The sequence below is a fragment of the Phascolarctos cinereus genome, unplaced genomic scaffold (genome assembly GCF_003287225.1).
Source record: "Phascolarctos cinereus isolate Bilbo 61053 unplaced genomic scaffold, phaCin_HiC Scaffold_4;HRSCAF=312, whole genome shotgun sequence".
Classification (NCBI taxonomy): Eukaryota; Metazoa; Chordata; class Mammalia; order Diprotodontia; family Phascolarctidae; genus Phascolarctos; species Phascolarctos cinereus.
In genome coordinates, this window is record NW_027555847.1 from 615,980,127 (window position 1) to 617,121,980 (window position 1,141,854).

The 1,141,854-nt window shown below is 38.6% G+C and overlaps 2 protein-coding genes and 3 pseudogenes across 3 annotated transcripts; all 5 read right to left on the reverse strand.

Annotated features, from left to right (window-relative positions):
- Window positions 1-227: 227 nt before the first annotated feature.
- EXT1 (exostosin glycosyltransferase 1) lies at window positions 228-349,764 on the reverse strand. Its single transcript, XM_020975531.2, has 11 exons — window positions 347,918-349,764; window positions 49,340-49,433; window positions 45,659-45,766; window positions 37,345-37,464; window positions 28,085-28,217; window positions 24,998-25,116; window positions 23,091-23,186; window positions 18,814-18,903; window positions 12,088-12,248; window positions 10,302-10,473; window positions 228-578 (listed from the first exon to the last, which is right to left on the reverse strand). Exons 1-11 carry the CDS (start codon window positions 348,877-348,879, stop codon window positions 393-395), a joined length of 2,241 nt encoding a protein of 746 aa, XP_020831190.1. The 5' UTR covers window positions 348,880-349,764; the 3' UTR covers window positions 228-392.
- LOC110200310 (S-formylglutathione hydrolase pseudogene) lies at window positions 130,412-131,161 on the reverse strand (annotated as a pseudogene).
- A 73,538-nt stretch (window positions 349,765-423,302) lies between the features above and the next one.
- On the reverse strand, window positions 423,303-937,544 carry SAMD12 (sterile alpha motif domain containing 12). 2 transcript variants are annotated; one of them, XM_020975534.2, is made up of 6 exons: window positions 937,412-937,544; window positions 873,907-874,085; window positions 712,807-712,936; window positions 617,685-617,825; window positions 616,375-616,430; window positions 614,652-615,382 (listed from the first exon to the last, which is right to left on the reverse strand). In XM_020975534.2, exons 1-5 carry the CDS (start codon window positions 937,422-937,424, stop codon window positions 616,408-616,410), a joined length of 486 nt encoding a protein of 161 aa, XP_020831193.1. In that variant the 5' UTR covers window positions 937,425-937,544; the 3' UTR covers window positions 614,652-615,382; window positions 616,375-616,407. The 2 variants fall into 2 exon arrangements, with proteins under 2 accessions (XP_020831192.1, XP_020831193.1); XM_020975533.2 differs by lacking the exons at window positions 614,652-615,382; window positions 616,375-616,430 and adding an exon at window positions 423,303-431,816.
- On the reverse strand, window positions 626,720-627,077 carry LOC110200305 (ubiquitin-like protein 5 pseudogene; annotated as a pseudogene).
- Window positions 937,545-953,753: 16,209 nt separating the features above from the next.
- On the reverse strand, window positions 953,754-955,696 carry LOC110200301 (host cell factor C1 regulator 1 pseudogene; annotated as a pseudogene).
- Between the last annotated feature and the right edge of the window lie 186,158 nt (window positions 955,697-1,141,854).

Here is a 1,141,854-nt window from a genome sequence, read left to right on the forward strand (position 1 = left end):
GAACTCTGATTTTTAATAGTTTTGATCATTAAAAAAGTTTAAACCTGCATAGCAATCATTTCAAAAATAATTATTTAATGTTCCATAATTAAACTGTACACAACCTAGTCTTGGGACACAGAAGCCTGTGAGGTGAGTCTGCAGTCCAGTGCAATCAATCCCAGGAGCAGGGAGTCAGTCTCCCCTTGGCCGTTTAGTTTTATTTGTCTGTTTTTTGTCTTGGAGTGTGTGTGTGTGTGTGTGTGTGTGTGTGTGTGTGTGTGTGTGTGTGTGTTTTCTGTTACTTGGCACAGTCTAGCTCCGCATGTCAGCGGATCTGCACTGGGAAGAGAGAGCAGCTTGACCCCAGTCCTTTCTCCCTTCCCCTCCCCCCACTTGGCAGGACTTCCTTCTCAAAGTCGCTCAATGTCTCGGTATTTCTTCCTCAAGATGGAGACCTGGTCTTTAAAAAGGACGGGGTCGAGCCTCATCTGAGAATGGCTCAGCGGCATATAGCCAAACCAGCTGGCAAATGTATTCATGCAGCTCTGTCTCTGGGCAAAGTGGTCCGGGTCAGCCCAACGAGAAGCCCGAGAAGTCTGGAGGAAAAGAAGAGGAGAGAGAGAGGGTAATTTAACCGAGAGCCTTTACATTGATCAAAAACTCAAGTATCATATCATATCAAATCATATCAAATCATATCATATCATATCATATCATATCATATCATAATATCTCCAATTTACAGATGAGGAAACTGAAGCTGGTAGAGGTTAAATGACTTTCCCAGGGTCAGCTAATAAATGTCTAAGGCAGGATTTGAACTTGGATTTTCCACCAGAACTGTAATTCAAAGTGAATCAGGGGACCTAAGGGGCCACTGAGTCTGACAGCTTTACTTTACAGATAAGGAAAATGAGGCACATAGAGGTTAAGTGATTTGCTCAGTCATAAAGCTAACGAATGTCAGGCAGGATTTGAACTCAGGTCTTCCTGTTCAAGCCCAGAACTCTATTCACTATTCACTAGCTGTTAGACTTTAAGAGCTAAAAGGTACCTTTGAGCCCCTCTAATTTAACCTATACCTGTATAAGGATTCCTTCTGCAACTTACCTTGACAAGTGACCATCTAGCCTTTGCTCAAATACTCCTAATGAGAGGTATCATCTCTATTCTGAGGCAGCCCTTCCTACTTTTAGATAGCTTTAATTTTCAAGAAGTTTTCCTTCATTCCTATCATTCACATAAGTGCTTTAAGGTTTTCAAAGACCTTTACATATACTATCTCAGAAGGAATTAGGAAATTTGCCGATAGTCCAATAACTAAATCTGAGTGTCCAGGGCTCTGCCCTTGATTGAGCTAACTCAACAGATACAACCACAAGTGTTCATGTCTGCAGCTGCTATACCTGAGGTCAGCAGTGCCAGTCACAGACAAAACGCACATAAAGGCAAGAAGTACAGCCACAGTATCTAATTCCCTTTTGTAAGGTATGGTCTGGTAGCCTGGAAGAGGTGAGTTCTCCTGTCAAAGCTTCTGGGTGCTGTTGTTTTGCTATAAAATGGTTAATGCTACTAATCATATTCCAAACTCTGGAGTCACCACATTCCCAAATCTGTGTCTACCTTTTTTTTCCTAAACAAAACAAGGTATAGTGATTTTTGTTGCTGTTAAAATGTTAAATGGAACTTTTAAGGGCTCTGACTTCAACTAGTCTGCAACCTTGACTGATGCCTAAAAGCTATAAAGCATTTTCCCCTAATTTTATAACATTTTTACTTAAAGTTCTGAGTTCCAAATTCTATCTGTCATCTCCTCTCTCCCCTTTCCTTTCATTCCCCTTTGCCCTCCCTGAGATGGTTACACATGTGCAATTGCACAAAACATTTCCATATTAGACATTTTTTACAAGAAGACTCAAATAAAAGGAAAAAAGAAAGTGAAAAATAGCATGCTTAATCTGTATTCAATCAATATCAGTTCTTTCTATGGAGGTGGATAGCATCATTAGTCCTTTGGGATTGTCTTGGATCACAGTTTTGCTGAGAATACATAAGTCATTTCCAGGTCTTCATTAAGCAATATTGCTATTACTGTGTACAATGTTCTTGTGGCTCTGTTCACTTAAGTATGCATCAGTTCATGTAAGTCTTTCCAGGTTTTTCTGAAATCATCCAGCTTGTCATTTCTTGTAGGACAATAATATTCCATTGCAATCATATACCACAGCTTATTTAGCCATTCCCCAATTGATGGGCATCCCTTTAATTTCTAATTCTTAGCCACCACAAAAAGAGCTGCAATAAATATTTTTGTACCCATGGGTCCTTAAAAGCTTTTTAAAGATAGTTCACAGAATCTAGAAAGAAAGGTAGTATAATAGCTGGAGTCTGGAAGATCTCAGTTTGAATCTTTCCTCTGACATTCATTGGCTATGAGACCTTGGGCAAGTGACTTAACCCTTCAGCTTCAGTTTTCCCATTTGTAAAATGGAGACCATAATCATATCATCTCACAGGGCTGTTGTGAGGATCAAATATGTAAAAGGACTTTGCAAACTTCAAAATGCTAATTAAACAGCAGTTATGATGATGATGATGATAAGGATGTCAAAAGTTACCTCAAAGGCTCCCCCTACTGTAACCAATCACCAGTTTGGCTACTGAGCACCAATCTGTTACTATTCCAGCTGACTGAAGGAAAGTAAGGGGTAGATTCGTTTGCTGTTTTCATTTTTTTTAAAGTAGGAAAATGTTTGAAAACTGCCATACTGGCACAAGGGTAGGTGGAAGCATCCAAGCCCAAGCATCCAAGCCCACACATTTTCTTCAATGTTTACATTGTGTCCCATCAGAAAACTTTCTTTCGCCTTCAGCAAATGCCCTCTGTTGAGAAGACATGTTAAGTTTGTTAAACGGGCAGATTCAGTGAATGTTCATTAAGATTGGGTATCTATTAAATTCCTCTAATGAGCTGCCTTTAACTATCTTTTTTCTCTCACCAAGATTGGCTTCAGACTTCAAATTCTTTTTAAGGGTCTCTTGTACTCAAACCACTGCTTTTTGAAACTAAAGATTTTTGTATTCCTTACTCCACTTACCCTGCCCCACTGGTATCTTTACCAAACACAATCAGCTTTGCAAACAGTCATTGCCCACTCAGGATAGGAAATTATTGATCTTGGATGAGTAGTAAGGATGGCTGCCCTCATTAATTTACTTTCTAAGTATCTATGGAGAAGAGGAGAGGATAGCAATTTCTTTTGGGGTTTACTAAATGTGGGCTCCTCGAGTGGAGGAACTATTTCTGCTTTTCTTTGTATCCCTATTCCTTGCCAAGTAATATTTAAAAACTCTTGTTGACTGATGGATTGGTAGTACTTAAAAAAGAGGTGGAGGGGAAACAGCTTTAATTGGCCATAAAATTTCTGAACAGCACTAATTAGGCATACGATCACAGCTCAAGAGCTGGAAGGAGCCTCAGATGCTGTCTCGCCCAGGGGTGAGAGACCTGTGTGGCCTTGAGGTCACATGTGGCCCTCTAAGTACTCAAGTGCTGCCCAGTCTCAAAGCCACAGGTTCCCCGCCCCTGCTCTAGGCCACCTCCTTATTTACAGATGAGGACATTGTGGTCAGGAAAGCTGAAGGATTTGGCCAAGGATTTTACCAAGGTGGTAAAATTCAGAGGCAAAATTTGAACTCAAGTCTTCTGGTTCCAGATTAGTGCTCATTATTCTATGCCAGCAGCTGGCAAAATATTGTCCACAGGTTGCCTGTTTTTGTATGACCCTTGAGTTAAGAATGGATTTTACATTTTTAAATAAAGTTTCATTATGATTAAAAATTAATAACCATTCTTAACTTACAGGCTTCACAAAAAGAGGTGGCAGGCCTGATCTAGCCTTTCTATTGTTGTTTGTCAATCCTGCACTCTACCATAATGCTGCCCTTACTTAAGGCATGGTCAGATTCTTGAAAATAAGGTTTTCTTGAAAAAATAAATTTGAGGAAAGCCTAATTAATGGGATTAATCAAATTGTTCCAATAAGTTAACAGACAGACGTGTACATTGATTTATGCTTATGTGATGGCCTTTAGGGACAGATAGGTGGCACAGTAGATAGAGTGCAGGCAGGAAGACTCATCTTTCTGAGTTCAAATCTGTCCTCTGATACTTCCTAGATGTGTGACCCTGGACAAGTCACTCAACTCTGTTTGCTTCAGTTTCCTGATCTGTAAAATGAGCTGAAGAAGGAAACAGCAAACCATTCCAGTTTTAATTAATCAAGAAAACTCCAAATGAGGTCACAAAGAGTCAGACATGACTGAAAAATAACTAAGTAACAACAACATGGCTTTTATTCAGAAACCGTCTCATTCACAGCCTGGCAGAATTGTCTGTAGTTGCTTAGATGGGCCATACTCAGTTCCAGAGGGTCATTTAGGGCCATTTACAAACCAGCCAAAGAGTCAACACGCTTTAAAAGAGGGCTGTTCAAAATGTGAAGGCCAATTTACCTCTAAGAGAAGAGGAATCAACACAGCAAAGAATCTAGCACCTCCCTTACAAATATTAAGTGCTCAATAAATACAGAACTCTGATTTAAAAAGCAAAGAAAGTATACTAAGACTAAGTTGGCTTCCTTAGTGCAAAACAAAAATAACAGTTCTCACAGGCTCCACATTTGTCTCCTAATAATCAGGACAAGTCTCTTCTATCGGTAAATGATCAAATTTCCATGTGCATATTTATTACTCAAATACCCAACCGAAGAAACTTTAATTGAATGATTCAGATGACTCCAAAGTAGTTTGTGCTTTCTTTCCTAAGTAAAACTTGTTACCATTTAAATGTAGTCCAGTTTACATAGAATTAAATTATGCTCTGGAAGATGTCATAGGAGTAGAGATCTAAAAGCTGGAAAGAACTTCGGAGGCCATAATATATAATTCTTTCATTTGTCAGATGAGAAAACTGAGACTTAGAGAGATTATGTGACTTACCAAGGTCACCTAGGTAAAAAGTCTAAGAGGCAGAATTCAATTCCAGGTCCTAATCTTCAGATGTGGGTTTTTTTTTCTTTTTTCCGCCTTGCTTGATTGACATAAGTATTCAACAAACTAACTTTTGTGTATATCTAAGCAGCAGTTACAGATTTATGAACAGATTGTGCTGTAAATGTTCATGTGTAAATTAGTTGCCTGGAACTCAGAACAAATTTTCCCATAGAAACGATGTTACAAATGGCAATGACGTTCTGTAGTCATCTCATCAGAGCTTATGGAATCCATAATATTCGTGAAGCATATAGTAGTAGAGACGGGGGTTTAGAATGCGATTCCATAATTTGTGACAATGTTTTCATAGGAAAAACAGCCTGAAATTCCCACTTGGGATCCCACTAACCCTACAGTGAGAAAAGAAATATCCTTATCACTTGGCAAGCATGGTTACTCTTAGGTGAGAAGCCAGACAAGGCAGTGAGAGATGCAAGAGGCTCCAGAGAGGGAGAAAGGAGCTCAGGGGCCAGAAATTCTGCTATCATAAACTCCTGGTAATACTTCTTGGTCCTGAGCTAGATAGATGGTTGTATTTCATTCAATTTGATAAACATTTATTAAGCACCTACTATGTGCCAGGCACTGTGCTAAGTATGGGGGAAACAAAAAGAGGCAAAAACCAGTTCGTGTCCTTCAACGACCTTATGATCTATTGGAGGGGGCTGGGATGGAGAGAACAATATGCAAACAAATACATACAAAGCAAGCTAGGCACAGGATAAATAGGAAATAGTTAACAGAGAGAAGGCACTGGTTTTAAGAAGCATTGAGGAAGGCTTCCTTTAGGAAATGGGATTTTAGTTGGGATTTAAAGGAAGTCAGGGAAGTGCCATCTTAAGGTGTGATAGAGCATTAGAAATTGGAGACAAGAAGAACTGGACTTGAATCTGGCCCCAGACACTTATTAGCTATGTAACCCTAGGCAGTGACTTAACCTCTCCAGATGCCAGTTTTGTCATCTATAAATTAAAGGGGTTAGACTCTATCATCTGCTAGCTCTAAATCTATGACCCTTCGATCACCGATTTATCATGTATTACGATATAAAAATGAATATTTTGTGCTAGGCAGGGTGTTTCTTCTTCCTGACTCTATGTGGACTAGAATTCAGTCTCACCGCTTCTCATTCACTTTTTCCTTGACATACCCATACAGCCCTTTGAAAGTATTTTCTAGGGGAGGGAATCTAAAGCTGGAGTCCATGGATTCCACAGTGGATAGGTTTCGGTGGGCCTGTGAACTTGGATGGGAGGAAAATACATCTCTTTCTTCACTAACCTCTCACTAAAATGTAGTATTTCCTTCAATTGTGAATGTAGGCAACAAAAAACATTATGCTGAGAAGGGTGTCCATACGTTTCCAAAGAAGACTGCCAAAGGGGTCCATGACATACCCCCCCAAAAAAAACAGAAAACATAAAATTCCTGTTATAAAGGATTTTATGAGAGGGGGTTAAAAGATTGGCTTGTAGCTATTCCTCTGCCAACAAGCATACACATAAGCACACATGTTCAACACATAAATCCCTTTCTTCAGGAACACAATGAGTCTTTGGGCATACACAAGACTGTTTTAAAGTACCATTGATCAAATGAGATAATGTATGTAAATTATTTTTGTAAACCTTAAAGCACTATATAAATGAATATATAATCTACCCTTTAGAAGAAAAAAAAACTTCAAGCTGGGCTGAGAATTTCATTAACAGAAGTTAGGGTGAGGGGAAAGGTCCTGGAGATAAGAAGATGTGAGTAGGTTGATGCTGGCTCTATGCCAGAGGTGGTGGGAAGGAACAGGGGAGCAGTCATTGGGTTGGGGGCAATGGCCGAAGGATTGGAACTCAAGCCAGGAGAGACCTCAGTTCAAATCTTAGCCAAATCCTGAACCTCTCCAAGCCTCAGTTTCTCCACCTATAAAATGAGGATAATATTACATCTGAAATATAGTTACCTTATCAGATTCTTAAGAGGAGTTTTGCAAACCTTAAAATTCTACACAAATTTTGGGCCAGATCTGTGATTTCATCAGTGCAGGGAACTTTTAAAAAGGAAATTCCCTTTACTGATGCAGAACATCACCTATTCTGTAATTTAGTCTTAGCAAGCTGGGGCACTGAGAGACTGACTATGTGATTTGCCCAGGATCCCACAGCCATTACGTGTCAGAAGTGAGGCTTGGATTCAGGTCTTCCTAAGAGTCTGAGGCTGGCACTCTACCCACCATACCATGTTGATCTCTCTCTACATGAGCTATTATTCAGTACCTTTCTTTCCTCACTACTGTCAGTACTAACACTGCAACCTCCTTCTCCCCCTTGTTCCCCCCACCAATTGCAGAGACTTGAGGAAAAAGTAGGAACGGGATATGGTAATGGAACCAATCCCAGGTATCAGGGGGCCAGGGGATGGAGAAGAAATAAGACAAAAAGACTATTTCAATAGATGACAAAAGAAAAGAAAAGGAAGCTTTTGTGGCCACCATGCTGGGTGACCGTTTCAGGGTGTCACATAATGTAAAAAAGAAAGACAAATTGGATGAACAAAAATTGAGTATTTTTTGTATATGACAAATATAGAATGTAGGCATGGCTAGACATGCCTGGCTAAATTCAGATATGGTCCCAAATCGTGTTAAACTTGAGTATAATCAGAACTGGCACTCTTACATTGGACAAATTTAGCAAGTCACTAGAAAAGACACAAAATATATACCAAGAGTTATGCAATTTACAACCTGGACATTAAAAAAAGTCTGAATTGCAATAAACAAAAATTAGATATTTATCAAAGCATGTTCAATGAGTGAAAAAAATCAGAAACTGAAAATATTTAGTTTTGCTTAAACTGTACTTATTGTGCAAGAGAAACCATTATTTTCCAATTACTTGCTGCTTCAAGATGTCCAGACAGAGCTATAGGATTATGTTAAGATGCTATGTTCAAGCGTGCCTCATTGGAATTGACCAGGTCTAGTCAGGTGTTTCTAGATTTACCTGGACTGATCTATATAACCATTAAGAATGGAGTGTTTGCAAAATTACTAATACAGGAATGTTTTGCATGATTGCACGTGTATAACCTATGTATCAGATTGCTCACCATCTAGGGAGAAGGGGGGAGGGAAGGAAGAGAGGGATGGAATTTGGAACTCAATACTTTAAATTATTTTTGGGGGCATATCTAGGTTTCTTTTCCTTTCTCAAATTGCCTGCCCCCCACCCCCTCTCTACTTACACACACACACACACACACACACACACACACACACAGGAATAGAAATTTAAAACTGGTAAGACCTATGACTTTCTTGCCAAAGGAATTTCCCTTCCCATGTCACAAATTCTTACTCTGTGCATCATGTATACTATGTCTCCTTTTCCTATCACTCAGCCAGCATCATTACAGCAATTAGAAAGGGCATAAGTCTAAGGGTCATTATTATTTTCTCCTCATTTCATGAATTTGCATGGCCAAAAAAATTCAACGTCTTGTGGTTGCTTATCTACTAACTTTCAGAGGATCATAGGACCACAGATCCGAGCTCGGAAGGTGGCTCAGATGCTGCGTGCACCAACCTTCTCACTTTAATGATGAGAAAGCTGAGGGCCAAAAAGGTTAAATTACTTGCAAAAAATAAATAAATAAAATCACACAGGTAGTAAGTGACAGAGAAAGGATTGAAACCAGGTCCTTGGACACTATAGCTGAAGCTTTTCCCCTTCGGCCCCAAATTCTGGTAGGTTCTCAAAGGATAGAGTCCACTGAGCCTCTCTTGCTTGATAGGACCTATGGAAGCATGCTTTGCGAGCTGAGGGTCACCTCAACACTGTGATGAGCAAGGCTTTAATGGAAGACAATTAATTTATCATGTTCTAAATAAGGACCACACGCATGAGTCAAAAATGAGATACACAGGCAGGGAGTTAAATCTCTAAATCGCATTACTGTGATTGTTAACGATCCTGTCCCAAATGAAGATAAACCACAATCAGAATGTACCCATAAGTCTATGTTAAGGAAGCTGTCATTATCCACAGATCAAATTAACTAGCCACGATACTTCAACATTTCGATGACTTGTAATTTAATTCACATAGGCACTCCCATCACTAATGCAGACCAAATTCCATCTTTAACTTAGTAGATAGTTTTATTTAGTATTCCCTTATCTGGGTAACATTCTGTTTTCCTTTTGCAGATTGTAAGTTTCTTGAGGACAGAGACTTTCAGTTTTGTATTTGTACCCAGCACCTGCTATATTACCTGGCATACAGTAGGCACTTAATAAAAGCTTGTTGAATTGAATTGGAACTTCTGAGCATTGGTATGGACAAAAGAAATTCATTATACTGTAGCCACTGTGTTGCTGAACCTGTCTGATCTCAGCTACAGTGGCTCTCAGGGCATACTGGAAGGCACTCTAGCTGGATAGGACAGGCCAAAGTCCTCTGTATCCCTACAAGCCCTGGAGAGGACAGCTTAGTCCTAGAGTTTACAACTAATTTATGTAAATTAGGATTATAGTACCATCAGTTTAGAGCTGTAAGGGATATTAGAAATCATTTAGTCTAGTTGGCATTTTATAGATGAGAGAACTAAGGCTCAGAGAAGATGAGAGACTTGCCTGAGGCCACACAGCTAGGAAGTGTTGAAAGCAGGATTTGAACCCAGGTCTTCCTGATTCCAAGTTCAACAAATTTAATTCTTGTACTATACAGATCTTGAGACAACTAATTACACAAACTCTGGAGGAGTTATTAAAAGTCTTCTTCATATTGTGTCCTAAATTAGATGATAAGTAGCCTTTTCTTTTTCCTTTCCTTCTTTATTCTTTCTTTCTTTCTTTCTTTCTCTTCCTTCCTCCCTTTTTCTTTCCTTTCTTCCTTCTTCCTTCCTTCCTTCCTTCCTTCCTTCCTTCCTTCCTTCCTTCCTCTTTCATTCCCTTCTTCCTTCTTCCTTCCTCTTTCATTCCTTCTTTCCTTTTTTCCTCCTTCTTCCTTCCTTTCTCCCTCCCTCCTTCCATCCTTTTTTCCTTCCTTTCTTTCTTTGAGATGGTTGAGGAAGAAAGGTTTATTTTTGGTCAATCTCACATGTTCGAATCTCAAATCTCCCTCAGGTTCTCTACGTTTGTATTTGTTTAATTTGAGTTTACCTTAATTAATCTTCCAACTGGCAGAACCTTGCTTAAGAATTTTTTAGTTAAAGAAACATTTAAACCCTCTGTTAATAAGCAAGACAAAGTAAGTTCCAGCTGCCCTCACCTGCCCCATCATTGTCTCTTTATACTGCTTTTTCTGGGTCACTTTGATTGGAGGCAGTTTCGTCACAGCTGACACAAGGAAGTTCATCAGAATGTCCTCACAGTTGGCCAGCTGGTCCACCATATTCTTCAGGCTGGCTGGCAGATAATGAGTGTACAGGTAGTGATAATATCTACAAAACCGAAGGACAGAGATAGCAATTCATGTGGAGACGTCATTATGGGATGATACGCGATTCACACATACAGAAAAGACATATAAGCCAGCTGGATCCCAAAACAAATCATTATAATTGGCTTGTCATGGATCAAAAATAGGGGTCATGGCTCACCCAGGCTAACATATTTTCAGGTCAAATCTGTTAGGGAAGTACATTTGAACACTTGAAAAAAGCAAGAGGAATAACTTAAATACTATTTATTTTCTGTGAGAGACCTTGCTTTATGATTCCATGGATGTAGTTTAAGTTCAAACCAAATCATAGCAATATAAAGAGCATCCCTCACCCAAGAAATCCATTACACGGCTATCCTTGTCCTTGATACTATGAATATCGTACTCTACCACATATGGCCCATAGTACAAATATTTCAAAGATGCGAACTCTGATTGATTGCAACTGAATAAGGTGGACCCTTTAATTAACCAGAATTTTTTCCTCTCAACTTTACTTTCAAGAGAGAGAAATAAAATGACACTAGCAATTTGTTTGTTTAAAAAAAATACTTCCAGGGAGCATTCTGGGCTCAAGTGGCACAGAACACAATCATCAATGTTTTGTATATTTAAGGACTAAGGCAAAATGGTGTAATGGAAGGAGGAATTGTTTTGAAGTGAGAGGACCTCGGTCCTATCCTGGCTCTGCTACTAGCTGTGTGACCCTGGGCCAGACTCAACCTCTCTGGGCCTCAGTTTCCATATTGACGAATGGAGAGGGTTGAACCAGATGGTCACAAGGATCCCTTCCAGCTTGAAATCCTATAATCTAATAACTGTCTGTTGCCAAATGATATTTGAAGTTATAACCTCAAGGCCCTTAATGATCCTCAATCATCAAAGACTCAATTATGGTTGGCATTTCCTCCCTTAGTACAGAGGAGAGTAACATATTAATTAACACATTTTTTCTATCTTTAATTAAAAACAGCTCATATGTACACAGCTCTTGAAAGTTAATAAATCACTGCCAAGAACCTTTGAGGAGTGTGGTATAAATGTTGTACAAATATCATTCCCCCCATTTTTCAGATGGTGAAATTGAGGCTCACAGAGCTGGAGTGGCTTGAACATGGCTGCAATAGTAGCTGCCGGGGCCCAGACTGGACTACTACCAGTGTGACCTTGGACAAGTCCTCTCACCTCCACAGGCCTCAGTGAGCTCATTTATACAATGAGGTGATTTCTCGAGGTCATATCTGAGTTCCTTTCTATCTCTAAATCTACAAGCTCATGGCTTCCACTGGACTTCTCTTATAAAGATCGCCAACAATAAAAGCTGCAACCATAAAGTTAACCATGAGTAAATAAAAAAAAAATAAGTCAATTAACCAGAATAACCCATTCTCCAAGCATGCTGGGATTACTGTATTAAGACAAACAGAAGGCAATATGCTGACAGGCTTCTCCATATACAAGTTAGGGCAGCCAGGCCATCGGATCCGAGCCAAGAAGTTAACTAATTAACTCCCACAAGTGATCTGAACATGGCTGCCAAGTTTCAGCTCTGGCTGTAGCCAGAGCCTAACCTGACACTGCATTCCAGGAGAGCCCCGTCTGATTTGCTTACTTGTGGTAAATAGCAGCTCCTGTCAATACCATGGAATAGTCATTAGTCCACTTAGACGTGTAACCCCATCGTTCTTTAGTGTTATCCCAGAAATGGCTGCGAGCTGGGTACCCTACAATCCTCTCTGGAAAACTCTGCCACACTGTAAAGGCAAAATCCACCTGCAGGCAAAACACAAGCCAAACAAGTAATCAGCAGTGTTAACAAGTGTCAACAAAACATTACCTTCCCTGCTAATTCAGAATGCAAAATCCGGGGACTGTTGCAAAACATTAATTCCATGTATTCATCAGTAAATTAAACTGACTACTTGACATTTTGCCCTGTGATTATGCACATTTTAATGTTTTCTGTTAAAGGAAGCTCAAAGCATTGCAGAGTTGATATGGAAATTCACAAACAGGTTGTGGTAGAAACTCAGCCTGCTCAGGGGAAAACCATATTGGTTTTTTTGTTGGTTTTTTTTTGTTTTTTCCCCCAGTGGCAGAAGTGACTGTCTTTTTTCAAGAGGCATATAGGTATCGTTGAATAAATGGAAATAAATTTGCAAATACTGGTGTACTGGCTATACTGTCCAAGTAAAATGGAATCAATTCAAATAAATCTATTGAAAATAAAATGGATTTTTAAAGGTGATTAAAAAAAAGACAAGTCTTAATAGGAGAATTTCAATATGGGGAGGACATAATTAAGAAAGATAATTACAGTATTTTCAGCAGATAGAGCTGTTCTATAAGAGTGAAATTTAGAAATCATATGCAGCAAAATCTATTTAAATTTTTTTTTGTTAAAGGAAATGCATCTATATTAGTTTCAAGAGTATATAGTAACTTGGCCAATTAAGAGTTTCTAAGTTTCTGCTTTCAAGAGTCATTTGTAGCTAGCAAATACTCAAAATTCAGGTCAGTAAGATTTTTTTCCGGTTCTAAAATACTATATCGTATTTTGGCTATTAAGGTATTTAGAAATCACCTTACAATGCTCCTTCACCAGTAGTGAAAAGGTGTGGAGCAGTGGATAGAGCCCGGGCCTGGAGTCAGGAAGACTCATTTTCCTGAGTTCAAATCCAGCCTCTGGGACTTACTAACTATGAGATCCTGGGCAAGTCACCTAACTCTGTTTTCTTCAGTTTCCTGATCTGTAAAATGAGCTGGCAAAGTAACTGATAAACCACTCCAGTATCTTTGCCAAGAAAAACCCCAAATGGGGTCATGGAGAGTCAGACGACAACTGAAAAATGACTGAATACAAACTTCAATCTAGCCCTTGTCAGAATGATCACACATTTCCTATCGAGGAGGTCACAAGAAATGAGGTTTTACTATATGTCTTCATATAATACACAAAGTAAATCATCTCCTTAATTAGCCAGTCTAAGATTTGTGAATTACAGATCCTGGCTACGGATCTGCCTGGGGGCAGATATCATGGAGGGCACAGACTTCACGGCATGGTCTTCTTTTTCCATCATTCTCAATGCCCCCTGAAAGTGCTGCCTCTAGAGAATAAATTTTAATCAATGGATTGAGCCTTAGAGAGAATGGCTCTTTCAATAATTGAGGCCTAATCCAATTCTATTATCATCAAAATGATGACTCAAAACCCAAAGGTTAGAGCATCTTATCTGTTAATACAAACTAACATTTTTAAAGAGCTTACTGGGCAGAGCATTATGTGTTGGGAAAGATGCAACTTAAAAACATTTTGGAGGTGGGGAGGGTCTAGAGGCCACATGTGTGGCCTTGAGGCTGCAGGTTCCTCACCCTGTGATTTCATTGGGATAAGCTACTGCTAAGGAAAGAACCTCTATCAATGGGAGATAATGTTGCACGATGGAAAAATGTGCTGGATTTGAAATCAGAGGACCTAGGTTTGAATCTCAGATGTGTCACTTAATCCCTCTTTGACAAAAGACAAGTCAATTGATCTCTCAGGCCCTTTGAGATCAATTTCCTCATCTGCAAAATGAGGAGGCGGGGCGAGCTGAATTGTTGTCTGAAGTCTCTTCCAGTTCTAAATCTATAATCCAAAGATCTTCTTGCAGGTAAGCAGCCTTTCTGTGACTTACAGTATTAAATGGTCACCTGGGGGCACTGAGAGTTTAAATGATTTGCTCCGGTTTCTACAGCCCACATATGTCAGAGGCAGTACCTTGAAACCAGATCTTCCTGACTTTAAAGTCAAGACTCTCATTAGAAACATCAATCAATCTTATTGATTAAAAATGCCACTAATATTTAAATATCAATAATTATTCAATTATTATTTGTAACCATCATTATTGCTATAGTCATATTTGAAGTTTCAAAGCACCTTCATGTCTAATCTCTCATTTCATCTTCCCAATGACCCTGTAAGTTAGGCAGGGAGGGCAGCTATATTTTATAAATGAGGAAACAGATTAAATGATGTGCCTCAAGTAATGGAGGCCTCGATGATGGATGCAGCCAAAAACAGAAACGAGACCATCTAACATTTAGCCTTGTGTTCCAGAGGTCACACCTCTCTATAGAGGTAGGATGCTTCAGTAGAAAGAGGACAGAAGGAGGGGCCCATCATTTGGAGGTTGGCTGAACAAATTATGGTATAGGAAGAAAATGGAATACTCTTGTACAGAAAGAAATGATGAAAGGCATGGGTTCAGAAAAGCCTCGAGAAGTCTTGATTGAACAAATGCCAAGTAATGTGAGCCAGACTGGAAGAACAATTTATACAGTAACAACTACATCAGAAAGACATGGACAATGTGGGAATTTGTTTTGCTTGACCATGCATTAGAGGGTTTTGTTTTCTTTTAAAATGAAGGGTAAGAGAGAGAGACAGAGAGCAAGAGAGAGAAAGAGAGAGAGACAGAAATGTTTTTTAAATGAAAAACACAAAAAAAAATTAAATGGAGAACATAGGATCTGTAGTCAGACAATCTGGGTTTAAGTCTTCCTACCATTTACTGTTGGTGAGAACTAGAGTAAGTCCCTTGCACTTTTTGATCCATCCTATCTGTAAAATAAGGGCAAGAATACACATCTACCTGACTCATGAGGTCATTTTAAGGCCCCAAAGAGACACCATATATAAAGTACACAGAGTAAAGCATCACAGAAACGTCAGTGGTTATTATTATGATGAGATGGGAAAGGAAGATTAAAGTAAGACTGTGGAAAGCATTAAAAACCAAGGTAAGGCATGTGAGATTTATTCCATAGCACCAGGGAGCCATTGTAGGTATCTGAACAAGGGACTGGCCTGATCAAAACCCTACATCAAGAAGATTACTCTGGCAATGGTATGCAGAGGAAGACTGGGAGGAGGGAGTCTGTAGGCAGGGGGACCAAGTAGAAGGTTATCATCCCAGACTTTCAATGGAAAGTCTAATTCTACTGCAATATAAAAAGAACGCTTGACTTTTGTAGCTTGTAATCAAATGCTGCTTCCAATAAAAACTCAGGGCAATAACAACCACAAACATTTACATGGTGTTCTAAGACTTGCAAAGCATGTTATACAAGTACATGTATTTTTGTTGTTGTTTGGTCATTTCATTGTGTTGTTTGGTCATTTCATTGTGTCCGATTCTTTATCACCCCATTTGGAGTCTTCTTGGCAAAGATACTGGCGTGGTTTGCCATTTCCTTCACCAGCTCGTTTTATAGATGAGAAACTGAGGCAAACAGAGTTAAGTGACTTGCCCAGGGTCACACAGCTAGTAAGTGTCTGAGGCTGGATTTGAACTCATGAAGATGAGTCTTCCCAACTCCAGGCCCAGTGCTCTATCCACTGCAACATCTAACTGCATATGTATGTCTATGTGTATGTGTATATATGTGTGTGTGTGTGTGTGTGTGTGTGTGTGTGTGTGTGTGTGTGTGTGTTGTGTGTGTGTACACTCTCATTTGATCCTTACAATACTGGGAGGCAGAAGCTATTATTATCCTTGCTTTACTGATGAGGCAACTGAGGCTGAGGTGAAGAGGTAGAAGAGTTTACCTCTGAGAAACTACAATGACCTAGCTCAACCCTAGAAAACTGAGGATGAGACACACCGCTCTCCTTTTTTGTAGATATGTATGTGAGGGGGGTGGGGGTGGGGGGAACACTAGGTGCAGAATGCTGTATACACTGTCAGATATTCTCTTTGTCATTGGTTATCAACTGCTTTCCTTTGATATCACACAGGGGAAAGAGGAAGGAGGATGTGAATTCAAATCTTTCTGACTCTACATCCCACATTCAATCCATTTTTTTCCTCTAGGAATCTAAAGATTGAGAGGCATCACGAGAATTGCCAGTATCTCTTGAATACTTAAGTAGTCACATAGTCACAACCTCTATGTTGTTTCTAGTGTTTAGTATTTAACGTCCCAGAGAAACGTCTTCACTGTTATCACTTTACAAAAATTATTTATGACCTCCAAAGAGAAATATATACATTGGCAAGAACTGGAAAGCTCAATGGGGTATTTTTATCACATGGATTTCCTATCACTTCCAAGATGTTTCAAGTAATTTCAAAGCAAGTTAAGAGAAATTCAGATAAAATTGTTATTCTTGTGATCATTCAGATCTTGTACAGATCATTAGCACATCAAAGAATCAAAGGTCAGCTTAGGGCCCTTTCTCTTAAAAACTGACATCTGTTTTCTTTAGATCACTTGGAACAACTCAGATTAATGTAAATAACTATAAACCAAGTATGTCTAATGTCCCTTCCGGCATACTATATAAATATCTGTCCTTGCACTAAGCGGAGACATTAAAAACACACTGAAAATCATTGGGGGGGGGGTCAATATCTTTAGTAAGGTTAAAAAAAAAAAGGAAAATGAAGCAAAAAAAAAACAAAAAAAAACCTCACCCTAGATCATTTTAAGCAGCATTACCACTCTAGTTATCAGCAAGAAGAACAAACCAGCCTGCCAGCCTCTTAAATCTCCATATCATTTTCAACCCACATTGACTTCTAATTACTGCACATACAACAAATGTCCCTCTCAGCATGCGACACGGTGCTTGGGACTGTTACTCTGAGAATAGAAATTGACATGAAATGCATATGCATCACAGGGGCAAAAAGTTGTTGTATTGTGGGCCACAAAATACCAACCCTAGGTGGGCCACTTGTGCCCTGGAGGGTGGGGAGGAGAGCTGGGGAGGGGGAAGAAGCAGGTAGGGATCTATTATTCTGGATCACATTTTAGCAACAAGATTTTCAGTTATGTGCATGTTTCCATTACCCAAATGGTAATGTGTGCCTTCCCATATCAGGGATTCCATGCATGCTTTTCTCTTCCAAAATTTAGTTGCCTGCTTCACCCCCAACCCAACTGGCTTCAAGAGTTTCCTTCTTCATCTCAGAAACAACAATATTTTATCAAGATGAAGGAAGCCCTGAACACTTCTGTCTCTTCTAGTACTTCTTTATGAAGTCTGCTCAACTCCATGTTATGGAAATGGAGGCATCAATTGGGCTGTGAGGAGACAGTGGGTCCCTAAGCTCAGTCAACATTGAGTCTTACTGAGGAACTAATAAATAAAAAAGGCCAACAGAATTCACCAACAATGACTGGAGACTGGAGAGTGAATGATAGCAAATGCTAATGTTTAGTTAGAAGGAAAAAGCTTAGGAAAGAGGAGGAAAAATGAAGAGGAGAAGGGGAAAGGAGAACAAGGAGCAAAGTCTCTAAGCTTTTTAGTAGCTACCATTAATAATGTATTTCCAATGTGCTACATTTTTATATAACTGTCTTTGGTGTCCCCGATGGTTTAAAGAAAGGTTTCAGGGATCAATACTCATCCTAGTTGTAAAAATTGGTTTTCTACAGTATCTATCTTTCTTCTTCTCGCTCTCCCCCTCATGCTCTCTTTTAGCACAGTCTTATTTTTGGCACAAATATCTGAACATCTGAAAGAGCAGGGATCTCCATCTCAGACTTAAAGTGAAACCATTTGCTCTTGTGTGGGTGAAAGAAAATCAACACTTGTACCAAGGCAGAAATACTGTTTTTAGAACCGGGAATAATGTTCCATAACAGAGGCAGCATACACCCGCACATACATTAAGATGATTAGAGAAGGGTGGAACTGTTTTCTCTGGACTGCATGGTTAAAAGATGATGCTGAAGGGACCCCTCTGGGCCCTTCCAGCACTCCACTCCTCTCAGCTCCGCCTACCCGCTGACAACTGTGGCAAGGGAAGGGCAGAGAGAAGGGAGGCTGGGCAATGCAAATGAGGGGCCAATTAACACCAATAACAAAGAGGGAAAGGCCCTCCTTTGGGTAGGTGGTGGCAGAGCCACTCATAGAAGTATAAGAAGTTGAAAAATGACACTGTAGGAAATTTCTTTAAAAAAAATTCTCTTCTGAGTCAGGAAAAGAATATGACAGGAAACCCCTGGTAGATCAGTGCAACCACTCAGAAGAGTTTGCTTCTGAGCAACTACAATGACCAAGCTAGACCCTAGAAAACTGAGGATGAGACACACCTCTCTCCTTTTCTGTAGATGTGTGTGTAAAGGGTGCGGGGGGGGGGGACACGCTAGGTACAGAATGCTATAAACACTGTCAGACAGTCACTTTGTCAACTGGCTATCTATTGCTTTCCTTTGATATAAGGGATGACTCACAGCGAAGGGTAGGCATACCTGAAAATGATTATGAGGTAAAAACCAAAATCATCAAAGCACTTAAAAAAAAAAAGATGTGTTTCTTCAGATAATGGGCATTACTCACCTCAGTAGTTGAAAGCACAGTGTCTTCATCAAGACTTAGGACTGCATCTGTGACAATGTTGTCATAGGGCAGAAAACGACTGCTCATGACCTACGGGTTATACAGAGGGAGAAGGGGGTAAGAGAAGAATCTCAGCTCCATTATCTTTGGGGAGGGGGTAAAAAGAGAGGAAAAACTCCACTTTCATTAGCAGGCAGGCTCTCCATTTTACCCTTTTTTTTCCTTTTTTTCCCCCCAGGTACATCCTAACTTTTTGTTTCTGTTAAAGAGCACTGCTCAGCACAACACCAGAAAGCTGTCATTTTCTATCAGTGTGGCAGTCAGCTTATACCTTGTACTACAGGTATTACAGAATCTTCAAATCTTAGAGTTGGAAAAGACCTTCAAGGTGAATTTGGAGCCAGTCTTCTCCTTGATATGCTGCCTGCTTATGAATTTCACACTAGCTCCATTGGTACCCATTCGGAACATATTCTTAGGAATCACATTAAACAAAAACAAAAAACATTTCCTAGCTTCCTTCTGGGTAACAAATCTATGCTTCAATCAAGAAAGGAAAGAAAGTAACTGGTCTTGAAAGCTCTCTATAGTTGGGGCTCTTGTAGCAGAGCAACTTCAAAGTCCCATATGGCAGGAAATGACACCAAAGGAAAGAGAGGGAAGGGGTAGAGGGAGGGAGAGGGAGAGAGAGAGAGAGAAAGAAAGAGAGACAACTCTGATGATGATATGAGTTTCTATAATCTATTGAAGAATAATGGATCAGTCTCAGCCCACTTAAAAGAAGACCAAGTTTTACTTAAATCTAGACTAAAAGCCAATCAGCCTACAAGGATCATCTAAGAACTGTTTTCTAGTTGATGAAATCCCTCGGCAGGGCTTATGACATTAAAGAACCCATCCCCACGAGCTAAAGGGATATGTCTGCAGCTTTCATGGTTCCAGGGACTGTTCTTACACATCGGTCAACTGGGCCAGGTGTTTCGTTTTGTTTTGTTTTTCGTTTTTTGGTTCCCTTTTCCCCAGCCTTTCAAAATGAAATAAAAAGAGATCACGGCTACTACATATACAATGGTCAGAAATTACAGCCCTGAAGCATGTCTCCTGATACTGTTTACATGTCCAGTGACTAAGGCAGAAACCATCAGCTGCCAGCTTAGCAGTTCTCTGATCTTTCCCTTGTTAAGCCTACAGGGGAAAACTGAAAAGACAAGACCCATAAATTCAAAATAGGATTCTGCAGCCAAAGCAGCCAGCACATCAATTTTGAATTCAAGGCCAGGCATCCTCGTTGTAAAATGGGAAATGGGGAGGGGGTATGATCTCTCTCCTCCTGTCTGACCTAGTGCTTGTTTCAGAGGATGTAGTTTCCTTTCTCAGCTTCATCAATAGAGGGCACCATTAGCTGACTCAACTTCTCCCATGTTACAGCTGCACAGGTAACAGTTAAGTGTCTTCTAAAGGCTCTGGCACTAGGACCTTCCCAAAAGGTGGATTCGAAGGAGTCAGTGAACCAGTCAACAAGCATTTATTAAGCACTATGTGATGGGTACTGTGCTAAGCACACAAAATAAGCACACAAAAGCATGCATACATATCAGCATAAGGTAGGGGCCAAGGAGGGGTCAACAATAAGTAGAAGATGAAGAGATTACTTCAGTTGGGGGCAGGGGTAGGGTGTGAATGTGAGGGTTTGGGAAAGGCTTACTCCTGAGCCAGGACTTAAAGAGAGAGGAGGACCTAAACAGGTAGGGATGAAAACAAAGTACATTCCAGTCATGGGGATCAGTCTACACAAATGTAGGAAGCCAGTGTAACACAGTGCCCAGAGTGCTGAGCTTGGTGTTCAAATCCTATCACTCAATCTTGGAGCCTTAGTTTCCTAATCTGTAAAATGAAGGAATCAGATTTAATGACATATAAGGTCCAAGTCTAAATCTATTATCCTATGAGGCTGAGATCAGCTTTGTTCAGAACAGTTTTATACATTTGGAACCAGGAGGGAGCTTATCTAGTCCAAGCAAATCTTTTTACAGATAAGGAACCAAGGCTAAGACTGGTCAAGATGGTGTGTGGGAAGAAGTAATTTGAATGAAGGCTAGAAAAGCTGATGGACACTAAACTGTAGAAGATTAAATGCTGTGTTTTTAACTTTGGATTTTACCCTACAGACAACATAGAATCACTTAAGATGTTTGTACCAGGGAATAACATGATGAGACATGTGCACTGGAAAGAAAACATTGGCAGCAGAATGAAGGACGGATTAGAGAGAGAAGAGGCAGGAAGACTAGCTAGAAGGCTATTACAGTAGTGAAAGTTACAGGTGATGAGAGACTGGACGAAGCTGGAAGTGAAGAGAGTGAAGAGAAGGGGGCAAGCAGGAGGGAAAGACACTGGAAGTGAAATAGACAAGATGTGGCAACCATGGGATTTGGGGGATGAGGGGAATGAGGGGGAAAAGAATCAAAGGTGAATGGGATGTTGAGAGTGGGTGACTAGAAGGATGTGCAGCTGCTGATGGAAACATGGAAGACGGGACAAACAACAGAAAGACAGAAAATGATGAATTCAGTTCTAAACATGGTGAATTTGAGGTACCAATAGTCAATTGAGGTAGAAATATCCAAAGACAGGTAAAGATAAAAAGAATAACACCTGGCATTTTAACAGAACTATTAAGTTTCCAACATACCTTACATACATTATCAACTCTGAACCTCACAATAACCTGGTGAGGCAGATGTTACATTTCCCCCACTTTATAAATGAGAAAACTGAGGCTCAGAGAAAATAAGTGATTTGCCCACAAGAATGCAGTTAGTAAGACTGATACAGGATTTGAAATTAGGTCTTTCTGACTGCAGGTTCAGAATCATATCCTTCATACCATAAGGCCTACTAAGACAGCAGAAGAGTCCAGGGGAAAAACTGCGTATGAATATAGTCAAAGAGTTATTATTTAAGTCATGTGAGTAGACAAGATATACAAGGCACTTTTCAACAAGTGTTTATGGGAGTAATCATAGGCTTCAATCATACAACAATGAAATCAGCACAACATTAAATGCTGTTTTTAATGTGAATTGCTTCCATTTGAATTGTCTTAGGAAGATCCTGAAAATCACCTGGCAAGATAAGGTAGTGACACAGGTTCTTCCTCAAGCTGAACTGCTAAGCTCTCTTCAAACTCTACTGAATTAAGTGTAACTCCGATGGGCTGGCCATGTTGTTTGAATGCCAAATGCACATTTGTCTAAAAGGCTATTTTACAAAGAACTCACATAAGGCATGTGCTCACAAAGAAGTCAGAAGACATAATACAAAGATTACTAGCTGTGTGACTCTGGGCAAGTCACTTTAACTCCAATTGCCTAAAAATTTAAAAAAAAATTTTTTTAATTGAAAAAGAAATAATACAAAGACACTCTCAAGGTCTCTCTGAACAACTCTGGAATTGATCGTGAGACATGGGAGACACTGGCACAGGAGTACCCTGCACGGCGTGCCTACATCAAAGAAGGCACTGTGCTCTGTGAACAAAGCAGAATTGCAGTAGCTGAAAAGAAACATGAGATGTACAAATTTAGAGACATCTTCACTCCAAATGTTGATATGGACTATTTGTGTGTGACCTATGGTGGTGCCTTCCAAGTTCATATCGGTCAGATCAGCCATAGACAGACACACTGTACATCAACCTTGATATAGTGATGTCATTTTGGTACTCTTTGAGTATGAGGGACAGCAACCACCATGTGAATAATTCAGGCAAAAAAGTGATGAGGGCCTGAGGTAGAGGACAGAGAAGAAGGCATAGATTAAACTCTTAAACCAACAGAAATAAATCCCATTTGGATGCATGAGCTGAACAAATCTCGCGAATCCATGATCAAGAAGCCTGCAGCATAATTCATGAAACATAATTCCCTTCTCTTGTCCCAGAGGTAGGGGACTACCAGGGCGGAATGTTGTATTCATGGTCCGACAAGGGCACATTTACTCAACTCTTTTTATTAGAAAGGAGGATTCCATTCCTGGGGTAGTGATGGGGGGAGGAGGGGTGCAGCTAGGCCTTTCCAGAATTGACTGATGCTCACTCTGGGTGAATGGTAAAACTGAACAAATTAACAAGGGCGATAGGACTGATTGAGAGAAGGGGGCTTAGTCCCGCAGCTGCCACAGACCAAGAAAACACTGAAAGCAGAAATTCTGGGGTACAAAGACGGCATGAGCTCCCCCCACGCAGCCCTCTCGCTATCTTCCTGAAGGCCACCTACCTTGCTTTCTCCTTCGATGACGATGACAGGCACGGGAGTGGCTGGCCAGCGGTGTTTGGCCGGCAGGGGTTTGTCACAATTCCAAAGAACTATAATCTGAAATGGAGAGAGTGGTTCATTAGATGTCTTGATAAAAACCCAGCACTTCCACAGGCTTAGGACACAAAGACTCATTTTGTTTACAGAGGGAGAAAATTAAGTCCGGAGATTTCTACACAAGACAGAATGAGAGCCTTCAGAATTGGCTTTAGAGGAGGGGCAGATAATCCACAAGCCCTTCAGTGTCTTGCCATTTCAACAACAAGAGAGAATGGAAAGAAATGGTTTAACTTTTTTTCTAGAAAGGGTGCCTATTCAAGTCACAATGTAGGGGAGGGGAGAAGGAAAGGATGTGATTTCACAGTAACTGGTTCTAGATAACAAGTCATTTTTTAGTGCAGCTAGGTGGCACTGTGGATAGAATGCTGGGTGAGATTCAGAAAGACCTGAGCTCCAATTCAGCCTCATACCCTGGGCCAGCCTCTGGCCAGGCACTGACTGCCTCAGTTTCCTCACCTGTAAAATGGGGATGTTCTGAGGATAAAACAAAATAATATTTGTAGAGTGTTTTGCAAACCTTGAGACCCTATATAAGTGCTAGTTACTATGTGAAATGGGTAGCATGAGCAGTATTATTAGTCCTATTTTACAATTATTTACAGAACCTCCACTAAAATCCATTGTTGTCGCGCCTTATTGTGGTAGAGAGGTAACCCTGGGTTCTTGCCTTGGTCTGACAGAGCTGGAATGGCATGGACTCAGTGACAGCCTGTGTGCTTTGAGGACCAGATTAGTAAATTTCTTCAAGGAACCCTATTCCAGTTTGGGTTCAGGGTGATGAATTTTGGGGCCACAGCAAAGCAACTCTCAAAGACCATAGACAGGGAGGTTGCTTCTTGCATGGATCTACTCATGTCCATGAGCTCAGAGATATGCCATCTTATAGATGAGAAAACTGAGTTTCGTGCGGTGTGGGTTAATGAAAAGAATGTTATACGGGGAGTCAGGAAGGAGACCCAGGTCTGGGCCTTGTCTCTAGCATCTTACTAGAAGTGACTATGGACAAAACACTTCCCTAATCTGGGCCTCAGTTTCCTCATCTATAAAATGGGGCTGCTAATACTTGCACTGCCCACCTCCCTGGGTTGTTGTCTGCCAGTCTTAAAAAGCACTATATACATGTCAGCTAATAGTACTTTTACTATGCAGTGACTTTGCCCAAGGCCATATAACTAAATGTCACAGCCAGGACTGTACCCCAATCATTGTGATACCAAGTCTACAGTTCTGTCCACATTAGTATCCAGCTACCTAATACTTCACCTTTGGGACAATCAGCCAATTTGTTAATTATATAATTGTCAATTGTATCAACATTGATTCAGGGCCTTGTAGGTGCAAGGCAGCATGCTAGACACCTGGGGAAATTTGAAGTAGAAGATGGAGTTCCAATTCCCAAGGAGTTTATTAGCAGTCACTATTGCTAGGAAAGGGAACAGAGCAGCAGCGACTTTTTCATGATGCCTGGTGCCCCATGCTATCTTAGTCCCTCAACTCCTCCCACTGCTGTCTCTGCGGTTGTCAGCTAACCATTTAAAGATACCACCATTTGCCTGATCTTTAGTGCGTCTCCCCCAAAGAATTCCACCTTGCCCTCCCCAACAACACGTGCCAGATTTCCCAGGTATCCTCAGAGACCTCAAAGGGAGTTCAAATCAAATAAAGAGCTTGAAAAGAGAAGGCAGTGAACAAGGTATGAAGAAGATCTGTTTTGGGGAGGAGTGTGATAGGGGACTGGGGATGTCCTTTTGGAAAGGAAGAGGGGGTTTTAAAAAGCCAGATGCTGTTTAGCAGATATTCCCACTCACCTGGGCACAGTACTGAGACTTGGCTGCAGCAACTAGGAGTTTCAACACTGGCTGAGATTGAGAGACCAAAGGGGTCACTGCATGGATGACTGCAGTAAATTTGGAAGGGGGCTTTAAACCTGAAATGAAAATCACAGAGCTACTGAACAAAGCACTCAAAAACCAGAGAAAATTAGCCTGCCCTTCTCCCAATCTCCCCACATGGATCCACTCTAGCAAATGTTCCTTTGGGAATTACTCTCCTTTGCCTTCCTTCTCTTAGTAGGGCAAAGCTGTCTTTTAACCGTCGCTTAGTTGTGTCTGTAGAGAAGGAAAAGCTTTTATTCTTTTTTTTTTGGGGGGAGGTGGTGGTGGTGATCCTACCCTCCTTATACAATGCCTTTCTATCAACTTGGTGGAAATTGGCTTTCTTCCCCTGTTCCTATTCTCAGGAATCCAATGCCATTCTCATATAAAAACCTATTCTCAGGAAAGGACACAGGTTACATATCAGCGTGAATAGTAACTGTTAGTTTAGTCCTGTTAGTCAGTGGTAACTGTTTTACTTCTTTCAGGATATTTGCAGAGAGAAACTTTATACTCATGAAATGGAAGGCTTTGCCTGTATTAAAGGTATTTTAGGTGTGTCTCATCTAATAGCACACATAGAATAAATGGAAAGGTCACTGCACCTTTGCAAGCAATAGGAAACAAGATTACTGGAGAAAAACAAAACAGAACAGTACCATAAAAGTCTTGGTGCAGTTTTCAGTTGTAACCTATTGAAATATTACGTGACCAAGCCACATTTAAGCACGTTGCTAAATACTTCAGTATCACCTACTTGCACAAAATTAATGGTCTAATTATAAATAGCTGTCTTTTCATTTGAAAGTGATAGGGCAAATAGGTAGCTTAGCATGGTACCTGGCAAAGAGTAGGTACTTAATAAATGTATACTGATTCATAGACATATAGACAAGTCTGTAGAAAGGCTTTATTGAGTGCTTACTATGTATCATACACTGTGCTCTCCATCACTCTATCTCTTGACTCCCAGGAACCTTCTCTGGCTATCCCACCAGGCCTGGAAGGCTCTCTCTCCTCACTGAAGGCTACTGGCTTCCCTGGATTCCTTTAAATCCCAACTAAAAATCCTATCTTCTACAGGAAACTATTCCCAACCCCTCTTAATTCTAATGCTTCTCTCTTAATTATTTCCTATTTATCTTGTACATAGCTTGTTTGTACATTTTTGGTTATTTTCTCCCCCATTAGATTGTAAGCTTACTGAGGGCAGGGGTTGTGTTTTATCTCTTTTTACAACCCTTCCAGTACTGAGCACACTTTTGGACAGGTAGTAGGTAATTAAAAACTGCTTACAGACTGATTTGACTGTGCTAAGGGCTGGGAATAAGAAAATAAGATGATCCGGATGTTCAAGGAGTTTGCATTCTAATGGAGAAAAAACAACACATAAAGGGAGTTGGAAAGTGGAGAGGCAGGGGGAGAATACTCCCACAGGGCAACAAAAGTAGCTATAAGAAAATTGCATAAATTGTACTTTCTATCCATTTTGCCACAACTACCAATTCCCTGGTGATTTTATTTTTATTATTATTAATACTACTGATATGGCACTTTAAGGTTTTCAAAGCTCTTTAAATGTGTTGTCTCATTTGATCCTCACAACAACTCAGGCAGGCAGGTGCTATTATTATCTCCATTTAACAGATGAGGAAACTGAGGAGAACAGAAACGACTTGCCCAGAATCACACAGCTACTAAGTGTCTGAGGCAGGATTTGCACCCTGACTCCAGGTCCATCACTCCATCCACCGTGCCACCTAGACCTCCTGACTATTTCCATTAAATCAAGGATTAATACTCTCATCCTGTGATTTTCCTAAATTTCTATCTCATTATTATATTATTATGTTCCTACTAAACATGTAAGCTATAAAGGCAGAGCTATATTATGATAAGAAATGTGTATAACTCAATGCATTGGCCATCTTGGCTAAATCAGTTTCAAGGAGTAAGTTACCTTAGCGGGTTCTCAAATGAGGGAGGGAGGGAGGGAGAGGGAGAGGGAGAGAGAGACAGAGACAGAGAGAGGGGGGGGGGGAAGAGAAAGGGAGACAGAGGGGAGAGGGAGAGAAAGAGGGGGGAGGGAGACAGAGATAGGCAAGGAGGAGGGAAAGAAGGAAAGAAAAGGGGGAAGGAGGGAGGGGAAGAGGGTGAGAAGAATGGCGGGGGGGAGAGAGATTAGGAGAGAGACAAAGGAGAAAGAGGGAGGGAGGAAGAAAGGTAGGGAGAGAGGGACAGGGAGAAGAGAACAGAGGGAAGGGGAGAGAGAAACAGACAGGGAGGAGGAGGGGGAGAGAGAGAGAGAGGTATGGGGGGATGGAAGGAAAGAGAGAGAGACAGACAGACATTTCTAAGGGATTTGCTGAGGCTAGAACTACGAGCCTCCAAAGAGACTTTGTCTCAGGCAATAACATGCCTTTTTTGCATGGTCTCTTTTCTCAGACACATCACTTCAACCTCCATTATCACCTTACGCTCCAGTCCACCTTCCCTTTTAGCACTTCTCTAAGTGAGAGCCCTTCTTAAGTCCATTTTTCTTTAGTACAGAGGTGTCATGGGGACAAGGGGATTATGGAATGAAAAAAAAAACCAAAACAACAGAGAACTACAATCCTACACTACTATCACAAGTGACTATCACAAATGAACAGTTACTATAGTGTCAGAGTCACGACTATCCATGGATCTGAGTGAATCTCATTTCACACAATTGCAGACTTAGAGACGAAGGGGCCCTTAGAGGCCATTGAGTCCAACCCTCTCATTTTATAGACGAGGAAACTGAGGCATCAAGACATTAAGTAACTAGTACAGAATCACACAGCACTAAGTGTCCGAGGCAGGATTTGAACTCAGGCCTGATCCCAAGTCCAGTGCCTTAGAGATCCTCCAGCCCAACTCTTCTTCATGATTTGGTATGCTGCTGCTGAAACCATCCCCACATACCCATGGCCCAGTATGAAATGGCAGCACCATTGGATTTTCGTTCTGTAAGGCATTGCAGCACGACTCACTTACCTAGGTTAGCATAGTAGTAAGGGAAATCTCCCAGATACGATGAATACTGTGGCAGTACGAACAGCCCTCCAGGATGTTTGTTCCATATTAAGCTGTTACGTGATATGTGCTTGAATATTCTGTCCTGAATAATCTGGGAGACAAAAAGCAGAGCCCACAGTTTAAAAAAAAATGGACACTGACCGAATACCAGATTAAACATAATACTTACCCGACTATGACCACAAGCCTCCAAATAATGGCTTTAAACACGAAGAGGCCCATTACACATTTAAACACTTAGAATACTGCAAAATAGCAGAAAAACCATAGGATTTAGAGGCTAATAAGTCCAACCTTCTCATTATCCCCGTGACAAAACTGAGACCAAGATGGGGAAAAGATCTGCCCAAGGTCATTTAGGTACTGAACTAGGATTCAAATTCAAGTTTTGGATCCTAATCTGACTCCATATCTAGTCTTTTTACAGTCATGCTGATCAGACACATTTCCAATCCAAGGTCTGGAGTCAGTTGGGCACCTCCTCACCTACAGAATCATAGGGTTGAAAGAGACCATTTGGGACCACTCATCACTTCAGAGATAAAGAAAACTGAGACCAGAGAAGGAATGGTCTCCTTAAAAGTGTAAGGGCCTGCACCACAATCCAGTTCTTCTGGATTCCAACACAGGATTCTTTCAAGTGAACTATGTAACTTCATCAGCCTTCTCCCTCTCCCCCCACAAAAGATTCAAGTTCAAAGACATGGTGTGAACTGGAGATGTGAAGGACTGAAGATGCAGAAGGACTGCCATCCACATTCACAGCAGGACACACAAATGATTTGTTCCTCCTATTGCTGTTTATATTAAGGGGAGTTGTAATAATGACACCAGCTAGCATTTACATAGTGCCCTCACTTTACATGTATTATCTCTTTTGGTCCTCACTGCAATCCTGTGAGGTATGTGCTATTATTATCTCTTCTTTACAGATGAAGCAATTTCCTGCCTCAGAGGTTAAACGACTTGCCCATTTTCACAAATCTAGTTAAGTGTCTGAAGCTGCACCTGAACTCAGGTCTTCCAGACTCCGAGTCTAGCGCCCTATCCATTTTACCACATTGCTGTCTCTGTTCTAATTAACAGACAAGGATTTCTGGTTACCAAAAATTCCTTTTGCTTACAATACACCTTTAAAATAACTTCTGAATTTAGTTAATCTACTTTCTCTTCTTAGTAAAGGACACTCATCCCAAATGAATCTTTCTTCTCTGCCCAACAGGACTCCTTAACATAATGAAGGGTGACACCTACAGCAAAGTGCCGTACATGCCCATGTAATGCATACATGGGTGCAAGGCATAGAGGGAGCTGAATGAATATTGAGCCCAGGACATATAGCAGAAGCAATTTTCCTTTTCGCTATTTTATGAAAAAGCTGGAAATCTGGTTATTCACCTCTCAATTTCCTGCCTCAGACAGGTACAGAAACAGGCTCTCATCTACAGCGGTATTGAACGTGAGAAGTGATGCATCATTTTCTTATAATGCTCCCCAATCCTGAAAGTTCTAAGAGGACAATGAGCAGGAGGTGCAAAGACTAATATTCAAGAGATTTCATTAGGTTTTCTGGACATTGGGACCTTGCAGATCATTAGATTCTACATTTGGGGTCAACTGTTTTCCATTTAAAATCATTTATCAGCCATGAACCTACTTAGTTCATTCTGAGGTCTCTGCTCCTTGACTTTCAAACTTTTGTAATTATATCATTTACACAGTAAACCATTTTGAAAATAATTCACTTAATTAATTATTAATCAAATAATTAACAGTGCCTCACAGCTTCAGCAGTCTATTTGTATTTTTTAAAGTGAAAAAAAGGAAACTTAAAATGAATCTTTGCCGTTTCAGATATAAATTGCTTTATCTTTCAAGGTCTTGTTTAATGCAATGTGACTTAAAGTATGTCGTTTAGTCATTCAGTCTTGTCCAACTCTTCACGACCATGGAACAGAGCATGTGAATACTGTCCATGAGGTTTTCCTGACAAAGATTCCAGAGTGGTTTGTAATTTCCTTCTCCAATGGATCAGGCCAAACAGATTAAGTCACTTGCCAGGGTCATACAGTTAGTAAGTGTCTGAGGCCAGATTTGAACTCATGTCTTTCTGACTCCAAGCCCAGCACTCTAACCACTGAGCCAACCAGCTGTTCCTGATTTAAATTATATCCCACTGTAAACTGTCGTCATTTTCCTAGGCTATTAATGTTCTGACTCATTCCCCTTGGTAATTGGTCCCATAATAAGGTGAGCATAACTTATCTTAATAAATCAATTGAATTCAATAAGCATTTTAAGTCCCTACTATATATAGAGCACCACACTGCACACTTGGGTAAATAAAGACACAGATGACAGGAACCAGTCTCTGCCCTCAAAGAGCTGACAATAAACTTTAGGGAAATCTCCTATAAAATCCTCCTGTTTTGCCATTTCTTGAGAAAGAAAAGGGAAGTAAACACAAGTAGGTCTTAGAAGACTATATTTACGTTGGATGGTGCTGCATTTCTCCCTTTTCTCAGACTAGTTTGCTAAATACATGTATTTGGATAAACATTCCAAATTTTGTGGAAATTTTAGGTTAGGAGTTACTTTGAAATACTTGTCTTTTATTATACATCAGAGACCTGAGTTAATGCTGTGGTGTGCTCCTTAATTACAACAGACATATATTGGCAAAAGGTAGGGTTTTAAGTTACTAGCTGTTCATTTATCTCTGCTGTTGTGTTGTCTACTTAGTCAATTCTTTTTACTGCTGTTATACATTCCAAACCCCAAGAGATCCCACTGTCCACTTTATGATGTCAGTCTGTGTCCTTGACTCCTCATCTCACCAAATTCCCTTATCTAGGGGCAAGTGGTCTTTGAACAAAGAGCCACAGAGTGAATAATCATTTGCAGAAAATACAAAAGACACAGAGATGTTACAAAGGAGTTTGTCATTCACTTTGACTTTCTGAGTGGCATAGATCTCACTGTTTCAGCAGCATTCATAATTCCACATCAGTGTTGTTATCTCTCAGGCTTCAAGGACCAAACAGGCCAGATATTCTTCACAAAGATGAGCAAGTATTTTATGCTCTCATCATAGAACCTTGGAAAAGAAGCCTATAATATTCTGAAGAAGGCAGTACACACACACACACACACACACGTACGTACACACACACACACACATATACACACACTCTTTCCTTGGACATGGGATAATTTTTGCCCATAAAGAGAAAAGTGCACATGGGATCTTCTTTTCTTTATGGTCCCAAGAGGCCCTGCCAATGATGATGTCAGTTTCTTATCTATGTGTGTATCTATGACTTGGAAGACTCAGGTGTCTCCAAGTAAAGTATAAGCTCCTTCAGGGAACAGACTATATTTCTTTTCTTTTGTTTTCTGTACTCCTAGCACCTAGAATAATGTCTTGCGCCTAGTAGCTACAAAATTAATAATGGCTGGATTAGGCTGGGGAAAAAAAGCTGGATTTGAAGTCAAATGACCTGAATTCAAATCCTGACTTTGCTGTTTATGGTGTGACCTTCTGGCAAATCAATTCACCTTTCTGGGCCTCAGTTTCTGTATTCTGTAAAATGAAGGGATTGGTTTGGTGGCTTTTGAAGCTGCTTCCCACTGGAGACCCACAATCATGAAACTAACAGTCCCTTCTATCTTCTTTTTACCTACATGCTATTCTTTAAGTAATACACAAATCCTGCAGAAGAGAGGATGACATCATTTGGTATGCCCCTGACTCAATCATCTGACCAACATGGTGCTGAGTTTCACAGATGCTGGGCCATCACATGCCCTCTTACTCCCTGCCAGTGCAATCTGCTACTCTTCTATCTCTACATTACACTGAATGAGAATTTTTTTAAAAATATCATTGCGTGAATATCATACAACAGGAACAGCAGATACCAACGTATGCTGTGTTTAGTGTCCTACGATTGTGGAATGTTTGGCTGCCAGGAGAAAAAAGGCAACCTTCCTGCATCAAGGTCCAACTAAGAACATGCCTCACTAGACACTTTTGAATAACATTAGCACATATCTTCAACGTTACCCACTTCATGTCTAATTGTGATTCATTGGTTCACATCCTGGTTTTAGATTAGCATTTTTTAAATTCTGCCTTACAATCATCTCCATTAAGTATTGTATAATGTGGCCATCCACCCTCTGTTCACGATTAGCCCAGCAAAGCTTGAACCTAACAAAGTGAGCTCTGAAGGAATGACGTAAAGAAATTTCACTGAAATTGGAAATTCTCCTTCAAGAATTATCATTAAATGACATATGTGGAAGTTCCAGTCATTAATCAATGAGGAAGTTGATCTAAGTGGTATGAAGGGGAGCAACTGTCTTGGGTGAAAAGGATTCTTAAATCATCAAAGCTTCAAGGTGGGAGTGGTCTGAGGGCTCTTCTAGTAACCAGGTCCTCTAGTAACTCAGATGTCTATCCTGGAGAATGTCCACATCCCTGGTTCCCAAATGCCTGAGGGACCTGTGAATCTCCTTTTCTGTAGCTTGGGGTAGAGAATCATGAAGTCAGGGGGGAGATTCCACCCCTCTAGGCAGCTACTGATCAGGCCAATAGGTCTAGCGCTACAGAATCTTTGAATCCTGCTATCTGGGGTAAGGTCCAAACTGCCTACTCTTGGTTCCTCAAATTCTAGCAGTGAGCGATATATACTTCTCAAACCTCATGGGTTTCCCAGGTTTCAAGCCAGACCATTAATGCTTATGGTGGCTGTCATTCATTCTTTTTGTTTGTTTGTTTTTTGAGGCAATTGGGGTTTAAGTGACTTGCCCAGAGTCACACAGCTAGTAAGTGTTATGTGTCTGAAGCTGGATTTGAACTCAGGTTTTCCTGACTCCAGGGCCAGTGCCCTATCCACTGTGCCACCTAGCTGCCCCGGTTGTCATTCTTGAAGAGGACCAAAATGACAGACATGTTAGAGTCAAGTGACAATGTGTCCGACTGTGGCTGATCAGGCCAATACAAGCTTGAAATGCTCTGCTACAGGTTGGGCACTAATAGTCCATGTGAACATTTGGGGCGGATTCTCTAAATTTGTGCATGTCAAATTTCTTTTGAGCCACTTCAATTCTGTTTTGCTCACAGAGCACAGGGCCTTCTTTGATGTGGCTACGCCATGCTGGGCGGTCCTGTGCGAGTGTCTCCCATGTCATACACAATCAATTTTAAAGTTCTTCAGAGAGATCTTGAGAGTATCCTTGTATCACTTCTTCTGACCTCTGGGTGAGTGCTTGCCTTGTGTGAGTTCTCTTAAATGTTACAATAAACTGAAGAGGTTGATTAAAAAAAAAGATATAGAGACTTTTATTTTCTCCCTAATCTGTCCTCAATGTGTATTTCAGCTAAAAATTTTAAATGTATTAATATTAATAATAAAAATGATAGAAACATGGGATTTGAATTAAGAGGGAAAACCTAAAAAGCACCTTTCTTATGGCTCTTGGTTAAGATGCCAAATGATTACAATCCTTTCTCTGGACTCCAAGAAGAGATTTGGCAGTTCTTATACATTTAGATGAAGTGTATAGTTTTTCCAGTATTTTAGAATACATAAGCATCCCAGAGAAACGGATGGCTCCCATCCAAGGGAAAGGTGTTTCACTGCCAACCTACAGATTTAAACAGTTTTGACTCAAAACCCTCCTCTGATGCCACACAACACATGCAACCTTTTTTACCTGGCAGGCATATCGAGATACCTTAAGCTAACACTGCTAACTCAATAAAGGAGGGGGATGATGTAGCAATGAAACCACAAGCAAAAGGAGTAGTTTCTCATAAGGTCCTGGTCAAGATTATGTCTTCTCCACTTGTGATAAAGAGAAGGTAAGCTTGGAAAGGAGATAAGGGGAAGGAATGTTAGGATGAACAAAGGTATGATTCAGCTCCAAAACCGACTAGCTCTCTGACACCAGGCAAGGCCCTTGAACTCTCTGTTCCTCAGTTTCCTCCTCTATTAAATGGGACTAATAGTAACATTTGTAGTCTTTACCTCATCGGGATGTTGCAAGGAAAGCAATTTGTAATCCATAAAAAAAATGAGTGATCATTATTTTATTTTTATGTTTTATGTATTACTTTTTATGGAAGTGAAAACCCAATTGATTATTATCTAAGATAAGACCTATGAAGTAATTTTAGGAGAATGCAGAAAGTTTTTTCTTACAAGATAAGAACTATTCAGAATCCCACAGAACCAGTAAGTTCCAGACAAGCAATTATTCAGCATTTTTGTTGTGCTAGGTGCTGGGAATATGAAGACAAAAATTACATAGTCCTTGACCTCAAGAAGCTTGCTTATACTAAATAAATGCAAATGGAGAGACTCAAAGAAATGGGGAGGACAGAGAACAAGTGTCTATTAGATGCATTCTATGTTCCAAGCACTGCCGTAAGTGCTTTACAAATAGTGTCGCATTTGAACCTTGCAATTACTCTGTAAGACAGGTGCTATAATACCCATTTTATAGTTGAGAAAACTGAGGCAGATAGAGGTTAAGTAAAGACAGCAGCATTTGAGCTGAGCTTAGAAGGAAGCTGATTCTAAGAGGCAGAGGTGAAGAAGGGGTACATTCCAGCCACGGAGGCAGGGGTTGTTGTTCATCCCTTGCTTTCGAAGAGGACCAATGACAGCACCGGTGATGTCAGGAATTGGATTTAAATGAGGAAAAGTTGTACAAAGTCATCAGCCTCAATCTTTCAGAGTCACTGAGGTCCAATGACAAGACAAAAATCAGGATAACTGACAAAGGCCCGCGATGCAGCAGATGACCCTGGCATCCTCAATGTCTGACTAAACCCTAAGCACTCCACAGAACCTGCTTTATCCACTTTCATGGCCGTTGGAACAAACTGTTCTCATCTGCCCATTCCACCAGGGGGGCTCTTCACATGCTTAGGTAGACATCCCCCTAACTTGCCTACCAGTTTGAGGCCTGGTTTAGCCCATCTGCCAAGACAGTTTTACCAAAGTGTGGCCACTGTGTATGCTACAGCTATGAGGGGAAGACACAGAGATGGGAGATGGAATGTTGCGACAGGTACAGAAAGAAGGCCAGTTAGGTTCAGCCAATCCTTTCAGGGGAGTTCAATACAAAAAATGAAGACTTTGCTAATAAGCAAGTGGAAAATTAGCATAGACTAGGACAGGCCTAGTCAGTCAGAGAAGAGATGAGAAACAGACTAACTCTGGGGAGAACATAAGCATGAGTATGACTGCATAGGTCTGAGGAGGGAAAGGCAGATCACATTAGAATGTCTGGTCTAGCCAGAGAGCATAGGTGAGGAGTAGGAGAGTGACTACAGTGTGGGCCTCTCTTCCCCAGATTTTTTCCAGTACATGATGACCATTAGTTCTTGGGACAGCTTTCAATGATTTTCTTTTTCCAGAGTAAGCTTCCTAGAAGTCTAGAGCCCTTCAGATCCTTCTTACATTATTCCACATAAGCAGTATTTCCAATGTTTTCTCCCAGATCAGTGGTCTCTAATTCTCTATCCCGGAGGTTCCTTACTCTTAGAATTTCATGTTATATCAGTTTATCATTAGGCCACAGCTACATGTTCCACTTCCAGAGTGGTTCAGGGCATGGCTCAAGAGGCACCTTTTACACGAGGCCTTTCCTGACACTTTTCTAATAATTGTTTTATAATGTAGAGACTAGACCTGTGACTTCATTGATATAGGGACTTCCCAGGTGAGCAAATATCCTCTATGAATGAAGATCAACACCTGCTATACAACTTAAAGTCCTAGAAAATTCCCTAAAAGGTTAAATGATTTGGTCAGGGGAAGCTTGGTGGTGCAGTGGATAGGGCACTGACCCAGGAGTCAGAAAGACCTGAGTTCAAATCTGGCCTCAGACGCTTACTAGCTATGTGACTCTGGGCAAGTCACTTAACTGTGCTTTATCTTTAAAAATGAGCTGGAGAAGGAAATGACAAACTACCTCAGTATCCTTGCCAAGAAAACCTCAGATGAGGTCATGGAGAGTCGGACATGACTGAAACAATTCAACAACAAAAACAGAACCAGTATGTGTTAGAGATAAAACTTGAACTCAGGTCTTCCTGGCTTTGAAGCCATCCCTCATAACTGTACACAATCTGCATTTATATAGCTGTGTACAGTTATATCACCTTCCAGTAGATCCCTAAGAGCAGGGATCATTTTTTTTTGTCTTTATATTCCCAGAGTCCAGTACAGTACCTTGCAAAAAAGTAGGTACTTAATAAATATGTACTTAATTGAACCATATATATGATTTCCTTTTCCTTTTTTTGGAGGGGGGGGTGGAGAGGGGATGGTTTCTTTAAACTTGGGGCTGGATGCCACCTGGCCATTAAGATTTTTTGAAATTAATAAACATTAATAAAACAACCCCTCTTAATTCTAGTGCCATCCCTTTGTTAATTATTTTCTACTTATCTCATATATAGCTTCCTCTGTGTGATTGTAAACTCCTTGATGACAGGGACAGTCTTTTGCTTCTTTCAGTATTTCTGCATCCCAAGCATTTAGCACAGTGCCTGGCACATAGAAGTGCTTAATAAATGTTTACTCATTGATTACTGACTGTCTTGTTTGCCAGATTGGGATGATTCTGGCTTTCTTTTTACTGTATCACCTGGAAGCTAATATAAATTGAATCACAGATGACTAGAAAACTAAATGTATTAAGCCTTCAGCCAGAACACAGTGCACAGAAAACTGTTTTGAATGTCTGGAGGCACAGGAGCAAGAACGAGGATTTTCCACAGCTGGTTGCTAACTTCTCCGAGTGAGTTCCGGAAATAGGTTTTTGAAAAGATCCCATGGAGCATGAATGACAGAAAGACAATCATTAAGTACAAATCCCCCCAAAGCTTCAATACAGAGCTGGTTTCTAGGTTAGGTGGTTTCCACTGCTCATCAGGTACACTTTCATGTATGGATTTCAACAGGAAAGGAACTACTTTCTTGGGCTGAGAAGGTAGGTAAAAGGTGGAGGGGAAAGGGAGGTGGGGGAGGGGGGAGAAGGAGGAGGAAAAGGAAGTGACATTGTCAAATAAGAGAAGGCTTTGTTTTTCCCACTGGGAAACCAATCACATATCATCAAAACTAGGTCGTTCAACAGCAAAACCCAAGGCAAGAAAGGCACACAAGAACACTGACTAATATCCCAAGGCTTTCACTCACCTCTAGTGTAGTTAATACAATCTTCTCAACTGAAGAAAAATAAGCCTCCCACAAGAACTGTGTCTGTTGTCTAAGTGCTAGGATTTTATCCTGATGGATAGACCTGATTGTAGAAGGAATCTGTAACACAAGGTTAAAATAATTAGCTATTAAAGAAAACAATGTAATTTGACTGAATCAACACAACCGAGCTAGGATACCACTTCCAACCCAAGACAGCACGTTTTTACAACCCACATCTATTTCAATTCATTGTTTCATCTATGTAAGCAATCCCTCCTGCAAAGATGTACAACCACCCACAAACAACATACCAGATAACATTAAGTGGCATTTAGATAACGCTTTAATGTTTGCAAAGTGCTCTGTGTATGTGATTTCATTTGAATCTTGCTACAGCCTTATAGGGGTAGGGGCTTAATAAGGTTAAGGAACTTGCAATTGTTGAAAAAGTTAGTGTTGTAAGTGGACTGCAAACTTAAGTCTTCCTGACTACAGTTATTGTAAATCTGTATTAATTACCTTTAAAGTTTGAAATCCAAAGGACACCTTCAAGACGGAATACTAGCTTTTGGGGTTTTTTTTTTGGGGGGGGGGACCAGACCAGGGGTTTGGTCACATGGAAGGGCTCCTAGGAGAATGGATTACTCAGAAGGCCAAAAAAATTGCTGTCAGCACTGCTAACCGATGTCCTTTATTTTCTCCAGATAGAAATCTAAAAATTCTCTCCATCTAAGAGATGATGTAGATCTCCTTGGGATAATTATATCTTAGAGTGTAAAAGTAAATTCTCAGGGGTAGAGTTGGGGGGATAACCCTAGGAAAAGCTTTATCACTAGGCTTCCAGGAAACAGGAAGAGTTTGCACCAATCATGCTGAAATAAAAAGAGCTACTGCCTAAAAATCAGGAGAACTGGGATCTAGGCCTGACGCTAATCAGCCAACCTGAGTCTCAATCTCCTTACCTGTAAAATGGGACCAGTACCTCTACTACATAGTGCAAAAGGCCTTTGAAAAGCTCAAATGAAACAGCCTATGCAACTTGGGACCCATCTGCTTAGTTATTTCTGTGGCAGAAATTGTTATGTCCACCTACAGGTAATCTTTTATTATGTGTAAACTCACAAAATAAATTTTTCTTGAATAATAATAATAATAATAATAATAATAATAATAATAATAATACCTTACCCTTATATTCACACTCTATACAGAGCACTTTCACACACTCTCTCATGTAAGCCTCAACAGCCCTGTGAGATAAGTAGGGCAGATATCACTTTTTTGCAGATGAGGATACTGAAGTTCAGAGAGGCTGCCTTGTCCAACCAAGGTCACACAACTAAGTAAGATATGGAACTGGAATTTGACCTCAGGTCTTCAGATTCTATATCTATAGTAGGAGATAAAAGAACCTAAAGGAAGGACAAAAAACTCTTCTATGAGCACACTATGGAGACCTTAAGACCTCAAAGAATTCACAAAATGGCAAATGCAAGAACTCTACCAGAAAATACAACTGAACTGAGGCATAGAAACTTGAGGCAGGGAAGAATCTGGATAACATTGACTAATACAGGTGGGAAACTATGAAGTAAGAAGATCCAAACACCTGGTATTGGTTGGAAGAGTTTAAAAGCAATATATGTTGAATACAAGCCTCATTGATACTTGTTTCTTTTTTAAACAATTATTTTTTTATTTTTAATTTATGGAATAAAACAAGCGTCTCCATAACACAGCATAATAAAGAAAAAGATGACTGCACATGAAGCTGCAAATCTAATACATTCAACTTGCTATTCCTTCTAAATACATAATAAAGTTATCATGTAAATTTCTCTTCTTCTCTTTTTTTCTTCCAGTCCTAGAGAAGGCTGTCATTAGACACAAATATATGCATGTGTGTGTGTGTGTGTGGTGTGTGTGTGTGTGTTGTGTGTGTGTGTACGCATGTCAAATCATTCTATACCTATTTCTATTTATCAGTTCTTTCTCCGGATGCAGACAAATTACAAACTGCAAAGTGACGATTTGTACCCATAAATGTTTGGCGATGTTGCTTCCTTCCTTGTGTTTCCTTTTTCTGATTCCCATAAGAATGTGGAAGAACATGTCAATGAACACAACAGTATAAGTGGAATGAACAAAAACACCTGAAAGCTATGTAATTATGATTGCCAAGCTTGGACCTGAGGAAAAGATACGACGATGCACCTCCTTTCCCTCTTTTCAGAGGTGGGGTATTGCAGATATGGAACACTGCATATACTGTGGAATTTGACGGAGGTCTTGGTTAATTTTGTTGAATTGTTCTCTCTCTCTCACACACACACTCTCTCTCTCTTTTTAAAAGTCATAAACATTTTTCAAGGCGGAGGAGAAAGGAAGGATATACTGGGAAATGCAGTGATGTAAAAACAAAGGATATTTTAAAAACTTGAAAAAAAGGGAAAGAGAAAGAAGTCTGTATCTTCCTGGAACAAATACAGAACTTCCCACAGCTGCAGATTTTGATAAAACAGTAAAATGGAGAGAAGTATGTAGAGTAGGTCAGCCTCATAGCATGTACCAATCAGTCAGTATCATTCTTTCAGGCAGTTTTGCTTAACTTTTCAGGAAACAGATAGGGTAAGGACATGTGCTTATTGGAATAAGTCTGCTGGTCTAAACAAAACATACAAGTATAAGTCAATTAGTCTCAATACTTGCTCATTACACCTCTAATTATTTTCTTAATTTAGGTATACAGGACCAAACTTATTTCCTTGGTGCAAAGGAACCAGAGAGATGCGTCTACCCTTAATTCTTACACAGCACCCAGTTTAATAGGGGCACTGCTCCAAGTGCTGAGAAAGTATTATTATATAGGATGACCTCTTTCTGTCTACACCAGGGATCTAGAGAAAGCTGCCAACATAGTTAAGATAGTGGAAGACTCAAAGACTTCTGATCCAGGCAATGATCAACCATGTTTGCAAAGGACTGCCGACAAAAAACAATCTTCTGACAAAGAAGTGATCTACTCAAGGTGGAGAATGAGATGTGGTTTTGGAAATGGCCAATGCTGGGGTTAGTTTTACTTAATCTTATATATCTGATAAAATGGGGAAGGACTATTGAACTTTGATCAACACTATAAACAACTGTGACTTCAAAAATGCATCCCATCTCTTAGCAGAGGGGAGAATGGACAAAGGATGCACAATGAGACACAGACATTTTCGGCCATAACCAATGTCAGGTACGTGGCCAGTGTATCACTATGTATGTTTTGTTTGACTACATTATTTGTTAAGGCTAGGAGAATGATTTAGTCGTGATATGTTGTTGTTCAGTTGTTTTAGTCTCATCCGACTTTTTGTGACCCCATTTGGGATTTTCTTGGCAAAGATACTGGAGTGGTTTGCCATTTCCTTTTCTAGCTCATTTTACAGATGAGAAAATTGAGACAAACAGGGTTAAGTGACTTGCCCAGGGTCACCCAGGTAATAAGTGTCTGAGGCCAGATTTGAACTCACGAAGATGAGTCTTCTTGACTCCAGGCTTAGCACTTCTACTATGTCATCTGATGGAGATGTTTAAAAAAAAAAAGTGAAAAGAGTATCAGTACAACATTAAAATGTACACAGAGTTGGGAAAGAAAGTTCAAATGAGGAAACAAATAGAACGGTTTTATTACCACCTTGTTAAATTCTTCATAGCCTCTTTAAAAAAAACTGTATAATAGCAAAAGTTCAGAGCTTCATATACAATCCTCTTTTCTGTTCTTCATATGCTAAAATGTTTATGCGTTGGTGATTGTTAAAGGCATGACAAAAAGAAACCATAGAAGGAAGAAAAAAGGGAGAAGTAGGGAAAAGAGGAGGGAAGGAAAGGAGAAAAAGGGAGGGAGAAAGAAGAGAGTAGAAATGGGGGGGGAGAAAGAGTGGGGTGGAGGGAGATTTCAAGCCTGTTTGTCATTAAGCTGCTCTTTCCTTGTAAAGAGGAAATGGCCAGAGAGTCTGGAACAATCATTTGTCAGGATGGATAGTGTCAAGGTTATTCCTGTTCAAGGCATGGATTGGACTAGGCCCCTGAGAGTACCTCTCAGCTGTGGATTCCGTGATCTCATACAGAAGAGCAATCAAGCTGGGGAGAGAGCAGAGCTTCCCTCAGTCTCTGGGATCTGAGAAGAATTCACCAAGCTGCCATGCGCCCTTTACCCCAACGTGGCCAAGGCTGTGAAGTGGAAGGATGCCTGTTTAACTTGGTGGCTAGCGCTGTGGTTGTGGCAAAGGAGTGGGAGCTGAGGACACAAATTGTCAAAGTGGAAATTTGGCCATGTTGGCTCATGAAAAAGCCCACTTGTCTCAAGAAAGCTAGTGTACTTTCATTTTTTCCCTATCTTTTATTTTTATATTTTTATATATTAAAAAGGAATAGCAAGTTGCACATGATTGATTTGCAGCTTCATGTGCAAGTATCTTTTTTTATTATACTATATTTGTTTTATTCCATAAATTAAAAATAAAATAAACACAAATTTAAAAAAATAAAAGAGTACTTTTTATAGAACCATTCACCCTAAATTCCAAACCACCCACTTATAAACATATCTCTCCCCAACTCCCACCCATTTGTAAGCTGGTAACTTTGCTGTCTACTGATATCTACATCCATATGTCCTCAGAGACATGGGATTAAATTTTGAGCAACTGCTGCTTCAGTGGTCTAGAAGATGAATAATACTGATATGGAACTGGGAATCTCATGGTGACCTTGGTGATCACAAGCACCTGCAGATAGATGACGACAAGTGTGCTCCCTTGACAGCCACTCGAAAATGAGACTGGAGAATAACTATAACTCCCTCTAACCGCTACACACCCATCCAGGGAGAGAGTCGTTAGGACAGCAATCATTCAGGCCAGCCTTGCCGAGTAGAACAGTCCTAAGTTCACTAAAGAATGTGAGGGTTATAGATCTTCAAGCTATTTACAAATTAAATAAACTTACATTCCTTGCTGGTTTCTTTATTTAGTATAAATGTTCCTCCATATACACCAGTTTTAGTCAAGCTTTTCTTGGACCACCTGCTTGTCCTATGTATATCCCATTCCTCTTCAACTTTTCCTTGGATTCCTTCAGCCTTTTAGACCCAGATCTCTATACCTGTCCTGCCCATGCTCTTCTAGACCAAGGTAACACTAAATAATAGTTTATGTGCTAGGTGGTGCCTAGCCTGGAATCAGGAAGACTCATCTTCCTGAGTTCAAATCTGGTCTCAGACACTTACTAACTGGCTGACCCTGGGCAAGTCACTTAGCCCTATTTGCCTCAGTTCCTCATCTGCACAATGGGCTGGAAAAGGAAATGGCAAACCACTCCACTATCTTTGCCAAGAAAACCTCAAAAAGGGGTCACGAAGAATTAGACAAGACTGAAAGAACTAAATAACAACAACATGTTCTAGATTCCTTCAGCAGTCTGGTGAAAGCAATGGATCCTCCTTAGAATAATGTTTTTAAATTCATAAAACAAAGCACATTGGTTTGCAAAGAAAACCAGTTTTATTGAAATGCTCTTAGAACCCAGGATGAGAAGCCCAGTTTTTAACGAAGGAAGCCCTCAATGATCAACTTCCCTTTCTTCCCTTTCATATATGACAAATTCAAATCTAACAAATATTCAGTAAGCACCTACTTTGTATAACATAACCTCTTAGATGGCAGTACAAAAAAGGCAAAAATCCAACAGTCTCTGGTGCCTATAAGGTGCTTACATCCTACTGGGAGGACATCCATGGTCACAGATAAGTAACATTTCCTTTCAGACTTCACATGTACTTATTCATTCAAACAACATGCACATAGCCTACACAATACCACAGAACTTAGCACATCCAAGTACATATGATAATTTCCAGCACAGTGTCCTGCATATCAATTCACCAATGATGACTTACTCTTTGGAACATGGGGCTTGTATTGGCTGGTCCCAGGAAGAAATATGATCTCAGTGTGTCTTCTTTCTGCATGTTTTTGTGTGCTTCCTTATGTGCGCTCAGAGACCATGCTGCCTAGAATTTCTGTAGTTTCCTAGGCCCTATTCCACATCTTTCACATTTTTTTTCTTTCTGGCCTTTCCTTCTCAAGGTCTTATGTGGAGAGAGCGGGACAGGTGTTAAGGGGCAGGGATTAAACTGTTTTTTGCTCCCATCTCTTTTGGTACATTTCTTTGTGCAATAAGCAGCTAGCCACATAGGCCCAGACTAAAGTAGGAATGATGATGCTCTTCCGGTTGTTTGATCCTAAAAAGTTATTCATGTCATTATCAACAGATCCAGCTTTGAATTTCAGCAGGTGGCTGCTGCCAGGGAGGAAAGGGGGGATCAGGAAAGAGGCATATTGTTTCAGCTCTTGGTTCCTCTTTGGGGAGGCAAATGAAGCCATTTCACATTGAAAAGAAGAAAAGAAGATGAATACTTCTGGCAAATATTCAAAACCAGATGCTAACCAAAGTACGCACCTGCAGCCACAGCACCAGTCAAAGCACAGAGACAACAGGTGAGGCAGAAAAGTTGGCAAGAAAACTTTAGGCAACTAGTTTTGTAACTTAGACCTCAAGGGTCCTTTGGAAGTAAAATATCCTTAGAGAAGACAGCCAGAGAAAACCTTTCAAATGAGAGATCTTTGGCGAATGGAAGAAAATTAATTTTTATGTCAGCTCTGAGAAATTTATCTGGATCACCAAAGAATGGATACATAAGGAAACCCTAAACAGAGTCCACGTTGGATATTATAGTCCTGAAAGATCATTCCAGTTGAATAATAAGATCTCACCATCACCCTATTGCCCTTGACTCCCCAGAAAACACGCCTGATGGGGCCATGAAGGGGAATTTATCGGCACCTTTCAACATCTGCATTTACTCTTCTAGTCTGAACCACGTGCTTATCCCAAACTTGCCGCACGCAGTTCAATGTCAGAAGCAACGTGTATGTGTTTATAATACTTGCATGTCTCTGACAGTATGTTGCCAAGAGAAATCCATTGCTCAGAAAGATGATTTTGCCTGTCTGTAAAGACACAGAGTTCCTAGTTTTAATAGTGTCTGGCTATTAGTTATTAATCTGCTTGTCTGCAGAAACAGGTAAGGGGAAACAATAAATTAACACCGATTTGACAGGGTGGTTTGGAAGTCACGGCACTAGATAAAGTCTTAATAAAAAGGTCATGTTTGGTAACAAAACCTAACAGAACCGACCAAAATAGATTCAGGGAAGCTGCCTTAAGCTCTCCTGGCGACATGATGACAAGACAATATGCAAATAAAAACATTCGAGCTGTTCTAAAACAGGAAATGAAAAATTGTAACATAACAAAAACATTTCCCAGAGCAGACATTCCGGCTCTGAGCCAGTTCTCTCAACCCACTGTTAACAACGGCACAGTAGCTATTCAAAATGGGAGCAGCTGTACAGAAACTGGCCCGCACTGGAGGGGGAAAAAAAAAAACACACCACAAAGGTCAGAAAAAAATTAAAAGGGGGGTGGGGAAGAGTGTGTTAGGAGGTAAAATCTATACTGAGCCTAGTGATTGGGATCTGTGTCAGTCCTGGCATAGTGACAGTGGTGTTTGATACCTGGATCACCTTTCATCCTGAAGCTGATTAAACTTTAATACCCATTATAGTGACACTCACTCAAGAAGTGTTGGTACTAGGATGCTGCAAATGCCCAACGGCCAACATGCAACGTTTTAATGGCAGCTTTTAGGCAAAGACATAAAGGATGTGAGACTCTTAATACAAAATGCAAGTGGATTCCTTAATACTCTGATGTGGGCTTCCCTGATGTTCTGGACACTTTCATTCATTTTTTACAGAGGTCTCTCTTCCTTCTGGAAGCCAGTATTAAGCAAAAACAGAAACAGATGGAAAGGAATGTGAGGTGGAGAGTGAGGAGAGGGAGCAGAGCAACCCACTGGTGTCATTAAAAATAAACAAACAAATAAATAAAATAAGAGGTCTTAAGTGGAGGCATTATCCACATTGCCCTTTTCTCCCACCCTCCAACATCCCCCCACCCCCAACTGGTGTTCTTTGCCATGTTTTCCATTTCAAAAGCTGTTCCCCTGATCAGGGCAGATGTAGTACTGGGAAGTGAAAGGTGCCTTGTTAAATGAGTTAATATTCACCATGACACAGACCACTTTCTCATGATAAAATTTCTTTTATAGCGCTGACCTTTTGGATTCATCTTCCTGGTAACTTTGGATGGTGCCAGCAATAATCAACTGCTGTGTTGAAGGCCACAGCCCTTTTCTTACCTGTAATAACAATCTCTCATCCCCAATGATGGCAGCTTGGTTCCAATCAATCACTTCGGAGAACGGTAACTCCCATCCATTGCTCAGCATCACCGGGACGCAGGCAGCCTGCACAAAAAAAGGAACCATCACTAGGCTGAGAGGAGGTACCACAGGCTCCATACTTAATTAAGGCAAAAATCAAACCAATCAAATTACTATTATTCCCTATGTCCTTTGGATCCCAGACTCTTAGGACCATGAAGAAAGATCAAAAGAATTGAAAGACTAATACCCTAAGGAGTTCTATGTCTGAGAGGAAACCCTTAAGCATTACCAAATGATATCAGAGTTGTGCCTATACTGGCCAGTTAATAATTTGGAAGTTTTGCACAGGCCTTTTAAAATCCTATTTCTATCCCTTCCCCAAACCTGATCATTTCTGCTGCCATTGAAACAACTGGTCAGGATGGAAGAGTTTCATTAAAAGCAATGAAAATGTGGCCCCACTGAGTCTTAGTATAAAACTAGCCTTGAATATTAAACACTTTGGCCCATTTCTACAGATTACAGTTAAAGTGACCCACTCATGAGTGTCACTATACATAATAGCTCGTTCTTTGTCTAACAAGAACTTGATTATAAATTTGACTTGATTACAAACTTAGCAACTGTAAGAACTACCAACAATAAAATAAACAGAATGGAAAATAAAACCCCAACTACATTATACTGAAAATTACTTAAAGTTTCATTAAAAATATAAATTTTAACAAAATAATTGCAATAATCCTTTTGCTTTTTCTTCTTCAAAAAATGTCTCATTCTAATTTTTTTTTGCTCTGTACCATATTATAGTCTTCTTTCCAATTTCTTCATGTTTGTGAGTGTGTATATGTATGTTTTTGTTTTCCATTCTATTCACATACATCCCTGTCTTTCCTTTCCCTGCTCTTATTTAGTAGAAGGTAGGTACTTTTCCTTCTAAGTCAACTGAATCTCTTTAGTGCTAAGTGATCCAAATCTTTCTCACCTGCATAAGGATAACAACTCACATTCACATGGCTTTGTAAGTTTTCTTCACGGGGCTGCTAGGTGACCTAATGAATAGCTCGCCAGGCCTGGAATCAGGAAGACTCATCTTCCTGAGTTCAAATCTGGCCTCAGACACTTACTAGCTGTAAGACCCTGGGCAAGTCACTTAAGCTTGTTTGCCTCAGTTTCCTCATCTGTAAAATAAGCTGGAGAAGGAAATGAAAAACCACTCCAGTATCTTTGCCAAGAAAACTCCAAACAGGTTCATGAAGAGTCAGACACAACTAAAAGGACTGAACAACAACAACAAACTTTCTTCACCTGGAGAGGTGGCTAGAAGTACTATTTCCACTATGCAGATGAAGAAGCTGAGATTCAAACACTTGGCCATGGCCAACTGCAAGTTATTTGATGGACTTTCTTGAAGCCACATAACTACTTCAAGTTAGTCCTAGGGTAGGACACAGGTCTCCTGTGTCCAAGGGCTTCTTCCAGAAAAGATCTTAATCAATTAACAAAAGCCCAGCTCTAAGGAATTTAAGACAGAAAGGCCAGAACTGGTGAGGCATAAGAGACATCAAAGAGCTACAGGAATGTCTGTTTGGTATGCTTTGAAGAATAGTGAGGAGAATCTTAAAGATTTTAAAGGAAAGGGGGCTCTTCTGCTTTTAGAAACAGCTACAACAGTTTTCAGCTGGATGGGGTAGGAAGATGTAATTATGAAAGTACAAGGAAGAAGGGAAGAAAAGGGTATGTATAGATTTATAGGAAACATAGGATACAGGGATGTAAGAACCTAGAGGTGTGGGCATTGGGGAATAGCAGGATGGCCCTTAGGACCAACAAAGCCTGGTGGCAACTTTTTTTTAAGGCAATTGGGGTTAAGTGACTTGCCCAGGGTCGTTCAGCTAGTAAGTGTCAAGTGTTTGGTGTGAGGTCGGATTTGAACTCAGGTACTCCTGACTTCAACGCTGGTGCTCTATCCACTGCGCCACCTAGCTGCACCTGGTGGCAACTTTCTAATGGAGTCCACTGGCAACTGTCTCTATGCATCCAGGATTATTTAGCTCTTCAGGGAATAAGGCAGCAGGAAAGAAGAGTCTTCCCCTGTAAAAGTTTCACCCCATGAAGGCACTGGCATTAGAGATTCACCAAACCTGGGGCCCATTTACTGCTAAGTCACTAAAGCATTAGACCGAGCAACTGGAACCAATCCACCCTGCTCAGTATCACTTTCACTTAGGATTCAGAGGATATTGAGTGGGGAATATAACAGACAATTTTGCTTTTATGGAGTGAAAACAATAAACTATTTTCCCACTTGCAGGGTTCAGATATTGGCAGAGGTCAGAGTTCCACCACCAAGGAATCCAGCTCTAATGCTTGTCAGGCAAGTGCAACAAACTGGTCTGGCCCCTGCTCTCAATCATGACTGGGACAACCCTCTTCAAGAGAAATAAAGCAACACAGTGAGCTCTAGAACTTATGCTAGGGTCCTCTCCCAAAGGCAGTGGGCTCTCACTGCAAAGGTATGTACCAGCACACAGAAACAAGTTGCAAGCCTCCAGGGAAAATCACACTTCCCCACCTCATCCCCCATGCCCTCTTTAGGCATAAAATTAAACACACCAGATCCAGGCTTAATTCCCAGGTCTATCTTAACTGCAGAGGCACTGTATCATGATGAATAGAGTGCTGACTTTATAGTCAGTCAGGCCAATAAACATTTATTGAGTGCCTACTGTGCACCTGGCACTGAGCACTGTGGATACAAACACAAAGACAATCTAATTTGTGTTGCTGTTCGCTCCTGTCTCACTCTTTATGACCCCTTTAAGAGTTTCTTTGGCAAAGATACCAGAGTGGCTATTTTCTTCTCCACCTCATTTTACACATGAGGAAACTGAGGCAAACAGGGTTAAGTGACTTGCCCAGGGACACACAGCTATTAAGTGTCTGAAGCCAGATTTGACTTCAGGCTTGATACTCTCTATCCATGGAGCTACCTAGCTGCCCCAACATTCTAATGGGGAAGTCAAAACACAAGAAGTTATAAAGCAATGGGGGTGGGGTGGGGTGGGGTGGAGTAGGGTGGGGTGGGGAGGGGAGGAGACTAGGTACTCCTTTGTAGTGAGGAAAGGTAAGATTCAAATCCCATCACAGTCACTTACTACTTGGGAGATCCCAGACAAATCACCTTACCCTCAGATCCTCAGTAAAACTAGAATAATAATGTCACCAACTTCATAAGAATGTCAAGAAAATCAAATGACATAATTTATGTAAAGCCCTGGGTACAGTCCTAGACTTGGGAGCAGGGAAGACCTGAATTTGAATCCTACCTCAGACATTTACTAGCTGTGTGAGTCTGGGCAAGTCACTTAAGACTTAGTTTCCTTAACCATAAAATAGGGGATAACAATAAATAGCATCTACCTCATAGGGTTGTGAGGATCAAATGTGATGATTTATAAAGCATCTCACAAATCATTGTAAGCAGTCTGTGAACCTTTGCATGTACCATATGAATCCTAGCCATTATTATTAGCAATTATCAAAGTGCTTTGCAAGCCTTAATGGGCGAGATAAATGTGAGCTCTTGGTAGTGGTGGTGATATGAGTATTATTAGCGTTAATAATAATAACAATCTGTAGAGTGCCTCTTACCTGCAGTGCCTCCAGAAATCTAAAGGAGCCAAGCCTGCGGCCACGGGGAACCAGACAGAAAGTGGCATTGTGCAGCATTTCTCGATAATCATACCTAGAGGGAGAAAATATGTAATTAAATAATGAACCTAAGGGAAGAGAGGATGATGGCCATCAGATGGAATACATGTACCTATATAGGCTACACAACCCGGTGGATAGAGCTCTGGGCCTGGACTCAGGAAGACCTGAGTTCAAATTTGACTTCAGACACTTACTAACTGTGTGACCCCGGGCAAATCACTTAACCTCCGTTTGCCCCACTTTCCTATCTATAGAATGGGGATAATAACATCACCTACTTTCCAGGTTGTTGTGAGGATGAAATGAGATGATGATTGTAAAGCACTGAGCACAGTGCCTGGCACATAGTAAGCACTAAATAAATGTTAGCTATTAGCTATTATTATTATATGCTTGTTGTCTCCAACCATTGGAATGTAAGCTGCTCCTCGGGAACAGAGGATTATTTCATTCTTTATATTTGCCGCCCCAGAGCCTGCCACATAATAAGTGCTTAATAAATGCTTTTTGATTGACTGATTTACACGCTCAAATCAAGTCGATTGCGACCAAATCAGTAGAGTCATGAGCTCTGATCTCAGTGTTCTCTTTCTTGGGAGGGGAGCTGGTTGTGACAGGCCCAGCAAACATTAAAGATCATGTTGGATGAAACAGTTATAATATGCTTTGCAAACAATATCATCTGACACAAGTCCAGTGGCCGCCACTTCAACAGATTGGGCACCAGAGTCTGCGTCTTAGAAGTTGAGTTTTGTTGTGACAGCAAATGAAACATTCCCCCCTCTTTCTCTCCATATAAAATAAAATTTAAAAAACTACCTTTTTTTTAATGTTGGTTTTTAAAATGCCATTTCAGTCAGCCACAAAAACCTGTGAAAGCTAAGACAGGCCTTGTTCTCCCGCACACCACCCTTTACATCCCCCCTCTCCAAAAAGGAAAAAAAAAATCAGTTACAACTAACTGAAGAAACCTTCACAGTGAGCACAAACAACATTTGCTCCTTCCTCTGAGCCAAAGTCTCTACATTTAGCTAAGAACATTCAGCAATACAAAGCAAATCTTCCTGTAGCAGAAAAGCTCAGATTTAGGGAGAGAGGAGGATGGAGAAGGAAGGGAAAGAGATGAGCCTAAAAACACAGGTAAAAAAGAGTCGGGGCAAGAAATCATTTGAGGCTATAAAAAAGCAAAGGATTGAGGCAGCAAGATGGTGAAGTGGATAGAGCACCGGCCCCGAAGTCAGGAGGACCTGAGTTCAAATCCAGCCTCAGACCAAACACTTGACACTTACTAGCTGTGTGACCCTGGGCAAGTCCCAATTGCCTAAAAAACAAACAAACAAACAAGAACAGCAAATGATCTGCTTTGAAAAGCACATCCTGAATGACACCTTCTTCTCCAAGCCACTAACAGTTAGTCAAGATTAAATATCCTCTTTTCATTTATGCCCATCCCTTCTAACCATTCAGAGTAAACACCTCAACTGTTTCCAATTCATTATGAGGTAATCTGAGTTTCAGTCAAGCCTGTACAGGGTAGAAGGCCTGGGTCCTGAAAAGGGACTATCACAAGAACAGCCCCCACCCTTTTAAGAGCCTCCACAGTTCTACAGACAGGTGCTACTTTGATGGTAACTTATGTCATCCACACTTTCTGACTCTTAATAGTCGAATTTAATCATAGCCCAAAGGCACTGGATATTCTTTCCTCCTGTCTTATTTTTTTGGGGGGAGTACTGATGTATACATTTATATTTTTAAAGTCCACATCTATTTTTATATTCTCACGCAAACTAGGCATATGGGAGTAAGCCAATTTTCAATTATAAACCCGTCATTAGGAAGAGACATCTTGCAAAGGCCCATTTGCTTAAACAGGCGTGTACAACTAATTTGCACAAGAAAAGGTCACTGGGAATGGATTAAGATTATCTCCACAGAGAGTAAAATAAAAACCCTTGCTGCATTAATTAAACTACAAAATAGACTTCAAAGTGGATGAGATTTTTAAGAGGGATCAAATTTAGCTAAATAAAAAATATTAAATTACAGAGGTAATGGGGGTTTTTTTCCCATCCTTAAACATCGGTATAGTAATTGACAATCAGCTTCAAGTTCAACTCCTGATCTTTCTGGGATACCTTTACAAACTGTGGAGAAAGGGGGGAAAAGTTTTAAACTGAGTGTGTGTTATTTTTTTTAATATAAAGAAAGGTCGAAGATTCTTCAGAGTACATTGCATGACAGCAAGGTTTAATAAGTGCTTAAAATAGAAACCCCTGAGGGACCAGCATAGAAGGTCCTATATCCCCATCATTAGCCAACTCAAAATGTAAAACTCCATTAATGTTCTCAACTGCGACAAGTCCCAAAATTGCCAGTTTCAGAATTTAGGAAATATTGGGGGTGGGGGGTAAGAAGGGGGGAATAGGAAGGAGAAAACGACTTACAGAGAATTCAAAAAGGGATCATTATTTAAAGGTTACACTAGGAACACTGCAACATAGATCTGGAAACGAAAGTGATCTCAGAGACCATCCCATTCCACTCCCTCACTTGAGGGGGAAACTGAGGCCCAGAGAAGTAAAGTGACTTGCCCATGGTCACACAAGTAATAAGTGTCCACGGTGGGAACTGAGCTCAACCACTGTGAATTCCTCTCCAAATGCAGCAGTCATCCCACTCAATCACGTTGTTCTCTTGATTTTTTACTGGTGATTTGGAGTGAATTAAAACTTACACTAGCAATTTTTGTTTCCATTGCTGTCTCAGCAAACAAGTAATGTCTCTTCATTTATTTCCCATCAACTACCCACAGTTCTGTTGCTTTTGCATATCCAAGGATCTATTGGAAGGGTTGCCAATCAAAATGTTCAATAATTCAAAGATCTAAGATTTTGTTGGGACTATAATGTGTAGAAGAGAGCTACCTGAGATTCAGAGAATTTAAAAGATTTGCTTAGGGTCATAGTGCCAATAATTGCCCAGATTTGAACCTAGGTCTTCCTGAATTCAAATCCAGCACCCTTTCCTACTGGACACCTCCAGTATGATTTTTAAGGGAACATATATGGTTTGTGGAGACAAGTCCTTGCCCAGATCATGAAGTCAAGTAAACCATTTTCCTTCCTCCTCTTTACCTCCTTCAGTATGTTGCTATTCAGTCATGTCCAACTCCTCATGACCCCATTTGGGGTTTCCTTGGCAAAGATACTGGAGTGGTTTGCCATTTCCTTCTCCAGCTCATTTTACAGATGAGGAAACTGAGGCAAACAGGGTTAAGTGACTTGCCCAGGGTCACACAGCTGGTAAGTACCTCTACCCCTACTGCTAGTGCTTTCCTTCAGAGATTACACGGTACATATCTCATACCCTTTACACTGTACATATCTTATACTTACATAATAATAGCTAACATTTATAGAAATTTGCAAAACCCTTTGTGTGTTATCTCATCTGATCTTCATCACAACTCTAGGTACCATTATCAGAGTTCTTTGCATATTGTCCCTGCCATTAGAATGGGTACTACTTTAGGACTGGAGAACACACTTTTATTTTATTTATTTATTATTTGAATTTTGTATGTCTAAGGTTTAGCACAGTGGGATATATACAGTAAGTACCTAATAAAAGGTACTGAGTGACTGAGTGACTGACTGACCGACTGACCTAGTAGGAAAGGTAGGGCTGTCCTCCTCCTCCTCCCCCACCTCCCTATGGCCCTTGTTAGTTGGGCAGACTTTCAGCAAGTCCCAGATCCCCACCCTACCCTCATGAATAAAGGAAATTTGGCAAGCTACTTCAAAAAAGGTGGCTGACCCCTGATCTGACACCATCACTTTAGAAATCACAAGCCACTTAAAAGTATATATAATTAACTAATGAACATGATAGTCTTAGCAGGGAGGTAAATAGATGAGGGAGGGAGGTAATCTCCAAGAACCTGAAGCTTTAATTAATGAAGGATTTTTATTACCCATTTCCGGTGGGTATTAAGATCTCCACTGTACAGGTGGTGACACAGAGGACAGAAGAGTTTTAATAAATGACTGCAAAGGCTAATGTAATTAAGCTGTACAGCCATGAACATAACCCAGAAATAGGTCCCACTTCATACACAATTCTCTCCTGAAAAGTTGTATGTATATGACATACTAGTGAGTCCCTCCTTAAAATGGGTCTCTATAATAATACATAATTAATCCTCCCTAGAAATGTAAGTGCTATGATGCCTGCAGCAACTTCAATATTGTTCTGGCTGAAGGGAAAAATCCCAGCAGAATGAAGTGGAAAAATAAATATTCACAAGGGCAGACCCAAGGGGAAAAAGCAGAGACAGCCCTCAAAAGAAAAATGACAGCAGACACTGAGATTCCTGACAGTGAAGGAATTTCTTATTGGAAGCAAGTTTGCTTTCTTATTATGAAAGAGTAAATGCCTGGTGGTGTTAGCATATTTTAGAAAGCAGATGCAGCATGGTATGAAGTGGAAGAGCCAGAACACCTGGGTCTGAGTCCCCACCACCTCAGCTTCATGTAGTGTCTCTATGCCTCAGAAGTGGCATCTTTTGCCCCCAGCAGATCTATAAACTTGTTTCTCGAGCTTGAGATCACCTTGTGCCCAAGTGGCTCTAACAGCTGTTTGTTTTCTATAGCACTGACCCCAAGTCATTTATCTAGAGCAGAGGCTTTTTAACTTGGGGTCCATGAATTTCTCTTTTAATAAACATTTTGATAACCATATCTCAACAATTCCTTAGCAATCCAATGTATTTTATTTTATGCAATCAAATTTTTCGAGAAAGTGTCCATAGGCTTTACTAGGCTGCCAAAGGGATCAAAATATAAAATAAGTTGCTGACAACAAGTATCATCCCACAATCCACACGCTGAGCTGTAGGTGGTACCTGGATAGAAAATTTCCTTGGAAGCTGCCCAGTCCTAGGCAGGTCCTGTGGGCCTCTAAGTGAGCTTGGACTCTCTTTCCCATGTCTCCCTTTCCTTTCCATCCTTCCCATGGTCACTAAAGCTGCTTTATGGCAGCTTCTCTGGATGCCATTTGCTCCACAGCCCAAAGGTCCTTACCATTGGGAGGTGGTGTGACTCCTTCCTTTGGCTTTGCTTGCTGTCAGCGCTGCCTAGGCTCCAGGTAATGCTCTAGGATTAGAAATTCATTTCTTTGTAATCCTTCTCAGTCCAATGCTTCCTAGCATGTTCTGTACCCTGAATATAGGCAGTCTTTTCTAAATCAAATCAAGTATTTATCTTTCACTTTCTATGGACTCCTATGCTCCCCAGGTCTGATGCTCTACTTTTATGCTTCTTTAAAATTCATTTCTTTATGTAGATTCTGAAAAGAAAGTCAAAAGGACCCCAGAAAACATCCTATACCTCAGGATGAAGTCTGAAAACTCTCGAGAACATTCAACCTTTACCTTCAACATCAACAAAGCAAGTATTTATATGATGCCTTCAGGATTGCAAAGCTCTTTATATATGTCATCTCATTCAATCCTCACCACAACCCTTTGAGGCAGGTGCTTTTGTTATCCCCATTTTACAGATGAGGAAACTGAGGCTAAGAAAGAGAAAGTAGGTTGCTTTAGGTCACACAACTTGTATGAGGCTGGATTTGAATTCCAACCTTCCTCACTCCAAGTCTCACACTGTAACAGACTGTTAGAAAATAGACAAACTTAGAACACATTTCAGCCCCAAGCCCTCTCATTAGCAATTAAGCACCACTTGAAATATTAAACATGAGTTTAGACATCTGGGGTCAAAAGATAAACAACTACCCAGCAACAACATATTATAATTAGGCAAGATGAGCTATGTGACTAGGTCCAAAAGAGGATAGCAGGTATGCAGCAAATCTTTGGGGACTGGAGGGTGGGCTGGGTCTAAGATATGTAAATTTTTTAAAATATCAATATCAATATACATATATAAACATATATGTATATATTTAAACAAGAGAATGTGGAAAGTAAGACACACAAGGGTCAGCCCCGTTCCCCTAGGATAAGAAGTCTTGAGGTCATTGTCTTACCATTAACCTTTCCTTGGCCCCTCCCTGCAGCCACTGGCCTGCTGTCCACTGCCACAGGCATGCAACAAGATTTAGAAGCCTGTGCCAAAGTACACCCAGTTCTACAAGAGGATGGGGATACCACAGTCTGTGCTGAAGCGGAAGTTGTTTCTTAGAGATAGGAAAAGCCTTGGAACCGTGCCATGGAAGAAACTTGCCCCAATGTATTCCTTCTTCAAACAGTCACAAACTCAAAAGCTCCTCAGGGCGACCACTAATCCTTTGTGGCATGTTCTGTTGCCTGTCTGTGTGCATGGATTGGGAACAGGAGAAGGGTAGAAAAAGAAAAAAAAGATGACAAGGAGACAAGGCCGACTTTTTCTAAACAAGAACATTTTAGAATAGTGGCATTTCAGAGATGAAAAGGTCCTTAGAGATCATTTCTACTGCTCTCATTTGGCACATGAAGAAACTGAGGTCCAAGGTCATTTAGACAAATTCGAGTGCTATCATGCTGCTGCCTCCCACAGTAATTCGTATAGTAATCCAGTTATACAAACCTCACCTTTCAATTAATAATGTGACATCCTTGATATTTTTTTGCAGGTTTGAAGGAAAATTACAATTAAATTTATGGGGTCATTTGTTTAATCCATCTCCAGGAACACTAGGAGGTTTAGACTTAGCCTGCCCACCAGAGGAGAGGTGTTTTTGTTTTAGGGTGGGAGAGTGGGTCCTTCTTTCATTTCACTTTCTCTATAGAGCCCAAGATTGGTTTGGAAACTCATAAAGATTTGCAGTTCAATGACTTCCCTATTTCTCCCCATTGTGTTCTAATCCTCCCCTCTAGCCACCAAAGTTTATAAAGACAATAGAACCCTATTTTTAATCAACTCTAATTTGCTCACAGTTTATGTCAGGAAAACTGGTTGTTGCAGATAGAGCTTGTCTGAGAGGCAGGAAAAGCTGGGTTCTCCCATTTCAAACAGACTCACTATGTGACCCTGGACAAGTCATTTGATCTCTCAGTGTTCTAGACCAGAGACGTCAAACTCGAATAGAAACAGGAGTCACTAAACCATAAATAAGGATCTCTGTAGGCTGCATATTGACTTAGAAAACCACTTATCGACACTATCTATGTTCTACTGTATTTTTACTTATTTTGTTGAATATTTTCCAATAACATTTTAACCTGGTTTGTTTCTGCCTAAGGTTTATTGCCTTGTGTTTGCCACCTCTGCAATAGGGGATTCATAGACAATAAATTGCAGAGAAAGTGCAGAACTGTACCAGTACAGAATTTCAATACCCACAGTTCCCCATACTAATGAAACTGTAGTTTCTATCCCTATCTCTTAATTGAACTGGTCCTTGATCCCTACCCCTTGCCTTTATCTGGGAGGTGAGGAAGGATGTAGATTTCCATCCCCACCTCCCACCTACTTCTGTAGCTTTCAACATTGAAATGATCTCTGGAAAATTATCAAAGAGAGAAAACCAGGCCCAACAAGAATGTTTTTACTGCTTTCCCACTTGATCCATCACATTCTCTCTCATAGTGCCAGCTTCACTCAACTCTGGGATTAGGTGGATGCTTGGAATTCCAAGGTCACTCTTCTCTTGACCAGTGCAAGCTGTAGGTAGCAGGGCTGCCAGAGCCAAGAAGTGGGTGGAAGGGGGGGGGGAAGCGGCGCGGCGCTTATGCTAATCTGATGTACCTTGCATTCTGGCTCACGGTTTAAGCATTTTCCCTATACTCTGCACTTGAAATATTATATACCTTGAGGTTCCAGTTATTCTTGATAAAAATGATTATTTCCAGCCACTATGCTTTTCTGTTCCCTTCCTTACCTTTACCACAGTGAATCCCACCTGCCAAATTAAATCCCACCATGATTAGCTACTGAGAGGGAGGCGGGATTTTATACTGGATAAGCCAGAGTTTCCAGATTCCCACAGCCGGTTTAGAAAGGGTTCAGTCCTCTAAAACAACAACAACAAAAAAAGGTTTTCAAGAGTATGAGTACAGATGGCATTGAAACAGCACAAAACTTGGCTTAGAGCGTGCTCCTCCTTTAACTAAGGGTTGAAGACATTGAGTCACAATTCATAGAATGCCTAATTTGGAGACCTTCGTGTGAATCCTGCTTCTGACACTCACTAGGCAGGGTTCATGGGCCCCATTTATGATTCAGAGCCTGCACTCCCTCTTTTATAAAATGGTAGCAAACTGTATTTCTAATGCTGGCCTTATAGGGTCCTTGCCGCCTCTGATGGAAGCATTGAGAAAAATACAGTATGGTGCTGAAAAAAAGCCAGGAAAAAAGGAAGAAGGAAGGAAGAAAGGAAGGAAGAAAGAAAAAAAGGATGGAAGGAATGAAAGAAGGAATTCCCAAATCACTCTGGTCCCAGACCAAGGCCTACTTAGTCACTGTTTGGGGTCAGATTGGCTCAGAAGGAGTAGAAATAACAATTGTTTCAGTTTTGGCCAGAAACCCTGAGGGTCTTCCCCTTCTAGGTCTATTTTCTTAAAGTGGCCTTTTTTTTTGTCTGATTTATTTATTTATTTCTATTGAGCCTTAATCACTGAATGGGCATTGCCTCAGTCAAACTGAGCCATATTACAGACCTTAGCTTGAAAGGGCCAAGATCCCTCTCTGCATCCTGGGCCATATCCAGTTGTCCTGATCTACATCTGGCCGCTGGACCCAGATGGCTCCAGAGCTTTTTGTTTGCAATAGTGTGACTTTGACCAGCCCCCCACCCCCTCACTTAAATACAATTCACTTGCTTGTCACGACATCACCTCCCTGACGTCATGGTCCTCTTCAAGAATAAGAACAAACAGCAATAGCAGCAACCTCTGTGTGAGTATGGTGCTGAGGAAAAGAGCAGTGGATATGGAGTCCGGAGACCTGGGCTGGGCCTAGGTCTTCTACTTATACTAACTGTGTGGCCTTAAACAAGTCACATTCCCTCTCTGGGTCTGTTTCTTCATTAGTAAAATGAGAAAGGGTTTGTCTACTGTCCCTTTAAACTCTAAATTCTACAGCTGCATTTTGCATAACTGTTCAGAGTGCATACTTTGTTGGAAGGTCTTGTTTGGGTGTTTGTTAGAAAATATCTGCTATATCTAAACAAAAAGTATCAATTACTTTATTTAAGCAACCTTATATTAATGTAAGATATAAATAGCTAATATTCATGGAACACTTTCAAGCTAGGACTTTCCATTTATTATCTCATTTGATTTTCAACTTTACAACAACCCTTTGAGGTAGGTGCTTTTGTTATCCACATTTTACAGATGAGGAAACTGAGGCAGACAGCAGTTAAGTGACTTATCCGGGGCTATGCTAGCTAATAAATGTCTGAGTCAGAATTTGAACTTGGATTTTCCTGACTTCAGCTCATAAAGGCCACACAATTGCCCGTCTTATATCCACTGGACACCAGAAGAGATTCAGCTGGTAGGGTCTCATTGTTAGCCAGCATACTGCAAGTTTCTGCCAGGTGGCCAACATGCAGGACAACATAATAGTGGATAGAGCACTGGATGAACTTGGAGTCAGGAAGACCTCAGTTTGAATCTCACCTGATATTTACTAGCCATGAGAACTAGGGCAATCTCTCTGTTTCTTGTCTAGAAAATGAGGAGGTTAGATCCGATGACTTTTCAGGACCTTTCCAGCTCTAAATTCATGATCCTACACATTTCTGTTCCACTGTGCTGAATTCCATATTAGCCATGAATATTGCCTTTTCTTTTAATCTTCACTTGTACCACGTACACCTGAATGACATCACACTAGAAAAGCTCTAGAGAGAAGGCACCAAGAATGTCTCTTTGGCACAGACTGTTCTGTCGTGGCAGTTACATCCTGCAGGATATGTCAAAAACCCTGGAACCACTTATTTTCTTTCTTTCTTTCTTTCTTTCTTTCTTTCTTTCTTTCTTTCTTCTTTCTTTCTTTCTTTCTTTCTTTCTTTCTTTCTTTCTTTCTTTTTCTTCCTTCCTTCCTTCCTTCCTTCCTTCCTTCCTTCCTTCCTTCCTTCCTTCCTTCCTTCCTTCCTTCCTTCCTTCCTTTCCTTCCTTCCTTTCTTTTTTTTCCCTTTCACTTCTTAAGCCAAAAAACGATCATGGCACACAACCAAAATCCATCCACTACTTTTCTGGTATTCAGAAATGCAGTGCTTTTTCCAGAAGAAGCATCTGGATTAGCTAAATTGTTACCAAAGACAGTTATTAAACACACATGATAATGCTGGGCTAAATACCTTGAGACTGTTGCCTAGTTTTCCTTTGTATTAGATTTCAGCTATTAACCAATCAGCCCGTTTTCAGAGTATGAATTCTTAATGCAAATGCCTCTGAACTGTTGGCTACAGGGCCCCAAAAGATAGACCAATTTTGTCACATGAAATGTCTTGTTGCTTGGTTTCCATTAAGGTATCTTGGCTTTTGGATAAACTGTCAAGTAAAACTTGGCATTGGAAACACAAAGCAAGTAACTTCCTTTGTAGAGAACTTGACAGCTCAGCTATGTGTCAAGCAGATAGCTGCCTAATAGGGATCTCCAAAGGCTAATGCATCTTCCTTGGAAAGTTGCCTTTACCACAGGCTGCCTTCCTTGGGATTTGGGCTGGGCAAGATTGAGGGATGATCTTTACTGGGAGTGAACATACCTTTGGCTGGTAGGTCATGTCCCTCTCCACAAAGTGTTGGTTTTGGAATTAGAAAAAGTTTTGGAGGTGCGAAAACATAATTGGAAAACTTTTTTTTCCCCCTGCTTAAAGGGCTAATTGATTTCACAGGTGTTTAATTATCATTTGCTGTGAGATAATACCTCGTAGTGCCATAAAAAATGGATTTAATTTTCAAGTGCTTGCAAAACCAGCACCAAAGCCAAGTTCGAGCTAAAGCTAGATAATTATTCTATAAATCAAACACATTGCCTCCTTTCTTTGAAATTTTTAATACTTGGCTATAATGATATCTGACAACCTTGAAACTAACATAAAAAGGATTTTTCTGCCAAGTGCCAAGAGGTAGTCATTGGAGTATTTCAGTCAGTCTGGTTCATTAATATTGAGTCAGCCAGCCAAGGGACCCTAGCTTCAGACATCCAAAACATGCCAATGTGTAATAGCAGTAGAGTAGAGCAAGGCACTGTGTTTCTTGTAGATAGTAAATGACCACTAAACTCCACAAAGAATTAGAAACTAATTCCAAACCACCCATACCACAAACTTATAACCAACCAGCTATATTATCCAGAGCTTCAACATAAATGTAGTGGAAGTTGAGTAAGTTGAAGAGAAAGTTATCTTTATCATTAAATACTTGCGTAACTTGGGTCTAATATATGAGCCCAGTGACTTCTAAAACAAAGAGAAGAAAGAAGGCAAGAGGAGAAAGGGTAAAGAAGTTTGGCTCTAGGTGGAAATGGAGATTAAAAACTATAAAACAGCTTCTGGGTAAAGCACCTTCTCCTTTCTTAGGCACCTAAATGGCTTAGTAGATAGAGGGACAGGCCTGGAGTCAGGAAGACCTGTGCTCAAATTTAGCTTCAACACTTGTTAGCTGTATAACAAGACATTTAACCTTTGTTTGCCTAATTTCCTCAACTGCAAAATGGGGATAAAAGAGTACCGTGTTGTGAGGATCAAATGAGACAATATTTGCAAAGCACCTAGCATAGCACCTAGCACATAGTAGGAGCTATATAAATGCTTATTCCCTTCCCCTACTTCCTGCTCTCCAAATTCAATGTTCCCTCCAACAATGCATATCATAACTTTGCTACGTCTGCTTATTCTGTCATTGTTTTCCAATAAGTTTGCCACAAGTGCTGGGGAAACTTTTTTGACATGGTGAGACTAATAGTGGAGGGCACAGGGCATCCACCAATTATTCAGGCATCTCATCACATGACCAGCTCATTTAGTTTTTTGATCATCTATTTCCTTGGTGATATTCTTTACTGCACTCTTCTTCATCAAATGCCATTTGTTAGGTGTTGCAATCTGTTCCCACCCACCACGAACCTTTCCATTGTCATCTGACTGAGGCACATTTTAAATTCTCCAGATACTGTGATGTTTTATGATTTACAATTATACAACAACACTGGTAGAATCTTAATATTAAAACAATGAAGCTTCATTCTTGGGAGGACTTTGGGAGTAAAAGAGCTTTCCAATTTCCCAAAGGCATTCAAGAGCACTCCTCTACTTCTGTTGAATTTTGGGCTCACTTCATTGTCTATTTACAGAATATGTTCAAAACTAAGACACTCATAGACAAGGTCTAGAAGTTGTCCATCTGACTGTATGTCATGATTTACTTATTCTTTATCCACATGGACTTTCCTGTATGAATAATTAGGCTAAACATTTGCGTGTTTACAGATCATATCTAGAAGTCCCCACAATATTCTCGGGATTGTCTACCAAGGCTATCTTGCCGTCTACCAAGGCTATCTTGCCATCTGCCATACCACCAGGTGTAGATCTTCACTTTTCCTTTTGTTCTAGGCATAGGAATCAAATCATTCATTCATTCATTCATTCATTCATTCATCTGTTCCTAGCCAGAGCAAACATGCATTATGGCAACTCACTTCTCAACACCTGTGAGTACATTTTCCAGGTGCAATCCAGTCCCAGGCTCTGGGGAAGAATCATTGATTCCCTAAATAATCATATTTTCACAATAATTAAAAACCAAATCCCCAAACTCCTAAAAGTGACATGCAGCTTGAATGCACTTTAGCTCACAGACGTCTGTAACAGCAAGGTAGTACAATGTTGGGAAATGCCATGCACTGTTATTAATACTGCTGAATTTAAGAAAGTGGCAGTCCTGCTTGGAAACAATTTAGAGAAGAAAAAAAAGGAAAAACAGCTTTTTTTTTTCACATGGCAATTTTAGGGAACTAGGCCGCTTGCTGGGAATAATGCAAAGCTGGAGAGTGTCAGCCATTAACACCTGCCATCTGCTCTACCCCAACTTCTGACTGCTGGGACTCTCCTGGCCACCCAGGAAACATGGTTCAGGAAATCTCTGCACACAGGTGTCCTTCCTTCTGTTACAAAGCAGAGCCTTTCTTGATGTCTTCAAGAGCAACTAAAGGGCTGGATGGAGGACTTCAAGTTGTTCAGATATTAATTTGGATTAGAATTCCTGAGTTAAAGAAAATCCGTAAGTAGCACTTACAAAATAAAGATGCCTTTTGCACTTCTTTGCTTTTTATTCTAATTTTAGGATTATGGGACAGCCTAAGCAACTCCCAGCCCAGCATAATAAACACCTTATTTGCCAAGCCACCTCGCTGGCATTTTTGGTTGTGCTTTAGCTAGGCTGTTTTAAGGACTCGGAATTTCACTAGCTTCAGTAATCTCTTCAACAGTCAGAGACTGCAATTGCTCTGTACTTTAGTAATAATAACACCTAACATTTGTAGAGTGCCTACTATGTGCCAGGTACTGTGCTAACCCCTTTACAAATATTATCCCATTTGATCCTCTCAACGACCCTGCGGAATGTGGGTATTATAGCCCCATTTCGCAGATGAGGAAACCGAGGCAATCAGAAATTGAGTGACTTGCTGGATCTGAACTCAGGTCTTCTCTCTCCTGGCCTGGCATTCTGTCCACCTATGATGTCTGATAGAAGGTACAGCCAAAATTCCTCATGAGAGGACCTTTTAAAACTAGGTAGGTGGTCCTTGGACAACAGATACGCAGCCCATTCTCAAACGAGGTAGGTCTTGTCAGAATTTATGCTCCACTGGCAGGGCCTTACATTACCTCAGATCACATCCATGCTACAATGAGATAACAGAGGAGGGTTTTCATGGAAATAATTGGAGTAAGGACAATAATAAAAAGCGTGTAACAAAAATTTCATAACATCACAGACAAAGAAGGGATATCAGAAATCACCTAGGCCAATTTCTTCATTTTACAGACAAGGAATGTATGCTCCCAAGAGACTAAAGCATTGCCCACAGTCACACAGTTCTAAGTGGGAAAGCCAGAATTTGTACAGACATCCTGTCTTTCAACTCTATACTCATTCCACCACATACAAGACCTCACATCCATTTCTTTAAAATAAAATAAGCTCTGGGGAAAAAAAAATGCTATGTATCTAAGGAGTACATTCTTAAATGAGCAAAACTCAAAAACTTTCTGTATGTATATGTAGGGGTTGGGGTAGGATTTTCGGCTTATGTACCCCTTAGATTCCAAACGCTACCGGGGAATTAAATAACAGAGCAGTCAGATGCTTATGGTTCAAAACACAGCATTTCAATAGCTCCTCTCAATGGACTATATACTGTTATTATATCTTTAAGAATAAATAGGAGGCAGGCAGGTGTTGCAGTGGATAGAGCACCGGCCCTGGAGTCAAATGGACCTGAGTTCAAATCTGATCTCAGACAAAATACTTGACACTTAATAGCCGTGTGACCCCAATTGCCTTGCCAAAAAAAAAAAAGAATAAATGAAAGCGTTTCCTTTTAACTTGTTATCTCTGAGGTGTCTATGAGAAGACATTTTAACTACCATTCTGGAGAGCTGGAGAGAACTATTTGAAAATGAGAGAGAAAAGACTAAGATAACTTCTTTCCTGAGAGACTGAGTTTAATTCTTAGAGAAAAGCTAAGCTGTGAAGATATTACATAGAGAATTCTTGAGAAACCGATTGTCATTCTGAGAGAGTTGAGTTGTGGGGTTGTTTCTAGAGTTCAGGAAAAGTTAGGAGTTGTAACTGACTCTGGGTGTGATTTTTCTATGATACACTGTTGAAATATTTAGATATGTCTTTGTATTGTCATAATGTTAATAAATTGAATAAACAGTAACATTGATATTTATAGTATCACACTATAATATCCAAAAAAAAAAGGGAGGTCTAATTTAAGGTTCACCTGAGTTGGGGAGTGGGGAAGTTATTGCTGAGATTGCCTTTGAATAGTCCAAATCCTAAAGATCATTGGGACAGCCCTCTTTAATGACATATATCCAATAATCTTAAGCATCAGAAGGGTTATTCTTTTTTTGTTACTGCTTTTTAAAAGGTTTTGTTGGGTGTTTTACTATCCTCATTATTCTTTTAAAGAAAGGATTCTTAAATATTTTTTGTCATGGATCCCTTTGGCAGTCTGAGTCTATGGACTCTTTCTGAGAATAATGTATTTCAATAATTGAAAGAAATGTTAAATTTCAGCTAGAGGTGAATGAAAATAGAAGTGTCATGGGGTTTTTCCCCCCTTTCAAGTTTATGAATGTCCTAAAATCTATCCATAGTTTCTTTGGGGGTAGGGTTGTGAACCTTAGATTAAGAACTTCTGTTTCAAAGTAACTTACTTTCAACTTTATAAGTAGGACAGGCAAAGCCCTTTGTTAAAGCAAAGACAAGTAGGCCATATTCAATTCAATTCTCCAGTTATTTATTAAGACACTACAGAGTGCCAGTCACTATGCTAACTGATAGGGATGCAAAGAAAGCTTTGCTAATCAAACTTGACTGAAAATGGACTTTAAAAAGGCACAGGATAGGTAGAACCCAGAAACAGCTTACTTCAACTTTGTTACTAAGAAAGCATTTAAAATCCAACCTTAACGTCAATTCTATTTTGTTTTTCTGGAGGAGGGTGTTGAGTAGATGAGCAGCAGTCTTACATAAACTGGCAAAGAGCGCAATCCTAAACTCATCCGCTGTTCCCTACCAATCTTTTCTTTTTTAGAGTCTGTCAGCGATGCATTTACCAAACCTGAATCCCCAGAATACAAACATCTGCATCCCAAATGCAGAATGCTGTGACTGAGCTTCACAATGTCATGAGTGATACCCACTGAGCCCTCAGCACACCAATTCTGCTGGGTATCCAGTACTAAATGTGCTGGCAAGTCGATGCATTATTTACACCAAGGTATTCAGACACAGTATCAAGAACATAAAACATTCATCCACAAAGGGACCACTTTGTCATTTTAAAATAATTATGTTTCTTTAAAGAAACCAACAAATTCCATTGTCTCCGAATTATTTATTGAGACTACTAGGCAAGTGAAATCTTTTTTTTTAAAGTGAAGCAGCAAGATATCATCAGACTTGCTGAAATTAAGGATAAACAATGGAATGATAAGGAGAGAAAAACAAAACTGTGGGAGAGTTCCCAGTATGTCAATGAAATATCTTTAGAACACAGAGGTCTTAGTGTTCAAAAACTCTTCATCACACTTGACTTCAGAAATTTGCAACTATGTAGCATACTATAGTTACTTAGCCATTGGGATGGTATAAAAAGTACATGCTTAAGAATCTGATAGCCAATATCTAGGTATGATTTCAAACAATTCTTCAGACAAATGAAATTGAACATGTCCTTCTTTGCAAGTGAAAGTCCCAGGGCTCACCTGCACAAACAAGGTAGTAAAATACAATGGTTACCTAGTGCCATCTCAAAGGCTTTCATGGAAGATTAGCATACAGTATTAACTGTGCTTATCACATTAAATTTAATTAAGAATTTATCTTCATGTAGCTGTAGTCATTCAATTCAACCAGTAGATGGGGCACATCCACATGGCAAGTCTTGTGCTATCAGCCTTCCTTTAATTCTGCATTATCTGAGGAAGCATCCATCCCTCTCATGGTTTGGTAGACTTCTCTTCCTTCTAGCCCCCTACTGGAGAGCTTTAGAGAAGATACTTGGACTACTCTCAAAACAAAACAAACCTTTTAGGATGACAGAGGTGGAAGGAACATAAGGATCATAATTTTAGGATCATAAGAGATAGAATGAACCTTGGAGCTCATCTACAGGAAGGCTTTCAAGGTACACATGAGGAAACTGAGGCACAGAAAGGTTAAGTGACCTGCCCCTAAGATCACGTAAGTAGTAATATGTGACAGAGCTGAGAATTAAACCCAGTTCTCCTGGCTCCAAACGAAATTGCTCTCTTCACTGCACCACAAGGTGCATTCTTTTCCTAAATTCTAGAATTCTCTCCTACCACACTTAGAAGACAAAACTCAAATCCTTTAGAAGCAGCGGACTACCAAAGCTGGACATTGTAGACGTTGTCAGACCTGGTCACTGTACCATTTGCTTTTTTTCCCTTAACTTTTTCCCTTGACTATACAGCATGATTCAATTCTGGGGCAGGGAAAATGCATCCCGAAATGCCTATGATGTAAAAACAAGAGGTATCAATACAACTTATTTTTAAAGCCCTAAATATATTCATTAAAAATAACAATGGTAAAGAGAGATGGAGGAAGGAATTTACTCCCTTCAACAGACTGACTAACCTGCTTGTTGAACAGTACTAGATTTCACAATTCCCTAGCAGGAGGCATGAAATGTCAACAGTTTGCATAACCCCAATGAGGTACTTTCCTTACAACCACGATGTGACCCCAAAGCATCATCAATTTTAATCTGGCAAGCACCTCAGAGGTCTAGCTCAACCACTTCATTTACAAACAAGGAAACTCAGACCCCCAGAGTTTAGGTGACTTGTCCAAGGTCACAAAGTATTAAGCAGCAGAATCAGGATTCCAACCCACGGCCTTTGGCTTTAAGTCCAGTATCCCTTCCACTAAACCATGCTAAAGAATTATCATATGTATGTATCAATTCATATTGATAAATGAGATGAAGTGGTTTGTTCTAAAGTCAAACTGCTAGTAAATGGCTGAGAGAGAGGTGGGAATCTAATTCTTATGCCAGTTTTCTTTCCGCTATACAATTTCTAATGATAAGAAAGGATAAATGAAGGAGTGAATGAATGAATGAAAACTATTTCTTAAGCACTTACTATGTTCCAAGCATTGTGTTGGGAATACAAATACAGTATATTCATTTTATGTATTATACTGACTTTGGCAAAATGTCATTATAAGCAACGTGAATATCCCTCACGTTGATGGTTATAGCAGGGTTTTAAGACCAATGCAATCATTCATTTACTTAATCATTCAACAAATACTCATTGGACACCTACTATATGGCTCATAATGTGGGAAATACAAAGTACCTTATTTTCTTTTCTGGTAAATGACACACAAGTCCCTCCCTTAAATAATAATAGCCTGCAGTCTATTCAGGGAGAGATGAGGTATATGCATGAGAAGTTCAGCAATACAAGTCTTAATAATAGTAATCAAGGACAACAATATAACATATTGCAAGGCAGAGATAGATGGCACCCAGTTCATCTGTCATGAATTGGAAAGGTAGTATAAATACTATGGAATGATTCAAGGAAAGATCACAAGTGAATGAAATACACAGAGAAGGCTTTTAATGGAGACCTAGGATTTGACACTCAAAGGATGCTTATGCTTTAAACAGTTAAAGGTGAAGGAAGAAAAGATTAGGGATATCTGGGCAGGAAGGGGTGTTGTAATGGGTGGAAGCTGTAGAGAGACAGATTTCAGCTCCAAGCAAGAAAAAAAAGGAAGTAGAGCTATTGAAAAAATGGATTGGGTTACCTTGGTAGAAGTGGGAGGGAGCAGTGGATATAAAGAGGGCCTAGGTTCAAATTGTACCTCTGTCACTTAGGACCCGTGTGAGTTTGGCAAGCTACTTAACCCCCCTGGGCCTCCATTTCTTCATCTGTAAAATGAGGGATTTGAACTAGATGCTTTCTGAGGTTCCTTTCAGCTCTAGTTCTGTTGTTCTAAGCATGATCCTTACTCACTGAAGGCCCTGGGCCTGTAAATGAAAGGCATTGGACTAGTGGTCCCTTAGGTCCCTCTAACTTGGAATTTTTTGTGTGCCAAGTCTTTAAAGAGGGAAAGGGTATGGCACATTTAATTGAAAGCAAGCATACTAATCTTTGTCACATACTCATACAATGGTGGGGGGGGGAATCTACTTAATATTAATATATTCAAAGTTGTATAAGAAACTTTGATAAAACAGCCATCTCTATTGCATCTGTTTTCTGTAGAGAGAGGTGACAGAAGTAGCACATATAAAGCGATCTGCAAATTGGCATCTCCTATAGAGTGAAGCTGAATTATCATATGTCATAATAACCAAGTAGACTGCACACAGCCCTGTGCTGGCTTACATGGGCATTCTACAGCTTCCAGATGAGCCTGGGTTTCTTGCACCAGCTCCCCAAAGAATAGTAAATCAGAGTGCTATCTAGCTCCACAAACTTTCAAGCAGATGTTCTCCCTGTGCTTGCTCTCCCAGGTTCCAGATGGTTGCAGATACTGACTCCTTCCTCCTTCAGCCTCTCTCAGATCACACTTCAGACATGTCAGCAACTCCGGCCGATACTGGCAGCTGAGAGACCCAGTTACTCAAAGAGCCCTGTACAACACCATGGCATTGGATACATCATGTGAGAAACCATCAGCTCTGCAAACATAACCTATCACCCATAGAATTTCACTCCTTGCATCCATTTGTTTAATGAAACTGCTTTGCATGTTGACTTAAATCTTTCTACAACCAGTTAACCCGCTGATTGCCAAAATGGGTTAATATCATCACACACTAAAAGGGATTTAATCTCCCCTGCACTGAGAATGGTGGATTTTAAACTCTTTGGAACTGAAGCATACTTAATAACTGAGTTGCAGCAGCTCCCTATCTCCCACACTATTTACTTCAACATATGAAAGGATCTGCGATTTCAGTGGTGCAGACAGAGCTAGAATGAGCAATATTTTGCCCTGGGGCAAGCAGCATGGAATGTTGGAGGTGGGGGGGGGCAGGAGACACAAGAACAAAGTTCTTGGGGCTTCCTATTTTTAAATCATTGTGATTGCTTACTAGATGCTGAAGTTCAGCTGAAAAGAACTACAAGTTTTCTTTAGCGCAAAGCTTTAGCTGCCCAGCTCTAGTTTTGGCTTGGCATGGATACAAATCACAATTTTTCATATCTTAGTCAAATAAGCTTCATGAGTTTTTATGCCTGGGGTGGGGCTGGGGTAGAATAATCACTAGCTGGTCACCTTCTGGTGACAAGCCTATCTGAACTTAGCTGTGATGCTCATTGGATGGCAAATATACAGTCAAACTGGCTCCATAATCCAAGTTCATCTTGGTAAGACTTGCTAGAACTTGGTTTCACTGGTATAGACCTTGAGAATTCTGGCTCCCTTCAAAAGCCATGAAGAATCAATCACAGGGGTGGGGAACCTGTGGCCTGGAGCCCACATGTGGCCTTCTAGGTCCTCTCATGCAGCCTTTTGACTGAGTCCAAGTTTGATAGAACAGATCCTTTTATTAAGGGGATTTGTTCTGCAAAGTTTGGATTCAGTCAAAGAGCCACAGTTGAGGACCTAGAGGGCCACTTGTGGCCTCACCAGGTAGGGCTTTAGTGGAAGCTTCTACTCTACAAAATCAAACAGTAAACAAATGAACATTTGCTACATGCCAGGCACTATGCTAAGTGTCTTGGAGAAGGTAGGATTGGAGCCACTCTTGAATGAAGCCAAAGAAAGTAAGAGTCAAAGGTGAGACAAAAAACCTTCTCCCATATTAGAAAAAGGGTTTATTGTTTTTTGTTAAACTAAATAAAACGTTCTCTTGGAATCATCTCAGAATTATGAGCATAGAAAGAGACAGTACTTGAGGACAGTAGATAAAACCTAATTAAAAGACCTGGACAAAGTCACTTATCTTAATATGGTCTGCAATTCCACATTTTCTACCCAATTCCTTAAAGATGAATTAGGAGACTGTTACACTAGTCTAGATGAGAGGGTAAGAAGGCTGGAATGTGAGTTGTTGTTCTGGATGGAGGAAAAGTTCTGGATATGGAATTGAGACCTAGTAATTAACTTGATGAGATTGAAATGAAAAGTAAGAGATGGTTTTAAAGCTATAAGTCTGGGTGACTAAAAGGTACAATCCAGAGAAGGAGAGAAGTTGCAAGGAAGCACAGGTTAAGAGGAAGATGAAGAGATTCAGGTAAGAAAATGAACTTTGGAATCACAAAATTTGGTTTCAAAGTTCAATCTGTCCTTTGAGATCTGAATTATCTTGAGCAAATTATTTAACTTTCTGGGCCTCGGTTTCCTCATCTGTAAATGAGGGTGTCAAACTAGTTGGACTCTAAGATCCTTTCCAGCTCTAGATCTATATATATAGATTTAAGAACTGATGGAACATCTTAGGGAAGATATCTAGCAGGACATTGGAAACAGGAGAATAGAGAGCAAGACAAGGCCTGGGAAAGTATAAATAATTTGGGAGTTATCCATATAAGGCATTACATAATACTTTGGAAGTTATCATGGTAGTAACTGAAGTCATAGAGCACTGGGCTTGGAATCAGGAAGACTCATCTTCATGAGTTCAAATCTGGCCCCAGACACTTACTACTTGTATGATCCTGGGCAAGCCACTTAACTCTGTTTGCCTCAGTTTCCTCATCTGTAAAATTAACAGGAGAAGGAAATAGCAAGCCACTCCAATATCTTTGCCAAGAAAACCCCAAATGAGGCCACAGAAAGTGAAGAAACAGCTGAAAAGACTGAACAACTTCCTAGTTCAGAGGCCAGCTCTCTTTAAATCATTGATACTTCTCTTTGTAATATCACAGAAGTCAGCTTAAAGTATGGAGAAGCATTTATTAAGCCTATCGTACGCCAGCTGCTGTGCTAAGATTTGGGGATACAGTGTCAAAAACTACAGAAGATGAGGATGACAAAGGGAAGTCATGGGATTTAGCTATATGGTGATTGGAGGTCCTAGAGAAAGCTGTTTCAGTGAACTGGTGGGGACGGAAGAAAGTTTGCAAGGGGTTAAGGACTGAAAGAATGGTAAAGTAGAGGCAGAAAGTATAAACGACTTTTCCTAGAAGTTTAGCAGCAAATAAAGGAGAGAGAAGGATAGCTTACAGAAGGAGCAGGGTCAATGGAAGATGTTGGTTGTTTTATTTATTTGTTTGTTTATTCATTCATTCATTTATTTTTTTAGTATAGAAGACAGATGAACATGTTTGCAGACTAAATGAAATGAGTCGATGGACAGGGAGAAGTTGAAGATAAGTGAGATTTGCAACTTCAATCATCTTTTAACTCTTTACTATATTGGGGATTCTCTATCCACAACATCTCACATATTCCCTTGTTCTCTCCACTTAAGATGCCAGTTCAGGTACTCATCACCTCTCACGCTGACTATTAGAATAATCTTCTCATTAGATTCTCTGCTTCCCATCTCTCCCCCACCCAACTCACCCTGTACATAGCTGTCTGAGTGATATTTCTAAAGCACAGAACAGACCAAGTTACTGCCCCACTCAAGAATCTCCACTGCCCCCCTACTGCTTCTATGATAAGAGAGAAATTGCTCTGTTCACCATTTAAACCTGGCTGAACAATGTGGATCCAGCCTACCTTTACAGGTTTACTGTATATTGCTGCCCTTTATGCAATCTCTGTGCCAGCCAAACTGGTGAGCTTGCTGTTACCCATACATGGCATTCCATCTGCTTGTTTTTATGCCTGGAACACTTTGCCTCCTCCCCTTTGCTTCTTAGAATCTTTGTCGTCGTTGCTGTTCTGTTGTTTTTTTCACTCGTGTCTGACTGTGACCACATTTGGAGTTTTCCTGGCAAAGTTACTGGAAGGGTTTTTCATTTTCTTCTCCAGCTTATTTTACAGATGAGGAAACTGAGGCAAAAAGAATTAAGTTACAGGCCCAGGGTGTCTGAGGTCATATTTGAACTCAAGAAGATGAGTCTTTCTGACTCCAGGTCCCAGGGTTTTATGCCCTGTGCCAGTTAGTTTCCTTCGAAGCTCCTACATGAGACCTTTCGCTCTCCCTCTAGATGCTAATGCCCCTACAGATTTACTCTGCATATGTTTTATATTCATTTGTACATAAATGTTATTTACATCCTTCAGATTACAAACTCCTTGAGGACAGGAATTGTTTGTTTTGCTTTTGTTTTTTGTACCCTCACAATATAATAAGGATGTAACTGCTTGCTGATTGTTTAGAGAAGGAAGATTTAGGAATAGGTAAGAAGGGAAATGGAATTGATCGGTAGCACTTGGGGAGGGGTGCAGAAGCAGTAGTTAGGTCTGCAAGGAGGAGGGCCACATCTTTTCGACAATGCAAGGAAGGGGAGGTGTGCATAAAAACATGGAGAATTGCGGGAGTACAGGAAACCTATGATCAGTTTTCTCACTTGTCCTGGTCAATCTGTTCTATGAATTTACTGCCTTCTTTAAGTCATCCATCTCAAAAGCAGAAGATCCTTTTCATTAATTGGGTAGAAAGGGGATGGATGGATATGATGGCATGCATGTGTGAGGTATGCTGAGTGTGCTTTCCCACATACACACCTGTATAATTAATCCATATTATCATCACCTGTCCCTTCCAGCTTGCAAGTGGAGAGGCCATGTGGTTGCTTTTTATGTTTCCCTTCATATTTTCTCCTAAGCTTTGTAATGTTCCCTTAGTGCTCTTAGACCAAATCCTCCTTGTACACAAGAGCCCAGAAACAAAAATCTATTACCACATCTCCCTCATCTTGATACTGACATAGCAGTAGCAGTACTAACAGCAGTTGCCATCAAGTGAACAAGCATTTATAAACTTCCCATTTGGTACCAGGAGCTGTATTAAGCAGTAGGTATACAAAGAAAGCCCCTATTCCCCACAAAAAAAGCAGGAAAAAAAAGGTCTCTGCTTTCTAGCTCACAGTCTAGCATGCAAATAACTATGTACAAACAAGATGTATACAGGATAATTTTTCAATAATCGATAGAGGGAAGGCACTAGCATTGAGAGGTATTGGTCATTTGGGGGAACCAGGAGGCTGAGAGGAATAAAAGCATTCCAGGTATGGGGAAAAGGGAGGGGAAGGGGAGAGAGTCAATGAAAACACGTGGAATCGTAAGATGGAGTGCCTTGTTCCAGGAACAGCAAGGAGGTCAGGGCCACTGGATTCCAGGGTGTTTGAGGGCCAGAGTGGGTAATCTTGAAGAACACTGGGAAAGTAGGAAGAAGCTAGGTTATTTTATAGTTGTAGCTATAGTGGCAACAGCAGCAGCAGCAGTAATTTAGTATATTTAGTATATTAGTATATTTAGTAATTTAGTATATTATTTATGGATGTATATCCCCTGTTAAAATGGTCAGGGACAGCTTCTCTAATTTTTCTTTGCCTCTTCAGTATCTAGCACATAGTAGGCACTTAATAAATGCTTGTTGACAGATTGAACCAAACAGGTCTCTTAAGGAGGCTCATTTAGCCATGACTGTAGTGGGCTAAATAGTTCATTAACTTTCACACTCTCTCCTTGCATGCACTTCATCTTTCCTAGTTTTGATAGGACTACATCATTTCACACACACCACAGTCTTCGGAGAGGGAAGGATGCCACAGTGCATAGTGAAAACTATCAATTCCTGCCAAAGCTCCCCCAAAAGTTTGGCATTAAATGAGGCTTTAGGCATTAGTCCTACCAAGAGGTAATAAAAGTTCTGTTCCTGTAAATCTTGTAAATAGCCAGATGTTCTTGATGTCTAAAAATTCAGATAGTCTCTCAAATATTTGGGTAGAATTATGCCACATTAATTTACCTCAGTATGGTTCTGTACAAGAATGTCTTTTCTTTAAAGAAAAAAATGCTTTTTTCTCTTATTTAAGACTTCCCAATAATTTCATCTTCTGATAGAAACTCTCCTTTGAAACACATTTTTCAATTGTATCAGACTCTTCATGACCCCATTTGGGGTTTTCTTGGCAAAGATAATGAAGTGGTTTGCCATTTTCTTCTGCAGCTCATTTTACAGATGAGGAAACTGAGGCAAACAGGGTTATGTGACTTGCCCAGGGTCACACAGGTAGTAAGCGTCTGAGGCCATATTTGAACTCAGGTCTTCCTCCCTCCAGGCCTGGTTCACTGAGCCACCTCGGGGCTATATAAAATAAATCAACCCAGTAACCAACCATGCCTGAAAATGTGTGGTTCATTGCAAATCTGCATTCTACCTCTCTCTACCAAAAGGCCCAGGGAATGCTTCACTGTCAGGAGAATGTCATTTCCATGTAATTTTTCCTGAAGTAGAGTTGATAAAGTACTGTGGCTGGAGTTCAAATCCAACCCGACAGTTATTTGTCTGACCCTAGGCAAATCACTCAACCTCTATGTTTCTTCCCCATGTAACTTAACTCTTTGGGACTCATCTAAGTTACTCACGGATTGCTTTTGTGGAGGAAATTCTCTACACCAATCTTTCCCATATTATTCCTGATAGATTTTGAGAATGGGCATATAAGTTTGCTATTTCTGGTGGGCCTCCCTCATGCAAAATCCGATCTACAATAATCCAAGCATATATAAAGTTAAAGACTAATGGGTGCAGAACTTTGATTTCACTAGCATGGAAAACCCCTCCTATGGAAATTCTACCAGCCCAAGCATATCAGCAACTTATCTGCAACTCAGACTTTCAGGGTTACATGGGGCCACCAAGAGATAAACTGACTTGCCCAAGGTCACCTGGTTAAGTTTGTGTCTGATCAAGAGCTTGAGCCCAGGGTCTTCTATCCCACTATATATTCCATTACCTCTACAAAGAATTAGTCTTAGTCTAAATATATTCAAATAAATACTTATTCTAAATTACTATCTTAAAGAATAATAAATAATGCCTTCAACAAGGCTAACATGGGATGGAACAGGAATAGGAACCCAGATATTATGCCTGCAAAGTTGATTCTTTTTTTTCCCTCATATTGAATTTTTATTGATATTTTATGTTTTTACATCATCTCCATTTCTGAGCATCTCTCCCCCATATATACTTCCCTTATGCCTCCCTTCTATTTAACAAAGAATAAGGGAAAAAAGAGGAGAGAGCAGTAATTTCACAAGACCCACCAATACATTTGCTAAAGGAAAGCATACGAGACACTGTACACCTTTAGGACGCTACCTCTGCAAAGAAGCGATGCAGGCCTGCACCATCTCTTAATAAGAATGGAGTTCATTTGGACTGTGGATTATGGAAGAATTCTTCACTTTATAAAAGGATTCATTTCAGGAAATCTATCTGAGCTCCTCTGTTTCATTTCACCTTGGCCAAGTCATTTAGAACTCTCAGAGGATTAGTTTCCACTTCTGACTTGCCTACCTGCTCACCTTCTGTGAGCATCCAATGAAATCATGTATGGGAGGCTATTTTGACCTATAAAATGAGAGTGATAGAATAATGTTCCTATGATTCCTTTTGACTCCAAGTCATGTGAACCCACAAACTGTCAAATGCCCTAGCCTCAGACACTTACTAGCTGTGTGACCCTGGGCAAAGTCACTTAACTCTGTTTGCCTCAGTTTCCTCATCTGTAAAATGAGCTGGAAAAGGAAATAGCAAGCCACTCCAGTATCTTTGCCAAGAAAGCCCCAAATGGGGTCACAAAGAGTTGGAAACAACTAAACAACAACAGCAAAACATTTTATGTACATAAAAAATTTACATTTTTATGGGCTAGTGGTAATTTTTGCCTCCCTGCAACGTAATTTTAGGTTGCATTCATCTTCTTGGGCTTTATTTTGTCCAGTCATCCAAAAACCTAGTGACATTTTCTTTGGTCACAAAGCACTTCAGTTTGAATTACATTTGGCCAGGAAAGCAAATCTGAAAATATAAACATACCTATGAAGTCCTAGGACTAGTCTTGTGTCAGTATGGGCCTGCTCTCACCTGCCTTTTTTTCCCATTTTTTTTTAAGTGAGAGAAAATTTAAAGCCTAGGAAGACACATTAGAGAGAGGCAGGCTATTTTTTCACACGACGTCCAGAGCAGGGCAGGTGGCTACCCAAGCTTTTTGATGGATGTCTACATGGCAGGCAAGGGGAGGGGAATTAAAAGCAGGGGGTGGGTAGAAGAAAATGTCTTGGTCAAGTCAGTTTGGGGCTTTTCTGTGGAGGCTGCCATTTAAAGCTCACTGTCACAGTGGTTTGTGTGAGATGACCCACCTGCCCATTAGGAATTGAACCAGGATTATAAATTCATTCCATACACTCCACCAAACAGCTGTTGTAGGATAATGATTTTCAATCACTATGAACTGGGCTGGATTTGAATCAGCAACATAGAGGTAAAAGGCTAGATATCCTATTACCTGATCCCTACAGACTCTTAACCCTTCTTTGGGGCCTTTCTCTCTACCACGACCCACCACCACCACTATAACTCATATTCCTTTTCCTTCTTAGTCTGGACTATTTTACAACTTTATTCCTCATGTGGATACCTAGAATCGAATGAGATTCTCCAAAAAGTAGATTCACTTACTCAGCAAAAAGAAAGAAAGAAAAAATAAATAATCTCTGATATAGTAACATTCTTGATAAGTGCAGGCAGGTTGAAACTTGAATGAAAATAATCTTATTCTCCCATCTCATAGGACAGAAGTGCAAAGAAAAGACAGTAGATGAAACTGTGTTTCTGGGGCTTTCTAAAGGTCCTCAGTAGAATAAAGTCTGATATTGACTATGGACAGCAGTTACTTCTATTTCTTCAAGACAGCTGTTTTACAACAGAAATGATAGCATGACATTCAAGTCCTTGCTTCCATGGCCAGAACTGGCTAACGGGCTAGCTGCTAAGTGGGCTGAATATAAGACATATGCATGGGAATTTTCATGTCCCAAGAGCTCTGATGATCTCAATTACAAGAAGAATTTGAAATGGTTCAAAACTTCCCTGTCCTCCTCACTCAAACAAAACTTGGGATTGTTTCTGCCACCCTCCCCTCAAAAGAAAAAAAAAAACAACTAGGACAACCCCATAAACTTATCTGGGTTAATCAGCCTTTGGCTCTTGCTGATTGATACCAGCATAGGAAAAGGTGAACTTTCAGTTAAATACTTCATTTTTACAGCATCTGAGTCATGACCCTAAGCAACAAAAGTTAACAGCACTTACGTTTCCAAATATTCTTGGTTTATAATCCTGGACAAATGTTAACAGACCATTCTTGACCTCATAAAAATTGTTTGCTTAATTTACCCAATTCAAAATAGATTCTACAGGGATTTAGAAAACATTCAAGTTCCATTGCCACACATAAAGGTTTGTGTTTTTTCCCTTTTACATTAAAAACAAAAGAAGTTTCCTTATCCACTGTAAAAAAAAATCTTCCAAACCAATAATGGATATAAAAGAATACCAAACTAAAAAAAATAACAGCTCAAATTTATGTAGTGTTTTATAATTTACAAAGTGTTTTCCTTATAACTTTAGCTATTGTATTAGGCATTGAAAGTATTCCTGTTTTATAAAGGAGAACACTGAGGCTCAGATAAGTCAACAGATTTGGCCCCTATCATATTAATTGTCAGATCCAGATTTGAATCAAGGTCTTCATATTCAACGTCCAATGTTCCTTTTTCACTGTGCCATGCTTCATTTCTGTTTGGAAAGTATTTGGGGGAGGGGGTATCTGGACCCATAATTTCTTTTTTTTTCTTTTTTGACTAGGCAATGGGGTTAAGTGACTTGCCCAGGGTCACAGAGCTAGGAAGTGTTATGTGTTTCAGGTCAGATTTGAACTCAGGTCCTCCTGAATCCAGGGCCGGTGCTCTATCCACTGGGCCACCCAGCTGCCCCCTGGACTTATAATTTCATTGGTATGGAAACTCTCCACTTCTGATTATTAACAATTTGCTGAAACTTAATCTTAGGAGAGTGGCCTGTAGTACTGAGAGGTTATGTGACATTCCTATGGCCACAGAGCAAATATGTGTTAGAGGCAGGATTGAACCCAGGACTTTGATTTCTAAGTCCAGTTTTCTAACACTATGTAGCATTGCCTCTTCTTGAAATATTTTTTTGGATGGGGGGAGGGGGTGTGGAGGAAGAGAAATGCAATGTATTACACATGAGATGCCATCTGAATAGTTTGAGATGGTGCCATCACCACTATTATAATCAACAATAACCCTAAAATATGAATAACAGTTCGATTTCTAAAAAAATCCCTTTCTCCCAGTTTGAAGAGGCTTTGACTCTAATAATTAAAAAAAATATTTTCAGATGCAACATAGCAAATTAAAACTGACTTAGTGAAACTGAAGACTGCCAAATTGCTAGTAAACTGATCACTTCTGGGATTACTCACTTTATTATTATATGGGGAAGAAGTTTATTCAATTCACCCTCATAACTGTGGCACACCAGACTTTTCTTGAATCTCAAGGTGAAGGAAAAACAGCCCCATAAAAATCATTCTCATGAAAGATTCTGTAAAATAGACAGTAATTTTGTTTTTCTAGACTCTGAGTATTCAATTAAATTTAATAGATATTTACTGAGCATCTATGATAGCACAGTGGCACCAGGCAAGTATCTTTTATTTTAGCATCAGATTTACTGAGAGGCATTCATTGGGCACCAAATGCTGGATGACAGAGGGTTGGACCACCTTTCATATTTGTATGTTTTTCCTAGGATGACATCTTTTCCCAAATCCTGGTCATCTCATAGTTTAGCAGTCTGTACTTAGTCCAACGGCAATAAGGATACTCAAAGTGCTCGAGAATAACCACAACATATTCACATACAAAGTGTCAGAGGCAGATTTTTAATCACACAGGAATTCCCCTTCTGTCATCCACCTTCTTCCTCTACCTCTCACCTTCAAAGAATGTAAGCTAATTTAAATACCAGTCTAAGTTAGGGCTCAACAGATCTTGGATGCCCTAACAATTTCATTCCAGTAGCAAGGCTACTTTGTGCTTTAGGACTTCCAAGATTTGTGCCTTCCTTGACAAGGGGCAGTGTGGTGCAATGGAGAGGCCTCTAGATTTCAAATCAGGAAGACCAGGGCTCATAATCCACCTTAGACATTTATTAACTGTGTGATCTTGGAAAAGTCATTTAGCCAATCTCTATGGCTCTATTTCTTCATAAATGTAAAACGAGGAGATTGTACTTGATGACCTTTAAAATCTGTTCTAGTTCTATATAGATGATTCTATGATTCAGAATCATGGACTTTTGGCCAAATGCTTCATTCTGTATGGAGTGGACTCTCTGACAGTTGACAAAATAAATCCTTTCTCTGCCTTCCTTTCCAAACCAATTCAAGCCCAGAAGCATTTTACATTGCAAAATTTTACTATGTAAAGTCCCACTTCTGGCACATACAGGTTTTGTGACCCTAGGCACCGTCATTAAACCTCTTAGTGCTGCAGGCCTAAGGTATCAAACACACAGCCTGCAACACTCTGGAGTAAGTCCTGAGCCAGATTAAAATGTAAGTGGCAAATATTTAACAAAATAAATAAAAATGCAATAGGACATAGATAACATTAATATGCTCACAGGTATCTCAATATATCATTTAGTGGCCCTTCTTTCTATTTCAGTTTGATACCACTGATCTAGTCAACAAGTGACTTTCACAGAAGGTGCAGATCTCTATTGATGGAGAGAATTTCCTAAGGAAGGAACTTTTTCCACTAATGAATATACACATCCAAAAAATACTCCAGGTGTGGTCTGACCAAGACAGAGTACAGCAGTACCAGCACCTCTGTGATTCTAGTCACTGCTTCTAATGGCTTTTGGCCAAGAATTTAAACCAGCCAACAAAGAGAACAACAACAAAAAGTCTCTTCTCTGACACCCCATTCTCCTGATTGGTGACTCTGTGCCCAGACTATTACAAGAGGGGCTCCACCCATTCCACACTTCCCTCACTACCAGATTCCTTTCTTCTTACCAGCAGTCTTGTTGATTGGATATTTCTCCGCCATCTTTCAGTTTGTCTTTATGTTTAGTCTTCCCCAATCAGAATGAAGTCCCCTTGAGGGCAGGAATTGACTTGCTTGCTTGAATTTATATACAGTCATCCCTTCCACATAGCTACTTTCCCCATTACTGTTTTGATATATCACAAGTCAGCATAAGAAACTAAATGTGAATTTTCTGGGACTTTTGCAGAAATTGTGGATGACACATAAAGGCCAGCAGATAACATGGAAAAGTTTAGAAGCTCAGAAATGCACAAAATATATGTGTAGTATTATACAACATCAACCTATTTTGTCTTTTAATACCATATATATGTATACCATTTCTCCTCTAGTATGAAGGGAGGGCAAAAAATTTTATGTAGATTTTCCTGATCGTGGCGGTGCCTGCACCTCTAACCCCCAAGATGTGGAAGGGAGAACTGCACTCAATGTTTAGTACAGTTCCTGGCAGGTAATAAGCACTTAATAAGCATTTTATCTATTCCTACTATGTGTAAGACAGTATGTTGGAGGATACAGACCCCTTTCCCCCTCCAAAAGGCCCTGCCCCCAAGGGACTTTCATTCTATTGTAGTAATACATGTAAACAAATAAACACATACATGATAATCTGAGTATCTCCAGTATCTACCTGAATGTTTCGCACATAGTAGGTGCTTCATATATTTGTTGAAATGAAACATTCTGACTTTTCTCATGTGTTGTCAGTGTTCTGCTGAAACAGCTGAGAACATCCACTAATATTCTAGTATTTAATTTAAAATGGTTTCATATGGTTTCTTGGATACTTTTAGACACAATCAAGAAGAAATCAACTCTAATTCAGGCTTTGCTCATTTTATAACACAGTCATTTGCAGAACGTAAATAAGGCAAGTTCTGGGCATATCCTTCCAGCAATCTCTGGAGCAGACATTCAATTCCGCCATGTTGTGGGTAAACATCCACATTCTCCCATCATGGCATTAGCAGGGTAATAAAGTAGTGGGATCTTTCTTCTTTCAGAAAACTGTAAGAAACACTTATTCCCAGCTATATGAGTGGCTTTTGCTCACATCTGTTTCAGCCCTGTCCCCCAGAGATGTCTAAAATCTAATTAACCAATTAATTTGCAAATATATTCTAATTTATTCAAGGCAGATTTTCTTAGTGTTCAATTATCTGACAGTGAACCATATGCAGTACACAAGAGCAGAACTTCATTGATACACCAAAGGTTACAAAAACCAAGAAAAAAAGTGCTCCCATATAGTGTGGTCAGCCTGACTCCAAGAAGCCCCCATGAGAAGGGAGGAAATAAACTTGTCTTTCAGAAAATGGAAGTAGAAATACAAGTACAAACTTTTATGTCAGAAAAATAAAGTTGTGTTTCATAGAGTTAGAGTTGGAAAGGGTGTCATTTATTTCAATCCCTTTATTTTACAGTTAAGGAAACCAAGGGTACACAATTTGTCCGAGGTCCCACAGGATATTAGTAGAGCCAGAATTAGACTGTAGGTCCTGTGACTCCAGGGGCTGGAGTTAAGAAGACTCATCTTACTGAGTTCAAATCTGACCTCAGACACTTACTAGGAGGTGACCCTGGGCAAGTCACTTAACCCTGTCTGCCTCAGTTTCCTCATCTATCAAATGAACTGAAGAAGGAAATGGCAAACCACTCCACTATCTTTGCCAAGAAAACCACAAAAATGGGGTCCTGAAAAGTTGGAGATGACCATTTCCCCAACCGAATGAATGAGATTCAGGACATGAAGTTGGAACAGAGCAATGTGTGAAAATGACTAGGCATCTTTCCCTAATCAGTTGTCACTGGCTCAGGGTGAAGGCCCTGGTATCATGCAGAAACTAACACATGACACTATGCTGAAAATTACTGTAAGCTATTTAGTTGTAGGCACAACTCTGTTCTCAAACAAAGCAGCCTCAGTAGGTAACACTGTTTACTCAATCAACTTGTAATTTACTGTACTTGTACATTAAAAAAAGGTTGTCCTTAATTGCTACATTGCAATATTTTATCCAGCTTAGTGACTGTATGGGAACAGATAACAGCTGGGAATAATTCTGTCAGCTATTAGGGAGAGATTACATAATTTACGATGAGGACTCCTTCTATAAATAGTTTGACACCTAAAAATAAGGTGTATGGATTTTAACATACTCCTTCTTGATGTGTTTGGATACTTGATAATTATGCAGCATTAAGGAGAAAAGCTGATTTTCTCATTATTGGTAGACAATTAAATGGTGTAAGATTTAACAAAAGAGAAAAACACACTCCACCCTCCCCACTTTCTGACATGTTGCTATTATACAATGAATATGTTTATAATGCTAATATTCAATGTTTCCTTTTCTCCATCCTTGAAACATCTAACACACATAAGGAGGAAAAACAAAAAAAAAACAAACAAACAAGGCTGGCAAAAGGATGAGGGCACAGAGAAGAAATTCTGGAAAGTGGATTCCCAGGTATGATAGTGAAGATAACAGAGTATGTTAAGGTTTGTAAAGTGCTTTATGCTTATTATCTCTTCTCATCCTCACAAACCTTCTCTGAGGTGGGTGCTATTATTTTATTTCTTTTTAAGTAAAAGATGTAATTTTATTCAAACCTAAGACTTTTCACAGTTGTGAACTCACAATTTTTTTCCTTCACTGATCCCAATGGTTTTGGTAAACAGCTTTATATTATTAAATTTTGCAATTCAAACAGTTCTTTATGTTTTTCCCAAAACCCCATGAGGCTAACTGTAACCAATTTTAATGCTTTTTGGGCAAATCTGAATTTTATTTCAACATATACATAGATACAATAGAGAATGGGTAAGAGAGATTATTTTAAGCATTTTTGAATTATTTAAAAATTCTTCAGTGGGTGCTATTAATATCCCTACTTTATAAACAAGGAAACTCAGACATATAAATGTTAACAGATTTGCCCAGGATCACACAGCTAGTAAATGTATGAGTCAGGATTTGAACATAGGTCTTCCTGAATCAAAGTTTGCCAGTTTGAAGGGGGTCTTGTAGTGCTCACAGAAACTTCAATCTAGACCTCCCTGTATAAATTCTTGGCTGCGGACCACTAGAAGCAGTGACCAGAACTACAAAGGTTCTGGTACTACTGTATTCTGTCTTGGACCATACCTAGAGTATTGTGTTTGGTTCTGGTTGCCATATTTTTATATGGATACTGATAAGAGACCATGCCAAACAAGGAACAAGAATTAAGGAGAATGTACTTTTTAAAGTACTTGAAAGACTTCCCAGGAAGAAGAGATACACTTGTTCTGCTCTGCCTTGGAGAGCAGATCCAGGACCAGGTAGTTAATGCTGCACAACAGAAAATTTAGGTTCAACATATGGGGAAAAGTTTCACAAAATGAGAAGTGCTCATAAGTGGAATGGGGTGCCTCAAGAGGTTTTCAAAAAAGGACTACTTGTACAATTCTTTTGTCAGGGATGTATGTGGTAAAGGGTACTCTTCTTCAGGCAGAGCCCGGGATGGATAGCTTTCGGGGTCTCTTTCAGCTCTGGGATTCCGTGACCCATGAAAGGTATGATTTTCTACATTTCAGTAGAGAGCAATCAGCAAATAGAGAAAAATGGCCAGAGTGCCTCAGGAGGGAAAAAAGGTTTTCTTTCATCTGTTAAATAGTATACATAGATTTCATTGCCAAAATTAGCCATTGAACTATTTATATATTCTACTTGGTATCACTAGTTACTTATGTAGATTTAATAACAGAAAATGTTTTCTATTAGAGTCCATAAAATTAAAAACCCTAAGGAATAAATTTGTTTTTATTCTGTATGCATCAGTTGGTAGTCTAAGGTACAGACGGAAGAACAGGGGGGCCATGAAGGGATTCTGGGTAAAGTTCTCCTTTACACAAGCCACCTCTTGACCTCACAAGCTAATCCGAAGTTGGAATCTAAATTCTGTAATTTAGAGCTAGAAGGGACTTTACGTTTTACCAAATTCAAGTCTTTGAATTTACAGATTAAAAAACTGAGGTCTATAGAGGTCATATGACTTGTCCATAGTTACAAGTTATATGTGCCAGAGTTTGCACTTAAATCTAAGGGCATCTAATCCCGAGTCTGCCATTCCTTCCTCTATACCTGGAAGAAGATAAGCTCTTCTCAAGTTGGCATTGTTGTTCAGTCCTTTCAGGTGTGTCCAACTCTTCTTGACCCCATTTGGGGTTTTCTGGAAAAAGATACTAGAGTGTTTGCCATTTCCTTCTCTTTCTCATTTTACAGATGAGGAATTGAGGCAAACAGTGTTAAGGGACTTGCCCAGGGTCACACAGCTAAAAAGTGTCTGAGGTCAGACTTGAATTCAGGAAGATGAGTCTTCCTGATTCCAGGCCCAACACTCTATCATCCACTGAGCCACCTAGCTGACCCTCTGCTCAAGCAGACTTCTTTAATATGACACCTACTAGCCACTTAATAAATGTTTAATTGGGTTCTTCCAAACTGATCTTTCTTATTTTCAAATAATTCATTTTCCTCCAACATCTTTGCCTTTAAGGGAAGGGAAAAAAGACAGAATATGCTGATTCCCCTGATAGTAACAGGGAGCTGATACTTCTCTTACTTTGTGCCTACTTGGCCCTGTAAATAAAGTTAGCACTTTGCTGACAACATCAGCTTTAAAAGGTCTCCAATGCAAATTGATTCCAATACTGGTGACTGGTGACATTAGTAAATATATTCCTTTTCAATCTCCCTGACTGTCAAATAAGAGAAATAAGTCACTGCATTCTAAGGCATCATATCATCTTGCCCTAGTTGATTTTCTAAACTTCTCCCAGTAAATTAGAGGTGTTCCGTTTTCCCCTTATTTCAAGTGAGAAGAGATAATGTGTTAGCACGAAACCAGTGGACATTCTGTCTTTCAGCTGAGGTCAGTGTTAAAGGGGAAGAGCAAAAGAAACAGGAAGTAATCCAAGTTTTTCAGCACTTGATGAGAAGTGTCCCAACTCTTGTCAGGATGGTGAGAGACTCCATGTCCAGAGTGAAGCATAGGCTGTCAGCCACTATCAATGAATCCAATGTTTTGCTTATCTGGACTTTGTTAAAAGGTAGAGGAGTCAGAGGGAAGTGACAATGATGTCAAACTACAGAATTTAAAAAAAACAACAACACTATGAGACTTTTAAATGCATTTATCAAAGCAGGTTGTGAAACCTTCTTCTCTAGATGAATTTTAAGGAAAGAGTACTATTGATAACCCACACTTATATAGGTTCCTAACCCTGAGACAGAGATGATAAAAGGATGACCGCCTAATTTGCAGATGAAAATATGTGTATGTACACACATATGTGCATATACAGCCTAACTATAAAGTGAATAAAATACATGCGTGTATAATACACTCAGCATTTTATATGTATATACACACACATACGCCACATAATTAAAAACAAGGTAATTTGGGAGGGAGGGCACTAGCAGTTGGGAGTGGTTTCTTGAGAAAGGTGGTGCTTGTACTGTGCCTTATAGAAAAAGAAAGATTCTCTGAGGCATAGCTAAGTTATGGGAAATGGTTATTATGATGGCATGGACAAGGAAAAACAGTATGATGGACTGAAAAGTGAAGGAAGGAGTGTAATGTCCAGTGAAGCTGCAAAATTAGGTTGGGGCAAGGTTTGTAAAGCAAGTTAAACAGAGGGGCATACATTATCTTAGAGGCAAGACACTGTAGTTGACTGAGGAGGGTAACATTTATATAGTGCTTAAAGATTTGTAAAGTACATAAACTCTCTCATTTGATGGAGAAACTGAGATTCGTAGAGGTTAAGGGATCTGGCTGCTGACACTGATTAAGAACCACAGAACATCATTTGAGATTGCTCAGAGGCCTTAGAGGTCACTTAGGCAAACTTTCTCATTTTACAGATGAAAGAATTTAGACTTAAAGAGGTTTAAATACCTTGCCCAAGTCAGTAGCAGAGAGCCAGAATTTGAATCTAGGTTTTCAGTTTCGAAATATAGCACTTCTACTGACCACAATCTACAGGACATGCATTAGTGCCTCAATGACTTTTTCAGCCTTCCCGCAGCCCTCCCCCCACCAAAAAAAAAAAAAACACAGATGCTATGGTTTCAGAATCCTTTAGTTTTTTCCACATATGAAACTATTCCACCCAAAAAGCAATCAATTTAGCTAAGTGACAAGACAATTTTCCGATTTCACCTTAATGGTAGGGGAATAGGGTAAGAGTTGAGTGGAATGGAGGGTGCTGGGAGAAGAGAGGAAATGCTGCAGGAAAACAATGTGAAGTTTGGGAAGGGTGTATCCAAGGAAATCTCTTAATCTGAATAAAGGCTCTGAACAAACTTTCAAACAGATGCAGTTGCTTCTTGATCTTTTAGCCCTCTCCCTTGACTACTACAACCTACCCCCACCCACATGCCACTGAATTTCACTTTGCTTACTGGGTTCAGTCCCCAACAAGCACCTTGTACACTCCAGGAGGACCAGGGAAAGAAGGTGGAAAAGTAGCCCAGAGGCCTCATGTCTAACCTTGGCTGCTATTAAATTGTTTAATGAGTGGCAAGCTTTTTGCCTCTGTTTACTTATTTGAAAAATAAGGGCTTGGAATAGATTCCTTTTTCAGGTGCCTTTCAGCCCAAATTAATTTTGATTTCATAAGTTTATTCCACTCAATAACTGCTACTTCTGCTGGGACCTTTCCACTGCCCAGACCCCCCCCCCACCATGCTTCATTGTTGAAAGAAAAATTTAAATTAGCAGCTGTTACTTAGACCATTAACACCTAAGTGAGATGCCCATCTTAAAGTAATCAAAAGAGAACCGATCCCTAGAGCTGGAAGGGGCACTGGAAATGACCAACCCCAACTACCCATTTTATAGATGGTAACTCTAAACAGAAGTTCAAAAAAAGCAGAGTGGCTTGCCCAAGCTCATGCAGCTAATAAGTGGAAGAGATGGGAAAAGACTGAGTTACATGATACAGGGGAGAAAACACCTGGATTAAAGTCAGAAAGAGCAGTTTTAAATTTTGCCTCAATTTTTTAGCCATGTGATTCTAGGCACTTAAGTCACTTAACCTCCCACAACCTCATCTTCATCTGCAAATGAGGTTGGGCTCCATTGTCTTCCAAGGTCCCTTCCAACTCTAAATCAATGATCCTGTGTCTTTATATCTGGGACTCTTTTTACTTGGAGTCAGGAGAAACATGAAGCTGTATCCCACATATCCAACATTTATTAGATGTATGACCACCATTTTTAAGCCTCAGTAAAAAGGGGGATAGTAATGACTACTAGGGCAGCTAGTGCAATGGATAGAGCTCCAGGCCTGGAGTCAGGAAGACCTGAGTTCAAATCCAGCTTCAGACTCTTACTAGCTGTGTGACCCTAGGCAAGTCACTTAGCCCTGTTTGCCTCAGTTTCTTCATCTGTGCTAGAAAAGGAAATGGCAAAAAACCCCAAATGGGATTGTGAAGAGGCAGACAATACTGAAACAACTAAACAACAACAAAATGCCTGTACTCTTTACTGTACAGGGCTGTGAAGGTCAAATGAGATGATGTATTTAAAGCACTTTGCAAACCTTAATATGCTTTGCAAACCTTAAACTGCTACATAAGTCACCGTCACCACCACCATCATCATCATTGTTGTTGTTGTTCTTATTATCCCCAATTGAAAGATCACTAACTAGAAAGCTCTAGAAAGACTGCTGGAACTAATTTATCCAACAGGGGTATCCTGAAGCTTAATTACAAAGACAAACACACACAGTCCAGCGTGATGGAACATGATGGCATTTAGAGGCTCAGTTCTGTTCTGCCACTTGCTATTAAGAGAAAGTTTATTTTCTGCTTCTTAAAAATAACCTCTTTTCCAATGGGTGGAAGTAAGTTAAAAAGCGGTTGGAGGAGTGGGGAAACAGTGTCTAACTGAAGCAAGTCTGAGAACTTGGAAACCTGGATATGCATTTTGGCTCTAAGACATTTATATACTCATGATCACATGGGGCAGCTAGGTGGTGCAGCAGATAGAGTGCCAGGCCTGGAGTCAGGAAGACTCATCTTCCTGAGTTCAAATCTGGCCTCAGACACTTACTAGCTGTGTAGCTGCCCAACACTGCACAAGTCATTTATTTAACCCTGTTTGCTTCAATTCCTCATCTGTCAAATGAGCTGGAGAAGGAAATGGCAGATCACTCCAGTATCTTTGCCAAGAAAACTTCAAATAAGGTCAGATATGATTGAAAATGCCTGAACACCACCACAGCCATATCACTCTCATTACCTTACCTACTTCAGGTTTACAATTAGAATTCAATCAATCAACAAGCCTTTATTAAGTATCTACTTGGTAACAGGCACTATACTAGAATCCTAAGGACACAAAGACAAAAGTGAATTAGTCTCTGCCTTCAGGGAGTACACATTTTTTATCAAGGAAGACAAAAAGTGGTATACATAGAGGTATATGCAGGGTGTCCTAAAGGTTTAAGTGCAGTTTCAAGTTTGTATTTGTTGTTCAGCCGTTTCAGTCACGTCCCACTCTTTGTGACCCCATTTGGGGTTTTCTTAGCAATGATACTGGGGTGGTTTTGCCATTTCCTTCTCCAGCTCATTTAAAAGATGAGGAAACTTAAGCAAACAGGGTTAAGTGACTTATCCAGGGTTACACAGATAGTAAGTGTCTGAGGCCTGACTTGAATTCAGTAAGATGAGTCTTTCTGACTCCAGGCCCACACTATCAAAGCTTAAATCTGTACTGAGACTTTTGGGACACCTTCATATAAAACAGATACAAGGAGATTAGGAGGTCATAAGTAATTGGAGATTAGGATGTGCTTCCTGTAAAAGATGGAGCTTGAATTGAACTGAATCTTGAAGGTAAAAAGATATTGTAAGAGATGTGGGTGAGAAGCAAGTGTATTCCAGATATACAGGACCCCCTCCCCAGTGACAAACAAATGGGTAGGTATGTATAGGAAAGGGGAGGAAGGAGAATAGAAAATTCAACTAATAATCATACATAATACATCACAATCATAACATGTCATAAAATATCATAATAATAATTATACATCATTTTATAAAATAGATTGCTGCCAACAATGATAAAATTCTCAAATTCAAGATGTGGGTTAAGAGAAACAGGAGAAATTTAAAAGGTGATACTGGATAATCCAGAATCTCAATCTCAATCTCAATCTCTCTCTCTTTCTCTCTCTCTCATATATATACATATATACATATATATAATATAATATATATATATATATAAATGAGTGTATACACATAAAATACACACACACACACACACACACACACACACACACACACCCCATAACACGCCTTGCTAACCATGAATGTGAGAACATCACAGAGGACCAATTTAACCAGACCTAATGACTGAGCATCTCAAAAACCCTGTATCTTAATTATAGGCTCTCTTTTGCAACTTTGTTCTCCTTTTAGATTCTTCACCTCTGCCCAGCACAGAGACTTCAATGTTTGCACTAACCTGTGGCCAGTGAAGCTGAAACAGCCAGTTCTTCCCTAACCTCATAAGGGAAGGTCACTGACTTAATGAGGGACAGATACAGGCCTTTCGATGTGGACTTGACTGCCCTGAGACTAGGAGGGGTAGGCATGGGTAGGAGAGGGAAAGCAAGTCTTTATTCACCTCAAAACAAAACCTTAAGGGGGAAAAATTATTCTTGCTGGCAAAAGTCTGCAAAGCTCAGACTTGTTGTTCCCACTGTAGCAAAACTACAGCTAAGCTGAGGTGAGAAAAAATAATTAGGTCCCAAATCTGCATTAAAACATTTTTGCAGGATTTTGTTCTTGAAGTGGAAAACTGTTCCCACAAGGTCTATTTTTAGCCATTTTCTCTTAAAGAGATCAGAAAACCTCTTCATGTTGAAATTTTCTCACTGGGAAATCTTACAGTAATGATGCTTAGAGCCAGACAAAGAATGACAGAGCAGAGGGAATGACTGAATGCCATCCGTCTGTGGAAATACAATTGTGCTACTTAAAACAATGCCAGCGAAGGCCTATGGAACTGCCGATCACAGAATCGGCTGTTTTCTAATCTAGTTCATTTGTTAGTGGGAGCCATTAAACAACCGAACATTCCAATAATCCAAGTAGAGAACTGATTCCTTTTCTAGATGCAGACTTTTAATTCTCTAAATAACCAATATTACAAATAGAGGTCAAGCCTTCTGACTGTTTTACTTTCAAATGCCTTCATCACAGGATTTTAATTGTCTTTCAATACAACTAAGTAGGAATCCTAATGTCTACAGTTGGCTCTTCCATTCCTGAGAGGCAGTTAGGGTGCTGGACTTGGAAACAGGAACATTAGGTTCAAATTCCACAGACACTTACTAGGTGTACAACCATGGGCAAGTCCTTTGACCTCTTGGAGCCTCAGTTTTCTCATTTACAAAATGAGAATTAAAATACCTACAGTAGTTAGGTTCTTCATAGCTTTATTGTAAGGTTGATGAACAGAGACTGTACATGTAAAGTGCTAACCAAAAGTTGAGTCATGGCCTCTCCCTAACTATGGCCTTAAATGAAAAGTCATCTCTATAAAATTGAGTTGAGTAGCATATTTCTAAACCTGTAAAAGAATAAACTTGTTCTTAGGAAAGTCAGGAAAGGTAGGAGAGAGGTTCGAGAGAGGGTTGGATAACATCAAATAGCAGTCATCTCAGCAGTGATAGGATATTCCTCCTTTGTGGTCAAGTGTGATCTTTCCTCCATTCTGACATGCAACAGAAGCATTCAAGCATTAACTTTGACAAATGTTTCTTGTGTGTTTAATATATATATATTGCATGTCACAAAGAAGACAAGGGTTATGAGGAAAAGTTGGATCTCACACTTGTCCTACATGTTCAGAAATATCAAAATTCCCTCAATATTCAGTCCTATGACAGGTACATAACTATGTGCATTTTCTCTTCCCTATCCACGTAGAGATAGTGTGTTGAGAAAAAGATTCAGGCACTGAATCAAGAAGTCCTGGGTTCAATTACCACATGTAATAGCAACTGCACCTAGATAAATCATTTAACTTCCACAGGACTCAAGCATCTCCCTACAGCTTAACTCCTAAGTCATAGAGAGGTTGTAAAACACGTTGGTGTTATACTCCCTGGTTCCCAACCCCACAGATGCTGAAGTCCAGTGTCACTGGCCTCATTGATATTTCTCACTCAGGAAACTCCATCTCCCAACTTTAGGCTGTCCCCTATGCCTGGAATCCTCCCCTTCCTCACCTCTTGCTTCCTGGCTTCCCCTGGCTCAGTTAAATCTCACCTTCTAGAGGAAGTCTTTCCTGATCCACCTTAATTCTAGCACCTCAACTCTGTTATTTCCTAATTAACCTGTCTATAGCTTGTTTGTACATTCACATGTCGTCTCTTCCCATTAGACTGTGAGCTCCTTGAGAGCAAAGAATGTTTCTTAACTTTGTTTGTATCACCAGCATTTAGCACAGGGTCTGGCATACAGTAGGCACTTAATAAATGGTATAGATTGACTGAATGATACTAGAAGGTCCCTATCATCGACAAAAACCACACACTATACATGTATTTCCTTCTTGTACTCAAGTATACATGTCTAGTTGGAATACCTGTGATGACTCATTTTTTACAAGAGGACAATATTCAATAATTCTTGAAGCAAGGATAGTCTTAGAAGAAAAGTGAGGATGCAAAGACCACAAAAAGATCTGAGACTGGAAAAGAAATTCAACAGGTCAGTCTTTCCTGATTTGAGCTGACTGGTCCATTTTGGAAAGGAAGTGATTTCTTTTTATGTCATAACCCTTACCCCAGAAAAGGAGAAGAGAAACACATAAGAAGAGAAGCAAAGGAAGCAAAATGGGTCAGAAAGAAGTCTTGGGAAACTTGTTTTTATATTGATATAGGAAACTTTCGTATGAGGAAACTCCTTCTCCTAATGCACACTGCCACTTTCTCTGCAATTTATAGTCATAGAGGGTTGTCTAGAGAACACTGGGAAGTTAAGTGATTCACCAAGGTTTACACAGCCAGTATGTGTCACAGGTTGGACTTCAATCCAGGTCTTCTTGGCCCTGAGGCCAAGCTTCAGTATACAATGCCATTAAGATTCTATAAAGGACTCATAGGAATTCTAATTGCAGTGCCTTTAAAAAAAAGATATTTCCCTCAACAAGTACTTCTCCCCTCCTCCCATGAAGAGAAACCCAAGGAATAAGGAATAAAATCAATTTTTTAAGTTAATGAAACCAATGAATGGAAAGGCATGTAGTAAACTCTTACTATAATATATGCCAGGCACTGTACTAAGTGCTGGAGATACAAATACCAAAAAAAAAAAAAGAAAAGAAAAGAAAAAAAAAGACAGTACCTGAACACATGAAACATACATTCTTATTGAAGGGAGACAAAATATACAGGGTAGTAGTAATCAGGAAGGGTGTCCCAATCTAAAGAAATCAAAGGGATGGTGAGGAGAGCTACAGGGCAACTGATTGACTCATACTTTCCTGGAGTGAATGTGTTGATTAAATTATTGTACCCAGAGCGAGAGATGGCATAACAGTATGGATGGCTACCCCTGGAAATTCTGATACCTATATGACAAATCACACCATCTTCAGAAAGAAAAATTTTTTTTAAAAGAAAAGTGAGAGAAAGGTTGGTTTTACACAAACTTCTTGACTCTTCACTCTGTACCAATTAAAAAGAATTAGAATACTGGAAAAAAATACCTTAGCAATTCAAAAGGGCATTTTAGGCCTTTCAGTTTCTTAGCAACAATGAGTAACAGACATAAGTATTCAGCCACACCAGCATCAGATTATATCAGGGGTTAGAATTTTAGGATGCAGATTTGCAGTTATTGTAGTAGTTGGCAATGATGCTTCTATAATACTATAGAAATCCAGTCAATTTGGGGATTTGCTTTCACTCATGAAGTCTCTATCTTTCAGAAAGACCCAGGGAAAAAAAAATCCACTGAAGAGAAAATGAGATTTAAGGAGTACCTGATGACTTCTGAGAAATATGAAATTGAATGGAAGGAAAAAAAATAACTCTTCTCACCTCTCCCAATCACTTGATAGGAATCTCTGGACTATCTGGAATGTCTGGATCCACCATACAGGGTCCATTACAGTTAAGGGGCAGCCTCAGGAAGTCTATTCCATTTGATTCAATAAATATTTATTAATTGTCTACTATGTGCCAGGTACTGTGCTAAGTGCTAGGGATATTTAAAAAAAAAAGACAATAACCTCTGCCTTCAAGAAGCTAACAATCTAATGGGGAAAACAACATACAAACACATTTTTTAAAAAGCAACCTGTATACAGATTAAATAGGAAATAATTAACAGAGAAAAGGAATTACGAGAGGTCAGGGAAGGCTTTCTGTAGGAGGTGGGATTTTAGTCGGGACTTAAAGGGAGCCAGGGAGGTCAGTAGGTGAAGTGGAGGAGTGAGAGCATGCCAGGTTGATCAGAGGCAGAGTGGGAACTGGGGTTAGGTGGAATTTTGCTCCATACCTCTAGGGGCCTTCTGCTCCAACCCACCCTCACTAGGTCCTGACAGAATTGGATGTGCCACAGGGGTTACAGAAACATGGTACTGTACAAGCACCTCTTTTTCCAACGTCAAATCTCATGTGTACTTTAGTGCTGGAAGAGGTCACTTGCAGTGAGTAATACATATTAGGTACCTAACACTAAGAAAAATTTATTCTGGACTAAGATCAGAGTTTTTAGAGAAAGGCAACAATTTTACTTTACCATACACATTGGGATTAACCAAAACTGATTTTGTGTATAGTATTAATAAAGGGTAGGCACTTAGTAATAAGCAATACTAGGCACTTGGAGGTCCCCATTATTATTTTTGCTTTTTGGCTAGGCAATGGGGTTAAGTGACTTGCCCACGGTCACACAGCTAGTAGTGTTATGTGTCTGAAGCCACATTTGAACTCAGGTCCTCCTGACTCCAGGGCCTGTGCTCTATCTACTGTGCCACCTAGCTGCCCCGGAGGTCCCATTATTGACAAAAATCACAGACCAATCACAGAACTACATAAGCTTCTTATTTAATAGAAATAGAACTATATAATCTTCTTAAGGCCAGAAACTCTCATTATGCCTTTGTATTCTCCGTGACTAGCATAGTACCTGGTACACAGTAGGTACTTAATAAATGCTTGTTGCTATCCATAAGATAAGGATCACATCATTTAACCTCATTTGTGGACTTTTATGAGCTTTACCACTAATTTGATGTGATTGTAGACAAGTAACTTTACCTCTCTATGACCTGGTTTCCTCATGCATAAACAAGGAGGTTGGATTAGATGCTCTCTAAGGGCATCTTTTTCACTTTGACATGCCACGATCCTATAATCCTATATATGTCAAGTCAAGAAGCATTTATTAAGTGCTTACTATGTACCAGCCACTATGCTAAGTGGAGGTAACATGAATGACAATAACATTTCTATTGCACATTCAATATCAGTCTTCCTTGGCTTATGATCATATGGCAAATTTATTAAATAGGCTGGTTTTCCTCAGCTGGAAACACTACTCAACTGAGAAAACATTAGCCAACTGCATATGAAGTTATGGAACAGAGGCTTGCCCCAATGCAGATGTCTGGTTTGTAGCTTGGAAGTCACTCACCCATATTTCTGCAAAAGAACATATTAGGGAACTCTAAACAGAACTCACATCGCCAGCCACTTCACAAAGTCACGTACTTGTTTTGAAATGAAAAGGAAAACATCAGTTAGTCAATACATGTTCCCATGTTCTGAAGCTTGGCTGTGATTCTCCGATTGAGGTGATGATGAATTATATAAAGGGGAAATACACAAAGCCTTTCATAACAGACAAATCAACAACTTGTATTGCTGAGAACACCACACATTTACTTCTAATATTCCACTTCACTACCTTGTAATGAAAAATACTAATTAAAAAGTTTAGTCCTGGACAGGTAAATAAACATACCTACCTCTTCTCAGCAGAGGACAACGGGAGAACTCTACATGCACCATGTCTGTTGGTTTTGCTTTGTTAGAAAGATTACTTACTGTTGGAGGGTATGCTATATGGGGAAATCACTGTAGTATAAAATAAAAAAAAATTATCAATAAAATTTACTAAAAGGAGAGGAGGATAAAATACATCCCCACAATCTATTTCTTTCCTAAGCAATAGTATTAAGAATTCAATTTGTGATAAACCTAATGGGAAACTCCTGACACTTTACGCTTCCATGATTATTTAAGCCTATTAAGAAAGCTGTGGGAAAATCTGTAAAGAAACCTTAAACCTGGTGAAGCATTAGTAGGGTATTTTTTGTTGCTGCTGTTATTGTTGTAGAAACAGCAGGTGGGGGATCTTGCTTTTTGCCTGGTCTCTTTTCACTTCATATTGAACATCAACAAAGACATGGACCATGATATTTCCTGATCAGCTTTGGATTATAAATATTATAAAAGAGCCCTGTGGTGACCTAAACCATGGTTACCTTGCTGGTGTTCCAGTCGTTCAGATACACCAGAATTCAACTCATATCCTCTGGAGCATTCAATGTGAGGTAACAAACACCTACTTTGTGTGTCCAGCACACACTGGATGCTCAAAAGATACGGAACTAATATTTGTTAATGCCATTCAGCAAAAATATGCTGTGTGTAAGATACCATGTTAGGTGCTGTGGATAAAGGAAAAAAAAATAAGGGTAATTCCAGACTTCAAGAAATACATATTCTATTCTATCAGAGGAGATATTACCCCCTTGTTTTTTTTGTTTTTAGGCAATTGGGGTTAAGTGACTTGCCCAGGGTCACACAGCTAACAAGTGTCAAGTGTTTGGTCTGAGGCTGGATTTGAACTCAGGTCCTCCTGACTTCAAGATCAGTGCTCTAACCACTGCACCACCTAGCTGTCCCTGAGATATTACCCCCTTAAACAAATAAGTTTAATATGACATACAGAATAATGGGGACAAGAGAGAAATCCAGACTAAGCGCTCCAATTAAATTTAAGGAGGAAGTGATTACCTTGGTCATGTGGTGCAGAGGGGGTGAGATGAACTTAAGAGTCAATAAGATTTGAGTTTAAATGTCATCTCAGGAACTTAACTAGCCACCTTTGTGGTCTTGGGCAAGTCTCTTAATCTCTCTCAGCCTCAGTTTCTTCATCTGTAAAAATGATAACAGCACCTACATCATCAGTTTGCTGAGAAGATCTAATAAGATAACACATACAGTATTTTGTAAAGTTCAAAAGTGTTATACAAATGCTAGTTATTGTTATTTTTATCTTAAGTCTGAGGTGAAGAGGGAATCAGAGAGGGCATCATGGAGGAGATGGTGGTGCCTGGGCTATTCTCTAGAGGACTTGGAAGATTCTGAAAGTTGGAGATGAGGAAGGGAGACATTCCATCCTTGGAAATGGACAAGTCAAGTTCAAAAACACAGCTGCTAATCAAATCTAGTGATAATATAAAATGCATAAAGGGAAATATGATGAAATGAGGCTAAAAAGAACCCAGAATCAGGAAAAGCCTGAGATGCCTGGCTAATGAGTTTATCACAGGAAACCACGGAAGACTCTCCAGGCTTCTCCATGGAAGGCTATGTGTATGTGACATTCACATAAGGGCCCTTTAGGAACTTAACAAAATGTTAGAAGGACCAAGACAAACACATGAAACTATTAGTTACAAAATAGAGAAAATAATACAAATTTTAATAATGTGCTAAATTTGCTAGATTCATATGCCAAAAATATGTGGACATGTATATAACATACTTTAACTTGTGATAAATGAGACAATGCAGTCCCTTGTCACAAGCTCTGAAGAGGACTTCATTGAATTTGCCACTTATCAGAAGCCATAATTCTAAAAAGAGAGATCTATTCAGTAAGTAACCTAGAGCCTCCTGCTATTATGGAAGCATAAAATACATTCAACATTTTTTTCTGTTCAAGTTGGAAAAGTCTTCCTTTTCTTTATGATTTTTGTCTCACTGAAGCAGCTCATAGAGCAGGTATTTCTAACCTTCTTGTGTGCTATGGACACCTTCAGGAGGTCTGGTGAAAATGCATAAAACGAAATTCATAGGATTCCAAAAGAAACACATGTGTTATGTGTGTGTGTATATATGTGTGTGTGTGTGTGTGTGTGTGTGTGTGTGTATTTTTTTTTAATAAAAACACTTTTAAAAATGTTCACAGACCTCAAGGTTAGGAGCACTTGTCCTACCAAAAAAACCACCTTATTTCCAAATAAGATGAATTCAAATTTCCAAACATTTCCAGATTACTTAAACAACAGTTTCTTTCTAAGCAAGACACTGAATAAGAAGGTGGAAAGATCTGGAATCAGCAGACTTGAATCTCAGCTCGGTAACTTTCTAGCTACTATATGGGACTCCTTGACTAAGTCACTTGGCTGATCTGTGCCTCAGTTTTCTTATCTGAAAAATAGAGACAGCAATTAATGTCACCTTTCCATGCAGAGGTGCTGTGGTGAGGAAAGGGCTTTATAAGCCTGAAGAAATGTGAATCATTACTGTTAAACTGTTTATTCTATCTCCCCTTAGTCTTTGCTACAAGACCAAATAACAGGGACCTAACCAAATTGCTGAAACTCAAAAACATATGTCAGCAGTTCTGAGAAGCTGAGGCTCAAAAAAATTTGACCAATTCAGCTTCTTGAGCTTTCTGGATCTTTCATAAAGGCCCATCTATTGATACTATTTCCCTTTCTAGTTTTACTAGTCACTAGCATCATTCTGTGGCCTTTACAGCAGTCAAGAGGCCAACCGAGAACTACTGGAATACTAAGGAAGGTGCTATAAATGAGTAATACCTTTACTGGATTTGTTTCCCAGAATGCACATATGCAAAAAAGATAGATTTGGAATACCAGCAAGCTATGGAACCTACACGTCCAGCTGCCTCTTCAGAGACCACAGATCAGTTGTGATATGAGGCTAGACATCATTCTGACCACTTTAGCAGATGAACTGAAGTCCATTCGGAATATTCTTTTTTTTTTTATCTGAATTGCATAAAAGTAGCTAGTCAGTGTGATTCTACTTTCACATCTGGGAATTTCACACCCAAGCCAAACAACTTATGACTTATCTTTAAATGTCATTTGTTTTTAATTAATCTATTGATTTTTTGGGGGGGGAGAGAGGAATCACTTCTCTTTTGTTCTTTTTTTACTGACACTTTTTTATATCATATTTATTTCAATAACATATTCTTTTACCCTCCCCTTGCCAGTGAGCCCTCTCTGGTTTAAAAAAAAAAAGATTTTTAAAGAAAAAAAATTAAAAACACTTCAGCAAAACCAAACAGCACATCAACCATATATAACATTATATGCAAATATCCACACTGATACTCCCTCAATTCGGGGTGGGGGGGGGAGGCGCATTTTTTCAACTTCTCTCCTTTCCAAAGGAATTCGGAAAGCAGGAGAGCAACTCATGAGGTTTTAACTTGTATAAATAAAAGTTAATATGTGACTAACGGAGAGATGACCATCTGGTCAAATTACAAGCTTCTGCTCTGAAATCAATTTAAATGTTTTCACACTTAAACATAAACCATTTTCCTATTTTTTGAATTCCTTTTCCTGGAATCAGTCTTTGCATAGACAGGAGAGAAAGATAGTAGAGAAACTACTATAAGAATATCTAGCACCACAAAAAAAGGAAGAGGAGTAGAACTTTAAAGAAAGGTGGTGGAGGCAGCGGCATGGTACTATACACAGCATCCTTGCTTTTGGACTGGGCCTGGCTCAGGTATCCGTGCTAAACATCTGACTTTAGGTATGTCACTAATCTCCTTGGGTCATTTTGTGTACATACATACATATGAGTATTACATATAAACATGTTTGTATATATACATATGTACATATGTGTGTATATATGCGTAATATATACATGCACACATATGTATCCCTGGGTAAGTCACAAATCTCGAGTTTATATTTATACACATATATGTATGTGTGTGTATATATATATGCCTATAAATCAATATATACACATGCACATATACATCTATACACACATGTGTATATGTGTATATCCATCGATACATACGTGTATAATGTACATAAGCATGTGTATATATTGATTTATAGGTATATATACATACATGTACATTGTATGTATATGCATGTATATATGTGTTGTGTTTGTACACATTCACATACACACATATAATCTCCCTGCACAAGTCATTTAACCTCTGTTTGTCTTAATCCACTGGAAAAGGAAATGGCAAACCATTCCAGTATCTTTGCCAAGAAAATCCCATGGATAACTATGGTCCATAGAGTCACAAAGAGTGGGACACAACTAAACAACAAAAAGGCATTTTCAAGTATTTCACAGACTTTGGATAAAGAACGAAATGATAGATAGATAGATAGAAGGATGGATGGATGGACAGATGGCCGGATGGACAGATAAGACACACAGAGCTATATAAAACATATACATATATGTACATATGTATATTACATATGTACATACATACATATATCATATTCTTCATCCTAAGTCTATGAAATACTTGGAAACAACTCCGGTGTTCTAGCATGCCTATTAGGTAGAGCAGTGGATAGAGCTCTGGACTTGGAGTCAGGAAGACAAGTTTGAATCCTACCTCAGACACTTATTAGCTGTATGACCCTGAGCAAGTGACTTAACCTCTCTCATTAAAGGAGCTTATAAAATATTAAGAGGAGCAAGACAAACATATGAAACTATTAGTCACAAAACAGAGAAAATCATTTAAGGAAGATGGGAGAGGGATGAGCATTGCCAACTAGAAGGTGGGGATCAGTTTCCTCATCTGTAAAATGAGGATTCTAACAGCACCTACCTCTCAGAGTTGTGAAGGGAATCAATTGAGATGGTATTTATGCAGTGCTTTGCTAATCTTAAAACACTATATAAATTCTAGCTGCTATTATTCGTAAAAAGGCCAAGTCGGTGATGCATCAGCTATAGAGCTCATGCACTTCCCCCTTTTCACACATCTGGGGCAAGAGGGCGGTGGAGAATATTCTCCAGATTAAGCTGCTAAGTAAGCTAAGGATCTCAGCAAACACCACACTCCCAAGGATGAATGAATAGCTGCAGATTATTGGAAACACACAGGTAAAAGACAGACAAACACAACTGAGGCTGTCTAATTATCATGTGGTCATAATACACATACTTTCCTTAGTGGCAAGCGGGAAATAAAATGCCAAATTTTCTTCCCTCTTGCCTGTCACATGGAAATGAAGCTATCTGGATAGCCCCTCCCACCTAAACTTCTACATGCTGTGTTGCTTTATTAAACAAACACTTCCATGAACCCTGAGTTTCAGAGCTCACTCCAAGTCTCCTGATTGATTAAAAAGAAGCCTTCCATTAAGTTCATTCTTCTCCCTGGCTCACACAAGTAACAACCAGGCTCAATTTCCCTTGATTAGCTCAAAGATTTATATTCACTTTTCCAAAAGTGCTAATCAGCTTTCACTTAAATGGATCAAAATGGAACACTTAGAGCAATTTCCCCATTCAGACAGGTCTGGTGGACTCCCACACCCGCCCAAAATGTAAATACTAGTCTATTTCAAATATGTATATGTATATACACATACAAAAAAAAGAAAGACCAAAAAAAAATCCACAACTACTACAAAATATTACCACTGCCAAATGGAGATGAGGTACACACTAAGACAGCCTTCAAGAATTCCTAGCTGAGATGACTATGGCTGGCGTTTCTTAAGTCTCTCCTCCCTTCAAACTACTTGGAACAACATCTCCTATGATACAAGTTAAAAAAAAAGTCAACAGACACAGGCATTAATAATATGACCCTATTAAACACTGTATGTGCATATGTGTCTGTGGAGGAAAGAAGGAAATAAGCATTAATTAAGTGCCTACTATATGCTAAGTACTTTACAAATATTATCTCATCTAATTCTCACAACAATCCTGAGAGGTAGGTGCTATTATTATGCCCATTTTACATATGAGGAAACTGAGGCAGGAAGAAATTAAGTGACTTGCCCACGGTCACATGACTGGGCAGGATTTAAATTTAGGTCTTCCTGACTCCAAGAGCAGCACTCCATCCACTATGTCCCTTGGATTTTTTATATCAAGACTTAAGGTGGAAGCTCACCAGAGATTTATAAATTTAATGGTAAATATTATTCACACGTAAAATGATTTTTCTTAGTGCATAAAGAGCTTTTTTCCTTCTCATGAATATTTGCCCTATTGTGAGAAAGAAAAAAGGAGGAGGGTTAAAAGGGGCACTGAAGTTGAATGATCTAATTCCATTTGCTCTTATTAAGAATTTAAATTGTACAAGACCCTGTGCTAGGCTTTGAGGTCAAAAAGGCAAAAAATGAAGCAGGCCCTACCCTCGTGAAGTAAGTAATGAATCAGTCAATAAGCATTTATTTATCTGTTTATTTTGTATTTTCATGGAGCTGACATTCTAACTGGGATACAACATATACAGGTATGTTGTTCAGCCACATCCAACTCTTTGTGGCCCCATTTAGGGTTTTCTTGGCAAAGATACTACAGTGGTTTGCCATTTCCTTCTCCAGCTCATTTTACAAATGAGGAAACTGAGGCAAACAGGGTTAAGTGACTTCCCCAGGGTCACAAAGCTATTAAGTGTCTGAGGCCAGATTTGACCTGAGTGAGATGAATCTTCCTGACTCCAGGCTAGGCACTGTATCCACTGTGCCACCTAGCTCTCCACATATATAAGCATAACTAAATACAAAGTCATCTGAGGAGAGTAAGAGAGAGATAAGCATTGAAAACGGGGGCTGGGTACCAGAAAAGATCCCACGCAGGGCTTGGCATCTGAACTGAATGTCAGAGCACAGGGGTTCTTAACCTTTGGTTGTGCCGTGGACCACTCTGGCAGTCTGGTGAAGCCTATGGATCTTCTCTCATAATAACTATTAAATGCATCAAATAAAATAAACAGAATGATAACAGAAACCAATCCTATTGAAACATAGACGTCATTTCTCCCCCCCAATCCAAATTCTTGGTCCCCCTGGTTCATGGATCTTGGGTTAAGAACCTCTGCTTTAAAGCACCCTAAAGATGCAAGAAGTGAAGGTGAGAAGAGAAAAAATATTCTAGTAATGGGAGGATAACAAAGAAATGGAGAGGAGGGCAAGGAGGAAGAGAGGGGAAGATCTCAGCACACTCCACATCAGTTTTGAGGCACAGTTATGAGCATGAATGTCACTGAGCTGCCACAGGTAACGAGTCATAGCTGACAGAAGGTAAAAAAAAAATACAGATTTCTCTTAAGAGACAATGCTGTGCCTCCTGACAGCACACCTTCACTAACCAATGCATGCTGTCAAGGTCTGCCTTCTCCTCCTCTTCCTTCTCCTCCCTTTGTACTTTCTGAAATCATTCATTCTTTCTGAGGAATTGCAATGTGTTCAGTTGTTCTTAGTTTTCTTAGTGACTATACTATGAAAAAAGTCATCTCCCTCTAATCTCTGTACTCACCCCTGTTCTTTCCTGCTTCTCTGTCGTCCTCCAGTCTTTGTCAGGAGGGGAGATTGTTTGTCAGGAGGGGAGATTGTTGTCTCTCAACTAGATCAAGCCCTGCAAACAGGATCTGTGCATCCCCACACAGGAGTCTAGTCAAATCACTGCCCTTTGGGGGGCCTTGCTATGTGATTGGCATATAGGTTGAATTTCCTTATAATGAAGGGGATTTCTGTCTCCCAGTCCTCTTGGATATGGTAGAGAATAGATCAGCCTTATGCTGTTATGAGCTCTGTTCCATAACGTATTTTCTAATCCTAACCTAAAGCCTAATAGAAATACTTAACACAAAGCAGTCATGCCATGCAATTCAAAAAAGCTTTTAAGTGCCTACTATCTACCAGGCACTGTTTTTGGGTGCTGAGGCCAGAAGGATTAAAAAAAAAAGGATACAGCCCCTGCTTACATTCTACTGAAGAAGAATAAGTACAAATAAGTATAAACTAAAGACAAATTAACTGAAGACAAAGGGAAGCACTAATTCCTGACTGGCTTTCAAAAGAGAAATTAAGGTTGCTTGTATAGAATGGGGACTTAACTGCCTAGAGAACACGTTAAATGTTTACTACATGCCAGATGTTGTCCTCGCAAACATGAAGAAAGAAAAAGGAAGGAGGGAGAGAAGGAAGGAAGGAAGGAAGGAAGGAAGGAAGGAAGGAAGGAAGGAAGGAAGGAAGGAAGGAAGGAAGGAAGGAAGGAAGGAAGGAAGGAAGGAAGGAAGGAAGGAAGGAAGGAAGGAAACATTTGTTGGGCGAGACAACATTCATACATTTCACCATATGCAAGATACAAAATAAATAAGGTAGGTTTTTGTGAGATGCAGGGAGACACTATTATCTAGGGAGGGGCTTAGGAAAGTCCTCACGTAGAAGGTGATGTTTGAGTTGAGCTTGGAAAGAAATTAGGGATTCTGAGAGGCAGAAGTGAGGAGGCAGCCGATTCCTGGAATGGGGGACAACCTGGGCAAAAGCATGGAGATGATAAATGTACCCATGAGATCACCAACTGACTGGGTCCTATGCCAACCGCATCATACTCCAGACAAAAGTTACACTGTTTCCCGAAAGTGTAAAAGCAGAGTGCTGCTTGTTGCAAGTGTTGGCTTGGAGGGTGACCAAATAGCTACATTTGGAGTAGCCAACTTTGTGCAAGACAGCCTACCAATTACGGCCTCCCCATCTCCCATCCCCACTCTGTACTGTACTCAATCTGGATCAGCTGGCCTGGCTGTCTATCCTTTCCTCTAGCTCCAAAATGGAGACAATCATTTTCAGCTCCAGTTTGGTATATGTTATGTGGTAAAACTTAAGAGGAATGAAGGGGATTTAATCTAGGCACCATAAATATTACTACTGATGCTGCTAAATTAGGCAGACTTCAATGAGAAGAAAAGAGAGGTTTGGTTTTGTTTTGTTTTTACCATTAACAAATGCTTTTCATTAGATAGTTACCTTAAGCCAACTTGGATACTGTTAATAACGTAGCCCTTGCTGAACAACTGTCTCCCACCTCATGAAAATAACAGCCTTTCCAGTGTGTAAACAGAGCTACTAAATTTGCCAAGAGCCTATCTTGATTCACTCTATTCCCTACCACTTTTTAATTCATAATGTCAGGCTATATCTGAAAGGGCTAGACTTGGAATTTGAGAGACCTAAGCTCAAATCCCTTCTCCCACATCTATTTATTGTGTGATCACAGGCAAGTCACCTAAATCTCAGCATCCATTTCCCTCGCTTGTACAAGGGCGATAGTATCTCTAGTCTGGTATTAAACTCCAAGGATGGCTATGAGGTTCAAATGAGATGTTGCAATCAAGCTTTTTGCAAACCTTAAAGCACTGTGTTGGCCATTTGCCACTCATCTCAGCTTTCCAACATACTAATAAGGACTCTGGAAGTTAATGCACTCATAACTCCTTAGCAGCATGGTGCAGATGATATATGGGTGGCCTCTAAGTCGCAAAGATTTGAGTTCAAGCCTTGCCTCTGACACATGTTTATAGGCCAGCCACTTAATTACGAAGTGACCCCCCCCCCCGGAAATTGTCTAAAACTATATATTGCAAGATTATATCAAGAAAGGGAGTTTCCACACTAGGAGTCTCCTACCCCAGTCAAGGAATTGATCCAGACCCCAAATTCCTTAGAATCATACAAAGTACATCCAAGGTGCTCAAAAACAGTTGAAGATGACTGAAGAAGTCTCTGTTACTTTGAAGGAAACTAAAATATATATAATAAATATGTACATTTCCCTTTTTCTTTTTGATAAGTCCAATGACTATAAGCACTACCATGAAGGAAATTATAGCAGATGAACATAACGCTTACATTTTACTTCTGAGATTCCATCAACAACTTTTTAAAAAATCCTCAACTAACCATCACACCTAAAACCCAGCTAAGAGCTTGCTGAAAATATACAAGGACATTTTTGTGGGAGTGAACAGGTTATGTCACAATGAACGGCCTAGAGATTATGATGGTAACAAAAATAATAGATGATATAATAATAGATTAAATAATACAATTATACCCATAGAGATTCATGAACCTTAGAGACAGAGACAAGTATGATTTTTCAGACCTTCACTACTGGATGTTTAGCAGCCTGGGAAATAGACTGGATAAAGTAATCTGGTACTTTTCATACTGTAGAATCCCAAAGGCCTACACAACATTCAGTATGACTAAAATATCATCAGCAATCCTATATTCCAAGGAAGGCTACTTATTCATCAGGCCACTGAAAAATAAGAAATCTATTGCTGGGTCTTTTTCAGCCACATGTACAATATGGAATCTCTCTCTTTAAAGTTTATAAAGTTTCTTGACTCCACTGCCAAGTTGGGCAGCTATGTGGCACAGTAGATAGAGTTCAGAGTCTGGAAGACCTGATTTCAAATACTGCCTCAGACACTTACTAGCTATGTTACTCCTAGCAAGTCATTTAACTTCTCAGCCTCAGTTTCCTCGACTGTAAAATAATAATAGCACCTACCACCCTGGGTTGTTGTGAGGATCAAATGAGATAATGAATGTAAAGCACTATGCAAACTTCAAATAACTATGTAAATCCTAGCTGCTATCATTAATAACAATAACAATAATGTTAATCATAATAATTATTATTATCATCATTCTGTTACTATGAGTCTAGCTAACTGGGATGGGCTCTTCTCTGCTTATCCATGCCTTATCTTTTCTTTAAGACCAGTATATGTCCCAATTCCTCCTTTAAATCTTTCCCGATTGGCCCAATCCACAATGATGCCTTCCCTCTGCTGAATTCCAGTAGCACTAATTATCTGATTAATCTTTTATCATATACTAACATACTGTTTTAAAAGTACATCTTATGGGGGCAGCTAGGTGGCACGGTGGATTGAACACCAGTCCTGAAGTCAGGAGGACCTGAGTTCAAATCCGGCCTCAGACCAAACACTTAACACTTACTAGCTGTGTGACCCTAGGCAAGTCACAACCCCAATTGCCTATACATACATGTGTGTGTGTGCGTGCATGCGTGTGTATGTGCGTGTGTGTATATGTGTGTATATATATACATATATATGTATGTGTATATATCTCTTATGTTGCCAACCCCTCAAAGGCAGATATTTCTACTTCTTTTTATCTACCTAAAGGAAAATGAAGACCACATGGAAGTAGCAAGCAGACTGGCAAATTAAGTGACACAAAGGTGAGGGGACCTAAAAATGCCATCAAGAAAGGTATAATCCAAAAGGATGGGCAAGGGCAAGGAAAAACCAATGTACCACCTGTGCACTCTACCGGCATCCTTTGAAAGTCAAAAGGATTCGGCACATGTCTTTAGCACATTGGCTGTGTCCCATATGGCCAACATATGGACAAGAAGTGGGCTCGGTAGACAGGCATGGGTCAATTGTCATCTGGAACACTAAAGGAATTTGGAACTCAAAGTCATAAAGAATGAAAGTTGAAAACTATCTTTATGTATAATTGGAAAAAATAAAAATAATATTTTTTAAAAAATTGAACAAAATACCCACTTCAACCACATATCTCACATCGCTGGAAGATCCTGCTGGCACACAGAACGCTGCCTTATATACAACAGGTGACCAATAAGTGTTTATGGAGGGAAAGCTAGTGAAGTTCATCCTATAGGCTTGAAACCCTGGGCAATATAACCAAAAACTCTCACCTCACCCTTCCTTATAGGTATATATTACGTTATTACATTTGCTTTTTACAACAACTCTCATGAAGTAGGTGTTATTATTATCCTCAATTTGGGGATAGAGATGGGGACTGGAAAGATGATTTCATTGTTATAGGGAACTCCCAAGTGAGGAGCCCTCTTCCGCCAACGTAGGTTAGCACTTTCTCTGCAACTTGTATAGTCTTAAAAGATTGTCTAGAGCACTGAGAATTGTCCAGGGTACCATATCCAGCAGGTGTCAGATGTGGGGCAGAAGGAATTTCCTCATCCCCCAATAAAGATGAATAAATTCAGGCTCTGATTAGGTGGTTAAAGCAGTATTTGAACCAGTTTTTCCTGACTCCAAGTCTAGTGCTCTACCCACTATCCCACCTTGCCTTCATATAGATCTTGTCTGAAGGCAGCTACATATATGTGTGCATGTGTGTATATATATATAATATAATATACACACAAACATACATATACACACATATGTGTATACACTCATATATATATTTTATATATAGATGTAGATATTTAAAAGATCCACATTTTTGCATTTATCTGGAATCAGAAGAAAAATGTGTGCTTTCTCCCTGCCTGCCCCCTTCACCTGCCATATCTACTCCATTCACTTAGGATAGGGACAATGACAGAGAGGGTCCTGTAATTTCATAGGTGTCAGGAACTTCCTGGTGAGCAAACTTCCTCTGGTAATACATGCCTCCTTGATAACTGACAGCCTTAGAGACTAAATCTCATCTGGTAACACCACCAGATAAAGTCTAACCAAAACACTATGCTTCCTATGCAGGCAACCCCCCACCCCACCTCATGTCTAAAATAGGTGGCTTTGACTAATTAGTGAGTCAGCTTTGCTAATAAAGATTACAAGGAGGCATTAAAAGCAACACTAAAGAAGGGAGTATTTATTCGGGTCAGTAGGGGTTTTCCTAAACATTTTGATTACAACTTTAACTGCACTAAAACGCATGCAAAAGCCCTATCATTAAATTTAAACAGCCTGATGATATGCCGAACAAGACCAAGAGAACAGCAAATAAATTGCTGTAATCTGCCACACTGTCACTAACTCCTGTTCCTCAACAGCTGTAATTGACTAATAGGATAATAAGGTGGCAGTTTACAAATCTGAAAGCTATACTCCTTTGTTTTAAATGCCCTTGAGGAGAAAATGCTCCAAGTCAAGAAGACAGAGTGGGGCGATCACAATCATCTCTCTTGATTCAACATTATTTAAAAGCTCTTCTCATCTAAACCCACACATGAGAAGTCCCACAGCATCAGTCCATTCAAAATCACAACAAATATATTGGTGTTTTAACTGATTCATCTCCCAGGAGCCCAAGGATGAAGGAATATTCCTAGGCAGGAATGAAAAAGAAGCCACAGCAAGCAAGTCCTTCTTAGAAAGGGCTCCTTCATTTCCCAACAGAGTGATAGACTCTGGCTGCAGAATGAGACAAACATTTTTTGGACACGGCCAGTGAAGGAATTTGTTTTTCTTACCTATGTCTATTTGTTACGAGGGTTTTCTTTTTACCCTGTAAGGAAGGTAGAAGGAGAGAAAAAAATAGATTTTTGTTCATTGGAAAAAAATTATTTTGATTTTTTTTTCCTTTAAAGAAGGGTTAAAGAATGGGAGATTACACCTCCCAGACACCTCCAGACAATGGGAAATTGTCTGGCTAGGGCTTCAGGTTCCCAGGCTGCTGGCTCTCTGGGATTAACTTTTTGCAGAATCACAGTTTGAGAGTTAGAAAAGACCTCAGCAGACAGCTAGCCCAACCCATCCCCCAAAAGAAATCATCACTATAACATACCTGACAAGCGGTCATCCAGACTCTGCCTGAATACCTCCAAATAGGAGGAAATCTGAAGCAGGTCATTTCACTTTTAGACAATTCAAGTCACTAGGATGTATAAATCTGCCTCTTTGCAACTGACACCACTGTTCCTGCTTCTGCCTTCTGGGACCAGAGTAAGTTTCCTCCCTCTTCTATGTAGGGGATATATCAAATACTTGAAGGCAACTATTGGCTCTTGTTTGAATCATCTCTTCTCTATGCTAAATATCCCCAGTTCTTTCCACCAATATCATCACAGGGACTTAAGTCCCTTTACTAAATTGGTGACCCTACCAGGGACACTCTATAGTTGATCAATGTCCTTCCTAAATTGTGGCACCCACAACTGAACATCATTATGTTCACTAGATGTAATCTGACCAGGCCAAACTTGGATGACAAGGTTCTCTATGAAGAACAAAGCTGGCATGTTTATTTTCTAGTTGTCATATCACATTCCTAGCTCAGTGTCCCCTAAGACTTTCAGATTTTTTTTCAGAGAAACTGCTCAAAAACCATCTTAGTCCTCAATGAGAAATTTCCATGAAAACTAAAATAAGTCTCCAGTATGCTAATCTTCAAAAACTACCGTAGTAATTTTAAAGACTTATTGATGTCTTTCTTTTTCACACAATAGTCATCCCTCCCCCTCCCCCACTGAAATTTGCCTTGAAACAAAGAATAACAGTTAAGTAAAAGGGGTCTTGCCTGACAGAGTATACAGCATTCCAGACCCAGAGGCCCCCTCCACATCTCTCAACTCCAAAGCAGAAAGTACACCATGTGTTCTGCACAGGACCAGGTTTGGTCAATGCAATGAATCTGGGGTTCAGCAGTCTTTTAGCACTTTCATTTACATTGTTGCAGTCCTTGCATATACTGTTTTCATGGTTCTTTTTTCTTTTATATTCTTTTATCTAAATCTTCCCATTTCCTCTGAATTCCTCACATGTATATTCAGATACCACAATTTACTCAGCCATTCCACTACCAATGGACAATTCCTATGTCTCCTCTTTGCTGCTGTTTATTATAAAATTCTGCTATATTTCTGGAGGGGCCTCTATATATGCAATACACATACATATACATATGTGCATAGACACATGTGTGCATTATGCATGTGTTTAGATATGTGTGTATGTGTGCGTGTATGTACATGTGTGTGAATGTGTACATGTGTATTACCTCCCTGGGGTAATCCAATAGTGAGCTTACTAGGTCGAGGGGCATGAACAGTTTAAAGTTAAGTCATTTTCTAAGGTTTATTTGTATGAGGCCAGAATATTTGACAAAAATGAAACATAAGAAAGAAGGTAAATAGGAACAACATATCATAAACCCCCACGATTCAGAGCTGGTATAAATATTCTTTCCACACAGGGCTGCTACTGTCTCTGAACTGTTTACCTCTCCTTTAAACAATACTTGGAAACTAAGTTAGCTATTCACACATTGTTTGGAATGCTACATAAAATCAAATGCAGATAATACAGAACAGAGGAGATACGATTCAAATCTTTGCTCTGCCCTCATTAGCTATATTACCTTGCCCAAATCACTTAAATTCTCTGAGACTCAATTTCCCCACTTGCAAAATATGGGGTTTGGGCTATATGATTTCCAAAGTCCCTGCAAATCTATGAACCCATCATCATACAACATTTAATAACTTATTGTGAGCTTTGTGTTCAGGGGGAAAAAAATCCATACCTCATATCTAAAACAAATTGCTTCACCTAATTAGCGAGATGTTATAAGCAATGATTCTTTGTTTCTTAAACAGCATCATTTCCCAAATAAATTGCCCCCAAATGCAAGCATTTTTTGAGATAAAAGGCACAACACTGAAGCATCTGGAGGGAAGCAAAACTCTTCCTGAATAGCCAAAGTCTCAGTTTCCAAAACCACAGGGTGACATAAACCCACTCCATGCCAAGACCATATGGTAAGCTTACAGGGAGGACAGCATCCAGGAAGAGACAGGCCTTTGGAATCCTTTGAGGTTTCCTGGGTGAGAATGGAATTTGGGCAGTGAGGCAGGAAACACCCAGGCTGACCTCGGATAGAGCCCCATAAAAGTCAGTACATTTGCACTCCAGCAGGCTGTTGAACTAATTCCCTGCAAACACTGACACCTGAGTCCACTGGTAATCCCTGGTAGCTTCTGCTGCCACACTAACCTGGAACAGGCCCTGCTTGGGAAATAACTCCTTGCTTCTTTGCTACCTTCTTCCCCTTTCATCATCCATCAGTCCACTCTGGGTCCCACTTCATGGAACCAGGCACCAAATGGCAAGCTTTACTGCCTTGGTATAATTTCCTCACTGGGACATTATCAACACTGTCCATTAAGGAGAGGAAAACATTGGATCTGGAGTCAGAAGACCTGGGTTTTAGTGCTGGCTCCTTGTCCAATAACAGTAGGACCTTGGACAAATAAGTCTATCAGGGCTTCACTTTCCTCATCTATAAGATGGAAAGGGATAAAACATGTAGCAGCTACCTCCACAGGGTTGTTGTGAGGACCAAATGAGATCCTATCGGCAAAGCACATTTTAAATCCTATGGTGATATGGTAAATGGAAGCTTTTATTATTTCTAGAGGCCAGCAGTGTCCTGGAATCCTTCTGTTTCATACTGTTGTCAAAAATGACAGCATCGGTCATTCTAAGAGAAAACCAAGAAAGGAAGCCAGATTCCTTCCAATATTCATGACATTGGTGGCTCTTTCTATGCTGGGCCCTTTTTGTTTTTTAATGTTTTAATTCCAGAGAAATCTGTCCCTGTCGAGAATCAATCAAAAGTCACTTAGAAGCAGTCACTCCAAATAAATCCCACCCTTCCCTGGGGACTTTGCTACCTTCTAATCATTTCCTCCCATTCACCCACCACTGGAGGCCTTTTCATTGCAGAGAAAGTCGAGCGTGTTGGGCAGCCCTCATAGCTCCTGCCAGTGTCACTTCTGATTAGTGAGCCCTGGGCTGCTTCAGGCTCCTGTAAATTAAATGTGCTGTAAGGAACACACTCTGGCATTCATTGCCCATCTACAGTACAATGCCCTGCTTAATTTCGGAGCCCCATTGAACTGGGGAGAGGGGGCTGAGAACTGTGCAGAAGAGGGAAGAAGAGGAAAAGAGAAGTAGATGGATGGAGAGATGGATGGATTAAGGTGCTCCATATAAGCAGGGGAATGACTGAGAACAGAACTAGATGTAAAGGTCTAGATAGATCTCTGATAAATTATTCACTGGTAAAAAAATAAAATAAAATAAAGCACCATCTCAAAAGCCTTGCATTAAACTAGAAAAACCCTCCCCTCAACTGATGAACTAATCCACTAGGCCACAGTAATCCTAGAAGGCAGGTTCAAAGAGGTCATAAACCTAAGATGGGTGTGAAGTTACATCTAGTAGGGAGATAATATCATGGTTTTCCTAGGCTCAGTCCCAATAACAGCAATGTGAGGGATACCAAGTAGACTGAGAGAAAGCCCTGGGAATCCCACAGAAACTCGTGGTGATTTCTATCAGAGGCCTTCATCTCTGAGTGGAAGACAGGGAGTTTACAGATGGAATCTTTGAAGTAAGATCACAGGACACATTCTATCAGTCCACATTCCTTGACCACCACCCTCACGCCTCCATGTAACTGAGGAGAAAGCAGAGTTTGGTTTTCAGCTTGGCACCTAATAAGTAACCTTCGAATTGTAACCTCTTGAATTTAGAGCCAGTACTTTTAAGTAGTGTTAAGTATGAAAAACCACATAGAAAAGCACTCTTCTCACAACTTGACAAATCATTACACCCTCCCTGGGTCTAATGGTACAGGAAGTTTGCCTGTAGTGAATTACCTTATTATAATCATGCAAATTGTTGAAAATAATGAGAATATTTGCCCATTGCTAATAAGGACTGATATATCAAAGTCTCACCAAATATCCTAGGCAACAAGAAGTGGTCTGTTCTCTCTGGCCTAGATGTTTTTCTTCTTTTCCTGCTGATCTACTTCAAAGGTTTCAGGGTGGAAACACTAATCATATTCTCATTTGCTTTAGAAGCTCACACTCTTTCTCCTTCCTAACTACTACAGCCTCAATTCCACCCAAGTAACACAGACCTATATGCACACTCAGATCTGCAAGGCTACACACATCTAGCAAACATATATAACATATATATGTATATGTACACAAACACATCTATGTATATATTCTTCTATCCACTGCTTTCCAGAATGGATTTAATCCTGAAAGATATGCAAATGACATTCTTATAAATTAAATATTACTTTAAATAGAGGGGAAGCAGCTATGTGTAAAGGATGCCTTTAAATCCTTTTGTAAAGAGAAGGTTCCTTTGATATTACACAAAGCCACCACCTAATATTTGGAGGTTTTTTCCCCTTTGGAATTTTGAATATTGTTAAACTTTATATACTCATTTACAGACATGTGTCTGCTACACATTTGCCTAACTTTTGCTGGGTCTATTCCACCCTAGAGTTGAAGGTCCTGAAAAGCACTAAAAAATCTGCTAAAAATACAAATTAGATGGGGGTTGGGGTGAGGAGGAGTAATAGCCAGCTGGCAAGCTGGCCTTTTTAAAAAGTATCAGGGAATTAGGGCACCGGGCATTAATCCTGCAATTTTCTCTCTTCTGCCAAACTCTCAAATGCATGCATTAGTAAACAATCATCCAGATTAAAAACTAGTTTCTACAAGGGCTTCATTTCAACAGACATTTTGTTCCCCCACTTCCCCTTTTCTCTCCCTTCTCCATGCCACTTTCCCCTGCTAAAAGTTCAATAAATTGGAAACCAAGAGAAAAATACTGTGATTAAATGGTGCTTTGGTATTCAGGACCACAGATGAAGCAAATTTCTTCTTCCAAGCTTTCTTCAATTCAACAAACATAAACTTGAACACAGCTGCCTGCAAGGCACAATGCTCCAGTTCTTAAATTGTGATGACAGATTACTTTTAGAGCATTAAAACAAATGGGAGTCTCTACATTTTAAATCAGCTCTCCCGAGGGCAATGGGCTCATTTTCACCTGACCTATGCTAAGGCAGAAGGTTTCATCCATGAAGGTGAATGATCAGTTTTTATGTTCAATTTCTCTCCATTTGCTCGTCCAATGTTTCCTCCACAACTCCCCACATCATCTACTTGGTGATGATGTATCTAAATATCCATCACAGGATACTTAGCATTAGATGGAACCTCCAAGATGGGTTCTTAACCTTTTGTACCACGGAACCATTTGGCAATCTGGTGAAGCCTCTGGATCCCTCCTCAGAACAATGTTTTTAAATGCATAAAATAAAATACAAAATTACAAAGGAATCCAAATGTACTGAACCACATTTATCAAAGCATCAAAATCGTAATATAAACATGTTAAGTATTAAAAATATTAACAAGAAAAATTAACAGATCCCTTGTTAAGAAGTTCTGATCAAGTCTAACTCCCTCATTTTAGAGATGATGAAAATGAGGCCCAGAGACATAAAGTAATTTGCACAAGAGCACATATGTAGAAAGCATTGAAAGCAAGGTACAAACTTTAGTACTGTACCTCTAAATTTAGTACCCAACCCATTGTTCTAAAACATAGACCATCTGAGCTACAAGGTACCTTAAGAATATAATTCAATCACTTCATTTTTACAGATGAGGCCACTTAGGCCCAGAGAGGTTAAGAGGTCCAAGGTCACACAGTAAAATGGCAGCAGAGTCAACATTACAACCACAATGTTCCGACTCTCAGTTCAATGCCCTTTCTCCCAATGCCATGTTTCAGTACACAATGTTACTATTATGTGTGAGTGAAAATGCCTTTGTAATGGAAAGAATACCAGGCTAAATATTCCATTCATTCAACAAAGAGTTACAAAATCCTGCCACATACAAGGAATATATGTTAGATGTTAGGGATACAAAGATAAAAACAAAGCATTCCCTATTTTCAAGTTGTTGTTTGTCCTTCGTTCTCAAAGAGGATCAATGACACCACAGGGGTGATGTCTTGACTTGTGTGTGAATTGGATTGAAGTAGAACTGTGCAAAGGTGTGCTTACTAAAGGAAGAATTGGAAATAAATTAAGTACTTAAGTAAATAAATTCAAAGTAGACACAAAGTAATTTCTAGATGAAGAAAGTACTAATAACTGGGGGGTAAAGGAAAGGAACCAGAAAAAAACCTTGGGGTATCAGGTGGCACCTGAATCATTCTTGGAAACAAAGTAGGTAGTGTAAGAGGTGGAGATGAGAAGGCAGGGCACTGCCAACATGAAGGACCACTTTCACAAAGTATAGGGAAAAGCTAGTTGGTCAGTACGACTGGAATGACAAGTATAGGAAGAGGGGCACTATGAATAAGACTGGAAAGGTAGGTATATCTGCATAAGGATAACAAGTAACCAACTAAAATTTCATTTAATCAGCGGGTGGATTATGCCTTTACCAAGGATCTTCAAACCAGTTACAAATGGCTCTTTGATGAACATTCTGCCACTCTTCAGAATTCTCATTTATATACTAGAATACTTCACACTTCAAGAAGCCATACAAGAGGCATGAGGTTCTCTTGGAAAGTGATAATTACAAATATGACTCTGCACACACCTAAGTACCAGTGGGTCTCATGATTACATGACATTTAACTGGTTTGGTTGCTCTTCTGACTGAAGGGTCTTCCTGTTTTGGCTTTGTGAAGACAAGAGTTGAGAAGGGCTTGGTTCTAATCTTGGCTCTGTCATTGCCTGAGGTTTTATCGCCTCCATAAATTAAATGAAGACTAAGTACATTGATCCCTAATTCCATATAAAAGGTGTCCCATAAGTCTTGGTGCATTTTCAAGCTCTAAGGTTTAAAATGACACCAAAATCAGTTAATGGTACACCCTGTTCTGTGTCTGATGGATGGAAGCAACCTATTCAAGAAGGAGAAAGTGTCACAGAATCTACTATAATACTTCATAGCAATTGATCAAGTGCTTAGTATGTGTCTTAAGTGCTTAGTATGTGTCAGGCACAATGTTAAGCACTGGGGATGCAAAGAAAAACAAAAATAGTCCTTGACCACAAGGAGCTTACATTCTAATGGGGGAGACAACAAAATAGTATGTAAGCATATACATACTGTGTACAAAATGATACACAAATGTACACAAAGTAATATTAGAAGGAAGTACAAGGCAGCTAGGTGGTGCAGTAGTGTGCCAGCCCTGTTAGGAGGACCTGAGTTCAAATCCAGCCTCAGACACTTCCTAGCTATGTGACCCTCATTAAGTCACTTAACCCTGCTTGCCTCCATTTCCTCATCTGTAAAATGAACTAGAGAAGGAAATGGCAAACCACTCCAGGATCTTTGCCAAGAAAATCCCAAATGGGGCCGCAAAGAGAAGACTAAAACAACTGAACAATGATGTAGAAGGTGATGTTTGGAAAAATCTGGAAAGACACTAGGAATTCTAAGAGACAGAGTTGAGCGAGATCATTCCAGGCATCAGTGACAGCTAGGGCAAAAAGTATGGTGATGGGAGATAGAATGATTTTTGCTTTCCATTTTGCAAATTGCTTAAATGAGAAGGAGCTAGAGTATACTGAATTAAGTCTCAAGTTGTTTACATTTTTAACAAAGTGATGTGTTGAGTGATCTCATTAGAAAGAGGCCTTGAAGGACAGCTTAATCCAACGTGGGGCTGAAGTTAATCAGCCAATAAGTGACATTTAGAATTACAACCAAGTCGATGTCCTATTATTCTTTGAATCCGCCATACTGCTTTCAACAATTGCCTCACTGTGGTTTAAAAAAAAATTAAGCGATTTCCCTCTGTTACTTATTATCTGTATGTCCTTGGGCAAGTCACTTCACCACCTATCTAGATAACGGCTTCTTCATTTGAATGATGAGTGAAGTAGATTAGATAACCTCTAAGTCCCTCACAGCCCTAAACCTATGATCCTATAATCCTAATTATATGTCAGTGACTAGTTGAACTTTATCCAGAGTGTGAAACTTAATGAAGACGGGACATTAAACATCCTCAAAAGCATTTCCAGGCTAATTTGAATGTCATGCAGAAAGAACTGAGCAAATACAAGCAAATATTCCAAATGCTGCTTGAATCTCTACACGATTTATTTATGGTCAATGGTTTCTGCATTAGCTACTAAACTCCGACTGCGGTAAGAAGAGGGAAAAAAAAATAAATGAACACTGCTTTCCTGAGCTGGGATAACGATACCAATCAGGTCTGAAATGAGTGGGAAAAATTGTAACTAAGACAAGCCCAGATTGGTTTTGTTAAAACTGTAGGGAACATTTCTTTTTCTCTACCCTCCCTCTCTCCCAAATCTCAACTAGAAGGAAGTGGGTAGTGGTGGAAATGAATGATAATAGAGCTTTCGGTGTTAGCCAAACAATGTATTTCCAATCAAAGGTCACTAGCCATCATATCTCTTTGAATGCCTTCACGCGGTTGTGATAGGCACCCACTTGGACTAGAGGGGAAATGGCACTTCCAAAGAAGTGTTTATCAAGATCAAATGTGGATTCTCCCATCCAAAAAGAGAAATTATCTTAAAATGACAATTGTACAAGCTATGTTCATATTTACCAACACTGGAAAGTCTAGCTTTTCAGATGGGTTTTCACTACTAAAATTGGTAGAAATGCAATCTGTCATGCATTTATTCTAAACAGATGTCTCTGAGACTTCAATGACAACAACAACAATAATAAAAAAACCGCCCTATTTTTGAAACAAAGCGTTTAGATTTTTCTTCTCTCTCCCTCTTCCCCCAAGAAATCCAAAACCTGTTTGTTCTCACTATTTTTTTTTTACTCTTTCAAGCCCAACACCAAGAAAGGTTCCTTCTTGTTTTGGTGGTGAGAGGAGAAAAAAAGGAAAGAAAAAAATGTGTGTATGAATAATTAGGAAGACTCAAAACTCGTTTGCAGATGCTCTGCAATGAGCATGCTGACAAAGTAACAATGACAGCTTGCTAACGTGTTCATAGGACAACAGCTTCTCATATAAAGTAGCTTTCAAGAGGATCAGATGGGTTCCCACTGGTTTAAAGAGCAGGAGTTCTGAAGCAGCTTGTGGTCTACAGCTACAGAAGTCTATTAATCCAATCTAAATGGGGGAGGAGGGAGAAAGCAAAGCAATGCAGCTCAAAGGCAGTCTCTAGAGTTGTGTTGCATGAAGCACATATTAGATAGAGAACAAAAGCTCATCAGCTGTATAGACCTTTGAAAATGATTCACTTCTCTTTCATTTGGGGAAGGGATAGAGATAGGAAATGCAGAAGTCACAAGCAAATGGACTTACTTTTCATTCAAGAGGTGGGACTGTGGGTGGTGGATAGAGAGCTAGACTTGGAATAAGGATGACCTGGGTTCTGTTAGCTGTGTGACACTTATCTTTTCTCAGTTTCATTTTTTTCTTGTTCAGCCATTTCAGCCATGTCTAACTCTTTGTGACCCCATTTGGATTTCCTCGGCTAAGATGCTGAAGTGGTTTGCCATTTCCTTCTCGAGCTTATTTTACAGATGAGGAAAGTGTGGCAAACAGGGTTAAGTGACTTGCCCAGGGTCACACAACTAGTACGTGTCTGAGGCTGGATTTGAACTCAGGAAAAGAAGTCTTTCTGACTCCAGGTCCAGTGCTCTATCTACTGATCCACCTAGTTGCCTTAAGTTTCAGTTTACCCACCTGTAAAATGGGAATAATAATACCTGGAAGGGCTGAAAAGTGGCTCAAACATTTTAAAGTACTCAACAAATGCTTATCATTATGGGAACAGGGAATGAGGCCCAGAACCTTTTGTAAATCCTTACCTGGCTTTGGAATCTTCAAGAGTGCTTACAGATACCAGCAGCTAAGATGCATCTATCACTGCACAGAATATCACCTACCTCGAACCCAGTCTTCTCATATGTAAGATGGGAAAGGTTGGACTAGATCATAGATCTAGTTTTTTAAAAAAAATTTTTTAAAATAATTCAATAGATGTCTTTTGATATAATTTTGGTTTCCTTTGCAATACTATGTGCACTTCCAAACACTCTGATCCATGGGCTTCATCAGGTTAGCTGATCTCTCTCCATCCACACCCCCTACCCCTGTCTCCCTAATTCTAAGTCCTATGATTGGGACTAAATGATCTATAATCTCTTTAAACAGCTATCATTCCACGACAGAAAATTAGCCATTAGTACGTCCTGGTCACAGCTACACTGTCCCTCCTCAAAGCACCCAACTTAGAAACACTGCACCATTATGGAATAGGTCACCGGATGTCATTCCCTGAATTTCTTAGGCTTGGTCTAAAACAAAAGCCAGTTAACATGCTTTCATTGTGTTATTTTTGTTCACTGTGGATTTGAAACGTATCCATTTCAAACTTGGTGAATGTTTTTCAGCGTGCAAAGTCATAAAAACACATGTTCTACCAAAGCACTGCCTTTTCTGCTATGTGCCTCAGTTTCTAACAGTATAGGTGGCACAACAAATCCGATTAAAAATTTAAAAAAAAATAATACCATTCTCAAGTTCTCTAGCTTACGGTGTCAATGCCACAAGAACTGTGAACTGTCTCCAAATCCCTGGCCCCAAAGAGCAGAAATTGGATTTTTCTCACTTAAACAAACTGTGTAGCACACTGGTCCCTTTGAGCAGTCAGTCACCTGGTGACTACACGCCATTAATTTCTTCTATTTCCACTTCAAGGATATATACTTTCATTGCTGTGGTTATTCCCTGCATTGACATAACCTCCTCACAACTCAATAGAAAGTTGTGACCAAAAAACTCACCACCAATCAGCCAACTTGGGGATGAGTATCTCAGAACTTACATTGCACACAGGAGGAACCGTAAGATAGTGCAAAACAGATAATAGATGGAAAGCACTTTGAAACCCCGAAAGTACTATATGTATGCTAACCATTATTAGTAGTAGCAGCAATAATGATAGCTAATAATAATAGATGACGATAATAATAATAACAATAAATGCTTATTGATTGATTGAGCTTACTTGGATCTCAAATAAATGGGTTTATTACTTAAAGCTTTTCCATCCTCCTGTGGCTCAAAGGAGATAATGTATATAAAAGCACTTTGCTAACTTTAAAGTATTATATAAATGTCTATTTCTATTACAATCACTATTACTGTTATTTCCAGCTAAGGAGAGCCTGCCACAGCTTGCCTATGCCTGGCACAGCCATGGAGAACTTAAGAGTCACTCCTAGGCCATGAGGAAGCAACAGAGAGCTTCAGAAAACCCTGACTTACAATACAGAGAAAGGTCCATTTCCTTTATTGTTAAGACTGTCACCTTAAGAATTCTGTACAGGGCCTACCACATTCTTAGAAAAGAAAAAATATATACATATATATATACACACACACACACACACACACACACACACACACATATATGATGATGATGATGATGAAGAAGAAGAATATATAGGACTAGGAGTAAAAAGAGCTAAGTTCAAATCCTGCCTCTGTGGCTTAAAAGCCATGTGACCAGAGGACAGTCATTTTTTCTAGGCTTCAGTACCATCATTTATAAAACTGGAATGCTATTAGCTATAGCTCCTGAATCCCAAGGTTGTTGTGAGGATCAAATGAGATAATGATTTTTAAGGCATTTTAAAATCATAAAAAGCCCACATTATTGTCAGTTATAAAAAGGTAAGTAAATTTACATTTTTTTAGTACTTTATGATTATAAAGTTCTTTATGTACATTTTTTGATTTGTCTCTTAAATAATCCTATGAACTAAGCAGTTAAAAGTATTATCCCCATCCATGATTTCATTGGAATGGAAACGCCCCCTCTACCAATGCAGAGAGCAACTTCTCTATGCCTTAAAATACGGTCTTCATGGATTGCTAGGGCCAAATTTATATCCCTGTGTTCAAACCTCTGGTTTGTACCAAAACAGGTACAGTGGTCTTCAGGATAATTGTTGCCAAGATGATACTGGAAACCCTTCCAAAGGAATAGGGCTCGCCAGAGCTTGCAAGCCATTGGCAGTTTGTGGTCTATTATCTATACAAAGGAGACAGTGGATGTACATCACCTAAAACTAACCTGAACTTAGATGGGAACCACAGAGCAGGTTCTACCCAGAGTCCAAGAAACAAGTGGCAAAGGCTATATTTACCACGATCACATCAATTCAATAAACATTTGTCAGGTACCAAAACTGAGCTCAATATAATCTACTATACCCTGGAGATGCAGAGATAAACGATAACATAATCCCTGCCCACAAAGAATGTATAATCTATCATCATCAACAACAAAAAGGATTTATTAGGCACTGACTATGTGTTAGGCACTGTGCTTAATGACGTGGAGACAACGAAAGGCAAAAACACGTTCTCCGCCTTCAAGGAGCTTACATTCTAATGAGGGAGACAACATGAAAACATCTATGTACATCCAGTATATGTAACAGTGTAAATAGAAGGTAATCTCAGAAGAAAGATTCTAGCAGTAGGGGAAAGTGCGGAAATTTTGTGAAAGACCTGTTGCAGAATGTAGGAATTTAATGGTGGAAGGTCTCAGTCTCTCTCTCTCTCTCTCTCTCTCTCTCTCTCTCTCTCTCTCTCTCTCTCTCTCTCTCCCTCTCTCTCTCTCTCCCTCCCTCTCCCTCTCTCTCTCTCTCCCTCTCCCTCTTTATCAATATATGTATGTATACACACATGTATATATGTATATATGTATGTGTATGTGTATATATCCATGTATTGTGTATACAAAAGAGTATCATACAAGGTAGAATATTATAGGGATAAAGGAGGGATCCAAAGCGCTCTAGAAAAATATGAGAAGAGTCTGATTTTGCCCCAGGCAAATTAGTGTCACTGGCAAAATTCACCTCACACCTTTGATGTACATGCCTTTGACCTCATCCCCTTAGAATCTGAAGAGGGCCAGGACTGGAAGAAGAGTACAGTGAGGAGCCTCTTATACACTGCGGCTCTTTTTCATTTTTTCACATTCCCTTTGTTCACCTACACTGTGTACCTCTAGCTCATTTGTCATAATCCAAAGCTTCACAAGGTTCTTTTGGGATCTGACATAAATGGGAAAGCTGTTAGCAGGGTGTTCTGTGCTCACAGAAGCCACCTCTAGCCCAACCTAAGCAACCACTTCCTTTAACCCTCCTCAGAAAATGAGCCCACTGGGTTGGTAGGGAAAGGAGCCAACTAGGCTCCTTAGGGGAGCTATGGTCTATGTAAGAGATGCACCTTAGCCTTATCGAAATGCAGGCCATGTTCTCTGATCTTGAGCTAGAACAGGGGTAGGCTGGCAAAGCAGGATCAGATTGGTTGCTAGGGTCACTATTGGGCATTATTATTTTATCAGCTAAGAAGCAGTGACTATTGAATTGCTATGGTAATTTGCTCCAAAGCTTATATAGAATTGCACTGCTAATGAATAGTAAATGGTGATCCATAACCCCCCAACAGCTATGTTTATCCACTGAAACATCACTGGACACAATTCAATGACAAGAAAAAGCAAGAAGTTAGGCATCTTCTACTTCTTCTCTCCCACCAATGACTCCTATCATCCACAAAAGTGAGAGCTGAAATTTTGGAAGCTGTATACACTTCCTGATATAAAACTTATCCCCTTAAATTGCAGTGAATGGTGACATTCCAGACACACTCAGCCAACAGATTAACTTTGTGTCTTCATTGTCTCTTCCTCTTCCTTCGTTTTCTTCCTCCTCTTTTTCCCCTTCTTCTCTTTCCCGTTCCTCTTCCCATACACTTTCCCCTTCCTCTTCTCCTTCCTCTCCAACTTCTCTCTTTCTGTTTTTAAATTATTTGGTCTTCCTATGCTGTGCCAGAGGTCTCACTCACATCCTAGTGAGGCCAGTTCATGCCTCCTTAGACAACCCAGTGGAACATTGCTTATAATGCCAGATTTTTTTCAATGTGTTGGTTGGTTTTACAAAAAAAAAATTAATCTTGTTCCTCTTTTTCTCTCTTTTTAAAAAACACTATTACAAGTGATAACTCTCTGGAAGGGTGATCAGAGATATAGGACAAAATCTAGGCATTGTAGAAAAACAAAAATTTTGCTAATTTCTTTAAAAGACAGGGTTTTCTTTCAAGGAGAAGTTTGTATCATTAAAGAAATTTTGCTGTTTCACAAAAAGAAAATCCAGTCCTCTGCTCTCTTTCTCCTGTTTCATTCTGGGCACTACTGCATTCCTGAAAATCCAGGGAAAGAATCTCAGAATCATATTAACCTTCTAGAGATCCCTGTGCTCTAAAGACTAATTCCATTCTATAGAAAGTCTCCATCTCTCCCCAATACTCACCAATATTAGAGAAAGAAAAAAAAACACACAGATTTTCAATCTCTAACAAGATATCAAGTTACACATGGCTTAAGTAGGAGAGAACTCTAGACTTCATACATATACAGGACAAATCTTGACATGTTACCACTGTTAAGGATAACTGCTGTGCAGCAAAAAAAAAATAGGGAATAAGAGTCACCACCAAAGAGATCCTTTCAAGTCTTAAAAGTGTCCTTAACAGTGAACTTCTGACACACTGAGACAGATTCCTATGTGAATTATTCCCTTGTTTAAGCCTTATTTATACCAGTCCAAAAGGTGCGTATGAGATATTAGTTGCTTCTCTATGATTTTGCATTGCTCAGAATGACAGAAACTGTGAATGACTTGGGGTTAATTATTATTATTATTATTATTATTATTATTATTATTATTATTATTAATTAGAGCACACAAAAAAATCTGACTCATTTTTCATTAGGAACTCTTCAGAGTTAGGGCTCAGATTAGGAACTAGATTCGGGAGTTTCAAAAGGTCAGATAACCCTAAACAAATTAGAAAAAACTGCTTTTTATGGAGATCTGAAGATTAGAGAAAAGTTTCTGTAGGAACTACTTCATTTCCTGGATTGTGGCTGTCAGAAATCAAAGAAATACAAAATTTCTGAAGGAAAAGGCTATTTCCTAGGCATACACAGTAGATTTTCCAACTGCCTCATGATTATTATACTTGCTAATAACAATAATAATAGCTACTACTCATACAGTGCTTACTATATGCCAGGTACTGTACTAAGCATTTTAAAAATATCTCATTTTATTCTCATAAAGAGCCTGGGAGGTACATGGTGTTATTAGCCCCATTTTACAATTGAGGAAACTGAGACAAAGATTAAGTGTCTTGCCCAAGGTCACACAACTAGTAAGTATCTGACGCTGGATTTGAACTTAGGTATTCCTAATTGACTCCAGGCTCACTGCTCTATCTACTATATCATCTAGTTATTATTATTATTATTATTATTATTATTATTATTATTAATTAGAGCACACAAAAAAAACCTGACTCATTTTTCATTAGGAACTCTTCAGAGTTAGGGCTCAGATTAGGAACTAGATTCGGGAGTTTCAAAAGGTCAGATAACCCTAAACAAATTAGAAAAAATTGCTTTTTATAGAGATCTGAAGATTAGAGAAAAGTTTCTACAGGAACTGCTTCATTTCCTGGATTGTGTTAAAGTTAATAAGAGCATTTAGGGATCCTCTTCCTGCACTGACTAAATTGTAAACTCTTCCAAGACGGGGATCACAGGTCAGTGAAAAAGAAAAGAAATTACATAAAATAAGAATGATGACTAGGACAGTGTGAGCACTAATATGCTGATTTACATTTTCATATACAATCCTCTTTCTGTCCTTGTTTGTCTATGGAAACGTTCATATTGTGTGATGTCTATCAAGATCAAATAAAATTAAATCATAAAAAATTCAGCTCGTATCAAGTTCATTAAAAAAAATTAAAATCAGGAGATAAAGAGAAAGACAAATAAACAGGCACAGCTTTGGTGTGGTGGGCAGGGAAGACCTTGTAGAAAAGAAAATCTGGAATCATGAATGGCCTCTAACACTTACCAGCTACATGAACCTAGGCAATCCCATAACTTCTCAGGGCTCTAGGTAACTCAAAGATTCTAAGTTGCAGGGAAGGTATCCACATGCATTAGTAAAGGAAGTTTTCTCATCTGGGAGTACCCTACATGAAAGTAATCATAAGTCCAGTCCATATAAAATACACCCATATAGTAATTCTGAAGCAGTATACAATAATGCACATCCAAATTTGTGGCCCAGCTGGTTAATACTCCTAGTAAAGATTTGCTTGGCTCCCTCATAGCTAGCTAGGGTAAAACATGACTAATAAGGACTTTCCTAATTCAGGATCCAAATGAACTTGTGCATTGTCTATAGAAAGGGGAGCCTGCTAAGTAAATGGATACTGGAGACACGATTACAAGGAAAGCATTTACCTACTTAGAGAACCATTTTTCAACCCCTGAAATATATTTGCTCTGAAATTATAGTATAAGCAGAAGCTGAAAACCACTTAGGCTGACATATTCTAGTGCTTCACTCCACCTTAGTAGACAGTTTTGTTGAATCTCTGTAACTAATAAAGTCATCATCCAGTAGCTGTGGCTCAATTTCTTCATATATAAGAAAAATGATCATAACACTCGTACTACTTATGCCAAAGGTTATTCACAGGTTCATAAAAAAAATAGATTAAAACAGGAAAGGACCTCAAAAGTCATCTTCTTCTTGTTGTTCAGTTGTTTCAGTCATGTCAGACTCTTTGTGACCCCATTTGGGATTTTCTTGGCAGAAATACTGGAGTGGTTTACCATTGCCTTCTCCAGTTCATTTTACAGATGAGGAAACGGAGGCAAATGGGCGTAAATGACTTGTCCAAAGTCACACAGCTAGTGTTTGAGGCCAGATTTGAACTCAGGAAGATGAGTCTTCTAGTTTCCAAGATACCTAGCTGCCCCTCAGAACTGTCATCTAGTTCCACCAAATTTTACAGGTAAGGAAATAGGCCCATAGAGAGGAGATCTGCTTAAGGTAACACTGGTAATTATTGTGAGGATGCACTTCATAAACCCATCTACAAATGATTCTACTCTAAAATCCTCTTCAGATTCTTTACCATGACTTCTCAAAGTCTATGAGTGAGAGCAGACTCCAAACCCTCGCAGGTCCTACCGAGCAGCACCTAGCTGAGTTCTGATATGCTCATTAACTAGGACTTGGGTAGCCACTGGGTGATGAATGTGTCAAATACAGCAATTCACCAAGACCTTCTACTAGGATAAGGGCAGGTTGCAATCCACGTGGGTCCTAGAATAACTACCCAGAGGAAATCAGAAATCATAGCTCTCTGGAATATGTGTATGTACACATAACATAGGCTTGTTTTTCCTCTCTCCTACAGGAGCAGGCTCTTCTATCTATCTGTCACATCCATAGCAGGGACTCAACTAGATGATGGTGATGCTAATGATGACATCAGAAAACATTCTGGGAAAACACAGTACAGTAGCTATGTTTACTTGCTTGAGCTTACAAAAACACTCTGTTACAGGCTGATGTTTCTTCCAGGAAACAATCTAGAAAGGAGCTAGCCACTGAGGTCGCTTCCAACTCTGAAATTCGATTTGATTTTTGTGTGATTCAGTCTGAGGTCTGTCAAGGGCTCCAGCAAACTGAAAATCACAGAGGCCTCTCCCCCACACCCTTTCACTTAACCAAATTCTTAGGTTTGAACAAATTTATATGGCAAAGTCATAACTTTTCCCATGGAAATCTTTTTTTCAATTTTTATTTCACAAAAGTGCTTACCTTTGGACCTCATTTTACACATCTGTAAAATTATGTTGATAGGAAAATGTGCAAATAAAGTAGGTGCCCAGTGATTTGGAAATGATTCAACAAATTCCAGAGTGTGAACCTAATGAAATTATTATTCTGCTGGATAAATGATTTAGACATAAAGAATAACATCATAAGTAAACCAGGGAAGCATAGTATAAAATGTATCTGTCAGATCTATGGATAAAGAAGAGCTTATAACCAAACAAGAGATAGAGAAGATTATGGAAAGCAAAATAGAGACTTTTGATTACACAAAATTAAGTAAGTTTTTGCACAAACAAAACTAATGCAGTCAAAATTAGAAGGAAAACAAGAAACGGGGCGGGGGGGAGGGGGGAGATTTGCAACAAGTTGCAAAGACCTTGATAAAGGACTTACTTCTCAAATATAGGTAACTGAGTGAAATTTATAAAAATAAAACCCACTCTCTAGTTGATAAATGGTCAAAGAATATGAATAAGCAGTTTTCAGAAGAAGAAATCAAAGTTATCAATAGTCACATAAAAATGTTCTAAATCACCACTGATTGGAAAAACACAAATTAAAAGAATTCTGAGATACCAGCTCACACCTCTCGAATTGGCTAATAGGGCAGAAAAGGAAAATGACAAATGTTGGATAGGGATATGGAAAAGCTGAGTCACTGACACACTACTAGTGGAGTTGTGAACTGATTTAACCATTCTGGAGAGCAATTTGGAACTATGCTCAAAGGGCTATCAAACTGTGAATATCCTTTGACTCAGCAATACCACTATTTAGGGTCTGTATCCCAAAGAAATCAAAGAAAAAGGAAAAGGACCTATGTGTACAAAAGTATTTATAGCAGCTCTTTTTTAAAATTAATTTATTTTTAGTTTTCAACATTCACTTCCATAAGATTTTGAGTTTTAAATCCCCCCACTTTCCTCCTCCCTCTCCAAGACAGCATGCAATCTGATATAGGCTCTACTTACACATTTATATTAAGGATATTTTCACATTAATCATGATATAAAGAAGAATTAAAACTAATGGGAGGAAACCACAAGAAGAAACAAAACTAAACAATAAAAGACAAGGAGAGCAAATAAGTTTGCCTCCATCTGCATTCAGACTCCATAGTTCTATCTCTGGATGTGGATAGCATTTTCCATCATGAGTCTTTTGCAGCTATCTTAGATCTTTGCATTGCTGAGAAGAGCTAAGTCTATCAAAGTCAGTCATTGCACAATGTAGCTGCTTAGTATGTACCCTGTTCTCCTGGTTCTGCTCATTTCACTCAGAATCAGTTCATATAAGTCTTTCCAGGTTTTTCTGATGTCTGCCTGCTCATCATGTCTTATAGCATAATAGTATTCCATTACATTCATATATCACAACTTGTTCAGCCATTCCCCAATTGATGGGCATCCCCTCAATTTCCAATTCTTTTCCACCACAAAAAAGCTGTGATAGAAATGACCAGCCCGATGGTTTCAGACTGGAAAGACTTGTATGAACTTACACAAAGTGAAGTGAGCAATATTGTAGGGATGATCAACTGTGAAAGATCTAGCTACCCTGATCAAGACAATGATCCAAGACATTTCCAAAGGACCCACAATGAAAAATGCTATCCACCTCCATAGAGAGAACTGATGAACTCTGATGCAGATTGAGGTATGTTTTTAAATTTTTTTCTTTATTTTTATTGTTTGTGTTTTCTTTTCCAATATAGCTAATATGGAAATATGTCTGGCATGACCTCACATGTATAATCCAAATCAAAGTGCTTGCTTTCTCAAGGGGGGGGGAAGGGGGAGGCAGGAGGGAGAGAAAGAATTTGGAACTCAGAATTTTTTTAAAAGATTATTAATTTTCTTACTTGTAGATGGAAACTATTTAATGACATAAGTCAAAATAAAAAATAAATTATTATTCCACTACAACATGACAAATATAAAGAATTTAGAGATTCATAGAAATGCCTGTATAAAATGATATAGTGTAAAATAAGCAGAACTAAGAAAATAATACATACAATGTAAATGGAAAGATCAAATGCAATTGAACACTGTGTAATTCTAACGACCAAGCTTTGAAAAGATGAGAAAATTAATCTTTCTCCTTTTACTAGGTGGCACAATGGATGGAGGATTGGGCCTGGAATCAAGATTTTATTTTAAGACTGCCTTAGACATTTGCTAGCTGTGTGATCTTAGACAAGGTACATATTCTTTCAGCCTCAGTTTCCTCAACTGCAAAATGAAGGGGTTGCACTGGATGTTCTCCTGGGTCCCTTCTAACTCTAAATCTGATCCTATGATCCTAAGGGAAGAGGGAGGGGGAAATCTAGTTGTATAAAATTGTAAAATGTTGCATATGCTGTCAGACTTGGTTGCTTCATTGGTTGGTTTTGCTGAACAACTTCTTTAAAATTTTTTTTTTTACAAGAGAAGGCTCACTGGTCATGGGAGAGGAGAAAGTGTATGTGTTGAAATGCATTTGATATGAAACAAAAAGCATTTAGGAAAAAAAAAGGAAAGGGTTGGACCAGATGACCTCAAAGTTCCCTTCAAGCTCTAAATCTATGATTCTATGTTAAAATACATTGGAAGGTTACCAAAAAATTCTTTTAAAAATATGTTCTTTAAAAGGGGAAGTTCTAAAAACACTTCAAAGGGATGGGTCCCCTTCCAATCCAAAGTAGATCTAACAACCAACCATGGACTGGAGTAGGGGAGAAAAACCGAAGCAGAAGAATGAAAATGCCCTTGTCAGGAAGAGAGAGCCCCAGCAGCAATCCTGCATTTCCTTTCTTTTGATCTGGAGGCAAAGCCTCTTTTACAGCCAGTGAATGGCTCCTCTAGTGACAATGGAATAATAATGGAGCTGTTGAAAGCAAAGGGAACAGTATTTTTAAACCCTAGCACTTTATTATCCTCTAAAGAATCTAATTCAACTCCTACTGTTTTAGAAATGGGTGTCCCACAACAGGTCTAAGGGAAAAAGGGGAGGGAGAAAGAGAAAGGTAGTCTCAGATAAGACAAATCAGACCCCGGCATGATTGCCGAGAAGACCTTTGTTGAAATGTCTCTGAAATGCTTTGTCTTTCTCAATTGTCTGTCTTTTTCTTGTAGGCTTACAAGTCAAAAGTAGGGGGAGAGGGTGGAGCGAAGAGATACTGTTATAGCCAGAAGGGTCAAAAGTACCCCCGGTACTCTTGTTCAGGGCTGTAAACCAAAGGCTCATCATAGAAGGATGCTCTAACCCTAATCTAAACCACACTCCCTCTCTCTCAGAGCCTCAGTGCCCTCATTTGTAAAATGGGCATGCTACTCGTTCTATCTGTTTTCTAGGCTTCTTTGAGGCTCAGTTGAACATGTAAAGCTCATTGCAAAATTTAAAGCAACACACAAATGCCATTTTGTTATTGTTATTATAATACCATGAGGAAGGTATTATTAGACAGCTGGGTGGTACAATGTTGGACTGAATCAGGAAGACCTGAATTCAAACCTGCCTTACACACTTAATAGTTGAGTGATCCTAGGCAAGTCCCTGAACCTCTCTTCCTCAGTTTCCTCAGCTGTAAAATGGGGATAATAATAGCACCTACCTCATAGGGTTGCTATAAGGATCAACTGAGATAAAACATGTAAAATATTTTGCAAATTTTAAAGGGTTATACAAATGTTAATATTATTATCACGATTTTGCAAATTAGGATATTGAAGCTCAGAGAAGCTCACTAGGGTCACAGGCTAGGCAGGGGCAGAGGCACTGATCTGATCCTACATGTCCATTGAAGTCCTTTTTTTCCCAAGGACAGAACACTGTATTGAAGATTGGAGAGAATGTTGACAAAGATTTGTATTTTCCGGGATCCTTCAAAGCACAAATCCAAGCTCCTTGGCCTTCTGTAGGATGGCCAAAAATAGACATCTTCTCTGGGTCAACTGGAAAATTGGTATTTGTCAGCTCAGGCAGCTCATCTATTATCTGGGTACATTCTATGGTTGGTTTTCCAAGGTTTTTCAGTGGCATTCACATAAAAACCAACACTAGTACCATAGTTTCGGCTTGTCATCTCCTCCTTAAATATTTGCAGCCATATGGACTGCTGTCTGGTGCAACAACAATGAGGCCATGTTCTGTTGTAGCTTGGTGATAAACATCTTTTGTAATAAAATTTTGTTCTCTGCAAGTTAAGCCAGACGGCCAGTGAGGTACGGGACATTTCCCAGTTTCTGCCCTGGGTGGCAGGTAGATTCCAAATTTCGCTTTGCATTTTAATTCCGCATCGTCATGTTCATACACATTCTAAAGCCCCTCAAAGCACTTGTTGCTGGAAATTTGTTTCAATGCCATAGTTTCTTTGCTATTCAGTTGCTACTGTTTTCCTACTTAAGAAGGTATATGATCTTCAACTGGTGTAGATGATCTCTTCAGGTCCTACTGAACACTGATACTCTGAGTCTAAATTTCTTCAGGATTTGGTCACAACATCAGTTTTCACAACTAGTCATTAGAGGATGTATACATTTTTCTCAGTTAACTCAGCAGAATGAAGAGAAAAGGTCAGAAGTTTTAAGATATATGTGGCCTGGTCTTGTGACCTGTCTTGGTCATCTTAAAGGAATGTTGATAAATTTGAATGATGTGCCTCATTCCTCACACCTTAGTCACTTGAAAGTGAACCAGGGAAGGGAAAAGGATTAATAGATTTCCCCTCCAAAGAGAGTTATCTGTTTTCCCATTCCTCTAAGAGTGGTGTCTCTGAGGAAGAACTTAATTCCAGAGGCAGATTCAGAAAGACAGGCAGAAGTTAGCTATTTCATAAAAGATTGCTTAATCTTACATGTAAAGGCATCTGAAAAAGTCTATTTGAGGCCCAAGATAAACTAGGGACGGTGATAAAGAAGCTCCCAGAAGAGAGAGAATAATCAGAACCAGGGTGTTTCCCACTATCCAATAGAACCACCCCCCCAAGACCTGTTTCTCTATGGCCTGGGAGTCCAAGAAGACTGAGGCTCTAATTTCTGTTAGGAAAGTCCACTGAGAGTGAAAATTCATCAAAATGAGAAAGGAGTAGAGAACCATAAAAGCTTTGGATTGTTGCCACAGCCATACACAAGCTTGTACCATACTTCCTGCCTCTGCAATCTGATAGTCTATTGACTTAAGAAGGTCAACACAAAGGGAACCAGGGAAAGGGGATGCAAGGGGGCTCTCTATATCCCCACAATGCCTTGGCAACAAGAGAGCTTTCCTTATTAAGAGAGAGGGTCTGGACCACATATTCCAGAAGGCTGTGGCTAGTATCTTTAGTACGTGAAGTTTGAGAAGAGAGTTTTTGGGCAATCTTACAAGTAAAAGCTGGTAAGATAAAGGAAATTTGACTGTTTGGGGGGGGGGTTGGGGGAGGGCCAGAGTGAGTACAGCAAAGGCAGTGAGAAGTGAGAGATTGGAAAAAGTAGTAGCTTTGTTTTGAGACCTTGCAGAGGGTAGAAGCATGGAGACTTAGGGTGGCAACTGAAGTAAGGAACAGTGGTAGTTGAACACAGAGTGTGAAAGAGAATGCATATCTATTGGATACAGCGTTCTTGAACTCTAGAATCTGGTCTGCATTCTGACAGTGGCTAGGATCCATGGTCAGACCGTCATAAATCTAGAGCTCAAAGGGATCCTTGAAGCCATCTAGCTCGAACCTTTCCTTTTACAGATTAGTAAACTGATGCTCAGGGAGGTTCAGTGACTTTACCAAGGTCACATGAGTAGTAAGATAGGATCTGAACCCAGGTCCTCCAACTCTAGAACCAGTTCTTTTCCCATTAAACAAGCTCCAGTACTGTGAATGCCCAAGGTAAGCTGTGATTTCTAACCTTCCCAAGCTAAAAATGAAGGAAAATGGATTGGGAAGATCAGCTTCTAGCTCTAGTACCATGAGTTAAGCTGACTGTGCCTTTTCTCCTTGTTTACTGGGGAAGCAGGAGATATCCCTTCCACATTGTGGGTATGCATTCTACGAAAGTTTGCTGCTTGGTTTAATTTCTTGTTACTACCTTACAACTCTATTTCATGAAATACTTTTTATCTTTTGAATTCATGTGTCATCTGGTTTGATCTGTTAAAGGGGAACACCAAATGGGGGCTTAAGAGTATATGAACAATGTTCCAAAGAGTGCTTTAAATATGGTTATAGCTTTCAGGAGGCTGTGTTAGTCCTAGGATACAGGTATTGATTTATTGGCAGGACACTTAAGCTGAGATTTTCTGGATAATCTGTTGTTCAGAGCCCATCCCCTATCAAACAGAGAGGAAATAACCCATCAATGTGACCTATGAATGTTGGAGAAATGATCATGTTTAGAATCAGTCATAGTGAATAACATGAGTGTGAAGCAGAACAGAGTAGAAGAAAGCATGAGATTGGACATCATAGAACCTAGAGTCAAGGTCCAGCTCTGCCACCTATTAGTTAATGGACCCTGAGTTAGTCACTATACTTTTCTGAGCCTCAGTTTCTTCATCTGTCAAATGAATAAGTTGTATTAGATGATCTCTAAGGTCTCTTTGACATCTAACCAGCTAAGATTGTTTACTATATTTTATTCTAGAAGAAGCTATCAATAGTAGTATAGTGTGTTGTATTTCATATATAAAAATGTTTCTCCTGCCCAGCACAGGGTACACATTTTGTGATGTCTCTCCAGGAGTGGTGACATATTTGTGCTGATTCATCCAGACTCTTTCCCAGCACCCCCGGTAACTAATGGAATTCATTTGTAAGATGGCTCGTAAGGTTAAAGGTCAGATTAAGGCCTATAAGCATAGAAAGAAGAAAGCAAAAGAGCCCATTAGGATTTAACTTGGAGCCTTGATCACATAGCACCATTCTTTAGACAAGTGAACAGTTAAACTTGGAGTGCAAACTTTTTTTCCTAAAGTTCTAAATGTTTCATCACATCCATGAATAGCACACTGTCTCCCCCACAATAGTCACTCAATTCGTTTACCTTTATTATTAGAGGTTGTAGGAGTAGTAAAAACAATCATACTAATGCTTTAAACTTATCTAGTGTCTCTTGAAGAACCTTAAGTGATTAGTTACATCAAACTCATTCTTCCTTAGGGCATCCCTGTATAACACATGCTTTAGAAAAAGCCCAGGGCCAGGCATGCTAACTGGCTTTTTTAAACTAATGCTCCAAATGAAAAGCAGAACTGAAAAGTTCCTAGAAATAACATGTATTTCAAGGCCATCGGAGTATAGAGGCCGAGGCTGGGGGGCAGATAAAGGACAGAAGGTTCACTGCAACTAAGTGTCTGGCTAACAGCTGTACCAGGATATAAGGAATAAAGTGATGAGGCAGGTACTGGACTGGAATCTTTTCCCCCTCCTTAGCCCCATGTACACCACAGCACACAAGTGGAAGGATGCAATCAAGGAGGCAAACAGTGTGGCATTTTATCTTTTGCCAGCACTTGAAAAGTCTCATTTGGATCTCTTTAATATTTTTCAAGACCAGCAAATTTACTCAATAACTTACATTCTTGACTGACGAGAGGCTATGTAACATAGAGTCACAGAGGACTGGCCTTGGAGTTAGGAAGATCTGGGTTCAAGTTCTGATTCTGACAATTCCTAGCTGTGTGACCATAGGGCCAGTCACTTAACTTCTCAAGTCCCAGGAACTCTATGAGACTGTAAATTACAGGCTGTGCATCTGTTCAGTGGAGGGAATTTTTCATATCAGAAGTTCCTTACTAAAACAAAAATGAAACTAGGAAGGAACGGGAGAGGGAGAGAAAGAGGGAGGGAGAGAGAAAAAGAGGGAGGGAGGGAGAGGGAGGAAGAAGCAGCAGAAGCAGCAGCAGAAGCAGCAGAAGCAGAGCAGAAGCAGAAGAAGCAGCAGAAGCAGCAGAAGCAGCAGCAGAAGAAGAAGAAGAAGAGGAGGAGGGGGAGGAGGAGGAGGAGGAGAAAGGAAAGAGAGAGATCTCATTCATTTTATCTAGTAGGAACTTAATAAATGTTTGAGTAATTGATTGCATAACAGGGAAACCGCAGCCCAGAGGTAAGGGATTTGTCCAAACTCATCAGCTAATTACTGCCAGAGAAGAAACTTAGAATCCAGATCTCCTAAGTCCTCCACTCCATGTGAATACTCTATGAAATTTGATTTCAGCACCCAAAGAACAGGCAAATTTTAAAGGGTTTGTTCAGCTAGACTGTATCCTGACACCTAACAACTGAATCATCTGTCAGCTTACATCATGACTATCAGGAACCATTTAACAATCACCTTCCAAGAGCCAAGTTCAATCTTCAGAAAAATTCCTTCCCAGAAAAAAATTCCAAGTTTGGATACATACACACATTTTAATAAACGAGAGCTCCTGTAATCAGTAAACTCTTAGACTGCAGAGACAGTTTTCTCTTGTCTTTTTATCTCCACTACCTAGCACTGTGCCAGATATATAGCAAGTTCTTAAAAAAATGATTGTTGAAGTTTCTTCATATGTAAAATGAGGAGCTGAATTAGATGAGGGATCTTCCATCTCTAGATCAAGGTTCCTAGGAAGTCATTTAACCATAGAGTCTCAATGTCCTCATCTGTAAAATTAAGATGATTAGGTAGTATTTACACCTCATATGGTTGTCTTACCTCAAAAGGGGTAACCCATGTAAAGTGTTGTGTAAAGTATTGTTAAAGCCCTATATCAATGTCAGTAATTATCATCACTGAATTGGAGGGAGTAAAGGAGCAGTGGGTGTAAGCAAGTGAAATGGGCCAGCATCAAAGCACCTCTAAAGTAAGTAGCACAAACAAGCCTCATAAGATCCAAGAAAAACAGTTGAAAGGGGCCTTAAAGACCACCTGGTGGTCCAATATCCACTTTTTATAGATGACGGACTGAGGTCCCAAAAAACCTTTGTCCTCTCTTCCTACAAGACCAGAGAAGTCTCTAACATCTCCCCACCTGTGTACACAAATCCAAACCAATGAGGCCATTTACTAATTTACCTTTACTAATTTGGAGTTGCCATAGATGAGCTTGGGTAGACCCTTACGTGGATGATCTGTGAGAACTTTGGGGGGGTTGGGTGGTATTCAGGCCCTTCAAAAGGTTCCAAACTATTCCTGGGGATCTGGGCTGAACTGCTCCTGGTGGCAACAGCTTGGGGTCCCATTTAGCTACATGCCCAACTAGAAGAAGGTGATAATCTAAGCCCTTAACCTTTTCTGACAAACAGCCATGGCTTTCAAATATCTAATCTGATGGACTCCTATGAGTCACTGACACCAAGAGATATTGAGGCCCTTGTAATGGGTATCCAATGGCTTATCCATTAGAGCATAATATAAGCCAATGGGCATTCAGCACCTACTGGTAACACTCTCGGAGACCCAGCTAGGTCCTAGTTCTCTATTAGGCCAAATGTGAAAGTAGAGGTCCTTTAGAGTAGGGATTCTTAACCGAGGGGTCGATTTTTAAAATGTTTTGAGAACTATTTCAATGTGGCTGATTTCCTTTGTAATTGTATGCTTTTTATTTAAAAAATGCATTTTAAAACATTCTGAGGAGAAGTCTGTAGGCATTCCCAGTCTGCCAAAAGGGTCCATGCAACAAAAAAAGTGAACAACTTCTGCTTTAGGGTAAAAGTATTCTTGGTAGCTATTTTAATGAAGAGAGAAGGAGGTGAACAGGCATGGATGGAGGTGCCACGGTGGTAACTGGTAACTCTCCAACTTGCTATTTTTACTGGGATGAGTAATAGTTAGCAGCTGCTCAGTCTTTTTGCTCTTTGAATTGATTTTTGACAATTTACACAACAGCCTCAAATAGGTTGAGCACATTTTAACTAGCTTTGCTGACAGAAAAATAGAAGCATACAAAAAAAAAAGAAGAGGAAAAGTAACTTAATAAAGGAGACAGTAATCAGATAGAGGGCAGAAAAAACAATCACAGTAAGTTCTCTTTGTGCAGCATGCACCTTCTCCTTTGCAAACCACTCTTGTATCTGATATCTCAGTCCCTTAATTCTCTCCCTTCTCTTACTCTTTCTTTATGAATGGGCCAAACAATACCTTATATTTAATAAGGACTTTAGGTGCTCAGTTTTGTATCAATTAAAAATTTGTATTTGACATTAATTATTAATGCTTAATTTTGTATTTATTAAAAATAATTCTAACATCTTCCTGGAAATGTGAAAATGTGTTTTGCATGACAATGCATATTTGTTGCAAGGTTTTTATTTTTATTTCTTAATTTACAGGAGTGAGGGATTGGTAGAGAACATAAATGTTTTTAATTTAAAATTAAAAAAATAAAGTTTTCTTCAGGTGTCTCATTGATTATAGATTTAGAGCTGTATGAGATCATAAAGGACATCAAATTTGAGCCCCTTCCTCACTTTACAGGGGAGGAAACTGAGCTCTCGAGAGACAAAGTGAATTATTCAAGACCAAACATACAGAAAGTAGCAATATTAAGTGGTCTCTCTAAGACCTGGAGGCAGGGGAATGATGTTAAAGTGGGTGGGAGGGAGCACCAAAACATGCTTTTAAGTATAATCTGCCTTACTAATATTTTCTCCATCACTTTCTTAAATCTAAACAATCAACAATACAACAAATCACAGCCTCATTTGTAGAATTTGCCAATTTCTGATGAGTAAATTTTCATACTGAAAATTTAACAACCAGATCTACTAAGCCAGTTCAAACTGGCCCTAGCTCACCCTTTTCTGGAGGTGATCCTGGGTTTTCCAAGCTTCTGCCCATAGAATGCATGTGTTGGTGGGCTCCACCAACCTTGAAAGACTCTGTGATGGAATATACCTGCTATTTGAGCACCAGGCTAGACAAGTTCCGGGAGTTCAATCATCAAAGGCTTGGACATCAAGTGATGATTGGGGTAGAAGGGAGACTCTTAAAGGCTATCTGTTGAAGTATGGAAGGAACTGCATTAGTTTAAGGGACTATAAGAGTCCCAAATTTCAAAGGACTGAACTAAAAATAATTCAGAAAAGAAACTAGAGATGCTCTGGGCATGTCAGAACCAGTTCGAACCCACAATGCCACTGTTGCTTCCATTGTCTTCTGTGGATTTATTTTAACAAAATTGCTTTATGGCATTAGTATTATTTTAAATAAATTATTTTAAATTATTTTATTTTAAATAAAATTATTTTAAATTATTTTAAATAAAAATGAAGCTACCCTGGAAGGACTTAATGATAGTAAGGCTTGACACAGAAAAGTTATTTATACATAAATTATGATACTGTTGCCCATGTTAATGAGGCTGTCATCTCCTTCATGTGATTTACTCCATCTTGTAACAGAAAAGCTTCATTTCCTTGACACCTGGGTGGTAATGGGACCGATAATTCCATGCTGCAAATATTTCCTCCTCTCACCTACTAGAAGTGTTTTAAAATCTTGAGTGCATTTTCAGGTCATAGTAATTCTGATATCAGTTTCCAGGGCCCACAGGGATGGCACACATGCACACACATACATACATACAGATATAGATATAGATATAGATATAGATATAGATATAGATATAGATATAGATATAGATATAGATATAGATATAGATATAGATATACACACACACATGCATACTCACACACATTCACTCAGTCATTACTCAGGAGGTGAGTGGCCAAAACATGGATGTCTTTTCTTCCTCAGCAACAGAGTTTGGGGAAGTGACAAGTATGAGTAATGGCAGGGACTTGGGGGAGAGAATTAAAACTGACTTTGTAAATTAAAAATAAGGATTTGATTTTTAAAAAAGAATTTCATACTTTACTTAAATGCTCCTAAAATCATATTTTTAAAAAAAATAAACATTTTACAACCAAGCTGGTTGGAACATAGGCAAAGGTACACTTAAAATGATATTTATTTTCTTACTCTGGTAATTACCAATATAAAAATGCAGCAAAAAAGGGGAGGGTGGTAAGAGGGAAAGATTTTTTTCAGGTAATAATATAATATAATAGTACTTTCAGAGCAGCCTTCTATTGACAACACTTCTTTAAAACTTTTTAAAATTTAAGTGTGAACATACACAAATAACTAGACATATACACACATATACATCATGTCTGACTCTTTGGGACTCCTTTTTGGGTTTTCTTGGCAGAGATACTGGATTTTCCCTTTCCTTTTCCAGCTCATTTTACAAATGAGGAAACTGAGATAAACAGGGTTAAGTGACTTGCCCAGGATCACACAGCTAGTGTCTCAGGTTTCATTTGAACTGGAGTCTTCCTGACCATAGGGCTGGGCACTCTATTCACTGTGCCATCTAGCTGCCCAACATATACAGATATACAGACAGACAGACAGCAGATTGTTGGCACAGTAGATAAAGCTTTGGGCTTGAAGTCAGGAGGACCAATTCAAGTCCTCTCTCAGACACCTGCTAGCTATGTGACTATGAGCAAGGCCACTAAAACTCTCAATTTAATTTACTCATCTATCAAATGAAGATAATAATAGCAGCTAATTCAAAGGATTAAGTGAAGACAAATGAAAAAACCTGGAAAGTGCTCTGCAACTCTTAAAGTGTTATATAAAGGCTAGTTCTTATTATATATGCACACAAATATGTGTGTAAAATGTATGTATTAAGAGCCTGGTGGTACATTCGTATTCCTGAAACATCAACAAACGGTAAGAAAGATCCCCAGTTCATTGAGCACTTGCTCTATGGAAGCCGTATGGAAAGTCAGTGACCGAAATTGTACAAGTTTGGCAGGAATAGAGGAGTTTTGATCATGGCTAGTAAAAGGTATGTGTAAACACCAAAGTATGGGGTGGGGGGGATTTTATTCTCCCAAAGCGCAGAGAAGGTGGCCATAAGGAAGAGTTGCCCCAAAGTAAAGAAAGTTGACCGACATTAATGTTTTTTGGGCCCTCTATCCAAATTCACACAGAATATAAACTTTTTGATAACAGTAAGACATGGAGACTGAGGCTTTCTCTGGTTGAATTTGAGGCAACTAGGTAAAGAGAGTGGATACACCAGTAGGTCTGGAGTTCAAATGCAGCTTCAGACACTAGTATGAGACCCTGGGTGGGTCACTTAACCTCTGCCTGCCTCAGTTTCCTCAACTGTAAAATGGGCATAATAGCACCAACCTCCCAGGGCTAAGAATCAAATTTAGATAATAGTGGTAGAGTGCTTAGCTCAGTACCTGACACACAGTAGGTACTAAAATCCGTGTTTCTTTGCTTTTTCCTATAAAGAAAGGATCTCAGTCCCAATATTAAACATCAAAGTTCAATCAAGGCTGCATCATATAACATATAAGTGAAATCTGGCAGTGTGGAAAGTAATATTGAATCACTAAAAAGGCTCTGGGTTGGAGTCTCATCTCTATCACTTACTTAACCATTGTGAATCTGGCAAATCATAATCTCCCTAAAGCTCGATTTTCCATATCTAAAAAATGGAAATAATACAATAGGCATCAGCCTATCTTACAGGATTACTGTGAGCTTCAAGTAAAATATACATATAAAGTATTATCCAGCAAAGTTTAAGTGGTATGCTATTATACAACACAGAGAAAAGAACTATCTAGTTACTGGGTTTAGACTATTCCATTAAGTTCTAAATGTCTGCTTATTCTTCCAAATTTCTGTTTTTTCATTTTTTCTCGCCATACCCGACTGGCTAATGTTAACATAAACCAGGTACATCGTCTAGGGAGGGGACAGAAGGAGAATTAAAAAAGGAAAGATACTAAAATTAAACAAGACTAAGGAAAAACAGGAAAGGTGAGATTTTAATTGCACAGCTGTCTGGCAATTTAAAGTTATGGTTCCTACATCCAATTTAACTGTTCCCTTTGGAGCACACGCATTACAGTGGGGTATTTTATTACATAATCATTGAACACTGGGCAACACATTTACTTAGCAAAGATAACAATACAGGAAATAATCATTATAATAAACCTACTAGAAAGTTTAGACCCAACTACTACCTTCCTAAGGGTTACTGCACTTAATGTTTCCAGAACACTTTATACTTTCAAAATGCTTTCACAATCCTTCATTAATTACTCTTCCCTACAGCCTGCAGAAATAGGTCAGCATTATTATCTCTATTTTAGGGAGGAGGAAACAGATATGGAGATATTGGATAACTTAAGATAATAATAAGGCAAAATCAAGGACACAATGCTGGTAAATTGCAAAGAACATTGAACTGAGGGCAAAATGAGCTGGGTTCAAAGCCGGCCCGGGACATTTACTCTCTGTGACACCCTGATATAGTCAGCCTTTCTGTTACTCAGTTTTCTCATCTATAAAATGAGGGGTTTGGCCTAGATGACCACTAATGCTCCTTATATCCATGTCCAAATCCTGATCTAGGCTTCCAGTTATTTTGCATTGCTGGGTCTCAGTTTCCTGAGTAAATGAAGGAAAAGTTGGACTAGATGACTTCCCTCTGAGATTAACTTCCATTGACAGGTCTAATTTTGTGCACATTGGCTCCCCAAGAAGACTGTGAGCTCCTTGAGACCAGAGATGTTTCTTTTTCTCCTTCTGTATCCACAGCATTAAGCACAGCATGTGATGCATAGTAAGTACTTAATAAATGCTTGTTAACTGACTAATTAGATGACCTCTAAGGTTCCTTCCTGTACAAAATCCATAAGCCTATGACCCAGATTACTTCAACTCTCCAGTTTGAAGTTTCCTGATCTATAAAATGAAAAGGTTAGACTAGAAAATTATCTCTGAGGTCCTTCTCAGTTTGAAGGGTCTACAAGACTCCCTGGCCTCACAGCCCACTCTTTCAATAAATGAATTGTGATTTCCTCCCTAGACTGAGTCTCTGGGCAAACATTTCCCCTTAGATTGCTAAGGTCGATGGTCCAAGAAAAGAATCAGACTTGGAACCATGTAAAACACTGAATCCATGGTAACAGATCAGCTTTTACCTTTTCACCACCTAAAATGGCAATTTTTTTTCTTCTATATTTTAAAAACATATTCATAGTTTATAATAGTAATATCCTGGTGGGAATGGCATTTCCTGAGAGTAATAACTATCTAGGTTAAGGGCCTGAGGTAAAGCCAAGAGCCTGTAGCTCCTCAAGCTGAATTCATTAACTCCTAGGATGCAACTTTCCCAGGAGCCCCCACTATTTTAATAATAAATAACAGCATTGGGTACATTTCATCTGAGGATTCCGAAACACCTTACAAATATTATTCATTCTGCCTCACACGACCCCTGGAAGGTATAGTTAATAAGACATGTTGGGGATTCTGTCATCTCCCGAGAGAAGAAAAATAACCAGTTGCTGTCTATCCCTTACTTGTGGTTTTTACCTCTGACAACAAAGAAGTGGCAGCAGGGCTCCTCCCAATTCAGAGAGCACCATACTTGGAACTGGGAGGACCTGGATTCAAATTCTGCCTCTGATACTTCCTAGCCATGTGACTTTGGACAAATCACAACCTCAATAAACCTCACATTTTTCATCCATTAGGTGTAGTTAATAACAGCCATTTTGAGACTCAGAGAGGATGAGTGCAAAGGAGTCTGCAAATTTTAACACTATATAAATGTATGATACTGTCGTGATTATGAGAGACAGAATGGCAAAGTCTACTGAGTGCTAGCTCAGAGCCAGGGGAATCTGGTTTAAAATCCCTACTTCTGGTGAGACCATGGAGTGAGACCTACTTAACCCCCAAGAAGACTTCCCTTAATTCCCCTAACATTAGCACTACAACTCTGGTGATTATCTCCAATTTATTCCTCTATATATTTTATTTGTACATAATTGCCTTCCATGTTGCCTCCCCCCCTTAGACTGTGAACACACGGACCAGAGACAGGTTTTTTGCCTTTCTTCATGTTCCAGCTGTTTAGTACCTGCAACATCTGTTACTGTTGTTCAGTCATGTCTGACTCTTCATGACCCTGTGGACCATACTGACAGGGGGTTTTATTGGCAAAGACACTGGAGTGGTTTGCAATTTCCTTCTCCAGTGGATTAAGGCAAACACAGGTTAAATGACATGCCCAGGGTCACAAAGCTAGTAGGTACCTGACAGTGCATTTGAACTTCGGTCTTCCTGAGTCTAGGTCCAGCACTCTATCCAATGATCTACCTAGCTACCTCCTTTCTGGAACCTAGTAGGTGGTTAATAAATGCTTGTTGACTTGACTCCATGTGCCTCTAGTAATTCCTCAGCACTTATCTATTAAGTAGGCTAATGAAAGTTGTCCCATATTGTAGAAACCACAGATCCTTCACATGTGGGTATGTGTGTGATGATGATGGTGGTGATGATGGTGGTGCTGACGGTGGTAGTAACAATGATGATAATTCAGAGGCAACAAAGCATAGTAGATAGAGAGATGGCCCTAGAGTCATTAAGATCTGAGTTCAGGTCTGGCCTCTGCCAAATACTTGACAACCTGGGCAAGTCACTTAAATAAATAGCAGATAAAGCGCTAAATCATTTTGGTGGAAATTCCTCTCTGGAAACACCCGGTCCTGATGTAATTAAAAGTCTGGTGGAAATATTATTAATGTAATTTAAGATACCCTAAAATCATGCCAAAATGCAGTAAGGAGAATGATCCCTATAGCCACATATTGGTTGTGTGGGAGTGAATTCCACTTTCCTTAAGAGAGTCCAATGTGTTATTCATACACATCATATTTCTATGTCTGAGCACATGTAACAGTGGAGGAGAAAAACAGAAAAAAAATCCAGAAAAGTAAACTGAGAAGGGTAGAATACATCCATAACATTTCTCCTGGGTGCCAACATATGCTGTAGTCAGCATTGTAAAACAACACAGAGGCCCCATGGAGAACATGGAAAACAGAAGAAATGCAATTATGCAGCAAATTTCTGGGCAGTATGGCTTTACCTTGATAAGCTTTCCCCCCCCCATTATAGAAACTCTCCTTAAATTCTAATTTTAGTTCAAGTAGGAACCTAATATTGGTCACTTTCAACTGGACTCTGCTACTAGAAGAGCTGAGGTCCTCTGGTGTAAAGGCTATGGTAGTTGGCAAAGCAAAACACAAGGGCCTTCCTGAAACTCTCTCCCCCACTGCTCTAAGGACCACTCTTCCTCCTGCAGTTTTAGGGGGCATTCACTTCTGAATGACAAAGCAGAAAGAAAACCTTTCTATCTACCTGATATCTACTTCCCTGCAATAATGTCAGAGAAATCTGGCAACTTACTTTAGGAAGACCTGAGTTTGAATCCTGCCTCAGACACTTATTGGCTATTTGACCCTCAACAAGGCATTTAACTGTGAGCTTCAGTTTCCTCGTCTGTAAAACAGGGTAATAATAGCACTTACTTTACAAGGTTGTTGTAAGGATCAAGAGAGAGAAAATGTATGAAGTGCTTCGTAAACCATAAGCACTATATAAATGCTAGCTATTATTATTATTACTACTAAAGATTCCATCTTTTTTTTCCTTTTAGTTTTATTGTTCTTATTTTCACATTATAAACATTTATGGATTACTCCCATTTCAGGAGAGGTCTCTTTGTAACAAGGTAAAAATAGAGTGACCTAATCTGAAAGTGCATGCAACATTTCAAATCTGTATCACACCCGCCCACACACATCTTTATTTTTAAAAAGGAAGAGAAATATGTTATCTCTTCTTCCAATCCCCTCCCCACCCCACTGGGGGGGAAAAAAACAAATTTTTTTTTTGGTCTTAAATATGCATAGGCAAGCAAAACAAATTCTCTTAATGGTTGTGCACATAGAAAAATAGATGTTCATTGTGCACCCTAAATCTATCAGCTCTCTGCAGTGGAGAGCATGTTTCATCATTGGCCTCTGGAATCATATATGTTCAGTGTATTGATGATTAAATAAGTATGGTAGAGTGGAAAGAATGTTTGACGTCAAAGAACCTGGTTCAAATCCCTGCTTTGCCACTTAACAACAAAGTAACTTTGGGCAAGGGAGTCTTTCTGGACCTAAAAATTTTCACCAACAGAATGAGGGAAGGGCTTGGATTAGATGACCTTTGAGGCCCCTTCCACCCTGAAATCTATGATCTGAAAATCCTATGACTTCACAGAACAAAAGTGCAATCCTACACAAAGCCATAAGTGAATTCTGCATCATATAGCATCTATATATATGAAATGAAGGGTCACTTCTAGGTGAGGCTTCACTTAGAAACTTTCTTATCTATTAACCTTGTAATAGGAAAAATATGGATAAATTCAATTCAAACAGACATTGTGTATCTGTATATACCATGACTTGGGGCTGCTAGGTGGCACAGTGGATAGAGCCCCAGTCCTGGAGTCTAGAACACTGTTCTTCCTTAGTCAAATCTGATCTCAGACACTTACTAGTTTTGTGACCCTGGGCAAGTCACTTAACCCTGTTTGCCTCAGTTTCTTTCATCTGTAAAATGAGCTGGAGAAAGGCAAATCACTCCAGTATCTTTGACAAGAAAACCCCAAATGGGGTCACTACTGAAAAGACTCAACAACATATACCATGACTGTCTCTTGACTCCTTTTATTATAGTGGCTAATCACTAGGAAAACTGCAAAATCCCAAACAAATACAAGAGCACTCAAAAAAGAGAAGCAGTATGCTATCACAAAATGCACCAGTGAATATGGTGTCAAAAGACCTAAGTTCAAATCCTTGAATCTTAGAATTCTTACTTTCCTCCAAAGCTCAGCTCAGTACCGCCTCCTATAAGAAGGTTTTTCTTTCTTCTCCTCCTAACCAGGACCCCACCTCTAAGCTATTAGTACCTTTCCTTCAAAAATTAATTCATATTTCTTTTGAATATATTTGGCATATGCTTACATATATACAAGTTGTCTCCTCCAATCCTTTTATAAAAATGTAAGCTCACTGAGGGCAGGAAGTTTCACGTTTACATTTGTACTGTATGCACAGCATAGTAACACAGTTGATGCGTGGTTGGTTGATTATTTGGTTGTTGTCCTTCTTAAAGAGAACCAAAATGGTAGAGAGTTTCCTCACCTAGGAATTTCCTATACCAGTGAGATTACAGGTCTAGATCTATTTCCCAATTCCCTTCTAATTGCCCAATGCCCTGCATGTAATAGGCACATAATAACATGCAGAGTCATCGATTAAGCCCAATTTTGACATTTTCCATATGGCTAATCTTGGGTAAATCTGGATCTTAGTTTCCTCAATCTATAAAATGCTGGGAGTTGGATTAGAGAAACTTTAAATTACCTTACAACTCTAAATCTATGCTTCCTGGCCATTTCCATAACATGTCTTCTACTCTAGTCACCATCCCTCATCTCCCTCACTCTTCCACCCACACCTGGACTCTGACAGATGTGATTTTGACTCACTCTGCCTAGGACCAGGCCTTTAAGACTTCTGGGTCATCTCCATACCATGCTACCACCACGATTTTGTATAGGTCCCCTTTTTGTGTGTTATCTTACCCTATTTGAATGGAATCTTCTTAAGAAGATTGCACTGCCCTCCTTGAGGGCAGGGGTTGTCTTGGCTTTTTGGTATTTGTATCCCAGCACTGAGTGCTGCATCTGTCACATAAGTACTTAAGAAATACTTTATCCATTTATCTTCTATGAAGCAATTCCCAATGTTTTCAAAGAACATCTTGTTACTACTGAAGGTTCTGGTGATATTTTATCTAATAGTTACAGCTGCCTCTCTTATCATTGCTTTTATTAAGGCTGCTAATCATTTAGGAAAATTGGTTGATTTACATTTCCCCTCTTTTCCCTGACCACTCTTCAGATGAGGCGTTAATGAACTGGAGAAAAGCAAGGAGTACAGGAAAATGGCTGGAAAGGAATCAAGGGGCATGCAAAATTCACCATTCATTCATTGATTCAATACCTACAGCATGGCTACTATGTGGATGGCTTTGTGCTAGGGGATGCAAAGAATTTGCATCAACCTTCTAACTAAAGACTCTAAATGATGCAGAATGGACTATATGCTTTGTATTTGATGAGCATCCCTGCACTAAATTGTCAAGGCTGCTGTAAAGTGAACCTGAATGATGCTAAAAGAAAAGAGATCCCTTTTGCTTGAACTGCTAACAGAAGGCAAAAGGAAATTATCTATTTACACCTTTATGCAATATATTTCAATCCTTCTGAGCACCAAAGTAATCAAAACTTCCCAGTAATTACTGCGCTATGTGGCACACTGACCTCCCACTGGCCTCATGTGTTACATTGTGCACTTCAGAGGAAAATAATTATCACCACATGCCTAAACAGATAGAACAAATAGGAGATCTAGTCAGTTTCGGTCTTGTCCATTATGTCCTAGAACAGATTCAAAAGAAGCAAAATTTATCATCATGTGAGTTTTAAGTACGCAAGAAACCAGATGATGTCTCCAAAATTCAGGAAGTAAAGACAAACTTGTGTCCCGTTTCCTATATAGACAGACAAGGAGCCATTCAATAAAATACTGAAATTATTTTAAAGGTGAGACCTGTTCGTACTAGTACAAATCAGGTTTCTTGCTTCTCTTGGATATATCTAAATAGTCAACTTTACAGGATATCAGAGACCCTTCAGGTCATTCTCTAACAACAATAATGATAAAAAGTGGTGGGCTTGGACGCTTCCTAGATGTGTGACCAATGCAGCTCATTCTCTGCTCAATCTTTGAGACTGTCAGTAATTCAGCATGCGTATGTATGGACTTGAACAAGTTACTCACCCTCTCATTGCCTCAGACAACTCTAATAGACATACTATATAATTTGCAGAGCAGGGGATGAGCTCCATTGGTAGAGGGAACATTCTCATAGGGAGTTCCCTATATTGATGAAATTATGAGTCTGGTTCAAAAGAAAAAAAATTCAAAATTATTACCTCTGTAAGACATAAATAAGTCATGGACCTGTGATTATATATGTGAACTACCAATTTAGTAATGCATTCTTCTCTAACTTATGCCTACCTGAGAAGCGGCAGAAGTTCAGAGAGTTTAAGTAATTTGTCCATGGTCACACATCTAGTGAGCCTGAAAAGCCTAACCTGTACTCGTATCTTCCTGACTCTAAAGTCAGCACTCGATCCACCATGCCACACTAACTCTCACCTATACAAGATAAATTGATTAAAACACTGTGAATTGAGCCATTGCTCATTCGATGCTAGTCCATCATTTGCAGTCCTGGGTATTGTTACCCTGGCTACCCTTTCACAAAATCCCAACTTAACACAAATCTCCTGCTTGGGGACTTAATCCAAAAAGAAAATATGGAGATAATTAATTTCCTTCAACCTAAGCTGAACTGTAGCGTGTTACAAGACAGTCAACTTTATTTTAATAGCTTGATCAAAGTACTGCTCTCAGTTCCCACAAACTGCATAAAATAAGAGTTTCCTTCTCAAAATCCAACCAGCAGCCTTGTTATAGCTGACCATCAGTTGTGACTGGACTATTGAATCTTGGGAAGGCTGGAAAATGTGTTCAGTTAAAAAACATCTCTCAAAGACAGAGAACATTATGATATGCAAAATGGATAATTTTGATTACATTAAATTAAAAAGAGTTTGCATAAACAAAATCAATGCAACCAAGATTAGAAGGAAAGCAGGAAGCTGGGGAAAAATTTTTACAGCCAGTGTTTCTGATAAAGGCCTCATTTCTTGAATATATAGAGAACTGAGTCAAATTCATAAGAATACAAGTCATTCCCCAATTGATATATGGTCAAAGGATATGAACAGGCAGTTTTCAAATAAAGAAATCTGTAGTCATATGAAAAACTTCTCTAAATCGCTAGTGATTAGACAAATGTAAATTAAAATAACTCTGAGATACCACCTCAAATCTATCAGACTGGCCAATATGACAGAAAAGGAAAATAATAAATGTTGAAGAAAATGTGAGAAAACTGGGGCACTAATGCATTGTTGGTGGAGTTGTGAATTGATCCAATCATTCTGGAGAGTAATTTGGAACTATGCCCAAAGAGCTATAAAATTGTGCATACCCTTTGATCCAACAATGTCACTATTAGGTCTGTATCCCAGAGAGATCATAAAAAAGGGAAAAGGACCCACATGTACAAAAATATTTTTGTGGTGGTGAAGAGTTAGAAATTGAGAGGATGACCATCAAGTGAGAAAGGGCTGAATAAATTGTGGTATGTGAATGTAATGGAATACTATTGTTCCATAAGAAATGATGAGCAGCTGGATTTCAGAAAAACCTGGACTTACATGAACTGATGTTAAGTAAAATGAGCAGAACCAGAACACTGTTCACAGCAACAGCAACACTGCGCAATGATCAACTACGATAGACTTTCCTCTTCTCAGCAATACAATAATCTAAGACAATTCTAAAAGACTTGTGATGGAAAATGCTATCCACATGCAGAGAATTTGGACTATGGAATCTGAATGCAGATTGAAACATACTATTTTCACTTGTTTTTTGTTTTTTCTTTCTCATGGTTTTTCCTCTTTGTTCTGATTCTTCTTTCACAACATGAATAATGTAGAAATATGTTTAACATGAAAATAAATAAATAAAAGCCAGCTCTTGAGTTCCCAATGAATATTAACCCAAGTGTAGACATCATATTATCTATATAAAAGACATAAATGAAAGTACTATGAAATCTTAAACTTCAGGTATGAGATAAATTCATACAAAGAAATTATGAACAATGTCAATCCAAATCCTCCAAAGAACAGACTGCTAAAGACTCTTGGCATTTTGTTCTTCAGTTTATGAATAACTAACTCACTGTTCATCTCAGCAATTCAACTAACCAAGTGACAAAGGCTAAGAGGTGGGTTACTCTAGTCCATTATAGTCTAGGCTTAAGAGTTCCCCACCACTCCTTATGATTGGCCTGATCCAAATTGCACTGCATATCCTTAATTACTGATACATGGACGATTAAAATGTCTTCATAGTGATCACAGGCTTTGGACAATACTCAGGCTATCCTCCCTCATTTTTTCCATAAAGAGACAGGTAGAGAGAGGTTAAGTGACTCATCCAGACAATTAAAGGCAGAGATTAGACTAGAACTCTGGTCTCTGAATTTTTCACAGTCTAATGCTCTTTTCCTTTGCCATATGCTTGGCAAAAAAAATCAAGCAATAAAAGACAACATCCTTTTATACACCTATATATTCAAATGCACAATGGGTATTTGAATATAAAGATAGACATACAGCCTGAAATTTTCTCTAAAAGTTTAACAGTCCTCAAAAATCTCTCAAATCTACCACTGTGATATTTCTTCTTCTGCCTATCTTTCTCTTCTAAGTAATGTGGAAATACATGCACATCTCTTTCTCCTTCTTCCCTCATTCCTCTTCCTCCTCCTTGTCCTCTCTGTGTGACGCAAAGAGGGAAACAGGTTTTTTTTGGTGGGGGGGGAGAGGAGAACTAAACTCACTTTAGGTTGCATTTTGCAGCTGAATTTTGCAGGTTTTTAAAACAGGATCTATCTTCACTAGATCATTAGGGGCTGAAAATATTATACAAGATACATCACCCAGTTCACTGCTTCACTTTTGCAAGATTCTCAGCATGGACCTCATGTCATTCAGTTTTTGTTTTGTTTTAGCTTTTTGTTTGTTTTAAAAAGGATGATCATGGTAGTTTAGTGCTCAAAGGATTTGTATCTGATGTGTATCTGATGTTTAGGCAGACAGAAGAATCAACCTGTGGATCTCTTGAAAGACCAGTCTAATATACATTCATAATATATGTATATAAAATTATTGATGCCTTTTCTCTTTACATGTATGAAAAGCTCTTTAAACTCCAGTGCCCCACCCAAGCTACTCAAACAAAATGCTCTTAAAAACAAGTAAAAACATTTAGACAAACTAAAACAACACAGCAACCATGTCTGAAAGTATATACTTCATTGGGTATGTACATTTCAGGGAGATACAGTTCATTATCTGTTCTCTAAGAACAAGATAAATTAAACTGAAATTGACTGACTCTTAACATTGTTACAAGTTTCAATTATTGTTGTCACATATATAATGCTCCTGGTACTGCTCACTTCATTCTGCTTCAGTTCCTACAAGTCTTATCAAGTTTCTCTGAAATTTCTTATTTGTTCTTTCCAATGGTATAATAATATGCCATGATATTCATGCCACACAATTGTTCATCCATTACCTAATCAATGAAGACCTACTCTACCTCCACTTTTTTGCTTCAAAAAAGTGCTGCTATGAATATTTTGATACATGTGCAGCCTTTCTTTCTTCTTACCCTTGGCGTAAATTCTGACTGTTAAATTAACCTGTTAAAAAACAACAACAACAACAACAACTAGACAACTCAATTACTAGGCCTATGCTTTATTTCTAAATAAATTCTTCATCATCATCATCATCATCATCATCAACATCATCACCATCATCATCATCATTTATGTAGTATTTCCAGTGTGCCAGGTATGAGAATCTAAGTGGAACAGTGGATAGAGTGCTGGCCTGGAGTCTGGAAGACTCATCTTCTTGAGTTCAAATCTAGCCTCCAACACTTAGTAGCTATATGATACTGGGCAAGTCACTTAATCCTGTTTGCCTCAGTTTGCTCATCTGTAAAATGAGCTGAAGGAGGAAATGGCAAAACACTCTAGGATCTTTGCCAAGAAAGCTCCAATTGGGGTCACAAAGAGTCAGACATAACTGAAAAATGACTGAAAAATAACAATAAAATGTGGCAGGCATAGTGCTAACATGTTTACAATTATTTTCTCATTTGATCCTTACAACAGCCCGGGGAGGTAGGTGCTATCATTATCCCCATTTTACACGTGGAGACTGAGGCAAACAGAGTTGTTAAGTGACTTTTGGTGGGAGTATAGATGAGATGTACTAAATGACACTAAAAAAGGCAAAGATCTTAAAAGGTAAGTTGTAATAGATGAAGGAGCACTAGATTAGCATTAAAAGGTGTGCATTCAAGTCTCAGTTCAACCACTTTCTTAGATGTAGAATCTGAGGTGCAGCTTTCATATTTATAAGATAATGGTCGCCATTCATTCATTTACTACATAACAGTTGCTATGTAAAAAGTGATGTGCAATTCATAAAGTACAATACAAATGGGAGCTTTAATTAACAGACGTTTAAGGATTTGCAAAGCTATTTGTTAATCACAAATTCTCATTTGAGCCTTACAACAACCGGTGAACCCAGGTCTCTCAACATAAAATCAGTTATTTTCCGACTTTACCAAAGCTGCTTTCATACTCTCATGTACAACCCTAAGGCCAGTGCCAAAGAGAACACTAAAATAGCTAGGAAGTAGACTGATTAAAACAGGCTATTGGATTACTTCGGCTCATGACAATTGTTTTCTGCTGTCAGGATTAAATCACTCCCAGCTGTAGGGTCCCCATAACTTCCAAATAAGCTTATGGCAGAGACAACTAATTTTTAGGAAATACTTCCTAACCAAAAGTGAAGAGCCATCCAAAAGTGGAATGACTTCTCCCACCCCACCCTTATTCCCAGGAACTCTTCAAGCAAAAGCGGATGACCACTTGTTGGCTAGGGTATAAAGAAGATTCCTGTTCTGGTATTGCTTGAACTAAAGGAAATCCCTTTCAACTCAGAAATTCTTCGAGTTATTCTAGAAAACAAGTAAAAATGTGGGCAATAGAGGAATAACTCAAAATTCATTAAAAGACCCTTAAAAAAAAAAGGAGATAGGCCAGGGGTGGATGAATAGGTAGTTAGAAACACAAGCTTCAATTTTCCCATTTACTCACAAATAGTTCTTTGGGAACAGCACCTTTCCCATTGCCCAAGAAGCTCCTATTATTCTGTTTAGGAGAAAGGATCATTTAACACGGAAGTGAAATATAAAGGGAAGTTTGGGGCAACTCCAGACATGATATTTCTCCAAGTCAGGAGCAGCTATTCACAATGCAGGTCTCAACATGTGGATTGTCTCATTGTCCACTTTGTGGGTGAGTCCGAGGGTTACCAAATTGTGTGATCCTGGTAGTAACTTCAAGATAAAACTCACAGACTGGCAGCCCGAAAGAAGGATTAATCAGTCTTTGTTATAAATTCAGAGGCATAAACAGAAAAATCAACATGAAAAGAAAAGATGGAAAAAAGTAAAAGGCAGGAACCATCATTTATCATTGGATAAATGAATTGGGTTTTGGCAATCTCATATGTTACCTTTTAATATTTTCAGTTAACAAAAAACCAAAAAAAAAAAACCCAACTTGGGATGTCAACATGGACCAACTATAATGAGTATATCTGAAACAGCTTAGAAACTGCTGCCCATTTAACTCATTAGCAGATGGGAATTCTTCCCCTCACCCAAGAAATCACAGATCCTATATGTATCAAAGAACGTCATCTGTTCCTTTACTTTGAAAATAAAAGATGGCAAATTCATGATGGAAAACATAGGACATGTTTGTTTTTCTTCCTTTTAATGATCTTTCTAAATTTAGAATGGAGGAAACTGAGAGGCCCTAGCAAAGCGTCCATCACTTTTGCAATATTTTGTTGTTCTTGTCATTGTTAAGAAGTTTTTCAATCATGTCTAACTCTTCACGACCCCATTTGGGGTTTTCCTGGCAGAGATACTGGAGTACTTTATCACTTCCTTCTCCAGCTCATTTTACAGATGGGGAAACTGAGGCAAACAGGTTTAAGTGGCTTGCCCTGAATCACACAGTGTCTGAGGTCAGATTTAAACTGGGGTCATCCTAACTCCAGAACCAGCACTCTATCCACTGTGCCACTTAGCTGCCCCGCACAACATTTTTTATATTTTGATAAGTAAATTTTTCAGAGGTATTACCTCAGGTATCAAGGTGACTCATATTTGGATAATTCTCTACATGCCCACAAATATGCACCAAGAAGTGCGTTCAAATGAGATTTGGCAACACAGACAAGAAGAAAAAGAAATAACAGTGAGAAATGAAAGATTAGGCCATGCAGAGGATTTCCAGGCTCTGTTGCTCTTAGTTTTTAAATTAAAGCATGTCTGCTGCCTGTACTATTGCCTTGTCAGTTTATCTGTTCTAACCATTATGTACGATTTATCTTCTTAGGTAAACATCCTGCCTCTCCAAATAGATTTTAAGCTGCAAGAGGGAAGATACTCAATCTTAAGCCTACATTACAAATACCTATATTATACAGAATGCAGAGCTAGAGCGGAACTTGGAGATCATTTAGTCCATTTTACAAATGGGGGAAATGAGGCTCTGCAAGGTTAAGTGATTTGCCCAAGAAAGATCACTCAAATAATTAATAATAATGTAATAATAATAATAATAATAATAATAATAATAATACTATATCTATAGTACCACAGAGTTTTTGATGTTTGTCTTTTGTTTTCAAAGGGGACCAATGACATCAAAGGTTATGTCTTGACTTGCACATGAATTGGATTTAAGTGAGGCAGAGTTGCACAAACTCACTCCATCTTGCAGTCACCAAAGTCCAGTGGCAAGACAAAAGTCAGGACATCTGGCAACAACTCAGGATACAATGGATGACTGCTCATTACCTGGATGATCTCTAAGCAACTCCACAGCGCCCACTGCAGCCACCTTCATGGCTGTTGGCACAAACTGTTTTCATCCACCCATTCCCCTGAGGTAAGCCTTCACATGCTTTGGGTAGACATCCCCCTAACTCACTGACAGGTTTGAGGTCTGTCAGTTACCCTCAACCTGGTTTAGCCCATCTACTGAGACGGATTTACCAAAGTGTGGCTACTGCACATACTACAGCTTCTTAAGAGTCACAAGTGAGAGTTAGGTAAATCAGATGGACACCAAAGGTGGATGAGTGGCCCTGAAACAGGCTTAGTAAGTTCTCACACCAGAGGTGCCAGTTCTTCTGAACACCCCCATACCCCTCAGTACCGTGGTATAGTGGATACAGTGCTGGGCTTAGGTTTTATCCAACATTAAACACTCACTAGCTATGTGACCTTGGGCAAGTCATTCAACCTCTATTTTCTCCTCCATAAAATGAGGGAGTTGGATTCAATTGTCTCTAAAGTCCCTCCTAGGTTTAAACCTATGATCCTATGATGAGAACACTTAATATAAAGGAACACTGAAATAGTGACTTGTTCCAGGAACATTTCTATCTGGATCCTATCAAAAAAGATAACAATAATGACTTCTATATAACATTTTAAAGCTTGCAAAGCCCTTTACTTGTATTCGCTCATTAGAGCCTCATAACTTGTGAACTAAATAGGGTCTCCATTACATAGATGAGGAAACTAAGACTCAGAAAAGTTAAATAACTTGTCCATAGTCATATGACATAAATAGGAGCTCTCCAAACTCCAAATCCAGTGCTATTCATGGAGTGCCTCATAATAGGCATTAAATCAAATAAGATAATTATGCAAAGCACTTAGCAAACCTTAAAACACCATATAAACCGATGCCGTTATTATTACTATCATTATCATCATCCTTAAAATTATTATCATCAACACTATTATTATTATTTGATGATGGTGGTATGTTTTCTAATTCCTCAAGGCACATCACCACAAATCCAGGAAACACACTTGCAACGTCTCCTTTTAAAACAAACACACTGAATAGGCGGCGTGAACTTTTAAAAGTGAGCTCACACCACATTTTTAAAACCTAAGAACTTATTTTTAAAATTAGACTTTTATGATTCCCACCCCAGCTAACACTCCTCAGTCTCTTAAAGCCAACTTACTATTTTTGCTCTCATAGGACATATCAGGACAGAGATAGACCCACGGTGATCTAATAATGCCCCATTCTTTTAACATTTCTCTATAGAAAATCTCAAAATCCATTTCTGTCCCCTTCCTTACTTATATTCAAAGGAAATCTGTAGGGCAAATTCAGGCCAAAGTCTTAGTCTAGACCAAGGGTGGAGAACCTGCAGCCTGGAGGGCACACGTGGCCCTTTGACTGAATCTAAATTTCAAATTTGTTCTGTGAAGTTTGGATTCAGTCAAAGGGCCACAGTTGAGGGCCTAGAGAGCCACATGTGCCCTCCAGGGTGCAGGTTCCCTATCCACTTCCCCTCCCTGCCTGCCCCCACTACCGCTGCCGGTCTAGACCTCTTCACCTTAAGGATCTCTCACATTCAATCTATCATCTTACATGCCATTGCCAGGGGGGCACCCCTATGCCCTCTCTAACATGTTATTTCAATCATATGATCCTCTTGAAATTTATGTTCTGACTCCCAGTTTTTCAAACATATCAAATCTAACCTCCTGCCACTTTCAGGGCACTCTAATGCCAGGCCACACCCCATATTATTGCTACCATGGTCTCATTCTGTACCTTCTTTTAACCTCCTATTCCTGCTATGGAAACCTGCTTGTAATCCTTCCAGTGTAATCCTCCTCCCTCTGAGTCTAAACATAAGTTATCATCCCTACCTGCTATGGTCTACAACCTCTCCCTCCAACAGGCTTCAATTTCAATACCTGAGACCATGCTTTGCAACATTTTCCAGAATAGAGCACACCTGTGCATTGACAGAAACATATCTGACTGAAAGAAGGTGGGAAGGTTGGCCAGGACATGATCTTCCAAACAGAAACAGCCCAACATATAAACACTTTCTGCTGCTGCTGAAATTACCCTTGCTCTGGGAACCTAAAGGCTAATCTTGTCACATTACTCCTTAAAAATTAAATTATCAAACAAAATTTGGGATGTCAACAGGCAGCAAATGTAATCAATGTGTCAAAAGCCATATTTATGTCTCAAATGTACATTCAAAAACATTTCCCAAGGTGCTCTCTTAACCAAAATTGAAAACCTTATTTACTTATATATCAAAAGAGATTTTTGAGCATTTAACTTTGAGTTCCAGGCTATAGGTAGCAAGGGATTTTAACACAGTGACTCTTAAGGAAGGCAGCCATTTGGGATTCAAGTTCATCAAGCAAAGGCCCCCAAGTATGATGGCAATGTACCCAAACCATACAGAAATGTGTGTATGTGTACATGTACATGTGTATACACACAAACACATATATAAATTTGGGATGTCAACATATACGTGTGCATACACACACATATTTACTGCCTATTGACATTTCAAATTTTGTTTGAGAATTTAATTTTTAAGGAATAATGTGACAAGATTAGTCATTAGGTTAATATATTATATATGTGATATATGTATATATATATATATCATATATTTTCAAAATATCTGAATATATATCTGTATATGTATGTACACATACACACAGCTGTATACATACACACACTCATGTATGTGTGTGTGTGTGGTGTGAAAGAGGCAACTAGGTAGCATACTGGATAGAGTACTGGACCTGAAATCAAATCCATCCTCAGACCCTGGGCAAATCATTTCGTTTCCTCAGCTGTAAAAAGCGACTAATACCTACCTACCTCCCAGGGTTGTTGTAAGGATAAATAAAATATTTGTGAAAGACCTTGTAAACCTTAAGGCACTATGTAATGCCTATTATTGTTGTTGTTATTCTACTCGTCTGTGTACTTGATGAAGATTCCCAACCCTCCCCCCACCACTCCCACCAACCAAATGGACATTAGCTCTTTGAGGGCAGGGATGCTATCATTTGTATCACTTTCTCTCTCGTAACTTGCTTAAATGAATTTCCTGAACTGATCAAAAGTAATTCTTCTTGTGGGCTCTGTATCACACACTGTAATGAGACTAGCTAAGAGTCTTGAGACTTTTCTCCTCTGAGATGGTTTAAGGGATGCTGTCCCTGGAAGCCATATTCCTCCATAAACCAGAACATTCAGTTTTGTATTTTAAAAATCCGTAAGCTCTTTCTTACTTCAGAAATAGAGGGAGCATCTGAAATCTGGATTTCCAAGCTAGTGCTTCGATCAAAAGAAAGGGACAAAACACCAGTTATCTAATTGTTCTACTCTCTTCTACACTTTTTATTTACACAATAAAGACTACAATCTTAATTTTGCTGAGATAAAAGGAAGGAAAAGGGGAGTTTAGTTTATTATCCTTACCTAAAGACCCTTGGCCAGTGATCTACATCAATTTCCTGTCCTGATTTTAATAGTGTCCTAAATGTAAGGCTGGAAGGAACCACAGAGAACATCTCATTTAACCCCTTCACAAGTAGTAGGTAAGAAAGGTTGGATTTGAAGACAAGTTCTCTGAATCTAAATCAAGTACTTTCCTTTGTCCTCTCTCAAGGTATGTAGCCCTTGGCTATCTGTTCCTACAGCTGCTTGTTGGCTCAGACCTGAAATCAGTTAATATTCACTTGACCAGAAATAAAAGAGGGGAGACTGGAAATAATGGAGCATGGATATTGTTTGGCCAGGGTTGACCTCCAGGAGCTTGTGGAATGGAAAGTTAGAGAGCCATCCAAAGACAGCCAAAGAGGAAGGGCTGATGATGGGAAATTCCAGTCACAAAGAAGCACTGGAAATGTGATTCTCTGAATGACTCCTCTCTGGAAATGGAGAAGTCAAGGAAAAGAAGGCGGCAAAAAGATACTTTATCTCCTATTAGGACCGTCCCTCTCACTTTAATGTATCCCATATGTCTAATTTAAAATCTTGGTTGGTTTGTTGTGCTTTTAATTTAATTTGGTTTTGTTTGGCTTTTTTTTTCTTCTGAGAGTCTATGTGTATATAATATGATTAACAGCTTTATTCATTAAACAGCTCCTTCTTTGCAGAGATTCTACCAGATTACTGGGGGCATGTGGGGCAAAATTCACCCTGTGATATAACTCTGTAGCAAAAGCATCTTGATGCAACAACTTTACACTCTAGTTAATATAATTGAAGGCACTCGTACAATAAAAAGTATCTATCTTTCAACTAATCAAATCATTAAAATGTCAGCTTACAGAGAGAGAGAGAGAGAGAGAGAGAGAGAGAGAGAGAGACAGAGACAGAGACAGAGACAGAGACAGACAGAGAGACAGAGAGAGACAGAGACAGAGACAGAGAGAGACAGAGAGAGAGACAAAGAGACAGAGAGGCGTGGCAGGGCTCAAACAGCTGGCCTGGGTTCAATTCCATTGGAATCTTGCTGAATCTCTCTGATTTATTAAGTCTGACTGACTTTGTTTCCTAGCTGTGCCCCCTCCTAGCTCCTCAGCCCTGATGTATGCACATGGTCTCAGCAAGCATATAAATTGGCAGGTGGCCAGAAGCCACAGGACAAAGCCAGCTCTTGTCAAACTGTTTCCTCATTAGCTGCTCATAAACAATAAAGGCTGTAGGGTTTTCCCTCTACATTCAGCGTGCTTCAGAGGCCCATCTCATTTGTTTAAATCTAAGAGGAAAGAAAATTGCTCTTGTGTCATCTGAGTCTTAGCATCAGATTCTGTGAAAGGAGTGGGTGCCTGTATACACACACACACACACACACACACACACACGCATGCACACACACACAGAGGCTCATGACACGTCATTTATTAGCCCTGCCTGATTACAACACTTACTTCCTGTAGCTGAGTAATCAGCCTCCTATTTCTAGAGGCGCACTATTGGACTTGTACTATCTACAATCAGAGATTGTGGACTTGTTGTCAGTGCCAATGCTGATTAGGCTAAACCTTTGTGAGTTCTCAACTTCCTGGACTATAACAACACCCAAGGGCTGGAGGACAACTTTCCCATACTGTATATACCAATAGGTGCCCTCCAATGAATATGTGGATAGACCCACCAGTAAAAAAGGTAGAGGTATCTTGAGAGGTGGGGGGAGGGACAAGATGAGTAGAAAATTTGGAATTCAAAATCTTGTGGAAGTGAATGATGAAAACTAAAAATAAATCAATTTTTAAAAATGTGAAAAAAATAAAAAATTTAAAAATTGATACTTTTTTAAAAGGTAGAGGTGAAAAAGAAAAACATCTACAAGATGACAAAGTATCTTGCCCTCCTTTCAATGGAGAGATAGTGAGTGGTATGTGTGGAACATTGTATATACAATCAAATTCAGGTGATGTATTGGCTAGTTTTACAATAATTGCTTTCTTGTTTCTTCCTCTTTTTTATTCTTTGTTACAAATGATGTCTCACTGGGCAGAAAGACATATTCAGAGATGAAGGTGATATAAAAACAAAATATACTAATACAAAATTTTTAAAAATAATAAGTATCTTAACAGTACGGTCTGTGTTGGTAATCCTTAAATATTTTGTAACTGTTCAAGGAATTTTAATAGTAATGTAGGATACACATATATCATAGATCCCTTGAAGAATGCACGCACGCACACACACACACACACACACACACACACAATTTACACAAGGCTTAGGTTTGCAAAATGCTTTTCTCATAACAATACTGTGAAGTAGGTAGTTAAAAATAAGATCATCCCTATTTTACACAAGGAAACTAAGGCTCAGGTAAGGTAAATAATAATAGCTAACATTTACATATGGCTTCAAAGTTTGCAAAGTATTTTACTTATATCATTTGATCCTAACAACTCTCTGAAATACTCATTTTACAGACAAGGAAACTGAGGCTGAGGGGTTAATTTATTTATCCAGGACCACATAGGTAGTCAGTGACTAAAGCAGAATTTAAAGTCAGGTCTTCCTGATGCCACAGTGCTGCTAAGCTGCCTAAATGGAACTTGGTTAAAGCCCCACAAGTAGTAAGTGCTAGAATCAGGACTTGAACCCAGGATTTATGATTTTATGGATGGATTTCCTTCCATTACAGCACAGGTATTGTTTTGCTTTGTTTTGTTTTACAATGTTAAAGAAATTCATTTGAAGTTTTCTTTTTGCCCTTAATGTCAAAGTCTTCATTTCATCAGTCAACTTAACAGAACATTTCAACATGCATCAGAGAACTTGGGTTCAGATCCCAAATCTGCCATTTACAATAGATCTGACTTTGGGCAAGTCATTTAATCTCCCTTGAACCTCAGGTTTCTTAACTGTGAGGTGAAGGAGGTTGCTCTAGAAGGTCTTTGAAGTCCATTCTATCTACGAGCTCTGAACCAATGAAATGAAAATCTTGTCATTCATTGCAGATCTTCTACAGCAAATAAAGCATGGCAATGTATCACTGCCTACCATCAAGAAAGGTCACTATGCCAAGATACAAAGGAGACTACTGGGCAGTGCACAACCCAATAAGAAATGGACTCTTAACTCAGAGCGTGGAGTATAGCCAGCATTCAATCTCCTGATTCGAAAATAGGGCTCACCACAGGTTTTCACTTAATGAAAGACCAACCTATCAAAACTTAAAATAAGCTACATCTTTCCTTAAATACACAAAAGTTGCTATCCACATTTACATCCCTGAATGGATTCTCCAGATTTCAATCCATCTAAGTCCACCCATCTTCCATGACTCCTGTCTCTGTCTTCTGACATATCCTCCCATAAGGGATCAACCCAACATGCTGGCTTTCTTCTAAATCTCTTGACATTTGCATGGATATCAAGGGAATCTGTCTGCTGTCCATCAGTTATCCCTTGGCTCTGGATACATGACCAACCCACCTCCTTTTCCAGTCATAAACCTCTTTAATGGCATCTTTTATGTTGCTTCTATGGTCCAATTTTTTTTTTTTACTGGAAATACAATATAGCCTACTCCATGCCCTCCATATGTTGTTTGGCTGACAGCAACCAATGCTATCAGTTTAACAGTTATTGTATTCTCATATTCCATGGTTCCTGACCTTGCTCGATTCGAGGTAGAAGCTCCATTCATCTATTTTAAAAGCAAAAATAAGGTAAAAGAATAATTGTTCATATAATGATTTTAGGTTTGCAAAGTACTTTCTATACTTTATATTAGTTAATTACACTCACATGCCATGGATCTCAAATATCTTCATATAGCAGAGTGTTATAACGGGAAGACCACTGGACTGGAATTTGAGAGACTGGGATTCTAGATCCCACTGTTCCACTATATGTCGGACATCAGAAAACTCACTAACTTCTCTGGGTCTCGCTGATAACACTTTATGACTAACTCCAAGAAAACAGCCACTTTATGTATTTAAGCCAAAAACATCAGAATCTCTATCCATTTTCTAACAGCTGAATTAAGTATGCACCAAGATCAATCTCTCCTAGAAGTACTTGCCTTGATACTTCAAGAGCTAGTTATCTTTCTGGATACATACCCCTACTGCTAACAAATTCAACGCGACTGAGCAGCTTATACAAATTGCAGTAGCTGGGCGGGGGAGGGGGGAATCACCAATTTACAGTCAATTTAGTGATGGGATTATCTAATCTTGGCCAGGTAAAGCCAATCCAATCTATCCAATAGCCATTTATTAGTCACTGACTGTGTGTAAAGCAATGTGCCAGCTTCAAAAGATACAAAGACAAAACCAAGAGTCTCTGACCTTAAGGATCTTATGTAGTCCTTAGATACCAGTCAAAACCCATCCCCGTGGTGCTTATACTAAATTTTTTTTTCCAGTTTGCGCTGACAAAGCTGATAGAGCTAGTGGCATAGCTTTGTGGCAGCTAGCATGACAGAGCTTTGCAGATCCTAGCTTACTTCCCACATTGCTTTGGAGCATTGGAAGACTTTAGCATTTGGAAGAAGATTTTAGTATTGGATAAGAGAGAAGCACTGATTGCTCTAGGTAAAAACTGAGGTCTTCAATAGCAACAGGGGCAGAGATCATGATGTAATTAGTCTATAGAACTCCCTGAGGAGGGAATTTCCTCTGCCCTCACAAGTCAGCATCTTCTCTGCAACTTTTAGATTTAAAGAAATGCCTAAAACACTGAGAGATTATGTGCAGGGGAGGGGAACCTGCAGCCTTGAGGCCACATGTGGCCTTCTAGGTCCTTGGGTACAGCCTTTTGACTGAGTCCAAACTTCACAGAACAAATCCTTTAATTAAGGAATTTGTTCTGTGAAGTTTGGATTCAGTCAAAGGGCCGAACTTGAGGACCTAGAAGGCCACATGTGGCCTCGAGGCCAAAAGTTCCTTCCTTTTGCATGTGCCTTATCAAGGTCACACAACTAGTATATGAGATACGTAGGACTTGAACCCAGATTTTCCTGACGCTAAAGAGGGCTCTAGAGTTCTCCAAGAAGAAAAGAATTGTAGAGTTCTTCAGGCAGTATCTAAATGACCAACTACTGGGAATTTAGAGAGGGTATTATTCATTCTTCATATAACAGGTTGGACTAGATAAACTTGGGGCTCCCCGTCAATCCAAGGATTCTGTGATTCAGTGTTAGGGGCAAGATTATACATTATCAGTATGGGCAACAGGATGAAGAGTAAGCGTGCCCCCAGTATTCTATATGAATTTGAGCTGCAGATGTACTTGTCTCTTATTTTATCCTTTGTCCACCTAAAGTGAAATTATGTGAAAACCCTAGCAATGGCTAACAACCAAAACCAGACACAAATACACCCAGTTATTTCAAACACATCAGCTGACAGAGTTCATGTCTCAAGGCTATAATTTGCAAACAGAAATCTCTGCCTTGATGTGAAACCATTCCCAAAACATCCACTCAGTAGAGGAGTAACCTAAAGCAAACCTTCTATTACTGAAGGAACACAGAAAACTATCCTAATACTTTTCTTCCCATTCCTCTGAGTGGATCCCATCCTGCTCAAGGATACTCTTCTTACATAGGATGACTCTGTGTCATGCCCTCCTAAAATTACTATAAAATCCCATCAACAAGGGACCTGAACATTAAGCCAAGTCCCATTGGCCACGGTGGAAGTTGATTTAGAGCAGACAGGCTTTTCTGGGGCTCCTATGCTACTGCTGCTATAGATGGAAAACTAATTGACAATGTGAATGGGACAGCAATTCCTGGCAAATTTGGTACAGTTTAGGGGATTCCTTCAGTATTATTTTCCCAGAGAAACAGCATTAGAAGAATGGATAATGATATTCTCCCTAACTGTATATTATTATGAGCCAATTACTTAAGTTCTCTGGGCCTGAAGCAATTCTAAGCAGATCAACTTAGAGACAGTTATGATCTGTTTCAATGAATTCAATCAATCTATCAACAAGTATTTATTAAATGTGTGTTATGTGCTTGGGACTCTGCTAGTCACAGGGGATCTAAGTACAAAGAATGAAACAATCCCTACTCACAAGGAAAATAAATATAGAAATATATACAGCATAAAACACAAATATAAACAAAGTACTTAAATACAAGACAGTTTGGGAAAGAGGGAACTATTAGTTGGGTCAAACCAGAAAAGGCTTCTTGGAGAAGACGGTGCTTGAGCTGTATCATAAAGGAATAGAGGATTCAATTAATGTAGTGGGGTGGGAAGTTACAGGAGGTGCAGCAGGATTTAGGGAAATCCTCCCTACTCAGGACTCTATTTGCAACCATTTTCCTTCTTCTCTTTCTTCTTCTTCAATCGCCTCTACCTCCTTGGAAACTAAATCTTAGAAACAGGAAATGTCTTGTGCCAAGTCAAGGTCACATAAATAGTAATTGTCAGAGCTGTAATTCAAAACCCAGCTCCTCTTACACAAAAAATCCAGTGGTCTTGGTAGGGCATTCCTTCCCATCACTTCTGATACCCCAGAATTCAACCTGTTCCATATCTGTACATCTTTATACCATTACACATGTGACCTGGTAAGAGGATTCAAAGATAATATACTTGCTTCTAGTACCAAATCAAATATTTTCACCTTGCTTGGAAATACAGCTCAGATGTTGGGTTACACAGGAGACTCTCTGTTGCTGCTAATTAGAAAAGATGATTAAGGTTATAGTTAAAGTTCCTGGTGTCAGAAAAATAGAGTAAGCATTACTATCTTTTTGCCTTGTCTTTTTGTTTAAGACATTACAAATCAATAAAATGTTTATTTTTTAAAAACAAATTAAAGTTAGTATCCACAGGTAATTCTAGTCTCTGACATCATATACCCTCTACAAAGGAAAAAAATTTGCCCTTTTCAGCATCTCATCAATATTTCATGATTCTGTATTTATGAGGGACGATAAGTATTACCTAACCCTAACACCTTTATTGCACAAATAAGCAAATTCAAATCCAATATCAAACCCCAAATTTGAAGGCTGTTTTAACTTAAGCTCATGCTAATAGTCTCTGACTTGGTCTTTTTCTACCTCACCTTCTCCATTTGCATTAATATTAGAATAATGATTTTTCATCTTCCACGGGAAGTTGAGGCCATGAATCAGAACCAATAAAAAGTGATTGCAAGGCACTTTTTAGTAGAACGTAAATAGTATATAAAAGTTCCATAGGACTAATCCCTTGGCCCTCTGGGGCCCAATCCTGCAGCCAGTCACACAAAAGACATGGACAGGCCAAGGCGTGCTAAGAATCACCCAGGGAGCCAAATAACCTACAGTATAGGACCCAGCATGTACCTTGGAATCTCAAGGGGAGAGGTGGAAACATATTTTATACGAATGGCTTCAGCCTTTGCCAGCAGCACCATGTGCAGGCTCGCATGGTGTTTCAGAATATAACAGGAATTGTTCCAGAAGAGGACCAGGGGGTGGGGGGAACGGGATGGGATGTCCTTAATTATTAACTTTTCGTGTTTTCAAGTGGGACTTTATGGTGAATCCTCTTTGCCACCTGGCATTGATCAGGGGACTTTCCACCACTCTCTTTTAGGAAAGTGGAATTTATATTGGGGGTGGGGGAGGAATGAAGGGAGGAAACTGCATTCTTCAGGTTCTTCACTGGGAACATTTCCAAGGACTCTCATTCTTCTTTCTTCATCTACTACTTCATCAGAATTTAGAAATGGAGAGAATGAAAATTTGGAAGGAGGTTTGAGGAGGTTGGGAGTTTCAAGACATTTATGGGACATGCTCTGCAGAAGCTTATAAACACATTGCTGCTACCTGAGCCAAGATGTCTTATAAAAACTCCCAAGGTCTAAACCAGAGATCCGTTCTCACATGTAATAAGGACAACCATTCCTAAGTTAATACTTCTACTTAGGATTTTGAGGGAAGGGCACCCCTAAAGCTACGTAGATGTGCCTCACCCACATCAACAAGGAAACACCAAATAAATTGACAAGAAAACAGAGTAAAAATATTCAATGTCTCCTCTACTCTCAGAGATCTTAGCAGAAATAGAAGGTGTGCTAGATCAAGAATTCTGTACCTCAGTTTAGTTTTCAGATACCTAGAACACACCTCTCAATTGCCCAAAGTCAATTAAAATGAGTAATAATTGTTACAGGGGATGCCACTGTCTTTATAGCTTCAGAAACTTGGGAAATTCTAATACTAATTAAGCTTGGTTCTTTCCTATTTTGACAATCAGGTTTAGCCCTAAGAGCTGTCACAAGGCACACAAATCACCATTTAATTCATGGGCTTTATTAGACTTTTTCTCCCATGCAACCCAATGGAGCTGATTTTATACGTCATTGTAATAATGGCAGAATAAGATTCGTAGGTCAGTATTCTCCTAGTCCCTAGCTATTCCCTGACAGGTTGAAAGTTATCAAATCTGCAGTCAGTGAGGCTTATAAAACATCCTCCAGTTTTCATGAGTGCACTAAATCAGCCCTTTACTCAACAATACTTACTGAGTGGAAATTGTACATGAAACTATTGAAAATGGCTACTGGAAGAAAGAAAAGGAATAACAATTATTCCCTTCAGGGAACTTCAAGTCTAATGGTGGAATCGGAAAAAATAAAAACAACAAAACAATACACTAAACAGAAACAGAAAACAATGCAAAAGCAATGATCAATATGGGTTCCAAACAATACTGGAACATAATTCCTTACTTTCTGGCTACAGATGAAGCACCATATATCTTCTGTTAGTTGCAAGAACTAGATTAGCCAATTTTGCTTAAGTGTTTTGGTTTTTTTCTTTTTTATTTTGTAAGGAAGGGAGGAGTTGGGGGGAAGTAATTGTTATTTTTTTTAAAGTATCAATAAAATAATTAATTTTTTTAAAGAGCATAAACAATAAGCCCAAAGTGGTGATATGTGGGTAGACATCTTCTTAGTTTCATCCCAGAGTTAAGTCAAAGTTGTCATTCTTAATCTTCTAATATCTTTCTTTTCAAGTTATGAGTTTTCCCCTTCTCCTGCTGTGAATACTATGTTATATTCTGTAAGTTACTTTATTTTCATTTTTTAAGGCAGCCCTGTTTCTACTGGCTGTCTTCCCTTCCTTCCAAATCTTCTGAATATAAAGATAAATGACTTATTCTATTCTTGATTGGTCATGCACTTTGAGTTGCACGAGTATTCAGAGTCTATAACGCATAGAGCTTGTTGTAATAGCTTGTTGAAGTGCAATCTATGATGCGACTCTGACACAGACTATGACGATGGAATGTAACAATGCCAACATCCAGTAGACTGAAACTGTGACCTCTGCCCCACTGGACCTCTCTGTCCCATTGTGACCCCTGTGTAAACCACTACTGGTAGTAATGGCTTAATTTCATATTAACAGTGGACACAGTGTTGTGGGGGGAGTTTCTAAAAACTGGCTGTACAGCAAGAACAATTGAATAAGCATTTATTGAACACCTAATATATGTCAGATACTGAGCACATAGTAAGTGCTTAATAAATGTGCCTAATATTAATTCCCATAAGCTAGAGGATTGGGAGGAAATGCAAATTATGAGGAAAGACTCCATGATTTTCTGGCCAAAAGATGATCTTTGTAATGCCCTTAAATGACAGTCTTTGAGCCAATCATGACCCATTGTGACAACCTATTAACCTGACTAGATCATAAAGGCAACCCAAGTCAGAATTAGTCAAGAAGGAAGGAGCATTTAGAGGCCCTACTGTAGAGTTTTTACTACCTCTGGGATATCTTCTTTTATTCTCTGTTCTTTATTGGGCTTCTCGGAAGTAGGAAAAGCTGCCAGAAGCTCACAGAGCTGGCTTTCTTCCTCCTACTGACTATAATCAGGAGACATTTATATACAATGGACATGCTAATGAAGAGAGAGCCTTAGCAGAAGTTTTCATACTTGTTATTTTAGTTACATATTTTTGTAACTCTCAGGCTGGTGTCCTCTTTATATTTTAGAAATGCTATTTAGGCTGGGAGTTTCTCTGTGTATTAGAATAAAAGATCTTAGAATATTTGGCATCTCAGTGACCATCAATTCTGACCAAGATTAAGGAGGGCAGATATCTATTTTTCTTTCATGCTACATGATGACAGGAACCTTACTTGAACTTTTATATTTGGAGAGGTAGCATCAAATATATTGGGGTTTCATACACCATATCCTGATCCCTAGGTCTCAGAGGAAAATGATGAAGGGAAACACCACCGGTGAAATTTTCTAATGTTGAGTATTTTAATTGTGTTAGCCTTTTGTTTCTCTGCACATCTTTTAACCAATGTCGTTTCATCGGTTCATAGAATTTAGGACTGGGTGAGAACTCTGAGGCCATGGAGTACAATGGCCTCATCTTACAGATCACAGAATCGGTAAGGTGGACAGGACCTTGAAGACCATGTAGTCCACCCCAGATCTGAAGAGAAATCTCTTCAGGTATCCCTAATAACTGCACTTCCTCCCTAAGAAGCCCATTTGGCTTTGGAGCGGATAATTTTGTTAGGAAGTATTTATGATTGGGGTTTTTTTTTTGCCCTTCATCAAATCTAAAACTGGACTTAAGCTTTAACAACTCCTATTCACTGCTTTCAGTTCTGCCCTCTGGACCACAAAACAAAAATTCTAGTCCCTCTTTCACGTGATAAGAGAAAACTGAGGCCAAGAAAAGTTTAAATAACTTGCCCAAGTTAGCTAGGTAGCAAGTAATTAAGTGGGAAGAGTGACCCTAGATCTTCCAGTTACTGTCTTCTATGTCCTGGTCACACCACAGGACTCAAGTACTATGTTCATTTTTAAGAATCACATTTTAGGAAGAACTCTGACCAGCTAGGTTGTATCCAGAGGAAGGCAACCAGGATGGTTAGGGGACTGTAGACCATGCCATACAAAGTATGGTTAGAAGAGCTGGAGGTGTTTATCCTAGAGATGAGAAGACTTTGGGAAGATCTAAAAATAACCATCTTCAGATATTTGAAGAATTTTTCTTTTTGTGAAAAGATCAGACTTGTTCTGCCTCTGAGAGTGAAACCAGGACATTATGTGGAAGTTGCAGAAGGGCAGATTTAGACTTAATGGAAGACAGAACTGCCTTAGGCAGCTAGATAGTATAGTGGGGAAAATTTGGAAGAGCTGAATCTGAATCCAACTTGGATTCTGTGATTCCATACCTCATAGACCTGTTCTTTTTCCATTATACTGAATACCTGGACCATATTGTTCACAGATACATTACATTCCTCATCTCATTTCAGACTTTGGATGAAGCTGCTCTAGAAGCAGGCATGGGGCATGGTTGGTGGAGATGGGAGAAGGGAGGAGGAAGGGAAGAAATAGATTATTTTAAAACTCAACACATGGGGGAGGGGAGGAGACTTGGTTAAAATAAGAGGTGACATCCAGTACAACAACGAGTGAGACAAAAAGCATTCGGGAAGAATGCTTGAAGAAATTTAGGAACATGTAAATTGACAGCTGGATACACATTCTAAGATAGTAAAGGATTAGTACAGTGTATAGAGCACTTGACTTGGAGTCACGAAGACATGGCTTCAAGTCTCGCCTCACAGTTACTAGTTGTTTGACCCTGGGCACATTACAGGGGTGTATGTGTTTGTGGGCAGCTAGGTGGCCCAAGGGATAGAGTGCCAGGCCTGAAGTCAGGAAGATTCATCTTCCTGAGTTCAAATCTGGCCTCAGACACTTACTAGATATGTGACCCTGAGCAAGTCACTTAACCCTCTTTGCCTCAGTTGACTCAACTGTAAAATGAGTTGGAGAAAGGAATGGTAAACCACTCCAGTATCTTTGCCAAGAAAACCCCAAATGGGGTTACAAAGAGTTGGACACCACTGAAAAATGACTGAAACTAAATGTGTGTTTGTATTATATTATACTGTATTGTATATTATATATATAAACACAGCTGAACTAAGACTTTTGGGACACTGTGCACTTGTATATTCTGAACATATATATTATATGCATTATATACAAATATATATATGTGTGTATGTGTATATATCACAGAACTAGTCAGACATTGGATTGGGAAAAGACCATTGTAACACTTGAATTAAGTAGAAGTTAAGCAAAGGTGATCTTTGGATGTTGCCTTCCACTAATTCTGACACTAATACTTAATACAAGAAAAGAATACATATCAAAGTAGAATAACCTATAAACTCAGGAATCAGGTAATACGTCTTCTATTTGTGAAAAGCAAAGTTGAGTCAGCCTTGTTCTTGAGTCATTTTTTTAATCATAAAATCTGAGGATTGAGCTAACAGATGTTACATCTTCAGAACTTAAGTAAAAATGTGGTGTTATGTGTCTAAGAACATAAAAGGAAATATCTAAGTCATAAGAATTGAAAATTGGTGACAAGATGTAGTGCCAGAGTGACTTAGGGGAAAATGTCTAGGAAAGGAGAGCCTTCATAATGAGTTAGCAGAGCAGCACTGTGAAGCTTAGTACAAGGTTCCTAAGAGTGGGCATAGAGCTCCACACTACCCAGAGAATTCAGAGTAGTTATGAAATGGACTTGCCTCAAGGGTTGAATCTATACTTGGCATTGGGCATTGTGTTTAATACACATGGATTCTGGGTTTTGTCAGGTAATCTTCTGTTCCTTATTTTTCCAAGAAAGATGGTATCATGTTGTAATTCATTTTCCTTTTGAAATCCACAACAATGCAAACTTCTCTTTGCGAAGGTCATTGCTGCAGGACAGTTGCCGTAAAAAAATAAAGAGGAAGTACTTCCTGATCTCACCAAAATGAGAAGCTGTTGGCACATTAACTATATTCTAGGTCTGATGAGCTTAGCTGGACTACTTTGGGCATAAAGGCATTAGATAAAAGGAGTTGGAAGGAAGGGCAGAATAGGGCAAAGGATTGTTTTCCAATGGGTCAGTAAGCAAATGCCTTTTGAATATGTGAATAATCAAAATATCTGTCATCTTACCAGGGCAAGGGAACTCCAGAGACAGAAATTCTTTATACCAATTAAATAAGTCTTAGCGGAGGTACTTAATCTTTTTGGTGTCCTGGAGCCAGTAAAGCCTATGGACCCCTTCTCAAAATAAAGTTATTAAATGCATAAAACATATAGAATCACAAAGGCAGCCAATTACATTGACATGTGGTTTTGCTGTTGTTTCATTGATTTTTAGTTGTGCCTAACTCTTTGTGACCCCATTTGGAGTTTTCCTGGCAAAGATACCGGAGTGGTTTGCCATTTCCTTCTCCAGCTTATTTTACAGATAAGTAAACTGAGGCAAAGAGGGTTAAGTGACTTGCCCAGGGTCACATAGATAGTAAGTATCTAAGAACAGATTTGAACACAGGAAGAAGTCTTCCTGACTCCAGGCCCAGTACTCTGTCCACTGCTAGCTGCCCATAATGAAATACAGATTTTTTTTTTTAAAAAGTCTTAAGATAAAAACCATTGGGTCTAGAGACTTGCTTGAGGTATGCAGAAGTTAAGTAACTTTCTCTGGGTCATACAAATTATGTTAGAAGCAAGCTTTGGGTCACCATTCTATCTACTATCTCAAGTAGTCATTTATTTTATGAGAATAATGTGCAGGAATTTTATTCAAGTTCAATTTCAATATTTCCAAGTTAACCAGGAAGACCCTTTTTGGAAATGGACTGAGCAAAAAATGTTAATTAAAGAAGTTGATTTTCACTTTTTAATTTCAATTTAATTTACCAGCAGACATAGGGAAAGAAAAAGAAATATCCAGTCTGTGTTCAAAGATGACAAAAGAATGGGGACTTCCACTGATTCTTTTCCTTTGAAATAAAGGTATCATTGTTGCTTGTGCTTCTTCAGGTGCCTCACTGTATTTTGGATCTTCACTGAGATAAAGGGCAAATTAAACCAGTGTCCAACTGAAATAACTGGAACCTGATCATAGGCACACCTCACTCCCAGGTACAAAGCCTACAAGATTATTTTCTTTTGTGGTCTTTAGAAAATTATAGGAACTCTATACTTTACTTTCTCAATCTGTAGCATGTTATCTTCTAGGGAGCAGTTTAGTTCTTTAAGCTCCAAAAACCATCTTTCTAAAATATACCATATATACCATCATGACTTCCCAAGCAGAGTATTTCTATAACATTTCAAAAGATCTAGGTTTTTATCATAAATCCTTCAGACCTAAACCTTGAGTTTGGGGGGGGACAAGAAAAAAGTTACAACCTCACCACCAAGTTGGTGGAGCTAAGCATCTCTGAACTTGATGAAGCTGGTCCTCTGACAACTAAAATGCAGTCCATCACAGGTCCTACCTCAAAGCTTCTCCAGTTTGGTAGACTACACCAGAGCTTATATTCCGGAGGCATCATTTTCATGTAGCCAGGGCTACCTCCACAATACAATAGAGTATCAGGTTGGGATTTTACGCATATAAAGAAACACTATCAATAAACAGAAAATCAATTATAGCTGGGAAGAAACTTACTTCTGACTTATCATTTTAACAGATGGAGTCACTGAAGTCAAAAGTTAGCTGACTTATGCAAGGCCAGAGTTTTATTGATCAGAGCCGAGCCTAGAAACCATGGCCTCTCACTTCCAATCTCAACTTTAACATAATTTTAAACTGTCCCTACAGCTCTATGGCTTAGGGGCATTTAGATCAGAGTGTCTTAACATTTTTTTGTGTCATAGACCCCTCCGGAAGTCTGGTGAAACCTATGTATCACTTCTCAGAATAATATTTTTAAATAAAATATTATACATAAAATAAAATACATAAAAATCATACATAAAATAATAAATTAAAAATAAAACAAAATAAAATACATATTATTGCAAAGGAAAGCAATTTTGTTGAAACAGATATAAATATATATTTTTAAATTTATATACTCCAGGTTAAGAAAACCTTTACGCACCATTTTGCATAGGATTAAGAACAATTGAAAACAAGATATCAATTCCATACAAGGAAATAGTGCTTATCTAATCTATTCATTTATTTATCTGTTTATTCATTTATTTAAGACAGCAATTCTTTTGTACATATTTTCATAGTTTCAGATGAGGAAGTAGAGTATAATGAAAAGAACTCTAGTTTTAGATTAAAATCGTTATTGTTGTTCAGTTGTTTAAGTTGTGTCCAACTCTTCGTGACCCCATTTTGGGGTTTTCTTGGCAAAGACACTGTAATAGTTTGCCATTACAGATGAGGAATCTGAGGCAAACGTGGTTAAGTGACACACAAAGGGTCCCAAAGCTAGTAGGTGTCTGAAGCTGGATATGAACTCACAAAGATGAGTCTTCCTGACTCCTGGCACCTTGCTCTATATCCATTGTGCCATCTTAGCTGCCTTAGAATCAAAATATCTGAGTTCAAATCCTAGCCCTGTCTGTCTACATGCTCTCCTACAACAAATTCATTAACTAGAATGTGCTAGGAACTAGGAAAACAAATATAAAAGCAAGCTAGTTTCTGCTCTCAGGAAGCTTATATTCTAAAAAGGGGATATATATAACACATGCAAATTAATAGTAGCCAGGGAAGGAAGTTCTGGCCTAGGCAGCCTCTGAGATCTTGAGTGGTTGCAAATTGCCATGCCCTTTCCAGGGGCCATGCTACTACTGATTTGATTACTGTTTCTAGAGTAGGAACAAGAAGTAGAAAGTCAAGGGTACAGGGAGGCTCCTGAGCTAAAGTTTCCTCATCTGTGAAATGAGAAGGTTGGACCTCTAACAGTTCATGGAGCTCTGATTCCTATTACCAGGAAAATTCAGGTAATAAATACTTTTTGCACAGCTCAGCCATAACAACAGAGCCAAGATTTCGTTTCTGACACCTCATTCAAGGTTTCACTGATCTCCTCTGCTCTTCAGGGGATGGTACTCAGGATGATTTTTCTGACTTTAGGTTCTCTCAACAGTAATACAGAGAATGTTGGGTTTCTTCCAATACTGTGCAGCCATTTCAATTGAGGTAACTTAGTCTACATACAGCTATTATGAGTCGCCTTAGGTCTGCTATTGTAATTTGTGCTCTTTTTTAAAATTAGGATTCTGAATTTAATGGCACCAAACTATTCTAGATATGGCTAATGGGCCTACTTGGGGATACAAAGATAACTTACTGGTGTTTTGGCAAATCTAATGGAAATCCCATAAAGGGCATCAGAAATCAATAAAATATGTTCTTTCTTTGACCAAAAACATATCTGTCTTTGCTAAGTGTCCTTCTCATTAAGTTAGATTCTAGCTTAAGGGATTCTTAAGCTTTTGTTGTGCTGTGAACACACTGACGGTTTGGTCAACAATCCTGTGAGCGAGGCATCTCCATTTTAAAGGTAGGAAAACTAAAGCTGAGTGACTTGCCCAGGGTCTGAAGCAAGAAGAATTGGGTTCAATTCCCGCCTCAGAAACAGTGTGACCCTGGGCAAGTTTTTTCACCTCTCTGTGCCTCCATTTCCTCAACTATAAAAGCCCTCCAAGATCCCCTCCAGTGCTAAATGATCCAAGGACTTCAATTAAGCATTGTGTGCTGTCTTTCCTTATAAACTAACACTGTTGGTAGCCTTACTCGTCTTAGAAACTAGCTGGAAGGAGGCTACGATGTACCAAGCAAAGGCATCCTTGCTGTTCCAGATTGGCTTGGAAAAGAAGGATGACTTTGCTGATAGATCTGTGCATGGTTTCCCCGTGCAGCCAACTCAAAACAGATTTGGCTACCTAGTCACTGCCATTAGCTCTCCTTCAGCTATTGCGCTTTGTAAAATTATCTCATCTGATTTCTAGTTAATCAAGCACAATCTCCAGGTAGACTCACACCACAAATCTGACAGGCAGCAAACTAAACACCTGCATTTTAAACGTGGAGCTGCCTTGAATCCAGATGTGCCATGCATCCAAGTCCTTTGGTCTTACCTTTATCTGTGTTGTCACCTCCCAAAGGAAGTATTTATTACAAGATTATGGGCCTGTGTACGGTCTCAACGTGCTCACTAATGAGAAGATCAGTTTTCCATTATTGGTCTGTATATTATCAGCTCTGCAGATTATTCACAATAACTTACCCTGCTTACCGGCTCCTTGTTCTACTTCCACCCAGGGTCAAGATACTCTCAGGAAGCATTAGTACTTTTATGATCTTAAATGAGCAATAACTAAAAAGGATGATTCCAAAAGACAATGATGATGCATGCTCCTGACTAGGAACGGAAAGATCAAAGGTGCAGAATAAGAAACAGATAGATAGAAAGATAGATGACAGATAGATGTGGATATGTTGAATATGGTCAATATGGGAATTTATTTTGCAGGCTATGTATATTTGTTAAAAGGGTCCCCCCCCCCGCCCAATAGCAATGTAGAAGGGAGAAAAAATAGATTTATTATTTGAAAAAAAATGTTAAAACATCTTAAATGAAACCAAATAAAACATTCAGCCCTGTCAAAAAGTCCACATGATTTAAATGGGGTTTTTGAGTCTTAATTCCATTCAATCCAAAAAGCATTTATTAGATACCTATTATGTGCCGTAAGTACTATGCTAGGTACTATGGAAACAAATACAAAAATTACAGCATCACCTCCTCTCAAGGAGTGCATATTCTATTGGAGGGAACAACAGAATATAAAAATAAATACAAAACATATACAAAGTAATGGATAAGGGGTTTGGATTCTCTTTTGGTTATGGGTCATTGGCTCTTTGAAGCAGCTAGGTAATGCAGTGAATAGAGAACTATGTCTGGAATCAGGAAGACCTGAGTTCAAATTTAGCCTCAGACTTTTACCAACTGTATGACTTTGAGCAAGTCGATCAACTTCTGCTTCAGTTTCCTCATCTGTAAAATGAGGATAATAATAGGACCCCCCCTCCCAGGGTAATTCTGAGGATCAAATGAAAAAATATTTGTAAAGCATTTAGCACTGTGCCTGGCATACAGCAGGCACTTATTATATGTGTGTTTCCCTCCTTCATCTCCACCTTGCAGCTCTAGCCCTCACTCACCGACACAATAAATACCGATCAAACAAAAGAAAAATTGCCCAACGACATCAGTTAAGTATTCAGTACATTGAAGTAGCAATTTAATGAGGACGCCTTCCCTAGGGAGAGTGTGACCGGCTGGCACAGCACTGCATAGTCTCCCAAATGTAAGTTGTGGCTCAGCCCCCTAACTAGCTGCGGAACCCTCAGCAGGTCACTTAATCTCTATGGACCTCAGTTTCTTAAGATCATAAGATTAAAAGCTGAGAGTGACCTTTAAGGTCACCAAGTCCAACTCCTTCCAAGGCGAAGCCCCTTTCCCAAAGGACACAGGTGGCAGAGCCTTGGTGGGGCAAGGAAAGAAAGGATATGAAGGAAAGGGAACAAGTAAAAACCTTTCCTGAATCCCCTCCTTCCCCAAATGCTAGTTTCCTCCCTTTCTTCAAAACTGCTTTGTATTTAGCCAATTTTTATTTACTAACTTCATGTTTCGGCCATAGATTTGATATGTATTTTACTTCTCCTATTGGAAGGTCACCGTGCACAGGAATTGGTTCATGCTTTGTACTTGTATCCCTAGCACCTCACATAGTGTTTGGCATTTAGAAGGCCCTTAATAAATACTAGGCAATTAACTGATTGATTGAAAACTGAGGTCTTATGATTCCAACTCCAAGGCTCTTGCCATTATACTTATATAATAGAGTTGGAATAATAATAATAATAATAATATAATCAATTCTCAAGCTTTTTGGACTCAGGACCCCTTTACACTCTAAAAAATTACTGAGGACTGCTTTTGTTTATGTGGGTTATTGCTCTTGATATTTACTGTATTGGAAATTTAAAACCTTAATATTATTATGAAAACAGTTCTGATCTTGCTGACTGACCCCCAGGGGTCCACAGATCACACTCTGAGAACCACTAGATAAGATGGTTTCTAAAAGTCCCATCTAGCTTTAGAATTTTGTGGTTATAGATTATCGAGCATATTCCTTTCCATCATTAAAATTTGCACATTTTCTACAACAAGGAGCTTTATTAGATTACATGATCCTTGAAGGGTTTCTTCTTATTCACCTTTGTATTTTATTCCCAGTACCTAGTATGCTATACTGCACACAATGGATAATTAAGAGATATTTGTTGAATTTAACTGAATTCTAAGGTGGGCTTTTTTAATATAAACTAGGCCTATTCAATGAGACAAAGGGAGTAAAAAGGTTATATGAGAAGCCACTACCATTTCAGACTTGGAAAATGTACTGGCAAATTACATCCCATGATTTTGTAAGCATTTCTACCTTGGTAATGGTAGATTTGAAGCAGTTAATCTGCTTTTCCAGGCTTTTAAAAACCACAGATTCAAAATTTCTTATTTAAGTTGAACCATCTGATAGTTACAGAAAAATCAGTCCATTGCACATTCTCCTTGCTCCATGCCTCCTCTCTGGCAACACAGTGTGCAGCAAAGACAAATGTGACTGGCCCCAAGCACACCAGAGTTCAAACCAAAGAAAGAGTAAAAGCAGAGAACTTACTTTCTTCATTTTTGAGTGTTCCTTGACTGTCCCCTCTAGCTGGTTTATATGATGAGAGAGCAGAGCAATGGGTTAAATACTTAATCACTGACTAAGCTAAAATCATTTCAATGAGGCACACGATGCCACTGATTCAATGACAGACCGCGTATTTCAACTTTCCAGGGGTCAACTTCAACCCAGATCCTGCTTTAAATACCTAATAACTCCTTGTATGGCACCATCCAGTACTTTTCTCCTACATACTATAGAGGGGTTTGTTTTTTCTTACCCTGCAGGTATTTATCTGTAGTACTACAGTGTAGTGGTAAGAGCACTGAACTGGAATCAGGAGACCAGGGTTTGAAACCCAGCTATGTCACAAATTTGTTGCATCACCTTGGGGCAGTTGCTTCACCTCTCTAGAATTTGCTTAAGGTTTCTCATCTGTAAAATGAAGGGATTGGACGACATGATTTCTAAAGTCCCTTTTCAGCTGTAAGATTCCATGGTCCAACTGAGGGTGCTGTAGCTTAGTAATGGAATCAAAAAATGGTGGCTTGAATTACTAGGGTGACAACTTCAGTGGGTTACCACTAAACCACAATACTTCAAGGATTTGTGATTTCATACATATGGGTATTCCCTCCAGCAATAGCAGACATTCCAAACCCATTTATAGTAAAAGTCTCCATCAGTTCTGGTGGTCAAAGGTATTTATTACCTATTGGGCAGCCAACTAACTAGCAATGGGCTTTCTCCCACCTGGAGCTCTGATAGCACACACACTTAGTCAGTTGCTGGAATCAGACTGAAATCCCTTCCAATAAGCTCCCTGAGGGCAGGGAATCTCTCTTTTTTGTATTTATAAACCAGTACTTAGTAAATGTTTCCATTTCAAAAGCATAGCCTTAGATAACCCAAGGTCACCTCCAACCCACCAGGAGGGAACAGAATAGGATTTAGGGAAAGAGAAGACAGAGATGGGTCATAGTACATTTGAATCAGAATCAATTTCTTTTGATGTGTGTGTGTGTGTGTGTGTGTTTTTAATACAAAATTAAGAACACCCCTGAAAAGGCTGCTTAGACATCTACATGTTTCAGGCCACTGTGAGGATATGTGCTTTAGGTTAATACCATAATCTTTATATTTGAGGGGGAGGGAGAACAACTGAAAAAAAAAATCATTGTCTTATTGGCAAGTTGGGGGGTTCCAAATTTTTTTCCATATGAGTAAGAACAGATCTCATCTGTTTAAGATACTTAACTGTTTCTGTTGAACTGTGGTTCATTATAATTACATGCAGACCTCGTAAAGATAAAGCTATCAGGATTAGATACTGAAATGATTTTATCCTATTTAACCAGCTATTAGTGTCAGCTCTTTCTAAATGCAGAGGTGAAAAACAAGACTAGCAAAGAAAGAACTGGATGCTTCATTTGTTGGAGATGGGGGGGGGGAGAGGTCACACACTTTTATTCCATTAGCAAGTCATACCACAGCTTTTCCTGTTAAGAAGTATTCTTTAAAATGTTTACAGACCAAATTGAGTAAGAGCATAGGAACACAGAAGAGAAATGCAGCTCTGAAAGGGACCTCACAAGTCATCTAGTACAACTCTCTCATTTTATATATAAGGAAACTGAAGTTGGGGGAAGGTACATAACTTGCCTAAGGTCATAGAGGCAGTCAACAACAATGAAAAGGGGAAATGATAAAAATCTCACATCCTTACTACAAAACATGAAATCCAATCGAACAATTTTTAATAGGAGCCCACTACATGAATGATACCATTAGTCACTGGAGAGAGACAGACAGACAGACAGAAAGAGACAAGAAAGAATCAGACAGACAAAAAGGCAGGCAAATATCCAACCTCTGCCCTCAACTTAAACACTACTAGGGGTAAAGGATCAGGAGACAGCCCAGAAATCTCTCTCCATAGGCTCGGTTAAATACTCTCTACGATGAGAAAGATCCTAGGTACATAGGAAAACAAGTGTACCAAGAGAAAGTGAGCCTACAGCTGAGTGTAGGGTACGGTTGATAAAATCTAACTCCAACCAACGTAAATTTGGAGAGGTGCAAAAGGTACTGTATAGGGTGCTGTTCTGAAGTTATCAGGTGTTCTAATAGCAGGGGAATTTTATATGCAGAAATTTTATATGAAAGAAAGCTTTCTAGATAATTACAGAGCACACAATAATGTGGGAAAGAATAGATAAGAACTTGGAGATTTCCAACTGGGGCCTTCTGTACCCCTAAATGGAGGTAATGTAGGGGCAATACCTCAGTGTAGTTTTGGCCCTACTTGATATTACAAGCAACAGGATGAGAAGGTCTACGCTCAGATTTTCAATTACTACGCTTTACAAATCGGGGACGGAAGGAATATGCATTTATATAGCACCTGCTATGTGCTAAGCACTTTACAAATATTATCTCATTTAGCAATGAGATATTTTTTTTACAAATGATCTTAATCCTGGTGAGAAGAACTCAAGCCCATAAGCTGAAGGTCCCCACATCTGAATCCAACAGAAGCAGTGTTGGGGCATCTTCCAATAAGCAACTACTTGAGACATCAAGAAAAGACTACAATTACATCACAGAAGTTATCCTAGAGTGGCTCTTCCTTCCCACAGGAAGGAAGCTACATCCCCCAAAGGAAGATGTCTATGGGGAGATTTCCTGGTAGAGAAGAAAGACAGAAACCTCATCCCTCAATCTCTGAGGGTATTCTACATACAACTACATAGCTGGCATCACAGAAACACAGGCTGCTGCTAAACTCCCACCTACTTAAAGGGTAGGAGAGGAAGGACATCAGAAACCACCAGTACAGAGTCTAACAGTAATTTCCACTTGTGGTTGGAGTTCCTCTGCATGGGATGCCTAAAATTAAATCTGCCAATAAAATCCTGTTTTGGTTTCTGGGTTCCCCAGAAATAAAAAGTTTTACAGAACAGCCTCAAGTATTTAAGAGATTCCTCTCAGCATGAAATCCTATGAAATTAAATAGATCACTGGACTTACCCAGCTGGCATGAGGGGAAAGGAGAATTACAACTTAACACTGCTGAAGACAATGATCCTGACCAATGATTTGTTTGTTTCTGATGGCAAGGCATGAAAATTCAAGGGGAAAAAATATGTTTTGATAGGAGGATAATTTCAGTTGATAAGGTAAGCAGCATGTTAGAAACTCCAGGAAAACATCATACTTCGTGGTCTAGGCCAATTTTCAATCATGTAAATCAAAACATTATTGATTTTTTTCCACAGGAGACAATAAATGAAATTAGATTAGGAGGAACAACAGTGGAATGAAAGCATCAACAGATTTACTCATTTTGAGATGAATTTTTATGTATAGGTTTTTTTGTACAAGATGCTTTATTCAGGCACAAAATGTAAAGAGAAAATTCAAAAATGGAAATGCTTTATAGTCTGGAATTCAAAATTTAAAAAAAATTACAGAGAATGTAGGCTCCTTGAGGGCAAGAACCATTTTGCTTTTTGCCTTTGTATTCCCTGCACCTAATATACCTGAAATATCACATAAAATGAAGTGCATCAATATTTTATAGATAATGCAAACAGAAATTCTTCTTTACAAGCTAAGAGGCCCCATGATATTCTGCTTTCCTAAGAAGGTATTCAGAAAACTGTGAAAGAAATGTATCTCTCTCTACAATGACAAATTCAAGGACTGAAATAGTAAGATGATATTCTGAAAACCATAGCCATTCTTTCTTTTCCATTGCTTTTGATTAGGAGACACAACATGTTAACCAGAACTGCAATTAAAGCCGAGTAGCAAAGACATTGACAGTACTCATACTCCTCCAGGAGTTAGAAACAACTGACCTTAGCACCTAATTAGCAAAAAAAAATAACTAAAAATAAGAGCCCACCAGATGGTATGCCTTCTCTCCTCCCCACTGCCAGATGATATACTCCCTGGCTCAACCAACCATGGTCCCTCTCCCAGCAGAAGCCTAGCAGTGTTAGGGTCTCTCCCTTGCCCCCAACTAAATTTTACTTTAGAAAGTTTATTTCAGGACCCATTTTGACGTGCTTGTCCTGAATATTAGATTTCTTACTTGTAGTTCTAACATTTGCAAGAAAATATGAACACCAAAAAGAAAAGGTTTGGTTCCTCCTCTCCACACCCAAATTCACTCTTTTGTATCCTACAGCAATCAAATCACTACCTTGTCCAGCTTATTAATCAGTTTTATTTGCTGAAGCTACCAGTTTCCTTTAGGCCACTGTGTAAATCTAGTCAGCCTTTCGCATTCCAAAAATGACAAAAAAAAAAACACAACATATAATACCAAAATGGCATATAATGGCAAAAGAGAGTCCCTATCAGCTAACACAGTGGCTATATATGAAAACAGAATCTATTTTCCACTGATCTTTTCCATTACAGTTTCCAGGAATATACTATCTTGAAAAACAGAAATGGTCTGTAAGTCATCTCCATTAAGTATATGGATGGAAACATGCTGCTTTGGCTTCTCTACACAACCATCTTCCCAAGAGCATCACCACTGTCCCACACACAGATTTGTTTTTGCTACATATAAAGCTATTGGGATAAGGCAAGTTAATGGAGTGTAGGTATAAATTTTAAAAAAGACCCTGACAAATTGGTTAATTTGGGAGCCAGCTTAAACTGGTGACAGTTCTGAATTACAGAAATTTAAGATAAATGCAAGTGTTACTTTTAATAACCAATTGTAACTCAACCTAGCCTAATGCGCATTCTTAATGTGGCTTAGAGAAATCCTTAAGGGACCTGTTTCAGTAAATAGAAAGATTTTAATTAGTATATTGGTCCTTTGTAAGGGAGTGTTCTTAAAGTGCTTAGAAATTTAAGTGCTACTCTATGACGTCTTTCCCATCCTGACAACACCCCAAAAACTATTGTCTCCAACAAATAACATTACATCATATATGTGTTTGTGTGTGTGTGTGCACATATACACAGACACACAGACACACACACACACACACACACAGATACAAGTTGTCTCCTAGGGTTAGACTAGAAGCTCCTTGAGGGCAGAAGCTGTTTTTACTTTTCTCTTTGTATGCCCAGAGTGAAACAATGTCTGACACATGATTGAATAAATGTTCATTGTTTGTTTAAGCCAGGAGTTCTTATCTGTTTTTGTGTCATGGACCCCCTTGGGAATCTGCTGAAGCTCATGGCCTATTTCTCAGAATCATGTTTTTGAATATATAAAATAAAATACATAGCATTACAAAGGAAACCAAAAGTTAGTTAAAATAAAGATGATTTTTTTTCTCATACAAGTTCAAGCACCCCTCCCTCCCAACCCCTAAATCTATCCATGAACCTCATGTAAAGAACTCCTGGTTTAAGGTTTGCAATACCCATGCTAAATACTAAGGTAAATTTTGGCCTATCTGGGCAGCATACTATAAAGCAGAGACCTGAAAAGTCAAAGCTATGGTTGTTCCAGTAGCAGTATAAGGAAAGCTGAGTGCCACAGAATCAACACTTTGAAATTGTGGTGCTGGGGAAGACTTTTGAGAGTCCCTTGGACAACAAAGAAATCAAATCAGTCAATGCCTAAAGATATTAATTCAGGCTATTTATTGGAAAGTCAGACACTGAAGCTAAAGCTTAAATACTTTAGCCACATAATAAGAAGATGGTATTCATTGCAAAAGACTCTGATGTTGGGAAAGATGGAAGGCAAAAGGAAAAGGGGACAGAAGATGAGATGGATAGAGTCATGCAAACAACATGAACTTGGACAGACTTCAAGAGAAAGTGGAGAGCAGAAGAGCCTGGCATGGTCCATGAGGTCATGAGAAGTTGGACACAAATGAACAGTAACAACAAAACACCAAGGGCTTTCCCAATAACCACAGTGCTTGATACAGTGGAGTTCCATTTCATATTTATTGTAGCTATTTAAGAGGATACATAAAGAATACCCAGGGATGGTTGCTAATCACTGTCTCCTAAAAAAACTGCTCAACTTGCTTAGACAGAAGCAAAGAAGACTAGCTATTACAAGAATAATCCAACAAACTAAGTGAAAGTCAATGCAGTTAGTTCCATTTCTAAAATAAGGTCCGAACAGTGTGTTTTACCTCAGAGTTTAATTCCTCATCTTCAAAATATTCACTAGAAGAAAAGCCACCACCTGTGAGATTTCAGAAATCCATTTGGGAGGATGGATGATAGCCAGAGTCAATCTTGCCTTTAGCAGGGTTACTTATTACTAGCAAGGAAATGAGCTTTTAACCTCTGGATTGTTGCCCATCACCCACAAGAGAGAAGGAACTTCTCAGGCTGAGTTTAGGGTTAGGGGTGGTGCTTGGTTAACTTTGCCAATGTTTCTAAATAGTGATCACAAAAACAGAGAACATAATACAAACATAATCCCATAACTGTATTATCATACCATTTTAATCGTAAAACAAAGGCCAAAATTTTAACATGGCCTAAGTTAGGACATATATTTTTGCTTTAATTTCAGCCTTAAAAAAAATGAATTCATTTTAGACTACAGAATGGCCACAGTCCCAGGTATTAGCCAACACCAACAGAATACAAATATTCAGTAACGCATATGTTCTGATTATCAAGCTGGAACTCCATCAAAGCAGTCCATCCAAGTTTCGCCCCTCAACATCAGGACGCTAACAATCTGAAACAGGCTTTCCCGCTCGATGTCTGAATGTTACCTTCCAAGACCATTAAATGAAAGCTGACATTCTCTGGTGGAATTGATTATTTGTATTTGTTTATTAGTTGAATTTGTGAGATTCAACATGAATCTAGTACAAATTATACAGCGCAAAGAAGTTTGATTTTTATAGCTAATTTTTGACAATCATAAGTGACATTTATGTAGCAATTTAAATGCTGCAATAAAGCCTTTTTTTTTGAAATTCCTATTACCTCCTTCCCCTTTCAGTAGTCCCTCCCTAGTTAATCTTCTTAAATATGTACCTTTTTAAAGAAATTCTAATCACGTATAACTGATAGGAATTCCCAGGCAGGCAACCAGCATTTATTAAGTGCCTATTCAGTGGTTTTCAGCCATGACCCAATTTGGGGTTTTCTTAGCAAAGATACTGGAGTGGTTTGCCATTGCCTTCCCAAGCTCATTTTACAGATGAGGAAACTGAGGCAAACAGGGTTAGGTAACTTGCCCAAGATCACACAACTAGTAAGTGTCTGAGGTCGGATATGAACTCAGGAAGATTATCTTCCTGACTGCAGGTGTAAGTATCTGAGGCCAGATCTGAACTCAGGAATATGAAATCTTCCTGACTTCAGGACCAGCACTTTATCTACTACGCCACTTTGCTGCCCTATTAAGTGTCTACTATGCTATTTAAATGATACTATTACCCACTAGGGTACTGAAAAATATGGGGCTTCCCCCCCCTTAAAAGTGGAAATTAGTAGATCTTTTGCCATTGATTGCTTTTAACCTCCAAAGAAAATATGCAATAACAGCTCCCACATCAAATTTTTCATTCCATTTCAGGCACTATTACTAAATATCATATAATTATGGACAAAGACAGTGATGTTTTGAGTCAAAACTTTATTTTGTAGAGAGAATAGAGAAAGAAAATTCTCCTTTGGTGAGATGAAGTCTATGAAAGTCAAATGTTCCCAGGAATCACTTATTTAATTAGCCAAACGACCAAGAACAGAACTGTTTTATGACTTAATCTCTTGCCAAATGGGGAGGGAATGAAGTAGAACGATGAGGAGCAAATGGGGTGATGCTGAAAATCCACAGGACATATTTCTTATAAAGAGACAGCAGCTCTGTCAGAAACGACACATTGCCATCATCTTCTCTTCCCTTCCACAGTGCAACATTCCCTCCTCAAACCAGGATATCCTCTCACATTGAAGCCAAGATACCAAAATACTCAAATACGTCTTGTTTGCAAATGTTCAACGGAAATATCCAATCAATTAAACCTCTTGGCTTCCTTCAACATTCAGATCAAATCCCACCTTCTGCTGGAGGCTGTTTTCAATCACTGACCTCCCACTCCCCACTTCCTCCACTGCTAGTACTTTCCCACTGATCTTCCCTTCCACTATTTGTATATATCTCATATCTACACAGTTATTTGCACATTCTCTCTCCCAACAGAATATGAGCTCCATTGGGCAGGAATTGAGCTTTAGCCTTTGGTTCACTAGCATTTAACACAGTTCCTGGCACACTGTAAATCCTTAACAGACATTTGTTGACTGACTGACAAGCATTTATTAAGTTCTTACCATGCTCCAGATACTGTACTAAGCATTGGTAATACAAAGACAAAAATGAAGTAGTCTTTTCCCTTGAGCAGCTTCAATCTAAGGAGGATGAGTGACCACATCAATCAATTAAATATATGCATATGTCCCAATCAATTTGACCAAAGTTTAGGGCTTATTTCTCCTTCACTGGGTCATTACTGTTATTGTTCAGTCATTCCAGTCACATCCAATTCTTCAGTGTTTTCTTGGCAAAAATACTGGAGTGGCTGGGGTGAAGTGACTTGCTCAGGGGCACACAGTTGGTAAGTGTCTGAGGCCAGATTTGAACTCAGAAAGATGAGTCTTCCTGACTCCAGGCCTGGCACTCTAACCACTGCACCACAAAGCTGTAATTAGGTATAGTGAAAAGAATACTACACAGTGTCTGAATATATATCTAGATTCTCACTCTTACTTAGACTATTCCAAACTCATATGATTTCACCTCTGGGAAATAAGGGGATGGGAGAAGATGAACTAACTCTAAGATCTATTTTGAACTTGAAATTGTAATGGGGCTGCTTTTGTGTTCTTTCAAATTTATGTGGTTTGGGGCCTCATCTTGTCGAATTAGATACAAAAATATTTCTACTACTATCCAATGGCAAACACTGACTTTTTAACTAAAAAAAAATTTTTGCCTTTCTTTGTATCCTCAATACTTAGCACGGTACCTGGTACATAGCAGGCATTTAATAAAAGCTTGTTGAATGACTGATGAGAAAATGGATAGCAAATTATTTTTAAAATGTGTAGAACTTTGCACTGTCTTCAGATAAGAGAGTTTATTTTCCCCCCTTTCTGTACTCTCTTTTTGATTTTTTAACTTGGGATATATAGCTCACTTTTCCTTTAAGTGAAAGCCTTCACAGCAATTGAGAAAATGATTTCCCGTCAAGATTTTATTGCAATGTTATCAGAAAAACTGGATACTTAAGGGGCAGGTAATCTTTTATTTCATGCATAATTGCCATGCACTGTATTTTGATTTCATCCTAATAGCACTAAGTATGTTTTAAACAAACCCTCAACCCACCCAAATGAAAACCATTTTCGCTTTTCTGTTGCACTTGTGTGCCAACGATAATTAACACATCTAGGGAAATTCAAGCCCGACCTGATTAAATCATAACACACCATAAAGGTCTTCATAAATAATCCTTTGAAGAGCCCAGCAGAGGAAAGTATGAAAAGAAAAAACTGTAGGAAAGGAAGATGATTATAGCTTTGCACACTATACCTAAGGGTGACCCTGGAAGGGTGAAAGTTAATTTGAGTCCCCAAAGTAAACTAAATGAATCCAAATGCTTGAAGAATTAAGAAGAGTAATCAATAAACAGGCTCATCACTCCTGCCATAATTCTCTTCAGGTCCCAGGCCTTTCCATTTGGCCTGGAGTAGATAGAACCATGTTGCCCCTTCCTCATAAGCCTCAAGGATAAGAATCACTCAAAACATGAGACATTTTGAACTGGAACCCAAGGGGGCACCCATCAATCCTGGAATGGATGAACAACGTGTGAGATATGAATGTAAAAGAACAAGATTTGTGGTAAAAAAAAATGATGATGAAGAATTACAAAAACTGCAAAGATATATATGAACTGGTGCAGAATGAAATAGACTGAACTATAAGAACAATACTCATAATGACTTTTAAGTTCATTAAATGCAACCAGTAAAAATGCTGGAGAAAATATCTCCTTCCTCTCAGCTCTGAGGTGGAGAATTACTAAAATATAGCAAGATACTGTAGGCATTATTAATGTCAGCTGCTTTGTCTGGCTTCAGTGTTTTTCTTTTTCACAGGAGAGAACTGATTTTGGGTTGATCTGGGGTGGGTTATTTCTATAAATGACTAGGATATTTAAAAAAACAACACAAAAAAACCAGCACTAATAGAACTTTTAAGTTCTTTTGAAAGAAAAAAAAGTCTCCTTGATTTTTTAAAGACCTCAGATCACACAATTTGAGACAGCATCTCTAGGAGATACACACACAAATATAATATAATATATATGAACCTAGTTCTTATCTCTCATATACATACATGTATAATATATGTGTGAATATGCACACACATACACAACACACAAACACACATTCATACATATGAAAATTTAGTTCTATTCTCTCTGTTACACACACACACACACACACACATACACACACACACACACACACACACACACACACACACACACACACACACACACACACACACACACACACACCCCTGGCGGGGCAGCTAGGTTGGATGGATAGAGTACTGGGCCTGAAGTCAAGATTCATCTTCCTGAGTTCAGACTGGCCTCAGACATTTACTAGCTAGGTGACCCTGGGGCAAGTCGCTTAACCCTGTTTGCCCCAGTTGGAAAATGAGCTAGAAAAAGAAATGGCAATCCACTCCAGTATCTTTGCCAAGAAAACCCCAAATAGGGCAACGAAGAATCAGACACAACTAAAAAATGACTGAACAACAAATAAATCTGGTTCTTATCTCTTTCTAACACACACACATATGTATATATGTGTGCATAATATATACATATGTATGTACATATTAAATATATATGAACCTGGTTCTTATCACACATTCTCTCTCTCTCTCTCTGTCTCTCTCTCTCTCTCTCTCTCTCTCTCTCTCTCTCTCTCTCTCTCTCTCTCTCTCTCTCTCACACACACACACACACACACACACACACCCCATAACACATATACCCCAGAGAGATAAGAATCAGGTTTCCCAAAAAAAGGGAGAGAGTGCTGATCTGAAAGGCTGTGAATTTGTCTTAGCTGCCCAGACAGCTGTCTCAGGAATGTTTTATGGGTAAACATGGCTGAGGGTGTATGGCTGGTATTCAGTGAAACCTATCATCAGTATTGGTAAAAACAGCACCCCAGACATGCATCTAACTGATCATGGAGCCAGCAATGTTCCCTTTTCCATGGGAAAGACAGTATGTATGCTGTTTGGTTTTTGATAGTACAGTGGAAAGAGTAACAGATGGGTGAGGCAACATGGACAGTGGAAAAAGAACTGGATTTGGATTAGATGACCCAACTTCAACCTCAGCTCTCTCAGGTGCTTCCTGACAAACCACTGTACTTCTGGAGGCCTTAGTTTCTTCAACTTTAAAATGAATGTGTTGGCGTACAGCACACCACTTGGTGTACCAGGTAAACCATGTCGGACCCAAACCAGATTGAAATGTAAATGGTGAAATGTTTAGCAAAATACATACAAATATAATGCAGATGATGTTAATTTGTGGTTTTCTAAGTCAATATTGGGCCCATAGGAATCCAATTATGAATTAGACACCATCAGCCTTGATTACTCCTAAGGTCCCTTCCAGCTCTTGAATCTATGATCCATGATTCAGAAGATCTGCATTACAATCCTGGCTCTCCCTCTTACTATTTATGTGATCATTACCAATGTAACCTTAGATCCTGTCATCTCTCAGTTTTCTGACCTGTAAAATGGGATAATAATGCTAACACAACCTATACCTCACCAGAGCAGTATAATGCAAAAGCTACTTTCCTTCCTCACTCCCTGGGATGTGTTTTTTAAAGCATTATAGAAATGATCTATAATTAATGAATGATAGCTCTGATATAAAGAGATGAAAACTTAACAGGAAACAATGTAAAGTCCTGCTTACGATATCAAAACAAAAATCAACCTCACAAATACAGAAATGGAAAAATGTGGCTAGAAAGCACTTCACTTGGAAAAAAAAAAGATTTGAGGCTTTAGCTTAACTTACAGTAACCTAGTAATGCGGCAGCCAAAAATCCAAATACAATCTTAAGGTGCACGAACAGAGCTCAGAGTGAGGAAGTTGCCAGGACCACTAAGCTGAGCTTAGGTAATGTGCTAGACCTGGGATTCTGGAAAGGTTCAGATCCTACCACAGACATCTACTATCTGTATGAGCCTAAGCAAGTCATTTAACCCCTCTCAACCTTAGTTTTCTCATCTATAAAATGAAGATGGGGTAGATTTGATGACTTCAAAGACCTTCCTAGTTCTCAATCTACAATCTGATGCAACTTGGTCACTTTACAGGTAAAAAGATGAGGTCCAAAGAGGACAAAGGATGTGTAAAGGTCAAATTGAGATTAAAATCCCTGATGTTATCTTTCTACTTAACCAGATACTCTAAGTTCCCCATAAAGACACTTTTGAGATTCCAGTCTTGTGGGGAGAGGGAGAGGGAAACATAAAAAGGTCTCAATTACAGGACAACACAAAACAGGCTCTCTCACATGCTTAGTAAGGCCCTCAAGGGCAGGGGCTGGGTCTAGGACAGTAGTTCTTCAGCTTTTTGGTGTGCCATGGACCCCTCTGGAAGTCTGGTGAAGCCTATGGACATTTTCTCAGAATGTTTGATGACTATATCCATAATTAAAGGAAATGTCAAATTTTAGAGTCAGTAAAAAATAAAGATGCAGTATTTTTCCCCATTCAAGTTCACAACACCCCCACCTATTCATGAAGCCTTTGGAGGTCTGCAGATATCAAGTTAAGCACCCCTGGAGCATTTTCCATTTATCTGGAATTAAACAACAGGAAACCCACTGATAACTGGGATTATTTTTAAGGGGTAGAGAATAAGAGAAAGGAACTTTTGAGTACCTAAAGCACATGACAGGAGGCAGCTAGCTGGCACCAGTCCTGGAGTTAGGAAGACTCATCTTCCTGAGGTCAATCCGGCCTCAAACACTTACTAGCTCGGTGACCCTGAGAAAGTCACTTAACCCTCAGTTTCCTCATAAATGGAAAACCACTCCAGTATCTTTGCCAAGAAAACCCCAAATGGGGTCACAAAAAGTTGGCCATGCCCAAAACAGCTAACTACCACAAACAACGAGCACACAATAAAAAGATGAGCTGATATGTGGAACTTAACTTTTGAAGCAACTTCTACAGTAAGCGGATCATTACGGATCCAGCTCAGTTTCTTGTACCTCCTAGGTCTATATAATATTGAACAATGACCACAGACATCTTGATTTTAGGCAACTCTGAAAGTTAAGAAGAGTGTCTAAAAGCTTGAGAGCTACTATTCATCAAATCATTTTGTAGTACAAACTTTTTATGAATCCCTGTGACCTTTTTTGCTGCAGTTAACTTGAGTCTCCGTGTATACAAGCCCTCTACCTAACTGTATTTATGGACAATATTGGAAGATTCTTTAAATTCTGGAACATGTATGAAAAAGTCAGATTGATTATTCATGCTCCTCGCCTCTCAACAGGTAAACTATGTAATATATGAGCTAGAGAGAGAAAGGGAGAGAGAGAAAAAAGGGGAGGGAGAAGTGAAGGGGGGAGAGTAATAATGAAAAAGCTTACTAAAAAGATTTCTACCTACTGAGTAAGACCCTAAACCACACGGGGGGGGGAATTACTGCATTTTTCCCACATTAAGATCAGAGTATAAATTAGGAGTGCCTCAAAGGACCTGAAAACCAATATTTTTTTAATGTTACAACTGGGAAATATACCCTACATCGGCTGGATCCAGAATTCCTTGATTATCTGATTTAAATAACTAGAGGCAGCCAGCAGGGGAAAGATTGGAAAGAACATAAGATTGAAAGTCAGAAGTCCTGCAGCAGTAACTACCAGAAAGCCTTTAGCAAGTCACTTAACCTGCACATCTTCATCTGCAAAATGAGGATCTCGAAGTTCCCGTCCAACTCTAAAATGAGACGAGCCTATGACGGTGACCTGGTTGAGCCCACCTGACTAAAACGGACTGGGTGAGCACCTTGGTGGTGGTTATCGACCCGCTCTGTTGGGAGCTGCCGCGTTTTCTCTCTCATGGTTCATTCATCGCTGCTGAATTCAACGGTGACAGACAGTAACTAGCACTCCCAACGACAACCACCCAAACCCTTCAGAAGAAGGGGACTGCGTTTTCTATTTCAGACATTTCACATGTCCAGCCGCATCTCTCATTATACTTCGGGGCCTTTTTGTGCACGAACAGATGTTACTGATTTTCCTATTTGAGAAGGGGCCCGCACAGCAACCACTTAAGGCAAGTTCCTGAAGTGATGTTACTCCAGAACCTTTGGCAAAACCTTTCAGCTCAGCAGGGGGTAAAAGCTTAGACAGTAATAGTGGGGAGCTGCTTGCTAAAGATCCTTAGGCATATAACCATAATGAACCAGGCAGTGTGGCTTGATAACAAAGCGGTGGGGCCTAAGGAACCAAGCAAAGGGTTTGGAAAACTTCCTGATAGTCTTCACTATCTGTGTGACCTGGGACAGGTAACGTCACCTCTCTGGGCCTCAGTTTCCTCATCCGTTCACTTAACCCCTCATATCCCCAAATAACCCTCTGAGACAATAAACTGAAGAGCTAGAGCAGGTCTTCACCGAGTCTCCCCATTGAGAGTTCCCTATCCCCATAAAATCGTAAGTCTGGTCATCCTGCCCTACCCTCTCTTCTCCCCCTCCAAAAAGAATGGGCTTGTGTAAGATGACTTCTGAAATCCCTTTCGGCTCTAAATCCTCTATTATAGCAGCCTTCTCAGTTAAGGGAAAATGCAATACTGAGGATGACATATAGAAGCCATCAGTTTACATTCAGCAAAGACTCTTCTCTGAGTCTTATGTATTAATGAAGATTAAATTCAAAGTTCATAAACTGTTCATGATTACTAATGATTTAACTGCAATCAAATGCCAAAGACATTCAAACTAATATCGTCGATGGACAGCCTGAAAAAAATCTTCTGCCAGACCCACACAACAAAAATGCTTTTGAATGAATTAATTGCAACGTGGTAAATTATAGATGCTTATAAAATTGTCTGGGTTTGAATCTTTTCAAAAACAATCCTCTTTTCCCTGATTTCTTCCCTTTCTCTCTCCACTCTCTTTATTCTCAAGGCCCATGCCAACCCATTCAGGATCACCGAGAGGACAATTCATAACGAGTGACAACATAAACAGAAAAATGAAATAGGGCTTAGCAGTGAAATAGGCTCCTGGATTTCCAGACAGGAGTAGCCGAGGCCTGGGTGCCCTTTGCAGTGCTTTAGAACGCCTGCCAATTTATTTTCCAGGGCAGTAAAAGTTGTTGAGAAATATTCAGTGTTTTCTGCTTGAAGAGCAAATAAATAGCAAGGGTGCTCGAAGCAAATAAAATTAGTAAGTAATAGGGAGATGCAAGAAAGGTCAATTGTTAAAGGAGGAAATATAAAACCACTCTTGCTCAGATAGCATGAAGAGGTGAGAAGGTGTCAGGGGAGTAACTTCATTATACTATAAGTGCCTTTCTTTTTTTTCAAGCAAAAAAAACATTGTTGGTAGAAAATGTAGTGTAATACCTAGAACTTTTCACCTTATTGAACCTCTGCTAGATTCAGGGAAAATAAGGCCTCATCAGGACACCTGATATAGACTTAAGTCTGAACTAAACCTGATTTTGCTCAACACATTTAATTGTCCCATTTCCCTCTCCATTACTCTGCTTCTTCCCACCCAGCCCCCCCCCAATTCCTCTGCATCTTTCTGATCTTTTATGAGATCAGAAGAGAAGGAACATGCATTAATTAAGTACCTACTATGTGCTGGGCACTGTGCTAAGCACTCAATAAATATTATCTAATTTGATCCTCACTACAACCCTGGGAGGTAGGTGCTATTATTATCATTGCCATTTTACAGCTGAGGAAACTGAGGTAAATAGCAGTGTATTGTCCAGTTCACACAGCTATTAAATATCTGAAGACAGATTATAACTCACAGAACTCTGCCCACTGATCATAACAGAGCTGCCTCATCCCAGAAGCATGGATATTCTCACCAGGCTCTTCCACTTGTAAATGCTTCACTATGAATAAGTCATTTTTTAATTTCTACGTCAATTTTAGTTTCTGTACTTGTAACTTGAAGGGCTGGACTGCACAAGCTCTATAGTTCCTTGAAGCTCTACCATTTTGTGATTCTATGATTGTATGTCTATTCCCTTTTCATTAATTTTAAGTTAAGTTTAGGGTTTGTTCTTTGGCTAGAAAAACGTGAACTCTTGTGCGAACAATCACTGTTGGATTCTTGGTAGCACAATGAAAACCAATTTAGTATGCTTTTGAGGTAATAATTACTTTTAGAGGACCCACATATTCCAGTACTCTGTCCTCATGAGATTGCCAACCAACTGTGGTTAGAGAGGGATGTGAGTCAGCTGGGTAGGGAGGTGGAGAGAATAGTGGATTCGGGGGTAAGAAGACCCCACTTTGAATGCTGCCTCAGACACCTACTAGCTGTGTGACCCAAGGCAAGTTATTTCATCTTTCAGCCTCAGTTTCATCTGTAAAATGGCAGCTATCTCCCAGAACTACTGTAAGGATCCAATTACTATTTAAGTCATTCAAAGTCTTTTTTTTTTAAGTCAACTTAAAGACTTAGGCAGTTTTCTGAAAGCCACGTTATGACCAACAGAACATAAAACTCCTCAAGGGCAGGGAATATTTCACTTTTGTCTTTGTATCTCCAGCACTTAGTACAATGCCTGGTACACACATAATAACTGATTTACATTATAGAAGGCCCGAGATTTATTACGTGACGTCAGGGACCTAACAAATAAACCCCTCCCTTAATACAGGGTGTCCCAAAAGTTTTGGGGCAGTTTTAAATGTTAATAACTTTAAGGAATTGTAACCTAGTTCTTTTTTATTAATTTAATAATTGGATTTAATATTTATTCATTGTATTCATTTTAATTTTAAATTATTAACACTTAAAACTGCATTAAAACTTTTGGAACAACCTGTATAGGCTAGAAGTAAGCGCTCGCTCCCATATTTATACAATGTTTTCAGCTGCTATGAAATGTCTACTGAATTGTAGGTCTGATTTTGCTATGTGTAGGTCACACACACACACACACACACACTCACTATAGCTGAACGATGGTCAACTTCTTTTTTGTTTTGTTTTGAGTTCACATATATATCACCTTGTAAGCACTGACTTCCCCTTGAGGCAGATGTCCAGGGATGCAGCTTGATGCCATGCCCACTGGAGCGGAGAATAGGCCTCTGAAGATGAGGAAAGTCTTATCTCCATCGTGGTATTGCCATGGTTCTTTTATGAGCATAGATATTTTTCATAGGTACATCACCACAAAGAGAACGTCAGAGCCAAAAAAAATGACTGAAACATCAAGGGAATGAAAAAGAAGACCACATGCTTCCTTTGTGGGATGTCAATTCTGAGATCAAACCTTTATTAAACATCTACTATTTATCAGGCACTAGAGATACAGAAACAAAAATGAAAGATCCTTGCCTTTAAGAAACTTCCATTTTATTAGAGGTTGGGGGGGTTAGGCGAAATGTACACACGTAAGTATGCAGAAAACACATGCAAACTATAGAGAGTAATTTAGGGCAAAGAAAGCATTAGAAACTGGAAGGGACTGCTCTAAGCCTGGAACAAGTGATAGTGTAGAGAAGCAGAGAACCAACTTACATCAATAACTATTAAGCAGGCTGGTATCATTAGAGCTATATAGAATTATTCAAACTTCACAGGATGTAACAGGTCACACAGCCCATAAGTGGTACCGAAGGGCACAGAACTATATTGACATTAGAGAAGGCTTTTTGTCTGTCCTATTCAACAAGAGACAAAGACCCAAAATTGTTTTGTTGGGCACTTTATTGGATATCATATAAAGAGGTGTGTGACAGCCACAACCAGTCAAATGCAATTATCAACCTTAGTACCATAATGCCAAAGTTAAAGGATGCACTTCTTCTTTCTGTTAATAATCAATAATCCAATTCTAAGAGAAAGTACTTTGTAAAAGGGTTTGAGTGTTAGCAGTAGTATAATGTAATATAACATCATGTAATCAAAAATTTTAAGTGTTGTTGTTTACATTATATGTTCTTTTTTCCCCTAAGCATCCTAAAACTTATAAATCCAAAAGAGGCAACAGCTTCCTTAAAGGAACCACCTCAGGAGGTCCCACCTCAGTGAAACTGCTGTTGATCAAAAGAATTTCTGAACAGTCTTGGTAGTAACCAAATATTATCTTTTGGAGTTGATTTCTGAAGCTGATTGATGCTATCAGCAGCCAAATTTTGTGAATAGAGAAGACAGATAAAACTATTTGTGATCAAAAACAAGGTGGCTTCGAAGTAATTAGACTGGATTTCTTGTGTGGTTTGTGAGTTGAATCCAGAGGCAAGTGAGGGCTCCACTTTTGTGACTGCTGGATTTTGAACAACCTGAACACAATTAATTCTCCATTTTGTTATGTATCATACATATTTTGAACATTAGGCTGGGAATAAAGTCACCCCTCAACTTGGGCAAGGTTCATAATATCAACACAAAAAATAAAAAACAAAAACCCAAGGTCAGTGAATGATTAACTAAGGATCAGTATAAGTGAACAACATCTGAGACAAAAGATCAGAAGCCATGTAGAGCTGTTAAGAAAGGAATGTAACGCAGCAACCAGCATGATTCTAATTCAGAAAAGTGGAAAGAGAACTAGACTCAGGATCAGAAGGCCTGGCCCATCTCTCCCTTTGGGTTTTAATGGAGTTACCTTATTAGGTCTCTATTAACTCACAATGGAGTTCTGGCTAGGTGACTGACTTGTTATGTGGCCTACAGCAAGTAATTTTATATCCCCCCCCTTTCTTTTTAATAAGCCTCAGTTTCTTCATATGCTTAATATAAACAATAATACCTACCTCACAGAGGTGAGAGGACTGAAAGCTGCAGGAAGACATACATCAAAGTCCTGCCTCTGACAAGATAGCTCCGTAACCCTGGACAAATCACTTAATTGTCACTTCCCCTCCCCCCATGACTGTCACAGGTGATTTACTGATCTGTATCAATGGAAGGAGTTTCCACACCGGGAGTTGCCCCACCATAATGAAAATCTAGGTCTGGTTCTAACTCCTACTGACTAGCTGAGATGAGTAAATGAAAAAATACTTTGTAAAATGTCAAGATTTATATAAAGCATAAGCTATTATAAATAACAATTCTTACATTGTAAGGTTAGAATCTTACTAAATTATTAGGTACATTTCCAGGTTTCTCACTTTAAAAAATGCTTTGAAAACTCAGAAATTTCCTAGTACTGGCACATCTGTAAAGATGCTTAAAATATTGGAAAAAGGAATTTGTAAATTAATAACAATTTATACTGTCTGAGAGGTTTTTCATTTACAAAGCCCTTTATATAATATCTCAGTGGATAGAGAGTGCTGTAATAGGCCTAGATTCAGGAAGATCTGAGTTCACATCCTGACTCTCATACTTACTATCTGTGTGACCCTCTTACCCTAGGCAAGTCACTTAACCTCAGTTTCCCTCAGTTTCCTCAACCTTAAAAAGGGGGGGAAAATAGCACCTCCCAAGGCTGTTCTGAGGATCACATGAGATACTATTTGTAAAGTGCTTAGCACAGTAACTGGCAAATAGTAGATGTATAATAAATATTTGTTTGCTTCCTTTTTTCCATCATTCTCTTCCTTCTTCTCTTTTTTTCCCTCCCTCCTTCCTTCCACCAAATTTATGCAATAGGTAGTACAATTATTATTATACCCATTTTAGAGATGAGGACATGGAGGGCAAGGTGAAATGATTTGCCCAGAGTCACCCAGAGATACACAAGTCCCCTATCTCTAGATGTTCTTCATACTACACCACATCACAACGGGATGGATGAAATGATAGATGATGCTCCATGTCCCTTCCAGCTCAGAGATTCTATGACTGTCAAATTGCCACGGAGTAGACAGAATATCATAGGTGAAGGACTCATAAATGAGAAATTATGAAGCCAATTCCAAATACAAAATATTCCAGAAGGAAGTCCTGAAAGAAGCACAATCAAGCAAGACAGCTTTGAAAGTTACAGCTTGAATTTATTAGATACTTGAAAACAAGCTGTTCATAATAAAGATACCTGCAATTTCATGTATAATCCTCTTTTTCTATTCTACTACATATGTGTGCGTATATATCTATTTGTGTGTGTTTATGTCTATATACACATATATACATAGTACATATAGATATACAGGGATATATAGATATATCCATTTTATTTGGTGTATAAGTTCAGAATTTAAAAAAGAAAATGGAAAAATATTCTAGACCAGGGAATAAATATTTGGTATAAAAGAAAGGTATTGCTCCAAATGTTACTTATACACCATGCCACTGACCTTGATCTTACCATCAGCACTATATTTCACATGTATACTTTTATTTTAAACATGTAGGAAGCAAATCTAGCTAAAGAACTAAGGGTTATTGTTTTGTTGCTGGGGGTTTACCATGTATCTTGTGTTTTTTATACAAATGTCTGTTCATAAAGAAATCTACTGAGGCAGAGACAGAACCTGGGGTGAAAAACATAGAGCTACAAAATACATACAACACATGAGGGGAGAGAGGGGGTAACAGTGAAATGAGGATTCTTTCTCCAACTAAACAAAAACAAAAGAGGGAGAACGAACATGGAATAACATGGGGGGCACATTGAACTCTCTGAATATTAACAGTCACTTTCTCACCTCTCCCCCCAAAAATCCACAGATTTGAGAGATTTGGATTTTAACTTTTCTTAAAGACACCTTATCTGCCTCTGACACAGAAGGCACCTTGCTTCTCTCCACCCTGACCTCTCTACTCCACTGGAGCTGAGTATGAGAGTTTCGGTACCTTGCCACACAGGCAGAGATTTCTGTGCCTCCACTGTTAATGACACTAAGAGCACCCGTGTGAACATTAATAACCATTACTGATCACCAATGAAATTTTGATCACTTGAAGATTTGTCATAATCCTTTCCTCCCCCCCAATCTAACTAAGGTGGCTATGGGTGAGCACCCATGTTCGCCAGAGTAGCAGAATTATAAGGGGGCACTGTCAGTGGCCATATCAACTACCAGTTAGAAAAACTATGAAGCAGGTGTTAAGAAAACTGGTTTAGTAAAACACTTTAATTGAAAAGTTTCTGTTAATGACTTCAGTGCAAAAAGACTCCTTGAACATTCATTGCAGGAACATATTTTCCTTATTTTCATGCATTTTAATGCCTTAAATGTGCTCTGAAATAAATATGGGCTACACTAAAGCTGCATCATTACATTCCCTACAATATCATGAAATTTAACATAAGGCATGCTTTCATCAATGGCCACCCCCCTCAACTGGGACATAATTCTACAGTTAACTCCTAAAGCTTAGCAGTTCTTAGCACACTGTCTGGTATATAGTAGGCACTTAACAAAGTGTTTATTGGCTAGAGTAGTGCTTAGTTACCCTTTTGTCCCTATCCTAGGCCCCTTGCACTGGTACCAGGGAACCCCGGCAGCCTGGCTGGGTTTAGGAGCCCAGGAAAGATGCGATGGGGAGGCAATTCCTACCAGAAGAAAGAGAATTTTACAGACAGAAGGCAGCACACAGAGAGATTGTCTCAGTTTTAACGACGAAGTAACTAGGGCCCAAAAAAGTTAAAGTAATTTGCCTAAGATCACACAACTGATTAATCAGAGTAAGAACTAGAACCCAGGTAAGTAAGCTCCTAACTCAGTGCTTTCTTATAGATGGCAGAACACAGTAAATAAGCATTCTTTTTTTATAAGAAGAGTGATGCTTACTAAGGATCCTTTAATACATCATATAAGGAATTATTTACCCCAGCATAGTTTTTATAGACTCATTGATTCAGAATCAAGGAAGGGACCTTGAAGCTCATTATAGCCTAGCCCCCACCCCCTCATTTTACAGGAGAGGAAACTGAGGTCCAGAGAGGGTTAAGTGATTTCTTTGTCCAGGGCTACACAGGTGAGGGCAAAGTCAGGATCTGAACCCAGGAAATCTGACTACAAATCCAATGTTCTTTCCACTGTACCATGGCAGATGTTTTAATAAATGCCTGCCGAATGAATGAAAACTTTCATGAATTCAATTCCCCATTGTGCAAAAGCCCAATGTCAGGCACCATGGAGACAAAGTTTAGAGAAGGTACCATGCCCACCCTAATGGAGCTTATAGCTTAGAAGAGAGCTAAGATATCAGCACAGATACCTCTAATACACATCATTTTTTTTCCTTTAAGAAGAATGACTAGGGTAATAAAAGAAAGTCTCTTACCTTAAACTCATGGATTTAATTGATAAAAGTTTTGGATGGAAAGCAACATGATAATCTCACACCCAAAAAGACAGAGGCCCAAATGATGAGTGCATGAAGACAGATGTGGACCAATAATGTGGAATTAGATAGGTGAGCAACGGAGCCTGTCAGTGAGAATGAAGAAGGCAGTCTCCAGGAAAGCTTCTCAGAGAAGACAAATCCTCTGGCCAAAAGGCTACTAGGGGCTAATATGTATTCAAAGGCTGGCCAGAGGATGGTTAACACAGAAACCATCTGTCTACAAGGATGGGTTTCACAAATTTCACCACTGGGTTGCAGTTACAGGTCAACCCCTTACTATGGAAAGCCACAGGGGGTAGGAACAGGTTTAATACACTGAAAGACTAGTACAACATTAATAGTCTGTTCATCAACTTCAGTTTTTTCTTTTTTTCCTTTTGGTTATTCCAAAAAGTATAAAAGAGGTATTTTGATGTCTTCTACAGATCCAATGATTATGCAGACTGCAACCTTTCTATATCTTCTCATTCTCTATGATTCAACAGGAAGTCCCAACCAATGTGCTGGGGGTTCCTCCTCTCTACCCTCTTGCTTCCCTGGCTTCCTGCAAATCCCAGCTAAAGTCTCATCTTCTGCAAGAAGCCTTTCCCAGACTTCCTTAATTCAGGTGCCTTCCTTCTAAGATTATCTTCAATTAATCCTGTAAGCATCTTATTTGTACATGATTAACTGCATGTTGTCTATCCCATTAGACTGTGAGCTCATCAAGGGCAGGGACTGTCTTTTGCTTTTCTTCATATCCTCAGAGTTTAGTACAACATAGCATACCTGGTAAGCACTTAGTGAATACTTGTTGACTTGCATTTATCTAGATCTCTTGTAATTGCATGGATATCGGGGTTGCACAAAAGCTGTCCATCAGTCATCCCTTCCTTTTGTCCCATCTTTTGCATTTTCCCCCCAAACTTACAACTCCATAATAAAAGGCTTTATACTATTTCTCTCATGCAATTCTTGATTGGTAAACAGAGTCTACTCATACCCACCATATGCTTTTCCATTGCCTTTTATTTTATTATGCAGTAAGGATGATGATGATGATGATGATGATGATAAACCTTTGCACAGACCTTCAGTTTACAAAGTGCTTGAACATACACTAAATCATTTGATCCTTACCTCAATCCAGTGTAACTACTATCCCCACTGTACAGATGAGGAAACTGAGGCTAAAAGAAGTTATCATCACCTCTATGAAAACTACTCGCCTAGTGTCATACTCCTAGGAGGTGAGAGATCTAGGACACACAGCCAGGTCTTCTGAGTCCACATATATTTAGTGCTTTTCCCATCACACCAACTTGCTTCTATAACTAAAGATCTCTAAATGGATAACAAAAGCAAACCTGGTTGGCCAGAGCAGCACATCAAAACTAAACTACATCCCTGAGTAGTGTGGGTTAAAGGAGAGTAGAGGATCATTTGGGTCCATTTCGGCCCATTTTCTTTTTTGATTACTGGTTACAAAAAAGCCAATTTTGGGTGTTCTTAGGGTTTTATACCAAGAGAACTCAAGCAGAAACAATGACCAAATTATTTCAGAACTGGGAAAGAAAAGGAGAACAGAGACAAATCATAGTAGTTTGTTTCCCATTAACACTTAATAATACTGATTAAAAGTGGGTTGATTTTTTTTAATACTTCAGAAAAAAAAGGTAGAACAGGCAAAACAGTTTATCGTATATGTATTATCTCGCCAAAAAAAAAAAAAGAAAGAAAGATAAAGAAAAATGTTCAGTAGCCTGGCTGCTAATCTTTTCCTTTGAATAGATAAGCCAGCTCTTTTGATCTTCCCAAACCTATGTAAAAGAACCAAAGTGCTTTAGGGAAATAACACACATAAAGCCCTGTTTATTTGGATCACTCTAACAAAAGCTAGAGGGGAAAATACCATTTAAGCCACACAGCATTTCAGTTTATTTCTACCCCGTCTTTCCCCAATTCATTCCCAGCTCTTCCCAAAGCTCTGTGAGTTAACACAGATGTTTTCAAAGGTGAATTGGGAATGGAGGCTTTCATGTAAGGTTTGTAGACACTGCAAAAAGTAGCCCTGTTTTAATGCAGGCACCCCCTGCAGTGCAAAGGACTCTGGTTTCCTGTCTAAAATAGCTGGAAGTATTTTATTAATCCAGAAAGGGTCAACGCTTCACATCAACATCCACTGATTTCAAGATACCCTTTAATAGAATTGCACCAGACTATGAGATATTGTCACTGACCCTATCAAATCAACTGTCTCAGGAACTCACACCAGTTTAGGACAGAGATAATGATAAACACAAAGGAGAGAAAGGGTGGAAGGGAGACAGCCAGACACAGAGAAAGGGAGAGAGGGAGAGAAAGAGAAGGAGAGAGGGGGAAAGAGAGAGAGAGAGAAAGAGAGAGAGAGAGAGAGAGAGAGAGAGAGAGAGAGAGAGAGAGAGAGAGGAGACAGAAAGAGAGAGACCGACCAATGGAATCAGAATAGGATTTTTTTTGGGGGGGGGAGAAATCACCTAGAATGACCTTGCAAACTTTATCAAACCACCTTATGTTTAAAATTAGTTAAATAACTGTTACCCTAAAAAGATAGGGTTCCATATCTTCTCTGGGCCACCAGTTTCCTCATCTATACCATAAGGGGGTTGGACTAGATGAATTCTAAAGTCCCTTCCAGTTCTAAATACCATGATCCTCCAGCTAAAAATAAGCTAACTCTATGCATTTTTAAAAATATTACTCTGACTGTCAAAGAGGTCTATCACACACAAACACAGAAGTTAAGAATCCCTTCTCTAAATAACCTTTAGGGAGAAAATATGGCAGAGAAGCAAGAGTACTGGCTCTGGAGTCATAAAAACTGGGTTCAAATGTGTAACCTGGGGCAAGTCACTTAACCTCCCTTGATGTTAATTTCCTTACCTGCAAAATGAGGGCACTGGACTAGATGGAATCTGAGGTTTATTCTAGCTCCAGAGTACTAAGGTATATTATCCAACTTCCTTGGAAAAAAAAATCCCCTTCCTCAACAAGAACAAAAAGGAAACACGCTCTCCACTCTGAAGGATTTTATTATCTCACACCTCGTCTTCCTGCTTTCATCAATTTATCCTCCTAGGAAGTATCTTATTTAAATGGTATCCGCTCAGTTTTACCTTCCCTACCTCTCTATCTCCCAAACCTTCAAGCAAAACTAGCCTCAAACCAGCCATGGGCTGAACATGTATTCTTAAACATTCATCATGGTGTATGGCACACAGTAAATGATTAATGAATGTTTTTTCATTCATCCATCCATTTTCATTTCACCTCTCTCTACAACCATAACCCATCAAACCATGGGAACTGTTGTTCAGTTTCTTCAGCCATGTCTGACTCTTCATGACCTCATTTGGGGTCTTCTTGGGAGAGACACTGGAGTGGTTTGCCATTTCCTCCTCCAGCTCATTTTTTTTTTTACAGATGAGGAAAATGAGGTAGACAGGGTTAAGTGACTTGTCCAGGGTCACAAAGCTAGCAAGTGTTTGAGGCCAGATTTGAACTCAGGAAGATGATTCTTCCTGACTCCAGACCCCCTGCTCTCTCCACTGCTCTGCCTAGCTGCCCTATGGCACACAGTAAGTGCTTAATAAATGCTTTTTCATCCATTCACTCATTTTCATTTCATTTCTCTCTACAAGCTACATTCATAATTCACTAAACCATGGGAAACATCTTATTTCCGCTCCTGTCTTTCATCAGTGGATACTCTTTACCCATGGACATATAGCCTAGTACAGGGAAATCCTCCTTGGAAAATTAACCAGAGAACTATAATAATTTCACATTTCTCTGTCATCTGTGATTTTAACCCATTCCCCTGTGCTTTCACCCACGTGATCTTTAAGTAGGATCGTTTGTTTGGGTGGGGTGTGTTTTTGTTTTTGTTATACTCACTAGTGTAAGTTTTTCATGGAAAAGTTCAGTCTGGTTTCTCAGCACACTGTATAATCAGTGGGGTTAGGACTGTCCTGTAATAGACAAACAAGCCAAACTGGGGCTTCTGTACAGCCAGTACAAATATACATTCACGCTGAGAGGCTGGCTCCCTGCTGAGGCCAGCACAACAAGGCAGAGGGCCCAGTTGTCTGCTTTCCCTATTATTATTACCAGTTGTCATTCATGCAAAAGGCAGACATTTCTACTTGAGACAGGGCTATTGTCATGTGCTTGATTGGCCATATAAGGTTTCTTCTAGGAATATGTTTTGTGTCTCAGTGATTAAAGAGAGAGTTAGCCAAAATCATTTTTAAATTTCCCTCCATAGCCACCAAATTATATATGCATATATGCTGATATTTTTTTCTTGCATGAGAAATTGAAGACTCTTTAAAAGACATAATGGAAAAGTCATTAATTCAAACACTACTAATTCGATTTAATTCAATAAATATTTGCCATGTGCTATTAATTCTGGAGAGGCAACTATTTCTGGATAGAGAGCTGTCCTCAATAACAAGGAAACCTCGGTTCACATCTGAAAAACACTGGCTGTGTGACCCTGAGCAAATCACCTAACATCTCACTGTCCTAAGAACTCTCTGAGACTATAAATTACAAAGTGTGGAATTGCCGGAATAGAGCAAGTTTTCTCATCCAGGAGTCGGTTTGCTATGCCAATGAAATCACACATCCAGACTTTGCCCCTTATGTGCTCAGAACATATGAAGGGCTAAGCAGGCTGGAAGATTCTTACGCTCAAGTTGAAATTTACAACCTACTGGGTGGGAAAGAATGAAAAAAAAATTGAAAAAAAATCATTAAGTGATTATTATGTGACAAGCACTGTGCTAAACCTTGGGATTACAAATATAAAAGCAAAGACAGTTCATGTTCTAGGAGGGAAAGACAATACACATAGGGAAGTGGTGGCCAGGACAGGAGACTTTGGTGAAGAATGTCATAGGGTTAGTGAAATGGGCCATAAGAGTTTATAAACCATATCCAAAAATAATCATAAAATACAGTCTGAATGTGAAGACACCATGGAATAACGGAGAGGAAATGGACTTGTATGACCCTAGGCAGATCCCTTAACCTTCGTCAACCTCAGCTCCCTCATCTGGAAAATAGGGATTAAAATAATAATACCTACCTAACAAGATGTTTGTGAGGATCAAATGAGAAGTACATACAGTTCTTTGTGAACATTAAAAAGCTTCATAAGTATGTGCCATTTTTATCCATTGATAACAATACTATTAAATAATAATAATAATTATTATTATTATTATTATTAAAAGAGTACTATGAAAGTTCAGTATTAGTGATGAGATAACTATTCTCTAAGTTAGGAAGACCTAAAAGCAAGTCCTGCCTCTAAACAGAGTGATAATCTCTCTAAAACTAAATCCCAGGGAAGGTACAAATCTGCATTGGTAAAGGAAGCTACTCACTAGAAATCTCCTTTTTTTCCCCTTTTTTAGGCAATTGGGGTTAAATGACTTGCCCAGGGTCACACAGCTAGTAAGTATCAAGTGTTTGGTCTGAGGCCAAATTTGAACTCAGCTCCTCCTGACTTCTGAGCCAGTGTACTATCTACTGCGCCATCTAGCTGCCCCTTCACTAGAAATCTCTATGCAGATGATAGAGTTCTGTCTCACAACAATATTGTGAAATAGGTGCTATTATTACACCATTTTAGAGAAGAGGAAACTGAGGCTGATAAAGGTTAAAGGTCAAGCTTTGCTTTTGCATATTTGGCACTATAGCTACTATGACCCGAGGTCCCTTGATATACTTAGCTACTTATGGTCTCAAAGGGGAGGAGAGGTGAATGGAAATGTGGCCCAAATGTTTAGGTGGTAGGTGAGGTGCTAATTGAGTGATTCTTGTTACCATAGTTAATAATTAAAATAATAATGGCAATTAACCTTTATGCAACACTTAAAGGTTTGCAAAGTCAGATGGAGTCAGCAAGAATTTATTAGGAAGGGAGAAATAAGCATTTATTAAGTGCTTTCTATGTGCCAGGAACTGTGCTAAATACGTCACAGATACTGACATCTGACCCTGTCTTTTGCCTCTTTTTGTATCCCCAGCAATCTGCAAAATGCCTGGACATAGCAGTCACTTAATAAATGCTTACTGATTTACTGATTGATACCCATAACAATCCTATGGGGTGTTGTTATTATCCCCATTTTACAGATGAGGAAACTGAGATATATAGAGTTTAATGACTTGCCCAAGATCACACAGCCAGTATCTGAGGATGAATTTGAACTAAAGTCTTCCTAACTCCAGACCCATTGCTCTATCCACTGTACCACCTCTATGCTTTTAGAAGGAGCATGGTATACTGAAAAGAACCCTAGACTACGAATTAGAAGCCCTGGTTTTGTAGACCCATCTGAATTACTGGCTATTTGACCTTGGTCAGTTCCCTTTCCTCTGTGCCACCCCACCCTTTTCCTTCTCTATAAAAAGAAAGATGACGGACTCTCCTAGCTATTTCTGTTCTGTGATTCTATTTGTCATTCCTTCCCCCTTTTTCAACAATTTATTATACATATACTTTGTGGCTAGTTCTTTATTATGTATCAGAATTATTCTTTCGCTATCTATGATAATCTTACTCTAAGGCAGGGGAGTAATGTTATGGTGTGAATCAAAGTAACATTCCTTCTCTTAATGTGCAAACACATCGCAACCTTATTATTTCTTTGTAATTGCAGAAAGGGGGAGGGGAGGGCCAGTCTGAATGAAAAATTCTGTAAAAGAAAAGTTTTATTTCTTTTAAGTGCATACAGCACCTGGAACTAGGCTAGCTACAAGTTCCCTGGTATAGCTCCTTGGGGACCAGCTTTAATGAATGGATGAGCTTGCTTGGCCATTAACATTACAATTGTTTTCAAGTTAATGTGTACTTCTAAAGTACTCGATATTCTCAGACTGTCACTCAGTCAGTCAATAAGCATTTATTAAGCACCTACTCTGTGCCAAGCAGGCAGCGAAGTTTTCTTGCCTTGGATCTTAGAATTCTAGGACAACATACTGCAACCCATCCAAGTCTTTCAGTAAATCATCCATAGATATTGCTCAGTGACTTGGAGAATTTAATCTGGCCCCTTAAAAGTCTTGAGGGAACCATCTTTTATCCCTTACTCTATCAGCCTGGGCCACCTCCTTTTCTGGTTACATCTGAAAAGAGCGGAACAGTTTTTCTTTTGTTGAACTATTTTCAAGTCACAGATTCACACTTCTAGAGTTGGAGGGGATATCTCAGTCAGTCAACAGGCATTTATTATTAAGTGCTTACTATGAGTCTGGTACTCTGCTAAGAGCTCTGGATACCAAGAAAGGGAAAATCATCCCCAGTGTCCTTCAGGTGCTCACATTCTAAAGACAAAATGCAAAAAATGACATATGCAAGTTATGCATAATATCAATGGCAGGTAATATCAGAGGAAAGGGACTAACTGTGGAGGATTCAGGAAAGGATTCCTGTAGAAGGCAGGACTTTACAATTATTAGATTGAAAGCTCCTCAAGGGCATGAACTGTCTTTTGCCTTTTTTTTTATCCCCTATACTTAGCCTGGCATGAGGCAGGCACTTAATAAATGTTTAGTGACTGTTTGATTAATTGATTGCTTGAGTTTTGAAGAAGTCAGGAGATAAGAGTATTTGAGACACAAATGAAAAGACAAGGAGTGCCTCAGTTAAGCAGTTTACCAACTTTAAATGCTTTACAAATATTTGTTATTATTATTATCCTTTGAAGTTTGTGGGTCAATAGTAATAGAGTGACTTTCTTCCTTCCTACTCAGCCCTACCATCCCAGTCAATGTTCTGGATCAACATGAAAATGGATGTATTTCCCTGGCATTTAAAGGATGAGGTAGGAAGAGAAAGAAGTGAGTTGGCAAATCTCAAGCATGGCAACCAGGAGGGAAAGGGCATTCTTGTGGCTAATGAATGACTGGGGAAACTGTTGCTAAGTGACAACTAGCATGTAAGGGAGCTACAGAGGCTGTTATAAGACAAAATTCCACATAACATCGAACAGTGATGATTTTAAATATGCCGCATAAATGATAAACTCAAAATTTCACATTTCTCATTTTAATTCTTTTTTAATTATAAGGGAAATAAACAACAACATTTCAAAATTTTACTACCTGAAAGTTCAGGTGGTGGTGTTTTTATCCCCCACCCTAAGTAAAAGATATCTGGAATCTCTCTCACATACCTATGCACACATAAAAATGGAAGAGATCTCAGAGGTCATCTTGTCCAATTTGCTCTACTTATGGATGAGGAAAATGGGGCTTTAAAAGGTTAAATGGCCTGTCCAAGGTCACACAGGTAGCCAGTGTCCTTGTTGAACAGTGCCCAAGCCAAGATTTGGACCCAGGTCTCTCAGACTGTATACCTAGTACTCTTGCCACCTCACCATGCTGCTTCCTGAGATGCAACCTATTTGAACAAATCAAACAACCCCACAGCATTGACACATGCCCATCTCAGAAACCACAACAGTTTGTCTTTAGGTTGAACTCAGACAATGATTGGAGAAATTCAAATACCTGCCAATTGACTCTTCCATAAAATCCACCATTTTGTCTTCACCTGTCCTATAAATAAATACCTCATCATAAACAAGGGTGTCACAGAAAATTAAATTTTGGGCCCTGACTTCAAAGGTTTCTCAAGCTTCTAATTAGTCCTTTTTGTTCTGCCTGTGTTCAGGAGTATTTACCTTCAATGGCTGGCTCAGGCATCCCCTGGTTCTCTCATTAACAACCTAATCACAGCATGAGAACTAGGATGCTCTACAGGAAAACAGACACCTTCAAATTAGACAGAAGAGATGTCCAAGCATGGTACTGTGAAAACAGCACTGGCTCTGGAGACAAATCCTGCCTTTGACACTTGTTACCCTGTGACTTTGCACATGAAATTTAATTTCCCTGGGCCTTAATTTTGTTGTTGTTGTTATTGTTGTTCAGTTGTATCCAACTCTTTGTGATCCCATTTAGGGTTTTCTTGGCAAAGATACTGAGTGCTTTGTCATTTCCTTGTCCAGCTCATTTTACAGGTGAGGAAACTGAGAGAAAAAGGGTTAAGTGACTTGCCCAGGGTCACACAGCTAGTGTCTGAGGCCACCTTTGAACTCAGGAAGATGAGTCTTCTTGACTCCAGACCCAGCCACTTAGCTGCCCAATTCACACACACCCCTTACTGCCAGTGCCTTCCCTCAGAGACTATCTCCCATTTACACTGCCCATATCTTGGATGTACGTAATGGTTTGTATGTTGTCTTCGCCCTTTAGAATGAACTCCTTGAGAGTAGGGACCTTGTTGTTGCCAAGATCTCTCTTCCATTTGCCCTCCCTCTCCACTGCCCTCACTACCACGCTAAGTAAAGTACTCACTTCCGTCCCCTAGCTCTGAAAAATCTGCCTTTGCTACACCTTGCTAAAGCCCAAGCCTCCACACCACTTCCCAGACTGTTGTATGATAGGCGTACCCTCTCCCCTACCCCCTTCATTCCACCTCCCTTTTAGATGTTGTCTTCCCCCATTAGAACGTAAGTTCCTTGAGGGCAGGTACTGTCCTCTTGCTTGTATTGGTATCTCCAGTGTGTACCATAGTGCCTGGTACATGGTAAGTACTTCATAAATATTTTATCACTGTCCATTTTGCAGTACCTATTACAATAGCTGGCCTCTCTTTTTTCATTCTTTTTCCTGTCTAATTCATTCTTCACCCAAGTATCCTAGTAATCTTTCTAATACATATGCCTGCCCCCATGCCACTTCGCTGCTCTAAAATCTTTAGCGGCCATTGGATTTCTCCAAGCATTTAAGGTTCCTCCACTATCTGGCTCCAGTCTACATCTTTACAGTTTGATTCAGTATTACTCTCTTTCATGTACTCTGAGTTCATGCCAAAACTCCTGGCTGTTCCCTAATTTCTTCCTGCTTGGGTCCACCTCTGAGCATTCCCACAGATCATCAGCCTGGAACTTATTTCTTCCACATCTCTACCCACTGACATCATTCCTCTAGGCCCAGTTCAGGTTCCACTTTTTCATAAAGGCTCTTTCTTCTCCAGAACTCTCTTCAACTGAAAGTGATCTCTCCTTCCCGAAGTTCCCTCTTCTTTACCTCATGTCATACTTTACTTTGTACCATATTCACTTGTCCACATCCCATACTCCAGTGCCTACACCCTGCTACTTATATACTCATTAGACTGTAAATTCCTTGAGGGAGGTGAGAGTAGAATGGAATGGAAGCAAGAAACAATGAGTAAAACACAGCAACTCAGATCAAGAGTTGAGTGGGTCCTTCAACTTTATGTTGGCCAACCCTCAACTTTCTCAAATGAAGAAACTGAAGCCCAGAGAGGGGAAACAACCTAAAACTGGAATCTATGTCTTTTGACTCCCAATACAGCACCCTTTTAACTTCACAGCACTGCCTTTCCTTGATTAAAAGAAATATTTACAGTACTATGATGACAGTGTGACCTAATACAGAGAAATCTGATTGTAGGAAGAATTGGGTTCACCCAAGTCCAAGCTCAAACACAGAGCAGCTTGTCTATAAAATCCAACAAAATCACTTAGCCCCTCAGTGCCCCCAATTTCTTGCTATTGCTGCTGTTGTTGATATTCAGTTGTTTCAGTTATGTCCATTTCTTTGGGACCCCATTTAGGGTTTTCTTGGCAAACAAACTGGAGTGGTTTGCCATTTCCTTCTCCAGCTCATTTTACAGATGAGGAAACTGAGGCAAACAGTGTTATGTGACTTGCTCAGGGTCACACAGGCTATATTTGAACTCAGGAAGATGAGTAGTCCTGATTCCAAATCCAGTGCTCTATCCACTGTGCCACCTAGCTGCCCCTAAGCAACTATCTAAATGACAGAGTTGTCAATCTGTATCTGAGGAGGGACTTTCTACTCTGGCAGTTTCTTGTTTCAATAAACCCATAAGCCCAGCTTCCCCAGAAAAAAAAATTTAATAATGATATATATGAGGAAAATAACTAGCCTGAACTCTCTTCTCTGTTCCTTCTCTACTGCTCAATTGTCCTCCTTTTTCCCACGTTTAAAGAATTCACATAAAAATTCACCATAAAAAGTAGGCTTCAAGAAAATCATTGAGAAGTTTAATAGTTGAGCTGAAAGTTTCAAAGTTTCACAGATTCATGTGGGTCGTTGACTGATTCAGTTATTTTCTTCATCTCCTTCCCTACTTCCCCACTGCCTTTACTTTTCTTTTTAAAGAACACCACCTCTGGAGTAAAAAATAAAAACTATGCCAAGCAATTCATCATTTTAAAAGACATTCTTGGCGCATCCATTGGCACAATATCTTTTCAATTTTTGCCATTGCCTAGCTTTAAAACAACAACCAACTTCATGACCAAATGCAATACACACAGAAAAGGAGATGTTGGTCAACAGCCTATTTTCTGCATATAGGCCAGAGAAAAAATGTAAATAGGTTTGAGGAGAGTGGACAAATGAGAAAAGGCTTTAAACTGCATGCCCACTACACAGAAGTAGTAATGGGAACAGAGCCAGAAGGTACCTTAGAGGTAAGGTCAACTACTCATCCCAACTCCTCTACTTTCAAGGGGAGTAAACTTCACTGTTCAAGACAGAAAGTAAGCAGACATGTGACAGAAACCTAGGTCAACCAGATGCAAATCTAACACTCTTTCTTAGGGTAGGGTCAGGGAACAACTATAATCTGAAATCTTGAACTTGCCACAAACACGTGAAAATATTTTGCAATGTCCAACGCACAAGACAATTGGGTTTTGAAATGTCCTTTGTCTAATAAGATTAAGCGCTTGCCCTCTAATCTGACCACAGAGCTTGGAGGTGAGAGAGAGGGAAGGAAGGAGGGAGGGACGGAGGGAGGGAGGGAGGGAGGGAGAGAGAGAGAGAGAGAGAGAGAGAGAGAGAGAGAGAGAGAGAGAGAGAGAGAGAGAGAGAGAGAGAGAGACTGAACTAGGTTAGATTAAAAGTATCGATTTTCATAGTCTCAGGACTTGGATTGAAAGGGGAAATATCTGTAGATTCTTTCTGCCAAACAGTAAACTTATCTAAGAATCTGAAGCATTTATATATTACCAGTTTTCTACTTTGAGTGGTTCCTGAGCTACCTTCTGCTAATACCACACAGGAATTAGAAGAGATGAGGACATAAAGCAAGAAAGTACTTTGGATGGAATTATGTGATTTTTATCTTCAAAACTGCTGGGGCTGGTACCAAATTTTGGTGGGTAACTTTTCTTGGGCTCTGGATTGGAAGTGCTAAGAAGGAAAAAAAATGTTGGAATTTTAGGACTAAGGAGAACATTGAAGGGGAGCCATTCATTAGACCGTGAGTTCCTTGGGAACAGGGATCTCCTTTTGACTTTCTTTGTATCCCTAGTGCTTAGCACAGTGTCTGACACTCGGTAGGCACTTAATAAATGTTTACTGATTGACTGATGCAACCTGACAAGAAAAAGCATGAGCACTCCAAGCATGGAGGACAGTTTACGCAATGACACAGAGATGGGAGATGAATGCACAGTGCTTATTTCTCTATTAGAAATTTTAGCTTGCACTTTTCCTATATGGAATGCTGCTCTTAAAATACGTTCTTAATGAACTGTTCATATGGAATACTGCCAGTTATCCCTACTCCCCTTTTTATGGAATCTCTCTCTCTCTCTCTCTCTCTCTCTCTCTCTCTCTCTCTCTCTCTCTCTCTGTGTCTCTCTCTGTCTCTCTCTGTCTCTCTCTCTCTCTCCCCCCCTTTGTTTTCTCCCTCCATTTCAACCTCTTAAAATCGTTAGCTTCTTTCAAGACTGACTTCTTCAAGTGCTGTCACCTACAAAGACTCAATAGTAATGCCCTTATTGTTACTACCCTCCCCCACCCTATGTACATTTTGCATTTATTCATCTGAATATACATTCCCACTCTTCCCAATTGACTATTAGGTCAAGGGCAGAGACTATTGTCTCTCATATTAGAAAGTAAGCTCCTTGAGGACAGGGACTGTTTTTTGCTTTTCTCTCCCTCCCAAACCCCCCCCCCCCGCCCCCAGATTAGCACAGTGTCTGAAACACAGTACTTCATAAATGTTTGCTGACTTGTTTTTCTCTTCTTGCTTAGACCATAGCAGTCACGATTGACAAGTCATCTACATACCTTAGAAACAAGGTAGTTTTTTAAAAGACTTGGGCCCAGTCTACACTGACTTTCCTAGCTACCATGAGGCAGAATCTGAAAAGAGAAATCTAGAAAACTAACCCAGAATTTTTTTTAAAGTATGACCTTTCACCCAGAAACACAACAAAAGAAGCAAACTCAATGCTATAAGAGACTGTAACCACTTCCAAATCAGGATTGTGGCAACCAGAGCTAAGAGTAGAAAGGCATGTATGGGGAGGAGGTGGGCAAATAACAAAGGCTCTCCCCCATACCCATTTTTCCTGCAGGGAAGTATTACTCAACAGCTCTTCTCCCTACATCACACTCAGCTTTGTCACTTTCAGTTATACCATTATAGAAAATTATAATCCCAATTTTAAAACTGGAAGAGACCTTAAATATTCAGTACAAGCCCCTCATTTTACAGATGAGGAAACAGATGGAGGAGGCCTATAGTTTAAGTAGTATAAGGTCCCACAGGGAGTAAAATGGCAGTTTGGAGTCAAACCCAATCCCTCTGATTCTAAATTCAGCAGGCAGGTCTCCCAGGAGTAATAATAGCCACGGTCACTTTCGATGTGACTAGGCTACTAGTTGGCATGGAAAATCTAATAATAAAGTAGTAGAGTCCTGAAAGAAGTTGTTTTTGTCATTGTGTTTCACCAAGACACCCAGAGACACATTCTTGTTTAACCAAATCAAAGACAGGAAGAGGGGCAATCTACAGAGAGGGGGCAGCATAGCCCATGGTTAGAGTACTTGTTTTGGTGGCAGAAAGATCAAGGGTTCAAATCTTGTCTCAAACAGTTGCTAAGTGGGTGACTCTGGGCAAGTCATTTAAAATCTCTAGGCCTCAATTTCCTCACCTATAAATTGAAGATAATAACTAGCACTTTCCTCACAGGGCAGCTGTAAAGATCAAATTTTTAAAATCAAATGAAATGGTGTCTATAAAGTGCTTTGGAAGGCATAAAGCAACATAAATGCCAGCTATTATGCTATTGTAAGTATTTTTATTACTATATACAGAAAGGCATTTTTTTCCCTTGTCTAGCAATGAGAAGTGCTCATTCATTTGTCAGCTAGGTAACAGAGCAGAAAGAGTGCTGGGTTTGGAATGGGGGGGAGGGAGAGGTGCAAGAATCCTGAGAAACTTATTAGCTCTAACCCAGGGCAATTACCCTCTTGGTCTCAGTTTCTCCATCTGCAAAACGGGAATAATGATAGCATTTACTTCACATTGTTGATGTGAGGATAAAATGAGACAATATAAAGTGTTCTGCAAATCTTAAAATACTACACATATCGTTATTATTATTATTATCATCATTATTATTACTACATTGGCACTAAAAGTCCTTTATAATCTGGCTCCAGCCTATCCTCCTGCAACACATTAGGTGCTTAATAAATGCTTATTGATTGCTTGAATCTAACATGTCTTTAAAGTAATAAACTTGGGAGGAAGCAGTGTGTCATACACACATAGTCTGGCCATAGAATCCTAAGTCTTACACTAAGCTCCCCCAAACTCCACAGCCATAGGTGAGCCTTTAATAGGAAAATTCAGAATGAAAAGCAGCAAGCTGGGGTGAGATGTTAATATTTTACATTTTTATGTCAAAGCCCGGAAAGAACAACAGATGACATACCCTGCATGGAAAAGCTGTTCCGCCACCCAGAGAGTGCATTAGACGTCATCACCCATTTTTAAATCATAAATCAGAACACAAACACACACACAAATGAAAGAATATGGAATTTAATAGCTTGGTGCAAAGTTGTGTTTTTTAAGTATGTTATCTTCCCCTGCCCTTGAGAACAATAATAATAAACACAAGAGGAACAACTGACTTAATTCTAACCAAATTCCACACAGCCCAGACCACCCGACTAGTGGGCACCCGTTCAGCATCTATCAAACCGGAATCTTAACAATAAAGTTGGACAGGAAGAAAAGGCTGGGCTTCTGAGCACCCAGATGACATCTTGAATCATTCCAGCCTAGAGATAAAGGATTGCATATATGCTGAAGCCAATCAACCTTACTAAAAAAAAAAATACTTCCCCAACTAACAAAATGCTCATTAACCCTTTACATGTTTCCCAGTGACTAGAACGGATACATTTCAAGTTGATGAATACCTAAACTTTGCAGCACTGTGGACTGGGGACATATTAAAGGGAGAGAGGCATTAGAAGCCAAGTCCTTCAACTCCAAGTCCAGTATTTTTTCTATGGTTTCAAATTGCCCAATAGTATCTAATTAACTCTGAACTCCCTCTCCCAAAAAGTCTCACTCTAATCCTTCATTGTGGCAAAGAAATGACCCCAACATCTGAGAGTTTACATTAGTAGAGTACAATTTCTAGCAATTTCCGATTTATTGATAACTTCATGTTACTCTACTAGAAAGGTTCTGAGTAGCTCCTCTCAACAGACTACAGTTGCTTTTTCAAGTTTTATTGATGGTTTGTTTTTTGTTTTTTTTTTTACATCATAGACATTTACATATTACTCCCATTCTGTCAGAGGTCTTTTATAATAAAGTAAAACAGTAAGTAAAACTAATAATACAGTGACCTCATCTGAAAGTACATGCAATATTTTACATCTGTTTTTTAAATTAACAAATTTATTTTCTCTCTTTCCCATTCCTTACCCAATAGGGAAAAAAAAAGAAAAAGAAATTCCTTGTGACATATGCATAGTCAAGGAAAACAAATTTCCCTAATGGCTATGTGTATTCACATATATAGGTACCATTCTGTACCCTAAATCCATCACATCTCTGTTATGAATAGGATGTGTTATCTTCAGTCCCCTTACATCGTTAATGGTCCTTGTATGGCCCATTGCCCTTACAGCTTTCAAAACTATTTATTTTAACAGTGTTGTTTTTGTATAAACTGTTCTCCAGGTTCTGCTCATTTCAATCCCCATCAGTTCACATAAGTCTTCCCATGTCTTTTTGAAATCATCTATTTCTTCATGTCTTACAGAACAATAGTACTCCATCAAATTCAAATATCACAACTTATTCAGCCATTCCTCAACTGACTGCTTCTCTGTTAGTTTCCAGTTTTATAGATGCCACAAAAAGAGCTACTCTGTATATTTTTGTACATAAAGGACCTTCTCTTTCTTTGATCTTTTTTTGGGTTTAGGCTTAACAATGGTATAGCTGGGTAATATATGCTTTTCAAGGACCAAACTAGCTAAAAGCGGAAAGGTTCTTCACTACTAGGCTGACCAACTGGTGATGGATTCTTTGGCCATGCTAACCCAACTCTCTACACAGCCTCGAGAAAAATGGGGGCCAACTATTATGGCCCCAGATTCACAGATATAAAGATCATAGAATCATCCCCTTGAGGTTGACCCTATTAGAGCTAATGGTGTTTCATGTATCCAGTACAGAAGGAGATAAAGCATTCTTTTCTCTTTCAAACCTAAAACAAACCATTCCTCTCTCTATTTGTGAGGCTATCTTGAGAGGCTGTTGAAAAACAAACCAAGAAATAAAAGCAAAAACACAAAAATCACTAGCTCATATATTTGAAGTGTTAGAAGGAACCTTAGTGGACATCTTGTCCACCCTCTTATTTTAGAGATGAGTACACTGAGGCCTGAAGAGATGGACTGACTTGCCTCAGGTCACACAGATAGGCCACATCAGAGATAAGATTTGAACCCAAGCCCTCTGATTTCATTGCCTTTGCTCTTTCTACTATTCCATAGGTCATGAAGGTGAGCTGTCAGTGATTCAAGTCAACCACTCAAATCAAGCTAGGAAAGAAGGCCCTATGTAAATAGTGGCAGATGTATACTCTGCTCTCCCACCTTCCCCACAATCCACACTCCAGCCAGAAGAAGCTACTCCCAATACAAAACTTTTGGCAAAACTGGGGGCCTCACCCATAGTTCACCACCACAGCATGACTGACTTAACTTCTGCCTCACATCAATGGGCCCAGCAGCTCAAGGTGAACAGAACTTCTGGGTTCTTAGGCAGGTAAGTGTTATCTAAGACGAATCATGACTGCAACTTCAGAAGCCTGCCATGCACATGAGAAACTCCTCCTTCTGCTATTGTAAATATTAAGGGTTGCATTAAACATTCAGGAGATCTGCTTCTGGGCACATAATTAGGGAGAGCAAATATTTGTTAAAGTAAACCTCCCCGAGACCTCCTCTTTTAGACTAGCTAAAATTTTGGAAGCAGATTGATATACAATACAAAGGCTTGGCCCCAAATCTTCCCCTAGCCCTGATTACTCTACTCCAGGGAGACCCATGAATCTTTTTAACAAAGAAGAGACTTATAGGCCTCATCCATTAGCACTCCACTTCCTCCCCAGGTCTTCCTAGCTTCCAGTTCCCTGCAGAGTCTCTGTTGACACTCCTCACCCACACCTCCTTTGCAGCCCCTTTGTCTTATGACAAGATAATCAGCACAGGTGAGATAACCACTCTAAGGAAAGGAAGTTAAGATGGCTCTCAGTACATGGTAGAATGACTGCAATAACAATGAGAATAGAAAAGTCTGGATGACATGAGAACAGACAGCTGTAGACCTAGTATCTGTGACTTTCTTCTTCGAAGGATTCTTTCTTGCTACCACAACGGTGACACTGTCAAGCAGAAAAACACCAGCTTTGTGCCTTTGACTGTCATCTCACAAAACTCAATATTTCAGTTCCCAGACAGCATCTCGCTGATTTCACTTCTGTTCTGTGGCAAAAACTCTTCCTTTCTACCATGGGAGTACATAAACAAGTTCAGCAACTAAATTACATCGACTCCTTGGGAGACAGATGTTTTCTGCAGATAACTTGTTGAACCATTAGAAATGTGGACTTGGAGGGAGGGGGGCGTTTTCCCCGGCATCTTTTTTTTTCTTTTTTATTTCTTTAAGTCACCATGATTAAATGAATCAGGGAGCTACAATCTGTTCTGTCCCTCTCCTGCCAGTGGGTAAAGTCAGAAAAACTTGGGGAATGGAGTCCCATGGGCAGACACATACACACATCTCTATATCGTGGCACACAAAAGAAGGAATAACTGATATTTCTCTATCTGAGGAAGATATTAAAAACATGAAAGACGATTGCAGAGCAGAAGGTGAGGTCTGAGAGCAGCCTCTGGCTTTTTTCTTCCTTCTTGAGGGGAAAAAAATATTTACATATTGAGCCACTCATTAAATGCCCTCTAAGTGTATAGTCATGTACTGAGCATGGTGCTGAGCGTGTTAGGGAAACAAACGGGAAGTTTAGAATGTAGTCTAGGCAGGTAGGCACATAAAGCAAAGGAAAGACAAAATAAAGTTGGATACGGTCAGCAACACAGTCAGATCTGTAGGACAGCAGAAGGAGAGATCAATACATGTTGTTAAGTCATATTCCTTACTGGCAAAAGGGTATGTGGCTTAAGTAAACTAAGGAAAAAACTGAAATCACAATATTCAGGGCTAGATTAGGCACAATCAACCTATTGATAGAAGGCAGTGTGATACAGTGTATAGAGATCTAGCCTGGGAAACAGGAAGACCTGGGTTCAGATTCCACCACTAACAAATGCTGGATTTCTGGGGCTATCAATAAGGCACAGCCTCTTACAGCCATACACAACACTCTGAGACTGTGTCAGAGGAAGCATTTGGTGTACATCAGAGGAGTGAGCTTTAAAAACCAGGATGAAATCAAAAGCTGTAGGAAAAAAAAAAACAAAACTCTGGATCCACAGACACTAAGTAGCATCTGGAAACCTTTCTGGTGACATATTTCATCAATCCTCACTCCTCACTGAGACGTGCAGTCTTCTGGCACCCAAGATATCATATACTCAGACCTGGAAAACATCAAGGCCCCAGAGCTGACCAAAGCATTGACCAATCATGATTTCAGAAGAATGATGATTAAAGATGCTTCCCACCTCTTGGCAGAGAGGAGATGGATCAGAGGTGCAAAATCAGATATCCATTTTCAGACCTGTCCAATGTGCTTATTTGTTTTGTTTCACTATACTTATTTGTTTAAAAAAAAAAAGGAAGGCTTCTACTTGGGGTGGGAAGATAGCAGTATGAGAAAAAAATCAAAACATTTTTAAGTGCACAGAAGAAAAAATAAGAATAATTTTGTTACCATCTTGTTAAATTTGAATAGATATGTATGCATAAGGACAGAGATAGATAAATTTTTTTTTTAAATGTAAGTAGTAGAAGTTCACAGTGCCTTATGTGATGGTCTTCCCAGTTCTTTGTATCTGGAAATTTTGTGCTGATGATTATTAAGTTTATAGAAAAAATGGAACTAGAAAGTATCCTGGAGTGTAAGACTTATAGTCTAAATTCTAGCTTGGAACTAGTGTCATCAATAGAGATTAAAGAAATTACTGACCTCAGAGCTAGACAGGCCAGTAAAGTTGGAGAACTTTCCTAAGGTTGTGTCCTTGTCCCCAAGAATCCTAATTTCTAGAAACATATTCTCGAAAAGGAAGCTAATCCCAGAACATCTAACACTACTATTTTCTTAAATCCTTTTTAAAAATAAAACTATAAATAGGAGTTTACAAATCCCATATTAGATCATAATGACCAGCTCAATCCAGGCAAATCCCTAGTGCAACAAATAATTTCAGCAAATCTCAAGACATGGAGCCAGCAAGCCTAAATTTGTTACAGAAAATGCTCATTTGACAGTACCTTGTACATGTGGCAGTGATGAGAAATTTCTAACTTAAGTCAACAGTCAGATGCAATGAGATAAAGCTAGCATTTTTCTACCAATGTAATAAGAATGCTCACCTGACAGGTTTGAATTCAGAATCTGAACACCATGGGATATCAGCTGTTTCTGTTTTCATTTTCAATTAAATGGATTTCATGCTTGGTTGGGAAATAAACAAGGGTCCATAAAATGTAATGCAGAATGGGAAAGGGAGAAGCTAGATTTTTGAAGTCCCATATATACAGTCAAAACAACTGAGACAACACCCCTCAGAAATCACACATTTTCCCAAGCTTTGGCTGTCCCATCTCTTTATTTTATCACTTATCACCCCTCCCCCTTTCACTCCTTAACCTCTCACCCTTATTTGGTATTCCTGATTTAAACTCCCCAGAAAACAGATAGGAGCTTTTATTCTATCCAACCAGCACAAACAATTAACAGGTTTCTCAGTTTTCATCCCAAAGCCCATTTAAACATCTGAGCTTAACCCACTCACGCTCAACTCCTCAGTGGGGGTCCCAATCAATATTTGTTTTCTATTCCAATTACATGTAAGAGGAGTGTCTTTTGTTCTTCTAGCTTATGTTTAGAAGAGCCAGGACCAAATGAGGGAAGCTCCGAATTGACAAGCAGGCCCCAGAGAGAGACAACTGATTCATGATTCATCCCTGATGTCCACTTGGGCTTTGGGATTTAGGTATTCAAGGAGACAGAACTGCCCTGTGTGGCAGTGTCTGGATGGGCACCCCATAGAACTAAGGCCACTAACAGAAAGAATAATCATTGGCAAGGTTCCAAAAGAGGGCTGGAGGCCTCTCTTCCTCGGCATGCCCAGTGGAGATTTAGCATCTATTACTAATTTGGAAAAGCCCAACCTCGAACCATCTGATTGATTGAGGAAGCGCATAAGTTATTTCTCTGGCCAGAAAATGGGAAGTTACATAAAATGACCCACATCAAAAGAGATTTCTGAAAAGCTTTGCAAAGTCCATTCAACAAATTATTAAATGCCTTCTAGGTAAAAGGTGAAAGGTAGACTGTTTCAGAAGCTAGAAAGCCAACATCAAAGTCAGGAAGAAGAGGGTTCAAATCTTGTCTCTGACAATTATGGGCCAGGTGACACTGAGCAAATCACAACCTCTCAGTGGGCCATCCAACTAAGATAGATTGTCTCAACTGCAGAGGCCAATATTCCATGGCAGGTGTGCCTCCTACAATAGTGAAATCACAGGGGCAAGGAACTAGATGGATAAGTAACTGCAACCAAGGACAAAAATGAAACATAACAGCCCCTATGCTGAAGAAGATGGTTTTCTACTAAAAAGAAAAAATACATATACGATATGTAGAGATAAACAGATACATACATGTGTATGAGTATACACTTACATACAAATGAACATATGTATGTATGCATAGAAAAAGTAGACTGTGAGGGTAAGGAATGATGTTCAAAGTGCTCTAGAAACATGTGAGGAAAGAGGAAACTCAACTGGGAAACCTCCACAAAGCACCTGACCTGAGCCTTGAAGAAAGATCAAGATTTCACAAAGCAGAGGAGATGAGGGAAGAGACTGAATGTCAAGCCTAGGGGACATAATCCAGTTTAGATGGATTGTCAAGGCAAGAAAAACAGCAAAACTAGAAAACTGGGTGGGAGCCAGATTATAGTGCAGCCTAGCAGAAAACAATCAGATAAAACCAAGTTTGAATGACAGAGGTTAAATGATTTGTCCAGGGTCATCTAGCTAGTAAGTGGCTGAGGATGTGAACTCAGGTTTTCCCTTTGCCACCTAGCTGCCTACTAGTTATTACTATTATCTTTAAAATGAGAATAACAGTAAATCTAACACCTATCTCCCAAGGCCATCATGAGCAAAGTGTTTTGTAAACAGCAGAAATCACAACATAAACATAAACTATACTAAAATATTTGCATTTTTACCTCTAAACAATAAGAACCTGCTACCAGCTTGGGGACCAGAGAGTGAAATGATCAGAAATGGGCTTCAGGATCATCATTTTGGCAGCTCAATGAAGAAGGAACTGGAGAAGGGAAATACTTAAGTTTTCCACTCTTACTAGCAGGAGAGAATTGGGGTGGGCAGTGTGGCAAAATGAGAGACTCAAAAGAAAGCTTTTGAGCCTATCATCATTTTAATACTCATTCCCTCCAAGTGATCCCTGAGGCTAGAGAATAAAGGCAAAAAACACCAGCAGTTTCTATCAGAGCCCTGCTTTCCTCCAATACTTATTCACTAGATAAATAAGGCAGGCAAGCCATAAACACCACAGGGGGTAGACGGGCATTATTCTGGCCAGTTTGTCCACAGACTCAAAATAATAAACAATGAACTCTCGATAATGTGTTAACCTACTTGAAACAGAAACTTCCTTTCACACTGGACAGATAGCTCCACGTAAAAGACAGCTTAAAGGTAAGCCTATCCTTTTCACACCGGAGAGGATGTCAGTCTAGGAGAAAATTAATTTTCATTCACAAGGTTGATCATTCTGTCCAAAGTGAACCAAAGGACCACAGGGCTATATAGATCTCGAGTTGCAAAGGAACTCAGAAGTCATTCTAGGCCAACCCGTTCATTTTACAGCAGGGAAACTGAGGCCCTAGGAGGATAAAGGACTTTCCCAAAGTCATGCAAGTAGTAAGCATGAGCATGTAAATGACATACATGAGGAGGAGATATGTATGTTTATAGAAGTGTATGTATACATTTTACATATTTGTATGTATATATGTATATATTTCCATACACAAATATATAATGGAAGTATCATAGTATAATAAAAACATTACCAGATTTGGAATCAAGAGGATTGGGGCTCAAATTCTAGATCCGCTAGTTATTAATTATATGAACTTGGATAAATAACAAACTCTGGGCCTCGGTTACTCATCTGTAAAACGAAGAGGTTGGACCAGATAAGTCCTGAGTCTCTTCCATCCCTAAAGACTATGATGTTATAAATAAAAGAACAACTGAGATTTATATAGTACTTGTAAAGTCTTCAAAGAGAGCCTCACACCCCTAGAGGTGGAGACTACAGACAGGATGATGCTCATTTTACAGATGAGAGAACCAAGTCAGCGGCTGAGTGACTCGCTCCCCAATATGAGAGGCAGGATTTCAGCACAGCTCTCCCTAACTCCAAGACCTCACTATCTGCCCTACTCAGCTGTAGCTAGAGGGGGAGAATGTTACAATACAACCCAATCAGAGAAAGGATGAACTGAGCCTTTCAGTATCACCAACCGGGAACTGGCAGTAATTCTTTTCATTAGAAAAAAAAGGAAGGGAGCAGCTAGGTGGCGCAATGGTTAGAGCTCCAGCCTTGGAGTCAAGAGGACCTGAGTTCAAATTTGACCTCATTCACTTGACACTTAGTAGCTGTGTAACCCTGGGCAAGTCACTTAGCCCTGATTGCCTCTCCAAAAAGCAAAAACAAAACAAACAAAAAATAAATAAAGCTTTTGATAAGTTGGTTAAGCCAATAAAGAGATGTCCAGTTAAAAGGCACAAATTGTTTTGAAAGGATTAATCCTACACTACATATATTTTCTAACAGATACAGGTATAGAAGAAAATTAAAGTCTGTTTTATGATAACATACTAGTTAGAGCCCTGGCCATTTCAATTGAGAAGCTGATTAGGTAATGTTTACCTGGTTCCAAACACTGATTGCATTCAATCCATCTAGTTCACTGGTTTCCAACAGAAACTTAATGCATATTACTTAAAAATTCAGCAAGGACTCTCCCATATCATTTTTGTGGTCTCATTTGCTTTGAAGGATTTTTTTTAAATCTAGAAACAAGTTAAAAGATCGTTGGACATAGGGGGTAGGAGAGGCCATTGGATATTATTTTGTCCAATTTTCTTGTCTTGCAGATGAGGAAAATGAGGCACAGAGAAGATAAACGACTTAGGGTCACAGAGTCAGCTCAGTGGCATAGTGGATACAGCACAAGACTTGGAGTAAGGAAGACCTGAAATCCAATCCTGCCACAGGTACCTATTAGCTGAGTACCTCTTGGTAAATCACTTAATCTCTCTCAGGTTCATTTTCTTCATCTGTTAAATGGGGATAATAATATCACCTACTTCACAGGGTTTTTGTAAGGATAATAGATAGATAGATCAAGATAATGCATATGTAATATGTCAGATTATATATGTAAAGGGCTTTGCTAAACTCAAAGAGATATATAAATTCTAGTTAATTATCAATAAGAAACAGAATTGTGTTCAAACACGGCTTTGGAATTCTAAACCACTATAATAATCACCTGGGAGAAATGGTAACAGGGCCAGAGCTTAATCCACAGCTCTGAATATTTCGGATCTCTTCCTATAAAGTCGGGTTTTACAATAGTGAAGTTGTCTTGTGCCTTTCCCTCATTCAAAGGGTAACTTTAAAAACAGAAAATCAGGGAATAGGCAACAAAAAAGCAAGCCCACAGTAGCCAATGTTGTTCTCTTAGGAACCGCACAAAGGGGAGATTCAGAGGGTACTTGAAAAAGTTACTTTAAATGAACACTTATTATTCAATCACCCAGAATCCCAAGTAGGGCAAACTCTTCATCATATAATGCCCAACTATAATCCTTTTGGAGGGTTATGTACCATAATGAAATACACATGTAATATGATATAACAAAACATAATATAGAAAGATTGTTCTGGATACTTAATAGAAAGCTGGCCAGGGAGCCAAAAAAGACCTAGGTTCAAGTCCCCACTTTTTACCAATCTTGTCTATGGGACCCCTGGGCAAGTCAGTTAATGCTTCAGTGTCACAGGCAACTCTTTGGCAGTCTATACCAAATCTATGGCCTCCTTTTCAAAACGATGTTTTAAAATGCATAAATAAAATACACAGGATGAAAAGAATTATAATGAAAGTTACCAAAATGGTTAAAAAAAATGTTCATCAACCCTAGGTTTTTAACCCCTAAGACAGTGCTTCTTTTTTTTTTTTTTGGTTAGGCAGTTGGGGTTAAGTGACTTGCCCAGGGTCACAGAGCTAGTAAGTGACAAGTCTTTGGTCTGAGGTCGGATTTGAACTCAGGCTCTATCCACTACGCCACCTAGCTGCCCCCTAGTGCTTCTTATAGTGTAGGTTGCAACCCCATATGGGGTTGTGAAAAATTTGGCAAAAGTAAAAGTTTTCTGAACGTGCAAAGACCAAAAATTAATTAAAAATCAAACGTATAATGAATCCGAGGTGTTTTAGCAGTGCTTGTCCATGTTGTATCATGCAACTTCACCACAATCTTGGTTCTGAACACAAAGCACACACACTGTGCACCACACATGCCGTTACACCACATGACACCAATGAATGCTGCCGAAACGTGAAAAGGGGTTGTGAGTGAAAAAAGTTTAAGAAGCCCTGAGACTACAAAGTCTCTTTTGGCTCTAAATCCTCTAACTCTAGAGGTATAAATTGCAAAACAGGTGTCCATCTGCATTTTTTAAAGGTGATTTCCTTTCCCAGGGTTCCCTATACCAATGAAAGCATAAGTTCCATCTATAAACAGCTACACAGAATATAATAAATATTGCTCTATTCATCTCCACACAATATCAAGATGCAGAGAAAAGTCACACAACACAACAGAGACACTCCCTGTGAAGGATTTATAGGAGGACATATAGACAAAGGACCAGACAGTATGGATAGATTACAACCTGCAAAGCTGTAAAGCATACACACATTGGGCAAGATCACAGCCCTATTATATCAATAAATATTCTTCTTGAAAAGGCTGATGCTACAGGGAAATATGTTTTGGGTCCTCAGACTTCACTAAAATATGTGATCAATTATACAATAGACCATTGGCCAAGATTGCATTTCACCATCTCTTCACTACAACTGTGCTAATGGTCTCCATTTCTGTGTTTCTCCATTTCATCTATACTCTTTCTCCAACACCTGGTGTTACCAGAGAACCTATCCCATTCTAGCTTCATCTGAGCTTCCTAACAGTTTAGTAAGGATTGCCCTGTACTCAGTATGTCAGAGGGGCTACGGAAAGCGAAGCCTGGACCATTCAAAGGAAACAAGTCAAAGGAGAGAAGCCTCTGCTGTCCTTCGGATTATGCCATTTGAGTATGTTCATTTGCATCACCATTTGTGGCAGAACACATTAAGTTTTCTTGTACCAGACAGCCACACAGAAACAGATGGACTTGACAGAGGACAATTCAATTCAACAAGCATTTGTATTTATTTTGCCTAAATCTCATATTTCGTTATCTGTGAACATGCTGTGTTGCACACGGCCCCCCTCCCCAACTTCCTTGGGGACTGTCTCACTTTGGTGTTTGTATTCTCATTACCTAGCAGAGTGTCTGGCAAAGAGTAGACATTTAATAAATATTGTTGATTGATTAAGCCACTATAGTATATGCCAGATGCTAGAGATAGAAAGATTTTTTTTTAAGTTCCTTAAGAAACTTACATTACCTGGGGGATACAACATGTAATGAGATACAAGACAGGTTGAAAAGGGAGAGAATACTAAATACTAGGGGTATCAGGAGAGGCTTCTTGTAGGAAGGGGCACCTGAGCTAAGAAAGAAAGAATTCTAAGCTGTAGAGGACGTATATAAGAAATAGACTAAGCAAAAGGTCAGTGGGAGGAGGTGAAAGCTAAATTGGAGGAGCAGCAAGAGGAGAGAAGGAACTGATTAAGTGCCTACCGTATGCCAGCCACTATGCTAAGAGCTTTACAAACAGTATCTCATTTGATACAACAGCTCTGGGAAGTAGGAGTTATTATGAGCTCCATTTTACAATTGAGGAAACTGAGGCAGCATTTGAAAAAGGTTAAGTGTGTTGCCCAGAGTTACACAGCTAGTCAGTGTGTGAGGCCACACGTGAAGTCAGATCTACCTGACTCAATGCCAATGCACTAGCCACTGTACTACCCAGCTGATTCAAGTAGGCCAGTATGGTTGGAACCTAGAGGGTAGGGAAAGGTTCTTTCCAAAAATTAGCTGCAACAGCCGAAAAGCAAAAGACTATAGGCTAGATTCTTAAGCAGGTTTAGGAAGTGAATCATTTCAGAACTGAGTAGAATAAGAGACACATAAAGGACTTGTCCACAAGTATTCTTCGTAAAGCAATGGAATGAGCAAGCTATATTATATATACATGTCCTCAACTGATAAATGGTCAAAGGATTGTACAGGCAGCTTTCAAAAGAAGAAATCAAGCCTATCTGTAGATATATGAAAAATGCTCTAAATCACTATGGATTAGAGAAATGCAAATTAAAACAATTTTGAGGTACCACCTGAGATTGGCTAATATGACAGAAAAGGAAAATGACAAATGTTGGACGGGATCTGGGAAACTGGGACAAACGCATTGTTGATAGAGTTGTGAACTGATCCACCCATTCTGGAGAGCAATTTGCAACTGTGCTCAAAGGGCAATCAAACTGTGCATACCTTTTAATCCAGCAATACTACTACTAGGTATGTATCCCAAAGAGATCATTTAAAAAGGGAGAAGGACCTATATGTACAATGATATTTATAGCAGCTCTTTTTGTGGTGGCAAAGAACTGGAAATCAAGAGAATGCCCATCAACTGGGGAACGGCTGAACAAGTGGTGGTATATAATTGTAATGGAAAACTACTGTGCCATGAGAAATGATGAGCAGGTGGATTTCAGAAAAACCTGGAGAGTCATGAACTGATGCTGTGTGAAGTGAACAGAACCAGGATAACATTGTACATAATAACAGCAACATTGTGCGATGATCAGCTATAATAGACTTAGCTTTTCTCAGCAATCCAATGATCCAAGACAATTCCATAAGACTCATGATGGAAAATGCTATCCACATCCAGAGAAAGAACTATGGAGTCTGAATGCACATCAAAGCATACTGTTTTCACTTTGTTTTTTGTGTGGGTGTTTTGGGGTTTTTTTTGCTGTTATTCTGTTTCTTCTCTCACAATATGACTAATATGGAAATATGTTTTACATGATTGCACATATATAACATATCAGATTGCTTATCATCTTATGGGGAAAACAGACAGGGAGAAAATTTGGAACTTAAAATTTTACATGAAAAAATGAATGGTAAAAATTATCTTTACATGATTGGAAAAATAAAATGCTATTTAAAGCAGAAGGAGGAATTAAAAATATATATGGCATGTCCCAAAAGTCTTAGTGCAATTTTAAGCTTTAATAGCTTTGGAACACACAAAAGTTATAGATACATACAGCTTCCTTTAAGTACCAACTAAAATCCCTTCTTTTACTGGAAGTCTTCATCTCCTCATAAATATAGTGCTTTCCTTCCTTTAATTACTTCCTATTTATCCTGTATATAGCTTGCTTTGTATATATTCGTTTTCACATTATCTCCCCCATCAGATTGTAAGCTCCTTGAGGACAGGGATTGTCTGTGGCTTCTTTTTGTACCCCCAGCACTTAGCACAGTGCTGGCACATCGTAGCTGCTTAATAAATGTTCATCAATTCATTGATATTAATTATTATATACATATGTGTGTACATATATACACATATACAAACACACGATAGCTAACATTTTAAAGTGCATAATAAATTGATAATGTTTACTTCAAAGTTATCCTAAACACACACACACACACACACACACACACACACACACACACACGCCTCCTCTCCCCCTCTCCCAAATGTTCTGAACCCTCCCTTTTAAAGAATAATTATAGTTGAGCAAAACAGCTGGCCATGCCTGCAAACGCACATCTAGTTCTGGACCTGCAGTCCCATCATCACTCTGTCAAGGGGTGGGTAGCATTCATCATTATATGTCCTTTGGAGTTGTGGCAACCTACATTTTTAAAGGGAATCCTAAAACCCAGTGATAAATCAATAGCAATCATCCTTTCCTAGCTCTGAAATTTGTAATTTGTCCTTCACTGGTTTATTTTAAAATAACAGGAGACTTTCCTTTAGGGCTGGAAACATAGATTTAAATTTCTGAGTCATTTGTACTACAAATACACTGCTAATAGCATTTAACCTTTCCTAATAAAAACTCTCATGGGAGGCAGATATGGCATAGTGGATAGAAAGCTGGCCTTTGGGCAAGGAAAACCTGGCTTCAAATGCCATCTTTGACATGTGACCCTGGGCAAGCTATTTAACCCCTCAGTTCTCGGGGTTATTCTGAGACTTTAAACTGCAGAAGACATGTATCAATAAAAATGACAAGTCCAGTCCCTATCCCTATTCCATGATGACATCAGCAGCAAGTAATCATTTTATAATGCTTTAAGGTTTTCTAAGCATGTTATATACATTAATCTCATTTTATCCTCAAAACAACCCAAAGTTCAGCACTATACGTGCCAAATGGTAGTGGTGAGGAGAACTATAAGTGTGGAACAAAGCATTCATTTTCTTTTTTTCTTTTTTAATTTTACTGAGCTCTTTTTTTTCTGTATAACTTTAATTTCCATTTATATCCCAGCTCCCACCCCCCAGAGCCTTCCCTTTTAGCAAAGAAGAAAAAAAAGAAAGCAGTTTAGCAAAACTAACCAACATATCGATGTGGTCTGACAGGATATACAGAATTTGTACAACCATAGTCTCCCACCTCTGAAAAGAAGGAAGAGGGAGACACATTTTCTCCTCTCTTCTTCATGTATGGGTAATGTGATTTATGATGCTCAGCCGTATTTATTTGTTACAAAGAAGGGTCCTATCAGGGTGAGACTGGGGGTAAGGTGGAATCATTACTAGGAAGTAACGATAGTATAAAAAATAGACAATCAAAACAGGGAAAAACTTAATTTCTTTATGTGTCCATCTTAAAATGGCTTCTTCCATACTACAAAAGGAATATGCTAAAGCAAGCAAATGAATACATGTTGGACTACAGGAACTTAATCCTCTATGCTATTTCAATCCAGGCAACAAGGAGAGGAATGTCCCACTGAAGAAGTGGCTGGTTTTCCATCTACATTCCTTTTAGTCTGGACTACTCCAACCCCTTATCTGGAAGGAACAGACTTTCATAACCACAACAAACATCACAATTGAGCTTAAGGACCCAAAGGATAACTCAAAATGTGTTTTTTTTTCTTTTTACCATTTTTAAAAAGCCATCCTTTTTTTTGGTTATTGTTTTTGTTTCTGAATAGTGTATACATGAGGTCTCTTACTATTGAATATACTCCAAGTGTCTGGGAATTTTTTTCATTGATATTTGTGACTTTTTTTCTCCCCTCCTCCCTCTCCCATTACTTACCCCCGCTACCCTCTGTACAAAGTTACATTTATGTTTTTTTTTTAATAAAAGCATGATCTCACATAACTATATTCCTCTAACCAATGTAGGAATAACCTGGGATGTTTTTTGGAGTAGTCCCTGACCATCTTCCTCTGGGAAAAGTCAAAGGCTGGATCAGATGATACAGATGCTATAAATAAATCACGGATTATTTGAAGCCCTCATAACCTCTAAAGCAAATTTGAATTCCAAACCAAGTACAGGGGTCCCAAGACTGCAGGATGATTACATCTAGATTCCTTCCTATGAAAAGCCTAGTCTAGTGTTTTGTTTTGTTTTGTTTTTAAAGATGATCTCTAAGATATCTTTCAGGTTCACGAGTACATACGATGGATTGTCCTCATTGGCCATAAGATGCCACAATGCCTTTGGATAGGACGGGGATACTTGATGTTCAGAGATATCAGAAAATATCCAATCTGAATTACTGACTCATTCAGTTGTGCTTTTCCACCATCTTCCTCTATATGTGGTACTTAGAAATACTGAGTGTTAGTTAAAAATATCTAGCTAGTCAGAAGACAATCCAGTCTAGCTCTGCTACCAACCAGTTGTGAGGAAGCAGTGTGGTATACTGCAAAGAAAGCTAGACTTAGAATCAGGAGGACCTGGGTTCAAATTCTACCTTAGACATTTACTAGTTATGTGACAATGTGAAAGTCATTTCACTTTTCTCAGCATTAATTTCTTTATCTGAAAAACGGAGATGAAGATAGCATCCACCTCACAGAACTGAGAGGATCAAAAGATATCATGTCAGTAAATCATTTTGCAAATATTTAAGCAGTATAATTACTATTACTGTTGTTCTTTGTTTATATGGCCCATCATCCTTCTAGATGGTCGGGTGTTATTAGTACAAGGCCTGCCTTTTATTCCAACTTAGTGTCTCACCCAACCTTATGCAGGCACTGCTTTAAAAAGCTTGTGGCATAGAACTAAGACTTTGTAAATTAACTACACTCTCTAGAACCAGCTTTCCATATTGAACATTTTATTGTTGTATCTTATCACTCAAAAGTATTATTAAGCCCCTAATTGCACATGAAACTGGGCTAGTTAGGCACTGATTGTCCAAAGCCGGCCATATTATATGTCCTACGAATTTCCTACTCTGTGATAGAAGACTGCTTCCTCTTACATTCGAAACTGAACTACAGACTTTCACTTGACTATAAAACAATATTGCTGTTGATAATTAACAGGACATTTAAAGACTGAGTCTATGTGGGTGTTGTTTGAGGAATTTAGGGGGGGAAATCATTTTGGCCAAGTAGGGGGTAGTTTGTAAGAGAGAGTCTAGCCAAAGGAATTTCCTGGGTTTGTGACATTTTATTAGATATAGGCGAAGTTTGGAGGAGGGGAGGATAGAGTGCTCTGAACACTGAATTCTAGACACAAGGACCAAGATTGCTAAGCATTCCACTGTGTTAACAAGTGATTGCACAGTGATAGAGAGAGAAGCTCAACCCTACGAATGAGCTTACTTGGATATCTGCCACTCCTCTACACCTTCATTTTCCTCCCTCTGGCTTCCTCCTAACATTGCTAACCCCCATATTTGTCCTACAGATGCACAGCTAGAATTCATGTTATCTGACTTATTTTGGGGGTCCCTTTCTACCTTATGACAACTTTGACCACAACAATTAAGCTAGAAGAGAAGGAATTCTCTTGAACACTCATAATGGGAAGTAATTCTGTCTTTCCTTCTCCTTGACTTACAGAGCAAGAAAATTTCTGCATTTACCAAGCATTTCATCAATCAATAGGCAAAAAAGGCAGAGAGTTGTTTCAGAAAAACATGGTCACCTCAACTTCATTAAATGTGATATGTTGTCACTAAAGCACACTGCTCTTGGGGTCTGTCCCCAGCTGACACAGCTCCAAACCTCCCTTTTTCAGAAAACATTCTCTGATCTAATCACTCCTGCCTTATAACCCTGTATGAATCCAGTTTAAATAATACTGCTATTTCAGGATTGTACGAGCAAGTTCTTGAACCTTACAGTGAGTTCTGGAAAGGTCAAGGGTTTGCTCTATCAAATCGATTTCCCTATGGTTCCCACTTTTTTCCTCACCCTTTACACAGTTTCTAATAAGCCCATGCTCTGCATGCACTAAGTCTTCTATAAATTTTGTTTACCAGTTTCAAATGAATCCTGAACAACATTAACAATGGGGTTCCTCCACCTTTCCTGTCTCTTCTTTGAAGCATTCTTCATCTTCACTCTAATTAACTTCACAGGCCACCCAAATCTTGCTTTTCCCAGTAAGATCTAGAGAAGCAAAGCATTGACAAGGATCCTTGATGGCCTTACTCTGTCAGTGGGAGTTAGTCTGATAGACTCAAACTGACAGAATTAAATCAACTCTTTTGCCCAATATAATTTTATTTATGAATTCTCTGAAAGAACTTCTATGCAGCATCAATTTTAGGGGGAAAATAATTTAATATCCTGATGGTCAGACAGTTTTGGTATCCAATTTATATTTCCAAAATTAATTCCTTACTGGGCTCTCTAAATTAGTCTGGCGAAATACATTTTTTTGCCGTCGTGTCGAGGCCATTCAACTTCATTGTTCTATGTTCCTATTCCAGTCCACAGTTATTCCTTGCTCACTGGTGAGGGCATCCAGTGCCAACTTTGCAAAGCAAGAAAGTTTATTTGCTTTGGCTCTTTACACACAGGAGACTGTTTTCTAGATTCAGAGGGAACTACATTCTTTAGTAAATGAAATGTTCAAGAGAATAAAGGGGATCAAAGGCAATGGGATTAGGTTCCTATCCACAGAGAAACAGAGGCCAAAGGATCCGAGGGTCGTGGGCTTAGAGCTAGAAGGGACTGTCGAGGACCCTTGAGTCCAAACTCTGCATTTTACATATGAGGAAACAAGCACCAAAAGTTAAGCGATTTGCCCAGGGTCTCTCAACTATGAAGTACCTGAGGCAGGATTTGAACCAAAGTCTTCCTGATTCCAAGTCCAGTGCTCTATTTGTTAAGCCATTCTGGCTATAAAAGAACTAAGAACCACCTCACTTGGGTGAGATAGTCAAAAGATTCATGAATTCAATAAAAGATAAAAATTATAGTGTGTTATCAGTTATTTAGAATTCTTAAAGAAAAAATACATTTCCATTTTAGCTACTCTATGCCCACATCAAGCACATTCATGCAGATCATATGCATATTCAGCACCCTCCCCCCTTTAACTTCTGGAGGGTTAGTCATATGGCTCTTCAAAATGAGAGAATTCAGAAGCGAAATAGATCAAGGTAAAATCAAAGAGAAGACCTCCTCCCCACCCCCACCTCACCCTTTGCCAGCTGCCTCCTTTTTCCCTTGCCGTAATGGCAAACTGCACTCCAAGAACTCCTGAATTGCTAGCACTTTATTTAACTAATTAGCAAATTTTTGCTTAGGAGCCCAGAATCTCTAGGAGCCCAGAATTTCTAGCTATGGCTGTGTGATAGAATTTGAGGGAGAATGAAAGAGAAATAGACAGTAAGAGTGTGTCTGTTCCCATGGTGGGGTTGGGGAAAGAGGCCCAGGGTGGGTAAATAGGGAGGTAATCCAGTCCAAATCCAAGAGCAAAGGTCAATGTGAAAAGAGGCAACACAGGGGGCCACAAGTCAACCTAAGCTTTGACCTTCAGTTTTTTTCATTTCCTAGCAGAAGATAAATGTTTTGGAGTTAAGAGTTCAGAGGGGTGGTTTTGATTCTCCAAATCCTCCTCCCCTTCCCTTTCCCAAATGCTAATCTATCCAGAGTACAACCACCAGGATAGGAAGAGGACTACAGACCACCCGGTCATACAAGGAGCAGCTGAAAGAACTAGAAATGATTAACCTAGAGAAGAGAAAACCTCTGGGATACGGAACTTCAAGTATTTGAAGGGCTGACATGTAGAGAGGGAGTCTGCTCAGACACAAAAGGAATAACAAAAACAACAATAGGCAGCTAGGTTGCCCAATGGTTAGATCACTGGGCCTGGAGACAGGAAGACCTGAGTTGAAAGCCAACTCAGATCCTTAACTGTGTGACTCCTCCCAAGTCAAGTAACCCCTGTTTGACTCAGATTCCCTCAGTTGTAAAGTGGGAATAAAAACAGTACCTACCTCCCAGGGTTGTTGTAAGAATTAAATGAGATAATATTTCTAAAGTGCTTAGCACAGTGCCTGGCACATAGCAGGTACTTACAAATGTTTATTCCGTTCCTTTTCCTCTTGAATAATAATAGCAGCTAGCATATACATAGCATTTCAAGGTTTATAAAGCATTTTACAAATATCTATTTTTTTCCCCTCACAACAACCCTGGAATGTAGGTACTTGTTATTAGCCCCATTTTACAGATAAGGAAAGTGAGGCAGACAGAGTTTAAGTGACTTAATTCATGGTCACAGAGCTAGTAAGCATCTGAGGCTGCATTTAAGTCAGCCTGTCCTGATTCCAGGTTTAGTGCTTTTTCTATTAGATGCCATTAGAACCAGAATTAGGAACAATGGAGGAGGCAGATCTAGGTTCGGCATAAGGAAAAATGCCCTAATAATCTGGCATTTTGTTGCTGCTGCTGCTGCTGCTGTTGTTCAGTCATTTTTCAGTTGTGTCCAACTCTTCTTGACCCCATTTGGGGTTTTCTTGGCAAAGATACTGGAAGGTTTTGCCATTTCCTTCTCCAGCTCATTTGACAGATGAGGAAAGTGAGGCAAACAAGGTTAAATGACTTGCTCAGAGTCACACAGGAAGTAAGTGTATGAGACCACATTTGAACCCAAGTCTTCCTGAATTCAGATCAGCGCTCTCTCCACTGCACCATCCAGCTGCCAAGTCTTCATAATCAGAGCTATCCAAAACATTAATCAGATGCCTCTCAGGAGAGGAGATACTGGGTCAAGGATGTTGTATTGTATCTGGGACTCCTGCTTAGAAGTGGGGGTTACTCTAGCATCCCACATGGTCCCTTCACACACACACACACACACACACACACACACACACACACACACCCCATCTTGACCAGAAACTGGGAAGGAGTCCAACTCCATGTGTTGCAAAGTTGAGCAAAGCAACATAAATTTTACTTGAATGTATTCTGACAACCTCCAAAGATAACCCAAATCACCTGTTTAAAAGGAGTAGATTTTTAGCAGTTAGTACAACATTAGCATATGAAGCCTTCCAGGATGTATTTTCATTGTAACCTAGTGTGTGTGTGTAGCCATGTACTTCCCATTAGCATGAATGGCAGTCATCAATTCCCACTAGTTGTAAAGTAGCCTCCCTGTGTTATCACTGCCTACATGTAGCCTCATAAAATTTTTAAGGATTTTCTCAGTTCACATCTTATCCTGTTTCACTCTACCCACCTCAGACCTGAGTTTCTCCTTTTCCTCCAGGCTACTTCCGTGACATGGTCTCCCAGTGCCAAGGTTTACAGTAACACTCTAATCAGACAGCCTGGTAATTGAAGGCTTTTCTATAGCGTAACCCAAGTCTATTCTGTAAACAGACACCAGTAGTGCTTTTATACCAAGGGGCCAAAGGAGAGAAGAAGAGAAGGCACATGGTAGAGATGTATGAGAGGAGAAAAGGTTGATGTGGTCCAATGTAACGAAGAATGACATCGTCATTGTCATTATCACACACGTTATCATAGCAACCAATAATACTGTTATTAGTCCAGACTAGTGATTGAACTGCTGCTGTAGGGAACTCCTCAGGAGAAAACTCCTTCTACCAATACAGGCATACAACTGCCCTAACATTTACAGTCTTAGAGTAGCCTGAAGCATTAAAAGATTAAATAACTTGCCCAGGATATCACAGCATTGGACTGTGAGCTCTTTTGAGAGAAGAGGCTGTCTTTAGTCTTTGTTTATAATCCCCAGCACTTAGCACAATGCTTGGCATACAGTAGATACTTAATAAATGCTTGGGTGATAGATAGCCAAATAAACTCAACCATCAATATGTCTACAAAAACATCTGTGTAGATCCAATGCAAATGGGAATGCAAATTTATTTATAGAAATGGAGAAGTTCATGGTAGCAATACAAAATCAGGTCGAGCTACCAAAAACTACCCATAAAAATCATTCTCAAGGAGCCTGGACTCTTATTAATTAATGTACAGTTGGCAAGGAAATAGTAGAAACTGAGTGTCGTACCACTTCTGAATACTTATAAAAATATGATTAGGTGACCATACATATCCAAAGCTCACACTCCTTCACAAACAAATGAAAAATTCCCCACATTAAAAATACAAACCCCAAAACATACTGGAAAATTCAACATAGAAACTGTAATGTAATTGGAGAAACTTTAGACAAAACTATGAATGGGATGTCCCAGTGAAGACTTCTCAGTGTAATTAAGGTAATGAGTTCAGAAGGTAGTGTGAGAAATGAACTCTCAGAAGTGAAGGTTCCTCAAAGGGTCAAATAATTCTTAATTACTACTTTCAAAATCCTCCCCCACTCAGACCCTGTTTTTAAGCGCTTAACAGAAAGAATAAACCCTGCCTCATCCCCAACCTGAGCCGTTTGTCCTTGGCTTTGAATTTCGAGCCTGGAATGTAAGCCCCACCTCCCGGTTAAGGGGATAGGAAGAAACTCTCAAGCTTAGAATGTAAGCCCACCCCCAGTTAAGGGGGTAAGGGATAGTGGTGGGTGGAGACTTGTTTTCATGGTGGGCGGAGATTTGCTTTTATAAGGCGGCCCCTGTTAGGCGGTCTGTCTGTCTGTCTGTCTGTCTGTCTGTCTGTCTGTCTGTCTGTCTCTCTCTCTCTCTCTCTCTCTCTCTCTCTCTCTCTCTCTCTCTCTCTCTCTCTCTCTCTCTCTCTCCACGTGTATTGGAGGAGCAGACAGCCATCTCGGGAGATTGTAATAAAGGTAACCTTTGCTTTCCACTTTGAGTCTCTGAGTTTAATTTGGGTTGGGGTCGCTGTCCGACATAACTATTACCCACAATCACTGAAAAAGTACATTGTCATCCCCCTCAAAAAAATTTATTTTTAATAGTATTTTTAATAGATGTCTCCATACCTAATGCTCTTATCATCCAGACTTCATGAAATGGAAAGCTTGCTGCAGAAATCAAAACCATATGGTAACAGGAAGTGATATCTGTCACCTCCATCATCCTGTTTGCAACTTAGTGGTCCTGATATGCTTTCAGTGAGTCTACTACATAAAAAAGCTTCCATCCCAACATTCTCATTCAATTATATAAAGCAATTATGTTATCCACCTGTACAATAAATGTCCAAACATTAAACATGAAAGAATAGTAAGAAGTTGTTTTCCTTAGAATTATTTCTATCTGAACTCCACCAAACATTAGTGTTGGGCAGGACCCTAAAAGTCACCTTATCCAATTTCCTTGTCTTAAGAAAGGAAACTGAGGCCAGAAAAAGTAAATAACTGGTCTAGGTAGCTTGGGCATAGTGACTAGGAATGCCTGAGCTTGACTGAATTCCTACTCTCAGGATGCATACTTACTTAACTGTGTGGGTCTGGTAAAGTCACTTCATTTCTTTCATATTTTTAAAACAGATACCTACCATGCATATGAGGCCGGTGATAAAATAATAATTATATGCTGATACGATTCCAACTCTGGAGCTGGAAGGGACCCCAGTGACTCTCTAGTCCCTCTTTTTAGAGAGGAGGAAAATGAGACTCAAGGAAGTAAATTAAATAGCACAGGGTAACACAAGAAATAAGAGTCAGAGGAGATTTGAACTCGGGTCTTCTGTCTCTAAAGCCAGTGCTCTTTGCTTTAAAAAAAACAAGCCTCACACTTATATAATTTAAGGTTTATAAAGCACTTTATATGCACCTTACATTCATTTGATCATTATAATAACCTGCTAAGACATGTCCTGCAGTTATTACTACCCTGTTATGTTACTGGAGGGAGGGGGGTTTCTAGGACAAATCCAGGTTGACGTTAGATGTTCCCTTTAGATGGACGAAATCCTAGATTAGAGGGCTAGCTTTTCCTGCACTAAGGGCAGGAGAGGGTGAAAAAGGGAGAGCGATTAGAGTCCAAATGGGTGGGACATGGGAAGGGTGTTTTGAGGAAGCAGATAAAAGAGGACAGTGAGATATAGCAGACATTTCTACATTCTTCCACTTCCTTCAACCCTTAGGGTCTGACTGGAAGTCCTGCCCTAGAGGTCCAGAGATGTTATAAGGAAGGAGAAAAAGGTGCATGATATATATGATGTGAGATGGGAGAGAAGAGTTTATTTGGTTGATAAAAAGAGTAACAGGTAGTTATACTGCCTACCATTCAAATGACTTTAAGTCTTTTAATATTTTTCCCACCTTCCCATCCCTCTATCCATCCCCTAAGGGTCAATTCCACTTTCTTTATCTGATGGGATGAGCATGCAAATAATGGCTTAAGGTTTACAAAGCACTTTACTAACAAGAAGTCCATGAGGCCTGGAGTGTAAGTCATTTTATCCCTGTTATACAAATGAGGAAACAGGGACCTAAAAACATTAAGTGACTTACCCAAAAGAACTTACTGCTTTTCAGTAGGTGAGCTGGAATTGAAACTCAAGACCTCACTCTCTAAACAACATTGCCTTCAGGATTCCAGTACATTGTAGAAAGGAAAATCAGAAGAATTAGTCTTCCTTCCATCAATTTTCTCTGGGCTGTCCCCCATACCTGGGACACCTTCTCTCCTCTGATCCAACTATTGACATCCCTGGCTTCCTTCAGGTACCAACTAAAATCTCACCTCCTACAGGAAGCCTTCCCTAACCCCTCTTAATTCCAGGGTCTTCCTTTTGTTAATTATTTCATACTTATCCTAATATAGCTTGCTCTGTATATAGTTATATGTATGTCATCTCCTTTGTATATATGTTTGCCTTTCTTGACCAAGAAAACACTAAATGGGATCATGAAGAGTCAGACACAACTGAACACTGGCTCCTTCATTCAACTGTAAGTTCCTTGAGGGTAGGGACTGTCCTTTGCCTCTTTTTCTATCCCCAGGACTTTAGCACACTTCTTGGCATATAGGAGCCATTTAATAAATGTTGAATAATTGATCAATTGAAATTTCTTTTCTGAAGTTGGGCACAATGCTGAAAACATTTATTCATTTGGGTCTTCCACCTGGTTATGATAAAAAGAAAAAAGGGGGGAAAAAAACACCAGCTCCTCTCTCCCCACTGTCAAATCCCAACTAAAGCCCCAGGATGGATCATATGATCCTGTATTAAATAACTCACCCAAGGTCACACAGGTAATAAGAAGCATAGCCGGAATCTGATCCTACGCCTCTCATTCTGAATCCAACACTTCCCCTGCTTCATTTTTAAACTCCATCACATTACTGCCCATGCACTGTGCCATCTCCATAGTTAATATTTTCAGGAAAACATCAGGCCCAGAATATTCTTCAAGGGAGGTGAGTGGACTTGTTGAACTCTAGAGTAATACAGGAACATAAGTTTCAAAGCTTTTATAGGAGGAAAGGATCAGCTCATCTAACACTGTTTTGGAGAATTTGCGTCAAATTGACATTCCAATTTCAGGACCGTACATAAAACCCCATTCAATTATTTAGCACTGTACAGATTTTACATAAGTCTTGAAGTTAGTGACTCAATTCATTTTCCTTCGAACTACAAGACAGATTAATCTAAAATGAATTAAGACAGGCAACCAGAAGTAATGCGCAGGTGGCCAGTAAACATTCTTTAAATTGCTGGATCAGTAAGCTGCTTAAGGACCCCACTATCACTGGCCACCACATCTGCTCAACAGAGGCCCAAAGATTGGGAAGCTGCACCGAGTGTTTTGGACAATGCCCCAAACATAAGCTTTCTGAGGATCCTGGATATAGGCTCTGCTTTCTTTTTACAGGGATATAGCATTTCTGCACAGAAAGAGAAAGTCATTCAGTAGAGACCATGACCTACAGACCATGACCGTGACATCCAAAGTTCAAAACAATGATGTGCTAAAGGCACCACATTTCTCTACAGTAGGGTGTGACAAGGTAAACAAAGAACACACACACGAGGGAAAAAAAAACACAACTAAACACAGCGTAATCAGAATGACCGAGCTTGGCCCTAGAGAAGAGGTTTTAAGAAAATGCACCTCCTGCCCTTTGTTGAAGAGATAGTGACCTATGGATGTGGAATGTTGCTTCTACCATCAGAAAAGTTCATTGTGGTTTAGTGGAAACTGCATTTTGGGGAAAGGGATACCTTTGGAAACAGGACGTTAAAAAATAAAAAGTTTCCAGGATAAATATTTTAAAATGTAAATAAGCTAGGGTTGAACATGTCTTTGCAGATTTGGATATCAAGGTTATTTTTTGCTCTGGGTTATGCCAACCAGGCCTGACTTTTTAATACCAATATCAGTCAAAAAACATTTATTAAGCACCTACTATGTGGTAAGTACGGTGCTAAGCACTAGGGATACAAAGAAAGATAAAAGATAATCCTTGCTTTCAAGGATCTCACAAATTAATGGGGGAGACAATATGCAAATAACTATGTACAGACATATATGGCAGCCAGACGTGGAATGCAATGATCTCCAAAGAATTAAAAATGGTTATCACACAGAGGCCAATGACATGAGCAGATTATGGCATATAAACACTAAGGAACTCCAAATATCAGGAGTAAAAGAGGAATTTTGTGATAGGAAGATCGTGATGTGATGAGGGCAAGATGTTAACAGGTGGGCAGCCAAATGGTTCCACCAATATGACAGTACATAGCAAGGAATGCCTCCAGCACAACGCATGGGGCCCATCTGATGAACTGGGGGCAAGACATAGAGGAGAGTTATACAGGACAGGCAAGGCTTGGGTGGGTTGTGATCTCCATTTGTTGAGAGGGCCTTCTGACACAATAAGATCATAGATCCATTAGAATATACCAACCAGAAGTTTGAACAATAAAATACTAACCCAAAAGGCAAAGAGGATGAAGGAAGAATAATGAAATGTTAGTACAGAATAAAATTAGGAAGAGAAACTTGTTTCTAAACAAATACCACTGGTAATACTATACTATGGTTCTCCTCATCACCATCTACCATCCACAGAAAGTAAATCAAGTTCTCTCATGGTGTTACAAAAATCTGGAAAAAGAAACAGAGGGTTAGGGTTCCAAACAGTGTTTCAGAACTGTATGTACATTAATGGAAAGGGTGTATCTATTCATTGGAAGACATTAAAATGCAATGGAGAGGCCTCCTCACAAAATAGAAATTTCTCCAGAAATTTGTTTCTACAAGAAACATTTGGATCAAGCACAAATCCTGAACTCACAAAATCTGGAAAATGGCCTTCACTTTCCCAGGTTACTCTTATAAGTAGGATTTAGCATCCTTTGTCCCAGATTTAAAAGTACAATATTACTCGAGGGCATGGAAAAAAGGATTAAATGTTCTCCCAAGGTCAACTGCTTTCCATCCTATCACTAGATGCCAGAATCATATGAGAATTGGAAGGAACCTCAGCAATCTTCCCTAATTGTTCATGCCCATCCTTCTAGAGTTTCCTTCCATCTACTCTGTATTTATATAGTATGTACTCATACCTCAACCATTAGAATGTAAGCTGTATGAGGACAAGAACTGGGGTTTATTGGTCTTGTTTTTTGCTTTTTTCTTTGTATCTTCAGCACTTAATACAATGCCTGATACATAGTAAATGCTTAATAATCATGAGCACTTAATAAATGTTTGTTGATTGACCATTAGATTAATTAATTTCATTCAATGGTCATTTATTAAGTATCTACAATGGGTAAGGGCAGCTAGGTGGCACAGTGGATAGAGCGCCAGGCCTGGGGTTAAGAAGACTCATGTTCCTAAGGTTCAAATCTGGCCTCAGAAACTTACCAGCTATGTGACCCTGGACAAGTCACTTAACCCTGTTTGTCTCAGTTTCCTCATCTCTAAAATGAGCTGGCAAGGGAAATGGCAAACCATTCTAGCATCTTTGCTGAGAAAACCCCAACTGGAATGATTAAGAGTCAGATAAAACAAACAAACAAACAAAAAAAACTGAACAACAGTGGGTAAAGCAGAGAATTAAGACATTAGCTAGTCTCATATAGCTTATAACTGAGGAAAAATGTGACACATATAAATATGGAATCATATAATAATAATAATTTTATAACATGAGATACAAATAGTTCCTGGAGTTTAAGCGAGAAAAGCTCGTTATCTGAAAAGGGATTTCTCCTTCTATATCAGAAGGAAAAAATATTCCAAGACTTTCTAGATGAGAGCTGTGTCCTGAAAGGGTGCTTAGATTGGGGATAATAGGGAGGGACAAACATTGTTTATGCTGCATTTGATTTCATTAGACTAAATGTGGAACCACTAAGTCATGACTAAGTAAAATCTCTCTCTTCTTCAAAGTGCCTTGCATATAGTGAACGTTTATAAATGTTTGTTGAATTCCAATATCCCATCTTTGTACGCTGATTATAAGGAGTTTGTGCTGGCTGGCCTAGGTTAATAATAGAATCTTAGTTAACATTTAAACAATACATCCCAATTCTGAAGGCTTTCATCTTTTGCAAACCTCCTTTATATGAAATAGGTTATTTTATGCCTCTTAAATCCAGGTGACCAAATTTGTTGCAGGTCCCAGAGGAAGTGAGTGTAAGAGCCAGGGCTAAGATTCAAGGGTTCTGGCTCCATTTCTTCATTCATGTCTCCCCTCACCTCTTTGGCAGACACACTCAGAAGGCATCCAGACATTCTCTAACCACAGATTCTGAAGCCAACTCCCAACCATGCACAAAAACGGGACAGCAATTCAGGGAACAAACTGGTATCCGATAAAATACATCATAATTGGAAGATTACATTCCTCATTATAGCCCAATATGGCTTTTCAAATTATCAAAGGGACTCCAATCTGCAAGATCTTAATTTAAAGCAACATAATTCAGGACCATGAGGAACTTAATTGAGGCCTAGGAAACTGTTTTCAACTTATATGGCTCTACTTAGCCTCATGAACTATCATGTACACACATGTTTAAACCACCTGACATTTAAGGCATCTGGATTTAGCTGTGATCTGCCAAAGGGTAAAAAAAAGAAAAAGAAAAAAAGAAAGTGGGAAGACTGTAACAGTCAAACAAGGAGTGCCCTCTCCAGATTTTCCACATATTGGCTTATAGTGTTACCATTCATCAGATTGCTGCGCTGAAATGTCACAAAGGAAATTAGTTTAGTTAATAGGAGAGGGTTATTTGTTGTGGTTGTTGCTGCTGCTGCTGCTGCTGCTGCTGCTGCTGCTGGGGTCAATTTCTATACTTCAACTGCCTGTCAACAATGATCTTGAAAAAGTCAGAAAGACAATATGCCCACTGACACATGTACACATATATGCATACACACACACCCCTCTACTAAAATCTTGCTTCCATGTTTTATCCTTAAGTGAAAATGATGGATTCTCCAAGGGCCAAAAGAACAGAGTACAAGTTCTGACAGATCCTACTGGAAGCTGGAACAGTTTTGAATTCAGGCCCAGCCACAGACTTGTGTGTTTGTGAGTACATACGTGTGTGTGTGTGTGTGTGTGTGTGTGTGTGTATTTGCTATCTGTAGCCAGCATATCTTTCCATGAAAATGACACCTTACTCTCCTCCTTCAAGCAGCCAACCTGACCTAATTTACTGTTCCCCATATAAGATATCCCATCTCTCATGTCCATTCTTTACACAGGGTATCCCCCACACCTGGAACGGTTGACCCTCACAAGGCTCACCTCAAGTGTTACCTCCTTCCAGAGGCCTTTCCCCTCAGTTATGAGCACCCAGGTTCTGCATGGCCCCAAATTTACTTTATATTTATTGGGGTGTAAATCATATATATGTAAATATATGTCTATGCACTTAAGTGATACCTGTGCATATGGTATTCCCTACAACAGACTCTAGGTTCCTTGAGGACAGGAACAATCTTGGTTTTGTCTTTGTATCCAATATGTAGCAGATGCTTAATTAACGTTTGAACTGAACTGTGAAAGAGATTTGCTGAGAAAGAGACCTGGCTGAGAAAAACTAAGAGATTGTGTGTGTGTGTGTGTGTGTGTGTGTGTGTGTGTGTGTGTGTGTGTGTTGTTGCTGAAATATTTTTTTTTTGTGGGAGCAACAGCAGCCCATGAACTCATCCCCTAAATCAAGGAAGGGCTGTTATAAGTCTCAGGGGGAGGAAACACTCATACCTACACATATAAGGGAGGACCCTGAAAGGGAATAACGTCTGGTTATTAAACTCTTCGTTTCCTGGGTCATTCTATTTAATTAGGTATTGGGAAATCCTGACTCCCACGATATGAATCTAATAGATTAGAGTTTCGATTCAAGTATCTAAGGTCATAGCGTTAGAGCTGGAAAGAATTGTGGAGGTCACCTAGTCCAACGCCTTCATTTTACAGATAAGGAAACTGAGGTGCAAAGAGGTTAAGTGCTTTTGCAGGGTCACACAGTTAGTGTGTCAGAGATAGAATTGCACACTCTGAATTCATTTTAGCTTTCAAGAGAGAATAAAATGCATATATATTCTACAACCTCAAATGGCAAAGAGAATACAATATCACACTTTTCCCTCTTCTCTCTTCCTGCCCATAGAGATACAGGTATAATTTAGTAATAGTGCCCTGCTTCTCGTGTGCAATTAAAAACAGCCTTCATTACTCCTCCGAATGGGCGTGTTTTATAGTGCTGCAATCTATGGTTCAATAAAAAAGCCACTACTGCACCTATCATGGCAAAGGCTGTAAAAAGTGATCAATGGGCTGGGTACCAGGAGCACCAGCAGCAGAGAAATTTCTTAAAGAAATATGCACAAGATTGCTTGATGGAAATGATTTCCAACACCTGAACTCCTTTCATTTAAGAAACCTTTACTTTTCTTCCCTTAATTGATATTCTTTCTCCTTCCAATTAGCAAGTGGAAACAAGGGGTTAGTGATATAGAAGAGAAAAGAGATGAGGGATACATACATACACAGATACATGTATATATGTATATACACATGTATCTGTGTATATGTATCATTTTTGGCCTAGAAAGAGAGAGAAGCCTTAACAATTCAAATAGCTGCTTCATCCAAGATATCCTTGAGGTTTTTTGCTTGTTTGTTTTTGGGAAGAGAAAGTATTTCAAAAAATGTCCTTGCCAATTCAGCTATAATGAGATCTTTCTAGCAACATTCCATAACTGTGTTCTATGGTGCCATCACAGGGAACTCTCAACACACACGCACAAAAGAAAAAAAAACACTGGACTTCAAAGTCAAAAGACCTGGGTTCAGATTCTAGTTTTGCCACTTATTAGCCCAGGGACCTTGCGCACTGTGCTTTGTATATACAATGGATAGGGAACACACCTGTGATTTCATCAGTAGAAGGAGTTCCTAATGAGGAACTTCCTCCACCAATAGGTTATCATTTTCTCTGCAAATTATATTCTTAGACAAAGGACCAAGAGATTAAGTGAACTTGCCTAGGATCACAGAGCTATTAAGTGTCTGAGTCAGGATTTGAACTCGGGTTTTCCTGACTCCAAGGCCAGCATTTCCTCCACTGTGCCACCTAACAGCCTTAAAAGATATTTAATAAATATTTACTGAATTTTGTTGAAAGTCATTTAGTCTCAGTTTTCATATTGGTAAAAATTATGTCAAGAGTTACATGATCTCTACAATCCCTTCCATTTCTAAATGGCAAGATCCTTTAGCTCTAAATCTTTGTTGTCGTTGAGTCGTTTCAATTGTGTCCAACTCTTTGTGACCCCATTTGGGGTTTTCTTGGCAACAATCCTGGAGTGGTTTGTCATTTTCTTCTCCAGCTCATTTCACAAATGAGGAACTGAGGCAAACAGGGTTAAGTGACTTGCCCAGGGTCACACTGCTAGGAAGTATCTTACGCTGGATTTGAACTCAGGAAGATGAGTCTTCCTGATTCCAGGCCCAGCACTTTATTCACTGTGCCACCTAACTGCCCTTTAAATCCATAATCCTACAAATTCACTTCTCATGCCTATTCACAGAACATGGTCTGAATACACAACTGTAATCCCTGAATCATCAACAAGGTATAATGGAAAGAGAACTGATCTGGACATTAGAAGAAGTAGGTTCTAGGGTCAGTTCTCCCTCCATATTTAATAATGTGAGCTTGGATAAATTTTAATAACCTCTAAAAGTCTTAATTATCTTAAATGTAAAATAAGAGGGAATGGATAATGATGTCTAAGGTCCCAATCATTCAATGCTTCCCTGAGTCCTAAATCAATACCTAACATAATCTTATAAAGATTAGACAAACCTCAGCTCACAATCTTGGACTTCCACAACTTCTAAGGTCAACAAGTCAAAAGATGTATTAAAAGCTTACCACGTGGAGGCCTTGTGGTAGGTGCTTCTAGGGGTGTGATGAGGGTAGCTTGAAAAGCATCATATAGATGGTGGCAGCTATGTGGTGAAGTGGATAGAGCACAGCACCTGGGGTCAGGGAGACCTTAGTTCAGATCCAGCCTCTGAAACTTACTAGTTGTGTGACCCTGTAAAAGTGACTTAACCACTCCTCATCTATAAAATAGGGCTAATAATGGTACCTACTCACCCCTCAGGGTTGTTGTAAAGATAAAATGAGATGTTTATAAAGTGCTTTGCAAATCCTAAAGTGCTAACATTGTTAATTTATTAAATGATGCTCAGCCTCAGACTGAATTATTCAGTATGTGAGTGATTTACATCTTGTGTCTCCTTCCTCCTCAATCTAGGTGCCAGACTTTGAACCATTTTGGGGAACCTCAGAAAGTAACAAGGGAAGGATTTTTTAAAACTTATTAGTAATCATGACTCTTGGTCCTGTTAACATCTTTATTAATGAATGAAAGCATAGAATGCCATGTTTTTCAAACTTGCAGATAACACAAAGCTGGGAGATATAGCTAACATACTAGATAAAAGAGTCAGGTGGGGAAAAAAATCAGTTGCCTAGAAAACTGGGCCAAATCTAATAAAAGTGCATTTATTCCTATTAAATTTCAAATTTTATACTAAAGTATAAAACTTCAACTTCACAAGCTCAAAATGAGGTAGGCATAGCTAGATAGTAGCTCATCTGAAAATGAACTTGGGGTTTTAATGGCCTGTCTGCAAGGTCATGTTGAGTCAAGAGCCCAACAGAGGAACCAAAAAAACCTAATGAAATATTAGGCTGCTGCAATGTGGGAAGCGGAGGATGCAGGGTATGTGACATTAAGACATCTACAGATTTCCTATGGTCAGACGACACCTAGGGCACAATATTCAGTCCTGGGTACCACAGTTTAGAAGAAAAACATTAAACGCCAGGATGGCGACAGGCCAGAGATCATGACACAGGATGATTTATTTATTGAAGGGACTGAGGACGCTTACCTTGGAGAAGAAAATGTTTGGGGGGGGGTGGAGTAGTAAGAAAGTGGTAGTGGAAAGGATATCATATAGAAGAGGAATTTGACCTGCTCTTCTTGGCCACAGGAAGCAAGACTAGGCATAATGACTGAGGTTAAAATGAAGCAGATTTAGGCTTGAAGAAAAGAACAACTTCCTAACGTAGAGAGGTCTAAGACTGAAAAAGGACTTCTTTGAGTAGTGGTGCACTCCCCCTTCACTAGGGGTTCAAGAAAAGCATTGTCAGATAATAAGGGAAGGTTGTTCAGGTACAGATTGGACTAGACTGGTTCCTTCCACCTCTGTGATAAATATAAAAGGGTTTGGTGGGGAAGGAGTTTGACAAAATGTATTTTAGATTATCAAGGAATTGGCTTAAATCTACATTCTCCCTGTTCCCATTACCGTAGATGGTTGTCAGCTTACTATATTACCAAACAGTCTCTCTACAATCCATCCTGACTTCTGTGAGGACTGACATAACTTACTAGTCAAATGTATTGTATAATCTTGTTTCCCCCCCCCATTTAATTTCTTGGCTATACTTCAATTCTAGATTTATTTATTGATGTATATCTCTACTATAAGGCAAAGATACTTTTAAAGACGTCAAATAGAGCAGGAATTCTTTTTAATTGTAATACGTAAACCACACTATGAAACTCTATTATAACCCTCCATAAAACAATGTCTGACTCTACCATCTGATCAAAGGGGCAAATATAAAGCTATGTCAAATACTCAGCTACACACACACACACACACACACACACACACACACACACACACACATCCCACACCAAATCCTTGCTTCAAAACAGTATTCTTTGTTTAAAACACAGCATATACCTCTTGAAGAGAGATGGGATGGCAAAGAGGATGGAAAGCCAACCTTGAAGCCACCTGAGTTCCAGACCCACCTCTAAAACATCCTAGCTGTGTAACCTTGGGCAAGGTTCAGTACTTTAGACAACTCCCTAAGACCATAAGTTCATGGGTTTTTTTATGCTTACTCTTTTGCTTATTTTTTTCAAGGAAAGTGACACTTAATTAGATAAAATTATGAGGTAAATAATAAGAAAAAAATTCACAAAAGGGGCATAACCTCCAATAGATAATCATGATACCAGAAAAAGGGAATTCTCCCCATACATCTTATACTCCAAAAATGGAGACATAAATAGAACACCTTTCACCTCTCCACTGGCTTCGTCTAAGACTATAACTTACAGAAAAGGGACCCGTATTGATATAGGAATTTTCCTCACCAGGGGTTCCACATACCAGTGACATCACAGATCTAATCCCTATACTTCTACTATGCCCTTTGGTACTGAGGGAAAATTCAAGAGTTCTAAGTTATTTAGTTTAAGTTATTTAGTATTAAGTTATTTACAAGACTGTAACTGAAAGATTAATACTGGGGACTTAGTGGCAAGTAAGGTTAAAACATATCTATGTGGCTTTTTAATTTTTTAACTTCAATGACAAATAGCTATATGTTTTATACCATAAAGTATATTTTGTGTATTACTCATAAAGTCTTATTGTACAGACTAATTTTAAAAAAATAAAGGGGAGGGGAAATTTGTTTATTAGTGGTCACTAATTGATTCTAAATAAAATGTCTTGGTAAAAGACTAGATGACAAGCTATTCACACCAGAAAGTGAAAAACCATAAAACATTTCTTCTCTGCAGGCCAGTCATCCACCTAGTACACTGTTTTACATCTGGTATCATCGTTGACGGGCAGCTAGGTGGTAAAGTGGATAAAGCACCAGGCCTGGAGTCAGGAAGATCTGAGTTCAAATCCGACCTTAGACGTATGCTAGCTGTGTGACCCTGGGCAAGATACTTAAATCTGTTGGCCTCAGTTTCCTTATCTGTAAAACGAGCTAGAGAAGGAAACAGCAAACCATTCCAATGTCTTTGCCAAGAAAACCCCAAACAGGCTCAAGAAGAGTCAGACATGACTGAAACAACTCAACAACAACAAAACAATCACTGAAAGACCTCTGAAATATTGTCTTACATGAATGGACAGAGAAATGGTCTTAGAGTAAAGAAGACCTGGGTTAAAGTCCTGCTTTTTGACATATTTTGGCTAAGTTATCCTGGATAAGTTGTATAATCTCAGTGCCCTGGGAAACACTAAGATTTTCAGATTCAGAGTAAGTACTGACCCTTCACTGGCACAGTCAAGAAAATTACAAGGAGGGAGAGAAAGTAGATAGATAGATAGATAGATAGATAGATAGATAGATAGATAGATAGATAGATAGATAGATAGATAGATAGATAGACAGACAGACAGACAGACAGACAGACAGACAGATAGATAGATAGATAGACAGATAGATAGATAATTAGGGAGACAGTGTGTATATAGACAGATATAGATAGATATTAAAGGAAAGGGAGAAAGAGATAGAGAATGTAACTAGAGACAGACGGATAGAAGATAGAGATAGATAGACAGATATAGATAGATAGACAGACAGACAGACAGACAGATAATTAGGGAGACAGTGTGTATATAGACAGTTAGATATAGATAGATATTAAAGGAAAGGGAGAAAGAGATAGAGAATGTAACTAGAGACAGACGGATAGAAGATAGAGATGGATAGATAGATATAGATAGATAGACAGACAGACAGACAGACAGATAATTAGGGAGACAGTGTGTATATAGACAGTTAGATATAGATAGATATTAAAGGAAAGGGAGAAAGAGATAGAGAATGTAACTAGAGACAGACGGATAGAAGATAGAGATGGATAGATAGATATAGATAGATAGATAATTAGAGAGAGAATGTCTATATAGACAGCTAGATATAGATACTGGGAAAAGAGAGGAGACAGACAGATAAATAGATTGACAGATAGAAAGATATATATTAGGGAGATAGTGTGTATATAGACAGGTACATATAGAAAATATTGGGGAAAATAGAGAATGTAGGTAAAGACAGACAGATGGATAGAAGATACATACATACATACATACATACATACATACATATTAGGGAGAAAGAGTATATATAGACAGACAGCAATTGGGGGGGAGGGAGATAAAGGGAGGGAGAGAAAGAGAGAGAGAGAGAGAGAGAGAGAGAGAGAGAGAGAGAGAGAGAGAGAGAGAGAGAGAAGGGAATGACTGAGTGTGTTATGAAAGAACTGGCATTAAAAAAAGGTACTTTCAAGCAATCAAAAACTATTAAGCATGGGGCACTGTGCTAAGCCTTGGAGATACAAAAGAAGGAGCAAACATTCCCTTAAAGGAGCACTCATGCTTATAGAGGAAACAAGCTAATAAATAGGTACTTACAAGATAGAGTAGATGGCAGGTAAATACTAGCAGCTTAGGGGAACTGGGAAAGGCCTCCTGCAGAAGGCTTGAGAGAGATTTAAGCTGAGACTCAAAGGAAGTCAAGGAAGGTAAGAAGCAGAGGGGAAGAAGAAATGTATTTCAGGCATGGAGGACAGTCATACAAAAGGCATAGATAGAGATAGAGAGACAGGTTGTCACATGTGAATTGGAGCAGATTGTGGACATTTAATAAATGATAGTTGCAAGTAAGATAGTGTAGCTGTATCAAAGAAGGCTCTGATGGTAGAAAAGAGTCAGATTAAGAAGAACTTTGAAATCCAGCCTCAGAACAACTACTTGACACTTACTAGCTGTGTGACCCTGGGCAAGTCACTACCCCAACCACCTAAAACTTAAAAAAAAAAGAAGAAGAAGAAGAAATAATCATTTTAGAGGAAGGTAGGTAGAGCAGTGGATAGAGCACCCGCCCTGGAATCAGGAGGACCTAAGTTCAAATCTAGCCTCAGACACATAACACTTAGCAGCTGTGTGACCCTGGGCAAGTCACTTAACCCCATTGCCTAGTCAAAAAAAAAAAAAACTTTAGAGAACTTGATGCTGAGTGTAATAGAAAACCACTGGAGCTTACAGAGTAGGGAGCTGATATGGTCAGTTTTGTGCTTTTAGGGAAAAAATCACCGGCAGCTGAATGGAGGATGAATTGGAGTGAGGACTGCATAGCATAGCAGTTTTCTTCTTTGATGACATCCTCAATAGTTAGAGACAATGCTGAAATAGCACTTACTCCCATTTGAAAAGCCATCATGGATTGAACACCCTCAAATTTATCTAAGAACCTTCTTGAGACAGCCATATTTATATCTTTGTCCTGCACAGCCTCTAGTAGGGTTGAGTACCATTTGGTCAGTGGACACCTATGGTTAGTAGTATTGACACAAAGATCCAACAAAGGAGACTGAAAAGGAGCATTCAACAGGTAGCAGCACCAGGAGAGAAATGTGTCACACAAACCCAGAGATGAGAAAATATCCAGAAGGAGCTGTGGCTCAACAGTATCAAAAAGTGGGGGGGGGGGGGTCAAGATTTGTAAGGTCAGAAAAGAGCATTCTCATTCTGTTCCCCTTTAGCGTTTGAGATGGCCTCCTCAGTCTGGTTTAGTAAGTGGAGATTCAAGTTCTACATGAGAGTTTTTCAATTTAAAATTTAAAAACCCAGGGGATTATTGAAAATGGAATAAATTAATTTCCTCATTAAAATTTCCAAGAAAATCAGCCCCTGGGGATTATTGTGAAAGTATAGTCACAGAAATAAAATTTAACACGATTCATATTACACAAAAAGCAAGAGGTATCTGGTATCACAATCTGTAAAAATAACAGATGAGAATACAGGGCCAGGGTGTAGAAGCAAGAAACAGTCTGGAATGGGAAAAAGGGGGTTTGGAAAGGGAAAAATCAACTCCTTTTCTGTCTTCTTGGAAAGCTTTATCGCAAAGGCAGAATTTCAGAGAATTTGAATGACAAAAAAGAAGGGGAATTAGGAAAGCTGAGAGCCAAGACCATGGCATATTTCATGACGAATCTTTATATATAAAATACCATTTCTCTTAGTGTGATAGAGCTTGATGCTTAGACTATTTTGCCCTTTAGGCCCTGGTACAACACTTATTTTCATCATATAGGCTTAACTTATCCAGACAGGCTGGAATTAAATGAATTACCCTTCACTTAAGATTGTTGGGAGGAGCAGTGGGGAAGAGATGGGGGCAGAGGATGCTGGAGAAGGGAGTGTACTTATAAATATTAACATTCTGTACATAGCCCCAGAGCTCAAAAAGACACCTTCAGGTGTGCTTTGGAATTTCAAAAAAGTAATCAGGTGTGCCCCTGCTGTCAACACCCAAGGCCCTAAACCAACTACCTGTATGTATATGAGGAGGGGGTGGGGAGGAAGGAGTGTGAGCCTTAAAAGCCCCTGATAAGAAATAGTAATAATTTTGAGTAAAACTAAAAAAATAACAACTTTTGGAGGCTATCAGATATTATGAATGTTGAGGGAATTATCTAGTTCTGACATTGATACCATATATCCTTTAAGGACCAGCTCTGCATTCCTAAATCTGTTTACTCATCTGTAAGATGAAAGGATTGGTCTAGATCAGAAGTTCTTCACCTTTTTTTGGGGGGGGGAGGGGTGAAACCTATGAATACCTCAGAAAAATTGTTTTAAATGCATAAAATAAAATGCATAGGATAAGAAAGAAAACCCATTATAATGAAATAACTACCAAAATACTTCTTTTAAAATGTATGATGTAGTAATACCTGTGCTTTTTTATTAATGCATTAAATAGTAATACATTTAAAATACAGGAAAGTTAGAATTATACATGTTACAAGAAGCCACATCCTCTTACAAAGAGTTAAGAACTCTTTGTATGAGCTTCCCAGTTTTGTAAAACTTCAACAACAAAAACTCTTCATCTCCTTTCACATACTGATCGACAAACAACTGAAGATCGGGAATACTAGAAAACAACTGAGATTTCTGAGTTACCAATACGAGAACATGCAACTTTGTGATTTGGTGGCTGAACAGCTAACTAACAGGCTCACAATGGCCTAAAAGGTGGCCAGCCTCCTCACCCAGGTCCCCACAATCAGGAAGACTATGATCACGTGCAATCTAGCTAGTGGCAAGTCCAATAACAACAGTAATTTTGAAGCAGTGAGAAGCTGAGCATAAAAAAATCAAAATAGCTTCAACAGCTCTAATATCTGTGATTTCTCTTGGTGATGAAGTCACAGGCCCTGCTAATGCCAATGTTGGTTTATTACTTACATATGTAATTAAAGGAAATGCTAAATTTCAGTTAGAGGTTGATGAAAATAAAGATGTAATATTTTTTTTTCATTCAGGTCATAGATTCCCCTGAAATCTGCTTGTGGACCCCCCAGTTAAACACTCCTGGTCTAGATGTTCTCAAAGGTTATTTTCAGCTCCATATTTAGGAATCTAGGATCCTATGGCTTCACCTAAGAATATCAAACAAGGCTTAACCTAACAACATCAAATAAAGTTTGTTGTTCTTTTATACTGTTCCACAATTTTGATGAACAAGGGAAGGGGGAAAGTAGCATACCAAGTGGTTTTTCACTACATACTTCAAAAAAAGAAATGTCCTGTGAATTATAATGGAGGTGAAGATGGAAAGAGTGGAGGGAAAGGGAATCAGAGTCAAGTAAGCTGCTAAGTATTTTCAACACATGCACATTCATAGCATAAATCTTGGCACCCGAGGACTATTCTGACATTTGAGAACTTCCGAAGTCTAATGAATCAAGGGAAAGAGGGACAGGGGATTAGAGGATTTAAATGAGGCTCTTCTGTTTGGTATTATGAACCCAGTCAAAAAGTAAATAAATGCTTCTGTAGCCAGGTCACTTTAATTCCTGGAAAGCAATTCTTTCATAGAAGAAACAATTAAAATGTTCTAGGTATAACAAGAAAGACAGAATAATGGAGTGAGGGAAGGAAGTTCTGGGTTTAAACATTGCCCCCAACACATGCTAATTATGTGGTCAAGGGTAAGTCACTTAAGTTCTCAAAAGTCACAAGTCATAAATAAGATGCTAAGCTGCATTAGTGGAGGGAGTTCTCTACACAGATGAAATCATCGATCTGTAACAAAAAATAAAATATCCAACAAAATCTCAACTATTTCTGTTTACTATCATTCTGTTCTACTCCTATCTTTTAGATACTTGCCTAGATAATAATACTGGAGGTAAATTTCAAAATTTCCAAAAAAAAATTCTTTCAAAAAGATGAAAATCACCCTTATTTTTAAGAGAGCAATCCACATGCATATAAGATGGCATGTGTGTATACAGTAAGCATTGTTAAACTTCATATTCTTTATCAGCCAAGAATTTTCTTGACCGTGTTTAATAATGGTTGACTCTTAAGAAGTGGCAACACCAAATAAAAAATACTTTTTTACTGTCACAGTGAATTGAAAAGCTTCTTGGGCACTAAAGTCATGCTATTGGAAGAGTAGCAGTCCTGGTTGACCAAGAGAATATTGCCCACAAAATCACCTCTGGGCAGGCTTCTTTTTGCCTCCTATGACAGTCTGGATTAAATTTGACCTGATTCTGGGACAAATGGTGCCCTTAATATTTAAAGCCATAGACTATAAGTTTAGAAAGGAATATACCAGGAGTTTCTGACTCTTCCAACATCCAGAATGGTTCTTCCCCAAAGCAGGAAATAAATGAATGGCTACGTGATTGCGGTGTAAAGCACTGTGCAAAATATTGGAGGAGCAAATAAAAAAATTGAGACAACCCCTGCTCTCAGGACATTTACACTCTAGTAGGGAGAGACAACACATGTGATAGAGTTCAGCCTCAGTGCAAGGGAAAACCTAAAGGTTCAGGGGGCAGATAGCGAAGCCCAGGGATCTTAGGGTCTGGTTTGAATGAATGAAATCAAACTTCAACAAGCATTTACAAACCTACTATGGCCAAGCACTGTTCTAAGGAGAAACAGACAAAAGCAAAGCAATCACTGCTCTCCAGGTGCTACTACTGTAAGGAGGAAGGCAATATGTAGATACAGAACTACATATGAAATGTTCACACGATAAATATGAATGTGGGTATTAAGAACTGAGGCAATCAGTAAAGGGCTTATATGGAAAGGTGATGCTTGAGTTTAGTTACAAAGCAAACCAAGGATTCCAGGAGATGGACGAGTACTGCATGGAGTAAAAACAATATAGCTTTTCCTAAAATTAATTTTCTTCTTTTTCTTTCTGGAAGAGCAATATACATAAATGCCTGATTTATGAAATTCCCAACTGTCATCTCTGTCAAAAGAGAAGAAATATCTGTCCCATGCATACTACACCTAAATTTATTTTCAAAAGCTTTCCCCCGCCAAATTCAATGGTTCAATTCTTTTTTCCAATAATTCTCTTCTTTCCAACCTATGGAATTATTTCCATAACATCCTTGAGTATATGACACTTGTCTATGCTAGATTATTTGAGTGCTAGAAAAAAAAAAGGTAACATGAAAGCTAATTTACAGGGAAATCATGCATAAGCAGAATTGATGAAAATTTCAAGGTGGCCTTGCAAACACTATTTAGAGTCATATAAGAAAACAGCATGTCCTATATTTAATTCCTCCAAATCTCAAAGCAAGAAAAATGGGTAGCAATGACATCATCCAAAAGGAATAGGGACACTTCAACCTTAACTAGAACTGAAAACTCTGACTATTAAATGCTTTCCTTTTCAAGTCTGAATGTCATCTGCAGATGGCCCTGAAACTGTCAGATAAAATCAGGAACAGGAAAATAAGGGCTGGGGAAAAAAAATTAAGATCATCCAGTTTAACATCCTCATACCAGATGAAGAAACTGATGATGGATGAAGCTGAAGTAAATTGCCTAAGATCACACTGCTAATTATATCACATGCCCACTTCTTTTTCTGGTCAAACGTGCCCATGAGGATGTCACTGATGTCATTTCTGGCTGTCATACTTAACTCTACAGACCAATATCAGAAGAGAGGGGTAAAGGGAACTCTCCAAAGAAACTTTGGCCTTTACTAACTTACAGGGCTTTCAAAGATCTTGAGAGAGAGAGTGTGTGTGTGTGTGTGTGTGTGTGTGCGCGCGCGTGTGTGTGTGTGTGTGTGTTATATGTGTGTATGTATGTGTATATATGTACATATGCATATATATACATATATATATACACATATAAACACACTATTTCAATAACTGGTTTCCTTTATAATCCTATGTATTGTATTTTATGCATTTAAAAACACTATTATGAGAAGAGATCCATAGGTGCTTCACCAGATTGCCAAAGGGATTCATGACACACACAAAAAAAGGCTAAGAATCACTGTTCTATACATACCTGGTATTAAGATAATAGGAAGAAATACAAACTTCTACAGGTCAGGAATTTCCCCCCCCCAAACCCCTATGTCCTCGGCACACAGTAGGGCTTAAATCCTTATTCAGTTATAAATTAGGTGTTAATATCTTTCCACGTCCCACAAATTTTTGTTCCACAGGTAATCTAAGATTACTGACAGAAGAGGGTTATAGATCCTGCCTCTTAAACATCAAGGTGAAAAAAGGTATCTTCTAATACCTTTGAATTAAACCAAAGGGAAAAAAAGCCAAATGCCTCAAAACAAAACAACCTACTAAATGCAAATTAAAGACTGTTTTAAAGTGAGAGGAGAAAGAAGCACAAGGCCAGCAAGAAGTCACTCCGTCTGGTTAAAATGCTCACAAAGTGGAAGCCATACAAAGCAGTTTCTTCTGGGCAGGTGTCAGGTGGGGGTGGAGGGCTATATTTTTTTTCCTTCCTCACAATTTCTCGGAAATACCATCTCAATCAAAGTCTTGACAATTATGAAGCATGTCAACTGATCATGAAAATTCATCAAATGTGCTATGTGACAAGAAGGAGAGCCTGACTGTTGAAATTGGATGGGCTTCAAAAGTTACTGACAATCACTGCCATAAATCATACAGGCACATCCGTCTTTGACGCAGAAGGGTTTACAGGCAGCAATATTGCTAAACAAATTCCAACAAAGAGAAGGGGTGCAAAGTTTTGGGTGGTTAAAGAAGGAAAAGAAAAAAGGAGAGAAAAGGTTAGAGGAGAGGAAAGGAGAGGAGAAGAGATTAGAGGAGATTAGACAAGAGGGGAAGAGAGAAGAAAAGATTCAAAAAGATTAGAAAAGAGGAAAGGGAAAAGAAAAGAAAAGAAAAAAGAGGAGGGGAAGGGAGAGAAGAGAGGAAAGGAGAGGGGAAGGGAGAGGAAGACAAAAAGAGAGGGGAGGAGAGAGGAGAGAAGAGGAGAGGGACACCCTATTTTCAGCACTGCTACCCAAAAGACTTCAATGCAGGTAAGGGCAGAGGACTATTAAGATAAAGAATCACCATCTTCCAGTCACTCAAATCCATAGAATTCTCCATCTCAAAAAGAAGCACAGTAACCACTTTCAAGCAGGAGAACATTCCTGTGGTGCTCTGAGATCCATAAGCTTCCCCCCCCAAAAAAAAAAAAGTATCCTAGCTCTACACACTTATAAGCACTAATTCGGTATCCCCTACCATCACCAGGGTGGCCAGAGAAGAAGCCAACAACCTAAGCATGTTTGTTTATTTCACCAGACTCCCAAGATGAAAGACTTACTTTTATTTAAATGAATTCCCTGCAACACTATGTCATGATTAAAGGGAAAAAATCAACAATGATTCCGCCCCATATCTTCTTCTTCTTCTTTTTTTTTATTCCCTTTCAACTCCCCCACTGGTTTATACTCTACATAAACTTTTGTTTAAAAAAAAATTACCCTAAGCAAGTCTGTCTCCACATTATGGTTTAAAATAATAAGCTACTTTACATTTCCAAAAGGAAATGGTACATGTTGCCTACTGTACTCTTTTGTGAATACACTTTAGCCATTGCTGAGGTCAATTTTTTAGAGTGATGAGTACCAATTTTTTTTTAAACTAACCTGTTCAGGGGATTTGTATTTTATTTCCAACTCTCTAATTACAAATGAAAGTTATATTGTGTTTCAAGGTTTAGAAATTGCATCAAAAGATGAAAGATTTAGAGTGAAAAGAGACCTTAGAGATCATCTATTCTTATGCCCTCATTATACAGATGGGAAAACTGAGGCAGAGATGGTGACTTTCCCTAGGTCACATAGGTAGTTAAGGAGCAGAGCCAGAATTAGAACCCAGGTCTTCCAGCTCCAAACGCTCATTCTACCACCCTCTCTCTCCATTACCTTATACATTATTTCACTTGATGCTCAAAACAACTCTGTAAAAGTACTGTAATTCTCATTTTGCAGATGCGACAATTGAGATTCCCAAAGGTTCAGTGATTGTACCAATGTCCCAGGCTTATAAGTGGTGGAGCAAGGACAGGTCCTGATTCCAGAAGGAAGAATCTTTATCATGAATACAGTTGTTGAGGCTAACTACTTAACAATTCTGCACTTTACCTACAAAGAGGAGAAAGAGAGTTACAGGACAGAGATTTCTGTGAGCTGTGTTTAGAAGGCCATGTTAATTTGCAAATTATAATTTGCAAATTAGTATGGCCAGTATGGATTCAGGAATTCCAATATCTGAACAATCCATCCGCTTTCACATTCACATAAGTTCAGCTTGTAAACTATCTCCCAAAGTCTGTACCTTTCATGCTTATCTATAAATGGTAATGAGAAGACCTGTACTACCCATATCTACCAGTTACCATGAGGATCAAATTTAATTCAATAAACGTTAAGTGCCCATGATGTAGAAGGCACAAAATAATGGATAAAATAGGCTTTGTAACTCTAAAGTGCTATACGAATCTTAGGACATCAGAATGGTAATGTAAGCTATCAGAGGGGTTCCATTTTTTTGTCACTGTACACTCAGACTATACAGACACCCTTGCCCATAGGAGGTGCTTAGAAAATACGTGTTGGGATAAATAACACATTGGCTGAATTAAGGCAAAACGATCATAGGATTTAGAGCTAAAAGAAACTTTAGGGATCACCTCATCCAAGGATTCCCAATGTTTTGGGGGCCGGAGAACATTAAAGAAGTTCATAACCCCCCCACCCCCATACACACACACACACACACACACACACACACACACACAGAGTACTCAAAAATATCTGATTTCATCACTTTAGAAATTTCTTCCAATGATGCAGATCAAAATCCATCCATGCCTGCCCACCCCCTTCAACTCTTGTCTATATCCTTTCATAACTTTGCCATGACTGCTTTCTCTTGATATTGCCACTGTACCACTGTAGTGTTCTTGCTGTCCACTCATCATCCCTTACCTCATGGCCATAACAGCCATGACAGGTAGAAGGTTGGTATTCCATGGAATATCATAGCGCAGTGTCCATGCGGGAAAATGTGTGTATGTATGTATATATATATATATATATATATATATATATATGTGTATATATATGTAGATAGACAGATAGATAGATAGATAGATATGTATGTGTACACAGATAGATAGATAGATAGATAGATAGATAGATAGATAGATAGATAGTAGCTCTACTTTTAGTATCCAATGATTGAAAAATGTGTGACTGAATATGGACCACTTGCAATTATTCCGTTTCATACCCTTTGGAAAATTCATTCCCAGAAGACTGAAACTACTCCTTTAACTGAGAAACATAACAGAAATGTGCTCAACTTCAAGAGTCAGGAGAAACCTGGGATTGAATCTCACCTCTGACAGAGACTAGCTGTGCAACCATGGGCTGGTTATTTAGCTTCCAGAACCTCAGTGATCTCACCTTTAAAATTCAGGGAATACTTAGGCAGGGGTGGGGAACCTGCAGCCTTGAGGCATCATGTGGCCTTCTATGTCCTCAGGTATGGCCTTCTGACCAAGTCCAAGTTTTACAGAACAAATGATTTCATTAAGGGGATTTGTTCTGTGAAGTTTGGATTCAGTCAAAGGGTTACACCTGAGGACCTACAGGGCCACATGTGGCCTCAAGGCCAAAGGTTCCCCACTCCTAAGAGCATAAGGTTGTTTCGAGAATTGAATACAGCAATATATTTAAAATGTTTTACAAACCTTAAAAAAAAAAGCCTACATAACTCTCATCTGTTCTCATTTTTTAAAAAAAGTAGTCCAGGGCAGCTAGGTGGCGCAGTGGATAGAGCACCAGTCCTGGAGTCAGGAGGACCTAAGTTCAAATTCGGCCTCATAATACTTCCTAGCTGTGTGACTCTGAGCAAGTCACTTAACCCCAACTGCCTCACTTAAAAAAAAAAAGTAGTCCAATTCTTTAACTTTTGCAAATAAGGAAAAACTGAGACCCAGAAGGGTTATGTCACTTGTCCAAGGACACAGAGATTGTAAGGGTCAGGTCCTTGCCTCTCAAATCCAGCCTTAATTCCACTTTACTAGCACTCAGGCAGAGAAATCCAAGTTATCAGGGTAATCATTCTCAGTGCCAGATCAGACTTTTTTTTTCTTTTTGGTTAGGCAATTGGGGTTAAGTGACTTGCCCAGGGTCACACAGCTAGTAAGTGTCAAGTGTTTGGTCTGAGGCCAGATTTGAACTCAGGTACTCCTGACTTCAAGGCCGGTGCTCTGTCCTCTGCGCCACCTAGCTGCCCCTGCCAGATCAGACTTTTAAAATGAAAAAGTCCTTTTAACAAAAAAGAACTGCAACATGCAGGATTATGCTTTCAAGTCACTTCCAAACAAAACAAAAACTAAAACAAGGGCAGACCTTTCTACCTACCCATCTGGATCCAATTCTCTCAACCACAAATTAGAAAAGGTCAAGGGAGGCTTTATTAAGTGCCCCAGACATCAGAGAAGAAAGAGGCATGGTTACACCGGAAAGCCTGAAGGTCCCAGAGGTGAGAATAAGGACTAAAGCAAATACTTGCAAGATGACGGTAGTCGGTCAATAAACACTTAATAAGTGATTCCTCTGTGCCAGGCATCGTGCCAAGCAATGGATACAAAGAAAGGCAAAAGACAGTCCTTACTCTCAGGGGGTTAGTAGTCTAATAGAGTAGGCAGAATACAAAAAGCACATACAAACAAAATGTTTAAAGCTGAAAGGAACCTCAGAGGTCTCCTAGTCCAATCCCTTTACTTTGTAGTTGAAAAAACTGAGGTTGTGAGAAGCTAAGCAATTCATCCACAATCAGAGTTAGTAAGTAGTAGAGGCAGGATCCGAACCCCACACCCTCATTACTCCAACGTTAGTGTGCCCTTTTCCATTGTCTCAGAGGGACTCACCATCGCTGATCTTTGAGAGAGAACAATTTCACTAGGGTGGGTAGGAGGTCAAAGATCTGAAGAAGGGATTGGAAAGAAAAGAGAGAGAGTCATGGCTATAGACCAGTTCCTTCAATTCATTCTAGTACAGCAAGGTCTCCACTCCTCTCACCAGCCTGGCTTTCATACAGGGCCAAGCAGACCCCTGGAGTACTCCATTAGAAACCTCTCTCCAGGATGACATCAGTCTGGTAACCACACTCTACTGCTACTCATAGTAATCACTTTAAAAGTGTCACACAAGGGGCAGCTAGGTGGCACAGTGGATAGAGCACCAGTCCTGGATTCAGGAGGACTTGAGTTCAAATCCAGCCTCAGACACAAAACACTTACTAGCTGTATGACCCTGGGCAAGTCATTTAACCCCATTGCCTAGCCCCTCCCCCCCAAAAAAAGTGTCATACAAACATGAGTTATCATCATCTGGGTCTGGCCATTCAAACAATTCTGTATCCACCAAGGCACCTTCCTATCTTCTCAGTCTTCTTAGACCTTACTCCCCTCCATATATTCCGCAATCCAGTGATACTGGTCTCCTGGCTGGTCCTCAAACATGGTACTCTATCTCTCAAAACCCAACATTTTCACTGACTGTCCCTTATTCGGGAACATTCTCTCTCCTCAATAATATCACCTACATTCCCAACTTCCTTCAAGTCTCATCTTCTGCAGGAAGTCTTTCCCAGGCCTCCAAACTCATAGTGCATTTTCTCTGAGATATAAATTTCCAATTCTAATTTGTATATAGTGGCTCACATGTTGTCTCCCTTGTTAGACTGTGAGCTCCTTGAGAGCAGGGACTATTATTATTATTATTATTATTATTATTTGCATTTCTTTGTGCTTAGCACAGTGCCTGGTACAAAGTACGAGTTTAACAAATGCTAGGTGACTGAATGACTAACCAACTTGTACTATCACCTGGTCTACAGTTTTGTCTCCAACAGTATCATAAGACCCTTTTTGGTCAAGTGATTTACTGAAAACTCATTATCCCAGACCTATAGCATCCTTCTAGCCCACCAACCTACTAACCTTGTCAAAAAAAAAAGAAGTGAAGAAACAAGACCTGATTCACGCACTCTAGGAACACACAGTGGAGTCACCTTTACAAGCACTGTGCAATGGAAAAAGCCCTGAACCAGGAGTCAGAGCCCTGGATTCCAGTTCCAACACACCTCCACTAATTCACTGCTGGGTATGTTGCTGAATCTCACTGTGTCAGGTTTTATTTGTTTGAAATCTAGAAAGCAAAAGAGTTGCTTGAGATTATTTCCAAGGTCCAAATATAAATATAAAGCAAATCAATGATGGGCCAGTGGGGATTTTCCACACAGAAAATGCAGTGTCGTTTAACAATACAGATATAAGTTGCGAATCCCTGCAAGGTAGATGGGACTTTCACCAGAGGCAGAGTTGTGAAACTTCAGAAGACTTTAGGAAACTGCGGCTTGAGACCGGAAAAGGAAGTGAGAAATCAAGCAGTATGAGTTCCTCCACCAACAATGGACTGGGGAGGTCCCCAATGATACGAGCCTGAGAGCAAGTACATTAGGTAGAGAGAGAAGGAAGATGTGGCTTAGTTTGGGACTGCAAAAGGGAAAAGGTGGACCAAAGAACCAAAGAAGAGGGAGCTAAGAACACAGCACCAAGAAGTTTGGGAAAGGGACTATATAATGGTGTCAACCCCACTAAGAGGCTGTTCTTGGGGCTTGCCTCAATTGTAGGTAACTTAGACCCATCTCACCATCCCATTATGCCATTCTGTGGTAAGGTTTTGTTGTGCACTTAGGTAGTACAGTGCAGGAGTGAGGAACATCTGGATCCAAATCCTACCTATGATAATAACTAGTTGCGTGTGACCCTGGACAAGTCACTTAATCAATCTCTCTCTCTCTCATCTTTAAAATGACGACAATAAATACCACCTACGTTAGAAGATTTTTGTGAGGATCGAGAAATTTAATATATGCAAAGCATTTTGCAAACCTGAAAGTACTGTTAGCAAGGATTATGATTACCTAAATCTGCTATAATTAAGGGTGACAATATTATTGATTTGGAACTGTAAGGGATCTTAGCCTAACCCCTGCCTTTTTCAGAATGATAACAATGATTAGCCCAAGGTCACAAAATTTCTTCATAACCGAGGTAAAATTTGAATACAGGTCTCCCCACATTCTAAATCTCCAAGAATGGGGGCCAGTTGCCTTTCAAACAGCAAACATTTAAGATTTGCAATGAAATTTATATGGCTTATCTCATTTGATGCTTTCATCAATCTGCATGGTTGGTGGCATCCTTTCAAGTTCAAGGCTAGAATCTGAAATAAGAAATATCCCCCATTCCTCTTTGCCCTTGAATGATGGTAATATCAAGTTAATGGGAGCAGAAAGAGATGAGGAAGACTGCCCAAAATTCCTAAGTTTGGAGTAGTCTTGAAACTCTCCTAGGACTGAACACTATTTCCTCAGGTATACTCTGTTTTAAACTAGAAAACTGTTTCATGATACAAATGCACTCCTTGGGATCTCCAAAACTTTATTTAGTCACCAAAAAGAAAAAAATGAAATAGCATCCCTTCTTCTCTCATCCACATTTTGTCCTTTATCATCCTCCAAATTTAGATTCTCCTGGGAGTCTTTCTTGCCTGGCTGCTGGGCTTCCATTCCAAAGAATGGAAGTCTCTCTCTCTCCCCAGCTATAACTTAGTGAGTGGTTTATTTTCTGCTGTGAGTAATATTAAGTATGCACTACACGTATGTTTGTCCTGTGTCTTCACATAGAATGAATGTACCCTTGAGGAATAAAGTCTATGTGTGACTCTTCATCTTTCTCATGATTGAGTCAACTTAAATAAACTTAATGTGATGTCCAAAAACATAAAGAGAGTGGACGCTCTAAATATGTTTTTTAACTGAGCAGATTTAAAGACAATCATACTGTTCTTATCTATGGAAAACTTTCTTTTCAATGATTTGATAGATCCATTCTATTCTGTGCGTCTAAATTCAATTAATAGATCACAGACTTGGAGCTGAAAGGGACCTTCAATGCCATCTAGTACTACCTTCCCATTTTATAGATGAGCAAACTGAGGTCCAGCAAGGTTTAGTGACTTACCTAAAGTCACTAAATAATTAACTGATAATTAAACATTAGAGATGGGATTTGAACCAAGATTCTCTGACTCAAGAGCTAGGGCTCTTTCTGCTGTATCACACTGCCTTCCTAGAGAGGAAGAAGAAAAGAGGGGGAAGAAGAGAGGATAAGGGGAAAGAGGAAGTGGAGGAAGAATAGAAAGAAGAGAAGGAAGAGGAGGATGAAGAGAAGGAAGAGGAGGGGGAAGAGAAAGAACAAGAGGAGGAAGAGAAGAAGGAAGAGAAGAAGAAAGAGGAGGAAGAGAAGGAAGGAGAGGAAGAGAAAAAAGATGAAGAAGAGAAAGTGGAGAAGGAAGAGAAGGACAAGAAGAAAGAAGGAGAAGAAAAAGGAGGAAGAAGAGAAGGAGAATGAAAAGGATAAGAACACAAAGACAACCTCAAGAAGCAGTTCATGCAAGTAAAATTGCATAGAGAAGGTCTGTTACTAGACACCTGGCATTAAAAACCTGATCATAAAGGTACCTTCTCTAAAAGGGTAGTGGGCTCAGGCAAACACAGGATGCTGAGGTGGAAGAGACAGAATAGGAAAAGTTACAGGTGACTGATGAGTAGCATTCAGGGAAAAGCCAAGTATTCATACCATATTAACAATAATTAAATTAACCAGGTGCAAGTATTGTCCCTTTCAAGAATACCCTAGCCTAAATCCAAAATTCCTAATTGAAAGAGAGAAATTAGAAGGTTCTCTATAAACTCTCTTCAGTTTCTAGAAAACATTGGGTTGTTTTTTAAGTTTCCAGCTTGCCTACATACTTAGATTGTTAACATTCACTTCACTCAATTCAATCAACACTTTGCTACAAAACTGGAGTAGTCAACTCATTTCTGGGTGAGATTAGAATCGACTTAAGTCTCAGCTCAAGATTCCATCCCTTGGTGTTTCCCAGCATCAACTTTTACGATTCAGTAAGTTTTTTTTATTATTTGGCATTCTATATACATACGAGGTCTAAAATCAGCTTCTGTGAATCTTTCTACTTAGCTAACTCTTCCTCTTCCTCCACACAAGCACTTTTTGGAAACTGTTAAGCACTATTATATTCCTGGAAAATGAGCCGGGAAAAATCAGAAGGACAGCTTTTCATAAATCCTCAACAGAGTATTTCTATACTTGGCATCTCCTCATGTTCTGTTCTTTCCTGTTCAAATCCCATTCACTTACATTAATCTGTCCACTATCAATACCATCACCTCCACAAACTGTCCAAAGACACTGCCAATTAAGTGTAATGGATGGAGGGCTACAGTTGGAAAGAGGAAGACCTGAGTTCAATTCCTACCTTGAACTCATTAGGTGTATGACATTGGGTGAGTCATTTAGTCTCCCTTACCTCAGTTTCTTCATCTATAAAATACAACAGTCTCCCATGGTTGATGAAAACATCAAATGAGGTAACACATCTAAAATTCATTGCAAATTTTAAATGTTTGCTATTTGAAAGGCAGCTGGCTCCCACTCTTGACAAGCATCTCTTGCCAGAAAAGGTCACTAATAAGCACTTTGTGTTCTATGTATTTGTGATCTATACAGCATTATAGTTCTCTTTCATATTTTCATAAGCATAGAAATAAGGAATAGAGCAGCTGTGGAGGGAAAGAAGAAGGAAGAAAAAAGAAACTATTCCAGGCAACAACCACTTTTTGCAGTTTGTAACGTGTAGAAAAGTAAGCAAAAGACATAGAACCTAAGAAGGTCAAAGATAAATGAAGGTCCCATATGGACAAATAAATATATGGTAGTGCTTTTCTATAGCAGCAAAAAATTGGAAGCAAAGTCTATGCCCATCAATTTGGGAATAACTCAACAAGTTGTAGAACATGAATATAATGAAATATTAATGGGTCATAAAACAACAAATGTAAAGAATAAAAGGCAGATGGGAAGACTTATGTGAACTGATGCCAACTGAAATAAGCAAACAAAGAAAACAATATAAACAATGACAAGTGTGTAAATGGAAAGAACGTAAGGGTGTAAATGGAAAGACCAGAACCAAAGCTGAAAACTGTAATTATAATGATCGACCTTGGCCCTGACGAAGAACTAGGAAAAGGTACTCTCCTCCCTTCCTTCCACTATGGAGGTAGCATATAGCACACGTTGCTTGGCCTGATTAATAGGCTGGTGTTGCTGAACTGCTCCCCCTCCATCCCTTTCTCTTTTTATTCTTTGTTTTGAGGGATGGCCCTCTCGGTGGGAGAGGGAAAAAGAATATTAGGAACTGAAGGTGATATTAAGAACAAAAGATACAATAAATTTTAAGTGAATGATAAGCAAAATAAGACATACAATTTGTTTCTTTGCTTTGCATCCTAACTGGATTTCCTTCTTTGGCTAGCTTTCTCTGCTCCCCCAGGGTAGGGGTGGGAAACCTGGGGCCTTGAGCCCACACTTGGTGTTCTATGTCCTCAGGTGCAGGCTTTTGACTGAGTCCAAGTTTTACAGAACAAATCCTTCTATTAAGGGGCTTTGTTCTGTGAAGTTTGCATTCAAAGGGCCATACTTGAGAACCTAGAGGGCCACGTGGGTCCTAGAGGCTGCAGGTTCCCCACCTGTGTCCCAGGGTTTCACCTTACAGAGGCAATTTGGAGTCAAGAGACTGAGGTTTGAATCTATTTTAACTCTTTCTACCTCAGCAGCTGTGAACACGCCAACTTAAATCAACAAAAAAATTTATTTAATGGGCAAATGACTTAATTTGCCTGTGCTTCAGCTGCCTCACCTGTAAGAAAGAAGAGAGTAATATTTGTACTACCTGCCTCATTGTTATTGTAGAAAAGCTCTTCAAAAAACACATGTAAAGGTGCTACATAAATAAGGGATTGGACCTGCAATTTCAAGGCAAGTCAGTCAGTCAACAAGCATTTTTAAAATAAGCACCTACTAAGTGACAAGCCCTGGGGATAGAAGAAGGGCAAAAAGACAGTCCCAGTTCTCAAGGAGCTTAGTCTAATGTCACTATATCCATTGAAATATTATTCTTTCCTAATTCTTCTCCTCCTCTTAAGTTTCATTACTATGCTTTAAACTGGCTCTTTTGATTTATGTATGCGCAATCCAAACTTTGCTCCATCACCGGCCTATTTCTCTAACTCTTGCTTGTGCATTGCATTCTCTTCAGTCAATCTGTGACAATACCCTGGGGCTCTGACTTTTTTGTGCTTTTTAATTAACTACCCTTTTCAGATTTGCCTTGCTATTGTAGAACTTTGTGTAATAGATGAAGAGAAGGTAAGAAATCTTTTCAGACAATAACAAAAAAAGTCATTAAAAAATTTAGCTAGTTCACAAAATTTCATCTTCTCATAGAGGCCAGCACCATCTGTAACTGGTTGCTTTGATATGGCACAGTGCGTTTACAATACCCCCTTATTACCTGACACCATATAAATGCCCAGTTGTATCTATAGACTTGTAATATTTCTTATAATTCACAGAATCACATATTTAAAAATGAAAGGGATCTCAGAGGCCATCTAGTCCAACCCCCTTCATTTTAGAACTCAGAAAGTTGAGGCCTGAGAATGTTAAATGACTTGCTCAGGGTCACAAAGGCACTGAGTAGCATTATACTAAACTGCCTCAGAAGAAGGTGACCTAGCGCTGAATTCTGATAGGAATTCAGCAAATTTGGATGCAAGCTAGTCAACAAGCATCCTCCATTAAGCACCTACTCCGTGCCAGGCACCAAGCATTGCATTAAGTACCTACTATGTGCCAGGCACCATGTTAAGTGCTGGGGACACAAAGAAATGGGAAAAAAAACCCACAAAAAAAACCAAAAACCAAGCCCCTGCTCTCAACAAGCACACAACCTAATAAAAGAGACAACATGCAAATAACTATGTGCAAACTAGAGATATACAGGTAAATTGGAAATATCTCAAACGGAAGGCACCAGAATTAAGAGAGACTGGGAAAAGGCTTCTTGCAAATGTCTTTGGGTGATTGTCAAACAACAATGAAAACTAACAGGAGAGAGAACATTGTAAAATATAGCTCAGCTTTATTATTTTATTAGACTGAATAATTAGTCTGATTTCTTTTAGGATCAGACTAGTTTGTTTTAGGCCCAAGGCCTATGTTAATTTGTATGACTCAATTTAATTTAATTCAATTCAACAAGCATTTATTAAATGCCTACTAAAAGCAAAGCTCCTGGCTAGCTGTTAGAAAGAGCTCACTTGCACCGTCAGGGGTTGGGAAGAGAGAGAAAACATAATTTGAGTAAAGCAAAAAATGAGATAATTTGAGGACAGAGAAAACACTAACACCTACTGGCACCGAGCAAGGCTTCTCACAAACAGTAGCATCATCTGAGCCTTGACAAGAGCTGAGCCTAGACCAGGCCAGGTGAATACAATCGAAATACAAATGTAAATTATTCTAACCACAAATTAGGTTATGAAAGGCTGGCAAGCTGCTTCAGATTGACTGGGAGGTATAAATATCAAAAATGGAGCAAGAATGCAGAGAAAGAAACAGGGTAGAACATTTCAACCATAGGACGTTTCTTCTTCAGAGTGTATTGTAAGAGGCAATCACTCATCAACTCAACTAGATACTGGCCTAACAGTTATATTATAGTTTCTCACTCTAATGCCTTCCTCACTAATAATACAGCAAAGTGTCCAAGAGCTTTAAAAAGCATCCCATCCAAATACAACAACTTTTTTCTTTTTTTTTTTTCTTTTTTCCTCTCTTTCATTCTTCCCTAAATTGGGTTTTTTGTTTTTGGGGGGTTTTTTAGATTGTTTTGTTTTGTTTCTTTTTTCTTTTTAAATGAGAAGCCCTGTGTCTCGGGCATGTTTCCTTGGTTACCAGAATCACAAGCACATGTGTGGTTTCAAACACTTCCTTCCAGCTATCTTAAGGCCATGTTTCTCTGGAACCTTTACAAAGTAGATCTTCTCCCTTCCAGAGGAGTGAGTGATAAAGCAGATAACATCTCTCAGAGAACTGGAATGTCGGCTGTTTATTTGAAGCTACATTTATAGAAACAGAAAGACCAGCCGACTTGACAATGATGGAGAAGCAAAAGAGCCCTTAGATCATAAAGATATTAATGCGACACGACCTCATTCCCCCCTCACAAATTGACTTTTAATATTATGCCACGTGATATCACTCGACTATTTTTCACCCGCTGTTTACTCCAGTTAGAGAGTACCTCTCTGTACAACTGTGGGGAGCACACCCAATGAAGGGGACATTGGACGATGCTTTACCATGGCCACTGACTGGGCAAGGGAAGGAATCATTTGTCACCAGCACTACCTTGGCATTTACTCACAACCTCTCTGACAGTGGTAGGAAGGAAGGAAGGAAGGAAGGAAGGAAGGAAGGAAGGAAGGAAGGAAGGAAGGAAGGAAGGAAGGAAGGAAGGAAGGAAGGAAGGAAGGAAGGAAGGAAGGAAGGAAGGAAGGAAAAAGGAAGGAAGGAAGGAAGGAAGGAAGGAAGGAAGGAATGAAGGTGGAAAACCCAGTTTGGCTTGGGTGGGAAGGATAGTGAACTAGGAGTAAGAAGCCCTGGAGTAAGAGGCCCAGCTCCATCACGGACTAAACCTCCTTTTCCTTACTTTCTCAGTAGGTGGCTGGGTCCTGTGGAAACAGCAATCAACCTTGGAGTCACAGACCCAGAGTTCAAATTTCATTTGTGTTATGTTGGGCAAGTCATTTAACAATCAAAGCTTGAGTTTCCTCATATATAAAATGAGGGGGGTTGGACTAAATGACCTTTTCTCCATACTACCATTCCCACAGGAAAGGGTGTGTCAACCTACTCCCTATGATCAAATGAGAAAATATTTGCAAAGTGCACAGCACAGTGCCTGGCACATAATAGACACTTAAAAATGCTTGTTCCCTTCTTTTCCTCTCTATTGGGTTTTCCATCTTTTTTTCTTTCTTTCTTTGTTGTTGTTCAGTTGTTTCACTCCTGTCCAACTCTTCATGACCTCACTTAGGGTTTTCTTAGCAAAGATACTGGAGTAGTTTGCAATTTCCTTCTCCAGTTTTTTTTTTTAACAGATGAGGAAATTGAGACCAACAGGGTTAAGTGACTTGCCCAGGGTCACGTAGCTGGTAAGTGTCTGAGGCCAGATTTGAACTCAGGAAGATGAGTCCCCCTGACTCCAGGACTGACTTTTTGGTTTGGAAAGTCACTCATCATCCCACTAACTTTCCAGACCAAAATACTCTTCCTTTTCCACTATTCTCCTGTCTTTCCCTATTACTATGAAAGCTTCTTGAGGGCAGGAACAGATTCTGCATTAGCCTTTGTATCTACCACAGTATTTGATACTTTGCAAGAATTTAATGAATACTTTTTTTTTCCCATTCACCATCTTTAGAGTCCTTTCCATATCTCAATCTGTGACCTTGTGATTCCAAAAAAAAATTTATATGATCTGGGTTCCAATACCTCCTCAGACACTAACTAGCTGAATGACCCCAGGAAAGTCCCTTAAAAAATCTCTCAGCCTCAGTTTACTCATGTGTAAAATGGAGATAACAACTACCTATTCAGGGCCTGGAGTCAGGAAGACCTGAGTAAGAATCCTGTCTCACACATTTAGTGGCTCTGGGCAAATTACTTAAACTCCCTCAGTGTCAATTTCCTTGTCTGTATAATATAATATAAATGCCTGCCTCCAGGGTTATAGTGAGGATCAAATGAGAATGTTTATAAAGCGCATTAAAAACCTTAAAGTGCTTTATAAATGTTAGCTATTAGCTATTATTATTACCTCCAAGGGTTGTTGTGAGGATCAAATAAGATAATATACAAAAATGTACTTTGCAAAGCTTAAAGCACTGTATGAATATTAGTTATGATCTGAAAAGCCGAGACAAACCATCCTCACAGCATAGCTGAAGAATGTGTGATTTACACCTAAGAGGCCAACATTCAAAATAATAAGTTCACCATCTACACATTAGGAACTTGTGGAGTATATGTATATTGAGTATTATGTTATAATAGGACACTATGAAAACATTCTATGCAAAAGTACAGCGTTTATGCCAAAATTTATACCCAGCATACAGCAGTGCCTAAATCAGCTTAAGGAAATCATACAGTTGCTTTTTCAAATTTTAAATTCCTAAGCTAGCATCAAACTGAATGCATGATCTTATGTCTGCTACTTGAAGCTAACATAGCCCATTTAGAGAAAGATAAAAGTGTATTCTGAAAACAAAATGCCTCCTGAAGTGGCATGATGATTGGAAGGCTAAAAACTGTCATAGAAACCTGACGGAAAAACATCTAGAAAAAACACTCACTAGTTCTTCAACCCTAAACCAATAAAAACTAGTACTAGCAGCCATTTTATGACCAAGTTTTTAATGACCGCACCCTCAAACATGGACTTGATTTCCATGAGGATGGGAGAAAACTGTATTGAATAATCCAAATTTTGCAGAAATTTTCCCTAATTAATAGAAATCCCACATCCAGGCATCTCTAAAAAACAAATGAAACAAAAGGCGTTTAGCTGATTTCTTCAGCAATTTTCCACATTTTTTGTTAAGTGAAGATAAACTGAAGTTTTAAAAGCTCAAATGGGAACTCTATAACCTCCAGGAATTTCCTCCTCAACTATCTTTTCCCCATTGTGTTAAAATTAAAAAAAAAAATTAAACCAACTATTTATTCACAGGATAATAAGATTGCAGATTTAGAGACAGAAGGGACCTCAGAGAACATCTAGTCCGATCCCCTTATTTTACAGATGAGGACACTGAGGCCAAAGGAGATAACAGTGACCTCACCTCAAAAAGTCAAGCAAACAAAATGTATGACCCACCTTATATACTCATAGAAAGCTTCAAACTGCAATCATGAGACTCTACCCTCCTGAGAGAATCATCTCACAGGATCTTAGACTAAGAGCTGAAAGAAATCTTAGAAATCATCAAGTCCAAATCCCTTAATTTATAGATGAGGTAAGTGAGGCCCAGAAAGCTTAACTGATTTACCCCTGGTGAGAGAGAGCTCATGATTCTGAATCCAGGGGTTCGTTCCACTATGCAACAGTGCCTCTCCTAGCATGTCTTATGGTCAATAGAAATGTCTACGTAAAATTCTGTTATGAGCATTATGGTCCTTTGACAGTTTTATGAACTCACTCATAAAAACCACACATTTTCCACAATTTGAGAATGGAACTAGATTCATTTATTCAGCCACTAGCCCAACACTATCCTAGGCACCATGAGGGTGAGAAGTATTCAACCTCTTATACTTACCAATCTGGATTCTTTTTCCTTATTCATAAAACTGAGGAAATGTACGTATAACCTACTTCACAGAATTATTATGAAGGAATCTTCTAAACGTAAACTGCTATACAAATGTAATTTTTAAAAGTACTTGGCTTCCTGTCAGCAAAAATGGCAGATAAAAATCATTTCTGTACATGAACAATGTGACCCAAGTCTTTTGCTGGTAATGATGTGGAGCAGTGTTAGAGGGCTTCATCACATCTTCACAGGCTCCAATGAGATGAGCAGACCCTCAGGTACTGGCTGTAAAATGTATATGTTTCAGCATAACCACAAAGTACCATTTAAACATGAAGTATCATCAATACCATTATAACAAAGATCACAGGATTTCATTTTTATTATCCATTCATTCATTCATTCATTTGTTTCTTTGGGGGGCCAAGTCTCCCTATCTCACCTACATGGGAAATTTACAGCATCCATGAAGAGGCTGATTCCAGTTTGGATCTACGGGGCTTTTTAATCTGCTTTGTTTTTTCTGACCTGGGTTGGTTCGCCCCTCTTTGGCAGCCTGGAGGCTCTTTGCTACCACAGGTTCACCATACTGGTGCCAGACTTTTGAACTATAACAATTCAATGAAAGTTAATGAGCACAACCAGTCCCTTATTTTTGTGACACAGAATTTACAAATGACCAGTCCCTGCTGCCCAAGACTCACACCTTCACATCCCAAAGTAGCCCAGGAAGCCAAAGCCTGGGGCAGGGCTCCAGCATTATAGAAACCTCTACCTTTCCTTCCCTGGGGCCCCTCACAGTAGCACTAAAATATCCACCACCCCAGTGAAGACTACTGAACTTCCTGGCAGTCTTCCCACATCCCCAGTTACCACAACAGGGCCCTTATGTCTCTTCTGTTGTTCAGCCCTATCTGACTCTTTGTGGCCCCATCCGGGGTTTTCTTGGCAAATATACCAGAGTAGTTTGGCATTTCCTTCTCCAGCTCATTTTACAGAGGAAGAAACTGAGGCAAACAGGGTGAAGTGACTTGCCCAGGTCACATGGCTCATATCTAAGGGCAGATTTGAATTCAGGAAGATGCATCTTCCTGATCCCACCCAGTGCTCCATCCACTGGGCCACCTAGCTGGCCCTCTTGCCTCCTTTCACCCAAGTGCGTAGGCACACAGCTAGAACTCATTCCAGGCATCCTGACCTTGAACATATCTTTTCACAGAAACAGTCCTAGCTGCAGATGAATACAAACCATAAGATCATAGACATAGAATTGGAAAGGTCCTCAGAAACTATCTGATCTAACCCTCCAGATTTTTTTTTACAGATAAAGAAACTGAGGCCCAGAGAGGTTAAGCAATTTGCCTCAGATAACAAAGCATCAGTAATGGGATTTGAGCTAAGGTCTTCTGCAGAGCTGGGACTTGAGGCCTGGTAAGGTCTCCTGTAAAAGGAGCTGGAGCAGGAAATGGCAAACTATGCCTTTATATGTGCTGAGAAAACCCGGAATGGGGTCACAAAGAGTCAGACACAACTGAAACAGTTCAACAACAACAATAACAACAAAACAGGTTTCCTGATTCCCTAAAAACTAGAACTTAAATCCAATGTTCTTTCCAAAGTACCACACTGCCTCCCATTCGTGAGTTAGGGTAGAGGAGGGAGTTAGGGGTCAAAGAACTCCCCGTATGAAGAAATCACTGTTCAGACAGGGGAGACCTTGGGAAAGATAACAAACCAGGCTCTTTGAATTTCCAGCCAAACACCCAAATTCAGGGGGGAAAAGAGAAAAGAAAAGGTGATTGGGTTTGGGGCAGGGCAAACTACTGAATTTTAGTGGGAAGTGACAAAAATGTTCATTTGAGACATACAGTTTCATCCTTTTCCTCTAAAGTATGAGAGGTCATAACAGGTTGTATACATCCAAATATTTTCTTTGCTGATTTCTTTTATAAAGAGTTAAGCCTTTTGATTAGTTCAACCTGAAGTTGCAAAAAATGCAATTCTGAGGCTGTCAAAAGGTATGTCCAGTTTAAAACCATTAAAAATTAGGTCCTTCTGTGAAAATGCTGATGAACTCTTTTCGGTCTGAGGCCCTGAAGATCCATATGAATTATCACTGAGGGCAAAGAGGCTTAACTATTCCTTTAGTGTGGGCTGACTATAGAGAATGGTGACTGGGACAAGGTTAATGTTTTCCTTTAAAAAAAAAATAAAATAAAACTAAACCACTAAAGTATAAAGGAAGAAAATAAGACTTTCACTAAGGCCACATTAGTGATTCCATCATTTGCAATGGTGGCTGGGTTTCAAAAATATTGTGAAAGCACAACGAAGGGGGGAAGGGTGGGAGTAAGTACTTCGGAGGCTAAAATGCTACTTAATGAAGTGGCTTTCTGGCTTATAAAAATCACAAATGGGAAGTAGAAAGGCACAATGTTTGACCTCTAGACCCTTCCTTCTCATTAACGGAGGGAAGCTGATTTTTTTTTCAAACCATCATTTTCAACAAATCACTATACAGTTCAAGAAAGCAGCTGGCCTCATTAGCCGACCACAAACCACAGCCTTGCACAGACACCTATCCCATTTCCCTCTTCTACAGTGGTGTCCTAGTTCACCAGAGGTGGGATGCCCAAGGGATAGGTAAGTTAAGATAAGCAGTAAGTCTGAATTTTTTAAAATCTGCTTCTGAATTCAGTTTTTGAAACTATCTTTTAAAATAACTATTTTCATTTTCTTAAAGGGGGAATGACACAGTGGAGAGAGAGAGAGAGAGAGAGCTCTCCAAACCAGGAAGATGACCCGAGTTTGGCTGAGTGACTAGACAAATCGATTACTAAGGCTAGGGAAAAATTATACACATGTGGACACATGTGGCCTCAAGGCCACAGGCTCCCGACCCCTAACCTCTTAATGCTCTAGGGAGCTTAGTTAAGACCCTAAGAACTGGGTTCAAGTCCTGCTCCTGAGACCCTAGGCAAATCACCTAACCTCAGTGCACTGATAACTCTCTAAGATGATAATTTAAGAAAAGATATTGATCTACATTCATAGAGAGTTTTCCTCATTCCCTATGCTAGAAAAATCACAGGTCCAGTGAGGAAGCAAAGGGTCCAATCATTCAGTTATTTATTAACTCCCCTTTACCTCTATAGTATTTCCTCTACTTTCTCTAAGCTCTTGTGTTGTCAACTGGCCTGAAGTTGGCCTGCAAGCCTAAACGGCAAGCGATGATGTCTAACTCAATCAGTTTCCTCCCTCCTCAGTCCTCAAAAAGACTAAGGAAAAAGCAGTAACAATTCTAGCACCTGTTTTCTTTTCACAAACTGTAGCTTCATTATCAGAGTGAAAAGATGGGTTTATTCAGTTGTGACTGACACCTCAGGACCCCATTTTGGGTTTTCTTGACAGAGATACTGGAGCTGTTTGCCATTTCCTTCTCTAAGTCATTTAAAGATGAGAAAACTGAAGCCAACAGGGTGAAGTGATATGCCCAGGGTGACATGGCTTGTAAGTGTCTGAAGCCACATTTGAACTCAGGTCTTCCTGGATCCAGGCCCAGGGCTCTATCAACTGCACCAAAGAAAACCAAAGAGGATAAAGGACTTGCCTAGGTCACATAAGGTCTCAGCAGCACATCAGGAACTACAGATAAACAATTCTGATCTCTCAGAATTTGTAGCTAGAAAAAGACCTTCAAGATCGCCTCATTCAATCTCTTCCTATTTCACAGATGAGGGAACTGAGGTCTAGAAAGGGTAAGTGATTCGCCTAAGGTCACACGAGGCAGTAAAGAGATGGGCCAGGATTTGAACCCAAGTCCTCCAACTCACAGGGAAGCTAGATGGCGCAGTGGATAGAACTCTGGGCCTGCAGTCAGGAAGACCTGAGTTCAAATCAGGCCTCAGACACTTACTAGCTGTGTGGCTTTGGGCAAGTCCCTTAACACTGTTTGCCTCAGTTTCCTTATCTGTAAAATGAGCTGGAGAAGGAAATGGCAAACTACTCCAGTATCTTCATAAAGAAAACCCCGAATGAGGTCACAAGGCCTTAGATAAAACTGAAATGACCGAACAACAACCCCCAACTCCAAATCCAGTATTCTTCGTATCATTCCACTTTTCCTTTCCATGCAGAAAGTCTTTGAGCCATAATCACTCAATGAAATTTAAAAGAGTTCCCTATTTTTTTTTCAAGCTATCTTTTTCAACAAATCACGCTAGACTATACTGACAGATTACAGGGAAGGTGGCTCTTGTTCCAGACAAGTGAGACTGGAAACATTTGATTTTGCTGAAAGTGGTCCTTTGGTGATTGGTCAATCAATCCATCAACAAATGTTTATTAAGTGCTTACTAGGTGCTAGGGTAAGCAAAATAAAGTCCAATAAAAGGCAGTCTCTACCCTCAAAGACCATGTGTGTGGTTTGTCCTTCCTTCTCAAAGAGGACCATGACATCAGGGAAATGATGACATGACTTACAATTGACCTTGATTTGAGTGAGGGAGGGCTGTGCAAATTCACCAGTCTCACTTTCTCCCCCACAGCCATCTGGGTCCAATGGCCAGATGTTGATCAGAATGACTGGAGATGGCCCAAGATGCTGTGGGAGACCCCGGCCCTTTTAAGCTAAAGTCTTTTCAGGTTCTCACTTTTGAGTGAGGCAATGCCCATTCAGTGCATAGGCCCCCTTATGAAGTGAGTCAAGGGATGGCCCTTTTAATAAAAATTTTTAAAAAATCAAAATGGGAGAGGAAGACCCTCAGGGTTACTGGCCAAAAGAGAAATAGCAACTACTTACATTCACTCTGATCAAGGAGGGCCCAAAAAAATCACAATGAAGTAGTGTGTTGTCCAATCCATAAGATTCAGAGTGAATTGGGTTGAAGGTTTAGTCTTTGAGAACGAAACCTAGCCAGTAAACCCCATAACTTTCAGCCATCAAAATTTACCTTCCCTTGGGCAGAACACCCTCAGTACTTAAAGGAAAATCAAACTAACATTTGTAATAACGCTTAACTGAAATAGGAGCCACTTTCCCGATATTCTTTTGTTATCTAAAAAAAAAGAAAGAAAGAAAGAAAGAAAGAAAGAAAGAAAGAAAGAAAGAAAGAAAGAAAGAAAGAAAGAAAGAAAGAAAAAAAACACCTTTCTACAATCCAAGACCTCCAAATTCATTTTCTTATGACAGTAGCTAGCAAATGACTGCTACAGGGCACCAGGCTATGAACCGTAGGGGTGGGGGAAGGAGATGAGAAACAGTAGAGACATGATCTCTACTGTCCAAGGAACTGAAAATTCAATTGAAAAAATAAGAAATATACATGGTATAACTTCTTGACTCAGGTACTTACTAGCTGGGTGACTCTGGGAACGTTGCTTAAATTCTCAGCCTCAGTTTTCTCATCTGTAAAATGGGACTAATAACAGCACCCACCACACAGGGTAGTTATAAGGATCAAATGAGATAATGTACATAAAGATCACTCCACAACCGAGAGACCATTACTGAAGGCTGAACTGGTTTCAGTGTCAAGCACCTCCCACACACTCAAAGATGAACAAAGAAGAGGCAGTAAATCAATAACAAGTGAGCAGTAAGGAGAATAATTGCAATAGGGGTTTGGGTGAGGAAAAGACAGACTCTCTTCACTGTAATTTTTTTATACCAACGCTCCATAACATGCCCCCCCACCCCAGAAAATGCTAAGCTTGCTACATATGCAATTTTATATCCAAAATGAATTCTCCCCCAGAAGAACACTACCCTGAAAAACCACAGGTTTTCCTGTAAATAACAGCATAACAACACAGAAAACAGCCCAGGACTGGGACTAGGAGGACCTGTCTTCTACCTCTTACTACACATGTGACCTTGGGCAAGTCACTTAACCACTGAGCCTCAAGGTTTCTAGTCTAATAATAAGAATAAGCATTTATACAGCATTCTGAAGGCTTTACCAGCCTTACACATATGACCTCGTTAGTACTCATAAGTTAGATGCTATTATTATCCCCATTTGACAAATGACGAAAATGAGACTAAGAGAGAAGTTAAGTAACTTGCCCCGTGTCACACAGCTGGTCTGCTTCTGAGGCAGGACTTGAACTCAAGTCTTCCTGATTTCCTGACTTCTACCCACTGGAATACCTGTCTATAAAAAAATGGAGGTGTACTAGATTACCTCTAAAATTAGCCCCCAATTCGATGATTCCAATCATACTTTTTGTAAAATAGTAAGCAACTTTTAAAAAGTCACCTTTTTGCAAAAGGTACACGACTTTTACTTTTCCTAATCATTCCTAAAAATGTGGAATATTAAACTTGCACTAGGACATGAAAGGAATGAAGGAAAAAAGCAAGCATTTATTAAGCACGTTACCATGTACCAGGCACAGTGCTAAATGCATTATGAACATTATCTCATTCCATCCTTACAACAACCCTTCGGAGGTAGGTATAATTATTATCCCCATTGTACAGTTGAGAAAACAGAGGCAGAGGTTAAGTGATTTGTGCAGGATCACACAGCTAGTAAGTACCTGAGGATGGATTTGAACTTTCCGAATCTAAGTCCAGCATACTCCAAAAGAGAGTAGCGGATAGCCTGGAGCAAAGAGAATGGCCCACTCCAACAATGGATAGAACCATTTCTTGAGTATCTATGCAAAGTGTGCCCTCACACTTGCCTAGGCTACTAGAAGGGACATCATGGAAGAGACAATACCGTAATGGCAATGCAACTTCCTCTTCTGGGTTCTTCAGACAATTGAAGTTAGGTCTAATGAGGACATGCCCCATTACTTCCAACATGCAGAAACTGCTTAAGCATAGGAATACCACATAGCTTGTGATGAAGACTGCAATGTAACATGTGTAGCATGAGATAACCCATGAATATACTCCTTCCAGCAGGATGTGGAATGGAGAAAGGCAAAGTCTCCAGAGGAATCCAGAACACCCTTAGGAGGTCTGTGTAGTTTACCTGCAGAAAATGACATGAAGTTATCAGGCTTTCCTGAAGATAACTTTCAGAAAAGAAAGAAATTCCACGTTAAATTAGCAGCCAGTTTTTTGTTGTTGTGAGGGACTGTAGGGAGGGATAGGGAAGGGACAATCCATAACGAAAAGGAATAGCAAACTGGTATTCCTAGGGGAAGACAATGATTTTTTTTTAAAGCTAAGGTCCAACCATAGGTGAACTTATATAAAGGGCTCACCAATGACATGGAAAGTGTCCAGGGTAGGGTCCTAACAAAACGATTCTCTATCAATACCAAAGTTTCCCCAAACATGCCTTCTTGCAAACAACACTGTATTAATTACACTCAGGAATAGACCAAAGCCTAAGAAATACACAGCACCTAGAAAGAGACTTACCTAACCATCCACACAAAACACAAAGCGGATGAAAAACATGTATTGCCCAATCTACTCCATCAATATGTAATCTTGGGCCAATCCTAAAATTGACAGTGAACTAAGGTTAAAGTTGAAGAGGAAGGATATGGGCTGGAATATGTTTAGAAAATCATTCATGGCTTTGAAAAATCATAAATGGCCTGCTGCTGCAAAAGCCTAATACTAACACCGACAATCTCCTAGTAATGCTATATGGTTGTTAATGATCAGCTACAATCAAAATTCCCAATAACTCAAAGGTCTATGGAAAAGACTTGTGGTGAGTGTAAAGAGGTTGAGAGCACGCTGTCAAAGCTAACTGGCAAGACAGACATTACTTACAGGTAGAACTGGAAGAAGAGATGGGGTAATTGCATAGCAAGAATAAGATAAATGTGTAAGTGGTGAGAGAGAGGAAGGATGAGGAGAAAGAAGAAAAAAGAAGGGAAGAAGCAGAGGGAAAGGGAAGGAGGGAGGACAGAGACAGAGTGTGAGAGTGTGTGGGGGGGAGAGAGCTCACACTTCTCTGCTGCGTCACAAGAGGATTCTCTTTAGAAGATTTATGGAAAGATAATGACAGGAGATGAGAAGGTATAGAAGGACTTCAATATGCATCATTAGAGCTATGCACTGTAGGTTCTTGAAGCCCTGTAGGGGCTGACCCTGAAGGGTTGAAATCTGAAGAGTTTGAGGATAAATGTTAAACACAGGAACAGATGGTCATCTGAGGACTATCCTGAATAAGTTGGGAGGGAGGTAGCAGCAAAAGTGTGGCCTCCAGTGATTTTTTTTTAAAGTCACAGTAACTCATGTAGTCTGTCTACTGAGACTGAGGAGAGAGTATAGTCAGTACTAGAGAGCCCTGGATTTGCGGTCTGCAAGAGCTGGACTTAAAAGCTCTGCCTGGCACTAACTCCATGACCATGGGCATGTCTTTTATCTTCTAAAAGTATGGGTTTCCTCCTTGGTAAAATGTAGATAATCATACCCTAATTATCTGCCTACAGGGGTGTTTTAAGGCTCAAATGTGATCTTGTGAAGCATAAAGTACTCTATATGGGGCATCCCAAAAAGTCTTAGTGCAGTTTTAAGCTTTAGTAGCTAGAAACTGCACTAAGACTTTTGGGATACCCTATATAAAGTGTTTTAAAATTCACAGGTGTCAGTGATGATGATGATGATGATGATGATGATGATGATGATGATGACGACAATGATGATCTTCATCAAATGAATAAATAATTATATCAATGCAATCACTGGTCTCTGGGGGAGAAAAAATATATAATTTTCTGGCTCACCAAATCACACAAAATACAAGAATCCCTGGTTTGGGGTTCTTTTGGTCCTGGACAGTCTTATTTTTTGAAGAGCTATGTGGGGAGGGGAAGTCTCTGAATCACTGGTTCAAACTGAAGGCTTTACAAGATAGAGGCTATCTATCTTTCCCCAAGTCTGGCTCTTCCTACCACTAATCACAAAGAAAAAAAAAAGATGGATTGGAAAGGAATTGCTCGTCCACAAAAGCATGCTAGGTGTAAATGGGTGAGCGTTCAAGAAGCTGCTCCCACGAATCAGCATCACTTTTTAACACTGATATCCACTACTAAAGCTCATAATAAATATTGCAGCTTATCTCTTTTACTGAGAGAGAAAGGTAATGCACTGTTTGGATTTAAAAAAAAAAACCAGCAAGAAACATTAACAAGAAGAGGAAAGGGGGGCTGAAAGGGAGATAATACTTTCCCAATCTGATTCTTTTTTTTTGTTTTGTTTTCAATTATCTAATGCATAAATAAAATGAACACACTGTAGAAGAGAAATCTTCCATTTCTGGTGGAACACCCAGCAACCATCCCATAGGACAAAGACTTCCTATAAATGATTTAATCCTATGTATGATGCAATGTAAAAAACTAACATGAAATGTCAGCAGCTTCTCTATTTCTCTTTGTCACTGTTGAGTCTTCCAGTAGTGTCTGACTCTTCATGACCCCATATGGGGTTTTCTTAGCAAAGACACTTTGGCATTTCCTTCTCCAGTGGATTTGGCAAACAGAGGTTAAGTGACTTGCCCAGGTTCACATAGGTAGTGTATGATTGAGGCCAAATTTGAACTTAGGTCTTACTCTACTCTCAAGTTTTTTCAAGTGGTGATATTTGCTTTGTTTAAATTTATTCTCCAGATCCCGTGTGTGTGTGTGTGTGTGTGTGTGTGTGTGTGTATCAATTGTTCAATCATTTTATCAGTCATGTCTGACTTTTTATGACCCATTTGAGATTTTATTGGCAAAGATACTGGAGGGGTTAGCCATTTCTTTCTCCCACTTATTTTACAGATGAGGAAACTAAGGCAAACAGTCTTAAGTAACTTGCCCAGGGTCACACAGCTGAGTGTCTGAGGCTGGATTTTACTCAGGAAGATGACTCTTCTTGATTCCAGGCCTGACACTCTATCCACTGCCCCACCCAGCTGCCCCCATATAAACATCTACATGCATACACACTTATACATATACACACAAATATATATATAATATATATAATAGTATATATAATATATATTTTTCCTTATTTCAAGACTCAGGTATATTGCTTCTTTAAAGACTGATTAAATGGACACATTAGAAAAACGCATTTGGACCATCCGCAGAGAAGCCTCATGAATAAGTTTTCTTGAAGTACAGAGCTCATACTAAAAGAAAGAAAACCACTTACAACAGCAGAACACAAAGGATATCCCTCCCCCCAAGTCCAGGATTTGTTAAGTTCTAGACTATTGCCACTAAAGACATATGTGCAAATTAACCATCAAGAATTGGTTAGATTCACTGAGTTAAATCTGCTACTAGTTTGTTCTTTGGTTATGCCAAAGCCACACTTCTAGGTTCACTTGTGGAACTCCAAGGATCTAAGGACAGAATATTGCTTGTCCAATGCTAAGCTGCAAAAATCGGTCACCTAAAAGCACTCAACTAGCAGCCACCTACATTCTAGAAAATAATTCCTGAGCACAGTAAACATCAACAAGAAAAGGATTCTACCTCCTCCACTCTGCCACAACCCAAGAGGCCCAGAAACAGTCATCCTCTCATTCAGCTGTCAGAAGAGGCAATAAATATTTCTAAGTTAATGAGTTTGTAAATCAGAGATAGGGACCCGTGACCAGCTCTCAGAGAAGTTATAGGAGAGATCACAGAGTTAGAGTTAGAAGGGACCTCAAAGTCCGTTCTAATCCAACTCCCTTATTTCATGGATGAGGAAACTGAGATTCACAAAAGGTAAATCACTGGCTTCTGGTCTCACCAGTAGTAGTTGTCAGAGATAGGATTTGAACCCAGTTCTCTCTGACTTTAAGCTCAGCCTAAATCTAGGACTAGAACTATAGATCTTCCTTTAAGTTAAACCATAGGAATATCTAACCTGGAGTCCATCAACTTGTGTTTTTTTATATTAATAATTGCATTTCATCATAATTAGTTTCCTTCTAAAATCTATGAGGCTTTTTTATGCACTTGAAAAATGTTATCCTGAGAAGGGCTTGGCTTCACCAGACTGCCATAGGGGTCCATGACACAAACATAAATGGTTAAAAATACCAGTTATTCGAGAAGCTACATGGTGCAACAATGTGTCAAACTCAAACAGAAACCATAAGGATCTCTGCCAGCTTCCTATTGACTTAGAAAACCACATATTAACATTATCAGTGTTCTATTGTATTTTTATTTATTTTGTTAAATCCCAATTATGTTTTAATCTGATTCTGGTGCACTCAGGAGTGTTGCAGGTACAGGGGCATGAGTTGCATGGTTGACAACTCTTGTATAACGGACAGAGTTGAAGTAAGAAAGATCTAGTTCCACGTATAACGGACAGAGTTGAAGAAAGATCTAGTTCCAAATCCCACCTCTGAATCTCACTAGGTAAGTGACCCTGGGGAGTCCCTTAATCCTTCTGAGACTCAGTTTCCTCATCTGTAAAACAGGGATAAGAATAACAACTATTCTCAGGAGTATTGTGTGTTAAGTGCTTTGCCAACCTAAAAACACTAGATAAGTGCCAACTTGTACTACTGAATTATTTTTTGACAAGCAAAAAATCATCAGTCTGTAAATGGACAAGATTTTGATGCAAACTCATATTTATGGCCAGATATAACAGGGAACTAATAGTAGGGTTATCCCAAGTTAATCAACCCCAGTATAATGTAGATTAGTTTAAAGCTCTCTGATGAGGATATTTTAGTGGCTTTCTACAAATAACAGTAAATAATTCTTTTTTTTTTTACTGTACAGAGGACAGATTCAAACCAGTGACCTCAAAGCAAGATGCTGACCAGCACGCGAAGTGTACCATTTGAAGACCTCTGTATCACTGGATAAATGCTGCTCTTAGGAGGGTGCTGGTTGCCAGCTTTTAAAGGAAAAGGGGGGTGTGTGTGTGTGTGTGTGTGTGTGTGTGTGTGTGAGACTTAAACTGGAGGAAAGAAGGAAATTCTGTCTCTTCTTTATGAGAAACAAGAGGGTCATTCTGCCACTGAATCTTCATCTTCTGAAGGAAAGTGTTTCGGTTTTGTTGGGGGGTTTTTATTATTACTATTTGTTTTTGGCCTGTGCATACACACTTCAGAAGGCGACCACAACCACTTAACACAAAGCATGCTAACTAATCAAAGAATCTGGTACTGGCACAGGTCACCTGACTACAGAGAGTTCCCTCACTATCTCAATCACACAAGACACACAAAACTAAATAAACACTTAGCTTTTGGAGTAGATCAAGCCTTTTCCAGGGCCTTCTCCAGGTGTTCACATTCCCCCAAGGGCTTTCTCTTTAGTTTCCTCTACAGTTACTTTCCTCTGTATCTATTTTGTATGTATGTTTTAATTGACCCGTTTCTTCCTCCTCTCCCACACCCCCATTAATATGAAAGCTGCTTCACGAGAACAGGGACTGTTTTTTTTTGCCTTTCTGCCTTTCTTTGTCTCCTTTCTACATTATCGCTGTGCCTCACATAGTAAGCACTTAATGAATGCTTAGTGATTGATTCTCTCAGACATATTAAACTGAGGAGGAAAAAAAAACTTTGAAAATTAGATCCCGCAGGAAATTTTTTTTTAACTTCAGGAAAACATTCATACATCAGCAAAACTGGATGAGTTAACCATTAAAGTCACTCTTCCAAATAAATAAGATAAAAACTATTCAAAATTATTGGCTTAATATTGTATTATTATCAGTTACTGAGTTTACATGTCAAAATACAAATCTGATGTCAAATCAAAATTTTTTAAAACCATTATATATATGTTTTATATATATATACACACACATATATATGTATCTATACATATATGTGTATATATATACATATATATACATATATATATATATAAAATCTGATTTTTGGATGAATCTGTTCTGTAATTTGGTATAATAAGGACGAGCTGGGGACGTGATACCCTGGAAACAGCACTGGCTTGGGAGTGAGAGGACCAGAGTTCAAATCCCATCTTTAGCACTACCTGTGCAACCAAGGGCGAATCACTCTACAGCCTTGGGCCTCAGGATATTCAAGTGTAAAGTGAAAAGCATGTCTCTGAGGTCCCTTCCAATTGAGTCTATGATTCTCTGATCCATGTTCCTATAAAGAATAAAGCCAACTAAAATTCTAAGAGGTTTGGAAGATGTGAAGTGTATGGAGAGAAAGCACCAGCTAGAATATAAGCACGGAAATCCACATTACAAATGTTTTCCTGAGTTAACTTTTGACAGGCTGATTTACTAACGGGAGTATAAATTTTACTTAAAAAAAAAACTAATCAATTTATTTCCCCCACATTTTTCCCCAAAAACACAGTACAAGCTGGTTGTTGCTGGTGAATCTAGTCAGCTATAAACACTACACTCACAGTATCAGAAAGATCAATCATGCACTAAATTGCTTCTGAAAATATACTGTCTCTTCTGGCTTTATTTCTCCACATGACCAGCCTGCTAGTTTCTGCTATACATTTCTTGCACAGAGTGTGGAACTGCATTTTGGATCCAGACACTGCCTTGCCATTGGCCTTTGGAAAAAAGAGGTCGCCACAGCATGCTTCCTGAAGAGTGATAGCATCACAAGAGCACGAGAGTTTCACACTGGAAAAGAAAACTGTCGGCTGAGGATCTGATGGAGAAACGAGGACCTCTGCCTTACATTTGGCTAGAGACCTGGAAAAAGGTCCTTGGCATCCCAGGTGTATCCCCATCGAAGAGTTCCAGGAGCCGGTGGACAAGAGTTGCATAGAGTTGCTGGGATGTCCGAGTAACCTGATTTAACTGTTGAAGGGAATAGCCAGATAGTCGAGACCACAGATAAATCCATTAAAGTGTATTACTATCTAAGTACTTCGCCAGGTCTAAGTAGAAAGGAAAAGGTGGGAATCAGGCAATAAACATTTATTAGACGGCTACTATGTTTGAGGCACAGTGCTCAGTGCTAGGGGAAGCAAAAAGAGGTGAAAGAGTCTGTGCTCCCACAGGGCATACTGTCTGAAGTGGGGAGACACAAATAACTAAGTATAAGCAAGATATATACAGGATAAATAAATTGGAGAGAATCAACATAGGGAAAGCACTAGAACTGAGGGGAATCAAGAAAGGCTTCCTACAGAAAGTAGGATTTTAGCTGGGACTTAAAGGAAACCAAAAGACATAAGTGAGAAGAAAAAACATTCCAGAAATGGGGGACAGCCAATGAAATAGTCTTATTTGAAGAACAGCAACGTGTCTTTAGATTGCAGAGAATGTGGAAAGAGGAGTAAGGAGTAAGAAGACTGGAAAAAGGAGAAGGGGACAGCCTGTGACAGGTTTTAAAAGCCAGGGAAAGGATTTTATATTTGATCGTGGAAGTGAAAAGACACCCCTGAAGTTTATTAAGGAGAGTGACACATTTGCAGCTAAGTGAAGGATGAAGTAGAGTTCCAGGGAGATCACCAGCAGGCTACTGCAATAGTCCAGGCATGAGGTGATGAGGGCCTACACCAGGGTGGTGGCAGTGTTAGAGGAGAGAAGGAGGCATGTATAGATACCCTGATACCTAACACCAGAATCTCAGTGGCTAAAACTCCTGAAATTTGGTGCATCCAGGTGGCAAAGTGGATAGAGTGCCAGCCCAGGAGTCAGGAAGACTCATCTTCATGAGTTCAAACATGGTCTCAGACACTTACTACCTGTGTGACCCTGAGCAAGTCACTTAACCCTGTTGGCCTCAGTTTCCCCATCTGTAAAATGAGCTGGAGAAGGAAATGGCAACCCACTATAGTATCTTTGCCAAGAAAAACCCAAATGGGGTCGCAAAGAGTTGGAAATCACTGAAAAACAACTGAACAACAAAAACCTGAAATTTGGCCTTATTCTATGGGCAGAGATACACTGTAGAACTTTAATTAATCAGATGGAAATTTTTAGGACAGCTTTTCCAAACACTCCATGGCATATCTGCTTTCTTTTTTGACCACACAAAGGGGTCAGACCCACAAAGGAGCTCTGGTAAGATACCACTTTCACATAAATTAAAATGCTTTTATGATTTTTTAAAAAAATGTTTCAATATGATCTGTGTCTATTTCATGAGTTTATTTTATATTTACTTCGATATTTCCAAGGACCTGTGATCTCATGTAGTGTCCACTTCTTCTTTCACTAAAGATTGCAATTCCTCCACTAAGGCCCAAGTCTGTAGCATGAGTTTTGGTGGACAACCTTTTGGGGCTGAATCTAAGTCTTTCCTTTCTGAGCTAGGCTGACCTTCAGACAACAGACATGATCTGTCATTGGTCCTTCCAGGGTTTCCATTTTGTTTTGAAGGGGACAAGGGGGAAGGGAAAAAGGAGTAAGCATTTATATAGCACCTGTTATATGCCAGACATTGTGCTAACCACTTTACAAATATTATTTCATTTGAGTCACAACCTGAGTTTTTTTTATCTCCATTTTACTATCGGGAAAAGTGAGGCAAATAGAGGCTAAGTGACTTGCCCAGGGTCTCAAAACTAGTAGATGGATTTGAACTCTTCTTGACTCCAAGTCCAACACGCTAGCCACTGCACTACCCAGTTGTCACTAAGCCAGTACTTCATATTACCTAGCTGCTTGGGAAGGGCCCAGGATCACTTCAATATTTGCAAGCCACATCACAGTAGTACTTTTGTGAAACATTAACACTATAGATACACACACACTATTTTTCCCCCCTCACTTAATACCTACTGGGGTTCAAACTAGAGTTTAATGAGACAAAGTTGGGCTGTCAAGGAAATTTTCAATCACTCTCAAGTTACCCCAACTGACCCTCATTGCTTCCTAAAACTGACCATAGACCAAAGTCTCCTCCATTCTTGGAAGCCAAAACACAAGTTTTGGGCAGAATGCAGCAACTACAACGAAAGCTACATGTTTCAAATGACCCTCCTGGGCTACTTTAGGTTGTTTAGGTTGGCTGAGCACAGAAAGTTTAGGGTAGAGGAGAACTCTATTAAGTAGCCTTTGTTTATGAGGTCCTTGGTCATTGTGAGAGCAACCCAAGAATTTTTCAATAATCTACCTTCCTCCGGGGGGAAAAAAGAGGAACAGAGCTAGGTCATCTCATTGATTGTTTGGAATCTGAGGAATCTGAAAGAGAATCTTGAGCAATGGGGCTCCCTAGGAATCACTCACTGAAATAAGAGAGGCCCTGACAATAGCTACCCACTGTGACCTGGACTGGCCATTCCATTCATCACTGCCATCATGCTATACCAGTTCTAGCTCCTGCCAGGGTAGCATTAATGCTGGAAAACTTCAAATAATCACCACACGTTGAATAATATTCCTCGCCAAGAATCCCCTAATCTCCTCACTCCATAAAAAGCAAAGTGCACGAAAGAAAACTCACTTAAAAGGGGGCATGCAAAAACTTATTTTATGTGTTACATAATTAAAACAGGTTCCAAAGGTTGTGAGCCATGAGTGTGAAATATCAGATATGAATCATAAGCCTAATTGTGAATTCTTATGTGGTCTCCTTTCTGTGTTTGGAATGGTCATTCTTCAATGCAGAGAAGATGGAAATTTTGCCCAGGTCAAAAACGCCCTCAAAGTTACTATACAAGACTTACCCACTCAGTTCAGTAACAGCCACTTCATATCTTCAATATCATTTTTCTGTACTGTTCAAGGAGTCTTAACTCCCACATAATAACACTAGGGATTTCTTAGTGGATTCTGAAAAGAAGAATCAACCTCAGGGAGAAAACTCCATTTTCTGTATTTATACTTCAGTGTCCTATATTCAGACTAATTTTTTTTTTTGGGGGGTGAGGCAATTTGGGTTAAGTGACTTGCCTAGAGTCACACAGCTAGTGAGTGTTATATGTGTCTGAGGGCAGGATTTGAACTGAGGTCCTCCTGACTCCAGGGTGGGTGCTCTATCCAACTGCACCACCCAGCTGCCCCTTCAGACTAATTTTTTTAACTGGTCTTTTGGAGAGATGAGTACTTTAAAATCTACTCAAGGGGCTAAGATATTAAAAAAAGAAACAAACCTTACCTTTTTCCTCTGGACTAAGTTGCTTTTTAAGGGGCACAGTGATTTTCTTTAAGCAAATAATTAAGTTTCAATTATATTGTTTTAATCTCACATCATCCCTAGTTAGTTCTCTTCCTTTCTCTCTCATGACCAGAAAAAGAAAACATCTTCAAAAAACCTCGACTAAATTGGGGAAGATTCCGACTCTTCTGCTCATTGTTCCTACCTTCTATCCCTCCCAACCCAGACTATACATTCCCGATTCCACACCACTTCTTTCTTTTAAATGGTCTCTCCCCTTTTCTGTGAGGATCATAGATTTAAAGCTGGAAGGAAACTGAAAAGTAATTTTGGCCCACCTCATTTTATAGATGAGAAAACTGAAATCTGGAGGTGTGAAGCGACTTGTCCAAGGTCACAAAGATACTTAGGAGGATCATAACATCTTAGAAAGCCAGAGACTCCTCTTATTTTACAGATAAGGAAATTGCGGCCCAGGTCAGTTTTGTGACTATCCCAAGGTCAAACTTAGAGGCAATAAGTGAGAAAGCAGTCTTCAAATACAAGGTCTCTGATTCTAACTCTAGGGTTTTTTCCACTGGTGCCCACTCCTTAAAGCGTCCACATTCAGGGGGCAGCTAGGTGGCTCAGTGAATAGAGCACCAGCCCTGGAGTCAGGAGGACCTGAGTTCAAATCCAGTCTCAGACCAAATACTTGACACTTAGTAGCTGTGTGACCCTGGGCAAGTCACTTAACCCCAACTGCCTAAAATACATATAGATAGATAGATAGATAGATAGATAGATAGATAGATAGATAGATAGATAAAGAGTCCACATTCAAATCTTTTAACATTCCAGTTCAGGTCTCACCTCCACAGACTCCTTAGGCCAGGCCAAACTCTTCCTCCTCTCAATCCTAATGCTACTCATCAACACTATAAGGTCCCTGAGTGCAAGGATTATTTGTTTGTTGGGGGGTTTTTTCCCCCTTCTTTCTTTGTAACCCAGTACCTACCAATTGAGTTGAATTGAATTGGATAACAATTTTTCGTGTTTTCATCTTATATCCCCAACTGGACCCAAGCCTCTGCCTTATACTTTGTTTCTACCTATAACACCTACTTGCAGTGCTATGTACTCTCTTCTCATCTCTAGGCTCAGTGAATCTCTTACTTCTTTTAAGACTTGGCTGAAGCTCCACGTTCTATATGAAGCCTACCAGGAAGATATCATGGCACAATGAAAAAAATTCTAGATTAGGAATCAGAAGGGCTGAGTTCAAATCTTGACTCTTCAACTACCTCCCCCTGTGACCATGGGCAAGTCATCATTTTTTTATTATTCAGGTCTTTGTTTTTCCGTGTAAAAGGAGACGATTGGCTAAGATGACCTCCCAAGTCCTTCCAGCTCTAAAGTGATGATCCTTTTCTGATTGAGTAATGAAACCCCTCCTTCCCAAAACAAACCTTGTAATGGTTTTATGTATATGTTTATGTGTGTACAAGTGGTCTTCCCACATTAAAATGTAAACTTCTGGGCATAGATTGATGTTTTCTTAATGTTCTTAATGTTTCTTAATGTTTTCTTATCTAGGATTTTGGCTACTTTGCCCTAAACAAGTCCACCATGCTCTAGGCAAGGGACTAAGATTAAAAACTGCAGAGAAGGAAAGGACCAGAGAGGGATGAAATATCCCATCCCTATTGCTATCCTTATCCCTAGCTAGGATTTAGGGCTCCTTCATTACAGTACAAACCTGTCTGTCTCTCTAGCTTTCTCCTACCCCCATTATTCCCTTCCAAAACCATCTTAACAGACATTGGTCATGAAATTACACATTATTTTCTTCTCCCCAAGGCACTCCCATTTTGGCTTTTACCATCAATGGAGAAGAACAAATAAAATAATTTACTGTCTTGTATTTAGAGAACTTGATCCATTACAGGAAAAGTAATAGGCTTGATTAGGGCTTTGAAAGATGAAATTCTCATTACTTCAAGGGCTAGAATTTATTGTCGATTTTCCTTATAATCTTGTTACCTGAAATAACTGATGTAAAATCACACATACATAGTTAAAATGGGACAGAATGAGTGAGAAAACATCATAACATCTTAACAAGCAAGTACCACACCACTTGAGGCCTAATCTTATTAACAATGCCCAGGGAATCACTCACTAGCTCACTTGGGAGAATATGGGGGAAGTAAATGCACTTAATAGCAATTGACTAGTTTCCAAGAATAATATTCCAGGAAAGGTTTTTTTGCCAGCTGTCCAGGTGCTATGTTCACAATTCACTCAAGTCATTTTAGAATATGTCCAGTCCCTAATGTTTACCAACATTGTATACTTTTGAGTTATATACCCACACACACCAATAGGTGTTAAGGAAAGGTAGCTATGGTTAAAGAAGAAATACCCTCTTTGATTGAAGATACCAACTAAAAGTAAATCACAGAATCTCCAAGTTGGAAGGGGTCTTCAAGCCATGGACTCCAACTGGCTGCTAAAGAGCAAAAAGTTCTTCTGCAACATACCCAGCCAGCAAGGGGTCTTCTGGTCTTTGCTTGTCAGCCTCCATTTCAATGAAATCCCCTCTACCTTTACAATGAGGTCTGTTTTGTTTTTTCCTTAGACAGAACCCAAATCTGTTCTTATGCCACTTCTACCCTTCTAAGATCAACTAATTAAGGTTGGGTGACCATGTAGCAAAGATGTCAAGAGTGGATTCCTATATCATTGTGGGAGGTCAGATTAGAAAGCATTTAAGGTCCCTTCCATCACTAGGATCATAACCATGATTCATTAACCTATTAAAAAAAATCAGAAAAACTGAAGGGCTGCTTAGAATACCAGACAAGTAAGGAGCCTGAAGGTAAACTCTGTGTGTGTTTCCAGTCTTAGCTGAGGAAGGTGTGCTTGGTGGGCTTGGCAGACACTTTCCTAGAGTGAAGGAGGGTGACTCATCCCAGCAAGTTGTATGAGACTACCCCCTTACAGATTTCCATCTACCTGATGCTAACTTCCAAATACTTCCCAATTCAAATAAGACTTTATTAAACACCTACTATGTGCAAGGCACTGTGCTATGACTACAAGGATGAAAAGCCACACTGTTCTTCCCTTTATTATACAATCTAGTAGTGGGATGAGACATGTACCTAAGTAACTATAATTCTTTAGGTTTATCTGGCCTTGGACAAACCATTTAATCTCTGGGCCTCAATTTGTAATTGACAAATTAAGAAAATAAATGAATAACGAGGTTGGACCAGTCAAGCTCTAATGTCCCTTCCAGCTTTTAATTATATGAACCCTATGTGAGAAAAAGATTAAGTGCAGGGAGGGTCAATACCAGGGGTGGGGAACCTGTGCCCTCGAGGCCACATGTGGCCCTCTAGGTCCTTAATTTCGATCCTTTGACTGAATTCAAACTTCACAGAACAAATCCCCTTAATAAAAGGGTTTGTTCCATAAAACTTAGACTCAGTCAAAAGGCTGCACCCAAGGACCTAGAAGGCCACATGTGGCTTCAAGGCCAAAGGTTCCCCACCCCTGGTCAAAACATCAACTTTTATAAGACTCTACAACTTCGTTTCCTGAAACTAGGCCCTTGAATAGAGACAGATAGTAACAGTAGGCCTGAGGGTCCCCTCTTGTATGATAAAAGTAGACGTGACTTAAAGTTTGTTTATTCCATCTCACTCATGAGGAAGCCCACTGAAGTCAAGCAATATGTTTTAAAAGGCAGACTTATCTAAGTCAATCAGAGTTGGTATTAAAATCCGAGGGTACTTAACCCCAATTCCTTTGTAGGCTGGCCACTGTGCTTATCCAAAATTACTCTATCCCTTCAGCAGGAAGTCTCTACTATTCCACCTAAATTCAAGGAAAAGTTGAAGCAATCTTGGCTGAGGACTCATACCATTCCTTCAACAGAAAAGGTTCCAACACCTGTCTAACCATCTAGGAACTGAGGAAGCAATGCTTACACACAAACAAAACTAACAATCATCATTCAACATTAGAGCAGTAAATTAAGGAAGGAATATATGGAAGGTGTTTATTCTGGAGGCAGATCAAGTGAGTGGGTAGACTAGACTTCTCTTACACTTTCTCCAGGAAGACTGGGTCTGAGCCATAAGTCTTGTGGAGCCATGTGGAAACAGGGCAGGGAAAATGTGGACAGAAGGCTCCAGGTAAACTCTGCCTCCTTATCCCACTCCCCACCCCAACATACACCCCTGCCAAAGGATTAGGTGCTTTGAGTCCAAGAGCTTTTCATTTTCAGTAAGATCTTTCTGAATATTCCTAAAGAACATTAAAAAACTATTCTACCTGGGTAATGATGACAAGCTCCAGTTGGGAGTCTGGCTATTTGAATCCATCTCCAATTCTTACTAATGATATGATATAGTCAGTCACTTCACCCTTCTAAGGCTCACCGTCCTCATCCATAAAATGGGAAAAATAATTATCAAAAGATTGCTCAGATGGAAGGGCTTTGATCCCTCTCCCCATCTTGCAATGCTCCTTCCTTGCTATATTTACTTATCTTGTTCATGTTGCATAAATGCACCACACACACACACACACACACACACACACACACACACACACACACATATAAAATGACTGGACTGCTTTATCTGTATCACCAGCACCTAGCATACTACCTTACCCTTGGAAAGTACCTGATAAATGTCTGTTGAATTTAAAGCTCTACATAAATATGAAGGATACAAAGAAGCATTGGAAGACTTATATGAACTGAGACAAAGTGAAGTAGAACCAGGAATACAGTATAAATTCAACACAATGTAAACTGAAAGAGCAACAACAACAACAACAACAACAAAATGAACTCTGTAATTATAATGCCTAAATTTGACCCCAAAGAGGAAGTGGAAAAAAGTATCTCTTTTAATGGGGAAGGGGAATGTTTGGATGTGGAATATTGAATATATTGTCAGACTTAGTCGATGTGCTGTAAGAGTTTTCCCCCCTCTTCAATCTATCCTTTGTAACAAGCAGTAGCTTTCTGAGTAGGAAAAGAGGGGGCAGGAAAATAATGAACGTGATATAAAAAAAAACAGGAATAAAAAAACTTGAAGAATTCTTTTTAAAATGTTTAAGTGCTATACAAATGAGTTAGTACAGTAGAAAAAAGTGCTGGATTTGGAGTAGGACAACCTGGGTTCAAATCATGACTGCCACTTGATAGATACCCGTGTGACCTTGGATAAGTCATTTCACTGCTCTAGGACTAAGTCCTAAATAAGACTAAATGATGGTCTCCAAGGTTCTTTCCAGCTCTACATGTATGAACCTATGAAAACTATTACTCATTCTACCAACATTCTTCCTAATGCAGTAGAAAGTAACAAAAAGAAAGAAAAAAGAAAGAGAGGGAGGGAAGGAAGGGAGGAAGGGAGGAAGGGAGGAAGGGAGGAAGGGAGGGAGGGAGGGAGGAAGGGAGGGAGGGAGGAAGGGGGGAGTGAGGGAGTGAGGGAGTGAGGGAGGGAGGGAGGGAGGGAGGGAGGGAGGGGTGAGTGAGGGAGGGAGGAAGGGAGGGGGGAGTGAGGGAGGGAGGGAGGTTATCAGTTTCAGGTGTGAACTGAAAAGATACTCATAGCTAAGCTCTTTTTGATTCTGGCAACTTACAAATGCTTTTCCAGTCAGCCCAAGTTAATTTGGAGATTTAGAATTTATTTGTAAATAGGAATTTCAACAGGCCTATCAAAGCACTTAGTCACGGTAGGGATCTCCAGGATCCTGGATTAAGCTCTCTTTTCGAGCAAGTCATTTACATTTATATTTGCCTCAGAATTATACATGTTGGCCCAAAAGAAACTATACTTAATTCTACAAATCTGGTTCAGATTAAATACTAAATGTTGTCTATAATTGGTATTTTTTAGTATGTGCCCATATGTTTCTCGCTTTCAAAGAGACCTCAACATAAGGGTATTCAAATCAATGTGGTCTTTGAGGTCCATTAATTCAAAATTTTCATAAATCCAGAATAGCTGCTTTCTATCTGAAGAGGAGTATCATGAATGCTACATGATCCATAGAACTGCTCTGTCAAAAACATGGACATAATGCAAACCTTTAACATTTTTATATATTATATGTATATGATCATAAAACTCCAGCTGTACCATGTACTACCTGTATTGGGGAGAGGGGATAAGTAAGACATTTATCCCCTTTGGACCTCAGCTTCCTTTTCTATAAAATAAGTAAGTTCAACTAAATGATCTAAGAGCTCTCCAGCTCTAAATTTGTAATTTATTCTCATCTGTATATATGTATCTTGTTTGTAACCATAAAATGTGTAACATTTAATATATTTTCTCCATATTCACCTATAAACTGAAGTTAACATAATCAGTACAGCACTGGCTATGATGTGAGTTAATGATGACCACAAATACAAACATCCACACCTCTATTCTCAGAAAAGAAAACACATACACCTCCCTGTTCATAAGAAATCATTTTATAAAAATCATTTTATAAAATCATCTCATGTCAGGCCAATATACATAACTGATAAGCTTTAATGTGGGATCTTCTCAAGGCTATTTGCATTTTCACAGGGAAAGCCTTTGTTTGGCTGTAGCCAAAGTTCTAATTATAGAATTGTAAACATCAGTCTTAGGCAGTGTGGGTGGTTATATTTCAGTGGGTTGGGGAGACTCCCACAGCTGACTAAACTAAAGGTATGGGGCAAAGGCATCTATACCTCTCCCTCTTGTAGACTTACTAGGCAACTAAAAGGAAGTGGTTTCCTACTGTCATCTTGACCTTTCCATCTGTTTCATATTATTGGATCTTCCCCACCTGTCTATGATACATTGGATGAGAATAGAGGTAGGCAGGGAAGGTATACTTATCTAAATTACTGAATCAAAGAACAGACTACTCTAACCTCTTGTGACCGTGTATCTAACCCACATATACTAGAACACTAATGTATGTCTTTCCAAGATCTAAAAAGTGAGAGCATTAGAATACAAATACATAAATACAATATGTAGACTTGCATGTATATATGTACATGTATTATGTGTATAAGTACGTGTGTGTACTTCACACCCTAATTCCAACAGATCTGTGATTGAATTGCTATAGGTATTCCTTCCAACACCATAAATCTCAACCACCAATGTAACTCTCTTCCATGTCCTCCAGTAATTCACCCACGAAGGGGCCCCATCCACCATGATAGGGGATTGTCTCAAGCTCACTGGACATTGCAGTTTCCAGTGGAACACAAGGGCTGTATGCTAATCACCCCTCAGTCTCCTCATGTGACAAGGCTGTCTTTTTTTTTTCTGGTCCTACATTTCTTTCACTCCCTACCCTTTTACTTGCATAATTCCTCATTGGCAATGTGTTGCAGCTTGCTCACACCCACCACTGCACCCCTCTGTTGCCCTTTGGGTAATCCTCAACTTCAAATTTTTATGACTACAGCATTCCATGACTCAGCCATACAGCAACATCAAAATAATACTGGTGTTAGAAAGATGTGGTCTTTTTAGGGGGTGTTACATAAAACTGGACAATGCAATATTTTCATGATGTTTTTGAATGGAAGGACTTTATGAGGAGGAGGAAGAGGAAGAGGAGGAGGGGGAATAGAGCCAGCATTTGAACCTTGATCCTTTTGACTTGCAATCCAACGCTCTTTCCATTATTCTACATTGCTCTGCCCATAGTCATATGGCTGATATGTGTTGGAGGTAGGATTTGTATTCAAACACAGATCTTCATAACTAAGGCTCTACCTCCTACACCATTGCTACTCTCTTATAACTCTTAAAGACAAGGGTTCTTAAACTTTTTGGGGTGTGTGTGTGTGTTATGAATCCCTTTAGCAGCCTGGTGAAGCCTATTAATAACATAATGTATTTAAATGCATAAAATAAAATATAGTGCATTACAAAGGATACCAATTATATTAAAATACAGTTATCAACTTTTCTTTTTTTAAGTTCACAGACCCCAACTCTGCTAAGGTTTCCAAAGGCTTTACAACAACCCAGTAAACTTTAGGCAGCCTAGGAGATAAAACGTTGGGACTTAAAGTCAGAAGACATTAGTTTTAATCCTGCCTCAAGACATTAACTGTGTCCTTGGGCAAGTCAACTTAATATCTCTGGACTTCAGTTCAAAAAAAAAGAGCTGGACTCAGTGGTCTCTAAGGTCTCTTCAAGTGCTAAATCTTTGATCCCATGAGGTATATCCTTGGAATACTTTCATTACCTAAGGATTGGCCACACCTTCCAGTGGGGAGAGAAGATATAAAGCACTGAATAAATGGGAGGGATCCAATTAATACCTCCTATGGTGAGTTATGTGGAATAAATTACCTTGTAAGTATAGTACTTATCCAAAATGAAAAACGACTTTTCTGGATTTAGCCAATCACCAATAAGTTCATTCACTACCTGGTTAGGTAAAGGATTTATGGGAAATGGTTCATAACTCACAAGATTTGGTCTCAAGTGGCAACTGTATTTAGAATGTTGCAGAAGTTTCTACACGCGATCCTTCCTACAAATATCATCCAAAGAGGTAGTTCTGTAATTGAGGAGTGGCCACTGGGCTTACGTAGCAAGGCCCCCTTCAAATTTTGGTTTCATTACCACAGATATTTTTTTTCTAGGTCATGAAGCAGCTCAGCCCTTGTTTCAAAGGAGCCATAATTAAGAGGTGTGTAACCATAGGCAATGTAGGGGCTGCACCAACATGTCCTCAAACAGGCTCCTCCACCACCCAGCTCATCTGCTGCATGTGAAAATCTAAGTCTGTGTACATCAGCACTGGCACTGCGATTCACACCTCAGCTCCCCTGTCATCTGGGGTAATGTCTGCCTTTCCCTGTCTTTACACCAAAAAGGGAATTTGAAAGTACACACAGAAATGGTTTCAAAAATGAAAATTCCTCTAGGGAATGTTATTTGCAGACACATATTTTGTTCTGTTCAAAAAAAAAAAAACCAACCACCAAGTGAAATGTGGATAAAGGAAAACAGTGGAATCATAGAAGAGATTGAGTCCCAAATATTAAATAAAACTCCATCAATGTGTGTAGTGTCTGTGCCCTGGAAACCCCAATTTGTTTGTCAGAGGCAGGAAGGTATTTTCCCAGCTGGAACAGTTTCTAAAAGTGAGTGACCAACTCTTCTTGTCCTATACTAATTACACTATTGGTGGTCCCTCTCTGTTACATATATACATGTATATAACATGCAACATTTATATCTATACATGTTACATATATACACATATGTGACGTATGTTAAATGTATGTACCTGCTTTTATTTGTTTATTTATTTATTTAGTTCCAGAGCATCAATGTAGTCTTTTCCATCCACATTTTCTTTTTCTATCTTCTATGTCAGGGCCAGGGCCCTACCTGAGACCCTTCAGAGCTCACCATAAAACCACCACAATGGCTCAAACATCACTCTCTAACTGAATTCTTGCTTCACTAATCTCTACTGTCCACTCCCTCCCACTTCTCAATCCATTCTGTCCAGAAGAATGTTTGTCCAGTCCTCTTAAAGAATCACTGTCATGGTTCAAAAACCTTCCCCAAAATCAATAGGCCAAAATGTTAATTTCCTAATCTAGAGGCCAAGATCACACACCAATCTAGTCCCAGCCAACCTTTCCTAGCCCCTCAAATATAACTCCCAAATAGCAAGAATTCTAATGCTCCTTATTCATCATATTGGGGAACATCTGTTCCCCAAACAGAATGATGGGGCTTTCCAATTCCCCACCTTTGTTTACAGTTTCTTCTATCTTCCTTTCTCATCTTCACCTAATAGAATTTTATTCATGGGGGCTTCAGGAGACTAGCTATAGAATAGTTCTGGTAGTATGGATGGGGATAAGCATAGGCTGTATGTACATGCCAGTAACTTCCTCCAGAACAATGGTAGAAGGTTCCAGGGGCAGGAAGGTATCATCAATTGGATCATCTGGCTTTGTGAGTTAAGGGCTGCCTCTAATTTTCAATTCATTTTATCTTTGGTTTAAAAGCTGCTTGTATTTTGGATGTATACAAGGTAAGTTAACAAAGAGGCCAAACACCTTCTCCTGGATTCTTAGGCTTTTATTTCATAGAATTTATAGTAGATTGTAGAATCACAACAAGATAGAAAGGACCTCAGTCTCAAATCTTAGCTCTGCTGCTCACAACTTACATGATCTTGACCAAGTCAACATCAATGAGCATTAACAATTAGTCAACAAGTATTAAGCACTTACTATATGCTAGGCATATCTACAGGGGAGATACAAAAATAAATATATTTCTTCTCTGGGTCTCAGTTTCCTAATATGTCAAGTAAAGAGGAGCATTAATAAGAGGGAAGACCTGATGAGTCTAAGGTACCTTTGGGCTTAAATGTCCAAACTATAAGGATGTCTAAAATATCCTCTTGCCCTAAGTGGAAAATTAAATATGCCTTCTTCATGATATAATTTGAGAATTAAAAACTGAGAGAAAAATCATCTAAAATGAGCAACCATGGAGACAAATCCAACTGCCACTGAGTGTTTGTACCTTTTGACTGAAAAGGGATATATACTAGTTTGTAGCAAGGAGTCTAGTAGTAAGTGGGAACTGAGTCTGGACCTTCCACTAATGGTTTCCTGAGCGTTGGTCAATGCTCAGCCTCAATGTCACTACTCCATAATGAAAACCTTTTCCTGATTCCTTTGGCTGCTCATATTCCTACACTACCAGTCCCTGGCTGCCAAAGTTACTGCTAAAATATATGTGATATTGACTTAAATGTGTTCACATAAACTTCCTGAAGGCAAAGGACAGGTTTGTTTCACTTTTCCATCTTCCAGCACCTTGCACAGAGTAAACACTTCACAACTGCTTGTGGTCTGATTTGCAGCCACCCTAGGTGATCCTTGTAATTCCCTGAGCCTGCTAAGATACAACTAAGGCAGATGGTGCTATTCAGATCTTACTAGGAAAAAAAAAAGGAAAAGAAAAATTATGAAGATTTCAAAAATGTTTTCATTGGCTTGAAAGAAAAAGAAATAAACATTCAATCATTGTTTGTTTTTTACATAGGAAAAGAAATCCCTGAGAAAAGCTCTGGGAAGAAAACTGATTCAGGAATATCAGAGCCTTATTTTTTAAAGATCCTAACCTGTCACCTCTCTAACATTCTTTCATTTTCTAAAAATGAACATGAGACACCTGACATTTATGCTGTGACTTTTCTTCTACAACCTATTTCACACAATATTACCTGCCTCTCACCAAGTTTCTTTCCCAGTTCATGTCTGAATTCCAATAGAAACCCGGCATTTTAGAGCTGGAGTGCTTTGCAGTTTACCAAAGTGCTTTCACATACATTATTTCATTTGATTTTGATTCCCACAACAACCATCTAAGGTGGGAAATAGCTTAGCATGTCCTATTCAGAGCACTTGTTCTCATTTAAAATGTGGCATTTCTCTTGCCTAATCCATTATATTTTCACTGCCAAATACACCATAATCTTTCTTCTTTAACTACCAAAAAAAAAAGTATCTACCACCACACATTACTAAACTACTGCAAATTCAAAAGCTCAAAAAGAAAGAAAGAAAAATAATTTGTGAGATCAACTTCCTCCTGGATTTGCCCCCTTTGATATTCCAAGCAGTAGTGAATAGCTCAAACCTCTACCATGAATGGAAAATGCAAAGGAGACGCATTTTGCCAGTCCACTGATACTATGAAAAGGGTGGGGGGGAGAATGAGTTACAGTAACATCTGTATTTTATCTATGCATCACAGCACAAATTAGGTGTTAAACACATTTTTTTTAAACAGCTAACAAGGCAGTATGGATTGATAGTTTTAGAAAAAAAATCTAAGTCTCTTTAAAACAAAGGTGTGAGTATCTACATAATCACTATACATGCACTCAGATAAACACATATTATTCAGCATTTTCCCGGCTCCATATTTTCAGGTTCCATTCATTTAGAAGTATGGAAAGTCAAAATTCTGACCTGAATGTTATGGAATGTTCCTCTAAAACATCAACTTAGTTGTTTCCCTTCTCCCAGCTAAGAAGGGTTAATGCATTTTCTTGTGCTTTTCTGAAGTCTAAATGGCCACTCATGCAATTTTGTTGAGGCAGTGTTCAAAATGTTTAGATTTTACGACCACGGCATTCCCTGATGTTCCTACCACATGCTGATGCTTTACTCTCTTCTGGCTTGAAACTAATTGCTTTACTTCTCTGTAAGAACAGTGAGGTAAGGTTAGTTTAACCAAGCCAAAGCTTCAAAATTCTAATCTAGCTGACAATCCAATAGTGACTCTGTTGATTGACCTTTCACAATCCAGTTATGGCTACCAGGTCCTCACTGGCCAAATTCAAAAGAATTTTTGTAGTCAGTTTTTCGGCTAGGAGGCAAATCTTGAACACTGCGTTCCATATAGCCTCACGTCTTCTCCATGACTTTTTTGTTTTAATTGAACCTGTTATTTCATTGACATAGGGACATCCCAGAGAAAAATCTCCCTCTACCAATGCAGATTAACACAGGCTCTGCCATTTCTAATAATAGCACTGAAAGAATGACTTGCCTACAGAGTTTGCTCTGGTCACAAAGCCACTATGTATCACACAGGGCTTGAATCAAGGTAGGACTTTCTAACAAACATGCTGTCTGTCCTTATTAATTAAATAAAAATGAATAATGGTCATGGTAGAATGGAAAGATAGTCACTGAACTTGGAAATCTGAGTTTTAGTCCTGGCTATTCCACTAACTAGTTATATCACTTGGCAACCCCTTGGCCTCAATTTCTTTCTTTCTTTCTTACTTTTCTTTTTTTTTTTTTTTTTTTGGTGAGGCAATTGGGGTTAAGTGACCTTCCCAGAATCACACATGAGGCCAGATTTGAACTCAGGCCCTCCTGACTCCAGGGTGGGTGCTCTGTCTACTGCACCACCTAGCTGCCTCTAGCCTCAATTTCTTCATCTGTAAAATGGAGATAATGCATTTGGTGTCTACTCCACAGTGTTGTTACAAGGAACATTCTTTGTAAATAGTAAAATGCTATATAAATGGGAGTTATACACCCAATAATGACCTCATTCAATTTTTAATAAGCCTCTAGCTATACTCTTTGAAAGTGTGTGTTCCTTCCCCATGAGCCAACTCATAAAAGGTCTCTCAAACTAGACACAAAAAGACTGATGAAATGAGTTATTGCATGGTACCAAAGAGATCCAAATAACCATGGCTATCTAAATTTCATAGAGTAGTGCAAAATGTCCAGGATGCCCTGCCTCACCCCACTGGCTTCAAATCATAAAAGAGTGTGTGTGTGTGTGTGTGTGTGTGTGTGTGTGTGTGTGTGTGTGTGTGTGTGTGTATGTTCCTTCCACAAAGTTGCTTCCATTAAAGAGAAGAATGGCATAATTTATTTTAGATTGTTCTAGGCATTTTAGTAAATTCAAAGAGAAATCCATTCAACATCAGGGCTTTGAAATTCTGTGGGAAGAAGAGGAATGGTCTGGATCACCTTTATCTCTGAAACAATAGTCAATTAAAAAATAATAACAATCCTTGAAGTAATTCTAGTATATATGAGCTTGAGATTCTAGGAAAAGATTAGAAAGGGGAAATAATCATACTCACTGATTTGGTTTGGTTTCCATTCAGGATTTATTTCTCTTTCCACAAGGTGTGGTCTGCATTCTTCTGCTATAGAACCCTACGGTTGTGTTTTTGCTCCATGAACTGTCTTTCTTACTAAGTACTCTCTTTGGCAAATATTGACCAGGCTTTAATCTGTGCCACTAAAGACCCAAGTAGCAAGGAGATCAATACTGATTAGAAATTATGAAAATTATCCCCCAATTACAGGAATTACAAAGCAAGAAAACTAGCAAGATAGGATCTGGGCAGACCTAAAGGTAATTACTTTAGATTCTCAGAAAGTAAATATTAAAGCCAGAGATTTTATCTTGTCAGAGACTACTTTTGTTCATTTCTCAAAAAAAAAAAAGTGTATTGGTGCCTTTTCTTCTATTAAGATCACAGTCATGTCCTGGTATCATTTCCTTCTCCCTAACTTCCCTCCCCACCATTTTTGTTAACTTCTTACTGGCTTTCTGACATTCACAAGTTCCATACTTTACACTTTGCCAATAATGAATCAATTTTTTTTAATTGAAAAAGACAAGCAAGGTCACTTCTGCAGAGGTCATCACATTCACCTTGCATGGAGAAGGTTTCTGGCTCAAAATCAGACAGAAATGCTTAATGAGAGGATGGCTGGTGTGAGAGAAAAGGATTAGGCTGAAAGTCAAGAGTCTTAAATTTCAGTCCTGATTTTGCCTCTCACTACCAACACTGGGCCTCTATAAGCTTTAATTGTTATCTGTGAAATGAAGGGAATGGAGTCGATTGAGGATTTCTAAAAACCTTTTCCATCTCCTATTTCTATGAAATTAGACTTCCTTGTAATTTTCTGAAGCAATTAAACCCCAAACTATGGCAATATCTATAGCAGGACATGACTTCAAAAGCACAGAAAGCAATTTCACATTAAGTAACTTAAAGGTCAGGTTCTTCCTTGCAATTTAACAAAGTTCCATACTACAGATACAGTCTTGAAACCTAAAAGCATCCAGAAAAGCAATCACATCTGCTTTTATCCATTGTTTCAGAAGTTTACACAGTTCAGTAACATTAAACATAAACACAAGCTAGAACACGAATTAACTTGTGTGTGTGTGTGTGTGTGTGTGTGTGTGTTGTGAACTTCACTGGCAGGCTGGTGAAGCCTATAATTCCTTCTCAGAATAATGTTTTTAAATATATACAACAAAATACATAGTTACAAAGAAAAGCAACTATATACAAAGACAGCTAACAAGTTCTTTCTTTTTCTTTCTTCCTTTCTTTTTCTTCCTTTCTTTCTTTCTTTCTTTCTTTCTTCTTTCTTTCTTTCTTTCTTTCTTTCTTCCTTCCTTCCTTCCTTCCTTCCTTCCTTCCTTCCTTTCTTTCTTTCCACAGACCCCAGGTTAAAAACCCCTGGTTTACACAAACATCTTTTACAAAATCTTAGTCTGGCACAGAATAAGCAAGTAGCCACCAACAGTGCTAAGATGTGCTACCAAAAACTCTATTCCAATTCAATACAGAAGACAAATCTTAGGGTGGCCCGCTCAGGTTCAATTTTCCCAGAAACATTTTCTTTTTTCTTTTATATACTTACAGATAGACATTTCATTGACCATAATGATCCAGAAACATTTTTTCTTGTCCTTGCTTTTTTAGTGCTTTGAACCAACTGGCAAAGACAGATGTGCTCCATCTTATAAGGGGTATGAGCCAGGAAGCCATTCTGGACGGACTAGAACAGTACATGAACACCAAACAATTACTACTTGAAAGGTGGTTCCTTGAAAGAACAGGGAATATTTAGCTTTGAAGAGAGAAGACTCAGGAATATGTTGAGGGAGGCGAGAGAGGTTTTCAAACTTACAGTCCTATCACGTGTGGTGAAGCTGAAGCTTAAATATTTTGGCCACATAATGAGAAGACAGGACTCATTGGAAAAGACCCTGATGTTGGGAAAGACTGAAGGCAAAAGGAAAAGGGGATGGAAAACGATGAAATAGATATAGTGTTATGGAAACAACAAACACGAACTTCGACAAATTGTGAGAGATGGTAGAGGACAGAAGGACCTGGCCTGCGACCATAGGGTCACAAAGAGTCGGACACAATGGAATAACTGAAGGACAACATTCATGTGCAATAACTGACACATTGTAGCCAAGATCCATGCTTTGGACATTGAATTAGTAGTTCTCTGAATTCTCTTTCAATTCTGATTCTAAAATTCCATGAAAAGAATTTATACAAAAAGGTAGGCATCTATACATACCTGTTTTGTGCCATGCCATATCATATCTCAGTATAATACAGCAACTTTCTGTATGCCTGATAATCCTGTCATTGTATCTTTGTAAATGTGCAGCTCTTTAACCAGTTTTTATTGGTTCTCACTCATGCCCCAAATTTTCTCACTCCGCATCTCCCCATTTCCTTCAAATCTCACCTAAAATCCCACCTTCTAGAGGAAGCCCTCCAGATCTCCCTTAATGCTAGTGCCTTCCTTCTGTTGACAATCTCCGATTTATATTGCATATATCTTGTTTGTACAGAGTTGTTGGCATGGTGTCTCCCCCATTAGACAGAGAGCTCCTTGAGATCATTAACTTGCTTTTTATGGGGGGAGGGAGAAGGGCACAGGAGGAAGGGGTTTTTTGTTTGTTTGCTCTGTGGAGTTTTTTGTTTTGTTTTGTTTTTGGCCTTTCCTTATATTCCCCAGCCCATAGTGCCTAGCACAATGCCTAGCATATCATAGATACTTAACAGTCATCTTTGTGGGTACAGTACACTTGAATTGCAAAAATAGGACTTAGCTTGTTGACTGACTGACCCAAATAACAATCTGATCATAGTTTAATAACATTTGGAACTCTACTCCAGTGGTGCATAGAGATCCCCACCTCAAACACAGGAAGACCTGGCTTCAAATCCTGCCCCTGTCATACTGACTGTGTTACCCTGGCCAAGTCACTTAACCTTTTTGCACTCTAGGCAACTAGAATATAGGTGGTATAAACAGTAATGACCTTCATTGGTTAAATTAAGCTCCTCACTTCTCGCTCCTAATACCAACAATATCACAGGTACAGTCCCTATCCCTAATAGCTCACCATGAGGTAATATAGCTTGCTGCTTTTGACTTGAAACTTTTTTAACTAGTTACAAGAAACAAGTTAAGAGAAAATATGCTTGCATATGTGAAAAAACAAGAGAGAGTAGTGTGTGTCTACATGGGAAGGAGCAGGCAAAATGTCCAGAGTCTAACAGGAAGTGTACATGGACAGCAAAGCCAAGTTTCTGAAAACCCCCTTTGTGCCAAGGGTTTAAAAGGGGGTTGGGGTGGGAAGGCAACACATTAGACATCTATGTACCAGCTTCTTACTCTGCTGTGATGTTACAGTATCTTATAATATCGCGTTAGTATGAGAACTGTCTGGTTTTTAGAAATTATTGGATTTTACAATTTTATTACATATCTAGGAAAAAAGCATGTTATGTTTGCAATACTGGCAGAACATTTTTATTCATCATGCCCCTAAATAAGTATTATTACTAACGGTCAACATCGTCATTCCAAAACGTTTTGGAGTTTCAGTACCATAGTTAGTTTTTTTAAAATGTTTAAACTTAATTTTTTCAGTAATTAAAATTAATATCAGTCACAAGGACTTCAAGAGAGATCATCATAAATATCTTAAGGTAGACAAGCATGTACATGCATGTATGTGTGTAAAATTAGTACCTGCTCTCTCAGGAAGACATTGTTTAAATATGTAGGCAGAGTTCTTTAACCCCACATCCATCCTTGAATTAAAAAGAGACGTGGCAAACTTCTTACGGCATGTGTATATATAAGCACAAGCTGAGAAAGACATATTTAAGAGGTAGGGAAACTGTTTGCATAATTCCAAAACATTCAGTAAGAGAATCCAGTTTTGCTACTAAGATAAGAGATACAATTCTTTTACCAAAGCTTTGTCTAAGGGCAAGGTCTTAAGCTCCCTAGTTTGTCTCTGCTGTACATAAGGATAAACAGGTATGAGAGTAAAACTTGCACTGGAATAGAAAACAACAGTTATCCCTTCCACATCGAGGGGATTAGGGACACTGCACACTTTCATCTAGAAAATTCACATAAAATTTTTTGGCCCTCCCTTTACACCAGAGAAGAATGGTAGTAAAAGATAAAATATGTTGATATTATATGATACTATACATATATTTTATGCATTTGAGTTTCTTAACTTTTTTTCTGTGCCATCTCCTGGCTGGCCTTTATGTGTTGTCTGCGGCTTCTGCAAAACTTCCAAAAAATTCCCGTTGATTTCTTATGCTGACCCAAGATATATCAAATGGGGGAAAAGTCCCAATGTGGAAAAACTATAGTAGGCAAAGAAACTCCCCCTACCAATGCAGGTTGGCACCTTCTCTTCAATTTATAGTCAGAGAGTTTCCTAGAGCACTGAGAGGTTAAGTGATTTGCCCAGGGTCACACAGCTCATCTGTCTTCCTTGTTTTAAGGCTGGCTCTCTATCCACTTCATCACACTGCCTTCTCTACTGAATATAAGCTAAAGGAAACTGTAATTTATTAACAAGTAAAAAACAATGAACAGGAATCACTGGATCACTTAAAAGCTGCTAAGCCAATTCTGGAGGTTAAGACAAATGGGAGATGAGCAGTAGCTATTTGCAATCAGTCTTCTTCAGCTGATGATGGGTTAATTTTCCTCATGCAGACAGGATTTGAAGGACTTGTGTGTTCTCTTCCTGCAGGGAAAAGATTCTCAAGAGGAAACCTGCCCCAACCATCAAGAAAGACATTATATCAAAATGTTGTGCCTGGTTATAAAATATCACTATTAAGCTGTGATTTTAATGTTCCTGAGCAAGGAAAAAATAAATAAATCCTACATTCTGACCTGACCTTTACAGATAGAATGCTAATGTGTTTGTTTTGAAACTGTTTGGAGCTTTTATGAACAAAATGCTCTCTCGTAACAGTCATCTTTGTGGGTACAGTACACTTGAATTGCAAAAATAGGATTTAAATAAATAAAAATTATGTCAGTAAAAAGCTACTTCAGTTTGTAAATGATTCAGTCAAGATCTTCAAATGGGAGGCAGTACATTTTGCAAAGTCTGTCAGCATTCCCATCTTAAAGGACTGAATAAATAATTGAAGAATAAATAATTGTACCAGAGCCTAGTCTCATGGGCCACTTTTATAGATTGCCATATAATGGTAGTACCATCTGTGACACTCTGTATTAATATAGGATAAAATTACATAGTTCTTTGTTTCTCCTGATACTGTGACGTTCTGATGTAGCATAATATTATTTAGAATAGAAGGCAAAAGTAATGGCATCAAAAAGTTGTCCACACATATATTCATTCAGGAAGAACCAGGGTTAAAATGGCATAGGAGATATTGGGATTCCACATTTCCCAGACATCCACCATTAAAGCATTACAAAAAGAAGGGAGAAAAAAGGCTTTCTCCTGACTCTAGAGAACATTTTAAGAGGTCAGAGTCCTTGGATTTGAAGACAGTCATTCAGGCTGATAAAGAGATACTTTTTTATGGTTCAGTTTTTTAATTTATTTGCCCCAGTAGAATATAAACTTTTAATCCTCCTCACCTAGCCCACAATGACTAGCATACAGCAGTTGCTTAATAAGCAATAAGCAGTTGCTTGTTGAATTGAACCACATTTTACCAAGATCTAATCTAATCTAAAAATAAATATATTTAATATAACATATGATATAATATGGAATTTAATTATATCATAATTACATTATATTATACAATATATAATAAACTTAATTTGTTACACATATAATTTAATTATACTATATTTAATTAATATGTAATTTAATATAATTAAAACAAATAAAATTTTTTACAAAAAGTCCTATCAGGATTAAAGAATTTCTTACCTCTCATCACCTATCCCAGGTATAACTACTCCTCAGAAACTTAATGGAAGAGGAAGATACCCTTTTAAAGTTACATATAAACACTTTCCTTTAAAAGACAGGAAACTGTTAAAAGAAGTAGAGTGTCATGATCTTGATCACTCTGGGGATGAATTAGGGGTAGGAGAATTATTACTGATTTAGATTCCTAAATCAGAGTTAAATAAAGGGACATCAGATAAGAGAGATGGCTACGTGATGATAGTGAATAGAGTCCTAGACTTAGAGTCAGGAAGATCTAAATTAAATCCTGCCTCAGATTGTGTGACCCTGGGCAAGTAATTTATTTAACTTTTCAAGCCCCAGTTTTCTCATCTGTAAAATGGATATAATAGCACCTCATCTCAGGGCTGCTGTGAGGTTCAGATGAGTTAAAGTATATAAAATATTAGTAAACTTTAAAACACTATGTAAATGCTAGTCATCATTGTTATCATTATTATTGTTACTGGGGCCCTAAAAACAACACAGGAAATTAAAATGGGAGATCACTTTAGATCACTTTCTCATCTTATCACACTTATCCTTGATCAATACAGTACCTTCTACACAAGAGGCACTTAAAAGACACTTTTTTTAACAGTAAGATTATTTGTTCAAATAGTCTCAAATTCTTTCATGCATCTAAGTCCTGTCTTCCCAAGATGTTAAACTGCTCAGAGGCAGAGACGATTTTATACTAGAAGTTGAAAATGAATGAAGAATTCCATCACCATCACCCCCACTGCACCCCTAGCCTTTTCCTCCATCAGTGCTTGGGCTCTCAATAAATACTTGTTGACTTGACATCAATTAGTATTTATAGTGAAAGCCCTCATTATGGAGACATAATTGGATGAGACTTAAAGCCACCTGAAAATTAGTTTACCCTAGAGTTTGGAGCAGACTGCATATGTTTACTGTCTATATAGCATAGATGTGTCAAAATTCATTCACAAGTGCCAACCATAAGCCTTTTTGCTTCTTTCAAACTGAGTTGTTAACAATTTGGAAGTAGCAATGCTTACCTAAAGCTAAACAGATTAGATTACATGTCAGGCAGCAACCAATGCTTAAAGAAAAAAGTTAGAGTCATGCCCAAAGATTTCCAGGAAAGATTGAGTTAATGAGTCACCTTCAACTAAAAAGTTCTCTCATTCTTGACAATAATCCATACTTTTTTTTAATGTTCTCAGAATTTTCCATCAGTTTTAGATGGCAAACTTTGGAATCTGTGACAGAGTAATGATAATCATATCAGAAATTTATATAGCACTCAGCATATATTGTCTTATTTTAGCTATGCTTTAATTCTATAAAGTAGAAATTGTAGGCATTAATTTCTCCCATTTTACAGATAAGAAAATTGAGGCTTAATACCATCAAGTGACTTAGCCAAGGTCCCACAGTGAATGTCAAGGCCAGATTCGAGCTCAGATTTTCCTGAGCTAGTTAGGTGGCACAATGGCTTGAAATCAGGAAGACTCATCTTCCTAAGTTCAAATCTGGAGTCAGACACTAGCTGCGTGACCTGGGCAAATCACTTCACCGGTTTCCTCATCTGTAAAATGAGCTGGAAAAGGAAATGGCAAACCATTTCAGTATCTTTAGCAAGAAAACCCCAAATGGGCTCATGAAGAATTGGACATGACTGAAACAACTGAACAACAATGTCCTAAATCACATCCTCTCTCAGCCTCAGTTTCCTCGAATATAAAGTGAGTAGATTGGACTACATGACTTGTACAGCTCTTCTGGCTTGAAATCTATGATGCTACGACACTGAATCCAGCCATTCTATCTAGAGGTGTGAGTCACCTCTAAATAATTCTATTCCTTCTCTTCTCACCTCCATAACTTCAGTATACTAGGCCAAGAATAAGCTACAGCAAAGATGGAGAGTTGGAACAACTGAATGACTAAATCACCTTGGATAAATGGAAAGAAGAGAATGAGAGGAGGTATAGGTGAACACATTATCTACAGCAAAAATACAAAGTTCAGAGGCTGCCCCAAATGCAGTAAATCTTAAGGCCTTCAAAAGTCATTCTGTCTTCCAGACATTCCACTTTTTCCTGTTGAAGATAGAAAGGGGCCAGCGACCCATGAAGTGTCAAGAATTCATCTGAGGGAGCCCCGGCAAAGTCCCAGGGCAGCTATTGTGCAGGAGTGAAGTTCAAACGCAAATCCTGTCAGGGATGGCAATGTTGACTGGTCCAGCTGGGAGAGAAGGGGGATGGAGAGGAGAAAGTAGGGGGGAGGGAAGAGAAGAAAAAAGGACGAAGGGGGAAACACATACACACACTTAGGCCTTTGCCAAGTTACAGAAGGAGGGGGTGGGAGTGAAAGAAAGAGCAAGCCCACAATGGCATTAGAGTAAACTTTCTCACAGCTACAGCTGAAAAACATTTTTTTTAAACAAGGATGGGAGGAGGGGGTGAAAAAGGGAAAGGGAGGGAGAGAGAAAGCACTGATGGGTTCGGGACTTTGTAATGAGTGAGCCAAGTGTTGCTTTCTTGGAGGGCCAAAGCGTGAGGGGCTGAGATATTTACATTTATCAAAGACAACAGAGGGAGAGGTTTTGGGTTCTGTTTTGGTTTTTTGTTTTTTTAAAGAAAGAAAGGAGAAAAGGAAAACAAACTGCTCTTCACATTAAATATTCATGACAGCAGCTTGGGTGAGGCTAATGGAAAGCACATAAATCCCTAAACAACTTTGTTAAATGCAAAAAGACCAGTGAGGGTCAGAGCTTGCTTCGGGGGCAAATTCGGAGCCTAGCTCCAGCCTGCTAAAGGGGGGTCAGGAGAGGTGGGGGGAACAGCTAAGTAAGAGGATACATACTGTGGTCAAACAGTTGTAATAGGTGTGTATATATGTAGTCAATACCATGGACTTCATCATCTTGAAATTAAGCAGAATCAGCCAAAGGTGAATTTTCAACAATAAGCTCTACTGTTCCCTAAAAGGCTGGACCCCTTCCTAAAAACTTCTCCAAAATCCAAGGCCATGGTTACAGACATGAATTAAGATTCACTGCTTTGGGGCTAATCATCTGATGTAGGGCATAGATCTGAGGTCTGAGAGTCTGTCATAAGCTTCAATGGTGAGCCCCCAAGCAAAAAAGTTTCAGGAATGGTCCCCAACCTTTTGTTAATTGCGAAATGAACTCTTAAATAGAGAGTCACTTCTTTTCATGGACCCAATACCAAGCCCAGCAGTGGTTCACCCTTTGAATCAAGGCACCAAAAGCCAGGGGGAAATCCCCATATCTCTTGATAGATTTCTGGCATGTTAGAGTTCTGAAAAAGAACAAGGATTCCAGTTCTCTTAAAACACAAATGGCAGGCCAGATCCCTTCCACAGAGCTGGACAAGCTGATAGAGATTCCCTGAGCATGATTGGAGAGATTTCAGTTTCACTCTTCCCTCACCCCAGAGAGAAGTATGAGGAGGGGCTATAATTGTTTCAAGAAGTGTAAGGATTAACATGTTTGCAAAGTGTTCTCTTGGCAGTAGTGCACATTTTGTTTCTGGTGATAGGATATAGCCTGTTAAATATTACTCAGGAACATACAAAGAAGCAAGGTCTGTGTGGGGGAAGGGTTTATTATGAAACATGTACAAGAAAGACACACAAAGAAAAGCCACCAAACTTTTGGTTTAAAGGACAGAATTCTTATTTCTTTATGTTAGAATTCTCAAACAGAGCACAGTCCTGAACCAAACCACAAAAGTAATTCCAAAAGGCAACTGGTGAAGTTTGACCCACACGGAAACATGGAATTTGAGATCCGAAGCAGTGTGCAGCCAAGGTCAACATTCTTATCATTACTTGTGGTCTCAGGTCTCAAAGGTTACACAAAGACACCTAACTTAGCTGCCTAATATGTAATATGCCACCTTTAATAAGGTTTCAAATTCAAAATTTGCTTTCCTAATTAGATTTCCAATCTGCTCTGCTTTCTGCAGTAATGTCAGTATCCTAACAGTAATAATTCTAGAGAGACTTATTTTGTCAGATTCCAATGTTCAATCTAACATATTGAGGATGAGGTTCCTCTCTGCACATAAGTATGTTTTAAAATACACACACCCTTATTGTGTGGTTACAGTTATTCAAAAACACAATTTATTAGTTGAGAAGAGAGACAGTAAGCCATAATGGATAGAGACCTTGGACTTAAAGTCAGGAAGACCAGACTTCAAATGTAGCCTCAGTTTATACAATTCCTATGTGACTAGAGGCAAATCACTTAACCTCTCAGTACCCTAAAGCTAAGTTAGAGAACCTCTCTGCACAGGGAGAGGGAGTTTCTTGCACCAATGAAATCACAGATCCATTTTTCTAAAACCGTCATTTAGTTATGGTCCCAGAGCTTAGAATAGAATTGATCTCTGCCCATTGATGTAAATAAAGCTGTCTAGTACATACAACTGAATTGCTTAAGGAATATTTAATTATGAGGGTGGAGAAGGAAAATGTTATTTTCCTTCCCTCTTAATTATCAAAAAATAAATAAAAGCAGAGGAAATCTCCATAAATCCCCCCTTTAATTTAAAAGTCTATTCAGAAACACATACAGAGAACTGAGCCCAGACAGTTAAATATAAGTTCAAGCCAATTTACTTTTATTTTGAATGAAAATATATACACAAGTTTCCTACAAAGCCCAGAATTGTTGGCAGATTTAAAAAAAAAAAAGACATGCTTTCAAGGTAATATGCAAGGAATTCCAAGACCCAGCTTTACATGGAAAAAGTAGGGGCTTAGCTTCCTGCCTCAGGCATTTTAAAACCTGTCTGTAAGTATTCTTCCAACCCCACACACTAAGCACTGGTCCAACCCTGGAGCTGAGCTTTACTGGTTAAAAAAGAAAGTTACTCCTAAGGAAGGATTCCACGAGTCAAAATTCAAACACATTATTGCTGCCAGATTCTCACAAAATAGAATCAACGTTCTCATGTTTTCGTCTAAATAAGGCAAAGACCTCGAGCCCTCAGTATTTGCAATGTAGGAATCAAGCATAATGAGTTCCCAAGTGATAACAGCAAAAATTATGTGAATCACAAAAACAAAATAAGTTCCTACTGTGTGCAAAAAGAGCCTGAGATTGGTTCTAAAAGAAATCAAGTCTAAAGAACAGAAGTCACTGTTCTCATGAAATTTATCACTACAGTAGGCACATTTTAGTAAGTACATTACAGAGCTACCAAACAAAGTGCTATGTGGGGGTTAGGTAATGTAAATTACAAGAATTTCTGAGTTGGAAAAGACCTAGGCTGCCATCTAGTCTAACCTGTATTTGAACAAGGCAGTGAAATACAGTGTGACAGATAAAGTGCTGGATTTGGTGCCAAAGGACCGGGGTTCGAATGCCAAGTATTTTATTCAATAGCTTGGGCAAGTCATTCATCCTCTACAGACCTCTGTTGCACCATTTATAAAAATGACACGGCCTTCTGTGTTTACTTCTAACTCTAAATCTGTGGTCCTAAGAATAACAAAAGAATAATATGTGACATGTAAATAGGGATTTAAAGTTTGGATGGCAATTTACAAATCTCACTTGAGCTTCACAAGTAAATAACACAGGCACTGCTATACTACTTTACAGACAAACAAACCGAAGGTCAGGGAGGTAAACTGACCCCACAGTTATAAAATATTGTACATGGCAGAATTTGAACCCTGAACATAAAAGTCAAAATTCTTGTAAAATCCAAATAACTATAGTATAGGATGTATATGCCATGCAATCTAACTGCCCTAAGGGAGGAATAATGGGAAGGTTAGAGTAATTTCATTATTTTAACTAGCAGCATGTTTCACTAATGAAATAAAATATTTTATTATATGTAATATATGTATATGTACATACATTTTATGTATGTATATTTTTAAAAAACTTTATATTTCTGTATTACTTTGGGTTACTAACATACTTATGCTTTGTACTAGCATGGGTTATGAGCCCATCAGGATTAAAATTAAAACATTCCCTTTGGTCTCTAATGAAAATTAAAACCTTCTTAATGTTTTTCGCCTTCACTTTGCAAAGCAATGAAAGATGGTGTAACTGAACAGCACTGTATTTGGAGTTTGAGGACCTGGGAATACCCCAGATCTGCCACCTTCTAGCTGTGTGATTGCACTAGTCGCTTAACCTCCATCAGCCTTAGTTTCTTCATCTGCAAAAAAAAAAAATAGGCTAGACGATTTCTAGTCTATGAAAGTCACAACTAACACAATTAAATTAGCATAAGATGCTGCTGGCTTAGTGGATTGAGGGTCCATCTCCTCATTCAGAAACCTGGGTTTAAGTCCTACCTTGTGTACATATTAGCAGTGGAAGATGATGGGGAGCTATGAGGCAGGGGGAAGGGCACTGTATTTGGAGTTAGAAATCCCTGAATCTGAATGACAGCTTTGCTTCCTACTAGCTCTGTAACCACTGGCAAGTCAAAATCTCCCAGTGCCCCAAGACAACTTTCAAAGATTTAAAGTTACAGGCAATCTACACCAGTGGAGGGAATTTCCACACTTATCAGTCAGTCAGTATTTATTAATCACTTACTATGTTGCAGGCACTGTGGAAGCACAGGAGAGGGGGAGGGAGGGATGGAGAGAGAGACAGAAAGAGAGAGAAAGACAGAGGAAGGAGGAGGAAGAGGAAAGAAGGAAGGAAAGAAGGAATGAAGGAAAGAAAGAAAGGAAAGAGAAAGAAAGAAAAAGGAAAGAGAAAGAAACAGAGAGAGAGAAAGTAAGAGAGAAACAGAGAAAGAGAGAGAGGAAGGAAGGAAGGAAGGAAGGAAGGAAGGAAGGAAGGAAGGAAGGAAGGAAGGAAGGAAGGAAGGAAGGAAGAAGGAGGAGGGGAAGGAGGGAAGGAGGAAGGAGGGAAGGAAGGAGGGAAAGAAAGAGAGAAAGAGAAAGAAAGAGAGAAAGAGAGAGAGAGAGAGAGAGAGAGAGAGAGAAAGAGAGAGAGAGAGAGAGAGAGAAAGAAAGAAAGAGAAGAAAGAGAGAAAGAAAGAAAGAAAGAAAGAAAGAAAGAAAGAAAGAAAGAAAGAAAGAAAGAAAGAAAGAAAGAAAGAAAGAAAGAAAGAAAAAGAAAAAAAGAAAAAGAAATCCTCCATTCTGGCTCATACAGCTCCCACCTTGAAACAGAAACTCAGCTCCTCCTCTTGATTCAAATATCTTGGTTTCCACACTCTTGTTCCTGAAGCTCCTGGACTAGCCACTAACCTTCTAGAGCTTCAGCTGCTCCCATCATTCGTATCCCTGGACCACAGGCTTGGTTCCCTGGAAGGGTAATATTGCTATAATATTGCTACACAGGTTTTCCTATGTAGCAATAGAGTAGCTCCCCTCTACCCTGTCTCACCTCCTCTCTTCAGCCCCATAGAAGCTGTGTAGCCCTGATTTAAAGGTTAATTCCAAGAATATAATTCAGGTTTGTATAAAAAAAGAAAGAAACTTGAGTTGGCACATTTTTGTTTATTTGTCCAATACGACACTTGGCACTTAGGCAGCTTAATGTTTCTTAACTGATCAATCATTAAGGCAATGACTTTATACATTTTTTTCTGCAGACTTCACCTAGCCAAGGACACATGAGGTAGAACGGTCCCTCCTTGGATATATGAGGGCATGACCAATAGATAAGTTATTATTCCATATTTGATATCTCTGCCAAGACCAAATATAGTAACACTTTAGTGAATTTACTCTTTCTTAAAATATAGCAGTTTAAGACAAACCCCAATACAGTCAAAGTTAATCTTTAACCTAATTATTCTACAGAACTATAATTTAGCATATTTAATCTACATATTCATCTTTAAGAATCCGATTTCATAAAATCACATATTTTCAGCATTCAATGAAACCCAGTAGTCTTCTACCCAACCCTCTGCATGACACATAAATCCTCTCTAGAACATGACTAATTATGGAAGTCTAACCTCATTAACAGGGGAGCTAGGTGGCTCAGTGGATAGAATGTTAGGCCTGGAGTCAGGAAGACCTGAGTTCAAATCTTGCTACAGACACCTACTAGCTGTGTGACCCTAGACAAGTTACTTAACCTCTGTTTGTCTTAATCCACTGGAGAAGGAAAAGGGAAACTACTCCAGTTATCTTTGGGAGAACACAGTCTATGAAGTCATGAAGAACAGTATACAACCAAACAACAATTTTTTTTAACATTTTCAGTAACAGGAAACTCATTACTTAATGAGACAACCTATTCTACTTATGTGTATATACACACACATACACATATACATACATATATACGTATACACATATATATTTTACCCTCAGGGAGGTTCTTCCTTATATTAAGACAAAATCCATCTCCCTTAAACTTCTGCCTACACTTGTTTTCCTCTCTGCAACCAAGATGAAAAAGTTGAATCACTCTTCAACACACAACCCTTCAGTTACATAAAAACAGTTAGCCTCTAGAGGCAGTGTGGTAGCACAGTGGATAGAGCACCCACATGTGGTGTCAGGAAGACCCAAGTACAAATTCAACCACAGACACTTATTAGCTTAGCTGTGTGGGCCTAGGCAAGTCATTTAACCTCTGCTTGTCTCAATAGGCCCAACTGAAAAACGGGGGAAATGATAACACCTACCTCCCAGGGTTACTAGCAGGATCAAATGAGATACTCTTTGTAAAAGTGCTTAGTACATGCTATATATTCGCTTTCCCCTACCCCCACCTTATCTCTCTTAACTCTTCTCTTGGACCCTGCTAAACATCCTCCAGCCAGCCCTCCTGCAACATGATTTCAAGTCTATAAATCATCTTGCTTGCACACTTCTCCCACTTCCTCCATTGTCAAAAGCCTTTCTAAAATGTGGCACCCAGAACTGAACACTTCAAATATGGTGTGACACTCAAGTTGCAAAGTTTCACTAAAAAAAAATTCTTTACATAAACACACATACACACACACACACACCCTGAATCTGACAATCTGAGTTTACTTTCCATATAGGGCAGTTCTAGGGCCTCCAAATGAAAAGGCTGAAGTACATGACCTCTAGGACTCTTCCAACTCTCAATATTTTTACTCTATTAAGTAAGTAAAGCAGATAGTCACCAAGGTGCAATGTGGGTGGAAGAGAGACAAGACCTACACTCAGAAATGTATTCTGTTGTGTTGTATATGCATATATTTTAATTAACAGAACATTTGGCACTTAAGTATTGGATTTTGTGAAAAATCAAGTTCTGTGTGTTATAGTGAAGGTTTAACTGAAGAGCAGTTCCATGGGGAACCAATCCTTCAAATTGTACCCTAAATACATCAATATCTTGTCCAAGAGTTGATAGTATTCTACTGACTAAAAATAGAGCAAATCTGTATCATGTCAAAAGAAGTAGGTTGACCAGTATCTCAGTATTCCATTATTTAACCTCAACAGGGTAACTCTATAGCAATCATTATCAATGCAAATAAAGAGTAAATTTAATGCAGATGACTAGCTACAGAAATTCCAAGAACATGGAGTGGGGAGAAAAAAAACAGGTCAAATCCTCAGTAACAGATTTAGCATCTTGGAAACCTTGTCCCAGTGGAGTTTGGACTGTAACGATTCAGAACATCTCCATGCATAATTTACACCTTACTGATAAAAGCAAGAGGTCAAAATGTTCAGAACAAAATTTTATAGCCCAAACCTGCATAATATGCAGTGTAAGTTTCTAAATGTTTGAGTTAAAAATGAAAAAGAGCTTCCATGTTTAAGATGTTCATACATTCAGATAATTAGAGTAAAAGTTTAGATAGTCAACAAGCTGGAAAATTTGTTTTGTTTCACAGCAATCATTTCAAAGGCCCCCCCAAAATTACATGTAGTCAAATTCAAATCTTATGAAGGAAAAAAAAAATTTGATTATGGAAATCACATACTAAACTACGGTCACATTTTTCCCTTTAAAAAAAAAAGCTCCTATAACTCAAGTGGCTAACTAAACATACCAAATAAAAAGCCATTCACTTTCTATTCACAACCCCAGGATTAGCTGCCTTTATATCACATGTAATAATTACTCCACTGAAGCATTTTTGATAGTATGAAAAAAAAATCCTTTTGATGTTAAAGACACAGGAAGTTTGAAGGTCAGACTGCTCAGCATCATGGCATATAAAGATGCTGCCTGGGAAAACCCTTTTCTAAATTTCCTCGTGCAAGGTATTAGATTTTTAGAGGTTTGTCCAGTGACAATTATTAAACATGATGGTGTTTGAGTACTTTCCTTAAGGGTCTATTCAGGCAGGTGACAAAATACCCATCTTATCACCAAGGGGAAACACTCCTGGGAGAAACATTTTCCCCAAACACAAAGAACTCCATGCATTCCACTGACATTGAGGTGGGGGTGGGGGTCAGAAAGAAAGAGGGTTACAATAAAACTTACCCAAAATTCTAAAAAGTCTAAACAAAAGGGCCAACTGCTCAAAGCTAATTATGCAACACTACATTCAACCTCTTATTTTCCAAAACCCACCTGGCATTAACATTTTTTTTAAGGTTTCATTTTTGTTTTGTTTTTAAGTAGCTGAACAAAGGCTCATTGATAGATGCAGGCAAAAAAAAAACATTGTAAATTGGTTTGAGTAGAAACAACGAGTAATAACAGCCTGCTGTAAAGAAATTTCAATTTGCATATGGAAAACTGAGCACATGTGGTTGTGCTTCTTAATAGATTTGCTTTCTTGGATACTTCAGGGGTCACTGTAAATGAAGACAGAGATACAGGTCCAAAGGCTGAGAAGAAAGGGACTTGGGGGGAGGAGGAAATTTTCCTCACTACTGAAATTTGTCTTCCTTCTTGATTTGTTGATCTGACAAACATAATCTTACTGACAAGACTCTATAAGACGGTGCTGGGTCTAATCTAATTCCTGCTCCCCTCTAGGAATGTCGGGGATACATATTATTTAAGAACTAAGGCTCTTAATGACTACCACTGTTCTTTATATTCAGGACTTATCTCACTTTGGGAGATTATGGATGACCTAAGTAAATAATTATATTTTCTTTACTTCCATGTAAATTGGAACCAGTCATCAGAAAAGAACTCCATTTCCCTTGAAGAAGGTCTGAGGAAGACTAAAACATTAGTCTTTGAGTTAGGTTGGTTTTAATTAAATACTTGTCCTTTTATATCATTTCATTTTTAAATGGTATTCTGCAAGCCTTGGGGATAATCAAAACTTATTAATTTTTCTCTGGAGGTTGTTCTCCTCTGAGTACACTGGCAAAGAAATGCTTTCAGATTACAGAATCCCCTCATCAAAGAGGCTTAGGCACAGAAAATCTTTTGGTTTTTTTTCTTCTGAACTTTACCAATATTAACACATTTAAATGAATGAATAAAGCATTTTGTAAGCACTTACTATGTGTGGAGTAATGAAGACATTCCTAGGTCTCTAGGAACCCACACTCTAAAGGGAAAAGACACCCATATGGAAGGTTTTGGCTTACAAGTCAGATGGGAACTGCCCCCCTGGTTCTTAAGACGTATATTGTTTTCAACAAAGAAAGAATAGGAAAGAGCATTGAATATGAAATTGTTAGCTTGCTATATACAATTTGGTCTTCTTATACACATTAAATTAACTCAATAGTACCAACACTGCCCTGCTTGTCTGTGTCCCCTTCTGAAGTTCCTTCTGTTCTCTTCTAGGAGTATTTAATTGATGCTCTTTTCTTTTTCCTTTTATCCATTACTATTAATACCCACCAATTCACACACACACACACACATACCCCCAGCAAACAGGTTCCTTCCTATATAATCATAAGTATAGTCAACCAAAACAAATTCACACATTGTCTCTGTCTGAAAATATATGTTTCATTCAGCTCCTCTAGTCTATTACCTGTCAAAAGGTGGGAAGCATGTTTCATCTTCAGTTTTTTTAAATCCTGAAGTCTTTCAAAATTATTTTGCTTTGTATTACTTTGATAACCAGATCATGGAATCTTAATACTGATTAGATTTATTTAGTAATAATGATAAAAACCTTAAATTTATCTCATCATATGGGCGTTATGGGAGGAATGACCTTAAAAACCCACCACTATCTCCATGAAATTGGTAGATAATACATTTTAGTTTCATCTTTTTACAAATCAGGCAACTGAGACATAGATCAATTCAGCAAACCTTTATTAAATGTCTACAGTTTGAAAGGCACCTTGCTGGGGATACAAGGAAGGAAAGTGACAAGTTATACCAAGGAGATGCAAATCGTAAACCAAGATGCAAGGTAGGTAGAATGTAGTCAAGGAAGTTAAACTGATTCTAAGAAAATGTGAGGGGAGACAGCATTTTTGGCTAAGAGGTCTGAAGAAGGCTTCACTACAAAAGTGGTGGCACCTGAGCTACGTATCAGAGGAAGAAAAAGGATTTTTAACAACTGGAGGTGTGGGGAAGAATCTCACAGGGATACAAAGGACAGGGAAAGAGTATCCACATGGATGAAATGTCACAGATGTGGAATAGTGCCTTCCACTACTGAGGGAAGGAATGTGAGAGAAGTCTGGTTACATTGTCAGTCTAGTTTGGTCAGAATTCAAACACAGGTTTATCCTGACTCCATCTACTACAAGACATTGCCTACTCTCAGCTTCTTTGGGACAAAGCCAGGACTAGAACCCAGATCTTCTGACACAGCCAAGAGCTTTTTTGCCGTAGGACAAATATTTTTAAGTACCACTCCATATTTCTAAGTACCACTCCACAATACCTGGAATTACAAAAAGGCTACTGAAAAGCATAATGGAATGAACTATGCTACCTCTAATTTAGAGTGGGTATTCCAACTGCTGTCAAAAGGCAATGCTGGGGGAGGGAATGGGGAGACAGATGCTTTGTGGAAAGGTAGCTCTGGATTTGGAATCAAAGGACCCAAATTCAAATCCAGTGTCCTTGGTCAAGGCACTTAGCTTTAGCTTCTCTGGCCTCAGTTACATCATCTGAAGAAATGGCTAGATGACCCCTAAGATCCTCTCCAGCCCTAAATGGAATAGTATAGCCAAAACAGCATTAGTTAGAGTTAGGAGGCCTGGATTCCAAGTCTGGCTGTGCCACTAGCCAGCTATGATGGGACCTCCAGCAAGTCATGTAAATCCTCTAAGTCTTTTCTATAAAATAAGGGAGGTTGGACAATTTGACTTCTAAGGTCCCTTCTACCTTTAACCTTGTATGACTCTCCAAAGGGGAAGCTCTCTTATAAAACCCACAGAGTGGAGGGGAGCAGCCTGTGTAATTTTTCCCTTCAGATATCAATTTTAGCACACTGGTTATACTGATAATTTTTAGGAAGATTCTCTACTCTGGAAACAGTTGCCAAAAAAGAGAAAGAAAAAGATGCTTTCAGAATAAGTAATCTATGGGGACTCCCTCTCCTCCTTCCCCCTCCCCCTAGGCCTTTCTTCCATCCATATGTGGTCTCCCAAGAGCAGGAAGTAGAAAGGGGACACAAGAAACCTCCATTGTCTTTAATGAATTGACTCAGTCATGCTCTTAACAGCTTCATTTAATTGTACAGTAGTATTGGCTTCTGAACTCCTCCCAGTATTAATGCAATAACTATCTCCTCCTCCAACCCCAGAGGAATTACCACTGCTCAATTTTCACCACCTTCTGTAACAGTCCCTGTTCTACTTGTCTTCCTCTTAAGACTGTTACAAAAGCTGAGAACAAAACACAAAAAATTACAAGACTTTAAGTAGGTATTACTTAGGCATATTAAATTATAGCATTTAACTCTAGAAAGAGGGTGGGGGGAATGTTCTTGGAAAAAGAAATGTGATTAATTGTATAACAATAATGGAGAGTTGCTTCTGTGATCCAAGGGGAAAAAAAAACATTAATTTTCAGTTATTTAAAGTCTATGACACCACCGAGTCAATAAGCCAGCACTGGTATGTACCAATAACCTCAGAGGGAGGCAGCTGAAGTTCCGAGCAAAGAGGCCTTGTTCCATTACCCCCTCTTTCCAACATAAGCTATGACAAAAATAGTAAAATGCATCAAAAATAGCAGATGTCCTACTAAGATCTGCAGCTAGGGGAGTAAATTTATTCCAACACTTTGCATCATGCCCAATAATACAATGCAGCCAGGCAACATTCACAGATCTCTGGCATCTCATTGTCCCCACAAGGAAATGCTTTGTTCTCCCCACCAAAACAAAACAAAACAAAAAAAACCCAACCCTAGCTCTATAATCAGAGGTCAGGAGTGATCAGGGAAACTTTAGATTACAGCTTGAAACCATTTGGCCTGGTTATTATTTGGGAAACATTGGTTTTGTTTTCCCACTAAGACTTGTCTAAGTTGGTCTCTAAACTTTCCCAAACAATGAATCAACTGGCAGCTCAGAAGAAATAGGCAACTAGTATTAAAAATTCAGAGTAAAATCAAGCACCATAAATAAGGATACAAACTCAGTCTCTTTCTGCAAGGAAGTGATAGACTAATTAAAGAAAATACAGGACCTCAAAGTTTTATATAACAAGGGAGAAAAAAATCCAAGTTCAGTATAGATTATACAGCCCTGTGCTGAGCTGACAAGTTAAGAAAGTTAGAATTTTCTCTGGGTGATGTCTACTAACCTCTCTCCTCCCCCACACTCCTAATTCAGTCCAAGGAGTTCTTTACAATCAAAATTTCCCAATTTATTAAGAACTGGGAGACATTTTACATGTTCATGTGAAATTAACACTAGGAAAAATACAAAGAAATAAGTCTAAAGACTAGGAAAGGAAACCTGGGGACTAGAAAAAAACCAGTTCTGATCACTTAACATACCTTAAAGTTCATTTTTCCACATATCAACAGGATAATGTTTTGTCATAGATATTTGGGCTCAATAAAACCCTACATTTTATAAAGCACACTGAAGAAAGAAACATTAAATGGAGGAAAGGGAATATAATATCTAAGATATTAGTAACATACACCTGAACAAAATTCTTATAGAAATCTTTATACTTTTACAAAACCAAATTCTAAATTAACTAACAGCATTCTACAAAAAAAGTATTCCTTACACTTACAGAACTTTGGGGTGCCATTTTCTCCTTGCCATTTTGTCCCCACTGTTGACATCAGCCCGGGGAGCTGACCAATATTCAACAATGATTAAAATCAAATTGGCAGGGTCTAGGTAGGAGAATCTGCCTCGACTGTATTTATTTTCTATCCCAAGCTTTCTTGCTGAGACCAGGTGACAATAAAATTCCAGTACTCGCCTTAAGGCCTGACTCCCCTAGACCACTCACTATTGTGTGCATTTACTTCAGCCAAGAGTAGCTTCTATTCAGCTCAATTCAGCTGGAGTTTGACCTACTATGTGCCGGCACTTACAATCACTGAAGAGGAAATGAATACTCAAAAATAAGCATGATAGGAGGAACATAACATAAGCAAAGGAGAGATGTGAAAAAGAAAAATAAGAATATTGAAGGAAGGGGAGATGACTTCCAGCATAGGTGGAAGGAAGGAAATCAGGGAGAGTTTCTTGTAGGAGGCAGTACCTAAATGGAGTCATAAAGGAAGAAGGGGATTCTAGGCTTAAGAAGTGAGGAAGGCCAGGGAAAAGCCTAAAAAGACCTTGGATTTGAAAGGGTACAAAATGAATTAAGTTAATCAGCTGTCTTAGGAGTCCAGTTTGGCTGAAACACCAAGTGAGTTAAGTAGAGTATGTGAAATATGTCTGGAAAAATATATTAGAACAGACTGTGGGGGGCCTTCAGCAACAGGCCAAGTAATTTGGTCTACAACTACAGGGCACTGAAGGTTGGGGTTTTTTGTTTGTTTGGGTTTTTTTTTTTTTTTTAGCAGAGAAGTGACATGGCCAGACTCAGGCAAAGGACTAATTGGAGAGGGGTGAAACTGGAAGCAGGGAGACCAGTTCAAGTGATTACAGTGTGAATCTGTGAAGAGAAGATGACAGACAGGAGCATGGCTGCACAGAGGTAGAATCTATAGAATCTGACAATTGACTGGATGTAGGAATGATGAGCTGAGGGAGAGGGCAGTAAAAGGTTTTAGGCCTGAGTAATTGGGAAGAACTAACTATCAACAGAAAGAGGTTTATGGGGTGAAGGGAGGTTGAAAAGAAGATGAATGTTAAGCACAGTGTTTGCCTAACCCTAATCCTAAGATCTTGGTGATTGGACATTTCAAGTCCCAATAAGGAAAGCAGAGCCCAGAAAGAGTAAGAATAGAAGTTAAAGTTACGGAGAAGCAAACTGCACCTAAACACAAAGAAAAATTTAAGTTTTGTTGTTGTTCAGTCTTTTCAGTTGTGTTTGGCTCTTCGATACCAAGATACTGCAGTGGTTTGCCACTTCCTTCTCCAGCTCATTTGACAGATGAGGAAACTGAGGTAAATAGGGTAAAGTGATTTGCCCAGAGTCAAACTGCTAGTTAAGTGTTTGAGGCCAGATTTGAATTCAGGAAGATGAGTTTTCCCGACTCCAGACTTGGTGCTCTATCCACTGCACCACCTAGCTGTCCCCAACCTTAACAATTACAGCTGTCTCAAAGTGAAATGTCACCTTAGGAACTAGCAAGTACCCCAGTACTGGAGGTCTTCAAAGAGTAGACTACTGACTTGCAATAGACCATAGAACCATAGATTTTAGAGCTGGAAGGCACCTCAGATGTGATCTGGTTCAAATACCTCATTTTTATGACTAAGGAAACTGAGGCCTTGAGATGGGAAGTGATTTCCTCCAGGTCATAAGAATTTGAACTCAGTTCCTCTGGCTCTAAATCCAATATTTTTTCTATCAGAAAAATATTTATTATATTAGAAAGACATCTATTATCAAAATCAAAAAAACAAAAAAAAATGCCCTCTGTGATAAAAATACATGGCACATCAGTCAAACACTGGCCCAGTTGGACCACATGGCCTTTGAAGTTCCTTCCAACTTTGGAATTCTACGTGGTTATTCCGGTCCTGCCCAGTGAATGGCTTCCTGACCTGTGCTTCATAACCTCAGTATAGGGAGATCTAAGATTTCAAATAAAGGACCATGGCATGAACTGGTAGCAGATTTTTGTTTGCTCACTAATTTATGGAGACAAAAATCTTACAGCTTGTCAGAGAAAGCCTGATCATACTACGACACAAGGGTGAGTCCGGGAAAATGAAGAAGTTAAGAGCCCTAAGAGGGTACTAGTCTTAAGTTTAAACAAATAAATCAGTCATTTGGGAAGGCATCAAACTAAGTGGGACAAGGGGCAACATGATGTAATATGAAAAACACTAGTCTTAGACTCAAGAGAGTTCAAGTTCAGGGTTTTACTTAACACCTATACAAGTTATTTCAGATCTCTGTAACTTGATTGTCTCATCTGTGAAATGGAGAAAATAACATTCGCACTACACTACCTGCTTCATAGAGTTACTGTGAGGCAAGCTTTCTAGAAACCTCCAAGCGCTCTAGAAATCTGAGTGATTATTATTATAAATTGGATTGGACACTTTCATGTTTACCTTTACAATATAGCTAACATATCTCCTCCAAGAACGCTAATGAATTGTGTGACTGTTTACCAGGACATGATGTCTAGAAAGAAATTAAGTGAAAACAAGTGATTTCAAGTACAGAGGGGGAAGTGAAAAGTGGAAGTAGGAGAGGAGGTAAGGGGAGAGACAGAGGGAGGTAAGCAACAAATCAAAGAACAATCATTTGTCAAGCGCTTACAATGTGCCAGGTACTGGAGAGAGGGAGAGGAAGAGAAAAAGAAACAGGGAGAGAGAGGGATGGAGAGAGGGAGGGGGAAAGAGCGAGAGCAAAAGAAAGAGAGTGAGAGAAAAATGACTTTACATGCAAAGATGCGTAAGTGTTAAAAGGACCACTTTGGTGACATAAAGTTTAGCCTACATGCTGAAGCTGGAGGATGGCTATCTGTGATTTTAAAAAATGTAAAACAAGGCAGGTAATTGCACTGTCCAGTTCTAGGACTGTACATTTTATTCTGCTATTTTGTACACAGTGCAATATTGTTAAATGCTCTGCATTCTTTTTATAATAGTGAATGTGTCAGCCACGTCTATTAAGAAAATCAGTTATATTTTAATTGTGCAATTTTTCGGGGGGGGGGGAGAAGGCAATCTAGGTTAAGTGACTTGCCCAGAGTCACACCGCTAGTGTCTGAGGTTGAATTTGAACTCAGGTCCTCCTGACTCCAGGGCCAATGCTCTATCCACTGTGCCACTGCCATCTAGCTGCCCCGAATCATGAAATTTTAAAAGGTTTCTTATGCACTTTTAAGTCAGACCTCAAGATATCCTAGAGCCAAACTTTTTTTTTTAAAGGAACTGAGGGAGAGAATAAACACATCTAGTTTTGCAGAAGTTACTGGGGCAATAATTCCATGAACAGAAATTTGCTTTACAAAAAACTCTACTAAAGAGAAGCAATGTGGTACTGAGAAAAGAGAGAAGGACTTGGGGGCCAAGGACACTTATAACATCTGTGGTCTTGGGTAAGTGAATTAACTTCTCTGGCCTCAACTTCCTCATTTTTAAAATGAGGAGGCTGTATTTCCTGTCTATACAATCATCAAGATCACCTATTTTAAAGGAATATTCTGAAAGCAACTAAAATAACAAAACAAAAGCCCTAAGATGAATCCGACTTATAAACAAGAAAACCTATTAAATAGCTAACACTTTTTGGCTTTGTTAATAAATACTATAAACTCATGTGTGTGTGTGTGTGTGTGTGTGTGTGTGTGTGTGTGTGTGTGTGTGTGTGTGTATGTGCAGTATATTTATCTCAAGGAACATGAGCTTTAAAAAAAAAAGACTGAACTAGCAATTTTCTCTGGTACCATCTTGATTTTTTTTTTCAGTTAGATAAAATTATTAAGAGTCCAAAGGTATGGGAGCAAATCTAATAACAGAACCAAATATTTTTCATTACTTTGAAAAGCAGCATGGTGCAGTGATAGAGCACTGAACAGACCTAGGTTTGTACCCTATTTCATACACTTACAGCCACATGGACCTACGCAAATGATTTAACCTCTTTGAGCCTCAAGTTTCTCATATGTAAAATGGGAATAACAGCACCTATTTTCCAGGGTGGTTGTAAGAATGAAATGATTTAACAAATGTAAAGCATTCTACAAACCTTAAACAGCAAAATAAATGCTAGTTATTATTATTATTACTATTACTTTATTCGGTACTATCATAGTAGAAAAAGCACTGGATCTGGAGGCAGAAGACCTAGGTTAAGGTCTGGCCTCTGCTACGCATTACCTGTTTAATTCTAGGCAAGTTATTTAACCTGTCTGGACTCAATTTCCTTATATGGAAAATGAAGGTCTTGGATTAGAAGGTCTATAAAGACCCTTCACATTCTAAATCTTTAATCCTATGCTCTTGGAAATTAAGAGTCTATATACCAGGCCTGCACAAGAGTGGGCCGCTTGGGGCCTGGCAAAAGATTCTGGGCACCTTCTGAAAAATGTTGGGTTGCCACTGCACACTCTCATGTTTGTCACATGACCCACAGCAGCCAACCATCTTCAGGCTGTCTCTACTCTAACCTATCTGCAGCCTGAAGAAGTTTAGCCTACTTTAATTTTGGCCCCTACCTACTGCCCTCAATTTCATTCTCTGTAAAATGAGGTACTTAGACTAAGTTGCCTTTAAGATCCATTCTAGCTCTAGATATCTGATCCAGTGTCCTTCAAAAATGCCATTTTAAACGAGCAGAATGATAGCCTGACCCAGATGTAGATATAACAGACTCTTTCTGGAGAAAGAACTAGTAACCATACTACATCAGTAATAAATCTTATATTCTGCCTTACATTTTCTTTTTTAAAATATTTATATATTTATTTTTAGTTTGCAACATTCACTTATATAAGTCTTTAAATTTTAAATTTTCTCCACCTCCTTCCCTTCCCCCCTCCCCAAGATGGCATACAATCTGATATATTGTCTTATATTTTCAAGGCAAGTTATTACTTCAATTATATATGTACCAATTGTATAAAATAAGCTTCACGTTTTATATACCCACAAGGACCTGTAAGGCCAGTACAGGTATTATTCTCCACATTTTACAGAAGTGGAAACTGTGGCCTTGGGTGGCCATGAGGTCAAAAGACTTAGCTTTTGTTATCCAGTCATTTCAGTCAAATCCAACTCTTTGTGACACCATTAGGGGTTTTCTTGGCAAAGATACTGGAGTGGTTTGCCATTTCCTTCTCCAGCTCATTTTAGAGGTGAGGAAATTGAGACAAACAGGGTTAAGTGACTTGCCCAGAGTCACACTGCTAGTGTCTGAGGTTGAATTTGAACTCAGGTCCTCCTGACTCCAGGCCCAGCCCTCTATCCACTGCATTACCTGGCTGCCCCTTACCTACATTTTATAGAAGAGGCAATTGTGGCCTCATGGTCAATGACTCAGCTTATCCATAGTCAAACTGCCAGCAAGTGCTAACACTGGGAGTAGACAGCAAATACTCAAAAGTTTCTTTACCCATTTAATTATCACATTCACAATGTTTCACCATTCCTACCCCCTAAACAAATGATATTAAAAATGGACTATGACTCTCTAATTAGAAACTCCCACTCTGGATAAAGTGGATATAAATGTTATATATGTGTTACTTCCAGTTCCTGTCAACAGTCAGTTGTGCTGCAAAGAATAAGAAAACTACTTGGGGGACACAATTTTTTTTTTCATAGTATATTCAGGGATTCTCAGAGCTACTCTTCCCTGGTAAAATGCCTGTCCGTTTATAGGTAAGAAAAATGGTAGATATCCTATACAAGGCCCTGCAACATCACCCAAACCTATAAAACCGTCATCATGAAATATGGCACCGATGCATGATTCTGTGACTGCTTCCTTTATCCTAGCAGCAGTGGACATTCAACCTCTCAGGACAGGACCCAATCACTACCTCAAATCGACATACCCAGTCACCAAATGGAAACAATGAAGCTAGTCTTGCAGCATTCACCCCCGGGATGCAAACATTGCTGCCGAATCAGACGGTAGGACCCCCACTGCATAATAATTTCTCTTCTGTACAGGCATTAAATTACTTAGTGAGAGGAGAACATCCCATAATTCATAGGAAGAAGCCCAGGTGGGAAATCATAAGCAAATATTTTAGCTAGTAAGCAATTTTTTTTGTTAGGAATAACCCATTAAAGATCCCCTTATTTCTTTCCTTCACTCATCCAACAAGCACTTATCATTCACCTCTCTGGTTCTCAGTTTCCTCCTCTGTAAAATGAGCAAGTTGGACTACATGATCTCTAAGGAACCTTCCAGCTCTAAACCTATGATCTCTAGGCTATGAACTCAACTTTCAACAATATCTTGGGCAAATCCACAGGTCAGGAGGTAAGTGGAGTGCTACATAAATCAAAAGGCACACAGAACAGGAAGGAAGTATTTTGCTTCTCTCTGAAGTTCGTTACAGAGATAATAAAGCTTTGAAAAAATTTTATCATCAGTATCATCCTACAGAAAGGCCCTTGTTCAGGGACAGCACACTCACCCAAGCAAAGAGAACTTAGAATAATGGTCATGCAAATAGTAGAGAAAGGAGTTTGGAGTATTTTTGTTGTTGTTGTTTAATTTACAAAGGGATCCTTTATCCTATGACTAGATTTCAAAACAAGGTAGAAACAAGCCCATTCTCAGCTTTTATAGATAATTATGTTTTATTACTCTTCATTTTATGGGGATTGTGCTATACAAAACAAATACCAGATGCCTGTTTGTTTTATTCATTTCAGGGGAAAAAAAATTCTACAAGTGCCCTTGTGAACAGAACTGCTTTTAATTAAACACAATGCACAATGAGCACATAAAAATTAATACTGTTTGAAACCAGCAGGTAGAAAGTAAATGTATCGAACTGTAACTGCTGAATACCCCATCTCCTTAGAGCCAGCCCTGCAAGAGACAGCACTCGTATGCTTATTACTTAGGAGCTGAAATTAGCTTGAGCTGATGCTCTTCTCACTCAAGGTCATTTACAGATTTCATTTTGGGGGAAATTAATGCCAATTTTCATGGAAATCTAAATCCTGGAGAGAGGAAAAGGAAAAGAAAATCAATGTGCTTTTAACAGCACCTGTGTTAAACCAGGTCAGGCAGTAGCAGCTCGCCCTTGTTAAATGAGATTTGACTCTCTCTAAGCCATTTGGGCAAGTGGTTCACATAGAATAAATGAGGTACATTTCTGCCATATCAGAAAAATGCAAAGTGATTTCTGGCATGAATCAGACTGAATCTGAAAACAGTTTAACACAGAAGGAAGTGTCACGAGTGTCTGGGATCTGATTAATACAGTTGTGCTTTCCAGAAAAATAAAAGGGAGGGAGAGAAGGAAAGATACATGGAGCAGAGAGCAGGCCAGCCTAATATTTACCAGGTTCCTTCCTGACCCTAAAGAAATAAATCCTATCTGTTAAATTGTCAGTTATTATCAGATCAAAGGAAATTCAACATGCAGCATTTTAATACCACAATGGAAAGAATGACACATCTCTTTCTCTTCCCTTGTTTCCTTTTTATCATATCATGATAACATCCAATTATCACCGTAGCCTTAGACCTTGATATCATGTGGTCAGTTGTGATATGAACTCAAAACCTAGTGTGAAAAGATAAAATGTAGGGACACTTTTAAATAAATGTAAAGCAGCTTAAAATGGCAGATAATAACTGACATTTACATAGCCTTGAAAAAAGAGATTCTTAACTTCAGATATGTGAACTTTTTAGAAACATATATTTATATATGTATGCGTGTATATATATGTATGTATATATGTGTATATATGCATATGTGTTCATATATTATAATTGTATTTCAATATAGTTTCCTTTGTAATCATAGGTATTTTATTTTATGCATTTAAAAACATTTTTCTAAGAAGTCCATGGGTTTCACCAGACTGCCAAAGGGCTCCATGACACAAATAAAGCTTAGAACTTTTGATTTAAAGCTTGAAAACCATTTTCTATATATGATTCCATTAGAGTTTCAAAACAACCCTCTGTACCATTTTTGCAGATTAGAAAACTGAGGCTTGGGTAGATCTAAGAGACTTACCCACAATGACACCCAGCTATTAAAGTAGGATTCAAACCTGTGGCTTCCTGGTTCCAAGTCCAGAACATCAACCATACAGCCTGTCATAGATAGACATATTCCTGAACAGCATGATCTTTACTATTATGGCTCGCAAAATTTTACTAACTCTGGATAGGAGTCATTAGATGATCTCAGAACAAAATCACTGGCTGGAATGAATACTTGCTTCAAAAAAAAGATCTTGGTGGTAAAGGAATAAAAAGGAGGAGAGGCTTATGGTTTTGTCATCAAAAACTGCTTCCATAAATTTTCATGTTTTTAACTAAAAAACAAATAAAATAAAAGTTCATTTTACTACTAACCTAAGAATGGGAGTAGCCCTAAGTAGCAATAGTAATAATAAGAGTAATAACAATAATAATATATGTTAACTTATTTGATATTTACAACAACTCTATGACGTGAGTGCTAATTTTATCCTTATTTTACATGTGATGAAACTGAGCCACAGGGAGTTTAAATGACTTGCCCAAGGTCACACAGAAAGGGAGAGTCTGAAACAGGATTCAAACACATCATCTTGACTCCAAGTCCTGTGTTCTATCTCCTGAGGCACACAGTTGCCTGAATCAGGTTTTAAATATGATTAGTTGGTTGGCTGGCTCATGTCAGAAGGAGGTGAAAACAAATATTTCTTGAAAAATCAGTCTTAAGAAAAGCTCCAAAAAGAAACTCACTCAAGACTTTGAAGATCTGGGGTTTCCTCAGCATGGCCACACTTTCAACACCTATGGCCAAACCACTTTAGTTGATGATCTTTGTAAGATGTTATTGGAAGAAAATAAAGTCATCCAGGGACCGACTTTCTAAAGATTAGCTTCTTTGAACTTAGGCTGGGCCTTGGACAATCCAATCAAGGCTCATACACATACCATTTATTACAAATCTCTTGTTTCTACATACTTTTTCTGGCAGACAACTGGGGACTGAGGTACACGGGAACAAAGAAAAAACCTTATAATTAACGAATAAAAAACACTAACTTAAGGCATACTAAAGAAATTATAATGGTAGAAGGAATCAGACGCACCATACATCATACCCAGTTCTAGTTTCCAACTCAGAGGCTGTTTCTGTAAGACACATCCCACCATACTCACTCTAGTTTAACCACTGTTTTGTACTACAGGCAAAAAAACAATGTTAAGGTAGGATTTGGAAATACTACTTTCTTTGCAGTAGGCCAGGATTGACTGACATGGAACTGTACGATGTGGCAGTGCCAAGCCACAAGGCAGGAAGTACAAGCCCACTGGGGTGAAGGGAGGGATGATGAAAAAAGGAAATTTTAGAAAAATCAGAAGCAGAGTGAGATGATCTGATCCAAGTTGGAGAGAGCAGTGAGAAGTCAGAAACTAACTGGAGATTGGCCAGCCAAGCATTTTGTAGGCAGTGGTGAGTTGGGAGAGACTTACAGACTTGACTGGTTAATGAGTTGGTGTGACACTATACAGGGGGAGTCATCAGGACAGGGTTTGGAAGCTGCAAAGAGGGAAGCTTGAACCTGAAGCCGAACAAGAAAGAGCAGAGTGTGACTAAAGGCAAGTGATAAGAATGAGACATGGGGGGGGGGTGGAGCATTGGAAGGAAAAAAAAATAATCTACTCTTTGAGTTAAACCATGCCAAGATGGAGTCAATAAATAAGCATGTATTGACTGTCAACTATATGCCAGGCACTGTATTAGGTGCTAGGGGTACAAAGACTAAAGTGAGATAGTCCCTACCCCTCTGAAGAGACTGCACCCAAATAGAATTAAATAAAGGTGTCCGTATGCCAATATTTGGGAAAAGAGAGGCTCACTAGATTCAAGTTGGGAGAGGTATTAGATTTGATGCTCGCTTCCCCATACTTAACACTTGACTATACAGAACTCACAATCTCTGAGTCTCAGTTTCTTTATCTATAAAACAAGAATAATGATAACCTACAGGATTACTGTGAGGACCAAGTCAAGTAACCTTAAAAGTCAGGGAGGGCTTAAAGCACTGTGGCTTTTAGTGACTATTAGTATTACCCACCTGCACAGTCCAGTGAAATTTCCTTATTCTGTAATAAAATTGTTGGTTTTGTTTTGTTTTTTATTATTTATTATTATTATTATTTTAACCAGGTGATGAATGAATAAAAAAAATTAAGTGCTTAAATATTTGTCAGGCACTGCACCAAGGTAATGAAGGAATTTATGATGTATTCATGACCTACTACAAAAGATCTAAAAAACAAGAGAAATGTTTGAATGAAGTTTTAACTGTAGTTTAAAGTGTGACCTCCCTCCTTTCTCGATTCCTTTGGGTGGTACAATGGGAAAGAGCGCTGGCTCTACTGTGGAAGGACCTGGGTTCAAATCCTGCCTCTCTTGCTTGTTAGCTGCATAACCTTGGGCCAGTTGCTTAATCAATGTGGGCCTCCATTTTATCATGCATATAATGAAGGACTGGGACCAGATGAACTCTACAGAATCTCCCACTCGGAAATCTGGGATCCTATCCTGGTAACCAGAGTAGTTAAGTGCCTTCTGTTTAACTGTGGCCCTGATAGTTTTCTTTCAGTTCCTCTTCTATTAAGTCTATTGCCTCTCTTTGCCTAAGGGAAGCCAAATTACAAAGGCAACGGTGTCTTTAGCTGGCCTGGAATTTAAGCCACCTTAGGCAATACAAGTTGGAGTAGGACATTAAGTTGTACTAGTGCCATAATACAAACTTTAAAGATACTACAAAGAGCTAGACCTGAAAGCCTACTTATCACTGGAACAGCAAAGTCCCAAATTACTGCAAAGCTGTGATGATTTCCTAGCTTGAATGAACTTTCTCTGCCAGCCATGCTCTACTGAGATGAAAGAATGACCCCAAAACTTTTTTTTTCACTAAGTATTGTATCATTTGTTCCATTCAACAGAAGAAGGGGGGATGGGGGAGGGGAGATGGTGCTACACTCTAACTGTAAAGATTTATTTTCTCTGCTTCAGCCACCAGGACCATCTGATGTTCCAAGACCTCAGCATAAGGCCTCTTCTCTCACTTACCTAGACTGGAAATGTGGGTGGGTTCCAGTAACCTTTAAAGATTTCAGATGATGGGAAATTGGAAACAGATTGCTTAATTTGTGTCTTCATTTCAACTCAATAAAAACTCAAATAAAAACAAAGATTCCTCACCATTTTTTGCAAAATAATAAAATACAGACCCTGGGCAAGTCACTTAACCCCAATTGCCTAAAAATAAATAAATAAAATAATAATAAAATACAAATCCATATACTACCCTCTTTTTTGTTATCCCAACATGACATGTATCATAGGCCACTATGATCCTCATTTTTTTTTCTCTGTTACCATGCCCATACTATATCAGAAGTGTGTACACCACCACCACCACTACCACTACAGCAGAGTCATTCTGAATCTTGTTCACTTCCACTTCCTGGATTCCTTTAAGACTAAGCTCAAATCCGAGGTTCACCAAGAGGCCATTCTTGCTCCCCACTGCTAATGCCTTCATCTGAAATTATTTTCCATTTACATAATTGTACGTACATTAGAATATGAGCTCCTTGAGGGTAGGGACCATGTTTTTGCCTTTCACTCAGCACAGCATTAGCCTGAAGTTTCTGAAATGGCTGTTGGGCCAGAATGGGGCTAAGCAGACTCCAGGGTAGTTCTAAGGATTGAAACTACCCTCTAAGACAGAGGTATCAAATATGTGGCCTGGGGGTAAAGGGAAAGAAACAAGCATTTATACAGACCCTACTATATGCCAGACACTGCGTTAAATGCTAAGCATTTTACAAATATTATCTCATTTTATTCTCATAACAACCCTGCAAGGGAGATGCTGTTGTTATTACTATTATTATTATTTTGTTATTATCCTCATTTTACAGTTGAGGAAACTGATGCAAACAGAGGTTAAATGACTTGCCCAAGGTCATGAAGTTAGGAACAGTCTACCAAATTTGAACTCGGGGCTTCCTGACTCCAAGCCCAACAATCTATCCACTGTAGTGAGGCCCACTTATAGTCCCAAGCCCCAAGTCAGATTCAAATGTAATTGGGAAATACTGAACAAAATAAATGAAAATAAAATAAAATGTAAACATTACATTTTAAAATCTAAACCAATATGCTACCCACAGGGATCCATATTCATGGATTAATGGCCCCCATTGCTATATGAGTTTGACTACCCTGCTCCAAGACATAAGGATGAAGAGTTTCCTACAGGACTTTTCTAAATCTAGACTCTTGGCAAAACCTCAAATATGAAGCACCCCTCTCTCCCAGTGAACCTGTTTGGTATATTTGAGCTTTTCTAGGGCAGGGACTAAATAGTTCTTTATAAGACCAAGAGAGATGCATAATACATGCTTTTGGTTGATAATAGTGATAACCAGTGTACACCCTGGGCTGTAGGGCATGCCAAACGACCAGGTGATTTATACTCTGCTATCTGAAAAAATCACTAGACCATTTTTATGACCCCAGAGGGAAACTAAAATGACAGGTTTCAAATAATAGGTCTTACACCATGTCCTGAATATGAGCAAACCCAGGCACTGCCAGGCCAGAGCACAATGGGAATTCCAAAAATGAATATCACACACTTCTACAGACATGTCAGAAAATCCAATTAATTCATAAGATCTAATTAAATGAATTAATTAGAAATACAATATCATATTTTATCTCACCACTACTTGAATCTAGCTTACTATTTGATTTTACCGTGGGAAAGGGAAGAGATTTTTTTTTAATGCCATGAGGGGAAGAATAGGGAAAAAAACAATATGGCATCCTTTTACAAGACAGCAGAGATTGTAAACTTTTTTTTCCCACAGACTCCTTTGGCAGTCAGACAAAACCTATGGCCCTCTTCTCAGAACAATGTTTTTAAAGGCATAATATAAAATACACAGAATTACAAAAAAACAATTATGCTAAAATACAGTTACCCAAAAAAAAATTTTAAGGCACAAGTTTAGGGACTCCAGATTATAAACACTTGCAATAGAGAGGCATGATCCCCGAGTGAATAAAATGTCAGATACTTGCCTCAGGAATGTTCCTAGAAAAGATGAACCTAGATATATAGGTCACAGACACACTTATTACACAAGTGTGCTTGAAATTTAAAATACAATGGGTGGGGAAGGACCACTCTACTTGTTTACAAAAATCGCCATCCTGATGGGGAAGGGGTAGCTAAGTCTAAGAGATATAATCTTGTTAGATAAGGCTTTTATTACATACAGTTATGCTTCCAGGGAGAGTCTGACTTGTAGTGTTGCCTAATAATTATAAGTCATGTTACCATGGGGCTTGACTGTATCTGTTATGATTCAGACAATGTCTGAATTTGGCATCAAGGTGAATATTAGAGAAAATATCTTATAATATGCTTGTACATGGCTGAATCCATGCCCCGTGGGAGAAAGAATGAAAATATATGTTACAACTGTATGAACAGTCTTTGGCCTTGAAAATAACATCTTAAAATTTCACCTTAACTTTCACCTTGGCTGCTATTAGAATGTTATTGCCCACGATAAGAGAATATCACCTGGACTTAATATGCAGGAAAAGTACACAGGACCAGGTCTTGCTACCACAGATAATGCCATCCTAAAGAAAAAGCCATCAATTGTTAATAGCCATGTAAATTGTTCAAAGTAGAAAGTTATTCATAGTCATCTCATCATGATTTGATAAGTATCCATGCCTGATGTGATCACTTACTTTACTACTCAAATTACTGAGGAATAAAATAGACTTTTATCTTTCATATTCCAAGAAGGTTTCTCCAAGAAAATCATTTTAGATGATTGTGGCGACACATCTGTTACTATTCAGTGGTATGGTACTTTTTTTTACAAGAGGCATAAATAAAACCAAATGCTACTGCCCAACTTCATTCATGGAGAAATGGCCATTTTTAAATAACTAAAGAATGCTGTAAAAATACAAAGCAATAATAATTTATACATGGGCGAACAATTTTCAGAACTGAAATTCTAGTTTGTTTTTGCTATAATTCCTTAGGTGATACTTTCAGGCAGCAGGATATAATGGAAAGAACACCAGAATTGATTTATTTGTGTGACTTTGGGTAAGTCCTTTAACCTCCTTTGGTTTAGTTTCCAGCTCTGCAAACTAAGGAGGTTGGTTGTACATGATATCAGAAATGAAGCATTTTCATTACAACAACCTAGCATGGGGTAGTAGCTAATGTAGTAGACGTAAGGTAAAGAAGAACCAAGCTAAAATTTCTTCCTCTGTAACCTTTGGCAAGTCACTTAAGGTCCCTGGGCCTCAGTTTCCTCTTGTGTAATTAAGAACAGCTAGGTGGCACATTGGATAGAACACTGAGTTTGGAATCAAAAAGACTCATCTTCCTGAGTTCACATCTGATCTCAGACACATTTACTAGCTGAATGACCCTGGGCAAGTCACTTAACCCTGTTTGCCTCAGTTTCCTCATCTGTAAAATGAGCTGGAGAAGGAAATGGCAAACCACTCCAGCATGTTTGCCAAGAAAACCCCAAATAACTGAAATGACTCAACAACAACAAAAATAAGACGAAGTAGGTGGCTACTGAGATTCCCTTCAAGTTCAAAAATCTATGTTGAATAATTCTAATTTATTAAGTGTCCACTACATACTAAACACTGAGGATTCAATGAAAAAAAAATGAAAACAGTATTGGCTTTGGAGGACCTAACATTATATATTATAATTGGGGAAGAAGGAGAGGGAGAGTGACTAATCTATAGATAGAAAATTAAATAAAAACTATAAACAGAGTAATTTGGGGAAAAATAAACTAGCCACTGGGGAAATCATGACTGGCTTCTTGTAGGAAGTGGCAGGCACTTGAGCTAATCCTCTAAGTGTGGAGCTGTGAAAAAGAGCCCTGGAACAAGAAGCAGAAAGGCTGACTTGTAGCTTCAGCTCTGTGTCTTAAATGGTCACATCCTCTATCATCCTTCCCTCCGATCTCAAATCTTCCTCTGTCTACTCCATGTCCTTCAGATTAACACACCAGCTTCATTTGTAAAGGAAAACTAGATAATAAAGGCATATAGTAAGAGCAAACACATATAGAGCACTTTAACATTTGTAAAATACTATATAAGTATCTCATTTTATCCTCACAACAAGCCTAGGATGTCCATGCTATCATTACTGTCGTTTTACGGAGGAGGAAACTGAGGCAGACAGAGCTTAGGTGATTTGCCCAACATCACATAGTATGTGTCTGAGGCTGGATTTGAACTAGGGTCTTCCTGACGGCTCACAGCTCTATCCACTGAGTCATCTAGCTGCCCCATATCTACCTAACACAGGGGCTATAACCATCAAAAGAGCTCAGTGGATCCAAATCTAGAGCTTAAAGAGACCTTGGAGATCATTTAGTACAATCTCTATCCCATTTTACTGATTAGGAAAGTGAGGCAAAGAGAGGTTGAGGGATTTGCCCAAAGCCCTACAAGGCAATAAGCGTCAGAGGCAACACTTGAACCCAGGTAATCTTCTGTCTCCAAAGTCAGCACTCTTTTTACCATACCATGCTGCTTGCTCCTCTCATTATGTGAAAACATTTTTTTAAACTGTTAAGCACTATACAAATGTATTCTTGTTATTATAAACTTCTGGAAACTAATTTGATGCTTTATCTAAATGGGTTTATTTGTTAGTGTTTCATTTTTAACAGAACCTGAGTTCCATTATGTATTTAAGTCTTTTTTCACCATTTTAACTTAGAGGATACCAAAAGATCTAAATGCTTTATTGATGTAGCAAAGTACTAAGGCACTCAAGGCTTATGTTAATATAAAAGCATGTATTATTATAAAGAAAACTTTTAATGGGCTGCTACCATGTAAATAAAATAATACTGCCCACATTGTCATTATGTGAATCAAGGAAATTTTGGTTGCTCATTCTTCATAAGTTCCTCAAATTACACTTACATACTTAAAGATGCAGTTATCACCCAAGGTGCCAATTTAATGCAGGCCTTATTGAATGCAGTGTGAATTTTAATGTGACCTATACGAGAAATGATACTTTCAAGAAATATTTATTCTCTCCTTCTCAATGAAGAAAAAGCACTTCTATATTAGATTAGATTCTTTCTCATTACATTTTCAGATTAATAGATTCAAATAATTTGGGGAAATGGTTTCACTTAGCTCTGTAACTATAAAACATCATCTAGAAATAATCAAGTGCCATAAGACCACCTGAATCAATATTTAGGAACTAAAAGGTCAGCTAATTGTGATGTGTTATCACTACTAGTTATTTGGGAAACAACTATGGCCCCCCTACCTTTGTTTCAACAGGCTATCTGAACTAAACTGCCACTCATTCAAACTCTGCTGCAGAGATCATCTCCAATGCGCTGGCTACATTGTTCAAATGCCCAATGTACACTTGCCAAAAAGACTATTTTATGAAGAACTCATACAGGGCAAGTGCTCACATGGTGGTCAGAAAAAGTGATACAAGGACACTCTCAAGGTCCCTCTTAAGAACTCTGGAACTGATCGTGTGACATGGGAGACACTGGCATGGGACTGCCCAGCCTGGCATGCCCTCATCGGAGAAGGTGCTGTGCTCTATGAGCAAAGCAGAATTGAAGTAGCTCAAAAGAAATGCTAAGATGAGCAAATTTAGAGAATCCATCCCAAATGTTCACTTAGACTATTTTTGTGCCAGACTGTAGTAGAGCATTCTGAGTTCATATTGGTCTGATCAGCCACAGTCAGACACACCGTAACTTGACTGTAACATACTGACGTCACTTTGGTCCTCTTCAAGAACAAAGGACAACAACCAGCCAACTACTATATATAATAAGGACTTCTGATTTCACAGGCAAATCAAAAAGCACTTATTAAGCACCTACTGCATCCCAGGTGTTAGGGACCCATAGAGTAGATGGTGCTAGTAGAGCTGAGCAAGCCCAGAGTCATCAGGAGAAAATCTTAGCAGAAAGTATTCTGTCATGAGTTTCCCCAACCAAGCTGGGAGATGGAGAGTGGAGAAGAGATTATGTATCTCAATCATTAAGCTTTTACTAAGCACCTACTACACAGTACCAGGTACTATTCTCTCTCTTTTTAATTCAATGAATTTCAATAAAGCCCAAATAAGTTCTATGTTGCCTTGGATAGTGAAATTTTGCTTGAAAATCAGTTGACAAAATTTAGCTATAACAGATGTAGAAAATGAGCAAAATCCTCCAAATTAACAACTTGGGGAAAGTAGAACTTTTGAACTGATTTTTCAGTTAGCCTGATCACTGGAGTGAAGGTGAAGAAGTGTGAAAAGTGCTGGATTTTTCCCCTCTTTCCAACTATCTGTTCCAAAGCCAGGGGCCTTAGACCACCTAAACCCCAAAAGCTTGGAAAATATATATCCCCCTGGGATATATCCAAAAGCACTTACATATGCCAAAAGGCTTATTTACCTGGAGATGATCAAATTCTTTGCCACTGCTCCTATCCAACACATTCTCTCCAAAAAGAAGAGCATAAGTGAACATGCCACTTTGGAAAGGCTGCAAAAACAATCTAGAAGGATATAGTGTCTCCTAAAGTTCTATTTAGCTTGCTGAATTCTTCAATAAAAGGTACTGATTAGCAAGAGCCACAACACTGCCCACTGACTCCCTGTGTGAATAAATTTTTCCTTTTTTTCCCCCTTTTTCATTTTTTTAATCTATTTCAGTCATTTGGTTCTTCTGATGCTGGAATAATATCACTGAAACCTAATTGAATCAGTGGCAAATTAAACTGCTAAAGACAACTATAGTAAAACCTCAGCTCCTCAGAATCCCCAAGAAATAAGAATAGTCTCGTTTTCTTAAAAAAAAAACCCTGAGGTTTTACTTCTTCAAGCTCTTATTTTAACCATTTTGGATGAATGTCTTTTCACACTGTATTATGCACTTCTCTGCCTTCTTGAACAGAAGCTAAATCAATCCGTCAATAATCATTTATTAAGTGCCTACTACGCACCAGGGACTGTGCTAAGAGCTGGGGATACAAAATGAGGCAAAAAGGTAGTCTTTGGTGTCACCCAGCTCACAATATAAGGCTAAACACAATCTGGCCTTTTGTTTATCAGTCAAGATCATCAATATTTATAATTAAATAGGCAGCCTCGGGTAGTAAAAAGAGCACAGGATTTGAATCATTAGAGACTTAGGTTCTAAGACTACTTCCTACACCTACTAGTTGTGTCACTGTGAATAAACCACTTCACCAAGCCTCAGTCTCCTCATCTGTAAAACTGGAGTAATAGTACCTAGAGTAACTATTTCACAAGGTTATTATAAGGATCAACTAAGATAACATATATAGGGTACCCAAGCTTGCTACAGATAACTCCCCCCTACATACATTTTACAATCCAGCCCTTCCATTATTGCTCACACAACATTCTGTCTCCTGTTTCCACATCTTTACCCTGGGCTAATCCCTGTGCCTGAAATGGACTGACTCCTAATAATCAAGTCTGAATCCTCCTCCAAAACTCAGTTCAAGTTCACTTGCACATGAACTCATTTCTGAGTGCCCAAGCTACTTGTACCATCCTTTGTCATCCCCCTCCTCAACAAATAATCCTATCTTTATTTTTATATATGTTTTATATGTACTTACTTACATGTATACTTGCTGCTTCCTCCAACAAAATGTAAGCTCCCTGAGGACAGAAACTGCTTTATATTTTATTTTTGTACACCCAGAACATAGCATAGTGCATCACTCATAGTAGGGTTTAATAAATGCTTTTTGATTAATGCTAGGGATAACAGCACTCTTAGGCCAATAAGGCAACCAAGGTACTAGAGGTATGGAATTGAAACTTATCAAGCCCTCTCTTCCATTTATCACAGTTGCTTGGTTCCCCTGGGACAGCCCTTAATGGAACATCTAGAAGCACAGTCACAAGCCATTCTCTCCTTGACTCCAGCATGTGAGCTCTAGCCAGCGCAGCTGGTAAGTGGGCTTCATAGGTACCTGTCAGTGCAAAGCTGCTACACCCCTGAGAGATACTATGTGCATTGATCTAATTTCCTGTAGAGTTAAATCAAGTGGCATGTCAAGCTCTTCAGCTAAGAATAGCTAATAGAAGCACTGCTGTTGATTTTTTTTTAACAGAGGATGGATTTTAAAACAAAAGCTATTCAGACTTCTTTAAAGTTAAACAATCATTACTTAATGAAAAACTTAATGGGAAATTTGATGGGTTGGTGTGATTGATCCCTAGATGGGCCAGTGAGCTCATGGTTAGCCAGACCAAAATGATCCAGTGACAATTGGTCCTGTGAACATTCTAGCTACAGCAAGTTCATGCAAAGACAATTCTGATAAGATGCATAAACTTGAAGGATGCACTACTGAAATAACTCCTCTAAATCCTCATTACACCGTAGTGATTAGGTTGTTTGTAATTTATTTTAGCCTTTATCAACTTTATCTGCTGAGGCATATAACTAATGAAAATTAATTAGATACGTGTCATACAGATGGATGTTTTAATATAATGCTCTATGTTTGAGCCAGAAAAGTGCCTTTATACCAAAGGAAGGATCTTCCTTCATTTTCTTTACTTTCAATAATCAGTTATTGATTAATAAGAGGGTAGAATTCAAAAGAAATCCAGATTTGGCATTTGGTATTGTCCTTATCTTCACAGAATGCTAAGTTTCAATCATTAAAGGTTAATTCTTTTCCCTCAACAGATACATTTTCCATAATTTCCCGATTTGACAATGTCATGTTTAATCGTACAGCCTAATCACTATATATTGAAGATAGGAGCTTTAAAGGAAGCCAATACAAGGCTAGAAGGTGAATAAGTAAAGTTGAGGCCTACTTTCATATATGCCTATTAAAAGAAAAAAGGTATAATGAAAATTGATTTGAAGATCCATGGGCTTTTATAGCCATTACCAAATGAATCCCCAGAGCCCTATTGGGAGGGAGGTATTATACCATCCTTTCCACAACCCAGTAAAAATCTGGCTTGGTTGGTGTGACTGACTAGAGGTCACACATTCTTGGTGCTAGAGCAAAAACTTCTAGACCACTGATTCCACCAGCTCATAACACCTACTTTCCCATCATCCCAAGAGAAATGAATTTTACTTGGACAGTTCTGCATGGATGGACACCATTTCACATAAATAAAATTAGTTTCTGGAAGGTGGATATTTTATTTCACATAAATAAAGAATACAGTAGCTTTATTTGTTCAATAAATAATAATACTGACATAGGCCAAACAGGCACATTTTTTGACATCTTCCTTACTCATTAAACATTTAGAAATCATCAGACATAAATGGCATCACTGCCAGGAAAACACCATTTTCCCAAAGGTACACACTTTAGAAAACCCACTGGGAGAAAATAAAGCAAAGCTTCTACTCTGCTACCCCACTAACAAATGTAAATGATCAGCAGAACTTACAAATTATGTAAGATTAGGGCTAGATGGCACTCAAAAGAAATATCAAGAAATTCCAGCTGTTTTCAGTGATAGATATCCCTGGGTCAGAATTCAGTAGGAATCTGCATTGCTACCAGAGGGGCCATCATCTTTCAGATGAGAACAGATCCCCCAGGTCCTGACCCCTTGTGGTCTTTAAAAAGATATCCTAACACTTCACACAAGAGTTCGAGTGTCAGTACTGATCTCTCTCAGTCTGATTCCAAGAAGAAACAATGCTGGAAAAAGGAAATGAGCAAAACTGGAGTTTTAAGGGAACACACCCCTTTCTCCTTCCTCACTGTTCCTCCGGTGCTGAAATGCTCCACAGAGCCTCTTACGTTATAGCTGAGCAGGAAGCAATTTAGTCTTTTTTCTTTGAGAGCAAAAGATGTGGCTGTATCATTGAATGATAAATATTTCTCAACATCCATCACCTGGTGAACTATGGAATTCAGATTTCCTAAGGTAAAATTCCTGGTATACCTCATTTAAAAGAATAAAAAAGCACCATGATCCTCCTACAGAATTCTACAAGATTGCCTTAGAAGACACCGAAAGGTTAGACTTCATCTCCAATTACTCCACCAAGAGCCAAACAAAGAAATTCCTGAAAGGCTAGGAGTATTTTCTTTTACAAAAACCCACAGGAATAGGTTAATTTAAATGTGGCATAAACAAAGCAAGCCATTCCTAGAGATAGTTTAAGTTTATAGTTTCTTTCATGAGAAAAAGCAAACTTATTTAAATTGTTCCTAATCTTTAAGCATTATTGAACTATTTTTTAATCAGAAGTAATGACTATCCCCTTATTATCATGATTTCTCCAATCTTGGAAGGTAAAGGGAGAAGAAGGTTAGTATTCCATTCTTTTTCCCCCCCAATCTCAGTGAAAACTGTAAGTACATTTCGTTTATCTCACTTAATTCCCACAACCAGTGATTCTCATCAAAAACCGAGGAAATCCTAGAGAGAGAAACCAAGTTGAGACACCTTAGTGAACAGTAATATCCCTGCAGTTTTCAATGTTCTTTCCCTCCCTTCCTACTCCTCTCCCCTATCAGCTTCTCTGAGGGGTTGGGGTTTCCCCGACACTGCATTCCATAATTCAGTTTCAAACTCTGCCAACCTCTGGCAGGTCCTCTTTCATTTTCAGCTTGGGTTCCCAGGCTCTCGGTAGAACAAGGCTGCTCTGGTTTCTTAACTGGTGCGCTGTGGAAATGCACCGTAACCAGATATTGCTAACTCTTCAGCTGTAATGACCAACCAGCAGCTAATGTGACTTGTTTGAAAGTGAACCACTGACCAGCACAGTCAGGGCAGGGAGGCTTCTGCAAACTTCATTTGGTAAAATAAAATAAAGTGTATCAGTTACTAACTTAGGGGACAGTAACAAAGTAACTAGCCAAGTTACTTAGCAACTAAGTAAAACTTGTATCAACCTGGTGGGGGTAGCCTTCTTCTTCATCATCATCATCATCATGATCATCATCTTCTTCTTCTTGTAGTCATGCAACTGCTACAAAGCATATAATGGTATTGATACAAATAGAAGAAGGCAATAGTGACTGAAAGTCAAAATTATCAATAGTGCTTTCACTGCCTAGGGGATTATTCTTGCAAGAGAAAGGACAGGACCACCCAGGAACACTGATCCCCATCAAAATAGTCCTCAAAATTTCAACATAAGAAAGGAAAAGCAAGGTGTGGATGTATTTCATGACGAAATTAAGCACCCCCTTCTATCTCCAAAAAAAACCAAGCAAGGCTTTTACACGATACAAAGGAAGCTTGGAGGTTGGGGAAACTTCAGGACTGTGACATAAAGGTCAACAAGACCAATAGAAGCAGTTAACCTGAAGAAGTCCTCACAATCAGAACACACAATGAATTCATCTTGGGCTATCAAGGCCCCAACAAGCATCTCCTCTCCTCCCATCTGTGGTTAAAGGGAGCAGCTGTGACCACAGAATCTCCAGTGCTCCTTGCTTATCAAATCTAGCATCTCCACACTCAGAACAGATGAAGAGCAGTTTCCAAATGAGAAGCCACCATCGCCCTCCTCCACAAAGGAGAGAGAGCTGTAAGGTAACTAACCAACTCCCTAAAGGGATAGAAAGAACCCCTTCTACTGAACTATGTAACTTACTATTTGATAACTGGCAAAGAAAATAAAACACACTCCCTGCTTTTAGAACTGAAACTAATATCTGAAGGGTGAGGGAGGAAACTTGGAAGTTTTCCCTGGCTCCTCACCCCCCCCACCACCACATACACATCCCTGCCTCCTGCACACCTGTATGGCAAAAGAAGTCACAGGCTACTGAGTAGAAAGGACCAGCACGGAGCACTTACTTTTCGTATTCTGTGTTGTCTTTGTCACAACGAGAGTCCTTGTGCTTTTGCCAGTCTTTGCCATGCTTGCAGGTGGTTAAGAGGACCACATCCTCCCCGTTATGGACGTGATATAAGGCATTCCTGGTGTCTGACCCAATCCCTGTCAGGTACCTTTTCCCCTTGAATACCAACATGTACTTCCTGAGAGGAGGGATAGTGTTAAACCTCAAAAATCCCTTCTCCCCTCCTGTCCTGGGATGATCCTTAGAAAAGAGGGGAATAGAAACATCAAAATTAGGTCTGAAGTTTTCAGTACTGATGCTGGCTTTGGCCAGCATTGCCTGGCCAATGTCAAACCCCACATCTTCAGTGTAGTCAGGCCAGGTTCCAGAATATAAATTAAAAATTAAATGATTTCTACCATTGTTCCACAAGTGGAGACTCTGCACTTTTGATTTCAAATTGTGCACATACTGAGGTGACAACTGGTCTCTGTCTAAAGTATCCAAGCTCAGGACAAACAGGCACGCCTGGCTGGGATCAGAAGTGTAAAACCTGGAGCCCTCGATGGCTGCTAAAATATTTTGGTAACTTTCTGCGATTTTCTCCCCTTTCTGCTGCGGGTAGACGTAGACTTTGAAGCCGTTTTTCTTGCAAAGGGTGAAATCGAAGCAGGACTCCATGCGACACCTCTTGCCTTTGTAGATGCTGGAATTACCGTCTCGCTTCTGCTTTGGGGAAATGGGCACATTGTCATCTTCGTTTTCCAATTGATCCCAAGGAATGAAAGGGCGCAAAGCGTCCGGGAACTGGGGCCAAAAATGATCCGGACTAGTGTGGTGCAAGCCATTCCTACTACTGTGCTCCTCTCTCCTGCTTTGGTTTCTGGATGCCCTAAACTGCAAGCCTCCGAAATAAAACAAAAGGACGAGACAAGTACCAGCTGAGAGCAGGATGAAATAGCGTTTTTTGGCCTGCATGTGTCCTGCCTGGGTCAAGATAATTGTAAATAAACACAAGAATCACCCAAGTTTCCCAATCAACACTTTCAGCTCCAGTCCGCCATCTTCCCGCCTGTAAAGACTTCAAACTCTCTTCTACCACCTTCTCTTTATTCCTTTCCCAAAGCCGTGGACTGATCCAGCGCATGTGGGCGATTTCTTTAACTTTCTCCCCTTCTGTCTTTCATCTTTGGGTTGCACAATAGACGGGAGAGAGTGTAGCCGAATAATTCGCACCCGGTGTGGGCAGACAAGGACTGTAATTTTCTTGCATGCAACAAGACGGAGGAAAGAAGGGAGAAGAAAAAAAAAGGGGGGGAAGAGAAGGGGAAAAAAAAAAGCTCCCGATACCCAATCAATGGCAAGACTAAGTGATTTCCTCGCCTCCAGAATTCCCCTCGGTAGTGTTGAAAAGGAGCACCGGTGCAGTAACTTCAACTCATCAACACACTCATGCAAAGCACTCCGGCTTCCAACAAGTCAGCAGATCCCAACCGGCTCATACAGAGAATTACATCTTCCAGCTCGAGCGCCGTAACCTTACAAATCCCTGCATTTCTCTGGATTCCCTTCTGCAGCGGCTCCAAGACTCTGGTGGTGTTTACTCCTCCGATCTCTGTGAATGGCCCCCGGGACAGAGCAGCGGCGGCGGCGGCGGCGGCAGCAGCAGCAGCAACACTAACAGCAGCGGCGGCGGCGGTGGTGGCGGCGGCGTCGGAGGCGGCGGCGGCGGCACCTCCTCCCCCTAGTCAGTCGCTGCACCGAGCTGCAAACCCCGGCGAGGTTCCCTGGCCGCCCCCCTCCCCCGCCCAGCCCCGTTCGAACGTTGCCGATCGCGGAGTTCGATCGCCGAATGTTACCCGGTTCTGAATGTTACACTTACACATTCCATTCCCGACACGACAGCGCTGACCTCATCTATCCACGCAGCCGGCTCTGCCATTGGCCAAGCGTCACGTCCGGGGTGGGCGGTGCTTCCGCTGCACCCATTCATAACCCCCCAGCCGGCGGGGACCCCGCTGCAGTCCGGGACTAGGCGGGGAAGGAGTGGGAGGGTGGGAGATGGGAGGAGGAGGGGTGTCCCTTTAAGAGGATGCGGGGCTTCGGGAGGCTGAACGAGTCTCCAGCCTGACGCTCACCCATCGGGCGTCAGGTCTCGGTACCGACATTCACACAACATGCATTCCCTGTTGTGCGCGGCTCTTCGGCGCGGGCCCGCCGGCTCGCCTGAAGCTCCTCTTTCCTTCCTGCGGAGCAAGAGAACCAGCGCCCCCAAGAGGAACACGGGGAAAGATGGGGGGAGTACGGGAGGCGGGAAGGCAGAAAAGCCCTGAACAAGATTGGAGGGTATCCGCACCATCCCCAACCTGGCCTCCATCCCTCGTATCGCCGGCTATTTGGATCGCCCTTAAAAAAAATCTGCCGTCTCCCCAATCTGCCTGCCAACACCGCCTACCTCCAAGACCAGGGAGGGTTTGGGTTTTTTTTTTAATTATTTTAATTTCTAAAGAAAGAATCTTGTACAGCCACGTTGGGTAGCTCAATCTCTAAAGCAGGAGCTAGGGATAAAATGAAATTAAAAGCAGTTCTTCCGATGCCATGGTCCAGAAAGGTGCCTCCCCACCTCCTCTTTACTTCCAGCAAACACATATATCAAAGAGGCCCAGTTTGTCCTGTGCTCTCTGTCCCAAACCACCGTCTCTGCCCAGTCTCCCTTCAACTCATCTACTTTCTTCAGAGTGTCAGGTCCCCAAAGAAAAGAGGAAATCGAACAGGGGTTCATTCGGTGCTCTACTCCCCTCTTTCCCCACCGAAAGTTTAAAAAAAATTTCATTTATGTGCACTATTTTAGAGTTCTGTGTATGGTTATTCATCTCTACCAATAAAATGTAGAGCAGAAAAGAAGATAGACCAGAATTCTATTCCAACTCAGACACTTACTAGCTGTGTGACCCTGAAAAAGTCACTATACCTCTGCCTCAGTTTCCTCACTTGTAAAATGAGTGTAATAACAGCACCTACCTCCTCCTGGGGTTGTTGTGAGGACCAAAGAGGATAATAATTGCAACACAGTGTCTGGCACATGCTAGTCGTTATATGTAATCTATTGGCTTTTATTCCCTCCAGCTTTGAACTAGAGTGCCTAGCATTTGATAAGTGCTTGATAAACCAACGTATGGCCTATATACACACAAAACTACATTAGCCTGACTTCATTTAGGAGCATAGGAAGCCGAACTACAAGAGATCTTATGATTATTTAAAGTCCTTCATTTTATAAAAGAGGAAACTGAGGAATGTGAATGAATGAAAAACCCTGTATTAAGTACTTACACTGTGCTAAGTACTGGAGATGCTAACAAGCAAGCCAGACAGTCCCCACCCTCTAAGAGCTTACTTTCTAATAGGGAAAGATCACACATAAAGTCAAAAGGGGGAGGAGGGTATGGAGAGAGAACAAGAGGCTAAGTGCTTTGCCCAAAGTCACAGAGGTAGCAAGTAGATTGGAAACCATGTCTTTGGTTCCATATCCAGGGCTCTTTCCATTGTGTCCTCTGTAGTAAAGCTTCTTCTATACAGCGTGTGGCCACAGCTAGGACAGGTACACCCCATAAAATAGATTCCACTATTGTGAATGGATGAACAGGCAATAAGGATTATCCTCGTGCCCAAAACTGATCTTACTGTTCTGTCCTCCGATAACTTTTTTATTCCTTTAAATGAGAAGAATTTGAAGAGTGAGTTGATTTTAATAATTTTCTAGGAATTTCTAACCAAAATAAGAACAAGAAATTAACAAATATTGGGAAGAGGAAAGGACCCTGTGGATAAATGGTGTTTGTTGTCATATTCTTTTAAATTGTACTGAGGTTTAATGGTTCGTTCAGAGTAGTGCCCATCAAGGTGATGAATAGGAAAGGAAAGCATAGATTTAAAACTGAAAGAGACCTTAAATATTATCTAGTCCGAAGGCTTTGTTTCACAGACTGGGAAACCAAGTAACTTTTCCTAAGCTCACATGAATCTCACATGAGTGGAGATTCAAAGCTAGGTCCTCTTGCCCAGTTCCAACACTCCACTCACAACACCAGGTTCTCCTCTCTAAAAAGGTTGCAACTTCCAAGAGCTTTGTCAGTAGAAAGAAAGAAGGAAAGGGAGACAGAGAGAGACAGAGAGGAAGGAAGGAAGGAAGGAAGGAAGGAAGGAAGGAAGGAAGGAAGGAAGGAAGGAAGGAAGGAAGGAAGGAAGGAAGGAAGGAAGGAAGGAAGGAAGGAAGGAAGGGAAAGAAAGAAAGGTGCCTCTGGTAAAGAGATCTAGAAAGGGTTCTCTCCTTTTTAGCCAAGTTTACAAAGTCAGCTGGCCTCCACGCCTGAATTATATACTTTGCTGAGCAAAATCTCTCACCCTTTTCCCCAGTGGAAAGCAGCAGGTCCAAAGCTAGCTGGCCAGGCAGTTGCCTAGGGCAGCAAACTGTTTAGTGATTGTTTATTATGGGAGTGACTGTCTATGAGGGGCAGACACTTTCCATTTTCCCTCAGGCACTAACAATCCTAGCAGAGCGGAAGCAGGGCATGGTTTTAACAGGACAGGGTGAAAGGGTTGGAGTGGAAAATTTAAAGTAGGGCTCAGAGTTGTTGGAGATTTTTTTTAGTTTTGTTTTAATAAGCAAGAGGAAAAGAAAACTGTGCCTAGTTCTGACACACCCAGAATGAGATATCTTTTTTGGCTCTAAGTCCATTCCCACCCCTCCTCCAAGGCTGGAAGAGCCCCTGGGATAGGAATCATGACCTAGTCATCTTCCAAGCCCAATGACTGCATTGCAAGAGATGCAGCCACATGTGAACAGTTCTCTATTGCCCTGCCCCGACTCTATTCCCCTTCCCCCACCACAAAGAAGTCCAGAGTTATTCTATGCTGTTAGTTTAGACCAGGGGTTCTTAACCTCTGTCTTGGTCCCATTCGGCAGTCTGGTGAAACAATGGACTTCTTCTCAGAATAAAGTTTTATAGTACGTAAAACACGTAGAATCCTGCTTGCAAAGGACATCAATTATGTTGAATTACAGTCCATGGAACCTAGGTTAAGAACCTTTGGTTTAGATAGAGGTTACAGGACACCAAAACACATATCCTTCAGCCAATCCTGGGTAACTCCATTAGGGAATGCAATGTTGCAGTTACACACTGGAGCTTTTCTCTCTCCTTTTCCTGTATTACACAGTACAGGTCTAACCAAAATCCTGAGAACTCATCATCTTAGAATAGAATATTTAGTGCTAAAAGAGACCCCAGATTTCATCTGGTTCAAGCCCTCATTTTGCAGATAAGGTATCAGGCAACCAATAAACATTTACTAGGAACCTACTACATTCCAGGCTTTGTGCTAAGTGCTAGGGATATAAAAAAAGGCAAAAAAAAAAACCCAAAACAACAGTCCTTGCTATCAGGGAGTTTACAATGGAATGGAGGTGACGACATTCAGATAAAGATGTACGAAGCAAACTATATAGAGGATAGATAGGAAATAATTAACAGAAAGAAGGCATTAGAATTAAAAGCGGTTGGGGAAGCCTTCCAGTAAAAGATGGGATGTTAGTTGGGACTTAGAGGAAGCTAAAGAGATCAATAGGTGGAAGTGAAGGAGAGCATTCCAGGCACGAAAGATAGAGAAAATGCCTGGGGCCAAAAGATAGAGTGTCTCCTTCATGGAACAGTCAAGAGGCCAGTGTGACAGGATCAAAGAGTATGTGTTGAGAGGTAAGATGTAAGAAGAGTGGAAAGGTAGAAGGGGGCTGAGTTTTGAAAGGCTTTGAATACCAAACATCTTGTATTTGATCTTGGAGGCAATCAGGAGCCAGGGAAGTTTATTGAGTAGGGCAGTGATATTATTGGACCTGTACTTTACCATAGCCACAGTAGTCTCTGAATGGAGTATGGCTTAGAGTGGAGAGTCTTGAGGCAGGCTGACCCCCTCGCAACCTATTGCAACAGTCCAGGTGTGAGATGAGGGCCTGAACTAGGCTGGTGGCTGTGTTACAGTGTTACGGACAGAAAGGCACCTATTGAAGAAATGTTGCAAAGGTGGGCCGTGATAAAAGATTGGATGGGGGAGACATAGTGAGGCATCCAGGATGACTTTTAGTTTGTGAGCCAGAGAGACTGGGAAGATGGTGTTGGCCTTTATAGCAACAGGGAAGGTAGGAAAGGGGAAGGATTTGGGGATGGGGGGAATGAGACTTTGAGGCATCACTGGGTGACATGCTCAGGATGCCACATAAAGTTTATAACTGAGCCAAGACTAGAAACCAGGCTCCCAGACTCACAGCCCAGGGTTATTCCCACTTAACACTTCTCGTCTGTCACTCAGTATAGCTGAGCAGTATGTCAATTCCTAGTTTCCATTCATTTATTCAACAAGCATTTACACTTACTATGTGCCAGGCACTCAAATAATTTACATTCTATTAAGGGAAACAATAGGTAGACAGATAAATAAACCAAAAAATATGTGTGAAGTAATTACAGTGGGTGGAGTAAGGCACTAGCAATTGTGAAGAACAAGATAGGTCTCTTATAGGAAGTGAAATGTGAGATGAACCTCAAAGAAAGATAAATATTCTACTTGATAAATGTGAGGAGAGAGTACATTCGAGAAGTCAAAGATAGCCTATGCAAAGTTATGAAGTTTGGAAACAGTATCTAGGTCACTTTCGATTGTAGAATGTATGAAGGGGAAGCAAGTCTGGTATACCACATTGCAAAGGACTTTAAATGCCAAACAGAGGAGTTCATAGTTTATATTCAAGATAATAGGGAGCCATGTTTCTTTGTGGTCGTCCAGTTGGAATTCATAAATTCTTCTCCATTCTACCCCATTGACTCCAAAGTAGGAGTAGGGGAGAAGCGATGACAGGACTTTAAAGTAAAACTGAGTTTCTTATTTGTGGAAGTGCTATTATTGACCAGGAATATATGAGCCAAAAGTCAATCTTTTAGAATCTCAGAAGTCACTTGTTTGACCCTGTGATCTATAAAGCCAAAGGGAATTGTTAGTAAGTGTGAGAATATCCCAGGATTTTGTTTTTTAAAAAAGCTAAATGTGTGAGGAACATACCAGCAAAGATACTAAAGCAATTCCTACTGTTAGAGAGGGAGGGAAACTTTTGCAATTTATTTTCTGAGTTGTAATATTTGTCCCTATCTCCTTTCCTCTCCCTGTCATGACACTCTCCTCCCCCCCCCCAAAAAAATCTTGCACAATATTAGGATGTGCTCATATGGAAATACTGAAACACAAGCACACATGCTCATACATGCATAGTAACAGTGACACAGAAGTAATCACTCACAGGGGGTATCACAGGCACCATAATTCAGAGTACCTTATAGTCACTGGCTCAAACAGCTCAGTTACCTTTATTTTTAGGCCTAGTCATGGCAAGGCAAATAGGTCATGAAGACACTTTGAACCAAAAACAATTGGAAAGAAGAAAGAAGAGGAGTATGGGGAGATGCCTGTGGAAGGTAGAAAGGGGCAAAGAGAAGAAGCAGCATCATGGAGTCTGTGCAAAGAAAGCTGGAAGTTAGGAGGCCTGGTTGTTGGCTGTTACTGTGACTGAGGTTCTGTGTGACCTTGAACTTAATCATTTTACCACTCTGGGACTCAGTTTCCTTATCTGTAAAATGAAAGAACTGGACAAGGTGATTTCTAAGGTCTCTTTTCCATCTAAAATCCTATGATTCTGTAAGTAAAAGAGCTGACTTGGAAATAAGACTAAGGAAATAAAGGGTAGAAGATACCATCAGCGAGGAAAGAAAGTTAGAGCACTATGAGGAGCAAGGGAGAAAGAGGTTGAAAAAGAGAGGAGACAAATGGTGGTAGTGTATTTAATTTCCAGGTCTGATACAACCACCACCATTTCTACCAGCAGATACCAAAATGTTAGCAATGGTTTTATTCATCTCAGGCAAGACAGAATCTTAAACTGTCCCAGAATCCCAAGACAATCTAGTACAGTAGAGGTTTCTATTTGTGGTAATCTAGATTCAAATCCTAAGAAGCTGTGTGACCATGCCCAAGTCACTTCCCTTCTCTGGATTTTAGTTTCCTCATCTATAAAATGGAGTTGTTCTAAAGCATTTCTAAGATCTTTAGATTCTATGACTGATCATATGTTTTTATTTCTGAGGAGCTTACTGATATGTGATATTAGCAATAGTCCATTCCTTGAAATATCCCTGTGAAAAAGGTAGAGAAAAGGAAGTGATAGTAATAATAATAACAACAACAATATTGATGAAAAATTGCTGTCATGCAGATCTGCTCATAGAAACAGAAGGAGTAGTATTATGTTGATGGTACTATATAAAAAAGAGTGGGAGTTAATGGCAAAGGCTGATTCAGGAATTCTGGGTTTGATCCATGACTTTATCATTAATAATGGTTAAATCACTTTCTTTCAGTTATCCTATCCACATATATGGGGGGAAATGGTCCTCATTAATCCCTATTTGGTAGAGTGGGTCTTTCTATATGATCCAGTAGAGAACAGTCCATTTGTTCAAGATTTTGCCGTCAGAGAATGGCAATTGGGTTCCTTACAATTCTTCTCAATTAACATAGTGGTCTTCAGGCAGACAGAATTACCATTGTACATCAACCTGATTTGTGTTCTTTCATTTGGCCATTGTACTTTGCTCACAACATGCATTATGGGATAGAATTTTTAGGGATATAATGATAATGAGGACAATAGTAATACATTTTATCTAAGTATTTGTCATTATATTATGATATTAATTATATCTACCTGGTAATATTATATTAAATATAAAACGATAATAACAGGACTTTTCCCAGATGTTTCCATCTGAATTCCTTTGAAAAATATAAGAACAAGATGATGATGATGGTAGTAAAAATAATTTTACATTTCTATAGTGCTTTAAGGTTGCCAACGCCCTCTACATACTATCTTATTTCTTTCCAACTTTAGAGATACAGCAACAGAAGAACAGAAAGGTGAAGCAATTTTATCTTGGTCACACAGTGAGCCAATAATAAAAGTAAGGATAGCTTAATACCATATTTATTTGAAGTATATATTATTTGAGAAATTATCTTATGACTCAAGGTCTAGTGCCTGATCTACTAACCCCCCATGCTTTCTTATGCTATTGTTTTAGCCATTTCAGTTTTTGATAAGGAGTTGAACTCATAGATCAGGATACTGAAAGAAAGTAGAAAAAAGAACTCAGTGACACCCTCCCCCCATCAAAAAAGAAAAAACCCTTCCACAGCTGCAAATATGAGAGTGATATTGGCTGGCAGAGGGCAAAATTGTTTAGAAGTCAGGCTGAGAAAAGGATGAGAAACATGGAATCTTGAACAAGTGGACTGCCCTCTAGTGGAATATAGAGAAGACTCACTCTACCAACCTGGGATTTGTGAGGACCCCTTTCCCTTATGTATGTGGGTGGGATAACTGAAAGAAGAAAGTTATGTAATAATTATCAATGATGAAGTCATGAATTGAAACCAGATTTCCTGAATCAACCTTTCCCACTATCTCCTACTCTTTTTACATAAAACTATCATAGCTTGTTTGATCTTAATTTTTTAAGCTTTTGTTATACAATTAAATCTGGTTTTCCAATGTCTATTAACCAGAAATTGTAATTAACTGGAACACCCATGTATTTTTCAGCTTTTGTCTTTTAAAAATGTTTCATCAATTTTTTCACATCTTTGACATTTTCTACTATCACTTCCAAAAGAAACCTCTCTTTTGAAATTAAAAAAAAAACATTAAACAAAATAAAACTAGTGACCAGGTCTGACAAGCATGTACTTCATTCTGTATCATTTTTTTAAGGCAATTGGGGTTAAGTGACTTGCCCAGGGTCACACAGCTAGTGTTTGGTCTGAGGCTGGATTTGAACTCAGATCCTTCTGACTCCAAGGCCAGTGATCTATCCACTGTGCCACCTAGCTGCCCCCTTGTATCATTTTTATAATGAGAGGAGGAAGCCACATTTCATCATCTAGAGTCCAGATCGGTAATTTCGTTGGCATATCTATATTTCCATTGTACAACAGATAATTCTTGTTAATGATGATACTCTGGAAAACCTGTAAGATCCTGAGGGGACTTCTGAGTCATCTAAGAAAATTTAAAGGTTCAGCTGAGTCTTACCAAACTGCATCCACCAATCTACAAGGATTTATTAAGCACTTGCTATGTGCCAGCCCCCATGCTAGACGCTGGGAAGAGAAAGACCAAAAGGAAGCAGTCTCTGCTCTCAAAGAATTTACATTCTATCAGGGAAGTCAACATGCACATATTTAAGTACAGAGAGGATAAATACAAAATAGATTCAAGGTATTTAAGAGAATATATTTGCATTTGGGATCACAGAAGGCTTCGTGTAGATGGTGGTCCTTGATCTGAGGTTTCAAAGAAACGAGACATTCAGAGAAACAGAGGTGATAAGGGATGGCATTTTGGGCATGGAGAAAGGCCAATGCAAAGACATGGATCCAGGAGATGGAGTGTCTTATGTAAGGAAGAGAGCAAGAAGGCCAGTTCGGCTGGGCAATAAAGTGCAGGAAGGGGAATAGCATATAATGAATCTGAAAAGGTAGATTGGGGGGCATTACAGCACTGCCCAGACATTTTGAATGGCAGACTCACTATACAATGGAACTCCTCTGTGTGCCAGACAATTGAGTCTAGAAATATGTGCCCTTTACCATGAAAGAACAGGAAATAGGTTAACATTCATGAATATAGAAAATGTGCAAGAATACTAAAAAAAAATTTTTTAATTCCCTTCAGTATGCACAATATAATGTACACATGTGTATATATGTTACCTATGTAAAGCACTTTTTACATTTTATTGACTTTTTTGAATTTTAGCTATTTTCTACCTCTGCCTCTAAACTGGGTCCTCCCTTGTGACAAACAAACAAAAAAACCCAATTAAGTAAAAATACGTAATAGAGAATCTATGAATAATGATGTATTACAATTTTTTGTCCTGGTAGTTCTCCTCCTCTCTGCCATGAGGGAAGAAATATATTTTATTATCTCTTCTCCAGGATATTTATTTAATTAATATATATGTATACAACAACAACAACAACAATAACAATAATAACTAGAATCTATATAGCATGTTAAGGTTTGTAAAGCACTTTAAATGTGTTTTCTCATTTGACCTTCACAACAATCCTGTAAAGTAAGTCCTATTATCATCCCCATTTTATGTAAACTTATACTAAGGCTGGTAGAGACTAAATGACTTGCCCAGGGTCACACTGCTGGTAAGAACCCGAGGCAAGATTCAAACTCAGGTCTTTATGACTCCAGCTCCAATACTATATGCCACCTCACTGACATATGCACATGTGTATACATCTACATACAACACACATATATCCATATATATTTCTTCTAGCTTTAAATCTATGAACTTATGAAAGATTAACATTTTTTAATCTACTGTGTGATATAATGAAAAGAGTGCTGAATTGGGCTTTGTATGTATTTATATTTACTTACCTGTGAAGATACTGTCCCCACCCTCCACCCTCAGACTACAACCTCTGTGAGAGTAGGAACTCTCACTTTTGTATTTGTATCCCCAGTGCCTAGAACAATGTTTAACATATCCTAGGCACTTAATAGAGGCTTGCTGATTGTTTGTTTGACCTGAATTAGGACCCCAGCTCCGCCACTCACTACAAGTGAGTGGCCATACCTTGGCCAATTCATGTTCACTTCTGGAGCTCAGTCACTTTCTTCATCTTTGAAATAACAGGCTAGGATTAGATGATCTTTCAGGCCATTTCCAGCTCCAAATGCTATGCTGTGCCCAAACCCTTGAAAACTCAAACCTTAAGCACAAGAGAATTCATGATTTTGATTACCACTCTCTCCCCAGTTTACTTCTGTGGCTCTAAGGGACACCCAAACAGGGCCAACTCTTCTGAGAGCCAAACAATTCCTCAGGACAAGGGATGTACAGAGTCTTCAGTCATATTTGACTAGAGAAACTTGGTGCCTTTTTTGTTCTTTAAAACGTGTGGCAACCTGTTTCTAATGGGAACTCACAGCTGGCGCTTGCTCCAGGAACCTTGCAGGTTTGGCTTGGCCTTGCTACAAGCTTCCTTCTCCCCACCCTCCTGAAGCAGCTATTCCACCTCACTCTGCTCTGACCTCTAACCCCTCTTGGCTTGTCTGGTCTTGGGATTCCTCACAACAGGAACTGCCGATTGCAGTAAATTATATGGTGGATTGATGAGGTGACTGCTAATCCTTTTGAGGATTAGGAAGAGACCACCAAACCTGTTTTCATGGCTTAGTTAATCATATACTGATGGGAGGACCCAGTAGGAAAATGTACCCAGTAGCACATTTCTACTGAATTGAACAGGCTGGTTCCAAGCAAAATGGGACCCACTGGTGTAGGCTTTAACTGGCTACTTGGCTATGTTCCCATACAGAGGAATGAAACAGTCCTGGAGAATTTTCACTAAAATCTCCCTCCTTGGTTTGAGCCCCTTTAGTAATCAGATGGTGATCCCTGTTGGTTTGGTCTTACTTATACAGAATTTTTACTTAATAAGATGGGCACCTTCCCCCCCTCCAATAGCCCTCAAAGATAAAATGAATTCATTTTACTGGTCTTTCTTTATTCAGCAGCTTTGTCTCATAGAGCAATTAAGGGGTGACTGAGTTATTTAGATTGACATTTCAGGAGGTCTTGTTCCTTCCATTTTCCATCTGTTGCTTAGAAAGAGTATGTTTTATAGGAAACTTCTAACCTGGATATTGGGATTGGCATTGGGAGAAAGGAAGACTAATCTTTTGTCATGCTCATGGGGGAAAAATACATTTCATAGTTTTTTGGAGTTTTTTGGTTTGTTTTTAGTATTTGTATCTATTTTTGGATATTTTTGTCAGCAAAAGTAAGTTGTAAACTTGGTAGGTCACTGGCATAGTGGCAAACTTCAGAGATTCTCATCTCTATATCTCTCGGTGTAGCTCTAAATCTATGATCTTTCTATGATTCTACTATCTAGTTTCTTCATTCATCCCCCTAAAATTACACTAGTTCAGGGAACTTATATTTTATTTGGGGGGAGGAAATGTACACCGATAGATCAACACAAAATATACACATAGTAAATGCAAAGTCATTTGGAGCAGAAGAGCACAAACAACTGGGGAGATCAGAGAAGGCTTCTTGAGGGAGGTTGCCCTTGAGACAATGTCTTGTATGGAGCTAGGGATTCCAAAAGGTAGGTATGAGTGGGGGAAGGTGCAGGGGAGAAAGCCTATGCTAAAGCAGATGGAAGAGATGGAAGGCACGGTTTCAAATCAGAAGGCAGATTGCTTTGACTGGAACATAGAAGGTACAAGCGGAAGTGATATGAAAATTGTTTTTTTAAGAAATAGGTTGGAGACACACTGTAAAGAGAGTGAGGAGCCAAACTGAGATAGGTGGCACAGTGAATAGAACAATTATATCTGACCTCTGACACTACTAGCTGTTATGACCTTGGACAAGTCATTTAACCTCTGTCTGTTTCCTCAACTGTAAAAAGTAAAATCCATATCCCAAGGTTGTTGTAAGGAGCACATTATATATTTGTATAGCACTTAGCACAGTTTCTGGCACATGGTGGGTACATATATGCTAGATATTATTACTATTTGAGGGGTTTGCATTTTATCCTAGAGGCAAGAGGATCCCCTGAAGCTTTTTGAGTAGGTCAGGCCTGTGTTTTTGGAATATCAATTTGACAGTTGCTTGGAAGATGGATTGGAGAGGAGAGAGGGAGAAGACTGGATGTAGAGAAACCAAATGAGAGGCTATTTCTATAATTCAGATAAGAGATGATGAATTGAGGTGGTAGCTATATGGATGGAATGAATAGGATAGGCATGCAATACATTGTAGAGGAAGAATGAGTAAACCTTGATAACTGATCCTCCAAATACTCCTTCTATCATATATCCAACATATTCACCAATCATCTTTCCTCTTCTCTTATCACGATTCACTTTCTCCTCTAATTCCCATCTCAGTCAAAAATTAATAAAAGAAAGTGAGTACACATACCAACTTGTTAGGATTACTAGAGAGGTACAATCTTTCCTGTCACCTCCAGAAAGCCTCTTGCTTACACTTTTCATTCAATAGGCTTTGCTTGGCTTGGCCTATTGCTCTATTTTTTTGTTTCTTTTTAAAAATTTTATTCAAACCCTAAATATGGCATAGTCTTTATGCTGAGAGAACATTACTAACATCTTTAAGGAAAAAAATCCCTAGCTCTAATTAAATTGGTCTCCTTAGTTGGTCTACTGGCTCTTTGGCCCAGAGAGTAGGCTGTTGTGCCCATCCATTGTGGACATCCCATTGGATGTCATGGATGCTGAAGCCATCTCTGGAATGGAGACTAATGGAAGTTGGTATACTGTGTATTTCCCCTTCTCTAAGAGGAAGAGAGTTTGTTGGAGCTGAGCAGCTGTTCAATGTGCAGAAAGGCAAATGTTACTAAATATATGTTCTTAGTGTAACGTTAGTGTGTCAAGAAAAATTATGTCTCCTTGTTCTCCACATGGAGATCTTCAAAAATTCCTTGTGTAAGCACAGTGTACCTTTCACCTCCCGCCTCCAAACAAAGAATCCAACTGCATCCTGATTTCTCTCTTAACCCCACACCCCTAAAATAACTACCCCCTGTTCACATTCGGCTAGTGTAACCACTATACTACTTCTGTCCTGACTAATGGACTCTGGGTAGCCTGTTGTTTCCCCAAGGGCTTCTTTGATGAGACGGCAAGGAAAATGTGCTTGAGCTTACTGGTAGAAAAAAATCTCGCTAAAATGCAGACTATTTCTACCATTTCTCATAAGCAAAATTGGAGAAAATTATAAATGTTTACACAATAATGGCCTAAAATTAGCTCGTTCATATTCTGTTGACTAAATTGCCTTGGAGAGGCAATATAGAGGACCAGTCTCCAGTCAGGATGACTGGCGAAGTTACTTAATTTTTTAATGCCCGCAAGGAACTTTCTAAGATTGTAAGTTGCAAAACAGCCTCATAAGTGGAATTTCCTCATAGCATTGGTAGAGGAAGTTTCCGAAGGCACATATGGGATGTTCCTACACTGAAGAAGAAAGCATAGGCCTATGCACCCTACACATACTTTACATAAGCACCATTCTCAAAAAATTACCTTAATCAGGAGACCTAGGTCTTGGTTAGGACACATCAAAAATTTCACTTTAATTGAATTGAAATTGAATTGAATTGAAGAGAATAGCATATATATATATATATATATATATATATATATATATATATATATATATATATATATATATATATATATATATATATATCATAGTGACTAAAACATGTAGCTATTTCAGCCTTGCAAATAAATTTTTAAAACTATGGGGTACATATACATTGTTAGCCTGCAACTTGGTATATTCTGTCTCCACAGTTAACACTCCTTTCCTCTTAGAAGAAATGCAGATTCACCAAACCACAGTTTATCTAGTACAATCTGTACCTGATAAAGGCACCTCTATACAATAGCCTTAGCAAAGGGCCCTGCTATCTTGTCTTGAAGAGGTCCAGTGAAGGAGACTTTAGGCACCATTTTGAGATAGCTCCACTTACATAGAACTCCCATCTCTGCAATTTCTACCTATTGTTTGCAATTCTGTGGTCAAATAAAATAAGCTAGTCCCTCTTCCACATGCAGGCACTTCATATATCTAACAAGCATAATGTCTCCTCCTCTCCACCAATTCTTCTCTTTTCTAGGCTTAGCATCCTTGGTTCCTTCCCCTGATCCCCATGTGGCCTGATCCCCATATGGCCTTTCACCATCATGGCCACCCTCTGTACGATATCTTGCTTGCATGTTATCTCAACCTTTTCTTACCTATGCTGGAAGGCACTTACTGACATTCTCCTACCAACCCAGAATCTTGGAGAAAGGAAACCAAGAGAAATCTACACAAGCAGAATCCAATTTTAAGAGAACCTAATTTGTGGAAATCTGGAACAGGACAAATAAAAAGATGGTTATAAGAAATTAAAGAAAAAAGTCTTGGTCTTACAAAAGGTTCCTTTATATAATGAACTTCTTCAGTGCACTTACATGTTGGTTTACAGATCATTAGCTCCTTGACAGAAAGGCTAGAGGCCTATAAGGAAAACTTTAAAAACTTAAATGATGGAAACCACTGCCAACTGAAAATTAACCCAAAATTGAAGAGAAATCTCTGAAATGGTAATGCATGCCAATGGGCAAAAAAAGGTTCCATGTACCAAAATCTGATTTGCATTCATCTTGTTTTAGGAATGACTCTAATTCACAGAGAAAGATAAATGTTATTCTATTACTGTTGTTGTTCAGGCATTTTAGTTGTGTCCAGCTTTCTCTGACCCCATTTGGGGTTTTTTTGGCAAAGATAATGGAGTGGTTTGTCATTTCCTCCTCCTGATCATTTTATATATGAGGAAACTGAGGCAATAGAGTGAAGTTACTTACTCAGGGACACATAGGTAGTAAATGACTGAGACCAGATTTGAATTCATGAAGACAGGTCTGCCTGATTTCAAGCCAAGTACTCTATCTGCTGCATCACCTAGCTGCCTGTCCAACAACTTTGGAGCCTGCAAAATGACATAGAAACATTACAATCACAAGTTTTCCTGGTGCTATTGCTGGCAACTTTCTTCTTTAGTTGAGAGAAATTATATAAGGCAGCTGGGTGGCATATACCAGGATAGAACACTGGGACTAGAAGTAAGGCAGACCCAAGTTTGAATCATGCCCCAAATATTTACTAGCTGTGTGAATTTAGAAAAATCATTTAATCTCCCTTAGACTTAGTTTTTTTTTTAATCTGTAAAATGGGAGAAAATAATAGTACCTACTTCCCAAGGTTTTTGTGAGAATTAAATGACATAACATATGAAAAATGTTTTGCAACCCCCAAAGTGCCATGTAAATGCTAGCTCTTATTATCACTTACCTTTTTACCCTTCAAACTACAGTGGTAGAGAGTTAGATGTATATTTTACAGTCTAAACTACAGCTCCTTGACAATAGAAATCAACTCTTGGTATCTTCCTACGTGCCTTTTACAATGACCTACAAGTGTTCAATAAATAGTATTCAATAAATGTTTCTTGTTAGTCCTTTGAATTGATAGTAAAGGCTAAACATTTTTATAGGTTAGCAGAGATATTCTAGCATCTGCTTCTTTGGAGGTTGTAAAATTAGGTTAGAGGCTTTTCTGTATACTGCTTTATAGTTATTATGTAATGATTACTTATTTATATATGTATCTCCCTTAATAGATTATGAACTCCATTAGGAGAAGGACCACGTCATAATTATCCTTGAACCTCTCCTAGTGCCTTGCATGTTTTGCATATAGTAGGTGCTTTATAAATATTGCTGCTGGAACCAAGATAACTTTGTACACAATAATAGCCATGATGTGCAATGACTAATATTGATAAACTTAACCCTTCTCAGCAATACAAGGATCTAAGACATCTCCAGAGGCCTCATGATGGAAAATGCTATCCACATCCAAAGAAAGAACTATGGAAGTTCAATCGCTATCATTTTTTTCTATTGGTTTTAATTTTTGCTTACAACTTCACTAATGTGAAAATATGTTTAATAGGAATGTAAATGTATAGCCTATATCAGATTGTGCACCATCTTGGGGAAGATGGTGGGGAGGAAGGGGGAGAAAAATGTTAAACTCAAAAGCATTTGAAAGTGATCGTTGATAAATCAAAATAAATTAATAAATTTTTTAAAAAACTAAAAATTAAAAAAATAAATATTGCTGCTGAATCTCTCTAGGATTGGTTGGGTGTGTGTACATCCTTTAAAAAAAGGCAAATATGGCATAGTGGAATGTGTATTGGGCTTTTAGTAAATTAATTAATAAACATTTATTAAGTGCCTGTGTGTGTGCTCAATATTGCCTGGTACTGTGCTATGCACTGGGGAATGCAAAGAAAGTAGCTGAGAGAGTTGGCTTTGAATCCTGCCTTTGTTACTTACTAGCTAAGGGATCTTGTACAAGTTGCAAGCTTTCTGATGTTCAATTACTTCATCTCCAAAATGAAGGAAGTAATGACTATAGGATTCTTTTCAATGTTATAGTAAGGAACATATCAAGATAATGCATGTGTAACATTTCACTCTAAATCCCAAGTTCCAGATTTATATAGCCTGAATCCAACATTTGGGGCTCTATCCCCAAATCACATTTCTTTGATCTATTTTGCCCTAACCTACCCAAGTTTCCTTTGGGAATCTCAAAATACAGCTTGCATTTAGGCCTTCGCAGATATAATTAAAGGGAGTCCAATTCCCTCGCAAGTATTCATAGTAACAATGCATATCAAGTACACTATAGACTATATTTTATTCTACCAACAAAATGCAAATAATCCCAAAGGATTCAGGGTAGCCCATTAAAAATAATCAATACAATTCTCTTTCCTCTCTAATAAATCTCACTTTCTCCCCAGGAACACATTCTGTCCTCCAGATTCATAGTGCTACTCAATGACTTGAACTCCTTTCACATAGGGAATGAACTTGGAGTTGCAAAAAATGCAACCTCTGACCTTCCCAGTGGGTCCCATCTATATCCCAGAGACCTAAAGAGGTCTCTAGCATTATACTACTATCATATGGGTTGTGACACCTCCTCAGAAGGGAAATGAGCTTGGGGCCGCTAGAGAAGGAATCCCCTTCCATTTGGACTTGTTCTGAATAACTTATAATAAAGACAGATGTCAAAGTGCAAATCTGTGTGGTGGCTCCATCTAGTCTCAGCACATGGAGCTGCTTCAGCTCTGAGCAGTGTGCTTGATCTCTCCAAGAACTCTTTCCTCTGTGCAGAAGGTGAGATTTTAGAACTCTATAGAAGATGTGCAGTGTCCAGGATGTCCCCTTCCTCCTTGTAGGAGACAGTGTCATGTGGCTCCATCCTCTCTCAGGGAGCCACATGATTGAATGGTTCTGCCATTACCTCTTGCTACCATCTTATAGGTTCCTATGCTATGTGCTTCTGCCCCAGCCTTTCTATGGCTGCCATTAGAAACTCCTCTGAAGTAGGCTAGGCAGTTCACAGGCTTTCCCTGGAGGGCCCTTTCCTCTCTTTCACCCTCCTTCTCCCCTCCCCCCATCTCCCACCGTGGCTTAGGCGACTTCTTAGCTCTGCTGCAATTCTCATGTCTGTGCTCAATACTCACAGGATCTCCCTAAGGGCTGAAATAGCTTTCAGGATCTCTTTTTATAGGCCTAGTACAAAAGTGTATCTCTAATCCACAATAGGGAAAAGGGAAGGAATACACATCTATATAGAGTCTACTAAGTTCCAGGCACAGCGCTAAGTGGTTTGTTTTTTTTTAAACAAATATCTCATTTGATCCTCATGACAATCTTGGAAGGTAGGTGGTGCTCTTATTATCCCCATTTTAAAATTGAGGAAACTGAGACAAACATAAATTAACTGACTTTCCTGATAAGTTAATTTGTAGACTCAATTCTAACCAGGCTATGTGGTAGGCGTGTGTGTGTGTGTGTGTGTGTGTGTGTGTGTGTGTGTGTGTGTGTGTGTATTCATTCCCCACCTGGCTCCCATGCCACTTACAAGTAGTATGGTATAGATACAAGAATCCTGCTTTTGCAATTCCCTCTGCTACTACTTTGGTTATGAGTTTGGACAAGTGAGTTAATCTCTCTGGATTTTAATTTCTTTATTTATAAATTCATAGTGTTAGCCCAGATAAGTTCCTATCCATTCTCATAACATATGCGTATGAGCACTTTTATCCTTCCTCACTCTCATCTTCAGTACTGCTCCAGCCCTAGACCTACGCCTACCATCAACTTGTCCTTTGACTCCTTCCTAACTTACCTGCTTGATCACAAAATTCATGGAGCAATGGTCAGAAAGCAGGAAAAGCAGATATCCAGGGAACCATGTCCTAAGGAATCTGTGCTGCACTGAGGTAATGAGAACTGGGAAAGAAAAAAAATATAGAAGATGCATGATTTTATTAATTCAAAATGTGTTATTCCTACAAGAAAAATTCATGGTTCCTGAAATTTGTGGATTTTTTTCTTTTTCTTTTTCTTGGAAGCAAGTGCCCTTGGATATAGATAACTTTTCCAAATATATTTTACTGTGTTTGTGAACAATTAATGCTAGTATCACAATTTTATCATCTTTGGTTCAAATGCAAATATGACATACAGTCAATATCACAATACTGTTATATATTCTACATGAGCTGGATGTTGTGTTCTAAGTATATACTCTTAAAGTATATTGTATATGAGCTAATGCTCAACTGTCATTCCTACTTCCTTTTCCCCTTGAAAATGTCTCATTTACTCTTTGCTTTTTTTGTACACCAGTCATTATCTAATACCTCCCCCCTCTAAAAATTTTGTTTATTTTATTTCTGTTGTTTTAGTGAGTGCTATGGTTACCTTTTTATTTCATTTAAATTTCACTTCAGGATACACTCCTCTGGTCTCAGTTGAACCTTCCTCTGTAATAACAACAGTTAAGTAAAAAAAAAAATGACCAGGATAGTGAATAAGACTAATGATGTTTGAAACATTTTTGTTTGTTTGTTTGTGGTTTCTAGCCTCTTTACCAGAGGATGAAAGGTATAGGTTCTCTGGGAACATAAGTTCTCCAGCTTCTCAGTTTACTCAGAAGAAACTTCTCTTTTTAGGAAAAAAAAGCTAAGCAAAACTAACTGATACACTGACTGTACCTTGTAGTGTAATCACCATTCTCCACCCATAATCCACCATCTCTCTAACAAGAAAATGGACTTCACAGATCATGAAATCTTTACTTGCTCGAGCCATGCATTCCCTTTACTACATTTCCCTCTAATATCTAGAAAGCACCACACAGCCAATTTCAATATGGCAGTGATCATTTTTCTCACTGGAAAAATGTATACATATACATATACACACAAATATATACTATAGATCTCTATACGTATATATTTGCTTTTAGAAGTTTATTGCTGATCAAAAAGACAAAGTATAGTCTCAAATGTGAATTTATGGAATGATTGTTTGCCCATAAAAAATTATTCTCCAGCTTGGAGCAATTAAAGTGGCCTCTCTCATCTCCAAATTAATGTAATTAATACTATAGCCTTGGTTGTTTATCATGTCTTGATAATATCACATGGGAATGAAAATATTGGCTCTTTTATCCCCTTAAATAGCTGAGATGAAATTGTTCGAGCTTCAGTGTTGCAACAGCTGTTTCTCATGTCCCAGAATATAATTGGTTGGTACTGAGGTTACCTAATTATAAGAAATTGACTTTGGTTTTACGCTAGCCTACTTTTGGTGGAGGAAAGGAGGAAGAATGTGATTGGTTTTCTACTAATGAAAAGGCAGAGCCTTCCGGGATGAACTGGTGGTTCTGTGTTTCACTTCTGTAGTTTACTTTACCAATAAACTGTCAGAGAGCACCCTGGCACACTCTGGAGGGGTAACCTGGGAAAGTCAAGCCATCCTAGTTTCCCTCTTTATTGACTATCAACCCCAGACAGTCAGTTTAAATGCAGTGTGACTTACAATAGGATCTCTCTTAAGTAGGCCACTCAGTAATAGCACTTTTAAGTGTCCTGGTTTCTACTAGCAAAGTGGAATGTAGAATTGAGGCAATTATCCCAGACAATTCAGGGAGAAAAATGCTACTTTCACCCGAAGCCCTTGGACCCTGAGATGGGAGCAAGACCAGTAATACTTATTCACTTTTCCCAAAAGGAACCTGGCCAATGACAAAGTCTACTCTCATTATACTTTCCATATAGCCTTGCTGAGATTCTTCCTTCCTTGCTTCCTTCCTTCCTTCCCTCCCTCCCTCCTTTCTTTCTTCTTTCCTTCCTTCCTTTCACTTTTTTTTATTAAATGGCTTTATTTTTTACTTTTTTTGAAAAATTTTTAATATTCATTTTTTAAAATTTTGAGTTCCAAATTCTCTGCCATCTCCAGCTCCTCCCCCACCCTTTGAGAAGGCAAGCAATATGGTATTCATTATACATGTTAAGTTCTGTAAAACATATTTCCATATTAGCCATGTTGTTAAAAAAAAAAGCAAGAACAAAAAAACTGTTTTTCAATAGTTTGCATCAGTTCATGTAAGTTTTCTCAGGTTTTTCTGAAATCGTCCTGGTCCTCATTTCTTATAGCACAATAGTATTCCATCACAATCATATACCACAATTTGTTCAACAATTCCCCAACTGATGGGCATCTATCCTTTCAATTTCCACAAAAAGGGCTGCTATATTTTTGCACATATAGGTCCTTGTCCTTTTTCTGTCTCTTTGGAATATAGACTTAGTAGTAGTATTGCTGGGTCAATGATTTAAAATTTTATAGCCCTTACATCATAGTTCCAAATTGTTCTCTAGCTTTAGTGTACATCTTTTTCCATATCCCCTCCAGCAATTATCATTTCCTTTTTTTGTCATCTTAGACAATTTGATAGGTGTGAAGTGGCATCTCAGAGTTGTTTTAAGTTGAATTTCTCTAACCCAAAGTGACTTAGAGCATTTAACTTTTCCTTTAAGAATTTGGATGCTATGCTATTAGGTGGATATATATTTTATTATTGATATTATTTCATTGTCTATGCTACCTTTTAGCAAAATGTAGTTTCCCTGATTATTTCTTTTAATTAAGTCTATTTTTGCTTTTGCTTTGTCTTAGATCATATTTACTATCTCTGACTTTTTTTTAACTTCAGCTGAACCATAATAGATTCTTCTCTAGCCCTTTATTTTAACCCTGTGTGTCTCTTTTCTGTTTCAAGTGTGTTTCTTATAAACAACATAATATTGGAATCTGGTTTCTAATCCATTCTGCTACCCTCTTCTGTTTCATGAGTGAGTGTGCCTTATTCCCATTTATAGTTATGATTACTGTATATTTCTATCCATCCTATTCTTCTGTTTATTCTTCTGTCTCTCTCTGTCTCTCTGTCTCTCTGTCTCTCTCTCTCTCTGTCTGTCTTTGTTTTTTGGTGAGGCAATTGGGGTTATGTGACTTGCCCAGAGTCACACAGCTAGTGAATGTTTTGTGTCTGAGGCTGGATTTGAATTCAGGTCCTCCTGACTCCAGGGCTTGGTGCTCTATCCACTGAGCCACCTAGCTGCCCCCTTTCTCTTTATTTTTAACCCTGTCCCTCTTTAAAAGTCTGTTTGGATTTTGACCACTGCCTCCCTTAATCCATCCTCTCCATTTTCTTAACCCCTTCCCCTCCTACCTTCCTGCTGAGTGTGTGGGTGTGTTTTTCCCTCTTTGAACCAGTTCAGATGAGAGTGAAGTTCAAGCATTGCCTGTCCTCTCCATATCCCCTCCACTGTAAAAACTCTTATTTGTGTACCTCTTTTATGTGAGATAATTTTCCCCGTTCTTCCTTTCCCTTTCCCCTTCTCCCAGTGCATCCCTTATGAATGTAAATTGATTATATTGAGATGATCTCAAAAAAAGCCCTCCATTTTTTGAGATCATCTCAATGTAATCAACTTATTTTCATGCCCTCTGTCTATATAGACTTCTTCTAACTGCCCTAATTATGATAAAGTTCTTAGGAATTACTTGCATCATCTTCCCATTTAAGAATGTAACAGTTTAATCTTATCAATTCCCTTATAATTTCTTTCATGTTTATCATTTTATACTTCTCTTGAGTCTCATATATGAATGCCATATTTTCTATTCAGTTTTGTTCTTTTCATCAGGAATTCTTGAAAGTCTTTTATTTCATTAAATATCCTTTTTTTCCCCCCTTTGAATGATTATGCTCAGTTTTCCTGGGTAGGTTATTCTTGGTTGTATACTCTTTCCTTTGTCTTCTAGAGTATCATATTCCAAGCCCTCCACTTCTTTATCATGGTGGATTTTAAATCTTGTGTGTTCCTGACTGTGGATCCATGATATTTTAATGGATTCTTTATGGCTGTTTGTACTATTTTCTTCTTGACCTGGGAGCTCTGGAATTTGGCTATAATATTCCTGGGAGTTTTCATTGTGGGATCTTTTTTAGGAGCTGATCAGTGGTTTCTTTCGATTTTTGTTTTGCCCTCTGGTTCTAAGATATTGAGGTAATTTTCCTTAACAATTTTTTTGAAATATGATGTGTAGGCTCTTTTTTTGATCATGACTTTCATGTAGTCCAGGCAGTCTTAAATTATCTCTCCTCATTCTATTGTCCAGGTCAGTTGTTTTTTAGATATTTCACATTTTCCTCTATATTTTTTTTCATTCTTTTGATTTTGTTTTATTTCTTGATGTCCTCTGTGGAGTCATTAGCAAACTTTTATATAAACTCTTATTCCATCTGACCAATTCTGCTTTTTAAGGATTTCTTTTCATCTGTGAAGTTTTGTGCCTCTTTTGCCATTTGGCCAATTTTGGTTTTTAAAAGTGTTATTTTCTTCAGTATTTGTGTGCCTCTTTTACCAAGCTGTTACTTCTCTTTTAATAATTGTCTTGCATCACTCTCATTTCTTTTCCCAATTTTCCTTCTACCACTCTTATTTCATTTTTGAAATCATTTTTTGGTTATTTTTTTTTATCTCTTTGTTTAGCTTTTCCAAGAATTTTGTTATACATGTGTCTAATCTGCATTTTTCTTTGAGTCTTTGCTTGTAGCTGTTTTCACATTATTGTCTCCTGAATTTGGGTCTTAATTTTTCTTGGAGAATAAGAGCATAAGAAAATGCTATTATAAAAGGTTAGAGGAAGGATCTGTGATCTCATTAGAATCTTTAACCCTGTACTCTCTTTCCTCAGATTAAGCCCCCAAACCATAGCCAAAACTTATTTCTTCTCCTGTCTAACCTCCTCCAAGAAACCATCAACATCAATTTTGGGATCTAATTTTGGTTTAAAAGTTTCTGCCCCCACTAGCCACTGGAGGAATTAGAAAAGACTACATATGGGAGGTGGCACTTGAGTTGAGTTTTGAAAGAAGCTAAGGATTCTAAAAGGCACAGGAGAAAGAAGAACATTCTAACTTTGGGGAAACAGCCTTGGGAAGGCATGAAAATGGGAGATTGAATGTTGTGTAGCAGGAACAACAAACAGGTCAACTTGGCCAGAGTATGGAATGCATGTGCAGCAGCAATGCATAATTAGCTTGGAAATATAAACTGGGGACCCGTTGTGAAGGATGAAAAAAAAGAAGAAGAGAAGAGAAGGGAAAGGAAGAGAAGGAAGGAAAAGAAAAGAGATTAGAGCCTGCACACTATAAGTAGAGAGCTTGACTTTGATCTCTGGGAAAATTATAGAGCACATAATTAAAGAGATGGTTGGCAAGCCTTTAGAAAGGGAAACAGTAGATACAAAGAGTCAACACAGTTTCATCAAATACAGTTCATGCCAGACTAATGTAGCTAGTGTCCCATTCCTACGTCCTTGTATTTACATGATGCATGGTTTGTGTTTACATATACATGGTGTTTTTATTGATAGAATCTAAGTTCCTCGAGAACAGGGAATATTTTGTTTTCATATTGCCAGTGCCTAGCACTGGGAAGCATTTAATTTGTTGTATTGAGTTGGCACTGGTGATACAGATTAATTAACAGAATTTGAGCAAAAGAAAAATTGCCCTGGGGAAAGACAACATAGGCTAAATTACAATTTGAGAGATTAAGTACCAAGCCATTCTGGATCAAGCTGGAGTTCATAGGATCATAGATTTAGAACTCAAAAGGACTTTAGAGACCATCTACTTCAACCTGCTCATTTTACAGAAGAGGAAACTAGGGCCAGGGAGCTGAAGTGATTTGCCTAACTTATTAGCTGTGTGACCCTAGGCAAGTCAATTAACCTCTATTTGCCTCAGTTTCCTCATTTGTAAAATGGGGGTAATAACAGGACCTACCTCCCAGGGTGGTTATGACAATCAAATGAGATAATAATTGTAAAGTGCTATACAAATGTTAGCTATTATTATTAAAGTCACACAGTTATAAAGAGACAGGACCAAGATTTGAACTGAGACCTTCTGACTCCAAAGCCATCATTCTTTGCACTATACCTTTCTACCTTGTTCATAAGATTGGTAAATCCAAAGAGCTAGACAGAAAATAGGAAAGAAGTCCTTTCCTTCACTCTTCTCTCTCCACTTCTCCTCTTTCTCCCATTTCTCTCCTTTTTCCCATATCACTCTCCTTTTCTCTCCGCCCCCTCCCCCCAGTAATTGGGCTAACCCTCAACAAAGTAGGCTTGCTTTACTGTCTTGTGCTCTTAATATTTTTAGGTAATGAATTTTCCTATCTGAACCTTCCTGAGTCTGCTTTAAGACAGTCACTTTTTCTATTCCAACAAAACTTTTCAACATCACGATTTCTACTTGACCCCTGATCATAAAAGAAGTGATGTCCTAATACTTACTCAAGCTTATCTCTGTCTTCCCCCTTTATTCCATTCTCTCCTACCTACTTCAAGACCTTGCTCCATTAGTCATTCCTTCTCTTGAATATGTCTTTATCTTTCTTGCCACTTTCTGCCTGTAGAATACCCAGGTTTCCATAACCCTAAAAAAATCTTTCCCTTTACCCTTATAACCCATTCAATTAATATCCTATCTTGCTAAAATTCTTGAAAAAACTGTCTAATCCAATGTTTCCTTTTCCTAATTCCCTCCTCTTTCTTCAACACCTTGAAATCAGGTTTCTGTGACCATCACTCTACTGAAACTGTTCCCTCTAAGGCCATGAAGGACCCTCTGATCACCTAATACAGTGGCTTTTTTTCTTCAGGCTGTGTCCTTTTTGACCTAAATGGAGCTTTTTAATACTCCTGCCCCTGCCCTCCTACTTGATGCTCTCTTCTCTCTCACTTTGAGAGACACTACTCTCTTTTGTTTCCCTTTCTACTTTTTTCCCGCCATTCTTTTGCCTCCAGTCTCCCCCTTCGATTCGGATCCCTTAATGTGAGTGTTCAACAACCTGTCCTTGGTCTTCTCCTGTCCTGCCCTATCCTTTCTTTTCTTCTCTTCTTTTCTCCTTACCCTCATTCCATGTCCAGGATCCCACAACAAATTAGTGGTAGAGCCAGGACCAAAACCAAGGTCACCTGAATCCAGAGGTCTTATAACTGTTCCCTGTATTGTTCTATATTTCCCATCTCCCTCTCTTTGAATTGCCTTCTCATCCTCTTAAAATCCAGCTTCTGATCTCATCACTCAACTGTAGCTACTTTCTCCCAAGTTATCTCTTTATTGTGATCTCTTAATTACTCGATTTGATTTTTTTTCATTCCTTATCCTTCTTGACTTCACATTAGCATTTAACATAGTTGGCCATCTACTTCTTCCTGTGTCCTGTCTCTTTGCTGATTATTTGTAACACATCTCTTTTTATTCTTTTCCTACCTTTCCTTCTCTTTGGTTCTTTTCCAGCCATTCTTAGGTCTTCTTTTCTGATCATTCTCTAACTATGCATGTATCTCAAGGGTCTATCTTAGTCCATCTTCTCTCTCTCTACATTCTTTTTTCTGGTACTCTCATAAACTCTCTTGAGTTCAACCATCATCTCTATGCATATAACACCCCAAACTATATATCCAGCCCTAGTTTTTCTTCTGAGCTCCAGTCACTTAATGCCTATTTGATATCTCCTACTGTGTGTCTTGAGCAGCTAGGCAGCACAGTGGATAGAACGCCAGACCTGAAGCCAGGAAGACTCATCTTCTGGAGTTCAAATCTGGCCTCAGACACTTGCTAGCTGTGTGACCCTGGACAAATCACTTAACCCTATTTGCCTCAGAGGCAAATGAGGAATCATTACAGATGAGGAATCATCTGTAAAATGAGATGAAAATGGAAGTGGCAAACCACTCTGGTATCTTTTCCAAGAAAACCCCAAATGAGGTCACAGAGAGTTGGACACAATTAAACAACAACAACTGTGTATCTTGCAGATGCCTCAAATTCAGCATGTCCAAAATGGAAGTTACTATCTTTACCCCTAAAACCAACATCCCTCCTAAATGTCTCTATTTTTGTTAAGCCCACTGCTGCCCTTTCCAGTTTCGTAAGGTTGGTGTAATCTTTGACTCTTCTCTCTTCCTCAGCTGCCATATCCCAATCAGTTGCCAAGTCTTGTTAATTCTCTCTTTACAATTTATCTTGCATATGGCTCTTCTCTAAAGACATGACCAACATGACCTAGGGGTCAGTTCCTCATAATCTGTTTCTTGGATCGTTACAAAAATCTTAATCCTGGGTATTAGAAAGTGGGGCTTCCTTACAGGTATAGGCTGGACTAGATGACCATGTTGTCATTTTCAACTTTCATATTCTGTGTTCTAATTACAGTCTTTCCACCTCTCTGCTGCCTCCACCCAGCTGCCAAAATATTCTTCTTAAAGTGAAAGTCTGACCTTATTCAAGGTCCTGCAGTGATTCTATATTGCCTTGAGGACATAAGTTCTTAAGCTTTGTGCATTATGGACCCTTTTGGCAATTTGGTGAGACCAAAAAAATCCCTTCTCAAAATCATGTTTTTAAATATATAAAATTAAATTCACAGGATTACAAAGGAAACCAATTATATTAAAATGCAGTTATCCAAATATTTTTTTAAAAAAGTTCATACATCCCAAGTTAAGAATCACTGCTCTAGGTCAAAATACCAACCCTTCAGTTTGGCACTTCCAAACCCTTCACAATCTGGCTCTAGAACAACTTCTCCAAACTTTTTTCATATTATTCTCCATCCACTAAAAATTCTAGCCGAATTCAACTACTTGCTGTTTCTCAAACTTTCCAACTTCCATATCTATTCCATTGCACAGGCTATCCCTCATGCCAAGAATACACACTTGCCTCACCTTACCTTCATGGAATTCCTTTCTCTCTTTAAGATTCAGCAAAGATGCCACCTTCTCTCAGACACCTTTCCTGATCCACCTAGTACTTAGAGCTCACTTCCTCTTATAATTTTGCATATAATTTTTCACTTTACCCATAGAATATAAGCTCCCTGAGGACAGGGACTGGTTTTCATTTTACCTTTTAATTCCCAGGGCTTTGCATATAGTAAGTGTTTAATAGCTGCTTATTAGATTAATTGGGTTAATGAGAATTGATACTAGTTCCCACCTCCCAAGTAAAATGACATCCCACAGCTTCTAACCACCTAATAGCCTGGATACCATTTTCCAGAAGCTCATGATTGTATGCTGTATTTGATGCTGTCACCCACCCTCTCAACATTTTGGGAGAACTTTTAGGAGTTGTTGTGGAGCCACAGTTGTTAAAAGAAAGAGTGCCAAAGCAAAGAAATACAGATGTGAAGCTATGCCTGGAAGTCTAGTATCCTTTCTCTTCCAGCTGAAACCGCAGTGAGTGATGAACCTCATGACCAGCAGGCATAGATTGAGAGTAAATGGTAGCAACAAGGAAAACAGGTCTTTAGGCTCCTCAGGGAGAAGTTTGGACTTGCCATAAAGACCCACATGGAAGTGAGTCTATGAGAAAGCTTGCAGATTGGAGTGGGAGTTGCATAGTGTTGAAAATTCCAGGCATTCCATCTAAGGTCCACTTCTCTTCAGTAATTCCTAGAATACAGCAACTAATAGAAGTGTTAACCCCCTTAAGAAAAGGCAGCCATCCTCATCTTGAATGCATTTAGAGACTGGGGAAGAGCAATGGGAGTGTCACAGACAGATAGGCTAGGAGGGACCAAGCCACCTCTCCTCTGATCTGCTAAAAAGGTTTTATGGAGGAGGCCAGGAGATTTCAGGAGCTGTCCTTTGAAAAGTGGAACAGAGATGGTTTGGCAACCTTGCAGGTGTATGGTGCAGCCTGAACATGGCTCAAAGGCAGGTGGGGGTGGTCTCTAGATAAAGCAGATGAATGAATGTATGGAAAAAACACTTAAGTGATTAATCACTGGGAGTGCACATAGAAAAGCAAGACAGTTCTTGCTTTTAAGGAGCTCACATTCTAATAGGGGGAGACTGAGTAGCTGCAGGGAGAAAGGTAGAATTGAAGCCAGATAAAATCCTTGAATTTATTGGGTTTATTTCATTCTACATATATTTCCATATGGACATGTGATCTTCCTCAGTAGAATGTAGATTCCTTGAGGGCAGGCTGGCATGGTCTCCTTTTTGTCTTTTGTATCCCAAGTGCTTGTCACATAGGCAATGCTTAATAAAAGCGGATTCATTGATTAATGATATGAAGTCTCCATAGTGTCTGAATGGAAGCGGAGGGGCCCAGTTAGGAGAGCGTTGGACTAGGAGACAGGAAGCTTGGTTCCAGTCCCTTCCTCCACTATTTGGATATATCATCCTGAATAGGTCACGTTACCTCTGTGAGTTGCTTCTTCCTGCCTAATCTATAGGATTGTTGTAAGGCACAAATGAAGTGGTATGTGTAAAGTACTACATGAGTGTTTCCTGATCAGTGGGGAGGGCCAAAAACATTTATTATCACTTGATCAGATGCTACTGATTGTTAAGCTGTTGTCCCAGGCCTTCAATAGCTCTAGCATGCAGGCAAGACTCTGCTTGTTCATGCGGTTGTGTGGCAACTTGAAACCAAATCTTTTTACTTCTGTAGAAGAAGGCTCTCACCCCATGACTATTTACCCTGTTCCTTCCCTCCTAGAATAACTTTTGCCCTAAAAAACCTAATTTCTACTGTAAATTTCCTCTCTAAAAGGCAGTTGGTAGCACAGTGGATAGGCTGGGAGTCATGGAGACCTGAGTTCAAATGCAGCCTCAGAAGCTAGCTGTGTGGCCCTGGACAAGTTACTTAACCTCTATCTACTTCAATTTGCTCAACAGTAAAATGGAGATTATATTAGCACCTGCCTCCCAGGGCTTATATCAGGATCCAGTGAGATAACATTTGTAAAAAATGCTTACCACAATGCCTGGCATACAGTAATCACTATATAAATGCTTATTCCCTCCCTCCTTGAAAGCAGGAACTATCTTTTGTCTTTCTTTGTATCCCAGTGCTTAGGACAGTGCCTGGCACATAGTAGGCACTTACTAGTTGACTAGCTGGCTTCCCATCCTTTAAGACTCAACTTAACTTGCCATTTTTGTGAAGCTTCCTGAACTATCCCTATCCCACTTGGTTCAGGTCACAGTGCTCTTTAGCACATGCTGCTTTCTGGCTTCACTTCCTTTACAAACATGTGTGTTTTAGCTTCCCAGATGGAATGCAAGCTCTTTGTGGGCAGGATCTGAGTGTACCCTCTCTTCTCTGTTGTATATCTTACATTATCCAGCATTATGCCATATACATAATAGGAGCTGAATAAATATTTGATGGTTGTTAGGTTGATATGGAAAGGAATGAGGCAACAGTAAAATGTTCAATTTTGTACTCCCAGAAAAGCACACTCAGTGTGCTGGAAATGCATCAGTCAGTCATATGTTGGGTCATACAGTCATTAGCAGGAGAGAGGAAGTGGAGAAAGAAAGGAAAATGCTAGAAGGGCAAGTTTAGACACAATCTTCCTGGAGTCCAAATTCATTAGGCTGATTGATAATCCATCATAAGCAATTAGTCAGGGCTTATTGCAAAACCCTCAGACGTGTTGGGAAAAGAAGAGATAGCATCACATTTAAGAAGCAGATAGTGTGGACAAAAAGAACATGCACCTGGACCGACAGTCAGGAAACTCTAGTTTAAGGCTTGCTTTGTTGCTCGGCAGGTTTGGGGACCTTGTAACAAGCTGCTTCTCTTCTCTGGCCTTTAAAATTGGGGAGAGTGGGGCAGAGATAAGCTAAATGACCTCTGAAGTCCTTCCACTTCTACTAATGCTGTGGTTGCAATGGTAGGTACTAGTGGTCAGTTGGAAGCAGAACTTATGTGACCTGTTTTAAACCCACTTATAGGGAAAACCTGAAATTACTCATTTTCTCTTTCCTAGGGGAAAAATACTGTGTGAAAGCAGTTCCCAGCTGGGGGGAATGAATACCTAGCACTAACACCAATTTGCTATATGATCTTAGTCAAATTCTCCTGTATCACTGGGCCTCAGTTTCTTCATCTGTACTATGATCAATAGGATTAAATTTTTCGTTAAGTTCCCTTCTGGCTCTAAAATTCCGTGATTCTGATTTTCTTTCTTTCTTTTTTTTTTAAAGTAACTTTGAGACTTGAACTGCAATGGATAAAATGCTAGGCCAGAGTCACACAGACTTTAGTTCATATATGGCCTTAGATATTTACTAGCTACGTGACTCTGAGCAAATCACTTATCCTATTTTTCTCAGTTTTCTCAGCAGTAAAAATGGGGATAATAATAGTGCCTACCCTACATGGTTGTGGTGGGGATCAAATGAGACAATATTTGTAAAAAGTGCTTAGCACAGTGCCTGGCACATAGTAGGTATGATATAATTGCTTATTTCCCTTCCCTTGCCTCTTCTCTTGCAGGGAGAAGCCATGTAGAATGTATAACAAAACTGTGAGTATGCAAAGGTTTCCATGCATCATAAAATACTGGTAGCCTGAGCTCAATAGCATAAGGTATTCCTTGTACTGGAAACATATATTCTTATCTGTCTTTCTACTGGGTTCTGTTAAGATTTAGTCTTAGAGTGCAGATCTGCCTCAATTTAAGTGAACCTCTCTTTTAAGAGAATTAAAAAAGTAAGGCAATGATTCATTTCAGAGGGTAGCCAGGCTCCTTGATAAGATCAATGCCTCTATATACACCTTGGATTCAATCCCCTTCCATCTTCTCTAGCAGACTGGCCCCATTATCATCCCTCCTTCTAATCCTCAATCTCTATCTACTGCTTCTTTCCTTTCTGCCTACAAATCCTCTCACATCCCCCCTACTCCCAGCAAAAACCCTCACTTGTTCACTGTCATCAGTTATTATTCTGTATCTCTTCTCTCCTCAGCTTAACTCTTTGAAAAAGCTGTCTAAACAAAGAGCCTACACTTCTTGTCCTCATACTGTTGTCTAAATCCTTTGCCCATTTGACTTCTGGCCTCATCATTCTACTAAAAAGTCTCTCTCCAAAGGGAACAATGAGCTTTTAATTGACGAATCTAATGGTCTTTTCTCAATCTTCATCCTCCTGACCTCTACAGCATTTGACTCTGTTAATCACTGAATCCTCCTGAACCCTCCCTTTTCTCTTTCATCTGTGACATTGTTTTCTGCTGGTTCTCTTCTTAGCCAGGTGACCACTCCTTGGTTTTCTTCACAGGCTTTTCATCCATGTTATGTTCATTAACTGTGTGTGTCCCCATGCCCCAAACCACCCCCACCCCCAAGACTCTCTCCTGGGCCCACTTCTCTTTTGTTTCTAGCCTATTTCACTCAGTGATCTCATCAGTTCTCATGGGTACAATTATTATTATCTCTAAGCAGATGATTTCCAGATCTATATATCCAACTATAGTCTCTTTTTCTGAGTTAAAAATAACAATAACTAGCATGTTAATATACAGCTCTTAGTATGTGCCAGGCCCAAGCACCTTAAAAATATTATCTCATTTGATTTTTATAATAACCCTGGGAGTTACCTAGGTTAACTTGTGTTACCAAGTGTATTAGCCATCTCAAATTGAATTTCCCATTGACATCTCAAAGCCAACACATCCAAAATAGAACTCATTATCTTCTTCCTCAATCCCCCCTCAAATTTCCCCTCTTCTCCCAGTTATCCAGCCTCAAAACCTCAGTGTCATCCTCAACTACTCATTCACATTCACCCTAAGTTCCATTCACCACCAGATCTTATGTTTCTGTTACGCATATCTGCTTATCTCAAATATGTTCCTTTCTCTGTACTCAGTCACCACACTAGTTCAGACCCACATCACTAGAATGGTCTTCTAATCATTTTCTTTGACTCTGGTTTCTCCCCACTCCAATCCATCCTCAGCTCAGCTAGCATAGTTATTTCACCCCACTATTCAACAAACTCCAGGTCCCCTCATTACTGAAAGGATCAAATATAAAGTCCTTTCTTTGACATTTAAGTCTCCTCACAACCTACCTCTTTCCCATCTTTCCAGTCTTCTTATACTTCCCTCCCTTTCACATACTCTACTATAAAGGCACACCAGCCTGTTTACTATTCCTCACATATGGCACCCTGTCTTCTATCTTTATGTTTCTTTAACTGGCTCTCTCCCATATCTGGAATGCTCTCCTTTACTCTCTAATTCTTAGAATCCCTGGATTTCTTCAGGACTCAGATCAAAGCTCACATTCTGCAGGGGGCCTTAATTGGTCCTCCACCCCTCAACCCCACCAAAACTACTTGACCTTTCCCCTCTGTGGTTGCTTTTCATGCCCTCTATAGTATCTTGCATGTACCTATTTGTTATATGTTGCTCCCTCCATTAGAATGTGAACTCCTTGAGGGCAAAGATAAGGTTTTCACCTTTCTTTTTATCCCCAGCGCTTAGCTTATTACTGGTACACAGTAATTACTTAATACATGCTTGTTGGTTCACTGATGAGGAGACAACATACAAAAAAGGGTTGTTGTGAGGATCAAATGAGATAATATTTATAAAAGTACTCTATAAAACTTAAAGTGTTATAGAAATACTAGCTATAATAATAAAAGCTATCACTATTATTACTATTAATGAATACTTGTTGATTAGCTGACTGATTTTATAGAATTTAAATCTTCAAATAGAGCAGCTAGGTGGTGTCGTATGGATAGAACACTGGGCTTGCAATCAGAAAGACTCATGTTCCTGAGTTCAAATCCAGCCTCAGAAATGTATTAGCTGTGTGACCCTGGGCAAGTTACTTAACCCTGTTGGCCTTAGTTTTCTCATCTGTAAAATGAGAAGGAAATGGCAAACCACTCTAGTATCTCTACCAATAAAACCCCAAATGGAGTCACAAAGAATTAGATATCACTGAAAAAAGACTGAACAGTACAGTATACAATCTTTAAATATAAAAATATCAAATTGGAACGTCAAATTACAGTAACTGCATTTTTAAAAAGAACTAATAGAGACTTTGGAGATCATCTGGTCTAGCCTTCTCATCTTAAAGATGAGACTGAACCCTGAAGGGATAAAGTGTTTGCCCAAAGACCCACAGAGATGAAACTTGAACCCAGGTTACCTAACTCCAGGTCCAGATTTCTTTCTTCTACTTGATGGTTGTCCCATGTTGGACAGCAGCATCCATTAATAACATTTTTGGTATAGCCCTGCCATTATATATTGTGAATACTCAGAACAAATAAAAGGAAGGGGGCTTCTAAGTTCTAAGAATTTGATCATGGAATTGGAAGATTCCCAACTGAAGGAGAAATTCTTATGAATTGGGGAAGAACAAGGTTAGAGGGAGTCAAGAATGAAAAACTTGGGAGTTATGTAAGTACTCCAAAATTCTAACATGCTACAAATCCTCTTGGAATACAATGCCCAGCATGCCAAAGTATTAGCCATTTCAAATCTTATTTATTAAAAGTTTTGCAATCAATTTAATGTGGATTTCTGCCCTTGGCAGTAACTTTATAGGACCATATCTAGAGCTGGAAGGAATCAGAGGCCACCTCATTGAATCCCCTCATTTTATAAATGAGAAAACTGAAGCCTGGGGAAAGTAACTTGCCTAAGATAAACCATGTAGTAAAATATCTAGGTGGGATTTGAACCCAAATCTTCTGTCTCCAAAGTCAATGTTTTTTTTTTCCCTGCTATGTAGTACTGCCTATAGGAAAATCAAAGAAATAATTTAAGAAATAAAAATCATAATTTCTGGGGGAAAGTCAAATGAATTAGGTCTGTTTAGGCTAAATTACAATGTCCATTATGAATTAGTGGAAAGTAACAATATCTCACCTTTATATATTGCTTCAAGGAATACAAAATGTTTTCTTCAAAACAGCTTCATGAGTAGGTAATACCAGTGTTATTATCCCAATTTTCCTGATAAGGACACTAAGACTTTAAAAGGATAAATGTCTTGACCATGGTCACACAGCTAGCATGAGTCAGAGAAAGGATTTGAACTGAGGCCTATTGATTCTAGGTCCAGCTTTCCTGCTCTGTCATGATATATGCTACCTTGCATGCTGCTTCATGGGAAACTTCAGTGAGACACTTCTTTTTATAAAAATGCTATAAAAGCACAAGATAGTTTGATTATGGTTTGAACCTAAATTCATTTCCAACCTGCCTGCTCCCTCTCATCTACTGTTGCTAAATGATTATTGCAATGAAACTGTAATAATAGTGTGATAGAAGGAGCATGTTTTCCTTGCTACAGCGGAATCCCGCCTCCCCCCCCCAAAAAACTCAGCATGATAATAGTGGTGATGAATAATAGTAATAACTAATAAGAGAGACAATACAAACTAGTGGAGAGGGGGTTGGTCCTGACATTCTGCTTCTGAAACATACGAGCTGAATGACTCTGGGCAACTAATTTAACTTCCTAGTGCCCTGAACAGGCCTCTAAGACTATAATTTGCAGATCAGTTGCTGCTGTGTATTGGTAGAGAGAATTAATTCACTGAGAGTTTCCTACATCAAAGAAATCTAAGGTCTGGACAAAAAATTTATGAGGATGGATTCTGGTTTTCCATAAAATCAAGACAAAGGTATTTCAGAAATTAATCGTCATGAATGTTAGCATGGTACTGGGAAGTCGGACCTGGACTAAAGGTCCTTGACTTTTACTTTTACTCAGAATTGGTTAACAATCATTAGAAATGGGTGAGAAGACTCCTCCCCACAGTCCTTCGTAGAGATGGGGGTAAGGAGAGTCCATGGATAAGGAACACTCTGTGTGTGTGTTTAGGTGTTTTTTTTTTTTTGATGTACTGGTTGGTTTTGATGGGTTTTGCTCTCCTTTTTAAAAATTTTTAAAAAAATATTTATTATATACTATGGCTCTCTGGGAAGAGAAAAGAATGGGCTTAAGGGGCAATTCAGGTGATATAAAGACCAAAGATATCAATAAAATTTATTTTAAAGGCGATTATTAGAGAATTAAGCCCAGTTTTCATCTACATAGTTCAAGAAATACATAATGTGGACAAGGGGCCAGAGAAAAACAAAAATAATTTAAGAAATAAAAACCAGAACTTCTGGGGAAAAGTTAAATGAGTTAGGATTGTTTAGCCTTGAGAAAAGGCCAAGGGAACGGCTTCATATTTTTGTTGGAGAAAATTCATGAACCCTAGATTTCAGAGTTATCGCCAGTATGCTAGCCACTTGATGAATTCTTCAGCCATGGTAACCCCTTAAGCAAAAGAAAAATATAAAATGGCTATCCAATCTGTGTCCAGAATTAAATAAGAGGAAAAGAACATACCTTCTCTTTCTTTTGAAAATATTGTTTCTTTTATATGCATTTATTAACTTTAATAATTTTATCTTCCTTTCATTGACCCCATTGAACAATTTAAAAAAATTAAAAATAAGACCCTCACAACAAACATATATAGGCCAGCAAAATAAATTCCCCATTGACTTTTTGTCCAAAAATATGTGTCTCATTATGCATTTTAAGTCTTTGGCAAGAAGTGGGTGTCAGGTTTTATCTCCATTCCTTTGGATTCATGATTTATTATTTCATTGAAAAGTGTCCTAAACAGACCTTTTTCTGCAGTAATGGTAGCAGAGTAGACAAAAATAGGGAAGATGCTAAGAATCATAGTTTTTTTAATCTTTCTAAACATTAATTTAACTGTTAATATTCTATGAGATCGTTGCTCACTGCCCAATGAATCAAAGACACTACTGGAGGAACTAAATCATATCAGTATTAACACTAGTACTACAATGAAACTAGAAGTAAAAAGGAAGTTTTGGAAACTAAATGGAAGGATGGGTCCCAGGTTTTCTTGGAAAGGGATGTGAGTTGGTCTTATTATGGATTCAAAGACATCAAAGATGTATCATTGCATGGGCTACTTGGTAACTTTATCTGACAGCTCCTCTCGTGATGAACACTCTCAAAAAGACCACCACGAAGATAAATGGAACTTAAATGCCAACATCTGTTGCCAAAGAGGAAAATTTTGACAAAAAATTTGATAGGATCCTACAACTGCAATTGACATCTGCTTTCATATTCAGTGACTTTGATGCAAAGATGGGCATGGAGGAGGATGGCAAAACAAAACCCCAATAAAATACATGTTGGAAAATAGGTTTCTCAAATATCCAAATGGATTTATTATCTGATCATTTTGCATATTCTCTCCTATGATGGAGATTTCAACCCATCCATCTCTTCCTGTAAGACTTTTTCTCATCCTCCCAAAAGCTCATCACACAGGGTACACCCAACATGATTTTACTTCCTCTTGACACTTCTAGAATTCCATTACAGCACATAGATTTTTATTTATCTTTGATGACCAACCCATGATCTTTTTTCTATAATACATTTATCTATCACTTCCTGTTCTTCCCGGGAGTTCCTAATTTGTTATATGTTGTGGCTGCTTATGCTCACAATATGCTTCACCATTGTCCTCTGTGTGACAATCATTTTTCGTTCTTGAGAGGCTGTTGTATTCCACGTTTAATGGCATATAATAACATTAACAGAATACTAGCATACCCTTTGAGAGTTCTCATCTTTCATATCCCAGATTCCATTCCCACACTAATGAGTATGGTCCCCTTAGAGCAAGGCTGTATCTCCATCCTCTCGGGTTTCTAGGGGTACCCCTAAGATGTTGGGGGGCATCTTTCTCTAATGCTCAATGCTCAAGCTCCTGTTTCAAGTTGTCTAGCTGTACCTACTTTATCTTGTATTTATGAAGTAAATTTTTATCCCAAATGTAAACTACATTTTTTGTATTAAATTTTCAGCAATTATTAGCATCCTAGTATCATTTAACCAATTACTATCTATTAGCTTTTACACAGGGATATTTACTGAGATGTTATAGCAAGATTTCACTTAGGAAACTAAGTGGCTCAATGGCTAGACAACTGGGTCTAGAGTTAGGAAGATCTGAGTTCAAATACAGCCTCAGATGTCACTAGTAGTATGACCCTGAGCAAGTCAATTGACCTCTATCCGTCTCAGTTTCCTCAACTGTAAAATAAGGCTTAGAATAGCACTTACCTCCCAGGGTTGTTAGGAGGGTCAAAGAAGACTCTTGTAAAGTGCTTAGCATAGCGTCTGGCACATTGTATGCATTTTATAAATGCTTATTTCCTTCTCTTCCTTGTCAATACCTGGAGTCACACTCTCCCCTTTATGACCTTGGTCTTAACTGGAGGATAACAGCAGAGTTGGCTCACTACAAACATTTGCCCCATTGAGTTCATTTCTGAATTTTGCATATCTGATGGCCAAAGTCACCCCCTTGCTGGTAGGGCCTGGCAACTTGCCTGTGGGGTTTAACTCACTGCTGGGTTGGGCCCCCATGTCTTTGTTAGTAAACTGGGCTTGGGCAAATTCTGACATGGTCTCCAGCTCCCAGACCTCTGGTGGTTCTACATTCTGACCTTTTGAAGCTCACAAAGTTGTAGCTTTCTCCAAAAATTTTTCACCTGAAAGTAAAAAAGATCAAATGCAGAGCTGAAGAACAGAATCTAGACATATCAGTCTTGGGGTGGGGAGGTTCTGAGGCCACTCCCCATCCAAAGGCTTATAGCGATCTTTTTCACTCAAACACAGTGAGGGAGAAAAGAGAAAGGCTCTTTGGGCCAGTTAGTACCTTTGGAATGAACCCCAGTTTTGGCTCAGCAACCAGTTAAAAGTTTGTCTCTTTACCATATAGTTAGCAGCCTGAAATTCATACCTGATCAAGTTCTGAACCTGACAGCAGGGCCCTTCTGTTGCATGCCATCCTGCCTCTCCAGAAGCAGGCTTCATAGCCTCTTTCCACATGGAGACAGCATTAGTGAAACATGCTGCATGTACTGATAAGGGCTGAGTTTGGCCTGTCCCCTATTGCACTGGCATTTTAAAAACAGGCCTTTTCAACTCCTTATCTGTAAAATGAGGGAGTTGGGCTAGATGGTCTCTACTGTCAATTCCAGCTCAAAATCCTCTCATCCCATCTAAGCACTACAATTAGGTGCTGTTTCCCTGATAGCGTCTTGCACCCTAGTCAGCACAGATACAAGCCAAAGCTATGTCTCCTGTGGGATACATCCTACAGAGACTGCTTCTTCTTGTCAAATGACAGCTAAAGGTACACCTATGGGAGAAAGTAAGCTCCTTAAGGTCAAGGGTTCTTTTACTTTGTTTTTGTGTCTCCTGTAGCTAGAACAAAATCTGGTACATAGTTCTTGCTTTAAGCCCTGTTGCCTGATCGGAAAATACATAAATAAATAAAGTGGACCCTTGTTTCTGAAAGGTTTCAGGTCATTAAAGGAGCATTGCCATTTTCTGGAGATAATCTAGTCTTCTTTCCCCATCTTGTTTAATTTTGGGCTCAACTCACTTTACATTTATGCTGTCTGTTCCAGGTGTAAATAGTAATATATAAGTCCTATAGATTGTTCATCTAACTGAATGCTGGAAAACATCAGTCAAGAAAAAAAAAAAGAGGCCAAAGGCTACACATAAAGCTGATACCTATATATATCTTTCAAGAAGAAAATTTAGAGGTGCTAGACATGAGAAGCACCAAATCACATTTTAAAACATAAAATTCCATCTGAATAGATAGGAAATGATTGCTTTATTAATGAGGTACTTATTTCTGAATCTGCTGTCTCTGTATGGGGAGAATATCAATTTGGTAAAGCAAAAGTCAAAATCAACAAATGAGACAACAAAGTAAAGATTAGAAGAAGACAGCTCCTGAAAATAAAACCACTTGCATCTGAAATGCTTCAACAAGATGTTGATTCTGGAAAAAAAAACCCAAAGTGGATAAAGGAACAGACATATAGTTGGATGGAAAAGCCATTGTGCTGATCCATCAGAATTTATGTTAGACAGATGGAGGTAGGTTTAGAACTGAGGAGCAGAAAGAGGGAAAATAGGATTGCATTTGGGAAACTACACTTTCAATGACACCAAGTTTCTTCCTGATACAAAACTTTATTTTTTTTTTTAGTATCAGTATCCTTCCATTGATACCATAGCATTGTGAATCATAAATACTATAATCTCTGAGGAATCATAATCGTGGTTCATGTAAAAGTAAGTGGAACCATGGATGGTGGGTAAAAATGTAACCAATAATAAATTGTGTGCAAAAAAACAATACAAAAGATTTCTTGAAACACACGTATGTCCAGAAAAACAAGTTGGCAAGTCATGTTGTGAGGGAAAACAAATGATTAGCCAATATATTGAACTGGTCCCCATGTAATTTTGAGAAACCTAGAGCTATACCCTTGAGTACGTTGGGTTTATCTCCTGGGAATACTTTGGCAAGATATTCACTGGACAGGAAAACAAGGGAAGACTGCAATTTGTACTTTTGGAGAGAATAATTACATTGATGAGATTATAAATTCATTCAAGAACTAAAGATTAAAGAATTAGAAGAAATCCTAAAATCTAATCAACCATCTCTTTTACTGATAAGAAAGCCAAGGTCCGGAGAATTAATCACTTAAGCAAAGTCACAGTAAATTGGCATCATGGCCAGAACCAGAACCAACATTTTCTGACATCCAGTCCAGTGGAGTTTTTTCCCCCCCATTACACTACTAACTTAGATGCAATAGATAGAATATTGGGCCTGGAGTCATGAAGACTTGAGTTCAAATCCAGTCTCAGATATTCACTAGCTGTGTGATCCTGGGCAAGTCACTTAACCTCTGTCTTCCTCAATTTCCTCAACTGTAAAATGGGGACAATAATCTTACCTACCTCCTGAAGTTCCTGTGAGGATCAAGTGACATCATATTTATAAAGCACTTGGCACAGAATATACACTTCATAAACGAGTAGTTCTTTCCCTCTTCCATTTACTACTGTCCCTGTAATGATCTGACTAAAAAAAGTCCCACTGAAATTAACCTCAGTTATTTCAGTGGAGTTTTATAGATCAAAAATAATGAGACTCATTCAGTATTATAATCTGACTTCTTTTGTTAGATATGTAAAAAAGATGATTAATCATAATTGATGTGACTGGGAATGCTTGGATTCCATATTTTTCCCTGTATGAGAACTTGGCTCTTGGTCAACTTATTCATCTCTAAACCTCATCAACCTCATCAGTCCCTTCAGTCTTTTCCCTAAACCAGGTGCATCAGATTCTCCTGATGCCAGGACCTGAGGCATTTTTCATGGGTGTCATAACTGCTATTCCCTTCTACCTTTAAGACAGATTTTGTTCTGTGGTCCTTCTGAGGATTTAGGTTAACTCTTGGAGTGCCATTTGATCTAGAAATCTCAAACCTACTCCTGAGCAATCATATGCCATGGTGTGTAAGTGGACATTTTAAAATAAAATCCTCTCTCAAACTGGGGTTGAGTTAAATGCCAGGAGAGCAAACTTCTTGAGAGGGTATTTGATCTAAACTTATATCCTTCACTATATAGCTCAATGATCAAATGCTTAATAAACGTTTGTTGAATGAAAGAACAAATATGCAGTGACCAAATCTTGTCTAAGCTTTGTGTCATCTCCCAAGACAAGCCCAATAGACATCTGATAAATGTGTATTTTCTATTATTGTTATTGTTTTCTATTGTACAGTATGGTTGTATCCTCCCTCATACCAGCTCCTACTTGTCACTGTTGTTTAAGCTATCACTGATGGGGAGAGATCCCTCCAATTCCCATTTCTGCTCAGAGCAGCAGCTGACTGTCAGATCCTCCCAGCTCCAGGCCAGCTGGGGTGACTGGGAAAAGGAGCTGGAGTGGTCTCCACCCATTAGCAGCTGCTGAAATGGCAAGCTGTGGAAAATCTCTGCTGCTGTTGCTGTTGCTTCTACAGAAAGGAGGGGTCAGCAATTCCCTTACACAGGAAACTTGGACCTGCATCTTTCTGCATAAAAATTTCAACTCAACCTCTATGTCAGAGTGACTCAACCCCACCATGTTAGAAGGTTGCTGACATGAGCCCAAACCTCTTCATTGAACCCTAGAACTATCTTATTCCAGACAGAAGAAAATAGGAAGGGTTTCAGGGGAAGGCTACTTTCTCCCAGGTTGCCATAGACCAGGAAGAGCTCTCGTGGGACCAAAGTAGTGTTGAATAACTCTCCCATCTCAATTGTAGCTGGAGGGGCAAGGTAGGGCAATGGACAGGGATCCTAAAGGTCTCACTCTTTTGTCAAAGAGCAAGACACAGAAAAATCTCCTAATGCAGAGACTTCATTACCTTTCCAAAACTCATTCCAGCACATTTCTCAGTCTTAACCAGAGACTAGGAAGATAAAGAATTAAAAAAAAACAGTATGTGTCCGAACCAGCAGTGACCCCACACGCTGGGGTGGGTGAACTGAAGCAACTTGGCTTTTTAAAATCTTGATTTTAAAATTGTTTATATCCTCTTCTCATTCCTTTTCTAACACAAAATTGAGTAACATGAAATGTCCCAACTGTGCACACAGATAAGAGCAATATGATCTTGTATCACCCTTTTCCTAGACCAAGAGGTTGTCTCTCCTCTCATAACACATTCATGTCATAAATGTAACTTATTTGGGGGCTTGTCGTGTAGGATCTCTAATCAATACTTGTTTGTTTTTTTCAATTGGGTACTAAAAGGAATGGTGAAAAGGGCCTCAAATCCATTGTGTTCTCTCCTCCTTTTCAAATTATTTTGTGTTTATACACACACACACACACACACACACACACACACACACACACCACCCCATATCTGCCCAACAGAATGTAATCTCCTTGAAGGCAGGCTCCATTTCGTTTGTGTATCCTGAGTGCCTTTTACAATGCCTTACTCAGAGTAGGAGTTTAATAATGTCTGCTGTATTTTAATTTATAATTTTAAAACTGAAAGTCTCTTTAGAGATCATTTAGTTTGAATTCTTCACTTTGATGATGGCAGAACAAGCGCAGAGAGAGGAAGAAAAGATAATAATAATAATAATACAACAGTTATATAGTGCTTTCATGTTTACAAAGCATTCTCCTCACAGCAGTCTTGGGTGTTAGAGTATGATTGGCCCTTTTGACAGATGAGAAAACTGAGGTTTGTAGAGGTTAAGTGATCTGCCAAAAATCATCTAGGTGGCTGATAATAACAGAGTCTGGAGAACCCTGATTTTCTGGCTTCCAGTCCAGAATTTTTTTCATTACCTCTTTCTTATACTAGTTAGCAATAACCCTACAGCTTTGCAACCAAAGTCCCACTGAGATCAATCTCATTCATTGGAGCTTTACATAGCAAAAATAAAAATGAATGATTTCCTAAGCCCTTATCACAGTAGATAACATCAGATTGTGTCTGGGTGAAACTTGGCCTAAAAACTACTAACTTAGATCCAAATGTATTTCAACTAACTTGTTTTAAGCTGCAAATGCCATTTTCTGTGGGTGGGAGGATGAGGTTGCTACTCTTCTTTGTTCCTTTGAGGTTTGAAAAATCTTGAGATGTAAAGTGAGATACTATGGCTCAATGTAAGTCAGGGCATGGGGTGTTTTTTGTTGTTGTTGTTGTTTTTTAAGAAAAGACTCTGTGTGTGTGTGTGTGTGTTGTGTGTGTGTTTGCCTGCACATTCATGTGTGTGTTGTAGTAGTTTAAGAACTCTTTTGTATAGTAAGCTTAAAAAAAAAGATATAATAGAAGTATTTTCTACCAGAGTTCCTCTTTGGTGTCATGCAGGTTAAGGCATACCTTTCCCTAAAAGGCAAAGAACTGGATTGGCTTAGGAGGCTAAAGTTCAAGCTGAGTCACATCTTCCTGGCCATATTGATATAACCTCCTGGTCACCTAAAGGACTAAAGAGGCCCACTGTGGATCCAGGGCCCTTCAGACTTGGAGGATGTTCCAAGGTTGAAGGGAGATTCACTACACCCAGTTCTGTTGACCAGTTTCTTGATCTCCATTCTGTATCCTTATTAAATATCCTTTCTATGCTATGAATAAGTAAGCCTCCTTCTTCACTGTTGGATGTGACCTATGAGTATCTCATTTCATTCTAATATCAAACTTAAACTACCAGGGAACCAGCCTGATTCAGTCTCAACTTATGACAAAAGGCAAAACCTAATGGGAAATAAACACAGATAAGTCCTTGGTACAACACAATCTATTTGTTGACTATAGCTCAACTATTTCTCCATACTTTTGTTAGGTAAATTAGTCTTTTGCCATCAGCACTCTCCACCCCCTTGTTATCCCACTAAAAATTAAGTACCTTGTAAACACTTGCATAGGAAAGGGGTGCTAGTGGGTCAGCTCAAACATGGAGGTATACCCTCAGTATACCAACTCTCTAGTTTCTCCTCCTATATTGGGGAAGAATTATTGAATCATAATACTAGTCTATCTACATATTTATAATACAGCAGAATCTGAATATATCATAGGATTGCAAAATATTACGGACTGGGAAGAACCTCAGATCTTAATGAAGAATCATCAGAAATCCTTCATTATTCTTGGAAAAATATCTCAAAAACACCTAGGTGATGAAGTGGATAGAGCACTGGGCCTGGAGTCAGGAAGACTCATCTTCCTGAGTTCAAATCTGGCCTCAGACACCAGCTGTCTGACTCTGGGCAAGTCACTAATCCTCTTTGCCTCAGTTTCCTCATCTGTAAAACCACTCCAGTACCTTTGCCAAGAAACCCCAAATAGGGGGATCACAAAGAGTTGGACATGACTGAACAACAAAAAAGAAGATACAGAGAGCTTTGGGAGGGAGGGCACTAGAATGTAGGGGTGGGGGCAGGGATCACACAAGGAAGGCTTGCTTGAGCTGAGTCTTGAAGGAAACTAAGAATTCTAGAAGGCAAAAGTGAGCAGGGAGTTTATTTTAGGCAAAGGGGACAGCAAAGGCATAGAGATGGTAGATAGAGTGCTACGTCTGAAAAAATAATATGAAAGTCAGTTTACTTGGAATGTAGAGGGCCGGAAGTAGAGTGATATATCATAAGGCTGGAAAGATATGTTAGGACTAGGTTGTAAAGAGCTTTAAATGCCAAAATGAAGAGTTTGCATTTGATCTTAGAGGTCAGAGGTCTGTCTAGATAAAGCCCCTGGAATTCAGTAGATGGGGGAATGTGATGGTCAGACTTGTGTTGAGACGAGTAGAAGGAGAGAGGGTAAGAATAATAGGAATTGTAATTGTAAACTGGAAATTAAAGGAACCCTCAGTGTCCATCTAGTTTGAACACTTCATTATATAGGTGAGGAAAATGAGGCCCATCATGCTTAAGTGTTTTATCCAAGGTTACACAGGAAGTATGTGGGATTTGAGCCAAAGTTCTTAGACTCTCGAACTAGAAGTTCTAACTTAGAAACTTTGCTGCCCAGGGCAGATTTAGTTTAATGACTGTGAGTAGAGGCAGAGGACAATCTATCCCTGTTGAATATAGTTATTCCAGGCAACTCATGGGATGAAGCCCTAGGAAGCTAAAGAATAGTAGTTAAGGGAACAACTACGGGACAGGAGAATTGGGGGGAACCTTGGTGATGTCTTGTAGTGTCAGACCAGTCAATGTCCGCTAAGTACAGGAACAGCGGACCGAAAGAATGCCACAGGGACAAAGGGTGGGCTTCAGATGTTGGTGACCCTGGGGTAAAGTCTTAATAATCTCTCCCTAGTTAGATTTCTGGCTCCAAGCTTAGAGAACAAATGTCCAAGTTTTCAAAAAGGGGAAGAGAATACAATCTGCAATCTAGAGGTCAGTGACCTTGACTTCAAATCCTGGCAAAATTCTAAAAACTATTATTAATATGGTTATTAGTGAACATCCGAAAAAGGAATCAGTGGTCATAAACCTCTGGCATAAAAAAACAGGTCATGTCCGAATGGCCTACTTCCTTTTTTGGCAGGGTTACTAGATCAGTAGATCAGGGGAATAATTTAGATACAGATTATCTAGATTTAACGAAAGTATTTTACAAAGTCTTTTGTGTTATCCTTTCATTTTTTAAAATTGAGGTTTAAAAAGAAAACCCATACATCAGTTTCTAATTTACCCCTCCCACCTACTGAACCCATCCTTATAACAAAGTGAAGCAAACTGACGAATGAAGCAGCTGTGTACAGCGAATACAATATTCTGTACCCATAGTTTTCTTATTGTTCTCATGATTGTGGGCCCCACAGTAGTATAATTAGGTGGCTTTAGAGAGAGGTAACATGGCATAGAACTGGCTTCAGAGTCAGGAAGACTTGTGTTCAAGTCCCACCTTTAAAGTATATTGGCTGTCAAGTCACTTGACAAGTGATGTGAGCAAATCACTTCCTGGCTCAATGCACCAGGCAACTGTCTTGGTCTCTAAGTAATGAGAATGTATTTGACCTGCATTGGCAGAAGTTTCTTACCAAGACCTCCTTATACCAAGGAAATCACAGGTCTGGATCAGGTAGATTTCGGAATTAGGAATTATGTGGATTTAGAATTGGCCAGACCCAAAGGGTATTCGTTTTTTAATAATCATTTGATATCAACTTAAAAGGTAAAATGCTCAAGGGATCAATTCTTACTTAGTCTTATGCTATTTAACATGTTTACCAGCCACTTGGATGAAGATATAGATGGCCATTCTCCAAGTGCACAAAGCTAAGAGAGCCAGCTAATGCCTTTGGTCAGAGGCAGGATTCCAGAAAGATGTCCGCCAGCTTCCACATTGGTTGGAATCTAATGAAATGAAATTTACGAAGGGTAAATGTAAAGTTTTGCACTTTTTAAAAAAGGCACTTCACAAGTTCAGACAGGTGAGGCAAGTCCAGATAGCAGTCTGAGGGAGGTTTTAGTGGATTGCAAAATGAACATATCAACAATGTGACTTCTTGTTGTTCAATTGTTTCAATCATGTCTGACTCTTTGGGACCATATTTGGGGTTTTTTGGCAAAGATATGGAAGTGGTTTGCCATTCCTTCTCTAGCTCATTTTCACAGATAAGGATACTGAGGCAAACAGGATTGTTACTTGCCCAGGGTTACTCAGTTAGTAAGAGTTTCAGGCCTGATTTGAACTCAGGAAGATGAGTCTTCCTTACTCTAGCCCCCAAACTCTATCTACTTCGACACCCCAGTGCTCTCTCCATCAATAATGTGATTGTTGCTGTTCAGTTGTTTCAGTAGTGTCTGACTCCTCATGACCCCATTTGGGGTTTTCTTGGCAAAGATGCTGGAGAGATTTGCTCCTCCCAGCAATATGATATGTGATCCCAAACCACTAAGATGACCGTAGGCTGCATTAAAAGAGACACAGTGTCTTTGACTAGGAAGGTAATAGTCCTTCTGTCTTTTACCCTGGTCTAACAGCATCTGGAGTACTGTGCTTATTTCTGGACCTCACATTTAAGGAAGGACACTGATAAGTTGCAGAGTATCCAGAGGAGAGCAATAAGGATAATGGAAAGCCTCAAAGATAACACTATCTAGGGAATGGTTGAAGGAACTGGGGATATTCAGTTGGGAAAAAAAAAAGCTTGGGAAGCAGGGCGCATGGCAGCTGTCTCAAAGCACTCAAAGGGTTTTAATGTTGAAGAGACAAGACTTGTTCAGTCCGGCCTCAGAAGATAGAAGGAATAATATATAGAAATTGAAAAGAGACAGAGTTAGAGAAAAACTTGCTAACTATGAGCTATACGAAAATGGAATGGTCTTCCTTGGTAGATGGTGGGTCCTCTTCACTGGAGGTCTTTAAGCCAAAGCTGGATAGCCATTGATCTGGTATGTTAGAGAAGGCATTCTCATTCAGATAAGGATTATCTTGATGGCCCCTTCCAACTCAGATACTTTGTGATTCTGTAGGCACAGTGTAAGTATTATTCTTTGTAGGGGAGAAATCTGAAGCTTTTAATTAAAAAAAAAATTAAACTTGATTTCCTAGTTCTGTAGTCTTTCTTTTTAATTTTCTCCTTTTAATTCTGAATTTAAATTCCAAAAAAGAGCATTTCCTTATAAAGAGTAGAACACAAAAGAGAGGATTCTATATGAAACAGTGAATCTCTCTACTCATACCACATTTTTTTAGTACACAGTATATCAGATTGCATACCATATCAGGGAGAGAGGAGGGGAAGGATAAAATTTGGACCTCAGAACTTAAAATAATAAAACAACAAATGTTAAAAATTGTCTTTACACATAATTGGGGAAAAATAAAATATTATTTTTAAAAGCATATAGTAAATTCCACATATTACTTTCAAAATGCCTGTGCTTTATTCTGAAGTTTCTTCTGCTCTCTTGTATGCACTCAAAAAAATGTTTCAATGTCTCACTTTATGGGGGCATAAGAATTGCTAACCACCTCTTTTCCCCAATCCTCTCATGAAAACACCAAGAAAAAATGTAAAAAGCAAACAAAAAAATTGTAACAAATAAGCATAGTCAATCAAAACAAGTCTATATGCTGACCCCATCTAAAAATGTAAGCCTCTTTCTGTGCCTTGAATCTTCTGGTCATTTGTTTGGTAAGAGGTCCTGCAGAAAAATGATTAGTGATTTTGCATCAGTCAGAATTCTTTTTTTTTCTTCAGATTTTATTAATTTATTTATTTTTAGTTTTCAACATTCACTTCCCCAAGATTTTGAGTTCCAAATTTTCTCCCCATCTCATCCCTCCTCCCACCCCAAGATGGCGTGCATTCTGAATATCCTTTCCCCTAATCTGTTCTCTCTTCTATCACCCCCATCTTCTCTTATCCCCTTCCCCTTCAATTTTCCCATAGAGCAGGATAGATTTCTATACTCCATTGCCTGTATATCTTATTTCCCAGTTGCACGTGAAAACAATTTTTAACATTTGTTTTTAAAACTTTGAGTTCCAAATTTTCTCCCTTCCTCCCTCCCACCCACCCTCATTGAGAAGGCAAGCAACTCGATACTGGTTATACATGTGTAGTCATGCAAAACACTTCCATAGTGGTCATGTTGTAAAAAACTAACTGTATTTCCCTTAATCCTAACCCCTCCCCCCATTTATTCTATTCTCTTTTTTGACCCTGTCCCTCCTTAGAAGTGTTTGCTTCTGACTACCCCCTCCCCCAGTTTGCCCTCCCCTCTATCATCCCCCTGCTCTCTTGTCCTCCTCCCCCTATTTTCCCGTAGGGTAAGATAGATTTCCATACCCAACTGAGTGTGTCCTTAAGCCAAGTCTGATGAGAATAAGATTCACTCATTCCCTCTCACCTTCCCCTGTTTCCCCTCCACTGTAAAAGCCTTTACTTGTCTGTTTTATGTGAGATAATTTACCCCATTCTACCTCTCCCTTTCTCCTTCTACCAGTATAATCCTCTCTCACTCAATTTTATTCTGCAGATATCACCCTTTCATCTTCAACTCACCCTGTACCATCTATCTATCTATCTATCTATCTATCTATCTATCTATCTATCTATCTATCTATCTATACATACATACATATAATTTTTCCCTCCAACTTCTCTAATACTGACTAAGGTCTCATGAGTTACAAATATCATCTTTCCATGCAGGAATGTAAACAGTTCAACCTTAATAAGTCCCTTATGATTTCTCTTTCCTGTTTACCTCTTCATGTTTCTTTTGAGTCTTTTATTTGAAAGTCAAATTTTCTGGTCTTTTCAGCAAGAATGCTTGAAAGTCTTCTATTTTACTGAATTTCCATTTTTTCCCCTGAAGGATTATATATAGGTGATTCTTGGTTGTAATCCTATCTCCTTTGCCCTCTGGAATATTATATTCCAAGCCCTCTGGTTCTTTAATGTAGAAGCTACTAAATTTTGTGTTATCCTAATTGTGTTTCCACAGTACTTTGAATTTTTCTGGCTGCTTGCAATATTTTCTCCTTGACCTGGGAACACTGGAATTTGTCTACAATATTCCTAGGAGTTTTCCTTTGGGGATCTCTTTTAGGAGGTGATCAGTGGATTCTTTCAATTTCTATTTTACCCTCTGGTTCTAAAATATCAGGGTAGTTTTCCTTGATAATTTCTTGAAAGAAGATGTCTAGGCTGTTTTGTTGATCGTGGCTTTCAGATAGTCCAATATTTTTTAAATGATCTCTCCTGGATCTATTTTCCAGGTAAGTTGTTTTTCCAAGATATTTCACATTGTTTTCTATTTTTTCATTCTTTTGGTTTTGTTTTACAATGTCTGGATTTCTCATAAAGTCACTAGCTTTCAATTCCTCCATTCTCATTTTTAAGGAAGTATTTTCTTCAGCGAGCTTTTGGACTTCCTTTTCCTTTTGGCCAGTCTTGCTTTTTAGGGCATTCTTCTCCTCATTGGCTTTTTGGAACTCTTTTGCCATTTGGGTTAGGCTATTTTTCAAGGTGTTATTTTCAGTATTTTTTTGTGCTTCCTTTAGCAAGCTGTTGACTTGTTTTTCATGATTTTCTTGTATCACTCTGATTTCTCTTCCCAGTTTTCCCTCTACTTCTCTTACTTGCTTCTCAAAATTTTTTTTGAGCTCTTCCATGGTCTGGGACCAATTCATATTTTTCTTGGAGGCTTTGGATGTAGGAGCTTTGACTTTGTTTTTGTGTTTGGTGAAGCAATTGGCGTTAAGTGACTTGCCCAGAGTCACACAGCTAGTTAAGTGTTATGTGTCTGAGGCTGGATTTGAACTCGGGAACTCCTGACTCCAGGGCCAGTGCTCCATGCACTGTGCCACCTAGCTGCCCCGGAGCTTTGACTTTGTTGTCTTCTTCTGGTTGTATGTTTTGATCTTCTTTGTTACCAAAGAAAGATTCTATGGTCCGAGTTTTTTGCACAGTTTGCTCATGATCCCAGCCAATTACTTGAGTAATTAACTCTTTGTTAAGGTAGGAGTCTGCTTCTAATGTGGAGAATGTTTTGTGCAGCTGTTTTCACAGATACCTCTAGGGACCTGTGGATTTTCAGTTCTTCCAGGGTAGTATAACCAAGGGCAAAGTGTTTTTTCCTTTCCTGGACTGTGCTCTGGTCGATGAGTGACCACAAGCACTGTTTTCTGCCTTGGAACTGTGAGGAGGATTCTCTCTGTACCAAGGCACAAGCTCTACCATGCCAGCACTCCTCCTCACCGCAGGACCACCACCCAAAACTGTGACCGAGCTTCTCTCTCACCTTGGTCACAGACTTTTCCTACTGACCTTCTAAGTTGTCTTTGGTGTTTGTGGGTTGAGAAGTCTGGAAACCTGCCTGTGATTCAGTCCTCTGAGGCCTGCTCCAGCTTTGCTGAGGCCTGTTTTGCCTGTGCAACCAAGCTGAACTGTGTTCCTCTCCCTGCTTGGCACAATAGACCTTTCCAATCAACCATCCAGGTTGTCTTGGGCTGGAAATTTGTTTCACCCTGTCTTTTTATGGGCTCTGTTGCTTTAGAATTTGTTTAGAGTCATTTTTTACAGGTATTTGGATGGATTTAGGGGAGAGCTCAAGCAAGTCACTGCTTTTACTCTGCCATCTTGATCAGTCAAAATTCTTAAATCTTTTTCACAGTTCTTTTTCTTTAGAATGACATTGTTCTAGTATAAATTGTTCTTCTGGTTCTACTCATTTCATTCTTCATTAGTTCCCACTACCCAGAATTCTCTGGATTGTCTCTTTTGACATTTCTTGTAGCACAATCATATTCCGTTATTTCCATTACACATACTACAATTTGTTCAGCCTTTTCCCAATTGATAAGCACCCCTGAAGAGTCTAGTGCTCTGCTCTTCTTTTTTCTCTTTTAATCCCCCCTCTAGTATCAGCAAGTTTGTTTTGTTTGTGACTATTCCTTCCTTGGTATTTTTCCTACCTCTTAACTTTCCCTATCTTGGCTTATTTCCTTGTTGTGTTTGATGTATTTCTACACTGAACCTTCTAGGTGCTTGTACAACTCTTCTTTGTTCAAGTCGTATGACTGAATTTCATCTGATTGATACCCATTCTCCCCTGCCCCTTCCTCTATATTTGCAAACTTTTTTCACGTACACCATTTATGAGAAGTAGCAAGTCCCATCCCCTACTTCCTTCTTTCTATACTTGTATATTCCTTTTATTTTCCTTTCTCTTAAAACCCTCAAAACAGAACCAATCCACTGCAAGGTCTTGTTTTTCATATTTAACTCCCTCAATACCCTTTGAAGACATTAAGGTCCTAAAAGGACACTTGTTTCTTCTCCCCCTATTAGAATTTTGGCTATGGAATTCCTAGGATTTTTTCTTTGGGGTTTGTTCAAGGAAGTGTTAAATGAATTCCTTCCTCTACCCCTCAACCAAATTGTTTTATAACAGGGAGATATTAGTGAAGGAGTCACCAGGTTCCCTCCAACTAGACTGTAGTAACAGCAACAGCTATTGGTGACTTGGGCCATTTTGAAGTTGCTGTAGATGGTTCTAGTTATGGAGCCAATGGAAAACAGCTTTTCCCAACCAGGTGGAAGGCCAAGCAAAATGTACACACATGCTCTAGTCCTCATGATTCTCCAGGAAGAATCTTCTTAGTGGATCATGTGGAAAATACCCTTTTAGCAAACTGATGAGGTCTGCACACGCCTCAGATTCTTTATTAGACATAGTTCTAACCAAATCCACTCCCACCCCCCCACCCACATCTTTCCACTCAGTAAACTCCAGTTGCTTCTTCTTACATCTGGGATCAAATGTAAAGTCCCCTGCTTAGCATTTAAGACTCTTCACAAACTTGCTACTTTTTCAATCTTCTTACATTTTACTCCTCTCCAGGTATTCTTTGGTCCTGCCATTTGGTCCAGCTGATTATTGGCTACCTTCTGTGCCTGGAATATACTTCCTTCTCACCTCTGCCCCTTAAAATCACTGGCTCCCCGTGGGGGCAGTGTGGCGGTACGGTGGATAGAGCACCAACCCTGAAGTCAGGAGGACCTGAGTTGAGATCCAGCCTTAGACCAAACACTTGACACATACTAGCTGTGTGATCCTGAGCAAGTCACTTAACCCCAATTGCCTAAAAAAAAAAATCACTGGCTCCCTTCAAGACTTGGTTCAAATGTCACCTTCTTTAGGAGATCTTTTCTAGGCTCACCAGCTGCTAGTGACATCCACTCTAAAGTGACTAAAGTCAATAGAACTACTCTTTCTCTATCTTGTATCTACCGATTTATATTCATGTTGTCTCCCCCGTTAGAATGCCAAATCCTTGACTGCAGTTTTTCTCTTCCCCCCTCTTTTTGGGGGGTATTTTCAGCTCTTATCACAGTGCCTGGCACAGAGTAAATGCTTAATTAATGCTCATTGATTGATTGATTACCTCAGCTCTTTAATTCCCTATCCTGGGTCTTAGTTGACTGAAAAAAGCAAATTTGTGTCTGCAATGAGTTTTGACAGTTTATGAGTTTCCTTTTTATCCTGGAATCTTTTCATCTGTCCCAGGCCAACACCTCATCTCCCTGTCCCTTCTCTTCCCGGAATCATAGAATTTCTGAGTTTGAAAGTGCCTCAAAGGCCGTTTAGGCCAAACATATCTGAAAAAATGGGCCCCTCTAAAACATATTTGACAAGGGGACATTCAGCTTTTGCTTCAAGGCCTCCAGTGAAGAGGAACTCACTCTTTCCTGGGACAGCCCATTCAATTTTTGGAGAGCTTTCATCATTAACAAGTTTTTCTCTACATCAAGCTTAACTCTGCCTTATGACAACTTCTACCACTGTTCCTACTTGTAACCTCTGGGGCCAAGCAGAGCTAGGTTTATTCTTCTTCCACATGAGAGCCTTTCAAGTATTTAAAGCAATTATCCATTTTCCCTGAGCCTTTTTTTCCCCCTTAATACTCACCATGCCCAGTTAATTAATCCTCATATGACATCAACCCAAGACTCTTCACTATTCTGGTTGTCCTTTAACTTATCAGTGACCTTCCTTCATTTTCCTCAGTCATATTTTAAGACTTCCTGGCTAAATATGCAGGTTGTGTTCGATCTAAAACAGAGCCTCTGAACAAACTGATTGGCCAGCCCTGGTCTTTTAAAATATATTTTCAGCAGGTTCCAGGAAAGGTCCTCCTCCTCCCAAAGACCCCCCTCACCACCACCACCATCATTGGCTTTTTCCTGCTGGATGAAGTTCTGCTATTAGAAATTATTTATTCCTTTAAGCTTAGCCCTATTAAAATATGCTTATCCCTGAAAGAGCCTATTAAGTTAACACCCACCAATAACACCTGAGCATGAATTAGTTTACAGAATGCTTTCTACTTGCTTACAGCAGGTCTTAAAAGATATGAGAGGTCGATTCCAAACTCCAAGTATTTATCCCTAAAGGGCAGGACTCTGGGGTGCCAAGGGGCATCTCGAGGGCATTGGGCACTGAGTTAGGGGATAGAGGGGAAGAGAAGATTGAAGACAAATTTACCTACTTCACTATGAGAACTAAGCATTGGGTCTGTGCTGAAACCCGGTCCGTCTTGTATGCTTCCATAGATATTCTCTGTCTCAAGGTCCCTGTTTCTGCCTTCTCTGGGATTCTGCTTTCTCTCACCTCCTGGAGTCATATCAGTAGTCTCAGCCTCAGCTTAGAGCTGCCAGGGAGGGCATAGTGAAGCCAGTGTGCTGGGCCCTCCTGGAGCAATAAAAATTGTGTCACCTTGGCCTGGAAACTGGTCCACATTGTTTTTTTTTTTTTTAATAAAGCAAGGCAGAGTGTCAGGAGAAAAACCATAAAAATGTATTGAGGTTATCTTGGAAACAAAGAAGCCCAACATATTGTTTTTATGATCATGAAAAAAAAAATCGAATCCTCAGAATACCTCCTTCCTCCCATCCAAATCCTTCTAGGCCCAGTTCACCTCTTAACTACTCTAACCACATTGATATCTTCTCTCAGTTCAGGCCTAATATTCAGTTCAATATAATTCAATTCAATTCATCTAAATTCAATTCAATTCAATTCAATTAAAAGCTATACCAGTGTCAAGGAAAACAAGTGCTCTATATGGCACTATAACATGTTCAATTAAGCAGTAAACATTGCTTAAGCAGAGGTTAGCCAGAGAACTGTACTAGGCCTTGAGGGAGATACAAAGTTTTGTTAAGACATGATTCTTGTCCTCAAGAAACTCCTGGTTTAATAGGGCACTATAAGAACCACACTGCCTAGTTCTGTTTCCTATTTGTTTTATGTATGTTACTTCTGTCCATTAACTAGACATTGTGATGCAGTAGAAAGAATTCTCAACTGGAGTTAGTCAATAAACATTTATTAAGTGCCTACTATGTGCCTGTCTTCCCTCTTTCCTTCCTTCCTTTGTTTTTCCTTCTTTCCTTCCTCCCCCTCTTTCCCTCCCTTCTCTCCCTCTTCTCCCTCATACTCTCTTACCTGTGGGTGCTCTGCCCAAAGGAATATAAACTTTGATCCCTGAAACTTCACAAGATATCTTGGAGTTTACAGGCTAGGTTTCTTTCTTTTCTTTCCCCTACTTACCTATTTTATCATTAAAAAAAACCCCCAAAAACTAGGGCAACTGACTCTTTTGCCCTATGTAATTTCATTTATGATTTCTTAAAATATAGCATTGGAAGCCCAGGCTTTAATAAAGCCCATTGGGATTCAAATAGAGCTACTTGGCATGCTGTTAAACCCAAATCACTCTGGCTCTCACTGATTGGCCAACAGTAAGTTCCAGCCCAAGTCTCACTTGGTCATTGTTTGGGTTCTGATGGTGTTAGCTAAATAGATAAATAGCAATTGTTTTGACTAGGTAAAAGAGGTCATTTTTTTTGCCTCAATTTCTTACCTATCCTTAATCACCAAGTGGGCATTGCCTCTGACAAACTGAGACCTGGGAAAGACCTTGACTTAAAAAGGCCAATGTCTCCCACTGCACTGGGGCCATCTCCAGTCTTCCTAATTTATATCTTGCCACCAGACCAAGATGGCTCCAGAAGAGAGAGTGAGGCTGGTGACCTTAGTTAAATCTAATTCACTTGCAAGTCAAGGCATCACCCTCCTGATGTCATTGATCCTCTTTGAGAATGTAGGACAAACAACAACAACAACTACTACTACTACTAATAATAATAACAACAACAACAACAACAACGATAACACTGTGCTAATAGCTAGGGATAAATAAAGAGGCAAAAGACAATCCCTGCCCTCAAGGAGTTTACAATGGAATGGATCCTTAGTTCAAATACGTCCATTACTAGCTATATAAGCTTGGGAAAATCATTTACTCTTTCTGGGTCCCAGTTTCCTCATCTGTAAAATTAGGAGGTGAGACTAGATGGCCTCCCTGGTCTTTTACATCTTTAAATCTGTGATTCTAAGGCAGAGAGAAGCCTTTACTTATATATCTCTTGTGTTCCCCAAGCGTCTAGAACACTCCTAAGCACACAGTAGTCAATCAATAAACACTTGCTAATTGGTTGATTGGGAAGTTTAACCTTTTCTTTACCAATGGCCAGCTAAGTGTCATGACAGGTCTTTAATCTCATGGTTTCCAATACGCTAATAAATGATACAGAATCATGTTTCTCTTCTCACTTCTGTCCTTAGCCCAGATTCTCAGTATCAAATCATCATTATCAAAATATTTGGATTTGCCCTTGGAATAAGTTGCCCTGAGTAACATTTTAGCCAAGGGAGTTAGCAAGTTGCGTTTCTCAACTCCATCACATTTCGGTTTCATGAAATAAATAATAGCCTTTTGAGTCTGGGTCTTAGCTATGAATAGCTTCTCTTCTCATAATTTCATTTTATATTTATTCCCTAAAATGACAGATTGAAAGGCATCACCTAGCAACTGGCACATGTTTCTCTTGTGGTCTAGTTACTTAAAATGATTGACTATTGCTATCTGTTCCTTTGACTGTTCTGGTCAAAAATGGCTACACCAGATTCTATAAATAGTTATCTCTTTACATGGATTTAAAGCATTGTGCTCCAATGAATTCGTTTTTCAGAGTTGCACTGATCATTTTTACATCTATGAATGTATATCTTACTTCCCACAAGGACTAGTAGATTGGAACAGTTCCAGGATTTTATACCATATGGTTGCTTTATTAGTTCTGATATTTCATCTCTGCCGTTGGCCTGAGTCTCCTTTTGGAACCGGGGACAGCTATAAAGGAATCTGAAAAAAGATGAGCAAAGACGTAATTTTATAACTCTTCCTGTGGATTTCCGGTAGATTGCTCTGTCACACAAAATTAATGCTTTGCACTTTAAAAGATCCTTTCATTCCAGAACCTCAAAGAACTTTATAAATAAATAAGCACTATTATCCACATTTTACAGGTGGAGACCGAGGCGCAAAGCTGTTAATATCAAACCATGAATCTAGTGGCAAAGAGAAAAGAAATCTGATCCAATGTAACTCATTTAAAAATAAGTTGGATTGCTCTTCACATTTTATCTATTTTTTAAAATTTAATTTAATATTTTAGACTGGGTCTCCCCATTTTTTGCAGGCTTTGAGCTGTTCCCTTTTCAACCCGGTCCAGGCCACCCCCTCCATAGGATAGGGGCTCACCATATTGGTGTTGGACTGGGGGGGGGGATGACGACGACACTCAGTTAACTTTAGGCCTACTATAGCTCAGAACTCCATCAACTTTAGATTCCCCGGTAGCAGAGATTATAGGTATGCATCACAATGCCTGGTGATCTTGCATATATATATATATGTAAAATTAGTGTTGTTGTAAAAGCATATCAGATACTGGACTCATTCCAATAATTAGACCATACTCTCTTCAGAAATTATTATATTATGCAGACAGCTGTCTGGGAGGTCTTTCCCCTCTGTTTCTTTTAGCTATATCCCATAAAATTCAGGTGTATTCCAATTTCTTTGGTTTATGAGTTGACCCAAAGGACAACAAAAGGATGTATGGTGGATACAAGTAGCAAGGCAGGATATTTCCAATGATGATCTACATGCAAGAAACAGGGAAAGGGATATCATTGAGGAGATATAATGTTGGAAAAGGAGATGGGTTGGTTATGCGGAAAGAGCTGGGAAGAACTGATGGAATGTTTTGTATAGTCAACTGTTCACAAAATTAAAAAAAAATCTAGTAGAAGGATATCAGCATTTTGGATAGATTTGCTATAGGTTATCAATAGAAGAACATGGACAAGTGTGACAAATGAAAAATCCTGAGAGACAGAATTTCACTAACAATCAATAAATCCATGATCAATGGCTTTTCTTGATAACCAGAGATAAAAGATGTGGAGAGCCTGAAACTTTAAATAATCTTTGAAAGGGAATTCCCTTAGCAATGCTGATTGGTGGGCATTTAATGTGGAGATGGGCTAGAAGTCTTCAGCTCCTCATGCTTGATCATGAGACTCATCTGTCTCTAGCAATCTGGACAAGGGAATCCATCTCTAAACAGACCATTCTGGTTGTTTTTCTCCTTCATGAGCTGGGTCACTCTAAACTCTAATGGTGGGATACAGGGACAGGGGCTCTTCTCCTTAGGGTAAAAACCTATCCAGACTGGATTCTGTTTACACTCCAAACAGAAGGTCTCCTAGTTGGGTGGGGTCTGGGCTAAGATTAAAAAAGCAGAGGGCTAGGACAATCTCATCAATCAGTCAGGTCCTCCAGAGAGTGACTTTTTACTGGGGCTAGGACTTACATGAGGAAATAAAGGAGAAAAGCCTAGATCCTAATTTAACAATTAGTTATCAATATAATAATAAAATAATTTCTCCCACAAGAATCACGAAGGTTGAGAAGGCAAGCATGGATTTTGATCTGTATAGCTGAAGGGAATGTCTACATCTCTGAGATCCTAGAAGTAATGCAATATTGTAGTACTCCATATATCTGTACTTAAAGAAAAAATAAATTCCCTAGATCCTGCTTACTCATTTATGGTTCACAGCAATCAATGAGCATTTATTAAGTGACTGTGCTAGGTGTTGGGGATGGAAAGGCAGAAATGAGAGCTCCTCTTCTTCAAGAGTAGACATTCTATAGGGAATTCCTGGGGGTAGAAGGTTTTATTTTTCATCTTGACCTCAGGCACAGAGCTTTGTACACAGTAGGGCATAATGAATACATACTTAATTGATTTAAATATGTATAAAGATAAACTCATCCTCTGGGCAAAGAACCTCCCCAGTTACATTATTGTGTACATAAAACCATCAAAGGCAAAACCAGCACATAATTTGTTAATGAGTTAAAAGATCATAGAAGATAAACCTTTTTAGAAGGAATCCACAGAAGCTTGGGCTTTTCAATGCTAACATTTACTTTGAAATAAGACAGAATCCTAGAATTTTTTTTTTTTTAGGGACCAGGCAAGCTGGACAAATTGCAAAATGGATCTAATCCCAAAGGAATGTAGTTTCTGGCATAACAGTATAAGTTTCCATATAGTTATTTGCTTTGTGGTTCTCATTTTGAGCATTATTATTATTTTACTACAAAATTATAATCTCTTTAATTTCTTAAATCACATGGTTTTAAAAGGGGTTTTGTTTATTTGTTTGTTTTTGGTATGTGTAAGTGTGATTGTTTATTATGTTTTCAAGCCACTTTTTTAGTCCAGGGAGAATGCTGCTTTAGTTTGATGATGTAGGTCAGTAGCAAAATAGTTTAGTTACACATCAGTGGCAAAATAGGGTTTGATTTACAGAAAATAGCTTTACAGACACCTTTTCAGTAATACATCTTTTCCATCAAGTGAGCTACTCCAATATTGCTTGCTGAAGTTCCTTTGCTTACAGTGGGTCTGCCAGCAATCAGGTGAGCAATTGCAGCACTTTGAGGAGGAAGAATGATATTATTGTTATGTTCCTAATATAATTTAGTTCTAATTAAAAGCATATCATTCTGCTTCCAAGGGAAAAAAAAGTCCAGCAAGGGAGTAGGTGTATATTCTAGTAGTAAAATAAAGTCCATTTGTATTAGGAAGTGAAAGAAGCTAAGTCAAGACAAGTATGAGGACACCTTTTAAACTGATTTTTGTTTCCATTCTCTACTTAGCTGTCAAAGCAAACTTCCTGAAACACAGGTCCAATCATATATCTTCACCCCACCCCCACCCTCATCCCCACCCTCTGTCCCCCAGTCGCCCCTTGCGACTCCTCTCACTTCAAGGATCAAATAGAAATCCTCTGGAATTCAAAGCCCTTCACGCCTCCTCCCCATCCCTAACTCCCTTTTAGTTTTATATCTACTTCCATCCAGTGACGCTGGCCTCTTTGCTGTTCCTCAAACAAGACACTCCATACCTCTACATAAACCTGGAATGTCCCTTATACCTGGACTGTTCTCTCTCCTCATCTCTACTTCCTGGCTTCCCTGAAGACCCAGCTAAAACTGTACCTTTTACTGGGAGTCCTCCCCAATCCCAGTTAATTCTAGCGCCTTTCCTTTGTTGATTTTTCCTACTATCTTGTATCTGCTTTATACATGTCCGTTTGCGTATTCCCTCCTCGGTTAGATTGTGAGCTCCCAGGGGGTAGGGACTGCCTTTTGCCTTTTTTTTTTCCCCCATCCCTAAACCTTAGCACAATGTCTGACTCATAAAAGGTGCTTAATAAATGCTTATTGACTGACTTCTTTCAGTTTTAACAGTTTTATTTTGATAGGAGACATTTCCTCAAACCCACAAACAAGTCCCTTTACAGAGTACATTAACAGTAAGCTTTAAAATCATTAACAGAGGGGGCAGCTTGCAGTGGCTACAGCACTGGCCCTGAAGTCAGAAGAACCTGAGTTCAAATCCGGCCTCAGACCAAACACTTGACACTTACTAGCTGTGTGACCCTGGGCAGGTCACTTAACTCCAATTGCCTAAAAAATAAAAATAAAATCATTAACAGAAAGGAGGGATGCTTTCTGTTAATGATTTTATTTTTATTTTTTAGGCAATTGGAGTTAAGTGACCTGCCCAGGGTCACACAGCTAGTTTAACATGGATTATTATAATTAACAGTATTGTCATATTTTCTTTTTTAGGAAGCTAGGTGGTATAATCTAGACCTGGAGTCAGAAAGACTTGAGTTCAAATGCAGCCTCCGGAACTAACTGTATGACCCTGTGTCACTTAACCATTGTTTACCTCAGTTTCCTCATTTGTAAAATGGGGATAATAAGAGTATCTACCTTCTCTCTGGTTGTTGTGAGGATCAAATGAGATAATATTTGTAAAGTGCTTTGCAAAATTTAAGCACTACATAAATGCTACTTATTTTGCACTGCTGTAATCATTGTACATAGTCCTTTGATTCTGTTTTCTTCACTCCACATTGCTTCATATAAGTTTTCCCATGTGTCTCCAAATTCTTCCCAACCATTATTTCATAAGGTAAAGTAATAGTTATTACATTCATCAATTCCTAACATATCCCCTCCCTACCTGTCCAGAGGGCAGCTAGGTGGTGAAGTGGATAGAGCACTGGGTTGGAAGACTTGTCTTTCAGAGTTCAAATCTGGCCTCTGACACTTACTAGCCCTGTGACCCTAGGCAAGCTACTTACCGCGGAGTGCCTCAGTTTCCTCATCTGTAAAATGAGCTGGAGAAGGAAATGACAAAGCACTCTAGCATCTTTACTGAGAAAACCTCAAATGCGGTTAAGCAGAGTCAGACATTACAAAAAGAACTGGAACTACAATGCCACCACCTTCCCAGCCTTTTAACGCTTTACTCCCCTCTTTGTATTCTATGATCCAGCAACACTGGCCTGTTCATCTCATCGGCCATCTCTCCTGCCTTTGCACAGGCTGACCTTAAGCCTAAAATGCCCTTCCTCCTCAACTCTACTTCTTAGCAAGATTCAGCTCAATCCTCTCTTCTGCTGGATGACTATTACAGTTCCCTCACTGCCCCCAACCCCAGCTATTAGTGCTTTCCTTCTGACATCATCTTCCATCTACTCTGAGTGTATATTGCATGTGCCTAGTTATTAAGTGTCTCCTCCATTAGAATGTGAGCTCCTTGAGGGCAGGGGCCTTACACCCTCAGCACTTAAGTATAGTGCCTGGCACATACGGAGTGCTTAATAGATACTTTTTGACTTGATTTATGAACCATTCAGCCATTCCCTAAACATTGGGGACCTCTTGTTCCTAGCTTCCTGCTATCACTGTTATAAACATTTTTGTACAAATGGGTTTACTCTGAACACTTCTTTGAAAAATCATCATATTTTGTTGTTGTCATTGTTCAGTTGTGTCTGACTCTTTGGGACCCCATTTGGGGTTTTCTTGGCAAAGATAATGGAATGGTTTGCCATTTCCTCTAGCTCATGAAGCAAATAGGGTTAAGTCACTTGCCCAAGGTCACACAGCTAGTAAGTGTTGAAGGCCAGATTTGAATGTAGGAAGAACAATCTTTGTGACTCCAGGCTCTGGTGTTCTATCTACTGCACTAAGTAGCTGCCCCATCATCTTATATACATTTTGCAAATTCTTTCTAGTTGGAAAGAATTCTAGCTCTTTTCAATGCAAGCAGATTGATCAATTTAATTGCAGCCTCTAGGGGAGCCACAACATTGAAACCTATTACCAAAAAGAGAAATCCAAAAGAAGCATTGAATGTAGGCTTTATACTTATTTTCCTTGGAATAGTTTTTTTTTAAAATCCAGTTGCTATTTCTATCATTTTATTTATTTAGCTTCAACTGCATTCTATAGGAGTCAGAGCCTAAAAAGGTTGTTTGAGTAAACTGGAGCTGATTGAAGTTTTGGCTGAGAATGTAATTACCTAAGTTGGCCCTAGCCCAGGAGATATACTGCTCTGGCTGAAAGTACTATTGGATTTTTAATAAGCACCAGCTCTCAGGAGTTTGGCTTTCTGTCCCTTGAATCAGACAGTACCTTGCCCCCTAATGCCTCTCCCTCTGCCTTGCTGTCTCTCCCCTCACCTCCACATCAGGGTGCAGGAACAACCCAAAGGCCGAACAGGAACCCACTGAATGAACAATGCTATTCCTGCAATGCTTGAAATTTCTTTTCAGATTTTTACCAGCCATCCAAGTATTGATCCAGACTGGACTTACCCGCTGCTTACAAGTTTTGAGGAAGTCTCTGTCTGCAATTTCAGAGCTACCAAGCCATCCCTTGTAATGTTGCTGCTGTCTTTAAAGAAGCAGTGAAGGAGGAAGGTGGTTGATGAAGCTAGAACACAGTTAGTTCTGCATAGCCCTAGAGGGCAGGCCTTGGTGCAATGAGTGGAGTTTGCTGAGAGGCAGATTTGGGCTCCATTTGAGGAAGACTCCTAAAGGATTCCAAGGACTTTCCAAAAAATAGTGACTATGAAATTTGAGCAAGTGGCTGGCCTACATCACATCGGTCTATCTTCCTAGACACAATGCTATGAAAGGAAGGAAAATATCAGTCAATTTTTTAATATTATTTATTAAGTACCTGTTGTGCCAACATGCTGTGCTGGGTGCCTGGGATTCAAAGACAAAAAGTAAATGGTCCCTTTGCTCAAAAAGGGAATTTACTATATATTCCTTTGGGGGAGAATGCATGGATATATATATCTTCAATGAGCTATTTCAGGGTGTGGGAATGATAACATAACATGACATGACATGACATGATAATATAACAATAACAACAATAGACAGCATTTATGTAATGTTTTAAGGTTTGCAAAGCTCTTTACAAGTATTTTATTTTTACCGTAACAACAACCTTGGAAGGCAGGTGCTCATTTTATTTCCATCACTGCTTGACAGATGAGGAAACTGAGACAAAGGTTAAGGAGCTGCCCAGGGCCACACAGGTAATAAGTATCTGAGGCTGGATTGGAACTTAAGTATTCCTTCTTCAGGTCCAATGCTCTTTTCACTGGCCTCTAATCCAAACAACTGTCCATCTCCTTATTTGTTACATGTGGGCACTTAGCATGTGTTATCTGGATTTGTCAGCTAACTTTGTGTGCCTTGACCCTTGAACTCCCCATCTAGGGTATAAGCTCTTTAAAGCCCAAGTCAGCTTCTTATGCACCTTTGTGGCCTTCACAGGAATTAGGAGTGGTCTGAACATAGGTAGTTTAATAATACTTTTTTGTTTGTTTGAGTGATCATTGCTAAAAACAAGCAATCCATCCTGCTTTGGGGTGTTGATGCTAAAAATAAAACTGGACTTCATATAACTTGGCTGAGTTCAAAGGTATAACTAACTAGCAATTTTTGTCACTGTGCAAAAAAGAGTGTGAAATGTGCCCTCAAATCAAGTTTTTAAGATAAACTCGCTTAGGAGGATATTAAGGATGGAGCTCACAGGGCTGTATCTTATTAGTTCAGGTTCGATATTGGAATGAAATGAGGCACTTGTAGATCATTGAACAGTTAGAAGGCTGACTTACCTTTAACATAGGAAGATCATTCAATAAGAATACAGTAGCACTTAACTCGGATAGAATCATTATCTTCTTTCCTCCCTCCATGTGGAAACATTTCTGGTCTACAAGCCAACTGTAGCGAAATTGCATAGTTTTGGGATATTCACCAAATCTGAAGAGCCCAACACCCTACAGGAGACCCTTAGGTGGCCAGGAAGTCATGTCAATAAAGCCAGAGGCTATAAGGAAAGTGTATCATGAGAAGTGTAGCCTCAACCTTGCTCCACTTTTGGGCCAATCTTTTAAGGAAAAACTAACCTAACTCATGTATGTGTAGGAGTGGGGAGAACCCTGTGAGATATTGGTCCTATCATAAAGAGGAAGAAACATCAGATCTCTGGACACAAGGCTCCATGGGAGAGAGATACAAGGACATTGCCTTGTTGGGTGGGATGGAGTTCATGGGATACTATGAGGTGGCTGCTAGGGGAAGGGCAGGGTCAGGCCAGCACACTCATTTTTGGCACCGAGGATGAAAGCCCTGATTGCCCTGCCTTGGTGATACCACTGGTTCCATTTAACTAAGTGTATGGGAACAACATCTTTCTTCTTCTAGCTTCTCTCTTTGTTCCACAAGGGATTTGTATAACTTGAGTTGACTCTTGGCTTTCTTATTTACTGTCTGTGGACCATCAGGTAAGTGATTTTACTTGTTTGTCCCTCAGTTTCCTCAACTGTAAAATGAATTGGTTGGGCTAGATTCCCTCTAAAGCATATTCTTGTTACTATCGGCATATAAGTAGCAAATTGACTGATTGGCCTAATTTGTGGATTGTGGATTTGTAGATTTGTGGATGGCCCTGTAACTAGGCTCCATCCAATTTTGCTAGCTAGCTATGAACTCTGTATTTCGCTATCAGCTTCCCACTCTTTCAGCTTTTGAAGGAAAAGCATGGTTTTAAAATGTCTTCCCAAAGAGACTGCCCATCTTGGTCAGGCTGGAAGCTTCGTACACTCATGATCCCTCCTCCTGGAATGAAACCAGCTTCTCCTCCCTCACCAAGGGCTCCAATCTGGTAGTTTCAGTCCAGGAACTGTGCCCCTGACTCCCAACAGTGACATTTGAAGAATGTGTAGCTGTGCTCTGAGTGTTGAGAGATGGGGAAATCCAACCACTGACACAATAACTTGGGAATTATAAGGATTGTACTCTCAAGGAATATAATCACTGTGAAGAATAAGGGCCCCTCACAGTGGCAGAACTACAGTGTGGGGTGGGGAGGAAGAAGCTCTCTAACTCCTTAAGGTTACAAGCTAGAGACTAGTCTCACATGAGGACAAATCGTATGCATTTGACTTTTCACTATTAGAAAATTCACACAAAACCCATCCAGTCAAAGAAAGAGGGGAAAAAAAACCTCATTTAAATTTTTAACAGGAATGGCAAAAAAAAAATGCTTGCTTACCATGATAGCCTATAGAAAATCAAAAGGGTCAATTTAGAGAAAATATATTAATATCATTTTTTTTTTCAAGGCAGATGTAAGCATCAATGCCTGAAAGGAAGGTTCTATTTGCCTCCTTTTTCATCAAAGACAAAGAGACTTTTTGTAAGAAAAATGCTTAATGGATAGGATAGGGACTGGACATAATTTCATTAGTAAGCATAAGGAGCTACTGGATGAAGAAACTCCATCTGTCAATGAAGGTCAGCACCTCTTCTGCATCTTCTAGTCTTCTAGCCTAGAGCATCTCCAGGTTAAATGACTGATCCAGGCTCACAGAGCTAGTATGTATCAGAGATAAGGGACTCAAATCCAAGTCTTACTGATTCCAAGGTCTGCTTTCCATCTACTACTCTATAGTAACACACAAGTATGTATATATACACATACACAGACACACTTATACACTCGCACATACCTGTATACAGGTAATAGATTCTATAGATTCTTCTGCTGTAGCCGTGAGCAAGTTTACATTCTTACTATAATTTATATTCAATTATTGGCTGTCTATTCCTTCTAGCTCTCTTACATCACCATCTTACAGAAGAAGGAGGAGATTTCAGAGAGTTATCCAAGGCTCTGTGGAAAGGCTGTGGTAGAACCAGGCTTATCCTATTTCCTGACAACTCCAGAGAAGGGCACAGTTTCTATTTGAGGGTCAATTCATTTACAGCAATATTTTTGAACCCTGGTGAAAAAAAAATCTCTTCGTTGAGCTAAATTCTGTACTGGTTAATGGGTCATTATTCCATATCATTCCAGGCTATTTCTCTTAACACAAATCCCTTTCAAAAAACAAAACCAAACAAAAAAAAGGGCCCCAAACAACAACAGATAATGAATATCTTAGAGACAGTACAATAACATCTTATTCTCTAGTTATGTAGCAATATTATTCACCCAGTCTCAGAGTGAATTGTAAACAAATACAGAGGGAAAGCAGAAGCATGGATTGATCTGTCATGTGTGAGGTCAAAGAGGTCCCCATCCCTCTGTCAACTTGACATAAACAGAACCCAGGCCTTGTAAGTCCCTGATGTCTGTTTTAACCCAGTACACACAGAAACATAGATACACACTGACATTCCAAATGCTAAGCTAAGTTCTCTTGGGAGTTTTTGGAAAACCTTCCAAAAGGGCGGTGCTGGATTCTGCCTTTTCTTGTCCTCATGGGCAAGGAAGGGCTACATCTTGTGTGCTTGAGCTGGTGGCTGCCGACAGAAAAACCCCGAAAATGTCAAGTTTGATATGGCTTACTATTTTTCCATACTATGTCTATATAAGCTTCTCTCTTTTAAACTCCCTTGAGTCCCATACTTTTTTTCTTAAAGATGGATTTGCTTTTTGGGCAGTGAGAAATCAACATCTGTTCTTGCTGGCAGACCTTCACTTTAAATATCTGGGGCAGTGGAATAAGATATGGTAGAGTGGGAAATCCCCCCACTCTGGTGCTATCTTTGGAGGCAGAGGACCCAGGTTCAAATCTCGCGTTACCATGATCAAATATTTCATCTCCCTGGACTTCATTTTCCTCATACTTTAAATGAGGATATTTCATTACATAGCCTCTGGGGTCTCCTCTATAACCTGGGCTTACTCTAGCTTTTCCTACTTAATGTCTGGGGGACATCAGGCAAGTGACTTTACTTGTCAGGCCCTCAGTTTCCTTACCTACAAAATGAGGGGTTGGGGTAAGTTACTTTTTTTTAAAATTTTTATTTTTAATTTTTTTTTTCCGTATGCTTTTGAGTTGAAAATTTTTTCTCCCTTTTTCTCCCCCCCCCAAGACGGTGCACAATCTGACATAGGCTTTACATTTACATACCCATTAAACATATTTTCACATTAGTGAAGTTATAAGTAAAAATTAAAACCAATAGGAGGAACCATCAGAAAGATGAAACAAAACTCAACTGAAGGTAAAAATAAGTGAGAGCGATTCGACTTCCATAGTTCTTTCTTTGGATGTGGACAGCATTTTCCATCCCGAGGCCTCTGGAGATGTCTTAGATCCTTGTAATGCTGAGAAGGGTTCAGTTTAACATTCTTAGTCATTGCATAACGTGGCTGCTATTGTATACAAAGTCCTCTTGGTTCTGCTCACTTCACTCAGCATCAGACCATATAAGTCTTCCCAGGTTTTTCTGAAGTCAGCCTGTTCATCATTTCTTATGACAATAGTATTCCATTACATTCATATACCACAACTTGCTCAGCCATTCCCTAATTGATGGGTATCTTCTCAATTTCCAATTCTTTGCCACCACAAGAAGAGCTGCTATGAATATTTTTGTACATGTGGGTCCTTTTCCCATTTGTTTGATCTCTTTGGGATATAGCCCTAGAAGTGCTATTGCTGGATCAAAGGGTATGCACATTTTTGTAGCCCTTTGGGCATAGTTCCAAATTGTTCTCCAAAATGGTTGGATCATTTCACAACTCCACCAACAATGTATTAGCGTTCCAATTTTCCCACATCCTCTCCAACATTTATCATTTTCCTGTTTTGTCATGTTGGCCAATCTGATAGGTGTGATGTGGTACCTCAGAGTTGTTTTGATTTGCATTTCTCTAATCAATAATGATTTAGAGCATTTTTTCATATGACTATAGATGGCTTTAATTTCTTCATCTGAGAACTGTCTGTTCATATCCTTTGACCATTTATCAATTGGGGAATGGCTTGTGTTCTTATAAATTTGTCTTAATTCTCTATATATTTTAGAAATGAGGCCTTTATCAGAAAGACTGGTTGTAAAAATTCTTTCCCAATTTTCTACCTTCCTTCTAATCTTAGTTGCATTGGCTTTGTTTTGCAAAAACTTTTCAATTTAATGTAATCAAAATTATCCATTTTGCTTTTCATAATGTTCTCTATCTCCTGTTTGGTCATGAATTCTTCTGTTCTCCATAGATCTGATAGGTAAACTATTCCTTGTTCTCCCAGTTTACTTATGGTATCAGCCTTTATATCTAAGTCCTGAACCCATTTTGACTTTATTTTGGTATATGTGTGAGATTTGGGTCTATGCCTAGTTTCTGCCATACTCTTTTCCAGTTTTCCCAGCAGTTTTTTTCAAAGAGTGGGTTCTTATCCCAGAAGCTGGGGTCTTTGGGTTTATCAAATAATAGATTACTATAGTCATTGACTACTGTGTCTTGCATATTTAACCTATTCCACTGATCCACCTCCCTATTTCTTAGCCAGTACCAAGCAGTTTTGATGACTGCTGCTTTATAATACAATTTAAGATCTGGAATTGCTAGGCCACCTTCCCCTGCATTTCTTTTCATTAGTTCCTTTGATATTCTGGGCCTTTTGTTTTTCCAAATGAATCTTGTTATTATTTTTTCTAACTCTATAAAATAATTTTTTGGTAGTTTGATTGGTATGGCACTGAATAAGTAAATTAGCTTAGGTAGGATTGTCATTTTTATTATATTAGCTCGGCCTACCCATGAGCAACTGATGTTTTTCCAATTATTTAGATCTGATTTTATTTGTGTGAAAAGTGTTTTGTAATTGTGTTCATAGAGTTCCTGGGTTTGTTTCGGGAGGTAGACTCCTAAATATTTTATAATGTCTACAGTAAGTTTAAATGGGATTTCTCTTTCTATCTCTTGCTGTTGGGCTTTGTTGGTAATATATAGAAATGCTGATGCATTTATGTGGGTTTATTTTATAGCCTGCAACTCTGCTAAAGTTGTTTATTATTTCAAGTAGTTTTTTACTTGATTCTCTAGGATTCTCTAAGTAGGGCTAGGTTACTTTCAAAGCATATTCTTGTTACTTACTGATTGCATAGAAATAGTGAATTGACTGCCCTAATGATGTACATTCCTTTCTCACTTTCATGGATGCTCAAACTTGGGGTAAAGTTGTTTTCCCAGTAAAGTGTCTGTTAGCATAATACCTGTAAGAATAAAAGGTGGAGAACACACTCTCCTTTATCAGTCTCAAAAGAGTGATAGAAGAGGCACAGAATTCTATCTTGACATTGAATTTTACCATTTTCCTACCCAATTCATACTTAATTACCATTAGAAACCAAAATAGGAAATTTATACTGTTTGGGGAATTGATTAATTAGGTTTTTATATGCAAGGAGTAACAAATACCACGGGCAAGTAGGTGGCACAGTGAATATAGACCAGGCTTAGAGTCAGGAACACCTGAGTTCAAATCTGACATCAGACACTTACTAGCTGTGTGACCCTGGGCAAGTCACTTAACCCAATTTGCCTCAGTTTCCTCATCTGTAAAATAAGCTGGAGAAGGAAATGGCAAACCACTCTAGTATCTTTGCCAAGAAACCACCTCCTCCCCCACCCCCCAAAAGGGGTCACAAAGAGTTGGACATGACTGAAAACGATTAAACAACAACAAAAAAGTACAATATATGATCTCAATGATTATCTCTAGAAATGCTAACCAATTTGGGCCAGAAATAGGAAAGCATTGTAAAGCATTAATTTTAACAGGATGACCTTTAGCAAAATCGTTAAGTAAGCAAAGTTTGTCATCTGGCACTCTGCCTCCCAGGCCCCTTTGCCCCTTCCTTTAGCTTCTTTCTCTGCTTCGTCAGGTCCCTGACTCTCCTTTTAGAAACTATATGATGAGGAGGAAAATAAACCTAATTTGGAGGAACAGGACCTATGTCTAAATCCTGACTCTGCCACTTACTAACTTAGTTGTGTGTCTTTGACAAGTACCCAGCATCTCTGGGCCTCAGGGTTAACAACTATAAAATGAGCATACCAGATGCCTTTTAAGGTCCTTTCTGGTTTTTAGTGTCTTTGATCCTACTATGAAGGTGGGAAACTGGCAGCCAAAGGTCTGTTTTCCACGTTTTTCCGTCAGAGTCCTATTGTTGGATAATCGTCACCTCTCCTAAGGTACTTGCAGGTAGGCTTATAGTGTTAGTCTTCTCAGGACTCTTTGTATTTTAATAGAGAACTTATGGAATAATAATAGTACATAGTAGGAGTAGTTGTTCAGTCATTCCCAGCTGGATTCAATTCTTCATGATTCCTTTTTTGGGGGAGGGGGTTTCTTGGAAAAGACAGTGGAGTGGTTTGCCATTTCCATCTCCAGCTTTATGGATGAGGAAACTGAGGCAAACAGGGTTAAGTGATTTGCCCATGTCACACAGCTAGTAAGTGTCTGAGACTGGATTTGAATTCTCATCATACTGACTCCAGGCCCAACACATTATCCACTGTGCCACCTAGCTGCCCCAAATCACTGAGTACCTCTCAAAGTACATCCTACTCCTCCTATTTGAAAAGGCTAGCACTGATTGTAATGTGGTATTAGAGTCCACATTTACTGATCGCTATTCACCTCTTCCTCTCTATTACCCATCACTTTTTCATAAGAAAATCCAATCACTTGTAATTTATTTATTTACTTATTCGTTGTCAGACAAAGACAAGGCTTATTAGAACATCTGCCATATTGGGCAGACTCCTAAGGAGTCTGAACATTAGTGAGCTATTGGCTAGATTATAAGAATCTGAGCAATGGCTGGATTTTAAGAATCTGAGCACCTTAATGGAGACAAGATGGACCTTATATACAGAAAGACTGTGGGAGGGATCTAGGAGTGGCCAAGTAGTTTGGGGTGACTGGAGGAGGGGTCTAAGGAAGATCTGGATGGGAGTGGCCAGTAAGCTGAGGTGAACAGAATTCCTGGGACCTGGACCCAGGGAGAATGGAGCCTACCTAGGATTAAGTGGGGGGGGGGAATGGCCAGGGGCCATAGGGAGGTAAGACAATGGAGGTCTAGGCTAGATTAAGGGTAAAGGCCAATTGATAGGATTATAGCCTTATACCAGAGATCTGGTCAGTGGGAAAGTCCTTTCTGGGGTCCAGATCCCAACCCCCCATCATTCCCCCCTCAAACAAATGGGACACAAATTCTTTTGGTGTAAGGGGTGAAGGTCTTGACTTCTGAAACTGCTTCCTGCTGGCAAGGGGCATACAGCTGTCCCTGCCTCGAGGGGGTCCCAAAGAGGAGAGTGGCGGGAACCAAGCACAGGCTGTATCCAGGGAATGACGGGGGAACATTGACTGACACCTGCTGTAGTTGAATGGCCTGTAGTCTGGAAGATACAAATCTGACAGAAAAGACTGAAGGGCCCAGATATGACAAAATAAAACAACTTTAGCTCTGTTTGGATTCAGATAGTTCAGTTTTCCAACCATGCAGTTTCAAATCCACCTCATAAACAGACTTAGGAATAGCCAGGTGGGTAACATTCCTTTACAAAGGAACATAATGGGGAAACTGAGCCAGGAGGATCCCATCTTAGATAATTTATTTTCTGTCATGTGTGGGTTGCTTCCTATGTGTCCCCTCATTCTCTTCTCTTAATTTTCCTAGCTTTGTATGGAAAATATTCTGGAATGAGCCAGGGACAGAGGGAGAAGCAAGCCCTTTTTCAGAAGTTAGATGCTAAATTCTTGAGGGAATCCGTATTTGCTCTTTGTACAAAGATGAAGAATAGGGTTGCCTTGTCCAAATATCTTCTTTCTTGGCTTTTCAAAGTGCATTCAAAATAGTGAAAGGTAAGCAGAAGCCTATTTATCCCAATAAGCATATTTGAGGCATATGGATATATGTATGAGAGAGGTGCTAACAGTCTAAATGACTTCAAAATCTCCACCAGAAAAGTTGCTTAATGGATCCTGGCTCCAAAGTGCCCTGTTGTTGCTGTATCTATCTATCTATCTATCTATCTATCTATCTATCTATCTATCTATCTATCTATCTATCTATCTAAACCTTACTGGGTTGTTGGAAGGATCAAATGAGATAATACTTGTAAAGTGCTTTGCAGATCTTAAAGCTTTATAGAAATGTTAGGATCAAATGAGATAACATATATAAAGCATTCTACATACTTTAAAGCATGATGTGAATGCTAGTTCTTCTTCTTATTATTATTATTAGTACTGTTGTCCATGAATATGTTATACCTCCTGATAGAATATAAGCACCTTGAGAGTAGGGACTGTCTAATGTTTTTTTACCCCTACTGCGGTGTTTGACATATTGTTTTGCCACTTTTTAGTTATATCCAACTCTTTGTTATTCTTTTTTTGGGGGGAGGGGGAGCTTCTTGGCAAAGATACTGGAATGATTTGCCATTTCCTTCTCCAGTTCATTTTACAGATGAAGAAACTGAGGCAAGCAGGGTTAAATGATTTACCCAGGGTTACACATAGTAAGTGTCTGAGGCCAGATTTGAACTCAGATCTTCCTGACTCCAGACCTGGCACTCTATTCACTTCACTACCTAGCTGCCCTTCTTGACATGTAGTAGGTGCTTAATAAATGCTTGCTGATTGGTTGTGTGGAGATATGATCGGATGGAGGCTTACTCTGATAAAAGAGCTTCAGTGGTGACATCCAGCACTCTTACAGGTTCTGACTGAGGTGGGTAGGTAGCAATAATAATAGGTAAGCTTGCTCTAGCACTTTCAGATTTACAAAGTAGTGTAACTTTTTATCATTTCATTTTGATCCTGTCATTTTTATGTGAAATATCAATGTTTTGGGGGGTATTTCCTCCCTCCCTCTCTGCCCCCAGTTTGGAAAATGACTCAAGAATTGTCCAAGTTAATGGATGTGTCAGGAAGTCTGGATTTCGGAGTAGGACATGGGGCTGGGGCAGTTTTACAGCCTGACCACTGGCTTCTAATGACATTTCTTCTAGAGTTAGTGTCCAAGCTTAGACAGGCAACTGTTACTCTTGAGGGTCTCCATGTCTTCACTTGTCAAATGGAGTTCACACTTTGTACCTACCTTGGAGGAAGAGGAATGAGATATTTGGGGCCAGCCCGGGTGGCATAACAGATAATGTTGGAACTGGAGTTAGCAACACCTGAGTTCCAATCCTGCCTCTGACACTTACTAGCTCTGTGTCCCTGGGAACTGATTTAGCCTCCTTCATCTGTAGAATGAGGATAACAATAGCTACTACCTCATCTATTTGTTGTGAGGATCAATAAGACAACATATATATGGTAGCTATTAGCTATCATTATGGGTCTTGTCATTAACATGGAAAAAGGAGCAGATTTTGGCTCTAAGACTCGATCTTAGCACAGCACCCTCCTCCTTCTCCCACCAGTCTAAAGCTTGTTGAAGTTCTTTCTCCCACCATCTAGTCTCAAAACCAAGATTTTCAAGCTCATTGCTGATTATGCTAGTTGTGTTGGAGAAGTCTGTGCACTAGGAGGAACTGGAGTGAGGCCACAGATTCATTTCACATATATTATTTCTGCAGGAAACACAGTGTAATTGAGGACAATTTTCCATTATGAATTGCATCATTAACTAACAGAGAAAGAGAAATGCAGTAACTTTTCTTTTTTTTCCTTCTGAAAAGCTGATGATCTGAAGAAAACATAAGTGAAAAGTTTAATGTGATTTTTTTCCCCAAGTGTATTTGTTCAAAATCAGAAATGAAACACTTTTTACACTGTAATAAAAATTTTGTCTTTTAATACATTGCCATGCACATATGAAGTCAAATAATGCCGAGTACAAAATTGTCAAGTATACAAAATGATGAAGCAGATTTCCAAGCCTGCTAGAGATCATGCCCACGGACACCAGAGAAAAAACAACACATTTTGAAAATTTTCATTTAACTCAATTTAAAGAGAATGCCTGCCTCCCCACCAACTCTTTCTAAAGACATTTGAAAACAATTAAAAAAGGAAAAAATAGAACAGTGGATTAATGGGCATTAACATGTTGACAGCCACTTAAATATGGAAACGGATAGGTTAAAATGATGTGCAATTATTCTCTTATTTGGGGAAAAAATAAGGTTTTCTGTACATTTTTTTGCCCCTGTGGGGTTCCTAGGGGAATACAATATATGCCTATCAAAAAGGCACTCGATGTTATCACTCTGTTTGGATGTCTATAGAGACATAGTGCTATGGTGTAAAGGCAGGAAACACAGCGGTGGGTGATGACAAAAGAAAATCACTGTATATCGAACCCTTCTCAGGAAGCTGAAACAGGTGCTGGCTTATGGTATACTTACAGAAGCTGTGAAAAAGGTCTATGACCTATGCAGGGGCATGATGTTACAAAGCACACTTACTAAACCTAGCTGACAGTGTGTGCTCCTGCACACAAGCACAGGCATGCATTTTACCAAAGAGGGAGTGAACAGTTTTCACTGGTTTGCTTCTGATATTACTATAAGCCTTCTTTAGCCTACAATTCAATTCACATCATGTGATCTTTTCTTCCTTCATCAGAACCCACACTACTAGACGGTGGCTAATGGGCAGAATTCACAGCAGAATGATTTGGTTCCTTACCCTCCATTTGTCAACTACACACTTCGTCTGCTCTTCAGCAACGCAGGGATTGAAAACCGATGCCTGTTGGAAAGCCAAATCCAAAGCTCTCTCCTTTGGCTGGCTAGTTCACTAGAGCACTCAATGAATTGGGAGACGAAGTCAGTATGACAGATGAGTACCTCAGTCTTTGGGATCCATAGGACAGAACAAATATCGTTAGACAAATCAGATAGTTGTAGGATACGTTGATCACTACTTCCTTTGCTGGTTTAACCCCCAAAGGGTGGTGATATGATCAAAATGGTAGGCGGGGATCATAAGGCTGTAAAGTAGAAGAAATAGGCATTGTGTTTCATGAAATTATATTTTCATGGAAACTCCGACCAAGATTACACTGCTGATAATACCTTATCTTTGTATCACACTACAATATTCACATATTGTCTCATTTGGTTCTCATGAAAACGAAAAGCTCACTAAGTGGGAAGGGCAAGTCTTTCTTCTAAAGATGAAGAAATTGAGGCCTTGGGAGTCTCAGCCATTTGTCTAAGGTTTAACAGTAAAAGATGGAGCTGGGATTGGACCCGTAGGTCTTTGGATCCCTAGCTTGGTGTTCTTGGTTTCAAGATATATTCTTTCCTCTTCTCCTAGTATGCTGTCCCCCACAAAGTTCTAAGAATAAACCTCAGCATAGAAACCACAATAGATCAATACTCTCTTCTCAGGTGCTCTTTATTGCTAATATGCAGTTTTACTATGATATCGATCTCTTCTAAAATTTTGTGTAAAGCTATTTAATATAGAGGCTAATGATATTAAATAGTTGAGCTAACTGGGAATTGCTTTTATAGGCCTCCAGTAGCACGATTACAGGAGCTATGATGATTTTCAGCAGAATTCAGTTCAAAACATTTGGGACCAGATCTCACTTAAATGGAAGTGTAGTTCTCGATAGAATTATGTTCGGGATGTGGGACACAGCTCCAAGCCTGCACAAAATCGAGCTCCCAGCATTATTCAGCTCTCTTCAATGCTAGCTACCTCCACTGGCCAAACCACGGCTGCTCATATAACCTTGTAAGGGCTGTTTTTTCTATTGGTGGAGGAAGGGAGACTAGTAGTGGAGAAATCCAGAAGCCCAAAGAGGTTTTTAAAATCTCCTACGCATGAATTAAAGCAACTGGAACCCGAGGCTCCTGGCTGGGCTTCCTGGTTAGGGTTAATAGCCACTCCATGGAGGCCAATCTTTTAGTTTAAGGTAACAGTTGAATAAGAATGGAAATAAACAAATAAACAAACAAAACCCAAAGTTACAAGTTTCAATAAGGATACAGCTACACTCACTGTGATGTCTCCACACTCTCCCATCCCAAACAGTTGCCTTTTAAAATGTGGGCAGGAATCGAGCTGTATATTTCAAAACTCCTCTCAGACATGTTCAGAAAACCATCGAGGCCTTGCTTTCAAATGCTTGCCGTGTGAGCTATGAAAGTGAAAACTGGCAAATGCTACCCCTGAGACTTCAGAAAGTCCAGAAGACAGTTTTGTTTTTGTTTTTCAGGGTAAATGAAAACAAACCAAATATTAATTGTGGCAAAGAATAGTCCCTGGGAGTTGATGCAGGTGTCTGGATCTCATCAACTAAAGTAGCATACCACTTCTCTAAAACTCAAATTAAACTGAAGTAGTATCTACAAGAATGTGTGTGTGTGTGTGTGTGTGTATTACCTCCTGGGTGCTAATCTTTTTAGCTAAGACAGGCTAGCTTCTTTGAAAGAGACAGAAGGTAGGTGGGGTCCAGACTATTTGACAGAAGGGGCAGGACTGGAAATGGATAGCCTGATAAGCCCAACTCAAGAGCTTCCTGAGGCATCTCCTGTCCCAACCAGGGTTATGTCACAAAATCAGACTTTTATTTATTGTCCTCAAGGAAATCAAGAAAAGTAGTTACTTCATTCTAAAAATAAAGTCTAAAGATCCTTTCTCTCCTCTCCCCTTTATAGTGAAAAGAGATTTGTATTGTGATAGAAACCACTGGCTCAGCCCTAAAGCTCTGCCTCATTGTGTTAAAGCCTGGGAAACTACTCGAAATCGGCAACTATTTATTTTGATCCAAATGAGTGAAATTTTAAAAGGCTTAGAAATATGGAAAGGGGGAAGTCACTCTCCATAAGTTATTACTATTTCAATTAATTATCAATAACAAATATGAAATTAAAAGTGAACAACTGGTATCTCTACAGCATTATTCTATTTCATGACCAATGAAATCCCACTTTAATGAAGTCTTTCACATATCATCTCACCTTCTGCCTTAGCCCAACTGTATAGACATCTAGCCATTCTACAGCCATCCTCTTTAAGGGCAGGAGGACCAAATCCTTTAAGTACCTGATGGACACTTCCCTTTCAAGTTCTCTCAATCTCACTATCCATATCTCAAATTTTTTAGGTCAAGGAGACAATCATAATAAAAGTAGCAAACATCATCACACCTTCCAGACACCTGAATTAGATGTCACTGGAAACATCTACTTTGCACTAGTTATAAGGGGTTCGAGCAACTTACAAGTTTTTAAAAAGCTGAGCATGAGTGGTTGGGTTTTAAAAGTCTTCCCTTACTTCCCTCTGCAGAATTAGGAGCTTACAAAAAATAATGGAGATGCTGTCCTCCCTCGCCTTGAGGCAGTTCTGGGGAGCCAGGGATAATGCTGTTGTTTTGTAAAACTGAGTTCATGAAATTTCTGTGGTGACAGGAGGAAATCTAGATGTAGCAGACATAAGGGGATTAAGGAAGTATGAGCTAGCTGTCCTTGAAATGAAGCTGAAACTCACCTTCTGGCCCTCTCCACTTTTATTATGGTCCTTTGAGGAAGGATTGTTTCATTCTTTGTACTTGTATCCCCAGAGCCTAGTCTAGTACCTAACTCTGGCTTAATAACTACTTGTTGATTGATTGATTCAAAGTCATATCCCAGGGATGGAAGCTGATGCACCACAGTGGTGTGGTAACCAAGCTCCTCCCCCATTGAATTCAAGAAGGTATTATTCATTGGAATAGGACTCCATGAATGTTTTTTTCCCCCCTGTTTGAACTCTTTATCAAATAATTGAAACCTACCCACAGCACCATAAAAGACACAGAGAGAAATGGAAAGAGAAGAAACTGGGGTGAGAATATGTTGTGGATTTGCGAAGGGAGTGAATAAAAAGAGGCTTCAGGGAATAAAGAAATTTATATCATTTTCAAAGATGAGATTTTTAAAGTGTCTACATCAGCTTTAAGTCTAACTGTCAAGTAACAAAATTACTCTAAAGAATATAAAGGAAAACACTCAACAGAATGAGCCTGCTAATACACTTGGAAACAGGGGGACTGAAAGAGCTGAAACTAACAGGGATCTTGCAAACTTCTCTTCTGTGAAACTTTATTGTTCTTTACCAAGTCAATTATGTGACATTTGCAGAAGACAGACAGACAGAGAGAGAGGGGGGGAGAGAGAGAGAGAGAGAGAGAGAGAGAGCGCGAGAGCGCATTATCAGGTAACGGGGGTACGGGTGGAGAAGTCCCTTAGAAGTTTTCCTCTTTGGCATATTTTCTCAAATAAGGTTGATATTTCTTATCTTCCTGGGTGTTAACCTTTATTTCAGTATTTGCTGGGAAACTAAAGACAGTTGGACTCAGCCACTGAGTTAGTGAGTTAGATGTGTCTTTACTGTGAGAACTCTACTGTATACCTGTAATTGTCCAGTCTGTCCTTGTTGGCCCTTACGGGAATTCTGAGGTCCCTGTAGGGCATGTACAAGAAGTCTCTGAGGTCAAAGAACCCCAGGGTGCATTTGTAAAATTATGCAATCTTTCAAATTTAAATTCAGTTCCTTAGTGAAAGTTAGCTAATCTCCTCTCTTTTCCAAGCCTCTTTTTGGCACCCTAGAGATCCTAATAATTATTCATGCCTATTCATTCTCAAGACTGTATTTTCCCCTGCAGTGGTGGGTGTGAGTCTGTTTGCTCATAGGAAGATGTGGGGTAGGCTTTGAGAAAATAGAAAAGTGAATGTTAAAAATTTATAAGTATTTCAACAACATACTACTTCACCTCTGCTTCCCAACAAGACAAATCTCTCTCTCTCTCTCTCTGTACAAAGTATTCTAAGTTTCTGGGAAGTGTCATTCCACACATGATACTCAAGTAAGAATGCTTACCATTTTGGGGAGGCAGCCATGTTTAATCTATGTAGACACAATCCCCTGCTCCTCCTCCCTATGTACTCTCCCAACACCAAAGAAATCCAAGGTTGAGTCATAGGTTCATAGAGGACTTTAAAGGCTATCTAGTTCAATCCCCTTATTTTACAAATGGGACCCTGAGGCCTTTGAAAGGAAAAATAATTGGCCTAAAGTTATCCAGATGACAGAGGCAGGTTTTGAACCTGGGTTCTCTGTCTCTAAATCCAATGTTGCTTCTACGAGGTCCATTTCACACTTGAAGCTGTCCTTGAATTTATTATGCTGTGCTTTCCAAACCATCCCTGGGAGTCACTGAAACAGAACAACCATACGAAAAACAGCAGTTCAGCTATTTCAATGAATGATAAGTGCTTGGCACTAATACATGTTTAGAAAAGCTATCTGGAGTCCTTCTCTTGGTTAACTGTCTTCTCACAAATGTCAACTCAACAGTGCTCTAACTAGCTCTTTTGACTTGAAACAAGTTGGGAGACTTTTGAAAAAAGCAATAGAAGAAAGCTTGTTTGTTTCCTTAATGGATTTATGAGCATTTATATTATTGAAAAAAATTTTTCCTTTGTTTATTCCAAGCAGTGACAATAAGACTTTAATCTGGGAAATGAACTGATCTCAATGTTCAGACTATACTTCCCCAAAGCCAAAGAGCTAGACAATATGCCAGTAGTCTTTAATTTGTTCCATGGGATAGAGGCAAGTGATCAAATATGGTTGCTTGTAGGCAGTTTTCTCAGGGATCCTAGGAGGAGCTCCATGGGCACCAGATTGACACAATACTTGAGAACCTGGCAGTCTTTCTTCGCAAAGACTATGTGGAATCCAAACCTGTGTTTTATTGTTGTATCATACCAAATGTATGGATATATATACCCATATGGGTGGGATGGAGTGGGGCTGCAGGAAAGAGGTATGAATAATATTTATCATAAAGACAGGAAACACAAAACTGATAGCAAGATGAAAACTGGGAGTGGGAAGAGCTGAGAATAAGGCATGGATGGAATTGATGGATTTTTCTACCACCTCTCACCTCTGTGGTACATGATGTACCATGCTGCCTTAGGTCAGGTGGCTATCGATTGGACCTCCATGCACAGAGGTATGTTATGAATACTGGCTATGCTCCCCAGGGGTGGGATGGGGGGGGAGTTGGGGTTCAAGTTGTATAAAGAATTAACAGGAGAAGCAGCAGGAAAGGGTAAGCAGATTGAAGTGAATCAGCCCTACTTGCATGACGCAATGGTGACAGCTGGGGAAGTGGGGTAGGGATACTGCTAAAAGCCTAGAATTATACCGTAGAGCAGGGGTAGAGAACCTATGGCTTTGAGGTGACATGTGGTCCTCTAGGCCTTAAGCGCCACCCTTTGACTGAACCCTTTGACAGAATTCTGTGCAGTTTGGATTCAAAGGATTGCACTTGAAGACCTAGAGGGCCACATGTAGCCTCAAGGTCGCAGGTTCCCCACCACTGCCCTAGAGTAAAGAATAAAGATTTCAAGTCAGCTTTTCCCAAAGCCACTCCAACAAATCTCTTTTGGAGCTGCAGTCATACTTTCTTCTCTTGGTATTTACTTGGGGAATAGCTAGGGAATGATTAGGGTGGGGGAGAAAGAGAATCTGTAGGATCTTAGGTGTTATTTCTCAGTAGGGTCCTTTCTTTAGCACTCTCTTGATAAACTTAGGTTTATCCATCCTCCCCTTTGACTCACTGGAGTTTCAAGAGGCTCTCTTTCCCCTTTTCTGGGAGTTTTCAAGAGAGGTACAATGAGCTAAACTGATTCAAAGACTTGGAAAGATGGTCAACTAGATGAAACCTGTGGGTCTGAGGATATTTCTGGATGCTAAACTTGGGGAAGAGCCCAGTCAATTACAAGTTATCACATGTGGTTTTAAAGAAATCACTTTCTAGGCTTCATAAGCTAGGCCTGGGATGGTGAGGACTCATGCGTCAACCTTTGGAGATAAACTTTACTGGACTCTTGACTCAGTTCAAATAGTGATACTAGGTTTCAGAAACCAAATTTGGATCAGCTAAGTAGGACTGGTCCATGTGGGCTCTGACACTTCAAGAGGGACTAAGGATAGAAATCACTGGGTTCTGTTCTAATAAAACTAAAAAAATTCCCCCCCAATATTGATGGTAAAATAGCAGAAAGAGGACTAACCGGGGGATGGTTAGAAGTTGTCTATGGGAAAAGAAATCTTACTGGGGACTGATACCCATCTTTTTCTTGTGGGATACAGTTTGGTCACTTGCTTTGTATTTTTTGCCTTAGAAGGTTCTACCTATGATGCTATGTTAGGCTCATAACATGTCACTAACCATGTTCACATTCCTAATAGGATATAATGTTGTGAACTTTTCCACTGACACTCTTTCCATAACATTTTATAGCAAGCAAGAGCCATGACATGACCAAATTCTCTTGCCTTTACTACTCATTGACCCATGGTTGCTGACGAAAATGGAATCCCTCTCCTTGTTTTCAAGATCTTGGCTTCTATTGATTAGAAGAAAGTTTATAGTGGCACAATGGAAAGACAAGCATGTTCATATTTGTGGGCAACATGAGGGCATCTAAGTATAAGGAAATCATAGGTAATATCATAATCACCATGGTCCACCTACTACCCCCGTGCTTATCTCTTCCTGGCTCAAATCAAGACAGTTGTTCAATAACATGTTATAAGATGAAATCTAACAGTACCATGACCATATCTATACCCAGATACCACAAACCACAAAGGATATGTAAATAGTGGAGTTTGTCTTGGACAATCTCAGCCTAGAAACAGAACAAGATTTTGGGGAAAAAAAGAAAAAAGAACACCTTGGTTTTTTTTCTTCACATATACAGAACGTGCTAATTCTTCTGTGTAGAGCTCACCTATAAAGTGCTTAATAATTGAATGGAATACCTTTAGACGGCATAACTAACAGATATGAGACATGTTTACACATTCCTATCAGGGTGTAATATTGTGAACATTTCCACTGAGATCGCAGAACTGTCGTAATGGTTCCTAAAACATCATGCCATCTGCATACATAATAAAATAATCCAGTAGTTGCCATGCTAAAATGGGACTTCTAGTGAAGGGCACAGAGAGTCCCCTGAAGGGAACTCAAGTTATGCACAGTGATGAAAACTGGAAGCAATTTCCCAGCTAATGGTCTGTCAATGACCACTTGGAACAAATTAGCACTGGAGATGATGTGCCACATTTTAAATCCATGGCAAACTAGGATTTTTCCAAACCCATCATCTTGACTGAGTGGTTGGAGCTCAGTTAATCTTTCAATTCTCCAAGGTCGTCTTGTGGCACTGCCGTTCTTTCGGCTTTTCATGAGGGAGAGGCCACTTTCATATCAACTGGCAGGACAGCAGCTTTAGAGGCTAATCATGATTATGGAGAACCCTCTGTTGAGGCTGTAAAAGAAATGAAAAAAACAATCAGGAAAGTCATTTATTTCACATGGTACAAATCCGCACATTTCCAGGACGTAAAATGTTGTTATCCTGTTCAAACGCCTTGAGCCCCAGGTGAAGGTAGCACAACACTAGAATGGGGTCTCTGACAGATATTGTCTATAAAATCTTCCCTGGAAAGCGGTTAGAATAGGGGAGATACCCATCTTACTGAGGGGAGGAAGCAAGGGGATGGACTAGCTCAACCCTGAGAGTCACATCCAATTCTGTGATTCTTTCCATTAATAAATCTATTGGAAGGAGATTAGATTGGGACAGGCAGTAGGGGTGTGTTTCTTCGCACAGTTTAATTGGGTTTTCCTACCAGAGGGCAGGTACTGTCATTCAGAGGAAAACCCTCCAGTGATAAATATAATTAGAAGAAAAGAAGCCCCCTGCTGGAGCTTCTCAGCTTGCTCTTACATCCATTGCTACTTCAGTTATCAATCATTTTAGTCATACAACATGTAACTTTTAACTCATTTTTAAAACAAATGTTTGATACCACTATAATTTGTGAATATTCCTCACTAAAGCCAAACAGAACTCTCCTTTGAAACAAACAAACCATAACAGAAACAAACACAAAGTGGTAACATCTGCAGTGTACTCGACATTCTGTCCCTGTACTCCCCTACCTGCCTTGCTCAGATTGAAGGGGACATAATTGTCCCTTCTTTGGGACCACAAAGACTTCTGAATTAATTCTGCTTCCTTTTAGTGTGCTTTTCTTTTATATTGTGTGTCACTGTGCATATTGTCTTCCTGATTTCACTTTGTATCAGTTCATAGACATCTTCTCTTGTTTCTCTGGTTCCTTAGCAATCAATCAATAAACATTTATTAAGTACCATTATATTAAGCACACTCCTAAGTGCTGAGGATACAAAAAGAGACACAAAACAGTCCCTTCCCTCAAGGAGCTTACATGGGGTGGGGAGGAAGAGAGCATGCAAACACATATATGCAGAGCAAACTATACATAAGATAAATAGGAAATAATTAACAGAGGGAAGGAACTAGAATTATGAGGGATTGTGGAAGCCTTCAAGTAAAAGATGGGATTTTAGTTGGGACTTGAAGGAAGCCAAAGAGGTCAATAGGCAGAGTGCGGGAGGGAGAACATTCTAGGCATAGTGGACAGCCAGGAAGAGTGCCTGGAAATGAGAGACAGAGGGTCTTGTTCGAGAAATAGCCAGAAGGACAGCGTCACTGGATCTCAGAGAATGTGTAGGGGAGTAAAATGTAAGAAAGGTACGAGAAGACTAGGTTATGAAGAGCTCTAAATGCCAAACAGAGCATTTTGTATTTGATTCTGGAAGTGATGAGGAAATACTAGAATTAATGTTGAGTATGGGAGGGGGTGATATGATCAGATCCATGCTTTCGGAAAATTTCTTTAGTGGTCAAATGGAGAGAGACTTGAGGCAGGAAGACCCATGAGCAGGCTATTGTAATAATCCAGGCATGAGTCAATGAAGGCCTGCACCAGAGTGGTGGTAGTGTCAGAGAAGAGAAGGAGGTGTATTGGAAAGATGTAACAAAGGTGAAACTGACAGGTCTTGGCAATAGCTTGAATAAGGGGGATGAGAGATGGTGAGGAATCCAGGATGATTCCTAGTGGGCTAGAAGGATGGTGTTACCTTCTACAGTAACAGAGAAGGTAGGAGAGGGGAAGGGTTTAGGGGGAAAGATGATAGATTCCAGTCTGGACATGTTGAGTTTGAGATGTCTCCCAGAGATCCAGCTCAAAATGTCTAGAAGGAAGCTGGAGACAAGAGATGGAGGCTAGCAGAGTTTAGGGCAGGATAGGTAGATTTGAAAGTCTTCAGCATAGAGATGGTTATTAAATCAATAGTCATTGTTAATTTTTGTCCACTAATATTTCATTAATTCATCAATTACAGTTTGTCCTGCTGTTTCCAAATTAATGGGCACTTTGTTTTTGGTTCTTTGCTACCACAAAAAGTGCTGCTGTGAATATTTTGGCAGATATATGGCAGCCCTCTCTGTCTGCTTTTGACCTCCCTTGGGGCATATGCCCAATAGTAAGATTATCACTTTATTCTTAACAAAGGGAAGGTCATTCCCTGCTTCTGTCTGGGTGGCACTTCCTGGATTTCTTGGTTTTTCTTTCTGATCAGTCAGTAAATATGTATTTATAAATCATCAACTATGTACTCAGCCTTGGGCTAGACACTGTGGGGGTGGTGGAAAAAACAAAACAAAACAAAACCCTAAGACATAATATGATCTCTGTCCTTGAGAAACAGTTGCATAGTCAAGACTCACACAAGACATAAAAAAACCCCACAAGTTAAGACAACATATAGTATCTATCACTAGCACCAAATAACAAGACCTTGTACAAAGAATATGCTTAAAAAACTCTTTTAAAAAATTGAATTGAATTGTGGCTATCTAGAACCCTCAGAGAGGGTTTTTATAAATAGTCCAGTTTTCTGGATGGTTAAGGATTCACCTTCTCAAAGCCAAACAACCTGTAGAGTTTTAACCCTTTTTGTATTGAAATGCTTCTAAACAACACACCATTTAATCTCTCCCTGATGACTCTGGGGCATCATACTAGGTGTTGTATGTTGTATGTGGTACAATATATTGTGTATTGCCCAATGTTGGAAGAGTGGTACTGTAGGTGAGGTGGCTGAGACTGAGAGTGGAAATGACTTTCCTAAGGTCACAGTTAACATCTCTGGGCTGTGTGGTGGTACAGAGTGTCCTGGGTCTTGCCTGGCCCTGTGGAACGCTGGCAAGTTGCAGGGGTGGAAAACCTACTGATTGGGCCATGGAGCATTCGGCTGACCCCTCGCTGCTCCCCCTACTCCTGACACCTCCCCAAGTCAGCTGTTGGGTTCTTGGAAACAGAATCCTGTATGCGGTACCAGAAGTTGCCCTCAGGATGAAGTGCTGGCTAGCCACCCTGACATAACTGGCCATATTACTGGGACTCCTTGGGAGAAGGGGCTACATGGAAACAGCACACACTGAAAAAGGTTAACTGGGTTTTTTTCTAAAAGAGGCATCATGAAAGAATTGGAAATTGTGGGAAGCCCATCGATTAGGGAATAGCTGAGTAAGTTGTGGTATATGATTATGATGTGTGATATAAGAAATGACAAACAGGATGGTTTCAGAGAAACCTGGAAAGACCTATATGAACTAATGCAAAGTGAAGTGAGCAGAACCAGGAGAACATTGTACACAGTAACAGCAATACTGTAATGATGATCAACTGTGAAAGACTTAGACAATTCCAAAGGACCCATGATGAAAAATGCTATATAGGGGCAACTAGGTGGAGCAGTGGATAGAGTACTGGCCCTGAGTTCATATCCGGCTTCAGACCAAACACTTGACACTTACTAGCTGTGTGACCCTGGGCAAGTCACTTAACCCCAATTGCCTTTAAAAAAAAAGAAAAAAATGATATATACCTCCACAGAGAGAGAACTGATGAACTCTGAGTACAGACTGAAGCACACTTTTAAAAACTTTACTTTTCTTGCTTTTTAAAAAAGAACATGGCTAATATGGAAATACGTTTCACATGACTTCATATGTATAATTGATATTATATTGCTGGCCTTCTCAATGGATGGGGTAGGGGAAAGAATTTGGGACTCAAAATTTAAAAAAAATGAATGTTAAGAATAAATTAAAGATAAACAATTTATAATAATTAATAAATAATATAACATAACAAATAAAAGAAATATTAAAAAATAAAAGAGGCATCATGTCATTCCATAATACTGTCACATTACATTGATAACTGCCTTGCTGGCTTAATGATTTGAGGGCTCATTTACTTCTTGTCTAGGCTAGTTTAAATATTTCTTAAAGAAAATATGTTAGGAAGGATGGAATCTTCTCTTCATGTTACCTGAACCCAACTGAGGCACATTTGGCAATGTGTTAAGTACTTTCTTCTCTGTGGTTACTTGTAGATCATTTTTCCTTAGACTTTAATGAGCCCTCCAGATACTCTGGTTACCATCACACCAATGGACCAGTTGGGTCTTGTTAGATAGACCACTTTATAGGGCTGAATAGCTATAGATGGTCTGCTTTACATACGACAGGTCTGTAACAGCAGAACCCGATGGGTGCTTACCAGATAGCAACACTGATCATTCCATACCTCTAATGGCTTCCTTCTTCTTTACATAGACAATCAGACAGTAATACTTTATCCCAAAGGGGGCCTTATTCCTGCAACGATGTCATAGGTGAGCACCTTTGGGTACAATTTCAGGAGGAACTGTCTCTATTTCTCAAATTTTTCCCTTCAGCTTTTAACAAGTATTGAAACATTTGCCAAACTGGCCCACTTGTTTTTTGCAGGTGATATTTCCACCTCCAATCTTTGTGTCTTCCCACAGTCTATCTGTCCCCCATAACTAGAACGTTCTCCTTCCTCACTTCCACCTCTTAAAATCTCTAGTTTCCTTCAAGGCTCAGCTGAAATATTACTTCTTTCATGAGAGGCTTATCTTATTTCCCCCAGTTGTTAGTACCCTCTCCTGAAAATAACTGTATTTAGAAAGAATTAAGTCTGAGTTCAAATCTAACCTCAGACATGTATGAGTTGTGTGACCTGGGCAAGTCACTTAACATCTGTGTGCCTCAGTTTCCCCATCTATAAAATGAGGATAATAATAACACTTAACTCCCAGGATTGCTGTGAGGATCAAATGAGATAATATTTGTAAGGCACTTAGCACAGTGTCTGTCACATAGCAAGCATTACACAAATGTTAGCTGTCATCATCTAAGCCAGGGATTCTGAACTGTTTTTGTGTCATGGACCCCTCTAGCAGTTTAGTGAAGCCTATGATCTCCTTGAGATAATGACTTTAAATACATAAAATGAAATGTGTAGGATTATAAAGAAAATTAAAAAATAACATAATAGTTATTAAATCTTTTTTAAAAAGCTCATGGACCCCAGGTTAAGAACTTCTGTTTCATTTTTTGACTCTGTATCCCCAAAGCCTTGCACAGCATTTAGCATGCAATGGAGACTTTAGAACCGCTTTTTGGACTGCACCTCTGATATTATTGGTATAGACAACTCTCAATGAGGAAATGCTCTTCCATCAATGAAAACCTCCACATTATCTGCCCTAGGCATTGACAGGTTAAGTGACTTGTCCAGGATTACATAGCCAGCATGGATCATAGGCAGAAACTTGAACTCAGGTCTTTCTGATTTGGAAGCCAGCTTGTTATCTGTTCCACCATGCTGAGTATTTTAAACTCAAGAATTACTTACTGTATCTTGAGTTGAAAAAACTCTTGATTCTTCATCCTGGCCTTAATGTAACCATGAGTTCTTCACATTTTTTTCTTATAGAAAAAAAATTTGATTTTTGTTCCAATGAACAAAACATTAATTTTTCCCTGTTCCCTCTCCATGAAGGGAAGGGATGCTGGAGAAATACAAAACCCTTGCAACAAATCTGTATTGACAAGTAAAACAAATTCCTACATGTGCTATGTGACTTTGAGTTCTGAAAGACTAATGTTAATTCTATTGGTTATGGTGCATTGGATAGAGTGCTGGGCCTACAGTCAGGAAGACCAGAGTTCAAATCCTGCCTCAGACACTGTTTCAGCCTGTGCAAGTCACTTACATCTGTTTGCCTCAGTTTCCTCATTTGTAATGAACCAGAGAAGGAAATGGCAAACCACTCCAGTATCTCTGCTAAGAAAACCCCAAATGGGGTTACAAAGAGACACACATGACTTGAAATGACTAAGGAACAAATGTTAGTTCTGACAGGTTCTTCCTTCATGGAAAGGCTTTGAATATAGTTTTGGCCACAAGACTACTTCTGACCTAGGCAGGATCAATCCCCACCCCACCTCCCAAATTACAGAGGGCTTTATTATCAGCAGATTAACCAGGTTTGGAAGGATAGGGCTTAAAATGGCAAAGGAAGGTGGCAGGGGGAATGACCCACAGAAGGAAATTAATTTACTTTAAAGAGAAAGGGCAGAGGATAGCAGGAAGGCATTGGGTACTCATAGGACACCAGTAAAGGACATGATACAGTGTGGAAAAAAAAAACAGAAAGGGGAGGCTGGGGGTTCCAAACTCAAGCTTTATTTACAACAGGCTCAGTACTGAAGGGAATTCATATAAGGCAGAAGAAGAGGAACCCCAAGTATCCTCTCGGGGGACCAAAGAGAGAACAACTTCTATGGATTCGAGGAGAAATCTCTATTAAGGGATAAAGCCTGACTGCTACAAAACAGCAGCGGCACCAAGTTAACACACAGGTGCTCTACAAATATTTGCTGAATAGAAGGAAGTGCGCCATCCTCAACGTTTATCTCTGCTTTCGTCACGTTTTGTTCTAAAAGCTGCTTAATTCTGGCTCCTGGGCCTTGTTATAAATGGAAGTTTTCATTTTATGGGGTGTGGGAGAAGAAGAATATTTTGACGGACTTGCAGGAGGCATCTACTTACTGATGACCAGTTCATCCAATTGTAGAGGCTTCCCTCAGAAATAGCCCTTGGCCCACACAAGTACGAAAATCTTTTTGTTTCTGTCTTTTGGTATAAACACTGTCCAAATAGCCTCTGTACCATTTGGAGACTGGAAGTTCAGTTGTTTTTTTTAATGAGAACCCAGCATTTCTCCCCATTCAATCACTCTGATCACCAGCACAATGGTTCCACTGATAGGCATTTTTTTTATTTTTTATTTTTGCCTTGGGCCTGATAAATGGCCTTGGAGTTTTGATTTGCTTTGTTTGTCTTTTTCACTTCTAGGCACAGGTAATAGAGCTCCTGGACCTGGGAGCAATTGCCATGGCTACTTTGGAGGCAGGATTCCAGGATGGATGTTGCTGCCAGAACCACCTGGAAGCTCTGAGAAGCCAGGGTGCTGAGACTCAGGCTCTCTGGAACTTTGTGGGACTATGTTACATAGGGACTGAGTTAAGATGTGACTTTAATCCCTCTTTACTCCCTTGACACTGAGGTGGTGTAAGAGAGGATCATGTTCCTCAGATGTTGAAGAGTGTGTTTGTATGTTTGTGCTATGACTGTTTTTCAGTTGTTAAAGTTGTGTCTGACTCTTTGTGACTCATTTTGGGGTTTTCTTGGAAAATATACTGAAGTGGTTTGCCATTTCCTTTTGTAGATGAGAAACTATGGCAAATAGGGTTAAGTGATGACTTGCCCAGGTTTACACAGCTAGTAAGTGTCTGAGGCTAGATTTGAACTTGAACTCATGAAGATGAGTCTTCCTGATTCCAAGCCTAGTGCTCCATCCACTGTGCCATCTCCCTGTCTTTGAGGTAAAGATTCCTTTGTAAAAGCCACTCTGACTGTTACGTGGTTAAACGGAACTGGGATGCAAGGAATCCCTAAAATTGAGGAAATACAATTATTTGGGGCTTAAGTCAATGGTAGAGAATAGATACTCATCCTCCTTTAAGGGGACTAGAGACCTGTGGACGAGAGATGAAATGTAACAGCCCTGGCTTTCAGGCAATATGGTCAATGTGGATCAGAGTAATCATGGTTATATACGGATTTAAAAGCATTATTCTGAGAAGGGGTCCATAATAAACAATGCTAAGTAGCACTTTTGTAGCTCATTCAAGTTCGCAGGGTCTTTTACATAGCTCAGTCAATCCATAGGGTTACCTGAATGCCAAAGGGGTCCATGGTGCAAAAAAGATTAAGAACTCCTGTTCTGAATTATAAAATTTGAGGGAACCCCAAAGAGAAGGCAGAATTCTTAGAGCCCAAACCTTTTCTTTAACCTGTAACCAGATAAATTTCCTGAAGCCTCCTTGTACATTCACTTCAGCCAAACTGTTCATTTCTCCCCTGGACCCTCCCTGGGCTCTCCCTCCTCCATGCCTCTGCTTTTGCTAGGACTGTCTTCTTCTACTATACCAGTTGGCTTTTTACCACTTTAATTCTGCCTTTCTTGATCCCCCAGGTACCAAACAATCTTCTACTCTGAACCTCACATAGAACTTCAGGGGAGTAAATTTCTAGTAATTGTAGATGATGATGATGACTGCTGCTGCTGCTGCTACTACTACCAACTCAACATCGTGCTGGAAGTACTTTCTCCACAATGACACAGAGAAATAGGCAGTGCCCGCTGTATTCCTCTCAGTTTGCTGAGGAAGAAACTGGGATTCAAAGGAGGTAAGAGACTTGCCCCAAGGTCATTTAACTAGTAAGCTGGCTCTGAAAGCCAGGACAGGAACTGAGGTCTCTCATCTTTAGGTCAAGTACTCCTACTATTAGAATGACTATAAGATTCATGGGGGCAGCTAGGTGGCACAGTGGATAGAGTACCAGGCCTGGAGTCAGAAAGACTCATTTTCCAGAGTTCAAATCTAGTCTCAGACACTTAACTAGCTCTATGACCCTGGGCAAGTCACTTAACCCTGTTGGCCTCAGTATCCCATCTGTAAAATGAGCTGGAGAAGGAAATGGCAAACCACCCCAATATCTTTGCCAAGAAAACCCCAAATAGGATTACAAAGAGTCAGATATGACTGAAAAATGCCTGACCAACAAAATAAAACCGACAGAATCAGGGATCCAATATTTTTTATATTAGCTTTTATGTGTCCCAGACAACTTTCAAATACCAGAGAGATCAAAGTAGGCTACAAAGAGTCTGCATTACTCTAGGAAGTTCCTCATTGGGAGCTCCCTTATTGATGAAATCACAGGTCCAATCTATATCTTTCGGACTTTGAGGAGCTAAAAGAATAAAGTTTGAGGCCTTCTCTGCAATTTAGGGACTTAGACAATTGCCTGGGGGGAACTGAGAGGTTAAGTGACTTGCCTAAGGTTACACAGCCAGGGTGTGTCAAAGATAGGACTTGAACCCAGATATCCATAAATCTATATTCATGTTTCTACATCTTTTTCTTTCCCTTACCACCCAGCATAGTACATTATACATAAAACACATTTATTACACATTTGTGAAATCAACAAAAAGCTAGTCAAAGCAACATTAAGAGTAATCTCTACTTCTGGGCTTCTCCAATAATGTAGACATACCTCATTTTAGTGGACTTTTGCTTCATTGTGTTTCATAGATAACTGTTTTTGCTTGTTTGTTTGTTTTACAAATTGAAGGTTTGTGGCAACCCTGCTTTGAGTAAGTCTATCCCTGCCATTTTTCCAACAGCATGTGCTCACATTATATCTCTGTGTCATATTTTGGTAATTCTTGCAATACTTCAAACTTTTTCATTATTATTAAATTTGTTATGGTGATCTGTGATCAGTGATCTTTGAAGTTACTATTGTAATTGTTTTGGGGTTCAATGAACTGTGTCTGTATAAGCTGGCAAACGTAATCCATAAATGCTGTGTGTGTTCTGACTCTTCCACCAAATCAGCAGCTCCCCTGTCTGTTTCCCTCTCCTCGGTCTCTCTATTCCCTGAGACACCACAATATTGAAGAATATTACATAAACTTAGTTGATAAAGCAGTGGCAGGGTTTGAGAGGATTAATTCCAATTCTGAAAGAAGTTCTACTACGGGTAAAATGCTATCAGACAGCAAAGAAGGCTAGAGAGAAATCTTTGCGAAAGGGAGACTCAATTGATGTGCAGATTTCATTGTTGGCTGATTTTAAGAAATTACAATAATCGTGACAACCGTTAGCAACCACCACCCTGATCGATCAGCAGCCACCAATATCAAGGCGAGACACTCTACCAGCAAAAAGATTACAACTTACTGAAGGCTCAGATGATGGCTAGGATTTTTTAGCAACAAAGTTTTTTTTTTAAATTAAAGTGCATTGTTTTCTTTAGATATAATACTATTGCACACTGAATAGACTACAGTATAGTATAAACATAACTTCTATATGCACTAGTGAACCAAAAAATTTGTGTGACTTACTTTATTGCTATATTTGCTTTATTGTGTGGTCTGGAACTGAACCTGCAATATCTCCTAGGTATGCCTATAATAGCTAGCATTCATATAGAACTTCAAGGTTTATAGAACACTTGGTATATATGATCTCATTTGAGCCTTACAACGACTCTGGGAGGCAAGTGTTATTACCACCTTCTTTTTGCATATGAGAAAACTAAGACAGAGATTATATGACTTGTCTGGGTTTGAACAGCTAATAAGCATATGAGGCAGGATTGGGACTCATGTCTTCCTGAATCTAAGACTAGTGCTCTGTTCATTGCATCACCTGGCTTCCAAGTAACAAAAGAAGTAAGAGACAGTTTAGTATAAGCAAAGGCAACACTAGAATACTTGAAAGGTGGGAAGATGCTCATTCTTAGGACAGAAGCCAACCTCACACAGGGCTGAGAATGAGATCTGGAGCTCAGTTTCCAGATTTGCTACTTTCCTTTCCAGTCCAGCATGGTGCTGAAGTGGTGTCTTTTGGGAAGAAGAAAGAAATATGGTATAGACTCAGCATCAGCCCATAGGGTCCAAACGAAGATAGACCTTTCCACTTTGTGGGAACAGCTCTGTGCATTCTATTGAGAAGGATGGGGGGAAAGTATCCTTAGCATTCAACAGTCTGTCAAGCAACTGGAGTTTTAGGTCACAGAGGTAGGCCTTAAATGATACATGACTGGCTATAAAAATTTACATCATTTTTGAGAAGCACATTCTGAAAGCTTGAGGTATAGCCTAGCCAATAAGTCTATGGGTCGAAAAGTTAGCTCTCTGGGTCCCATCAGCAAAGTCAGGAATAATGCTGGCTATCTACCTTCCCTTCAGGGAGCTATGAAGGCTGGTGGGATGTTCATCAACAGCTTAGTGAGCCCTGAAGAGAAGATGCCATAAATCTGAAGAAATAGGCTGGTTCAGTGAATGTTACTATTACACTGATATTTCAGACTTCTAAAATCTTCATCTTTTCCATGGCTGGAGGGTGACAGTTCCTTTGTTCCCACATACCTTAGTCCAGTGGTTCTCAAACTATCTGTACTCAGGACTCCTTTATACTCTCAAAAATTACTGAGGCTGTTCAAATAGTTTTTGTTTACTGTGGGTTGTATCTATCAATATTTACTGCAATAGAAATTAAAATGTCTTTTTATTACTATGAAAATAGTTTTGACCACTCAGAGCCCTTGAAAGAGATGCCTGGACCACACTTTGAGAACCACTCCCCTTGTCTAAGTTGATACAAATAGGGATTAGATCTTGTGGTTTAATTGGTGTAGGAAATTCTCAGATGAGGAAACCCTACCAGTGAAGACTGACTCCTTTTCTGCCACGTAAGAGTTGTTTCTTAGATACTGAGAGTTTAACTGACTTGTCCAGGGTCACACAGGGACTTCACCGAGAATGGACTGGAACCTGGATCTTCTTAGCTCTAAGGTATACTTTCTATCTACTTGCTAACAATATCATTTTTTTTTTAAAAATCAGCTACAAAATAGCAAGACAGTGCCACTTGCCTATACAGGAGAGATGCTCCATTTTCTACACAACTATTCTCTTCAACTCATCTCTTGTTCATTTTATTTGATTTTATATTTAATGTAATCAAAACCTGGTAACAAATCACGTCTAGTTTAAAAAAGACACAACATATAGCTGTATGAATCAAAATGGCATTTGAACAGGAAAGCTAAGTTAATGAATGAATAGATAGGGAATTAGATGGGAGATAAACCAGGATGGAGTTGAGGACAACTTAGGCACAAATAAACCCAAACCCTGCTACCAACCTCAGAGCAGATATATAGGAGGACTCACTTGGTTCTCTTAGTCTCAGTGGCATCACCATTACCTTTTCCCAAGTACTGGGGTCTGTGTTCCGTGATGGTATGATCAAGGAATTGGTGGGAGTCCTTGATTATGTGATTATGGAGTCTACTGCTACAAGCAAGATGGGAACGAAGACAGCAGAAAGCTGGTGTCCAGCAATTCTGAACCACTTTATACCTATAGACTAATTTGAAATTTACAGGCTACTCCAGCAGTGAACTGGAAGCCAATATTTTTAGTTCTGGATCTACAGATTCTAATGTTATAAGACTATATTTTTACACCTGGAGGCCAAATAATCCAACCTCCTTTTCTGATAGGAGGAAACTGAGGCCCAGCAATAAGTAACTACACCAAAATCTGTGGGTAGGAAGTGGCAGATCCAGGATTCAACTTCATGCCCTTTAACTCCATATCCGACAATTTTGTTTACTATACTCAAGATTTTGTTTTTCATATTTATCATGATGTTCAACCAATAAGCATTTAAAAATATCTCTTATACCAGGTACTCTGCGAGGTGCTGGGGATTCAAATAAAAAAAAAAATCCTTACTCTCAAGGAGCTAATATAGATAAGAACAGACTTGCTTTGGAAATAAATGAGAAAGTCAATATTTTAGATGCATTTTAGGATCCAGGCTGTTTGCTAGTTTGGTAGAATAAGACAGGAAAGCCACAAGCTAAGTTTGCCCATAAGCCACACTTGTGTCAGACTGTAAGGTGGAAAGCTATAGCTTACAAAATCCTAGAATACGTTTACAATGTTCTCTTGGTTCTGCTCATTTTCCTCTTCATTATTTCATGCAAGTCTACCCATGTTTTTCTAAGATCATAGAGCTCATCATTTCTTATAGCCAGTATATAGTAACAACAATATTGTTTTAAGAACAACTCTGAATGTTATTTTGACTATTATAAATATCCAAATTAACTACAAAGGACATTTGGAGGAAGATGCTATCTGTATCTAGAGAAAGAATTAATAAATAGAATTATATATATAAAATGGTTTTACATATAGATGTGTGTGTGTGTGTGTGTGTGTGTGTGTGTGTGTGTGTGTGTGTGTGGTGTCCATCTGTTTAATGATAACCATCTCTAGGGCAGGGAGGGAGGAGGGACGAGCAAAAGGAAAAAAAAAAAAAAAAGGAAAGTTACATGATAATTTTATTATATATTTAAAAGGAATAGCAAGTAGTACAGTAGAGATTTGCAGTTTCATGTACAATCATCCTTTTTTCCCCCCATTCTACTATGTTATGTAAATGCTTGTTTTATTTCTTAAGTTTAGAATAAAATAAATTAAAGAACAAAACAAAATAGTAGAGTACAAAGGTGGCTAGTCACCTGTAGTTTAAAAATCCAAAGTGCCCAAACAATGGCCAACCAAAATTTCACTTTAACCCCAGAGTAATTAGATTCATTTTCTAAGGAGATAAACACAACATCTCTCAGCACCATGGCATGGTGCCCCTGAATCCTTGCTAGCCAAGAACAAGCTCTGGAACGTGAGACCATCTCAAGCTGGAATGGCTTGAATGAAACTTCCCACTAAAGTAATATAGGTGACATGTAAGCTGCATCAGTGTGGGAAGGACTTGTATGGATGACATGAGAGATCTTTCAAGTGCTCAAGTTTAGTATAGCATTTAAACCAACTCCTTTCTACCATCTTTATGTTTTCTATACTTGTCACCCTTTCATGCACTCAATAACCCAGCTATACTGGTTTAGTTGTGGTTCCTCACACATGCCATTCCATCTCCTTTTTTCATGCCTTAGAACTAGCTGCCCCTTCTACCTGGAATGCTCTCTCTCCTTCCTCGCTGCTGTGCCCTGGCTTCCTTTCAGACTTGGCTCATATTCTATCTCAGCAGGAGGCCCTTCCTGGTCCCTCCAACTGCTACTGTCTTCCCCTCTGAGATTACCTCCTATCAACCTTGCATGTACCTTGCAGGTGCCTTATTTACCCATTATCTCCTCCATTACATAATATGTGCTTCTTGAGACCAAGGACTCTGTCCTTATAATCCTAGCACTTAGTGCCCAACACACAGAAAGTCTTTAATAAATGCTTGTTGACTGAGTAAAATTTAAGATTGGTCAATCGATAAGCATTTATTGATCATCTATTTTGCACTTAACTACAGTGTAAGTATTGTGTGTGCTGTGTGTAGAGAAGAACAGGAGGAGATATAGTCCTTACCTTTGAAGGCCTTAAGATTCTATTGGGGAGATGAGATGTCCTTGCAAGAAAGAACTAGCAAAAATGTGTGAGTGTATGTGAATATGGTAAAATGCTAAATATAGATTAATAATTATTGTCCAGAGAAGATCAACATTAGTTTTTTGTATTATCAGCAAAGGCTACAGGGAGGAGATAGAACATCAGCTAGGCCTTAAAGGATGTGGGAAGATTCTTGTGTGAGCCCCATGTTTTTTTTTTCTCTAATGAGGAAATCTGGATCAGAGATGCCAGGTGAGTCAGTCTCCGAACTGTATCAACATTTTTGATGAACCAAAATCCCTCTATGTAGAGATGACATCTGTGGAAGGGTATTTTCCAGAAAAGGATAAGGTTTTCTTAGTTACAATAATATGTTACCCAATCTACACCATATGAGGAGGAAATTATACATCTTCATAAGAAGAGATATAGCGGGCCAGATGCTCTCAGTTGGGAGTCATTTGTACATCCAATTAGTCAGTGGTAACTGCAGCTGCCCTGATATACACTGGACAGAGGAAAGAGAATTCTATTCCAGTGATCAAGTCAACATTCTGAAGTCATTAAAATGTCTGAGACACTCACTATTAGGCAATTCTAGAATCCCCGATTCCTCCCTAGGGCAATGTTCCCTCTATTTGCCCAAATAAGGCTGAATTTTATAAGGTAATATCTTAATAGATTTTAAAGCTTAGTCCAATGAACAAGAAATCCCTTTCTACCACCCCAAAGTTAATTTTCTTGGCAGATTAAATAGTTGATTTTGATGTATAAAGTCTTAATTTTTCTCGTTTGCTGTTTCTGATCTTTTAGATTAAGGGTTTCAAACCAATGGCTAGTTACTCCTCCCAATCCTAAGACATATTATTCATTCCTCTTAATTGTTTTGTTTGGAAGAACATATAATGAGATTTGTAAGCCTTTACAAAAAGAAACAAAAGTTTAAATAGTACCAGTCCAAGAAGATGAGTATTATAAATTTAAAACAAATGTGAAATTTGAGTTAGAGGTCACTGTCTAATATCACTTAGAACTTTAAAGATAGAAGAGACCTTACAGATTGTCTGGTTCAATCTTCTAATTTTACAGGGAAGTAGCTAGATGGTTGAGTGTCTAGAAGCGGGTAAAGCATAAAAGTAGGAGGGGGCCAAGTTGAGAAGAGCTTTAAAAAACCAGAGGATTTTGTATTTGATCCTAGTGGACATGGGGAACCACTAGAGTTTACTGAGTAGGAGTGGGAGGCATAGTCAGATCTGTGCTTTAGGAAAATCACTTTGGCAGTGGAGTAGAAGCTGGATTGTAGTAGGGGAGATAGGAGGCAGGGAAACCAACCAGAAGATTATCATAATGGTAGAGGTGAAAAAGAGAGCACCAGATTTGCTTCTAGCCCAGACTCCAAAGCTATCATTGAAGGGAGAAATCATTGGGAAGAAGGAACCCATCTTTCTTATTTACCACCACTACCACCACCACCAACCACTGACCAGCTAGTGGCAATTGCCACTAACAGGCAGGTGGGTACAGGAGCCCTGGGATTGGTAGCATTTACTCCCCCCCCCCACTCCAAGTCCACTAGTCCTGCTTTCATCCCATCCCTCATAGCCATCATCCAGGAAGTAACTCCCATAAAGAAGGTGCCAACCATTCCTACCAACTGTCAACCAACTGCTATATATAGGGCAGACAATCCAGTTTAGATGAAGCAACAGGGCATCCTTAGGGAGAGTAGGAGGTAGCATGTGCCAGGTAAATCAAACCAGCACCACCACCACCACTTTGATCACCACTTCCCCTCAGATGGAAATAGCCCAAGATCATGAACCCATGAACCTTTAGAATATCAGTGATTTCAGCTCAGTTCCCTTGGCCATCATCCTGGAGATGACAACTTTTAATGTAGGTTTTACAGTCACAATTACTGAACATCCAGAAAGGCAAATTCTTGCTATGAAAGTCCTTGGATGCTGTTAAATGGTTCAACATCAGAAATGGATATGATTTTATCAGTAGATATGACATTAAATAAGAAGCATTACCATCTGCTTTGCCTCTGCACACTAAGAACCACAGGACAGCTGAAAATCTTCTGTGTGTTGTCTTCCCAATTAGAATGTAAGCTCCTTGTGGGCAGGGACTGCCTCATTTTTCTATTTATACCACCAGCCTTAGCACATAGTTTTACACATAGTAATTGTTTAATAAATGCTTCATTCATTCATTTACAGTATGGTAGGATGGTGGCTCTGTGAGTACACACATATGCACCCTAGATGTGAAGGAGATGGGAGGAGAAAGAGGAACCAGAAAAGGACTGGTCAGGCAGTTAGCCACCAAAGGAAGTAGTGACAATGTACCCACAGGATGAGAGAATATCAAGGAGGGAATGGCCAGCAGTATCAAATGCTGCAGAAAGTTCAAGGAAAATGATTGGGAAAAAGCCAGTGGTTTTGGTAAATTACAAGCCCATGTTTGACCTTGGAGAGAAAGTTTCAGCAGATCATTGGGGATTGAAGCCAGATTACAGATGGCTGAGGAATCAGTGGGTGGTGAAGAAGCAGAGTCAGTGAATACAGCCTTTCTTTTTTTTTTCTCTTTTCATAATTATCAATAAAGGGAAGAAGTGATATAGGAAAATAGTTGGAAGGGACAGCAGGATCAAGAGAAAGTTTTTAGGCTGGGGGTAGTAGAAGAAAAGAAGCCAATGCTGGGGGGAGTGTTTGGAAGGAGAGAGAGAGACACAGAGAGAGAGAGACAGACAGACAGACAGACAGACAGAGAGACAGAGACAGAGAGACTGAAGATGAAAGAGAAGGAATGATTTAGTGGAACAAGTACTGAAAGACATGGAATCCAAGACTCAAATGGCAGCCTTTTGCCCAAGATGCCCTTATTGGCTAATACCAATACCTTTCCTCTTCCACTGGAAAATAACTAATATTCATTTCCTTTAAAGCTTTTTAATGATTCCCTGAGAATTATGTTTTCTGCTCTCTGCACAAAAGAAGGAACAGAGATGCAAACAAGTATACCCATCTTGTATTCTGTGTGCAAGGCCTCCAAAAGCAAGACTATCTTTTGTTTGGTTTACTGTTCAGGACACTGTAAGCTGGATAAATACTGATGTATAATGATGATGATAAAGATGAATTTCATAATAGAGCAGGGCTCCAAAAAGAGAGAAAAAGGAAGCTTCAAAAACTTGTTCTCTCTATTTCAATCTCTCGTTGGCTTTCTTTTGCTTGTGTGTGTTTTTGTGTGGCAAGTTATTTATTTTAAATTTAATCCTGGGAGGCCTTATTTTACCGTATATTCCCCATCATGGTCATCCCCTCAGCCTTCTGCTTTGCGCAGTTAGATAATAATTAGGAGACGCTTTATAAACATTATGAAGTGCAAAAGATTATCCTGTTTACATAAACCTCTCTGAGCTGGTAAAACTGTGCACCACAGGCTCATGAGAAGAGGATTCTTTTGTTCCTGGCATTTTCACCTTGGGGTGTTTCTATCAGGGATCAGAAGACAGCTGGAAGACAACTTTCAAGACCTAGTGTGGATTCTTGTTCTTTCAGTTGGAACAGGGGGAAAAGAAAATTACTCACACATTCCAGAGAATGTTAAAAAAAAAAGACAACTCAAATGGAGCTGCTCAGAAAAATTTCTGAGGGTGGGACTTACTTTTGTATGAACTGGATTACCAGCCTTCATTCAGAATGGAGCATACAGTCAGTTAATGAGGTTTGGGGAATCCTCCCGAAGCTGGTGCTTACTAATTTTCATTGAGGAAAAAGTTACAAGGCTTGGATGTCTTAATGATAACAGATAATTTCTCAGTGTTGGCAAAGGTACAAAGCAAGCTGCTATGAAATTGTGGATGGGGCTATTTCTTTTTTATACGAGGTTCCCCCTCGAAGAATCTAGTTGGCATGAGCTGCGATCCTGCTTGGGGACCCTAGTGATTAATTGCTTAAGCTGGCTGGTGGCCACCACTGGGAGCCTGTAGTTTACCAAGCTTGATGCAGAGTTATGGAGCTGAAGGTTTAATGGGACTTCAGGTAATATAGCCCAGATGTTTGAGGCTGTGACATTTAAAATTATACAGCATGCAAACCTGCAGAGTTTATACCTTGTTTATCTCTTGCTTAGTAGAGCTCCCTGCTCCCATCTTCTAAACTGTACTGAGGGAGGGGCTCTGTACATAGGATCATGCAGGCTCTGTAAAATACTACAGTTCTCTCTTTACACCAAATCTTCTCAAGGACAAGTTAGTGAGACACTCATGCCCCGGGCAGGCATGTGAACCCTCTCTCCACTGCCCTGGCTCCTTAGGGATCACTTTTCAGTTAAGAATCATTCATTAACACCACTCTCACCAATACCTCCCACTTGGGCTATACTTTAACTTCCAAATTGTTTCTACAGATTTTATCCTAACAACAATTCAGGAGAAGCAGGTGGGGCAGGTGTTATTATGAACATCTTATGAATGGGGAACTTGAGATTCAAAAAGGGTTAATGATTCCCTGAGCCAAGGTAATAAGGGAGTTCTGCTAAGGCCTAGGTCAGTGCTATTTTTATGTCACATGTGAGAAAGTGGAGATGAATTAGGAATACTCATTTAAGTTCATCTTTATGTAGTTGCTTTATAATTGACAACAACCTAGTAAGGTAAGGTGGCATAAGCAATCATCCCTATTTTATAGATGAGGAAACTGAGGTCTTGATAGGTATGGTGGAGAGTTGGCGTCATGGATGGCAAAGAGTAATATATTTATTTGGAGGCAGAGGATCTGGGCTGAATTTTCAGCCTTGCTAATTCTCAGCAGTAAAGTGGAGATGATAATAGCACCTGCCCCACAAGATGGCTGTGAGGATCAAATGAAGTGATAACATTTAAAGTGGTTTACAAACCTTAAATTGATATAAATGCTAGTTTCATCTTCATCTTCATCATCATCATCGATATTATCATTGACCTGTGTGATCTCAAGAAAGTCACTTCAACTCTCTAGGTCTCAGATTCCTTATTTGTAAAGATAAGGGAGTTTGAATTAGATAATTTCTAAGGTCCTTCCAGCTCTAAATCTTATGATCTTAGATTGAGTAATTCCACTGTAGTCACACAGACTAGTTAATGGAAGGTCAGGTTAAAAGTCGCCACATGATCACTTCTTGGCCTTTCGGATAAGATCACATGTAAAGGTCTCCATGGGGGTCTTTTAAGTCCAACTCCCTTGTATTACAGATGGGATAATTGTGACTCAAAGGTTTGAAGTGACTTGCCCTGGCTTCCTTAAGAGTCAGCTCAGGCAGCACCACTTCCAAGAGGCACCTCTAGGTTTCCATAGGTCACCCTGTAAGATTACCCTCCACTCATTCTGAATTTATCCTGTATGTTCCTCACAGGGTCGTTGTAAACTGTAAAGCATCTATATAAATGTGAGCTCACATTAGCGTTACTCATTCATCTCTTTTTTCTCAAATGGGGCATTAAAATAGCAACGAACTAATATTTAATGAGCCACCTGCCTTCTTAACTCGTCTCTCACTCTGAACCATTAACCTTTTCTGGGTCTCAGTTTCCCCATTCATAAGATGCTGTTAACAACACCTGCTCCATCTGTTTCTCCTGGACTGCTGTTAGGATAAAATCTATGGAAGCAATAAAGTGTGGTATAAATTGGTGATAGCGGTGTGCAAATGACACTATTCTTGATTGAAAAGTGTTCCCCCAGGGATGGGCCTTAGGTAGGGAGACACATGCCTACCATGGCTTATGCACACTAGAATGTAGACCGGGGAGGGTAGGGACTGTTTTTGCTGCTTCTCTTGCTTACCGGTGCCTGGGACATACTGTGGTTTCATAAATGTTTGTTGATTGACTGTCCAAAGTCACACAATTAATTTAGTGATGGAGCCAGGCACACTGGCACTCCACACTGCACACTTCAAAAAATTCAACAAATATTTATTGAGTGCCAGCCACACTGTACGAGGTGCTGGGGATGCAGAGATAAAAAGCCAAACCAAACCAAACAAAAACCCCAGCACATCTCCTGTCCTCAAACAGCTTACTTTCTACAGGATATTTTAATTCTTAAACTACTATTTTTCTAGCAAACCCCAGGGTCAGCCTTTCTAATTCTCTATTCAAATGCTGATATGGCCTCCTGCATCCTTGATTCCCTAAAGCCTGAAAGAGGCGGCTCTCAGTTCCCTAACAATATGGAGTTGGTGAATAACCTCTAGTACTTCCATGGGTGAATCATTTCCCTCTGGCCAGGGGTGGCCAGGGAACCTCTACATCTCTGAGGCCAACCTCACGTTCTTTCCCTTCTCTCTAGATGAGGGGTTTTCAACGAGGTTCGAGAACTTGTTTTTAATAAGCTTATAACGGTATTTCAATACGATTCAATTTCTTTGTAATCTTACACATTTTATGCAATTACAATCATTATTAGGAAGAGCCCATAGGCTTTACCGGATTGCCAAAGGGGTACAGGATATAACAAAATGCTAACAACTCTTTCCAAGTGGGCAGTGCAAGTCTCACCAAGAATTACGATGCTGAATGTCCTTCTGAAGAATATTCTCACTTCTCCCATATAGCCATCCTACTTGTAAGTGATGTAATGAGTTCATGTTTTTCTACTGGTAGATAGAAATCTCGCACCTAACCGGACCTTGCCTATGGTTTTTTTTTTTTTTCCAAATTTATGATGCAGTTAGGTGATGCGATGTATAGAGTTTTGATCCTGGAGTCAGGCTGTCTTGAGTTCAAATCTAACCTCTCCATACCTCAGTTTCCTTATCTGTAAAGTGGGGATGATAATGCCCCCTAACACCCAGGATTGGTGTGAGGATCAAATGAGATGTCTATAAAGTGCTCTGCAAACTTTAAAGTGTCATATAAATTCTAGCTATTATTTATTTATTTTAAATTATTATTCTGAGAAGGGACCAGAGACTTCACTAGGCTGCCAAAGGAGTCTATGACACAAAAAAGTAAAGAGCCCTTTCTCTAGGGGAAGTGAAGGGAAAGCTCATCCCTTTTGTCCCTCCATAATTACAGAAGGTGTCTGGGAGAGGTCCTCCCCATACAAGATGGAATGCCACTGTCATTACACAGTTGAGTGCCGGCATGGACACCAGGGAGGGAAGAAGGGGAAGGAACAGCCAGTTAGAAATGTCATCTTAGAAATCTAGCTCCCACTCCCACCCCACGTGCTAAAGACTGTTTCGGGTTGGGTCTTCAAATAACAGTTAGGGGTGAATTTACTAGCAGTACTGCTCCTGTGTTAGAAGGCTTCTTTCAAATTATTCTCCTTCAGGAGAATTCACTATGATTATTCAGCATTTATGTGGCCCCTTGTAAACCACCTGCAAACATAAGCTTTAAAAAAAAATTTTTTTTAGTTGTTCCTCATAGCAGTCTTTGGAGGGAAGTTGCTGGGGTTATATCAAAAAGGAACTAGGGAAAATGGCTAAATCTGCTTTACAGTCACAGCTCCTGAAGATTATTATTAGTAGCAGTCCATGTTTCATGCTACTGTGGTCTGGTGGAGAGAAGGTATAGCTAGCTGCCACTGTATTATGGGTCAGGTTGGATAAGGTAAGGAGAATCATCACTGCGACAACTTTGCTCTGATTTTTCAGACATAATGCCCACAGTGAGGAAGCACTGAGCCCTAGGGCAGCGGAAGGGCACTGAGAAGGTCTTGGGTCTCCTCTGCTCCTTGTTATTTTAAAGGAGGCTTATATTTCAGAAACTAAAGAGACAGTAATTATCTCCCACGACCTCCAAGCCCTCTGCAGACATCATCTCATTAATCCTCACTGATTCTCCGTGCAGGACTTATTCTAGAACATTAAAGGAAGCAGGGTGGAGCCAAGCACAGAAGCCAGGTCTCCTGATTCCCCAGTCCGGTGTCCACCCTACAGCAACCATCCTTCAACGTGGGACTGGAGGGTCATTTAGCATTCGCTAGTTTACCCTTCTAGAGTGTTGCACCTTTACAAAGTAGGAGTGCCACAGCTGCCATGTGATGTAGAAATTACAAATAATACTATCATCTCTATTTTACTTACGAGTGTAGGGAGCTGGAGACTTTGGCAGGCCAAAATATAGCAGCAAACCTTCATTGCTTTGGTGTATTTTGGCCAGTGAAGAAATCTGTCTCCCTGTGTAAGTAAACCGAGATTCAGAGGAATTAGGGGACTTGCCCACAGTTCCAGCTTGTAAGTAGAGGAATGTAGATTGGAATGTGATTCATTCCAAGTGAATAAACATTTATTAAGTACCTGTTTTGTGCCAGACACAATGCTAGACAATGGAGATACACAACCGAATGCAGTTTGGAAGCTTTCATTCCACCACAAGGACACAGATATAGGTAAGTATATGCAAAATATCTACAAGTAAATGCAAAGTAATCTGGGGGCGTGGGGGTGGGGAGAGGGAGAGCACTAACTTGGAAAAGCAGCCTAGGAGGCGTCAAATTTGTTGCTTTGAAGGAAGCTAGGGACTCTCGAGGTGGAGGTGCAGAGAAAAGAAATTCTGGGTACGGAGGACAAACTGTGCAAGAGTATCTGGCCATCCTCCTCATTGTGCTGCTGGAATTAAGGGCTCTGACAGGTGAACTTTTGGTCTGAGAAGGGACTATTTTTTTTTTGTCTTTGCAACCTCAGGCCTAGTCTAGAGTTTTGCATATAGTAGGTTGCTTAATAAATGTCTATTGAATTGAATTCTTGAATTTCCCCTGACTTGGGTATTTCCTCTCTCAATGGTTTTTTTTTTTTGGGGGGGGGAGAACTAGGCCAATTCTAGTGGGTGAGGAGAAGAATGAGCAAAGGCAAAACAAGAGAGGGCAATTTTCATAGCAACAAAATGTTCCCTGAAAATTGTTTAAGAATAGACAGCACCATTTTTCTGTAAAATTATAAAGAAATAAAAGTGGCATCCTGCTAAGTCATTTTGTACTCCTTGATCCGACTCCTAGGAAAATCCTAGTTTAGACCAATCGTTTTAAACATAAGATTACTAGGAATGAAATCCCATGAAAGTGTGGGTTCTTTTCTGGACAGAATAAGGTGAAGGGAATGGAACTGGTCACCTCATCTGAGCAGAAAATTTGTGCTCCAGAAATCTGTTTAGAGCCATTTTTGCAGGTATTTGGAGGGATTTGGGGGAGAGCTCAAGCAAGTCACCATTTTTACATCTTGACTCTGCCATCTTGGCTCCACCCCCTGCACAGAAGGTTTCATCCTGGGAGCCTAATCTTAGCCCACTGAAAAGTCACAGTAGGTAGCCCTCAGGCATATTTAACATTGTTTTTATCCTCCCCTCCTGTTCTATGTCTGGGGATGGTTATTTCTGAAGAGTGTTGGGTCTGGAGTTAGGAATACCTGGGTTGAAATCCAGCCTCAGATACTTACTAGCTATGAGGCTCTGCGCAAGTCACTTAACTCTATTTGCCTCAGTTCCTCATCTGTAAAATGAGCTGGAGAAGGAAATGGCAAACCACTTCAGTATCTTTGCCAAGAAAACCCCAAACGGGGTCATGAAGAGTCAGACAAGCCTGAACAACAACAACATTGCAGAAGAACCGTTAGATTGTGAGCTTCTTGAGTATAGAGACTGTCTTTTGCCTCTTTTTGCATCCTTAGCACTTAGCCCAGTGCCTGGTGTATAGTAGGGTGCTTAATAAATGTTGATTGACTGTTTGAATGTGAAGTGTGACTTGGATAGTGACACTGTTCAGCAGAACAGAGTCTACAGAAAGAAGCAACATCACTGTGCACTGTGATATGTTGTACAGTGAGAAACATGTAAAGGAACAGCAAAACATCAGCAACTGTTTCTCTTGTCTTTTTAATCATTTATCTTACATGTGCATAGATATTAGAAAGCTGTAGTGTAATTTGATTTGGAAACTGGGTGAGGATAGAAAGTTATTTAAGTAAACTTGGCAGTGAATGCAATACAAATAGCTGCTGTTTGTCATTTCTTTTAAGCCATGACCTTCATGAAACCATAATTCCTGTATGACTTGCCTGTAGATGACAGGGTTGTCATTTCACAGAACAGAATAGTGTTACCACACACTGGACAACTCAGGATATGTCTGTAGTATGGTGGAAGTGTTAGTTTTGAAGTCAAAAGAGCTGGGTTATGCTTTTTACCTGTTTGACCATTTAGCCTCTCTGAGCTTCATTTTCCTAATCTGTAAATGAGGGAGGTTTCTGCAATAATAGCGGAAGATCACACCAACAGCTTAGTAAATATGGCAAAAGATAAGAAAACTCCATGTTGGAGGGGCTGTAGGAAGGCAGGAAAAAATTTTTACTATTGGTGGAATATGCTGGCCCAAATGTTTTAAAAAAATTTTTTTTGAATTGTGGAAGAACACTCATTGTTCATACCTTCTGACCCCTTGGTCCCAAATTTTGGCTTATACCCTGAGGAGGTTAATAACAGCAAGGAAAGCCCCCAAATGTTTAAAAGTGTTTATAGAATCATCATTTGTGATAAAAAATGCTGGAAACAAAAGATGTGCCCAATGGTGACTGAACAGATAGATGATGGTGCATTAATTTTGTGGAATATTGTTTTGCTGTGAGAAAAGACAGACAAAGAATCTAGAGAAACATGGGAAAATCTGTATGAAGTGAGGGAGATTGAAGAAAGAAGAATCAAAGGAACAACATAGACATGTTATGGTGTCAGAATTAAAGTATGCAGCCTCCGTTTTCATTAATAATTGGTAAACTACAAAAGTGGAAACTGACATGTAGCATCAATTGGGAACATGCTATTATGCATTTTTGCTTAACTGTTTTCAAGCAATGTACTTTGTATGTATGTGTGTGAGGTATTATTTGAGCATTTGTCAGGAACTGTCTGTTGTGTCAAAAGAAAAATGTATCAACTAAAAAAAAAGAAGAGAAAAAAGGCTACATTCAGTACAGTGGTCTCATCACTGATGTGATAGGGCTAATATCTCTTATTGATAAAAAACAAACAAGGCGTTCAAATATTTCAGGCAAAATGGCTTAGACTCATGTTATATTTGAATCTGAGTAATAATTTTTTTTTATTTTAGCCTTGGGGAATTTAGCTTCTTCTTTTTCTGTACACCTGAATAGTTTTCTGTTTCCTCTCTAACTTCCTTAATAAATGCAAAGATGAGCAACCTAATGTTGTTTTGAATGTCAGACTTCTGGCAACATTAACCTCATGTTTACCCTCTCAGATGACCTGGCTTTGATCCTTTCTTCCCTATGAAACAGCACTAGATTTGGAGTCAGGGGACCTGGATTTCAGTCTGTTATTTATTATTTACGTAACCTTAAAAACATCACTTCACCTCTCTTGGCTTTAGTTTCTTCATCTGTAAAACAAGATTACCTCTATGGTGCCATCCTAGCTCAAATCAAACATTCTATAATCTTTTTTATTCCATTTATCCAACCAGTCACTAAGACCTGTCCAATTCTTCCAAAGACATCTCTCTTACATCCATTCTTTACTTTCATTTATTCTTGCCAATATCTTAGTTTCCTCATGACCTCATAACTTTTTTTTTTTCTGTTTCTAATGTCAAGTCAAGAGAACATGCATTTATTAAGCACCTATCATATGCCAGGCTCTGTACTAATTGCTGGGGACATAAAGAAAGGCAACCCACCACCCCAACAAATACAGACAAAAAAATCCCAAATCTCAAGGAACACACAATCTAGCGGTGGAGACGACATGCAAACGATCATGTACAAACAAGACATATACAGGATCACTTGGAAAAAATCTCAAAGGGAAGGTATTAATGTTAAGAAAACTGGGGAAGAGCTTTTCGTTGAAGGTGGGACTTAGCTGAGACTTGAAGGAATTTAGGGAAATAAAAAGGCATAAATGATAAGGTAGAGAGTTATAGGTTGTGATAAAGGAGACGGAGTGTCATGTGCAAGAGGCAGCAAGGAGGCCAGTGTCACCAGATTTGAGAGTGGGCTGGGCATAAGATGTAAGAAGAGGGTCAAGGTAGGAAAAGACTACGTTATGATGAGCTTTAAAAGTCAAACAGATGATTCTCTATTCTGATTCTGGATTTGATCATGAGCCACTGCAATTTTATTGAGTAGGGGGCACGTAACATGGTCAGTCTTGTACTTTGGGAAGATCAATTTGATGACTGAGTGAAAGAAGGAGTGGAGTGGGAAAGAAATGCAAGGCAGAGAGACCAATCAGTAGATCTATCACAATAGGCTAGGCATGAGATGATGAGGGCCAGCCACAGTGTGGTGGCAGTGTCAGAGGAGAGAAGGGGGCATATATGAGAGTTAGGAACGGTGGTAGAGACAGTGGGACTTGGCAACTGATTGACTATAGGGGGCTGAGAGAGAATGCAGTGTCCAGGATGACACCTAGGTTGTGAGCCTGGGTAACTGGGAGCATGGTGGTGGCTTCAACAGTAATAGGGAAGTTTGGGAAAGGAGAAGGTTTGAGGGAAAAGATAATGAGTTCAATTGTCTATATACTGAGTTTAAGACCTAAGTCTATGGGCTATCCAGTTTGAGATGTCCAGTAAGTAGTTGCAGTTTTGAGAACAGGAATCAGGAGAGAGGTTAGCGCTGGACAAATAGAGAGAAGAATCATCTGCACACAGATGATAACTGAATCCATGGAAACTGATGAGATAAACCAAGTGAAAAGAGAGAAGAAGGGAGGAGATCCTAAGACATAGCTTTGGGAGACACCCACAATTAATGGGCATGACTAGGATAAAGATCCAGCAAAGGACACTGAGAATGAGTGGTCACACAGGTAGGAGAAGAACCAGGAGAGAAGAGTGTCATGAAAACCTAGAGAGAAGAGAGTATTAAGTAGAAGAGGATGATCAACAACATTAAAGGCTTCGGGTGATTATTACACAGTGATCAAAAAGATACTGACAAAACATAGGTCTGACCATGTCACTCTCCTGTTCATGAAATACAGAGTCTTCTGTTTGGCATTTTCAACCCCTTCACAACCTACCTTTCCAGATAGTACTATATATATACTACTCCCTTCCACCCTGGATTCTATGATCCAGTCCAATGGGACCATCTTTTCTGTCCCTCATACAACATTCCCCTTCTAGTTTCTATACCTTTGAATCGGCTGTGCCTCATACCTTCAACATACTCCCTCCTTTTTACTTAAGTTTCTTAGAATCTCTACCTTTCTTCAAAGCTCAGTTCAAGCATCACACCTTACTCTTTGTATGAATTCTTTTCTGATCCCCCTATCAACTAGATCCATTCTTCCCCTCAACCATCCCTCCCCCCAAGAAATTTTCCCTTGTGTTTATTTTGTATACATTTATAACTATATTTATTTTTTGCATTACCCCCCACACCCAATAAGGTGAGCTCCCCGAGGGCCAGAACTATGTCTGTCTGTCTCACTCTCTCTCTTTTTACGTTGCACATATAGTGGCTCTTTAACAAGTATTTGGTCAATTTATTGATTGACTGATTAGATATAAGACAAGGATCAGTGATTTGATCACCAAGGGAGCCAATTTATTTTGAAAAGAAAAAGACTCTATTCCACTGCATGGATCAGATCTAGCCAAATCCTGGCTGTTATTCTGTGGATGAGTCTAAGATTCTAGATGGCTTACTAGGAATCTGTCACTGGACTTGAAGATAACTATGGTTTTGTCTTTTCATCCTAGTGCCTATAATAATGCCTTAGACATAGTAGTTGCTTAACAAAATTTTGCTAAATTGGACTGAACTCAACACATTCTATTGCTAGATCAGTTTAGCTGTGTTCATGCATGAAGGGCAGAATGATGTTCTTATTGCTGGTAACTAGGGACATTTTAATGTAAATTATATTGACACTGTAGCTCACTTTAAAATAGATTACTATTCTTGACAGGGACTGGATACTTTTCATTCCACAGAAAGCAAAACATCCTACCTGAATGCCTAAAGCTACATTACCTTCTCATTTCTTCCTCTTCTAATACTTTAGCTTTAAAGCTCAGCCAAAATCTGGCCTCCATTACAAATGCTGGCCCATGGATTATAAATCTGACTCAGCCTGCATTCCACCCCTAAGGTATACCCTCACTGCTTCCTGTAGCACCTGGATTTTCCCTGAAAGTCTCTGACCCAACTGATGTGAAAGGCAGACCTACTTAGCACTCAAGAGCTGATAACATCACAACTGTGGGTGTTTGGGCTACAAGACACCAACAAATGCATGGCAAAAATCTTGTCCACAGGAGTAATGAAATAATCCAACTCTGAGAATGATTCCAAGACCTTCAAACTCAGTAAATACCAGTTTTCTCTGTTCAGGGAGATGGCAGAGTCTACTAAAAAGAACTCTGGACTGGAAGACTAAAGACCTGTGTTCTAGTTTGGCTCTATTGTTTAATAGCTACATTGGGCAATTTGTTGAATCTACAAATTGGGAGTACTACTATCCTATATTGTTCAGAGACCAGCTGTGAGGTTCAAATGAAATTATGTATGTAAAATACTTAGTAAACTTTTAAAAAATGTACAAATGTAATATTAATATTATCATGCTTGATAAGAAGACATGCATATCAGTTGAGTCTTTTGCAAGAGACTCATTCCAATTCTCAATAAGAGACACAAACACTGATTCTTAGCAGGATGGAAAAGTTGAGTTGAGTTTTTCAGATCATTCATTAAAGCCCTGTCTTTTGACCACATCAAGTTCTTTCACATAATATAAAAGTAATAATGGGCATAGGAATGGACTCATAAACATCCACTTTATTGTATGATAAAACCTATGTGAGGTTGGGTTTTAGACAGAAAACTGGACTAATATCTGAATTTTATTGCTAAGTCATACACAGTGAGATCTCTAGCAAATCATTTAGTCTCTTTGTGTTATTTTTTTTTCTTTGTCAGAGTAGGATGATTCTACTTTTCACTGAAGAATATTTTTGTCCCTAAAATCAGGAAACCAGACAACCAGAGAACATATGACTTGAGGAGAATAAACAGTGAAGGAAAATCATGGAAGAAGGATCAGACTTTTTCTGTGTAGCACAAGATATCACAACTAGATGCAATGAATCAGATTTTGGCTCAATATTTGGATGCTGCTAGGAAGCCACTGGGGCAACTAGGCATAGTGGACAGAGCACCAGGGCCTGGGGGCAGGAATACCTGAGTTCAAATCTGGCCTCAGACACTTACCAGCCGTGTGATCCTGGGAAAGTCACTTAAGCCTGTTTGTCTCAGTTTCCTCATCTGTAAAATGAGCTGGAGAAGGAAATGGCAAACCATTCCAGTATCTGTGCCATGAAAATCCCAAATGATTGAAAACAACTGAACAACATGATATTACTGATGTGGGTACACCCTTCAACACAGTACAAATTACAGTCCTGCTGCAACTTTTCTTAATGCCTTCCCTCGGAGAGTATCTTCATTTTATCCTGTCTATATCTTATTTGTACATAGTTCTTTATAAGAGCCTCCTCCTTTAAGCTCCTTGAGAACAGTTGTGTTTAACACATGCGTGTTGACTCCTCAGTTTTTGGGATCCTCACCCATGTCTTCCTATCAATCCTGAACCCCAAGTGCCTGGGCCTTTCTATAGCTCTATTGATATCATGTGGATACCAATGAAACATGGGGATGTCCCTTGTTTTTCTCTCATTCTTGCTACATGACTAGCCTGCCTTTCTTCTAGGCATACATTGGCTCAACATAAAGGAAAAACAACCCTAACTACTAGTTGTCCAATTATGCTGTTCATTTGTGGTCACTGGAAGTATTCAAGTAGAGGATGAATTACCATCTGTCAGGGATGTTGTGGCAAGGATCCATGCATGGGATGGAGGGGAAGTTGAACTAAATAATCTCTAACTTTCTTTCCAACTCTAGGATTCTGGAAATGCTAAAAATTTTACAACCAGGACACAAAATATAGGCATTAAACCAAAGTATAACTCCAAAAATGAGATATTCTCATCATGAAACTGGGATAACACCACCTACTATACTTATTTCACAGGAGCACTGTGAGAATTGAATAAGAGTCTATGTATAAAAGTGGACTCTAAATGTAAGTTTTAGTTATTTAAATTTCACAAAAAAGTCTATAAGCAATTTGAGCCTACATTTTGCGCGCGCACGCACACACACACACACACACACACACACACAAATAATCGCACAACAGGAATTTCCCTCATCAGCTTATAGGGACAAAAAATAATCCCATGCACTGAGACTTATGAGAACAAGGCACCAGACAAGAAGACTATCATCTCCTTTGATTATTAATATCAAAAGATTTGACTCTCTTCTGTCAGAAACAGATTGCTCTTGGCAGAGGTGTGAATTTCTTTTCAGCATCTGCAAAATTGCTGACCTCGATGTGAAATGTTTAAGTTCTTTGATGCAGCTTACTGTTGAGCAAACAGTATTTCTGGAACTTGACAACATTTTGGGTTTAAATCTGCTTCCATCAATCTTTATGTGATGACATTATCATTGGTTATCTATTAAACTTTTTCTTCAACTGGAGCTATATGAAAGGACAGTGGGATGTAAAGAGAGAATTTGATGAAATGGTCTGATGGATTTATGAAGCAGCTTTTTCCTGGATACTTATGGAAGATATTAAAATCACCTTTATGCAAGATGATTTAAAAAAGAAACCTGAAATTATTTGAACTGCCTTATCCTACTCATTTTCCCCCCATCAGTCTGAACATACTAAGGCTGATGCTACTGAACAATCATGCCTGTCTCTTTCTCATGGGGGAAAACTGGGCTGTAAGAAAACTATGGAAGGAATAGATAAGTGGTTTCAAAGAATGTGACCAAACATTTTTCAAAAGAAGAAATGCAAACTATCAATAATAACATGAATTACTGAACTAATGGAAATTAAAACAACTCTGAAGTTTTACCTCAGAAGACTCATCAAACGTAGCAATTATTAGGAAATGATTGGAATTATAGGCCCACAAAAATTGTAGATTTAGAACTGGAAGGAATCCCAGAGATCCTCTAGTCCAATTCCCAATAATTTTAGAGATGAGGAAATTGAGGTCTTGGAAGGATAAGTGCCTTGCCTCAATTTTCAAACATGGTAAGTATCAGAGGTATGATTTGAACCCAGATTCTTTGACTCTAGAGCAGGGGTTCTTAGCATGGGTTATAGTTCAAGGGTTTTTGTGAACTCAAATGGGGAAAAAATTACAACTTTATTTCAACGTAGTTGGTTTTCTTTGTAGCTCTATGTATTTTATTCATTTAAAAACGGGGTTCAGGTCAGAACAAAGGTTAAGAATTCCTGCCTAGACCCAGTGTTCTTTCCATTAATGGGCTAAAGCCTTTTTGGAGTCAGTTGATAAGAAGTTATGCTTACTAGCCCAAACAACAAATTAAGGGATTCAGATCAATTCTGAAGCGGCCTAATTGCCCCTACTTGATTATGGGGCTAGCATAGCCTCTGGGCTATCCAAACACAGCAACAAAGAACACATGCATTCACTCTGGAGGGTTTCAGTAGCCCAAGATTCCAGGTGGATGGCTCCACCGGGCCTTCAGGGGGTGTGGAATCATTAGGAGATGAAAGTGGAAGGAGAAACTGACCTTCCTTTACCCTTGCACTATTACTATAATTACTAAGGCATTTGATAAATATGGTGCTTTTCCTGTGGAACACTCAAATCACTTTCATATGCATTATTTAATTTACCCATGCAGATTTTTCACTAAGAACAACAACTACAATGACAAATTTTGGTGTGGCTGATAGCTAAGAAGAATTCAGCTTGACAACTCAGTGAAATTCACCGTCCCACAGTTCCACCCGCATACCTCTCCATCCCCAAACTTTTAATATTTATCTGTCAGTCATGGGCTAAGCTTTCCTTTTAAATGGACCACGTAAGGTTGTAATGAAGAGAGGAATAGCCCTTCCTCCACTGGTAGAGACTTTTAAGTTCAGAGATAATAAAAGCTAACAGCTAATACTTATATAGTGTTTACTGTATGTCAGGCACCATGCCAAATGTTTTTATCTCATCTGATAATCACAACAACCCTGGAGGGCAATGCTATTATCACCCCCATTTTATAGATGAGGAAACTGAGGCAAACCGAGGTGAAGTGACTTGCCCAGGGTCACATATTCAATTTAGGTAGCACAAATTTTAAATCTGATCTTTTAACATTACAGGTCCCAGTCAGATGAATGGTGTATAAACAACTAACCCAGGCAGAAAGTAGGGGACCAGCTACTTGCTAAGGATAATAATCTCTAGTCAACTATATCTGTTAGGCATGGCAGCCTTTTTCCTTTGGCTGGCATCAAACTAGACTTAACTCTTACAGTACAAAGATTCTGGTTCAGCATTTGCAGATAAATCTGATTTCACTGTGAACTGAGATTCTTCCTTATATAATCCCACCATCTTTCTCCTTTGCTCCTTATTCCCACAATAAGCTGGAAAATTCATAATTCTGCTGAAGAAAAAGGAAAAAAAAGCAATAAAAAAACCAAAACCAAAAACCCTGTTAGGTTCCCCATAGATTATGTTCTGTAATATGAGAGGGCTGTCCATATAGCAGTCCTCTTCTTCCCTCATATTCTGGCCAGCCCAGTCTCCACACAGACTATTCCAAACTTTTTTTTTTTATCATCCCTTGAGCTTTCCATGATATTCCCTCAGTTAAGGAACATTGAAAAAGTTGGATCACTCTTCTATTCTTTTCTCATATTACTCAGATATCTTCCTCCACTATCTTCTCTTTCATCCCTGTCTTACATGAAGTGGTGGCCCTTCTCCTACCAAGGCAAACCCCTTCATAAATATATATGTATATTACATATATACACATATGTACATACACACATGTACATATACACACACTCTTGATCTTATTCCATTTATTCCAGCAGATTACCTCTACTACCATCCCTATTCTCTCTCCAATCTTCAATCTCTATCTACTAGCTCCTCCTCTGTTGCCTACAAGCATGCCCATTCTGTGTGACCCTTAAAAATAATCCTCCCTTGATCCAAAGATACTTACTAGCTATCATACTATATATCTCCTCTCTTCTCAGCTAAACTTACTAAAAAAATTGTCTGCACTAGAAGCCACCAATTCATCTTTTCTCATCCCTTCTAAATCCTCTGCATTCCGGATTCTGCACTCATTATTCAATGGAAACTGCTCTCTCCAAAGTTATCAATGATATCATAATTGTGAAAATAATGGCTGGTTCTCAATCTTTTCCCTCTGGACTTCTCTGCAACCTTTAACACCATTGATCATGCTCTCTTGGACACTCTTATTTCTAGGATTTCATGACACTGCTCTGTCCTGGTTCTCCTCCTAACTGTCTGACCACACCTTCTCAGTTCCCTCTGCTGGAGATTTATTTAAGTCATGCCCACTAACTATGAGTGCCCACAAGGGTGGGTCCCGGGCCCTCTTCTCCTTCTATACTACCATGCTTGGTAGTCTCATTAACTCTCACAGTTTCCACTGCAATTTCTACACAGATGACTCCCAAATCCACATATCTAGCCCTAGTCTCTTTACTGAGCTTCAGTCATACATCATTAACTGCCTTTTGGACATCTTAAAATTGATGTCTTGTAGGAGTTTCAAACTGAACATGTCTATAACTCATTACCTTTTCCCCCCAAACCCTTTCATCTCTCCAACTTTTCTATTATTATCAAGGGCACAATCAACTTTTCAGTCATCTAACTTTCAAGCTGTCACCTTTGACTCCTCATTCTCATTCCCCTGACATATGCAACATGTTGCCATTTTTTACCATTTCTTTCTTTACAATAACCCTAGCATATGTCCCAGTCTCTCAACTCACATAACCACTACCCTAATAGGAGCCGTCATCATCTGTTGCCTGGATATTGAAGTGGCCTACCTGACTCCAAGTCTCTCCCTACTTTAAGCCACTCTCCATTCAGCTGCCAAAGTAATTTTTCTGAAGTGCAAATCTGATCATGTCTTTCACACCTCCCCCCTCCCAATAAACTCTAGTGGATCCCTGTCATCTCCAGATTCAAATATGAAGTCTTTTGCTTAACACTTAATACCCTCTGCAACCTTGCGCTTTCCTTCCTTTCCGATCCCCGACATTTTACACACACTCTCTCAAAATCTAGATTCGCTGGCCCACTTCATTTTCCTCACATTTGACATTCTATCTCCTGAGTCAGTGACTTTGAACTGGCTGTCCTCCATGCCTGGAATACTATTCTTCTCCGGCTTCCTTTAAGATTCAGTTCAGGAAAGGATTCTGGGAAGATGTCAGAGTAGGTCAGAAAACTATAGGCTCTCCAAATTTCCTCCACAAAAAAAGACAGGACATCATGGGAAAGTGAATATAGAGCAGCAGGAATAAACAAAAGTTGGGGCAAAGCAGCTGTTCTCTTAAGACAACTTGAGAAGACACCAGGAAAGACTCAATCTCTGGGGTTGACTGTTCAGCCGTAGTGAAGTGCAAATACCTCTAAGGTGACTCTGTGGAATCAACAAACAATAAGCCCTGGGGGCAGCTGGGTTAAGATGCAGCCACTGCCTTGGGAACTTTCGCCTCATGGACAGTGTGGGGGGTCTGATGGCTGAGGAGGAGAAGATTCAAGGACCTTTAACTGCTGAGGGACCAGACAGAATCCTGGGGTGTGGCTGCAGGGGAGAAGGTGAGTGTGATAGCAGAGGGGCGGGGACCCTGCTGTCTGTAGGCACCTGCAAGAGAGCAGAGTCCTGGATTTTAGGTCCAGGGCAGAGAAGACAGTTGAATTTTGAAGCTACCAAAAGGACCATAGGGAACAAGAGTATTTGTGAATGGCTGGGGGCCCTAGCCATAGCTTAGGGATAGAGAGAGATATCAAAGGTTGGGTCCTGGGACAGAGCTCAGAAAATAACAGTAAGAAGTACCTGAGGCTTGGGGCATCATTCCCCATACCTTGAGACTAGAACTTGATTACCCTAATAGTTGCTAAAAAACAAAATAAAAATGAGTAAGCAAAGGAGAAGGAGTCCAACCATATATAGCTACTATGGGGATAGATACATTCAAAGGAAGGTAGTGGAGCTAAAAAAAAAGCCATCCCTTTTTCAGGGAGAAATATCAAATGGTCCCAAGCACAAAAAGAGTCCTCAGAAGAACTTTAAAAAGACTTTAAAAATAAAATAAGAGAGATTGAGGGAAAAAAATAGGAAAAAAAAACCCCAAATACAGTCCAAGAAAATCAAGAAAGTTATGAAAAGAAAGCCAACCAATTGGAAATAGAGAATCAAAAACTCAGGGGAAAAAACAATTCCTTGAATACTGGAATTGAGTAAGGGGAAACTAATGACATTCTAAGACACCAAGAAATAATGAAACAAAATCAAAAGAATGAAAAAACAGAAGAGAATGTGAAACATCTCATCAGAAAAACAACTGATCTGGAGAGACAATATAAGAGTAGTCAGACTACCTGAAAGTTAGGACAAAAAAAGAATCTTGATACAATAGTACCAGAAATTATTAAAGAAAATTGCCCTGAGGTTCTAGAACAAGGCAGCAAAGCAAAAATAGAAAAAAATCTGCTGATCATCACCTGAAAGAGATTCCAGAAGGAAAACTTACAGAAATATTATAGCCAAGTTTCAAAGCTCCCTGATTAAGGAGAAAATATTGCAAGCAACAAGAAAAAAAACCCCAAGTTAAATATCATGGAGCCACAATAAGGATTATACAAGACCTAACAGTTATTACATGAAAGATTGTAGGTCTTGGAACACTATTTCATAGAGTCAAGAGCTAGGGTTATGACCAAGGATAACTTACCCAGCAAAGTTAAGTATAATCCTGAATGAAAAAAAAAAAAAGACATTTAGTGAATTGAAAGACTTTGAGGTTATTTGTGACAAATGCAGCAGAACTTAATGGAAAATTCAACATATCAGATCCAGGAGGAATATAAGGCAAACATTAAGGAGCAATTATAAGGGACTCAATAAGGTCAAACTGTTTACTTCTTTTATGTGAGAATGTTTCAGTACTCTTATGACTGTTATCATTTTTTGGGGGAGTTAGAAAGAAAGGATTGGGCTAAGTTGTGTATGATGGAGTGATTCTAAAAAAATGCATAGGGAGAGATAAAAAGGAGTAATTTTCTCATACAAATGAGGCATGAAAGGAAGAACTGATACAGAAGAAGCAAGCGGTAGGGAGAGTGGGTAGTGCTGGAACCTTACTCTCATCGGAAATAGGTTAAAGAGGGAACAACATACATCTCTAGAAGGACATAAAAGTCTTCTAAATTTAGAAAGAAATAAGAGGGTGAAGGGATAGGATAAGGGGTCGGGACTTTTAGAAAAGTCTATAAAGAATTAGGAGGGGGGAGGGGATAAGGAGAAATTCTTAGAAGGCTAGGTAGATTAAGGTGGAGAGTGAGGGGAGAGGAGAAAGGAAGGACTTGTAGAGGAGTGGGTAGATTAAGGAATAGGAAGATAAGGTAGCAGCTAGAAATAAATTAGAGGAGTGAAGAGTGATAGGATAAACAGGGTGAGAAAGAGAGTGAGGAAAAATAGGATGAAGGGAAATACACAACTAAGTATAACTTAGAATGTGAATGGAATGAGTTTAATCATAAAACAGAAATGGATAGTAGAAGGGATTAAAAATCTGAATTCAACAACAGGTTGCTTTCAGGAAACCCAATAAAAATGAAAGTTACACACAGAGATAAAATAAAGGGCTGAGGTAGAGTTTATTATGTAAAAAAAAGTACGGATAGCAATCACTATCTTAGACAAAGTTAAAACCAAAATAAATTTAATTAAAAGAGAAAAATAGGGAAACTATACTATGTGTACCAATATTATTCAATACTGTTTTAGACTATTTAAAATAACTAGACAACATAAAATACCTGAAAGTATACCTGCCACAACAGAGACAGGAACTACATGAACATAAATATAAAATACTTTTTATACAAATAAAGTAAGATTTAAATAATTGGAGAAATATTCATTGTTCATGGAGAGGTAAAGCCAATACATATTTAAAAAATAACAATTGTGCTTAACTATTCTGTTTATTCAATGGCATCACAATAAAATTACTAAAACTTTTTTTATTGAGTTAGAAAAAAATAATAACAAAATTCAATTGGAAGAACAAAAGGTCAAGAATTTCAAAGAATCTAAGAAAAAAATGTAAAGAAAGGAGATTCAGTAGTACCAGACCTTAAACTATATAAGGCAAGAACACTATTGAAGTATAAAATGGATAATTCTGGTTATTTTAGATAAAAAATTTCTTGTATAGATAAAGCCAGTGTATCCAAGATCAGAAGGAAAGCAGAAAAATGGGAAAAGATTTTCATAGACAATGTCTCAGATAGGATATGATCATGGTGGAATACTTCTGTGATATAAGAAATGAAAAGCTGGTTGATTTAGAAAAACTTGAAAAGACTTGGACCTGTGAAGGAAGACACTATCCACCTTCAGAGAAAGAACTGACCAACAGAAATATGCGTAGTATGGTCTTACATATATGTATACGCATGTGCACATGCATGTATATGTTTACAGATATGTACAGATATGTATACGTATGTATGTATATATATTCACATTTAACTGAAGCCTTCTTAAAGCTGGGGTAGGGGGAAGGAAGGAAGGGGGAAAGAAATTAAAAGGATATAGCAGGGAACAAAAAAAAACCTAGAAGGAAGCACAGAAAAGCTGGGTTGCTTTGAAAACAATGTATAGGATTTATTACATAGATTTACGAGAAATGGAAATTTATTGTTTCATAATGAATTCTCTCTTAGGTTCTGCCGTGTACATGGAAATTTTCTTTTTTTTTTTCTTTTCTCATTTTGTATTTAAGTTTAAAATGAATAATAAATTAAATAATAAATGACTCAACTCAAATTCTATTTTTTGCATGAAGCCACTCTCAATGTTTATCTACCCCTTCCATGCCCACAACTGTTAGTATCTTCCTTCTGATATCACATGCCATCTATTCAGCGCATATGTGTGTGTGTACGCTCGTGTGCACATGTATGCATGTGTGTTTCAGAGTTAGATTAACTCATTGGTATAAAGCAGCTTTGATTTTCTGGCTCCTAGGCTTTCTGGATATGTCTATATACATGTGTATTATATGTACACATTGACACACATCTATGTATATATCCATCTAGGATAGATGTATATGCCCATGTATATACATATATATGCACATATGTATATATTTACATATATAGACAGATCCAGAAACCCTAGGAGCCAGATACACACACACACACACACACACACACACACACACACACACATATATACACACGGTTAATTACATGTTGTCTTCCCCAAGAAAACGTGATCTCTTTAAGAACAGGAATGATCATTTTACCTTTTTTAAGTACCAGGACTGGCATGTGTGCAGAAAGCTTTGCGATGGTGTGTCTCTGAACACGGAGGAGCCTGAAAAGTTTGATGACGGTTCTGGTCTGTGAGCCGCGTGTTACAGAAGCCTTTTAGATTATTTGGGAAGCTGGGATGGGCGGTGCCTTCAGAAAGCTCTAGTATCTACAGCCTTGACCATTTTCTCTTCAAAGGGCTGCTCTGTTCTTGATTTGGCAACTTTGCCGACGACATTTGGTGAGTGATAACGCTGTAAATCCACCGAGACCAATATGTGGCCTCAGTAAAAATCTGAGGTAAAGATTCTGACCCTGTGAATTCTAAAAAGATCTGGAGAGTGAGCCTCAGAGTATCACAGTACCTGGGTTTTGCAGCCAGTCTAGCAACAGTGAACCAAGGAGCATGGAGTGACCTTTGGGAATGTGCAAATGGTACAAAGACTGAGCTCCCTCTCTCCAAGGACCACGGCTGGGTAGGAGTGAGCATGCCTCTAAAGCGTCAGGGCAAACGCTGTTATTTTTTTCTAGCTATATTTTTGAAACTATATATTTTGTTCCCTAATTGATGTTCAATAGTTCAATGGAATTTAGGCACTAGTCACTGGTACTTAACAATGGGAGAAAGAAAACCCGTAGGGGCTTTAGCAGCTAGCATTAGAGAAGATATACTCCCAAACCCCTCAGGACTCCAGGGGTACCCTGAGGAGTGGCACAGCTGGTCTGTTCTTGGAACAGCGAGCCAAGAAGGATAGATCACTACATTTGTATCTATCTCCCACGCTTGGTGCAGTGTCTGGCAAATAGTAAACATTTAATAAAAGCTTATTGATGGCCTGACACTCCCTAGAGCCTAGGTCAGTAGTTTTAATGGAGTTCATGCCCCCTAACAAAGACACTCAACTAAATTCTCTAGCACAGCCATGTTCTGACAACCTGTTTTTTTTGGTATCCTTTCCATTGACTTTAAACAAAATTCCGCATAAATATCTTAATGCATGTGATGGACCTCTCAGAATAATGTTTTTGAATTAATAAAATCAAATACACAGGATTACAAAGGAAACTAATTATATTGAAATACAGTTGTCAAAATGTTTTTTTTAAAAAGTTGATTGACCCTCAGTCAAGAGCCCCTGCCATAAAGATTCAGACAGAATCTTTTCGTCACTACTAATTCATCTTGGGGTGTGGTGGCAGCCAGGTGACCCAGTGGCTAGAATGCTACGCCTGGAAGCAGGAAGACTTATCTGAGTTCGAATCTGACCTAGGATACTTAGTAACTGTGTGACCCTGGGCAAGTCACCGAACCCTGTTTTCTCCTGTTCCTCATCTATAAAATGACCTGAAGAAGGAAATGGCAAACTCTTCAGTATCTTTGCCAAGAAAACCCGAACTGGAGTCAAGAAGAGTCAGACACAACTGAAACGACTGAAAAACAAAACAAAACTTGGTGTGTGGAAGCCTCAGAGTGAAGGCACATCTTTCTGAGATATGCATTTTAAGACTTCTCTCTGTCTCTGTCTCTGTCTCTGTCTCTGTCTCTCTCTCTGTCTCTCTCTCTCTCTCTGTCTCTCTCTCTCAAGACCCAGCCAAAGAAGGCTGAAGTATGAGGGAGGGGAAAAAGAAAGAGGAAGCTAGTTTTGATTTAGTCATTCCTGGAACTGAGTTATTTTCAAGAGAATTAAATACAAAGGGTGTTGGCTCCTTGTATGTCACTAACCCATGCTGGAAGACGTCCATGTCGCTGGAGTGCTTTGTGTGGTAGGCTCATGGGCACTGGCAGGTCTAACCTAAGGAAAATGTCCTGGCCCAACTATACTTTAGACACAGTCCTGAAGGCCTGCCACTAAGAACCTGAGGCTTCATTTACAAACTTTAATAACAGCAGAAAGAAATGGAGCAGAGTGTTTTAATCTCCTGTGCATTGTAGCTTGGCTGCGTGTATGTTCCATATTAGAGAGCAATGTCCATTTTTTTTCCCTTTCCTAGAGAATCATATTTTCCTTCTTTCGAAATTAGTAGAATTCAGGGAAGGCTTAGAGTATTTCTTTAGTTCTTTTTTTAAACACCCCTATAAATTGCTTCTAGGACTTGGCAGCTATTGTTAAATTTAATGTGCTTGAATGCCTTAAATAGCTTCTCTGATGAAACATTTAATTTCTGGAAAATACAGAATTTTCTTCGGTTAAAACTCCAATTTTTCAGCTTTTATATCTAATGTTGCAGTTATTTACAGTGAGAGATTGTAGAAGGTTTCTGGGGAGGAGCTGAATTTCACAGGTCTCTGCTAGATCTAAACTATCAGTTCAACTACACCCAGTTCTTTGTGCTTTCCTGTTCGAGTCTTCTTCTGGGTCCCCATTCTCCCCTGGGGATGGACTGTCCTCTCTCAGTATGCCTCTGCTCTGAAACAGCATAAACTATCTCTTCCCCCATTCCCCTTAACCAAACTTGCTCAGTGCCAGAATTCTGGGTTATGACTCTGCATGAAAGGGATTCTTGGTTTAAATTGAGCAAAGGCTAATATAAGTTTTAGTCTCCGTGTATTTCATAACGGAGATCTGAACACCCTGAAGGACAATGCAGCAAAATTCTCTTGGCAGCCTCCAATAAAGGAAAGGAACAAGCCAGGACTGAGGTGAATTGGCCTACACTTCCAGGAATTATCACACAGTAGCTGCTCGCCCTTACCCAACTTCCAGTGTGTTAATCATGTGCCTTTGCTCTGAGATGACTTAAAATAAAAAGTGCCATGTCTTTCAGTATAAGTCAACCAACATTGAGTTAAATGTATTCATTCTCTCATGTATCTGGTTTCTTCCATCAGCATATACACACACATATATATATACATACATATATACTACATACATACATATATGCACGTGTATATGTGTATGAATACTTGTACACACACACACACACACACACATATAAAATCAGGTCTCCTCTATGCTAACAAAATAATACCTCTTCCCCAAGTTATATTTCCAAGTCCACGTTAGGTAGCTCTATATGGCCCACCTACATCTCATGTTCAACATGTCTGAAACTGAACTCAACATTTCTCTAAAACTTAATCTTCCCCCCCAATTTTTCTAATTTTCTTGATAGTACCATTATTCTCCATCACCCAAGCTTTTTCTTTTCCTTCAGACTCAAAATCTAATTGTCAAAACCTGTCAATTGTATTTCTGAAATCTCACTTTTTATAAATCCATCCCTACTCTCTACTTCTATTGCAAACACTCTAGATGAAGTAATTATCTTTTTACCAAGGCTATTGTAGTCCATTCCTAACCAGTCTTCCTGTTTTCAGTCTAACAGTATCTCTAATTCATCTTTCACTTCACTAATAATCTTCCTAGTGAAATGTTCTCATGGTAGCACTAAAAGTTTCAGTGGCTCCTCATTGCCTATCAAAGTATTGACTCTTGTTCCTGGAATTCAAGCATTACATGATGCCAGAATCATAGAATCTCAAAGTTGGAAGGGACTTTAGAGGCCTTCCAGTCCAACCCATACCTGAACAAGAATACCTTCTATAATTATTATAAGGATAAAAGTCATCCTCGGCTTGAAGAACTCCATGAAGGTAAATCCATTTTCTCCCAATGAAGCCCATTTTAGTCTTAGATACTCTAATGTTAGGACATGTTTCTTTACAGCAAGACTTTTCAATATAATAAGCTGAATTTGGAATTGGTTCAATGAGTAGTCATTAATGGACTGACATCAACTTGGAGGGAGGTCTCCAGTAGAGTAGCCTAAGAATCAGTTTAATTTAATTAACAGTGACTTGGATGAAACTATAGAAAGCACGTTTATCAAGCTAGATCATGACGTGAAAATGGGAGTTGCACAGGATGGGCAGCCATGGATAAGTTGTGATTGGCATCATTGAAGGGAACTTTCAGATCGATGAGATGAGACCCAAAATAATCTCTACAGGGTTGAACGATAGGTGTTATAACATAAGATATAATCTAATGAACACAGCAGTAGAATGTAAACCCCTTGAGGGCAGAGATTATTTTGTATTTTATCTTCATAATCTTCACATTAGCAGCACCACGTATGGCGCCTTGCACATTGCAGGCACTTAAGTGCTTGTTGAATTGGATAAAAGTCAAGTTTTACACTTGAGTTTAAAGAATCAACTTCAAAATTATATGAAGAAGCCATGGCTAGGCTACAGTAATTATAAAAAAATCTAGACATTTTATTGTTAGAAGCTCAAGATAGAAATCAACAGGTAACACAGAAGTAAAAAAAAATCTAATATAATCTTTAGCTTCATTAAGAGAGGTATACATTTCAGGAGTATGGTAATCAAGGTGTACTGGAGCCATATAGGGAGAACAAATTATTAAATCTTCAGGGCAAGCATTTACACCTTGGAAGTTGGCAAAAGCTACAAATCAGGGCTGGATTTGCTGTTTTGTTGATTGTCTAGAGACTCTAGACTTAAGAAAGTGATGGAGAAATGTTAATGATGCAGATTACAGTTAAAAGTGTATTGTATATCCTCCCCCTACCATCTCAGGGTTGCCTGCTAAACATTTAACTAGCACAACCCTGGCATCAGAAAAATTGGACGACCAGTTGTTGGGTTTGTTGTGAAGGAGATTCTTTTTCAGGTGTGGGTTAGACCATATGGTCACTGAGGTCTCTTCCAACCCTGAAATCCTGCTATTCTGTGAAAAACTTCATAAAATGATGTTTTCCTTCCAGTCGATAAAAAAAGAATTTTAGAACTTTTTTCTAGGTAACAGTGCATCTCTGCTTACTTAAAAGGGCTTAACAAGTTTTATTTTTTGGTGACTTTCCAGTTATATGTAATTGAATAATATTTAAATTGTAAAGATATATTCTCTTATTGGTAATCAGACAGTATTTGCCAAATAAAGTTTAAATTATACCACTATTTTACCTTGATCCTTCTAAATCCTCACAGAAAAACTCTTTTTTAAAAAGGTTGATCTGTTAGTAAATATGTAACATGCAGTCCAGACTTACCTTAAACCTGGCTGTCCCAAATCTGTATGAAAAATATCATCTGGACAACAGTAGGTTTTTAACTTTTTTTTTTTAAATGAAGGAAGAATCACAAAATTTTCATCAGGCAATCAAAAGTGAATCTCACTTCAAAGCGAAGAGGATGTTAGCACAGGAACTGAAATAACTTCTTAAGTGTTTGAGACTTCAGAATGAAACTCATTCCATCATCAGTAGTTAGGGTCATATTTGAAAAGTGGAATGGGAGGGAAAAAACATCCCACTAGCTTTTATGGCTAGCATAATGATATCCAACTTAAATAACAGGTGAATAAGACTTTCCTGTCTGTTTACATCCTTAGGTGCTCTTACTAGCTTTCTATTTGGTCAGTCTGTCTGTCTATCACCTACAGAGAGATTTTTTGGAGTATCTTCCAGAAAGAATTAAAATGCCTTTCCTACCTGGTGTAGAGAAATACTGTTCACTTCACCATTTCAATGTATTTTCCTTACTACTCCCACACTGCTACCCTATTTATTTTATTAAAATATTTAAGCAGAAAAGCCCCACTGAGATGAAACATCTCATTTATGCGGGTGTCCTACGGGCGACCAGGCGAGCCAGCAGCAATGTGCATTCCCATCATTATGGCGATTATACAATGCATTATTAAACATGGCAGTGCCTGGCTCAACTCTCTAAATAATAAGAATTAAGTACAGCGCAAATAGTGGCACTTTCCCCAGACCATGGAAGAGCAGCATTCAACAACGAGGCTCTCCAGCTAAATTACAAAGTACTAAGCCTAAATTTAGGATGGGGCAATTCTGAAATGGCTGATTACGGGATCTGAGATTATGGGTGTTCTCAGCGAACTGTTACTGATGAAATAAATGTAAAATAGTGGATTATTACATATGTAATTGTGGGAGATGCTCTGCCTAGGCTGCCTTTTTTTTTTTTCCCCTCTAGTTGACTGGAAAGACCATGCACACTGAATTGAAAGATGGGTTTTGGGAAGGGTGTTGCAGGATTTACCTATGAAAACTAAATGGACAATATTAATCTTCTGATGATGCTATTTGGGGGCAGCTAGGTGATGCAGAGGATAGAGTATCTGATATGAAGTCAGAGGACTCATCTTCTTGAGTTCAAATCTGTCCTCAGACACTAGCTGTATGACCCTGGGCAAGTCACTTAACCCAATTTTCTCATCTGTAAAATGAGCTGGAGAATGAAATGGCAAACTATTCAAGTATTTTTGCCAAGAAAATCCCAAATGAGGTCCCAAAGAGTCAAATCCAACTGAAAATGACTGAACATCAAAGTGATGATTGGTATAGGTATAGGATTGAATGGAACAATTTCACTGGTTTCCAGGAGAAAAAGAGTGTTTTTTGAGACACAGAGAGAAAAACAAAAACAATATCATAACAGGCTGATGATTAAAATAAAATAAAAAGCTCAGGACCAGAAATAGCTCAAATAGACTCTGTATGAGCCTTGGGCAAGCTTAATTCAGGCCCATGTCTTGGGCATGTTAGCCCATGGTAGGAAGGGAAGCTGCCAGTCACTACAGTGGTACTTTCAGAATTTTACCTTTGCAACCTCCACCCATGGAATACCTTGTGAGTCAAAGAATATCACAGTCTTAGTGGAATTAAAATTGAGAGTCATGGAAGGGCACTGGAGAGGCACATGATGAGCATGAGTAGTCTGTAGTACATTAACAATCATACGTTATACAAAAGAACCAACGTAAAGTATGTCATCAGAGAGATGTATGTCTGGAAAAGGTGAGCTGATGATATGGTGTGCATGAGGAATAAATAAGGTACAGCTTATGTGCTTCACTGTTATGAATGCATGATAATCCATTTACCATCTTTAAATAGCTATGTGGCACTGTGGATAGTATTGCAGTCCTACACTATGAAATGAAGAAGGAACAGGTTCAGAAGTCAGCAGAAGCTGTATGGTTTTGGCCCTGGAAAGAGTAGGGTTTCAGTTCTAGCTTCGAACACAGTCTGAAGACTGTAGAGGAACAAACAGGATAGGAACCTCAGACCAAAGGAAAACCTGCATTTCTGTCACTCAGAACTAGTAGAGTCTTCCAGCTGTTTGATAGTGGTAGAATCCAGCAGTAGTCTGCTGGAACTTTACCCTGAGTCAGACCACTTCGGGCCATTAAAAGCTTGCCATTCTCCAGGCTGTCCCTGAGGTCTTGGAATAATTCAATGATCAGTACCCTAAGAAAGTAGCAGCAGGACCAGCCCAGATACTCCCACCAGAAAAATACAGAGCCCAGCTCTAATATTAAGTCAAAGTCAGGAGGTAGGCTGGAAAAATGAGCAAACAAAAACAGAATGCCACCATAAAAAAAAACTATCATGGGGATAGGGACACTCAAGACATAAACCCAGAAGAAAAGAATGACTTCCAGATAGCTACAGGCAAATTTTCAAAGAAAAATGTAGGTAAGGCACAAGTTCCACTAGAATTCTTGCAAGAGATGAAAAGGGAGTTAAAAATAAGAGTAAAAATGTTTGTAAATTAAATTAGACAACCAGAGGGAAAAAGACTAAAAGTGATATCTATAAAAGAAAGAATTATAAAGGGAATGAACAGTTTAGCATAACAGGTAAAAACCTCATCCAAGCAACAAACTCCTTCAAAACTAGAATGGACAGGGGCAGCTAGGTGGCACAGTGGATAGAGTACTGGCCCTGGATTCAGGAGGACTGAGTTCAAATCTGACCTCAGACACATAACACTCACTAGCTATGTGACCCTGGGCAAGTCAGTTAACCCCACTGCCTAAACCAACAACAACAACGACAACAACAACAAAAAACAAAACCAAAACTAGAATGGACAAATAGAAGTTAGAAAATAACTCCAAGATAGGACAAGAAATATTAAAACAAAGTCAAAAATAGAAGAAAGTGTAATGTATTTCATAGCTAAAACAACTCATCTGGAATCCAGACTAAAGACAGATAATTTATGAAACACCTAAAAACCACAGGCAAAAAAGAAAAGCCTAGACATCAGATTTAAAAAAAAAATCATAAAAGAAAACTGCTCAAATCTCTTAGAACCAGAAGGCAAAATGGGAACACAAAGAATCCACTGGTCAACCCCTGAAAGAAACTTCAATATGAAAACTCCCAGGAACATAATAGTCAAGGAAAAATACTGCAAAGAGCTAGAAAGAAAGGATTTAAGTAAATATCTAACACAATTTAACAGATACCACTATTAAGTAGTGGAGAACTTGGAATGCACTATTCCAGGAGAAAAAGGATACAGGCTTATAACCAAGAATAATTTAACCTGAAAAAGCTATGTGTAATCCTACAGAGGTGTGTGTGTGTGTGTGTGTGTGTGTGTGTGTGTGTGTGTGTGTGTGTGTGTGTAAAATGACCTGGAATGAAATAAAGGCCTTCTGAGCATTCCTGATGAAAAGACCAAAGTTGAAGAGAAACTTTGAAGTGTGAATACAGGAGTCAAAAGTAATACAAAAAGGTAAACATAAGTGAACTATCATAAGAAAATGCATAAAGATAAGCCTTTACATTCTAATATGGAGATATGAGACATATCCCCTTCGAACCCTATTATTATCAGGGGTCAGAGAGGGATTCTAATTAGACATAGGCCCTGATAGTGGTTCTATTATATTTCGCTTATCTTAAAAGAAGACTGGGAAGGGGTTAACATTCTCATCTGGGCTGATCAAAGGAGGGAAAAATACACATACAAACAGTTGGGTATAGAAATATATTCCATTTAACAAGGAAATAGCAGGGAAATGGGAGAAGGGAGAAAAGAAGGAGGAAGAATAAAAGAAAGGGAAAGGGAGAAAAAAGGGAATAAGAAGGTGGATAGATTAAGGGAGGGAGTAGTCCTCAGCAAAACAAACTCTAATTAAGGATGCACAAAAATATTTATAACAGTCCTTTTTGTGGTGGTAAAGAACTGGAAAATGAAGGAGTACACACCAACTGAGAAATGGAGGAATAAACTATGATAAATAAGTGTGATGGAATGCTATTGTGTGGTAAGAAATGATGAACAGGATGGTTTCCCAGAAACCTTGGAAGACTTTTATGAACTTACATACAGTAAGGTGAGAAGAATTAAGAGAATGGCTAATATAGTGACAACAATATAGAAAAGACAAACAACTTTGAAGGTCCTAGGAATTCTGATCAATATAATGACCAACTCCAGGGGACTCATGTCTAAACATGCCATCCACCACCTGAAAGAAGGGACAGACTCAAAATGAGACACATTCTTTTGGACATGGCCAATGAAAGAATTTATTTTGCTTGATTATTCATGTTTATAAGAGATGTTTTGTTTTCTTTCTTTCTTAACTGGGGTGGTGGTGGTAGTAGAGAGGTGTGAGAGGGACAGAAGGCAAACTTTTGCTTAGAAAATAAAATTTTATTGTCAAAGGATATGAACAGGCAGTTTTCAAACAAAGAAATCAAAGCTATCTATAGGATATGAAAAAAATGCTCTAAAACACTATGGGTTAAAGAATTCACATTAAAACAACTCTGAGGTGTCACCTCACACCTATCCAATTGGCTAATATGATAAAAAAGGAAAATGACAGATGTTAGAAGGGATGTGGGAAAAGTGGGACACTAATGCACTGCTGGTGGAGTTGTGAACTGATCCAACCATTCTGGAGAGCAATTTGGAACTATGCCCAAAGAGCTATAAAACTGTGCATACTCTTTGATCCAACAACACTACCTGCTAGGTTTATATTCTCAAAACATCAAAAAACGGGGTGTAGGGAGAGGACCTTTTTGTACAAAACTTTTTATAGCAGCTCTTTTTATGGTGGCTAAGCATTGGAAATTGAAAGGATGTCCATCACCTGGAGAATGGCTAAACAAGCTATGGCATATGATTATGACAGAAAATTATTGTGCTATAAAAAATGACAAGCAGGATGATTTCAGAAAAACCTGGAAAGACTTACATGAAATGATACAAGGACTAATGATGAAGCACACTACCTGTCTCCAGAAAAAGAACTTATATTATTTGAATATAGGCTGAAGCATGTTATTTTTCACTTTCTTTCATCCTTTTCTTTCCTTTGAATCTTCTTGTATAAAATGACTAACATGGAAATGTTTTACACGATTGCACATGTATAACCTGTACCTGATGGCTTACTGTTTCTAGTAGGTGAGGACAGTATTTGGAACTCAAAACATTTTTAAAAAAACGTTTAAAAATTGTTTTTATATGTAATTGGAGGAAAAAAATAAAATAAAAAATAAAATTTTATTGAAAAAACAAGTTTTCCTTGGAATCTAGAATACATGCAGGAAATAAAACTAGTAGGTTTCTTGCCTATTGTGATGTACAAAGAACACTGGCTGGCCTTGGAATGGGATCAGAAGACTTGGGTTTCAGTTTTGGCTTTAACTGCTTTTTATCTTCGGTATACCACTTAAACTTCTCTGAATTTCTGCTTTTTCATCTCTAAAATGGGAATAAAAATTACTAATGCTAATCCACTTCTCAGATTTGCTCTAAGTATTTTATTAACCTTAACACACTATATAAATATTAATCATCCAGATTCTTCAGGAGCTTACTCTCATCCAGTCTGCATATAATCATGGGATTTAGAGATATACCTGCTAATTTTACAGAAGAGAAACTGAGGCCCAAAGGCTTTCCCACTAGGGAAAGGTAGTACTTTACTCAGTAAAAAGCTGAGTTGTGTTTCAAACTTAGGTCTCCTGACTCTCTAAATTTAGTATTCTTTCTACTATACCATGTTCTCTCTTGTGAGAAAATCATGCTGAGAATATAGAATTGAATATATGAAAAAGACTTCATTGTTTTATACTGTGGAATGGGAAACAGTTGCCATAGCACTGAGTCGCTGACCTCAAGTTCTATGTTTCAGCCATAAAACTCATAATTACTTTACTTGGGAATGATAAAACTTCCACAGCTCACTTGCCATCTCTTTGAAATATGTATGTTTTAAGTATGAAGTGTAAACTCTGCTCAACTGGAATATGAAAAAAAGAGCCATTTATGAGGTTGGTATGCTTGCTCACAGTAGACAGTTCATTCAAGGTTGACCTGCACTTGACTAGTGATGCTGAAGGATGCCTCAAGTTCCAGAAACTCTAGCCAACAACAGACCTAACTTCTCTCCTTGTCAACTAAATGCCAATAAGCAAGACTAAATTAAAGTGAGCAATGAGCTCATCATTACCCAATAGCTCTTCCTTTGCCAGGAGCCAATAGGTGGGTAGCAGTCTCCATTAAAAAAGAGCTCCTTGACCCTCCTCTCTCATTTATTCTTTTGCTTGGCAAAAATTCATTCAATTCATAGTCCTCTCAAATGGGGCTTTTTTTTAAAAGAGGTCTAAGTAAACTCCCAACTTTTTTTCCAGGAAGGAAGTTTTCTAACTGGGGTAAGAATGGGACTTTTCCTCTTTCTGTTGCCTGTGAACACACTGGGTAGTTTCCTGCTTTGTGATATGGCAATGTTTTCAGGTCCTACTCTCTCCATCATCTGAATTCAGGTTTTTAAAGAATGAGTCATCTGAGTAGGCTCATCTTGAAATCTGTAATTCATCTGCAATCAGCACATTTAGAATCAAATTCATTAAGGAAACTTGTTTTTCACAATGGAGTTCAAAGAGACAAATCTACACCTCCCCACAGGACACTTTCTACTTCTCTGAATAGTGGCTGTTTTCAACATTTTTCATTCGAGTGTGAAAACACAAAGAAGACATTCGGTACCTATGTTTTATGGGAATGAACACATTGTCATGGTGAGGACCTGATTTTCTTTTTATTTTCCTCTTCCAGAATTTTCTAGAAACTATTATTTGATGACACAGACTGAAAGAGTAAAGTCACCCTCATAACTAACTAGTAGCCATAAGACTTGGGTAACTCTCAACTAGCAGAGTATTTTTTGGTATCTGATTTCATGAAGGCAGTGTGGTATGGTGCAAAATATACTGGCTTTGAAGGTAGAAGTTCTAGATTCAAATCCTACCTCCAAAACTTAATGCCAGTGTGATCTTGGGCAAATCACTTAACCTCCCTCAGGTTCAATTGCCTCATCTATAGAAGGAGAGATTTGGAGTAGGTAGTTGCTTTCAAGATTCTTTTAGCTCTGGAATTGTTTTTTAAAGATCGGAGTTGATAGATTTCCATCTAATCTGATGCCCCCACTTTACAGATAAGGAACCTGATGCATAGAACACTTGTAACATGCCTAAATTCACCTGTGTAACAAATGACAGAGTTGGAATGTGAGTACACATTCTCTGTCATTAAACCTTTCACTCTTTCCACTGCATCATGTAGCCTCACTTTAAAATGCCAAGGTTTTATGTTATGAAATTTTACCTAATAACTGTGTAAAAAGAGATTTTGTAGTATTAGGGTTTTGAAAGAGAAGGGACTCTTCTTCTGGGTAAGATGGACATGTGAAAGGTACCAAAGAGCCCAAGTCTCCCACTTTTACCCCAGCAATGATCTAAAAAGATCACTAATTGAACAAAGACTAAAAATCCACATAGAAAATTTAGTAAGCTCCTTCACCCAGTCTAGGACTGAACAAAAAGATAACCAGAAGCTACAGACACTAGAATAGAGATATTGCCAAAGAAGTCAGTGTCTATGTAGGAAAACAGGTCAGACATTCTCAAGCCAGTCTCCTGGAAGCACTCTGATTGAGAAAAAGGGATGGTTGTTGTCCTTTGTTCTCAAAGAGGACCAAAATGGTATCACTTGGTGATGTCTTTTGACTCATGCATCAGCTGGATTTAAGTGAAGCAGAGCTGTGTGAAGTTGTCAGTCTCACTCTCTCTTCCAGAGTCATTGAAGTCCATCAAAGACAAAAGTTAAGATTACTGCCAATGGCTTGGGATGCAGTGTATTATCTTGGTGTCTTCAATGTCGAATCAAGCTCTAAGCACTCCACAGCACCTGCTTCAGTCGCCTTCATGGCCACTGAAACAAATTGTTCTCATCCACCCATTTCACCAGAGTATGTCTTCACATACTTGGAATAGACACACCCCATCCCTAACTCACTGATGGGTTTGAGAACCATTGGTTATCTTTGGTTATCTTCAACGTTATCCCTCAGGAAGGACAAAAGACCACCACATGCCCTGATCAGGGGTCAGAAATCACAGACTCTAACTGGGTACATTGAAGGCTATGAGTGCTGTTATTCCAGATATACCAAGGGAAATGGAAGACAATAGTTAAGAACCCAGAAAAAAGACGTCAAGATGAAACACAGCCCACTTCATCCTAGAATGTAGAGGTGGGGAGAGAGTCTAGTCCTGGAACTAAATCCCAAATCAAGAACCGAAGCTAAAGATATGAAGAAACAGAAGAAGACAGAAAACACTATGAATTATATATTAGGAGTTAAGAATCATCCAAGAGGAAAACTCAGAAGAGAGAATAAGATCATAATAAATAAAAGGAGAACTTCAGATAAAAACACGTTTTGGCTACAAAGACTATAAAAGTACTTGGAAAAATTCAGCAAGATATTATAAACAAAAGAAAAGCTATGAAGAAAAGAGTTCGAAGGATAATTAATACTTTAGAATAGAAGGTGATAAGCCTTACCTAAGAAACAGATTCCCTGAAAAACTAGAATGGTCCAAAGAAATCAATGACTCCATAATACAACATGAAATATTAGAACACAATCAAAGCATTGAAATAAAATAGAAGACAATATAAGATATCTCCTTTTAAAATCATCTGACCTGGAAAACAAGTAAAGGCACTAGAATTTTATTTTTCTTTTCTTATTTTTTTTTAATTAAAAAAATTTTTTTAATAGAGGAAAGCATCAGTGGGAAGGATATAAATAATAATTGAAAAAATTAAATAAAAAAGAAAAGAAGTCAAGGAAAGAGTCTAAGAATTACACTACTTCTACACCATAACTAAAAAGAAAGCACGAATATCATATTTCAAGTAATTATAAACAACCCAGCTCTTTTTGAACCAAAGGGACAAGTGAAAATAGAATCTATTGGTCACTTCCTGAAAAAGAAAAAAGTCCTAGAAATATCATAATGAAAATCCAGAGGTTCAAGGTCAAAGAATAAATATCACAAGCAGTCAGGATCACAGAAAACTTGGTAGTACCATGCTAAAGGAGAAGAGAACTTGGAATATAATATTTTAAAAAGCAAAAGATAAAACCAAGGATAACTTGCCCTGTAAAACTAACTATAATCCTGAAGTATCTTTAATGGGAGTGGGGACTTTCCAGCATTCCTGATAAAAAGACAAGAGCTGATTAGAACTTTAAAATGCAAACAAAGCAGTGAAGAGGAAACCAGACAGGAAAATCCATTTAAGTACTTGGAAGGGGATACAGAATTATAAAGTACTTAAATTTTGATTAATTCATTTATATGTTTATGATTAACCTAACCAATACCAAATAAGATCGACATTTCCATATACCTAATGGAATAGAAAAAGAGGATTATATATGAAACTGTAGATATCTGTTATATACAGTTCATCTTTTACATATATATATATATTATACATAATCAATTCACATATAACATTTAAAATTATGCTGCTTATCTGTGATTCTGGCTTTCCTTTTGTCCTCTTCTATGTACTTAAAATGTTTCACTGATCATATTTTCTTTCTTTCTAGGGGAGCTACACCATCCTCAACTGCCTTTTTCCTTCCCTCTCCCCAAAAAGAAAAACAAAACCCTTTTAACAAATATGCAAAGGCAAACAAAACAAATCCCTATATTGGCCATTTCCAAAAATGAATGTCTTATCATCTTGAATGTCAACATCTTGAGTTCATTATCTCTCTGTTAAGAGGTGGGTAGGAGCTAATATTCTAACAGCGAGGAATAAACAAGTGTCCCTTCAGAACCTTAATATTTTTAAGAGTCATAAAGGGAGTAATAAAAGACAAACAGATGGCCTGGAGATGTTTTGGTCCTATTTTGATACTTAAGATTTGAAAGCAAAGGGAGAGAAAAGGGAATGTACTAGAGAAAAGAGGAGGAGGAAGGGGAAGGAACTTTCTCACTTAATTGGTGAGTGTGAGATGAAGAGTATATAAATATGGAGGAATGAGTACAGGCATGGCATGAACCTCACTTTCTTGTGAACAGTCAAAGGAAGGTTAAATGCATATGTACTTAAATAACTTAACCTAACAACATACTTAAATAAACAATGTATGGTGTAGAAATACATTAAACTTGAAAGGGAATTAGGTCAATACAGGGAGAGGGAGTTTATAAAAGAGAAGATAGGGTCAATGAGGAATAAATTATAAATAAAATTATCTCCAGCACAAGATGGTAGATAGTGAAGAAAAGAAAGTCCCTGGATTTGGGAGCTGGGTAAGAGGTAAGGAAAATAATATAGCCTCAATTATAGAACACAATTATAGTACACTCCTCTTTCACTTTTTCTTTGTAAAGAGGAAGGAAGAGTTCAAAAATAGAGGAAAGCATAAGTGGATAGGATGGAGAAAAACACAACTGACAATCACAATTCTGAATGTTAAGGGGATTTGTTTACCTATAAAATAGAAGACGATAGCTGAGTAGGTGAGAAAGCAAAATCCAAGAATATGTGGTTTATGAGAATCAGACTTGTAACATAAATATTGATAATTATAACAGGCCAGAGAAAAATTTATTGTGCTTCAAGTGAACTTAGAAAAGCAGGGCTAGCAATCATGATTCTAGACAAAGTAACAAATATACATGATCAAAAGAGATAGAAAAATCACATTATGCTTAAAGGTACCATAGTTAACAAATTAATATAATACTTAAAAATATAAGAACCCAATGATGTAATGAATAAATACTTAAAGGAAAAGTGTACATATGTATACATACATATATGTGTATATATACATATATACATTCTAAATCAAAAGGATAAAGAGAAATGGAATAGCTCTCATAGCCAATAAAAGAATGAGAAAAGCAGTACTGGGGTATAATCTAAAAAAAATGACAGAATGATATCTGTTAGAATCCAACGTAAACCATCCAACGTCACAGTAATATAAGTTTATTCTTCAGTCACTGGTGCTAAAGAGGCCAAAGTTGATCTGTTCTATGAAGACCTACAACATCTTCTAGAAATAACATCTTTTTTTGATCCCAATCCTAAAGAAGGGCAATGCCAAGGAATGTTCAAATTACTGAACAATTCTGCTCTTTCACATGCCAGCAAAGTCATGTTTAAGATTCTGCAAGCTAGGCATCAGGAATATATCATCTGAGAAGAGCAGTCTGGTTGTCAAAGTGGCAGAGGAACTAGAGACCAAACTGCTGACATTTGCTATATTATGGAGAAAGCAAGGTAGTTCAGAAAAAAAATCTACTGCTGCTTCATTGACTACACTAAAGCTTTGACTATGTCGATCATAACAAAACATAGCAAGTCTTCAAAGAGATGGGAGTATCACATCATCTTACCTGTCTCCTGAGGAATCTGTTTGAGGGCCAAGAAGCAACAGCTAGAACAGAACTTGAAACAACTGACTGATTTAAGATTTGAAAAGAAGTACAAGACTGTATATTGTCATTTATTTAATTTATATACAGAATACATCATGTGAAATGCCAGGCTAGATGAATCAAATCAGAATAAACATTGCTGGGAGAAAAATGAACAATCTCAGATAAGCAGATGATATTACTCTGGTGGAAGAAAGTGAAGAGTAATTAAGAAGTCTTAAAGATCACTATGGATGGTGACTATAGCCATGAAATTAAAAGAGGCTTGCTCCCTGGAAGGAAAGTTATGACAAATGTAGACAGCATGCTAAGAAGCAGAGACATCACCTTGCCAATAAAGATCCACATAGTCAAAGCTATGGTTCTTCCAGTAGCAATGCATGGCTGTGAGAGTTGGACTATAAGGAAAATTGAGCACCGCAGAACTGACTCTTTCAAGTAGTGATACCAGAGAAGACTTTTGAGAAACCCTTGGACAACAAGGAGATCAAATAAGTCATTGCTAAAAAGAAATTGATTCAGGCTATTCACCAAAATGTCAAATACTGAAGCTGAAGCTTAAATACTTTGGCCACATAATGAAAAGACAGGACTCACTGGAAAAGACCCTGATTCTGGGAAAGATTGAAGGCAAAAGGAAAAGGTGATGGAAGAAGATGACATGGATAGACGGTGTCATGGAAACAATGAGCATGAACTTGGAGAGATAGAGGAGGATAGAAGGGGCTGGAGTGCTATGGTCCATGACGTCACAAGAAGTTGGACATGATTCAATGACTGAACAACAACAAAATGTTTAATAGTGGGGAGACCTCTATAACCCAATTTTTAGTCATTTCAGTTCTACACGATCTTCTGCCTTTGAATCCTTTCCATCTCGTCATATTACTGCTTTTCTCTTGACAAACCTCAACCTTGGATTACTGGCATCATTAGCCTCCTCCACTTCTAATCATGAGCCACTGAATGAAGATGAAGGAAGTCCTACAACAGTGCTGACTAGTTACATTCATGTACTAACTTCAGCTGGGCGCTTAATGAAGCAAGTCAGTCCTTTTATTTCTCCCTGATTCCCTATCTCACTTCCTGTAGGAGCTACTTCAAACCTTCTCTTTCTTCCAAAAACCCCTCACACCTCTCCCTAGCTTCCCTTATCTTAGGACATTGCCTGTTACTTTATTGAGAAATTAGAAGTCATTCAATATGAGCTACCTCTTTCTCATTCTCTTCATCTCAAATCCCTTAACATTACCTCTCAATAATCTCTTCTCTTTTCCCTAAATCTCTGACAAAAGATATGGCCCTACTCCTGGCCAAGTCTACCCCCTCTACATGTGCACTTGATACCATCTTTTTTCTAGTGTCTCCAGCAGACTTTATCCTTAATCTTTCTCTCTCAATTATTTTTTAATTAATTAGTTTCTTTTTAGTTTTCAACATTCACTTCCATAAGCTTTTGAGTTTTCAATTTTCTCCCTTCAACCCCTCCTAAGACAGCGTGCAAGGTGATATAGACTCAACATATACATTCATATTAAACATATTTTCACATTAGTCATGTTGTAAAGAAGTATTAGAACAATGGGAGGAACCATAAGAAAGAAGAAACAAAACAAAACAACAAAAGAAAAAAAGAGATCAAATAGTATGCTTCAGTCTGCATTCAGACTCCATAGCTCTTTTTCTGGATGTGGATAGCATTTTCTATCATGAGTCTTTTAAAGTTGTCTTAGATTCTTGTATTGCTGAGAAGAGCCAAGTCTATGACAGTTAGTCATCGCTCAATGTGGCTGTTACTGTGCATAATGTTCTTCTGGTTCTGCTCAATTCCCTCAGCATCAGGTCATATATGACTTTCCAGATTTTTCAGAAATCCGCCTGCTCATCATTTCTTATAGTACAATACTATTCCATTACATTCATATACCACAACTTGTTCAGCCATTCCCCAATTGATGGGCATCCCCTCAAACTCCAAATCTTGGCTACCATAAAAAGAGCTGCTACAAATATTTTTGTACATGTGGATCCTTTTCCTATTTTTATGATCTCTTTGGGTTAGAGACCTAGAAGTGGTATTGCTGGGTCAAAGGGTATGCACAGTTTTGTAGCTCTTTGGGCATAGTTCCAAATTGCTCTCCAGAATGTTTGGATCATTTCACAAGTCCACCCAACAGTGCATTAGTGTTCCAATTTTCCCATATCTTCTCCATTATTTATCATTTTTCAGTTTTATCATGTTTGCCAATCTGATAGATGTGACTGGATACCTCAGAGTTGTTTTGATTTGCATTTCTCTGATCAATAGTGATTTAGAGCATTTTTTCATATGACTATATAGACAGCTTTAATTTCTTCATCTGAAAACTGCCTGTTCATATCCTTTGACCATTTATCAAATGGAGAACGACTTGTATTCCTATAAATTTGACTCAGTTCTCTATATGTTTTAGAAATGAGGCCTTTATCAGAGACACTAGCTGAAAAAATTATCTCCCAGTTTTCTGTTTCCCTTCTAATCTTGGTTGCATTGGCTTTGTTTATGCAAAAAATTTTCAATTTAATGTAATCAAAATAATCCATTTTGTATTTCATAATGTTCTCTATCTCCTGTTTGCTCATAAATTCTTCCCTTCTCCACAGATTTGACAGGTAAACTATTCCTTGCTCTCCTAGTTTGCTTATAGTATCAGCCTTTATATCTAAACCATGTTGGTCTGGGCCTAGTTTCTGCCACACTATTTTCCAGTTTTCCCTGCAGTTGTTGTTAAATAGCGAGTTCTTATCCTAGAAGCTGGACTCTTTGGATTTATCAAACAGTAGATTACTATAATCATTCACTATTGTTTCCTGCATGCCTAAACTATTCCACTGATCTACCACTCTATTTCTTAGCCAGTACCAAGTAATTTTGATAACTGTTGCTTTATAATATAATTTAAGAACTGGTACAGGTAGACCACCTTCCCTTGCATTTCTTTTCATTAATTCCCTTGATATTCTGGACCTTTTGTTCTTCCAGATGAATTGTTTTTTCTAGCTCTATAAAATGATTATTTGGTAGTTTGATTGGTATGGCACTGAATAAGTAAATTAATTTAGGTAGAATTGTCATTTTTATTATATTAGCTCAGCCTATATGAGCAACTGATATTTTTCCAATTATTTAGATCTGACTTCATTTGTGCGAAAAGTGTTTTGTAATTGCGTTCATATAATTCCTGGGTTTCTTTTAGCAGGTAGACTCCCAAATATTTTATAATGTTTACAGTAACTTTAAATGGTTCTCTCTCAATTCTTCAACCTCTCCCTACCTACTGGCTTCCTTTCTTACTATTTTCAAATATGCCCAAGTCTCTTCCATCCTTAACAAAAACTTTCACTAGACACTACTATCCCCTCAAGTTTTTTTTTCCTTTTTCTTTTTCTTTTTAGCTAGGCAATGGGGTTAAGTGACTTGCCCAGGGTCACATAGCTAGTAAGTGTTATTATGTGTCTGATGCCGGATTTGAACTCAGGTCCTCCTGACTTCAGGGCTGGTGCTCTATCCCCTGCGCCACCTAGCTGCCCCTGGTCTAATGCATTTGACACTGCTAACCATCCTCTCCTTGTGGATACTCTCTATTGTGTGGATTTTTGTGATACTACTCTCTTCTGCTTTTCTTCCTATTGGTCTGACTGCTCCTTTTGAATATTCTTTGCTGGCTTATCAACCATATCTTGCCCCCTAAATGTGGGTGTTCATAAGTTTTTGTCCTGAGCCTTCTCTTCTACATATATCTACATATCCAGCCATGTCTTTCTCCCAAGTTTCAAACCCAGATCATCAACTGTCTTCTGGACATTCAAACTGTATGTCCTGGAGACTTGTTAAACTCATTGTCTAAAATGGAACCCATTATCTTTATCCCTAAACTCTATCTTCCAAACTTCTCTATTTCTATTGATAGCTTCCTTCCCAGGTCTCAGGTACAAAACCTCAGCATTATCCTCCCTTTCCCTCATTCTACATATCTAATCAATTGCCTCAGGCTACCTTTCTAGCCTTATAGGATATTATTACTCCCACTATACTCTTCAATCCAGCTAAATTGTCTCCTCTTTTCTTTACACACAACACTCCATCTATCAACTTGGTTCCTTTTCTCTGGTCATGCCTTGAATGCACTCTCTACACATCTCTGCCTCCCTTATTTTATTTTATTGTGAGGCAATGGGTGGAAGTGACTTGCCCAGGGTCACACAGTTAGAAAGCGTCAAATGTTGAAGGCCAGATTTGAATTCAGCTCTTCCTGAATCCAGGGTCAGTGCTCTATCCACTGTGCCATCTAGCTGCCCCCTCCCTTAGTTTAACATGTAGCTCAGGAACCTTCTTCACTATGAAGCTGTTTCTGATCCCACTAACTGCTAGTGCCTTCCCTCCCCAAAAATCTTGTACTCAGCTCCTTTGGATTTATATGTATGTATACATACACACATATTATATACACACACACATACAGAGATGTGCACACACTTACACATTCATAAGCATTTATGTTTATATGCATGTATTTGTATATATGTTTGTGTGTATATACAGATACGTATATACACATAGGTACTTGTTATCCCCCACATTAGAATATAAATGAATTATATTTAATTCTTTGTATTAGTATCCCCAGTGCCTAGAATAGTGCTTGCCACAGAACAGGCACTTAATAGAAATGTACTGATTTACTGCTTATTGTTTGACTTCAATATAACCCTTTCAGACCTAAACAAATCTAACAAAATGATAAATAGGAAGGAAGTTAAGCACCTAAATAGAACTTTAGAAAACTAAGACCTGATATATCATCTTTGGTGACTCCTGAATGGAACTAGAAAATAGTATGTGTTATTATGTACAGTATATGTGTCTATACACATATAATACATGTAAATATAATATATGTATATTATATGTTTTTTTGATAAGGGTTTTGGTTGTTTTTAAATAGTGGATGAGTGAGGAGGAGAAAAGGCTAGTGATAAGAGTTGTCAAAAAATAAAAGAAAGAGGATCATTGAAGCCTTTTTAAAAAACACACAATACAGAACACAAGGCCACAAGGAGACACAAACTAGGAAAATTCCAAATTGAAAATTACATAATGAATTTATTATATAATTTAAAGGGAAAACACAAACTACAGAAGAGATTCACTATTTCATATGCAATCATCTTTTTATGTTATACTTTTATGTGAGATATTTTATTTTAATTTTTTATTTTGATGTTTGACATTTTTATTTGATGTATGTTAAATTCAGAGTAAAATAAAAAAGAAACAAAAGGGACCTAAGAGAACATCTGGCCCTAGCCCCTCATTCTGCAGAGGAGGGCCCAGGAGGTTAAGTCATTTGCTCAAGGTTATATAGGAGTACCGGTGGATTTTGAACTCTACTGTGGTCGTTCCAAATGCTGTGCTCTTTCTATTATGGCATTTGTCTTGCTGTGTCTCTCTCATGTCTTTGCAAATCCTGGTATGGCTGCCAGGTACAAGATCTAGACTTAGTTATAACTAGCTCTCAATTAATGTGGATTGGATTATCTAATCTTTGAATAACCAACTCCAGATCTTTCTCCCTGGCAACATGCCCCCTCTCTCAGTGCCCTGCTCCTTAACATCTTCACCAGACAACAGTACACATTAAAGAACATAAAATGAAAGTTAAATCACTTAATTTGCTGTTTTTGAGTTGCCCTGATTTTAAAAAATAGTCTGAAGCATGGAGATGAGTTGAAACTAATCACTAAAGTAATTTTAGAATGACAAGTGGATTTTAATGATCTCTTTTATCCTTGATGTATTTGTCTAGTTAACTGACAGCCTATCTGTATTTCTTACCTTTAAACAAATGAGATGATGTGATGTAAATGGCAAGGAGGCACTCAGGAACCCAGATATAAGAACATCTAGATTCTGTTCCTGGAGCTGGCATTCATGAGCTTTGGGGCCTTAGACAAGTCTCTTTATTTCTCTGGGCCTCAGTTTCTTCATCGATAAAACAGGGATACTACCTGCCAAGTGTTTACCTCATAAGCTCGCTTTTCAATGCACTTTGAAAAGTAGCAAGGGCTACATAGGGCAGTGGTATTATTTTATATCGTAACTTCTACTAAGAACAGCAGTTGGCTTTCCTTAATGCTCTGCTATGAGAAGTCAGTGGTTAGTAATTACTCTACGGTTGTAAACTGCTTTCAGGAAAGGCGAATTCGCTTTCTATCATTTATTGGAGTAGATGGGAGAAAGGACACCCAGTCTTTTAGTTGTACAATTGAAGAGTTCAGCTTATCCTGATTATTAGTTCTTGCTCAGAAAAGAGCTGGTTCATTGCTTACTATACAGAGCTCCAGTGGCAGAGAGGTGTGTGCTGGCTCTCATGAGCTGAATGTTAAAGCTTCAGTGTGAGCATTTAAGCCTTGGAAATTGGCAAACGCCACAAATTAGGGTTTTATTAGTTGTTTTATTGACTAGTTAGATTTGAGAAAATTGTGGAGACCATGTTAATAATGCAAATTAAACTTAAAAGTATATCACATATTCATTTTTTGAGAGCCAGTTGTTAAACATTTACCAGCACATCAGTGGGTATGTGCACATAAGAAAGCATCGAAACCAAGTGTACTCTTGCAGCTTTCCATTCCAAAATTATTAACATCATCTTACAAATCTGCATACATACAACTTTTAAGTCTTAGAAGGAACCCCAGAATGTACCTAGTCCAATCTATACTGAAGCATGAATCCTCACTATAAAACCTTTAACAGCTTCCTCTTGAACCCCTCCAGGATTGAAGAATGTACCAGTACATTTTAAAGAAATTCTTCCTCATATTAAGTGGTAAAACCTTCCCTATAATTTCCAACCATCATTCCTTATTTTCTCCACCCTCTAGGCTACTCATTTCCTGCTTTTTCAGTCAATCCTTGTTAAGGTAAGCCTAGACGACTTTTTGTTTCATTGTGTTCATTAAAATCTGACTTATTATGAAAAGGAAAGGCTTATCTTTCAGAGAGCTGGTCTGAACTGAGGTAGTATCCAAAAAAAAAAAAAACCACAACCAAACCTCTAAAACCAACACCCATATAAATGAGATTCTTGGTAAAAAGACAGGGTAAATGATTTATTGGGGCACTGTGTCCCTATTTTTTATAATGACCAAATAAATCTAACTGATTAGAAGCAAGGGCCACACCTACAGGAGCCTTGTGCTATTTATTACTTATAACAGAAAGTGAAGAAGCAGGAGCTATTTACCACAATGGTCAGAGGGCTGGCCTTGGCACTAGAAACTCTTGGGTTCAGGCTTTACCTGTAACACAAGCTATTTGTGTAACTTTAGGCAAAATCCGAAATCTCTTAGTGCCCTAGGCATCTACGATTTTGTTACAGACAAGTTATAGATTATTTGCCAATAACTCTGCACATCAGTTAAATCACAGGTCCAGATCAAAACCAAAATACCAAACTACATAAAAAATAAAACAGAACAGTCCCCCCCACCCAAATCAGGGAGCTCACAAGAGATGTTTAAAAACGTCTTTATGTCTTTCCATTTAGATCTCTACTAATGCAACACCCCTATTTTTTCAGTCCTAGGATTTCAGTATATTTGGTGGGAGGGGGAGTCCTCCAGGTAGCTTTCCTTTAAATGGCTTTCTTGTATTTTTACATTACAATGATATTCGCATGGATAAATAACTTAGAACTAATTCTGTTACTACCGTTTAAAAATTATCCTTGTTATGTCTTTATTAATGTTAATAGCAATAATTACAAGAGAGAGAATAGCATTAGAGATAAAAAGCCAGCCTGGGAGCCAGGAAACCTAACTCTGACATATTATTAGCTGCGGGACGTCGGGCAAATCATTTAACCTCTCAGTGCTCTAGGTAGTGGCTTTTTAAGATGATATGGTGCAGGGGGTGGCTACGTGGGGCAGTGGATAGAGCCCTGGCCCTGGAGTCATGAGGATCTAAGTTCAAAGTTGACCTCAGACACCTACTATCTGTGTGGCCCTGGACAAGTCATTTAACCCTGATTGCCTCAAAAAAAAAAAGCATTAAGTTGCAGAACAGGCACCAGGCTACATTGGTAGAGTGAATTCCCTTGCACAGGAGTTCCCAGTATCAATGAAATCACAGGGTCAGTACTCTTTTTCAGCCTATTAATAACAATTCCCAATAGTTAGTTGCTCTTAGAGTCATTGGTCCTGGAGAGGAATCCCTTTCACCTCTATGAGACTCAGTTTCTTCACCTGCAAAATGAATATAATAATACTTGATATACTACTTATGGTACCCTGATGGCTTGTTGTGAAAGCACTTTTTAAAACTGTAAAGCTATATAAGTATGGCTTACTGCTGTTTTGAATAGCATAACTGAGATTAAGTGTTATGTAGAAGAGAGAGGAATCAGGATGCCAGAGGGCTCTAAGTTCCAGTTTCACCTGCTCACAGTACTTCACCTACTTAGCCTCTGCTAGACTAATTCTATCTCCAAATGAGCCTTGGTGACACAATACTAAGTTTTCTGAAGGACTGACCAATTACTATATATTTTTCCCTGGTTGTCTAGCATGTGTATGTGTGTGCATGTGTGTGTGTGTGTGTGTGTGTGTGTGTGTGTGTGTGTGTGTGTATTTTTTACATTCTCCCCCACTACATATTAAAACAACTTTTTAACCTTTGTTTTATTTTTTAAAGTTTTGAGTTCCAAAGGCTATCTTCCCCCCTCCCGAGATGATAAGCAATCAGATGTAGGTTATGCATGTATAATCATGTAAAAACATTTTCATGTTAGTCATTTTGTACAAGAAGACTTGACCGATTACTAAATTTACTCAGCTAATTACTGATTGAGTCCTTACAGTGTATTAGACATTTCAGGGGACATTCAAAAGACAGAGGGCTGCCTTCACCTTTGAAAGCCCCCTTCTGCCTCCAGCCTCCTTATGCTATCATAACCAATGGCCTTTCTCCAATGCAATCAAGTCAGAGATTCGAGGGCCCTAGGAGGGCTCCATCACACCAACATTCTATTTAGAACCTTGGGACTGATTTATTTGACAACTTTTTGCATACCTGATACTTCTCCTGCCAATCTTAACTTCCTTAAATGAACAGATGGAATGAATAATCTTTATAATAACTCACCCTGATATCATTCTGTAAGGTTTACAATCAATAAAGGAGAGGTGGTTGAGTGATGCTTTAATCTTTGTCATTCCAAAGCGCTAGATAAAACCTCCTTCCCCTTGCTCTCTTTCTGAATGCTTTCTTCTGTATCCCTGTTCTTTCCTAGTCCCTATTTTTATCTGCTTCCCCCTTCCAATGTGCCCTCTGGGACCCCTGCCCTATTTAACCAATTGATCAATCAATAAGTGTTTATTAAGTTTTACTATATGTCATGTAGCATGGCAAAATGGATAGAAAGCTAGCCTTGGAACTAGAACGACCAGGGTTCATATCCTGACTGGCTGACTGTGTGTGACCGGTGAGTTCTCCAGGCAAATCTTTAAGACGACACAAGGTGGAGAAGGTACTGATTTGCCTTAGTAGAGGGAATTTCCACAAGTGGGAGCTTTCTACACGAATGATATCATAGGTCCATTCTCTGTCCCATCCTATTATCACATGTACTGCCTAGTTCAGGTAATGGCATTACTATGCTCCCAGTCATTCAATCTCCAAACTTTCTACTTACCTTTGGATTTCCCCTATCCTTTAACCTCAATAGCTGGTCAACTACCAAGTCCTACTGAGTTGGCAAAATCCCAAACTCTCTCACAATTGACCCCTCCACTTTACTCAAGCTGTGATCACCACCAGTTTGGTCCAGGCCCTTATCACCTCTTACCTAGACTAGTCTCCAATTTTTCTTTCCCACCTCTACCCAAGTAATTTTTCTAATGCACTGGCCTGACCATTTACCCTCCTCCTCAAAAACCTGCAACTGGCTTTTTAATAGCCTTGGGAAAAAATACAAAATCTTTTATTTGGCTTTTAAGGATCTCCCTCAATCTGGCTCCAACATTTTCCTGCCTTATTCCACGCTCTTTAGCTCTCTGTATCTGCTCCAGCCAACCTGGACCACTGGTGGTAGCCTGAGCTAGTCACTGATTCCCATCACTCGGCGCATTTGCAAGGGATGTTGTCAATGTCTATGCATAACATGCTCCCTCCACGGCTCTGCCCTAGCAACTGAAATGCTTCGCTCTCTTCCAAACCCAGCTCATTGCCACTCCTTGCACAAAACCTTCCCTGATTTCGTTCCCCACCTCACCTACCCCTCAGCTGAGAGAGATCTTTTTGTCCTCAAATTTTCTTTTAATATACTAGCTGGATTTCTCCTTTGTCCTAATCAGGTCGTACCTTGTATAATACCTGCTTACAGATTTACAGATTTAGAGTCAGAAAGACCCTTGGAGACCATCTAGTCCAACCGGCTCAATTTACGGAAAAGTATACCAAAGCTCAGAGATGTTATAGGACTTGCCTAAGGTCACAGAAGTAATATAATAACTAAGGTAACAAATATTGAGTGAACCAGATGGAATGGGGATATCTATATCTATATCAAGACAGAGAGACAGACAGACAGATAGATATGGACATGCCTTACCCCATGTCTCTAGGGAGACAGAAGTTCTACTTTTGTGGACAGGAGGAAAATAGTAGTGACAGCATGCTCATTCCCTTACTTTCCTATCATCAAGAGCATTATTAGGATGGAATTATAACCGTTATACATCTGATATTTGAAGTCTAGGAGAATGATTCTTTTGGGATTGTGCATAAAAGCCACTTTGATTAGTCATTCTAAAATTATTTTTGCTCGTGCCTACCTTTGCCAAGTGCGGCATTGTGTGTGTGTGTGTGTGTGTGTGTGTGTGTGTGTGTGTGTGTGTATGTATGTGTGTGTGTGTGCTGGGGATGAAGTTGGAAATAGTTCTGCCCTAGACCTGAAGGGTAAGAGTTAGTTTAATCTTTTTTTGGGGGGGGGCTTTTAGGCAATTGGGGTTAAGTGACTTGCCCAGCGTCACACAGCTAGTAAGTGTGAAGTGTTTGGTCTGAGGCCGGATTTGAACTCAGGTCCTCCTGACTTCAGGGCCGGTGCTCTATCCACTGTGCCACCTTGCTGCCCTGAGTTAGTTTAATCTTGGCTGGCTTAGCTTCTCCTCTCACCACATGGCCATAACACAAAAGACAATTACAGAAAGAGAGCAAACGCTTATCAAAGCACATAAAAGAGGAATTGGGAAATTCATACAGAGTACTTTAGGCAATAGAATACACAAGAGTTAGAGGCATCTGTAAATAGGGAGCAAGATAACAACCCTGCCCAACCAGAAAGAGAACTATACCACCCAGTAAGTCCATTCTTAGCAGTCTTTGGGGATGCAGATGCTAAGAATCAAGGGATATTTTGGGTATCAGCTTTTCCCCAAATGCTTTTGGTTTCAGGAGACAGAGGTACAATTTCCCTTTCACCATTCAAAGCCTGTACCTTATGTCATCTTGCCCTGTCTCTTCTGTTTCTCTTTCTTAGAACAACCTCAGCCGATCAGGGTCACATCTCTACTCACATGTACTATCACAAGTTTGCCTTTTAAGGATCACCAAGTTCATGGAGAGGAAAGGAGCTACAACAAAAATAATCATAACTAATATCTGTATATCATTTTAAAGTTTGCAAAGTGCCATACACATATTACCTCATCTGATCCTCACAATGACCCTGTGAGGCAAGAACTACAGGTATTATTCCTATGTTGCACATGAAAAAATTGAGGCTCAGAGATGATAAAAGACTTGTTCACATAAGTCAATATTAGAGGCAGCTGTGAAATTAGATCTTCCTGACTCCAAGTTCAACAGTATCTATCATGTCACAATGCTTTTCTGATAAGATCAAATGAAATAATGCATTTAAGGTAAGGCACTTTGTAAATCTTCATGTGCTAGATAAATAATGGCTGCTAATATTCTTATTCGGGGCAGATAAACAACATAGTGGATAGAATGCCAGGCCTAGAGTCAGAAAGACTCATCTTCATGAGTTCAAATCTGGCCCAGCCACTTACTAGTTGTATGGTCCTGGACAAGTCACTTAACCTTGTTTGCCTCAGTTTCTTCATCTGTAAAACGAACTGGAGAAGGAAATGGCAAGACACTTCATTATCTTTGCCAAGAAAACCCCAAATAGGGTCACAAAGAGTTGGAATGACTGAAAAACAACTGAACACTATTATTACTCCCTAACAGTATTATTCCCTAAGATCATAGGCTCTTTGAGGACAAGGGCTGTAAATAGGGAGCAAGATAACAACCCTGCCCAACCAGAAAGAGAACTATAACACCCAGTAAGTCTGTTTTTCAAATGCACACTCCTAGGGCCTATAATAAGCCTTACAGGTACTTGGTTAGGGTTTGTTGGAATGAATTGAATTCGGGGAACTTACTGGTTAATGAAACAGGACCAACTAACAGATACTTCTTTCTTTCTTTTTTTTTTAAAGATAAAATACTAAAAAGAACTAAAGAGCTTCTAAAATAAAACTTTGAAAAGGATCAACATCCTGGTTTTATTCTTATTAAAGAGGGCTTGGCTCTGAGCCACCATGGCACAGCGGTTTGCCGCTGAACTTGAGTCTGGGGACTTGGACTGAGGTCTAAGGTCCTGGTTTGCTTCTTTCTTACCTGCATGACCTTTCTGAGCCTCATTTCTCACCCATAAAGGGAGAGGATGGGATTAGATGGCCTGTAAAATCCCTCATAGCTCTGCATCTCTGATCCTCTGATCCCTATTAACTGTTAAACCCTTGTGTGATGACCTAATTTTTCTGAGTTTCTGTTCTCTCATCTGTAAAATGGGGATGGTAAACCTTGTACTCCCTATATATGCCACAGGGTTAACTGGATGGAAGTGCTTTGTAAGTTGTAAAAGCTTATGTAAAGGAGAGTTATTATAATTTTTCTAATGAGTAGACCTTGTTTAGCAGAAGGGAAATGGAGGTGGGGGAGGCTTTTTCAGACTGAACAGATGGGACACAGGAAGGTGAAGAGGTGGGACAGAAAGGACGGAATAGTAGGGTTTGGGAGGAAGTTTGTTTAGCTGGAGCAGACGGGAGCCAGGGGGTAGAAGGAGCTGCAATGAGGTTCCACCACCAGGCTTATGGATCACCAATGGACTATACATCATGACTTCTAACAGCTACACGACATGTACTTTGGATATATTCCAAATATATCAGACCTCTACATGATTCATTCTTTTTCCTTCACCAGTAGCTATTTTTCTAAGTTCCTACTAATAATACAGGAACAACAGAGAGTCATTTCCACAGGGAATATTTCCACAATGGTTCTATTATTTGTGGTCACTTAGTGACCTTGGGGGATGGGGAGGGACAGAGACCTTGGCCATTGTAAAACCTACATCCCCCTGCCTGCTTCTTTACCGTCAGTGAAGTCCTTGGCCTGCTGAGAACACAGTGACAGGAGTAAAGAAAAGCCTATTAAAACATGATCACAGTGTACCGAGGGAGAAACCTGTAAACATCCTCCTAAAAAAAGCTGTGGTAACGTGCATATACTTAAAAAAATAAACCAACTCATGAAAGTGATACTTGGTTAAGGTAAATGAATTATTAACTTGCCTTTATTCCTGAGTGGCTATTCATGTTCAAAGACTATCAACTGAATGGACATGTTGCTGGGGCAGCTAAGTGGTGCAGTGGACAGAATACCAGCCCTAGAGTCAGGAAGACTTGAGTTCAAATCGACCTCAGATACCTGACACCTACTAGCTGTGTGACCCTGGGCAAGTCACTTAACTCTGTTTACCTTGCCCCCCCAAAAAAAAGAATGGATATACTGCTGCCCTAATATGACTTCATCTGACAAATATTTAGATTTTTTTTAAACTAAGCACAATATGATAGCAACCTTGCTAGAAGTAGAGCTAGAAGATCTGGATTTTCAGGCCAGGCTTCTACCACTAAGATGATGAGTTAGAGGTATGGTCACTTCATTTCTCTGAGATTCTGTCCCTTATCTATAAAATGGAGAAATGCTGACACTGCCCATCACACAGTGTTGTTGGGAGGATCAAATGAGATGCGTGGTTTAATTATTGGAAATTGCAGATGCACCAATAGAAACGGCCCACTGTCAGGAGGCAAGAAATGAGGGGTTCTGGTTCCAATTAGCTGTGTGAACCTTTGGGCATGATTTTACCCTTTTGGTCTCACTTTCCTTATCTATGACTACATAGCATAGATTCTGGCATTCAAGGTCTTCTGGTTCCAACCTAAATTTCCAGTATTTTTTTTTTAATTTCCAGTCTTATATATTGCTTCCTTTTATATGCTATACACCATTATAGCTAAACTGGACTTTTCTCCATTCCCCATTCCAGTTCTGTTCTCTCTCTCATTTCTGTGCTCTTTCCTCTTGTATCATATGCCTGCAATACCCTACCCAGTAGAGCTTCCTTTGCATAGCTCCATAATACAAGAGGTCACCGGGGCCTGAAATACTATATACAAGAAGCCCTATGGACCCCCAATTCCTCTTGCATCCATGGATTCTCCACAGAAGACATGCATCACTTGATAGATATTACTCAACTAACATTTTCCACTGCTCTATATGTGGAAATTTGCTCATCAGCAGACAGAGGTGACTATCTACAAACAGACCAGCCTATTCACATTTAGAGGGGGTGGGGCTTAAGGGCCATTAAAATGATTAGGGTTATTAGGTTAAACTCAAACCATGTTGAATAAAAACCAGACCCAATTAAGAACAAGCTCTGTTGGCTGTCAAAGTCATCAAAATTCCATTCTCAGGCCTTGTATCTCTCATAAATACATTCTTATGGGCTAATCGTTTTGTTTATTCTATTTACTGTAAGTCAGAGGCAACTCCACTGCTAACTGCCTTCATTTCAAGTATATTGACACTCAAGGAAGTTTTAAGGATTACGCTCCCAATTGTTTTCTATACACGCCCAGGACCCATCATTCTACAAAGGATTTCTTCCCAACGCATAGACTAAAAGAATATCAAGAGTTAGAAGAGACTTTTTTTTAATAGATCATCTAACTCAATGCCCTCATTTTATACATGAGCCAAATGAGAACCAGAACAATATAACAGCACATTTATACAAGTCCTGAGGTTTACAAAGTACTTTCCTCACAACAATCCTGAGAGGTAGAAGGTGTGAGGATTATCATCCCCACTTTATAAATGAGGAAACCAAGTCCTAGAGATACTCAGGACTCTACTCTAGGTTCCTAGCTTCTAGCTTAGTTCAGTTTTCACTAAACAATGCTGCCCAATCTGTAAAAGGGAAGACAGATAAAATAGTTACCAATGCTTACATATACCAGGCACCAAGCTACATACAAACACAAACAAAAAAGGCATTCCCTTGAGCTTACATTTGAAAGGAATGTGGGGGCAACTAGGTGGTGTAGCGAATAGAGCACTGGTCCTGGAGTCAGGAGTACCTGAATTCAAATCTGGCCTCAGACACTTATTAGCTGTGTGACCCTGGGCAAGTCACTTAAGCCTGATTGCCTCCAAAAAAAAAAAAAGAAAAGGAAGGAAGGACAAAAGAAAGACAGAAAAGAATGTTACATTTTGAATGAATTATTTGGAAGATAACACCTAAGGGGAACTAGAAAATGGGGAGAAAATACCTGCTAGGGAGGAGGTGAAGTCCAGGGAGTGAGGAATGGAAGATCTGAACACAGAGCTACGACTTCCTGTGGGACATGGAGCGAGTCAATTTACCAATACGAGTCTGTTTCCTTATCTGTTAAATGGGCAGGTTGAGGTAGATGACTTCTGAGATCCTGTCCACAGAAGCTCTGCATCTGTGACTCCCTGACCCTGGCATGCGTGCATTCTGCCCCTCCAAATCTGAGCTTCATTATGACCGCAGCATCGAAGCACACAGTTCACTATGGCCATTCATTCTTCCCCTTCCAAACAGCTCCAACTTTCTGATAAGCATTTGGACAAGGGAAGCCAGAACAAACGTATTTCAAGGTCATACTCACTGATGTCTACCCCCAGGACCCAAGATGATGCTTTGAGCATAATGACATGGCAGAGAGCATCAGATAGGGCTGTGGGGGTATAAGAAAACTTCATTCTTAGACCTGCTTTCAAATTATAAAGCACACTGAAACAGGGCATAACATAATTTTTAAAATGGGGACATAATGTGATTTTCCTCATGCCCAAATGAGTCATTGTGGTCATGCTTTTTACCACTCCTATCGGGTGAACAGATTCCGAGTCTAGATGTATAAACTGAGGGACATGGGTTGCACTCTGTGGTCAGCAGAGGTTTAATGAATATTAATGGAGGAAAGTATTTTGAAGAGCTACAAGCTGGCCCTGAGCATTTTTCTCAACGGCTTGGGTGAAGACTTAGCTGGCATATTAACCAGAAGCTAGGTGGCGCAGTGGATACTAATCCAATTTGAAACTGACATGAAGCTAGGAGGTATTACTAATGTGTGGGAAGATATATTCAAGTTCCAAAAAAGATCTTGACATATTTGTCATTTTGTGTGGTATGGTAGGCTGAAGCTAATGAAATGAAATTTAATAGGAATAATTGTAAAGTCCCATACGCAGGCTTAAAAAAATCAAAAGCACGTGAATAAGGTAAAGATGTGGTTAGGAAGCCATTCACATGAAGGAAAAAAAAAACCCTTGGGGGTCTTGGTGGACTACAAGCCCAATAGTATATGTCAGTCGTTTTTCAGTGGTGTCCAACTCTTCATGACCCCATTTGGGGTTTTCTTGGCAAAAATAATTGGAATGGTCTGCCATTTCCTTCTCCAGCTCATTTTACAGATAAAGAAACTGAGGCAAACAGGGTTAAGTGACTTCCCCAGGATCACATAAGTAGTAAGTGTCTGAGGCCAGATTTGAACTCAGGTCTTCCTGACTCTAGGCCCAGCACTTTATCCACTGTGCCAACCAGCTGCCCAACAGTGTTACTAGGCAGCTAAAAAATGCATTATGATGCTAGGTTGCATGAATACAAGTATAGAGTCCAGAAAAGGGGAATTGATCTTCCCTCTTTTGCTTGACTTTGCTCCAACTGGACCATAGCTGGAATAGAATATTTGGGTACTTCCATATGATGGTTTTTCTGTACCACAGGACTGCAGAGCTGAGCTGGAAGGGATGATAGGAGCCATCTAGTTCAACCTCTTCCTGAAGCCTTGGAAGGTTACGAGGTAGCTGGTGTCACACCTGGATTTGGAAGCCATGAACTCTGATCCCAAAGCTAGGGCTCCTTCCACAGGATCACACTGCCTCTTCGGGTAGGGGATGGTTTACATTTAACAAATTCATCAGAATAATAACTTATAAAGCTCTTACTCTGTGTTGCTTCTGAAGATGATTAAAAACAAAAGACAAATAAGACAGGGTCCCTGACTATTCGGACAATAGTGGGAGGAACACAAGACATATAAATAACTACAATATAAAAAAAGATTATAAGTATGTAAGTAGAATGGGTTACCAGAGGTCAGAGAAAGGAAAGGCTTCCTAGAGGAGGTTAACACCTGAGCTGAACTTTGAAGGATCCATGGGATCTCAGCAGGCAAAGATAGAGAGGGAAGTGGGAACAGAAGCCATTTCAGGTCTAAGGAATGGTAAAAGGGATTCATATTTCAAGTAGGGGGCTAGACTATTTCTAATTTTAATAATCTACAACTCTCCCTTTTGCATTTGGAAAATATGGCTCCTGAGTCTATACTAGCCTTCTATTGGTATCCACTGACAATTCAAAGAGGGTGTTCTGCTCCAGGCAGCCTTGATTCCATGGACTACTTGGATGTAACTGATCTTGTTGCTGACCCCACTGTGTGTGGCCATATTGGTGAGGACTGAGAGGAAGGGGAAGAAAAGGGTGTTTCCAGTCCAGTATCTTCCCCTGTGTAATTCTCTTTCCCCTTTGACTCAACAAAGGCTGAGTGTGCCAGCCTTCAGGGCAAGAAGTTCTGCCAATCTGTTTAGTCAGGAATTTCCTTGATAACCAAGGAAAGACAGCCTGCGTAGGTGGGAAAAGCAGGCCTGGGTGTGCTAGCCAGCCACTTAATTGTCTAGCCCTTGTGTAAACATGCCCAGAGGCTTTGAAATATGCTAGAGTCATAGAAGCCAAAAGCATTACTTGGTATTCGGAAATATAAAGATATACCACTAAAGGTAATTGAGGCAAAAAAAAAAAGCAATTAAACTTTATTTAGACAAATTTTTCTTTTGGGAGATGACAAAGGCAGCCATTCTGCTTTTTCTGACTCCGGGCCATCAGCAAACAAGTCTGCCTGGGCCCTGACTGACAGCGGGGATACAGTGGCAGCCACACAAGACGTGGTCCTGCTTTGTATAAAAATAAGGCTATTTTCCGTTTTCAAAAGAGGGCCGCCAACATTGCATTGCCTTTCCAATTTTCTTGTTTGAGTTGTGTCGGGTGGGTCTTTTTCCATTCTGTCACTATGAGCTCCAGAAGCCCTCCCTAGCTGTTTCCAGTGCAAGACCTTCATCCCTAAAGTCTGTGGGTATGCCCTTTGTTCCTGCAAAGGGAAATTTAATCATTAAAGCGGTTCTACACCACTGGTTCCAGAATCAAAAAGGAGAGCCTCCAATGGGGCAATTAAATGGAAGATCTATCTATTAGAATAAGGATCCAAACAGATCTCAAAAGGCTGGAATGATGGACAGAGTCAAGAAGAAGAAATTTAATAAGGATAAATATAAGGTTCTGTGCTTAATATAAAAAAAACATAACACTGAATTCTATTTGCTCTCCATTGGGTAAAAAGGCCAGAATGAAAACCAACCATAAAAAAACTGTAGTTGGATACCTAGTGTAGCCAAACAGGAATCCTTTAAAATGATATTATATAGTAGTGATCAAAAGCAAGGCGATAATTATTCAAAACTAGGTTTCATTTTAAGATTTAGGTTCTTCACACAGAGAGTGTAATCGACAACTGAGTATTTTCCTTTGGGGAGTTAAATATTCAGTTGACTGAATTTTCATTTAAAAAAATCAAGTTGTGATAGAATCCCCAGGGGGAGATGTACTTCAATTATAAATATCTTATGCTTCATTTTACATTCTTCTCTCTATAGCTTTCATAGTCTATGCCTGGATCTTGCTGAGGGTAACACTTAAGGTTTACATTTCTATATCTATGGATTTAGTCATTGCGAATCCTTTCCTAGCTTTTTTCCCTTTCTCTCAGTTCTTTGCAGAATTGTGTGGCTGTAATTGCATTTTCTTCCAAGTATTAATTTTGAGAGATCAATGTCAAAGGCGCAGGAAAAGCAGAAGACAGAAGGCTGACAAATGCCCAAAGATGCTTGGCAGCTTTGGACTGTTCTCTCAGGGCTATCATGTGGAAATGTTGTGTCAAAGAAGAACAAAATAATCTATCTGAATAAATTTTTTTGGTAGTTTTTACTTTCACCAGATTAACAATATATTGTATGCAAGGTCCCAGAGCTGGGGATGAAGGTGGTTATTTTTGCATAGAGAATGGGACAGAAGCAAGAGATGTTGTAGAGGTAAAACTGATGGGATTTATCAGTTGATTGTCTGTGGGGTATAACAGAGAAGGAAGAATCAAGATGGTGTCAAGATTTCAAGCCTGCGAGAAAAGAAGTTGGTGGTACCAATACCAGAGATAGATAGAAAAGTGAGACTAGACAGGGTCAGAGGAAAGATGATGAACCGTATTTTTTATAAGAACGAATGAAAAAGCGTTTATTAAGTGTTTACTTGATACTAAACATTGTGCTTGATTCTGAGAACACAAATAAAACCAGATATTCTCTGCCTACATTGTAATAGGGGGAGACAACATAGAGAATACTTGAGTTTTAGATGCTGATGGGTAGGCACTTGGTGATATAGGAGATATTTAAGAATCAGTGGGAAGGAGATGACAATAGAATTCACAGGGGAATACAAGAGATCATTAAAGGAGAGGATATAGAGGGAAAAGAGGTGAAGGACAGACAAAGCCTTGAGAACACCTGTGGTTAGGGGATGGATAGAATCTTCACAGTAAATCAGCAAAGGATTGGTGGGCAAGCAGGAAAAAAACTAGGGAGAACAGTAATAGAAGGTAAGGGAGGACAGACTATCTAGTGGATGTGTGCAGCTGATATTGTAAAAATATGCAAGAGATTAATGAGAATGAGGACCAAGAAAACACACAATCTAGAAAGGGAGGGGCTGATGCCCCACATGACTTCTTCAAGAATAGGTCACGTCAGACTAACCTCATTTTCTTTTTAGACAGAGTAACTAACCTATTAGATCCAAAGAATGCTATAGATTGATGATGTGTAGATTGAATAAAATAGCTCATAAAACATCTCATACTATTCATGTGAAAAAAAATGGAGACACAGGCTAAATGATTCTCTAATTAGATGGTTTGCAACTGGTTAAATGGTCATTCTCCAAGAATAGTTGTTGTTGGGTCATTAAATTGTGTCTGACTCTTTGTGACCTGATGGACCATACTGGCTATGGGGTTTTCTTGGCAAAGGTATTTGAGTGATTTGCCATTTCCTTCGCCAGTGGATTAAGGCAAACAGAGGCTAAGTGACTTGCCCAGGGTCACACAGCTAGTAAGTGTCAGATTTGAACTCAAGTCTTCCAGGTCTAGTGCCTTATCCACTGAGCCACTCTGCTGCCTCTTAGGCAAACAGAGATTAAGTGACTTGCCCAAGGTCACATACCTAGTCAGTGTCTGAGGTCTTATTTAAACTCAGGTCTTCCTGACTCTAGGCCCAGTGCTTTATCCATTGAACCATCTAGCTGCCCCTCCAAGAGCAGTCATTAATGGTCCAATGTCAAATTGGAAGGAAGTTTCCGGGTCTGAAAAAAAAAAAGCTGAGGTTTTATTGGACTGAAATATCAATATACTCCCCCAGAGTGCCCAAGTATTTTGAGGGTTGTCATGTGGAAAAGGGATTAAACTTATTCATTTTGGCGTCAGAGGCTGGTTTGGAGGCAACAAGTGGGAAAAATAGGTCTAAGTGGCAAAGCAAATTTAGGCTTGTTGTCAGGAAAGAAATCCTAACATTCAGATATATCCTAAAGTAGAATAGCGCCTTAGAAGACAGCGGGTTCTCCTGTATGGGAGTATCTCCAAGCACAGGCTGAAAAATCACTCATTCTCTATGTGGTAATATGGATTATTTTTTGGAGGGGTCCTAGTGGGATCAGATGTCCACTGAGTTATTTTACAACTCTGAAATTCTGTGATTCTCTAGAACAACAGTGGGATTGAATAGTCCCTTGAATGGTGGAGTCAGAAGCCAGACTGCAGAGGCTTGAGATTCATAGGTGGTGAGGAAGTGGAGGCACAGAGTACAGAGGAGTCCTTTTAAGAGTAAAGACTTCTGTGGCCTCCAGTTATAGTGATCCCTTCCTTCTCAAATATCTGGTATTAGAGTTATTTGTATATATTTTTTATTCCTCTTTCCTATATTTTAAATTCCTTAATGTCAGAAATTATGTTTTCTAAGATATTTGCATACTTAGCACCTAGCACAATATGTTACAACTAGTGAACGCATAGTAAGTTTACTGCTACTGAACTTAATCACCAAAATAGGATATAAACTTCATGAAGGCAGAGACTAAGTCCTGTATTACTATAATCCATTTCATCTTTTCCCCTTTCTCTTCTCTGCTCCCTTCCTCTCATCTCTCTGCTTCTCTCCTCTTGTTTTCTCCCTTCTTCCCATCTCCTCCTCTCTTCTCTTCTCCTTTCCTTTCTTTTCTCCCTTCCTCTCATCTGTCATCTCTTTTCCTTTCCTTTCCTTTCCTTTCCTTTCCTTTCCTTTCCTTTCCTTTCCTTTTTCCTTTCCTTTCCTTTCCTTTCCTTTCCTTTCCTTTCCTTTCCTTTCCTTTCCTCTCATTTCTCTTTTACTCTCTTCTTTTATCCCTTCCTCTCATCTCCTCTCTTCCCCTCTCCTTTCCTCTCTTTTCTCTCGTCCTCTCATCTCCTCTCCCTTCCTTTTCTCTCCTCTTTTCTCCCCTCCTCTCTTCTTCTCTCTTCTCTTTTCCTTCCACAGGCAGGCTATAGTTGGATTCGGAAGGACTTTAAATACTAACCACAGGTGTTTGTACTTTATATTAGAGGCAACAGAGAATCACTGAAGCTTTTGGAGCAAGGGAATGACACAGATCTCTCCCTGACCCCCCTCCCGATATCAATTAGACAGCTGTGTAGATGTTACAGAGGCTGGTTGGGGGGAAGGGAGAGAATGGAAAACAAGTTAGGGAGAGCAATTAGTAAGCTTTTGCAATAGTCCAGGTAAGATTTGATGAAGGACTGAACTAGCTTGATGGCCATGTGAGGGGAGAGGAGACAGATGTAAGATGTATCACTGAGGGAGAATCAACAACATGGCAACTGACTGGATATGGGGAATGGGGCAGAAAAAAATTCAAGAATGATTCCAAGGTTGAGAATCTGGGTAGCTAGAAGGATGGTGGTGCCTTTAACAGAAATAGGAAAGTCAGGAGAGGAGGTGGATTAATGGGAAAAGATAGTAAGTTCAGATTTGTTGAATTTGAGATGATAATGGGACATTCAGTTGGAAATGTGTTAAAATTGTAGGAACTGATGACATTACCATGAAAGAGGTTTTGGAAAGAGAGAGCAGAGATATAAGATAACAGCTTGAGGGGATGTAGGGTTAAGTGTAGATTTTTTCAGGATGTGGGAGACCTTAATTCCAATCTTTCCTTTCTCCATTTATCCTAAACACCCCTGGTAGATTAATTTTCTCAGAAAAAGCCTAGGGGTACAGAACATTCCCCTGCTTTACAAACTTCTACTGATCTTTATCTACCAGAGGTTAAAGTATAACCTCTGAAAGCAAAAGGCTCCCTCCAAACACTCTGTGGAAAATTTAGGGAGGATCTATAAGAAACCAAAGTCTAAAGAAAAGAGCCAAAATGTAATACAGTGGCTCACTACTTAAATCTTAGCCTTGTTTGTGACTGAAATTGATTAGGTGACCTATGGCTAAAATGTATCTGTAATCTGACATACTTTTCTGTGAGAAAAATCTAGAAATCATCAAAATTTTTAAAATACAATGTAAAACTTGAAAAAAAATTAACTCTGAGGTGAATTCCCATATGTCGTTTCAAACTAAAGTGAATTTTTCTAGTAGTTGTAAGCTCTATATACTGGGTCTTTAATGCAAGAGGCCGATGGAGCCCTAGAGACATGGGTACAAATGGCAGAGATGTAAGAGTCCATCTTCAGAATCACCTTTATCAGGACTTTGGCTTCCCTGTTGGAAACTAGAAAGTTACAGAGATTATGATTCTTGTCAGGAAAGGGACAGTGACCTATGTTCCAATGGAGTAAGGATCTTAAATACTATCTCCTTTGTCATCATCTATCTTGCCATCCTAAGCTACTTCAGTGCCCCAAATTAATAACACACATCTAAGGTGTTTCCATTTCCTCTACACTCAACTTTTATTCCACCTTCCCCAACATGACTCTCTGCCTCTCAGTATCACAAACAAGTCTTGTGAGTTCATCTGCTTCCTACGCAGTTGCACCTCACGAAGGAGTCATTTATAAACATGCGTATGTTTCCTTGCAATGCCATTTATCATATTTTCCATAAAACAAGACAAGATGCTTACTCAGTATAGCTTGTATTTGGCTTTTCTTTCTTTTCTTCCTTTCCCCTAACTTTCTATGGCCTTAAAATGTTTTACTGATGCCTTTTTTTTTTTCGTGTCACAGTTATTTCTGGATTTGGCACCCCCTGTCCCTCCACCTCTGCCACACACCTCACCTGCTCCAGCCAGAATTGAATCCTCCCATGTAACAAAAAACACACACAACTAAAACAACAATAACAATAATCAGTGACTACTATCACAATGTGTGGAATAGTCTGTCCTTCTTGTCCCCTGCTTTTCTGCCAAGGAATACAAAGTCTTGGTTCATTATCAATTCTCCAGAACCAAGATCGGTTATTAAAACTATTCAGATTAGCATTCTATTCATTTAAGTAGTAATCAGTGTGTCTATTGTGTTGCTGGTTCTGCTCATTTCCATCTGCATCACTTTTCCATGGCTTCTCTTCATGGCTTTGCTCCATCTCTCTCCCATTATAGCTTCCTTTTTAGATTTATTTCTTAATTTCTTTCTCTAGTTTCCTTTCTTCTTTCAGTTTCTCTCACCTCTTCTTCTTGCTTTAAGGGAATACAGATCATGAAATTTGTTTCTTCTTTTTGGTTTACCTCATTACTTCCCAAATACCTTTCCCTCCATGGCTCTCTCACTCCTAATATTAACTATGTAGTTTGCAATCTTGGTCCCTGACAGCTTCAATGTCTTGACATCCACATGGACTTTAAACTAAACAAGGAACTTATTGAGTTATCTTCAAAGTACTAGCTAGGTTGAACAACTGACTATAAGGAGGCTCAGTGTATAAGGGGAAAATACAAAATATTTAAAGACAAAAACAAACAAAACCCGAAGACTAGAAGGCGTAGAAGCTAAGAAAAACAAATGTAAAATTCTCCAAAGGATCACACATTGGCCTTATGTTTATGAGAGGCACCATGGTATAGTGTTAAAAGTGCTAGCTCATGAGGTCAACAGGTCTGGATTCTAGTTCTGACTTAGCTACTTAAGTAGCTTTGTGACCTTGACTGGGCACTCAATTTATTTGAGTCAGTTTCTTCATCTATAAAATGGAGAGTGCCAACTACCCTGCAAACCTCACAGGGTTTTAATAACCAAATGAGAAAATGTATTTGAAAGAACTTTACAGACACAGAAAACTATGAAAATATAAATCAATAAACATTTATTAAGTACCTACTATTTACCAGGCATTATGCTATCGTTGTCCTTGAGACTTACTGGGTATGTGCACATACACACACACACACACACACATACAGAGCAACCCCCCAAATTACAAAGTCATTGTGTTTGGAAGGTTGTTGCTCTTTTCTGAAGGCATGTGATCATAACCAAATGATGCTTTTACTCACAGTGGGAACGGTGACCACAGCTTTTATTGATATAGTGGAGGGAACAATGGCTTTGGAAATAGCTGATCTAGGTTCAAATCCTTCCCTTGACATTTTTAGTGTGACTTTAGGCAATTCATTTCACCTCTTGGGGGGGGGGAGAGGCATAGTTTTTTCACATGTAAATGAGGCGGTTGGACTAGACAATAACTGAGGTCCTTTCAAGTTCTAAATCTGTGAATCTATGCAATCTTCAACATTCTATCTAATTCATGGGTTTACTGATAACAGATCATGCTCTACTTTCCTCATTCCCTTTTTTTTAAATATATGAGCTCCTCAAATGGCAGATTATGTGTGGGCTGTAAACATAGTATATCTGTATTATAGCATTTGATAAATTCTCTCAGGGAATAAATTGAAATAGGCGGATTTGAGTGGACTAATTAGACCTAAATAGTGATAGTTAACAGAGGGATGCCAACTTGCCTTGGCCATCAGTGAAGTTCCCTGTCATTGAAGAAAGGGTCTTTGAGAAGAGGATTGGTAAACACTAGTCAGTGATGTCATACACGAGATTCATATTCTGGTTACAGGTTGGACCAGATGGTCTCTAAGATCCCTTACAACTATAATTCTACAAGTCAACTTAACAATTTCCTATAGAAATAATGCAAGCAGATGGCAGCTAGGTTTCCCATGCTACCCATAAAAGCTTATTTGACCCCCAAATGCACCTTGGTTTTAGTACATACTAAAAGTATTATTCAATGATTTCTAGGCATCCATCATTTGCCCTACATTACCCAATCACCTCATCATTCAGGGTTGCAACCTCAGGGTCATCCTCGATTCCTTGTTCTCATTTACCTTACATGTGAAATCCGTTGCCAAAACTTGTTTCTGCACTGATAACATCTCTCTGATATATCCCCTTCCCTTCACTCACACAGCCACCACCTCTTCTTCTGGATTACTGTAACAGCCTTCCAACAAGTCTTCCTGTCTCATATGCCTTCCCACTTGAATCCAACCCAGATTAAGTTGTCAAGGTGACTTTTCTTCCTTTTTTTCTTTTTTTTCCACATATACAAATATGTATTTCTTTTGTGTATATCATCTATATCTATAACTTTATAAGGTACCTCTCTATGCCAATCATTTTTAAGGTATACTGAACTGGGAAATAAAAGGAAGTGGAATTCCCAAAAGGAGGGAATGGAGGTTGTACAGATAACTTGTAAGCCAAATGCATTTTAAATTGGGAATTTTTACTTGAACCAAAGATTACTCCCAAAGAATGTCCACCTCTCAGCAGACAGGTTTTAAGGGAATCACGACACTACAGAGAATATATAGCTTTTTGACAATCTTGGCCTCAACAGAGAATGGAGTGGTAGCCTTGGTTCCCACTGACAACAAGAGTCTAACTGAACACTAGAATCTCAGAGCATTAAAAAATGGTCTCAGGGCCTCTGACATTCACCAATGGGAGGCATCTTGGAGCATTCATTATTTCCAACTTTTATGAATCCCAAATCCTTAAAGCACAAAGGATCCTTAGGTTCCAAAGGAACTGCTCCTATTTCCTGTCCTTTCAGGGTAGACTACAGGCTACAGACCTCAACCCTCCCTCTCTTGGCACTCGGAAGAATAGCCCTGTCAAGAAACACACATAGGATTAAACTGTGTCCCTTCAAGCTCCCCAATCAACTCCCCAAGAACATTTACCAAGTCCTAAAGAGGCAGTGATTTGTATCAATGAAGACAGTGCCCAAATCAGAGATTCTTGGTTAGGTGAATGTCAAGTGCTCTAGTAAGAAAGGATGTCATTAACCCTGGCCAATGAATGAGTAACCTATCAGAACTAAGAAGACACAGAACCCCAGAGGTAATACAGAAATATTTTCTGTATATAGATTTTTGAATCCATAAATATGTAATGCTAGATTCTGAAAAAGTTTAACATTTACACCATTGACTATCCCCTGTATGTTTGTAAAGTCACAATGGGTAGCTTCACAGGATCACAGATTTAGAGATGGAAGAAACCTTTGAGGCCATCAACTCTAACTCCTTGAGAAAACTAAGGTCTAGAGAGGTTAAGTGCTTTTGCCCAAGGTCACACAGCTAGTAAGTGTCTGAGGCAGGATTTGAATTCTGATCCTTCTGACTCCAAGTTACATATTTTTTCCATTGTGCTTCCAAATGTAATTTCACCAACCAGATCAAGTCAAAGCTGGAAGAACTGTTCTGTTTCATTCCAGAAATTCTGTCCAGTTTGTTGCAAAATCTAGGGTTAGAGTTGGTTTGCCAGGCCAAGTCTAAACCAGTACTGACCTAGAGGTTGGGGAGTAGGAATCTACAATTTAAGTACCAAGGGGGAGCCCAGTCCATTCTTTCTCTTTGGGGGAGGAGACAGGAGAGCTTAGAAAGTGCATTATTGGACAGGTCTCCATCCCCAGACAAAATCTGAACACAACCAGCTATGGAAAACACATTCAATTACATATCATTCCACTCTTTGCCTGCAGCTCTACTGTTGATCCCTACCTTTCTTTTGAAGAGTGCTCTATAACCTTTTGAAATGAAAGGATTGACTTTGAACTTGCCCAGTAGGCAGTTAATATACCCAGTACAAGGCACTTTGTGTTGGCAAAGAGGGAGTTTTTTCTAGCTGTAAACACAGGAATAATTTAATAATCCAGACAAGTACGCTGTTTGTAGGTAACTGAGGTACTACCGCTATTGTCTGGACCCTTCTTCCTGGCTGGTGAAAAAACAAATGTCTCTAATTCAGGAGGAAAAAAAGCAAATATGCTTTATATGCCTGAGTGTCAGTTCATTCTCAATCTATGATCTTAAAAGAAAACTGAGGACGCACAGGAAACGGGTGGCAGGTCTACCTTTTCTTTGTTCCCAGACTCTAAGGCCCTCTCTTTATCTGTGACATGAAAGATTAGCATATTCTAGCGACCACTTTGGAGGCCTAGATCTTTGAAATTTTTATCTTTTGCTCCACACACCTCAGGGATCCTTTTCTTCTCCCTGGCAACTTCACTCGTTCACTTGGAAGGTTGTTGGTCTATAGAAAGGTGCTATTTTATTTACCCCATAATCAACAGGAATACACAAATGAATCTGAGATCTCAACCACGTGCACATTCCCTTCAGAGACCTAGGTGCAAGCCTTCTCTACCTGCCCATATGGAACAACACTTGTCCATATCTTCACAAGAGGTCCCCACAACAGGTCTATACAATGTGCTGGGAGCCTTACTTGGTTTTTCTTGATATCTTAGGATACCAATAGAGCACAGGGGTCAAGTAAACTTGTGAAGATGTCAGGGAGAAGAGTCTGGACTAGATGAATCCTAAGATCTGGTCAGTCACTGAAATTTGGCGAAGTTTCGGTCCAAGGCCATACAGTGAATCAGTGGCAGAATCATCCTTAGAAGTCATGTCTCTCTACTATATCATTGCTCCTTAATCACTTAATCAACGGACAAGTATTAATTGGGCAGCTATGATGTCCAGGCATTCAGTCAGATACTAGAAATGCAAACACAAAAGCCAAACAGACCTTGCCCTTTCCCCTCATCTTTAAAAATGACAATAATACTTGTACTACCTATCTCACATGTGAGTAAGGACATTTATAAATCTTAAGATGTGATATAAATGAGGATTAAAAAATATTACTGAGTTTTGGCTATTTCTGTTGAAGGTACCACTAACATTCCAGGCACTCAGGTTCACAAGTTTTGCCTACACAGCATCACTTACCAACCCTACAAATACCATCTTAATTAAATCAGTCAATCAGAAGTATTGGCTAAGCCCTTAACTATGTTCCAGGCGCTATGCTAACCAATGGGAATACAAAGAAAAAGAAAAAAACAAAACAAAATCTCTGCCCTAACGGGACAGACAATGCGCACATAAATTGGTACGTACAAGAGAAATACGGAGCAGGTAGAAGGTGGTCTTACAGAAGCAGGGAAAGAAGATTGGAAGAGGCCTTCTGAAGATGATGGCATTTGAAGCGATTGTCTCTTCCTCGAACTACAGTGATACAATCACCTCCTAAATGATCTTCAGTCTCTCCTGTCTTTATTATCCTCACAGATGCCACATTAATATCCTTTAAGTGCAAGACTAAAAGTGTCATTCTCCTCTTCAAATTCCTTATTATCAAATACAAATGCCTTTGTTTAGTATTTAAAAACCTTTACTTGTGAATCCAAGCTATACTGAATGTCCCTCCCCTGTATCTGATATATGTTCCAGCTAAACTGATCTACTTATTTGCTCTTCTCTCACACAACAGTCACCTCACCCCTACCAACTCTGTGGCCTTTGCACAGTCTCTCCATCCCCTACCTCCCCATACCTGGAATGCCCTCTTGTATCTAGGAATCCTGGACTCCCTTCAGGGCTCAGCTCAGGAACAACAGGAAACCACCCTCAGGTAGACTTTCCAGATGTTTATGCTTCTGTCCCTCCACCTACTCCCCCCTCCCAATCAAACAGCAGTAACAACAACAAGCCTTTGTATTTTATAAGTATTTTCTATTTATTTATCTTAGTACATATCATATTCCCCTGACATCCCTGAATGCAAATGCTGTTTTTGTTCTTCCTTGGGACCCCAGGAGTCCTGAATTCTATGACCACACAGAGTACCTACTTACTATGTGCTAGGTACCTTGCTAGGTGCTGGGAATACAATAACAAACTACAGAACATTCCCTGCCCTCAAGAAACTTACAGTCTATGGAATGAGTTTAAAAATGCTTTTTACACACCCAGAAAGAAAGACATGCATTAACCTGGAACATGCAGTTACTAAGGTAAAAAAAAAAACCGACCAAGAAGATTGTCCCTGAGGCTATTAACAGGTAAGTCAAATGGACTTTTGGGGAAGAAGTTTGCTGATATATGATCATCTCATTATATTTATTTCCCCCCATCTCATCTAGTTAGTAATGTCATTAAACTCCTTGCCTACAGGGACAAAAACTGGGTGTCCCATGGTTGGCCAGGACAAGAGTATTGTTAAAGCATTTGATTTTCTGCTTTGAGGTGCTGTTGCCAGGCTACTCGCAAAGAAAGAGAATTTGTTGGGAGAAATGTTAATCAAGAAGATGCCTTAAGGGAGATACAGAAGTACGTCTCTGTGAAGAGGGACAAGAGTGGTAGCAAAGGGGACAGGAGAAAAGTAGGTAAAACATATCATTAGAGTCCAAATGCAATGTTACATTTGTTCATTCTGAAGCCAGGGCACTAACTATTCAGGGAAATGTTCATGGGCTACACATGTATTACTTCTCAAATACACAAAGAGATGGGCACCCTGGATCTTCCCATTACAAAGAAGGGTTCCATATCTATGACTGAGCACTCTGAAATTCCTCTGTCTGACCATAGCCCCCTATCATTCCATCTCCACCAACGGATCCCTCCTCCTGATGATCTATGCTTCACTGTTTCCATGGCCTACAATTCCTCCCTTCTTCAGTGCTCTCCTAAACAATGCCCCCAACTCTGGCTTCTCTTTTCTCTCTTCTTAGACTTGTCCCTTAAAGATAATAAGCTCAAATTTATACTGTCCTGTACCTTGGCATCCATTGTCCCCTTGACCAATCAGTCGTCATGCCTTGCCAAAACCCAACCCTAGATAACCCTTACTACTTGCCTCCATTGCTCCTACTCACATACTGAATACTACTAGAGAAAATAACACAACTGTGCCAACTAAGTAGGTAGTCTACAGATTTATTTTATCTCTCTGGGCCTTCACTCCCACAAGGCAATCCTTTTACTCTTTGATAATTGATCCCCAAGCCTTGTCTCTCCCCAAGCTTCCTACCTGTTCCCAAACTAGTCTCCCCTCAAGCCTTCTACTTCCTACTTTACAGAGAAACAGAAGTTGTAATGAGCTCCCTCTTCCCCTCAACTCTACAACTCAAAACCCTTCAACATCATTCTCCACATTCCTTTGTCCCCTCCAAGGCCAGCCCCTTTACTTATGCCCTTGATTCCATCTCTTCTTCTCTCCTCAGGCATACTACCCCTCAGATCAACTCTCTCTCTCTCTCTCTCTCTCTCTCTCTCTCTCTCTCTCTCTCTCTCTCTCTCTCTCTCTCTCTCTCTCCTCTTATCTCTCCAAAGTTACCCCTGCTTTTATGACTGCCAATTCAGTGGCCTCTTTGCTATCTTCATCCTTTTTGACCTTTCTGCAGCACTGCTAATCACTTGGTTCTCCTGGAGATGCTATCCTCTCTCGGATCTCATGATGCCGTTCTCTTGGTTCTCCTATTTGTCTAGCTCTTCCTCAATCTTCTTTCCTGGATCATCATCATCCATATCCTGCCCCTTCTAAATGGGTGTATTCCCAAGCCTCGTATCTCCAACTGCTCTCTCAAGTGACTTCATCAGCTGTCATGAGTTCCTTTATCATTTCTAAGCAGACGGCTCCCAAATGTATATATCCATCCCTTATCTCTCTCCTAAACTTGAATCCCAAATTCTCACTGCCTGCTGGACATCTCCCCTGGATGTGCATGAGCATTTACACTCATCATGTTCCAAACTTAACTCATTCTCTCCCTCCCTTCTTCCCAAATCCATCTTTCCTTCTGATTTCCTTATTTCTCTAGAGGGTACCACCATCTTTCCAGTCACCCATATTCACAATTTCCAATCATCTTCAAGTCTTCCCCCTTTCTCTCTTTGCCCATATCCAATCAGCTGCTACCTTACTGATTTTACTTCCACAATATCTCATGTATCTGTTCCCTTCTCTCCACTTGTACTGCCATCACATCAGTTTGGGCCCTTATCGTCTCTTGTCATCGCCCTCTTCATTCCATCCTTCTCACAGCTGCCTAATCGATACACTCCAAGTGCCAGGCTGCCCAAGTCACGCTTCTGCTCAAGATTCATCGGTGGTTCTCCATGAAATCCATCATAAAATACAAATTCCTCTGCTGGGCATTTAAAGCCCTTCACAATCTGTTTCCAGCCTATCTTTAAAGAGTTCATGACTTCACTTATACAGTCTACCTTCTAGCCAAACTGGCCAGTAGCATGAATTGTCGTTGTTCTATACAACATTCAATCTCTTGCATCTGTGCCTGTGACAGGCTCTCCTTCAGGCCTCAGCATGCTCTATTTCTTCACCTCTGACTCTTGAAGTTACTAGTTCCCTTCAAAGTTTAGCTCAAATACCACCTCCTTCAAAAGTCCTTTTATGATTCCCCCAGTTCATAATTCCCATCCCTCATGGATATCACTTTTATTTATTTTGTATATATCTTGTATCTAATTATCTGTGAAAATGTTCTATCCAAGTAGAATGTAAACCCTTTGATCTATGATCCTATGATCTTGACTTCCTCTTTCACCATTACTGTAAATCTAGGATATTACAATAAACGACAGAGCAGGTGAGAGGAGAAGGGCAGAGGGATGCAGATTTTGACATTTAAGTGGAAGGGGATGATTGAAATGGGAGTAGATGCAACACTGAAAAGAAACATTCCATGAACCACAGAGACATTGGTGGGAAATGATGTCCCTCCCCTCACGCTGGCTCAGAGGCACCAGGTCACACTATTTGGTTTCATCTGACAGGGAGGGCCGCTTCTGCCTCGGCAGGGGGTATATATGATACAATCAATCTGATAGATGTACAGAGTGAAGCTTGCTTGGGTAAAGCTGCTCTTTTCTGAAATATTAAGAAGAAAGATCTAGGTTGGAATCTCAGCTTTGACACTTATTAGCTGTGTGATCCTGGCAAAGTTGCCTCACTTCTCTGAGCCCCAGCTCCCTCAACAGTAAAACAGGAATGATAACATCTGTACTTCTCACTTCACAGGGTTAAGGAAAGAGTATATGGTACGTGGCACATAGTACACACTTAATAAACTCTTTTTGACTTAATTTGCTGACTATATACATACATCTCAGTTTGATTTTCTTTCTTTTTTGGGGGGGCCTAGGCAATGGGGTTAAGTGACTTGCCCAGGGTCACACAGGTAGTAAGTGTTATGTGTCTGAGGCCGGATTTGAACTCAGGTGCTTCTGAATCCAGGGCGGGTGCTTACATCTCAGTTTGAAATCATCGTTACTCCTGCCACTCAGTTGCTGATGCCCTCTCACTATTTCAAGACTTGTAATAATCATGAGGATGCCGACGAGCATGTTGAGAGCTGTGTCATTGTCAAATGTGAGTAGGAGCAACTGTAATAGCTTTTTTTCCTGCCTCTGGTTTATTTCTTCTCTAATCTATCCCCACTACTGGCTGAGTAATTTTCCTAATACACTGCTATGGTACTGATACTTCTCTATTCAGAAACCTGACCTGATCTTGATTATTCTCTCTAATAAAACAGAAATTCTGCCTGGCACTCAAGGCATCCCTAACCAGGCTCTATCTTACCTTATTTGCCAGCCTGAGATCATACTATGCATCCCCCCCCCTCCACATACATTAGACACATCCAGGATAATAAGGCTGCTTTCCATCCCTTTTTACTCTTCTGCTCTCTCCTCTCTATACTTTTAATCACACGCATGAAATGCTTGAACTAGGCCTTACCTTCTATCCATTGGACTCATTTCCTTTAAAGTAAGACTCTCAAGTGCTATCCCCTATATCAACCCCTCTTTCCAGGGGAAATTGATCTCTTCTTCCTCAAACTTTTTAATGTTTTCCCTTGGATTCCTCCCTTGTATTTTTCTTAATCTCCCTTCTATCATTCATTCTTGGGAACTTAGCCTCTCTATCCCCCATTTCCTTTCCCCCTCCTGCCTTAGACTATCAGCTCCTTGAGGGCATGGAATGTCTCACAGGACTATTCCTCTAGAGCTAGAATGGACTTCAGAGGTCACCTAGACCAAATTATCATTTTACAATTGAAGAAACTGAGATTCGGGGATACTAAATCACTTGACCAAGATCAAGTTAAGTAAGGTAGTAAGTGCCAAAGCAGATTTTGAACCCTGGTCCTTGGACTCCAGGGTCAGTACTCTTTCTACTGCATCACACTGCTTCCTATGTGTTCTTCCTTTGTATTTCAAAAGTCTAGTAAAGTGCATCACACACAGTAGTTATTTTATAAATTTGGTGACTTGAATTGCAAATTAGGTGCTTCTTAGGGTATATATTTACTAAATTTAGCCTAAAGCATCTCCCTTTGGGAAATATAGCTCTTCAACACACCTAGCCTACTGGAGTTTCAGAAGAGAATCATGTTCTGAGTCATCCGGACAAGCATATTCATCAGTCATTTACTCAGCAACCTTTCCTGAGCACTGTGATGGCCACAACACTGATTTCTATGTTCTTCCCTCAAGAAACAACCTCTGCTGGAAGAAATGAGACAGAAATTTTTTAAAAGAGAGCCCCATGGGGGAAAAATAAGCAATTATGACCACACGGAACTATATACCTGAGGTACCAAGGGATTAGTCAGTCAGCAGGCATTTATTAGGAGCCTACTGTGCGCTGTGTACTATGCTAAGCACTGGGGATAGAAAGAAAGCAAGAAAACCTCGCAGCAACTGCTCTTAAGGATCTTACAGATCAGTAAGGGAGACAACGTACAAACAACTATATTCAAACAAAATACATACAGGATAAATTGGGGAAAGTTACTAAGAAAAAGGGGCAGCTAAAGCAGTGCAGGGGATAGAGTGCCAGGCCTGGAGTAAGGAAGACTCATCTTTCTGAGTTCAAATCTGTTCTCAGACACTTGTGTGACTCTGGGCAAGTCACTTAGTCCTATTTGCCTCAGTTTCTTCATCTGTAAAATGACTTGGAGAAAGAAATGACAAGCCATTTTGATATCTTTGCCAAAAAAACCCTCAAAATCGGGTCAGACATGACTGAAATGGTCCAAACAACAACAGCAAAGCAAAACACCAAAAAAACTTAAAAAAAGAAGGAATGAGAATTTCTTTCTTGCAGAAAGAGGTATTTTAACTGGGCCCTGAAAGAAGCCAGGGAAGGCAGGAGGAGGAGACATGGAGAGAGAATGATCAAGGCATGGAGGACAACCAGTGAAAAAGCTCAGAGTTGATAGCTGGAGTATATGAACAACAGCAGGGAAGCTAGTGTTATTGGATTGTAGAGTACGTTGAGAGCAGTAAGGTATAAGCAGACTGGAAAGGGTCAAGTTATGAAGGACTTTAAAAGGCAAACAGAGGATTTCATATTTGATCCTGGAGAGAATAGGGATATCTGATTGATTGTAAGCCTTTGCAGAGAAACAGTCTTAGCTATCAACTAGGGAAAAGTGCTAGCATCCAACAATCCAATCTAACCCAACAAGCACTTATTAAGCATCTCCTGTATGCCAATCTCCATGCTAGGCTCAGGGAACATAAAGACAATACACAGTCTCTGTTCTCAAGGAGCTTACATTTTTCCGGGAATGCCTCTCCCTCCTCATCTTCCAATGAACTATCCAGTTGATAAAACAAGTGGTTAGTTTACTAAGTAGCCATCTCACATCATCTTCTATTAAGTGTCCTTGCCATGCACTTAATCCACAGCAGAAGGAACGCCACTATATTTTGTTATCAACCCTCCAAAATCATGAAAAAATTGCTTATTATTAAAATCTTGACCTTCCATGTACTCTAAGTGTATCTTTTATGTACCTATTTATGGATATGTTATCTCCCCCATTAAAATGTCATCTCCTTGAGGGCAGGGAGCATTTTTTAAATTTAAATTTTTTATCTTGAGCATTTAAGCACAGTTGCCTGGCACATGCTTAACAAGCTTTTGTTGACTGATCTTCTACTATAAAATTTATTTGTCCACATTGGTTTCTCCTTACATTTCATTTTAATTACACAATTAAAAGTGGATGCTCTCAACCTAACTCTCTTTATTTTAAAAGGTTTTTTTGGTTATCTTTTATTTTCACGTCACCTCCATTTCCAAGTGTTATCTTTTCCCCCTTCCTGAATAAGAGAGTCATCCCTTGTATCAAAAAATGAGAGGGCAGGGAGGGGATGAGATGGAGGAGAAAGAAAAGAAAGGAGAGGGAGGGGGGAAGGGAAGGAAAGAAGAAGGGAGACAGAGGGAGAGAGAGGGTAGAAGGAGAAGACTGATTAGTTGAACAAAATTAATCACACATCAACAAATTTGTAAGTACATGCATTTTTTTTTCACACTCACCTCTGCAAAGATGGGAGGGTAATATCATTTCTTATCTCATCTTTAGGGTCAAACTCAATTCTTATAATTACCTTCCTTTTTTTCTTACTTCTTTTAATGATCCCTCCTCCTCTCCCCTTTCCCTTCCAATCTTTTTGTCGCCAATGAGTATAGATATCCGAGGCAAAGGAATGTAAGTTGGAGTATACTACTGGGGAAAAAAAAATTCTACAAAACTTCTCTTTCTGGTGGTATAGCACATAGTCTTTATGGTAACCAATCATTGCTTAATGCCTGTAGTTGCTTGATATACATAAAACAGGGGGGAAAGGTAGGAGTGCTGAAAATAAAAAGGAGGTATATGTTTCTGGGGGAGGGGGGAGTAGGGAAGAAAGCCAGTGAAGGGGGAGAGAAGACAATACAGGAACTAGAATTAAGAAAGCTTCAGAGCTCCAGAACTCAGATGTATGTTTGGTCTCCAGCACTGGATCTTGACTGTGCTAGTCCTAACGGAAAGGAGGATTTATGGAGAAGGGAACTATGACTGAAATGTATGTGTCTGACAAGCAAAATAAGATGTAGACTTCTGTGTCCAGCTAAGTCTTACAGAAAGGAAGAGACCACCTAAAGAGGCTTAGGTTAATTCAGTAAGGGCCTTCCTATGGCCTCCAATATATTACTTCCTTATAGGGTCATTGAAGTTTTTATTACCTATAACTAGCAGGAATGGGCTAATGTTTCTCTGTGACTTCCTAGAGTGATTACCTGAGGGAGTGGAAATGTATCGCAAGCGGAGGCATTTTCATAATGAGAACATACAGAAGCCAGTCCTACCGGCATTATCATTGCTACCACACTTGCTAAATATCCCCTATTCTCCTTACGACATGTACATCTTCAAAATGTCCACAACGGGCTAATTGATTAAGATTTGGCCAGACAGCTCCAGGTGGCTAATTGGGAAGGCCATATCTCAAAAAGAATTCATCTTTGATTACAGGCTTTTGACATCTTTATGTAGGTTTTATGAGATATTCAATACGTTTTCGCTAGACATCCATTGATGCCATATGGCAGGCCTGAAAACGCAGAGCAAATTGGGTATAATGAAGCTTTTTAAAATTCATTTATTTTAGAAAGGCAAGAAGTACAGTTGCGCGCACTTTTTGCAACCTGAAGTTAGGAGCTCAGGAGTCCGAGAGGGCAGAAGAAAAATGGCTTAAAAAGCCATCACGAGAGAACAATGTTGTCAAAGAGAGCACAGTCCAGAAAAAAAGCCCCAGAGGAGTCAATAGAATAAAAGTCAGGAGGGGCAGACACAAAACCAATTCTGCTTTAGTCAAGATGTAAAGGAGGAGGATGTGTGTCCTCGCCACAAAGCGAAAGACCTGGCACAATGTCTTTGGATTCATATCCTAAAGCTGTCTCTGATACCATGACTCTGCCGTGTCCTGTAAGGTCAAAGAAAGGGGTGGCATTTCCCTCTGTGCAACTTTCTTCTTTTATTAAAAAAAAATAGATAAAATAAAATGCTATTTCTGGGATTGTTTAAAAGGAGTCTTGCCTGAGGGTTAGGGGGACTCTGACTTCTGGAGAGCTTTCCTGGGTATGTGAAAAGCGATGACACTCAGAGAAATTTACATAATCTATAAAGTCATGAAATGACCCCAGAACATTCACCAAGACGTTACGTCTGAACAAAACCAATTAAGAACAAGAAGTTTTGTAAAGGACATGTCTATGTGGCTCTTGTTTCTAAACTGGGCAACATCATTTCCAGGGCAGCCCTTCAGTGACACATGGAAGTGCTATTTTGGCAGAAATGACAACGCTACTGGGAAAGGAGAACTTTCCTTTCCTTTCTTTCTTTTTTCTTTTTTGCCAGAAACCATTCCCATTAATTATGTTCTTTTGTTTTCTTGAATTCTTCATATGGCTCAAGAAAACCAGCTAAATCTCTAAAGAAAGGGAGTGTGGCAAAATGGATACAGAGATGGTTTCAGCGTTAGGAAGAATCAGGCTGAAATACCACCTTTGACATATATTGTCTATGGGATTGAGGGCAAGTCCTTTAACCTCCCAGACAATGGTATCAAACTCTCCTAATCTGTATATAAGGTTCCCTATAGGCTGCATATTGGTTTGTTTTTAAAATGGAATATTATCTACATTTTATTATGTTTTTCGCTATTTTATTATTTCCCAATTATCGTAATCTGGCTCTAGAAATTGGGAGTGTTGTGGGCCCCTGAATGCAGCCTGCCACTCTGCCTCAGGTCATTCCCTGTAGCTTGCAGAGAAAATGCCCACCTGCATTGATAGAAGGAGTTTCTTCATCTGGAGCAGTAAAATCCCACATCTGGTCTAATTCATCCTTAGTACCAGTGATGATAATAATAATTGAATCCACTTGGTACAAGGTAACAAGTAAACTATTATCACCAAATTCTCACCTGTGGCTCCAAGAAGCTGTAGCATGCACAGAGGCCACACTCCAGCAAAACTGTCTTGGTTGAGGGTTAACTGATAGGCCTCAAACCTATCAGTTACTGGATTTCATTACATTCTTCTTTTGCCATTTTTAGATGGATCTATGGTCTCATTTGAGGGCGAATTGAGGGGGGTGTCTACCCCAAGCTTGTTAAGACTTCCTCCAGTGGAATGGGCAGATGACAACAATTTGTTCCAACAGTCATGAGGTGGCTGAAGCAGGTCCTGGGGAGTGCATATCGCTTAGTCAGATACTGAAGACACCAAGGTCATCCACTGCATCCCAGGCCATCACTAGTCTTCCTGACTTTTGTTTTGACACTGGACTTCAATGATTCAGGAAGAGAAAATGAGGCTGGTGACTTTGTGCAATACTTCCTTACTTAGATCCAATTCATAGGCAAATCAGTACATCACCTGGGATGTCTTTGGTCCTCTTCGAAAACGAAGGACAAAACAACAACAAAAATAACCATTTCTACTTTACCAATGAAGGAAACAAATCATCTTTTACCCACAGTGATTGGCTTACAGCTCTAGTAGTCAAACAGATTTGCAAATAGCTTTTCAGCACTCTACTGTCTCCTAGAGAGACCACTACCACATTCTGATCCCAAATGCCAAAGAATAACCTGGGTTAATCAATAATTTGTACCAAATTCCTTTGTAGCTGTAATCAATAGGAGGTTGAATGTGAGAGGACAGCCGTAACGTCATTCAGATGAGATCTTCCACAGGTCCAGAACTTGTGAAGTGATCAACATATTACAAAATTGTCTGCTCTCTTCCTCTCCAGCCTCCATGAATCTGCTCTGCTATCCTCAGCTGTTATTAACAACTCTTATTACAAAACTCCTTAAATATTTCTTATTTTCTTCACTGCTCTAGACTAACTACACAAAAGCTTAGATTTAAGATATACCTGTTTTATAGTACCAGCTGAAATCTCTTGAGACAGTTGATCATAGGATTACAGAAAGTCAGAGCAGGAAGGGATCTTAGAGATCAAATGAGACCATAGATCCATCTAAAAATGGCAAAAGAAGAATGTAATGAAATCCAGTAACTGATCTCATTTCTGTTACGTTTATGTGATTTTCTTTGGCATAGAAATCCAGGAACTACCTGCCTCCTTTCTCTCTATCTCTCTATTTCCTGAGTAGACATGAATGTTACCAATACTATCAACACACACAAAAAAATCCCTATTCTCACCCTATACATTGGTCATGTTTAGAGTGCAGATTCCTAAAAGGCAGGTGGCTATTTTTAAAAATCACTTTCATTCTTAAAAAACACTCTTTATTTGGCAACTTGTTCAAGGTGCAGAGAACAAAACAAAAATGGTCACAGAAAGGACAAATATTAAGAATATGCAGAAATGTGGAAAGACTCATATGAACTGATGAAGAGTGAAACAAGTAGAGGCAAGAGAATAATGTGTGCAATGACCTAAGTTAGCAGCAGCAAAAAGAAAAACAGCTGGAAGACATCAATACACCAATCAATGCAGGAACAAGTCTTAACTGGGAGCAGAGGTGTGGACTGAGGTATAAGGTACATGGTCTTCTGTTTTGTTTAACTGCTTCTTTGTGACAAGGGAAGTTTCTACTAGGGTGGGAGGAACGAGTATCATTTAGAAGTGCTGGCAAAGGAAAAAAGGAAAAGAAAAAGTTTGAATACAATTTCAAAAGGGTGTAAAGGATAAAATTTTAAGAAAAAGGGTAAGGGTTTTCAGTGTTTTCTATGTCATGGACTCCTTTCATAATATGGTGACACCTAATGGACACTTTTGTTGATTAATGTTTCTAAATGCATAAAACAAAATACGTAGTATTTCAAAAGAAAACCAGTGATATTGAAAAAAAGTAGGACAATGTTTGAAAAAGTAAAACAAGTTAATGGAATTTAGGTGAAGAACTCTTGTTTTAGAGGAAGAAATGAGGATTTTGAGGATGAAATTATTTTGGACGCAAAAGGTGAATTTTAGGGTAAGAAAAGGAGATGTATAAAAAAGGAAAGATAGAGTGAACATATATGTTTTATAACAAAAACCTTTTGGCTATATTTATATCCTATAGAATACTGCTGTTTAAATTTAAAAGGGGAGGGAATGAGTTAGGTGGCACAGTGGATTGAGTGCTGGTCCTGGAATCAGGAAGGCCAGAGTTCAAATCCTGCCTCAGAGACTAACTAACTGTGAGATCCCTGGGCAAGTTACCTAACCTCTTTGCCTCAATTTCCTCATCTGTAAAATAAGGATCAAAATAACACCTACATGCGAGGGTTGTGGTGAGCATGAAAATGAGGTAACATTGGTAAAGCACTTAGCACAGTGCCTGGCACGTAGTAAGTTCTACATAAATGTTAGCTATTATTATTATTGATACATAGTATGTAAAACAAAGTTCTTATACTTCTCTCTCCCCATCCCTGAAAACACTAGGTCCTGTAATCCAAGACAAACAACACGGAAACATACCCTCCACACTGTAGACAGAACATACACCAAAGGAGGAAAGAAGAATGAAGAATAAAGAAGGGCAGTGAGTAGTTACAATACATATTTGTTTCATATTCAACTCAAGAAGAAAACTCAACAGTGGAACACAGGGAGAGTAAAGAGTCAAACAGTTTCAAGTTTAAGCCAAGTAGAATTTAAACCCAGGAGCACCTGAGACACTAACCAGCTGTGTGCTCATGGACAAATCACTTAACTTGTTTCTGTCTGTTTCATCACCTGTAAAATGAGAGTTGCAATGCTCTCAACTGCCTACCTTACAGGGCTGTTATGACAAAAATGCTCTGCAAACACTATATAAATGTGAGCTGTTATTATGATTATTATTCAATAAGAAGCCAAAAGTGGCTTCAAAGAGTTCCCATCAGGCAGTAGCGGAAATTATATGCACTGTAAAAAACAAACAAAAAAAAGGGTTATATTTCCCCCCTATATTTAGAGGCAAATTAAGAAGAAAAAGAAAACTCAGCTCTTTCCCAGTTTGGTTTTTCCTTTCACTCAAACCCTTTCACTGAAGAGGTGGTTAATGCATGGTAGTGCAAGCTCTCTGTCTCTCTGTCTCTCTCCCTCTTTCTCTCTTTCTCCTTCTCTTCCCCCCCCCCATCTTTGTATTACCAGCTCCCAGTACACTGCCTTGCTTATAGCAAGTGGTTAATAAATACTTATTGAACTGGATCAGATTGGATTACGGCAGAAAGACTAATGAACAGAAAAACTAAAGAACAAAGTTTTAAGTCTTGGCTCTTCGTCTTAGTAACTAGGTGTGATCTCCAAGAAGTCATGTCACTAGTTCCCTCAACTATAAAATGAAGTTGTTGGACTAGATGGTCCTGAAAGTACAACATTTATGATCTTTGTATGTTTTCTATGATCTACTGATTTGGAAACTTCCTGAGTGAGGATGAGATAAAGATAACAGAAATGAAGGAGGTTTGGGGTGTTGGGGGAGGGGAAGATCATCGGAGCTCTACAGTGTTGCTGGAGAGAAAGCTGGGAGTTGCCGGGGGTGGCTGCACAGGAGAGATATTAAACTAATTAACCTAATTCTGAGTGGATGGCCCAGAGAGCAGGAGACTTGGGAAATGAGGTCCTCAAGGGTATTCTGAGCAACGTATTTGAGGTAAAGGGAATAATCTTGGAGCAGAACCTTATGCAATGGAAAAGCCAACATGTGGTCCCAAAGGAGTGGATCAGCTTAGTCAAAAAGATGGGGATAAAAAGACAACCCTAGCAACAATGCTGAAGATCAACAGGAAGGGTCAGTGCTGGCAACCAGGAGTGTGGCAGTGAGGGGGTGGTGTAAAGTGGAAGATAAACAGAGCTTGGACACGTGCTATGATGTGGGAGAGGAGAAGAAAGAACACATTTGGCAGATGATATCAAGGAAAATCAAAGATGGGATTTAGTCACAGACCAAATACATAGAACAAAGGACAATGAAGGGGACATCCTAACTTGAAGGTTTCTTCTTTTTTGTGTGAGGTGACTGATATGGTAGTCCCTTCACCTTCCCGGAAGGATTACCTGGGCATGGGGCAGGGTCATGGAGGAGGAGAGGGATCACAGAACCATAAACAGAGAGCTAGAGGAGATCTTAGAGGAAAGTGAACCCAACCCCCTCATTTCACAGACAAAGAAACTGAGGCCTAGAAAGGTGAAGTGATTTGCCCAGGTTCCCCTCATCCTCACCTTCATCTCGTTTACATAGCTTTAAGGTTTGCAAAGTACTTTACTTAGGTTATTTTTATTTAACCCTCACAACAACCTTAGTACCTGTTTTGCAACTTTTATTCTTAGGGAGTTGTCAGGGACTTTGAGAGGTTAAACAACTTAGTCACACTGATAGAATATAGCGGAGGTGAGGTCTGAACCCAGATCAACTCAACTTTCAAGCAATATGCACATACACGATAATTTTTGGGGGAAAGCACTATCAGCTAGGGATCAGGAAAGGTTTTATGGAGAATGTAGCAGTTGGGCAGAGGCTTAAAGGAAATTACATATTCTAAGAAACAGAAATAAGGAACACATTCCAGGCATAGGAGACAGTCTGCCTCAAGTCATGGAAACTGATGATTGACTATCATGCTTTACGGTACAGTTTGGCTAGAGCATAGAGTGCATGAACAGGATTTGGTATGCATAGTGTACACAGTAAAGTTCCATATGGCAGGAAAGATAGTTTGGGGTCTGGTTGTGAAGGCCTTTAAATTCAAAACAGGGATGATTATATTTGCTTCTAGAAGTAATTGAGAATGACTGGAGTTTATTAAGTACGGGGAGTGACATAGTCAGACCTGCCTTTTAGGAACCTCACTTTGGTAGATGTGTGGAGGACTGGCCATCACATGATAAAACGTTCAGATGAAGCAACTGCTGGCGATGAGGGTTCTCTGATGTTTTATGATGGAGGAAGTACCCACACTGGCTAAATGAAGTATCCTTGAAGTCTGTCTTTTATATATTTGCAAAGCACTTAACTACATTCCATAGCCTCCTGGGGATACATAAACCATGTCAATTGTGACAAGTTCCATTTTGGTGGCTGTTCTCAAAGTTTTAGATCCTCAAGAAAAATAAAGATAAATAAATAAATAAAAGTGTGTGCATGTGTGCATGTGCATGAATGTACAATATTATGATATTCACAAGAGAGTCTCTAACTCTGTTTCAGAAAATGAAATGGGTGTGTTTACATGATCAGGAGTGTTTGGGAAGAAATTACACAATCTCATGTCATTTTCCTAAGATATTTGAAGTTGAACACAAACCAAGAGCACATCTGGGTCTGGGGCTCACTTAAGCCTCCCATGTAAGAATGAAGATGAGTGCCAAGAGTTCCTGAAGCTCATAAATGTCTCACTGTTGATGATTCCCCTTTGCTAGGGTGGAAAGGATAACAACAGTTTTCCTTAAATATATGAAATTGCAATCAGCTGTTTAGGCCTCCTGCTGACCATACTCTTTGTCCTCTACTGGAAACTGAACACACATGGAGGGACTGCAAGGGGTTGGGGCCTGAGGGGGTAAGAATAAAATGGGGGGGAGGAAAGGGTTAGGAGGAGAAGTTGGAGAGAAAACAAGAAAACAAAAGAAAAACCTCCACATTTTTTATTTCACTGGAAAACTAGGCCCGATGGGGAATGTGCCTGGCACATACTCAGTGATCAGTCATTACCATCTTCTCATTGATGATTACAATGAACATTAATAAGAAAGAGTTCTGTGAGAAGTGGCGCAAACATTGGCCCATGTTTTCTTTTTAACTTTGATTTGAATCACCCTTTGCTGCTGTGTATCTGAATTCATTGTGGCCTGGCATCTAGTACTGCCAGTGAACTGCTGCCAAGGTATTCATTTGGCCCTAGATTCCCTGTGATGGATAATGTTGGGTTGCTGTCTAATGAAGAGTAAGTAGACAGTGTCTACAGACATAATCTGGACAAGGTTGTCTTCTATATGGTTAGTTCCAGGGCAGGGAAGGGCTGTAGCCCATGATTCCTTCCTTTTCTTTTTGTTTCAAGTTTTATTTTTTGAAAAATAATTTTCATCATGGCGTTTAGCTCTCACATCCCAGTCAGGTCTGGCACACCCAATGTTTCTGGGCAGCCCCTGAAGATTTTACCCTTTTGGCCTAAGTGCCCATCCCACAGAGCCTGATAAAAAGGCAGCCACTGGGATTCAGTTAAGCAAAACAGGCTGGTGAGCCTGAGAACACAGACATAAACACACACAAACAAAGGCACACGTGTGTATTCCACAGGGTCGAGTTCCTCTTTGGTAAGTGGTTCCACTTTTTTTTTTTTGTGGGAACCTATTGTTATGGGGAATTGACCTTTGAATCTTCCCTCAATTGGCACAGTGCCATCCTCTGTCCTTCCTGAGGGGACAGTGAGCATCTGTGGAGTTTGCACTGTGTTAGTGCCCAGATAAACAACAAAACCAACAGCCATAACATTTTTTTCTCCAGCAGCAGCTGAACAAGGAATTTTAAAAGCAAACGCCCATAGAAACTATACCACAATGTCTATATTCTTAGTCAAAATATACTTTTCCACTTCATGACAATATTCTAGCATATCATGAACATTCCCTGACTGCTCGTCTAAACCTAAGCAATTCAAAGACAAGAGAGTAGCTGTTAAAACTTAAAACTGTTGATTTCTAGTAAGCTATATGGATAATAAGATAACATACTTACAGAATATTTTATGGTTACAGAACATTTTATGCACTTTTCATCCTCACAATAACCCTCTAAGGTGCAGGTATCATTATCGTCATTTGATACATGAGGAAGCCGAGGGTTAGAGAATGTCAGCTCCTTGAGGGAAAGCTAGATTCCTTTTTTTTCTTCTTCTGTCTTTGTATTTCCAGGGCCTACACAAGGCCTTTCTGAATCTGCTTATCTGCTAATATCTCTCTATTGCCTTTTCCTCTTTCCTGAAATGGTAATCTATTTATTTTAATTCTATTACAGAGGAAGTGTTTATTTATATTGGTAAAAGGAGTTCTTCACTGGCAGCTCCTATATTAATGAATTCACAGGTCTGATTAAAAAATTAATACACACACATACAGAGGTTGTTCTCTTTTGATAGAATATAAGCTCTGAGAAGGCAGAGACTGTTTTATTTTTTGTATCCCTAGCACTGACAAATGTTTAATAAATGTTGATTGCTAGTATAGTGCTTTGCACACAGTAAGTGCTTAATAAATATTTGTTGCATTGAGTCGAATTAAGCAACTTTCACAAGAATGTTGTGAGAGGGGTGCCACTGGGACTTGAATCCAAATTTTCTAATGCCTCCTGTGCTCTTTCCATTAAACTGACTATGGCAAGTTTTAGTCTTAGGTTTTAGCTCCATGGAAAATATGACTGTGATTAATCACAGGGTGAATTCTTTTTCATTACTCAACACAAATATGTAAAAGATTGCTTGGACTCTTCCAGTGGAATTTAACAATCCAAATTCCAGCTGTTCCCTGAAGCTGGGGATATGTCCCTTGGCTTCAAAATCTGAAGAAAAAATAAAAATAACAGAGATGATCATCTAAAATAAGCCTTAGGGTGGTAGCCAAACACAAAAGGAAAGCAAGATGGAATACTTATATTATAGGGGAGAAGACCATTTGTATATGCGTGGCTTCCAGGACCTGTCCCAAGTATACTGACAAAGTATTATTGTCTCCTTTACTTACAGAGCCTTACATCAATTGTATTCGTTTTTGTTGCTATTGCGGTTGTTTCAGTCATGTCCAGACTCCTTGTCCTTCCATTTCAGGTTTTCTTGACAAAGACCCTGGAGTGGTTTGCCATTTCCTTCTGTAGCTCATTTTACTGATGAGGAAACTGAGGTAAACAGGGTTAAGTGACTTGCCCAGGGTCACATGGGTTTTAAGTATCTGAGGCCAGACTTGAACTCAATATATATCTATATCTATGGATATAGATATAGATATAGATATAGATATAGATATAGATAGATAGATAGATAGATAGATAGATAGATAGACAGATATGTGCAATGACACAAGCACTTTGGTAGGGAGGCATTCTAGACATAAAGAATCTTAATTGCAACGTATCCTTAGCCAAATGTACAAGGGCCAAGCCCTAAGTCCCAGCAACACAGGATTAAATGATGAACCTTCAAGCAAAAACAACAACAAGCAGGGTATCCCTTACCCCTTGCTGTATTATTTGTTGTCAAATAATAATACTTGATTTTGTACAAAATGCTTTTATACACACACAAGCCTCGATTTCCTCATCTGTAAATTGGGAACAAGAATACCTGTATTACTCGACTCACAAGGATCATAATCTAGCCTGTTCTCTAATCCCCTTATGGAGCATTACATCTCCCACTTCTCTTGCCTTTGCCCAGTGTTCCCCATGCCTAGGATTTTCTTTTCACTTTCCTCCACCTCTTAGACCACCTTAACTCCCATCGACACTCCTACACGGGGCCCTTCCTGATTTTCCCTTAGAGCCACACTTCCCCCCCACCCTCCACCCCAATCCTTTAGATTTCAGAAGTGACTTGGCTTGTTTTCAGTTTATTTATGTGTTTACATGGTACATCCCCTCACTAGTGCCTTTTGACTTTCTTTTTGGCCTCTGTATCCCCAGTGCCTAACAGAGATAGTACTCCACACAGAGCAAATTCTTTTTTTTTCCTTTTTGGTGAGGCAATCAGGGTTAAGTGACTTGCCCAGGGTCACACAGCTAGTGTGTAGCATATGTCTGAGGCTAGATTTGAACGCAGGTCCTCCTGACTCCAGGGCCAGTGCTCTATCCACTGTGCCATCTAGCTGCCCCTACATAGCAAGTTCTTAAGAAATACTTATTAAATGAATGAATATGATCTTCACATGGACCAAGTTAAGTAAGTATGGTGGACATTGTTACTTTTCTTTGACAGGTGTGGAAACTGAGGCACAGACTGGCCCAATGGCCTCATACTTTCATAGCTGGAGATCATCTAATCCAATCCTTTTATTTATTTATTTGTTTATTTGGTTTTTTGGTGAGGTAATTGGGGTTAAGTGACTTGCTTAGGGTCACACAGCCAGGAAGTATCAAGTGTCTGAGGCCTGATTTGAACTCAGGTTCTCCTGTCTCCAGGATCGATGCTCTATCACTGCCCCACCTAGCTGTCCCAATCCTTTTATTTTTGATATGGGGAAAATGAGGTCCAGAGAAGCTTGCTGATTTGCCTGAAGTCACACATTGAGTTAGTGGCAAATCATAGCCACCATTCACTTCCCTTCTTCCTTATTTCAATCTGTATCACCAAATCTATCCTCATGTAAAGGATGCAGCACTCTTGGGTCTCCCAATATACTTCCAGTCTTAAAGAGAGAAACCAGCAATAAAATGGATCTGTTGTAGTTGTCTGGTCCCTTTTGCCAAAGGACTTAGGTCCTAAATGAAAGGAAATCCTAAAAGTAAACACCCCCTTTCAATCACTTGCAAATCACCTCCTTCCCTTTCCCACAGGGATGCAATCCTTTGCTCTAAGCATTGAGAAATTGCTGAAAGGGAGAAATAAATGTTCCTCTAAATTCCAATTAACTTTGCCCCTGATTATTGTGTAACTCAGTGTGAGTCACTGTTCTTTAGTAAATGGGGGTGAGAATCTCAAAGATTAATGAAGCTTTTGGAGAGTGGCAGCAGCCTAAGTCTTAGATGTTTTTACAGCTCCTTGCCCATTTTGCTCCTTTTGTTGTTAGGATGACGATAAGAAAAAGGAGAGGAAATGATGCAGATAAATGTGTAAACTTTTTTTTTTATCATGCAATACACAAGCCTTCACCAACAAAGCTCCTCTGCAGTGATTTATTTCCCTTTTTTATATGAATCGGTGGTTTCAGTCCCCTCTCTTTATGTACACCAATGAAACCAAAATTAGACTTCAGGCAAAACTAGCTACAAAACTTCTGACAGAGTCAATAAAGAAATAATACAAATTCCAGCGGGTCACACCAAGAAAACAAATAGGCCCAGGATCTGAGAAAGGCTGCCTGAATGGAATACTCACATGTCCTCCCAGTTGGGTTTGCTTTTTGACAACAAACTCTGATTTATACGGGGAAAACTACAGAACCCTTTCTTGGAGGTCTTTGCATTGCAAGTTGAAGGGAATTACCTTCTCCTAGCAAGCAGCAAGTATTACTTTCAATAGACATTTGTTTCTATTCCGGCTACAAAGGTGACACACTCTGACATTACTTATCTATATCAGTTTTTCTCTCTTCCCTCCTTCACCCCCATGTGAGTTCCTTGAGAGCAGAATCTGTTTTTTTTCCCTTTCATTTGACCTCCAGTAACCCCAATGTCTTTCACATAGTAGGTCCTTAATAAATGCTAGCTGAATGGAATTAAACAAGTATTTATTGAATACCTATTACACGTCCTTCACTAGGCTACAAGGTGCTATTGAGGTAGAGACAAGCACATGCTAATTAAGTTCAACTTAATTAGCCTACTATGGAGCTAAAACTAAGAACTAGAAACATGGAGGAACCATTACCTAACTCTTAATATGAGATACAATTCAGAGGGAAGAGATTAGTGATGGCAGAAGTAATAAAGATGGTTTCATGGAGGAAGCAGAAACTTGATCTGCACCCTGAAGGACAGAAGGGAATTTCAGGTTGGAGAAGAACAATACAGCTAACATTTATGTAGTGCTTCCTATGTGCCAGGCACTGTGCTAAGTGTTTTATGGTTATTATCTCATTTGATTCTCACAACAACCCTGGGAGTAGGCTATATTATCATCATCTCCATTTTACAAATGAGGAAACTGAGGCAGAGAGTGGTTAAAGGACTTGCTAGTGTCTCGAGGCCAGATTCAAACTCAAGTCTTCCAGACTCCAGACCTAGTACTTTATTCACTGTATCACTTAGCTGCAATGAAAAGATAATAGAAGCATAAATGAACACATTGAGATTAGCTTGGTTGGATAAAAGCATGAGAAGGATGTTGTGTGGTGCCCTCCACGCTCCACCATGCTTCTGTGGGCAGGGCTCGCTTCATGCTTGCCTTTCCAGTCTCAACACAGGTTCCTGCACATAAGAATTGCTTAATAAATGTCTGTTGGACTGCATTAGAGGTGTGGTTTGGATAAGTAGGACACATTTCTAATTCCCTCTGGTAGTACTCAGAGACTTAGGCTTCTGCCAATCACCAGCTATAACTGTAGCAACTGCCCCCTGGGCAGTAGTCTTATTAGCCTTATAGATACATTCTGGCATTCTGGTCAACTGTGCCACACTCTGGAAAGTATGGGAACTTGTTTTCTGGAAAAGAAGTCAACTGAGTAATGGAGAAAATGGAAAAAAAAACCCCATAGGCAATCTGTAAAAGCTGCCAGACTTCCTACTGAAGGTAGAGAGTAGATTTTCCTAGCTTCCCTAGAAGGAATGAAAAGAATACAGTAATTGCAAATGTGCTTATCTGGCCTTATTGTATGCATACCTTATTTTCATCTCTGGGCAGGTTCATCTAACTATGAAGCTAAGGTAGGTCCTAGCACCTTCTTCAGAAATAGAAAACAATTAGCCAACCATTTATCTTCTATAATTTGGGTAAATTGCTGCCTAGAAGCAGGGTACTGGACCAGATGACCTGATAATATCCCTCTAGCCACAGAATTCTCTGAATATACACATGGAAGAGAACAAAAATAGACAGATCCCTCTGTTAAGTGTATCTTGTAACATCAGATGTATAAGTTATTGATTCGAAGTAATACATGTGGATTTCCCATACTTGTCACTTCCTCTTTCTATCACCCTTAGTTAAAGGTAACATTAGTCTCTTGTGTCTTACTGTAACTCTAGAAGGAAAAAGGAACACCAGCTCTGTTAACAAGAAGTGAATTAAATGCAGTAAAGAAAAACTGCCATGTAACCGCTGGGGATGGAATTATTATCTATTGTATTATTGTTTCTAGGAGATGGGCATTAGGGGAGTCTCACCTGATAAGACAAAGAAACCTCATTTCCTGTTGTTGGAAACTGGACAGGTGACATCACTAAAAATCAATCAAAGAGTACAGTCTTCTTCAGGCAGACAGACGAACTGGCTGACCTCGTAGGTTTTCTCTATCTCTAATCTCTGTTTTGAGGCCCTGGTATTCAATATTTGCTGGCATAGTATGTCAAGATGGTATAGAGGGAGATCTATAAACATTGCACAAATGTATGTACCCAGTTCTCTTACCACTTGCTATACATTCTTTTTTCTGCCCAAAGTCAAGTTTGTAAAGACAATTAATTAAAAAAAGTGTTCTATTTGTCCCCTAGGCGGGATCAGAGTTATGAAGATCTGATCCTCCTTCTGTCCTTAGGTTAGCCTGCTCATCACTATTGTAACCTTGATTAAGTTCAGGACATATTTATAAGTGCTTACTATGTTTTGTTGTTGGATTCCAGGCCTTGGGTGCTAGAAACTTTTAATCTAGAAAGAGTAAAATACAAATAAAAATGACTAAATGCACATAGGAGGTCAATCATCAAGTCACCAGAGTTTAGAAAGCAGAAATCATTTCAAGGTGAGTTAATTGAAAAAAACAAAACCAAACCATGGAGGATGTGATACCTGAACCAAATCACAGATTTCAACAGGTAGAGAAGTCAGATGATCCCCCCCCCCTTACCCCCCAAGCATGAGAAGCAATGCGGATGAATGTACAGAGTTAGGAGACCAAGAAGATGAGATTAAAAAGCAGGGACTAGTCCAGTTTGGATGGAACATAAGGTGAGTGAAGAGGGTCATACGATGCATTTAGAATCATGGAATCCAAACTCAGAGGTCATTAAGTCCTATCTCTTCTCTTTCCAGACACAAAGAGGTGAGGTCAGATCGCAAAACCTGGCAGCACCCAGGATTTGAACTCAGGACTTTTCCCAGTGTACCATGGATGTACTACAAGATAAAGATGAAAAGGCAGATTAGAACTAGATTTCAAGTGCCTTGAATATCAGGCTAATTAAATTGTATTTTATTCAGTAGGCAGTAAATAGGGAGTTACTGAAGGATCTTAAGCAGAGGAGTAACATGACTACAATGGAAAGAACACTGGCACTAGCCCGAGTCAGTCAATAAACATTTAATAAGCATCTGCTAAGGACCCAGGTACAAACCCTACCTTTGACAGTCATTACCTGGATAACCTCGGGCAACTGAATACTCTTTTTGGGACTTAGCTTTTCCACCTGTAAAATGGGCAAATTGGACTAGAAGCTCTCCAGATCTCTAGATCTACGACCTTTTTTTTTTTTATTATACCTACATATAATGAAATACCTGGGCATTGGTATTAAGGAAAGTCTAGGGAGAAGGAACAGGGAAAGGAAGACCAGTTAAAACTGGTGCTTTTAATGATAATCCAGATAAACAGTGCAGGCATCAGGAGTGGAGAAGAGGGAGAGAGATGCTAGGGGTAGTGCCCAGGTGAAATCTGCTGGCTTCCCTCACTCCTCTTAAGAGATAAAACTTTGATGAATCTAGGACCTGGGACTCTAATACAGTGATTTCAGACTTCTTGGAGACTAGCTTAAACTGCAATTAGTTCACAATAATTAGTAAGAAACAAATGTTTCTTAAGAAAGCATCCATTCACTTAAAATGATTTTTAATTTTATAATGACTGGTATATAATTATAGCAGAACAGAGCTATTTAGTAAGAAAAAAATAACATCAAAGAGAAGCTCATTTAGTGTTTATTTGCTCTAGGGTTCTAATTACTTCAAAAACTACCAACCCTACTTATATGATTACTAGCAGAATTTAAGAGCAGCTTTGAGGAAAGCTGAGCCAATCATTTCTCAGCTCCATTAACATGAGAGTCTATAAATATCAGGGGCCTCTAGATACTGGCAAAGGAATTTATATTTTATTCAGCAGGCACTAAGTAGAGAGCCACTGAAGGTGTTTGAGCAGGAAAGTGATATGACTACTCTATAAATAGCCCTGGTTCTGGAATCAGATCCTTCATTCCTATACTTTTCCATTCTAGCACCAGTTCATGTCTTTTGTGATAGAAATATTAAAAATAAATATGCCTTGTGGGTCATTAAAAGAAAAAGATGGGACAATATGGCAATATTGGTTGAGGAAGGTCTAAAAATAATAGCCAATACAATGTTTTTTAATTATAAAGCACTCAATTCACTATATAAATGGACAAATGATATGAAAGATTTTGAAGCAAGAATGGTAAGCTATAAATGACCACATTAGATCATGCTTCAAATCACCAATGATAACAAATGAAAACTAAAGCAACTCTGAAGTTTTACCTAATACTTAATAAAAGTTGTAAATACGACGAAAAATGGAAACAGACTATGCTGGAGGGGTTGTCTCAAAGGCCATATTGATGGAAATATGAATTGGTCCAATACTTCTAGAAAACAACTTGCTATTTTGCGAGAAAAGTTGCAAACCTTTGACCCAGTGACCCCATTAGTGGAAACACAGTCCAAGGAGGTTACAGAGACAGAAAGGTCCAACAGATACCAAAATATTCAAAGCTCCTTCTGTGGTATCAAAGCACTAGAATCAAAGTATGTGGCACAGTAGATAAAATGTTGGATTGGGAATCAGAAGACTCCAGTTTGACTCCTGCCTCAGATACCTAGTTGTGTAACATACCAAATCTTTTCTACTTAAACTACTTTTCAACCTAAACGTAAGTTGGTCTTTTCCAGCCTCAGTTCCTTCATCTGTAAAGTAGGGATAATAAATAATAGCACTAGGGTTGTGAGGATCAAATGAGAAAACATATATAAATTGCTCAGTATACTATTAAGCTCTATATAAATGCCCCTCTTACATGTGAATGTAAATGTAATGGAATATTATTGTGCAGAAAGAAATGATAAATACAAAGAATTCAGAGAACTATGGGAAGATTTATATGAACTGATACAGAGTGAGGTAGGCAGATCCCAAAGAACAGTATTCCCAATGGCTTTAATCATGTCAACTAAAAGAGTTGTAAAAAGAAGTCTAAGCAACCGTAAATCAATCTTATTCCCAGACAACAGATAGTAAAATATACTTCCCTCCCCTTGGCATAGAGATATGTGGACTATGGGGACAGAATGTTGTATGTACTTTCAGTCAACGTGTCAATTTTTTGCTTACTTGTTTAACATTTTGTGGGAGTATAAATAAGAGTTTAATTTTGGGAGGATGGGACAACTGTGATCACCTTCAATATAAAAAAAAGTTCAACACATTTTATTCCTAATCAAAACTTCCATTATAACCTGAAGGCAAGAGATGCAGTTACAAAACAACTTGTCCCTAGGATGCAGAGACACGTCTTAGTGGCATCGGATATTTATGGTGCCTTCACCCTCACCCACTGTGTTGCTTACCGCTTGTTCTAAATAAAACATTTTTCTAGAAAAATTAGAAAAAAATTACAAAACACTTGATACATGACATCAACTGATCATCACAACAACTTGCGAATTATTAGGTAGTGGAAGTCTTATCAACCTCATTTTATGGAGGTGGAAACTGAGCAAGGGTATGAAACAAATAAATCACATAATTTTTCTGGACCACATTACAAAATGTGGGGGTGGTCTAGATGATCTTTAAGATCTCTTCCTCAGAGACCTTGAAGGATGGCAGGGAGTAGTAGAATGAGTAATCAATAGGCTTGGAGGCAGAGGAGATCTGGATTTAAATCTAGGCCCTAATATTTAAAAGTCATATGGCCTTAGGCAAGTTGCTTAATCTCAGTAAGTCTCAATTCCCTCATCTATTAGTATGTATTTTGGGAGGATGGAGGGGTGAGGGAGGAAAGAATAATAATATCTATGGTATTTTGGTGGATAAAAATGGGCTTCTCTGTTAAGAAGTGCTAGGTTTAGGTCCCACGTCTGATACATAGTGACTGTGTGATCCTGAGCAAGTCACTTAACCTCTTAGTACCCCAAACCACTTTCTAGGTCTGTACCTTAGAGAACAATTATCAGTCTGCATTTGTACAGCAAGTTTCCTCACTGAGAGTTCCCTCCATGAATGAAATCATCAATCTGAGAGCAATACCTGTTGTATCTACAAGAGGGCTGTTGTGAGGATATTTTGCCTGTCTTAAAGCCCTCTATGAATGCAACAAATACTATTATTCCAACTCTAACCCTATGATCCTTCATCTAAGTAGCCTAGAACTCAAACCCTGGTCTTTGGACTCCCCAGCAAGTGCTTTGCGAAGGCTCCCTTATTGTCTTTCTCCAACCAAGGGGGCATCATTTTGTCAAACAACTCCAAGAAGCACTGACTGGTGGCTTCAGTGTGATTTCATTCCATTTTGGAGACGCACATTCTTCAATTCATCTTCTCCCCCTATAGTTAAGATTTATATACTTTATTAATCACCTGGTGACAGTCGCCACAGTGGTTTCATTTAGCAGAGTAAGCCAGCCAAACCTCGTCAAGACTTCTGAGGATTTTACAGGGCAAACTTTGGCGTCCTGGCAATTCCGATCGCTCTCACCTAGATGAGATTTTCCAGGGCTATCCATCTTGGGCCTTGTCTAATAAATCACATCTTCCCCCTGCTCTTTCCCTAATTGATAGGTTGAAAAAGAGATACCACTAGATCATGTTAATGTCCCCTTAAAACGGCAGTGAGATAGAGCTTCTCTGGCAACAGCATCTCAAAATGGCAGGCAGTTAAACATTTTTCCTTCCAGATGCTTTCTGAGCAATAGGAATGAGTGGGATTGCACCATGTGGCTGACAGGCACGTATACTCCAAAGTGTTTCAATTGTCCGTGATCACTTTTCCATGCATTTGTCTGCTGCATGTTTAGAAGCACAGGCTATGGAGGGAGGAGCCATTAATGTGATCCTGTCTCCTCAGGTAGGAGATCAGCAGTCGGAAATTCTAGTTAGCATGACCGTGAGTATGTATAGTAATGACTGATTTGCAGTCTTGGTTGGGCTGTATCTCCCTGTGCATGGTTATTACTTCTGTGATACTTAACCACTTACAATACTTTCCTGGGAAATGCATGATTGATTTCCCTAAACTCCTAAATGGGCACGATTTTGTACTTATTGCAAACCAAGATAGTTATCAAATGGTATTTTTTTAAAGTGGCATGAGATACAAAGACTGCAGGACTAGATGCTATCTGTAGTTGGTAATGACAAAGTAGACAAAACTGCTTATGTTACATTACTTACATTATGTTGTGTTATTCATATTATATATTATGTTATATATTATGTATTATGTTATGTTATTTATATTATGTTAATTAACATAATTATCCAGTCACAGGAAAATATGGTCACAGATCTACGGCTGTAAGAGATGTTGGAGCGCATCTGGTCTAGTCCCTTCATTTTACAGTTGACACAACTGAGGCGTAGAGATAGTCAAATGATTTATTCATGGTCACATAGGGAAGAAGAGGCAAAGCCAGGATTTGATCCTGGGTACTCTGACTCCAAATTGGGCCCCCTTTGTATTGTGCTACATTGTCTTCTATCACACCTCTTCATTAAATCACACTTTTTTTTTTGAGATTAGGGTTCAGGAACAATTTTCACATAGAGTCAAATATGAAAAGTTAGTTGACTTTTCACTTTGTAAGCCTTCACCCAATATATCAGTTAACTGGCTCATCAGTGAATAGGCTCACAGATTCTATACCTGGAAAGGTTTCAGAGATTATTTAGTCCCAAACTCCCAAGGAAACTGAGGCCCAGAAAATTTAAATAACATGCTCAAGGTCACACATGTATGTATTAAATATCAGAGTTGAGATTTCAAACCAAACATTTCCTCATTCTAAATCCAATGATTCTTCCACTAGAACAAATAAATCTAAGTACCAGTCTCAAATGGTACCAAGCGTGGAGGCTGAAAAGGGAGTGCCCCTAGGGAGGTACTTCTGATTGGAAGACGGAGAGCTAGTACTTCCTAGTACTTCCATTTAAGGAGGTTGCCCAGGCCTGCCATTTCTTCATGTCCCACCCAGCTTCCCTTCTCTAGTCTTCTCTGCTAAAGGGACCTTTCCTCCTTCCCCCTTTTTAGCTCCTCTTTGTATGGTGTCTTTCCCCATTAGAATGTAATCTTATGGAGGACAGACATTGTATTTTGCCTTTCTCCAGCATTTAGCACACCGTCTGTCACATAGTAGATGCTTCAGAAGTGTTTACTGCCTGACTGACTGACTAGAAACCTAGGAAAAGGGTAGCACAGGATTTCTTACTCTATTGTGGCACATAACACTAATCAATCCTGCCCTATTTCTCAAAGGGATCCAGTCTTACTAGAGATTATAGTTCATTGGTCTTCTACCTGGTTTCTTCAGTAAGCCTGCTACTCAAGAAATTCCTTGCCAAACTAGCACGACTTGATTATTTCAAAGGGAAAAAATGGGTATGGGAAACCATAGTGATATTTTAACAGTTTTGTAGAACACATGCATACTTATAAACCCCTAAATTGGACAACAGCCAACATCCCATAAAGGCAACATGGTTAAGATCAGTGAGGTCAAACTCAAATAGAAACAGGGCCACTAAACCCATACATAAGAATCCTTGAGGGCTTTATATTGACTTAGAAAACCACATATTAACATTGTTATTGTTATTCAGTCATTTCAGCCATGTCCAACTCTTCATGACCCCATTTGGGGTTTTCTTGGCAACGATACTGCAGTGGTTTGCCAATTCATTCTCCTGTTCATTTTACAGATGAGGAAACTGAAGCAAACAGGGTTAAGTGACTTGCCCAGGGTCATACAGCTAGCAAGTGTCTAAGGCCAATTTGTACTTGTCTTCCTGACTCCAGGCGCCAAGCTCTAGTTGTCGCACATATTAACATTATCTATGTTCTACTGTATTTGTACTTATTTATTAAATATCTCCCAATTATATGTTAATCTAGTTCGGCCCTTCATGGGAGTATTTCTTCTACCGTGGGGTGGGGTGAGGGCACATGTTTGACAGCTCCGGTTAAGAGTACAGACAGCTGCCTAGAGCTGCTTTTATTTTTTTATTTTTATTTTTTGGAGGCTAGTAAGCATGTTATGCCACATTTGAACTCAGGTCCTCCTGACTCCAGGCCTGGAGCTCTATTCACTGCTCCACCTAGCTTCCCAGAAAGCTGCTTTTAGAACTAAGTAGATTTAGGTTTGATTCTTGTCTCTGACATATAATATTCATATGATCCTGGGTGAACAACCTAACCTGTCAGTGTTCTAGAGCAGCACTTCCATGGTCGCAAAAAGTTGGCAACAGTAAAGGGATTCTGAATGAATGATGACCAAAAGTTAATTAAAAACCAAACTTGTAATGAATCCGAGGTGTTTCTGGCAGCACTTTCCCATATTGCATGGTGCACCTTCACTGCAGGCTTAGTTCTGAACACAAAGCATGTGCATTTTGCGTTGCTAATGCCCTTAGGCCATGCAACTGCCAAGGAACACTGCCAAAACACGAAAAGAGGTTGCAAGTGGAAAAAGTTTAGGAAGCCCTGCTCTAGACAGCTCCCTAAGACTCTAAGTTGAAGAGAACATGTTGATTTGCAATGGGAGAGCAAGGACCTCATACCCATACCAATAAAATCATTGGTTCGATCCTTATCTAATAAAGTAGTATCATGGTGTTGCAGAAAGACCACTGACTAGATGTGCAGTCAGGAAACCCGAGGTCTAATGTCAGCTTTGATACTAATTGGCTGGATGGCCTTGGCAGAGTCATTCAGAGGCTACTAGGTGGTGCAGTACATAGAGCATCAGAAGACCTGGGTTCAAATCTGACCTCAGACACACAAACTATGGGACCGTGGCCAAATCACTGGACCACTGTTTGCCTCAGTTCCCCTATCTGTAAAATGGGGATAATAATGGCACCTACTTCCAAGGGTTGTTGTGAGGATCAAAATGAGATAATAATTGTAAAGTGCTTAGCACAATACCTGGCATACAGTAGGTTCTAATAAAATATTAGCTATTATAATAATAATAATAATAATAATAATAATAATTATTATTATTGTTATTATTGGGCCACAATTTTACTCTCTGTTTAATGTAGGGTTTATACTTGATTGTCTTTGAGGTTCTTTGTACCTCTCACATTCAACAAATAAATTCTTTCAAAGATGAAAACTGTTTCATTCCTCTACTGGTTATCATTGGACTTTCAAGTTGGAACAGTTTCTCTTTACTGAAAGCAAAACTTTAAGGTACGTTTAGAGTCAACTTTACCTATATCGGTAGGAAGCATTTTAACCAAACCTCAGTTTGCTAGGCTTATTCATTGCTTCACTGGACTCATTGTTTTAATAAGTAGCTTAATTGAAATGCTGGCATTAATCTATTTGAATTTAATTGTGTACAGTTCCTAATACAAAGGAAATCTTGATTTTACAGGGGTGAATATCATACTTTCTATCTGTGTCAAAGTTATTTATTCCCCTGTCTGGGACACTAACATGGTCTGATTTTTTAGATAAAAATAAAAAACGGACAAAGCTCTATCACTATGTTGTTTAGAATGTGTGAAATGAAAGAAAAAAAAAGTCTGCATGCAAACTGAGATACCCCATGGATCTGGGAGATGGAAATGAAAGCCAGAAAAATTCCTTTGGTCGGTAATTTGGCTCAGTATCTTAGATACTGCTATTCTACTAGTTCTTTTCTGAAGCAAGTCTTTCCTATAGTGGGGGACATTCAGGAAGTAGAAAACAAGAGTGACATGGAAAATCACTTACTAATCATACACCCTTGGGGATGGAAAACAGAATTCCCCTTATGGTCTAATTATGCTCTGCTGTCTTTAAATGAAACCAAATCAGGCAAGTTTCCAGTCGCTGCTTGATGTCTCAGAGTCCTTATTTCCCTATGTCCACAGTTGTGATGGGAATATTTACTAACTTCCTGGCATTTTCCTCACATCAGAGGTTGCCATTTTATTTCCAGAAAAATCATGGTGTCCATTATTTTTATCAATGACCCATACGATTTTCTTAACAGGAGGAATAAAAGACACATGGACACACACAAAATATTTACGTGATTGTCTCTTTTTCTTGTCTGGAAACCAGACTTCTAAGGTTGCTATCAATAGCATTAGGTCAGTATAAAGCAACAGACAATCAGTCTGCTAAGTTTCTAGGCACAGAGCCATAGATTAGTAATGGTTCTGTCCTATGAAGGTCACTTGTATACTCTATAAAACAGGCATGGATAGGTGCCCTGAATATAAAAGGTCACATTGTTAAAAAATAAAAAAATAGAAGATGATAGGAGGAGGTACTTTTCACAACTACGACTAAAAGGGAAATTCTTAGCCAAACAAAGTATAGAGGTGATTCTAAAATATAACAGAATTCGTTTACAATGAAAATGATTTTGCTTAATGAAATCAATGTAGCTAGAATAAGAAGAGAAATTGTTGAGTGGGAAACAATTTAGCATCAAATACCTCTGCACAATTATGCTATCCAAGATATGGAGGAACTTTATATGAATAAATAAGACCAAGAATCATTCCCTAATAGGTGAGTGGTCAAAGGATAAGAACAACATTTTTTAAAAAATCACAAATTATCAACAATTATATGAAAGATTGCTTCAGATTATGAGTAATACGAAAAAAGGAAACTAAAAGAACTCTGAAGTTCTATTTTTCACTTTTCAAAGTGGAAAAGATTACAAAAGACAGAAAGAGTCAATAATGGATGGGCCATGGAAAGAGAGGTACACGAAGACACTGTTGGTAGAGCTGTAAAATTGGTACAATCATTCTAAAAAAATAGTTTGAAATTTTGTAAAAAAAAAAAGTTACAGAATTCTTTATAGGCCCAGGGCTCCTACTATTGGGTATGCACACCAAGAAAAAAGGTAAAAACAAGAAAGAATGGCTTCAAAGCATTTCGTACTAGCAAAAACAGCAAAACTGAGAACACGGTGGGGGCCCAACGATTGGGGAATGGCTGAATAAGCCATTAAGCATATAAAAAGAATACTGTTTCTTTGTTGTTTAGTCATTTCAGATGTGTCGGACTCTTTGTGACCCCTTTTGGGGGTTTTCTTGCCATCTCCTCCAGTTCACTCTACAGATGAGGAAACTGAGGGAAACAGGGTTAAATGATCTGAGGCTGGGTTTGAATTCAGATCTCCCTGACTCCAGGCCCAGTTCTCTATCCACCGCACCACCCAGATGTCCTACTATTTCACTCTTAAGTAATGAAAAACATGTGGAATTCAGAGAAACACAGAAAGACATGTATGAACTGATATAAAGTGAAGAAAGTAGAACCAGGAGAACAATATGCATTATAATGATGATAATGTAAATAAAAACAACATTAAAAGACTGAATAACTGGTTGTAATGTTCAAGGTAGGGTCTGGAGAATAGATGATGAAACATCTCTCTCTTTTCAACAGAGGCATGGCAGTAGTAGGTGAGTTACGGGTGTAGAATCTGGCATATTCTATTAAATAAGGTTGTTATGTCAATTGGTTTTGCTTAAGTGTGTGTGAGCGCATAAAGGAGGCATTAGAGGGAGCTCAATGGCAGTGGGGGCAGATATGTAGAGAAATGACTGGTGTAACAACTAAAGAAATTCATAAGAGTTTTTTGAAGATGCAAACATATCTCTCCTTCATTTGTGCCTCCACCTGAGTGTCTATAAAAGAAGGAAAATGCCACATGGTGAGCCATCTGAAATAGGCTCAATAAAAAGCTAGACTAAATTACATTGTTTCGATTAAATTGGCATAGGCCACCCATATTTTGCTGATTTGCTTAACTTAATAAAACATTCTTTGAGATCCGTGGATGCTTTAAAGACAGTAGTACTGCTACTTGTGATTATACATGCCAATGGAATTAAAATAGTAGATAACTGAAGTCAATATAGTTTTGGTTTTCTTGTGTATTTCCCCCCCACAGGTTTACCTTCCTAGCTACATTTTTTTTTCATTTGCAATGAAACTATAATCATGTAACACACACAAGGTGGACAGATAACTTATGTCTATGATGTGTAATGAAAGAGTGGGATGAGTATGAGTTTTAAAAACCATGGTGGACCATCTGCTAATTTGCAGGGAGAAAACAGAGATGATTGTGAGGCTTTCTACAGAGATCTCAAAGCACTCTTTTTCCACATAGGCTAGCCAGCTCATTGCCCTTCTCACAACCTAATAAATCCAGTTTATCAGGTCTGGGTTAAGGAGGCATGGAAAGTTTGAGGGACTTGGAGGTTTGGTCCCCTGACTTCCAGTTTCTGCTTGATCTGCTAGACTACAGTGCTCTTTACTATTCTTACAGGAAAATACTCATAGTCACTGGATAGACTCACTCCCTTGTGATGTCAGGAGCAAACAAGGAAGCATATTTGGTGAACTTCAGTGGATAACTCAGGGGAAGATACATACAAGGGGTCACACAAGATGGACAGCCATGGCTGGGTTGAGATCATCACTGGAAAACCTGCATGGATGAGATCACAGATCCATTTCTTTGTGCATTTCTATATTTGAGATGGCACTCCTAGTAACTAATAAGCAGAACTGGCAGAAGGAAAAATAAATACAGAATGCTAAATTTCTCAGGACTTTGCCAAAATAGATGCTTTCTAGTTTCCCAGACCAAAGGCAGTGTAAATTTCCCATATGTCCATCAACAGGAATGTAACCATAACTGGAACATTTGGGACACCCATTTTTGGGATGACAAGTCCTCCCATCTTCCTACCCATTTGCATCTTTATGTACTTCATATCTATTTCTGGGGCCTGATTAGCACACAATTCTTGCACAAGGCTCTCTACCCATCAGGTTAGTTTAGGGGAAATGCACATTCAGCAATGAAGTACCACCTGACACTTGAGGGCATCAATGGGGAGTCTGAATTTATAAGTCAGAAAGAAAAAAAAAATTTCCAGTTTGACAGCTGGGAATCCCACCTTCTTTCCTGATGACTGAGAATCTGAATTCTATCCCAAAGCCCTGGTGCACCTCAAACAATCTCAACTCTTACCCCAGCTAAGCAGGTTGAAGAGACTGACGCCATTTTGACAGACATCATCAGCTTAAATGCATGCCATCATCTCATCTGCAAATGAAACACGAAGTTAATTGTTTCACCCAAGGAGGAAAAGCTTCACCAGTTTACTTTAGAAGGGAAGCTTCGAGCATCTCTGCACCCTGAAGCTTTGCTGAAAATATTATTAGTTACACGTCAGGAAGGCTGGTTTCTGAAAGCCTTTTTCCAATGTGACATTAATAATTTATGAATAGTCCAACACACAAAAACCATATTTGTAAGGCTGACTGAAGGGAAAGATAGACCGGAACTTAGATTTTTAATGAAAGGATGTATAAATAAGGGAAAAGACAAAAAGACCCCTGTGGGAAATCTACAAAGTATGCACTCCATGGTGCCAAGGTTGTCATTCATTAGGCAGCAAAGGAAGAAAAAAATAATCCAATGTGGTTAGAGAAGGAAAAGTGACACATTGCACCTTCTTCCTTGGAACATCTGCTCGCTGGGTGTCTGGGCTGCATCTAAGCAGTCACATCTGGTTAAAGGAAACTTTTACTACTTTTAGGGCTTGTGGAGCTATTATAGCTATGGACGACCATGCACATTCTATTCAGCCTCATGTATTGTCAACGGGATTGTCAGCAAAGTTCTGACGGCAGGATCTTTATTACTGGTGATTATGGGAGCGGGAGAGTGAACACAGCTTGAGCTGGCAATGAGAGGGAAAAGAATTTTTTTTCACTTTGACTTGAAAATTGGGAATGCAGAATATAAAGGGCAACGAGACACTAAATGAATGAAACCCCAGGAAGATCGTTTTCCTACTATTGATGCATTTTCAATTTATCTTCAATTAAGTACAACATAACAAAGAAGTGTGGAAGGAGAGCTAGATTTCTTTAATCTGCTAAATTACAATATAAGAATCCTAAAATACATGTTTCCTGTCCGAGCAGCTTCTAGTTGGTAATTCATGCTACCATGTTTTGGCTTCGTCTAAGTGTGAGCTTAGGTGCCCTCTGATATGGGCTTACATTCAGGGAGGTCCTATAAAGCTATATGTACCGACTGCATTTTCTCTCAATTCCAAATCTTAATGATGCTTTGCAGCAGGCACACACTTAATGTTCTAAATGATACTCCAGTTACCTATTGTGAAATTAAGCTGAATCCAAAAACATGTGTTAGAGTCCCTCCTAAAGCTAATTCTTTTAGCAATCACTGCATACGAAATGTGTCCTAGATGATGAAATAAAATACTGGAAATGTCATCCCTAAACAAAAGTCAGGTCAAGGTCTAATAAAAGCAGTAGAAAATATTCACTCATTAGTAGTCCAGTGCTTTATACCACTAAGGGTGATGAAAAAGAAGCATGCAAAATGGCCCCTGCATTGAAAGGACTCAGCATCTTGTTAATTAGATGTACCACTGCCATGCATTCTACGCCTACAAAATCTCATGGACCACTTGGTAGTACCTCTCTTCGGTACTTCTCATAAATAATTTAATATTAGAGTACCCTTTTGGTATCATATCCTCCTATGAGATGCTCCAAGGGGACAGAAATTATATATTTCCAAAATCTTTGTTATATTGGCTCTGTGACCAGTTTTCAGTGTCCCCAAACAACTCTCTAAGACTATGTAAGTACTCATCTGCATTGGTAGAGGGAGTTTCCTTACTGGGAGTTTCATACACCATTGAAATCACAGGTGTAGTTTAAAACATACACTTTCATACACATATACATACGCATACCCACATATATATGCATATACACACACACTCACACACACATACATCCCAGAACTTAGCACAATATTTCAAGGATTTATGATTTCATCACTGAGGATCCTTTCTCTGTTGATGTAGATTACAAACCCTCAACAACTTAGTTTTTTTCTACATTTTTACTGCTAACTTTTTCTTTAATGTCACCTACATTTTTTTATGGTAGTGGGCAATAGTGGGGTTGACTTTATACAGTTCTCTGAACAAGAGAGGCGTGTGTGTGTGTGTTGTGCGTGCGTGTGTGTATGTATTTGTGTGTTTTTGAGGAGGGATAAGAGAGGGTATCCGGCCCAGCAACGGGGCAGAAATGGCTCCAGAGACTGTAGGGCTAAGTGTTTAGTTAGCTCAATCATAGTCTCTAGAGGTCTAGCTTAGAGCATGGAATGGTAGCAGGTACTCAACAATTTAGCAAAGGATCTTGGAGAATAGCTTGGGTGAAAACATCCAAGCTTAGAAAAGTCTGACCCTTAATCAACAGACACATGGCATCATTGGGCCTGTAATTTAGGGCCTGTCCATCTTTGTAGGCCCTTCAGAGCTTGTGCTCTGCTGAAGAAGCCTTCAAGAAATCTAGGCCACTTTCATACAAACAAGAAGCCTTGATGAACATCTTATATGGAGGTTAGTAGACAGACATGTCCAAACATAAGCTATCATACAAAATAATATACAAATATGTTTCATAATTAGAGTAGCTGAACAAAAAGCTATGTAAGTATATTTAGGAGTATATTTAGCTGTAATACAGTCATTGTTAATTGGCACTTTTTTTTTTTAGCTATTTGGAATGATCAAGCAATCAATAAACAAAAACTTAATAAGTACTTTAATAAGTACCAATCAGGGGCTAGGAAATACAAAGACAAAGTGAAACAGTCACTGGCCTCAAGGGGCTTATATTTTACTGGGAGAGAAAACATATACTAATCACAATCTACAAAATGAATATAATATAAATACAAAAGGCAGCTAGGTGGATAGAATGCATGTTCTGGAGTCAGGAAGACTCGAGTTTAAATCTGGCCTCAAATATTTACTGCCTATGTGGCCCTAGGTAGGTCACTTAACCCATGTTTGTCTCAATTTTCTCATCTGTGAAATGGGGATAATAATAGCACCTACTTACAAGGGTTATTGTGACGCTCAAATCAGATAATAATTGTAAATTGCTTCCCATAGTGCCTGGCATATCGTAAGTGCCAAATAAATGTTAGTTATTATTATTATTATTATTGTTTATAAAGATATAATTATGCACCAACCTGCTATCCTATCAGCTCTAGTCAGAATAGCAAATCTTAGAAAAAGGGGCAGTAATGGCCACGTGACTAGGATGAAGTTCTGGCCTTCTACTAATGGGGTTGAACCTTTTCAGTCAATTTATACTTTTAAAAAAGGCAATACTCTCAATAACGCACAAATCCAGCACTGAACTTGGAATGCATAGGGTGCAAGTTTGTCTTCGGCCCCTGGGAAGAGATAAAGAATAGTCTATAGAAATTCTCAGAAGTGGGAATACCTAAAAGGTAAAAAGAGGGAAAAATCTAATGTATTACAATGGGTTCAAACATGGGAGACTGGGAAAATGGTGGTGTCACTGAAAAAAAAAAGTGAAAATGGGAAGGAGAAACAGGTTTAGGTAGAAAGCTAAAAAGCTTAATTTGGGACGTATTCAATCTAAGGTACCAGTGGGACATTCAGGTAGGCAGTTAGATCTGGGGGTTTATAGCTTAGTAGATGGGGTGGAAGTAGAGAGACAGATTTTGGAGTCATCAACATAAAAACACAGAATCACAAATTTAGAGCCAGAAGGGGCCTTAGAAGCTATTGACTTCAACTCACTCACTTTACTGAGTAAAAAAACTGAGGTTTAAAGAACTTAAGTGACTTGCCCAGGGTCACATAGCTGTTAAAAGTGTATGGGGTAGTTTGAACTAAGGTATTCTTGACTCAGAGTTCAAATTTGTTTCAGTTCAAAAAGATACAGTCTTGGCCTGAACCACAGGCGTTAGCAGGAGTTTACAAATGTAGACACGTATGGTAAAGAAAAAAAATAAAACATTATATTCAGGTGCTGAGATGTTTTCATTAGTGAGTACAACTTTACTTAAATCACCAACTGAAATCTGCCCCAGACCATGTTATAAAGTCACCTTCAAGAAAACCAAACCTGGGCCTACCTGAGCATGTTGCTATCTTGCCACCTATCACTATTCAGGTTATCTCCTTCCTTCCTCCCTCCCTCTCTCCCTCCCTCTTCCTCCCTTCCTCCCTCCCTTTCTTTCTTTCTCTTTCCCTTCTTTTCTCTTTTGGAGAGGGAATAGGTATTAAGTGACTTGCTCAGTGTCACACAGCTAGTTAAGTGTCAAGTGTCTGAGGCCACATTTGAACTTGTGTCCTCCTGACTCTAGGGGTGGTGCTCTACCCACTGTACTACCTAGCTGCCCCTACTCTTTCCCATTTTCTACCTCTTGTTCCAAAAACAGTCATAAAATCATTATTATTGCTACTGCAAGGGGCATAACAATCTACTGTCCTGTGGCTTCACTCACCAGCCCTATGCTACCTTTTCTTAGCTACCATTTTCCTATAAGTGATGTCTCCCCCATTAGAAGGTAAGCTCCATGAGGGCAGAAATTATCTCAATTTTTTTGTGTGTGTGTATCTCCAGTACCTGGCACATAGAGTCATTTGATAAATATATGTTTACCCTCCTTCTCTTTCACTTGTAATATATCCTGTAGAATGAGAGGGTACAACAGGACAATGACCAAAGAAAAACATATAGGTGTATACATATATATATATATATATATATATATATATATATATATATATTTGCTTTTTGGTGAGGCAATTGGGGTTAAGTGACTTGCCCAGGGTCACACAGCTAGTAAGTGTCAAATGTCTGAGGCCGGATTTGAACTCAGATCCTCCTGACATATCTTTTGCAAATATAAAAATATTCATATCTTACAGAATTAGATCTCTGAAGGATCAGTGGGGGGTTGGGAGAAGGCTGGAAGGAAAAAAATAAAGACTGTATAAATTGCACAATATATAAAAAGAGATAAAAGATATGATCAATCTGGATGACAGAAGATTCAGAATCAAGGGATCTTCACAGCAGCTCAGTTATTCATTCATTCAATAAATAGTTATTGTATATCTCTGATGTATGCACACAGTTAAAGGGACTAAGGTGGATAGAAAAGAAATGTTAAGGCACAGGCCTTATTCACCAGAAGTTGATGAAATAGATAGGAAACCAGGGAATACACATGTGAAACAGTAAATAATGCAAGGCCATAAAAGATATGTGCTATTATTTACCACCTTTGGAATCTAACCTTCATGTTCTAGCAAATCCTTTAACTTCTCTGGTCCTCAATAGTCTCAATGTGGACTGTGGAATTACAATTTTAGGGTTTTTAAAATTCATTTAAGTCTTCATAGATATAGATATAGAATTGGAGCTGGAGGGACCTTAGAAAACATCCATTTGCCTAAACTGAAACCAGAGAGTTTATGTGATTTCCCTAAGGTCACCAGCTCACCATCCAGTTAATGGCTGAACTGAGACTATAAACAAAGTCTCCTGATTTCCAGTACAATGTTTTTCTTTTTCTTTTTAAATTACAGTAGTTTTTTCTATGGTAGTGGTGGTGGGATGAGGGTCTGGACCTCGACTACATCAGTATAGGCAATTCCCTGGTGTGGAAATTTCCTCCATCAGCGAAAACAGACCAACAATTCATCTGTAACTTAAAGTCTTAGAGAGTTGCCTAAGAGCCTCATCCATGGTCATATAGCACCTACATTTGAAAGGGAAGCCAAATCTTCCCGATTCCAAGGCTAGCCCTCCATCCATTATTACAGATTGCTTCTGCACTGCTACATGTTGATGCTTTGTGCACTGAATGAGTCTACTGTGATAAGATAGCGCAGATATAGAATACAGATACAGAAGTGCAGAATAATGAATCAGTGTGTGATCACAGCTAACAGAACACAGGCAGAAGGAAACTAAGTTAATACATGTGGTCTTAAATTTACAGATGAGCACTCACCATCAAAGACCAAGACTGTCTACCACTATGACATAAAAAGGAATTCGTGAAGGGCTATCTGTTTTCACTTGAGTATCATCTGGTACAACATAAGCAAATGGGAGAAGGACATATGTGCATTCAGGCTGGATCTGGGGTGGATGACACATTTTACACAGGGATTAAAAGGCCCTGAGGTCTCTTAGACAAGACTATGCTATGTCAGCATAATGTCAAGAGAATGTGTGTGTTATAGTCTTCAAAGGAAAGATATTTCATGTGCGTCATGCCAAGGTTATAAACATTATTGGAGGTCCATAAAAAAACCTTATATGCAAGCAGCAAAATAAAAAACAGTTCTAAGATGCAGCCCTATAGCCATATACCAGTCATTTACTGTATATTTTCTCCTATTTCCTGAAAAATAAAATGACAAAAATAAATTGTAAGCTCCTTTCCTCCCAACACATACTTTCCAGGAACATAAATAAGAACTCCATTGCTCACAGAAAGAAAGAAAGGAGGGAGAAAGAAGGAAGACAGAAAGAAAGCTATATAAAAAGAAGAGAGAATGAAAGAGAGAAGGAAAGGAAGGAGAGAAGGAGGGAAGGAAGGAAGAAAGAAAAAAGGAAGGAAGGAAAAATCCTTCATTGTTAGCAACAGTCTCTTAGGAACTGAAAAAGAAAAGTTGCTTTCCCCACCGATTTTGACCTTTTCTATTTGGCAGACTTTGATTTTTTTTTCTGCCTGTGTTTCTAATGGAGCTTGAAATTAACATGGTTTTTTGTTTACCTCCTAATTTGTGTAGCACCATCATCAATGTTGTCAGCATAGTTCTGGGAATAGGGTTTGTTTACTGCTTCTGTTGAGCCAGTAAATGGGGAAGAACAGAGAAGCCTGCTCCCCTCATCCCACTCTTGTTCAGATTCTCTACCCCTCACTTCATAAAAATTGCTTTCATTGAGGCCTTCAATGACTTTTTTTCCTGCAAAAGCAAAAACTTTTTATGAATCCTTGTTCTCCTTAACCTTTGCAGCTGAAATGGATGATGAGCATCTTCTCCTTCCATTCATTCCCTCCAACTACAGTTTGCAAGGCATTTGTCTCTTTAGCAGTTTACTTCTCTCTTGGGTACAGTTCTTTGGAGGTCCTGGATTCTTGCTTTTGTTTTTCTTGATCCATTCTCTTACTGATACCACCTAATCTCCAAGTGATATCTGTTTGACGTGTAGTAGGCATTTAATAAATACTTACTGACTGGCTGATTAATTAGCACCTATTTACAATACTTCATTTGCTGACTGTACGTAGATGTCATTCAGCTCCACCTGTCCCATTTTTGAAATCTCTCACTTGGTTATTTATAACTTAAATACTGAGGTATTTTGAACTGGGAATTTTACATGTATAAGTGCTATTTTTTAAACTCCTCTCCCCTAAAGCCTCACTTTCCAACATGGTGGGGAATGCTACCATTTTGAAAAACAGAAAAGGCTTAATTTTTTCCCCTTAGACCCTTTATTGTTCTTTATCCCCAATATTTGGTCACCAGATGCTTTTGTTTCATCACCGGCATCTAACAAATTAAGTGTTCTCAGTCCCCAGATCCTCCTCAAGTCCCATCTACTCCATGAAGGATCCTAAATAATTAAATAACACTTCTATTCTACTTACAGTTTCAGAAATGAAATGACTAAATGGCCCTTGTTTTATTAGCAAGCTGCCTAGTTCTACACCTTGGGTTTGAGGTTATGCCATAAATCCAGAACAAAGATTGGTGGACTTGCAAACCCTAAAATGCTCCCTGCTAGGTCTTAGTTATAGACTTCACATAAAATTTCTAACAGTTTTTCTTGCTTAAACTCAGATCTTCTATATCATGTATCTCTATTTCTATCAAGTTCTTTTTCTTCTCCCTCTTGAATTTCTCATGTGTCTCTTATTAGCCTAGAATTTTTCTTCTTATCTGCTGGTGGTACAGTAGATAGAGCACTGGACCTGGAGTCAGGAAGATCCGAGTTCAAATCTGCTCTAAGTCTTAAGTCACTTACTAATTGTGTAACCCTGAGTAAGTTACTTAACCTCAGCCTCAGTTTCCTTAACTGTAAAATAGGGATAATAGCACCCCACTATAAAGAGTTGTAAAAATCAAATCAGATGACTATGTGTAAAAAACTAAGCGCTTAGCACAATGCCTGGCATATAACAGACACCATGTAAATGCTTATTCCCTGCCCTCCCCACCTTCAAGTATGCCTGGGGTTATGGATATAACCCCAGAACTGGAAATGCCATTAAAAATCATCTACTGTAAATTCCTAATTTTATAGATAAAGAAGGTATACTTCCCTTCCAAAACTTGTAACTCCTTTATAAAGTATTTTCTAAAAAGAAGTAATGCATACATACATATGCACTTAACTCATTGTTGTCATCATCATCATCATCATTGCCATCACCATAACAACAACAACAACAACTTAAACAGGTAATTTGGGTCTAGGCATATGAGAATTTGAAATAAATCCTCCAGCAAATACAGATACTCAGGTATTTAGTGACCTAGGCAATGAGCTAGGCAATAAAGAATTCAATCAGCACAAACTACAACCATAGCTTTGTGATTCAGACAATTAATGTACTGAGGATGACATTTTGCAGAGCTCATGGACTGTAACAATATACAGTGACAATTGTCACCTGGGAACATGTACATCTCTAGAGGGAACCTTAAGGCGTTGTGGTGGATGTGCTGAAACACAGAAGAGAATACAGACACTACAGGAAGAAAAGAGTGGGAACACCAAGAGGAGATCAGCAATAACCATCAGTGCTGTGTATTATTGGGCCAATTAAACATGGATAAATATTAAATTTGACTAGGAGGAGGCTAAGCAGGCTGAATTGCATTTGGGAAACTGCACAGCACTTTTAATGATACCAAGCCGCCCCCCTGACAACCAAAGCTCATCTTTTTAACACCAATATTCTGTCATGGATGATATCTGGTTGCAGATCACAGAACCCCATGATCTCCAAAGAATCAAAATCAAAGGTGGCACAAAGGGAAATGGAAAGATTCATGGTAAATTTAAGTAGATGGGATCACTAATTCAATTCCATGTGATTCAATTCAATTCAACAAGCATTTATTATTGATGATGATATTTGGTCAAGAAGTGGCATCAAAGATAACCTCATGTGTTCATGTGACTGGAAAGGGACGTAGGCCAGTTATATGCTAAGAGTGAGGAATAACAGATAATTAACTTGGATGCGACACTAGTATCTATGAAAGAGCCAAAGACCTAGAGGAAGAAAGGTATGTCCTTTCTTGAGGATTTATGGAAGGATGAGATCCAAAAATTTACATATGGTGCAAATTATTTAGATTGTGCTTTTACTACAAAAGCACAGAATGAAGGAAGTAAAGAACAAGCCTTTAAGTATCTTCTATGTGCCAGGCCATGTGCTAAGTGCTTTACAAATATTATCTCATTTGATCTTCACAACACCCCTGGGAAGCAGGTGCTATATTATTATTTCCATTTTACAGTTAAGGAAATAGGCAAGAGGTTAAATATCTTGCCCAGTTGGTATGTGTCTGAGGCTGGATTTGAACTCAGTCTTCCTGATTCTGGGCAGGTGGGTGGCACAGTGGACAGAGCACTGAGCCTGGAGTTCGGAAGACTCTCTTCCTGAGTTCAAATCCAGCCTCAGACACTTACTAGCCATGTGACTTTGGGCAAGTCACTTAACCCTGTTTGCCTCAGTTTTCTCACCCGTAAAATGAGTTAGAGAAGGAAATGGCAAACCACTCTACTATCTTTGCCTAGAAAACCCCAAATAGGGTCACGAAAAGTCAGAAACAACTGAAAAATGACTGAACAACTTCCTGATTTCAGACCCAGTGTTTTATCTACTGTGCCACCTAATTGTGTCTAAATGAGAGCACAGTCAATCAATTTATCTACAAACATTCACTAAGCAATTCCACTGTGCCAAGCGCTGTATTTAAGACTCTGGATACAAATACAGAAATTAGTCTGTCCCTGCCTTTAAGGAGGGACACGAAGGGAGAGTGTCATGGAGACAACATGTACGTATATTATTATATGCAAAATAAATACAAGATAATTTTTTTTGGTGGAAGGCGCTTGCTACTAAGGGGAGCAGGAAACATTTCATGCAGATGTCTGTGATTTGAAGGATGAAAGTATTGATGAAGAATTTGAATTTCATGAAAATTGCTTCCTCCTCTAACTCAACTTTATCCTCCTAATAGACAAGGTGTTCTAAACCTGGGGTCCATGTATATACATACATACATACATACATACATATATATATGTATATATACACACACATACATTCATATATATATACATATACACATGTATGTATTCTGATAACTATATGTCTACAAAATTGGTTTCCTTATAATCCTATGTATTTTGTTCTATATACTTAAAAACATTCTTCTGAGAAGGGGTACATGGTTTAACCAGCTTGGCAAAGGGGTGCAGGACACAAAAGAGATTAAGAACCCTTAAGATAGGCTCTGAATGCCTAGATTATAAGGTAAGAAGTTGGTCTTATTTATCTTTATAGCTTTTACAGTAGCCAGGAACATATTGGGTACTTGGTGGTGGTGGTGGTGTTTTTCCTTCATTCTCAAAGGGGACCAATGACATCAGGAAAGTGATGTCATAACTTGCAAGTGAATTGGATTTAAGTGAGGAAGGGCTGTGCAAAGTCACCAGCCTTGTTTTCTCCTCCACAGCCATGTAGGTCCAGTGGCAAGATATAGATCAAGGTGACTGGACCCTGAGTATTTATTATTTGCTGAATGACAAGTGAAAGAAATTTTGAGCCATTTCTGGCTTTTTTTTAAAAAGGAAGGCTAAATTCAGCTTAAAGATACCTGTTATTTCCCATTGCATGATAATATGACCATACAGTAAATGAAAAAGAGTGATGGACTGACTGATTCTTTCCAAAGTCATTCAAAAAGTTTGCTCCAGAAGGTGAGTAGACTTTGGTTTAATTTCTTGCTAAGCATACAACATGAGGGTAAGGGACCAGAATTTCCCCTACGATAATAATAAATTCTGTTATCATTGCTTTGAAATAAAATTCACAAGATGGTCAATAGATGTGTGAGGGTGGAGTAATATCTCTATGAAAGCCTTCACTAAAATTAGCTTTAGTGAAGAGATCAGAGATCTTTCAGAGACTTCCTACATCTCCACACTCCTGGCATAAGGTAAATCTGACTATGACCCAAACGGAGAGTTTCAGGATGGTGGAGCATGGAATGAGAAGACTCTAAGACTGCAATCTTAGAATAATGAGAACAGTTAGGAGTTTACACCAATCCCCATTGCCATTACAGTAATTGTCATATAAGCAGATTGAACACATTTGTCTGTTCTCATTTCAGTTTTTGCCACAAGACCGATGTACTAGAATTTTAATGCTATATAATTATATATTCTGTAAATTAAAGCAGCATGGCATACTAGATGGGAATAGCATATTTTACACTTCATTACATCTGTTCTGACTGTACCGCTGCTAAGTTCTGATTTTTCCTTCTACCCTGAGACTTCTTTCTGATATTTGCTGAATGCCTATTAGGTAGGGAGAAATACATCAAGGCAATGTCATGGCACTGGAGCCAATGCAGCCTGGAGAAATCTGGAGAGGATGCTGCCCAAATCTTGGCAATGGTTCACAGAAAGGCTGGTCCTGTGGATATGTATAGACAACAAGCAGAATGGTTCTGAGAACTATGGGCAGGTCATGGATCATCTCCAGTTTTGAGGACTCCAAAGAAGGCTCGTCAATTCTAGATTCAGCCCAGAAGTTTAGGTAAAAATTGCAGTAGGTCTACTGACCAAAAATAGAATTTGAAACCTAACCTTAAAGTGTGCTCTGAATCTACTCACTGGGCTCAGCTTCAAACCAGCTTCTCAAGGGAACTGATTTATCTTTTTATGGCTCTTTTATGTTCATAGGTGTTTGCATGTTGTCTTCTCCACTAGAATGTAGCCTTCTTGAGGGCAGGGATTGGCTTTACTGCTTTTTGTTGTATCCCCAGAATTTAGCACATTGCTTGGCAGATGGGAAGTGCTTAATAAATGCTTCTTAACTGAATATCATTAAAATTCATTTAAGATCTATCGTGACTTTTCTGCTTCCCTCAGTTCAACCACCTTCACAGTTTTAGCTGACATCCCTATATTTTCATTCTGGAACTTACTGCTGAGCTCCAAGCTCATTTCTCCAATTGTCTACCAGATACTGACCCCTTGCTAGCTGACTGTCATCTCAAACTCAGCAAAATGAGATGGGATTCGACATTTCCCCCTCTGCCCAGTTCCCATTCCCAATAAATACAGCTACCATCTCCCAGTCATTCAGGCTTTAAACCTTGGATTGATCTTTGATGTTTCTTTCTTCACTATCACTCTATAGATTTTTTTTCCCTGTAAAATGTCTCTCACAAATCAAAGGCAATAACAGATTATCCTGTTTACTCTGGATAAATCACAGTACTTGATTTTGGAGGTCTGATCCAGAAGACATCATTGATAGAGGACTCTTTCACTAAAGGGCTTTAATGATTATCTCTTCCACTGTGTTGATGTTTTCCCTTTCTCCCCATGTCAAACCTTTCCCTTGCTTGGGGTTCTACTGTTTGGGATTTCGGATTTATTAATAATTATAATGATAATAATGATGAGAGCTAGCTTTATTACCCTTTATGGCTTGCTTTACATATATAGGGTGTCCCAAAAGTCTTAGCAAAGTCTTAAGCTTAATAGTTTTAAGTACATAGCTTAATAGGTATATAACTATAGGTGTAATAAAGTTTAATAGCTTAAGATAATCCAGGTTGTCCCCAAAGTCTTGGTGTAGTCTTAAGTTCTATTAACCTTGGATCTCATTTGATCCTCACAACAATTTTGGGAGGTAGGTGTTATTATTATTCCCATTTTACAGAAGAGGAAATTGAGGCTGAGAGGTTTAGTGACTTGTCCAGTATCATACAAGTAGTATGTGGCTGATATGTCACATTCCCCTAACTCTTAAGTCCAGAGCTCTTAGCTATCTCAAGTAGAGACCTTACTGACCACTAAAACTTGGATCTCTCTTTCTATGTCACTGAGGGAGATACCTCCATCCAAGGGCACCATCTCCCAGGCAAAGGTAACTTCAATCTCATAAACAGACTTATGGGTCAGATTTAGTCTACAAGTTTCTTGCTACCTGGCTCTCCTTCTGTCCCATGGCTAGTGAATTCTTACCTACTCCTCCTCTCAACTCTGTGATTCAGGACCATTCTTTTCTTTAATACTTTTAATAGCTCTGTGATCTCACTGATTATAGGTACTCCATCCAGAGGTACAGACTGTCACCCCTGCGTACTGCACCCTGAGACTCTTATCCTGGTCCTACCATAAATCCAGTACTTCATGTACTGGTGGGTTAGCTAGGTGGCACAGTGGATAGAGCATTGGGCCCCAAATCAGGAGGACTTATCTTTCTGAGTTCAAATCTGGCCTCACACTTACCAGCTGTATGATCCTGGGCAAGTTACTTAACTCTGTTTGCCTCAGTTTCCTCATCTGTAAAATGAGCTGGAGAAGGAATGGCAAACCACTCCAGTATCTCTGCTCAGAAAACCCCAAATGGGGTCACAAAGAATCAGACGTGACCAAACATTAAAATGTACTGGTAGTTATCTCCTAGAGCTTGGGGCATTGCATAGATACCAGTGGAACCCCCCAGGCTATCACAACATGATGGAGCAGCCATTTTTTCAATCACCCATTTTTCTGATGATATTCTTTGTGCCCCTTTGGTGCAATTTTTCATGGCTAAGATGTTGCATCGTCTTCTTACTGTAAGTCTTTCTGTTGTCTTTGAACTGACCCAGATCTTTTTTTTTTTTCTTAACAATTGTAGTTTTTCATAATTTGCAACCACACATTATCACTAGAACATTAAGGATAGAGTTCAGGCTTGTGATTTCATTGGTATAGGGAACTCCCAAATAAGGAAAACTACTCCTAGTAATGCAAGTGGGACCCTTTTCTGCAACTTGTAGTCTTAGAGAGTTGCCTAAAGCACTGAGAGGCCAAGTGACTTGTTCAGGGTCACATAGTCAGGATGTCAGAGGCAGGACTTGAAACCAGGTCTTAGTTCTGACAGCATCACTACCTATGCTGCTTCTCACAAAATAATAGTGATGTTAGAAAGATGGGCCTATGCTTCAAGGAGAGTCTTGGGGTTATTAAAAGTATTTCATACTTTCCCAAAGGTAGTCTAGACTATTCACTCTTTCTTCTTCAATTCTGGGCCCAGAGCATTGTCCATTTGCAACATCCACATAAGACACATGTACAAAGATGAATGAGATCTATCATTGCCTAGAAGCAGGCAGCTGTAATTCACTTGTTTTTTCCCATATAGTCAAGCTAAATTTTTAAAAATTATCATTTAGGAGGCTGTACCATTTTCTGGCACCAGACACTTAATAGCTGTGTGACCCAGGGCAAATCACTTAACCTGTATTTGCCTCAGTTTTCTCGTCTGTAAAATGAGTTGGAGAAGGAAATGGTAAATCACTCCAGTGTCTTTGCTAAGAAAACCCTAAATGGGGTCACAAAGAGTTGGACGTGACTGAAAATAATAAACAAACAACTATTTTCCAGGGACTGATTCAATCACCAAAACATCACCTACAAACAAACATCTAAAGGACCTCACCATTTATAAGGAATCTTTCTTCCATTTGGTCTCTGCACTGGGCATTCTCCATGGCAGTGGCAAATATCTTTAACAAACATATATCTCCCTGATTTCTGCTTTGCTTTATCTTAATAAGCAGAGGGTCATTGAACAAAGTTATCTCTACTGTTACATCTTTCAGAAAAATCTTGTATGACTTTGACATATGCCTGAGATATCTTACAGGAAAATAAACTTTAAGGTAGTAATTTGCTCTCCCAAATCAAATGCAAGTTCATACTCAACAAACAAATACAGCAGGATTTTTTATGTTCTCTACCTTTTGGTCATTTTTGTTACTATAAATATTTGGTCTGATGTAGAAAATCATTTTCCAGAGCCTATCATTTCCCCTTTCATAACTTTATCAAGGATAATCTCTATGTATGTGTAAATTATTTATTTGAAGATTTTAATGAGCTGGAAAAGTAGGCCTAAGGAGTGATAGTAATTAATATTCTTTCAAATGACCTTTGCCCCTCTTTGGTTATAAGGGCTGTGATTCCTCCCCTCCCCACAATCCTCTGAAATGTTTGTTTTCTTCCAATCTTTCAACTCTTTTGAAAATCAACCCTTCAATGCCCTCAAAGTTATGTCTACTTCCACATAGATCTGCTGTGTGTATATACTTGATCTAGTCCAGCTACTCTTTATATTTTTGTTTTCTTTAGTGACATTTTTACTTCTTCATGCAGCACACTGAGTTCTTTGATGTAAGAATTCTAGGGTAGTGACTCTACCTTAATTAAAGATGAAAGTAGTTTGTTATACTGGGACCTAAGGCTGAACTTTCCTGATTGGTGAGTGAGTGGACACTGACTTACATAATCCTCTACTGTATATCTAACCATCCCTAGACCAGACCATCCAGACCATGTTTTACATTCCATTCAGCTGTATACCTGGTGATCTTTTTGTCATCCAACACGCTCCTGCATCCTCTAGACCACACGATTCCGGAAACCATGCCCTGCGGGACTTATTGCATTAAAGTTTAAAATTCCTACTCTGGGGCTCACTGTATCAGTCGGTACAAAAGTGAATCTAAACTCTCATAGTTCACTGAATCAAGCCAGTCTCAGCCCAGATCATCTAGAGCACACTTCATATTCCATTATGGCTAGAGACACCCAAGTCATCTTTTTGCTGTTTACTTTGCCATCATGAGTATCCTGTGATCCCTTGTCCCTTTGTCCTTCCACTGTTCATATCATGTTAATTACTAACCCATGACTCACCCCCCCCCCGCACCTTCTATTTCTGTATACAAGTTACTGAACACAAGATAATGGAAATAATGCAACCATGCCACTAAATTTCACGTTACCAAACCTCAATTGGGCTCCCAACTGCTGCATTTAATGTCTGATGGACCAGTATACTCCCCACAACAGCTGTTCAGAATTATTCCTCTCAAGACTCTACCCTTCTCTTTTTACCTTTTTATTTTATTGGGAAAGATTGAGGTCATTTATCATCAGATTCTTCATCTCTCCTCCTCCAAACTTCAAAATTGCACTATATCTTCACCTCTCTTCTCTCTCATTTTCTCCAGTCTCACAGAGAGGTGGATTTTCTCTTTGGTTCCAGCTGTTTCTGGAAATCTAACCCATCCTGTTTCCTTTGGGGACCTGGCTCATTTATCTTCCTCATCACCTTTCTATTCTACCCCCAACCTTTATTTTCTCCTTATATAACTGCTTCTTCCATGATGTCTAGGAACATGGACCATCTTTTATATTTTTAAAAAAAACCTTCCTTTGACCTCTGCCATCTCCTCAAGCTATCACATCATTTCTTTCACTGCATCATCTCTTTCTTTTGCTGATAAACTTCTAAAAAGGGTAATCTATACTTGCTGTTTCTATTTCATCACCACCTACTCCCTAACCAAACCATTAGAATCAGTCAGTCAGTCATTACGCATTTATTAATTACTTATTATGTACCAGATACTGTGATAAACGCTGGGATACAAAGAAAGACAAAAAAGGTCTCTCCCCTTATGGAGCTCACATCCCAGTGGGGGAGACAACAGGCCAACAACTGTACATACGAGCTATGCGGGAAAGGACCAGGAACCTTTCATAGAAGGTGGTATTTGAACTTGAAAGAAGTCAGGAAGCAAGAAGCCAAGGTGAGAAGGGAGAGAATTTTATGTATGAGGGACAGTGAAAAAGCTGAGATAGAGTGTGGTGTGAGAGGAACAGCAAGAAGGTCATTGTCACTGGACCATGAAGTAGGTACAGTGGAGTGGAGTATCCATGTACAATCATTTTTTTTCTTTCTATTCTACTGTTATAGAAATGCTTGTTTTATTTCTTAAGTTCAGAATAAAATAAATAAAATTTAAAAAAAAGAAGAAGACTGGGATGGTAGGAAGAGGTGAGGTTGTTCACGGCTTTAAAAACCAAAACAAAGAATTTTATATTTGATCCTGGAGGTGAAGGGAGCCACTGGATTTTATTAAATTGGGGAGAGGGGGCGACATGGTTAGATCTGCAATTTAGAAAAGTCATATTGGCAGCTGAGTGGAGGATGGACTGGAGTAGGTAGAGACTTGAGGAAGGAAAAGGTTAATGTAAAAATCCAGGTGTGAGACAATGGGAACCTGCACAAAAGTAGGAGCAATGTGATTGGAGAGAAGAGATGTTGTCAAGGTAGAAATGACAAGACGTGGGAACAGACTGGAAATATGGGGTGGCTGTGAGGGAGGACTTGAGGATGACAGTAAGGCTGGTAACAGGGAAGATGGTGGTACCTTTGACACAGTTGCTAAGTTTGGAAGAAGGGAGGGCTTTTTGTGGAAGGATAATGAATATAGTTTCAGAGAGGTTATATTAGAGATGTATAAAAGCAGTTGGTGATATGAGATTGGATCCTTGGACCACCGATACAGAAATGAAAGGAACCTAAGTGGTCATGTAGTGACACTCTACTTATTTTACAGATGGAGAAACTGAGGCCCAGGGAAGTTAAATGACTTGGCTAAGTTTGTACAGATAGCAAACATCAGAGGTGGGATTTGAACTCAGGTTTTCTGACTCCAGAGATAGTGCTCTTTCTGCATTTTTTCCTTTGCCATGCTACCCTAGCAAAGTGGCTTGTTCCAAAACCACTGGGATTTTTTTTAAATGTTTAGAACAATGGGATATGTTATTTAAATTTTTAAATTTTATTTTTAATTTCTGAAATAAAATGAGCATTTCCATAATATAGAATAATAAAATGATTGCACATGAAACTGCAAATCTACTATGTGCAACTTGCTATTTCTTTTAAATACATAATAAATTTATCATGCAAATTTCTTCCCTGCCCCCCCCTCCGCCTACCCCCTGATCTAGAGATGGCTACCATTAGACATACACACACACACACACACACACACACACACACACACACACACATGTCTATATCACTGGTTTTAAAGAAATCTCACTCTCAAAGGTCACCAATGATTATTTAAATGGCTAAATCCAATGGCCTTTTAAAAAATTCTCATCTTCCTTAACCTTACTTTCAACTTTCAACACCAAGGGGTATTGTGATTTAGTGGAAAGAATGCTGGACTTGAATAAAGAGTTCAAATCTTGCCTCAGACACATATTAACTCTGTGACCATGGAGAAGTCACTTACCTCTCTGAAGTTTAGTTTCTCCATCTGTAAAATAGAGATAATAGAATACTACCTAACAACAGTGGCAACAGCAGCAGCAACAAACATTTATTACATTTTTATCATGTGGCAGCTCCTGTGCTAAGTGCAGGGGGTGCAAAGACAAACAAAAACTGTCCCTGTTCTCTGGGAGCTCACAGTCTGCCTACCACTCAGAGCTGCTGTAAGAAGTTGTAGAAAACTTAAAAGTGCTGTATACAGTTACTGTTATAATGACAGCCTCCTCCTCCTGGATACTTTCTGTTCCCTTTACTTCCATGACACTGCTGTCTTCTCAGTCTCCTACCACCTGTCTGGACATTCTTCTATTCTTCATAATTTCATTATAGTCAAATCCTCCTAAGTTTTGATGTACCCTGAGAAATTTTCCTACGCTGTCTTTTCTCTATATATCCTCCCTTGGTGATCTCATTTAGTTCCATGGATTCAATTATCACCTCTATGTAGATGACTTCTGGGCCTAATCTTTAAACTTCAAACTTATGTCTAACAGTCTTGTCAGAACTTCAAGCATGAGTTGTTCAAAACTAAACTCATCTGTTCTCCCCTAAACTCTCTCCTCCTGTGAGTTTCCTCCTATCTGTTGATGGGACCACCATTCCTCATTCACATGGGGTCAAAATCACAGGATCTAAAGTAGGAAAAACCCTTCGATATCATTTAGCCAAGACCCTTCATTTTGTAGATGAAGAGACTGAGGTTCAGTGATTAGCCTAAGACCACACAGGTAGAACACAGCAGAGCCAGCATGTGAACTCAGGGTCTCTGACTACAAATCCAGACTTTTACTTGCACCACATTGCTTCCTGACCAACAGTTATGTCTGGTCCAATTACAGAAATTATCTCAATTGCCATCACTGATTGGCAATGCTAAGTGCTCTGAGGAAAGCTAGCACTTTCTTATTAACATCGGTCACTTAAGTATTTAATGAGTGCCTACTATGTGTTTGATGCTTTCGGGAGGCAGAGGAGAAATGTTAGACACAGTTGGGGCCAGAAGAAGTTGGAAATCTACAAAAAGAAGTGCTTCTTTCCCTTTTTGCAGAGGTCATAGGATTTAAAAGATTTAGAGCTGGAAGAGACCATAAAACCTTTCCAGTCCAATCTCTTCATATTTACAGATAAGGAAACTGAGGCTCAGAGAAGGTCCCTGATTTACTCAAAGTGGTTCAGAAAGTAAATGCCAGAGCTTAGATTTAACCCAGGTTCTTTAATTCTAAATCTATTACTATTATTATTATATTATCATTTTAATTGAATCATGTTCTATCTTATGGTAGAGGATGATGGCTATGGGTATGCTTTAGTATGATTGATGCGCTGGTTAGTTTTCCTGAACAGCTTTTTCCCCACTTTCTTTTTATTAATTGTCATAGGAATGGCTTCTCTATAGGAGACAGGTGAGGCATATATTTAGAAATGAAGCAGATGTAAAAAGAAAAGATATCCCACACATTTTTAAATTAGCCTAGGCAATAACATATTACATTATAACTAATAAGTCTAGGCAAAACATATATTCTAAGTGGCCTTATAACAATCTACCAGTTATGTATCAGTGAAGGCAAGTTCTGTCTCCATTAAGAAGGTGCTTGGCTTGGCCTTATTCACAAATACTGCACAAGGAGGATGGGAGGAAGGAGAAAGCTGTATGAGACAAAGTAACGTACAGCAAACAGTACCCCCAGACTGAGAATCAGGGGACCTAGGCTCAAATCTGACTTCCAACATTTCCTTGCAAAGTGATCTTGGTCAAGTCTGGGACCTCAGTTTCTTCATTTGTAAATGTGTGTGTGTGTGTGTGTGTGTGTGTGTGTGTGTGTGTGTGTGTGTTGTGTGTGTGTGTGTGAGATACTATGTAACAGGGTTAATGTAAGGAGAAAATGAATCTTCAGGCACTAGAAGAATGTGAGCCGCTCTTAGTACAGAGTGTCTTTATCCTTTCAATAGCCTGGATACTTCAATAGCCACAGCCTTTTACAAGGAAACCAAATGCAAGGCTCTGCTAATCAGACACAGGGTTTAAATAAACGGGAAATGAAAGAAGAAAAAGAAAAGAAGAATGGCCTTGTTACCACAATAAAGCCTGATACTTCTAAATCTAATGCTTCATGGGACACATGTAGACCAGGCCTTCGAAAATGGACTTGTCTTTGTTCATTACTAAGGTAAATGATGGAGCCCTTAATAGAAACCCACAGCTACCAAGAGGAATTATGTCTCCTCCAAAAACAATTGTGCTCACCTGGTGGGGAAACAACCAGGAAAATGGGAATTGAAAGTTTACACTGAAGTAAAGTGGATTATCTCTCACAACTCTCAGGGTGGGAGTTTTTTCTCTCCAAGCAGGTATTAATGTTAAACCAGCAATCTGGAGCTTGCCTAGGATGCTTACTTATGTAACCCAGGATAAGTCACTTAACCTCTCTGTGACTCAGTTTCCTCATCTGTAAAATGAAGGAATTGGATTTATTGGCCTCTAAGGTCCCTTCTAGATCTTAATATATTATCCTATGATCTTTAAGAGTTGCATTAGGAATTCTCTGTACTTTAAGTTTTTGAAGTATATTCTATTCACATATATACACTTGAAATGCTTACAGATTCCAGGTCAATTTATGTCTACATCTATATTTTGGTTCAAAATATTGATAGCATGCAGGTGTGGGACCAGTAAGGAAAAGAATTAGATAATCTGATGGTAATTGGCTAATTTGCACGATGGGAGAAAGAATTCCTGTTTCTTTCATTTATCCTTGAATAGCTCCCTAAAACTCTTTGTAGCAACTAACTTTCTCCAATTGGGCAAGATCAAAAGAGCAAATGAAGTGGCAGGCTCCAGTTGTAAGCCAGGAATTTAATGTGAGGCTTGCCAGCCTCCTGTCTCTCCCTTTCTTCCCAGTCCTTCATTTGCAGCGATTATTATGCTGAAAGCCCACAATATTGAAACATCAAGTACACAGAAATGCAAACCAAGCTCTTGTTCTGGACAAAACATGTCAACCCTGGGACCATCTGGGACAACTCAGGAGGTTCTACATCAATGACTTCAGTGGGGCCAAAGAGCTCTGCTAGAACTGAGAGGGGGCTGACCGAGGAAGGTCACATTAGCAGAATCTACTCTTTTTTTTCCAAGTTTTAGACATGTCTTTGGAGATTATATAACAATGTGAAGACCAAAGACTGCCTCAGTATCTTATGAAAGCTTTATTGTTGACACCTCCAAATATGACTACAGGATACAGCATATAGGGTCTGAGAACAAAAGCTGTATGCTGGGGTCATGTGATCAGCAGAGAAGGGGACAGATCCAGGCTTCCTGACTTCCAGGTCAGTGTCCTTCCCAATACATCCCATTTCCTCTGTTTGTGGATTTCTGGTTTTTTCTGAAAATTTCCTTTGGTGGAGGGATGGTGATGGAAACACATTCTGATAAAGGTCCAGGCTGAGGAACTTGTACTCAAAGCACATTAAAGACGAACATTTTAAGGGGGGTAATTTTTGCCTTTAATCTTGCTAGAGCATGACGGGCAGAGTAATTCCAAATGTCCTTACATGTCCCTATTCAAGCTTCCTATCTTCTCATCCATTTTAAATTATCTGGTAGTAAAAGACACATTCCTGATGGCTCCCAATATACTTTTCTTGCCTATATCTACTAAAATAATTTAGTACATAAAATCTATAGGACAAAAGTCAATCTGTGTTAACCCTTACATAGAATCATAAGAATTTATTACTAATGAAAATGTAAAATAATATATCACTTTTTTTGAAACTAAAAAAAATCCCTTTAAAAATGTTAAGATATTTAGCTTCCATTTTATGTAGGAAGAAATAATAAAAATTTATTAATTTGAAGCCTTGATGTCCAATTCCTTTTACCCTTTTGTCTCCACTGCTTGCGAATAAGTAGTACTACTAGGCTTTTTACACACAGACATCCTTCTGCTGCCCTCCTGGATACCCTGTAAAAGCTGTCAGTTTATGTGGAACATGATATACTCTATAAAGGAAACAATGCAAGGGTGCCTGTCCTCAGAGAACTTAACATCATGGAATCGCAGGTTGTAAGGAATTTTAGAGAGCATCTAGGGGGATATAGGGTCAAAAAGATTAGACAACTTACAAAGTAACCTACAATGGAGTTCAAATTAAATTAAACTGATAGTAGCTTTTAGTCAAAGGTTAGAGAAGTAGAGCTAGAAGGAATTCATTGAGTCCAGCTCTCTAATTTTATAGATGAGGAAACCAAGGCGTACACCTACTTCACTTGGTGATCTCATCAGCTTCCATGAATTTAATTATCATGTCTAATGCCAGTGATTCTCGAATCTACCTTTCCTGCCCCAACCCCTAAGGTGACCTCTAATCCCTCACCTCTAACTGCCTTTCAGACATCTCAAATTGGATGGCCAGTTGACATCTTAAATTAAACACATCCAAAGAGAACTAATTATCTTTCCTCCTAAATCTTCTCCCTTCACACCTTCCTCATCACTGTAGCAGGCAACAATATCCTTTCAGTCTCTCAGGCTCCCAGGAATCATCCTCCATTTTTCACTTTCTCCACCCCCCCCATCCAATCTGGCCAAGGACTGTTAACTTCACCTTGGTGACATCTCCCAAATAGGCCTCTTCTCTCTGACACAGCCACCACACTAGTGTAGGCCCCCAAGACCTCATGACTGATTACTGCAATAGTCTACTTTGGGTCTGCCTTCCTCAAATCTCTCCCCACTCTGATCCAACCACCATTCAGCCACCAAAGTAATTTTCCTAAAGCACAGGTCTGACCTTATCACCTCCCTACTCAATAAACTCCAGTGAGCTCCCTAGTGCCTCTAGGATCAAACAGGAAATGCTCTGGCATTCAAAACCCTTCACAACCTAACTCCCTCCTTTTTCAATCTTCCTATACCTTACTCTCCACCATGAACTCTTAGATCCAGTGATACTGACTGGCCTGCTGGCTGATCTATGAATGACTCTCCATCTTTAGCGCCTGCTCATTTTCTCTGGAACTCCCTCATGCCCTCCCCATACTGGGAATTCTCTCCTTCCTCATCTCTGCCTACTAATTTCCCTAGCTTCCTTTAAGTACCAATTTAAATCCTTTCTTTTATTAGAAGCTTTCCCCAACCCCTCTTAATTCTAGTGCCTTCCCTCTGTTAATCATTTCCTATTTATCCTGTAGATCAGCACTTCTTAAACTGTGGGTCATGAAAAAGTTGGCAATAGTAAAAGGTTTCTGAATGTGCAACGACCAAAAATTAATTAAAAATCAAATGCGTAATGAATCCAAGGTGTTTCTGGTAATGCTTGCCTGTGTTGCATCCTGTAATTTCATTGCAGCCTTGGTTCTAAACACAAAGCCATGGCACACCTGGCACTGCACATGCCCTCAGGCCCCACAAGGCCAAGGAATGCTGCCAAATCACCAAAAGGGGTATGACTAGAAAAAGTTTAAGAAGCCCTTTTGTACATATCTTGCTTTGTCTATACTTGTTTGCATGTTGTCTTCCTTATTAAATTGCAAGCTCCTTGAGGGCAGAGACTGTCTTGGCTTTGGTCTCTTTCTGTATCCCCCAGTACTTGGCACAGTGCCTAGCACATAGCAGGTGCTTAATAAATATTGATCAACTGATTGTAGATACAAAGGTAGCTTTAAACAGCATTTCCTGGATTTCAATTTGGATTCTCTAATTCCATATTAAGTTATCCTTTTATTGCAATTCATGTAAAAAAAAAAGTAGGAGTTTGGATTTTTCATGCTTTCTTCTCCATTCATCCAAATAATAGACATCGTTCAAGGCATATCTCATATCTTGATTCCTCCATGAAGCCTTTCTAGACAATTTAAGTGCAGACTGATCTTTTCTTCCTCTCACCTCTTAGAGTACCAATGACAGTTAGTTTTGTCCTCACTTTTCCCAAGTCTCATTTTCCCACTTTGAGTACAGGCTCCTTGATGGCAAGAACTGAATCTTTAACTTTTCTTGTTTCAGGCTGGTATAAGACCCTATTCCAATAATTATCAGGTTTTACGCCTAGAGACAGTATAATGGCACCTCAAGTTCATATGATTCTGTCCTCTGCTGCTTTAGAGGGTTTCTATTAAACAGAAAGTTAGGAGTATAAGCACAATTACTCCTAGTACCCAGCTAGGAAAATTCCTAACAACAAAGCCGGGTTTTGGTTTTCTTCCTTAATAAGCATTTATATTTATCTCTATGTAACCCCTAGCCTCTATGAGGTTGAAGCAAAATCCAGGTCATCAGACATTTGAGTAAAGAAGCATTGGAGTACATTACAGTCTTAGTTTCTTCATTTCTAAAATAAAGTTATAGGAATAAAGGACCTCCAACAATCTTTCCAGTTCTAAATTTATGATCCCATTGGGAAGGCAGAGAGGGGGTGGCACTGTACTTTCCTTTTCCTGACATAAGCAATGACATTTTAGACTAAGCCTCCAGGTCAGACCAAATGGGCAAGCTACATCTAACCCTGACAGTTATGCATTTCTCTACTCTAGGCTTCCTTAAAAGAAAACCAAAAGACAAGTAGAGTCTGCCCTGTCTTGCTTGGATCTCCAAGGGCAATGACAGATGAGATGAAGAAGTTTCTGTCCTCTCCCCTAAAATGCAATAAATGGTCCTCAAGACCAGTGGCTGTGGTTGTAAACCCCACCTGTTTATTTGTTTTCTCCACTTGGTAAAGAACCAGCAGCCAACACCTCATATTCCCAAGCCTGATTGCTCCACAGAGATTCCTTACTTTATTGCCAACTGATTCTTCTCTCAGTCTTGGCTTCTACTATGGATGTAATGAAACCCTTTACTGACTTGTACCCTCAACTGAAAACAGGTTTTCTTGCCAAAAACACTATGATCCTAAGATGAAATTTAACCAGGATAAATGTAAAGTTCTGCATTTCAGTTAAATACATCAAATGCATTAGTACAGGATAAGCATGAACTAGGTCAATTAGTAGTTCAAGTAAGAGAAGCTGAGGATTTTCCTTGACCAAAGTTCGATATGAACCAACCATGAGTTACAGCTTCACAGTATCAGTCTATAGGAATAGAAACATAGTGCACCTAATAACAGGGATGCTGTGTAGTGGAAAAGGTCAGCCTCAGAATCAGGAAGACCTAGATTCAAATTCTGCCTTTGTAACACACTGGCTTTTGTGACCCTGGGCAAGGTTCTGTGATCTCACAATGCCTCAGGCAACTGAACTAGGCTTTGCTGAACAGTTATTTATATTTCAGAGAGATACTATCAGAATGGTATCACCTTTGCTGATGGAATCACAGGTATAAACAAACCAAAAATAACAGTTCAGCTCAAGGGAGGTCAAGCAAGGCTATTGGCACCATTTTTTTTACAATAGCATTTCTTACATTGTATCTCTGTGTCATATTTTGGTAATTCAATATTTCAAACTTTTCCATTATTGTCATATCTGTTATGGTGAGCAGTGATCTTTGATGTTACTATTGTAAGTGTTTTAGGGCACTGTGCACCATGCCCATGTAAGACAATGAATTTAACTGATAAATGTTGTGTGTGTTGACTGTTCCACTGACCAGCCATTCCCTTCTCTCTCTCCCTTCTCCTCAGAAGTCCCTACTCCCTGAGACAAAATAATATTGAAATTAGGCCAGTTTATAACCTTACAATGGCCTCTAAATGTTCAAATGAAAGGAAGATTTGATCAATGAAGCAAACTCCATTGTTATCTTATTTTAAGAAACTACAACTACCACAGCTACCCCAACCTACAGTAACCACCACCCTGATTAGTCAGCAGCCATCAAAATATTGGGGCAAGACCCTCCACCAGCAAAAAGATTGCAACTTGCTGAAGGCTCAGATGATGGTTAGCATTTTTAGCAATGAACTATTTTTTAAATTAAGGTATGTACATTGTTTCTCACACATAGTATTGCACACTTAATAGTGTAAACTTAGCGCTTATATGCATGGAGAAACCAAAAAATTTGTGTGATCTACTTTATTGTGATATTTGCTAATTTGTGGTAGTTTAGAACTGAATCCTCCATATCTCTGAGGTATGCTTGTATTAGCTATACTTCATTCTTTTGGCAGGATTATATCTGGAACATTGACACTAGTAGGTCCCATGCCTAGTTGTTCCATCATTTTGCTTCTAGGTAATGTGTTCATTTCCTTAGCCTTTGTGAGCATCAATTTCTTCCCTTGATAAATGAGGTTTCTAATACCTGCCCCACTTATTCCACAAGGTTTTTGTGAGGGTTAATTTAGTCAAGGTATAGGAAAAAAAAACCCTTGAAATGTTTAAAGCACTACATGAACATAAAACCTGGGAGAGAGGGATAGTGACACAGGAGACCAGATTAAGAAGTCTCCCCTGTCCTTAAAATATAACAAATGGCCCCCAGGAATAGGGACTGACTGGTAGTGAACCCAGTGTGGCAAAGAGCTCGCTTATTAAAAGTTTCCACTGATTCTCTTGAGTGAGGCAAAAACGATCTTTTGGATATCGTCTTCTTTCAAGCTGATTTGTCTTCAAACTACATTTTCTATGCATACCCTGCAAGGAAAGCAGAGACTCTGTAGATGTTTTTGCACAAGCAGTCTTATATTCTACCTTTCTCCTTCCTCCTGCCTGAAATGTACCCCCTCCCCTTTTTCTTAGAATCCCTAAATACCTTCAAAGTTCAGCTCAATTACCACTTTCTGCGAAGCCTTTCCTGCCTCCCACCCCCCCATTACCCTCTAGTAGCTAGTATCTCTGTCCTCTTCTTCATTGCCTTATATTTATTTTCTGCGTACTTCTATGTTGTATATATTGTTGTATGTATGTATACGTCTGATAGAATGTAAGCTCCTAAGGGCAGGGGTCTTTGTATCTCCAGCACCTGAGAGACTATTGCCTGGTAGTGATTGATTGACTGGCTTGACTACTCTCATTGAGGATTCACAGAAACAAACAAAATCATTATAATTAGTTTTTCTATGGTTTTAATTTATTTTTCCAAAAGGGTTTCCACTCAGGATATTTCCTACATGATGAAATCATAGGTCTGAACCCTTTCCTTCCTATCAAAGTAGGTGTATCAGTGAGCCCATGCATAGTAAAAAAAAGTCTCACTGCAATGGTGGGGTAGGGGAGGGGAAGGGAAGGGATCATCAGTTTACCAATTTCTTTCTAAAGGCTGGACGGATGCTGGCATGAGCCTGTTCAAGGAATGTGGAGCAGTCCTATAATGTCTAGGGGATGCTGCATTATCACGTACAACGAATCCCGGCTACAAGGGGAGAACACAGAAAAAGGCTGAGCAGGGTCAGCTGCTTTCTGTCTTCGTTCACTTCAGAGGATGCATCTCAGGTGGCTCTTCCTGACAGAGAAGTGATAAGACAAAGTAACTCTCCTATTTCACAATGCCAGAAGGCCAGGTCACAGGAGTCTAAATCTGTGCTTCTTGGCAGATTCTAAACAGACTCTACAGAGAAGGTTAGGTGGAATCAGAGGATGTCAGATCAAGAAGAAACCCTGGGGATCATTCGGTCTAAATCTCTCATTTAAGAGATGAACAAGTCGAGGCCCAGAGAGGCTAGAGGCTCTGACTAAGGTTCTACAGCTAGCTAGTTTGGGGCTAGAATCAGGTTTAGAACTCAGGTCTTCAGGCTCCTATTCTTGCTCTTTCCAACTGGTGGCCCAAGAAGATGGAGTGCTTGATCTGGAGTCAAGAAGATCTGGGTTCAAATCCAACTTCAGACACTTACTAGCTGTGTGACCTTGAGCAAGTTACTTAACCTCTATTTGCCTCAGTTTCCTCAATAAAATAGGCATGAAAATAGCTCCTATTTACCACAGTTGTTGGGATCAAATGAGATATTTGTAACATGCTTAGCACAGTGCTCAGCAAACAGTAGGTACTTAATAAATGCTTTTTCTCTAACCTCTTACCCTCTTTTCCTCTTTCCCCCCTCCTAGTAGTATCATTAATGTTTGACATGAAAACATCTCTTTAAGGTTTATGAACTGTTTTATAGGCATGGCTGCAGGCAGAGGAGGAGAGTGGAGGACCAGAAATAAGGGAAAAAAGAGTAGACAAATAATTTATTATTTGTTTTTGCTATTTTGTTTCTACTCATATCTTATATCTTTGATTGCACTTCTCATTAAAAAACTGTTTCAAAGGTAATATCTAAGTAGCAGGTCTCAGCTTATACAAAAACAAACAGATTAATATATCTGGGCCCTCAAACACTGAATAACTTGGGGAACAAACAGATTTTATTCACACCAGTCCTATGCGGTATCTTACTTAGAAAACATTTTGTCATCACTGCAATGGGCGGGCTAAAAAAAAAAAATCGCACACCACACCACAAGGTGCTTCCTTACTCTAAGGAGAGCTCAGGGATACAGCTGCTGAAGAGAAATTGAAATTAAAGAAAGAATGAAATGTGTGATCTTATTTAATCACACCTGGTGCTTCAATTTTTCAATAACAGCACCCTGCTACACGGTATCAAATTGGTTTCACCAAAAAAAAAATATAGCTGGAAGATGAATTAACTATTTCACTGCTAACTCTCTGCTCAGTGAACAAGGTGTTGTTGAAAAGTGAAAGAGCGTCTCAGTTTTCCCATCAGGAACACATTGGAGCTAAAATCCCCTAGGGGCTGGCTTTGAATCAAATCATCACCCCAGAGGAGCCCTGTCTCCTGAGGACACATTCACCTAGTCTATAGTGGAGGGTTTGGTCTATTTTTATGCCAAAGATATCTCTCTGATCAGAATCTACTTAAGATCTCCTTAAAGTCTGACCTTGTAAGGGGTCTTGCTTCATGTGCTTAGGTGCTGGTAGGCACATGAAACATGAGAAAAAAATGGCTGTTTTGAACCATTCAAGAATGCCAAAATATGAGGAGTATAGAGCTGAAAATCTGTGCTAGAATTCTTATTTTGGTGGGCTTTCTCCACCCCTCCCCTCCTTCCCAACAAGGCATTAAGGTGTTACATTAAGGTGTCTTGGGACTTGTACTGTATGTCAAATATAATTTGATTCTGCAGGCAGCGCACTGTGTGACTGTCCATGTCTTAGTGGCTAGTTAGACACTGCATGGCCATGGTGTGTGCACTAATAAATCACTTTCTGTAACAGACAGCAAGGTGCTTTGTCTAATGTAAAAATGGTAATTGTGGTCAAATGTTCCATTCTTCTGGGGGTAAAAGCACCTTCTACGTGATTCCACTTAGCAGCAGAAAATAAAAAGCTCAGGTGTAATTAGCTTAACATAACCATCTTTATATCAGATTTACAGAGAAGCAAATCAAACATGAAAAACAACTCCAAAGTCGCTATTTTGGTCTTTTCAGTAAAGTAACATCAGAATGCACTGCCGCAGGCACACAAATGACTCCCCACCTGTACAGAGCAATAACTTCGTCCGTGATGGTCTGTTGTTAAAGCTGGAGCCACTGATTTGGAATTACACAGGAAATGCAAAAGATGGATTTATATGCATCTGGCCATAACTGATTTAAGAGGAGCAAGTTTTTTAGGTATTTCTTTTCCAAACCAACCTACCAATAATATATCAAAAGCCAGAGACCAAAGCAATTGAAATTGTCTCTTCATTTTCTTCATGTTAACCGGCAGATTGCCTCCTCACTGCCAGGGAGTTTCACCCTGGAAAGTAACCATTTGTCTCCCAGGGATGGGGAAAAAACAATGTCCCAAAATGACTGCTAAAATCTAAAACATTCCCCGATATGTTGCAAAAGCCCCAATGTATAGTTATAAGATGTAGATAGAAAGGCAATTTTTTTTAAAGGAAATATACATTCACCTACAACTACATATAATGCATCTTTCTGGTTCCTAAAAGAGGCTTGAAGAGTTTTCAAGGTTTGTAGCTACTGGCCACTTACTGGCTGGGATTGGCTATGGCAAGATCAATACTCTTTGCTCCAGGGCTCTGGCATTTGTTATTCTCTAGACAAATCTTCAATCTGAACTGTTGAGAATGCCAAGGATGACTTTTAAGGATGGCCACATCCATTTTCATTCATCTGCACAGAGGACATGATACATTTTCATCCGTCTGAACACCCTAATTGTTAAGCAGTCAAGCTGTACCATACAACTGGAAAACTACTTGCCATCATTTATTAGGTCATCTATGTAGACAAATACTTCCCAACTATCTTTTGGCTAAAGATTGACTCCATAGGTCAATCAACCCTTCTCTTCACTAGTCACAGCTAATGTATCCATGCCTTTACCTTAATTCTACTTCTAAAAATCCCTCTTTGCATGTTTGCCAACTCTCTGTAGGTAAACAAGATATCTAAAGTGAAAGAAACTCATCTGTTTGAGGCTAGGAATAAGGGCAATGGCAGACTCTGGCATCTGGCAATGGGTTATTCAACTTATTTCAAGTATTCAGCTTTTCTCCTTTCCTTTTCTAAAACAGGTTGCACAAGTGGCTGTGTTTTATTTAGTCAATACACCAATCATTTTTCACAAGTATGCCCGGTCTGCTCCCTGTTTTTGTTGAGGTCGTACCAAGTAGGTCTCCTACAGATCCCTGGTCCAGTTGGGTCTGATGTGTTCCATTAGGTTGCACGCTTCTTGAGGGCAGGGACTGTTTTTTTTTTTTGCCTCTTTTTATATCCTCAGCACTTAGCATAGTGCCTGGCACGTAACAGGGGCTTAATAAATATCTCTTGATTGGTGACATTTCTTTGTTGACCCCTAAACCATCACAGGGCAGTTTGGAGCTGCTGCTTTTGCTTCTAGAGGCAGCCAGGTGGTTCAGTGGATAGGATCTGGAGTCCGGAAGACCTAAGTTCAAATCTAGCCTCAGATACTTAGTAGCTGTGTGACCCTGGGCAAGTTACCTAACCTGTGTTTACCTCAGTTTCCTCATCTATAAAAGGGGGAAATTAATAGTACTTTCCAGAGCCAAATGAGATAATGATTGTAAAGTGCTTAAGCACAGTGCCTGGTATGTAGTAAGCACTATATAAATGTCAGATATTTATTTGTTATTTGGAGCTCTTGGTCTGTGTTCTAAGTCTTTACTTTTATTGAAGTACATAGGATCAACAGAAGGATTTTGCCACTTGAGGATGGATATATGAGCACAGGAGCAATAGACAACTCTGGATGCAATTGAGGTTATGTGACTTGCGTAGGGTCACACAACTAGTAAGTGTCAAGAGTCTGAGGCCAGACTTGAACTTGAATCCTCTTGATTCCAGGGCTGGTGCCCTATGCACTGCACTCCCAGCTGCCCCCAAAAGCATATTTTTTAAAAAAATTCTTTTGGTGTCTATAAGTTCTATAGAACTCCCCACCCAGACAAATGAGAACTAAAATGAAGAATTTAGCTAAGGTTAATTCCACTGTCCCCTCTTCCAGAATCACACAATGTTGGGCGTGGAAGGAATCTCACAGGCCACTAGTCTAACCTTTATCTGATTGATAAAGAATCCCCTCTTGTCATACCCACAAGCAGATGTTCAGGCTTTTCTTGAATACCTACCCAAGGCAGCTTCCTCTGTTAGGAAGTTTTTCCTTATCTCAAGTTGAAGTTTTTCTCTGCAATATCCGCCCACTGTTCCTACCTTCTCTCTTCTGGGCCTAAGCAAAAAATATTAATCCTTTTTCTCCTGCACAGTCTTTCAAATACCTAAAGACAACCCATTCTCTCCTAAGTCTTTTCTTTTCCTGATAAATATCCCTGGTTCTATTAGCCAGTCCTCATGTGGCCTGGACTCAGGATCCTTCAACATCCTGGTTGACTTCTCTAGGTGCTCCCTATCTTATCAATGCCCTTCCTAGAATGTGGGACCCAGAACTGAACATAGTATTTCACGTGTTATTTGATCAGGGGACAGTAAATGGGACTGTCACCTACGTCTTGCTGGATGCTGCCTCTCTTAATGCAGCCTAACACTGTATTACCTTTCTTGGCTGACATATCACATTGATGACTTGTAGAGAGCTTGAATTCAATGAAAAACTATCTGATCTCGTCCAGATTAACTGATGCCAAGGAAATATGTTTTGTATGACTTCACATGTATCATGTATCATTTGCCATGTGGATAGGGAGGGACTGAAGGAAGAGATAATTTGGAACTGAAAATTAAAAAAAAAGAATATAAAAATCTGCTACCTAACCATGCTTTCTCCATCGTCTACTTTTAAAATTGATTTTATGAACCCCAAAATAAGATTTTACATTTATTTCTACTAATGTCATCTAAGGAGATTCAAATCTGTGTTGCAGTCTGTTACACTCCCTCATTATACTTTCTCATTATACGCCAACACAAGGGTCTCTCTTACTACCTATCTCTTCTTGTTGCAAGGACAAGGAACTGGAACTTGCCCCATTCTGTAGTGAGTCATTGCTCTATTTTCCTATAAGTTCCTTAAAAGCAGGAGCCATTTCTTAATTAATATTTCCCTATTATTATGCTATAGGGAATGACAAGCACGGTGATTTCATAAAAACCTGAAAGACTTACGTGAACTGATGCAAAGTGAAATGAGCAGGACCAGGAGAATGTCACACACAGTAACAGCAATACTGTATGATGAAGAACTGGGAATTACTTGGCTGTTCTCAGTAATATAATGATCCAGTATCTCAAATGACTCATGATGAAACATGCTATCCACCTCCAGAGAAAGAAATGATATTGTCTGAATACAGAGTGAAGTATACTACATTTTATACACTCTCTCTCATCTTCTTGTACAAAATGACTAATATGGAACTGTTTTATGTGATTGCACGTGTTTAATCTATATCAAATGCTTACCATCTCAAAGAAGGGGAAGGGGAGGGAAAGAAAGGAGGGAGGGATAGAATTTGGAATTTTAAATTTTAAATAAAATTTTAAAAATCATCTTAACATCTAATTGTGGAAAAATAAAATATTATTTAAAAATAAATGCCTATGGAAGATAAAAATATTATTTCCCTCAGCATTTAGCATGGAGCCCTTGCATATAACTCTTCAATATTTTAAGTATCTGTAATTTTACTGGTGTAGGCATTACATTTATTGACATAGATTATAACTTCTCTATATCTTAGTAGATAGACTTTAGGAATTCTTAAAGCTACCTTCATCTCTCTGCTATTGACTTGGTAATGACCCTCTTCTAAATCACTCTGGACAACAGACAAGCAGTCCATCACCAGGCCCACACTTGAAGCCTTTCCAGCATGGTAGATCCTTCTAGAACTTGCTTCTGGGATGACCTTCTAGAATCTAGGGTCACCAACACACCATGATGAGGCATCATAGGAGAGCTTTCATTGCGCTTAAAATATTGAGTACTTATTAATTTGAATTTACCCTATATTCTCCTCTAAGTGATAACTTATGTTATGGAAGTGATTCATAATTATTTAATGTTGGTGTCACACCTGTCAATTGTACCTTGGAAAAGGAATTAGGAATCACTGATGGATATGAATCCATATACACCTATGCCTTACAATATAAATATAAATTAGTCATTCATTTTAAAAAAAAATTCTGGAAATGAGAAACAAAAGCACAACTCAGTTGAATGTCAGGCATGGCAGCATTCTGAGTTAGAATAAACAAATCATTAGATTTACTGAGATCTCAATATCCAGCCCTCTAACATTCAGGCAGGACTGAACTCAACCCTATGAGAGCTAGGATGGTGAAATGCAAAGAGCACTGTAATTGGAGTCAGAAGACCTGGGTTCAAAACCCAACTGACATTTACCTCTTGGATGATTTCCCTGGGCAAGTCAATGAATTTCTCTCATCTTTCATTTTCTCATACATAAAATGAAGGGATGGTCTTTATGATTGCTTCTAGCTCTAAATCAGGGGTTCTTAACCTTTTTTGTGTCAAGGACCCCTTGGGCAATCTGGTAAAAAACTTTGGACCCCTTCTTAGAGTAATATTTTTAAATGCATAAAATAAAATATATAGGATTACAAAGAAAACTCTACTTTAAAAATAAAATTTTAAAACAAAAAACAAGTTTTTTGACTCCACATTAAGAATCCTGTCTCTAAATCCTACTGATCATACTAGCTACGCAATTTTAAAGGTATATAAAAGAAGACACCACAGTATTTTTAAGCTGACGACTTCCATGCTCTTCCCAATGTTTAACCTAAATCCCAACTGCTGCTCTTTTAAGCCTTTTCTCAACTCTTCTGTCTTAGGAGAAAGCTGAAGAAACTTAGTCTTCACTACCTCTAGAATGTCCTTTAAAAATTCCTAAAAATTATCCTGCAGCCATTTCTTTTCATAGCTAAACAAATCCAATTCATTTAGTATTTCTCATGGGTACTATCTCCCAAACTGTAATAATTTTTATTGTTCACCTATGGACCTTGTCCAAATTTTCCATATCTTGAGTCAACTGTGGGGATAAAAATTATAATTGCCCAACAAAGCCCTAACCAGGGCTAAATAGAGAAGAAAGATCAACATATGGCTTCTTTGGGTAATTATTGAAATTTCAGTAATATGTTTGATCATCCTAATGTGGAAGTATGTTCGACATGATTGCACATGTATAACCTATATTAGATTGCTTACCATCTTGGGAAGGGGGAGGGGAGGTCAGGAGGGAAAAAATTTAAACTCAAAAATCTTACAAAACATGAATGTTGAAAACTATCTTTACATGTATTTGGAAAAATACTATTAAAAATAAAATAAAATAAAGCATGCTAAAAAATGTTTGGTCATCTAGCTACCATATGACATTGTGACTCTTATTGTAATGCAGAATCAGTCAGGACCTGGATCTTTTTCTGCCATATTTATGTAAAACTGGTTCTGTCTTTATTCACATCAGCTCATTTCTCTAATAGTAATATTTTTATAGCAAATAGTAAAATATTTACATATTTTAAATCTGTTTCTCCAAAGAAATTGCCTCTGTCTGATGTGGTACTTCCTATGAATGGAATAAGTGACTTTCTATTGTTAACACCTAATTCAGGAATTGTTATATATTTGGCAAAGCAAAAGAGCATTGGACTTGGGGTCAGAAGATGTAGGTTTGAATACTGGCTCTGCCATTTGGTACCTGTATGACCTTGAGAGAGTCATTCCCTTAAGCTCTCTGGGTTGAAATTTCCTTGCTGGTGAAATGGAGGCAAGAATGCCTACATAAACCATGAAGCTTTAAAATGCTCTACTAACGGTTGCTATTGAAATCACTAGGTGGCACAGTGGCTAGAGAGCAGGGCCCGGAGTTAGGAAGACCCATCTTCTGAGTTCAAATCTGGCCTCAGTCACTTATTAGACTTGTGACCTTGGGGAAGTCATTTCATCCTGTTTGCCTCACTTTCCTCATCTGTAAAATGAGCTTGAGAAGGAAATGGCAAACCACTCCAGGATCTTTGCTAAGAAAACCTCAACTGGGGATCATGAAGAGTTAGATACAACTGAAACAACTCAGCAGCAGCAACAAACTAGAATTGAGGCATCTATGCCAGAGGGCGAGATCTCTGCTGGGGCAGAAATCTGGCTGCTGTCTCTTTAATGTCTTTAGTTCTCTAACCATCCCCACATTTAATCATAATAAAAGCTTTCATTTTTATACATTTATATTACCTTCTCATCTCTGGCTCCTAGAAGGTAAGTGAATTACCCAAAGTCACACAGGTATGAAGAGAGCAAAGCAGTTTTTGAACATGGGTCCTCTAGTTCCAAATCCATTGACCACTACACCACCATACCAAGCCTAGTGCCAAATGATTCCTCGTAAACTACTATTTTTAATGAAATTGTTAATGTTCCCATACCCCAAAACTGATCACAAAAATTTATTCTATTTTATCTTGTTGCTTTAAAGGTAGAGTTCCTCTGTGTGTTTTCTCAATTTCTTTCTGGACCCTACCCCTCCCAACCACTCCAATTCCTGGCAGTCTCCATGTCGGACACCCAATACTCATCCTTCACACTGAGGACAGGGAGAAAAAAAAGAAATAGACAAAACTGTAGCTTGAGAAATTCAGATATAAGAGGAAGCCTTTTCTTACAATAAAAAAGTCACTCATCTTTGGAATTCTTTACCAACGGAGGCTGAGGAATCTCTTCCTGAGGGCATTCAAAGCAGGTACATTCTGGCTTAGGTGTGGTCCTGCCAAAAGGTCAGGTGACGTGTCAAGCTCCCCAAAAGTTGCATGATTATATCACTACAATCTTTCCAAAGTGGTCAAGTCAAGAAATGGCAAAGGGACAGTTACGGCCATTTAAATGGACTTTAGAGGAACATTTTCTTATTGGAAATGAAAAACTGAAATAAGGATGATTGAAAAATCAAGGACATTGGTGCAAAAATGGAAGGTAAAGGATAAAAAGGAAATATATTTGTTCACATGATCACACACTTATTCTTGAAAAGGCTTTAGAATGCACATGCAGTTAAATACAAATGGTTATTTCATATTCCCACCTCACAAGTATCATTCTTAGCCTTGAGAGTCTCTCCATTGAAGGGAGAGAAAAAAAGATGGACTTAAATTGAGAATTGAGGGTGTCTGCTTTTATATATGATGGATATATTCATTTTCTAGAATATACTATATATAGGACATTGGGGTTTAGGAATAGAAAAGAGACTAAATATGCAGAAGTCAGACAGCTGAGCAACTGAATATATAGGAAATGACTCCTAAACGGGTTATCTTCTTAACTGAAGGAATCCTGATGGCAAAGTGCCTACTTCCTTTTTGATACTTGCTTAGGGCCCTACAACTCCTCGATTAGTATTTTAAGGCCTCTTCCTTTTTTTTTTTTTAAATTGTTGTGTTTTATTGTCTTTTATTATTGTGTTGGGCGTAACTCACACATGATGACCCTTGAAAATCTTGCCTTTCTCTTTTCCTCTAGGCTGGTCCTAGGATAGGCCCTCAGCACTGTGAGGATGATTTTGTCTTTAAATAATATATTTAGTAAATTTTTATTGAGCACCTACTGTTTCCAAACTATTATGCTAGGCATGGTAAGCTTCCTTCTCTCTGCTAAAGAGGACACAAATAGTAATCCATATCCACACTATGAAAAAAACCCCTTGCTTAAACAATCTTCTATTACATATCGCTATTGATCTGTCAGTATTCTTTTGGAGAGACAATATGACAGTGTGTAATATGCTAGATTTAGAGTCATGAAGACCTGGGTTCAAATTTTGCCTTTGGCAACTTATTACCTGGGTGACTTTGGGCAAGTCATTTAATTTCTAAGCCTCAGTTTTCGTCATTTGTAAAATGGAGACAATAATCCAGGTAGTGTTTATTTCCTCAGAGAATGGTTGTGATGCGCAAATGAAAGAATGTAGGTAAAGTGCTTTGCAAATTCTAAAGTGCTATATAAATGTTATTATTATTATTAGAAGCAATACTCACTGTATTATGCTTACTACAGGTATATAGATAAACAGGCCGCCAGTGTCATCAAGGGTATTGTCTGATCAGAAACGGAGGTAGATGAGAGTAAGGGAGAACAGTCAGGCAGCCCAAGTTCTGTGTGAATATCCATGAAATATATATATATATATACACATATATGTGTGTGTATATATGCACACATGTATGTATATATACATACATATATACATATATATATATGTGTGTATATATACATACATACATACATACATATATATATATATATATATATATATATATATGAAATAAATCTAGAGGAATTTCTCTAGCTTATTGGATAGAGCCTCTAATGGAAGATTGAGGACATGGACAAAAATCAGCCAGGATGAATAGCCATGTATGGGTTATCTGTATTGATGGAGTGATGAGATCATTGTGTCACCAAAGTCTTGAAGGAAATAGATTTATTGGAGGTTAGAAATGGAAAGGATATTAGAGATTATTTAGTCCAACCCAGAAGACACCATCAGGCCAAGAGAGGTGAGGAGATTTGTTGAAAGTTGCACAGGTCTTGCTGGAGCTAGGATTATTATACACAAACTTCTAGTCTGCTGTCCTTTCCAATGTAACATGATGCTTTGATATACATAGAACCAGAGTGCTATTTATACTGTCCATTATCCTATCCATTACTTAAGGCTGAGTTTAATCCCCTACGAAGTCTCCTCTAATTTAGTGAAGTCAAATCAAGTCAACAAGCATTTATTAAGCTTTTACTATGGTCCAAGCAGTGTGCTAAGTTCTGGGAATCCAAATACAAGCACAGAGTCCTTGCCCTCAAGAAGCTTCCATTCTACTGGAGGAAGACAACACATTCAAGACAGCTGAAAAGCAACAGATGGAGATGAGAAGAAAGCACCCACCCAAGAGAAGAAAGTCCAAAGTATCAGAAGTGGAGCCCAGAGAATAATAAAGATCTAGGTGGCCTGGGAACTTTTCTTAAGTGCCATTCCTCCTCAAACTCCTCGTAGCACTCATCTTATGCTTTAGTATTATACTATATTATAGTTATTCAAGTGCATTCTTTCTCTAATCAAATCAATACTACCATAGCTGCCATGTGTCTCTATTGATAGTCCCTACGACTCTAGACCTAAACTTCCTTCCCTGACTATCACTTTCCAATATATGTTACCTTCCTCTATTAGAATGCAAATTCCTTGAGGACGGAGATTGTCTTACTTTTGTATTAGTATCTATGGTGCCTAGAATAGAGTAGGTGTTTAATAAATGCTCATTCATTTATTCATTCATTCAGTATAGAGTAGGCTATTGCCACTCATCTTGACCTATATCTTGCCACTGGAATTCGATGACTGGAGGAGAGTGAGGCTGATAACTTTGCACAGCCCTGCCTCACCTAAATCCAATTCACATGCAAGTCAAGACAGGACCCTCGTGAGGTCTTTGGTTCTCTTCAAGAATGGAGGATGAACAACAACAATATTCACTATAGATCACAAACTCCCAGAGGACAGACTAGGTCTTATCCATATTTGTCTGTCTATCTATCCATCTATCCACTATCTATCTATCTATCTATCTATCTATCTATCTATCTATCTATCTGTCACCCACAGCTCCTAGCTCAGTGCCTTCCATAAAATTGGTACCCAACAAATATTTGTTGAATGACAGAATGAATAAATGAATAAATAAATGAATTGATTGATATGTGGGGAAAATAGGGATTGTTGTTAGGATTCCCTGTTATGTTTTATAAATTTGATCAGAAACGCCATTCCAAATCATTTGCTGCTCACAGCAAAAGGTCTATTTATGCAAAGTAAACAGGTCAATGTTTGCCAGCTCCTTTTAGGCTCTCAAGAAGGCACATACCCAAGCTGATTTTTATATAATCTTCCCTTGTCCATTAAATCCTTCCCTGGGGAAAATAGGTAACAATAATATTGACAAAGGCACTACTTGATGTCAGACTCTGGCTTGGAACTAGGGAGACCAAGCATGTAGTCTTGACATGCTTTCTTTAACCTTATTCCACCTTCTAGCCACCTCCTACAGGTTAGGTAATAAAGTTTTTATTCACTTAATAATGCAAGTCTGATCTAAAGACTCAAGTCTTGGGCCATAATATTGCAGACTTAATGTACTGAAAGCACCAGGGGCAGTAGATTACATACATAATGCTCATCCCCGCTCAAGGCCGCTGCCCAGCTAATCTTTGGTTTCCAAAGAGTATGTCCGTGAAAATGAAAAGGACAGAAACAGCAATTAGCTAGGAAGCTCTGTCTACAAAGAAGGAGCTTCGACCCCTTTAGAAAACTCATCTGTGCAAACCAAGTCAGATTCGGCAGACAGTTTGAAGCTGACATTTCAGCACAGTGTTATATGTAAGTTAATAAGCACTTACTATTGATAGTTTCTGTAGTAGCTCTTTAATTTTTAATCATATCCTTAATTTACTGTTTACATTTTTATCCAATTAGCAAGAGAGTGAGGCTGGGTTTCCTTTGGACTACTATGTCGAAATGACTCAGGGCTCTTACTAAAATGCAATCTATTTTTCCTTTTTTAAGGAAGAAAGAGATGTTCCTGGATGAAGATGACATTTTCTCCTCAAAATGTTAAGAAGCTGAAAAACTTCCACTCTAATTAAGGAGGAGGTCTTCACCTTTTCATGGGAGATTTTGCCAACCTATCTTTCCTTTTCCAGAAAGAAGATCATCTCTACCTGCTGGCTTATGTTTACCTGGGTTTAAAAAGCATGAAACAGCTGGGCAATGGCATAAGAACATCTGCCCTTTACCCATGGATGGTAATCTCAAAGGTTTTTAACAGCACACCCCAGACAACAAAGCCAAACAAACAAAAGAAGTAACAAACAAATGAGAGATAATGGTCATTTCTATGATGCTTTCAAGAAGCCTTTCAAACACCAAATGTATTTTAATCAATATTCTGTAGAATTTTGATCAGATCAATACACTGATACAGAAACAAAATCTAGGTGGTGGAGTAAAGGATAAAGTGGCACTAATTTTAGGTGTAACATAAATCTCTTGCCTTCCCTCTCCCTGATCTCACTAAAGTCCTCAATTATGGAGTAAAAACAAAACAAGATAAAAACTAGTAGAGACACTTTGCCGAATATACTCTAGGAGCAGAAAGAGGAATGGGGACATAGAAATGGGGAAGCCCTAAAAGCTCATTTATGTCATCTGATTAAAAGCGGGCCATTTTTCGTGTCTTACAGTAAAAGGCAGGTGTTTGTGTGGAATTTGCAGATATGCCAGCTGCTTAGAACAGCAGCACTGACCAGGAAGGGCTGTAGCTATTTCTGTAGCCTTGGGTAGACAGGGCTGCACAGAGTAATTCAGCCAATTTTTCTCTCTTGTTTTATGATTCTAGGATGATGATAGGTGAGGAAATATTGCAAACAGGGATGAGGGAAACCTAGGTGAAGGTATGGACCAAGGCTATGAACCTGGTGTGTTTAGGGGGCAGCCAAGGGACCAGTCTGCTTCTAAAGTGGAGAAGAAGGGCAAATGGTAAGTTTTCTGGGCAGTAAAGTAAATCCCTCATCCACTTCCTTACAGATATGAGCTTAAGACTTCCTATTATCTAGAAAAACGTCAACACGGGCATTTAGAATGAGGTCAAAGAGAAATAGGGCTGCAGAGTCCAGACTCCAAACTCAAAAGGTAGAGTTAGGCTCTGGAGAAGGAAGAGGAAGTCCTCCTCCCACGGAAGAGGATACACAAATATAATTTTTGGCAGCTGTCACAGGTGTAAAGTGGGACCAGGCAGTCCCAAAGCAATGCCAAGCATAGGGAACAGGGTACAAAGCAAGGAGAAAATAAGACTCTGACGGCTTATTCCCATCATTCAGTACCCTGCATGCTACAGAGGTCTCTCTGGGGCTATATCTGAGCAGCTTACCTGACTTTATGGAAATCTTTTATGACTCTGTTTTCTATATAAACAAGTCCAAGAAATTAAAATGCATTGTAATACAAGCTCATAAGCTTAGCAAGTTAACACTCAAAATGTCTACCCGGTTGCCTTAATGGGATGTTGTCAGACCAAATACCTTTTGAAAGAACATATACACACACACACACACACACACCACCACCACCACCACCACCACCACCACACCACCACCACCACCACTTACCCGGGTTGAATTTCTGAGATTACAAAAACAAAGAATTTAAGACAGAGCGAATATATTTGTGCCCAAGGCTTTACTTTCCTCCTCTCTCTCCTTATCCAATCTTTCCAGAAGGAAAGTGAAATTATACTGGTCGCATGCACTTGGTCAGTAGAGATTTATTTATCTGGCCTACACAGAAAGAATGAAATAAAACCTGACCCGAGCCCTGCTGATAATACCATCATTGATGACACAACTTTAGAGGTACTTCACTGCCTGCCCCCATTTTATTAAAACTTAAGATGCCTCGTGTGGAGGCTTTGCAGGTCAGATTACTCTGCTTTGCTATTCTTTTTTCCTGGAGCAAAAAGTCATGTGCAAGGGTTACAGTATAGTAGAGATCTCTCTGACAAGTGCTCATAATGGTTCTAAAACTTGGAAAGCTAGCCTAAGAACAAAAATATAGAGGACTTAGAGAACCCAACCTGCTTTGGTCTAAGACAGAAGGGGGAGAGATTGAGAGAGATGTGGGAGAGATTAGCTTATAGGGCTAGTTCTGTGGAAAGGCTCTGGGGAACTTCAAGACAAGCTTCATAAGCAGGGCTGCCTACAGGCAGATCCTAATCCACACCACACCTCAGAGTTGAAGTTGGGTTTTTACTATAAAAAGAATAAAGATAAATTCAGGGTTCTTAACATGGGGTCGGTGAACATACTTTTTAAAAACACATTTTGGTAACTATATTTCATTATAATTGGTTTCTTTTGTAATCTTATGTATCTAATGCATTTAAAAACAATATTCTGGGGTGTCCAGATTACCAGATTTACCAGATTATCAAAGACATCCAGAACATGAAAAAGATTAAGAACTCTTAGACTAAAGAGTCTTCTATTAATTCGAATACATAGTAGCACTAAAACTCCTGGACTAAAGAATCTTCTATTAAGTCGAATACATTGTTATCACCAAACCTGAGAGAAGGCATCTAACAAGGAAATACTTCATGAATTCTCCCAATGCTGATATATTGATAGACTACAGAGAGGAAAACAAAAATCAGGGAAAAAAACGCCAGACTGAAAAATGACAATCTGTGATCAAGAAAAAGCCAATTTTAAAATGCCTTAGCACATTTTTTCCCCTCAAATATCTTCAGTTGAGGAACACCCTACATAATGGACTAATCCTTCATCAAGATATATGAAGAGTAAGGAATGTCATCTCTGAAAATGCAGGACAGTGATATATTGTGTGTATATCTTCATATATGGGCACCTGTGTCCAAACACTGAAATCAGAAAAAAAAATGAACCAGGACTTGATAATCCATGAAAGGGCTAAATGAAGATGTTAGACATAAACCTTCTTCAGACAATCTTAAGCTTATCACATGGACATGGGTCGAACACGAATTCAATTAGCAATTGGGCTGTTCCTTATCTCAATTTTTCTATCATTGTTTTTTTTTAAAAGTAGGGTATCTATACAGTATAGCTATACGTAGGCCCAAAGTGAAGACAACTCCCACAACGGGACATGATTCAGAATCCTGGCTACCTGAAAAAAAAAAGGACCTGTCTACCTTCAGGATGTAAGTTTCAGAAAAGCAGATGCAACAGGAATCCTAGACTAGAACACAGTAGCTCCTTAATAAATGTACAGAAACAGCCATCTTCTCTTAGGGAAAAACCTACTTTCTTCCCTGCCTGTATCACCTCCCACACGACTTCCTTGCTTCTGCTATCTTTGGCATTATTACCATGTTCTGACTCCTTCCTTAGCTTCCTTCAGACGCTCCCACCTCAATGACAATGCCTATGAAGCTGTCATATAATGATGTAATTCTCTCTTCCTTGTCAAGGAGAAAAACACTACTATAACTTCACCTTATCCTTGTTGCCATCATGGTACCTCTGATGAAAGAGAGCACACATGGAAAAACAGCAGCAGCGAGGTGGAGGGGAATTTTGTTTTCTTGGTCTGGCCTGCTGGTTCCTGTGCATGCATCGGATATACCTGGGACAATGTATCTGAACAATGAATAGAACTATAACAGTTATTAGGAGGTTGGAGCCACTCCTACTTATAGCAAAAACAATGGCCTCCAAGAATAGGCAAGGGGGTGCGATGGGAGCGCTGGTGTGAGAACTCATAATTACAGCAGCAGCTGGAGGTCAGAGAGAATGGCAGGCACAAGGTGGGGATTTATTGAAACAATGAAGCAATGTGAGAGGTTATCAAGCCATTGGCAATAATTCAGTTTTACAAGCGCTCATCAAGGTTGGGCGATTGTTGAATAGTAATGCTGAACAATCTTTCAAGATTCCTTGAAAAGATGTAACAACAGAGATCACTTTGATTCTGATTATTAATAATGAGTAAGGCATAAAACAGGGAGATACACATTTGGCCAACATAGTCACCACTCTCATGGATTCAGTTTTGGTGTAGGGTCCAATTGGACATTTCCTTATGAATGGCAAAATCTTTTGGATGTTCATATATGCAGATGACAAGAAGCCTCAGAACGTGACAAGGTCTCCTAAATGAGATCCTCAATCACACAAGAGTTCAGCCAAATTATCCAGTCAGTCAAGTCAGTCAACAAGCAACTTACTAGTGGCTATTATTTGTCAGACACTGTCCTAGGTTCTAGGGATACAAAGAAAGGCAAAGACTGCCCCTATCTTCAAAGGAAATACATTCTAATGGAGGAAACCACAGGTAAATAACAATGTACACAGAGGACAGATGAAAGGTTCTCTGAAAGGAGAAGGTACTGGGGGACAGGGAGAGGGGAGTAGACAGCCCGCAGAAGGTGAGATTTGATCTGAATCTTGAAGGAAGCCAAGGAAATAAGAAATGGATGTGAAAGGGGACAGTACTTCAGGTAGAAGGGATAGCTAGTGCCAAGGCGTGGAGACAGAAGATGAAATACATTGCAGGAGGAAGAGTAGTAGCAAGCATAACTGCACCATAGGGTACATGAAGAGGAACAAAGTGTAAGAAGACTAGAAAGGGATGAAACAGAGCATTTTCTATTTTATCTTGGAAGTAAGAATGAATCATTGGAGTTCCCTGAATGGCAGGGGCAGGCATAGTGAGACCTATACTTTAGAACCACCGTGGCAGCTGTGTTGCATGGACTGGAATGGGAAGAGACTTGAGGCAGGGAGACCAGTTCTTCTTCTTTTGTTCAATCATTTTCAGTCATATCTGAATTTTCATGACCTCATTTGGGGTTTTCTTGGCAAAGATACTGGAGTGGTTTATCATTTCCTTCTCCAGCTCATTTTACAGATGAGGAAACTGAGGAAAACAAGGTTAAGTGACTTTGCCCAGGATCATATGGCTAATAAGTGTTTGAAGCCAAATTTGAACTCAGGAAGATGAGTTTTCCTTACTCCAGGTCCTGTGCTCTATCCACTGCACCACCTAGCTACATCAGAAAGGCCAGTTAGAAGGTAATCTAGTTGAAAGGTCTGAACTAAGGTCTGAACTAAGTGGTAGCTATGTTGAGTAGAGAGACTGGAATATATACTGGAATGTCACAGAGATAGAAATGACAAGATTTTGTATGGACGGGGACATGTAGAGTAAGGAGTAAAGGCTGATGCTGATGTTGTCCTAGGTACTAATAGGGAATTTGGAGGGGAAAAGGGAGGTTTTTGGGGAAATGTAATGAGTTACGTTAGGGATATGTTGAATTTGAGAAGCCTCTGTGTCTTCCATTTCAAGATGTTCAAAGGCAGTTGTTGACTTTAGCTTAAGAGAGACTAAGGCTAGATATACTGATCTGGAAATCATCTGTATAGAGATGATAATCTAACTCATGGGAGCTGAAGAGATCAACAAATGTTCTAAAGGGAAAATTAAAGGGTGCAGGGCAGAGTTACTGGGCATGATGAAGAACTCAAAAAGAAGACTGAGAAGGATCAGACAATCAGACAGAAGGAGAATAAAGACAGAGAAAGAAGGAAAGAAAGCAGGAAGGGAGGTAAGGGGAGAAGAAGGAAGGAAGGGAGTTGAGGGAGGCAGGGAAGGAAGGAGGGAGGGAAGAAGGGAGAAAGAAAGGAAAGAAGGAGAAAAATCTTTGAACTGGTTTCATTTGATTGGCCTCAGTTCCTCCCTTGTAATTTAGCATAATGTTAGGGTTGGACTAAACGCCCTCTAAGTTTCCATCCACCTCTAAATCTAGATCAATAGTCTCCTGGAGATAACTATGTAAAGTTTCAGGAAAAAAAAGATCACAACACTATAAAATTATGATAACTTCATCCATTTTATTAGGAAGGATATAGGGGAACTAAACAGGTTTATCTCTTCAACTAGACTGTTAATTCCACAATGGCAAGGACCAGGATGACGTGGAAAAATGTCACATTTGGAGCCAGAGGACCCAGGTTCAAATTCTAGCTATTCTACTTACTAGCTCCATGCCTTTGTGCAAGTCTCTCAACTTCTGTAGGCCTCACTGCTTTTCTCTAAAATGAGGGGGTTGGACTGCAGGCCTGTAAGGTCCCTTTCAGCTAGAATCTATGACTTTGTGACTATGGTTTCTAGAATCAGAGAATGCCAAAGATGGAAGGGCCTCCTGGAGTATACTGATTGAGTGCAAATCACACGTATCTAAAAGTCATCTTCTTAATACCACATGGTCAAGTTATCATCCAACCTTTGCTTGAAACCTGGTAGCCCATTCCATTTTTGGAGAGTGCTAATGATTAGTGGTGCAGTGGAAAAGTGTTGGCCCTGGAGTCGAGAGGACCTCAGTTCAAACCTGACCTCAGACACTCACTAGCTGTGTGACCCTGTGCAAGTCACTTAACTCTGTTGGCTTCAGTTTTCTCATCTGTAAAATGAGCCAGAGAAAGAAATGGCAAATCACTCCAGTACCTTTGCCAAGAAAACCCCAAGTGGGGTCACAAAGAGTCAGATACTACTGAAATGACCGAACAACAACACATGGTTAGGATTTTTTTTGGGGGGGGTCATACTGAAATAAAATTTTCCTGGGCTAAACAGCCAAACCTCTTCCAAATGATAGACTTTGATTTATTTGAAGCTAGGTTGTTCCCACCATTTCTTTTGTTTTCTATCTCCTTCTCCTACCTACCCTTTCCCAGGCAATGGCTCTGTGATCTCATTCATAACAATGAAAAACCTCTAACACCTAAACCCTGGCCACCCACAGCACTGGGAAAGAACTTGTCTAAAATATTAGGAGTGATCCTCAAACAGTCGCCACACCCTGATCCAATCAAAGCACCCAAAGTACACAGATTTACAGCAATATAGAGAAGCTTTCCTACCTCACTCATTCTTTGGACTTGTTCACAGAAAATGAAAAGTTGTTCTCAGACATGGGAAAATCTTTCACTAAGATGCTGGCTGACAAAGAGACTGGATTAGGTCAGAGGCAATTCAGTGAAAGTTATAAAGCTATATATCTCGTACAATTAATTCCTCATGCTGACTTGCTGGTTTCAGACTCTCATGAGCCATATAATGATAATGATAAAAATAACTGCCAATATTTACATATAGCTCTTACTATGTGCCAGGTGCTATATAATTATTTTCTAAATTGATCCGTACAACAACCTTGGGAGGCAGGTGCTATTATCCCCACTTTACTGATGAAGAATCTGAGGCAACCTGAAGTTAAGTGACTTGCCTAGGGTCACACAGCTGTTAAGTATCAGGCTAGATTTGAACTCAAGTCTTCCTAACTCCAGGTCCGACACTCTATACACCGTGCCACCTAGCTGTTTACATCCTAGCTCACCTTACAAAACATAGACTTCCATTTGATAATGGTTTTTCAGAAATGGGGGTCATTAAAAGTCACTAAATTCATGCTAGAAGGGTCACTTACCTCATATGCTTAATTTTTTTTTTTGGTGAGGGGAGAAAGTCCCTCCAATATTATTCTCACTGCTATGAGGCAAGTCTGTGCTGGCTTGATGGGCATCCTGAATTTCTGGTATACACTCTCATTGCTATTCCAACGGTCTTGGGAATCATTTCTGATATAAACATATAATCAGCAAGATTATATCTTATGTTATGTTATATTATATTACATTGTTAGGTTATGTTATATTAGATATAGATATAGATATAGATATAGATTTTTTTTTGCTTTTGTTGGTGAGGCAATTGGGGTTAAGTAACTTGCCCAGGGTCACACAGCTAGTAAGTGTCAAGTGTCTGAGGCTGGATTTGAACTCAGGTCCTCCTGACTCCAAGGCTGGAGCTTTACCCACTGTGCCATCTAGCTGCCCCTTATGTTATATCATATCATATCATATCATATCATATCATATCATATCATATCATATCATATCATATCATATCATATATCTCGTATCTGTGATGTAGGATGGTGAACAATCCACACATCTGTCTTGGATATGGTTTGGCTATTTATGTGTAGAACAGTGGAGGGCAACTCTGAAAGTACCCTCACACTGAGTGTTCACAAAATGGTCACTTTGGCATGAGATATAGCCACTGCAGTCCAGGCAAAAAATCCAGTCCTCTGATCTTATTCCTTAGTATCTCCCCTGCTCTGTTGCCATGTTAATGAGATATCCTCCTCACTTAGACCCTGGGTATTTCCATGTCTGCTACCACTCTCAACGTCTAAAGCTGAAAGGTTGCATTCTTTGATGCTTAAGCATAGTATATTATTAGTACTGGTTTCTTGAAGAGCATATAGTAATTATCAAAATTATTTTTATACTCATGTCAGGTTACATCTAACAAAAGCAGCAGAGGAAACCTGAATACTTCCAGGTTCCTGACTCCCCATGCTGGGGGTAGCCCATGGGGCCCACTGACTCACAAGCATACTAAGCTTAACAATGGAGATTACCAAGCCATAATAATTTTAGTTCCTGTTCTAGTGCAAAGGAAAAGAACAGAGAGATGATTTGTTTTTAAAATAAGAGCCTGTCTGGTTCCTGCTTTATGGGAACAGGTAGCCCCTTGGGTTGTCTGAAATGGCAGCTCTCAAAGTCGTCCATGCCACAGTTTTTGGCAGTGAGCCTTTCAAGACAATGAATGTGGCCTTGTAGAAGTTTATTCCATCACATTTTTCCAAGATTCAATTTGATAGCACCATATTGCAGGTGCTACTCCTTTACTTTGCCATACTGGGTGATTACTAAGTTCATATCTATATCATCATCTACCCTTGGCCATGAGATCACCAGAAAGCTTGCAAAAGGGTAAGACATCCAGGCTCCACAGCTGTATTCCAGATGGATTTAAATACCCATTTCCTTTCCTTATAAAGGGCAGAGAATTGTTGTGGCAGGACATTTTGTTCCCTAAAAAGCCCTGAAGCAAGAGTTTACCCAATTCATTCTGTCTTCTGGGAAGGTGGAACAGACATCCTGAGAACTAGCCTGGGTTGAGTCCTGGCAGAATAATGTTAATTGATCCTAGCTTACTGAGATTACAGAGGCGTTTAGTCTTGCCTAGTCCTCATGGACAAGTAGCCAGTTTTTAGGAAAAAGTGTCAAAATCATTGTTTGATATTGGTCCCTAATGCTTAGCGATGTTCTTTATTTTAGGCTTAAAACACGTACTGATAGCTCCTCTGGTGAAGGGGAGGGGAACTTGAACCCAAATATACTTGATGCTAGAGCCTGTCCTCTATCTACTATGCCTCACTGCCTCTCTTAAGATACAATGGGAGTGGAATGGGGGTGTAAAACAGGCACAAATGGAATATGATGTTTGGAAATACTATGAATGATTAGAGGAGGGAAGATGACTTAAATCATATTAGGTTCAGAGTTATATCCCCTCCAAATCCCAAATAATGAACCACTGATAGCTAACTGGCGATTAGTATCATTTTGAAGACAGTCACTGTGGAAAGATTCAGGTCAAAAAGTTATTTTTTTCCACGTGTGAAAATCATGTCTCCCCATTAAGACCATAAGGAATCTAAGGGCATAAATTGTGTCAAATTTTTTTTTTGTATTTGCAACATCTACAATACTTCACTGTATCACACACAGTTCTTAGCACATAGTAGGTATCCCCAAATACTTGTTGAATAAACCTGAGGGAAGGTAGGATAGGATGAAAATCTGTCTTTTAAATTAATCCTGAAACGAATGCAACAATTACGAATCAGAATTCCTTAAGGGTCAAAGGAGATCTACATTTCACTAAGATGGGACTCTTTTACACACTGGCAAAATGCCAAAAGTTGTAGTGATGGATAATACATACATATTACATATATGTATGTATATATGTATACACACACACATATATAGCACGTAAAACACAAAATATATCCACTACACAGAACAGTTAGTATATTCATTAATCAGGGCTTTGTTTATACTCTCAATGGAAAGGATATTAATTTGTTAATATTAGAAGGACCAGATGTATCAACTGACACAACTATTAACATGGTCCTTGGAGATATTCTTAATTTAAACAAACTTAAGGGTTGATTATAGGTGTCAAATATAATGAGGCCAGGTCTGTTACGAAAGGCAAGCATATGGAAACTTGAAAAATGAAAGGGTAAGTGTAAAACTCAATTACACTTGTAAGATTCAAAAGTATTTTTATTTAAAGTTATACATATAGAATACTGGGATTGAAATGGTCTTTGTATCTATCTTCACTGGCTTATATAGCACATGGCACAAACTAAGTGCTTCATAAATGCTTGTATACTGACTGATAAGAGAAATAATTGTTTTGGATGAAAGGACAGGTCCATAACTGAGAAATCTTCTAAGTGGTTTTCTCTAGTCTTGTTTGGTGTTTGATATGTAGACGTGATATATAGTTTAAGGGAAAGTGAGCATCAATAAAGAAATACTAATGTACATATATACCTCTCAGGTCAGGTCAAATTCTGTTAAGACTAAACAATATAACAATGAAAATGTTTATGCATTTACAAAAAGATTTCCAAGCTCCAGTTGAGGGTCCATTCAATCATTTAATATTCGATATGCTAAAACTTCAGGATAATGTAAAAACTTAGACATTTCCTTTATTAATGTTATTACAATGGATTTTGACCTTGGAGATAAAACTGTCTTATTTTATAGGAGAAGAAATTGAGGTCAAGAAGTTTAGTGACTTGTTTAAAATCACACAGGTAGTCAGAAGCAGAGCTGGAATTCCAATCCAGGCCTTCTGACTCTTCCATCAACTCTTTTTCCTATATTACACTTCCTCCCCCTTATTTTTACCCTTCCAATATAACTCTGAAATTAATGACCACTTAGGCATGTAAACCAAGTTACATCAACTCAGAAAAAGTCAATCATCGCCATAAACCCTCGAGGTCACTCATGATACTTTCCTGTGCACTCATTTGTGCTGAATCAATTTCAATTAAATCAATTAAGATGGCAATTGGTGAAATTGACCTATCGATCTGACAGGACTGAGATTGTTCAATTTGTTTGGGTGCTCCACGAAACTCAAAGCCAGCATCTTTGCCTGGTGATGATGTCAAGTGTGGAGATTTAAAGAAACATCTGATTCCTTAGTAGCCAGATATTTGGGTAGTTTAATGCAACCCAGACATGTCCATATTCTCTTTGCCCTGGCTCTCAGAGTTTGACTTGAACGAATGAGGAAGGCTGTATCATATGAAGCATGAAAGCTATTAGGAATAAATTTTTATTTGAATAGACTGCAACATTAATTTTTAAAAGGACATTATACAGCCAGAAAAATATCTCTTTAAGAGAAGAGAAGCTTTGTGATAAATCAATAGTTTTCAAAAGGGTTTGATATACTTGACCTTTTTGGGAGAGGGATCCTTTTTAAGAATGCCTAAACCTGAGGGCGTGTAGATGCAACAGTAAAATTCTGCCTATCTTTAATTATACCTGTGGAATTTTCTAATATGTCTCCCAAAATGGCTTCTGACAGATTTTGGGTTATTTTCATTTCTTCCCCCATGTCCCCTTTAATATTTCTGTTAACAAAATGATTTGCGTATTTGCAGCAGGTAGCAGAGAGACAACTTTGTCTTTGCTCCTGCAAAAAAGGAAAATAGAGTAGAAATCATCTCCTTTGGCTTTCCATCAGAGCTGTCTCCATTTGGGGCCTTGTGTCAAGTTAACAAGCATTTGTTAAGTGCCTAATATGTGCCCAACACTGTGCTAAGTTCTAGGGATAACAAAGAAGTCCAAGAGCGATCTTGCCCTCAAGAAGCTAACAGTCTAATGGGGGAGACAAAAGACAAACTACCATGTACAAACAAGATTTATATCAAATTGGAGATGGTCACAGAGAGGCAAGGCATTAAGGGGGATTAGGTAATGCTTCTTATAAAAGGGGGGATTTTAAGTTGGACTTGAAGGAAACCAAGATGCCAGGAGACAGTGACGAGGAGGGGCAGACTTTTAGGCATGGAGAAAAGCCATTGAAAAACGTACAGTTGGGAGCTGGAGTGACACATGCCGGGGACAGGAAGAAAGCCAGTCTTCCTTAATTTTCAGAAATTTTTTTTTAAGGCAATTGGGGTTAAGTGACTTACCCAGGGTCATACAGCTAGTAAGTGACAAGTGTTTGGTCTGAGGCCAGATTTGATCTCAGGTCCTCCTGACTTCAGGGCCAGTGCTCTATCCACTGTGCCACTTAGCTGCCCCAAGAATTTCTAACAGTAGAAAGGGGTCACATTTATGAAGGGCTATAAAATCCAAACATAACATTTTATATTTAATCTTGGGAGTAATAGGGAGCCACTGGAATTTATTGAGTAGGGAGAAGACATGGTCAGACCTACACTTTAGGATGATCAAATTTAGAACTGGAGTGGGGAGAAATTTGAAGACTAGAGACCCAAATCAAAGGCTATTGTGATAATCTAGGCATGAGGTGCTAAGGGACATTAGAGTAGTGAGAGTGTTACAGGAAAGAAGTAGGCATACATGAGAGATGTTACAAATGTAGAATCAGTACGATATTTATATCTAAATCACCTTTGCTAAGTTTTGGTTTGGTGAATAGTAGAAATGTTGGTTTCATTGACTGAATTACCTGAGTAGCACCTGAGTTAGTAAATTCTCTTTGAATCTATGAAAGGTTATCTTAGTGGTCTGAAGACTTGTTTCTCCTGGGCCTTATTCCATTTTTAGCTTTATTACTCCCATATCTAGGCTACAGATTCTTCTTCAAAAGGTTAAAACGTTCCTTGAATCTTACATTAGCTTCCACATATAACAATATTTAGGTCTAATGGAAACTAACAGTGCATCATAATTATTAGCCAATATTTATAATTATGTATGACACACAGGGACTAGGCTACACACTGGAAACTGAATTCCTGATGCAGAAGGTTCTTCTACCTGTGTGGCCTTGGTCAAGTAACTACAGCTTTAGAGCATCAGCTTCCTTAGTTTTTAAAAGGAGAGTGTGAACTTGATGAGCCCTTAGGTCTCTTTCAGCATTAAAATCCTTTGTTTCTATGGAACATGCTTTCTGGGAAGCATACTTCACATATTGCGCAGGAAACACTTTAATGAAACAAAGTCTAGGCTACAGGAAATTGACTCATTGTGAAATAAGAAGTCATGCCACTTGTGGGAAAACTCTGAAATAAACTCTTCACAAAAAGCATTCAAGCATCTAGTCAATAAGAGTAGTCTTAAGATGATGCAAGAGAAGTACTCTATAGAGTTTCTACATTGCAGTAGTCTAAAGGAAGATCTCCAGAGGTCTTCAACTGTGAACACAAAAGAAGTCAACCTCCATTAGCAACTAAGGACACTTCAGTGGAAAAAGTCAGCAGAGACCAGTACAATGAACAGCATGTGGGGGTTTTCAAGGAAGCACACTATCTCCATAACATGAATGCCAGATGCTAAATGACATAAAAGTCATACACTGAAAAGGCATCTGGAAACCAATGGGCAAGGACCATTCCTTATGGGATCACCCTTAAGTCATGTACAGACTGTTGGGAAAGGATCATTGACAATATGAAGTGCTGGGATATAGGTAACAGCCTTTGCACTATCCTCCTTGCTGCTCCTCACACAAGACACTGGGCATTTTCACTCACAGGCCCCCATGCTCTCCCTCCTCGTTTCTGCTTTCTGGATTCCATGGTTTTCTTCAAATCTCAGCTAAAATTCCACCTTCTGCAAGAAGCCAATCCTCCCTTAATGCCAGTGACCCCCCCCCCAAGTTCTCTCCAATTTTCCCTATATATATATATATATATATATATATATATATATATATATATATATATATATATATATATATATACACACACACACACACATATTTGTTTGTACACATTAATTTGCATGTTGTCCTCCCCATTAGATTGTGAGGTCCTTTTAAGTGGGGATTTACACCCCTTTCTTTCTATATTCAGTGTGTGACACATAGTGTGACACAACAAATGCTTATTGACACATAGTAGGTATTTATAAATGCTTGCTGATTTAACAACTTTCAGTGGACATAGAAGATGAAAACAAGAGTCAATGTACTGCCCTTCCTCAATGGGTTTACCCTCTTTTGGTGGGGGAAAGTGATAACATGTACATATGAAATAAATGCAAAACACGTAGAAAGTAAATAAAAGGGTGTGTGTGTATGTGTGTGTGTGTGTGTAGCACAAACAACCAGAAGTCTTAGGAAAGGTCTTCCATAGTACGTGGCATCTGAGCTAAGCTTTGAAGGAAACATGGGAACTGAGGAGGTGGACAGAGAATACATTCCAGACTGGAGGGGATAGGCTCTGCAAATGTACAAAGAAGGGAGGTCACAGATATTGGTAGGATCACAGATCTAGAGCTGGAAGGGGTTTGCAGAGGCCACCTAGTCCAACATACCCAGTTTACAGATAAGGAAATTGAGGTGGAATGTTGTATTTGAGGGACAGCAAGGAGTCAAGTTTGGCAGTAATGGGAACACAGAGTGTTCAAAGGGGAGCAATATGTTCTTGGAAAGATATGAAGACTGGTTTTCAAGCATCAGTTCAGGAAAAAAAACTCCATATGACTTGGCAAAAATGGACTTTGAGTATTAACTTGGATTGTGAAGTAGCTCTAGGATGAATATGACAGAATGTGAATTTCTGTTATGAAACAGGCAAATAAAGGGCTAGGACCCTAACAGAAACTGCATAGGAAGGATAGCATCTCTGTTTCCTGGCCTCCCTGGCTTCCTCAAAATTCTACCTTCTACAGTCTTGATCCCCTTTAATGCTAGCTCCTTCCCTGTGTGATTATCTCCAATTTATCCTATTGATAAGATATTTCTACATAGTTGTTTCCATATTGTCTCCACCACCAGAATGAGAGTTTCTTGGCTTTTTTCTTTCTTTGTATTCCCAGTACTTACAGTGTCTGGCACATAGTAGGTGCCTATCGAGTGATTGGTTTTGAAGGTTTAAAGAGCTGATGAAACTTGAATTCTCCTGGCAACAAAATATGTATACAATTATGTTAAGATTATGATAAGTAGAGTTCCAGACATTTCCACCCAGAAGAAGATCAAACAGGGACATTTAGTTCAAACATAAATCAACAGCACATGTGCACAGTCCAAAAAGCTGAGGGCAATGCATGAATCCCAGACCAAAGGACATGACCTATATTCTTTATGATGCCATCTATCCTGTGTCATCACCTATCATCACCTTTGAAAACTGTTCACAAGGCCCTCGGGAAGGAAATCAAATTTAGGGATCAACAGATTCATTGATATCTAGAGCTGGACTAGAACTGAGAGGTCACCTAGTCACCCCTGCCTCCTCCCAACCCCCAGTACAATGAGACCTAGGGAGAGGAAGAAACAGGCCCAAAGTCACATGGGAAATAAATGTCAAGGGCCATTTTTGAACTCAGGTTCTCTGCTACCAGAGCCCTCAGGGAACACCCACTCTTCCAAGGGCACATAAGCATTGAGTGGGTTCCATGAGGGCTCTCTGGCATTTGAGAGTATCACTGATCCTTTTTTATTAATTATTGCTAACATAATTAGTAAAATGATTAATTACCCAGGAAAAAGTAGAATATTACATTCTCATATTCAGGAAACATTTAGTAATGGTAATAATGATCTTTTTTTTTTAAGTGTCAAAAGGGAAGGAAACTGTCAGGTCAGAACTCTTGGAAGTAAAGAGAAGAGGGTAGGGTTTTCAGTGTTCTTGCCAACAGTCCCTGAATAGCTAAATACATAAGATGTTAACACAAGAGAAAGACCAAGTCAAGATTGTTGAAGGAGAAAGGTGAGTCAAGGTGTCTTGGTAACATTTGACTATCCCCTTTCTATCACAAAAATAAATTTTTTTGAGGGACAGGAGAGAGGAGTTCTGAGCCTGTGATTTCATTAGTTTATAGAACTCAAGTCAAAGAAACTTCCTCTGCCATCAGCTCAATCAATCAACATTTATTAAGTGATTACTATAAAGCTCTGTGCTAGGCACTCGGAATACAAATACTAAGAGAGTTGCTTGGGGTACTGAGAGATTAAGTAACTTGCTCACAGGATCACGGAAGTGGTATGTGTCAGAGGAGGACTTGAACTCAAAGCTTCCTGACGCCACAGGGAGTTTTCTGCCCCCTACATAATGCTGACTCTTAAACATGGCTACGTTAAAAATGAAATTAACATGAGAATAAGCCTAATACAACAAGAGAAAAAATTTAAGAACATGCAATACTAATGCTATGATTGAATGAAAGGTAGACAGAAGTCTAGAAAATTAAATGGTTTGATTCAGGGAATAACAATAAACAATGTTGCCAGACAGATGATTGTGTGATAAAGAATCCCAAATGTTTCACAGTTTCCTTACTCATAAGTTTAGTTCTAGGAAATTAAATATCACTAGCTATTTTCCCTCAGATTGCCAACAAGAGAAAACATTTTATTGGAGAAAATACAGAAAATGCTGGTCTATTAAATTAGAGAGTAGGTTCTGAGTTAATATATATCAAGGACACGTCAATATTTCACTTCTACTGGGTCAAATGCCTTTGTGAAACCACCAAGCAATAGAAATAGCAGCTTCTTTTGTTCCTTAGGCATCTCACTAAGTTGCAGGTTGCTGGAAATCCCTGGTACTTATTTATTATGTATATATTTTGTGCACATGTTATCTCTCCTAATGGAATAAGCTTCCTGTGAGGAGGGACTATTTAATTTTTATCTGTATATTTGAAGTGCCTAGCACAGTGCCTAGCCCACAGCAGGAACTTAATAAATGTTCCTTAAGTGACTGATTCTTCCCAAATTCTACAAAGCTTGAGTATACATAGACACAGAGCTTTGAGAAATGTTAAGGTTTAGTTAAGCTTAATTTACATGTGCTTCAATGGACCTGGCTTCAAATCCCACCTCTGATATTTATTACCTTTGTGACTTAGGGCAAGTCACAAAGACAGCATGGTATGAGGAACAGACCAATGGACTCAGAGTGAGAAAGATCTGAGTTTAAAGTTTTACTTAGGCACTTACTAGCTGTGTGACCCTGGGTATTTCAGAGCCTCTCAGTGTCAGTTTTCTTATCTGTAAAATGGGAGGGAGTTGGTTTGGACTGGATGACCTTTAAATCTTTGTTCCTCTGAAGTCACTTAACTTTCCTGGGCCTCAGTTTCCTTATCTGTAAAATGAGGGGACCCTGGATTAGATGATCTCTGAGGTCCCTTCCTGGGCAGCTAAGTGGTGCAATGGATAGAGTGCCTTGCCTGGAGTCAGGAATACTCATCTTTTTGAGTTCAAATCCGGCTTCAGACACTTACATGCTGTGCGACCTTGGGCAAGTCATTTAACCTTGCTTGCCTCCATTTCTTTATGTGTAAAATGAGATGAAGAAGGCAATGGTGAACCACTCCAGTATCTCTGCCAAAAAAAACTCCCAAATGGGATCACAAAGAGTTGCACAGGACTGAAAAATGACTGAATAACAATTGAGGTTTCTTCCAGCTCTCGCTAGATTTCCTATGAACAGAAACTAATATTCCAATCTCACTCATTACCAATGGCCAGTTTAGGGAGTCAAGAGATATAAGTTCCAGTTTCAGTTCTGCTTCTAATGTTGGGCAAATTAAGTGATCTTTCTGGGCAAGAGTTTTCTCCACTGTAACTTTGTGGGATGTGGATCTTTGTGGGATGAGAATAGATGACCTCTAAGGTTCTTTCTAGCTTTAAGATTCTGTAATTCCACAGGATTGTAGACTTAGAGCTCACAATTAAATAGAAGGAGGTGAATGAGTCAGGATAAACACCAATCTATTGTCCAGTAAAATAAGAAGTGATTCAAAGAAAGTCTGAGCTGAGATGTAGAGAGGGACTTTTATAATGGAATGAAACAAGCTCAACACTGTGTTGGATCCCTTAGGAGCAATTTGATACAGATAAAAGTAAAGTTTGATACTTGGGTTTGGATAATCGACTTTGCAAATACAAGATGGGGAGATGTTGTGAGACAGCAGTTTATCTGGATAAGATCTGTGGATTTTAGTGGGATTAAATTTAGCTGACTCAGTATAAGTCAACAATATGACACGGCAACAAAGAAAAGCAAAGCAATGTTAATGGAGGCATAGCGTCCGACATAAGGGAGATGACAGTCCCATGAACAATGGCCTGGGTCAGACCTGATGTGGAATGATAATCTGTTTGGTTCTGGGTGCCATATTTCAGGAAAGACACTGATAAGCTGAGGAGCAGCTAGAGGAGGGATATGGAAGGTCCTTGAGTTCAAGATATATAAGGACTGGTAGATGGAACCAGGGATTTTAGGGAGGAAAAAAGAAGACTTAGGGGAAAGTGATAATTATCTTCAGGTATATGAGGGATTGCCATGGGGAAAACAGACTAGATTTTTCCTACTTGGATCCAGAAAGGATAACTCAGAGTAATGGGATCATAGGATCATAGATAGAGCAGGAAATGAACTCCAAGGCCATCTAATCCAAGGCATTTATTTGAAAGATGAGGAAACTGAGGTCAAAAGAGTCACATAGGTTAAATGGCAGAGGCAGCTACATAATTTGACCTACACCACCTTGCTTGAAGGTAGAGGATTAGACTCTATGGTTCCTTTTCAACTTTATGAATGCTGAAGATCAGATGTTCTTCAATGAGGTAGAAGATTGCATTAAGGCTTAGTCCATAGAAGTATTTCAAAGAAGTTGTTCTGGAAAGAGAGCAGTGTTGTGTTCTTGGAACATTTTTCCAAAAGACAGAGGGTCACGAAGGCCCTCATTGTGAAACAACTGAATGCTAAGAAACTACATTTATGTTTGGATTCTGCTGACGGAGTCCTTGGGGGGGGGGCCGGGAAATGCTGACTTTTAATAAGCTATAATTGCCTCTGGTTAACAATGCACACATACTTCTTCCCATACCCAGAGCCACTCTACAAAGGCATTTGCTGATGGTAAAATGCCAGGAAACGTCTTTGCTATAATGACTTATGGAATAACATGAACCCCTTCATCTGGCACATTCACCACTTGGGGGAATCCTCTCACACAAAAGCAGCATCACTTTGTGATGAGGGCTTTCCTCCAAACCTTATTACATTATCCAAATATCTGCAGCCAAGGAAGGTGCTATAGAAAAGCATCCTATGTACCACTTCTTTCTCTACTGCAGTGCCCATGGATCATAATGATCTTTTCAAATGTGAAAAAAACAGATAATATATATAAAATGCCATGTAAACCTGAAACATCATCATTATGAATAATAAGGTCATTAATCATGTCATCAAGAGGGGAGCTAATTTTTTTTTCATTAGAGGGAATGGAAACTATCAGTCCATAACACCTTAAGGTATAGGGGGAGGAGAGGGAAGGAATAGAGTTTCCAAAGTCCTTTCGAGGTTAGCAAAGAGCCTAATGACTTCTTAATTTTCAAGCTTTAAGAAAAGTATGATATTAAAAGGAGATAGAGGGAGGGTGAGATATTACCAACAAACTACCTGATTTTCTGTGATGGGGAGAAAGAGAGAAAAAGCCTCTCCCCATGTCTGGATGGAACCATATGGCAAATTTATGGCAAGACTTAGACAAGAGTCACAGAAGATGGGTAGGCAGGAATAAGTTGGGACTTGTATCACTGGAATGAAAATCTGCATTTGGGAGATTGTGGATCAATAGGTATCTAAGAAATATTAATGATTATATGATTGATTAGAATAATTAGCAATATAGCACTTGAATCTATTATTGATATAATTATTAATAATATAAATAGCCCCTCAAATGCATCTGTGATCCCATTGACTTGGGAGTTCTGTTAAATGATTCAGGATACAACCTATCCATGGTGCTTGCTCATCCAAAAAGTTTGTCACAGAGGCTCACCCATAGTGCTAGAGGTCAACTTTGTAAGGGTATCATTAGAGCCATTTGGCTTACTGGGTGCCATTCTTTTTTTTTTCTTAATCATAGCAACCTAAGAATATCTGTATTCTCTTTTCTTTGTTTTAAAGTTTAGATTTTTACATATGTAATTACTGAATATACAGTTTGTCTAGGGGAAAAAAAACTCCATAACTTCTACCTCTACTACATAAAGGTAAGCACATGTAGAGAAAGTCCCTCAATACCTCTACAAATATTGCTCATTGTCAATAAGGTAACAATGCTCCTTAAATACACTGTGCATCTTTCTCAGTAAGTACATTTAAAGCATTTTTTCTCTAACATGGACTAACTTGGAAAAATCCCAAAATAGCCTTGCACCATTGTCATGCCGTTATCTAAGGCATGTTTTCTGTCTCTCATAAATCAAGATTAAGATAGAAGTATAATAATGATGTTTCCTGCACTGAACAGCTTTCCTCAAGAGATATCTGCAGCTATCTGCCAAAGCAGCTCCCTCACCCTACAAAGCTGCCAGGAGAACTGCTCCCACCAACAAGGATACCGAATACACAACTTTCCAGTGTGAAAGGAAAACAAAAGAAAAAGAAAAAAAAGTTGACAGAGAGCCACAATATGGGAACGCACCATAAAGGCAAGAATACAGGAAATAATACTGGTATCAAAGGGAAAAGACAAGGGCAAGAATTAAAGCAGTTGTATGAATAAGAGATTGAAAAACCAGAACGGAGGTAGAAATCTATGGAAAGGCTCCAAGCATAGATAAGTAGTTTTATTTCTCTTTTTTCATCATCATAGAGTGGGAAGAATACTGGGTTAGGACCCAGGAGTCCTGAGATCTAATCCCACATATTCCACTAACTAGTCATGTGCTCTGGTGGTCTGACTCCAAATCCAGTGCTATGTCCACTTTACCATATCACGTGATGTTGCAGCCATAAAGATTAATGTGACCTCAGATTGAAGAAATGGAAGAATTGTATCCAGGGAGAGGGGTGCGATAATACTATTGTTCTAGTGAGACCTTACCTGTAATATGGTGTCCAGTCCCTGCCATCAAATTTTAGAGAGACAATAGATAAAATGGAATATATCCAGAGGAAGACAATCAAGGTTTTGACTCTAAATACTCTAAATTATTTCCTACTTATCTTGTATAGAACCTGTTTATGTACATTTGTTTGTTGTCTCTCCCATTAGATTGTAAACTCTTTGAGGGTAGGGACTCTCTTTTACCTCCTGTATCCCTGGCATCAGCACACAGTTGGCATTTCATGAATGTTTACTGATTGATTGCCATATGCTGATTACCATACCATAAGCAAATTTTTGAAGCTGTTTAACCATCAGAAGAAAAGACTCAGGGGGAGTCTGATGATAAGAGCTTACAAAAATTTCTTGAGAGAGAGAGAGAGAGATTAAACTTATTCTGCTTAGCTATAAGGAAAAAAAACTTCAACTCTATGTAAGGAAAAACTTCTTAGCAATGAGACATTTTCAAGGTAGAATAGGCAATATTATTATTATTATTATTATTATTATTTATTATTATTAGGCTAGGCAATGGGATTAAGTGACTTGCCCAGGGTCACACAGCTAGTAAATGTTATATATGTGAGGCCGGATTTGAACTCAGGTCCTCCTGAATCCAGGGCCGGTGCTCTATCCACTGTGCCACCTAGCTGCCCCAGAACAGGCTATCTCAGAGCGGAATGAACTCTGTCACTAGAGGTTAGCACAGAGACTAATGACCTCTTTGAATTAAGCAAAGGCTAGATTATCACTTATTGGGCATGTTGGAAGATGAATTCATGATTTGGGCCAGGTATGGCCTAGATGACCTTTGAATTTCCTTTAAACTCTGAAATACAAGGCAAAGGAAGCAGTCTTTCATCCTGTTTCTACAAGCAACAAACTGCTACTTCCAATGCCAATCAGATGCTTGGAAGGCTACTGGGCTGGTCTCTGTTATCCTCTCAGAACTAGTTACACTAGGAATCCTGACTACAGTCTGAGAAAGACCTACTCAAACCAAGAGATTTGTATATTATTTTTTTAAAAAGACAGTACCAGAAAGACAATACAGAGAAGCAGGTTTAATTAGATATACCATGTAGTCTCCCACTAGGACTGTACCTCTAGATGACTTTGACTGTTCATGTGTTACATCTCTTTAAAGCAACATAACACAACAACAATAACATTTCAAAATCAGTTATTTCAGTTGTTTCTGACTCTTTGTGACCCCATTTTGGCTTTTCTTGGAAAAGATACTGGAGTGGTTTGCAATTTCCTTCTTTAGGGCATTTTACAGAAGAAGAAATTGAGGTAATCTGGGCTATGTGACTTGACCAGGGTTACAGCTAGTGTCTGAGGCCAGATTTGAACTCATGGAAATGAATTTTCTTGATCCCAAGCATAATGCTCTATCCGCTGTACCACCTAACTGCCCTCTACAAACATTACTTATACATAAAATATTCTCCTTCCCCCAAGGAGTCACCTAGGAAAACCATACAATTATTTGATTCTGTCACTGCTTAAGATATTTGCAGAACTTATGATTAACTCTAAAGAATATAGCATATTCTTTTGAATATCCTTCTATCATTCTAATGCACAGGTCTGACCATTTAACTCCCCACTCAAGAATCTTCAATAGCTCCCTGTGACTTCTAGGAAAACACAACAAAATAAATTCTTTAGTCTGGTATCTGAAGCTCGTCACAATCTGGGGTCCACATTTAACTTCATATTACTCTTCTTCAGTCCTTCTATGTTCCAGTCAAACTGGTCTTCTTGCTGTAACCTGAACTTGGTTCCCTTTTCAACATCTGCCTCCATGTCTGGAATCTAGTCCCTCCTCACCTCTGCTTCCTAAAATCCTTAGCTTCCCTCAAGGCTCAGCTCAGGTGTTCCTTCCTATGGTTAAGCCTTTCCCAACTCTCCTGAATTGTGAGTTTTTTCTTCCTCCTCAAATCATATCGAATTTCCTTATCTGTTTGTATGTTATATTCCCAAGAAATGTGAGCTCCTGAGGGTCAGGGACATTTTTTTAATTGTTGTTTTTGCCTTTCTATCCCTAGTGCCTTGGACATAGTAGGCACACAATTAAAAGTCTGTTGAATAACAGAATTGAAACAATAAGAGAAAAATTATTATCCTCTGAGAGTGGATTCAATTTTTAGAAGCAGCTAAAAGTCAGTTAGAAAAATATCTAACATAAAATATGATGCTCAAGCTGTGGAATACTAAGGTGGCTAGCTATGCACAGTGGGAAGGCAGCTGTGATGTAGTACAAAGGACATTAGATGCAAAATCATAAGACATAGATTCAAATCCTGATTCCACCATTTATTAGCTATGGGAGTAATGTTATACTGCCTGCTTCACAGGGTTGTTGTGAAGAAAGTGCTCTTCAATATTGTTATTGGTTTCTAGTTTCTTTCTTTAAGACTGGAAGGTACACAGAATCCTTATTGTTTCTGGTTTTTGCTTGCTAGGCTAAGCAGTTTACATTTGATCCTAGAGTGGATAGAGGACCATTGAGGACTTCTGAGCAGGAGAGTAACATGGCCAGAGCTGTGAATTAGGAAGATTACCTTGGCAGTTGTATGACGGATGGGATAATGTAATAAGGAAGAAGCTAGAGGCAGAAAGAATAGTTAGGATATTTGGATAATCCAGGTGAGAGGTGATGAGGCATTGAACCATGGCAGTGGTAGTGCAAGTAAACAAGAGAGACATGTGGAGGCAAGCGACTAAATATCAAATAATCAGTATTTATTAAGTGTCCATGTGCCAGGCACTGAGAATTGAAAGATAAAATTCCAATCATCCCTGACCTTAGGGAGTTTACCTTGTATTAGGAGAAGTAACATACAGAAGAGAGAAGTTTATGCAAAATATATGCAGAGTAAATTCAGAGTAATTTTGGGGGAGGGAGAGCGGCACTAAGAAGACTGAAATAGAAGGAAGAATGAAACATGACCAAGGTTGGTGTTATCAACAGGAATAAGAAAGTTAAATTCAGAGAGGCTAGTTTGGGAGGGGGGAAGGAAATAATGAGTTTATTTTGGGACATAAGGAGTACATTTAAGTGGAGATGTTCAGGAGGCAAATGCCAATGAGGAACTTTGATTCAGGGTCAATGGAAGGGCTATTGTTGTTGTTTTAGTGACAGAGAAACCAGAGCACTTTCTCAGGGTAGAAAGAAGTCTCCACCTGACAGGAAAACATTACTGAAGCAAAGTCATGAAGGAGATGGGAAGGAATGGGATTAGAGAAATGTGGAAAGGCTAGATCTGGGAAAGAAAATCACCTCATCCTCTGCAACTGTAGGAAAAGTGGAGGAGATGAGTTTGCATAATCAGGAAAGGACAGATAATCCTGAAAAGATGAGGGCTGCAAAGCAGAGGCCCTAGAATGTTAAAATGAGGACTCTTTGCTTTATTCTATAAGCAATGGGGGCACCACTGAAGATCCTTGAACAGAGGAATGTCAGGATTGTAACTGACTGAGGAAGATGAAAGATACTTCACGTTAACAATGAGTGACTCAGGCTTTCCAAGAGAGTAGAATTTGGAATTTCCAGGGAATTTAGACTTTATTTGACAGCTAAGTGACATTCAGAAATCTTTTTACTTATTTAGCATAATATTTCTGCTGATTAGGGTGCATGGGGATGAAAAATCAAATATTCATTATAGATGTTCACATCTCCACACCTTTAATTTTCACATCACGTAAATATTAATTCAGTCATGGGAATTAAACTCCAAGGTGCTCAACTCCAAATCAACTCCCTAAATATTTTAAGGCTATTTGTTGCCTTTAAGTCTGTCTATTATTCTGATACAATTTAAAGTTTATAAAAAAGAGTGATTTACTTAAAGAAGGCTCAGAATTTTTTAAAAGCTCCTTGATATGAAATATGCTTATATGTCAATATGTAAAAGGTTGAGAGAGAGGCAGTGAATAGAGAAGGCTGGTTCTGAAATCAGGTAAGAGCTACAATCAAGTCCTGCCTCTGACATGTATGGGCTGTGTGACCCTGGGCAAGTAACTTAACATCTGAGTGCTCAAGGTAATGCTCAAGATAGTTACACAACAGATGCATTGGTAGGAGCTTCTTTAGATGGAATTCCTTATACCAATGAAATCAATCTCAGTCCCCCTTTCCCTCACTAAAAAGGAGACAGGACAGGGCTTATAATGACTCATATAATACTTAAATTCAAGGTAGCTTGATGTATTCTAAAGAGATAAATGCATGATCCTGGGCAAGTCCGTTCACTTCTGAATCCCAGTTTCCTCATCTGTAAAAGGGGGATAAGAAGAGTCTTTAAATCATAGGTTTACTGTTAGGTTTAAATGAAATAGTATATATAATCATTTTGCAAACCTTGAAGTGCTACGTGAGTGTAAGCTATTATTCATTCAATCACTTAATCATCCCCCAAATATTCATTAAGCTATTACTATTTGTTATAGCCCTGTGCTAAGCACCAGGGATACAAAGAAAGTTAAAAGCATGTCCGTGCATTTTAATGGAGGCGAAAGTGTGCAAAAATTGTTTGTAGAATATGAATGTCATTAATTATTATTATCAGATGAATGAATGACAAAGCATTTATTTAGCACTTACTACGTACCTTACACTGTGCTAGGTACTGCTATTGTTATTGTTGTTGTCACTGTTACTACTGCTGTTATTATTAAAAGGATGCAGCTTTTCCAAATCAAAGATAATCACAAACAAAATAAAGAGGCTGAACTTTGGCATTGCCATTTCAGAATGAAAATTATGGAGTTTAAAGTTCTTGCAGTAGCTTGGGGGAGACGTATCCATGGGAGGCAATACTACAAACAGTTTTACAAAGGAAACATCACAGGGATACGGAAAGTATCTTTGGACAGAAATGGGTTCCTGAGGGGTGTTCAATAAACACTGCTAATCTCATTCTCTACTCCAATATGCATGCTCAACCCTGTCCCAAATTGTTTACACAGTGGCTCATCTACAGCTGGGGCCTAATAAAATAGGACTGAACAGAATAGAGTTTAACTGATTTTATTTTATAGAAGGAAAACGAAAATTCTTTGGATGCTTCATTCAGCATTGCACAACAAGACTTTATAAAGTCCCTATTATGTGCAAACCTAAGAAGGGCCTGGGCAAACTTTCGAGGGGCCATTTGTAAATCACACAGTGTATGTAACACCACCTATAACTCCATCAGCAATAAGTCACTGGGAACAAAATGCCTACACAGTACAGATCAAATGAGTGAAACAATTCTCAGATTACCTGATGTATAAACACATCCCTATAGAGCAGTCATCATCCAGGCAGCCGGCTTTCTTCTAGGGAGATGGATTATCATTGAGTTAATCTCAGTGTACCACGAGACAGCTGACCTAGTTTTCTTTAATACCATTACGCACATAGCTTAGCCAGTCACAATATTTTGCAGATTGAAAAACGTATCTAGTGCTCTCCAAACTCATTTTATTATTATCTCTTCATTTGAAATGACACAAAATGGCCATTAAAATAAAACAAAAAGTCAAAGCAATCTGTGGTTGATGCACTTGGGTGAGGCTACCAGTCTGCATGCTGCATAGAGAGAAATATATCTTTCTTTTTTTTTAATGCTGAAATGTAATATAGGGTATTATCTACACTTCAGCTTTAGTTTGAACCGACCCTACAGTTACAGGGGCCTTAAATGTACTAGTACTATTGAAGCAATTAAGGATTCCTCTTGAGTATGCCATGAAATTGACATACAGTCTTTCTTGATATCTGTTTTTTAAAAGACTTTCCATTTCAGAGACTTAACAGGGTTTTCTCACCGTTTTCAAAGCAACAAAGACTTCTAAAATGCCTTCTTCCTACTTGTCTTCTTTTCCAACAGTAAGTAAAACACTCTATGTCCACTTTGTCTGCCATGGCAGAGAGAGGGTTGGCCTCGGAGTCAGAAAGATGTGTTCAAGTTTCACCTCTGACCCACACTACCTGTGTGACTATAGGGAAGTCACTTACTGTCTTTCTGCCCCAGGCATAGTCTCCAAGACAATGAGAACTCTTACAACAAAAGTTCCCCACATGAAAGAAATAAACTCAAAATAGTACATAAATGATAAAGTGACATGGCTCCAAGGAGCTTTTCAGATTATCTGGTTAGTCTAAGATGCCTCCATTTATTTATTTCAGTTTCTGTTTAGTGATCAGTGACTGCTTTCTTTAAATTTTATTTATGGATATTTAAAAACATCATAATAATGTCCTTATACTCTCCCTCCACAGAGAATACTTATTTCTTTACAGCAAAAAAAAAAAATCCTTAAGGAGAATAACAGACACAGTAACCACATCTGCATGAGACATTCTACAGCTATATTGTTCCACCTCCCTACCTTTCTATAGAAAGGCTTTTACCCAGTTTAAAAAAAAAAGAATTTTCAGAAGTTCTTTGATATTATAATGAAGGTCTTTGTGAAGGGTCTTTTGGTAGGGAGCAAAAGAATCTCTCATTTTTGGATCTTTGGAAGTACACTTTTATTTACTCCTCCTCCCTCTCTCTTCAATCCATCCAGTAGGAAACAGTGAGGTACCTTGCGTGAGTAACTGAAGGTTCCTGACTTCTTCTCGAACCTTCAGCTGAAGCACCTGCTGCAAGATGTGCTGTCGGAGATTCTCCTGGGCGATCCCCATTCGTTCCAGCTTTTTGTCAGTGAGTCTCAGCAGTGCCCGTCCTGGAGTGTTGGGAAAAAGAAAATAAACAATAATTACTGAAAGATCTTCACGAACATCTACTTATTACTTCTGATTACCACGTGAGTAATCCAGGACCTGGATTTTGGGTTTTGCTAGAAAAGAAATCCTCATGTCATAAAGGAAATATAAAATAAAGCTATCTCTATTACGCATGGAGAGAGAAGAATAGGAAGCCTGGATGATGGAAAGCTATGTTTTTTTAAATGATTTTTATTGATAGCTTTCTGCTTATTCATCACCAAAATTCCTCTAAGCATTCCTTCCCTTCTTCCTTCCCATAGAGCTATCCCATCCAACAAAGAGAGAAATAAATAGGCAAAATCAATAAATATATGAAAAAGCATGAGAATATATGCAATATTCCACACTCACGGACCTCCCACCTCTGCAAAGGAGTGGGATGCTACACTCTTTTCACATCTGTTCTTTGGTGACATGCTTATTATTTGTAATTTTGCAATATTAATTGTTGATTGTAGTTGGTTCTTTCCAGTTACATTGTTGTATTTATTGGGCATACTGTTTTCTTGACTCTGTTTACTATACTCTGCATCAGTTCACATAAGTCTTTCCATGCTTCTCTGTCTTCGTCATATTTTCTATTTTTCATACCACAGTGATATTCCATTACACGCATGTACCACATTTTGTTTAGCTATTCCCCAATCTATGGGTATCTTCTTTGCCATCACAAAATAAATTTTTTGGTGTATATGTAGACTACACTCTAATCAATTACCTCTTTTGAGTATAAGCTTAGTAACAGAATTTCTGGTTTAATGGGCATGGGCATTTTAGTTACTTTATTTACATAATTCCAAATTGCATTCCAAAGTGGTCATACTAATTCATAGCATACCAAATATGCACTAGGGTGCCTATTTTCCCACAACTCCTGTAACACTTACCTACTGCAAAGCTACAGAAAAGTAACAAAACAATGATACCTTCTGTCAGTCAAACTCCAGCTTATGACAAAGAGAAAGAATAAACCAAAAATAAGATACAATAGTTTGTATAATATCCTATCCTATTAGCTCCCTATTCCTCTGTTTGGGAGGAAGAGATATATTTTATTATTTAGTCAGAGTATGACTTCCTTTTAATCTTTTAATTCATATTGCAAAAGTCATTTTATATATTGTTCTTTTGGTTCTGCTTATGTGATTCTTTACCAATTCATCTTCCCAGGTTGCTTATAACTTTTTCTATCATACACTAATAGTTCATCACATTCATATACTGTAGTTTGTTTTGCCATTCCCCAATGGATGGGCACCTACTTTGTTTCCAGTTTTTCAAAACCAAAAACAATGCTGCTGACTTCCTGGTTACATGAACAACAAAATGGTGGATTAAACATTTTCTCTGATCTCCACAATCTCACATTTCTCCAAAATAGAAATTATGCACCAAAGGTAAAGCAACTTCATCTGTTTCAATGGCCTGGGACCCTCAAAATCCAAGGGAAGGCAAAAAAAATTTCCCTCAAACCTAGGAATTGATGCTAATTAACCCTAAGCTCATTCAGAACCCCCCCACACACACTATCAGCATCAAGACTGTACTAGCAGACCTAACAGATTTACATTAAGACTCACTTCTGTGCCTTGTTCCCCCCTTCTTCTTTCCAGTGCCAGAGAGACCCTGCAGAAGTGTGCCCAGGCCTCGACAGCTAGGTTGGCCAAAATACTTCAAGGCCAAAAGCTGTATCCTAGGGAAAGGCAGGCTCTGCTAGTTCTGGGCCAGAGAACTGAGGAAAAAAGGAAGTGGGAGAGGTCACCAGCACAGGATTATCGTGCATGTGGGGAGCTACGGAGCACTCTATCATGCCTGAGGGAAAAAGCACAGCATCCAGAGGGGACCAGTTCTGACCACTCAAAAATCACTTGGGACAGAGATGTAGGCTGGTGAATCAGAAATTCCTATTATGGGAGGAGGCTGTGAGATTTACCCAGAAAACCATAATCAGAAGGGAGGGAGTCAGGAAGGGAGTGATTAAAGGGAAAGGGGTGTGTGTGGGGGAACTGGAAGCATCAAAAATTTCAGGAAGAAGAAAACTAAAAGTCCTAAACATACACAGATCAATCAATAGGAAAAACAATAACAACAGAAAGAAACATAGACTTCAGATCTAGCAATTGAGTTCAGGCATCTATGAAAAAATGCTGCAAAAAAAGGAGAGGAGGGAATGATCTAACATGAGACAGAGAACCCTGTGGAACATGCAATCACAATACACTATTCTTGAGTGCCTTAAAAAAAATGAGAATTTTGAGTGCAGAATTGATGTCCTTCACAACGACATTAATGAGCAGACAGACAAACTGCAATGGCAAGCCTCACCAAGGAAACAGGAGAGAGAACAATAGATTGGGAATGTAAATACACAGAACTAAAGGGCAACCTAGAATAAGGGAAGCAACACACAATAACATTAAAAGAAAATATCCTCACTATGCAAGCAAAATGTACTGAACTTGACAGGAAGGATCATCAGTCTCCCAGAAAAACATGACAGGCAAAACCACCATAATGTAGCAAATAACAGGAAAAGAAAACCTGCCCAAATTGCTAAACATGAAAAACGACATTGCAGTCGAAAGAATTTACAGATCATCTCCAGAATAAAACCCAAGGTTGCGACTCTAAGACACACAGTGGTTAAATTTAACAATTCAATTCAGAAACAATAAGTTCTGAAAGTCATCAGGAGGTGGACCTCCAAATATAAAGGAAGGGAGATTTTAATAGTGGAAGACTATTCTATGCCCACCAAAGAAAAGGAAGAGGGGATGATATGTGTTCTGAAGAGCAGTGGTACTCAGGGTGATCTATCCTGCAATTCTGAGCTTAACCACATAGGACAAAAGATGGACATTCAATAATAGTGAAGATTTTGAAACATTTTTTAGAAAGAAAGCCCGAATGGTGAGATTATTTGCCTCTCAAATACCCCAAATAACAGAAACACAAGAGGTATGAATAAATGTAGACAGCAACAGAGTGACAACAGAAAGACTAGTAAGAGACTTCTTTCTAAATGTACACAAGTATCCTGGGGTGAAGATGGAAATCCGGTAGAGGTAATGGAGAAGAGGCAAGCAGTACTATGGGACAGTACTAAGGGAACTATGGACGGAACTTGGCAGCACCCTGCCTACAGATGAATGCTTCTTTTGTGGGACTTCCTTTAGAACACTGGCAAGTGCAAAAAAGGGGAGGAAGGGAATAGAGAGGAGTAAGTGATATACTAAGGTCAAATCAAAGGCTAGCAATGAGGGGAGAGTGACCTCTTCAGTCTTAGAAAGAGAAGGCCCTACAGGGGGCAGAGGGTGAGAAAGAAAGGAAAAAGTTTGAAAAGGAGAGGGAAAGGAAGGAGACCTTACTTTGGAGGTGGGAAGGAGCACCACTCATGAATGTTCCTATGAGTAAAGAGAGATGGGTGAGGAAAATGAGACCATATGCTGGATTAAGCCTAGAGGATTTAGGACTTGAAAAATATACTTGTCCTGAGGTGGGGGAGTTGGAATCTCTTGGGGTAACTGGCACCTGGAGGAATGAGAGGGCATAAACACAGGGAGGAGATTTCCAGGCAAATGTAGAAAAAAAGGTCAACACGGGAGGGTATAGATCAGTGGTGGGCTGTATAAACAGGGATGTGGTGGGCTGCATAATCAGGGATATGGTGGGCAAGGGCCTTACCTTGAAGAAGTCCTAATTGGCACAGTGGATAGAGTACTTGGCTTGGAGTCGGGACGAAACAAGTTCAAATCTAGCTTCAGACACTATAGTTGTATGACCCTGGGCAAGCCACTTAATCTCTGTTTACCTGAGTTTCCTTATCTATAAATTGGGGATAAAAATAGCATTTCCCTTCCACAGCTGTTGCAAGGCTCAAATGAGATAAGAAGTGTAAATGATGTGTGTAATGAATATCTAGGAGTATGGAAAAATCTATATGAACTAATGCAGAGTAAAGTAAGCAGAGCCCAGAAAATTGTGAGTATGTGTGTGTGTGTGTGTGTGTGTGTGTGTGTGTGTGTGTATATGTAGTAACTACAATAATAAAAAAATGACTCATCAAAAAATAAAAAGCAAATGTTACAAAATTATAAAGATCAAGTAGGGATTAACTGATGAGATATGAGAAGACACTCCCAACCTACTCCTTCGTGGAGGTTAGAGGTCTACAGGTGTTACACATTGATAAATTGTGAAAGTCTTAAAAACGTGCAATTAGCTGTGCTGACTACCCCTTCCCCTTTTTTTCCTCTCCAAAAGTATTATTTGTCTCACACAAAATGGCTCTTTCGGAGAGGGAAAGGGATACTCTGCCAATATAAGAAACAGAAAATATCAATGAAAATTTATATCTTAAAATGCTGCTACAAATATTTGACCCTGCGATTCTGTTTTTTACTTCTTTGGGGTGTATGCTACGTCCAAGGGTATAGACAGTTTAGTTATTTTTCTTGCATAATTCCAAATTGATATCTGGAGTGGTTTCATGGCTCCACCAACAGTATATCAACATGCCTGTGAAAACCTCGGATTTTAAAGACAACATTAATTTATCCAATATTATAATCCTCCTTCAATTAAATCTTCGATAATAACCTTTTTTTTGTAAGATCACTCCTGTGAACTCCATATCCCTCCTTGGGCTCTAGTAGATATAGTATGGAACAAAGAACTGGTCAAAGAGCAGGGGACAGAAGGGATCAAGTGGTGCTGTAGATAGTGCTGGACTTATTTAGCACCAGGAGGACTGAGTTTGAATCCTAACTCTTCATTCACTGATTGTGGGTCCCTAGGCAAGTAATTAAGGGCGGCTAGGTGGCACAGTGAATAGAGTGCCAGGCCTGGAGACAGGAAGACTTATCTGCCTGAGTTCAAATCTGGCCTCAAATACATACTAGCAGTGTGACCCTGGGCAAGTCACTTAACTCTGTCTCAACTGCCTCATCTATAAAATGAGCTGCAGAAGGAAAAAGCAAACCACTCCAGTATCTTTGCCAAGAAAACCCCAAAGAAGGTCATGAAGAGTCTCACACGATTGAACAACAACAGGCAAGTCATTTGACCTAGCTAAATTTCAGTTTCCTTGTATGCAAAACAGCATCTACCTTACTGGGTTACTGTGAGGATCAAATGAGATAATATATGTAAAATGTTTTGTGAACTTTAAAATGCTATAGAAATGCTAGTTATCAGCATTATATTTTATACTACTACTACAACTACCCATGTGACTACTACTACTGACAATAATCATTAGGATCTGTGTACTCCTCAAGGGAGAGGACTGAGGTCTGAATAAACAAGAAATGGATGTATTTTACTTTTATGAAAAAAATGTATCCTAAATTTTCCAATGCTGTTTGAAAAACCATTCCCACCATGGGATGATCCCAACTCCCTTGGCCATTTTAAATTTACAAAGCATTCCTTCCCCTTTATTTTGTGAGCTGTTAGCATGCACTGTTTCATAGCTAGGACAATCCACTCCCACAGGTAGCTGCTGTGATTCAGGTCAGACTGATGACCTCTGTTACAGAGAGAGCCTGGTCAGCTCACTGGGCTAGAACATAATGCTAATGAAATCAAGGTCATAGGTTTGCTCCCGGTATGGGCCAATTAACTTTATTACATTCCAGGGCCCTAAACTCATCTCACAAACACATTTCCTTCACACGTGTGATCAAGTGACTGATGACTGTGGCTATATCAATCAGCACAGGCTTATTAGCAGTGTTGGGAAATGCATCAATAAGCAGTGCAGATCAGGAATATCCTTATACGTGGGAAGTCTCAGTGTCATGAATTCAAATCCAGCCTCAGATACTTACTAGCTGTGTTACCCTGGGCAAGTCACTTAACCCTATTTGCCTCAGTTTACTCATCTGTAAAATGAACTGGAGAAGGAAACCACTCCAGAACCATTGCCAAGAAAACCCCAAATGGGGTCATGAAGAGTCAGACATGACTGAAAAGTGATCGACCAACAAATGTATCTGTATATTTGTGTACATGTCACAGATCCACATGGAACTATTTCTGGCATCAACCTATATGCCACTTATGTCATACAGTGCTGTTCAAAATTCTTTGTTCAGGTGTCATGAATGTAGAAATCTTTATTCTTCCCATTTTTATAGCTGGAAAAACTGAGGTGCAATGTAATTGAGGATTTTTAATTCCCTATCCCAATAAATAATTAGTACAGCAACTGACATTTACATAGCACTTAAAAGTTGGTAAAAGATTTTACAAACATCCTCTTGTTTGTATATCACAACAATCCTGTGCAGAGGGCACTAAAATGATCATAAATGTGGTGAGGCTGTCCTCTACATGTAGCATGGCATGTGGTGCTGTCCTGATGTGTGGCTTGAAGGAAGGCAGAACTGATACCTCTAGCAACAGCTCTTTGCATTAGTTCATATATGTCTTCTCAGGTTTTTCTGAAACCACCCTGGTCATCATTTCTTATAGCACAATAGTATTTCATCACAATCACATACCAAAACTTGTTCTATCGTTCCTCAATTGATGGGCATACCTTCAGTTTCTAATTCTTTATCACTACAAAAAGAGCTTCTATAAATAGTCCTGTTTAAAAATCTCTTTGGGATACACACCGATTTAATGGCCCTCTGAATATAGTTCCAAATTGTTCTCCAGAATGGTCAGATCAGTTCACAACTCCACCAAGAGTGCATTAGTGTACCCATTTTTCCACATCCCTTCTAGCATTGTCATTTTTGAAAGGAGGATGTTGTTTTCTATCTTGACTTCTTCCCACTAAATGATAGTTCTACAATGAACACACATAGCAAGTGGTAAAGAATCCCATTTGTCCATGTCAATAGCAAAACAGAAATCCAAGAAAATATACATAGGAGAATACATGCCAGACAATATAGACTGAAGGAGCTCTCCCATTGGGAGTGGGATAACTCAGCTCAATGGAGACAGAAAGCCTCAGATCTTAGCCAAAGTGGAAATTCTTCAAAGAATCTAGTGTAGCAAACTGGGGATAGGGACATGATGGAGATTGCCAGCTCCTCTCATATTGGCTTCTGCCCAGTTTTTTTCTCCCTTCAGCAACCTTAAGTAGGCTTGGCATCATCCACCATCTCTTTCCAGCCACAAGCCAGAAGAGCCCCAAATAGCCAAAGAGACTGAAGAGACTGATCTCTTTTCTCTACCCATCTTACCAATTCTGCCCAGCCCCCCTCATGCAGCCACAGGGCACTGATATCCACCAATGAGGAGACAGTTCCACACCAATCAGCTTTGGGACTCGGGTTACATAACTTTAAAATTTTTTTTTAATTTTTTTTTTTATGGTGAGGCAATTGGGGTTAAGTAACTTGCCTACAGTCACACAGCTAGGGAGTGTTATGTGCCTGAGGCTGGATTTGAACTCAGGTCCTCCTGACTCCACGGCTGGCGCTCTATAAACTGTGCCAACTATCTGGCCCTTAATAGCCTTTTTATAGATGAAGAAACTGACTGGGGAGAGTTAAAACGATTGATTGCTTGTGGCTGCACAGGAAGTAAGTTTCAAAGATGGGATCTGAACCCAAGGCTTCCTGATTTCTTTTTCTTTTTAAATTACATTTTATTTTCAGTTATGAATTCTTTCTCATCTCCACTTCCTTCCTCAGAGAAACCAAGAAAACAAAACATATTACAAACACGTAGCGTAAAGCAAAAACAAATTTCTGTGTTGGTCATGTTAAAAAGAAAAAAAAGAACTATGCCTCTATCTCCACACCAAGTCCATCACCTCCCTTTCTGGAGGTGAACAGCAGTGTTTTATCCTGTGTCCTCTGGCATTACGGTCTGTTACGGTATTGATCAAAGTTTCTAAGTCTTGCAGAGTTGCTTATCCTTATAATATTTGTTATTGTATAAATTGTTCTTCTGGGGCTGCTCACTTCAACTTGCAGCAGTTCATACCAGTCTTGCCCAGTTTCTCTGCATCCATCACTGGTTGATTTCTAAAGCACTTGCACCTCCTATCTGTAGTTGAAGGCCACTGGAAGCCCGATGGAAGCTGCTCTATTAACTTTCTTCTTTTTTAAAAGTTGTTTTATTAGACATTTATATTTTTTAAAAAAAGGAGGGAAAATGTGCATACCCTTTGATCCAGCAATAGCACTTCTAGGGCTATATGCCAAAGAGATCAAACAAACGGGAAAAGGACCCACATGTACAAAAATATACATATCAGCTCTTTTTGTGGTGGCAAAGAATTGGAAATTGAGAGGATGCCCATCCATTGGGGAATGGCTGAGCAAGTTGTGGTATATGAATGTAATGGAATACTATTGTGCTATAAGAAATGATGAACAGCCTGACTTCAGAAAAACCTGGAAAGACTTATATAGTCTGATGCTGAATGAAGTGAACAGAACCAAGAGGACTTTGTACACAATAACAGCCACGTTATGCAATGACTAAGATTGTTAAACTGAACCTTTCTCAGCATTATGAGGATCTAAGACATTTCCAGAGGCCTCGGGATGGATGATGCTGTTCACATCCAAAGAAAGAACTATGGAAGTCGAAAGCTATCATTTATTTTTACCTTCTGTTGAGTTTTGTTTCATCTTTCTGATGGTTCCTCGTATTGGTTTTAATTTTTACTTACAACTTCACTAATGTGAAAATATGTTTAATGGGTATGTAAATGTAAAGCCTATATCAGAATGTGTGCCGTCTTGGGGAGGGTAGGGGGGAGGAAAAGGGAGAAAAATTTTCAACTCAAAAGCATATGGAAAAAATTAAAAAAATTAAATTAAAAATAAACAAATAAAAAAAGGAGGGAAGAGGTGCAGGTCTGGGTGCTGGCCATCCCCTATTGGTAATGGAGCTCCAGATTCTTTCTGTCGTGGATTTCATGGTCCCCCAGGGTCATGCGGTCCTTGAACACCGTGTACCACTTCTTTAGGACAATCTAATTCCAATGTGTGCCCATATGAGCCATCCCCTATGGAGTCTTCAGGGCTGCACTTCACACGGACTTTCTTGCCCGGCCTGTCCTTGCACACAACCTCGATCATGGTTCCCGGACACCCTCAGCCACCAGCAGCTGTCGCTCTGACCTCACTGTGCATGCGCTTTCAAGGCTTCCTACTTTCAAGTCAAACCTAGCATCCACTACACCAAGTGTCAAATACTCAACCATATGTATCCTCCAATACCCCCGTTGTAACACAAACAAGATTAAAATATATTTTGTAAATACATAACAAAAAAATAAAAATACAAGAGAATATAGATAATGTTGATATGTGGTTTTCTGAGTATATGGCTCACTGGGAACCCGATTTCTATTTGGTTTGACAATACTCCTGTATGTTATACACCCTATCTAATGGTTAAACACTGGCTATTGAATGGCGTCTCCATCTTTTCCTCTGGTTGTGGCCAGGTACCCTACTTGTTGAACCCGAGTAGTGACACATTCACGGCTAAAGTAGTTGCTGATCTGGATGGCCAAACAAAGATAGAGAAAATGAGGTCAGTTCAAGAAAGATAAAGATGGACAGGAATCTGCTCTGCAGTCGGACAAATTTGTTGCTTTGGAAATAATTCCAGGAAACCAGAGGGCTTGGCTGTGTTTCTAAGCTTGAGCATTTAAGCAGATTTATGGAGTGTTCTCATTGGCTAATACAATAAAAAAACCTTCTCTTACACGTGAAAGCAGAACATGAATATTATTACAATATTGTCTTTGCCACTGGTTAGAAACTACCAGAGAAGCATGGTGGCAAAAGTGGGCACCACACAGATATAAACAGTACTGCCAAGGTGAGGGGGATGGGAAAGAGGGAAGGATTCAGAGACAGAGACACACAGGGAGAGATAGAGAGAGGGAGGGAAGGAGAGAGGGGGAAGGGATAGGGAAGGAGGAGAGGAGAAGGAAGAAGGGGGGGAGGGAGGGAGGGGGAGAGAGAGAGAGAGAGATTCTAGAAGTCTGGAGAAAAGAATACTTTGGGGAAATACCATAGCTCTCTTCAGGTATTAGAAGGAATGTCACATAGAAGAGGGATTGGATTTGTTCTGACTGGCCCTAGAGAGCGGAACAAGAAGCAAGACTTGGAAGGTCCAGAAACACAGATTTAAGATTGATATAAGGGGGGGAAAGTCCTACTAAGCAGATATATCTAAATATGGAACTGGTCGCCTCGGGAGGCAGGGGCTTCTCTCTCACTAGAGGTTAAATGATCACTTGGCAGAGATGCTATAGAAAGAACTGTTTAGGCCTAGTTGAAGGAGATGGCGTTTGAGGTCTCTTCCAACCCTCAGCTTCTATGACCATAATTGGGATATAAGGGGACAAGCATCTAGTTTCTCATTCAGTCCAATGTGGCAGAGGCCATGGGGGCTAAAGCTGTGACCCTCCCTTCCTCTTTGGAAACTGTCCTGCAGTAGGGATCTTTTCCACTCACTCCAGTAATTTCATTGCATCTCCTCAGCCTTCTACTACATTCATCCTTACCTATCCCTGTTTCCTGATAAGTAAGGAGAGAAGAAACACTAATGCCAGGAAAAGCCTATCAGGGACAGGCAATAGGGCTTTGCAATTTTGCTCCAGTTTCTTAAAAAACACTGACATGTTTTCTTCTTACAACACCTTCCTTTCCAAACATTACTCTCCCCTCCTTTACTATCCCAGAAAGTCATCCTCCAAGAACAGGAGTTGGGTGTAAGGTGAGACAACTAGATAGTATAGTGAATAGAGCACTGGCCCTGAGGTCACAAAGACCTCAGTTCAGATCTGCCCCTAGTCACTAATTAGTTGTGGGACCCTGGGTATTTCAACTAATTTGTCTGCTTCATTTTCCTCATCTGTAAAATGGAGATAATAGTACCTACCCTCCCAGTGTTTTTGTGAAGATAAAAATGAGATAATATTTGTAAAGACTTTTGCAAGCCTTAAACCACTATGTAAATGCTAAGTGTATTTATCATTAACAAAGAATAAAAGAGAGAAGAAAATTAGTCTGACATTGTCACAACAGTAATAGCTAGCACTTACACAGTACGCGAAGATTTGCAAAAGCTTTACAAATATTTACTCATGTTATCCTTACAACTAACCTGTGAGGGAGGTGCTGTTATTATCTCCATTTTACAGATGAGGAAACCGAGGCAGGCAGCGGTTAAGTAACTTGCTCAGGGTCACACAACTAATATCTGAGGCTGAATTTGAATTCAGGATTCCCGACTTCAGATCCACCTACCTGCCTCAAGGTAAGGTTCTGTAACCATAGTCTCCCCACCTGCAGAGGAGGAAAGGGTAGAGTTGCATTTTCACAACTCTTTTTCAGGGGTATGCTAAGTCTAATATATTTTTTAAAAATTTAATAATCTCCTAATTGCTTTCCCCAGTCTCTCCTTTCTCCAATCCATCTTTTAGACACAGCTGTCAAAAATAATATCCATAAGTGCAGGAAGGGTCTGACTGACCATTTCTTTCTCCTGAGCTCAGAAACCTTCTTTTACTGCCTTTTGCCTCTAGGATAAAATAAAAGCACCTCGGCCTGGTGCTTAAGGCCCTTCACAATCTGGCTCCCACCTACCTTTCCAGTATTATTTCACCTTATTCCACTTCAGGCTAGCTCTTTCCCCAAATCTGTCATGTGATCTCTCACTTCTTTGCATTGAACGCACCAATTCTTATGGTGAGAATGCATCCATCCCTCCCTCGTCTCCAGCCTCTCAGACTTGTTCTCTTCCTCCTCAACTCTGCTCAGGCCCCACCTCTTTCATAAAGCCATCCCTCATTTCCCCATTCCTCTAGTTGTCTGTGCTTACATCCTCCTTAAATTACCCTGTATTTCCTTATCTATACCATCCTTTCCAGTGGAATAGAGAAAAGGGAAGCATGGAATCTGGGGCTGATAATCACATAAATTTCACTTGGTAATTCCCCTCTGCTAGATTGTCAGCTCCTTGAGGGCACTGTCAATTTTGTTGCTGACTATAGCACAGTATCTTGTAAATAGTAGGTACTTCACACAGCTTTGCTGAAATGAATTGAATAAAAGTAAGATAAATCAGAGAATTTTAGAAGGAGGAAATTATTCCCTCCAGGCCCACCTGTTAATTATATTCTCCAGATGAGCTAAAGATTCATCTTGTTTAGGAACTGCTAGCATGAAGTCTGGAAGCCTAAAGATACCAGCCAATCACCAAACACCAGACCTAGAAAAGACCTCAAGGTCAGCCAGTCATCTCTGCAGTTCCTGGCAAGGATGCCAGAGGAACCTTCCAAAATGAATACATCTCTATTTTCTCTTACCTGCCAGCATCTCAAAGGAGCCAACACTTGGGTACTCACTTGATCCCAATTAGAAATGATTATCCTTTCACTGGAGCACTTTTTTCAGTGTAGAGAAAAAAAGGTGTTAATGTAAATTATCCTGCGGTTGCAGTCAGTTATTTACTGCCTTGATAGGAATAGATGCACTGATTCTTCACCAGTCTTGGGGAAAAGCCTGTCAGATAAGTTTAGATTATTGGCTGAAAATATTCCGGAGCTGATGATGTTAATAGGAGGAAATAGTAATAATATAAATTCCCATAAGAAATATAAATTCAGAAAGAAATCATATTATAGTGCCTTTCCAATGGACTGAAAATGCAGTTCTGAACAATTTTTAGCCCTCTCTGGAAGGACTACACAGCTCTTAATTAGTAAATTAAAGGTTAAATACAGTCTAAAAAATCCATGTTCCTTGCTGCATGTATATTTAAAAAGATACTTCCTGGCTTAGAAACAACAAAATGTTGTTTTAAAAAGGCTTCTTTGTCGCTGTTTTTTTTTCCTTTAAGCCACTGGAAACATCCAATAATCTCTACTCTTGAACCACTGAGCAGATTGTTTTTAAACAAAACCTGATACTAAAAAAATGTAGATTCTATGTCAAAGATTTATGATACCATAAACAACCTTCAACGTCTCTTCTGCTTTTGATGGGTAGACCAAGGATTGAAATACCTTTGATTTTATTTGTCAGCAACTGGGTGCATTGTTGTTTATCTATTCCCTGTTAATCTAATGTAGCTAGGTGTGCAGCCCAGCAGGCGCGAGTATCTTGTTGTTTTATTAATTACAGAGAAGCACATTACATGGCTATTGGCAAACCCCCTCTTCCCCAGTTAACCTACTCATGAGCACCACAGCCAAACAGACAGAGTTCATATGCTGACAAGATTAAAGGTTGGACAAGCTGGTAACTGCACAAGATTGCAACTGAATCAATGACTCCTAAAACAGCCAATAAGTCAGAAAAATTCCAAAGTGAAATCAGTATTTTAAAAAAGATATTCCATTAACTTCTCTGCCCTAGGAAGTTCTGTATTCCCTAAAATTTTATGTCTTATGACTCCCATTAGTAGACTTGCTTTTAAAATCAGTTATTTCTGTGTAGCTTCTTTATTTTCCAAAATGTAATCTCATCCACGAATACTTACTAGGCCACCCCAGCCCCAATCTAAAAGTGTTCTGTCCCTGTTCAAATTTTTTTCTAGACTACTCTTTCTAGGTCCATTCTCTTTCCTAATCACATTCTACCCTGTATTACAATTATTTGCATACGACCATGAGCTCTTTTGAAGGCAAAGACTTGCGAGCATTTAAAAAAATCTCTGTATCCTTGAGCCTACTAGTTTCTTGATCCTTCATAAAGTCTTTTTGATTTGTTTATTTTCTCCATTAATTAAAATGAAAACACCGTTGGTTTTTCAAGCAAATTAAAGGACACAAGGCCTATAGCTGGACCAGAAGTTTCTAGGGAAACCAAAGTACCCTAGAAATTAGATTAGGCTTTATAATGGCAGGTAGACATTGAAAACTGAAGTAATATTCTGTGCTAAGAGCTTTGAGGTCAGCCTGAGACCTATTCTAGGCCTCAGAGGGCCTAGATTGTGAGTTACCTGAGGGCGAGGATTATCTTCTTCCTTCCTTTGAATTCCCAGCATTTAACACATAGTAGGCACTTAATAAATGTTTACTCACTGACTGGCAATGGGCTTATGGAGAAAACTTTGGTGAACTGGGAATTTATTTTTTAGTGCTATCTGTATGTAGAGCACCTGCTTGTGGTCATGGGATAAGATATACGGGAATGGAATATGGAATGCTTACTATTGATAAGATTACAGTTATCCCTTCCACATTGTCAGGGTTAGGGACCTGGCATCTCCGTGATCTGCAAAATCTGGGTAAAACTTTTAGGCCCTGCCTTCATACCAGAGAAGAAGTCCAAATTATTATGGTATTAAAAGATAAAATATGTTGGTATGTTGATTAATTACAGAGAAGCACATGACATGGCTATTGGCAAACCTCCTGTCCCCAGTTATCCTACTCATGAGCACAACAGCCACACACAGACAGAGTTCATATGCTGACCAGATTAAAGGTTGGACAAGCTGGCAACTGCACAGGACTTTAATTGAATCAATGACTCCTAAAACAGCCAATAAGTCAAAAAAACTTCCAAAGTGAAATCAGTATTTTAAAAAGTGTTTTCCATGCACTTCTCCACCCTAAAATTTTATGTCTTGTGACTCCCTTAGCATTATATATATATATCTTTTATGCATTTCTGAGTTTCTTAACTTTTTCTGTGTCATCTGTGGCTTCCACAAAACTCCCCCCAAATTCCCATTTAATTTCTTATGCGGACCCATGATATATCGAAACTGTGATGGGGAAAGTGACAATGTGGAAGGGATAGCTGTATAATTCAACTGGAAAGCTGGACCATGCAGATATGAAAATAACTTAAAACATTTATATAGCAACACAAGCATAAATTAATCTAATGTAACCTGGGCATACTGCTCACTGATTCCTAATTTTGACTTTGTGACCTGGTAAAGTGACTCCATGACTCCTTGACATCTTTTAAAAGCAGGACATTGGAGAGAATGCATTATTGGAAAAGGAGGTAGATTGGTCAAGTGGGAAGGAAAGTTAGTAGATGAATAACACAAGGACTACACTGGTACCTAAGAGATATGGAAAAAAAAAGAACAGGAAAATTTGTCATGCTTTGGTTATAATCTTCTATGGAAGATTTATGGAAAATAATGAACAGGAAGCATAAAAGATGAGAAGGTGTGGGCAGGACTTATGAATGGAGGGAATAAACACCAGCAAAATCACATATTCATCTAACTATCATAACTGTAAGGGTATTCCAATTATCTCAAAGGCTATAATACAGTTGTATGCAAAAATTTAAAACAAAATGAATTCTAATTAACTTTAATTAAACATAAATAAATAAACACCATATTGTATTTCTGGTGACTGGGGAGAAGTGGGTGTTAGTAAAGCAAACAAATATAAGGTGTTACAGTTCCAAAACAGTTTGGAATCATGATATTAGTAGCATGGTTTAATCAGAGAGATACTTTTTTTTGGGGGGGGGAGGGAATGATTAAAAGAAGGTACATAGAATGACTAAAAAAAAGGGCAAAATGGAAAGCATGGTTACGTGTGTATATGTAATATATACACGTATGCATGAATATAAGATAACACATGTTTATGTAGGTGTGTGTGTATATATGTGTATGTGCCTGTGTGTATAAATCTCTCCACACACAGACACACATACACACATATATATACATAGACATAGCATGAACTGTAAAAGCTGTGATGTTGCAGTTAGAGAAACAGCTGTGATTTCAATTATTTCATTGATACAGGAAATTCTCACATGAAAAAACTCCTAAAAGTTCAGGTGGACACCTTCTCTTATAACCTTAAAGAACTGTTTATAGCACTCAGTGGTTAGAAGACTTGTTCAGAATCACACATCAAGTGTGAATCAAGAGGAAGGACTTGAAAACAGGTCTTCTTTGCTCTATCCTTCTTATACTAATATAATTTTTCATTGAAATGATAGTATATTAATCAGGATTGATTAGAAATAAAATAGATGATGAATTAAGATTTAAAGAAATTTAACAATTCAGATTGGTACGTTTTCTTTACTGCTATTAATTGCTATTTAACTAAATTATCTGGTATAAGCTATTAATAGATATACGAAAAAATGCTCTAACTTACTAGTAATTAGAAAAATGCAAATTTAAACAACACTGAGGTACTCCATCATACCCATTAGGTTGCCTAAGATGACAAAAAAGGAAAGGTACAAATGCTGGAGGGGATGTGGGAAAACAGGAAACACTAATGTACTATTGGTGGAGTTATGAACTAGTCTAACCATTCTGAAAACCAATTTGGAACTATGGTCAAAAAACTATTAAACTCTGCATACCCTTTGACTTAACAATTCCTCTATTAGGTCTATACTCCAAAGCAATCAAAGACATAAGGGAAAGGACCTATAAGTACAAAACTATTTATAGCAGTTTTCTTTTTAGTGGCAAAGAACTGGAAACTAAGGGCATGCCCATCTATTGGGAAAAGGATGAACAAATGATGATATAGGAATATGATGGAATAATATTATACTATTAGAATTTATGAAGATGATGGTTTCAGAAAAGTTCGGGAAGACTTACATGATGATGCAAACTGAAGTAAGCAGAATGAGAAGAACAATACACACACACACACACACACACACACACACACGTATATATAATAGCAATACTGTAAAGACAAACAACTTTGAAAGACTTAAGAAATGATCAACGCAATGACCAACCACAATTACAAAGAACTCATGATGAAACATGTCACACACCCCCAGCTAGAGAGATGGTTGACTCAGAGTGCAGATTGAAGCATATTTCCTTTTCTTTTCTTTCCTTCCTCCCTTTCTTCCCTCCCTCTTTTTTCTATCTTTCTTTCTTTTTCTTCTCCTCCTCCTCTTCCTTCTCTTTTGGAACATAGCTAATACAGGAATTTATTTTGCCCAACTACAGTATACTGGTAATGGGTTTTATTGTTCTTGACTTCTCAATGAAGGAAGGAAGGGAGAGAGAGACAGAATTTGCAAATAAAAAAACTGAATGAATTTCCCTCTTTCCTCAAATCTGGTATTCTCTGACCTACATAAAAAAACAACAACTTCCTTTCTTCTTATAGTCAAAGGTCTTCTAGGGTCAGCATCAAAAGAAATGGCAGTATTTTTGTATCAGGTATGATTTTCCCTTTAAAATAACTTGCAGATAAGGTTCCCATCTACTTGCAAATTTGCCAGGGCAAAATTTGATCTGCAGAGCTTTGGATATAAATTCTAAAGCTCAGCAGAGGGTCTCTGTTTAATGTCTACATTATACAGGCAGGGTCATCTCCAATCATACTGATTTATATATCTTGCCACTGCACCCAGATGACTCTGGAGGAGAAAGTGAGGCTGGTGACTTTGCACAGTCCTCCCTCACTTAAATCCAATCCACCTGCAAGTCACAGCATCGCTTTTGTGATATCATGGTCCTCTTCAAGAAGGAAGGGGAAACAACAACAACAACAACAACAATAACAACAACATTTCCAATTTATCCAGTATGTAGTTTGATTGTACTTCAGCTATTTGTATATTGCCTCCCCACTGGACTGTGAGGACCTTGAGGTCTTTGGCTTTTCTTTTTCTTCGTAAGTGCCTGGCATTTTGTAGGCACTTTATAAATGTTTACTGACTAAATAACTGAGACACCACAGTTTTCTTCATTTTCAGATGGTCCAAATTTTAGCCTTTTATCATCCTGTCCATCCTACATAGACATCTGCATCTTATTAATATCTTTCTTATTGCACAATCCCTGCCTAAGTTGACTCCCCCATCCCACACTGATACTACCAGATGCAGCTGCTACTTACTACACCCAGGGTTGAAGAACCTTCCCTCCTGTGCTTTCCTTTAACAACCAGCCAGCTGACTTCCTTTCTTTTTTATGTCATTCCCTCAAATTCGCCTTATACCTGTTCCCTCTACGTATACTCTTTCTAGTTGTACTACTAGTGGTGGAGCCATCTCCAGTCAACCTGATACGTATCTTGCCACTGGACCAGACAGCTCTGAAGAAGGTGAGGCTGGTGACTTTGTACAGCCCTCCTTCACTTAAATCACCTGCAAGTTATGGCATTAGCTTCTTAATGTCATGGTCCACTTTGAGAATGAAAGACAAACAACAACAATAATATTATACAGGCAGGGCACATCTAATGGTTTAATTTGGTTGAAGCAAAGGGGGAGAAATCAGGGAGGAAATTCAAGAGATGTAATCATTGACGGAGGCTCTGGAATGCTTAGATAAGAAATATCATAGTAGAGTAGAGAGAAAAAGAGTGCTCAAGTTATTGTCAAAGGACCTGGATTTGAACCTCAGCTGTGACATTTGCTACTGGTGTGATGCTGGGTGAGTCACTTAAACTCTTTCAGTCTGCTCATTTATGAAAAACATTGAGGAACCAGAGGGGCAGATTTTTTGGGGGTTCCATTTCAGCTCTAATCCTATCTTTCAGATTTAATAAAATTGGCAACAAACCCAAATACTTTTATGTAGGAACACAGGATGATCAGATAAGATGCTGCCATAGTAATCCTGAGATAAGTAAGGCAAGAACGATAAAATAATAATAACACCCAATTATGTTAGCTTCAAGGTTTCCACAGTGCTTTTCCCACAGAGACCTTGTAAAACAGGAAAATAAGGGTTTATAAACAGGACTGAGGTCCTGGCTGCCAAGATTCAATCAATGAACAAGTACTTACTAAATGCCTACACGCGCCACAGTCCTGTGCTAGACTACAAAGACAAAAACTGAACAGTCTCTGCTCTCCAGAAATTTACATTTGATTGAGGGGAACGACATATACACATAGAAATAAATGTGAAATATGCATCGAGTGAATACAAGTCAAGCACAAAGTAATTTTTTTTGAGGGAGGCACTAACATAGTTGGGGGTGATTGGGAAAAGTGTCATATAGGACACATGGCTCTGAAGGAAGGTAGAGCATCTATAAGGCAGAGGCATGGTTTATTGATTGGGTGAGGTGAGAAGAAAATGTATTCTAGAAACAGGGGGTAGGGTGGGGCAACTTTTGGAAAGGCATGGAAGTAAGAGTGTCGTATGGGGTAGCAAGGAGGACACTTTGGCTGGACTGAAGGGTCTATGAGGAGAAGTAATGTATAATAAGTCTTGAAAGGTAGGCTGAAGGCAGAAGGATTTTAAATGCCAACTGTGAAAACCAAAAAGAAGGAATGGTTTGAAAGATACTATGGAGTAAGAAATCCAACCAGAACAACAGCACCATGAACTTGGTTATGCATAATGGAAGTCAAAAGCTAAAAGCATAAAATTCTTTAAGATTGTGATCATGTAAACTGGGATGGTAGTGCTACTAATAGACAGTAAAAATGGGTATCTTCTGGTTCGAGGGGCTGGGGGTGGGAGGAGTGAGGGTAAACCTAAGCTCATTTTCCAACAAGTTAAATATCAGAAATGAGTAGGACGTGCTGGAGAGGAGCTATTTTGAAAAGTTTGCTTTCAACCCACATTAAATGAGTTGGACTAATCAACAACATTGTATGTTCTGAGAGCTCATCATAGTGAGGAGGTAAACCATAATGCAAGTAAGAATTTCCATGTAACAGGGAAGAAAATTCATAAACACACACAATTACTACACTTTGAAGTGGCAATTCACTTAAAAGATCTCATAACTAAGGAAATGAAAATTATTGGTGAAACAGCACCACCAGTCTTCAGTCTTTTGTGTCAAGTGGTTAAAAAAAACTGGAGGCTTCTAAAATCATGGAAATTTACCTTGCCTTACTCCATTTGGACTTTGAAAAGAAGGATAATTCTTTCCCTACGTATAGAAATCCTTCTAAAATGTGGTAAACACTTTCTTCCCAAGTAGAACTTTAAAAAGGAAAGTAAAAATAAGCTTCTTAACTTACTAAAACAGAGAAGACTGAACATTCAAACAGGATACTCATATTTAATGTTACTAAAAGCAGAGAAATAAACACTAGTAAGAATAGGGCAAGCATCTCCTGGAGCTAAAACTATAGTTATCCCTTCCACATCATGAGGATTAGGGGCGTGGTGCCCTCATGATCTGGAAAATCTGCACAAAATTTTTTGGTCCTCCCTTCATACCGGATAAGAAGTCTGAATTATTATGGTATTAAAAGATAAAATATGCTGATATTATACAAAAATATGCATATATTTTATACATTCCTGAGCTTCTAAACTTTTTCTGTATCATCTGCTGGCCTTTTGCTGTTGTCTGCAGCTTCTGCAACACTCCCCCAAAATGCCCATTTAATTTCTCCTGCCAACCCACAACGTATCAAAACCACAATGGGGAAAGTCAAGATGTGAAAGGGCTAACAGTATATTCCCTCACTGGCAATGAATTTCAGCACAGCAACTTCTCTCTAGAAAGGTGATCAATTAGTGAATCAATCAATGGACTTTCATTACATGGTTATGTATGTAGAGCTCTGCATTAGGTGGGCATGATTTAAAGTTGAAGAAATGAAAGACAGATGATGTTATGACAAAACATTGTCCCTGCCTTCAAGAAGCTTCCAGAATAGAAGCAGAATGAGAAATCAACTTATGAACAATATTATATGATGAAAGCATTAGAAAGTTAGAAATATAAAGTGATATATAAGCTGTGGTTGGAAGGTCATTACTGAAAATTTAAAAGCATGCTGATGACATGCAAATGGCTTTTGCAGAATCACAGAATCTCAGACTTGGAAGGGACTTCAGAGTGATCAAATCCAACCCCTACCTCAAGGAGAATCTGTTCTCTCTTTTATAACATACTGGATAAGTGCTAAGTCATTCAGTGTTTCCTTGAAGACTTCCAGCGAAGGGCAGCCTATTTCTTACCAAGGTGTCCCAGTTCACTTTTGGATAATTCTACTTGTTAGGTAGTTTTTTTCCTGGCACCAAACTTAAATTCACTTCTTTGCAACTTTCACCCAATACTTCTATTTTTACATTGTGATAACTTATTATTGATTACAATAAACATTATTGATTATAGTGTGCGATAAAAAAGTAGCTAGAACAAACTGGATGGAATCTTTTACAAGATTAATTAAAGTAGTCCTTCCTATCTGACATTACTTTAGGTTTAAAGTTTTCTTGTGTTTTCCTTCTTCAACTTAATTCAATAAACATTTATCATGTTCTTATCATTAAAGCACTTTGTTAGACCTAGGGGCATATATAAGTGGATCCAGAAGTCACTGCCCTCAATAAATTAAGAGGGAGATGCAACACACACATAAGTGATATAATAATGATGATAATAACACTGATACAGTGCTTTGAGCTTTGCAAAATACTTTATATATACTAGTTCATCTGAGCCTCACAACAACCCTATGAAGTTGGTACTCTTATTATTTTACCAGTGAAGAAACTGAGGTTAAGAGTAGTTAAGTAACTTGCTGAGGCTCATGCAGATAGTATGTATCTGAGCTCAGATCTTCTGTACTCCAACCCAGTGTTCCATCTATCTTCTACATTTCTACAATGGATAGGGGCTATGCTTATTACCAGTGAAGATTAGTACCTGTCTGTATAACTTATAGGAGCTTGCCTAGGATACTGAGAGACGAAGTATCTTGCCCATAGTGACACCAGTATGTGTCAGAGGAGGGATATGCATTCAGGACTTTCAGATTCTTCTGAAGTTAACTTTCTATCTGTTATGTCCTGCTGCCTCTATAAGCACATTGTAGAGTTACAATCAGAATTCTTTGAGGAGTTATTTCCAGCTTCATGAAGGAGATGGTTCTAAGGCTGGGATGTTGTTTAATAGGTGGAGGGGAGTATGAGATTACAATCCAGACCCAGGCAGCACAGAAACATACGTGGATAAGCATTGAACTGGAAGGCTTGACTGATGTGGTCACACATCAATGTAGCAACGTCACAGAAATGAGGGAAAACTTTCATAGAAAATGAAATTATAGCTCGATATCAGGAAAAACTTCCGATATAAACCTCTTAAGTATCTTCCTCAGTTGTCTCAGGAGATGGTATCTTTTCCCATCTCAGAGGCAATTCAAACAGTGAATGGATGATGACTTCCCTGACGAGAATCCTGTTCAAGTACAGGTTGGACTTGGTGGATTCCTTCCTATTTGGAGATTTTATGAAATGTTCTGGAGGCCAGGAACCACGTATGGTGTAGTGCATAGTATACTAAGATTACTCAATAAACAGTATTGCAAATGGTAGAGCGCAATACTTGAAATTAGAAGATATGGTTTCAAGTCTCAGATCCAATACTTATTGACTATGTGGCATAGGGCAAGTCTCTCAATTTCTCTGACTCTCTTCGCTTTTCATCTATAAAAGAGAGTTAATAATACTTGTACCTTTGTGAGGCTGCTATGAGGATAAAACAAATCAAGGTATGTATGAATGTAAATGGTTATAAATGACTACTTCTTTCTCTAATGCTTGTTCATGTGTTGTATTCAAGAACAACTCCACAGAGCTGGAAAAAGAATGAATTCCTCACAACCTTTACTTAAATAAAAACCACCGGAAAAGGTAAATACAGAGTATAATCTCAAAACATGGTAATTAGGATACTTAATAAAAATGGCAAGAACAACCATGTTCTCTTACTGGAAGCACACTCTGACTCTTTGGCTCCTTCCCCTAATTGTCTCGTTTATCCAGAACCTCATTTTAAGGAAAGCACCCAAGCCATCCATGTCTTCACTCCCCTCTGGGCTCCTTTCCTGACTCTGGATTTTTTCTACTATGCCCCTCAAGTGGATACTTTCTCCCCACCCAATATCTCACTTTTAAATATCCTTTTATGTTAAATATATCTAAATGTAAACTCCTTGAGGCCAGGGACCAGTTTTCCCTCTGCTTGCATATGTATTCTCAGTACTTATACTCCCTGGCACATACTATGCATTTAATAAATGTTTGCTGATTCTCTTAGGTCAGATCTTTTTCCCTTGTGCATAGTTTTAAAAAACTGAAATATATTCAAGTAACACGGGTGCAAAACAATAAAATCAAGGGAAATACTGAAGTTCGATTCTATTACTTCTGTAACTGCTTGCTACAAAAAAGGTTGTGGAGGCCATATTGCCCCACTAATCTGTTTGGACACTTTTCCTTGCTGAGAATAATGTGCAGTACACAGGCACGAAGAGTTTAAATTGAGTTACCAATGACATTCACATGTCTGTTCTTTCTGCCTTGTTCCTCAATCTGGTTAAGTACCAACTTCTGCACTGGTGAATGGTGGTATTTAGTTGTGGGAAAGTGTCATAGCCAATTTGACAATTTATTAATCACAAAACAACAATAAACCTCTAGCTTCTACACTTCAAAAAAATAAATTTTTGCTGAATTAATCATCATTATCATAAATAATGTCGATAATGGAGAAGAAGAGGCACAGAGGATAAAGACTTGGCCTCCAGTTAGGAGGACTCCTGTCTGACATGTACCACTGGTACATGTCTTAACACCCCAGGGAAATAAAATCACATGTTGCAGAGCAGGTGTTTATTTGCCTTTGGAGAGGGGAATTCTCCAAACTGGCTTTCCCTCTACTGATGAAATCATACCTCTGGCAAAATAAACAAAAAACAAATTCATCAACCACCCAACTAAGCAAACAATAATAATAGCTCAGAAAAGCAGCACGCCATATTGGATTGAGTGGTTTTGAAGGTTCAAAGACTTGTCTGTAGCACATATTTTTTCAGAAGCATGGGCAAGTACACCACTTAGTATACCAGGTAACTCTATAAGACACTGAAGTCTCCCGGAGGCTTCTCTTTTCACTACATTGCATCAACCACCATTCTCTGGGATCACTTTTACTAGAGGCTTCTCTCTGCCTTACTATAAATACAAATATTATGTTCAATGGCTACTGAAAAAAATTCCCCAGCTGGCTTCCCTCTGCCATTTGGTATGCTTTCAGGTCACTTCCCTCCACTCTCAGTTTCTGTATACACAAGAAATGAAAATGAACTTTAATACTGCTTATACAAAACATAATTAGCAAAGTAAATTTGCTGGAAAAATATCATATTGCACTGTTTAATATGATTAACTGTTAATACACAGACACACCTCATTTTACGTAATAGATGTTTTCCTATGAACTTTTGTGTAAATGAAAGTTTTGTAAACAGAAGCATTTAAAATGCACTAGGGGAGTGTTTTCTCTAAAGATATCTGGCAGTAAATTTTTTTTTTTTTAAAAAAGCAATGAACTTCTTTGGTAATGGGACTCAACAATTCCTCATTTGGAAAATTTTGATTTTTGTATGTGTTGATTTTCTTTAAATTAGCACATCTCTCAACATGTATATTTAAGCTAGAAACTAAGCTCATGAAATCACAAGGTAACCCCATTATCCTTTGCCTCTTACTGAAGCAACTCTGTCCTTGGGTATTTAGAATTCCATTTGTATTTGGGTATACCAAATTTCTTTTCTTCCTAGAACCTATAGTCACAACAAGGAATTATTAATACTGTCTGAGGCAGAATCAGGTGGGGAGGAAGCAATGATGGTACCCCAGAGGACAGACTAATGTAAATGCAGTCATATTGGGGAACAAGTTGGGCCAGTCTCCTAGAGTCCGGCTAACCCAAAGTGGTGAGTGATTGTGCCACTGATAGTGCGGCTTAGTTGAGGGCCACGTAGTGAGGTCTTCAAGCATCCCATTCTACCTCACGGTATGAAAAAGATGGCAGAAGCTTCACAGGGGAAACACTATTTCCTTACCAGGGGAAACTCCCTACCGACTTCTCAAAGAAGCCAAAGCCTAGGCTGTCCTGCACTACTTATGGCTTTGCATTAGCCCCACTTCATCTGACTGAGTGAACAAAAGAATTTGTAGCAACTGTATAAAGTGCTCTCCACCTCCTCCACCAAAAAAGAGGGAAAAGTTCCCCTGAAGAGACACCCAAGAACTCCCTAAAAGCACTAAGAAAGGAAAGGCAGAACAGATTTTTTTAAATGTTTATTTTAGATCCCATTAGGCCTATTCCAATTTGTTTTGCCCCTGGTCACATGTATTTTGGGGTTGCATTACTAAGGCATTAGACTTTCTTCAAATAATTAACAACTTGAGAGTGGACTTTCTTAGTCATTTGATAATTTTTTTTTTCTGGCTTCACAATGAGAACTTTCGAAGATGTTGAATACTCAACCTTTACCCCAGAAATAATTTCCATTTGAGGAAGTACCCAGGTTAGCCTTTCCAAACTTTGCTCAGACCCAGAAGGATTTTTAACTACACTCTGTCTCAGAGACATTCTCATCATGCAATGCCTCTGCCTCAAAAGTCTTCTTCTCTTAGTGGTGTTCATCTCCAGAACCTCCATCTGAGGAAGCAGCCATACCCCAGCCATGCTCACTTCAAAACTGGTTCAGCTCATTAATCCCCACATGGCTTTACTGCCTTGCCCTTTTTCGCTTCCTTTTCTAGTTTTTCAGTTTCCTTTGTGGGGCAGAGGCTGTCATTTGTATTTATATTCTAGTACTTGTATTCTCAGTGCTCAGCACAGTTCCTGGCACATGTTAAGTAAATGTGCATTCTCATTCTCTCTCTCTCTCTCTCTCTCTCTCTCTCTCTCTCTCTCTCTCTCTCTCTCTCTCTCTCTCTCTCTCTCTCTCCCCCTCCCTCCCTCCCTCCCCCCCCTCCTCCCTCAGAGGTTTGTTTTTTTAAGTATTTCCATCCCTTATGCACATAGCCTCATGGCTTGTCAAACCAACTCTAAGATGAAAGTAAGCCCTTCATGTGCATGAGCAATATTTCCTTTATTTGTTCATAATAAATTATGTTTTAGGCTTGAAAGTCTGATTTATGACCCTCCATTCCCATCTCCATTCAATGGGCAAACAGCACATGCTTCCCAGATTAGACTCTAAACAACTCACTGCATTTAATTATGAAGCCGTAAGTAACTGAGAGAAGTTGAGAGAGGAGATGAAAATCACATGCCTACAGAAAGAAATAATTTAGTATTATAGAAAACCATTGAAATTAGAGATGGAAAAGGCCTATTAGGTCATCTGTCAAAGGAAGTGCATGTATCTGACACAGAGATTTAATATGCCAGAGATGTAGGGTCACCCAAAGTGCCTACAATTTCTTCCTAGACTGGAGGAACTCAAAGAGAGTAGTTAGGGAGCAGGGTCTTTAATCAAAGCAAAGTCTTTATAGATCAAAATACCAGAGAAAAATTTGTAAGATGCAGAGAAGCAGCAAATGGAGAAATCATACCGAAACATCTAGGAGAGGAAACTATTTGAAAGTTTGAGATAAAAATACAAGTCACGTACAAGATCCATTCTGGAAAAAAAAACAGTGGAGAGCTTCGATTTTTATAAAGGTAATATCATAGCCAACAAAGTTAGATGAGTCAAAGGATGGAGAATGTGCATAGAAGCCCAACCTTTCATCTGTGGAATGTCACTTTACCCTGAGAAATCTTCTGTCCTGTTTTTCTAACAAAAAGCAGTACTAGAACATAGCATATTCTTGCGGAAGAAAAACTGAAACTCAGGACTGGAAGAGCCCTGTATTTATAATGTCAATATAGATCAGATTCAGCCTAATAACTTCAGAATTTTTTTTTCACTTTACCATAGGGCAAAATCATCTTAAGCAAACAGTGTAGTTTTCTGGGAAAATGGGAAAAAAAGGTAACACTAATGCCTTTGTTGATACTGGCAACTTTTTAGAGAGATAAGACAAATCAGAAGCCAATGAATCAAAGTGAACATGGTGAACGTTCTGTGAAATTTATCAAGGGTCAATACCCATATGGCCCGTGGTGTGAATCAGGTTCAAAATTTATCTGGAGAGTGAGTATTTCTCTTATACAAACAGTAGAGCTAATACCTGCTAGTGCATGGAATTCTGTATGTTCCTTCATGCTCATCCATAAATGTCTCTCAAAAAAACCTAAGCAAGTCTAAAATGATTCTAAGGATTTAACAGCAAGTCGCTGTTCCAACTGAGCTAACTCGAAGGAAGAGAGTGTTTGTGAGCAGAAAGCAAGTCACAACTTTATTGGCCTTGGTTAAACAAAGCTTGACTTGCTGTGTGATGCTTCACAATAAATTATTTTTCAAATTGAGAAACAAGACCTTACAAAACTGTAATTTGTGGTTGTGTGAAGTCAATGATATATCAATAAAAAGTATAAAAGATTAATATCCAACAGCAGAGTAGTAAAAAGACCACTAGATTTGAAGTCAGAGGGACCTAGGTTCAAATCATAACTTTAATATTTAGTATCTATATGACCTTGGGCAAGTCACTCCAGTTCTCTGGGCCTCAGTTTACTGACTTGTAAAATGAGGTGTAGACTCAGTAATCTGTTCTAGCTCTAGAACTAATAATTTCAATGTCTATCAGTTGGGATAAATATAGATTTCATTGATTTTTAAAAGCTACTAGGATAAAACTGAAGGAAGAGATCTTGGGAAAGAAGAATTCAACTGTACCAGTCTAGTTTTAAGATAGTCCTCATATCTCTGAGAAACAGTTGTCAGCTTACAGAAAGCTGTATTCAGGAGGATCACCATGAAAATTCTTCACTGTAAGGAGGGTGTCATTTCATTAGGACTGGGTTGTCTTTATAATGTGAAAATATTTGCTTTATATTTGCTCTGTCCATGCCTACCAAACAGGGATATAGAAACTGCCATCCTGGATCAGACCCTTGACCCATCCACTCCAGGATTCTGTGGCCAAAGCACAAAGAAAATGTACTGCAAGAAAGTCTGCTCGCAGAATTTTGGAGTGGAAGGGATCTCAGTGGCTATCTAGGTAAACCCATATCTGAAAAAGAAGCTCCATTATAACCAACACAATAAGTTGTCAACCCAGCTTTGCTTGAAGACTTCCAATGCAGGGAAGGGGTACTAACACTTCTGAGTCAACTTATTTTACTTTTGGATAGTGCTAATTTTTTTAGGAAGTTTTCCTGGGGTCAAGTTTATTTCTACAAATTTGATTTTAATCCCTGATGTTATTCTTGGTACTATCGACTCCATGGTACCATATGTGACTGTATCTTTCAAAAATGTGCCCAAATTATTTTGGAATATGTTTTTATTTTCTGTCATATCATTTAATATTTTATTACAAAGGTCCACCTGGTATGCGAAGCAGGCCTCCCTCCCATGTTTACATATAAATATGAGGTATTATAATTATAATTATGATGAGAGGGTAAGTACTAGCAGCTGTTGGGAGGGGGGAATCAGGAAAGTTTCCCTGTAAAGAGACCTCCAAACCCCCCCCAAAAGGACTAAGAAGGGAAAGGCAAAGAACATTAGAAGGCAATGCTTGAAAAATAGAACTGAAAAACATTAGTATGTATAGAATGATTTTGTGTATACACACACACACACACATATACAAATTTGTGTCTAATGATAGCCATCTCTATGGGGGGGAAGAAAGGAAAAAAGAAAAAAAATTACACAATAACTTTATTATATATTTAAAAAGAATAGCAAGTTGTACTTAATGATTTGCAGTTTAACGTGCAATCATCTTTTTTATTATACTAGGTTATGGAAATACCTGTTTTATTCCATTAATTAAAAATAAAATAAATTTTTTTTTAAAAAGTGGTGCTTGAACTGAACTTTCAGAATTCTAAGAGGTGGATGATAAGCCCAGCAGAGAGACGAGGCAAAGGTGTGAAGCTGGGACATGGAATCTCATATATGAGAGAGTCCAAAAAGACCATTTTGTCTAGATGACAAATTTATGGAGGAGTCATGCCAAATATTGCATATTTTACTTTGTATTATAATGATCTTATCTCTCACAATAGATTATAAATGCCCAGAGGATACAGATCCTCTCATATTTGTCTTTGTATTTTCCTTAGTGTTTAGCACAGTACCTCGTACGTAACACATATCCTGCATACATCTGTTGAATTTAATTGCTGAAATATGCAACACTGAAAAAAATCCTGGTCAGCTCATTCTCCACCCCCACCTCCTCCAATGCCCATTAGTATCAAATGTAAGATACTTTTCATTCAACCATAAGCAAAGTTTGAGGACTTCATGAGGCTGGGGATATTTTCCTCCTAGAGCACATAGGATGTCAGCAGTTGGAAGTTAAAGGGAGACACTGGTCTAATACAAGGAAGACTTTTCTAACAATTAGCTGTCCAGCAATGGGATGGGCTAACTCATCAAGTGCTGATTGAATATCCACTGCTCTAAGTGTTTTAGCTGGAGATAGATGACAGCTGGTCAGGCAAGCTATAGGAAGGAGGCAGGAATTAGCCAATAACATCCCTTTCAATGCTAAGATTTTATAATGCATTGTAATGAGTGTATATATTTGATTTGGATTACATCTGAAGAATATTTTTAAAAGGAGAAATATATGTGTGTGTGTGTATGTATATATATGCATGTATCTATCCATATAGATGTATGTTGTATATGTATATATGTGCGTGCACGTGTGTGTGTGTATGTGCATGTGTGTACACATACATATACACTCCACTATCTAGACAGAAGTTATCCTTAGAAGTCTGTAGGCTTAGGGCAAATCATACTAAATATGCTAAATATGCTTATTCTTGTCTCTCTGCTGCTTTCCCTCATAGCCACCACAATTGCCTGCTGGTACAATACCCAGGTGAAATCAGGTTAAAATGAATGAGAGAAGCCCTAAATGGGAAAAGAAGTCACAAAAGTGTGATATTAGGATTTTTTTTGGGGGGGAGGGGAAGGATGATGATAGGAACTTCATGTTTTTCCCATACAATAACTAGAAATGTTAAGTGGATGTCTGCAGAAGGACTTCAAGTACTTATGAAAATTCGAGGAACTCTTTAATCATGTTTTGGGATGGGTGGAAGGAAGCCCTGGTTAATGCTCTGTGTTTCTTCATCTACAAAATGGAAATAATGCTACTGTCTGTGCCTACTTCATGAGGGTGCCATAAGGATCAAGTGAAATAATCTATGTAAAAATGCTTAATGTATGGTACAGCCTTTACAAACTTAAGTTAATATTATCATTATTATTTACCTATAGCCAAGAGTAACTTCTCTATACTATTTCTAACCAATCAATATTATATTGCCATAAATCTTATCAAAATGGAATTCTCCATTAGGATCAAAGTCAAAAAGTTTTTACCCACTTAAAATGAACTTTGTTCTGAAGAAGCAAGATATTCTGTAAGAAAGGCTCATTAGAGAATCTTCAAGTGTTCCTTCTTTATGGATTCCAACTGTTTGGCAAAACTAAACTTGGCAAAGCTAGAAACAGAATAAACTATGGTTTTTATTCCCTAAAACTTCATTCTTCACTAGATTTTTCTCCCCTTTATTTCCTTTTTCCTTCTTTCAGAACTCTGAATCTCTGCAGTTTGGAAAAAAGTCACTCACGTAACAATCAAGGCCTTCCTTCTATGTCAAGCAAAGGTCAGAAAAGCAGAGAAGAACAAGGAAATTTAGCTGAAGACTCTTAGATGAGAAAGTTTGGATTTCAATTTCAGGTTTGTTTACTGACTCATGGAATGACCTTAAGTAAGAGAATTTGAATCGTTGTACTCTCCTTTTTTTTTTTAAATAAATGAAACTAATAATGATGATTATGCTAATTTGACTAAGCTAATGGGGGGGGGGAGAACAACCACCACCAGAAACTGAGATTTATAATGCTATTAGGAAGCATAATGCCAAAGATACCAGAACTAACTAACAGAAGGTAAGGAAGGGTGTGGAGCAGAATAATGTTGCCAGTCTTTAGCTATGCAGTGCTATTATTTGTGAATCATTCTCCAAAGGGAATTCATTTTAGTGAAGAAAATAAAGTCCAATCTCTCCACTGTATTTTGATGAACACAGGCCTCCTGTGTGGGAATTTCAGAGACTTGGTTATTTTTCCCCTTTATTTCTTTAGTAAAGGAATATCTCATGAGACTTTGGATCACTAATTAAAATAGATATTTCAAGCCTAAGCAGATAATCAAATGTCTGTCAATTTTATTGGTCCAGTACAATTATAACCATAAACTTAGGCTAAATAGCTCTGCATACTAATGAACTAGGTGCCTGAAACATAGGAGCATGGATAAAGTAGAAGAATACTGACAAGTCCCTGATTTGCTCCTTGTGGGGAGAGCACTGGGTCTGGAGTCATGAGGACCTGAATTCAAATCCACTTTCAGACACTTACTAGCTATGTGACCCTGGGCAAGTCACTTACCCCTATTTGCCTCAGTTTCTTTCTCCATAAAATGAGCTGGAGAATGAAATGGCAAACTACTACAGTACCTTTGCCAAGAAAACCCCAAACGTGGTCATGAAGAGTCAGACAGACTGAAAAAATGAACGAATAAACAACTGAACAACAAGCCATGTGATCTTGGGCTAAGTAACTTCCGAAAGCTCTAGGAATCTCAGTTTTCTGTCAAATACAAAAAGCATAGCTTGCATTTCCCTCTTCACAGGATAATTATAAGGATCAAAATGATAATGAATACACAGCATTTTATAACTCTAGAAGCCAAAATCATTCCTAATAACTAAATTTCTCAGGGGATCACCCCTCTTTTTCTCTAGCATTTAGCATATGATGAATGCTCTATGAACGTCAAATATTACACTTCTCCCCAATGTCACTATAAAGCCTTTTATAAAAATGTGAACTATTGCTATTAGGAGCCTCAAAAAAGAGAAGATGCAATCCTAGCTTTCAAGTCCACTTTCAGGGCTTCTACAAGTAGGATTTAAATAACTTCAAATTAGTCCAAACATTTATTAAATATCCAGGTACAAAGCAATGGGCCAAGTAATGGAGAAGTTAAGATTAAAAACAACGGCATTTGCCTTTTATATTTAAAGGCAATAGGGAGATACTCAAATTTTCTGAGTAAAGAAGAAAAATGGTTAGATCATCCAGTACACCTTCACTTTACAGATGCGGAAACTGAAGTGTAAACATTCCTCTTCCTCTTCCTTTACTTCTTCCTCCTTCTTCCCCTCCTCCTGCTGCTGCTGCTGCTGCTGCTGATATTACTACTATTACTTCTTCTTCTTCTTCTACTACTACTACTACTACTACTACTACTACTACTACTACTACTACTACTGCTGCTGCTGCTGCTGCTGCTGCTGCTGCTGCTGCTGCTGCTGCTGCTTGCTGCTGCTGCTATTAGGAGCTAGGTGGTGTAAGGGGCAGTTATCCAGTGCTGTGGATGGAGAGCTGGGCCTGGAGTCAGGAAGACATGAATTCATCCTCAGACACTTACTAGCTCTATGATCCTGGAAAAGTCACTTAATGCTTGTTTCTGTCACTTTCCCTCTCTGTAAAATGAGGATAATAATAGCACTCTAAATCCCAAAGTTGTTGTGGGGATCAAATGAGATAATTGAAAAGTGTTTAGCACAATGCCTGGCACATACTAAGTCCTATATAAATTCTTCCTCATTTTCTCCTCCTCTTCCTTCTTCTGTGCCAGGCACTGTGCTAAGCACTTTATAAACATTATCTCATTTGATTTTCACAACAACCCTAGGAGGTAAGTGGTATTATTATCCCCATTTTACAGATGAGGAAACTGAGGAATCCAGGGGTTAGGTGATTTGCTCAGAGCCAGATATCTAGTAAGTGTGTGAGTCTGGATTTGAACTCAGGTATTCCTGACTCCAGGCCCAATGCTCTATCCATTGTGCCCTAGCTGTCTAACACTTATCTACAACACCTATGTGTATATGTGCTATATCTAACATTAATAGATAATTTATTCTGCCTTGTACGACCAACTGCCTCTGACTGGCAGACCATCCTGCCAAAGGGAAGCAGTGAAATCTCTGAGGAAAGACAGGAGGCAGCAGCAGCATGAGCCAACCAGGCCAGACCAGTGTCACCACCACTACCTTGAACACCATCACCTCCCTTCAGACTTGTAGAGACATCCAAGGATGTCCAGCTTATGATTACTGAGAATAGAACGAGCCCCTAGGCCACTGGTCCTATTTCTACCCTGGTCTCTAATGCCATCATTTAGGGGAGGAATCTGAGGAGATGAGATCTGCCAACTGTTTCTGCCAGTGTTATAGCCCTTAGCTCTTCAACAGCCACAGCTACCAATGAACCACAAAATGATGTTTTCATTACTAAAGTCACTGACTTTGTCATATGGTTTGACACCAGAAACAGATTTGAATCAAAAGGAAAGAAAATGTATTTATACATTAGCCTCATTTCCCTCTACCCTCCTGCCAAATGGGACTTCTCACCCACTAGACCACAAGGCCTTACCATCTGCTTTGCAGCAGCAGCACCCTAAGGACCACTGGGCTTTTCTCTCTTTCTGGTAACTGTACCCTCCTATATGTGTTATGTCCCCCTATTAGAATGTAAAGTACTTGAAGGCTTTTTCTTCTCTTTATCGCCAGAGCTTAGAATATTGCTTTGCAAATGGTAAGTGCTTAATAAATGTCTTTTTATACATTCAAAGTATTTTCATCCACTTTTTAGTGGGGACCTGTCCTGCTTTGGTGGCATTATTTAAGCTCTTTTGGAGGGTGGGAAAGGGATTGGATATTCTTTATGAAATTTGGCCCATTTTATACAGAGTAGACAATAAGGAACTACCAAAAGAAATAAATGAACAAATGAATGAACCTTTAGAGCCTGAACTTTTAAAAAGATCCCTGATGGATGGATATGATAGCATTGTTTGAAGCAGGAATTGAAGGGTGTCTTCAACTTGGAAAAAAATAGAAGAAATCCAGGCAAAATCATGAGCAATTTGGTGTAAGGTCAGAGGGTGGAAGGGTAATATGCTGAAATCTACATTTTCAATGAATGAGAGCCCTTCCGGGTAAAAAGATATTAAACAATTGCTGTTATGCTTGGCTATCTGCTAAATGACTGATCTTAATGACGTAGTATTTCCCAACCTTAGGATTTTGCAAGTCACCGATAGACTATGCAACATTTACCAGGTGTTTGGTTAGAGCATGCTTCCATAAAGGGTTTGGAAATACTCATTCTCCATGGAAATTCTCCAACTGTATTTAGAGATGTTCAACCAAAGAACCATCATCATCATCTTCCCCCCCCCCATATATTTCTCAGGAAGAGATCCCTGGATTCCCGGAATCACTAACATAAGCTGATGCTTTTTTCACATCCACTTTTTCTCCAAAGAAGTTAGATCTTGGGATGCTGAGGGAAACAAAATTATACAATTGGAAGGGACCCCAGAGATCACTGGCCCAATCCTTATCCAAAACATGAATCATTTCGAAAACATGAAGTGGGGGTCATCCAGTTTCTGTCTAAGCACTTCCAGTGATACAGAACCACTATTTCACAAGTCAAGCTATTCCGTTTTTGCATAGCTCTAACTATTAGGAAGATCTTTGAATTTAACCCAAATCAGGCTCTCCAAACTTCTAAGTAGTAGCCCCAGTCTTGCCTTTCAGAGCTATTACATAAACTACTGGAACAGGCTTTTCCTCCACAATATATCTGTCAAACTCTCTGACCACAGCTAGCCTCAAAGCTCTCCTGTGCTGGCCTTAACTAGATTAAAACATAATTGGGAAATGTTTCACAAAATAAATAGAAATCCAATACAACATAATGTTAATGGATCTGTTTCTACTTGATTTTGACACCACTGGTCTACCAGATTTCCAACAACTGGTTGGTCTAACTTCTACCTTAAAACATCTCATAATAGGGTACTGAAGAAGCTCAAATGAGATAATGCACATTAAGCAGCGAGGTGGTGCAGTGGATAGAGTCAAATCTGGTCTCAGACGCTTACTAGCTATGTGACTCTGGAGAAGTCACTTAACTCTGTTTGCCTCAGTTTTCTCATATGTAAAATGAGCTGGAGAAAGAAATGGTAAACTATGTCAGTATCTTTGCCAAGAAAACCCCAAATGGGGTCACAAAAAGTTGGATGCGACTGAAAAAAAAGTGGAAAAAAAAAGCATCAGCAGTTATTATTATTAATAATAGCAGTAGTAGTTGTAGTAGTAACATTACTACTAGTAGCAGCAGTAGTAGTTACTCCCTTTGGAGTAATTATTAGGAAGTTCTTTTTAATTAAAAAACAGTGGGCCAATATCTGTGACTATGTAACATCTATTCGTTGTTCCTAGTCCCTTCTGGGGCCAAACAGAACAAGTGCATTCTCTAAAATTCTTGAAGAGAGCTATTATATTTCCCCCTAAGTTTTCTCCAAGCCAAATATCTCTAATTCCTCAAACTACTGGTATATGGGTATTCTCTATTTCTCTCACACAATACTGGTTGTACTCCTCTGGATGTGTTCCAACTTGCCAATGCCCTTCTTAAAACATGGTACCTAGAATGGAGCTCTCTAGGTAGTTCTCTGAGGGTACAGTAAAATGCAACTCTCGCTTCCCTCATTCTGGACCCTTTACTTAATGCAGTGTGAGATTAAGTTAGCTGTGAGGGTCTCACATTTACATTTCTTATGATTACATTCTATTCTGTTAGGCCTAAGTCCCATCCTTAACAACCTGTCGACATCTTTTTGGATACTTATTTTATCACCCAACACATCGGCTATTCCTCCCAGCTTTACAATCAATCAATGTGACATTAAGTAACTTCTTATTCATTTCAAATATAAATTTGCCAATATGCCATAATGTATTTTTTTTAAATTTTATTTATACAACTCACTTAAAACTTTGCTTTACAAAGGCAAAACCCAACAACAGAACTGGTTCATTCTTGGTTTGAAATAAGAGTATGAGCTACATTTTGATTGAATTTTTCAGAAAGGTTTGTTTTCTGCTACTACTGGTTGTTTTCCAAATTTTCTTATCTCTTCAGAAGTTTAGCACACCAAAGAGAATGCCTGTCTCTCTTCTTTATGATGACAGTGTCTTGACCAGGAATGTTCTAGGGGAAGGCTTCCATGGCAGATGGACTCACTACCACCACCGATGTTCGTTATTATTTTTTTTTAGGCAATTGGCGTTAAGTGACTTGCCCAGGGTCACACTGCTAGTAAGTGTCAAGTGTTCAGTCTGAGGCTGGATTTGAACTCAGGTCCTCCTGACTTCAGGGCCAGTGCTCTATCCGCCGCGCCACCTAGCTGCCCCACCGCCATCGATGTATTAATTCAAGGTTTTGGTTACAAAGCTGTAAAGAACAACACTGAGAACTGAGTTCTGAGAGATACTAGTAGAGAGAGACCTTGTTCCCGCTAATAAAATCAATACCATTTAGGTCATCATTTAACCAGAGCTGAATCCACCTGACTATGCTATTGTCCAGTCTACATTTCTCCATCTTGTCCTCAAAAATATTATGAGATTCTTATTTTTTTTTTGTTTGTTTGCTTTGTTTTGGTTTTTTTGCTTTCTGGTGAGGCAATCGGGGTTAAATGACTTGCCCAGGGTCACACAGCTAGTAAGTGTCAAATGTCTGAGGCTGGATTTGAACTCAGGTCCTCCTGACGACAAAGCTGGAGCTCTATCCACTGTGCCACCTAGCTGCCCCTTTTTTCCTTTTCAAATGCTATTTATGTCTAGGGCTTATTCCTCATCTACCAGTCTAGTAACCCTGTCAAAAAAGGAAATTAGGTAGGCCTGGAAATTGTCTAGCTTAAAAGAAATAATGAGACATTAAAAATCACAATATTCTGATGATAATAAATTTATATAATTATGTAATTATGATTTCCAAATAGTTTTCTTCAATTCTGTGAAGCTGGTAGTAGATATATTATTATTCCCATTTTACACATAAAGAAACTGAGGCTCAAGACTACTTAGGCCTTTTGCCCAAGAAAGTAACAGAGATGTGTCTGAAACCCAAGACTACTGCTTCCAAATCTAGTGATCTTTTCCCAAATATCTCCAGTGAAGATGGTATAAAAATATATTTTGTGGCTTCAACCAGTAAATGTTGGAGCTGGAATTCAAACCCACATAAGCTAATAAATCCAGGCATAATAAAAAAAAATCCTTAGATTATAAGTGAAAAATACTTCTTAAATTTTTTGAGCCAGATAATAAGAAACAGTGTTAGGTTTAAAAATAGACCTTCCGTCTTTGTTTACCCTTCCTACACATATCAATATCATAGGCACAAAGAAGAACTGCTATAATGATCGATCTGCGCTCCTTACGATTTTTGGGAAGGGTATCTCTGACAGAATCCTCATATACACCACTATTTCTCATATCACAGAACTGTACAATGATAGAGATGAAAGAAACCTTGGTGGCAAGAAGGTCAAGCTGCTGCTGAGTCATTTCAGCCACGTCCAACTCTTTGTGATTCCATTTGGGGTTTTCTTGGCAAAGACACTGGCGTGGTTCGCCATTTTCCTTCTCCAGCTCATTTTACAGATGAGGAAACTGAGGCAGACATGGTCAAGTGATTTGCCCCGGGTCACACAGTTAATAAGTGTCTGAGGCTGGATTTAAACTCGCAAAGAATCTTCCTAACTCCAGGCCCTGTGCTCTATCCACTACACCAGTTAGCTGCCCTATGGTGAAGTACAAAGTCCTTTGTTTGGAATCAGAAAATCTGAGAACAAATACTGTCTCTCAGTGATGTGTGATCACTTTACCACCCCGTGCCTCAATTTTCTCATTTGTAAAATTATGGGTTTATATTAGATGGTCTCTGGGGACCCTTCCAGCTATAGAGCTACGATTAATCCCAAAGCCCTCATTACACAGAGGAGGAATCCCAGAAATTAAAAATGTGGATGAGAATGTATCCATCACTGAAACAGTTTTCTCTTGATAACAAAACAAATTTCTTGAAGGGTATTAAATGGCTGCACTGAGTTGATCATATTAACCACAAATAATGAGGTGAACACACATGGATCAGTACCAAAGAGTTAATTCGCCTACTCATGAAAAATGTTCTAATTAAAATTGCATGTCTCCGGTTGACATTCTTTACTTGCTTGGCCTGGAGGGGGAAGTTTCACAAACCTTAGACAAAGACTATTCACATTTGATAAAGCAAACAACCTATAAACAAGGCTGATTAATATAACCAATTAAGATCTGATAGGATTCTAAAAAAGATTTTAATTAGGTGACTGACATATTTTCCCATACCTAAATGCTCCTCCCAAATAAAATGAAAAAAGGAAGCGCATAAAGTGGATCCCTCCAGCATAAAACCAGAATGTGGATGGAAAGGTAGATCTTGCCCACCGAAAGCCTCAAGTCACAGAGGTTTTGCTTATGTGAATGCTCCCCCTGGAGGAGATCAAAATAACTGCAACACTGAACTGGGAGAAAAACGCTAAAACAGCTCCTGCCCCCAACTGAAGCACAATGAGAGATGGAAGACACTCCTACTGATAGATCTTCCAATTCAACCCTCTCACTTTACTGAGATGAGAGAAAACTGAGGCGCAGAAAGATAAAAAGGACTTATCCAAAGTCGGTTCCATACTCCTTTGACGTGTCTATGGCTACATTTATATGAGCACTCTCTCCAACGAAGCACTGTTACCCATTCACACCCTGATATCCTGGGGGACCTTGTCCTTGTCCTCCATTAAATCCTACATAGGGATTTAAAGTACTGTGGTCCATCACTTGTATCTCTTGACACTGCCAAGGCACCAAGGTATCACAAGGCCTGTCTATCAATTATTCCTTATTCTTGCTATATGGCCAGCCAAATCCTTTTGCGTAGTTCTTCCTTGGCAATATTCTAATTAGCTTACTCATGTCTACCATGTGTTGATATTCTGCAAAAAGAAAGCCACAGAGTTGTGTTTGAACTCAGGCCTATGGATTCCAAATCTGGTGTCTTGTTCCCAAGTATCTCCAGTGGAGATGGCATACAAATGTACTTCACAGCTTCAACCAGTATCACTTAATTCTCTTTTTTTTAATAGTTTATATACTATTGGGATTAATTGTTCTTTATTGTTTTTTATTGTTGTTTTTTTTGCTAGGCCATGGGGTTAAGTAACTTGCCTAGGGTCACACAGCTAGTAAGTGTCAAATGTCTGAGGCCAGATTTGCGGTGCTCTATCCACTGTTCCACCTAGCTGCCCCCAGCAGCATCACTTAATCCCACAAACTAAAACTAAAAAACACTGACTATCTCACTCTGTTTCTCAAGCAAGAGCCATTGTCCATTGAGTAATCTCAAAGAGGAACGAAGAACAAAGATAATATGCTTCTTGGCTTTATAGAGCTTGTAAGTGAACTCCTGCCAGAGAAAGGATATTAATTTAGGAGATGTTATTTCTTTGATACCTCTGTAGGAATCATGCCAGAAGTGTGGAGCTGAAGGGATCCTTAAAGATTATCTCATCCAAACTCTTCATTTTATAGGCGAAGAAAATGAGGCCCAGAGACATGAACTGATTTGTTCAAAGTCACACACCTATCCTAGAACACTTGTTTGGAGGCAGATGATACCAATGATCATAATAATAGCTAGTACTTATATTATTTTAATGTTTTCAATACATTTTACATATTTTATCACATTTGATCCATTAAAGTACATACTATTATTAGCCCTACCACTCCCACCCCCCAACTTTGCAGATAATTGAAGCTGAGAGCTTAAGTAATTTGCCCAGGGTCAACACCACCAAATAAAGTGTCTGAGACAGGATTTAAATTCAGGTCTTCATGACTCCAAGTCTAGAATTCCATCTACTATATACCACCTAGCTGCCCCACCAATGTAGATATCAACGCTTCTTTCCAGGTATCTAATTGTGTTTTGACTTACAAAGGCATCAGGAATAAAATCAATATTTACAGCTTTGAAACATATTAGTTAAATGTGCACCCTTCATAAAGGCACAGGATAGAATAATTCTATTCATTGGAATTTAAAAAATTACTTTTATTTAAAACTTGTTAAAGTTATTTATTAATGTTGAATATGCCCCAAAGCATGTGTTCTGAGAGAATGAGGGAAACTGGGAATTTTCCTCCCTGGAATCTCCAAATGTTAGTCTCCTTAAGGACAAACATGTTGTGTCTACCTTTTTAATTTACTTATTTATTTTTGCCAGTGGTCCTTAAAATTAAAGGCATCTTTAGAGACAACTGTTCTGTCTTTCCACATAAGTCAACCAGCAAAACCTCCTGGGAACATTCCACATGCCCGAGCTGAAACACACATGTCAGAATTTGTCCAACGTTTGCCGGGGATGCGGGGAAGGGAGAGTGTGGGAGCCCCTTTTCAACTGACAGGGCCTGAGTATTCAAGGCTCGCTAGATGTCACATGATTAAGCTGGACCTCCCACTGAAGTTTCCTAAATGCTCTCATTTATCTGGGCTGGTTTCACCACAACTGAACTTTTCCTTTAAAAAGAACTTCAGAAAATTTCCCCTGCACACCCTTAACAACTAACCTCAGCGCTCTTTGGTAATGGAAGAACAGGGTTTTCTTTCAGCTCGGGCTTGTGAAACTCGAAGACACTAACAATTTAATAGTTCCAACTGGAAAGGAATTAAGGGGACATGCTTCTGAATGGAATATCAGAATGTAGCACTGAATAGAGAGATAAAAAAGCCAACACCACTACATAGAATGATGTTGTCTGAAATGACAGTTAATGTCTAACTCAAAATAAAATACTAATTTAAACCATGAAATAATTATAACAAGCAATTAATCAAACCAGAGAAGAAATCCAGGCCAAGGCAAATTAATTATTTTTCCTTCCACATCACTCAGAATCTGACAAGGGAAAAACCATGATATTATCTCTTGAGGAGGATGTCTCTGATTCTCTCTGGGGACCCAGTAGCAACCAAGGAATCTTGAAGCTTGAGAAGAATAACCAAGTATTTGGTTTAATCTAGAATAACATTCACCTTACTGGACTAAAAGCAGTTACCAGAGTTCCAGTTTGAAGGCATTCCTGTGTAGGAAAACTAAGCTACTCAGTAGTCTCTTATTTCATATAAATGTACTTCATTATAATAACTGGAATATATATACACACACACACACACATAAAACTTTAAGGTTTGAAAACTGCTTTACACATGTACTTCATGTAAGCCTCACAAAACTGGTTGTGCTATTATTATAATACACATTTTACAGATGAGGAAACTGAGGCAAAAATAGATTTTTTTTTTTAGTTACTTGTCCAGGGTTGCACAGCCAGTAAGTGTCCAAGGTAGGATTTGAACTTAGCTCTTACTGATTCTAACTCAGGTGCTGCCTATTAAATTATCACAGCCTCTTTTCAGACATGCTAATGCAGATAAGGGGAATACACTGATAATCCAAAAATCTCATTTAACTGTTTCCAATTCTTCCCAGTACCTGAAAAACTCCTTCATCATAATTTCATTTCACTTCCAAACTACTTAGCTTAGAGATCATATGTGTCTGTACAACTTGTTATATATGTTAATGATACAATAATTCAATCTGATTGACATGTGACATGTCATAATGAAGAGAGAGCTGGTTTTGGACTCAGGAAGATCCAGGTTCAAGTCCTCCCTCTGACACATGTGGGTGGTGTGAGCCTGGGCAAGTCACCTAACCTCTCAGTGTCCAAGGGAATGCTATGAAGATAATAAATTGCTGAGCAGATGTCAACCTGCATTGATAGATAAAATTCCTCACTGAAAGTTCCTTGTAACAATGAAATTACAGAAGAGAGAGAAGAGAGGGAGAGGGAAAGAGAGAGAGAGAGAGAGAAGAGAGAGAGAGAGAGAGAGACAGAGAGAGGAGAGAGAGAGAGAGAGAGAGAGAGAGAGAGAGAGAGAGAGAGCGAGAGCGCGCTTCCTTTTTATTCAATAAAAATTGTGTCATGGCTAAATATTTTCAAATTTGAAATACCCAAATTATCAAGGCTGTAGATTCTATCACATCTCTTCTCAATTTCCTCCTTTTTCCTTCCCTACTCCGCCTCATATTAGATACCAGTCCTTTCAAGTCCAAATGGGCTTTTTCATGGAATGCCTCATAAAATACATTGCTTCATTGTTGTCATGCATTTTGATCAGGGGTTCAATAAAAGTTCTAAATGATTTACTCCCTTGTGAAATCTTTTAAATAACATAAACCTTTTAAATAACAAATTTAAGTAACATAAGTCTCCCTCTTATGTCTCCTCTTGATGTAAAGAAAACTGGGCTCTCTTAGATGATGCCAAGGCAATACCAACCCTAGAAGGTTCTACCAAGTTGGAAATCTTTGGGGCATATGCCAGGCAACATCCTGTGGTGAGGATCAAGCAAAGTGTGGCAGTTCTTCAATTAGAAGACACCAGGAAATGAAATTTTTGACCACAGTTATGTATGAAATGAACATCAATACAAAATAGCCCACAGGTTTTTGTGGACTCCTTTTATGTCCATGGTAGAATTGTGGTAAAAAAGGGAGCCGAGTGTGAAAATCACGCAGGTATTAGATCATCTATAAACATGTATTGAATTGTTAATACTCAATGTTTTTATCTAATAAGAGCTCACATTAATATTGTGGTTTTCATATTTGTGAAATGCTTTACACGTATCTCATTTGATTCTCATAAGAAACCTCTGAAGTAGGTGGTATTATCATCCCATTTTACAGATGAGGAAACTGAGCTAAAAAGAGCTTAAGTGACTTAATCCAGGGCAAAAAAAAACCAGCTAGTAAGTATCTGAGGTGGGATTACAACTCTAGTGGGTACCTCTACTACACCACCTACTGACCTCCCAACCACCAACAAAGTGACTATCAACTAGAGGAAATCAATCACATACACATCAAAATTCTTGCTATAAATGAATCCAATGGGCACAGAGTTACTACTAAATGGGAGAATGACTCAAAAGTTCACCTCAAAGAAGATAAATACAGGAGCTGGAAAAATTGGTTTTAGTGGATACCCAACAGCAACAAAAAAATACTGTTTCAATGGTACTTGGCCATCTCCACTATTTATGATAAGCATGAACAAATGGATTATCATAGAGATTGAACACTGTACCCTTTGTGTCAACATCCATTCCAGAGCACAAAGTACAAAAATCTGGGTGATAAAATTCTCCAAACTAGATCAACATATACAACATGATGTTAGGAAATGTCATGATAAAGGAGGGCCCAAGAAAGGGTGGTGAAAATAATTTTGTAAAGTGCAATTTAAGAGCATGAAACATGAGAGGAGAAAACCTTGCTGACTATTCAGAAGCACCATGCTTATATCATAAATACCATCTGCAATAAGAGAATCACAAGCCACTGGATGTGGCAAGAACCTAACAACATTATTAAAAGAAAAAGAAGAAAAGAAATTGGGACAGGCAAAGACTGGTTACGAATGTAGCAATCATTTATAATCAGTGGTCTATGGGCAAAAAGATCAACAACTGGTGAGAGCAAAGGTCAAAGTCAATACCAAGTTACAAGATAAAGATAAAAGATGCTTTTTGAAATCATAATATCTCTAACCTGACCTGAATTTGTGGGTTCCAAAAAAGAAAGCTGTAACAATTTCTCCCTGATAATTCCATTCAAGTCGTTGTTGCCTGCCTGCCTGCCTGCCTGCCTGCCTTCCTTCCGTCCTTCTCCTCCTGGCAATCAGGGTTAAGTGGCTTGCCCAGGGTCACACAGCTAGTAAGAGTCTGAGGACATATTTCAACTCAGGTCCTCCTGACTCCAGGGCCAGTGCTCTGTCTACCATAACACCTAGCACTTCCGTCCCTCCCCCCATTCAAGTTTTCTTAAAATTCATTCATGTTCCATCAAGTATCACCTTTTGGAACATGTATTAATTTTGATAACTTAGTGTCACTTCCACACCATGGTAAAATGTCAGGGCATAATTTCAGAGGAGGTACCTAAATACATATAGAAGAAATCTGAGTTGAGTGACAATTTTAAAGGCACTCAACGATCAGTATTTAAGATAATCTCAAAGAGGAGGAGATTCTAATAGAATGGAAAAGGTTACATGTTATTTTTACTTAAAAATAGCAACTACCAAAAACTATATGCTCCCTATCTTCATAATTTTTAAAAAAATAAGTTTTATTGACAATTCATCTTTCTATGTCATTTCCCAGCATCTCTCCAGATGGAACCCTTCCTTGTAAGAAAAAAAAAACAAAAAGCAAAACAAGTAAGCAGAAATATCTAACACAGGAGGCTGTGTTCGACAATATAGACATTTCTATGAGGATAGAGATAAATTCAGTGATCTTCTCCAGAGCCTTTAGTGGTCTTTTTCTATTATTTAGAGTTTAACTTCCTTTTAGTATTCTATTTCTGTGCATTGTTGTAGTCATTTTGTATATTGGTCTCTTTGTTTTCCTGAAAGTCTTTATAAGAATAGTATACATATTCATTGACGCTATTGTGGATAAAATGAAAACATGAGGAGGTAATGGGTAGGATTTTAATTCTGATTTTCTACAGCAAACTCTTTCATAGTTACACCAGACTGAGAAGTGTAAAGAATATGACTATTGTAATATTTGTATCTATTGTTTCTTAATTTAAAAATGACTCAGGAGAAGAAACTGCCCCTTTAAAGGCTTCTTTCAAATGGGATATCTTCCATATGTATTTGGTTGTTCAGTTGTTTTTCAGTCATGTTTGACTCTTCGTGACCACATTTGGGGTTTTCTTGGCAAAGACACTAGAGTAGTTTGCCATTTCCTTCTCTAGTAGATTAAGGCAAATGTGACTTGCCCAGGGTCACACAGCTAGAAAGTATCTGAGGCCAAATTTATGCTCATGAAAATGAGTCTTCCCAATTCTAAACCCAGTGCTCTATCCACTGTGCCACCCTAGCTGCCCTCCATACATAATGCATACTATTATAATCCAAGATTCTATGACAGATGTAACTGGATACATAACTTAGATCAACCATCATCTGAATATTAACATCTAGCAGGGCATAAAATGGGGAGACATATGTTCATATGACACATCTGCCAATGGTCTGCAGAATGTCCTCTGTAGAATTAGAACTGAAGGATCTCTATTAATGGCCAGAAACTCCAGACATTCCTGTTTGCAGATGACATGGTCATAAATACATAAAACAGCCTTCTCAGTGGAACATATAATTGTTAAAAGAAAATTGCTTTAACTTTCTTTTACATTGTTAAAAAAAGGTGAATAAAAATGACTGTTTTCTAGAACATGAAAACATAGCTAGACTGATAACTCCTCAAGTAGTTTGTATATGTGGATATGTACATATCCCTATGTACATGCCCGCATATATGTATGCATTAGATAGCCATTACATTCAGTTAGTGGATGATTATTTTAAGCACTTAATATAAGATAGGAACTGTGCTAGGCATTAGGGATACAATGCAGAAGTGAAATATTTTCTGCCCTCAAGTAGCTTATGTTCTAATGTGGAGGTAACATGCATGTGTGCATACATTTATATTCATTTAGATTTAAATATTATATATAACACATTCACACACACACACACACATAATATATACATATATATGTACTTAAATAATTTATTTTATACATGTGTATGGAATCTATACAAAGGGAATACTGATGGACAATAAGTTAGGCCTGCAATTGAGTAGGTGGTAGAGACAGAGCTTGACTGAATTTGGGAGATTATGTGGTATTCTGACTGATCCTCAAACTGCTAACTACTGAAAACCTCATCTCTTTAACACTGATATTTCCCACTGATGCTCTATGGCTACAAATCATGGAACACCACGATCTTGGAAGAATCATAATTGCAGGTGACAGACATGGCAATGAAACGATGCACAGTAGGTATAAGCAGATGACAGCATATTATCTATTGAGGCTTGCACATGAGAAGTCACACAAAGCCAGCAAGGGTATGTATGTGATGGCTACAATGCACTGAGTGGATTGTCTATGGGGGAATTCTGCTTGGAAGATCATGGATGAGGAGACACAGAAGGGCTGTGATGGCTACCAGTGGAGGGGAGTACCTCTGTCAATGAGATCACAAGAGACTCACAGCAGCAAGCTCAGCAAAGCACAACATGTCCTGGCTAAAGGGGTACTTTATTATTCAGCCCACCGCTTTGTGAAGGTGCTAAGAAGTAATGGAAGAGCCCCAAGGTTTGCTTCTAGAAGAGGGGTGATACGTTTTCAAAAGCTGAAAACTGGTTCAATCAACTAATCAACAGCATATCTAAAGCACCTACCACATATTAGGCACTGTGTTATGAGCTGGGCATACAAATATAAAAATGAGAAAATTCCTGCCCTCAAGTAGTTTACATCCTATTAGGGAGATAAAAAATGTTCTTAATTTTTTTTTTAATGTAGGATCTATAGAAAATAAATAATTGCAATGGCAGAGGCACTAGCTGGGGAAATCAGGAAAGGTCTCTGGAAGGCAATGGCACTTAAGCCAAGCCTTAAAGGGAACTAGGAGTTCAAAGAATTGGCAGTGCGGACAGTCATCCCTTGAGACATTAAAAAATTAAGCAATGACCCACTGAGGATAGTAGCTTTACCAAAAGACAACAAACTTTTTTCCATAACTGGGCTGAATTTATGATACAAAAGTAATGCTAGCAAAACACATGTTTTTTCCATTGTTTCTAGTCCATCTGTCCCTGATATTTTGCTAATTATCTCAGAAATAGTGTCTGAATATAAATTTCCTCTCCCTCCCTTCCCGTTACCAATTAAGGGGAACAGATTCTCTTGGTGAACAACAACTGCAGTAGTTAAATAACCTTAACGAGCTACATTAATGCATTCTATGCTACGCATCTCATCTTTGGCTCTAAGTTACTCAATGTGCTATCTTCAAGACTGGTGTCAAAATGTTCTACTAAGGGTGGAATACTAACAGCTCTGGGTAAGGAGTAAAGATCAAAGAGGGCCGTGCTAAGTCTCCTGACCACAAGAGTCAAATCCAGACACATGGTGGCATTCAGTGACAAAAATTTTCCTTTACTGGAATGGAAAAAAGTGCTACTAAATTGTCTTTAAGAAGTTTTCTTACGCAGTATTTTTAAGGAGAATGCTCAGAATGATCAACTGCCTACTTAAGCAAGTGTCTTTCTATATTTTGCCTCTGTATCTGGCATCAATTGAAACAAACAAAACCAAACTAATCTTAAGACAAAGCATCGTTGCTTTTTCTTGATCTAGTTACCATTTTTCCCTGAACCAGGCAGCATCCTCAGACACTGGGAAAGGCAGGTCTAGAAGATATGCCTAAAAGAGTAGTAGTAATGGTAGTAGAAGTGTAGAGGTAGTGGTGATGGTGGTGCTGGTGGTGGTGGCAGTAATAATAGTAGTAGTAGTAGTAGTAGTAGTAGTAGTAGTAGAAGTAGAAGTAGTAGTAGTAGTAGTAGTAGTAGTAGTAGTAGTAGTAGTAGCAGTAACAGTAGCAGTAGTAGTAGTAGTAGTAGTAGTAGTAATGATACCTAACATTTATATACTGCTTCAACATTTGCAAAGCACTTTACAAATATTATCTCATTTGATCTTCACAACAATTATGTGAGGTAGGTGATATCATTATCTTCATTATACAGTTGAAGAAACAGAAGCTGAGAAGAATTAATTCACTTTCTCTAGGTTACAGAGTTTGAAACTTAGCTCAGGCAAGATTTGAATTCAGATCTTCCTGACTCCAAGTAAATACAGTACTCTATGCACTACAAATAGAGGAGATCTATTCCCAAGTCCCTTGGAAACTGACACCCACTCTATTGTGGGGAAGTGACTTGCCCAATGTCACAGAGTTTGTAAGAAGATGTTTTAGAAATTTAAGACGCTTCACGCTCCTTTCTTTCAAATGATGAAAGGAACCAGTTTGTCAAAGGGAATCATTTCTGTTTAGGCATTGATTTGGAGTCAATAGTATTCAAGGTGGCAAGTTTGTCTTTCAACTTGAGCTACATCTATCTTCCTTTGTCTATAAAGGTTTGTAAAGAATGACACTTTCTCAACATGTGACCTTTAAACTGCTCACACCATTTTTTTCTTCTCTAAGGAATTCAAATATCCAAACTCCTGCTTTATGTTGTTACCCACTGGGTACCAACCACTGGTGAAAACCACTTAAAGTTGAATGAATTTAAGAAAAGTTGTGACTTTCTTTTTAGTCAGTGTCTTTCGTCTTTTTAGGAAAGGTAGGCAAACAGATGGACTAAACAACCAAAGGAGTAGCTTTATCCTCACTGTTAACTCGGGTTTTCTACTGTAAAGGTTCTTTTAGAAAGAGAGCACTGGGAGCCATGGATGGCATGATTGGGTGATGCCTGGGGTTAGCTCCATTTCAAAGGAGATGAACATGTTTTGCTAATATTCTTGGGAAAACTATAGGGATTACATAATATTCAAACCCTGCTCTGGTGACTAACTGGCGTGGGGCTCATAGGCAAGCCAGTCCACCTTTCTGAGCCTCAGACATTTCTCTCAGACTATCAATTATACGATGATCTGTGGTGCTGGACAGAGCTTCTATGTCGATAAAATCACAGGTTGATGGCCTATTAATTAAAATGAGAGGCAGGGTGGCACAGTGGAGAGAGCAGCGGCTTTGGAGTCAGAGGAACTTGGTTCAAATCAAACCTTTGGTACTTACTGCCAGTGTAACCTTGGGTAATCCAGTTAACGTCCATGGGACTCAGTTTCCTCATTTGTTAGGTTAGAAAGATAACCTCTGAGTTTCCTTTCAGCTCTAGGTCAAGGATCCTCTAATGTCACACTCCCAAAACAAAATCTCCTGTTACCACCAAAATTGCAACCCATCTATAATGTATGGTCTGAGAACCGTCTGAGGTTAACTGGATTGCGAGTTAATGTCTGAAGCAGGATTTGAACCTTGATTAACTGGGTTGAGTAATTTGCCAAAGGGCCCATAGCTAGCAAATGTCTGAAGCAGGATGTGAACCTTGATTAACTAGGTTAAATAACTTGCCAAAATGTCCACAGTTTGTAAATGTCTGAAGCAGGATCAGAATCTTGACTCCAAATCAGCACTGTACCACAGTGGTTTCAAACTCAAACAGAAACAGATCCCAGTAGGCCCCATAATTGACTTAGAAAAGAATGTTAGATAGGCTTTATCTATGTCATATTGTATTTTTATTTATTTTGTTAAACAATTCCCAATTACACTTTAATCTGTTTGAGGAATTCCTGGGGATTTGGGGGGCTTCAGTTTTTGGTAACTGTTATAGTTTTGTCTGCTATCATTTTCAGTATATACACACATTTTTATTTTTGTCAGAGGGTTTCTCATATTCAGGAGTATTATTTGTATTCATGGGTCACTGATATTCTTTAAAAAAATTATTTAAAGTTTTGAGTTCCAAATTTTCTCTCTCCCTCCCCCCATTCCTCTCCTCCTTTTGCCTGAGACAGTAAGCAATCAGATATGGGTTATACATGTGCAGTTAAGTAAAACATTTCCATATTAGTCATTTTGTACATGAAGATTTGAATAAAAGAAAAAAATTAAAGAAAGTGAAAAATAGCATGCTTCAGTCTATTCAAACAATATCAGTTCTTTCTCAGGAGATGGATAGTATGCTTCATCATTAGGCCCTTGGGATTGTCTTGGATCGCTGCATTGCTGAGAATAGCCAAGTTATTCATAGGCCACTGACATTCTGAACAATATTTTATATATGTTTTAAATTGATCTCAGGATGATTTTACACCAACATCATCTATACTCATAGATGCATATTTATTTTTTATTTGGTTTAAATGACTAAACAATTTCTATATATTTTCTCAAGAAGACTCTTCTTCTAATGTTGGTTGAGGCCTAGAAACTAGAGCAAAGGCCCTATAAAACACCTCTGGCTTTCCCCTATGAACTCATTATTGACAAGAGTTTATTAGACTGGTTGTCAACTTGGGAGATAGGAAGAGCACGGCTCAGAAGGGACATAATATGGAACAGGATGGAGGTTGAAGTCTAAATCTTCTTTTGCATTCTGCTGTTCATGTGGCAATTTTTTTTATTTTCTTATTTCATTTGTTTCAATATTTAAGCTTATAATGTTTCTTTTTCTTTTCTTATTGTATATTTAAGTTTCAGTATTTAAGTCTAAAATAAAAAATGTGATTGGGAAATGTTTAACAAAATAAAAAAGAATGCAATACAGTGTAGATAATGTTAATGTGTGGTTTTCAAAGTCAGTACACAGTCTGGTAAGGATCTGTTTGCATTTGAGTTCACCCCACTCCTGTAGAGCTTTCTACTTGGTCTCATTTCCACAGCCTCAGCCATTCATCTATACCCTTCTCCCCCAGGCCTAAGACTTGCTGCCTAAGTGCTGGGGATACAAAAAAAGGCAAAAGATAGTCCCTGCTCTGAAGGAGATCCCAGTCTAATGAAGGAAAGTCTTTGGGATCTGGCTGAGTCTTTGGGAACCTGGAGTCATCTCCATGAATGCAAGGCACTGGGATATGACTTCGGTAAAAAAAATCCAGGCCATTCACAGGAAGAAGTGGGACCAGATATCAGATAGCCTGACACAAATATATATGGTACAAATCTGGTGAATCCTGAAGCTGGTTAGAGGGTGGCTATTGATAGTAAGGCAGGGAAATTTGGGTTGGGAAGATAAGCGAGGCTAAACAAGAAATGGCTGTGGTCGGAGGACAGATCAATTTGGACAGGTGGATGGGACCTATTACTTTCCATGAAACAACCCAGCAACTTATGAAAAAAACTCAAATGCCATGAGGAGAGGGACCATGTAATCTTGAATCTTTATGTCCCCAAGCATCTACAATAGGATCTTGTGTGTGTATATATGAATATGTATATGTACATATGTATATATGCATATACACATGTACACAGCCATCATTGTAATTTTATTGATGAGGCATACGAGGCAAAAAAAAAAGAAATTCTGAGCAACCTTCTCTAACATTGGAGACAAGAATTGTCTGCAATCTATTGTTTTACAGAATCACCAGGAACACTGAGAGCTTAAGTGTCTTGCCTAGGGTTACACAGCCTATGGGTGTTGGAGGTAGGACTTAAATTCACTTCTTCTTTATTCTCAGGCCTGTCCTGCCTCTCTCTAATACGCCATACCATCTCCCACCTTTCATCATATGCTTGGGACTTGCTTAACAGTTGTTCGTTGAATGAATTAAAATTTCAATTCAACTATATGAATGTGAAAAAAAATGCTGATTTTACTACACTATCAGAAATTCATTTTAAGAGTCTCCCATACCTATTTAGCTGCCTTTCCCTCTTCTATAAAAAGAGCCAAAACCACACTGAGCATTTGGGGGCACTGACCTATTTGCTGACATCTGGGTCACAGCTGGAAGGTCATCTACTGCACTACCAGTTTTATGCCATTGAACAAATCATTCATTCAACATTTACTAAATGCATAAAACATGAAAGAGACTGATAGCCTTTATTTGGGGAAGACACAAAAGAAAAATAAGATAACATTCCCATGTTAAAAGACTGTACGGTCTATTTCTAGGGCCCCAATTAAGTTGAAAAAATATCCTGCACACAGCCCTGATTATAACTATTTCCTCATTTGACTTCTATGTCTAGCATTCTCTTCCTTGACTATCATTAACCATTAAAGAAATGCTGTCATTCTACCTCAAGGCTCTCATCACTTCCACCTTGTCTTTTAATCTAACCGTCTTTTTTAAGTCCTCATTCTTCAGCTCCTCCGGGATACTCTCTCCTCCTTAGTTTTTTGTGACACCAAGAAGAAATGGTCAGATAGGGAATAGGAGAAACAGAGAGAATTGCTGGCTCCTTATTCATGTCCCAGGCCCTAATGATAGGTATCCTCTAAGACTCTACTTTTTTCTTTTTTTTTTTTAAGCTAGGCAATGGGGTTAAGTGACTTGCCCATGGTCACACAGCTAGTGAGTGTTATGTGTCTGAGGCTGGATTTCAACTCAGGTCCTCCTGACTCCAGGATCGGTGCTCTATAAGACTCTACTTTTTTCTCTCAAGGATTCAAATATAATTTCTAAGCAAACTGATCCCAAATCTACATATTTAGCCTTCATCTCTCTCCAGAGCCCCAGTTCTGTATTCCCAACGAACTGCCTACTAGAAAGCTCAAACCGGATGCCCCACAGGCAACTCAATATCCAACAAACAAGCCCAAAACAGAAATAACTATTTTCTCTCCTAAGTCAGTTCTTTCCCCAAATTTCCTTACTTCTGCTGACACCACTATCCTTTTAGTCACTCAGGTTTGCAGTGTCATCCTAGGCCCTTTACTCTCCTTGACTCCCATATCTAATTAACTGGCGAGTCTTAGTGATTCCATCAGTCATCAATCTGATTTTCTTTAATTTTTTTAGATAAAAATCTACTTTCTCTCCCTCTCCATCCCATTAAAAAAAGAAAGAATCCTTGGAACAAATACGGAAAGTTATGGAAAAGAAATTTCCATATTGGCCACATCCAAATATATATAATACACACACACACACACACACACACACACACACACACACACACATATACACACAAACATACACACACACCTATACATATACACACATACACATATATACATATACCTACATACAGATAGAAGCAGATAGGCACTTGGAATCCATCCCCTCTCTGGTAGAAGGTAAGTGTGTAATAGTAAGTAAGCATTCAATAAATGCCAAGCATTGTATTAAGTGCTGGTGAAACAAACAAAAATGATATAATCCCCTACTGTCAAGGTGCTTACATGCTATCTCTATATTCTGAGGCATGTCAGCAAATCAAGTTAAGAATCTTTAATTTTTACTTTTATGAAAATTAACTTAACAGATGTCAGGATGATTGAAGCTCGATTATGATATTCTGTCTCAGTGCTAGCTTTGTAATCCATATCAGAAATGGCATATTCCTATTTTCTAGGACTCTTGGTATGCAGCAGACACTCCCACAACCATATCACTTTGGTTTCTCTCTCCCCTTTAATCCATAACACCTGCTCTCTACGACATCTTCATTCTCAAGTTCCTGCATTTTTGTACAGGTCTATACCTTTTTGACACACGACTTCTCTGATCCTTCTGTTTATCAGCTACTGTGTCTTTTTATACTAGCTGAGGGGAAAACAAATATCTCAGAATAAGTTCTCAGAGATTTTATTCTCTTCATAGGTATGCTCTCATAGTGATCTCTCTGACTCAGGGCAATTTTCTACTTCTATTCCATAGCCCCCTCACCAACGTTCCTCCCCAGGGAAAAGCAGAAGGCACCCTGATTTTTCTACTTTTCCAGATCATGGATAAATAGTGAGAAGCACGCAGAGCTACAACAAATGCACCTATGAAATAAAAGAAAAGGTGGGACCCATTGCCTCCATAGCAGAGGAAGGTTCCTTTAGGCCTGTCATGGGCTAATGCCCAAGAAATGAACACTGCAGGTATAATAATAGCTCCAGCTCTTGTGCAGTGGACAAAATGTTGGATTTGAGGTCAGAAGACTAGGTTTGGATCCCAGCTCTGCCACTTTCTTTCTATTTGATCCCGGTCAAGTCCCTTAACATCTGCAGGACTCGATTTCTTCATCTTCCAAAGGTGGAGTTTAGACTCTAAGGTCATTCTTTTCCAGCTCTAAAAGCTATGAACTAATAATCGACAGTATCAGGAGTCTACTGCCACTCTTCCTTCATGATACCCCGGTAATTACAGCCAGGGTATAATCACTGGTAGATATCTATTGGGGAGCATTTGGTTAAGCCTGAATGCAAGGTGATTCTTACAAGGATGTACCAACCTCAGATACATGTGGCTCATGGTTATCAAGTAATTTATGCTTACGCAATAATCCCTTTGACAGATTTGGGGCTGATGCAGGAGTGTCTATCCTACGGCCATTTATTTAATTTGTTCATCTTTTCTTACTTGTTAATACTGTTGACAGTTCCAAGATTGACATAAGTGTAAGTCTTATCCCCAATCCTCATGACTGCTTTGCGTGAGGTTACTTACACTGTTACATCAATTTCTTCCAACAAAGTTATTATTACAGTTCATATTTACATTGTGCCCTACAGTTAGTTAAAAAGTTTGTTCAGTAATTTTCAGTTGTACCTGACTCTTTGTGACCCCATTTGGGGTTTTCTTGGCAAAGATACTGGAGCAGTTTGCCATTTTCTTCTCCAGCTCATTCTATAGATGAGGAAACTAAGGCAAACAGGGTTAAGAGACTAGCTCAGGGTCACATAGGCTAGTAAGTGTCTGAGGCCTGATTTGAACTTAGGAAGATGAGTCTTTCTGACTCCAGGCCTGGAGCTCTATCCACTGTGACACCTAACTGCTCCTACTTAAAAAAGTGCTTCCCTCAAAACAACCCTGAGAAGAGTTCAGTATTATTGTTCTCTTTCTATAGTAAAGACATTTATTCTCAGAGAGGTTAATCACCCAAGGCCATGTAGTGAGTGCATGATGGATCTAGGGTTTTATCCAGTTTTCTCAACTTCTAGTGTTTTTGTCACAACATTATGATTCATCTACGATTTAGCAATTCATTGTCGTGCTCTAGTCATTGACTTCATTTCATCAAACGTCTATAATGTTTAAGGGATTACAGGAGGTAACCAAGGGAAAGGGGCAAGAGCGCTAAATTCTTAGACATATGATGTGGATTCAACTCTGATCTCTACTAATCATTAACTGTGTGACTTTGGGTTAGCTACTTAACCTCTCTAGACCTCAGTTTCCTCATCCATTAAATGAGGGGTTTGGATTAGATGACCTCTAAGGTCCCGTCTAGTTCTAAATCCTTTGCATGTCAGTGTGTCAAAAATATATATCTTAGGGACTAATTTGTCAAGCAGTCCAACAAATTAAAATTCAGGACAATCACATATAGAAGAGTGTTGTACAATAATCATCACAACAATGATTATAACGGCTAATACCTCAAATTTGTGGGTAGGGCAATTGTTAAAAGAAGGCAGCCAAAAAGTGAAGGCTGAATGCAGGCTTTGGTATTTCTTCTTCTGCCTGCTATCTCCCCAGCATCCCAAAATACAAGTGTCTGCAGGTAAATGAGATTCTTCTCCACCCAGCAGAATAAAACCCATGTCTTCAATTTTACTTCAAGCCAAAGAACATAAGGATGAGGACATCACAGTTGCTAGCTTGTCTTTGGGCACTGTTCCAGCCTCAAACCTGCCAAAACATCCTTGAGAAGACCTGCAATGTGGGATTCAGAAGGGCTCCAAGTGTGGGAAGTGTGCATAACAAAGGGGCCAGCCAGCCCTTCATACAAGCCCAAAGGCCCAGTATCATAATAGCAATATGGGGTTTCCCCCACAAAGCAACCACGCAGACAGCCCTGCTTGTGAAGAGAATAGAATCACCTAATATCATGAAAAACTAGAGGAGTCAGGAGTAGGAAGAATGGGAAGGTCTAATCAAGGTCCATTTATCAATGGGAATAAAACCTTTTAAGTTTAGTGCAAATACCACCAAAAAGAGAAATAAATACCAGAAGACATCTCCATAGGCTTGACTAATAAAAGGTTTAAGCTGACTGTACAGAAACAACTTTGTGTTTCTGTTTCAAAATTTGGATAAGTTCAGTGTAAACTATTGGTTTAAAATGGCTTTTTTCTGAAGGAGAAACTGTACCTTTTAGAAAACAGTCTGACATTTTTGTAACTCCCAGCTTTGTCTCAAAAAGCAGCTGTAGCTGATCATAGATGTGATGGTTAAGAGAATGAGAGAACTCAGAATGATTGAACTTAATTGCAGTTGCACAAAGCCAGCAAAAGTATTGATCAGAAAGGAAAGAGAGAGTTTGGAGCTAGTCAAAAAAGCAACTGAGAACCTTTTTTCCAATGCACTTGGAGAATGTCATTTTTACTTTATAGTTAGTCATGATTTATATTAATTCATGGGAGACAGCACAGTGTAGGGAGAGAGGACTGGTTCTGAATTCAGAGGTTCTGGATTCAAATCCAACCTCCGGCACCTACTGTCTATTTAGCTTTGGGTAGTCATTTATATTATCTGGACTTCAGTTGACTAATCCGTAAAATGTACCAATGGTCTGTGACGTCCCTTCCAGCTCCAAATTTATGATTCTCTCCACGTGCTTTATCATCTTTTAAAAAATATTTATTTTTAACATTCATTTAAAAAATTTGAGTTACAAATTCTCTCCCTCTCTCCAGCCCTTCTTCGACCCACTGAGAAGGCAAGCAATATGACATCAATTATACGTGTGAAATCACGCAAAACATTTTCATATTAGTTATGTTGCAAAAAACAGCAAGAAAAATAAAGTGAAAAAAAATATGCTTCAATTTGCACTCGGAGTTCATCAGTTCTCTCTCTGGGGAAGGATACCATTTTTCATCATGAGTCCTTCAGAATTGTGTTGTATCACTGTATTGATCAGAGTAGCTAAGACTTTCATAGTTGATCTTTTACCATTTGGCCAACTCTGTTTTTTTAAAGTGTTATTTTCTTCGGTATTTTTGCCTCTTTTACCAAGTTGTTAATTCTCTTTTCATAATTTTCTTGCATCTCTCATTTCTTTCCCAATTTTTTTCCTCTACTACTCTTATCTTTCTTTAACTCTTTCAGGAATTATGTTGGGCTTGTGTCCAATTTGCATTTTTTAAAAGCTTTGCTTATAAATTTTTCATATTGTTGTCTTCTTCTGAGTTTGTGCCTTGGTCTTCCCTGATACTGTAGCAGTTTTCTGGTCAAGTTGTTTTTTTGTTGTTTGCTCGTTTTCCAGTCTATTTCTTGACTCTGAACTTTATGTTCAAGTTGGGCTCTGCTCACTTGGGGGTGCAAAGGCACCAAACTTTAGACTTTTTCATGTTGTTGTTTTTAGAGCTAGTTCTGGGGGTCTACAAGTGTTCAGTGCTTCCAAAATGATGTGATACTGGGAGAGGTGTGGTCACTGATCTCCTAGACTGTGCTCTGTTCTTTACCCAGAAGGGCCCCTGCTCTCCTCTGCAGCCACAAGTGCTAGAACTCCTCCTGGCCCTAGAATTGTGAGCAGGGCCCCTGCTTCCTTGAGACTGACCACAAATGCTCCTTTACACCCTAGAACTTGGATGCAGGACTGAGTATGGGCGACAGAGTTGTCAAACAGTTCCCAGTCCAGCTGCAAGTGTCAGTTCATGGTCCCCAATAATCTCTTTCAGACAAGTTGTTTGACTCCTTGTCTCTGGGCTGAAAACTCCCAAAGCTGCTGCTGTTGCTGTCACAACTATACCCAAGGCCCACTACTGGTGCTGCTGGGATGTATACTCTATGCCAGTCCTGACTTTAGTGTTTCAGACCTTTCCTAAGTTGTGTTAGGCTGGAAAAATGTCTCACCTTGACCTTTTGTTGACTCTGCCATTCTAAATTCAATCTGAGGTGTTTTTTAAAGTTGTTTGGAAGAGAACGTTGGAAGAGTTCTGCTGGGCTGCTACCTCTCATACCATCTTGGCTCTGCCTCCTATGCTTTACCATTGTGACTAGATTATATATTACTTGAGGGGGACAGGGAAGGATATGATATTTTTTCTTTTTCTCCCAACAATAAATACCGAAGACAGCCCTGCATATAAGGAGAACTCACTTTCATGAATTTATAGATATCCTATAGTTCCTTTACAGTTTACAAAACATTTTTTGACATACATTGCCTCATTTGATTCAATTAAATTTCATTCATTGATTTATTAACTCATCATTTATTAAACACCTACTATGAGAAGAGCTCTAAGGTAAGTGCTGGGAGACATACAAAGATAATTAAGACAAGGGCCTTGACCTCATGGAATTTGTGTAAACACAAATACATATAACTATACAAAAATATACATCTGTACACAATGTCTCAAAAGTCTTAGCATAATCTGAAACTATTAAGGATTAAATACACATGACATAAATTAAAGCATATACATGCAAATACACATGCCACTGACAGTACAGTTTTAGGATATATGCACACATATGTGTATATGTATATGCACAAGCATATGTGATTACATACTTATCATCCATCCATCTATCTATCTACCTATCTCTATCTATCAAGAGAGAGATGAGAAAGAGACATAAAATGAGGTACAGTAGACAGAAATATGGCCTCAAAATTAGAAAGACCTGGGTTCTAGTCCTGCTTCTAACACATACTATTTGTGTGACTCTGGTAAAGGAAGACTAGGTAAGTAGCTATGAGAAGGACAGATTGGAGAGGGGAAAGTCTAGAAGAAGGGAAACCATTTTGGAGGCTGTTATGGTAGCCCAGGTTGGTGGCAGGCAATGAGGGCTTGTACCTGGGTGATGACAGAAGGATGAGAGAATAGAGAATGTAATCGACAGACACAGTGGAGAATAACTGACAGGTTTTGGAAGATGACTCAGTGTGGTTTATGAGAGAGTGAAAGAGTCAAGTAAAATTAGCATTTACCACCAAGCTGAATGAACAGTCTACTGCAGACTTTGATGGAGGGCAACCTGGCAGTGGGGGAAAGTGACTGCAAGGCTTTTCCTACCTAGTTAATTACAGAAACACCAGAGCCATGGGCATAACCTAGGAAAGGGTTTTTGATGTAAGCAATCAACTGCTTATAAAGATGCAAGCTGATCAAGATTACAGGGCTAAAACTTGGTTTAGATTAAATAGGGATTGATCCCAATTGAGGGTTACGATTTGTTTCAGGGCCCAATTTAGGTGCCATCTCCTCTTGGAAGCCTTCCTTAACCCTCCCAGCTGAATGCTCTTTTTCCCTCCTTAAATTTCTCATACAATTTTCTTGGTAAATCTGCTTAGCCCTTTCAACTTTCACAGGATCACAGATTTAGAGCCAAAAAGCAGCCTGAGAGGTCATCTAATCAAACTCCTTCATTTCCAGAGGAGGAAAGTGAAGCCCAGTGGAGTCAGGCAACATGTTCAAGGTCACACAGACAGTAAAAGGAGGAATCAGGTTTTGAAGTCTGAACCTGTGATTCCAAAGTCTTTACTCTTTGCACTGAATCACATTGCAGTCTGCCTTGTTATAGAGCTATGGGAGAGCCTGCTTTATTTTCCACCTTGCCTAATTAAATGGTAATCTTCTCAAAGTCAGGGAATTTCTCTTTATATCCCCAGTGTTATGAACATGCTTTGCACATATTAGGCACAGCAAATAAAGCACTGGACCTGAAGTCAGGGAGATGTGTCCACTTACTTAGCTTCATAACCTTGGGTAAGTCATATCACCTCTCCGTGCCTCATCTGTAAATTGGAAATAATAATAGCAACCACCTCTTAGGGCTGTTGTGGGGATCAAATAAGTTATAAAGTGCTTTGCAAACCTTAAAGGACTATATATATACACATATATATATATAAACATATATATACACACATGTACATATACATACATATATGATAACTATTAATATCATTATCCTCACTTAATACATTTGTTGTATCAAATTGTATTAATATATTAGAATACACAATGATATTTGTTTTCTTAAAAAAGAAAAACAAAACCCTAAACTAAAACTTGTTCATATATATTCACTTTATTGTTATACTAATGAGCTCTAATTTTATAGAACAAAATTTAAAATCTGAACCTGAATATTAGATGAAGCTATATACCTTGCCTTTGAACCCAAGGACCATGTAATCACTGATTGCCTGGTCATAGGTGTAATTACAGGCCAATTCATCAGGAACAAAAAACAATCAGCTACTTGACTGTCAGGCTTGCAAACCCAATCTTACAAAGTGAAGGCACTCTATATCACAAAATAACTGTAGAACCAAAAAAAGGGGGTGGGGTGTGAAACACTGAATTGACTGAATAACCTACAAATTAGAGTCAAGTGGAAACACATGACCATTGACTAGGAAAGACACTATTCAGGCGACAGATTTCCCATCCAGGAAATAATCAGCCAAGAGAGGGAGAGAGAGAGAGAGAGAGAGAGAGAGAGAGAGAGGAGAGAGAGAGAGAGAGAGAGAGAGTGTGTGTGTGTGTGTGTGTGTGTTCGTGTGTCTGCACGTGCATATGGCTGTTAGTGTTGACCATGATTCTGTGTCACATGAGGTATATCTGAAGGGCCAAAGTATACTTAACTCACATAAAAGAAAGCCTCATAGTGGCAAGTAGAGGGGGATATTATATAGAAAAAGAAGACATTTTGTATAGCTTTTAGAGGAAGAGAAACAGGATTAATGGGCAGAGGACCAGGATTAATGGACAGAATTTTAGGCAAGTAGATTTTTACTCAATTTAAAGAATGTATTAGCTTTTAGAGCTACCCAAAGATGGAATGGGATGCTTTGTGAGGTACTAAGTTTCCTGTCACTTGAAGTGTCCAAGAAGAGGCTAGATGATCATTCACTGGGGATACTACAAAGTTATTCCTGAATGGGGCATGAGGTTGATGCAAGATCTCTTCTCCACTTCTCAGATTCTGGCATCTCAGCCTGACCTTAACTCTTCTCGTCTTCCTCTGGTTGGTTGGTCATTGTCCTTTGTTCTTGAAGAGGACCAAAACAGTATCACTGTGTTACAGTCAAGTTACAGCGCTGTCTAACTATGGACGATCAGACCAATATAAGTTCAGAATGCTCTATCACAGGGTGGGCACATTTGAACATTTGGGGCGGATTCTCTAAATTTGTGCATCTTGCATTTCTTCTGAGCTACTTCCATTCTGCTTTGCTCATGGAGCACAGCACCACCTCTAATGAGGGCATGCCATACTGGGTGATTCTGTGTCACTGTCTCTCATGTCATACAATCAATTCCAAAATTCTTCTGAGGAGAACAGAATGCTCTGCTTTGACTTACTTTGTTAATTCCCAAACAAATTAGATACATTTCTACCTCCATGCCTTTGCTTACCCAAGTGTCTCCACCTCTAACGCCATTACAAGCCATTCTTTACTTACATAAAGTATACCCTTCCTTCAAACTCCAGCTTATAGTAATCTTTCTCTGCCTTGAACTCCATTAGGCTTTATCTTCTGTCTTATCCTTTCACACTCAAGATGTGTTGCCTTGAAGCATTACATTAGATTTTTATGTACATTTCATGTCTCTCCAATTAGACTATAAACTATCTGGGGGCAGGGACCATGAATCACATCTCTTTATATCTCCATTACCTAGAACAGGGACTTGTACAAAGAAGGCATTCAATAAAGATTTGTTGTTTGATCAAAAGATATTTACAGTCATCATCAGTAACCAAGAATATGACAAAGTGGTAGAAATTTTTGTAGGCAAATGAAAACCTACAAGATTTTGTGTCTTGGGTGACAGCACTAATATACTATTCCACAAATTCTTTGCAGGACTCAGTTTGTTCATAAAGAAAATGCACCTTATCTGGGGGTGAAAGGTAGCACCTAATTAAGTCACACAGTTACACTGCCCCAATTTTTAAGCTAGCATGTAAAAAACAAACACAAAACCCACCATATCTAATTAAAATTACAACGAGGAGCAAGGTAGGTAGAAAGTTATTACCTAAATTGTAATCTGGTCAAGACCCTGAAGCCAGCCTTACTCTAGAAAAAAATGTACCATGAGAATCTTTAAATAACTCCAAATTATTAGGGCCTGAACTTACTGTCTCAGTAAACACATGCCACCAGCAGCCTGGGTGTCAAGGAAGGCACACAGCAGCATCGATAAGCAAGACCAGCTTAAGGAGAAAGGAAATCAGTGATCCAACCTGCTGATGATTTCTAAAAGCAACTCATTTCCAACTGGATAATAAGAAGTATTTTTATAAACATTATCAACTTTAACAGAAAAGTTTAGAAGGAGAAAAGAGGCTATCGAGGTTCGGGAATGGGGCAAAAACAGCACCTGCTTATCATAGGATCATAGATTTTGAAGTGGAAGGGAGGTTAGAAGGTGACTAAATGCAACCCTCTCATTTTACACATTGGGAAACTGAATATGAGAGAGATTAAATGACTTGCCAGGCTACCCAAGCTAGTATCTATGGAAGGATTTGAACTTAGGTTTTCCTGACACCAATGCCAGTATTCTATACACTGCATCATTTACCTGCCTAGATGAGAGATGGAGGGAAGAAGGGAGGAATAAAGGACAGAGGGAGAGAGAGAGAGAGAGAGAGAGAGAGAGAGAGAGAGAGAGAGAGAGAGAGAGAGACACACACACACACACACACATACACACAGAGAGGCAGAAAGAGACAGAGACAGACAGAGACACACACTGAGAGAGGGAGAGCAATCGACATCACAAGTCTGACTTCAACGATGAACAAAAACTGACAGAACAATTAATAAAGCCATCAGAAAGGCAAGAATTGAATGGAAACCAGAGATAAATAGCAGACAACATGGATTTATCAAAACAGATCATGCTCAACAGCTTTAATTTCTTTGATAGGATAAAATGCTTAGTGTCTAAAGGAAGCAAGGCATTTAGCATCTCTAGACTTCAGTCAGGTATTTGATGTAGTCCCACATGGCATCCTCACAAGGGAACAAAGGTTGTGCAGTCAAAATATAAAGAAGAGAAAACCATATATACACAATGGAAAAAATGATGCTCAGATTCAGATCTAAAGAAGTACCTGCTCTAGGTTATCACTCTAAAAGATCTCAGAAATTTAACAAGATCCTGCCTTTATCACTCACTATCCATGTGACCTTGGCTGAGTCATTTAAGTTCTCAATAAAATGAAGAGGTTGGACCAGGTGACATATGAGGTCCCTCTCAACTCTCAATCTATCAGCCTATGGGAAGAATGTGGCTCCTGAAATAAGCTCCCTGAGGTTAGGAGTTTTATTTTCTCTTGTACTTTACAGCATCCAACACAGTGCTTATTATGAAGCATAACTATGAATGTTACTGACTAAACTTATGTATAAAAACAGGGTAGTTTGGAGAAGTAGGCGTCCATTAAAAATCTAGCATGAGCATTTTTAATATGGCTACACCTTTCTTAAATGAAAGTCAGACTTCTGACAAACTCAATATTTTGGAAAACAGCCCATAGCCCCCAAAATAAGTGAAATAGACCCCAAAGCAAACCAAATAGTTGTCACCAAGAACTGAGGCAAAAGAGGGGATGGGGAAAAGTAGTACTAAAGGTTAAGGTATACTATACATCTGAACAAAAATTCATGAACTGCTGAGCAAGGAGAATAATGGAGAGTATTTGGTTGAAGACAGAAGGAAAAGGGAATATAAATCATCTTATTGGGGGGATAGTCAAAAGACCTCTCACTTAAACAGAATGTGTGTGTGGGGGGGTGGCACAGAGAAAAAATATAGCAGTGATGGGCTACTCCAACTATCTAGACATCTACTGGAAGTCTTATCTTGTTAAGAGACATTATGACTGCTATATCATAGATTTTTTGCTAATTTCATTTCTTAGAAGTCAGAAGAAGCTACAAGAGAAATTGTGACTGGCAGAATTCTGTCCAATGAGAAAGAACTGATTGATAATATTGGTGAAATGGAAACTTTGAGAAAAAGCGATTGTGTTATTTCAGGATTCAAAACAGTTTCTTGTGGTGTGGAGGTAACCTTATATTCTCACATTTTACGCTAGTGGAATGCAAGCTCTGGTCAATCCTGCCAGAGCCATAACTAGGACAGACAACTAGGGCTTTACTTCAGGGTGCTGAAGTTGAGAGGGCACTCATACATATGAAATTTGCCACATCAGGATATGGTGCTTCCTCCTCCCCTTGGACATATCCCTAGATCCCCTGGTCTCTCTTCCCATTCCCCCCAAGTAGCAGATATTCCTTCAGCAGCATAGAGAAACTTTGAGATGTTCTGGAGGATGCTTCCTCTTCCCCTAGCAGAGGCACCTCAGGTGAGCTCCTTCTCACCCCCTCATTCTTTGACCCAGGTACAAAGACTGTTAGGCATTGGTCTAGGTCCTTCTAAGGTGAAACAAGCATGTGACTGGCAATGGACAGTTTGTCTACTGTCTAAGCAGCAGCCTAGCAAAGCTCACAGGGGCTCATCATCAGGTTGGCTAGAGGGCAATACATTTTCAGTCATGGACCATCTATTAAGTTCTAGAGAGTTTGCTATCTGGGTCACTGGAGGGAAGTACTCATGCTGATGAAATTATAGATCCTTGAAGTACTGATATATTTCCTCTATTAAATTCCTCCTCTAATGCCGGGAGGTCAATCTGTGGTTTGGAGCCTATGGAAGCCATTATACTGAGGTATAGAGGCATTGGGAGTTAAATCATTAGGTGTCCAAACTGAAAAAAAAAATAATTGCTTCTCAAAATATTATATAATAATAAACAATAGTGAAAGAATGGGATTCTAGGCAGGTACAGCCATGTATACTGGACTTTAAGAAAGTGGATTTCAAAATGTTTAGAGAACAGAGTGATAAACATACATAGTGATAGTACTTAAGGTTTGCTCTTTCCTTACAATGAGTCCATGAGGCAAATGGAGCAAGCTTAATTATCCCTAGTTTACAGGCATGAAAACTGAGGCACTGAGAGTGTGAGTGGCACACTCATGATCACATGCTGAGTCACCAGAATACAGGCAGGTATTTTGGTCAGAGACTCTAAAAGTCAAGACAGCACAAGACAGAGGGGAGGTATCAATTAAAGAATGGCTAAACAAGACGTGGTACATGAATATAATTCAGTATTATTTTGTTTTAAGAAATGATGAATGTAAAGAACATCGAGAGGTGTGGGAAGACTCATATGAACTGATTCAGAGCCAGGAATCCACATCAGTAAACAGAATCAGGAAATAAGATATACAATTATGATAACAATGTAAATGGAATTAGTTTTAAAAATACCCCTGAATGCTGTGTAATTATAGTGACTAAAAAGTCTGGCTCTGGAGAAGAGAGGAGAAATTAGATCCTTCCTCCTTTCTTTAAAGAGACCATGCGTATGCAATGGCGAGGACACTGCCATACTTGGGGATTACAGTGTGAAATATTATATACAGTCAAATGCAATTGACATGGTTGGTTGTGATGAACTTATTCTTCCCTTTTATTTTAGAAATGAAGGTAATATAAAGAATTAATAACTTTGAGGAATAAATGAACAAATTATAGTATGTAACTATAATAGAATATTATTATGCTATAAAAATGACAGAGATTATTTCAGAAAATTCTGGAAATATATGCATGAACTGATACAAAATAAAGGAGGCAGAACCTAGAGAACAAATTATATAAAACAACATGGTAAAGGCAAATAACTGAAAGACTTAAGGGCTCTGATGAATGCAATGACCAACCATAACGTTAGAGGATTGAAGATTAAACATATTGCCTACCACCTGACACAAAATTCATAGACTCTAGGTACAGAATGAGATATATAATTAACAGGACAATGTATTTTGCCTGACTATGCACACTTAGGTTTTCTTTCTTTCTTCTTCCTTCTTTCCTTCCTTCCTGCCTACCTCCCTCTCTCTCTTTCTTCCTCTCTTTTCTCCTTCCTTCTCTCCCTTTCCCTTCCTTTATTTTCCTATAGTGACAGAGGTTGGGTGGAAGGAGGAGAGTTAGGGAAGGAGGAGAGCTAGAATTCCAAAAAAAGAAAAAAAATGAAAGAAAAAGCCAGAACCAAAGGAATCACAGGCAAGCAGGAGAACTTTGAAAGTTACATGTTGAATTTATTATATACTTTAAAGAAAGGCAAGCTCTATATAATCTAGAGTCACAGTTTCATATACAATCCTTTCCTACTGGTTCACATTGTAAAAGGACATGCTCATTTTATTTGGTGTTTGTTAAGTTCAGAATTATAAGAAAACAGAGTGGGGGAGGGGGGGAGAAAAGCAGAAAAGGCTTAAAAAATCTACTTGGGCCCAACGAAGACTGAGCAAAAGAAAAGGATACTGCAGGGGTTAAATTGTATTATTTTAAGAGGTAATAGATGGCATGAGTGTAGGGGGAATAGGTGGGAAATGTGAGGAGATTGGTGGACAGCCAGGATAGCATGGTTGTGTTTAATTAGTGGAGACGCCGGCTGTTTAGTGGTTTGCATCCAGATTTCAGCCCCTATTTCTTCACCATGGAGCATGATCTTTAAACAAGAAAGCATAAAACAAAAATGGTTAACAGGGAATTGGAGCCTAAGAGAGCAGATAAAACAAGGAAGCAAGATAGAAAGGAAGAGAACACTAAGCTACTTTGTTAGATGAATAATGTCCCAGGGTACTGAAAGATTCACATATGTGACTGTTCAACCACTGTCAGTAACCTTTGGGAAGTAATGAAAAATGGGAGAAGTCTTTGGGAGTGGAGATAAATGCCCCAAATTTCTAAAAAAGAAAAAGGGGGAGGGAAGGTGAATGCTAGAAGTTTTACTGTGAAGTTAATGTAAATTTCTTGCAAAATTTTGGAATAGATTAATAGATGACTGGTTTACAGGTATTAAGGAGGAAAAGGGGTAGTCACAAATTCACTAAAAAAAAGACATTCCAAATTAACCTCATTTTCCCCATTGATAAAGTGATTAGACTGGTACATCAGAGAAATGCCACAGACAAAGCACATATGGATTTTAACAAGGCATTTGACAAAGTCTCATGTTATTCCAATAGACATGAAAAATATGACATGGAGGATAATTGTAGGATTCTGTAAAATGCATTTCCTTTGGTACTCAGTGCAATTCTCTGTACTCAGTAGGAACCTAATTAATGTTTGTTGGATTATACTGGCTGAATTACTTAAAGAATGCTGATTAACAGACTCATGTAAGACAAGATTAAGGTCCACAGGAAAGTACTGTGGCTTTGTGATACCCAGGTCCCTCTGCTGGGAGTCATAATAGTCATATTCATATGCAGGCTTGGCTCTATTACCCAGTTGCTGGAATAAATCTCCCTAAGCACTGCCCCCCTTAAGCACTGCCCTCCTTAAGCACCATTACCTTTTTTGGAGTTTCTACACCACCATTCTGCCTCAGTTATAGTCACTGAGGTTTTTTTCACTGTGAAAAAGACTTCTATCTGATTCCCTGATTCCAATCATTGGGTTCTTGTCATCTCCTAGGCTTAAGTCTTGGCTCTGTTACTCTGCCTTTTACAGTAATACTGCTATCATTAAAATCATGCCCCTTAACTTCAGGTATCCTACTACCTGCAGCCAGATGCTACCCATGGGTCAATGTGTACTTCTGTCTATGATCACCAATCTGCAGCACTGTCCACTTCTGGACATTTCTGGTACTGATCTTAAATCTGTCTAGACCCATGTTAGTAGCACGTTAAGACACGCAGTTTGACAGGCAGGCAGCACACTAAATAAATCTATTATTGTACATACATGGGAACATACGCAAGAGGCAACATGGCATGAAGGAGAGAGATCTGGCCCCTAAATCAGAAAGATCAGGGTTCAAGTCTTACCTCTGAGACATACTGACTGTGTGACAAGTCACTTAACCTCTCACCACTCAAGAAACTCTAAGACTATAAGTTGTGGAGAATGTACCAGCCTGAATTGCTAGAGAAAGTTTCCTCATGTGGAAGTTCCCTATATCAATGAAAACACAAATCCAATCTCTTTCTGTTTGTTGATCTCTCCCCTCTATGTATCCATCTATCTAAGCATCCATTTATCCATACAACTATCCATCTATACCTAGGACAGTAATTGGAGACGGAAAATGAGTTGAGCCCCAAATTGGAGGAGAATGGGGTAGATTTGGGAAAGTATACAATACTTTATATGATTGTTGTTTGTTTTTTGTTTTCAAAGAAGACTAATGACATTACAAGGTGAGGTACTGACTTCCACATGAATTGGATTAAAGTGTGGCAGAGGGGGCAGCTAAGTGGCGCAGTGGATAAAGCTCTGGCCTTGGAGTCAGGAGGACCTGAATTCAAATCTGGCCTCAGACACTTGACACTTACTAGCTGTGTGACCATGGGCAAGTCACCTGACCCCCAATTGCCTCACCAAAAAAAAAAAAGTAAAAAAAAAATAAAGTGTGGCAGAGTTGCACACTCTCTCTTACAGAATTATCGAAGTTCAGTGGCAAGTCAGGATGATTTGTGATGGCTTAGGATGCAGTGGATGATTGTGATATCTTTGATGTCTGACCAAACTCTAAGCGCTCCATATGCCTGCTTCAGCTGCTTTCATGACCATTGGAACAAACTTTTCTCATCCATCCATTCCATTAGGAGAAGTCTTCACATGCTTGGGTAGATATCCCCCCTCCCCCAACTGACAGGTCTGTGGCCCATTGGTTACCCTCAACCTGGTTTAGCTTGTTTGGTGAGACGGTTTATCAGGGTGTGATCTTGGAGCGAGAGGTGAGAGCTAAGTGCCCCATGGACACCAAAGGTAGATGAGCAGCCCTGAAAAAGGCTTGGCAAATCCTCAAACCAGAGATGCTAGTCTTTCTTGAATACTCATACACTCTACTTTATATTATATTAAGCTGTTCAATACTGAAAAAAGCAAAATTTAACTGAATTATACCACTATTTTCTTGTTACTAGTATAACATTGTGAACAATATAATATCAATGTCTTGGATAAACTGAAATTATAAATAATGAAGAGAGAAACAGAAAGCACATTGACGATAAGTAGGTTGTAAGATCTTACCAGTGATAACCTGGGAGAGAGAAATGGCATAAAATAAATCAAAGAAATATGTGAACAGACAAGGAGGTGGGATGGTCACGTATCAAGAATTATCTCAAATGCTATGTTGGTAACCTAGAAACATTTGTTTAAAAAAGAAGACTGATTTTAGTGAGTGGATTATAAAAAGACACAGACAAGAATTAAGCAGAATGGGAAAGTGGGATGGTTGCAACTTACATTAATGGAGGTAGCAGCAATGTTGGTGAGATCACAGATAAGATGATAAGTCTAAGAACACTGATGTGCCACTGTCCGCCCAGAATTCTTCCCACTGCCTATAATGGAACTTTCTTTTGTCTACTGATTTGTCATTACAGTTTTTGAGCAATAGTTATTCTTAGTCTCACTTATATTACCACTCAACATACACCTCAGTTAAACAAATATGTGTTATATGCCTACGAATGCTAGGGCAGTATGCTAGATTCAGGGTAAACAATGGTGAAAAGACAATGTAATTTTTGTCCTTAAAGAACTTCTAATAGAGGGTAACAACAAATCTACAGATAAATATGATTTAAGTTAGGAAATGAGAGGGGTAAAAGAGATATGAAGGAAGGAAAGACCATTTCTGGATTTTGTATTGACAGCCAAAGTGATCTGTCTTCAGCCTTTGTTACACATTTAGGAGAGATGGCTGCTCAGTTAGGGTTTACACTAGGTGGTTGCTGATGTCTCTTTCAACTCTGAGGTTCTTTTACTTCAATTGATCAATAAGCACTTATTAAGCTCTCACTATATGCCACATAGAAAGAAAGAGTGAAGATGTTTTCTGCCTTCAGGGAGCATATATTCTAATGGGAGTGGAGAATAACATGTACATAAAAAAGGAATGTACAAGATACATACAAAGTCTATAGAAGGTAGACTTAGAGGGGAAGGCTCTATCAACTAGAGCAGAAAAGGGGTAGGTGAGTGGGTGGGAAAGGCCTCCTGAAGAAGGTACTGTTTGAAATATGAGTCATGAAGGAAGCCAAAGTTTGAATCTGCAGATGCCACAAAATGCCACTTGACAATTTATGGAGGGCCTCTATCACAATGGTCTTGTAAGGTAGCAGAAGCATTATTATTGCCATTTTTCCAGGCTTGCTCCTGGTCACAGTTGCTAGGTAATGGAATAGGGCCTTGAATCCATGTTTTCTGACACAACGTCATTTTGATTATTACAAATACCCAAAATAGCTACAAAGGACCTATGAAGGAAGATACTATCTGCATCCAGAAAAACAACTAATAAATAGATGTATAGAATAATTTTATGTATATACACATATTTGTGTCTAATGGTAGCCGTCTCTAGGGTAGAGAGAAAAAAAGGGGGGAAAAAGCAAGTTACATGATAACTTTGTTTTACAGTGAAACAGAATAGCATGATGTATATAATAGATTTGCAGTTTCACATGAAATCATTTTTTCTATTTTACAGAATTTTCTACTCTTTGTTATAGAAATGCTTGTTTTATTTTTTAAGCTCATGATAAAATAAGTTAAATTAAAAAGAAAAAGAATACTTCTTGCTATGTCTATTAACTAAATTATTGTATGACAGAACCAGGATTCAAAGATATCCTAATTGTTGGAATAGTAGACAGACCTCTGAGGGATAAAAGAAAAAATCCTGAATTTTACATCAAATGTGCTATTATGTAAGTGCAGGATGCAAGGAATTGGAAGTTGTCATGGGAAAAAAAAAAGATCCAGAGTTTTTAGCTGTCCACAAGCTCAAAAGAAATCAACAGCATAATGTATCTCATTTTTAAAAAGGCACTGCCATCTTTGGTTACATTAACAGAAACATAGTTTCCTCATCAAGGGAGGTTATAATTATATATTACTCTATATTGGTTGGGCAATATCTAGGTGATTATATCCATTTCTGGATAACACATTTTTAAAGGGAAACTGACAAAATTACAGAGAGTCTAGTGTGTTGTGGAAGTCATAAGAGCTGATGTAATCCTAGGCTTCTTTAAGAAAGGTTTAGTGCATAGAAAGATGGAGATAATAGTTCAATTACATTGCCCTATTCTTGAGGTCTGCCTTAAGGCCAGGGCCACATGTAATTTTTTTTTTTGGTGGGGGAGAGGCTAGTATCTTTCTGTATAAGCAATTTGATTGAAAATGTATTACAAAATTTATAGCTCCCTGTGAAGTATACTGATTTACCCTTAAGGATTTAAAATAATTAACTTAGAACATTTATCTTTTCATAAGAAGTATTGTGATTTAAAACACTAAACTAAACTGTACAGAGCCAAAAGACCTGTCTAAATTTGGATTATTATTACAATCAATGCAATCACTCATGTTCTAATTCCTTGCAGCCTGGGAGAACACTGACAGTTAAAATTACCCCCACCTAATCTCCTGACTATTCACAATACTTTTCTTCAGGTGTTCTAGGAAAATGACATACACCACGAAAGTTCACCTCATGCCTATCCCACCCACACTCTCTCAAAATGCCATGAATATCCATAGCTTCATTTTTAGGAAATGTTTTCAATATTATTCTGTAACTGATAGCCAGAAGTTAGACATCAAACAGCCCACTATCACTCACTAATATAGATTCCAAGAAAAATTGAAAATACTTCCCTTTTTGCAGGATATGTAGAAGACTAGAACATAGTAATTAAAAACTTTATTGTAGATTGGAACTCTGTCTTGGCACGTTTTGCATGAAAAAAGGATCCTTCCCTAGAAAGGTGTAATAAAGATATTTACTCTCATGAAATTGATAATTTTAATGATATTTTTTGTTGTTCTTTTACACTAGAGTATAACTGTTTTTTTAAAATGTTTTTTTGCTTTGCAGTACAAATAAACCTGATAATAGAAAGGTGATACTTTTTTTTACATTTCATACTACCCTGTTTTTTGAAACCTCAAATACAATAATTCTATCTTTTATGAAATTAAAATAACAATTACTTTATATTAAATATACAAATAAATCAACATTGTAATCTAAAACAGTGAAATTAAGTAGAAGTTAATTTTTAATAACAAACATGGGCAATATTTTCATATTAAAATTGTAGTATACCTTTTTTTGGCCCTTTTGTTTAGGAAAATTTAAATACATACTAATACAAAAAGTACAAATTTAAAATAATCACTTCTATACGTAAACTATCCAGCCTATAACATAATTTTACATAACAGCAGATAGTATCTTACACAATATGATGATTTAGCCTGCATGTATACTTTGATGGCAACTGTCAATTGATCCCTAATTTGAGGGGAGAATTTTAAAGTTTATAGGAGTTATAGTCATGACATTAAAGATTAAACTGTATGTTTAAAAACAAATTCAAAGAATGAATTATTTTGTGAATTTTCAAGAATTAAGGTAAAATACCCAGAATTTTTAAGTAGTCAGTGCCGGATATATTAGAAATTTTAAGAAGCAAGTACAGGACACATCAAATGCAGTTTACTATTTAGAACACAGAGAATATGCAACTAATATCAATACCTAGAGATTCATTGTTCTCAAACTACAATATAATATATACTATTCCATCTCCCTTCTTGGTATCTTTGCATAGGCTGTCCCATATGCCGGAATTCTCTGTCCCTCACCTCCATCTTGAACTTAATACATTTAAAGCCTCAGCTCAAATATTATCTCCTTTAACAGGCCTTTTGTGATTCCCCCAGTTTTAATCCCACTCCAAATAACCTTATAGGAACTGCATTTTCTCATCTGTGAACATGTCGCCTCCTCTTAGTAACACGTAAGTGCCCTGAGCACAGGGATTGTCTGTCTCACTTTTGTTTTGGTACCTTCAGTACCTAGGGCAGTACCTAACTGTTAACACATGCTTATCCATTAGACACTGACACTACAAAGAGAAAGACACAATCCCTGCCCTCATGTAGTTTATAATTTATTATATGAACACAGATAACAGGGTAGGTAATGACAGTATGAAGTTGAGATACAAGAAAAGTAGAGTTCATGAAAAATTTAGGTGATAGACAACCCCTGGCTAGGAGAATCACAGAAGAGATGGCACCTCAGCTGAACCCTGAAAAAGAAGAAGACTTCTGATAGTGTTGAGATGAAGGAGTACATTCCAGGCTTGGGAGCCATACCACACAACTGTACAGAGGTAGGAGACAGCAGACAGAGAGAAGAACTTCTAGTGCTGTCTGGTTGGAATATAATTGTATAAAATTAGTTATGCCTACAAAATGTAATAGAAGCAATATGCAATTTTAAAGAAAGCATGGAATGAATAACTTCACCAAAGAAATCAGAAAAATCAGTAAAAAAAATTATGAGATGAGGTGTGGGATAGTTAAAAGTTACAAGTCCTGCCTATGACCCTGGCCAAGTCAATACTTCCTTTCTCTAGGTACTTTTCTAAGTCTATAAATTGCAGAGAAGATGCAGTACTGAATTGGTAGAGAGAATTTCCTCATCTTTCTGTACCCTTCTATACCAATCAACTTACAAGTTCAGTTCCTATCCTAAAACTCATAACCTTGATTAGTATAAAAACTTCCAATAATATGGCCTGTTGATTGTTGCCTTGTGTATCTTTCAATAAATAGAGCTAAAAAACCCCACAAGCTTGGCTAACTACATAAATCAAATCAACTGAATAATTAATCACTAAAATAACTATTATTTGTTCATGCACAGGACAGTTTTTTTTTAATGACAAGGCATATTTAATCACATTGCTCTCACTAAAAATTAATATTTTAGAGGAAACAAAAGGTTTTTGTACCACTGAAAAATGAAAAATATGAAAATGGTTTATTTTACTCTTATCTCTTTTTAACGACTATTTTGTGTATGTTTCATAATTTAACACATTAGTACAGTAGTAATGCATATATTTATAAATAAATAATAACAACTAATAAACTAAGAGGGGTACACTGTCAATATACTTTTGAGAACACTGGCCTAGAACACAGAATTTAAATGACTGGTCCAAGGTCACACAGCTGGCATGTGTCAAGGCCTAGCCTGCTTTAAGATAATCTGCCTCCTAACAGCTTCTTACATTGAACAGAAATCTACCTCCTTGAAGATATATACATTCCTTCCAGTCCCCTACTCTGAAGCAACACAGAACGAAAAGTGTTTCCAAATCCAAATTTACTATTTCTGTGGTTTCAAAGACAGTGATTGAAATGTCTAGTCTAGGTGATACAATGGAAAGAATATTGGGCTTGGAGTCAGGAAGCTCTAAGTTTGAATCTTTCCTCTAATACCTATAGACCATGCGATCCTGAGCAAGTCCTTTAACCTTTTTCATCCTCAGTTCCTTTATTGTAAACTGGATTATAACAACACCTATCTGCCTGTGCCAGAGGACATTTTATTTTTTTTTAAATTTTTTAAATTAATTTATTTTGATTTATCAACAATCACTTCCACATGCTTTTGAGTTTAAAATTTTTCTCCCCTTCCTCTCTACCACCCTCCCCAAGATGGCGCACAATCTGATATAGGCTATACATATACATTCCTATGAAACATATTTTCACATTCGTGATGTTATAAGTAAAAATTAGAACCAATAGGAGGAACCACCAGAAAGAGGAAACAAAACTCAAAAGAAGGTAAAAATAAGTGATAGCGATTCGACTTCCATAGTTCTTTCTTTGGATGTGGGTAGCATTTTCCATCACGAGGCCTCTGGAGATGTCTTAGATCCTTGTATTGCTGGGAAGGGTTAAGTTCATCAACATTAGTCATCACACAACGTGGCTGTTATTGTGTACAACGTTCTCTTCACTCACTTCATTCACTTCACTTCACTTCACTCAGCATCAGACTATACAAGTCTTTCCAGGTTTTTCTGAAGTCAGCCTGTTCATCATTTCTTATAGCACAACAGTATTCCATTACATTCATATACTACAACTTGCTCAGCCACTCCCCAATTGATGGACATCCTCTCAATTTCCAATTCTTTGCCACCACAAAAAGAGCTGCTATGAATATTTTTGTACATGTGGGTCCTTTTCCCATTTGTATGATCTCTTTGGGATATAGCCCTAGAAGTGCTATTGCTGGGTCAAAGGGTATGCATATTTTTATAGTTCTTTGAGCATAGTTCAAAATTGTTCTCCAAAATGGCTGCATCATTTCACAACTCCACCAACAATACATAAGCATTCCAATTTTCCCACATCTTCTTCACATTTATCATTTTCCTGTTTTGTCATGTTGGCCAATCTGATAGGTGTGATGTGGTACCTTAGAGTTGTTTTGATTTGCATTTCTCTAATCAATAGTGATTTAGAGCTATATAGTCATACATTTATATGACTATAAATGGCTTTAATTTCTTCATCTGAAAACTGCCTGTTCATATCCTTTGAGCATTTATCAACTGGGGAATGTGGAGGACATTTTAGAGAATTTGTCCAGCTCAGTCTGAGAGTTCTGGGAAAGAACTCTCCTCTCCCACCTCCATCTAATAATTTTTATGCCAATAATAAATGGGGCTTTCCAAAGTATGGGGTCCTCTGAGGGGGACCTAGTCTAAGGACCCCATTTGCCTAGATCTAAGTGTGTTATTGGTTCTAGCTACTATATTTTACTGATGCATGTACAGAATAGGGTGATTAGAATGGTGAGAATATTGAAGAAAAAGAAAGAAATGATAATGTTTAGCTTAGAGAAGAGACCTAGATAGTACACAGTAGTTTTGTTCAAGTATTTAAAAGTCTGTCATCAAAGATATTTGATTTATTTTGTTTGGTCCCAGAGATCAGAACTAAGAAAATGAAGTTGCAGAATTATTGACTTTCGGAAATAAATTCTGTCTCAAATCTTGTTCTGATCCCAAGGACAGGCTACATTCAGAACAATTTGATAATTAGAGCTGTTCAAAATTCAGTGAATAAGCATAGAAGTCCAAGGATTTCCCATTGTTGGAATTCTTCAACCAAAGGTTGAATGGAAAGATGTTGGGAACATAACAGACAGGCTTCTTGTTCATATACAAGCTAAAGTAGACAGATAGGCTCTAGGTCTCCTTCAACTCTTGTTCTGAGAAGCATTTCAGAGGTCAATCAATCAATCAATAAGCACACATTTATTAAGTACACATCCATTATATTTCACGTGTCCGGCACTCTGTGCAAAAAAAAAAAACAAAACTAAAACAGTCCCTGCCCTCAACGAGCTTACATTTTAACAGGGGAAACAGTATTTATATATGTCTATACGTATAAAATATATACACAATCAATATAATAAAATTTAGTAAAAGCTTTCACTAAAATGGTCAAAATAAAATTTTTGCGAGTAGGTAGTAAATTTCAATTGTCTGAAAATTCACTTATATGCATTGCTTTGTTTTCCAATAATGCTGGTTAAATGAGGTATTACTGTATCAAAAAGAGGCTATCATTACAGTTAAGTGAAGTAAGTCATTTGCACAAAAAGGCATCTAACCAAGTGCCAAGATAATGACAAATTGAGCAGAGTATCCCAGGGAAAGAAGTTGTAAAGACTCTAAAATGAGTGTAAAATGTACAACAGCAGTTCAATATGTCAGAGCTTTATTTGGCTGTATTGGGCAGTGCTAATCATTGTTCTCCCTTGTAAAGCACATACAATAATAATCCTCTTTCTTTTGTTTCTTGTTATGGATTCAGCCCATTGGGCACCAAGGGGAACTCAAACTATTAAAAGGTTTAGAAGAATATGACAGAAATATGAAGTGATAAAACTGTTCAGGGTAATCAGCACTAAAGGAAAACAATAGTACCTGTTATGTAAAGTTGTATTCTAATAGCCTAAAAAAGACAAAGATATTGTAGCTATTCTTTAAAATTTGAAAAAAAAAAACCCTGTCCAGAAGCCTGGACAAATATTCAGCTGGATCAATTTCAGCTGAATATGAGAAGCCTCATATTCAGCAGGATCATTTTCAGCTGAACATGAGAAATCTCAAGAAGTGGAATGAGTACTGCCAAGGGGAGACTTTAGAATTGGAACCATTGCTCTCAAAATTGGGTCAGTTTGACCCTCATTTAGAGACGATGGGTCAGAGAAAAAAAATCAATATTGTCATCATGCAGGTTATAAGAATCAGGTAATGTAGACTTATGCATCCTCCTGCTATAACTCAAATTGTTACACTGAGATGCGTGTGTGTTTAAAATATAGACATTCAAAAGTCTCTTTTTTATGCCATTCCAAGAACTTTCTTTATCCACACAAGAAGTTCTTTAAAGCTGGCAGGTATAAAAGAGCACTTTACAGATGGAGGAGATGAAGCAGAGGTTAGGTGACTTGTTAGAGAACACAGGAAGAATTCCAGGCACAGCAAGGGAGTGAAGTTTCATCAAACCTAAAAAGATTCAAAACTGTACATGAAAGGGAATATGAAAGTTGCCTGTATTCTTGGACCTGGGCTTCAAACAACCACTCTGTCAGAATTTTTATTTCGAATTCACAAACAAAATTAAGTATAGGTAAAAAAATAAACAATTTTAAACCTCTGCCAACTGATTTAAATCAGTAAATGTGAATGCTTCTCAGCTGTGCTAATCATCTTATTCCCTCTTTAAGAGCCAATTTTGCAGGTGAAAAATTGGTGAGTTGTCTTCTGATTCAAAGCCCCTGACAAATGCCTTCTGGACAGATGGAAACTGTCAACAATTCTATGAGCTGCTTTTTAAGAAACTCTGAAGATCGATAAATAACCTACATCTGAAGCTGTATGGAATTAGAGAAGAAGAGATCATACTGAATATATATCAATGCTAGGATGATTGAGGCTGTGCCTTTATGAGAATTAATGGAAGGAAAGAGAATGTTTAATTCAGAGAAGAGAAGGTGTAGGAAGGACATGATAGTTGTCTTTAGGTGTCTGAAAAACTGTAATGGGAAGAGGGATAGGACTTTTCAATCCAGGTCATTTAGACCAGAATTAGACATAACAGGTAAAAGTTGCAGGGAAAGTCAGATTTTGGTTCCATATAGGAAAAAAACTTCCCAGTGATTGGAGCTGTCCAAAAGTGAAACAGCAAATAGAATGTATTACATATATATGTGTGTGTGTATGTACACACACATATACACACACATATATACATACACATGCATATACACGTACATATACATATGTATATGTATTATATATTACAAAATGTAGTTACAGATTTAAAATTATATATTATTTATAATTACATAAACTTCCAGATATATTTATATTACAATATAAATACCTTATGCTCAAGTAGAGTTTAGACTAGGAATGCAAAGATGTTCAATATTTTCTGAAGCTGGATTAATTTCCACTTGATGTAAAATGAAAGCTGAAGGAAAGTAGTGATTCTTGTAAGGGTTCAATGTATCAAAATCTGGCTTGGACACAAAACAAAAAATGCCAATCAATATCACAGGGACTGCTGGGAAAGTCCATACTAGATGTTTATTTCGGTTTTGGGTTAAGATCAAACTCTAAACAGGACTGCTGAAAATCTGACCTCATGGCATTTGCATCTAACACAGGGGAAAGTCTGCATGATGAAGAAACATTGGCTCAACTCATTAAAAGGACTTGTGATAGAAGGGGGAAGACCTGCATTTGTCCCTTGTACAGGCAGCTGGATCATAAAACTACCATTATAATACCAACAACACTGTGACCTACACTTCATCTTTTGTATGTCATTCTTGCTACTTGAGAAGCACCCATGACACAGCGGATAAAATGCTGGACCTGGAAATCAGGAAGACCTAGGTTCAAATCTTATTATAGACATACATCAGCTGTGTGACCCTGGGCAAGTAACTTAACTGCCTAAGTTTTCAGTAGTTTCAATCAATTAATCAATCAATCATCAAGGACTTATTAAGTGCTTACTATGTGCCTGGCACTGTGCAAGATGCTGGCGATACAAGTACAAGAAATGCAACAAGCCCTACTTGCAATGAGATTACATTCTAATGAGGGAGACAAGTAAATGTGAAACATATAGATATACATTTATAATATATGTACATATTCACAGGATACAAATACCAAATATCAAAGTATTTAAGTACAAATTAGTTTGGGAGGAGAAGGTCCTGGCAATTACGGGGAAATGGAAAGGCTCCATGTAGAAGATGACCCCTAAGCTTTACATAGCACCTTACCTTTCAAGACTTACATGAAGACTAAATGAGATAATGCATGTCAAGTGTTTTGCAAACCGTAAAGTGGCTATAAATGTTAGTTACTGTTATTATGAAAACAATCATCATAAAATTATATTAATAACTTTCATTTAAATGATATGATTATGTGTTTCTCTGTATAAATACTTGATAAAATACAATGCTCAATCATGCTGAAAATGTTTTTTAAAGTACAAGACAAGAATGATTTTTCTTGCAAAGGATGAAATGAGTTTTTCACAAAATTCCCATCTCTTCCTATACCTCATTTGGGCATAGAGATGACCTTGATTTCTCAAAGATTAAACCAGCAAAAAGCAAGCTCTGACAGACTGTGCAGCACATGAAAGTCTTCCAGGGGCCTGTGACAGGTAATATCTACTTCTTAGGGCCCTTGCTAACAAGCCAGAAGCTCATACCTCATAGGTTTGTTACTATGTGATAAATTCTTTGGCCATGGTTACTCACAAAACAAAGGAAAATACAAAATGACCCTGGAAACTCCCTACGGCTTTTGTAGAAGCAGTGGCAGAGGAAAAAGAAGTCGATTATGCTTAGAGTTGCAGTTTTTAGATTATCAACATTACCTACTGGCACTCTAAATAAACATGCCCAAGGATTAATGAACTGACATCCAAACATATAAACATTAGGGACCGAATTCATACCAATATTGATATCTGTGCTTTTTTCTGCCCCTTCGGTAGTCTGGTGAAGCTTAGGGACTCCTTCGCAGAATAATGTTTTTAAATTTCATTTAAGAGCCTGGTTAAGAGTCTCTTTTCTCCTCTGAATTGGTCCAACTATTCTGGAAAGCAATTTAGAACTATGCACCTAAAATTAATACAGTATATACAGCCTTTGCTTCATCTATACCACTATGAAACTTCTACCAAATGCATTTAAAAAAGAGGAAAAGGAATTATATCCCAAACTGGAAACAAAGTGGATGCTCTCTTATAGCAGAATGGCTAAACACATTATAGTATATAAATTTAATGTAGTATTATTATACCTTAAGAAATGACGAAACGGAAAATTTCAGAAGAAACTAGGAAAAACTTTCTGAACCCATGCAAAGTGAAATGAACAGAAATAGGGGGACAATTTATACAATAGCATTGTAGAGAAAAACAACAGTGAAAGACTTTAGAACTCTGGCCAATGCAATGAAAAAAACGTTACCCACTTCTCAGAGAGATGATAGACTTAAAATACAAAGAGAGATAAACATTTTTGAGCATGGACAAAGTGGGAATTTGTTTTACTGGGACTATGCATGTTATGAGAGTTTTATTTTCCATTTGTGACGTCGGAAGAGATGGTAGTGAGAGGGAGAGATAATTAATACTTGTAGAAACAAATAAACATATTATAATAAAGAACCCTTGCTCTGAATGAAATCCAGCAGACAAATTAAGCATTAGCCAAGTAAGATCACAGGATCGTAGCTCCAGAGCTGAAAGAGACTTTGCAGACCATCTAGTCTCTTTTAAACCTTCTTTTAAACATGAGGAAGACTCAGAGTATTTTTTTAAGTCAAATAAACTGAAAGATTTGCTTTTATCAAGGGCCTGAAGACAATTAAAAAATCAGTTCATGGGATACTGGGTAATTTCCAATCACTGTGTTCATGAACAGTATCTACATGAAGAACACTAAAATAACTATAGCTTATGCACCAACACTGGTTCTAGGAAATAAAGAGATTGAGACACTATACATACATACATACACACACACACACACACACACACATATATGTACATGACTTGTGAGCCCCTCCAAATTCAATCAGTATGTACCTTACTAATTTTTATCAAATGTTTCTCCTTTTCTTTTGAGAGGCAGTGCAGCATAACAGACTGGGCAGCTAGGTGGCACACTGAATAGAGCACTGGGCTTGGAATCAGGAAGACTCATCTTCATGAGTTCAAATTCAGCCTCAGACACTTACTAGCTGTGTGACCTTGGGCAAGTCACTTAACCCTGTTTGCCTCAGTTCCTCATCTGTAAAATGAGCTGGAGAAAGAAATGGCCAAAAAAATAAACAAAACCCCAAAACCAAAAGGGGTCAGAGTCACACACGACTGAAATGACACAACAACAAGGTAGCAGGTGTCAGAAAGTCTTGGATTCATGTCCAGACATTAGCATACACTGGCTATGCTGCATTGGGCAAATCACATAATCTCCCAATGAGGCAAGCAAGTCTCTAAGATCATTCTGTAAGTTAAAAACTGGGTGGCCATCTGCACAGTCATAAGAAATTTTCTCATTAGCAGGATTCCCAATTCTAATGAAGTCATAGGTCTCTTCCCAACCCCTCAAAACGTTCTGTTAGAAACTTAACATAGAACTTTAATACAAATAGCTGAACTTCATTAGTCATTATACCACACATTCAAATTAGAGAGATTGTGATGTAGTGAAAAGAACACTCAATGGCTCTAGAATCAGATAACCTAAGTTAAAATTCCCATTGCTGATATTTCTGTGTGACTTTTTGCACGTCATTTAACCTCATGTGGTGCAGTTTCTTTATCAGTAAAATGGTGGTGGTGGACTCAATGGCCTCTGAGCTCCCTTCCATCTCTAAATCTATGATCCTAATGAATTTTAATTGATAAAATATTACAATACCTCCTTAGTCTTTCCCTCTAGGTGTCTCCATCAGGATTTTTTTTCTCCATTTATCATCACTTAGTTTTTTTTCCCTATGAAAGCTGCCTGTAAGAGTAAGCTGGAGCCAGCTTGAACTGGTTATCCAGATCTGACTGTGAAATTTTCAGCATAAGGCATTTATGCCTTCAAAATAAGCAAACACTCACAAATGGGCCTTGATTTATTTAGTTTTTATTGTCTGGACTTAAGAAAGTGATAGAGAAAATAATGCAGATTAAAGTTAAAAGTTTGTGATAAACAAACAAATAAATTTGGAAAGCCAGTTATTAAGTATTTACCAGCACCACTGGTGGTGTATATTACATTTTTCTGATTCTTCTTTTTTCAGTTTGCCTCATGTCACAGAAGTATTTTCAGGTTGGTTTGTATTTCTACTAATTACATTACAATATTCCCAGCATTAATGTACCTCAGTTTTTCAAACATTTTCCTGCTGTTGGATATTTAAATTCCTTTTAGTTTTTAAAAATTATATATATACTGCTATGGAAAAATTTTAACATATATGTATACATCCATATAGACACACATGCTTATATGTATGAAATGATATATGAGTGTGCTTAAAGAAGCTAACACTTCAAGGGCATATACCTGACAATAAAATTACTAGGTTACAGGATATAATTATTTTTCCCTCTTTTACTGTGTGCCTCCAGACTGTTTTGTACAAAAATTCTATGAATTTGCAATTTCACCACTAAAGAACAACTATGCCTGTTTTTCTAAGCCTTGACAACAATTAGTTTCTTTGACTTTAATCATTTTTTGGTCAATTTGACAGGTGTAATACGGGTGCCTCAAAATTGTTTTAATGAGCATCTCTTAGATTAATGGTCAGGTTGAACATCTTAAAAGTGATTATTAACAATTATGTTTCCTCCTTAAAACTATTCCTACATATTCTTTAATCAAATATCCATTGTGGACTGGGAATTATTACTCTGACTAGTTAATAGTTCCATACATATTTTAGATGTCAAGTTTCAAAATCTTTCATTTTTACTGCAAATATTTTTCAATCTGTTATTTTTCTTCTTTTAATTATATTGGTTTTGTTATACAAAACTAGTTTTAAAGTAGTAAGGTTCACTTATCTTTTTCCAATACTTGTTTCCATTTTCATAGTTTTTAAAAAATCTCTTGTATACCTGAAATACATACTATATTCCATTTTCTTACATCTTTTCTTTTTGAAAAATTTTAAAATGATATGTTGTACAACTGGTATTCACTGGGGTATGTAGTTTAAGATGTGTGTTCAAATTCCTTTCCCATAAAATTGCCAAAAAAATTTATTTGGTTGTTTAAATTCAATTGTATTTTTTTTCCAGTTTTTCAGAATCTCCTTCCTACCTCCTCTTCATTAAGAAGACAACAAAAATGAAATCATTATAAGTATGTGTAGTTAAGCAAAACACATTTCTGCATGTCCAGAAAGGAAAGAAAAGAGAATATGTTTTAATCTGCACTCTGAGCCCATCACTTTTCTACATGGAGGTGGTTGGTATATTTCATCATGAGCACTTTGGAATTTGGTTATTGTATTTATTAAATTCCTACGTCTTTCAAAATTTATCTTAATGATACTGTTATTATTATAAATTCTTCTTCTGGTTCTGTTCACTTAACTTTGCATCAGTTCATACCAATCTTCCTAGTTTTTTTTTCCTGAAACAATCATCATCATTTCTCACAGCAAAATAGTATTCCATCAGTTTCATATATTACAACTTGTTCAGCCATTTCCCAATTGATGGCTACCCCCTCAGTTTCTAATTCTTTATCACCACCAAAAAGAGATGCTATAAATATTGTTTGCACACATATGTCCTTTTTTTCTTTCTTTGATCTCTTCCGGGGACGACCTAGTAGTAGTATTGCTGGGTTAAAGGGTATGCACAGTTTAATATCTTTTTGGGTATAGTGCCAAATTGGTTTCCAGAATGGACCAGTTCACAGCTCTGCCAAGAATGCATTAAGGAATTTATTTTTTCAATGTCCCTACAGAATTTGTCATTTTCCATTTTTTGTTAATTTTGCCCATCAGATGAGTGTGAAGTAATATTTCAGAGAAATGAGTATATTTATAAATCCTTCTCTTGTTTTTTATTTTCTAGGCTTGTTAAATGCTAATTTTTTTTATTACTTTTGGTCAGATGGCTAATATATTCCATTGATCTAGTTGCCTATTTTTGGTGTATAATGATTTTAATGATAACTCTTTTAATATATTTATAATATTTAGGAATACAGTATTCTTTTCCTCTTTAGTGTGGTTATTAATCTTGATTGCCTTTTCCTTTATATATGTTTCATTGTGATATTATATAAAGTAGCTTCTTGTTATTTTCGCTGACATTGTGTTAATTTGTTTGGTTTGTATCCACAATATAATTAGTGTAGGAAACTGCAGGTGAGTAAAACATCTCTACTAATTCATATCTCACCTACTCTGAAAGTTAAAGTCTTGCTGAGTTGTCTGGGGGCACTAAGAGGTTATGAGAGGCATGATGTCATGTATCCACTATATATCAGAGGGAGGACTCCAATCCAAGTCTTCCTGAATCCAAGTTTGACTCTTTTAACTTACAATGCTGCATTGCCCTGCTATCGCATTTAAAATATAAATTAATAAAATTACATTAAATATATAATTTTACTGTAGGAACCAATGTCATTTAAATTTTATTGATCCAACCCTTCTAGGAACACCAGATGAACTTCTATTAGCTAAAATTCTCCTTTACTTTGGTTGTTTTATATTTCTTATTATGACAATCTTTTGTATTCCCAAGTAAGTAAATAGTTGGTGGTATTTATTATTGCAAATGAGGCCTATTTTTATTAAGTCTTGTTGATCTTTATTGGTAGTAAGAAAAAATGATTGTCAATGATTATTTGGGGTTAAACGTACATCGTCTATCTTTGCTCAATTTCTTTATTTTTTCAGATTCTTTTTCGGTTGAGGCATACACTTTTGTCATCTGCAAATAATGGCATTTTAAACTGTCTTGTTTATAACAGCAATTCTTCTAAATTATTTTCCTATATTATTGCAATTTCTAAAATTTCCATTACTATATAGGGTGGAAGCATGGGATAGTGAAAAGAATACTAGCCCCAGAGTCACAGGACTTGGCTTTGAATTCTACCTTTGACACATTCCCTGCGTGACCTTGGCTAAGTTATTAAACCTTCTGGAACTTGTTTCCTTATCTGCAAAATGAAGGGATTGGACTAGATGGCTTCTCATACCCCTTTTAGCTCTTAATCTATGCTCCTCCAATAATGTAGTAAGAGTTACCACCTTTGCTTTGTAACTGTATTTAATGTGAAAATTTCTAATGTTTCTATATAGCATATCATATTGACTCTTGGCTTCAGACAGAAACTTCCTATTCCGAGAAGGAAAAATTTCTCTGTACCTATTCTTTTTATTGTTTTTACAAATAATTAAGTGGTGGGCTTTATGAAAGACTCTGATTCTATTAATATAAATTTTTAAAAGAATTTCATCGAAGTGATTTCTAATAGTAGTAGTTCACAGTAGTAGTTCACATTTGTAAAATACTTCAAGGTTTGCAAGTGCCTTAATTACTTCATTTGCTCCCTCAAACTACCCTTTGAAATACTTGCTATTATTATCCTGATTTTTATAAGGGTGTAAACAGGTTCGGAGAAGGTAAGTGACTTACCTAGAGTCACTGAGCTCATAAGTCTTCTGCATGATTTGAAAATCAAGTCTTTTTGATTTCAAGACCAAAAACTGTCTTCACTAAATCATGCTTCCTCTCACAATTATATTGATAGTGAAAGATGAACTAGCTTTGCATTTCTGGTATGAACCTTGCATGTTCAGAATAATTTTCTTAAAATATTAGTTTTTGCAACTATATTGATCAGCAAAATTGGTCTATAATTTTATTTTTTGGTATTATCTTTATTTGGTTTTTAAAAATCAACACTCTATTTGCATTTTAAATGGTAGTGGGGAATGGTTCATCTTTCATCTTTTCTCTCTTTGTGAATAATCTTTGTATTATTTGTTACTGGAAAACTTGAGACAACTCCAATGTGAAATTCTCCAGACAGAAATTTATTTTGCTTTTCATAGGGTAATGCTTCAATGATTTATCTTTCTCTTCTGCAATTGGTTTATTTAAATTATTCATTTATTGTTACAACAGAGAAATTTAGACTCTTTTAGATATGCATTTATTTCCTTTAATGTTTCTCTCTGTATAGTTGTGGTTAGAATTTACTAATCATATTTTTGATTACTTTTGTGTTTTATATGATAACTGCTTTTTCATTTGTAATTCTGCAGATTTGTAGTTTTTCCTCTCTCTTTTTTGGAAAAATTTTATTGGTCTTTAAAAACCTACAGGTTTTTTTTTTAAATTTGATTGTTATTTTATTTTCTACTCTATATTTGCTTTTACAATTACAATTTCTTTTTTTTAACTTTCCTTTGGATTATTGCTTTTTTCCTTGTATAGTATTTTTAGATAACAAGTTTAATTCATTTATTTTCCCTTATTTTTATATAATATGGTATTCCATTTGCCTTTTCCATTCTAATGCCTTTCAAGAATGTAATTTTCCTGAATGTAGATTATTCTCATAAAATTTTATATAGATGAGAAAGTAAGCATATGGATCTGTACTTATGGCACATTTGCCATTGCATTTTTTGGTCATAATAAAATCTGATTACCCCCTTCTCCCATGTCTTTGGTATTTTCTTCTTCTTCATCTCTCATGAAAATTGATTTTTAAATGCATAACAATTGTGCCACCTTCATAATAGACCTCCTCTATGCCTATTCAGTCTAATTCAGCCACTTTGTCCTAACTTTCTTTTCTTCAGTAAAATTTCACTACTTCTATAAGTACAGCTGAGATATGATGCTAAGAAGCTAAATGTGGAGGCTCCATTGTTTTCAATGGTGAAAAAATTCTTTTAATGCTCCCATTTCTCTCTAAAACAATAAAAGTGTCTTTTTAATGCCAATTTTTTTCCCAGAGATATTGTATGGCCATGGATCATGAAAAACTGAATTTGAGGATTACCCAAAGGGTAATTTAGAGGCACATGGTTGGAGCAAGCAGCCCACCATACATTATAAGCAAGGAATTATGAAGGAGAACTAGTGTAAATGATGGGAAGAAAGAAAGAAAAAGAAAGCATGAAAAGAAGAACAAAAGAAAGGAAGGAAGGAAAGAAGGAGTAGGATAGAATTGAAAACTGGACTGGCTATGGGACTGAGAGTGAGGGATAGCCAATGTACAACCAGTGTTATTCATTTGTCTCTAATGATGTGAACAGACCTCAAAGGAGACCAACAGCACACTGTGTATATCCTCTATGATAATTCAATGGGAGGACATGTTTGATATTTGGCTGGGGAAGTATGGATGAGTATGGTTTGCATTATGGAGGAAATAGCCACATCAGTGGGATGTGATAGTCATTTGATTATAGCTATTTTGGGTGGGAGGTTGACTTGGGATTCAATGGTGCTGTTTACTGCTGATGAATTAATTCCCTATATCAGTGTAGATCAGTTACTGTTCTTTCACGTATGGTGGATATACTTTTTTTTCCCTAAGAACAGCTTTATTTGCATCCCAAAGTTATACATGCTATTTTCTTAGAAATTGTTATTTTTTTAACTCAATTTTTTTTAGGTTTACTACATATGTAGTTGTACAACTTTTGCTAATGTTATTGTTACTTAATTCTTATTTCACTGCATCATGGTATAAACATAAAATATGTGAAATTTATTCCACCTGGAATCCAAGAAGAGTTTCTCTATGACTTCATATATGATCAGTTTTTGTGAGCATTTCATCTGTACTGAAAAGAACACACATTGTCTGATTTTCCCACTTAGGTCTATCTATTCAAACTATTCAATTCAACTTATTACATAGTTTAAATCTATGATTTCTTCATTGATAATCTTTTTAAGTTGTCACACTTTGAAAATGAAGGGTTAAGTTTTCTAAATATGATAATGGTTTTGTCTATTTTTTCTATCAATGATAACTCTTGTTAGGTTAATTTAATTGTTAAATTAAATGACCATGGGGCAACTCATTGGCACAGTGGAAAGAGCAACCAGCCCTAGAGTCAGGGGGATCTGAGTTCAAATACGGCCTCAGACATTTACTAGCTGTGTGACCCTGGGCAAGACACTTAACCCTGATTACCACCCTCCCAAAAATATAAATGACCATAAATTACAAACTTACATATTGGTAATTTATTTTTTCTTTTACCACTATATTATTAAACCCTAGCTCATTTCTCTCAATTTTACTTCTAATATAAATTTTACCTTAGTAGATACCAGAATGCCATTCCACTTTTTCTGAACTTGAAGTTAATATGAAATATTTCAGACAAACCTAAATGTTAATCTAACTATATCTTTTTTACATCAAATGTGTTTTCTGTAAGAAAGTACTTTCCTCTATATATCCCTTTATTTTAATTGGAGAAAGACCATTCACATTTATTGTTATAAGTAATGAATATACCTGATTTTCAGACAGTCTCTCATTGTTTCTGATATTATGCAGAGGGAATAAAATCCATCTTCATATTCTACAACTATTTCATCTACTAACAATAACAAATAAAATAAGTTATAATTCTATTTATTTAGACAACTGTATCTTATCCTTCCACTAGTTTTAATTCTTTTTATGACAGATGAAGTTTTGCCTTTTTATTATCAACTCTTTCACTTCCTGTAATCCCCTATCCCCTTCTTTTGCTTTGGTCTCTTATCCCAGCCTTTTCTTTTTGTTAGTAAGTTGGATGTATTTTTAGTGTTCTTTATCCTTCTGTATACACATTTTTATCTGAAATAGTAGTTTGAGTATTTTGATTAACATTCAGTTTATATACCTTATTCATATATGTATATTTTCATATATCAAATATAGTATATTATTCATATATAATTCACACATATGAATATATTAATGAGCTATTCACATCTATGAACATATTCATATATATTACTAATATATATGATTAAAGTATGTAAACTTCCTTAAGGGTAAAATAAAGTTTTGTTTAGAAAAGTACACATTACAATCAACATGAAAGAACAAAAATGCTAAAATAATATCCATATTTACCAACAAAAAAAAGTCTTTAATAGAAAGGAGGAACGAGAGACAGAGAAAGAATTTTGCATTCTTGGGACTGCCTGTTCTTTTTCCTTTTGTTTTTCATCTCTGATTAGCAAATGCTTGCCATTGTTAGGAAATATGGGTGCATATATGGATTACATCTCTACTATGATTGGTAGACAAAACTCTAGACGAGAAACCACTTCCTACAAATGCAGATCTGTTATATGTCTATAAATGTACATGTGTACTACATGACTGTATATAAATACAAGCACAATCAGTTATAAGATTTATTTTTGGCAATTACAAATCATTTAATTAACTTGGATTTCTTCATTTAGAGCCTTTAGGAGTCTATTTCATTGTGGTTTTTTGTTGATAAATTCTTTCAGGTTTTGTTTGTATTTGAGGAGAATTCTGTTTTCAATTGGTTTGATCATGTCTGAGGGGAATATAGCTGTGGGGTCCAATTCTTTTAACATTTTCATATGTTTTTATCCAACTCTGATGTTTTTCCTTTGTTGTTTTAAAAGACTCTGATGTTAATGTAACTGGTATTTTAAACCATGTAACTTTTTTGTTGCTGTACTTGCCGGCTATAAAAAAATTAGCCTTGTTGAATAGTATTAGCTGTTTTCTCCATTCTGGAAAAATTTTCTCCCATTTTGTCTTTGAATATCATATTAATTTTTTAAAAATTGTATCGTCTGCCACACCAATTAATCTAATAGTTAAACTTTCTCCTTTATCTTTCAAATGTTATTTTGTCCTATAGATACATTAATAGCTTATTTAGATATGTTCCTAGTTACATTTTTCTTCAATTTTATTTTTATCTATTAATTTTTGTTTAATTTCATTTATTTTCTTGTTTGGGGCTTCCATGGATGGATGTGTATGTGTACGAAAATACATATATATATATATATGTATATATATATATGTATATGTGTATGTATATATGTGTGTGTATATATATGATATATATGCATGTAAATTAATAAATTCTAGTGGCTTCCTATTGCCTCTAAGATCATAAACAAATTCCTCCAATTGAATTTTCAAGTACTTCACAAACTGGACCCAAAGGATCTTTCCAGATTCATGTAGGTCAAACTAGCCTTAACTCTGTTCTCCATACTTTGCACTTCATATCCTTTCTCTATGTCTCTTCACTGGCCACTTCCCATCTGGGCAATACCTTTTTTCTCCCTCTCCACCTTCATGCATCCCTCACTTCCTTCAAGATACTGCTCCATCACCATCTTATACACTAGGCCTTTCTAGAATTCCCAAATGCCAGGGCTCTCCCCTGTCCTGATATTTAACTACCTCATATTTATTTTGCATTCATTCTTTATGTAATTATATATGTACATGTTATCTCTCCCCAACAGAATGCAATCTCCTTGAGAGAAGGATATGTTTTATTTTTGTTGTTGTTGTTTTTATTCCTAGCACTTCGCACAGTATTTAGTTCATAGTAAATATTTAGTTCCTGCTGATCAACTGAAAAATCTTATTACCTTCATTTTACAGGTCAAGAAACTAAAGGGAACCCAGATGACCTCATTCTTCTCCCTCCATAGCAAGGATCACAAGATCTGGCTCTTTGGTACCCTCCTCATGTTTGTGTGTTCCAGTTTTTGTCATTTCTTTTTAAATTGCTACCAGTCTCCTCTTTGGATTAAGTTCTCCACCATTAACTCAGCCTTGAGGAGATAATGACTTGGTTAGTTTCCTTTGCTTTCTTACTCTGATCTCAAGAAACAGCACATAAACATTTATTAGATTTTTAAGGGTTATTACTACACACCACCTATTGTGATTCCCAACTCTGCCATTCATTACCTGAAAATGGGCAAATCACTTAATTTCCCTATGACTCAGTTTTCTCATCTATGAAATGATGGGCTTGTACTCGAACATATCTTTGCTCTTCCAACTTTAAAATCCTATGAGACAACACAAAAAAGGAGTATTTTCCCTCCTCTTTTTTTTTGGTTTGAATCTGTGATTTTACTTATTTAGGAAACTCCCTTTACCAATATAGATCAGATACTATTTTGTAATTTATACTCTGAGAAAGTTGGCTGGGACACTGAGAGTTTATATAACTTGCCCAGAATCACATAGCCAGTTTCTATTTAGAGATAAGACTTCAGTATAACTGAGTCTTGCTTAGTTAGAGGGCAGCTCTTTATTTATTATGCCATACTTCCTCTCACATGGGTATTATAATAACACACTCAAGGTAGATGTTTATAAATTGTAGAGGGCCTATAATTCTGGTGATCTGGGAATCTCTTTCCTGACATCTTTCTTCCATGTCTTATGCTAGGAATAAGACTTGGGGGTATAGACTTAACAGTCATATCTCTGGCTCCAAAGGTCTTTTTTGCTTGAATAATTCTAAATCATTTTCTAAAATGGATGAATCAATTCTAAACTCCACCAACACTCTGTTAATGTGCCTGTCTTTCCACAACGCCTCCAACACAGGTAGTGAGTTGATTTTTTTTCTTTTGAACAGAGTATTATTTAGAACCTATGTGAGTCAATCAATCAATAAGCATTTATTAAGTGTCTACTATATACTATATGGGCATTGTGCCAAACTCGGGATACAAAGGAAGGAAAAAGACAGTTCTTGCTATTGAGGAGCTCACAATCTAATGGGTTATTTATAAGCAAACAAACATACAAACAAGCTACATATAGGAAAATAGAAAAGAAATAACAGATGGAAGGATTAGGAGTGATTGAGAAAAATTTATTGGAGAAGGTGAGATTTTAACAAGGACTTGAAGGAAGCCAGAGAAGCCAGAAGGTGGAGATGAAGAGGAAGAACATTCCAGGTATAGGAGGCAACCAGTGAAAATACTTGGAGCAGAGAGATGTGAATGTCTCATGTAAGTTGTAAAAAAAGACTGGCAAAGTGCTAGGTGTTGAAGGGCTTTGAATGCCATCAAACCAAGGATTTTTTGTATTTGCTTCTGGAAGTGATAGAGAGCTTCTGGATTAATTGAGTAGGGAGGTGACATGGTTGGACCAGAACTTTAAGAAAATAACTTTGGTAGCTGATTGGAGAGCAAATCATAGTGGAGAGAGACTTAAGGCAGGAAGACCAACCAGTAGGCTATTTCAGTAGTTCAGGCATGAGGGGATGAAGGCCTGGCTGCAGTATCAGAGAAGAGAAGGGGGCATATTCAAGAGATGTTACCAAGGTGACATCATCTGGTCTTGGCAACAGATTGGATATGAGGAAGTGAGCGACAGTAAACAGTTGAGGAGGACACTTAAGTTGAAAGCCTGGGGGACAGGGATGATGGCGGTACCCTAGACAAAAATAAGGAAGTTTGGAAGGGGGGAGGTGTTGGGGGGAAAGATAATGAATTTGGTTTTGGACACATTGAGTTTAAGGTATCTACTGGACATTTAGTTTGAGATGTCTGGTGGACAGTTGGGGGTATGAGACTAGAGGTCAGTGAAGAGGTTAAGGCAGGATAGTTAAATCCAAGAATCATCAGCATAGACATGTTAATTAAATCAATGGGAGCTAATGAGAAGTAAATAGAGGGAGAAGAGAAGAATCCAGGATAGAGCCCTGTGGGACACTCCCAGTTAAGAGACTGAGGAGAGGTCATATAGGTAAGAGGAGAACCAGGAGAGAGTGGTGTCCTGAAAACTCAGGTCTTCTGACTCTAAAACTATTTCTATTTTTTTCATACCACGTCACTCTCTAAGGGTTCCTTCCTGAAATAAGATGCTATGCTTCTTTTAATCTCTATGGTTTGGTCTCTTACTTTATGCTTTAAGAGAAATGGTTGCAACCTTCCAGTCCAGAGGTATCATCCCTAACTGGGGAGAGGAAGAAAAAGTCCCTGACATCAACCAGCACTGTCATTAGTACTCCCTTCCTATAGGAACTCTCCTTCTTAGTTTTCCAGATTAGCCATGTGAAAATAGAGAAATTTATTAAAGAAGTGATCAGTTCTCAAAAAGTTTTAAGCCTGAAAAGAAAGCATATGTTTCCCTCACCCTCAGTTCTCTGGCTATAGAGCTGGAAAATCCATGTCTTAGTTTCCCTAACTCCATGGATAGCAAAGGCCCTTTCCTATGTAGATTTCTAGGTTTTGTCCTCTAGGGTTACAGGTATCCTGCCTTAAATTATACCTCCTCCCTCACCCACTCCTAGAGATCTCCCTGGAGTGGTTTTTGTTTTTCCAGTGACTCATCCTCTTTATACTGGCTCTTCTGACCAGTAAGAACTGAATAATTAGCCTTACCCTTTGAGGTAAAGTTGGCTCTTGCATCTACTTCCCTAAAATGATGTAAGGATCATTTTCTTTCATAATCACACAAAATTTCAGAGTTAGAATCTCTGCCATATCTGAAAAGAATCCCCAGGATAATATACCCAGGTGGTCATCCAACCTGTGCCGGAAGACACCCAACAACAGGGAACTCACCACCTCCCGAGGCTGCCCATTCCTCTTTTTTTTTTTTTTTGGGTGAGGCAACTGTGGTTAAGTGACTTGTCCCAGGGTCACACAGCTGATAAGTGTCAAGTATTTGAGCTCAGGTCCTCTTGACTCCAAGGTCAGAGCTCTATCTATTGCACCACCTAGTTGCCCTACCCATTCCATTTCTGAATAGCTCTGTGATGAAGTTTTCATGATATCAAACCTAAATTTGCTTTCTGCAAATTACTTTTGATTCTTCCCTCTAGGACCAAATAAAATTTCACTAATTCATTTCACATGACAATCCTTCAAATATTTGGAGAAAAAAAACCCCAACTCTACCATTCTATCCTATACCTCACCAAATCTTCTCTTCTGCAGGCCCCAATCTTCCCAGTTCCTTCAACTGACTCCTCTGAGATGAACACAAGAACCATTATGGTGGTCCTCCTCTGGACATTCTCCAGCTCATCACTGTTCCTGTTCGGAGGCATCCAGAACTAAATACAATACTTCAGAAGTGGTCTACTCAGAGGTGTAACTTTTCCAGAGAAGGCATGACCCGGAACAAAGTTCAAGTTACTTTGATGTTCCCAGGTAATTCCAAACACTCTGCTCTTCAGTTGCTACTGGCTTTCTCCCCATTCTATTCATAGGTCTACTAAGTAGGGTGGCTTACTTTTATTAAGGATCACGCTTAGAAAATGTTTTAACATAATAATTCCATAATAACAGATTCGATAGACAATATCCACTAGCCTAGGGATTCCAATAACTGCTTGGCACACTGGTAAGAAATGTGCCATATTAACAATAAATCTGCTTCAAGGTGCCCAATTCAATTCAATAAATATTTCTTAAAGATTTCTTTATGTGAACACTAGTAATAATAATAAGAACAATAATAGCATTTATACAGCACTTTAAGGTTTGCAAAGTGCTTTATATGTATTATTTTATCCTCATACAACCCTGGGAGGTGGGTGCTAATATTATCCCCATGTAATGGATGAGGAAACTGAGGCAAGCTTGCCCAGGGTCACATAGCTAGTGTCTGAAGTCAGATTTGAACTTAGGGCTTTTCTTAATCCAGATCCAATGCTCTGTCTATTGTGTGTCCCTTAGCTGTTTCACCAGGAACAAAAACACAAAACCAAAACAGAACCTACCTCAAAGAGGTATCATTGCACTGCAGGAAAGTCACATAACACAAAGCAAATACAAAGTAGGTGGAAAGTAATTGCAGGGGGAAAGTGCTAACATGAGGGTGGGGATGAGATAGCAAAGGCTTTATTTAGGATTTATTGGTAGTTGTTAAGTAGGAAAGAAAATTAAGATAAAATGGGGGATTTTTTAAGAAAAACTGTTTACCTCCATATGATAATTTTCAAATGGATGGCTACGTAGAACCATGATTCATGCCTCTAAAGGATCCTGCAGAATATCATTTTCATCTCACTAACATCTATATGGTGCTCGGTTAGTTTTATGTAGTTTTATTTAGGGGTAGAAGCATTCAAGGCATTGTCCTCAAGCAGCAAGCATACCAATAACAGGCTGGAGAAGTCCCCAACTCCCTCAAACTGTGCATCCCAAATCTCTCTTCCCTTTCCCCCAGTCTTGGCATACTCGTTTCTTCCTGGATTTCTCAAATCCCTTGCCTTGGAAACTGACAAATACTAATGGTTGGCTAAAATCAGAGCAAAGTGGCTTATGGTGTGGCCTTGGCTCACCTACATATAACATTTAGAATCTCGCTAAAGTAAGCTCATCACGGAGGGGTTACTTCAAGCATTACTTCAAGAAAAGGTAGGGAGAGAAGGCATCCAGCAAGCGAAAGAGTATAAAATATTTTGGATACTGCATACTTTACCAGTTATGTCATGCTGTTTGAATGACTCACTGTAGATCTGATACTGATTTGGACAATGTTTCTTCAGCCATTTGCAGACATCCTGCTGGGTCCACAGAGCCACTGGTTTTGACAGCTTCACTGTGCCAGACTGTAAACACATAGAGGAAAAAGAAAACCCATTAAAGACAGCACCATGCTTTGAAAGGCACTGCAATGAAATTCATTTATAATCCATTAATTCATTGGTTTATAGGCTATAAAGCTGCAATGGGCTTTTGAGATGAACTAGTCTAAGCTCTACATTTCACAGCTGGAAAAATTGAGGACCACACACATGAAGTGACTTCTCCAAGGTCACACAGGTAAGAAGCAGTGAGGCAAAATTCAACACTGATCTTACACTGAGGCTAGTATTCTTGCCACAATACCACCTTGCCTCTCCTATATTCAACTCACCTCAACATGTAATAAGCATCTAATGCGTGAAAGGATGATAAACAAGGATGAAAATGGCAGGGTGCCTACCTGTAAAGAGTTTACTATCTAAAAACAGTACAAAAGCAGCAAATAAGTCTGATGCACTGTGCTAAGTGCAAATGATCACAAGAATAGTTTGATCCAACATCTTCCTTTCAAAGATTAAGAAATTGAGTCCTGAAAAGGGCATAGCGACTTCCCAAGGTCACTGAGGTAGTAAGTTTCAAAGCTGAGTATGTAACTCCAAATCCAGACATCTTTCACTACATCAAAGTGCTAGCAATTAAAAATTGGGGGGGGGCAGATGAAGGAGAGGGAGAGAAAAGAGGGAAGGAGAGGAGGAGGGAGAGAAATCATTTACATCTGAGAAAATTTGGGGAGGTTTTCTTCCTTGGAAGGAGGAAGTGAACAGGTCTTGAATGATTTTGGTTGGCAGAAATACAGAAAAGACTACATTCTAGAGATGTAAAAAGTCACTTAGTTCAAACCCTAGCCTGGAAGGGGATGGTCAAGGGCATTCACAGACTATCTCCAGTTTATCCCTAGTCCACAGCATTTCAGGAAGGAGAGGCAGCTGCACAGTCAATATGGAGGCTTAGTTGACATAATCAGAGGATTATAGATTTAGAGCTTGAAGGGACCTTAGAGACCATTGCATCTACTCCCTCCCATTTTACAGATTAGGAAACTGTGACATGGAGAGGTAAAGTGTTTTGCCTAGAGCCAACAATTAATCTGAGATTGGATTTGATCCCCCATCTTCTTGACTCTAAGTCCAATGCTTTATCCACAATACCTCTATATGTGAAGTATATATTACTATAGGTAAAGTCCTCTGCAAACATTAATACCAATTATCTTTGTTATTTATCATTTTGTAACATTTTTGTTGGATCTAATAACATGCTACATGGCTTCAGTAAAACTATCTACCCAGCCTATAATTCTATCGATCACAACGTCATTCAAAGAGACTTTATGGGAAAGCAAGATTTCCCTCCATTGTGCTGTCTTCAAAGGCTAGGGTTGTAGCCCAAATTTCCTTGCTATTAAGAACCTCCAGTGTACCCTGAACACAATTTAGCACTGACCCAAATCTCCAGACAATTCCTAGAAATACCCACTTTTCTCCAAGTCAGCAAGAATTTCTTCAGCCCCCCACCCCGACCCCCCACTTCAGTGCCTTAAGAAGGCACTTTGGCATGAAGTTCCTGATTGCTGGAGTTATTCGCCCAATGGTATTCAGCATTTGCTGAAAAACACTGCAGTTTTGTGTTCTAGCGCAATCCAAGCCCTGTGAAACAGTCTATTTATCAAGCCGTCTTGGAGTGTGTGTGATAAATGAGAAACATTTTTTTCCAAGTTTCAACACTGGCCTGATGAAAGAAGGGATTGGTACTTGGTTCATTATCTTGCTTAGCACAAAAAATTGGTGAGCTTCTGATTGGCTCCTTCGTAGCCTACAGGAGTGCTTTTTTGTTACAACTGGTAATGCTAAGGCTGACTTCCTCAGCACCTCAAAAGACAGATGATCTTGCTGGCATAGGTATTCCCTCCCTTGATGCAGATCACAACCCCTTACATGCCCTAGTGGATGCTCTTTAAGAGTTGCTGTTACTGAAAAATTAATCATCTCATAGCTTGCCTTCTGGTACCGAGTCTCTCTATACTTACACCCTATACTAAGCCCATTGTCAGGCCTGCACCCAAAGTCTTTCCAGTTTTGTAGCACTTGCACTCCATTGTCTTGGACTTCTGGAGCCAACGGGTAGGATGTTTACCTCCATGCCATGATGATTCAGCGAAATAAAATTTCAGTGGAGGAATACAGACTTATGAATGATTGAACATATTTAGTTTATGTTTATTTATTTTGTCTACTTTATATAGTTTTAATAATCACTCAACAAGCATTTAATAAGTGCCTATGATGTACCAGGAACTATGCTAAGTTCTGGGAAAACAAAGAAGGCAAAAGACAGGTCTGGTTCTTGAGGAGCTCACAGTCTAAAGTTTCTAACAGCAACTTGTTCTTTTGGACATTTCCCCCAATACAAGAAGCAGTTCTTCATCATCACAATCAACTTTATAAGCTGGTGATCTGGTTCATCATTTAATGTAATCTTAGCTTAGTAAAAGAGTCTGTTCTCCTGATTACAAGTGCTGAATGATACATGCTTATGTGACCTATTTAAATAGTACTTTGCAGTTTCAAATCAGTTTCATATATATATATATATATATATATATATATATATATATATATGTATATACACACACACATATACATATATATATGATCCTATCTAAATTTATCTATCCCTCTATCTATCTACCTATCTATCTATCTATCTATCTATCTATCTATGTGATCCTCCAACAATTTTAATTATCAACTACAACAATGTTCTTAAAGTCTCCATTTTTTATTGAACTCTGAATAGCATTTGACACTATTGGCCATTTCCTCCTACTAGATCCTCTCTCCTCCTTTGATTTCAGTCTTCACTACACTCTTCAGATCCTCTTTCTACTTTGCTAACAGATCCTCAGCCTCATCCGTAACCTCTTAAGATGAATGATCTGTCCCTGAACTTCAACTCTTCTCCCTTAGCAATCTCATTTATTCCCTAGGTTTCAATTATCCCCTTTTATATCTTCATTCCTAGTCTTGGCTTCTCTATAACTGGATTTCCAACTAATTACAAGGTATCTACATCTGGATGTTCCATTGTCACCTTCAACTGACACTAGACTAAATGGCTTCTGAGGTCCCTTCCAGTTCTATGATTCAATTATTTCCTCCTGTAAACTTGCTGCCTGTAAATTTATACGACAAATAAATCCAAATAATTTATATAAAGCACGTTGCAAACCTTAATGTACTGTATTAACATTTGCCATTATTCTGACTTAACCATTTCTATTATTGGCACTACCACTGACAGCTTCCCATGTTTGAAACCCTAGTGATATTTCTGACTCTTCCTCATGACACATATCTAAGTATTCACCAAAACCTTTTGCTTCTATTTCCATAAATGTCCCCTCCTTTCTATTCCCACTATGAATACCTTCATAATAAGCCCTTGTGACCACCTAATTCAACCATTATTATAGGCTCATAAAAATTATTCCTGCCTCCATTTTCTTTTCCCTCCTATCCATCCTTAATTTCATAATTAGACTTATTTTTTTCTAATGTATCAGTTATTTTATTCTTCTGCTCAAAAATCTTCAGTGGAACCAGTTGTGAGGGTACCTGTAATTACAGGGCACACCTATAATCCCTGCTACCAGGTAAGCTCAGGCTGGTGGATCATTTGAGCTCCAGTTTTGAGATGCTGGAGGGCTAAAGTTGACTAGGTGTCCACACTAAGTCAGGCACCAATATGGTAAGCCCTAGGTAGCAAGGGGCTACCAGGATGCCTAAGAAGGGACAAACAGAACAGGTCAAAACTTTCATATTGATTAACAGTAAGACTGGGTCCGTAAGTGGCAGCTGCATTTCTAGCCTGGGCAAGACTGGGAGACAGAGAGAGACTACCAACCCAAAACCTGGGCAAGATAAGGAGATAGACAGACTACTAACCCCAAACCCAACCAAAAATACATACCCACACACCCACAAACACACGAAACAGCAACAGTAGCAACAACAAAAAACCCACCACTACCAACCCCCTCCACCAACTAGCCGTTTCACTGCCTAAGCAAAAGAGTCTGAGGCCTTGTTCCTGGTATTGAAGGCCCTCTATAATCGGTGGTATCTTTCCAGACTTACATTCTGTCATTCTTCATCACTTCTCTGTACTTGCCAAATTGGACCATTCCATGCCACCAAATCTGCTCTTTACTTCCTTTCCCCCCTTATCTTTGTATTATGAACATCTTCCCTCCCTCTTTGCCTCTTAATTTCCTGCTTATCCTTTAAAGCTCAACCCAAATGCTACCTCTTAGACAGTCATCTTTTATGTCCTATCCATACTAACCTGCTCCTTTGGATCTCAGCTAGCTCTTTGTTCAGTACCTCTCTAAGGCACTTATTATATATTAGTTATTTGTGCTTACCTTATTCTTTTTTTTTTTTTTTTGGTGAGGCAATCGGGGTTAAGTGACTTGCTCAGGGTCACACAGCTAGTGAGTGTCAAGTGTCTAAGGCCAGATTTGAACTCAGGTCCTCCTGACTCTAAGGCTGAAGCTCTATCCACTGTACCACCTAGCTGCCCCTTATCTTATTCTTTTAATTATTCATAAACTCCATGAGGGCAGGGGCCATGCCTCATCTAAATGCTATACAGTCCCCCTATATCTAATGCAGTGTTCTAAACACAAGAGATGCCTAATAAATGTTGAGGGAATAAATGAATAGATTTTGGAACACAGCAAAGGGTGATGCTTTTAGAAATCTAAAAAAAAAAGCCCCAGGTAAATTTAGAATGACAAACATGGTAAATTAGATTTTTTTGTACTTGAGGGGCAAATTCAAATGTTACTCTTGCATTCCCTCTCTCCTCTCATTCTCCTCCTAGGGAAGCCCCTTACTCAATTGCAAAGCAGAGCTCTGTAGGATAACATTGTTGTTCATCTTTCATTTTTGAAAAGGACCAATGACATCAAGATGTGATGGGTGATATCTTGACTTTATGAGTTGGATTTAAGTGAGGCAGAGTTACACAAAGTCACCAGCTTCACTCTTTCTTCCAGAGTCATCAAAGTCCACTAGCAAGACAAAAGTCAGGATGTCTGACTTCAGCACCCTTCATGGCCACTGGAACAAATTGTTCTCATCTATACATTCCACCAGAAGAAGTCTTCTTGTGCTTGGGACAGGCATCCCCCGATGCACCAATAGTTTTAAAGACCATCAGCATCCTGGGTTAGTCCTTCTGCTGAGACAGTCTACCTGGGTGGCAATGAGCAGGCTGTAGCTACTTGGAGGCACAGGTGAGAGTTGAATGATATGACTCTATGAAGAGCAAGATCATCAAGGGTTTGACCTTCTGAATTATTTCCTATTTATCCTGTACATAGCTTGCTTTGTATATATTTGTTTGCATGTTGTCTCCCCGATCTGGTTTTAAGCTTGTTGAGGGCAGGAACTATCTTTTATCTCTTTTGGTATCCTCAGAGTCCAACCCAGTGCCTGGCACATAGCAGGCACTTAATAAATGTTGTTTGGTTGATTTACTATTGACTGATCGATTGATTTGGAGAATTCTTTGCATGAAAGAATAGTGGCCCCAGAGGGATCTGTGGACAAGTAGGAAGGTAGATGCAGAAAAGGGTATAAGCTGTTTGAGAAAGGGGCATTTTCTATCCTTGAGGCTTTGGGAGAGGGGCAGACTTCTGAGAGGGCCTGTAGCAGGAATAAGTGATTCTTAAGAAACTTCAAGGGGGTAGAATTTGAGATAGCATCAGCAGCTGTAGCAGCAACACAGGCTTACACAGCTTCCTACACAGTACAGGAACCTGGAGAAAGAAAAGCTCCTTTGATGGAGTCTGCTGGGGAGAAGAGTAATGTTTAAGCTATACCTTAGCCAGGCACCATAACTATAGGTCATCCTCAAATTTTATTTATCCAAACTAGGGGTATGGGGAAAATATGGTCTATAGCTGGATCAATACAGCATTCATTTTGTGAACATTTCCATGCTTTCAGATTTTTCTATAAGTGGTAGTAAATCCTCAAAGATCTCATCCAGACCATGGCCTTACTTCAAGGTGTGGCTACTTATTGCCAGCTGGCAGTGAAGTAGGTATGATGTATTATGTCACAGTCCTTCAGTGTGGAATATAATAACACTGACAATAACTGCAACAACCATTACAAAGAGCTCTCAGGAAAACAGCCACCCAGTATAAAGGATCAATCAATATACAAACATTTATTAGGCACCTATTACGTGCCAAGCGCAGAATACTGTGGTACAGTGGAGAGAGCAGCAGATTGGGAAACAATGTTCCTCTTATATGATACTTGGTAATCTTGGCAAGTCACTTAAATTCTCTGGACCTCAATTTCCTCATCTGGAAATTTCCTCGGGGGCAGCTAGGTGGCGCAGTGGATAGAGCACTGGCCCTGAAGTCAGGAGGACCTGAGTTCAAATCTGGCTCAGACCAAACACTTGACACTTACTAGCTGTGTGACCCTGGGCAAGTCACTTAACCCCAACTGCCTAAAAAATAAAACCAAAAAAAAATGAAAGAAATTTCCTCATCCTTAGGCTGGACTATGTGGCCTCAGTTTCCCTTAAATTTTAATTCTATATCCTATGACAAAAAATAAGTGTCTGCTGTTAAGATTATATTCCATCAGGAGAAACAACAGGTTTTATATACAAATTTTACACACACACACACACACACACACAAAGCAAATATAAGGTACACTTTTTCTAATGGAGAGGATGCTGGGATGAGGAGTAGGGAAAATAATGAAAGGCATCATGTAAGAAGTGGCTTGTGGGCAGGTCTTCATCACCCCAAACCTGGACTATTGTAATAGCCTTGTGGTTGGTATCCTTGCCTCAAGCTTCTACTCAGTCCAGTCCATTCTCCACTTGGCTGCCAAAGTGATTTTCCTAAAGTACAAATCTGACCATGTTAGCCCTACTCAATAAAACTCCAGTGATTCTCCATTGTTTCCAGGACAAAATATAATATATAAAGACAGGAGGAGAGTACACATTGATGAGGTCCTGGGATCCACTAAGTTATTTAAGCAATAAAACAGAAATCAGTTCATTTACTTATTAAATCAAACAATACAAATAGAATAAAGGAAAGGGAGGGGATACCTTCTAAATCCAAAAAAAGGACACTCTGCCCTTCTCAGCTAGAATGACTATTGAGCCTCAGTTATATTAATCTCTGTCATTCTTAGCTAGTTTAAGCAAAGTCCCCAGTGCTTCACTACCACTTTCGCATGATTTTGCTATTTACTAGGCCAGCACTTCCGAAATTAATTTGGTCACTCCAGCTTCAAAATATCCTGATAAAATTTATTAATACTGTAAGTGCTAGTCTGATGGGTTCTGGAAACATCAAATACTCTTGAAATGAAATGAAACTTGGGAAAATATTGGGGCAAAATGGATGAAACTGAGACTATTTTCATTAAGAAAATTCACCACATGTGACAATAAGTAATTTTGAATCAATCAGAAAATGTTAGAATTGTAAGGAGGTTAAGGTATCATCTGAATCAACCACTCATCTCACAAAGGTGGGGGGCAGGGAAAGTTAAGATTCACAGATGTTAAGTGACTTGGCCCAAGGTTCCACTTCCCCTTAATTCTAGTGCTTTCCCTTTGTTGATTACTTCCAGATTTATCCTCTGTGTGCGTGTGTGTGTGTGTGTGTGTGTGTGTGTGTGTGTATACATATATACAGTATATAAGACATGTCAATGTATACTATATAATGTGCTGCACACACACATCACATATTTAGACATGTCTGTATATGTCGCACATGCATATATATTTATATGTATGTCTTGTTTGCACACAGTTGTATGCATAGTGTTTCCCTTATTAGACTCTGAGCTCCTTGAGCACAAGGTCAGTCTTTTGCCTTTTTTGGTATCTCTTTTGCTGTGCTCACAGATTGGTGCATAGCAAACACATAACAAATGCTATTGATTGACTGAGGTCATATAACTGATTAGCAGATGAAATGGGACTTGAACCGGGGTACCTCGCTTCTGGTCCAAGGTTGTTTCCTTCTTCTATGCCACATTGATTGATATTCATAACTTCATATTTAATATTTTAAAGCAGAAAAAATTTTGACATTAAAGTTTTCTCATTTACATCTTATAAACTCTCAGAATGTCCCAACACACAATTCAGGAAAAGTTATACTAAGTTACTGAGAGTCACGGTGTCTTGAATTACCCAGTTTACTTCTTTCACGGTTTGTTCTGGTACTAGGGTTTACTCTAGTCTCCTAGAAGTGACTATGACAGCCAGTGTATTCCAATCCTCCCCTTTCCCCCGAGCCATTCCCTGATACAGTGCTTTAGCAACCTGACTTCACGAATGAGAACTTCCTTGATCTACCACTAACACATCTTCCAACAAAGTTAACCTAATAATCATATCAGTATAGCTTAAATATTATTTTGTCCCAGGCCTCCATCAGCAGAAGCTAGATACTGGAAACAGCCTAGAATAATGCATGCCCACACAAACATACATACATACATACATACATATATACATACATACGCACATACTCACACACACACAGTGCATTTGTTTGTCTCATACTGAAAATTATAGTATAATGATTTACCACACAATAGCAACAGTCCCCTTTCCCCAAGGTCAGAGGACTGTTCTTCAGTCCATTTATAAAGGATGGGGGGGATTTCAAATTTTTTCATTTACTTGCATTGTGAGTTGCCTATGTGTCTTCTCCTCCCCTTGAGTAGAAGCCATAACCAAAGCAAACAGATGCACATTTCACAATGACTTTAAACAATTAAATAGGAAAAAAAGTTCAAGCTGCCCAAGGACATGCTAATACAAAAAAATGTTAGAAAGAGGAACTGTTTTCAGTGACTTTCCATTTGCCTCCTTCCTCTTTCCCACGTACATGTATACCACATCATTCTCTTGATTTAAAACATGGGAAACAGGGGGATTTGTTTTTTAACTTCCACAGAGAGACCAAGCACAATCTCCTTATTATCTCAAGGTCACCATGTTGTGACACAGAGCAAAATCTCAGGCAGTTCCTCTCAGAACTGGTCATTGTACTGTCCTGCAGCCAAGACCACGAAAGAGATGCTAAGGCTTTTTAACTCTGTTCAGGACAGTGAGGTGCATTAGTGGAGAGAGGTGTGAAAAATGAACTTTGCAAAATTAATCACATTTCCTATTTCCTATTATAATTTCAAGATGCTTTATTCTTCTATTTCTCATTAGTCAACTTGGCAGTGTCTGTCCTACTGCTTCTATTTGTTTCCTTGTCCAGGTCTTTGTCTCAAGTTGCTCATAACCTGTAAATAAACGAAGATGAAACAAGGATGTATGGTACTTAAAGGAAACTTCGGGGGAATCATTTTAAGAGTCAAAATTTATTGTTTTAGAGGAGATATTCACTCATGACAATGTTTTGAAAATCTAACTCTTCCTATAATGACCTGGATTTTTCTTGAAGTGGACAAACATGTCTATTTTAGGTCCCCAAAGGTATGACAGAATCTTATCTGAGCCTTCCCTCATTATTCTAGCATACTAGTATACTAGAATTATTCTAGTAATCTAGTATACTATGAGAGGCAGACAATCACTGCACTGCAACCATGGACTATTAGAGGAAAGTAGGGCTTACTATGGCCAAATCTCAGAGAGTGGTAAACATGTTTTCAGGATCTCATTATTAGCATGTATTGGAAAACTCCAAGCATTGCCTAGTTCTTCCCTTACCATTCTGCAATGTCCTTTGCTTACTTCCCAGTCCTCTCTTTTACTGTCTTCCATTGTGTCATCTTATTCAAGGTTAGGAGAAAGGGGAAAAAACACACAAAAAAACAGGTGTTAATGTCTATCTCTACATCCCTTAATGGTGCTTATCAGCCCAGAATAAGGGCATTTTGAGACATCTGAGGAAACAAAAGAGGGAGATAAGTTTTCTCCTGTGAAGAGATGCTTTTTCATGGAATCAATTCAAATGAATTCACAAATGCTAATATGCCCTTCTGTTCAACTGGATCTGTTCAACTGTAACTCAAATAACCCACAGGGTCCAAATTCTAATGATTTTCTTGGGATTTGGATAAGAAAACCCCCAGGAAACTTACCAATCCTTATATTTCATTTCTCAAAATAAAGAACAATAAGATTCTCTTTTTCATCCCAAAGATGTCCGCTAGAAAGTTTCTAGGTTGTAAAATACAGTTATTTCTTAGTTCTTCCAAAGGGAACTAGGTGTGCTGTTGGACTGTAGCACCCAGCTCAAATAACCATTGCTTCAATATTAAAGGGGTATTGTGCACACTTTACACATGTGAAGCCAGGATATGAAGCCTTTGATAACACTGGTGGGTCAGCAGGGAGAGACAATTCTCCCTTATGTAGGCCCAAACTGACATGTGGACTATAAGCTCAAAACACGTTACCAATATGATATGGCAGCCAAGAAAGTCACAAAGAAGCATATTTGGGCTAAATGCAAAGCGAAATTTTCCCAACAATTACAGCTGTTACAATAACAATTCTTACACTTATATGGTGCTTTATAGTTTATAAAACATTTCATATATATATGATCTCATTTGATCCTCACAACATTTCTGGGTATAGGTGGCATTATTATGCCCATTTTACATATGAGAAAACTGAGGTTGAGAGATGTTAAGTTGTTTGCCCAGGGACCCACTACCTAGTAAGTGTCTAAAGTAGGATTTGAACCCAGAATTTCCTGAATCTAAACTCAGCCCTCTACCTACCATTATGCTGCACACAGCTCTATTTCCAAAGATGATTAGGGGAAAAGGAAAAGAACCTATATGTTTGAAAATATTTATATCATCTCTCTTTGTGATGGCAAAGAATCAAAAAAATTGCAGGGATGTCTGTCAACTGGGGAATGGCTGAACAAGTTGTGGTATATGAATGCAATGGAATTCTGTTCTATAAGAAATGATAAGCTTGTTGATTATAGAAAAATATGGATAGACTTGCATGAAATAATGAAACGTGAAATGAGCAGAATCATGAGATCATTGTATACAGTAACAGCAATATTGTTTTAAGAACAACTTTGAGCGAATAAGTCTTTTTGACTATTATAAACACCCAAATTAATTACAAAGGACATATACAGGATGGTGCTATCTGCATCCAGAGAAAGAACTGATAAATAGAAGTATGCATAGAATGATTTTACACATATATACACTCATATTTTTATCTGATGGTAGCCATCTCTAGGGTGTGGAGGGAGGAAAGAAAAAAAGAAATTTACACAATAACTTTATTATTAAAATGAATAGCAAGTTGTATATAACAGATTTGCAGTTTCATGTGCAATCAAGTTTTTTTTTTCACTATGTTATGTAAATGTTTGTTTTATTTCATAAATTAAAAATAAAACAAAAATTTTTTAAGTTAATGGATTACTTTGGGGGATAGGGGATTCTCTTTAGTGGATGTCTTCAGGTCATGTCTTATGACCTTTTATCATACAGGTTATAGAAAAAATTTCTTTTTTAGGTATGGCTTGAACTAGATGGCCAATAAGGTCCTTCCAGTCACCAAATTCTGTGAATCTCTGAAGCTCTGGAACTCACAGATCCTGTCATTCTGTTATTGTTATATACTGAAGAAAAATCTCAGGTCATCCTGGCTTATGTGGGAGAATACTATGGTAAAGTTTCTTTAAGTACAGGGTAAACAGGGAAACAAAAGAAAAGCTTGGAATGATCTGTAAATATTCCCCAATAGAAAACATAAGGTCTAATTAACCATGGAGTGTATTGCATCAATGCTGGATGCACAGAATTTCAGCCTCTGACTATCAAATCATAAACTCTCAAGAACTGGAAAGTATCTTAAGAAGTCATGTAGTCATGAGGCCACTAGGTGGCGCAGCGGATAGAGCACCAGCCCTAGATTCAGGAGGACATGAGTTCAAATTTGACCTCAGCCACATAACACTTACTAGTTGTGTGACCTTGGTCAGGTCACTTAACCCCATTACCTAGTCAAAAAAAAGGAAAGAAAAAAGAAAAGTCATGTAGTCAAACTCCCCTCCCAACATAGGTGCATCACATTCAGGGAGCCACTCAACATCTGTTTGAGTGCTACCAGTGAAACAGGGTACTTTACTCTGCAAGGCAGCCAATACCAGTTACCCTAAATTCTCAATATTATTCAAGAGGTAACAACCAAAACTGGACAGATAACTTAGATGAAGTCTGACCCATGTGTGGTTTGAACACTCTACTTCTATAATAGTATATGATTGCTTTAGCTCCCCACACCTTACCCCCAACAGTCATATCACATTGTTGTTACATAATGATTTTGTCATCAGCTAAAACCCTCAGATCTTTCTGATGTAAATACTTGCCAGTCCAGGTGTCCTCCACTTTATACTTATGCAAGTGATTTTCTGAACCTAAGGAGGACTTTACACTAACTCTTGCTAAATATAATCATGCTAGTTTCAATCCACCTTTCTGAGAAAATGCTCTATTCTTATTTGGTCATTCAATGAATTAGCTCTCTTCTTAGCTTGATCTTATGAAAACTTAATAATCTTGCCATTATTCAAATTGTTAAAATAAATGATGAGTAGGACAAGACCAAGGACAGAGCACTGTAGTAAGTCACTAGAGACTTCCCCAGACTGACACTGAACCATTACTCAACCAGACAACAAATCTGCCTAACTACTATCATTCATAACACATTTCTCTATCTTGTCCTTGAGGATATCATGAAAAATTTTGTTAAATGCCTGGATTAAAGCCAGATATATTATGTCTATGGCATCCTCCTGGCCCATTGGTGTATTAACTTTATCAATATGGGGATGAAAATTTTGATACAACTTACTTTTAGTGAACCTATGGTTTTTCTTTGAGACCTTCTCTTTTTTCTTCTTCTAAGTAATAAGGACAGTAAAAATAGATGAAATTTATATAATGCTTTGGTTATATCATCTCAATGATCCTCACAACAATACTCTGAGGTAGATATCATAGCACTCAAACAGGTAACAAAACTTAGTGAGGTTAAGTCATTTGTCCAAGGTCAGGATTGACACCCAGATCTCATATAACCACATCCAGCACATTTCAAAGTTGGAAGAGCCCCTATAGAAATATGAATCCTATGTACAGAATCCCTTAATTCAGTGATTCCTATTTAGTGACTGGTGAACTCCTTAGGGGGGTTTGCAACAATAGTCCAAGGGTTTAGTGCTAAAAGAAGCTTTAATAGTGTTTTATGCAGTAAATAACTGTAAAGCATATTTTGAGTAGTATATCAAATTATCCCAGGGGTTCACAGTATATTTTTGTAGTACTTGAAAGGGGTTCATAGAATAAAAAAAAAAGTTAGGAAGCTCACCTTTAATGGGTGATCTAATTCAATTTAAGCACTTAACAGAAATGGAAAATTACCTAGTGACTGTTCCATGTCCTCATCAGCAGCCTTGCCTACCTACACCCAAGATGCTATCCTGAGTGGTAAGTCCCTGGCCATGATGGCCATTTCATGAGGGGTTCTAACCATGATCACTTCATTTCTAGCTCATCTTGGTCTCTGGGTGACTCCACCTCCTCCCCAGGAGTTTTTCTCACCCAGAGAAACTCTGCTATGAGGTTTATTTCCCTGGTAGTCATTTCATGAGAGACCCCACCCACTCTCATTCTTTGGACTGTTCCAAACTGATTGAAAATATGGGATGAGGATGACTGAGTGAACAGCGTGTAAAAGAGAAAAAAATTGAGAGCAAGTGTCAGTTGTGTAAACAACCTCATCTGAGGGAAAGACAGAAAGGAGAGAAAACTAGAAGAAAGGATAGCAGGAAATTGGAAAAATGACAAAGGAAGGCCAAGCAGGGTGGTAGAAAAGAAAGAGGGAGAATCAATCAACAAGCTTGTGTTAGGCACTGGTGAGATGGGATGGAGAGAATGAGGCAGATCCTGCTTCTTCCTCAGGCTTGGCTGTAAACCACACAAAAGCAATTGCGTTCATCCGTAATAGCATGCTGTTGTCACTGGTTCCCAGGTGAATCTCTGAGTTTACCCTTCTATTACATCATTAGGTTGAGCTTGGGTACAGCTGTGTGTTCCTTCTGACTTTCTCCCTCCAGAAAGATTACAAGATGCCTACCAAGAACCCCTGAGAAGTGAACGAGCAGACTGCCTGATTCTAATGCAGGCAGAGTCATACGCAAGGCTTCCTAATATCCATGCAAACAATAGAGCCTAAGACCAGCAGGCACCAGGGAGGACTATTTATAAAGGGCATTGACGCAATGGGGAAGCTCAACTGTTCATGCATTGCAATAAGGGTAGCTGCACACCGCTCTGGTAGGGGCTGGCACCTTCCAAATGCACTGCACGATAAGTCATGGTTTCTAACAATTAGTCCTGGTGGAGGAGAAATACAGACATGTCCAAGCAACCAACTGGAAATAAGATATCTCAGGCACTGTGGATGGCATTGGTGATCCAGGCTTTCAAGTCCTGCCTGTACAATCTGTCAAGGAGAACGTATAGAAGTGGGGAGGGGGGAGTCACACTATATTTTCTATATTTACCAACCAAATCCAGAATGAAAACCCATCACTCAGCCCAGGGAAGCTCACATTACAAGGAGATGAAAATGTTTGCAAATCATAAATACACACACACACACACACACACACACACACACACACACACACACACACAGAGTATTCTGACTCATGCACAAATCTTAAGGAGATATAGGCAATTAACAAATGTAACGCTCCTGACAAAGCTATGTCTCAAATGTTTATGAGGCCTTCCTTGGGAAAGTCTCAAAATAGTTCCCAGGCAATCCTATTCACTCTTGTAACACCTTTGTAAATAGCAGGAATTCTACTAATCCTATTCCAGAGTAAGGAAAAACAGGCTTAGAGATTTGAGGTATGTTGTTTGGGAATATAATGATAGAGCCCTCTCAGGATTATCAACAAATACCCTTCCCACTTAACCCTGTAACATTCCTGGATCCATATGAGAAAAGCAAAGCTGATGACTTCTTTATTTTCCCCATTTACCTCTGTATTTAGCATTCATTTCTTGGGGTCACTTGATTAGTAAATAGTTCCTTCATCTAAACTGGAAGCAGCAATATCTTAAAAGATAGCTAACATGTATCCTCTTTTGCTGCACTATGTAGATATGTATTCAGAGATTTTTTCAAAAAAATTATAGGATGATGATAGGGAAGAGACAAATTAATTTTTAAAATAATTGTTACTTGCAAAAGAAGTGATTTTGTCCCAAAGTAGCTCACAGTCTAATTCAATAGATGAAACACAAATAAAACAACTAGAGAGGAATTATGTGCTGAACCTGGTGATATTTAAGTGAAAATGGTGTTCGGAGAAGAGAGAAATGAATTTGGATGGGGTGAGCTGAATCCAATAGCATAATCATTTTAGAGATGGTACAGAAAAGCAAACCAGTTTAATACTTTCTCTGAAAACAGCCACCAAGTTGAAACCATTTAGTTTGGCAAACCTGACAACATGAAGCAAAAGGCATTTACATTTTGGAGACTAGTGGTATATTAAATAGAAAGTTAATTTTGGAATTGATCAGGGTTCGAATCCTATCTCTGACATAGCTCCCATTTCCTCAGACAATTCTTTGAGACTATAAATTGTAGACAGAGAAGGTGCCAACCTGCACTGATAAAGCGAGTTTCCTCCCCCAGAGTGCCCTGTATCACTGAAATTACAGGCCCGGTCTAAGGACAATTCAACTCTTTAATTCACCCTCCAATCCATTCAAGCAGACTTTCTCACTGTCTCTTAAATACCACGTCTGTTCTTACTAACCTGCCTCTGCTATACTACTGCACTTAGACTTTAAAAAAACATAAAATATGTACAAGTATAAGATAAGAGAAGCATGGTTAGAAAACAGTATATGTGAGAAATATCTGAAAGTTTTAGTAGGCTGTAAACTCAATATGAATCAGAAGTATGGTATGATGTCCAATAGAATGGTTAATGCAAACTTGGTCTGCAGTAAGAAAAGCTTAAGTTAGAACACATGAGGCGACAGTTCTTCTGGTCTGCCCTGATCACACCACAACTGGGGTATTGGGTTCAGAACCACGATTTAGAAAGGCCATTAATTATCTGGAAAGATTCCAGAGAAGTGTAACTAGGATGGTGAAGGGCCTTGAGATCATGCCATAAAAGTGAAGAACTAGAGATTGTTTAGCCTGAGAAGAAAAAAAAGAAGAGGATACAATAAGTATAGAGTTCAACTTTCAGACAAGTAGAATTGGGCTCAACAAAAGGAAAAGGTAACTTCCCAATAATAAAGCTTGCCCCGAGTGGAATGGGCTATCTTGGGCTATAGTGCTTCTCTTTTCACTGGAGTTTTTCAAGTACAGGCTGGATAACTGATTGTGTGAGAGATTGCAGAAAGGATTCTTGTTCACACACAGGTTGGAATAGATGGCCCCTGAGCTCTCCCAACTCTGAGATTCTGTGATTCATGGGATTCTTCTTGCTTACAATGCCCATTTTCATCCACTTTATCCTAAATCCTACCCATTCATCAAGACCCAGCTTAAGCTGTACCTTCTCCAATAGGTTTTATTTGCTCACCCCATCCAAATTCATTTCTCTCTTCTCTGAACCCATTTTCACTTAAATATCACCAGGTTCAGCACATAATTCCTCTCTAGTTGTTTTATGTGTGTTTTATCTACCGAATTAGACTGTGAGCTACTTTGGCACAAAATCACTTCTTTTGCAAGTAACAATTATTTTAAAAATTAATTTGTCTCTTCCCTATCATCATCCTACAATTTTTTAAAAAATCTCTGAATACATATCTACATAGTCCAGCAAAAGCAATCTTCAGGTTAGCCAGGCCTCAATAATCTTTTTTTTTCATTTTAAGCCCATTAACTCTCCATCAGGAGGTAAGTGGTTTATTTCCTCTTCCTTCTTTTTGGCTCCTAGTTTATCATTGCATTGACCAAAGTTCTAAAATCTCTCAGAGTTATTTTGTCCTCTAAAATATTCTCGCTGTATGAATTGTTTCCCTAGTTATGCTCACTTCATTCTGTACTGGTTTAAAATGGTCAACTCAGTTTCCTCTGAAATTGTCCATTTCACAAAGTTCATGTATTACTACTCCTTTTGCATTTCCTTCAATCCGTAGAGCACTGACGATCACACAGATTTGTCACTCAACGAATGCTTTTTGAGGGACTGAGAGAGAAAGAGGTAGGCTGACCAGTCAAGTGACAAAGCAATAGATGAAGTCACTCCTCTAAGAACTGCATGACTTAAATCAATAATGGGATCTGGGAACCACTGCTCTGGTCTATGAAAAGGCAAAAGAACATTTCATTGAATTCAACAATTCAATGAAGTAAGCAGAACCTGAACAATATACACAATGATTAGGAGAATATAAATGAAAGATCTTTATTTACTAAAAGGAAATCAAATTCACTAACTGGAAAAAAAAAGAAAAGCAGAGGTAGATCTGGGGAACAGATAAATAATGCAATATAGCCCCTTCCTCTTGGAAGGAGGAGCAAGCACAATTGGAGAGCTGGGGAGATACCCAGAAATAATGGTGATGCAAAAACACAAGACAATAGCAAAAATTACTTTAAAAAAAGGTTTGCAAGTCCCATGCAGATATAGCCTCGAAAGCCTCTATAAATAATCTATATTAGCAGGACGTAGGGTTGGAGGTAGAAGCTGTAGTGAGGAAAGAAAGGAAGAGGGAATTCTTCCTTATGATATCCTCTTCTCAAGACTCTTTTGCTGCTCTTCTTGTCCTCAATACAGACAGCAGTCTTTACCTGGTGATGAGGCAAGGCTCTAGGGGTTTAGGCAGCAGTATCCACCAAGATGACTTAGAGATTGAAAGTTACATGATGGTGACAGGCAGCCTTTACTTTCCCACAGAGAGGCAGAGTAGCTGGAGTGCTAAACTGGGAGACAGGAAGATCAGTGTTCAAATCCCACCTCAACTACTTACTAGCAGGTTGACTTTGGGTGAGTCACTTGAATTCTCAGCCTCAGTTTTCTGAGAACATTGCCTCATATTTTACAGAAAAAATTGAAGCTATTAGCCATGAACTCTGTCTTTTCTCCTCTCTCCCATCTCCTAACACTGAAATGCCTCCTGCCACTTTCTCCTTCTTCCCTGTTTCACATGATGAAGTGGCCTTACTCCTTACCCAGGCTAACCTCTCTGTTTAAGTGATCTCATGCCACCCCGTCTCCTTCAACAGATTGCCTCTGTCATCCCCACTCTTTTCACTTCTTTTTCAATCTCTCCCTGACTATTGGCTCATTTCCTCCTGCCTACAAACATGCCTATGTCTCCCCTATTCTGAAAAAACCCTCATTTGATCCTTCCATCCCTAACTATTGTCCTATATCTCTTCTGCCCTTTGTAGCTAAACTCTTCAAAAAGTCTGTCTACAATAGGTACCTCCATTTTCTCTCCTCTCACTCTCTTAACCCCTCAAAATCTGGCTCACAACCTTATCATTCCACAGAAACTGCTCTCTCCAAATTTACTAATGATCTCTTAGTTGCCAAATTTAACAGCCTTTTCTCAATCCTCATTTGTCTTGACCTCGCTGCACCCTTGATATTCTCTTCTCTTTAGGTTTTTGTGGCACCATTCTTTCCTGCTTTTCCTCCTACCTAGCTGATTTCTCCTCTGTTTCCTTTGCTGGATCCTCCTCTGGATCACATCGTCTAACCATAGGTGCCCCTCAGCATTTTGCCCTGGGTCTTCTTCCCTTCTCCCTCTGTACTACTTCAGTTGGTGATCTCATCAGCTCTCATGGTTTTGATTTTCAAATCTACCTTTCCTGCCTCATTCTCTCAACTCTGGGCATTTTCTCTGGCTTTCCTTCATGCCTAGAATGCTCTCCTTCTTCCACTCCAACTACTTACCTCTCTGGCTTCCTTTAAATCCCAACTAAAATCCCACCTTCAACAGGAAAAGCCTAACCTCTCACAATTTCAGTTCCCTCCTTCGTATAATTATTTCCTATTTTCATTCATTCATGTATATGTATACATATGAAATACAGCTTTGTCTATGTTTGTATGTTGTCTCTCTCATTAGACCATGAGCTCTCTGACGACAGGAACTGTCTTTTGCCTCTTTTCATATCCCCAGAGCTTAGCACAGTGCCTGGCATATAGTAGGTGCCTAAAAATTTTTATTGATTGATGGTTATCATCATCATCAACAATTCCTTTATTTGCCTCTCAAGTCATTTACTGGGTCACAATCTATTTTCCCCATTGGTCAACATATTCACAATTGTGAATTATATTAAATAATATATGAATTATATTAGCTACATCCAAATATAGGAGGGAGGTGGGAAAGGGGAAGAAAAAAGTTTAACTTCTTTTTTAAAAAATTACCTTTAGAGTTACAGAGTTAAATCAAAAGATCTAATTAACACATATCCACAGAGACAAATTCAAATTGGCCTGATGGCCTCTGCTGTTGTTTTTTTTATTTTTTAAATATTCAGAATGATGCCAAAGTTTTCTGACCATTTTCTAGACTTGGTAATGGCCAGTCACACACAGTATATGCAATCAACATTAATTAAAAAGAAATTTCAACTTTCTACTAGTTTCTATCAGTAATTAAATGCCCAACCCAACAAGGCTGAAGTCCTAACCTAGCCCTTCCCTTACCTTGTAGCCACCAACACACACACACACACACACACACACACAGGCAACAGAAGAACATTTGGTGTTCAAATTTTTTCCTTTCCCATTTTTTAAACTTAGGTCCACGAAGCTGAGTGATTTTGTCTAGGAAGTATAGTTCTCCACAAATAGAAACTCATATTTCAACAGAGCAGCCTTCCTTGTTTTCAAGAGTTGAGATTCTGAAAGTTAATCTAGGATCCTACATGAGTGTTTAACAAACCCAAAACAAGAAGAATCTCCCCCTAACATACACATCACCCCTAAATTCATAATGAAGGAATGAATACATACGGAAGATAAACAGAATGCAATTTCTGTTCTTACCAAACCATGTAACCCCTTCAAAAATGCCACCTAAAATACTCTTTCATGTTTTTATCCTCTCTACTGCCTGTTTATTCCCCTTTAATAAGTTTCTCCATTCATTTTTTATTCCATTTCCATTTCCCCTTGAATATAGCCAGGGAGTTAAATTAAAAATCCTCACCCTCTATCTTCACATACACATTATTTTCCATTTCTATTCTGGGCCCAATTCTGATCCCAGAGCCATTTGGTATTCCAAACAGGCACAAGGGAAGGCTGAAGAATCATACGTAACTTTTACATTTCTTGACTTCTTTGGCTTGAAAATGTGTCATTTTAACACTGAAATTACCCAGGCTACACAAAGGACATACAGATCTGGGCACCTAGTACACTGAAATTCCTGTTCCTTCCTCCATGATTTTAAAGAAAAGCACCGAAAAGGATTCCAAACTATTTTTCCACTGATTCTTGGTTCCTCCATTACATTACTCTCCAATACCTTTTCTCCAACAGCAGGGCCTCTCAGTGCAGTTTATTTAGGCTTATTGATCACAAAGCGGCAAAAATCTTTCACACAGCAAGCAATGCATGCCAGTTTTTCCAGCTATACTTTCAATCATATTATGTCTATTTATCAAATGTGGTTCATTCCCTAAGTCTTTTTAGAGGGTGAAACTAGTTTTCAAGTTGCTGCTACTCTGAAAAGTGACCATAAAAAGTTTAAAATCTACAGATTTAATGTGCCTGATGTTTAATTTCATGCCCTGTTTGCCCCATTGTTCAAAGCAAACAGTGGTTAAATCTCTACCTCCAAAATATATTAAAAAAAAGAAATTAAATTCATAAACTTGTGTATTGTAGAGTGGTAGGCCTCCATTTTCTAGAATAATATTGGTATTTAAGGTCTGTTTTGAATCCAAAAATCAGAGAGAAGTGTTGAATAATGATTTACAACCTGACACATCAACTTTACCGGTGCTATTTACAAAACTTTCCAATTTCCAGGGTTAACATATTCACTCACATTTCCACATTTTTATTTATCTTCCACTTTAAACAAGACTACTGTACTCTGAGATGCCAAAAGACTAGAGAGGAGGGCAGTACTGAAAGCAAGAAAAAATGATTCTGCATATTATAATTCAAATTATTTAAAAGGCACTCAAAACAAGCAAATAATTATTAATAAATGCAGGTGTCTATTCTGTGCCTGGGAACATGCATAGATTTTAAATCTGCAGAAAAGTGGACCCTACCTAACCCTGAGAAGTTTTATAGGAAAAAAAAACTTTTCAAGTATAACCATCTAAATCAACAGATTAGAACACAGCCTTCAGCATAATGATAAGAATCTGTATAATTCAGTAGTTATTTTGTGGGCCAATTGATTCCCTCATATAGTGTCCCATCAAAACCAGTCATTAAAAATCTCTATGTAGGGATATAGAATATACATATCTCTATATAGAGACATAGAAAATCTGGTATAGCCAGTCACAAGCACTTTGAACACAACGAAAAGCATAGAGATCTGAGCAAAAGAATAAAAATTAAAATTACAAATTGCGATGCTTCATTGAGTGTGAACTAAATACTTCTGTACATATAGATGAATTTTCCCATGGTGATAATACAACTTCGAATGTGCATGGAATTCTAATATCTAAAATGTAACCTACTGTCAGCCCTTGTAATCACTCAGCATTAACAGTTCATATTCTTCTTTGAATGTATTGCCTTCATTTAAAGACTGCCAATGAAGTCTACCACATACCAAATAGCTAGATGGACCAGATGTCAAACAAAATGACAGTTAAGAATCTCAATTTTAACAAAATGAACAAAGAAGGGAAAAACCTTGATGGGCTGGAGATGGAGACAGGATGGAGACTATGTTGACACATTATATGTGAGAGAAACAGAATGGCAAAATAGGAACAGCACTGAAACTGGAAGACCAAGGTTGGAATGGATTTAACTCTACCAATCAGAACTCATGCATGGTACCTTGGACAAGTAACTTTACCTCTCTAGGCCTCAGATTTCTCATCTCATAAAATGTGGAGGTTAGACTAAATAAGTGATTGCTAAGATTCCTTTTGGCTCCAGGTACTAAGGCAGAGAATCAAAGAACTTCAGAGTTGAAAAGGATTTTAACTGTCCAATACAACACATATCTCCCCCCCTCCATCCGCCCCCCCCAAAAACAACCCACCCCACCGTCCAATTAGCCTTTGATTTAAGTCTTCCAATGAGAAAAAAAATCACAAACTCCTGAGGTGACCTCATTTTACCTTTCAACAGGAATTTTTTCCCTTGAGTGCTAGCTTACATTTGTCTCTTTGCAACATCCAACCATAGCCCCTGTTCTCATCTTGGGAGTGAAACAGAACAATGACAATGATACTTCTACATGATAACATTTCAGATACTTGAAGGCAGCCATCATGGTCTCCAAGGCCCCTTACAGATCTAAATCTAGAATCCTATGTCCATCCCTGTCATCTTTGTCCCACCTTCTCTCTTCCAGCTTAAACACACCTAGGTCCTTCAACCAGTCTTAAAATGGTATGTGCTCATAGCCTTTCCTCCTCATGATTTCCTTCCTCTAGATGCTGTCTCCCTTAATAATATCCTGCCTAGGGTTCCTGCAGCTCTACGGGGTATGACCCTGGTAGAATACAGTGGGACTATCACATCCTTATTCTTAGAAGCTACGTCTGTCTTAATGAAGCCCAATATTGCATCAGCTTTTTCAGACTACAGTCCACCAAAAAATATCCTAGATCTTTTCAGGTCAACTGTTGTCTAACAATGACCTTCCATCTTTATTTTCAAAGTTAAATTTTGAATGCAAACATAAGCTCTCAAATTTATACCTGCTAAATTTTATCATACCCCAATATTGGAACCTATCAAGATCTTTGTAAATCCTGTCATATAGAACTGCTTCAAAATTGATATTACACCAATAATACCTATTCTTTTAATATGATCATTCAACCCGATCCAATAATAATACCAATCATAATAATAATATTTATATAGCATTGTAAGGTTTCCAAAGTACAAATATTGTCTCATTTTATCCTCACAACAACCCTGGATGGTAGATGATATTATTATCAACATTTTACAGATGAGGAACCTAGGCAAACAGAGGCTAAGTGGCTAACCTAGCATTTGACATCAAGTAAGTGTGTAAGGCCATGTTTGAACTCAGTTCTTTCTGCCTCTTGTCCTGACTGTTCTATCCACTGTACTATCTTAATGCCTCTAATTACATTACCATTTGGTTCAAGTCTCTCCATCATTTCAATAAGAACAGCATGAGACCTATATCAAGTGTCTTGCTAAAATCTAGGCAGATTATACCTACAACACTCCTCTAACCTACCAGTTTAAGAAGTCTGTCATCACTCATTATTAATGAAGTCATGCTAGCTCTTCATGAACACTATTTCTTTTTCTAGGTTTGTTCATTAGCTATTACTTCAAAAGTCTGCCAGGAATTCAAGTCAAACTCACTGGCCTGTAATTAACAGACTCTTTTCCATTTTCTTTCTTTCTTTTTTTTTTTTTTTGAAAATCCAGGTTTTTTTTCCCCTTCTCCAGTCCTGTGGTACTCCTCCAAGTCTTGACCTTTGTTTTGCCACTGGACTCAGAAGACTCTGGAGGAGAGAATGAGGCTGAAGACTGCACAGCTCTGCCTCACTTAAATCCAATTCATGTGCAAGTCAAGATATCAGCTTTCTGATGTCACTGGTCCTCTTCAAGAAGGAAGAACAAACAACAACATTAACAACCACCACCACCTTTCAAATATCACTAGCAGTGGTCCAATGATCACATACTGTATTTCAGTACCTAGAGATATCATTGTTAAGGAGAGCTAGGTGCTCTACTATCTCCTTACATAATAATCTTGAGTGGTAACTCCCCATTGGCCACTTTTTCTGTCCCAGTTCAAATGTCATTCTTCTTGCCAAAGAAAACAGAAGAAGAAGAATATTTGAGCAGCTCTGCCTTCTCTTTGTTGTCTATAATCATTGTGTCATCCACCCTCAGGTAATGGTCTTATCACTTATTTGATTCCTTTCCTTCCCCATAGAGGTAAAAAAAATAAGGGAGGGAGGGGAACAAAATAGGCTGAAGAATAAAAGAAGCACAGACTATGGTACAAGACTATGGTATCAAAAAATGCTAGCAAAGGGTGAAGAGGACAGAGATGAATCCAAGCAACAACAGTTCAGCTCCAGAGTCATCGAAGTCCAGTGGCTAGATAAAGGTCAAGACTTGGAGGAGTACCAGAGTTCTGGAGAAGCAAAAAATACCTCAATTTTTAAAAAAAGAAAAAAAGAAAAGAAAGGAAAGGAAAGGAGAGGGAAAGGAGTCTGTTAGTTATAAGCCAGTGAGCTTGACTTGAATAGTTTAGCACATTCTACACAAGCAAAGGTTTTCTTTCCAAAAAGATCCTGATCAAAGCCAGAGGTAAACATTACACCATAAATACAATGGGGCTTTATCCTATTAGTCCCAGCTGTAAGGTATTAAATTGCGATCCTTCCCATCGTATCGGACTTGATTTCTGCTCTATGTGTGTCGCCTACTTGGGGTTGATTCATGTTGCTTCTCTTTTATCTCGATGTTTTAAAAAACTGCAATTCAGTATTATCTGCACATCTGCAGATATTATTCCTTTAGAGTTGTTACTTATTTTTAGAGGGGCTAAAGAGGCCTGGCTTAGTCTTCTTTTGTTCAGAGTGATGGGCATGGTCTTGTTTTTGTTTTTTCCCTAGAGCCTAGCATAATGGCTTTCATCATCAGACTTTATTTCTGCATCAAACCTGAATTACAAGGAATAATTTGCTCAATTCAACAAACTTAATGAATGACTGGTAGACAACCCCAGTGCTGGGTGCAGAGGGAGATACAAACATGAGTAAGATCCAATCGCTGCTCTCAGGAGCTTATAATCTGGTAGACAAGGTAAGCAACACACACATGCACACACACACTTACACACAAAATACCACATAGAGGACGGATTATTTCTAGATATTGTACGAGGGAATCTGGAAAGGCTATACCGAAGACCAAAAGAATATATATTTAGATGTAGCCAGGATTTTAGAGGTCAACACCCTCATCTTACAGTTGAGGAAACTGAGACACAGAGGGGTTAGGTAACTTGCTCAGGGTGACAGAGCAAGTCTGAGGGAAAATTCAAACTGACATCTTCACTCCAAATTTAGGGCTTTATTCATTGTATCCTCTAGATAGATAGATCTAAACTGGATCTTGAAGGATCTTCGAGTGATGGAAACACAGGGTGGGAGTTAGAAAAGCCATTCTAGACACAGGGCTCAGCATCATCAGTGGCATGGCCACAGGAAAGGGTATTATGTCTTCAAGGACTGGAAAGCGGATCAGTGAAAGCATATGGTAAAGAATGGTTTGTGATAAGGCTAAAAGGTAAAAGAGAGTCAGTTTGGGGAGGGTCTTGAATGTCAAACTAAGACATATACATGTATATGCGTGTGTGTGTGTGTGTATGTGTGTGTCTATATGTATATATATATATACACACACACAAACATACTTATATTATTTAGAATGCAATGGCTGATAGGATCAGAAAGTCACTAAAGGTTTGTAAGAAGGTATACGAACCTCATCAGATCTGCATATTTAGGAAGATTCACACTACAGAAGTGTTGTATGAATTTGAGTGACAAAAGAATAGGGGCCAGAAGACCTATGTAGAAGATACTTGAGTAGTCTAGGAAAGAAGTAATAAGGATTTTAACTAAGGTGGTGGTAGGAGTGGTGTCAGGGAGGAGGAAAATGAATGGGTCAAAAGGGAGAGATGGAAGAAAGACTGCAGGAACAGCATTGATAGGTCTGTAGGAATAAAAAACGAGTACAAGGTTGTTAGCCTGAGATAATAATGGCATCATTTGTAGATTCTTTATAGAGAGGAAGTATGGTGCAATGGGTAGAGAATTGGTCTAGGAGTCAGACATCTGAATTCAAGTCCCAGACATGAATTACTCTTACTACTTTCCCTAAACTATGGCTAGATGATCTCAATGCAATGGAGTGGGCAACTCTGGGATATTGAAATAAGACAGATAATGGGAGATTTTGCCCTCTTATAATATAAAGAAATTGAAGAATAGAACAATTGATTACTATGCCATGTTTTAACAAAACAATGTGAATATAACTCTAAATAATAATAATCGCTCTCACAATCAAACTGTCAACTTTACAAAGTACACCCTGAGAGATAAGTATCACCAGTATTAGTATCCTTATTTTAGTCCCCTTTCTTTTTTTTAGCAAGGCAATGGGATTAAGTGACTTGCCCAGGGTCATACAGCTAGTGAGTGTTATGTGTCTGAGGCCAGCTTTGAACTCAGGTCCTCCTTACTCCAGGGCCAGTGCTCTATCCACTGCGCCACCTAGCTGCCCCAAGTATCCTTATTTTAGAGATGAGAAACTGAGGTTTAAGCGAGAAAATGACTTACTGTGATTATACAGCCAGCAAGAATCACTGTCTGAAACTTGAATTCAAGTGTCTACCCAATTTTCTACCCATTGTATCCTACTCTCTCTAAAACAAAAAATCACCAAGAATAATGAGAAATTCATGTATTTCCTCCTCAATTAAAATGTAATCATTAATGGCAAACAGGTCAAACACTACTTAGGACAATGCTGCCTACTGATTATTTTGCCATTCAAGGCATTCTATACCTTGGTTATAGACCCTAGCCTGGTCCAAGCTTATTTCCTACTACTTTCCCTTACATTCTCAACATCCCAGCCAAAATGAACCTGCCATCATCTCCACCAGCTGAATTCAATTAAATACACTTATTAAGCAATCACGACATATGTACAAGGCACTGTGACAGCTGGTAGGGACAACAGAAAAGAAATGAAACGGTACCTGCCCTCAAGATGCTTACATTCTAAAGGAGGAGAGATGGGTTGGAGAGGAGCTGAGGAGAATGATATAATACATACAGAAATAAACAAATTAATTAATAAGCAAATAAGTGAATTAATAAATAAGTTTGGTAAAAGGAAAATTAAGGAAACAAAGAACATTACCACTGAAAGGGGATTCAAGAAGGGTTAAAAGGAGGAGATGACAGTTGCACCTAACTTTGATGGCAGACAAGGATTCTGAGATTCCTAGAGATGAGGAGGGTGGACACAGAAAGAAGCTCAGTTCGACTGTAAGGTTAAGTTCATGAACAGGGAGTAAGATGAAGTACCACTTCCGTAAAACCTCCCCTCATGCTTCCATCCTTCACTCAAATGCAAATCATCTCTCCTTACTTATGTTTCTTATGGCATTTTGTGTTGACCTATCTTAGTAATTAATAATATGATCAAAGATCTAAATTGGTAAGGGAGCTTAGAGGCCATCTAGTCTAACTCCTTTATTTTTTTTTTTACAGAGAAGGAAACTGAGGTACAGGATGGTTAAGTGATGTGTCCAAAGTCACATGGATATTCTTCTCTGAATCATACTTATAACTGTACATATTTTATCTGTCCTCTAGATAAGCTATTTAAGGGCAGGATCTTTGCTTTATGTTATCTTGAATCACTACTGCCTAGCCCAGTGAATGCTTAATAAAGCTCTGCTGAAATAAACATGCCACAATTATCAGGCATGACCAGCTTCACAGGTAGTTAGCTATGCCTGTAAGAAAAAAAAATGCAAAAGAAAGCACATTAGAAAGTATATCAGGTCTTAATGGGATCTCCATTTGGTAAACAGACTCTTGCTCTTACATTGAGTTGTTAGGGTAGAGAGCACAGCATGAGCAGTGTAACCATGGTCTCTTAATAGTTCTAGAACCAAGGGAATGAAAGCACTTGATACGAGTGCTAGATCAGCCACTGGGTAGTGCTGAACACTCTTGGAGAAGCCACATAATCTCTCAGCAAGACTATCTCAGTTTTCCCATGTCTACCATGAAGACAATGGATCAGAAACAGCTCTGGGGAGAAGCTGAGCTTCTTATATGTGGTTAAAGGGATTGCTAGTACATGTGCCCTACAGCCTCAGGGAAGGGTTAGTAATTATAGACCATTTTGAAGGTTTAAAGTATATTTTTACTTATATTGTCTCATCTGAGCTTCACAGTATGCTTATGACATAAGCACTATAGGAATTATTATCCTCATTTTACAGATGAAGAAACTGAGGCACAGACAACTTCATTACTGTCATATACTTCATAACTGTCTAGGGCAAGATTCAATCCAGTTCTAACTTCAAGTTCATGCCAAGTTTCCTCTGTCTTTCCCTCCCTTCTTAGAATACAAGACATGTTCTATTTTAGCAGGCAGAAAATGTAAAACACACACACATACACACACACACAACAACCTCACATCTGTGACTATAGACAATCAAGGTGATTGCTCCTTACCTCTTTGGTGCACCCCACCTCCACCACAGACCTATATTTATAGCACTTCCCTGTGATTGAGGCTCTCCCCCAAAGGGAAAACACTCGGAGTCATTAGAGACTTAAAACCTTCCTTTCCCTGGATCTCCACAGTTCACAGAACTCACAGAGCTAAGGGAAGGCAAAGTCAAGGTTTGCTCCCCTCTACCATGACATTTCAAGTGACCTCTGTAAAGCATCTATGTCTCCCATTTATACGCCTGCAAACCTTAAAACACTATAAAGAATGAGTTATTATTATTATCATCATCCTCATTATTCTTATGCACGGTGGGTTACATGGAATTAACCTTGAAAGTTTTATATTATAAAACAGTATTCCTACTTTAAAAAGTCAGTTTCTTGAGTCATTCACCAGGAGATCGCCTAGAGTACAGATAAAAAACAGCTGGGAGCAGGCACCGTGACATGATATAGATTCAATGTCAAAGGCAGAGAGACACTCTTCATCCTGCCCAGGCAGGAAAGGGGGTTGTTACCAGCAAAACAAAGAGGGGAGATAGCTCCAGGATATGACACAGATCTGACCAGAGACTTGACTTCCGTAAGGCCCAAGAAAGGATAGAAGGACAGGTCTGAAGGACAATCATCAGATGAACCAAAGTGAAGGCAATGTGGGATTGAAACACCAAGACTTTGTTTAAACAAATGAAAATGTACAGAGTTAGAGAAGATTAAAGAATAATAATTACAATCAGAACCAACAATGACACAATGTGGACACAAAAGAATTGTCTAAGACCTCTTACCCCTCTCTCTCCAATCCCTTGTCTTTTGTTTTTGCCATACTTGGCATTATCTGGCTTACTTATTTTTATATATCTAGGCCCTCCCCTGGACCAGACTTCCTAAGACCCTTCCTTTTCCTCTCTTCTTCCAGCATCCCCATTGCCTCCCACTGCCCAGAGGTCTCTGTGTCTGGATGGAGGTCATAGCTAAGCCAGATGGCCTAATTAGATCACAGGACTAAGAAGGGGAGGGAAAGGAAGGGAATGAACATTTATATAATATCTACTATGTGCCAAATGCTTTTACAAATATTATCTCATTTGATCCTCACCACTAAGCTAAGAAGGATCAGGCGGAGGGATTATCACTACACAGCTCGCATTCCATGGCTGTCATTCAATTCAGTGAGTGTTTATTAAGCACCTACTATATGCCACACACTGTGTACGCTACATAAGGTGCAAAGACAAAACGAAATAGTGCCTGCCCACAAGGAGCACACATTCTGTTGGGGGTTGGGAGTGGGAGATGAAGGACAGTGGCAGGTACTATGTATACATATAAGTAAAGACCAAATAGAGCTTTAAGCTATTAAAACCTAAAACTACATTGAGACTTTTGAGATGCTGTGTAACAACAGGGACTGAGACTGGGACTTCACTGGCATTGGGAACGTTTAGGTGAAGGAATGTATGTCAGAACCTTCTCCGAAGTACCTGAGATGTTAAGTCACTTGCCCAGTGGGGACACACAAGCCAGTATATATCAGAGGCAGGATTTGAACCCAGAGCTTCCTAGAGGTTGATATTCTATCGCTTTGCCACACTGACTCTCAGATACCAAATATATTTTATTACTTGTCCTTTGTCTTCAAAAGGACCAGTGACACCACGGAGTGATGTGTTGACATGTACATGAATAGGATTTAATTGAGGAAAAACTGCAGAGTCGTCAGCCTCACTCTCTTTTCTAAAGTCATGGAAGTCCAGTGGCAGGATAAAAGCCAAAGCACTGGTGAAAGCCTGGGATGCAGTGGATGACCTTGCCATCTTCCACGTCTGACCAAGCCCTAAGCACTCCATAGCACTTTTTTTCAGCCGCCTTCATAACCTTTGGAACAAATTGTTCTCACTTGCCCATTTCACTGGGGGAAGTCTTTACACACTTGGGACAGACATTGCCTCTAATTCACCACTGGGTCTGAGGCCCGTCGGTTAGCCTCAATCTGGTTCAGCCCATCTGCTGAGATAGTTTTACTTGGGTGTGGCCTCTGTGCATGCTATGGCTTCTTGGGGCCACATTTGAGAGCTGGGTGAAAGGTGGACTCCAAAAGTGGATGAGCAGGCCTGAAAAGGGTTCAGCAAGCCCTCACCCGAAAGGTGCTAGTCCTTCCTAAACACCCATAATCCCCACCAAATATACAAAGTAGCTAGGGGTTGGGGCATGTATGTGGGGCTACATAGTTTTGTTAATGTAAGAACAGGGCTTTCCAAAGGGAATAACTGAAAGCTAGGTAAGAGAGGAATAGGGACACTGGAGGGTGGGGGCCTGGTACAAATGGGGAAAAAGGAGTAGGAAGTAGTGTTCTGTGATGAAGGCCTCAGGTCTTCTAAGGCTTCTTGACCTCAGGTAGGTCGAGTCAGGTCTCTTCTCTCTCCCAGAATGGGACTTTCAAGTCAGCAATAAAAAATTTATGAAGTATCCACTCTGTACGAGGCACTGTGCTAGACATTGGAGACATTAGGACAAATACAGTCTTCACTTCTGAAGAGTTTAATTTCTATCGAAGAAAGACCACACACTCACAGATAAGCAGATAGGGATAGGACTAGGCTTGTGAATTCACTGGTGTTGGGCACTCTTGGATAAGGAATCTTCCTCTAGTAACACAGGCTGGCATCTACTCTGCAACTTATTATCTTAGAGAAATAAAGTATAAACTTCTCTAAAGTGAAGGGGCCTCAATGAGTCCTGACTCATTTTGAAATGAAGCATCTTCTTCATTTACCTGTGAACTTGTGAAGTCCAAGTCTTAAGAAAGAACATCTTACAAACAGATATGAGACTTGGATAGGGTCTGCATCTTCAGGGAGATTATCAGGGCTAAATCTCAGAAGGTAAGTAGGTACCCGACTATAGAGACAAGGATCCTCAAATTAGGAACACTGCAAAATCATATTTAAACTTTTGGATCCCCCTTTTTAATGCCTTTCCCTCCTAATATCACTTTGCATTTAACTTGTCTATGTATTGATTCCATTGCTCTGAACGACTAAATTCCTAGCAGATGGATGACGTTACTTTTTGTTTTTTGTATCCCCCGGCCCTCATCACAGTGCCTTCCATAGAGTCTGTGCTTAATATGTTTGCTGAATGCAATTTCTTTTAGTCCCAGGTCCTAAGTTACTGAGCTATCTTGCACCCCTAACTAATTATTTGTTAACTACAGAGCTCAAAGTTATGAGGATGTGAAATGACAGATACAAAACTGTTTTAGAAAGCTGGAAATATTCTCCAAAGAGGCACCCAGATACTTTGAAGACACTACATTAAGAGGAAACATGGGAACAGAAAAAATAAAAAGCCATCATCTGCATGTATGGGAAATCTGAAAGACGGAGAAGAAAAAGCATAAGGAAGACAGGCTAATCATGAGCGGGTTCTGAATCATATCCTTGGCCAAAGAATCCATACCTCTTGGAAAAGGATATGGTTCATACATTGCTAATACTCAGTGCAATAATCTCTTTGTTTCATGTGCATGTGTTTATATCAAATCTGCATTTGTGCATCCTGTTTCCCCACTAGACTGTTAGCGTCCTATTGTCATTAGTTTAAGGGAATTTAATCTTCAGACTGTATTTACTGAACAGGACTGCTAACACAGGAAACTTTTTGTATAGCACCTGAAGCTCAAGCTAAAGAAAGTTTTAGGACATAGGACTGTCAGCATCATTAGTTCAACCCCTTCATTTTATAACTGAGGAAGTGAGGCCTAGAAATGTTAAGTGACTTTCCCAAGGTCATCCAGGTTGTAAAGGTCAGAGGCTAGATTTAAAGAGATCAAGTAATTTGCCTAGGTTCACATAATCCACATATTATAAAAGTGGGACAGCGAGGGACTTGAACCCAGATCTTACTGACTCTCAGGCTGGTTCTCTATGTCTGATGACAGTCTAACTAGACATTAAAAACATCCTGATTACAGGAGGAAAAGTGATACACCTGAAACTCCTAAAATAGAGACAAAAGATTCATAGGCATGGGGGATAAAACGGTTATAGGCTCTTTGTGACAGGGTGACAGGAGTCAAAGTGAAGGTATGATCATGTTACCAGGAGAAGGCTACAAGGTCTGAAACAACTACAAAAAATGTCAACAAATATAGCATTGGGACAAAATTACTGGCACACATAAAGATTAGTGACCACAGGAAGTACAAAATCAAGAATTCATCTCCTCATTTTAGGGGTGAAAAAACGTAAGTACGAGGAATTGATTTGTTTATCTTAATTGCTTCCTTACTAAAGATTTTCCACTTAGACTATTAGGGAAAACACCTCTGATTTTGTCAGTGATGTCAAAGGAGGGATCGCGGGGGTAGAAAAAGCATCCCTTTCAGCCAATTTTTTTGGGGAGACCTTATTAGATCTCCAGCTACACTACCAAAGCAGTGATCACCAGTTCAGTCTCATGTTGGTTAAAAAAGAGGGGTTGATCAGTGAAACAAATCAGGTACACAACATAAAGAAGGAAACCAAAGATGCCAACGACTGAAGGAAAAACTCACTATTGAACAAAAACCCTTGAGAAAACTGCAGAGATTAGGCACAGACAGACATGGTATACCACATATACAATAAGGTCCAAACGGTTATGTGATTCATACGTAAAATCTCAAATCACAAATTAGAGAAACAAGAAAGAAATTATCCAGCAGATCTGTGTATTCGGGAAGAGTTCACAAGTAAAGGATAGAGAAGGTCACAGAAGTGAAAAGAGAAAATTTTGATCACACGAAATAAAAAAGATTTAACACAAACAAATACAAAGTAGCTAAGAACCAGGGAAGGAATTAAGTAGGGGTAAATTTTTTTTGCAAGAAGTTTGTCTGATAAAGCTCTAAATTCCAAGATTCACAAGGAACTGATACAAATTTATAAGAACAAGAACCATTCTCCAATTGGTGGATCATCAAAAGATATGAAGAGGCAGTGCTCAAGGAAAGAAATCTAAAGTATTGATAGTCATTTAAAAATGCTCCAAATCACTAATAATTAGTGAAATATGAATTAAAGCACTCTCTGAGGCTCTACCTTATACTCATCAAATTGGAAAAGCTGCCAAAAAAGAAAAAAAAAAGACAAACATTGGTGGGCCTTAGGGAAAACAGGCACATCATGTGACTACTGGAGCTGTGAACTGCTGTGTACCTACATACCTTTGGACTCAGTTACACCACTACTAGACCTATACCAAAGAGAGATCAAAGAAAGAAGAAATTTTCTTTTAAATACAAAAATATTTATAGACTGGTACAAAAATAGCAAGGTACCAAAAAATTAGAAACTAGGGGGAGTGACTAACAGCTGTAAGATGGCTAAACAAAGTATGGATTCTGAATTATTATGTCTGGATATTATAATGTGTTCTGTAAGAAAGGATGAAGGGGATAGTTTCAAAGAAACCTGGGAAGATTTGTATGAACTGATGAAAAAATGAAGTGACCAGATCTAGGGAACAATTTATATAATAAACAACTTTTAAAAACTTAATTCTGATCAATATAATGACCAATCCTATTTCAGAGGACTCATAATGAAATATGCTACCTACCTTTTGATAATAAAGGTGACAGATGATTAGACTGAAGAGTATATTTTGAACATGGCCAATGTGAAAATTTGGTTCGTTTTACTATGCCTATTTGTTAAAAGGGTTTTTCTTTTTCTCTTTCTCTCTTTCCTTCTTTTTCCCCAATTTAGGAAAGGAGGTAGATGAGAGAGAAAATGAACCTTTCTTAATTGATAAAAAATTTTAAAAGATTATTTTAAAAAAACAGTTCAATGCTGAATCATGATTCCAGAGAACAATGATGCAGAATGTCACCAATCTTTTGACAGAAAAGTGATGGACAAATATTCATGAGACATATTTTTGTACACAGTCATTGTGGAAATTTCTTTTCCTTGATTATGTTTATTTTTAACAAGGGCTTTCTTTTTCTTTTTTTTTTTAAGTCAGAGGAGAGACTTAGGGAATGTTTGATAATTAACAAAACATGTAAATGACTCCCCTTCCTATAAAAAAGCCAACTTTACAAAATCAGGAAATAAATTCCATTTGTGAAAATTTTTAAAAAAGACAAATAAGATACTTAGGGCATCCATTCTCTGGGCATGCGACAATTTTAAACTGAGGAGAGTAAAGATGTTAGTGTTGGAGGTAAACAATTAAAACATGTTTACCACCTCTCCAGGTCCTAGGGAGCTGAGCTTAAGGTAGATAAAAAGGAAAGCACAGGGAAAGAAGGCTGTAGTGGGAGTCACAGGACCTATAGCACTTTCACATCCCAGTTTTACTACCTACTACCGTGTTACCACTAGTAAAATTACTTCCCCTATCTGGGCTGCAGTTTTCTTATACACAAAAGGTTACCAAGAAGATCAAAGACAGAAACAAAATCCCAATATATACAAAAATATTTATGGCAACACTTTTTGTGTTAGCAAAAAAAAAAAAAACCCAAAACAAAAAAAAATTAACAAAGAAGGGGCCCACCGTATGGTATCTCAATGTAATAAAATATTATTGTGCCATAAGAAATGGTGAATATGAAGAATTCAGGGAAAGATGGAAAAAATCTATGTGAACTGATACAAAGTGAAGTAAGGAGAACCAGAACAATCTATACAACATCAACAACAAGCCAGATACAAAGATCATTTAAAGGAAGTTATACTTTGAATTACTGAAAAACCAGTAACGGCTCCAGAAAATTGACAATCACACATATTTTCCCATGCTCTATGCAAGGAGACACAGGAGCATGAGGGCAGAATATTACATACATTATAATAAAGGTTTCTTATATATATAGTGTTTTTGTTTAACTGTTTTTCTTTATTGGAAGAGGAATGCCCTTATATTCATTAAAGAGCACAGATTAAGACAGTTATGTTTAAAAAGGCATCAATAAAACTGACATTAAAAATAAAATGAAGAGGTTGGTCTAGATTATTTTTCAGGTTCCCCCCAGCTCTAACTCCTGAGATTTACTAAGACCAAGGGTCAATCACAAAAGAATCATGGACTTTTCCAGGAATGTTTGGAGTTTATTTAGGCTAAATATACACTCAAATCTGTAACTGACCATTCTTTTACAGACTTTATCAAGCTACTTAAACAAAGGCAAGATGGAAGACAGTTAGAGATGATTATTATTAACCTCACATTCAGGCAAGGTGATGCCACTGCATAATCTGGCTAACAATAATGGGAAGCTAGAAGGAAGACAATGGGACACGAAAGTCAAGGAAAGAAATTAAACTGAAAATTGGATTCTCTGCCTACAAATTTTGACAAAAAAAAAGTTAAAGGAAATTAATCAACTACTTTGCACTTGCTTTGTTGATCACCAGAAGGTCTCTGACTCCACTTGACATAAGCAAATAAAGACAGTAACACTTGACATGTAATTCTTTGCTCACTTAATTGGATTGCTTCACAACCCTTTTCAGTAATCAATGGTTTCTGGTAAGAATCACAAAGAGAATACCAGGCTCTTGGGAACAACAAATGCTGCATTTTTCTAATTCAATGCTCTTTTATAGGATACCAATTCTTAAACACATTTGTATCCATTTCCTAGTTGTATGTCTACCTCTATACTACCTTTCAACTTTTATACTTGATTCCCTCCTCTCTTATCCCTTTGTCTGTACTGTTTTGTCTTCACAAAATTGTTAGATAACCAGTCTTTTCCTCTAAGGATATCTGATCCAGAGTCAATTAAAAGGTGTGTGGCTGCTTTTACACTAAGCTTGCCAACCTAGATATGAGTAAGAAGACCTAATCTTTTCAACAGAGAGGATCTAGTGAAATACAAGAAACATTAAGACCTGTACATTGTATTCACTTATCTTTCAAGAACATCAGACATCAGCAATAAGTCAGACATCAGAAGTATAAGCACCTAACCAATTTCTCTCTTCTTTGGTAGGCTCCCCTCCCTCCTTGAGGGAATAACGAATTATGCTAGTTGCTAAACTGTTACCCAAATCATTAGCCATCATTAATTTTTCTAAAGTTGAGTCCCATATTGGGTCCAGTTCTTCTTAATCTATTTTTACATAACTAAGCTCAAGGACACAACAATGCATGTGGCAACAAATAAGAGACAAAATGCTTTCCAATCAACAGAGCATAAGAATAATCAAAACATTCTTGAAACAGTCATTCCATTTTGCTTGATGGCATGCAAGAGATGATAGGTCATTTGTAGCAACAGCCTAGAACTAGACTTCCAGTATATCTGGAGAAAATTAAGATTGTGTGTCAACCTTCACCAGCAAAATGCTATGTAGTAATAATTCTCATAACCAAACTCTACCGCATGCTGTCTATGGCATGCTAAAAGACAAAGCAGAAGAACATATATTTAAGAGGCTATGGTTTTGCATAAAAATCTTTATACCTTTAAAAGGCTGGAGGTCAAGATATGATAACAATGTGGCATTAAGGTCCATATCAAATTAAAAGGGCTACTGAGTAGTAAGAGTATTGAAACTCACAGATGGTTAAGATAGTTACACTTATTAGAAATGACTCACTTAGGTCTTAGGGTAGTTTTATCCCTGACAACTATTATAAAGAGCACAAAAACAGGAATTGGAGCACACCTGAGTTTCAATCCTACCTGCTATTTATTAGCCACATAGCCTTGACCAACAGCAGGGACAAACACAAGGGGGCACTATCAACCCCAGAAGTATCTCTAAGATTTAGTGAACTGAAAACCATTAATGGACCAACTATGGCTTTGGATGTATATGCCTTATTCAAAGGGAATAGGATAGGTAAAAGTTAGGGGAAGCATAAAGTAGCATTCTATATTGTGAGAGCATTTAGTCAAGTGAAGAAATGCAAGAACCAGACAGGAGAACTGTGGTAGAGAGTATTTAGTGAAGATTCAATGGAGGGAGAGAGGGAAAAACAGAAAGAATTCTGTCATTTGGATATACTACAGACAACCTGGATAGCAAGAAGAAAAAAATGAGAAATTTTAAAAAACATCACAAGCCTGAAGCATTATCCAGAAAAGATGGAGGACTTAAGATACCTAAACATATGCCAACTCGCAGATGAGCACATGCTCGCTCTTGCTCTCTCTCGCTCTCTCTCTCGCTCTCTCTCTCTCTCTCTCTTTCTGTCTCTCTCTCACACACACATACAGCAGTTAATAACTTGCATTAATAATTCTCTCCTTCAAAGGAAAATATTATTCTTGATCTGATTCTCATTAACAAAGAAGAACTGGCTGCTATAATGGAAATGACAGTAACTCTGGGCAAAAGGAACTATTCCCTCCAAGTAGTTATGGTGGAAAAGGAGTAGAAAGCTGGTCAGACTATGACATATACATGAGATTTGGGGAAAGCTGATATCAAAGAGTTCTCTATACTCTGAATTAATCATCCTTATCAACTCCAATGAATTTATTTATATTATCAATGCAGACGATTCTCAGATTTTTATACCAAACCATAGGCATTTGCCTGAACTAATTTCTTAACCACCTAGCAGATATTTCCAGATGGGGGACCTGTAGGCAACTCAACACATCTAAAAAGAACTTGCTGTTATCTTTTCCCAACACTTGCTCCTCCTCCAAAATTTCCTACTGCTTAATATTAAGGGGGCCATCATTCTAGGCACTCAGGTTAACAAATTTGTAATCATCTTCACCTATTCACTCTTCTTTGCATATAAAGCAGATGAGAGATTTTACTGATTATCACTCCCTGACATCTCTTGCATCCACTCCCAAAATCACCACCATAGCTCAGGCCTTTATCACTCTTACCTAGATTATTGTAATAGTTTCTTACTGGGTCTCTGTCTCCAATCTCTCCTTCTTCCAACCTATCTCCCACTCAGTCATCAAAGTGACTAAGTGAAAGCACCATTCTGACCCCCTCATTCCCCTACTCAAGAAGCTTCAATGGCCCACAATTACCCTTAGGATAAAAACCAGATTCCTTTGTTATTTAAAATACTCCATCATCTGGCTTGCACCTTCATTTCTAGGCTTTTCCTGTTCCAGCCAAACTAGCCTTCTTGTTAGTCCCCATTTCCATATCTTTGCCTCCAAATGCCTGGCATACATTTCTTCTTCCCCTCCACCTCTTCTAATCCATAGCTCCTTCAAGGTTCACTTCAGGTGTCACCTCATACAGAAGGCCTCTCTTCATCCCTGTGGTTGCTTGCGCCCTCATCTCAGAAGGGACATTGCAGGTATTCCTCTGTATTCATGCTGTTATCCTTAAAAGAGAATGTAGGCCATTTGAGAGGAGAGGATATTTCATTTTTGATCACGCGTTCCCAGTGCATTGAATATAGAGGATGCTTAATAAATATTTGAATGTGAATAGAGTAGACATAGTGAATTAAAATTCTATAGAGGAAGTTATCTCAGAAGGGGACAGAAACTCAAGAACGAAATTCTGAAAGTACAAAGGATATTAGTTCAAATAAGGAGGGAAAATGGGAGTTGATACAAACAGACCAATGTTAATGTATAGAGACCTTGCCAATCAACTTAAGATTTAAAAAAAAAAGGAGAAATCAGGGAACTATATTTTTTTGGTTTTTTTAATTAATTAATTAATTTTGCATCTTCAACATTCACTTCCACAAGATTTTGAGTTCCAAATTTTCTCCCCATCTCTCCCCTCCCCCACCCCAAGATGGAGTGCATTCTGGATACCCCTTCCCCTGATCTGCCTTCCCTTATATCACCCTGCTTCTCTTATCCTCTTCCCCTTCTATTTTCCTGTAGGGCATGTTGCATGTAAAAACAATTGCCAGTTGCATGTAAAAACAATTTTTAACATTTGTTTTTAAAACTTTGGGTTCCAAATTCTCTCCCTTCCTCCCTGTCTACCCACCCTCATTGAGAAGGCAAGTAACATGGTTATACATGTGTAGTCATGTGAAACACCTCCATAATAGCCATGTTCTGAAAAACTAACTATATTTTTCTTCATCTTATCCCATCCCCATTTATTCTATACTCTTCTTTGTCCCTGTCCCTCCTCAAAAGTGTTTGCTTCTGATTACCCTCTCCCCCAATCTGCTTTCCCTTCTATCATCCCCCCTCTCTTATCCCCTTCCCCCCCCTGTTTTCCTACAGGATAAGATAGATTTCTATACCCAATTGAGTGTGTATGTTATTCCCTCCTTAAGTCAAATCCGATGAGAGTAAGATTCATTCATTTCCTCTCACCTCCCCCCTCCTCCCTTCCACTGTAAAAACTTTTTCTTCCCTCTTTTATGTGTGATAATTTACCCCATTCTACCCCTCTCCTTCTACTTCTCCCAGTACAATCCTCTCTCACCCCTTAATTTTATTTTTTTAGATAAAACAAGGAACTATAAAAGCATAGAATGATCCTGTATAAATAGTGATAGAACTGTTAAAGCTTGATATGAACTGAAGCTGACCAGGAAAGTTAAAGGCACCAAAAGAGGTTTTTTTATTTGTTTTAGGCATTTAAGTAGTGCAGTGGATATACAGCATTGGACTTGGACTTAAGAAATTCTGAGTTCAAATTTTGCTTTAGAAACTTCCTAGTATGATCCTGGGCAAGCTATTTAACATTTGTTTGCATCAGGTTCCTGATATGTAAAATGGGCATAATGATAGCACCCACCTCTCAGGGTTGTTGTGAGGATCAAATGAGATAATATTTATAAAGTGCTTTGCCAACCTTAAAGTGCTAAACAGATGTTATCCATTATTATTTTAGCTGTATTGGGGGAAAAAGGATCAAAGAATATCATTTTGGTACATAATAACTGGCAACAGAGAGAAGGCATAATTATTTGATTCTTATTTTGCTTTTCTTGTCTCTGCCAAGAATGTCCTTTGGATTGGAAATGGTATTACAAAATAACTAACAGTCAGTCAGTCAATAAACACTTATTAAGAGCCTATTATATGCCAGGCACTGTGCTAAGTGTTACAGACACAAAAAGAGACAAAAGACATTCCCTTCTGTCGTGAAGCTTATGATCTAATGGGGAAGACATGCAAATAAACATGCACAAGTAAGACACAATTAACAGATGGAAGGTGCTGGAATTAAGAGAGGTCGAGAAAGGCTTCCTATAGAAGGCAGTAGTTGGGACATAAAGGAAGCCAGGAGGCAGAGATGAGGAGGGAGAGCATTCCAGGCACAGTGGACAGCCAGAGAAAATGCCTGGAGCTGCAAGATGGAATGCCTTGTTTGCAAAACAACCAAAGAGCCAATGTCACTGGACAGAAGAGTACTGGGAGCTGATATTCAAGACAAGTAAGAAGACAAAACAACCAGAAAGCCAGTGTCACTGGACAGAAGAGTGCTGGGAGCTGATATTCAAGACAAGTAAGAAGACAAAACAACCAGAAAGCCAGTGTCACTGGATAGAAGAGTACTGGGAGCTGATATTCAAGACAAGTAAGAAGACAAAACAACCAGAAAGCCAGTGTCACTGGACAGAAGAGTGCTGGGAACTGATATTCAAGACAAGTAAGAAGACAAAACAACCAGAAAGCCAGTGTCACTGGATAGAAGAGTACTGGGAGCTGATATTCAAGACAAGTAAGAAGACAAAACAACCAGAAAGCCAGTGTCACTGGACAGAAGAGTGCTGGGAGCTGATATTCAAGACAAGTAAGAAGACAAAACAGCCAGAAAGCCAGTGTCACTGGACAGAAGAGTACTGGGAGCTGATATTCAAGACAAGTAAGAAGACAAAACAACCAGAAAGCCAGTGTCACTGGACAGAAGAGTGCTGGGAGCTGATATTCAAGACAAGTAAGAAGACTGTGTAAGTGAATATCAAGTTGTCCTTAAGAAGTTCTAAGAATCTGTCTAAGACAGATTTTGGCTACTAGAAGAACTGGTCTTAGGATTGCGGAAGTCCTGTCAATGATGTCAAAAAGATCATGAATAGTAAAAGAGGCATCACCAGACTGGAGATAGGAAAATGTCCTTATTTAAAAAAAAACAAACCAAGGAAAAATAGAATTGAAAGTCCCTTCCCACCCTGATATCCTATGGTTCTGTGCAGTTGTTATTAGGAGGGTCTATCTTAGCCCGAGTCAAAATCACCTTCCCTGTAACTTCAGCCCATTGGTCCTGCTCGTGAACACAAGGACAACCCACCTGCCAGAAATGCCATCTGCAGAGGAAATGCCTAAACATAGTTCCAACACAACAGAACTACTTGTACTGGCTTCACCAAATTCCTCTGGGTAAGGCACTAAAATGAAGCACTCAGAACTTTGCAAATTAGGTGAGAAACCAAAAGTTCAGTTTTGATATCCTTAATACTGCTGTGCACTGTGAGACTCTCAATGTTATCCTTAATTCTAAGCTCTGGTAACTCCACCACCTCCCATTCATTTGAACATTCATTTCACGAAAAAAATTCAAAAGTTTATGAATGTTATCCATGACAAGCAGTATTATCCTCACTCTGCAGAGGAGAGGGAGGCACAGAAAGGAAAAGCCAGATGGAAGTCAAGCTGAGAAGAGAAGGCAAGGTGTCCTGACTTTCAGTATATCATTATACACAGAGTAAAAACTATAATAAAAAACAATGAAGGAATATGGTTGACACATCACCCAATAATTTCCCCTCAGATGTGATTTTTTTTTTTATTACACATTCTGTCTGCAAAAATATACCTTGTGCTTTCTTGGCTCTATGCTATTTGGAATTACATTGCCCTTGGGGCATCTAGGTGGCACGATGGATAGAGTGCTGAGTCTGGAGTTAGGAAGAGCCCAGTTCAAATCTGACCTCAGGCACTTACTAGCTGTGTGAACTTGGGCAAGTCACTTAATCCTGCTTGCCTCAGTTTATTCATTTATGAAATGAGCTGGAGAAGGAAATGGTAAACCACTCCAGCATTTTTTGCCAAGAAAACCCTAAATGGGATCACGAAGAGTGGGGCATGACTGAAATGACTTAACAACAACTCCCCGTCTACCTAAGGGATCCTTACTTATCCATTAAGGTCACATATGTGGAGTCAGAATGTACCTTAGAGGCCATCTTGTTCAATCCTGCCATTTTACAATTGAGGAAACTACTGAGGAAACCAAGGTCCAAAGATGTGACATGATTTGACTGAGGTCAGACACACTGAAGTGCTGATTCCGGGTCCTCTAATTTCAGAAATAGTGTCATTTCTACTGCTCTAGGACAACCATAGGCCCAGGTCACCTGCTACTTTTTCCTTAAGGCCATTCTGGTCACTCAAGCCAGAAGTAATCATGCTTTCTGTTGACCTTATTATCTATATCAAATATGACAAATATCACTGCTTTCCTTTATTGATAATTAGCATATCCTTTGGATTCCTCTAACTAGATCATAACCTAGTCGAGGGCAAGTTTGTTGTTATTGATGTTGTGTCATTTTTCAGTTGTGTCTGACTCTTCATGACCCCATTTGGGTTTTTCTTGGCAAAGATACTGAAGTGCTTTGCCATTTCCTTCTCTAACTCATTTTACCAATGAGGAAACTGAGGCACACAGGATTAAGTGACTTGCCCAAGATCACACAGCTAATGAGTATCTATAGCAGTCATATTTGAACTCAGGTCTTCCTAACTCCAGACTCAGCACTCTATCCACCATGCCACCTAGCTGCCCCAACGGCAGTACAATTCCAGTGTGCTCTATTTCATCCCATAGATGAGGAAAATGAGGCAAATAGGAGTAAATGACTTGCCCAGGGTCATACAGCTAGTTAATTGTTTGAGGCTACATTTGAACTCAGGAAGATGAATCTTATTGGCTCTGTCCACTTTCTAGAGAGCAAGTACTTCTCTATCTGATACACTTAATAGCACCAACACATTGTTTCATACAAAGTAGACCCTAAATAAATACCCAGTCATAGGATTTAGAGCTAGATACAAACTGAGAGATCAAAAAATACCGCACTCTCATTTTACAGATGAGGAACTGGAGACTCAGAGAATGCAATGATTAGATAATTTCATTTGCTGATTTAGTTATTTCCCAAAATTTTCAATAGAACATTAATGTTTTCTGGGAAAATTTTGTATGCTAACCATTCTTTTGAGATGTGGCAGATTGGGTCCTAGACATAGAGTCAGGAAGCCCTCAATTAAAATTCCACTTTCAAAAGTATAGCAGTGTGATCACAGGTAAGCCACTTCAAATTTCTAAGCCGGTTTTTTTTTTCATCTGTAAAATAGGGATAACAGGAATGTATTAGCTACATAGGGCTGTTGTGAGGTTCAAATAAGACATGTCTAAAATGCTACTAAAATGTTAAGTGCTACATGTCAGTAACTGTTATTATTATTTGTCATTCCCTCTCCAAAATGTTAAATTTTAACAAAACAGATCATGTGCAGCAATTTGGAGGAGATAAAAATAGTTTTAATTTCCTATAGATGGCTCCAAAATTGCCCCAATTTCTCTTTATTCCTAGGATTTTAAAAAGTTGCATCCTCTCCCCACCTCCAACCCAATATGAATACAGAACTGACCAGCATTTATGTCATCCACATACCATCTCAAGCTCTAAAATTTTCTGGAGTGAAATGATTTAGGGAAATACTAGCTTAACGGATTCAGTCCCAGTAAAATTACTTTCAACTTGAATTTATATCATACCAGCATAATGAGAAACAGCCCACTTTGCAAAGGGTTATTTTGAGGATTAATGCATTAATTTTATAAAGACCTTTGAGTTATGAATGAAAAGCTACAAACACTCAATTAGTCAAACATTTATATATGGTGCTATGCAAATGAAATTACTTATTTAATAACTATGTTTTCTAAAAGAGAGTCTTTTGGTATCAGTGGTATTTCATGCATCAGTAATTTTTAAAAATTATAATGAATAGCTAACTACTAGTGAATGCTGACCTGTCCCTTATTCTGAGTAATTAGCTATTAAGAGTATTGTGCACCTTAAACCAGTACATGGATTATTCAATTACTTAACACGTAATTGTAGGGGACTGTGTAACATTCTCTATCTTTGCTGCTGGAGAAAGGGGTAATCCTGAAGATTCAAGTCAAAAGATGAAAATTTCCTGATATGCTACGTCAGAGAAATTCCACTTTGTTGCTCCATCATATCTGACTCTTCATGACCCCAGATGAGGTTTTCTTGGCAAAAATATTGGAGTGGTCTGCCATTTCCTTCTCCAGTGGTTTAAGGCAAACAGAGGTTAAGTGACTTACTTGCCCATGATCACAGAGCTAGTGGGTATGTGAAACCAGAATTGAACTCAGGTCTTCCTGATTCTAGGTTCAGCATTCTATCCACTGAGTCACTTTGAACCCTGAAGATTCAAGTCAAAAGATGAAGATTTTGTGACATGCAACTTCAGACAAATTTCAGTTACTTAATCACAAACCTCCAAAATGAAGAATAAGATGCCAGATTAAATACACTTTTACCTGTATTATAATCATATAAGAAAATTCCTTAATCAATGACTGTACTGAGATACTTCATGGTACCAAAGCGAGGGAAATACATGGGAATCCCCTTGTTCAGATTTATTCTTGGAACCCTTAACCCTCTTCAAGGTTCAGCACAAGTGCTACCCTCCTACACAACGAATTTCTTGATTCCTTCTGCCATCTAGTCTCCACTACCCCCAAATTACTTTACACTTATTTTGTATTTACTTATCTCTGTTCATGTTGCTTCCCTCAAGTAGGATATAAAATCTTTGAGAGCAGAGATATTAATTTTTGTCTTTGCATCCTCAATGCTCAGCATAATAAGCACTTAATAGATGCTTATTGAATTGAATTGAATACAGCCATGATAGAGGACACTGCAAAGAATGAACACAGGGAAAAGCAAACAAAACTTTCACGAAGTGAACAGCTATCATTTTGGTTTATGCCAGAAGAGCCCCTATCATCACAGAACCTCTGTTTTGCCACATCCCTCCTCTCTTCCTTTAATTCACTAACCACTTATGTAATGCCAGCTCCGAGTGAGTTAGTGCGCAACATGAAAAGTCAAGTCCTGTCCTCAAGAAGTTTATGGGGTATTGTTTGTGTAAAATAACTCTAACATAAGTTAACAAATGGTACATGTCATATAACTGGTACAGATAATAAGCACTGTAGAAACCAGAGGAGCACAAGGTCACTTCTGACGGAGATTAACAGGCAAACCTTCATGGCAAGGTGGCTAATGCGATCTGGGCTTTGACTAATCAGATGTAATTTTGACGGATGGCTCAGTGGTCAAGTGAGTTCCACTAGTTTCATACAGCACCCAAGAGTCATTGCCCTTAACAGCTGAGATTCACAACCCGCCATTTAAGGAAACAAAAAAAACTACCCAACTGCATTCATTTAATAAATTGTAGAGGAAATACGGAGCATACTGCCAACCTGCGCGATAATTCCTCTGAGCCCCAGATAATTGGCACAGTTGGTCACCCAGCACATTGTCTCCCAACAGGGTGTGCCCATTAAGGAAAAGATTCCATTCTTTTTTAAGAAATGAAAAGGAAAAAAGGACAACCCTTTTGAGACAGTCGGCTTAACCATGATGCCTGGGAAGACACTACAGCAAAATCATCAATCAGCCTGAAGACACTGGGAACAGAGGACAGGGCTTTGCGGAAAGCAAATCAAGGCGGCTCAATCTCATTTCCTTCCACCACAGTGTAACAAGCCTTGTAGATAAGCGAAGGGAAGAAATGAAAGGTTGTGTCTCTGATTCTCTCCTAGGTGAGAGCTGCTGGTGACAGTGGTTGTCATCCCTTGGCTACTCACTGGCCCTGCCACTGGATCTGATGGTCTACGATCCTGCCTCTCCCTTCTCAGGGTCCTCATTACCAGGGAGGTGGTGTTGCCATTTGACATTTAGCTAGCTGAGTTGCTGTGACACCTGACTGTTGTGGTAATATGGTATCCTACAGCATAGTAGTTGCAGGCTCATTGTTCACACCTGTGATAAAACTAGAAGACTTAAGTTCTTATGAAAGGAAGGTTCAGTAGCATCACTGCCTGGTGGATGGTTTCTGCTTCCTATCTGGAGTTCTATGCTGTGCTCCTGTCAGTGTGTCTGCCTTCCAGGACTAAGGCATGAATATACTATCAGGTTCATATTCAGATGCAAAATGGGCCAAAGCCTATTACAAAAAATGTACAATATCTACTTGACGGATGGTATTTTTTTAGACCTGTGATTTCACAGGTACAGGTCACAATTTCCTAACCCCTTTTTATCTTGTATCATTTTTAGCTGTTTTCCCATAAATCCTTTAGAGAGAATGAAGCCAACACATGGGACAGCCCCAAACCAATCTTAAAAATAAAACATAGCAAAGAGAAATGAATTTGTATTTAGTGTGACTTCAGGCTGAAGCAATTTAGTAGTTCTTTAGATGCCTGGAAAACAGCAGCTGGGGACAGAAAAACATCTGGCAACAAACAGGATGGTTCAAGTCAAGGCAGAGTGACAACCAGGTCCTCTTAGCAGCCATAATGGCAGCTTTCCATTTACTTATATTTAACAAGTATTTACTAAGTACCAATTAATGGAAAAAATGTATTAAACACTTAATATGTGCTAAGCCCTGTGTGAAACACCAGCATATAAACAGAAAAGGAAAACAGTCCATGCTGTTAAAGAATTCAGACTCTAATTAGGGAAAACAACATACATAGGAAGATTCAGCTGTACAGTGCCTAGATTATACAGTGAAAAGAATACTGGACCTGGACTCAGGAAGAACTGAGTTCAAATCTGGTCTCAAACATATGCTAGCTGTGTGACCCTGGGCAAGTCACTTAACTTTTGTCTGCCTTCATTTGCTCATCTATAAAATGGGAATTAATAACAACACCTGCCTCTCAGGATTGTTGAGAGGACTCGTTCATTACCATGGAGATGGCTTCGGCTTTGTTACTCATACCTCATCAGTCCACTCAGTTCTTTCCACCCTCTCCCATAGCCTCCCTTTACAGAGGACTCAAAATCTCAGCCCTCTCTTTCTTTTCCCCCAGCCACTTGTTTGGTTACAACTCTATCATCCTCTTCGTCACACATGCTGGGCCTTCCCTGGAACTCTCCTATCCCTTCTCAGCTTCCCTGAGTGTACTGTCTTCCCCAATTCCTTTGTAAGTTCCTTGAAGGAAGGGACTGTCCTTCTTTTTCCTATTCATATCCTCAGTGCTTATCACAGTACCTGGCAAACAGTGAGCGCTTTTATTGTACTGTGAGGATCAAACGAAATAAGATTTGGAAAGCACTTTGCAAACCCTAAAGAGTTATATAAATATTTTTGTTGTTGTTGAGTAGTTTGTCTTTGTTTTTGTTTTCAGTAGTGTCTGACTCTTTGTGATGCCATTTTGGGTTTTCTTGCCAGAGACACTGGGGCATAGTTTGCCATTTCCTTCTCCAGCTCATTTTACAGACTGAGGAATTGAGACATACGAGGTTAAGTGACTTGTCCAGGATCACACAGCTAGTAAGTGTCTGAGGCCAGGTTTGAACTCAGAAAGATGAATCTTCCTGACTTCCAGCCCAGTGCTCCATCCACTGCACCACCTAGCTGCCTACATAAATATTAGCTATTAGTTATTATGGTAGATGGAAAGGCCCAGAATTTCTAGGTGTGGGGTAACTAGACAAACAGCAAAATCCAGGGATTCTGAGGGTGCATCAGTAGGTCAGATGTCAGTGCCTGGGAGTATAGGAAGTAAATCAGTGAATGAGAAGATAGAAGAACCTTAGGACATAGTGGTAAGCAGATAGCTAGCAAGGCTTGGAGGTCCTCCATCTTACTGGAAGGGCTGCACTTAACGATTCTTCGCTTATCCTTGAACGTCAAGCATGTGACAAGCCCAATGCCAAGCACTGGAACAGATAAGAAGCATATGACACATACCTTGTCCTCCAGGAGCTTATAATTAGATTCAACAAACATTTAAGAAGTGCTTTCTAAGTACAGGATGCTTCTAGGTATTAGGGGAAATATGAAGATTAAATAAGACACAGTCCCAGGTGTATGGAGCTTTCAGGCAAATACGGGAGTATAAAACACAAATAACTATAATACAAAAGAATACATGTTGATTGAAATACAATATTTGGCAAGTGAATTCATGAAGCACAAAGTGATATGTGAAACCTAAGGGAGAGAAGTTTTTTCTGGCCTGGGGAAGAAAACCTTTGGATCAAAGAATTTAAAGCAGGAAGGAAAACAGATCATTTAGTGCAAACCTTTCTTTTAACAGATGAGCAAGCTGAGGCGAGGAAGAGGAGGTAACTTGCCCAAAGACACACAGGTAAGTCACAGAAATTGGATTTGAACCTAGGTTTTGTTTTGGTTTTGTTTTGTTTTTAAATTTAAGATGATAGAATAGTTACATGGATTTGGAACTGTTTACTAGACCCAAAACATAGTTTGTAATGGGTTAATCTCAACTCACTTCTCACCAGGCTGTACTCCAAACTCTTCCATCATGCTGCAGAAATTCTTTATCCTGGAAGATTACTCTGGCCCTGGAATTCACTCACTGGAGGTACCCTAAGCTCCTGTAACTACTCCTTCTGATTGGATGGCTCCTCCCAGCATGTGCAGTTAAGGAGAAAGCATAAGGCAGTCATCTCTTCATTTCTTAACCAGGTTGTACTCTCTCCTCCATCATGCCCCTCACGTGCCACAACAACTTGGACCATGGGTCAGAGTTGAGTGCCAGCTGGACAACAAAGGTAGCTGACCCCTAAAAAAGGGCTCGGCTAGCCCTCACACCAGAGGTACTAGTCCTCTCTGAACACAGCTAGGTGGCACAGTGGATAGAGTGCCAGAGCTGGAGCCAGGAAGAGCTATCTTCCTGAGTTCAAATCTGCTTCAAATACTTACTAGCTGTAGGATACTAAGTCATTTCATCTTGTTTGCCTCAGTTCTTCATCTGTAAGATGAGCTGGAAAGGGAAATGGCAAACCACCCCAGTATCTCTCCCAAGAAAACCCCAAATAGGGTCACAAAGAGTAGGACACAACACAAAATCACTAAACAACACCAACCTTCTTCATGCAATCTTCTCTTTGGTAATTTAAAATAATTTTGACCCCTTTTTCTCACATTCCTTACTCACTCAGAACGTTAACTGCCAGTACCATGTCTTCTCCCTGCAGGATTTCATTACAGGATTATATTAAGTGTAGCACACTTTAGGCTAATATTGTTGTCTAATTGATCCTGAACACATTTCCTGGATTTCTTCCCTACCTCCTCATCAGCTATCTTCTCATCTTGGTGAAATCTTAAAAGCTACTGATTGATGACCCCTTCACCTAGAATTAATAATAAAATCTAGCATTTATCTAGTGTTTTAAGCCTTGCAAAGGGTTTACAAACATCTCATTTTATCCTTCCAGCAACCCTGGGTAACAATAACAGCTTTGTATGGCATTCATTATGTACCAGGCACTATGTTAAGCACTTTACAATTGCTATCTCATTTGGTCCTCATAACAACTCTGGGGTGGTGGTAGGTACTATTATTATCCCCATTTTATAGATGAAGAAACTGAGGCTAAAAGATATTAACTGATTGGCCAGCATCACACATCTAGTAAGTGTCAGAGGATGGATTTAAACTCAGGTTTTTCTGATTCCAGGCCCCTACTCTATCCCTTGTGATACCTACCTGCCATAAATCAGACCCCATTAAAACGAGATAGCTTTGCTGCTTCAGTAACTCTCCTCCCAAGAATCTGCCTTGTACTGAATTTTGTTCTATTGCTACTAATGTCAAAGTAAGTGTTCGCTGTATTGTTATATGCCCATAGAAGTAGCAAAGGGAAAGCAAACATATTTTGTATTCACTTACGTTCAATTAAATGGACAAAGACAAAAAGTATTTTTTAAAGGATCCAATTCCTATCATCCATCTCAATCTAAAAATTCAGGTGCAAATATAATCATACTAGCTTCAGTCAGTTTTTCTCATGAATAAAATATATAGAACCCAGTATATGACTATTAAACAAAATTATTTTAATAAATAATCACATGAGAAAACATACCCATTATTTGTTACCATTAAAGCAACAAATGGATATGTTTGAGGTAAAAAAAAAAAAATAAATTTTAAAAAACAACCCACCAGGCCCATCTCAGTAATTCATACCACTTGACATTTTAAGGAGACACTATTTTGCATTAACATGTACCTTTTATGAAGAAACATACTACTTAGATTTGTAAATTGAAAGAGACTGGCATTATAAGAACCTAGTCTTAAATCACTCTCTACATTTATTACTCTGCTTGTGTCTTCTAATGTGGTCATTTACAATTTGTTTGAACAAATGAGAAACTTCTGTCAATCACTCAACTTCTGCCATACTGAGTACAAGATTGCCATCTAGTGAATTTCACTCCAACAAATTATTTAATGGTTAGTCCACAACTTCCTTTATTCCCATTCTAGAGCAGCTTAGCGACTGCAATATCTACTCATCCATGGCATTAGTAATTTTTGCTTAAATACTTCAAAACCTCTACTTAATACAGAAAGGAGCACTTTACACAACTGATAACCTCCATAATAAAACTAGAAAAGATTAACCAATAAAAACAAGTGGATACAGAATGGCTATCATGGCAGACAAAAATTCATAATAAGAAAGCCATCTGAGCACCCTCAGTGGAACACTGTTGCTGTTGAGTCACTTTCAGTCATGCCCTACTCTTTGTGACCCTAGTTGAGGTTTTCTTGGCAGATACTAAAGCGGTTTGCATTTCCTTCTCCAGCTCATTTTCCAAATGAGGTTAAATGACTTGCCCAGGGTCACACTGATAGTAAGTGTCTGAGGCCAAATTTGAACTCAGGTCTATTCTGACTCCAGGTCCAGCGTTCTATCCACTATGCCACCTAGCTGCCCCTAGTGGGAGGTAAGAAAAATCTATGTGATAACCCAAAGCTACCACTACCTTGGCTCTCTGATTATCAGCATACACCTGTGAATCCTTATTTGCCTGAGCTCAGAAGGATGTGTGAAACCAACGTGGAAAGAGCTGGGCTTTGTTCTTGGGTCAGTAGCCATAACAGGAAGTGTTGAACTACCCATTAGTGTTGGAATCAGAGGTGCCAGTCCAACCTCCTCAATTACTGCACGTCTATTCCCTCCAGTCTTAGCAGAAATGTTGGGTACTAATCCTGCAATCTCTTTGTCTTTACAGAATTTTCAGATTCTGAACTGTATTTGGCTCTTTGTTTACACACACAACCCTCTCTATAGTAACATGCCTCCTAGCCATGATCTTATGTCTGCACAAGATCTCACAATTTGATATCTCCTTGTCATTACATGACTTCAGGCCTAACGTTCTTGGCCTGCTGCCACTTAAGATCTGGCATTGATATCTTGTTCATTAGCAGTGTAAGAAGGTTCAACTTAGAGTGAAATGGTGTTCACCGAACTGAGTTCAAATCCTGGGCCTACCACCAATGTGACATTGGGTGAGTCACAACCTCTCTGGGCCTCAGTTTGCTGATCTGTAAAACTGATGGTTTGGATTAGATAATCCTTTTCAGCTCTAGACTTATGATTATGTGTCCAAGCTCCAATCTGAGAGACAATCCATGTTAAGAGGGAATGGAGGGCTTGCTAGACATTAGTCAGTTCTGTTATTTTCACTGAGTCCCTAGGGTTCAACGTTGTCAAAGACAACAACAAGAAAGGGATCATAGATTGGGAGCTAGAAGGAGACTCAGAAGTCCTTTAGTTCACCTTCTTCTAAGAATCAGAGATAACATATGAACTTACACAAGGTCACGAGGACAATCCTTTCAAAATAAAAATCTGACCACACCCCAAAGCATATTTAATCTAAGCATCTAAAAATACATTACTGGCATAACCGAGGTGTTCAATTTTATGCTTAAAATTCAGAAATCAGAATGGCTGGTCCTTCTAAGTAGTTATGGCCAGGTATAGGGTACAATCCAGGATCAAAACCACCAAACTGTTGAGAGAGACAGAGACAGAGAGAGAGAGAGAGAGAGAGAGAGAGAGAGAGAGATACAGACAGAGACAGACAGAGGAGGCGGGAAGTATGCATATGGCAGAAAAGTGGCTAGTGAGAAAATATCTAGTGAGTAAAACAAGGTTTGCTGTTCTGAGTTCAATATAAAGATAGCATGCTTGATCACAATCGAGTTAATAATACACTAAATTGGACAGCAACTCATTCTTTGTCGTTAGAGAAGTGGGGCTTCAAAATAGTTCCAGTTTTATTCAATCCATTCTATAGAGCTATGTTCAAGTACATAATATGGGACTTGGAAGCATCTATCCTTCCAGACCTCTGGGAAATGCTTTCATCTCAGCAGGACTACAAGCATAATAATCAAAAGTCCTTGAGACAGACATCCAGGAGTTTCTGCATGCTGATGACAGTGTTCACAAAATGAGCATGTAAGAAGACACACAAAGGATACCGAACAACCAGACAGAGCCCACACCAAGGACTCAGAATAAGCATGAAGAAGAATTAAGACATGTGATATACTGGCCTACAGAGAGAAATCCTGGACATAGATAGCTAATGATTTTCCCCTTAATACAGGGCTGGAAACTTACTGAGCACTGGTCAATGCTATGGTGATTGACAAAGACATAGAAAACAGCAGCAGTATGACTAATCATGTTCTTTGGGAAACTGATAGATATAGTGTGGTCCCATGTGCTTTCGGATCTCTAATTACTTTCTGGTTGGGTAAGAGATTAAGAGCTTCCAAAGGTACTCTTACCTATACTGATTTATAAGGACCATTAACGAGCAATATTTAATACGGCAGATTTGCCCACAATGAGGTGTAGAAATGCAACCAGTCAAACATAAGACCCCTGAACACTCAGTATCAAATGCTAAGCTGATGTGGAATTATTATAAGGAAATCCAGCCCAGCACCCAATCAGAAGCAAAGAAACTTGTGATCAAGGATATTGAGGCTCACCTGGAAGTGGTGCATCTGAGTTGCAGCCAATACAGAAAGGAAACAGAGATGCTGATTGTGACAGGACCACAAAGTAAAACGAACAGTTGCAAATCGGAAGATGGACTTTGCCCATCTGCAGCATAGAAAAGACTGGCAATACAGCGGTCTTAGAAGTTCCACGGACACATCAACAGTTCCTGCATATTTGTTTCCTCTGAATACAAATAATCTGTCCTATAAATTTTCTTTGTTGTTGTTCAATCATTTCTGATTCTTCATGACTCTATTTGGGGTTTTTTGGCAGAGACACTGGAGTGGTTTGCCATATCCTTCTCTGGCTCATTTTATAGATGAGGAAACTAAAGCAAACAAGGTTAAGTGACTTGCCCAGAGTTACACAACTAGTTAAGTGTCTCAGGTCAGATTTGAACTCAGGAAGACAAGTGTTCCTGCACTACCCAGCTGCCCAGATTTTCTTACATAGATGAAACTATAGCATTGTGCAACAAATATAGCACTATACACAGCAACAAAGGGATCTGACACAAGGAAGAAATTAAGAGTAATTCCCAAATGGTGGCAGTGCCCAAGGCAAACCATATGCGAGGCATTCCTTTTTTCTAGGGTTGTGTATTCTTATAATGACTCAGCTAATTACTAGAGTAAAAAGAGTATATGGCAGAAAACTTACATACAATACACAAAATTAAAGGCCAAGATGATCATTCTAAGTAAGATGCAACAATCTTTCCTTTGGTGGTGATCTTCCATCATCACTTAGGAAATGAACCAATCAACCAATAAAGATTGAGTACCTAGTATGCATATCACTGTCCTAGAGTAGCAGGGGGAGAAGGTAGGAGGGCATAGAGATATAGTTAACAGCAACCTATATTTCTATAGTGCCTTAAAATTTGCAAAGTGTCTTGCATACATCATCTCATTTCATTCTTACAACAACCCCATGAGATCAGGGTTATTGTTGTTCAGTCATTTTATACTCTTCTCCAACTCTTTGTGACCCCATTCTGGGGTTTCTTGGCAAAGACACTGGAGTGGTTTGTCATTTCCTTCTCCAGCTCATTTTACAAATGAGGAAACTGAGGCAAACAGTACCTAGGGTCACTCACACAGCTAGTAAATTTCTGCAGCTAGATTTGAACTCGTAAAGATGAATCTTCCTGACTCCAGGGCCAATACTCTAACTACTCCACTATCTAGCTGCCCTCTGCACTACCCATCCTGTGAGGTCAGTGCTATAGGTATTAGTTTTCCTTTTACAGATGGAAAAAATGAGGCTCACATGGGGTCTAGTAACTCAGCCAAGGTCACACAGCTAGTAAAGGTATGAGGTGGGATTAGAACCCAAGTCTTCCAAATTCCAAGTCCAGCAACCAAAGAATTTACAATAAATTAAATAGCAACAAAGGACTTCATTGTGATTAAGGGCCAGGCAATAAGAACTAAAGGAATTTGGAGGAAGAAGCAGTCAAGGAAAGCATCATGTAAGGCATGGCATTTGAGCAGGACCTTGAACAATGGAGTTATTCTTCAAATCCAATCCATTAAATGCTAACCTACCATATGGCACCCAAAGCAACATTCCCAGAGGAACAGGGGTAACTAGGCAAAATCACAGAAACATGACCTACTAGGAAACAAATTGATTGTTATTCCTCTGCCTCCCAGTAGGTTTCACCTAAAACACCTAAGACGGATGTGCTTCTTCCCCTCAAAAACCTTGGTGATGGGGGTGGGGAGGGGAGAAGAATTTGACAAACCTCCTTTAGTGATCCATTTGGCTATTTACAAACCTTTCCTATCAGGAAGTGCTTCTTTCTACTGATGAGAGATTACAATCCTATTCATGTGATAGATTTATAATGCCTTTGAATTTCACATTACAGACTAATTTAAAACATTTTTAGCTCATAATGTCCTTCTGTACTATGTACAGCTGTTATGGTTTCTGTTTTATGGGGTTTCTGATGTTTGCTTTTCCTTTGTTAGCCTTGTTAAAAGGAAGGCACATGAGTTAAGTGTCTGGCACAGTTACAGAAATAGTTCAGGACTGGTAGGACCCTGAGGTCAGCAGATAGGGTCTTGGTGTAAGGATTCTGCTCATTCCTAAGTAACCTGGAATCTACAGAAGTAAAAAGAGAGGGAGAGTGTCTTCCCAGGTAAAGAACAGAACTTTCCATGATAGATTAAGTGCCCCCTTTTTGAAGACATCAAGGAGCATCTTTGAAAAATTCAAAAGATCTTTACTAATTTGGATGGGGTACAAGCATATCATATGTGAAGCAGGTTATTAGCATAAGTTAACATTCTGGGGCTATTCAGACATGAGAGTTAGGTAACTTTGCTATTTGAGATGCTAATAGGTTCCATCTCAGTAAGACCAAGGAGAAAAAAAGCTCATCCTGAGATTTGGTTCTCATATTTTAGATAATTACTTAAAGATTAGGGATCACACATCTGCCACTTTCCCATGCATGAACTCAGCAGCAGCAGAAGGAGACCAAAGTTCATAAAATGTTATTTTCCTTCATCTAGACCAACAGTTTTCAAGCTTTCGTGTGTCACTGACCTCTTTGCCAGTCACCAGACTCCTCAGAATAATGTTTTTAAATTATAGGAGATGCTAAATTTTAGAGAGCAGTGAAAATACACAATTTTTTCCTATCCAATTTCCTGGACTCCCTGAAATCTATTCATAACATCTCTCACCATGTTAAAAACTCGAGAACTAGACTTTTTTTCCTATTCCCCTTCCCCCAAGGGAAGGAAGAAAGGTAGAGGAATAAAAGAAACCAAAAGGACTGTAATGATGAGGAAAATGGGTACAACTTTAGGTTTGCTGAAGAGCCCCTTGGAAGAAATACCAGCTACTTCAATCTTAAGTTTAGTTCAGTTGAAAATATCATATATGTTCACACTCTTGTTCAGGCTGTTCTCTGGGATAGATATACCCTACCTCATCTACTTCACTTATACAATTGTCATTAATACTATTTTGTATTATTCTAATTGTTTCCTGTGTATGAGTCCTGTCTCCTCAATAAGAGGGGTAGAAGCTATGTTTTATAGTTCTTTTGTGTTTCTGTGTTCCTATGATATTTGTAGCACCACATTGGTCACCACTCAGGTACTCAGTAAAGACCTGATGGATTGAATTCTTTTATTTGCTCAGGTGAATTCTTCTGAGCTCTCATATAAATATCCTTTTTCTTATCTAATGTATGTGGAAACCCATATCCTGCTCTTAGTTGATGGCAGACATTGATTTATTGACTCAAAGCAAGAACTTTATTTATTTATTTATTATTGTTTTTCCAAATTTACGAAGACCCTGAAGAAAGAATGATTTGGGTCATGACTCAATGTCTTAAAATTCCAATACTCGTCCTCTTAAGGTACTATTCCACAATGCAATTCAGTTGAAAAATGGGCCTGAATATACTCAGCATACCAAATGTTAGTCTACCACCACAGAAAATAAAAATAAAAAACAGAACAGGTCATGAATAAACGCAGCCGGAAAAAGATTTAACAATGGTCTAAGCAACTAACCTAGTACATATTCTGTATATTTAAGCTTATACTGAGCAGTTATGAGGCAATTAATGAAAAATATAATTTTATATGCTTGTATTAAGGGTGACTGCCAGTGTTGATGGATAACTCATACATTAAAAGAAAACATATACGTGTTGAAGGCAATGATTTGATTAAAATGGAGCACAATGTAGGTCACTGATTTGTGACAGGAAATAATGCAACTCCTTGCAAATGATGGGATAGGAATAAAGCCCATTCCATGAGGCTTTCTTGTCAGCATCAAAGTAAGGAATCCCACAGTTGTTGGGGTTTTCCTCCTTAAGTCGAGCTATTTTATTATTGATTTCAGAATACTCATTTTTCTTTTCTCAAAAGGTCACATAATTAGTATATATAGCCCTTAAATAGATTAGAATAGATTAAATACATTAATTTTGCTTTGAGAATTTCATGATGACTCGAGATTTATTCATTTATTCATTCAAACATGTATTAAGGGCCAAAGTTTACATAAATAGTTCCTGTCTCATGGAGCTTATAGCCTAATGGGAGATATCACAGAGAGACAAAAATAATACATAATGTTATGATATAATATTTACAGATAATAGGAGAGCTCTTAGGGAGTCAAAACACATAAAAGGGAACCGCTGCTCTCTATTACTGAAATAATACAATAGGAAAAGATTGTAGAGATTATTCAGGCCAACACTCATTTTACAGTGCTGAAACTGAGTCTATAGAAGTCAACTGACCTGTCCAAGGCTACCCAAATAGTAAGTCTTCTGACTCCAGGTTCAGGCCTCTTTCCATGGTAGCATAGTAGATAGATACCTCACCTATCTTCTACTGTTCTTTGCTGTTTCCATTCCCTTTATTTAACACCACTGCCAAATCAAAGTTTATCCCTGTGCAGACCACTGCCTCCCAGTTTGGGTCTAGGAAATCCCATAAATGATAAATGGAACAGCAAGGAAGCCTACGGGGCAGGAGTAATAGTATAAACATGATGCTATATGACGGGCTGGAGAGACTTGAGTGACATAATTAGAAATATGATAGACCATGAAAAACCACTGCGACATGATTTTTGAAAAGTGACATGATCAGAAGACATTTGAAAGATTACTCAGCTAGTGTGGAGGAGGATGGATTGAAAAGGGGATTGACCGAAAGTAGAAAGACAGAGGATCATCACTGGAGTCACAGAAGTGGATGAGAAGAGGAGTTCTAGGGGAGAATTTTAAGGAATACTCTTGTTTAAGGGACAGGAGGAACACGAAGAACCAAAAGGAGAGAAAGAGCAGAGATAAGTGAAAAAGAAGAACCACCGGGTACACAGGATCACAAAAGCCAAGGAAGAGAGGTTATGAAGAAGGATCAAGCAGTCCAATGTCACATGAACTCTGCTGGGAATATCATGCCTCCCTCAGGATAAGCTGATCACTTGAAATCTCATCACCACACAGACTGACTCAGCTTTTGATGCTCAACACTTTCTTTTTTATTTATTTTATTATTTTTTTTTTGGTGAGGCAATTGGGGTTCAGTGACTTGCCCAGGGTCACACTGCTAGTGAGTGTTATGCGTCTGAGGCCAGATTTGAACTCAGGTCCTCCTTTCTCCAGGGCCGATGCACTACCCACTGCGTCACCTAACTGCCCCTTATCAACACTTTCTTAATTCCTTTAGCTGCCTCTCCCCTCTGATCAGACGGATGGAAGGCTGAGCAATAAACTGCCAAAGCCTAGTTTTACAGGAAATAACCTCTCCATTTTCCATCAGCAGCTCTGTTTGATGGAACATAATGCCCCCAAGTACATCCTGGGGGTCCCCCACTCCTGCTTTTCAGCTTCCTTTTGTATACTGTCTTCCTCCCTTCAATTGTGAAATTCTTGAGGGCAGGGACTGCCTTTTGTCTCTTGTTGTAACCCTAGCACTTACCACAGTGCCTGGCACATAGTACATATTTATTAAATGTTTACTAAGTTGAATTAAACTATGGAGAGTTTAAGATGGGGATAGGGGGAAAGGGTCATTGTATTTGGTGATAAGGAGGGAAAGGATGCCAGCTTGAGGGAATGGCTTCGTCAAGAGAAGGATTTTTTTTTAGGATTATGAACAATTTTTCAATGAACAGACAAAAAGATATTAAAGATTCCTGAGACTGAGGGAATAATTGCTTCAGTAAGACTAAAGATATAGTCATCAAGGATATATACAGGTAGAAAAGTAAAGCAAAAACCGGAGATCACCCCTGAGACTAGAGGCAAGAGGGCGAGAGAAGGGAGAAGTGAAGTGAAATTGAGACCATTCATACAGAATAATTTTAATCTTGTCAGTGAAGTAGGAGGTGAGATTTCTGCTAAGATTGGTGAAAGTATAATCGCAGATTTGAGGGAAAAAGAGAAGATTGCATACACACACATATGTGTTAGAAGGAAACAACATGAACACAGATAAGTAAAACTGAAATGTATACAGAAAGATTTCTGGGGGTTGTGGGGTAGGTACTAGGAGAATTAGGGTAGGCCTCTTGTGGAAAGTAACACTTGATCTGAGCTTAGAAGGAAGTTGGGAATTCTAAGGGGTGAAAGGGAGGAAGGAATTCATCCCCAAAATGGGGACAGCTGATATAAAGACCCAGAAACTCGAAACAGACCGCTGTGTATGGAGAACAGGAAGTAGACGAGTTCAGCTGAAATGTAGACTGTGTGATGGAGAATAATGTGTACTTAAACTGGAGTCCAATTCGGAAAAGTTTCACGTGCCAAACAGAGAAGTTTGTATTTTATCCTAGAGGAAACCACTGGAACTTCTCGTGCAGTGCAGTGACATGTCTAGACCTATGTTTTAGGAATATCAGCTTGGCAGCCATATGGTGAGTGATTTGGAGAACAGAGAAAACAGGATACTGGGAGACAAGGAAGGATAATGGAGCATACTAAAGGAAATGGTGAGTAGAATCTACATAATAAAAGCCACAGACCACTAAAAACTTCTGCAGACAATCACTGTGTGGACAAAATGTATACTATTTCCAAGTTTTGCCAGAATAATATGAAACTGATATTTAACAATGTATTGAGCTCTTACTATGTACAAGCATAGCGTTAGGAACTGGGAGATATGAAAATATAAAATAAAAGAAAGACCTGGTCCCTGTGCTCAAAGAGTTACACACTTATAAGTGGCATAGGGCAGTTACCTAAATAAACTATATTATAAAACAGAATATGTCTATAAAATGATACAATGTGCTATGCAAAACCTGAAGGAGGAAATATTATATTTAACTGGAGGGTTTGGGAAAGGCTTTGCGGAGAAGACAGAGCTGAGCTGGGTCTTGAAGGTAAGTACCAGGAGATATGGATGGGGATGGTGGAAGAGAAGGACATACCCAGTACAGATAACCTCATAAGAAAAAAAGTGTCAAGGAAGGAAAGTATGGAACAAGTAGAGGGGTCAATGAGTAATCCAATTTGGCTGCAACTTGAAGTATAAATGGAGTAGAATGTGAGATAATATCAGAAAAACAGAGTACTGATAAACTGGGATTGTTTTGGAACGCCAGGTTAGGGAGTTTGGCATTTATTGAGCAGACAATAGAGGCTGCTATAAAGACTTCTGAATAATATGATAAATTTGTTTAAACCTGGGAACAAGATGTTTTGGCAGAGAGATTGGATGAGACAGATTAGGCACATGGAATTCATCAAGAGGCTACTGCAATACAGTAATAAGGAGAACCTGGATTAAAGTTGGTAGCACTGAGAAGGAGGAGACAGATTTAAGAAATACTATAGAGCTATAATCTATAGGAGTTAGCAAGTGATCCCATGTAGGAAGTGAGGAAGAAAGAACAAACAATGTGACACAGACAGTAACTGTGCCACTGACAAAACAGAGGATACAGATGAACTTCACTCAGTTTTTGGAAATTTTTAAGCTTGTGATACCTGTCAGGACACATGGGGAAAATTGTCTCAAAATGCTGATCTGGGCAACAAGAAATAGCTTAGGATTTGGAAATCTCATTTACAGCCTTGGAAGACATTGGAGAGGAGGACACTGCTAATGGAAAGATGGTGGAAAGAGAAGAGATCAAACACCAGAACTCTGATCAACGCCAACTACAACATGGAAAAGGAGGAAGAACTTGCAAAGGAGCCAGAGAAGTAGCCTGAAAAGTAGAAGAGTTAGCAAAGCATGCTGTTACAGAAGCCAAAGGAGAAGAAGATCTAGAAGGGTTTGATCAACGGAGTCAAAAGCTACAGAGAGATCAAGGAAGATGAAAACAGATTTGTCCATTGGACTTGGCAATAAGTCATTGGTGAAGAATAGGTTTAGTAAGTTCCATTGACTTCAAGTGGTTGAGGAGCAAATGGGTTGTGAGGAAATTCAGCTGCTGGGTGCAAACTAGTTTTTCAAGATGTCTGGATGTAAAATGAAGGAGATGAAAAATCTTTGGGGCAACGTGATAAGAGAGGGTTCCTGTTCAGTGTGAAATAAATGACCAACTTGTTGACTGAGCTGAGTTGAAGACAACTAAGGAAATAGAAAGAGAACATCTAGCTGCCCTCAATGAGTTCAATTCACCGGGCCAGTATAAACTACATCCCAAAGTAATGAAAGGACTTATGGATGTCACCATAGGACTGCTACTGATCTTTGAAAAAGAAAGAATGGTAGAGATCCACAGAATCATAAGAAGGCAAATGAATTATTACCCCTCTAGGTTTTGTGTCATCTGCAAATCTGAAAATAATTTTATCTATGCTTTTATCTGAACAATAGATAAAAACAGAACAGAGCTGGGACAGATCTCTGGGGCACTTCATTAAGGATCTGCCTCCCCTCTACTTTCAGGCTATTATAATCTTTGAGGCCCTCGGCCCTGGCTGTTAGTGGTTATTCAAGTGGAATCAGCAACAGGCCCTGAAATCAGGGATCCCCAAGGCCTGGAGAGACACATCCCAAATGGAAAGAACTCATAGGCTCATTCCTCAGCAGTCATCTTTACTCTCATTCAAAATGAAGGATCAGCTGATTACACCCCCAAATTTCATCCCAATGTCTTCAGATAAGCAAGTTTTGTGCATGAGTTGCCTTTTGTTCCTCTGGTGCAACCACTGACTTAACAACAAAATCACCCATTTAAAGAACATTTGTGCGAAGTGGTGAAGTCCAATAAGCTCTCTACTTCTCAAAAACCAATTCACTCTCTCCAATGAACTAATCCTCTAGACAACCGCAAAATTTATATTTCAAAAGCACAGATTTGGCCGTATCACTCCCCAACTCAGTAAGTTCCACTGGTTCCCTATCACCTCTACGATAAAATACAAACACTTCTGACAATTAAAACCTTCTAAAAACTGGCTCCAGTCTTCTGTTCTGGGCTTATTTGACTTCACTGTTGTTGTTCAATCTTGTCTGGCTCTTTGTGACCCTGGGGACCATAGCATGCCAATACTGTCCATGGGGTTTTCTTGGCAAAGATACTGAAGTGATTTGCCATTCCCTTCTCCAGTGGGTAAAAGAGAACTTGAATAACTTGCCCGGGGTCACACAGCTAGTAAGTGCCTGAAGCCAGATTTGAACTCAGGTCTTCCTGACACCAAGCCCAGCACTCTATGCACTGATCCATCTTGCTGCCTGCTCTTTACTTGACTAACCCTCACAATTCTATGCAGCAGCTAAACTGACCCATTTGCTATTCCTCCATACACAACATCACATCTTCCCCTAACATGCTTTGTCTAGGCCATCCCCTACATCTATATGTTCTCACTCCTGACCAGTGACTCTCATGGGCGTTGAAGCTCCCTTGAAGACTACTTTAAACGTATCGTTTTCTGCATGAGATCATTCCTAATCTCTTGGGTGCTCTGCCAAGCCAGGCTTCCTAGCAAAAAAAAAAAAAAACACCACCTACTTTGTACTTACTTATTTGAAAACATGTTTTATCCTCCCCTTGGAATATAAACTCCTTGAAGGGCAAGATCATTTTGTTTGGGTCTTTCTATCCCAGTGCCTTGCACAGTGTCTGACAAAAAGTAGTCATTTAACTAGACGCTTATTAAATTAAACTGGCCCACTATAATGAGGTTCCAGTTCATTAGTTTGGTTCTAGGGTTGCCTAAAGTATAAGGAAAGGATATTTTCCTTACCACCTGTATCATTTCAAGTCAAAATAGCACATTTGTTATAGTTAAGGCATTCATGTGACAAGCACTATACAAATACACAAAGCAATAATCTTGCGTGTGTGTGTGTGTGTGTGTGTGTGTGTGTGTGTGTGAGTGCAACATAGCAAAAGAACCAAGGTAACAATTTATTATGTTCAATTGATGGTTCTACCTCAATATTAAAGAGCTTGGTAGCATCTAATAATCGAAAAATTATTCAAACATTAAAAAACAATTTTGTGTAATTATTTGGAGTTTGCTTTCATTTTACAAACAACAATTTAAAATAAATCCATTAATGTTATTTGGTGAGATTTCTTACAAGTAAATAGCTCTGTATCATGCACTGACATGTGATTTAATATCAGAAAATAAGCTCACCTACCAGCAATGCATTATGAAGGGAAATTAAGAAACCTGAAGTGATTATTTCCATTACTGGCGGTGTGTCTTTAACAGCAAAGGGGAAAAAGTACTAGAAAGATATAATTTCATTTTTTCAATAAGCACTTTTCAGGTACCTACTGTGTTCACAGGAGTACTACCATGCTAGTCAAGAGTTGTTATTTCCTTTACTCTATCATCAACTATTCAATTCGGCAAATATTTATTGAGCAACTACGTGCAAAACATTACGTTAGGTGTGGGGGATGCACAAAAGAAAAGAATGAAACAGTCCCTTCCTCCAAGGTGGTTATATTTGATTACAGAATATGTTTTTCTGAGATTTCAGCTGAAATCAAGTGTCTGAGCAAAGACAACTGGTATAACTGGGAGGATATTCCTTCAATAAGATGCCTTTTATGTTCTTAAGAGATAGCACTGACAAGCTTTCTAGTATGCAGAAGAGAAGGAGCCAGATAGGAAGGGAACTGAAGACTATAAGAGTTGAATAAGAATTGAAGGCCGTAAGAGCCAGTTAAAGTAACGGGGTATTTAACCTAAAGAAGAAAAGAGTCATATGGATGTATGGCAAGAAAGCTTTCTTCATATAGTTGATATTTAATAAATGATTATTAATTGATATGTACACTTTTATATGAATACAATACTGTATAAAAAAGATACACCTATATAGTAATTAACTTGTTTTACCCTTATATCAAAATGAATAACAGGATGACTATATTTTTTATTGTTTTTAAATAAATGTTGATATCTTTGTTTTTTTTTTTAAAACGAAAGCTTTCTTCAAGTATTTGAAGAGATCTGTCCCCTGTCAGAAGGATAAGATATGACTTTCTTTGTCCCAGAGGCCAGACCTAAGGTGGAAGTGCAAGAGAAACAGATGTCATCTGAAGAAACACTTCCTAATTATCAGAATTATTCTTGAGTAAAAGGGACTGTCTTAGAAAGGAGTTGCTTCCCCTGTTCATTAGAATTCACTAGAATTCTACTAAGAGCTCTTAGCTGATTGAGACTCTCCCATCTCCTGCCAGCCCACACCTCACCATATTTCACAATCGGCAAGGAAGGCCCTATTGCCACTGAAGACCTCTTTTCCATAAGACAGATAACTGCAAAAATCATTCATTCAGTTACTGACTTTCTATAATCCATCACATTTATTGCTTTCCTTTGTATCTCAAGAAAATGATGTAAAGGATCACTGCTATGTGTATGAATGGGTGTTGTCAACATATTGGAAAATGGAACTAATACTCATCACTGGATGAAGAACCCTGAGAGATCATCCAATTCTCCATCTATAGATGAGGTCACTTCGAATGATAAAGGTATCAGTTTGGGGTTTTTTTGCCCATGGGCACAGAGCTGATAAATTACAATGTCAATTCAAACCTAGGCCTCTCGACTAACAATAATAGCTAACATTTATATAGTGCTTACCACACATGGAGTCTTTACAACTGTTTTATCATTTGATCCTCACAACAATCCTTGGAGGTATATGCAATTATCTTCATTTTACAAATGAAAAAACTGAGGCCCATAGAGGTTGACTTTTCAAGAGTCACAGAGCTAGTAGGTGTCTGAGTCTGGATTTGAACTCAGGACTTTCTGACTCCAAGCCTGACACACTGTACCACCAGCTGATTTTAGGGCTCTTTCCAAATTTTCCATAGTATGATTAAGAGTTATATAATCATCATACTTGTATAATCATTAGAAATTATACAATCATAGTGAGCAATTTATTGGTTGCTCTAATATTTATATATTCCTTTATCTTTTCAGTGACTTATTAGTCACTTTGAGTAACTACGTTAAAATCAATCAGCAACTATTAAAACATTTCCTTATGTAGATGGTTAATATTCTTACTATTTTTTTACAGAAAGACTACTTGTAAGTATTGCCCATTTTTGTAAATACCTTTTACTTAATTCTTGGTTTACTAATTTTTAAATCCATGTCATGATTTTTTTTTTCAAAGAACCAACTGTTCCGAATTTAATGAATTTTCAGGTTGAGATACAGCATTTATTAGCAATATCTAGGCACCTAGTGTGATATTGTAACCTGGCTCTATTATGAAGTATACATTCTCAGTTAAAAAGGAGGAAGAAATTGTTCCCTCTATGAACCAAAATTTAGTGATAGCCAATTATGTGGCCAGGGAAATAAAAGATTTGGCAAAAAAAAAAAAGTGTGTGTGTGTGTGTGTGTGTGTGTGTGTGTGTGTGTGTATGCATGCATGCACATGCGCGTATTCAGATCCACACTTATTACCTGTGTGACCTTGGGCAAGTCACTTTACTACTTTGAACCTCAGTATCCTCATCTGTTAAATGAAGGGGTTGAACTCAAAAGTCTCTAAGGTCCTTTCTAATCCTATATCTTTTATCCTATGATCCACTTCTGTACAAGGAATAAACACTTGGTTACTTATTCATAATAAAAAATGGTTACAACTTAAATTTCTTTGAAAAACTCAAGTTACAAACATTTTTATCACTTTAAACAGACTATGGCAGTAATCAGATGTCTGGAATAGTCTTTTCTTCTTCAGGAAGCATCTCCTAAAATCCTAATAAAACATCTTCCATCATAACTGATAACTAGAGTATAACTGTAGAGGGGGAAATGTGCTGTGAACAAAAGGCTGGTTTAGCTGAATGGATTCACCAAATTAGAAAAGATTATAAATAAATAAATACAAAAACTCAGAGCTCTGGAGATTAATTTAATTTAGCTCCTTCCTTGGAAAGCACTCAGAGTGATGGGGATAGGGGGGCAGGGGGAAGAAAAAGATCGATTCTTATTTAGAGCAAGTGACAGCAATTGAAATTGAAATGTTCATATGAAAGAGAAAACCATTAAAAAACTGCAGGTGATTTGACAATTTCACTTTTATCATGGTTTACGGTGTTATTTTAGGTAACATAATATGCAATGTCTAGCAGGTCAATTGACAAATTCAGAAAGCTCTCAACATTAAGAAAAGTGCATGAATAGGCATTTTGTGGATTGGGAAATCTGGGTGGATTTGATAATGCAAACTTCAGAACAATGCGAGCTGAACCTCTGCTATGTCAACTATTAAGGCAGTGCTCTAAGCAGTTCTATAGTTCTGGCTGAAGAGGCTCTTTCTCTTTGAAAGCTTCAATTTTCAGACTTCTATAACTTGCTCAAAAAGTAACATGCTGAGATGCAATTTAAAATATTGCCCCATGTTATACAACATGAAATCAACAGGAATAGGGAGAAAAAAAAAGGTGCTCTGCATTGTGCTTTTGTCTGATTTGTGGAGCCTCTAATAGACACTGAGATAGAACCAATTCAGGATTTAGGCTTCTGAATAGGGGTGGGGCAGTTTTTATTCTTTTATTTCCATAGAACATATTGAGATAAAAGACTATTTCCATCTTGAGGTTTTTGAAAATTTTAAGTATTTTTGTAAGCATAGGGCAGAGATGAGCCTGTCACCAAATCAGAAAAGATTATAAATAAATAAATATATTTTAAGCACACACGGGGGGATGAATACAAACCTAAATTCAATGAAATATCTCAGCCTCTCTATATGGAATAATCTTTATTTTTCTTTTTATCCAGCCTCTTCTGTTAATCATAATCTATAAAGCCACTAACCCCAGAGACCAAAGTATAGGGAGGTAGGAAGGGAGGAAGGGAACAGAACCTACTTTGAACAGCGTTGGCCATATAATGAAGCCTCTCTAAATGTCACTTACTCTCGCTAAACTCTTCCTTTGTTCTCACCTTAACCACCAATCAACTCCATCCCTCAGTGGTCTCCCAGGTCATCACCTGTACTCTGGCTTTACTTGTCTTCCTTCCCAGTGCTGACCCTATAATTAACCAGGTCAACAATACACTGTCTTCAAATTCTTTGCCATTATATCCTATCATCACTCACAGCTCACCAAAACTGACAAAGCTACCAAGTGTCTGAGCCAGAATTCAAGCCCAGGTCCCTCCTGACTCCAAGCCCAGGAATATGACCACTATTTTATACTCTTAAATTGAGCTATAAGTCAGTCAGATGGTTATGCCTACCCTTCACAGTAAATGGAGCACTAGCTGAAGAGCCATTTGTGTGTTATGTAACTCAGTTATGTTTTGCCCAGACCTTTTGGTCTGACTGGGAATAATAAAGATAGCTTATATGCTACTTAAAGGTTTGTAAAGTGATAAAAATGTGGGTGTATAAAATAAACATTTATTAAGAACCTGTTATGTGCCAAGCACTGTGCTAAGTGGTAGGGATACAAAAAGATGCCATTGTCCCTGCCCTCAAGGAGCTTACAATCTAATGGGGAAGACAACATGCAAAGACATACAGACAAAGCAGGCTACTAAATGGGTAGCTAGGTGACACAGTGGATAAAATACAGGGCCTGGAGACAGGAAGTCTCATCTTCCTTAGTTCAAATCTGGATTCAGACAATTACTAGCCACCTGACTCTGGGCAAGTCACTTAACTCTATCTGCCTCAGTTTCCTCATCTGTAAAATGAGCTGGAGAAGGAAATGGCAAACTATTTCAGCATCTTTGCCAAGAGAACCCCAAATGTGGTCACAAAGAGTCAGATACAACTAAAATGACTGAATAACAATTACAACAAAGCTACCATATAAAGGATAAACAAGAAATAATTAATAGAGGAAAGGCACTAGAATTAAGAGGGGTTGGAAAAGGCTTCCTGTAAAAGGTGGGATTTTAGGCGTGACTTAAAGAAAGCCAGGGAGGTCAGTAGTCAGAGTGAAAGAGGCAGAGCATTCTAGGCTTGAGGGATAGCCAGAGATAATGCTCACAGCCAAGAGACAGAATGTCTTGTTCATGGAACAAACAAGAGGTCAGTACCACTGATGAAAGAGTATACATCAAGGTGTAATGTATAAAAGGACTGGAAAGGTAGGAGGGGGCTAGGTTGTAAGAGGCTTTGATGCCAAACACAGCATTTGTATTTGCTCCTGGAAGCAACAGGAAGCCACTGGAGATTACTGAGTTTGGGGAAGGGTGCAGTGGGAGCAGTGTGTGACATGATCAGATCTGTACTTTAGGAAAATCACATTAGTGGCTGAATGAAGGATGGATTGGAGTGGGAAGAAACATGAGACAGGTAGACCCACAAGCAAGCTATTACAACAGTGGTTGTGTCTATGTTTTTGTTGTATTATATGTTTGTATATATGTACATATACACATATATACACATACATCCATACATGTGTATAAACATGTATGTATGTGTGTGTGTGTGTGTGTGTGTGTGTGTGTGTGTGTGTGTGGAAAACTCTAGTATTCCTGACTCCAGATATGGCATTCTATTCACTATGCCCCCTAGTTGCCCTTCATTCTCAGAAGAGGCCCCAATAAACTATTGGAATATGGGAAATTCCTACTCATTTTTTTCTTTTATTTAATGGAATCTCCATCCTCTATACTTCAAATCACCTACAAGGCTCTGTCTTTTGCCTTCCAGTTATTTACCCAAGAATACAGCTCAATTTGTTTCTTCTTCATTGTAGAAAAAGAATAATAAATCTAGTAAAAAATCAAGTATACACACATAGACACACATGTGAATGTGGAAAGGATTAGATTTTTGGTTTTATTTTCTGGTCCTAATTGATGCACTGGAAAAAAACAGGGAACAATTCTCTATCAGGGTGATGGAAAAATAAGTGCTTTTCTCATTAGGAATAAAATCTACTTTGCCATTTATAAAAAATTTAATGAGAATATGCTTTACATCCATTGAAGGCTTCCTTGTTGAAAGTATGAGAAAGAGTCAAGCTTTTAAAAACATTATTCCCCTTCTCATACTCTATGGTCCAGCCATGCCTGCCTTCCTTCTGCTCCTTACACAGGACATGTCATCTCTCATACCTATGCCTTTGTACTGGCCAGCTCCTGAAATTCACTCCTTCCTTACATCTGACTCACAGAATTCTTCTCTTCCTTCAAGACACAGATCAAGCACCATCTTTCCTTATCCCCCTCACCTCAAGTGCTCTGTCTCCTTCTCTTACCTCTTATCACCCTAACTATTCATTTTGTAGTTATCCCTGTATAAATATTTATAGGTAAGGGCATGTTATCTCCCCCGATAAAAATCAAGCTCCTTGAAGGTAGAGGCATTTTTTTTATGTTTATTCTTTGTATTTCTATCCCAGAGCCTAATACAGAGGCCAAGCAAAGTAGGGGATTTGGCACAAATTACTAGGCTTAGCAGTTTTGACAGGATCCTGGAGCCCAACTATGCTGCATACATTGTTTTTCTTGGTAGTATTATTATTTGCCTTATTGTTTCAGACATTTATTGTAAAATTAATGAATTTCAAAGAAAAAATTATGACAACTTTTTTCTCAATTATAGACTATTTAACTACTAGTTACTTATGAACAGAGTATAATTATATTTTAATATAATTCTCAACTACTACATATATATATACATATGTAAACATGTGTTCAATGAATACATAAATCTGCTTAACAGCTTGTTAACTTGTGCATGAACCGAGTATTTCTGCCTCTATGTAAACATTTCCATCTATGCTTTGACAGTAAGCTCAGTCTTACTTTGCTCACTCATCCAATTACGTACAACAGCAACTGAATCAATTGTTTTTAAAATGCAGCTTTTATAAATGAGGTTGAAATTTAGGAATTTGGAAAATCATGTTATTTTATCTATGTATTTTGACTTTTTAGTTATTTTTAATTACAAAAGATTAAATAACCTCTATGCATATTTTTAAAAAGCATTCATTTTTTAAAATATTCCTATTTCCTCTCAGTTTTCAAGCAATAAGATCTAAAGACAAGTGAAAAAAGCAAGTGCATTTAATGAATAAATTTTAAATGTTTGCATTATGAGTGTTGTGATTTTCAAAAAGTTGAAATTTGCAAGGCCTGTTTTTTTATTGTTTTGCAAAATGAATCGCATGATATATTGTTATTTTTGTTTATGTTCTAAAATTCAAGAATAAATGTTTTCTTTTCCTATTCCATGTTTTATTTGTATTCTAGGCAGGGCACTTTCCCCCATATCAATTCAAACCCTCTGTAAAGATACCTAGCTGTTTTGCTGTAGGCTTTTTTTGTCTTCTTTCCTCCTTTTTTTCATCCTCCCCTTTCCTCATTTTCTCCTCCCATTCTCTCCCTTTTACTTTTATCCTCCATCTCTTTTCTGCCCTTACTGAAGAACACAAATTTTTTTCCCATTAGTCCAAATGTGCTCTCAAAGGCACTCCCTCGCACACAGAATGCTCTTAATAAATGTCTGCTGACTGATTGATTGATTACAAATCATACAGTACAGGAGACAAATGTACGACTGTCTGAAAGGTACAATATAAAAGAACTGGGTCAAAATGGGTGCATGATTTAGATATAAAGGGTGACACCATAAGCAAAGTGGGAGAGCACGGAATAGTTTACCTTTCAGGTCTATGGAGAACAGAAGAATTTAGGACCAAACAAGATACAGAGAACATTTCAAAATGTAAAATCAATAATTTTGACTATATAAAATTAAAAGGCTTTTGCACAAACAAAACTAATGTGACCAAAATTAGAAGGAAAACAGGAAACTGGAGAAAAATTTTATAGCAAGTAACTGATAAAATTCTCCTTTGTCAAATCTACAGAGAACTGAGTCAAATTCATAAGAATACACATCATTCTCCAATTGATAAATGGTGAAAGGATATGGACAGGCAGATTTCAGACAAATAAATCAAGGCTAGTTATACTCATATGAAAAATGTTCTAAATAACTACTGATTAGAGAAATGCAAGTTAAAACAAATATGAGGTACTCCACCTCATACCCATCAGATTGGCTAATATAACAGAAAAGGAAAATGATAAATGTTGGAGGGGATGTGGGAAAACTGAGACACTAATGCACTATTGGTAGAGTTGTGAACTAATTCAACTATTCTGGAGAGCCATCTGGAACTAAGCCCAAAGGGCTATAAACTGTGTGTACCCCTTCATCCAGTAATACCACTGTCTGGTCTGTATCTCAAAGAGATAAAAAAGGGCACAAAATATTTATAGCAGCTCTTTTTGTGGTGGCTAAGATATGGAAAGTAAGGGCATGACCATCAATTAGGGAATGATTGAACAAGTTGTGGTATATGATTATGATGGAATATTATTGTGCTACAAGAAATGACAAGCAGGATAAATTCAGAAAAAAGCATGGAAACACTTGCATGAACTGAAATACAGGGAAGTGAGTTGAACCAGAAGAACACTGTACACAGTAATAGCAAAACTGTATGATTAATACTGTGAATGACTTAGCTATTCTTAGCAATATAATGATCCAAGACAATTCCAAAGGATTCATGAAGAAAAATATTATCCTCCTCCAGAGAAAGAACTGATGTCATCTAAATCCAGACCAAAGTACATTATTTTTTTCTTTCTTTTTTTTGTTCAAGTTTTCTTGCACAAAATGATTAATATGAAAATGTTTTACATTTTCACGTATAAACTATATCAGATTGCTTATCATCTCAGGGAGGAAGAAGGGAAAGATAAGAGTTTGGAACTCAAAACTTAAAAATAAAACAAATGTTAAAAAATTTTATGTCATTGGGAAAAATAAAATATTATTTAGAAAAAGAAAATACAGGTTAAAAAAAGGATAAAAGAGTCTATTGTGTATTTGTTTTATTGATACCCATTCCACTTCATGTACAGTCAAAGGACCTTAATGCGAGCTCTAGCAATCCTTCTTACTACCTGTGTGATCTTGGGAGAACTTCTTTACTTTTTTGAGCCTCCCTTTCCTTACCTGCACAGTCTGGAACAGAACTAGTCCTTTCTGAGGTCTACATTCCTAGATAACAAACATTCCTTTAATTTTCTGGCCCTAAGTAATATTTCCCTTCTCATGCAGCACTCACTGAGTGAGCATATCACTCAGTGACATAATATAATGCCATGGACTATTGGTTGGTCTCTCACGTATATGGCCCTTATTAATCTAATTGTACTTTCAGCTTCTAGAGGAAAAGAAATGACAAATTTCCTTGTATCCCACCTAGCACCTAGCATAATATCCAGCACCTGTTACTTATTCCATTAGTATCTGTTCAACACTTGATTGGATAAGACTCTGCTTCTTGCTTATATCACCTCTCCCAGTATAATCCTTTTTGAGAAAATGTTCCCCAGAACTGTAGTTCTCTAGTTTCCCCACTTCTGATGCATTTAGTCTGGCGAGACAACATTGATACCTTCTCAGCCACTGTCACTCAGTAAGTAAGGCTACTGGGGATTCTCTCTGCATTCTAGCCATGCTCCCTAGAAAACAAGGAATGTGTATACACTAATATACAATGTCAACTCCTTGAAGGCTGAGGTGGTTTTATTTTTCTCTTTTACTAGCTTTGCACATACATAGTAGGAGGTCACATGAATGTCTACTGAACTGAGTCTTACTCCCAAGGATATGTACTACCTCTTCGCTTACTTTGTCAGTGGCCTGTAAGGGATCATGACACTTAGGCTGGCATAGAGCCCTATTCCAACCTCCATATTTTACAAAAGAAAATGATGTCTACGGAGGTTTAGTAACTTACTGAAAGTCGTACAGTTAGTTAGAGAAGTATCTAAGGATACCTCTGGATAGGCATTCTGACTGAGATGCTAGCAGATAGAATAAATTTCAAATGGGCCTAAGTAGAAAATACAACAGGAACAGTATGGAAACAACTCTCAGATCAAGGCTAATTTTAGGTGAAAATATTCTTAGGCTAATTAAACCACTTAAACCTTAACTAGGTCAGAAGAAAATGAGTGTTGGGCAAATAACACACACTATGAAAGCTGCTAAAATCCTGTCAAGAGTGTGACAGTTCTTGACAGAGTCAGTGAGCAAATACTATTGACTGACAGGACCACCATTTAATAGAAAATCTCTCTTCAAACCAATTAGCTTAAATTAGATGAGTCTATGCTTAATAAAGCTCCAATTTAACACATCTATTTTTCCTAACTATTTTTATTCATTTAAATCACTAAATTAATTATTGGCTTACAAATAAAATAAATTTTACTTTTTGTTTCCAATGAACATTACCTTAGAGTGTCCTGTTTACCCAGATCCTATGGTTCATCAAAGGGTCCATCAGAGCACCTAATACTTGGTACCTTCTAGCATCAGGTAGTTGCAATAGTACCCCTGAATAGGATTCTAAGAGTGTATAATAAGCATCAGTACAGTAGAACACTGAAAAGTTGTTTTGCAGCCTCCGAAAGCTTCAAAAACATTACTACATAAATTCTAAGTGCTTGTTAAATGAGTTACGTGTTTTATCCATTCTTAAAGTTCTCTATCAAACACCCTCATCTGCAGAATGGAAATAAATATAGCCATCTTTCTTTAGTAAATTGTTAGTTAATTTGTGAGGGAAAAAAATACAAGCATTATGTAAATTTTAGCTATGATTACTGATGGGTTCTTCCCCCCCCCAATCACCATTTATATCCGCATAAATAGAACAATTGCTGTTGTCATTTGAAAACAGATGGAGCTTTTACATTTAAAATTAATGTAGCTGGTTGATATAATTTGTGAATGTCTTGGTTTCTCCCCCAAAGCAGTGATTCTGTGAGAATTTCTTTAGTGGTAGGCTATTAAATGTTGCCCATTGAAGCAGTAGCAGTAGGATGTAGACTTGAGGGCAGGAGCTATTTCTCTTTTATCTTTGTAGCCCTGGAAATGAATACAGTGCCTGGCAGACAGTAGATGTTTAATAAATGCCTGTCTAACTGCCCTATGAACTGTGCTTCTGCTTTATTAAAAAAACCACTTAATTCAGACCTCTATTTCAGTGTTTGGTACTGCTGACAAAACTCAAAACTGATATAATATTGAGCTGCATTAAGAAAAGCAGAAGGGAGGGATTTGGTCACGCTACTACTATGTTTAGTTCTGGGCACTACATTTATAAAATGATATGGATAAACAGGAGAGCCTCAAGAAGAAAGCAAGCTAGAGGATGATGACCCGGATTGGGATCCAAACCACAGGAGGATTGACTGAAGGAATTAGGGAGTTATGCTGGAGGATCAAAAGGTAAAGGAGATTCAAGTATCTGAAAAGCTATCAGGCAGGAAAGGAATTAGACTTGCTACTCCAAAGAGCAGAACAACAACAACAGCAACAAAAATAAACCAGAAGGTAAAAATGGCAAATAGGCAAATCTGGGCTCAAAGCTTCTTAACAATTGGAATTATCAGGAAGTCCAAAAGAGAAAAGATCTTCCTTGGGAGACAGGCAGGGTAAGGGGATAGGGGACTAAACCCAGAGTCAGAAAGATGTAAGTTCAAACCTTGTCTTAGTCACTCACCAGCTATGTAGCCGTGGGCAAGTCACTCAGCCTCAGTTTCCTCATCTGTAAAATGTGGATAACAATAGCATCGACCTCACAAGAGTTTTGTGAGGATCAAAGCAGTTTGCAAAAGCAAAGGCTAGATGACCTTTCGTTGGGCATGTTGTTATGGGCATCTTTTTTAGGTATGGGTTGGATTAGATGGCCTCGAGTTCTCTTCCAACTCTGAGGCTCTGTGATGATAACTCATCAAGACAGAAAGCATGCCACACAGCAGAGAAAGACAGTAATGATTATTTTTAACAAGCATATATGTGAGGTGAATAGAATAAATTCTTTATATCTCTGCTTACTATAGGAAAAACCGTAAGGTGGAGGAGGAAAAAATAATATATCCATTCAAAATTTGCGGGTTATAAATGGTTAACACTACAAGATCAACACCAGAAATAGATGGAGAGCAGGTGAGGGAAATTATTGGTTGGAGACATGAGGGTAAGGGAGCTGAAGAAGTAGGACCAGTTTGATAGTCGATTCAAAGAAGATTGATTTATACTGAATACAAGGGGATCAGAATTCCATTAACAGTTGAGAAAGGCATCAAATTGTAGGTAGAATACTTTGATAATATACATGATAAGTGGTTATGAAAGACAAGCACACTAACACATTATTGGTGGAGCTGTGAATTAATACAACCACTCTGAAAAGTAGCTTGGAATTATGCAAATATAGGATAAAATGCCTATATTCTTTGACCCAGCGATTCTGCTGACAGGCATATACTTCAAGGACTTCATTGATAAAAAGAAAGCTTCCATATACAACAAAATATTTATAGTAGCACTTTTTTGTATTAGGAAAGCTCTAGAAACAAAGTTGATACCTAGCATTTGAGGAACAGCTAAATAAATGTAATGGTATATGAATGTGGCATATGTGTATACTATACACATGTGTGTATGGTATACATGTTGTGGTATATGAATGTAATGGAATATCGCTGTGCTCCAGAAGTTATGAATATGATTCATATAGAGAAGTATGGAATTTCATGAACTGATGCAAAGTGAAATAAGCAGAATCAATAACATGAGGGAAAACCACACAAAACAACCCCAAATGAAAATTACAAAATTACAAGGAAACCAAAACCATCCCATTGGTCCCAAACAAAACATATTAGAAAGCACTCTCCTACCAATCTTTGCAAGGGGCGGGAGGAGGATACAGGTGTGTAACATTGCATATTGTCACATTTTTTCCCAACTTATCAATTAATTTCCTGATCTTTTTCTCTTTCTCTCACTCTTTAAAAAAATCTGTTGTAAGGGCTGGCTCTCTGGTAACCTCTGAGGGAGAGGGAGGAGTACAGGGGAAATTTTAGGTGATATAAAGACAAAATATATCAAACTTATTTTTACAAAAACAAAATGTATTCCATGAAAACCACTATAAACTACCTAGAACAACATCAGTCAGAGGCAAAGTTAGGGAAAGAAAAAAAACAATTTCTTTACTCTGGTGTATGAAAAGCGTTAAGCATCCAAGGATACATGTATTCTTCCAAAAGAAAAGAGCTCAAAGTAATTAGAAGTATCACACTGACCGTCCAGGCCATGCTACATCCCAAAAATGCATGAAGAGCACACTTCAGAGTATAGTGGAGTCATCAACATAATCAATGTGCTTAGCACATTGATGTCTACTTTAAATAACTTGGAGATAACTTTGTTATTTTAAATTATAATGTTTTAGAGTTGGTAGCTTTTATGTATGTTGTTGATTATACCCATAACTTTCCTGATATTGTGTCCTTGGTCAAGACTATACATTTATTCCTATGGGAAAATGTGATTTGCTTTGTTCTTGATTTACAGGAATAGATTATGCACTTTTTATATCCCCACAGCAGAATATAAGATTCCTGAGGGCAAGGAGCAGTTTATTTTTGTCTTTGTATCCTCAGTGTCTACTATATAGTAGACATTTAATAAATGTCTAATTTAATTGAAAAGTTCAGATGGTCTGCCTAAACATTTTAAAGTAAACAGTCATCGTCTTTATTAGCCAAGACTTCATTTTAATAATCAAAACCACATAAAATTATTCAACAACTAGACTGTCAATTCCAAATAATTTTGCTAATAAAGACAACACAAAGACTTTTTAATATCGCAGCTACTAAGGTAAATTTAAGTTCACAGTATTGAATACAGAATAATAATTATGTTGGTGCTTCAATTTATAATTGCCTCTTGTATGATTACTGATAATTTTAGATAATTGTCAGTGATAGGAAGTAGTTTCTATGTCTCCACACTAGATATTACTCTAGGGAAAAGAGATAGGAGATGAATGAGGCTAGGGGTGGGGAAATGGCTCCATTATTATGATGTCTTTCTTCTAGTTTATTTTTTCAAATAAATACATTACTGGAATGAATTAATTCATTACCTCAAGTGACAATCAGAAGTTACAAAACAAAATTCATCCTGATGAACTAACTTTCTTGACACTTACTTTTTAAGGGAGAAGTGTATCTTTCAAGCATTGGAAAATTATATTCACATTTCCAAAATCTCACCTAATACAGTCAGTTATAGCATTTAAAAATCCTTGCTTTCTAAAATAAAAATTTTAAAAAATCTTTACTGATCATTCCTACAATTGGAATCTTTGCAATGGTAACTGTGCTACCTGCATTACTGGGAAAATATTTGGAAACCAGGCCATTACAATTGATGTAGCAAGAATAGGCACCTTAACACATAGCTAGTTTATTTTTCTACACAGAACCAGGAGGGAGATGGGGGGGGGGGTGAGGAAAGCAGCACACTGACATATTTTAACAATTTAAAAGTGAAATGCTCTAGGGAAACTGGAAACTGACATATTTAGTCAGGAAATCTGAATGAATCAGCCATTTCTGAAAATTTGCAAACCATTTGTGAGAAGACAGTGTTTAAATGGTGAAACACTTAAGTCATAAAAGGTATGACACACAGAAAATATGATCAGAAAGTCAGGTGGTTCACGTTCCTCTGCTGATAGACTCATCAATAAGACATCCAAGGACTATCATTTATACTTTTCTTTTAGACAAATACTAAAAGGTCACAGTGGCTCAATTGATTGTGTCTTATACAAACTTTTTCCCACTGATCTGGAAAGGGGAAAAAGTAAAAAGATAGTAAAACTCCAATCAGCCTCAGAGAAAGGTTAAAGTCATTCGTTTTTATATCCATTCTGGGTAGCGATCCATAAAAAATAATTAGGACAAGGGTAAACCTATTATGTAGCACAGAGCCACCATCAGCCTCTTCAATCGGTACTTGCTTGGATGTGAAAAGGTTTGCTGGATTGTGTAAGCACTGCCTTTTTTTGGGGAGGGGGGGTTGTAAGCTCTTCTTTAAAAATAGGAATTTTTCTTCTCCTTTTTCATCTTGTCACTGTCTGTTTGAGCACACCCTCCTTCATTCTTGCTCTTTTACCCTACACTATCAACATCCTGCATGCTGATCCAAAAACTGTACTGGTTTTCCCCCCACTCTACTGTATTTGTTGTCCTGTCTGATTCCTGTCATCATTTCTAAACATCCATCACCCAGCTGTTATCTCTCCCCAGCACACTGTGTCCATCATATTTCCCTTGATCCTCTCTTTGCACTAAGCTACTTTAACACAGGGTGAGTGGGGGGGAGTCTTGTTTTCATCATCCCTTTTCTAAGCTCAGTTAACTAAGCATAGGGTTTCCATCCCCTTGAAGGCTGTCTCTTTGTCCCATGAATGCTTCTGTATTAGGATCCCATCAGCTGGACTGAAGGATGATGCATTTGTAATCATTTCTCTTATTGAAAGATAAGTGTTCATTGCCAATTATTCTTCTATTCTTGGCTTCACCTTTCATATTACATTCTATATTTGTATATCATTCTACTGTGCATTTGACAATGCTCTTCCTGATAGTGTTGCTAACGGTATGTATAAGTGTGGCTTAAATGAATGTGTGACCTTCAATTCATCCCAGCCTCAATGTACAAGTGTAAGTGCATCCACACCTGCTGCAAGTCTCTATAGAGATTCTTTGTCTTGAGGGGTGGTCATAATGATAAATGGTATCATCATGAGTTTATTAAGCATCTCTCTACCCAGGTAATTAAGATCCATTCCCTTATACTTGCCTTACTTTCTTGGCACATTCAAACTTGGAAGCCACAGACAATGAGCTTAAAGATGTTTTTTCCCTTCCCCCTTGTGGATTTTCTATCACATATCCCGCAGTGGTAATTCTAAACATTCCTTTCTCTATGTATGTGCCAACTCCATTCTTCTCCCCAAAGTCTCTGTGGATGATCTGACTTCCTAGTACACTGAGATTATACTCGTCCATCAGAAATTTCCTCTTCCCATCTCCTCTAAACCACCCAATTTCTTCTGAGACTAAAAGGACGAGTCTTTCAAAGAGTACAAGGTAGTCCTCTTCCTTTCCAAAACCAACTTTTCTACCTGTGGTCTTGATCTCACTCCCTCTGTCCCTCTGTGACTTTCCTCTATCAATCATCTCCACATATTCTTTTATCTTCAATTGCTTCCTCTCTACCAGCTCCTTCCCTTCAGTCTACAAACATGCTCAGGACTTCATAATACTAAAAATCACATAACAAAAATCTGACCTGGGCATTACCAACGCCATAAGTGATGTTTCTCTCTATAGCTCTTAAGGATAGCTCAGATTTACACGGCAGTCTTTCAGTTTTACAAAGCACTTTCCTCTTAACAACAGTTTGTCACAGTCAGTTAAATGTTAAAGCTGGGACTTGAACGTACCACATCTGAAATCGTGTTCAATTTTTCCCCCATAATGCTACACTACCTCCGATGAGAGCAAGTTCCCCTTCACTGTCCAACATCAAGAAAGTAGTCTATGCTCACTAATACCACTTGTCTTCATGGCCATCACCCTTTAACCTTTTCTGATATGACTTTCTCCCTTACACTGTCCTCAAGCAGTTTTCTCCAAAGTCACTAATGACTTCCTTTTGCTAATGTCCAGAGTCTTGTCTTCTGGTTTTTTTTTTAATCATCCTTCTCTACAATGTAACATTAAAGACCACCCATTCTTTCTTAATGTCCATTCTTTCCATGTTTTATGTGACACTGCAGTCATATGTCATATTAATGAACAATCAAATGAAATCAATGATCAAATGAAATGATGTCTGTAAAGCACTTTGCAAATCTTGAAATGCTATGTGAATATCAACCAAGATGATGGTGATTATGATGATGGTTATCTTACTCCTGCCCTTGAGATGTAAATGTTCCCCAAGGTTCTGTCCTTGGCCCTCTTCTCTGCTTATATATACCTTACTCTTTGATGATCTCACCTATATGATCAGTTACTACTTCTGACATGACTTCTAAATCTATATCTCCATCCCCATTCTCCTCCTAGAGATCCAATGTTACATTTCCAATTGCTTGCCAAATATTAGCATTTGGATATCTGGCCAGTGCCACAAACTTAGCATGTCAATACTGGATGCTTCTTCCATACCAAAACCTATCCTGCCACCTACCTTTTTTCTTTTTATTGATGTCACCACCACCCACCTAAACACTTAAGTTCAAAACCTCCAAATCATCTTTGGATGCGTGAGTAAGAGAGAATAAAAATTTATTCAGTTGCCAATTCCTGTGATTTCTGCCTTCATAACCTTTCATATATCATCTAATTCAAACTCGCATACATTCTCATCTAAAGTATTATAATATCCTCCATAATAGTGTTTGGACTAAGTCCACAAAAATGCAGGACAGATGTCCTGATTTTCATAAAGGGGAAGATGATAGAATCTTGATAACTGAAACTGATAAGCTTGACTTCAATTCCCAGAAAACTCGAGGACTTATTACTAAAGGAATGGTTCATGAGAATTTTATAAAAGGAAATGGTAATCCCCAAGAGCCAACATGGTTTTATCAAGAACAGGTTCTGCCAGGCTGACCTTATTTCCTTTTTCTTTTTTTTTTCAAGGGAAGCTAGTATAGCAGGAGATTTCTGTAAATGTAGCATGCCTAAATTTTACCAAAACACTTAATAAAGTGTCTCATGTTACTCTTGTGAACAAGTCCAGGAGATACGGGCTTGGTAATACTACACTTAGGTGAATTCTTAACTATCTGAATGAGCAGACTCAAAGAATAGTCATAAATGGGTTAATAATGCTCTTGTTTGTGGATGACACTGTCTTTTTGTCAAGATTTAGAACAGTTCAGAGTCTCCTAAATGATATCTACAATCACTCCAAAGAGATCAGCCAAAGAGTTCACATAGACAAAATTAAGTCTATGGACTCTAGAATCAAAAACTAGCACATAAATCTACCTATTCTGACTCCAAAGTCTTCATACTTTTTTGGGTTGATTAACTCTACCAGCAAAATATTTTTTAGCACATCTACCCAATGTGTGTATATTTATTTGTATATATACTATTATGTACAGTATTAAATATACATGAAAATAGATTTTTTCCCACTTATGAATATTTTATTTTTCCAATTACATGTAAGGATAGTTTTCGACATTTACTTTTATAAGATTTAGAGTTCCAAATTTTTTTCTCCCTCCCTCCCTTCTCAAGATGGCAAGCAATCTGATACAGGCTATACATGTACAATCATATTAAACATATTTCTACATGTTGTGAAAGAAGAATCAGAACAAAAGGGAAAAACCATGAGAAAGAGAAACATGAATAGACATTTTAAAAGGATGAGATATGGTTGAAATAACATTTGATCCTAGAACTATGTGGAATATTGAGTAGAAGAGTGAGAGGGTCAGTCTTATGCTTGAGGAAAATTCCTTCGGAAGCTCTGTGGAGAATGGAATGGAGTGGGAGGAGTCCTGAGGCAAGGAGGCTGATTAGGAGGCTATTGTTGTTTGTTGTTCATCTTTTTTTGAGAAGCGGACCAATGACATAATGGATGTCTTAACTTGTGCATAAATTTGATTTAAGCTTATGAACAAAGTCATAAGCTGCATTCTCTCTTCCAGTCACTTAAGTCCAATGACAAGACAAAAGTCAAATAAACTGAAGATGGCCCAGGAGGCTATTGCAATAATTTAGGTGAGAGGAACTTAAACAGGGCAGTTGATTGTGTGAGTAGAAAGAAGGTGATATGCAAGATATGCTATAGAAGTAAAAATGGCAAGATATGGCAACTAATTAAATACATTGGGTGAGAGAGAATGAAGAGCCAAAGATGAGACTAAGGTTGTGAATCTGGATGACTAGACAGATGACAATGTCTCAAACAGTAAAAGGGAAGTCTGGAAAAGGGGTGGGTTTTAGGGGAAAAGGTAATGTAATATGATTGGAGATGTAGATCATAACCTACCCACGCCAGCTCATTCTGTGTAAGCTCTCTACCACCAAAATGAAAAGGCGGGGAGTGGGGCTATTTACAGCCACAGTCTAGGAGTACTGAGCCCATCCTCCAAAAGGCACCTGCCATAGGGTAAGAAGACTTGTTTGCTGGAACAGGGGTAGGATTTTCCCAAGGGTACCTGTACAGCTTCTTCTGTTAGTGCTTGGACACTAGCAACCTATAACTGCTTTTAGGCAGCTCAGGAGAGAAGTTGAGAGTTTGCATAGTAAAAGAAGGGAGCATACTGAAGGAGTGTCAGGCATAGGGTAGACACACTTAAGTTGGAGATAAGCCCTCAAACACATTTCATGAGGTCAATCCACTATCACCAAAGAGGCCATGGCCCTGATTTTAGAGACTATTTCCTAGACTATGATATGCAGTTGGAAGAAAAATCTATAAAGAAGTTTGTCTGTCAGATTGTATAAATATGTGCATGTATTAAATACTGAAAATGGAGAACTGCCTGAATTGCATTTGGTAAACTACAAATCTCTCCCTGAAAGCTTCTCCCTGAAAGCTTCTCCCTGAAACAAAGGCACATCTTTTGTTAACACCAATATTCTCCCAGGGGTGTTGCATGACTGAGATGCATTAAACAGTCTGTAATATCTGGAATAAAAAATTACCAAAGGAAAACTGAGGCATGTGGCAGGCTTGAATAGGCTGCTGCACATGAAAAGCGGGCATCTAGGTGGCTCAGCGGATAGTGTGCCAGGCCTGGAATCAGGAAGACCTGAGTTCAAATCTGGCCTCAGACACTTACTAGCTGTGTGACCCTGGGAAAGTCACTTAACCCTCTTTGTCTTAGTTCCTCATCTGTAAAATGAGCTAGAGAAGAAAATGGCAAACCACTCCAGGGTCTTGGCCAAGAAAACCCTAAATGGGGTAATGAAGAGTCAGACATGACTGAAGTGAGTGAACAATAATAACAATATTACAAGAAATTATTGAGGATAAGTGTTGTAAAGTATTCTTTAAAGATAAATTTGGTCAAAAAAAAAAAGTAGACGGGCTAGTCACATGGCGAGAATGAGAGATACCTGACTGATACCCTGTATGCTCCACTGGTATCCTCACAAAGTTACTGCTATCTTAACCTGTATTAAAAGAAACATTGAGGTGGTGCCATCTTAGAATGAAGGAAGTTATAGTCCTATATATAGTACTACTATATTCTGCCCTGGTGAAAATATATCCAGAGATTGGTAAGTACCTATAAAGGATCTTAGAGTCATTATCTTAGAGTCACGTTTTATGAGAGACATTGGTAAGTTGGAGACAATGTCCAGAAGAGAGTAAGTAGACTGGTGAGAGGGCTTTTCATCAGACCATATAAGGATCAAATTAAATAATGGGATATTTAGTCTAAAGAAGAGAAGACTTTGGGGAGAATATAGAAGCTTTTTTAAAAAATGTTTTGGGAACTGCATTGTAGCTAAGAATCAATGTACTAATCTGTAAAATGAGTATGTTTATGACCACTATGGAAATGTTTTGCACATGTATAATCTATATTGAATTGCTTACCTTCTCAATGAGGTGGGGTGGGGAGGCAGGAAGGGAGAGAATTTGGAACTCAAAGTTTTAAAAACAAATGTTAAAAATTGTTTTTACATGTAACTGGGGGAAATAAAATACTAAATAAATGTTTAAAATGAGTACATTTAGGCTACAAGGCTTCTAGGGGCCCCTTCCAGTTTGTCAGGTATGGGCTGGACTAGATTTCCCCTCAGGAGGTACTTTCCAACTTGGGATACTATGATTTTCTTCTTACCTCTAGCCTACACCCCTACCAACCAACTGTCAAGCTGCTGCCCAAATACAGTTTCAAGTGGACTACTCTCATCATGTTACTCCAGTATTTAAAATACCTCCTAGAGTTTGCATTCTCTTTTGTACTTAGCTGATTTTCTCTTATATTGCACTTATCAGTATACATATTCTTTCTCCTCTCCTCTCACCCTCCCCATTTAGAATGCATATCCCTTGAGAGCAGGAAATGTGTCATATTAATCTTTATACCAATCCCCTTCACTCCCAGACTGGCACACTGCTTTGCACTCATTTGACATTTAATAAATGTTTACTTACCCACCAGCTAGGGATGCTGTGAGGAAAGTGGTTTGTAAATTTTAAAGTATTAAATAAACATGAATTATTGTTAGTTTCTTGAATTAAACTAAATTGTCTAATTGTCCTGATTTCCCCAACACAATTACACGTAGAATCTATTTTCCAGGTTTGAATTACTCCATATGGTTTCTCCCAGTATATTCTCTTATATTTTGAAACTGGATTAGAAGATACTCCTTTTTAGGGTCACAAGGTTAGCTAAGGGTTATTTAATTCTTCATGTATTTATCTGTCTTCCCAGCAAGATTATAAATTCCTTGAAGGCAGCAAAAATTGCCTTATGCCCCCACCCCTCACATTTAACAGAAAGCTAAATTCAAAAGATATTTCTTCATTGAATAACATACATACACACATACATTATGTATATGCATTATGCATGTGTGATACATGTATATATGTATACACATACACATATCTGCATTGTGTGTCTATGCAAATAAAGAGTTAGTCAATGAATAAATATTTATTGAATATCATTATGGGGCAACATAAGAAAATAATACATATATAGACACAGATACACATGCAGATACATCATCATAAACCTTCAAAAGCTTCCAAAACTGCTCCCAGTTAATTTGCAAATGGCATCCCTATGACTGCAGGGAGGAGAAAGAGGCGCTTTTCCCATGTTTTAGACTCATTATCATGTTCTGAAATAACTTGAGAACTCTAGTTCCAAACTACATTAAAATCTAATACCCACATCTAGGGATGCTGATATAATAGTGAGGGATAGATAATCACAATGCATTAGCAGAGCAGAGCTTTTAACATAATTTCTTTCCAACGGAACTTGAAAAGAATTGTGTCAAGGGAAATAGGGCCAATGCATTTTATAGGATTTGCTGTGGACTTTTAAAAAGTCCTTCTGAAAGGTCAGATTAAATACATTTAAAAAAATTATCCAGATTAGCTGCAAAGCAGAGGTACACGGTCACCTTGATTAGTAATGTGAGGGAGCACAGAAGAAAGCATCCCCAAATATGCCATTTAAAAATTTTAATTTGATAATAGAAATGGTAGTTTAACTTTTCCTTTACTCACAGAGATCATCTTTTTTACTCCTGGGGGCATAAGTAAACACAGTTCTGAGCCAGCTATCCCATGATAAAACTATGAGAAAATATCATGTTGTAAACAGATTTTACACACACCCACAGAATGGATTTTGTTTCACTCTCTACTTATTAAAACACACAATGTTCCAGTCTGCTTCAGTCCTTAGAGGTCAGCCTGATATTTAATTTTTCTCAAGCTGAAAATGTAATTTTACCTAGCTTTATAAAATATATTCTTTAGAGGTACAACTAATTCATAGGCTATCATGCCTGAAAATACTTGGCGTAGTTAAAGTGAAAAGATGCTACAACATATAAGTGAGATATTCTTACCATACAACATTTTTTAGATTCGCTCTAGGGCCACAAAACTTTTAAAGACTGTTGACACAGAATATGGTTCCTTCCTCCTACCCCCCTGCCCCTGAACCCTGGGGAGAGTAAGTCTACTCCATGCCTCCTGAAATCTCTCATCTGTTCTAGTCATGTTCTTTCTCCTTAACCTCAATTTTACAAGGTGATACTTTCTGATATTGTCTCAAAAATCTGCGAATAAACCTTATAGAGGGGGCATCCTCACATACTCTTGAAGGAAGGAAACAAATATTTAAGGCCTAGTATTTGCCAGCACTTTATAAACATTATCTCGTTTGAGCTTCACAACAACCCTGGGAGGCAACTGCTTTTATTCTCCATTTTACAGTTGGGGAAACTGAGGCTAAAAGAGGTTAAATCACTTGGCCAGGGTTGCACAGCCAGTAAGTATCTGAGGCTGGATTTGAACTCAGGTCTTCCTGACTCCAGCCCAATGCTCTGTTTACTTTGCCATCTAGTTGCCCTTGTTTACTGGCTACCTATCATATAACATGATATGACAACCATAAAAGTTACTATGCTTTTGGGTTCCATTGATTTGGTAAAAATTATTAGTCTCTACCACTGAAAGGCATAGCTTCCTTGATCAATCATTTACCAGCATTTCTTAAGTGCCTTCTATGTACCAAGCACTGTGTTAGGTACAAAAGGACCTCAAAGGCTACACCTTTGGAATATTATGTTCAGTTTTTGGACAACCCATTTTCTTTGGTATACCATTCCTTTGGAATTTGTAAAATATCCCTGTTACCTTTTCATGTGCAAACGTCTTATCTTCCCAGCTGAATGATAAGCTTTTCATAGCCAATCACTGCATATGATATTCCTTTGCAAAGCCTGTAGCACATTACACAGTTACTGGCCCATAGTAGGTACTCAGTAAATGCATTAAAAAGACCTGAATTCATTATAGCACAATCCAAGCCAAGAAAATATGTCTTCCTGGACAATGAAGACAAATATAATACATTTAGCTTTAAAACATTACTCTCATCAGTGCAAACAGACTAAAAATGTCACTCATAGCTGCTGCAATACTTTAGAGACAATCACTGGATGAAGCCTGGCATTACTGATCATCTTCACACATACCTGCCAAAAATCAGCTCACTCCTGACTTGGATTAGACTGGAGAAAGGAGCAAAAAGGCCAAGAATAGAATATCATTACTTATTCAGCACTAACTAGCTGCAATGAAGCTGAGGCTGCCTTCGCTTGACACTTTCTCAAGGGACAACTTGAGGCTCGGTGGGCTGGCACAGAACCTAGCCGATGACAAGCATCACTAGGGAGGAGATGAAAGCTGGTCCAAGTAGGCTTATACTCACTACAGAATGAAGCAGGGGACTCAAGAATGGTCTGGACCCCAATACCAAAGACAAAAAATAAAACAAAACACAATCTTAGTAGCTGTCTACAACGGGGCCACGTGTATACTCTTATCTGCAGATTTTATTACACTGTACAAGCTGTTCAATAGGCAGCTGTCTGTACCATTCTCTTGGCACCGACGCCACTTCTTGTTGTTTATAATCTTTGGTATGTCTCTGTCTCTCCAACTAGACTACATACAAGGTCCTAAAGGGCAGAGGCTGTGCCCTACGAATCTTATGCCCACACCCAGTCTTCTCCTTGAACAAGACGTCAGGTGAATATCTGTTGATGATACAAGGAAAGAGAAGCAAGCCCTGTAATCCTATCAGGGCAAAGAGTAAACTCATATCATTTATTCTTTGATGCTTTATCAGTACTGCTGTACTTTGGAAGGCAGTCATAGACAGAGACACAAACACAGATGGAATTATAATGTAGGCAAGAGGAGGATACCTGCAAACTCTGTTGATGGTGGGGTTTGCAAATCTTTTCTTTCTTCTTTTTGTTTTTTGGCTGCTTCATAACTGGTACCCTAAGATAATCCAAGGGAGTCTGTGGTGGGGTTATATATCCACTTCTGCTCTCATTCAAATCAGGTTTTCTTTTTCCTTAAAAAGTATTAAAACCAATCTTAACACTTTATTGGCCCAGGGGACTAAAGAGGCTGTTGAACATCACTTCCTGGTCACCCGAGTACCAAAAAAAAAAGCCCAAAAAACTGAAACTGCAGAAAGGCTCTAGGTGCACTCTGATGTTTGGCTAGGGAAAACTAAAGGCAGTTGAATCAACCCAAGAAGCCTAGCCTCCAGCAATGACTAAGCAAATTTCCTTTTGTTCACTGTTGAATAATCTATAAGTGTCTTGTTTTGGTCCCCAATCCAGCATGAACTACCAGTGGATTGACCTGACTCAGGCCCAGCCCAAAACAGTATGGGAATTGTACTGCACCATGCCACTCTCATTTTCAGTGTCTGACTGATGAAATTTATCTTGGCAGGTCATGGTGTTTTATTAAAAAAACAAAAAAAACACCGAAAAACCCACCTGGTACCTGACACTACGGGCAGCAATGTGTGGAAGCAAAACCTGCCAGACAGCAAGCCCATTGTTCTTACTTCTAATGAAAAGTGGGGCAGTGGAAAGAGGGGTCCAATCCCATCATCATCAATTATTTCTTTGATTTTTGAGAAAGTCAATTAACCTCTTTAGGCCATAATTTCATCAGCTGCAAAATGAGAACCCTTTCAGCGCTAAGTCTATCCCACTATGAATCTAAAGATAACAGAAAATGAGTTTTAACCAACGTTCTTAGTCTGCGGTCTTTGAACTTTAAATATATAGAAGTAGCTATATGCAGATTGATCAATCTATCTATCTAGACACAGATATAGATACATAGAGATATAAATGTAGATATAGTTATAGAAGTGGATGTAGTTACAGATGTAACGATAGAGATAGATAACTGCATCCCTTGTGAATAATGCATTTGCCTTAGCTGGGAGTGAGGGGAAGCCTTGGAGGGCAATAATTCTGAGGTCTAGCCCTAAAGAAGAGCAGAATACAAAAGGAAAGGAAAGAACACAAGGATCTCAAATGAAAGAAGTTACTGGGATCCGTTCAGGGATCTATGCATCATTACCAAGCTGGGCAGAGTTGGCAGACTAATAATGGACTCAGAGTTTTGGTATCCAGTGCAGAAGAGGCTGGATAAGAGATATAGTGTCTAGGAGATTTAAAGTAGTTCAGCTAGATTTGTGATAAGCATTAAAAAACAAAACTAATTATACCCTGGATTAAGGGATACAATTAAAGCTACCTGGAATTAACTGGTAAAGAAGAAAATCAAATAGGATTTACATTATTCACATCCAATTCTCAACCTTCCTTCAAGATCCAGCTTCCTTATTACTTACTTCATTGAGTTTCACAATGGTAAAACAGATGGATTCTGAGCAGAGGGCCTAAATTCACATCCTTAAAGATTTGCTATTTACTTCCTGTCTGACACTGGGATAGTAACTTGACCTCTCTTGACCTATTTTCTCATACATAAAATGGCCCTAGGTGATCTCTTCAGTCCATTCTAGCATTAAATCTGTGGTCCTCCTCTTCTCCTTTGAATACTTAAAATTGTTAGAGTATACATACCACAAAACTTAGCACTTAATTATATATTAATTTCACTCTGTTCTTTTATTGCATCAAAGGCATTTTTCTTGTCAACACAACTATCAGTCAACAAGCAGGCAAAGTGCTAGGTGCCTAGGTGATAGAAAAACAAAAATGAAATCACCTCTGTCTTAAAGGAGGTTTTATTCTCTAGGTTATTATTCTATAATATGTACACAAACATATACACAAAACAAACACTAGGTTGATTGCAGCTAGGAGGAATAAAAAAATGCTTTGGGTAGAAGGCGGCATTTGAGCTGGGCTGAGAAAAAAATTAGGGATTCTCAGAGACAGATAATTCCAAGAATAGAGGACAGAGGACATGAGGGCATGCTGATAGAAGATAGAGTGTCATGTGTAAGAAATAAGATCAGTCTGACTGAACGGTGGAGTGCTGGAAGACAAATAATGCATAATAAGCCTGGGAAAGCAGGTAGAATTCAGATTTTGAAGAGCTTTAAATGACAGAAGATTTTCTATTGAACTGCAGAACTAAGAGGAAGCCATCCGAGTCTACCAAACAAGGAGGAAATCACCCTGGCAGCTATTCAATAGTCTATACAAGAATTGATGAGGCTTCAAACAAGGGTGATGGCTGTTCGAATGGAGGAGATATATACAGGACAGGTTGTGGAGGTAAAGATGATCGATCTGGGAACTGACTGGATGTGTGAAGTGGGGGAAAATGAGGTATTTTGGGTGGCTCTGAGGTTGCATACTTTAGAATCTAGAAGGATGGTTAGGAAGAAGAGCAGGTTTAGAGAGAGAAAATAATTCTTTTTTGTATATGTTGTGTTTGCGATTCCTATAACAACCAGACTGAAATGTCCAAGAGGCAATATGGGACTAGAAGTGAGGAAAGAGGTTAGAGTTGCAAATACTGTTATGGGAGGCATCTACATAAAGATGATAATTGAAAGCATGGGAGATGTTGAAGTTGCTCAAAAAAGAGTAAAAGAGAAAAGGACCAGGACCAAGGCCTTTAAGTATTCTCATAGTTACGGGGATGATATGAACAATAATTCAGAAAAGGAAATAAAGGATTGGTCAGTCAGGTAGGAAAACCCAGAGAGATCAGGGCCATGAAAACCCAGACGAGCAAGAGAATCCAGGAGAAGAGGGTGGCGAGGACATCCCATACTTTTCTTGTATCCCTTTCTCCCCATCCTTGTCTCCAAGTTCAATATGAGGAAGACAAAGTGTTAAATCAGGACTTGATTGATTAGTTAAATGTATAGCTCATGTTGATGGCTGTTGGGGGGAAGAACTTATCTATATACATCTAATTATCCTTACAGATTCCAGTCTCCTTGAGGTCAGAGACTGTATCTTATTTACATTTATATCCTCCCCCAAGGCCTTGAATAATAAATTATACTTTTTAAATAACGGCTTCAATAATTAATATATTATCAGCAATTTGATAATCAACACATTAAGTTAACACCCATTCTATTAATTTAATAATCAACATAATAATTTGATGATTATGTATTATTAATAACTTAATAACATACACTGTAATAATTAATAATGGGTATTTTAATAACTGTTTGTTGAATGAAGTTGAATGGGACATACTTGATTTATACCAGGTCTCTATTCCCTGACAGGGATGAACTGAAGAGCTAGCAATATGATATGGCCCCTAGTCTCTGAGGAGAACCAAGGAAAGTTCAAGAAATTCCCACAATGAAATATTACTGTACTATAAGATGATTAATATGATGAATACAGAGAAATATAGGAAGCCTTATTTGAACTGATGCAAAGTGAAATAAACAGAAACAGACAGAATTATAATGACAAAGCATGGTCTCAAAGAAGATATATGGGAGGACACCTTCACCACTTTCTTTGTTAAGGTAGGGGATTATATATACATATATATATATATATATATATATATATATATACATATATATATACATATATATATATATAATTTCAGTTTTTCTGAACTTTATTCTTCTTTTTAGTTATAAGGAAGAGCGACCTTTCTAAAAGGTTGAGAGAAAAGGAACACATTGGTGCAATGTAGGTGATGTTAAAACCAAATATATCAATGTAAGGTTACTTAAAAGAAAAGAAACATTCCCCAAATTTACACAGGACCTTTTTGTTACAAGTGGCTTTGACAATAGAGGTGGAGAGAGAGAGAGAGAGAGAGAGAGAGAGAGAGAGAGAGAGAGACAGAGACAGAGACAGAGAGATAGATATAGATATGGATATAGATATAGATATAGATATAGATATAGATATAGATATAGATATAGATATAGATATAGATATAGATAGATATAGATATAGATATAGATATAGATATAGATATAGATATAGATATATAGATATGGATATAGCTATAGCTATAGCTATAGCTATAGCTATAGCTATAGCTATAGATATAGATATAGATATAGATATAGATATAGATATAGATATAGATATAGATATATACACACACACACACACACAATAAGATGAAAATTGTTGACTTGGTATAATAATAACAGTAGAAGATCCAACAAAAGGGGAAGAGAGGACATTTGTAAGAAAAGTCACAAGCTGAACTTGATTCAGTTCCTGATACCCAAGAAGATAATTCAGGGAGAGCTCTGGAAGCTATATGGTTCTAAAGGGCTTACTGTGGCAGACAAATACATCTAACATAACACTTTGGAGATGAGACTGAGAACCTTCTCAGCAGGCTTATCAGGTGACTAGGGAGGCTTAAGAAATCTTTTAGTGAAAGTTTAAAAGCTGAGAAACCAAAGAAGTCTCCAAAGCTTCACATATTTCCCCAAAAGGAAGAATTTTAAAACCTTCAGTGCAAAACCCAGATGCAATAAAGAGGAAACACGATGTTCTGAACAAAAACATCCCCAAATGCCCAAATTCTTAGTACTAGATTAAGAAGCAGTCAAATGAAGAAGTATTTAAAAATCAATCAATATTTGAGGGGCTAATATTTGATAGGTATACTACTTGCTGCTTTGGGGAGTACAAAAATAAAATATCAGTCATTTTCTCTGCTGTCTCCCAAGGCACAACCTAGTTGAACATAAGAATTGAGAGACTAAATCATACTGCGGAAGCACATGTATTGTGAAAGCATATTTAAAATCTTCTTTATAGTAAAAATAAAAATATAGTAAAAATATAAAAATATTTCTCTCTAAAGCCCTATCCACACTCTTAGGAAAATCCCTTTGGATGGGTGGGTGAGAGGTTAGGATGGGGTGGGGAACACATGGTCTTCTAGGTCCTTGTGTGCAGTCTTTTGACTTGAGCCCAAGTTTTACAGAACAAATCATTTTACTACGGGAATTTGTTCTGTGAAGTCTAGATTCAGTCAAAGGGCCCAGCTTGAGGACCCAGAGGGCCAGTTATATACTAACCCTTAGAACATAAGGGGAAAATTAGATCCTTCATTAGGTGAATGGATTATGGGTATTTTGCTGTTGTTATTCAGTCATTTTCGACTCTTCATGACCCCAATTAGGGTTTTCTTGGCAAAGATCCTGGAATGGTTTGCTATTTTCTTCTCCAGTTCATTTGCAGAAACAGGGTGAAGTGACTTGCCTAGGGTCATACAGCTAGTTAAGTGGCTGAGGCCAAATTTGAACTCAAGACGAGTGTTCCTGACTTCAGACTGGACATTCTATCCACTGTGCCACCTAGTGGTCCTATTAACCTATTATAACCAAATTTAATTCCACCAACCAAAGTGATTGCCCCTAACACCCACTCTTTCCCATCAAGAAAGGATTAAAATATTAGTAGGAGGGAGCAGGCACCTTTAATTCCAGTATAATATTAGTATTAATTGACTATAGTTGGAAAAAAGCACTGCATTTGGAATCAAAATATCTGGGTTCACCTATTGGTGTGACCTTAGGCAAATCACTGCACAACTCTTTGCGCTTCATTTTCCCAATCCATGAAAGAGGTGGTTGGATTAGATGACCAATAAGGCCTCTTCTAGCACTGAATGCATGATACAAACACACACACACACATGTTTCAGAGAGGCCTGCTCCTCCTTGTCCCTAGCTGGCTTTCCCATGCCCCACATTCTTTCAACTTAAAGTCCCTGGTACCCTAAATAGGTTTTAATACCACTCCTTTTTTATTACTAGTATCCCCCTAACAACTAAATTTCCTCCATAATGGGATTCAAATCGCAACTTCTACATTAAACATACAAGAGTCCCTTAGGTATCCTAAGCATTTTGAGAGCCAGTAATAACCTCTGTGGAATATGTTAATATGGAAAATAGACAGATGGAAAAAGCTATAGTCATTTTAAGGGTGCCTGATTTCATCCATTTCAATATTCTTTTCAGCAGCGCACATTGCAACCCCTCCAAGATCTCTCTTCTTATGTGATTCTTACCCACGATTTTCCAAAGGTCTTACACAGAGAAACCCTTTAATTTATGAGAATGTTCCTCTGGCTCTTTTAATACCTCAAGGATGCAAATGCATCACTTGGGCTTCCATTCATGTCACCATCCAAATGACTCATTTCTGTTTGCCAGGTTAATACAGGTCCGCAGTTCATGCCACTGAACATGTGTAAACAATTACTGGTAACATGTCACAGTCTACTTTCACACACCTTAAATCTTTCCATTGTCTTTTGGCTTATATTTGATTTTGATTTACCATCAACAAGAGAATATAAGTATTGGTAATGATAATGAGAAAATTATGATTACTAGTATTTATACAGTGCTTTAAGGCTTACAAAGCACTTCACAAATATTATCTTACTCACACAAGCTAGTAAGTGTCTGAGGCTGGATTTTTTTTTTTAAGGCAATGGGGTTAAGCGACTTGCCCAGAGTCACACAGCAAGTAAGTGTTATGTGTCTGAGGCCGGATTTAACTCAAGTCCTCCTGAATCCAGGGCCAGTGCTCTAACCATCGTGCCACCTACCTGCCCCCTGAAGCTGGATTTGAACTAAAGTCTACTAAATCTACCTATTCCGTGTTCAGTGCTCTATCCACTGAGTCACCTAGCTGATAAAATGGCCTTTGTGTCAGTAGACAATTTGAAATTACTGAAAATACTGTGCTAAATATGTTCCTATCTGAGAACTACTTAACAAATTCTGGGCCCAGCTCATTGTCCATCCTCTATGCCTATCATATTTATATAGATCAACAGAGAGATTTGGTTATTCGTAGATATATGCAAATACACATATAATTAAAAAGCTGCTACCCAGCTGCATGTCAGAATTGGAGCAATCGGTTTTTCACTCACTTTTACTTTTGACTCTGCCATGAGGAGGAAGATGCGCTGTCTTTGAAATCTTTATGCAAATATTCTATGCACACAGAATATCTGGTTAAAATCTATGTAAAAATTGCTTTACTTCTTCCTCTAAAAAAGATGCTGGTCCATAAGCTAAACGTATTACATTGTCATGGTGATCTATTTGCTTACATTCATCACAAGCATTTCAACATAAAATGACCAAATACCTCACGAAATAATGTCTTACTGCCCTTGAGCAAATGATGAAACCAATTTCTCCTTTTCTCTGTAGTCCAAGAAGAGAAGGAATGCTGTCCATACAGAGGAATGCAACTACTTCATGCTTTCTGGTTTCATTTATAGCAAAGATTTCTACTTGGATTTGGTTCAGCTTTTCACAGGCATTACACATTCATCATTAGACAGAGTCTGCTTTTAAAAGTAATATGATGGAATGCCTGAAAAGTATTGAACATAATGCTGGCCTTGGAGTCTGAAATCCAGGATTCCCATCCTAGCTTTGCCACTTGTTATATGACCCCAGCCAAGTTACATACCCTCTGTGAGCCTTGGCTTCCTTATCTGCAAAATGGAGGCATGACAATTGCCCGACCAACTTAAGAGAGTTGTTGCTAGGAAAGTATATTACAAGCATGTTAGTCTGGGATTATTTTATATGACATTCTATAAATTGATTCAATATGCTACTAATGAAAAACATAAATGAGAATCAAAAGTTCTTTAAATATTAATGAGAAATATATTGAATGAATATACAAATCGTCAAATAAAATAACAAACATCCATAAGCATTGTACTAGGTGCTAGGACATGTCAATTGTTACTCTTCTTTATATTAACTAAGGAACATCAGATTTGGAGTCAGAGGACATAGGCTCAAATCCTGGATCCTTCTACTTATTACCTGTGAGACTTTGGCCAAGCATGGCTCAAGGCCTTAGTTTCCTTATCTATAAAATGAGGGGATTGGACTAGATCAATGGTATTAAACTAAAATGGAGACAGATCCCTGAGGGTGGTACTTGACTCAGAAAACCACAAATTAACATTATTTATGTTGTGTCATATTTTTATTTATTTTGTTAAACATTTCCCAATTACATTTTAATCTGATTGGGCAGCATTAACCATTAGGAGTTTAACACCTGTAGACTGGGGGATCATAACAGTATCTTTGAAACCTTAACTTCATAATCATATAGTTTTATGTTAATATACAGATTATTGTATGATTGCACTCTTAAGAGTTCCAACATTTGAGAGGCAATGTGATGTGGTGGCCTCAGAGATGGGCTTGGATTCATAAAGCCAAGAACGCAGGTTCTTCCTCTCACACGTATTGCCTGTGTGAGCCTGCAAAAATTACTTAATCTCACAGTGTCCTAAGCTGTAGAGCAGTCAATCAGCATTTGTTCACCACCTACTGTGTGCCAGGCAGGCATTGTGACCAGCTGTTCATATAAGCAAAGACAAAAGATAGTCCCTTTCCCAAAGAAGTTCACATTCTAATAGGGGGAAGCAACATATAAACAACTACATACAAACAAGCTATACACAGGCTGAATAGAAAATAATCAACAGAGAACAGGCATTAGAATTAAGAGGGACTGACTGGAAATGCTTCCTGTAGACGCTGGGATTTTACTTGGAACTTGAAGGGAGCCAGGAGGTGGAGATGAGAAGGGAAAATGAATGCTCAGAACTAAGACATGTTGTTGGTCCTTCGTTTTCAAAGAGGACCAATGACATCACAGGGTGATGTCCTGACTTGCTCTTGAATTGGATTTAAGTGAGGAAGAGCTGCACAAAGCCATCAGCCACAAAAATCAAGATGACTGGCAATGGGCTGGTGGCCTGCACTGGATGACTTTGGCATCTTCAATGTCTGACTAAGCTCTAAGCGCTCCACAGCACCTGTTTCAGCTGCCTTCACGGCCACTGGAACAAACTATTCTGCCTGGGAAGTCTTCATGTCCTTGGGATGGACATCCCCATAAGTCACCCATAGGTTTGAGGCCTTTTAAGTTACTCTCCATCTGGTTTAGGCCCCCTGCCGAGACGGTTTTACCACAGTATAGCTGCTGCACATGTTATAGCTTCTTGGTGCTACAGGTGAGAGCTGGGTGACTGGTGAACACCAAAGGCGGATGAGCAGCCCTGAAAAGATCTTGGCAAGCCCTCACACCAGAGGGGCTAGTCCTTTCTGAACAGCGAGGGAGTCAGTGTCACTGGATCCAGGAGTACGTGGCAAGGGTCAGGGGAAGCGAGGAAGGGCTTTGAGCACAGAATAGGGTTTCATATTTAATCCTGGAGGTAACAAGGAGACACTGGAGATGACTAAAGAGAAGGGAGGGAGGTGACACAGTCAGACATGCAAAGGAAAAATGTCCTTACTAGGAACTCCCTACACCTATAAAACCACAACTCTGAACACTCCCATTCCACCCTCCGAAGAAATCCTAGTTAATTTGTCATTTATAAAAGCTCTAAGAAAGACAGCACTATCATAGAAACAACTTGGTGTTCATAACTCCAACAGAAAGTGACTAAATAAATAACACTGTTCATTGGCTCTAAGCTCCATTGTGCATAGTAAGTGTTAAATACTTTTGTTGAATCCAAAAACAAACAAACAAACAAATAAATAAATGCTCTAATGATTATCTAATTCTTAGTATGTTTTGTTCTCTCCTACCACTCTCCTATCAAGAAAGCAAAGGGGACTTGCACAGGGTCAAGGCCAGTTTTATGCTTATGTATGGTTTACCATGGCTAAAAATATTAATCACCCGTTCACTCACCTTCTGGGGATATGTCTCTTCTCACCTTGTTAGAGAACCTCTAGTCACTTCTAGGCATATATGGGAATAGCAGCTAAGGATGCATGCAATGAATCTAACGTTCCTGCCCTCAAGCAGCTTACAATGTAATTGAGAAAGAAAGCCGACACACATACGGCCAAACAACTATAATATAAAAATTAAAATACATTAAATGAAAAGGAGAGACACACCGTGATACAAGAGCTCTGATTAGCAGAAGCTTCACTACAGGGGTTCATGCAAAGACTGGGCGTTCTAACTGCGCCAGGATGAATCGAAAGGATTTTAATGGGAATAAAGGGAAAGGGGGAGGGGGGAGGGTATATGCAGATTTTGGTTACACAGCGTTTGAACGCCCAGACATCTGTGCTTGTGAATTCTTTTGCCAAACTATCAACTGTGATACCTGCCTTTCTGCAATAAGAGAGCTTGATTGATATGGAGTGTAACATACAAAATGAAATCAACAAATCTTCTCTATCTAAATTCCTTTTCTCAGCTTTAAACATTCACTTTTCACAAGCAAAATTCATTTTGCTCTTGTCAAAATTAATGATTAAAAAAAATCTCATGACATATATCTAGCCTTTCAGGTAAGGACACAATTACTTTTTTTGGCATTTCCATAGGGAAAGGGGCTGAACTTGTGATTTTATTAGCATAGGGAACTCCCAGATAAGTTAACTCCCTCTACCCAAGCAAGATGGAACCCCTTCTGTAGCCTGTAGTCTCAGGGAGTTGCCTATCATACCGAGAGGTCAAGTTACTTACCTAGATTCACTGAAACAGACAATCACAGGATTGAGAATTGGAAGGGACCTTAGAAGCCTTCTAGTCCAATCTATATCACAAAATCCCCACTATAACACAGCCAACAAACAATCATCTACATTTAGCTCAAAGACTTAAAAGGAAGAGGAAACCCAACATCTCCATGTCTACTTTTAGACAGCTCTCATCTTTACGAAGTTTTCCTGATACAGAGCCTGAATTTGCCTCTTTGCAACTCCTATCTTTTGCTCCTGGTTCTGACATCTGGAGTCAAACAGAATAAGTCTAATTTTTCCTTCATAGGAGATCTATTCAAATACTTGGAAACAGTTATACAACCTCTGAATCTTCTCTTCTCCAAGCTAACCATGCTTAGTTCCTCCACTGATCCTCATGACATGTCCTTTCACCATCCTGGTTGCTCTCCTCTGGACACTCTCCAGTTTATCAACGAACATCTTCAATTATAATGCCTAGAACTTAACACAAAACTTCAGATGAAGTCTGGCAAGGGCAGAGTACTATCAGACAGTCACATTTCTATGTCTATGTTATGTCTGTCTTATTGCTGTCCAAGATCATATTAACTTTTTTGGTCATCATGTCATAATACTGATACATATTGATACATCGTCTCCAGTGGATATGGCTAGAAAAGAAATAAACCCGTCATCTGGTGATAAGGAGTGATAACACAATATTATGTAAGGACAGGGACAAGAAGCACACAAGATAGGAAGGCATGAATGAGATATAATCTTAGTGCCCATACCAACGAAGCTATGATCTCATTATCTGCCAGTGACACATGCTGACTGTAAATGATGGCTTTTAAGCAATTTCTTAGGTACACGTCATGGCTGATGATGAGTCCTCGAAGCAGATTAAAATATAACAGGGAAATGTTTAACAAAATAAATAAAACTACAATGCAACATAGATAATGTTAATTCGAGGTTTTCCAACTCTATATCCAGGCTTCTTTCCATTAAAATTTGATATCATTATTCTACAGACTACTTAAAACATTCCATGTGTTACTCCAACTCCTTCCACCAGTCATGTTTCTTCTGAGATCACAATGCTCTGTGATTCATTGCCATGTAGGGTCCATCACTGGGAGGACACTAGTGCTAAAAAGATGGTCACTGGTGATCGGAAAAGAGCTTGGGATCCCTGCTGCTACCATGGCTACCCTGAGACTCTGTGATGGTTTCTGATAAGTGGTGGAGAAGGAAATATTATTAGTCTTTCTTAAAAGCAATGGAATGGAAACCCTATCCCTAACTCCTGACCCATATCTCTCATTTCTCACCTTTATAAAATCTTTATTAAAATAGTTTACATATACATCAAAGGTAGCCTAGATGAAGATGAGAAGGAAATGGCCATTTTTAAAATTACCTTTTCACAGCAGGTGACCTCTTTACAGTTACACAGCCAACTGACTAAAAGATATAGAGAATATAAGGTCCCATCTCATTTATTGTTTGTGGGTTGTTTTAAAATCATTTGATTCAATAGAGTAAAATGCAGCTTTAAGAACTTTTCTCCAATGTCTCCCTCCCATGCAAGATTATACAATAAGACCATGTATTTTATATTAAGATCACTTGTGTGACTTATTAAACAATTATCTGAGGGGGATAATTGTTTAACAATTCTCTGACAGTCAATATCAAAGAATTCATAAAACAGGAAGGTGCATTATAACCACTGCCTGTAAGCTGACCTGATAATAGATTTAAAACTGGAGAGGACCTTAGAGGCCATATATTGCAACCCACTTATTTTTTTAACAGATAAAGAAACTGAGGCCCAGAAAGACTCTTTCTTGTTACCACCATCATGGAGGACGCCCTGCACTGAGTTTAAACGGAAGTCCTCATAAACAGCAAGGTTCTACAAATTTCCATATTTACCTGATATTGTGCTGATCTCATTGAGCTTCTGATTACTAAAAAGCCTATCCAAAGAGGTTCCACAGCTACTCAAAATATATTCGCCTAACATTTCACCCAGGAAAAAAAAAACAAAAGGAAGAAAGCATATTGCCTGGACTATGATATACAGTTAGATGGAGAATTTATTGAGCAAACTAATCACAACCACTATCTTGTACAGACACCATAGATGGACAATGACAGAGCACCAGCCCTGAAGTCAGCAGGACCTGAGTTCAAATCCAGTCTCAGACCAAACACTTGACACTAACTGTGTGACCCTGGGCAAGTCACTTAACCCCAATTGCCTAAAATTTTTAAAAAGTAAATAATAAAATAAAATTAAAATTAAAGCCTGAATTTTATTATATGGACAACAGGAAGCTATTGAAGACTTCTATCAGAGGAGCAACAAAAGCTGTCTACACATAAACTCTAGAGCAATGACTGTTGCCTCAACTCTAGTACAGCATCACGAACTGTATACTGGGCTGGATGTCCCACAGGCATCTCAAACTTAAAATGTCTAATAGAGAACTCATTATCTTACAAACCTCTTCCCATCTAAAACTGACTAAGGCGATACATCAAAGATGAGATTCAAATCCAGGGCTCCTGACTTCTAGTCCATGCCCCATTGCTGAGGGTGAGGTAAGGAATATGATTATCTATTGATTTATCTTTCTATCTAGCTAGGTTTGGGCCACCGTAAGGAAATATGAGTTTGTCCTACTTCTCCTACTAGGTAACTAGAGAGCAATTAGGGATAATTTTGTGGCATTTTAAAAATTAAATTACTTCTTTATTAAGTTGCTGAATAGATAAAACTGAAAGTTAATTTCCAAGCCTAAACTAGCTTGAGTGATGGGAATCTTCTTGTAAACATCATTTAATAACATTCATTTATTTCCATTGTGAGAAATGAATTCCCCATGAGAAACATACTTCTCCTATACAGGTTTAATAACTACTTACTTGCCACCTGGGTACCAAAATATAGGTAATTCTTTCCTCCTATGTCTGGCTTCATATACCTTTCCTACTTTCCTAATATTGTTACATTAGTTTGTTACCTTATGCCTTGTTTATTTTGATAACCACCTAATAAATCTTCCTGCAGCCAAGTTCTGCCTTCTCCAAACAATCACCACCATTTTGGAGAAGAAGAACCTGTGACTTCATCAGTAAATGGAGTTCCTTAAGAGGAAATTCTCAAACTCTTTTAATACCAATGGCACTCTACGTACTCTTAGAGAGCTGTGTGATGCACTAAAAGATTAAATGATTAACCCATGGTCAGGTAAAACTTGAACCCAGGTCCTTCTGACTCCAAGGCCAGTTCTCTACCATTCCAGGCTGCCTCTCGTGAGCACTGGACAAATACTCCTAAAATACAACCTTGATCCTATCACTGACCTGAGCAGAAGCCTTCAGTAACTCCTAAAAGACTAAATTAAAAGAAAGAAAACATGAGATCTCAGTGTGAGAAAAGCTCTGCAGATCATCACAGCCCAACTCTTTTAATCTCCTCTATGATATCCCAAATAAGTGGCTGTCTATGTTCTGCTTGAATACATCTAGCAACAACCACAAAGTTCATTATCAAGCCAATGCTACTTGTTTATAATGAGCAAAAACATTTCCCTATATCATTCATCTAATTCTCCTTCTGTCTTCTGCAACTACTCAGAATATAGTCACTCCCTCTCTCAGATTGGATAGCACCATAAATATTTGAAACCACTAATGTATCTTCCCACACTTAGCTTTTCCAGGTGAAATATCCCTTCCTTTAATCCTCATGAGACATGGTTGTAAGCTCCCACACCACACTGCCTCTGGATACATCCCATACATCTATCTAAATATCCTAGATGTGATCTGAGCACAACAGAGCTATGAAAGGCAATTATACATTTGAGACGCCGTCCTAAACAACAAATTCTGCCCCCATCTCTCTCTCCATCTCTCTCTGTCTCTCTCTCTCTCTCTCTCTCTCTCTCTCTCTGTCTCTCTCCCCTCCTCTGTTATGAGCTCCAGTCCCACATTACAGACTGCCTTGCTGATGTCTCCCTCTGGATGTTCCTGGGTCTCTCAAATTCAAAATGTTTAAAATGGAATTCATTATTCCACCTGTCCTCCAAACTTCATTATTTCTGTTGAGGGTCCACCAGCATTCTTCAAGTCATGCAGCTTTGTTAAATTAGGATGACCCTTAATTCTTTGCCTCCCAAATCCAAACAATTGTCAGGCTTTGATTCTGTCTCCATAACATCTTTTACATCTGTTCATTCAAATAGCCACCACCACAGTACATCATCTTTCAGGTAGACTACTGTCTTTACATTTTTTTTCTCCCTCAAGTCTCTCCCTGTACCAGTCTCTATAACACATAGCTGTCAAATGGATATGCCTAATCCACAGATATGACCATGTAACCCCCTTGCTCAAAAAATTCAGTTGCAGCCTTTAAAGTACTAACATTCTAGTTTCAACCTATTCTTCTGGACTGATTTCACATGATTGCCCGTCATCCATTCTACACTCCAACCAAACTGGTCCACCTGCTGTTCCCCATATAAGAAGTTCCACTGTGCTTCTGCATAAGCTGTTCCTCAAGCCTTGAAATCTCTTTCTTATTCCCTCCAGTTCTTGGAAGTTCTCTTCAGGATTGTTCAGATGACACTTGCTACACAAAGGCCCTTATATGTTACTGTTCTCTTATATCTTCCTCCAGTACTTTGTACTTTTTTGAATATTTTTTTAAAATTACTTATCTATCTACATGTTAGAACTGAAAGGGTTTTTAAAGGTCATCAAGTCCAATTTAATCACTACAATTCAGTAAAATGAGAGATAGAAGTGTGGTTAAATGATATGCCCACGGTTACAGCCAGTAAGTGCCTCAGGTCATCTTCTATAGTCATGACCCCTAGGAACACAGTGCAACTTGGACATTCCTAGACACAAGAATTTGGCACTGCTTCATTCATCATTCAATGGGCCAAAGGAAAGGGTTAGGCTGAAGCCGAAACCAAAGCTAACTTTGTTCATACTTGCAGGGGCTTCTTTCCAGCACCATCCGCAAACACACCCAGATGCTCTCATTCTTGCTTTCTCCTGGAATCATTTTGGTCTCAGATCCAATTTTCTCATAGCATCAAATTTCTTTACAAAAATTCAGATTTCAGTTAGTGAGCATTATCTATTGAGAGTCATTGTAAAGGAAGGAATGGCAAAGCCTGATGATAGATGGGAGAGAGAAAATGAACAACAGAATTTTAGACTTGGAAAACAACTCTGTGGTCACTGAGCCCAACCTAAACATGAAAGAGAATCTCCACTATAGCACATCCAATAAATGGCCTTCTAACCTTTTTCTGATGACTCCTAATGAGGAGAAGTCTACCACCTCCAAAGGTGTGTAATTCTACTTCTGAACAGCTCTAATGGTTAGCAATTTTTTTTCTTCTTTCTTTACATGAAGCCTAAGCTTGCTTATTTGTAACTTCTACCCAATGCTCCTGGTTCTGTTTTCTGGAACAAAAAAAATTTAAACCCTCTTCCACTTGATGCAAAATCAAATGCATAAATACAGCTATTCTGTATTCTTTGAATCATTTATCATCCAGTCTAAGTATACTCAATTCCTATAACCCAATATTCATCTGGCTTGGACCATTGACTTCACCATCCTATTTGGTTTCTGAGTTATCAATGTCCTTCCTAAATTCTGATGCTCAGAAATGAACTCAGTATTCCAGATGTGGTCTGACCAAGGCAGAACAGAGAGGGTCTAATACATTAATGGAGGAAGCTACACATTAGCTTTTTTGGCTGCTACAACATACTGCTGACTTACACTGAACTTGTAGTCCACTAAAACCCTTGCGTTGTTTTTTGGGTTTTTTGTTTGTTTGTTTTTGTTTTTCTAGACAAACTGTTAGAGACTAACCATGCCTCTCCCATTTTCTAATTGTGAACATGATTTTTTTAAATGTAAGCATTAAGATCTGACATTTATTCTTGTTAAATTCATCTTTTTAGATGCAATCCAATGTCCCAGCCCAGTGGTATGGAACCTGTGGCCTCGAGGTCACATGTGGCCCTCTAGGTCTTCCAGTGAGGCCTTCTGACTAAATCCAAACTCCACAGAGTGGTTCCCCATCCCTGTGACCTAACCTCTCACTTTTTGGATTCTGCCTCTGTCATTCAGTGTATTAGCTCTCTCTACAGCTTCGTGTCCTCTGAAACTTTGATAAGTATAACTATCTATGACTTTACACATGTAATTAATAAAAATATTAAAGAACACAAGGCAAGTCCATATCTGTGGAGCAGATGGATGGTACAGTGATAGAAAGCTGGGCCTGCAATCAGAAAGATCAGAGTTCAAATCTGGTCTAGGATAATTACTGTGACCTGAGGCAAGTCACTTAACATTTGTCTGCCTCAGTTTCCCCAACTGTAAAATAAGAATAATCATAGCACCTCTTCCTAGGGATATTGTGAGGATCAAATGAGATAATATTTCTAAAGAAATCAGATTAGAAATTAAATTAGATTGCAAACTCCTTCAGGGCAGAAACTATCTCTGTTTTAATTTGTATTTGTACCTCCCTGTTTATTGCCTGTTAACTAAAGTGCTTAGCATATTGTTGTTTGGTCCTGAAGGACCCTTTGTGATCCTGGGGCCCCACGTCATGCCAATACTGTCCATGGGGTTTTCTTGGCAAAGATACTAGAATGGTTTGCAATTTCCTTCTCCAGTGGTAAGGCAAACACAGGTTAAGTGACTTGCTGAGGGTTACATAGCTAGTATCTGAAGATGGATTTGAACTCAGGTCTTCCTGACTCCAGATTCTTTGCTCTATCCACTGAGCCACGTAGCTGCCTCCAAGGCAAACAGGGTAAAGTACCTTGCTCAGGGACACACAGCTAGTAAGTATCTGAGGTCGCATTTGAACTCAGGTTTTCCTGACTCCAGGCCTAGCACTCTATCCACTGAACCAGCACATAGTAGGTGCTTAATAAATGTTCATTCCCTTTTCTCCCTTCCCCTTGGACATCAAAGTCCTTCTACCATTGACATAAGACCATTAATGGCTACTTTTTGAATTCAGATATTCAGCTAGTTCTAAATCCATCTGATTTTCTCTCAACAAGCATTTATTAATAATCTAATACATGCTAGGCAGTTTACTAAGCACTGTGTATACAAAGAGGGAAAAAATAGTCCCTGTTCTCAAGGAACTCACAGTCACATTGTATTATCATCTAGCCTATACATGTATTTTCCAGGAAAAAAAAAGGATGAATTACTTTTTTCAATATTAGGAAAACTACAAACCTTATTGAAAATATAAATACCAAAAACAACCAAAAAGCTGTGAAAGTGACTTTGCACAGGTCTGATACTGCTTTGTAAACTCCAGTGGCTCCCTACTAACTGAAGTATAATTTTACCTTTATCTCATCCTTTCAAAATTTCTATTTCTGTCTAAGTTTTATAATCCACATTATTCTTATAAGGTACAATAGTACATGTAAATAATGTATAAATAAGTACATATAAAAACATCAAGATTATACTCAATTTTTTTTTATTTATGAAGAATTTGATAAAGAAAGATTGGAGATGACTGTCCTAGGGTATATCCTCAGGCAATGGCTTCACCTGTTTCCTTGTTTAGTCGTGTAATGGAAGGTCCATGGAATAACAGCCAGAAATGGTACTAGCTTCAGGCTGATCTTTCAGGGAGTTCTCAGACCTCCAATCTTATTATCCCTGATCCCATTTCCTTTAATTTAAGGCCTTAAATACAAGAGAGACCTTTGTGTTCACCATGCCAGCCTTTGTATAATGGAGGAGTTTAGTGGTTTTTTCTTTGGTTCTATAATTTCATGGATTAGTAGGTATTCTTTTTTTTCCCATATGCTTTTGAGTTGAAAATTTTTCTCCCTTTTCCTCCCCTCCACCCTCCCCAAGAAGGCCCACAATCTGAGATAGGCTTTACATTTACATACCCATTAAACATATTTTCACATTAGTGAAGCTGTAAGTAAAAATTAAAATCAATAGGAGGAAACATCAGAAAGGCGAAGCAAAACTTAACAGAAGGTAAAAGTAAGTGATAGTGATTCAACATCCATGGTTCTTTCTTTGGATGTGGACAGCATTTTCCATCACGAGGCCTCTGGAGATGTCTGAGATCCTCGTAATGTTGAGAAGGGTTCAGTTTAACAATATTAGTCACTGCATAACGTGGCTGTTATTGTGTACAAAGTCCTCTTGGTTCTGTTCACTTCATTCGGCATCAGACCATCTTTCCAGTTTTCCCAGCAGTTTTTTTCAAAGAGTGGGTTCTTATCCCAGAAGCTGGGGTCTTTGGGTTTATCAAATAATAGATTACTATAGTCATTGACTACTGTGTCTTGCATATTTAACCTATTCCACTGATCCACCTCCCTATTTCTTAGCCAGCACCAAACAGTTTTGGTGATTGCTGCTTTATAATACAATTATTCTTAATAAACTGCTACTCAAAAATTGCTAGGCCACCTTCCCCTGCATTTCTTTTCATTAGTTCCTTTGATATTCTGGACCTTTTGTTTTTCCAAATGAATCTTGTTATTATTTTTTCTAACTCTATAAAATAATTTTTTGGTAGTTTGATTGGTATGGCACTGAATAAGTAAATTAGCTTAGGTAGGATTGTCATTTTTTATTATATTAGCTCGGCCTACCCATGAGCAACTGATGTTTTTCCAATTATTTAGATCTGATTTTATTTGTGTGAAAAGTGTTTTGTAATTGTGTTCATAGAGTTCCTGGGTTTGTTTCGGGAGGTAGACTCCTAAATATTTTATAATGTCTACAGTAAGTTTAAATGGGATTTCTCTTTCTATCTCTTGCTGTTGGGCTTTGTTGGTAATATATAGAAATGCTGATGATTTATGTGGGTTTATTTTATAGCCTGCAACTTTGCTAAAGTTGTTTATTATTTCAAGTAGTTTTTTACTTGATTCTCTAGGATTCTCTAAGTATATCATCATGTCATCTGCAAAGAGTGATAGCTTTGTTTCTTCTTTGCCTATTCTAATGCCTTCAATTTCTTTTTCTTCTCTTATTGCTAAAGCTAATGTTTCCAGTACAATATTGAATAACAGTGGTGATAATGGACATCCTTGTTTCACCCCCGATCTTATTGGAAATGCTTCTAGCCTGTCCCCATTACATATAATGCTTGCTGAAGGTTTTAGATAGATGCTATTTATTATTTTAAGGAAGACTCCATTTATACCTATGCTTTCTAGTGTTTTTAATAGGAATGGGTGTTGTATTTTATCAAAAGCTTTTTCTGCATCTATTGAGATGATCATGTGGTTTCTGTTGGTTTTGTTGTTGATATGCTCAATGATGCTGATAGTTTTCCTAATATTGAACCAACCCTGCATTCCTGGTATAAATCCTACCTGGTCATAGTGTATTATTCTTATGATAAGTTGCTGCAATCTACTTGCTAGTATTTTGTTTAAAATTTTTGCATCTATATTCATTAGAGAAATTGGTCTATAATTTTCTTTCTCTATTTTGACTCTTCCTGGTTTAGGTATCAACACCATATTTGTATCATAAAAAGAATTTGGTAAGACTCCTTCTTCACCTATTTTCCCAAATAGTCTATATAGTATTGGAATTAATTGTTCTTTAAATGTTTGATAGAATTCACATGTAAATCCATCTGGTCCTGGAGATTTTTTCCTAGGGAGTTCATCAATGGCTTGTCCAATTTCTTTTTCTGAGATGGGGTTATTTAAGTATTTTACTTCCTCTTCGGTTAATCTGGGCAATTTATATTTTTGTAAATTAGTAGGTATTCTTTAGAGAAGATAGGTTTACCTAGAACCTTTTATGTAGTTGTCTGACCCACAAGCTTCATCCATCTTTCCACAATCCCTCTAGTACTGACTATCCCCATCTTTTGCCATCTCTATCAATTTATTGGATGGGAGATGAGACCTCAGATTTATTACAATTTGTATTTCACTTATTATTAGTGATTTTTTTTATAGAGAGTTATTAAAAGTTTACAAGTCTCCTTTTGAGAGATTACTGATGATACTCTTGCTCATACTCAGAGAATGGCTCATGGTCACAAGTTTCTTTTAATTCTCTTGGATTAATCGTGAATATCAGAGCCTTATAAGAGATATTTGACATGAAGATTCCTTTTACCCAACAGCTTCCTTTCTTATCCTATCTGGGTTGATTCTGCTAATAGAAAAGCCCTTACATTTCATGTAATGAAAATCATCTACTTTGTCTCTCAGGATTCCTTCTATCTCTTCTTTGGAAAAAAACAAAAACAAAAACTATTTCATTAGTCATAGCTATAGAAGGAATCTGGTCATTGTTCTCTATTTTTGGGGGCCTGGGGATGGGCATGAACTTACATAGTCTGGTTGCTTATCTATGCTTATCAATATCTATAACAATATCTTGATATAGCCACATTAGATTCTTTTGAAAATCCTGATTTTCCCATTTGTTCACTTTTATCTCTTTACAATTTCCTGTTTGAGGTTTCCCATCCCTCTTAGGCCAAATTCCTCTATAGAATTATTAAAGGGAAAAGTGGGTACCCCCTATCAGGTCTTCAAACCCTCAGTGGCTATTTGAGGGGTATTTTGTAAGAACAGATTCTCGTTCAGCTATAGGTTGACCCAGATGGTCTCTAATGTCCCTTCCAATTATGAGATTCTAGTATTCTGTGACCTCTCTTATACTAAAAAGTGATTCTACTCCTTTCTGTACTTCTCCTGGGCACTACACATGTATCGAATTTCCTGTACAAGCTCCTTAATGTCTTATTCATCTTGCTGTCTCTCCCCCCACCCCAAAATCTCCCTCTAGCACTTAGTTCATTGAATTTAAAATAACTACAATAACAACAGTGATAGACAGACAAGACAGACAGATAGATAGATAGACAAACAGAAAGACAGACAGATAACAGCACTTTAAGGACTCCAGAATGTTTAACATACATCATTTCATTTGGTCTTCATAACAACCCTGTGAGGTAAACAATATAATGTTCATGGATGAATGAGCTTCCTGGGGACTTAGGGCATATCATACGGATATTTCATTTTCTATACAGAACATAAGCCTAAACTAAGCATACAGTAGGTACTCAATAAAATATTTAAATGATGGACTATGATGATACTTGACATAATGGTATATGATTAAGATTCACTCCCCTCCTTCCTTTCTTTCTTTTTTCTTTCTCTTCCTTCCTTCCTTCCTTTCTTTTTCCATTCCTTATGTTCACATAGGGTATCTTACCCTTATCTGTGACTGCTCTGCCCCAAAAGAATGTAAATTTTGATCACTGAAACCTTTTTTTTCTTAAGGACCACACCTCAAACCCAAATCAGTCTAGCTGTCGTTGGCCCACAATATTTTTTTTGGACTAGGTAAAAAGGCCATTCTTTGCCTCATTTCTTACCTAGCCTTAATCACTGAATGGGCATTGCTTCAGTCAAACTGAGACCCGTTAAAGACCTCTCCAAGAAAAAAAAACCCTAGAAAAAGAGTTGTATAGGATAGAAAGGAAGTGCTATGGGTGTTTGGAAGACAGTATGTACTAGAAACCACTAATGACGAAATAGCCCACACTCAGTACTGCTTCAGATGGAAGAGCTATGACCAACGGGTGGTAAAAGTTTCAGTATTCTCTGAAGACAACCTAGTTAAAAGGGTGTTAGGAATCAAAAACAAATTATGGATAAGTCACTTGTGGATAAACTAAGAGTTGAATATAATGGCAACGAATTACCAAGAGTCAAGTTGGGAGTAGAGTAAATGATGCATCTTTGTGAGCTGACCTCTAGGCTTGTATAAATCCATTAATTACCAAACAGTCAAAAATAGGATAGAGAGATCCAGTAATAGGAGGGGGAAAATCTATTGCTTATTTTGCTTCTTTCTACATCCTATGACCCTGTTAGGTCTGGAATATTTTCAGGTATGCACTACTGAGCTACCACAGATGTTAGGGAGTTGTGGATGTGGGACAACTGGAAGAGGAAAGATAAGAATATTAACCACAGTCCTTAGCTCCTTGTTTTTTCTTCCCATCCTCCTCACCCATGATTTTAAGATCAGAGAAAGATGAAAAGTTATATAAGAGGCAGAGAAACAGATTAATGAAAGAAAAGGAAAAGAAGGAAGAGAAGGAAAGGGATATGGAAGAAAACTAAAATGGAAGACAGGATAGAACATAGTTTTATCAGAGAATCTCAGGCTTGGAAACGAGCTCAGAGATCACCTTGTCCAACCTGCACCTGAGGAGCAATCCCTTCTCTACCATCCCTGACAAAGGCTACCCAGGTGCTTGAAAATCTCTAGTGAAAGGGAGCCTACTAGCTCTGAAGGCAGCTCATGTCACTTTAGGAGATTCTAATTCTCAGTTAGTTTTGCCTCATAGGCCAATGACTAAAACATGGAGATCAACAATATATCTTCACAGACAATAGTGGCAATAATGCTAATTTTTTATATAGCACCTTAAGCTATATACAAAGCAACCCTGCAAGGTAGGTATTACTATTATTCCCCTCTTCACAGATGAGGAAACTGAGGTTAAATGACTTTCCCAGGGTCACACAGCTAATAAGTGTCTGACGCTGGATGTGGCCTTTTTGATTCCAAGCCCAGGGCTCTAGCCACTGTGCTGCCTGCCTGGTAAGGATCTTACTTCTTGATACTCAGACCTTCTCACCCCAGTGCTGTACTTCCCGCCTCCCAAGGTCTTACCCAAAGACAGACCAAGCCTGAGGATCTTTTTGCTTTTCAAGCTTGGAGAACCTTGTATTATGGGTTGTCCTACCACTTTCATTCCACAATGTGAAAAAGGACTTATAAATCCTATAGGTACAAAGTGCTTTCCTACATATTATCTCCTCTGAGCCTCGTGGCATAGAAAGCACATGTATTACCATACTCATCTTGCAGAAGAGCAAATAAACATTCAGAGAAATTAACTGACTTGCCTCAATCCAATCTAATCCAATAATATTTATTAAATACTTAGAATGTGCCAGGCCTTGTGCTAAGCACTGGGGATACAATTAATAAAAAGAAAGACAGTCTCTGCCCTGAAGGAGTATGCAATCTAATGTGGGGGGAGACAACACACAAAAAGAGGTATTGGGACACCAGAGGGTACTGGAGGCATGCTGTTCTGTAGATGTAGAGTGAGTCCTAAAGTCCAGTTTCTGCTTTCTACAAGGGGCAGTAGATAAAACACCTGGCCTGGAGTCAGGAAGATCTGAGCCTCAGACACTGGCTGTGTGACTCTGGACAAGTCACTTAACCTTGTTTGCCTCAGTTTCCTCATGTGTAACATGAACTGGAGAAGGAAATGGCAAACGACTCCAGTATCTTTGCCAAGGAAACTTCAGATGGGTCACTAAGAGTCTGACAATTGAAAAGGAATAAACAACAAATAAAGAAAGGCATCTGGATGACTCTGATACTATACTCTCCAGTCCTTCAGTCAGAGGTGGGGAGAAGAGACTAGGCTGAGGGAGGTGTCAGTCAAGGCTCGACTTAGAGCATGGAGATGATAGAGGTGATAATCTTAACCTGGAAGAGGCTCCCTCTTCAAGGGAGATAAAACCAGACAGAGCAGCAGATGCAGAGCAGTTTGTGTCTGAGTCCAGTGATCTTTCTGTAATACCATAATGCCAAAAATGAGATCTAAGATACTTACTACCCCCTCTCCCATCTTCTTTTTAACCTTATTCCAAGTGAGCTTCCTAATATTTCTCCTTTAGGGACTATACAAGACTTCCTTGTATACTTCTACAAATTCCACTTTGAATAAAAGCAGTCCTGCTCCCACTGTCTGCACCATGCTCATTGGCAAAATGTCTCTCAACCCCCAAGTAAGCTCCAAGTCCAGATGAGGTACACTGGGAGTGAAAAAGAACAAAAATCTGGCTGACTGTCAGTGGAACAGATGAACAAATCTGCTTGGAGGGACTGACAGCAGTGAAGCAATAAATTAGTCCTATAAAGCATTTCACGTTTAAAGCTGTAATCCCTCTTAATCGAAATGTGATGTTTCTACAAAGGATTTTTTTTCATATAAATCAAGCAATTGGCATTAAAATGCTGAATTAGTCTTCAAGCCTCCTATTTAAAGCAGCTCAACATGGAAAATGGCTTTTGGATGCTTTTACTGGGCAAGGTGATAACATCAGCTTCAGCCCCAGCACAGCTACAGGGTAGCTGGCGTGTGACAGGAGGAATGCATTCCATACCCTTTGGGGGCACTGAGCCCAGGAAGATCTTGGCTATTGGAATGGAACAGAAGGCTATGTCAATTCTCTTATGGCAGGTGACCAGGGAGCATGTAATCAATCACAGGCACATAATTAAGGAACCAACCTTTTCTTCATCCCAAGATCACGGAAATGTTTTCCCTTTACTTTCCTGATTCTTTTTCTTGAAGGAAAATGGCAACAAAAGTCAAGTCAACAAGCATTTATTAAGCACCTATTATGTGCCAGGCACAGTGCTAAGCACTAGGTATATAAAGAAGGACAAACAGACAAACAAACAAATGAGTAAATAGAGCTCACACTCTTAATGGGGGAGGCAGCATACAAACAATAAATAAAAAATATATATTATATATATATAAACAATGAGTGTATGAATTATATTATATTTACATATAAATGCATATTAAATGTGTATATCTTTCTTGTTTGTACATATATGTGTACACATATAATAAATACCTTATTTGCATAACTGGTCTTGCTTGAGTATATACATATATACATACATACATATATATATATATATATATACACACACCCACACACACACAAATATATAAGTATATAATATATATATATATATATATATAGATAATAAATTAGAGATAACCTCAATAAGAAAAAACTAAGGTTAAGGGGGATTGGGAAAGGCTTCTTGCAAAAGGTAGGTCTTTAGCTAAGACCTGATAGATGAGGGGGGAGAGAGTTTCAAGAATGGGAGTCAGCCAGTGAATATGCCCAGAGTTGAGAAATGGAGTGTTACATGCAAAGAACAGCAAGGAGGATAATGTCATTGGATTGCATAGTATATACATGTAGAGGACCAAAGTGCAAGAAGGGCACAGAACGGCTCGTACATAATTCTTGCAGTTGTTTCATCCCTACCCAAAGACACAAACATCTAATTATAGCTATTTCAGGGTCGATAGTCTTCACCAGATTTCCAAAGGGGTCCATGACATGCAATAAAAGGTTAAAAACAGTTGGTGGTGTGGCTTCAGAAATGAGAGAGGGCATCTCAAAAATTACAGACAGGTACCAAGAAAGCAGAGAGGTGAGAGATGCTACGTTGAGCTCAGGGAACAGCACAAAGTCCAACATGGTTGGTACACACAGTGCACAGAGAGAAGTAATGTCCAACTAATGTGGAAGTAAATGGAAGTAAATTTCAGAGTACTTTTAAGCGTTCATACCGAGGAGATTGACTCTATTTTATCTAAGAGGTGAACTCTCATTCCTCAAATTTTCTTGGAGGCTGGATCTTTCCTTTGCCTCTATTATATTCTGCTGTTCAGTTGTGTCCAAGTCTTTACGACCCCATTTGGGGTTTTCTTGGCAAAGATACTAGAGTGGTTTGCAATTTCCTGGTCTGGCTCATTTGATAAATGAGGAAATTGAGGTAAACAGGGTTAAGTGACTTGCCCAGAGTCACATAGCTAGTAAGTGCCTGAAGCTGCATTTGAAATCAGGACTTCCTTACTACAAGCCCAGAACCCTATCCACTGCGCCATCTACCTGCCTATTTGTCATATTCCACCTTTTACATACTTAATTGTACATATATCTTATGCTATTCCCTGTGCTGCATGCCCTGCCTCACTCACCTGATGGGGATGGGATCTGAATCCCAAAAAGGAAAAGACCATGTCTTTGGGATCTGGACCACAAAAAAAGAAAAAACCTGGACTTTCCCACCTGGCGAAATCTCTGGTGTTCACCTGAGTCTATAATCCTATCAACTTGCCTTTCATTGTGGCTATGACTAATCTTCCAATTCTGTTCTGTTACCTCCCAATTGCCCCTGGCCACTTCCCACCCTTAATTCTATCTAGACTCCATTCTCCTTTGGCTACAAGGTCCAGGTCCCTGGCATTCTGTTCACCCCAGCTTACTGGCCACTCCCATCCAGATCCTCCTCAGACCCCTCCTCCAGTCACTGCAAACTACTTGGCCACTCCTAGGTCCCTCCCACAGTCTTTCTGTACGTAAGGTCCATCTTGTCTCTATTAAGGTACTCAGATTCTTAAAATCTAGCCACTGCTCAGATTCTTAAGATCTGGCCTGCTTGCATTAGTGATACAAATGCTTAGATTCCTTAAGAGTCTGCCCAATATGACAGATGTTCTAATAAATCTTGTCTTTGGCTGAAAGAGGGCTTGGGTTGAATTCTTTTGGATAGGACCCATGTGTTGTGATGTTGGGGTCCTAGCACCCCTAAACCTCAACATTTTGGTGGCCCGCTCCTGCCCAATCCCCAACAGAATGAAAGCTTGTTAGGGTAAGGATATCATTTTCACATCCCAAGAGCCTACTGCAGTGACTTACACATTGGCTTTTGGACTAGAGCAGCATTTTCACTGGTCCAGGGAACTCCTATAGCAATGCATATCTGTGCCTCATCTGTAACTTAGTCATTGAGAGTTTCTTGGAACAATGAAATGCTAAGTGACTTGCCCAACTTCACACAGCCAGCCAGCATCAGAGGTAGGACTTCAACTCACATTTTGCTGATCCTAAGGCAATCAGCCTCTTGTCTCTCTAATCCAGCTGTCTCCCATTTGCCCAAAGAATTAAGAAATAATTGCTTAATTTTTTTAAGACAATTGGGGTTAAGTGACTTGCCAGGGTCATGTGTCTGAGGCCAGATTTGAACTCAGGTCCTCCTGACTCCAGGGCTGGCGCTCTATCCACTGCTTCACCTAGCTCTTCCATAATTGCTTAATTTTAAAAGTTAGTGTAGACTTGTTAGCAGAAAATAGCTGAAAACAAACACCTTTGATAGGCATTTCCTATAGTAAATAGAAATTTAAAAATACTTCAATTCAGAGGAAGAATGCAAATTTACATGCTTCTTTTCTAAATAGCTATGAGAAGAAAGCTTAGTGGTTCACTGGATAGAGTGCTAGGCTTGGAGTGAGGAAGACCTGAGTTCAAATCCAGCCTCAGAAATGTACTAGCTGGGTTACCTTGGGTAAGTCATTAAACCTTTGTCTGCCATGGTTTCCTTCACTGTAAAATGAGGATAATAATAGGATCTAACTCATAGGGTTGTTGTGAGGATCAAATAAGATAATATTTGTAAAGTGCTCTATAAACCTTAAAAGGCTACATAAATGCTAGCTGGTTTTGAATTGCGGTGCTGGAAAAGACTTTGAGAGTCTTTTGAACAGCAAGGAGATCAAAACAATCTATAATGAAAGAAATTAATTCAGACTATTCACTGGAAGTTCAAATACTAAAGCCAAAACTTAAATACTCTGGCAACATAATCAAAAGATGGGACTTGTTGGAAAAGACCCTAATCTTGATAAAAATTGAAAGCAAAATAAAAAGGGGACAGCAAAGGATGATATGGATAGATAAGGAAACAATGAACATGAACTTGGACAAACTTTGACAGAGACGGAGAGAAGAGCCTGGCATGCTGTGGTCCACTGGGCACGACCCAGTGACTGAACAACAACAGAAAATGAGGTCACTGAATCCAGCGACTTCTGAGGTACCTTCTGTTTTTAGAGAACAGAAAAGGCATGTCTATTCAATTTGCCAGTGACCTGAAGCTAGGAGTGCTTGGTAAAACACTGCATACAAACAGGTGCTACAAATACAGATTTTAAAATACCCGAAAGAATTCAACCCATAAACTGTACTATAACCAGAACATTATCTCAGGCTGAACTGTTGCCCATCATCACACAATGGTCCATAAAAACTAAGGAACGATACTTTTCCCTTCAATATATTTTTATTTATTTCATTAAATGTTTCTCAATTACATGTAAAAAATTAATATTTTGGTTTTTTTTTATTTTGAGTACCAAATTTTCTCCTTTTGCTCCCTCTTCCTTGAAAAGCCAAGCAATTTGATATAAATTATATATGTGAGTCACATAAAACACATCTCCATATTAAACATGCTGCAAAAGAAAACAAATCATTCAATATTGCTATTACAGTGTTCAATGTTCTCCAGGTTCTGCTTGCTTCACTTTGCATCAGTTCATTCAAGTCTTCCCATATTTTGTCTGAAACTATCCTTCTCATCATTTTTTTTTTTGCTTTTTGGTGAGGCAATTGGGTTAAGTGACTTGCCCACGGTCAAAGAGCTATTAAGTATCAGGTGTCTGAGGCTGGATTTGAACTCAGGACCTCCTGACTTCAAGGCTAGAGCTCTATCCAGTGCGCCACCTACCTGCCCCCCCATCATTTCTTATACTAAAATAGTATTCCATTACAATCATATATTACAACTCGTTCAGCCATTCCCCAATTTATGGCCATCCTTTCAATTTCCAATTCTTTGCCACCACAAAAAGAAATGCTATAAATATTTTGTACATATAGGTCTTTTCCTTCTTCTTTCCTATTCCTTATCTCTTTGGGATAAAGACCTAATAATGGTCTGGATCAAAGGGTAGGCACAGTTTCATAGCCCTTTGTGCACAGTTCTAAACTGATCTCCAGAATGGTAAGATCAGTTCATAACCCCACCAATATTTGTCATTTTTCCTTTTCTACCTTTGTTAGCCAATCTGATAGAGGTGACATGGTACATCAGAGTCGATTTAATTTGTGTTTTTTCTATTCAATGGTGATTTAGGGCATTTTTTTTCATATGACTACAGATAGCTTCGATTTCTTCTTCTAAAAACTGTTCCTATCTTTTGACCACTCATCAATTGGGTAATGACTTGCATTCTTATAAATCTGATTCAGTTCATACATTTGAGAAATGAGGCCTTTAGGGGTGGAGCCAAGATGGTGTAGTAAAAACAGGGACTCACTTATGCTCTTCCCCAAACCCTCCAAATACCATTAAAATGACTCTAAACAAATTCTAGAGCAAAGAACCCACAAAAAGTAAGAGTGAAACAAATTTCCAGCCCAAGACAATCTGGATAGTCAATGGGAAAGGTCTGTTGTGCCAGGCTAGGAGAGGAGTGCAGTTCAGTATGGGCCATGATGGAAAGACCGAGCCCCAACAAACCCAGAGCAGGCCTCAGGGGACTGAATCACTGGCAGCGGTGGCAGTTTCCATACTTCTCAACCCACAAACACCAAAGGAAACTTAGAAGGTCAGTGGGAAAGGTCTGTCAGACCTGGGTGAGCAAGGGGTATGGTCTGACCCAAAATCCAGTGCAGCCACAGGGTGACAGCAGTGGCAGTGGTGGTGGCGGCAGAGGCTGCTTCCAGAGCTCTCAGCCCACAGACAGTAAGGGGATCAAATAACTGATCAGAAGGTGATCACAAGGATCTCTTTGCTGGCACTGAGGTGGGATTCTGTTGCTTTGCCCATACTTGGATCTGGGTTACAGTCCTGGGTGGCAGTCTTGGGGTGAGGAGGAGCACTAACGTAGCAGAGCTTGTGGCAGCAGTTCAGAAGGAACCCTCTTCACAGATTCAGGGCAGAAAAGAGTGCTTGTGGTCACTCACAGACCACAGCACAAGCCAAGAGAGGAGCAAACACTTCTCCTTAGATCACACCATCTTGAAGAACTGAAAACTTATAAGCAAATAGAGGAATAAAACTCAGACTATAGAATCTTACTTTGGTGACAAGGAAGATCAACACATACAATCAGAAGAAGACCGCAAAGTCAAAGCCTCCAAGAAAAATATGAATTGGTCTCAGGCCATGGAAGAGCTCAAAAAGGATTCTGAAAATGAAGTAAGAGAAGTAGAGGAAAAATTGGGAAGAGAAATGAGAATGATGCAAGAAAAACAAGTCAACAGCTTGCTAAAGGAGACCCAAAAAATACTGCAGAAAATAACACCTTAAAAATAAACTAGACCAAATGGCAAAAGAGGTCCAAAAAGCCGATGAGGAGAATGCCTTAAAAAGCAGAACTGGCCAAATGGAAAAAGGAAGTCCAAAAGCTCACTGAAAAAAATAATTCCTTAAAAATTAGAATGGAGAGGGGCAGCTAGATGGCATAGTGGATACAGCACTGGCCCTGAAGTCAGGAGGACCTGAGTTCAAATCTGGCTCAGACCAAACACTTGACACTTACTAGATGTGCGACCCTGGGAAAGGCACTTAACCCCAAATGCCTTAAAAAAAAAATTAGAATGGAGCAAACGGAAGCTAATGACTCTATGAGAAATCAAGAAATCAAACAAAATGAAAAGAATTTAAAAAAAAAAGACAATGTGAAATATCTCATTGGAAAAACAACTGACCTGGAAAATAGATTCAGAAGAGATAATTTAAAAATTATTGACTACCTGAAAGCCACAATCAAAAAGACTTGGACATATTCTCTCAAGAAATAATCAAGGAAAATTGCCCTGAGATTCTAGAACCAGAGGGCAAAATAGAAATGGAAAGAATCCACTAAACACCTCCTGAAAGAGATCCCAAAAGGAAAACTCCTAGGAATATGATAGCCAAATTCCAAAGTTCCTAGGTCAAGGAGAAAATATTGCAAGCAGCCAGAAAGAAATAATTCAAGTATTGTGGAAACACAATCAGGATAACACAAGATTTAGCAGCTTCTACATTAAGGGATCAGAGGGCTTTGAATACGATATTCCAGAGGTCAAAGGAGCTAGGATTAAAACCAAGAATCACCTACCCAGCAAAACTGAGTGTAATCAATAAGGGGGAAAAACTGATATTCAATGACACAGAGGAATTTAATGCATTCTTGAGAAGCCAGAGCTAAACAGAAAAACTGACTTTCAAATACAAGACTCAAGAAAAACATGAAAAGGTAAACAGAAAAGAGAAATCATAAGGGACTTATTAAGATTGAACTGTTTACATTCCTACATGGAAAGATATTTGTAACTCATGAGACCTTTCTCATTAGGATAGCTGGAGGGATATATGCATACAATCATACATACATACATATATACACACATACACACACATAGACAGAGGGCATAGAGTGAGTTGAATATGAAGTGATGATATCTAACAAATAAAATTAAGGGGGTGAGAGATGTATGTACTGGGAGAAAGACAAAGGGAGAAGCAGAATGGGGTAAATTATCTCAAATAAAAGACGCAAGAAAAGGCTTTTACAGTGGAGGGGAAGGGGAGGAGGTGAAAGAGAACGAGTTAACCTTACTCTCATCAGATTTGGCTTAAGGAGGGAATAACATACACACTCAAATGGGGACAGAAATCTGTCTTACCCTACAGGAAAGCAGGGGGAAGAGGGGATAAGAGAAGGGGGATAACAGAAGGGAGGATAGATGGGAGGGTAATCAGAAGCAAACATTTTTGAGGAGGGGGACAGGGTCAAAGGAGAGAATAGAATAAATGAGGGCAGGATAGGATGGAGGGAAATATAATTAGGTTTTCACAACATGACTATTATGGAAGTGTTTTGCATGACTACATATGTATAACCTACATCAAATTGTTTGCCCTCTCAATGAGGGTGGGTGGGGAGGGAGGAAGGGAGAGAACATAGAACTCAAAGTTTTAAAAATGAATGTTGGAAATTGTTTTTGCAGGCAACTGGGAAATAAGATGATACAAAGGCAATGAGTTTTAGAATTCTATCTTACCCTACAGGAAAATAGAAGGGGAAAAGAAAAAGAGAAGGGGGGATGATGGAAGGCAGGGCAGATTAGTGGAAGGGGTAATCAAAATGCATGCCACCACAGGGTGAGGGAAGTAGAGAGATGGGGAGAAAATTCTGAACTCAAAATCTTATGGAAGTGAATGTTGAAAGCTAAAAATAAATAAATAAATTGAAAAGAAAAAGAAATGAGGCCTTTATTACAGAAACTTAGTGTAAAATTATTTTCCTCAGTTTCCTACTTTCCTTCTAATCTTGGCTGTACTGGTTTTGTTTTTGCGAAACTTTTTAAATTTAATTGTAATCAAAACTATCCATTTTACATCCCATGATGCTCTGTATCTCTTATTTGGTCATAAATTCTTCCCTTATCCATAGATCTGACAGGTAAAATGTTCCCATGCTCCCTTAATTTGTTTAAGAACCCTTTATGTCAAAATCATGTATCCAATTTTAAAACTATCTCGGTATATAGAGTGTCAGATATTGGTCTGTACCTAGTTTCTGCCAAATGGCTTCCCAATTTTCCCAGAAATTATTGTCTAATAGTGTGTTTTTATCCCCGAAACTGGGCTCTTTGGGTTTATCAAACAGTAATTACTATGGTCATTTGCTACTGTGCATTATATACATAATCTATTCCACTCATCCAGCACTCTATTTCAAAGTCAGTACCCAATTATTTTAATGATTACTACTTTGTAATATAGTTACTAGGCCACTTTTCTTCATATTTTTTTCATTAATTCCTTTGGTATTCTTGGCCTTTTGTTCTTCCAAATGATTTTTTTCTATTTTTTTCTAGCTCTATAAAATATCTTTTGGTAGTTTGATTAGTATGGCATTGAATAAGTAAATTAATTCAGGACGATTTGACATTTTTATCATATTGGCTTGGCCTACCCATGAGCAATTAATATTTCTCTTGCTGTTTAGATCTTACATTTTTTATGTGAAAAGCATTTTATAACTGTGGTTCATGGAGTTCATGGGTTTGTGTTGGCAGGCAGACTCCCAAGTATTTTATATTGTCTGTAGTTATTTTAAATGGAATTTCTCTCTCTTCCTGCTGGACTTTGTTGGTAATATATAGAAATGATGATGATTTATGTGGGTGTATTTTATATTCTGTAACTTTGCTAAAGTTAACCGCTTATACTGGTGTTTTAGTTGATTCTCTAAGTATACAATTGTATCATCTGCAAACATTGATAGTCTTCTTTCCTCATTGCCTTTTCTAATTCCTTCAATTTCTTTTTCTTGTTTTATTGCTATAGCTAGCATTTCTAGTACAATACTGAATAAGGGTGATGATAACAGACATCCTTGCTTCACCCCTGATCTTATTGGACAGGTTTCTGGTTTAACCCCATTACAGATAATGCTTGCTAGTGGTTTCAGGTAGATACTATTTATCATTTTAAAGAGAGCTCCATTTATTTCTATGCTTCCTAGTGCTTTTAATAGGAATGAGTGCTGTATTTTGTTAAAAGCTTTTTCTGCATCTATTGAGATAATTATATGATTTTTGTTATTTTTGTTATGGATATGGTCAATTATTCTGATAGTTCTCCTAATATTGAACAAATCTTACATTCCTGGTATAAAGTATACCTTGTCATAATGCATGGTATTTGTGATATATTGCTGTAATCTTCTGACTAGTATTTTATTTAAAATTTTTGCATCAATATTTATTCAGGAAATCACTGTATAGTTTTATTTCTGTTTTCACTCTTCCTGGTTTAAGTATCAGTACCATTTTTGTGTTCTAAAAGGAATTTGGTAGCATTCCTTCCTTGCCTATTTTTCCAACTAGTTTAAATGGTATTGGCATTTAATTATTTAAATGTTTGGTAGAATTTACTTGTGAATCCATCTGGTCCTGGGGATTTTTTCTTAGGGAGCTCATTGATGGCTTTTCCAATTTCTTTTTCTAAGATAGACAGGGCTATTTAAGTATCTTATTTCCTCTTCTGTCAAGCTGGGCAATTTATATTTTTGCAAATAATCATCCATTTTCACTTAGTTTGCTAGACTGACTGGCATATAACTGGGCAAAGTTGATCCTAGTAATTGCTTTATTTTCCTCTTTATTGGTGGTGAATGCACCCTTTTAATTTTTGATACTGGTAATTTGGTTTTCTTCTTTTTCATCAAATTACCTAATGGTTTTATTGTTTTTTCATGAAACAAGCTCTTAGTTTTATTTATAAATTCAATGGTATCATTATTTCCAATTTTATTAATCTTTCCTTTCATTTTCAGGATTTCCAATTTGGTATTTAATTGGGGATTTTTAATGTATTCTTTTCCCAGTTTTTAAAATTGCACACCCAATTCATTGATCTTGTCTTTCTCTCTTTTATTTAAGCACTTAGAGATATCATTTTCCCCCCTAAATACTGCTTTGGCTATATTCCATGAAATTTGGTACATTGGCTCATTGTTGTCATTCTCTTTAAAGAAATTATTTATTGTTTCTACATTTTCTTTTTTCACCCACTCATTCTTTAGAATTAGATTATTAGTTTCTAATTACTATTGAATGTAATTGTTATTGCAGTGTGGTCTGGAAAGGGTGTATTTAATATTTCTACTTTTCTGCACTGGGTTGTAAGGTTTTTATGCCCTAATACGTGGTCAATTTTTGTGCAGGTGCCATAGAGAGCTGAGAAAAAGGTATACTCCTTTATATTCACATCAATTTTCTCCAAAGATCTATCATATCTAACCTTTCTAAAATTCTATTCACCTCCTTAACTTCTTTATTCTTTATTTTATGGTTAAATCTATAGTTAAATTTATTGAGAGGGGAAACTTGAGGTCTTCCACATGCAGCTTTACTATTTCCTCCTATAACTCATTTCACTTTTCCTTTAGAAATTTGGATTCTATGCCATTTGATTCATATATGTTTAGTATCGATATTGATTCACTGTATGGTACACCTTTTAGGAAAAATGTATTTTCTCTGCTTATCTCTTTTAATTGGGTTTATTTTTGGTTTTGCTTCGTCTGAGATCCTGATTGCAATCCCTACTTTTTTTTTTAACCTCAGCTGAAGCATAATAGATTTGGCTGTTGCCTCTTATTTTTACTCCTTGTGTGTGTCAGTGTGTGTGTGTGTGTGTGTGTGTGTGTGTGTGTGTGTGTGTTTCAAGTGTTTTCTTGTAAACAACACATTGTTGGATTCTGTTTTTAATCCATTCTGCTATCTGCTTCTGTTTTATGGGTGAGTTAATCCCACTTACATTTACAGTTATGATTACTAACTGTGTATTTCCTTCTATCCTATTTTTCCCCTGTTTATCTCTCTCTCTCTCTCTCTCTCTCTCTCTCTCTCTCTCTCTCTCTCTCTCTCTCTCTCTCTCTCTCTCTCTCCCCCCAAAAAAAATCTGTTTAATTCTGATTGCTGCCTCCCTTAATTTGTCATATGTTCTATCGCCTCCCCGCTCCCTTAATGCTATTTCCCTCCTACTTCCCTTTAGGGTAAAATAGATTACTAAACACAACTGAGAATGTATGTTATTCCCTCTTTGACCAAATTCTGATGAGAGTAAGGTTCAAGCATTGCCTACCACCACCACTCCCATTTTCCCCTCTATTGTAAAAGCTCTTCCTCTTGCACTTCTTTTATGTCAGATAATTTTCCATATTCTTCCTCTCCCTTCCCCCTTTCCCCAGTGTATCCTTCTCTCACCTCTTATTTGTATTTTTTGACATCATCTCACCATAAGCTACTCACACTAATGCCCTCTGGTTATATATACTCCTTTGAACTGCCCAAATAAAGAAAAATTTCTTAGGAATTACAAATATCTTCCCATATAGGAATATAAACAGTTTAACCTTATTGAATCCCTTATGATTACTCTTTCCTATTTACCTTTTTATGCCTCTCTTGAGTCTTGTATTCAAAAATGAAATTTTCTATTCAGCTCTGGTCTTTTCACCTAGAATGCTTGTAAGTACTTCATTTCATTAAATATCCAGTTATACCCTCTGAACCATTATATTCAGTTTTGCTAGGTAAATGGTTCTTGGTCGTAATTATTGTTCCTTTGCCTTCTGGAATACTCCAACTCCTCTGATACTTTAATGTGGAAGCTGTTAAATCTTGTGTTATCCTGTTATGACTGCGGCTCCACAATATTTGAACTGTTTCTTTCTAGCTGCTTGTAATATATTCTCCTTGACCTGGGACCACTGTAATTTGGCTATAATATTCCAGGGAGTTTTCATTTTGGGATTTCTTTCAGGAGTTTATTCCTGGAATCTATTTTACCTTCTGGTTCTAGGATACTGGGGCTGTTTTCCCTGATGAAATATTATGTCTATGCTCTTGTTTTGATGATGGCTTTCAGGTAGTACACTTATTCTTAAATTATTTCTCTTTCATCTATTTTTCAGATAAGTCGTTTTTCCAATTAGGTATTTTACATTTTCTTCTCCTTTTTTCATTCTTTTGACTTTGTTTTATTTTTCCTTGATGTCTCATAGCCATTACCTTCCATTTGCCCAAATCTAGTTTCTAAGGCATTATTTTCATCAGTGAACTTTTGTACCTCTTTTTCCATTTGGTCAATTATACTTTTTAAGTCGTTCTTTTCTCCAGTGGATTTTTGTTCCTCTTTTACCATTTGGCCAATTCTGATTTTTAAGGTGTTATTGTCTTCAATATTTTTGTGCCTCTTTTACCAAGCTCTTAATTTTCTTTTCACAATATGCTTACATCACTCTCATTGTTTATTCAATTTTCCTCTCTCTTATTTAATTTTTAAAGCCTTTTTTAGTTCTCCCAGGAATTGCTGGGCTCTTGTCCACATTTTCTTTTTCTGTGAGGCTTTGCTTACAGCTGTTTTGACATAATTTTCTTTTGTGTTTGTGTCTGGATTTTCCCTGTAACCATAGTATCTTTTATAGTCAGGTTCTTTTTTGTTGTTGTTGTTTGCTCATTTTTCTGGCCTGTTTCTTGACATATAATTTCATATTATAGTTGGGCTCTACCCCTGGTATGGAGTTATCCCAAGGTTCAGGTTTTCTGTGCTGCTGTTTTCAGAACTAGTTTTGGGGGTCTGTAAGTTTCCAGTGCTTCCCAGATGCTATGATTTGAGGATATATGTGGTCACTGCTCTCCTAGCCTGCGCTCTGGCCTTTATCCAGGAACTGACCTTACTCACTTGTAGTCACAAGCGCTAGTGCTCCTTTCTGTCTTGGAACTGAGACCAGAGTTCTACTCCCTTGTGAGTGACCATAACCACTCTTCTCCACCCTGGAACTGTGACCAGGTGCCCTGCTCCTCTGCCGCTACAAGCTGTCATTCCTTTTGGCCCTGGAACTGTGATTTGGCTTCTGCTCTCCTATGGTCACAAGAGTAAGTGCTCCTTTCTGCCTTGGAACTGAGACCAGGTCCCCTGCTCCCTTATAAATGACCACAAGCACTCTTCACAGCCCTGGAACAGTGACCAGGCCCCTACTTCCATGCAGTCACAAGCACTAATGCTCCTCTTCACCCTGGAACTATGACCCCAAACTGCATTTGGGAAATGTGATAGGGTCCTAAATCCAGTACCAGTAAAGGGTCCACTGTAATCTTTCTGATCAGTCTGACCCCCTTACTGTCTATAAGCTGAGAGCTCCCTAAGCTACTGCCACTGTTGCAGCCACCTCTAAGACCTGCTGCTGGTGTTGCCCTGGGGTAGCCTATGCTGCGCTCTGGTGCAACACACCTTTCCTGCTGACCTAAGTATTCTTGGGCTGGACAATTATTTCACCCTGACCTTTTGTTGCCTCTGCCACACCAGAATTCAATTTGAGATTGTTATTTTAAAATTGTTTGGAGGAGAATTTGGGAAAGTTCAGGTGAGGTCCTGACTCTCCTCCATCATCTATATATATATATGTGTGTGTAGCAAAGAAATTAAAATCATGTGAGAACAAGATAAGGGTGTACATCTCTATTGTCTTGTCAGCTACTGGAGTTTCATGGAAGATGTTTTCAGTGAGCCTTCAGAGGGCTTCAATACTATTATACAAATAGATTTAATAACTGCTTTTTTGGCAAAAAAAAAAAAAAGGATCAGATTGTAAGCCCTCTGCAGGTTCACTGAAAGACTTCTCCATGCAACTGCAGGAGCAGATAAGACAATAGGGCTGGGGAGTAAAAAGGTAGTCGCTCTCACCCTCCCCTATCAACCTCTGAAAACCCAGAAAATATCACCCCAGGAAAAAAAAAAAACCTGGAACAGCTGAACTAGAAAAAAGACAGGGAGCAGCAGTGCAGCAGCCCAGCAAGCGGGTCTCCCAGTGCCTCAGCAAAAATAAGGGAAGCAGCATTACAAAGGGCCCCTGGCAGATAAGCACCCTGCAGAATTCATCTGAAAGGAGCTGAAGAAAGCAACCTAGAGTCTTCCTAAAGCCCCAGCCTTGCTGATTCCAGCCCAACACCAGAAAAGCTGTCAGAACCCTACAGCCTCCAAATGTCAACCAGGAGGAGATCCTGAAGCCCAGGTGGTAGAGCAGGCAAACACCAACACCTGGACCTCCAAGTGCCTCACTAAGGGTGGGGGAACCTGTGGAAACCAGCTCAGAAAACCACCAGGTGCCTCGATACTCTACCACAAAGGAATCTCCCACTGTATTAGCAGAAATGAAGGCAGCATTGTGAGGGGCCCCAGGTAGATAAACACCCTGCAGCACCTATCTAAAAGAAGCTGAAGAAAGCTAAAGGAAAGGGAAAATAGACGACCTAGAATTGCCTGAAAGTTCCAGCCTTGCTAATTCCAGCCCAATACGAGGTAAACTGCCAGAACCCCACAGCCTCCAATTGACAACATAAGAGGCCCCAGCACACAAAGCTGGTGACCAAGACCTAGGCTCCCAACACAAGAAGCTTGGATCAGTGCCCTCTGCTCCCCAGCAGGAAAGCTCAATCTTCTTTAAAGGCTATGAGTAAAAAGAAACGTACCATAGATTCATATTACGGGAAGAGTGAAGATCAAGACGGAAATTCTGAAGAGGACAACATTGTCAACAAACCCACATTTGCAACATCAAAAGGGAACATGAACTGGTCTGAAGCCCAAAAAGCCTTTAAAAGTCTAATGAGAGAGGTAGAAGAGTCCTTAAAAAATACAATTGGCCAATTGGAGAAGGAAATACAAAAACTAACAGAAGAAAACAATATGTTAAAAACTAGAATTGGACAAATGGAAACTAATGACTCCAAAAGAGAGCAAGAATCAGTCAAACAGAAACAAAAAAATGAAAAAATAGATGAAAACGTAAAATATCTCATTGGTAAAACAACCGACCTGGAAAATTCATTTAGGGGAGACAATTTAAAAATCATTGGACTGCCTGAAAATCATGATGAAGAAAAGAGCCTGGACAATATCTTTCAGGAAATCATAAAGAAAAACTGCCTGGAAGTCCTAGAACCAGAAGGGAAAATAACCATAGAAAGAATACACTGCTCACCACTTGAAAGAGATCCCAAATTGACGCCAAGGAATATAATAGCAAAATTCCAAAATTACCAGATGAAAGAGAAGGTGCTGCAAGCAGCCAAAAAGAAACAATTTAAATATCATGGAACCACAGTCAGGATTACACAGGACCTTGTAGCTTCTATATTAAAAGACTGCAGGGTATGGAACATGATATTCCTTAAGGCAAAGGAGCTTGGATTGCAGCCAAGGATCAACTACCCTGCAAAAATAAGCATAATTTTTCAAGGGAAGAGATGGATATTCAATGATATAGGGGACTCCAAACCTTCCTGATAAAAAGACCAGAGCTCAATAAAAAATTTGATCTTCAAGTACAAGATTCCAAAAATTCATAAAAAGGTAAATGGGACAGAAAGATACAAAATGTTGTTAATAAGGGCAGACTGTTTACATTCCTACAAGGGAAGATGACACTTGCAACTCTTGAGAACTGTATTGTTATTACACCTTGTTAAAGGAGTATACATAAAGGGGATGGATATTAGTTGATTTTGATGTAATGATAAAAAAAATCTAATCAAGTGGGTTAAATGGATACAAGTAAGTGGATTAGGCTGATCTTAGAAAATGTACTGAGAAAGGAGGAGGCAGACAAGGGTAAACTACATTACAGGAAAAGAGAGAAAATCCTATTACAACAGAGGGAAAGAAGGGAGGGGGATGAGCACTGTTTGAACCTTACTCTCATCAGATTTTGCTCAAGTAGGGAATAACATAATGAGTTAAGTACAAAAATCAAACTTGCCCTATAGGCAGTAGGAGGGAAAAGGGGAAAGAAAAGGGAGGGGGGAATAGAAGGGAGGGAAGAAGCAGTAAGGGTAAAGAGGAAGAAAAGGGAAAGGGATAACAGAAGGGAGGAGAGACTGAAGGAGGCAGTGGTCAAAAGCAAGGCACTAGTGAGGGGGAAAAAGGAGAAAGGAGAAAGAAAAGCATAAACAGAGGGGAAAAAGGATGGAGAAAAAGACACAGATAGTAATCATAACTGTGAATGTGAATGGGATGAACTCTCCCATAAAACGGAAGTGGATCGCAGAATGGATTAAAAACCATAATCCTCTGTGTGAAGTGAGCAGAACTAAGAGAACATTGTACACAATAACAGTTACGTTGTATGACGACTAATACTGATAAACTTAACCCTTCAGAGCAATACAAGGATCTAGGACATCTCCAGATGCCTAGTGTCAGAGAATGCTATCCACATCCAAAGAAAGAACTATGCAAGTTGAATCACTATCTTTTTTTTCTCTTCTGTTGAGTTTTGTTTCCTCTTTCTGATGGTTCCTCGTATTGGTTTTAATTTTTACGTACAACTTCATTAATGTGAAAATATGTTTAATAGGAATGTAAATGTATAGCCTATATCATATTGTGCGCTGTCTTGGGGAGGGTGGTGGGGAGGAAGGGGGAGAAAAATCTTAAACTCAAAAGCATATGGAAGTGATTATTGACAAAGCGAAATAAATTAATAAAATGAATTTTTAAAAAAGACAATAGGGCTGATGTGCACTCTTGTCTTGTTCCCACATGATTTTAATCTCTTTGATAGGTCTCTATATTTCGAAAGCTTCTCATTCACAGTGCTTGGAGATTATCTAAACATCTATTAAAAATGTTGTTCTTAAGTTTTTGTGAGTCATTGTTGGGTCTGGTGGTTGTGTGATGGTGGGCAACAATTCAGTCTGAGATAATGTTCTAGTTTTAGTAGTTTATTGGTTGAGTTTTTATGATATTTTGAAGAACGTATTTGTAGCACCTTTTCAGATCTAATGTGATACCTATCCTTCCTAACTTCATGTCACTGGTAAATTTAATGGATATGCATTCTCTGTTTTCATCCATATCATAGGTAAAGATGGTGAATAAAACAGATGAAGACATAGCCTTGAGGCAAACCACTAGCAATATGGATGTATATGGATGGCTCGTCTATCAGTCCATGGAAAACAGTGAGCTTCTGATACAGCATTCTATGCTATGTGTTGCAAGATTTTTAATAAGTGCTAAATTTCTTAAACTTACAGTATGTATAATGGTGCTCAGTTCCTACCATTTGTCTGTGTGACCTATATTAATCAGGGACACTGGACTCCTTAAAATTATCCCTTCTGTAATTTCTGGTTATTATTATCACAAAATAGTGACTATCTCATCAAGAAAAATCATTAATGGTTTCCCTGATGGCTGTATTGATCTCTTTCACCCAAACTTTTAATCAAGACAATAGATGTTGGCATAGAAATTTAATCTCCATTAAAGAGACAAGCAAGAGACCTGGCTAGACAATAATTTCACTAAAAAGGACTCAGAGTTACAGAATCCAAGAGTTATAAGGGACCTCAGGCTCTTGCATAGATCCAGCCATCATATGCCCAAGTGGTCATTCACTATCTGACTTAAGATTTCAAGGGACAAGGAACCCATCACAACTCCTGAGGTAGTTCTTTCTACTTTTTAATAATTAACAACAATTAACAATGGGGTAGCTAGGTGAAACAGTGAATAGACCACCGTCTCTAGAGTCAGAAAGACCTGTGTTTAAATCCAGTCTCAGACCAGACACTTGACACATACTAGCTATGTGACCCTGGGCAAGTCACTTAATCCCAATTGCTTCCCAAAAATAAAAAAGAAAAAAGAAAAATAATTAACAATCAGTACTTGGCACTGGGGATTAAAATACAAAGGGAGACAGTCCCTTCCTTCAAAGAGCTTACATTCAGCTCTGCTCATTTGGGATTCCATCCTGACATCACACTGAAACCTGACTCTCTGTACCACCTTTCTACCTATACCAGAAAAATCTAGCCCCTGAGATAAAAAAGATTAAGTCTAATCCATTTTGCACAAGAGAACACATCAACTACTTAAGGTGACAATTTTAGTGCCCTGGTAAGTGAAGCCATAGGGAAACTAATTGTCATGGCTTAACTGAAAGAATAAATAGTTGAAGAAACTGGATATATTCGGCCAGGTGAGGTGGACACTTTGAAGGAAGTATGTGTGTGTCTGTGTGTGGGTGGAATGAGATAGCTAGCAGTAATTATTAGACCTATCAATATGCTACATGGCTCCAAAAGGCAGAAGTAGGGTCAGTGGACTAACATAAATTTTGTTTCATGATAAAAAAAAAAGACCTTTCTAATAATTAGCGTTGTTGAAAAAAATGGACCAAATTAGTTCCCAAGGTAATAAGATGCTTCTCACTCCAGGTCTTTAGTCGGATGTTTGATGAAATTGATTACTTCCCATGAATGTCTTAGATGAGATTTATGCCTCATATAGAAGAGCTAGATGCCCTTCTAGCTCAGAGTTTTTGATTTTCACTAGCTGTAGTATAAATTAACTTCCATTTAAATATTCTTTCTTTTCTGATTACAAAATCCTTTCCTGATGCAGTTTAGTTTGCATTCTATATTTTGTAATAAAACTACAATATTTCCCCCCAAAATTTCACAGTTTGAAGTCTTTCTCTTCCCTCGAATCTGTGACAATTAGAGAGAGATAATTCACTTCTAAATGCAATGCCATTCCCAGCCCCGCCAACTTTATTGAAAAAAAAAGAAATGAAATTAAACTAGTCATCCAATAATTCTCAGTACTTCCTTCTACACTGAAGAAGTCTACAGTATGAGAGTTGACTTCTTCCATATTAACTCATAACCCACACATGAAGCTTGGTTGGTTTCTAATCTGCTCATTTTTTTTAAATAAATCAAGTGAATGGGTTCTTATAACCCAACATGACAATGAAATCAATATTCAAAAATTACCAAAATTGTCATAAGATTTAGACAGCAAAATCCAAGCCCTCTCCTCCACTTAGCATGAAATTCAGCAAACCATCAATTCACAGGTCCTCAGTGAAAAGCACTGCAATGAAGTCAGTCCTGAAATGCAACTGGCCTCAGTTGTGCTAGCACCAACATCATGTTTCCCAAACCAGCAAATAAACCATCAGAAAACATTTATTACACTGTTAGATGGCATCCCAGTCACAAATGATGTCTGCTTCTCATTGTATCATAAAGCAGCTTAATTGATACAGCTGGAGCCTTGGCTTTTTTTTAACTCCTTGCTTATTGCATTGATTTTTAATTACTTTTTTGGCATAATTACTAATCTACCACATTTAGTGATTTCCAATCAGTTTCTTGGTCGTTAGTGATGTTCTGCTGCAATTGGGCTAATAATGCAAACACACACAGACTGCATAACAAGAAAATAATAGTGACACTTGGTCACTTAGATAGGACACAACATTAAGCCTAGGAATTCCCATTGACATTTATGCAATTGTGAATTTTGTTATTTCCTCTGCACTTTCCTTGGTAGACCATAAACTCCTTGAGGACAGAGAAATTTGTTCTGTTTTCTCTTTCTATCACTCGTGCCTAGCACAGTACCCTGCATGTAATAGGTACACGATAAACATTTGTTGGGTTAAAATCAGTTTACTCAAAAAAATCATTTTTCTCATCTGTCAAATTGTGGCACAAGTAATCTATTTACCAGACACTGGGGGAAATTTAGTATTAAAATGCATCCATTATATAGTGTGATATAAAAAGGAGTTGTGAATGTTTCCAAAGACCTTGATGTTTCATATCCTGAAGTCTACTCGCTTTGATCCCTGAGAAATGGTGATAAGGTAGTGTTGATCTGTGAGAAACTTTCAGATGATGTTTAGTGTGAAGCATTTTTTTTTCCTCCAGGCTTTTGCAGCACAATTTACCAAGATATTCATAGCATCACAAAACTTACAAATCTGGAAAGCTCCTTATAAACTTTTTTGTTCCTAGAGAGGCTTAATAAAAGCTTGTTGACTGACTGACTGATATTAAAGACCATTTAGTCAAACTCCCTCCTCTTTTTGATAAGAGGTAAAGTAACTTCTTGACCAAGAACACACAGGAAGCAACACAGCTGGTATTAGAACTCAGATCCTTTGATTCCAAATGAAAGGCTCTTTCCACTACACCAAGCTGCCTACCCTGGCTGTAGAATGATGAAGAGCTAATATTCAGGTTTAAGCTTTAGCACTCCATTAAGCAACTATACTCATCCCAGAACCCACTGAGAGTGTCTAGTTGGCTTTGCGTTAGCTTCTCTAGTGGATTTTTTTAAAAAATGCCTCCTTTTCTTTGGCTGGGTATACATTTTGTAAACAAATTAGCATCTCAAAAACAGAATTCACACATCCTTACTGACATTTTGAAATGGCCGGATCATAGTGTTGTTTCAATTCCTGGGGCATACTGAAATGTTTATCTCTTGTTTCCTCAAAAAAGGGCCATGTATGACTTATCTTTGCACATCTTGCCCCTTAGGTACCTTCCATATAACAAACATTTGTTGAATTTCAGAATAACTGTCATTCACTGCATTTCTGAAGGACAGGTGATAAAAGTATGCTCTCTTGTCCTCTCAAACAACAGGCATAAGATGCTACAGTGTCAATAACAAAAGTACTAGACTTGGGGTCAAAAGACCCTGGGTTCAAGACCTGGCCATTCCATGCCGCTGGAGAAATTACAATTTCTCTTTGCTTTAGTTTCTTCAACTGCAAAATAGGGACAAAGCACTTAACTTCTCTGGGATTTAGCTTCCTCAACTCTAAAATGAAGAGGCTGGACAAGCTGATAGTTCTCCCAGTTCTAAATACATGACCTTGAGACTCTAAAGACATTCATCCTACCTATCCTCATGGATTTGGGGTGAGGGAAGTACTTTGCAAACCTTAAAGCTATTATTTGCTAGGTTTTAATAGTCTTCTGCCTAGATCTCAAGTAATAAGGCAGTCAAGTCCAAGTTTCAGCTATGCCTCTCTCTACAGAGTACTTCCTTGAATAGATGCCAAAATAAAAGATATTTCTAGGAAATGGATCTGCCTTTCCCATTGATCTTCATTATAAAATAGGAAATTCATCCTTCTCCAAAATGTTGCCTCTAAGACATAATAAAATCATACTTCAGAATAGAACTTATAAAGGAAAATTCTACTTCTCAGAGGGAAGAAAAAATGATGTTGACCAGGAAACTAAAACCAAAGTGTTAGCTATAAATCAAAGCAGCTTGTATTATTTTTGATATGCCCAGCACTCAAACAGATCTGTGATCTTGAGGGCAGAGATTGTGTTTTTGCCTTTCTTTGTATCTCCAGGGCTTAGGACAGTGTCTGGCACATAGCAGGTATTTACTAAATTCTTATTACCTAAATGATCTCACTGATTTGGATTTCACTATAGTGATACAGATCACAACTTGTCTGCACCTACCCATATGCTCTGTGATTCTCATCCTCTTACAAGGCTCCCACAAGGGATCTACTCAATACATTAGGACCTTCCTTGAATTCTCTTGATATTGTAAGGATACCAGTAGAAAATACTCAAGCCATCAGTTATCCCTTGTTCTAGCCATGTAATAAGCACAATTTTTTTTTGGTAAAAATTATAAATTCTCCTAATGACTTCCTTTACCCTAGTTATTCAAATTTCTTTATTTGTTATCTATTGGAGCTTGTCTTGCCTTTCTTTGTAACTCCAGTGCTTAATAGAGTACCTGGCACACAGTAGGCACTTAATAAATGTCTGTTGATTGACTGACTTTCCATGCTTTCTGTACGAAACTAATTTCAAAATATATTACTCTATTGCAATAGTTTCAATATTCAGATGAAACAACGAAGCTAGCTTAAAGAGATCAAAACCTCTCAAAATAGCTTTTATGAAACCTCTTTCTAATGTAATTAAAAAAGAGTATCTGTGATTTCATTGGTATAGAGAAAGAAATTCCTACCACCATTGCTGACCAATTTAGCCATCAAAAATCATTCATTAGGAAAAACTGAGGGGAGCTCCAAGCACAGGGAAAGACCCCATTCAGAGGTATCAGAAAGAATCATGGCCTCATATCTTACTTCAAGTATTTCAGAAGAGATGATATGCTCTATCTGCCTAGATTTCTTCACATGTGCCATGTCTATAGAAAGTGGTCATAATTTCTACAAAGACTGTATCTTCTAGTACATTTATTCAGCTAATGGGACAGCTAAATGTCCTGAGTGCCAGAAAATTTGTGTTGTGAAGAACCTCTGGACTGATCAACAACTGTCAACAGTAGCATAGTCCATCAAATTGGGCAAATCTCACTTGAGGAGGAGCCTGAATCAGAGAAAAATGATCAAGGCAAAATTCTAAGAGGAAATCAATCTGGATCCTGAAACTGCCCATCCTGGAATCATTATATCCACAGATATGAAAACAATGAGAGAAAGAAATTCATGGAAGAAACTGCATTGTACTGTGGAGAGATCCAATCTATGTGGTCCTATTCTAGCAACTCATTCACGTCTGGAAGATATTACTGGGAGGTGACAGTGGGAAACAGTTCTGTTGGGATGTTGGTCTTTGCTTTTTAAATGGAATTTTTTTAATGGAAAGACTTGCTTAAACTAATGCTGAGTGAAATAATCAGAACCAGAAAAAGTTTATTCCCTATCATCAATATTATAAAAATGAACAATTTTGAAGGCTCTTGTAAACTGATTAAAATGAAATGAATAGAACCAAAGAAGGATTTATACAATAAGAACATTGTTTAAAAAAAAAGCAACTTTGAAAGCTGAATGAACTATGGTCAAGAAAATGACTATCTGCGATTCCAGAGGATTGGTGGTGAAACATGCTATCTATTACAGAAATGTGAAAAACTTAGGGTATAGAATGAGATATACTTTTTTTATTCAACCATTGTGGGAATTAGAATCTTATTATGCTTATTTGTTACAACAAAAATTTTTTTTCAGTGCAGTGGAGGATAAGAGAAAATTGATTTCTCTTAATTTTTGAAAATAGTGATGGGGGAATGTTGAGAAGTGTTGCTTGCAATTTCAGATAACATCATAGTAGTATTAATTTTACTTCACTGTTTTACTCTTGCTACAAAAACCTTTCACAAAGTAGGAATAAATTAAATGCACTGTAAAAATGAAATATGAATAAAGCTTTTTAAATCTCCTGAAAAAAATCATTCATTAAGCACTTAGTAATGTGCCAGGCAATGTGCTAATCTCTAAGGATACAAAGAAAACTCAGGCTCACAGCAAGTTCTCTAATTTACAGTCTTACAGATTTTCCTGGGGCAATGAGTGGTTAAGTGATTTACCCAGGATCACATATTCAGTACCCATCAAAAGCAGGACTCTAACCCAGTCTTTGAGTCCAAAGTTGGCTATTTATCCTGTTCACTCTTTTTCTCTTCTCTTCTTCTTTCTCTAAATATATATATATATGTATGCAGATACACATATATCTATCTACATATGTATAAATATATGTTTGCCTATTTAATATATATTAATTAAATAATATATCAATCATGCAAAAACTTTTACAGGGTAGGAGCTCTCTCTTTCCTGATACTTTAAAATAGCTTATTATTTGAAAAATTAATAGTATGAATTAACAAAAAGAAATAAAATGAAAGCCAGGCCTTATTTGGAATACAAAAATGGAATAGGGACTACAACAAAGGAAATACTAGCCTATATTAATATGATCTGAAAATTCTAAAAAGTTAGTCATCCAAGAATGTGTAGCAAGTTATATCCCATGTATAGACATTTTATAATAACAAGTATCTTTGCATACTGAATTTCTACACAAAAGGGACATATCTATGGTATATATCTCTACAGGGTTAATTCAAGATAAGAATTAAAGTGCTTACTTACATGTGAGAAAATTGAGACATTGATACTTAAGACATTTTTCCATTTAATAAAAGGAAAATGCTAACCAGCTATCCCTTACATGAGTTAGAGAAAGAAGACACGATCAGTATGTTGCAATTGGAGTTTATGGCTCATGAGACTGTCTAATTAATGAATCATGCCTTGGTAGCCATAAAACTTGGGGCAGGTGACTTCCTATCTGACAGAAGACAGACAAGGAAACATATCCCCTGAGAGAAACATGTGACAAAGGGAGAAGGTCAGAGTGACTGATAAGCTAATGATTTAGCTCTAGCACTAGCTTCAGAAAGGAAAGGATCTGTCTTCACAATGAAAAACAATAGAGGAGAAGTGGACTAGCCTGTTATGGGAGCCAATACAAGCAGGGTTTCTCTGTAGCGTTTGACACCAGGAGGCAGCATGGTTGAGGGGAGAGAATACTGGCTTCAGAGTCGGAGGGGCCAGGACCCAATTCTGCTTCTGCCATTTGTTGCTACATCGGGCAAATAATTTAACCTCTTGGGCCTTTCCTAATCAATAAGTTAAGATCCCTTCCAGTTTTAAATCTACAATCCAATGACTTCTTGTGGATAGTCTCTTGTAGCTTCAGATGTAACAATTCTTGGGGGCCTCCTACCAGCACCTGAAGCTTCTTGTCTGACTACTGCACTGGTCCTCTTCCACTACAGAGTGCAGTTTCTATAGGTGGGTACTGTCCAAGGTTCTGTCCTGGCCTCTATTTTTATCTTTCTCTAGTCTCTGCCTTGGCATATTGATAAGATCATAGGCTTATGGCTAGAGGGGCTCTTGGAGTTCATCTAGTCCTACTCACTCATTTTACACATGAGGAAACTGAGGCCCAGAGATATTAAGTAACTTGCTTAATTAAGGTCACATAGAAAATAAGTTACACAGGCCAATATTTAAATCCAGATCAAATCCAACACTTCTTTTTTTACTGTACCATGCCTGACTCACCCAGGGTCACACAGCTACTAAGTGTCTGAGGCCACATTTGAACTCAGGTCTTCTTGAATGAATCAGGAAGACTGATGAAGATGAGCCTAATCATGTCATTTAACCCTATTTGCCTCAGTTCCCCATCTGTGAAATGAATTGGAAAAAGAAATGGCAAACCACTCCAGTGTCTTCACCAAGAAAACCCCAAATGGGGTCATTAAGAGTCAGACACAACTGTACAACTTCTTGACTGTAGGCCCAGCACTCTATACATTGCGCCACCTAGCTGCCCTGTTACTACTCTGCATCTTATTTAATCCCATTATTTTAACTACAACATCTATGGGGATGAATTAAAAATCTCTGTCTCCTCCAAATCCTCTCTCTCCCAGTCTACAGAGCTGCATTCTCAGCTTCAGACAGGACCCATCCATCTATATATGTCCTGTCATTGCTTCAAATTCAACAAGTCTCAAATTGAACTTTTTACCTTTACCCCCAACCAACCTATTCTAAAAGGACAGGGCATTGAACAAAAAGTCAGGAAAATCTGGGTTCAAATCCATCCTCATGCACGTAGTAGCTGTGTAATCATGGGTAAGTCACTTACCCTGTTTCAGACTCAGTTTCCTCATCTGTAAAATGGGAATAATAATATCTGTAGCACTTCTCTCACAGGGCTGTCATAAGGATCAAAGGATTAACGTATGCTAGGACACTACAAATCTTAAAGCGGTCTATGATGTTCATTGTCATCACTGTTATTATTACTTTGACTTCATGGGTTCTAATCAGTGGGATTATCATTCAGTTTCCTGTATTTGGCTCTTGCAGCATAGTATGTGAGAGGCAGTGTGGTATAGTAGAAGGAATACAGAAACAGGAGTCTTGCCTTACCTCATATTACATTGAAAAAATTAAGTTTTAATTTTTTCAAAACTATATCCCTCCTCCTCATTTCACATCTCCCAGATGCCTTCTGACACTATCTCCTTCATCCCTGACTCACATAATGAGGTGGTCTTTCTCTTTTTCAAGGCAAATCCCTCTAAATCATCCCCACTGTTTCCTATCTTCAAACTTTCCTTGTCTACTGGCTGCTTCCCTACCAGTTATGAACATGCCAATATCTCCTCCAACCTCAAAAAAACCCCAACTTGATCCATTCATCCTCCTAGCCATCATCGCTATCTCTCCTCCCTTTGGGAGCTAAACTCCTTGAGAAGACCCTTGACAACCAGTGCCTCCAGATCCTTTCCTCTCACTCTCTTAATTTTCTGCAGTCTGGCTTCTGGCCTCATCATTCAACTGAAACGACTCTCACCAAATCTCTCAATTTCTCCCAATCCTCATCCTTCTTGATATCTCTGCAGCCTTTGACACTGCTTATCTAACCCTTTTCCTTGATACTCTCCTCTCTCTAGGTTTTCATCACATGACTCTCCCCTAGCTCCCCTCCTACCCCATAATCACTTCTTCTCAGTCTCCTTTGCTGGATGCTCATTCAGGTCATGCCTACTCACCATAAATGTCCCACAGGGCTCTGCCCTGGGCCCTTTTCTCATTTCCCTCTATGATATTTCACTTGGTGATCTCATAAACACCTATGCCAATGACTCTCCAATCTATTTAGCCAGCTCTACGCTCTTTGCTAATTTCAGTCTTACTTCTCCAACCGCCATTTATGCATCTTAAACTGAATGTCTTGTAGCCATCTTATATTCAACATGTCCAACACTGAACTCATTATCTTGCCCCCAAAGATATCCCCTGCCCCTAACTTCTCTATTACTATTAAGGATACCATTATCCTCCCAGTAACGTAGGCTTACAACCTAAGTACCATCCTCCACTCTCTCTCCCCCTCCCCATTTTCAATCTATTGCCAAGATCTGCTGTTTTTTACCTTTGCATCATCTCCTGCATATAACCCTTTCTTTCCTAGCACAAGCCCTCATTACTCACACCTTGACTACTGACTGCAATAGCCTGCTGGTTAGTCTTCCTGCTTTGTCTCAACCCACTGCAGTTCATTCTCCACTGAGCTGCCAAAGTGATCTTTAAGCACAGATCTGACCATATCACCTCCTACTCAATAAACTCCAGTGGCTACTGTGATCTACCCCACCAAATATAAAATCCTTTATTTGGTGTTCAAAAAACTTCATAACTGCTGTGCCCCCATAACTTTACAGTTGTCTTACACATGACATCTGCAACATACCCTAGAATCCAGTGACAGTGGTCTCCCTGCAGTTCTTCACATGAGATATTCTATCTCCCAACTCTGAGCATTTTCACTGGCTGTTTTCCATACCTAGAATTCTCTTCCCCCCTCATCTCATCTCATCTCCTGGCTTCTTTCAAGTCCCAGATAAAAATCTTACCTTCTATAGGAAGCCTTTTCTGATCACCCTTAACTCTAGTGCCTTTCCTCTGTTAATTATCACCAATTTATCCTGAATGCAGCTTCTCTGTATTATGTTTGTTCGTTTACTCTCCCATTGGACTGGGGGCTCCTTGACAGCAGGGACTGCTTTTCACTGTGTTGCCAGCATTTAGCGCAATGCTGGGAACATAGTAGTTGTTCAATATATTTTTACTGACAAACTGACTCAATCAGAAGAACATGAGAGTTAAAATCCAGAATCTAATGCTTCTCATCTGAGTGATGCCAGGCAAGGCAGTGTTAACCTCTCCGGCTGCAATATGTTCTCATCTGTAAAAGCAGGATAATAACGTTTGAACTACGTGTTTCACAGTTATCCTAAGGAAATCAATGTAAAGAATATAAAATATTATAAATGTGAATTAGCTACCCCCCACATATCATTCTCCACAGTGATTCACCAAACTTTTTTCCTCTTTCCTCGCTCCTAATCCCAACACTGACAGCCAAGGACTTAGCCTGTCATGATATACATGCCCAAGTCAGCAACAGTTTCTTCTGCTGACTCTAATCTCACCCAGAAATGTGCTACGATGCACTTGTAATGTCTTCTTTTGTATCATATCAATTTGTACATCACATCTTGTTCCTTGCATATAAGCTTCATAAGGCTTATCATTATACTTCCCCTAGTTCCTTTGAAATGAAAGAGTTCCTATAAAATGGAAGCCTACCTGACAGATTCTTAGAGATACAAATAAAAGATCTGACGTGGTGGATTTTATTGTTATCCCAAAACAATAACATTTCATGGGACACTTGGTCATCTTGTACTGCAGTGCTGTGCCATGAAGATAAATGAAGATAATTAAAGCTTATGTGCCAATACATTCTGCAGAGCATGAGGAGGTGAAAAATCTATTTTTTTTTACTACTAACTCCATATATTATACAAACACCCACACACACTTTAACATTTGGTGACTTCAATGCAAAGATGGGCATAGAAGTCAGCAAAAAAATTTTTGGAAAACACAAAAATTACTGAGCTTAGAGGCTTACAGACTATGTATAAAAGCCTCATGCTTATAGAATATGGATATTTTGTTCAAGAAGATAGTTGGAAGGCCCTGAACATGATAAGTACCCAATCATATCATCAAAATGGTATTTTAATAATTTAATTCAATTAAATGTCTATTAACAAATAGACACCAGCGTGGTAATCATTTCAGAATCAGCTTTCTGTGTGTGAATTATGCCAACTTGTTATAATAAAAATTTTAGGGGCAGCTAGGTGGCGCAGTAGATAGAGCACCGGCCCTGGATTCAGGAGGACCTGAGTTCAAATTTGGCCTGACACACAACACTTATTAGCTATGTGACCCTGGGCAAATCACTTAACCCCACTGTCTAGCCAAAAACAACAAAAAATAAAAATTCTACAAAAACAAATTAGAACAAAAAGAAGAAAACATGGTGTGGGCATATATACTCAATATTTTTATAAGAGATTTCAAAAGGTTCTGAGAAAGGAACAGTAGCATCTCATGGCTTAAAATTCTACAAGATGAGCTAGCCATGAAGAGATGAGAAGGTCCGAAGAATTAAATTTTTAAAATACAAAAAGAAACAATTCCAACAAAGATAAAAAAGGGGCTATTGCCTAAGACCAACGTTGACATAAGAAACTAACTTAAGTTCTTAACAGTCCCATAGAAAATATGGAAGCAATGGGAAGTAACAAAGGATAAAAGTATGGTAATACAGACCTGAAAGAATAGCTTCAGTAATGTCAAAATAAACTGTCACTATTGAGAAAGGCTTAGAACAACCAAAGGGTTTTGTCTTGTTTTGCTCTATACTATTCTGGCAAAAGAGTAGAATCAAAGAAGGGTGTGTTGATAAATGTCTAACAAATGGCTTTCCAAAAGAAATGTACAAACATACTTTTAAGTTTCATTTGCATTATTAACATTTTCTCTTATCACTTTCTTAAGTCTAGACAATCAACAAAACAAGTTACCCCTTGATTCGTATGTTTGCTGATGACTGAGGTGTAAATGCTAACACTGAAAGTATAATAATTGGTTCAGCACTGGCTCTAGCACAACCCTGGATAGGACTATTGTTTGGGGATTGGGGGAGGCATGATTATAATGTACACTGGAGAGAAGGCAGAACTGTTCAAATCTTACTTTGTTTGGTTTTCTCTGCCAAGAAAAATGATCTTTTCGACTGGGCAACAAGAATGGCTAACGGAAAGCAGGTTTCCAAGATAAATAGGAAGAAAGTAAGAGGGCACACAGTTGTCCTTGATGAGTTCAAGTTGCCATGCCTACATGAACTACGTGAAGACAGAACTGGCTGGCATGACTGGCCAAACAACTGTGTATTATCTTTCAAAGATTACAGAAAATGGGAAAGGAACCACAGGTTTGGAAAAGAGCAAATATGGTCCCAGTTTTCAATGAAATGAGGAGAATGGAATGGTTAAATGCTAGTCCAGGAAGCTTAACTTTGATTACTGAAAAATCCTAGATAGAATATATTAATAAAAGACATGGTTAATGAGTATGTAGAATAGGAAGCAATGTTCACAAAGAACCAGCAAGATTCCATCAAGGACAGATTAAAAATAACCTCATTTCTCCTTTTTCAGGGTAAAATTTACAGTACCCTCTTTAGCTACTAGTCTAATCATTTCCCTAGATTTTAGAAAAGCTTTTGTTATATTCTTTTTCACTGTTCTTTTTGGAAAAGGTACAGATGTACAGCTGATTTTAAAACTGACTGAACAATCTGACTGAAAAGGCTGCGAAGGTCTTTTATGGAGTACTCCGGGAATCTGTGCTGGGCCTCATGCTAGTTAACACTTTTTATCAGTAATTTAGATAAAGTCATAATTATCAAGTATGCAGATGCTGGAAGGGATTGTTGTTGTTGTTCAGTCCTTTCAGTCGTGTCTGATGCTTTATGATGCCATTTGGGGTTTTCTTGCCAAAGATACTGGAATGGTTTGCCATTTCCTTCTTGAGCTCATTTTACAGATGAGAAAACTAAAGCAAACAGGGTTAAGTAACTTGTCCGCACAGCTAGTAAGTGTCTGAATCCAAATCTGAACTCACAAAGATGAGTCTTCCTGACTCCAGGCCCAGCACCCTATCTACTGTACCATCTACCTGTCCACTGGAAATAATAGCTCACAGCTTAGAAGCAGAGTTAAAATCCTAAAAAAGAATAGTAGGCAGAATCTAATATGATGAAATTTAGTAGGGGTAAATAAAATCTTATTCTTGGCCTGAAAAACATTAACATCACAAGTGCAAAATGGGGGGAAGATGTAGCTAGGCATTATTTTGACTGAAAAAAAAAAAGATGTAGAAGCTTGGTGGACTGCAAGATCAATATAAAAGACGGCGTGACGTGACAAGTAAGAAAGGTAATATGATTTTAGACTACATTAAGAGACCCACAACATCCAAGGCTAGCAAGATGATCATACTGCTGTATTCCACATCCTAGTCAGACCACCTATTTTCAAGTCCCAGAAATCTCATTTTAAGGACATCACTGATAAACGAGAAGCATCCAAGGGAAGACTGCTAGGATGATGAAGTACTTGAAGATCATGTCATAGGAGTATTTTTGTTTTTTTAACCATAATATTTTATTTTCCCCTAATTACATGTTTAAATTACTTTAACATTGTTTTAAAGTTTTAAGTTCCAAATTCTATTCCTCCCTCCTTTCCCTCTCCCTCCCTGAGAGGGTAAGCAGTACAATATAGGTTATACATGTGTCATCATGTAAAACATTTTCATATTATTCATTTTGTACAAGAAGATTCAAACACAAAAAGAAAGCAAGTGAAAAATAGTATGCTTCAGTCTGTCAGACATCAGTTTTTTCTCTGGAGGCAGACAGCATGTTTCATCACGAGTCCTTTGAGATTGTCTTGGATCATTGTATTGCTGAGAATAGCTAAGTCATTTACAATTCTTCATCATACAATATTGCTGTTACTATGTACAATATTCTCCTGGTTCTGCTCACTTCACTTCACATCAGTTCATGTAAGTCTCTCCAGATTTTTCTGAAATCATCCTGCTTTTCATTTCTTATAGCACAATAATATTCATCATAATTTTATACCACAGCTTGCTCAGCTACTCCCCAAATGATGAGCATCCACCAATTTCCAGTTCTTAGCCACCACAAAAACACTGGAGTATTTGTTGAAGGAACACAGACTTTTTAACCTGGAGAGAGAAGACTTAGGAGAGAGAGGGGAGCAATATTCAAGTATTTGAAGACCTAGCATGTGGAAGAGAGACTGGCCATGTCTGTTTGGCCCCAGAAGGCAAAACTAGGAATGAGTAGAAATCGTAAAAAGACAAATTAAGTCAACATAAAGAAAAACCTCTAAATCTCTAAATAAAGAACCTCCAAATGCTCATCTAAACATAGAGCTAACCCTAGATTCTTGAAGACTATACTAGTATAGCGCATACTCTGGCAGGTTCTATAATACCAGAAAGGATTCAATAATAGCTCTAATATTAGGCCAAGTCTGTTTTCCTTACAACCAACCTAGCTAGCTACTTAGAGTCACTTTACCAAGTGGCTGGTCACACAGTGATTTTTTTTCTTTTTTTTCTTTCTTTTTTTTTTTGGACACAGAAACAAAGATGAACAAAAATAGTCCTCAGTCCTTCTGTGACTCAAGAAAACATCAAAAACTACCAACATATTTGTCTATTCTCCTATCTATGAAAAATCCTTACGAGAATAGTCTATGCACAAATCAAGGGCATCCTCAAGGAGGAAATTACAAGTGATAATCAATAATGGACTGCATCTTATCATTTTACAATTAACTGAAAGATATAGAGAATAGATCGGGGTCAAATTGGAGAGGAACTGGAATGACAAGCTGCAGAAACTGGACTTTCATCCATTCAGGCAATAGAATTCTACAGAAGGCTTTAGTGCTGGAGGAGTTGAAAATTCCACAATCACAGGAGGTCAGAGCTGGCAGGTGCATTAGGAGTCTGGAGGGGTTAAATTACTTGCCTAAGGTGACACAAGCAGTAAGATTTTTTTTGTGTGTGTGTTTTTTATGTTCACATCACAGTTATTTCTGGATATATCATTTTCCTTTCTTCAACCAAGGAACTTTTCCTTTTAACAAAGAAGGATAAGCAAAACCAACTGATAGAACCTGACAGAGTATGCAATATCTCACACCCATAGCCCCAGCCCCATCTCTCAAAAGGAGGGAGGTGATATACTCCTACAGCTCCTCTCTGGGACCAAGACTGGTCATTAAAACTATACAGTAATTCTTTTCATTCACATTGCTGTGGCCATTGTCCTGGTTCTGCTTACTTCATTCTGTATTATTTCAAACTAATAATTCCACGTATCACTGAAGTCTTCATAATTATTGTTTCTTGTGGTTCAATAGTTTCCCACTCTATTCATAAGCCATAATTTGTTCAGCCATTCTCCACTTTGTTTCCAAATCTGCTACCACAAAAAGTGCTTCCATGAGTATTTTGGTGTGTATGGGACTTCTTTCTTTCTTTCTATGTTTCAACTCCTTGTGGCATAAGCCCAGCAGTGGGATCTCTTAAATGATTCCAAATTGTTTTCCAAGACAGACCACTTCCTAGCTCCTCCAACAGCATATTAATATACTTCTCCTCCAACAAACAAAAATAGCATTTTAGCAGCGCCATTGATTAGAACCTAAATCTTCTGACTCCAAAGCCAGTGATCTTTCCACTATATACTACATTGCTCCCTATATACTACAATGCTCCAACATTATTTACTTCCAGCAATAAATGCAATACTTCTTCCTCACTCTCCCTCCCCCACAGTCTGTCTTCATTGCATGCAAGTCTATTTGCCAATAAATAGTTGTAACCTTCTAGACTTGGTTCCTCTCCCTGTCTTAGCACAAGGATATGGCTCATAAAACTACACCAATCAGCAGGGCTATAAACACATTTGCCGTGCCAAACCACTGGCTGTTGCTGATCTATATTAGCTATGTGAAGAGAGGGGGATTAATCCAAGGAGAAATGCTCCGTTTTCAAAAGGCTGATATGTAATATGATGGAATACAGGCTCTGCAATTTGCATTTGCGGAAAAAAAAAATAGATCAGCTTCTCCAAAACAGAATAATTATTCAAGTGGATCCCCAAAACACAAATCCACTGACACAGGAAAACAAAGTCCCTCCCAAACTTTGAAAGCCCTACAAATTAGACCAGTTACAGATACAAGCACTCAATGCTACTTAGTAGGAAAGAAGGTGAACAATGTGAAAGGGAAGGCACATCATCAAAATGAGACGGTAGCCTAAGCAGCTAATTGCTGCCAATTACTAATACAAAACAAGGCCAGAGGGAAATAAGCACAAAGGTATTTTCTGATACTGACTGTACTGTATTGGGAACTGGGAGGGAAGAGCTTAAAAGCCTTCAAACACCAGCTTAATTTTGCTAGAGTAGTTCAGAGCTGAACTAGTGTTTCCATCTGCCAACAAGCAGGAGAATCACATTACCTTCCAAAAGTTTTGTTATGTACCCATCTTTACACAGTATTCAGTCTCACCTTCTGCACAGTCCGTTGAATAGATAAGGAAGCATAAGAAGCAAGAAATAATGATTTTTACTATTGGATTTCCAAAGGATGTCTGTCCAAAAAAGCATTTCTACTTAATAGTAGCGGCCCATTTCTTGTTACCAAAGCACTAGTCCCTTCTCACTCAAATAGTCAAGTGAATCTATAATCTCATCAACATGGATGTTTCCTCCTCACTTTCTCTTGATATTTCAAGGACTGCAACAGAGCACATGGACTGCCCATAAATTTTTCCTTATTCTTACTATATGATTAGCCAAAGCCATCACCTTTTTTGATCCCACATTTCTTTGATGACATCCACCACTCTAGTTCTTCATCAAAGATTCTTATGTGTTCTGATCCACCATGGGCATCCCCATTTTGACCTCTGTACTCCTGCTCACACATTTTGTAATTAAATTTCCCTTTATCTCTTCTTTCCATTCTCTTTTTGTACCCTTACAGTCAAAGGAATGAGCTACTCGAGCAACCCCTTGGACTTGACCTTTAAAATAGAGAGCAGGAATAGAGAGAGCTGAAAAACGCTGGAGAGAAACAGGATAAAGAGACCAGACTGAAGTCCTTTGTGTGAAATTCTGGGCATCTGTACAGCAGCTCCTCCCTGCCCACTCCAGTTCTCAGGAAACCAATGGTCCCAGTGACAGCAATAATGCAATTGCAGTGGAGGGACAACAGAGTAATCACAAAACCAGGCAAGTAACACAAAGAGGCAGCAGTGAACTATATCAGACAGCAAATCAGGACCTTGCCCTTCACTGGGACTGCTGAGTAATGTAGACCATGTTGGAGCTCTCTATACCAAAGTTCTTTCCCCTTTGGAGGATGTGGAGGGCAAAGAGGTGAGTACTGTAATTAGTGTATAGCTAACATAATTTTGTGAAAGGTGGGGCTCACCAGAGGGAGGGGGGTTGATTTTCTAGAGACCTTAATTATTTTCCCTTTTGGAAGAGCCTCAGTCCAAGGATAGTACAATAAATCTGTATATGAGATTTGATTGTAGGTCAGGTATTACATTTTGAGATCACAAAACACTGAGTTCATAAAATTCATTTCAGTTTTGACTACCACAAAGAAACTTTTGTTTTCTTTCTTGATTCTCTATAATACTTCCCTCAGAAGTCCTCTCTACCTTGCTCTTCTCAAGTTCCCAATGTCACCCCATCTCTCTCTCAGAAGATGGCCTTACCTCCTCATTTATTAAGAAAATACAGACTATCCAAGGTGATCTCCTTTATCTCTCAAATCCCACCCCTCAAAATCCTTCCAGTATCCTCACCCACCCTCTCCTACTCTACTCCAGTCTACCAGGAAGATAAATGTCTTCCCCTGTCAAGGTCAAACTCCTGTACTTGTACCCTTGATACCAACTCTCATTGTTTCCTCTAAGAGTCTGCCCCCATAACTTCTCTTCTCCTCTCCTCCCCTCTCCTTCCTTCTCCTGCCTCTCCTTCCCCTCTTTTCTCCTCTCTCCTTCTGGCTGCTTCTTCCTGTCAACAAACATAATCAGGTCTATTGTTTTTAAAAAAGCTTTTCTTGACCCTGTCATTTCTTCCTCTCTCTTTAGATCTGTCTTTCTTTTTTCAGTCTAACTCTTGGAAAGATTTAGTTATACTCTCTGCCTTCACTGCCTCACTACCCACACGCTTCTCAATCCCTGGCATTCTGGCTTACAGCCCTACCACTCTAGTGAAACTGTCATATCCAAGGTTACTGAGAATTCCTTAATTGCTAAATCTGATGCCCTTTTCTCAATTTTTATCTTCCTATACCAGCCTACAGTTTTGGATGCTTCCGTCCACTTACTCCACCTAGATACTTTATTCCTACTAGGTAGCACAGTGGATAGAGACTTGTTCAAGTTTCTCTGCAAACCTAAACAACAACAAACAAACAAACAAAAAACCTTTCATCCCAAACAGTTACCAACCGCATCTATTTATTCTCCTATGCCCACTGCTCTTACTTACTCACTATTCATTTTTTTCCTCAACACTCTAGCAGTCTAACTTTTGTTCCCATGAAATTGAAACTGTGTTCTCAAAATGACCTTTCAAGTCCAATGACCTAATAAACAAATCCAATGATCTTTTTGCCCTTATCCCCCCTGACTTCTTTGAAGCCTTTGACACTACTGACTGTCCCCATTCTTCCAGGTTTTCTTTTTTCCTTAGTTTCTGAGATATCAGTCTCCTGGTTCATCCCCTACTTCCCTAACCACTGCTTGTCTTGACAAAGGCTCCATTTCTCTTAAGTGAATGATCATCAAGACTCTGTCCTTAGCCCTCTTCTCACTATGTACTCCTGCCCTTGGCAATTGCATCCACTCCACTGCGGAATTTTTAGTCCACTCAAATTGATCTTTCTGCTAGTCCTCATACACAGTATATCATCTCTCTTTTCTGTGCCTTTGCCCAGGCTGCCTGCCATCCCTGGAATGCTATCTTTCCTCACCTCTACGTTTTATGATCTCTGGTTCCTTTTAACACTCATCAAAAGTGCTGCCTTCTTCAGGAGGGGTCTCTTGGTCCCCCTGCTTGTGCTCTACACTCTAAGATGATCCTCTGTCTACTTTGCATGTATTTTATATATACTTTTATTTGTTCATGACTCCTTCATTGGAAGATAAGTTCCAGGATCCTTTCATTTTTGTCTCTATATCCCCTGTACCAAGCAAGCACAGTGATGGGCACATAAGTGCTTACACTTAAGTTGTTTTGTTTTTTGCTTAATTGAGGCAGTTCTCTATGCCCAGGATGTTCTGTTTCCTCCAATTTGCTTGATGGCCCAGACAAATCTGCTTATTCTATAAAGTATTCAGTGATTCCCACCCCAAATCATCAATAAACACCCCAGTGCAATGGAAATTTGAGATCACTGTTTTATACCTCTCTCATACACCTACTGTTTGGTATGGCAAAAAGAAAACATGGCAGACTGTATAGAGAGCTTGCCTCTGATATACACTGGCTGTTTGACCCTGGGTAAGTCATATCATTTCTCAGTGCTTTCAATCAACTTTCTAAATGAGATTTTCAAAGCAACTTTGAATCTGCATGGAAAAGAGAGGTTCCTCATACCACTGAAACCAGCTCAAGTCCAAGAAAATAATTTTATTTTAGTTATGAATGGGTAATATCTCTCACTAGGCTACATGAGATAATATATCAAAAACACTTTGAAAACCTTCACACAGTACATAAATGTCAGCTATTGTTATCATTCTGGTCTAGGAGGGCAAGGATCACACCTTATCTAAACTCTGTAGCTCCCGACATCTTCCTTAGTGCTCTGTGCCCATAAGGCACCTGAGTCACATTTGCCGAGTTGAACTGAAGCCAGAGATCACTACTAAAAAAGAAGACTTCCGTTTGTAATATTTAAACACTTAATGATTAAACTGTTAGGCCGCATATAAAATGTAAAAAGGGGGGAAAAGGCTATAAAAACTGTGAAAATCAACATTTAAATATCATCCCCAAATTGTCAGATCTAGGAAAAAAAGTCACAATTTTTGGTACACTGGGATCATATTTAAGCAACATATTAATTCATTAAACAGTTTTGAACTGAAGGTCCCTAGCCATGTTATGAAATAAAACTACTCTTCTTTTTTCCCTGCACCCTAAGAATACCAGTTACCTGAGCTGAATATGAGGTTAAGGTTAAGGACGGTGATAGGCTAATAGGATTCGATTATGAAATGGAGCCCATGGATCATCCAATCCAGGCATGTGCACAGAGACACACACACAGTCATACACACAGACACACATCCCTTCCCATTTGGTAAATGAAGGAACTGAAGCCCATAGGACCACATGGGCCATAAATTGGAAAACCAATATTCAAATCTAGTTCTTCAGACACCAAATCTAGTGACATTTCTTCTACAGGAGGTTTCTTAACCTTTTTTTTTATGTCATGGCCCCATCTGTCAATGTGATGAAGCCCATGGATCTCTTCTCAAAATAATGGTTTTAAAATGCATAAACTATACCAATTACACTGAAATACAATTATCAGAATATTTTTGTCATCCAATTTCATAGACCTCAGTGGGAATCCATGGATCCCAGATTAAGAACCCTTGTCTTAAATAATAGAAAGGTAGCAAAACAGATCAACATGAATTTATTAAATGCTTATCATGTGTCAGGTACTATGTGATGTGCTGGGAATACAAATATAAACCCCAAAACAGCCCTTGCCCTCAAGAAGATTACTTTCTAATGAGGGAAGGTAGCACATAAAAGGAAGCCAGACAGGGCAGGGAAAGGCAAGGAATCAAGGTATTCACTGAGGGGATATTGTAATCCCTAACGAAAGTCAGGAGCGTAGTCCTATTATTTGTATTCTGTTAAATAACTAGCAGCTACGAGGCATAGTGGATTGAGCATAAAGTGACCTGGGCAAGTCACTTAACCCTAATTGCCTCACCTGTTTGCCTCAGCTTCCTCCTCTGTAAAATGATCTGGAGAAGGCAATGGCAAACCCTTCCAGTATCTTTGCCAAGAAAACTCCAAATGGGGTCACGAAGTGTTGGATGTGATCGAACAACAAAAACGACTAGCATATGTATAGGTCTAGGATTTCACAGAATCAGATGCTGTTCAGGCTAGGAAGAACCTTAGAGATCAGATTACCTGGTTTAATCCCCAGGCTTTGCAGAAGAAATCAAGACCCAGAGAGCTAGCAGAGATAGCCCAGTGCTCTTTGCACTAACCCCTAAGCTATAGTACATAATCTCATGTCATTGCATCAATAAGACAAATTCGACTCCACAGGTCAGTAAGGATATAACATCTATAAATCTTTCTGGGTAAGAACAGGGGTTAGAACTCTTATTTTCTCCTCGGAGCTACAAAACCTTGGCCAAAAAAAACCCACATAAAAGTAAAAGCTGTTCTCATTCAGGTATTTAAGGGTAAGATGAAAGAGAAAATAATTAGCTAACTGTCTCTTTGGGCTGCTTTCTAATGCTCTGAAGTTTCTGGAAGCCAGCTTTCCTATAAATAATACTGGCTATATCTCCTCACCTGACAGATCATTTCCTATTTTCAATTAGCAGTTTCAAAAAGGCAGAAACTTAGGGGCAGCTAGGTGGCGCAGTGAACAGAGCTCTGGCCTTGGAGTCAGAAGGGACTGAGTTCAAACCCAGCCTCAGACACTTAACACTTACTAGCTGTGTGACCCTGGGCAAGTCACTTAACCCTAATTGCCTCACCAAAAAGCAAAAAAAAAAAAAAGGCAGAAACTTTTTCATACAGCTCTATTAACCGATTAATATGTGCTGGTTTAGCACCTATTATGTGGTAAATACTAGGGATACAATGACCAAAAAAATGACCCTGTCCCTGCCCTCCAGGAGCTTACCATCTCTGGGGAAGACAACATATTTATAGATCAATACATGCAAAATAAATAGGAAACAAATTTGGGGGCAATAGGAAGTACTAACATCTTGGGGGGTGCAGGAACTGGCAACTGAGTTGAAATTTGAAATAAATTATAAATTCTAAAAGGTAGTGGCAGACATGGAATGCCTTCCGGGCATCAGGGAAAACCTGTGAAAAAGAGCTGTCAGAAAAACAATCCCAGGTAATGAAAACTCTAATACGGTATGATGGGAAATGATGATCAGAATAATAATAATAGCTAATATTTATATAGTATTTAAAGTGGTACCAAGCTAAGTGCTTTACAATTATTATGTCATTTGATTCTCACAACAACTTTGGGAGATAAATGTTGTTATTATCCCCATTTTATAGATGCAGAAACTGAGGCAAACAGAGATAAGTGACTCAGACATTGGTCTGAGGCCAGATATGAACTCATGTCCTCCTGACTCCAGGCCTAGTGCTCTATTCATTGCACCACCTAGCCATGAGTCAGATTTTTTTCTGGGTTCTGATACTAACTACATATTTTACCCTTGGCAAGATACAATCTCTCTGGGTCTTGATTTACTCACCTGTAACATGGAGAATATAGATTAGATGAACTTTAGAGGGAGAAGGACCATTGGAGGCTTTTGAAACAAAGCTATCCCTCTCTAATTATGATACTGTTCATGGCCTAATACAGCAGTTCTTAAATGCATCCCTTTAAAAAAAGAAATTAGGTATTACTGTATTGTCTTACTAAATCTGTCACAGTGCCCGATGTTCAAACACTCGGGCCCTGGAATGCACGCAGCATGAAGTCATCTTAACATGCCTCTTTTTGCCAGCATTCTGTTCTTATTCCCCTGATGGTTCTAACAAAGTGTGTACTCATTATAGTTTTCATACATTATATTCTTTCATCTTTTTGGTGATATTACATTGGGAGGACAGAATTGGTTAGGGAACATGATCATTCCCAAAGCTGAAGGTTACACATAGCCAAGAATTAGATCATGCTAACCTCAAATTTCCCTAGAATCTTCTTGAAGTTAGTGGAGCACACTGATCCAAACAAGGTCAAGTTGCATGTCCTCAACTTTTCACCCAAGCTTCTGTTCCTTTGGCTTTGAATTTACATTTATCTCATCTTAATTCTGGGTTAATTTAATTAAAAAACATTTATTGAGTGTTTGTTATATTTGGATAACAATATACATTGTGAAGTTTTAAAAGCACTTTTTCATGCATTATTATATCTGGTTCTCACAACCACCCCATGAATAAAGCCAGGCAACTATGAATATCTCCATTTTCCAGGTAACTCAGAAATGTTAAATGCTTTACCCTGGGCCCTGTGGAGAGTAACTGGGTTAATGTCTCCTATTTACTATTTTAAACTGCCAGCCATAGACACAAGATAAGTGTAAGAGACTAATAAACAGGATCCCCAGCAGGTAACGTAAGCAATGCCTACCTTGGAAGCAAGAATAGCACAAGAGAAATAAGAGGACTGCAGTTATGCTGTGGAAACCACACTTGACTGTCCTAGATGGTGAGGTAGCAAAAGCCAGTATCATAGATGCTGGAACAAGCACAGTAAAAACAGAGGCCTACTATGGAAGAAATAGGTGGAGGTGGGGCCCTTCCAGTTGAAGACCACCAGCACGGCCTATCACAGCCAAGAGGAACAACATACCTCTTGTATCTGGTGACCCCAGCAACAGAGCTGGCACTTAATAAACTCTCTCTCTCTTTCTCTCCCCTTTTGTCTCTCTCTTTTCTTCTCTCCTCTCTCTTTCTCTCTAGATCAGAGGTTCTTAATCTGGAGTCCATAAACTTGGCTACTTTATTTTTTAATATTTTGATAATTGTATTTCAATATAATTCATTTCCATTGCAATCTTATATATTTTACTATGTGCATTTAAAATTACTAATTCTAAGAAGGAATCTATAGGTTTCATCAGGTTATTAAAAGGATCCACAACACACAAAAAAGCTAAGAACCCTCATCAAAATTTGAACTGGCTATCTTTATTATAAGGCCTTGCGCACCAAAAGTATTGCTCTTTGATGAAAGAATGCATTTTGCATTCTTCAATCATTCAACCCTTTTTTAATTCTGGGTGTTCCTTCTCAGTTTCCTTCCTTTACTGACAGTGTAAAGCAAGAGAGAATGCTGTAAATGGAGAGGTCTTAGGATAGGGTTGGGAAAGTTGCGGCCTCCCGGCCACATGTGGCCCTCTAGGTTCTCAAGTCCAAGTTTTACAGAACAAATCCTTCTATTAAGGAGATTTGTTCTGTGAAATTTGGATTCAGTCAAAGGGTCACACTTGAGGACCAAGAGGGCCACATGTGGCCTCACAGGTGCCCCACCCCTGTAGGCTATGTGGCCCCATAAAAATGGTTCTAAGTTCTTTTGTCTGCCTCATCATTTGTTCTACGTGAAAGAGATCTATTTGGAGGCTCAGATTTTGCCTGTTTTAAAAGGTCAGGAGAGTAAGCCTTCAAGAATTTGAGAGATGCAATCCTTGCTGAATTTTGTAGCAAGTCTAGCATTGATGCCCAGAAAAAGTAAGTGTGACCGTTTGGACTCCACCCACAAGTCACTAAGACAAGGATTTATGTAGCAGTCACGATGGGAAACAATGTTATGTAGTAATGGGCCAATGGTGAGCCAACTTTTCCCCAGGGACCAACATGGGACAGGAGAGAGTATAGCCCCAAAAGTGTTGAGGGGAAATGTTGGTACTTCGTTTGCTTTTACATTTTAAGTAAATATCCATTGTAAAAGTTTTTTTTAAAGAAAAATAATCACATTTCCTTGTACACCAAAATATTTATCACTTTTTATGGTAGCAAAAAATTACAAACAAGGCAGAAACCCACCAACTGGGGAAGGGCTCAATAAATTGTAGTATATGAATATAATTTAATACTATATGTGCTATAAGAAATATTGAATATGATAAATACAGAGAAACATGGAAAGACTTACATGAACAGGTACAAATTGAAATAGGCAAAACCAAGCAAAAAATATACATGACTAAAACATAAATGGAAGAGAACAATAACAAAACAATTGAAAAATGAATATTGAAAAATTACAAAGCATAGCCATAAAGAAGAGATATGAGAAGACAATACTCCCACTTCTTTGTAGAGGTGGGAGGCTCACCAGTTTGGAACACTGCATATATTTTAAGATTTCTCCCCTTATATTAATGGGTTTTCCTAATTACATTTTTCTCTCTTCTTTTAAAAATTATTTATTATAAGAGATGGTTCTCTGGAAAAGAGAAAGTATGAAATTTAAGTATGTAAAAACAAAATATTTCAATAAAAATTATTTTTTAAAAAGAAGAAAGATGGCATAAGATGTAAACCTTATAGAACCTAGAACCCTATTCTTGTCTACTTTCTATATGAGTTTTTATCTCTTCTCTATGATTCGTACTAACTGATTTGGTACCATGAGAAGATGGTCTGTGTAGTAAATTCTGTTGTTCTATGTGGAGCTGTAGACAATCAACAGGAACCATTGGTTGGGCCTGGCTGGGTTGGTCCAGTGTGTCTTGGGTGGGAAGCCAATGTAACAGGAACCATTGGTTGGGCCTGGCTGGGTTGGTCCAGTGTGTCTTAGGTGGGCAGCCAATGTAACTAAACAGTGCCAGAAAGTGCTAGTTAAACTTTTGGCTAAGAATACATCCCTAAGGCTGCAGATATTTATAATATCAAGGAATGATACCTGAGAAAAGAAAAGTAGGCATATAACAGCTTCCCTGCAGTCAACGCTCAATTATCCCTATGTGGATTATCTCTGACAAAATTTTTATCCCAGGCCGGCTTATCTCCCAATCCCTGCAATCATATCCATACAATTTAAATTCAGGATGAGGCTAATTAAGAATGCTTAAGTAATGCTAATTAAGAATGTTCCCAAAGAGTCAGAAAATACAACTCATACTAGAACTGCTTAATTATTTGCTGTTTTAAAAGTTATTAGCATCACCACATTTTTTCCCTAAATGGATAAAACAAGAACTTACCTGCTTTTATTTGAGAAAATAGAAACATACCTGCAAAATTTTAATGACCTCCTTTGCCTACAGAGTTACCTAGTTCTCAGCTTAACAATACTGGCTCAGGGTCTAGATTTCATTTTCAATAAATAATGAGCTCTTTCATATATGCATATATGTTACTATTTAGGCAAACAGGCACATTTGGGGCAGGTACACATGTAACTCATTGACTTCACCTTCACTGTCACTTCCTTCTCTATAATATTCATGGACTTCCATAATCACAAAAACATAACAGAGAAGGTATTATTAACTGTCTCTTTTGCATATTGGGAAATATGCTGAGGAGATCTACTCTGTGTCCATATAAATGAACAATCAATTTACAATTCCAGAGTGGAACTCCAGAGTTTTCTATTTCCCAACTCAAGTACCAAACAAAGTCCTTCAACAAACCCACTTTCAGGACTAGATAATTGTGCACTTAAATGCCATCAAGAAATGGAAGCTACATATGCCCAAGAAGACAGAAAAGAGTTGGTACAATTCTCCTGACATCCATATGGGTTTCCTCACCATTCCCCAAAATTGCCTTGAAAATTCTCACCTCCTTGCCTTTGCATATACTGTTCCCTACTGTCCCAAGCTGGGATGCCTTTTATCCTCACTTTTTCCCTTATGAGTCTTACAAATCAAGTCCTATGAAGACTTTCATGATTGTCTTTCTTCCACTGCAACCTCCTCAATTTCCACATGAGGGAACTGAGGAAAGGGGGGAGTTATAACTACCTTATCAATAGTTTCATGAATGGCAAATTGTAACAATAATACTAATAATTAAAACTTGAATCGCACTTTAAAGTTTTCAAAGCACTTTACTATTTGATTTTCACAATAATCCTGTGAGGTAGGTGATACTATTATCCCCATTTATCAGGAAACTGAGGCTAGGTAAGTGATTTGTCCTGAGTGACATAGCTAGAGGCACATTCTTGGATCCAAATTCAGTACCATCTGATTGATTCAACCCTCCATCCACTACATGGCCTGGGTTATCTTATGTTTTCAAAGACGTAGAATGCTTACATTTATCACAGATTTAGGAAAATTATAGTTGAAGAAAATGAAAGGACTTCCTGATTTGCCCAAGGCACAGGAAGCAAACAGCAGGGCTGTCATTGGAAAATGTTTTCTGATACCAAATTCAGTACATTTTCCATTATACCATGATTCTTCTTCAATTTCATTAGGATTGGACTCTATTCCTTTGAGCACTGACATGAGGTTAAGGCAACTAAAATTACCTTCTAGCCCAGAAAGCATGAAGCAATTTTAAAACATACAAATTGATGGCCAGAGACTTTATTTAAATGGTCTCTAGGCAAGTTTACAGCCATTCAAGTAAGCTCAACTTATATTGCTTGGGGCTTAGTTATTTAGTTACTTATTAAGGTCACAAACCACCCTAATGGTGATACATATACAACAGAAGAAAAAAGATTTAAGATGTTCCAAGCCCATGAACAAAATGAGTTCATATTGACCTTGGCATCGGATCTGTTCATACAGTGTGTTAACTGGCACACCTACACTTCCCAGCATTGAAAATATAATGTTCCTTGTATTCACCTGGGCATTCTAGATTACAGTAACCATACACAAATTCAAGAGGCGGGAAGATTATGCTATCTGCTGTGAGTTCTAGTTAGATCTTCCACTAAAAACTACCCTGAGATTTCAGGCAGTATTAAAATGACTTCCTTTATCCTGAAGGGCATCATGGAATATTTTTCTGAGAGGATTTTTCTAGTTTATGGACATCGTAAAGAAGTTTGGTACCAACGTTTCTGCTTCTGTATAAAAGTCTACTAAATTCTAAGTGAACTTCAGTTTAAACAAAATGAACATGAAAGTACCTAGAAAAACAAAAGCGTTTCCCAAATATTAAGCTTAGGAAAAATTTAACATGGCAACCACATACAAGTATTCAATAATTTACAAATAACCTCATATCAAACCTCAATCAAATTGCTAGCTATTACTACTACTACTACTACTACTATCACTACTACTACTACTACTACTACTACTACTACTACTACTACTACTACTACTACTACTAGGAATATATTTAATTTTGGAATGGGATTATAAAAATAAAGACCTAACCAATGGCTAATTTATTCATTCATTATAATTTTTAATCTGTTTTAGCTGCTCATCTTAAGGATGCCTGCCATTTGGACAAAAGTCCATCTACCTTCCTTGTTGCAGAAGGCTCTTAAGAAAATGAAGATTTTAGGGCCAATTAAATTAAAACTTGATTAAGTCTTCATGCCACAGAAATTTTGAAAGAAGGAGGGAGGCAAAGCTTTTATGTTCTACTCTGCTTAAAAAACAAAACTTGAAGGACCACTAGCTAATATCACATATGGCTCACATTCTCATATCTAAGATGTCATGTATGACCATCTACTTCTATTGGCTGGCCAATTACATTTCTCATGATCAAGAAACTAAAAATTTAATAAAGCCCACTCTCAATTATCCAAGCTGATGCATGGCAATACTAGTGCTAATCATTCAAAACAATTTATGATACAAAAATAAATTCTGTTAGGTTTAGAAAACTGTTCTCAATTCAATTAATGAATTAATTTGGCAGCAAAGTAACCTTCTGATTTTTGTTCTCTATTTACACAAATATTAAACATTAGCTTATTTGGACAACTGACCAAATAATACCAACTGACAATGGAAAAGGGTGACCAAGAAGGGACAGAGAGAGGAATAAGCATTTATATTGCCTATGTGCCAGGTATTGTGTTAAGAGCTTGACAACTATTATCTTATTTGAATAAGCTATTCAGGGAGGCCAAAAAAACATTCTCTAGATGATAATCCCTTGTGATAATCCGCATGAGAATAATCAAGGCTAGACTATAGCAATTTATCATCACTAACACCTTATACTACGCTTTTCTGGGACAGATAATATAGATGGACCCAGAGTTGAAAAGAAGGAGAGTGAGCTGGATTGCCTTTGGGCAACTGAAAAAGCACATTTACTAATTTCAACCTCTCCATAACAGCAAAGACCTATCTTTTTAATACAAAGATTTTACTGGGGGGTTTTGTATAGCAGGAAGATCTGGAATACCACTGCCTCCAAAGTACTGAAGAGGAGTATTGCACAGAGGGGAGTAGAAAGGTCCATGGTATGTGTGAACAAGCTGTAACCAACCAACAAGGAACACTAAAGAAGAGCAAAAGTAAAGGATGTTATCATTCTGTACGAAAGAATAAGAAGATGGGCCAGTCACATGGTAAGGGTGGGTGATGACAGGTAGAAGGCCAATGTGTTCACTGGTACCCTTGCAATGTTGAGAAAAATGGAAAAAGGTTCCCTGCATATTGTTGGCTCCTGAGGTGAACTTCTAGGAGAACACAGGTGAGATTCACAAAGGAGGGCCAGGCATGAACAGGTTGCCACATACATTATTAAAGGAATTCCTCAATCAATGAGATCACAGATGTTTGAGAATCTGAGCACCTGGAAGTTGGGATGTAACCTTACATGCTATTAACAGCTTCAATTATTTCAGAGACAGATTCTCTACAGAGCCATGCCTACTGCTGAGAAATGACAAAACTAATGCTGAGGTATAGCCTGTCTGGGATGCTTCCTTTTGCTCAAGGATTGCTTGACCTGGCAAACTCTTTTCTCTCAAACTATGTCTAACATCCTTCAAAATAGGCATCACTGGATCTACATCCAAACTTGAGAATTAACCATGGCCCATTTATCTAATTCTCCATTTTAATACAATTGTCACATTCAAATCAAATGCTATACTATTCATTGTTTTATTTTCAACTTTCATTGGTGCCTGTTAGTAAATGATAAAGTATTTGAATTTCCACAAATGTTTAAATTTCTTACTTCCTATTTCCTAGTCAAGCCCCACATTTGGCCAACATTTCCATATCTTAGCTATACTAGTAATAAAATATTTATTACTATTACATATTATTATCATATCAACGCACAGGATTTTAAACCAATCAAATCAAAGGTCTCCTGGAAAGAACACTAAAGGAAAAACTGAGGCGTAATCAGGAAAGCGCATTATTAGGAGAATATTATGTACACTGACCATAACACTATCAATAGAAAACCCCTATAAATCAGGTAAACTCAAATTAATTGCAATGACCAATCTTGTCCAGGAGAACAGATGATGAAATATATTTCCCTTCTCTTAGAAGAAAAGTGAAGGATTACAGGGGCAGAATGTGACAGTATGCTGTTAGTAGCAATTATTTAGTTATTCAGTTACTCAGTTGCTTCTGAGGTTTTTGTCACAAGAAAAAGATCAATGGGATGGGGATGTGATTATATATAGATATATGTGTGTATGTGTATACATATAGATACATATATATCTATATTTGTGTATGTGTGCATATCAGGAAATGGTAATGATATATAAAAGGCAACAATAAAACTATTTGTTTTTTTATTGTCTTGCAATAAAAATATTTGTTTATGAACAGTGGTCCTAGTTCTGCCATTTATAAACAGTATGGCCTTCAGTGAATCACTAAACCTCTCAGTTTCTTCATCCTTAAAATGGGACATTAGCATTTACCTACCTCACAGGATCTGTTATAAGGATCAAATGAGATAATGCAAACAAAACGTTTTTTGAACAAAAATATTTAAAAAGTAGACTAACAATCCAACCAAAAAGAGAACTGTTCTTCATACCAAAACCCAAGCAGGATCCTATCTGGTCAATTTTCCAATTGTCCTTTCCTATTGCTGGGCTGACATACATTTTTTAGAAAATTGCAGTTGATGTATCACCTCAATAATTTGGATTATTCCTCACCTTAGATGCCTCTGCCTCAATCTGTTGTCGCTTGGGTGTTTCTTTCAGGTCAGGCGATTTCTGGGTAGCTTTGTTCTTAACGGCTTGAGATTCAATGCCTTCAGCTTCAATTTGCTGGTTAATACCTTCTGCATGGACAGAGTGATCAATACCATTTGGATTCAGACTGCAATGGATAGCTAAGAGAAAAAAATGACAGATATAGCTCAGTAAACAAATCATATCAGGAGAGTCTCCAGAGACAAAGAACATTTCATCAAGCAACAGCAGGAAGATGCCAGGCTGGGAGCTGAGAAGCTGAGAGAACCTCAGTGACTGTACTTATTATAATCTCACAGAACCACAGAAGTTCAGAGGCATTTCAGAGGACTTTAGAGGCCACCTGTCCCATCTTTAGCTGAGGAGGAATACTTTCTACAGCCAACCTGAGTGGCCATTCAGACTCTGCTTGCTAACTAATGAGATGGAATCTGCCACATTCCAAAGCAATCCATTATTCTTAGAGACAGTTCTAATTGTTGGAGCATTTCCCCCACACCCACACACACCCCCTTATTCTGGTAGTATGGAATTTGGTTCACTTCTTTACTAATCTGGGGGGGGGGGGAAATTCAGCTTTTCATTCCAGAGTAACCCATTCAATTATACAGCTCCATATTAATTATCTATTGCATGCAAAGATCTTGGATAAATGATGAGTGTGTCCATATGTAGCAAAGTATAAAGAATGATGGATTTTAGAGTCAGAAGACCTTGGCTCAAATCCTAGCTGTTTGACAAAGGGCAAGTCACTTAATGCCTTTGGGCCTCTGTGTCCTCAGCTATAAAAATGAGGAGAGGTTGGGCTTGATGGCATCTGAGATCCTTTCCAGCTCTAAAGCTTCATGTATCAATATGAAGATCCTATTCTCCAGAAATTTACAATATAATGCAAAGTGGACTAGGAGTCCACAACTATGATGGAAAGGAGAGAGAGATAAGTGCAAAAAAGACACGTAAGACAAATATTCTATGAGATGGAGAAGGGACACATGGGGGTGACAGAAGGGGAGGGCCAGGAAAGACTTCTTGGAGTTGTCAACATCTATATTGAGACTCTAAAAGAGAAATCAATGGATAAAACTGGGGATGTGGAAAGACCATTTTATGTGCTGGGGACCAAAGCAAAGTCAACACAAGAACAGAGAGAATGCTCCAGGATCTCATTCCCCCTACTCAATCAACTTCATTGGCTCCCTACCACCTTCGAGATCAAATTAAAACTCCCTCTTCAAGATTTAAAAACCTTCGCAACCTGATTCCAACCTGTTTCCAGGTTTGTTGAATATGACTACTCTGTTATCCATGCTGGTCCTGCTAAACTGATCTCCTTATTATTCCTCAAATGTGTTACTCAATCTTTATCACTATGCATTTGCTCAGGCTATACCCCATGTTGGAATGCATTTTCTTCTCACTCTTAGGATCCCTACTTTCTTTCCGTGTTCACTTCAAGAATTACATTCTGTGGAGTCATGAACTGATCCAACCATTCTGGAGGGCAATTTGGAACTATGCCCAAAGGGCAATCAAACTGTCCATATCCTTTGATCCACCAATATCACTACTAGGTCTGTATCCCAAAGAGTTCATAAAAAATGGAAAAGGACCTACATGGACAAAAATATTTATAGCAGCTCTTCCTGTAGTGGCAAAGAACTGGAAATTGAGGAAATCCATCAATTGGGGGAATGGCTGAACAAGGTGTGGTATACACACACACACACACACACACACACACACACACACACACACACACACACGAATGTAATGGAATACTACCATGCTATAAAAAATGACAAGCAGAATTATTTCAGAAAATTATTTCCAGAAAAACCTGGAAAGACTTAGATGAACTGATGCAAAGTGAAGTGAACAGAACCAAGAGAACATTGTACACAGTAACAGCAACATTGTGTACTGATCAACTATGAATAACTTAGCTCCTTTCACCAATACAATGATTTAAAACAATTCAAAAGGACTCATGATAGAAAATGGTATCCACATTCAGAAAAAGAACTACGGTATCTGAATGCAGATTGACACATACAATTTTCACTTTTTTTCCATGTTTTTTTTCCTTTTGGCCTGTTTCTTCTCTCACAAGACAACTAATAAGAAAATGTTTTACATGACTGCACATACATAACTTAAATCAAACTGCTTACTGTTTTAGGGAGGTGGAGTAGATGGGGTAAAGAGAGAAAATTTGGAACTCAAATTTTTGAAAAAGAAAATGTTAAAATTGTCTTTATATGTAATTGAAAAAAAGAGTCACCACTACTTGAGACCTTTCATGATTTCCTCCCTCCCCTCCTGCTAATACTTTCCCCTCCAAGTCACCTTGTATCTATTTTGAATAATTCTGCATCTACCTGTATATGGGTGGGTTGTCTCCCTGTTTAGATTCTAAGTAACATGAGGGCAGGAACCGTTTTCACTTTTGTCTTTGTATTCTCAATGCCTGACACATACCAGGTTTGTTGACTGACTGATTGAAGAGGAGTGGTAAAGATTAGGCTGGGTCATGGGGGTCCTTAAATTCCAAGGTGTGGAGTTTATACTTCATTTGGTAGGCAATGGGGAGCCATGAAGGGTAATTTGAGGAACATGATCCCAATGGTGCTTTGGAAAGATTATTGAGGCTATAGGGCATGCCTGTCAGTTCATTCAACATAAGAAGAGCTAGGAGGCATCCCAGGACTCCATTAATCCAGACTCTGGGAATCAATCATTTATTATATTCCAGGTACCATGCTAGGCAGGGCAGACAGGTGGTGCAGTGGATAGAGTGTCACATCTGGAAGTCAAGAAAACTCTTCCTGAGTTCAAATCCAGCCTCAGTTACTTACTAGCTTTGTGACCATGGGAAAGTCACTTGACCCTGTTTGCTTCAGTTTCCTCATCTGCAAAATAAGCTGGAGAAGAAAATGGCAAACCGCTCCACTATCTTTGCCAAGAAAACCCCAAATGGCATCACGAAGAGTCAGACATGACTGAAATGACTGAATAATAACAACAAGAAACTATGCAATCTAGTGACACTGGCCGCCTTGCCGTTCCACAAATAAGAAATTCAATCACTTGACTCTGAGCATATTCTCTGGCTGTCCTTCATTCCTGGAATGCTGCACCTTCTTATTTCAAACTCCTAGTTTCACTGACTTCCTTTAAATACCAACTAAAATCCCATCTTCCACAAGAAGTCTTTCTCAACTACTCCATGAATGTGTCAACTCTCTCTATGTCCTATTTATTTTATCTGTGGCTTGTATGCATATATTTGTTTGCTTGTTTTATGTTGTGAGGTCCTTGGAGGGTAGACTGTCCTTTGCCTCTTTTTATGTGCCCAGAGCTTAGCACATGCCTGGCATATAATAGATCCTTAATAAATATTTATTGACTAACTGATTGTGCAACATACTTGGGCATAAGAAAGTCATTGTATATATATGACCTCTGTTCTTTCCTCCTATCATTACACAATTTTGCAAAGAGCCTTCCTTTTATGGACAAGTTTTTAAATAAAGTTTTATTATTCTTATAGTAACTTGAAAAAATACATTCTGCTCCTTGTATTTCTTGATGCAAATAATTATGAAGCATGAGATTATACACATGCACATATATATCCATATATAAGCACACATATATCCATATATATGTACACATACATATCCATATATATGTATATATATGTGTGTGTGTGTGTGTGTGTGTGTGTGTGTATATATGATATATAAGCTCAAATTATGAGAAGCCATATTTTTAACTAGAATGTATAGACATTTCACCTGGATATCAACTGGCCTCCTTCAGTGCAGAATCCAATAGAATTCTGTATTATATCATTTTCATGAAAAAAACTGTGGCATTGTTATCAATAGGTTTGCAAAGTTAAAAAATTTCCTAAAATCAGTATCAATAGCATAAGTAACAATCATCTTTAACTACCTTCATACTTTTGTTGTTGTTATTCAGTCATGTTCAACTCTTCATGACCCCATTTGGAGTCTTCTTAGCAAAGATACTGGAGTGGTTTCCCATTTCCTTGTCCAGTTCATTTTAAGATGAAGAATTGAGGAAAACAGGGTTAAGTGACTTGCCCAGGGTCATACAGCTAGTAAGTGTCTGAGGCCAGATTTGAACTCAGGGAGATGAGTCTTCTTCACTCTGAGCCTAGCACTCTGGCCATTGTGTAACCTAGATACCTCCACTTTTAATGCAAAAATAGAAAGATTTTTTTTCAATTATTTGATTACAAAGGTCATTAGACAGACATATAGGTGATTTTCCTTTTCACCATTTTACCTGTTTATGAAACCATTCACGGCTGTACTGCAAGTAATGTACCCAACATTGTTCTGAACATACAGCTGAAGGTAGCACTCACAGTTTCCTATTGGATGAGACTTTCTGCACTTAGTAATTGTGTTAGCAACCTTGCAACTCTTTTAATTTCATAGACAAGATTTTTTGTTTATTTGTTTTGCTTACTGAAAGCATCTAATTTTTCTGGGAAATTATTTTATCTTGTTAATCTATTCTACACGTACACATTTAAGACATCTTTTCAATTTACTAGATTTCATACTATCTGTACCTAAAGCACTGATGCAAAGAAAACATAATGATATTCCTTATCCATAAATAACAGTTCTTATGAATCCCATCAACAAATAAATGAGACTGTATTTTCTGGACTTGGGAATTTTACTTTGATTTTCTGTTGTTCTATAATTTACATATTCTGCATTGCTTTTATACTAATTTTAGCTGCTCTAGTACATTTTCTCTTCAAACAGGTCAGACATTTATCTATGGACATTATTTCACTTTAAAAAACAGGCAATAAAAATTAAGACATATAAATTTAATTGTTGAAAATATCAAAGTTATCTAAAATTGTTATCAGTTATAAAGATATTTTAAATGTTAGGTTTTTATGAAACCAGTTTATTCTAAATTTACTAAAAATGATAACAGATATTATGACCTTTTTAAGTTTTGTGCAAAAACTATTTAACTTCATTTCCAGACTTAATTTTCAAATGCAACAACAGACTTCATCTATCTTGTCAGCCGGCAGATCATGACTATGCTAAAATTCTACATGTAGCATTTGACCCCCTTTGAACACTATGAATGCTGCCCAGCCACTGTCAGTTGGAATGAATTCTCCCCATTATTCTTGCCTTTATTCATTTTTACCTTTGTTTGAAAAAAATTCAGTTTCTTTTTTTGTCAGAGTGGATATATTCATGTAGGAGTTATACATGAAAACATTAAATGGTTTTTACCATTAATTTGAGTCTTGATACTCTACCTTATCCTGGAGGGTGAGGAAGAGATAAATCCTACAGTTTGAGAAATTCTGCCTCAAATCCTTGTAATTTGGCTTCCAATCTCATAATTTGAAACTGTCCTCTCTAAGTCTGCCAATGAGTTGTTAATTGTGAAATCTGTTGATGTTTTCTCAATTTTCATTCTTGACATACAGTAGGCACCTAATATTTACTTGCTGATTGATTCCTATCCCCTCCCCATGCACCATATCTTTTGACATAGTTAATTACTCTCTATTCTCTCAACCTCCCTTTCTTAGTTTTCTTTGTGGTATTATCATCCATGTCCTAAACCCAGCCTTTGGAAATTTCCTAAGGCTTGACTCTGATGGATGCTCAGTCAAGCAATTATTTATTAAGCATTTATGTGCCTGGCACTATGCTAATTTCTGGGAATACAAAGATCATGCCATTGCCTTACTCAAGAAGCTTTAGCGATTTTCCTATTGCCTCTAAATACAAACTCCTTTATTTGGCATTTGAAGCCCATTCCTGAAGCTCCAGTCTTTCTATGATTATTTCTCATTATTTGATTATTATAATCATTAATTATTAATAATCATTATATAATTATTTCTCACACAAGCTCAACACCCACAATACTAACTAACTTACTGCTCCCCATAAGCAATATTCCATCTTCAACCTTCAAGCCCATATAGACTATTCCTCATGGCTGGAATAAAATCTTCTTCAACTCAGCCTCTTATAATTTTTAGTTTACTTTGACATTCTACAAGGGCTAATATTTCCAGTACCCTTCCCCTCCTTCACAAATAACATACACACACACACACACACACACACACACACACACACAAATGCTAGAATAAAATGTTGCCTTACAGGCTCTTTTAGAGTAAGATGTCTCCCATCCACATATCATAATCATTCAGGATTCTTTGTAAGGTATGTCAACAGAAATAGAAATAATCCTGTTTGATAATGTTTTGATAATAAACATCAGAGGATACATAAAACATGGAGAAATGTGTCCATCAAAAGTATTCACTGCTACAATAGAAGTGACCTGGAAAGTTCCAGGTTGAAGGGGAACTCCTTACAGATAGGGAGGTCTCTCAGATGCTCCTGCTCGAAGATGGCATTGTGCTGATTTCATCAAGCCTCAAGACTTTTCAGAGACTACAGGAAGAGCTGTGTAATCACTCAAAGGACTCTGACCTGCCCATTCACACAACAAAGACCAAGTGCAAAAAGAGAGTATTTGTTGCACTGGTTTTAACATCCATACTTGCATTCAGATTGATCAACTTCAGAGCTTGTCTAACAGGTACACGCGCGCTAGAGTGTGTGTGTGTGTGTGTGTGTGTGTGTGTGTGTGTGTGTGTGTGTGTGTGTGTGTGTACACACATGAGACAAAGAGTACAAAGAGACAATGAAACAGACCCAGAGTAGTAAAGGAGGGAGAAAATGTCCTGGGTTGCTCTCAGGAAATTGCAAAACTCTTTTATGACCCTAAACTTCCCATGAAATCAAAGGCCTGTATTTTCAACACTAACATTTTATCAGTGCTGCTATAGGGCATATGTCAATGAGATGTGGAAAACTGCTACCTCTGAAGAACTAAAGTTCTTCACCCACAGTAAAGGAGTAGGTACATAGTAGGTGTGAAAGAAGACTGAAACATATCTAATGAGGAGCTCTACAGCTCTGATTTGCTCTATTCACTCCAGCTTTGCATCACCTGCACACTTCATAAACTTACCATGTTCCTGGCTGTGTTCATGGCTTCCAGTCCAGCTTCCATCTCCACAAGGTCCCAATCCTATACCCACGGGCTTTGATTAGTGAGGATTTCACCTTTTCTTACCTGGTCTCATGCCCATCTTTCCCCTTCCCAAGATCTGTATACCCTACCCTGTTTCTCTGTCTCTCTGTCTCTCTGTCTCTGTCTCTCTCTCTCTCTCTCTCTTCTCTCTCTCTCTCTCTCTCTCTCTTCTCTCTCACACACACACACACACACACACACTTTCCAAGCCTAGCTCTGAAAAATAATATCAGATCAATAATAATCAAATCAATACTACCACTCCCTGTAAAGATGCCAATCAATTGTCCTATTACTCTAATCACCATTCTCTTTGAGACTTCGAGACTATCCAAAAACCTGTTCTCTGGCCACATACCACCATATGTTATCTTTCCTTATTAGAATGTAAACTCCATGAGAACAAGGGCTATTTTGCTTTCCTCTATTTGTATCCCCAGAACTTTTCACAGTGCCTAGAACATGGTAAATGCTTAATAAATGATTTTACATTCATTTAATCTTCTATGCCTTCAAGATACTGACAGACTTTCACCCAGACAAAACTGTTGGGGGAAAAAGCAAATTGCTCTTGACTTCAAACCCATACAAAGAGTGCTTATCTAGCCTGAGTTTTTCCAAAACCAGTTGGCCTATGGCCCCTTCAAAGGACATCCTATTAGCTCGGTGGTTGAAATGGAAAGGAAAGTCCAAATTAGATAGAATTGCTTAGCACTAGTAGTATCCTGTAGCATGCAGCACATAACCACTCAGTCTAACAGTTGGAAATGACATTAAAAGCCATTTGGTCCAACCTGTACCCATTAACAAATGGTTATTTAATCTTTGCTTGAAAGTCTCCAGTGAAGGGGAATACACTAATCTCAGAGGCATGTCATTCTACTTTTGGATAATGCTTATTATAAGGAAGGTTTTTTTTTTTACAGAAATCTTCTTCTCAGGATATAGAGAAGCAGGGAAATGTTGGTATTCACCACTTTGAAATAAACACAGACACAGACATATACATGCATCTATATATGTATTTATGTATATGTATACACACACACATGACATGTATAATAGAGCTAGTTAGGTTTTTCAATAGAACATTATTAATAATATGCCAGTCTCAACAGTCAGGAAGACTTGAGTTCAAATCTTGCCCTAGACACTTATTAAGTCTATGTCCCTGGGACAGTCATTTAACTTTTCTCAGGCTTAGTTTCTTTATTTGTAAATAAAGGAGTTGTTTGTCACACACAGCCTCTAAGCTCCCTTCTAGCTCTAAATGATCCTATAACAATTGTATCGCTTTATTTACCATTCCCTTTTCCTACCCACCCTTGTACATGAACAGTTTATACTTGATGCTTTTCTAGTCATGATTTTAAAAAAATTTAAGGAAATCTTTTTCTCATCTTAAAATCTCTGCTCCCCATTCTACCCCTGGGGTAACACCAAAGAAATCCAATTTTCATGTCTTTTATATAACAACCCTTCAAACACTTGTTTGCTGTTATGTACCTTTCAAGACTTCTCTAAGCTACATAACCCCTTTTGCCCCTTGCAGAACAAATCTTCCATTCCTCTTACCACCCTAGTGGTCTTCTTCTGGATATGCTCCATCATAAGCATTTTTCCCAAATGTGGCACAATAAAATCACTCTACAGATGTCACTGACGACAAAAGAGTTTGCAGAATTATTACTTTCTCCTGTACTTACAAGAGCCAAGATGGCGTTATAAGCAATAAATCACTGTAACTCTCCCATATTCACCTCCTCCAAACAACCATAAAAAAGCACCCCAAAACAAATCCTAGAACAACAGAACTAGCAAAAAGCCAGGGTGAAACAATCTTTTAGCCCAAGGAATTTGTAATATCAACAAGAGAGTCCATCTTCATTCAGGTAAAAGGGGAGTGCATTCTAGGACATGAAGCATCTCAGCAAACCAGCAGGAGATCCCAAGCCCCAGTGTGGTGGAGCAGGCAAACACCAACACTAGGATCCCCTCATGCCTTAGCACTGCCAGGGGAACCAGCAGGCTCCAGCTCCAAGAACCACCACGTGCATTGGTATAGCCTGGGCAAATAAGCATCCTCTGGCATGACAAGAAAGTAGGCCACATTTCCATGTTTTTCATTGCAGCCCTGGGGAAACAGGCATCCTCCACTGGCCAGACCTCCATGTGCTTCAGTGTAGCCCCAGGGAAACACAGAAGCACACTACTGGGCCTAAGCACATCCCAGGCACCACCACTAGGACCCCAGCTCTGCACAAATGAGCTGCCAGAGCGTTACAGCCTTCAACAGCACCAGCCACCCTCCACCCTAACCACTCAGTGTAGCAGCAGACACCAGGGTCCCCCCAGGGGCCTCATCAGTTCAACAAGAGCCAGGGCCTGCAGCCACTAGCACAAGAAGCCTGAGATAGTGCTACTTCCACCCTAGGTCCGGAGCTCAAATTTAAAAGAAAGGAAAAAGACCACTCCAGCCCCCCCCAAAAAAAAGATAAGCAAAAAACAACAAAAAAAGAATCAAAGCATAGAAAGCTATTATGGTGACAGGGAAGACCAAGACACAAACTCAGAAAAGGACAACAATGTCAACACACCTCTGGACAAAACCCCAATGAAAAACAAGAGGTTGTTCCAAGCCCAGAAAGAACTCATAAAAGAGCTTAAAAATCATATAAGAAAGGTAGAAGGAAAAATGGACATGTTTTTGTGTCCAGCCATTCATCTAACTCCAAATATGGTACAGAGTTCATATGTCTTCATCTTTTCCCTAAGGATGGCAGGCCCACAGGATCAGACTGAGAACTGGAAAAGATCTTAGAAGTTCATCTCCTCCCTCTCTCTCATCTTACATTTTCTAGGTATTTAGAGATTAAAGTTAAATGATCTACAAGTGACAGTGCTGAGATTTTTCTGACTCCAAATTACGCATTTTCCACTGCATCAATCTTTCTGCCAAATTATTTCAGAATACCAAAGTATTTGCTGAGATCTCCATAACTTAGGCTGACATTACCCAACCTAGTTACTTTGTCAAGAACAAAAAAAAAAATGAAAGAAAGAAATGAACTAGGTGTGATGTCGTGTGCCCATAATCTCTACTAACAGGGAGGCTAAGGCTCATCTCTTGAGCAGGGGAGCCCTGAACTACAGTGGGCGAAGCCAACCAAGTATCCATACTAAATCAAGTACCAATATAGTACCAACTGCTAGTAGGAAGAGCGGGGAGTCAGGGATTGGGGGAGGGGACAATACTAAACTCTACTAGAGAGGAGCCCAAAAGCCCAGGTTGGAAATAGGGCAGGCTGAAATTCCCATGCCAATCAGTTGTAAGATTGGGCCTATGAGAAGCCATTGAGAATACAAAAAGGGATAGAGGGAGAGAAGGAGAAAGGGAGGAAGCCTGGTTTCCCCTGTCACAATCGTACCATATAGAACCATCCTATCTTTCAGAAAGCACCAATTCCTTTTCTAAATGCTTACAAACTACCTTGTTTATAAACGTTCCTGCATATTTCCAGGAACAGTAGTCAAAATCATTAGACAAACCCACAGGCCAAGCCCCCGGATCCCACCAGTTTGCCTATGTCATTTGCCAGAACACACAAGAGACCTTTTAGAGGGGATCAAAGTGGTCTAGAACGGATAGTACCAATGTTTTTTTCCATTGCTAGACCACGCCCATAAGACCCATAGCATCTGAATATTCAAATACCCTCCACAAGGCTTCTGCTGCTGCCCAAGAAGGAAAAAAAAAGTGCTTCTAAGAGAGAAAAGAGTCTACGACCTCTAGCTAGAAGGTGTGAATGCAAGGGACTAGGATTTTTGTTAGACTGATGTTATAGGCACCAAGGGGTCAGGCACCAATATGCTATAGCTTGACACAGCAGAGAATGATTATTAATCTCTGTTATAGAAAATTATCATACCTGTTCCTCAACTTCACTGAATAATGCTAACAAGGCTTATAAGAATATGATAAAGATTTACCTATGTTTACTTTAGAAAGATTAATGCTTTTCATCATATCCTTTTAAAACTCAGACTAGCTCCCTATTATTGCCTGTCTAATCTTCTCAAGCTGACATTCAAGTGTTCCATCAATTGCCCTACTTCTCCACCTAGACAAATTTACCTTTCACCATTCCTTAACATGAACCTTCAAGTCAGGTAGCCTCCTCACAATCACTCAAAGACACAATGATTGTTCCGATGTAGCCTCATGGAATCTTTCTTCTCCCCACCCCAAACTCTGACAATCTACTCACTGAAGTCATTCATTCAAGATCCTTTTTCTACTACAATATCTTTCCCAACTAATCTAACCAATATCTATCTTTCCCTGCTCTGAACACCTAGAATATTTAGAGTACTCTCGCTTGGCTCAACTGGTTTCAACAAAGCATCTGTACTCTAAATCAGGATTCACAGGATTGTAGGATCTTCTATTTGGACTGAGATGGAAACACAGAGGTCACTGGGTCCAACTTCTCTGAGGAATCCAAGACTCAGAGAAATTCAGTGATTTATTAATCACACCCAGTAAAATTCAGAGGCTAGGACAGAACCCAGGACTTCCTTACTTGAAATCCTGCTTTGACCCCTGGCTGCCATGTATCTCAACTTGATAAGATGATTCGGTTTCTGACCTTTGCTTCTCACCAGCCAGTGGGCTGACTGTGCACAAACGGCTGATTCTGAAATTACCTCTCTGTCAGAAACCGGTCTTTCCTGTCTGTAGGTATAATCAATTTCATTTTCTGAAATAGTCCAGTTTAGTTCAAGAAAGAAAATATTCACAATATGAAGACATGAAGCCAATGAGTACAAGCCTTTAGCATCTCTTACTTTTTTCAGGGGGGGGGGGTGGCCTAGGCAATGGGGTTAGGACTTGCCTACGGTCACACAGCTATTTAGTGTTATGTATCTGAGGCCGAATTTGAACCCAGGTCTCCTGAATCCAGGGCCGGTGCTCTATTCACCGAACCACCTAGCTGCCCCCATCTCTTATTTCTTATTAATAATCCTAACATTAATACCCCTACTATATTTTCTTCCATGCTCTTCCTCTGATTTGGGAATATCAAAGTATAGAGCAATTTGGTTTGAAGGATCTTGTCAGGTTTGTTAGAAATTTTCTCTTCATCACATAGAGCAGATGTCTCAGGGTTCAAATCCCAGCTTTGCTACCTAGTAGGTACTCACTTAACCTTTCTGGGCCTCAGTCTATTTACCTTTAAAATGAAGTTGGACTACAAATCAGGGATTCTTAACCCAAGGGCCACAGATACCCAAAGGGTCAGCAGAAAAATTTGAATGGAAAAAAAGTTATATCTTTATCTTAACTAACATCTAACTAAATTTTATGAATGTAGGCAATGGTTCAATTATGATTATAGGAACAAACATTATTTTGAGAAGGGAGTTACAGGCTTCCCCAGACTGCCAAAGGTATACATAACACAAAACTGTTGTACAGATGGTGAGGTGCTAGGGTACACCTGTTTTCAGGTGATGTTGAGCTAATTGCATCAAATCCACAGAATTGACCAAGGCCTCAGGGCACCCTTCCACAAGACCCTTTGCCCACTTATGAAACAATATTCCCAGTCCCCGCCAAGCCAAGGGTGCCACTGACCTCTGTTCCACAACAAAACCCTGAATAAACTGTAACCATCATTCCTTCTGTGGTTAGCACACTCCTGCCATCTATTCTTCCCTATTCCTACATTACTTAATCACTAGACTACAAGAAGTTAATTACCTCCAACCTCAACCTCCTGTTTTCTCATCCCAATTCTCCTTAAACCCAACCTTACCCATGTACTACTCCAACTGTGGAAATCTTATTTCAAAAATTAACAAACATTCCTTCATTCAAAACCTCTTCTCCATCTCTATATTTTCACTAAGCTTTGATTTCCTTTGTAATCCTATGTGTTTTGTTTTATTCATTTTAAAATATTATTCTGAGAATGGGCTTGTAGGCTTCATCAGAGTGTCAAAGGAGTCTATGATACAAAAAAGGTTTAGAAACACCTGTTTATAGCATTGGGGCCTCCATCAGTTGGCCATTCCTTATGCTGTAGTGGGCAAATTCCTTGCTTCTGTTCTCTCCTTATTCAGTGACCAAGAGTCTACATCTACTGGTGCAAAAATTCTCTTCACTCCTTATATAGCATCCTAATCATCTGTTCATATCCACCACCACCACCACCACCACACATTCCATTATGCTTTGCAAAACCTCTGCTGAATTGTGAAATGCCCCTTTATCCTAGATCTCTTTACTTTATTCTCTTTCCATCTCATACTAACGAAAAACTAGCTCTCCCCAGAAGACACTGCATCCTTAATCAGTCTCTCCTGCAGTAGGTGTTCCTTCTTTCATGCTTACCCTCCTCATTGCACCCCTTACCCCCAAGTTCTGAGTTAGGAGATATAGACATGAACTTTACATGGAAGCTAGGTGACACAGTGGATAGAGCACTGGGTCAAGGGTCATGAAGATTTGAGTTCAAATCTAGTCTGAGATACTCACTAGTTGTGTTACTCTGAACAAATCACTTAACCTCTATTTTTCTGTTTCTTCATCTACAAAATGGGGATAATAATAGCACCTATGGGCATTGTAAGGATCAAATGAGATAATATTGTAATGCCTGGCACACAGTAAATATTATTATTATATTATTATTATTATTATTGGTATCAACATCAAAATCATCATCACCATTATTCTCCTCAATCCCACTTTCAGAAGGTTAGTTTGCCACTATCAGCCAACAGCCTTTCTTCTTTGGCATTCCTTCCATTCATCTTTTTGCTGCTGTTCAGTCATTTTTCAGTGATGTCTGATTCTTCATGACCCCTTTTGGGGATTTCTTGGCAGAGATACTGGAGTGATTTGCCACTTTCAACTCATTTTACAGATAAGGAAAATGAGGCAAACAGGGTTAAGTGATTTGCCCAGGATCACACAGCTAATAAAAGTATCTCAGGCCAGATGTGAACTCAGAAAGATGAGTTTTCTTGACTCCAGGCCCAGCACTCTATCCACTGGGCCACCTAACTGCCTCTACTAATATATTAAGGGAAGGTTCATTCCAGCTTTTTCTTTCTCTAGTCTCCTTGAGTATCGTAGGCATATGATAAACGTTTTCATTGTTAAGATAAATGAAAATACTGTCGTTCTGTACATTTATAAGTTATGGATCTATATGGACACCAGAAGGCTAAAAAGGAGAGGACATAGAGTGGGGAGAGTGGAGGAGAGTAGAGAAGATTATAAAGAATTCCAGCCCCCTAAAGATTTGACTTTGTCATGTCATACTTCCTGCCATACTGGAGGAATTTCTCCAATTTCTCCCAGATTTCTGGTATGGAGAGGGGAGGAAGGGAAGAAAGTGTCTTACCACTGTCAGAAAAGGTGATGGAAAGAACTGGGTACCCCCTTATTTGCCAAAGGGCAAACTAGCCTTAAAACCAAACTTTACCTCCCTCTCCTTAGGGGCACCTACCAAAAAGGCGTAAGGAAACAGTTAATATGTATTTTTTAAAACTACCACATCAGTATGGGTTTCCATCCACTTTTAAGAAGTATAGAAAAATACAGCTGGCTAGCAACCATCCCTTCCATACCTGGAAAATCTGCTTATAAATCAGATGGGAGATTTTCTCTGGGTGTAAATATCTTGTGCTCAAAACGTAAAATATGTACAAACACAAGAAAAAAAGGTTTTTGATTTTCTGCACACATAGTCTTATTCTTCACACAGATATATTTTAATCCTCCATTTCTACAGATTAGCACTTCCTCCTACAATTACCTCCTTTTTTCCCCCTAAAGCACTCCCCATTAGATTAGGAAGTAACGCAAATTCAGGCTCCTCAACACACACACACACACACACACACACACACACACACACACACCCCAACAACTTGATATTCCTAACATTTACAAGTCAGGCAATTTTTAAGTGACCTCTTTGATAACAGTGACCTTCAACTCTGGGCTTGTCCTATAAATGATAACCTGTGTGGTTTTTATTCATTGTCCTTTCTTATATTGAGGAGAGTTACTTATTCAATGTAATGGACCGAGCAGCCCAAGGGCTATTCCCATGCACCCAGGCCCCCTTTTAGATTTCTGGGCTTCTTCCTGCTTGAGCAGGCATTTCTAACTCAGTCACTCCCTGTGGCATTTACCTGAAATGCTGAGGCTTTCATGTTTAATTAAATTTTAATGCCCCTAATTTTGAGTTCTTTGAAATGAAGGAGTTAAGACTGAATGAATCTCACAGATATTGCTATTTTAAAAATTAAACAGGGAAAATTCCCAGCATCAATGTGCTCCTTTTAGCATTTCTTGAAATGCCATTTGAAAGAGATATGTTCCTGGTGTCTCACTATGTAAAAAGATTTGCACAACACATTTTATATATAGATATGTACATACATAGATACTGATATCAATGTAGATATAGATACACACATATGTGTATATGTATATGCATACATATGTATATGTATGTGTATTTACACATACACACATATATACAAACATACTTTTTTACACATATGCATGCAAATTAAAAAAAGATTTTTTTAAAAAGACAATCTTCTTTAGCAAACAAGGTCTGGGTACCAGGTTCTCCAAAAGATGTATGTTGCTGGCTTAAGAACAACAACACTAACAACAACAACAACAAAAAAACACAAAACAATCAAGACCAAATGTTGTAAAATTACACAGAACAAGCAAAATAATAGATAATATTAATAACTAACATTTATATGGCAGTTACTACGTGTCAGACACTGTGGCAAACACTTTACAATTATAATTTTATTTGATTTTCACAATAAACCTGGAAGGTGGATGCTAGTATATCCCCATTTTACAGATGAGGCAAACAGAGGTTAAGTGACTTGCCTAGGATCACACAGCTAGTAAATACTTGAGACTGGATTTTAACTTAGATCCAGGTCTAGCACACTATCCACTGGGCCATCTACTCGTCCCTAGCATGGCTCCAAAAAGAGATATGAGAAGATACTGCCATCCATCTCCATTGAAAAGGTGGTAGGTCCATGTGTATAGAATATTGCACATATTTTCAGACTTTTTTGATTAGTTGCTTTGTTTTCCAGAACTTTTTTCTCTTTTTTCCTTTTTTTAAATTTTTTGTTAGGATGGCTTTCTGTGAGGAAGGAGAAAAGGGATCCTAAGAGAAATTCTGGTGATTCAAAAAATAAAAGATATCAATATTTTAAAAAGCAAGGTTCTTCTTCAATGATTCTCACTATGATTTCTAGTTAGCATGCTTTTTTATTTTCTAAAATAAAACAAAACAAAATTAATAGTAATTAGGCCCCATCAGGATCAGATGAGTTCAGATTTTCAGTGGAAGTACAGGCTATTCCCAAGCAGAGGTGAACTTCTTGGGCTGATGCTGGGTTCAATTTTAATATCTTTATAAGGAAGAAAAAAACAGGTTAGAATTTTATCACCTAGAGAGTGCAGCCTGACTGTACTCAAGAGTTATTAACTAAAACAGACTAGCCAGAAGCACTGTACTTATTTTGTTTCTTGAGATGATTCAAAAAGAGGCTGAGCAATGGGTTTCCCAGGCATTTTATTCCTGCCTGCATCATACCTTCCCCCTTTCCTTTAGGTGATCAAGAGACATAGCTTTGCTGCAGCTGCCCTATCCTTTAAGAGATTATGTCAACATAAGATTTAGGATGGGATAAAAAAAGAGAACTGGAACTTAAGTTAAAATACTTGGGTTCATACCTGGTCTCTGATATATACCTGTGCGACCTTGGGCAAATGATAGCATCCCTGGGACTAAATTTTCATCTGTAAAATGAGGGAAGTTGATTACATGGCATTTGAGGTTCTCTAAACTCTGGCTTCCTTTAATTTCCAACTAAAATCACACCTTCCCATAGGAAGCCTTTCCTAATCCCTCTTAATTCTAGTGCCTTCCTTCTATTGATTACTTACTATTTTTCCTGTATGTAGCTTGTTTGCATATATTTGTCTGTCGTCTCTTCTATTAGATTATGTAATCCTTAAAAACAGGGACTTTCTTTTGCCTCTTTTTGTATTCTGAGCTCTTTAGCACAGTGCCTGACCCAGTTGGCACTTAATAAATGTTTACTGATTGACTGAATAAAATCCTGATTCTAAATATAATCAGTTCTTATTATAAAGTAGAGCTGAGCCCAAAACCAGAGCTGAGACTAACAGGTAGATACATTAGGCAGCTGCCTCTCAGGCACAGTACTCACAGAAGGGATCAACAAATATTTATAAAATCATTTCTCAACTTTTGTGAATGTAATGTTCCTAGAAAATGGTATTAAAGTCAAAAACATGAATACTGATACACTGAACTGATGGGAAATAAGAAGTTAGGTTCCTGCAGCCACCAAAAACTGAACTCTCTTGCTAGAGATCATGGAAAATATACTTTTCTGCATACAATTTTTATAACAAACATTAATTCTGATAACGTGCACTTTTCCTAACACAGTAACCATGAAATAACCCACAAAATGTAATAAACAAAATAAAATTGGTAACATGTGAAACATTTTCCTCATTAGTATTTCCCTAGAATTTTGTAACTTTTTATGATAACGTCTCAGTAAAAAAAATTATTTCAGAAAATACTCATTTTCATAACCCATGAAATCTACAGTGTCATACTTTCCTCCTTTTTGCAGATATAACAAATGGTTGATTTGTTAACACCAAACTCATAGCCACCAGCAGTTGCAGACATTCTGGCATAAAGTTTATCTAATATCTTTATTTTCTTACTAAGCTACATCATTGACTTTGCAAACTTGGGCTTAGAGCCCAAAGGACTTGCACTATGCTTTGGGGACATGATCACAACACAAAACTTGAGTTTTAAAGGCAAAAACTGAAAATATGCAACAGGAGTGAAGGGGAGGGTTCTTTAACAGTAGGATGAATAAGATGAGTAAGGCATCTAGTAGGATATCAGCTGCTCCACAAACTTCCACGCTTCATGCCTCTAATTTTGTTCTCTACTGTGCATAGCCGGGAATATGCTCAGTTGCTAATGCAAAAATAAAAATGAGGTTACTAATAAAAATCACACAAATGCTTGAAGTCGGCAAAGTTAATTGCTGAGGACTGACTGTATTTTTATCAACAAAATTTCTGTCTTTCATAGCATATAGGCATGTGTTTTGTGGCAGAATGAAAGTTCAAATCCTTGGACACATATAAGGTAAAATTTTCCCACCTTGTCCAAGATTAAAAAACACTATATCCTGGCTCTACCCTACAATCTGAATACTGAAGAGAAAGATTACTACTCACTATTCCTACAAGTCATAAACATTAGCTCTATTATAACAATAGTGAAGAAAATGGAGACAAGTAGTCATCAAGTATTTAAATGCTTATCACGTACCAAGTACTACGTAAGCACTGTGGATACCATGAAAGGCAAAAACACAGTCCCTGCTGTCAAGGAGTTCACATTCTAATGGGAGAGACAATACACACACAACTCCATATATACAAGAGCACTGGGTTGGGGGGAGATATCTCAAAAAGTTTCTTACAGAAGGTAGGACTGCAGCTGAGATTTGATGGAAGCCAGGACATGAAGACAAGAAGGGAGCCATTCCAGGCATGAGGGCTAGCCAGTAAAAATGCACAGTTGATAGAGATGGGGTGTCATGTGAGGAGGTGAAAGAAAGCCACTATCACTGGACCAGAGAATACATAGAGGGAAGGAAAATACAAGGCGACTGGAAAGGCAAAAAGGGACCAAATCAGAGCATTTCAAATTTCATTCTACAGAGGGAACAACTGAGTAGGGGGATGACACGGTCATCAAACCTGAGCTTTAGAAAAGTCACTTTGGCAACTCAGTGGAGGATAGAATGGAGTGGGGATAAACTTGAGATAGGGAAAACAACCAGCATTTCATAACACAATGACCAAATTGTTCCTGCAAAAGCACACGATGAAATATTGTTTTCTTCCCTTAGTAGAAAGACAGGGGTCTAAGGGCATAGAATGTTGTACACACTGACAGGCACAGCTGCTAGGTCTATTGGTTTTGCTTAATTATTTCTTTTAGTTACCAGTGCAGAGAAGAAGGTGAGTATATCACTGTGTCTGAGGATGGATTTTGACCTCAAGCCTCTTGACCCCAGGACCAGTGGTCCTACACTATAACATATCCTTCTTGTGTCAGGTTACATAGCTGCTATATATCCAAACCTGAAAACTAGAATATTCAGACTCAAGACTAGAAATTAAACTGGGAAAAGAAAGAAAAAAGTAGAGGCTTGCTTCCCAAAGTGTGTGTATATGTGTATATATACATACATATATGTATATGTATATGTGTATATATACATACATATATGTGTATGTATATGTATATATGTATGTGTATGTTTATGTATATGTATATGTGTGTGCGTATACATGTATGTATGTATGTATGTATGTATGTATGTATGTATGTATGTATGTATCTGCCAGACCTCTCCTTGAAACCTCATCCACCAAAAATAGATTGCCATTCTAAGCAATTTTGGCAAACTGAGACAGAGTAAAGAAAGGAACAAAATGTATTAGCTTTTCAAATATGCAACAACGTTGGCCAGAAAAAAAGTGAGGCCACGCTAGAGAACAGGGAAACAAGGCTCTGCATATAGTAAAAGATCTTTTAACTGCTATGCTCATGTTAGCATCTTCTGTCCCAGTAAATTACTAAAGAAAGAGATTCATGGCTTGCCCTAAAAATACAGGGAGTCTCCTCCAGCACATATTTCATTGTGTTTCAGGGGGCAAACTAATATTCCAGAGGAATAATACTTTTTTTCCCCTTCCCTCCCTCAGATCTTAGTCATTTGGGGTTATATTTTAATCCCATTAAGGTCAACTGCAGAACTTTCACTCTTCTAATTAAATGCATTTTGTCTCTCTATGTGTATCTTACAGTGACTTAGCTGGGCTTTTTGTTAAAATCACCTCTCAGAAAATAATGCTGTTGAGTCATTAAAATACCCTGCCCTTCCCATCACCAGCAAATCCAGGGACACAAATCAAGCTGTTATTTTCCAGCTCCAAGACGGAACAGACCCAAGAAGATTACATCATAAGTGCTAAAAGGGCTATGATTTCTTTTTTTATAAAAATAAAACTTTTTTTTTCTAATTCTGAACTGAACACCAAATGGCATTTCCACATATAAGGCAAAACACAAAAAATATTGTATATCATGCTCTATTATGTACCATTTAAATATTATCTTAATAAATTCAACATATAACTTTCAAAGCTGTCCTACATATCTGCATTTCCTTCTCTGCTCTAATAATTTCTTTTATATATATATATTTATAATATGTACATACATATATATGTGTATATAATACATATATTAGTCTTCTCATATGTAGCTTTAAAAAGTTTTGATATGTTTTGTTTTTAGATTACAACAGCTTAAAATAGATTTAACATACTACTAACAATTTTAATAGGGAATCACAAATTTTTAGGTTTCAAAAAACTGAATGATTCTCTAATCACCCTCCCATCCCAACCAATTCATCTGACGAAACTAAGGCCCAGAAAGATTGACTTCCTCTCAATTGCACAGATAAACAGTGGTAAAGCTATCTGGATTCCCAGTTCAATATATTATCCACTGCCAGCCCACACCACAATAAGAAAAAAGCTATAGCACTATGGCAGCATACAGAATTTATAAGGCAACAAAAATTATCACCCAAGCTTTGCTTCCTCAGTTCCATTCAATTCAACAAAGTGTTTATTAAGTGCTCATATTATCTTATGAGCCAGACACTACGCATACAAAGACAAGGCATGATGTTTTTCCTGCCTTCAAGAAGTTTGTTTTCTAGGGAATAAGAATACTATGAAATGTATACACATAATTAATTATACTATGAGGCAGGAAGTAAGTGAGACAAAGGAAAAATCCAGATAAAGTACATTTCAACATGTCAATAGGATCATTCAGTAGGGGTACCACTTCCACTGATGAAGATCACAACCTATCCATGGCTTCTTATCTCAGAGGACTCTTGTCATTCATTTGACAAGCATCTATTAAATGCCTACAGTGTTCTAGGCATTACATTCAGGATGCAAAGATAAAAGGAAAACAGTCTATGTCTAAAGAGTTTAAATTATCCATGGCTTCCTATAAACTTTCCACAGAAGACTCACCCAAAATGTTTTTCTTTATGTCTTCTTAACACCATTCTTTGGGCATCATTGAAGCAATCTGGCTATCCATCTGTCATGACTTGTTCTCACTACATGACTGGCTCACTTCTGTTTCCAATAATACATATACTGTATGACATCATTTATGCCAATATTTCAACCTTGGTAATATGCTGTAGCCATCTTAATACACCATGAACCTCTTCACTACTCTTTGAATCATCCACTATTCTGATTCTTCATAGAGTATAGGATTCCATGATCCACAGCCAGAGAACATCCTCAAAATACTCATATCAAAATAAGCATTTTGGGGATATGTTAGGAAGTAGCTTCCAACTGTTCAAAGTCCTACACAATAATCCAAATGAAATTCAGCATATTTTCCTTCTTCTGACACAGTGGATAGAGTGGTGGGCCTAGAATCAGGAAAACCTGAGTTCAAATCTAGCCTCAGACATGTACCAGCTGTGTGACCCTGGGAAAGTCATTTAACTTCTATCTGCCTAAGTTTCCTCATCTTAAAATGGAGATGATAATAGCATGTACCTCCCAGGACGGTTGTGAGGATCAAATGAGATAATACTTATTATAGAATGTTTAGCACAATATTTTGCACATAGTACGCCCTAGAAAAATTTCGTTATTATTATTTCCTTCTCCTGTCTCATTTTGACCCTATTTACCCTCTTCAGTCCCTGTCCTAGACAGAGACACTGACAACTCACTGGGCCGTTTATCCAATTGTACAACATATTCTAGTCAACAGGCTTTCTTCATTTTATTTGTCTTAACCTACATTAGTAGGGTAACCTCTTTTAAGTGTCCATGGGCCTCATTAAGAGGTCCTATAGTCCTCTGAGGTTTCATGGAATAAGCATAATATCATCTCGAGGATTTCACCACTTATATATTTTTCTTACATTTGGAATTTGCACAAGGTATCTTCTGTGACAATAGAAAATACTTCTAACAAACCTGTCTCAGTTTCATGCCTCATTTGATATGGATACTCAGAGAATCAGTGAACAAAGTTATTTCTATGGCTACATCTGTCAAAGATTCATGTATTATCTTTACCTATGTATTGAAGACTTTTTACTGGAAAAAGCTCCCTCAAGACTACATTTTCTTCAACCAAGTCAAATGTTTATAATCAACAATGTAAGTGCTATACGGGTAAGGACTGCTTACCTTATGTTTTTGAGTTCCCAGAGCCAGAAACAGTAGCTAATTGACTGATGACAAAACACAGCAGACTCTTGGATTAGCTTTACTTTTTAAGTGACCATATAACTAAAGCTGTGGTTTACTGCAGAAACTCTATAAAAGCTTTTCGGTCTCTTTTCAGATCTTTTAGCAAGAGCACTATTGGAGACTTCCAGTTCCTATGACCAAAAAGGTATTTTCTCCCATCCTCATGACCTCTCAAAGCTTTCCAAAATAGCAATTATATGCAAGAGATAAAGCAATTTTATCTATGTCCATGGTCTAGGACACAAAAAACCCAAATAAGGCAAAAATAAACTAAGAAGCATGGCTCGAAGCAAAAGATGTGAAAAGACTGCCCCACCTCATCTTTTTGCAGAGACAGGAGGTCCACAAGCACTGTACACTGCATATGCTTTCAGATTTTTTTGATTTATTGATTAGTGATATTAGTTTTTTCTCTTTTGTTTCCCTTAAAAATAATATCTGCTACATTAAAAGGCTCTCTTGGAAGGGAAGGGTCATTGCAAAAAATTATGATAATGCAAAAAACCAAAAGACAACAATAAAACTTTTTTTTTTGGCTAGGCAATGGGGTTAAGTGACTTGCCCAGAGTCACACAGCTAGTAAGTGTTATGTGTCTGAGGCCGGATGTGAACTCAGGTCCTCCTGAATTCAGGGCCGGTGCTCTATCCACTGCACCACCTAGCTGCCCCCAATAAAAACATTTTTAAAAAGGTCTTATGGATAAAAATGCTTGTCATTGTTCACATTTGACTCTTCATGACCTCATTTGGGGTTTTCTTGGCAAAGATACTGGAGTGGTTTACCATTTCCTTTTCCAGCTTATTTTACAGATGGGGAAACTGAGGCAAACAGAGTTAATGAACTGCCCACACCAATAGTAAACGTCTGAGACTGGATTTGAACTCGAGGTCTTCCTGACTCCAGGCCCCTCACCATCCACTGTGTCACTAGCTGCCACAGAAAGATTTAGGCTTCAAATCCCAGCTCTGCCACCTGTAAGACTTTGAATAAATCATATAATCTCTCTGGATCTCAGTTTCCTCAACTCTAAAAAGGCACAGTTGGATTAGATAACCTCAAAGGTCCCTTCCATCCCCAAACTGAATAGTCCCAACAAATGGTTCAATCGGGCATTTGAAGCCCTCCATAACCTGACCTTACTTTACCAGGTTTTTTATACAGCATCCTCAATACAAACCTTCTCTTCCACTTAGGCTGACATGTTCACTGCTCCCTTTCCAGTGGAAAGAATATTCGCTCTGAAGTTGGAGGACCTAAGTTCAAATCTTGCCTAGAACCTTCACTACCATTGCAGCCTTGGAAAAGTCACCTATCTCTCTGGTCCTCAGTCTCCTTACCATTAAAATAATGATGAGGTTTACTATATGGCCTCTGAGATCCCTTCCAGCTCTAGAGCTGTGATCTCATTTTTCTTTCTCCTCCTTCCCTCCACTCATTTTCTCCATATCATGTTCTTTCTCAACTCTCCATCTCTGCTTGAGCAGTTTACTCCACCTGAAATATCTTCCTTACTCTCTTCCATGTACTCCCAGTCATCCTCTCTAGAATCATATGAACTCCCACCTCTTCCATAAATCCTACTCTTCTAGCAAACAATGATACTTCTATTACACGGACTCCTCTGGCACTGAACATTTACACACAGGAGAATATAAGCTTCTTGAAGGCAGGACTGTCCAATAATAACAACAACAACAACAACAACAATAGTGAATAGCTAACACTCATGTATCACTAGCTATGTGCCAAGCACTGTGCTAAACACTTCACAATTATTATCTCATTTGATCTAAGTGCTATTATATCCCCATTTTACAGATGAGGAAACTGTAGCAAACAGACAATGAATGACTTGCCCAGGGTCCTAGAATTTAAACTCAGATATTCCTGACCTCAGGCTCAGCACCTACCTATCTGTGTGTTTTGTTGTTTTTTTTTTTAGTTACCCTAGGGCTATTAGCATAGTACTTCTGCCAAGGGACAGTTGCCGCTTTGTTGAAGCCTAAGAAATACCAAACAGTATTCAAGGCTTCCACCCACAAGTCCCATAACTGAGTGCTGGTAGAAAACACAAGTGAAAGAATGTTGGGACCCATGCCATCATATCTCTTCTACTAACCTCATAAAGGCAAAACTTCTATTTCCAAAAAGTAACTGAAGACAACTAGTACTAAGTAAAAGCAGCAAAATAATTAGAGATGGGATTTATTTTCATATTTATGTTTTCAAATTAAAAAATGCTTCTAAAATATTTTAACAGTTTCCATATTGGACTAGATCTTCTTGGCTGTTGTACAGAACAAAAATAGGCCAAAAAAAAACTTGTGCAGAAATCCAGTGTAAAAGATTAGAAATTCATATATGCTGCTGTACATTATTTCTAAAGATGCTTTCAGTCAGTTCCCAATATGATTGCCATTTAAACATTGTAAACGACAACTGTTACATTATAACTTTTCTGAAGTTTAGGGAAAAAAGGAGAAAAAGAAAAATTAAAAGCACAAAACTACAATCAGACACACAGAAAGGGAAAATAAAAACACCTGTAAAGTACGGCCAACTTCTGAATGTCTGAAAAAGGGAGACTGGATTTGCCAAGATAATGGACTCCACACAGATAATCCAATCAAGGTATCTTTGCAAATTCAGGCTGAAAAATTAAATGACAAGTCTGTGGTCACTCAGCAAGTTAGGTATAGAACCAGGATGAGGATGCAGCTCTCTCCCCTCTTTCTCTGCTCTTTTCTTACTCTCTCTAATACAAGAAGGAAAAAGACCACGAGGCTAAAGCATCCTATAATATGTACCAGCCCACAGAAATAGTTATAGCAGTTTGGGCCCCTCTCCTAAGATTACGGGATTTAGAACTGGAAGGAATTGCGAATACTAATAATGGTTGACATTTACATAGTGCCCTAAGGTTGGCAAAGCACTTTACATACCTTATCTCATTCAATTTCCATTACAATCTTGTGAGATATGTACCACAGGTATCATTATCCCCACTTTAAAGAAGAAGAAACAGATTAATTGACTGGCTGCCCGCAATCATACAGGTAGCTTGGTTTCAATCAATCAACTAGCATTCAACTAGCATTATTTAAGCATTGTGTTAGGTGCTAGGGATAAAATATTAGAATGAAACAACCTCTACCTACAATCCAAGAGGGGAGAAAACAAGCACATACATAAGTATAAACAGAATAAATAGAAAATAAATACAAAGTATTTAAATACAAGGCAGTTTGGAAGGGGAGGCAGTTTGGAGGGATCTCAAAGGTTTATCTGTGGTATTCAGCTATACATATTAATCTTATCTCCCTTTACCAGAGATAATTAAAAGCTAGCTATTATTTATTTTCCCCTATCTGCCTTGACTTTTCTTTTCTTTTCCATTTTGCTGTTTTTCTGATCTAGACTTCAAAGATTATCTATATAATCTCTTTATTTTATATGAAATGAAACTGAGGCCCAGAGAGGTTGCGATTTGCTCCAGGTCACACGGTAGTCAGTGAAAGAGCAGGATTCAAATGTCAGTCTTCTGACTCTAACTCAAGAGCCATTTCCTAAATACCAAGCTGCCTCAGCAACAGTATGTTCTGACGTATTAAGTAAAGTGAGCATCTTTTCCCTTCCTCCCATTAATCCAGGAAGTTGTAACAAAGTTCCTTAGTCTGCATGAAGCTTGCTCAGAAAGCTTTAGACATCACTGAAAAACTCCCAAATTCTCCTTAGCAAGATTCTCATGCTTAGACAGGCTTGACACACAAAAAAAATGTGAAATTCTTCCCTGCTTTACCCCAAATGTTCCTCCCTCTTTCCTGTTGACATTTATCACTAGATTTTGAGCTTGAAGAGAATCCGGTTTGTATTACTTCCAGAAATTCCTAGCCTCTTTTGGGTCATGGATCCCTTTGAAAATGTGGTGAACTGTCAGTAGACCCCATCTCAGAATAATGTTTTGAAATGCATAAAATAAAATAAATAGGATTACAAAGGAAACCAAAGATTAGTAAAAATAAAGCTGTGTTTTTCCCCATGTTCACAGGGCCCTGAAATCTATCTCCAGGCCCGTTGAGGGTCTGTGGATGCCAGGTGAGGAATTTCTGATCTAGTACAACTTCATTTTATAGATAAGGAAACCAAAGCCCAGAAAAGTTGAGCAAATTGCCTAAGATCACACAGGTACTAGGTAGGAGAGCTGAGACTTAGACTCAAGCCCTCTGCCTCCAAACCCAGCACTGTTGCTATAATGTTCCCACCACCTCAGAACTCTCAGAATTCAACCCACTTTCTGTATACCTTATAAAAGTATAAGCTGGTAGGAGATATATTAAGCATGTTACCCTATGCTTAGAAATGGCTCTAGTGTCAGTCTGAAGAGATAACTCGGCAAGGAATTAAAAAAGCTTTTAAGGCATAACTAAAATTCTTGGCAAGGAAGAATGAGATAAGAATTAATATCCATGGATAATTCTAACCTCAGTCATCATTCACTTCTCAGTATTTTCTTGTTCTATTATGAGAACTTGTTTCTAAGGAACTTCAAACATTGAATCTAACCCCACCTCATTTAAAAAAAATTTATCATCATCCTTCCCTCACTTTACAAATGTGAAAACCAAGATCCAACATCAAAACCCAAACTCAGAAGCCAATTTAATCTGAGCTCATGCACTATGGGCCATCTGCCTCCATTTTCCCATCTGTAGTAACAATGGGAGATAATTACTTTTAACCTCATGTAAATGTGATAGACCTAACAAAAAGTAAGACCTTACAGGGCTCTAAACTACTACGGAAACATCTGATAAAACTCATTTCTTGGTAATTTGAAGTAAGTCAAGACTGTTAGAAATAGGCTTGACACCAAAAATTTAGTATCAAGAAAATTTATTATAAAGAAAGTCCAGAGGATTTAGACGTTTATGGCCAGAAGCCGGCTCCACCCCTCTTCAGGAGGGGTGGGCCCTGAGTGTAAGGGCAAGTGTGCTTTTATGCAGTTGAATTCGGCTCGAAACCTCCCAGGCCGGGACTGGTCCATCCCTTGCTAGGTTACACCTTTCCTTACATGTTTCCCCTTGATATGCTCAAGTATGTTCCTCCTCCCTTGGTCATACGTCCCATGACTCATTAATGAGGCTCTAATTTTATGCAGGGTGTGTCAGATGATAGTAATGAAGCTCATTAAGCAGGCACACTAACATTTTTCAGGTGTCCTCAGGTTGACCCTAACTGGTCTGAGCTGGCTCGACCCTTACCTTGATTTGGGAGTCCTTTTGGAACAATCCACTTACTTTTTATTGGCTAAGCCCGAGCCCACCTACATGTACTACTTCCTGGAGCTGTTGTTCTTTAAATCTCTCTGCATTATTCTACCTGTGGAAACATAAGCCCTTCTAACTCTAACAAGACTTTCACACCTTCTTGACTTAAAACTGTAGAATTCTTGTCAGTAGGATAGGATAGGAGGCAGGAACAAGGAGACTGGCCCAATTTGCTGTTCTCTAGTTTTAAGCCTCTAAGTCAGTCAGTCTCCATAAGCAGTGAGTTGTACAGAAGACAAACCAAAGGAGGAAAGATGACTCTGTGGGCTCATGTGGAAAATCGAAGAAGCATGCAGCTGAGACCCTTCCTGATCCCTTCAGCTGTGACTACTCCCTCACTGAAGGGGAAAAAAAAAAAGGTTATCATATATACATTGTATTGATTTTTCTAGCTACATACTGCTTGTATCTCCCAATGGAATGCAAGCTCCTTGAGGCCAGGGACCATTCCCTTTTTTAAGTATCACCAGTGCCCAGCACACTTTCTGGCACATAACAGGCACTTAATGATTACGTGCTGAATTGAATTAAATGGAGGTGCCAAGACACAGCAAGACTATTTCTATGACTCATGAATGAAGCTGAAGGAACACTAGATTTGGAATCAGGACACCTAGGTGATGAGTCCTATTTCCACTCTGTAACCACATGAAGCTGACTATCTTTCCGCATTTACAAAATAGGGATATTAATGCTTAGAGTACTTATTTCAACAGCAGAGAAGGTAAATAAATGATTCAAAAGTTTCCCTTCAGCTTAAAATCTATGATGCTGCGGCTTATATGAATGAGGTGGGGTAAAGGGCTGTATTTCCTAGGATTCCTGGGCCTAGAGTAGTGATTCCTAACTATTTTTTTGTGCCATGGATCCCTCTGGCAATCTGGCCATGCTTATAGACCGCTCCCTTCCCCCAATGTTTTAAATGAATAAAATAAAATACATAGGATTAAAAAGAAACCAATTATACTATTTGTTTCTATGTCGATTAAATGCTTTACTTTTTCAATGCTATTCTTTTCCTGGTAAGCAATTGAATATTCAGATCTAATATGAATTGAGAAGTTCTCAGTTTTAAATGAATAAAATAAAATACATAGGATTAAAAAGAAACCAATTATACATTAAAGTATATCGAAGTATTGTGTTTGTATATTTATATATGTATATGTATATACATATACATATATATACACACATACATATATATACACACATACATATTTAAGACAAGTTTATACACCTCAGATTAAGAACCCTTGGTCTACCCAGAGCATGAATATTCACTGAAAGAAAAATAAAAACTCTAATTACCACAAGACCTGGGTACCTGCATCATAGTTTGATAGTATCTGGGAAAACGGAAGGACAAAAAAAAATGGAAGTCATGGCTAGATTTCCGACAAATGGAACAAGAAAGGGATTTGGGAATAAGCCCGGTATTAGTAGTTTTGTTACTAATGGACTTGACGTGAAACAAAGAAGATGAGACAGTTTGGTGAATTGTTGCCACTTTTAAGGAGCTACTCTCAGGTAACTGGAGAAACAAACACTTGACTCTTTATTGAGATCAAGCCTATCCAAGACCTGTCCCATGAGTATAACTGGGTTGCTAATAGCTTGACTGCATTTTGCCCTCATTCCATAGCCAATGGTATCAGAAGAGCCTGTTTCCCAAATTGTTTGCTGGGGTAGTGGGGGGAAAGGGTGGGGGGATTTGTGTACTATAGAGTACACTATTTACTATTTGTTTCTGTCTCAATTAAATGCTTTACTTTTTTCAATGCTATTCTTTTCCCGGTGAGCAATCGAATATTTAGATCTCATTTGAATTGAGAAGTTCACAGTTTCAAATGAGGTGGGGGCAAAATGAGCCAGATCAGGAAAATTACCATTCAAAGTCCCCATGAATCAAAACTGAGTCTTAAAAAGGATCATAGGGGTAGCTAGGTGGCACAGTGGATAGAGCCAAGAGGCCCTAAGTAAATGTGGCCTCAGACACTTGACACTTACTAGCTGTGTGACCCTGGGCAAGTCACTTGACCCCACTGTGAAGAAGGAGAGGAGGAGGAGGAGGAGGAGGAGGATCATGGTAGGTGGATCACACATGCTGAAGTGAAAAAATGTTCATTAACGTGTGTGTGAATGTATAGGCGAAATATAAGCACGTGTGATTTGTAATAAATATCATTTCCTCAAACACATTAGTTATTCACATGCCTGTCACTATAATAATTCTGATCAAAGACTTGTTATTTACCCAAAAGTTCTCCATATAGCTGCTGGCATCCAGCATGTCACTCTTTTCCTTGAATATCTACTTTAACATGTCCTTGTTATGTGAAATTCACTTGTTAGTACCCTCTATGTTCCCACTGCTTTACCACTCTTTTGGTTCATTTATGCTGATAAATCTTCCAGCTCTCCAACTTGCCTCCATCTCAGTAGCCAGTGCCTGCTCCTTTGGTTTTCCTATAAGCTGTAAACCACTTCTTTTGTACTTGAATTTCTCAGAACTTTGTCTCAGAATCCTAGAATGTTGGAGCTAGGAAAGCACACCTGCCATTTAGTTTAATCTCTTCATTTTGCAGATGAAGAAACTGATATCCACAGAGGTAGTCAGGGACTTACTTGACGTGATACAGCTAGCCTAGTTTAGTGGGCAAAACCAGGAAGAGATCTCAAAACTTTGTATGTTCCTAGTTCAGAGACCTTTTCATTACAGCATTCCATCTCTCTTCCCAGGACTTGTCAATACTCTCAATAAATATTTGCTATAAAATAAAAATATTATATAACCACATTGTATATGTTGTTATCTATAACCAAAATGTTTATGCTACAAACAATGCTTAACACTAGAAACTGTTTCAAGAAGATATGACTTACATATGTTTAGAAAAGACATTTTCCCATGCTCTATCTCTATACCAATGAAGAGAAACAGTGTGGCATGATCAATAGAGAATCAGCCTTGTGGAGAGTAAAAACTGAATTTAAATCCTGCTTCAACCACATACTACTCATATGACCATGGGCAAGTCACTTATCTTTTAGCACTCTAAGCAAATCTCTAAGTTGTTGCCACGTTGCCAGTTAGCAGCAGCAGAAGAAGTTTTAGCTTTGGCAGTTCTCAAAAAAGAAGTTTAAATTAAACATGTAACTTTCAAAAAAAAAAGTTTCCCTAGAGGGAATGACCTATACTGATGAAATCACAGGTCTGATTTATGTCTTGTATGTATGTGTGTGTGTGTGTGTGTGTGTGTGTGTGTGTGTGTGTGTGTGTGTATATATATATATATATATGTATATATATATATGTATATATATATATGTATATATGTATATATATATATGTATATATATATATATGAACTGATGTGTATGTATACACACACAAATATACATATATACACATATGTACAAACATCATAAGTATACATAGTATACTTTACATACATGTATTAGATAAATATTTTTAAAGTTGTCCATCACAACATAATTTCTAAGTATTCATGAAATGTATTTGTTCACCTGATTGCTCTGAGTACAAAGGATTATTTACTTTCTCATTTCGATATTTTCTGCTCAAACTATATGGCAAGTCCTATAGGTCCAAGAACTAATTGAGTCACTGTGTGTTTAACTCCATGAAAGCACAGAATAAATCACAGACATGAGCTATATCTAATGTAAGCCATGGTTCTACTCCCAACAGCAACCACACATAATCTCATTAAAAGTCACAGGAAATCTGCCATGATAGTTAATGTTATAACATCAAATCTCTAATTTCAACTGCACAATCGGTATTTCTAGTTCACAAATCTGACCATGTCACTTCCTTGATCAAGAAGTTTCAGATACCCACTGTTGTTCCTACGATAAAAATAAAAACTGTTACTTCAAGGCTCCACAATCTAACTTCAACCTCTTTCCAAAAGTGCTATACTACATCATATTCTCTGAGCCTATCTCATCTACTTGCTGTTCCCTATACGTAAAACATACTCTCTTCTGCCTCCATGCTTTTGTCTACGGAGAATGCCTAGTTCTTCCTCTTCACCTCAGTCCCTTGGTACTCCCTAATTCTCTTCAAAACTTAGTTCAAGTATACCAGGCCTTCCTTAATCCCCTCAGTTGCTCATGCTCTTTTGTATGCTTTTAAAACCATTTTATACATGATTTGTATTTATTTATCTGGGTCACATTGTTTCTCCCTTCTTCTAGCTCCTGAGCTGAATGTAAGCTACTTGTGGGCATGGGCTATTTCCCTCTTTTATTTATATCCTCAGTGTCTAGCACAGTGCTCAATACATAGCAGGTGCTTAACAAATGCTTACTGAACCCCTAGGATGAGGGAGGAGAGGAAAGGAAGAAAAAAAGGAAAAAAAGATATGTACATGATAACTCTATTATTTATTTAAAAGGAATAACAAGTTGTGCATAATAGATTTGCAATTTCATTTGCAATCATCTTTTTTTTTAATTCTACTATGTTATGGAAAGGTTTATTTTATTTCATAAATTAAAAATAAAATAAATAAAAAAATTTAAATGTTTATTCAATGACTGAACTAGCCTTGAACAATACCATCAGAAGTATCTGGGACATATAAAGGTTTCAGTCCTCAGTCTCAGGTCCAAAACCCTTCTAGAGATAATTCTATAATTTGTATATCCGTACCTATGATGCAGAATCTTCCTTGTTCAGAATGTCATTAAAGTGCCAATAGACAGTGAGAAGAAGCCATTAGTATTGCCTAGACAAATTTCTGTTCTTGTATAAAAGATTCCTTTCCTTAAGATTATAGACTTCCACTGTTAGAGAATTTGACAGACCAACTAGGTCATCCCTTATCTGAAACATTAATCATCTCTTCAACATTTAATTCAATAAACATTTATTATGCATTTACTATGTGGCAGATGCTGGGGAATACAAACACAAAAATGAAAATACTCCCTGACCTCAAGTCAAAAGGGGGCAAAAAGGACATATATAAAAATAAGTATAAACATAATCAGCCAATAACTATTTGGTTACTATATGCAAGGCACTGTAACAGAAGCTGAGGATACAAGTACAAAGAATGATATAATCCATACTTGCAGGAAATTTACATTCCAATGGAGGTCACAAATGTGTGTATGTGCCCATACACACACAAACATATATACACACATACATATATGCCTACATATACATATACTATAAATATAAAGTGAAGAACTACAAATGTCTACAAAGTAGTTAAACACAAAGCAGTGTAGGAAGGAAGACATTAACAGCTGGGAGGACAGGCAAAAACTTCTAAAGGTGGCACCTGAGTTGAATCTTAAAGGAACAGAGATATTCTGGCGCCAAGGTAGGGAAGGAGTGCATTCTGGACATTTGGGATAGCCAATGCAAAGGTACAGATACGTGAGAGGAGGTATTATTTGTGGCAAATAGAGAGGAGACCAGTTTGGCTGGATCTGTTGGGCAAAGTGTATTCCCTTTGTGAATTACTTCATATTTATCCTCTACATAGCTTGCTCTGTATATATCTGCATGGTGACTTCCCATTAGATGGTAAGCTCCTTGAGGGTGAGGGCTGTCTTTTTCCCTCTTTTTGTATCCCCAGCATTTAGCACAGTGCCTAGTACATAGTAGGTGCTTAATAAATATTTATTGATTTTTTTTATTGAGTTATATTTGTCTTGGAGGCAATAGGAAGCCCCTGGCTTTGACTGGGTAGAGGAGTCACATGGTCAGATCTGGACTTAAGGAAAATTACTTTGGGGGCAGCTAGGTGGCACAGTGGATAGAGCACCTGCCCTGGAGTCAGGAGGACCTGAGTTCAAATCCAACCTCAGATACTTAATATGCATTAGCTGTGTGACTCTGGGCAAGTCACTTAATCCCAACTGCCTCACCAAAAAAAAAAAATAATTTACTTTGGCAGCAATGTGGCTGGGATGGACAGAAGTAATGAGAGGCTTTTGGAAGTGAGATCAATTAAAAGGCTGTTATAATAATCCAGGCAATATAATAAGGGCCTGAACAAAGACAGTTGAATGAAGAGGAGTCAGTTTTAAGAGATGCTGAAAAAGTAGAAGCTGAAAAATTTCGCAAATGATCACATGGAGAGAATGAGGGAGCGAGAAGTTTCAGGACAACGTCATTGATATGAACCTGGGAAACTAGAAGGATAGAGGCATCTGCAATAGAATTACAGAAATTTGTAAAAGAGGAAGAACTGGGAGGAAAGAGAATGAATTCAATTTAAAACATGTTGAATTAAGATGTCTCTAAGACATCCAGGTTGATATTGTTTGCTGTTGTTTAGTCATTTTCAGTCACGTCCGACTCTTCATGACGCTTTCTGGGGTTTTCTTGGCAGAGATAGTGTAGTGTTTTGCCATTTCCTTCTCCAGCCCATATTATAGATAAGGAACTGAGGCAGTTAAGTGACTTGCTCAGAGTCACAGAGCTAGTAAGTATCTGAGGCTGGATCTGAACTCATGAAGATAAGTCTTCCTGATTCCAAGCTCAGTGTTCTATTCACTGAGCCATCTAGCTGCAAGGTTGACATATCCAATAGCAATTGTATTTTCTCATTGATATATATATCCAATAGCAACTTGTATGATGAAGTACTGATGCTCAAGGGGGAGAAAAAGGCTAGATATAAAAAACTTGAAGTCATATGCATAAAGGTGATCATTAAATTTGTGGAACCTGATGAAGCTGCCAAGAGAGACTGCAGAAGTTGAAGAGAAGAGGGCCTAGCAGAACTTTGGGAAAACACACAGCTATGGAGCATGATGTGGATGATGAGTCAACAACAGAGATTAAGACGGACAAGTCAGGTAGTAGGAGAAGCTAGAAGAGAATAATGTCATGAAAACCCCCCCAAAAAAACAGGGTATCAGGAAGACAGAATGGTCTACACTGTCAAATGCAAGAGAGAGAGGTCAAGAAGGATGAGGATTCAGAAAAAAAAACTATCATCAGATCTGGAAATTAAGAGATCATTGGTAACTTTAAAGAGATAGCCATTTCAGTTGAGGGATGACACCAGATATAGCTGAAAAAAGGGATATAGCTTGAGGAGACTATAGGGAACCAGTAGGTGGAAAGGGTTGAAAGCTAGGGAGGGGAAGATGATAAGGGGTTGCAGTGTGTTGGATAAAATGGGAGGAGACATGATCAGATACATACATAAAGGAGTTAGCCTTGGCAAGAAGAAAGACTCCCTTTTTGTCAGAGACTGTGGGAAAAAGAGAAGAGAGTAGGAGATGATGTCAACTGGAGAGAAGAGCATTCACATCACTTTCAATTTTTTTCAGTAAAGTAAGGTCCTCATCTATAAGAAAAGGGTGAAGAGGAAGCGTGGGAGGCTTAAAGAGAGAAGAGAAGATTTGGTATTACTTCTGTGAAGAGTGAGGCACAGAATCAAGTAAGGAAAATAAAATTACTCTCTTGATGTAGTAAATGCCCAGTTGGTGTCAGATAATATGAATTGGTAATATATCCAGTTAACACAATTTCAAGACTTCTTCCAGCTGCATCTGGCAGCTTTTGAGTAGGAGTCTAGGAAACAGATGGTGGGAATAATCTGAGGTTGAGGTTTGGCAAGAGATGAGTGACATCAAGGCAACGGTACAAGGAATTAAAGAACAGAGGAGAGTATAGAGGTGAAATGGCTAACTATTGAGTTAAGATTGGACAGGGTAATGGAAGATTGGACAATGAAGGCCAAGAATGGGTACTGGAGAGGCAGCATTAACAACTAGGAGAATCAACAAAGGCCTTTTTTTTTCTTTTGGGCTAGGCAATGGGGTTAAGTGACCTGCCCAGGGTCACACAGCTAGTAAGTGTTATGTGTCTGAGGTCACATTTGAATTCAGGTCCTCCTGAATCCAGGGCCGACGCTCTATCCACAACAAAGATCTCTTAAAGGAGGTAGTAACTGAAGCTGTGGGGAATTAGAGGTTGCAAAAGATGGAGGAAAGAAGTGAGAGTCTTCCAGGAATGAGAGATAGACAGCCTGTGCCAAGACATAGAGATGTGAAATGTCTTTTACAGGGAAAAGCAACTAGACCCATTTCTGTGAAACAGAAAGAATGACAAGGAGTAATTTGAAATCAGAACAAAGATAAATTGAAACTAGACCGGGCTCTGAAGGGCTTAAAATGCACCCAAACTGGAGATTGTAGCCTATCTTAGAGGTAACAGGGAGACAGTGAATTTGCATGGTCAGATCTGCTTTAGGAATACCAATTTGGTGACTCTGTATGGAAGTTGGCTTAGGGAGAGAAAATGCAGAGAAAATAATTAGAAGTTATTGCCATGATAACGAGAATCTGAATGGGGATAGTGCTTGTGTGACTGGAAAGAAAGGGATAGATGCAAGATATGTTGTGGAGGTAGAATTGAGGAGACTTGGCAACTCATTGGATATGGAAGATGAGTGAGAGTGAGAATTAAACATGGCTTTTGAGTTCTAAATTCAGGTCATTCAGTCCTTATCCCTTTATTAGGTATCTGCTATGTGCTGCGATGACGGTGCTCTAAACATAAATACGGAAGGTAGGAGGTTAGTTAAGTTTTGGTGAGTAAGAGACAATACTATTTTGATATGTCAAAATTAATTTGATTGTGGGCATTTGATCAGAGATGTCTAGGAAGAAGTTGGGGGGACTCCCCCTCAGGAAAGAAATGAATGCTATGTATCAAGATTTGAGTATCACCTATATCAATGGTGTCAAACTCAAATAGAAACAGGAGCTACTAATCCATACATACACATCCCTTTAGGCTACACATTGACACATTTTAAAGTGTATGCTATCTATGTTTTATTGTACTTTTATTTATTCAGTCAAATATTTCCCAATTATATTTTAATCTGCTTCTAGTCACACTCAGGAGTGCTGTAGGATGCATGTGGCCCATAGGATACATATTAGACACTTCTGATCTATATAAAGGATTCTTAAAGGTTCTTTGAATTTTTAAAGATATTTTGATAATTATTTTAATATAATTTATTTCCTTTGCATTCCTATGTATTTTATGCATTTAAAAACATTATTCAGAAAAAGGATCCATAGGCTTCATCAGACAGCCAAAGGGGTCCATGAAAGGACCAATGATCCCCAAAATGTTAAGAACTTGCAATCTACATAGAGATGGTTGCAAATGCATGGAAATTAATGAGGTCATGAAGAAAGAGAACATAGGGAGAAGAGAAAAAGCCCTATGACACAGTCCTGGTGTACCTCAGGGGCTTAATATAAATGATAAGCCCAAAAAAGTGACTAAGAAGTCAGAAAGACGGGAGGAAAACAAAGAGTGAATAGTGTCACACATACACACACACAAAAAACTCCATAGATAAGAGAGTATTCAGGAGGATGAGATGGTCAACAGTGTTAAATAATTCAACAAGGTCAAGAATGAGGAATGAGAAAAGACAATTCATTTAGTAATTAAGAGATAACTAGTGATCTTTGTCACCATGTGACAAAAGCCAGACTGCTAGGGAAATGAGAAGTAAGTAATAGGCTAGAAAGTAGAAGCAATAAGTATAAACAGATTTTGTTTTTCTCTAGAGGTTGCTTGGGAAAGAAAAGAGAGATATAAGATGATACAGTGATGGGACTGTGACCATTCTTTAAGGATGGGCAATATCTGGCCATATTTGTAGGAAGAGATGGGCATTAATTCTCAGAGGAGGAAGAAGGGAATGTGATAAAAGGTTTGAAAAGAAGGGTTATTTTTGACAAGGAGAAGGGCAAATTCTTCCTTTGAGACTGAAATAGGGGCAGCTAGGTGGCGCAGTAGATAGAGCACTGACTGGCCCTGGATTCAGGAGGACCTGAGTTCAAATACGGCCTCAGACACAAAACAATAGCTGTATGACCCTGGGCAAGTCACTTAACCCCATTTGCCTAGCCAAAAAGAAAAAAAGAGAGAATAAAATAAAGAAAGAATCAATAGGGCCGAGGGTGATGCTGAGGTATGGAACTATGGAAAACAGGAAGCTCACAATGGATGATCATCCAGCTTCCTCTTGAACACATCCATTGTTGGGGAATTTATATCACAGTGAGCTCACTTCATTTTTGGACAGTACGAACTGCTAGAAAGTTCATCCTCATACTGTTCTGCTTCTTTATAGCTGCTATTCATTGGGCCTAGGTTTGCCCTCTGTGAGCAAACAGAATAAATCTAATATTTTTTATACATTAAATTCTTCAAATATTATAAAATAGTGAAAATGTCCTCCAAACTTCTCCCACCCTGTCTTTTCTTTCCAAAGTTTAAATTTTCCCAGTTTTGCCAACTATTCTTTATATGGCAAAGGTTCTAATCTTCCCACTATCCTGGTAATCCTCCTCTGGTCTCACTCCAGACTGTCAAAGTCCTTCTTAAAACGTGCAATCCAAAAAATAAAATAATACTCAAGAGGCTGAATTTCACTGATCTCCTATAGGCAATTTAACCAATATCTGACTGTGTAAAGCTTTAAGTTTCTTAAGGTTTAGCACTTGAAGAGAAGGTGTTGGCAGGTCTAGGGGAATACTGCAATCTCAAAATGGATTATTTCTCAAAGAAAATCTACTGTCTAACTATATTTTCCTGGCGTTTCTTCAGGGCTCTTCATATAGAATCACTGACTCACTTCCCCCTCCCTAAGAGTGGGAGCCTGCAGTGGATGGGGACTGGTTTTGATAGAATTTGTCACTGATGATCCTTGTACCATCTGCAGCCCAGGCAATCTGACAGATGGCTCACCCAGAAAGATCAGCTCTGCCCTCAATGTCAGTGTCCCCATCACCACCATGATAAAGAGAAGTCAGAAGAAAGGAGCAGATCTGGGAATGGGGGAAAGGAGTAGGAGGGAGACAGAAGCAGGTGAGCCATCAAGGCATTTCTCCTTTCCACGTTACACAGATGTAGCCAGCAGAAAAGAGCAGATGGGGATGTCAGTATAAGAGAGTAAACAAGAATATGTTCTTAAATTAGGCCCTTTAATGCAGTAAATGGGTCCAAAGTTTCTAGGCACATAGGTGTGTTCCCTATCAACCCCATCCAAAATGCTCATTGCAGGTCAACAGATGGCTGATGACATTTCATTACAATCTCCTTCGGCCAATTAGAATAACTGATATTTCTAATTATGCCTTGCAACCTGAAGATCTCAAAAAAATTTAATAAGATGACTTTACAATAATTTGCTAGCAATTCATGACCATCCTCCCTCAATTTGCATGCATAAACACAAATTAGAGGGCTAAAGTAGGAGTATGAGAGGGTCATTAAATTAGAGCTCAAAGAGACCTTAGAGGTCAGAAAACACAAAGCACTCACTTTACAGATGAGGCATCTGAGACTCAGAAAAATAAAATGACATGCCTAAAGTTACAGAACTAGCTACTTACATGTGGCAGAGCCAAAATTCGAACCCAGAACCTCTGACTCCAAAGCCAGCTCTCCTTTTACCATACAATATTGAGACGAAGACTGTAATCTCATACCTGCTTACATAAGAAAACTCTCTATTATACAGCATAATCAAGAAGAGGGGTACTCTGGTAACTGGAATAATTATTTAAGTGAGAGTTTGATGGGCTACTAAATTCTAAAAACTAAACAAAATACACAACACTACAACTAAATTATGTGGTTTTGTAAGAGTTGTTCAGAGGCATTTTATCTTAGAGTTATCATGATAAACATCAGTTCTCACTCTTCTGTAGATTTTCAAAATGGCTACTTAACCAACTAGCAACAAATGGGATGTTTACTGCACAGTGCTCTGTATCACTGTACAGGGCATAGCTTTAGACAAAAGCAGAACCTAGAGTCTTTCCTCCTTTTGATGACAAAGCCCAGTTACATCACAGTCACTTAGGGTTCCAAGTATTCTAAGTAGTTATGCCAGGTCCCCAGATTCATTTGCAATCATCTGAAAAGGTAAGCATCCCATTCAAAAGCAACATAGCAGCAAGCACTGTAGGAAGTAACAATAAAAGTGAATTAAGAATCAGGAAACCAAGACTAATCCCAGCTCTATCATTAACTAGTTCTGCGACTTGTGATAAAGTGTGACCTTTGTGTCTACATATGTATAAAGTGCTTTGCAAACCTTACAATGATATATAGTGCTATCTATTTTTAAAAGGGGAGAGAATTCCCCTCCTAGTTCTGTTTCTGACTCTCGGAACTTTGCTAACATTTTTCACCTGTCTTTTCATTCTGGAACTTTCTCCAGCACTTAGCATCTTCATACCCTCTGGCCTTACCATCCTGAAACAACCCTTTGTCCTCAGAATTATACCTTGGAATATCCCTCTTTCCTTGGGGCCTTCTCACTCTAGATCTCCCTCTGTCCCTCAGGCCTTCTCAATCTGGAACATCCTTCCACTTCTTTGGCACCTTTCACCCATAGGTGAATTCCTCCTTGGGCTTCCATGTGGGGGAAGGGCCCAGAAAGTCCATCTTCTCCTTTTTATTCCTCGTGTTTAGCTCAGAGCCTGGCATATATTAAGCACTTAATAAATGCTTATTGCTTGCTTTCCTGCAGGACTGATTAAGGACAGAGAATACTCGGTAAAAAAAAAAATAGAAAGAAAGAAAAAGAATACCTAAGGAGAGTAGCTCGGAAAAATTCTCCCCACAAACAAAATTCCCATCCGCTCCTGTGAACTAGTCTAATCCTTTTGGAAAGCAACTTAGGATTCTACTAAGTGACTACAATATCTATACCTTATAATCCAGCATCTCACTGCAGTGCCCACACTCCAAACTGGTCAAAAATCGAGAAATCTCATATACAACAAATTATTCATACCAGGGCTTTTTGTAGTGGTAAATAACTGGAAATAAAGAAGGCTACCCTTATAGATCATTCTCCATGATCTGCCAGGATGTTTATTGGAAGCTAGGTCCAATTCACTTTGTGTCTTGCCAATAGTGCCCAAACAAATGCCCAATTATTGGGGAAAGGCTAAACAAATTATGGTACATAGTTACATAACGTAATATTACTAAACTACAAAAATAGATGAACATGAAGAATTCAGAAAAGCATGGGAAGACTTGTATGAATTAAATAAAGTAAGCAGCACCATGAAAACAATGTAATAGAATGCATATAACAATGTAAATAGATAAAACAAACAAAAGAACACCTGATACTCTGTGATTACAATGACCAAGATTGAGCCAAAAAAGTCAACATGAGTCAACAGATATTTGTCAAGCACCTACTATGTGACAGGCACAATGCCAAGAAAATATACCTCCATCCCTCTACCTCCATCCCTTCTTTAGAGGGATGGGGGGATTATAAGTATGAAATGTTGAATATATTGTCACACCAAGTTAATGTATTAGTTTTACTTTTTGTTTTTCAATTTCATTTCAATTTTTTGTTACAAGGGATGTCTTTCTGGACAGAGTAGAAGGAGGGAGCATATTTGGAAATGAAGGTAATATAAAAACAAAATAAATTTTTTTAATTTACACTCGTATTCCCTGGGAGCCTTGTTGTCATACAGAGAAGCATATGATAAACCAATTCATACCAAAATATGAGTAACAAATAACAGATTAACATCATATCTTGATATGGGTGCTTACCCTTTTGAAAAAAAAATTATGAAAAAATAATGCCTTAGCCCAAGGTAATGAATCTCTAATGAGAGAATTTCAGACACTGTGGCAGATTAATAAGGGAGATATTTTGGATGCTGTGTGGGAGTGGGGAGGGAAAAAAAGATTCCTAGAATTTCTCAAATCACACCAGGTAGACAACCCCTCCTCCTTCTATGCTGAAAGCTAACGCTGCTTTGCCTATCACCATCCCATTAAGCAGCCAACCCTAAAAAGCTATGCTATTCTTCCTTCCTTCTCCACATCCTCCACCCCCAACCCAACCCCAGGTCTACATATGGGATTCATAGGCATGAATCTCCAGCAACCTGCATAAGTCAACCCTATCAGAAGAAAGACATCGAGAAGAATCTTGGCCTACCTCCTCTGGCTATTAGAAAATATAATAGTTGAGAGATCAAAAGAACAGCTGCTTCTTCAAAAGAAACACATGTGCACAGAGACATACAAATGCCAAACCATGACCTGCTCCTTTCCATCTTAAAATGAAGAAACAAATGCTTATAGACATGCAGGAGAAATAATGTTAAGGTACTAGTTTAAAAAACAGATCATGCTTGGCAACTATTCTAGATATAGTTTGAAAGGCAGGATGTATCACAGCAAAATCTGAGCTCAGAGGACATAGAATTGAATCTTTGATCTCAAACCCAGCTTAGAAATAAATGCAACACTCTGCGGAACACAAAAACCCTTTAAGGGAGAGTTAACAGAAGTGCATGGTAGAAAGCTCTTCTTTAATGAGATAGCTAATCATTTTTCTGAACCTAGTCAACCTAGTCAACAATACTTTTTTGTCATGTGATGCTGGGCAATTCATTTAATCTCTCTGGGTCTCTCTCCTCAACCACAAAATGAAAGGGGTTGCATTAGGTGACCCTTAAAGACCCTTTTATGATTATACTGAAAAAACTGTTTCTTAAAGTCCAAACAAAACTCTCAGCCTCATTTTCCTTCCTTCCTATCCTCCAGTACAGGGACAGAGACAACCATTGAGGGGGAAGAAGTTATTCTTATCTTCCCTAAAGCTTTGGGACCATCAGGTGGTGAATTGTGATGAGGGGAATGTACTATTGGCAAGACCCAAAATGAATCGGACACTAGCTTCCAATAAACATCCTGGCAGATCATGGAGAATGATCTATAAGGGAAGCCTTTAAAACATACTGGTAGATCTGGACCTACTGACTGGAGACCTTTGCCCTAGGCAAACCAGTAAGCCAAACTCCAGAGGGACTCATTTACCAAAGAACATTGCTCAATTCACGGATTCTGTCCTGGACCTTTGAAATCCCTCATTTGCCCCTGCTCTCTTCACATTCAAAATGTTATGCTTAAATGACAACAGTGGCCTTTATTAAAGTATCAGAGTAGTCGCCTGCTTTTGTGAGCAGTGTCCATATTAAACTGAACTGACATAAATTGACAGGTTAATAAGGGAAGTTCTAATTGAAAGACCTAATTCACAGCAACATTAGTTTCCCAAGTGCTGAACAACCCCTGAAGGCAGCTAAGGTCCGCTGCCTTCTGAGCTCATTTCAAATCTCCTAATCTGCAGTGGAAGTAAGATCAGCCGACATTAAGTAGATTCAACCAGGTGTGACATAAACAAAAGCTGGATCATTGATCAAGGCAATAATGAGAAGACAGTTTTACATAGCGCTTTGGAATCTGTAAAGGCCTATACAGCAATTTTCTCATTTAAGCTTCCCCACAACCCCTCAACTGGTATTATCACCATTTTTCAGACTGAGAAACAATGGCAGAAAAGTGATAGGCCAAAGGGAACAGAGCTAATTAGAGTAAGAGCTTGGAGCTGAATGTAAGGCCTCTGACCACAGATACAATACTCTTTCCATTACAGCACACTAGCAAAGCACTATGGCGGCAATCTGTTATTTCAGATCCTGTTACTTTGTCTTTGAAAACTCTCTTAAATTCGCTCCACACCCTCTGTACTGCAACCCATGTGGACAAGGCTTTCATTGCATCATACCTAAATTATTGCCACTTCCTCCAAGGTGGTGTCTCAGCCTCAAGTCATCTTTCTCCAATCCAAGTAGATAAATTTTTAATTTAACAAGCATTTATGAAGCACCCAACATATGCCAGGCTCTGTGTTAGGCTTTGAGGATAGAAAGAAAACTGTCCCTCTTCCCTCAAGGTACTTTCATTCTACTGATCCCCTTCCCTACTGTTTGACATTCAATGATGAAAGGACTTATAACTGAGAAGGACCTTAGAAACTACAAGCAAGAAAATTCCCTATTCTTCTACTTGTTAAGGCCTTCTACTCTAGTCAGATCCATCTCTCCATTAGATTTAGATTGTAGATTACCAAACATTTATTAAACCGTACTATATGCCAGGCAATGGACTGAGCACTTTACAAATACTACCTCATTTGATCATCACAAAAACTCCGTAAAGTAAATGCCATTATTATCCCCATTTTACAGATGAGAAAACTGAGACAAAGTGACTTGCCCAAGGTCACAGAGCTAGTAAGTATCTACGGCCAGTTTTGAACTCTGGTCTTCATGACTCCAGGTCAGGGCTCTATCCACTGCTCCACCTAGCTGCCTCATTACTGTCACCATGCCATACTCCTTCCCTTCTCCATTCACTTGTTTCTATTTTGATTTCTGTCTGAAAAACTTTTGTTCTCTCTTCCCCATCAAATCAATCTTTAAGGGTCAAATCAAGTGTTAATCTTTTCCATGAAGGCTTCCTTGACTTCTCTTTCATTTTTTTCTTATTACATAATATAATTAATTCAATAACAGTAACACATTTATTTAGCACTTTATAATCTCTGAAATGCTTTCTTCATAACAACCCTGTTGTTAATAAAAATATTAATCCCATTTTGCAGCTAAGAAAACTGAGGCTCAAAAAGGTTCAGTGACTTTACTAAAGTCACATAGCTAAAAAGTATCAGGGATGGGATTTAAACTCATCTAGGTCTTGCCTGATTGGAAGCCCACCATGCTACATGGCTAGAAGTGCTAATAAGCAGCAGCAGAACCAAATGAGGGCCTATCAGCTGGTGTTTAAGGTAGAAATCTTAAGACTTAGATAGATGATATTAAGATGCATACCAAGAAGGGAAAAAAACAGAGAACTGATAAAAAAAATGTGAATTAAGTAAAACTTGAGTTGAACCTAATAAAGTAATTTTTCACTTAGCTGTGATGTAAGCCAAAATTTTCCAAAAAAAATACCTAGTAAACCAGGACCAAACCTATATATTTTATAAGGCAATGAAACTAAGAAAAGCAAAAAGGCTGTTTGAAGTGGTGGACAAAGCAATGGAGAAGAAGGGACAGAAGGCAGGGGACCTACCATAAACTGGAAGTACGACCTGAGGCAGATCCCATCCTCTTTGAACCAAGGAGGGGTTCAACCAGGGCATCCTAACACAGGTTAGGAGTCATGGTATAAGAACCCAGAGGTTACTGGCCAGTAGGAACATGGGTCTTGGAACGGATGGCACCGAGGCAATGTCTGAAGTGGAAGCCAATGACAGGATTACCAACTAAAGAGCTCAACAGGACCAGGCAATAATCTGAAGAAGAAATTAAGTCAAAACCAGAGACAGTAAGCAGAAAGAAGACTCACAAACTCAGGTTTGATACCTCGTGAGCAATACGGTGTTAGATAGAGTGGGAAAATTCCAATCTGTCATACTTAATATACTTAACAGGTACCTAAGCTTAAGCAAGAAATGCATACAGCCCGGACCCAGCCTCCAGCTTCTCCTGAATTCATTTCAGCTGGAGAAAAGTCACCCTTATTAATTTCCATAGCAACTATACCTGGTGGCAAATACCACCCAGCTTTCATAGAATAACAAATCATACTGTAATTCTACACTAAGAAGGATGTGATGCCAAAAACCAGAGCATCTATGTATACATGCAAAGTTTATGGCATATTTTTTTTTTATAATCCCAGGATTAAAATTCGGCTTACGAGTCATCAGGTAATCATTATTTTTGAAATGCCTGCTATGTATAGAGCTGGCCCACTATGTGTAGGGCTAAATGACCTGGAAAATAGACTGAGGAGAGATAATTTAAGAATTTTTGAACTATCTGATACCCATAATTAAAAAAAGAGCTCTGAAACTATATTTCAAAAAATTATAAAGGGAAACTGCCTAAGGTGGGGAACCTGCAGCCTCGAGGCTACATATATATGGCCCTTTGACTGAGTCCAATTTTTACAGAACAAATCCTTTTATTAAGGGCATTTGTTCTGTGAAGTTTGGATTCAGTCAAAAGACTCCACCCAAGGACCTAGAAGGCCATATGTAGCCTTGAGGCCCCAGGTTCCCCACCCCTCACCTATAACCAGAGGACAAAGAAGAGATTGAAAGAATTCACCAACTATATCCTGAGAGAGGATGTAATTCCCAGGCATATTACAGCTAAATTTCAGAGTTCCCAGGGCAAGGAGAAAATACAGCAATCACACAGAAAGACACAATTCAGTATTACACAAGGTTTGCCATCTACCATTATAAATCAGTGGAGGGCTTGGAATATAATATTCTGGAAGGCGAAGGAGCTAGGACTACAAGAATAACCTATATAGCAAAATTAAGTATAATCCTTCAGGGTGGGGAATGGCTATTTAATGAAATTGAGGACTTTCAAGCATTCCTAATGAAAAGACCAGAACTGAATGGAAAATTTGACATTCAAACACAAAACTTGAAAGAAGCATAAAAAGGTAAATATGAAAAAGCTTAATAAGGTTAAACTATTATATTCCTATATGGGAAGATGATACATATTACCCCCAAGAACTGTATTATTATTATTATTGGGGTATACAGGAGTCAACATAAACAGAGAGCATGGGTGTGAGTCTGTTATATTGAGATGAACTCAAAAAACAAGTGGAAGGGTATACTAGGAGAAGGAGGAAGGGAAAAGAAAAATATGAAAAATTATCTCATATAAAAGAGGAACACAAGGAATCGTTTTTACAATGGAGGGGAAAATGGAGGGATTTTAGGCAATATATAAACCTCACTCTCATCTGAACTGGTTCAAAAAAGGAACAATATAGATACACACAGAAAAATTCACCTTACCCAATAGGGAAACAAGCTAAAAAAGAGAGCGAGGAGTAAGAGAGAGGGTAAATCAAGGGAGGCTGTGATCAACTGCTAAAAAGATTTTTGAAGCAGGGACAGAGAAGGAGAAATAGAAGTAAGATGGAGGGAAATATATAGCAATAATAAATGTAAATGGGATAAACTCACCCATAAAACAGAAGTGGATAGCAGAACAGATCAAAAACCAGAATCCAACAATATGCTATTTACAAGAGACACACTTGATACATAAAAACACCCACAAAGTTAAGATAAAGGGCTATAGCAGAACATAGTATGCTTCAGCTGAAGTAAAAATGCTAAAGGTAGCAATCATGACCTCAAAGCAAATGCAGAAAAAGACCTAATTAGAAGAGATAGCCAGGGAATGCTAAAGATATCATAGGTAATGAAGTATTATCAAAAGTGAACATATATGCACCAGTGGCCTAGCATCTACATTCTCAAAGGAATAGTTAAGTGAGTTATAGGAGAAAACAGAAAGTGAAACTACAGTAGTAGGAGACCTCCTAGGTTTTTGATCTGGATGACTGGAAGAATTGTGGTATATTGGACAAAAGTAGGGGAATGAGGAGGAGGTGTAGGTTTCAGGGAAAAGACAACGTAGTTCTTTAATGACTCCAAGCTTCTGCCTGCCTAAAACAAGCTTCTTCCTGCCTTCTTAACACCAACATTTTCCCAGTGACTCTTCTTGACCGTGAGTCATGGAATACCACAGCCTCCAGAGAAGTGACATTAAGAGTTATCCAAAGAGCAACAGAGATGTATGTGGTGGGTGTGAGCAGCCTAAACACATTATAAATGAGGAAAAGGACAGGAGAAATGGCATAAACAACATTATCATAGAGCTACAGGACCAAAAGGAAATCGTATCAGCCACGTGTAGCAACATTACCTATTTCCTCCATTGGTTCACACAGCATCAAGAGATCAAAAAGAAGATCCTCAGACTGTTTGGTGGGCCCCCATGGGAGATTTACGAGAGGATTTGTACTAGAGTAACATGAAATGAGCAGGCATAGATGGGTTGTGAACCACATCTTGGAGGGAATATCCATATGGATGACAGATAGACCATTGTAGCTCTGCTGCGGTAAGCTGACTACGTGCCAGTTAATTTTACTCATCAAAAACTAGAATCTCAAACATTGGAAGGAACCTGAGAGGTCACAGAGGTTTGAATGGACAAATCAAACCCATACCCAAACACTATCTTTCAAATGGCTCCTCAAATGCTAATACAATTTCTATTCCAACACTTCTAGTGCAGGGAGAACTCACCATACCTCTAGAATAGCATTTACCACCCACAGTTGTCATGAGGATCAAATGAAACAATAATTGTAAAGCACTTAGCACAGTGCCTTGCACATAGTAAATGCTATATAAATATTACCTATTATGATTACCATTATCATTAATTATTGGATAGCTCTAATGGTTAGGAAGTTAGGAACTTTTTTTAAGTTGAGATGAAATCTACTTTTCTTCAAGATTCACACACCATCCCCCAAATAAAACCTTTTCTTCCCATGTTTCTTCCATTATCCTGGAATCCTGTAGTCCTGGCTCCCCCAAAAGACAACTGCATCTATCCCTGGCCATCCTCTCTAGTACTGTATGTACTTACCCTCACCCCCAACAGACTACGTCAAGAAAAGAAGTAGGCATGCTTCTTATTCCTTACTGTTACTGCACAGACCCTTTCCCTGCCACCATCACTCAGTAACTTCTCATCATTTGAAGTTAACTCCATCCAGATTCTGCTCTCTACTAGACCCCAGGTGACTCTCCCTTCCTTTTTCAAGGCATTCAGTACCTAGCTCACTGGCTTCCTCTCCACCCCAACTCCTGACTTATATTTTATATATATTTCATATATTTATATATTTTATATTCCAAGAACTTCTATTTATATGATGATGTCCCTTCAAATACTGTTGCTTCCCTAACCTCCTCAACTCCCAATACCTTCACTCTACTCCATTCATACAAAGTAAGTATTATACTTTTGATGTCACCATCACTCACCAATGTTCCACCACCATGCTGAAATTCCTCTAACCATAACTTCCTACCCTTTCATCTCTCCTTGGGCCTCATCCCTCCCTACTAAAACTGGTCGCTGTCATCACTTCAACTTCCTGTCTTTCCATTTACCCTTCCCTATCGTCCCAACCCATGACTTGTGCTCTGGTTTCATTTTCCTCCCTTCAAAATCTTGACCCTATGGTTAATCAATTCTCTTTATGCTATGCTCTTGAATTTCTTGCCCCCTTGTCCTGTATTGCTCCCATCATCCACCATATTTGTTCCCACTCAGGTACAGCTGAACACCGATGGAAATCACATAACTGTGCTAATTGAGCTAACTTCAAATTTATGTTATTTAATCTTCACTCCTACACATCAATTATTTTTACTCTTTCCTGATTCTGTCATATTCCCTAAGTTCATTCTAAACTTTCTTATCTCTCCTCAAGTCATCTAAACTATTCCCTTCTAGCACTCTCTCTGTAGAGGACTTTACCTCATACTTTACTGAAAACAACAACAAAAAACTAACATTTATACAGCACTTTAAGACTTGTTTTATATATATTATTTCATTTGATCCTCAAAACAACCCTGTGATATAGGTACTCTTATTATCCCCATTTTCCAGATAAGAAAAATGAGGCCAATTCAGCCCTAAGAAATGTGTACAAGTAGAGAAGAGAATTACAGTTATCCCTTCCACATCGATGGGGTTAGGGGCACAGCATTTCCCCACCCCCCACCACCCTGGGCAATCTGTAAAGTCCCATAAAATTTTTTGACTCTCCCTTCATACCAAAGAACAACTATGAATTTTCTTCTTTTTCTTTTATGGGGTGTTTTATAATACCCTATTGTAAAATTTGGGTAGATATTATATAATACCATACACATATTTTGTGCATTTCTAAGTTTCTAAATTTTTTCTGTGTCATCTGCTAGCCTTCATGAGGCTTCCACAAAACTCCCCAAGAATTACCATTTAATTTATTATGCCAACCCATCATATACTAAAACAGCGATGGGTAAAGTCATGATGTAGAAGGGATAACTATACAGCTAAAGCTCTGAGGAAGAATTTACTGGGTGTGAGGGGAAAGAGAAGCAGAGCCTGGAACTCAGTTTCAGGTTCCTTCATCTTCCCTTGTCAAGAGAAGGACCTCATAAACTTCAGAGGTCTGGAGGACTTCCTGTCTTTGACCTAGCAGTTTGCTAGGCTGATCAGGAGATGACCCTTTATCATCAGCTGCCTCTTCATCATGATTTTACACCTCAAATCTCCTCAATATCCTCCTATATTATCTCCAGTTTCAGAAAGTAGGTGGCCCTTCTTCCCAAGGTAACCCCTCTCCTTGTGCCCTCAATTCCATCCCTTACCCTTCTATGTCCTCCAAGATCTTGATTCCTTCTTCCTAATTTTTAATCTCTCTCCATATCCATTGGCTCTTTCCCTGCTGCCTTAAAATATTCCAAGACCTCCCTCATCCTTAAAAAGGCTTTACTTAATCCTGTTGTCCCTCAAGCTATAGTCCAATCTCCCTCTTCCATTTTACAGCCAAATTCGGGGGGGGGGGGGGGAGAGAATTACCTAAACTTAACTTAGCCCATTTTCTCCTCTTCCACTCATTTCTCAACCCTTTGAAATCTGGCATCCTTCCACACCATCAAATTAAAACCGCTCTCTAAAAATCATTGAAAATCTCTTTACTGCAAAATTTTACAATGACTTTTTCTCAAAAATCATTCTTGACCTCTCTGCAATATTCAGTACTATAAAACCAACTTCTCTTCTAAGCCACCTTCACTTCCATGGAGAAATCTCCACCTTGAAAGCCTGCTCTCCTGATTGGTGATTCCTCTACCCAAGGCATTATTTCAGGATAGGCCCCAGACTTTCTCACTTCACCCCCAACTCAACTCACCCTCCACAATACTTCCCCTCCTCCTCCTCACCTGCATACCCTTCCCTTCCTCCTTCAACTTTCCAGCTCCTATTTATTTGAAAGTGGAGATTGTATTGTTCTGCTTCTATAACACCTCACCTCTTGAACCCACCCCCTTCTATTTATAGAATAACTTCTCTAATTCCAGCCCTCATCATCTTTTACCCAGACTCCTCGATGAGCTACCTCCTTACCATCTGCCAAATTGATATCCCCAAAGCAAAGGTCAAACAACAGTATTATACGCTGCTCAAGAAGATTCAGCATCTGCCTTTCGCTTCTAGGATAGGATAAAAATACCTCTGACAAACCAATTAATAATAATTACATAATTAGTATTTATATAACTCTTTAAGGTTTGCAAAGCATTTATATATGTTAACTCATTTGATCCTCACAACAACCCTGTGAGCCAGGTGCTACTATCAACCCCATCTTACAGAAAAGGCTGAGAAGAGGTCACATGATTTGCTCAAGGTCCCACAGCCAGTTAGTGTCTGAGGCAAGATTCAAACTCAGGTCTTCTTGACTCTAAGTCCAACACTCCCGTCACTATGCCACTTAGCTGCTTCAATATGATTCCAAACAATCTTTACAGAATAATTACATATTATTCCCCCTCCTACAGAATGTGCTACCTAGCCTAACTGGCCTACCTATACAAGACATTCCATAAACACAGGCTGTCATCCTAGGATACCCTAGCTCCTTCAAGCTCACATGCTACAGTCTATAAGAGCCCTTCATGACTCTTCCATTTCTTAGTTCCTCCACATCACCACTGCTTCCAAAATTATTTTTATTTTGAATTTATCTACATGTTGTCACCTACTCCACCACCAGTGAATATATGCTTCTTGAGGACAGAGACTGTTTTTTTTTTTGTCTTTCTGTCCCAAGCTCCCAGCCCAGTGCTTGGCACAAAGTAGGGGCTTAATAAATTCTTGATGAATTTAATTGCTCCCATTTCTATCTTCCAAAGTCAAGCAGAACAAGATGGATTCCTCTTATGGCAGCCTTTCAAATTCCAATTATGTCTCACTCTCACGCCAAGTCTTCTCCCCTTTCCTTATGTTAAACATCTCCATGTCTTTCCATCAATGCTTGGGACTGCCACATTTTAGAAAAGACATTGACAAGTATCCAGCAAAATACGACAATGATGCTAAGGAAACTATACACTTTCCAGGTTGTCAATGTCCCTTCTAAAAAGTGTCAGACATAACGAGATACAATCTCTCAGATGTGGGTACAGTGACACCATTACCTCCTTTGCTCTGAACACTCCATACTTCTATTAAAGAAGCTCAATCCATCATTAATTAGCTCATTTGGCTGCCACATCATGCTGCCAACTCTTGCTGAGCTTGACTAACATTCTTTGAAGGGATCATGATCTCAGCGGTATGGGGACTTCCCATCCCCAACACAGATCACTACCTCTCTCCGGCTTAGTGAGCAGGTACTTCTTTGTGAATTGCCATAGTCAAAAGGAAAACCATTTTTCTGGCAACAAGCCCTCCTAACTTAGTTAGACTGGGTCTCTGACAGACACTATCTATCACCATGCATTACTCAGAGCCTTTCCCACCTTAGTAGGCCCTACAAAGCCTTGCAATGCCTTGGCAAAGCGAAAGTTGCTCACAATGTTGCCCAGGGTCTCACGATGACAGTAGGACTTTAGCAGGTGATTGACTCATAGGATCTGACGCATTTTGAGCTTTATCATCCAATATATCTGCTATCCCACCCACACCCATTTGTTATGCAAGTTTAAAAGAGAAGGGATCTCCAGTTTGGCTACTTTTTCCTAACTTTGAATTTATGTATCTGCATTCATGTTGTTTCCCTATAGGGATCTGTAAACTCCCTAAGGACAGGGCCTGTTTCTATTTTTCTTGGCATCCCTAGGGCCTCCCATACAGCATGGCCCATAGCAAGTGCTATTAAAGCTTTTGAGCTGTACTAAGACTTTTGGGACAGCTTGCACCTATTTTTTTGAATCCAAAAAATTAAAAAGGTTTACTAAAACAGATCTAAGGACATACAGCATTATAGCAGTGATGTCAATTAGCCTTGAAAACCTATGTCGAAATTTATGACATTAATCACAAAGGATGTGAGTTAAGATGATGTGTATCAATCACTATGACTGAGTTAAAAAAAAAAAGTGTGCTGCTGTCTTGGGGGTAGCAAGTTATTGTTCATATTCAGAGTCCAACGTCATACACTAAAAATGATGATCATAGTATCATAGATTTTAAAAAAACTAGACTGGGCTTTAGAAGCAATCTAAAACAATTCCTTAATTTTATATAGGAAAACACTGAAGTTAGGAAAAATTGTTATTCCACCATGGTGACATACTTAGTAAGTGACAGAAGGGAAATTCAAACACAAGGCTTATGATCCCAGCTCTAACACCCTATCCACTAAGGCCTTGCTGCCTCTCCAAGATAAAATACAAACTTCCAAAACTTTTAAAGCAAACAGTCTCTAAGGACATCTGAACAGAGCACTGCTCAAGTCAGATAAAAGAAACAGATGAGCTCTGTGATACTATCTTAGATTCACCTAGGAGTAGAAAAAGTCCAGATAGATTTCTTTCCCCTTACCACCAATGAGATATCAAATATACTAGAAACAAAGTTGCATTTTTATTCAAATTCTTCAGAAAAGGAGAGTCCCTTATCCACCTTTAGAATTATGCACTGATGTCTTACAGGAATAGGAGAGCTGGGAGATCTGTTTTCTACTACCCAAGTTAGCACTAAACCTAGTCCTTGCTCTTGACTTCATCCTAAGTCTCTTTCCAAATATACCATATACATAATACGTAATGACAAATGACATTTATGTAGCACTTGAAAGTTTGTAAAGCATCATATACACATGTGTGTATATATACATATATATGCATACATGTATATATGTATCAATAGCTCTATGTGCAATGTATATATGGTTAGTTGTCCTTCATTCTCAAAGAGGACCAAAATGACATCACCATGGTAGAGTCAAGTTGCGGTATATCTAATTGTGGCTGATCAGGCCAATATAATGACCTCGGAAAGCTCTACATTGCTGGGCACAAATAGTCCATGTGAACATTTGGGGTGGATTCTCTAAATTTATGCATCTCACGTTTCTTTTGAACTACTTCAATTCTGTTTTGCTCACAGAGCACAGTGCTCTTCTCTGATATGGGTACACCATGCAGGGCAGTCCTATGCCAGTGTCTTCCATGTCACTCAATCAATTCCAAAATTCTTCAGAGAGACCTTGAGAATGTCCTTGTATCACTTCTCCTGACCTCCGTGTGAGTGCTTGCCTTGTGTGAGTTCTCCACAAAATATATTACATATATAGTGTATGTATATATAGGTTCATGTGTGCAGGTATACTATATATATTATATATATACACACACACATAGATAGATATACTTATACACATACATATATATGTATATATAATCTCATTATTCCTTTAAGAATTCTGGGAGGTTTTACTGATATTGTTATTCCCACTTTACAGATATCAATAAGCATTTATTAAGCACCTACTGTGTACCAGACACAAGGACACAAAAACAAAAAACAAGAGAGTTCCTGCCCTTGAGGAGCTTACTTACTGAAATGTAATTTGGAACACAAATAAAAAGGCTGAGGCAGAAGTAGTAGGGCCATACAAGTAGTAAGCTTTAGAGACAAGAGTGGAAACTAGGTACCTCCTGACTTCAAGTATAGCAATCTTCCCACTATACCACTTATTCCTGGAAAAACCTCTTTAAAGACCTGTATCTCTGCCCGCCCCCTATGCTAGCACAGTTTTCACTCTCCTCCTTTATTTCATTTTTCTAATTCCTGAATTTATATTTTTCTATTCTTCCTTTTTAGAGCATAAACTCATTGAGAAAGACTAAGTATGCTCTATAAGAGGGCTTCCTAGCTCTGGTGGAGTGTTGAGCAATGTACCCTGTGTGTGTTGAGTGCACTTCTGTCAAATGGCTCATGATAAAGACATCTTCCACTGTTATAAAAGAATAGTAGAGCAATAGAAGGGGAGGAAAGGGATAGCACCTCCCCCTCCAGCTCACAACTGAAGCGTCCTCTCTTAGCCCTTCTCTAACAGCAGATCTTTAAAGAAAGAGAGGATCCCTTCAAACGGCTGCTCTGCCTGTACTGGCTTTCACTTGTTGAAATGAGCTGTACTGGAATCATCCTGCACCCACACTTCAGAAAAATGAGACTAAATATAGCCAGCTTTGCTTTCATCTACATGCTGCACAGGCTTAGGGAGGGTGTCACTACTGCATTACACACCAGAACATGGTGGGAAAGCCAGTGTGGAGAACAATTAAGCTTCAGCATTGGCACTTGTAGTTGTACAAAGGCATCATCCAGATGGCAAAAGGTGTGGCCTTGGGAACACGTTAGGCAGCACTCAACTGAAATGATGGGAGATATCAAAGGTGATTTTCAGAGCTCATCTCCAAGACAGACAGGAAGAATTTGGGGTTTTTTTGGATTTAATAATCTGTCTTACATATGTAGGAACAACCATAAGAAGGTCCAGGAGAAAACATGCCTTTTCCCCCTAAGTAGAAATGAATAGGTAACTTCACAAATAGCTAAAAATTTACATTCTCAGTTTATTTTTTTTTAAGTTATGGGAAAAACTAGGAATTTCCATAATATAATACAATAAAAAAGACTATTGCACATGAAACTGCAAATCTACTACGCAAAACTTGCTATTTCTTTTAAATATACAACAATGATCATGTAAATTTTTAGCTGCCACTCTGGGATGTCTCTCCTCCAAAATAAAGAAGTCAACCAAAATAAGACAGGTATATAGTTCTCTTCTGCTACATCCAATTCCCCAATGATAGACCTTTAATAAGAGAAAGCCCTTTTTCTCCAAATTTTGTGTTCTTATCAATCAATGGCTTCTTTTTGCATCAAGAAGCAAGAGCACTGTGCCAGTGATTTTAAGAATGGCCTGACTTACCAACATAGGTTTTAGAAATGGAAAGAACTCCAAAGACCTCTAATCCAACCCCCTCCTTTCTGTCACCCCTGAATTTCTCTAGAGCTCTTTACATTCAACTTCTAAAGGAGAGATCAACTGATTAATTTAACGATATTTATTATGCATCTATTAGGTACCTAAGTGCTGAAGAAGGCACAACCTCAAGCTTTAGTTAAAACTTAGCTTCAGTCATCTTTCATGGAGCTTACTTACAATTTAGCAGAGGACAAATTACAGACAGGTTACTAGAATACACAAATACTACGAAATAAGCACTTTAGGGAGGTATAAAAACAAAGTACTATGTTAGGTTGGGTGGGGGCAGAAATCAGGGAAGAAAGGCCTTTGAATTGGGCTTTGAAAAGATTAGTAGAAATTCCAAAGACTGGGAGTGAAGGAGAAGGATTTAAACACAATTACTAAATAAGTCCCCTCCCTCCAATTAATAAATGACCCTTTCACTGCACCCCAGAGAAGAGATAGGAACAGACATCTCCCCCAAATCCTTTGCTGAGGTTAGGGGAAGGGTGAACAAGTGCAGAACACTGTACAGAACTGCAGATTTTTTTTTCAATGTATTGATTAGCTATGCTGATTTTTTTCTCTTTTTTCTAATTCTTAAAAAAAAAAAGCCTGTATTATAAGGCATGACTCTCAGGGTCTCAGGGGGGACATGAGAGAAAGTTATAGGGGAAAGCTAGGCAATGTAAAAATAACAGATACCAATATCAATTTATTTTTAAAAGTTATTTTTAATAGCCCTTTCTCTGAGCTTGCACAAAAAGAGACCCTTTGTGAATACAAGCAAGTGTTACTACGGGCCAGGAATACGGGAGAAGGTGGCAGAAAATCTGTTATATATATACTTTCTAAACGGGATGTACATGACGTGCTGCTGTTCAAGATGCCCCATTATCTAACTCAATGGCAGCTTTTGCCTTGGGATAGGTGGACAGCACCTGTCCTCTAATTTTCCAAATCCAGCTACAGAGCCTAAGAACCAAACTTCCTTCACGCCACCTCACATTCCATGACTGAATCTTCATACTAATCTCCTCATGACATCATCTTTATCCTTAATAGGCAAAACTATAGGGAAGTGGCTTTCAAAAGTGTGATCCTGGGAGTCCCCAAGACCTTTTCAGGGAGGCCATGGGGTGAATTATTTTCATAATAATATCAAGATGTTTCAAATTCTAATACAGTAAATATCTACAGATATAATCCACAAAAGCTCTTTAAAGGGTCTTCAGTAATTTTTAAGAAAGTTAACAGGGTCCTAGGACCAAAAAAATTGACAACCACTGTTCTAAGGTACAGAAAGAGTATGGAATTGAGAGTTTCCCCTCTTCCTTGAAAATCATATATATGGGTATCTGTACTGGATAGTAGAGATACAAAGATGATAACCAGAGTCCCTGACCTTAAAAGGACACTTACAATCTACTGGATGCAGGCAAACACAGCCAACATGTTACCTGTCATTTTGTTTCCCAATTTGGGGTGACCAGAGCCATTATAAGTCAAAAACAGTTTTGATATGTCCTAGGATTTGCAGTCTTCATCTACTGTCAGGCCTTTTCTACAGTATCTCTTACCACCAGTCTACACAGTCCATCCTTCTCCTTGGCCCAAACAGTTCTACAATCATTCCTCTCACTAATCCTGACTCTCCATTCAAAGCTCCTTAGAACTTTGTTCTCTTTTTCCTTTTTTTATTGGGATATTTAATATCTAAAAATCTTACTTCATCAGATTACTGTTATTTTAAGACTCTATAATACACTAAATATTCATTATATCATTGGTTGTCTTCTTCGTTGCAAACCACTCAAAAGCAAGTTTAGCCTAACCATTCAATAAAGAAAAACCAAATGGATGAAAGATTTCTATTGTCTAGATCTATGACATGAAGTTTAACAGACAAACTCTTTAGGTTGTCCATCTCTATCTCTATCTCTGTATCAGTTGATCTGCACAAATGGATACTGAGTTGGGCCCAAATTAAATAGGGCAGTGAATTGGATTACATTCAGGAAACCACAAAATTTCCTGAACAATTTCCAAATTCTCCCATAAACAAAGGCATATATGACTATGTCATGGAATACTGAAATGTCCAAGGAATTAAAAACAAGTCTCACACAGAGGGCAATTGAGAAGAGCATAGTAGGTATGAACAGGCTGCAACATAATAAATCAGGAACTTCAAGGAAGATCAGGAGTAAATGGAGGATTGAACAAAAAAGAGCACTAGCTGTGTGACCCTGGGCAAGTCACTTAACCCCAATTGCCTAAAAAATAAATTAATTAATTTTTTAAAAAAAGAAAAAAGAAGAGCAAGGAATAACAGATACTCAGCTCAAGTGCTACAGTGGGATGCTTGCTGTGTAAAAGAAGTCTCACAGTACATATGGTAGATCCTTTGGCATGAACTTGTGGGAAGACATGGGACAAGAATAGCACAGAATCAGCAAAGACACATGGATTACTATCTGCATCATTGCAGGGGACATCCAAATCAATGTAATTACAAATCCATTTGAAAATTTAATTTTTTTTTACTTTTTTATATCATACTTACTTGTGTATATGTTATATTTCTTTCCTCCCCCCTCTCTCCCTTAAGGGAAGCTACTTGAGAGTAAGAGATGTGTCCTTTGTGTCTCTGTATTGCCAATGCCTTGCACATAATAAGTGTTTTATCAATACCTGGTGAATTGAACGGTCTGATCCCTCAACTAGGCTATAATGGGGGGGTAGTCTTACTCATATTTAAATCTTTTGTGATGCTCAGCATAGTTTTTATAGGCTCTTCATAAATATTTGTAGATTTTGTGGTTCTTATCTGCTATAACTTACTCTTATTTTTTGTCCCAATTCTGTGGCTAGTTGGTTTGTAAGCTGCAAAAGTCTTATGTTAATGTAGCACTGGGTTCAATACTTATTTATGTTAAAGTTATAAGTTATAATTATTCCCATTTACAGATGAAGAAGCTGTGTCTCAGAGAGGATGAATGACTTGTACAGAATCTAACAGCTAGGAAGCATCTAAGGCAGGATTTGAACCCACATACTTTCTGATTTTGCCCTGAGCTCTATCCACTATACTGCAATGACTTTCTGTAATATCCCCAATAAGCGGTCACCTAACTTTTGCTTAAAGCTTTCTATGAGTCTTCCCAAGCAGCCCTCTCCACTTTAAGATAATTTTAATTGTTAAGAATTTCCAGCTGACATCAAATTTTAATCTGCCTCTCTGAACCTCTGTTCCTAATTCTACTCTCTAGGGCCAGACAGAACAAATCTAGCCTGACAACCCCTCAAATACTTGAAGACTGAGTCTTTTCTTCTCCAATCTAAACATTCCCAATGACTTCAACTGATCCTCAAATGGCACAGTGTCAAGTCCCTTCACCAATCTGGTTATGTTCCTCTGGGATACTCCAATTTGTCACCATCCTACTATAATACGGAGCAATTGTGGAAGCCCCAAAAGACTATATTATCAAATTTTATCAAATTTACTTAAAATGAATGATACCTACACAGTAAAACCTCAATAATTCATATGAATTAGGAGAGGAAAGTTGGTCAGAATTAGTAAATAAATAAATAATGATGGAAGGGAGAGGGGGAGAAACAGAGGGGAAGAAAGAGAGAGGGGGAGAGAGAGAGGGAGAGGGAGAGAGAGAGAGAGAGAGAGAGAGAGAGAGAGAGAGAGAGAGAGAGAGAGGGAGAGGAGAGAGAGAGAGAGAGAGAATATGAAGCAATGAAGCTTTGTCACTTGGAAGTATATGTGCTAACTAGAATAGACTAACAAAATTTTCCCACAAGAAAGACCTAGAGATACACTTTATTGAATATAGGGAAGAAATCTGTAATAATCATATCAATCACTTCTTATACAGAGAAACATGAGATGACTTATATGAACTGATCCAAAGCAAAAAGCACCATGATTAAAATAAAAGTACCCACTATTACTATGATATACATTGAAAGAACAATAGCAATAACAAAAAACTGAAGACTATATAATTATAATGATCAAGCTTGGTCACAAAAAAAAAGAAAAGTTGCACCTTTCTTTCATATTTCTCTTTTTTCCCCAATGTGGAAACTGAGGCAGATCTATATAACTCATCTGTTACTTGAGAGTCTTAGAAAACTGCCTGCCACACTATGGGGTTAAAGGATTTACCCAGGGTAACACAGCAAATGTGGCAGAGGCAGAACCCAGATCTTCCAGACACTGTCAATCCTCTGCTGTCTCTTCTAGAAAACCAGAACAAAATGTTAAAAAGAGAAATAATTACTCTAAAGGGGAACAACTGGTTTAACTCTTTCCTTTCTTTGCTTCAACTCTCTCAAATGCCAAGTGAGTGAAATTGAGAACTGCAGAAACCCCAAAAAACAATTTGGGTGACCAATAACACACATGACACTAACTGAAATTCTTACTGGCTCCTTTTAAAAAGCCCTCCTACTTCCTTTGAAGTGTGCTTTGCTCCAACCTCTTGTTTGGGTAAAATCTTGCTTCAAAAGGAGAAGAAAACTGTAAGAAGGGAATGACCAATTCTATATACATATTATGTAATATATTAATATGTACACTATAAATGTATATGTTCATATACACACAGAGACATATGCGCATACACACACACACACACATATATATATACATATATGCATATATATATATATATATATATATATATATATATATATATATATATATATATACACATATATATACACACACACAGACACAAACAAACTGGCTTCAATATGTAAGGATCTCTGTTCACAATGTGGATATTCCCTTTACAAACCCAGAAACCCCTTTTGTAACTTAGCTGACAGTCTCTCAGTAACTATGGCTCCATATTTCTTCACCCTTTGGCCAATCTGACAATAAGACCCTCCAAACTGACACATACTGGTGTTACTAGGCCTATACTAGCTTTTCCAACTTGGTAGAATGGTATAGACAGTCTTTGAGTATCCAACATGACTACACAAGCCAAGAGAGGATTTCAGTGGGGGAAAGGGCACCAACATTGGAATCAGATGGTCTCAGTTCAAATCCCACTGATGACCTGTGTGACCTTGAACAAATCACTTAACCTCCTTCAGCTCAAGTTCTCTGTCTGCAAAATGAGCAGGTGAAGCTAGAACCAGATTAAAATGCAACGAGAAATGTTTAACACAATACATAAAAATTCAACATAAGATTAATTTGTGGTTTTTCTAAGTCAAAATGTCCCTGCAGGGATCTGTTTCTATTTAAATTTGACAGCATTGGACTACATGGCTTCTTAGGTTCCTTCTGCCCTTACATCTACATTCCTATCCTCTCTCCTTCTCATATAGAGCAAACAGTAGAGAGCCCATGTCTCAAAACCAAAAAGTTCTGGGTTCCAGTTCTACTTTTGACACATACTGACCATGTGATCCTAAGTAAGTCACTTAATTTATCAATGTTCTAGGTAACTCTAAGAATAGAGTTACCTAGTCAACCTTCACTGATAGAGGGAGTTTCCTCATCCAAGAATTCCCTCTAACAGAGAAATCCTAAACCCAATAAATCCAATCCTCAGCCTATTCCAGCAACTAACACCAATTGAAACTGAGAGAACTACACCTCATTTGAACGGCTTTGCATCCCATACTGGTCCAATCTTCAGGAGAACAAGCCCTTATGAAGTCAACTAGGCTGGGTCCTCATTTGAAATGTTCCCAGCATGCAGAGTTTCTCCAGCTGTCCCCTATGCCTGGAATGCTCTCCCTCCTCCACTCTGCCTACTGACCTCCCTGATTTCCTTTACAGCCCTACCTTGTTTTCCTGAAACGCTTTTCCATTCCTTCTTAGTTCAAGTGTGTTCCCTCTGTTTATTATTTCCCATTTATCCGGCATATAGCTTGCTTTGTATGTATTTGTTTTCATATAGTCTCACCTATTAGATTGTAAGCTCCTTGAGGGCAAGGACTGTCTTTTGTTTCTTTGTATGCCTAGTGCTTAGCAAAGTGCCTAACACGTGGTAGGCACTTAATAAATGTTAATTAATTGAATGACTTGAGATATAGATACACACGTGTATGTGAAAATGTACATTAATGTAGTAGCTGGTGACAATGGATAGATATTAAATGGCAAATAAACGTTTCCTGCTCAAAAGGCTGACAAGCAGGAGGTAAGCACCTGGCTACTGAGCATAAGAACTATTAGGAGGACAAGGTTGATGTTTAAATTGGAGAGCCATTCTTCTTCTTTTCTACTCCAAAAGAAAGAGGCCCTCAGAGACTGATTCTTGTCTCTTGCCCACAAGGAATAGACTCATTTCCCGATGGCACTGAGCCCAGTTCTGCTGCTGGGGTGTTTCCTTCTCTCTTGCCCTTGATGCCTGGGAAAGGCTTTGGATCAATGCCGCCCTTCTATACCATAAGTAATTCTCTATAAATGAGAATGTGAATGCTACCTTTAGTCATTGCGGTTCAATCATTTCCTGACTGGCTTGACTCATCATACAATTTGACATCATAAATATTAGTGGTTTTCATGATTAACCCCTAATTTTTATAAAACAAGTATCTGTTATGGGAATTTTACAGCCAAAGCACTGATTTGGAGTCAAAAGACCTGAGAGTGCTAAGACCTAAGTTCGAAAACTGACTGCCACTTACTAGTTTTGAGACCTTGGCCAAGTCACATTCCAAGGCCTTAGTTTTCTCATCCGTACTGGATACCCTCTAAGGGTACTCTAAATCCATGCTCCTATGACCCCAGGGCTTGGACCCCTACTTGAACCCCAGGATGTTCCCATCCCCAACCACGCCTCCAAACAGGAAGCTCAGTAGATGTTGTAATTTACAGATATAATTGCCAAACAAAACTCGGAAACCGGGTACGGGAGATCCAAATGCCAAAAGGAAAAAGAGATAGAATCACAACCATTCCCACCCCGCCACCACTCTGAAGGGATTCGGGTAGTTTCCCCCTACCCCCACACCCCGCACGGATTTCGTGCCCACAAACTTTCCCAAGCGGCGAGTGCGGCTGCGGGAGCAAGGAGACAGGTGTAGTGACACCTCTCCAGCCCCGGCACAGGCGCCGCAGCTGCTCCTGCGCGCCCAGCTTGGAGCCCAGCGTCGGAGGGAGGGGTTTCCAGCCCAATCGCAGTCCGAGATCCCGAGCTCTGGGGGGATGACGCACCTGGCAAGGGTCCCCCTCCCCACGTGGGGGCACGAAAAGAGCTCATCACCCACCCAGCCCGGGGAGGCTGCAGAGGGCCGAGGAGATCAGTGTGGGGGCTGGCACTTCGGACCGGGTAGCTAAGGCGTCCCTCCGATTCCCGGTGTAACAATTTGCATAATGGGATTTTTATCCTCTCCCCACCTCCAGACCTCAATTCCTTTGCACACCATCGCCCCTCTGGGCCACCTCTCCCTGGTCATAACCCAGTGTTTTCTCCTGGGTGGCTCAGGTGAGGGGCAGGAGGCGGCAGAACTACATTCCCTCCCCCTCACCTTCCTTCCCATCTCATCCCTCTCCCTTCCCCCTACGATCCCCTCAATCCTCATCAGTGGGTGCACTGGGGTGCGCGTGTCGATGCAGCTGCTGCTGCTGCTGCAGGAAATAGGACTTAGATGTCTCTTACCTTCCACAGCCATTCTCTCAGTGTGTGCCTAACGTATGCATAATTCGCCTGGCCTGGGTACTTCTTCTGCCCAGGACTCCCCACCCCCCCACTTCACTTGCTCTCGCTTATAAATTCTGCGCTCATCTGCAACCAAGATCAACCTGCAGCCCTCACGCAAACTGGAGGAGCCGACTCCCTGCATTAGCCGGGCAGTCTGGGAAATGTAGTCTCCCTTCCCCCCTCTCTCAGCCCCCAGCAAATGCCCCCAGAATCCACCCTCTGAGCGCGCGTTCGCAGTACCCCTTCCCCCCTCTCCAGCGTTAGCTCGGGGTACGGACCGGCCTAGGCAATGGAGCTCATCCCCAGGAGCTGGAAAGGAGGACCAGGAGCTCTGGGCTATGATCAGAACTACAGTTCCCGAGATGCAAAGCTTCATGGTTTAGCGAGCGATTTGGAGTGGGGATTAGTGATTGAGAACTTCCCCGTCAAATTAGAAGGGGACAGGTACGAGGGCAAGGGTCTGGTGCTAGAGGCGGGGGGCTACTGGCTTTTATGATGGCTATGTGTCGTTCCACAGTTTACTCGTTCGGCGTTGGTAGCCTACACTCTCGACCTAACTTTCCTCCACCTCCCCGGGGCTAACTCAGAGACCCTTGGATTCATAGAGAAGAGCATCTTTTTTGATGCCTGGCCTCCATTGTCAGTTGCAAAATGGTTGCACCAAGAGGGGCCAAAAGAAAGCAATGGTTAGTCACCCTTTTATTGTGCACTTCAAGGACTTTTGAGGCCTGGAAGGAAAGCCAGCCAAGAGCCCTCCTGCCAGGGAGGTTGGGAAGGTGAGAAATTCCTGAAGAATTTCAACAAAAATATATCTGGCAAGCCAAGTAGTTGGAGGGATATTTAACACATTCTATGGTGGCAGTCAAACTGGCCTTACTGTTCCCCTCAGAAGAGCCTTTGCGTAGGCTGTTCCCAATGTTTGGAGGGCAGGCCTTCCCTTTTCACTTATCAAAATCCATAGGCTTTTTAAAACTCTACTCAAACACTACCTTCTTCATTAGGCCTTTCTAGATTCCACTCTCCCCCAAATGCTATTGCTGCCCACCCCCAAACTGCTAAATATTTACGTTGTGTGTATACCTACACATATATAATTATTACACATATACATATATGTACATATATATACATATGCATGTATATAGTGTGATAATATATATAGGTGTAAGTCTACACATATGTATTACAGTTTAGATGTATGATGTCCCAAAAGTCTTAGTGAAGTTGAAAGTTTTTGATAGATATGGATACATGTGTGCACATAGTATGTATGAATATGTACAATATTCATACATACACATATATGTATGTCGTCCCTTCCCATCATAGAATGTAAGCTTCTTGAAGACAAGAACTATTTTGTTCTGTTTTGTATTCCCAGTTCCTAGCATAGTGCCTGGCACATAGAAAATGTTTAACAAAGAATAAATGGGTTAATTATATTTTTTTGCCAATTGCAATGATGAGAGTGACTCCTCACAAAGAAAAATCACTCTGGGGGAGGGGGAAAGTAATAATTTGGGTTGTACTTTAGAATAATGAGCAAAATACAATGGGATTTAAAAATTGTGGTTGTAAAGAACCATAGAGTTTATCTAGGACATCTCCAGCTAGCTTTACAGATAAGGAAATGGAGGCCTGTGGGAGTGAAATGATTTACCCAAGTCATACAGGCAATAGATAGCAAAGGTGAGATTGGAACCCAGGTCCTCTGACTACAGGCTGATGTAATCATGTAAAATAGTCCAAATGACTAAATCTCAAAGGTTCATTTCTGATCCTCTAATACTTTATTAATTGTACTAATAAGAATAATGACTTTGTACCTTCTTTTGTTGTATAGAGGTGGTAAACATGTTAGCCAATATGGGCAAGGGATGGTAGAAGAGAATAAATCTGAGTCCTTTTAAAATGTATTTTTTAACTATTAAGTCACCATGACAACACTCAACCTCTTTATTCTGTATTCCTTGATTAGAGGGAGTACTGGGTAGCAGAAGAGACTTCAGCATCCAAAACCAGATCAATCCACAGTGTTTATTATAAAAGTGGAAAGAGGAGGGTTCTAGGGTCTGTTTTCTGTTGCCATCATCCAAATTACTGAGCAGCTAATAAAGACTCTTAGTCCTAGGAGAGTCAATACAGATCTCTCTTCTTACCTGTCCTGCTCTGTAGGGGGAGTTTGGACTGTTTTCCTAGGATCATTGTAGATGTTGTGGCCCCAGACTATCTTCTTTCCTGTTCTTGGCTTAGCCCCACCTGATGCTTTTCAGTCCTGGTCCCTTGAAATATAAAAGGACAGGCCTGGCAGTAGGGAGGCAGCCCATTTTGTTTTACTATGTTTGAAGTGCCTTCTGAGTGCTATGGAAAAGAAAGCACTGGTGAAATCAATAATTCCATAAAACTCACCTGAGGCCTGAACTATCTGGTTCATTGAACTATACTGGAAAGATCAGGAAAAGCTACAAAAATTGGTGGAACTACTTTATTCCACTCACTGTAGACTTTTATTAATCTCCAGGTATCATCCACATTCTTCCCTGGCCACAAGGTATTATTAAAGATGAGTATTCCAACCTCACTCCATTAAGCAAGTATTCTAACTTCCTTTGTCACCATTAGTAGAGAGGAAATATCTTTCACCCCTGCCCTCCCAGATATGATTGTTAAAATTATCTTAATTTAATTTTATTTGTTATTAATTTATTTTGATTTATCAACAATCACTTCTATATACTTTTGAGTTTAAAATTTTTCTCCCCCTTCCTCCCCACCACCCTCCCAAAACTGGTGCACAATCTGATATGGGCTATACATAAACATTCCTATTAAACATATTTTCACATTAGTGATGTTGCAAGTAAGAATTAGAACCAATAGGAGAAACCACCAGAAAGAAGAAAAAACTCAACAGAAGAGAAAAAAAATAGTGAATATGCTTCGATCTGCGTCCAAATTCCGTAGTTCTTTGAATGTGGATAGCATTTTCCATCACGAGGCCTTTGGATATGTCTTAGATCCTTGTATTGCTGGGAAGGGTTAAGTTTATCAACATTAGTCATCGCACAACGTGGCTGTTATTATGTACAACGTTCTATTGGCTCTGCTCACTTCACTCAACATTAGATCATACAAGTCTTTCCAGGTTTTTCTGAAGTCAGCCTGTTCATCATTTCTTATAGCACAATAGTATTCCATTACATTCATATACCACAACTTGCTCAGACATTCCCCAATTGATGGGCATCATCTCAATTTCCAATTCTTTGCCACCACAAAAAGAGCTGCTATAAATATTTTTGTACATGTGGGTCCTTTTCCAATTTGTATGATCTCTTTCAGATATAGCCCTAGAAGTGTTATTGCTGGGTCAAAGAATATGCACATTTTTATAGCCCTTTGGGCATAGTTCCAAATTGCTCTCCAAAATGGTTGGATCATTTCACTACTCCACCCACAATGCATTAGTGTTCCATTTTTCCCACATCTTCTCCAACATTTATCATTTTCCTGTTTTGTCATGTCGGTCAATCTGATAGGTGTGATGTGGTACCTTAGAGTTGTTTTGATTTGCATTTCTCTAATCAATCGTGATTTAGAGCATTTTTTCATATGACTATAGATGGCTTTAATTTCTTCATCTGAGAATTGCCTGTTCATATCCTTTGACCATTTATCAATTGGGGAATGACTTGTATTCTTATAGATTTGACTTAATTCTCTGTATATTTTAGAAATGAGGCCCTTATTAGAGAGACTGGTTGTAAAAATTCTTTGCCAATTTTCTACCTTCCTTCTAATCTTAGCTGCATTGGCTTTGTTTGTGCAAAAACTTTTCAATTTAATGTAATCAAACTTGTCCATTTTGCTTTTTGCAATGTTCTCTATCTCCTGTTTGGTCATGAATTCTTCTGTTCTCCATAGATCTGATAGGTAAACTATTCCTTGCTCTCCCAGTTTGCTTATAGTATCAGCCTTTATATCTAAATCATGAACCCATTTTGACTTTATTTTGGTATATGGTGTGAGATTTTGGCTATGCCTAGTTTCTGCCATACTGTTTTCCAGTTTTCCCAGCAGTTTTTTTTTTCAAAGAGTGGGTTCTTATCCCAGAAGCTGGGGTCTTTGGGTTTATCAAATAATAGATTACTGTAGTCATTGACTACTGTGTCTTGCATATTTAACCTATTCCACTGATCCACCACTCTATTTCTTAGCCAGTACCAAGCAGTTTTGATGATTGCCACTTTATAATACGATTTAAGATCTGGAATGGCTAGGCCGCCTTCCCCTGCATTTCTTTTCATTAGTTCCTTTGATATTCTGGACCTTTTGTTCTTCCAAATGAATCTTATTATTTTTTCTAACTCTATAAAATAATTTTTGGTAGTTTCATTGGTATGGCACTGAATAAGTAAATTAGCTTAGGTAGAATTGTCATTTTTATTATATTAGCTCGGCCTACCCATGAGCAACTGATGTTTTTCCAATTATTTAGATCTGACTTTATTTGTGTGAAAAGTGTTTTGTAATTGTGTTCATATAGTTCCTGGGTTTGTTTCGGGAGGTAGACTCCTAAATATTTTATAATGTCTACAGTAAGTTTAAATGGGATTTCTCTTTCTATCTCTTCTTGTTGAGCTTTGTTGGTAATATATAGAAATGCCAATGATTTATGTGGGTTTATTTTATAGCTTGCAACTTTGCTAAAGTTGTTTATTATTTCAAGTAGTTTTTTACTTGATTCTTTAGGATTCTCTAAGTATATCATCATGTCATCTGCAAAGTGATAGCTTTGTTTCTTCTTTGCCTATTCTAATACCTTCAATTTCTTTTTCTTCTCTTACCACTAAAGCTAACATTTCCAGTATGATATTGAACAGCAGTGGTGATAATGGACATCCTTGTTTCACCCCCAATCTTATTGGAAATGTTTCTAGCTTGTCCCCATTACATTTCATTTTATTATTTGCAGTTTTAGCATATCCAATTAACATCTGAATCCAACATTTGTGGAAAACCAAAATCCCATGCAATGAAGGTGTACAATTATGATGGGGAGACTTAGTCCTAGGTGTTAAGATCTTTCATCCCAGATAAATACTTGAAGGAAGGATGTCTTTTCCTATAGATCATAGACTCTAACTATAGGGAGTGATATCTCTGATGAGTTACATTGAAGAGAAACTGACACTGTTAACAATGTCATAACCACTGTCCTTTTCCATAAGGATGTAGGTTGAGTCATTCCATTTCTTACCCCAGCTGTTCTTAACAGCCCTATAGTTCTGTTCATCCTTGTTTTTTCCTTCAAATCTGTACCCTACTATCAATGTTTCAAGGACCAAAAGCTGGCCTCCACAATTTAGTTCATGATAAAATCCTAACTGATAGCATCAGAAAGATGGACTTCTGGGCACAAATTGCCATAGATGCTTGTCCCATAGATGTCACATCGTGCATGAGATACTGTTCATCCTAAGAAGATATGTCTGTAAATCCACTAACCTTAGTAGCTTCACATTCAGGTCTATAGAGTACTAGAGTCCTGACCACATAAAGATACCAAATCCCAAGAACTCAAAGTATCCTACATCCCTAGCCATTTGCAAAAATCTACCAGGTTCTGTTCATTTAGAGCCATGAGACTGACTTTTTTTCTGCATTAGCTGGCCTTCCAGAGACTCAATTTTGCTGAATATCCAGCAGAATTTATAGTGACCCTGGTTTTTAACAGAGTTCACATAGACATACTTCCTCTAAGTTGTGGGTTGAGGGAATCAAAAAATGTTGATGTCTGGATTATAGAATGATAGTTTAATATGAACTATATGGGATGGTTCAGGAGCTCCCAAGAAGGGTTCTATCCACAATAATATAAGCATAGAGGCTACTGTAAAGTATTTAGACAAATACAGCCTCTCAGGAACTTATAATATCCATGACCACAGTATACTGCCCTTGGTTAGCTGCTATAGCTAAAACCAAAAGCAGGAAGTGGAGGGAGATGTCTTCTACCTACCTCAACCTGAGCAAGGATAATTCTTCCCTTGGTCGTTTATACCTCAGAACCTCCAACAACAACTAGAAACTTCCCCTATGAAGTTCCTTGGTAAAATTGTAATCTAGCAGCCAGTATATAGCAGCTCCTCTTATGTTTGGTACCCCACTGTCTGTCCATGTCACAGTAACTTGGGTATAAGACATCCAGTCCCCCAAGGATCCTAAAGCTAAAAACGGTCAGAACTTTGGGAAAACATTGATTCTTCATATTCTGAAAGTCCAACAGTCCGACAGACCAGGCCAAATTTAGGCTTAGCTTTCAATATGCACTATATGAAAAGTCACAAAGGGGTAAGAACTAAGTGACTGAGTGAAAAGTAAATGAAAAAGAAAAGGCTATAAGATTATCTGTGTAGCAAACTTAAGATGTAAGGCAATATGAAAAGAAACAGTAGATGTCTATAATTAAAATCTAGAAGCCTGATTTTTGAGCACCGGTCGTGATCTTTACTCATTACATAATCCTGAACCAATCCTCTAATCTCTCTGAGCCTCAGTTTCCTATTTTGTAAATACCATAGTAAAAATTAATTCAGAAAACCTTTTTTAATTACCAACTATGTATAGAGCCCTTTTAGGGAGAGACTAAGTTAGATGACATACTAGCTTTTCCAGAGAGTTTTTGTAAAGAATGCCTGTTGTAGACTATAAAGGATCATATGTACATAAGCTGTTATTATTTTAGCTCTTTCAAAAATCTCATTTTCAGTACAAGCTTGATTACTGAATAAAGCTTAAAGCCAGATATTTAAAACTCTCCAAAATTAGCCTCCAACTTCCCTTTCCAACCTTATCTCATGTTATATTCTTTTTTTTATAGTCTCTAGTTTAAACTGGACCAAAGTCAAATTCACCTCAATGCCTTTCCTCCTATACAATAATCTAAGTCCCCCCACCCCATTCCTTTACCCCTTTCCAAGGAAACACTGTCCTTACCTGTTGGAGTCCTTCTAGACCTTCAGCTGACACTTCCTCCATGAAATACTCTCATGTAGAAGTCATCTCTGTGCTCCCCTCAGGAATTCACTTTATTTTACCTTACTCGTTCACTTTACCTTTTCTAATATGTACATGCTTAATAACTGTGTTCAAGTCATTCCCACTATATTGAAAACTACTGGAGAACAAGAGCAAAGCCTAAAAACGCAGTTAATATTTATTAATCATATACTTTATTCACTAAACTGTCCTGGGCATTGGGGAAGAAAAAAAAGTTTAGATAAGGCACTATTCTGCCCCTCAAAGAACTCATGCTCTATTGTGGAGTAAGATATAAACACAGATAGCTGAAATGGATAATATTATATGAGTGAGGTTATATGTAATATTATATAATAATTAATAACCACACAATATAAACATATTATATTACTATATTATGATAATATAAGAAATAATAATATTATAACAAACATATTATATAATTATATTATTAGATTATAATTAATAATATCATTACAATAAATGTATTGTATAATATATCATAATATAATATTAATTATATGTAATATTATATGTAAGTGAGAGGGACAACAGGATATATGAAGTGTAAAGGGAATGGTCATTACCACCTACGGAGATCAAAGAAAGCTTCCTATTTATAAATCATTAAAGAAAACAAGCAATTAACAACTAGGTGACACAATGAACTTCCTGTGTTCCAATCTGGCCTCAGACAGATTAGAGAGAAGAGTACTGTTATAAGAGATATTGTGTGGGAAGGATTAAGAGACCTTGGCTATGGGGGAGCAAGAGATGGGGAAGAGTAGACAATGACTCCCAAGTTAAGAATTGGGGTGACTAGAAGAATGGTGGTACTTGCAGAAGGAATAGGGAAACTTGGATAGAGGGATAGGCTTTAGGAAAATTCTGAGTTCTCTTTTAGATGCATTGAGTGTGAGGTGCTTATGGGAGAGAAAGAGCAATGTTCAGCAAACAGTTCGAAGTTTGGGATTGGAAATCAGGAATGAGATTTGGACTGAATATATAGATTTAGAAATGATTTGTATAGAGATGATAATAATTATACCAATAGGAGCTGGTGAGATCATTACAAGAGAGAGTATAGGGAAGAAAAGAGAACCCAGAACAGAGCATAGAGTTAGTGGGTGGGAGAAGTTTATCCAGCAAAGGAGACTGAGTAGCCAGTTAGCAGATAGAAGGAGAGTCAAAAGAGCAGAGTATCATTGAAGTCAAAGTGGGGGACAACATCAAGGAAGATAAGTTGGCCAACAGTGTTAAAAGCTGCAAGAGATATCAAGTAGAAAAAGTTCTGCAAAAGGCCATTGAGTTTATCAATGAAAGAATCATTAGAAGCCCAAAAGAGAAAAAATTCAGTCCAGTGGTAGAGTTATTATTCTGATTGCAAGGAGCTGAAAAATAAGTAGGAGGTACAGAAATGAATGCAACCAAGCAGAAATCATCCTTTCTAGGAGTCTGATGGAAAAGGAGAAGAGATAGTGGAAATGGTAGTATGAAGTGAAGGTTACCTAAGAATGGACATGTTTGTAGGCAGAAAGGAAAGAGTAAATGGATGAAAAGGGGTTGAAGATGACAGAAGGACATGAAATGATCAGGGGCCAACCTCCTAGAGAACATGGGGAAGAGTGGAATCAAAAACAGAAGTATTGGGATTGGCTTTCAGAGTCTGTACCTATCCATAAAGAGAAGAGAATAGGGAGTGATACAGAAGAGTTTTAAAGGGTGGAATGAGAGAGAAGTAAAGTTGGAAGCCAGGTCATCTGATGAGAGGGAAGGCACAAGAAGTAAACTGAGAGAAGAGTTTTGGAACAGCCACTGAAGTGGGAGGAGGTTGGACTAGTGACACAGGCAAAGGATTATACAGTAAGGAAGAGGCATATTGCTTCTGCTGTAGCCAAAGAGAATAAGGAGTGAGAGCATGATGATTCTGAGACATTTTGAGGAATGGAAGAAAGAATCAAATGAGGGAGTTCATATCAAAGCACTATCCTCTCGAAAAGCACCAACATAAAATCTATCTATCTATCTATCTATCTATCTATCTATCTATCTATCTATCTATCTAATGGACCCCATTTCTAATGCTGAAAAGGGGGGAAATGAACAGTCATGTTTTGTTAGGCTTCTGTTGAATAAAGTTATTGTGCTTCAGAGGACATGGTTACATCAGTAGGCTATTCAAATCTATGTGATAATAAGCTGTGTCATAACAGGGTTGTGCTGTATTAGAGAAACATATTGTCTATGGTTCAGGATTGTTTCTTTATTGTGAGTCAAGAAGAAGCATAATGATCTGTTGGAAAAAGTAGACAATATTATTTTCTATTAAATGCATTAAATTGCAGTTGCCTTAAGATTAAAATGATTTGTCTTAAATGACTTCTAAGAAAAAAACCATCCCCCACAAACATGGACATACTTCAGGATGATGACACCATGAACTTTAAGTGCCATTTTGCAAATTGGTGCAAGAAATACCAGGAGCAAACAAGCACAGTTTGATTTCAAGTCATGCTAGTAACAAAATGATCTTAAATTGGTTGAAGTGGTGCCTTACCACATTGGTGTGAGAACATTGCTTTGTTGCATTGAGCTGTCCTAGGGGTAGAAATGTAGCCTTCCAGCAGGGTTGACTGTGCTGTTGTTAGAAATAATAAGGGATTATTTTGAGACACAAAAGGCATTTTGGAGCAAACTTTGGAGATCACTATGGAACTGCTTCTCTGTAATAAATTTGCAACAACTTTTCATAGCATGGTGACTGTGAAACTGGCAATCATGAACAGTCATGGACAGCTTACGATGATAGGTCTGGTTGTTTGGAATTGCCACCTACATAACTATACTGAAGCAGAGATCTATTGGGGTCAGATGTAAAGAGTACTGGACCTGGGGTCAGAAGACCTGGGTTTGAATCCTGGTGCTAATATTTCATGGTTGTACTGTCATGGGCAAGGCAAAACTTTTTGGAACCTCAATTTCCTCTTTTGTAAAATGAGAGAGTTGGATTAGATGATTTCTAACGTTCTTTCCAACTCTAAAGTCAATGAATAAAAGATATGAACAAACTTTTTGACTGATTTACAAAGTACGTGAGGTAGATGATAATGCTACATCCCAAGCAAAATGTATGGTAGGTTGAAAATCCAACTCTAGCATTCTAGACATCCTGATTTATTTATTTGTGACACATGTCAATTTATACCAGAAAGATAGCTACTCCCTAACTATAAATCAAGCTTTTTGTTTTATGGAATTTAAGTGAAGTCACTTACAATAGACTTTTAAAAGTGTGCTTGCCTGGCTATGATTCTATACAACTAATAGACTATTCTGGTATGAGTATGTCCAGAAAAGTTACTGTTTTTGCCTAGTGAAATTATAGATCGATGTACTTCACATTTTATGCTCATAACATCCGTATAAGATAAGTGCAACAGAAAGGGTAAAATACTGGCAGTAACAGGATCTGAGTTTGAATCCTGGCTCTCCCATTTATTACTTGTATCACCTTGGGAAACTCCATTAACTTCTCTGAGCCTTAGTTTCCTGGACTAGATGACCTCTAAGATCCCTTTCAACCATAGATCAAGGATTATTTTATAAGTGAGAGAGCTGAGGTTAAGAAAAGATAAATGACTTACCCAAGGTCACGTAGCTACTAAATTGTAGAGCCAGCATTGAAATCTAGAACTTCTTGTCTCCAGGTTCTCCAGCACCTTCCTCACCACATTGACCACATCTTCATAATTACATTGATAGATGTAGAAAATAAGACATTCAGTTGTGGATTTGTTCATTTATTGTATTTCTAAAAAGCATTTGACCCAACAGATAAAAATATAGCTTTGCAAAAATGTGTCTTCCATGTATGTATTAAAATAATGCACGATTCCTTGGAATATATCACTGGTGGGTCAAACAGCACTAAATCTAACAGACTTTGATGCATATTGTATGTGTGTGTGTGTGTTTGTTGTTGTTGTTGTTGTTGTTGTTGTTGTTGGAGGGTGGTGAGGAAAGTCACTATTCTTTCACTTAGCTCAAGTCCCCACAGCAGAAAGAAATTAGGAACCTTTAACCTATCAGGTTTAGATATAGAGTTTACTACCATGCTAATAGAAACCCAGTCATTCTGTTGTTTACAGCATGATTAGTACAATTATTTAATTAGAACAGAATTTAAAAAGAGAAAATAGAAACATTCTTAGCACCCATTCATCTAATGAGCAACCTCTCATTTCTCTTTTACCCAGCATAACCCATACTAGATGCTTTCCTGCTCTAAATTCCCACCAGAAAACTGGAGGGAAGAGGGCAAAGTCTTAGCAGCCTTGAGTGTCTACTACTAAGATATCATTCTACCCACAGCTACAGTCTCAACAGTCTCAACGCAGCACTGGGAGACTCCTGGCAATGTCTGAAGTTCTTTTAGCTCATTGAAATTCAATTCAATTTAATGAGAGTCTATTAAGTGCCAACTAAGTGGTACTGTGCTGGTGGTACAAAGATAAATATTAAAATATTCACATGTTCTCTTTGCCCTCTGTTTGGTACTGTGAGGAGTTTGGGGGAGGAGGGTCAGGAATAACATTTGGAATAACAGGATAAGGGTAGGGAATGGATTAATGACTTGCATTTATGTGGCATTTTGCATTTTTCAGAGAGCTTTATATACATAATTCATTTTGAACTTCAAAACAACTCTGTAGGGTAGATCATGTAGATATTATTGTCCCCATTTTGCAGGTGAGAAAATGAGACCCAGAGAGTTAAAGTAACTTGCACATGATCATACATCGAGCAAATTTCTGAAGCAAAGTTCAATTCCTAAATTTAAATCCACCAAACTATCAGGTATACCATTCTGATCCATTATAGTCCATGACAGTCAATGTCAGTATTTTCATTTTTTTTCTATTTCCCATTTTTCAAAGCTGACGGCTTATTTAAATAGGTCATGCTTGAGTTGTTGTAATCACATACAATGTCTTCTCATCTTTATTCTTTTTACTGATTCAATATTGATTTTGACCTTTGCTCTAAGCAGTCAATGATCTAATTGTACATAGAGAACTGATTTCAAAATGACTTCCACACCTATGACTAGTTGTATCTTATCTGTTAAGATATCGTTGCTTCCATCTATTCTTTATTTTGGTGTTGAGTGCTTGGCATGTCTGCTATCCTCTGATTGTCTTCTTTAAGAAAATATTCATGAAATACAAACACGAAGCTTCTAAAAAGTCTATAAAGCTTTCATTTCTCAATCCTGAAATATATTGTATAACACAATTTTCTCTGTAGACCCTTCCTCCCAGCTTCTCATTGAAGTCATTAAGTTTGTAGACTTTCTTTGAAGGATCTTCTCAAGTTCTTCATATAATTTTTCTACTCCCTTCTCTTTGCAGACAACATTGTCATATAAGACAAACTTATGTGCATAGAGGTCTGAGATTTTTGTTTTGTCCATATAGTCAAATATCTTCAGTTTGGGGGATAGAATAAAATAAGTCATATTTTACCAGTAGAGATTCAACAAAATAATTAAGTGGGGCAAAAGTATGTATGTCTGGGCTGTGTGCAACATTAGGCAAACAACTTTCCCAAATTCCAGGAGCCCTGACTCTGGGATAAGTAGCTGCACAGTTTGACAAATAGGACAGAAGTCAGGGATAAGTGATCCACCTGTAATGTAATAAACAATACAGGGTTTTTCCCAAAGACTTATTTTTCTTCCAATCACCAGATGTTGTGTCTTTTATAAAACACATTTGTTTCAATCATCCTAGAACTTACTCTACTCATGATTGAGTAGAATGACAGCACTTGCCCAAGGTACACATCTTTTAGTCTTGCAATTTACTTCCTAGACCAGAGTCTGTACCACAGCCCCTCTATAAACAAACTGCTGTGATGCTCGTCATGAGGATGAGCAAGATGAGTAATGTGAGATGGCCAAGTGTTCCATGAAATGACGTTCTTATTTTTAAAAATTAATTTATTTATTTTTAGTTTTCAACATTCACTTCCAAAAGATTTTGAGTTCCAAATCTTCTCCCTATCTCATCCCTCCTTCCTCCCCCAGATGGCATGCATTCTGAATACCCCTTTTCCTAATCTGCCCTCCCCTTCTATCTCTCTCCCCCTTCTTCTATCTCCTTTCCCTTCAATTTTCCTGTAGGGCAGGATAGATTTCTAAACCCCATTTCCTGTATATCTTATTTCCCAGTTTCATGTGAAAACAATTTTTTTTAACTTTTGTTTTTAAAACTTTGGGTTCCAAATTTTCTACCTTCCTCCCTCCCACCCACCCCCATTGAGAAGGCAAGCAACTCGATAGAGGTTACACATGTGTAGTCATGCAAAACACTTCCATAGTAGTCATATTGTGAAAAACTAAGTATATTTCCCTTCATCCTGTCCCACCCCACATTTATTCTATTCTCTCTTTTGACCGTGGCACTCCTCAGGAGTGTTTGCTTCTGATTACACCCTCCCCCAATCTGCCCTCCCCTCTGTCATCCTGCTGCTCTCTTGTCCCCTTCCCTCCCTATTTTCCTAGAGGATAATATAGATTTCCATACCCAATTGAATGCATATGTTATGCTCTCCTTAAGCCAAATCCAATGAGAATAAGATTTACTCATTCCCTCTTAACTTCCCCCATTTCCCCTCCACTGTAAAAGCATTTTCTTGTCTGTTTTAGGTGAGATAATTTAACCCATTCTACCTCTCCCTTTCTCCTTCTCTCTCACCCCTTAATTTTATTCTCCAGATATCACCCCTTCATCTTCAACTGATCCTGTGCCATCTATCTATCTACATATAATTTCTTTTCCCTCCAACTACTCTAATACTGACAAAGTTACATGAGTTACAAATATCATCTTTCCATGCAAAATGTAAAGAGTTCAACCTTAATAAGTCTCTTATTATTTCTCTTTTCTGCTTACCTCTTCATGTTTCTCTTGAGTCTTGTATCTGAAAGTCAAATTTTCTATTCAGCTCTGGTCTTTTCATCAAGAATGCTTGAAAGTCCCCTATTTCACTGAATATCCATTTTTTCCCCCTCAAGGATTATGCTCAGTTTTGCTGGGTAGGTGATTCTTGGTTGCAATCCTATCTCCTTTGCCCTCAGGAATATCTTATTCCAAGCCCTCCGGTCCCTCAATGTAGAAGCTGCTAAATCTTGTGTTGTCCTGATTGTGTTGTTTCCACGATACTTGAATTGTTTCTTTCTGGCTGCTTGCAATGTTTTCTCCTTGACCTGGGAACCCTGAAATTTTGCTACAATATTCCGAGGAGTTTCCTTTGGGGATCTCTTTCAGGAGGTGATTGGTGGGTTCTTTCAATTTCTATTTTGCCCTGTGGTTCGAAAATATCAGGGCAGTTTTCCTTGATAATTTCTTGAAAGATGATGTCTAGGCTCTGTTTTTGATCATGGCTTTCAGATAGACCAGTAATTTTTAAATTCTCTCTCCTGGATCTATTTTCCAGGTCAGTTGTTTTTCCTAATGAGATATTTCACATTGTTTTCTATTTTTTCATTGTTTTGGATTTGTTTTACAGTGTCTTTATTTCTCATAAAGTCACTAGCTTCCAATTGCTGTATTATAATTTTTAAGAAAGTATTTTTCTTCAGTAATCTTTTGGATTTCCTTTTCCATTTGGCCAATTTTGCTTTTTAAGGCATTCTTCTCCTCATTTGGTTTTTTGGACCTCTTTTGCCATTTGGGTTAGGGTATTTTTTAAGGTATTTTTTTCTTCAGTATTTTTTGGGTCTTCTTTAGCAAGCTATTGACTTGTTTTTCATGATTTTCTTGCATCACTCTCAGTTTTTCCTCTACTTCTCTTACTTGCTTCTCAAAATCCTTTTTGAGCTCTTCCATGGCCTGGGACTGATTCATATTTTTTTTTGGAGGCTTTGGATGTAGGAGCTTTGACTTTGTTGTCTTCTTCTGGTTGTATGTTTTGATCTTCTTTGTCACCAAAGAAAGATTCTATGGTCTGACTCTTTTTGAGCTGCTTGCTCATGATCCCAGCCAATTACTTGAATTATAAACTCTTTGTTAAGGTAGGGGTCTGCTTCCAGTGTGGAGAATATACTGCCCTTTGGGGGTTTTGTGCAGCTGTTTTTAGAGATACTTCTAGGGACCTGTAAATTTTCAGTTCTTCCAAGGTAGTATGATCAAGAGCAAGGTGTTTACTCCTTTCCTGGCCTGTGCTCTGGTCTATGAGTGACCACAAGCACTCTTTTCTGTCTTGGAACTGTGAGGAGGATTTTCTTTTCCCCACCACTACAAGCTCCACCATGCCAATGCTCCTCCTCGCCCCAGGACCACCACCCAGAACTGTGACCCAGATCCAAGCATGGGCAAAGCAAGAGAATCCTGAATCAACAAAGAGATCCCTGCAATCCCCCTCTGACCAACCACTTGATTACCCCTCAGTCCATGGGCCAGAAGCTCCAGAAGCAGCCACCACCCTGAAGCCATTCTTGGGAAGTGGGGCTGGACTGTGACCATGCTTCTCTCTCACCACTGTAGACAGACTTTTCCTACTGATAGTTGTCTTTGGCCTTCATGGGTTGATAAGTCTGGAAATCGCCACAGCTACCCGTGATTCATTCCTCTGAGGGCCTGCTCCAGGTTCACTGAGGCTTGTGCACCCACACTGAACTGTGCCTCTCTGAATGCCTGGTACAATATAGCTTTCTGATCAACCATCCAAGCTGTCTTGGGCTGGAAATTTGTTTCACTCTCTCTTTTTTGGATTCTGCTGTTTTAGAATTTGTTTAGAGCCATTTTTTATTATGTTTTTGGAGGGGTTTGGGGGAGAGCTCAAGCAAGTCACTGCTATTACTCTGCCATCTTGGCTCCACCCCCAAAATGATGGTTTGTTTTGTTTTGTTTTGCTTTTTAATTGCCCACCAATTTTTATTTTGCTTTCATAAAGACCCTTAGTTATTGGAGCCATCCCAGCCCCTAAGATGTTCCTTACCCTCTGTTTGTCACAGTGAATAGTCTGGTTCTATTTCCTCCACCGTCTCTTGAATGTGTATATGGAAGTGTGTGTAACAGACCTATCTCAAACCTGAGGGTGCTGTTCTCTATTTTTGCATACGATATATGGATGTCTAGACCCTCTTTGGTCTTTGAGTCTGTGCTATCCAGAGAAGGCCAGGTTCTGCCCATTTCCAACTCATGGAGTTGAGGTTGGGGGCTCCGGAGTAACAGGGATAGTTGCTTGAGGTTCAGAGCTCCATTGCTTCCCCACTCTGGGGGTTTGGGTATACCTGGGAGCCCCCAGTCTCAGCAGCCAAAGGGTTTCTGGGATTTGATGTCCTGGATATTGCCAGGGGAGTATCTCTGAGTGAGGATTCAGGGCCAGCAGGAGGCTGGGGCAGAGAACCCCAAGATCCCCAATTGAATGAAGAGAGTCTTCCAAAGGCCTGGTAACAGGTGGGGCTGGAGTGCCCATGGAGAAGGGTATTGATGGGCCACAGTAGGGGTGATCATTTTCCAGACTGAGGTGGGGAAATGGGAAACCATGTTCTCCTCGGACAGGAAACACTTCTGAAAAGAGTTCTGATCCTCCTCCAGTAACTGACTGGTGCTCTGGGGCTGAAAGGGCAGGCATCCAGGGTCCTGTCAGGCCCCAGTGCTTCCCTGGGGTCTTTCTGGCCACAGTTGGGCAGCTTAACTCCATGGGTGGCTGAAGGACATGGAGTTCTGGGACTTTCAGGTAAGAGAGGCTCAGATCCTGCTGCCCTGGACCTGGGGCATAGGGAGCCTCCAGACTCCCATGGCTCAGCCATCCCGAAATGGTGCTCTTGATATCACCTCTTCCAACCCCAAACTCCTTTATTCACCTCTCTGAGGAGAATCTATAAGCCATCATTCCAGTACAACTTCTTTATGATTCCTGGTTTCATTTATTGTGAGAATGTAAATGTGGATGTGGTTAGCTTCCCGGGATAGTGTAACCCTTCACTGGTTGTTATATAACAATTATACATTAAGAGTAGCAACAGTTATATTACTGTCTATGCATGGCCTAAGAACTGTGAGATTCTTAGCATCCTCTCTCCCCTTCCTTTCTTTTTCTTTCTTTTTTTTTTCTTTTTGCTAGGCAATCAGGGTTAAGTGACTTGCCCAGGGTCTCACAGCTAGTAAGTAATATGTGTTATGTATCTGAGACCAGATTTGAACTCAGGTCCTCCTGACTCCAAGGCCGGAGCTCTATCTACTGTACCACCTAGCTGTTCCTCTCCCCTTTCTTTCACTTTGCCCTCAGAGACTGGATCCAGTACACATACACACACACACACACACACACATACACACACACACACATATACACATATACATATATGTATATATGTATATGAATATTAAATTGGGTATAAATGTTACACACACATATATACATACATATGTGCATGTGTATATATAAACATATGTATATATACACATATATATGTATATATGTGTACACACACACACACACACCTGCATATGTATGTTCAGAAGCAGATTCTGAATGATTAAAGGGCTGTTAAAAAGTGTGAACTGGATTAGACTGTCTAATCTGGTAAAGAGAGAATATAACCATGTTAGTTTTGTTTGTTCATTGTTAGCTGCCTCAAGGATCAATTTATAATATGTAATTGAAGCATAGGAGGTTGCCAGTAGATACCATTTTATCTTGGACCCCCACAATGATATTTTGTAGTATAGTGATCAAGAGACAAGATAGAGAATATAACAAAACTGTACCATTTCATGTTGCCTTTTTTTTGTTGCTAATAAATCGTCAAATGTTAAAAAAGGATATATATAATATATAAAATAAGATTTTATATATATATATATATATACATATATATACTTGCATATGTGCATATGAATATGCATAGGATATACAAATAGACACACATATATATCTTGTATGTACATAATTGTTTCTTATGGCTTCTCTACCATTAGAATTTAAGCTCCTTAAGGGCAGATGCTGTTTTTGCCTTTCTTTATATCTCAAGTGCTTAGTGTATGGGGTATTCAGGGAGGACTAGTGCCTCTGGTGAGAGGACTTGCCAAGCTCTTTCCAGGGCTGTTCACCCAGCTTTGGTGGACACCTGTCACCCAACTCTCACCTGTGCCTCCAAGAAGCAGCAGCCACACCTTGATAAACCATCTCTGCAGATGGCTAAACCAGGTTGAGGGTAGCCAACAGGCTTTAAACCCATTGGTGAATTATGTCTACTCTAAGCATGTGAAAACTTACCCCAGCAGAATGGGCAGATGAGAATAATTTGTTCTAATGGCCACAAAGGTAGCTTAAGCAGCTTCTGTGGAACTCTTAGAACTTGGTCAGATACTATCATCCACTTCTTTCTGGGCTGTTACTGGACATCCTGACTGTTGTCTTGCCATTAAACCTTGATGACTCTTCAAGAGAGAGTAAGGATGATGACTTCATGCAACTCTGCCTCCCTTAAATCCAATTCACCGGTAAGTCAAGACATCACTCATTCCTGATGTCATTATTGGTCGGCTTTGAAAACAAAGGACAAACAACAACAACAGTTCTTAGCACAGTACCTAGCCATAGTAAGTACTTAATAAATGCTTATTGACTACCTGTTGTCATCACTATAGAAGCAGAAGTTATTGCCCTGGGCTGAGGGCCATTTTTGTTCATTAAATGTCAAAATACTGGCCAAATCATCTAGGCATGAACCTCTGGACACTTTGGCTGAGTCCTGGAAAGCAAATAAAATTTGTTTTCAAGGTTATATTTGAAGCTTTATTATCTTGGGTAGATTCTGTCAGAATTTAAACTCTTAGAACCTATGGTCATCTTTCCTCATCATTAGAAAGCTTGAGTAGGGCTTTTATATGGAGGTTCTGAATATTTTCTTCATAGTTTGAGCATATTGCAATGTAGAGAAGGGTTTGGGGTGAATATGGACCATTCTGGCCTGAGAGAAAAGCAAAGATAATTCCTAAGGGGTAGGAGATAGCATCGATTGACCACAGCTGGTCCAAAGAGTATTCAAAGTGTTGCGTATGTACACTATGAGGTATCTAATTTAGTTATACAGTTGATCACAGAGAAGGTAGTGAGGTAGTGGAGAGGTCTCTTTTCTTTGTGAAGATTAAGAACTGCTAGAATTATTTTACCATCTATACCTTAGAAAACATCAGTATATTGGTGGTATACAACAAGCCCTTATTAACTCTTGAAAATCTGGGAAAGAATGTGCAAATCTCACACATAGTCTTGCTTTGATCCACAGCAAACGTCTAATGTGAACAGAGCCAATGAAACATTAGTAGGAAGTGTATTCAGACCTTAAAATATTGAAAAAAGAATTTAAGGACATTCAATATTTGTTTAAATTTTGTTGATATTTATTTTTTTCCAGAAGGCAATTTCATATACTAAATTTATAACAAAAATCAGTCTACTTCCTTAAAAACAGCAATTTGGAAAGTATCATTTTTTAATTTTATAATTAAAAGAACATTTGTTCCAATACTCCAACTAATCTATGATTTCCTCAATGCAGTTATTCCTTTCAATGATGTAAATCTCCATCCATACATGCTTACTCATCCTGTGCAGATCTTATCCTCAACTAATCTATGATTTCCTCAATGCAGTTATTCCTTTCAATGATGTAAATCTCCATCCATACATGCTTACTCATCCTGTGCAGATCTTATCCATGCCCTCCTTAATGTTCAATTTGTGAATTCCAAACAATGTGCTAAAAGTATTCTTTATCTTCTCTTATATGGTAGGGGTGACCAGAAAAATTCATGATCAAGTTGATAATTTCCCACTATGCATTTGATGAGATTACAGGGTAGAGGTGACCAGAAAAATTCCTGATCAAGTTAATAATTTCCCATTATGCATTTTATGAGATTACAGGGTACAGGTCTTTGTTAAATGAGAGTAACATTCACAGAACTCTTTGGACATGCCTCCTTGTTGAGAGGACAAGTAATCCTTGGTTATTAGGAATGTCCCAAATATGAACAGTTTGGTGTGAAATTACCTCTTCATGCCTCCTGGAAAATGAGTTTCACTAATGGAGGGGGCTATGCCTTGATTATTGGTAACAGAGTGAGAGTGGATAGACTATTGTCAGAGGAACCCTTCTTCTCTGTAAGAGTGAGCTGAAGAAAAGCCATTCATTTAGACTTTAGGCCCATCTCCATTTTTAAGGCTTTCTTTCCCTTGGATTTCCTGCAATGGTGAGGAGAGGATTTCTTTCCTTATCCTCGTCAGTAAACATTACTCCATGAAGCCAGCAGTAATAGCAACTTAAATCAGAAAAACATGGCAGTGAGAAATGTGGTTGCCCAGGTAAGTCTGAAACTAGAGATTCTCAGACCTCAGCATTTCTGGCTCTTTTCTTTTTCCTTTTTGTGCCCTTTTCTGAGCACAAGACAATGATTAATGATCCTGAAAATGGGCATTTCTAGACTTTGGTGGTATTAAATGTTTATCATTTGATATCTTCTGAATGCAAGCATAGGGCACCCACTGCATAGAGGGAGATTTCTATTACAGCTTGTTTCTCTGAAGAGAAAAGGATCACCAATTGGATGATTGGTGGACTACACTTTGCCATGGCTTGCCAAGATATCTGAAACTTGCTTGCCAACTGTTATGGGAATTTTTGATTTCCCTTTATTATTTGGGAGTCAGGGCCGTATCTCCTACAATTTTTGGTTAACTAGAAGACTGCTTTAATGTTAACCTCACTTGAACAAAGGGGATGTGAAAATTTATTTAGAGCTTTTTACATTTCTTAGATAAGAATCTAGAGGAAGAATCTCAACCGTGTCACCAGCTCCTTGGCAACATATACAAACTGTCCTCTTCAAGCAGTATATTTGTGAATCCTCTAAATATGGTTTGATCTGTAACTTCGATTCAATTCATGAATTGAACATTAAGGAAGGCATGGATAAGATTTGCACAGGATGGTTAAGCATGTATGGGTGGGGATTTGCATCATTAATGGGAATAACTGCATTGAGTTTGTTTGATGAGGTTTGTTTCCTTAGGGGATGCATGAAGTTATGACTGTGTTTCACTAAATTTGCTCAACTTTTATGACATTGAAGGGAGTATAAGATGATGGATCTGTCTTCTCTTTAACTTTTATGGTCTAAGACGAATGTACAAGATTGCAATATGTAAAAGAATTTTTTTTGGTCACTCTGACTTAATTTTACTTACAAGAAGCCTTGTCATAATCCTTGTTCAGTTTTCTCTGAGGCCTGAACCTATGCTAGAGCACAATAGTCAAACCTAGGTTTTTACATTCATAATTTCTGCATTGTGGTAAATATATTTTTGGTACAATTACCCAGAACAAGAATGCAGAGAGGAGATATTTCTCTTAGAACACATCCAAGTTAATTGCTATGAATTGAATAGACAGTGTAGATCCAAGTGAGTGAGAAATTCTTTTTGCCATACGAAACTTCTTTACTGTCTAGGATTAGGAGAGAGTATGGTAATAATAATGGGCTATTTGATGCTCCTCTCTTTCTCTATATTTATTCATGTTTTCATGAGAGTTTCAGTGTCAGAGTAAAAAACTGTCCCACATCCAAAATCCAATTCTATTTTTGTAGCAGGGGATTCATTTCTCATTCTTTTCCAGACTTCCTACCAAGCCCCATTCCTTTTCAGCTTCCTTTTAGGTGTTGTCTTCTCCTATTAGAATGTAAGCTCCTTGAGGGCAAGGATTGCCTTTTTTTCCTGTTTGCATTTTGTATTCCTAATACTTTATAGTGCTTAATAAATGTTTGTTGGCTGACTGAAAGGACCCTCTTACCCTTAGACACATTAGAGGAAGCTCTAGATATGAACCATACCCAAGTTTTGTCCCAGATATTTTCCTAGAGAAATCTAGGTGGAATCACTAACTAGCCAAAGAGAAACTGATTCCTTGGCAGTCAGATACCTAAGTTTGGACCCTGTCCATGCTAGCCAAGGGACCTTAATGGAATTTCTCCTAGTAGTGGGACACAGTAGATATCACAAAAATGCCAAGGGAATATATGAGACCATACATTTCTTTGATGACATCCTTTATACAAAGGCTTTCTATTGTTAGTAATGTTTTGTAGTCTACTTAGGTCAACCATTAACATTTTCCTTTAGAAGAGGATGCTCAGCTTGTATTCTTCAAAGGCTTGAATGTTCCATGACTCAGAGCCATACAATGTCATTGGAACAATGTTAGCATTGAAAGTATGAGCCATTGGTTCAAATAGAGGCTTGGGATCCTTAAATAACTTTGTAATTCCCAAAGCAAGCCAGCCTCCTCTCTTCTTATGCAATTCTGGGCCCAGTTTGTTTTCCATATGTAGTAGGTGTCCAAGACTTCCACATTAATGGATGAGCTCCATAGATTGTTCTTCCTACTGAATGAATATCATAATCAAACAATAAGCATTCTTCATCTACTTGTTTTTTTCCCATGTGGATTGTTAGGCCAAATTCATTGGATTATTGATTTCATTTATTGGGCTCTGCAATGTTCTTTTACAATGCTACATATAATAAAGTGCATCGGAAGGACTTTGTCATCTCTAAAGAATCTTTTTTTCAAGGTAAATTCAATGTTGGATTTCCTCCATAACATTCATCATTTTTGGTGAGCACGTTTCCCTGTTTTATGCTTTGCTTGATATTAACAATTATAGGATCATTCAAGGAATCTTAAAAATTTTGACTTTGGAGACATGGGAGACATCTTGCTGAAGAAGTGACTTTAAAGTGATATTTTGATGTATCAATTTCTTTATAGGGGAAGGAGACAAGTATTTATTAAGCACTTACTCGGAGCCAGGCACCATGCTAAATGCTTTGCAAATATCACATTTGATATTCACAACAACCTTGGGAGGGAAGGGCAATTATTATTCCCATTTTATAGCTGAGGAGACTGAGGCAGATAAAGTGACTTGGCCAGAGTCATACAGCTAGTAAGTGTAAGTATGTGAAACTAGATTTGAACTTAGGTCTTCTTGACTCTAGGACTATTAGTCTATCCACTGTGCCTCCTAGCTGCCTTTATAATCAATAAGCAATGCACATATTGTATATCTTGCATTGACGATAATTTTCAGGTCTGTGGAGAGAACGGTAAGATGTCCTATGGCATATTACTTGTGAATATTTGCCCGTCTCTCCTAATTCTGTCATCAAGGTTAACCTCAGGGCATATTCAGATTATTCCCATAAAAGCTTTACATAAAGTAGATTGAACAGAACCAGAATAATAGTGTGCACAATGACTACAATAATGTAAATATAAAGGACAAAAACAAAACAAAACAAATGAAACCATCCTGGGAAATTATAATGACCAAATCCGGACACAATAAGAAACATAAGAATGTACCGCCGCTCCCCCCACCTCCCCGACCCCCACTTCTTTGCAGAGGGGAGATTTGGTTGATGTGTTCATTAGGTTTGCTAAGCTTTTTTCCTCTCTTTTTTATTTTTCGTCAAATGTACGAATCTGAGAGAGGGAGAATGGCTGTATTGGGAAATGTAGATGATGTCAAAACAAAAAAAAATAAACTTAAAAAAAATTTTAGAGTGAAAAGTAGGCTTATAGGTTGATAGTTATTGATATTCTCTTTTTGTGCCTTTTTTATGGGGGGGGGGGAAGTTTAAGGTCCAGCATTGTTTCTATACCTCTGATTTCTTCCTCTCTATAGGTTAACTTGAGAATCAAAGTATTAATATCCTCAAAATTGCATCACCTATAACCTGTATTTACTTGGTCTAATCTAGCTGTTTTTCATGTCTTTGTTTTCTTCAATGTAAATTATACTTCCTCAAGAAGCACATACCGGACTATAATATTGTATTTGAGTTCTAATATGTATGTTTCCTGCCTTGATGGTGAAAAGAACTCGTTATAAAAATCTTTGCAGATCTTTTTTTTCACTTTTTGGTTTTTTGTTGTTGTTGTTGTCTTCCTTCCACTTTTATCTTTAAATACTCAGTATGATTTTTGCCTAGTTGGTTCTCTTAAAAATTTCTTTAAATTTATTTTTAATTCTACTGTTTTTCACTTTTTATATTACACTATTCATAATCTACTCTCTCAGCATAAAAATTTATAAACACATACATTTATATTTCAAACCAGTATTTTCTTTGACTGCCATATCTTTCTACTTGGCAAGTACATCAAGTGTTTCCTGAGTAAGGCAGTTTTTAGGCTCTTTTGGAATTATTATGACAATTAATTTACATCATTTAAACTTCTATACAAAATTTCTGTAATCATCCTTTCCTCATTTTCCAGCATCAATCACTTATTTATATAGGGCAGGTTGGATTTTTTGTAATCATGGTGGCTTTTAATCATTTTTATTCTTTTGGTTTTGTGTTAATTATGTTTTGGTCTAAAATAGAGATTCTTAGTCTTGTGTATGTCTTTGATCCCTTTGGTAATCTATTGAAGTCTATGGAGCCCTTCTCTGAATAAGGTTTTTAAATGCATAAAAATGAAAAACATAAGATTACAAAGGAAATCAAGTATATTGAAATACCATTATCAATTAAATAAAAGGTCCATAGATCCCCAAGTAAGGATCTCTTGCTCTCATAAGCAGATGGTCTGGATATACACAGATCGCTGAAAAATGGTTTTTTTTTAGTTTATATAAAATGACTACCTAGCAATCTAAAACTGGGTGAGGGGCAAGGGATTCTTGAGGGAGTAGAATAAGTAAAAAGGAACAAAGAATACTAAAAACCCAACTATTTCATAATTTTTACCATGAACAGCCCTAGAAATTATCCTGAGTCTTATGATGCCCTATTCTCCCTGCATGTAAAAGTGATTGGGGCAGAAGGATATGTAGCTTTCTGGAAAACCTGGAGGGGCCTAGAGAGCTGAGAACCCTGTTTGTGTATATACTGAAAACAAATTATAATAGCCATCCCATTGAATGAGACATTATTTTGCTTTGATGGACCTGTCCTTGAATAGAATGGGTCTTGGATCATAGAATCAGAGAAATTCAGTCAGAGGACTTCAGAGGTTATCTAGCCATACCCACACGTGAATGAAATTGTCTCTATGACATGCCCAACAAGTGGTCAACTAATCTCTACTTGAAGGTTGCCATTGACAGAGTGCTGCTGAGTGTAACATAGGTAACCTGAGCAGTTGTTTTAATAGAAACCTAAAGTCTTCTTGGTTAGAGTAAAAAGTATGATATGTGACTTTTATTGTCTTGAAAGGGAAAGAAATGGATTTGAGGTCATGTGGTCAGAGATATCAAATGCAAGGAAAATCTAACCAGGTGTCAAGAAATTTAGGCAGGGGTGGGGGTGGAGAACCCTTTCATAGAAAACAAAGTTCTGTGAAAACCATTTCAGTGAATATTATTTCAAGTACCAGAAGTTCTTATGATAGATTGCTATCTTCACAAATTTGAAGGCATGATATAAGACCTAATCTTAATGCCTGGCAAACTCAAAGGAGTAAGGAAAGGCAACTCCTTAAAGGAGATGATTTAGGATGAATCTGAGCTTAAAAGAATGCAAGGATGCACAAGATATCCTTTTTATGCCAAGAAAAACATTAGCATAGAGCAGCCTTGTGCTTCCTCTTCTGACCTTCATATTTCTGTCAGTGATGCCTATGGCTTGAAAAAGAATGTAATATTTGAAAGTTTTTTCTCTGTCATTTGGAGTTTTAATAAAAACTGAAGCTTTTTTGGGGGGGAGGGGGCTGCTATGTAATACATCCACCATAGGAAAAATTAAGTTCAATCAAGTTCAATCAACAAGCACATAATAAGTGCCTACTATGTGCCCGGCACTCTGTTTGGTGCTAGGGATACAAATACAAAGCATAGAACTGATTGCTTTTATTTCATTACATGGCAAAGTCAATAGATGATCTGACCTTAAGAGGACCCTTTTTAATGAGATAACAAACCATTAGTCAAGATCAAGAAATATCCTCCTAATAGGAACTGTGGCCCTCACTCCTTCTTCCTGCTACTCAGAATCCTGTCTTTAATTATGTGTTTTAGAATATTGCCATGAATAAATAGAAGTCAAGTTTAGTAGTACAGACCAACACCATAAGTTAGTACTAGGACTTTTACTATTTCCAAACCACTTAAAAGCAATATAACAGAGAATTAACTAATCTGCTTCATTTTAAAAAAAAATTTCTTTGCTTGGCAATGCTGTTTTCTTTATGTATTATATATTATTCAGTGACACTGACCTTTTTGCTTTTCCTTGCAAAAGATATATCATCTCCCAACTCTGATTGTTTTCATTAGCAGTCCCTCATGGGTAGAATGTTCTCACTTCTCATCTCCAAACCCAGATTTCCTGGTTTCCTTCAAATCTCAGCTAAAGTTCTATTTTCTATACAAAGCCTTTTCCAGTCCTCCTTAATCTTAGTGTTTTCCCTCATAGATTTCCCTCAATTTATAATAGATATGTGTGTGTATATGTATGTGTGTGTATGCATATATATGTATCTTTTTTGTACATAGTTGTTTTCTTTTTGTCTCCTCCATTAGACTGTGAGCTCCTTGAGAGCAGGGACTGTTTTTTGCCTTTTCTTGTATCTCTAGCAGTTAGCACAGTGCCTGGCACGTATTAGGTGCTTAATAAATACCAGTTGACTGACTTGTTTTATCCTGGTATGAAAACTCTGTCTACTAATGCTGAACAGCAACTCATCCACATTACAGATTTAGAACTGTAAAGGCCCCCAATCTCCTCATTTTATAGATATTTATAGTCTTAGAGAATTGCCTGGGGAACTGAGAGGGAGATACTGTGATGCTGTGGACAGAGCAAAAATGATAATCATCTCTAGAGAAGGGGGAAGGGGGAAGAAGGAAAAAAAAGAGAAAAAAGAAATTTACATAACTTTATTGTAGATTTAAAAGAATAGCAAATAGATTTGCAGTTTCATGTGCAATCATCTTTTTTATTATACTCTGTTATGGGAAATGCTTGTTTTATTCCATAAATTTTAAAAATAAAATAAATTTTAAAACATTAAAAAAAGAAATAAAGATTTAGAATCAGAAGACCAGGGTTGAAATTCTGCCTTGGTCACTCACTACTCATGTGACCTTGCATAATTCCCTTAACTTTTCTAGGCTTCAGTCTCTTTATCTATAAAAAGAGGGGATTGGACTAGATGGGTTGTATGGTTCTTTCTAGCTCCAAATGTATGATCTTATGATAGATTAAATAATTTTCCATGGTCATACAGCTAGTATGATTCAGAGGCTTGACTTGAAACTAAGTCTTCCTGACTCCAAGAATGTTGCTCAAGCCTCTAAGCAACACTATCTCTCTTATGAAATTACAGGTTTCGACCAAAAACGTGTCAGATAAATATGTAGGACTCTGTCTGAACCTTGCCCAGTCAAAGACAACTTTTCTCAATAGAGAAAGAGAAAGATTTAATGAGGACTTGCAAGCACATGAACTTTCAGGAGAATATCTGGCTCAAAACCAATTTGCAAATCCATTTGAAAAAGACTCCTTTAAGTTGAAAATATAATAACTATATTCTTAAAGATATAAACATGCAAGTGACAGATTCATTAGCAATACTATATGTTAAAACTCTATGCCTGTATTCTCTATAGGACTCACTAGCAGCAAAAAAAGGCACACTTTTTCCTGTAAAGAAGAGGATTAGATTATAAATATGTGTCCTAAACCAAGCTGGGCATGCCTTGACCTGAGGCTCTCCAGCCTTCCAGGGAGAGGAAACCTTAATCCATCAGAGAAGAGAACCAGAAATGCTTCTTCTCATGTGTCTACTAGAAAAGAAAGGAAAGCAAAATTTGGCTGCTCCCCTGCCAAAGAGAATGAAGAACTAGTTTTTTTTTAGGGCCAAGCATAAATCTTGTCTATCCTTAAATCCTCCATATGGCTTCTAATACGATTAGGTGCATCCATAAACTACCCTCCTGCAAGAGTCTCTACAGCCTTCTGCCTCCCAATCCCTCAGTAATTAATCCCTCTACCCACCAGAGCATTCATTTCCTGCCTAGTCATCAGGAAAAACAACAACAACAACAACAACAACAACCACCACAACTTACTTCTGATGCTTCAGTAGGCTAGTCGTTGGAGGGTTTATTTTGGCATCTTTTTCCAGAGTCCAACCAAGCTTAGAGTTTGGTGAGACATCAAAGACACAAAGGTCATCCACTGAATCTTGAGGCATTGCCAAACATCTTGACTTTTGTCTTGCCACTGGACTACAATGACTGGAAGAGAGAAGGAGACTGCTGACTTTCAGCAACTTTGGCTCACTTAAATCCAACTCACACCAAGGTATTACTTGTGATGTCATTAATCCTCTTCAAAAACAAAGGACCACTACCACCAGCAGCAACAAAAACAATCACTTCCACCCCACCCTCCCCTCAGCCCTGGAGTCCTCCACTAGTTTCCATCCCCAGCTCAGCTCAATGTCTTACATTGTGTTTGCCTTCTTTTGCAGGTTTCTAACATCTCTGGGGTTTTTGCTGCAGATACCTGGTGGGGATAAAAGAGGTGGAGGGAAATGGAGTGAGTTAGGTATTCAGTCAAACCAAGAGAGTGAGTGCATGATGCAAGCTTATATACCCTTAGGAGCTCATGAAATCTTTTTTTAAACCTATTCTTTTAAAATTATTATATCTTTTGTTTTAATATCACCTCCATTTTCCAATATAACTCTTTTTCCTCTCCCTACAAGAGAGTTATTTCTTACAACAAAAAATATTAAAAAGGAAAAAATCAGTTTATCAAAACTAAACAGAACATCAATCAGGTCGTAAGTATTTCATAATCATAGTTCCCTGTTTCTACAAAGAAGGGAGTTATATTATCATATCTCTTCTTTGGGGACCAAGCTTGATTATGATGATTTTACTTCATTTAATTTCAATTTTATTTTTTCCTCAAGTTCATTGTTGTAGTCATTATGTATGTATATATGGGTATGTATGTATATATACATATATCTTCTTAATTCATTTTTTATCAGTTGATATAAATTTTCCCATTCTTCTCTATATTCTTCATGTTTAATTTTCTTTACAGCACAGTAATTTTTCATTACATCCATTGCTTTCTAGATTGTTTGGACTACTTCACAGCTCCATAAAAATTGGGTTAGTATGCCTCTCTTTCTAAACCTTTCCAATGTAGATCATTCCCAATTTTTTGTTACCTTTGCTACTTTGCTGGATATAGGGTGAAACCTCAGCACTATTTTCATTTGCATTTCTTTTTATTATTCATGATTTGGACCAGTCTTTCATATGTTTGTTAATAGTTTGCTTTCTCCTTTAAAGAACCATGTACTGATAACCTTTGACCACTTATTCACTGGGGAATGACTTAAGGTTTTATGTATCTGAATCTCCACTCCAAATGTTCACATTGACTATTTGTGCCTTTTGGGAGAGCCTTTTGAGTTCACTTTGGTCTGATCAATCACAGTCAAACACACTGTACCTTGACCCCAACATACTGATGTCATTTTGGTCCTCTTTGAGAGCAAAGGACATCAACCAATCAATCAATGTGAATTAGGGTAGGGACTGGCCGTATGATTTCATAGTTATCAAAAACTTCTGTGTAAAAATTCTCTCTCTGTGAATGTAGGGATTGGTACCTTCTCTATAACTATCAAGAGATGCCTAAAGCATTAAGAAATTAGGTGATTTGCTCAAGGTCACAGAGGCAGCATATGTAAGAGGCAAGATTTGAGTCCAGGTCTTCCTGATTTTGAGTCTGGCTCTCTATCCATTATGCACACTGCCTCACTGGTATCTACTTGTATTTCTATGTATGTTGTCTCTCCTTTTAGAATGGAAGATCTTTGAGGACAGGGACTATTTTTTGCCTTTTTTTTTATATCCGTGGCACTTGGCATAGTGCCTGGCACATAGTAAGTGTTTGTTGATTAATATAACAATGAGTTATGGAACACCATGCTTTCAAAAGAATTGAAGATTGCAGGTGACCCAAAGGGAAACTTGAAAAACATCCAGTGGCTGTAATTAGTTTGAAGCTTATGACCAATGGTTACTTGTGAATGAGAAAAGTCATAAAAGACCTTGGATCATGTGAGATGGGAAAGGAGATAGGCTAGCTGTATAAGAAGGACAGTTTGAGTGCTGTATTGGTACACAGTTTTAAAGGAACCAGAAGAAGGCAGCAATTGCAAGCATAAATTAATCAGCAGTCAATGAATCAACAAGCCCTTATTCTGTGACAGGCACTGTGCTGGGCACTAGTCATGAAAATACACACGTGAAACTCTCAAGGAGTTTAAACTCTATAGAGGAAGACAATATATATATACACGTGCAAGTATAAACAAAATAAGTATGAATTTCTAGAGGGAGCCTTACAGCTAGGTGGGGATTTGAGGATCTGAAAAAGCCTCTTATAGTGTGTGAACTAAGTTTTGAAACAAAACAAACTAGGGATTCTAAGAGGTGGACATGAGGAGGGCGACAGGAATGACATGTGTGAGGAGCGTCAAGAATGCCAGTATCTATTCCAAAAGAGCCATGGTGGAAAACCTATCCACGTGCAGAGAAGGAACTAAGCATAGTATTTGGTCTTTTTTGTTGTTTTGTTGTGTGTTTTGTTTCTCATGGTTTTTTTCCCTTTTGTTCTGATTCTTCTTTCACAATATGACTAATGTGGAAATATGTGTGATATAATCATACATGTATAGCCTATATCAGATTGCATGCCTTCTTGAGGAGGGAGGAAAAACTTAGAACTCAAAATCTTATAAAAGTGAATGTTGAAAACTAAAAATAAATTAATTAAAAAAAGAATTTCAGTGTCTTACGTTCACAGAATTTGACCTTTGACTTTTCCAACCCATTCAGGAAAAGAATCACTCTTATCATATAACTGACAAATGGTTGTTCAGCCACTGCTTGAAGACTTCCATCCTTTAAAAGACTTTTATCTTAAAGAACTAGATGAGGCATTAAGAGGATGGATTATCAGTAGCAAGCAATTGAAAATCACTGAAAATATGCTTGTTAGCTGTGCAGGAGATAGCCTGTGGAATCCTTCATAAAGGCACAGATCTCCCTTAGGGTCAAACATGCAGGCTAACATCATACTGAAGACAAGGTGGCCAACAGAATTCTACTTCAAGGACATACACTATCTTAAATATCCCCATTTGTCCTGCCTTTGAGCTATGATGGCACTGCCATTGTCATGCTCATCAAGCTGCCTCAAGGGGTCTGTAGAAGCTGTATCAAAAGCCAAACAGTCTTTTTGTTTGAATGGTGGGCTACATCTGGGAATATCCATCTTTAAGCTTACTAATGTTGGATGGGCTATATAAGACCTAATCTGCTTGCTGATTGGGACATCCTGGAACATATACAATGGAAAAGTTGAGCCAGATGGGGGAAAATACATCTACCTTATTTGCCACTGGTTTTAAGTTATATTGGAAGAGTTCCAGGTTTAATGGTCTGACTGGACCAGTATGGGCTGCTGGATCCCTTCCAAGGGATGGTGCCAAGCCTCAAAAGCTGTCTTGGCTGTTGCAGCTCTTTTCCCTGGACTGCAGAATTTCTTTCAGCTGCTGTTAGATTCTTCAAAAAATATACACAAAGTTACAGTTTTTTTCTTTGTTTTGTTTTGGGTGTTTTGGATGGCGGGGAGGGAGTTGACAGTTTGGGGAAGGGTAGTCATTATTGTCACATAAGAGACATTTCCCCCTCATGAATGGCTTTTGATGGTTTGGATACCTTAGTATAGGAGCAGGAGTAAATGGCCATTTCAGATCCCTACTAATGGTTTCTACTATTTGAGTGCATTATAGAGTCTTAGGGCATTTACTTGATTGTATTACAAATTGTTTAGGGTCCTGTGAGGTGGATATTGAAGGTTCCTGATTGATTCTGTCCTGTCCTGCTTTGTCTCACTCCTCCTCCCGTATCTTGTACATCTTTTATAGGTTCATGTGTACTCCCCCACAACTCATTTTCTGATTCTAGAATTCAGTTGTCTCTTACTTAAATGGATATTTTCCCCACTTCATTAACTGGTAGCTCTGGTGCTGTTGCTGGAGGATGGTCTTTACCAAGGTGACAGGTTGGCCAGGGAACCACTAGTAGATCAAAATGTCACAAAGACAAACTACTCACCTCCAATCTAGCAGGTTTTGAAAGACTGAGCTCATGAATCACTGGAAAAGAGCAGGACTGTTTCACAACCCAAATGATATAACTTTATACTTGAATGGCCCTTGGCTGGTCTGAAACATTGTCTTTTACTCATCTCCCTCCCTAATTCAAATCAGATTCTCCCCTTCCCCCACCCCCACTCTCCCATGGTCCAGTTAGATGAAACTAAGTGCTTACTACATCGTCAGACAGTAGAACAGAATGTGACAATACCAAAACAAAGGCATTGAAGATCTTATAATCTTGGCAGAGTCTTAGCTCCTTATTCTTTATCTTCATTAACATGATCAGGACCTTGGTGAGAGAGAGGATGGTGTTAGGGAGAAGGAGATACAAGGTGAGATGAATGCCTTACAAACATTTCTACCAGCAATTCCTGTAGCATTTCATTCTCGGATCTGGTTACTGAATAAATGTGCCTCATAGGCATAGGAGTCAAATAAATTAATCAATTAACCACACAATTCTGAAGTCTATATAGGGACAATACCTTTTTTACAATCACACTGCCTGGATCTGCTGGTCCTGAGGGAGATTATTTGTTGACTTACCCAGGGTCCTGCTGCTAGTTAAGTATCTGAAGTCTCCCTGAACCTAAACCTATTGTTTAGTCACTCTTCTATCTAGATGACTGTATTATTTGTTTTTGTCTTCATATCCCAAGACCTAACATAGGTTTTCAGGTCTGCACCAGGCTTGCCAATTCCTCTACAAAATGGTCCATCAAGGATAACTAGTTCCATTCCACTTAGGTTCTACTCCAGCATGTGCAAAGTGCTGGCATAAACAACAAGGAACTCTTCCCTTGTTAAGAGGTGATGGAGCCATTGTTTGGTAGATTCAACTCAAAGTGGGTCATTGAAAGTCTCCCTGTGAAAACATTTTTTTCACATGCAACTGGGAAATAAGAAATACAGGAAATGGGATTCAGACATCTATCCTGCCCTACAGGAAAATAGAAGGGAAAGGGGATAAGAGAAGAGGGGGAGAGATAAAAGGGAGGGCAGACTAGGGGAAGGGATATTCAGAATACATGCCATCTTGGGGTGGGAGAAAGGGTGAGATGGGGTGAAAATTTGGAACTCTAAATCTTGTGGAAGTAAATGTTGAAAACTAAAAATAAATAAATTTTTTAAAAATTTAAAAAAAGAAAAAAAGAAAAGGAAAAAAAAGAAAGTCTCCCTGAATTCTACAGGAAACCTTCAAAGTCAGTTGGCAAGAAAGGAGGGTTCTCTTGTGAGATTGGACATGTCTGAGTAAGTGGCCTGTCTTCTAGAAAAGGAGACAAAAGCTGGCTTCGGGAGGGCAAAGAACAGAAAATGCAGCACTGGAAGCATCCCTAGAGAGTTGATATTAATATAAATAATGTCTGAAATATCTTAATCTTCACTTCTCATTATTATGTGATTTATGAATTATTTTGTGGTTTTGTATTTTGAGACAGCTAGTTGGTGTAGTGGACAGAGCAGTGGACCTGGAGTCAGGAATACCTGAGTTCAAATGACTTCAGATACTTACTGGATGTGTGATACTGGGCAAGTCATTTAACCTCTGTTTGCCTCAGTTTCCTCATCTGTAAAATGCAGATAAAAATAGCACCTACCTTCCAGGGTTCAAATGAGATAATAAATGTAAAGCACTTACCACTGTGCCTGGCACATAACAGAAAGCATTATATAAATGTTAGCTATTATTATGTATTAATACTACTACTATAATAATGATTATTATTATCTATGTGACCCTGGTCAAGTCACTTAACTTCTGCCTGCTTCAGTTTTCTCCTCTGTAAAATGAAGATAATAATAGTGCTTCCCTCCCAGAGTTGTTGTGAGGATAAAGGAAAACAACATTGCAGAGCACTTTATAAACCTAAGACACTATATGCTTGCTAGCTATCTTTACTATTTTTATTGTTATTATATGCTAAAGTAATGAGACCAGTATCAAAGGGTGAACAAGAAGTTGCAATTATAGTATTATCTATGACCTGTCCTCTGATCGTCTGAGAATATTTTATGGGATCTTGGATTATAGATTTAGAGTTAGAAGGGACCTGAGGCCACTGAGTCCAACTCCTTCATTTAACAGATGGGGAAATTGAAGCACAGACACATTAAGTAAATTTCCTAGGGTGACACAGCTAGATATTTATTTGAGGTATGATTTATACCCAAGTCTTATTGATGCCAGCTCCAGTGATCTAACCACTATTCCGTAATCCCTCCGTTTTAGGGACCAAGTTAATTACCTTTGTTTGAATGGAGAAATTGAGGTACTGAAGGCATACCTATGTTGATACTGAGGATTGATACAAGATGAGTTTTTTTTTCTGTTATGCACTACTGTTTCTGTTCCATTAAATATTCCACCTTTTACAACGTTTGTCCAATTTCCAGCAGGGACATTAGATTATATAGGGTGAGATTAGGTAGGATGTCAGTGAAAAGGAAAACTATGACGAAGAAATACTATTTATTATATAGCCTTTAAGTCTAATAAAGAGGAGAATGTAGGGTTTTTAGGATAAGGATTGACTGGGGGCCAAGGGGTATTTCATTTTAAAGTAGAAATAGGAACTCAGTTTAAACTATATGACAATAACAGAGTCCACACACAAAAAAAGAATAGAACCCAGTTGCACGAAACATTATTTCCTAAATGGTCTAATTCTGATAAATCACCAAGACATGTGGCTGGTAGATTCCAAACAATGTGTTTATACAAAGGCAAACAATGCCCCATAGACATTTATATTGTGGATACTCTCACTATGTCAGTACATAGCTATAAAACAAGCAAAGGACTGAGCATAATTAGAGTCTTTCTCAACATAGCAGGAAAGAATAGGTTTGAGAAAGGCATGATTGTAGTCCACTACACTGTACATTAGCACAGTGTAAGTGGTTATAACTTTCAATGGAACACAGATGATATTGCTGATTACACTTAACCATAACTAGAGCAGCGACAGTAGATTTTTGCACCCGGGAGTCAAAATTTGGAAGGTACTGATAACATTGCAGTCTTTCAGCAACATAGGAACAAGAACTTAGAAACTAGTTAGCAAGAATAATTAGTTAAAATGGGAAGTTACCAGACAAAGCATGGTGATCACACACCCTTGTCAGTTCTTTTCCATGCTACCCTACTTACCATGTAGTGGCTTCCCTAGCTATATTTGAAGGATTGTTTCATGCTGCTTGACCCAGGCCATTTCATGCTACTTATCCTGACTGGAAAAATTGCTGGTTATTACACTGCCCATAATGGAGCTATTCACAATTTCAGGCGTAATTACTAGAACCTGGGATTGATCAGTATGATTGGCTGGTTTGTATGTTACTTGAAAGTGTCTTCATAGACATTACCTAGTTCACTGAGCACTGGGATGATCTGTGTTCCAACTAGTTATATAAATTTGGGCAATCACATATTTCTTTGGACCTTGGTGTAATCATATACAAAACGAAGACATTGTGTTAAATGGTTCTCGTGGTTTATTCTTATGGTTTATTCTAAATTTCTGTACCTATGGGGCACAAAAGCATATTAATCCATAATGTCCCTAAAATGACCTTTTGTGATTGCTTCAAAACAGTATCATTTTTAATTCAATTCAATTCAAATCAATAAAATCTAGTATTCATTAATCATCTGCTCTGGGTGGGTGGGTGGGGAACATTGTTAGGTGCTAAAGAAGCAAATACAAAAAAAAAATGCCAATGTCTCTACTCTCAAAGAATTTGTTGTCATTGCTTGTCCTTCACTCTCGAAGAGAACCCATACAAATATGAGAATGTACATGTACAGAGAAAGCTGATAAAAGACAGAATGTGCTAAGTGCAAAAGAGAAGTCCATAATGCTGTGAGAACTTGAAGAGGGAGAGTTCACTTCTAGCTGAAAATATCAGGAAAGGCTTCATTCAGGGAGTAGATGTTACTGATGCTGATACTTGAAGGATTTCAGTTGAAGAGAAGGTGAAGGAAGAGCATTCCTGACATGGAAGACGGTCTATGTAACTGCATCAAGGTGAGAGAGGTCAAGACACGATCCTGCAAACAACTAGTAATCCAATTTCCTTCCCCTCTGAGGTTATCTTCCACTGACTCTGTCTGTATCATTTATGTTCCTTACGTGTTACCTCCCCATTAGAATGCAAGTTCTTTAAGGGTGGGGATTATTTTAGCCTTTCTTTGTATCCTCAGAACTTAGCAGAGAAACTGGCACATAGTAAGCACTTAATTATTTCTTGACTGAATGTAGAGAGCATAAATTTAAAATGAAGATGAAAGTTCAAACATCAGTTCTCAGTTGATCTTTGATCTGTTTGATGTTGGTATGGACCCCATTGGCACAGATCCCAAAACAATCTATTGAAGATCTTAGCACCTTGTCATCTTTGGCACTCTTGACCAGTCCTTTCATAAATCCTTCATACAGCTTGAAAACTGAAGCATTTCTTTCAGGTCTTTTGACATTCCCTGAGTACCAGAGTAACACTGTCTGTCTGTTATCTCTTTCTCTTCTATGTGACCTGTTGACTTCCTTTTCTGGTTAAACATTTTATGAGGGATATCTTTTATGTCACTTCCATTTTGATTACTAGGAAATTTCGAGATGTCATCTGATGTGTGGCCATATGACATCACCTGAAGAATATTGGTATAAAAAGATGGGTCTTTGCTTTAGAATGAGAATCTTGGCATCCTTAAACAACTTTACAACTTCCCAAAAACAACCCAACCAACTTTCCTTCTCCTATTCAGCTCTGGGTCTAGTTCACTGCCCATCTGCACTGGCTGGCCAAGAGATATGTATTGATACTGGGGGAGGGGGAGAAAAAAAGGGGGGAAATTTACAGGATAACTTTATTATATATTTTAAAGTAATAGCAAATTGTATATAGTATATTTGCAGTTTCATGTGCAATCATCTTTTTTTTTATTAGACTACGTATGGAAATTCTTGTTTTAATCCCAAAAATTAAAAATAAAATAAATAAAAATTTAAAAAGAGAGAGAAATATATTAATGAAGTAACCAAACTATATCCAAGTCTCTTATCACAGTCTGAAGAATAGACTTTCTTCATATATTTGATTTTCTCTCTGTAGATTGTTAGTCTAAACCCTTAAATCCCATAGTGAGATAAATTCCTCAAAGTTTTTTTTTTTCCCCTGCCCTCTTCATCCACTGAGTCTTAGTGCCTGGCGTTTAGTAGGGACTTAATAAATGCTTGTTGATTGATTGATGATTCCATCCCAGTCCAGGAATAAAGTCCAGTTGTCGGAGACTCCCATTAGAATGTGAATTTCTTGAGAGCAGGCACTGTTTTTACCTTTCTTCGTATTCTCAGAGCTTAGCACAGTGCATGTTGACCTTATGTATTAGAAGTTGGCTTCAACCTTGGCTTATACACCAGAATACCCCAGGAAGCAGGGTGAGCTCCTCAGTTTGGGAGGGACCTTATGCCTCTCTTAGTTATATATGAGTATTCTTGCTCTGATGGCTCCTTCTACAGAACTAGGAGGAGGGGGACTTTGGCTGCTGCAGTGATTCCTTTGGCAAGCAGCAGGCCACACCACTGGCTGTTGCTCTGATGACAGCCCCAATTGTCATGCATATGCATGAGGAATCAGGAGCTTAAATTGCTTTGGGGCCTTTGTGTGATTAACATTTCATCAGTTTACAGAATCTTTGCCCTATCATTTCCCAGCTTTAAAAATTAATGTGCCTGTTTCTTTATTATGAAAATCAAAGAAGGAAAAGTACTGCTGGATCTAAAAGAAGTTTAGTAGGAGACAAATAATACCTTCTGATAGAAGAAGATGTTGAAGACTCTTTTTCCTCAAGTGCCACTTGAACACCCATGGACTTTTCTTTTGGAATTGCCTGGTGACCCCGTTATCTTTCACAGCTCTAGCCTCCCTCCAGGCCCCTTACAACCCCCCCTCCCCTCAGTCACCATCATTTATGTTCACCAGTATGAACTAGGACTTGGCTCAATGTCTCCCTCTACTGGATTCTCACTGCCACTCTCCTATTAATATTGGGGTTCCCATCGGCCCAGCTTTCCCAGTTGGAGAGGCCATTATAACTTCATAGCATCATAGATTTAGAGTTGAAAGATAGCACAAAAATCATCTAGTATAACCCCCCACTTTTTTTTTTTTTTTACAGATGAGGAAAATAAGGCCCAGATAAATCAGGTAAGTTGTCAAAGTGGCAAACCTTCTGACTCTGAATTAAATGCCTATTCCCCGACTCCAGCATGCTGCCATTTTCCCTGCTCCTCCAAATCAGTGCACAGATTGGGGAAAAAAAGACTTGAGAGTTAACACTGATCCTACAAGCAAACATACAAACTAGGCCTTCATCTTTCTTTGTTTCCCTTTTCTTGTCTAAATGACCTCTCTTTTCTAGGGATTTTCCTTAGCACCACACAAAACTTTTGGTTCCTTTTCATTTCTTAGGCTCACCAATCCTAAAATATTCCTTACTTTCCAGGAAAAAATAATGCCTTCCTTTCGTCTTTTACCCTTTAGTAGTACAGATAGTCAGATCATAGATTTATAGTTGAAAAGGACCTTATGGGTCATTTAGTCCAACTCCTTCATTTTGCAGATAAGGAAACCAAGGCACAGAGGGCTCAAGTGATTTGTCTAAAGTCACACAGATAGTAAGTACCAATGGTGGTATTTGAAACTCAGGTCTTCCGAAACCAAATTAGTGCTTTGGAATTATGCAGAAATAATGTATTTCTCAGAGGTACTTTCAGATCGGCAATCCCAATATTAACCATCCCTCTCTTTATTAAGGAAGGCAATTTCTCTATATCCCTTTTTTTTTTCCTGCGAAGGTTCTTAAAGGACTGAACTTTACTAGGAAGTTTTATATGTATTGTGTATATCTGCATATGTATAAATTGTCCCTCCTATTAGAATATAAGCTTCTTGAGGTCAAGGACTGTTTTGTTTTGTTTTTCTGTCCATGGAGCCTGGCACAGTGCCTGGCACATAGAGGGTGCTTAATAAATACTTGTTAAGTGACTGCTGATTGATGGCAATGAACACTGTCTGAGCACTGGGCCTGGAATCAGGAAGACCTGAGTTCAAATTCACTTAGTAGCTGTGTGACCTTGAGCAAATCATTTAACCTCTGTCTGCCTCAGTTTTCTCAACTATAAAATGAGAATGATAATAATAGCACTTACCTCTCAGGGTTGTTATTTTTTGTTTTTTGTTTTTTGTTTTTAGTTGGGCAATGGGGGTTAAGTGACTTGCCCAGGGTCACACAGCTAGTGTTATGTGTCTGAGGCTGGATTTGAACTCAGGTCCTCCTGAATCCAGGGCCAGTGCTCTATCCACTGTGCCACTTAGCTGTCATTCTCAGGGTTGTTATTAAGATCAAATGGGATAATATTTGTAAAATGCTTAGCTGACGCTGTTACTGCAGTTCCTCCTTCTCCTCCCATAATAGCTAACATCTGCTGCTACTAGTACTATTGCTACTTCTACTACTATTACGGCCACCATCATCACTACTACTACTTTTTTGTTGTTTTTGTTGTTCAGTCATTTCCAACTCTTCGTGACCTCATTTAGGGTTTTCTTGGCAAAGATGCTGGAATGGTTTGCCCCTTCCTTCTCCAGCTCATTTTACAGACGAGGAACGGAGGCAAACAGGTTAAGTTACTTGTCTAGGGTCACATAGTTAATAAGTATCTGAGCCCAGATTTGAACTCAGAAAGATGAGTCTTCCTGACACCAAACCTGGCACTCTCACCACTGTACCACCTAGCTGCCTCTTCTTTCTTCTCTTCCTTTTCCTCCTCCCACAATCTCTGCAGATTTTAAACAAAAATCTGTACACATCCATCCATTTTGAGTAATGCTGGTGCTCCCGGGTACATGGGCCTCCCTTTCTTTCCTTTCCTAACTAACTCTTCCAATACATACTTCTTCTAAACATTATGATCCATTGGAGCTGATGGGGCTCATCTTTTCCAGGATGAAAAAAAAAATTCTCTCTTAGGTCTTGATCCATGTGACAGAAGGTCCTGAAGTTATGAGCTTGTACAAATGCCAGAAGCAGCATTGGCTCAGATGCTGTGTCAACTACTGCCATTCTTCTAAGGGAATTCATTCCATTTCCAGAGGCCTCCCTTGTGCCATTAGAAATACTGAGCCACAGATGCAAATTTAAGATTCAAGTGGAATCTCTCGTTTCAGGAGCACAAGTGCCAACATAGAGAGAGACAAAATGTTCCCTGTAAAATCCCCTGTGACACTTTTTACACATCCTTTTCTCCACCTATTATGCCAGCTCATCTCCATCTTATTTCTCCTCTCTCCGTCTTTGACATCCCACAGTCCTCTCCTTACTTTTGTTTTCTGTTTGAAATGCTGGACTTATCAGAAGTTAAAGTTGGAAAGGGATGCAGAGTTCATCGTATCTAATGCTGTTGTTTTTGTTGTTGTTATTCAGTTGTGTCTAACTCTTCAAGACCCCAATTTGGAGTTTCCTTGGCAAAGATACTGCAGTGGTTTGCCATTTCCTTCTCCACTTCTTTTTACAGATGGAGAAACTGAGGCAAATAGGGTGAAGTGACTTGCTCAGGGTCAGACAGCTAATAAGTGTCTGAGGCCAGATTTGAACTCAGGAAGATGAGTCTTCCTGACTTTAGACCTGGTGCTCTATTCACTTGTGCCATCCAGCTGCCTTTGTTATGTAAAGGAAGAAATGGTGAGATATTAAGGAGCTTCTGTGGTCCTCCTCTGGTCTTTCTGAGTCACATTTTTTTTACCCTTTAGCCTCAGGACCCCATCTACTTCTTTGGCTTTTTTTTCCTCTTTATTTTCTATTTGAAGTATTTCCTCCCATTCTTTCAAGAAAAACAATAACCTAAAGAGTACCAAGGCATACTCCCCTCCTCTTGGGGGGGAGACCGGTTTGAATTTTGTGCCCTCGTACGTGTTATTTGGTGGTGGTTCAACACCAATACAGCACAATATCTGCGCGTCATTAGACTCTCTTTCTAGCCCTCCATACTTGATAAAACTGAGAAAGTCTTTCCTTGGTCTTTCTTACTGGTAACTCACATAGGTAATTGCTTTAATACATTGCCTATGTGCCACATCTGTTCACTGTAACAGAAGTTTCTGTCTCCGGGTCCTCTCATTTTGTGAACTCTAAAGCAAGTCTTTATTTATGATGCTTGTTTGAGACTCTCTCTTGCCTTTTCTCAACATCTGAAGTTAATTTAGCTGATACCTTTGATCTTGTCATAGCGGCTTGTAGCCAGGATGCAAACAGCAGCTTCTCTTAGATAACTCTGTGTGATAAGTTCATCTGAAGAAATATAATTTCTAGTCATTTTCTTTTCTTTCCTCTCCACTCTGATCAGACCTAGTTATTATTTACTTGTGTCAAATGAGATAACATATGTAAAGCAACTTGCCATCCCTAAAATACTATATAAATGCTAGCTATTGTTATTATTCTTATTAATCGTTGTGATTATGGTTGTTCCCTCCTTTACCATCTTATGTTCCCACACGTTTCTGTTTGGATATCCTGGAATCAACCCAAACCTTTCTCATCAAAGATAGAACTTATCATCTCTCCCCACTCCCAAAAAAGACTCCTTCTGACTCCCTTATTTCTGTAAATGTTAATATTTATGCAGTTACCCAGACTCAAAATCTCATTGTTGCATTGTTCTATCCATCACTCATCTATCAATTCTACTTGTAAAGTATCTTTCACATTTATGCCTTCCTTTCTCTCTCCACTACCACCATTCTAGTGGAAGCCCTCATTACCTGCTGAAACAGCCTCTTAACTGGTCTCCCATCTCCCACTGAAATCTCTCTTCGACACTGCTGCTAGATAATCTTGTTTATGTATAGATCTCATTAGGACACTGGTCTGTTGTGAGGCTCACAGAAATCACAGAATCACAAAATTTTAGAATTAGAGGCAGTATCAGTGGCCTTTTCAACGAACTCGTACTACAGTTCCTTTAACAATATACCCAAGAAGTAGTCAACCACCCTTTGCTTAATGACCTCCAAAGAGGGGGAGTTATTTACATTTTGGATTGCTCTAATTGTTAGGAAGATTTTCTTTAAACCAGGCCTCAATTTACTTCTTTACAACTGCTATCCATTACTTCTAGTTTTTTTTTTCTTCTCAGAAACTAACTTTTGATATTTGCTTATAAGATCTATAGTGTCAGGGTCATTTTATGGGGGCAGACAGGAAACTAGTGGAAGGTCAAGAAGATTTAATAGGCTTGAACCAGGCAATAGAGATCAGGAAAACAGAGCCTGCTGGGCAATGGAAGTTCACCAGTACCTTCTGATCACTGACCAAATTCATCTGTCCCCTAGAGTCTGAGATAGGAATTTAGAATTTAGAGCTGGAAGGAAATTTAGAGATTACCTAATCCAACCCTCTTGTTTTATATGTAAACAAATAAATGTCCAAAGAAATTAAGTAAAGTGCCCAAGATCCTGTAGATGATAGGTATATGCCTTCTTATTTATCTCTTCTCTTCAGCTTAGCATTAGACGAAACCAAAATAGACCCTATCCAACTCTATTTCATTCATTCATTCATCAAACATTTAAGTGACCATACCGGTACAATGCTATCCACCTCATTTCCCCTTTCATATACCATAATTATAGTTTTTACTCATATTATTTCCATCACATAGAATGCTCTTACTACATCTTTTAACCCATCTGAATAGTGTTAACCTGTGAGGAAATCACCGTATTTCTGTTTAAAAACAATTGAGAAAAATGCTTAAGGGCAAACTCCCCATAAAAAGCAATTTAATTTTGAAAAAAAAACACTATAAAATATGCTTTAATTTTTAAAATCCTTTCGCAATGTATGTATCTTATTGACTAGAAAGGAGAGGAAACCAGAGGAATAAATTGATTAAGGAAGTGACTATGAGACCTGCTCTGTTGATAAAATAGTCCCTCAGATAACCCTATCCTGGTTTATTAAGACTTAAACTGGAGAGAGAAAGGAATATAGTAATATTCTTCTTTTCTCCTCTGGTTTTGACCTAGAAGAGGGAAGACCAAGAAATAGGGAGTGTAAAAAGGGTGTGTGTGTGTGTGTGTGTGTGTGTGTGTGTGTGTGTGTGTGTGTGCATGTGCAGATATGTGTGTTGGGGAGGGGGTTTTGAGAACTTATATGAAATAAATTGATGAGCAATGAACACGGATTGACCTAAGGAGGCTTGTTATAGACAAGTAAAGGTAGAAATGGGAGAAAATGTCTAAGGGCTTTTGATGCTAAAATTTCAAGAAGCAGGGTTGGTCGATAGGCCAAAAATACTTTATATACTTCAATGGGATTAAAAGCCTTCCTCAAAGTCAAAATGAAAGCCACAGTTCAATTAAGCCATTATTTAAAGAAGTTTGGAGAATTAGCAGCACTATTTTATACCTAAGTATTCTATTTTAATCTTACTCAAATCTTCTATAAACATGCACACACAAATTGATAATGAAATAATTATTAGGAAGCAAATTGAATATGGCTATTTTAATAGGGAAAAATTTTACATATAAATATTGAAAATAAATATTGCCTGGATTTTGTCTTCTCTCAGGCCTTGGTTGTGCATACCTGGGAATAGAGCAGCTAAAGGAATCAGGCACCACTGCGCCACCTGGTGGCAGCTACTTGAATTGTAGGCATAACACGGAGATGCTGGAGGTTAATGCCTAGCCAGCTTCTGACTAGAGGCTATGCTTTGGAGAGGTAATCCTGTTAAATGAAAGAAAATGTCTCACCATCTTCAGGGCTCTGGGTCACAAGCCTCACTTTCCAAAAGCTACTCCAATCCATACTGCTGTCTCCCCCTAACCTGACTCAAAAAATATTTATTGAATACCATTATGGGTGACTCTCTGAATTAGTTATGTCAGGGTTTAGAAAATGAAAGAAAACATAGCCTCTGGTTAGTCAGTCAGTCAATAAGCATTTATTAAGTGCCTGCTATGTTCCAGGCACTGTGCTAAATGCTGGAAATACAGAGAAAAGCAAAAGACAGTCCCTGCTCACAAGAAGCTCACATTCTAATTGGGGAGACAGGTGTTAAGAGTTCTTTACTATCTTCCCATAGTACCATGTATCTTGTTAGCATAAAGTTGTTGTTGAGGTTTGTATTTGTTGTGATTTTTGTTTGTTTGTTTGTTTGTTTGTTTGGGAAATCCATAACAGAGATTTTATCAGTGTAGGCAACACCGAGTGGTCTTTCTGGTTTGAGGTCTATTCTCTACCCACTATACTACCTCTCATACATAAAAAAAAAATGCTTCTTGAATAAAAGAAGAGACAATTATTAAAAATAAGAGCTAGCATTTATATAGTGCTATTATATTTTACAAAGGACTTTTCATGCACTATCTTATTGGATTTTCAAAAGAACTCTGGGAGGAATCCCAAATGCCCTTAAAGGATACTAACTTTTAAAGCAAGTAGATCTTTTAAGCTCTAATTAACCACAGAGTGTCTTTTAAGTGGGCAGCAAACAAGATGAATTTTTCCCTTTATGAGAAGAATCATAAAAGAAAAATGCTCTGGCCAGGAGGTGATGAAACCAAAGCAAATCGACTCTTGGATAAACTTGGCAATCACTCAAGTGAGCAGACCATTAGGCGCAAAAGCCAGATTTCTGGAAAATATAAACTGCAGACTGATATCCGTCGGAGGGGAGAAAGTAATTTGCAAGGGCTAAATATTACAGCAAACCTGACAACTTGGGGGAACTGAAATTCATTAGATCCCCTTCCAACAATACGATAGACTACCCTTCCACGCAAGGTAGTGATTTATTGTACCCAAGGACCTCCTATTAGTGGAGGTGTGAGTTATGAGCTCAAATCCCCAAGTTTCCTAATGAAAATGTACCTCCAAATGCTTTGAAAATTTTTTCTGCCCTCGTTTCCTGGCTTGGAGGCAGAAGTATGTCTTCAGGGTGGGTGTCAAGGAAATATTTATAGTATGAGAGCTTGATACCTTGACTTTCTTAAAATAAAAAGAAATAAAGATGCTTTGAACACTTGTAAACCTTGCCCATTGATTCAGAGGGCCTAGGAAAGTGGTTTGGCTGAGAATATGATAATTAAATCTTTTTCACCTATTTGATAGGCTGGGAGCATTTTCCCTTCATTTTTATAGTAGCTTTGGGCATATGGTTCAGGCTTCTTAAAGGGAGTTAAATAAGCAAAATCTTAAGATAAAAAAATACTTTTCCTATATAAGACAGGAGTACTCAAAACATTCTTAGCTTCCTTTTTCAAAAGAAAGTGTTAATTGTAATTCATTCTAAGGGCAACAATCTTAATTTATAACCTTTAAAGAAGCTATCTTTATTATTCAGCCGGGTATTCTAAGTGTGCATCGTATCTGATATTTTATGCATGCATTTTTCCAGTTGTAGGCATTGCCATCATTCAGACTTAACAAACTCCATTCTCAGCTATAACTCAGAGGGTGACATGTATCTGCTGTCCAGCTGTAAATCTGTGATTGTTACTGTGCTTTTATGAATCTGGTTCATGTAGAACCCATTATCCCTGCAACTTTAATTAAGGAGTTAGGAATTTCCCATTTGGATTCCTAGCATTCTGTACAGTTTATTGCAGATTTCCCCATGAGGCTCTAATTGAGATATCTATATTACAGATCCTTGGAAGAAGAAAATCTATAAACACTAAATCAGGGATGGGCTAATGGATTTTGCCCAGTATTAGAATCCACTTCAAATTTCCAAACTTAACCCGAATGTCTTTGGGCTAGAGAGATCATTAATATTTAACTTTTTTTATGCCCAATGCTTCCAGTTTATCCCATATATTGATGCCATGCAGCACATAAAAAGGCAGAGTTCCCTTCTGGCTAGTTGTTGGATCTCCAGGAACCCTAATCAAGGCTCATGATTTTGTTCTGGGATTAATAAAGGGAGAATTCTGTATAATTCAATCATAACAAGGTACATTGAGGGATGAAGTACAGGGAAAACAAATTATCATTTCTTATATAGAGGTATGTATGTGTACGTGTGCATATGCTTATGGCTATACAGCAAAACTTCTAAAATGTAGTCCCCTAAAACATTTAATGTGAAAGGTTAGAGGCAGTATACCAGAGGATAGAATGCTACATAAGGTCAAGAAGATCTGGATTCAAATTGTGCTCCCATTGTTTAGCTGTTATGACCATGGGAAAGTAATTTAACCTCTTTCAACCTCTATTTCCTTATCTGTAAATTGGGGATAATAATGCCCATAGCATTTATTTACCTTGTGAGATTGTTGTAAGGATCAAATTACACAGAAAATGTATAAAGGTGCATTAAGAAACTTTAAAGTTCTCTATAAAGTTTGTTACATTGTTATTTAAAATAATTCACTAAGCAAATGAAGACTGAAAATAAGTCACAAAGGGAACATTTGCTTAAAAGAACAAACTTTTCAAGTATCACAGAATGTCAGGGTTATAAAAGACCTCAGAAGTCATCTAGTCCAACCCATATCTGAAGAAATCCCATCTGCAAGATACTCAGCCAGCAGCCATCCGGACTTTGCTTGGAGCCCTCCAGTTATGGGGAACTTAACACTTTGAGATGTAGCCCACTTGCCTTCAGAATAGCTCCAATTGCAAAGAAGTTTTTGCTTCAAGTCTAAATCTGTCCATTTGCATTTAGCGCTATGCCTGGTATATAGTAAGAACTTTTTTTTTTTGTAATTGGGGTTAAGTGACTTGCCCAGGGTCACACAGCTAATAAATGTCAATTGTTTGGTCTGAGGTCAGGATTTGAACTCAGGTCCTTCTGACTTGAGGGCCGGTGCTCTATCCACCACACCACCTTGCTGCCCCATATAGTAAGAACTTAATGAATGCTTATGGACTGACAGACATCAACATATTTCTAGTACTGTTCTCTCTGGCCCAGAATAATTCTAATTCCTATTCCAATCAGAATACTTAAAGATAGTGATCTTGTCTCCTCTAAGTCTTCTCCAGGCTAAACACCAACAATTCCTACCACTAATCTTTGTGTAGCATGAACTTGAGGACTTTGCTATCCTGGCTGTTTCCCTCTGTACAAACTCTAGCTTCTGAAGGGTCTTGATCTCACAGACCAGTTTGGCAGTTTGTAAGATGGGCAGCCTCAAGAATAGGATTGGTTACTTTTGTTTGTGTGTCAACCCCTTTATGCTCTCTAGTAAGCATGTGAACCCCTTCTCAGAATCGTTTTAAATACATAAAATAAGACAGATAGGATTACAAAGGAAAACAATCACAGTGAAATATAGTTATTGAAATATTAAAAGTTCCAAGTTCACAGACTCTTTGAAATCTATTCACAGACACCTTGAGGTCCAGGGACCATAGAACCATGTTCTAAACTGATAGCTATTATGTGGTGTAATTGGGTAATCAAACATTAAGTAGAGAGGCACAAAGAATCTCCAACTGTAAGTCAGAGTGAAGCTTCTGGTAGAGAAACTGACCTTGGAGAGAAAGAATTTAGGGTTAAAAAATAGATCTGAGAGTCTAGGTTCAAGTTGTCTGGGGTCTATTATGTCTTATAAACAAGGATGAGAAAATCTATTCTAGAATTGCCTATTTCAGCAAGGTTTTCATAACAGACCTTCTTTGAGGAGAAAAAAGATCTCAGGATTTTGTTCCCCATTCTAATGGCAGGGTATGAGAGGGCTTGTCTTTTTAAAAGAGCTGTAACAAATCTGGCCTCAGACATTTACTAGCTGTGTGGCCCTGGGCAAGTCACTTAACGATTGCCTCCAAAAGAAAGAAGTGAAAAAAAAGCTGTAGCAAAACACTTCTAGAATTTAAATCTAGAAGAGAGATGGCAGAGCCTACTCTTCTAATGGGGAAGAGGTGGTTTCTAGGTGAGAACTCCACCTGAAGACAGATGCTACAAATAGAAACTGCACAATCTAATGCCCAGGCCCTCTTGTTGACCAGCCCTGAACACAAGACCAGCAGAACACTCTCAGGAGGTAGACAAGGGAAATGTGCACAGAATAATTCCCAATAGAGGCTACTTGACACACCCACATGCCCAACAGAGATTACATTCAGCTGAAGAGCAACAGTGGCCAGCATGGAGGGAACAGCATTATGATGTCGTCAGAAGCTATTTATGGCTTTGAAGCATTAAGGACATAAGTTGTTCTGTACACACATTTCTGAAGTGCATACCCCTCCATGGAAATGTGCCTTGGTCAAACATGTCTATGATGTGTGTGCCCTTCCAGGATTACCCTGGCAACCCTCATTCTCTACATCTTCATGAGTTTTCCTTACATGTGTACGCTCTTCCCATAGAAGAGATTGGGTGCTAGGTTTAGGGGGGGAAATCGTTACTTTTTTTGCTATGCTTATTTATGTAGATGTTGTCTCCTCTGGTAGAATGTAAACCTCCTCCTTAGGGGAGGACTGTCTCATTTTTTTCTTTGTATTTTCAGCATCTAGCATAGTAGTTGGCCCATAATAGTGCTTAATATATATACTTATTGATTATTTGAGTGATTAATATGCTATTACATTATAAGTCTTTCCTTTGAGCTGAATCATAGAATGAAGCATTATCTATTTGTTGTAGTTGCTCAGTCATTTTAGTCACGTCCAACTCTTTGTGACCTCATTTGGGCTTTTCTTGGCAATGATACTGGAATGATCTGCCATTTCTTTTTCCAGTTCATTTTACAGATGAGGAAACTGTGGCAAACAGGGTTAAGTGACTTGGAAGGGTCATACAGTTAGTGTCTAAGGCCAGATTGAATTCATGAAGAGTCTTCCTGACCCCAGGATTGGCACTCTATCCATTGCACCAACTATCTGCCCATGGCATATCTATAAGGACTTGTAAACACAGAAGCTAGAAACAGAAAGCATATCTGTGGGGACTTATGAACTGAGATTGGTTTGGAGTAAATGAAGACTCATGGAATCTTTGAACCAAAGATTGATTTTTTTTTTTTTGCAGGAACCACATGGTGGGTTTGGTAGTGGGAGGGGAGAGGGGTGAACCAAGGTGCTATACATGCTTATTCACCAAATCAGATTTTATGTACCCTAAAGGGCTTATAATACCGTTAGAGAAATGATTTTTCATGTGTGAATATAATAGAGATCAGTAAGTATATATCCAGGTGCTAAGATGGATGATGTATCTGACAAGTGCTATTATAGATCAGAGACAAGTACAATCAGTGTGGGCAGGAGCCATCAACAGAGTCTTTGTGAAGGGCTTAGGATTGGATATGGTCCTTTAGGGATGGGGAGAATTTGGATAAGTGAAGAGAAAGGGGAATGGGGGAGACACAGAGAGACAGACAGACAGACAGAGGTAGACACAGAGAAACAGAGAGAGAGAGAGAGAGAGAGAGAGAGAGAGAGAGAGAGAGAGAGAGAGAAAGATAGACAGAGAGAAGCAGGTACACAGAGACAGAGAAAGAGAGAGACAGAAAGAGACAAAGAAACAGAGACAGAAACATAAGGAATACTCTTGTGAAGAGAATCGAGACAAAAATAGCCATGATATGTATGGAAGTCAGAAAATATCCCTGACTTTTTTTAGCTCTGAAGTTTTCTGCTGAGGAGATAAGGTTGGAAAGATAGTGATATTATCAAAAGCTTTGTGTGCTAGACTGGAGAATCACAGAATTTCACACTTCAGAGGAACCTTGGATGCTGTATAGTTCAGCTCATAGCTGAAAATTATAATGCAACAAGTGTTTTTTAGGTTTACTAATTTATTTATTTTTAGTTTTCAACATTCACTTCCACAAGATTTTGAGTTCCAAAATTTCTCCCCTCTTGTCCCTCCACCCACCCCAAGGCAGCATGCATTCAGAATACCCCTTCCCCTAATCTGCCCTCCCTTCTATCTCCCTGCCCCTTCTCTTATCCGCTTTCCCTTCAATTTTCCTGTAGGGCAGGATAGATTTCTATATCCCACTGCCTGTATATCTTTTTCCCAGTTGCAAGTGAAAACAATTTTTTAACATTTGTTTTTAAAACTTTGGGTTCCAAATTTTCTCCCTTCCTCCCTCCCCACTCACCCTCATTAAGAAGGTAAGCAACTCAATACAGGTTATACATGTGTAGTCATGCAAAATACTTCCATAGTACTCACAACAAGCATTTTTTAATAGCTTGCTAAATACCAGGTACTGTGGAAGGTCCTTGGGAGACTAAGTCACATGTGTTTGTTCCAGATCTTGAGGGGCTTACATTTTACTGGGGGCGGGGGGGGGGCAATGTGTAAACAAAGAAATACAGAATGTGTACAAACTGAATACAAAGTTATTAATGTGGTAGGAGAAGCTATGAGGCTAGAGAGCACTAACCAGTGAGGAAATAGGAAAGGCCTCCAGTAGGATATAGCACTTGGGGGAAGTCTTGAAGGGAGCCAAGAAGGTCAAAAGTTAGTAGTGAGTAGGGTGAGTGTTACAGGCGTGAGCAAAGGCGTGGAGATGAGAGATGAATCATGTGTTTGGGCAACAGCAAAGAGTACAGTTTGTCTGGAACGCAGCGTGCATGAGGAATTGGGATGCTGGGTGTGGTAGATGTTTTTGTGAAACCAGAGCCAGATTGTGAAATGACGGATGAATTCATATTTTATCTTAGAGCCAATAGGGAGCCAGTGAAGCTTGCAGGAGAATAACATGGTTAGACCTGTGAAAATCAATTTGGCAGATGTGTGGAGAATGGACTGAAGAGGAGAAGAACTGAAGACAAGGAAATCAATCAGGAGATGACATCAGTAGTCCAGGGGTAGGAAGGTAGTGAAGGTGATGCCGTGTGAGCAGAGAAAAGGGGATGAATATGAGAGATGTAGAAACTAAATCAATAAGAATTGGCAATGATTGGATGGGGGGCGGGGAGAGAGAATGCCTTTTCATTATTCATTCAATGAAGATGCAAGGATGACTTCGAGGTTGTACGCTTGGGAGGATGAATGAATGATGCTACTCTAACAGAAGTAGTGACATTAGGAAGAGGGGAAAATGTAGAGGAAGAGCTTATCTATCTATCTTTCCCAGCTTTATCATTTGACAGGCATTCTATCTTTGCCTTTTTCTATGTCATTGATAAGAATGGTAAAGAGCACAAGGCCAAGCAGAGATCCCTAAAGTTATTTCATTAGAGACTTCCTTTCAGGTGGACCTTCTTCTATTCATGATTACTCTTGATACTGCTGTGCAGCAGTTCTTAATCTATCACATTGTATGTAGTCCATATCACCTCATCTTTTCCACAAGAATGTCACAAAGGACTTTATCAAGTGCCTTGCTAAAATCCAGGTAGATTATAGTTACAGCATTCCTCAATCAACCAGATTGGTAAACCTATCAGAAAAGGAAATAAGGTTTGTCTGGTATTACCTGTTCTTGGTGAAGCCAAGCTAGCTACTTGTGACCACCACTTCCTCTTCTGTTGTTGAATCATTTCTGTCATGTCTGACTCTCTGTGACTCCATTTGGGGTTTTCTTGGCAAAGATACTGGAGTGGTTTGCCATTTCTTTCCCATTTTATAGATGAGGAACTAAGGCAAACAGGGTTAAGTGACTTGACCAGGGTAACACAGCTAGTAAGTATCTGAGGCCAGATTTAACTCATAAAGATGAATCTTCCACATTCCAAGCCCAGGCTCTATCCATTGTGCCACCCAGCTGCCCAGTTCCTCTTCTAGATATTCACTAACCATCTCTTTAATACATTCTAGAATTTTGCCAGATTTCTAAGTCAAGGTCACTGGACCTTAGCTTGCAGACCCTATTGTTTTTCTCTTTTTGGAAATCAGGACATTTGTCTTCCAATTTTGAGATTTTTTTTTCTCTGTAATCAAATTTGATCTTAACCTAGGAGGAGGAAGTAACAATATTGTAGGAAAATAAAACCAGGCAAGATGGTCTGGAATAAGGAGAGACTAGAGAAGATAGCCCATATAGTCTCTCTAACCTCTTTCTCTTGCTGTTGCAGTTAATTCAGTCACAAGAGAGACCCTGGACAAAGTTCTTGATAATGAGAATGAAGAAGGGATGAATAAGAGACATTGGAAAAAAAATCAACAGAATCAGATAACATTAATTATGAGTAACAAAGGAGATAGAAGATTTAAAGATGAGTAAAATTTTGAGCTTAGTGTATAAATCAGATGGTGGTACCACTGACAGGAAAAAGATGAGTCTTTGTGTGATAAGAATGCAAGAAATCACTTATGGGGGAAAGGGGAAAATAGCATGCCATGTGGACCATGTGGGCAGAATCCAAAGAGATGCCTTGACTTTCAGCTTGCTAGGGATTAAAAACAAACAAACAAACTATACAATTTCTAGGGCCATAGGCTCATAAGATTATAGCTTTAAAACTGGAAAGATCTGTAGAGGTCCTTGAATCTAACTCTTAATTTTACAGATGAAAAAAGTGAGGCCCAGAAAGATTCAGGGGTGGGGAACCTGCAGCCTCAAGGCCCCATGTGGCCTATTAATTTCTTCTGTAAAACTTGAACTCATTCAAAAGGCCACACCCAAAGACCTAGAAGGCCATATGTGGCCTCAAGGCCAGAGGTTCCCCATCCCTGGATTAAGTGATTTGTTAACTTTGTCTTCTCTTTTTGGTAAGTCTCTGACCTGGACACCATTTAAGAAGGTGCCCAGGCTTTCATTTCTCACTTCATTCCTGTAAATCGGTCAATAAAAATTGAGCAACTGTCTACTATGTGCTGGTCAGTGATAGAGAATAGGGGTAAAAATAAGAAAAAGAAAGAGTCCTCGCCCTCAAGGAGCTTATAATCTAAGGGGGGAGACAATATACCAAAGGAAGCTGAAAAATCAGGGAGGCAGGTGTTCGGGGGAAGGCATGATGTTTGTGGAGTTGAAACCAAGCAGAGTTCTTGATGGAAAACAAAGTTACCTGGAGAGTTCTGAGCCCTCTATAAAGGAAAGCTTTGGGGGGGGGTATATTCCTCTACCCTCCAGCCCTCCAATTAGAGAGGAGAGGCAACTGTGGACACTGAGATGTTGAATGTCAAAGGTGAGTCAGTCTGCATGATGATGAGCTTATCCTAGGGGAGGCATGATATTAATGGAATCAAAACCAAGTGGAGCAGCTGAAGGAAAATGGCTCAACTCTTGACTCTCTGGATTTTTCCTTCTAGCCAATGTTGTTTTTAACCTTAGAGATGCCTCTGCTCTGCCGCACTCTGGTGAGTGTCTTGCCTGGACCACCATTTCAAGGAATGACCAAGCCATCCATGCTCTTTTCACTCCTAGATCCACTCCTGACTCTCATAACTTTTCTGCCTTGTTCCCTCTCTGTCCATGTCCCATTTAGATGTTGTCTTCTGTCTTTAGAATGTAAGCTTCTTGAGGGTAATAACTGTCTTTTTTGCTTCTATTTCCATTCCCATTACTTAGCTCAGCACCTGCCACATAGTAAGCACTTAACAAATGTTTTATCTGTTTGTCTACCTATCTGTCTGTCCAGCCATCTGTCCATCTGTTTGTCCGTCTATCCATCCATCCATCTATCATCTATCTATCTATCTAAAATTTCCATAAAAATGCTCAAATGGTGATGTAAAGACTCATATAACTGAAATAAAAAGAAGATTCAGACCAAGTAAACAATTTAAGCCCTCTAAAAGGGTCACATTGTGCTTTCTTGCTCAATTAATGTATTGATTTCTAAAGCATAAAAAAGATAGTCTAGAAACTCTTCAGATTCCCTAATGTCTTTTCAGTGGGACAGTATTAAGCTGGCAAATGTTCGGAAGTGGACAGAAAGGTGCTGAAGGACTTGGAGTATTCATGCCACATTTGGATCTGTAGAAGGAACTGGAGGTATGACTAACAAATGAAGAAGAAATGTCTTGAAAGGATGGAACATAATAAGTACCTCCAATTATTTTAAGGGCTGCCACTTGAAAAATGGGTGATATTTGCATGGCCCCTTTGCAGAGGACAGAATTGAATGAAGAATAATGAATAGAAGTTGCAATGAGATAAATTTAGGTGTGATGTGAGGGGAAAAAATGCCCTAATGGTGCCATGAATTGCCTCCCACATGGTGGCTTCCCTGTTCTTGAAGATTTTCCAACAAAGGCTGGATATTTTTTGATAGGTTGTAGATTCTTTTTCAGGTATGGGTTGGACAAGATGGCCTTGGAGGTCCTTTTCAACTCTGAGATTCCGTGATCTTTCTTCTAGTCTTCCCTTCCAATTCCACATAGGAGTGAGGTCTATAGAATTTTTTTGATCATTCATAAAGATATTGACTGACTTGCTTCTTTCAGAATTCAGCTTTTCCCAACTAAATCTGTAGTTGAAGTTTCAGAAAAGTCATGAAAACGCTTCGGTGGAAAGAGTTGTACAATGTTCCTTTACCTAAAAAGGGACAAATTATTATGTTATTTTATGAAGAAAGAGACATACATTTTCAGACATGGTCAAAATGTGGATTTTATATGCTTGACTGCTTATTTGTTACAAGGGAAGGATTTTGTTTTGTTTTGAGGGAACTGAGGAACCAGTGATAGTAATGGTAAAAAAAAAAGGAAAAAGGAAAAGAAAGTAAAGAATGACAATGAAACATGTTTTAAATGCACAGAATCCAGTTCAGATGGAAATATAAACAAGTAGAATAAGTTTGGAACTATCTTCTTGCATTTACTTTTGGATAGAAACCAAAATAGTGATTTCATTGGTGGAGAACTAACAAATGATAAAACTTCCTCTACCAATGGAGGTTGGCACATTCTCTACAAATAATAGTCTTGAAGACTTGCTTAAAGCATTGTAAGATCAAATGACTTGCTGAGGAACTCAATGTCACATAGCCAGTATTTGTCAGAGGCAAGACTTGAACCTGTCTTTATGGTTGACTCTCCATGCACTACACCATGTTCCTTCTCCTTGAATTTGTGATGAATGCAATGTGATTGTGATGCCTGTTACTTATTGATTGCCAGAGTTGATTCAGCTGATATGGCTGGCTAGATGGGTGTCTCCTTCCTCCATAAATACTCGATGTGCTTCTGTCCCAAGCTGGACTCAACAGAAGAGAATGTGCAATGGATAGATGTGTTATGGGCATGCTAGTAAATATTTAACAACTAGATGTTTGGAAAAAATGTATGCAGGATAATTTTTTAAAATTTAATCTTCATTGTTAATATTTTCTCTATCTCTGAAGTCTAAACAATCAACAAAACAAAAAATCAAGCCCTGATTTGAAACATTTGCCAACTTCCATGGTGTAAATACTCATGTTGAAAATTTAACAACCAACTCTTCAAGCCAGTACAAGTTGGCTTCAACATATTGCTAGACGTATGTAAATTTTTTTTTGTCAAGGATTTATGAGTAGAAGGTATCCCCTGATAAAACATTTAATTTTTTGGTTTATTATAATAAAACACACACACAAACCCAAGCTGTATATGTATATGTATGTGTGTATATGTTTGTGTGTATATATATACATATATACATACATATATATATACATATATGTATGTATCTATATGTATTACTCTTTTTCTATTCTTTGCATATGTAAACATTTATATTTGTTAAGTTCAGAATAACAAAAAAATCCTTTAAAAATGTTCTAAGAAAGGAGTTTGGGAGGTAGTGCAGGATGCAGTCATTTGGAAATAACAATGATACAAATACAAATTGCATCAATAAAATTTGTTTTAAAATGAAAAAAAATACACAAGCATCCTTGAAGCCATCACAAGGCACCAGAGATGACGCAGAGCAGAGATATCCAACTCAGGGCCTGCAAACAAACTCCCAAGTGTGGTTCTGAACCAGATCAAAAGGTAATTGAGAAATGTTTGACAAAATAAACAATAATATTATACAGTATAAATAATGTTTATTTGTGGTTTTCTAAGTTAATCTGCAGTATACAGGGTCCTTTTGATCCCACTGATGTAGAGATACCTGCTCTGCATAGGCCTTGGTGAATAAGGATTTTTGGAAGACTAAATGGTTCCTAAAGGGGGCATTGTGATTGTTTCAATGACATGGAGTCAGAAACATATGGGATTGTTGCATCTGCATGTGGAGGTGATACCGACTTGAAAAAGTATGATTGGCTCCAGATGTCCCATTTTTGCTGCACTTTTAGATGCTCAGCTTACGCTTTAAGCCGTCCAAATGACATGCCAGGAGAAACAAACATGTCACTCCCGCAGAGCAGAATTTCTAGTGCCTCAGGTATTGGTTCCTTTACGTTTCTGCTGAAGTTTCTCAGCCTCTGTGTTCAAAGGGGGTTGAGGTACAGAACTGATACAGACAAGAGAAGCCAGCTTAGCTTAGAGAGCCAGTGTGATATATGGATAGAGTGCTTGACACCTGAATTAGGAAGCTCTGGGTTGGAATCCTGCCTCTGACACTTGCTGGCTCTGTCATCACTAAGTCAGCTTCTCTCAGCCTGGGAATAATAATACATGTAGTATATATTTCACAGAGCTGGTGTGAAATTTGAATGAGAGCATATTGTAAAATGCTTTGTAAATGTTGAAGAGTTGTATAAATGTCTACTATTGCTCATCATATTTAGGCATATAATGTTTCATTTGATTCCCATCCACAAAATGTGCATGGTGACCTTGCTTTGCTTCCTTGGGGTTATAAGAAGCTGACTGCTCATGTGAGCTCATCTTTGAAATCTTAAGTGAATTGTAAGTGGAGTCAGAGGGTAAACTCACTTGCATAACAACAAAATGGTTTTGAGCATTGTTCTAACCAGAACTTTCAGTTAATCAATGCAGTGTGTCCATCAATATAACAGTGCATTTGTCCACTTTTTCCAGATGTCTCCTGATGGCACATCCATATTTATTGACTGTTGATTGAATTTGATGGAAAATTAGGGTGAAAAAAGGTCTCAGAGTCAGTCAGCTTTGGAGTAAATGGATGATTCTAAATGTATGTTCAGCATAGTCAGAGACATAGAAAATTATGGGGAAATGCAGAACAACCGGGCACTGTGAAAGGAAACTTTCCCAGGTTTAATTATTTACGCCACTATAGCCCTCTCAGATGGCCTAATGACTTGGAGGGAGATGAAAAGAAGAAGATAGTTTGAATGCTTTTCTCAATAAGCCCCACTAGGGATTATGAGGTTGGGGGTGGGGCAGAGAGAATGGCCATTTTTTTATTTGCAGGACATAAACTGTAACAAAAAAAATCTCTTCAGGAACAAATAAATATAGGCATAGGCACCATTTTTTACAAACTGTGTTTATGATTTATCAATGTAGGAAACTCCTGGTGAGGAAGTTATTCCATCTGTGCAGGTTATCAACTAATCCATACTTTATAAGTCAGAGAATTCCCTGAAGCACTGATAATTTAAGGGACTTATCAGGAGCAACCAAGCCAAGCCAATAAGTATCAGAAACAAACCCTTGAACCCAAGTTCTGATTCTAAGGCCAGCTTTCTATTCTCTCTGTTTCTCCCTATTATGCAAACATAACATATATTTAATATACACACAAATATACAAATATGCATTATGTACCAGTAAGACAGATAGACAAGACACAGTGTGGAGACCTTACCTTGGAGTCAGGAAGATTTAAATTCAAATACTGTGTCAGACTGTAACACAACACAACATTATAATATAATATAATATAATATAATATAATATAATATAATATAATATAATATAATATAATATAATATAATATAATATAATATAATATAATATAATATAATATGTAATGTAATGTAATATAATATAATATAATATGTAATGTAATGTAATATAATATAATATAATATAATATAATATAATATAATATAATATAATATAATATAATATAATATAACATAACATAACATAACATAACATAACATAATATAATATAATATAATATAATATAATATAGCATAACAGCACAAAATATAAAAAATATAATACAATATTATATTATACGTGGGTGATGGTTGTCAAGTACATTAACCTCTGGATGTACCAAGAAACTGAGATTGGAAGTTACAACGAGTTGCTGATCTCCACTGGTGAAGGGAGTTCTTGCACTCAGATGAAACCATAGGTTTGGAGCAATAACAACTGAAAAAGTAAAGATAGATATTGTGTATATCCAGGTATACTGAGAAAAAAGAACCCACCAAAAGGACTATTGAAACAGACATGCTTGTGGCCTGGAGGTTCTTTATTTTGCCTTAAGCCCCAGAAACAGAACAAGCCCAAACTAGCTGTGTCTACAAGTAAAACTGTTTTTGATCTTGCTAGTTTTGCTCAACTCTATGTCTGCGTTTAGCCTGGAGGAGCAAGCCTCAGACTGCATTTAATTTCTCCACTCTCCCTTTGGCCTGGTCCCAGAAATTCACCTCCCTAAGTAAGGAATTGAATTTCACGTTGGGTGTGGCTGGCCCAGCTACCAAAGGAATCCAGAGGCAGAAAATGCATTTACTTGAACTCCAAGTTATAACATGGCAGTGGTTGGCAGAAGGGCTTAATACTTCTGTAAGACATATGATGATTTAGTTGGGTTGTTTTTAAGGTCTTGAGACACCGTCTAAGGCATTCTGTGTTGGCAGTAGCATTTACCTGTTAGCTATCCCATTTGCATGAAGACAACTGTGGTTTGTGATATTGTGGCTAAAGAATAGAAGTTCAGTGATTACTGGCCGATTGATTGTTGCTAAAAGATCCTGTCCGTCTCTAACAGTGGATACAAAGATAATGCTGTAATAGATTGTAAAAGATAATTTTGGAAAAATGCTTTATAAACCTTATATTACTACATAAATTTTAGCCATTAACAGAGACACAAAACAAAAAAAGAAGTAGCTTGTCCCAATAATGGATACAGTGTGGTTTGTTGCATGGGATTCTGATATAATCACCACAGCTCTTGTTTATTAAAACAATTGCCAATTTAAATTCATATTTCTTCTTATATGTTGAGTATTTGTCTGCTTAGTGAGTTTGTATCCCTAAAGGAAATCATCCCCAGTTTAGTTGAGGATTGAAGAGGGTACCATTTGGTATACAAAGTATTATAATACTTTGATCCTGTGATGTTGTCTGTGACCTCATCATCAGTCTTACGGAGTCATGGCCAGTCATTGTGTTGATAATAGTTCTTAAGTCTTTTATAATTATTTTCCTTTACCATATTGTCATCACTCTATAAGGGCAGCTAGGTAGCACAGTGAATAGAGTGGTGGGCCTGAGGTCAGGAAGATTCATCCTCCTGAGTTCAGATATGTCCTCAGACATTCCCTAGCTATGTGAACCTGGGCAAGTCATGTAACCCTGTTGTATCAGTTCCTCATGTGTGAAATGAAATGGCAAACCATTTCAGTATCTTTGCCAAGAAAACCCCAAATGGGGTCATGAAGAATTGGAAAGGACTGAACAAAACCAACAGTCACTGTATAAACTGATTTCCTAGTTCTGCTCACATTACTCCATATCAGTTCATACAAGTCATTCCAAGTTAGGCTGCATCTATATCTTGTCAAGCCCTTTTTGGGGCTGCTCATCCGATACCTTTGGTATTCATCTTCATCCAATTTTCACCTGTGGCTCCAAGAAGCTGTAGCATGCCCAGTGGCTACACCTTGGTAAAACTGTTTTGGCAGATAGGCTAAACCAGGTTGAGGATAACTGACAAGCCTCAAACCTGTAGGGGAGTTAGGATGCTGTCTACGTCAAGTGAAGACTTTCCCTGGCAGAATGAGAGGATGAGAGCAATTTGTTCCAATTTGTTTGAAGGTGTCTGAAGCAGGCACTGTGGAGTGCTTAGAGCTTGGTCAGGCATCAAAGATGCCAAAGTCATCCATTGCACCCTGGGCCATTGCCAATAGTTGTGACTTTTGTCCTGACACTAGACATCATTGACTCAGGAAAAGAGAGTGAGGCTGATGACTCTGTGTAGCTCTACTTCACTTAAATTCAATACACATGCAAGTTAAGACATCACCCATGATGTCATTGGTCCTCTTTGAAAACTAAGGATGAACAACAATCTTTCATTATGTCTTTCAATTCATTAATATTCCATTATACTTATGTACCATAAATTGTTAAACCACTGGTGGACATAAAACTTTATTTCCAGCTCTTTTGTACAACAAACAATGCTGCTATAAATATTTTTGCCCCAATTGGTCCTTGGTCCTTTTTTTTTCCAATCTCTTTGGAGTATAAACTTAGTAGGGTTTTAATGGGTCAAAAGTCATGTACAATTTAGTGGCTTTTTATGTATAGTTTCATCAAATTGATTTCTAGAATGGGTCGATCAATCATTTTACAACTCCACCAGCAGTACATTAAGTGTGACTATCTTCCTATAGAACATCCAAATGTTTTCATTTTCCATCATCTTTGCCAAGCTGATGGATGTGATTTGGAACTTCAGAGATGTGCATTTCTCTTATTTTTAGTGTAACACTCATGTCCTGACTCCCTCACTGCATTAAGGCCAGATATGTTACGTTTTCTCCCTCTCCCAGGGTTCTTCAGAACTCTTAGGGGGTTTTCGGGTGTATATGTTCCTTGTCACTGGCTCCAGCCTCCACTGATGATGTTTTCTCAAGTGTAGATGTATGTAGAAGTATGTCCTTACACCCTGAAACCCAGTTTCATTTGGCTACTAACAGAAGATTAGCTTTTCCAAAGAAATATTTACTTTAAAGCTATAATCACAAATATACAAACTTACCCTCCCAGTATGTAGGAAGCATAATTCCCCTTCTGTCCATACCACCTCATGAAGGGAATAGGTTGATAGTTTAGCTCAGTTCCTATAGAGCATAGTCCCAGTTCCAAATCCATTCTTCCTTCCCCCTCCCCCACCCCCCACCTCTGGCTGGAGTATCAGGCATCCTGGTTTCTTCAGGCTTCCCTTCTGGGCTGGCTGGCTGCGACATCCTGCCTGCAATCCTAGCCCTAAGGTCGCCATGACTTCAATTTCCAATCAGGTCGAACCAGTTGCCACTAGGACCTAAAACTGAGAGGGAGAAATGATACAGAACACCCCAGGCCGATTTCTCAGAACCCAGGTAAAAGTGAAGGGAATTATGTACAGTTCTTGCTCTCAATGAGTTCACATTCTAATAGGGTAGACAACATGTAAATATTTGGGTACATACAAGTTATGTACAGTGATCATGGAAGGTCATCTCAAAGGAAGGTGGGAGGGACTGGGAATTTCTGCAGAAGGTGGTAATTGAGCTAAATTTTAAAGGTGTAGTTTGAGGTCTGTTACTGATAGGCCTCCTTTTCCATCATTTCCTTTCCACCTTTATTATTATTGTTGTTATTACTATTATTATTATTTCTCCTGAGAATACTGACTTCTTGTTTTTCTGTATTTACTGTTTTCTAGTTTTATAAAGTAACTTTTTGGTAGTTTGATTGGTATTCTTCTGAATCTGTAATTTAGTGTCGGTAATATAATTTTAATTATGGAGGCACATAGCAATTAATATCTCTCTAATTTTAATGGTCTATCTATTTCTTTAAAGGGTATTTTTAACTTATATTCATATAATTCCTTTTATGTCTTGGAAGCTGGACTCCCAGATACTTTATGTATATTCTGTAGATAAATGGAAATTTCTTATTTTTAAAAATCTTTTCCTGCTGAGTTTTGCTGGTAATATACAAAAAGGCTAATAATTTTGTGGTTTTATTTATATTCTGTTACTTTACTGAAGTTGTTTTAATTAATTTTAGTTGGATATCAAATGTTCTCTAAGTAAACTATCATGTCATCTACAAAAGGTGAGAATTCTGTTTCCTCTTTGCCTGTGCTTGTTCTGTTTCTCTTTTCTTCTTGCTATAGCTAGCATTTCTAGAACATTATCAAATGTCACCCAATTTCATCACTTTATAGATGAGCAGACTCAGGTTCAGGGAGATTGACTCACTATGGTCGCATAGACAGTAAGTGCTACAGGCAGGATTTGAATTTAGGTCTTTTGACTCCAGATATAGTTCTGCTTCCATTGGACCGTGGATTTGATGCCAACTCTTTTTACTGAACATAAAATGCCTCAGCACTACAAGGATGATCAACAAATAATAGTTTTTTATTGGTCAGAACAACAACCATAAAAGCATCTACTATGATTTTAAGGGATTGTGATCACTGCATCTAATTGATGAAATCACAGATCTTTCCAAGGATTAAAAGTCCACAGTGTTAAATTTTGATCAGTGTTAAATTTTTTGTCAACGTGAGCTTTTAGTTGATGAGATTCAAAGGCTATTTCTGCATGAGCAAAGTAAAGCTAGAATTAAATAGATGATTCAAGCCCTGAGCTATTTTGTCCTCTGAAATACCCAAATAATGGTTGTGATACAACACTAGAAGCAACTCAGTTTTTTCCCCTTCACTTTCAGTGTCTAGATATTGCCTGAAAGTGCTAATTTAAATTAAATGAAAAAAAAAATCAAGAAAGCCTTTAATAGATTTTTTCCATATCCATAGTATTTCCAGCAGCTTATTCAGACTGTGTTTTTAGAGCTTTTATACCAAATTGAGATACTTGCTTTTTTAAGAGGATGTAAGTTCACTGGATCCTTGCTGAAATAAATAATGTAATGTATTTCATTAAATATATCTTTTGGTAATCTTATAACTATTTGCCCAAACTCTTATATAACTCAATGAATTAGATTCATTGTAGTCTACTGAAGCTTTTATTTAGGAAATTTTACTGAGTAGCAAGCATTAGGCATGGACAAAATATGAAATTTTGCCTAATTCAGTAATCCTCTAACACATCGATAATATAATTTGTAATTTTGCATATTATCTAGATTTCTGATCTGGGTCTCTGAATGGTATATAACAATAAAAGGCAAACTTCTAGCCCAGATACTTAATTATGGAGCATTATCATTTCTATCCTTAGTTCCTTAATCAAAGCAGCTATTAGAAATGCAAATAAAAAAGGAAATTGGATTAGGAAAAAAATAGATTGGTGATGCTCAGATCAGATAGCTGATATTAGATAATCAGCTTGAAATTGGACCCTATTTAACAATAGAAAATAAATAATGCTAGTACCTTATCATAAACCTTTTCAATTTCAAGGATGAGATGCAAAATTATTTCTGTCCTCATATTCAGCTTTCATGTTTTCTGTTAGTCTGAAATAGCTATTAGCAATTAAAATATATATTTAAAAAATTTTAGCTGACATTACTGCATGGGAAATACCTGGAGCTTCTGAGATATTTTCCCCTTGGTTTGCTTTATGTTTTAAAAGCTCTCTTTGTCATCCAATAGCTCTCAACCTCTCAAAGTAGCCTGCTACTTTCCATTGAATATACTAAAATTAATGATTTGCAACTTTTCCTGTTTTTGGTGTTTCCCATTCTTTTTATTGGGTATAAAGTCTCCTCAATATCTTCTAATTTAGCAAATGCCTACATATTCAGAGTCCTAACTTCGGTTTTTTAAAATCTGAATTTAAAGACTAAAAGAAATGTTGTTCATGGAAAATTGCATATGCTGTGTTGAGTAGTAGTTAGTTAATAGATTTAGCCTACTTCCAGTTTTAATACCTTACATTTTTGTAAAACATGTTACAGTTTTTCAACGTACCTAATGTTCATTATTATGGTGTGGCCTTTCAGAAAGAGGGATGGAGTTGGAACAGGGACACCTGGTCTTATATCTCATCTTAGACATTTTCTGGCTGGACAACCATGGACAAATTCTGAGCTTCAGTTTCCTTGTCTGTGAAATGAGGACAATAAGTGAATAACCTTACATGGTTGTTATGAGGGAAAACTTGCAAACCTTGAAGTGCTATAGAAATATGAATTGTTCTTACTATTGCTATTAACATTCATAACAACTCTGTGAAGTAGGGAGGACCGGTATTATGATTATTATTCTCAATTTACTGATGGCTAGAGTGTTAAATGCCAGGCACTGCTCTAAGATGGAGATATGAAAAACAAGCAACCCAACCATTGAAGAACTGATCCCCTAAGAGGGAAGGAAAGTGAATAAAAAGGACCTGGAAAGGGAACCAGTGCAGAGGCAAGGCAGAAGGTGAGGAGGAGAAGTCTGGAAAGTGAATTGAGCCATGAGAGGTAAAATAAGGCTGGAGACATCCCAGAAATGGTGATCCCATTGAGTGAATCATCAGTCAGGAAAGTGGAGTCTTAGAATGAAAGTTCCTTCTGGGTGGGAAGGTAGTTGTCAAAGAGGAGAAATATGGTAAGTGCTTGAGTCAGTAAAGACACTGGTGGCCTGAGAAATCAAGTGACTTCCCCAGGTCACATAGCCAACTAATTGTAAAACTACAACTGCAGCACAAGCCTCCTGACTCAAGTACACATTCTACTATATCATGCCACAAGATGCCTCTTCTAAGGGAAATATTAGAAAGCACATGGATTGATTTGATTGAGTTCTGGTGACTTTTTTCTACCATTACAAACATGTATAGTCAAGTAAAACAAATTCCTTCCCTATTTATGTCTCACCAAAATATGCTTCCATCTGCACTCCATCAACTATCAGGAGGTGGCTAGTGTATTTCATCATGGTTTCCCTGGAATTGTGGGTGGTTATTGTGTTGATCGGTTATTAAGTCTTTCAAAATTTGTCTTTATAATACTATGGTTATTGTATAAATTACTTTCCTGGTTCTATTCATTTCACTTTGCATCAATTTATACAATACACACAATACATACTGATTTCTTTGAAACCATCCCTTTTTCATCATTTCTTACAGCATAGTAGTATTCCATTATAGGGGGCCATCTCCAGTTGTCCTAATCTATATCTTGCCATTGGACCCAGATGGCTCTGGAGGAGAAAGTGAAGCTGGCAGCCTTGCATAATCCTGCCTCACTTAAGTCCAATTCACTTGCAAGTCATGGCATCATCTTCCTGATGTCATGGTCCTCTTTAAGAATGAAGGAAAAACAACATTCCATCATAGTCATAAAACATAACATGTTCAGCTGTTCCTCAACTGAAGGGTACCCCCTCAGTGTCCACTGCTTTGCCATCACAAAACAAGCTGCCATAAATGTATTTGTGCCTATGTAATTACATACTTTTTAGTGGTCACTTAGAAAAAAAAAAGCTTTACTCTCTCTGAGGCAAGTTTACTAGGCCCTAGCTGGGCTAAACAGAATAGCATTCCCACAGACTTCCCTGACTTCCCCAGAGAGATCAGATGGGATCACCTAGCTGGCATGGTAATTGGTTCTTAGAAGATTTGGCCTGACAAGGCATCATGGGAAGTAGAATAGATAATTTTGATTACATGAAATTGAAAAAAAAAAGCTTTTGTACAAACAAAACTAATGCACCCAAAATTAGAAGAAATTGAGAAAAATATTTGCAACAAGTTTCTCTGACAAAGGCCTCATTTCTCAAATATATATATGGAACTGAGCCAAAATTATAAAAATAAGAGCCATTCCCAGTTGATAAATGGTCAAAGGAGATGAACAGGCAGTTTTCAGAAGAAGAAATTAAAGCTATCAATAGTCACATGAAAAAGTGCTCTAAATCACTTCTAATTAGAGAAATGCAATTTAAAACAATTCTGAGATACCACCTCACACCTATCAGATTGGCTAGTATGACAGAAAAGGAAAATGACAAGTTGATAGAGTTGGTAACTAGTCCAACCATTCTGGAGAGCAATCTGGAACTACACACAAAGGGCTATAAAACTGTGCGTGCCCTTTGACCCAACATTATCAATACTGGGTCTGTATCCCAAAGAGATTTTTTAAAAAGGGCAAAGCTCTTCTAAGAATTCTTGTTAGGCTTGTGTCCAATTCATAGTTTTTGAGGCTTTGCTTACAGCTATTTTGACTTCATTGTCTTTTTCTGAGTTTGTGTGTTCATATTCCCTGTCACCAATGTCAGGGTTTTTTTTTCCTGCTCATTTTCTCACACTGTTTTTTGATTTGGAACTTTATGTTAACATAAAGTTGGTCTCTGTTCCCTGAGGGAAGGAACTGTTTCTCAAGCTTCATGCTTTTTCTCACTGCTGTTTTCAGAGCTAGTTCTGGGGGTTTGAAATCTTTCAGTGCTTCTAAAATGTTGTGATTTGGGAAGAGGTGTGATCACTGCTCTCTCCATCTGCACTCTGGTCCTTTCCCAGAAAGGGCCCTTGATCCCTTGGGACTGCAATTGTTAATGCCCTTCACAACCCCTCTTCCCTTGGGACTAAAAACACTTTCCTCAGGTCCCTGAACTCTTGAGGCCATAAGTGATATGTCCCTCAGGGCTTCTACTCCCACTTGACCAAAAGTGCTCCTCTCTGCCCTTGAACTATGACCCAGAAGTGAGCATAGGCAATGGAGGGGCCAAATAGCATCTGGTCCTATGTCCAGTGCTAGCACAAGGGTGCCCTGTAATCTCTTTCTGATCAGTTGCCAGATCCCTTTACTGTCTCTGATATGCAAGCTTCCAAAGCTGCTGCTGCTGCTTCTTTTACCACCTCTTAGTGCCTGCCACCACTGCTATTTCATCCACATGGACTCTGGGCCAGACTCCTACTCTATGTCACAGATCTCTCTTTCTCACTTCCTATCTTATTTTGGGCTGGAAGAATGTCTCATTCTGACCTTTGTTGACTCTGCCACTCCAGAATTCTATTTGAGGCATTATTTTAAAGTTTGGAGGGAAATGTTGCAAGAGCTCAGCTGAATTCTTTACTACTCCACCATCTTGGCTTCATCCCCAAGAATATCACTGATAAGGAATGAGTAGGATTAATAATTGATAGACCAGATCATGATCAGTAGACTAAGACATAGGTAGGTAAGCATGGAGGGGCACTACAGGCCCTTATGGAGATTCATGCTTTCTAGGTGGGATGGCAGAGCCCAACTTGGTAAGGAAATGTCTAATTGGAAGCCTTTAGGCTCTGTTGGTGTGATATTTTTAACTGCTTTGCCTTGAGCATTTTTCAAGTGGAGGGCAAGCAGGAGAGAAGGACATCTTCAAAGTAACTGGAAGTCTCCATAGTCCCTAGGGGTATCATTCCCATCATGTTCTTAGGGCTCTATTGGCAAATTTATCCCAAGGAGTAAGATTTTATTTTAAGTTTTCATATTATACTAATTTCTGAGTAAACACCTTCCTCCCAATGAGTCTTCCCTTGTAAGAAAGATGAAAACACCAGAAACTTTAACAGTTTTGCAAAACCAAAACATCAGCTGTGTCTGCTATCATGTGGGGCATTCCATATCAAGAGTCCCACAACTCTTCAGTGAAAGAAAGGGGAGAGGTACATTTTCTCTTCTCTCCTATGGGGCCAACCTTAATTAATATTAATTGTATGTTGTTCAATTTCATTTTAGTGTTCCTTCTGTTTATGATATCATATAGTCAGTGCACATATTGTTTTCCTGGTCCTTCTTATTTCATTCTATAACTGTACATAAACCTTCCTGTGTTCCTATTTGTCATTTCTTTTGGTGCAAAATTTCAGCACATTCATCCTTCACAATCTGTCTACCTGTTTGTGGTGGGCTTTTGCCTAAAGTAATGTTCTAATATGATCTCTTATCTCTTCATGACATAGAAACCCAAGTCATATAAGCAGCCAGGTGGTGAGGTAGATGGATCACTGGACCTGGAGTCAAGACAGACCTGGTTTCAAATCCCACCTCAGACATTTGTGAGCTGTGTAATCCCGGGCAAGTCACTTAACTGCTGTTAGCCTCAATTTCCTCATTTGTAAAATGAGGTTAATAATAATAGCACTTACCTGCATTATTGGGAGAAAAAATGAAATATTTGCAAATCTGAAAGTGCTATACCATCATTATCATTCTGAAAGTTTTTGTCAGGATCCTATCACTTCTGACAAGTTCTACCAAGTCAAAAAAGCTAGAAGTGCAAATGGCAAGTAGCAGTTTGCAAGGACCAGGCTTAGCTAAGGTCAGAGTAGCTCATTACTAGAAGGTAGATCAGCAGGTGAGAGATATTTTTCACTCACAGCAACTCACAGCTTCCTATGAAGGTATGAAGCAGTTGCAGTCTGTATTGGGGGGGCCAGTAGCCACACTCAAATACTTGATATTTTAGGTAATAAAATAAAGAGGGTCTTAAGAGGGGTTAAAGGAAACCAGGGTCTTTACATTCCCCAAGAAAAACTGTATAAAGGCTGGAAATGCCTTTGATCAGCTCAATGCCAGGCTCACAGTAAGAGCTTAATAAATGCTTGTTAATTGACCTACTGACCCTAGGGGCTCCCTCTTTTTGACTATGGTTGTTTGGTTGGTAGCCATGCCTACCTTCACATTAACATGAGAAAATATGATCCTCTCTTGCTGGCCAGACAAGCAATCAAAGAATCCCAGATTGTACATATTAGATATATAAATATTAATAATAACTTTGTGCCCTTAAATATTACATGTCAAAGCTAATATTCTGCTCTCTTTGTCTATATATCTGTTTTTCAATATTTGCCACTAGAACTTTATTAATAAATGTTAAGCTCCTTTTTCCCCATGTGTGTTTTATCTAGATCATCCTGCTCAAAATACCAAGAAAATTCTCGCTGTCCACTTATTTATTGATGGGAGATAGTACTATACTACGTGCCCTACATTTTTAGTGACAGGAGATGTTATTGGGATGAATGTATTTTTGCAAGCTTAATATTTTACACTGTATTCAACAAGAAACGAGGATGTTCAAGAGCACTGTATTTGAATCCGCATATATGACAGAGCTAGGATTTGAATTCAGGTCTTCTGACTCTAAATCCTTTGCTCTTTCCATTGGATTGTACTGCCTTCCCTGTGCCCACCTTTGTCTTGAAATTGCTGAGTACTAAGACGTATACTGACTTGGTTTGGAGGGTCTCAACAAATTATTATTCATAATATTTATCTGCTTCTTCATCTTCCATTACAGGCCCTGGCACATGGGCTTTCTCACATGTTCATTTTTTTGTTTGACTTCCACATTTCTAATATTTTATTTTTCCAATTACATGTAAAAACAATTTTAATATTTGTTTTAAAAATATTTTTTGAGTTCCAAATTCTCTCCTTCTCTTCTTCCCCTTACCCCTCCCTGATATGGCAAGCAATTTGGTATAAGTTATATGTGGACAGTCATGCAAAACATATTTTCAGAGTAGTCATGTTGTAAAAGAAAACAAAGAAGAAAAAGGTGAAAAAATAAAGTAAAAAATTTAATCTGCATTCAGACTCCATCAGTTCTTTCTCTGGAGGTAGACAGCACATTTCATCATAAATCCTTCAGAATTGTCTTGGATCCATTCCCCAATTGATGGATTTCCTTTCAATCTGTAATTCTTTACCACCACAAAAAGAACTGCTATAAATATTTTTGTACATATGGATCCTTTTCCTTTTTTAAAATCTCTTTGGGATACAGACCTAGTAGTGATATTGCTTGGTCAAAAGGTATGCACAGCTTCATATCCCTTTGAATGTGGTTCCAAATTGCTTTCCAGAATGGTTGGAATAACTCCATATATTGCGTATTAATGTCCCAATTTTCCCCACATCCTCTTCAACATCATTTTCCTTTTCGGTCATATTAGCCAATCTGATAGGTGTGAGGTCATACCTTAGACCTGTTTTAATTTGCATTTCTGTAATTTTCCTATTGACCTTCAAAGTTGTCTTGGGCTGGAGAATTGATTCACCCTGCCCTTTTGTGGGTTCTGCCACTCCAGAATTCATTTTGAGGTATTATTTTAAAGTTGTTTGGAGGGGAATTTGGGAGAGCTCAGGAGACTCTCTGCCTTTACTCTGCCATCTTGGCTCTGCCTCATATATTCACGTTAATGTGGTAGTGAGGTGCTCTGGAAAGGGATGTAATGGCTGTGGTATCCTTGGAGGGTGGTGGCCTGAAATCCTCTATCTGGAAATGATATGCTTCTTCTCACTAGGTCACTAGCCTGAGGGGAGTAGATCAGGGAAGAACACTTTCTTCCTGTGACAGTTCTCTATGCTTTGTGGTCCTCTGCTGAACTTGACTCCTGTCATGATCAATTCAGGGAGAAAGCATGCCCCCTGTAGTTATTAGTGTGACAAGGGAGGAAACGTTCCTGCTCCAAGTTGATATTCTGGGACAAAGACCTGATTGCCTAGTGCTAGTTATGGCTCTGCTGAAGGTCATACATTATTACCTTTATTTGTTTTTGAGGCGCCTTGACCAAAGAATTCATTAGCTGGTGGTCAAACTATTGCAGATGAGTCCATCCATATTTAGTCTCACTGTTTGACTTTTAAGTCCTTCACCACCTGTCTCAAGTCTATCTTTTCAGCTTTACTCCACTTTTCATTCTCTACAGCACAAATTATCCTTCTTAGTTTTTAATCACATAAGACACTCCACCTCTTTGCCTTTCTATTGGTTATGCACTCTCATATCACCTTTGCTCTCAGAATCTCTGATTTCCTTTGAGACTGGAATCTTAAATGCCACCTTTTGCATGAAGCTTTTCCTGCTGCTTTCCTCAGTTTCTAGTGCCCCTTCTCAATAATTATATTGTATTTATTTTGTATGAGAGGCAGTATGGTAATATATTGAGAGCCATATTGAAACTAATAAGATCTGAATTCCAGTATTTACTCTGACATATACTGGCTGTATGATCCTGGACAAGTCATTAAATCTCTTGTTGCTCTAGAACAATGGACTTGAAAGTGGGGGTCATGCCTTAACCCCAGAGGGCATGTGGCCAACCTATTAGAGGGTAGGAAGAGGGTGGCATCCCATGCTTCTTATGATATCCAATTGTGAAGCTTGTTTTTTTAATATGACCATACTTCCCCTCGTTCCCTTAATACTCTACCTCTCAGTCCCCTCTCTCTGCTGTCCAAGTCCCAACTTTCCCATATAGGGGCTAAATGTCAAGATAGAATGAGTCACAAGGAATAACATCCCCACAAGGGATGGATGGATTATGATTTGAACTGCAGACATAACCTTATATTTCCCCCTAAATCCACTATTCTTTTCAAATTTCTCTATTAATTCAATTTAATAAACACTTATCAAACACCTATTATTACCTGGCACTCCTCCAAGCACTATTACTGTTGAAGATAACATATATTTGCCATATGTACAAAGTTGTCCTATGTTGTCAGTTCTACCTCTAAATCATTCACATCTATCCTCATCTTTCTGCTTCTTATCACCTCTTACTTAGGCTATTGCAATAGTCTCCTAATAGATCTCCCTGCCTCAAGTCTCCCCCTTCTTCATTTTTTTTTTCTGAACATAGCTACCAAAGTGATATTCTTAAGATGCAGAGCTGGCCATGGCATTCTGTTACTCAATAAATTCCAGTGGTTTTCTGATGGCTCAGATAGGATCAATGGCTCAAAGACTCAATCAAATATAATCTATCTTTAACTGATTTTTTGTTTCTGTTTTATATAATTTTTGTGCTGTACATGATTATTCTACAATACCTGTATATTCTTGTTGCTGTTATATATAATTTACAAATGAATATATACATATTACAGATGTGTGCTGAAAAAATCTGATAGGGATATGCTCAAAATTTTGTATTGATAGTTACGTGCAATAAAAAAATTTAGAGACTGCACCTCGAGGCAACTCTTTAAGACTGCGAATTGCAAAGAAGATGCCAACCTGCACTGGTAGAGGGAGTTTCCTCATTTGGGAGTTTTATGCCAATGAAATCTCTCATCCAGCCTCTATCTCTAGTCCCTATGTTTTGTGTGTACTTATTTATGAAAACATTTCCCTGGAAGAATGTGAACACCTCAAGATCAGGGATGGGATGCTTCTTGTTTGTGTTTTTATCTCTGGCAACAGTACTATTGTTTCTCACACGTGGCAGGTGTAATATCTGATGATTGATTGGTTGGCTATGTTTGTCCTTGGAGAGGATACAATGTTTTGCCACAACCCTACTTGGAAGGCTTTCTAGCTTGGCAAAACTTGGAAGGGCTTACTTTTGAGAACCCAGGGTCACCCTCATGTCTTGAAGCACTGGAGTTGTTGTTCATCCTTTCTTTTCTTTTTTTTAAAATTAATTAATTTATTCTTAGTTTTCAACATTCACTTCCACAAGATTTTGAGTTCCAAATTTTCTTCCCTTCTCGTCCCTCCCCCCAACCCAACATGGTGTGCATTCTGAATACCCCTTCCCCTAATCTGCCCTCCCTTCTATCTCCCCCACCCGCCTTCTTTTATCCCCTTCCCCTTCAGTTTTTTTCTAGGGCAGGATAGATTTCTATACCCCATTTCCTGTATATCTTATTTCCCAGTGGCATGTAAAAACAATTTTTTAAAACATTTGTTTTTAAAACTTTGGGTTCCAAATTTTCTCCCTTCCTCCTTCTCCACCCACTTTCACTGAGAAGACAAGCAGCTCAATACAGGTTATACATGTGTAGTCATGCAAAACATTGCCGTAGTAGTCATGTTGTGAAAAACTAAGCATATTTCACTTAATCCTATCCCGCCTTCCATTTATTCTATTCTCTCTTATGACCTTGTCCCTCCTTAGAAGTGTTTGCTGCTGATTACCCCCTCGCCCAATCTGCCTTCCCTGCTATCATCCTCCCTTTCCTTCCCCCTATTTTTTCCTGCAGGGGAAGATAGATTTCCATACCCAATTGTGTGTGTATGTTATTACCTCCTTAAGCCAAATCTGATGAGAATGAGATTCATTCATTCCCTCTCACATTCGCCTGTTTCCCCTCCACTTCCCTGTATTTATCTATCTATTTTATACGTACATATAATTTTTCCCTCCAACTACTCTAATACTGACAAAGGATTCCTGAGTTACAAATATCATCTTTCCATGCAGAATGTAAACAGTTCAACCTTAATAAATCTCTTATGATTTCTCTTTCCTGTTTACCATGTTTCAAATTTTCTATTCAGCTCTGGTCTTTTCATCAAGAATGCTTGAAAGTCCTCTATTTCACTGGATGACCATTTTTTCCCCTGAGGGATTATACTCAGTTTTGCTGGGTAGGTGATTCTTGATTGTAATCCTATCTCCTTTGCCCGCAGAATATTATTCCAAGCCCTCTGGTCCTTAATGTAGAAGCTGCTAAATCTGTGTTATCCTGATTGTGTTTCCACAACACTTGAATTGTTTCTTTCTGGCTGCTTGCAATATTTTCTCCTTGACCTGGGAACTTTGGTTGGCTACAATATTTCTAGGAGTTTTCCTTTGGGGATCTCTTTCAGGAGGTGATCAGGATTCTTTCATTTCTATTTTGCCCTCTGGTTTGAAATATCATGGCAGTTTTCCTTGATCATTTTCTTGAAAGATGATGTCTAGGCTCTTTTTTTGATCATGGCTTTCAGATAGTCCAATATTTTTTAAATTATCTCTCCTGGATCTATTTTCCAGGTCAGTTGTTTTTCCAGTGAGATATTTCACATTATTTTCTATTTTTCATTCTTTTGGATTTGTTTTGCAGTGTCTTGATTTCTCATAAAGTCACTAGCTTCCACTTGCCCCATTCTAATTTTTAAGGCAGTATTTTCTTCTGTAAGCTTTTGGACTTCCTTTTCCATTTGGCCAATTTTGCTTTTTAAGGCATTGGCTTTTTGGATCTCTTTTGCCATTTGGATTAGGCTATTTTTTAAAAGATGTTATTTTCTTCAGTATATTTTGGGGTCTCCTTTAGCAAGCTGTTGACTTGTTTTTCATGATTTTCTTGCATCACTCTCATTTCTTTTCCCAGTTTTTCCTCTATTTCTCTTACTTGCTTCTCAAAATCCTTTTTGAGCTCTTCCATGGCCTGGGACCAATTCATATTTTTCTTGGAGGCTTTGGACGTAGGAGCTTTGACTTTATTGTCTTCTTCTGGTTGTATGTTTTGATCTTCTTTGTCACCAAAGTAAGATTCTGTGGTCTGACTCTTTTTGCACTGCTTGCTCATGATCCCAGCCAATTATTTGAGTTATAATCTTTTTGTTAAGGTAGGAGTCTGCTTCCAGTGTGGAGAACGTACTGTCCCAAGCTTTGGGGGTTTTGTGCAGCTGTTTTCAGAGATACTTCTAGGGACCTGTAAATTTTCAGTTCTTCCAAGGTAATATGATCAAGGGAGAGGTGTTTCTTCCTTTCCTGGCCTGTGCTCTGGTCTATGAGTGACCATAAGCACTCTTTTCTGTCTTGGAACTGTGAGAAGGATTTCTTCTCTACCACCACTACAAGCTCCACCATGCCAACGCTCCTCCTTGCCCTAGGCCTACTACCCAGAACTGTGACCCAGATCCAAGCACAGACAAAGCAAGGGAATCCTGCACTAGCAAAGAGATCCCCACAATCCCTCTCTGATCAGCCACTCAATTCCCCCCTCAGTCTGTGGCAAGGAAGCTGCAGAAGCAGCTGCCACCCCAAGGCTGGGCTCAGAGACTGGGGCTGGGACCAAGCTTCTCTTTCACTGCAGACATAGACTTTTCCTACTGATGTTCTAAGTTGTCTTTGGCATTCCTGGGTTGAGAAGCCTGGAATCTGCCACAGCTGCCCGCAATTCAGTCCTCTGAGGCCTGCTCCAGGTTTACTAAGGCCTGGTTTGCCTAGGTTCCCACACCAAACTGCGTTCCTCTCCCGGCCCAGCACGATATAGCTTTCTTTCTTTTTTTTTTTGTTTTTGTTTTTAAGCAATTGGGGTTAACAATATACCTTTCTGATCAACCTTCCAGGTTGTCTTGGGCTGGAAATTTGTTTCACTCTGTCTTTTTGTGGGTTCTGCTGCTTTAGAATTTGTTTACAACCATTTTTTTACAGGTATTTGAAAGGGTTTGGGGGAGAGCTCAAGCAAGTCCCTACTTTTACTCCGCCATCTTGGCTCTACCCTCCCATCCTTTGTTTTCAAAGGTGACCAGTGATATCAGGAACTTGATGGCTTGACTTAAACATGAATTAGATTTCAGTGAGGAAGAGTTGTATAAAGTCAGCAGCCTCACTCTCTCCTCCAGAGTCATCGATGTCCAGTAGCAGTACAAAAGTCAAGATGACTGGAAATGGCCTGGGATGCAGTGGATGACCTTGCCATCTTTGATGTTTGACCGAGATCTGAGTGCTTCACAGCATCTGCTTCTTCCACTGTCAAGGCTTAGGACTTAGATGGAAAACAAAAAACAGCCGCTAAGAATTTTTTTAAATGCCTTCTCTGACTAGTGCCTCTTCTCTGTTAACATCATCATTACTTGTGTTCAGTGCTCATTCTATAGTGGTACAAAAAAGCCGAGCAGATGTTCATTGTGAGTCAAGTACCCTTTGAAGACTAGCAAAGGAATCCCAGGGGCCCCACTTGAAAGGGACACGAGAATTTTCCAAGATTCACGGGTAGCACTGAAGTTTTTCCCTGGCAATTGTCATGTAGTCATCCTTCTGAAGAAAAAAAAATCCCATTTCCTTATCTGACAGCAAATTCTATTTCGTGGTTTTGACTCTGAGCCTAGGTTTATTAATGAATCAGGGTTCAGATGTGGTTACAAAGAGCAATCTTAGGCCTGGTCACTAATTAATCAAACACTCAAATTGCTGAAAGGCAAATTGCTAACTTATTGGAAGGAAGATATATTCAAGGACAAAAACTTCCATTAGTTTAAGGGATTTTTAAAGTGTTAATAAAATGTAATCTAAATGGAATGTCATTTAGTTTAATTAGAGAAAAATGAAAAATAATTGTGTATTCTATGCCCAGGAGGGTCACCTTGTTGAGAGTTTAATGCATAATTATAAGGTCAGTCTAAATCCAGAGTTAGGATTCTTTGCTCTTGGGATAAAGAAGCAATAATAATCTATCACAGCAATAGCCCCAGGTTTGGAATCTATTATAGATAGAATGTTTACAGGACCACATCTCTTGCCTGTATCTCTCCCATATCTTCTGTTTGTTCTATCATGCATGTAGTACAGAAATCAAACAGTGGATGCAGCCAACAGTAGATTCTGTCCTCACCCAAAGGGCTCTGAGGTACTGATGAATATTTTCAGCTCCATTTGTCCATAGGCAAAGTGAGAACAAGCACATAATTACCTGAGTATAAAGGACCATGATGTGGATGAGTCTATCAGAGCTGTAACTAACAATTTTGTCACCTGAGGCAATTCCTTTGGCAGAGGGGAGGCTGCTGGGGAGATCACTTGCTACTGGGATTGGGGCTGGGGAGCAGGTCTGGACAGGCCAGGAGGTGTGGTATGATGGTAGAGGAAGTATAAATTCTGTTACCTTGGGGTAAAACTCCTCCTCATTATAGCTTTGGTGTCTGTACACTTAGGGAAATATAGATGCCTGCACCAAATATATAGCTGTATCTGAGAATTTGCATGAATGCATGTGTAAAATGATTCTGTAGAACATTTCTTAGGGGTCTTTTTCTTTCACAGGATTACAGACTTTCTGAGTTGGAAGAGACTTTAGCAATGAGCTAGTCCAATCTATATTTGAAAAAGAATTCTACTAGATATACCCAATGAATGGTCATCCAAACCCTGCTTGAAGACCTCTAGTAAAGGGTAAGTCCCTATCTTCTGGAGTTACCCATTTTGGGATAGTTTTAGTTTCTAGGAAGTCTTTCCTCTTGGCAGGCCTAAATTTATTTCTTCATAGCTTCTGCCCATTTATTATTCCTAGTTCTTTCCTCAGGAGCCAGGCAGAGCAAGTCCAATAACCATTCCACACTAAAGCACTTTAGTTAATGGAAAGCAGATATCATATCCCCACAGAACTCTAATACACAAAGACCCTTCTTCTTCTTGCTCTATTTCAAAAGATATTTCATTGAGTCAGTGTGGTCAAGGGACATAGGCACCTTCACCAAGTGGGCCTAGAGTTCCAGCTGAGGAATAAGGTCCATCAGCTATAAGGCTGGAATAGTGGAAAGTATGCTTAACTTGGAGTCAGGAGTCTTGAGTCTAGTCTTGGCCCATCTATTTAGTAGCTAAGTTAATATTTTTGATTCTCAGTTTTCTCATTTCTAAAATGGGAACAGTAATACCAGCCTTGCCTGCCTCAAAGATCGTGATCGGGAAAGGGATCTGTAAGTGGGTTATTATTTTTCTGTTCCTGCCATCTTACTTGAAAGTATAGGATATTAAAGCTGGAAGAGCCCTTTAGATCATCTCGATATTTTATGGATAAGTAAACAGAGGCTCCCAGAAGTTAATAGACTCAACATACGGAGCTAGAAGGTACAGTGGATAGAGCACTGGACTTGAATACAGAAACTCTAACTTTAGGCACTTATTAAGTATGTGACCCAGTCTATTCTTGCCTGTAAAAATGGAGGTAATAATAGGTTTGTTGTGAGGATAAAATGAGGTAATATTTGTAAAGCATTTTGTAAGCAATAAAATGTCAAATAAATATTAAGTTTCATCATGCTCAAAGATGGTGTCAGAAGTAGTATAAATGGTATGTGAACCTAGGTCTCCTGACCTTGGGCTCATCTCTCTTTCCACATTTTCCCCACTCTTTCCGCTCTTTGCCACTATTTCCATTTTACACCTTCACCTTCCTTTTTAGAGACCCTTATTCCCAGAAGCAGCGTGAGCCAACAGATGAGAAACATACTGATGGGAAAGTGACCTTCTGTAGCCTCGCAGATTTCCCCAAGGTGCTTTTGGCTATGGCAAGTGGGCATAGTGATCATTTTTTCCAGCTCCCTCATTTTACAGTTGAAGAATCTGAGGCCCAGAGGATTCAAATACCTTGTCAAGACCACACAGAGTAAAGAGATGAGCTAAGACTTTTGACTCTAGTAGAATATAAGCTCCTTGAGGACAGGCACAGTTTGATTTTTATCTCTGGGTCCCTGGCACATAGTGAGTACTTAATTGATTTGAACTGTCTTTCAATTGAATACTCTTTCCATTAGATTGCTCTATGATCTGTAGTTGTTGTTTAATTGTTTTCAGTTGTGTCTAACTCTTTCTGATCCCATTATGGTTTTCTTGGCAAAGATACTGGAGGGGTTTGCCATTTCCTTCTTCATTTTCCTTTACAGATGAGGCACTGAGGCAAACAGAGTTAAATGCCTTGCCCAGGAACACATAGTTGTTAAATGTCTGAGGCCAGATTTGAACCCAGGTCCTCTGATGTCAGCCTCGATCCTCTATCCACTGTACCACTTAGCTGCCTAGACAAATCGTCGAGCAGATGTTATAAAGGGTTTATCTCAAGTGTTTTCCAATAATATGTTAGATTTGGACATTCATACAATCTTTGAGCATGTTTTCATTCTAGTTTGGAATGCACACTAAAAGGACAAAAATACAACATGGAATGATATAGGCAACAAAATGTGATACAGCTGTGAACTTAATGGGGACCACAGAATAGTGGACTAACATCAAAAAGACTCTTAGTAGTAGAGGAGGGTGGTGAGCTAATAAGATCAAAGCATCTGGGTTAATTATGCTGTGGAGTCGCTACTCAATGTGTATAGTTTTATCAGGTTCTTAAATGAACTGAACCAAAAGCTGAGCTTCCATATTAACTCATTATAATATGACACAGGAGAAGGAAAATAAGTTTTGTGTCAACTTGATGGATGATGGTGCAGTGGATAGAGTGCTGGTCCTGGAGTCGGGAAGACTCATCTTTCTGAGATCAAATCTGGCCCCAGACAGTTACCAGCTGTGTAACCCTGGACGAATCACTTAACCCTGTTTGCCTCAGTTTACTCATCTCTAAAATGAGCTGGATGAGGAATGGCAAACCACTCCAGTGTCTTTGCCAAGAAAACGCTAAATGGGGTCATGAAGAGTCCTAGGACTGAAACCAACTGAATAACATAAAATGGATGGTAAACAACACCTCTTCTATTCCCAGTTTCTGAGGAGGGAAGCTACATATGTTATCCTTAATTACGTTCTCCATGTAATCTTTATAAAAATTTTTATTGATTTTTTATGTTACCATCATTTCTATATATAGTTTCTCTCCCCTTTCCCCTCCTTTCCTTCCTTTCTCTATGAACCCTTCTTTGTAACAAAGAAAAAGTTAAGCAAAAATAATCGATATAGGGGACATGACTGACTCATATGTAACATAGCATTATGTGTTCTCTGGGAATCAGATCAATTATTAGAATTACTCAGAATCTGGATTATTATTTGGTTTATTATTCAAAATTTTCATTTACATTTTTATAATAATGGTTCTGGTTTACTTATTTTGCTCTGTGTCAGTTCATACAAAAATCTTTCCATGTTTTTGAGTACCTCACAGTTGCCATATCTTACAGAATAATAATATTCTATTCATCTACAGTTTGCTTGGTCATTTCTTAATTAATGGACACCAAAATTGTTTCCAGTTCTTTGAAAATATAAGTTTTGCATGACTTTGCATGTGTAATAGATATATTGCTTGCCTTCTCAAGGGGTGGAGGAGGGGCAGGGGGAAGGTAGGAAATTCGGAAGTTAAAATTTTAAAAAATGAATATTACAATGTTTTTACTTATAATCAGGAGACATTTAATGAAATAAAAATATATTTTAAAAAGTGCTACTTTAAATATTTTTGTTGTATATATGTGTGTATATACATATATACATATGTGTATATGTATTATGTACATATGTATACACACACATATGTGTATGTATATGTGTGTGTATGTATGTATGTATGTATGTGTATATATGTGTATATATATGACTTGTCTGTCTCTTATCTCCTTGGAGTATATTCCTAATGGTGCTATCACTGGGTCAGAGGATGAAGACAATTTATTCATCTTTCTCCTATAATTGTAAATTGTTTTTCAAAATAGCTGTGCAGAGCTCTACCAATGGTATATTAGGGTACATGTCTTTCCAATAACTGTTTTCATTTTTTGGGTCGTCTTTGCCGATTGGCTGAGTGTGGTGTGAAGCTTATGTGATCTTTCCATATGTCAGAAGTCATTTAGAGGCTGGTGGGCAGAGAGGAAGATGGGCAATACAGAAAGCTGAACCAAAGGAAAGACTCGGGAGAGGATTTTCTGTTCTTGATTTCCACTCATTAAAACATCACTTTCCAATTCAACATTAAAAGTAAAAAGCTTCTTTAATTAATACGTCAGATTTTCACTATTGTGTATCTCTGACCTGCTTAGAGCTTGGACTTGTAGAAAGTGGACCGATACTTGGGTATAACTGGGTTATTCAGAAATTCAGTGGCATATAAATGAGGAGCCTGAAGAGACCATAAAGGTCATCTTGACCAAACCCCTAATTTTACAGATCAGGAAACAGTAACTTAATGAGGTTGCAACCTCTACACAGGTAGTAAGTAGGAGAGCCAAGATTTAAATCCAAATCCTTTGACTCTGAGTTCAGTGTTTTTACTAATGTACATTAATTTCTTTAATGAGTAGGCACCAGCTCCCACCCCATTTTTATGACCATGCTGCCCTCTTGGTGGAAGTGACAACTCTGGCTCGGATCAGCAAGCAGAAGTATAAGACTGATCAACTTGAACAGAAGAATACCTCTGTTTGACCTTACCCCTCATCTGCCCTTCCTCCCAGAGGCTTGAGGACATCCACTGCCCAGTTTATCCCAGACCCTGTGGGTTCACATACCAAGAATGAGTGGCTGGTGGTATTTGAAATGCTATATACACAGCTCAGCAAATAAAGGACATAACTGTTTGCCCGTTAATCACTTGAGGGCCACTAGTCAAAACATTTTCTCTGTGAAAATGCCTCTCCTATTTTGTATCAATTAATATTGGATGGAACTCCAGAGCCGTAGTTAATCTGTTGTAAGACTTTTATTTGCTGTCAGGAATATATACATGAAAAATGCTCTATGCAATATTTTAATTAATAAAAATATGCTGAGAAGCATATTTTTCCTAAAGCATATTTTATTACACTTCATTACATCTCCCAATTTAATGGACACATATATTATGTCCCGTTGCCATGGGAACTGCATGGGGACAGTCTATTCATAGGCTGTCGGTCGTAGTTATAAAACTCTCACAAAGATGAAATTGTTTCCTACAAGTTTAAAAGGAGCTGTGCTCCACTTACAGTATGGATAATTTACCCCTGGGCTTGGAGCCGTGGAGAAGGGTCTTTGCTTGATTTACATACTGGTACCTCCTATTATGAAGCTCTCCAATTTTAATTATTTTGGGCCCAAGTTCATGCTGGTATAACTCCAACTATATTGAGAGTAAATATAAAAACGCCTGATCTCCAATCTCATGGCAAATGAGAATCTTTAACACTGGAATGAGTGAAGACTGCTGAAAGTTTTTTTAAGCTCATAAGAGAAAAACCATTAGCAGAAACCTGTATAAGTTCTCCACTAAAGAAGACAGTGGCACAGGTAAGAGCTGAATTGTAGAATGGAAAAAAGAAAAAAGAAAACATGTCCTGGTAGTTAGGCCCTGCCTCAGTGGTCTGCTAAAGCTTCAGATGAAGACAACTGGCTTCATCTTGATAATAAAAAGTAATTTGGTTTTTTATTCATGCATTTTCCACTTGTTAAATTCATATTTTTTCTCCTGAAAGGCATCTACTCTTTCTGTCTGATTTTTTTCCATATTAAAACTAAGGACTGGGTCTGATTTTCACATCAAAATGCTGTTTGAAAACATTTTTTCCTTGACTTTTTCCAACTGTTAATTCCCAGTGAAAGGTTTACACTCTCCTGCCATAAGCCCCCTAACTGGCAGGAGAGAGGAGCTCAGTTTCACCTCAGCCTAAATTGTTTTTCCAAACAGTTCCTGATTTCATGTCTAATGCAGTGATGCTACTTTTAAGTTAAGCAGACAGGGACAATATAAATCCCTTTCTGAAGGCTCTTCTCCTAGACTTTGTCTCCCTTCCACTCACAACGCTTTGAATAACACTTTTTGGCTGGAATGAATGGGATTGCTCAGGATGGGACTGGGAGAGCAAACTCCCACTGGTTCAGTTATTGCTTTGAAAATTCATGAATTCTCAGGCTGCTACAATAAAACCTTGCTAATGAACCTTGAGAAACAGAAGGCTTCTGGTTAATTTAACTTTTGTTTATGAGATCCCTAGGATTTTTGACATTCACTGTTGAAAATCTTTCTTAAATACATTAACTCATTTCTCTGTCTTTATACATGATTACATTATACATGACTAGAACCTTTCTTTCTTTGATGCCTGGAAATGTTACAGCACCTCATGGTCAGAGGCTGGCTCATTTGACAGTAAAAGGAACAGTTGACTGCCTCAGATGGGGGGGCAAGAAAAGAAGGGAAAAAAAAAGAAATTTGCCCTATAATTTTATTATATATTTAAAAGGAATAGCAAGTTGTACATACTAGATTAAAAAATGTTAATAATGCAGAGCTGTAAACAAAACAGTACCATGGCAATCCTACTTCAAGAAAGGTGATGCAGAAGAAAGATTCTGGGTCCTGGAGTAATCTGCCTTGGATACTTAATAACTATGTGATATATTGCAATTTATTTAACCTCTCTAGGCTTCCATTTCCTCATCTCTAAAGTAAAAGGATTGGTAGGGGCAGCTAGGTGGCACAGTGGATAGAGCACCGGCCCTGAAGTCAGGAGGGCCTGAGTTCAAATCCGGCCTCAGACCAAACGCTTGACCGTTTACTAGCTGTGTGACTCTGGGCAAGTCACTTAACCCCAATTGCCTAAAAAAATAAATAAAGGGGTTGGATTAGAGCACCTCATTGACTCTTTTGAGCTTTAGATCTATGATCCTATTTTCCACAGGGCTCTGTTACTCTTTTAGTAGAGCAGCTCATCTTTAATCAAAAACTTTGTAAATCTAGAATTAGAAGGGCTATCGGAAGGCAGCAAGTCCAACCCACTGATTTTACAGGTGAGGTGAGATTTGAACACAGCTCTCCTAACTCTAGACATGATAGTTCCTCTATACCTAGAGAGCTCACAGTGGAACTCATCGGGCACTATCCTGTCATTTTGGTACTCTGCCTGGATGAATCCTCTTTGCCTGTTGGGAGTATGGAGCACCACCCCAGCTTGGGTTAGAATTAAAGGACATAGCAACAATGCTACCAAATTAGCTCTGGTGAGAGAGAGGGATTGAAGGTCATTGTAACATGTCAGTAGGCTTTTTCAAAGTGCTTATAGACGCTATATTAAATGATGGAGAAAGACTGAAACAGTACCTGTTCTCAAGGAGCTTATATTCTAGTGTGGGAGACGACATATAAATATGACTTCTTATTTAATTGTTTAATTTGTGTCTAACTCTTCGTGATCCCATTTGGGGTTTTCTTGGCAAAGGCACTGAGGTGGTTTGCCATTTCCTTCTCCAGCTCATATTATGGATGAGGAACTAAGGCAAATAGGGTTAAGTGACTCACCCTGAGTCACACAGACAGTAAGTGTCTGAAATCAGATTTGAACTTATATTTTTTTGTAAGATGTTTTGGAATTTAGGGCCTAGATTTTTTTATTTTTAATTTCTATTCATTTACATAGTTTTTTTTTCTTTTTTCAAAAGTTTAGGACCATTAATTTTTTGTCTTGTGCAGTTTTCATTTATGGTTCTTGAATCACTCTAATTCTCTCTTTGAATGGCCAATAATAGCCCTCAACCCAAACCTCCATGGCTCATTGTTTAGGTTCTGATTACTTAGAATTAGTGTAAATAGCAATTGTTTATTGTTTTGGCCAGAAACTCTAAGGGTGTTCTGGGCCATCTTTTGTCTTACCTAGCCCTTAGTCATAGAAGGGGCATTGCCTCAGATAAACTGAGACTGGGAAAAGAACTTAATTTAGAAAGGCTAAGGTTATCCACTACATATCCTGGGCAATCACTAGTCCATATAAATATAATGTATTGCATGCACAAAATATACACATATGTGTGTGTATATATATATGTGTGTGTGTGTGTGTGTGTGTGTGTGTGTGTATGTATACATGTATATACCCACACATATGTGTGTATGTGTGTGTATATATGTATATTGCAGATACCAGGGCAGCACTCAGCCTGTCCATCCCTCATGTGGGCCCAACCCATTTTATAGCTATACTTATCCTTGATATATTTTACACAACTTCATACACACGAGTAACTGTTGGTAATAGGTGGTAGGTCTGTTTCTATCTACTGATATCTCTCTATCGGCCTTCAGGTCATCTGTGATTATGATTTTTCTGAGATAGTGGTGTTGTATGATTCAGAGTAATACATCATCACTGGAGAATTAAAAATTGGTCTTTTGCGGCAGTGACTTACTTGGGTTCTTTGAAAACACTGCACAGCATCCCAGATATAAGTCAAACTAATCTCCATCCACTATCCAAGGCAAGGAGAAGAGAATATAGAGGTTATGGCTAGTGGGTCCTGAGTTTCAGTGGAGCCTAGGGGTGGGAAGAAAGGCCTGGCTCTGGTGTTCTGTTAAGCTAGTCTCCTCAATGCTGTAATGGGGAAAGTAAGTGGAATTAGTGAGTGTACAGACAATATGTTTCCCACAATCTATCTCACCATATTCAGATTCTGGCCTGCTACAGCTTCCCCTGGAAGAGGCTACTGGTCTACTGTCCTTTGAGTAAAAGAGTGTGGAAACGGTACACCTCAGAAGGACTGAGGAACTGTTTTCTCCCTCATCATGAGTGATGAAACCAGGACCTGGTGTTGCCTTTCCCCAACCAAGCCATATCATTGAAGATCGCATTTCAGCAACCCAGCTGAAAGAGCATAAAGCTGAGAGTTTAGGAGACCTTGGTTGTAATCTGGACTAGATTATCTATGGAGCTACATTCTCTCCATCCTCAAAAAGAAGAGATTGGACAAGATCTCTAAAGTCTCTGTCAGCTTTAATAATCTGTTTATCCATGAGATTTGAGCTCCATTTGACCCCAATTCAGTTTCAATATCATGAAGAGTTGAATGAGTGTTCCTTAGTGATCTTGTGAAAGTCAGTTACCTTCTTTAAAGCCTCAGTTTCCTTCTCTGTGAAATGAAAAATTTATACTGGGGACTTCCGCTTCTAGGAGCCAAGATGGCGGAGTGAAAAGGTAGTCGCTCTCACTCTCCCCTATCAACCTCTGAAAACCCAGAAAATATCACCCCGAGAAAAAAAAACCCTGGAACACCTGAACTAGAAAAAGACGAGGAGCAGCAGTGCAGTAGCCCAGCAAACGGGTCTCCCAGTGCCTCAGCAAAAATAAGGGAGGCAGAACTACAAGGAGGCCCCAGGTGGACAAGTACCCTGCGGCATTCATCTGAAAGGAGGTGAAGAAAACAACTTAAAGGCTTCCTAAAGCCCCAGCCTTGCTGATTCCAACCCAACACTAGATGAGCTGTAGGAGCCCTGAAGCCTCCAATTGTGAAGAAATCCTGAAGCCCAGGTGGTAGAGCAGGCAAACACTCACACCTGGACCTCCAAGTGCCTCAGTGAGGGTGGGGGACCCAGTGGAAACCAGCTCAGAAAACCACCAGGAGCCTCGGCACTCTACGGCAAAGGAATCTCCTGGTGCATTAGCAGAAAGGAGGGAGACAACACTGCAGGGGGCTCCAGGCAGATAAACATCCTACAGCACCCATCTGAAAGGAGCTGAAGAAAGCTAAAGGAAAGGAAAAGCAGGCAACCTAGAATTGCCTGAAAGTTCCAGCCTTGCTGATTCCAGCCCAACACAAGGTAAGCTGCCAGAAACCTACAGCCTCCAATTCCCAGCATAAGAGGCCCCAGCAAGCAAAGCCAGTGATCAAGACCTAGACTCCCAACACAAGAAGCTTGGGTCAGTACCTCTCTGTTCCCAGCAGGAGAGCTCAATCTCTTTAAAGGCCAGGGAATAAAGAAACACCATGAGTAAAAAGAAACGTACCATAGATTCATATTATGAGAAGAGTGAAGATCAAGACAGAAATTCTGAAGAGGACAACATTGTCAACAAACCCACATCTGCAACAACAAAAGGGAATATGAACTGGTCTGAAGCCCAAAAAGCCTTCTTAGAAGAGCTCAAGAAGGATTTTAATAGTCAAATGAGAGAGGTAAAAGAGTCCTTCAAAAATACAATTGGCCAGTTGGAAAAAAAATACACTGAAGAAAACAAGTCCCTAAAAAACACAATTGGCCAATTGAAGAAGGAAGGACAAAAACTAACAGAAGAGTATACTGAAGGAAACAAGTCCCTAAAAAACACAATTGGCCAGTTGAAGAAGGAAGTACAAAAACTAACAGAAGAAAACAATCTGTTAAAAACTAGAATTGGACAAATGGAAACTAATGTCTCTATGAGAGAGCAAGAATCAGTCAAACAGAAACAAAAAAATGAAAAAATCAATGAAAATGTAAAATACCTCATCAGTAAAACAACCGATCTGGAAAATCGACTCAGGAGAGACAATTTAAAAATTTTTGGACTACCTGAAAATCATGATGAAAAAAAGAGCCTGGACAGTATCTTTCAGGAAATCATAAAGGAAAACTGCCCAGAAGTCCTAGAACCAGAAGGGAAAATAACCATAGAAAGAATCCACCAATCACCACCTGAAAGAGATCCCAAATTGACAACGCCAAGAAATATAATAGCAAAATTCCAAAATTACCAGATGAAAGAGAAGGTGCTGCAAGCAGCCAGAAAGAAAGAATTTAAATATCATGGAACCACAGTCAGGATTACACAGGACCTTGCAGCTTCTACATTAAAAGACCGCAGGGCATGGAACATGATATTCCATAAGGCAAAGGAGCTTGGAATGCAGCCAAGGATCAATTACCCAGCAAAAATGAGCATCATTTTTCAAGGGAGGAGGTGGATATTCAACAAATAGGAGACTTCCAAACTTTCCTGATAAAAAGACCAGAGCTCAACAAAAAATTTGATCTTCAAGTACAGGACTCAAGAAGGACTTAAAAAGGTAAATGGGACAGAAGGATACAATATGTTGTTAATAAGGGGGGGGGCTGTTTAAACCCCTACAAGGGAATATGAGACTTGCAACCCTTGAGAACTGTATTGTTATTACACCTTGTTAAAGGAGTATACATAAAGAGGGTGGATATTAGTTGACTTTGATGTAATGATAAAAAAAAATCTAATCAAGTGGGTTAAATGGATCCAAATAAGTGGATCAATCTGATCTTAGAAAAGTACTGAGAAAGGAGGAGGCAGACAAGGGTAAATTACATTACAGGAAAAGACACAAAATCCTATTACAGCAGAGGGAAAGGGGGGGGGGGAGCATTGTTTGAACCTTACTCTCATCAGATTAGGCTCAAGAAGGGCATAATATAATCAGTTAGGTATAGAAATCTAACTTGCCCTATAGGCAGTAGGAGGGAGAAAAGGGGAAGAGAGGGAAAGAAAAGGGGGGGGAAAGGGGAGGGGCAGTAAGACTAAAGGGGAAGAAAAGGGAAAGGGATAATAAAAGGGGGAAGGGACTGAAGGAGCGGTGGTCAAAAGCAAAACACTAGTGAAGGGGAGAAAGGAAAAAAAGAGAAAGAAAAGCATAAATGGGGGGAAAAAGGATGGAGAAAAAGACACAGATAGTAATCATAACTGTGAATGTGAATGGGATGAACTCTCCCATAAAACGGAAATGGATTGCAGAATGGATTAAAAACCATAATCCTACAATATGTTGTTTACAGGAAACACATTTGAAAAAGAGTGACACATACAGGGTAAAGGTAAAAGGCTGGAGCAGAATATATTATGCATCAGCTGAAGTGAAAAAAGCAGGGGTAGCAATCCTGATCTCAGACAAAGCAAAAGCAAAAATAGATCTAATCAAAAGAGATAAGGAAGGAAACTACATCCTGCTAAAAGGCACCATAGACAATGAAGTAATATCATTACTAAATATATATGCACCAAATGGTATAGCATCCAAATTCTTACAGGAGAAGTTCAGGGAGTTACAGGAAGAAATAGACAGCAAAACTATACTAGTGGGGACCTGAACCTCCCCTCTCGGCACTAGATAAGTCTAACCACAAAATAAACAAGAAAGAAGTTAAGGAGGTGAATAGAACATTAGAAAAGTTAGGTATGATAGACCTCTGGAGAAAACTGAATGGGGATAGAAAGGAATATATTTTTTTCTCTCAGTACATGGCACATACACAAAAATTGACCATGTACTAGGGCATAAAAACCTCACAATCCAATGCAGAAAGGCAGAAATATTAAATACATCTTTTTCAGATCATGACAATAAAAATTATATGTAATAAAGGGCCATGGAAAGATAGACTAAAAAATAATTGGAAACTAAATAATCTAATCCTAAAAAATGATTGGGTCAAACAACAAATCATAGAAAACAATCAAAATTTCATTCAAGAGAATGACAATAATGAGACAACATACCAAAACCTATGGGATGCAGCAAAGCAGTTCTTAGGGGAAGTTTTATATCTCTAAATGCTTACATAAATAAAATAGAAAAAGAGGAGATTAATGAATTGGGCATACAACTAAAAAAACTAGAAAAAAACAAATTAAAAATCCTCAACTAAACACCAAATTAGAAATATTGAAAACCAAAGGAAAAATTAATAAAATTGAAATTAAGAAAACTATTGAACTAATAAATAAAACTAAGAGCTGGTTTTATGAAAAAACAATAAAATAGATAAGCCTTTGGTTAATTTAATTAAAAAAAGAAAGAAGAAAACCAAATTACTAGTATCAAGAATGAAAAGGGAAGCTACCACCAAGGAAGAGGAAATTAAAACAATAATTAGGAATTATTTTGCCCAACTATATGCCAACAAATTTGACAATCTTAGTGAAATGGATACATATTTACAAAAATATAAATTGCCCAGATTAACAAAGGAAGTAAAATACTTAAATAACCCCATCTCAGAAAAAGAAATTGAACAAGCCATTGATGAACTCCCTAGGAAAAAATCTCCAGGGCCAGATGGATTTACATGAATTCTATCAAACATTTAAAGAACAATTAATTCCAATACTATATAGACTATTTGGGAAAATAGGTGAAGAAGGAGTCTTACCAAATTCTTTTTATGATACAAATATGGTGTTGATACCTAAACCAGGAAGAGTCAAAATAGAGAAAGAAAATTATAGACCAATTTCTCTAATGAATATAGATGCAAAAATTTTAAACAAAATACTAGCAAGTAGATTGCAGCAACTTATCACAAGAATAATACACTATGACCAGGTAGGATTTATACCAGGAATGCAGGGTTGGTTCAATATTAGGAAAACTATCAGCATCATTGAGCATATCAACACAAAACCAACAGAAACCACATGATCATCTCAATAGATGCAGAAAAAGCTTTTGATAAAATACAACACCCATTCCTATTAAAAACACTAGAAAGCATAGGTATAAATGGAGTCTTCCTTAAAATAATAAATAGCATTATCTAAAACCTTCAGCAAGCATTATATGTAATGGGGACAGGCTAGAAGCATTTCCAATAAGATCGGGGTGAAACAAGGATGTCCATTATCACCACTGTTATTCAATATTGTACTGGGAACCTTAGCTTTAGCAATAAGAGAAGAAAAAGAAATTGAAGGCATTAGAATAGGCAAAGAAGAAACAAAGCTATCACTCTTTGCAGATGACATGATGATATACTTAGAGAATCCTAGAGAATCAAGTAAAAAACTACTTGAAATAATAAACAACTTTAGCAAAGTTGCAGGCTATAAAATAAACCCACAAATCATCAGCATTTCTATATATTACCAACAAAGCCCAACAGCAAGAGATAGAAAGAGAAATCCAGAAACAAACCCAGGAACTCTATGAACAAAATTACAAAACACTTTTCACACAAATAAATCAGATCTAAATAATTGGAAAAACATCAGTTGCTCATGGGTAGGCCGAGCTAATATAATAAAAGTGACAATCCTACCTAAGCTAATTTACTTATTCAGTGCCATACCAATCAAACTACCACAAAATTATTTTATAGAGTTAGAAAAAATAATAACAAGATTCATTTGGAAAAACAAAAGGCCAGAATATCAAAGGAACTAATGAAAAGAAATGCAGGGGAAGGTGGCCTAGCAATTCCAGATCTTAAATTGTATTATAAAGCAGCAATCATCAAAACTGCTTGGTACTGGCTAAGAAATAGGGAGGTGGATCAGTGGAATAGGTTAAATATGCAAGACACAGTAGTCAATGACTATAGTAATCTATTATTTATAAACCCAAAGAACCCAGCTTCTGGGATAAGAACCCACTCTTTGAAAAAAACTGCTGGGAAAACTGGAAAAGAGTATGGCAGAAACTAGGCATAGACCCAAATCTCAACCATATACCAAAATAAAGTCAAAATGGGTTCAGACTTAGATATAAAGGCTGATACCATAAGTAAACTGGGAGAACAAGGAATAGTTTACCTATCAGATCTATGGAGAACAGAAGAATTCATGACCAAACAGGAGATAGAGAACATTATGAAAAGCAAAATGGATAATTTTGATTACATTAAATTGAAAAGTTTTTGCACAAACAAAGCCAATGCAACTAAGATTAGAAGGAAGGTAGAAAATTGGGAAAGAATTTTTACAACCAGTCTCTCTGATAAAGGCCTCATTTCTAAAATATATAGAGAATTAAGACAAATTTATAAGAACACAAGCCATTCCCCAATTGATAAATGGTCAAAGGATATGAACAGACAGTTCTCAGATGAAGAAATTAAAGCCATCTATAGTCATATGAAAAAATGCTCTAAATCGTTATTGATTAGAGAAATGCAAATCAAAACAACTCTGAGGTACCACATCACACCTATCAGATTGGCCAACATGACAAAACAGGAAAATGATAAATGTTGGAGAAGATGTGGGAAAATTGGAACACTAATACATTGTTGGTGGAGTTGTGAAATGATCCAACCATTTTGGAGAACAATTTGGAACTATGCCCAAAGGGCTACAAAAATGTGCATACCCTTTGATCCAGCAATAGCACTTCTAGGGCTATATCCCAAAGAGATCAAACAAATGGGAAAAGGACCCACATGTACAAAAATATTCATAGCAGCTCTTTTTGTGGTGGCAAAGAATTGGAAATTGAGAGGATGCCCATCAATTGGGGAATGGCTGAGCAAGTTGTGGTATATGAATGTAATGGAATACTATTGTGCTATAAGAAATGATGAACAGGCTGACTTCAGAAAAACCTGGAAAGACTTATATGGTCTGATGCTGAATGAAGTGAACAGAACCAAGAAGACTTTGTACACAATAACAGCCACATTATGCGATGACTAATATTGTTAAACTGAACCCTTCTCAGCATTACAAGGATCTAAGACATCTCCAGAGGCCTCAGGATGGAAAATGCTGTCCACATCCAAAGAAAGAACTATGGAAGTCGAATCGCTATCACTTATTTTTACCTTCTATTGAGTTTTGTTTCATCTTTCTGATGTTTCCTACTATTGGTTTTAATTTTTACTTACAACTTCACTAATGTGAAAATATATTTAATGAGTATGTAAATGTAAAGCCTATATCAGATTGTGTGCCATCTCGGGGAGGGTGGGGGGGAGGAAAAGGGAGAAAAAATTTTCAACTCAAAAGCATATAAAAAAAAAAGAAAAATTTATACTGAATTATCCCTAAGTACTCTTCCAACCCCAGCACTTTGTCATGGCACTGCTTGTGTGATCTAAGCAAGTCACAACTTCTCTGGTCTTTATAGGTTCACAGTTCATAGTTCCATGGAGATGGAAGGGACTTCAGAGGTAATCTTCAGTTTATTATGAAGAAAGTGTGGAACAGGGAGATTGACTAACTTGCCCAAAGTCACATAGGAAGCAAATGAAGTAGTGGGAATTTGAACCAACATTTCCAGACTCCAAATCTAGCTTTCTTTCTACCAAACCAATCCTAGTTTCCTCAATTGTAAGATGAGGGGGTTGGATGGCCTTTAAGGTCCCTTCCAACTCTAGGTTTATCATCCTATGAACTTGAAAGATTTTTTGGAGAGGGTGAGAAGTTGGTTTTAAGCTGTCTTTCAGACCTTTCCTTCCAGCCATCTGTTTGCTATAGGGTTACCACTCCATTCCCACTGCCTAATGATCAGGCTACTTGCATGCTAAGTGTGAAGAAACAACTGATCTTAACTGTAGTTGTCAGGTACAATTAGTTAACTGCATAATTTTAATGACAAGGCTTGGACACAAAATGAGTTGGGAAAATACATCTCTCTTCTCTCTTTTTCAGAAGTGAGGAATTAGGGATGCAGAATGTAGTATATACTGTCAGATGTTGTTATATAGTTAATATGTTGGTTGGTTTCACTGAACTATTTTTTAATTAAATAAAAATCTTTCTTATGAGAATTGACCCAATTTGTGAAGGAGGGAGAGGGACATATTTAGAAATGAAGGTGATGTAAAAATAATAAAATAAGAGTAAAAAGGAATATTTTTTAAAAATAGAAAGCTACTAGATGATACAGTTCCTTTTCCTAGGGATGGCCTCCCCACCAACAGAGTTATGGTGTTCCTTTCTTCAAAGGGTAGAGTCCTCTGCACTCCCCTTCCCTCAACAATTCACACATTGAGGTGATTTTTCAAGCTACTTGCTGTAGTTGTGGCTTGTGGTGTTTGCTCCAGGGGCAAAAAGTCCTAGTAATGTTCCTGTTCAGTCATCTCTAACCAGGAGCATCTGGGGAGCTTCACTGTCCTTGGGGAAACAATCTCCTCTTCTGTGATACTACAACTTCATTGACCTCATGTTTCCCTAATTTAGTTTTCATTAAATTTTAACACCGAGTTTAGCTTTGACCAAAGCTCTCTATGGTGAATCCATCAAACAATATTGTGTGATTTTAATGGTATAAGAGACACATGTTTAAGGAGTCTGCATAAAGCCACATTTTTCTTAGTAAAACCAGTGCTTTCTTATTATGGACAGAAACTAGAATGAGATCTATAGTCAATTGATAACTGTGAAGATGTGGTCTATTGTAGAAATTCATCTGTAAAAAACACTTCTAGTGCCTTCTCTTATTTTAATCAAGGATACCCTTGATACAAGAACCCACTGTTCTCATTAATAATTTATTGAGATTAAAAAGTAGAAATATGTGTATGTAGTTGCTGATGTCTCCTTGGTTTCTTTCTTTATCCTTCCTTCCTTCCTTCCTTCCTTCCTTCCTTCCTTCCTTCCTTCCTTCCTTCCTTCCTTCCTTCCTTCCTCCTTCCTTCCCTCCTTCCTTCCTTCCTTCCTTCCTTCCTTCCTTCCTTCCTTCCTTCCTTCCTTCCTTCCTTCCTTCCTTCCTTCCATCTGTCCTTCCTTCCTTCCTTCCTTCCTTCCTTCCTTCCATCTGTCCTTCCTTCCTTCCTTCCTTCCTTCCTTCCTTCCTTCCTTCCATCTGTCCTTCCTTCCTTCCTTCCTTCCTCCTTCCTTCCTTCCTTCCTTCCATTGTCCTTCCTTCTTTCCTTCTTTTCCTTCCTTCCTTCCTTCCTTCCTTCCTTCCTTCCTTCTTCCTTCCTTCCCTTCCTTCCTTCTCCTTCCTTCCTTCCTCATCCTTCCTTCCTTCCCTTCCTTCCTTCCTCCCTCCTTCCTTCCTTCCCTCCATCCTTCCTTCCTTCCCTCCTTCCTTCCTTCCCTCCCTCCTTCCTTCCTTCCCTCCCTCCTTCCTTCCTTCCTCCTTCCTTCCTTCCTTCCTTCCTTCCTTCCTTCCTTCCTTCCTTCCTTCCTTCCTTCCTTCCTTCCTTCCTTCCTTCCTTCCTTCCTTCCTTCCTTTCTCTTTCTCTCTTTCTGTAATAATATTGGATTTTAAAAAAAAACCTCTCTTGAAATCTTCCTTCTTGATTTCATAAAAACCGTTTGCGAAAGTCTACTGTTATGGTGAGATCAATGCTCTGTGTCTGCATGAGGGTCATGGTAGAGTTGGTGAGAGGCAGAGAGAAGAGAGCTTCCAGCCTCTTCTTTATGATCTTTGATTCTTATCAATTTCTTCAGTCTCTGGCTTCTGCAGTTGCTTCAGGTGCATCTGGATCCCAACTTCAAGAGAAGATGGAAGATGGCAATGCAACTTCATGTTGCTGAAAGGAAAAGACTCTAGAAAGAAGCCAATATGAGAGGAGCTGACAGTCTCCATCATGTCTCTGTCCTCAGTTTGCTACTCTGGAGTTCTAGAGTTGTTCTCATAGTCTGGAATTCCCTTCTCTAATGATTTTCCCCTAATGAATTACTATTTATGAATTTACTCTTTAACTCCCAACTCCAATGCCAACCCTTACTCTGATTTCCTCCCTCATCCTTTGGTGCTAACAGACTCCACCCTCAGACTTTACACAATCCTTGGTCACATAACTCTCCAAGGTAATACTATATTTATTGAGCCTGCTTTATCTTTCCCCCTCCCTAGACTGTAAGCTTCTTGAGAGCAGGTTGTGTTTCAGACCAACTTTGTGTCTCCTCCAATAAAAAAAAAACATTCTCTGTATAAGGAGTCATTTAATAAATACTGATTGTATTTGTGTTTTAAAATCCATTTGCATCTATTTGCTGTTCTACTTCCTATTTCAACTTCAGATGTTCTTGCAGTGATATGGCTCAACATATATAATACCAAGATCTGTGCAGGCTTATTTTCACCATACTACTTTTCACTATTTAGTGGAGCCAATACTACGCAATCTTCCATTATCCTCTTCAGTAATATTTTGCAAATAAACTTGAACTCTAAATGAATATTGTTCTTGGATGTTGATCTGATTGGCAAAAATATTAAATGATTCCTAGATAAGTTTTCTAAAAATAAAATAAAAATAAATAAAATCTACCTTTGTAAACAAAGAGATCCCCTTCATGAACGCTACATTCTAGTCAAAATAGACTATTACTAGATACTCCTAGACACCTGAATTTGAATTCTGCCTGAAAGCTTTTCTAGCTGTGTGACTACCGGCAAGTCACTTAATTTCCCTGAGCCTCACTTTCCTCATCTGAAATTGAGACAGCACCAGTAGCACCTACCTCATAGGGTTGTCATGAGGATGAGATGAACTAATATATTTGTGTGTACACACACACACACACACACACACACACACACACACCACACAAACACGCATATATATATGTAGTGATTTGCAAATCTTACAGGGTCATATAAATTTTAGCTCTTTTTGTTATTAGCGTAGTGAAAGTCAGTGTGGCAGAGTGGATATAGAAAGCTAGAAACCAGGGAGACTTAGGTTTAAGGCTAGTCTCTTACACATACTGGATTTGTGACTCTGGTAGATCATTTAAACCCTTACTGCTCTTGGCAACTCACAAAGAATATAAATTACTACTACTACTACTACTAGCTAACATTTATATAGCAATTACTATGTGCCAGGGACTGTGATAAATGCTTTGTAATTATCATCTCATTTAATCCTCAAACAACCCTGGGAGGCAGATGATATTATCTTTACCTCTCAACTGGGAAAGCTGAAGCAAAAACAGTAGGTGTCTGAGGTCAGATTTGAATTCAGATCTTCCTGACTCCAGGCTAAGCGCTCTATCTACTGCATCGCCTAGGTGCTAACAGGTATTGGTAGAGGGAATTTCCTCACCTAGTAGATCCCTATGTCAATGAAATCATAGGATGGGTCTCTATATGATAGTATACCCACTTAGCTGCTAGATGATTGTGCGAATGTTAGCAGATCGATGAATATATGTAGACTATCAAGGAACTGGAATTTTTAGTACTTTCCCCCTCTTTTTGTGTCATACTGCTACTATTATAGAAACAGAAGAGAGCCAGAAAAGAACATGGACCATTTTGTGTTCTTCATCTGTTTTCGGGTTCATCTGGGCCCAGACCTTCATTACCTGGTGGTAGCCTTTGGGTGGTGAGCCTCTCCATCATTCACCATGCTTGTCTCTGGACAGCAGGCAAGCTCTATTGTCAGGATGGTACTCATTACACAAAGCCACGGACATCATATGACAAATGAGTATGGTAGGTAATACATGATTTAAGTTTTTAAAGGAAGATTTCATTTTAGACAGGGGTAGTTAGAAAAGGAGGGTCTTGAGCAAAATGTTGAAGAATTGGTTGGATAGGCAGAAAATGGCAGTGGTGGTTATGGGAGTTATTATAGGTGGGATGGAGAGGAGAGTCACGTAGGCAAATGTACAGAGTCTGGAAAGTGCAAAGCTCCAATTAGCCAGATTGAAGATGAAGGTTCATATAGGAGAGTAGTGAGACATAATGCTAACAACATAGATTGAAGTTCAGTTCTTGCAAACAATATAGGGGAAAGACATAATGGGAAAATGAGATTTAGGAAGATTAAATATATTAACAATATACTGTGGAAGTTCAAATGAATGATCTATTCCTGATATTAACTTTGCATGTCTATATTTTAAAAAATCCATGTGCTGATTTTCTGTGTGTGTGTGTGTGTGTGTGTGTGTGTGTGTGTGTGTGTGTGTATGTATATGAGAGAGAGAGAGAGAGAGAGAGAGAGAGAGAGAGAGAGAGAGGAGGGAGAGATTGATTGAGATTTTCCAAACCTAAAAATGGATAACAAAAAAACTGTTCTGGTTAACTGAAACTTCCAATGGATTTTCCTTAATTTAGGAGACAGAGTGATCCAATGGAAATGGTTCTGGATTTAGAATCAGAAGACCTGGGTTTGAATCCCAGGTCTGCCATTTATAACCTGCGTGATTGTGGACAAGTCATTTCAATCTCCCTGGACCTTAATTTCCTCATCTGTGAAAAAGGGGGTTGAACCAGAAGACTTCAAAAGTCCTTCAAATCTAAATATTCTCTTGTTCCCTTTGAAATGTTGAACCAGTTTTATCTCCCTGTAGAGATGTGTCTGTTAAATTCTACTTATGAACCATATCTTTTGTCCAGTGAATGGGAGAATAGCCTCTGGGCTGGTCAACAGCTGTATTCATTTCTTGGAAGGGTGCGTTGCTGTTTCTGGCTCAGCCTCATTTCATCAATGCTGCAGAACTGGCTCTGCTCCAGGTCCACATTGGTGGGGAATCCATCTGGCTGTTTCATGCTATAGCTTGCACGTTGATGGCATTAATAGCTAACTAATGTGGATCGTCTTCAATCTGTCTTCCATTTTCTCCAATCCTTGGGGATGGTGCTTGTCAAAGTTAGTGATAACATTTTCCCATCTATGCTGCAGTTTATGATCCTGGATTATTCCATCATACCTTTTACAAATATAACTTATAGGGCATCGTCCCCATCTGGTGGTCTTCTTAGGCCTTTTGGCCACTCCTTAACAGGCTTCTTTTTTGTTTGCTGGATTTTTAAAAATTAATTTTTTATTAGTAATCTTTTTCTAAAAATCAGATATACTTTACAAAGTATCTCTCTTCCTTCCCTTTCTCTGAGGTAGAAATACCTTGTAACAAAGGATAGAAAGAAAAATAGAAAAAAAAAGAATTTGTTAAAATTAGCCATCATTTTGAAAAAATCTGACATTATATGTAATGCTTCATGGCCGTGGTTTCCCATCTCTGCAAAAAAGGTAATGAGGTGTTTCCAAGCTTGGTCATTATAATTTCATAGCCTTCAGGGGTGTTGGCTTATCAGGGGTGGGGAACCTGTGGCCTTGAGGCCGCATATGGACCTCTAGGTCCTCAAGTGACTGAATCCAAACTTCACAGAACAAATCCCCTTAATAAAAGGATTTGTTCTGTAAAACTTGGAATCAGTCAAAAAGCTTCACCTGAAGACCTAGAAGGCCTGTCACCTTGAGGCTGCAGGTTCTCCACCCCTGGTAGTTGTCATTGTTTTTTCATTTACACTTTTGTAGTTACAGTGTATACTGTTTAAAGTATCTTTGAAGAGCATTCTGATCAACTGATTTTCAGTTGGCCTAGGGATGTTGAATGAAGGTGACTTCTACTCATCATATATAACAGCATCCTGTCTAAAGTGACTTAGTGAAATGAACAAAATAAATTAGTTAATAAGCTGGGGGGTGCCATAGTGCGTAGAGTGCTAGGCCAGGAGTCAAGGAAATTTATCTTCCTGAGTTCAAATCTGGTCTCAGAAACTTACTAGCTGTATAACTCTGGGCATGTCACTTAACCCTGTTTTCCTCAGTTTCCTCCTCTGTAAAATGAATTGGAGAGGACATGGCAAACTACTCTAGTATCTCTGCCAAGAAAACCCCAAATGGGGCTCACAAAGAGTCAGACATGAACTGAAACGACTGAACAAAAACAGTGAAGCATTTGTTAATTGCTGACTATTAATCTCCTAGTGTCTTAGCTTCTTCATTTGCAATATGATGGATTGGATGGGGTGGTGTCTAAAGTGACTTTTAGTATATGCCAAACATTGTGTTAGATGTTGGGGATATGAAGACAAATATGAAGCAGCCTATGTCCTAATGTCTCTCAAATGGAGACATACAATTCTAAGTATATAGAAAATATATACCAAAAATAAAAGGTCAAAATTAATTGGTGGGGGAGGGGAAGGCAGGGGGACAGGCCACATGTACAAGGTGATGTTTCAGTTGAACTTCTGTTGAAATAGAAATTTGCAGCAGCAGAGTGACATATTTTTACATATCCTTCCTTCTTCCAAAGCACTTCATTTTTTCCAACTTCCTTTCAATGTATGTGCCTCTTCTACTTAACTTACCCAGATGTAGAACACCACTTCTAGAGAGGTGACCTTGTTTTCAGAGGCCTCATAATGTCACGGGCAAATTCTGAAAAAATAAAATAAATCCTGTCTTCTATCAATCAGTCAGTTAATAAGCATTTATTAAACTTTTGTGTCGGGCAGGGTGCTCAGAGCTGGGGGTAAATACATTTTCTGTTCTTGAGGAGCTCACCTTCAAATGGAGGATGCACTATGTAGATAACTATGTACATATGAGAAGATACAGTGGTAATGGAAGATTGTGGAGAAGGCACTAGCCCTCCTATAGGATTTGAACTAAGTCTTGAAAGAAAGCTAGGGAAACCGGGAGGAGGAGGTGAAGAGGGGAGGCATTCCAAATATGGTGCCTGGCCAGTGAAAGGACCCTAAATCTGAGATGGAATATCATGTTCAAGTGGGCTAGTGTAGCCAGATCAAAGAGTACAAAGAGGGGAGTAAAATGTAAGAAGACCCGGAAAGGTAGAAAGGGGGCAGAATGTGAGGGGCTTTAAAGTCAGAGTACTTTTATTATATCCTTAATGTAATAGCAAGACACTGGAGCCATTGAGTGTAGCAGGGAAGGTGGGGTGACGCGGTCAGATCCATGTCTCTTCTAGGCATTTCTTATACTAATTTTCTATGTGATAATGATAACAATTGTCATTCATATACCTATTCAAAGTTTGCAAGGTACTTAATATACAATATTTTTCTGGACTCTCACAAAAACCCCAAGAGGCAAATACAATAGATATTAATGTCTTCCTTTTGCAGAGGAGGACGCTGAGCCTCGCTGCAGAGCAATTAAGTGACTTGATGATCTTTGCCCAGTTCCTAAGTGTCAAGTTGGGATTTGAACCTAGTTATTCTTGACTCTAGGTCCCACATTCTATCTCCTAAATTATATGAACCTACATGATTATGCTCCTCTCTAAACCAATATGAACCACTTTAACAAATATAATTTTATGATTTTGTGTCGTAGGTTTCACCAAAGGCCAATTATAAAACATCTATTTCATTTCCTCAAACCATTGATTTTCTAATTCATTGGCAAAAATCTATTATTTCAGCTTGATAGAATATTTTCTTTATAAACCCATCTTATCTTTTGTATATGACCCCATTGTGTTCTATCTGTTTAAAGATTTTTTGTCTTATTATATTTCTTTCATTATTTTACTGAGGCAGTGTTCCTGAATTATAATAGCTGGGCTCAGCCTTCTTACCTTTTCTGAAGAATGATACCACATCTGCTTTTCTACTAATCTTATAATATGTCTTGAGTGCTATGTTTGAAAACAATTATAACCAATTCAGTAGACACTTGCTAATTCCCTTATTAGCTTAGGATGCATATCATCCAGACCAAATTGTTTATGTTCCCATTAATTCTAAGTATTCCCTCACCTGCATTTTGCCAATAGTTATTTTGCAATGTCTCCATTACTTTCTTATTGTGCAAATTTATTTTTCTAATTTGACTTGGTAAACATGGGTTGAAAAATGAGTACAATTGCTCAGCCAAGTTTAGAGCCATAATAATTTAGTGCCCCATCTTCATTATTAGCAGGCTTATTTTCGGTAGAGTCTATATTTCTCCCCTGGTAGGCTTGTGAAAACTTTATCTTTCATTTTTTTTTCTCTTGCTTCTGACTAGCATTAATTCTATTCTGAATTTTTACTGACTAGATCAATTCCTGCTATACTTTTATGGATAGAGTAGGTGTTTTTATCCTTTCTTTCTCAGCCCCTCCCTATGGGACCATGAAGTAAATTATGGACATTAATTTTCATGTCTTGGAAATCAAACCGTTAACAGGAATTTCATAAATGACTCTGATCATTGCCTTGATAAGAACTTAAACCTTTTAATACTAGCACTTTAAAGTCCTGTCATCACCTATGAAAGATCTTCACCTGGTCTTAACTGGACATTGTAACTAATAGCTAGGTTATATCAGGAGGGTGGGGCAGGAGAAGAGAACATATTTGTGTATCTCACCACTGACATCAAGTCTGGTCCAATACACTAAAACTTAGAGAGGTAGTTGTGTGATTGGAGTTCTCTAGAGAGGTTTCTGGTGAACATAGTAATTAGTGATATTAATAGTTCTTCAAAATATATAGAGGACTTTTCACAGGATTGTTGTGAGGATCGAAAAGGATAAACTCTCTGTAGTCCTTTATAAATCATGAAGTGCTCTAAAAACATTAGTTATTTTGTTACTATTACTTTTTCTTTTCTCATCACTACAGCAGAAAGTGAAGATGAAGAAGGAGCGTGGAATAGCAATCAGGTTGGCAAATACTTTACATTTATCATATTATTATGTTGTTCTGGAGAACAAAGGATGCTGGTCCCCAAGACACAGAAACAATTTCCAAAGCAAGGAAAAAATATAGAGGATGCCTTTGTTTTTTGTTTCAGGGTTATTTTCCCTTCAGTGAGGATCTTCCAAGTTGTAACTCCTCCCTCTTTATTCTTTCTACCCTCTTGCTCCCTTCTTTTCTGCTTCAGGATATCTTCATTTGAATCCCTTTGTCAATTTTCCCCATAAAATATCTTTCTTTTTTCTCTTAATGACTCTCAGACAAGTTAAGACTTCTGAAAAACAGTAGCCTTTCCTCCATCTTGCAGCATATAGACAGTTATTTACCTGTTGGGTCTTTCTATGCTATATGGCTTTGTTTGCCTTCCCTAACTTTCTTTTGTTTTATGAATTTCCATTCAAAATTCTGCCACTTCTATCTCAAGTTTTCTAAGTAGGAACCAGGGAAATAAAAATTTAAAGTCCTCAATCCTACCATAAATCCATTTCCCCTTCCCCCTGACATTTGAGCTCATCTTTAAAGAATATATTATTTTGGCATGTAAAATAATTTTCTTTGCTTTTCAGGATATCATATTGTAAGCTATTCCTTCATTACTTGTGTCAAATGAATAGTCTTAGACAATTAAGACTGCTGTGAATGTATTTGTGTGAAGGTGTACTCCTCCAGGTTGTTTGCAAGAATCTTTCTTTAATGTTGTAGCTTTGGGACTTGATTATTGTGTTTCTAAGGGAGTTAAATTTGAGGATCCTCCACCTTGTATTCTATGGATTCAATCAATATTCATTTTGTCTTCTGTTTCCAATACTACTAGGCAATTTCCTTGCATAATTTTATGAATTATGATATTCAGTCTTTCACCATTTCACAATTTACTAAAAGATGTTAAGATTATAAGATCCCACTATGCTTATTATTTTTGTTTATGAAAAAACATTAGATTTAGAAGAGCAAAACATTGCCATTCAACCTCTTTTATAACAAGGTCTCTCCCACCCATACATCAGAGTCATTGAGGATTCATTGAAAGACGCAACAAGAGAAATAATACTTCCCAATGAACCTGTGATTATAAACACAAGATGAAGCATGAAATAGGGAGAGGTATGCTTTGCAAAGATGATCATCGTTGTGATGGAGGAGATCCAGGAGAGAGTCTAAGTTAAAGCGGGATTCCTAATGAGGTCCTCCAAATACTTTTTATGTATAAAAATTGTGATGATTGCATTAAGCTCTGGAAGGACTGTACAGCCTCTTGGGAGATATTTATAATCACAAAGGAGTTTGACTTGGAACAGGAAAGGTTAAGTAGATAGAGAATATCTTCTTCTATTGCTCAGATTACAACATAGGATCATGGATTTAGGGCTGGAAGGGACCTTAGAAGCCATGTAGTCTAACCCTCTCATTTTACATATAAGACAACTGGAACTCAGAGAGGTTTTGACTTGTCTAAGGTCACATAGGTAGTAAGTGGCAAAGCTGGAATATGAGCCCATTTTTCTGACTTCAAAGATAGCACTTTTTACATGACACTATTTGTGTGGACAATCTACAGAACTTGTTCATCAGCACATAAATCTTTGGCAGACGATCGAGAGGGACAACAAGTTGGATCTAGAGTTGAAGTAGAGGAGGAGAGTAGACTGAATTGCTTTTGGGAATTTGCAAGCCTCCTTCAATGATCACAGGTTTCCTATGACAATGAAGATCTATTAAAAAAAATTCTAGTCTTCTACCAGTGTGGCTGTAGGATAGCAATATATAGAATAAGACAAATTCCGTAGAATTAATAATACATATTGCACAGAGGTCAATAGAAGCTTAGCAGGTGTCAGCAGACTGTAACGAATGGCTAAGAAGACTAGGATTAAAGACATCAGCAAGAAATTAGATGATCTTAATAAGAGAGGTGCTGCTCATGTAGTAAGGGAAAGGGATTATAGCTGGCTAGCCACAGTGCTCCTCTAGTACCTTAGTAATATCAAGGGATGTTATAGAAGACCTCCAGCATGTTGGACTAACCTGCTGTGGCATTTAAAAAACATTAATACTTTATTTAACATTCATTTAAAAATTTTTGAGTTCACAATTCTCTCCCTTCCTCCAGGCTCTCCCTCACCCACGGAGAAAGCAAACAATATGCTATCAATTATACATGTGAAGTCATGCAAAACATATTTCCTTATTAACCATGTTGCTAAGAAAAAAGAAAGAAAAAATACAGGAAGTGAAAAAAATGCTTCAATCTGCACTCAGAGTTCATCAGTTCTCTCTTTGGAGGTGGATAGCATTTTTCATCATGGGTCCTTTGGAATTGCTTTGGATCATCGTCTTGATTAGAGTAGCTAAGTCTTTCACAATTGATCATTGTTATGATATTTCTGTTACTGTGTACAGTGTTCTCCTAGTTCCACTCATTTCACTTTGCATCACTTCATACAAGGCTTCCCAGATTTTTCTGAAATGATCTCTCTCATCATTTATTATAGCACAATAGTATTCTATCACAATCACATACCACAACTTGTCCAGCTATTCCTTAATTGATGAGCATCCCCTCAATTTCTAATTCTTTGCTAATACAAAAGAGTGGCTGTAAATATTTTTGAACATATAGGTGTCTTGGAGTTGTTTTAATTTGCACTTCTCAGCTTAGATATTGGGGTCCCAGCATCCCCAAACCTCAACATATGATTCCCTGCACCAGGAAAAACTGCCTAATACCAAGCTCTTCACCAGCTGAGCCTGGAAGGTATGTAAGCCTCCCCTCTCACCCTGATCCCTTCCTTGCCCTGCAATTGGGTGGATTTCCAAGCACCTAGGAAGGCTTGGCTTGGGAGTGCTTTTCAGACCTGAGCTCTCCGGTCCCATTAGGTCAGACAACTATGAGACTGTCTCAAACTGAGCCTGATGTTCTCAGGCTCTCAGTATAGTGATTTTGTTTAGTCATGGACCTGGGCACACCTTCCAACTCCCTGTCTGGAAGCCTAGGCCCAATCCTCTCAATTCTGTCAGTGCTAGGGACTTGGGAAAACTTAAGGTACTTCTCTAGGCATTTGATTTTTTTTGTTTGTTTCTGGAGGCTTATTCCCAAATCCTCCTTTAAGGAGGGAGGGACTTCCAGCCCCACACCTACAAAGGGTCAATCCTCTTCAATTCCCAAAGATTCACCTTTGGGCTTTCTTTTACAAAATTGGGAAAAATTTAGTTTATGTAAAGAACTTAGAAAGAAAAGGCTAGTGTTCTTTTGCAACAGTGTTTGGCCTCAGTATCACCTGGAAAATTATGAGGCATGGCCTGGTTTTGGGACATTACAGAAACATACTCTCTCAGAGTTAGAAAGATATTGTAGCAGAGAAGGAAAATGGGTAGAGATTCCTTACATAATGACTTTTGTAGAACTTTCTCATGACCCCATTCTCAGAAAAGATTGTAGGGTGCTCATAGCTAGAGCTGCCCCACAAATGGGGAATGGGGATCTAGAACTAGACTTTTTGGATGACCCTTTTATGGCCCCCAGTGCTAAAGCACCCCCCTCTTCCCATCCTCCATTAATACCACCTCCCCAACTCCTATCTCTGATGGGGGCAGGGCCCAAGACAGTCCCCAGCCCTTCATCTCCCTTTGAAAGCCTTAGCCTTACCTTTTAATCTTATTCAGATGTGCCTTTTCCCCTCTAAAAATATCTGGCTCCCTTTTGTCTGAGCCCCAGAAAGGCCTTACTCGGGTCTCAAATGGTTCCTTATCGACTCTCCTTATCTCCCTTTGAAAGTCCTAGCCCCACCCTTTGATCTTGTGCAGATGCCTTTCAAACTTCTGCCTTCCTGTTCCCTCCATTGGCTATTCCCTTTGTCTATTCAATCTCACAGCCTCCCCAATTAGAATTCTTATCTAGACCCTTTTCCCAACTCCCTTCTCTGGCCACCCAAAGTTACTTTAGTATTTAAGATCCACCTTGGCCCCCATTCAGACGCTGAGAATCTCAGGCCCACAAGGCTGAGAACCTCTCATGCCCGCTTCGTCTTTACAGGTGTCACCCGGCTGAGAATCTCTCGTGCCCCAAAGGCTGAGTTTTTCTCATGCCTGCCTGTCCTTACGGGTATCACCTGGCTTCTGTGATTTATCACTAATAAACTTTTCCTCTGGCTGAAGAAGATTTGAGTTGAATTCATTCAGCAGGGCCCGGTACCACGATTTTGGGTTTGCAGCACCCCAAAAGTCCTAGACCTCTTTATCTCCACCCTATTCTCCCCTGGCTGCCCCTGTTTCCATGTCCCCCCTTCCCTTGGTTTACCTTCTCTTTTCCTTAGCCCACTTCCATGTATCCTACCCTGCATTTCCTCCCCAGGCCCCGCTCCAGAGGTGACCCCTACTCAGGTTTTGGACAAGGGCCTTGCCTCAGGCCCTTTACCCTGAGGCAAGTACTACACAGGCCTCAGTCTAGGTGGTACCTCTTCCCCTGACCCCTCCCCCTCCTCTGGTGCCAGTTGATTTTTCCCCTTGCCAGCCAGATCCCCTGTCTTTGCAGTCCAGTCCAATTCAACCAACATTCCCCAGTCCCTCACTCACAAGAAGCGGGACTTCCTATCTCCCTTCCTCCCTAGCCCCAGTTCCCACAGTGCCTTTAGGGCTTTTTCCCCTAAGGGAAGTTCCTGTCTTGCCTAATGGAACAATTAAGGTGCATGTTCGTTCTCCATTTCAGACCTCATTCAGATCAATGAGAAACTGGGGCTATACTCAGAAGATCTCACTAAGTTTACTGAGGGCTTTAGGGAGGTGTTCCTACAATTTGAGCTTTCTTGGGATGATTTGCATATCCTCTTCTCCACCTGTCATACCACTGAGGAGAAGAGGAGAATCTGGGAACAAGCCCAAAAATTTGGGGATCATTTGGCTAGCAACGACCCCACAAAACATCCCCCAGGAACAGCTGCTGTTCCCACTACTGACCCAGGATGGGATTATCAGAAGAGTGAGGATAGGGGAAAGAGAGACTATATGGTAATTTGTCTGCTAGAAGGCCTAAAGACTGCATTTCAAAAGCAAGTAAATTTTCAAAAAATTTAGGAAATTACTCAGGGAGAAAAGGAAAACTCTTCCCTTTTCCAAGACAGGCTGGTAGAAGCTATTAAAAAATATATGAATTTAGGTACTGACTCTAGAAGGGGCAACAATCCTTAGCATGCATTTCATTAATCAGTCTGCCCCAGATATTAAGAGGAAACTGCAGAAATTGGCAATGGGACCCCAGACACCTCAGGCCCAAGCACTGGAGACTGCGTTTGGAGTTTTTAACAACAGAGACTTAGTAGCAGCAGAGGCAAGAAAAAGAAGGGAAAGGGCTAGAGAGAGAGAACATGCTCAATTCTTGGCTGCTGTCATGGCCAGCAAAAGACCCAAGGGTGTTTCTAGCAACTCCTGCAGTAGGATAACCTGCTTTTGATGCCCCCAGGAGGGTCACTGGTCCAAGGAGTGCCCCTCCAGGGTGCCCCCTTGGAGGGAGCCCCCATGACTGATGCTTCTGGGACCATGCCCAAGATGTGACCAGGAGGGACATTGGAAGAAGGATTGTCCCCAAAGTTGGAAAAGTGGTGGAGTCACCCCCTAGTACCTCATCCTCCAGTCTTCTCAAGACTGGAAATGACAGGGAAGCCTGGGGCTTGGTAGTGCTCCCACTTTCTCCATCTTTAGCCGAGCCCTGGGCAAAAATCAAGGCTGAAGGTAAGGTTACCTATTTCATTATGGCTATGTTCTCTGTTTTAACCAATTATTCTGGCCCTACTTGCCCCTTGACCTGTTGGGTCATGGCATTGAAGGGCAAACTAAGGGATATCTCGAGACATACCCTCTCTCCTGCCTATTTGAGGATCTGTTGTTTGAACACTCCCTTTTTATGCTCTCCTTTTGCCCTGCGCCTTTGTTTGGAAGGGACCTGATAGTGAATTTGGGGAGCCAGTATTCTCTAGTTAAGCCTATCTCCCTTTTTCCTCTGTGCACCAGACCTCCCCATGTTCCCGCAGAAGTGGGGGAGAAAGTTGAACTAATTGTTTGGCATCAGGGAATTATGTCATAATTTGATTACTGCTAAAATAATTTGGCTGTTGTTGGGATTATAGCCTCAGGGGGACGCCAGATGTTAGGCTATGTGGGAAAGTCCAGGGTTTTTCCTTTTTGGGGTCTAGCTCCCATCCTCATCTTTCTCCCTTCAAACACATGGGTCCCAAATTCTTTTGGGGTAAGGGGTGAGTGTCTCTGCTTCTGAAATTGCTTCCTGCTGGCAAGGGGTGAAGAGCTATCCCAGCCTTGAGGGGGTCCCAAAGAGGAGGTGTAAACTTGCCAAAAAGCTAGTTTGGGTTTTGTCTTCCTGAGAATTTGCAAGTATATAGAAATAATTTCTAATGATTGGCTTTTTAAACCAGGACAAATTTAAATTTGAGATGTAAATCCTGGAAAAGTTTTTCCTAATCCGTGATTAGTGAAACTTGCTGTTTGAGGTCAAAAAGCTCATAATTTTAATTTCAGTTGTCTAATAGGTCATAATAATCCATCGATAAATCAATAATCCACCACCTGAGAAATGCCACAAGCTACTCAGAGAGAATGTGATACTAGTGGGAATTCAGTATCAGGCAAAGCTGACAGGACAATTTTAGCCTCAGTCTAAGATGGGCTCCTCCTGGCTCAGTTTCCCATTATATCCCTTTGAAAAGGAATGTTACCCACCTAGGGCTATTCCTGAGACTGGCTATGAAGTGGATTTGATACCACATGGTTGGAAAACTGAATTATCTGAATCCAAACAGAGCTAAGGATGTTTTATCCTCTCATATTTGGGCACTAAATCTAGTCCCTGCTTTATATCTGGACCCTGCAGTCTTTTTTGTCAGATTTGTGTCTTCCAGACTACAGCCCATTCACTTACAGTTGATGGCAAACAGCGGGTACCAGCCAGTGTCCCCCCATTGTTCCCTGGATGCCCCCTCTGCTTGGTTCCAGTCAACCTCTTCTTTGGGAGCCCCTGGAGACAGGGACAGCACTACGCCCCTTGCCAGCAGGAAACAGTTTCAGAAGCAGAGACCTTCACCCCTTACCTCAAAAGAATTTGGGTCCCATTTATTTGAGGGTGGATGATGAGGATGGGAGCTAGACCCCAAAAAGGAAAAACCCTGGACTTTTCCACATGGCCTGAAGTCTGGTTTTTCCCCTGAAGTTATAATCCCATCAATTGGGCTTTCATTGTGTCTATGCCCAATCTCAGTTACCATTAACCTAGCCTGGCCCTCCATTGTTTTACCTCCCTGTGGCCCCTGGCCATTTCCCACTCTTAATCCTAACTAGGCTCCATTCTCTCTTGGCCAAGTGGTCCAGGTCCCAGGAGTTCTGTTCACCCCAGTTTACTGGCCTTTCCCATCCAGTTCTCTTTAGACCCCTCCTCCAGTCACCCCAAACTACTTGACCACTCCTAGATCCCTCCCACAGTCTTTCTGTATATAAGGTCCATCTTGTCTCCATTAAGGTGCTCAGATTCTTAGAATCTAGCCAATACCTCACAAACTCTCAGATTCCTCAAGAGTCTGGCTAATATGATCTTTAATAAATCTTGTCATTGGCTAATTTGCATTTCTCTAGTAAATAATGATTTAAAGCATTTTTCCATGTTATTATTAATAACTTTGATTTCTTTTTCTGAAAACTGCTTATTCATATCCTTTGACCATTTAACAATTGGGGAATGGCTTGTATTTTTATAATTTTAGCTCAATTCTCTACACGTTTGAGAAATGAGGCTTTTATTAGAGAAACTTGCTGTAAATCCCCTCCTCCTAGTTTCCTGCTTTCCTTTTAATTTTGGTTGCATTAGTTTTGTTTGTGCAAAGGTTTTATTTTTTTGTAATTTCATGCAATTAAATTATTCATTTTACTTCCTGTGATCCTCTCTATCTCTAGTTTAATCATAAACTATTCCCTTATCCATAGATCTACAGGTGAATTTTGCCATGCTCTGCAAATTTACTTATGACTTACTTACCCTTTATGTTTAAATCATGTACTCATTTTGACATTATCTTGGTATGCCACTTGAAATGTCGATTTATGCCTACATTCTGCCAATCTGCTTTGCTAAAGAGTGACTTCTCGGCCCCAAAGCTTGGATCTTTAAGTTTATCAAACACTGAATTGCTATGGTCATTTACTACTGAATAATGTATACCTAATCTATTCCACTTATCCACCACTTTATATCTTAACTAGTACCAGATTGTTTTGATAAATACAGTTTATAACATAGTTTCAAATCTGGTACTGCTAGGCAGCCTTCCTTCACATTTTTTTTTCACTGATTTCCTTGATATTTTTGACCTTTTCTTTGTCCAGATCAATTTTCTTATTATTTTTTTCTAGCTTTATGAAATCATTCTTTGTTAGTTTGATTATTGTGGTACTGAATAAGTAGATTAATTTAGAAAAAATTCTCATCTTTATTGTATTGGCTCTGTCTATCCATAAGCCATTAATAGTTCTCCAGTTGTTTAGATCTGTCTTTATTTGTGTGAAAAATATTTTTGAATTATGTTCATATAGTTCTGAGGTTTGTCTTCGCAGACAGATTCCCAAGTATTTTATATTGTCTGAAGTTATTTTAAATGGATTTTCTTCTTCTCTTTTTTCCTCCTAAGTCTAAGATGTTTTGGTAATTTATAGAGATGATGATTTATGTGGGTTAATTTATCCTATAACTTTGCTAAAGTTATTAGTTGTCTTAACTAGTTTCTAATTGATTTGCTAGAATTTTCTAAATATAACATTATATCATCTGCAAAGAATGATAGTTTTGTTTCTTTGTTGACTATTCTTATTCCTTCAATTTCTTTTTCTTGTCTTATTGCCATAGCTAGCATTTCTATTACAATACTGAATAATAGATATAATTCTGAACATCATCCCAACTGCTATGACAAAATTATGAGAGAGCATAGAAGAAGGTCATTAAGGAGAGGCATCATGGTTGAGTTATAATCTGTAATTTTGGAGGAAGTTCCAAATTAATGAGATCACAGATATACTTGAATATTTGAGAATGTTTGTATGGGAGACCCATAATCTCATAGCATTGGGTCTTCAAGGTCAAATACTTTGTATTGTAGAAATTTTAAGAGTCCTTCCAATTCTGCCATTTGTTGATTACTTTGGTATTCTTTTTTTCTCATCTCCACATTTTTCAGTTCTGCAACTGCCAACTATTTTTAGAGTATCCATTTCTTTAGTTAGATTTCTCAACATTTGTTCTAAAAAGTTTGTTTTCATTTGCCTTTTAAAATTCTTTTTTGAGGATGATAATTTCTGTCCTACTTTCCATTTTTGTTTCTCTTTTTCTTCCCATTTATTGACCTTTTAAACCCATTTGGAGGATCTAATGTGTGTCCTACTTCTGGAGTGCTGGTTGTTGTTGCAATATTATAATGACAGATGGTTATATTATTATTGCCCAAAGTGGATGCTTAATAAATGTTTCTTGACTGACTATTTTATTCCTCTCTTCTGGGTGTTTCATCTTACTTTCTCTTACACTGTAATTTTTATTCATTGAAATAGGACCTCATTTGGAAAGCTTTCTGATGATTGTTCTGTTTTCCTTGTGGTTATTTTTTTCTTTCCTCTCTTTCTTTTTGTTCTTTGCTGTTTTGAGGTGACAACAGGGAATAGTAAATCTTAGATGTGAGTTCTTATCTTTCTTGAAGTTTTTTCTCTCTCTTTAACTCATTCCCTTAGTTTCCTTTGTTTGATGTTTTATTTTATTTTGACAACTGTCAGTCAGATAATAAACATTTATGAATCATGTACTATGTGCCAGGCACTGTGCTTAGCACTGGGGATAGAAATAAAAAATAGATAATCCTGCCCTCATGGAGCTTAGTTCAATGAGGAAAAAACAACACACAAAAGAAAGCTGAAAAATGGGATATCATGGGAGAAGATACCTGGTGTAGGCATGAAAAAGGACTCCAAATAATTCTAAAAACAGTGGAGCTGAGGAGAAATGAGGTGCTGTCTTTGGCTGCCTCCTTGAATAGAGATTTTGAAGCTCATGGCTTCGGTTGAGGTGCGAAGGGTACTGATGAGTTGTGAATACCAAGGCTGATTCAGTCTTGCAGAAAGATGAGATTCCTGGGGTATGATGGCATGATGGGGAAGTCCAGAGTTCAAAAGTCTTGTAGCTGGTGGGAAATGAAGAGTGTGCATAAATTTGTAAGTTAAATAACCATTACTTGGCCCAAGTAAATGGAGTTATAGAATTTTAGAGTTGGAAAGGACCTGTAAGGCCACCTAGAACAGTCTGTACCTGAACCTGTAGCCCCCCTATACCATCTTAAACTAGGGATCTTATATTCTCTACTTGAAGAGTACTTGAGGATTACCCACTGGCTGTCCTAGCTATTAGGACTTTTTTCCTTATATCAAGCCTAAATCTACCTCTTTGCAACTAAAACCCTTTGCTCCTAGTTCTGCCCTCTGTGACCAAGCTGGAAAAAAAAAATTTAATCCTCCTTTCACACGAGTGTTCTTCAGACACTTGAAGAGCATTTCCATGTCTCACTAAATTTTCCCATCTCCTGCTAAACAAGTCCAATTTCATTAAACTGAAGGAAATGTTAACCAGACTCTAAGGTTAACCATCATTCACAACTGCCTTAATGTAGTTTTAATGAGGAGGGAGGGCACCTTAAGGCAGACATAGCATGAAATGTGAGTCAGCAGGGAGTAAAGAAAGCTGCCTTTACTGAGGGGATATATTCACAACATAAAGGGTAGTCAAGGAGGATGGACTCAGGTCAGGTCTGTTTGGAGTGTCCGGTCAAAAGAGGTACTCAAATTGGTAAAAACCTGCTGGGTTTTTATAGGGTTTTGGGAGGTTCACGAAGAACCAGAAATTGAGGGAAGTGAGCAAGGAAACTATATCTGGTGTGTCATTCAAGGTTTGGAGAATGGCATTAATTCATGGTGGGGAAATAAATGCTTGTGGGCTTGGCAATCTAGTTAATATTCAAGCATTTCACTGGCAGGAAAAGGGAATTTCAGCTATTATTGCAGACCTTACTTTGACCAAATGGATGATGGGCTTTGAGCTTCCTTGGGCCTTCCTTGTTTATTGAGTTGGGGATGCTACTGAGGTCTTTATAACCACCTAGAAAATACTTGCACCCTTCTCCCAAATGATTCCAAAGCCATATTTACCTTGTAAAACCTAGATAATATCCAAATACTGAGGGGTGTCTTCTCCCCAAAACAAAGTGCCTTAGTTCTTTAGTTTCTTAGGACCAGGAACATTCCATCCTACCCTACTATTTTTAATCTCTGCAGCAGAGACCACAATTCTATTGTGATATTTCATGAGTAGTGTTAGGAAGGGGGAATGGGGCAAACATACATGCATTTCCTGGCAGGAAAGCAGTACTTCTCCTTTTGATGTGTGCAGCAAGAGGAGCTATATTGAACAGTACAGAGAAATCTAAGACCTCACTTTTCATTAGCATGAAAACTAACAGGGTTTTGCTGTCAGGAGTACTTATGAAGAGGAGATTTTCCGTGAATACTGCTTTGCCACAAGGAAACAACCTGCAGTGCTGTGGAATATCCTACACTAGAGATTTAGAATTGTCACCAATTCTTCCTTCATGATGTCACCATCCTCCCAATACCCTGTCAGAAGCTTATTCAAATGAATGAAACCAGCAAGCAATCTTCCTCATTTCTGGTCTTCACAAAGGCGGCATTGTCTTGTAGGATCACATGAGATAATATTTGTAAAATGCTAAACATAGTGGCTGGCATGTATTTCCTTTTTAGACATTGGGGATACTGAGGCAAAAATGAAACAGTCCCTGCCCCCAAGAAGCTTGTATTGTATTGACAGAGGTAACATGTACACATATAAAAAACAAATACAAGGTAATTTTTTGAATTAGCTGGGGAATCAAAAGTTATCATTGGGCTGAGCATAGAAGGAATCATTGTTGTTCATTTGTATCTGACTCTTTGTGACCCCGTTTGAGGTTTTCTTGGCAAATATACTGGAGTGATCTGCCTTTTCCTTCTTCAGCTCATTTTACAGATGAGGAAACTGAAGCAAACAGGGTTAAGTGATTTGCTGGGGGTCACACAGCTAGTAAATATCTGAGGTGAGATTTAAACTCAGGTCTTCCTGACTCCAGGCCCAGTACTCTATCCACTATGCCACCTCGCTGCCCCAGTTGGAGGAATCAAGGGAGTCCAAATAGCAAAGGTACACTGCAAGCATGGGGTCCATCACAGAGACAGGAGATTGAATATCTTGTGTAAGGAGCAGCAACAAGAACAGTTTGACTGGACCATAGTGTACAGTAAGGGGTGTAATATACAATGAATTTGGAAAGGCATATTGAACATACATTTTGAAGGGCTTTAAATGCTAAAAAGAAGAGTCCATACTTTATCCTAGAGGCACTAGGGAGTCACTAGAGATTATTGAGTTGGGAATTGTGCTGTAGGAATACTGATTTGGCCACTGTGTAGGTGATAAATTAGAAGTGGAAGAGAGTTGAATGACATAAACCAACTAAGAAACAACTGCAATAGTACTAGTGAAATATATTGATAGAACTAAAATTGTGGTCATGTGATTTGGTGATAAGGGGACCAATGTTGTGGACATAGAATCTACAAGACTTGGCAACTGAATGGATATGTGGGATGAAGTAGAATGAGGATGACTCCAATGTTGTGAACCTTTATGCCTGGAAGAATGGTGGTGTGCTCCAAAGAAATTGAGAACTGTGGAGGAGGGGCAAGCTTAGGGGGAAAGATAATAAGTACTGGTTTTAGATATGGTAAAATTGAGATGTTCATGGGTTTTCCACTTCATAATGCCTAATAGGCAATTGTTGATGTGGACCTTAGAAGACAGACCAAGGCGATAGATAGATAGATAGATAGATAGATAGATAGATAGATAGATAGATCTGTGAGTTGCCAACAGAGATCTGATTTAATTGATGGTAACTGGATTCCTTCCCTTCTCTGGCTCAAGTGCCACCTTTTGCATGTGGAATTTCTTGGTGCCCCCCTTCCCCTGTTCCTAGTGCTTTCCTCCATGTGGTTAGATTGTATGTGTATGTACCTATACAATTGTATATCATCTCCCTATTAGAGTGTAAGCTTCTTGAAGTTAGGAATTGATTTGGTTTTTCCTTTATACCTCAGAGCATAGCATAATGCTTGACACAAAGCAGAAACTTAACAAATGCATGTTGATTGATTGATGAGGTTACTGAGAGACAGAAGATAGAGGGGAGAGAGGGAACAGGACAGATGACTGATGTGTACGCAGATTTAGAGAGTAGGATATAGATGTTAATACAGCAATGGAGACTTGGAAGTGGTCAGATAAGTAGGAGGTCAATCAAAAGATAAAAATCAATGTAATAAAAACTCAGAGAGGAGAGAATATCTAGCATCAAAGGGGATCCTCAGCTTGAGCTGGTTCCTCTCCATCAACCCTGATTATGTTCTTCCTTTCCCTATATTCTCCTTTTTACTTTGAAGATGGGGAAGAGGAGGTAGAAAAGTAAGGGAGGTGAAAAAGAAAAGAAGAAAGGGAAGAGAGATGAGAGGGTCATATTGGGGAATGGGGAGAAAAAGAAGGGAAGTGAGGACTTCTGCTACATGTCCTCCCAAGTCAGGGCTATAACCTGGTAATTTTCCAGCACAAGTTGGGCTATTGAAACCAACCTGTACTCAAAATGATGTTCTACTATAGCATTCTAGTAGTCATTCAGCCTCTGCTTGAAGAGGGGGAATCCAAGGAGGGGGAATCCACCATCCCTCAAGGCTTTCCATTAACACTTTTGAATGTCCCTAATTGTTAGGAAGTTGTTGTTTTTCTGACATCAAGTCTAAAGTTACCTCATTGCAACTTCCAACCACTATCCCTGGTTCCATACTCTGGAGCCAAAGAGAGCAAAGTTTTCTGCATGACAGCCCTGCCTTGAGGTGGAGAGCAAAACTGGTGCTTAATAAATGTGAGTGAAAAAATGGTCAAATGGTTTAGTACCTGGGTATTTTTGGAGCACCAAAATCCGAAGAGATGATGATGATGATGATGATGATGATGATGATGATGATGATGATGATGATAATAATAATAATAATAATAATAATAAATATTAATATAGTGCTTCCTATGTGCCAGGAATTGTGCTAAGCACTTTATTATCTCATTTGACCTTCCCAAATTACTGGGAAGATTATGCACAGGTGAAGAAATTTAGACCAGAATGTCAATATTACATACAGGGAGTGTCAGTGTGAACTGACCACTTTTCTGCCTCAACCTGCAATCCTAAAACTTTGATCTTTTCATGGTGGTTGTTTGGATTACCCTTTCCTGAAGTGCTAGTGTAGCCATGAATGGGATTTGTCATTCCCCTTCCTGCCTCAGTCTCACTCATCTGACTGTATGCTTGTTTAACCTGGAACATTTTGTACCTGCTTTAAAGAATGGAGATTTACATTGGACCAAAGAAGTACTTGAACATCCCTCCCTTATGCGTATTAGGGAGTTCAGAGACCAAAATCTTTTCTATATGCTTTTAGGTATTAGGTACTGGGAAAATGCATTGTCTGTCTGTTTGCATGACCAGGGGCATCATTTCTCTTTTCGAAAGTTTTCTTTTAGCTGATCATGACATTATCTCCTTCCATTTTCCTTAGGAGACCTGGCCTCAAGGAAGAAACACCTTTAATCAGGTATGCATGTCACACAGAAACAACACAGCTGGGGGGCCCACCTGTGAGTGTGATATAGATCAGCATATGCCCACAGTGCCTTAATTGCCATCTGTTATTCTAGGATAACTCTGATAAACCTTTATGCCCAGGAAAGCCATGGCTGCCTGTCCTGCAGCAACAGTTTATCATCATTAGCAGAAATGCAAAGGCCAGTGCTTGGAAAATCATCTGTAAAATGATCTAAGAAATTTGTCAGTCCAGGGACTTTAACTTCAAGAAGCCTCTTTTTAAACTTTTGAAAGCAAATGTGTTCCCCTGGCTTTTTTATTTTCAGAGTTTCATACCTTCCCACTGTTTCCTCTTGCCTTTTTCCTGTGTGGATTAGCTTGCCCTTTTAGTGGTGAAACTTTTAAACATTTGTAATACAAGAGAATGGAACAAAGAATAGAAATACATAAAAAATATGATGTTTTGTATTTTGACTCTTTCTAGGTGAGCATTATGTATTCTGTTCTATTCTTGTTTGGGTGCTCTTAGCTGTATCTGAAGAATACCATCTATTCAGATGAAAACCAAAAAGAACAGGGAAAAAAAACTTTAAAAAATCCAGATGTGTTATCTTTACTGCTGCAGGCCTTGGGACATTTGGAAACACCTGGACTCTTTGGATTACATTTTTCAGTTTTTATTGCTATCTTGCCTCTTATAAACATAGCAAGGCCATGTTCTCCCTTCCCCAAGCTCTTTCCATGGCATATAGCCATATCATTACTGCCCTCACCAGCTCCCTGTCACAAAGAAAAACACACTATGCTGTAATGAGTGAAAAGGAAAATGGGTTCCCTTGTCTTCCTGAAAAATAATTTTCTTTACAAAATTCTGGTTATTTCTCTCTCTCTCTCCTCACACTCTCAGGTAAATGCATGATGCATTTTTGCTTCAGGGACCTGTTTTCATGGCTCTATTAAGCAATTAGTGAAGATTTGTCATAGGCATTTAAAAATTTATTTTACACTTCCCTTTAGGCTTGTGCATTCTTTTAGTCTTAATAAAACAAAAAAGGAAGATGAAAGGATATTTGATAAATATTCAGTTTTCCAAGGCAAAAGATAATTTCCCCTCAAAATGCACAATAGATGGGCTGTGATCCTTAGTGGTTAGAGAAATGGCTTTTGAAAGAGAAAAAACTGGGTTTAGCCTCCCCTCAAAATACCACCACCAACAACAGTACCAAAACCCTTCAATCTCTCAATTACCCTCACCTCATAAGTTATTTAAAAAGAATGTATCAGAGGCAGGACTTGGAACCCTGTTCTTCTTCATTCTCACTCTTCCCATAGCATGTCATGATGTGCTTTTTTAAGTAAAAAGGAAAGAATAGAAATGAAAGTATCATCATATATACATAGACATATTATTTTGATGAACCATAATGATTACAACTGAATTACAAGGAGAGCATTTGCTTTTAAGTCTCCATGCCTCTGAGGTTGGATTAGATCCTTCCCCCCCTCCCCTTTCTTTCCCTCCCCTCTCTTCCCTTCTTTCCTCGCTACCTTTCCCCTCCCCTCCCCTACTCCTCCTTCCCTTCCTTCTTTTCCCTCCTTTCCCTTCCCTTTCCTTCCCTTCCCTTCCCTTCTATGATCCTATGAATGATACCTGCATTAATGGAGAAATGGAAAAGAAAGGAGTGACACTAAGATACATGTTGTAAATAGTGGTAACAATCAATTTTGCATGTAAAAATGTATTTTTCACATGAGAATGTTTTTAGGTCACAAAACCCTCTAGATCTGGAATTATGCTTGATAATTTCTTTGAAACTCTTCCATTTCCCAGTACACTGATTTCTACGCATGGAACATTTAGCAAATAGTGGATAATATAGACTACAAGTGTTGCATGAATTTTTTTGAATTTTCCAGTGGGTAAGTGGTCACCACCAAACCTAGCAACAGTAACTTTCTAGATACTGAAGTTCTTTATGATAACATACTCTGTAATATAATATAGGAAACACTGTATAATAAAGGAAAGACTGCTGGATGTAGTAGTGTCAAAGGACCTAGGTTTTTATCTTGATTCTGACACATGTATGACTTTTGACTAATCACTTAACCTCTCTTGCAATTCCATTTGTAAAAGGAGAAGATTGGACTATTTGAGTTCTAAGTCTCCATTCATCTGCACGTAGTATCTTTACCATGATACTAGAAGGTTGAAGAAAAGGAGAGAGCCTGCAATCCTAGTTCCTGAAAGAAGGAAACAAAGACGGAAGTGATATAGTTGACCAGACAGAACTAGGAAAGACAGGTGAGTTCAAAACATATGGGGAGAATTGAAGCAGAACAGGTAAGATCAAGATCAGAACTCTTGCTTCCAATCTAAATTTCCCCAGGATACAGGCTTCTACTCCACAGGCTATCAATAAGTTGGGAGGAACACAAGACTTTACTTGTCTTGATGCATGAGTGGAACATCATTTGACCATTGTATTTTGTTTCCTATAACCCTTTACTTGACCCTTGGAGCACAGTTTAGGGGTAGAGTAGGGGGTTTGAAAGAAATTGAATTTTATTTTGTTTTCTCCTAGCTGCTGCAGCAATCTGGGTTTTGGAGCATGATTATAAACTCATTAAATCCTATCAAGGTCTGAGAGATGTAGGTACACAATGGGTGTTGTATTAAGCACTGTTTTGTTCCTTTTATGATTTCTATGCCAATAGTAAAAACACTGTATACAGTTAAGTATGTCTGTCTACCTATGTAGTAGATGCCGTGATTATATTTCATTGTTGAAGTACAGGAAATTCAGGAAGAGAGAAGTAGAGTTTTCTGATGAAATGGGAGCTCTGAATAATTTTAATTTGGTAAACCTATGATAACCTTAATCTTTGGATTAATTAAGTAAACAGAATTACAAAAAGAGGTGGAATTCAGCACAGAAAATCACTTACTCTCTGTGAACTTTAAAAAGCTTGTAACTTCTCCATAGTTCTCTAGTGCTAAGTGAAGTACACAGCAGCTAGGGTGTGCAGGGTACTTCCCAGGACTTTGTGCTCTTGGTGATTTGGATTAGGCTAGCAGCTAGCAGTACCACTTGTAGTTAAATATAAATCTATGATCCTATGAATGATACTTGAATTAATGGAGACATGGAAAAGAAAGGAGTGACACTAAGATACGTGTTGGAAGTAGGGGTAACAACCAAGTTTTGCATATAAAAATGTATTTTTCACATGAGAATGTTTAAGTACTATCTTTTTAGGTCACCATCCCCTCTAGATCTGGAATTATGCCTGATAATTTCTTCAAAACTCTTCCATTTCCCGGTACACTGATCTCTACACATGGAACACTTAGCAAATAGTGGATAATATTGACTCCAAGTGTTGTGTGAATTATAAAAAAATTTTCCAGTGGTTAAGTGATCATATTTCTATCCTTGTTTTCTATGTGGGGAAATGGAGTCATAGATTATGTAGGTATCTTGTTCAATATGTGTCACACTATGCAAGAGTAGACTGAGAATCAATAGGTCAACAAGCATTTGTTAAATACTACCTCTGTGCTGGGCACTAGGATAGGTTCTGGGTATGTAAATACAAAAATCAAACAGCCTTTTCCTTCAAGGAGGCTTATATTCTGCAAGGGGGAGGCAACAGAATGCATAGTAATAGCGTTTGTCTTTTCTTCTTTCCCCAAGCCAAGTTGTCTCAAGATGTAGACATAGTTCTTGTTTTTCCTTGGGATTTCCTGGCGCTCTCTCTGCCTTCCTGTTATATATAAAACAAAAGTGCTTCCAGTATGCAGGCTTATGAAAGAAACATGATAAGTACAGAACATGCTCATTCCTTCTTAATTGCCTCAACTTCCATCTGTTGGTCTGGGATAATATTGATAAAGTAATTAGAAAGGCAATGCCATCTCCTGCATGAAATGAGGACAATCATCTTCAAATTACAAAGTATGACATTTTTATATTTTGTAACATAAAAGGGAAAGATCATTTAATTTATTTTAATGTGGCTAATTTAAAACAAGATTGGATCATCTAGTTAACTTTCAGGTTCTTGACTTTTAAGACCAAACACAGTGTAGCATCTCATTTCCACAGTGGCACATGCTGCTGTTAATACTGGTTCATGTCTAATCAAGTGGGAAGTTAACCTTGAATACCAAACATAAAATCTATAAACCAAAAGCTAGAACTAACATGATTTGAAGGGGAAAGCAGAGTCTAAATAAAAGTCAGAGCTTCATGGTGCCTTATGAAAAATGTCTTTGTTGCCATTTGTCTAAAGCTCTGATGCATTCATTCAGAGCTGTAACTAATATGAGATGAACAAGGCTTTGCCTCAGGGTGCCAACATCCAGGAAGGCGTGTTTCTTCCCTAGTTTGATGTGCTTCTTTCTTGGAGGGGGGAGCAATATGTCTTTCCTGTGGTGATTGCTACTTTCCTGACACATTTAAATGGTGAAGTGGTTACAGCCCTGGGTCTGGAGTTCAGAAAGATCTGAACTCAAATCTGGCTTCACCTACTTAGTAGCTGTTTGACTGTGGACAAATCACTTGGCCTCAGTTTTCTCAACTGTGGCATGGGGGTAATAACAGCACCGATCTTACAGGTAGCTTATGAGGATCGAATGAGGTAATATTTGTAAAGCGCTTAGCACAGTGCCTGGCACATGGTGAGCACTACCCTTGCACCTCACTTAGCATTTGTCCCCTGGTCCATGATGAAATGTGGCACAGCCTCCATTGTTCCACTGCCAAGTTCCTGTTCCTGTGGCATATGCTCACCCCCTCCTTGCAAAATGGCTCTCCTCACCTCAATCCCACTTGATTATTTTTGTCCAAAATGAAATATTCCTAGGTATGGGTCGGTATTTATCCATCTTCATAGATGGAGAGTACGCTTCACTGTAATGCCCAAGTCCTTTTGTCACTGTGGAGGGAAGAAGAAGAGAAAAAAGGAAGAATGAAAACAATAAAAATAGAAATTAAAAAAATGTCATTCACATTGGGCAACACCTTTGCTCATCAGGCTAGCCAGCCTAGTTCCTGCTATAGCTATTTGGTTCTGAGGTGGGAGACTTATCTATACTCCATATATTTTTAAAGATTCATGGAGTATTAACATTGGATGTATCCTCTGAGATAATTTAGCCTGAATCATACCTATATGAGCCACTAACAGATTTACATTGGCCAAAACCAATTTACTTAAAGTGGGCCAGTGGGAAAAAAAGTTATCTATTTGTTTGAATTTGAAACTATAATCTCAATTGCCCTTTATCAAAGTCTTATTCTGAAGACTCATGTTGTCATGGAAATGGAAATACATTCTTGAAGGCTGTACCAATAGCATACAAAGTGGCTTGGGTTCTACTAAACTTGAAAGGATGAGAATGTATGCTTGGTAATGGACTATGGACAGCTCCCAAATTAATGAAATTCATGAATTAATTCACCAAATATTCATGAAGCATCTACTGTGTGCAAGCACAGTATTTGATGCTGATGGAGATACAGAGTGTAAATCACAGGACTATTGATTTATAGATAGAAGAAGCCTTGGAGGCTGACTAGTTCATGTGTGGTCCCTGCCCTCATGGAGTTTATAGTAGGACAAGATATAAACAAAGAAAATGATAAGAATTAGATGACTTTCATGGAGCACTTTGAAGGCTTGCAAAGCACTTCACATACATTATTTCAGTTGAGCCTCAGAATAAACCTGCATTGTAGACACTATAGCTATTTTTAACCCTGATGATTGACCAGGTGAGGATACTGACACTCGGATTTTAAGTGGATTGTCTATATTACACAGCTAGTAAATGCTGGAGATGAGATTTGAGGCTGGGTTCTCCTGACTCCTAGTCTAGGATGTTTTCCATTATACTGTGTGGCTACTCCATGACAAATAATAAAATACAGTAAGTGAAACAGAGAGTTCTTAAAACAAAATACTCTATAAACTAAGTGGGAAGAGAGACATTATCATGAGGTTGGTTGCCAGATCTTTGTCTCTGTCTCTGTCCCTGTCTCTGTCTCTCACTCTGTCCCTGTCTCTGTTTCTGTCTCTCTCTCTGTCTCTCCTTTTATCTATAGCTATATAATTTATATCTATATTTATCGGATAGAGATAGAGATGATATAAATAAATATAGATATAAATTTTATAGCTATATCCACATCTACGTGGATAGGGATAGAGATAGAAATGATATAAATAAATATAGATATAAAATATAGCTATATCCACATCTATGTGGATAGGGATAGAGATAGAGAATGTGGATAGGGATAGAGATAGAGATGATATAAATAAATATAGATATAAATTATATAGCTATATCCACATCTACGTGGATAGGGATAGAGATAGAGATGATATAGAAATTCATAGTGACAGAGATTCATGAAAATATCTATGGAACCACTAACAGTGTAGAATCTGCTACACTGACATCCACACTTATAAAAGAAAGCTTTGTCTGGAGCATATAAGTAATAGCAGGCTCTATGGCTTGAGGGGAAAAGGGCATGTAGTCTAAGTAATTTGTGGACTAGTTAATTGGGGGCATTTACCTGCAAGGCAGTTTTTTGTTTTTCATTTTTTGAAGAGGATCAATGACATCACGAGGTGAAGTCTTGACTTGCCTGTGAATCGGATTTAAGTAAGGCTGACTTGCACAAAGTCGTCAGCCTCACTCTCTCTTCCAGAGCCATAGAAATCCGGTAGCAAAGACAAAAGTCAGGATGACTGTCAATGCAAAACTACAATAAAGGAGGCACCCTGCTGTCAGGGTCTGCATTTCACTTTCTTTGATAACTCACCCTGAGGTGCTTTTCACACATAAAGACTTTTTACCTGGGTCCTGAATAGTCTTTCTCCTTTAAATTTAGTCACATTCCTGATTTCATTTCCCAAATCCACATTTCATTTGAAGACCAAATGTTGACAGATCTTCAAAAGGTGAATGAACAGAACAGCTTCCCTGGGGATCTTACATTCCTCACTCTCTGGTTAATTTCCCTTCCTGTCTTCCCATCCCTTCCTTTGATTTTAGCTACATCTGTCTCTTCCAGTTCTGTTTCCTTTGACCATAATTTTTTAAATGTCGGGGAGGGATAGGAATTCATTTTTACTAAGCCTATAGTAATCATGGAGTGAACATATAATCCTTCCTTCACCTTTCCTGTCCTTGAGGGATCCTTGAAAAAGAGATCTCTGTAATTCCTGTTTTCCCCAGACTGGATCAGTATCTTTATTGGTACTGCTGTTATGTCTTATTTTTTATGCCCATAAAATGCAGTGAAATATAGCTGACATTATTTGGCTCTTATCTAATATTTTATAGCTTTGCAGTAAGTTTTACAATAGCTTTGATTAGTTACTACTCCCCACATCCAGCACCTACTACTATTACCACCATGAAGTCAGTCAGATAAGGATTGTGATGAGAGACTGTGTGGCATACCGGGGGAAACACTTGACACAGAAGCAAAAGGTCCTAATTCAAGTTCCAAACCTATTACAATTATCCTTCCACATTGCTGGGGTTAGAGCTGCCATACTGCCACTCTCTAGAAAATCTGCATAAATTTTTTGGGTCTTCCTTTTGTACTGGAGAAGTCTGAATTATTATGATATTAAAAGATAAAATATGTTGATATTATACAATACTATGCATATATTTTATGCATTTCTGAGTTTCTAAACTTCTTCTGTGTCATCTGCTGGCCTGTTGTCTGCAGCTTCCACAAAACTCCCCCAAAATTCCCATTTTATTTCTTATGCTGACTTGCAATATATCAGAATTATGATGAAGAAAGTCATGATGTGGAAAGGCTAACTGTGTTTGCTAGCTATGTGACACCAGAGAAATCATTTACCTGGCTGAGTCTGGATTACTTCATCTATAGTATGGAGCTTTACTTCAGCTGGCTCCCTTATGGGACTGTTAAGAGGGGTAAATGTAAACTGTTATATGAAAGGGTTTTGTAATCACAGGATCAGGAATTATTTAACAAAGATCCTCCTCTGCTGTGCAATCAATAAGTGGTTATCCAACACTTGTTTGAATGAAAGAAACCCTACTGCCTCCCAAGGTGGCCCGTTCCATTTTGGAATAGCTCTACTTGTTAGGAAGTTTTTCGTAAATTTAAACTTAAATATCCTTCTTTCCAACTTCCAACCACTGAGTACAATTCTTTCTCCTGGGTTAAACAGTACAAATCTAACCATCCTTCCTTCTCAAGCTCTATGTAGGTGTAAGCTAGTATATGAGGTTTCAAGGTGGCACAGAGGATAGAGTACTAAGCTGGAGTCTAGAAGATCTGAATTAAAATATGGCCTAAGACACTCACTAGCTATGTGACCCTGGACACGTAAGTGCTGTTTTCCTCAGTTTTTCTCATCTCTAGGACAATAATAGCACCTGTCTCCCAGGGTTGTCATGAGGCTCAAATCAGTTAAAAATTATAAAGTGCTTAGCATGTTTCCTGGCACATAGTAAACACTACATAAAAATTAGCTATTAGTAGTAGTAGTAGTATAGATGAGGAAATTGAAACAATGTTTGCATCCACACTAGTCAAGGATGTCAAAATGTGAGTTGCTATACAATATCTTTTTTCCCCCAGCTTGATTTTGCTTATGTTCAAGTCCCATAAAGTACTAAGATGAGGGGTGGTTTCTTTGACAGTAAATGGCTTACTCATTAAATGCTTAAGAATGATTCTTCTGACAATATTGATCTAGCAGTATTTGACTTTAGGTCCGTTGCTCAAAAATCAAGCAGAATATTGCTTTTTTTCCTGGTCGCCAAAAATAGCATCATAAAAATTAGAGTAAGGAGGGACTTAGAGGTATTCCAGCCGAACACCCTCATTTTAGAGGAAACTGAGGCCTACAGGATAGAAGTGAGTTGACCAAGGTCTCATATGTAGTCAGAAACAGTTGAGATTTGAACCAGGTCTTCGGAATCCCAATCCCACGCAGTTCTTTCCACCAAACCATGTAATTGAGATTGATTTAAATTTATACCTTCTTTCCCCAATGGTTCAAAAGAATCCATGGTTCTCTTTGAGCCTCATGGTATGCTTAAAAGAACAGTGGATTTCCACTATTGATTAGAGATGCAAATCAGAATGACTCTGAGGTAGCACATTACACTTATCAGATTTGCCAACATGACAAAACAGGAAAATGATAAAACATTGGAGAAGATATGGGAAAATAGGACCACTAATGCATTGTTGGTGGAGTTGTGAACGCGTCCAACCGTTCTGGAGAGCAATTTGGAGCTCTGCCCAAAGGGCTATAAAATTGTGCATACCCTTTGACCCAGCAATAGCACTTCTAGGTCTGTATCCCAAAGAGATCATAAAAATAGGAAAAGGACCCACATGTACAAAAATATTTGTAGCAGCTCTTTTTGTGGTGGCAAAGAATTGGAAATTGCAAGGATGCCCATCAATTGAGGAATGGCTGAACAAGTTGTGGTATTTGTATGCAATGGAATACTATTGTGATGAGCAGGTGGATTTCAGAAAAACCTGGAGAGACATATGAACTGTTGTTGAGTGAAATGAGCGGAACCAGAACATTGTAAAAGTAACAGCCGTATTGTGTGATGACTGATTTGATAGACTTAGCTCTTCTCAGCAATACGAGGATCGCAGACAACTCTGAAAGACTCATGATGGCAAATACTATCCACATCTAGAGAAAGAACTATGGACTCTGAATGAAGATGGAAGCATACTATTTGCTCTCCTTTTCTTTTGCTGTTTTGTTTTGTCTCTACTTTCTTGTGGTTCCTCCCATCAGTTCTAGTTCTTCTTTATATCATGGCTAATGTGAAAATATGTTTAATATGAATGTATAAGTAGAGCCTGTATCAGAATGCCCACTGTCTTGGGGAAAGATGAGGAGAGAAAGGGGGAGAAAATTTAAAACTCAAAATCTTATGGAAATGAATGTTGAGAACTAAAAATGAATAAATTAATTAATAAAAAAAGAGCAGTGGATTTGAAGTCAAGACCCAAGAACTTAATTTAAATGCTACCTTTGCCACTTTCTATATGGGTGGCCTTGGGTAAATGACTACCTTTTGGACCCTACTTTCTTCACCTATAAAATAAGAAATTTGAACTGAATGATAGTATTTAATGAAATTTCCCACCCTAAATCTCTAATCCTATAATTTTAATCATCTCTGGCTCCTCCTCTTTGGAATAATTGAGTATGATTGTGAGAAATTCTCTTTTTTACTGTATAGTTGACTCATCAATGCTATTAGAGGGGAACAATTTTGTATATAATTTGAAAGATTAAATAACCCCTAAATTGACTACATTTGGCTTTATATTATATTATATTTTATAACTTTTTTTAGGAGGAATAGCAGATATCCTTTCTTATTTATGTTTGGCTTTGTACAACATTGAAATGAGTTTGTTTCTTGAGCACATGCCTACCAATAGTGAGGAAAGAAAGTTCAAGATAAAATATTTACTGCAGGTACTGAGATAATCCAGTGCTCCAAGACAGACAGCATTTATGGGATCTCTGCAAATTTCTATGAGGCTCAGCTAAGCCTCAGAAATATATTACAAACATTAGAAGGGGAGGGACAAGACCCATCTTCCCAGGGCACTAAGAATTCAAATTGTGCGGACTGTTAGGATTTATAAAGCTTCTTCCTCAAATAAACCATGTGAAGTTGCAATCCAGCTATTATTTTCACATTTCTCAGATAAACAAGTTGAGGCTCAGAGTGGATAAATGACTTGCTGGGAATATAAGGCTAATAAGTGTCAGTCTGCTTTTTTGAATCTAGGTCTCCAGTCTCTTGGAATAGTGTTATTTCCACTTATAGCATTCTTCCTCAGCAAGAGAGAGTTCATATCCTTTGATCACTGATCTAGTAGGGAATACTACTGTATAATTTTTATAATACCCTATATATCTTGATATCAAAATTTCATTAGTGATATGTAATTCAGAAATTGCCTACCACTAAAGGATTTTTCTTCTTATTCTTTTAAAATAGAGTTTGTTCATGAAAATGTTTTTTTTAATTTAATGTAATCAAAACTGTCTGTTTTATCTTTTATGATCACCTCTTTCTGTCCTTTGGTTAAAAATTCTACTATTTGCTGTTGTAGAAGCTACCACCTCTTCTCCTTTAACATTTTATAAGATGTAACCTTATATATACTTATATAAGTATATACTTAGTATATATATACTCTAGGAATTAAATTAGTATATATTTATATATATATATGTATATATATATATATATATATACATACAGTTAGTATATATACATATATACTAAGGTAGTGTAACTATTTGGAACTTATATAGTATAAATTACTGGTCTAAACCTACTCTCTGACAAACTATTTTTCACTTTTGCAACCCTTGAAGTGCTATAGAAACATTAATTATTATTAAAATTATTTAAGTATAAGAATTATTAATACTATCAATAATACGGATGATGGCACAATGGCCAGAGCACCTGAAAGAAGACCTGAATTCAAATCCAACCTTAGAAACTTAATAGCAGTATGACCCTGAGCAAGTAATTTAAATTCTGCCTGCCTCAATTTCCTCATCTGTAAAATGCAGCTAATGATAGCACCTACCTCCCAGGATTATTGTGAGGATAAAATAATATGTGTAAATTGCTTTGTAAACCTTAAAGAACTATATAAATGCTAACATTTCCTTTCCTTTCCTCTCCCCTCCCCTCTTCCCTTCCTTCCCCTCCCCTCCCTTCCTCTCCCTCCTTCTCCCTCCTTCTCCCTCCTTCTCACTTCCTTTCCCTTCTCCTCCCCATTCCTCCCTCTCCCCTCCCTCCTGTCTGTCTCCCCTCCCCTTTCCCCTCCTTTCCCCTCCCTCCCCTCCTATCTGTCTCCCTTCCCCTCTCCTCTCCTTTCCTTTCCAGAAGGCCCAATGAATGAATGGATATTTTAAAGTTCATTATATTGGGGCAGCTAGGTGGTGCAGTGGATAGAGCTCAGGCCTTGGAGTCAGGAGGGCCTAAGTTCAAATCTGGCTTCAGACACATAACACTTAATAGCTGTGTGACTCTGGGCAAGTCATTTTACCCCAATTGCCTTGCCAAAAAGCAATAAATGTCTATGACCCTCATCATTTTATTTGCTTTTTTAGATTAATTTATTTTGAATTATCAACAATCACTTCCATGAACTTTTGAGTTTTAGATTTTTCTTCCCCTCCCTCCCCAAAGATGGCTATACATATACATTCCTATTAAATATATTTTCACATTAGTGATGTTGTAAGTAAGAATTAGAACCAATAGGAGGGACCACCAGAAAGAGGAAACAAAACTCAACAGAATTAAAAAAAAGCAAATAGTATGCTTCAATCTGCATTCAAACTCCATAGCTCTTTCTTCTTTGTGGGTGGCATTTTCCAGCATGAGGCCTTTGAAGATGTCTTAGATCCTTGTATTGCTGAGAAGGGTTAACTTTATCAATATTAGTCATCTCACAACGTGGCTGTTATTGTGTACAACGTTCTCCTGGTTCTGCTCACTTCACTCAGCATCAGACCATACAAGTCTTTCCAGGTCCTCAGCCTGTTCATCATTTCTTATAGCACAATAGTATTCCATTACATTCATATACTACAACTTGTTCAGCCATTCCTCAATTGATGGGCATCCTCTCAATTTCCAATTGTTGGCCACCACAGAAAAAGCTGCTATAAATATTTTTGTACATGTGGGTCCTTTTCCTGTTTGTATGATCTCTTGGGGATACAGTCCTAGAAGTGCTATTGCTGGGTCAAAGGGTATGCACATTTTTATAGCCCTTTGAGCATAGTTACAAATTGCTCTCCAAAATAGTTGGATCATTTCACAACTCCACCAACACTGTATTAGTGTTCCAATTTCCCCACATCTTCTCCAACATTTATCATATTCCTGTTTTTTCATGTTGGCCAATCTGATAGGTATGATGTGGTACCTCAGAGTTGTTTTGATTTGCATTTCTCTAATCAATAGTGATTCATCATTTTAAATAGTAGTAGGAGATAGTGGTAGTGGTGGTAGTAATAGTGGTGGTTGTGGTTACAGTGGTGGTATTAATAATAGTAGTGGTGGTGGTGGTAGTAGTAGTTATAGTGGTGTTGGTAGAGTGGTAGTAGTAGTAGTAGTGGTGGTGGTGGTGGTGATAGTAGTAGTATTGGTGGTGGTGGTAGTAATACTAATCATGGAATTAGGCATTTACTATAGCTAGAGAAAGGAAACGAAGACAAACAGTGTAAATTCTGCTGCTAGGTGGGGGACAGTCTGGCATGGAACAGCTGGTAATGGTGCTCCTTTTCATGCACTTCTAAACTTCTTGCTTCTGCTGACCAAACAGCATATTCTGGAAGGAAGAGAGAATTTGAGCTCTTGAGAAGATTTACTTCAGAGAAGGAGACTATTTTGTTGTGCAGTGGAAAGAGAACTGTATTCCAGGTAGGAATCCTGGTTCTAACTATTCATTGCCTGTGCCACTTAACCTCAATGGCTCTCAGTTTCCTCACCTGTAAAATGAGCAGGTTGCACTAGCTGACTTCTAAAGTTCTTTCCAGCCCTCAGTCTGTGATCCTATGATCCTATTCTCAGCTTCCACTGAGGCCTTAAAACATCTTTGCCAATAGGGATGCTTTCTGTACCATTCAATTCTCTAACAGGATCAGAGGCCAAACAGAAAGGTCTTTGAGTCTGCTCAAGGTCCACCTCTATTTCAGATAGTGTAATAATGGACACTGGCTTCATTCATGCTGCTCCACTGTATTTCCCCTGGTATCAAAAGAGGATGTAGCAATTTTCAACTCCTAAGGACAGCCATAGTATTCTTTTCAGAAGAATGAAATCAAGCTGAGCTCCATCCTATCCTATCCTCTCCGATCCCCTGGAACAAAAACCACTCTTAAATGATAGATTGCATAGGAGAAAATCAGCAGCAGCTGCTTACACCAAAATGAAAGTGGAATTTGGCCCAGGTTCAGCAGCTTTATTTCACACTGCTTTTAGTACTCACAGACAAATGTGATAATGGTAATTTAATTCCTAGAGTTGTGCCATCAGCTCTTTATTTTACCTTGGTTTTTTTTTTAAATCCAATGGAGCCTCAGTTTCAATGACTGTAAAGAGTGATCTTATGGTATTTATCCCCTTGGGGTGGAAAAAAAGCACAAGGTACCCATTTAACCCTTGCTGAATTCCTCTAGACTTGAGCTGATGTGGCTATTGATGTTATGAAGTGAGGTGAAGAGAACCATGGGAAGCTGAAGACAATCATAGACTTTAGAGCTGAAATGAAACTATTCCAGATGTTCTTAACCATTATTGTGTCATGGACTCCTTTGGCAGCCTGGTGAAGCCTGTAGAGCCATTCTCAGAATAATATTTTAAATAATCGAAGGAAATGTTAAATTTCAGCCAGAGGTTAATGACCATATATATATATATATATATATATATATATATATATATATATATATATATATATATATATATATATATATTTTTTTTTTTTTCCATCCAAGTTCATTGACCCCGTGAAATCTATCTAAAGACACCAGAGTTTGGTGTCCAACCTCCTCATTGTACAGGCCAAGGAAATTGAAGCCCAGAGAGGAAAAAGGACTTGCCCAAACTTATATAAGTATACTAAGAAGGGGGAATCCCTGATCAATTAATTTTCTTCTAATCTAAGTGATAAAATTACAGAACAAAAAGGGTGGGTAGAAGACAATGAGGTGTTATGGTTTTAAAGAAATATTTTCACTGTTACCCTTTTATGAGGAGTTAAGTATTTCATGGACTGAGCTCTAACTATTGGTTCAGACATACCCAAGGGCCTTTTTAGAAAACTAGTCACATTCTAGGAAGTCATTCTAGATAGGAGACAGCTCTGAGAACTGTGAGCTTTGACAATGAAGAAGAGGGTCAGCTATGGAAGAAGAAGCTAGCCCTTGAGAGGGAATTATCCCTCACCTCTGGTGAAGAGACTTTCTCTCTCCTTCAGTACCCATAGGTCATGACAGTTTTCAGCAGAACTACTCATCAAATAAGAGATGTCACTCCCAGCAGGGAGCAGACTCAGTCAGTCAAGACATGATCACAGAATTATTGAATTTGGAAACTAGAAGAGGCTTCAGAGGTCATCAAATCAAATCTTTACATGAAAGGAATCCCCACTAGACAGGTGTTTTATGAGTTTAGTGTTAGCCTCACCCTTAAGATTTCAGTCTCATTTTAAGATCAGGTCAAGGGAATTCAAAGGAAGGACATGCTCAGTGGAGACATTATAAAGGGAGTTGGGGGGAACAATATGAGGCCACCATGAGAAGGGAAAGTATATCACAGCCTTGTGATACCAGGGGCCACTCGTGTTCCCTACCTGTGTGATTCTATGCTCATGAACTCTATTCATGGGCACTTCTTCCCACTGACACTGTGTGTTCACGTGAGATAGTGTTCTCTAGGTTTATTGGGGTTTAGGGAGGAAAGGAAGAATATTTTGTTACTATTGTTGTGATGCCATCTCAGAAAATGTGATTGTTATGAGCTAATATTGTCTACTGGCTGACTAATAAAGGTAATTACACTGATGGGGGCTTCTGAGCTATAGTTGTAGAAGTGTGAACCCATAGACTACCTCAAACCTGAAGTGCCTGCACCCTGGAAGTTCTAGTCTTTGAGCTCATGTTGGGGCATAGTGGTAAGTTAAAGGCAGTAGAGCCAGTATTGGAACCTAGATCTTCTGCTTCCAAGTCTGATGATCTTTCCACTATGCTATACTACTTTACTTTTCTATTCCTCCTAAAATTGTCATCTAGACAAATATAAAACCTTGGAGCTAAGAGTACATGCATTCTCTAGCCCTAGCTTTCAGTTGATTTTTCTGATTCTCGTTTACCATTAGAAAGACATTACACTCCTTTAGAGAAAAGCAGGGTCTTTCATGCTTCTCATCTTCAATCCTTCATACTGTCTCCTTTTCCCAAACTACTAGGATCCATGTTTCCCTTTCTCTTCCTTCCCAGGTAATCAAAGTGTTTTGCATGACTACACAAGTATACACAAGCATAACCCGTATTGAGTTGCTTGCCTTCTCAATGAGGATGGATAGGGAGGAAGGGAGAAAATTTGGAACCCATAATTTTAAAAACAAATGTTATAAAATTGTTTTCACGTGCAACTGGGAAATAAGATATACAGGCAATGGGGTATAGAAATCTATCCTGCCCTACAGGAAAACAAAAGAGGAAGGGGATAAGAGAAGGAGGGTGAGATAGAAGGGAGGACAAATTAGGGGAAAGGGTATTCAGAATGCATGCTGTCTTGGGGTTGGAGGAGGGATGAGATGGGGAGAGAATTTGAAACTCAAAATCTTGTGGAAGTGAATGTTGGAAACTAAAAATAAATAAATTAATGAATCAAAATTTTAAAAAAATGCTATACAAAAAGAAAAAAAAAAGACTGCCCAACACCACCTTCTACAAGAGGTTTTTCCCCATTCACCAAGATGCTAGTGCCTTCCTCTCTAAAGTCACCTTGTATCTACTCTGTATGTACCTTAGATACATCTATGTAAGTACCTGTTGTGTCCCCCATTAGAATGTAAGCTCCTTGGAGTCAGGAGTTACTTTGGTTTTCTCTTTGTATCCTTAGATGTTAGTTGGGTGCCTTGCATGTAGTAAATACTTAAGAAATGATTCTTAATTGATTTATTATGACTATGGACCATCACTGTGCTAACTAGTTACTGGGAATATAAATACAAAAGTGAGACAATCCCTTCCCTCAGCAGCCATCTAAATCAACCCATACCCTAAAGGATATCCTGCTATAATATTCTCCCAAAGTGATCATTTAGCCTCTATTTATCCTCCAGTGAGAAGCCTCCTGAGGCAGTTCATTCCATTTTTGGTTAGCTTGAATTCTTAAGAAGTTTTTCCTAATCTAACAACCAAGTGTAAATTTACCTCCTTGTGACTTTCACTATTGTTTCTGGTTTTGCCTTTGGGGCTAAGGTGCTATAACCTTGGTAGATTTATTTAACTATATAATTGTTTGGGATGGTATGTCCTCCAACATCTTCCAAATATAGATCCTATTCATGCTAGCTGTAGTTTATATTTTAATCCTACCATGATTGGAGAAGTTGCCTGGGATAATAGAATCATTGCTGTCAAAGCCTATCTTAAGGAATTCTGCTGGGCACACTACTCAGCTTCCTTTATCTCTGACTAGGTTTTTTTCCTGCATGAATCTATTTGGCTATTGTGCTATAATAATATAACAATTTCCGTGCAGTGATAGACCCATGGTCCTTCCATAGAAACAGTTAACTATTCTCTCTCTGACAAAGGCATGGGGCATAGATTTTGTTAGAATAGTTGCCCTCTTGCACATCAACCACAAAGGTTATATACATAATAACTCATATTTCTATAGCACTTTAAGACTTACAAAGTATTTTCCTCAGGAAAGACTGAAGATTGGGGGCAGGGCAGGGAATGATAATGAAACCCATTAGCTGGAGAAGATGAGGAGGTAGAAGAATACCTTTAGAAGAGCTGGTCTTGAAAAGGAGAAGGATCATCTCTTCATCAGAGACTGGAGGGAAGGAAGGGGTATAGGAGTTTGACATCAGAGTAATGGCAGATGGGAAGAGAATTATTTCAGTGAAGTATGAGGACAATCTTGTACGGTAATTAGCAGAAGTATTATCATTCCCTTTTTATAGATAAGGAAACTCAGATTTGGAATGGTAAAGTGACTTGCCTATAATCACTCTACTAGTAAGAATCAGAATCAAGACTTGAACCCAAGATTCCTGAAGACAAGTCAAACATACTTTTTCACTCTTCCATGATTCCTCATTTTCTAAAGAGCACTGGCCTTTTTTTTTCATTTCAGAGGACCTGGGTTCAAATGCTTGCCCTGACATTTATTACCTGTGTGATCTTGGATAAATCACTTTACCTCTCTGTGCCCCACCTTTTTCATCTGCAAAATGAAATGGTTAGACTACATAATCTCTACGGTCTCTGCAGCTCTAGATCTAAGATCCTAATTAAAAATAAAACCCTACAGATTTATAACCCCATTGTTTATCTAACTCTATTGTGGAACCCATTTATATTTATTGTTTTGCAATGAAAAATTCTGTAAGTTGATGACCCCTCCTTTCCATGTGATCAGTACTTCCATTTGTTTTAAAATGGTCCCTCTTTGGTTAATTATCTCTGGGATTTGTTATTTAACTTGCTCATGCCAACAGTCTCCTAAAAACATATAGTCAGGAGAACAACTCTGGGTAGAGGTAACTAAAGGACAGTTATGTTGTAAGCTCTTTAGGGTAGGGATTATTTCATTTCTGTCTTCACGTCCACAGCACCTAGTACAGTGCCTGAAACATAATAGATGCTTAATAAATACTTGCTGATTAATGGATTGCAGAAGAAGAATAGAGGAGGAAAGACTTCATCCCCTCTGTAATAAGGAGGATAAGTTGGTAAAGCTCCTTATCTAATATAAAGATGATTCTAGACGTGGAAGGAACATAATCAAAGGTCACTTAAAAAGGGTTACTTCAGGCTTTTCTTTCTCTTCTTTTCTTCATCACCTTCCTCTGCTTGTGCTCCACTCCACGCCGCCCCCCCCCATTCTCTCACTAGGTCTGGAACATGTCACATCCCCATGAAAGAAAAAGGCAGAGAGTTCTGGTTATATAAAGGACCACATGGGAATGAAGTAATTTTCCTTCCAAGTCCATTGACCTGGAAGAAGGATTCCTGCCAGAGGGGATAAAATTTTCTTTCTAAACACCAAGAGAGAGGGCAGTCCAGAGTAGCTGCAACACATTCAAGATGAATTTAATGTACAACAAAAGAACAGGTGACAAAAAAGACTACTAGCAATAAAGATGTAGAATAATAATGAAATGTAATAATTTTTAAAATACTAATAAAAGCTAGCATTTATATAGTACTTTAAGATTTATAAACTGCCTAACATATAATCTCATTTGATTCTAACAGAAAATTGTTAATATAAAATGTAATCGTTAATACCAAATGTAATGTTACCTGCCATTCCCTGAATGATTCTAGCAATGTCAGAATGTCAATAGCATTCCCATCAATATAGTGTCAATTAGGTTGAGCTGAGTCAGACCTTAAGTCTCATCCTGGGATCTTGCCTTGTTGGGGAACTGGGTGCAAGCTGGATCTAGGCCTCTGATGTCCTTGCCCCTTTCCATTGGATTCATGGTGTGAAGGGCAAAACAGCTAGAATGAAGTGGTTTTCCTTGCTCAGTTTGCTGAGGGTGGCTGGAATCTCATGACCAGACCTTCCTATCTCACATTACTTCCTCTTCTCCCCTCTCCCCTTCTGCTCCTAAAACTACAAAAAAACTTTTTCATGAGTCTTTTTGGCTGGGGAAATGTCACAGGCACTTGTGTCCCTGGCAGTGTTTATTCTCCGGCTAGTATGAGAGAGATAAAGAGATACGTGGGCCAGGTGGGTAAGAGGTTCAGAACCAGTTCCGTTTATTGATCTGAGGGCTGGGGTTTTTATACCCCATTCATGGGAACAGAACCCAGAGTGGAAAAAGCCAAGTATCAACAATAATTTTTCTCATGGGAACGGTAACTGGGGGGAGTCCCCCCGGGGTCATCTCCTTGCTTCCTGGTTATCTTTAAAGGTCCTTCTATTCTCAAGGGAAAGGCAGTGCAGGGGAGGGGTTGGAGAGCCTACTTTCTGACTTAGGTGGCTCTTAGATTTTAGAACAGGCTGGAAGTAAAACCTGGCCTGGCCTATATCCTCAAACCCATCAGTGCAAGCCCTCAACAGGGAATCCAGTGGACATCCCACAGGGTGGCAGATTTACTACCCTGTTATCTCAATTAAAGACGCTTTATTTCTCAACTCATGGCTTTGATTTATTTCAGAATTTAACAATACTTAAAACAACTCTGTAAAGTAAAATTTATCATTATTACTATTTTACAGATAGGGAAACCGAAGTTAAGAGAGGCTGAGTTGCCTCTGAGGCAGAATTCAAACTCAGGTCTTCCCGATTCTCTAAGTCCTGTGCTCTAGCCACTAAGACGCAGGTGTGAGAATTTAACATTGGAGGGACAGATGTACAAATTTGTGATCATTTAGAGTTAGTAGGGATTCACAAGCTAAAGGAGCTAAGATCTAGTCTCAGTTTCAAATGGGTTACTGTATCTTTGAATGTCTAAGGAAGAAAGCAATATGGGGCCTTTTTTGGAGTAAAACTTTTTCTCCACCCTTGGCCATCTGGTTGGTAGATAAAATTGTTTTCAGAATAGTAGGGGAGATCATTTGTATTCATGTGTCATGGAAATTTAACAGCCTTACTTTATGTCCTTGTAGGCTGAAGACCCATGTAGTCAGAAATACTAACGCTACCCATATTTGCCTTCTGCCCAGACTTGAAAAATGTTAGAAAATACATTGTTGATTTATGGATCCAATCCTCATGGGTGAATATATTATTTCATGGTGGTAAGTTATATCCTTGGGGAATATAATAAATTTAGGCTACTCTCATGCTGTTTATTATATCTTGGCATCCCCAATTAATAGTAGCCTAATGGATACGAAGATTCATGCATTCAGTGTTTATTTAGATCCTACTATGCTCAAGGTGGTGGGCTGGGTTGAATAGGAAATATCAAGGCACAATCCCTGACATTGAGGGATTTTACTTAGGGGAAGTTATACTTTGCAAGAGGATTAACAGGGTAGCATTGAGGCCTTATGACTGAGAGATGAGTGGTTATATCTCTGTGGAAAGACAACCTCAATTCTGCTTTCCCCTTTTGGAGATGTAGGACATCGATATTATTGGGCCCCTAATTCAAAGTGTGCCAAGAAAGAGAAATTAAGAAAACTTTCCTTGAGATTCAAGGTAGAAAACAGAGAGAAGCAGAAGTCAGAGAGCCCGAGTGCTATTCCTAGCTTTGTCACTCACTGTATTAGTCACTTTGTAGCTCTCGACCTCAGTTTCTTCATCTATAACATGACAGAGTTAAACTAGATGATTCCTATAGTCCTTCTAACTCTAATATTCTATGATACTGATTCCATAACAAGTGGCCTCAGGAAAAAGAAATTCTTGAAATCATATATCTTTGATAAGTATATTCAAGTTGCATAAGATAATTTTAAAATTGGCTATATTACTGCCATTTTTATTTTCTTGGGATGCCTAGTCACATAACTAGCAGTCAATCAATATTTATTGAGCATCTAATATGAGCCAGGCACTGTGCTAAGTGTATATCATTTGCCTGAGTTTAGCATTAATAAGCCCAGGTTGAGGCAAAGGCAAAGACAGACAGGCTATCAGACTATAGGGGCAGTCACTACAGGAGGATCAACTCTCATCCCTGTGAATGTTGGTGAAAGGAAATGACTACTTGAGATATAATGATAGGAACCAGGTGGGAGTAGGGATAGTCTGAGAGTGTTGGTTACACCATAAGATGTATTAGTCCAGGGAAGAATGGGAGGCAAATTATAGGAATAGAGGTCACCTTGGAAATGGCTTCTCTCAGGGAAGAAGAATCTTTACATCCCCCAAATCCAAGTGTTGAAGCCCTAGGGCAAGACCCCACTAGTCCAATAATAGTTATAGGTCTGGATTCAGTTCTGGATGATGGGGAAAACTTATAATTAGGAAAATGAAATTTAGTTTTATTTCATACAAAGCAATATAACTATATCAGACAATAATGGCAAGTGCCAAATAAGTGATATAGATAATAGATACTTTGGCAATTCATAGGAAAAAGAGATCACCATGGCATGACTCTCTAAATTATGGTGTAGGAAGAATTCAGAGATCAGGTGGGAACTGAAATGGGTGAGGAAGAATGGACAGAATTTGAATAGCCAAAGAGGAGTGGCGGGGGGTGTTTGAAGGGGTGGGGTGTTCCAGGTGTTGTGGGGAAAGAAACGTGACAGTGGGAATGCGCTTGTGTTTAGGTTCAGGAACTGTATAGCATATGGAAAAGGTAAAGGGTCGGGAAGGGATCTTTTCACAGTACTTAACCTACTACCCATAAACCAATAGGAATAATAGCATGTGACTCCCTGATTAGAAAAAGGACTATCCCATATTTCCCTTGTAAATACCCTTCATACCTCCCCCCAACCCCTACCCAGACTTCCCTAGGAGTGAGTGAAGGACAGTTTCTTCCAGTTATAACACTAGATATTAGTCTGCCTTTGGACTTTCCATTGGAGTGGAAGTCTGGCCCAGTCTAGTTCTATGTCATCTTGAGCTGAAGGATTTCTGGAAGGCCATTGTGGGTCAGAACTAATATGAAACTTTTAGTCTGCTCCAAGGTGAATTCCAGAGTCCAGAAGTGTTTACAAAGCCTACCAGACACAGAAGGCCTGACTTGAAATAGAACAAAACTGCTGAGTCAATTCACAACTTTTCCCAGCTTCCTAGCTTTCATTAGAAATTGGTGCAGGCTTGCTACAGACTCAGGATGATACCCAGATCTTCTCTGAGGTATGTTTCATCTCTAGACTTAAGTGAAAATTATTGTCTAAAGAAAGTTTGTCTTAGGAACCCCTTCTCATTCTTTTTTTTTTAACATCATAGGATAGAATTCAGTTTATTCTCATGAAATTACTATTGTTTGAATCCTGATTTATAGGTCTTTGAAGCTATATACAAATGGCTATCACACTTTAACATAACAAAATCTTATTTCTATTTGCTTTCCCTTCTGTTTAATAAACATTCTAATTTTAAGTTAAAACTTAGTGTAAGACTCTTCAGAGGTCATTTCTAAAGATTTCTCTTGTAATTTATTTATTTTTAGTTTTCAACATTCACTTCCACAAGATTTTGAGTTCGAAATTTTCTTCCCATCTTACCCCTTCCCCCAACTTAAGGTGGTGTGCCTTCTCAATACCCCTTCCCCTAATCTGCCCTCCCTTCTATCACCCCCCCTTTTCTTCCCCCCCCTTATCCCTTTCCCCTTCAGTTTTCCTATAGGGCAGGATAGATTTCTGTGCCCCATTGCCTGTATATCTTATTTCCCAGTTGCATGCGAAAACAATTTTTAACATTTGTTTTTAAAGCTTTGGCTTCCAAATTTTCTCCTCCCTCCCCACCCATCATGCAAAACACTTCCATAGTAGTCATGTAAAACAACTACCTATATTTCTCTTCATTCTATCCTGCCCCTCATTTGTTCTATTCTCTCTTTTAACACTGTCGCTCCTCAGAAGTGTTTGCTTCTGATTACCCCCCCCTTAATCTGACCTCCCTTCAATCATCCCCCCCTGCTGTCTTATCTCCTTCTCCCCTATTTTCCTGTAGGGTAAGATAGATTTTCATACTCAACTGAATGTGTGTGGTATTCCCTCCTGAAGCCAAATCCAATGAGAATAAGATTCACCCATTCCCTCTCACCTTCTCCCACTTCCCCTCCCCTGTAAAAGCTTTTTCTTCTCTGTTTTATGTGAGATAATTTACCCTATTCTGCCTCCCCCTTTCTCCTCCTAGTATAATCCTCTCTCACTCCTTAATTTAATATCTAAAAAATATCACCCTTTCATCTTCAACTCACCGGGTGCCCTCTATCTATCTATCTATCTATCTATCTATCTATCTATCTATCTATCATCTATCTATCTATGTATACATATAATTTTTCCCTCCAACTACTCTAATACTGACAAAGGTCTCATGAGTTACAAATATCATCTTTCCATGTAGGAATATAAACAGTTCAACTTTAATAAATCCCTTATGATGTCTCTTTCCTGCTTACCTTTTTGTGCTTCTCTTGAGTCTTGTATTTGAAAGTCAAATTTTCTATTCAACTCTGGTCTTTTCATCAAGAATGCTTGAAAATCCTCTATTTCACTGAATGTCCATTTTTCCCCTGAAGGATTATACTCAGTTTTGCTCGGTAGGTGATTCTTGCTTGTAATCCTATCTCCTTTGACCTCTGGAACATTGTATTCAAAGCCCTCCAGTCCCTTAATGTAGAAGCTGCTAAATCTTGTGTTATCCTGCTTGTATTGCTACAATACTTGAATTGTTTCTTTCTGTCTTCTTGCAATATTCTCTCCTTGAGCTAGGAACTCTGGAATTTGGCTATAATATTCGTAGGAGTTTTCCTTTGGGTATCTCTTTCAAGAGGTGATCAGTGGATTCTTTCAATTTCTATTTTGCCCTCTGGTTCGAGAATATCATGGCAGTTTTCCTTGATAATTTCTTGAAAGATGATATCTAGACTCTTTTTTTGATTATGGCTTTCAGATAGTCCAATATTTTTTAAATTATCTCTCCTGGATCTATTTTCCAGGTCAGTTGTTTTTCCAGTGAGATATTTCACATTGTCTTCTATTTTTTCATTCTTTTGGTTTTGTTTTACAATTTCTTGATTTTTCATAAAGTCACTAGCTTCCATTTACTCCATTCTCATTTTTAAGGAAGTATTTCCTTCACTGAGCTTTTGTACTTCCTTTTCAATTTGGCCAGTTCTGATTTTTAGGGCATTCTTCTCCTCATTGACTTTTCGTAAATCTTTTGCCATTTGGGTTAGTCTATTTTTAAGGTGTTTTTTTTTCAGTATTACCCCCTCTCATTCTTTTGGCACATCTTCCTTCCCCTTTTCCTTCTAGCCTTCTTGACTCCTTAATGTCTCAACATTACCTCTTGAATATTCGGGGCACCCTTTATAGTATTCCATTTGGGCCCATGTTTTCTAGGTAATTATCCATGCTCTAAAACCTTCAATCAGTAAAATGAGAGAGCTGTACTAGACTAAATCCTTACCATTTATATTCATGCATTTACTTCATTGTAGGATGGGCAGGTAGTAGTTTCTATTAATAGGTAGTAGTTTCATCTCTGACAAAATGAAGTGATATCCAGGAGATAATGTGTCAGAAATATATGAAATATACACACCAGACATAGACAGAGTTCATACTTGTAGAGTCTAAGCCTATAACTGTGTTGTCTCCAGCTGAGAGGGATGATTAGAAAGATGATGCCATAAAATAACTTTGCCTTAGATGAGTGTGTGGTACAATGGAAAACATATTAAATTTGGGTTCTAATACTTATTCTGATGTTTTCTCCCTGTATGATGTTGGGAAAATAACTTAACCTCTCTTGGCTTCAGTTTTCCATCTGTAAAATGGGGAGAAGGGAGGACTAGATGGCCTCTAAAATGTCTTCCATTTCTGAATCTATGAACCTAGGAGTCCTTGTATATATAAATGTCTTATATGCATTGATGGTACCATTTGTTGTCATTGTTCAGTCACACCTGGCTTTTTGTGACCCGTGGACTATATCACATCAATACTGTCCATGGAGTTTTCTTGGCAAAGATATTGGAGAGGTTCGCCATTTCCTTCTCCAGTGGATTAAGGTAAATGGAGGTTAAGTGACCATGCCCAGGGTCACACAGCTAGTAAGTGGCAGAGGCCAGATTTGAACTCAGGTCTTTCTGACTCCAAGCTTAGCACTCTAGCTACTAAGTCACTTAGGTGCCTCTGATATTACCACACATGTGATATACATGTAAATACCCGATGTTGTTATATATACATATATATGTATGTATACACACATATACACATACACATTGTATGTATACACACACACACACACACACACACACACACACACACACACATACCCCTATGCTGTTCACTCTCACCTGGTAATCATCTGCTAATTCCTAGTACGCTTTGAGTCCTCTCACTATCACTTAGGGCCACTACAACAAAATGCTGTGGAAGTTTAAGTCCCAGGGCAGCATGATAAGCAGCTAACAATACACTGTACAGACCTCCAAACAAAGTCACCAAAATATACATGAATCTCTTTAGGTGATGATAGCCACTGTATTGAAAAGCAATGAATGGACAAAGGACAAGGACAGGGGGGGTCATTCACTATTCTAGGGACATTTTTAAAGTTGTCTAGGCATTGCGTGAACATCAAAGAGAGTGTATAGACTTTTCATCGATTAACACCACCCTCTCATTACATGATCAGCCAATCTTTGCCTCAGTTATGTTGAGAGCATCCTTTGTTCCATGCCTCCTGCATAGTTTTTGTTTGTTTGTTTCTAATGGGCCCCAGAATGATCACACTCGCCACCTAAGTCTCCAGTTCTCTTTAGGTGTCCTTTAGCTTTAGCTCTTTAGGGACTTATATTTTGGGTCTTGCAACCATTCAAGATTATATTGACATGGCAGGAAGAAGCTTGGGATCTATAAAAGAACTGCCCAATTTCCCAAAGAAAATAGCTTTGAGGAAGGTGGAGAGAAGTTCAAATTTATGCTTTCCCTTTCTAAGTTTGTCTAATCTGACCGAGAACTTGAATGAATCAGATTCTTGTAAGTAGCCCCTGCAACTTGGGTTGGATGTGTATGTGCCTATCAGTTAGCAAATATTTATTAAACACTATGTACCAGACACTATATTAAGTGTTGAGGATACAAGGAAAAATAAAAAGTAGCCCTTGCCCTCAAGGAGCATACAATCTAATGGATGACAAAGCATGCACATAAATATAAGATACATATAGGCATATACAGACATGTACATATAGTATTCATATATATATATATACACATATACATGTGTGTGTATATATACATATATATGTATATATATATGTATATATATATATGTATATATAAAGTAACTTTATATATACATATATATGTATATATATATTATGTATATATAAAGTAACTTTATAGGGGAAGGGACTAAGCATATATTAAGCTCCTACTATGTGGCAGACACTGTGCAATTATTCCCGGTTAATGGAACTGAGGCAGGTTAAATGACTTGCCCAGAGTCACACAGCTACTAAGTTTCTGAGGCTAGATTTGAACTCAGGTCTTCCTGACTCCAAGCCCAGCACTCTATTCGCTGAGCCACATAGCTACACTAGTGAAGGGGATGTCTTCTTTCTGACTGTGTGCCATTCCTATAGACAGACAGACCTTGTGACTCCATTCTTCAAAACATCAACTACTCCAAACACTACTGATAGGTATTGTTTTGGGAAGTGATCTTTGGGATGTGGGTTCAGTAAGTTGATCTCTCTTTTCTGAATCAAGAGTAGAAGATTGGTACTCATCTTAATATGTTTGCTGGGATGCATGTTTGGTGAAAGGTAGCGCACCCATGTTTCCACTTACCCCCCAAAAAGATAAAATAAAAGGGTAGTATTTGTTCTTAGGATAAGTCACAGTGCTAGGTAGGCCATTTGTTGTAATCCACTGGTTAAGCAATTATTTTCAGCTCTGTGGGTGGTACTATGTCTCCAAGGCCTCATAGAGCTTTTTGTCTGGGGTTTGTTTGTTTGCCTGGGGAGGATATGTAGAGACCAGTGCCCCTGTGGTTCCCAGGATGTAAGGGAAATTTACTATTAGGTTCTCCTTTGTACTGAAATGAACTTTCTGCAGGGATTCAATATGCTGCTCATTTATCCATTTTGAGTCCTTGCTATATATATTGATTATAATCTATGATTCAGCACCATTAAAAAAAAAAGATCCAATAAAAAAAGCCTTACCCAAATTACATTTATTCAAACAAATGGAAGTTAGCACTGTTCTGAATAATATTAATATTTGGTTTTCTATAGGTTTCCCAGAAAATACTTACTGAGCTACAAGTTTTCCTTTATAAACTTTTTTTTTTACAAATGTTACAAGTTTGTAGTAATCTTAATTTTGAATGACTTTACTGATCACTTTGATTTTGATACTGAGAACACTTCCTAACAAAAATGCAAACAAAGCCTCCAACAAAGTCCTTCCAGAAAATAATCAAAAGTGTACAATAACATTGTTCCATCATTTTCTGCTTTTATAGTTTGCTGATGTAAAAACAATTATAAATGTGAACCAAACAAGAGCATTTCTATACATGAAGCAGAACACAAAAAGAGAATTCTACATGAAACCCCATTTCATATTACTTGCCTTAAATACACACGCATATGTATATGTAATAAATTCTACATTTTACTTCCAAAACTGCCGTTTTTGTCTGTGTTTAATTCTGCGCTTCCTTCTTTTCTCTTCTAGGCATTTAAAAATGATGCTGTAAGTACCCCCCTAAGACCTCATGTAGTGTTTATACCTTTCTGACATACTCTTAAAAGATTTTTTATTATACCTATCTATGTTGGTATCTTATCCCTAAATTAGACAGTAAGCTGCGTGAGATCAGGGACTAGATTTCTGTTGTTGTTTGTCCTTTGTTTTTGAAGAGGACCAATGACATCACAAGGGTGGATGTCTTGATTTGCGGGTGAGTTGTGGGGCAGAACTGTGCAAAATTGTCAGCCTAATTCCTTCCTCCTGAGTTAGCGGCCGCTAGATTTTTATATAATTTTTTTTAGCCCCCCTCCTGCAAAGCCTAGTGCAGTGTTCTGTACGTAGTAGTTGCTTGATGAATATTCGTTGAACTTTTTCAAAATGTGCAGAAGAGGTGAATGTTACATCAAGGTCATAGATGGCATTGACCTACTATGGTTTGCTATGAAACATAATACTTTTTGGCTAGATATTTGCAAATTCAACAAATTTGTTTTTACTCACATCTTTTCCCTCCCAGGCATTACTTATTTTCTTATTGAGTATGATGTATTTTTACATGAAACTCTGCATATTCAAACTTCCTTTGCTCGTTTCAGATGAGAGTGAGGTTTATTTGATGCTACTTCTCTCCTTCCTTATATCTTTTGCTCTATTTTCTTCTTTCACCTCAATTATGGGAAACAGAAGGTTCTGTCCCCTTCTTCCTCTTTATTGTATTGTTGTATCCTTCCCTTTACTCTCCAATCTGCAAAACCTAATATCAGAACCAATTCAATTCTAGGACATCTATTTTTCTTATTGAACTCCAGAAGTATACTTTTGTGACATTAAGGATCTGAAGGGACATTTGTTTTTTTCTCCCTAATTAGAATATTAGCGCTACATCATCATACCATTCCTTATAACTGCTCAAATAAATGAACATTTATAGGTATCTCTAGACTCTTGTGTTTTTATTTCAAAGTTCCCACTTGTCTCTGTTTTTTTTTCAATAAATGCACTTGAAAGTCCTCTATTCCAATCATATTGCCTATTTTCTATTCCATTAAAGGTTCATCCCTTATTCCCTACCTCCAGTTTTGGATTGTGCTTTCATAAGATAAGTGATTCTTGATTGTAAACGTATACTTTTTATGTTTTGGAATACTGCATTCCAAGATCTCTCCTTCTGTGATACAGACCGTAGTCCCTTGATGGTCGAATTGCTTGTTTCTAGATGCTTACAATACATTTCCTTCAACGTGGGAGTGCCATATTTTGACTATCACTTTTATCTGGGGGGTGGTAATTGATAGATCCTTTCTATCTTTACCTTGCCCTTTGGTTCTAATAGATTTGGCAAGATCTATTCATTTGTGATTCTTTGAAATACAGTGTCTAGGCTGTTTTCTTTTTTTGATCATGGTTTTCAAGGAGTCCAATACTGTTTAAATTATTTCTCTCTGACCTTTTTTCCAGGTTAGTTGCTTTTTTTTTAATATCATATGTCATATCTTTTCTATTCTTTATTTAAAAACTATTTTCTAATATTTCTTGTTATTTCATGGTGTCATGGAGTCATTGATTCTGTTTGGTTTATTCTAATTTTCAGGTAGTCTTTTTTTTTAGTATGGTTTGTTTCTCTTTTATGGTATTTATTCTGCTTCCAATTCTTTCCCTAAGAGCCTTTATTTCAATTTTAAAAATCTCTTGCTTCATTTCTTCTCAGTATTCTTGTAGTTATTGTGGGACATTCCTTCTTCCCTCTCAGTTTCAGCTTGCAGTTGGTACAATTTTAATTAATGAAAATATATTTTTCTCTCTCTCCCTCCTCCCACTGGAAAGACAGAAAATAAGAAAAAATTGTACCAAATATGTGTAGACAAGTAAAACTAATTCCCACATTGACCATGTTAAAAAAATATTCATGTCTTAATCTGTGTACAGAGTCTATCATCTTTCTTTCAGGAGTTAGGTAACATATTTCATCAAAGGACTTTGGAATTATGGCATTGATTAGCAATTTAAGTATTAAAAATTGTTTTTACAATGTTGTTGTTATTGTGTAAGTTATTCTCCAGGTTTTACTCCACTTACTCTGCATCAATTCATGTCTTCCCAGATTTTTCTGAAACTGCCTCCTTGTTATTGCTTATAACATAATTGTATTCTATTATATTCATATACCATACTTTCTTCAGCCATTCTCCAATTGATGGGCAATCCCTTAGTTTCCAGTTCTTTTACACCACAAAATAACTGCTATAAATGTTTTTATATGTATGAATCTTCTGCTCTTCTAAAAAAATCTCTTTGGATCAAAGGCCTAGTAAGGGTATTGCTGGATCAAAAGGTTTACACATTGTTAGCAATTTTGGGGGGGATAATTCCAAATAGCTTTCCAGAAGGGCTAGATGAATTCCCACTTCCTTCAACAGTGCACTGGTGTTCCTGTTTGTGTTTACTTCTGTCCCCTCAATTTTGCCAATCTGATGAGTGTGATGTAAAACCTCAGATTTACTTTAATTTTCCTTTCTCTTACTATTAGTAGTAGTTTGGAACATTTTTTTCACATGACTATTTATAGTGTGGATTTCCTCCTTTGAAAACTGCCTATTTATGTCAATTTATCATTTATCAACTAGGACATATGTCTTATTTTTATAAATTTAACCATTCCTTATATACCTTGGAAATGAGACCCTGATCAGAAAAAAACAAAAAAACCCACCAAATTTTCCTTTGCTTCCTTTATAATTTTAGTTGGATTGACTTTGATGATGAGATTTTAAAAAATATGTTTGGATTACTTAGCCATTTGAAATTTATCGAAGTCTATTGTATAAGGCACTCATCTAAATTTTTTTTTCTGCCAGAATACTCTCTAGTTTTCCCTGTGATTCTTACTGAATCAATATTACTAATAGTTTTTATTCTTTGTTTTTTCAAATGCCAGATTGTTATGCCCATTTACTTATTTAACTGATTACATGAACCCGCTTTTCTCTTTATTATCTAGTACTAGATAATTTTGATAATTACTGATTTGTAAAATAGCTTATGATTTAGTAACACCATGACTATTTTCTTATTACTCCCCCCCATTATTTCTCATGACAATCTTGGCCTTTCCTTCCTCCATGTAAACTAGTTTTTTCTAATTGTTTGAAGTTTTTCCTTGATAATCTATTTGGAATGGTAGTAATCTGTAGAATGATTTAGATAGTATTGTAATTTTGTTAGTATGTCCAAGTCACAAATGTGATCTCTCTAATTATTTATAATTAATAGTAGTATGACTAATTAGTACTACTAATAATTAGCAGTGCTACTAATAATAATGATATCAATCATTAGAATGTATGTCATGGTTAAGGTTTGCAAAGAAATATTACCTTATTTTATTTACTCAAAACCCCAAGGAGGTAGGTAATGTTATTATCTCTATCTTACAGATGAGGAAACTGAGGCAGACAGAAGTTAAGTGATTTGCCCAGGGTCACACAGCTACTAAGTATCTGAAGCGAAATTTTTATCTTTACTTCTATTAAAAAATCATTTTGTAGTTACACTTATATTCATCCATTATGTTACTTGGTAGATTAACTCTCAGATACTTAAAGACTTTTGTTATTTCCAATAGAATTTCTCTTGCTCTCTTTTCCTCTTGTCTTTTTTTTTCTTTCCATTTTGTTAGACTTTTTGTGCTTGGCCTCAGAAGGCAGAATTAGGAACTATGGGTGAAAGTTGCAAGAAATATAACCTTGATTCAAGGGGGAAAATTCTCTATAATTAGAGCTATCCAAAAATGAAATGAGCTGCCTTGGAAGGTTGTGGGTTCCCTTTCACTGGAGGTCGTCAAGAGAAAATTAGATGACTCTTTGTCTGGCAAGTTGTAGAAAAATCTTTTTTTTGGTATGAATTGCAGTAGATGACCTCTGAGATCTGTTCCAAGTTTGAAATTTTGTGATTTTATGTGATTCTGACTTGCAGGTTAGTATGAAGTATGGGGCTGGAGCTAGAAGTGGTAGCTATGGAAACAGGGATCAGGTCAGGCAGGAGAGCATTGATGCTCAGGAACTAATGAATTCATTTGAGTTAATTCAGGTTAACAGGAAAAAAAATCCGAAAAAACCTTTGACACTTGATAGGGTATTAGGAAAACTTGGAGGGGGGGGAGGGTGTTGTCTTTATGAATCACTAATGTTTATAATCTTAATATTAGTAGTTTGAAAAATGAAGATCAGTCTCCCCCTCCCCCACACACACCTTTTTCTTTTTTTGTAAAACAAAAGCAAAGTGAATGTAAAGAGCAAAGGAAAACAGCTCCAGGTTTTGAGTATTCCATATTAAAAACGAAACAAACCAAAACAATCAATCTCATGGCTCAGATTGTTCACACATTGATTTGCTGAAAATTTATTAAGTTCCTGTTTTATCAATCCTTCCTTAAAGTTATACTCTGATGTCTCATCATAGTCTGGTACCTGAGGCTCTTGAGGGCCTTGCTAATAGAAATGAGCTCTGGCAGGCTCTAAAAAGCTGGAAAGACTTTGAGTACGGACAGGCCAAATGACAGATCAAATATTTTTCATAGTTGGCCCAGACTGGTGAAATCTGGAGAAGTACCTCACCGATTTGTCCTTCATGTTGCTGTTTACATGAGAAGAGATTTAAATATATTTGTTAGATTAAATTAAATTGGCTGTAAAATGTTTAGTCGGTCAACAGACATTTATTAATTGCCTAGTATGTGCCAGGCATAGTGCTAAATGCTAGGGCTACAAAGAAAGTAAGAAAACAGTCCCTGCTGTCAAGGAACTTACAGTCTAGTGGAGGAGACAACCTGTAGACAACATGCAAAGACCTTCTACTGAGTCATGTAAGAATTTTGATCAATATGAGTTGATATACTAATAAATAGGGATGTTTAAGGTTTAAAAAGCACTTTACATAAATTAACTTCATTTGAGTCTCATCACAATCCAGGGAAGTAGGTAATATTTTCTCCATTTTTGCAAATGTAAGAAGGTTCAAGATGGGCATGTATATTAGGAAGAATTTGGATATCATTAAAAAAGCTGGATAATTCCCCAAAGGCAAACCAGTCTACTATTTTCCTCTTTAATTCTGGGCCCAACTCATGGTTCATTTGGAGTGTTTGCATAATATTGGACAAGCTCCATAGCTTTTAAATATTTAATTGTAGATATTCAATATTCAACATAATCTGAGCAACAATCATTCTTGATCCATTTGTTTTTTTTTTCCTAGCTGGATATTTTGGTCTAACTCTTTCAAGTGACCCCAAAATTCTCCTTAAAAGAAATATTTTTCTTTTCAATACCAGTATTAGTCTAATGTTATTATATGGAACACTAAAAATCTTCATAGCATTCAATATTAGTATCACCCAGAGAGCAATGGAGAGTTTTATATGGCAGGTAGGGATAGAGTTTAACATATTACAAGCAAGGAATTACAAAGGACAAGTAGAATAAAAAATTAATATCAAGTAAATGAGCAGAAATATATGAGCGGAAAAGAAGATGGATGGCAAGAGCATGGTATAACTGATGAATAACTTTTCTTGTGATGTTAGGAGAAATTGATTAAGACCTTTGGCACACTGGATGGATGCTCTGTGGCAAACTTATGATATGACATGGACAAGAGTCATGTAAGATGGGCGGACATGGATGGATTATGATTTGCCTTGTTGGAAGAAATATCCACCACATCAATGAGATCATCTTGTATTTAAGAAAATTTCAAAGCATGAGAGGCTTATTGTTGGATGTGTATACGTAATAAATGCAAGAATGTGAACCAGAAAGAATGGCCTTTCTTATGTTGACTTGTGTGGTTGGCCACTTTCTTTTGTTTAGTGATACCCAAAGAATTTTGGGCCCCTTAAAAAGAACACACATGTTACCTCAGACCCAAACAATTGTTATAACATTCCTTTGTCTGAGGTTTCCTCACAAATTAGCTTTGATGGTATAAGATCACGCATAAAGGACTTAAATAGCATTAGAAGGACTTTCTAACCTTACATCAGATAGAAGCATGGAAAAATATGTGAATCCTCCAAATAGGGAAAAGGGAATTCAAAGAGAGATTGAATGCCCATGTGCTGTGCTTAGCTGGTCAGGTACTTTGTGTTCTAAATGATCTTGGTCTCCACTCCTCTTAGAGAGAGAAGATGTGTATAGTTAAGACACCAGGAAATGAGAGATTCTTCTTATGGAGGAAAAGGAGCTGAGGGTTTTCTCTGGTTTGATAGTTGGTATATGAAGGGCCTGCCTTCCTTGCTAATAGATCTGAGGTTTAAGATCCTAGGTCTAAGGTAAAACAGAGATAGTAAAAAACGTTCCTCTTCTTACTAGGTTAGAGATGGCACTTCAGGCGAAGATTTCAGCTTAAGCTGGCACTAGAATAATAGAAAAGTTCCACAACCACATACTCCATGGAACAAATTAGCAGCAAACCCAAAGGCTATGGAGAAACACTTAGCAGCAGCTATGATAACAGCAACAACAATTTATATTTTATATATTGTAATCCTATGTGTTCTATTTTATGCAGTTAAAACATTATTTTGAGAAGTGATCCATTTACTACGACGTGCCAGGCACTCTGCCAAGTGCTTTAATGTTTTATTATCTCATTTTATTCTCACAATGACCCTGAAAGATAGGTGCTATTATCATCCCCATTTCACAGATGAGGAAATTGAGGCAGTCAGAGGTTAAGTGTTTTATCCAGAGTCACATAGCTAGTAAGTGTTTGAGGCTGGATTTGAATTCAAGCCTTCCTGATTCCAAGCCTAGCACTAAAAAGTAGTGTACCCCCAGACACCAGCAGACACTACACTAGCTATAGTATCTACTGGTATCCTTCCGTGCTCTCTTAATTCTAGTTAATTATCTCCTATTTATCCTGTTTGTTTAGCTTGTTTGCACACATTTGTTTGTTTGTTGACTTCTCTGTTAGATGGTAAGCTACTTGAGGTCAGGGACTATCTTTTGACTCTTTTTGTATTTTCAGTGCTTAGCACAATGCCTGGCACACAGTAGGTCCTTTAACAAATGCTTATTGACTCACTGGCTGTGAGATGAACAGGGTGTCATGCTAACAAGAGCAGTGTGATGATGTCATCAGATGACATTGATGACCTTGCAAGGGTATAAGTTGGCTTTCTTCACCTCTATGTTCATTGTGTATGTGTGCTTTTTCCATATGTGCTCTGGCAATGTATGTTTTTTATGTGTGCTTCTACATATTTACCTTAGCCACATCACATACCCCTACGTGCATTTGTATTCCCTTTCAAATAGATCCTGTCCATGTCTTCCCTGCATCCCTTTTGTGCATTTTTCAGGCCACACATGTTCCCTATTTTCATGTAACTTACCGAGTATGCCCTGATTACAGATTCTTGATACATTTGGCCCTCTGCATAGGTTTTCTACCTGTGTCCACTCTTCACATTGAAAGTATGCATATTTATGGGAGAGCATGTCTCAAGTTTATGGACAAAATATTCCACATATGTTACTATGCTATTTTATTAAATGACTTATTTTTCTAATCGCGTCTTCTGGTTGACTACTAAAAGTAAACGCATTGGTTGGGGTTGAGAGAGTCTTCAACGTGAAGTAGCTTTTATAAAAGTTCCACACACTAAAAGAGGGTGCCCCAAGTGTTATCTAGATAAGAGTTAAGTGATTCACCCAGGATCATAAAGCTGGTGTTTGAGGAGGAGTTTGAACCCAAGTCCCCCAGACGTTGGGGCAGCTAGGTGGCGCAGTGGATAGAGCGCTAACCTGTAGTCAGGAAGACATGAGTTCAAATCTGACCTCAGATATTTACTAGCTATGTGACCCTGGGCAAGTCACCTAACCCTGTTTGCCTCAGTTCCTCAACTATAAAAAGAGCTGGAGAAGGAAATGGCAAACCACTCCAGTATCTTGGCCCGGAAAACCCCAAGTGGTCATGAAGAGTCTGAAATGACTAAACAATGATAACAACTTCTTGACTTTAGGTCTAGAACTCCTTGTCCTACACTAAAGCCTTTGGGGTACCGAGGTATTGAATTCATTCCATGATCTATTCTAGGCAATATGGAAAATACAAACATAAATAAGACATAGTCTTTGCCCTCAAGGGGCTTGTGAATTTTTAGCAGTGATAAAATACAGTCACAAAATAACTGCAATACAAATTGTAACATGACAAATACTCGTAGAGATGCTAGGTCCAAGGAGTTGTAGTTAGTTAGAGTTACATAAGAGTGTCTAAAGGGCCCAAATATTAATTCTAGGCCTCTAGGGTTCAGGCATCACTAATTAAATAGCAGAGTCAAACTTAATTTATTCTTTTGTTATGTCGCCAGCAGAATATGAATAGGCATGGGGAATTTTTGGAAGAGGGAAATTCACAAATTCAGGACTTCATGGGATACATTAAACAAAACAAAACAAAAAATGCAGGTAATTCATGTTTAAAATGACATCATTTATACTCCTGGGTAAAACTTCAGTTTCCCCTCAGACGTAGATTGACAGTCAAAGATGACTCAGCCAACTTTGCAAACATTTCTTAAAAATCATTCACCTGCAGAAAATCTGTTTAGCCTGCAAACCTTACATTGACCCCTTTTTTCTTCTTCCCAAGTATTGGCAACATTTTTAAAAAAATCTCTCATGTCAGTGGGCAGCAGACTGCAGCTCACATAGACACATCCAGACACAGGTTCAATCGAAGGAAAAGGAGAGGAAAAGAGTGTTTGGTTTATTCAGATGCCAGTCTTCATTAGATGTGTGATTTAACAGGATCATTGAAAGTCAGGTTGGGAAGGACCTTTAGAGAGTATCTTAACCTTAGATATTATTTTATAGAAAGAATTAGGAGTCAGAGGACCCAGATTCAAAATCTAGGCTCTGCCATTTCTTACAGATGTGACTTGGGGCACATCACTTAACCTTGATGGGCCTCAGTGTTCTCAACTGCAAAATAAAAGAATTAATTAGATCAGTGCTTCCTAACCCTTCTTAACCATAGGGTCCATGAACTTAAAAAAATTTTTTTGGAGACTCCATTTAAATCTAATTGGTTTCCTTTGTAATCCTAAGTATTCTATTTGATATATTTTTTAAAAAACCACATTATTATGGGGAAGGGATCCATAGGCTTCACCAAGTTCCCAAAGGAGTCCAGGACGCTCAGAAAAACGTAAAGAAGCCAGGACTAGATGGTCTCAAAGGTGCATTACAGTTTTCAATCTTTGATTCTATGATCTCAAGATCCTTTGAGAAATCCAGATATCCTGGCTCTCAATTCAGTGATCTTTAATAATGCCTTGTATTGGTAAAGGTTTTTATTTTTTTAAATAGATTGTATTGATATCTTTGGTTTTTACATTGCTCCTCCCTTTCCTCTTCCTAGGAGACCCCTTAAAATGAATAATTATAAAAGAAAAAAAAAGAAGAGGAAGAAGAGAAAAATTACTAACACTGAAAATCTGATATTGTATGCGATGTTGCACATGTGCGGATCATGTCTCCCTCCCCCCTGACCCCTGGAGTTGTCTTCTCAGGTGCTAAGCTTGTTTCTTGTAATTTCCCAATGCTCACCTTGGATTGTTTTGTGGTAGCTGTTCTTTCCATTCACACTGATGTAGTTATTGTATATATTGTTTTCCTGACTCTCCGTACTTCACTTTGCATCATATAAAGTACTTTTAACTTTGCAATTCAGGAAACATTCCTTTGTTACATACTGTGTGCAGAGGACTGTGCTAAAGGCTGGGAAACAGAAAATATAGGTAAGATGTAGTCCCTGTCCATATGGACCTTATGTGCCAGTAAGACACATAGTGATTCAGCCTTGGAGCCCAAAAGTCCCAGGTTCAAATCCTGCCTCTCAAACGCTAGGTATGTGACCATGGTCAAGTCACTTAAATTCTACGCAAGAAATACTTGTGTAGTAGAAATACAATAAAATCTCTAAGAGTAATACAAAAAAATCTTTTTGAGAATAGATTAAATTGCTAGTCTTGATTAGTACCAGCCACTAGGTGGCACAGAGGCTAAAAAACAGTGGATAAAACAATAACAAAATTAGTACCATAAATTATTGCAATAGGAATTTCCCCAAGCAGGTGAACTCACATGTTTGGGGGTGGGGGGCAAGAAAGAGAAAGAGAGAAAGAGAGATGTGAGAGAGAGAGAGAGAGAGAGAGAGAGAGAGAGAGAGAGAGAGAGTGAGAGAGAGAGAGAATGAGAGAGAGAGAGAGAGAGAGAGAGAGAGAGGCAGAACAAAGTGCTTTGCGAGGCCAACAGGTAAAGAGTTCATAAGTAACACCACAGATCATGGAGGAATTCCTGGAGGAGGTGACATTAGTTAGGCTTTAATGGATGAATAGAAATATAATAGGTAAAGCAGAAAAGGGAGGCCACCCCAGCCTAAAGAATCATGTGAGAAAAGGTCTGTATTGGAGGTCGAGGGGAGGGGCAGTGAACACTCCCTAGTTAGAGTTTCCAGTACATGGATGAGTAATTCAAGTTAAGGCTTGAAAGATGGAAGGGTAGGGTGGCATCAGATTGTATAGGGCACTGAATGTTATAAAAAGGAAAACAATAAGAAGGCCATTGAAGATTTTTTATAAAAGAGTTCATGACTATCAGATCTGTGCATAAGGAATATTAGTCTGGCATCGTAGCCAAGGATAGATTAATTCGAAACACTCACATATCTGTTACATAGAATGTCAGAGCTGGAAGGACCCATAGGTAATAATAATATATCTCTAAAGCACTACTTTGATGTGTATTCTCTCACTATCAAGGTGACCCTGGATTCTCAATGGCTGTATCAGCAAAGTGCCAGCAATAAAAAACCTTACCAAACTTGGAAAATTTTAATTAGTGACCCAATATTAGACTACATATCTCCTATTCAAAGACAAGATTAGTAAAATTTAGAGAGGGTGTCTACCAGCTTGACTGCATGGTGACCAATTTTTCAGCCACAGCAATTTTTGGAGATCATTTACTAAGTTAGAGAGGGATTGTAATTTGCAACAGTGAAGATAATTTTTCCCACCAATAAAACCACAGATCACTTAATAATGACAATAATAGCTCACATTTTAAAAAAGTACTTTAAGATGTACAGAACATCTTCACACAACTATCTTGTGAAGTATGTACTATCCCTAATACACAAGAGGTCTAATGTGGCATAATGGAAAAAGTGTTGGAATAGGAGTCAGAAGACAGTGGTTCAACCCTTAGGTCTGCCATATTCCACTCATAAGTGACTTTTTGCAAGTTACTTCTCTTCTATGGGCCCAAATTTCCTCAGCTGTAAAATGAGGTCATTTAATCCAACTCTTTTATTTTAAAAATGAAGTGACTTGGACTCAGAAAGGAGAAGTGGAGCTATTACATAACCAAGACAGAATACAATCTCGTGTCTTCTAACTTCAATAATAATTCACATTTACATAGTGCTTTAAGGTTTACAAATATATTGTGCTGCATTTTTAATCATTACTATTATAAAGTATATGTTACATAATTTAATGCAGCTTTTTAGCAGGTTTTAGGGATGACTACCCCCATATGTAGCCTACTATATGGGACAGCCAATTCTTTCTAACAGCTATCTTTTCATAGCTTTATTAATTTTCACCCAGAGTTTCAAGGACAAAGCAATCAAGGGCTATCTTCTGATACTTCCTTATAAATAGAAAATCACAATCTTTCTCATTATTTAATTAGCTCTGAGCCCCTACCTCAGTATATAAATTGAAGAAACTTAATTTTTCCCATAAGTTTTCTCCCTCTCAGTCTCATAGGCTTAAACATCAATATGCCCACCATTACAATATTTCAGCAATGTATTGGCTGTGAGAAAGATCAAAGCCAGAATCATAGTGACTCATCATCATCATCATCATCATCATCATCATCATCATCATCATCATCATCATCATCTCTAGCATTTTTAAAGCACTTTAAAGTTTTTACAAATATTATCTCGTTTGGTCCTCAAAATAACTCTGGAAGATAGGTAGTATTATTAGCCCCACTTTTCTCTTTTTTTCTTTTTCCCCCCACCTTACTTTTGAGAAAACTGAGACTAATAGAAGTTAAGTGACTTGCCCAGGGTCAGATAACTAGGTATCTGAGGCCAGATTTGAACTGTCTTCCTGAACCCAGGGATAGCTTTCTTTGTACTGTGTCACTTAGGTGTTTCATCAAATGCAAATGCTAATTCCTCGCCTCTGGAAACACAGTCCTACCATTCAGCTCCCAGGATAACAATTGAAATTTGTTAAGAATTCCCTTGAAGATACCTTTTCCACTATATAAAAATTAGACCAACTTCTTTCAGGAAATGCGTCTTTAGTCTTTAAAATAGTAATTAGTGCCATCTTCCAGGAAAGCCATTCTCTTGGTCCTTTCTCTCTGAACCTCTTATGGTTTCTCTCTATCTATGACAGTTAACTATCTCTAGATAACAGTTAAATTTCTCCTCTCCCTCAAATTTTATTTCCTCTTAAAGATACATTAGCAGTATCTATAGTTTCAGTGGGAGGAGTCATTGAAGCTGAGATCACGCATATTAACTCAGAGATGAAAGGTCTAGGTAGTGCAATCCTTGTCCAAGCAAGGATCCTCTCTTTAACACACCCAAGAAATGCTTATCAAGTCTTTACTTGAAAACCTATGATGAAGGGGAACCCACTGTCTCTTGAAGCTTCCTATTCCACTTTTGGCATGCTCTCATTTTCAAGGAATTTTTCCTGACATCAAACCTAAACTTATCTGTGTCTTCTACCCATTGCTCGTATGTGACATTGGGGCCAAATAACTTTTAAAGTGCTGTGAGGAAGCTCTTATGTTCCTACTGAATATTCTCTTCTCTAAGCTAAGCATCCCTAGTGCCTTAAACTGAAAATTGTAAGGCATTAACTCAAGGCCCTTTGCTAAATTGGTGACCCTCCTTTAGGTGCTCTTCAGCTTATCAAATAGTGTTTTAAAATGTGATGCTTAGACATGAGTGTAATACTCTGAATATAGGTCAGTTAAGAATGCAACTATCATTTCCCCAGTCCTAAATGCAACACATCTCTCAATGCAGCCTAAGATGTAATTAGATTCTTTGGTTGCCATATCATGTGGTTGACTCGTATTGAGTTTGGAGTTCATTGAAAACCTGAAGCTTTGTAGCTTTGATTCTCCCATCTTGTACTTGGGAAACTATTTTTGAAACCCCAAATAACCTCATTCAACTTAATCTTTTTCAGTGGACCAATGCTGACAAGATATTTTTGGATCAGTTTCAATCATACAAAGAGTTCACTATCCTTCCCAGCTTTATGCCATCTGACAATTTGGTAAGTATGTCATCTATCGGTTTTTTACAAAGCATTAATAAAAAATCTTAAATAGCACCGAGCCAAGCATAGATCTCTGACGCTACTAGGGACCTCCTTCCAAACTGACATTGAGTCATTTGTGATTGCTCTTTGAGTCTAGCTATTCAACTAATTCTGGGTCTTCCTAACCAGCCCATATCTTTCCCTCTTTTCCACAAGAGTAGTTTGAGGGATTTCTTAAATGTTTTTCTAAAATCTAAGTAGACTATATAGGCTTCTCATGACCTACCTATGTGTCAGAAAGGGAAATGAACTAGTCTGACCTCTTCTTGATGGAGCACTGTGTTCCCTATTTCTTTTTCCAGGTACTCATTAATCATCACTTTAGTAATAATTTCTAGAATTTTGCACAGAATCAAAGTGAAGTTCACTGGTTCATAGTTTGCAGCCTCAATTTCCCTGCCTTTAAAAACATTTTTGACAACATTTGTCCTCCATTCCTTGGTACCTCTTTGATTCTTCATGATCTTTCAAAGTTTGCTGACCATGGCTCAGCCATAACATATGTATACTTGATTCTTATTCCAGGCTTTTTGTTTATTGCTACTTGAGACAAATCCAACTACACAGGGATCCTCCTGAGAATATTTCAAAAAGCTCCTGGACTCTGGAAGCAACTCATCATTTCTGAATGTTCTGAATGAACCTAGAGCAATCTAAAAATTTAGAATTGGAGGAAACCATGGAGTTCATCTAATGCAATGTCCTAGCCAATATAGGATTTTCCTCTACAATATCTTTGAAAGGTACCCATTCTGCCTTGTCTTGAACACTTTTAGTAGTATGAAGCTCTGCTTACACGTTGGTATGATTCACTATTAAACATGTGTTGTCCCAGTGGCCACCAAAGTTATGAGGCACTGTCAAAAGTAAAAGACTGTGTGTTAGGTATATAAGAGCAGACAGTTTGCAGTGAAATGTTGAGTAAAAAAGGAGAATGAGCTAATCACTAGAAACTATCCCCCCCACCAATTTCAATGAATACTTGTCTTTGATCCATTTGTCTTGGATCCCAGTTTAATTCTCTGGTGACAATTCCTGGATCTCACCACTGGCAGGCATACCTTGCCTTGCCCTTGCTTCTCTAGTTCAAAACTTACTCTCTAACGTTGTAACTAGCTTTAAGCTTCAGTCTGTCTCAGTAAGTTACATGAACCACATTGGATGCTTTTAGCAATACACATAGACTTAATGTTCTTGGGTGGTTCATAAAAAATATCTTTTATTAATGGAAATTCTTCATGTTCAGGAAAGCCTTATCTTTATAGCTTCCATCCGATGTAACCCCATGGAACAATGTAGAATTAATTTTTATCCTCTCCCATTTAATCTTTAAAATATTCAAAGATATCCATCATGTCCTTTAATCATATTCCCCAACCCCTGACTCTTACCAAATCTTTTCTTCTTTAGGCTAAACATCTGCAGTTCTCCCAACTGTTGCTCATTTGACGCGGTCCTCAGATCTTTTGCCATCCTGATCCTTCTCCACTGGATAGACACCAATTTATCAATGTCTTTCTTAAAGTATGGAGCCAAGAACTAGATGCAGTACTTTAAATGTGGTTGGACCATCACAGAGTGGTGTAGAACTATAATCACCATCCTTGATCTTGATGTTACATTATAATTAATGTCACATCTCACTGTCACCTCTTTTAGAATTTGTGGTAAACTAGAAACTCAGGTCTTTTCATATGAACTCAAGTGAAGCCAAGTCTTCCTGTATCTTATGATTATGAAATTTATTTTTGACTTAAATTCAGGAATTTATATTTATACCACTTAACCTTTATATTATTGGTTTTGGTATATTATCCCAGCTTATTTAGACCCCTAGCCATTCCCATCAATTACCAAAGAATTGCTTACCCATTGAGCAAACAACCTAGGCTAACTGAAACAACATGGCCTCCTGAGGGTGAGACAGGAGCTGGCGTATCAAGCACAGGCACCACCTCAACTATGGTCTCTCCTCACCGGGCACTGAGCCAAGAGCCCTTGAGATAGTAATGCCTCTCCCTCCTGAGACCACTGGCCCTTGATTTCCCCATGTTATTGTTGTTGAGTCATTTTTCAGTCATGTCTGACTCTTCATGATCCCATTTGAGGTTTTCTTGGCAAAGATACTAGAGAGGTTTGCCATTTCCTTCTCCAGCTCATTTTATATATATGAGGAAACTGAGGTAAACAGGGTTAAGTGTCTGAGGCTGGATTTGAACTCAGGTCTTCCTGGCTCCAAGTCTGACACTTTATATACTGCACTACCTAGCTGCTTGCCATGGATCATCCTCAAAGGGAGAAACCCCTGTAGAGAGTAGATCTGTCATCCTTGACACCACCAACACAAACTGCCATTAACAGGCATGTAATCCCCAAAACTGTAGGAATAGCAACACTCCCAGACCACAGACTTAGATTCTGTCCCAGTCATTGCAGCAATCATCTGGAGGGAGAATTCCTTTGGAGAAGGGGCCACCCATCCCTACCAACTGCTGGCTAATGACCAACTTAGTTGAAGCAGCAAAGCACAGTGAATGAGAGACAGGTGATTGTGGCATTTGCCAAATATGTCCAGTCCAATCCAATCCAATAAACATTTATGAAGCATCTGCTATGTGACTGGTATGCTAATAGCTGAGGATACAAATAATAAAAAGAAAAATAATCCCTGTCCTTAAAGAACTTACAATCTAAAGGGGGAGACAACATACAAAAGGAGATGGGAAAGTAGAGGGAAAGGGGATGAGGTGCCAGGGTATATCTTGTTCTGTGGAGTTGAAACTAGGGCAGCAGACAAAAAGTGGAGTAATAAGCCAGGAATCCAGTTTCTGCCTTTTATAAAGGAAGGCACCGGGAGGAATTTGGTACTCCATCCTCTACCCCTCCAATCAGAGGGGAGAGGAGGCTGAGGAAGGTGGTCTCAATAAGGCTTGAGTTAGCAGCATGGTGGTGAATTTAGAAATGAGGAGCTTCTCATAGGAGAGGCAGCTTGTTGAAACCAGGCGTTGAAACCAGGCATGGTAGTAAACCACTGTCATTTCTTCTACTACTTTTCTCTCTCCTCTGATCCCAATAAGGCAACCTAGAATCTGAGTTCAAAACCCCCAGGAATAGCATTGCTTCTCAGACCAACACCCATGTTTATAGACTGTCCTTCACTTCCATCATCCAGAATTAGATATTTTAGCCTGGAATCCACCAATCTCCAAAGAATCCATGGATAGATGGAGAGGTCCATAAATCTGAATAGGAAAAAAAAAGTATTTTAACTAACTTCTAACCAAAATTTAGCATTTCTTTCAATCATGAATTTAAAAGAAATTCTGAGAAGGGATCCATAGATTTCAGAGTGCCAAAGAGGTTTATAAACATGGTTAATAACCCCTGATCCAAGGAATCAACCCTTGTGGAAATACAACCTGGCAATTGCCTCTGCAGGCACTATCGCCCTTATCTCTTTAGTAGCCACAGCTACTGAAAATCTGGAAAAGAAAGCTCTCACCACCAAAGTCTTTGGCACTATCCAGTGGGTCAATGTCAGATATAGATATGGTTTCATCTGTGAAAATAATGTTAAAGAAGATTCGTTACCATATGCTTTGCCACTCCTTTATGAGTACCATGGGGCCGTTACATTTGACTTGCATCTGAAATCTCCTATACATTTTGTTTCCCTCAATTAAAATGTGAACTCTTTGAGAGCAAGCACTTCTTTGTTTTTGTGTGTATATCCTCATCTCTTAGCAGGTGATTTGTGTATAGCAAGCACTTAATAAATAATCTGTCTTCTCTTCCTCTTTTCCTCCTTCCCTCTCTCCTTTCCTCCTTCTCTTCCCTTCTCATTCCCCCTTTCCTTCCTTTGTTTTACCTTCCTTTCTTTCATCTCTTCCCTCCTTTCCTCCCTCTGTCTCTTCTTTCCTTTCTTCCTCCCTTCCTTTCCTTCTTTCCTTTTTCTTTCCTTACTTCTTCCTTTCCTTCTTTCCTCTCTCTTCCTCCCTTACTCCATTCCTTTTCCTTTCTTTCTTTTTTCCCTCTCTCTCTTCTTTCCCCTTCCTCCATTGCTTCCTTCTTTCCATTTCTTCCTTTCTTTCCTCCTTCCCCTACCTCCCTTCCCACCTTCCTTCCTTTCCATTTTCTTCCTTCTTTCCTTCCTTCCTTCCTTCCTTCCTTCCTTCCTTCCTTCCTTCCTTCCTTCCTTCCTTCCTTCCTTCCTTCCTTCCCTCTCTCTTCTTTCCTCCCTTCTTTCCTTTCTTACTTCCTCCTTTTTTTCTTCCTTCTTTCTTCCCTCCCTCCCTTCTTTCTTCTTTCCTTCCTCCTCTTTTTGAATCTTGATTCTGTCATGCAAGGGATGGATTGAAATCCCTCTGGCAGCTCTTAAAATTTATATGACCCTGGAGAATTCAGTCTCTCTGAATCTTGTTTTTCTAATCTGTAAACAGAAGATTATACCTGAAGTACCTACATTACAAGATTGTTGTAAAAATGAGTTAATATGTGTAAAAGATTTTGAAAAACTCACATGTTATATTATTGTTATCCTGCATAGCTACTGTCCTTCTAAGTGTTGTCATTAATACCCTCATGTAACTTATTTCTGTCATTATTCAAGTTAAGTCATTGACATATATGTTGAACAAGAAAGGATCAAATATAGTGTCTTGTGTTATCATACTAAAGACCTGCCTCTAGGTCAATGTCAGTCTATTAATCAACAATCCTTGTTTACCAATCCACAAAAACTCCAATTTTCTTCATTCAATTCAACTAAACAATTCCACACAATTCACAAGGATATCATGAATGATTTGTTAAATGCTTCCTTGAAATCAGCATGTACTATGTTTACAGCATGTACTGATCAACAATCCTTTAATTCTACCCAAAAAGAAAACAAATTAGTTTTGCAATTCATAATACCTCCTAGTGATTACCTTTTTCTTCCACAAGTGCTCATTCATTCTAGAATTTTGTCAAGGATTGATAAACAGATTACAGGTTCAAGGTTTATAAAATCTACCTTTTCAAAAATCAGGAAACCATTTATCTATCACCAATCTTTTGATACCTCTCTCATTTACTGTGCTGTCTCAGAGCCTGGTGACTGGTTGCAGCCAATGATGATACCTATAAGTTATTTGGGTACTTGAATGTAATTCTTCTCTCTATGGAGGCTTCAATCCCTCCAAAGTGGTTAGATGTACTTTATCTCTCTCTTTTGTTATTGTACACTCCAATTTTCTTTTATTGGTGTTGTTTTTGCCTTTTCTAATTTGCACAATATTTTTCTTCATAAAGAATGTGGAAACAGACTGAAGGAGGATTGAATAATTTTTTTTCTTCTCTTTGTCATTTTTTAACTCTAACTCAGCATCTCTGAAAAAACATCTTTCTCCCTATGTAATCTCCTTCTGACTTTCTTATTTCTTCAATTGGCATTATTATTCTCTAAGTAACCCAGGCTTGAAATTTGAAAGGAATCTTTGATTCCACTTTTACCTTCTACTCTCTGTCCAAGCTGTTGCTAAATCCCAAAAAATGGACTGCTTATTCTTTCTAGGACATGTTCTCCATTCTTTTTGCTCCTATCATCATTGCTCATTCCATCTCTTGCAATTAGAATACCCTCCCTTTCCAACTTTGTGTGCTAAGATCCTTTAAATTGTTTAAAGCCAAACTCAAATTCTGTTTCCTCCCTGTTTCTCCTCAAAATGATTTCTCCCTTCTCTGAACTCATCATACAATACATACCTCACAGGGCTGTTGTGAGAAAAGGGGCTGTCTGAAACTTCAAACACTATGTAAGTCTGAGTTGTTTATTTTTAATAGGTAGTGTAAAGTAGTGCATAGGGAGCTGGTCATAGGGCCAGGAAGACTTGGGTTCAAGTCCTACTTCTTATCCAGACTGGTTGTGTGAGGCTTAGCAAATTGCTTGATCTCTCAGTACCCTAGACAGCTCTCTAAGAGCAAATTTGCAAAAGAGCTCTGTGAACTGAATTGGTAGAGTAAGTTTTCACATTTGAAATGAATACCAATGAAGTCACAGGCCTATTCTCTATTTCTGTTATCATTTTCATCACAATTTTTATCAAGAAGCATCCTGGCATAGTGGATAGGGAGTTGGCCTTTGAGTCAGAAAGATCTGGTCTCAAGACCTGCCTCTGATGAAGACTAGTTGTATGATCATAGGCAATTTACTGTACTTCTCAAGGTCCCAGGTATCTCACTAAGACCAAAACCAATGTAGATCAATGTCATCTGCATTTGTGGATTTTCCCAATGAGAACTTCCCACACTGATGAAACCACAGATCCAGACCAAAATTATCTATCTTTACTCTTTAGGCACTTGTCATGTTTACTTTTGGATAATGTTTTTTTCCTTTGTACCATTTCCCAAGTTGACTTCTTGAGATTAAAGACTGTATGTGATTTACCTTTATATTGCTTTCAGCATTTAATATAATATTTTTCATGTAGTAAACACTTGACAAATTTAAAAGATAGACTAAAATTGATCAATATTACACTATAGCTAGCATTTGTATAGGGCTTTAAGGCTTGCAAAGCACTCTGCACATATTATCTTATTTGATCCTCACAACAACTCTGGGAAATGGTTCTGTTATTGTCCACACAATACAAATGAAAAAAAAAACTGAGGTAGACAGGCATTAAACAACTTGTCCTTTGGTAACAATAGCTAGTAAGTGTCTGAGGATGGTTTTAAACTCTGGTCTTCCTGACTCCAGGGCTAACATTCTATCTACTAGGCCACCTAGCTGCTACTGTCTTTACTAACTATTGATTCCATTTACTTCAAGTCATCTTTCTCTTGGTATAGTAGAAACAACAAATCCCTGCGTCCTCCCCCCATGTAATTTAAAAACCTTCAGTATTTCATGAGCCTAGTTCATTTTAAAGTTGTCATTACTGCTTTTTATATGCCTCTGATCATTTGGAGTTATAATGATATTATTTTTATAGGTAGCTTCTCTCATATTCATTCTTGATTTATACCCCCATTTCATCTTTTTGTACATTTCTTTTTAAGAATTTAGACTAATCAGGTTACACATTAGCTCTCTTTAGGTCCTCCTATGCTCCTTCATCCTTTGCCTCTCTCCACTTTTGGAAATGTTTTATTGATGCTATTAAAAATGCCATGATAATCACTTCTCAATAACATATCCCCCTTCCTCATAACAAAGAAGTACAACTAAGCAAAACGATTAATATGTTGACCATTTCAGACAATGTGTGTCAATTCTGCAATTAAAGTCTATCCCCTCTCTGCCAAGAGGGAAAGGTCTGTTAATCTTCTGAGCTTATAATTGGACATTGAATTGATCTGAGCTTTGAAGCCTTTATGAGTTATTTTCATTTATTATGTTTTGATCATCATGTAAATTGTTACCTTTGAACCAGATGATGAAGATTCCTTTGAATTGTACATATTTATAATTTCTTTCAGGAAAGCCATATACTACTAAAATCAGAGACATTTCTACCATAAATTGTTTGGCTATTCCCCACCTGGTATTCAATTGCTCTCCTTCTAGTTGTATGCTATTACAAAAATTATAAGTGTCCTTTTCCCTTTTATATTCTTTGTCCTTCAGATTATACATGTTAGTAAGTCATTAGCAAGCATTTATTAAGTACCTACTATGTGACAGACACTGTGTTAAGTGTTGGGGATACAAAAAAAGGTAAAAACATCCCAGCCTTCAAGGGCCTCACAATCTAATGGAGTAGATAACATGTAAAAACTATCTAGAAATGAGATACATTCACTATATATACATATACATATATATATGTATATATATATATATATACATATATATATGTATATATATATATATATATATATATATATATATATATATATATATATATATATAACGAGTATGTGTACATGTACACATACATATACATTATCATACATATGATCATTTGGAGATAACCTCAGAGGGACATTTCTAGTATTAGGGAAGGGCAGGAAAGATTTCTTGTAGAAGGTGAGATTTTTTTTCTCTGGAATTTTTTGTAATCTTTTATAAACATGGGTAGTATCTTACTCCACCTAACATGCCCTTTCTTTGCTATTACAAATTACAATGTGTGATAACATGCTAATTTCTCTTGTTTCCCATCACTTCTGTATCACCAATTTTTTTTAAAGAATTACATTCAAATGAGTATTATTCTAATTGCTTCCTTTACCTCCCAAAGAGGCTTGTCAGTCAATAACTTATAAGATGCTCTGCTTTTTAGAAGAATTAGATTTTTCTGGATTCCAGGAGGGCTGCAACTTCCCATCATTATTGTAATGCTACTATGCCAATTTTATAATACATATTAGGAAAACATTATCCTTATCCTCTGTTTGGTCAATCAATCAATCAACAATGATTTGTTAAGCACCTACTATGTGCTACTATTCTAAGTGCTGGGAAAACAAAAAGACAAGAGATTGTCCCTGCCCTCAAGGAGCTTACAGTCTAATGGGGAAGACCACATGCAAACAAATATATTGTGTATCGTACACTTCCACAAGAATACTGTTTCTATTTCCTCTTCCTCCTCCCCCAGTGCTTTTCATTTTGTCATTAGATTCGTGGATGATTTCATTAAAGATGCCTGCTTCTCAATATATAGAACAAGAAGAACTTATCTCAATCCTCTACCTAGTAGCTTCGTATTTTGACTTACTTTTTGACTTAATTTGATAATTATCTTTGATGAGTACATCCTAAGCTCCATTTTGTTTTTCCTAATTGCATGAGAACTATAACCTATAAATTAGCTGTCTTCTAAATCTGTCCTCTAAATATAGTGCCCTGTCCAGGCTTGGAGACACAAACCTGTAATCTCTGCTACTGGGAAGGCTGAGGCTGGTGGATTGCTTAATCTTTCGAGTTCTGAACTGCAGTAGGCTAAGCTGTGTTGTGCGTGTTTGTACTAAGTTGTCTGTACCAATATGGTGAGTGCCTGGCCAGATGGCCCGAGGAAGGGCAAACTGGACTAGTTCATAAATGGAGCAGGGCAAAACTCCTGTCCTTATCAGAGAGGGGCTGCACCTGGATTGTCTCTCTACATCTTTTCTCCTTTTTTTGTTAGTTAGAGAAGTTAGGGAAATGCAGTCTCAAAAAGAAATCAGTTCTGTCGACCAAAGTCCTACTCTAATTACTGAATCTAAACCCCAGTAGAGGTGGGGGAGCAGGTGTACTGAATCATGATTAGAGGTGATGTTTAGCTGGGGCACCTCAAGGAAAGGGAGAGTGGTAATTATTGATACTTTTGCATTTGGGTAGAGATGGCTACTCAGTGGAGAAAGGAACTGATACAGAAGAAGGGGCAGTGATGTAATCTGAGAGGGAATTTGGGAGAATCTTCTTTTTCAAAAACATTTCCACATTCTCTGTCTGTGTAATGATGCACCAAGAATGGAGCTTTTGCTGTGTAGTGGAGAGAGGTACAATTGTGAGATGTCTGGATCTCTTCCTTATCCTTCATAGGTATTGTCTACTGAAGCTTTGCTTTGTACTCACCCAAGAGGAGGATGAAAGATTTGGAAGAAATTCTAGACGTCATTTAGTTGAAACTCCCAATTTAGCAGATGAGAAATTGAGACTTAAGGAAGTTAGGTGACTTTCCTAGGGTCATGAAGGAAGGAAGTAGAAGAATAAATCAACAAGCATTTTTTAGGGTGCTTATTATGTGCCAGGCCCTGTGTTAGATGTTTGGAAAGCAAAGAAAGGAAAAAAAGTAATACGCTTCCTTTGTTCAGGGAAGTTAGGATTTGAACCAAGGTCCTTTGACTCCACATCTCATGCTTTTCCCCACTGCACTTTGCATGACCTGTTTACTGGAGGGACATATCTAAGCATTATTTAACCATCCCTGTTTCCTCCCTGACCCCCACCTTATTAACTCATTGCCTAACCCCAAACCTTTGGATGTGTACTTAAGAGCCCTATTTGTTAAAACAATTTTGCTTTACAGGCACCCTAAACCGTGGGCATTCTTTTTAGCTAGCCTGAGATAGAAAAAATTTCTTAAATTAGAATGTCGATGGGCACTGATTGGATCCTGACTCAAGGACACTGAGGGTCTTTTCCTTTTAGGGCTAAGGTTTAGGAAAAAATTAATGCAGATGGAAGAACTGTACATGATGCCATTCTCTGTTTATTGCCTACTTGACTGCACATATGAATATTTATAATGACCCAATACATTTCATAGCATTTCAGGGTCCCATTTCTGTAGGCCCTCAGGGAGCTGATATTATTCGGTCTCTCAACTCCCCTGCAAGATCAGAACCTCCTTTTATAATACCGTGCCTGAAGACCTTACCTACTGATGAGTTTCTGTAGAAATCTTAATAGACTGTCTCCTAAGAGACATGTGGATGTAATTTGATGACGTTACATCACAAAAGCTCAGAAGCTTTTGTCTTCCTAGTTGTACTGTCTTTGGTTTAGCCACACATCTCTTGCCTCAGTCTTGTTGTTGTTGTTGTTGTTGTTAATACATGCTTCTTGATGATAAGTTACATGCAATAGAAAGGTTTTGAGGTATAGCAGGAAGAATACTGGACTTAGAATCTGAAGACTTAAGTTCAAATCCTGATTCTCTCACACTTACTAGGTACCTGACCTTGAGCCAAATCATTTCATCTCTCAGTGTCAAGTCCCAACATCAGTAAGAGAAGATACTGATAACAAATGCTATTGCATAGCAATTGTAGGGTGGAGTGGTGAAAAAGGTTGTTCTTCTACTCCTATTTTCTCCCCCAACTCAATGTATTATCAACTCATTGCCAAGATGGAGTTTGTCTATTGCTCTTTCTATTTTCTGGAAAGTTGTATCAAACCATCTGTAGCTCTATCTTTTGTAGCTCTAAGCCCCCAGCCAGAGATACCCTGGTGAAATGTTAGATCTGTCTCTCTTTCTTCTCTGGACATGTGCCTGCTTCAGTTGTCTTCATATTTCTAAAAATCATGCCCAGACTAATAAAGTCTGGTGATTAACACTGTTTAAAAAAAAAAAAGAAGGGATTTAAAACAAAGATAGGTGAATAGACTTTCCCGTGCCCAGAATGAAAAGCTTCAAGTTTCCACAAAAGAGCACTAGAGGACAAAAGAGATTGAGGATTAACACCCTGAGATTGCAGTCCAGGGGGACTTTTAGCAAGACAATTTCTGTCCCAACACTCCTTGTGCTCCCTTTCTTTATAGTGGTGGCTTCTGCTAAGGGCCCCTTTCTCCAGCTCAGTGTATCTCCTATACATCTCACCAAGGCTGCGTTCCACTTGGAATCTGTCTAGTGTACTCACTAAAATGATTTTTAAAGTTTACCCTGAAGACAAGGCCTATCATTCTTCATTCTATTGTGTTGTTTCCTTTCTGATTAACTCAATGTACTAATTTGCACCTCAGTAGAAAAGGGATCACCTATGTTAATTGCATCTTTCCCCTGTGGTTTAATGTCTTATTGTCTCTTGTTTCTGTGATTAGGCCTTGGGCTTTTAAAGACCACTCTTGCTCATCCTACCTACTTCACACTATTGCTATAAAGGAAGTGCTTTTGTAAATCTTAAAGGTTATATGGATTTGCACTTTTTTTTTTTTGGTGAGGCAATTGGGGTTAAGTGACTTGCCCAGGGTCACGCAGCTAGTAAGTGTTATGTGTCTGAGGCTGGGTTTGAGCTCACGTCCTCCTGACTCCAGGGCTGGTGCTCTACCCACTTCGCCACCTAGCTACCCCTTGGATTTGAACTTTTAAGAGGCCCTGGCCATCCTTGGCTTCCCCTATTTACTGATTTAATTCTTTTTTCTTGTTCCCTAGGCATTTTTCCATGGGTTTCCCAAAGGAAGCAGACTCAAGTCACTTCCTTGACCTTCCTTCTCCACCCACCTCTTCTCTCTCTAAAGTCCCTGCTGGTCAGACTCTTGGTGGAACAATAAGCCAATTGAGTTTGTCCTGGGTTCATTTACATCGAAAAGGAAAGTTCAGACTATAAATCTCCATCCCTAAAGCTCCCTACTTTACTCTGGAAGGTCATAAGATGATAGATTTAAAACTGAAAGGACTCAGAGGCTCTCTAGTCCAATCCTCTCTTTTTATCTCTTGAAGAAACTGAGTTCTAGGGAGGTTGTCACTCACCTAAAGTAACTTAGGTAGCAGATGACCAAGCTTGGATTCAAAACTCAGTTCTTATAAAGCCAAATTGTTGCCTCACAAAATCATACTCACCTATATTCATATCTATTTCTTTCACCAGTAACAACCTTTTTTTTTTCATTTTATACATTGAGCTTTATATGTGAAGTTTGCTTTCATTTCATGCTACTTCATGTAATTATTAAAAACTATTTTCTGGATATGAGCAAAGAACAACTATTTTGCATAGTTGTGAATGTTGACTTTCTCCTGGAGCTTCATAGATGCTTCCCAGAAGTGGCCTGGGAATAAAGCTCCCTTAAGAGCTAAGCAGACTCAGTACCCTCAGTGCTGGGCTACAATTTTGTGGACCTCTAGGAAACACAGTTTTATTCCAGATTTAGCCATACTGCCTTTGTGAAACTCTTCCAAAAGTTATCCATTCACAATTATATCATACAAGGTCCCTTTCTTGCACTAAAGAACTCAGTGGTAATACACAACCAAGTCAGAATGGGCTTACAGTGCTTCGGATTGTATAGTTTCACAAAGTATTTGGGGATGTGGTTGGCAACAGAAAAGCTGGCTAGCCTTTATGATGAGGGTGAGCTCAGATGACCTTTTCCTCAACATGATTCTTATTCTTGATTATTCTAAAGCATGGTTAAAAATGGGAGGCAGGGTAGGAGAGAGTAAACCCACTCTAAAATGCCAAAGCTTTTGGTTCAGTAATCTGTGGTCTGGAAACCTAACTTTTCCCTGGCTTGTCTCCCTTAAAGGGACCAATTACTCTCCTCAACTTAAAAGTTCTATAATGTCAGTGTCAGAATCCCCCATAATATCTGCATCTTCTGTTAAGTAATTTTCCATTTTCATATCATCTTTAGATTCACAAGGTATGCATGCATTGTTAGCACCAATGAAGTGTTGTATTTAGAATAAAGGCATTTAGAGTGGTCAAGAGGTTAGCAGCAGATAATCCCATTTGTCATTAAGATGGATTATAGATTTAGGACTGCAAGAGACCTTCAAGAGCATTTAGTCCAACTTCTAAGTTTTACAGATGCCAGTTGAGACCCACAGAGGTTTAGTGACTTTTTCAAGGTCACATAGTAAATACAAGACAGGATTTGAAGCTTATTTTTCTGATTTGAAATCTGGCATTCTTTCTACTATACCACTTTCCATATTGCTCAGTTGACATTCAACTGTGGTCTATAAGATTCTTTTTGTAATTTATTTCATTTTCTTCAGGTCTGTGAAATATTTTCAGCCCCTTAATTGGACTTTTGCAAAGACTTAATCATTCAGTTCTGAGGGAAAAATGTTTTCCTGGCAAGCCCCATTTTGATCTTGACCACGTTAGTGCAATTGAGTATGCACTGTAATATGAGATTTCAGCCAGGAGATGGCAGAAATACCCCACGATGCTTTGGTCATGGGCTTCTGACGTTAGGAGAACATGAATTTACCCTGTTAAGAGAAGGAAGGGGGTATGTGATAAGCCTTCTTATGTATGAAAGCCAGAAGAAGTACCTGTGGTAAAAAGAATTTCTACTCAGGCACCACTATTAGTCTGTGAATTTGGCCTTGAACCTGAAGATATTCTTAGCTTGCAAAGGAAACATAGCTGAGTGCAAAATCGCCTTAAGCAAACCTGTCAGAATGAGCTATGAGGTGAGCACCACAAGACCTCGGTCTTATTCTGGGCTGTTTTATTGGTGTGTAGATCAATATAATTGTGATTAAAAAAAAGAAAACTCAGAATAAAAGCATACAGACTTAAAGCATAAAGCTAGAAAATGCTAAAACAGTCCTTGCTACGTTCAGGCAGATAAATTGAATTGTGTGTGGCTGCATTTGGCTTGGCTGAAGGGAAAGGAGGGAATTTTTTAAAATGGGGAGGTGGAAAAAGACCCTGAATTTTGAATATGAGTCATTTTAAAAAGCCATTTCAGAATGTATTTAAAAGCCGAGCATCCAAGGCAGAGCTTTTAGGAAGAGTGAGAATTTTTCTCTTGGACAACACGGCCACATTTCTGCCATTCCAGCTTCTATTTCACTGTTTAAGTTTGTTGTTGCTACAACTGAGTTTGCTGTTGGTCACTGGCTTTTGGATTGGATCCTATTGGTGAGGTGGCCACATTTCTGAGTAAAACTGCAGAGACATTGAGACCTCCGCTGGGATTAGGTCACATTAAAGGAACCTTTCTGTTTCACCTTTACTGCTGCTATTTCTGGATTTGCACAAAAGGCAATGAGATTATCTCCAGTCCTAATTTCACAGAATCTCAAAGTTGGAATGGAATCTCAGAGACCATCAATAATCCAACCTATACTTGAGTAAGAGCCCCCTTTACAGAAGTGGACCCCAAATGGTCACCCAGACCCTGCTCAAAGATCTCCATGGGGACGGGGGGGGGGGGACAGCACCTCTGTACATAGTGGAGACAGAGACAGTGAGACACAGAGATGGATTGAATTATACCCTATGGACCAGTTATGGAGATGGGCTTGCAGTGACCATCCCATTCAATGTGTGAGAGACTCCCCTGGCAACTTCTGGGGTCATAAGAAATAGCACTGAACAGATTGGCATTTTGATGTGATGCAGCACTCTTGGGTCAAATATTAACATCTATGGTAATGATCAGAGCACTGTATCACAAGGAGAACCAACTCTCTGTCTCTGTCTCTCTCTATTTATCTCTTTTCCCCTCCCTCTTTCTCTTCCCCCCTCCCCCAATTCTCCAAATGTGGCAAATAGTTCTCTCTCCTTGGGCTTCTGGGGAGGAGTAAACATCCTTCTCCCCAACACTGGAAGTATGCAAGCTATAGGCAAATGACAAGAAAAGGATGTTTGTGGGCTTAGGCAAGCCTCAGCTTAGGCCTGGGGTCCCTGACTATCTCTTCTGTGTTGTGTTCCTCCCCTGAGCAGAGGTGACCATTGGTTATTTTGAGATATTTATGTCCTGCTTTGAAGGCAATCTTGTGAGATTGAGGGATCTGAACCTCTTGGATACTCTCAACTGAAGCTAACTGGCTATAGGAAGACTGTTCTACAACTACATCATTTTTGGAAAATATGTTAGCCAACAGGATAATGAACCCAAACCCTGACCTGGCTTTCCAGAAGACATGTACTTAGAGGAAATTGTGCAAAATTGAGGTGAAATGTCGAAGGTTGATTTAGCAGTTCTACAAACTGCTTCATATTTTGATGGTTGTCTTAATTTCTCAGGAGGGTATAACAGTTACACACACATTTAGCAGTATAATAAGTTGCTGATATTTGTTTAAATCTTTGTTAATGTGTTCTTGTGAGCCTTTTGAATTAAGCATCTCTTTCATGTACAGGACATAAATAGTTGTCTTCTTCCTGATTTACTTTGTACATGGAGTATCTTTCTGATTTCTGGTATAGGGTTGTAAGGAGCCAGAGAGTGTGAGGAAAAAGAGACTGAACCCTCTAAGGGCCAGTCTCCCCAGGGGCTAAACTCAATGCGTGTGCATGGGTCTGGTGCTAAGGGCCGCTCTGGGCCTCACTTGCTATTATTTAGATAAATATAAATTAGAACCTAAGCACCTTGTTGAGGCACATATATTATGTAATATATGGGAAGAGAAATATGACTTCTGATTGGGAGGCCTGAAGAAGGCTTTTTGAAGGATGCAGCAAGGAAGTGGTGCTTTGAAGGGTGGATAGAATTTCGATAGGCAGAGGAGGGGAGCATATTCCAATCTTATGAGACATGCTCTATAGAACAACATTATCCTTTCCCTCAGAGGCACAATATCAAATCCCTGTCCACTGACTCTTTTTTGGTGCTTTCCTTCCCTCTCTGCTATGTATCCCATTTCTTTCAAAACTTCCCTAATTGTACAGTTTAGTCAAACAGGCCTACTTCTTATGCCTCCCACACAACATTCCAACCTTAATCTCCATGTATATGCACAAAATATTCAACATGTATGGAATGTACTTCCTCCTCCATTCATTGGCTTCCTTTCCTCAAAAAAAAATATATTTATATACATGTGGCTGCATACTATATATTAATATACATTGCATATAATTTTAAATATTTAAGATGTATATATCATATATATAACCACAAGGTAATTTCAGTGGCAAGAGGCACCAACAGCTGAGGCGGTTGGGAGAGGCTTCATTAGGAGGTGGATTTGAGTTGAACTTTGAAGGAGGCTAATTATTCTAGGAGGAGGAGATGAGAAAGAATTACATTCCAGACATGGTGAATAGCGTGTACAGATACATGGAGAATGTAATTAGAATGTTTTGTGGGAGGCACAGGGAACAGGCCTTTTTGACTACCAGGAGTGGGGAATCTGAGGCCTCCAGGCTATATGTGGCCCTCTAGGTCCTCAAGCATGGCCCTTTGACTAAATCCCAACTTCACAAAAGTCAAAAGGCCACACTTGAGAATTTGGATTTGTTCTGTGAAGTTTGGATTCAGTCTAAGGGCCACACTTGAGGACCTAGAGGGCCATGTGCGACCTGGAGGGTGCAGGTTCCCCATTGCTGGAAACTGTAGAATGAGGGAAAGCATTAGTGTATGACATGTGTCAGGATATAAGTTGGGACCAGATTATGAAGGACTTTTAATGCCCAAAAGAAGATCTTAGTATTTGATCTTAGGAAGAATAGGGAATCACTGGAGCTTCTTGAACAGGGAAATCAGACCTATACCTTAGAAATATAATTTTTTCATTTATGAACAGAATGGATCAGAGAGGAGAGAGCTATAAGGTTTGTTGTTCAGTCATTTTTCAGTTGTGTCCAGTTCTTCATTGACCCCATTTGGGATTTACTTGGCAAAGATACTGAAATGGTTTTTCATTTCCTTCCTCAGCTCATTTTACTCATATGGAAGCTGAGGCAAATGGGGTTAAGTGACTCATCCAGGGACACACAGCTATTATGTGTCTGAGGCCAGATTTGAACCCAGAAGGATGAGTCTTCCTGACTCCAGGTCCAGTGCTTTATTCACTGTGCCACCCAGATGTCCAGACATGAGATAGGGAGGCCAATTAGGAAGCTCTTCAGCAGTACAGGTAACAATGAACCATGTGATTCATTTTCTAATCAGGATCAAAACTCAACTTAAGTACTTTGATAGCCAAAGTGGTGTCACCCCTCTCTCTAATTTCTTTCTTTCTAATAAATGCTAGCTGCTGAGGTCACTTCTGGCTGTAAACCCTATAGTCTTATGATCATAGCACTAAAAACTGTAGGAAGTAAGGAAAAAGAAAGAAGATGAAGGACATAAGGAAAATGGAGTAAGATGGACTTTTCTGATTCATTCCTAGACTTGCTTTCCGTGGGATGTGGGCTGCTGGGACAGGTTCTGACAGCCTTGAGCAATTGCAGGATCATAGATTGATAGCCAGGTCAGAACTTTGAGCATAAGTCCATCCTCCTCATTTTATGGATGATGGAAAGTCACTTTTATGCTTGATGACTGCCTCCCAGGCACCAAGAGAAGCAGAATGGAACTTAGTGATTCCACAGGAAGAAATTGTGATTCACGAGTAGGCCACGAGCCAACCAAATACCAGTGCTCAGTGACGACCCACTTCTAACATTACCTCTTCACCACTGTCTTTCATCTGGCACATTGGAAAGAGGCACAAGGGCCTGTTCCCTTCTCCATTGTCTCCCCCAGACTTTCCATGTCTTGGGTTGCTCAGCCGGTTGGCATGTCTGAGGATCAGGAAAATGCCTTCTTCAAAGGAGTCAATTTTGGTAGCCGCAAGTCTGGGTGGTTTGGGTAGATGTTGGCTAATTCTTCGTAAAATTCTCCTTCTTCCTCGAAGTTCCCATCAAATGTACAAAGTTATAGGGAGTTGCTACCTTTTTGCAAAGTTGTGGTATGAGAATTTTGCTTTCAAAACCACATAACACCATCCTGTATAGATGCCATATGCTATGCCATAGCTCAACAGTTTAATTACAGGGATTAAGAAGAAAAGTTCCTTTACATTTAGAGTGAAGATGTTAGGTTTGGGTGTGATTACGGGAAAACCAATCTTTTCCTCCTCCCTGCTTTACCAGTTGAAATTCTTCCTTTTACTTTAAATTAAAACAAAAAACCTACTAACAATTAGAGCTGTCCCAAAGTAAAATGTACTGCCCCAAAAGGTGGTGAATTCCTCCTCCCTGGTGGCCTTCATGCAGAGGTTAGCTGACCACTTGTTGAGTGTATTATAGTGTGGATTCCTTTTATGGGTGGGTCATATTAGAGATCCCTTACAAATCTCAAATTCTGAGATTCTGTGAAATACTCCTTTTGATTATAGCCTTTCCTTTCAACAAATCACCATGAAACAGGAAAATAGTGTTACCAACTTAAATAGTAAAGATCACACAGAGCTCTATATTTACTGATGGAACATGCATTTTTCTGAGCCCAACATGGCAGTAGTGGAATAAAGGAGTAAGACTAAGTTGCCCAGATATTGTTTCTGATCCAGGTGTTATGTCTGACTATCAAAGAACTACAGGATTTCAGAGCTGGAAGGGACCTCAGCAGACATCTAGCCCAACCCATACTTGAAAAAGATTATCTATTATGACACAGACAGTGAGTAGTCATCCAGACTTTAATTGAAGACCTATAGAGAGAGAGAATCCACTACTGAGGGGGAACCTACTACCTCCTTCCTGTGCTGGTCCATTTCATTTTTGAGTAGCACTAATTTTTAGAAGAGCAGCGAAGTGGCACAATGGATAGAGTGCTGGACCTGAAGTCAGGGAGACTCATCTTCCTGAGTACAAACCTGGCCTCAGACATTTACCAGCTCTGTGACCCTGGGAAAGCCACTTAACTGGTTTGCCTCAGTTTCCTCATCTGTAAAATGAGCTGGAGAAGGAAATGGCAAACTGCCCCAGTATCTTTTCCAAGAAAACCTCAAATGGGTTCATGAAAAGTAGGACATGACTGAAAATGACTAAACAATTTTTAGAAAGCTTATCTACGTATTAAGCCTTCATTCACTTCCTTATGACTTCTACTCATTACCCTTCAATCTGGCCAATGGGTCCAAATAGAACAAGTCCTTTCCCACAAGATAGCCTTTTACAGACCTATTCCTGAGGTAATCAGGACATGATATTATCCCAGACGATCCCAGTTTGGGAGGCCCACAGGCTTCCACAAAGACCAGATTACTGCACAGAATATGGTAGGTAGAGAAAGAAGGTGATGGCTGACACACTGACATGTAAACATACATTGATGCACACATAGAGACATACAAGTAATCACGGCCACAGTGGATCTAGTTGCCTGGCAACTATGACTTCTTATCTTACCCCATTTACTTCCCTCAGGTTCTATGTTGCATTTTGGTACCATCCTCTCCCATTATTTGCCATTCAGGCCTATACTTGGTATTGCTTTATTTTTGTTTAAAATTTAAAATTTAAAATTGGTAAGTTGATTAGTAAGACAAATGTTTCCCCACTAAGGTACTTTTTCAGCTGATTTAATCTTCTTCTTGTAGCAATACATTTCCAATGATTAAAATTTTGTATAAAATTATTTTTATTGGTGTCAGTGTCATTTACGAGGTTCATTTTCCATTTCTTATTGTTGATTACTTGTTCAAGTTTTTTAGGATTGAGTTTTTTCAATGGGTACACTTTATTCTTATCATTATTCTTATTTCATCTTGCTTTTTCATAATTCTGATTATTGCATTGACAAGTTGGAGAACTGACTGAATACAGATAGTGCAGGGGTGGAGTTCTGTGAAGCTTGGATTCAATCAAAGGGTTGCACTTGAGGACCTAGAGGGCCACATGTGGCCTCGAGGCTGCAGGTTCCCCACCCCTGAATACAGGGATAACTCATGTATCAGTAACATTTTTTCATGTCTGTTGAAATATAATCTATTTTTTTTTACCCCAAAGTCATTTCCTGACATCCTCCCCACCCCAACATATATCCTATAACGAAGAGAACATTTAAGGAAAACTAATTGACATAGTAGTCATGTATGTGCAGTATTCTATATTTATAGCCTCCCCCTCCACCACCCCACACCAGGTAATGTGGTATATTTCACCTTTTGTTTTCTGGGATTAAGGTTGGTCATTGCAATTGTTCTGAGTTTAGTGGCCTTTAATTGTTGTTTTCATCAACATTAGGTGGCACAGTGGGGAGAGTGCTAGTACTAGAGTCAGGAAATCCTGAGTTCAAATCACTTTTTCAATAGAGTATTAAATTATTTTTTTTAGAATGTCAGACCAATTCAGAACTCTGGCAAAAAGTGTATTTGTGTGCACATATTCCCAGAGCTCTTCCAAAATCAACCATTTCTCACTTTTATCATGTTTGTCAATTTGATCAATATACCTATAGTTTGCATTTGTTCTTTTGGAAATGGTTTATTGATATTTGCTATTCAGTTTAGCCAGATTTCCTAGAGTTCTGTGTCTTCTTTGCAATGGCCTTAGCTCTAGGGAGGATAAGGCAGGATAAGGCAGGATAGGAATGTGTTCTGGTTCTGCTTCATTAGGTTTAGTAGAAAGTTACACCTGAGGAAAGGAGATAGTAAAATAAATAATTAAGTATTGGGGGGAGGTGATTTTTAAAACAAAGTGTAGGATGGGAGTGAAGGTGACTAATAATCAATTTATTAATCAGGCTAACTAATAATCAATAAATTGACAGCTGTTTCTCTTGGTAACCAAAGATGCCAAAGGAAACTCTGAAACACCTAAAATCAGGTGTGATTCCTCTGATGAGGACCTCCTCTGACAAGTGAAACTCAGCCCTGATTGGTGGACATTTAACTTGGAGGTGGGCTAGAAGTCTCCAGTTCTTGCTGCTCAGACTGTGGCTTGATAGTGAGACTCAGCAGCCTCCAGCAATCTGGGCAGGTGAAGCCATTTCCATCCTGAAGTCACTGGCTAGTTTTCTCTTTCCTGAGTGGAGTCACTCTAAACTCTAATGGAGAGGATCAAGGACAGGGTTTCTTCCCTCATGGTAAGAGCTTGCTCAGATTAGATTCTGTCAATACTTTAAACCAGGGATAGGGAACCTGAGGCTCCTAGGCTACATGTGGCCCTCTAGGTCCTCAAGTGTGGCCCTTTGATTGAATCCAAACTTCACAGAACAAATTCTCTCAATAAAAGGATTTGTTCTGGAAAACTTGGACTTAGTCGAAAGGCCACACCCAAGGACCTAGAAGGCCTCACTTGGCCTCTAGGCCACAGGTTCTCCACCCCTGCCAGAAATTAGGTTTTCCATTTGGGTGGGGTCCTGCCTAACCTAGTTAAGGAACTTGTGCTTTGTGGTCTAGGAGTAATCTTATTACTCAGTCATACCATTCAGAGACTGATTGACCTTTTTAGGAGTAAGTCTTAACAGAAATGGGAGGAAAAAGATGAATCACAAATTAACAATTAATTACCAATATAATAGTGTAAAATTGATTTCTCTCACTACTTTTGTGAACTTGAGTAAGTTACTATAACTTTCTGGGCCTCAGTTTCCTTATCTATTTAAAAGGGGCTGAGACTAGATCTCTAAAGTTCCTTCTGGTTCTAAATCTAGGTTCTCTCTGTGATCTTACAACCTGTTATCTTGTCTGTATTTGTAAAATGAAAGTGTTGGGCTAGGTGATATCTCAGCTGTCTTTTAGCATGACAATTCTATTTTCTGTGACCTTGGCCAGATTCTCCCCAAGTACAGAGCTATAAACTGGCATCTGTATAGTTATAGGTTTCTCTGTTCTTCCTGAACCTGACCCTTGCTTTCACATTTATTGCGATATTTGACACAAGCCCTAATGGAAGCCTAAGAGACTTATAATGCTCATGTTGTGTATGCTAAACATTTTGATATGACCTTGGGGAATTTTGTCATTTTATTGAAAATAATTTTTGTGGAGGTGGGTTATCAGGAAGGATTGGTGTAATAACCAGCTCTACAATGGTATGGTATCAAATTACCATTCTAGCCAAGGGAAGCCAATTACCAGCAGTGACTACAGGTAAAGTCATTAAAATGTGAACTTTGAAAGGGAAGTGATTGTTCTTGCTTCAAAGTATCAGGATTGAGTAAAGAGGCTTTCTGAACACAGACAGTTGCAAGAATATATTTATATGTAACATTTACATAATAGTAACTAACATTTATATAGAATTTAAGGTTTTCAAAGTCCTTTACATATATTATCTCATTTTATCCTCACAATAACCTGTGGGGAAGGTGTTATTATCCCCCATTTTACAGATGGGAAATGAGATAGGTGAAATGACTTGTGCAGAGTATTACAGATAGTAAGTTTCTGAGGTTAGATTTGAACTCAGGACTTCCTGATTTTTAGGAATCTGGAAACTGGGCATAGAACTAGTTCTATGATTTACAGAGAAGGCTAATTCACTCAACACAGATGACTCCCCTCCCCCCCTTCAAGTTTTCCATTTACACAGATTTTTGTTGTTCAGCCATGTGGTCATGCCCAACTCTTCATTATCCATAGCATGCCAGTACTGTGCATGGGCTTTTATTGGCAAAGATACTGGCATGATTTGCCATTTCCTTCTCCAATGTATTAAGGCAAAAAGAAGTTAAGTGACTTGCCCAGGGTCACACAGATAGTAAGTATCTGAGGCCGCATTTGAACTCAGGTCTTCCTGACTCCAGGCCCAGGGCTCTATCCACTGAGCCACCTAGCTGCCTCCTATACAGATTACAAGAGTGTAAAAATGCAAATAAGTTTTACTGAGGATGAGTTTAAGATATTGAATATCAATACAGACAAGTCTAACTTCCTGCCAAGCAATGAGAAAAAAGAACTTCTTGAGCAACTGTGGAATCCTATGGGATCCCACATCTCCTAAGAATCAGAGTGATGATGTCTCCAGCAGGACAGAGCAAGAAGGAAAAGCTACTGGTCCCAGAATGGCTCACTAGCCACCATGCACTCTAGAACCAGATTGAAACTTCCTTCTGAGTAGGTTACAGGTACTATAATCTTACCTGTTTTCTTTGATAGGGCAAGACTTATTAGCAAAACAAATTATTTTCCACAGTTTATGCAACCAACTATATATTACTATGCTTCAAAGCAGAAACAGATTACTGTCTAGCACGCAAGCCACTGCCCTACCCAGCTGTATTTTGATGATGTTAAGGCCCTTTGAACCACATGAATAAAATAACACATCAGATAAATTATACATTATAATTAAGCAATAATAAAATTTAGAATATAATATGTAAGAGATACAATGGTATATTGGATAAAGGGCTAGGTTTAAGTGTCAGGAAAACCTGGGTTCAAGTCTTGCTTCTGACACATACTAGCTGTATGACCAAGGACTGATCATTTAACCTCCCATTGTCTTCAGCCAGATTTTATAGGAGTTACCTGACCATGCTCAAGCTGATAATTGAAGCTCTGTTTTTTTGAATCAGTCTCATCCATAAAGCTGAAGGACAGAAAAGAGCTGAAGGCACAGAAGGGAATCCTGTACATTCTTTGAATACTGATGCCAGTTCAGAGATGAAAGGGCAGAGTATGGCAGCACACTCTCCTTGTCAGGGTCTGCTTTTATGTGCATTCCCCTTTTTCCATAAACTATGAGCAAGGAATAATGAGAAATAATAAGTTCTCTGTCAGTGACAAGACATCAAATGAAGAGGTATTGACTATAGGAACTTGTATTTGCACCAGGGGGCTTCTATAAAGTCTATATATTCAGGGTGTCCCCAAAGTCATAGTGCCATTTTACATCTATAGCTTAATATGTCCAAGACTTTTGGGATATTCTATGTACTATCTGGATATATCCTGAGTTTAGAAATAACTGTAGGTGTATAGCTGCACAGTAGAAATTGAATTATGTGTTATTTATTCCTTTATTGCTTCTATGCAAAATAGTGGAACACTGGGTATGGTTAAGTCAGCCATAGGGAATCTGTCATTATGTTCTGTTCATAGGGAGCATACTATGCATTATGCCAAATGGCTGGAACTCACTGAATATATCATTTCATGGAGAAGAAAGAGTTTAGAATTGCGGACTCAGAGTTATTCATGTTCAATAAATACACACTACTTATACTCCTTATGCTAACGAGATGAGTCTGACTATATAAGGAGAGGTGTAACTTTCTGGCAACCAATATACAAAAACTGAAAAATTCTCTGAAGTTTCAGGATTAAAGAACCAAATTTAAGCGATTGCACTAAATTGTATTAAGTCTTATTACTGACAGACTTTGACAGAATCACTTAGGAACCTCTACAACCAGAGAAGCAGAGCCTCCTTCAGAGCTGCCCAGAGAATGGGGTCTGTTCCAGAATTTCCAAGAGAGGATGTTTGGGGACCAGATGACTATAGGAGACTTAGGATACAAGGAGACTTGATGTTGGTTAATATTAATAATCCTTGCTGTACTGCTTTGGCCTTTTGTTTCATGGTATTTATTTAAGTTTTCTTGTTTACTGTGGTGACATATAAATCTCCCTTCTCAAAATTAGTCCACTATGAACCTGCTAAGTAGTCTGATGTGTAACCTGACTTATGTATCCATGGAGATAGTGGGCTGCCCACTCCACAAATCAAAAAGAGGAATTGAGGAAAGTGAGGAAATTAGGACAGCAAGTGGTTAATTGTGGGAAATGAGTGAGCTACATTGACTCCATCTTGTGACTCAGTTCTGGAGCTAGCTCAGTACCCTTTCTATTTAATTATGGATCTAGTCCAATTTCTGTCTCAGGTGAAAATTTCATTCAGTTTTGGAAATTGAAAGAAAACCTGTGGCTTTGTTGAATCTAGCCCTCCATGGCTGGGAAACTGGACCATCTCTACCTGCTGTTTAGAGACCTTTAATTAAGGACCTAGGTTATGCTGATTAGAAACTCAGATCCAAAGATTGATGCAAGGAGTTTTATCACAATTGGACATCTCAAGAAACCCATATATTTTATCTGAAAACTGGCCCCATACTGATCAATCAGTTATTATTTCCATGTTCCTTGGATTGTTTATAGACAGTTGGGGGGAATGGGACACCTCTTTTTCTGAATCCAATGAATTACAACTATTTTCTCTTTTCCTCCCAACTTAGAAATTCCCTAGTCTTTCATCCAATTAGAAATCAGATTGCCTAATATATTGATTCCTTTTAATTAATTAGCTTTTTTCAATTAATTATTTTTAATGTATAAAAGTTTGTCTCCCCTTGTATTCAGGGTCCAACTCTAAGCTGAGGAAGGGGCCTGGTCCCAATTTGTTAGGCAATTGGCACGCACTGCTTAATTAACAGAAATGCTCAGAAGCTCGAACCTTTGTTTCCTCAGTTATTTCATCTTTCAACTGACACAGAGAGTTTTGTACTTCCCCAACATTCTCCTTCAAGATATGACCACGGTTAGCACAGGGCTTGATGGGGCTTGGTACATTTTTGACGAACAGAATCAGGTTAGTTTTCAGCAGTGCCATCTGGGGATTAAACCACCCTCTAAGATTAAGAGGCACAATGAGTTGCTGATATGTGCTGATGAAGGGAATTTTTCACACATGGAGTTCCTTTAACTGGGTTTTGGGTAGGGGAAAGTGCAGGTATATGATATAATTTGGGAGTACAAAGACAAAATCCCTAAAATAGATCCTGTTCTCAAGCAGCTTATTTTCTACTAGGTAGATAAAACATATACAGCAGTATATAACATAGTTAAATACATGCTAGTTTGAAGAAGGAGAAAGAACTAATACTTTGGTGAACATGAGAGGAGGAAAATTAGGTAAACTTACAGAGAGGAAGTGGCATCTGAGCTAAGCCTTGAGGGAAGAAATGAGTTCCAAGAGACAGAATTAAAGAGGACAATCTAGCCATAGATGATGGCTTTTTATTTTGCTTTTTATTTTTTTTCCAAAGAGAGATTCCATTAAAGTTGATTTCATCCTAACTTAGCTGGTCATTTTCACTCTATTCCCCTTGTTGTTTAAGAGATGGAATGGCCCAGATGTTTAGCTCTCCTGGAAAGTGAATGGTTACAAGAAGCCTCCCATTAGGAAAAGGGCTCGTCTTTATACATTGCACTCAATCTGTGTCCTTGGGGGCTACAAAACTTTAAAAATCCTTAATAATCCCTGTCTCTTTCATTTCCCCATAAAGTCTATGTTGTTAGCAAACTGTTTGTTATAAGGTGATTCTGAGAGAAACTTCCAAGTATAAAAAGTCCTACCAAGAGTTTATAATATCCCAAACATATCTCTCTCCCTCCTCCCTCATTTCCTTCCTTCCTTCGTTCCTTCCTTCCTTCCTTCGTTCCTTCCTTCCTTCGTTCCTTCCTTCCTTCCTTCCTTCCTTCCTTCCTTCCTTCCTTCCTTCCTTCCTTCCTTCCTTCCTTCTTTCCTTCCTTCCTTTCTTTCCCTTCTTTCTCCCCATTTCTTTATTTTAAAAAATGGGTACATTTTGCTTTTATATAACTTTTATATCTGTGTTAACCCTCCCCATCTATGAGAGCCATTGTTTATAACCGAAAATACAAAAGAAAAAAATAAAAACGACTTTAGCAAAACTAACCAGCTCATTAACCAAAGCTGACATTATATACAGAGCTTCACATCTCTAATCCTCCCTTGGTAAAGAAGAAAAAGAGATACCTTCTCATCTTTCTTCTTTGGGGCTATGCTTGATCAATATAATCTCATAGACTTCAGTTTTATATGCTTATTTTTTTGTATTTAAAAGCACATGTTATATCTGTTGTTTTTCCTATTTATTTATTCTTTATATAATTTAATGTTTTCCCATTCTTTTCTGTGTTCTTCATATTCTTTTTTTTTTACAAAGCAGTATAATATTTCATCACATTCACATATCACAAATGTTTAGTTATTCTCTACTCAATCAATCACACAATCCTACCAGCAAAAGCCTGCTGTCAGTATTGTAAATCACTTTGTTAATTTCGTGAGGATAAACACTAGGCCATGAAACTAACTCTCCTGATAAATTTGATTAGTTCTAAGACTCAGAAGGTAACTTGTCAAGTTGTCTGTCATAACTGGTGACCAACAATTCTGCTGAACAGTGTAAACTGACTTTGTTTTCCGAAAATTTCAATCATAGTGTGCCAAGTTGTGTGGCATGGCAAAAAAGATATATGGAATACACAGTCAGAAAGACCTGGGTTTGAATCTTGCCTCCAACAATAAAGATCTTAGCTTTAGAGTTGGAAAGGACACCTTATTCACCTCTCTAATTTTATATATACAGAGGCCCAGTTTAGACATTAATTGGCGTGCCCAAGAGCAAACTAGTGTGAGTGGTCGAGCCAAGATTTAAATATACATTCTTAAACTCTAAGCTACACTGGTATGGCAAGTTAAGGAGCTAGCCAAGGTCAAAAGTGATAGCAGGAACTTCTCTCAAAAGGTCAGTTGTGGGCTACTTTTTAATGAGGGCAGGTCAGAATTTTCCAAGAAGCCCTGCTCTGGGGCTAAATTCACTTGCAGGTTTGCTAAAGTTGCGGCCTTCTCTCTCTCAGGACAGACATTCCTGTTCTCCCTACTTCCCCACCCAGAATTTGAATTTATTATTTATATACTTCATATTTATATGTGGTTCCCTGGTAGAATATAAGCTCTTCAAGGCAGGGACTTTTAAATTTTGAACTTTAGATCCCCAGTGTTTACCACAGTCTTTAGCACATTTGTCATTCATTTGTTTTCAGTCATTTCTGACTCTCCATGACCCCATTTGGGAATTTCTTGGCAAAGATACTGGAATGGTTTCCTATTTCCTTCTCTGGCCCATTTTACAGATGAGGAAACTAAGGCAAACTAAGACTTGCCCAGGGTCACACAGCTAGCTAACATATGTCTGAGACCAGATTTGAACTCAGGAATATTAGTCTTCCTGACTCCAGGCCTAGCACTCTATCCACTCCGCCATCTTGCTGCCACTTAGCATATAGCAGGTGCTTAATAAATGCTTGTTGAATTGAGTTTGGCATTCTAGGCTGTGCTAGAGCTAATTCCTATGTACTCTCAATAATTGATTGTAAAATTTTCAGTGTGGACATATACACCTCAGAAACTGGAAAATGCTACATCAGAGCTTGATTTATTGTTTTATTGATTGTCTAGACTTAAGAAAGTGATGAATAAATTACAGATTAAACTCAAAAGTACATATATTTTTGTTTGAGAGCCTGTTGTTAAAAATTTACCAGCATACTCCTGTTTACAAATGTTTGTAAATAAAGTTATGTATAGAATGATTTTATATCCACACACATATTTGTGCTTAATGGTAGCCATCTCTAGGGTGTGGGGTGGGGAGGGAAGAAAAAAAAGGAAAAAATAAAAAAGAAATTTATATAACTTTATTATATATTTAAAAGGAATTGCAAGTCATACAAACTAGATTTGAAGTTTCATGTGCAATCTTTTTAATTATACTGTGTTATAGAAATGCTTGTTTTATCCCAGAAATTAAAAATAAAATAAATAAACATTAAAAAAATGTTACCAGCACACCCATTTCCAACCCCATAAGACTCGGCTTTCCAGATTGGTGAGGCCTCCTTCAGGTTATTACTAACTGATTCATTTTCCCATGATGTTTGTCCAGGGGACCTGTAATACAGCTTTTGTCTAAGACTCTGATAGGGTACAACTATTAAGAAAATTTGCGGCATGTGGGAGCTAAAGAATCCACTCTGAGTGGGAGGAGGTATGATATGTAGAAGTAGCAGGGGTGACTAGAATAGAAAAAAGACTGAGAGACACAGAAGACAGAGGCAGCAGAAAATGAACGAACATGACAGAAGAAAAGCCATCTTTGCTGACAACCTCATCACCCTTTTTTACTGTTGTTTTTTTCCTAGATGGAAAACATAGGCTTGGTTATTATGGAAAGGCACTAAAACATAAGTTAATATGGTAGCTATTGAACAATGCATAGTAAACATACCATTTCACAGCAGGAAGAAAAGAGAAAACAAGTTGAGATACAGAGGGCAAAAGAATAAATACACTCCCATTGGACACCAGCCAATTCTATAGCTAAAAGTGCTCTGAGGCAGGCAAAGAATAACTTCAATAACCGCCATTTGTCAGGAACTCAATGTTTGCCATAACGCAGCACAATTCCCCATCTTCCTCCCCCTCCTCCCAGTGAACTTTTACTCACTTCTGACTTAGGTGGCCCTTCCAGTTTGAAAGTACCTTAATTTTCCAAACATGGAGGGAGGTGAAGGGAGCAACTCAAATACAGTTAGCTTATTTAGCTTCTGACAGCATATTACCCATGTTAAAGTATCTGTTCTAAGAGCATCCTTGGCATATATTACATAAAGCATAATTCCTGGCCTTCTGTGGCTCCATTATCATCAAGCAAAATCCCTTGATTTGGGGTGAGTGGGGAAGGTATGCAGACCTATAATTTTATCAGTGTGGGGAATTTCTCCATAGATGCCCTTCCTCCATAGGTGCATACTTACAACTTATAGTCTAGGGAGTTTCTCAGTGTGTAAATGCCTTGCCCATGTTCACACAACTAGCATGTGTGAGAGGCAAGACTTTTCCTGACTCGAAAGCCAGACCTCTATTTTCTACGCCATGCAGGGATTGTCTCTTTTGCTGCCTTTAGCATCCCTAGTGGTTAATACAGTCCTTGGTACATAGAAGGCACTTATAAATGTTTATTGATTGATTGAAAACTGTATTATCATTGTTGCAAATAATGAAATAATAGTAGACATACACAGAGCATATACTTTTGCAAAGCTTTGGTGCTTTGCATATATCTCATTTGATATTAATAGGGTTTGCAACTTTCATGAACCTGGGAGTGGCAAAATGATACCAACAGATGATATGGTTGTTATCCCTGCTGGGAAAATAAGAGAATGAGCATCAAGGTAAAGGAATTCATGCTGTTAACATGTGTTAACATGTTAACACCAAAAATGTTTCTGTCAGATAAAGCAGTTATCAAGTATTGAGTGCCTACTGCACATCTACAACTGTACTAGGTCCAATGGGTGAGACTGGAAAAGTACAAGACGTAGTTCCTGATCCATTAAAGTGGATAAAAACATACCAGTTCATCTTTTTTGGAGAGGGAGGGAGACGATGGTAGCATTTATTTTATTTTTGTTATTGTTCAGGGTGTTCAGTCATGTCCTACCCTTCATGACTCCACGGATCATAGCACTGCAGGCCCTTCTTTCCCTCATTATCTCCTAAAGTCTGTTCAAGCTCATGTTCATTGCTTCCACGATGCAATCTATCCATCTCATCCTCTGCCATCTACTTTTCCTTCTGCCTTCAATCTTTCCCAACATCAGGGTTTTTTCCAATGGGTCCCGTTTTCTCCATTATGTGAAGTTTAGGGGCTATAGGAGAAGAACACCCCCAGCCTCATGCCATCTGGCACCCTCATGCCAGGAACAGTTATTTCTCTTGACCTAGGAATGAACACCTTTTCTATGTAACCCTATGATTCAGTATTATTCTGCTGCTACAAAAATTGAAAGCCCTGCAGGAACAGAGGTGGGAGATTTGCTACCAGAATATATGGAGCAGCAAGATAGTGTAGTGGGTAGAGTACTTGGCCTGAGAGTACTTGGCCTGGAGTCAGGAAGACTTGAGTTCAGATCTGGCCTCACACACTTATAATCTGTGTGACTTTGGATGAGTCATTTAGTCTATTTGCCTCAGTTTCTCTCTCTGTAAAATGGGGATGATAATAATAACAGCTAGATGGCAGAGTAGACAGAGCGCTGGGATTGGAATCAGAAAGATTCACCTTCATGAATTCAAATCTATCCTCAGGCACTTACAGCTATGTGACCCTGGGCAAGTCACTTCACCCTGTTTGCCTCAGTTTCCTCATCTATAAAATGAGCTGGAGAAGGAAATGGAAAACCACTCCACTATCTTTGCCAAGAAAAGCCTAAAAGGGGTCGAGAAGAGTTGGACACCACTGAAAGGACTGAACAACAACAATAACAACAAAAATAATAGCATCTATTTTCCAGAGTTGTTGTGAGACTTAAATGAGATAGTTATTATAAATGCTTAGGACAGAGCCTAGCACATAATTAAGCACTGTATAAATATGAGATAATAAAATAACAACAATAATAAGTGATGGACTTTGGGAGACATAGAGAATATGAAAACTAATTTTGCATTCACTGTGTTATCATGTACCTACGCCACCCTCCTATTTCCACTCCCATTGGCTTCAAGAGGAAGAGAAGGAGATAAACATTTATTAAGCACCTCCTATGTTCCAGCTAGGTGGTGCAATGGATAGAGTGCTGGGCTGGAAGTCAGGAAGTCTCATCTTTCTGAGTTCAAATCTGTTAGCAGTATGACCTTAACCAAGTCACTTAACTCTATTTGCCTCAGTTCCATCATCTGTAAAATGGACTGGAGAAGGCAATGGCAAACCCACTCCAGTTTCACTGCTAAGCAAACTCCAAATGGGCTCATGAAGAGTCAGATACAAGAACTGAACAATAACAACAATGCTATGTGCCAGGCACTGTGCTAAGCCATTTGCAAATATCTCATTTGATCCTTAGAGCCAGCAAAGATCTGTATTCATGCTCTGCCTTTGATGCTTACTAGCTGTGAGACAGTGGACAAATAACTTAATCTTCCCGACCCATTTCCTTATCTGTAAAATAGAGATAATCATTCCCTCTATCAGTAGTTCCTCTCTCACAGGGTTATTATGAGGTTCAAATGTGATAATTTATGTGAAGTGCTTTGTAAATGTTAGAGTGCTGGGGTTGTTTGTTTGTTTTGTTTTGTTTTTGGATCAGACCTATCTGGTTTAGACACTGATTCCATCAGTGTAGGGAACACTGGTGGGTAAACTTTCTCCGTCATTAGCAGTTAGTCAATAGCTTATAGCTTTAGAGACTTCCCCAGGGCAAATGTTAAGCATCATTATTCTTATTTTTAGGCTTCTTCTCTTTCTTTGTTCCTTGGGAACAAGGTCTTTGGGAAATGAGATGCGCTGTGAATTCCTTCTTCTCTCACTTCTGCCAGCATCTTCAAGGGGGGTTCCCTGAGGTCCTGAGCTCCAAGGACAAATGTCCTATATGCTGTACCCTAAGTGCCTGATAGAAAGAGCTTCTTCCTAAGACTTGAGACTCAACAAACCCCCAAAGCAACAAAAACAGGAAATGCTTAGTAGATCTCCTGGAGCTCTAATGGGCTTGAGAAGCAGCAGCAAACAGTTCCATGACATCAGGGAGACAAACACACTGCTCACGTTCAGCCATGTCAATAGATACTGACTCCCTTCATTATGTGGAGGGTGGCACAAATCCACTTGTTATGCAATGTTGACCTAGGAAGTGGTTTCAGATTGGTTTGGGCTCTTTTGAGATGGTTTTGGATCAGATCTTGTTATGAAAGCTAGATCCAGGCAAAGAGCGCACCGTGCAGGAATTCACTGTTTTCATTGGTTGGAAAATCCCCAAACCCACATGAAAATTCCATGGGGCAATTGATGTCAGAATAATAACTTCAGAAGGAAAGGATAAGAGAGAGCTACTGGCAAACACAGAAATAGCACTCCCGGCCTTTGTACTGGGGACATGGAATCCAAGTGCCATGTTGATGGATGATGCCTGCACTGCTAGGCAGTGGGGCCTGGAATAATTTTCTTTTCTTTTCTTTTTTTTTTTTTTGGATAATTTTCTGTCAATGGCACGACCAGCACATCCCTCAGTCCTGGTGTCACCAAGGAAGTGAAGGCAAGAGGGAGAGACCTGGCACTAATTGGAGGCTCACAATCTGCCTGTGGAACTTTAATCCTACCCTGAGGACCAGAGAAACTATAAAGCACAGAAACCAATTGTAGATGGTGCTGGGGTGTGCATGTGTGTTGGGGAGGGAAGATGAAGGGAGAGTTGCCATAAGAGAGAATTGACACCAGAAAAGATGGTGGGAGGAGTGATCAAAAGGGTCACATTGTTAGAGAACCTTTGGGTCTTTTCGACATCTGTCCCTGCTGCCCCAGGCACCAAAAGACTTCAATGTGGGACTGAGTGTCTATTTATTTCTTTGATACTGCAAAGATCTATGATTTCCTCAAGGAATTATTCCCCAGCTTTTGTGCAGATCTCTGCCCCTACTAGGTAACAGGAGATGACCTTTGAGATCCTGTGTTAGGGGTCAGCGTAACATCACAGGTTTGATGGTGAGGTGAAATGAGATATTTGCAAGTCACTAAATAGTTGCCCTACTGTAGCAAGGATATTCAACAAGGACATGGTGGCACTTAGCTTTTCTCTGAATAGGATACCTTTCATCTTCACGTGGGCAATTCTATTTGGCAGGACAGTATGTGGTATCTAATGTGGTCTTCAGAATGCACCTAGTCAGAGTGGCCCTGGATTCACATGGTTGTATTGTTTTATGACCTAAAGTGACTAGGAAGGGGCCAATCAAGTTCCAAGGTTTAATTAATTGCTGTTGTGAAAAACTGGGGAACTTGATCCAATCATACTCTGAAACTGTTAATGCTGGCTTGCTCCTCGAATTAGCTTGTGTTTATAAAGCACTTAGCACAATGCCTGGCACACAGTAGGTGCTTCATAAATGTTTATTCCCTTTTCTCCCCTCCCCTTTAGAATCATGAGATCATAGAAGCAGAGCTAGAAGGGACCTCAGAGACCTAGTCCAATCCCTTTATTTTGCCAATGAGTAAACATAGGCCCAGGGAGAACAAATGATTTGCCCAAGGTCCCATGGGCAATAATAAGTTTAAGAGGTAGGATTTGAGGTTCTCCAACTCCAAAGTCAGTTATCTTTCCCTTGTACTATGCCATGCCCATGTTGTAATCCCTGTCCTCACTCCCTCTTCCCCAAGAAAAGGCAAGCTCCTCAAAGAGAGGGAATTTAAAAAATTTTTGTATCTTCAATGCCTAGCGCAGCACCTTGTGATCAATCAATCAGCATTTATTTAGCATCTATTATATGTTAAGACAGGAAAGCCATGTGATAAGGTAACTCACAATTTTGGACTGCAAGCTTTGATGCCATTGATCTCTTGAGTGAAATTTTGCATCACATAGAACTGCTTCTGTGACGGTCCTCGCTACTCTCCAGCTAGATGAATCCTGTTTCACTTTTGTCTTTCTGTCCCCTGTGCCTAGAATGGTGCACAGTGGACATCTAATCAATACTGGTTAATTGATTGATTGATTGATTGGTACTCTCTACATTCCAGCCAAATTGGTCTACCTCTGGTTCTCGAAAATTAGCATTCCACCTTCCATCTTTGTCCCTTTGCACAAGATATACCTCACTCCTAGAATGCACTCTCTTCTCTTGGAATCCTTCTTTTATTTACTCAGAATAATCTTGTTTTCATTTATCTTTCTATATATTGTCTCTTTGCAGTTGAATAAGGTTATTAAGGATAGGGCCTTTCTTTTTATGTTTGTGTACACTGTATTCTGCACATTGTTCATGTTTAACAAGTGCTTATTGAATTCGGTTGAATGTACTTTATAGTTCAGCTAAACCAGACAATTTATTGTTCTTGAATATGTACATCCCAAGTCTTCTTGCCTCTGTGCTTTTATTCACACCATTTCTTTTCCCCAGAATTCCTCCTCCCATTTCCACATCTTGAAATTTAAGCTCTCCTTCAAGGCTTATCATCAACCTGTGGTGAAATTGATAGAAAACTGGATTGGTAATAAAAAGACCTGAGTTCTATTCCAGCTTTTCCACTAATAGGTTATGAGACCCTGGACTAATCTTTTAATCCCTCTGGGTCCCAGTTTCCTCATTGTAAAGAAAGGTAATTTTGACTAGATGATTGCTAGAATTTTCCTGTACTGAATTTCTATTATCCACATAAATTTAGTACCTTCTGCCCTTCATAATTAATAGCTATGTCTGTTGATTTTTCTAACACTTTCTTTTAATGTGTTTTGATCTAGTCATAAGGAAGACATCAGATATTGGGACTGACTCTCAAATGCTAAAGTCTTCCAAGAAAGAAATTTTTTTGTAATAACTGCTTTCATATGGACGTTGATCTGGGACACACACACACACACACACACACACACACACACACACACCCCAACTTGGTATCCTTTTGGTTAATTTATAGCATCACTCTTTGTGTAGGATGCCCAGAAAAGCTGTGTTATAGGAGAGAATTGACAAGGAGCAATTCAAAAGCATTGTCATAGATACTAGATTCTAAAAATTTAGTTACTGTGTATTGTACTTAAGATCAGAAATTCCTGAAATGATTTTCTATGTTGTAGCTCTCTTTCCTGGGCACACCTCCAGTGGAAATCTGTGGGCCAGATTATCATTTGACATCCCCATCTCTGGCTCAATCTCCTACCCTTAGTTTTAGGCACCCAGTTATTATAACGGTCAGGTGATAGCTGTGTGTTGTTTTCTTCATCTTCTGGGTAATCCATCTAAAGGGAAATGGGTTACCTTTGGAGAAGATGGATTTGTAGTCTTCAAGCAAAGACTGGAAGACCACTTGTGTATATTGTAGTAGGAATTCTTTTTGGGATATGAGTTAGACTAGATGGTCTCTGAGATGCCTTTCAATTTTGCAATTTTGTGATTTTGTGAAGATAGCTTCCTCAGCTCCTTGAGGAATACATACAAGGAATCCACTTTCCTATTCCTCTGTTGGGTACCTCACTCAGTGGGTAAGACTACAAGTGTCATTTCCTTTTCCATCTTCTATTTGGAAAAAGGCCATGAGATGATGCTCCATGACAAGCAGGTGAAAGAGCTGGGAATATTTCAGCCAGAGAAGGGAAGTCTCTAAGGATAACATGATAGCTGTCTTCAAGTATTGAAAAACTGTCATGTGGAATGGATATTAGGCCTGTTCTATTTGGCCCTGGAGGGCAGAACAAAGAGTAATGGGTAGAAGTTTCAGTGAAGCAGGTTTTAGTTCTATTTAAGGAAAATATTCCTAACAATTAAGGCAAACTCAAAGTGAAATGGGCTGCCTCAGGAGCAATTGTGTTCCCTTTTATTGGAGATCTTCAAGCAGAGACTTAGTAGGGATATTTAGAATGGACTCCTGTTCAGGTGCAGGCTAGATTAGGAATTAAGACCTCTTTTAAACCTGAGGTTCCACAGTTCTGTAATTTTATGTCTTTAGCATCAGAAACTTAGTATCCTGGTCATCTCTCCCTCCTCTATGTACTTAATTTCTAAAACCTTTCATCTTTGGTTACTGCCTCCTTAGTTACAAACAGCATTCTTAGGCCTGCGTTTGGTTACTTTCTTTCAGGACCTTTAGGTAGCCTTCTCCAAAAGTTCCCCTAGATTACCATATTACTGAGGGACAAGAAAAAAGAGAAGAAGATAGAAGAGCCCCCATCCTGAGTTTCTGGGATCAATCAATCACAAATATAAATGCCTACTATGTGCCAGACATTATGCTAGGTACCAGGAATACAAATATAAAAGCAAGTTAATTCTTGCCTTCTAGGAGGTAGGGAGGGGGATATAACATGTTTAGTAAATAATATTCTATCTAAGGGATAGACCTGAAGCAATGATTTTTTTCCATTGCATATTCTTAGATGAGGAAACTCCTTCTCCCAACTGAAGACTGACACCTCCTTTGCAATTTTTTGTCTTAGAAAATTTCCTAGGGGACTGGGATGCTTAGTCATTTACCCACCAGGGTCACACCACTATCCTGAGCCCCTTTTCTTTTCACTCTGCGTTATCTTCCTTCGTGATTTCATCAGCTTCCATGGATCTAATTGTCATCTCTATGTAGATGATTCCTGGACCTATATATTTGTCCCTAATCTCTCTCCTGTATTTTAGTCCCACACCATCAGCTACATTTTGAATATCTCAAATTATATGTCCCACAGGCACCTCAAATTCAACATGATCAAAACAGAATTCATTATCTTTCCCCCCACACCCACTTTTCTTCCTAATGTTGCTATTACTGGCTGGGGTATACCATCCTCCCAGTAACTTAGGCATGAAACCTCAGGGTTCTCCTCAATTTTTTACCCTTACTTACCTCTCATATCCAATCAATTGTCCAATCTTGTTATTTACTTATACTTTCACAACATCTTTCAGTTATGTCCTTCTCTTTACTCACACAGCCACCACCTTTGTTCAAGCTCTCATCACCTCTCATCTAAACTGCAACAGGCAATAGTCTTTCTCATATCTCCTTCCAATCCAGTTTATCCTCCACACAGCTTCTAAGGTGATTTTACCACATCATAGATTTAACCATGTCATGACCCCCCTCCCAGTGATCTATCAGTTTCAGGTGCTTGTTATTACCTCCAGGATCAAATATAAATTTCTCTGTCATTTAAAGCTCTTCTTGACCTGGTTCCTTCCTCCCTTTCTAGTTTTCTTATATTTTACTTCCTTCTGGGCATTCTATACATTGGTCTACTGCCATTGGTGTACATAGGTCTACCTCAGACATAACACCCCATCTCCCTTCTCTATGCATTTGTACTGGCTGTCCTCCATGCCTGGAATACTCTCCCCCCTTCATATCTCACCTCGACCTCTTAACTTCCCTGGCATTTTCATGACTCAGCCCAAATCCCACCTTCTATAAGACTTCTTTCCTGATTCTGTCTCCTTTGCCATCACCTCTTTTCCAGGTTCTACCCTCTGAGATTACTTACTATCATTTCTGTATGTTTCTTGTGTGTATCTAGCTATTTATGTGCATTCTCCCTTATCAGAACGTAAAGTCTGGGAGGCAGGGCTTCTTTATTCCTATTTTTGTATACCCAGCAATTAGCACAGTGCATAGCACTATATAAGCACTTAATAAATGTTTGATAGACTGGCTTTGTGGTTCTCTTGACAGAAATAAGGGGGTTTGGAGGAGAGATGGGTTTAATGGGAAAGAGCATGAATTCATTTTATTGACATGTTGAATTTGGTATTCTACCATTATAGAAGTAATACCATAATTTCCTCCTATTTTGTCAAGTCCAGTTCCTAAAAGGTTTTGAGCACACATTAAGTATTCTTTGCACAAGAATATGTTGTTACTGACCCAACATTAATAAATCAAATGCTTTCAGCAATTTTTTTAAGTAAAGAGGATAGATTTTCATTGAACAATTGGACTAATCACTTTGTCTTAGTTACTCGTTAATGGCTGCTCCATGTACTTCCTTTGAATGAGTCCAGTTTTATTTTTCTTGCTAATTGTCTCATTCTGAATCATTCAATAACCAAGCCTCTAAAAATCCTTTTGGATGAAGGTAAGGTATAAATCATAAATAAATGAATAAATAATTTCCCTGAAGGATAGGTACTAATTAATGTTCTAAAAATCCCCCAAAGAAGATTTAGGGGAAAAATAAACTTTGGAAAACATGCTTTCTTTCCAAAAGTATTTTCTTACAAAAGATAAAATGATTGAAAGACAATCTAATCCAAATGAATTATTGGATCATCTTAACTAAAAGACCTCTTATTCAAATAATATAATTTAAAATTTGAAAAATGCCTATAATGGACTTGGAACTATAAACTGAATAAATATAGTCTTCTCAATTTAAGGAAGATAGAGGCAACTGCTCTCCTCAACATGTAATAATATTAGGATGGTAACAGCTGGCTGTCTAAGACTGGACCTTGAAGGGTGGGATAACTATTTTGAATCAGATGTGGTCCAACATATGGTAGTATCCCTAGAGAAGACAGTGGTTAAGACAGAAATAAGCACAGAATTCCTATTTACAATTCCTAGTCACAATAGTCTCTTCATTATAAAACTTGATTAGTCACAGTATGTATGTGCCTATTACTAGACATCTATGAAGAGAGACTCAGTCATGCATAGATACTTATTCCTTTTGAATATGGTATGTACATATGGGAAATGGGCTTGATAAGATAGGAAGCAGCCATGATGTGACTTCTGCAATGTTGGAGTCCTCAATTCAATATGTTCAAAACTGAACTCATCATTCTCACTAAATCTATCTGTTCTCCAAACTTCCCAATTCCTGTCAAGAGCTCCACCAGTTAGTAAACAGTTACAGTAATCTTAGTTATCATATTAACAACAAAAAAAAACGGGCCCAAATGCTAAGGGTATTGGGGAGAATTATAAAACCATAGCCTTAGAACTGGAAGGAACCTTAAAGATCAACCAATCCCAGCCACTATTTTAAAGAAGAAACTATTACTCAGAGAAATAGAGGGACTTTCTCAAATCATACAGTTAGACGGTATCTAAGGTAGAATTTGACCTTAAGTGTTCTTGACTCTTAGCCCAATGCTTGGTCCATTATGCCAATGCTACCTCTCAAAATAGGGACTCACTTTTAAGTTTCAGCAACTTCTTGTATGGCTTTGATGAAATCCTAAAGAGAAATTCATTCCTCAGGACCATTTCTTATAAAACTTTCCATTTTTGTTGCTCTTTTTGTATTTCTTTGATAAAAAAATGGGGAAAAAAAGCAAAATGCAGAATTAAAAAAATATTCTACAGCAAGACCACATCTTAGCAGTCAAACAACTGGCTGAAACATACATATGGCAGAAGATTCCATTGGGCTTACTGCTTTGTTAACTACAAAAAATAATTTTATTGAATAGAACAAAAAACCAAGTTAAATGCTCTCCTTAACAAGATGTCATCATGCATATGTTAAAATAATAAAAGATTCCTTAAAAGATACAACTGCAGGGATAATGACAATTTTGTTAGATGACCCTCTGGTGGTTACCATTAAGTGAAGCCCATTGCCCATAGATTGACCAGTAGAACCAAAGGTATTTGGCACTGTAGTGGATGATGTCAAATAATACAAATCCTATAAAGGCTGAAGTTCTCCAGATGTTTCTGTTTTGGGTTAAAGTTCCAGAAACCTAGTAGATTCTTCTGAAATACATAAGTAAAATATTTTTATTTGACTATCCACACAAAGAAGATCAAGTAAATAAAGATAACCTATTGTCTGGAATATGTTATGCAGTTGGATGGACAACCATAGAAGTTGTCTATTACCACATACATCTTAGACAGACTCTACACATGGATAATGAAGTGGGCTCAGATTTGGATAGGAGGAAAAGATAAATCTAGACTGTTTTTGAGACATTGCACATTTTTAATAACCTTAAACTCTCTGAAACAGAGTGATTCATTGTTATGGCCCAGAGAATTAGAGAATAAATAGGGGGAAGTATTTATACAGTTATCTACTATGTGCCAGGCACTGTGCTAAGTGCTTTACAAATATCATCTCATTTGATCTTCATAACAACAACTATTAGACATAGATGGTATCATTATCCCCATTTTACAGTTGAGGAAACTGAGGCAAACAGAAGTTAAGTGACTTGTCCAGGGTCACACAGCTAAGCTAATAAGTGTTGGAAGTTGGATTTGAACAGTTCTTCCTTGCTCCAGGCCCAGTACTCTATCCTCTATAGCACCTTCCTGCTTAAATGGCTAAAATTGGAGATGATGACCAGGGTTGTGGTGTGTAAAAGGGAAAACCAACATTACTTGGTTCTAAGACATGGAAGGAAGGCAAGTGAAAGAGCAGAAGGTTGAAAGGCAATGATTAACAATAGAATAAGGTTTTTAGAAGGCATAGTGAGAAGATTGGGCCATGGAGGCACTGAAGAGAGGTGGGGCTGAATATAGGTAAAGATATGAGGGGAAAGGAATTTTTTTAAAATAGGTGATAATTCTGGGTAATGGATATTAGAACAGAAGGTTGGGATTTGGTAGCTGTATGGTTGGAGGAATACCAAGGAGGCTGGAAATCATATCATCAATTGACCCCAAGATTTTATTGGAATATTGTTGCTGATCTCATCTTCTGGGTGGGAGGATGTACAGAAGGAAGGGGGGGGTTGTAGTGAGAGTAGAAGGTTATAACATTTGAAAGGGGCCAAGAAGTCAAAGGAGACTTTTGCCAATCTCTTCTGCCAACTTGCAGAGATGATTTGGGCAGGAGCTTACACACAAAGTAATCAATTTGGATGGTGTCTCTATGCAATGCAAGCTGTATAGACGTCTTTGTTTTGTTCAGGGCTATACAAAGCTACAGATTTGGTGGACCTCCTCAAGTTGATTTACAGAAGAATAGGATAAAATGTTATTCCAATTGTTTAAAAAGGGGAAGAAAATGGCATCTGTTAACTAGAGACCAGTGAAGTCGACTTTGATTTCTGGCAAATTTTTAGAACAGATTGAATATAGAAAAATAACCAATGGTCACAAGAAGCAGGTCATGCCAGACTAAATTAATTTCATTTTTGACCAGGTTGCTAGATTCATAAATCAGGAGTGGGAGGAATAATAAAGATTCAGCTTATCTGAGTTTTAACAAAATATTTGTCTAAGTATTTCTTGCTGTCTTTGTGTAAAAGATAGAGAGATAGGCTAGATAATCATGCAATTGTTTGAATTCAGAACTGATTGAATGGCCAGACTGAAGTAGTAGTCACTAATGGTTTGATTTCAACTTGGAAAAACATGTTTAGTGGAGTGATCCATGGATGTGTTAGCCTTCCGCTGGTTGACATCTTAATTAATTACTTGAAAAAATGCATAAATAATTTTTTTTCAAATTTGCAGATGACACAAAGCTATTAAGGATGGCAAATACACTGGGCATAGAGTTAGGATTAAGAAAAAAGTCTTGAAAGGCTATAGGACTAGATTGAATCTAATAAGAGGAAACATAAGACTGAGAAATTACAATTCTTATGCTTGGTTAACAAAAATCAAATCCACACATCCAGTTTAGGGGAAGCATGGTTAGATAGTAGTTGTTCTGAAAACTATCAGAGGCTTTTAGTGGACCACAAAGTCAATATGGCAATCTTGAATGTCAATGCTGTCTTAAGGCTATATATTAAGAGAAGCACCAAAGTATTTAATATGCTTGGTTCTGAGAAATTCATTATAAGAAGGACATTCAGAAGCTAAAGAACACCCAGGGGGAGGGGGTAACCAGAATGCTGAATTCATGTCACATAAAGATAGGTTGAGTAAAACATTAAACTGGAAATGAAAAGGATTAAGAAGGATATTATTTTTGTCTTTGAATATTTGAAGGGTTTTCACATATAAGAAGGAATAGTCTTAAACTCTTGGTCCCAGAAAGCAGAATTTAGCAGCAATAGGCAGAAGTTGTAAGGAGGGAAGTAGAAGTTTGGTATGAGGAAAAAGTTCCTCAAATTTGTCACTATCCAAAAGTGAAATAGCCTTCATTGGAGATAGTGTTTAAGCCAAACATATTACATTGTAGTAAGGATTCTTTCAGGTAATGTCAGACCAGATGGTCACTGAGGCCCTCTCCATTCTGTGATTTGTTGAACAACAAAGTCAACAAATATTTGTTCATGAGTATATAGAAAGAATTAGATGTTTGAATTGATAAAAAAAAATCTTGATAAATGCGTTATAAATGTTTTGCCTGAATATTTTAGCATCATACAGACACAGGCTAAATCTATTTTTCTTTTATTTTTTCCTATTTTGATTTACTATATACATTATTTTTTATTCTTTGCTTAATTTATTATTTCATTCGAACCAACACCCTTCAAGGGTTAATTAGGAATGTGAGGCTCCTCCCAGGCAGAACTAACAATTCTTCCATTAAAATAATACCAAAGTATTAAACACATATTTCCCGAAATACAGACCAAATTTGCTCAAACTCTGGAAACTCTCCATTTAAATGAAATTAAGCTATTCAGACTGGTAAATTCCCTGCGATTACCATAGCAGGCCTCTATGGTCTAACAGTGAGACGGTTCCTATTTTGAGAAAATACTGATTTTGGCAACCAACACTACCTTTCATAGACCTCCTTATGAGAACTGGATAATTCAGCTGAATTCCCATCATAGCCAGGAATAAAGATTATTGGTTCTTGATGTAGGTGTATTACCAGAATCATTTTAAGTCTGGCTAAGAGCCGTGCCCCAAAATGATTTATGGTTGGCGCTCTTGATATGTTTAAAATAACCTTTCTAAACATTTGTTTAAATTTCTTAGTCTTCCTTTGCACATATTATTTAAAGTCCATTTAACAAATACTCAAAGTAAGGTTAGTGTTGGCCAAACCTCTATCTGAAATCCAGGAAATATTTGCCAATATTGGCTCCAGTTAGAACCCACATCATGTATATTAATGCAGTTTCCTTGCTTCAAACCACTTTTATTTTTCAGTTGTGGTCATGTTCTGGTTTTTAGTATGCTTATAGCAATAAACACAAGTTTTAAATGGAGCAAGTTCATTGTATCCAAGAAACAAAGGGGGACTGATTTAATCCATCAGACTTAAATTCACACGCTTTCTTAGTTAATGTAGCTCCATCATATCAATGTGAAATAATAGCTATCTCTTTTTTATAATATGGCATTACTGTGTAGGTTGGCAGAAAGGACCTTTGTCTTGAATCAGGAGATACTGTTTTGAGTTCGGATTCTGGCATTTTATTAGCTGTTTGACCTTAGAATTTCTTTCATCTTCTCTGGGTCTCAGTCTTTTCATCTATAAAATGAATAATAATAACTTAATGATGTGTTACACAAGGTTATTGTGAGAATCAATGGGATAATCTAAGTAAGATGCCACATAAAAGTGTACATTTTTGTTTAAAAATTATTGTTATCCACTAAAGGAGTTCTTCATATTTCAAAGATTGACACACATGGTTTTGGTCTGGACTTGTAATTTTATTAATGAAGGGAGCTTCACATGAAGAAAATTAAGCTATCAACTATTATAATATAAGTATTATATATTTTATTTAAATAATATATAATATAGTCTATAAATATTGTAACATGATAAATATATAATGTATCAACTATGCAATAATATTAGGCAACTATTGTGCAGCAGTCTCAGAGAGCTATCTGAGCACTGGGAGATAAAGTGAGTTGCCTATGATCATCTGTGGTTAGAATGTGTCCGGGGCAGGAATTAAATTCAGGCTTTCCTGACTCTGAGGCCAGCTCTCTACCTACAGTGGAACTCTGGCTCTCAGTTCAAATGCGCAGATGCTGATTTTGCTAGAAGTATGCTAGAAGTAATATTTAGAAGCCCTTTTCATGATAGGCCCTTTGTACAGTGTATTGATTTTTGGCCATAATTCCCTTTATTGCATAGGTTATGAAGACAAAAAGAGGAGCACATGTGTCCCATTGGGGAGTGTGTGCAATTTTAGGAAAAAATGAGGAAGGCCTCTTGAACACCAAGTGAACCCACTGTCTTGAATTTCAGAGAGGACTTGGGCAATAGTTGCGCGGAATGCACTGTGAGTAATGTGTATGAGTAAATTCCTAAGTATTAGAAGGAGATGTCCACATCAGTAGAGTCACATTTTCCATTTGACTCTTGGAATATTGGAGTGGTTTGGGGGTAGACAGATATTAAATAATAGCTTTGCCTAGCTGAGACTCGTCAGGCTGGTGTCTGTTCTGTCCTTTCAATCTTTCAATATGTTGTGTTTCTTTGTGCCTCTGAATATTTACTCATGCTGTTCTTTCTATCAGGAATGGCCTTCTCTTTCCATCCATGTCATATCTATCCTTCACGGTCCAATTCAAGCCTCATCTTCATCTTTAACATGCTCTTTCCTACTCTGACATGCATTAATCCCTCCCTTTGATCTCTGTGTTTCTGTTTCACTGTTGTCTGTACCATGCAATTTCTGAAGCAGCATGATGTAGTGCAGTAGGGTCAAACTAAAACATAATTGGGGCCCCCTAAACCCTTACATAAAGATCCCTGAAAGCTGTCCATTTATTGACTTAGTTTTAAAAGGTAGTATCAGCTGTGTTTTATTGTATTTTTATTTATTTTATTAAACATTTCCCAATTACATTTTGATCTGGTTCAGGCCTCATTCAGGAATGTTGTGGGTTGCTCGTGGTACTCAGCTATGTGTTTGATGTGTTTGATATCTGGTATAGTTGATAGAAGACTAGCCTCAAAATCATGGAGAACTGGGTTCAAATCCTGCTTCTAATGCATATTGCCTGTGTGACCATAGCCAAGTTACTTAATCTCTTAGTACTCTGCTCAATTCTAAAGATTGTAAGTCACAGAGAATGTATTAAACTGCATGGGTAGAGGTAATTTCCTTGCCCAAGGTTTCTTTATTCTAATGAAATCACAGGTCCCATTCTGATATTTACACACATCTTTATTATAGATTGTTCTATTTTAAAATTATTTTGAGTATTTAACCCTTGTGTCAAAGACTTAAGTAACACGAAGGACCCAAGGCAGGATATTCCTACTCTTCTCAGCTTGGAGGCCTGAGCCATTAAATTTGTGAAAGTGCACGTGTGGCATCCCTCATGTGCTGAAACTGACAGCACGCTTATAAGCATGCAGTTCACAATTTTACACAAAGAAGTTTTACTAAAAGTAGAAGAACAAAATAGAAACTCTTTAATGAGCAGCTATTAGTTGCAAGATATATGTGAACCTGCATAGTCACTAACAGTCTCAAACATGACAGTTCTATTGAGCCTTCCAACTCACTACCACCAAAATTCTAAGTTGTGACTTTGCTGCTAATTATATCTCAGAAGGGGTTGATGTTTGTTCTCCTTAGCCAAATAGGAGAGTGAGCAGAGAAAAGGGAAAGGTTCTAGCACTGGCCACATATTTTTGTTATAACTCTCCAATGAGACTGTAAATGCCATATAGGTAAGGACTATGTCTTATGCTTATTTTGTACCTTCATTGCTTCTAGTACAGGGCTAATGGATAATAGGTGCTCTATAAATACCTATTGATTGCTTGAGTGATTGATCTCACAGTAGGGGTATTTATCTTCCTTATTGTACAGAATCTTTATTGAATTCAAAGAGACCCCAGGTTCACTGAGAAACAGGCACCAGCTAGCCTTTAGTGGATAGTTATATCTCTCGTAACCTGAGTTCCCAATATGATATATGATATATGATCTATGATTTATGATATTTTATATGATTCTCATTTCAAAAATTTAAAAATTATAATTAAATATTCACTTTTGGATCATCCCAAGAAACTTTTTTGGAGGAATGATGATTCAATGGAAAGGCCTCAAGAAATTCTGAGATTTTATTCTTGTCATGACCATATCTTTCTGGGTGGCTCTGGACAGATTGTTTACCCTTGGTCCTCTTAAAGTGATGATGGGGTGACATTACCAAATATTATCCCCCCAACCCAAGTTAATGAATTCTTGCTTTGAAGTACTAACTACTAGATTCCCATTTTCATGAAATGACTAAGGGCCAGCTGCCAGGTGAGCATTTTGAGATTTCCAAAGTATCTTTCAGAAAGCCTTTCTTTTTAAAATGACACAGTAAAAACTTAAAGAACAAGAATGGTGTACATGCATTAAACAAACAAAAAAAGGAAAGAAGAAAAATAAAAGAAAAACAACTCCAGGAAAATAAACAATTT

Excerpts from the sequence above, each read along its gene's own strand:
- EXT1 (XM_020975531.2), bottom strand. The coding sequence starts at position 348,879 with ATGCAGGCCAAAAAACGCTATTTCATCCTGCTCTCAGCTGGTACTTGT. Across the intron at positions 25,117-28,084 it reads TTACTACTATGCTAACCTAG|GTTTAAAGCCCCCTTCCAAA; the intron begins GTAAGTGAGTCG and ends TTTTCATTTCAG. Across the intron at positions 12,249-18,813 it reads CTGTGCTTTCAACTACTGAG|GTGGATTTTGCCTTTACAGT; the intron begins GTGAGTAATGCC and ends TTTTGCCTGCAG.
- SAMD12 (XM_020975533.2), bottom strand. Across the intron at positions 712,937-873,906 it reads TTGAGGCAGAGGCATCTAAG|TCTGGCACAGTGAAGCTGTC; the intron begins GTGAGGAATAAT and ends ATGTGTTTACAG. Across the intron at positions 431,817-617,684 it reads CCTTCAGTTACTCACGCAAG|CCTCAACAGAGGGTTCTCCA; the intron begins GTACCTCACTGT and ends TTTCTTTTACAG.